This window comes from Mirounga angustirostris, unplaced genomic scaffold, assembly GCF_029215605.1.
Source record: "Mirounga angustirostris isolate CCGP_5_RB_7025 unplaced genomic scaffold, mMirAng1.0.hap1 SCAF_17, whole genome shotgun sequence".
Lineage (NCBI taxonomy): Eukaryota > Metazoa > Chordata > Mammalia > Carnivora > Phocidae > Mirounga > Mirounga angustirostris.
Genome location: NW_026991725.1, coordinates 11,516,837 through 12,570,684, shown reverse-complemented (window position 1 = coordinate 12,570,684; position 1,053,848 = coordinate 11,516,837). Strand labels below are relative to the sequence as shown.

Genomic DNA, 1,053,848 nt, shown 5'->3' with positions numbered 1-1,053,848 from the left:
TGAAATTATACCTTCAAAAGGACTAATAAACCTGTTAGAATTTGATCCATATACTCAAAAGCACTTTGAGCTTCTTTCACACAAAAAAAACAAAACTCAAAGTAGTTGTTCTTTTACTAGCAAGACATATATCATGAGTTTATTTTCCATTTTTACATTTCATTTTTATATCTTAAAATGTGTGTACATTGCAAACAAAGAAAAAGTTATCAAAGGAACACTGAAATCCATAAATCCCATTGAGAACATTCTATGTAAGATCCATAGGGAAGGGATGTTTTTTATATATATACATGTTATTCGCTGCTGTACTCCCAACATTAAATTTTTTATTAAATGTATGGAGCATTCTACTAATAATGTATTTATTTCTCTCAGGACTTTTATCATATGAAACTTGACTCCCATAAATGCTTATTTCATTTGACCAATTTCTAGACTCTAGTGACCTTTCTCTTTCTAAGTGTTCTAGTCTTATTTCTTTAACAGCATTAAATCCTTCATATCTTCTCTGTTCCTTCAGTTGTGGGCCAGAGATTGTCTTTACTCTTTTTTTTTTTTTTTTGAAGGGTATACTTTTATCAACTTTACCTACAAGGGATGATGGGCTTTTGTACATTCTGTTGCGATGTCCATAAACAGTATATTATTATGACACAACTGGATTCTAAAATATTAATTGAATTTCATACTAACTAATTGATTAGCCAAAATATCAGCTATTTTGTAAGCCTTTCATTACCACCCTATGATAAAATTAATTATTCCCAATGTAATATTTATTGCATGATATTGCAAATAATTATGTAGAAGTGTGTCTCTCTCTGCCCAAGATTAAGGACAGTTTCCCATATTACCTAGCATTTATTCATCCACTCACTCATCTACTATATTTTGAGAGTCTGCTTTGCATTTAGAGCTATTTTGTGCTCTAGGGATACCAAAGATGAGTGAGACAAGGATCTTATCCACCAGGAATTCATAGTCTAATTAACATACAAGCAAACACTTATGGTACAGTGTGGTAAGAGCTGTAATAGAGGCAAAGCACACAGCAGTGTTGAGTATACGCATACTGGTATGCATAATGCTTCTAGTTAGAGGATCTGTAAGTTAACAGCAGAATTTAACACAGGAAACACCATCTGACAGATTTTCTTTCATTTTTTAGTGCAAAAGTGCTTACAATTTTGAAATATATTCTTGAAGAAATTCAGGATATGCTATTTTTCTTGATAATCCCATCTTCAGATCTCAGCCTCTCTACTCAGGATTATTGAGTGTTGATTTACCTAAAGGAAACAAAGCAAGAACATAGCAAGTAAATCTTCTGTAGTACTTTTATTGTATAGCATGTAGTCTGTCATAGAGTTTTCACAGCCATTAGCTCATTTGGTTCTCAAAATAGCCTGCCAAAGTCAGCAACACATTTAAAAATGAGGAAAATGAAACAATGAGACCACAATCAACATCATGATGTTCTTTCTACTGTTCTGTTACAGTTTTGTGCTTTCATATTGATTTTAGTATACCTTGATTTCCAAAAATCTCTTCATGAAAAGTATAGTCTTAGAATTCTGAAAGCAGGCTTCATTATCTTACTTTTTTTCCAAAGGAGTACTTTCCAGAATCATCTTAACATTTCTATAATATTAAACAAAAATACATTAACATCCATTAAGGAGTATAAGCTCTTTGAGGACAGAAACAGTCCTAGAGCATAGTATACTGCTTGACATATAGGAGGCGCTTAGTAAACATTTTTTGATGAGAGGAAGGAATCTTTTCAAAACCACCCAAAAACATTAACATTGCCTTAGGTAACATAGCTAACTAGTGATGCTAGAGTCAAAACTTGTACATGGGTGTCATAAGTTCTAATTCTAGACTCTTAACACCTTACCAACTTGCCTTATACGGAAGCCTGTTTCTTGACGTCTACTCTTGTGATTTTGCTTCCATTTCATCCACTCACTTCCATTGACTATACCATAAAACTTCCTTACTCATGTAACCTTGAATGAATATCCTTCTCTCTGATCTTCTGTCCTCCAGCTTTTACTCCATTCCTCCTTGTATACTACTCCCTTGGTTTTCTCCCAGTTTATCAACCTCCTTCAGTCTTCGCTTCCTTCCTTCTAAGTTTGGACTTCATAGTCAGTCACTGGAACTACTCTCTTGCTGGTGTCCTGTACTCCTGTCCACCTTAGTCATTCTACTATCTTAGTCTTGCAAAATCACAAACCTAGTTTAATGTCACAGTCTATCTTTGCTATTTATACATCTGGGAAGTTGACTACTACTGAAAAATTTTGTATAGTAGTGTGGATTGGTGCCACTAGGGTATTATGGCTTCCAGTCTTAATTGGATTCCCAATACTGCTTTTCAGCTTATATATTTTCCCTGACTAGTTTTCCATTTCTCCCCTCACCCAGCAGCAACTGGACTAAACTTACAAGTTACTTCTTAGCCCAGTTCCCTTCCCAGTTGTTATGCTTCCTCTGGATAATCTTCCTCTCAAACTGTATGCTGACAATTCCTGACCCATCATGTAGCTGCCTGCTCAACATCTTGGGTGCCCCTTAGTATCTCAAGCTCAATTTGTACAAAATAATTCTTTCCTGAAACCTGCTCTTCCCTGTTTTAGCTGGTGGCACCATCATTCATGTAGTTCTCCAAATCTTAACTATCAAGTCATCCAAGTTTTAGAGTTGAGCAATATTGCTCAACTTTCCATCTTTACTGTGATTGCATTAAGACTTCATAATTCCTTTTCGAACCTAGTGTAACTAGTCATTTTGCCACCAGTCTTATTCCTAAGGTCCACTTTCCATTTTGTTGCCATTTAACTGATCAAAAATGCCAATCTGACCATTTCACTCACTTATTTAAAACCCTTCTATGTACAAGACCAAGTAAAAACTCCACATGAAAACATACCAGGTCTTTTGTGATCTGGTCTTTGCCAATGTTTCCAGCCTCATCTCCTGCCACCCTTTGCTGACATTGTACTTAAGAATAGTTTTAAAAACAGAGGCGCCTGGGTGGCTCAGTCATTAAGCGTCTGCCTTCGGCTCAGGTCATGATCCCAGGGTCCTGGGATCGAGACCCACATCGGGCTCCCTGCTCAGCGGGAAGCCTGCTTCTCCCTCTCCCACCCCCCCACACCCCGCTTGTGTTCCCTCTCTCACTGTCTCTCTCTGTCAAATAAATAAATAAAATCTTAAAAAAAAAAAACAAAAAAATAGTTTTAAAAACAGATCTGTTTCAGATCCATTGCCTTTGCTAATGCTCTTTCACTTGTGGAGAGTTCTCTCCCTCTTCTTTACCAGGCAAACTCCTACTCATCCTGAGAAATTTAACTAAGGCATTATTCCTCTGAAAACACTGTGTCCTCCTAGCTGCATTAAATATACTTCATCTAACTTTCTTGGCCCCCCACTGCCTAACTTCAACATAGTATTTTCAACACTGTGTTGAGTTGTTTATTTGCACTTCTGTCTCTGTACCAGACTATATAGGCTTATACAATGTAAGACCTTGTTTGTCTTTATAACTCTTGCATCTGGTACATGCTTTAAAACCACCCAATTTATGGCACTGTTCAGTTCCATAAGCTGAACTGAATCATGCTATTTTAAGACAGGCTACTTTTATTTAGGTGCTGCTTTGATTTGTTTATTATATTGTTTATTACTGTTTTAATATTTAGAGCAGGCCAGAACTTTAGAAATCATATACTTCCCTTACATTAAACATGAGGTAACTGAGGTCCAGAGAGATTTAGTACCTAGACCTAGATCGTTGATAGCAACACACCACACTTTTTGTTTTTGATGTAGTTTAGAACAAATTAACTTGATTTAGCCTCTTTCTCAAGGCATTCTTAGAGAAAGGTACGATGTTAGATAACCAAAAACTAACAAATTAAGATACTAATTAAGAAGCCACTCAATCACATTCTTTGTGACTGCATATAACTATAGAGTTTATTATGAGAAGAAATATATGTTGGTGATAATATATTTTAAAGATAATATACTTGTTTTATTGTTACCACTATGTGTAATAATTCTCCATTGAGTTGTCTTCTGATTGACTAAACATATACACCACACCTTAATACATTATAATAGCCAGCAGTATATTTTTAGGAAATTAATATAATTGTTAGTGTGATACGTCTTTCCTAAATCTTTTTCACCTTATTTTATTCTTAGGAATTTTTTAAAAAGCTTTTTCCAAGCTGATAAAAATCCAGAGAATCTTCCTGAATGTTAAATTACACATACAGCACCTGGGTGGCTCAATTGTTTGAATGTCCGACTCTTAGTTTCAACTCAGGTCATGATCTCAGGGTCGTGGGATCAAGCCTGTGTCAGGCTCTGCAATCAGTGAGGAGTCTGCTTGGAGGTTCCCTCCCTCTGCCCTCCCCCACCGACTCTCTCTCTGTCTCTCTCTCTCTCTAAAATAAAATAAATCTTTTAAAAAATTGCACAAAATCCGTTTGCCATTGCTTTACTGAGAATGCAGATCAGAAGAAAATTTATGTCACTGGTGACAGTGCTGCCCTTAATCATTTAAAAGCCACATCAGTGGTTTATCAGACTTCAGTGAAGAATGTAGGTGAACCTACTTACTTGGTACATTGCTTCCTTATCACTTTCTATAGCCTTCAAATATAAATAAGACACCTTTTTCATTTTCACATAAATTCTGAAATGAAAAGCAATTTTTAAACTGCTTCTTAAATATGGTCCACTGTCTTAAGAATTGCAAAGGAAGAAAAAATAAAACAATCTCAAACTCTGCTCAAAACATAGGAAGTAAGAAATGTCACATTGGGGCAGATGGGCATTTTTGCTCTATTTATGTCTGCTAATGAATTTAAAAAATATATTCACAAGTTACACATAATCCAGATCTCAGGCTTTGGCAGGTTTGACCTGGGGAAGGGATGGTTGCTTCCATGAGTTACTAGAAGCAACCTACAGGATGTAGTAACTCATGGAAGCAACCTACAGGATAAAGGGAATGGGTTCCACCATCCATTCCTAAAAAACAATGGGATGGGTGCTCACATACAAACAAGTGACTCATAAGCCTTTTTCCTTTGCGTTAGTATGTCTTAGGTTGCCTGCTAGCCTTTTTCAATTTCCCAGCCACTTTCAGTGCTGCTCCCATAGAAGGGACTAGGTCACACATTATGATTTACTTCAGGCCCTGCACTCACCCAGAAATAATCTTAAATTCCACTTTCCCTAGAAACAGTATGGCCAAGGAGAAGCAGATTAGTTGTATTCCGAAACACTTACGTAAATAACCAAGCATCTATCATTTACCCACTTTCAGCATCAGTGGATTCATCTAAACTCTCTTTTCTACCCATTTAAAATCTGAGAGTAATAAGTTCTATGATAATATTATTCATTCAATACTTAAGTATAAAAGATACAACTATAACTTGGGATTTTCCCTGCTTCTACCCCCTCAAAGGTGGACCGTTTATGACAAGTCTGAATGTTTACTTTGGTTACAAATGTCTGCAGAAACATATGGTCAGATCATATGGTTCTAATAATGTTCCCTTTAGTACTTTGCAGCTTTGACCAATTTCAATATTTTTTCTGGAATTGGAAATTCTTTCTTGTGGGAATGTACTCATTTATCAAAAAATGAATATGTGGTTGTTAAGAACTTCTTGGCTTAGAGCAATATGAAAGACTGTAAGAAGTTTTTTTGAGAACTACAACTTTGTAGAGATTCATAGCCTTATTACACAAATTCTTCCAATTTCAACTGTGTACCCTTGAGCTTGAAGTAAAATGCTATGTTGTTAAAAATTTTTTTTTTCTTTGAGCTACATCATCCAATGTCTTCTCATTCCGAGTTTCCACTCCTCTTTACAGTGATTTCCAGGCACAAATGTAATTCAATCCCAAAAGAGATTGGGGGAATGGAGTAAGGGAGGTTCTCTCTTGGTCTATTTTCTTCTCTTTGCCGTAACTAAAAACCTTTGTTGTGTAGTACCATTAATTCCTACAGAAGGTAGTGAGAGTTCATTCAACACCAGGAGGAGCTCTTCCTTCCTCCATGAAAACTTGGAAGTTTACTTACTTTTATACAAAAGGCAGTCTAACATAGAGAAGATTGTCCTTGCTTATTTGAGATTTACTTGGTGAATTGGTTGGTGGATTGTTCAGCTATCTTTTCTCCATAAAGAATATGGAGAAACTTTTTGTCCTGAAACCAGATGTGTAGCAGTGACCTATTACTATTATTATGAATATATTGTAAAAGGAACACTACTCACACAGATGTATTACAATGTGGAGGAAGCTTGAGCAAAATTACTTTGCTATTTCTAATTGCTGAAGAAATATTTGCATTTTAAAATTTTTCTTTTAAAATAGCCTTCTCTTAGACTATGAATCTTCATGTACTTTCGTTATAGCCTCTATTATGGGAAAAAGTGCATTCTTATATATTTATATGATAACCAAATTTCTGTCTTAAAACTCACTGGTTTGAAATTTTTGACAGGTACTATTCCAAATTTAATTAATGTAGGCAGATTTTCTTATTGTAGAATATGGAGATTTGTTAATATTCTCAGTTATACATAATTAGAAAACAAAGAAATATACTTTTCTCTTGAAAACAGTTTTGATTCTTAGGAAGGCACTAAGCCTAATGGACTGGAGCATGAGTTTGGAGTTAGGATATTTTATTATTTATTTATTTATTTATTTATTTATTTATTTATTTATTTATTTATTTATTTAAGAGAGAGAGAAGGGGGGGGGGCAGAGAGGGAATCTCAAGCAGGATCCATGCCCAGCATGGAGCCCAACACAGGGCTTGACCTCACAACCCTGAGATCATGACCTGAGTGAAATCAAGTGTCGGCCCAACCAGCTAAGCCACCCAGGCACCCCGGGGTTAGGACATTTTAAATCCCCGCCTACTGCTTTCTAACTTTTACTTATATTCCCTGAAACTCAATTTTCTCATCCGTAAAATGAGGACAATAATACTTAACTCATAGAGATGCTATGAGAATAAACTTAGCAAATTTACCTAACAAGCAATAGCAAATGTAAGCTAGTACTCTTTTTTTTAAACTTATTTTTGTGACTCTTCTATGTTAAACTAAAGATTGTGAAAGTTAAGATTTTACTTTTTCCTTTAAATACGTTAAACTAATGGTTTTCAAAATCTTTATCTTTATCTACATCTACTCTACCTTCTATTAGATCTTTATAAGTGAAACTGAGATGTTGAATCTGGTGGTTCAGGGTTTTTGAAAGGCCTTTTTTTATTTTTTGTAGGCATGGAGACAGGTTTATCTTTAAATGCCATCTGGAATATGAAAGAATGTTCTTTAACCAACTACTTACGGTGTAGGAATTATATAACCAGTCTGTATTCCCATGTCCTTTAATTGGTGCTGAAAAAAGTGACCCTGGAAACATTGCTGAATCAAGGGTAAGTTTTTATACATTTGTTCTTGAAATTTAATATGGAGCTGCTTATGTATAATAATATTTCATATATTTGCATCATAAGTATTGCTATGTTGCAGATAAATATAATTAATAGGGCCCATTCTCTCTTTTAATAAAAAAATACAAAATATGATATATTATTAAAGATGAACTATTTCTAGATATAGTACTTCAGTAAATTTGGCATTAAACCACAAGTATCAAAGCCAAACTAAAAAGCCATTTAGTATGGCAGCATAGAAAAATTAGACACATTATACTTCCACGTTGCAGTGAAGTTACACTTTAAAAACTTGCATTGTTAAAGTAATTCTGTCTCATCTCTTTGTGTGTTTTTTAATCTGCTCACTTAAGCCTAATCAGGATTAAATATACTTGGAGACAAAGACATGACCCAAAGATTAGCCTTGTAAAATAAGGATCGGATTTCCAACTTAATGTAAATTGCTAGTGTACATCCCTAAACCAAGCAGAATCAAAGTTATAATAGTAATGTAAACACTTTGGTTATAAATACAGTTCTATCAAAGGATAGAAGTACTTTCAGCACATATGTTCTATGAATAAAACTAGATATGTTCTTAAAGAACTATGAATTACATTACTTTAAAAAACATCAAATCCCAGGTAACTAAATGTAGTAAGATTTTTAAAAATGTTTTCTTAGTGTAATACAGTGTGGTGGGTAAGAATGTGAACTCTGCAATGAGACCAGTTGGATATCAAATTCTACATCTCTGCCTCTTTATTAGCTCCATGACCTAGAGCAAGTTACTTAACTTTTCTTTTACTTTTGTGCAAAACTAGGGAAATAGTAATACCTAAGCAATAGGGTTGTTATAAGGATTAAATGAGTTAATTCCTATAAAACCACTTAGAGTAGTGCCTAGCATGATGCAAGAGCTCATGCAACAACAAACATAATGATAACTTTGCTATGTTATTATTATTTATATCAGTTTAAAAAGTCTTTAGTCATTAGAAAGTACAAAATCACTCATTATCCAAACATTAAATAACATAGTTAGAGGTTAGACCATTTATCCATTTTAGTGTTTAAATTGTGTGATGATGGTTAGGCATATGAACAATTTAAACTATAATATTCCTGTCTTAGCATTATGAAATAGTATCATAGTCCCTTAGCAATAAGAAATGCTCTACTGCTGTGGATTTTATAAGGTGAGTTTCAATACACATTCAGAGGAAATGCCATTTATAAGCATACAGTTAATTGAATGCTCACAGGAAGAGCATAGTTAAGTACTATTCCTTTGTGGGCTGGTGAATTAGGCCTTACAATTAATACTTCTCTGTGGGAAAAAAATAGAGCTTGTCTTTCTTCCAAGGAAGGTGAAATTGGCAGTATGGGAACGTTGAAAAGTTCTGGAAGGGTTATATATTTTATTTTTGAAAATTTACTCTTCCCAATTGGAAATGTAATAAAGATTTTGCAACAAGATTTTGTTCCATTGTCTTGCTTGATAAGAAATTTAGACAGGAGGATAAGCATAACCTTATTTTGGTTAGGGCCACTGGGAATTAACTTTCAAATACGACTTTTCTCCTTTTTGGTTATGCCCATATCATAGCCATCCACATCACACTCTTGTGTTAGTGAATTAGAAAATTATATCACTTATTATCATATATGTTAACTAAACATCACTATTACCTGTGTTACTGAGAGATACTTTGCTTTTTATTCTCTTGTTCAGTCTTAACCTAATAGTAGCACACTAGATATTTTTTTACTTGTTTTAATATAGTGAATCTTTTAAAATAAATATTGGAGATATTTGGGGATCTAAAATCTGAAATGATTGTACATGCAAATGTACTGTGTGCAAATGAAGGATTAGTTCTACTATTTCTGGTTTTACTGAAGGTGGTTGTTATAACTATTGTTGACAGTCTTATTGATGGAAATGAGATTAGCTCTAGAGATGTTAATATTTTAACCCAGATACATCATATGTAACTTAATAGCTTGTGGAAGATTTATTTTTTATATTTTTATTACCACCCAGAGTAAACAAACTACATTTTCTCTGATTTATAGTTCTTAACATCTCCCTTTTCCCTTTTATCTTCAAAAATCCACTGAATAATGTTAGTTTTTAAAATTTTCTGTAGATTTGTTTTTTCTTATTGTTTTATTTCTCTCATTTATGCCTATTTGTAACCCTTCTCTCTTCTCTCGTTTTTTTGCTATTTAAACTAGATTAGAGTTTTCATACTAGTGTTCCCTAAATGACTGATTCAGTAAAAATCACATTACTCCATAAAAATATTTTGTTTTAGATGATATAACACTCTTACTTCAGTAGAAAAAGTAGTAGGAGGGGTGCCTGGGTGGCTCAGTCGCTAAGTATCTGCCTTCAGCTCAGGTCATGATCCCAGGGTCCTGGGATCGAGCCCTCATCGGGCTCCCTGCTCAGTGGGAGCCTGCTTCTCCCTCTCCCACTCCCCCTGCTTGTGTTCCCTCTCTCACTGTGTCTCTCTCTGTCAAATAAATAAATAAAATCTTTTTAAAAAGTTGAAAGAAAAAGCCTATCAACCAAAAATTCTACATGCAACTAAACTTTCTGTCAGAAATGGAGTATTTGAATATCAAAGTATTTTGAGTGTAAAAATTCCAAGGGATTTACAAAAAAAAGTTCTAAAAATAATAAGTCAGTTCAGCAAGGGCCTAAGATACAATATAAGCCTATAAAACTCAAAATTTTTTCTATATACTACCAATAAACATGTGGACATCAAAGTTAAAAATACAGTTCTATTTATAATAGCTCAAAAAATTAAATACTTAAGTGTAACTCTAACAAAATATGTATTAGATTTGTATGCTGAAAACTATGCAACACTGATGAAAGAAATCAAAGATCTAAAATAAATAAGGTGCGCCTGGGTGGCTCAGTCGGTTAAGTGTCCAACTCTTGGTTTTGGCTCAGTGATCTCAATGATCTCAATGTCTTAGGATTGAGCCCCACATCAGGCTCCGTGCTCGGCACAGTCTGCTGGAGATTCTCTCCCTCTCCCAGTGCCCCTCCCCCTGTTCATGGTCTCTTTTTCTAAAATAAATAAAATCTTAAAAACGTAAAATAAATAGAGAGGGGCTCATGGGTGGCTCAGTCGGTTGAGCGACCAACTCTTGATTTTGGCTCAGGTCATGATCTCAGGGTTGTGGGATTGAGGTATGTCAGGCTCTGCACTCAGTGGGGAGTCTGCTTAAGATTCTCTCCCTCTCCCCTTCTCCCCACTCACTCTCTCTTAAATAAATAAATAAATCTTTAAAAAAAATAAACAGAAATATGTTATGTGTTCATTCATTCTAAGACTTAAGATGTCAGTTTTCCTCCCCAAATTGATATACAGGTTTATTGTAATAACTGTCAAAATCCCAGCAAAGATTTTGTAGATATAGATAACATTATTCTAAAATTTATATGGAAAGGCCAAGGTACTAAGATAGCTAAAACAATTTTGAAAAAGAAGAATAAAGTGGAAGGAATCAGTCTACTTGATTACACTTTTTATATACTTATTGTAATCAAGACTGTGTGGTTTTTTAGGAGGGATAGAGACATAGATTAATGGAACAGAATAGTGAACCCATAAATAGATCCTCACAAATAACCCCAACTAAATTTTGACAAAGATGCAAAAGAAATTCAGTGGAGGACAGACTGATTTTTCAATAAGCAGTGCTAGACCAATTGGACATCCACAGGCAAAAATAAAATGAACCTCAACATAAAACCTCACATCTTACACAAAATTTAACTCAGAATTGATCAAGAATTTAAACGTAAAATGTAAAACTATTGAACTTTTAGAAAAAAATAATAGAAAATCTTTGGAATAAGGTCTGGAAAAAGAGTTTTTAGGCCCCAAAAGCATGACTCATAAAAAGGAAACATTGATAAATTAAACTTATTCAGAATTAAAAATTTTGCTTCAAAAAAGATCTTCATAGGATGAAAATTCAAACTACAGAGTGGGAGAAAATATCTGAAATCACATTTCTGACAAAGGACTTCTATCTCAAAAATATAAAGAACTCTCAAAACTAAATAGTAAAAAGCAAGCAATCCAATTAGGGTATGGGCAGAAGACACGAAGAGACATTTTGCCAAGAAAGATATGCAAATGACAAAGAAGTACATGGGGTACGTGCAGCCCGATGTTTATAGCAGCAATGTTCACAATAGCCAAACTATGGAAAGAGCCAAGATGTCCATCGACAGATGAATGGATAAAGAACACACACACACACACACACACACACACACACACACACACCAGAATATTATGCAGCCATCAAAAGGAATGAAATCTTGCCATTTGCAATGATGTGGATGGAACTGGAGGGTATTATGCTGAGCAAAATAAGTCAATCAGAGAAAGACATGTATCATATGACCTCATTGATATGAGGAATTCTTAATCTCAGGAAACAAACTGAGGGTTGCTGGAGTGGGGGGTGGGGTGGGAGGGATGGGGTGGCTGGGTGACAGACATTGGGGAGGGTATGTGCTATAGTGAGCGCTGTGAATTGTGCAAGACTGTTGAATCACAGATCTGTAACTCTGAAACAAATAATGCAATAAGAAAAAAAAAGAAGAAAAAGAAGATAGGAGGGGAAGAATGAAGGGGGGGAAATCGGAGGGGGAGATGAACCATGAGAGACGATGGACTCTGAAAAACAAACTGAGGGTTCTAGAGGGGAGGGGGGTGGGGGATGGGTTAGCCTGGTGATGGGTATTAAAGAAGGCACGTTCTGCATGGAGCACTGGGTGTTATACACAATGAATCATGGAACACTACATCAAAAACTAATGATGTAATGCATGGTGATTAACATAACAACAAAAAAATTTTTTAAAAAGAAGATGTGGTATATATACAATGGAATATTATGCAGCCATCAAAAAAAAATCTTGCCATTTGCATCGATGTGGATGGAACTAGAAGGTATTATGCTGAATGAAATAAGTCAATCAGAGAAAGACATGTATCATATGATCTCACTGATATGAGGAATTCTTAATCTCAGGAAACAAACTGAGGTTTGCTGGAGTGGTGGGGGGTGGGAGGGACAGGGTGGCTGGGTGATGGACATTGGGGAGGGTATGTGCTATGGTGAGCGCTGTGAATTGTGCAAGGCTGATGAATCACAGACCTGTACCTCTGAAACAAATAATACATTATATGTTAAAATCAGTTCTAAACAGTTTTTAGGTGGAGTCTTTAGGGTTTTTTAAATAGAAGATTATACCATCCATAAACAGAGACAATTTCATTATTCCTTTATGATTTGGATGTCTTTTATTTCTTTTTCTTGCCTAACTGTTCTGGCTAGGATTTCCAGTCCTATGTTGAATAGTGGAGGTAATGATAGGTGAGTCTTGTTCCTGATCCTAGAGGAAAAGCTTTCAGCTTTTCACCATTGAGAATAATACTAGCTATGAGTTTGTCATATGCAACCTTTATTATGTTGAGCTACATTCCTTCTATATCTAATTTATTAAGAGTTTTTATTGTAAACATGTTGAATTTTATCACTTTTTTTGCATCTATTGAGATGATCATATAAATTTTTTCCTTCCTTCCATTAATGTGGTATATCACATTGATTGATTTGTGTATGTTGAACCATTCTTGCATCCCAGAGATAACTCCCACCTGATCATGTTGTATGATGTTTTTAATGTGCTGGTGAATTCGGTTTGCTAGTATCCTTTGGGGATTTCTATGTTCTTCAGATATATTGGTCTATAATTTTTTTTTTTTTTTTTTGTAGTGTCCTTGTCTGACTTTGTTATCAGGGTAATGCTGGCCTCATAAAATGAGTTTGGAAGTATTCTCTCCTCTTCAACTTTTTGGAAGAGTTTGAGAAGAATTGGTATTAATTCTTTAAATTTTATGTAGATTCCACTCATCAAGTTATCTAGACCAAGGCTTTTCTTTGTTTGGAGGTTTTTGATTATTACTTTATTCTCCTTACTTATTATTGGCCTGTTCATATTTTCTCTTTCTTTATGATTCAGTCTTGGTAGATTGTATGTTTCTAGGATTTATCCATATCTTCTAGGTTACCCAATTTTTTGGCATATAATTGTTTATAGTAGTCTTTTATGATCCTTCATATTTCTGTAGTATCAGTGTTGTCCCCACTTTCATTTCTGATTTTACTTGAATCCTTTCTCCTTTTTCCTTAAGCTAGCTAAAGATTTGTCAATTTCATTTACTTTTTCAAAAAATCAACTATTAGTTTCACTGGTCTTTTGTTCTTCTAGTCCCTATCTCATTTTTTTCTGCTCTGATCCCTGTTATTTCCTTCCTTCTGCTAATTTTGAGTTTAGTTTGTTCTTCTTTTTCTAGTTCCTTGAGGTGTGAAATTAAGTTCTTTGGTTGAGATCGTTTTTCTTTTTTAATGTAGGTGTTTATTACTACAAATTTCCCTCTAATAAATGCTTTTACTGTGTTCCCAGTGTTTTGTTGTATTGTGTTTCTATTTTTGTTAGTCTCAATATAGTTTTTTTAATTTCCCTTTTGATCTCTTCTTTGACTCATTGATTGTTCAGCAGTGTGGTCGATTTTCACATATTTGAATTTTCCAGTTTTTTTCCTGTTATTTATTCCTGGTTTCCTGTTGTTTGTGTCAGAAAAGATACTATGATTTCAATCTTCCCAAATTTATTAAGATTTGTTTTGTGATCTTACATATAATTTATCCTGGAGAATATCCTGTGCACTTGAGAAGAATGTATATATTGTTGCTGTTAGATGGATTATTCTGTTAGGTCCATTTGAAGTATAGTTTCATTCCAATGTTTCCTTATCAATTTTCTATCTGGATGACCTATACTTTATTTAAAGTAGGGTACTAAAGTCTCCTACTATTATTGTATGTCTATTTCTGCAGATCTGTTAATATTTATATATTTAGGTACTCTGATGTTGGGTGCATATATATTTACAACTGTTGTATCCTCTTGATGAATTCACCTTTTTATCTTTGTCTCTTGTGACAGTTTTTGGCTTAAGGTTTATTCTGTCTCATTTAAATATGGCTATATCTGATCTCTTTTTGTTTCCATTTGCATGGAATATCTTTTTCCATTAACTTTCAGCCTACATGTTTCTTTAAAGCTGAAGTGAATCTCATGTAGGTAGCATGTAGCTGGGTCTTGTTTTTTATCCTTTCAGTCATTCTTTGTCTTTTGTTTGGAGAATTTAATCCATTTACCTTTAAAGTAATTTTTGATAGGTAAGGCTTACTGTTGCCATTTCATTAATTGTTTCCTGGCAGCTTTTATAGTTCCTTTTTTCTTCAATTGCTGTTTTTCTTTATGATTTGATGATTATCTTTAGTGGTATTCTTTGATTCCTTTCTTTTATGTTTTTTGTGTTTACTATAGACTTTTGCCTTGTGGTTTCTATGAGGCGTACCTAAAACATATTTTAGTCATCACAGTGTATTTTAAGGTTATAACAACTCAAAATCAATGGCAAAGAAAACTCTATACTTTTTCTACTCCCTAGTATTTTGTTTTTAATGCCACGGTTTGTTTATTTTTATATTGTATATCTATTAACAAATTATTTTGGCTATAGTTATTTTTAATTTTATAAATTATAAAATTTATAAATTATAATTTATAAATTATAAAAATAATTTAATTTTGTCTTTTAACTTTTATACCAGAGTTGAAAGTGATTAACTCACCACCATTCTGGTATTAGAGTATTCTAAATTTGACTATATTAAGGCATACCTTATCATATTGCACTTTGCTCATATTGCATTTTTTATAACTTGAAGGTTTGTGGGAACCCTGTGTTAGGCAAGTCTATGAGCACTTTCCTTTCCAACAGCATTTTCTCACTTTGTATCTTTGTGTCACATTTTGGTAATTCTCATATTTCAAAACTTTTCATTATTATTATGTTTGTTATTTTGATCTGTGATCAGTGATTATAATTCACTGAAAGCTCAGATGATGGTTAACATTTTTTTCAATAAAGTTTTTTAGAATTAAGGTATGTACATTGCTTTTTTATATAATGCTATTACACACTTAATATACTACAGTATAGTATAAACATAACTTTTATATGAACTGGGAAACCAGAAAACTCATTTGGCTTATTTTATTGCAGTATTCACTTTATGGTGGTGGTCTGGAACTGAACCCTTGATATCTCCAAGGTATATCTGTACCTCCCTTTATTTTTTTTCTAAAGATTTTATTTATTTATTTGAGAGAGAGGGAAAGTGCATGCAAGAGAGAGCATGAAAGGTGAGGAGGGGCAGGGGGTGAGGCAGAAGCAGACTCCCCACTGAGCTGGGGGCCTGACACAGGGCTTGATCCCAGGACCCATGAGATCATGACCTGAGCCAAAGGCAGACTCAACCAACTAAGCCACCCAGATGCCCCTTACCTTCCTTCACCAGTGAGTTCTATACTTTAATATGTGTTCATATTAGTAATTAACATCCTTTTGTTTCAACTTGGAGAATTCCATGTAGCATTTCTTGAGAGGTAGGTCTAATGGTGATGAACTTCTTCAGCTTTTGTTGGGAAAGTTTTAGCTCCTTCATTTCTAAGAGAGAGATTTGCCCAGCAAGTTATTCTTGGTTAGCAACTTTTTTATCTTTTAGCACTTTGAATATCCCACTCTCTCCTGGTCTGCAAGATTTCTGCTGAGAATTCTGCTTATAGTCTTATGGGGGTTCCCTGGTATATGATGAGTCACTTTTGTTTTGCTGCTTTAATAATTCTTTGTCTTTGATTTTTGGCAGTTTGATTATTATGTGCCTTGGTGATTTCCTCTTTGGTTTAAACCTGTTTGGGGATCTTTGACTCTAATGTACCTGGATGTCATATACCTCTCAAAATTTGGGAAGTTTTCAGCCATTATTTCTTTAAATAAGCATTCTGCCCCCCTTCTCTTCCTTCTGAGACTCTCATAACACATATATTAGTGGTTTTTTGATGGTGTCCTATAAATCTCATTGACTTTCTTCATTCATTTTCATTGTTTTTTCTCTCTCACTGGAATCTTTCAAATGATTCATCTTTGAATTCATAGATTCTTTCTTCTGCTGTTGACACTCTCTATTGCATCTTTAATTTCATTTTTTATATTTTTCAGCTCCAGAATTTCTCTCTCATTGGTTTTTATTATTTCTTTCTTTTTACTGAACTTCTCATTTTGTTCATGTATTATTTTCCTGCTTATGTTGTGTTGTCTGTGTTATCTTGTTGTTTGCTGATCTTCCTTAAACCAATTATTTTTATTTCTTTATCATGTAATTCATAGATCTCCCTTTCTTGGGGTAGGCTACTGAAAAATTGTGTCACGTTCCAGTGATACAGGGTTACCACTTTGGTGGTATCATGTTTCTTTGTTTTGTGTGTGTGTGTGTGTATGTGTGTTCCATGAAGTCTTGTGTTGCTGTATTCACATTTGAAGAAGTAATGACCTCCTTTAGTCTTTACTAACTGGCTTTGGGAAAGAAATACCTTCACTACTCAGCCTGGTTAGGGATTCTAAGGCTCTCTTCAACATTTTCTATGGCTGTGCCCATTTGACACCTCTTGGGGTGAATGGGAATTCTTAAGATTATATACCTTTTCTTGATTTCTGCAAAGCCAGCCAAATGCTGAGATTCTCCCATTTGTTTTTCCTAGGGTGGTACCCTGAAATATTAGGTTTGTGTGCCTTCTCCCAAACTCATAAAGTCAAGTTGGATGTCTGTGTGTGCTTGCAAGTTGTTGGCAGAGGCTTGCATGTATCCACAGGAAGATGCATGATGATACAGCCATGATGGGGAAGATGCATAGAGTGTTAAGGGAATCCATGGGCCACTTGTGGGGGTTCTTTAGGTGAGGCATCCCAAGTGGCTTTCTGATAGAGGGCACAAACATTTTGATAGGATCCAGTGCCCTTTGTTGAATTCCAAGTACTGGTTACTGTGAGTCCTGCTTCTCTTCCCTGCCCTCAGCCTCTTCCAGTCACTCAGCTGTGCCTATCACCTCAGTATTCTGAGTAACGTAAGGAAGAAGTGACCTCTGAGCAGCATTCTGTATGACTAGGGAAGCAAGGCAGTCACTCACCATGCTCTCACTTTCCCCCATGGAACAAATTGCAGGCTGAGGGGGTCTTTCTTGGCCCTGAGCTATACCACCTTGAGGGAGCTGTGCTATGGTTAAAGTGAAGCTATTCTTCTTACCATTTTCAATGCATCTATTATGAGATTTTTTTTTTCTGCAGTGGTGTGCTTGAACTTCTTTATTGGACTTCTAGCCTCCCACAAATTTACTCTCATCCATGAGTGCTTGTCAAAATTCATGCTTCTATGGGGAGATGATGGTATCTTACAGAAGTCATTCCTCCAAAATCCACCTTTTAATGAAATGTTTGGGTAGTATCTGAACTCAAACTTTTTTACAGCACTGTGGAACAGAGCTGGTTTATAGAATAGTGTTAGTCTAAATGGGATTCTTTACTGAAGTGCCAAAAGAACTCATTATGAGATGACAAATGGTACAATATTAAATTCAATGACATACCATCTATTTATAAAAGATAACAAATATTAGTTGATATAGACTAAATAAGACACTGCTCCAACAAAGATAATTAATTGACCAGTTGGCTTTCAATGCTAGAATTTTTATGTAAGTTATTCCTGACTCTAAAATACTCCTTTCCATCCATTTTGACTATCTTGCTTTTCCAATTTAGGATTCATCTGCTCTGTAGAGACTTCCCTTACCCTTGTAGCCACCTTTATCCCTCACTTTTCTGACAATGCTTCCTATTTTACACATTTAACCACTTAATTGTTTGTAAACTTTGATTTTCTGTTTAATTTGTGTAGGTTTTCTATTCCCCTTAAGATATATTCTTCAGAGATAGTAACTCTAGCATATATGGATAGATGGTTAGACAGATAGATACTTGATAAATTTTGTTTGAAATGAATTATATGTATATCCCTACAACATTTCTTTTCCCCTTTCATCTAAATTAACCATACCTCTGTTCACTCCTATTGTTCCTAGTGGACTATTTTTTTCTCACTTTTAAGATAATTTTTAAGTATAAATATCCTATTAAGTATAGATGGAAATGTGTATGTATTGTGTAGACAATGTATTCATATAATTTGAATTGGTCTTAATACTCAATATTGTAATTTTGTCAAAAGGTAAAGACTCCTCATATAACACTTAGCAGATAATCAGTTATCATTAACAGAGACTGATTTTTTACTGTTATTTTTTTTAAAGATTTTTATTTATTTGAGAGAGAGAGCGAGCATACAGGAGCAGGGGGGAGGAGCAAAGGAAGAGGGACAAGCAAACTCCATGCTGAGCATGGAGCCCAACGTGGGGCTCGATCCCACAACCCTGAGATCATGACCTGAGCTGAAATCAAGAGTCAGATGCTTGACTGACTGAGCCACCCAGGTGCCCACAGAGACTGATATTTTAAATTTAATTTTCAGTGGGCTGGGCCCTTTATTCCCCTTATTTCAAAATGGAATTAATAAATTCTGCTCTAACTTACCTCATAGAGATATATGTATTTATTTCATATATATGTATGATCTATGTGTGTATTTCATAGTGAAGTAATATCAGTGTGCTTTGAAGCCTGAGCTGTACATTTTCAGGCGAATATAGTATATGTGTTCAAGTTATAGATAATTCAGAAGTAGCTTATTTACCTATAGGAGAGAATTTCTTTTTTTAAAATCTTTTTTTAATTGATATATAATAAATATATAGTGTTATATTAGTTTCAGGTGTACAATGTAATGATTAAACAATTCTCTACATTACTCAATGCTCATCATAATAATCTCCTTTATCTATTTCATCCATCTCTCCACCCAACTCCCATCTGGCAACAACAAGTTTGTTCTCTGTATTCAAGAGTCTGCTTTTTTGTTTGTCTCTTTTTTTCTTTGTTCATTTGTTTTGTTTCTTAAATTCCACATAGGAGTGAAATCATATGGCATTTGTCTCTTTCTGACTTATTTCACTTAGCATTATAAGTTCCATTCATGTTTTTGCAAACGGCAAGATCTCATTCTTTTTATGGCTCAATATTATTCCATTTTATGTACACTGCATCTTCTTTATCCATTTATCTATGGATGGGCACTTGTTTGCTTTTATATCTTGGCTATTGTAAATAATGCTACAAGGCAACCTACTAAGTGGAGGAAGATATTCGAAAATGATTCAATAAGGGGTTAATATCCAAAATATATAAAGAATTCATAGAACTCAACACCAAAGAGACCAAAACAAAACAAAACAAATAATTTGACTTAAAGATGGCCAGAGGAGGGATGCCTGGTGGCTCATTTGGTTAAGCATCTACTTTTGGCTCAGGTCATTATCCCAGGGTTCTGGGATCGAGTCCCACATTGGGCTCCTTGCTGAGGGGGAAACCTGCTTCTCCCTCTACCTGCCACTACCCCTGCTTGTGTGTGCTCACTCACTCTCTTCCTCTCTCACAAATAAATAAAATCTTTTTAAAAAATAGGCAGAGGATCTACACAGAAATTTTTCTAAAGAAGACATACAAATGGCCTACAAACACATGAAAAGATGATCAGCAAATCAAAATCACAATATCACCTTACACCTGTCAGAATGGCAAAATAAAAAAAGGCAAGAAATAACAAGTGTTGGCAAGGTGTGGAGAAAAAGGAATCCTTGTGCACTGTTCATAGGAATACAAATTGGTGTAGCCACTGTGGAAAACAGTATGGAGTTTCCTTAAAAAATTTAAAATAGAGTTGCCATATGATTCAGTAATTCCACTACTGGGTATCTACCCAGAGAAAACAAAAACACAACTCAAAACACTAACACTAACCCCTATGTTCATTGTAGCATTATTTATAATAGCCAAGATATGGGAGAAGTAGAGAATTTCTTTGCAAAGCACTGTTTTCTCAAATTTGCTAAAGGCACTCTGATGGGAGTCAAATTAATATCTTTTCAGGCACTAAAATTCATGAGAAGCAAATAAGAAAAAGGAAAGAGCCTAATTATAAGTAGCATCTAACAATCTAAGCAACCATCATACATTTGAATATGAATTACACTAGGCATAAACAAATTAATCAGAAATTTAACAGAATGTAGAAATAAGGCAGTTAAGCTAAAAGATGTGCCTTTTGCTTGATATTAAATTTAACTAAGTGTGATTGCCAATATTTGGCATTTCTTACCTCCAAAAACATCAATTTCATATAGTTCAGCCTGATAGTGTTAAGGTATTGAATTATATGGCAAGATTCATAACAAAACTTGTTTTCTTGATAATCCAGTGAAGCAGAGGGGCAGGTTAAATGACTTGCCCAATAAGACAGTCAAGACTATATACTCAAGTTTTATTTGTTTTTTTCCTAGCTTAAATACTACATATCAACCCATTACATTATTTTCATTATTGGTGTATTGTTTTATTCTTTATATTAAATCATCTCAGAATTCAGTAGGCCTTAACTCTTGCTCTATATTTGTACCACTTAGTTAATACTTTTGGGGAAGAAGCATTAGAAAGAATACTGGCTGAGGAATTAAAAAAAAATCTGAGTACTAGTCTTAGATTTTCCACTGTTATTCCCTTAAAACCTTGATAAGAACAGCATGTGAAAGATTAATTCCTTTACCTAAGATTTCTGTGAATCTTGAGGGGTATTGGTATGTTTTCTTCTTTATCATAAGTCTAAGCTTATGCTTCTGTTGAATTTATTCATTTATGGATTATTTGCTCTTCCTCCACATGCTGTCCTTATCTCACATCATACTGGCTTAGATATAGAATTGGACCCTGTTCATAAATATTATTTTTTAAAAAAGGAGGAGGAAAAAGAGGAAGAAAAAAGAGAAGGAAGGAGAATAAAAAGAACAAAAAAAAGAACCACCTTATTTAAGGGATTTATGTATATAACAGGTTTAATGAAGATTTGGAGAGAGGGGGAGATTTAAATTGAAAGAATGTATACATCAAATTGTATACTCTTGGAGTGCCCAGGTGGCTCAGTGGGTTAAGTGTCTGACTCTTGATCTCAGCTCAGGCCTTGATCTCAGCGTGGTGAGTTCAAGCCCCACGTTGGATTCCATGCTGGGTGTGGAACCTACTTTAAAAAAAAAAATTGCATACTCTTTAAAGATACTTCAGGGACCCTAAGGTTTGCTGGCAATCCTTCTCCTTATCTCTTCTATTTATTCTTCTGTGCTATCCTTATCCCCCAATTCCTGCTCATTTCTAATGTAGAACAATTTAGCTATCTCTTGTTTTCTTGTCTTCAGCTACTTATGTTTTCAGAATCTCGTATTTTATTTCCCAGTGTCATACCACAGTTTCTTTCTAATAAAAAAGACTATTGACTCCTCAATAGAAAAGAAATTTTTCTGTTTACAATAAAGATGATTTTTGTCACCCTGCTACAACAGGATGATTTTGGTTAAAAATTATACTTATACTCTCTAAAACCTAATTTTTTCATCAGAAAGTTGGAGGTGTTCTACTTGATTTGCCTGTATCTCAAAGTAATAAGCATCAAATGGGTTATACGTATATGAAAGTGTCATATAAACTTATACACATTTAAGAACTTTCATGTAAGAGAGAGCATGGTAAAAATAACACTAGATATCAGTTGGAAAGGATATGTGCTAATGTTGTGCATTACTTAATTTATTCCTCATAATAATATTGAATAGTCATTACTGCCAATTTTACAGATGAAGAAACTGATACACAGAAATGCCAAGTAATTTGCAATGTCAGACAGTTTTAAAGATTTTATTTATTTATTTGACAGAGAGAGACACAGTGAGAGAGGGAACACAAGCAGGGGGAGTGGGAGAGGGAGAAGCAGGCCTCCCGCTGAGCAGGGAGCCCGATGCGGGGCTCGATGCGGGGCTCGATGCGGGGCTCGATGCGGGGCTCGATGCGGGGCTCGATCCCAGGCCCCTGGGATCGTGACCTGAGCCGAAGGCAGACGCTTAACGACTGAGCCACCCAGGCGCCCCGCAATGTCAGACAGTTTTAAGGTAGGAGAATCAGGATTTAAATCCAAGTTTAATTGCCTGCAAAACCTATGGATCTGTTTATTTGTTTGTTTTTCATTATATCTCACTTCCAGATCTGAGTTACTAGTGTGTGTACTTTTAATTTATTAGAATTTCAGTGTTTTTTACTTGTAAGTCAGAAATAATACCTGTGCTGCCTACCTCACAAGGACTTTCAAGAATCAAATGAAGCATTTTGAAAATTTGAAGAACCATCAAAATTTAGTTGGTATTACTTTATTAAGAAGTGGATGCAAACAAAGTGAAAGTAGATACACATACTTAAGTAAAGAATATTTGAATTCAAATGAAGACAATTGATATCACTTTGTTGGGGGCAAAAAATTTATGAGCTAAGTACTTCAATCTTTGATTCAATAGAATGACTTTGCAGAATGGCAGTCAGATTTCCCTGACCATGGGATTATGCTTCTACATGTACGTTCTGCATGTTTCTTTTATTAGAAGCAAAAGAAATCATAATTAAAAATTATCATATAAGATTTAGTCAAGAGTGTCAGTTCTAGCCAATGTTCTAGAGTTAGCACAGGTTCAACTCAGTGTCCTAAATGATCTATATTAATGATCCTGAGTCTTTTATAAATATAAGAAATGTTAAATGTAGTCTACTTACTAAATCAAGGAAGTATGATATACTACAAATATATAAAAATGTTTAAAGCACAAATTTTAGAAGGTCTTAAATACCAGCATTTATCTACTCAAGAATCATATTTTTTTGAGGGCCTACAACAATGAAGTAAGATTTTGCTACACTTGGTTTCTTTTTTAAATCGTTTAAATTTTTGGCCTTTTAAGAAACTTAGAACTTTTCCAAATTCTGAGATGTATCTCTCTCATTATATAGGTACTGACAACTGAAACTAAAGGATTAAAATCATTGATATAACAAATATTTGCAAGTGTTAATGTTTAAAAATACACATTGTATAGTCCAAACAAAAACAGTATAATTTCAACCAAAATTCAAAATTCTAGCAAGACCTTTACATTTAAAAATATTTATGATTCTTTATAATTTGTTTGAGATGTCTAAATAGATGAGTATTAAACAAATTTTGTAAATATGATGTACATGTGATTTGTCTTTGCTCATTATACTATGACTAAAAAGCTTCATAAGAGTGTGCATATATTTTTTATTAGCTAATGTATACATGGTTGTATTTTGGGTTACAATTTAACTTTGGCCATTATAAATTAATTTACAAATAAATTTCCTGTGAAGTTGATGAATTTTGCCATTTAACATTACCTTTTAAGTTTTGGTATAATACAATCATTAAGTTAGAAATCTCATTTAGTTTTAGAAATTCGTCATGTGGTACTTAAAAGATCACATGCAGCGTGCAAGAGTGCTTTAAACAAGGGCTCCTGGGTGACTCGGTTGAGTGTCAGACTCTTGATTTCGGCCCAGGTTGTGGGGTCTCCATGCTCAGCAGAGTCTGCTTGTCCCTCTCTGCCTCCTCTCCCTGCTTGCGCACTCTTTCCCTCTCTCTAAAATAAATAAATAAATAAAAATCTTTACAAAAATACTGCTTTAAACAAATGTTTTTTGCATACTGTGATTTTGCAAGTTATTGTGTCTCTGCCTTCCTTCAAGACTATGTGGTCCTAAGCAAGGAATCAGGATTTATTTGTTTGTTTGTTTGTTTTTAAAGCCTGCAAGAGTGGCTGCAAAAATTAGGAATTAAAGATTAGATTGTTGCATATTCTAATAAAGATTGAAGTGGGATTGTGTTTTATGCAGATTATTCTGCCACTGGCACTTCTCAGGAGTATCAAAATATAAATTGCTTCTTTGTTATTGGCATATTATTTGGCTTTGCAGAACATGAATGAAAAACATCAACAGAAAAAAATCAGTTACCCTGAATGTAAATGGGCTAAATGCCCCAATCAAAAGACACAGGCTATCAGACTGGATTAAAAAACAAGACCCATCGATATGCTGTCTGCAAGAGACTCATTTTAGACCCAAAGACACCCCTGGATTGAAAGTGAGGGGGTGGAAAACCATTTACCATGCTAATGGACACCAAAAGAAAGCGGGGGTGGCAATCCTTATATCAGACAAATTAGATTTTAAACCAAAGACTGTAATAAGAGATGAGGAAGGACACTATATCCTACTTAAAGGGTCTATCCAACAAGAAGATCTAACAATTGTAAATATCTATGCCCCTAACATTGGGAGCAGCCAATTATATAAGGCAATTAATAACAAAAGCAAAGAAACACATCGACAACAATACAATAATAGCGGGGGACTTTAACACCCCCCTCACTGAAATGGACAGATCGTCTAAGCAAAAGATCAACAAGGAAATAAAGACTTTAAATGACACACTGGACCAAATGGACTTCACAGACCTATTCAGAACATTCCATCCCAAAGCAACAGAATACACATTCTTCTCTAGTGCCCATGGAACATTCTCCAGAATAGATCACATCCTAGGTCATAAATCAGGTCTCAACCGGCACCAAAAGATTGGGTTCATTCCCTGCCTATTTTCAGACCACAGTGCTTTGAAAGTAGAACTCAATCACAAGAGGAAAGTCGGAAAGAACTCAAATACATGGAGGCTAAAGAGCGTCCTACTAAGGAATGAATGGGTCAACCAGGAAATTAAAGAAGAATTTAAAAAAATCATGGAAACCAATGAAAATGAAAACACAACTATTCAAAATCTTTGGGATGCAGCAAAGGCAGTCCTAAGAGGAAACTATATAGCAAGACAAGCCTTTCTCAAGAAACAAGAAAGGTCTCTGGTACACAACCAAACCCTACACCTAAAGGAGCTGGAGAAAGAACAGCAAATAAAGCCTAAATGCAGCAGGAGAAGAGAAATAATAAAGATCAGAGCAGAAATCAATGAAATAGAAACTAAAAGAACAGTAGAACAGATCAACGAAACTAGGAGCTGGTTCTTTGAAAGAATTAACAAGATTGATAAACCCCTGGCCAGACTTATCAAAAAGAAAAGAGAAGTGACCCAAATCAACAAAATCATGAATGAAAGAGGAGAGATCACAACCAACACCAAAGAAATACAAACAATTATAAGAACATATTATGAGCAGCTCTATGCCAGCAAATTCGATAACCTGGAAGAAATGGATGCATTCCTAGAGATGTATCTCACTCTTTGCAGATGATATGATACTTTATGTGGAAAACCCCAAAGACTCCACCCCAAAACCGCTAGAACTCATACAGGAATTCAGTCAAGTGGCAGGATATAAAATCAATGCACAGAAGTCAGTGGCATTCCTATACACCAACAACAAGACAGAAGAAAGAGAAATTAAGGAGTCGATCCCATTTACAATTGCACCCAAAACCATAAGATACCTAGAAATAAATCTAACCAAAGAGGCAAAGGATCTGTACTCGGAAAACTATAAAATACTCATGAAAGAAATTGAGGAAGACACAAAGAAATGGAAAAACGTTCCATGCTCATGGATTGGAAGAACAAATATTGTGAAGATGTCAATGCTACCTAGAGCAATCTACACATTCAATGCAATCCCCATCAAAATACCATCCACTTTTTTCAAAGACATGGAACAAATCATCCTAAAATTTGTATGGAACCAGAAAAGACCCCACACAGCCAGAGGAATGTTGAAAAAGAAAAGCAAAGCTGGCGGCATCACAATTCCGGACTTCCAGCTCTATTACAAAGCTGTCATCATCAAGACAGTATGGTACTGGCACAAAAACAGACACATAGATCAATGGAACAGAAGAGAGAGCCCAGAAATGGACCCTCAACTCTATGGTCAACTCATCTTTGACAAAGCAGGAAAAAATGTCCAATGGAAAAAAGACAGTCTCTTCAACAAATGGTGTTGGGAAAATTGGATAGCCACATGCAGAAGAATGAAACTGGACCATTTCCTTACACCACACACAAAAATAGACTCCAAATGGTTGAAAGACCTCAATGTGAGACAGGAGTCCATCAAAATCCTAAAGGAGAACACAGGCAGCAACCTCTTCGACCTCAGCCGCAGCAACTTCTTCCTAGAAACATCGCCAAAGGCAAGGGAAGCAAGGGCAAAAATGAACTATTGGGACTTCATCAAGATAAAAAGCTTTTGCAAAGCAAAGGAAACAGTCAACAAAACCAAAAGACAACCGACAGAATGGGAGAAGATATTTGCAAATGACATATCAGATAAAGGGCTAGTATCCAAAATCTATAAAGAACTTATCAAACTCAACACCCAAAGAACAAAGAATCCAATCAAGAAATGGGCAGAAGACATGAACAGACATTTTTCCAAAGAAGACATCCAAATGGCCAACAGACACATGAAAAAGCGCTCAACATTGCTCGGCATCAGGGAAATCCAAATCAAAACCTCAATGAGATACCACCTCACACCATTCAGAATGGCTAAAATTAACAAGTCAGGAAATGACAGATGTTGGCGGGGATGCAGAGAAAGGGGAACCCTCCTACACTGTTGGTGGGAATGCAGGCTGGTGCAGCCACTCTGGAAAACAGTATGGAGGTTCCTCAAAAAGTTGAAAATAGAGCTACCATATGATCCAGCAATTGCACTACTGGGTATTTACCCCAAAGATACAAAAGTAGGCATCCGAAAGGGTACATGCACCCCGATGTTTATAGCAGCAGCAATGTCCACAATAGTCAAACTGTGGAAAGAGCCAAGATATCCATCGACAGATGAATGGATAAAGAAGATGTGGTATATATATACAATGGAATATTATGCATCCATCAAAAGGAATGAAATCTTGCCATTTGCAACAACGTGGATGGAACTGGAGGGTATTATGCTGAAGGAAATAAGTCAGAGAAAGATATGTATCATATGACCTCACTGATATGAGGAATTCTTAATCACAGGAAACAAACTGAGGGTTGCTGGAGTGGGGGGTGGGGTGGGAGGGATGGGTGGCTGGGTGATAGACACTGGGGAGGGTATGTGCTCTAGTAAGCGCTGTGAATTGTGCAAGACTGTTGAATCTCAGATCTGTACCTCTGAAACAAATAATGCAATATATGTTAAGAAAAAAAAAAGAAGAAGAAGAAGAAGATAGCAGGAGGGGAAGAATGAATGGGGGGAATCGGAGGGGTAGACGAACCATGAGAGATGATGGACTCTGAAAAACAAACTGAGGGTTCTAGAGGGGAGGGGGGTGGGAGGATGTGTTAGCCTGGTGATGGGTATTGAGGAGGGCACATTCTGCATGGAGCACTGGGTGTTATACGCAAACAATGAATCATGGAACACTACATGTAAAACTAATGATGTAATGTATGGGGATTAACATAACAATAAAAAATAATAATTTTAAAAAATAAAATAAATAAAAAGGGAAAAAAAGAGAAAAAAAGAAAAAATCAAAGAACTGTTTTCAATATTGTACAATTTATATAAATTATATAATTAAGTTATTTGATTTCTCTGTAGTCAGTTATTTATTATTTATTTATTTAATTTTTTTTTTAGAGAGGGAGAGAAAGGGGGTTTGGTGAGGGGCAGAGGGAGAGGGATAGAGAGAATCTTAAGCACACAGGGCTCAATCTCAGGACCGTGATATCATGATCTGAGCCAAAATCAAGAGTTTGATGCTTAACTGATGAACCACCCAGGGTTAGTTTTTTAAATATCAAGGGCATTAAATAAGGTTTTAGAATTTTTTAAGTTACAAATAGATTTATCCCAAGGATGTTGGTTACATAGTTTATTACATAAATGAATAGCTTTTAGCAATAGTTTTAATGATTTACTAGATAAAACTTAATTTGCTAACATATACTAGTATATTTAAAAACTTACAGCATAGGAAAGGAAACCATCATTGAAATAAAAAGGCAACCTCCCAAATGGAAGACAATACTTCCAATCACATATCTGATAATGGGTTAATATCCAAAATGTGTAAAGAACTCATACAACTCAATAGTGAAAAAACAAAAAATCAATTAAAAAACGGGCAGGATGAGGCACCTGGGTGGCTCAGTCGTTAAGCGTCTGCCTTTGGCTCAGATCATGATCCCAGGGTCCTGGAATCGAGCCCCACATCGGGGTCCCAGCTCAGTGGGAAGCCTGCTTCTCCCTCTCCCACTCCTCTGCTTGTGTTCCCTCTCTCGCTGTCTTTTTCTCTGTCAAATAAACAAATAAATAAAAATCTTAAAAAAAAAATGGGCAGGAGATCTGAATAAACATTTTTCCAAAGATGACATAGGCCAATAGGTACACAAAAAGGTACTCAACATCACTAATAATCAGAGAAATGCAAATCAAAACCACAATGAGATATCTCCTCACACCTGTCAGAAAGCCAGAAATAACAAGTGTTGGTAAGGATGTAGAGAAAGGGGAATCTTTGTGAACTGTTGGCAGGAATGTAAGTTGGTGTACCACTATGGAAAAGAGTATGAAGTTTACTTAAAAAATTAAAAATAGAACTACCATATGATCTAGCAATACTTCTGGATATTTATTTAAACAAAATGAAAACATTAACTTGAAAAGATTTATGAACCCCCATGTTCATTGCAGCACTATTTACAATAACCAAGACATGGAAGCAACCTAAGTGTCTAGTGATGGATGAATTGATAAAGAAAATACAAAGAAAATGTTTATATGTATGTGTACATACATACATACCCACATATATTTCAGCCATTAAAAAAAAAGGAAATCTTCCTATTTCTGCTAGACCTTGAGAGCATTATGCCAAGTGAAATAAGTCAGAAGACAAGTACTATATGATCTCATTTATATATGGAATCTGAAAAACTAAAAACTAAAAAAAAAAAAACATGAACTTACGGACACAAGGAATAGATTGTCAGTTGCCAGAGGTGGGGAATGGGGTGGGTGTGTGTAAAATGGGTGAAGGTGGTCAAAGGTACAAACTTCCATTTATAAAATAAGTACAAAAGTGCCCTTTTAAAATAAGGGATGTAATGTACAGCATGGTGACTATAGTTAACAATACTGTATTGTATATTTTTAAGTGGCTAAGACAGGAGATATTAAAAGTTCTTATCACAAGAAAAAAATTGTAACTGTGTGGTGATGGATGTTAACTAGACTTATTGTGGTGATCCTTTCACAATATATACAAATGTTGAATCATTATGTTGTACCCCTAGAATACCTAATACAATGTTATATGTCAATTATGTCTCAATAAAAAAGAAAAGCTTTAAATCAATAATCAAAGCTCCCATCTCAAGAAAAGCTAGAAAATGGGGAGCAAAATAAACCCAAAGCAAACATAAGGAAATAATAAGCATAAGAGCAGAAATCCATGAAATTAAAAACAGAATAACAATAGAAAAAAGTCAGTGAAGCAAAAGGATCTTTGAAAAGATCAATAAAATTGACAAACATCTAAAAAGACTGACAAAGAGAAAAAGAGAGAAGACGCAATTTATCAATGCCAATAAGGAAACAGGGATATCACTACAGAGCCTGCAGAAGAAAATAAGAATACTACAAACAACTCTACACATAAATTTGATAAATGGACCATTTTTTTGAAAAGCGAAAGTTACTGCAACTCATCCAATAAGGAATAAAAATTCAAATAGCACTGTAACTATTAAGGAAATTGAGTTTATAATTTTAAAATTCCAGAAAAAGAAATGCACAGGTACAGATGATTTTGCTGGAGAATTTTACCAAAAATTTAAAGAAGAATTAACATCAAGTTAACACAGTCCCTTCAAGAAAATAGAAGAGGAGGGAACACTTTCATTTCATTTTATTACCCCAATACCCAAACCAGACAAAGTCAGTCCAAAAAAAAAAAAAAAAAAAAGAAAAGAAAGAAAAAGAAAAACTACACACCAGTATATTTCATGCACATAAATGCAAAAATCCTTAACAAAATATTAGCAAGTCAAACCTAACACTTTATAAAAGAACTATACACCATGCCCAGGTATGCAAAGTTGGGTCAGCATCTGAAAATCAGTGTAATCCACCACATTAACTGTCTAAAGAAGAAAAAATCATATGATCATATTAATTGTTGCATAGAAAGCATTTGACAAAATACAATACCCATTCATGATTAAAGGTTCTCAGTAAACTTCCTCAACTTCACAAAGAACATCTACAAAAACCCTACAGTTAATATCATAAGTAATACTGAGAAACTGGATGCTTTCCCTGCTGAGATCAGGAGAAAGATAAGGATGTCCTCTCTTGCCACCCCCATTCAAGTTCATACTGGACATCCTGGCTATACCAATATAAAAAAAAAAAAAAGGAAATGTATGCAGATTGGAAAGGAAGAAATAAAACTACCTTTACTTAACTACATGGTTGTCTATGTAGAAAATCCCAAGAATTGAAAAAAATCCCCTGGAACTAATTGAGGATAGCAAAGCTGAAGGATTCAAAGTTAATATACAATGGTCAATTACTTTCCTATACCAGCAATGTACAATTAAAATTTGAAATTTAAAAAATACTATTTTCAGTAATACCAAAAAAATGAATTACTTAGGTATAAATCTAACAAAATATGTATAGAATCTATATGCAGAAAACTATAAAACTCTGATGAAAGAAATTTAAAAATATCTAAATTAATGAAAAGATATCTCATGTTCATGGTCAGAAAGACTCAATATTGTTAAGGTGTCAATTCTTCTCAAACCTAATCTATAGATTCAGTGCAACTCCAATCAATATCCCAACAAGCTACTTTGTAGATATCAACAAATTGATTCTAAAGTTTATATGGAAAATACAATATTTAAAATCACTTTATAAATGAAATACCTACCTATTAGTCTAACAAAACATCTATAGGTCTTTTATGTTGAAAAGTACAAAATAATGATGAAAGAAAACAAAGAAGATCTAAATAAATGGTGAGACATATCATTGGAAGACTCACCATAGTAAAGATGTCAATTTTTCCCAAATTGATATATAGATTTAATGTGATTTTTATCAAAATCCCAGCAAAAAATTTTTGTAGATACAGACACGTTTTTTCTAAAATTTATATGAAAATGTAATGGTACTGGAATAACTATAACAATCTTGACAAAGGAGAATAAGGTAGGAGGAGTCACTCTACCATATCTTAAACCTTGCTGTATAATTACAATATCAAGACAGGGGAGATAGGCATATAGATCAATGCAACAAAATAGAGAATCCAGAAATGGACCCACATAAATATGCTCAACTGATTTCTCACAAAGATGCAAAAGCAATTCAATGGAGGAAAGATAGCCTCTTCAACAAATGGTGCTGGAGCAATTAGCATCCATAGGCAAAAAAAACAAACCTTGACCTAAACCTCACACATTATACAAAAATTAACTCAAGATGGATCATGAGCTTAAATGTAAAGTATATAATGTAAAGATAATAAGTGTAAAATGTAAAGATATAAAATTTTTAGGAAACAACATAGAAAAGGATTTTGGATACAGGGCTAAATAAATAGTTCTTGATACTAGAAGCACAATCCATAGAGAAAAAGTTGATAAATTGTTTCTCTAAACTTGATTTCAATCAAAACTTAAAACTTTTGTCCTTTGAAAGCTCATATGAGGAGGTTGAAAAGATAAGCTACAGACTGAGAGATAATATTTGGAAATCAAATATTACAAAGGATTGATATAAAAAATATATAAAGTAGCCTCAAAACTCAACAGTAAAGGGGTGCCTGGGTAGCTCAGCCGATTAAAGTGATGGACTCTTGATTTCAGCTCAGGTCATGATCTCAGGGTAGTGAGATTGAGCCCTGTGTTGGGCTCTGTGCTGGGCATGGAGCCTGCTTAAGATTTCCTCTCTCCCTCTCCTTCTGCCCCTCCCCCCTCTCTAAAACAAACAAACAAAAACCTCAACAGTTAAAAAAAATAATAATCAGAAAATAAGAAAAAGACATTGAAGAGACATATCACCAAAGAGGATATACAGATAAAAAATAAGCACATGAAAAAATGTTTATCACTAGCCATTAGGGAAATGAAATTAAGACCATGATGATATATCACATGTCTAACAAAATGACTAAAATAAAAAATAGTGACAATACCATATACTGGAAAGAATGCAGAGAAATGGATGCTACCATACATTGCTGGGGAGAATATAAAATGTTACAGCCACTCTGGCAAATATTTTGGCAATGTCTTAATAAACTAAATATACAAATGCACTCCTGGGCCCTCATCTCAGAGAAATAATAATATAGGCCCACACAAAAACCTATACATGATAGGTTCATGACAAATTTATTTGTAATTACCAAAACCTAGAAACCAAAATGCTCTGCAATAGGTGAATGGTTAAACCATGGTACTCCTCAGCAATAAAAAGGAAGGCACTATTGATACATACACAATTTGAATACATAGTTCAGTGGCATATGCTGAGTGAAAAAAAAATCAAATTTCAAAGCTCACATACCATGTGAGTCCATGTATATAACATTCTTTTTTTAAATTTATTTTATTTTATTTTATTATGTTATGTTAGTCACCATACAGTACATCATTAGTTTTTGATGTAGTGTTCTGTGATTCACTGTTTGCATATAACACCCAGTGCTCCATGCAATATGTGCCCTCCTTAATACCCATCACCAGGCTAACCCATCCCCCCACCCCCTTCCCCTCTAAAACCCTGTTTGTTTCTCAGAGTCCATAGTCTCTCATGGTTCATCTCCCCCTCTGATCCCCCCCTTCATTTTTCCCTTCCTTCTCCTAATGTCCTCCATGCTATTCCTTATGTTCCACAAATAAGTGAAACCATATGATAATTGACTTTCTCTGCTTGACTTATTTCACTTAGCATAATCTTCTCCAGTTCCATCCATGTTGATGCAAAAGTTGAGTATTCATCCTTTCTGATGGCTGAATAATATTCCATTGTATATATGGACCACATCTTCTTTATCCATTTGTCTGTTGAAGGGCATCTTGGCTTCTTCCACAGTTTGGCTATTGCGGATATTGCCGCTACAATCATTGGGGTGCATATGGCCCTTCTTTTCCCTACATCTGTGTCTTTGTGGTAAATACCCACTAGTGCAATTGCTGAGTCATAGGGTAGCTCTATTTTTAATTTTTTTGAGGAACCTCCACACTGTTTTCCAAAGTGGCTGTACCGACTTGCATTCCCACCAACAGTGTAAGAGGGTTCCCCTTTCTCCACAACCTCTCCAACATTTGTTGTTTCTTGCCTTGTCAGTTTTTGCCATTCTAAGGGGTGTAAGGTGGCATCTCAATGTGGTTTTGATTTGAATTTCCCTGATGGCTAATGATGATGAACATTTTTTCATGTGTCTGTTAGCCATTTGTATATCTTCTTTTGAGAAGTGTCTGTTCACGTCTTCTGCCCATTCTTTGACTTGATTATTTGTTTTTTGGGTGTTGAGTTTGAGAAGTTCGTTATAGATCTTGGATATGAGCCCTTTGTCTTTAGTGTCATTTGCAAATATCTTCTCCCATTCCATGGGTTGCCTCTTTGTTTTGTTGATTGTTTCCTTTGCTGTGCAAAGCTTTTTATCTTGATTAAGTCCCAAAAGTTCATTTTTGCTTTTGTTTCCCTTGCCTTTGTGGACGTGTCTTGAAAGAAGTTGCTGTGGCCGATGTCGAAGAGGTTACTGCCTATGTTCTCCTCTAGGATTTTGATGGATTCCTGTCTCACGTCGAGGTCTTTCAGACATTCTGAGTTTATCTTTGTATATTGGGGTAAGAGAATGGTCAAGTTTCATTCTTCTATATGTATCTGTCCAATTTTCCCAGCACCATTTATTGAAGAGACTGTCTTTTTTCCATTGCATATTTTTTCCTGCTTTGTCGAAGATTATTTGAAATGACAAAATTGTAAAAATGGAAAACAATTAGGGATCTCCAGAAGTTAGAGATGGTGACAGAGAGGGAATTGGATGTGTCTTTAAAAAGGTATCATGAGGGAGATCTTTGCAGTGGTGGAGTAGTTCTTTTAATTGTGGTGGTAGTTTTATGATTGTGTACATGCAATAAAATGACATAGAACTATAGACACATTTTATACTAGTATCAATTTTCTGGTTTTGATATTGTACTATAAATATGTCAGATGTATGTCAGACTACTGCAATAAAGCAAATAGCACAATAAAGTGAGTCAAATAAATTTTTTGACTTCTCAGTGCATATAAAATTATGTTTACACTATACAGTAGTCTATTAAGTGTGCAGTAGCATTACGTCTAAAAAAGCAATGTATATACCTTAATTTAAAAATACTTTATTGGGCGCCTGGGTGGCTCAGTCGTTAAGCGTCTGCCTTCGGCTCAGGTCATGATCCCAGGGTCCTGGGATCGAGTCCCACATCGGGCTCCCTGCTCGGCGGGAGGCCTGCTTCTCCCTCTCCCACTCCCCCTGCTTGTGTTCCTGCTCTCGCTGTCTCTCTCTGTCAAATAAATAAAATCTCTAAAAAAAAAAAAATAAATAAATAAATAAATAAATAAATAAATAAATAAAATACTTTATTGTGGGGCACCTGGGTGGCTCAGTCATTAAGCATCTGCCTTTGGCTCAGGTCATCATCCCAGGGTCCTGGGATCAAGCCCCACATTGGGCTCCCTGCTCAGCAGGAGGCCTGCTTCTCCTTCCACTTCCCATGCTTGTGTTCCTGCTCTTGCTCTCTCTCTCTGTCAGATAAGTAAATAAAATCTTAAAAAAATAAAATAAAAATACTTTATTGCTAAAAAATGTTAACCATCATCTGGGCTTCCAGCAAGTCATAATCATTGATCACAGGTCACCATAACAAATATAATAGTAATGAAAAAGTTGGAAATATTGCAAGAATTATCAAAACGTGGCACAGAGACATGAACTGAGCAAATGCTATTGGAAAAATGGTGCTGATAGACTTACTCGATGCAGGGTTCCCACAGACCTTCAATTTGTAAAAAAACACATTATCTCTGAAGAGCAGTAAAGCAAAGCATAATAAAATGAGGTAAGCATGTAATGCAATCCCTCCTATTAATAGACTAAAAAGAAAAATCACATGATCATATCAATAGATGCAGAAAAAGCATTTCACAAAAGCCAATACCTGTTTATAATAAAAACTCTCTAGACTAGGAAGAAAAGGAAACTTCTTCAACCTGATTAAGAATATTTTTAAAAACCAGGGTGCCTGGGTGGCTCAGTTGTTAAGCATCTGCCTTCGGCTCGGATCATGATCCCAGGATCCTGGGATTGAGCCTCGCATCAGGCTCCCTGCTAGGCGGAAGCCTGCTTCTCCCTCTCCCACTCCCCATGCTTGTGTTCCCTCTCTCGCTGTGTCTCTCTCTGTCAAATAAATAAATAAAATCTTTTTTTTTAAAAGAATATTTTAAAAACCTTCAGCTAATATCCTACTTTATGGTGAGAAACTCAGAGGTTTCCCACTAAGATCAGGTACAAAGCAAGGATGTCCCCTCTCATCACTCCTTTTCAACACTGTACAGGAAATTCTAGCTAATGCAATAAGACAAGAAAAGGAAATAAAAGGTAGACAGAATGGGAAGGAATAAATAAATCTGTCTTTGTTCAGTGATGACATGATCATGTTTGTAGAAAATCCAAAAAAACCACATCAACCGACCCCCTCTCCCCCAGGAACTAGTAAGTGATTATAGCAAGATTGCAGCATGTGAGATTAATACACAAAAGTCAGTTGCTTTCCTATATACCAGCAATGAACACATGGATTTTGAAATTAAAAACACAAAACCACTTACATTAGTCAAAAGAACTAATGAAATACTTAGGTGTAAAGCTAACAAAATAGGTACAAGATCTAGACGGGAAAACTACAAAACTCTGATGAATGAAATCAGAGAAGTAAATAAGTGGAGAGCTATTCCATGTTTATGGTCAGGAAGACTCAATATTATCAAGATGTCAGTTCTCCCCAACTTGATCTATAGATTCAATGCCGTCCCAATCAAAATCCCAGCAAGTTATTTTGTGGATGTCAACAAACTGGTTTGAAAGTTCATATGAAGAGGCAAAAGACCCAGAATAGCCAACACAACATTGAAAGAGAAGAACAATATTGGAGGACTGACACTACCCAAAGTGAAGACTTACTATAAAGCTGTAGTAATCAAGACAGTGTGGTATTGACAAAATTATAGCTAAATAGATTGATGGAACAGAATAAAGAGCCCAGAAAGAGACCCCCATAAATATAGTCAACTGATACTTGGCAAAGGAGCAAAAACAATATGATGGAGGAAAGATAGCCTCTTCAACAAAGGGTGCTGGAACATCTGGACATCCACATGCAAAAAAATGAATCTAGACTTAACCTTTCATAAAAATTAACTTAGAAAGACTGCAGACCTAATGTAAAACACAGAAGTATAAAACTCGTGGAAGATAACATGAGAAAACCTAGGTGACCTTGGCTAAGGTGATAACTTTTTAGATATAACACCAAAGGCATGATCCATGAAGGAAATAATTGATAAGCTAGACTTCATAAAAATTAAAAACTGCTCTGTGTGGGGCACCTGGGTAGCTTGGTTGGTTAAGTGTCCCACTCTTGATTTCAGTTCAGGTCATGATCTCAGGGTCATGAGATCAAACCCCGTGTCAGGCTCCCTGCTCAGTGGGGAGTCTACTTGAGATTTTTTCTCTCCCTCTCCCTCTACTCCTCCCCCCCCCCACTCTCTCTCTCTCACTCTCCCTCTCAGATAATAAATAAATCTTTTTAAAAAACTGCTCTGTGAAAGACAATGTCAAGAGAATGAGAAAACAGACCACAGCCTGGGAGAAAATATTTGTAAAATGTATATTCGATAAAGAACTGTTACCCAAAATATACCAAGAACTCTTAAAACTCAACAAGAAGAAAGTAAAAAACCCAATTAAAAAACAGGCCACAGACCTTAACAGACACATCACCACAGAAGATATACAGGTGGAAAATAAGCATATGAAAAGATGTTCCACCTCCTATGTCATCAGGAAATGTATATTAAAACAACAATGAGATACCACCACACACCTATTAGAATGAACAAAATCTGTAACACTGACAACAGCAAATGCTGACAAAGATGTGGAGGAACAGGAACTGATTCATTGCTTGTGGAATGCAAAATGGTACTGCCACTCTGGAAGACAGTTTGGCAGTTTTTTACAAAACTAAACATACTCTTAGTAACATAGTCATACTTAGTAACATACTCATACAATCCAGAAATTTCAGTGCTTAGGTGTTTACTCAAAAGAGTTGAACACTTTTATTCACATGAAAACTTACACATGGGGGCGCCTGGGTGGCTCAGTTGTTAAGCATCTGCCTTCGGCCAGGTCATGATTCCAGGCCCTGGGATCAAGCCCCACATCGGGCTCCCTGCTTGGTGGGAAGCCTGCTTCTCCCTCTCCCACTCCCCCTGCTTGTATTCCCTCTCTCGCTGTGTCTCTCTCTGTCAAATAAATAAATACAATCTTTAAAAAACAAAAAAGAAAACTTACACATAGATGTTTATAGCAGCTTTATTCATAATTGCCAAAACTTGGTAGAAACATAGATATCCTTCAGTATGTGAATTGATAAACAAACAAACAAACTTTGGTACATCCAGTGATGGAATATTAGTCAGCACTAAAAAGAAATGAGCTATGAAGCCATGAAAAGATATTGAGAAGTCTTAAATATATATTACTAAGTGAAAGAAGCCAATCTGAAAAGGCTACATACTGTATGATTCCAAATATATGACATTCTATTAAAACTATGGAGACAGTAAAAAGGTCAGTAGTTGCCAGAGGCTGGGGATGGGAGGGAGAGGATGAATGGGCAGAACACAGAATTTTTAGGGTAATGAATATATTCTATATGATACTATAGTGATGTAGACATGTCATTATGCATTTTTGCAACACCAAGAGTCAACCATAATGTCAACTATGAACTTTGGGTGACATTATAAGTTCATCAAATATAACAAATGTACCACTCTTGGGGGATGTTGATAATGAGGGAGGCTATGCATGTGTGGGATCAGGGGATATATAGGAAATCTCTGTACCTTCCTTGAAATTTTGCCATGAATCTAAAACTCCTCTTAAAAATACTCTTTAATAACAACTACAGCCAGCAATATACTTAATTTTGGTGAAAGATTAAGTACTTTTCCCTAAAATCAGGAACAAAAGGGTATCTGCTCTCGCCACTTCCATTCAACATTGTGCTAAAGGCTCTAGTCAGTGCAGTGGGTGTGTGTGTGTGGGGGGGGAGTGGAGCATATAGATTGTAAAGAAAAAGTAAAACTTTTTATTCACAGACAACATGCAACCTATGCAGAAAATCATAAAAAATCTACAAAAAGCTACCAGAACTAAGAAGTGTTTTTAAGATCTCATGATTCAAAATCAAAGTACAAAAATAAATTACATTTTTATGTAGCAGTGTTTCTTTGTCTGCTGGTCATGAAATCTTTTAATATTTAGTTGTCTGTAAACGTTCTTCTTTCACATTCATTTTTTGTTTGTTTCACATTCATTTTTGAAGGATATTTTCACTGGGTATAGAATTCTAGGTTGGAGTTATTTTCTTTAACCACTTTGGAAATAATCTATTGTCTTCTAACTTTCATTATTTTCATTGAAATGTCAGATGTCCTTTTTTTCTCTACTTCTAAGATTTTCTTTTTGTCTTTGGTTTTCAAACACTTTTATTATGATGCTCCTGGTATACTTTTCCTTTTATGTATTGCTCCTGGGATATTAGTACTTCTTGAATATGTGGTTTGATATCTTTTGTGAGTTTTAGAAAATTCTCAGGCAAATTCTCTTCAAATATTTCTTCTGTCCCACTCTCCTCCACTCCTCTTGGGCTCCAGGAAAGTCTCAGAACTTTTGTACCCAACTTATTACATGCTCACTGAAAGAAACTGACTTAAAGTGCCCTTATCTCTCTATGTTAATATTTTTAGACTATCATGTTATAATTTTGCTGCATATCAACAAAAATAATTTTTTACTTAAGATGAGTACTAAAGCTTCTGAATACCTTTCAAAAGAATAAGTATAATTTTTCTTTCTTTGATTTATGCCTTCTTGTGAATTAAATGGATGTTTTGGCTTTAAAAAAGAAACATCAGTCTCAAATACTGTTTTGATACTTACACTGTATTTTATAAGCATTAACTTCTATTCACTGACACTTGTGGAAAAAGTCTATATCCTTCATTTATTACTACCAGCCAGGGATATATGATTGTGGATGCATATTTCTGTTTCAGCTTTTGTTTGAGCAGCTTCCAAAACATCATCCTATAGGTTTTTAGAATCCGTGCCAAGTTCAGCTCAGATTAAGTTTCTTTGTTAGAATTGCATTTTAAAGCATCTGGATCAGAAATCATATACTTCTGCTGCATAGCAAAAGAACATTTGGAAATCATCAGGGGCATCATAATAGAGGATGATAGTATTGTATGTTTTTTCTCAGAGTAGGTAAAGACTACAACAAAAGATAATTTTATTAAGAATTTAGAAAATGCTGTTTTGATATTGTTAAAACATCTTGAGCAGCCAATGGCTGGCTTCAAAAATAATATGATCCTGCACATTATTATTCCTAAAGCCATCATAGAATATTTCCAGGTAAAAGTAGAGATTTCTGCTTTTTAACTGTTTTCAATGGTATACACACAGGCACACACACACATGTTAAGAAGGCATGCACTGTTAAAAATTTTTAGTTCAATATCATAATTTTATTTTTGTTTCTTCCCTAAATTTGAAACAGAGATCTAAATTATTCCTCATATCATTTTAACAAATAGCATCCATTTTGTTAGGTTTGGTCTAGATTTCATTAGATGACAATAATCAGTTTGCTCTCCTAAAGAGAAAGATCCATCTTTTTTGCTTAAAAAAAAAAAAAAAAAAAAGAAACACTAAACTCCAAGAGAAGTCTTCAGTTTCTAATATAGTACATTGTGTCATTTTCATAAATGGGAAAGAGTTTCAAAAATAGTCTCAGAACTTTTGCACATATGAAGTAAACTTAAATCTATGGTTTTTAGGCTCTCTAATGTTTCCAAAATGATTGATGGATTTTGGAGAAATCATTTGATTATCCCATACGTAGCCATGAGGGGGTACATTTAGGTTGCGGTTTGGAAATCCAAATGATTTAGTGGATAAGCTCCAGACTGTGGAACCAGAAGAAAAGAGTTCTTTTTCTGGTTGGAGTATGACCTTTGTCATGCTTCCCTCTGCTAATTTCAAATTTAGAAATAACTTTCTCTTCTATGTTCACTTCCAAAGATAGTTTGAAATCATCAAGGTACATCACAACCTAATTGTACTTTCTCATAGCTATATATGGGATTATCAAATGATCTCTCCAAATCTCATTAATCATGAAATTATGATTAGTATGACCATTTTGGTACCAATTAAAATATTGTAGTTCTTACTCTTGTGAATCATATAGCCTTCATATTGATAGCACTATTTTTCAAAATCTAGCCTAATATGTTTATTTTTTTCCTTCCTCTCATTAACCAAGGAAGATAGTAGAGAAAAGGTGGACACATTCTTTAGAGAGTAAGGAAATACACTTTTACTTCTTTATAGTCTACCTTATCTGCACCTTAAAGACATAGCTAAAATGTGATGTCTGAAATATATGTAGCAATGAAATTTTTATTGATTGATATAAATATGGATGGCTTTGTTCAGCTGAATACTGCTGGTAGGAGTTACTGGCGTATGTAATACATTATCTTATTACACTCATTTTATGGAAGCTGATCCTGATGGGACAGTGGAAGGAGAGCTTTCTCCAGCTTTCTGGAAAAGCAATTAATCCTACTGCTTATGTAGCAACCATGTCTTGGATTGCATTGGTGTACTGGCACCCTTTCTCCTTTTATTAAAACAAAAATGCAGCTGCTGACCAGAAGTGCAGCTCTACAAGTGGGGCTTTCATCGTATTGGTAAGAGATTCATATCCAGGGTTGACATCATTTCAGTTATGGCTTTTTCATTATTAAATTTTGGAATTTCAAGTTTGTTTATTAAAGATTTAAAGCTATAGGTTAAATCACCAAATTGAAATCCACTTATTTTTCTATACTATAAGTGGAAAAGGTGTGCTGGAAAATGTATTTTTCAGATTTTACCACCAGATGAATTATTTTAATTGTGAAATGCATGGTATCATAAGGAAATTGATAATTTTTCCCTGAATCTTTAGCATTTCTATTTTATATGTAACTGTCCACATTCCTCAGTTTCTAGTAAGTAAATTTAACAAATGTTTTAGAGCTATTTACTATTAACTGTTGGTAAAAATGGTGGCCAGGACTTTTACTTAGCCCTTGTGGCAACTTTATTATGTACTTCATCTGTTTCTCATCAGTTTTGAAAATTGATAATTCTTTAAAACATGTTGCATTCACTAATGCTAATAAAGATTTTCAACTCTTAGTATAGTCTTGCAAATAAGGGCTCTCTTAATTTATAATCCAGTCTTTTTCAAGGCAGTTCATCTTTTACTGCTAAGCCAAAACTTAGCAGAATACTTTTATTTAGGGCTTAATGTAAATTTTATTTTAAAGAGCAGAAGCAACATTGTATAGTTAACAGACACTTTTACAAAGACATTTATGAAACAGAAAGTTCCAACTGCAGTATATTTTATATTTTTAAATATCTAATGCTTTGGGTTTTTGATATGTTAGGTCTTGCTTTCCCATTAAATCAGTCTATTGGGTTTCAATTTTGACCTCTATGAAATCCGTTTTAATAAAGACCATTCAATATATGTATGATGGCTTCTATTCTCATGCCCTGTGCATTCTGCATATATATTAATAGGTAATAGTTGTTTTTTAAAAATTGTTCTTATCGGGTGCCTGGGTAGCTCAGTTGGTTAAGTGTCTGCCTTTGGCTCGGGTCATGATCCCAGGGTGCTGGGATCGAATCCCACATTGGGCTCCCTGCTCAGCAGGGAGTCTGCTTCTCCTGCCTGCCACTCCACTTGCTTGTGCTCTCCCTCTCTCTCTGTCAAATAAATAAAGTCTTAAAAAAATAATAAAATTGTTGTTATTTATTTGTTCTGTTATTTAAGATGAAAATAACACTTAGAACAAGCAACTGGAATAATGGCTGACACATCACTCTGACATATTTTCTTTAAAGACTCTTTAAATTGGTTACATATTGCAGGGGACAGGGCAGGAAAATCCAAAAGTTTACAGTTCTTAAGATAAAAGTGTTTGTTGCTGTGGTCCAACACCAATTCTCTGACACCAATTGGGTTTTCTACCATTCAATTCAATTCTGATACCAATTACCCAAGTTAAGAGTCAGACTCCACAGGTTTAAGACAAAGTCCTTCACAAGACTGCCCCAACATTAGATGCCAATTGCATGTCTGGCCTACGACAAATTCAGTCAGGGCTTCCCACCACCTCTTCAGGTTTGATAATTCTAGAATGACTCACAGAATTCAGAAAAGTGCTATATTTATAATTGCCACTTTATTATAAAGGATACAAATGCATAGTCAGATGAAGATATATACAGAACAAGGTCTGGAAGGGTCCAGAGTACAGAGTTCTGTCTCTGTGGAATCACAGTGTGCCACTAGAATATCAATATGTTCACCAACCAGGAAGCTCCCCTGGACCTGTGTGTCCAGAGGGTTTCATTACGTAGGCATGATAAATCAAATCACAGGACACTGTGATTGATCTCTCTAGCCTACCTCCTTTCCCTGAAGGTTGGGCTGGCCCAAAGTTCCAACATTCTAATCATGTGGTTCATTTTCTGCTTAGTAGCCCTCATTCTGAAGCTATCTGGAGCCCTGTCTTGAGTCACCTCATTAGCATAATAAAGACACTCCTATCACTCAGGAAATCTTTTTGAAGCTCTGTGCCATGAATAAGGTCAGATATAGATTTAATTATATCACGATTATCTATTATAATGGTTATAATTACAAATACTAGTTATGGGACAAAACATAAAGAGATATTTAGAAAGATAATTCTGATGTAGAGGTCATCAGTAAATTAATGGCAGGCACATTGGATATGTCTCTTGTGGGAGTTTCAGGTTTTTTAATTTCTACATCTACATTTAAGCTAGGTTTAAAGACTGGACCATTTTCTTACACCATACACAAAAATAAACTTAAAATGGATTAAAGACCTAAATATGAGGTATGAAACCCTAAAACCAGAAAACATAGGCAATAATTTATTTGGCATTGGCTATAGCAACATTTTTCTAGATGTGTCTCCTCAGGCAAGAGAAACAAAAATAAACGTATGCACAGCAAAGGAAAACATCAAACTAAACAAAAAGACGACCTACTGAATGGGAGAAGATATTCACAAACGATATATCTGATAAGGGGTTAATATCCAAAATATATGAAGAACTTAGACAACTCAACAGTGAAAAAAACAAATAAATAATGGGCAGAGAATCTGAACAGACATTTCTCCAAAGAAGACATACAGATGGCCAACAGACACATAAAAAGATGCTCAGCATCACTCATCATCAGGGAAAAGCAAACCAAAACCATAATGAGATACCACCTTACACCTGTCAGAATGACTAGAATAAAAAAAAAACTGAGAAATAAGAGTTGGTAAGGATGTGGAGAAAAAGGCACCCTCGTACATTGTTGATGGGAATATAAATTGGTACAGCCACTGTGGAAAACAGTATGGAGGTTCCTCAAAAAATTAAAAATAGAAATACCATGTGATCCAGTAATTCAACTTCTGGGTATTTATCCAAAGAATACAAAATCACTAATTCAAAAAGATACATGCACCTCTATGTTTATTTCAGCATTATTTACAATAGCCAACATATGGAAGCAATCCAAGTGTTCATCCATAGACGAATGAATAAAGATGTGATATATATACAATGGAATATTACTCATACATAAAAAAAGAATGAGATCTTGCCATTTGTGACAATATGGATGAACCTAGAGGGTATTATGCTAAGTGAAATAAGTCAGAGAAAGACAAATGCCACATGATTTCACTTGTATGTGGAATCTAAAAAAAATGGAAACAAATGAATAAACAAAAAGCAGAAACAGGCCCATAAATACAGAGAATAAACTAATGATTGCCAGCAGGGTTGGGGGTGGTAGATGGGCTAAATAGATGAAGGGGAGTGGGAGATACGGGCTTCCAGTTGTGGAATGAATAAGTCATAGGAATAAAAGACATAGCATAGGGGATATGGTATATCAGTGGAATTGTAACAGCATTGTCTGGTGACATATGGTAGCTCCACTTGTGGTGAGCATAGCATAACATATAGATTTGTCCAATCATTGTGTTGTATACCTAAAACTAATGTAACATTGTGTGTCAACTATACTTCGATTAAAAAAAGAAAAGAAATGAAAACATGATTTAAAAATATGTCTAAAGATCCATAATAACTGGTTACTTATTTGATACAGAATCATGAAAATAATATTCTAATTCCAATTTTACATTTTAAAAAGGCTTAAACTTCATGAAGTAAATGCCAAACACCAGGGTACTTGAAATGTGCACTTTCTACCCATTGAAAACTGATTTTATTTATCATTAGCCACGTTGTATTTATGATATCCATGTCATGGCAATTCGCTAACACAAAGATCAAGTTATTTTTTCAGCCACACATAGTGCCAGAAACTGAAATCTGAATGCTGACTTTCCATAGCCTGTGCTCCACATGCTTATCCATAATATAATTCAATTACTAAAACACAATTTTCTGTGAAGTATTCGATAATATGATAATGATTGCAGTGTCTATATCACATTACCACATCTTATTTTTCCTCTTGTTAATATCACTTCCAATTGACACAATAGATTTCCTTATGAAAAATGAATGACAGTGTTCAAATCTTACAGAAATTGAGCAAGCATGCTCTTTTTGTTTTTAGAAGGGTAGGAATTGAATTTAAGTTTTCTACTAAGTTCTAGGTCTCTGTATTGATTACTATACTAAATACACCCCTTTCTTGTAAAATGATCATAAGTCACAGAAAAGATATGAGGATTTCTAATCTAGGCATAGTAGAGTATTGAAGTTAAGATTGCTAACACCACCATGAGAAAAAAATCAAGAATGATTTTTTAAATATATTCTTTTATCAGTAACGACCATCACTTTCTTCCAATGAAACTGGCAAATGCAGCAAAACACACAATTTTCAAGAAATTAATAAAATTAAATATTTTGAGTAGTAAATGTGACATTTGAGTGAAATTATTGCTGTATTATGGGATGATGTAGACCAACCATTAGAAGAGAGAACCATTGATTTTGGTAGGAAAAATCAATTTAAGATAACATAAAAAAAATCATCTTTATTTAGTTTTCTAGATTTCTTTTAAAGCAATAAGATAGGAACAAAGTATACTCATTATTTATATATAAAACCCTAATCATTTATTATGTAAAATAATAATGTATTTTATATATATAATTTTTGTAAGAATGTTACATAGTTGGTATTGTGTTTGTGTGTATATGTGTGTACCTGGATGTATATGTATATATTCTGGCAGTGGGAGGGAAAAGAAAAATGAAAGTATTCAGGAGTAATAAATAGAATGAAGGAAAAATGAAACTCAGAGTAAGTCTTAAGTAGAAAAGGCAGCCAGACTTACCTAATAGTATTGGGCTTTGGGGGTAAAAAATACATAGAGATTTTTTAAACAGATAAACATTGCTAGAATTTTACAATCAAGTATTTATTGAGTACATATTATATGCTTAAACTGTGCTAATGAAGGGAATGAAAGGGAAGTTTAAGACATGGTCCCTGCTTTCAAAGAATGTAAAATCCAATGGGAGTGACTAAATTCACATACAAAAGACAACTAGAGAAATAAATTATAGGTATTCGTGTGGAATGAGTTGGCTTCTCAAAGGAGGTAGAATTTGCAAGTTTTAAACAAAAAGCATTATATTCCTTTCTAAAGTTTTATACAATTATTTCTGAAATCAGGTCTTCTTTGTTTTCATTAAGAAATTGTAGCTTCTTTGCTAAAAAGTATGGTTACCACAATTCCTTTTACATAAAAGCGGGTTTATTTTAATGTTATAACCCTTTTATGTTTTTCTAGAATGTAGCCGCTAAAGATATAAAGCCATGTTTTTGCAACTCTTCCTGTTCCTGCTCCAAGAGCCAGCCATATAAAGTTAAGCTGATATTTTGATTCAAACCCTGATATTAGGCTGGAAGTTTTCCTTCCTCTTTTGCCCCTCCCCTTTGTACATTAGATAAAGAAAAAATATTAACAGAAAGTACAACAGAAACACAAATTATCAATGAAGATAAAATTATGAGAAACAAGTTTTTCATGTTACTCCAATATTATTAAAATTATTTCAGAAAACATTATTATTTGATATGAAGACTTTAAACTAAAATTAATATCCACTTGGTGAATGTCATTTTTAGAATTGTATAGATCAAGATTGTTTTACAATAAGAGAAGTCATTTGTGGTCAGTGGGGTATAAAATGTGGCTTTAGATGCCAAAGTGTAATGAAATTAAATTTATGTCACCATTTTTGCCTTCTTTTCTATGGGCTAATCATGAATCTACTATGTCACTTGAGTTTGCTTAACAGCTCATGTTGATGAAAAGATACTGGTCTTAATATATAGTAAGATTGGTTATAATAAACCTAGTACAATATGCTGAAAATTTTTATGAGTCAGTTCATAAGGCACATGTGAACCTGTCAAAAAAAAAAATCAATACCTTAGTGAAGGATAAAGTTGAGGGGAAGTGGCTAAGATCAGAATTTTTAGATTATTCTACCATTTGTTTTAAAATTTTTGAAAGTAGTTATTTTAGAATTATATGTGGATTACATTTGCATATTTTTAGCTAGCTATTTTGCCTCATTAGATTAGTAAACAAATCAGTGAGACTTTACTGGGAAACTTTTCCCAATCTGGATGTTAAGAAAACTGGGTATGATGATATTAATTTGCTGTTAACCAATGTTATACAACATTGTTAAATGACAGTCCATCTGTCAAATTAACATCATGACATCCTACTTGTTATTTTAATATGTTATAACGATGAAATGTGTTTTTTAGATATGTTTTACATTTGTACTAAGTAATGGAAAGTACAATATATTATGTGCCTGTGCCCTGAGGAGAGATTTTAACAAAAATAATTGAAGGTAATAAATCTTAGCCCTTTTCCCTCTGTGTTGCCCCTACCCCAGTATACCTTTTATATTATTGTATCTCCAATACATAGCTAGCTTTCTAGATAGTGACAAAGGTTGAGCACTATTGTGTGTATTATAGAATAAAACTCACAATACCTGTCAAAAATTTACTTTGCCCTGAAATGTTGCTTTAATAAACACTCTCTATGATCACTTTTATGATGATTTGATCCGCTAGTGAATGATGTTGCTATTGAACATAAGACAAGTTTTTCAAATAATTAGGAACATCTACAAGCTAATAAATCTCTCCTACAGTTTTAATTTGATTGTATACTTGGTAGGTGTTTTTGCTTAAGAGAACGTATGGGTGGGGGGTGCATGATTTAAATCATAATGTGTTTGTATTTTTTGTTTAAATTGTCATGGGCAACAATGATAAAATGTGGTGTAGAGAAGTGATGCAATGCATATTTGATATATAATATTATCTTTAATCATGCCTTGATCTTGCCAATATTCCCTAATGTGATTTTTTAAAAAAATTTGAGATGGTTAATTTTGAGGCACATTATTCTAACAACTGGTGTTCCTCATAGTGCTTTGTTTTCATGTGTAAATATATAGCACAAATGATTATACACTATCTTTTCAAAAATGATTACAGGGTTTTGTAGCTTTTGTATAACATTATCCAGAGTGTTTTCAGTGTATATTTAAATGTGACAATATATTGTGAAAAGCGAATTTTTAAGCTATTTAAATGGAATACTTTCAACAAGAAATAATGATGTGAATGAAAACTAATCCAATATATATGAATGTAGCCCCGGCTTGCAATATTGGTTTATCCATTAATTTTCTTAGCCCAGGTGTTTGTTTAGTGGGAAGTCATCTTGCAAAGTGATGATAGATGTATTTTACTCAGAGCTAGTTACACAAGTCCAACATCTCATACCTTTCATGCTCAAAACTGATCAGGAAACTTCGCTTATAAATGTTTAAAAATCACAATTTGAAAAATTGTTCATGATCTTTCAATAGAAGAAACACTTTCTGAAAGTTTTCAATGAACAAAATAGGACATTTTAAAACCTAAGTAGGAATGAATTTTACTCATAATGTTATAAAATTCTTATTGAATAACATTAGAACAGATTTTTTTCTAAAATGGAAAACTTTTACTCATTTTTCACACTTAAAAAATAATATATTTTTGTTGTAAAAATCAAGCAATACAAAAATCTCAAAACTGGAAATTCTACCCAATCTTACCTCTCAGAGAAAACTACTGTTAATACTCTGCTGTATATCTTTTCAGGATTTTTTAAAAAATAGTTTTAAAATTTATTTATACTTATGCATATAGTACTTTGCAAACTGCCTTTTTTTGCTTACTATATTATGGATAACTTTCCATGTCAATATATATAGATCTTGATAATTTTTAATGACGACATAGTATTCTGGTCATAGTTAACCCCCTATAGGTAAATAACAGTTTATTTAATGAATCTCTCTCTAGTGATGGTCATTTAGGTTGTTTCCAGTTCAGAGCTTTTATAAACAACATTACAATTGTTTAATGATTTCCTTGGAATAAATTCTAAAAATTCAAATTATTGGATTAAGTGTTTAGATGTTTTAAAGTTTTATATGTCTTGTCTAGTTGCTCTTTGAGTTATGCTGATCAATATACAAATTACAGTGCGACCAACAGTATATGACAGTATCCACATCCTCACCTACTCTGTGTATAATTCAGGTTTCTAGTATTTGTTAATTGGATATGACAGAGTAGCACATCTTATTTACTGACAATTCCAGATTTTTCATTTGTGAAGTACTAGAAAATACATGTTTTTTCCCCATTTTTCTATCTTTTCTTATTGATTGGTAAGAGAGTTTTAGTGAAGATGTTAATCCTTTGTGATGGGGTGCCTGGGTGGCTTAGGTCATGATCTCAGGGTCCTGGGATAAGCCCCACATGGGGCTCTCTGCTCAGCAGGGAACCTGCTTCTCCCTCTTTCCCTGCCCCTCCCCACCGCTCATGCTCTCTCTATCTCTCTCAAATAAATAAGTAAAATCTTTAAAAAAAAGATATTAATCCTTTGTGTATTATATGTTAAAATGTACTTTTAAATTTTATATTATGTGTCAATGTGTGGTCAATTATGCGGTCAATTTTACTAGTTTTTTTATTGGTAGTTTCTAGCTTTAGTGCATGTTAAAGAAGGTCTTTCTTATCCAGATTATAATTTCTTTTATTTTCTTCTAGTGCTTCAATAATTTTGTTCCATTTATTTCTTTTTTATTCATTTTTAATTAATACACGTTAACATACAATAAATCACACATATTTAAAGTATACAATTTGACAAGTTTTATATATTTATAACCCATGAAACCACCCCCCAACACAAGATGATGTGCATACCCAGCACCTCAAAAAGGTGTTTCATGCCTCTTTGTAGTTCCTTCCTCCCAACTCTTTTTCCCCTACCCCCTCAACAACCACTGATTAGCTTTCTGTCACTGTAGATGCATTTTCTAGAGTTTTTTATGATTGGAATAGTAAAGTATGCATTCTTTCTTGTCTGGCTTCTTTAACTTAGCATAATTATTTTGAGGTTCATCTGTTGTTGCATGTAACAATAGTTAATTCCTGGGAGAGGAAAAAAAACCCTCTAGTTAATTCCCTTTTATTGCTGAGTAGTATTTCATTATATAACTATGCCAAAATTTGTTTTTTTTTTCACATGTTCCTGGACTTTTGGGTTATTTCAAGTTTGGGGCTATTACAAATAAACCTACTATGAACATTCACGTACAAGTCTTTGTATGGACATTTGCTTTCATTTCTCTTGGGTAAATACCTAGGAGTGGAATGACTGGAGAATATAATCAGTGCATGTTTAACTTTTTTAGAAACTGCCGAACTGTTTTCCAAAGTGATTATACCATTTTACTTTCATACCAACAGTTCCTCCACATATTTGCCGGCACTTGGTGTGGTCAGTCTTTTTAATTTTAGCCATTCTAGTAGGTGTGTAGTGGTATTTTATTAAAACATTAATTTGCATTTCCCTACTGTTCAGTCTATTCATGTGTTTTCATGCCATCCATATATATTATTTAGTGAAGTATTTGTTCAAACCTTGTGTCCATTTAAAAAAATTGTGTTGTTTGTTTTCTTATTCAGTGTTAAGAGTTCTCTATGTATTCCGGATTTAAGTCTTTATCGGATATAAGCTTTGCAAATATTTTCTTTCAGTCTGTGGTTTGTCTTTTTATTTTCTTTTTCTTTTTCTTTTTTTTTAAGATTTTATTTATTTATTCATGAGAGAGAGAGAGGCAGAGGGAGAAGCAGGCTCCCAAGGAGCAGGGAGCCCGATGCGGGACTCGATCCTAGGACCCTGAGATCATGACCTGAGCCGAAGGCAGACGCTTAACCATCTGAGCCACCCAGGCGCCCATGTCTTTTTATTTTCTTAACAGTGATTTTCAAAAAACAGAAGCTTTAAATTTTTATAAAGTCAAATTTGTCCATTTTTCTTTTTTAGATCATGCTTTTGGTATCATATCTAAAAAATCTTTGCCTAACCCCGGTTACAAAGATTTTTCTCCTGCATTTTCTAGATGTTTGAGGTCTATGATACATTTTAGGGTAATGCTTGTATATGGTGAAAGATATGGGTCCAAGTATATTTATTTGTATCCAATTACTCCAGCGTCATGTGTGAAATGAATATCTTCTCTCCACTGGATTGCCTTTGCATCTTTGTAAAAAATAAGTCATCATATATGTGTGAATCTATTTCTGGACTCTCTATTCTGTTCCATCTATTTATTTGTCCATTTTTACAATACCACACTGACTTACAGTCAGGTTGTGTTAATCCTCTAACTTTGTTCTTTATCAAAGTTGACTTGACCATTCTAGGTCCTTTGCATTTCCATATGAATCTTAGAATCACCTTGTCAATTTAAACCAAAAAAAGTTCACATGAATTTTGATTAAGATTGCAATTGGGGGGCACCTGGCTGGCTCAGTTGGTGGAGTATGTGACTCTTGATCTCAATGTTGTGAGTTCAAGCCCCATGTTGGGTGGAGAGATTACTTAAAAATAAAATCTAAAAAAAAAAAAAAAAGATTGCAATTGGAAGAATTAACATCTTAAAAATATTGAGTCATCCACATATGAATAAGGTATACCTCTCCATTACTTGGGTCTTGTTTAATTTCTCTCAACAGTGTTTTATAGTCTCCATGTATAGGAGACTCATCTTTGGTCACACTTATTGCTAAATATTTTATATTTTTATGCTACTTTTGCTTTGTATTTCAATTTCTGAGAGTTTGTTGTTAGTATATAAAAATATAATTGATATTCGTATACTTGTTTTGTGTTCTACAACCTGGCTAAACTCATTTATTAGTTCTATTAGAGATTTGTATATTGCATAAGCTATTCTAAATGAATGAACATGTCATCTATGATAAAGACTTCCTTTTCAACTGGAAGCTTTTAAATTCTTCTTCTTTATTGCACTGAATAAAACCTCCAGTATAAGGGGCACCAGGGTGGCTCAGTCAGTTAAGTGTCTGACTCTTGATTTTGGCTCAGGTCATGATCTCAGGATAGTGAGAATGAGCCCTGTGTTGGGCTCCATGCTCAGTGGGAAGTCTGCTTGAGATTCTCTCTCTCTATCTTCCTCTGCTCCTCTCCCCTGCACTCTCTCCCTCTCCAAAATAAATAAATAAATCTTAAAAAAAACAAAAACAAAAACAACTTCCAGTACAATATTGAATAGGCATGGTGAGAGAAGACAAACTTGTCTTGTTATTGATCCTAGGAAAAAAGCATTCAGTCATTCACCATTAAGTACGATGTTAGATGTGGATTTTTTTGTAAATGCCTTTTAAGAAGTTGAAGAAATTTTCTTGTATTCCCATTTGCTGAGAGTTTTTATCAGTCTGTGGTTTGTCTTTTTAAAATTTATTTATACTTATGCATATAGTACTTTGCAAACTGTCTTTTTTTGCTTACTATATTATGGATAACTTTCCATGTCAATATATATAGATCTTGATAATTTTTAATGACGACATAGTATTCTGGTCATAGTTAACTCCCTATAGGTAAATAACAGTTTATTTAATGAATCTCTCTAGTGATTTAATGAATGGAAGTCTTGTATGTTGGAATTCCAAACATTGGAATGTTTGCTGGGATTTTGTAAAATGCATTTTCTGTAACTTTGAGATGAATCATATGGTTCTTCTTTATATATACATATATATATATATAATGATTCACACTGATTCATTTTTTAATGTTAACCTACTTTGTATTCCTGGGATAAACCCTCTTTACTGTCATGTATTATCTTTTTCATATATTGATGGATTTGATTTGCTAAAATTTTATTTCTTCTTGAGTGAGCTTTAGTAGGTTGATTCAAGGGATATTTTGTTCCCACTTAATTTAAGCTTTCAAATTTATGGACATAAAATTGTGATATTCCCTATCATCCTTTCAATATATGTAGGGTCTATAGCAATGTACTCTCTTTTATTCCTGATGTTAGCAATTTGTGTCTTCTCTCTGTTTTTCCCTGATTAGTGTGGTTAGAGGTTTATCAATTATATTGATATCATAAAATACCAGCTTTTGGTATTATTTATTTTCTCTATTTTTTTATAATTTTTTTTTTAAGATTTTATTTATTTATTTGACAGAGAGAGAGATAGCGAGAGCAGGAACAGAAGCAGGGGGAGTGGGAGAGGGAGAAGCAGGCTTCCCGTGGAGCAGGGAGCCCGATGTGGAACTCCATCCTAGGACCCTGGGACCATGACCTGAGCCGAAGGCAGACGCTTAACGACTGAGCCACCCAGGTGCCCTATTTTCTCTATTGCTCTCTTTTATTTTATTGATTTCTATTCTATTATTTATTATTTCCTGTTTATTGCTTACTTTGGGTTTAATCTGCTCTTTTTTTTTTTCTAGTTTCTTAAGGTGTAAGTTGAGGTCAATTATTTGAGATCTTCTTTTCTAATATAGGTTATTGGTACTAAAAATATCTCTCTAATCAAAATACAATTTTTCTTCTGATTTCTTCTTTGGCAAATGCATTATTTAGAAGTATATTGTTTAGTTTCCAAATATCTGGGGATTTAAATATTTCTGTTATTGATTTCTAATTAAATTGCATTGTCCATAAAACATACTTTACCTGACTTAAATAATTTTAAATTTATTAAGATTTGGCCCAGAATATGGTTTATCTTGGTAAATGTTCCATGAGCACTTGATAAGGGTGTTCATCTTGCTTTTGTGGGTCAGAGTGTCCAAGGTCATTGATGATGTATTCAAGTTGTGTACCTGTACTGGTTTTCTCTCTAGTTGTTCTGATTGAGAGAGGTGTTTTGAAATCTCCCTTTTTAAAATTTATTTATTTATTTATCTATTTATTTATTTATCTGTCTTAGGTTGGCTCCTTGCTGGGCCCAATGCAGGGCCTGAACTCATGACCCTGAGATCAAAACCTGAGCTGAGATTAAGAGTCAGACACTTAACTGACTGAGCCACCCAGGTGCCCCTAAAATCTCTCTCTTTTTTTTCTTTAAAGATTTATTCATCTATTTTAGAGAGATGAAAAGTGAGAGTGCACATGTGTGAATGGGAAAAGGGGCAGAATCTTCAAGCAGACTCCCTGTTGAGTGCAGAGCCCAAGGTGGGGCTCAATCCCATCACCCATGAAATCACAACCTGAGCCAAAACCAAGAGTCAGATGCCCAATGGACTGAGCCACCCAGGTGCCCCTGAAATCTCCTTTTTAATCATGGATTTGTTTATTTCTTCTTTCAGTTTTATCAGTTTTTGTTTCATATATTTTGGAGCTCTGTTATTAGATATTACATTTAAGATTGTTATATCTTCTTCATGAATTGAAATTATTGGGCCTTAAAGAATAAGAAGTCAGATAAGCAGGAAAAATCATGAGCTCATTGCAAATAAGTTTATTCACATACATTTGTTTTGCCTCTTACCTCATTCCAAAAAGGATTTGAGGCAATGCATTTATTTAGCATTTACTATGTCTAAGATACTAAAGTAGTGTTTTTCAAAAACTAAATTCTTATCACAATTTTACAGAAAGAAATACATTGTACACAGGGACCCAGTACACACATTTGTTTATACATATTTTATATATTATATGTGTGCATATTTCACACAATATGCATATTTAAATTTCATAATATGCATACATACATGCATATAATATTTCAGTATTTCACACAAAAAATTAACTCTTACTACATGTGGTGCAATCTGACATTTTCTCTTCTATGTCATTTTAAAAAATACTTGTTATAAAAAACTAAACTGATGAATGACCAAAGTAATGGATTACAACTTACAGATTGAAAAAGACTATACAAGGATGATAGAAATATGAAGAACACAAAGTTCATGTCTTGAAGAAGCTCTCACTGTAATGGCAGAAGCAGACACATACACAGATAAAGTTCAGTGCAACATGATGAACTGTGATAGAACACAAGACACAGTGGGATATTAGAGTTGGTGAAGTGAACAAAAGGGTCAGTTTTCCAGGCCAAGGGACTAGCAAGAGGAAAGAATGAAAACTTAAAGTTAGAAGTGGAGAGTAGTTGGGATATGGAGCCAGAGATAGATAAGAACCAAGTCATTTAGAGCTTTGCATGAGGAATTTCATCTTTATCCTGCAGGTGATAGGAAGCTATCAAGGGATTGTTAAGTAGAGACTTGACATGATGAGATTGGTGTTTTAGAGAGATCACTCTAGCTGCAGTGTGGAAGATAGTTTTAGAGAGGGGCAAGACTAGGGACAAGAGGACTAGTTAGTTATTAATATTATTAATATTAGTATTAATACTAATATATATATAGTATTTATATATTATAAATATTAGTTAGTTAGTTATTGTAAAGACCCAGGTAGGAAATGATAATGGCCTGAACTGAATCAGTGGCAGTGATAATAGAGGCATATTTTAGAGATTAATCGAAGGATTTAATGATTTAGTAACTGATTTAGTGTAGAAATAATGCTGAGGGTAGAAAAAGAGAATGTGATGTAATATCTCCCATCCATTCCTTTAAGCATTGGATCTGAAGATAATTCTAAAAGATATTCTGTATGTTAGGCATTCTACTAGATGCTGGAGATCCAGTGGTGAGCAAAACAGATGTGGTTTCTACTCTCATGAAGCTTACAGGCATTGGGGGAGCAGACATTATGCAAATGAATACATAAATAGATTCATAAAAATTGTGATAACTACTATGAAAGAAAAGAACACAACATGCAGAAGACTGAAACTGGAGCACTTTCTCACACCATACACAAAAATAAACTCAAAATGGATGAAAGACCTAAATGTGAGACAGGAAACCATCAAAATCTTATAGGAGATCTTTGACCTTGGCTGTAGCAACTTCTTGCTAGACACATCTCCAGAGGCAAGGGAAACAAAAGCAAAAATGAACTATGGGGACTTCATCAAGATAAAAAAGCTTCTGCACAGTAAAGGAAACAACCAACAAAAACAAAAGGCAACCTACAGAATGGGAGAAGTTATTTGCAAATGACATATCAGATAAAGGGCTAGTATCCAAAATCTGTAAAGAACTTATCAAACTCAACACCCAAAGAACAAATGATCCAATCAAGAAATGGGCAGAAGACATGAACAGACATTTCTCCAAAGAAGACATACAAATGGCCAACAGACACATGAAAAAATCCTCCACATCACTTGGCATCAGGGAAATACAAATCAAAACCACAATGAGATACCACCTCACACCTGTCAGAATGGCTAAAATTAACAACACGGGAAACAACAGGTGTTGACAAGGATGCGGAGAAGGGGGGACTCTCCTACACCATTGGTGGGAATGCACAAGGTGTAACCACTCTGGAAAACAGTATAGAGGTTCCTCAAAAAGTTAAAAATAGAACTACCCTATGATCCAGCAATTGCACTACTAGGTATTTATCCAAGGCTACAAAAATAGTGATTCGAAGGGGCACATGCACCCTGCTGTTTACAGCAGCATTATAATCAACAGCCAAACAATGGAAATTGCCCAAATGTCTGTTGATGGATGAATGGATAAAGAAGTTGTGGTACACACACACACACACACACACACAGGAATATTAGCCATCAAAAAGAATGAAATCTTGCCATTTGCAACAATGTGGATGGAACTAGAGTGTACTATGTTAAGCGAGACAAGTCAGTCAGAGAAAGACAGATACCATATGATTTCACTCATATGTGGAATTTAAGAAACAAAACAGATGAACATAGGGGAAGGGGAAAAAAAAGTGAGGGAAGCAAACCATAAGAGACTCTTAATTATAGAGAACAAACTGAGGGTTGATGAGGTGGGTGGGGAATGGGTGAAACGGGTGATGGGTACTAATGAGGGCACTTGTGATGAGCACTGGGTGTTATATGTAAATGATGAATCACTAAATTCTACACCTGAAACCAATTTTACCATATACGTTAACCAAATAGAATTTAAATAAAAACTTGAAATAAAAAAAGACAAAGGAACAAAATGCTCTGAGAGAGGAGAGCATGAACTAGTTTAGATTAGGAAATAAGGAAAGGCCAGCAAGGCACAGTTGACAGGGAGTATTCTAGGTGGAGGAAGCACCATATTTGAAGTCTCTGAGTTAATAAGGAGCTTATTGTGTTCAAGAAGCTAAAAGGAAGCCAGAATGGCTGGAATGCAATGAGCAACTGGGGAGCATGCTGTAAGACAAGATTGGAGAAGATATCAGAAACCAGATTATAAAAGGTCTTATAGGCCCTGTTGAGGATTTTAAATTTTCTTCTTTGCTTCTAAGAGCAATGGGAAGCAATTGAAGAATATTAGACTGAGGAATCTCATGCTCAGATTTTAGTTTGAAAAGATCACTGTGGTTGCAATATGAAGAATGGATTCGATTTGAGGATGACAAAAGCAGAACCATGAAAGCTCTTGTTGTAATGGTCTGGGTAAGAAAAGATGGTAGCCTAGATTAGGGGTGATATAGAGTAGCTGTATAAAAGTGAATCAATTCAAGATCTATTTTACAAGTAGAATTAACAGGACTGAATGAAATGTGTGAGAAAAGGGATGTTGAAGATATAAGAACCAACTTTGGTTGACTTACATGAAAAGGGAAATTAAAAAAAATAAGGATATTGAACAACTCACCAAATTGATTAAAAGGTGAGAGAATAATGATTAGAAATGATTGGTGCAAGTTCAGCAGAAACTAATTGACAGTCTCATCGGACTACCATCATAGGGATGAAAGAAGTGCCAACTGATTTTTTTATCTTTTCATCACATGCCCACAACAGAGAGGGAGGTGTCAAGGATGACTCCCTCTCTCAGACAATAGAACTCTCAGAGTTTGAAAACCTCTGGTTAACCATCCTCAAGGGTTAAAAGGGTCTAAAGGATAGAAACACAGAAGGTCTCTTTACCCAAGGACCTGAGCTCTTTGCAGACTCTTAGCTTTAAAAAAAAATTAAATTGTCAGGGAGTACCTTTCTACAAATGGAAAAAAAAGCAAATTTAAAAATGAACTGCAGTCCCCAGGGCATATTAATGGGCTAGAGGCCAAGTACTTCCAACCATCTACACTTATGGTCCTCTTTAACCCTCTTAAAGACAGAAAATTTTTCTTTAGTTCTCCTATTATCAAAACAATTGAGGGGCGCTGGGTGGCTCAGTTGGATAAGCGTCCAACTTTTGATCTCAACTCAGGTCTTGCTCTCAGGGTTGTGAGTTCAAGCTCCATGTTGGGCTTGAAACTGGGCATGCAGCCTACTTAAAAAACAAAGCAAAATAAAACAAAACAAAACTATTGACTTCAGTTTCCCAGTGACTTTTAAGTCTTGACAGTGTTTTCTTCATCTCTTCTATGTCACACCAAATTCAACATTAAACTTCTTTCCTTCCTATACAGTGTCCTCCCCACTCCCTTCCTATCCTTCCTTCACTGATTCAAGTAAGTGATGCTGTGGAATTTGCAGTTTGAATCATTTAGTATTTCTTAGGGGCACTCCATTGACAGGGGTAACTTTTAGACTTGGGACCTGCTATCTGCAACCAAATAACGTCTAGAGATTTATGTATCTGATATTCCACTTGGTGAGCATGAGGGGGAAACAGTACTAGTACTCTAGTCAAAAGCCCAGCTATTAGGAGTTCTAGAGAACAAATTCCATATGGAAATTCCTAGAGTCTTTAGAAAATTAGAATTGATCTTTGTGGTGATTATATCTCTGATCCTCTTTGAAGAACTAGCACTACACATGAAGATGATCCTGATTAAATGGAAACCACTCTAGTGAACAGGAATCCTTTAACAAACATCTTGTGGTCAGACTCATGTAAAAAGATGTATCCTTTGTATTTAAGAGACTATAGTTCTTTTTAATCCCCTATCACACAGTCACCGGTTAATGAAACACTTGGAAGCCATTTCAGATGCTTTCTTAAGATTGCAGCTTCTCTTTCCTACCTATAAATGGGGTCTGAACCATGCTTCAGCTGCCCTGTTCAGTTACCTAAATCTATCCTTGTCCCTAATCTTGTCTCAATCTGTCTGTTACTGTAATGAGTTCCAGTCTAAATTAATCCCATTGTGAATCCCATTGTTTGTACATTTTGTTGTTGTTGTTTTGTAATTACCTTTTTCTGGTCCCTACCATTTGACCATGCCACTTGCTTAATCTTACTGCAACTCCAATTTGTCTGCATAAAGAAATTAATTTGGTGTCTATTAGTATTTGTAGGCAGGTCTAAGAGAGAATCCTGTACTGGTAACTGATAACTTCCAAGTGGTTTTGAAGGATATCATTACAATTAAATCAATTAACAGTTTTTTAAGAATGTAATGATTGAAAAGTAATATGCTAGGCAATGGGGAAAAGAATAATACAAAGAAATTTCTTGGTTCTTGCCCTCAAATAGCTTACGGTCTGGTGAAGGAGAGGGAAATATAAACAATTAAGTTCAACATAAGCTTAAATCGGAAAATAAGCCTAAGAAACATATGGTTGTACAGGAGTGGCCAGATGAGGATAGGGAAGATTTCACAAAGGAGTTGGAATAAAAATATATTAATGAGAGCAAACAGTTAGTAGTTTAGTTATAGTATCATGAACTAGGTACTATTCTAAGAGCTTTATGTATACAGTTGACCTTTGAGCAGCATGGGTTTGAACTGTGTGAGTCCACTGATACATGCATTTTTTTTCTATAAACATATTACAGGACTGTAAATAGATTTTTCTTTCTTGTGATTTTTTTAATAACATCTTCTTTTCTCTAGCTTACTTTATTATAAAGATACAGTATATAATACATGTAGCATATAAAATATGTGTTAATTGACTATGTTATTGGTAAGTCTCCCAGTCAACAGTAAGCTATTAGTAGTTAAGTTTTTGGGGAGTCAAAAGTTATATGCAGATTTTCAACTGTGCAGAGGGGCAGCACCCCTAACCACCATGTTCAAGAATGAACTGTATTAATTCCTTTTTAAAGATGTAAGTAGGATTTTAATATAACTATAGACAGAAGAGCGTAAGTCAAAGCACAAAAGCCTAACTCATAATTTCTTTCTTATCTGTAAAAAAAGAAAGTTGGGACTAATATCTCTACTACCTTTTGGGTTACCTTCATAAGATACAAGCCCAGAAAGTAGCCTTAAATCCTTGGGTCGTGGCGACAAAAGCCGGAGTTCAGTATTTCATCACAGAAGGCAAGAGCATAATCTCCATTTATACGTGTACAGAAGACAAAACATCTAGACAATTTGTCTAATGCTACATAAGCAATTAGTATTGAACAATGGATTACATCTAACTCTGCTAATATATTTGATGAGATGCAGTTAGAATAACCTTTCAGGTAGCTAAATAAGCAGGAGGTAGAATATATAGCTCTTTTAATTTTAGTTAATTCCAAACTACTGTATCCTGCCTATAACCAAGCATGCTGTCATTTTAAGACCAGGGCCTTCCTTTTATAGTGCTGTGGATCCCTGAGGTATATAAATTAAAGCTGGTCACTATGGAGATCTCTTTGGGACCACTTATATGAAATAAATAATAGGATTAAATTTAAAAAAATTAAACCCAAAAAGCCTTCCCAGAAGTTATGTGTAAACCTTCATTAAGTATATTTTCCATTTTGAATTCTGGTGGATGGGAGCCAATCGGTAGGTGAAGCCAGCACCACATACTGCAATATACGCAATACTTAAATGCTTAGTACTTGAACTTTCATATTTTTGGTTGAGTAGAAAGCAGTAACTCTCAAGCCAAGTGAGAGAGAAAACTTTTGCAGGTAAAAACACCAATTTTAATAAGATACTACAATCACATGATGCTTTGACACCTATCCCCAATTATTTTTTTCAAAGCTCCCATTTATTTATTTGAGAGAGAGAGAGAGCGCGCACGCGCACAAGTCAGGGGGGAGGGGCAGAGGGGGAGGGAGAAGCAGACTCCCCACTGAGCAGGGAGTCCAACACAGGGCTTGATCCCAGGACCCAGAGATCATGAACTGAGCCAAAGGCAGATGCTTAACCGACTGAGCCACCCAGGCTCCCCCTATACCCAATTTTTGAGTGCATGAGAAGAAAATGTATTTATCTTTGAAGGCTTTGGAGAAGTATATATATATATTTTCCCCCTTTATGTTTGGTTTTAAATCTTCAGATTTAAGCAGTTTGGTAAGGAGAGACAATATTAATGCATACTTATGATAGCTAAAGAGCCAATTCAGAAAACCCATAATATAAATTGGAATGGACAGAAGCCTGATGTGTCATCTTTCCATGTTGCTTTGCTGTTGCTCACTCTGGGAAAGTGATGCATTCATAATGTCCTTGGAAGGGTGATGAATTGAGAAAAATTGTCTTCTGGTGAGATTCTGATTTCAGTGTAATCATTCTTGTGATAAGGAGAAGCTTCATATCTGCAGTCACTTTACAGACCAAGCAAGTTACCGACAGAAATTTTGTCAGAAGTTTGACAGAAGACAACAAGCAAGGGAAAGGGAAAAAAAAATGTCTCTATTTTTTTGGATGCCACTGAATACCAAACCAGGAATTTGAAAATTGAGGGAATTCTCAGTGTTGATGAAAGGTATGGATATGAAGATTTAAGGAACTAAAGGAACTGCTTTCCCATGGAGAGTCTTAGAGACTTTTGGAAGCATTCTTTCCCTGGCATTCATGTTGAATACAATTCTATTTTTCTCCTGTTCTTGAAATTCTTGGCAGAGCATCTCATTTGGCAATTGGGACTAATTACAGTCTCTGTTCACTGAAATTAGAAAACTTTGTTTCATTTTGAAATACAAAATTTATGTTTATCCAGAATTACTGTATTCCACTATGAACCAATTTGGTGTCATTAGGTTTAAATCAAAATATATCTATGAGTCATACAATTTTAGTTCAAATAGAAATTCCATGACTAAAATTTACTTCTCAAAAGATGATGATGCCAGTTAGTTTTCAGCAACTAGAATTCAAGAAATAGAAAATTCACTAGATCTGGATGGCTACAGCTGGTACTAGAAAATGCTTGGGGATTTAGATTCAATCTCTTCTATTTTCTTTATTCTTTTAAACTCCTACCCCCACTGCTTCCTGATCATCCCCTGGAACTCAAGTAGAAACTCTTGTAATTAATCTCTATTTAACCAACATAATACAAATTAATGGACACTCTCCATTACCTCTATAAATAAAACATACTGATAGCATTTAGGTAATATGCCATTGCCCAGTATACACGTAACTTTTTGTACTCACTAGAGTGGGAGACTTCCTAAGAATCAGTTGTGTTTATTCAATTTATTTATGCTAGATATACTTGTTATTATAATTACATAATTTAACTGATTATTTTATAAACCATTACATAATTGTTATTTGAAATATAAATAAAGAAAATGAAATTGAGTGCTTTGGAAAAATTAAAAAATAGAAAATGGCTTTAAATTTTTCTGTTGGGGGGCATCTGGGTGGTTCAGTCAGTTAAGCATCCAACTCTTGATTTCCTCTCGGGTCATGATCTCAGGATCATGGGATCAAGCCCTGCATTGGGCTCTGTTCTGGGCGAGGAGCCTGCTGAAGATTCTCTCTCTCCCTGGGGCACCTGGGTGACTCAGTTGGTTAAGTATCTGCCTTCAGTTCAGGTCACAATCCCAGGGTCCTGGGATCGAGTCCCGCATCAGGCTCCCTGCTCAGCGGGGAGCCAGCTTCTCCCTCTGTCTGCTGCTCAGGCTCTCTCTTGCTCACTCACTACTTCTCTCTCTCTCAAATAAATAAATAAAATCTTAAAAAAAAAAAAAAAGATTCTCCGGCACCTGGGTTGCTCAGTTGGTTAAGTGTCTGCCTTCAGCTCAGGTCATGATCCCAGGGTGCTGGGATCAAGTCCCGCATCAGGCTCCCTGCTTGGCGGGAAGCCTGCTTTTCCCTCTCCCTCTCCCCCTGCTTGTGTTCCTTCTCTTGCTGTGTCTCTCTCAGTCAAATAAAAATAAATAAAATCTTTAGAGAAAATCTTTTTTTAGTATTTTTTTATGTTATGTTAATCACCATACATTACATCATTAGTTTTTGATGTAGTGTTTCATGATTCATTGTTTGCATATAACACCCAGTGCTCCATGCAGAACGTGCCCTCTTTAATACCCATCACCAGGCTAACCCATCCTCCACCCCCTCCCCTCTAGAACCCTCAGTTTGTTTTACAGAGTCCATAGTCTCTCATGGTTCATCTCCCCCTCTGATTTCCCCCCTTCATTTTTCCCCTCCTGCTATCTTCTTTTTTTTTTTTTTTTAACATATAATGTATTATTTGTTTCAGAGGCACAGGACTGTGATTCAATGGTCTTACACAATTCACAGCACTCACCATAGCAGATACCCCCCAATGTCTATCACCCAGTCACCCCATCCCTCCCACCCCACCCCCACTCCAGCAACCCTCAGTTTGTTTCCTGCGATTAAGAATTCCTCATATCAATGAGGTCATATGATACATGTCTTTCTCTGATTGACTTATTTCGCTCAGCATAATACCCTCCAGTTCCATCCATGTCATTGCAAATGGCAAGATTTCATTCCTTTTGATGGATGCATAATATTCCATTGTATATATATACCACATCTTCTTTATCTGTTCATCTGTCGATGGACATCTTGGCTCTTTCCATAGTTTGACTATTGTGGACATTGCTGCTGCTATAAACATCGGGATGCACGTACCCCTTCAGATCCCTACATTTGTATCTTTGGGGTAAATACCCAGTAGTGCAATTGCTGGGTCATAGGGTAGCTCTATTTTCAACTTTTTGAGGAACCTCCATACTGTTTTCCAGAGTGGCTGCACCAGCTTGCATTCCCACCAACAGCGTAGGAGGGTTCCCCTTTCTCCGCATCCCTGCCAACATCTGTCGTTTCCTGACTTGTTAATTTTAGCCATTCTGAATGGTGTGAGGTGGTATCTCATTGAGGTTTTGATTTGGATTTCCCTCATTCTAAGCGATGTTGAGCACTTCTTCATGTGTCTGTTGGCCATTTGGATGTCTTTGGAAAAATGTCTGTTCATGTCTTCTGCCCATTTCTTGATTGGATCATTTGTTCTTTGGGTGTTGAGTTTGATAAGTTCTTTACAGATTTGGATACTAGCCCTTTTTCTGATATGTCATTTGCAAATATCTTCTCCCATTCTGTCGGTTGTCTTTTGGTTTTGTTGACTGTTTCTTTTGCTGTGCAAAAAGTTTTTATCTTGATGAAGTCCCAATAGTTCATTTTTGCCCTTGCTTCCCTTGCCTTTGGCGATGTTTCTAGGAAGAAGTTGCTGCGGCTGAGGTCGAAGAGGTTGCTGCCTGTGTTCTCCTTTAGGATTTTGATGGACTCCTGTCTCACATTGAGGTCTTTCAACCATTTGGAGTCTATTTTTGTGTGTGGTGTAAGGAAATGGTCCAGTTTCATTCTTCTGCATATGGCTGTCCAATTTTCCCAACACCACTTGTTGAAGAGACTGTCTTTTTTCCATTGGACATTCTTTCCTGCTTTGTCAAAGATGAGTTGACCATAGAGTTGAGGGTCCATTTCTGGGCTCTCTCTTCTGTTCCATTGATCTATGTGTCTGTTTTTGTGCCAGCACCATACTGTCTTGATGATGACAGCTTTGTAATAGAGCTGGAAGTCCAGAATGTGATGCCGCCAGCTTTGCTTTTCTTTTTCAACATTCCTCTGGCTATTTGGGGTCTTTTCTGGTTCCATACAAATTTTAGGATGATTTGTTCCATTTCTTTGAAAAAAGTTGATGGTATTTTGATAGGGCCAGCAAATTAGATAATCTGGAAGAAATGGATGCATTCCTAGAGATATATCAACTACCAAAACTGAACCAGGAAGAAATAGAAAGCCTGAACAGACCTATAACCACTAAGGAAATTGAAGCAGTCATCAAAAATCTACCAACAAACAAAAGCCCAGGGCCAGATGGCTTCCCAGGGGAATTCTACCAAATATTTAAAGAAGAATTAATACCTATTCTTCTGAAATTGTTCCAAAAAATAGAAATGGAATACTCTGGTTTCTCTTCAGATCGTGTAAATCTTTCACCTTGTACCAAAAAATAGAAATGGAAGGAAAACTTCCAAACTCATTTTGTGAGGCCACCATTACCTTGATCCTCAAACCAGACAAGGACCCCATCAAAAAGGAGAACTACAGACCAATATCCTTGATGAACATGGATGCAAAAATTCTCACCAAAATACTAGCCAATAGGATCCAACAGTACATTAAAAGGATTATTCACCATGGCCAAGTGGGATTTATCCCAGGGCTGCAAGGTTGGTTCAACATCCGCAAATCAATCAACGTGATACAATACATTAACAAAAGAAAGAACAAGAATCATATGATCCTCTCAATAGATGCAGAAAAAGCATTTGACGAAGTACAGCATCCTTTCTTGATCAAAACTCTTCAGAGTATAGGCATAGAGGGTACATACCTCAATATCATAAAAGCCATCTATGAAAAACCCACAGCGAATATCATTCTCAATGGGGAAAAACTGAGAGCTTTCCCCCTAAGGTCAGGAACGTGGCAGGGATGTCCACTATCACCACTGCTATTCAACATAGTATTAGAAGTCCTAGCCACAGCAATCAGACAACAAAAAGAAATCAAAGGCATCCAAATCGGCAAAGAAGAAGTCAAACTCTCACTCTTTGCAGATGATATGACACTTTATGTGGAAAACCCCAAAGACTCCACCCCAAAACCGCTAGAACTCATACAGGAATTCAGTCAAGTGGCAGGATATAAAATCAATGCACAGAAATCAGTGGCATTCCTATACACCAACAACAAGACAGAAGAAAGAGAAATTAAGGAGTCGATCCCATTTACAATTGCACCCAAAACCATAAGATACCTAGGAATAAATCTAACCAAAAGGCAAAGGATCTGTACTCAGAAAACTATAAAACACTCATGAAAGAAATTGAGGAAGACACAAAGAAATGGAAAAATGTTCCATGCTCATGGATTGGAAGAACAAGTATTGTGAAGATGTCAATGCTACCTAGAGCAATCTACACATTCTATGCAATCCCTATAAAAAAATCTTTTAAGAAAATCTTAAAAAAAAAAAAGATTCTCTCTCCCTCTTCCCCTCCCCAGCCACTTGCATGTTCTCTCTCTCTCTCCCAAAAAATAAAAAAATCCATCGGACTAGAGTAAAAAAGAAAAAAATGGGGAAAATCATAAGTATTTAGCATTCTGTACTCCGATTGCTTCACGAGCACTTTTTTCCATTTTTTTTTTATTGTGGTAGAATATATATATAACATAACATATACCATCTTTTTTTTTCATTCTTTCAAGATTTTATTTCATTTCAAGTTAGTTAACATACAGTGTAGAATTAGTTTCAGGGGTAGAATTTAGTGATTCATCACTTGCATGTAATACCCAGTGCTCATTACATCAAGTGCCCTCCTTCATTCCCATCACCCATTTACCCCATGCCCCAGCCCACCTCTGCTGCAGCAACCCTCAGTTTTTTCCCTAGAGTTCAGAGTCTCTTATGGTTTGCTTCCCTCTCAGTTTTTTATCTTATTTTTATTTTTCCTTCCTTTCCCCACATTCATCTGTTTTGTTTCTTAAATTCCACATACGAGTGAAATCATATGGTATCTGTCAGTTAGAAACTGACTTGTCTCGCTTAACACAGTACACTCTAGTTCCATCCACATTGTTGCAAATGGCAAGATTTCATTCTTTTTGATGGCTGAGTAATATTCCATTATATGTATATTACATATGTGATATATATATATATCTGATATATAAATATCACATCTTTTTTATCCATTCATCAGTTGATGGACACCTGGGCTTTTTGCATAGTTTAGCTATTGCAGACAGTGCTGCTATGGGCATTGTGGTGCATGTGTCCCTTCGAATCACTATTTTTGTAGCCTTTGGGTAAATACCTAGTAGTGCAATTGCTAAGTCAAAGGGTAGTTCTATTTTTAACTTTTTGAGGAACCTCTATACTGTTTTCCAGAGTGGTTACACCTTGTGCATTCCCACCAATGGTGTAGGAGAGTCCCCCCTTCTCCGCATCCTTGTCAACACCTGTTGTTTCCCGTGTTGTTAATTTTAGCCATTCTGACAGGTGTGAGGTGGTATCTCATTGTGGTTTTGATTTGTATTTCCCTGATGCCAAGTGATGTGGAGGATTTTTTCATGTGTCTGTTGGCCATTTGTATGTCTTCTTTGGAGAAATGTCTGTTCATGTCTTCTGCCCATTTCTTGATTGGATCATTTGTTCTTTGGGTGTTGAGTTTGATAAGTTCTTTACAGATTTTGGATACTAGCCCTTTATCTGATATGTCATTTGCAAATAACTTCTCCCATTCTGTAGGTTGCCTTTTAGTTTTGTTGGTTGTTTCCTTTACTGTGCAGAAGCTTTTTTATCTTGATGAAGTCCCCATAGTTCATTTTTGCTTTTGTTTCCCTTGCCTCTGAAGATGTGCCTAGCAAGAAGTTGCTTCAGCCAGGGTCACAGAGGTTGCTGCCTGTGCTCTCTGCTAGGATTTTGATGGTTTCCTGTCTCACATTTAGGTCTTTCATCCATTTTGAGTTTATTTTTGTGTATGGTGTGAGAAAGTGGTCCAGTTTCAGTCTTCTGCATAACATTTACCATCTTAAACATTTTTAAGCATATAGTTCAGTGGTATTAAATACACTATTGTGCTTTCATCATCTACCATCTACCTTGAGAAATCTTTTCATATTATAAAACTGAAATTCTATACCCATTAAATATTAACTCCCTATTTTCTCTGCCTCAGCCCCTGGCAACCACCATTCTTTCTGCCTTTATGATTTTGACTAAGCATTAATCTAAGTGGAATCATACAGTATTCGGGTTTGGATTTTTTTTAATTTTTAATTTTTCTTGTGAGTGGCTTATTTTACTTAGTATAATGTCCTCAAAATTCATCCATGTTGTAATGTATATTCCTTTTGAAGTGTGAATAATATTCCATTGTACGTATATACAACTTTTACTTATCTATTCACCTGCCAATAGATATTTGGGTTGCTTCTGCATTTTAGCTATTGGGGTAATGCTGCTATAAATTTGGATATACATATATCTCTTTGAGACACTGCTTTCAATTCTTTCAGATATATACCCAGAAGTGGAATTGTTAGATCATATGATAATTCTATTTTTACTTTTTTTGAAGAACTGTTTTCCATGGTAGCTGTACCATTTTACATTCCCAACAGTGCACAAGGGTTCCAATTTTTCAACATCCTCATTAACACCTGTAATTTTCTGTTTTTTTTTTTTAATTAGCCATCCTAGTGGATGTTAGGTGGTATCTCAATTTAGTTTTGATTTGCATTTCCCTAATGACTACAGATGTTGAGCATCTTTTCATGTGCTACATGGCCATTTGTATCTTCTTTGGAGAAATGTCTATTCAAGCCCTTTGCCAAGTTTTGAATTGGATTGTTTTTTGTTGTTGTTGTTATTGAGTGTTAGTTCTTAAATATTCTTGATATTATCAGATATGTAATTTGTAAATGTCTTCTCCCATACTGTGGGTTGCCTTTTTACTCTGTTGATAATGTCTCCTTTTTTTACAGTTTTATTTAAAAATTTTTTTAAGTTTTTTTAATCCAGTTAATTAACATAGTGTTATATTAGTTTCAGGTGTGCAATATAGTGATTCAACAATGCCATACATCACCCAAAGCTTATCATGACAAGTGCACTCCTTAATCCTCATTACCTATTTAACCCATCCCCCCACCCACCTCCCTTCTGGTGACCATCAGTTTGTTCTCTGTAATTAAGAGTTTATTTCTTGGTTTGTCTCTCTCTCTCTCCTCTCTCTCTCTCTTTTTTCCCTCTTTGCTCATTTGTTTTGTTTCTTAAATTTCACATATGAGTGAAATCATATGGTATTTGTCTTTCTCTGACTGATTTTGCTTTACATTATACTCTCTAGCTCCGTACATGCCATTGCAAATGGCAAGATTTCATTCTTTTTTATAGCTGAATGATATTCCAGTGTGTGTGTGTGTGTGTGTGTGTGTGTGTGTGTGTGTACCCTATCTTCTTTATCCATTCATCAATCAATGGACACTTGGACTACTTCCATAATTTGGTTATTGTAAATAATGCTACTATAAACATAAGGATGCATGTATCCCTTTGAATTAGTGTTTTTGTATTCTTAGGGTAAATACCCAGTAGTTCAAATCCTGGATCTTAAGGTAGTTCTATTCTTAACTTTTTGAGGAACCTCCATATTGCTTCCACAGTAGCTATACCAGTTTGCATTTCCACCAAGTGTGCAAAAGTGTTCCTTTTTCTCCACATCCTCACCAACGCCTATTGTGTCTTGTATTGTTGATTTTAGCCATTCTGACTAAAGTCTGTGAGATGATATCTCATTGTAGTTTTGACTTGTATTTCCCCGCTGATGAGTGATGTTGAGCATCTTTTCATGTGTCTTTTGGCCATCTGTATATCTTCTTTGAAGAAATGTCTGTTTATGTCTTCTGCCCATTTTTAAATTGGATTATTTGTTTTTGGGTGTTTAGTTGTATAAGTTCTTTACATATTTTGGATACTAACCCTTTATCAGATATGTCATTTACAAATATCTTCTCCCATTCTGTAGGTTACCTTTTAGTTTTCTTGATTGTTTTCTTTGCTGTGCAGAAGTTTTTATTTTGATGTAGTCTCAATAGTTTATTTTTGCTTTTGTTTCCCTTGCCTCAGGAGACGTATCTAGAAAAAAGTTGCTATGGCCAATGTCAAAGAAGTTACTGCTTGTGTGCTCTTCTAGGATTTTTATGGTTTTAGGTCTCACATTAAGGTCTTTAATCCATTTTGATTTTATTTTTGTATGTAAGAAAGTGGGTCTAGTTTCATTCTTTTGCAGGTTTTTGCAGGCTGTCCAGTTTTCCCAACACCATTTGTTAAAGAGACTGTCTTTTTCCCTTTGGATATTCTTTCCTGCTTTGTTGAAGACTAATTGGCCATATAATTGTGGGTTTATTTCGGGTTTTCTATTTTGTTCCATTGATCTATGTGTCTGTTTTTTGTGTTTTTTTTTAAGATTTTATTTATTTATTTGAGAGAGACAATGAGAGAGAGAGAGCATGAGAGGGGGGAGGGTCAGAGGGAGAAGCAGACTCCCTGCTGAGCAGGGAGCCTGATCCCGGGACTCCAGGATCATGACCTGAGCTGAAGGCAGTCGCTTAACCAACTGAGCCACCCAGGTGCCCTATGTGTCTGTTTTTGTGCCAGTACCATACTGTTTTGATTACTACAGCTTTGTAATATAACTTGATGTCTGGAATTTTGATGCCTCCAGCTTTGTTCTTTTTCCCTACTGCTTGGGCTATTCCAGGTCTTTTGTGGTTCCATACAAATTTTAGGACTGTTTGTTCTAGTTCTGTGAAAAATGCTGTTGGTACTTTGATAGGGAGTGCATTAAATGTGTAGATCACTTTGGGTAGTATAGACATTTTAAGAGTATTTGTTCTTCCAGTCCATGAGCATGGTGTGTCTTCCCATTTCTTTGTGTCACCTTAAATTTCCTTCATCAGTGTTCTATAGTTTTCAGAGTAAAGGTCTTTCACCTCTTTGGTTAGGTTCATTCCTAGGTACCTTATCATTTTTTGGTGCAATTGTAAATTGGATTGTTTTCTTAATTTCTCTTTCTGCTGCTTCATTATTGATATATAGAAATGCAACAGATTTCTGTACATTGATTTTGTATCCTGCAACTTCACTGAATTCTTTTATCAATTCTGTTGGCTTTTTGGTGGAGTCTTTTGGGTTTTCTGTATATAGTATCATGTCATCTGCAAATAGTGAAACTTTTATTTCTTTCTTACCAGTTTGGATAATTTTATTTCTTTTTGTGTCTGATTGCTGTGGCTAGGACTTCTAGTACTATGTTGAATAAAAGTGGTGAGAGTGGACATCTTAGTCTTGTTCCTGACTTTAGGGGAAAAGCTCTCAGATGATATTAGATGTGGGTTTTCATATATGGTTTTTATTATGTTGTGGTATATTCCCTCTAGACCTTCTTTGCAGAGGGTTTTCATCATGAATGGATGCTGTATTTGTCAAATGTTTTTTCTGTGTCTATTGAAATGATCATATGGTTCTTACCCTTTCCCTTATTTTTGTGATATATCATGTTGATTGATTTGTGAATATTGAACTACCCTTGCAACTTAGGGATAAATCCCACTTTATCTTGGTGAATGAGTTGTTAATGTTTGTTGTATTTGGTTTGTTAGTATTTTGTTGAGGATTTTCGCAGCTATGTTCATCAGAGATATTGGCCTGTAGTTCTCTTTTTTTTGTGGTTTCTTTATCTGGTTTTGGTGAAAGGGTTATGCTGGCCTCATGGAATGAATTTGGACGTTTTTCTTCCTTTTTTATTTTTTGGAATAGTTTGAGAAGAACAGGTTAATACCTGTTCTTTATAAATACTCTTCTTTAAATGTTTGGTAGAATTTGCCTGTGAAGCTATCTGGTCCTGGATTTTGTTCGTTGGGAGTTTTTTGATTACTGATTCAATTTCTTTGCTGGTTATCAGTCTGTTCAATTTTTCTATTTCTTCCTGTTTCAGTTTTGGTAGTTTATATGTTTCTAGGAATTTATTTCTTTTAAGTTTTCCAATTTGTTGCCATATAGTTTTTCATAATATTCTCCTATAATTGTATTTCTGTGGTGTTGGTTGTTATTTCTCCTCTCTCACTTGTGATTTTATTTATTTGAGTCCTTCCTTTTTTTTTCTTGATAAACCTGGCTAGAGGTTTATCTACTTTATTGATTTTTTTTTTAAGGAATAAGCTCCTGGTTTCATTAATCTGTTCTGTTTTTGTTTTGTTTTGTTTTAGTTTCTATGTCATTTATTTCTGCTCTAATCTTTATTATTTCCTTTCTTCTGCTGGTTTTGTTTGTTGGTTTTTTTTCTAGCTCCTTTAGGTTATAGGTATAAGGTATAAGGTTAGGTTGTTTATTTGAGATTTTTCTTGCTTCTTGAGGTAGGCCTGTATTACTCTAAACTCCCCTCTTAGAGCTGATTTTGCTGCGTCACAAAAGTTTTGGACTGTTGTGTTTTCATTTTCATTTGTTTCCATAAAACAATTTTTTAAATTTCTTCTTTTATTTCCTGGTTTACCCATTCATTGTTTAGTAGCATGTTGTTTAACCTCCATATATTTGTGGTCTTTCCAGATTTTTTTCTTATGGTTGTCTTCTAGTTTCATAGTGTTGTGGTCAGAAAAGATGCATGGTATGACTTTGATCTTCTTGAATTTACTGAGGCTTGTTTTGTGGCCTAATATGTGATCTATTCTGGAAAATTTTCCATGTGCACTTGAAAAGAATGTGTATTCTGATGTTTTAGGATGGAATGTTCTGAATATTGATAGTGTCTTTTGATGTACAAAATTTAAAAATTTTCATCTTGTCCAATTTGTTTATTTTTTCTTTTGTTGCCTGTACCTTTGGTGTGCTATCCAAGAAATCAATGCCAAAATCCAATGTAATAAAGATTTTACCCTATGTTTTCTTCTAAAGAATTTTATAGTGTTAACTCTTATGGTTAGGTTTTTGATTCATGGGGTTAATTTTTATATATATCACATCAGGGTCTAACTTCATTCTTTTGCTAGTGGATATCCAGTTTTCCTAGCACCATTTGTTGAAAAGATCCTCCCTTTCCCCATTGAATTATTGTGGTGCTCTTGTCAAAAGTCATTTGACTCAGGGCACCTGGGTGGCTCAGTTGGTTAAGTGTCTGCCTTCAGCTCAGGTCATGATCTCAGGGTCCTGTGATTGAGCCCCGCATTGAGCTCCCTGCTCAGTGGAGAGCCTGCTTCTCTCTCTCCCTCTGCTTGCCACTCCCCTTGCTTGTGCTCTCTCTCTGTCAAATAAATAAATAAATCTTTAAAAAAAAATCATTTGACTACATGTGTGAGGGTTTATTTCTGGACTTTCTATTCTATTCCATTGGTCTATATGTCTGTCTCATGTTGTTTTGATTATTGTAGCTTTGTAGAAAGTTTTGAAATCAGTAAATGTGAATCCTTAATTTGGTTCTTTTTGAAGATATTTTTGACTATTTAGGGTCTCTTGAGATTTGATATGAATTTTAGGATTTTTTTTTTCTACTTCTGCAAAAAGCATTGTTGGGATTTTAGTAGGGATTGCATTGAATCTGTAGATTGTTTTGGATAGTATTAACATGTTAACAGTATTGTCTTCTAGTCCATGAACATGGGATGTGTTTCCATTTATTTATGTCTTTTAAAATTTCTTTTAAAAAGTGATAGTTAGTAGTTTTCATTGTACAAGTCTTTTACCTCCTTGGTTAATTCCTAAGGGTTTTAATTTTTTTAAGATTTTATTTATTTATTTGACAGAGAGAGAGATAGAGAGAGAGGAACACAAGCAGGGGGAGTGGGAGACAGAGAAGCAGACTCCCCGCCGAGCAGGGAGCATGATGTGGGACTTGATCCCAGGACCCTGGGATCATGACCTGAGCTGAAAGCAGATGCTTAATGACTGAGCCACCCATGTGCTCTGGGTTTTAATTTTTTATACATAAATGGAATTGTTTTCTTAATTTCCTTTTCAGTTGTTCATTGTTAACATACAGAAATGCAACAGATTTTGTGTTGACTTTATTTTCTGCTGAATTCAGTTGTTCTAACAACTTTTTTTTTGGTGAAATCTTTAGGGTTTTCTACTTATAAGATCATATCATTTGTGAACAGAGATCTTTTCACCTTTTCCTATCCAATTGGAATGTCTTTTATTTCTTTTTCTTGTCTAATTGCTCTGGCTAGGACTGCCAGTACTAGAATAGAATAGAAGTGGTAAAGTGGGCATCCTTGCCTTATTTTTGATCTTAGAGAAAAAGATTTCAGTCTTTCACCATTAAGTATGATGTTCACTGTGGATTTTTAATATATGGCTTTTATTATATATTGAGGTAGTTTCCTTCCGCTCCTAGTTTGTTGAGTTTTTTTTTAATCATGAAAGTGTATTGATTTTTGTCAAATGCTTCTTTCTGCATTAATTGAGATGATCTTGTATATTTTTTTCTGTTAGCATGATGTATTACATTGATCAGTTTTCACATATTGAAACATTCTAGCACTTTGGGAATAAATCCCACTGAATAAAAGATTCAGTGTATAATCCTTTGCATATGCTTTTGAATCCAGTTTGCTAGTATTTTGTTGAGGATTTTTGCAAAAATATTCATAAAGGATTTTGGTCTATAGTTCTCTCTTGTTTTGTAGTGTCTTTGTCTGGCTTTGGTATGAGGGGAAAGCTGGCCTCAAAGCATAAGTTAGGGAATGTTTCTTCTTCTTTTTCTTCAATTGTTTTGGAAAGTTTGAGAAGTATTGGTGTTAGTTCTTTTTTTAAAGATTTTAGTTATTTATTTGAGAGAGAGAGAAAGAGAGCACACAAGCAGGGTGGAGGCAGAAGGAGAGGGAGAGAAGCAGACTCCCCTGCTGCGCAGGGAGACTGACATGGGGCTCGGTCCCAGGATCCCGAGATCATGACCTGAGCCGAAGGCAGATGCTTAACTGACTGAGCCACCCAGGTGTCCCAAGTTTTAGTTCTTATTTAAATATTTTTTAGAATTCACCAGTGAAGCCATCAGGTCCATTGCTTTTCTCTGTTGGGAGATCTTTGATTATTGATTCACTCTTCTAAATAGGTATAGGTCTATTCAGATTTTCTATTTTTCATGACTTAGTCTTAGTAGGTTTTGTGTTTATGGGAATTTGTCCATTTTGTATAGATTATCCAATTAGTTGGTATGCATAGTTCTCCCTTATAATCCTTTTTATTTCTGTAGAATAAGTAGTAATGTCCTCACTTTCATTTCTGATTTTAGGAATTTGAATCTTCTCTCTGTTTTTCTTAGTCCATTTAGCTAATTGTTTATCAAATTTGTTGATCTTTTCTAAGAACCAACCTTTTATTTCATTGATTTTCTTTTTTTTTTCATTCTTATTTTACCTCTGCTGTCATCTTTACTATGTCCTTCCTTCTGCTAGTTTCATTTGTTTGGGTTTCACTTGTTCTTCCTTTTTCTAGTTCCATAAGTTGTAGAGTTTGGTTGTTGATTTGAGATTTTTTTCTTTTTCTTTTAGCACTGTGGATCTATCAGCCCACGGCCTTCTGGCCTCCAAAGTTTCTGATGAGAAATCTGCTGATAATCCCATGAAGATCTCTTGTATGTGATGAGCCACTATACTCTTTCTGCTTTCAAGATTCTCTCTTAGTCTTTGTCTTTCAAAAGTTTAATTAGAATGTGTCTTTTTGTAGGTCTCTTACTTTGAATTCCTTGAGTTTCCTGGATGTTTATTTTTATATCTTTCATCAAATTTGGGAAGTTTTTATCCAATATCTAAATACTTTACCACTTTCTTTCCCTCTTCTCTTTCTGGGACTCTCACGATGCATATGTTGGTCCACTTGATTGTATTCCACAGGTCATTTAGATTCTGTTCATTTTTCTTCAATCTTTAGTTTCTGTTCCTCAGATTCAATTAATTCCCATTGTCCTAGCTTCAAGTTTACTGCTTCTTTCTTCTGCTGGCTCAAATCTGCCTTTAAATCCCTCTAGTGAGTTTTTCATTTCAGTTATTGTACTTTTCAGCTCCAGAATTTCTTTTAGTTTCTTTCTAACTTTTCTGTCTCTCTATTGGTATTTCCATTTCACAGAGTGCTTTCTTTTTCCACATCTTCCTGTAGTTCTTTGAGCATTTTTAAGACATTTGTTTTAAAATCTTTGTCTGGTAGATCTACCATCAGATCTTTTTTTTTTTTTCAGAGACAGTTTCTGTTAACTTATTTTTTGAGCCATAAGTTGAATGGATCATTCTTTCATATTTCTTTGTATCCTTGTGTTTGTTGTTGTTGTTGAAAACTGGACATTTGACCCTAATAATGTGGTAACTCTGGAGATCAGATTCTTCTCTTTTCCTAGGATTTTCTGAGTTTTGTTTTTGATTATTGTTGTTATTTTATTGTTATAAGAGTCTCTGTGCCAAGGATCAGCCTGAGGTATAAACTTAAGATCTTTTCAGATCTTTTCTTAGCCTGCACCTTTCCCTAGGCATACATGGTGACCTTCTAATTACCCTTCTATAGGCAGTTGCTTTTGAATGTCCTAGTCTTTAATGTCTGGCTTCCAAAAGGGGAAAAATAAAAATGAAGGGGGAATAATAAGGTGTCAGCCTTTCAAATCCCCTGGAAATTATTTCAGCTGAAGGGGTGGAGCTTGTAATAATTGGGGAGGTGCAACAACAATGGCCAGCTGCCTCTTTGTACCTCTGAGTTTAGAACCTAGGAATTAACAATCAGAGCACAGATCCCTGATATTTTGTGGACAGGGTCCTTTTTGCTACCTTGTTTCCTGCAAGCTGCATTGCAACTGCCCCTGGAATGCATGAAGAAGTAGGGTAGGTACCTACTACTGTACTAAAAGCTGAAATTTATCAAAATTAAACAAAATTTACCATCCAAGCCTTCCCCTGGAGGTTACAAGCCTCAGTAGACTCCAGAGTTCCCAAATAGTTACATCAGATTCTTCTAGTGCAATTGCTGTCTACATAGAAATGCAGATTCCTTGTGCTTCCTACTCTACCATCTTCTCAGAAATTCTCTCCATGAGCACCTTTTAAGTTCTTGATTTACTTTAAATAAACCAAAACAGAGAACCATAGACAATGCAGTTATAGATATGGTCTATGCTGAAAACTTACGCTGATTCCAATAAACATATTCTAATAACAGAACATACTCAAAGAAATCCAATAAAGCAGATTATACTCAAAGAAAGTTTTAGGCCCTATATCAAAAGATTGGAAAATAAATGCTTGCAAATAAATATGTTTTAGGTTCAAATAAAGTTTAAAGAATGTAAATTTTGCTTATGATTCCCCAGTTTAATCTTTTTCAATGAACTACCCATCAGCCAAATCCCAGGTCCTTCTCACAACTTATTAAATAAGTGGGTTTCCACTGTACTGTGGATCATCTATAACTTATATCCTCTAAATCCAGCTTTACTTCAATTCCAAACTTCCTTGACTTCGTGGCAACATTTGACACTGCTAACATCTGTTTTTTAAATGCTCTCTTTTTTTGGTCTCCATGTCACCACACTCTCCTGATCTTTTCCTTTCCTCTCTGTTGTGTTCCTCAGTTTCTTTTGTGGGCATCTCCTCTTCACAGTTCTTAAATATTGATATATCTCAGGGGTCTTTCCCAGCCTTGTGCTCTTTTCACTCAATATACTCACCTTAAATGATCTGATTCATTTCTGTGCTGATGACTCTCAAATCTATAATTCCAAGCTCAGTCTTTGTTCTGAGACACACACTTGTGTGTCCAAATGCCTACTTAACCTTCCTACTTGGATACCCTTCTGACACCTCAAACATAGCATATCCAAAAGTGAACTAATCAGCTCTCTTCTACTGATTAGAGAAACTTCTCCAGTGTCCCCTGCTCAATGAGGGGCACCATCACATACATAATTTCCAAACCAACAACCTGATAATCATTCTTAACTCTTCCCTTTCCTTATCTGTGACATCCAATAAACCTTCAGTTCCTGTTGCTTTTTACCTCCTAGCATTTCTCAAATCCATGTACTTCTCTCCATCTCTACTATTATCATTCTCTCCTGATTTTTGTGATAGCCAACCAAATGGTCTCCTTACCTCCAGTGTCTCTTCTCACCAATCCATTCTGCCACCAGATTTGCATATTCATTCTTCAGTATATGTACAACTCTGAACTCTGCTATATGGTTTATTAGGCCTTGCATGTTCTGGCCTCTGCCAATCTTCTCTTGCTATTCTCCCAAACACTCTTTTTTTTTTTTAACTTATTTTTTTATTCTTATGTTAATCCACATACATTACATCATTAGTTTTAGATGAAGTGTTCCATGATTCATTGTTTGTGCATAACACCCAGCGCTCCATGCAGAATGTGCCCTCCTCAATACCCACCACCAGGCCAGCCCATCCTCCCACCCAATTCTCTCCCAAACACTCTTAACCATACTGAATTTCAGTTCCTGTAACATCATGCATCCTTGCCCCAGGCATTTACCTGCTAGTGTCTCTACCTGGAACACTCCTACTGTTCTTTCAAAACTCAGCTTTAAAGTAATTTTCTCAGAAGAGTTAATCCTGGTCCCTAGATTAACTTAGATCTCCCTAAAATATGTTCCCATTACACCATTCTTCATGCAATTGCTTGTTTAATCTTTGTCTTCCTGACTAGATGAAGAATAGTTGCTGTGTCTGTCCTATTCACTTCTGGATCCACAGCCCAATGCCTATCACGTAGTAGGTACTCAATAAATACTTGTTGGGTGAGTGAATGAATAAACACATTGGCAATAGTTAGAACTCAATAGCTATTGAATGGAATGGTCTTAAAAAGAAAATAAAAACACTACATCCTTCTATTCAGAGGAGTTATTCTCAACAAGCTCATTGCCATGGGAGATGTTATTCAGGCATCTGGAATTCTGGAATTCTTTTTGGGATTGCCTTCAGAACATGCAATATATTCCCCCCTAATACTCTAAATAGTGGCAGATATTCATCCTCTGAGGTTGGATTTTTTTTTTGGAAGCAGCAAAATCACTTAGAGCCAAGATGGGTAATCAAGCAGGGTAATACTATCAGAGGTGAAAAATTATGCATGACTATAAATTAATGAGTCTGACTTTTTCATATGGCTCATAAACTGGGTCATAAGGCAAATCTAGGAGAGAAGTTTCAAAAATGTTTTGAGCAATGGCAGGATTGTTAAAATGTTTGTATAGCTTCCCAAAAGAACTTCTTTGCAGGGAGCACTGCTCATTTAGATGTATACAGTCAGGAATGTTTTGTTTTGCTTTGTTTAATAATTCTTGTTTCCTTTATACTCAATTTCTACATACATGTAAGTTTTACTCAGCTTCAAGGAGAGAATGATATAGAGCCCAGAAATGTGAAGTAAATATTACTTATCATTATCATTATTGTAAACATTTAATAACATCCAAGGCACTTACAAATTAATCATCACCATAATTTGATCACATATCATGACAAAGTAAAGTTATTTTAGCCCACCTACTTTAAATACCTCCCCCAGCAAAAATGTTATGAAATATAGAATAATCCTTTGCCAACTAAGATAGCTCTCAAGGGTACCAACCACAGTGAGACTGAGTTGGCTCAGTTTATTGAAGTTAATGAGTTATTCCAACTGCTACAGATGGGGCCTTCAGACTCTGGTCAGACTACTCAAAAATATGTATCATTGGTCATAAGGGAATTCATGGGCAAGAACAGATCTACAGAAATAAATATATCTTCCCTATTAACAGCAATGATAATAGATCTTATTTAGATCCCCCACTATGTGCCAAGAATCATGCCGAGCACTTAATATGCAAGTATTATTTTTTCATTTCGGAACCCAGACCTAAGAGAGGTTAATTAACTTGCCCATTATTAAACATATAGCAACTGGAAGATCTAGACTGAGAACTATGGTCTGCTTAATTCCAAAGCCCAAGTTCTTTCCGCTTTACTCAAAGTACATAATGAACTAAAACCAGGCCTTCACCATATGCAAAGATTGTACATTTGAAATACCACCTCTATTGATCTGATTGTGTGTGTGTGTGTGTGTGTGTGCGCGCGCGCGTGCGCGTGTGCGTGTGTGTGTGGCTCATCTTCTCACCAGTGTCTTAGTCTTCTGGCAGCTTCACTTTCTTCAAAATGAACATTAAGAATTTTCTGTTGATCTTTTTCTCAACTTTTTACTATAATATTGAATGTATTCTGGCTGTGTTCTCAACTGTCCTTATGCCTCACTCCTAACTTCATTGCCCAAAAAGTTGTTATTGAAGCTCAGATCCTGCCTGTCAAGACCTGCCCCATGGAAATTAACTTTGCATGACCCTTGCCTCCTATAAAATGGTAATGGACAAATCCTTCTCTATGGGGAGTTTTTCTTGCCACTTGATATTGAATCTTGTATGGGAAAGGTAATGGGGGATGGTTGATGGAACATTTCCAGTTACTAAATCTGATATCCATACCTTGTCCAAGCACAGCATCCAATTTGGATGTGGACCTTGCTATTAGATACTGTTAGTCGTCTGGGGAATGCATTGACTGTCGTAACATTTTTGTCATATCTACATGTTGATTGTGCCATTATGTTGATGGAACCAAATTCAGTTGCTTCTTTTAACTTGATGCTCTTGATGAGGGTCTTAGAGGAAAGCGTGATTTGTCTTGGGTAGGTAGGTTGACAGATTATCTTTGTCTTCTAGCTTAATATTAGCAAAAGGACTATGATGCAAGAGCCTTTAGTGCCCAATAATGGGGAAACAGCCAACTAAAGGAAACTAGAAAGGAATTAGTAAAGCTTTGTGTCATAAAAATCAGCATTACTTTCATATATATATCAAACTATAAATCAATATCTTTCTACCTATTTACAACCTAGCACACTTTAACCCCACCTCATTGTGTTTCTTCTCTTGTCTATATTCCTGATTGATTTCATGGTGTTTATTTTAAGGTCAGTAGAGTCTGTTTCCAGCTCCTCATAATATTTTAACTCTTCATCTGTCCTTCATCCTTCACCGTGATTTAATTATTTATTATAAGCATCTCTTAAGTCACATCTGTTCAGAGAACTCTTTTCTGGACCTTAAAATGATATCAAACTCTCTAAGTCATGCTCTGTATTCTACAAAAAGCCTTTTAGATTGTAATGGGAAGATTAAACACATGAAGGAAAATCTTTTACCTAAGAGAAAGATTTTAAAGAATATAAACAACAATCAGAAAATATGCAATGGAGAGGATTAAAAGGGGTCTTAAAATAGATATCCTAGAGGTTTCTCCATCCATGTATTTATCCTACATCTTGCTCAGAGCAGCCTACAGTATTATTAGTCTGTTAATACTAATTTTCCAAGGGTTCTGTAAAGTAATTTAGCAGCAGGAATTATTCTCACAAAATATACTAGGAAACTAAATCACTGTAGGACTTGTACAAGGCCTGACAATTATAGAAGTAATGTTTAGATGTCCTGACTCCTCGTTAATTATTTACTAAAAATAAGTTGATTGCTAGGGAGGTTTGGCTACATGTTCCTTTGTTATCTGTTAGCATTCATTATTGGTATATGTTAGAATACTAATACATATGTTTGTATATGTTATCTGTTAGTATACATAATTCTTCCTTCTGCAAAGCTTTTCAGTGTAGAAAATAAACTCCAAGATATGATAATTAGTGATAAAAGAGTCAAGGGTTACCAAAGAAGAGAAACAGGCACAAAATGCTGAAGAAAACTAGCAATAATTTTCATAATTGTTTTACTCTAAATCATTGCTTTTCAAACTTTTAAAACCATGATTTACATGGTTTTAAAATAAATGCATTTTTATCATAAGACTCAAAAGTAGTTATCCTCACTATGTGTAATGCATCTTTGATGCAATTTCTATTTCATTTCTTAAAAATCTGATTAGGATCTAATAAGTGGGTCAAAGTCCATAGTTTGAAAATCACTGCTTTAAATTGTCCACAGCTATGAAGAAGGAGAAGGAGGAGGAAGAGTTAGTGATGACATGGGCTAGTCCAAGTCAAGTTTAGTAAGAGATATTTAACATGATCCTTTTTTTCCATCACTGACAAATATGTACATTTTAAAGACTTCAAAAGAAGGAAGTTATATGTGCCCAACATTGCATACTTTTAGGATGCCAAAGAGTTTTTACTTAGATTGCTTGTTCTTATTTCAAAGTAATAGTCCAAAAGCAAAGATGTGTATGTGTTTTTTTAATCAACTAGTGTGAATTTTAAATAACAGCTTTCTGCTTTCATAAATCATTTGTATCAAATTCATCTGTTGTTCTTCTTATGGTATATCACAAGTGGATTGCAGCTGGCTGCTTTACAAACTGGAATTTAGATTCTATTAATAGCTCTAGTGAAAGATTCTTCTCCAGTATCTGGGCTTCTTCATTGCTACACACACTGAACATGGCTTTTGCACAATTACTTAAAGCTCCTTCAATTAGAAATTGCAAGATAGCTGTCATCAAACTCATGTAATGTGGATCAGCTAAACATCTGGCAGACTTTGTATGTACAACAGATTAAATACCTACAATGTTTTCTCATCTTGAAGCAAATGCATTGCTTTTATAGCTAATGGAAAAATCAGAAGTGTTTCCATTATCCTGGTTTTAAAAATACACATACAACAAAGCAAATGTCACAGTAAAATGCATGTTTTTTTAAAAATTGCTATTAGGACGTACATAAAATAGCTTTATTTGCACCAAAGTGAAACTTTACCATTACTTTTAAGACATGAAATATAAAAATCACAAGAAATTGATAGCGTTTGAATAAGTAAAATAGTTGCTAAGCATAATGAATTTTGCTATCTGGAAAGCCCATTTAAAATCCACTCTACTTTGGGGCGCCTGGGTGGCTCAGTCATTAAGCGTCTGGCTTCGGCTCAGGTCATGATCCCAGGGTCCTGGGATCAAGTCCCGCATCGGGCTCCCTGCTCTGCGGGGAGCCTGCTCCTCCCTCTCCCACTCCCCCTGCTTGTGTTCCCTCTCTCGCTGTGTCTCTCTCTGTCAAATAAATAAGTAAAATCTTTAAAAAAATAAAAAAAAATAAAATCCACTCTACTTCTAAGCAGTATTGTGTTATATAGTAGAAAATGCACTAGAGAGTGTAAAAGGCCTGGGATTTGGTCTTAGTGCAGTCATTAACTGATAGTGTAACTTTGGGTGATCCACTTAACCTTTCTAAGACTCATTTTCCTAATTTTAAAAATGAAGATATTAAATCTCATGGTTTCTAAATTCCATAATACCTTGGGGATAGGGAAGCTTGAGATAGTTATTTATTTATTTATTTATTACTTTTTATTGTTATGTTAATCACCATACATTACATCATTAGTTTTTGATGTAGTGTTCCATGATTCATTGTGCATAACACCCAGTGCTCCATGCAGAACGTGCCCTCTTTAATACCCATCACCAGGCTAACCCATCCTCCCACCCCCTTCCCCTCTAGAACCCTCAGTTTGTTTTTCAGTCCATCGTCTCTCATGGTTCGTCTCCCCCTCCGATTTCCCCCCCTTCATTCTTCCCCTCCTACTATCTTTTTCTTTTTTTTTTCTTAACATATATTGCATTATTTGTTTCAGAGGTACAGATCTGTGATTCAACAGTCTTGCCCAATTCATAGCGCTCACCATAGCACATACCCTCCCCAATGTCTATCACCCAGCCACCCCGAGATATTTATTATATAAATGTTAACAAACAGGAATTATCTACTCATTCCTTTCCACATTAATTCGTGGGTATCTCTCATCATGTAGGTAGGAAGTAAATATCTTTGCTTCAATGCAAGAGAGTTTAATAAACCTTTAAAAATAATCTCTGACCCCACTTAGAAACTAACAGAATAGAGGTTGCTGGAAGTCTATTCTGGTTATCCAGGCAAAGCTTGCAATCACTATACTAAAAGAAAAATCATACAGGAAAACTCATTAGCAAAAACTGAAGAGAGTAATCAGATAAAACAGTGTGCACATCCACCCATATCATTTTTTTCCCACCCATATCATTGAGAAAGGCAATGTGTTTTTATACAGTTGAATTAAACAAAAATTATACTAACCTATGACTCCTAGAGCTACCAGAGAAAGAAAGTGGTGACCATCTGGAGTTAAGAAGTTTCTTCTTCATGTAATCACAGTGGTGACATCATTCACAAGTGGCAGAACATAATAAAGCATTTATCCTTCATTCCACAAGGTGGTGTGTTTCATGTATAAACTATTTGGGGTAGTGTTTTTATTCTGAATCTAATGATGTGCTTTTTGAACGGTTTTCTTATTTTTGTCTTGTTAGTACATCACTTAGAATCCTGCCTCTGGGTCTAACAAATTGCCTGATGCCAATGTAGATACATGTACTTATTCCCAAATTGATAACATATGCCAAGCTTTTCTGTACTGCCCTTAATAAACACTTCCAGGGGCATTCTTGACCCTGATCCCAAAGAGAGCTCCAAATGTGTTCTCTCTGAGCAAGAACATCAGCTACCCTGTGCTTTTTACCCTGTAGTTATGGCTTTAAAAATTAAATATACTTTAGAAACATAATATGATCCTTTATCTATAAATATTTGTATATAGTATATGGCTCAATGAGGTTTGTGAAATAACATTAGGAGGTATTTAAAAACAAAAACTGAGGAGCTGTTGGCAATAAAGTTTGCCAACTTTAACCTAAGAACCTATTTAGAGCCTTCCAAATACCTGAGATTCTGCCATTTCCTCCCTTCCATAATGATGTCTTCAACCAAACCCCCTCTCAAATGAGTCCGAGATTAGTTTCAAGAAGTCCAGGTTAAAAGTGTTTGACTGCTGATTCTTCATGTTTGCCTCCTCACAGCTTTGTTTCAGATACATCTGTAAAATGAACATGAGTGGTAAGGTACAGGCTTATGCATAAACCGCAGTATATTTAGAGTACGTTGGCCATTTGTCCATTCATTCATTCATTCATTCTCTCACTCGTTTTTCAAATATTTATTAAGTGCCTTCTTTGTTCCAGGCATGTGTTAAGCATTGAGGATACAAAACAAAATGAACTCTCTTAAGAGTAATAATATAGTAATGATAGCATTAACCTAATATTCAGCAAGGTAAATGAGACTTAGTAACTTTTTATGTTAAATATCTTTATTTCTAATAATTTTCTCTATTTTTTTCTATTATTGATTTGAAATTGTTGTTTCATTTATCTTCTGCTTTTCTGGCTTTGATACAGTTTAAACTAAGAGTTATTTACGGTTTAAACACCACATTTTATCAGAAAACTATAATCAGCAAATTCATTTAAATATGTTAGGAGAATTTAGGGGCACCTGGGTGGTTAAGTAGGTTAAGCATCTGCCTTCCGCTCAGGTCATTATCCCAGGGTCCTGGGATTGAGCCCCAAGTCAGGCTCCCTGCTCAGCCAGGAATCTGCTTCTCCCTCTCCTCCTCAACCCCACTCATGCTCTCTCTCTCTCTCTGTCTGAAATAAATAAATAAAATCTTTATAAAATAAACATTTTAAGAGAGTTTAGTGGCTCCTAATTGTTATTCCACTCTAATTTTTGCTCTAAAATAATTTTAGATTCTCAGTGTATGCTTAGGTCTTAGAGTCCCAGAAAAATGGAGGGAAATGGTCTCCACCAGCAGGTCTATGGGGCTTGGAACTTGAATGTTATTTATTTAGAGAAGATTATAATAGGTATGAGCTCAGAGACCAGGAGACAGTACACACGACAAAAGTAAATATGATTATTAATAGGACACGTAATAGAAGGTTTAACTGTGTATACATCAGAACTGAGTAGTTGCTTTCCACCCTGGGAGGGACTGGTTGTCTTCTTGAAGGGTGTTCTGATTCAAATGTATAGCAAAGTCAATGATCAAATGCTTTCCTAACTAGAGATTAGCACAGGTGTTTACTTTTAACAGTCTTTCTACTCAGGGCATAAAAAAATGTCATGTGATGATGAAAAAGCATTCTATATACTGAAAGAAAATGTTGCTGCTAAATGGTAAGGTAATTCTTATTCAAACTAAAAATGTCTTTTTTCTTTCACTCATATTGAGTCATCAGAACATTTAGTAGTATGCTTAAGCCAATAAAAGAAAGAAAGAATAAAATATTCAGAAGTAAAACATGTCCATACTTACACAGTTTCAAGTTAGAAATGGTTGGTTAATTATCTTATTAAGCTACTACCCACTACAATATTCAATGCTTTATATTTCTGAAGTGCTGCACAAATATTAAATTGATTCCATAACACTCTTTAAAGTTTGCTAGTGTTGTTACTGCAATTTCTAAGGCAAAGGCAGAAGAGACCGTTTTAGAGTGTGCTTTGAGCTGGAGGAACGACAGCATATTCAAACACCTATGAGTAACTTAGTCTTGTTTTGGAAGCAAAGTATGCACTTCTGGAACAACTAGGAAATATTGAGCATTGGACATGATTATGTTTCAAAATAGACAGTAAGTGCTATATATCTGAATAGAGAGGTGAAAAACGAGACTTATGATGAATCTTAGAGCAAGAGCTTATTTTACTTCTCAGGAACAGGAAGTATTCATATACCATGATTTTGTCTTTACACCCTGACTACTTCAGTAGCTACTTTGAGACCAGAGAAGGTAATTGCCCTTTCTCAACTAATTCTGAACACATATGGAGCATACTATCATTGCATTCAAAGGCAGGTACTTCAGCATCTAAAATGGGTGCCACCCTGCTTGTCAAATTTTCCCTAAACAAGAAACAATAAAAATTAGCCATTCCCCAGGAGCAGATTTTCAAAATTAGAAAAGTGACTGGAAGTTTGAAGGGGGAAAAAAAAAGAGCTAGGGCTGTCTTCTACGTGAGCTCTCCCCACCACCTTCTACTGCCTTTAAAAAAAAAATTAACTCATCATGAGATTTCCAAATGCATTCTTTTAACATATGGTAAGAGTGTAAACATACTGGATTTATTTCAGGGGAAGAAGTAACCTTATTGATTCAAACAGTACCTCAGAATTTATTCAGTAATGTCAAAAGTCACAACTTCTTTTTATCACTTTGGATTCACAAAATTGCATCAGAGGAAGATATATGCTTGAGTGTGATTGCTCCCAGACATGCATTTTTCCTCCATCAAGGATCTGAAATAATACCAAAAAGCCAGCTTGTATTCGTGTGGGTTTTAGTGGCACTCATCCAGAATGATTTCCCACTGAATGTTATGTCAAACTTGTGAAACAATAAGGTTATATCCTGACACAAGTAATTTTCTCTCTGGCATCTAAAATTCAGATCCTTCTGTTCACAAAACTGTTCTCGAAATTTAACAAGCTATCTTGTATTACTTTTGCAAGGTGAGGGTAAGAGTGCTGAGCCCGCCAGTATAGGAGTAAACATGTGAAAAAATTAGAACAATGTAAGAAATTGCTTAATAATAGAAGAGTTCTAATACCAGAGGTAATGGTATTCTTACACTTTAAATGAACAGTGCAAAAGTCAAAACACGGTTAAATTGAATGTAGAGAAAGTATACACTGGGATGAAGTCAGTACTGCTAGGATTAAGTCTTCATTCCTTTTCATTAGGAAGAGTCCCTCCCATGCACACATGTCACCATACTAATAGGCAGCAGGAGACACTGTTGTACTGTTTTCTTCCCACCATGAGAGGACTGAGGATGAAATCAGAGATCATCTGCTTGTGAATATGGGGGAAAAGAACCCATTTTCACTGCAAGGCTTTAATGTGATGTTGATGGTAAGTGACATGATCACTGAAAACAGATGCCATATGGAGTCTCATTGATTGATGTGCAAATCTTTGACAGCAGAAACCCAGGCTGTCAGCTTGCCTCCATGGTTGTCCTATTGAGATCTAGTCAGGAAAGGATCCTCTTCATTTAAAATGTTGGGACATGAATCACTCTGACAGAGAAATAAAAGTTTCTTCTATCTGGCCTTATGATTCTCAAGTGTAAGTAACAGGGGGAATTTTTCACCTCAGGAATTGCAAAGTCCCCTTTTAACAAATCCTCTTCTTTAAATGAAGAATATTTTCACTAAAGTAGTTCACTAGACCCTGTTTTCTTGTTTAAAGCAGTGTTTTTATGATCCTTTTAGAGGGTGGGTGTCACCCTTAAGGTGTTTCTACCCTTCCACATCGATGTGTGACAACTTTGGTTAACTGGGGATTTTGTGAAATGAGGAATCACAGCCCCTCATGCTTTTGTGTGAGTTTGTATGCTGCCGTAGTACAAAGAAAACACATCACTTTACCATGTGCAGTAAAAGATGGACTGCCTTGAATTAGGAAACCTCTCCGGAAGCAGCCAGAAGAGCCTCTCCGCCTGAACTCCTTTTGGGAGGCTTGTGCACTTTGGTTTTAATTGGTGCAGTCTGATCAAGCAAATCAAAACAAGGAAGTATTTATCAGCTCTAGAGTGAATGGTATTTCTTAGAATCTCAAAGAACTGTATATGTATTTTTTTAGATAGTAATCATATGTGATGCTGTAAAGAAAAGCACTTGGCAACAACATGAGAAATGATGGCGTTAGATGATGTGTGTAGTGGAAAGGCATCTGAACCCAAAGCCTGCAAATACTTTATTCCAATGGTAGATCCTAATTCTATTTTCTGAATTGCTTTTTCATTGGTTGGCTCATTTTTATGTTTGTTTTAGTAACATCTATTAAAGATTTTTCTACTATAAAAGCAGTACATATTTTTAATTAAAACACTGGATAATATAAGAAAAAACACTCATATTTTTATTACTTTAAGACAACCAATATATTTTTCTATGTACAGGTATTTATTTTTAAAAATTTTAGAAGATTTTATTTATTTGCGAGAGAGGGCACAAGTGGGGGAGAGGAGCAGAGAGAGAGGAAGCAGACTCCCCACTGAGCAGGGAGTCCTACACATGGGGCTTGATCCCAGGACCCGGAGATCATGACCTGAGCCAAAGGCAGATACTTGACCGACTAAGCCACACAGGCGTCCCCTACGGGTTTTTTTTTTTTTTTTTTTTAAGATTTTATTTATTTGACAGAAAGAGACACAGCAAGAGAGGGAACACAAGCAGAGGGAGTGGAAGAAGGAGAAGCAGGCTTCCCGCTGAGCAGGGAGCCCGATGCAGGGCTCAATCCCAGGACCCTGGGATCATGACCTGAGCCGAAGGCAGATGCTTAACGACTGAGCCACCCAGGCACCCCCGGGTTTTAATTTTTTTTTAAATATACCACATGTAAAATTTTGTATTCTGCTTTTTAAACTTAACATTCTACCACATAATTTTTGTGTGTAAAATTTGTCTAAATTTCTTTTATTAGCTACGATGATAATCATCAAATGAATATACTATGGTGTTCTAAACCATTCCTTCATTGATATTTACCATTTCTTATCATGATAAGCAAGGTTGCAATGAACATTTCGAAGTTGTATCTCTGGATCTTAGTTTATATAATTGGTTCCCAGATATAGAATTATTAGGTTAAACTATAAAAACTTTTTAAAGGCTTTTGATTGAAATTGTGACACTATTTTCCACAATGGTTGTTTCAATTTTCACTCTCTCAAACAAAATGTGATAGTATTCATTTCATGGCTAATTTAGATGGCTGATTATTGAAACTTTCTTGGGGTTCCATGAGGCCCAATGGAGTTTGGAAAGATGTGGTTGCTGTTGACTCTTTCCTTAAGCACCCTTAATCTCTGCATGTTCAATTTTCTTCATTAATGAGATGAATTATAAAATATTTCACAAAACCATTGTGTGAAAAAAATCAGTAAAATAAATGGAAAATAACTCATAATTTTAAAATATTTATTAAGTACCTGCTGTGCATGGGATTATTCTACATACAAATATGTTTTTTCAATTGAGAACACCTAATATATTTTAATTTTCCCTAGACAAAAGTAGTCTAGGGAAGGAAAGGAAAGGATGAAAACCTTTGGTTAAAGAATCAAGAGACCCATCTCTATTTTACTCTTTCACTGACTTGCTGTGTGACCTTGTATAAATTACTTAACTCTTTGGATCTCTATTTCTTCATCAAGGAGTACAGTGGATTTAATCAGATTATCTCTAAACTGCTTATGGATCTAAGATTCTTTGATGTTATCAAAAGTCATTTTTCCAGAAAAGAATGACCCTTCTAACTACTCCTCCTTTCAAAATCCAAATGGAGTGTGCCTGCAATATTTATTTCTAAAAACTCTCAGGGAGTTCAAATGTATATGACTGTACTGGAGTAACTTTCATGTTTCTATTCAGATTTACTTTAAAGAAATATCATGATGAGAGCATAACCTTTGCTTGATCCTTTTGTGAGTTAAACAAAAACAGATGAAAGTTATAACAAAGAATCCTTTAAAAATATAAGTATACTGCAGAATGTGCCAAATTATGCTCTAAGCTTTGTAGTGTAATGGTCACTGTTTTCAGTGGGATTTTCATATAAGTCTTTGAGATTACAATTTGGTGCTCATTACTACAACACAGAAGATATCTTACTCTAAACAGAGAGCATCATCTTATCTGGGCTACAGTGAGCACTTATTTTGTTTATTTCATTTTGTATACTCTTAAATATAGTGCTAACAAGGAAAAAATCGCATTTTATTTACTAGCAGGATTTTGTTATGGAAAATCTACATTTTTAAAATAACAACCTTATGATATAATTCACATTTTTAAAGTGTATAATTCAGTGGTGTTTAGTAAGTTCACAGAGTTGTACAACCATCACACAAGTGTGTTTTAAAAACAAAATGAAAGTGTGTAGACAATACACTAATTGCTTGCTTCTGTTTATTAGATTCGTTAATTTATATATATATTTTCACTCAAGACCCTGTTTAGTTGTAAGAATTTAAACTATTCAGTTAATAAATAATTGGCTGTGTTATGAGCACATTTTCAGTTTAATTTGAAATCTACCATCTACCCAATCCTACTTGGAAATCTTTTGTTTACAGAATATAGAAAAATTAAAAGTGCACATGTATGATGGTTTTGCAATACAACTAAAATGAATAAGAGGCTGAGAACAGTTCATGTGTTTCTGAATTTACTTTAAATATTTAAAGTCATTTAAAAATTTTGCCTCCCTCTGTTGACTTAGAATTCTTATGAAGATTAAATATCATGCCTCAAGAAAAAACATCTAAGAAAACATCTGAAGGTGATAGAGGGATAATAGTTGTCTTTTCTCCTTAAGGCATGAAAAAAAAATGCTTGTATTTTGAGAAATCATAGGTATGATTTAAAGTGATAAATAATAATATTTTATCCATAGCATTTCATAAGATTGATTTTGAAAGAGTTAACTAGATTTTTCTACTTAAACCTTTGCAATGTTTGCTAGTAATCGTTTCTTAACTGTTTTATAAACAAGCTGAATAACTTACTATTACCAAGTGAGTTTTTAGTAACTTGACTCCTGAAACTATAAAAACATAATACTACCATTGTATATTTAGACAAAACCTTTTTTCTTTAACATTCCAATCTAAATCTTCAGTATAGCATCTCATTTTTTTTCCCTGTCCATGCATGGGTTGTCATAAATTATTTTCTTACTGTTCAATTTGAGAAATTGGTGCTCATTTTCAAATAGAAACTTTATTTTTTATCCAAGTATAATTAACATACAATGTTATATTAATTTCAGATGTATAGTATAATGATAAGATGGAAATTTTGAAGTAAACTTCTCACTAAAGAGGTAAAAAAGGAGAGGCCTAACATTCTTGCTAGGACCTCAGTACAGACCTTTATAAGAACCTCTTCTCTAAGTGTTCATACCTTGAAATGACCTTGAATAAGTCATTTAGCACTTACATGCCTTTTATTCTCATCTGCCAAATGGCAGTAAAGAGTGGTCTAATTGTGTTGCATATGATAACCAAAAGTAGTTGTATATAACATCAAATAGTTGTGTATATGTTGTGTCCCTCAGAAAGACATCAACAAACTAATATTTTTAATATAACCTATAAATTTTCTGTGATATCCTTATCCATATTTGGGAAACCAGTTGAACTCTTAATCTAAAATACACAGATGGGGCACCTGGGTGGCTCAGTCAGTGGAGCATCTGACTCTTTATTTAGGCTCAGGTCATGATCTCAGGGTCGTGAGATCGAGCCCCACAAAGGGCTCTGTGCTCAGTGGGAAGTCTGCTTGAAATTCTCCCTCTCCCTCTGCCCTTCACCCTGCGCTTGTGCGCGTATGCGCGTGCTCTCTCTCTTTCATAAATAAATAAATTTTAAAAATTAAAATACACAGAAACCCTATCAGGGTAGTAACTCATATCATAATAACTCATTATGATATTTTAGAGAGATTATGAGCATTGATTTTTGTTATTTTGTCTTTAAGTGAGCATTGAGATATATGAGAAACAAACCTAGCTTGAGGAAAATAGGGTTGACTCATAATGAGACGTAAAAATTCAGAAAAAAAAAATGTGGGACAGTTAGCAGAGATCAAATAATTAGCTGAGAGAAAAACTTGGAAACAAGTTTGAGACTGGAAATAGTGGGCATGATTTTCATTTTTGTAAAATTGGTTATTTCTGGGAATATTCTGTGTTTTATAAATGTGATTTATATATTAGTTGGATGCTACTTACTGAGGCAGCATTGTTTTTTAGAGAAAAAAGACTTATGCCGTCTGCTGTCATCTTAACTTCCTTCTGCTTGCTGTCAAAACAGGAAGGAAAGGGGAAAACCCATGCAAAGTAGTCAGGGAGCAATACTGGGAAATTCTGGTATCTGCACTGCCCCAGACTGAATCACCTGCCTCTATCTGACCGTTTTATAACTTCACTCCGAAGTGAATTCCCATCATTATTAGAAACAAACATAATTCTTTTTACAAGATTTCGTAGTGATAGAGATGTATGCCTTTGAAATTCAGGAAAACTAATATGAAATGAAAGTATCATTTGTTTGAGATTTCTCCCAGAATGAAACTAAAATGGGTTCGTTTGGCTATCAGAGGAAACCTCAGCCAAAAATTCTTTTGGCACTAATGAGTACCTCCTTCTTCAATGAAACAACTTAAAAGGTTATTTAAAGTATATGCTGACTGGACAGACCTAGAATTGTTATTTTTCACTCTTTTATTGAAGCATTTGGAAAATTCTGGCTCTAGATGGCAGGATCACACTAATGCATCTGTTCTAAAGCCTCGGAGAACTTGTAAGACGCTAAAAGCTCTCTGGTGCTTAGAGGACTACAGTTCATTCACTGAAACCAGCCTCTATTTTTTTTTTTTTTTTTTTGAGGGTGAAAACTTGCCTTGACTCTGCACGCATCCACCTCTAAATTTACTACAATCAGACTTATCCCCAAAGTCTTTGAGCATATTCCTTTAGTTGTGGGGTTTGGAAAACAAAATGAATGTGTATTTCATTAGAGCTTCTGAAAATACCAATTGTAGGGCCTCCGAAAACACAGATTTGTCAGCATTTCACATTAATGGGTCTTTTATTTGTTTGTTTTTCTTCCTGATTTATAGACAGCACCCCATTATAGAGGCAATATATCTTAATTTAAATAACTTTCAAGTTATTTATGACTGGCAATGACTTTGAGGCTGGGGTGTTTTACTTTGTTTTGTTTTTGTTAACAGGTTCATTCTGGTGCTAGTGATAACAGTAGAGCCTAAAATAAAAGCAGTTTTACAGAGTTCTCTGGATGATTGGAATAATCTAGTTAATTGCATGAAAGACCCAAATTTTTCTTGAAAAGTCTTTTTTCATTTCCAGCTATATTCTAACTTAAATGTTTAACAAAAGAAAATTATAAATAATCAATAAATGATGACAATTCATTATGTCACAGATATTATGTAAGGTTCTTTTATTTCTTATTTCACTTAACTCTTGTTGCAAACCCACATTATTCTTATTTTGCACATGAAGAAGCAAGGGCAAAGAGATTCATGACTTGCCCAAGATTTCACAGCTAATAGTGCTGGAGCCAGGCTATAATGCAGGGGTTTTTTTATTCTAAGATCAGTTCATTCAAAGCGATGATAGATGCTTCTCCGAGGAGAAAGATAGCCTGGTAAGTAGGACATGAGAGATTTAAGACAGGAAAATGGATATAATTTGTAGGCACTTGGAGTGGGGTGGTGGGTAATTTTTAAAATTTGGGTTTTTTCTTCATTCAGTAAATATTTATTAAATGTCTGGTATGTACCAAGCCCTGGAAAGGAACCAAGGAAACACTGACATAGTCTATAATGCACAGTTCTTGCCCTTTCAGAGTGTATGGGGGGGAACCAACACACAACAGATAATGAAAACACAGTGATTCTATCCTTGCATTTAGTACATTGTAATATATGGTAATATGGGAACTTAGAGAAAGCAAACCTGACCTGGGGTAGAGGGGAAGAGAGCCTTCCTGAAGTAATTGATATTTCAGTTGAGTCTTACAGGCTAGAGTAGCCAATTGGAAGAGCTAGAGGAAGAACATTCCAAACAGAGGGGCAGCATAAACCAAAGACAGCATGGTGTGCACATTAAATAACATAGTTCTAATACTGAAGTGAAAAATTTGCATTTTTTAGATGGGGGAGAAGGAGAAAATCTTAATCTTAGGCTTGATCTCACAACCCTGAGATCATGACCTGAGCTGAAATCAAGAGTCGGATGCTTAACCAACTGAACCATCCAGGCGCCCCTGAAGTGAAAAATTTAGAAAACAGTTTTGTTGCGTTCAAAGGGAAGAGTCAAGGTCACTATTTTCTCATCAACCCTTAACTATAACCTAAAAATATTATAATAATACTAAATCTTAAGGACACTTAAATGACAACCTCAACCATCAAAAATATAGTTAAGAACCTGGAAGGGGAAGGAAAATAAGAAAACTGACATTTACTGGGGCACCTGGGTGGCCCAGTCAGTTAAGCATCTGCCTTCAGCTCAGGTCATGATCCCAGGGTCCTGAGATCAAGCCCCGCGTCAGGCTCCTTGCTTAGCAGGGAGCCTGCTTCTCCCTCTCCCTCTGCCGGCTTGTGCTCTCTCTCGCTCTGTCGAATAAATAAATAAAATCTTAAAAAAAACCCTGACATTCATTGAATAGCACTCATGTCATCTCAATACTGCACATTAATTCTGTGATATTAATAGAAATGTGTCTGTTTTATGACAAGGCTTAAAAATATTAAGGAAGTTTCCCATAGCAAGCTGGGGAATGGTAGAGCCAGAGTTGGGGCTCTGGTGACTCTAAAACCTGTGCTCTTTTTTACGCTTTTGTAGGAGAGGAAAAAATATTTTTTTCATCTACCCTTCCAAGATCTTGACTAGAGCTCTATAACAAAAAAACAGATTAACAAGAGAAAAGCATACAAATTTACCTTAATATAAATTTTATGTGACACAGGAGCCTTCATAAGGAAATGAAGACCCAAAGAAATTATTAAACCTGAGTGATTTTATGTTAGGTGTAATGAAGAGTGGAAAATCATGGGAAAATGTGAGAGGACAAAGAGTGTAAGCTCAGAGTAGTAAACTGAGAGGAACTTAGTAAGGCTTGCTTGTTGACCCCTTGGTGTCCCTCTGTCTTCAGAGATAAGGATGCTCCTTTCCTCCAGGTACAGAGAGGACACCTCTCACATGAGGGTCTGATGACCTGATTCAGGGGAAGGTCAGAAAGTTCTTCCTGCACATGCTGTTTCTCGAATTCCTTCAGCTTAAATTATGCAATATGCCACAGTTATTTGGGGGTTATATGAATATTTGGGGGTAGCATGTCTTGAACCCAGTCTTTCTTTCCTCATAGTAGCCAAAAGTTAAGCAGCACAAAGTCTATACACTATGACTTCCTTATGCACTTTACTCATAGGAAAGTTCCTCAAACTCTGACTCAGGTGGTTTACTTTTATAAATCACAAATCCATTCCCATTGCCCACTCCTCATCATCTCATACACAGATTAAAAATTAACTTCCTGAGGTGCCTGGGTGGCTCAGTGGGTTAAGCATTCAACTTGTGATTTTGGCTCAGGTCATGATCTCATGGGTCTTGAGATTGAGCTCTTGACTCCTGCTCTGTGCTCAGTGGGGAGTCTGCTTGAGATTCTCTCCCTCTGCCCCTCCCCCAACTCATGCATGTGCACTCACTCTTGCTCTCTCTAAAATAAATAAATAAATCTTTAAAATTTGAACTTCCTCTCTCTGCCTCAGTCTTACCACCAGCACCACACTCCATACCACTGAAGTTGTTCTTCTAAAATAGAACTAGTCATATCACTTATGCAAACAAAAACTTTTACTGCTTTCCAGTTGCCTTTATAAAGTTCAAACTACTTAGCATAGTATTCAAAGCTATTTACTTAGCTCTGTGTTTTTCCACCTATATATCTGTTTCTTTCCTTCTTCCTGCCCTTCTCCCTCTCCCTCTCTCTTTTTTCCCTTCTCTTCTCCTCTCTCCCTCTCCCTCTGTCTTTCCCCACCTCTCTCTCATCCCCCCCTCTGTCTCTTGCTCTCTCCCTCATCCCCTCCTTTTTCCATGACTAGTCACACTGGAATATTTATTGTTCCCTGAACATAGTATGTTCTCTTCCCCTAAAATGTGTTTCCTATCCTTTTCTATCTGATAAGATCTGACAAAATCCAATTCATCTTTCAAGGTATAGTTTAAATGTGACCAACCCTGTGAAATCTTTCCCTATCTCCCAGGGTTAAATTAATACTTCCTACTTTATACTCCTGCAGCACTATTCTTACCTTTATTTGTGCCCTTAGCATTTTATTTTACAATTAGCTATATACATATAGGCTTGTTAAATTGTGAGCATGCTCATACGTATCTTAGAATATGAGAGTCGTAACTCTTCCTCAAAAAAACTAAAATAGTGGATACTCAGAATATTTATTGGTTGCATAAAGCTCAGTTATCTGAATTCACAGAGGCATTAAAAATAATGAATTAGGAAGAGAAAGATGAGATTATAAGTTATGATAAGCATCCTGATTGTAGCAAAAAAATGATGGCTCTGCACAAGGGTAAGATAGAAAACCACATAAAACACAAATAACTAAAAATGCCAATCTGAGCTGACTTGCTGTGGAGTTGAACATCCAGCTTATTTCAGCTTACCCTGAGGTGACACTGTTATTACACAGTACATTTTTTTTTTTAGATTTTATTTATTTATTTGAGACAGAGAGAATGAGAGACAGAGAGCATGAGAGGGAGGAGGGTCAGAGGGAGAAGCAGACTCCCTGCTGAGCAGGGAGCCCAATGCGGGATTCGATCCCAGGACTCCAGGATCATGACCTGAGCCGAAGGCAGTCGCTTAACCAACTGAGCCACCCAGGCGCCCCCTACGCAGTACATTTTAATTGCTACTAAGAATAGTGATCCTGTATCATTTTGAAAGCATTTACAATTTGTTCTGTGTGGTGTGTTTAAGAAAGCATGATGGCATAGGATAGCATATAGATCAGTGAAACAGAATTGAGAGTTCAGAAATAAACCCATGTGTCCATGGTCAATTGGTTTTTGACAAGAGTTAAGATTATTCAATGAGGGAAAAATAATCTCTTCAACAAATAGTGCTGGGACCACTGGCTAGCCACATGTAAAAGAATGAAGCTGGGTTCTGATTTCACATACAGAAATCAACTCATAATGGATCAAAGACCTACATATAAGCACTACAACTATAAAACTTTTAGAAGAATACTTAAGTGTCAATCTTTATGACGTTGGGTTTGGCAAAGGATTCTTAGATATGACACCAAAATGCAGGCAACAAAAGAATAGATAAATTGGATTTCTTCAAGGTTTAAAACTTTGTACATTAATGGACACTATCAAGAAAATGAAAAGACGACCTGGCGAATGGGAGAAAATATCTGCAAATCATTTATCTGATAAGGGTCTAGTATCAAGAATATATAAAGAATTCCTACAATCCAACAAAAGGACAAACAACCCAATTTAAAAATGGGCAAAGGGGGTGCCTGGGTGGCTCAGTCATTAAGTGTTGGCCTTTGGCTCAGGTCATGATCCCAGGATCCTGGGATCGAGCCCCACATCAGGCTCCTTGCTCAGGGGGAAGCCTGCTTCTCCCTCTCCCACTCCCCCTGCTTGTGTTCCCTGTCTCAGTGTCTCTCTCTGTGTGTCAAATAAATAAATAAAATCTTTTAAAAAAAATGGACAAAGGTCTGGAATAGACAATGGCCAAAAAGCTGATGAACGATGCTCAAAATCATTTGCCATTAGGGAAATGCAAAGCTAGACCACAATGAGACAGCACTTCACTCACACTAAGATGGCTATATTGAAGAAAAAAAAAAAGAAAAATAATAAGTGTTGGCGAGGATATGGAGAAATTGCTAGCCTAAATATAAAATGGTGCAGCTCCTATGGAAAATAGTTTCGTGGTTCCTCAGAAAGTTATAGAATTACCATATAACCCAGCAATTCCACTCCTAGGTATATACCCAAGAATTAAAAACATGTATTCATACAAAATGTTATATACAAATGTTCATAGCAGCCTTATACACAATAGCTAAAAGGTAAAAATAACCCCAAATTCTATCAACTGATCAGTGGATTCAACAAATGTTAGCATTTTGCTATATTAGCTTTAGTTTTGCTTCTCAAGAAATAAATGATTACAGGTCTATTTTGTACCCTCCTTGATCCCATTTCCCTCTCTTCAACCCCCCAGAGGTAACCACTATCCTGAACTTGATGTGTGTGAATCTGTCCCACTTATTTTTGAAGTATTTTTACATGCTGAATCCATAAACAACATGTAGTATTGTTTCATGTGTTTTTTAGATTTTATGTAAAAGGTTTCATATCTATCCCACTGCATTTTGCTTTTTTTATTGAACATTTTAAATATTGTAAAATTTATTATGTAATTTAAGACATTAAAAGAACTTTCAGGGATGCCTGGGTGGCTCAGTTGGTTAAGCGACTGCCTTCGGCTCAGGTCATGATCCTGGAGTCCCGGGATCGAGTCCCGCATCGGGCTCCCTGCTCGGCGGGGAGTCTGCTTCGCCCTCTGGCCCTCCTCCCTCTCATGCTCTCTGTCTCTCATTCTCTCTCTCAAATAAGTAAATAAAATCTAAAAAAAAAAAAAAGAACTTTCACAGATTCTCCCTCCCTTTAGTGTCCTACTATCTTCAGTGCAGCCTGTTTAATTATTTCATCAGTCAAAAATTCTAATGAATCAAAGACAGCTGACATAAAAGACAATTCTGTACTCCAAAAAGATAGTCTTACTATGTTCTATGTATTTTTCTGTCACTACTGAGATTTCAGACTTTAAGCTATAAGACATAAAGCATTCAAAGAAAACAATAATTAGAAGATACAGTAAGTACCCAAGAATGTTGGATACTTATGTTTCAATTTTGGAGAACACTGGCCATATGCATAATCCAAGAATTTGATAAAAATTAACACTATTGAGAAACACAAGTGCATTGAAAATACTCAAATAATTTGGAAATAAAAGTATGTAATAACCATATAAAGTCAATAGTATGGGCTAGATCAAACTGCATTTAATATTTACACATGGCACTGTATGTTTGTATCTTTAGATCAGAACTCGCAACAGTTACAGTCTCAGACCAAGACTTAGCCTTCAACATACTTGCTTTGAGAAACTCATTTTATCAGGGGGTGAACTTTGGTGTTTGATGGTTTTATATGTTCTTCAGGTATCCCTACACCTTACCCCAGTCTCAAAACTTACGTATGTGACAAATGCAACCTTTCCTTTGACCCAGAGAAGACATGTTCTGGCATGGGGTGTGATTGTAAGTCCCTGATCCTCTCTTCCCCTCTCTCACTCTACCCCCTTTTTTGTGTTCACATTGTCAACTACAAGAACTCAAAGATGGACCAGAGGTTTAGCTCCAATTACTATCCTCTAGCACCCGAGCCATTAGGTTGGCAATTCATTTATACATCTTTCCGGCTAACTCATGATCTCACTCAATAGCAGTATTTTTCTGGGTGGTATTTTTTGTTGTTGATCTTTATGCTTAAATATGGGTTCTTATTTTTCTCTGTGAATCATTGTGTCAACATAGGTGTAGTTTGGTTAGGTAAATACAGAGGAGATAAATGAACTAAATCTGAACCTGTAGAAACATTCTATTTTCAGCGCTTATAGTAATGACTTGCACACTTGTAGTATTTCTTTCTGGCCTCTTTTCATGGTAGGTATTGAGTCTGGAAGTAAAAAAAAAAAAAAAAATGGAGATAAACAGGGAATGCTTCTCACTAAGAGTTCAAGACATCTAAAATGGAAGCTGGCCTTTGAGAAACGAAAATGTACGTGAAACACTTAAAAGAAAACAGGTACCTAATAGTTCTCAGATAGAATTAGTCACTATAATTTTGTAATACCTTCCAAAACGCGCTTCTTTGAACTTTCAGTTGAAATGAGACCTGTATTAATTAGCATGCAGCTTCTTGTCTTGGAGATCAACACATTTAAAAACCAGGTGGGTAAGTCAATTTCAGTGTTAATCTAGGGTGTCTGAAACTTCTCTTAGCTTTAAAATATCCAACCCTCTAGCTCTATAGAAAGATAAGTATTTGTTAAGGAACTTTTCATCTTGGTTTTGCTTCATTTTCATTGTTAGTTTTTATAGAGATAACCGTCCCTAGTAATAATTGTTTCCAGTGAAAAGAAGTTCAAGGCAGATTGAAAATCTTTTTGAATGAGCTCAAACAATTTGCAATTTATATAGAGTGCAGTACTCTCTTACTCATAGGTAATATTGTTTAATCATTGTTAACATGCTAGGTATAAGATCAATGATTTCTGCCTGATAATACCTTATGCTTTAAAATATATTTAGTGTTTACTTACCTTCTGGTTATAATGTGGTAGAGTCATAATACATAAAAGAGAATATTCACCAGGCCCATCTTTTGGGTTACACCCATTAACACAAAAGTTGTAATGTTTTCCAAAATGCCTTCATTTAGTTACCAGTTATGCTGAACTTTTCACAAGTTGCTTCTATGGTGAGTCACGTAAATTAAAATCCACCAATGTGTACAATACAACAAAAGAGAGGGGCAAAAGAAGTTTCAGCCTCTAGACAAAAGTAGAATTTTCAAAAGGTACAAAGAAATAACCTTTTATCAACTTCCCATCCTATAGAAGAGCTGTAAGAAAAATACTAAAGAGTCTAGTACCAGGTAAACATTAATAGAAACTAGTATTTCAGCAGGTGTGCATGTTGCTTTTTAAATGGAACTCAGTAATCCTTTGATCATGTCTCTGAAAAGGTTTTCTTTCCCAGATATGTTGCAGCAACTTTTCTTAAAGGTATAGTTTCCCTTTCTGGAAATTTCTTCATATCATTATTATTTTTTGTTTAAAAACATTCCATAAAGTAGTAATTTGGAAGGTAATTATTGGCCATTCTGAGAATACTTGTATTGCTTTTAGAATTTCTATTTAGATAAATTTACTAAATTCTGTTATTAACCATGTTATTAACTGATATTAAGTCTTATTATAATCAGAATTTACTTTTCCTTACAGTCTACTTCAAGTAGTGACATTAACATATTTATATGGTATGTGTAGGATTAAAGATATACACAACACCAAAATGATAGACAGGTAAACCATCAACAATTAGAAAAGTCATTTTAAAAAACTATAATTTGGTGATACAGTAATGTGTTTTGAAGGTATCGCCATTGCAAGAATGTTTTTAACAGTTTCACTTTTTTCCAAGTTCTGTCAATGCCCTATAGATAACAGCTTAAGGACAAACTTCTCCATCTCCACTACTAATACTCTAATTCAAATCTGCATCATATCCTGCCTCCTAGCTAGGCTTCCTGCCTCTCTCTAATCTTATCTTCTCCTAAATCTGTCATCTCTATTGCCCCCAGAACAATCTACCTACAACTTCCTGCTTAAAAGTTCAGTATTTCTTTAATATGCATGTAAGCCCTCTGGCCCCTCATTGCCCAATCTCGTCTTCTGCATCTCTCCATTAGAACTTTATGCTCTAGTAATACTGGATTTTTTTTATTGTTACATATACACATACGTTCTTTCATATTTTTGGTGCCTCTTTTCTCATTATGTTCCCTCTACCTGGAATGTACTTCCCATGAATCTTTGCTTGGTTAATTCTTACTCATCTTTTAAGAACCCAATTCAGGCATCATTTTCTCCTGAGGTCCTAGGTTGAACTAAAAAGTCCTTTTCTTTGTGATCCCATAACGATGCCTGCAAATCTCTCTTCAGTACATTACATTGCAATCATTCATGTCTATATGGAAGACCTGCCTTACTTCTTTTTTATGTCATTAGTGCCTAACGCTAAACTTAATGCATACATTTGCATGTTTTCTGAGGTAAACATATAATAGTTTGTAACAGTAGGTGGAGTTTTTTCTTGTTTATAGCTTTACTACTTTTTAGTTAATTACCTTTGAGCAAATCAGTTGTCCCTTTAAACAGTTTTTTCATCTTCAAAATGAAGATAACAAGTGCTAATATTTATTAAACACTTGCTGTATTTTTCTAAGTACTTTGCATGTACTTTTCTAAGTACTTTACAAAAGTGCTATGAGGTAGATATTATTATCATCTTTATTTTACAGATAAGAAAACTGCAGCATTAGAAAATAAATTTAACCATTTTGCATAGTTAGTAAATGGGGAAGCTAGGCTTCTATCCTAAGCAGTCTGATTCCAGAATCCATTCTTTTAACGATTACACTATGCTATATGATAGGAGCAAGGTTATTAGGAGGACCGAGGGAGATGCCAGCGAGAACACTCCGTAAAGCGTGTAGTATTATGCATATAATAGTTACTACCATTTTTGGCGCCCTAGTATGTGTTGCACAGAGTGCAAAGGAATTTGCATAGTTTATTAATTAACATTATAATTAATTGTGTTGATATCGTATTAATATTAATTAATAATACTAATTGATTGAATCCTAGGTACTATTGTAATCTCCCCTAAAGATGGACAATTAAGGCAAAGAAAGATTGTATGGCAATAGGTGGTAGAGCCTGAATTCAAGCACAGCAGTCTGAATTTGTAGCCAGCATGCTTAACCACCATGCTGTCCTGCCTCTCACATATTATTATAACTACAGTCACTGAGTGAGCTTTGTCACATAAATCTTCCCTTTTACATTGTATGTATCTGAAACTATATGCTTTAATCAAAGTGAATTTATTCCATTTGGAACCAAAAGGAGGTGTTACAAAGCAAAGCATGCGTCATGCAAGTGAGGGCTTTCAGGAATGGCACCTATAATTAACCTGCTTACTTCTTTAATATAGGCATGTGTTTAAAGATAGAATCACACATACACTAAATGTACTTACACATAGGTTGTAATTGGTAAAGGAAATCAGTGAAAAATTCAATTGGGATTTAGAAATCAAAGTATCCAGTTCATTATTACCTAATTCATTACTTCTTAAATAAGAAATACCAACATTGTATCCTCTTCTGAAGAATTACAGCTTATAAAATAGTCAGAGACATTTTTTTAAAATCCTAAATTGGAATCCACTGCTTAGTGGAAATAGATACGTGCTCCAAACACCCTGACTTTGGTGGGGTTAGGTGAGAAAATGGGGTGGTTTCAGTTTAGTGCTGGTTTTTTTTTTTTTTAAAAGATTTTATTTATTTATTTGAGAGAGAATGAGAGAGAGCACATGAGAGGGGGGAGGGTCAGAGGGAGAAGCAGACCCCCCGCCGAGCAGGGAGCCCGATGCGGGACTCGATCCCCGGACTCCAGGATCATGACCTGAGCCGAAGGCAGTCGCTTAACCAACTGAGCCACCCAGGCACCCTTAGTGCTGGTTTTTAACATTTAATTTCCTTTTATAAAAGTAGTTTGACCTTTGTGGAACATGGGAAATATAAAAAGCCCAGGGTTTCTTCCCCATCCCTCTAGAACCATCTTCTGCAAAGGATCCCTAGACCAGACCTCCTGCTTTAGCATTACTCAGTTGTATTCAGATGGAGAGACTTACATCTTCTAACAGCAAAAATGTAAAGTGAATCTCCTGCATGAGAGACCCGCAAGATAATGTTGTCCCTAGGAGCTAAATACTTGGTATAATATGACATGTTTACCTAACAGCTTGCTATGTGCCTAATATGTGAAGTTCCTTTTCATGGCTGTTTGTTTCTGTTGGACTGTATGTGTTAAAAATAATATAAGGTCAAATTCCATAGAAAAGCATGGTTCTGATTGAATTTCCAGTCTCAAACTCTGGACCTAAGCCAGTAGAATCTGGGAATGCGGCAAGGATAGTATGTCTTACATTGCAACACTCAAAAGTGACTACTTAGGTTGATTAACTAGTACTAAGGATAGGTTTGGAAAGATATTTCAACCAGACTAATTAGCAAGCAGTTAGATGTGACAGAAAAGTAAGTAAAATATATGCCACCTCTCTGGTAGGGAGCTCAAAGACTGCACTGGGAAAAGATGGAAATAAGTAAGATATATGCTGGAGCCATATAGAGAGAAAAGTTAGCTCCATTGCATGACTCATGCTGTTTAAAAATAGAACTGATAGCTCTTAAACATGATTTGAGTTAGACTAAGAGCTTGACCCCTAAATATATGTATTTAGCTATGTAATTTTTGATGCAATTTATTATAGGCAACGTTGCCTTTAAGCCCATTTTAGGATTCAAATTAAGATACGAAATCTTTTTTTTAAAAAAAAAAAGCCATATGATGTCCCCAAAACTGTATTAGCCTAAATTTAAACTCTGAAAGGATCAGTTTCTTATCTTTTTCATTTCCTTTGCAAAATACCCAGTAAAACACATGTATTTTTGTTGACACTTTTTGGAATTAAGAGTGGAATGAAATGGAATGAATGATCTGCCCAAGAAAACTACCTTTAAAAAATGGATTGTGATATGATGGCTTCTCTTAAATGGCTCAGTTAAAACTTTAACCATTACTTGGTCACCCCCATACTCAATTTTTGTCTCTTGGATTTTGGTTCTCACTTACATTTCTACTCTGAAACACTTCCTTTCAGTCATCTGCCTGGAATGCCTTTCTTGCCTTTTTAGCTTAATGAAATCCTATTCATCTTTCAAGGAATATTATCTCCTGCAGAAATTCTTCTCCATTTCTTACCCTTCATTCTTCCCAAACAAAATTATCCCCCGTGCTCTATGGTTCTGGTACTACTTCTATTGCCATACTTGAAACATTATATTACAGTTAGTATGTGTCATTCTCCCAAACTTATTTGTAAGCTGCTTGAGGACAGGAACTGTTTTATCCTAAAACACCTACTCTTCATGAGCAAGAAATTAACATGAAGTCTTACACATTGTCAACACTTAATGTTTTTGAAACCAAAGGATATTCAAAGCAGGAATTCTACTTTAAAGTTTGGGTGGGGTGGGGAGTAGAGGGGGCACTGGGAAGCATCCTTCCAAACATTCTTTCTTATTGAACTAGGCTTCCTATTTGCCCACATTCTCCACAATGTAGATATGCATTTCCCTCTTAATTCTGCAAATCTGTTTGTCAGTTGTTCTCAATATGAGATTGAACATGTTACTTAGGATCTATTTATTTATGCAGAAAGTATGTGTTGACCACCCACTATGGCATTGCTGAAATTTTCATCCACATTAACTCCTCATTTTTCTCAGATGCTGATAAATAATAATGTTCACTACCACCATTGTTTGTATAGCATTTTATAGCTTACAAAACACTTTCACAGTCACCATTTCATTAAGTTTTCCAAAATGTATGAACTGGATAGTATAATCTCAACTTTTAAGGCTTTTCTTAGATTTGCAGCTAACTTCATGAAAGAATGCTTTTGTTTAACCCTGTCTAATTATAACATTTAAGATCTCTAAGGGAACTTAATGATCAAATCCTGCCATTTCCTCTTACAGATGAGTAAAATGATTATTGGACAGGTGAAGTGACTTCTCTGTCACATATTCTTAATAAGTGGGCAGAACCTAAACTGCAATAGAATCTGTCTTCTGAATCCTAGTTCAATGTTCTAGCCACGACCTACACTGCCTCTAGGTGAAAAAAATTTGAGTACATCACCCTCATTTTTTTTTTTTAAGATTTCATTTATTCATCTGACAGAGAGAGACACAGTGAGAGAGGGAACACAAGCAGGGGGAGTGGGAGAAGGAGAAGCAGGCTTCCCGCTGAGCAGGGAGCCCGATGTGAGGCTAGATCCCAGGACCCCGGGATCATGACCTGAGCCGAAGGCAGAAGCCCAACGAATGAGCCACCCAGGCGCCCCAATCACCCTCATTTTTGAGAAATGCTATTTGTTCACTTTTGAGGAGTGTCATTTCTGACACAGTTTTGTAAATCTCGCTCTCGTCATAGTCTTCTTCCTGGATTTGTACTCTCTTCCTCCCACTCCTATTTGAAATGGAATTTAGGCATTCCTACAAAATTTTTCTTTTTCTTAAGATTTTATTTATTTATTTGAGAGAGAGAGAGAACACAAGCATGGGGAAAAGGAAAGGGAGAAGCAGGTTCCCCGCTTAGCAGGAAGCCTGTCGCGGGGCTCGATCCCAAGACCCCGGAATCATGACCTGAGCTGAAGGCAGACGCTTAACCGACTGAACCACCCAGGCATTCCTCATTTTTTTCTTAAGAAAATGATCTTCATGGGGGCGCCTGAGTGGCTCAGTCGGTTAAGCGGTTGCCTTAGGCTCAGGTCGTGATCCCGGGGTCTTGGGATTGAGTCCTGCATGGGGCTCCTTGCTCAGTGGGGAGCCTGCTTCTCCCTCTCTCTCTGCCTGCCGCTCCCCCTGCTTGTGCTCTCTTTCTCGCTATCTCTATCTCTGTCAAATAAATAAATAAAATCTTTAAAAAAAAGAAAGAAAGAAAGAAAATGGTCTTCATGGTGTGCCTGGGTGACTCCGTCGGTTAAGCGTCTGCCTTCAGCTCAGGTCATAATTCCGGGGTCCTGGGATCGAGCCCCATGTCAGGCTTCCTGAGAAGCAGGGACTCTGCTTCTCCCTCTCCCCCGCTCCTGCTCTCTCTCTCTCAAATAAATAAAATCTTAAAAAAAAAAAAAAAAAGAATCTTCATGTGACATTTTCTTAGCACTTTATACCATTTGACCTTTGAATATAAGCTCCATTATCCTTTTCATGGCCCATTATAGGGGAACACTGATAGTGTCACAGTTGAAACTAGCTGAGCTTAAACATAGTATGTGAACCCTTTATAATTTATTAACAAGATTTGAGCATAGAGGCTGATTTTTGTAAGATTTGGTTCTGTGAGACAGAGTCTTTTGCATTGATTTAGGATACCTAAATTCAGACTGAAACTTTCCAGACTTGAGAGTGTTCACATTTTTGTAGCTTAATTGTAAATCATCTTTCATTTAGAAGATTTAAAGACAGGCTAAAGATCTAAATCTTTTCAGTCACCTTCCTAAGTAGGAAAAAGCCTCTAGATGAGCCTTATTATGTTTTTTTTCTTTTTCCTAATGGATTAGAACAGTTTGATAATGTTCAAATAGAACAAATACCATCACACGAAAAACAACTTTTTCCTCCAAGAGTTAAACGTAAAATTAGGTGTCATTATAGGGCATTTGGAAGACGTTTGAAAGCAGTCTAGCCCAAGCAGGCCAAACCGCTCAACTGTAATGGGCAGCAAATCAAAACCAGAGTGGTAGGCTTGTTGTTCCCCTATTTGTTTTGCTTCATTCTGCTTGATTATTTTGGCAAAGCTAAGCTGAAACGGCAATGCTCTGAAGTTCTGTAAATTTAAGCTTTTAATTAGGTAAAAGACTCTTTTGCAGCTCTTGTTGAGTGCTCATTTTGTGCTTGGAATGCTTTATTCCGTACTTTGGTATGTTTTGAAAAGAGTTGTGGTGCTCTGCTGACTCCCTTCAGTAGCCATGAAAACCCTCCATGGATCCTTTCCGAGTTTTATCTGCTGAGATGTTCTGTAGGTGCCTGGTGCATTTGAATATCTCTGGGATTTTCTGTCCATTTGTGCCGTTAAAAGAAAGTTGAATTCTGCTTAAAGATTTCCTACTTAAAATTATTTTTAAATTAAAAAATGTGTAATTAGCAGTGCGTGTAAATGATAGATTTTTCTCAGAAGAGATTATTTTCTACTTTACTTTTTCACAGTATTTTCTCAAATGTTCAACTGATTTGCACGTGTTTTTATGTCTGCCGTTTTAACTTAAAAAATGAAACATAGGAGAAAAAGTGTCAAATGAGGGTACAACACCATGGCTATGTGGTTTTCTTTTAAGAAAAAAAATTTTATGGTCTTTAAATTGATATTTTTCATTTGGATAAAAAAGTCTTTAAATAATAACTCTCATATGCTGGGGTATTAGAGTCTGTCTTATAAAGAACTCATTTAAACAATCTAAGGATCATAAGGGAAATCTTGATCAAAATCAAATAGGTTAAGTATGTGTGTAGAAACATCAGTCACTTTTAGTGTTTTTTGGTACAGGAAAAATCTCTAAATTGGCTTCCTTCTGAAATAGGAAATATCCTTCTGAAATAGGAAATATCTCCTTCTGAAATAGGAAATATATTGCTTATGAATTAGTAGCCACAGTTAGAGAATGGTCTATTTATTTTCAGTTACAATCCAGTCTGCTTTTTACCTAAAATATAATATGTATCTACATTATAGAAAAAGCAGCCACACTTATGAAAACAAATCCTAATGTATGTGTGTCAATTTTCAAATGTCAACAATGTCTACAGAAAATAATTGTTACCCACAGACAATCTTGTCACACTTGTGAAACAGGTGTCTGAACTGATTTGGGAGCTTTGGTTTTATTTTTGTCAGTGTTTAATTTCCTGCCATGCAGACACACTTTGTGTTAAGGGATTTATGTGATTAAGTGGCAAAATGACAAACAAGGTTGTCTGGTGCTCATCTTCCCTCTTTAGTCGACTAATCACCTTTGGATTCTGGGCTCTGTCAATGAGTGTGTCCCTTACTTAAGTAAGCCGCATTTATCAATCTAAACATTTGATCTGCATATGATCACATTAGCTGGAGGTAAAGTCCAAGATTACAGTTTGGATTTAGGATTTAATTAACTTAGTCCAAGTTACAGTTTGGATTTAGGAAGACATTTTATCATCCTGGGTTTGGAGAGGGTTTTCTTGGTTAGCGTTAAGTATCTTTCCTCCTGGTTTTGTTGACAGCACGGTCCTGTACATGCACTTCAGCTTAAGTGGGAATCGCAACAGTGTTGCCAAGATTTAAAGCATCAAGGGAGGTAAACTAGTCAAGACCATATTTTCTCAGAGCAGTGAGGTGACTTAGAATTCAGAATCATTTTCTTAGAAGCAAAATGTTCACAGGGAAGGCTTGAGGCTTAGACAAAATCATTCTGACACCAGTATTGTAGTTTGCATATCTCTCACTTGCCCTTGACTTGACACACAACTTGAGGGATTTGAGGTGATTAATAGCTTGCTCTTTCTCTCTCTCTCCAAGGTGATGATTACCTCCCTGCAGGTACTATCATCCTAGTGTATTAGTGGTAATAATGACTGGGATTTATGTAACACCGTCTTAAGGAAGATTGCAAAGTATTTGATGCTTATTATCTCCTCCCATTGTGTTACCAGCCAGAATTGTTCTTTAGAGCATTCTGGTGGGGAAACAGAAGCCCTGTATTTAGAGGATTTGTCCCTGGGGCCCACTGATGGGCAGTGGCATAAACAAGGTTTAGATCCTTGATTTCCTGATTGTTAACCCACTATTCCTTCAACTAGATTACTACTCCCTCTTCATTTTTCAAAGTGTATGGGAGCCATTAGATTTCCCATTCCACCCCAAGCATAGAAAACAACAAAAATCTCCTGGCAATGTGAAAATACATTTATGCACTAGCTTGAATTTGCATTATAGCATATGGTTTGACCTATCTTTTAACAAAAAAGTTTGTGACAGGATGACCTAACTCTGAGTCATCAAAGGTGAGGCATGGGAGCTGTTGAATTTTCTTTGCACAGACTGCCCAGATGTACATGTTGCATGTTGTGAGTGTGATTGGGTGGTGGTGGAGGTGGTGTGAGCCTCCTTTATATTCCGGGCTTCAGTTTCTCTTGTTTTGAACTTTCACAGGATTCTTTCCCTCATCAGCCCTTATACCAAACCACATATTCACATGTGACTGTAGGAGTTAACTAAACTCTTTTGTAATTCTATCGAACTCCTTGTACAAAAGGGATTATGCCTTTGGTACTTTATGTGTACAACCAACCCTCTAAAACCCAATTCCTCTGGTCGGTATCAACCCAAATTTGCCTGCCTTTTTTGTGGTAAAAGCACAATCTGACGAAGAGAAAAATTTGGTTTGACTCACATTTGGCTTGAAAATATGTTGTTGATAAAGGACCCCACCTGGTCATATTTTAAAACACAGGTAACTCTTACTTTGAAGTAATTATTTAAAATGTCCTTTTAAAAAGGAAGGGGAAGGAAGAGAAGAGAAACAGATATATTGAGCCTTAATTTTGTGTCAGTCTCTGTCATATATGTTTTCATAAATGCTATCTTACTCAAGCCTCATAAAACCTGCAAGATAATTATTTTCTCCCATTTTAATAGAAGAGAAAATTGAAAGAGAGGTTAAGTGACTTGAACAAGTTACTTAGTAATAAACTAATAAATAACAGAGCCCAAATTTAAGCTCTAGTGTGTCTGATATTTATTATCCAAAATATATCTGGAGAGGCCCCTGGGTTAGTTTAAATGTTATCAATGAATATCATGGAAATACTGGAACTAAGTCTCTCTGAAGGAAAAGCTTACTATATAGAGAGCCATATCCATGCAGATATTAAATATAAACAGAAAAGAAATCTTTTCTAACCTTATAGCTTGTGGTATTTGAGAAAAGCTTCTCACAAAAACCCCAGCTTAAAAAATAATTGCACTGTTTTAAAATCTTCTGAGATAATTGTGAGGAAATCTGAGGGAAAATGTGTGTTGTAGGCTCAATGGCTTGGCAGAATCAAACATCTTTTGGATTCAGGCTTTGTAGGGAAGTAAACTACAGAAGATTCTTTAGTGCTTTAAGTCAACATTTCAGCATCTGGGTAAATTAAAAGAAAAATTACTGAAAAGAACAATATTTTGATTGACCATTTTGCATTTCTAAGCACTAATTGTTTTAGATGGAGCTCTTCTCTTTAGAGGCAGAGTGTCAGAAACACTCTCCCCTTTCTAAAATAGATAATAAATTACTATTAGATAATAGATTACTTTCAACTCTTAGCATCAATGGATTTAAATTGTGTAAACATTAAATTTGTTTGTAATCGTGCCTCAGAAAAGCCTCAGAAAAACTGCAGTAATCAAACCCAATAGAGATTCATAGGCCAGAAGACAGCACTAGGGTAGGGGGCACCTGGAGATGAAGTAGCTCCAGGAGGTAAGGGGAGACCTGGATTCAACTTTATAAGCATTTCTGCATAAACTTTAGTGACTATCTGTGTGTTTCTGAAAATAATCTCTGAACTTTGGGCGCGCGGTAGATTTGCACATGCCTGGTTGACGTTTTTCTGAACGTTTAATCCTAACATTGAAGCCATTCATATTCTCAACAGTAGAGGTCCTCAGTACCATAGTTCTTCAACTAAGATGCTGAAAATTTTTCCCACTCTTGAATTATTTGGCTTTATGATTGCTTGTGGAACTTAAATCATTTTATGTGTACAACTGTCTATTTTTGTGTCATTAATAAATGAAAACATTTTAGTCCTAATTGTCTTAGCTTGTCTTAAATTTTCACAATCTTTTGTAACAGCTGAGATAATGTGTCAAACATGTTATTCAGGTGAGTGGAGGGATGGGTGAAATAGGTGATGGGGATTAAAGAGTACGCTTATTGGGGCACGTGGTGGCTCAGTTACTTAAGCATCTGCCTTTGCCTCAGGTCATGATCTCAGGGTCCTTGGATCCAACCTCACATCAGGCTCCCTGTTCAGCAGGGAGTCTGCTTCTCCCTCTCCCCCCGCTCCTGCTCTCTCTCTAATAAAATAAATAAAATCTTTAAAAAAAAAAATAAAGAGTACACTTATCATGATGAGCACTGATTAATGTATAGAATTGTTGAATAACTATATTGTATACCTGAAACTAATAGAACCCAGTTTGTTAACTATACTGGAATTAAAATAAAAAACTTAAAAAAAAAATGAGTCATTCAGCAGTGGGATATTTGAAAAAATATGTAAACCATTTTCTTGAAATTTTGAAATAAAAAGACTGAGAAGCTGTTTAGAGAGGATTTTAAAGGTTTTTGAGATGAAGGACAACAATGATTTGTCGGGAAGACTAGCGGGTCAGTTCTGGTTTTCTGAAAACTGCCAATTTACTTACTGTCTATTGTGTTTAGAACTATGAATCTACAAGCTTTGGGAGGGGTTATTTTTTGGCTCTGTCTCAGGGATTTGTATTTTTATTTATTTTTATTAGGATCTTCTGCTATAAACACAATTCACTAAGAACATTCCTATTTACCCCCTCTTTTTAACTGAAATCTGACACTGTGCTTAACCCCTTCCCATGCATTACTCTTCATAGCTAAGTAATTACTAAACCTTCTCAATTCTACCTTCTACATATTGCTTGTGCCATTTCCCAACTCTTTAGCCCCACAGCTCTCGGTCAGGCCCTAACTTAGCTATTGCAACCATCTTCTAATTAATCTAGTTCCAGTCTCCCCTTCCTAAACTATTCCCTGCATATTTACGAAACCAGCTTTCTGAAATGCCATTTTCCTCCTGAATACTTTCAGTGGTTTGCCATCACTCCACAATAAAGCCCAAATTTTCTTAGCGTCACCTGCAAGTTCTTTTATAATTTTGTCCCTAACTACCTCCTTTTACCACAGCCCCAAACCTATGTTCCAGTCATCCCCGGAACTATTTAGAGCTCTTCAAAGGCATCACACTGTTTCAAACGTTCTGCCTTTACATGCTGTCATTTGCTCAAGTATTACCATTCTTTTTTCTTTTACTCTTTATTTGCATGACAAATACCTAACTCTAACTCTTCCTTTAAGATCCAGGCCAAGTATATTCCAGTTGGTAAAACCTTTCCTGAATCTCAGGCAGGGTTAGCTATTACCTTCTTATGCTGATACTCTACTGTATATATTCTTCCACTAACACGCTCCCCATAGTGTGTTAGTTACTTCTCCTGCTAGACCAGTGGTTGGGGGGGGTAGGGGGTAGGAGGCTGCCTTGTAGCAATGTTTGGAGACATTTTTTATGGTCACATAGGGGAGGGGGAATGCTACTGGCATCTAGTGAAGAAAAGCCAGAGATGCCGCTAAACATTATATAATGCCCAGGACAGCATTCCACAACCAAGAGTTATCCAGCCAAAAAGTCAATAATACCAAGGTTGAGAAACTCTGCCAGACTGTAAACTTGGGTCTTTATTTTCCACTTTGGATCCTTACAATGTAGAACAATCCCAGGCAAAAATTAAGCACTAAGTAAATACCGGTTCAATGGGTGCAAAATTTCATAGGAATCCATCCAAACATAGAAAAACAAGATTCTTTGAGAAAATAGCCAAAGCCCAAATTCAATCCCATTCAAAGGTATAATTTGAAATTTACTTTAAAATTCTCTTAGTAATGCATAGTGAGGTTGGATTTAAAATCATGATCTGCTTATGTGCCTACTTCCCCTCCCAAAAAGTCACAAAATGTAAGAAAACATACATTAAAAAGAAGACACAGTTCAGCAGATTAGATATTTTGAAGAATATCTGACAGAACACAGAGGATAAAAGGAAGGAAATAATCAAAGAAATAAGAGGAGAAAGTTTCCTAGTTTCCTAAAGGAAAACAGAAGCCTTCAGATTGAAAGGGCCTATATCAAAATACCAAGGATAGAGAGATGAAAAACAATCTACAAAGGAATAGATATCAGTTCAGTATTATGTGTTTCATTAATAAGGCTGAATGCCAAAAGACAATGAAACAATATCTCAATATAAGAAGGGAAAATTATTTTAAAGCTAAAATCGGTGGGGCTGGGGGAGCAAAATGACGCCATTTTCAGGCACATCTGACTCTTGATCTCAGCTCAGGTCTTAATCTCAGGGTTGTGTGTTCATGTGAGTTAAACAAAGAAAAAGCTGAAAAAAGAAAGAGCAAATAAAACTAAAGGAGAATGAAGGAAATAGTAACAGAAGATACTAATAGCAGAAGGAGGAATATAAGAGAGAAATCAATGAAATTGAAAGAAAATCAGTGACAGTTGGGACACCTGGGTGGCTCAGTCGTTAAGCGTCTGCCTTCTGCTCAGGTCATGATCTCAGGGTCCTGGGATCAAGCCCTGCATGGTGCTCCCTGCTCCGTGGGAAACCTACTTCTCCCTCTCCCACCCGCCCCCCTGCTTGTGTTCCCTCTCTCGCTGTGCCTCTCTCTGTCAAATAAATAAATAAAATCTTAAAAAAGAAAGAATGAATAGTTAAAGGATTCCTCCCACCCACATTTCTGTGCATGGAAAAAATTAAATATCCTTAATATTATTGTATCAATCACAGACTATTTAGAAATGGAAACCAATAAACACACATTATCAAAATCTAAAGGATTCTGACAAAGTGATATTGGAAGGAAATTTTAGAGCTTTTATTGCATTCCTTAGAAAATAATAAAGAGGGGTGCCTGGGTGGCTCAGTTGGTTAAGCGACTGCCTTCGGCTCAGGTCATGATCCTGGAGTCCTAGGATCGAGTCCCACATTGGGCTCCCCGCTCAGCGGGGAGCCTGCTTCTCCCTCTGACCCTCCCCCCTCTCGTGCTCTCTCTCTCATTTTCTCTCTCTCTCAAATAAATAAATAAAAATCTTTAAAAAAAAAAAAAAGAAAATAATAAACATTGGGGCACCTGGATGGCTTATTTAAGTGTCCAGACTCTTGATTTTGGCTCAGGTCATGGTCTCAGGGTTTGGAGATCAAACCCTGCGTTTGGCTCTGAACTGAGTGCAGAGCCTACTTAAGATTCTCTCTCTCTAGGGCGCCTGGGTGGCTCAGTTGGTTAAGTGACTGCCTCCGGCTCAGGTCATGATCCCAGGGTCCTGGGATTGGGCCCCGCATCAGGCTCCCTGCTCAGCGGGGAGCCTGTTTCTCCCTCTTCTGCTCCCCCTGCTTGTGCATTCTCTCTCTCACTCTGTCAAATAAATAAATAAAATCTTAAAAAAAAAAGATTCTTTCTCTCCTTCTTCCTCTGCCCCCCCCCACCATTTGCGTGTGCTCTCTCTCTCTCAAAAAAAAAAAAAAAAGAAGAGGAAGAAGAAAGATTAAAGACGAATTCATTAAACATTCAACTATGAGAACTAGGGAAAAAAACAATAAAATAAAACCCTAAATGGAGGAAATAATTAATCAAGATGAAAGCAGAAATTAATGGCAGTGGGAAGCCTGCTTCTCCCTCTCCCTCTGACCCTCCCCCACCACTTGTGCTCTTTCTCTATCTCAAATAAATAAATAAAATCTTTAAAAAAAATCTAAATTCAATGGAAAACTTTCTAGAAAAGTGTAACTTAGTAAAATCTATTCCAGAAGATAAACAGTTTAATATACTAAAAATAAGAGAAATTTTAAAAGTAGGAAGAAGTCGGGGTGCCTGGGTGGCCCAGTCGGTTAAGTGTCTGACTTTGGCTCAGGTCATGATCTTAGGGCCCTGGGATGGAGCCCCACATCAGGCATCCGCTCATAACCAGGAGTAGACTGGTCCCTCTGCACCCCGCCCCCATGCTCTCTCCCTCTCAAAAAAATAAATAAAACCTTAAAAAAAAAAAAAAAGTGGGAAGAGGTCTTCCTCTGAGAAAGCATCGAGCCTAGTTTTTTTTTTTTTAACAGATGGGTTCTATCGAGCCTTAAGGAATAACTGTTTCTTTTATTAGCTAAAATACTCCAGAACATAAAGAATGAGCTAAAGCTTTCTAACTCAACCTCTAAGCTTGAAACCAAATCTAGACAAGGGCAGCATGCATTTAGATATATATAGGCCAATGTCATTCATAAAAGATTCAAAAATTTAAATAACATATTCACAAATCAAGTCCAGTGATGTATTAAAAGATAAATGCATTATGTCTAAATAAGATTTATCTCAGGAATGCAAAGATGATTTAATAGTCTATAAATTATCAGATTAACAGAGGAAAAATCAGTAATCTCAACAGTCTCCAGCTTAAAAAAGAACATTTAACATAACTCAGCTCCATTCTTCATTAAACACAAAAAAGCAACAATTTTTAGTAAATTAGGAATAGAAGTAAATTTCCTTAACTTGACAAAGTTTATGTGTCCAAACTCTACAGCAAACATATAAACATTTCCTTCAAAATCTGGAACAAGATAGGATGCCCACTATAACTACTTTTCAATGTTATACTGAAAGCCAACGCAATATGAAAAGGAAAAGAAATGAGAGTTATAAATACAGGAAACGAAGACAACAGTGTCATTGTTTGCAGACCACATGATAGTCTGCTTAGAAAAATCAATGGTTCTAAAAACTACTAAGAAAATTTAGCAAAATAGCTAACTAAAAATCAATATAGAAAAATGCATGGATTTTTTTATATCCCAGCAATTATGAGAAATAGATAAATTCTTAGGAATAAATCTAACAAGAAATCTGAAGGACCTATATAAACTACTAAACTTCAATGAAAGTCATAAAAGGAGAATCAGTGGAGATAAATACCGTGTTCTTGGATTGGCAGACCCAACATTATATAGATGTCAGTTCTCCTCAAATTGCCCATAAGTTTAATGCAATCTTAATCAAAATCCAGTAAGTTTTTTTCATGGAACTTGACAAGCCGATTCTCAATTATGTATTGAAGAGAAACTGAATGAGACTGTAAGAGAACTATCTGATACATTGATACAATGAAGGGGGAATTGCCCTACCAGATAGGAAAATACACTATAAACTTAGGATAATTAACACATTGTGACACTGGTACAAGAATAAGCAATTAGGTTAATGGAACAAATGTAGTGCTCAGAAACAGATACATTCACATGAATAAACTTAGTTTATGAAAATAATGGTATTTTAAATGAGTGAGAAAATACTGCTGGGGTAATTGTCAATTTAGAAAAATAAAACAAAATCATATCACAGTCTCACATCAAATACACAACTCAATTCTAAATAGATTAGAAAGCTAAATATAAAAAATAATTAAAACTTGGTCTATAGAAGTCCTTCCTAAGCATTATGAAAAATCCAGAATCTATAAAATAGATTGACAGTAAATAAATACTTTTGTATAACTGAAAACACATAAAGTTTTTTTTAAATGACATGAGTGTAAGCTTTTATAAAAACTTTTGTACTGTAGGGGAACCTGGGTGGCTCAGCTGGTTAGGCGTCTGCCTTCAGCTCAGGTCATGATCTCAGGGTCCTGGGATTGAACCCTGTGTTGGGTTCTGACAGTGGGATCTGCACTCAGCAGGAGTCTGCTTGAGACTCTCTCTCACCCTCTCCCTCTGCCCCTCCCCACCCCCGCTCGTGCACACACACTCTCTCAAATGGATAAAATCTTTTTTTGAATAGATAAAAATCTTTAAAAAAAATAAATGTATTAAAAAACCCTTTTGAACTGTATACTTACCATATGTAAATTATACCTCGATTTTTAAATTTAAAAAAATTTTTTAATTTATTTTTTTAAAGATTTTATTTATTTCTTTGACAGAGAGAGAGAGCACGCAAGCAGGGTGAGCAGCATAGGGAGAGGAAGAAGCAGGGTCCTCGCTAAGCAGGGAGCCCGATGTAGGATTCGATCCCAGGACCCCGAGATCATGACCTGAGCTGAAGGCAGACATTTAACTCACTGAGCCACCCAGGTGCCCCTACTCAGTTTTTTTTTTAAAAGGAAAGGAAAAACCGTCAGGGAGAAAATAATCACAACATCTGTAATAAATAAAGGTAACATTCAAAATATAAAGAGTACTACAAAGCAATTAAAGAAATTATAAACCAAGAGTAAAAAGGGCAATTGACAGAAGAAATAAAAATGACCAAGTAACATCTGACAAGATGTTCAAATGCACTAGTGATCAGGAAAAGGCCAACACAAGCAACAATGAGATGCCACTTTTTCTCATCTGACTGACCAAAACAAAAAGGTAATATCCACAGTTGATGAGTGCAAGCAATAGCCACTCATGTGAATCACTGAGAACTCCAGAGCTTGAGAGGTGACTTTAAGTTTTCATCAACTATTCTCATCAATGTATCACTTGTTTCTTGCTTTGTATCCTAGATAAATATTTGCACCATATATATATGTATATATATATATATGCTGAAATATGTATGAGCATGTTTATTGAAGCGTTGTTTATAATAGCAAAAAAGAGAGAAATAGCATAAATATCAACGTAGCTAAGTAGACTATGGTTCTATAGATTCATGGAATAAGACCCTATTTATAAACGAAATAAAAAATATGCACATATGTAAGATATAAATATTAGAAAAATGGTCAAGAAGGATATATGAAACTAGCAATAGTAGTTAACCTAGAAAGTCAGTAGAATTGGGGGTAGGGATGGGAAGGAAGAATAATTTTCAGTATTTATGCTACTGCTTACATATTTTTTAAAAATTTCATGAGAATACATTTCTTGTATAAACAATTTAAAATTTGCATAAATGTTTGAAATGACATCCTTATAATAAAAGCAATACATGTTTATTATAGAAAACTTAAAAAATTCGGAGAAGGAAAATAGGAAAATAAAATTAGCCTGTAACCCAGGAATAACTGCTATTAACATTTTGATGCATAACCTGTAAATTTTTTTGATTCACATACATGCATATTTCCTCAGACTAGATTCCTAAATTGCTGGAGGTGTTGATGCTGGATCAGATATAATACACATTTTCTAGGCCTTTGAAATGTATTTCCACAAGCCTTTCAGAAACTACTATTTAATGCCCCCCAGCAGTGCATGAGAGTACCAGGCTCCCAGGGCCCTAACCAACACTGGATATTGTAATTTTTTTTAAATATAAATTTGATAAGTAAAGTCTGGCATTTTGTGTTTACTCCTTGATTATGCATAAAGTTTAGTATTAAGGATATTAACCCTTTGATAGTATGTTGCAAATATACATAAACTTTTTAGCCCCCATAAACAGAGATTACATTTGATTGCCTTTAGAGCTCTCAGTAATATTTGTTGTTTAAACATGCTATTAAGCATGTACTATGTAGTGTGTGTGTGTGTGTGTGTGTGTGTGAGAAATACATCACTCTACATAGAAAAATAACATTACCATCTTGGCTTGTGATCGACTCACATATTCCCTCATAAAAAATTAATTTATTTCAATCCATTAATAATGTTTTTAAAAATCAAAATGCTTTCTGGAAAACTACATCCTTTGGGAAAGCTTTCTTCATGAGAGATTAAAATCTGCCTTAGACTTTTACATGGATTAAATTTTAAATTAGCATAGAAGAATAACAATATGAATCAATTTGATCAAAGAAAAAGTGTCACTAATTATTTAAACAAGACACTTACAACAGGGATTTAAAGGCAAAGAAGCGGATTTCCCTTGCATGTGGATCAAATCAGAAGTATCCCATAATTGACTCTTTACAAGACCCTGCTTCGGTATAATGGACTAGATATTAAAGCTCTAAGTATTTAAAGCTAGTTTCCGTCTTTCTCTAAATGGAGGCCCGTCACTAAGAGCTATTTTACAAGTCTGACACATTAGCTGCATCGTGGGGAAATACACTGGCTCTGCTTCTGGGGTCCGGAATTTCAAGTGCTTTCAATAGTTAAATGGTGTGAAATGGGTAACATTGAACCTGTGAGAAGCAATGAGTGCCTAAAAAATAAAATCCAGATGGGAAAGTTGATGAAAAGGGATATAGATACTGTAATGGTTCTTTCAATGAATTAATTCCAAAAAGAGCCCATACATTTTGTGTGTGTGTGTGTGTTTTAGCTAACCTATTTGTGCACATTTTTTGGGGGGGAACCCTGTAATTTTTCCCCTTCTATTATTTAACATTGTTTGGAGACAAAGGAGCTTTTGTAAACTATTGCTGTCAGATCAAACACAGGAGTAGAATAAGAGGAGTCGTATAAGGAGTATTTTATAACTTTCTTAGAGCAGTAAAGTCAAAAGGGTCAAGTCAAGACCATAGCTCTTCCTCACAGTGTAATTTTCGTCAACTGACTAACTTCTTCAGACTTTGGTATTCCCACCGCGGGATGGAAGTTTCGGTACCTACCACTACAGGACACTATCCAAGGAAACATAATGTGCTTTAAAGTATCAAAGTTGGGGCGCCTGGGTGGCTCAGTTGGTTAAGCGACTGCCTTCGGCTCAGGTCACGATCCTGGAGTCCCGGGATCGAGTCCCGCATCGGGCTCCCTGCTCGGCAGGGAGTCTGCTTCTCCCTCTGACCCTCCCCCTTCTCATGCTCTCTCTCTCTCATTCTCTCTCTCAAATAAATAAATAAAATCTTAAAGAAAAAATAAAGTATCAAAGTTGTTTTGGTCCTACGGCATCTTTAACGGTTCACGTTCAAAATAACTCTGAAGAAGCATGACAGGGTCATGAAAAGGGGTTTAATATTCGACTAGATGTGGATTCAAATTCCAAATTGCCACTTAGTAAATGCACAGTCTGGATCTGATTACTTAATCTCTCAGAGCCTCCGTGGCCTCATTTATAAAACAAGGATAGTAGTCATATCATTAGGGACGTTAAGGGAATTATACAATTCAGTGTCTGAAAAGCTCAAAGCAGAGTGGCTAACTTGGAAGCCCTCAAATGCATAGCTATTATTATTCATAGTAAAACTTGTGTTCACATTAATTTTCTAGTAATTTTTCTTCCCAATAAGCAAAATAAAACTAATTGGTACCAAAAAGAAGTCCTATTTTGATACTCAAATACTGGCCATTCTTTCTCTAGTACAGAATACAGAATATCGGAAAAATATATATTGGCTTCTACCATCCAATATAATGAATGGAATCAAGCCAAAGCAATACCCTCAGAGTGGGTTTTTTAAAGTTCTAGCTTCATATCTTACCAACACCTGCAAGAAACCAACAGCTCCGAGGTACTGCAAGGTTCCATTAGAGTGAGAGTCACACTGGCCGGTGAAGGGGGACTCTGCAGCTCCCCCAGCTCCATTCAGCAGAAACTAACTACTCAAAAGTGAAAGGTGCTGGAGGAGTCAGGATAGGGGTCTGGCTCTGACTCTAGCTAAAGCCCTCCATATTTTCATTACCAACTCCATTTTTATGGTTGAGACCTTGGCTATAGTAAACTCCAGATTGAATAGATGCCTCAAAATATACATCTGAGCCCAGCATTTAGCCTTAAATAACAGTCGAGTTGCCTGCAGATGCATTTTTTGAAATGGGGCATAGAAAAGGTTTAAAAAAATGTCAGGCATCAAGCAGCCTCGCAAATCATTTTTACGTGTCTTCCTGGACCTTTGTTTTTAGCAAATCCTTTAACGGGGGATTGACTCATTTGTGCATTCCTTCAAAGGAAGGATTTTGCAGGTAGCTCTTCATGAGGTCTGCCACTTCTGGGATTTGGGAGAAGGAGAGTTTTAAAAGAGTAGAGATGTTTACTCTTGAGAAGTCATTGTTTGGTCCATGCAGCCATTAGCTCACTAACTAAATCACTGGCAATCTCTGGAGTAAAGCATGTGTTGTGGAGGCCTGTAGTCCTCCGACTACAGTGCTGAGGTCCCACAACTGAGCCGGAGACAGAGTGGTGATGTTTCAGAATCTCATGAGCATTATTAATAAATGGACACGGGTGCCGTGTTAACCTAAGAGCTTCTTTTGTAAACATAAATTTTATTGTAGGAGGTCTGTTTTGAAAGCAAAACCAGTTAAACACAGTGAAATTATTTTTTGTCCCTTCATGTTGAGTTTTTGAAATAAAAACATATATGTAATTTAGATGGCGTGTGCCTCTAACTAAGTTAAAACATAAGCAAATCTACTTAGCCAAAAAGCCAAATTTATTCTCATTTTATTAGGCAGGTGGTGTACATATTAGATGATTTCCCTCTCGGGTTTTACATTTATTTCATGTGTTTTTCTCCAAAGAACAGGAGTTATTCTGTCAAAAGTAGGGAGGTGAAACCTCGGTTAAGGGGATACTGCAAATTCTACCCTTTCAGCAGAAGTAATTTATAGTTTCATAATATTCCAGAGTTTCTCTTTGTCTTTTCCATGACAATTTATGACTGAGCTATTTTCGTGTTTCCCTTACTCCTTGCTACAAGCCTGAACAAATAAACTGTGTGCATATCGGGTCTGTTTCCCCATGCTCGTTTCCAGGTATCATTATTTTTTTCTTTTCCTGACCTCAGGTGACATAAACTGGATTCTGCAATGCATTATTTTAATCCAGAAGGCACGTAATGTGAAACTTAACTAGTGGGAATGAGCTTTTGTGTTATTTTGTCTAAAACTGTTCTTTAAAGCAATCCAGTTGTTAAAATCCAATATTCTAAATATAGAAAAAATGTTTTGGCTGCCTAGAGAATATATATATTATATATATAATATATATATATTTGATCTTTGGTATACATACATATATATATAACTGTATACATTGGAATACCGTATATATATATATATACACATATATATAGACACACACATATATATATATATATATATATATATATCTCATCTTGTGTATACCTAAAGAATGACTTTTTCAGGCATTTGCCCTTGAGTTTCAATAAAGTTTATTATGACATATACAAAACTATGTAAAAAAAAATAATACAGCAAACACGTCTCTACTCACTGCCTAACTTAAGAAATGAAACATTAGCAATAAAATCGAAGCCCTTTTTTTGTCCCCCTCCCCAGTTGCATCCTCCTTCCAATTCCCTAGATGAGGAAATCTGGTGTTTATCATTTGCGGGCATTTCTGTATATTTTTACTGCATATGTATGTATTCCTAAACAATATACAGTAGTAATACCCATTTAAAAAATTTTATATAAATATCATATGGTGTATTCTTATGAAACTTGCTTTTTTCCCTCGACATTTTGCATGTGAAATACACTCACATAGCTCTGACTCGTTAATTTTCACTGATGTATGGTATTACATTGCATGGTTATACTACAACCTATTTATACATTTCCTGTAGATAGACATTTAGCTTGTCTAGTATTGTGTGCTATTATCAACATTGCTACTATGAACATTCTTGTGCATACCTTTTTGTGCATACATGCAAGAATTGTTCTAGAGCAAATCCTAAAAATAAATAGATACTTACTTTTTCTATTTATTGCCAATTTACTCAGCAAAGTGGTAAATCAAATTATACTCTCACCAGCAGGCTCTGCTTCACTATCTTACCAACACTTAGCATTATAAAGCTTTTTAATTTTTGTTAATCTGAAGGATGTGAAATATCTCATTTCTTTGATTACTTAGTGAGGTTTAATATCTATTTCTTTATAAGCTTATATCTTTTGTCCTTTTGGGGGGGCAAGGGTATTACTTGTCTTTTTCATACAGATTTGTAGAAATTCTTTTTTTTAAAGATTTTATGTATTTATTTCAGAGAGAGAGAGAGCTAGAGAGCGAACAAGAGTGGGGAGAGGGGAGAGGGAGAGGGAGAAGCAGACTCATCACTGAACAGGAGCCTGACATGGGGCTCGATCCCAGTACCCTGGGATCATGACCGGAGCCAAAGGCAGATGCTTAACTGACTGAGCCACGAAGGCACCCCACAAATTCTTTATATATCCTGAGCATTTATCCTTTGTTGGTTCTATGTATTACTAGTATCTTTTCCTAGTGTGTTTCTTTTCTTTTCACCCTTTTTTATGGTGTCATTTGGTAAACTGAAGTTTTAATATTTAAAATAGTCAAACTTACCAATCTTTATACTTTGTGTTTTTTGTGTCTTAATTACTATAGTTTTATAATAAATCTTGATTTTTGGTGGGACAACTTTCTCCTCCCTATTCTTCTTCATAATTATGTCCTTGGATTTTGAAAGTGTGCTTATTCCTGGCTTTTTTAACAGTGTGACTTTACTTTGAATATCTATTTCTAGCCATCTGATGATTTCCACAAATGGGCTGAATATATCTTTCCTGATTCTGTTCCTCCCCTAACTCCACCTCCATCCCAATCTTTCTTCTGCCTTCTCTGATTTTCAGAAAAGTGTAAAAAATTATGGTTATCGCTATGTAGATTGCCAAATAAATTATCAGTTGCTCTATAAAGAACCAAGATTCATGGCCCCTGGGTGGTTCAGTCAGTTAAGCATCCAACTCTTGATTTCAGCTCTGGTCATGATCTCAGGGTCATGAGATCAAGCCTCATATAAGGCTCCATGCTCAGTAAGTAGTCTGCTGGAGATTCTCTCTCTCCTTCTCCCTCTCCCACCCCCGTTGCTCTGTCTCTCTCTCTCGAATAAATAAATAAATAAATAAATCTCGAATAAATAGATAAAGAACCAAGATTCATAAACTTTTAATGCTATTTAAAATTTTTGATTCTAAAAGGAATCAAAGAAATTACTGATTAAAACCCCATCATAAATGGTATGAAGATGAGAAAAATTGAGACTAAATAAAATTTCTCTAAGCAATAGGAAACTAACTCATGATAAAGTTCAAAGGATATATGCTCTGGATTTAGGTAGTTCTTCCTCTTACAGATATACTATTCAACCTCTCTAAACTTTGGTGTCCTTATCTATAAAATAATCTCACAAGATTTTTGTAAGCATGAAATGTTAAGTATCCTGCATGATGCCTGAAAGATGGTAGGTACTTGATGTTATTCTCTCCGTACCCTCATCCTAAATCTTCCCCATGATGGTAAGCATAATGCTATGGGAGGAGGTAATGCCTCAGCTAAAACCTGAAGAATATGTAGTAGTTAAGAGTAGGGAAGGACCTTTAGGGTTGCCAGATTCAGCAAATAAAAATAGAGGATGCCCTATTAAATTTGAATTTCAGATAAGCAACAAATAGTTAGTAAAGTATGTCCCAAATATTGCATGGGATTTAAATTTAATTGGGCGTCCTGTATTTTATCTGGTAGTCCTACTGCCTTTTCCAGGTCTCAATTTTCTCATAAGTAAAATGAAGATTCAGGCTAAATTCCTATATGTCTACTCTTGTAATGATGCTGGGCTGTAATGGTAAAATGAGAAAAATCAGCAATATATAGTATGTTTGGGGGCATGTATTGATATAAAGTTGCAAACTGTTCTGTGTTGAGAAGGCCTACCATTTATTGTGAGGTTATTCTTCTACCACATGAATTCATAGCTTGGATGTCTACCATCCTCAGCCCTACTTCTGATTCCATTATTCCAAATTCTGTTACTTTCTTCTTTAGAACCCAAAGTTTCTTCTCCCTCTAATACCAGCAGTTATCAAACTTTTTGGTCTCAGGGTGCTATAATATCTCTCCTCTTTTCATAAAATGACAGGTGTTGTTTTTCTAGTGTCCTTTTTTGGGAAAAATTTATGATTAATTCTTAAAATCGTTTCAAAATTTTGCTTGTAAAAAAGTTTACTTGTATATAAAATTCAAAATATCAGAAATCACTACACTAGATGTTGTCTAAGTTTCTTCCCAGCTTTAACATTCTATGGACTTCGCCATAGACACTGGAGGCATACAGACTCTTCCACCTGACACCCTATGTGACTCTAACACAATTGCTTTTCTCAGCCACATTTTCCTTAATATGTAATGTAGAAAGAAAAGCTCTCACTCTCCTCTCCTGCACTGTTAGTTACTGGGGAGTGAATGAAGTCATGTCTGGAAAGTGCTCCGAGCTCTTAAGAGAAGTACCTAGAAGGGGAGGGAGGTGCCATTACTCTGTATTGGGAGCAATAGTTGAGTTTTTAGGATGAACTGAAAAGCTGAAAATATGTTTAAAGTATTGTTTTTGATTTGCACATCTTCAGTTTGATCCTTAACAACATGTTTGCTATGATTCCAGGAATTCTGTGATCTTAGTTCAGTAATGACATTTTACATCCTTCCCAGGACTTTAAGTACTCTTTAAGGAATGCATGGTTAATGTAGTAGAGAGAAAAATTTTAAATCACACCATATCTCAGAGCCAAAAAGTCCAGCTTTTTATTGGCTTTCAATACTGACCTTAAACAAACATGACCTGTTTTTCTAGAAACACCTGTCAACTTAAAACAAGCAAAAAGGACAAAGCCAGAATTCTTAAGGTTCACTGAATAGCTAAGTCAGACATCATTTCTATTCTTCCAAAGGTTGTGATTATTTGTTTTTCCATACAATTTCTTAGACTAGCCTTTCACCAAGAATAAAAGCTAAGTCTGATGCATCATGGGCAGAGAATTCTTGATCCAAAGCCCCAGAGATTACCTGACTTGATTATTCCACATACTTTGTATTCTCAACCAAAATAGACTTCCTTTTCAAAGAGAATCCAATTTCCAATGGGTTTAACCTAGAAAAACAGCAAAAAGCTAATAAAAGCTCGGAAGCTGGTCCAAGGAAAGCATTGTGGCTGCTACACATTTGGAGGCCTGGTCCAGTGGAGAGGTTTGGAGTAGCTGCCAATTCCTCTAGTGAATTTGCTGTTCTCTGAGATGTGGGATGGGGCACCTGGTAGACTCCTGGCAAATTCTTGTCCAGGAATAAATTTTACTTGACTGCTTTCCCGTATTGCCAAAACTTGGAATAATTGAGATACTGGAGCTGTTAATAGAATCTCTGGAAAGAAAGAAAGATATGGAGATAAATTCTTCTCCAGGTTCTTCCTATTCATTCCTTATCACTTAAATTAGGATCGTGGATTCATATTTTGTGGTGCATCAGAGAACCAAACTTCATTAGCAAAGCATATTTTAAATGACTGGAATAATGTCTACCACTCCCCTATCCATTTTCTACCATAATATCCCACACTAGGAGTTTTTACTTATTTTACCAAAGAGGTATAACTTATAATCACTATTCAAAGTTGAGTTGATTTTTCTGTTACCAGTAGCTGGATAATCTCAGCAAGCATCAGCTAGGTAATGACTTTTCCTTTTCTCCCCATACTTATAAGATCTCTGAGTGCAGTGCTCTAAGTTCTATTGTCAGGCTAAGACCCTTGTACCTACATATATTATATGTATTGTAGTGTAGGGTCTGACTAGGAATTTCTTCTTTCTTTCCTCCTGGGTTTCAAAATCAACCTGTTTTCCTCATTCTCAGCTATATTGACTAAAGACAAGGAGCTCATACAAATTTGGCTGTCAAAGCTATTAAAATGAGGATTGTTTCTTTTTTCCTGGACTAAGGACCAAGTATGTCCCAATACTTCTCTGAGTTCCAGGTTTTTTGCTGCTTCTCCATATCTTAGAAAAACTGATTGCAGCCTCTCTAGATGAGAAGTTCTACCTCATCAGTAAGTTTAAAGCAAACAATTATTAAGCATCATGACCTCCAAGCAGACATCAAATATGAAATAGTAAATATCACTACATCTAGAAATCTATTGAGGCATGGATTGAGGCTACCATGAGATGTCTCATTTCTAGTGCATTATACACGTGGGATCCTAACAGCAGTTAGTGGCTTGGGAGGGCCAAGGCCAAACAGAGAAGTTTCTGTGTTAAATGAACTGAGCCTGTTGGGTTATGATGGGCCTGAAGGACTGAGAAGGACAAATGATTCCAAACCAGCTCCTAAGCTTCATAGAACTTGCCTCTCTGATGCCAAGATGAACCTACTAGATCTCTCCCCTGGACCATAGAAAAAATTGACAACTATCATTATTTAAAAACATAACAAAATTTATTTATTGAAGGCCTACCATGTACCAGTAATTATGCACATGTCATTCTTATGACAACTCTGCAAATTAAGATTTATTGGCCCCATTTTAGAAATAAGGAAACTTGCTTCAGACAGATTAAAGGATTTATTCAAGCTACTAAAAGAACTGGAGTTTAAAATCAATCCTATGGTCTTAGAAGTCCTCTAGTCTAATGGTCTTCTCCATGTAAATAGGGACACTAAATCCCAGAGGAAAAAAAAATGGAATTCCAATTCCATATTGTTGGTAAGTAGAAAAACCTGGAGTTAAAACCCAGTTGGATGGTGCTTTTTCTATCATATTTGGATTCTCCATGATCTGATGACTCTTCAGCTATAGCTTAAGAGGACCAGGATAGACCATATGGTAGACCATAAGACAAAAACTTAAATAGATTTAAAAAGAAGAAATATTACAAAGTATGCTCTCCTACCATGATGAAATGAAATTAGAAATCAATCACACAAAGAAATTTGGGCAACTCACAAATATGGGGAAATTGACACACTCCTTAATAACCAATGGATCAAAGAAGAACTCAAAAAGGAAATTAAAAAATACTTTGAGATGAATGAAAAGGAAGACACTACATACCAAAACTTATGGGATGCAGCTAAAGCAATAGATAGAGGGAAGTTTATAGCTTTAAATGCTTATGTTTTTTTTTTTTTAAAGAAAGATCTCAAGTAAATAACCTAACCTTCCACCTTACAGGAAAAAGGAGAGCAAACTAAACCCAAAGCAAGCAGAAGGAAGGAGATAATAAAGATTAGAGCTAAATTAATGAAACAAAGAATAGGAAAACAATAGAGAAAATCAGTAAATCAAAAAACTGGTTCTTTGAAAAGTTCAACAAAACTAAGAAAACTTTAGTTAGAATGACCAAAGAAAAAAAGAAAATACTCATATTACTAGAATCTGAAATGAAAAAGAATTATAATAAGAATTATAATATGAATAATAAACCTTACAGAAATAAAAAGAATTATAAAGGAATCTATAAACTATGAATTACATGCCCCTAAATTAGATAATCTAGATGAAATGGACAAATTCCCAGAAACACACAAATTATCAAAACTGACTCAAGAAGAAATAGACAAACTGAATAGATCTATAACAAGTAAAGAGACTGAATTAGTAATAATAAAAAAACAAAAACAAAAACCAAACAAACAAAAAAAACTACCCACAAAGAAAAGCCCAGGACCAAATGTCTTCTCAGGTGAATTCTACCAGACATATAAATTAGAATTAAACCAATTCTTCACCAACTCTTCCAAAAAAATAGAAGAGGCGGAAACACTTTCCAAATCATTGTATAAGGCCAATATTAGGCTGATACTATAACCAGATGAAGATAAGACAAGAAAACTATAGATCAATACCTGTTATGAAAATGAACACAAAAATTCTCAATAAAATACTAGCAAACTGAATCCAGCAACTTATAAAAAGAATTATATACTATGACCAATGGGATTTATTCCAGGAATACAAGATTGGTTTAACATTTAAAAAACAATTAATGTAATATACCATATTAACAGAGCAAAAAACAAAACTTCATGACCGTCTCAATTGACAGAGACAGGCATTTGACAAAATGCAACACACATTCATGATAAAAAAAAACACTCAGCAGGCTAAGAATATAAAGCAGGTACTTCAATCTAATGAAAAACATCTATAAAAATCCAAAGCTAACATCCATACTTAATGGTGAATGACAGAAACCTTCCCTCCTAGATCAAGAACAAGGCAGGAATAAGTCTACTCTTGCCACTTCTATTCAACATTGAATTGGTAGTTCTAGCCAGAACAATTAGACAAGAAAAATAAATAAAACACATCCAGATTAGAAAGGAAGAAGTAAATCTATTTGCTAATGGCATGATCTATGTAGAAAATTCTGAGGAACTCACTAAAAACTATTAGAACTAATAAACAATTTCAACAAGGAAGACACATGATCAATTACAAAAATCAATTGTATCTATAATTGTATGTATAATTTACATATTATATAAAAATCAATTGTGTTTCTATATATTTGCAATGAATAATTCAAAAATAAAAAAATTTTTTTTAAAGATTTTATTTATTTATTTGACACAGAGAGACACAGCGAGAGAGAGAACACAAGCAGGGGGAGTAGGAGAGGGAGAAGCAGGCCTCCCGCGGAGCAGGGAGCCCGATGCGGGGCTCAATCCCAGGACTCTGGGATCATGACCTGAGCCGAAGGCAGACACTTAATGACTGAGCCATGCAGGCACCCTCAAAAATAAAATTTTTTAAAATTACATTTACAATAGCACCAAAAAGAATAAAATACTGAGGAATTAATTTACAAAAGAAGTACAAAACTTATACTGTGGAAACTATAAAAATCACTGAAAGAAACTGAAGGAGACCTTAAATAAATGAAAAAAATATCTCATGTTTATGGGCCAGAAGAAATATAATTAAGATGGCAATATTCCCCAAGTTGATCTACAGGTTCAATTCAACCTATATCAGAATCTCAGCTGGCTACTTGGTAGAAATAGACAAACTAATTCTAAAATTTACATGAAAATTTGATGCGAAAATTTCAATCTTGAAGAAGTAGAACAAAGTTGAAGGACAAACACTTCCCAGTTCCAAAACTTACCACAAAGCAACAATAATCAAGATAGTGTGATACCGGCCTAAGGATACCCATGGAATAGAACTGAAAGTCCAAAAATAAATTCATGTGTCTATGTACAAGAGTGACAAGACCATTCAATATAAAGAATTAGACAATTCAACGATTGGTTCTGGGACAACTGGATGATAGCCACATGCAAAAGAATGACGTTGGACCCTTACCTCATATCATATACAAAAATTAACTGAAAATGCCTCAAAGACCCAAATATGATAGCTAAAAGTATAAAACTCTTAGGAGAAAGCATAGGGGTAAATCTTCATGACCTTGAATTTGGCAATGGATTCTTAGATATGGCACCAAAAGCACAAGCTACCAAAGAAAAAATAGATAAATTGGATTTTATCAAAATTTTAAAAAAGTCTTTGTGCTTCAAAGGACATTCAAGAAAATGAAAAGCTAACCCACAGAATGGGAGAATATACTTGCAATCATAAATTCAATAAGGGAATTGTATTTAGATTATACAATGGACTCTTACAACTCAATAATAAAAAGATAAATAACCCAATTCTAAAAATGGACCAAGGATCTGAATAGACATTTCTACAAAGAAGATACACAAATGTCCAATAAGCACATGAAAAGATGCTCAACATCTTTAGTTATCAATGAAATGCAAATCAAAACCACAATGAGATGCCAGGTCCTATCAGCTGGGATGGCTATAATCAGAAAGTCAGAAAATAATAGGTGTTGGTTTGGTGAGACAGAGAGAAATCAGAGCCCTCACACACTGCTGGTGGGATGTAATGTGGTGCATCAGTTTTGGCAAACTGTCTGGAAGTCCCACAAACCATATGTTACCAGATGACCCAGCAATTCTAATCCTAGATATATACCCAAGAGAAATGAAAACACATGTTTTCAAAGAAGCCAGTCACAAAAGACCATATATTGTATGATTGCTTTTAGGAAATGTCCAGAAGAGGCAAATCTATAGAGATAAAAGACGATTAGTAGTTGCTTAGGGTTAGAGCATGTGAGAAATATGGGGGCAAGAGCTAATGGATACAGGGTTTATTTTTGAGGTGATGAAAATGTTTTAAATTGATTATGGTAATCGTTGATGACGCTGTGAATATACTAAAAATCATTGAGTTATACACTTTAAATAGGTGAATTATATGATACATGAATTATATCTTAATAAAGATGTATCAGTGGCAGAGAATATTATAATTAGAGTATTTACTCAAAAATTTTCCAAAAGTTTAAAAAAGTATAAAGAAAAAATGAAAAAAGAAGAAGCTTAAATCTAAAAGAAAAAAAAAAGTTAAATGAGATACAAATCTGAAAGCTCACAAAATCAAGGCTGGCTAGAATCAAATCACCTACCAGGCTTTCATCTCCTGTATTGGAATCTTTATATATATCACAAGGGTTTCCACTGTCAGTTTCAAGTCCTGTGTATCTTCACACTTCTTTTAAAATTTTTGACCAAGAGGTAAAAGATTTAGTTAGCGATAACAATGAGAAAAGAGGGAGAATGCCTTCTCAATTTGTTGGGGGTGCGGCATGAAGAGGGTGATTAAAATCCACAAAGATTTGAGAGCCTGCTCTATGTTTTGTACTAGATTTTGTAGGGAAAACAAAGATGAATGTGTTCACATGGAGGTTACAGTCTCTAGTAGAAATTTGATTAAGTGACCAAGCTATTTGGGCTAGAGAGACAAGAGGGAGGAGGGAATATTTACCTTGAAGTTTTCTGGCAAGTTTGCATGTTTCACAAATTGAAAAAATTGAAAAGTACTAATCTGGACTGGATATGGTTCACTACACTGTGATAGATGACCCATTTTCATTTCTCTGGTCAGTTCGGTCTAAACTTTTAGAGTTTAGACCCTCTAACAATGCAAAAATCTGTCGGCATTATGTGGTTTCTCCTTTCCTCCCCTCCTGTTTTAAATTCATCATCTCATCTCATGTTGATCTCTCCACATCTAAGTGGAGGGCTCAGAGCAGAGTTCTTCCTGACCTTAATGATATCCAGCCCTATCTCCTCGGACAATCATAGTTTACCCTTTGGAGCCCAAATTGGGCACTTGTTACGCACAAGGTTTCTGTTGCTTTTTCTTTTTTTTAATAGAGCCAGTAATGTTTGGGATGACTCTGCGGTTAACTCTGGTCTGACCCTGCACCTTAGTGGTTTTATTAGCTGTGTGTTTGGCTCTGGGATCCTCTCTCTAACTATTGTCGTTATTGAGACTATTTGTGTCTCCAGTGAATCTCTCCTAAATCCCCTGCCGTTATCTGGCTTGGGTATGTGTGTCTAAGAAGTGAGTGCATTCTTGTCTGAAGTATGTCCTGACTGCCTCTGATAGTAGCCATTTCTGACCTAACTTTACTGGGTACTCGGATTGATATGATTAAGATTAATGAGGCTTACTCTCAGTCATGGACCTACTCAAGGATAAACTTGTAAATCCAATGAATTCTGAAGATGACTAGTAACTACTTACCTTTCAACCTTTAGGGGATTTGAAGGATGATTTACAACTACTCCTTTTCCATCCAACAATATCATTAGAAAGATGTCGTGAGAGATACTGCTTCGCAGCCCACAGATTATCCCCCACAAAAAAATGTGCTTTTATTAACAATAATTCATAAATTATAGTTATGTGTTTGTACAAACTCTACCAATGAATGGTCAATAAAGTCATCGCCAAAAAGGCAGGACAACACACACTGCAACTGAAAAGGGTACAATTCTCATGATTACCATGACAAAATCCTTCCTGAATTGGATTTTCTTCAAAATGTCCATGGAGATGACTATATAAGATCATCTACAAGAAATACAGACACGAAAATTACAATATTGCATTGTAATGCAATGTGGAGGGCCTGTCCACAGCTGGCTGCATGCAAATGAGCAGCTTACCTGGAAGGAGTTTAGGAGGATTCCATAAGGGATCCTGTAACAGAAAAGGTGCCATGGGGCCAAGAGGCAGGAATGGTAGGGTAAAGTTGGGAGAAGTGTAAGGCTCCAGATTATGTAGTGGCTCCTCTGTTATTGTATACCTGCTCATTCTGGAGAGCTAAGTCTTCCAGAGACCAGGGTGCTTGGGCACTTTTCCACTAGTTTAACAAATACAATTTCCCTGAATTTTTCCACAGTTATAAATTCATCTTCTTTGGGGGCGTCTGGGTGGCTCAGCCGGTTAAGCGTCCAACTCTTGATTTCATTTCAGGTCATGATCTCAGGGTCATGAGATTGAGCCCTGAGTCGTCGGGCTCAGCTTGGAGTCTGCTTGTCCCTTCCTCTCCCTCTTTGCTCCTCCTCCCACTTCTGCTCACACTCTCTCTCTTTCTAAAATAGATAAATAAATCTTAAAATATATATATATATAAATCTTATTTTAATGACTCAGAGCCATGCCTATGAATGTGAAGGCAACATGACAGTGGAAAAAACACAGGCTCTGAAATCAGCAGACCTGCATTTGAATACTAGTTCCTGCTCTTCATAGCTTCATGAGCTGGGGCAAATTTCTTAGTAGTTTTTGAGCTCCAATTTCTCATCCATAAAATGGGAATGGTAGACTCAAACTGAACAGTGATGGGGCACCTGAGTGGTTCAGTTGGTTAAGCATCCAACTCTTGATCTAAGCTCAGGTCTTTTTCTCAGGGTGATAAGTTCAAGCCCCGCATTGGGCTCCAGGCTGGGCCTAGGGCCTGCTTAAAAAAAGAAACCCAAGGGCGCCTGGGTGGCTCAGTTGGTTAAGCGACTGCCTTCGGCTCAGGTCATGATCCTGGAGTCCCGGGATCGAGTTCCACGTCAGGCTCCCTGCTCGGCGGGGGGTCTGCTTCTCCCTCTGCCCTCTTTCCTCTCATGGTCTCTGTCTCTCATTCTCTTTCTCTCAAATAAATAAATAAAATCTTAAAAAAAAAGAAACCCAAAAAACCGAAGAGTGATGATTTGATAATTAAGTGATACAATGCAGTAGTTTTTCAGTATTTTTCACCCCAAAATTCTTTTTACAAATGAAATCTTATGCAGAGCTGTGTCATGAACAAGTAAAAGTGGAAATGCTCTGAGTTTTTAAAATCGCGTCAGAGCCCGACACTTAGTAGGTACTGTTTAAATGACAGCTGTTTAGTATGAGCCTCACTTAACATGAAGCTTTTTTTCATGTTTATGCTTTTATTCTGTATCTACTTTTAAATGTGGTTTTCTGTCTTGCCATCAAGCTGTCATTTGTCTCTCTCTCTTTTTTTTTTTTAAGATTTTATCTATTTATTTGACAGAGAGAGCACAAGCAGGGTGAACAGCAGAGGGAGAGGGAGAAGCAGATTCCCCGCAGAGCAGGGAGTCTGATGTGGGGTTCGATCCCAGGACCCCAGGATCATGACCTGAGCTGAAGGCAGACGCTTAACGACTGAGCCACCCAGGCGCCCCCTCATTTGTCTCTTCTCACTGTCGTCATTGTACTTGCTCACAAAAGCCCTTCTCCCATCTTTTAATTTGCTACTTCTTTCTAATCAGCTCTGGACTTAGAAACCAGAGAACCATAATTTAGAATTTTGTATAAAATGACAGCAATTGAGTTCTGCATGAGGGCTGTAGACTGCTTATGTGAGTATGATACATTATCACGTACTTTGTCACACAAGCCTTGGTCATTCAGAGACCTTTTCAGAAAAAGTGTAGTGCAGTGGAAAGAATATGAGTTTGGAAGTTAGACAGACCTACGTCTAAATCTTAACTCCTCTATTTGTTAGTTGTGTGACCATGGGCAAGTTACTTGATCTCTCTGAACCTCAGATTTATTATCTTTAAAATACAAAAAATAAAACCTATATCATAGAATTATAATGATTAAATGTAGAAAGCGTATAATGGAGCCCTAGATATCTAGGAGATGGTATATAAAATTTCATTCTCTTTCTTTGCTTTGCCCTTCATTTTCCTTTCTTCCTGGTTTTTCACTGTGTTTTTGAGTAGATTAAATTGCTGACTGGCTCAGGTGCAGTATATGGTCTAATGGCCCAAATTTTGAAGTATGTTAGGAAAGGGGTGGTGGTGAGACCATAGAAGACTGAGATCATGAGAAGCTGCAACATGGAGGATGGCTATAATTTCCCACCCTCATAAAAGAAAAGGGGAAGGGCACCTGGGTGGCTCAGTCTTTAAGCATCTGCCTCCGGCTCAGGTCATGGTCCCAGGGTTGTGGGATCGAGCCCACATTAGGCTCCCTGCTCAGCGAGGAGTCTGCTTCTCCCTCTCCCTCTGCCTGCAGCTCCCCCTGCTTGTGCTCTCTTTCTCTGACAAATAAATAAATAAATAAAATCTTTAAAAAAAAAAAAGGGAAGAAAAATGCCAAGATGATAAGTCAATTTTGTGAAGGCCATAGCATAAAAAATAAATAATGCAAACATTAGCACACTATATGCAGTTGCAAGTGTGGTGCATCCTTTTTCAGGCACTAGTCTGAGCTGTCTATCTTGCCTGCTAATTTGTCACATAAAATCTTGACTCTAGCTGTGAACTGGAATCCAGTTAATTCAAATGTCATCAAGAGTTAAAGGGTTTTGTCTGTTTGAACTCAAGACTTCATAAAGACTTTTCAAAGTTTCTTTTGAGAATGACCAAAAACATATTATAGAATGAACCATGTTTTATCCAATAGTTAATTTAAACGTAAGTCTATAGATACAACTATAGTAATAAAGAATGCAGTTCTGACCTGAAGCACCGGGGGGGATAGCTCTCTCCTGGTCCCGTTAACACCACCTTCTTTCATTGTCTGCCCTGTCTACAGTGCACTGTTTGCCCACCTTCAGTGTCCCATGCTGTCTTATAGTCATCCCTGTTCTACCTTGTCCAAATGCTTTTAGCCAATTGCAGAGAATTTTCAGCTTTTCTGTCTGCAATTGCTCAAAGTTTAGTCTTTAATTATAGTTCTTTTGAACTATATTTCCACAGCACTAGCAAAACTGTTCCACATCTGCTCCTGAACAGAACCATTTAAAGCTATAACATATGAAGGTTCATTTTCTTTTACTGTGCACCCTGCAAAATGCAAGCCACAACCATCCACTCTCTATCTTGTACAGCTTTGGTATCTCTTGCCCTCACTTACTTGTTTGTGTCCTCTCCCCTTCTCTTTCTCTGTTCCTTTTTTAAAGAAAGAGAACAGTTTCCAAGTTGGTACAATCTGAAAAGTCTTCTCCACCGTGCAGAAGAAATGATAGTTCTTATAGCACACCATTTCCTTTCTGGTTGTAGTGAACTAGAGCTGTGTTGTTTAATTATTTCAGGCTCATATCTATATGGGCATCAAAGATCTAAGCACGTTTTACCAAATTATGAAAAATTTCCTAGCAGTTTCCTTTGATTTTATGTTGTTTTACTCTACTGTTTTCTAATTAAATTCTGATCGTGGAGTGAAAGATTTTATAAGACAATTTCTGAGGAAAAGAAAATGACTAAAACTAAAATTGGAGAAATTGTGAAAGAAAAAGGAATTAAGTTAGTTCCATTTAATTCCATTTAAAAACATGTTGGGGGGCACCTGGGTGGCTCAGTAGGTTAGGAGTTTGTCTTTGGCTCAGGTCATGATCCCAGGGTCCTGGGATAGAGCCCCACGTCGGGCTCCCTGCTCAGTGGGGGGCCTGTTTCTCCCTCTCCCTCTGCCTGCTCCTCCCCCTGCTTGTGTTCTCTCTCTCTGTCGAATAAATAAATAAAATCTTTAAAAATATATGCTGGAATTAAATAGAATAAACATATTCCATTTAAAAACATTTGTATCAATTGATTGTACCAATTCCAAGGTACTTTCTGGGGTTCTCAGTGATAAAGAAATGAGATACTCTTTCTTTAGATAATGAGAGTTTTTAAAGGTGTAATGTCAACCTTTTAGAGTAAGAACCCATAAGGTAGGGGCGCCTGCGTGGCTCAGTCAGTAAGTGATCAATTCTTGGTTTTGGCTCAGGCCATGATCTCAGGGTCATGATCTTAGGGTGGTGAGATCGAGCCCCATGTCAGGCCCTACACTCAACAAGGAGTCTGCTTGTCCCTCTGCTTCTCACCCCAGGTCACGCTCATGCTCTCTCTCACTTAATTAATTAATTAATTAATTAATTAATTAATTTTTAAAAAAAGAACCCATTAGGTGATGATGACTCCACCACCACCATCAGCCATTCTTCCTAGTTCCATGAAATCCATGGAATAGTGAAAAGAGCACCAAACTTAGTATCAGGACATGGTTCAAGTCCTGGCTTTTCACTTACGAGCTCTATAGGCTTGGCCAAGTACTTAACCTCTCTGAGCCTCAGTCTGTAAAATGGAGATAACCTACCTTACAAGGATGCTCTGATTAAATTATGAGACCATAAATGTAAAGCAAATCAAATTTTATTCTGAAGTCTTCAATTTCTATCTTCTCTCCCTTGGGTTCACTCATGTGCAGTCCTCCCAGAGGCAGTCCTCTTCGTTCCTGACCCTGCCTCTTGATTCAGTCGTATCCTAGTGTCAAGCCCTTGGAGTATATTACCTCACTGAATCTTCAAAACAATCCTATGAGGCCGGTACTATGTGGATTTGAATCCAGGCACTCTGACAAAGTCTGCATACTTGGAATCATGCTGATTTGAGGTAACTTTCCGGCAGCTGTCAATACCTATCACTCTTGCTGCAGTGAAGGAAGAAGTTTCTGGTAGAGGTTTTCTCTCAGGATGATGCAAACTCAGCACTAGGCAAAAGTCACCGGTAAATCCAGGGGGGTCCTGGGTACCTCGGGAATGGTGGCCTTCTGCATCATGGGAAGGAATCCCAGGAAGGTGCTGGCCTGCCCTAGGACGGTAGGTAGTACCTCTCAGGGCCACTTGGGAGATTTTAGGCTAGGAGGCCTTGTAGACAGCTCGGAGGCAGTAGCACAGAGCTCTGAAATCCGGAAGCCTTCCACAGGCTGGGCTCTGCAGTCGGCCCAAGCATCACACTGAACATCTCCACATGGGCCCGTATCTAAGCGGCCTTTCCTAGCTGGGCTAGGGGGAGGCTTGGGAAGATCTGAAAGGAGAAAAAGAGACTCCAAAGTAAGGACAGCTGGACAGGAAGTCTCCTAGCACAGCAGAGGCTAGTAGCAACAAGGGGACAGCGCTACCCTCCCCACCCCCGGCCCTTCCCGGCCCGCGGAGTGCAAAGACTGTGTCGGCATTTCCATTTTAAGCCCTTCGTTTCATAGGCTTACAGCTCAAGTCATAAAAATTCACGCTGGGCTGAAGTCTGGCATCCACTCTCTTAGCTGTTCTTCGGCTGTGTGCCCCAAAATAGAGATGTTTCTCATTTCAGACATTTTGGGGACTTCTACAAACATCCCCCCAAAACTTCATTTGGTAAAAATAGGCTTCTAAGCTGTTGCTCTACAATGCATCAAAAGCTTGCCTCCATAAACCTACAGGAAACATGTTTTGAAAAAGTAATATCATTCCACCGGAAATATGGATTCCTTACACCCTGAGCTGGGGCGCTGAAAGCGTCGGAATCCACTGTTCGGGTTGTGAGCGCAGAGTAACATGTCACGTGATCTTCACCGCCGCTCACCTCCTGGGGCGGGAGCTGTCCTTGCCCTACAAGCCGTGTGACTTTCCACCTGGAGGCAGCTTTGTAGACGTCTGGAGTCAGCAACTGATTCAGATTTTTACCAGTTATTGGACCTTGACCAACATGTATTTCAACCTCAGTTACACTTTCCTTACAAGGTTGGAACGAACGGAAAAGATAATATAAGTCAATACAGCCTGACATATAATAGACTGACCTTTATTAGTAGCAACTAATTGGTATTTTGGAGATGAGAAGGTATCTATAGTAGTCATTGGTGAAAAGTCCTTTAACCTCTTCATTGTAAGATTTCCACCCATTCTCCTCTTCCCCTAATACCCTTCACTGGCCACTGAAGCTATATAGACATTCAAAATAGTAGGCAAATTGAAACATGAATTCCCAGGAGAAGACTCCCAAGGTTTTAGAAATCGGACAAGTGACGAGGAGCTAATAATTCCACCAGAATGGCAGGGGTGCCTAAGAGCTGTGAGAACTCGAATCAGATGACTTCGCTCAGGTTAAGTAATACTCAGGCAACTTGGCACATTGTAACAGCCTGATCAGAGGGAAGTTTGAAGAGTCTGGTCTCCTGAAGTGTTGGAACTTCGGCAGCTAACAAAGAAGAGCAGTAACAGTAACTTCGGCATACGCCCCGGCTGAAGGAAAGGTAGAGCAGGAGCCGGGCAGCCACCATACGGGACCTCCCCGTCCCAGGGGCAGGTGGTTGCCCCGGATTCCCAAACGGTTGTCAAGACTTGGGGAGTCAAGGCTTATCTCAGGGGTAGAAAGGGAATGTTTGGCTGTGGCGCCTGGGTTGGGAGCGGAGAGAGGAATCCATGGCTCTGAGCCCCAATCCCAAGCTGCCCATATGATATCTAGCTCTGGAAACAAAGTTTCTATCAACAGAGGGATTTTTCAGAAACGTCTTCATTAACAGAGGCACCACTGAAATGTCCATGGAGCGTCTTAGGGGTCGGTCAAACCTGAAGTTTAACTTTTACTTTTTAAATGTCAAAAGCAAACTGCAGATCTACCAACAGTTAACAATTTTACCTACTGCTGTCTAATCCTTTTATCCACTGCAAATTCCATTCCAAAGGGAGTCATTAAGGCAAAGTAAAAGTGATGAATACTAACTGATTAGAGAGGGGAAATTAGTGAGGTCCCATTAAAACTAATGCATTTCTAAGCCCTTAAAGCTATTTCTTTCTTCATATTGTTAAGTTATGCACTCAAAGGAATGCATATAAAATATATATCAGGCAGAAGAATAGTAAGATAAACACTTTTGTACCCAAAACACAGGCTAAGAAAAAGGGCACCATCCATACCACCAAAGACTTCTATGTGTTTCTCCCCCATTTCAAATTCTGCTCCCTCTTCCCTGGAGGTTACCCTATCCTAAATGTCATGTTTATTACTCCTTGACTTTCCTTTAGTGTATGGCTCACTCATGGAGTAAGTATTCCTAAACTATCCTGCTCAGTTTTTTTGTTTTTAGCTTCATAAGAATGGTATCATACTGTATTTATTCTTCTGCATCACTTCTTTCATTCAACATGCTTACAGTATTCACTCATGTTGATATACATGGCAAAGTTCATTTTCACTGCTGTATAATATTCCATTGTTTGACTATACTAAAATTTATTTAACCATTGTCCTCTTGAGAGATATTTGGGTTGATTCCAATGCTTTGCTATTGCAAACAATTCTGCTTTGAACATTATTTTACCTGCCCCCTGGGTAACATGGCAAGAATTTCTCTAGGGATTTCTTTCTTTTTCTTTCTTTCTTTCTTTCTTTCTTTCTTTCTTTCTTTCTTTCTTTCTTTCTTTCTTTCTTTCAAGATTTTATTTATTTATTTGACAGAGAGAGAGAGAGAATACAAGCAGGCAGAGCACAGGCAGAGGCAGAGGGAGAAGCAGACCCCCCCGCTGAGCAAGGACCCCCGATGCGGGGCTCGATCCCAGGACCCTGGGATCATGACCTGACGCTTAACGACTGGGCCACCCAGGTACCCCTCTAGGGATTTATTTCTGCCGAGCCATAGTTTATACATCCTCAGCATCCCAAATCATGCCAAACTGTTTTCCAAATGGTTGTACACCATCGCCGGCAGTGTGTATTTCTTCCAGTTGCTCCATATCCTTTCTGATTCTTGGTTTTATTTGACATTTCAAGTTTTGGCAATCTGATGAATGTGAAATGTTATCCTTTCGTGATTTTAATTTGCATTTTCTTGACTTCCAATGAGGGTAAGCATCTTTTCATATATTTATCAGTCAATCTTATTTATTCTTTTATGAAGTGTTTGTCCAAATCTTTCAGTCAGTTTTATGTGGAATTGTTTGTCTTTTTCTTACTAATCTGTAGAAATTCTTTACATACACTGTATGTTTGTCACTTGATATGTTCCACATATATTACTGACTTGTCTTTCACTTACTTATGCTGACTTTTGATAAGCAGAATTTTTAATACAGTTATTACTATCTTTGTTCTTCTTTTTTACATAATTGTTTCTCACAGGAAGAAAAATAAGCTGGAATTTGGTTCATCCTTAGTAAGTGGCTCTCCTAGTCCCACTTGGATAGTATTGGTTGGGATGAATCTGGAGTTGATTCAGTTTATTTTACACATATTTTTTTCCAAAGCAAGAGTCTGTCTCTAGAGGCCCTCAAAAAGTATGGGCTTTTGCTGATAACTTTCACCTGTTTCTGGGGGAATTCTGCTTAGCATCAAACAACCATCAGAGTCTCATAGAGATTTTTTTGTTCCCGAGAGTCCGTAAGAAATTGTAAAAAAGAGTCTTTACCCTTACTTAGGGTTCATGGTAGTGTGGTAATAGAGAGGGTAATATGGAGCTAACAGACCTGGTATCTAAACCAAGTTCCATTCTTTACTCTCTGTGTAAGCTCTCAGACCCTCAGACTTCTTGTTTGTTAAATGAAGATAATTGCACTTGCTTTATTCCCTTGTGAGAATCAATAAGATGATACAGTTCAAGTGCCTACATGACACACAGCGCTCAACAGATGTTTGTCCCCTTTGCCTTAGGAAGGAGTGTCCTTTTACAGTCAGCCTGTTCAGTCTATCTGTGACCTTTGGCAAAAAACCTTTCTTCCACCACTCTCCCCAAACTTGCATCTGCACATTGGGCATGGAGGAAGACTATAGTGGACAAATAACTGTCAGCCAGAGCTTCTGATTTTTTTCCCCTCTTCTTTAAATACTCAGGAATATTAGCATCATGTGCTTAACCACTCCAACTCAACTCACTCACCATGTTCCATATATTTGTCAAATGAAAAGCCAGTATTATTTTTGCAAGCACAAAATCTAGGGAGGAAGAACACTTATGACAAAGTACAATTGGACATACTGATTTTCATTTTGTCAATCACAATGTTTCACTCACAAATGCCACATAGACTTTCATTTGTATTCTCTCCCCCCACTCCTCTCTCTCTTCCCCCCTGCTCTTCTCTCTCTCTCTCACACACACACATACACACACACATACACGTACGCACACGCATGCATGTACCCACGCCTTCCTGCTTCCTGCACTGATATTTCTTAGTTACCATATTCAACGACGAGTGGCCAGTTATGCCGGGGCATGAATCAGGAGCTGTTGTGGTGAGGCAGAGGTTTTGGTTAAAAGCCTCCAATTCCACCTTCACTGCTCCTCATACCAGAATTTCAGAAGCTTCTAAGGCCTTGATCAGTCTTCCTCCATTGACCTCATCCTGGCTGGCACCAGGGTTTGTGATCTTAGTAAAGGAAGGAGATGCCTTAGCATCTATGCTGTTCATTCTTTCTTTAGTCAAATTTATTTTGTAGTCATGCACACATTCAGGATCTCAGACACTCTGTAAGCCATCCATTCCTTTATTTTACAATATTTCCTGCTTGATCCATTGCACTGGTTCATTTATCACTTTCCCATTCTGAATTACTTTAACAAATTCTTCACTTACCATTCATTTAATCAACAAATTTGCGTTAAGTTTCACTTTTAAAAATGTGCTCCTAAATTTACTATTGCAGAAATCACTGTTACAGTTTTTAGTAACTCATAGCACATTTATCTGTGTGTTGTTGGTATGCATGTTGCTTTTATTATATATGCGTTCAGATACTTCTATCTCATTCTACTTTCATTAATATCAAAGCCCTCCCTTGATGTGGTGATTTTCCAATGTTTCTGTTCTCCTATTCTGTACTCCAGTAGTTCTTTGTATATACACTAGTCTTATGGCATGTATTTTATAGTGCTTTTTTTTAAAAAAGATTTTATTTATTTATTTGACAGAGAGAGACAGCGAGAGAGGGAACACAAGCAGGGGGAGTGGGAGAGGGAGAAGCAGGCTTCCCGCTGAGCAGGGACCCCGATGTGGGGCTCGATCCCAGGACCCTGGGATCATGACCTGAGCCGAAGGCAGACGCTTAATGACTGAGCCACCAAGGCACCCCTATAGTGCTTTGTATCATGATTTTACTTGTGTTGATCTCCTTTCTAGACTGTAAGCGTAACCTAAGTGCCTGCCTGGCCCCTTTCAAAGGTCACTGTCTTCTGATATCCTTGCCAAAGGGGGTTTTGTTTCAAGAAAATAGTCTTGAATCGTCCTCCCTCCACACACTGCTGCCACTGGCCACATTGGCCTCGAGGAGGGGTGATGTAGTGAAAGCTTCGTTTCTTTTTATGGTCCACACCTCTAGTTTCCTTCAACACCATTTATGCAAGGCTGTTATGGATTTATGGGAGTCATAGAAGGGCAACAACATAGCACAACAAACAACTTGAAAATGAACATCACTGTCCTAGAGTCCCCAGGTCAGCCCCATTCCAGAGAATCTCTCAGAAAGAAAGGAACTTTCTTTCCTTTGGTTCTAGCTTACCGGCTATCTTCTTAGGCCCTCTTGTCTCCCTAGCCCCTCTTCACATCTCTGGACATCTCCATCTGGTGGTCCCACCCCATCTCTTTCACATGACTCTTTATAGAAACTCAAATCTTACTCCTTTCTTCCCAGAAATATTCAGCTCTCTTTGTTTAGCACATTGAGGCTGTGCCTTTCTCAGCCAAAAAGTTCCATCAAAGTGTTTTCCTTGACAATAGTGTTATGGACACTGAAAATCAATTTTGCAACCTTCCTATAAGCAGAAGGGGCTGCGATGTGTGTGTGTTTTTTAATAGCATTTTTTCCTAGTGCTACAAATGTGAGGATCTTATTTCACATCATTCATAACATCTTACATATGAGATGGTCTGATTTTGCTATTCCAACCCTTTTGACCTCATTTAATTAAAACACCTGCATTTCAAAGGTATATAAGAAGGAGAGGGGAGGAAAAGGAAAGAGACAAAACTAAGTTTTCTTCCTTAGATGACCAGGTGATTGGTAAATCATCAACTTCTGCTTAGGACACACAGGAGGAGGAGCTTTTTTTGTGGGGAAAGGATTTCAATTTTGAATATGTCAAGCTTGCGGCATCCATCGGGTAACAATACCCAGAAGGCAATAGAAATACAGATGTTAGTACTCAGGACAGAAGTAATTTGTCTCTTGATTTGGAAATCATTAGCGTCTAACGTACCGGTTAAACTGTAGAAGAAATCACTCAGAATACTAAGGAAAAGAGAAAAACAACGAGAGAGCACATGATATAGAAGTCAGTGGATAAATGATGCTCCTAGAAAGAATAGTACAAATGGGGACAGATGCAATAATCAGATGTATAATATAAGAAAATATAAGGAGGGGCGCCTGGGTGGCTCAGTTGGTTAAGCGACTGCCTTTGGATCAGGTCATGATCCTGGAGTCCCGGGATCGAGTCCCGCATCGGGCTCCCTGCTCGGCAGGGAGTCTGCTTCTCCCTCTGACCCTCCCCCCTCTCATGTGCTCTCTCTCGTTCTCTCTCTGTCAAATAAATAAATAAAATCTTTAAAAAAAAAAAAAAGAAAAGAAAAAAGAAAATATAAGGATAAAATACCAGAAGGATTTCAGTAGAAGTCAGGGTCAAGACAAGAAGGCCCACTATCACCACACTTATTCATCATTGTTGTTAACAAATTTTATCCAATAAAAAGATAGAAAGGAAGGAAGGGAGGGAAGAAGCCAGGGAGGGGGAAGGGTTTTATTATTTGTAATATTATCAATATTTGCAAATAATAAGATTGTGTAACTAGAAAATCCAAGAAAATCAAAGCTACCAGAAACAAGAGAGTAATAGTACCCATTTACAAAATAAAAACCGTTTTACTACTACATCTCAGAAATAACCCCTTAGAAAATATAATGGAAAAAAATTGAAATAAATATCGTGCACAATAAAAACAAAATAAGGGAAGAGCTATGTTTGGAAAGGCAGAGGAAAGAAGTTAAAGGGACTTCCATCTTATGGTCCATGTTATAGGTGGTAATTATATCCCACATTTTTGCTGTTTGCTGCACGTGTGTTAGTCCTGAGTCTCCAGTCAAATAACAAGCTCCTAGACTATAGGATCATGTCTTCCCTTTGCTTCTTATCTGAAATCTACCAGAAAGGCTAAAACTATCCGATTCATGCTGGGGTTTTTTGTGCATTTTTTTCAATTTGACTTAAACTTTAATTAGAGACTTGACAGGAGAAAAAACCCACTTTGTGAACTAACAAAAGAAAAATCACTATATCAAAATTATTCTTCTATCTCCCCCCACTGATAACTAATAATGCCTGTTAAATTTCATTGCTTCAACTAAGCACATTTTATAAAAAGACCTTTTAAAAATGAATCGCTAGAATAACCATAAGAACCAGCATTCTCAAACGACTAGGGTTAAGGGAAAGAGAAAGCAAATTCTTTCAAACCAGAATTTCCACTCTCCTGTCATTTCTCTCTCCTCATCTTCTTGCTGGCTGGGGGATTACCTGGTGCAACAAGGAAAATAATTAGTACATCTAATTCATAAGGAAGCGAGGCACAACAAGGAAGATAATTAACACATCTAAGTCAGACAGAGAAAGACAAATACTATATGATCACACTTACATGTGGAATCTAAAACAAAGAAACAAGCAAACAAAACTCATAGAAAAAGAGATCAGACTTGTTACCAAAGTTAGAAGGTGGGGGGAGTAGGAATTGGAGGAAAGTGGTCAAAAGGTACAAACTTCCAGTTATAAGATAAAGAAATACTAGGGATGTGGTGTACATGATGAATAGTTAACTTGGCTGTGGAAAGTTAAGAGAGTAAATCCTAAGAATTCTCGTCACAAGGAGAAATTCTTTTTTCCTTTATTGTTTTTTTAAAACATTGTATCTCTATGAGAAGATGGATGTTAGCTAAACCTATTGTGGCAATCATTTCACAAGATATGTAAATCAAACCATCATATTTCATGCCCTAACCTTATACAGTGCTCTATGTCAATTATTTCTCAATAAATCTGGAAAAATAATCCCAGTAAATCCAGAGTGATATACGAGTAATCATTTGTTAACTTAAGACTTTAAAAACATTTTTTTTACTTATTTATTTGAGAGAGAGAGAGAGGGAGTGCAAGTGGGGGAGGTGGGGAGAGGCAGAGGGAAAGGAATCAAGCAGACTCCCCACTGAGTGCAGAACTAGACAGGGAGCTCCATCTCATGGCCTGTGAGATCATGACCCCTATCGACATCAAGAGTCAGACACCCAACTGACTGAGCCACCCAGGCACCCGAAGACTTTTCTAAATCACTGGTGTCCTTTGCCTCATGGTTGACTAAGTCTAGATCCCTGCTTTAATTAGAACAGAGTCACTTGAGAAGTAAAAATGCCTAAGGAAATTCAAACAAGTGGGGGTGTAATAGTGTTGTATTATGGTTATAATTTGCATTTTCCTGATGATTACTAAAGTCAAACACCTTTTCATAAAAGACTTCTGGGTTTTGGCAATATTGTGTCCTAGAGAACCTGAAAAGTGTTCCTGCTCAAAAACCTTTTGAAAGATGGATAAGATATAATAACTTTCTGCTAAGAGGGTTGATCTTAAAAGTTCACATCACAAGGAAAAAAATTGTAACTATGTGTGGTGATGGTAATTAAACTTCTTACGGTCATCATTTCACAAGACAGTTGACCCTTGAACAACATGGCTGTGAACTGTATGGTCCACTTTTACACAGATGTTTTTATAGTACAATAATGTATTTTCTCTTCCTTACAATTTTCTCAATAACATTTTCTTTTCTCTAGCTTACTTCATCTTTTTTTAATCTTAAGTTCAGTGTAGGTAACATACAGTGTTATATTAGTTTCAGGTGTACAATACGGTGATTCAACAATTCCATACATTACTCAGTGCTCATCATAAGTGTCCTCTTACTCCCCTCTGACTATTCTATCCATCCTCCGACCCACCTCCCCTCTAGCAACCATCAGTTTGTTCTTTATAGTTATAGCTTACTTTATTTGTAAGAATACGGTATATAATACATATAACATACAAAACATGTATCAATCAACTGTTTACTTCATCAGTAAGGCTTCCATCAACAGTAGGCTATTAATAGTTAAGTTTGGAGAGAGCCAAAGGTTACAGGTGGATTTTGGACCACGTGGGGGTCGGCATTCCTAACCCCCACGTTGTTCCAGGGTCAACTGTACATACATATATCAAATAATTATGTTGTACACCTAAAGCTAATATAATGTTATATGACCATTATATCTCAATTTAAAAAAACAAAAACAAAAACAAAGCAGGGGCACCAGGGTGGCTCAGTCGGTTGAGCATCTGACTCTTGATCTCAGCCCAGGGCTTGATCTCAGGGTTATGGGCTCAAGCCCCATGTTGGGCTCTACACTGGGTATGCAACCTACTTAAAAACAAACAAACAAACAAAGCAACTTTCATTTAAATATATAACTGAGTTTTAGGAAAGTAAGAAAAATCCTCAAAGAGGAAAAACATAGGAAGGACTAAAGACAGAGTTGTAAATTAAAGCTGATGCTAGGACTACCTGGGGATGAAGAATCTATCTTATTAAACCCAGGGGACTGAATTTTGTTTTTCTCTTTTCAATTGGTTATGGAGTGTCTTTTTTAAATTAACTTTTTTTTTAGTAACCTTTTTTAAAGTATGACATACACAAATCATAATTGTATACTTCGATTAATTTTAGCAGCATGAACACACGTATGTAAGTAGCGTTTACACCAGGAAACAGACTTCTCTTGCCAGCACTCCAACAGCCTCCCTTATGTCCCATTTAGTCACTGCTCACCGCCTCACGGGAAATCCTACCCTCTAACAGCATCAAATTGGTTTTGCCTATTTGGACTTTGTATAATGAAAACACACAGTATGTACTCATCTGAGTCTGGCTCTTTTGCTTCACATTATGTTTGTAAGATTTATCTATGCTTTTGCATTAAGTTGTAATTCGCTCACTCTCATTGCTGTGTACGAGTCCAGTGTATGAATATATTGCAATTTGTTATCCTTTCTACTGCAGATGGACGTTTGGGTTGCTTTCACTTTTGATTTATAATGAATAGTGCTACTGTTAACATGTTATACCTACCTTTTTGTTAGCATCTGAACATACTTCTTTTCTGTATATACCTAAGAAGGGAATTGCTTGGCCATAGGGTACGTTCCTACATTCCTCCTAACCATAATTGTAGGATGCTGACAATTCAGTAGATACTGCCAAATAATTTTCCGAAGTAGTTGTACCAATTTACATTTCCACCAGCTGTATATGAAAGTTCCACCAAAACTCAGTATTGTTTGTCTTTTTCATTTTGGCCATTCTGATGGGCGAATACTAGTATTGTATTATGCTCATAATTTACATTTTCCCGATCACTATTGAGCACTTTTTCATATGTTTCTTTCATATGTTGAGCACTTTTTCATATGTTTCTTGGAAATTTGAATATCCTCTTTTGCAAAGAACCTGTACAAGTCTTTTGCCCATTTATTTTTTTAAGGTTGTTTGCCTTTTTCTTTTCTTTTTTTTAAAGATTTTATTTATTTTTTTGACAGAGAGAGACACAGCGAGAGAAGGAACACAAGCAGGGGGAGTGCAAGAGGGAGAACAGGCTTCCCACGGAACAGGGAGCCCAATGCGGGGCTCTATCCCAGGACGATGGGATCATGACCTGAGCGGAAGGCAGACGCTTAACAACTGAGCCACCCAGGCGCCCCTTGTCTGCCTTTTTCTTATTAACTTACAGGAGTTCTTTAAGTGTTCTGGACTTGAGTCCACATATATCCAAAAAATATCTTCATTCTTTTTTCCTATTCTGTACTTGGCTTTTCATTGTCTTTTGATGAACATAAGTTTTTAATTCAATATAGACCAGTCTATCAGTTTATTCCATTATAGTTAGTGCTTTTTATGTCTTCTTTAAGAAATCTTTGCTTAGCACAAGGTCTTGGAGACATTCTCCTATGTTTTCTTTTAATATTTTATTGTATTTCATATTTAGATCCCAATCCATCTGGAATTTATTTTTTCTGTATGATGAGTCAGGGGTCAAACTTCATTTTGTTTCAAATGGATATTCAGTTGACACAGGACCAACCTTTTCTACTGCACTGTCATGTTTCTCATAATTTGGGTACCATAGGTTTGCCTGGGTGGCTCAGTCGGTTAAGCATGACTCTTGGTTTCAGCTCAGGTCATGATCTCACGGGTGGTGAGATTAAGCCCCCTACATTGGGCTCTGCACTCAGTAGAGAGTCTGCTTGAGATTCTCTTCCTCAGCCCCTCCCTCCCACCACTTACACACTTGCCCTTTCTCTCTCTCAAATAAATAAATTTGAAAAAAAATAATTCAGGGTCTATTTCTGGACTCTGTTCTGTTCCATTGGTCTATCATCTATCTTTGCACCAGTACCATACTGGTTAAGACTAGTAAGATAAAGACTGGTGTAGGATGAGTTCTTACAAAATTGCAAAACAATAGAAGAAATCCTATTGGGAAACATCAGTAGACCCAGTAAATGTCATATCAGACGCTTCCCCCAAAAACCTCAGATAACAAAATTACCATCTAGAGATTATTCTAAAACATGTTTAAGGTACGTAAAAAGCAGAGATCACAAACAGAAAAAGCAATTTTTTTTGAAAAAGCAATTTTTTTAAAAGACTAAACTGATTTTAAAAAGAATCAGATAGAATTTCAAGGAACGTAACATGTCCTCCTTAAAATTGAGAGTATTCATTGATTCCATGCAAGTGGCAAGTCTTAGTTAAATAAATGATCGGTTTTAACTGTGGAAGCATAAACATGACCCCTGATTATTGCCCTTTCCAACTGCAGACATCAAGCAACCTTCCATCTTTTGTTGTGACATGCTAATGCCAGCAGACATGAAATAAGCAGGAAATATGCTGAATGGGCTGGGCATCCCTATGGATTCATCTCCAGGGTATTTGGTCTGTTTTAAATGTTAAATGTGGCATTTAAAAATTTTTTTATTTATTATTTATTAGAGAGAGAGAGCGCACACAAGCGGGTGGCAGGGGAGGGGCAGAGGAGAGGGAGAAGCAGGCCCCTCGATGAGCAGGGACCCAGATGCGGGGCTCTATCCCAGGACCCTGGGATCATGACCTGAGCCAAAGGCAGTCGCTTAACCGCCTGAGCCACCCAGGCGCCCCTAAATGTGGCATTTTTGTGAAATACCACCAAGAGGGTAATGCTACAAAATGACCCAGCAAATAAGCCCCATCTGGCTGATTCAGGCTTAGGCTGTGTTACAGGCAGCTGACATAATTCTCCATACTTACTTTCCCCAACTTGGATAGTGGAACCAGGATTTGGAGTAAGATTTAAATTCTGGTTGCATTGGTTATTGCTATATCTGGCCCAGAGCGGGCATCCAGTCCCTGAGGCCTCCCTTCTCCTCCCACTCCAGAAGGTTTAACAAAGCCAGAGTCCACAAAGATTGTGCTTTTGCCCATCTGAGTCCTAATGACCCTTAGGAAGTAGGAATGGTAGCAATTTACAATCTCTGTGTCAGTCACTGCACTAGATGATTTATATACGTTACTTCACTTCGATCCTCACCATCACCCTGAGAAAGATATAGACACAGATATAGATGATTTCCCCCAATTTGTTCGCCCAAGATCACATGCTAAATTGTGCCAGGAATGAGATTTGAACCTACGTGTGTTCCCGGTTCTTTCCATAACACTAAGTTGCCTGACTTGTGGCTTATTTCGAGGCTTTTTACATCCAGCTTCCTTCTGAACAACGTATTTTCATAAAATTGTAAACACTGGCCAGTAAGCAAAAGGACTCGGCTGATTTTCTTCTAGGCGGCTTTGTGGTCTTCTTGACCGTCGTGGTTCTGTTGCAGGTCTGGCTGCTCCCCTAGCCTGTGCTTGCTGCTCGCTCTTATGTCAACCCCTCACCCGGGACAGGCTGGATTGATCTTTCTCATGACGCTGCCTTCAAAGCCAGGGTGAGGCTTTGAGAGGGTGGCCAGTAAAAGATGGGATTCTGGGGAGCCATCCCTGCTAGAGCTGTGTTTTCACGCACAGGCACCTTCGTGGAGCAACTTTGGTGTAGTCGTAACGACAGCTAATGAGTACAAGTGAAGTTCAGTTCTTTGTGTAAACAGGGAGAGAGCATGTGTCTGAATGTAATTCCGACTGCATCGAGGTCATTTCGGAGCTGGTGGAGCTCTATTTGTCTTAGGAAATCTCGAAAACTTTTATAGGGAATTCGGAAAATATTTTCAGCCAGCAGGAAAGATAAAATCCCTGCTCACAAAGTACAGGCAGGGGCCCAGAGACCGAACAGACAGACTGCTGTAAAAGGCCCGTTTAATAAGGCATTAAAATGCCATCGACCTGGACACATTAAAAAGAGAGAGAGAGAGAGCAATGAAAACAAATACCATTCAAATAATTAGGATCTTATGCCTGAGGCCAGCCTGGATGCCAAGCAGGGCCTTCCCTGCAGGAATCGGCGCGGGGCCGATCCCCGGAAGGAGGGATCGGCTAAGACAAAGGCGGCTCTGCGCCCCGGTTTTTCCCCCAGCCCGTCGCGACCGCCCGCCCCTTGACGCTGAAGGCAGGGCATTGGAAGTAGTCCCCCTGGCCGACCTCGCGGGCGGCTTTACGGCCCAGTGGCTCCCGAGGGGCGCCGGGGCTCTCGGCGGGGAGGCGGCGGAGGCTGCCCAGGCGCCCCCGGGAAGGGCCCGCAGCGCGCTCCCCACCCCGCGCCGAAGCCAGCCGCGCCCGGCTCGTGCCTTCCCGCTCCGCGCAGGACAAGGCGGCATTTGAAGGCCTACTTTACTGGGTAAATATGCTCCAAACTGGGGTGAGGGTTGGAGAGTGGACATTTGTTTGCGAAGGTAGCTGTGAGGGGAAAAAGCTGTCTTTTCACGAGCTCCTGCAAACACGGAAGCTGCCTGCGCGCTCCTTCCTGCCGCCCCAGCTCCTGAGTAGTGGGAGGCCAGGTGCACGGCGGCCCGCACGCTTCCCCCCCGTCCGCCCCGAGGGCTCAGCCCCAGAAATGTACAAAATAAAGGACTTGTCCTCTTCTTCTTTCTGCAGTGACCCCGTGTGTGTTTGTGGCACCAGCAGGGTGCAAGGCTGCCTGTTGCCAAGCCATGCCTAGCAGGTCTTACTAGAGGAGCGGCATCCCGTTGCGTTTTCAATCGCCTTCTGTCTCTGGTACGAATTGAGAGGGCCTGGTATTTTTCGCCTTTTCGTGCACTTTTAAAAACCTCTCATCTGGATCTGTGTCACTGATCAGTAACTTCTGTTAAAGACTCCAGAAGAGAAACTTGTGACTCTCTGAATATGTTTCTAATGTTCTGTTTCTTCCTCTTCCTGTACCCTTTCCTTTTCTTCCAATAGATTGTAATCGCCAGCAAAGTCTGACAGTGAGAGATGGGAGAAAGGGAGAGAAAGAGAGAGAAAGGGAAAAGAATGAAAGAAATATAGTTTAAGGATTTTCTGGGGTTAATTTGAATTGGACCAGTTGGTTTTGTTTTGCCATACAAAAGAAAAATTCAGGCCTTAGGGCCTAAAACTTTCATTAAATTCAGCTTTGGTGAGTTCTAATAATACAGAGGTTTATTAAAAGCGTGAAAAATGTCATTGCCGAGGCCTTCCCTAGGCAGCGGCCTCACCTCTTGGGTATGACTCATGCTTCCTCCATGGCCGCCTGAGCTGTAAAGTTGTAGGCAGGATATTTAAGGTCCAGTGAACCAGCTCCTTGAATCTTTCTTGCCATTTTGCTGGGATCATGTCCCAATTAGCAATCTTGCCATCCAGAGTGGTAGCCGGACAGCAAAAGCCCGAGAAGGGCTGGGTGCTTACAGCTGTTGCAAATGATTAGTCCAAAAGGGTAGCGTACAATTTAGCACTTAGTCCCTAGCAGTAGTCTGCCGGAGGAAATGAAGAGATCAACAACATGAGAGGAGCACTGTGGCCGATTGTTCCGACCACAGCCACAGGCTTTTCTGTGTGTGCCGGAAATTGACCTCGTCAAAAGCTGAGGATGCAGGCCGGGCAAGCACACTGATAAGGCAGGTGATGATGCTAAATCATCCACCGCTCAGAGCCGAGGAGATTGCTCCATACCTTGCCAATGGTTCCCCCTCCTTAGTCTATAAAAAGCAGTGATTTTTTTTTTTTTTTCATGAAAATGCAGACATGAGCATGGACTGGTACTAATTGGACCAATAGGAAGCATAATAATAAATGAAAATCCCTTTCATTTCTTTTTTTTTTTTTTAAGATTTTATTTATTTATTTGAGAGAGAGAGGGAACACAAGCAGGAGGAGTGGGAGAGGGAGAAGCAGGCTTCCCGGCGGAGCAGGGAGCCCGATGTGGGGCTCCATCCCAGGACCCTGGGACCATGACCTGAGCCAAAGGCAGATGCTTAGCAACTGAGCCACCCCGGTGCCCCCCTTTCATTTCTTACTAAGTATTTTCATGCAGGGCATCTCGTTTGGCCCATGAAGCAAGCCCAGGAGGCTGGTGGCACAGATAGTACCCATCCTTCTCTGTAAAGAGGAAATCGAAGCCAAGGAAGACTGGGGGACCTCCAACAAAATAGTGGCAGAGTTGGGACTTTGTTTCAGGAATAGAGTAATTCCCAGCGTCCCTGAGTATGGCAACGAACTTTGAATGAAGGAGCAGAAAGCTCAACCTGTCTCTTCCTGGAGACACAGCTGAAGATGGCTGGCTTCTCTGCTGGAGGGATACCCTTTCCTAAATGTCCTTGAATGTTGTCCTGAATCCTAGATGAGCCCCAAGCCCCTGGAAGTGTGAGGTGCTCAGAGGGCTGCAAAGACCAGGCCGGATTCTTCCCAGCATGGCCCTCCCACTCCCTTTGGCACTCTATACCTAACTGCTCATAGGCTTTGGCATCTGTTAAAGGAGGCTTAACTGTGAGACAGGAGAAGCAATAAAGTCCCGAAAAGCAATAAAAGGAATTTCCCAGAAAAAAAAAAAGTCTACATCTTTTCAGCATCTAAAATGAAACCTGTGCAGACTGGCATCCCGTTTTGGGGGAGGGAGACATTAATTGAGCTCAGTTTTATCTGTATTATCTCATTTAATCTTTTCTGTAACCTTGGCAGAAAGGGAGCACTTCATTACCGCTAATATATAGGGATAGAGAGCCTCACAGAGCATAGGCATACAGCTAATAAGTGGTAGGCCTCCAGGCCATTCTCTCTCCGCTGCCTCGTTGCACCTCGCCATCTCTGGGAGGGCACGTAGAGCCCAGACCACCACAGTGACTTCTCTAGCACCCCTTAGCCTCCATACTTTTTTTGTTTCTATTTATTTTTTTAAAGATTTTATTTATTTAAGAGAGAGAGAGTGAGAGAGAGAGCACAAGTGGGGGAAAGGGAGCAGAGGGAGAGAGAGAAGCAGACTCCCCACTGATCAGGGAGCCTGACACAGGGCTCCATCCCAGGACCCTGAGATCATGACCTGAGCAACCCAGGCTTCCCTCCATACTTTTTTTTTTTTTTTTTTAAATCTCACCTCTCTTCAGCAAAAAGCTCACAAACATATACCCCAATATATTAATTATTTATAAATTTATTTATAAATTAGACATATTTACCACTGTACTAACCTAGACATTAGATATTTGAAAAGGATGAGATAAATATAAATAGAGGGGCGCCTGGGTGGCTCGGTCGTTAAGCGTCTGCCTTCGGCTCAGGTCATGATCCCAGGGTCCTGGGATCGAGCCCCGCATCGGGTTCCCTGCTCCGCGGGAGGCCTGCTTCTCCCTCTCCCATTCCCCCTGCTTGTATTCCCTCTCTCACTGTGTCTCTCTCTGTCAAATAAATAAATAAAATCTTAAAAAATTACAGAGAAAAAAGTTTCTGTATTTCCCGCCATTACCCTTCTTTGGAGAGAGTCCTGCTATAGATTCAGACAGAGTCCTGAATATAACTAAGAAATTCATGATTGCAGACATTATTCATGGAATTATAGACCTTCAGTGCTACAAGGTTATGAGGAGCTGTGCAGAAGAAGGAAAAGGAGGCTCAGAAAAAGGACGAGTCACATAGCCGGTGAGGGACAGAACTGGGACTAGAACCCGCATCTTTTCACACCCAGTCCCAAGCTCTTTTCACTGCTCTACACTGATAATAAGGAGCCAAAAGCTCATTTACTTGGGCTAGAAACCTCATGTCTCCAGTGTGACAGGCCATAGCTTAATGCCTGAACCTTCGGTGCCGAGTTTGGAGTAAATTCAGGTCCATCAACTGCCCTGAGACAGCCCTTGGCTTTGAGTCTGGGCCACAGAACATGTGGGCCAGGCCGTCAGCACGTGGGGTCTAAGGGAAGGAAGACTGTGCTGTGCTCTATTTGGTGTTATTAAAAGCAGCTCACATACTTTCCATCATTCCTAATGGAACCACGTCATTTTACAGACCCAGCCCTTGCTTCAGGCACCCTAGCTAGGAATTCTTGGTGTAAAGAACAGTGACTCCAGAACGAGTCTCTTCCAGGTCATCCCGAGGAAGAACTCTACAACTAGGAGTTACAAAGGCAAGGAAAAGACACCCCAGCTCTGCCACCCAAGCCAAGTGGGACTTGGGGCCATCCCCCAAACATTTTAAACAGTTGTTCTAGAGTGACCTGGATTATTTACTAACTCTGCTAGTTTGGACCATGCTGTCCCAGGTTCATGGAGAGGATGAGACCTAATGCAGTGACAACCTATCCCCCGGTAAGGTAGAGGGCAACAAGTTCATGGCCAACCTGTGGTGAGTGGTTGTATTTGGTAGAGGCAATGATAAATCTAAGTGCCACAAATTCTTTACTAAATTATATTTGTTGGAGTCTCCCGCTTCCTTAGACCTAAATCTAAGGAAGTTTCAGATTAGAGCATCCTAAGGAACTTACCTACTCAGGTGGGATGGTAAGTGGCTCATCTGCGGCTGTCCCAGCTCATACAGGCACCTGCTAGGAGACGAGGTCAAGCTGAGTAGGGGTGAAGGAATAAGGAGCACCATCATTTCCTAAGCATGCACCCTGTCCTAGGTACTTTATGTAGGGAGCCATGTTTGGGGGCTTCTTGTCTTTGGCTTTGGGTTTTCTCTTCTTAAGGGAGAGACAAGACCAGTCTTATCTTGGCTTAGGCTGAGTGGTCTCCTGTAACAGGGCTTGGGAGAGGGGACAATTTGGAATCCCTGAAAAGGAAAGAGATATAAGGACCTGGAGGGCAGATGCTGGAAACAGCCCCCATCTAGTACTCCTGGGGCTCACTTGCCCCCTAGCAAGCAATTGGATAAGACAACAGAGAGTTGTCGGTGTGAGCAACACACTCTCGATGCAAGCCTACTGGGCAGGAGGGTGTTCAGATAGCTTGTGACCCGGGGAGCTAGCCTATGACCCTACAAAATGAGCCGCAGGAGTGCCCTGCTCTCTCACCACACCAGCTGGCAGCCAGAGCAGGGCAATCAGGCCACACCAAGCCGAAAGCAGAGTCACGGGTGAAGGCAGCCCCCCTTGCTTGAGCAGGCCCTTGTCTTCTGCCTGGGCAGTTCCCTGGCTCCCATCTCTGAACAGCCATCACCCCCGAAGCTCTGCCGCCTCACCCAGCCGACGCTAGCAAGTGCACAGCCCAGGCCCGGGGATTTGCGGACTTGCCACTATGGCGGATACTGCCAGGCCCGACGAAAGACAGAAAAAGGATATAGATGGAAGCGAGCTTTAGAAAACACAATCTGCCTAAATTAGCATGTGTTTGGGGGCGTACACGTAGGGAACTGGAGACTTTGGCTGGTAGTGCCATTTACCAAAACAAAGAAGGCAGTGGGATGTTTGGAGAGCTCAGGTTTGAACTGGGGGGAGGAGGGGGGGCGGAGGCGGGGCTTGGAGATCCTGACATCTCTTAAATGGAAACATCCAGGAGACAGTCTTGGGAGAGGAAAATGAGATAAGATTTGAGATTTGTCAGCATATGTCGGTGAAAGACCTAGGGAGAGTCCCTAGTGAGAAGACATGGCTAAAGCCCCAGGCCTTGAACAACAGCCGCATTAGAGGCCTGGACAGAAGAAAGGGTTTCTAAGAAGGAGAGCCCAAGAATCAGGAGGGAAACAAGTAGGGTGAAGGGGCCCAGAGTCTCTGTCCTCGTGACTGGGAGCAGCAACCACTTCCCCGAGTTCCTGTCATAGCACTCGGGCACGGTTTCGTTGACTCTTTTATTCCAGGCACTTCTATACTCATGACTTATTTTTCTTTGTTCCTTAATGAAATCTTTTAGTTACGGAAGTAATACATGCTCACGGTAACAAGGCAGATAAAACAGAGATGTATGGGGGGAACTATCAGAAAAAATTACTCCTAAACCTCTTAGCCCCTACCACACATACACACACACACACACACACACACACGCATGTCACAGGCTCACGCATCACACGCACACACATATTCCATGCACACATATATGCACACACACAGAGGTTTGTTTTTTGCTTTACATTTCACACAAATGGGAAACCATACCTATTATGTAGAAAATTTTTTTCACACAATATATCATGGAACTATATATTTATATATTTCATTCTCTTGTTGATTGCTATTTAATGATCTGTAGTTTGGCCACACCAATGTTTTTTTCATTCCCAAATATTCTTGAGATCATACTCTATGTTATGATCCTCTTTTTTCACTTAGTATTAAATCAATTCCCTGTGTTATTAAATAGACTTTGTAAATATAATTTCAATGACTACATCACAGTCCAGAATATGAGTATATCATAATTTATTTAACCATAATTTACTTTCTGCCAATTTGGGCTATTAAAAATAATACCATAATGAACATTAAGCTATGTCCACATTTCTGGTTATTTTCTTTAGGATATGAATACTTTTAGAGTCTTTGTCCAAGTTACCAAATTGCTTTTTCTAGAAAGACTATAACAATCTGTTTTCCCACTGGCAATGATTGAGAGGTGCTCCCCACATTTTTTCTTAAGTGTTTATTCATTTGTTAGATAAAAGTGGTATTTTATCACTTTAATTTGCATTTCAGAAGATTCGTGAGGTTAGCTTTGTTCAAGTTCATTATCCCTTTGTAATTCTTAAGAAGAAGCTGATCATGGGCACCCAGGGCCCTCCATTTCTAAATCAGCCCTTCCTCTTTCACCACCTGCCCTACTTCAGATGCTTCTTTCCCACCCTTGGGCTCCAGCACGGCCCTCTCCTTCCTGGGTCTGCATCGCTTGCCATCGGCTCACAAGCCTCTCACTCCCTCCTCGGTCCCAGAGCTGGTCTCCGTCATGGCTTCTGTGCTTGGGGGTGCCTTTGCTCTGCCCCCCTGAGCCCCGCTGCCCTGGAGAACCGAACATAAGCCTAGAATTTTCAAGCAGGCTGCCAGGGTCCAGCATCAGACTGGGGTCAATGCTGACCTTGGGCAGACACAGCCAGGGCCCTTCCTGCCCCGACCTGGGCCCCGGGGAAATGGAGGGCCCCCATGGGGGCCTCACCCGCTGCGACTTTATACAACTCTATCTCTTCTTTTCCTTTCCCATTTTCCTCCTCTCCCCATTATTCCAACTCAGGCTTTAATTTTCACAAATGATACAATTTGGTGGTTTGGGGTTTCTGCAGGAGAATTTCTGTGATCCTCCGAGCGCTGGGACCTGTTTGCCCTTGTTAGACAAGAGGGACTCTGGACACTCTGCAGACCCCCGTCAGGCTGTGGTAATAAGCAGGGGCTGTTTGAGCTGCAAAGTGTAAACCTGGTCCTTCTTAGTGAGACTTCGCAGAAATCCCACTGGAGATTTTTCTGCCCCTGCCCTGTCTACTTTCCTTCATAATGATAAATGGCTGAAAAGAAAACTATCTAATTTCCAAACTGCTCGCTTTTTTCCTCCTCTTTCTTCAAGGAGAGAAAGAAGAACACAGTCACATAAAACAGAGTTCTTCAACGCCTGCTTCTCAGGAGACAGTTCTTCCCCTTTTCATCCCGGGCCTGTTTCTGATCTCTGATGGGCTCGCATTGAAAGCTCCAGGCCCGGCCTCTCTAATCAGCTGCGACAGACGACAGACACTGCAGTTGCTTGGGTTGCCCATCGAAATTGAATTGATTACCCGGCCCCTTTGCCATTTTGTTCGGCACACAATTGCTTAATAGCTGTCACCTTGGCTTTCAGTCCCAGCCGGCTGCAGGCTGACTGGTTCCCATTACTCGGGATGGCCAACGCAAGTTCATCACCTTTACAGGATGTCCCTGATTGATTCCGTATGCCTCCGAGACCTGTAATATATTTGCATAGGAGGGAGCATGGCGTTGTTGGGGGACGGAATAGAAGTCTCTCGGCTGCAGGAACTGCCAGGTTTAGCTGCAGGGCTCGCCATATTTGAATCATTACCAGGGCTTCTTGTCAGGAGTCTGGCCTCTGCTGACATAGCTGCTAATGAATTTGTAAGTTTTTTTTAAAAATACAAAACAACCCAGCCCGTCCTAACCTTTGCTGTCGCCACCTGCTGCCTGGGTGGGGATGGCCAACAGAACCATGCTTTTCCTGCCTGAGCTTGTGCTGCCCTTTTGAAATGACAGTCTCTCCCTCCCTGCTCCCTTCCCCTGCCTGCCAAGCGGGAGAACTGGGGCTCGGAGGGGGACATCTTTCAAGTGAAATCCTTTGCACTGGGAACTACTTCAATTAGACAGCAGGGGGAATGTTAACATGCCCTCCGGCCTTTTAAGTGGGTTTTAATTTTATGTTGTAAGATAAGACACTGCAAGGCTGGGGCTGCTACTTCTCCAGCAGGCTCCATTAGTGGGGTGAGCCGAGGCCTCTTGACCCCCTGAGGCCCAGCCAAGACTGGAAGTTGGTTTGGTTTTTTAACAATTTGTCAGTCTGACCCAGCTTCTCTTTCATTCTCCCTTTTGTTGTTCCAGGCTCTTCTGTTGTTGGAGGGCAGTTGGGTAGCCGAGCTGCAGCTGAGAGCCTAGCCCCCTTTCCCCGAGCGGTCGGGCCTGGGCCAGAGAGCAGAGCCCTGGTTGGGATGGGGGTGGGGAGGGGTTGCTGCCTGTCTATGGCCTCACAGCTGAACAGTCATCTTTTTTTTTCCCCCTACAGTGCAGGGCACTGTAGAAGCAGACACTTTTCATGTGGCAGGTTTCTGGCCCGATGATGTATGACCTGTTGGCGCTACTGAATGGTGCCCTTTGTTCCAGGGTATCCCATGTGCCCCCTTTTTATTGACTTGTTGATTCAGAGGGGCAGGAAAGTTCCACAAATCCCACTGCAGGCCCTGCTCTCTAGCCGTGCCCAGGTGGGGAAGCCCAAGAACTTCATGCTTCCCAGAAAGCTGGTAGGAAGATAGGGGCCGCCTAGAGGCAGGATATCCCTTAAGAGACAGTTTCTTTACCTTGGACTCAGGCAACTGTGTGTCTGGAGAGAGCCTGGGAACCCACATCTAGCTCCTGGCCCTCTGTCTGCGGTTCTAGAAGGTGTGGGGTATCCCAGAATGCAGTCTTCACCCAGAAAGAAAAGAGCAAAGCAGGTGTGAGGATGAGCCCACCCCCTTCCCTATCCCCTAAGCCAGGTTCCGTTAAGTTTTTCTCTGTGACCAACGAACCCAAGATGGGAACCAACAGCCAAGGAGAGAAGGAGCTTGGCCTCCTTCTGCAGGAAGGAGTCTCCCCCAGAGAGCAGCCTTAAAGCCACAGGGAAGGACTTGGGGGAAACAGATGACAAGGCTGACTTTTTACCCAGCAGGAAACTTCATCTTCATGTAGATGAGGGTTTAAAGAATGCCCTTATCCTTGCCTTCTCTTCTCCTGGCTTCCCAGAGCAGCCTGCTGTGGAGACGGTGGGTGACAATGAGCAGCTTTGGAAAAGGAGCGGCAAAGGGGAGGAGGCAAGAGGCAAGGGGTTGTAAGGAGGGGGACCCAACACACCTTCCACACCAGCTTCTCTTCTAATCTAATAGGGTGAACCTGGACTGAATTTCATCTCCCCTTTTTCTACTCCATCTTGCGGCCATGCTTTAGGGATCTGGCTGAGGAGTGGGAAGCAGAGGTCTCTTCCAGGCCTTGATTCCTTTCTCTGGGGTGCAGGTGCCTGAGGAGCTCATACATCTGACCTCTCCAGGAAGCCCCAGGCTCTCACTCCAACCTGCTCTTCAGTTCTTTGTCTGAAGAAGCCACACAAATCCCACCAAGAATTCCCTACTTGTAAGACCACCTCCCCCAAATCACCAGGCTGTGTGTTGACTACGGAAAGGGGACGGATTCTGGTGTACTGTCTGCCTTGCCCTTCTGGGGTCTTTGTGGGCCCTGGAATCCAGACCTGTCATCTGGGGAGTGGCATGAGATCAGAGGTACAATTGTTCCGTTGGCTCTAAATTCCTTGACTCGAGGCTCAGAGGCTCCATGGTATAAATGCTCAGAGGCGCAGAAAAAAATACCAGCAAAAGGGACACTTGAGACCATTGCTCAGCCAAGAAATGACAATTCAGTAGTAAAGAGCATCCACACACTTCACAGTTGTAAAATGGCTTTATGTTCCGGTATGTAAAATAAAATGTCCATGCTATATAACAAAACACTTGGAAGTTCCATATCCCCTGTTGGCTATTGTGTCTTCTAATAAAGTTTAATCTGTGGTGTGTGTGTGTCTGTTTATGTATATATATATATATACACACATATATATTATTTATTTATGTTTTATCTAAACCATTCTTAGTTTTTAACATCAAATGTGTAATAAAAATTTAAATAGATGTCTTTCCAAATACCCCCTCCAGCGTTCATTTTATTAAGTTTATTCGTTTGTAAAAAGCAAAGCTGAATTTGACACGTGGCCTGCATTTGTGAGAGAGAGAGAGAGAGAGAGAGAGATTTATTTATTTATTTATATAATATATAAATAGCTATTCAGCATGCAAAGAGTTTAGTGATTTCCCAAATTTGATTACAGAGTTCACACCAGCCACATGGATGGTCTGGTGATATTCAATGCTAAAGAGCTGGGCTGGGGACTACACGATCCACCTCACTGGAGAATTATCCTCGCTCCTCTGAGCTCACTGGCCAAATGTACTGGAAGAAATGAATGTTTTCTCGATTCTTGTTTTTATTTCTGTTGGGCTTTCTTGCTCCAGAGGCGAGGATTTTCTGGGAGCAGAACAGGCTCTGCCTGGCAAGCAGCTCCAGTGTGGTCGCCTGGGGACGTTGCCAGGTGAAGTGTGTTTCATAATTGCCAGTCATAGGATGCAGATGGTGCCTGAGAGGCCGAGAGTCTTGTACACCAGAGAGAGTGAGAAACTGCACGTTGGGGGCTCAGGGGAGGGGCTTTGTACCATATAAGAAAACCTGAATGATGACAGAGATGCTATTGGTTGCATTTTCCCTCCTCTTGAAGGAAAAAAAAAAATTTTTAATACCCATCAGGTGGCACTTAGCACATGACCTTCTCTGAAAGTCATCCCTCAGACCTCAGGACTCCAGGGATCAATTTCCAGGCCACTGACTGAGCCGTGAGCTCTACTCTCAGAGCACACTCTGTGGCTTAGCATGTCTCAGGGAACCTCCAGGAGAGTGGGCCCCCTGCTCCCCAGACAAGATTTCCAGCTTCCCTTGCTAACAGAAGGCCAGGAACTCAAAGATGTGCACAGAGCCCTCCCACCCCAGCAATTCGAGTCTTCCCCCAACCTTCCCTATGAGAGAGACCTCACCACGTGGCCCCTGAGTGAATCAAAGATTATATTATCAAAACCTCTAAGTATCTCACATGAACTCTCCACTGCCGTCCCGTCCCTGCACCTGTCAAGAGATGTGAGCTAACAGTGGACCCAGGTCCTGCAGCCCAAGTCACTTCTTAGATAATTGCGGTTCTTTCCCTTGTCGTGGCCTCAGCGGCACGTCGGAAGGCGGATGCTCTCCAAACGTGCGCATGCACGCACACGCACGCACGCACAATGCGCGCGCGCGCACGCACACATGCGCACGCACACGCGCGCGCGCACGCACACACACACGCACACATACACGCAGACACCCCGCCCTTTGAAATACCTTCCTGCGTTTCTCGGTAGTGCAGGCCACCCACAGAGGTTAACACTGGATTGACATGGTCCTGGGGCTGTCTCCGGACAGGGGAGTCATCCGTCAGTCCAGTTCTCCACAGTTCCCATTCCTGAATGATACTGTAAGGACGCCTCCCGGGACAGGGAGAAGCTCTGAGAGTAGAGAAACTCATTGGCAGCATTCAGGTGTGGCGAGGGGGGCTTCCTCTCGCACACGGAGGGCAGGCCGCGCTCCCTCGGGAAGGAGGCGGCGGGCCCCCGCTCGCGGACCTGAGCCTGTGAGAGCTGATTGTAGACGCTGAAGTGCGTGTTCCCCGGCGGCTGGGAGCTCTGAGCCGAGAGAGTGGGCAGCCGAGGCATCATAGTGGTGGCGGTGAAGTGGGCGGGGAAGGACTGGTAAGGCACAGTCTCCATGGTCTGAACACTGTAGCTTGTGTACGGGGAGACTGACGTCCACATGTTACAGCTCAGGGGGGGTGGGGGCAAGTCGTCCACCCCAGACACCCCGGCAATCTCGGGCCCCGAGCCTGAGTACATACAGGCTTCTCTTGGGGTCACCTCACTGCAGTAGGAGGGGCTCAGCATCTGCTGGTCGTAGGGAGGGGGAGAACGGAAATAATGATCCTCTCCCACTGCAGGGGGAGCTTCCAGATAGGATCGCTTGCAAGGTAGGTCCAGATGGCGGGCACTGTCTGCTGGAAGACAAAGAAACCTTCAGGAAGAGCCATATTCCACCAGCCCAGGGCCTGGAACCCTCCTTTTGGATGCCAAGATGGCCTACCATTGTCATGCAGGCCTTGCCCTCGCCCCATGTGGCCGTGGCACTTCCAGAATCATTTTAATCAGCTACAGCTTTTAAAAGGTGGCAGCAGCCAAGAAGTGGTCAGATTATGGACCCTGCTCAGAGGCCGCAGGGGACACCACATCAGTGGACACCCAGTGATGTAGTTAGCCAGGCAGCATATAGCTTTCATCCTTTGCCACCGTGACTCTTAGGGATGGGAAGAGGCCTTAATGTGCACTGGCATTCTTAGGTGAGGCCCACCCTGGCCAAGGAAAGTAGAGGCAACTGCCAGGCCGAAACAGGCCCAGAGGCCACATCTGTCTGAATGAGCCAGAAAATTAAAGCCACAATGTTTCTGCCTTAACAGAAACAGCTCCCAGGAAGGCCTTAGCAAGGCAAAGCTACTCGCAGGCACTTACTATTGCTTTTAGAAGAGGAAGTAAACCCTACATGTGTTCAAAGGAGTCCCAGCAGATTGTTGTTATACAGAGTCCAACTGAACAGTGTTTACAAAATTAAGAAATGGAGCTGATACTAAGTAAAAGGTGACTTGGACTTTTAAGGCTAAGCTGATAACGCTCTTTGGGGAAAGATGACATCAGCTGCCCCTAACCACCATATGTATGTGTCTTTCGACGTCCTCAACCATGACTGTCTGGAGTGGCACATCCTCCCCTGGGACCCAGGGACGACCCAGGCCTGAGGATTGGCAACAGCCCACTCAACAAATTGAAGGACACTCGTCCAATGGCTTCACGTGGCCTCCCTCCTTTAGTTTTCTCCAGGGATTCATTCTGGGAGCTGTGTGTGTGCACAGGGCAGGGTGGCCTTGGGGGTAAGTGGACTGAGTTTGAGGGCCTGCACTCACCTCTTCCCTCTGCCCCTCTGGAAGCCTCTTCCCTGAAGAGGAGGAACTTGTTTCTCCCTCTTACCCAGCTCTCTCGTCATCCTTCATTCATCCCTCCTCTCTATCTTCCCTCCAAGTTCCTCCTTTCCCTCAAGAGCATGAAGCTCTTGGACTTGGAACGTGGCCCAGTCACTCTAGGTCAGGAGTGAGCAAACTCTTTCTGGAAAAGGCCAGATAGTAAATATTTTAGGCTCTGTGGGCTGTAACGGAATCTGTTGCAGCCATTTGACCCTGCTGGTGTCACGTGAAAGTGGCCACGGACAGCAGGTAAACAAATGGGTATGTCTGTGTTCCAATACAATTTATTTATGGATATTAAAATTCGTGTAATTTCACATATCATGAAATAACCATCCTTTGATTTTTTTTTCAACTCTTAAAAAAGTGTCAAACCATTTTTTATGGCTCACAGGCCAGACAAAACCAGACAACAGTCCAGATTTGGATCAAGGGCCACAGTTTGCCAACCCCTGTTCTAGGCCATTCATTCTTTTTTTTTTTTTTTTATTCATTTATTTGACAGAGAGAGAGAGAGCCAAGCAGGGGAAGTGGCAGGCAGAGGGAGAAGCAGGCTTCCCGCTGAGCACGGGGCCCAATGCGGGGCTCGATCCCAGGACCCTGGGATCATGACCTGAGCCGAAGGCAGCCGCTTAACTGACTGAGCCACCCAGGCACCCCTAGGCCATTCGTTCTAATAGGACTGGAGCAGAGGGTACCCAGAGCCTTACCAGCAGCTCCCTAGGAGCTAGGTGGAGAGAACATTCTGGATTCTAAGGAAAAGTCTCCCAACTCATTCCCAAGAGAATTTCAGGGGCCCTGAGAGTTCTTCTGGTATAAATGATAATCATCTGTATTATAGATGGAGAATTTTACACCAGACCCGGTACCAGAGCACAGATGCTCAGGGCTCCTCTCCAAAGAAAACGAAACCAGTTCTTTTGCCTGGCTTCCTGGCCCCCAGTCTACATCCACATAGCTGATTTCCATTCACAAGAATGGAATCTCTTTGCAGATCCTGGTATGATGAGGTGGGGAGCCTGTTCTCATGACTCTGGGTCACCCCTGTTTTAGGATTGAGGGTGCTTTGATAAATGATAGCCCTAATCCCCATACCTCTGGACCCTGAGGCTTCAGCCTCCTCCCAGGCTGAGACAGAGTCCACCTGACTCTGTGTGATGTGCCCACCCCGCAGAGGCTCTGAGCAGTGCATATAAAGAACACCGGGCACTAGGCAGGGGTACCAACCGGCGTCCTGGGGACACCAAGGCCACAAGCTGTCCATGAGGATTCCGAAAGCTGCATTAAAATCAAGAATCAACATCCCTGCTCTAAGCTGGGCCAAGGCCTCTAACCCTCCAGGCTTGTTCTCCCAGACCACACGATAACCAGGTGTGTGTGTGTGTGTACATGCTCACATACGCACACACGCATGTGCCCACACAGGCGTGCATGTTCACACATATGATGGAGAGTGTTTGTAGGAAGAGCTCGTCTGACCCTCTAGGGCTTCCGGACTAGGAGAGAGCTACCTCGTCTTTTCAGGCAGTGATAGAAGAGGCTTGAGTCCCTCTGTGCCGGGAAGGTGTTGAGGGGAAGGTCCTGTGGCTCAGCTGCAGCAAACTGCACGTGAGCCCCATTCTCATACTGGTAGTGCTGGAGCGTCTGGTGGGCACCATGCAGGGGGCTGACGTCAGGCTTGGCGGAGAGCTGGGTGGAGACGAGCCTCTGCCTCACGATGCTTTTGGAGATCACAGGATATTCTTTGCTGGAGAGGTGGGGAGGACAGGGACAGGGAGACAGGAAGAGAGTAAAGATACTTGGAGGGCTACCAGGTCTGTGGGCCTGAACCCGGTCTGCGCCCCCACTTACCCCCCCACCCCCGGGCCAGGCAGTCCCACCTCTGCAACCGGGCCACACGCAGGTCACTATCGTCACTGCCCCGGAATCCCTTGGCAAAAGGGTTGTTCTCAATCTTCAGCTGTGTGATCTGTCAGGAGAGGACACACAGAGTCGCTGGGGTAGAGGACTGGGCTGGCTGCTGGCCCTCCTCCCCTGTCCCAGATTGTTCAGAGCTCCCGGCAGGGTCCAGGGAAGGGGCACACCCCAGCCCTCAGCCAGCCGGCCGGCAGCCTCACTGCATCCTCCCGGCGCTCACCATTCACGGCTGGCTCCTTGCTGGCTTCCGTCCATTCTACTCACTGCAGACCTTCTGATTCCGTCTCCTGTTCTCCTACCCCACTGGGCTACCTGCGTGCCTCTAACAGCTTCCCATCTGTGTCACCCCGTCCAGGGCATCTGCCACATCAGCTTCTGAGGGACCGTACTAAATGCAAATCTGTCACTCTGAACGCCTGAATGCCTGAAATCTGCCACAGCCTATGGCCCCTCCTCAATCCCCCCAGCCCACCTGGCCAGTCCCTCGCACGATGTGACAAGTCCCCTGAGAAGGGTTGCCTGGGCAGAAGCAGAGAGACAGGGGAGAGTGGTCTGTGCAGGGATCCGGAGGTGGTTTGGGGTGGTCAGGCAGGGGAGGGGGTGTAACAGGGAGGGAGGTGGACCCGTCTGACCACCGGCTGACCACAGGCTCAGTCTCCGGGCTCCCACACATGACCGTTCCCTGAGCCTCCTTTCCCCAATTCTTTCCCTTTTCCTGGCAGGCCCAGAGTCTGACCTTTGAATCCCACCAGGACGAAGAAGGTTATAGAACAAAATGGCCCAACACTCAAGCCACAAGACAAGCTCCACGCTCTTGGTTCTTATAGTTGCCAGCTTCGTCCAATCCCCATAATGACTTCGCACTGGAGATTTAGGAGTCTGGTCTCTCTTCCTGCTCAGCATTTGCTTTCTTGCTGCTCTGAGGGACAGCCCAGGTGTCCCCGGCGCCTCTGCCTCAGTGCAGGGGGGCTTCCCTTCCTGCCTCCCTACTAGTAGGCACAGAAATGCCACGCAGGGTCAGTGGAGGGGGGCGCGGGCTGGGGGGTGGCTGTACCTTGTGATTCTGGTAGGAGGTCACAGAGATGAAGGAAGTCTCTGGGAACACATGGGTGCAGAAGGCTGTGTTTTTGGAGCCGAAAGCGTTGTTCTCATCAGCCTTCACGATGTGTAGCCGTGGCTGGTACTTGTGCATGGAGTTGAGGATGATCTGGAAGAGAAGGGTCTCTTTCTGAGCTCCAGGTCCTCACCCTCTTGTCTCTGGTCTCAGTCAGCTGGCCTTGGGCTGGCTCTTATCCTCCTAAAAGCCCAGGTTCCAGGGCCTGACTCCTGGCACAGGCCAGAAAGGTGCTATACATAACTTATCTCCCTCAGGTTTCCTACTCCAGCTGCCCCTTCACCCTGCTCCTCCCGCTCCTCACGCCTGCCCTGAGACCTGCCTTTCCTAGAGATGCCTGCCAGGGTATGCAGCATGGGGGAGGAGCTGAGGAAAGTGTCCCACTCCGACTTTTTTCATCTGTTTCAACACTTGCAGAGGTCTGCTGAAGGGGTTCCCAGATGCATCCTGCCCTCAGACCTGCTCAAGGCTGCTCACAGCCCGGAGGGAAGCTCCATCATGGGCTAGAGTTCCAGGTGCCAAGGTAGGAGATGGCAAAGTTCCAGAAATAATGCCAGAGAAGGCCAGAAGCCACCCCCCCCCCCCGCATCTACGGGCCCTGGAGGATGCCTGGGGCTGGGGAGGCAGGTCGCCCCACCAGACCAGGAGAGCCCAGGAGGCTTGGCCCCGGAGCCCTGGGAGTAACACACAGTAGTTCCCGCTCCGAACCTGCCTCATTCGGCCGTGCCCCACGGTAGCGGCTGCATCATGTGCCATTAAAATGTATTTTTTATCGTTGACATTTGCCAGACGCCCTCCCCATTGGAGGCAGGACCAGGAATTTGGGGCATTTTATCAGCACCGCTGCTTTTGTTAACCCTTTGGCTCCTGTCCTGGCTGGGCAAGGCTGTGGTCCTCTGGCCCCATTATTCTCTGAGCTCCTTTCTCTCCTTCCTTTCCTTCTAGGGGTGCCCCTTCCTGGGCTAGCCCTTCTGGCTCCCACCCTTCCCGGTTCCCAGGGATAGGCACGGGGCAAGACTAAATCCCTGAGTGACCAGAGTGCCACAAGAAGGGCCAGAACCAGGCTCTTCCACGGCATGCCCAGGCAGAAGCGTTAGTCTGGGAAGGTGCCGCATTCGGCACACCCTGGGGACAGAGACAGCCCAGAGGGCAGGCGCAGCTGAGGATTAGGTGGGTCAGGAGCTGGGCTGTGGCCTCCGGCCTTCCCTGGGCTCCTTGGCTTGGCTGGGTTGCGCCACCCAGCAGAGCTAGCTTTTCTGCCTTCTTCACTGGCTGTGCCCCCTTCCACAAACCTCTGGACCCTCTCGGGGCAGGTACAGAGCACCCCAAACCCCCAGCCAGGTCCTGCAGCTGGAGACCTACTGCCCAACTGGAGCCTGCCAGATAGACAAACTCAGAGTGGACACAAGTCCTGCCTTGGGAGGCCTCCATGGACATCTGTTTCCAGGAGCCTGGGGAATGGGTCTTGGGAAATGCCTCCCAGTCCCTTTAGGTTACTCTGTCACCCCGCACTGTCCCCCAGCTGCAGGAGTCCACAAAGGACCCAAGTCCCCAGAAGACCCAGAAACTAAATCCCTAGGAGGTGGTCTAGATGCCTCCAGAGTCCCACCTCTGGGCCTTTTCACATGTGGTTCCCTCTGCTTGATCTTCCTTTCCCCTTCTCTCTCACCTTCTAGGGTTTTCATCGCAAGGCCCAACTCTTCCGGGAAGCCTTCCCAGATTACTGGGTCCTGTTGTGAACCCCTGATTCTGAAACTTCCCCCCCACGCATTGTCTACTCGGCTGTCGTGTTGCTTCCTAGTGGCTTCCTGTTTCTGCTTGTCCCTTCAATTAAACTGCAAACGCCTCAAGAGAAAAAGAAAGAGCCGTATCTTTTACTCCTTTTGTACCTCTGGGCTCTTTTACCCCCAGACAGGAACTAGTAAGTGCAAGGCAGGATTACGGGAGTGGGGAGACCTGGCCATGCCCGCAAACTCTCCATCCCTTCCTCTCCTATCTTCCTTTGCTCTCTAGAGACAAGGTAGCCTCCAAGGCATTTTTCAGGTCAAACCTCAAGGTTAAAGCTGTGCACAGACAAGTTCTCCGTGAGCGCAGGCTTGCTGCGGCTCCCCGGCGGCAGAACTAGCTAGCCCTGGCCACTCGGGCTCCTATACGGCGGGGAGAACACAGACAATGGACTGACAGACCTCAGCAGATGCAGGCACCTGCACAGAGAGGCTGGGCTGTCCCTTAAGGACACCGTCAGCCAGGTGACAGCAGCCGCCCTGCTCTTCTGCCACCTGGGGAGGCTTAGGCTGTATCAGTCCGGCCAGAGCCCTGGGTATCATCAACTCCCTGCTCCTCACTCACCTCCAGGTCCAGTCAGTGACCAAGTCCTGTGACTCCATCCACAAGATAAAAGCCTCTCCGTTCCCACTGCCCAGCCCCAATTCTGCCCACCCCCAATCTCTCTCTGGGTTTGCGACAACCTCCTCCCTGTCTCCATCTCCATTTTCACCTGCTACACATCAGATCAGGTCACTCCCTTGCTTAGAACCTTCTAGTTCATCCAGGAAGACTGTCCACTTGCTTTGTATTTCCTCCTCTTGCCTCCCAAGTTCTCCTCCCCTCATCCCTGCCAGCATTTAGAGCTCAGTAAATGTCTTGTATTCATAATGCCACCTTTGATGGTTCCCTCTTGCCCCTTGAGATAAAGGCCAAACTCCTTAGCCTATCAGACAAGGTCCTCCATTGACTGAGGTGGAGAGATTGCCAAACACACCTTCTAGGGGAGGGGCCCAGACTGGCTGGCAGGGAAAACTGGGAAGAGAGAAAGTGCCAGACCTGCAGGGGCAGGAAGGAGCCACTAGGGGGGTACAATCTCAGACACAGAGAAGTCAGGAAGGGTCCAGAAGCTTCTATGGATCTCTGCTCAGCAGCAGCAAGTCTTAGGCAAGCTCTTTCCCTCCAGTCATTGGGGTGCCTATCTGTAAAGGGAGGCCTTCAACTAAGAAGTGGTCCCAAACACCCCTCCTAACTCGGGCAGTCTGGAACCTGGACAGGTGTCTGGAAGAAAGTCCCGCTCATTGAACCAACGCAAACTTAAACTGGCGCCTCAGCCCCGACAGCCCAGGAGAGTGTGAGACCAACTCTGTGACTCACACCTGGCTTTACTTGGAAGTTCCTCAGGCACCACATTCATCTCTTTGCCAGAGTCTCACATTTATGTGTGTGGCAGAGGACGTTGGGCCAAATAGACCAGCCACATCAACAAACCCTGCTACATGACTGGTCCCACCATTGTTCTACAGAAATGGGATTCATTATGCTCTGGCGGCAGTTCAGAAGCCTGTTCTCTTTTAACAAACTGTGATAGCGCCAAGCGTCCATCTCCTCGAGAGATCGCCCTAGCGTGCTCGGTCAGCGAGGTTGAGCTTTATCTGCATTAGAATCACAGAACATTAGCGCACGGAGAGGCAGACCTCAGCAATCATTCTAGTCCAACCGCCTAATTTACAGATGAGGAACAGGAGGCTTGTAGTGGGAACTTGACTTGCCCAAGAGCACATAGCTGGTTGGAGACAGAATCCCGAGAAGATCCCAGATGGCCTCTGAGAGAGCACACGCTGCTCTTAACAGCACGCTCAGAAATTAATGATCAAGGGTCAACCCAACACTGTAAGTGACGAGGATTCACCAGGCCCTGATGTCCACCACAGAACACAGTGTATCTGGATGCTAGCCATACAAGTGTGGCTAATGCCCATTGTGTCATAGATTAAAACCAGATTTTCCCCTGCGTCATAATTTTACTTTCTAAGACTACCTTCTCCATCATCCTTCTTACCCTCTCCAGTCCTGCAAAGAGGTAAGGACGGGGACAGGATTCGTCTACAGCTTACACGGAAAGAGGAGAAACTGAGACCCAGAAAGGTAAGCGATTGGCTGAAAGACTATCCAAACTAGGACTGAGTCCGGCGGCCCATTAGCCAACTCACGAGGCCTTGGCCAGATGTGTCTTAGGCCTCGCTCCCAGGGCGGCAGCCCGGGGGCCCAGAAAGCCTTCTGCTTTCTCTCAGAGACACTGCGGTGTTTACGGAGCATAGCCGACGTGCCAGGCCCTGTGCTGAGGAGCTAAGTACTCTTTACAATGTCCCTATAAAGTAGGCATTATTATTGAGCACATTCGGTGCAGACGAGGGGGACTGTGGCTTGGGGAGGTGAAGGCATTTGCCCAACCTCAGACAGCCAGTGGGAGGCGAAGCTAGCCTGAGCTCCTACTTATACCTGGCTGCGGAGCACCAGGCCTGATCGGGAGTTGAACGGGGCAGCTGTATCTCCCAATGCACCCAGCAAAGGCTCGGCATTTTGTGCAGGGTGCAGCAATGTGGGAGAAAAGAAGGAAAAGAGGGAGATCAGTAGCCCTGGGTCCTCACTGACACGTAGACAGCGTGAGCTTTGGAGGGAGGTCAGCCCCTGGTGGAGGACATGCCTTCTCTGGCTAAATCCCACCCCCGGCAGCAGGTTCCCTCATTCCCTTACTGCTTACCAGCACCCACTGTGCCAGACCCAGTGCCAGGCACAAGGAAACAGGGGTGATTTAAAACCTCGTGGTTTCCTATCTAGTGGGGGAAGTCACAACAGTAATCCAAAAATCAGGCAAAAGTAAGTAGTGAGAAGATGTACTGGACCAAAGACTACATTTATCTTTTTATTTATTCATTTATTTATTTTTAAAGCTTATCAATTTTTATCTTTTTCATTTTTTTAAGACTTTTTTTTTTTGGTCAGAGAGAGGGAGCACAAGCAGGGGGAGGGGTAGAGAGAGTAGGAGGCTCCCTGCTGAGCAGGGAGCCCAATGTGGGGCTCAATCCCAGGACCCTGGGATCATGACCTGAGCCGAAGGCAGACGCTTAACGACTGAGCCACCCAGGCACCCCAAGAGATTTTCCTTCTAAGTAAGGAGTGGGTAAGGGCTTTCAGTTACTCAAAATCCAGAATCCATAAGGAAAAGAGCAATATATTCAGTCAAAAACTTCTGTGTGGGGATACCACTACATGCAAAGTCACAGGGCAAACGGCAAACCGGGAAAACATACGAGCAGTTCTATCACATATATGGGCCAGATTGTCCTCATTTATGCAAAGCTCCTAGAATGGATAAGTGCTCGAAAATCCGCGAGAAAAATGAGCAAAGGGTAAGGACAGCAGTTCACAGAAGAGGAAAAAAGATGTTTAACTTCACTCAGAATAAAGCAAATACAAACTGAGACTACAACCAGTATCTACGGTTCACCCGTCAGACTGGGAAAAGCCCAGAATGTCTCTCCCTCCCGCCGGGGAGGCTACAGTGGTAGCAGGAGTACCCATCAGTACAACTCCGATGGAGGGTGAAACCGCAAATTACAAATCCAAACACCCTTTGAGCAAGCAACTTGCCACACAGAGATACTTGACACGGGTGTAAAATGATATAGGTACAAGTTTAATTGAAAGAGCAAAAATAGGCATCTTCATTTCTGCGATAAGGACTGGCTACATGATTGATGGAACAATCGTGCAATGAAATTCTATGCGGCTATAAGGAAGGGAATTAAAGGAAGCTCTAGGTGAAGGGCATGATCTCCATGCTATACTATTGACAAAGCAAGGCACAAAAAGCATTTATAGTATGCTACCTTTTGCGTATAAAAGAAAGGATTTGAGATTCTGTATTCTGCTTGTATATGCAAAAAGAAATGCCAAAAACAAATTAGTAACAATGGTTAGCTGTGGCCGGGATCGGAAGAAACTGGGTGGATGGGGAACCAGAGGAGAAAAATGGTTCATTACAGACACTTTTTATTCATTGATTTATTTTTAAATCGTGGGACTGTATATTTCCTATTCAAAAACAAGTTTGATTTTTAAGTATAAAATTCTAGGGGCACCTGGGAGGTGCAGTTGGTTAAGCGTCCGACTCTTGGTTTCGGCTTGGGTGTGATCTTGGGGTCATGGGTGGAGCCCCAAGCTGGGCTCTGTGCTCATCATGGAGTCTGCTGAGGATTCTCTCTCCCCCCCTCCACCCCTCCACCCTAAAATAAATAAATCCAATCTTTAAATAGATAAAATCCTAACTGCGGTAAGTACAAGGGCAGAAAGGTGCATGGCAATCTGGGAGCATGTCATGGGGACCCTGAACTGCCTCCCTGAGGAAGGGGCGTTTGAGCTTGCATCCCAAGGCTCACGAGTAACTAACTAGGTAGTCAGAGGAAGAGGTGGCACACTGAGGGGACAACGCAAGTGCCACTTGGTGACCAAAGGGCTGCAGCCTACAGCCCCAGCCTGGAGCCAACCCAGCCTCTGGAACAGTTAGACTTACTATGTTAGAAATCATAAGCTGGTCTTCCAGCTCAGCAATCTGGGAGTCCTGGGACATAAGAGGTGTCTCTTCTCACACACAGACACACACACAAACACACAGACCCCACCCCACTGCAGCCATCGGCTCCCTGCCTCCAGATCAGGAGAAAAGTAAGACCCAGCCATCTCCATGTCCTGCTGCAGGAGGCAGGCCCTACCTCGGTGAGGCCCTCCTCAATTTCCCGAAGCGGCTTCTCTTACCATTTCATGGTTACCTGGCCCAGGACCCTGGGGGGGTGGGAGGGGGTGCAAGTAGGAGGCAAGGGCCGCCTGCCCATCTCTAGACAGCGGAACAGAAGTGGAGCTGAATTGGAGCTCTAAGGCAGCAGGTCAGTCCTGCCCAGCCCCCGTGATCCTTTCTGCCCCTCCTCTGGCCTTGGGCTTACTCCCAGAAACCGGTGGTCATACCCTGAACCTACCCCAAGAAGGAACAGATGGCCCTCCCGGACCATGGCAAACATCCACCAGGAGTTTTCTAAACCCGGTCCTGGAACATGTGGGCCATGTGGTCCAAGGGGTCCCTGTTCCCTGTATGTAGGACCAGCTGCCTAGCCCAGGCTCTCACTGGGACCCTGGACCCTTCTCCTGAGGGAGGGCTGCAAATGAAAGGCAACAGCTAAAATCCCTGACACACTAGGAGACCCAAGGGGAAAAGTCCAAAGCTCATTTGGCTGAGAAAGTTCCTCGAGGTCCGGGAGATTTTAGGGAAAACTGAAACACTGGAGGTGAGCAATGCAGAAGGAAGGGCTTGTTTGGGGGCAGACTCATAGCCCGACATGGCTCTTTCCCAGGCTCCTGCACCGAGAAGCCGGGCAAGGTGATGAAGGGCTCAGCACTCCCACCGGTGCAGGCCAATGAGCAGAAAGCCCTGGTCCACATGGCTTATCTAGGAATCCATCCTCCACAGCCCTTGCCTCATAGTCAGAAGCTGCTCCCTCTCCAGGGATGCTCCAGATAGTTGCAGATCTGACAGCTCAAGCCCTGGGCACAGAAAGACGGGTGGAGAAGCTCAAAGAATACTGGCCTGGGGACAGGTGTGGGTCCAAGACGGCTCCTTTACTCCCAGCCCCTGGGACAGTCACCTCTTCTCCAGGTCCTGCCGCTGCACATAGGGTGCTGTAACCAATAAGCTGCTCGTGCTGGGCAGATGCGGGGGGCGGGGGGGCAGGGGCGGGGAGGAAGATGCTCTGCATCCCAACCCTCTGCAGAGAGAGCTGAGTTAGTATGGGGAGTATCCCTATGGCCAAGGAGAGGTGAGCTCCAGGCAGGCATGGTGAATATAGCCAGGGCTACCCTCGACATCACGAGCCCCTCAGGCAGCCCCACCGGCTCAGACTCAAGACTATATGCGGGATTACAGCAAACCCCTTATGGACCCCAGGCGAGCCACCGGAGAGGCAAGCCAGGCTGGCTCACGCAAAGATCCAGCTCTTGCCAAGCTCTGCCCTGTCCACAGTGGCAGGCAGACACGTGCCTGCCAGCTAGTCCCAAACTCCCACCACAGAGGCCCTCGTTAACCTCTCCAGGTTGGTGCCGTGACCTGGGCAAGCAGAGGAGGCCAGGTAGGAGCCAACGGGGAGCAAAGTCTTGGCCAAGATAGTGCCCAGTAAGACCCAGGAGGCCCTTCTGTCTCTTGGTTAAAAGGCCCCGTGCTCTGGGAGGTGGGGACTTGGCCCACTCTTCCCATTAGATCGGTGGCTCACCTCCACCCCCAGGAGAAGTTGGGGCTGCCCCTTTCTGCCACACACCCCCAGCACCTGCCTGCCTCGCATGGGAAAACCTGGGCTCCTTGCAAAACGGAAAAATCAGGAGTTCATTACACTCATTAAGCTTTCTCCTAGTTGCTTGTTTATTACCAACTCAGAAGAGAACGGAACAGACTCAGAAAATTAGAACTAAGGGCTGCTTGTCTTATATACCAATCAATCAGAAATGACCCATTGCTGGCATTTTCCATGAGGAACTATGATTCACAGGATTCTGATGTGCATGCAACTCCTCAGGAATAGAACTTAGGTATGAAAGAGGCACATCCCTGCACCCCTCCTCACCCCTGCGTCCCCTACCACCAGCTGCACCCTGAGGATTACATGTGCAGCCTGGGCAACTGCATCTAGCAGCCTCTACGGCCCCCGTGCTCCACCCCACCCCACCCTGTACTTCCAGAGTAACGACGGGTAGCGGAGAGGGGCCAGGCCTGTGCCCCGGTGGATAATACCACGTCCCCAGACTTCAGTTTGCCACACACTTGAGCTAAAAATTTCCACATAAAATGCTTTTTGTGGGCCTGCCAGAGCCAGATGGGGAAAGAATGAGCCTCGGCAGCCTGGATGGGGCGTCAGCGGCAGCATCCCTGGGGCTCCAGAGTCTCTCTTATAAGAGCCAGGCCCCAGGCAAGGCCAGGAAGGAGCGGCCACCAGGGCCAGGGCGAGGCCGTCCCTTCCAGAGGGCAGGGGCTGCCAGGCCCAGCAGAAGGCACACACCAAAGAGAGGCTTCAGAACTCATCAGTGACTCTTTCCCAAGAAAGTGAACGTGTGTTTGGCTCCAGCAAGGCCAAATTTGGGGAAACCCAAGTGGAGAGATTTGACCCATCATCATCATCCTTGTCGATAGCTGCCATGTATTTAAAGCCTCCCACGTGCACAGTGCTTCCTGCATATTCTCTCAGTTAAATCTTACAACCACGAAAGGTTTTTAGATAGGGAAACCAGGGCTCAAAAAGGCCAAGAAACTTGCCCAAAGTTACCCAGGCAGCAAGTATGAGGGGAAAGATGTACTGCTGTGGGACTCAGACCCCGGCTCCTTCCCCAGTCTGGCCCCGGCATGTGCCAAAGCCCGGAGCTGGATCCCCAGAGTGGATTCTCCACATCTCCACCCCTACCCAGCCCACCCCCAGCTGAGCACCAGGGCTGGCTCTCAAGGCCAGGCAGTCTCTTTCTTACATGGCCGAAGGGGTCCAGGTGGTTGTTTGTGAGCTTCAGCTTCTGGAAGGAGACCAGCTGCCGCATCCAGTGGGCCCCAGTGGCAGGAGAATCGGGGTGGACATAGAGCCTTCCTGGCATGGCCGGCTCAGCCTTCCCTGCCACCATCCTGCCAACAGAGCAGACAGAACCACAGCGGTTGATTACTCTGGGGTCTGGAAAAGCCCAGATTCCCTGTCCCCTCTGAGAGCAAATCCCCATAAACCTGAGAGGGAAAAAAAAATCAATGCTCATCCTATACTCTCAATGTAAGGCATTGTGAGTGGGAGTGAGGGTCAGAGGAGAGCGTGCTGAGGAGGGGGAGCGATTCTGAATCTCTTTTATTTGCAGTAGAAAGAGAAAGGGAAGTTACAGACAGATGTGTTTATTTACTTCAAAGAATGGGGCTAATCACAAGTATATTGTGCGGAGATTTAGGCACTTCTGTGTGCGTGTTATAGTTTCAATTTTAAAATGTTATAAATTATATTATTTGGAGGGAGCTTCTCAGAGGACCTAGACAACTCTCAAATTACTTGTCCCCGGGCGCCTGGGTGGCTCAGTTGGTTAAGCGACTGCCTTTGGCTCAGGTCATGATCCTGGAGTCCCGGGATCGAGTCCCGCATCGGGCTCCCTGCTCGGCGGGGAGTCTGCTTCTCCCTCTGACCCTCCTCCCTCTCATGCTCTCTGTCTCTCATTCTCTCTGTCTCAAATAAATAAATAAAATCTTAAAAAAAAAAAATTACTTGTCCCCAATATAGTGCTTGCCCCCAAGGAAATTACTTGGTAACTGTCCCCTCAGCCAGAGCCTGCTCTGAATGATAATCCAACCCGAAGAGAGAAGAAATAGAAACATGGCCCTCGACAGGACCTGGCCTCCTCAGCCCAGTCTCTGCTGACCCTACTACCAACCCATTGTGGAGCCCACATCCCAGCTGGCTGCTAATTCATTCAATCCCTCTCTCTCCTTGAGTGCTGTCCTGGGCTCTGGGGACAGACAGGGTACAGAGGAGGTGGCCTTAGAAAAAGCAGCCCAGTGTTTATTTGTCCGGCCCCCGTTTTGCCCTACAACCCACTTGTTTCCCCCAACCCCTTGCCAAGGCATCCTGTCATCCAACCACCAGGCGGCTGCCCTTCACTGTGGATCAACAGCTTAAAGGAAGGGCTCACAGCCAGACAAGGAGCAAGTGGAAAAGCAGCAGAAGATGCCACAGACCAGGCATCTGGGTGCTAACCATCCAATATCAAAGTCCCCCAAGAAACAGCTCCCATCCTCCTCCCCAGCGCGGCCCGACCAGAGCCTATATTCATCCAGTGTTGTTGTCCATCTCTCACCCCACAGCATAGTCACCAGTCCTGTCTGTCCACAGCTGTAGGGAGAGAACAGACTCTTGAAAGCTACCAAACACTCAAACACTGCAACTCATTTCCAGCCCCAGCCCCATCTGCAGCAGGTGGGCAGACATTTGCCAACCCTGCAGCCCCTGCAGGCTCAGTTCCCAATGCCGCACGTCTGGGCAATCACTGGAACTAGCTGGTGAGCCCCTGGACCAAACATCAGGTGGTGGGGTGGGTGTGGTGAGAGAAGACAGGGGATGTGAGGGCCCCAGGTTCTTACCATTTGTTGTCACAGAATTTGTAGCGGTGGTCATCTGCAGGGACGATGTCAATCAGCAGGATATATTTGGTCTTGGGGTTCATGCCTGTGACTTTTACCTTGTAGCTGGGGAACATCCTCCTGGGGGGAGCCAAGGTGTGAGGCAAAGGCAGAGACAGCACCGGGAGAGATGGCACACAGGGGTGAGGGGACAGAAGGCCTTAAGGGACACTGGCCCCTGATCAGAACGTGTGTGAGCTGGGTAAGGCCCTTCCCTCTCTCGCCTCAGCCTCCCCCTACACAAGGGAAGGGCCGCACCAGTTGCTCTGAGCCCCGGGAGTTGTGTCTAGGAAGAGGGCTTACCTGGCTTCCCCAGTGCAATTCCCTCTTCCCCACGATCCCCTAATATTTAGGCCTACTGGCTGTGAGCAGCTAAAGCATAGAAACCCTCGGGGTCATGAGAGAGGATTTCAACAGCAACCTGGCTGCTTAATTTCCCTCCTGCCCTTTGCCAGTCCATATGCAACTAAAGTTCTGGGCTGCCATTAACAGGGGCCAGAGCAAAAGACCTCGAAGTCCCTGTCAGCTGCTTCTGTAATCAATGGAGTGTCTCCTCTGGGCCTTGCCTCTGTGGAAGCCCTCGGGCCTCAAACCAACTCACAGGCAAACAGGAGAGCGCTGCTAGGTCTCTGGATTCCTTTGGGGTGTTTAGCAGAAGTGTTTAACTGTGTGAAGACCATGCCTGGGCCTGTGCACACTCACCGGGGACCAGGGGAAGCCAGCTCAGGAGCCTCATGGAGAAAAGATTCTAGGACCACTGTGCCTTGGCCACACCACTGACAGGTTGTGAGGCATTGGGCAACTTGCTTGGATCTCTCTGTGCCTTGGTTTCCTTATCTCTAAAACAGGGATATTACCACCTATCTCATAGGTTGGTGTGTGGATTCACTGGATTCACTGAGTCCATTTGTGACTCTTGCCGTGGCCCTCACTGCACTCCTCCCTCCACAAACCAGTGGATGGCCGACCTCTGTGAAAATGGACTCACCAAAAAACAGGAAGTTTTCCAGTTTCCACAGCCCATGCTAAGACTGTCCAGGACCCTGAGGCTCAGTGAATATTCTAGAGAAGGGCTTCCCCAGACCCCTCAGCACACACACAGGAACAACAACATGTGCACACACCCGCAGGGGCACAGCTCTGCCCCTGGTCCCCAGGTCCCTGACACTGGACCTCCCCAGAGGGGCAGACAGACCTTCCTCACAATCCTCTCAGACACCCCCACCCTCTCCTAGCTGATCTCCCACAAAGGTGTTTCCCCCAAGAGAGAGGCAGGATCCAAACCTAACTGAAGACACTAGGGCATCAGGAACCAAATCCCCTGAGTTGGGACAGTGCCCAGACTGTCCCCTCAAGGAAAGCCATCAAGTGGTCCTCTGCCTCCTCACTAAGCTGAGAGAACCTCAAGGGAAGCTGTCCTAGACACCTCAAACAGGTGATTGCAGCCCCCCATTTTGTCAACAGGGGTTCCAGCTTACCTGGACAGGACAGGGCTTCCAGAAGGGATCAAGGCCTCCTCAAGCCGGCAGACCCTACAGCAAGCCCCGGCGAGGACCCAGAGGTGGGAGGTTCAGTTCTACCCCTGGCCCAGCCCCCATCTGCTCGCCCTCTCTCTTGCGGGAGGAAGGGCCCGTGAGAGCACTGCAGTGGGCCAGGGACGTGGGAGGCGTGTGGCCCTGTGTACGCACGAGCGCATGTACTTGAGTACACAGTGGAGTGCGCATGTGTGCACGTGTGCCTGCCTGGAGGGAGGAGGGAAGTTCTAGCCGCAAGTCTAGGGACTTATAAACCGTGTGGAAGAATTTGTCTCAGATGTCAATTGAAAGCATTTTCAAATGTCCACCCCACCCCCTCTCCAGGAATGGGGGAAGTGAGAGGGCTCAGGAACCCGGTACCGCCTGCTCACCAGCCCCTGCCCGGCCTGGGGGCACAGCTGGAGCCTGCACCACCCTCTTTCCAGGCCCAGCCTCTTCCCTGATAGGGCTAAAGCTGAAGCGGGGAGGGCAGCAGCTGCCTCACCTCCCCTCCTCCCTGGGGGAAGGCCAAGAATCCTGTCCCCTCCAGACCACCATTTTGTAACCGCTACAGAAACTGCCACAAGATGGGGCAGCCCTGGCTGTGCTTGGGCTGACCGGGCACCAGTGCCCTGCACTTAGCCTGTTTGTCCTGTAATCACTTCAGGTGGCAATGGCAGAGGGCAGATATGGCCACCCCCCAGGACAGTATCTACAAAGGGGGCAGGAGAAAATGTCTCCCTGCCACTGGAGTAGTCTCCCTAACCTGGGCTGAGAGGAAGGTCAAGGACCCTGCCCCTCCCCTTCTCCTACTCCCTACTACGCTTCGTCTCAGCAGCTCAGGAGGCCAGGCTGACACGGGCTAAATGCTTTCTAGGAGGCCTATAAGCAGCCTGTGCTCAGCTCCCCAAGGCACGGTCCTGTGATTTGGCTTCTCCTAGAAGCTGACCACAGCTGACCACAGTTTTCCTGACGGAAAACACCCTCAGGGAGGTTTTGCCAGGAATTGGCGCAGGGAAGGAAGGTATCCCCCAGCCTCTGCCTCCGCTGCCTACCGATTTCTCTCTTCCCAGGGCTGCAGCCCTTAGGGGCAGGGACAGGGGGGATGGGATAGCTGGTCTGAGCCGGGAGTTCAAGAGTCCACTGCTCCAGGCCGAACTACTCAGGTTCAGGGAGCGCCACTGCTTTCACAGGAATAGGTATCTCCCTATCTGTCAGGGGTCCAGTTTGGTGACTGCTTCTGAGAACACGAGCCTTGGGGACCCTACCATTTCCCCACCTGCGGGGCTCCAGTAGAATGCAGGGCACACACGGGTTGGGGAAAGGCTGTGTGTGCAGGAGAAGCACAGGGTCCATGCAGCCTGTCAGCCTCCCCTCCCCGCTGAAGGCATCTGCCCTTGGTTCCAGAGGGGGCTAAAGCTGGAGCCCAGAGGCCCAGCAAGGGAGCGCTCCCGGGTGGGCGTGACTCCTGCCACCAACGGCAGGCTGGGTCTGGGAGCTGTGACCTCCTCGGGGCTCCCCTACACCGGGAGGCCCTCTCTCCTGAAACCGATGGAAGGAGGGGGCGCGATGTAAATTGTTTCTGTGACTCAGGACGCAAATGTACCTGGAAACCACCACTGTGGGGGAAATGAACAGCTCAGCGGGTCGGGGAGGGAGGGCCAGGAAGAGAGGTTAGGGCTCTGAGCCGCCTGGCTCCCACTCTGCCCGCCACGGGCGCTGGCCGGGAATCCCGGGCTCGCCTGTCCCGGACACCCCGCGGCCCCCCCACCCCCAGCCCCGCGCCGTCGAGCCCTCTCCCCCACTCTCTCCCTGCGCCCCGCGGGCCTCCCGTCTGCGTCCCTGGCGCCCCCTCGGGGCTCCGGGCCCCGCAGGCAGAGGGGCGCTCCGGGCGCCCGCGGAAACGGCTCCGCCGGGGAATAAACAAGCCGCCCGCCCCGCCGCCCGGGAGGAGATGAAAGCCGGGGGTTTCTCCTCTGATCATGAAACAGGCTCTGAAAGGGTGCGGGCTGGAGCCTTATCTACTTCATACTCGGAAATGGTTTTAGAATGAACTGCTAAGATAAGCTTCCTTGGACGTTTCTCGGCGTGGGAGGCTTGCGGGGCGCGGGGCAAGGGATTCGGGGCATTGTGATCTTGGCAACAGCCCCTCAGATGCTCGCTCGCTGCTGAGGGGGGACGTGCAAGTTCAGCTGGGCTCAGACAGCCGCGGGGGGCTGCCGGCTCCCCGGCCTAAGCCCTCGCCAAATTCCTGACCTTGACCTACGCGAGCCCCTCACCAATCCAGAAGGGGGGGTGCAGGGATTAAGCCGGACCTAGGAGACCAGCTAGATTCTCTCCACCTAGCCAGGCCACCAAACCCCAAACCCGAAGGCACCCGACTTTCTCTGGGGGCCCGGAAACCCCAGGAGCAGCTAGATGTGCCTTCCCTTAAACGTAGGCACAAAACCAAATCCAAGGGGTGAGAAGGCCGGAGAGGGGCTTCGAGGGGGGGCGGGGGTTGGTGGGGTGGGAATGCACACAAGAGGATTCTCTTCTGTTTCTTTATCTGGGTGGTGCCATGATTGGGGGTACTATTTGTGAAAGTCTATAGAGCTGTACAATTAAGATTTGTTCATTTTTCTGCAGGAATGTTCCACTTCAATAAAATGGACATTGAAAATTACACCCGTGTGTATATCATATGTGTGCGTGTCCACACACACACACACACATATATATATATATATATGCACACCAGCAGCAGAGCCCAGAGTCTGAAAGGAACCGGTTGCAGGCAAAGGATGGGGGTCCACAGAAAACCCCACCCTTCTTCCTATCCCTAGTGTCTGGGAATCTTGAGAGACATTTCTGAGTATGTTGGGAAGAGGTTAAGGCCCATCAGCCAAGGCTCAGTTTCCTGGGGGAGCGGGGAGCTGTGTTGCTGATGCTGCCTATACTGAGACCAAACCTTCTAGAGCCTAATTATTTCTGAGAGCAATGGCAAAGCTTCATAATTTATTCCCACTTTACACACACACACGCACACACACACAGAGTTTTCTAATTCACTCAAAGCATTTTTAAGAAATATTTTCCCTGAGGTGGGGGGCAGGAGTGAGGGTGTGTGGAATGAATGCTGTTTTGGAAGATCAGTTGCTTCTCAGATTCTTTTTTAAAGACACTTCCTTCTGATAGACTTTTGCTTTCAGAAAATACTTTAGAAAGAGATCAAAGGACTCTCTCTCCAACCCACTTTCCCAGTGTCTTCAACCCTTACTTGTCTTATCATCCACGCCACTGGGTTCTGACGCTCTGTATACAGAGCAAGGGCAATTGGCTTTGAAGCCCCGGATTAAGCTGGGCCAAATCCTTGCCTCAGAATAACAAACAATACAGGTTCAACAGGAGTTCTCATCGGTAGTTCATTTTTCAAACGCAAATTCACTGTCACTAACACAAGCAACATTGAACTCAACAGGCTATGAAGGCTGATAGTGGAGATTTATCTGGTGGCAAAACCATGACCTAGGAGGAGAGCAGTCAAACGGTTAGGAAATTTTCATTTTGGGGAGGTTTATATTTAAATTTTTGTGGAGCTCGCTTTTATCTATGTTTGGGAGAAAATGCAGTTTCTCACATGTTTCAAGCTTGGCAGGGATGTGAAGGAGGTAGAGACAGGAGGGGTCTGCTCGATGCAGTGAATGGCTTAAAACTTGTGAGTTCAGGAGACTGAGAGGGACAGAAACTGGCTGGGAGGATTCTGGCCCATTTTACACCTGACATCAGGGGTTACTGAGCATTCAGAAATTGATGTCTCCCAATGTGATTGGCATTTTATTCCCCAGATCAAATGGTTTGAGAATCCAAAGCCACTATCCAATGAAGGGGATTATTCTCTCCTCGGCCTTAAGACCTTCAGGGCTTCAGGCAAGAGGCTTGTGACCAAAGACTCAAACTAGCTTGGGAACATCCTGGGTTCCCCTTTTCCAGGGCCTGCCTCTCCCTCAACCAGACAGCAATGACCATGCCCCTAACCAGCCAGGGTCTCTAGAGTAGAGCAACAACCCCACATTGAATGGCCTTGTAAATAAGCCATAAGGGGAATTTCTCAAAGTTGGGGTTTTGTTCTGGGGGTGGAGTATCATCAGCTTGGCTTGTGTAGACTCGGGAACTGCCTAATCTTGCTTCTATCTATAAGAGCCAAGTGCCTTCCCTTCTCTGGGGTCAGGTTTACGTTCCCCTGGTTCTCCTCCAGCTCACGCAGTCTAGGAATCTGTGATTCAAGGTTCAGGAGAAGGGTCCAGGCCATCTGCTAAGAAATGCAGGTGTCCCAAGAAGGGTGCTGGTAGAGACACAAAGAAGAGAACTGGGAGTCCACAGGATGTTGAAGAGCAACCGAGCCCAAGCAAAGCAAGCTGCCTCCTGAGGCTGCCCAGGCGAGGGAGGCAGTAAGGCGGAGGGGGCCACGGGGATCAGAGTCCTGAATTTGGTCTCTGAGGTCAGTGAGCAGCTATGCAGGAGGAAAGAGGGTCTGTGAGAACAGTGGGGAGGGGCGATGAGGCTAGTGACTTTCTTTAGGACTAGACCTGTTGCACGAATAACTTTCCGCCAGAGAAATGAAAGGGTGTGATGAAACCCTAATTGGCCAACTTCATCACAGCCATTTAAAAATTATTATCATCATTCCCTGAGGCCCATCTCTAAGCCTTCACTAGGAATCGGGCACAAACATCTGCCTGATGTTGGTACCTATGGAAGTGTATGTGTGTGTGTGTCTGTGTTGGGGGGAGGGAAGGAGGAGGACCCATGCAGATGCAGGAAACCCCACTGAGGAGAATCACAAATGCCTTTTGTTTTCAATGCCAGAGGCCAGGCTTGCCCCAAGAACATGCTGACCATTTATTTTCAAAAGACAAGGTTATTTCTGCTGCCTAAAAAGGGAAATTCTGAATCTTTCTCTCTCTTCTTTCCTTCCCTCCACCCCGGCAGTCACAAGAAATAAATTCCCCCTCTTCACACCTATAATCCACTCAACAATTTACCATAAGTAGCTCATAGGACCCCTGGTTTGAGTCTCAGAGTGCCTGAGAAAGGAAGGCTGGCAGGTAAGTCTACAGTCACCAGCTCTGTGTTAGCCAACACCACAGGAAGCTTAGAGATGTGCTCAAGTGCACTCAGCTAGGAAGAGGCAAGGCTTGTGACACCTGGCTCCCCACAGTCCTCAAGGACTATTCTAAGCGGCACCCTCTACCAGGTTCCCTTCATGCATCCTCCTTCCCCATCTCCCAAATGCAGCAAATTCAGGCCCTGATATCCCCCTGCTTCTTCTCCTGATAGAGGCTCCAGGTGGCCTTGCCACCTACCAGGCTGGGGTGGCCAAGTGGCCAGACTTTACCCCCAACAAAACAGAGGAAACCTTGCAAGTCCTGCCAGGGAAAGGACACGAGGGACCACAGGACTACTCCACTACACACTGCAAACTACCAGGTTTTTTTTTTTTTTCTTTTGAACAGCCCACCGGTCTCTGAGCAGTTCGGCAGAGTTCTTTAAAAAGTAGAAGAAAAATGCTAAGTGGATGCCAGACATTTCTCTAATTACGATTAATTTTAGCTAGCATTTATGGCACGCTTACATGTGCCAGGAGCTGTGCTAAGTGCTTTGCATACAACCGTATGTATGGTTTTGCAGAGGGGGACGAGGAGAGGGCAGAGACCCTGCAGCACCTAGCCTGAGGGTTGCACAGAGGCAAGCAGCTGGCCCTTAAGGCTTCACCACCTTATTCCTTGGAAAACCCAATCATGGGCCCATGGCCAGACAACAGCACATTTTCACACCTACCCTGTTCCCCTCAGGGATTAAAATCAAATGGGAGTAGGTGGGGAAGGGGTAGTTTCTACACCTGAACTTTCCAGCTTCACTATCTGCAGCAATCCCCCTTCACTGATAACTGCTGGCCTAGCCCCTCCTGCCCCGCCCGCCCAAGACTCCTGGCCCCATTGAATCTCTCTCCTCTCTCTTCTCGCTCTCTCTCTCTCATCTTGCCCTGGCTGCATCTTCCTCCTCTCACGCTTTCCTCCAGGCTCTCTCCCACAGACACCAGCGCATTTTAAAGATGTTTCCACTTTATAAATCATTATTCTGGCAGCCACCCGAGAGTTGCTCCCTAAACAACACACCGGGCCCTTTCCCTTGGCTGAGGGGCGGGGGGGGGGGGGGGGGGGGTGCTGTCAACAGAGGAGCAGCACCCCTGGGATGAGAGATCTGGGGTGCACGCTGCCCCGGAAAATTATGGAAATAGGAAAACACAGGTCCCCTCCCTCCATCTGTTGAGGGCCATCTCCGGGTCCCCAATCAATGCAATCCTGAGAAACCAGGCAGGTCCCCAAAAGGAGGAGGACAAAGCAGGATAGTGCTGGAACCGGGACCTCCGACGTCGTGATCCTTATTTGCATTTTATTTGCATAGTGCTACCCCTCCCTTCCTTCCCTCCCGCTGGGCTTCCTAGAGGAGGATTCCCCGGGTGAAGTTCTGCGCCCAGTAGCAAACCGTGGTAGGATGCGGGGCTAAGGCGAGAGCGTCCAAGGGGATCCCCATCTCTCCCACCAGTCATCTTCCATCCCCCAAGTAAACGTCCCAGCGCTGACCTGCCCGCCTTGGTGATGATCATCTCGGTGCCTGCCTCGTGGAACTTCTTCCAGAGCTCCTTCTCATGCAGGCCCACCTTGATGTTCTCGATGGTCTAGGGATGAGAGGGAAGGGGACTTTTGTCGGCCTGGGCCACGGCTCCACGAGGAGCCCTCAGGACGGAGAACACAGACTCAAGGAACTATGCAGAGTGCTGCCAGCCCCGGGACCGTTTCGTTTCATAAAATTATACTGTACCACTGGTAAATTTTTCAAAATGTAATCAGTAGCTGAGACCCACTCCTTCGGAGTTGCACCTATTGTGGTACGCAGAGGACACATCCTGACCGCGACAGGGTAGATGACACACTACACAAACATAAACACTCCACGTGGCGGGACGTAGCCACAGACTTTCGGACAGACACAGGAGGGACACGCGCACCCGCAGACGCTACGCAGACCCATGCCGGCCGAGGGCGTGCACAGACGGATTCCTTTTATTGCGATCATCAGGTTATCACTGTGACCCTCTGAGCGACATCCGCGCGGCCGCTCCCCGCTCTCACCCGGCTGGGATCCGTTCTTCGCTCCCGGTGCCAGAGCTTTCGCCCCCGACCCCCGCCCTCTCGGCGTCGTCGGAGCTGGACACTTGGCCCGGGCTCGCCCCGCTGCCACAAGGGTGCCCTCCCCCGCCTGTCCCAGAGTAGCCCCGAGGGCGCGAAGCCGAAGAGGGACGCAAGGCAGAGAGCGCGAGCCCTGCCCCGCGGAGGAGAACACGCAGTCCGGGACGCAGCCAGGTCCCCCGGGAAGCGAGTCCTGTCCTCTGCGGGGCAGACTGGCACACGCAGGCGGCCCTGCAGACAGACCGACGCCCGACCTCTGCCCGACGGCCAGCGGGCCCTACCTGCTCCGCGGCGGCGGCGGCGGTGGCGGCGTCGGCGCCGGGGCCCGGGGGGCTGCCGAGCGCGGCTCCGCTGAGGCCCGGCGCAGCCAGCGCGGGCTCGGGGGCGTTGGCGGCGTTGGAAGCGCTGGCCTCGCCCAGCGCCGAGCCCGGGGCCCGGAAGGCCTCCTCGCTCTCCGACAGGCCCTTATCCTGCAGCATCTCCTGCGGGCACAGCACACACCGAGTCACATGCCCGGGTCCACACTCGCCAGAGGCCCCACAGCCCGCTCCAGCCCGGCCGGGGGACTTCGGGCCCGGGAGGGAAAGGCGCACGTGGACACCGCCCCCTTCTGAGCTGCGGGAGGGAGAAAATGCGGAGGGTAGGACCGTGGCCTCCTCCCTCTGGGTTCTGAACCTGGGAGGGTCTGTGTGCGGTTCAAGGTCTGCCTGCTCCTGGGTGTGGGGCTGTGTGATGAGCAGGCCTGGGGGAAGGACCGCCCTCTCGGCATTGCCCCAGCTGCACCCCCAGTCCCTCCCTCCTGCTCGGCTCCAGTGGAGCCTGAGGCCTGGGTCTCTTTTCGCTGTTTCCTAATAACTGGGGTCCAGGCCCACTCTTGGGTCAGGGCAGCCAGGACACTTCCTGGGTAGGCACCAGAGGACGGCCGGGCCAGGAGGGCAGGGCCCAAGCTCCTGGGGCTCCACACCTGCAGAAAGAGCCTAGGGCTGGGCAGTCCCTCAGGCCCTTGCTCACCCATCTGCCCTAACCCACTCCCTTAGACAGCAGTCAGGTAAAGCCTTCCTGAACCAAAGGCTTTCACTCCTGCACATTCCCACTCCCACAGACAGCTTCTGGGTCCCTCACACAGGCACACACAGCCTCACACCCAGACACAAGCACCCACACAGAGCTTTCTAGTCACTCAAGCAGCCACACTCTCCTAGGGCAGCTCTGATTCAGGCCTTGAACTCAGCCAGGGGCCTCACAGCCTTGCCCACACATTCACATTCGCTGGCTCACTCAGTCACACTTTAGCTCCAAAGGGCTCTGCTTTGGGGCAAAGGACTGAGACCCTTCCTAGCTAAGGACCAGGCCTGTTGGGTGGGTCCAGGTCACAGGCACAACCTAGTCCTGCTCCCAGGCACAGCCGTCCTTCCGCAAGTGTCCAAAACTATTCACCAGCCTGCCCCAAGTGCCTGCTCCCTTCTAGAAGTTGGTACTGAGATATCAGGCTGAGAGCCCAGGCAGCAGGACCTGCCTTTCCTGCCTCCATCATGGATGCACCCCTGCATTATCTCTGCTTCTCCTTTCCACCTCCCTGCTCTTCTCCCTTCTTTGGCACCTGGTGGGTCTTTCTATGTGCCTGGCTGCCTCTCTTCCTGTCTTCTTTCTTTTCTCTCCTGGGTCTCCCTGAGCATCCCAAGGCCCAGGCCTCTGACCATCCTGCCCACTGGCCTCCCCATCCCAGGTCCTAGACATTGGCTCCCAGGGCCTCACAAAGTAAACAAGCCAAGTGCAACCCAGGGAGATAAAAAGGGGCCTGGGCGAGTTGGGGCTGGGAAAAGCCCATAAAGATAAAGCTGACAGCCCTCCCAGGCCTCCAGCCACAGGCAGCAGGAAACAAGTCTTGCCCGGCATGGCTAGCGCCTGTACCCGCCTTGGGCCACATGCGGGTTCCGAGCCAGGCCTAGGAAACCCGGAGCCCCCCCCGGCCAAGGGGACACTGCTCGACGAGGGGAGTTGCACGCTCTGGCCCAACACGCTGGTTCCAACTGTATCTAGGGCCAGCGGGATGGGCCGCCGCGATCGGCTGGTCCCAGGTGCGGCGGACCGCGGGGCCGGGAGGACGCGCCGCCTGGCGCAATGCTGTCTTGGCCACTGGGTCCTCTACGGGGCACTTGTCACACCAGGAGCCATGCAGGGCCGCAGTCTGACTCACGCCCGGCGCTCTCAGTCCTGTGCACGGAGCACGGCCGCGGCCGGCATCCACTGACGCCAGTCCCACGGCTCCGATCCGAGACGAGGGCGGCGTGCGTGGTGCTCTCCTTCGCTTCTTCCTTTTCTCTCGGCCCCGGAGACACATCCCGACATCGCGACAGCTGGCCCTCGCCCTGGCTGGAGCTCCCCGCTAGTTTCCTTTTCTTCCCTCCCGGCTGGCCCAGAGTGGCCGCCCCCATGGTTCCCCTCGGACCTGGAGCCCCGGCGCGAACGGCACAGCCGGGTTCCGCACCAGCTGGAGCCCGCGGCCCGCGCGGCCCGCAGCCTCCGCGCTCGCCCCTCTCGCGGACCCCTCCGTGGACGCGGCCCGCAGGCTGGGCGCCCTTTCGCTCGGTCCGTCGCTTTCAGCCAACTCGTTTTCTAAGAAGAGCATTTTACTTTTCACTCTAGATTACTGGTGGTATTTTTCTCGCACTGGGGGAAATTAACATTTTGTATTATTTTAAATATTTTAATTATCTCTATTATCAGAGCAGTATTCTGTTCAGTTCAATGACATTAAGGATATCCTAGCACATAAATTATTAGTACTTTTAATTTTTAATACTGTAAAATTAAAGTACTGGTTTGATTTGTTAATTCATCATTATTAAATATGTTGTTACTTTCCTGCCACTGCTCCATCATTCTAGGGCCTCCTGGTACCTTAGTGATACTGTTACTAATAGGTAATTATTAGATATCGTATTCCAATAGGTCATTATAATCTATTGTTATTTTAATTTTTATTCTGTACCCCTAAAATGCTTCCATTGCTGGCTCCTCGGTCTCTGTATTTTGTCACAGTTTCAATAACTTGTTATTTACCATTACTTGTAATATTATTGTTCTCAATATTGATGTTAATTTTCTTCACATCCTTATAATACTTCTTGTTAGTCATTTGTTTTGTTAGAATTGTCCACAGTATTCCAGGTATTCTTCATCACATCGTTACAATATCTTGTTACTTTGTCATTATTTGTAATTACGATCTTAATTCGCTGGCTATTTTTCATCACATCATTACTCCTTGTTACTTTGTCATAATTTGTGATATTGCTGTAGTTCCTAATACTCTGATTATTTTTCATCACATTGGCACGATACTTCTTATAACTCCACCATTATTTATAATGTTGTGGGGACTATCAATACCTTGGTAATAAATTGTCATATTATTCCAGCAATTCTTGTTGCTCTCTTTGTTTGTATTAGTATTGCTCTAAAGATTTTGGTTATTATTTAATAATTCACTATAGTATCAATATTAAATTATATGATAGTATTCCATCACTACTACTAATATTAGTATTTCCCTTAATAGTATTTTCAATTGTTCACTTTTTTCCTACAGTTTTGTCATTTGTTACTATTTCCTATACTATTATTATTGCTTTTAATACAAGGGTTCTTATCACATTGTTCCTATATTTGGAGTTACTTTGTCTATAATCCTTTTAAATCTGTGATTACAATTTTCACTTGGTTCTGAAAGTGACCACTATTTTACTCTGGTTTTAAAGTGTGAACACTGTTAGTTTTGCCGCTTAGCCCTATTTCTTTGGTAATTGTTCACATTCTGTCTTGATCATCTATAATTATTTATATATAATGCTCCTTGCTTTAATTTTGACGAGCCTGTTGCATCAAAGGCTCTGAAGTCCAGGTTTCTGATCACACACTCCCACATGGATATCGCTGCAAGTACCCGGGCCCTCTTCTTGGCCTTTCTTATTCTGCAAACACCAGTTTCAAGACCACCGCTCCGCTTGTCACGGCTTAACCTTGTTCCTTTGGCGCTGGCGCTGTCGTTTCTTTGCCTTTGGGTCCCCAGACCCAATTCATCCTGTTATTCAGAGGAGATGAGGGCTCGCGCCCCAAAACACTGGGAGTCGGGCCGAGGCGGCAGCCTGATCTGCAGCACATCTCGTCACCCTCCTGCAGCCTTGAGGGTCCCTGAGGTTCTTACACCGGTTCCGTTACTCGTCTCTTTTCCAGTTCATCCTCCTCTGCCCTGCAGCCTAACCCTGGGCTCAGGGTGGCCCCTGTCCCGCACGCCCGGCTCACCCCCAACCCCGCGGGAACCCACACTCACCCTAAATGCGCTGCCGCATGCGGAGGCCCCTGCGGCCCGAGGTCCACTGCAGGCTCGGGTCCGAGGGGCACGGGACGGCCGGGGCACCGACTCGGGGCCGCTGGGTCAGTGTCCCGCTGCCCGCCGCGCCCTCGGGGCCGAACACATCCCGGCTCTGGAGCGGGCCCTTGATCTCCGACGCTGCACTTTGGGGCCTCAGCTCCCTCCTCCTCCCTCCCTCCCTCCCTCCCTCCCTCCGGGGCCGCCACCCCCCTGCGCTGACGTCGCCGCTGTCAATCAGTCTGCGCCAGCCGCCCCCCGGGGAGGGGGGCTCTAGGGTCCCCTGGCTCCGCGGCCCCAGGACCCCGAGCCCCGAGCGGGCCTCGCGCTCCCCCACCGCGCGGCTTGGTGCCCTTCCTGCGGCCCTTGGGCCCCGCCGGCCGGGCCCGGGCTGGGAGCCCCGCATGGTTTAGATTAGAGGGGCGGGAAGAGAGAGAGCGGCCGGGCCGGGCCGGGCCGTGCGGCTCGCACCTAGACTCGACAACCAGGACGGCACGCCCGCACCGGCGGCGCGGCCCGCACACTGGGGCGCGGCGCGGCCGGGCCTGGTCGGGCCTGGGCCCCCTGGCAGACAGCCGCCCTCCGCCGAGCCCCAGGCCGCGGGCGCCCGCACAAACCTCCGTCCGAGACCCGCTCCCAGCCGTGCGCGCAGCGGCTCGGTAAGCCCGCGTCCCGGGGGCGGGCGCACGGCGCCTCACAGCCCCGCGCTCGTCCACCGACCATGCCCCTCACACATTCTCACACCTACGCGCTCCGGCCCGCGCGCTCCTGCTCCCGGGCTCCCCGCGCGGGCGCGACGGCCAGGGCGCGGCCCCTCCGCTCACCGGCGCCCTGCTCGTCCGGGCCTGGCGGGCAGCGGGCGCTGGACCGGGCCTGGCGCGCCTCGGAGTCGGCCGCGGAGGTCACGGGTGAGGGCAGGCCCTTCGTCAGGCGGGGAGGGGGCCGAGCGGCCGGGGCTGGAGCGGCGGCAGCGGGGAAGTCCTGGGCCGGCTTCTGAATCCGAGCCGAGGCCCGCGCTTCAAGGTGCCAGGGCTTGGCAGAGGCTCTGGGGGAAACTGCGGCGAGCGCCAAGACTCCGCCAGCAGCCTCAAGATCCCAGAAAGCTCAGGAGGAAGTCCGATGCCTGCTGCAGTCCGGGGAGCTTAGACCACTGCGCTGGGAGCGCTCCGGCCTCTGTGCCTCGGAAAGCGAGGCCCCCCCTCACTGTCTAGACCTCCCTGCCCGGCCTCTGACTCTCCACTCCCTCTGTCTCCACTTACCTCTCTTTCTCTATGTCTGTCTGTGCCACGCCACAGGACCCTTCAGTTCGACAGGCAGACAGACCCATGTGGACCTTAGCCCATGTCCAAGGCTCACAGCCTGTCACATGCCCAGAATACTGAGGCGAGGCTAGGTCTGCCCACCAGAGTCCCCTGTCAATAATCCCAGATTAGCCTCTTGGTCCTCAGCATGGGCTGCATCCCTCCCTCCACTGGTGTCCCCAACAGTTCCAATCAGCCTCTGTTCCTTTCCCGACTTTTACCTCAAAATCAGATTGAAGGGAACAGGACAGGGAAATTCCTTCCCTGGATGGATGTGTCCCTTTTCTAACGCTAGCAATGGAGAGCCAGCATCAGGACCTCGCCCACTACCCTGCACTCCAAGGTGGAAGCAAAACACCAACTCAGAAAAGCCAGCTGCTGTCAGGAGCCTGGACCCCAAGTCCACAGGGCCCACCGCTCAGGAATCCCTATCACCCTTAGCAGTACCAAATTCCGCTACCCTGTCTTCCCTTCACAGTTTGTCTCATGGAGTCCCAAACCAGGAAGGGGAAGTAAGGTCTAAGGGATGGAGAAGCTTAATCCTCCTCCAATCCTGCCTTCTCTGGGAGCGGAGAAAGGAAAGGCCCTGGTGTTTCAGAGATGCCTGGGGAGTCATGTTTCCTGTGTTAGGGAGAACTGGATGACAGTCTCAGCTTCTGCTCCCAAGCCCCCTCCCATGCCCACTCCAACAGCCTGTAGGGAAATCCCTTGCAAATAAATAGTGCACAGACGAACCAACCAACTACTGTGTGGGATGGTGAACAGGGAGGGCAGTGAATCACCAGGTGCCAGGGGAAGACTACATTTAGGCCAGACTCGGGAAAGAATTGGTTGACAATCATTGGAGGAAGTTCATAATGAGAGCATCTAGAGTTGCTCTTTAAACAAACTAGAGTGGAGACTGTCTGTAAGTGCAAGGCTTTCTGGAGACTCACAGGAGATACTCCAAATCAGTATCACCTAGTTCATGATGACATGGAGAAATGAGATACAGAAGGGACAGGCAAGGGTTTGGCAAGGAAAAGGAAGGGGCAAACCAGCCAGCAAGTAGAGAGAAGGGGAGGTTATGTATACACATTCTCTGTTAGTAGAATGGACTTCTTTGCTTCATTGATTCTAACACACACAATTTCTTTCTACATTTTGACATCTCTGAAATAGGGATACATTTTTTTTAAAGATTTTATTTATTTATTTGCTTATTTGACGGAGAGACAGAGAGCACAAGCAGGTAGAGGGAGAAGGAGATGCAGGCTCTCTGCTGAGCAGAGAGCCCGACGACCTAGGGCTCAGTCCCAGGACCCTGAGACCATGACCTGAGCCAAAAGCAGAAGCTTAACCGACTGAGCCACCCAGGCGCTCTGGGGATGCATCCTAGAATCAATGGTAGTTTAATTCATTGCAGTGTTGGAGTTTAATTAGTATTTTTTCTTCTTAGTGGTACATAAAACAATTGATAAATGGCCTATGGAGAAAAGAAAAAGACCAGTGGTTTGTTTGTTTGTTTTTCCAAAACAGATTTGAGGAGTTCAAAGTACAAAAACTCTCCTAAACTAGCTAAGTGAATAGTTGACCATCTATCACACAAACTTGGGTTGGCTTAGGGGAAAGCCCTCAGGTTTGGTGTCAGGCTTACCTTGGTTTTGAAACATGGCTTTGAATCCTGGCTCATTATTTAGCAGCTGTGTGACCTTGGGCAAGTCCCTTAACACTTAAATAAAATGGAGATAATCACACCAACCTACTAGCTTATTGTGAGGTTTAAGTTAATGCATGTAAATCCCTGGCATGTGGTAGGTAGTTAATATGTTAGTTCCCAAGTATTTCTTTTTTTTTTTTTAAGATTTTATTTATTTATTTTGACACAGAGAGAGACACAGCAAGAGAAGGAACACAAGCAGGAGGAGTGGGAGTGGGAGAGGGAGAAGCAGTCTTCCCGCGGAGCAGGGAGCCCAATGCGGGGCTCGATCCCAGGACCCTGGGATCATGACCTGAGCCGAAGGCAGACGCTTAACGACTGAGCCACCCAGGCGCCCCAGTTCCCAAGTATTTCTAAAATTTATTTTATCCCACCTCTTTTCCAAAAGGGCTTGAGATGGTTTATAACCATCTCAATGGTTTATCCCACCTCTTTTCCAAAAGGGCTTGAGATGGTTTATAACCAAAATAAGCTAATAAAAACACAAGTAAAAAGATGAAATAGGATTAAGGAAAAAGGAGTAAGAATACATGCTATCACTAAGTGTTGACAAAGTTGCTGTAATTGAGAGCAAAATCTGGCTTATCAGCAGCAGGGCAAAGTGGTCGTTTTCCATTTCAGAAATGTGGAAACAGTATTTCTTTGGTGAAGGGTGAGGAATAAACTAGCTTTTATTTATTTATTTTTTAAAGATTTTATTTATTTATTTGAGAGAGAGAGAAGGGAGAGCACAAAGGGAGAGTGAGAGGGAGAAGCAGACTCCCAGCTTAGCAGAGAGCCCTATGCTGGTCTCCATTTGAGGACCCTGAGATCATGACCTGAGCCAAAGGCAGACGCTTAAGTGACTGAGCCACCCAGGTGCCCCCTGGCCCTAATTTTTAAAGTAGTTTCTCGTGTCAATTTTTATTCATATGTCTGTACGGTGTCTTACCATTTACAAAGTGGTTTCACAGCTACTCTCTCATCAGATGCTGTATTAATTCCATTTTATCTCCATTTGATGGATTCATTCATCCAAAGTAATATTTATCAAGTGCTTACTATGTGCCAGACATACAAAAAGGAAAGGCCAACTAATTGGTTAGTTTATTAATTCTATTAGTTAGCTGATTGGCTAACCAGTTACTAAGCACAAATTCACTAATGAATGACCTGCAAACTTACTAATTAATCACCTAAATAATCAACCCCAAGGGGAGCAGGGATTACAGGATAAACTGGAGAATCCCAGTCAGTGCAGTAAAGTGGCTTGCTGGGAGGCTGGGGGAGGTTTGGTTGAAGATGACTGGAGCTGGCTCCATACTGTGGTGAAAACCAAATTACAATTTTTTTAAAAACCTAGGTTTTTGGAGTATTTAATAAATACCAACGTCAAGATCCACCCCAGACCAACTGAGTCAGAATCTTTGAGGATAGGATCAAAGTTGAAAATCACTGCTGTATGTCCATCATGGAAATCCCGTTGCTTGCTTTCCTAGTTTCCCTTGTAGCTGGGAGAGGTCACGTGATCCAATGTTGGCCAATGAGGCCTAAGCAGAAGACTGGTGGGAGGAAGGTCGGGAGGGAATTTTTTTGCTCTCTTGATAAAGGGGAAGGCATAATCTTCTTTTCTTCTAACGATGAGATCTGTGGAATTCTCACCCTCTAGAGACCCTGATGCAAGGACGAAGGCCAATATACTAAGGATATCAGAACAAAAAGAAAGAACCTGATGGCATCAATGAGCAGGTAAACCAGTGCCAGACTGCTTCTTATAATGTGTGAAAGATAAGCCTATTTCTTGACATCACTGTTAGTCTTGGTCTCTGTTACTTACAGCCAAATACACTCCAGAGACATGGGTAAAGGTCCCAACTCCTTGTTGAGTGAGTCCTTAGGCACTCCATCATGAAAGATACATATCTGAATGTTTGTGTGTGTCCTTGTGTATTTGCACATACCTTCTTGTGCAAATCCAGGACACAAAATCCCTCTCTCCACACCCCCCTTTCTAGCCATGCTATTTAGTGTGTGCTATGACCCAAGGCCTGGGGTCCTTATTAAGTCCCCCAAAGGGAAAGGATGGGTGAGGCAGCATGGAATTCACTTGTCCCCTGTGGCTTTATCCCACTGTGTCCCCAGTAGCCCCAAATCTTGGTTCTAGATTTTCCAGCCCACATCCCATTAGGATTCTCAAGCTCAGAATAACTGGGGTGGGAGCGGGAGCTTGAGCTTGTTCTGGAAATTGGAGGATTCAGCAACGGGAATGGGTAGTAGGTGGCAGCTGCTGCAGGTGCTTCCCCTCATACCCCAGGTGCAGTCCTGCTCACCTGACCTCTCACCCTGGCCTCCCAGGCCTTCTCCCACAAAGAGAATTAAGAAACTTGCAGTTAGAAGAAATTGAGGACTGGGCTGGCCTGATCCCTGACCTGGGTGAAGTAGGCTGGTCTGAGCCTCCTCAAGCCTGAGGACAGAGGCAGTGGTTTACCATTTACCCGGTGAGTCCTTCCTATAACTCTCAGTTGGGGTGCTACAGAGGTAAGGAATGAATGATAAGATCTGGGTTTTGCGTAGTCAGGGCTAGCAATCTAGGCCTTCTGTTCCAGAGTCCTTAGCCATAGGTGGATTGTCTGCCGAGCAGACTTCTTCCCCCATAACACTACCCGCTCCGGCATTGCCACTTCTTTCCATTTCCTCCAATACGACTGCTCTGAAACACACGCTTATTTTACTACCTGTCTGAGGAAGCTATCTCTACTAGGGTTGGCTTGGGTAAAAAATATGCCTAAGTCAGAGAATTTATTTCATTATCCAATCCCCATTTTCTTTCTTCCTCTTTCTCCCCTCTATTCTTCCTAAGCACAGACTATCCAAACCTGGGTCCTTGGGGTTTTTTGAATTTGGGTCCTCTGAGGGTTGTTTTTGAATGAGGGGCTGAAACAAATTAGGACTTAGGATGAGAGAGTATGTGAGCGATCAGCAAGTCTTTGGAATTTGAAGTTAAAAAACCTGAATTCAGGTCCTTAGCAGGCTGTTTACAGAGGGACCTAGAACATGATCCGCTTAAAGCCTGTTTCCTCATCTGTAAAATGAATTTAAGAATAATAATAGCCACCTCAAAGGATAGTAGAAAGGATGAAGTGATATCACATAGAAGTGCTTGAAGGGCTCACAACAATAGCTTACGTTTATTGAGCACCTGCAATGTGCCTGGCAGGATTCTAAGAGCTTTAAGTGCTTTCCCTCATTTCAACCTTACCAAATTATCAAGTGAGTACTATCATAGTCCTCATTTCACAGATAAAGAAATTGGGTAATATGCCCAAGGTCATACAACCAGGAAACGAAGTCAGGATTTGAACCCAATTAGTCTGCATCTCCAGTGCCCATGCTTTTAAATATACTGCTCTATGGTCATTTAACCTAACTAAGCTCATTTCATTTGTTAAACAAGGGTAACAGTACCTCCCCTACAGTATTGTTGTCAAAGTGCCTGACACAAAATAATCCTATTATTACTGTAAATAGAACTTGCCCAAGGTCTCATGGTTAGAAAAGAGGTCATTGGACCTCTAAGATTCCAGAGCCCAAGATTCTAACTATCATTATTGTTCATTTTCTAAAAAATAAAATACCTACCTAGAGACCAAAGACTTAGTCATCTCTCTTTAGACTCCCAAAAGAAAGACATAGTACAGGGGCACCTGGGTGGCTCAGTTGGTTAAGTGTCCAACTGTTGATCTCAGCTCAGGTCTTGATCTCAGGGTTGTGAGTTCAAGCCCCACACTGGGCTCCACACTGGGCATGGAGCTTACTTAAAAAAAAAAAAAAGGCAGACTGGCATACTTCATGGTCCCAGGAACATCATGCTCTGTCTCCCACTGACCCCCACCAAGCTGGCCACTGGAAGACTCAGCAGGACTCATGGAAATGGGCTGCTCATTCACCAGGACACGCTGGTGGTAGAATGGAGAGCACTGTATACAGACTCTACGGCAAGCTTTTCTTATGCAAAGATGGTGCTGATGGCCCCTTCAGCTGGTAACACCATCTTGGCCAAAAAAAAAGGCAATGTTCACTAAACCAGGCACGAATGGGGATAAGGATAAATGTACTTTCATCCGGAATAAAATCCTCTATAACAGGCCTTCTTCCTTGCTTCCAAGATCCATAAATTCCCTCCATCTAGCTAATGTTTGGGAAGTGCCTCCTAGCATCTAGCTTCAACCCGGCTTGCTGCAGTTGGTCCGTTCCCTGTCTCTAAGGAATCAGAGGCATTCTGGAGCTCTGTTAACTGGTCAGACCTTCCCAGTAAGAGTTGCCATTCCCTCGTGTCAGTCACCAAAGCTGGGTGGATGGAGCTGTCCAAGGAGCCCCGAGCCTAAGAGCTATGCCACACGGGCACTGAACAGGGCACAGACCTTGGTCTGCGTTCCTGGGAGGCAGGGCCTGAGGCTATGGCTCCCCGAGAATTCAACAGACCCTAGAAGGGGAGGGCAGGAAGGAGTCCCTAGGTTCAACCCCCCATGTCCCTGCATTTTCTGAAGTTCCTCCTTTGAACACGTCCCTTTATTTATTGGGCCTCATTTAACCTCAGCCTTGTCCTCCTGAGATCATTTATTTGGTAACTGTCACTCAGCCCTGCTGTGGCATTAACTTCATAATCCCATTGATTTCCTCCAAGCCAGTTGGGGGCTTTCTCGACATCTCCCTGGGTCGGTAGGGGCTGATTCCCAGTTCTGGTCATTACGGAGGAGGAGGCCCCAGACTGGTATGGATTTGCCAAGAGGACCATCTCGGCGTTCCTTTTCCACCCTGGCCCTTCCCAGGCTGCGGGAGATGGATTTGTGGAGACTGCCTTGGTTGCTGAAGTGTGAGGTAAAGCGGCCAAGGGCCCACTACCACCGCTGGGAGCTCCCTGAGTGGCTACTGAGGCCGTCCTTCAGCTCGGAAGGCCTGGGCTTCACCAATCGCAGCTTCGCTTGGCCCGGAACCCCGCCCCTCTCTGCCATCTTGGATCTGGAGGGTTAAGGGGCCCAATCAGCACAGGGGAAGCGGGTGAGGGTGGGCTGAGGCCGCAGCTCGAGCCCACGTGGCCACCGACCTGTGCCTTCCCGCCACCTGCGGTGGGGGCCTGGCCCCTGTCGAGCTGCAGCTGCAGCTCCCAGACACCACCCCAGCCCGTCGCCAGGGGATTAGTGTCCAGTCTGTGGGTTGGGACAACCTCAGTGGGGGTTGTCCTGGCCCAGACGAAGGCTCCCCTTCACCCTTCCCCAGAGTCCAGCTTGGGCAGAGGGGATTGTGCTGGGGGGTCTGACAGCCTGGGGTGCTGATCTCTCCCAGAGCTGAAGTGTGGGGTGACGGGAGTCCCCCTCCCCACCAAGCCTGAGCCACATGTGCTGGTAAGTTCATTTCCCCTTGTTTTGCAGAACGGGCTCAGGGATTGACCCCAGGAGTGACCCCAGTGTCAGGAGGCATTAATGATCTCCATACGGGCAATAAACAGGCAGACCGGCTGGCTTGGTGTGGAGGTGCCCTGGAATGGGGCCGCCTTATTAGCCTCACATTCGCTCATGGGTAGAGGCTTAATTAGCAAGGGCTCCCTCATCCGTCTCCCCTCCCCCAAACATCCTTGAGCTCAATGGGAACATGGTTGGAGACACTGGAGTTCTCGGGCTGGTTCCTTTGCTCCTCATGGGCCTCCTCAAGAGGCAGACTCTTGAGGCGTCAGATCAGCCATTTGTCTGCCTCTAACAGGACTTCGGACTTAGTCCTCCTGATAGTCTCGTTTTTAAAAGCCCCCAGAGGTCAAGTCCATGCATTCTGAGTCAGTTCACTTTTTTGTCTGTAAGAACCCAGGAACAAGAAGGCCTTACTCTTCTTTAACTTAAATCTCTCCTGACTATCTGAGTTTGAGTTTGAGCCCATTTTTTCCAACGGGAAATTTCCCAAGGGAATAAATAGATAGTTACCAGCCTGTATGTGGGTGGGAGGTGGGGGGTAGGGGAAAAACGGCCCTTAGAAACTGCCTAAACTATTAAAAGCACCATCTGTTGTATCACATCTCCTCCAAATCCATTTCCCTTGGGTTGGTTCCTTGTTCTAGGTGTGTGACTTAACCTCTTTGGGCTTCCATTTTCTTATCTGTGTAGTTCATTTAAGATTCACCAAACACTATATGCTAGGCACAGCGCTAACTGTTAGAGAAATGAAGCAGAGGAAACCCAGGCCCTCCTTGAGGTGGAGTTCCCAAACCAGTGGCGGAGACAGACTTGTAAACAGATGCAGTAATAAAATGTGCTCAGGGTTGTCATCTAAGTCCATATTGGGTATGATGAGAGTACAAAAGAGGGAGTTACCAACTCATCCTGCCTTGCTGAGGAAAGTTCCATGAGCAGATACGATCTGAGCCCATCTTTGAAAGACAAGTATGTATGGGATCCTGAGGAAGAATGTGAAAAGGGTATTTCAGGAAAAGGGAAGAACCTGTACAAAGGCACAGAGGGCATGTTTGAGGAGCAGCAGGGCTGTGGTGGTAGAAAATGAAGCTTTGTGGGAAGGTGAGGCTTGGGAAGGGCCTTGTAAAGCATGTTAATAACTTTACCCGGACAGCCGAGCTGTTGCAGGACATTGAGTTCCACGGAAATAGCACTAGGGCACTTGCGAGCCAGACAGGCACTGGGTGACTCTGAGCCTCACGGAGGAAACAATTAAACATGCGCAAAGGAGATCCTAAGAAGGATCCTGAGAGGCAGAAAACGTCGTGTGCATTCTTTCTGCAAACTTGCTGGCAGGGGCACAAGATGAAGCATGAAGATGCTTCAGCCAACTTCTCAAAGTAGTGCCCAGAGTGGTGGAAGACATGTCTTCTAAAGAGAAAGGAAAATTTGAAGACATGGCCAAGAGTGACAAGGCTCATTATGAAAGAGATATGAAAACCTGCATCCATACCTCCTAAAGGGGAAATAATAGGGAAGTTCAAGGATCCTGATGTATCCAAGAGGCCTCCTTTGGCCTTCACCTTGTTTTGTTCTGAGTATCGTCCAAGAATCAAAGGAGAACATCTGGGCCTGTCCATTGGTGATGTTTCGAAGGACCTGGGAGAGACATGGGATGACGCTGCTGCAGATGACAGGCAGCCTCACTAGAAGAAGGCCCTAAGCTGAAGGAAAAATAGGAAAAGGATATTGCTGCATACCAAGCTACAGGGAAGCTGATGCAGCAGAAACGGGAGTTGTCCAAGGTTGAAAAAAGCAAGAAAAAGAAGAAAGGCGAGGAAGATGATGGTGGAAAAGTTAGTTCTAGGGCAGCTTTTATTTCTTGTCCATAAAGCATTTAACCCCCCTGTACCCAGCTCGCTCCTTTTAATGAAAAAAATTGTAAGGCCGTGTAAGATTTGTTTTTAAACTGTATGGTGTTTTGTTTTTTTAATAGAGCTTACACACTACCGAATGTGTCTTTAGCTACCCTTATCCCTGTGGTATTTTCAATAGCTACTAATCTTGGCAGGAGCAGTATGGGCATGGAAATTTAAAACAAGTTCCTGTTGGTGTACAGCCCAAATCAGATATATATGGGGATGATAGTTTTTTCATCTTCAGTTGTTTCTGATGCAGCTTATATGAAATAATTGTTTTTCTTCTCACTCTGTAGTTGCAAAAAAAAAAAAAGTTGCAGTTTTTTTGTTCACATTTTTTTAAAGATTTTATTTATTTGAAAGAGAGAGAGAGAAAAAAAGTGTGGCTCATGATCGGGGGGCCGGGGGCAGAGGGAGAAGGAGAAACAGACTCCCCACTGAGCAGGAAGCCTGGGTGCAGGGCTCAATCCCAGGACCCCAGGATCAATGACCTGAGCCAAAGGCAGAGACACTTAACCAACTGAGCCACCCAGGCATCCCTGTTTTCTTGATATTCTGAATGCTTCTAAGTAAGTACAATTTTTTAAAACGTATTGTCCTTTTCATAGGTCTGAAATTTTTCTTCTTGGGGGGAAGCTATAGTCTTTTGCTTTTGCCCATTTTGGATCACATGAATTATTTACAGTATTTATCTTTTCATATAGTTAGCTGATAAGAAGCTTTTGTCTACACACCTGCATATAACGAGGGTAATAAAAGTTGAAATCAGACAGAAACAAAAACCAAAAAAACCACCTCTATCTAAGGGCAATGGGAAGCCATAAAGTGTTTTTAGGAGGGGACAGGGCTTGACTGATCAGACTTGTATTTTAGAAGATGACTAGTGCTGGTGGGTGAGAAGATTTTGAGGTGAAGAGTGGCAGCAGGGAGACCACTTCTGAAGGCAGGGAAATTATTAGAACAGTATTTAGAAGAAGTGGAGTAGGAAAGAGGCAGGGCAGAAGTTAAGGACGTTTCTGGGCAGAAATATGATAGACATTTGTCATTTTCACCCCTTGGGTCCACTCCCCTCTCTCACGTTCAGAAAAGCTTATAGTTTTAGGGGAAAGAATCATTCCCACTGAGTATTTTGGTGGGACTGTCAGTGAAGGGGCTCTGTCCATCCCCAGCCAAGACCAAGATGCTTTCTTCCCAGAATTCTAATCTTGAGCATAATGGCAGAAAGAAGGAAGGAATGTGAGTTTAATCATCCTCTTTGGGCCTCAGCTTCCTTATCTATACATACCATTTAAGATTCAGCAAACACTCCATGGTAGGTAACATTCTTATAGTACATTCTTCAGTCCTCATGCTCTGAAGGAGTTACTCACCTGCACCTACAGCTTGGCTCCCCAGAACTGCTTCAGCCTCCATCACTTCTCAGCCTGGATCTTCAGCCTTTCCTGCAAGTTGGTGAGTGGATCCGTCCTTCCAGTACATCTCCTCTCTGCTTAAGCCAGCCAGAGGTTCATTTCAATCATGACAAGACTAAAGTTGGAAATACAGGAGCTGAAGATTTGGAACACATCGATGCATGGTGGGGGTTTTTTATTGGCAGTTGATGAGGCCACTAAGGGAGAATTCATAGAAAGAGAAAAGAAGGAGACCAAGAAGAGAGTCTGGAGGGTGTGGAAAAGAAGAAAGGACACCGGCAGCGCAACCCAAGAAGAGTCCGTTAGAGTTGGCCAAGACAAAGTGCAGTCCTGGCAGAAAAAGAACGTTTTCAAAGCAAAGGAGAGGTCAACAGTGTGAAATACTGGCACGAGTGTCAAGGAGGAGGATGTAAATGATTAGGGAAGGGGGGCAATTTGAGGTCACTGGGGACATTAGGGAGAGCAGATCAAGTGCAGAGGAGAGGCGTCTACCTGCTTCCCAGACTGTAGGAGGATCAGTTGAGCTGGCTGTAGTAAATGAGGAGGGGCCGCCAAATAAGAGAGGCAGGAACTCTGGTTTCTCTGGGCTTCTGGAAAGAGCAATAGTGCTAGCTTTCTATATCACTCTTTTGCACAGTGACTAAAGTTTGCCAGCAAGCCCCTACACACCACTGGAGCCCTCACCCACCCAGAGGGCCTGTCCTGGGGGGCTCGGTCTCAGACTCACTTAGCAGCCCAGGGGCCCCGCTGAGAGGCTGAAGACAGCCCTACCATCATCTACTCCTGCTGCTTTAGAGTCAAATATCCTCCTTGTAGAGCACCTGGCAATCACAGCCAGATGCGAAGGAAACAAAAGAGATAAGCACTGTCGACATTTTGCCAGATCACCTTCTTTTTTTCTTTGCTTTTAAAAAATATTTTTATAAAAATTATGAAACAAAATAGATCTAGAAAAGTCAGTCATCGGCTTTGCAGATGAGGGTTGTTTTGATGAACACCGTTTGTGTAAATTTAAGCATTGGTGCCCAATTTTTATGATTTTTCAGGATTTTCTTTTTTCTCCTTAATATTTAACCCATTACTTACACTCTTGACTACTTGTAAGAGCAAAGAGTTGGAACAGCAGAAATGTTACTAAATTAAATTATGGCCACTTACCATAGTGTACATATGGTGTGACTGAAATTTTGCAAACAATTAATTATGTCTGCAGGGACCCACAGCCGGGTGTGATTGGTAGTTGTCTCAGACAGGGTAAGATTATGGATGTTCTTCTTTATTTTCTTTGGCTTATGTTTTTCTTTGGTTTGCGTGTAAATTTTTTCTATAATGAGTATGTATTCCTATTTTAATAAAAGAAATAGGAACAATAATGGTAACTAATAGCTAACTGTAAACAACATATGCCAGTCTGCCAAATGCTTGATGTAAGTTCCCTCACTGAAAGCAACAACACAACCTAAACATTATCATCCACTTTTTACTTATTTATTTATTTTAAAGATTTTATTTATTTATTTGATAGAGAGAGAGAGAGCAGGAACACAAGCAGGGGGAGTGGGAGAGGGAGAAGCAGGCTTCCCGTGGAGCAGGGAGCCCGATGCGGGGCTCGATCCCAGGACCCTGGGATGGTGACCTCAGCCGAAGGCAGACGCTTAACTGAGCCACACAGGTGCCCCACTATTATCCACTTTTTAAGATAACCTTTTTACTTTAGAATAGATTTACAGAAAAGCTGCAAAGATAGTACATAGAATTCCCACATTGCTCACACTACTTTCCCCTATTGTTAACATCTTACATTAATATGGTGTCATCGTCACAACTAATGGATTAATAATGTACTAATATAATTAGTACATTATTTTTAACTAAGGTCCACACATACTTAATTCAGATTTCCTTAGTTTTAACCTAACATCCTTTTTCTGCGCCAGGATCCCATCCAGGATATCACATCACATGTAGTCATGTCTCCTTAGGCCACTCTTCGCTGAGACCCTTTCTCCAAGTTTCCTGGGTTTTGACGACCTTGACAGTTTTAACGAGTGCAGTCAGGTATTTTGTAGAATGCCCCTTGATTGGGGTTTGTCTGATGTTTCCCTCCCAACCAGACAGGACTTAATGGGTTTGGAGGAGGAAGGCCTCAGAGGTGGAGTGCCCTTCTCATTGCATCCTACCAAAGGTTTATATTATCGAGATGACTTTTCACTAATGATGCTGACCTCGACCACCTGGCTGAGCTAGTATTTGCTAGGTTTCTACTAGAAAGTGCCTCTCTTATCCCCTCCCCTGCAGTGGTTGGGAGGAAGTCTTTGTGCACAGCCCATGCGTTAGCAGTGAGGTTATGCTCGCCTCCTTGAGGGAAGAGCATCCACATACATTATTTGGAATTCTCCTCAATTTATTTATGTATTCAGTCATTTATATCAATATAACCTCATGGATACTTACTTTATAGTTTGAGTTAAAATCTAATTCTGTGTTATTTATTTTGTCACTCAAATTGTTCCATTTCTGGCCACTGGCTGCTCTTTCTCTGGCTGGCTTGTTTGTCCCTTTGACATACCATCATTATTATCCAACTCTTACAGATGAAAAAACTGAAGTCAAGAGAAGATGAATAACAGCCCCAGGGTTATACTGCCAGTCAGAAGGGGTCTCCTTCTAGCTTCCGGGCAGAAAGTATGACCACTATATCCCACTGCCTCCTCTAAAAAAAAGTATACACGCACGTGTGTACTGATATAGTTGACCCTTAACACGAATTTGAACTGTGCAGGTCCACTTATACATGGATTTTTTTTCTTTGATAAATACAGCACAATAGTCTAAATGTATTTTCTCTTCCTTACAATTTTCTTAGTAACATTTTCTTTAGCTTACTTTATTGTAAGACTACAGGATATTGTATATATAACAAGCAAAATATGTGGGGGTGTCTGGGTGGCTCAGTCAGTTAAGCGTCTGCCTTCGGCTCCGGTCATGACCCCAGGGTCCTGGGATCAAGCCCCACATCGGGCTCCCTGCTCAGCGGGAAGTCTGCTTCTCCCTCTCCCACTCCCCCTGCTTGTGTTCCCCCCTCCCTCTCTATCAAATAAATAAATAAAATCTTTTAAAAAAATATGTGTTAACTATTTATGTTATCTGTAAGGCTTCTGGCCAACAGTAGCTTATTAATAGTTAAGTTTTGTATTTGAGGCAAAAGTTATTGGTAGATTTTTGACTGTGCAGGGGTGGGCACCCCTAGCCCCCATGTAGTTCAAGGGTCCAAGGGTCACATGTGCTGTAGGAGGTTAGTCTGGGGAAGGAGATGCTGGAGCAGGCTCTGTATAGTTGGCCCAATGCAGGTTGATTAGCAGCATGGTTGTGAGGTGATGAACACTTACACCCACAGCTGATGTTTCGGAAGTATTCATATGTTTAGTTCCTTTTGAAGTGATTTTGCACATTTAGATATCATTAAACATTTCTGTCCATGTTTTCAAGGTGTTTTAAATCTACTTTTATTTATTTATTTTTAAAATGACTTTCAAAAACACTTTATTTATGGATTTGTGTATTTATTTATGAGTATGAGTAGGGGGAAGGGCAGAGGGAGAGAGGGAGAGGAAAGGGAGAGAGAATCTCAAGCAGACTCCGTGCTGAGGGCAGAACCTGACACAGGGCTCAGTCTGAGGTCTGACTCATGATCCTGAGGTCATGACCTAAGAGGAAACCAAGAGTCGGATGCTTAACCGACTAAGCCATCCAGGTGCCCCTAAATCTACTTTTAAATTTCTAATTTTTTAAAAAAGTTTTATTTATTTATTTGACAGAGAGAGACACAGCAAGAGAGGGAACACAAGCAGGGGGAGCAGGAGAGGGAGAAGTAAGCTTCCCGCTGAGCAGGGAGCCCGATGTGGGGCTCGATCCCAGGACCCTGGGATCATGACCTGAGCCAAAGGCAGATGCTTAACGACTGAGCCACCCAGGTGCCCCTCTAATTCTTTTGTAGCTATTTCTTCTCTATGTTGTGTATATTAACACAAATTTGGAATAACTGAAATGTCCAGTAATAAACATTAATTGGAACAAAATTAAATATCTAACAAAAATTGGTGGGAACAAACTAGATGTTCTCTCCCACACACATGCATGAATAGAAAACCATAGCCAAAGATTATAGATGAAGAGAAATTAGAAAAGTTTTGTAAGTGGGAAAAATTTTTTCCAAACTCCTCAATTCCTAAAAACTTCTGGACTTCTTTTTTTTAAAGATTTTTATTTATTTGAGAGAGAGTGAGAGCGAGAGATATCACAGAGGGAGAGGGAGAAGCAGACTCCCCGCTGAGCAGGGAACCTGATGTGGGGCTCGATCCCAGGACCCTGGGATCATGACCTGAGCCAAAGGCAGACCCTTAATCAACTGAGCCACCCAGGTGCCCCTAAAAACTTCTGGACTTCTACATGGCTGTGTAGGAGTTTCTGTCTCTGTGTGACAGCTATAAAAGAAAGCAGGATCCTCAAAGGAAGGCTCCATGTGTTGCCCAGCACCATGTTGCCGCCACTTCCCGTCCCCTCCTCCACGCTCCAATCATACCTGGCTGTTTGTGACCCCACAAGGGTTATCCTCCCGCCTCCTGCTGGCCACCTGGGGAACCCCTATGTCCACACACAGGAGACTACTCTGTGGGTTGGTGCTGCCTGACCTTTGAGTTTTCCAAAACCAGTCACGCCCTTCATCTCCCTTGACCCTCACAGCAACCCTGTGAGGGAGGCAAGAGCAGGAACCTGTGCCCAGAGGAGAAACTGAAGAAACTGAGGCACAGACGTTAAGTGACCAAGTCAGAAGCAGAGTCAGCCAGAACTAGAACCCAAGTGTCCCCCTTCAAATCCAGTGTTCCTCCCTGACCCTTGCTGCAGCTGATCTCTGCTCTGGACACTCCTCCATGGGAGATACTGACTCAAGACCTTGCCTGACTCTCATCATGCTTGGGTTGGTGCTTGGGCACCTCTTCAAAGGCAGTTGTCTCCTTACATCTGCCCACATGGGAGGAGGCAGAAGAGAGCAGAAGTGTCCCAAGCATCTCCCCTCTGATGACAATGTCAAGACCAGGACCAAAGTAGGTAGGACAAAAAACAATGCCAGGGTCAACACTGTGGGGTCCATAGGTACAGCACCACAGAGCCTAGACCAGGGTTTCTCGACCTGGACACAGGCTGACCTTTAGGGCTGGATGATTCTTTGTTGTGGGGCTGTCCTGTGCATTGTAGGATGTTTAGCAGCATTCCTGGTCTCATCCCCACCCAAGGTAAAAATAAAAAACGTCTCCAAGTATTGCCAAATGTGCCTTGGGAGTCAAAAAAGCACCCCTGTTTAGAACCACTGGCCTAGATTTTTCAGGACAGTGTCTACCTTGATTGCATTCTTTTCCAGAAATATAATTTATTCAGTATGTAACTGGGACTTGATTTACATACCTTTAAGGGACTTCTCACATCAATCAATCCACAAATTTTTTGTGAGGAATGATGTCCTTATTTGGGATTTTAAAATATGGTCACCATGGCATGTTCTCAAAGAGAGGACAGTTTCCTCTTCTGGGGGAAGGACAGCAGCTAAGGCCTGAACTCTTGCCTTCCGCCCAAAGTCCTGGCATCCTGGGGAGGAACCTAGCCAACTTTGGGAAGGGCGTCTAGTGGCTGCCCCTGAGGTACAGAATGATCGCTAACTGTGTCATAGACCTTTACTGAATGTTGTATCCCCACTGCCACCAAACATCCTCCTGTTAGGCTGGGGCTTTGCCCAAGGAAACAAAATGGCTGCGTGCAGAGTAGAAAGTGCTTATGGGCATGGTGACCCTCACACCCACCGTTCTCAGCATGGGGAATGTGTTCACTAGGTTTACAAGGTTAGTATTGAATTCTCAGGCCAGAGTAGCAGAAACACTGTCTAATCAAAGGACCGATATGTTTGACCCAAGTTGCAGAACTGCTTAATAAAACCTTTACCCTTCTGGAAGATGGTGGGATTTGGGGACAGGGAGCTTTTTTCTCTTTTTCCCAGACCGGACCAAAAAGTCAGGAGCTTCTGAAGGGGGAGAGATTTAAGTAGACAGGGGAAATTTTGGCAGATAGGCTGAGATTCTAGGAATGGAGAGGAAGGAGGGGTTGGCGGATTCTCATTGGCCAGAGGTAGATAGGTGGGTGGGTTGCCCTTCACATGCCCTTCTAGTTCAAAGTCTTCTAATTGGCTGGAGACAGTGATTCCCACCTATGCCTGAAATGGAGATCCAGTCAAGCACTTTCTCTAAACTTACCTGATATGAAGATTTACCTGGGACACTTGTTAAAAATAAAGATTCTCAGGCCTTTTCAGCAATTCTGAGTAAGTCAGGGATGGGGCCCAGATGTTTTTAGTACTTGGTACAAGCATCTCAGGCAAGGAAGCGCAGGGGACATGATTTCTTATTCTTTGCCCTCGGCACATCCTTTTCATCCTAGCTCATCTCTCTTTGAGAACTTGGCAAGCTGTGTTATAGCCTTGGGCCTCCTAGAGGGCGGAACCTGCCTTATGGACTTACCAGTGCCAACCAGACGCCCACACTGGGCTGGTGTTCAATACCTATCTGTTGTCTAAATAAGTTCTCAGATAGACTTCTCCACATGCAAGACGCATATCCTATTTTTATTGAAATAGAGGATGTAGTACTCAGGGTCCACAGCTTCATAGAATTTTCTTTTTTGAAAGGATTTATTTAATTATTTGAGAGAGAGAGAGAGATTGAGCGCAAGTGTGGGAAGGGGCAGAAGGAGAGGCAGAGAATCCTCTAGCAGACTCCCCGTTGAGCACAGAGCCCGACAGGGGGCTCAATCCCAGGACCCCAAGATCATGACCCCAGGCAAAGTCAAGAGCAGGCTGCTTAATCAACTGAGTCACCCAGGTGCCCCTAGAATTTTCTTTTTAATCAACTTTATTGAGATATAATTTACATACAATAAACTGAACCCATTTAAACTATTAATTTGATGAATTCTGACAAACGTAGACATCAGTGTAACCATGACCATGATCAAGATGCAGAATATTTCTGTCACCTTCAGGAGTCCCCTCCTGTCCCTTTGCAGCCAATCTCCCCTCCACCCCAGCCCCAGGAACTTCTGGTCTTCCTGTCACCATAGATTAATTTGCATTCTCTTGAATTACATGTAAATGGAATAGTATAGTATGTATTCTTTTGTGTCTGGCTTCTTCCATTCAGCATAATGATTTTGAGATTTGTCTATACTGGTGGGTAGATCAGTCCTTTTTATTGCTGAGTAGTATTCCATTGTATGGATATGCCACAGTTTGTTTATTCAGTCACCTTTTGATGGGCATTTGTATTGTTTCCAGATTTGGCTATGGTAAATAAAGCCTCTCAGACATTTGTGTACAACTCTGTGTATGGACATGTTTTCACTTCTCATGGAATTTTCTAGGACTAGGGTAGAGTGGGGACATCAGTAAAACCCCTTCCCTCATCCCTTAAGTCAATAAACTTTTATTTGGACAATGATGTGCTAAGCCAGCACCACAGGCCAAGCAGGACAGATAGGGTTCTCATGACCTTTTCGGGGTGGTCAGCATTTTGGCAGAAGTATCCTCTGCAGAGTGAGCCAGCCCAGCCAGGGAGACCAAGAGGGCCTTGTAAATCTTCAGACCTGCATTCCACCAAGAAGGCTTCATTTGGAAAGCAGGTGTGTGAGGGAAGGTTTTTAATGCTCAAAGCAAAAGACTTTGTAGCTAAATTATCATTTTTTTCCCCACTAAACACCAAGGTAGATTTCCCTGAGAGGTGGGAGTTTCTGCTAGGAGGAGAGAGAAATGTGAACAGACCCTTGCAAGAGAGAGTGAGCCTGGGCAGGGCCTCTGGACAATCAGAAAGAAAGGTGTTTTCATTTCCCAGGGCCGCCATGACAACTCATCACAGACTTGGTGGCTTAAACTATAGTCATTTTTATTCTCACAGTTCTGCAGACCAGAGTTGGGAATCAAGTTGCAAGGAGAGCCACACTCCCTCTGAAAATTCCAAAGGAGAATCTTCCTTCCTCATTCCAGCCTCTGGTGGCTCCAGTTCTTTGGCTTGTGGCAGAATAATCTAATCTTCATATGGCTTTCTTGCCCGCGTGTCTCTCTTTATGTCCTTTCTCTTGTGAGGACACCAGTCATTAGATTTAGGGCCCACTCTAAATCCAGGAGGATGTCACTTTGAGATCCTTAACTGAGCCTATCCAAATAAGGTCCTATTCACAGGTACCAGGGGATAGGACTTTCTATATCTTTGGGAAGGGGAGACACTATCAAACCTACTAGAGAAGGTGAAATATCAGTAGTTTAAAAAAACTCTGGCCCATGGGGCACCTGGCTGGCTCAGTCGTTAAGCGTCTGCCTTCGGCTCAGGTCATGGTCCCAGGGTCCTGGGATTGAACCCCACATCGGGCTCCCTGTTCAGTGGGAAGCCTGCTTCTCCCTCTCCCTCTGCTGCTCCCCCTGCTTGTGCTCTCTCTCTCTCTCTCTGTGTCAAATAAATAAATAAATAAATAAATAAATAAATAAATAAAATCTTAAAAAAAATAAAAACAAAAAAAATTAAAAACTCTGGTCCAGAAACTAATAGTAATAAAAGTCAATATTATTAAGAGTTTCCTATGTGTCAGGATCTGTCCTAAACACTAGCCATAAAATATCCCATGTAATCTCGGCAATTCTGAGGCACGTAAGATCATTAGCTTCAATCTGACAAAGGAGGAAACCATGTGTGGTACCAGGAGCTTCATGAACATATCCATGGTTACATGGATAAGCAGTCCAGCCCCAGAACCACTGCCTCATTTTACCTGCAGCAGGTATGAAGTGCATCCCGGGGCAGGCTCTGCCCCTATGGTTCTTGGAGCTCTTGGACATTCTTTAGGGTCTGGGAAAGTTGGGGGGAGGGATGTAAGCAGTGGGAAGGGCCTCTCAGTCCAGGCCTGTGGGCTTGGAAAGGGGGCAGAGGTGGTAGGTGAATCTACTGCCTGGCTGGTTCTGTCCACCAGTCCTGTTCAACCTTTGAGCCTGGGGACTGCCCCTGAGGTAGAAGGACCAGGCAGGAACCAACACACAATCTCGGGAACAGAAGCTGAGGTGACATCTCAGTTTTGAAACATGCATCTCAAGAGTAGGGTGGGGAGCTCAGTGTCTGAGGTGTGGCAGGAATGAGGATGCTCGGGGTGTGGCTGGCCTGCAGCTGGGGGGCTGCTTTGGGAGTCCCATCCATCTGGGGCAGAGGTTTTCCGTGCCTGGGAGCCAGGTTAGGCTGGGCACCCATTTCTTGACCTGATATCTAAGAATGGGCTGTGTAAAGTAAGATTCTGAGAGCATCACAAGTAACCAGCTAAAAGGTAAAAGAGAAGCAGTGGGTAGAAGGGTCCTTCCCCTGGTTCAGCCAGGGCTCCTTCCTCCCACTTGAAGGATTTATACTCTTCTCTTCCTTCTTCCTTAGTGAATCCATCTATTTTCTTCAGGTAACCAATTTTGAAGCCTACCCACTACCCAGGCGAAACCAAGAAAAGCTAAGAACCAGTAACTGACCAACCCCTACTCCAGTTTGCAGATGGATGATCCAGCAACGGTCTGTGAGCTGTTCTGAAGAACAGCCAGCACCAATTCATTACTAGGCATATTACTAGGAGTCAGTGTTTATTGATCCCTTATGTGCTAGGCACCAAGCTGAGTGTTTTCATGCATTCCCTCTTTAATTCATAGCTACTCCATGAGGTGAGATTGGTTTCAAAGAAATTGATGCTCAAGCAAGGTAAGGTCTACCTGACTCCAAAGCATTTGCTCTTGTACCTGATGTGGTCCCTGGACCAGTAGCCTTAGTATCACTGGAAACTTACTAGATATGCAAGTGCTGGGGCCCCACTTGGACGTCCTGAATCTGAACTCTGTGGGCAGAGCCTAGTAGTCACCCTCCAGGAGATCCTCATGCATGCACAAGTTGGAAAACCATTGCCCCACATTATCCCCCTCCCTGAAAGATTCGGGTGGGCCAAAATAATCTCATTTTCTTTTGTAATAGGCTGTCCAGACTGGCAGACGAAGGAGATACCCTGTGTCTGGAGTGCAATAAAGCCTTTGGTCTACTTCTTAAGACATCTTTGAGGACAATGTGGGAAAATGTGGAGGAGACTGGTGAGGAAGGAGGCAGGACAAGACATGATGATGAGTTACTCCAGATACTCCAGAGGCACAGGTAGGACGAGTGGCAGTTAGATGGCCGTACCCCCAGAGTACAAATCTGGCAGGAGGTCTCTACTGAGGAGCCACAGAGTTCTGCCGAGTTTGACCTTTCAGTCAATGGTGTGGAAGATGGTGTAATCCAGTCCAGTAGTGTCACAGAGCTGGGGAGATGGCAAGTACACTGGATAACAAAATGAAGACCCAACATGATCTTGACCAACCAGAAACAGACATTAAGTCTAAAATCGAGCATGTGGTCACCGCATATGGTTGTGTAATCTGTTCCCTCTCCAAGTGCATCTTGTAGGTTGAGGGACTAAACTGGAGCTGAGGGGCGCCTGGGTGGCTCAGTCATTAGGCGTCTGCCTTCGGCTCAGGTCATGATCCCGGAGTCCTGGGATCGAGCCCTGCATCGGGCTCCCTGCTCTGTGGGAAGCCTGCTTCTCCCTCTCCCACTCCACCTGCTTGTGTTCCCTCTCTGGCTGTGTCTCTCTGTCAAATAAATAAATAAAATCTTTAAAAAAATAAAAATAAATGGGAGCTGAAATGAAGGCACGCCACTCAATTTTAACCACAGGAAGAGGAACACTTTCTGAAGTTCACCTTGAAGGTATTTTTAGAACTTGCAGCTCTGCTCTTTATTTTTTTTAACTGAGGTAAAATATATACAACATAAAAATTGCCATTTTAATCATGTAAAAAATTTTTAATTGTGGTAAAACATTGATGATGTAAAATTTACCATTTTAATAATTTTTCATTGTACGGTTCAGTGACATTAAGTACATTCACATTTTGTGCAACCATTAGCAATATCTATTTCCAAAACATTTTCATCACCCTAAACAGGAACTGCACCTATTAAGCAATAATTCCACATTTCCCCCTTCCCTCAGCCCCTGGTAACCTCTAGCCTCCTCTCTGTCTCTTAAGAATGTTCCTATTCTAGATATTCTAGATTCTGTGGAATCCTACAATATTTGTCCCTTTGTATCTAGCTTATTTCACTTAGCATAATGTCTTCAAGTTTTATCCATGTTGAAGAACTTCGTTTCTTTTTATGGCTGAATAATATTCTCTTGTACATGTGAACCATAATTTATTTATACATGCATATGTTGATGGACACGCAGGCTGTATCTACCTTTCAACTATTGTGAATAATGCTCTAATGAACATGGGTATGCAAGTGTCTGTTTGAGACCCTGTTTTCAATTCTTAGGGGTATATACCCAGGAGTACAATTCCTGGATCATGAGGTAGTTCTTTAGTTTTTTGAAGGACTGCCGAACTGTTTTATACAGTGGCTGCACCATTTTAGGTTCCCAACCGGTATGCAAGCATTCCAGTTTCTCCATATCCTTGCCAACACTTGATTGTGTTTTGTTTTGTTTTAATTCTAGCCATCCTAGTGGGTATGAAGTAGTATCTAATATGATTTTGATTGGAATTTCCCTAATGATTAAAAATGTTGAGCGCTTTTATTCATGTGCTTTTTGGTTATTGGTATATCTTCTTTGGAGAACTATCTATTCACAATCCTTTACCCATTTTAATTAATTAATTAAAAAAATTTTTTTAGAGAGAGAAAGAGAGCACGTACGCTCTGGGAGGGGAGGGGCAGAGGGAGAAAGAGAGAGAAACTTAAGCAGACTCCATGCTCAGCGCTCAGTGGAGCCTGACGGGAGCCTCCATCTCACGACCCTGAGATCATGACCTGAACTGAAATCAAGAGTCAGATGACCTGAGCAAAATCAAGAGTCAGATGCTTAACCAACGAGCCACCCAGAGGCCCCTCCTTTGCCCATTTTTAAATTGGATGTTTGTCTCTCTGCTGCTGAGTTATAGGAGTTCTTTATATGTTCTGGATATTAAACCCTTATCAGATTTGTGATTTGCAAGATTTTTTTCCATTCTGTTGGTTGCTTTTTCACTCTCTTGATGATGTCTTTTGATGCACGAAAGTATTAAATTCTGTGAAGTCCAATTTATTTATTTTTTTCTTTTGTCACTTGTGCTTTGGTATCATATTGAAGAAACCATTGCCAAATCTAAAAGTCATGAAGATTTTCCCCCCATGATTCCTTCTAAGAGTTTTACAGTTTTAGCTCTTAAATTTAGGTCATTGATCTATTTTGAGTAATTTTTATATACAGTATGAGGTAAAAGTCTAACTTCATTATTTGCATAGGGATGCCCAGTTTTTCCAGCCCCATTTGTTGATAAGACTGTCCTTTCCTTATTGAATAGTTTCAACACTGTTGTGGAAAATCAATTGACCACAGATGTGAAGGTTTATTTTTGGGCTCTCAATTCTACCCCACTGGTCTATACCTCTATCCTAATGCCAATGCCACTGTTTTAATCATATTAATTTTGTAGGATGTTTTGAAATTGGGGAACATGAGTTTTCTTCTTTTTTAAGATTGTTTTTGGCTATGTAGGGTTCCTTGAAATTCTATATGAATTTTAAGATGTTTTTTTTTCATTTCTGCAAAAAAACAAAAACAAAAACAAAAAACCACCATTGACCCATTACTTTTTTTCTTTTTTTTTAGAGAGGGAGAGAGGGGTGGGGGAGGGACAGAGCGAGAGGGAGAGAGAGAATCCCAAGCAGGCTCCACACCCAGCACGGAGCCCAATGTGGGGCTCTATCTCACAACCCTGAGATCATGAACTGACCCAAAATCAAGAGTTGGACACTTAACCGACTGAGCCACCCCTGACCCACCACTTTTGATTAAAAAAAAATGTCAGTGTCACTGTCCACAACGGAGAGGTGATGTGGCTAAACAGCAGACCCCATAGAACCAATTTAAGTCAACAGTGTTTCATGGCTACCAAAACCAAGAGATGTTGGGTTCTAGTTAAACCAGTGAAGGAGGAGAGAGACCCCTGTGTTCTGTGCTCTACTCACTGAGGCTCACATTTTTCTAGAGGGCTCTTGAGACTATAGATGCTGCCCCCAGGGATAGAATAATTTATTATTATTATTATTATATTCTCACTAGTATTCTTATTAATGGAGAGCAGTTAAGGAAGTTGGAGAGATGACTGGGTGGGTTAGAGGAAGGGGTGCATGACAACTTTCAAATATTTAAATGGCTCCCCCTCTGCCTTTCTGTCTACTCTTCCACTTATAATGCAAAAGCTTTCCTACAGATGAATGAAGACAAACAGACGATCAGGAGCCAGCCCAAACTGCTCTGTCTCTAACCATTGGGGATGTTTTTAACCATTAGACTAGTTCACATCTGGAATAAGCTACCTATCTTGGGTAGGGAGGTGGTGAGTTCCCTGTCACGGGCAATGTCCAAACAGAGGCCAGGTGATGGATTACTGATTCAGTATGGCAACAGGAGTTAATGACCTCAGAGACTCTTTCAATCATGGAGCAGGGCTTATAAAAAAATTTAATCTGAGCATGTGGCCACCCCCTCCTACCAGGGCATCCTCTCTGTGACAGCTGCTGCAAGGGGTGCTGGGAAGAATCTACTTGTTCAGGTGATGTTTTAATATCACTTTAAAGGGGGGCAGGGGCTCCTGGGTGGCTCAGTGGGTTAAGCGCCCTACTCTTGGTTTCAGCTCAGGTCATGATCTCAGGGTCATGAGATTGAGCCCTGCATTGGGGAGTGGAGTCTGCTTGAGATTCTCTCTCCTTCTGCTCTGCACCCCTCCCAAATAAAATAAATAAATAAATAAATAAATAAATACTTTTTAAAAATAAAAATAAAATAATAAAAGGGGGCAGGGTAATGTTCTGGGAAGAGCAGACAGACAGGTTTGAATCCCAGCTGAATCTCTAGTACATAGAGCCCTGGCAAATTTCTTAATCTCCCCATGTCTCAGTTTCCTAATCTGTACAATAGGAAAATTATTCCAACGACAGCTGGCCATGCAATCTGTTTGTTCCTTCCCAGTTCTGGTGGCACCACAACCCATAGGTCTATCCTATCTTCTGGCTGCAGGGGTGGGCATGTGACCTGGCCTGGCCAATTAGGGTTGCCTTTCTTCTGTCCACTGAGTAGATAGGTGACCTTCATAGGAACCAGTCAGAGTCTCCTCAAGTAGTTTGCTCTACATACAGAGAGCAGGCCCCTCTCTTCGCCTGGTATTGAGGGCTATAAAGGACATCTGGGCTTTGGATGCCTTGTGTATCTTTCCAGCTGTGTGGGCAGAATGTGCCTGAGCCAATACAGAGGGGAGTCAGGTTAAGAGCTGGAGCTAAGGGGCGCATGGCTGGCTCAGCCGGTAGAACAGATGACTCTTGGTTTCAGGGTTGTGAGTTCCAGTCTCACATTGGGTGTGGAGCCTACTTTACAAAAATTTTAAAAGAGCTGGAGCTAGTGAGGGGCTAGCTCAGTTGGAAGAGCCTGTGTCTCTTGATCTTGGGGTTGTGAGTTTGAATGCCACAATGGATATGGAGATTACTTAAAAAAATAAACTTTTTTTTTTAAAGAATTTCTTTATTTGAGAGAGAGAGAGTACAAGTACAGGGGAGGGGCAGAGGGAGAGGGAGAAGCAGGCTCCCAGCTGAGTTAGGAAGCCTGACGTGGGGCTCAATCCCAGGACCCTGGGATCATGACCTGAGCCGAAGGCAGATGCTTAACCAACTGAGCCACCCAGGCTCCCCCCAAAATAAATAAACTTAAAAAAAAAAAAAGAGCTGGAGATAGTGAGAGATAGCCCAGACTAATCTGACTCCCTGGATCCAGCTATGCCTAAAGTCCACTCCTGTTTTTATCAGTTATGTGAGCAATAAATTCCTTTTTTGGCTTAAGCTAATCTGAGCTGGGCTTCTGTCAGTAGGAGCCAAAAAAGGCCTGACCAGTATATTTTTCTGCAGGGCAGTTGTGTGGATTAAAAGAAATCATATTGCAAAGTACCTAGTACCTAGCAAGCATTATGTGAGAGACTAACAAGCCTGCCTGGTTTTCTGGTGTAACCATACCGACAATAGTTGCAGATGGGAATGGACTGTTTGTGCGGGTGAATGAGGGAAGTGAGCACATGATCACAGCTGGGCCAAACTGTTTCTCTGGGTTGTTCTGAGGAGAGCGGCAGGGCCACTAAGCTGATTTCCATAGCCAAGCTCCCTGTCCCATGAAGAACCCCATGTATGGTAGGAAAGAATGAAACCAACATGCAAAGAAAAACAAATGAGAGAGGAGAACAAGAGTGGGAGAGTCCAGGACATGTGTGTCCCTGGCTGTCAGCATTCTGAAGACTGGCTGCCCCCTCCCCTGCACTTCTAAGTACCATATGCTCCAGTGAACTGCTCCTTCTCTTCAGCTTGAACTGGATTTCTGTCCCATGCTACAGAAGGATTCTTGACTAATGTGCCTCTGGAGGCCAGCTGAGGTGAGGCCATAAAAGACCCACTGGGTCAGCTCTGCAGCTGGGATGGTCTGTCCCTCATTCCTGGCATGGGAAAAGCTAACATCCTTTCCTGTCAAGCAGCTCTCACATCCAGGGTCTGAGGCAGCCTGGGTCCTGGAGGGGGACAGACAGGACTGATGCAGGGCACTGCCATCAAGTCTACTGCCCTCTCCAATTGCCACCTTTCAAATCCTTGACTAAACTGTTCCCTTGTCTATCAACAGTGTCCTATCTGACAGGTGGGCCTATTGTAATGACTGCATGGTGAATAAACTTGCCTCCCCCACCTTCTGTCTAGCTTAGGGAAGAGGTTCGGTCCCCCCTCACCGTGGCTGGTGAGGGTGAGAGCATGAATGGTCTGGGTTGAGCCGCCATGACAGATTTGACAGGTGGAGGCAGAGTCCAAGCTTGGTGACACTCGGGGCACCCCTCTGAGGCTTCACCGTACTCTACCCCGGGTGCCTAGCACAATGCCATCCATGCCTTCATTCATGTGTTACTCAATGAACATTTGCTGAGCAGGTGCTAAGTGCTGGGCACTGTGCTAGGAACAATACAATGAATAAAACAAAGCTCACATTCTAATGAGGGGAGACAATAAATAAAGTAAAAAATGCATAGTGTGTCAGATGTCAGTAATGACAACAACAATCAAAGAGGAGAGTGGAGAGGGTGAGGATGGGTTACAATTTTGTAAAGCCTAGCCTTTCTAAGCAAGAAATTGGGGAGCAAAGAGGAGCATGCCTGGCATATTCCAAAAATGGCAAGGAATTGCTGGTGGGAATATAAAATGGTACAGCCACTTTGGAAAACAGTTTGGCAGTTTCTCAAAAAGTTGAACAGTTACCATTTAACCCAGCAGTTCCACTCCTAAACATCAACTCCAAGAGAAATGAGAACACATGTCCACATAAAGACTTCACATGAAGGACCACAGCAACATTATTCACAATAGCCAAAAAGTGGAAACAAACCAAATGTCCATCCAAAAGACAAATGGAGAAACAAACTGTGGTATATCCATACAGCGGAGTATTATTCAACCTTACAAAGGAATGAAAGCACTGATACATGTTACAATGTGGATGAGCCTTGAAAATCCTACATTAAATGAAATAAGCCAGCCACAAAAAAACCCACAAATTGTATGATTCCATTTATATGAAATGTCTTGAATAGGCAAATCTACGGAGACAGAAAGTAGATTATTGGATGCCAAGGGCTGGGGGCAGGGGCAGTGACTGCTAATGGGTCAAGGTTTGGTTTGGGGATGATGGAAATGTTCTGGAATTAGATAGTGGTGATTGTTATACAACCTTATGTTGTAAAACCCACTGAATTGTTACACTTTAAAGGGTGGATTTTATGGTATGCAAATTATATCTCAATTTTTAAAAAGAATGAAAAAAACCCCAAAAAACCAAGGAGACCAGGGCCTCTGAGAGAGCGAGGATGAAGCCCGGCATACAATAGTGTAGAAGCTGTTTAATACCTATTTGTTGAAGTCATGTAAAAGCGAGAAAGTTAAACTCTTCGTGGCCTCTGCCTTTTTCACCATGGGGAAGAGACCTCTGGCTCCCCACATGGTGAGAAGCAGGCTTGGCTAGTTCTGGTGTGTGAACAGGTGAAGGTTCTCCGGCACATCCCTCCTGCGGGGAAAGACCGATGAACTCTGGGGAGGAGCCACCTGAAGCAAGGAAGAGCCAGGTGATTTAGAATGAAATCATCTCAAGCTCCATGTTCGGCTTCCCTGGGCTCATCCGTCCTTCACGTTTCCCATTTGTGGAGCCCGCACCGGGCTCTCTGAACTCAGTGGTCCTGCCTGTCAATAGGGGAGAAGGGAAATCTCAGCCCTGGCCCGGGGCTTACGAAGCAGTGCCTTTGTGTGATGGGGCAGGGGACTTCTGGGCCTCTGAAGTGAAGCCTTGGGACCCAGGCCAGAATCTGACCCCCAGATGCTGAAGGAAGCTGCCAGCGTGGCATCTGGGGGAGGAGACACCGCAAGTTGAATGGGCCCCCACAGCATGGATCCAAGGGAGGGAGCCCTGGGAAGGGTCAGTTGCCACCAGTGAGGTGGGAGAGTGTGGAAGGTTTGGAAAACAGGCATTGTCTGGAAAAACATTTAGGAGGTCAGCATGCAAGGCCATGGGAGGGGGCCTGAGGACAAGCTATATAGATGCCACAAGCCAGCCCAAGGCTCAGGCTCAGCCAGGACCAGGGCCCAGCCTCCATGTAAGGAAAGGCAAGGTGGGGCGGGGGTGGGGGGGGTGGGGGGTGGGGGGTGGGGTGGGGTTGGTGTGTGTGCAAGGAAAACCAGGAACCACCGTGAGAGGCAGAGCAGGGCAGGGGGATCAGGGACCAGAGTCTACTCCTGGGCCCTCGGGGAGGATAAAGAGTATACAACTTCAGGTTGTATAACAATCACCACTATCTAATTCCATTTTGGTAAAATGCATTCGTCCCTTAAACCTTAGGACAACCTGGTGGGGAGAGGGGGATGCTCTCATTACTGTTTCACAGGTGAGGAAACACTCTGTTCAGAGAGGGGGAGCCACTTGCCCCAGGTGACCCAGCGGAGGGGTGGCAGAGCCAGGGGGACATCAGGTCCATCTGACTCCACAGTCCAAGCTCTTCCCATTCTGCCCCCTGGTAAACCAAAGAATTGAAAACTGCCCCCAGTGGGGCACTCGGGAAGCCACCTGGCCTTCCAGCCTTATCACAGGTCTTGGCTCCACTGATTCCCCCCTAGGTGGTGGCCGAGGAGAAGATGGGGTGTGGTGGGGAGAGGAAGGCGTGGGGATGGGGTCATGACCCCCAGAGAAGGGCTGGATGAGTCCCAAGCCCTGGCCCCAGCACTGTGGCCAGACAGCGAGGAATTTCGGGTTGGGGGTTCCAAGGAGACCCTCTAAGGAACCAGTTCCTCTCCTCCCCAGGTCTTGCTCCTACCTCCGCCCTCCTGGACCTACCTTCCTCTCAGGGCCATTTGCCCTGAGTAAGTTCACATCTTTTCCTGAGCTGGGGATGGCGCCCCCTTCCCCACACAACCCCAGCATTTTGCCCCTGCGCTCTTGAAATGTGCTCCCATCTTTCCAGGTCACCTCTCCATGAAGTCTTCCTCATTTTCTGGCAATGTTTTGTATGTGCATTAAACATCTTCTCTGTGCCAGAAGCCCAAACCCAGCCCCAAATCTCTGGCCTGAGGAGCTGTTCCCAGCAGAGAGGGATATACCAGGACTGTGGGAGCCCAGGATTGGAGGGAGGAGGAGTCAGATAAGGCATGATGAAGTGAAGGACTTTTGGCCTGAGCCTTAGAATATAATGAAATATTCAGAGGACATGGGAGAAGGGGCAGAAGGGCATTCCAGGCAGAAGGAATGTGGGGTTGCCCTATCTTGGAGGATGACCAGCCCAAAGCCATTTATTCTCACCTCCCTGTGAACTTGCCATGTTCTTTTAAAAAAAAAAAAATTTTTTTTTTAAATTTTATTTTGGGGGCGCTTGGGTGGCTCAGTTGGTTAAGCATCTGCCTTGGGATCAGGTCATGATCCCAGGGTCCTGGGATTGAGCCCTGCATCAGGCTCCTTACTCAGTGGGGAGCCTGCTCTCCCTCTGCCTCTCCCCACCTGTTTGTGCGCTCTCTCTCAAATAAATACATAAACTCTTTAAAAATAAATAAATAAAAGCTTTTATTTTTAAGTAATCTCTACACCCAACAAGGGGCTCAAACTTACAACTCTGAGCTCAAGTGTCCCACGCTCCACCCACTGAGCCAGCCAGGCGCCCCCTGCCATGTTCTATCCTATGCCTGCCTGTGGGCAACCTGGAGGGGACGGGGCCATGCTTCCTTGGGGCCCCACAGGGCCCTGAGAGCAAGGAGCTCCAGGGGAAGGTTGGATGAGGCAAATGGGGACCGCCTTGTGTTCAGTCCCTCCTCCTGGGTCAGCTTCTGAGCCGGAGCAATACAATTCCCCACCCTCTCTGTGTGGCAGTCAGGGAGCCACGTTTCCTCTTGCCCTTTGCAGAATAAGTAGACACAAGGCCTTTTTTTTTTAGAGATGAGGACACATGAGGTTCAAGGGGTCAAAGCCACAGAGCGAGACGTGCAACTGGAATTTGAACTCAGGACTCTGGCTACACGAAGTCCGTGGTCATTCACTTCCCTCAGCCTCATTGCCTGGCAGCAGGACCTAGCCAGAAATTAGAATGGAGGCACAGGACGCAGGCTTGGATCCCCCAGAGGCAACAGTCAGGAAGGTTGGGAACAGTTGAACTGAAACAGGCCTAAGGCAGGAGGGGCAGGGACTCTGGGCCACAGAAGCCAGAGCCCTAGGTTCCAGGCCTGGACAACTCCAGATCTCCATCTAGTGGTAGGAGGTCGCCACTGCCGCGTGGCCCAGGGAGCTCGCAGGTCCCACTGAGCAGTCAGGTCACCAGCAAACCACCCTCCAGGAAGAAACACCCGTTCCCTGGGCCTGGGTTCTGTAGGAGAGAGAGGAGGCCCCGTCAAGGGACATGTCCACTGGGGTTCATGGCCCTCAGGATTTCTCTGCAGCAGAACAGTCCGCTGTGGGGGCTCTGTCCCCAGCCACAGACACCCCAACACACAGGCGCTCAAGTCTAGGCCAGCTTCCCCAGGCTCAGGGACTTGATAACCTATCACCCCAGGAGGCCAGGTCTCATTGGCCTGTGCTGGCCTCCAGGGCAGGAGGGGTCACCGAACTTTGGTTAGGTGCCCAGGACAGAGGGGAATTGGCTCTGTCTCTAGATGGCCCCCAGGACCCCATCCCCAGGAGCCCCTGGGCTCCTCTCAGGAGGAGAGCAGAGAAGCAGTATCCACTGTTCTAAATAGCATCTCAACCAAAACCAGCCTCGTGCTAGGTACTCTTATCTCCAAGGGGAGGAAGTGAAGGGGGAGGGGAAGTGATTAGCCCAAGTCACTCATTCATTGAATACTAACTATAGAGCATTGTGTGTGGGCACCTTACCCAGAAGGGAGGAGGTCAAGGGGAAGCTTCCGAGAAGGGAGCAGTAGGCCAAGTTTTGAAGGAAGACAGGAAAAGATCCCAGGCAGAGGGAAGAGCGTGTGAGTGTGAGAAAGACATGAGGCAAGATGGGCAAGATTAACCTAGACCTGGGTAGGTAGACAGTCAGGGTAGAGCCCTGGGGTGGGGTGGGGGGAATAGGGGGGCAGGGTGGGGCTCGTAGGCAGAACTCACTGTCAGGTTGAGGATTCTGGACACCAAGATCATGGGAAGCCTTTATTTACTTTTTTTTAAAGATTTTATTTATTTGTGAGAAAGATTGAGCAAGAGAGAGAGCACAGGGGAGGGCAGAGGCAAAGGGAGAAGTAGACTCCCTGCAAAGCAGGGAGCCCGATATGGGGCTCGATCCCAGGACCCTGAGATCATGACCTGAGCTGAAGGCAGACGCTCAACCGACTCAGCCACCCAGGTGCCCCCTTGGGAGGCCTTTAAATAGGGCAGTGACCCCTTCTCATCCATGTTTCAGGAAGTCTTGGCTAGCAGGAACCGTGGGTGGGCAGACCTGCTGGGAGCCTCTCAAGGGTCCCGGGTGGAGAGGCTTGCCCTGGAGTTGGGGTGGCAGGTAAAGTTGTTACTCAAGGCAGGGGCTCAGCAGCAGCAAAGGCCCAGAGGCCAGAGGGCCCCAGAGCCTCTCAAAAATAGAGCATCACCCAGCATGGCTGGAGAGAAGGGTGGAGGGCTGGGAGGGCTTGGGCGTGGAGGGCCTTTAGTCCCCTTGGGCTGCTATAACATAATACCACAGACAGGGTGCCTGAGAAACCACACGCATTTATTTCTCACAGTTTTGGAGGTTGGAAGTCTGAGATCAGAGGGCCAGCAGGGCCAGGTGAGGAACCTCTTCTGGGTGGCAGATGTCTCATCACATCCTCACATGGTGGAAAGGGGAAGGGTCTCTTTTATAACAGCACTAATCCCATTCATGAGGACTCTGTCCTTGTGACCCAATTACCTCCCCAAAGGTCTACCTCCTAATACCAGCACCTGGGTAATGAATTTTGGGATGATACAAAAATTCAGACTACAGCATTCTGGAGTATTTTCCTGCAGAGGCAAGTCCTCAGGCAAGATGTACACCCTCCCTGGGACTCAGTTTCTCAGGACAGAAAGGAGCCCCTGTTGGCCCTCAGGGGCTCTCTGTGGCCAATGCCAAGTGGACTTGGAGCAGGGGCTTCTGGGCCTGGGCAAGTATATCCTGGAGGGACCAGGTGTGGGCCCTGCTTCCAAAGGGTGTCCTTCCTTCCTTCCTTCCTTCCTTCCTTCCTTCCTTCCTTCCTTCCTTCCTTCCTTCCTTCCTTCCTTCCTTCCATTCAGCAAATGCTTTACACACGCCTGCCATGTGTTTATTAAGCAGTTTTAGGTCGGGGGACCTAGCAATAAGCCCAACAGACACCAGCCTCCCTTGAGGGAGCCAATGATCTCATAGGAGACAGAGACCTTAAACAAATATATCCCTTCCCAGAGCAGATGTGGTGATGCTGAGGGGTGGGGTGGGAATGGGCTTGGTTCCAGCAAACTGGGGGCTCAGGAGAGCCTCAGAGAGTCTGGAGAGGTGGTTTCTCTGTGGAAAACCACCAAGTGTCTTTGTGTAGGCATATCTCTGCGTGTTTGCATGCATGTGCATCCGTGTGAGTGTGCAAGTCTGTGTATGTGTGTAGGTATATCTGTGTGTTGGTATGTGTTGTTAAATGAGTGTGCCTGTGAGGGGGGGTCCATACATGTATACATCTGTGTATCTGTGGGGGGAGGGTATTAGCACACTATGTGTGTCTCCATGGGTGTGCAAGCATGGCTGTCTATAGGAGGAATCTGGGTGGGTGTCTGTGTGTGAAAGGTAGGGTGCCTACTGGGTGACTTCTAAGGGGTTTCTCAGAACTCATGATATCAATAATAAAACTAGAACTGCCATGAACACACCAGGACAGCTGTGAGAGGCCAAAGCTGGAAGGGTGGACAGCCCCTCGAAGAGGGAATAAGACCCAAAGTTGGGACAGGGCAAAGAAATGGGCCAGCCAGACCAGGGCTGAATAAGCACCAGTCCCATAAGAGCCAGCTGCATGGGGCTGGGCCAAATGCCTGGTGGGACTCAGAAACCCCAGGTTCTGTAGAGCAGGAAATCTGAGGCGTCCAGGAAAGAGCACAGGCTAGGGGGGAGCCAGACCTTGGTGTGGCTCCTGACCTGCTTCTTAGCAGCTGTGTGACCTCAGGCATGTCCAAGCCTTGGTTTTCTCCTCTGTAAAATGGGAGTAATCATACCCACTGCCCAGTGCCTAGAACTAATAAGAAAATGCAAGCCCAGTGTGAAGCACACAGTAGGGGCTCTACAGCTCCTCCCCTTAGGGCCTGAGGATATCTTACGCTCTTTGGGATGGAAATCAATAATAAGGAGAGCAAACCTGATCCATGTCTGAGCTAAGCCCTTGCTAAGTGACATCTCAGGTAACCCATGGACACTCCTGCTATGGTTTCACACAGAAGTCTCTGCCCCCACCAGGGGTCCCTGGCAGGCCCTGCTGGGCTGATGTGAAGCAGGGAGGCCACTCTGGCCCTGGTCTCCTGCATTAGGCTCTGAGTCGGCCTGCTGCTTTCATGGAAATGCCTTCAGCTGGGCCAGAGGGTGTTTGCCCAGACTCCCTGCCCTTTCCCAGCCGTGGCTGACTTTACCCCTGATCCCTTATCAGCTCACATTTCCAAGGATCAGGCCCATGGGATTTCAAAAGACCTCCTCCTTTATTCACTGGCTAGCCTGAGGCATCTCCTTTTATTTCTCTGAACCTCAGTGTCTTTATCCCTGAAATGGGGATTCATAGCCAACACCCTGCCAGTGAAGGTTCAGTGGGAGCCCATGGGTGCAGGTGCTTTGAATAAAGCCTTCCACACAGGTAAGGAGTTAGCCTCTTGGGTATCCCAGATGTGGGGGGCATCCTTCAACATGGGCATTAGAATGTCCCCCCTTGGTGTCCCCTGGTCTCCTTAGGAACTCAACACACTGGTGCCAGGTGGCCAAGTCACCCTCCACCAGTCTGTGGCTTGCCTACAGTTTGCTCCAAGGTGGAAAGTAAGGGAGGAAATAACCACGTCCCACAAGGGTTTGAGGCAGCTGGAACCAGTCACTTCCCCGAGAACTTCAGGACCTGGAATGCACTTCCCCAGTTGTGAATTCATCCTGGCCACCAGCCCTGCCCCCAAACCAAGCACGCCAGCAACAACAGTACCCCTCAGGCTTAGGTTCCTCAAACACTAAATAGAAGTAGAGGCTCTGCCTCTTGTAGGAAGTAGTTGAGGTGCGGGATCCCTGGGGATTGGACCCAGGTCGAGGGGTCACTCACAGATCCAATTGATTTTGGCCCAAACCACTTATTCTCAGGAAGAGGATTCTGGGGCCCAGAGAAGAAAGTCACATTGTCCATGGTCTCACAGCTGGAGCCAGAGCTTAGCCTCCTACCTACTCCCCTGCTAGCAGTAGATGAATGTGTAGATAACTATTGAAGTACCAAAGGTTTGATCCTATCCTGCGTGTTAGACATTGAAGAGGAGGGAGCTGGAAGCCTAGTGCAGGGAAGACACCTGGCTGGGGTCACAACAAGCTGGTGACTGTATCCTGTTGGAAATCACCCTAGCTGGTGTGGACTGGGCTGCTTTCTAGCTATGTGCCTTTAGTTAATAATAAAGGAGATGATCTCCCAGAGTGCCAGAGCTCATCCAGGAACGTTAAGGGTCAGCTGGAATCAGACTTCCAAAGCCTTCCCCCCACCCCAAATCAAAGTAGCAATCTGGCCTCACCTTTCCCCTCCCGTTCAAACTTGACCCAGAGCCTTGGTGGCTTTTAACCCAAGGGAGAGATTCTCAGGCTGCCGGCTGTGCTTTCCCCATTCCCCACCACCTCCCACTGGAATAATGCAGCCCCAAAGCTTCCCCAGGGCTTCTGGAGCCCAGGAGTTACAGCAGGTCACCAGAGCAGCTCCGCAGGGCTCGTCCCAGGGGCCCCATCCTGTACGCCCCCACCCCACACCCCCCCGCCCCCGGCCCAAGACCGCAGTGGAAACGGTGTGGAGCTGGAGGAAGGAGTTTAGGCTGACTTCTGGGCGGGAGGAGCACTGGATCCCGCCCTTCGGCCGCTGAGCTGCCTCAGCCTCCTATCCCGCACCGCTGCACCGTCCAGTCGGCCCCGCAGGCCAAAGCAGTTTGTCGGGCATGCGGGGGACCCAAGCCCATACCCCCGCTTGACAGGCATGGAAGGCCAGAGTCGGGACCTTGGGAAGTCCCCAGCCCAGCCGGGCACACAGAAGGTAGCCGGGTGGTTTTTCAGCCAGGGTCTCGCAGGTCGGGGAGCTGGCACCCTAGGACAGTCCCAAGGGGAAGGAAAGAAGCCTCGCTCGTGGTCGTGTGTCTGCAGCCCCACCACAGCCCCATTCGGCCTCTGCGGAGCCTCTTGGTCCCTCTGGTGCTTGTACCCGTCTGTAGGCCTGGAACTACGTCAGTCGTGGCCCTGTCTTCATGCCCATCTGTGGATCTCTGCGCCCACCTCCTGCTCTAGCCTGGGGCCGGCCGGCCGGCCGCGGTCTGGCCCCTGGCCTGGAGCGCCATCTCGTGGGCACTTGGGGAGTTGTCGCGGCTCGCGGACGGGGCAAGCAGCGGGTTTGCTTTGGGCGGGGAACTGCGGAAGGTACCCAGGGGAGGAACCGGGAAAAGAGCAGCGGCCGTCGCCTCCGGGAACCGGGTGCTTCGGAGTGGGGGTGGGGGTGGGGCGAGCAAATCTGAGCCTCCGAGAGCTCAAAGGGAGCTCCAAGAGCAAATCAGAATCCCCGAACCCGACGTTGACATCAACGCATTCACCGAGGGCTGACCAGGCTGCACTCCCGAGGGCGCTCTCCGGGGAGTGCCCGGAGAGGACCCGGAGCTCAGGTTCCTTTCCCTTTGCCCTCTTCCCTCTGCTGTCCAGTCCCTAGAACACGAGCGCTCGGCCCCTCGCCGGCCCCTGCCTGCTGGGCTGGTGCTCCAAACGTTGAGATCCAGGTCGGCAAAGGAGAGGAAAGAGTGGGGTTGGATTTGGGGTACTTCCCAAAGCTGGGAAGAAGGCAGGCTCAGCGTTTAGACTTCGATCTCATGGAGACTCTGTCCCTCGAACCATCCAATATCCGGGAAAAGGGGGGGTGGTGGGGAACTCGAGCCGAGGCATTCACCTGTGTAGGTCCTGGGCAGCAGGAAGCCGAACGTTCCCCTCCAGCTTCAAGGGATGCCCTGAGTGGGCCTTCACGGTACGCGGGAGAGGCGGACCCCAGTTCAGCGCCTCTGGGTGGCGGGCGGGGCCAGGCCACGAATGCTGTACATTTCCTCCGCCGCCGCGTTTGGGGTGGGGGGGAGGATAGCTGGAGGGGCTCGGAAGACGGTTAACCTAAGAGGAAGTGAGTTGCTCTAGGTCTCGAGATCCGTGCTACTTCGCCGCTAGGGGTCTCACAGAGCCCCCGCACCCACGTCCCCTGGGATCCCCAAGATCCCGTGAGTCACACTCACCATCCCGCACCCACAAGCACAGTTCCCTCTCTGACCCCACAGTCTCAACGCACACGCCCCCGCAGCGAACCCTCAATTCCCATCACCCCAAACAGACCCTCCACACATATCCGCGCGCGGGCCATTCTGCCGTCTAGGGCCCCTGGTGCCAGGCCCAGAAGGGTTAAGAAGGCCTTGGGGCACCAGAGCGGCGGGATGCGAGGCGCCCGGGCTAATTGGCGATCCGGGGAACAATGAGGGATGTGAGGCAGGGGAGGCGGGTAGCTTAATTGGGCCAGGGAGGGGCCTTGCCTTCGTCTGGGGCAAGGCCCTGCTGCTGGCCGCGCGGTTCCCGCAGCCGAACTCAGGTTCGCTGCTGCGACCCAGCGGAGCGCCGCGAGGGCGACTCCGGGAGGAGACTCGCCGGTGGGGGAATGGGGGACGACTCCCCAAGCCGCACTCAGGGCCTGGGGCCTCTCGAGGCCCTGCAGCATCACTCCGCCCCATCTGGGACGCGGCAACAACCACGCGGCGAGAATGCGGCCGCAACGAGGCCGGCCACCGTGCCTAGCGTTTGCAGCGACCCTCCTCGAGATCCCCCCTCTGCACGCGGCTTGAGGTCGGTGCTGCCCCCTGGTGTCAGCCGAGTGCTGAGCACTCGCCGCCTCTTGCCCGCTTTCCTTCCTAGACGTGCAGTGAGAAGCCGGAAGAAGTGAACGCGCCCCTGCTCTTCGAATTTTTGGGGCGTTTTGAGCCCAAAGCGACCTCGAATAAGCACACTGCCACGAGGGATTCTACTTGAGCTGAGAAAGGGGTCTCTCTGGCCCGCCCCGTTCCTGGACTAACCCTTCTCTGTGCTGCCTGCGGAAGGTCAGAGGCGGCGAAGAAGCTGGCCCCCCTCCCCCCCACTCTCTGGGGGCTGGGACAGCCTTCTGCGCCGATTCACTCTCTCACTGGCCAAGCCCCTCACCGAATTCAGCGTAGCCTGGGTCCAGCTCCCTCCCTGGGAGAGGCGGACATGGTTCTCTTTCCTTGCGAGTGTGTTGGCCCGCGGAGGTGTCCAGGGCACTTGGAGGCCTGGATACTATCAATTCCAACTCCACCTTCACCCTTCCTTCATCTCACCATTCCTGGTGTTCCTGGTGAGTTGGGGACCCGTGCTTCCCGCCCCGCCAAGTGCCCTAGGTGGGCAGGCAGCGTGTAAGTCCGGGGCTGCACGGACTCCCAAGGCTTAAAGAGGAGAGAACGGGGAAGGAGGTGGGGGCTCAGTGACGCATAGATAGACCCAAGGGTGGGTTAAAGGAGTGACGGCCCATCTCCCACCCCTTCCCACTACCAGGATTTGGGGCGGGAGACACCTGTCGGCTGGATGAAGCAGAGATGAGCTCAAAGGATGGGAGGCAGCTGTCCTTGCAGAAGTAGGCGGGGGAGGGGGCGGGGAAGAACGTGCCTAATGGAGACTAACACAGTGGGACCCCTAGAGATTGCCCCGCGGAGCCCGTTATTATACCAGGGAAAACTGAGGCAGGAAAGGTAGTAGCCTACTGACCCACACTCCCCACACCCCCGAGAGATCTAGATGAGTTACACGGGAGAACTCTCAGGTTAGATTCTGCCACTCCAGTCAACAACCCTGACAAGGAGAAATGTTTCTTTTTTCTTCCTTTTTTCTAAGTAATCTCTACATCCACCTGGGGGTCCGAACTCAGAACCTCCAGATCAAGAGTCGCATGCTCTACCGACTGAGCCAGCCTGGCGCCCCGAGAATTGTTGCTTTTTGAGGTCCGGGAGGCAGAGAGATGGAAAAGGATTCTAGGGTCCGCGATATCGGGTGCACCACGGCCAAGCTCCTCAGAAGGGAGAGAGGGAGTAGGGTGCAGCCATCTTAGCAGCTCCGCCTACCAGAGGCGCTGAAAGGGGATGCGTTTCCACCCTGGAGCCCCAGAGACGGAGCCCGGAGTCCCGGTGCGGAGGGGCTGGGGCGGCGGCCCGAGGCGAGTGGCCAGCAGAGGGAGCCCGGCCCCTGGCCTGGGAGGCTGCGGGCGCGGGAAGCGCGAGGGGGGCTCGAAGCGGCTCGGCGCCTCCCGGCCCAGCCCGCGGCCCTCGCAGGCGCCGCCGGGCCTCGCAGCTCCGCCGGCCGCCCCAGCCCGCTGCCGCCCCCGGGGTGCAGCTGCCGCCGAGCAGGGGGCGCCCAACGTTGTGTCCCCGCCTCCAGTCCCTCCTTACGCGCTTGCTGCGCCCCTGCCCCACGCGGCCCACAGAGCGCACAGCGCCGTTCACTTCGCATTGCAGCGTTTTATTGTTTTCTCGCGTTTTTGTCTTTTCGTCTCGCTCCGTAGCGAAAAGTGAAAACCTGAGGTGGAGCCCGCGGGCCGGGCGAGCAAAGCCCGGGCGGAGGGGCCGAGGGGCTGGCGGGGTGGGAGTTCCTCCGGGGGTCGGGGCTTCTCCCGCAGCCAAGGACCCCCCCCCCAAGCCCTGTACAATATAGATGCTCATGTAAAATGAAAAGAAATTTTAAATGCTATGAATTAATCTCTAGATATTATGTACACAGCAATGTACACCTTTGAATAAATTAATACCAATTTGCATATTCTGGGAACCTTAAAGCTTATTTACACAAATTACCATTTATTTCATAAATATCTTTTTTTTTTTCCCTGGGGACTCAAGGCAGAAGTGCCACTCCCTCCGCTGACCCAGGGGTGGGAGGGGCGCCTGTCTTTTTGGGGGAAGAAGTGGGAGGACTAAAAGAACAGGTCCCTCCCAGCTCAAGTCTACACTGACTTCAGTCTTCACTGAGCCCAGCATCCCTCACTGCAGATTCTCAAGCGGTCCAGGCCCAAGGCTAGGGGCTCTGGGCTTCTCTCCGAGGCTCCCATCCCTGACTCCTGCACCTTCTGGCTCTGGAAGAGGCCGCTGGGTGGGGCGATGAGGCCTGCCCACAGCGCCGGAGGACCCAGAGGGGCCCCTGGCCAATGCCACCTTGCCACTGGAGCAGATCTGGACCATGACCAGTGGCTCCTAAGCGACTGCGTTCCCGGCAGCTGGGTTCCTTGTGAGGCCCAGGGAAATGTCCCAGGCCCTGGCTGGCTGGTCGGGCGGGCCTCTGTTCCGGCTGCTGCAGCCCGCTTTCGCTCCTTTATGTAAATAAATACCCATTCTGTGCTGTACACGTGCCAAGCAGCAGGGGCAGGCAGCCCGGGAGGTCTGCGTGGCAGCGGAGCCGCTGGGCAGCCCCCTCACTTGGGCGACTCCCTGCCGGGGGAGAGGGCTCGCTGGCTCTCCAGCCCACTCACCAGTCTCTGGATGCTCTGCAGTTCACTGGCCGCCTCTTTGGCTGGGCCACTGGGTGACAGGGCACCCCGGGAAGGGGCCCCAACCTTGCGGAGAGCCAGCTCCGGCAGCGGGCTGGGCTCGCGGCTGTTGCCGCCGGCAGCCTTGGAGCCCTCGGCCGCCAGCCCAGTGGTGAGGAGGCTCGCGCCGGGCGGGAGCGTTACCGGGATCTGGTAGGGGCTGAAACGCAGGCGGGGCCGGGCACTGCCCAGAAAGTGGCTCCGGGACAGGGAGCCGGCGGCGGCGGCAGCTGCAGCCGCAGCACTGGTCGCTGGCAGAGCAGAGGCCGCGGCCGCAGCGGCTGCCATGTACGTGTAGGGGTAGGGGAAGAGGCCTCCGAAAGTGGGCATTGGGATTCCCTGAAAGAAACAGAACGAGACGAGGGTTAGGCATCCTGCCTGAGGTGTTCTGAGGGGAAGCTGGGGGCTGGGGGGCGGTCTACCAGCACCCAACGGTTCTAGGAATAGAAGCCCAGAGCTCCCAGAACTGTAACCCCAAGCAGCACAGGTAGGCACGAGCCAGGATGCTGGGGCCAAACCCCGTTAGAAGGGAGCCCACTTCGGGTGATGAGGCAGAGGTCTGGCGCCGTCCAGCTCTGTGCCAGGTATTACAGCACGAGTGAGGGAAAGACAGGCCAGGTGGCCCAACTAGGCAAAGGCCTAGACGGAGGAAACTGGGCAGGCACAGAGCCAGGTGGCAAGCCGGCAGCTTTGGCTGTCTTGGGCGGTTCTGCTCACTTAGAACAGTGTCCTCCCCAGCCCTGCTTTCTGCAGGTGCCCCCCAAAGGACTGAGGAAGCACAGGCAAGGGAGGGGAGGAGCTCTGTAAATTCTCCTTTTACCTGCCTGCCTGCTCAGGGATCTCCTGCCTGGGCCAGGAGAAGAGCATAGATGCCAATCCGCTTATAAACTGGCCTGGATATTCTACAGAGAACTCCTGGCGGCACCTCAGCGGCAGCTGAGGAAGGAATTCAAAGTCTGCCTGTGGAGAGCACAGTAGCCAGGAGACCCTGGATAAACACCGTCTGAGTCCGTGAGGCCCGACTTTTGGATTATCTGACCTTTGAGATAATGGCTCACTCCCCAGAGTATGAAGGTATGGGGAGGAGTGCAGGGAGCTGACTGCGCTCGGCTTCCAGGGAGCCTCGGGCCTGGCTCAAGCAGGGAGAAGGAAAGAAGTAGCTTAGTCAGGAATGAGAAAATATCCTTCCCGAGAAGGTCAAGCCCTGCTGGGCTTTCAGTCCTGGCATCTCAGGTGGGGAGGTGGGAGGGAGGCTTCAGACCTCCCCAAAGCTGGCTCTACCTGATGGCCAGGGCCAGGCTACCCTGGCACAGGAAGGTGACCACTAGCAGGATACCCAGTGATGCCTCCTGAGTGCCTACTCTCAACCTGGTCTTGCACCTGTTGCCCAGGCTGTACCTAGAAGCCCTGACTTCCCCATGACCCATGCTGGGGAGGAGGCATTCGCATACACACAGAATCAAGGATGCACATTAAACCTCCAAGCCCTGAGCTCCATTTTCCAGAGGCTGCCTTGCCATCTCAGAGCCACAGATACACGTGATGTGAGTGCTTCCCTCACTCCACACATCCCTGACACTGAAAAACCCATTTCAGAACGCCCTCCCCCACTTCCAAAGTATCTGCTTCTGAACCAAAGGAGCCTTCTGAGACCTGAACTCCTATTTTCCTTCCCTTAAGATAAGATCTCAAGGGTTCAATTTGCCAGAAACCTCAGAGGGAAGAAAATGAATGTAGAGATTCCAAATCTTTCCACAGGGAATATTCCACCCAAGCAACCAAAGAGGCCGCTCTCCCTGTTGGATCTCCGTATTTTGCTGCTGGCCAGTTTCATAAAGTCTCCCCTGGGAGCTCAGAATTTCAGCCTGGGCCTGGGGAACTGAGCCCCTCTTCCCTGAGATGTGTGGCTGGAGGAGTTGGGAGACCCAAGGTGGGGGGGCGGGGAAGGAACAGTCCTGTTCTTTGTCAGGTCAGAGGACTTTCTGGAGGGCCTGAAAGGCGCCAGAGGCATCTGAGAGGTGGGTCATTGTGGTGGTCGATTGTCCAGAAAATATTGCAAATTTTCCTACTCCCTTTTTCCAGGCATCTAAGCCTTTCGGGGACTGACAGTGGGCCAAGAGTTTTTGTTTCCAAGAGAAGCATCCTGAGGCCAGGAAAGCGGACTTCACAAAACCCAGAGGCAGATCCAGTCTGTCAGAGGAAGAGTCTAATGGGTGCCACTCGGTGCTGGAGGCATAGGGAAGGGACCCCCAAAGAGGGTCAGGGACTTGTCCAGAGTCACACATGAGTCAGAAACAGTGCTCTGGCCAGACCCTAGACCCACAGTCTTAGTCTCCCTGCATCTAGGTGTCCTGGAGAGTGTCCATCGGGTCTTGCCAGGACAGAGTCATTGCCCGCGGGAAACTCAGAGCCCCCGTGGCACCCTCGGGCCCTATGCCCACCTCGCTCTTTCTCCCTCCAGATCCCGGGCCTTACCTGAGATGCCAGCATATGCTGGGAGAGGTGGAAAGGGAAGGGCGCAGCAGTGCTTGCGGCACTGGCCGCGGGACCCAGCCCGCCTGCGTCCAGCCCGGTGGCGGCCCCTGGCCCGCCTCCTCCACCACTGCCGCCGCCGCCCGCCACCGAGGCCAGCAGGTGACCCATGCCCATGGCGGAGAAGGCTCCGGGGCCCATGGCGAACTGTCCCGGGTGCAAGAAGAGCGGCTGGCCGGCCCCCAGCGGCCCGAAGAACTGCTGCCCGTGCAGATGGCCAGAGAAAGCCAGGCCCGGCAGGTGTCCGGCGCCCAGGGGGGACGCACTGTCCGTCTGCACCACCAGCGGCGCCAGGCCGGGCTCCTTGCCCTCGCCCGCCTCCTTGCGCCCGTCGTCCTTCCGCCTCGCTTCGGCGCGCTCCTTCTCTAGGCTCCGCAGGCCGAACGGGCCGTCCCCGCCGCTCTCGGCCGGCTCCTTGCCCCTCTCCGGGCTGGGCCGCTCCCGGGCGCGCTCGGGCTCGGTCAAGCGAGGGGGGCTGCCGCTGTCCAGGGCCGGGCTGCGGCCTAGCGCCGGCCCCGCGCGCTCCTCGCTCAGCCTCTCCGGCTCTGGGTCGCTGTCCGCGGCGCACGACTTCTCCTCGGCTGCGGGGAGAGAGGGCGCGCGAGGTCACAGGGGCCCGGGGGGAGACAGACGCGAGGCCTCCCCCGGCGTCTGGGCCGGGTCGGAGAGATGGGAAAGGCCTGCTCTCGGGGAAGCCGCGTCCGAGGAGCTTCTAGACCCTCGTCGGGCAGGGGGCAGCTGCAGGTCACCTAATCTCAGGCCCCGTATTTAGAGCTGGAGACACGGAGCCGTGTAAAGGAAACTCACTGCCAGAGTCACACAGCGCCCGGGGCCTGGCTCGGAGTCCAGCCAGATCGTCTAGCTACGGGGGACCGCCCCTCCCAGGGAAGGCCTGGGTCGGATGCCCCGTCCCAGACGCACTGCTGACGGTTACCCGGTTACCCGACGCTGAGCAAAGAGCCAGCCCGGCGCCTTGAGGAGTCCCTCCCTTCCACCCCCCCACCTCCACCCCCGTCCGACCACCCGACCCTCACCTCGGGTTCGATGCAGGCGCAGGGGACTAGGCGCTGACCCCGGGGAGGGTGGCGGTTCCCGCGCGGGGGCAGGGTCGCAAGACGAGGCGTCCGACTCCGCGCCGTCGCGCTCGGGCTTGCAGTGTTCCTCGTACAGCCGCAGGGACGGCAGCGTTAGCTGCTTCCTGGGGATGAGCGGAGGGAGCGGGTCAGAGGCGCGTGCACACAGCCCCGCGTCCTGCTCGCCTAGGCACCCTCCGTGGAGCCGGCTGGCTCACCCCTCACCTTTTCTCCCGCCGGCCATTCCCGGTGTCCCGGAAGCCCTTGGCAAACGGGTTGTTGTCGATCTTCAGCTGCGTGATCTGCGGGGGGGACGGAGGGGGCGGCGCCAGGTCAGGAAGCGGCTCCTCCAGCCTGGCCTGGGGCACCCCGAGGTCAGAGGAGGCCGGCCCAGAGGAGAGACCCGCGCAGGTCCGCTTGGTACCCGCCCGCCTGGGATAGGACGCTCCCAGCTGGAGAACGAGGTGAGGCCGGCGGGCCTCGCGGGAAGCCACGGGGGTCTCTCCTCCAAAAACTTTATTCGAGGCATATTCTCTTACCTTCTACACACAAGCCCAAAGCTGTGCGCAGAGCAGAGATCTGCCCAAGCATGCACCCAGGGCCACTCGGTCACTCAAGTTAAACAAACCGGGCATCTGAGCAGGCGCGCACAGGGACAGCAGAGCACACGCAAGTCCACAGCACAGGCACAGATCACACCCACGGGCCCACGCACACGCAAGCACACACAGACAAAACAAACAAGTGCCCACAGAACCAAACGAATCCGCACACCTCCACACGTATCCAAGGCGCCCAAAAGGTTGCCCGCATACCCGCATACACATCGTCTCACAAAGACAAAAAGAATGACGGGCAGGGCACTTGGACACTCTCTGGAGAGGGGTACACACGGGCACAGGCCCAGAGGGAGTGCTTCTCTGCCCCTCTAGAGAGAGAGTGTAGAAAGGCAGCAAGAAGAAAAAGCCCTTTAACTTAGAGGAAAAGTCTCTAAACACCTCCCAAGGGGTTGGGGCCTGGTCAGATGCGGGGGGTGCTTTGGGAAGCTGTGTCACCTGTCCCGCCCTCTGGCACCCCCTGGGAGAGTGAAAACTGGGCCCTGGGTTCCTATCGCTGGTTTCCAAGCCGCCAGGAAGCCAGGGCAGATTGCCTCAGGCTCCCTCTCTTCATTTAAATTCCCGTCCCTGAGCCAAGAAATAAACGAATAAAATGTAAAAATGTCAGCGCGGTCCCGGAGTCTCTGCTAATTGCTAAGTAAACATCCCCACCCCAACGAGCGCCCAGCTGTTCGGGCGCCCGGGGAGCCTGTGTGTACGTGTCACCGACTTGGGAGGGAGCCTGGGGGATTTCGGTGGGTGCTGCGTTTACGGATGCAAGACTTGGTGCTGGGGAGTGAGCTGTGAGGGCGCAGGGTGGGTCCTGGCGGCTTGGGGCAGATGTGAGTGATGGCTTGGAGCCTGCAGGTGTAAGGGGGCGTCGGTGCAGGGCCTGGGCCCGCTGCCCACCCAGCGCACCTTGTCATTCTGGTAGGCAGTGACCGCAATGAAGTCGGTCTCCGGGAACACGTAGGTGCGGAAGGTGCTGTAGGGCAGCTTCAGGATGTCGTTGGCTCTCACGATGTGGAAGCGCGGTTGGTACTTGTGCATGGAGTTCAGGATCGTCTGTGGGGAGGGCGCGGGTCAGCCGGAAGCCCCCAGCCTTTGGCCCCAGCACTTCTACTCCCTGGGGACCCAACCTCTTTGCAAGTCTCTGTCTCTTTCTTCGTCTGCCTCCAGCACCCCCTCCTCTGTGATTTTCTCCTGTCTTCTCTGCCCCTTTTCTTGCCTATATTTCTTTTTCTTCTATTTTCTCCTGTTTTCTTTATCGCAGTTTCTCTTTCTCCACTTAAAAAAATTACCCCAGTTGAAAGCAGAAATAAAACAAAATAAAAACCCCATAAAACTCCACTCTTAACCTCTCTTCCTGGGCTCATTGCTAAGCCCCTAGTAACTCCACCGAGAGAAGATGTGGACCTTCCAGGGGCTCAACAACTGCCCTACCTCTGAATGGGCAGTCCCTTTTGCCCCATCAACTCCCCCCTCCCATTCACTGGGGGCCTGGCTCAGGCAGAAACGGAGAGAACCCCCAAACTCCCTCCTCCTGGTGGGGCATCTGCCTGTGGGAGGAGGGAAAGGAGTCTTAGGATGTGAAGGGGGCTGGTTTAACTTTTGAATCTCCTAGTTTGGGGGGGAAATGGGGACAGGGGTCAAGGGGAAGGGCGAGGAAAAGCTGAGGTCGGGGGCAGGACTTCCAAGCTCAGCAGTTAAAGACCAGAGGCTGCACAAATGAGTCCCGGTCGCACCTGCCTCCCGCTGGGCTCTAGGAAGAGTTTTGGCAGGCCTGACCCCAGCCGAGATTATGAGCAGCCTGGAGCTTACCGCCCCACAACCCCTTCATTCCCCAGGCCTGCGGAGCCCTCGGGACCCAGCGTCAGCCAGCACAGGCCACAGGGCAGTGACCCGAGCAGGGGCACTCCGAGGGTTCGGCCAGCGCTCCCCTCCGGGGAATCCCGCCGCCTGCTCTCCCGCCCCCACCCCCTGCGGCACCGGATGCGCAGTATCCGACCCCCTTCCCTGCGCCCGCCCAGCACTCACGAAGCCATGCTTGTCGGAGATGTTGTTGGTCAGTTTCAGCTTGTGGAAAGCCACAGGCTTGGCCATCCACTGCTCTCCCGTGGCCGGGCTGTCCGGGTGGATGTACATGCGTTTGGGCATCTCAGGGTCGGCCTTTCCCGCCACCATCCAGCGCGAGTTATGGAATTTATACCGGCAATCGTCAGCGGCCACAATGTCCATGAGCAGGATGTATTTGGCCTTCTTGTCCAGGCCGCTGACTCGCACCTTGAAGGGGGGAAACATCCTCCTGCGGGAAAGGGGAAGGGGAAGACTCCATGGAACCCGGTTTTATGTCTGAGGACCCCACTCCCGGGTACGCACCACTGCCAGGAGCTTCCCCATCTGTTTCCCTGCTGTCGCTGCTTTGCCCCCATCTCACTGCCTGGGAGACCCCACCTGTGGTTGTTATTCCTGGGGGATCCCATTTCCGCTTGTCAAACCCTCTCTTACTATAGGGTTTCCCATCGGCCCTATCCTCAGGTCTGGTGACTGTCTTTCTCCCTCATCCCAGATGAAAGCCGATGTCCAGGAAAGAAATCCAGGGCCCCCTAGAATTACACCTGCTTCTTTTGAATCTCCCCAAAATTCATTCAGGGGATATGCCCACGGGGACTGAAACTCCCCAAAATAAAACCAGAAGATGTCTGCTTGGGGAACTGGGTTACAGCCGAACAAGAACCTTAAGTTTCGGGGGAAGAGGGTGAACCTGAGGCCTGGATTCTCGGTGGCTGAGTCGAAGGGTGGAGGCATGGGGACTGTGATTTTCTTCTGGCTTTAAGGCCTAGAGCGGTGTGTGAGCAGGGAGCTCCTCGCTCCGTGGGCCCGGACAAGGCTCCCAGCCCAGGTCAGGCAGCAGCTGGGCCCGCTCGGGGCTTACTGCCGGATCGGAATGGCGGGCTGGAATCAGCTGGCCAGCCTGGGCCTAGCATGGTGCGAGTCTCATTCTGGGTTCCAGGGTCAGAGGACAGTCCGGGAGATGCTGCACCTCCCCGGAGCTCCGAGAGCCAGACCCGGAGGCAGGAGAGCGAGGCGGCAGGGCTGAGGAGCCGCAGCCGAAATCTCGGAGATCCGCCCGGGGCCGAGCCTCGGGGCCTCCTCGGCTTTGGGACTCACAAAGGTTGGGACTATTCTTTAGGAGCGTGTGTTCGTTTTATTTCATTCGGGAGATTTTGATGGTTCAGTTTTAAAAAATTCGCTCAGTGCCAAATGAGAAAAGTCACCTTGGATGTCTGTGGGAGCTAAGCGTGGCGCCGGGGCCCGGGCCGGAGCCGGAGCCGGGAGCCGCGAGCCGCGAGCGGCGGGCTCGGCGCTGGTCGGTGCTGTCGGGTGCCCCAGCCCGCCCGCCCGCCTGCATGCCCGCCGGCCAGCCAGCCGCCCTACCTCCCAGACTTGGTGATGACCATCTCGGTGCCCAGCTTGTGGAACTGGTCCCACAACTCCTTGGCCTCCAGCGTCACCTTGGGGTCGTCCTCCACCTCGTCCTCGGGCTCCAGGCTCTTAAGCGAGCGCAGATGCGCGGCGGGCGGGTGCGGGCCGAGTGCCGAGACGTGCAGCCCCGCCTCGGCCGCTGCCGCCGCCGCGGCCGCCGCGGCCGCCGCCCCCGCCAGGCCCGGGTCGGGCAGCGGCTTGGCCAGCGCGCCGGGCGGCAGTGCGAGCGCCGGGAAGAAGGAGGGCTGCGCCGCCGCCAGGAAGGCGGACATGGGAAAGTCGGCCGGCCGTGGCGCGTGGAACGGGTGGTAAGCCATGGCGCTGGCCGCCAGCGCCGGCTCTCTCATCGGGACATCCGGCCCAGGCGCCCAGGGGCCGGGGCCGGGGGCGCGCGGCTCGGACCCCCGGCCCGGGCGGCGGCGCGCGCGGAGGAAGGGCGACTCGGGTGGCAAGCGCAGCGGCGGCTTCTCCCGGCTCCCCGTCCGGCGCACGGCGAGGGGCGCTGGGCTCTGGGCGCGGGGGTGGCGGGGGCTCTGAGCGGGGCTGGGCTGGGCTGGCCCGCTCCGGCGCCGGGGACCACGCGCGACTGGTTAGATCTTGTCGTGATCTCTGGAAAACTGTGACTATCTCACATGTCCTGCCCTGCTCGGATCCCCTGCGCTAACGAGCCAGGCCCCCCTTGATTGCTGATTTTACGCTTTTTGGACCAATTGTGGGTCTCCGGGGGCGGGGTTTTGACAGCTCAAGCCAAGCTCCGGCCGGGAGGGGGGGCCGGGGAGAAGGTGTCGGAAGCCTCAGCAGTAAGAAAACATGTCAACAGAATAAAATATTAACCAATGACGGGCCAGCGGGCCCCGAGACCCCTCCCCCTGCCCCGGCCCCCACCCCGCCGCCCGCGCCCGCGGCTGCCTGCGCCCGGACGGGAAAGCGCGGCGGGCCGACCCGACCCGCCGAAAGGGCCTGAGGCGGGGGGCGCCCGGGTCCCAGGGCCCTGGGGAAGGACCCCCAGCCGCACGCCGGCTCCAAGTGCAAAGCATTGACACGGCCCCGAGAGGAGAGGGGGCGCCCTCCTCCCTCGCCCGGCGGCCCGGCCGCTCTGGCCCGCGCCCCAGCTTGGCCTCCGACCCCGCTCTCCGCTGCGGCGCCGCCCGGGGCCCCTGCACTCCGGCGGGGGCTGGAAAGAGACGCCGGTGGGCGGAGGTCCTGGAGCGGAACCCAGGTGGCGGGAGCCGGTGAGTGGAGCGGTGGTAGAACCCCGGCGGGGCCGGCGCGGGCGGGAGGGGGACGCGGCCTTGCACTCGGGAAACGCGGCTACCCCTGGCCCGCGCCTCCCCCTCACAGGAAGACTCGGGAGGAACGTGGAGTTCCCGGCAAGCCCTGAACTCAGCCCAGTATCTGTCTGCGTCCCGGATCCGGTCCTGAGCCCTCCGACGGCCCGGAGAACCGGTCCTCGGGGCTAGGAAGGTGAGCGCATCTCCCGCCGAGCACAGGGAGGCACGGCGCGGGCTGATCCCGGTTCCCAGATTCTTGAGCCGCGACCCAACGAATTTTCGCCGCATCCGGTACCGGAGACCCAAGTCTCCCTCATCCTAAACAGCGGCATCGTCTCTCCGCTCTCCGCCACGTTCTTACAGTTTGTTTCCGTCTCTCCGAAGCGTAGGTCTCCCAAGTTCAGTAGTTCCGAGCAACGAGTGTGAGGGTCGGAGGGTCTGCGCACACCTGTGGTTGAATCCACCCGCCCCCCCAGTCTTCGTTCTTCAGGAACCCCACTATTTCCCCCCGCCCTATGGTGTGTGTGTGTGTGTGTGTGTGTTGTGCCCAGTACGGCCGTGCCCACTGTGCGCGCGTGAGCCGCAATTTAAGGAGGGCGCCCAGGGAGTGAAGAGGCCACACACCTGCCTTGAGTCGGGCTCGGGCGCGGACACTCAGACTGATTCCTGGTGGTCGTGTTCTAAAGGACAAGAAGGACCACATAACTACACATGGGTGACACTCCTGCCCGCACAACCTATATAAGTGCGGGCGAGTTCGGCTGGCGAGGGCCCTGTGCCCGCGTGGTAGACGCGTACAGCCCACATCCAACAGTGACCCAGGCAACACTGCCCATCCGTTGCGCACACCCAGTCACAGGGCACCTTGTCGCTGCACACTCGGACCTGGCATGTAAAGCCTGACGGCTTGGAGCAGTGCGGATTAGGGACGGGCCAGAGCTGTTTGACCTCCGCGACCTTTTTTCTACTTTTCCAAGCCAGTCCCGGAGCCCTCGCAGCTCCCTTACCCGGCTCGCGAACGAGCGCCGCCCCCACAGAGTTTCTCTTCACGACCCTGCTCGTGGCTGGGTCGGGTCGCTCCTCTCTGAGCGCCTCCTCTCTGTCCAGAACGAATCTTCGACTCCGCGCTGCGCAGTCTACGCAGAAGGGGCAGGATCCGTTGCAGCTTTGCACAAAGTCCTGCCGGCTCCATTTAGGCGGGATATGGCCCCTCAGGGAGGGACGTGTGTGGGCAGGTTTGCGCAGTGGGTGAGGTGACCAGATAATAGGGCAGCGTTCCTTAGCCAGGAATCCGGGGACGGGCTCTGGAGAATCCGTGAATACATTTGCAAAGTCGTGCGTGTACACATACTTCTGTGCCCATAAGAATGTGTGTACACCTAACTGCAATTTGGACATTTTCTTGGGAAAGGTCCGTAGCTGGTCCAGGGGTCCAAGGCCGGGAGAGTTCGAAACACGCTGGCCTGGGTTGTTTGCCGGAGAACCCCGGCGCCGGTGCATGGCTGCATTTGGGGACCACGATCCCACCTGGCCACAGCCACTGGGTCACCGACTTGCCCTCCCGCGGCCACAGGCTCTTTCCGGCCAGGCCCCTGTCGTCTGCCCTGCCTTTCCGTCCCGCAACCAACCTGAGATCTTGCTACAGGCGCTCTCAAGATTCTGAATCTACCCCCCAGCCAAACTCTCCACCGAGGAGTATCCTTGACTCCTCGAAAACCCACGGAGGGGAGGCCCAGGAGGCCTCGGAGCGGCGCCTTGAGGCTCCCAAGCTCCTGCTCGGCCCCTCCCCCACCTGGGTCTACCCCTCTTCCCCTTCCCGGGAACAGGCGCCTCTAGGGGGGTCCCCGGGGCTGAGAGTTCGTGTCTCTTTAAGAGGCCCCGGGGGGCGCCTCGCAAGCCGCCCGGGGCTGGAGGGGGGAGGGCACGGGCGGGGGCGGCTGGCGCCAGGCGGCCGAGGCTCCACAACAAAGCTCCGGCCCCTGTCACTTCGCATCGGCCGGGCCCCGCAGACGGGCGGGGGACGCGCGCTCAGCTGCCCCTCCCTCTCCCAGGCAGTCCTGGGTCCGGGCGTCGGGCGGGCGCGGGCCTCCCGGCCTCCAGCGGGTGGTTGTGCGCCCCCAGTACGCTCCGCGATTCCCGCAACAAGGAAATCGGGCGCGGGGGTGGGGGGGGGTGGCGGCCTGGGCCGGGTGGTGCCTTGGTCCTGAGCCTGGCTGGGCCGCCCGCCCGTCCTTGGCCCCGTAACATTTCGCGGGGTCAAGGCCACTGTTGGGACCTTCCCGGGGTTGGGCCTCGCCGGTGTCTTTGCTCTGTGTGACTGGGCGTGGACCTGAGTGCGCCCGCGTGGATGGCTTAGGGTATATGGTCAGTGGCACAGGGGACGTGCGTCGGGTAACGGGGCGCTGTCGTGAGACGAGTACTAAGGATATGATTGTGCCCGGGCTAAGCTCAGGTGACGTGTGTGGCCTATGCGTGTGACCAGCAGTGGAGGTGCCACTGGGCGCCTGTCCCCATCTTGGCGCGTTGTGTGTGTGTGTGTGTGTGTGTGTGGTGGGGGGTGCGGGGGAAGACACAGAGTTGCTTCCCAGCCCCGCGCTTCCCGGCCCGACCCGCGCCTCCCGGAGTCTTGGCGCCAGCCAGCCCCGTTTAGCGGCCGGGCCCGGCTCCCCCGCGGTCCCGGCTCTGGCTGGGGTGGGGGCCGCGGCCTCGATGACCCCGGCCCGCAGCGGCCCGGCCTGTCCCGTCCACTTAGACAAATTGCGGCTGACAGGCGCGCAGTCTCTCTGGAGTCGCCGCCCGCCCGACGCCTCCCTCCCGACCCAATTACCCCGCGCGGGGTCGGGCCAAATGGCTGGGATGGGGGGCGTGGGGAGAGCGGGAGGCGCGACCTCTTCACGGCCCGCGTGGTGGCCCCGGCCTTGCTCCAGGAAAGGCGGCGGGGACACTTTTTCCGGTGAGGTCCCGGGAAGTGCCTGGGCAGACACGGCCCGTGTGGCCCAGTCCCCAGTCTTCCAGGCTAATGCGAAGACGAGGCCCCTCCTGGCCGCTCGGGTTCAGGACCTACCCTGCCTTTGAAGGGGGTCGCTTTACACCCGATGGCGAGGTGCGTTGGCCGGCAACCCAGGGTGCGTCCCCTCCGGCCTTTTGCCGACTTCCCCAGAGTTTTGGGGGCCCTATAACCCTGGGAGCTCCAGACTATTAGCTGCTCTGGGGTCTTAGTCCCTTGGTGGCCGCTGTCTGCTTGGGAGCAGGGGTCGGCCCAAGTGAGGTGTACGTGTGTGAACCTGCGAGCGCGTGGACGTGCACAGCTGTGAAATGGTTGGGTGTGGGTGCTTGGGATCACGGCGGTGAGAGCAGGTCATGCTGTTGCGGGGCTTGAGAGAGGGGGCAAATCTCTTTTTTGGGGGGCAACTCTCTTAAAGGACCCCTGAGACCAGCCCACCTGAGAGAGAGGGGGCGGGGCTGGCCTGCGCGCGCTCGCCAGGATCTGGATTCGCTTTCCCAACGCTTTCGCAGGGAGCGGCCCGGGATTTCCTGGCGCAGCGTCGTCGTCCCGGGCAGCGCCTCACAATCAGGGTTCCAGCTGGGTCGTACCCGCCCTCCCTTCCCCGAGGGAGAGCTACCTGGCCTGTCTGGTCAGCCTCGGGGCCTCCAACCAACCTTTTGCCTTTTTAACCGGTAACTTCCTCTCTGCTGGCTTCAGCCTGGTTGCTCTTCTTGGCAGGACGTGCACCTCTCCCCCTATTTTACAGATGAGGACCCCGAAGCCCAGAGGGGCAGTAATTTGCCACGCAGCTACCAGTGGCAGGGCTGGGATGGGACCTTGGGACCTTAACAGAGAGCAAGGCCGTCTCCACTCCTTAGCAGCTGGTGATGTCACCGCGGTCCTGACTTACACAGCAGGGCAACACTGAGATTTCAGGGCCCCACCGTCAGGCTGGGCTCTTGTTTTGAATACAAGACAGACAAGACACTCTCTCCCTTTGCCCCTAGAGTTTCCAGCTGTAGGTCTGCAGGAGGGGGCCGCCTTTCCAAGTTACACAGGGACAGGGAGCAGCTTCAAACGTCAGCCAGGGGCTGGGTCTGGAAGCTCTTAGGGGTAGGGGATGGAGATGAGTGGGATCAGAGTCTTGGATTGTGTGGGGGCGCAGGACAGGGAGGTCAGCACAGAATCCCGCCCTCGAAGGGAACTGGGCGGAGGCATAGGAGGCAGCAAGAAGCAGAACGAGGTCAGATTAGCTGTGTGACTTTGTAACCCTGGCCAAGGCCCAGGCCTTCTCTGGGGCTCCGGCTTCTCATCTGCAAAATCAGGACCAAGCGGTACTCTCTTAAGTACTTTCTAGTTCAGAAATTCTCTGGTCTGTGCAAATCAGAAAAATCAGCCCTTGAGAAACCACTTCCAACCCCAGCCTGGCAGCTGCCTGCCCTGGCCTCTGCTTGCTTCCAGAGCCCATACTACTGTTGGACAGAGCGCTCGTGTGCCTGGATTTGCCTTGGGACCACTGGGCCTTCTCTCAAATCAATCCCAGACATTGCCCTCCCTCCTTGAGCTGCCACCCCAGCTCCCATCAGCCTCTTCACAGACCATGAAGATATTTTTTCCTCCATCAAATTGAGAGAAAGTCCATGGTAATTTGCCCTTTGAGCAGGTAGCACTGTGAGAATCAGGGAGATCACATGGCTTCCTCAAGGTCACTCGGTCAGGCCACAATTAGATGCATGTTCTGATGGCCTCCTAGGTGATGGCATCATGGAGGTCTGCTGGGCTGCTGGGGGGGGCGGTGAGGTGGAGATTGCCCTTGGTGTTATCTCTAGAGGATAGGAGGCTGGCTGCTCCAGGGCCAGTGGGCAGTAAGGTCCCCCACCCAGGGGCCTAGATCTCACTTCCAGCTGATTACAGGCTGTGGCAGGGTCCATAACCTCCCCAATTAGCCAGGGGCCAGGCCCAAGGCCTCTTTGATAACCTGAGCCCTGTGGCAGCCGCCATGGGGCCAGCTTATCTGGCCTTTCTTATCCTCCCCCTTCCCCCACATACTCAAAGACTTGCCCTGGCTGTGAGCAGATGAATAACCAGATTGTCCTGCAAGCTCAGCCGGCAAGTCCAGCCCTACACCCACAACTTTCCCTGACTGGAGGAGGCCACAGATGTTTTGCACCCCCTGGAGGGAAAGGGCTGAGCCAGGGAGGACTCCTGACTCTAAGCTCCCAGCCAGTTCCCTGCATGGTTGGAGAGAGCTCCCGGCTCTCCATCTTTGCCCCAACCACGAACCCACGTGGAGGCAGAGGGGCTCACCTTTCCTAGAGCTCTGGACCCATCCCCAGGGGCAGCCTGGCAGCACCCCTCTCCCTGACCTCTTTTGGACAGAAACACTGGTCTGGCGGGGGGTTGGGGCTGTGCCAGGCACATCAAGGTCTCTGATTCAGCCGAAATGGGGGAAAAGCTGCTGCTAGTCTGGCAGCCCCCAGGGGCCGTGCCTAGACCTGCTTACGTTCCCAGCATGCCTCTCTGCAGCCTGTGATTCCTTACCTACCACCATTGCAGGCCCCAGACGGGAGGGACTGGCTTCAGCCACCCTATCTACGTAAGGCCGTCTACTCAGCCTGCAGAGCCCACTGTGATTCAGGTCCCGCTTCGCCCAATATGCCCAACTGACCCGGTGGCAGGCACTGACGACAAAATCTCCTCTCAGGTGTCATGGGGTGCACGTGAAGGGGGCACAGACCCCAGGAGCTACTCTGGCTCCATCTGGACGGTTGCATGGGAATCCTGGCTTGTGAACTCAACTCTCCCGAGGCTGTTACATTAAACTTTACCCCAAACCACACCTGGCTCAGTGGGTTTTCTTCAATCCTCCCAGGCCCCTCTGGGTTCTCAGGGAAGAGGGGGGACTGGGGCTCGCATTAGTCTCCTTCCTGCTCGATACCCCTTTTTGCTCCTCCTGTTCCCATCTCCTTCCTGCCTTTCAAGTCAGGTCTGGAATTGGGAAGGGGTGGGAGAGCAAAATCAGGAACCTGTCATCCAAGGTTCTAGCCAGGATTCATGAGACCTACCTACACCTGACCATCCTTCCACCTTCTGAGTTGGAAAAGAGAAGCAATTACAAGGTGCCTGCCCCAAAGATAAGGCTAGCATCCTCAGGAGGCTCTCTGTCCCCCAGCAGCCCCCCACCCCCACCCCCACACATGTCAAGGACTGGACTGGCCCTGACTGCTGCAGCCGGTGTGCGGGGCGGGGGGGGGGGGGCTCCTGGCCTGTGTGGGGCCTCTTGAATTCACTGGCTCTGGTAACCAGCAAGAAGTTTGGAGAATGAATTTAAATTCGGCCCTACCCAGATTGCAGAGCAAACATTCTCCTTCCCCTTCCTACCCCCTCACTGACCCTCCAATCAGTTGCTCATGTCGAGGCAAAGGGTGCTGGGAGCAGGGACACACGGTTGGGTCCACAGGACTCTGCTCGGGGCTTGGAGAGGACCCTGACCACAGCAACACAGGGATGGACACCAATTATAGCGTGATTTATTGGACAAGACATGCACTTTTTGACAGGGCCTTAGTAACCACGGTTTCCTTCACTGGACAGTACAGGACCAGGGTAAAAGGGCTTACAGACAAGAACGACAAATCCTTCCCATGAGCCAAAGGGGAAAGAAAAGAGGAAGGGGGGCTTCTCCTTCCTTCCTCCCTCCTTCCCTAATACTCTGGGCCTCAGTTTACCTCATGCCAGAGTGAGGTTGGCCAAGGGAAACTGGGCAGTGCATCTCATAGCCAGGAGTGGGCTGGGGCTGTCCGCTCAGGGTCAAAATGCCCAGCCAGGCCATCCGCGCTCTCCCCTTCCAGGCCCCCCGTGGGTATGGTTAGAAAACACAAAAGTGGATCCAATGCAGGACATCATGTGCAAACGGAGGAGGGGACAGAGCTTCTGCAGTCTCCTTCAGCCAGGGCCCCGCTGATGGGGGACAGAGGTCAGAATGCGCCAAGGTGCTTGGGAGAAGGGGCTCTTCTCCATCCGGGGAGGGTAGGTGGCTGTTGTCACTAAGCTTGGGGAAGGTGGTTGGTGAAAGAGAAGCAGAGACTGAAGGGTAGGACCAAGAGGGGGGCTTCTCCCCCTCCTTCCAGCAGGTGAGTGGGCGGGCCAGTCAGAAGCAGGTTGCTGGTACTACGGGAAGCCAGTAGGGAAGAGGCTGAGGGGCTGACTCTCATTGGTGGGCAGTGGAGATCGGTAGCCATCGAAGTTTCTTGGGATGCTGCCGCTGGTAGAACCTGAGCTGTTACTCAGTGTCTCGATGCTTCCCTCTCGCTGTAGTTCTGTAAGACAAAGGAGAGGACCAGGCCTGGTCAGAGCGGGGTCTGGGGGAGTGGGGCACACCCTGGGCCGGGCTGTCTGCCTGGAGGCACCTTCCAGAGGGGGGATCCCCACCTGCTCCCCAGATGAGCCATGCAGCAGCTCCGGTCACAGGGAGTTCAGCCGAAGGAGGGAGAAGCTCCCTTGGCTGGCAGAGTCCAGTTTTAGGCCACAGTCTTTCCCTCGTTGTGGGAACCCCTTTAGGCCAGAAGTCTGGCCACCCTGCTGATTGGTCTGGACCACACTGCCATACATGGGACACGTGCCCACACCTGCACACATACTCATGCTCAGCCAGCATGCTCCCCGATTCCGGAAGTGGCTCCGGTCCTGGATCTACAGGTCAGGCAGGCAGGAGAAAAGCCAGAACACGGCAAGGACTGCAGCTTCCCTGCCTGATCTGTCCCTACCTCTCCTCCCTGGCCCTGCCTGCTCCCCAGAGCTTCCACCCTGGCTTAGCAACTCACTTGCTCACTCATTCTGACCCACACAGTCTGCCTGCTGGCCAGGCCACCACTCATCTCTGGCACCTCCTGGAAAGTATCCTGTTTCCCTGGAGGAGGGAATGCCTGGTTGGAGAAGGACCTATTCCAACGGAGAGAAGGTCCCTGCTTGCCTGCAGTGCCTCCTTTCTCCCTTTCTCTTAGCCCCCAAGTGTCCTGGGGGCCCCTCGGAATGCAGAGTTGCCCTGGGAAGCAGGTGGGGAGGCTCCCATCCCCTCTGCCGCTCCTTCCCTGGCCCTCCCACAGCCATGCTGCCATCTTGGATACAGCAACTGGTCCTATCTCATTCAGTTGTGGGAACTTTAATTGCTCCCCAACCCCCAATCTCTTGACCTAAGATAGGTACTGGGGCAGGTGGGTTGGGAATAGACTTCCCAATGTATGCATGCTGCATACGAGAAGAAGGAATTACTTCTTGGCTTTTGCAAGTGGCTAGTTCCTATCCCCTTTCAGTCCCTCAGAGTGGGCTCTGAGATGTGGGCACACACATCTCCGGGAAGACTCTGGGAGTGTACCCCAAGCCAAGATGTGGTGATCTGCAATTTCTCCTTCTCCAAGGTACACTCGCCTGGGACTGAGAGGGTCTTGCCCGTCCCCCTCAGGAGCTCAGGACCTCAAAGCAAACTTGAAATAGCAAAGTGTGCTTGAGTGTTATACTTGTCTGGTCTGGCTTGAGCCCTTTATCTCCAGCCTGCCCCCGCTCCCAGCACCCGCCGCCATATGCATGCAGCACAGCTAGCTTTGGTTAGGGGAGGAGTCATGGCCTTCACTCTTGGTCCGGCCATCGGCAGCCAGCCAGGAACTAACCACTGACTCCCCAAAGCACAGAAGCTGCCCAGCGGTAGCAGCCGCAGAATGGGATGGGAGAGTCTGTGCTGCCCTACTTCAGAGCAGGCGCCTGGACCCAGGAGTGAGGGGCCTTCAGGCTGCACCAGCCACATCTGGAACCTCGACACTGGAACCTCGCAGCAGATAGGGGGCAGTGGAAGGAGGGGGCTGTGGACACAGGCTGTGGGCCCGATGATGGTCTCAATCTCCAAGAGGCACTGGCTTCCCTTTTGGGCCAGAGACCCTGGGATACGTCAAGAGTTATCTAGATATGGACAGAAAACAGGGCAGGTGGCTACCGCATGAGCTCTGTCTTCCCTGCTCGTTCTCTGGTCTCACCCTAATTTGGGAGTACAGACCCTGTGCCAAGAGAGGGAGAAGATGGGAAAGCAAAGAACAGACCCTGGGATTTCTACGCGGAAGTGTCAGACTCCAAGAAATCTTCCTTCGTTCCCCTCTTTGCCCACAAGCAAGCCAAGGAGTGTGTGGGGGATCCCGGAGGCCCCGTTTGATTTCCGAGACCCTTGCCCTCATGCACAGCCGTCCTGGCACTAGGGGGCGCTGACAGCAGGGCCAGGAGGGCAGGAGAGAGGCGCACTGGCAGGAGCAAGGAAAGCAGGGGTTTCCTCAGGATCTGGACACCAGGCCCAAGCAAGAAAGCCCCAGATGAAGGAGCAGGAAAGGCCACTAGAATGGGAGAGGCTGGCCCCTTTCCAGAGCTGGGGGACAGGCCCAGAGTTCTTGATGAAGAGTGCCGACACATCCACGCTGCCAAGGAGGCGGAGGAGACTGGAGCCCAGAACCAAGCACGGCACCCCCGCTGCCCCTTGGCACAGGCCCAGAGCAACCCCCTCAGCAGTCTCAGAGGCCCCACTCCGTAAGTCTGAGTGGACGCACCTCATCCCATCATGTGATAGCGCAGGGACAGTGGCCAAAGGAACTTGCTGCTCTTGGGGGCCAGGTATGGCCTGACCGGCCCGGCTCCTATTTTCTCTCCACCCATCAGGCCTGGGGTAAGACGGGAGTGGGCAGACTCCCCCCTTCTCCCCCGCCCCCCCCGCACTTAGGCCTTTGATTCCACCTAGATGATTTCAAGAACTCCCTACCGGTCTCCCGACCCCCCGGCACCCCCCTCTCCAACCCGCCATACCAAACCCAAGTGGCTCATCTGCGACACAAACCTCATCTTGCTTTTCCTTTGCTTAAAAACCTTCATTGCTCCTCGAGTCCTCAGCATCAGATCTAAAGTCAGCACTACAACATGGCCTTTCACGACCTGCCCCCAAGACCCCACCTCACTAATGGCACGTTATTGAATTCGAAGCACCAAAGTAAAATGCCCTTGTGCAGTTTTGGGATCTCTCCAGGCTGCCTCAGGCCCCCCGGGGGCCTGTGCTTACGCCATTCCCTTTGACTGAAAAGCCCTTCCCAGGCTCGCCTGGCCCCCAGAACACCTACTCATCTTCCAAAGGTTAGCACAGGTGTCCACGCCTCTGTGAGCCTGTCCTGTTGCCCTGGCAGCACCAGCCAGGCCCCGCTGGGCTCCGTCCTCCCTCCCGCCCCAGGCCCTCTAACTCTGCACCGTCTGTTCACGTGTGTGTCCCCACACGGGGGCAAAGCCCCTCGGGGGCTGCTTCTGGGCCTTATCTCTGTTTCCCTCATGCCAACCACAAGGCCTGGAAAACAGCTGGTGCTCAAAAAACATTTCCTGAACGAATGATGTGGTAAGGAGAGGCGGGAGCTGCTCTTCAGCATGGACTATCAATAAGAGAACCAGGGGCCTGGCTGGACCGGGCACTTTTCTGTATGCCTTCTATCACCCCCCTTCTCTCTTCTGAGACAGAACAATGAGTGTGTGTGGAAGAGGAAGTGGAGGAGGGGTGCGCACAGGTCCCCCCCCTTCGAGTCACCCCGGCCGCCCAGCCCTAGGAGCAAGCGGCAAATGGAAATGTGTGGCCTTACCTTCCTCCATCCCGAACACCTGCTTTGTTACTGTTGGGTTGCTCACGGACGCTGGGCTGTTGGCATTGTTTTTTTTTTCCTTTTTTTTTCCCTTTTGAAAAGAAAAGCATTGAGGAATCTTTTTGGAAAAGATATGGACAACGATTGAGAAGTACACTGATCTCCGCAAGCAGGTGGAGAGGTAGCTAAGGAGGTGTGGGGTGTCACGCTGCGGGGAGGGCAGGCTGGTGGCGAGATTCTGCAGTCAAGGACAGTGACATGCATGTGTAGGGCGGTGGGGGCCAACCCGTCTGGAGGGTCCCAGAGACTGGTCACTGTGGTGACGGAGCTGAGAGCCCCTCCGGCGTGGGGGTGGGGAGAGAGAAGCCGCACACGGAGCACGAGGGCGGAGTGGGAAGGGAGAGAAGGGTGCTGGCAGGCACCCCATGCGGGTGGGCTGCCAGGAGAGGGAGAGGAGACAGTGGTAGGCTGCAGAGTTTTGGGGGACACCTCCAGACCTTTGGACTCAGGGGCCCAGCTTCTGGGCTGCTGCCCTCCTCCCCCAGTCCCGAGCCCCCAGGTCTGGGCAGCTCTCCTACAGCCCAGGTGGGCTCGTGGGGAGAGTCTGGCAGCTACCTGCCAGGGCCGCGGGGGAGAGCTGGGGGCTCTGTGCAGGGGTGGCTGGGAAAGCACACCCCGCAACCTCTCTACTTGGGAAGAATGCAGATTTCGCTCAGTGGGAAAAAGCCAGCTCTAAAAGAGGTTGCTCCCCAGGCCTCAAAGCACGGTAGGGGATGAGGACTAGTTCCCAGCCAAGGGGCTGGGCTCAGAGAGAAGATAGCTTATTGTGCCCTCACATCCTCCAGTGACTCTGTGCACCCGGGAGTTGGGTGCTCGTGTCCCCCTCTTGCAGACAGCAAAACCAAGGAAGAGTAGGAAGCCACCGGCTCTGGCTGTGCAGTCCCTCTGAGAGGGAACTGGGGCAGCTGCAGGCCCCGGGATGGAGATGTCGGCAACTCCGGGCATCGCTGACTGGCCCGCAGTGCTCCCTGCTGGCTGTGACCACCCATTCCCAACTGCTTCTCATTGGGAAAGGGGCCTGCTATCCACAGATGCCCCTCGATGCCATGGCCAGGGTGGGCAAGCCACAGGGGGTAGGGGGACAACGGAAGGAGCAGCAACTACGAGGGAGGCACGAGGCTCTCCTAAGTGAAGGAAAGAGAATGCTCAATCCTCAGGTGGCCCCCACTCCCCATGGAGTCTGGCAAAATTCGAAGGTGTCAGAGGGGGCGTGGAGGTGGCTGCCCTCGTTAGGGAGAAGCAGCTCTGGCTCCCTGGGCACATATGCAAAGGGAGAAGTCACGGTTAAGTCTCTGTGAGGAGGCAGGAGCACGGGCTGGGCTGTGCAGAGTGAGGGAGTCCCTCGGTGGCAGCTCCCTCCCTCATCCCACAGCTGGATACTGCAGCCCCTGTGCAAAGGCAGGGGCGTGCGGACTGGCTCCTGGGAGCCGTGGGTGGGTGGGTGGGTGTGGCTGAGCCCGGCAGGGTGCACCGCGGGGAGAGGCAGAGGATGGAGGCGGACGGCGCCCGAGACAGCATCTGGGGGCCTGGGCACGAGGACACCCCCGCCCCCGTGGCCTTTCCCTGTGGAGTGATGGTCCCCAAGGCTGCTTCGCCCTTGAGGTTTTCCCTGGGGCTGTCCGCTCCCCTGGGTACAGACCCTTTCCTCCCTCGAGGCTGCCCCACACGGCAAGACAGAGACTTCCAGGGACAGGCTGGATGGAAGCCTCTTTTCCCTCATGAGTCACTTTACTAAGTGCCACTGTCTTGGTTCCCCCACGCCCTAGGAAACGCTGGGGACACAGGGACTAGGTGAGCCTTGGAGAAAGCGGGGGAAGCCCAGGTGGGCAAGGGGCCCCCAGTGGGAGGTCAGGAGTGAAGTCCTACTTTGGGCTTGACTGTCTCCAGGCCTCTTCCAGGCCAGATGGCAGTGGGGACAGCTGGCCAGTCAGAGACCCTGAGGGAAGCCCCTTTGGCGTCTGGTCGGTGGGGGGCGGGCATCGTGGAGAGCCCGAGGCTCAGGACTCAGAGGGAGGCCCGTTTGTGGGATCCAGCGGGGTCAGTGAAGGCAGTGCCGTGCGTGTGTTTGGGAGGAGGGTGCCTGGGACCCCTGGTTCGGCCTCCAGGCAGCCCGGGGACTTCCTCCAGCACCGAAGCACAGCATCTACCGGCGGCTCAGCAGTCAGCTACGTTCTGTACACTTAGAGCCTCGCGATGCTGCTCATTAAAGGGATTAGCGGAGCATGTTTATTGGGCCCTGGCTGCAACCACACACCCCAGCCCTATACTAACCACCCAAGCGGCTATGGGGCGGGGGGGGGGGGGGGGAGCATTAGACCTCAGGGCAGAGTCTTACCCTGCATCCACAGCCCGCTTCTGGCAGTGGGAAGGGAGAATGCTCCCCCCCCATCCCCCCATCCCAAGGCTTCAAGGGCCCGGGAAGACGGGAGGGGCAGTGTCTGCCCAGAGTGGGGAGGCAGTTTAGGGAAATGGTTGAGAGCCTAGGCTCCAGCCTGTTGCCACGTGGGAGACTTTGGGCAAACATCTCCTGTGCCTCAGTTTCCTGTGCACAAGGATAATAATGTTTGCTTCCTGGTGTGATTGTAGGAATTAAATTAAATAATGTAATGCATGTAGAGTGCATCACAAAGTGCTTAAAGCTTCCAGCCAGCAAATGTGAGTTACTACTATTGTTGCAATTGTATTAGTGATTGTGATTATCCATAGGATCCTCTGGGTCTTCCCTCTCCAGCAGGTGCCTCTGCCAAACAGGCCCCTATGAGCGGGCCTGCCACTGGAGCTTGGGAAGGATTCTTTGTTTTTAATCAAGAAATGGCCTGCTGAGGAAGATGGCAGATATGTGTTTACAGCTTTTCATTTCCCTCCTTGCCTCTTTGTAAATACCCTTTTCCAAGCTGGAAAATAAATTTCCAACCCTGCTGACATGCATTGATTTTTCCCTCCTACATCTACCTTCCCCATGGGCGGGGCCTGTGGTTAAGCCCCTTGCCTGGGTTGGGCTCAGTGGTACCCTAGGGGAGCGGGTGGCCCCAGAACACAGAGCAGCCAGCCAAACTGCCCCATCCTGCCCACTGCCTGGCTCAGAGGAGGTTTGCAAAAAGAAATAGTTCCAATCCCCTTCTTGGCTGGGGAAGGAGGTGGGGGTGGCCTCTGACTAAGAGGTGAGAGATTTTCAGAACTTCTCTGGATGGAATATGGGGAGAGGAGACCAGGGGATCACGGGACTGCTGCCAAGTTCAGCAGATGGATCCAAATGGGGTCTGCCCCAAGCAATCCACTTGGTCAGCCAGGGGCCTGCTGGGATCTGCTGGCTGGGACCAACCAAGCAAACTGGGACTTGGAGAGAGAAAGGTGAAGCAGGTAGGGGACTTGAATGCATCCTGTGGGGCTGAGCAGGACTGGCAACCCCCTCATGCTGGGATCCTGAGAGACGGCCTGGATGCCAATCAGGAGGCTGCTTGCCTAACACCAGTCCTGGCCCTGGACACTACTGCTCACTCCTCTAGAGTGAGGCAGAGACAGAGATGGAGTTGGCGAAAAATGTTTCCAGAAACCCCGACAGCCCTGTCAGAGCCCACACTCTGGGCTGGAGCCAGCCTCAGCGTTGGCCATTTTTAGGAGGATACAAGGGCAGCAGGTAAAGGAGGTGGCCTGTGGGGGGCCTTGCTTTTCTTCACACTCAGAAATGCCCACCTTGGAGGCCGCCCGCCTCCCCGACACACCTCCCCGCCCCGCCCCGCTCCCAGCCTCACCCTGCGCTGTGGGGCGCACGCACTCGGGCAACCCCACAGGCTGCAGAGCTGACAGAGATGCCAACAGACCAGCATGGCGGTCTTGGGAGGATGGGGCCGGGGGAGACAGAAGGATCGCCCTTCCCTTCCAGCAGGGCCTTTGTTCCCTTCCCAGGCATGCTTGTGGAAGGAAGGAAGGCAGCGTCTTGAAGCTGAGGGGCCGAGGATGAAATGGCTCCTCCACATCCAGATAATAGGAATCCCGGTTTGGGCTGATGGAATCTGGACGTCGAGGAGAAACAGGACTAATTCGGGCCTGGTTATCTCCAGACCTCACACCTATGTCTGAGTGCAGAGCCCTGGCCCACTGATGTTACATTCCGCTGGTGCCTCACCGCCCACAGCCTGTCAGCCTGAGGGCAGCCACGCACCTTCCTTCCTGCCCGGAGTCCCTTTCCACCCCCAGGACTCCCACAACCGTGCTTTTTCTCCCCCTTGCCCAGCTCTCGTCCCGGACCCCCACAGGTACTGAGGCCCAGAATGTCACAGAACGAGGCCAGGACCACATGGTCTGCCCTGCCCTCCACCCCTCAGCTCCGGACAATGAGGGGAAATATCCAGTGCTCTTGGCTCAGGAAACCAGGAACTGCTTCCCTTGGCCATTGGGGCCATGCACGTACCTAAAAACCTTAGGGTTTAGGGGGAGACCCGAGGCCTAGAGAAGACTTTGGGTCTTCCCAAGCATCCACTGGAAAGTTGTGGTCATTTGTGGAAAGTTGTAGAAAGGATGACGGTTGAGGAGATTAGGCAAGCAGACAGCCTCCATCCAGGAAAACTGGGTGGCCTCCATCCAGAAAAACATCCAGTAGGCACATCACCTCTCTTCCCCATCGCTCCTTCCCCCCAGTAGCCAAAGAGGAACCTTATTCATGACAGCAGGCCATTAATATCATGAGGTAGAGGCACAGAGGTAGCTAGATCCCCAAATTCCTGGTGGGGCCAGTAGGGACAGGGGTGTGGCAGGAGATGAGCATGCTGGAATGTTGGGGAAGGGAGAGTAAACATAGAAAGAGAGGGGGAGGGAGGCCTAACGAATGAGGAGGACTCCGGAGGCCCCTGTTCAAAAGACCAGACTCTCACCACATCCTACACCCCCTCTCCATTGGAGCTGGCTGTGTGTGTGTGTGTGTGTGTGTGTTGGGGGCGTGGGGAGTGCAGTATCCGAGTTCCAACAGAGCAAGCAGCTCATGGCTCAGCCCGATTCCTTCACAGCCTTTGAACAGCTGATGAGCAATGGCAGTCGGTGGGGTATTAGTTGGAGGGTATGCTGGCCTGGTTGGGGGTGAGAGCCTTTCCCCAGGTCACCCCATAGAACAACCATAATAAGGAACCAATCCCAGGTAGGGAAAGACTTGAACCAGAAATGCTGCCACGCTCCACCCCCAGGAAATCCATGTTACCTAAGCCAAGTCTGGGCTTCAAAGCGGAAGAGAGCAGGATCCCCCACCCGGACCACCTCGCCCAGTACCCCGTGTGCAGTGACCCTCTCAGTCCGCTCTATTGCTCTAACTTTAAATATTGACCTGTCACAGCCTATTAGACATGGGGACAGCAAAGGCTGAGCGGACCAGGCTCCCGTTTCCCTGGTTTTGAGGTATTTGGCAAATCTGGCTGAAGCTACACTTCGGGAACAGGCCTGCACCGAAACTCCCTGCAGGTGGCAGGAAGGAAGAGTCCTGTGGTAGGAGGCTGAGGGTTCTGTCACAGACAGACGTGCTGAATGACCCGCGCGAGTCCCTTCACTTCTCCTCTGCTTCAGCATCTGTCAGGCAGGAGCGGAGGGGCGGCTCCGGCAACCTCACGGGGTGTGTGAGGCTCTAAAGGGAAAAGGGTGTGATGGGGCTTTCGGAAGCAGAACACACACGAACACATGGAGTGGCCCGGTTAGAAAATCAGCGTGGCCACCTCTGGTGTTCCAGCAGGCGGAGGCCCCCAGAGGAGAGCTCCTCATGCAGGAGGGCCTGAAAGGGTCTTTCTAGCTCCGGGTCACGGCACGACCCTGAGGGCCGAGTCTTGGCAGACGCCATCTGAGGTAGACACGGGCTGGGCGGTTCGGAGATGGGTCTTCGGTAGAGAACGCCCAGCCAGGTGCTGTGTCATGAGCTCTTTGTGTGTGTGTGTGTCTGTGTGTGGGAAGGATGTGGGTGCTAATGAAGGCCCTGCAAACATGCCCACTCAGCATGGCTACGAGGAGGACACGGCGCTTGGAAAGTCTCCTGTGGAAATGGTGCTTGGCAGCTAGCCTGGACCCGCCTATCTCCTCCAGCCCAGCCTTGAGGCTCGGGAGACCCCACCGAGCTCCCAGACGGGGTCTTCCCGAGCTGCCCTCCAGGCCTGAGAGACAGCACAGGGGTCCGCAGACCACAGGAGAGATGCAGCTCCTTGAACTTTGCTGGCCTGACGGGCCAGAGCCACATCTGGTTCTCATTCGAATGTCCAAACATAATTAAATTCTCTATGATGCAGCGGAAGAGTTTGGTAAGATGTGGCTTTTCCCCCCTTTCCATCAAGGTTAAGAAATCAGTCTCTCATTCCACCAGCCAGCCGACTCATTCTCCTCCCTGCCACTGGTCTGTCCCATTCTAGGAAGCAGAGGCCCGTGCTCTGATCTGATTTCTCGAGCTGACGGGGCCGGGGCCAGTGTGGGCTACACGGAGCCCCTCTCCCCCAGTCTCACTTACCCACCTGAGAGGATTAACAGCTGAGGCCAAAGCAGCAGGCTGGGGACTGAGCAAGTTAGTGCACTGTGGGTTGGGCGGGGGTGGGGAGCTGAGCCGTTGTACCCAGGCTGTTCCGTGACAAACCAGTGTCCTTGCACTGACTAGATGCAAAGATCCCCTCTCTGTAGGTCCTCACAATGGGAAGCCCTTGAGAGTCTCCAGAGTCTCTGGCCTGGCCCTCTGGTCCCTCTGTGGGAAATGGAGCTTTCCATGGTCAGGGAGGGGTGAGGCAGTCCCATGTCTACCCCCCTCCCCGGAACCTCTCACTTTGCAGCCTAGGGACGGCTGCAAGGCGGCACCGTGCCCCCGGCCCGCCTCCACATACAAAGGAGGGAGGCAGGGGGAGTGTTGGAGGCATGGAGAAGGCCAAGAGCAGCAATGAGCCCTCTCAAAGAATCCCTGGGACCTCCATGTCTCACATGATTTCTGGTCATTTCTGGCCTGTCAAGGCTCTGAACAGGCTAATGGGCAGCAGGGTCCAAGGTGCAGTCCTCGGAGATGGAGGGCGGCCTCCTCAACAGAAAGGAGGCCCACTAACCAGAGGCTTCGCTACCTCTCCTCAGCTGCCTGTCCAGGACTGCCCTGAATTCAAGCAAAATATCCTCTAGATGGGATGCTTTTTCTAGCGTCCCTTCCCGAGTATCTTCTGTTTACGGCTTTTTTTTTTTTTTTTTCTAAACTTAGGGATTTATGACTTTCATGGTAATGGGTTCCATTCTACTTCCTCTGTGCCTATTTTTCTAATCTTTGTGGAGGCTTTCTTTACAAGAGTTTCTTAGTAAGTCAGGATATTTTTCCTTTTGAAACAAGTTGTCCTGCAAGTTAATGACTTGCGGTAGGTGTGGATGCTACCCAGAGACAAACAGGGGCTGGGAAGGGGATAACCAGGGTACAGCAGGGGAGAATCTTCTAGATTAAATAGAGCTGTGCAGAGGTCCCTTTAAGACCCTTGGCCAAGTCCTGTCTAGTGCCCTCCTGATGTTCGCAACATCCCTATCAGACGCCTAGGACCACTTGCAGGTACACGTGGTGTTTCCATGCCAAAGAATGCTCAGTGCTCACCCTGGGGACAGGTGCACACACACACGCACGCACAAGTTGGTGTGAACCAAACAATCCCAACATTGCTGACCTGGCTCTGAATAGGAGTAATTCTGTGTATCTTTTTCAAATGGTAAACTTTTGTTTAGTAACGAATTTACTTAATTTCCTGGTGGCATCGGTACCAAGGCCACGGGTCTGGTGCCTTCACATCCATGAAGAAGCCTTTAAGGAAACTTAAGCCAGTTCTTAGCCCAGGCACCCGAGGCCAAGCCTAGCCAAGAGAAGGGCGCGGTGGGGCCGAGGTCCCCACTGTCCCTGCTGGGGTCGCAGCCCGTGCTTGGGAACCCTCGCTCCCCCACTGGGAGGGCAGCACAAGTCTCAATTAGCTGCCGTGGAGCCGCCTGTCCAGGGCAAAATGCTGAGCGGATGCTGCCTCTGCTTTGTGCTCTGTTCACAGACCGGCTGCTGGAGCCGGGGCTCTATTCATTATTCAATTCAGCTGGCTCAGACGAGCCTTTCCATTTGCTCCTCCAGGAGGAATAACAAATCTAGAAATGCAATTCCATTTTGGTGTATTAAGATATCGATTCGCCTGGCGAGGGGAAGTGCATTCGTTCTGTCAGCCCTCCCGTGGGCAGGAAGGGGTTAACCAAATGTTTATCACAAGGCTGGCTTCAGAGTTGAAAGTAATGTGATCAGTAATGAATTTTGTGTTACATTAGGTTGTATAAATGGACAGACAAGCGCAGACAACAAGTGGCCAGGAGTCGGGGCTAATCTAATGATGTAAAAATAGAGACAGCACCAATTATACTAGGGGCCAGCTCCAGGCTCCTGCAGGGACTGCAAATGAATAGGTACAAATCAAATTACTCACTAATAGACGCACTACAAGAGGGGCAGTCAATGGTAAATGCATTAGAGCCTAGTGACCTCTCTGCTCTGCACAGCAGAATCCGAAAATTTGACTTCCATCTTAAAAGTGGGGGGCAGGGAGTGAGGTTCTCAAAGAAACTCTCGTTGGGTGAGGAACAGCAACTACGGCGCCCCCCAAACCAGTCCGTTGCCAGAAGGTACCTCCTGTCTGTGCTGACCTCTTGTCCTCAATTCAAGGCCTCCTGAGAGCTTGAGCACCAGGGGATGGGGGTGCGGTGTAAGGGAGCAACTTCTGGAGGGACAAACAGAGCAGTGGGACGAAGCCTTGCACGTAGGCAAAGACAGGAGGTTACATACCAACATACTTCACAGCCACGTGTCTCTCAGGGGTGGTGTGTTTTACAGCTACGTCAAGGGCTGTGTCTGTATTGAAAATAGAATATTTCTTTAAAGAGGATCACAACGTGGACCTTTCAGAGAGCAGCAAGTGCTGAAACCAAAGCGAGTAGGTATCAAAAATCTGGTTGGGCCACGGAGAGCCCTGCAAGAGGTTGTCGTGGTCTGTTCCACGGCGCAGCACATCCGGGCTTTCACGTAACGCTCACTAGCCTCGACTACTGTCACCCTTCCCTCCGTTCCTCCTGCCCCGTGCTGCCTACATCCATGGATCATGGAGACATGCTCAAAGGCAGGAACCGTTTGCTCACATTCAGCTCTCTGTGGCTTGGGGAGAAACACAGTGTGAAACCAAAACATCTCCAAGCCTTCCGAGGACCCAGCCAGGCCCAGATGGAAACAGGACCCTGCTGGGCTTAGTCCACACTCCCCCCCCCACTCAGTGCTGTAAGCCCAGCACTACCGCACCCATCAAAGTCGAGACGGCATGCTGGTTCTGGCCAACTGGGGCCCAGAGATGATGGGAACATGCCAGCAGAATGAGCACAGGGAGGGCACAGAGTGGAAAAAGTCACCCGACACAAATGAAGCAACTGGATGTTGATCTTCCCCAAACTGAATTAAGCACATGGAGGGGTGGGATAGCAAGCTATCAAGCTACACTAAATACTACGTGGGGGGAGTTGGGGGAGGTCTGTGAAGCCTGGTGCTGGGGGATTCTGCCAGCAGATTAAAAAATTTATGCTTATGCAGTGGGCCTGCAGGTGCCTGGGGGCAGGGGTGGGTTCAAAGAGAAGTGGGCAGGAAGAAATCACCCAATGTCAGCGGTTAGGTGGCTGATTCTGATAGAGGTACTCGGCACTGCCTCCTTCTGCTACGTTCGGTCACATTGGCATGGCTTGGCGGGGCCCTGGATTCCTGAAGGGTCAGAGGGTCATTTCCAACTTCACTTCCTGTGTGTATGTGTCTCTCTCCTCTGTTACCAGCCATCAAGCCCAGGGGCTGGTCCGTACACTGCAGACCACCTCCTGAGGAGGCAGGAGGCAGAGACAAGCGCAGAGGGGAAGATGGGTATTTAGCCATCCATGACTGTGTTCAACTTTGTTCAGATCTCACACCTCACAGAAAGGTCAATGGTTAAAGGTGAATTCTTTGGCAGAGGAGGAAGAGCAGAGAGAAATACTCCCTCTTGTTAACCATTTACCTATGTTAATGTCTCCAGAGGAGGGCCCTTGTCTGGGGGTCCAACTGCCCTTCCCCACCCTCTTGTCCAGGCCTCTTCATTTTCCACAGGAACTCCTGCCTCCATGTTGGGCCAGTACCCGGAAAGGGGATTCTGAAGGTTCCCCAATGAAGTCACACTGGCACTTCCTCCTTGTTGACAGGAATTGGAGTGCTCTGGTTAAAGAATTCAGAGTAGACTGGGCAACTGAAAACTGTGCAGAGGAACTGCTCAGCCCTAAGCTCCCATTATAGCTCTGCCTCTGCCTGGGACTTCTAGCAGTCTTGGGAGACGGAGAGGGAGAGGGGGGGAGAGAGAGAGAGAGGAGGGAGAGGGGGAGACGGGGAGAGAGGGGAGAGGGAGAAGGGGAAGAGTGGGGACGAGAGAGACAGAGGCAGAGAGAGAGAGGGAGACGGGGGAGACAGAGAGAGGGAGACGGGGGGGGGAAGGGAGAGGGAGAGAGGGAGAAAGAGGGAAAGCGGGGGGCGGGGGGGGGAGAGAAACGGTCTACCAAGAATCAGATTTGATAACTGGCTAGACACTAACAAGTGTGTCCTAAACATGGTAATTTTTCCCATTGCTCTGGCTGGCTCTCATTTACCTCTCGGGAGCCACAAAAGCCCATGCAGTCATTCAACAAACATTAGCTGGGGCTCCGCTTGGCTCTTGTTCCCAGTGCTGGATGCTGGGCAACGAGATGGCTGGTGGTTGGAGGTAACAAAGGGGAATCACACTCTGTCCAAGGCACCAGAATCAGGTTAAGACATGCAGTATGGGCAGTGTGGCTGAGGGAGGGGCTGAAGGGACCCCCCAGGGCTGAGCCCCCCCTGCCCCCCCCGGTGGCACGTAGAACAGAATCAGACACTGCTTGGTAAAGGAAAAGGCAACAGACACTACTTGTCTGGGGCCAAGTGTCCAGTGAGCAGGTGGTTCAGAAGTTCAGAGGAGAGAGAAAGGGCATTTGGCTGCATGGTCAGGGAGGGCTTCACAGAGGGGGTGTGATCGGAGCTCGGTCTAAAAAAGTGACTGGGCAGAGAGGGAGGGCGGAGGGGACTCTAACAGAACCAGGTGAGCAGGGCACGTGCTGCGGATGATGGGATGGTTTTGACAGGGGAGCGTGTTTGTGTGAAGGTGGTGGTGGTGGTGGTGAAGATGAATAAGAATAAGGGGTTATTGTGGACAAGCGAGTGGGAGAGCAGGTTGGAAAGGAGGGTGAGGAGGACCTGGAAGAGCCTTGAAATCTCACTGCAGGAGCCGAGGTGGAAACGTGTGGGCCCTGAGCACGTTGTGAGTAGGGCAATAGGACGACAGAACAGGCCCTGAACGTAAGAGCCCCCTTCCTCTTCTGGGGATCCCCTCTCATTCTGACTAGCGGGTGGGAGTCATTGAAATACCCTCTGATCAGGTGAGACTGTTGGGATCTTGAGAAACTCCTCCTAGACATATCTCTCTCTCTCCCTCTCTCTCTCTCTCATCCTGCTGTCAGCATTCTTGGGCTGTGTGAGCAGAGTCTCATTATTTAATGCTCCTGGGCTTCATTTCACTTCTTGTGAGGTTGCAGCTCAGGCTTCTTAACCTCAGCGCCCACTTTTTGGATTATGTGAATACATGGCAGACAGTGTAAACTCCTTTAGAGACACTGTGCCTCTTAGACCTGTTTTTTCTACATTTCCTGAGTCAAGTTTATAAGAAGTTACTTTCCTTCTGTTTTGTGTGGATCCCAATTTCACAAATCTTTCTCATGGACAACTTTTATCATTTATATACACATGCACAACCTTATTCTCATTTTTCTAGCAATAACTAAAATAACTAGTATTGTAGGCCCTTGCACAATATTGCTTATCCATGGAGAATATAAGCTTTGTGAGCACTCCGTTGGCTGATGGGTCACTAAAGGGCCCCCATTATCTTGACCTGGTGTAGAAAGAAACATCTGCAGCTGGGAGCAGGGTTGGTTGGGCACCACTAGGTGTGTGTTAAATCCCAGACGGAGGGTCACAGCTAGGACCCACAGGTGTGGGAGATCTGACCCAAGGAGCCTGAAGACCCACAGGCATGGGAGTGGGCACATCTGGCCAGGACTGGAAACCACCACCCGGGTTCAGAGCGCCCCCCACCCCCGCCCGGAGCAATATCCTCTGTCCAGTAAATCCCTGCAAGGAGGTTTGGTCCGAACACCAAGGACAACATAAGTAGGGCTGCCCCTGAAGATGCTATTGCTATAGTCCGTGGGACAGACCCTTAAGGAAAGAACTATTCTGATACCAGAATGAAGAAAAGTCAGCTAATTCCACTGTTTTATAGAGGCTGGGGTTCCAGCACCTCCTCAATATCTCATTTTGATCCTGTATTTTTTAGTTATGATCTGACTTCAAATCTTCCATCTTCCCTCCACTGTGAGTCGGAGAGAGGAGCATCTCCCTGGCAGTGTTGCGATGATTAAAGGACATTTCCGTGGCTCGCCTAGAGTCTAAAACATAGAAGCCACTTGGGAGACGTGGCCATTATCGTGGAGAGGAGTCAGTGAGAAGACAGATGCAGTGCTCCGTACGGCGGCACAGCGTCCAGCCCCTAATACACACGGGGAGCAGACGTTTCCACTTTGCCTGGTTTCTCCCGCCCGTGGCGTTGGAGAAGAAACTGAGCCAAGGTGGGAGAGGAACCTGCCCAGGCTTCCCCCCATTCCTTGACGAGGACTTCCAAATGCCGCTGAGAAGGGAAAAAACCAACATTCCTCCCAGTGTCAGTAGCTGGGTGCCTGGGATGGAAAGGACTCTCGGATTCGGCCTTTCCTATCAGTGGAAACTAGCGAGGAACAGGCCATCTGACACCGAACCGAGACACAGATGGCCACCCCCCGGTTCACAGGCAGCAGCGGCTTCCCCGTCACCCTCAGCGGCAGCGCTGTGGCCGCCCACGGCGCTGGGCTCTACGTCTGGGGGCTCCTATGTCTCTGGGGACCCTCAGCAATCATGGCAGCTGGGACTGGGCAAGCTGCAGTTTTGTCTTCACATCCTGAAAAGACCCATCGGATTCCTGGTCCAGCCCTGCTATGGGTGGGCCCGCGTGGGCAGCCGGAGAGAGGAGCCAGAGAGGGGCACACCCACAGTTTGGCCCTCTCGCCTCCTCCGGAGCTTTCACCTCTTTGAGGGTAGGAGCCATGCCTTACTTCTTCCCTACAGTGCCCAGCCCAGCGGGGAGAAACCCGCAGGTGTCCACAGAGAGCCTGCCTGCCCTCTGCGACCACGGAAGAAGGTGCAGGCCCGTTGAGGAGGTCACTGAGAGAAGACATGAAAAGCATTTTGCAGACATACTGTAGAAGGAGCAAAATTCCGGGGCCCGGGGCCCGATTCGGTAAAGCAAAGGGAAGGACTTAAGCGACAGGCTAAGTTACTTGGATGAAAGCGTTTGCCAGAGAGTAGAGGTGCCTAAAGGATAAGAGAATTAATTCACTGCCCCGTGCCCACAATTGTCACCTGAGCATGTGGCAACTTGAGATGGGACAGGGCTAGTATGGCCCCTACTGGAAATGCAGCTTTGGCACGAAAATGTTCCCAGCCCTCAGCGGTGGGGTGAGCGGGAGTTCCAAGGCCCACTGGAAGAGCTAATCCGAGAGGGAGGATACAGGGACCAATGCACTGGGTTATTTGCTTTGGGGTACACATCTGGTCAACTCCAATAACAATAGCTAACACTTATTATTAACATTGATTTCTACAGTCCTGAAATGAAAGATGGTATTAGCATGAGGCCGCACGCAAACACACACACACACACAAAATGCTCTTCGTTCCTCTCCTGCAGAACATAGGTGATCATCAGGTATTTATTCATCAACTTATTGAAACCTTCCTGTGACCATTTAAAAACTGTGTGCAATGTTCAAAATGTGCTTTTCACGTTAAGAAGGAGAAAAGACACAAGCCCTTTCAAGAAGTAAAAGTAGTTTCTGACAAATCTTTGGAAGAGCATTAGTTGAAAATAATCCTAATAATTAATATACATACAGGAAAACCGAGGGGATTTGGCCGAATAAATTAGAGCACTGTTTTCCAAACTGACGTATTGTGAAATCAATTTAGTGGGTCATGACTACGCTCTTAAAAAAATGTAAGAAAACAGAAAGTACTAGAATGCACTGCTTATAATACTGTTTGTGAAAGTTTTGTATGTTTGGGTAAGGAAGTAAATGTATGTCTGACAGAAGGCAAGAGGCAAAGATTGAGTCTGTAGTGTGATCCCCTAGAGTAACTGTTTCTGGACAAAATAGTCCGTTGAAGAGATTGTAGACAGAAAAAGATGAAGCCTTTTTCCTACCTTTAGTGCTGTGATTATAAAAGAGAAACGGTGTTCCTGGGGCTGTAGGAAGCCACAGTCAGGGGGAAGAGACAGTCCCTCTTGACCTTGAGAGCTGACTTAGTGAGCTCTTAAGAGTCAACAGCAGCAAAAGGAGGCTGCCTGCCACAGAGACCTGTCAAGCTGATCGGGGCTTGGGAATGAGTCCCGGGGCTTTTGCCGTTGGACGTGGGAGAGCGCAAAGAAGAAAGAACAAGCTTTAGCTAAAGATGGAAAGAGTTAAAGTCTAAAGAGAAAATGCACTTAATATGTATCCAGGTGTTTATGAAGATTTGTTGGTATTAGGTTATATCTACCTAGACACAAAACAACTGGAGTAAGTACATGTTTTGCTTATTTAAAAAATTCTATTTTTCTAGAAAAGGCAATATTGAAAGGAATGTCTGCTAAGCAGGAATTAATCAGGTTGTTTTGAGGGGGGCGACAGACAGAGGAGGGGCTGTGGGAGACAGCATTCCGGGCAGGAGCAGTAGGTGCAGGGGGCCTGGCGGGCAGAGAGAGCACTCGTGCTCAGGGACCCTCCGGGGAGTTCAGCTTGGCTGGAGCTCGCAGAGAGCAACAGGAGAGGAGTCTGGAGCCAGGGCAGTGGCTGGTCACGAAGGGCTTCGTACACAGTGAGATGGGGTGGACCAGGAGAAGGCCGGGGTTGTGGGAGAGGAGTGCAGCTTTTGGACATGTGGAAATGTCAGTAGGTGCCTGGATAAATGGTTCTGGAGTTCAGGAGAGAAAGCCAGCTTGGAGATTATTTGGAGATAGTCAGTTTAGAGGTAGTAATTGAGGCCCCAGAAGCAGAGGAGAGTGCCCTGTGCTGACTGAGGGTGAGGGAAGAGGGCCAAGATAGGGCTTTGAGAAATACACTTAAGGCCAACGGGGAAGGAAAACCCAGAAAAGGGAGGGAGGAGAAGTAGCCAGAGGCAGAAACAAACCAGGAGAGCGAGGTGGAAAGGGGCTCTGGGAGAGCACCTCAAGATCGCAGGGCATGGCTCACGGCGCTAAAGCCCCCGGCCCAGTGGTGACTTGGCGGGGGGGGGAGGGGAGGAGGGGGGGCATGCAGCTGTTGTGGTTGCGCAGGCTCTGGAGGCCAGGACTGTTCCTCCTCAGGAGGAGAGGGGGAGCTTGTTGTGGGGACTGGTGGGATCTGGGCGCGTGCAGTCAAGAGATTTCTTGAACAATGACCACCATTTTCTCTCTGAGGGTGAGAGACAAGATGGTGGGGTAAGAGACCTGAGGAGAATGGGGGAGTCTGAAATACTACCCGTGCAGAAGGCAAGAGACTGATTTCAAAACGATGGACTGAGCACATGTGCCATATTAAAAAAAAAAAAAAAAAAAACAAAGCAAAGCAAAAATGGAGGGAAAATATTAAAAAAGAAAACAAACTCATAGGGGACCAGAGATCTGTGGAATCTTTAAGAGAAGGAAACCAGACCAGAAGCCATAGCAGGAGGCAGGGGCTGCAGCAGAACTGCTCACATCTAGGCTGAATGCAGAATTCACTCACTCAGCAAATAGTGACCACAGGCCTACTATGCGCCAGACACTGTCCTAGGTGCTGGTTGCTAGTTTCTGCTGCAAAAGACGAGCACAAACCGAGAACAGGAGGAGGGGCTACTGGAAAAATAGAGAAGGCTTCCCCTGGCTCACTGGAGAGTAGATGCCAGAAATCTCTAGAGGCACCAATCTGAACAGCTTGTGATTCTCCCTCAGCAAACCTAAGTGTAAGAGCAGAACTGGACTGACCTTGATTTGGAGTTCTGCTGAATGGGGACAATGGAAGGCTAACAGGGCCAAGGGGCGTGATGATATTGCAAGACAGCAACTCAGCCAGTTATTTCAGAGCAGATTTGCAAATTACACGTGTGATCTAATTAGACTAACCGGTCAGCAGCCCCCACAGAGGACAGAAGTAACACCTGCCTCCTAGGTGAACCGTGTTTTAAGACGGATAAGATAGAGATCTTATTAGGATGCGGGTGCAGACTCAGCGGGGCTGGGTGGGGCCCGAGACTATGCATTTCTAACCAGCTCCCAGGTAGAGATGGTGCTGTGGGTTCGCAGACCACTCTTTGAATAGCAAGGTCTTAAAAGGTTTTGCTTTACTTTGGGGGGATGGCTAACTTGCCCATGGTACAGCTTACTGGTGAGGAGCTGGAGCCAGCTGATGGCGACATTTTCAGGAATTCAGCTAGCCAACTGACACCGTGTTGATGGCTTGAAATTGGCCGTAATGCGAGTTTTTATACTATAGAAATGTCCAAATGCTACCAAGCAGGGCCTTCCTGCTTCCCTCTGGAGAGCTGGTTGGTAAACAATTCCCAGACGTCACTGCAAAGCCTGTATAATAGTGGGGCATGCTCTAGAGTGGAGTTTGGTGTTGGGGGTCACGAGAGCATGCTCCATTCAGACCTCGATAAAGAGGCCATCGGTCGTGGTTGCGGGACTACACAGGGTGCCTGATGGAAGGCGCTACAGGACTGACTTTCTCGGCTGCCTCGGAGTACCTGACACAGGCAAACACGTAATGTCACCTTATCTGTAGGTCCTGTGAGCCACCGAGAGGAGCAGGGTGGTGGGGAGATAAGAGAGGGACGGGCTGCTAAGGCAAAGGGTGGCTTGCTGGAAACTCGCATCCAAATCACACCGCCTGTCCCAGGCCATTTCTGGGTGTGCTGGGCTGCCCCTCCGAGGCCCTGGGCCACACCAAGAAGCCTGGCACTTCAACTGGAGTTGCACAATGGGACAAGTGATTCTCAGCAATGGCAGAGGGGAAATGAGTTAATTTCCATAATATCTGCTTTACTTATTGACCTTTAAAATAGAGGTAGATTTTTAAAAATTGATACATTTAATATGGTCAGAAAACCCCAAATGAAACCCTTTTGGTGACAGTTTGGGGAGGAAAATGAAATCCCTCTGCTCAAGAAGGGCATCTCTTATTTTCTGACCTGTGGGTCATGCAGTTTTAATTTCCTCTCTCATCTCTTCTTCTTCTTTTTTTAATTTCACAAACCTGCTTAAGGCCACAAAGACACTCCGGAATCCCCCAGCTGTCTGGCCGATGAACTGCTGCCGGGTTTGTTCAGGCTACTGTTTGTGCCAGGCTGAAGTTCTCCAGCTCTGGCCCAGCGGACCTTTACATCTGTTTGCTGGCTGACACTGACGGGCTCCAAGGGCTGTCTGAGGGGAGCTGCCCCAGAGCTGCGTGAGCCCCAGCGAGGGCAGCTCCTGGGGAGTCTGGCGACACCAGGCCCTGGGGCATGTGGCAGGGGCTGGCAGGGGCCCCAGGGGGGCAGGGGGAAGGTGGTGCTGGGGGGAGTTGCAGAAAGGGAAAAGCTTCCCCCCTTCCGCCAGCTTCCGAGGAAAGTGGGCTCAGAGCCCGCCTCATCTGCAGAACAGTGGCACGGTGGGCTACCATCCCCGAGTTGGAGGACTGGATGACGGGGACAGTGGTGGCGTGCACACGTCTGCGCATGTGTGTGCACGCGGGAAGGGGGCATGACTGGTCGCCGCTTCCAAGGGCCACATCTCCTCTCTCTCCAGGGAAGCAGGGGGTGTGGAAGGGGGCTGGCCCTCAGAGAGGGCTGTCCCCTGCGGCCTGGTGAGGCACTTCTCTATCCCCAGGCCCACTCCTTCTCTCCCCTTCTTGAGTCCATTCTGTCCATTTGCAGGGTACCGCGCAAGCACCGTGGGCGGGCCCAGAGCTAGCGCTGCACAGGAACACGAGGACTGAATGGGAGGGAAGAAGAGAGGGAAGGGCTTAAGTGCCAACTAGCTACGGGACGGGGAGGGTCCACACGGAAGTGAGACGGACGTGTGATGACGTCAGGCAGTTCAAGTCCTGCCCCAAGGGCTTGCCTCTCTAAATCTTGCTGGCCCTGATTTCCTGCCCCAGGTTGTAAGTTTCTCCTCGCCGGGATCCTCTTTCCGGGTAGGCCGGTGCAGCGGGGGCGGTAACGTTCACAGTAAAGAACCGGTCGCCGGTCTATAGAGGCCTCGGGCAAGCGAGAGCGGGAAGGCCCACGGCCAGGATCTGCTCGACCCAGCAGGAAGTTCCTGTCGACCTCAGGAAGTGGGGAAGAGGCCTGCTGGGCGGTCTTTCTCGGGCCTAAAAGCTGGGCTAGAGCATGCACAGAGATGGAGGAGGAGGAGGTGCTTCGGGGAAGAGGAGGCAGAGGCTGTACTGTAACTGCGTGGAGATGGAAGAATCGTGGTCTTTCCTAACTGCATGCTGTGTGTGTGTCGTGCACATGTACGCTGCTTGCTGGGGCAGGGCTCACCCATCTTCTAAGGACGTCTTCTGACTGCTCTAGGATTCGAGAAGCTGCCCGGGCTCCGGCGGCTGGGCCCTCTCACAGGCGGGAGTGCAGGGGCAAAGGCAGCAGGAGAAAAAGCAGCCTGAGGGCTCAAACCAGCCCTGCCTGCTTCCCGCTTGCTCCCTCCAGGCCGGCAGGCCCCACTGATGCTTGCTAATCCACACAGCCTCAGGCGTGCAGGAGATCTGCTGCCTCCACGCTCCGAGCCTTAGGGCTGCCAAGGTTGTCCCTTCCCTTGGAGAAGGTGTCCTTTCGGCAGCCGCATATACGACACAGTTGCGCTTATCACCGCATTTTTACATGTGTTATTCCACGTAGGAGGGGTCACCGGGGCCCGGTGCACTCCTTCACACAGGGCTCTCCCATACCAGAGACTTCCAAACTGAGGGCAGTCAGAGTGCGAACCAAAGAAACACACGGTTAGAACAAACGGACACCGTCTCCCGCCAGAGAAGGCCTACGCCCACACGGGCCCGTCCTGACCGCGTCAGGCTGGAAGTGTGAGGCCACCTTTACCTGTTCCGGATCCCACCACGTCCCGGCTCGGCGACTCGGCCATGGCATCCGCGAGCCGCTCCCGCAGGCCTTCCTCTGTGTGCTCCATGGAGGACATGTGCCGCAGCCCAAAGCCCTCGGGCCAGCTCCCACACACCTCCAGCAGGGTCACGCTCCGGTCAAAGGTACCTGCGGCACACACGGGACATCGACCTTGAGTCCGTGCTTTGAGAGAGCGGCCCGTTCTTCTGTGCACCCACCACCAGCTCTCCCCACCCTACCCGCACCCCGCGGGGTCCCCTTCAGCGCTTCTCCAGGCTGGACGCAGGAGACACCACCACGACACCCGGGTGGGAAGGCAGAATGAAGCAGTGCGTGCCACGGGATCAGACAGGGTAGGCTTCCAGAAAAAAGACCTCAGAAGTAGGTCAAGGGCAGAGCACCTCCTTGCCAGGTTCAGCCCAAACACCTCTACTTTTCTTTCTTTGAGGCAATAGGGCTTCCCTAACAGTTCATTTAAAAAAGGGGCTACGGGGCTTTTAAAGCTTCAGAAAAGTTTTCCATACCAGTCCATCCTCTGTAGCAAACCTCCTCGTGTTACATCTGAGGCTCAGAGAAGTTACGACCCAAGATCCAGCAGCGGGTTTGTGACAGACCTGGTTCAAGAACTCCTATCACCTGATGCCTCAATCTAGAGCTCGTTCTACTCTGCCGCACGCAGTCCCCTAGCTGCCCAAGGACAGACGGACAACGGGGGCACCATTTGGGGGATGCCAGCAACAGCACTGGGTGATAGAATCTTCAGCAAAAATTGTTCCTTAACCCGAAGCCGCTCTCCAATTCCAAGACGTACATGGCACTCTGCTCAGTGCCAAGATGAAATCTTACATGCAAGATCACTTCAAAGTCTAAATTTAAATTATTCTCCTCTATTATACAGCAAGTCTTCTGTGAAAGCTTATTTCGTCTACTCTCTCTTGGAAGGAGATTATCGTCATGCTCTGTTGCTTTAAGCACATACCATTTTCCCAGTGATTGGGTAACTGAATCCACTGCATTTATTGGGCTAGGTTCCTGCCAGCACCAGGAAGATGGGGAAAAAATGCAAATGCCAGTGTTTCCTGAAGTTAAAAGTACGCGCAACACACACTTTTTATCAGGCCTTGCTTCTCCTCTTTGATCAGCCGTCAGAAACTATCTTCCCTAGGCGGTCAGGACTGGGCAACGTCAGCACACACTCTCTGCCAATGACAGGTGGTAATAGAGAGGGTGCGAGCCCCAGCCCCGGCGGGCGGCCCTGCCTCTGATTATGGCCAAAGCACTGAGGTGATAACCGTTAGTAAACACTCCGACAGCCGGTGACTCCATACATCAGCAAAGAGGGCCAGATAATCCTGAGCTCTTCGGACCAGACAAAGGCCCTTGGCCCGCCCGCTGGGATTTATATGTGTGGCAAGGGTCACCACCGGCTCCTGAATGTCATCAGCCAAGTTTGGCTTTGATTTATCTCTTGCCTAATTGTGGGGTGGATTCCTGGTGCCGGGAGGATGGGTAACATCTATAAATGTATCTCCCCAAGAGAGGGAGGCCCACCTTGGGACTGGGTTGCTGGTTGCGTCGGCTTGTCAGGTGGGACCCAGGAACGGGGAGCTGCCTGATACCACCTTCTCTCTTCATCAAGTAGGGTCAGGATGGATCTGGGGAGCCAGGCGCTGGTAGTGGGGGTGGGGCGCTCAAGCGTCAGCCCTCCAAGGGCCTCAACCGGGCAGCCCCGCCTTGGCAGTACCAAGCCCAGAGCCAACCCGAGACCAGCATTAGCAACAACTCAAAGGTGCCCAGGCCCTAAGGACACACAGGGACTAATGACATAAGCTAAGCTTTTGATTCCACTCCCCACTCACTAAGTGATGTTAGGCAAGTCCCTCTATCTCCTTTTTCCATCTCTGAAGTAGAACTAATAAGCCTGCCTCGAAGGAATGAAAGATTAAGCCAGGTTCCTGCCCGGAGCCTGTGTTCTCCTTCGGTGCTGCCCCACTCTTAACCGACAAGATCAAGAGCTGTAGCATCATGGTGACTCTGAAGAGTCTGCCTGGGACATGTACGCCTGGTGATTGCCAGATGAGGGAATTAGTAATGAAACATGGACACTCCTCCCCCTTGTACCCTCAGGGCTGCCGTGGCAGCTTTCTTATGGACAGACATGTCTCAGAGTCTGCCTCAAGAGCGGGGACGCCCTTACCTTCTGTCACTTCACAAGAGCAGTGTGCCTGCCCCTAAAAGGTGCTCAGTCAGAGTTAGTACACGCCGCTCTTAGAGGTCAGGGCAGCTAAGCAGATAGCGGGGCCAAGAGGAAGAAGAAAACAACATAAGCCAGCAAGATGTTACGACAAGAAGGGTTCAGGTAAGAGGGTGGGCCTGGCCTACAACAGACAGCAAAGGCCAGCGGAGCATGTGGTATTTTAGGGACAAAACAACAGCAGACAGGAGAAAAAGAAATCATGAGCTGGTGGAGAATGGAAATAGAGCTGGACTGAAATGTAGGCTCTCAACACATATTAACTCGTGGGTCTGGGCAAGTTCTTTACCTTTCTGAGCCTCTGATTCCGCATCCATAAAAATGGAAAACCAATACAACCCTATAGGGTTGTTGTGATAATTGCACTAGATAAATACACAATCAATCCCCTGGCACATAATGGGTGTGCTCTTGTATATGTTAATAATAGCAAATACGTACAACTTTATACCATTGGAAGCATGATCATAAATGTTGACGATCACAACAATCCTGAGAGGTAGAGTAGGTACTACCTCCAATTATTATGGGAGAGGAGCTGGAAGCTCAGAGAGAGTAAACGGCAGGCTCGAAGTCTCTAAGTGACAGGCCCCTAATTCTTAGCTTGGAGTTCGTTCTATTGGTTTACACTTTGCTTCTCCTGGCTGCATCTGCAGTGGAGAATTGTTATTTTTTTTTAAATTTAATTCATTAACATACTATGTATTATGAGTTTCAGAGGTAGAGGTCAGTGATTCATCAGTCTTATATGATACCCAGTGCTCATTACATCACGTGCCCTCCTTAATGCCCATCACCCAGTTACCCCATCCCCCCACCTCCCTCCCCTCCAGCAACCCTCAGTTTGTTTCCTAGAGTTACGTGTCTCTTACGGTTTGTCTCCTTCTCTGATTTCATCCTACTTTATTTTTCCATCCCTTCCAGTGGAGAACTGTTATAGGGAGAAATCACCTTTATCTTTCCTAACTTATTCTGCGGACTCTTGTCACCTTCAACCGATACCTTTAAAAAGTCTTTCCCACTCCCCACCAGCCCAGCTTCCTTGGAGTATCACCATAATGCTGATGAGTCTCCTGTCTGTTGGATGGCACACGGGAGGGAAAAAACACTGATGGAAGATCTAATCTGTTCTCTCTTCACATGGGCATTGCTAGGAGGGTGCAGGTAGGAGGCTGGGGATACAAACAGTGTCCGGCAGGGGAGCACTGGATCGTCTCTACTGTCCTGAGAAGTCACAGAGAGGACCTATTGTGCTGGAAGGATCCCCCCAGAGGCTCTGCAGTGCCCCCTTCCTTGTCCTTGCCTTCCACCCCTGCCAGTGCAGATGAGGACAGCAAAGGAGCTCATGGACTGTCCCGGGCCCAGAGTGAGAGAGCTGCAGGCGTGTGCGTGTCAGCAAGGGCTGGGGTTAAGAGGCCAAGCCCTTGGACAATGAGGTCACCTCTGCGCTCTTAGGCGACTGTACATCGTGCCAATGTTGTCTGCACGGCTATCATTCACCGGGTCGGCCCCGAGACACTCCACCAGATGAGCCGGCCCTCTGAGTCCCATTACGGGAGACAGGGTCAGTTTCAAGGGGAGAAGACACTTAGCGCAGGCTGTTTGCAAAGCACAAAATATACGTACTTAGATCTTTTGCTGAAGCAATGCTCTGCGGGTTGCAAAGCCCCCTCATATTATTTCAATTAACTCACACGTTCCTCAAATATTGATTAGCGTCCACTATGATATGAGTCAAGCATGGCACTGAGATACAGAGTGAGCCCCCCCCCCAAAAAAGTTCATGGTCCTTCACAACACTCTGGGAAGCAGCAATGGTCACCATTTTACAGATCTGTATTTTACTGAGGCTGAGGGAGAGAGGTGAGGTAACTGAAGGGCACGGGTTTAGGTGTGACAGTCTTGCTCTGAGGCTTCTTGGGAGCCCCTTCCTTTAGGCTGCCTCCCACCTTATTCTCTGCACAGCATTTTCTAAGATTTGGTTCAAGTCTCACCTGCTCGGTGAAACCCTGAGTGACCACGCAGGTTATAATGAGAGCTGTTCCAGAAAGTCTGTTTGCACGGCAGGTTCTTTACCTTTCAGGTGAAGCTGATTAAAGTTCTGAACTTGCCCGAAAAATGTATGTTTGCATACATAAAATTATGTAAGCAATTTCATAGAACGTTGTAAAGCAATTATGGTTCTGTATGGTTCTCTGAAGTCCATCTTCAGATCCCAGGTTAATGAGATCAGTTCCATGGGGTCATTCCCATCCTGCCTTGTGTTATTCTCATGATCTGCTCTCCAACCTAGTGTAGAAGCTCCTCGAGGGCATGGATTCCTCCATAATCCATCAGTCTGTAATAAGTACAGGACTTTGTGCATCATGCTTACTCAAAATATGTTTGCTTATTAACTGATTAGGACCATCTAAGAAATCAGACAGTCGCTTTGGAGTCAATACCCTTTGGGTAGGATCCCGGCGCCTAAACATCTAGGGCCAGGATTGGGAGGAATGAGCTGGATGTAGGCAGAAAAGGGAGCTAAAATTAAATAAGAGGAAGGAAGGAGGTTATAAGTGAGCAGAAAACAATGTCACGGTATCACTCTGCTGCCTTCTGTGCATTTATTTTAGATTGGAGACCCCGGGAACTGGAAGAACCGAACCACCTGCCTTGGATGGCACAGAGAGCCAGGCTCATACAGGTGAGCTTCCCGAATCCTGCTTTCCAGCTTGGCATCCTATGTTACACTCTTTCCCCAGAGGAGAAATGGGTCAGGTTCTTGGGTTTCACAAACCCATTAAAGACATGCTGTGACAGCTGGTAAGCCTGCAGCTCCTGGGGAGCCTAGGGGAACACGTGCTCTGTCTTTTGTATACCATTGTTGAGGGGCAACGGAGCCTGAGGGAAAGAGGGGGCATGGGGGAGGTGGGGTGTTCCTCCGAGCTGATAGTGTCTAATCACACCCTAGCTATTTAGGAGACTGTGGCACAGCCTTCCCTGTGCCTCAATTAGGTTTAGCCCAGGACTTGGACTTCGATGACAGCCTGCTGATCAGATTTCCAGCCACTTGCGAGGCCAGGTAGCAGGAGCAAAACTCGTCATTAGACACAAGCCCTTCTGGGTGAGAGCTCACGACAATAATCACGTCCACGAGAGCTAAGAAATGATTCCAGGCAGGATGGAAGACACCACCGGAGAGCCTCCTTGCCTGTTCTCCAAACTAGCTCACTCAACAGAGCTGGGGACTAGTACTGTGGGGGAGAGCTCCTCTGCATTCCAGGCTGGTTCACATTAGCACAGGCTGAGGACATTAGCTTTACTTGGTTACCCGGATGTGGCCACAGGCATATTTCACTATGTCAATATGCACTACGTTGTGACTAACGGAGATTGGTTCGCTGTGGGAAGGTGAGAGAATATGAGGAGCCTGTCTGCCCCTTTCAGTCCCTTAGGGTGGTTCCCAAGGTAACCATGATCCCACGCCCACAGACATGGTATACAGCAAAGGGGCCTAGACCCCGGCAGTCTTTTATGACTCAGATTATCTAATGGTCACCAAACTTGTGACAGTGTGCCACCTTTATCCCATATTCATCCATTTGGCTGTGGGGTTTGGGTTTTGGGGTTAAGTCATTTTTATTTTTCAAATTAAATTAAATTAATTACTTTTTTTAAAAAAAGATTTTATTATTTATTTGACAGAGAGAGAGGCAGAGAGAGAGGGAATACAAGCAGGGGGAGTGGGAGAGGGAGAAGCAGGCTTCCCGCCAGCGTGGAGCCCAGTGCAGGGCCTGAACTCACGACCCTGAGATCAAGATGTGAGTGGAGATCAAGAGTTGGATGCTCAATCGACTGAGCCACCCAGGTGCCCTGGGGTTAGGTCATTTTAAAGGATTTGGTACTCCGCTGGGGCGCCTGGCTGGCTTAGTCGGAAGAGCATGCAACTCTTGATCTCAGTGTCGAGAGTCTGAGCCCTGTGTTGGGTTTAGAGATGACTTAATATATAAAACATGAAAAAAAAAAGGGAGGGATTTGCTCCTCCAGGTAAGAAGTAAATTGAGTAAGGAAAGGTACCAGCAGCAGAGAAATGCCTTCGCTAATGTTGGCAAGCCAGGAGATGCTGACGTGCCAGATGTGATGATGTTATGGCACATCTGTTCTCATAGGCCCTTGGGGCCATGGCTGGGAAGGGATTATTCATCATTCATCATAGGTCCACGAATAGACCGCCCTGTGTGGCCAACATATCAAGGGGTCCTAAGCCAGAGCAGAGGAGTCAACAGTAACTGAGACACCAAGATTTCTTTACAATTTAACAGAAGAGTTGTTTTGGCAACTGCTTTCACAAGTGCAGTGTATGATCACAACTCATACTTTAAAGAGGAGGAGACAGATCACAACTCAAGATACCAAGGTTATAACTGGACTTCTCCCATTAACTTTTCTGGCCACTCCAGGTCTTAATTTCCCCACTTACCACATGGACAGGAAATGAGTGACTCCCACATAAGAGGTTCATCACACCAGCATGAATAGTTTCAAATGTAATTAATAATAAATACACTAACAGAGTAATGGTGAGATGATGTTTGATGTATCCAAAGGTAAAAGGTACCATATTTCATTTTCCACGAACCAGAAAACATAATTAAGCATTCATACCATACGTGGTTTTCTTTGTTGTTGTTGTTTTTTCTTACTTAAAGGTATATGATAAGCAGAAGACCTGGGTTCACATGCCATCTCCTGCTATTTTCTCACTGTATGACCTTGGGAAAATCATTTGGCCTCTTTGGACCTTGGTTCCTTTACCTGCCATAGTGGGCTGAATCGCATTTCCTCCCAAAATACGCTCACCTCAGAATGGGACCTTCTTTGGAAATAGGGTCTTTGCAGATATAATTAAGGATCCAAGATGAGAGCATCCTAGAGTTAGGGTGAGTCCTAAATCCAGTGACTGGTATCCTTATGACAGAAAGGAGAGGGAGGTCATAGAGCGAGAAGGCGGCCATGTGAAGACAGGCAGAGACTGGACTTATGCTGTGACAAGATGAGGAATGCCAGGAGCCACCGGAAGCTGGAAGCAGTAAGGAAGGATGTGCCCCTAGAACCTTCGGAGGGAGTGTGACCTTGCTGACAACTTAACTTTGAACTTCTGGCCTCCAGAAATCCGAGAGAGTAAAATTCTGTTGTTTCCAGTCACCAGGGCTGTGGTAATTTAGTATGGCAGCCCTAGGAAAGGAAGACACTTACAGAACAGGGAAATGAATATCTGCCTTCCAGGCTGTCGTGAGCATCAAAGCTGCACAGGGCCACCCGAACCCAGAGGACTGCCTACCATGGGACTATGTGAGCAGCTCTTCAGAGGGGCACTAGGATTCTGTGAAAGGCTTAGAAAGTGAAGACGGTGGTCTGGGGACACCTCTAGGCCGGAAGGCAAGGGCTAGATGAGAGACACTGGTGTGGGAACTCCATTAGTAAAACTGAGTGGTTCTGTGTGGGCCCTTGATGGGGATTCCCAGCACAGAAGTGGGTGTGTGGCCCCCACTTCCCTGAGGAGGCCTGCAGGGGGCACAGGAGGGCAGGGCAGGTGGCTCTTAGCTCCCAGGTTAGCTCCCTTCCGGCCTCATGATCTCCTTACCTCTCCCTACATCTGCGGGGGATGTTTTGGCTCCTGAATTCTTTAATAAATAAACAGGATCATACTCAACATGGGTAAGGATAAAATGAGATGGACTGTTGCTGGTGGGGAATATTATTGTTAAAAACTACCTGAAGGGCAATTTGGCAGTTTGTACTAAGAGCCATTTAAAAACATGTCCAACCACTGATCTAGGGATCCACCTCCAGAATTCTAGCCCAAGTAAATAAGACGCCAATAAACCTTCATGCATAAAGATGCCCCTTGCCACTTTAACACTGCCTTAAAATAGGGTATTTGTGAGGTAAAGCATACTTCCTTCTTGCAGTAGAATATTAGGTGGTCATGAAAAATCATTATTATAGGGGAAATTCTTTAAGATACAATGTTAAATAAAAGAAGCAAAACAAAACTATACAGTTAGTATTACTGAGCAACGTAAAGGAAGCAGAGAAAAACATTTTTAAAGAATTCACGACGAAGTATTAATCATGGTTGCCTCCGGGTAGCTGGGTTATTGGGGACTCTTCTGTTACGTTATACCTGTCCATATGTTTCCTGAAACTTTGGCAATCAGTATAAAGCAAGTGAACAAACACGAAAAAAAAGCCCAGAGAGAAAAAACGTCCCGTGCCAGAAACACGTGCGCTGGGACGCAGACAGTAGCCCCCTGAGGAGCAGTTGAGGGGACGGCCTCCCCTGAGCCTGCTTGACATGGCTGGGGGTAGAGGGGGCCTGCAGCTCCCCGGCCCGCATCTGACTCCTCTCCCAGTGTCCGTGGCCGGCCGCACGCGATGTTGACTCATCCTGTGTACATCTGACATATTTCCTTTTAATTTGTGTCAGGAATGTGCACCAACCTGTGTGTGTGAAAACGGCAGAAACAATTCGACCTCTGTACAAATTTCATATATCAGATCAGAAAGGACCAGAAGAGCAATGCTGGAAGAAGTCCATTTTTAAATCAAGCCCCTTTACCTGTCATCTTCGTCCTGCCCGGCCACCCCAGCCTTCAACCTTTCGATAAACAGGACACGGCTTGCTAGGAGACACCCTTTCCTGATTGCCAAGGAATGTCTGAGCCCCTCACACATCATTAGGAGGTCATTGAGCCGGGCCCCTGCCTTTTGCCTGGGAGCACAGGAGATCAGTCATCACTGCAGGGCCCAATAAGGAGAATTTCGATGGGCTCCCCACTCAGAGCAGACCTGGAGGTGCCTCAGACAGAAGAGCTTTCCAAGTCAGGCTGACACTGGCATTTCCCAGACAGGATCCCAGAGACCTTTTCCTCCTCTGCTTTAAAACAGACACCATCAAGATTTCTACCCCTCCAAGTGGGAAGAGAAGAATCATTTTGCAGCTAGACTACAATGAAAATATTCCCTGCAGGATGCTCTGCCCTGCTTCTGAGGGTGGAGAGAAAATTTATACACGGCGCTCTGTTACAGGATTCCTATGGCAAGGCTCAGAATACACCGCAAGACAAACTGTATCCTCGGAAACCTAACATCTCCTTTTTATTCCAACATCTCCCTGAATGGAAATAACTTCACAGAGCTGTATCTCTAAACAAAAGTAAGCACACAAACTGGGCTTTCTAGAATAGGCCCGCTCCCAAATAATTAGTCCTGCGATCAGATCAGATATCGGGGAAGGCAAGAGAACTAACATTTATTGTTTATTGTGTGCCAGGCATGGTCACTTTGCAATACATTACCTCACTGAAATTACCCCAACAAGTCTGTGAGGTTGGTGGTGCTAACATTCCCATTTTACCGATCAAGCAACTGAGGCCGAGAAAAGTAAAATTTTGCTCAAGATGATGATGTCAAGGCTACGATCAAGATTCTGATTCTAGGTCCAAAGCCTGTACTTTCTCCACTAAAATTCATGCCGAATTTTCATTTTGAAAATACGGCTGCAGGACCAGTAAGGGGGTTTCCAGTTGAGCCTTCCTACTGCAGAATTTTTAAGTGGTTCTTGCAGTTGGGCAGTTGGGAGGCAGGACAAACAACCCAACCCAAATCCTGTGTTTGTCTTAAAAGAGATTTCAGTACTCTACAAAAAAGCCAAATTTGAGGCTCTCAACTGAGGAGAACTTTGAAGTCTGAAACCTGGGGCTAAGAAGTCTTCTGTTTTTATTAATTAAAGAAGATGTTTCAAAATCATGAGATTTATCACGATGACTGGACTTCAGATGTGAAACTCAATATACACACAGACATGCATGGCTTGTCCTTTTGGGTTATTTTTGATCTTCCCTGAGGATCTGCATTTCCTCAGATGAGACCTCTCTGCTTCCTGGGCTGGCTGACATGTCTGGAGGCCCAATTTTGCAGGCCTGGGCCGCTGCTGGCCTCAGGAATTTCAAAGGCCAGGGAGAGAAGGGTGGGCAAGGTGGTTCCTACCCCCGTTTGTTCCTCTATGCCCCCAAGGCAGTAGCTGTGGGAAAGAAGGGAGGAACCCACTCTGAGCCGAAGGAGGGTCCTGGATGCGCCTGCAGGTCCCGGAGTTGACTGGTTTGACGCCCTGCCAAGTTTTGGTTTTGTTATTTTGGTAGTCATCTAACCACGTGGGCTTTAAAATGGTGCTCCCAGCTTGGGCGAGAGACATGTCCATTTGTAGCATGTGGTCAGCCTTCCGTTTCTCGCGGCCATCAAAACCTATCAGCTCTCACTCCAAGGGGCAAACCTGAACCAGATTTTCAGCCACAGGGGTCTTGGGAGGAAGATTTGTGCCTGGCCTGCCATTCTGACACAGGGTATATTATATAACAGGATTCCTACTTTCCAGGCCCTTACAACAAAGCTGTTCAGCAAAGCCTTGGCCTCAGGGCCTAAGAGGAGCAAGATAAGAAACAGCACTGTTTGGACAATGGGGGACACCCACTGAAGCTGGGGTGGTTTGGGACGGTTTCCATCAGTCATCGTGGTTCGACGTGGGTGGAGGACATTCCACAGTAGGGGGGATGTCTGAGGACAAACACGAAGGCAGGGATGTTCCTCAAGCAGAGGCAGGAGGTGGAGTCCACTGGAGTGGAGGGTCCCTCCTGAAGAATAATACCTCACGAGGTTTCTCAGAATCGGTGCCTATTTTCACATACTTATTTCCTTTTGACGGTGGGACCACAGCAATTTGTACCATGGGCAGGACAGATACTGTTGGTTCCATTCTGTAGATGAGGATCCTGAGGCCCCCGATGGGGAAATGACTTGCCTCATTCACCTTCGTTTCTTTACTTTTTTTCTCTTTACTGAAGTATAGTTGACTGTCACCTTAGTTTTTTGCCTCCCAGGGTAGTTGTGGAACCATCTGTGAAGGTCCTCAGTGAACAAACTGGCACTACAGAAATATCATGGCGGCCTGAGGCAGGCACCGAAATGGGATCGCAGGGTAGACTGGTGACTTACTTTGCTGAGATCCTAACTAGTGCTGGCTTGGGCCCCATTGTCCTACAAGGACTTCCTTGACTTTTGGCCTCATTTCCTGGCCTTGCGGCCCGTGAGGGTGGGCGTGGGGGTGGGGTTCAACACGGTTATCACTTGACCTTATCACACAAGGTGTGTCCATGGCTTGTTCCACACCTGAAACAGTGGGGGTGCCTGGGAATTGTCATTTCCTGCCTCGACATGTCCAAGTGTTTGTTTAGCCTTGACTGGTCCCACTGACTCATCATCAGCCCGGGCATGGAAACCAGGGAGGATGTAGGGAAAAGTGGAGAAGCTGTAGGAACACACAGTGGGATCAATGAGGTGTAGAAATCCTAACAATGACAATAATCCCTTACACTGCACCCTGCTTTACCCTTTACAAGGTGCTTTCACTGCCTTAATCCTCACAACACCCTTAGAGAGGAAGGCAAGGCAACTCTTACAAGTCCTGGTCTCACAGCTGAGGAAGTGAGTGCAGGGAGTTACATGAGGGGCAGAGATGAGTTTGGAGAACCCAGTCCCGCGTGCTACACCTCTGCTAGTCCAAGTGTGGGCCACTGGCCGGCACAGCAGTGTCACCTGGAAGCCTGGGAGAAATGTAGCCCCTTGCAGGCCCTGCCCCGGGCTTAATAAAGCAGAATGTGCACTTAAATCACTTCCCAGGGGGTCGTGTGCACACTAGAGTTGGAGAGAGCAGCTCATGCTGTATTCCCCTCACCCTTCCGGTGAGTATATCTGGCTCTCTCTACTCATTTAAAGACCAGGAAATTGAGGCCCAGGGAGAGGATGGGACACGGCCTGTGACAGAAGCAGGAGCAAACAGAACCTTGGTCTTGCAAAGCAGTCCTGGGCCCGCTTAATCGGGCTGACATTCAACTGCTGTGCGCCTTGCTTTTCCTCCTCCCTCCCTGCCCCACAAGTTCAACCCTCAAACCACTCTCAGCTGCCAGGCCCTTGGCCTCTCCCCTCAGTTCCCGCCCCGTGTTAAGTGTTAACACAAGTTCTAGGGCCTACGGTTAACACTCTATTAAAGCAAACAGGGAAGCTGAGACCTCCTGCAACCGGGGAAGAGCCAAGTGGGGGTGCGGAGCACCTGGGGGCCCCCTGGCACAGCTGCCGAGGGGCAGGCCTGAGCTCAGCTGTGTCTGCCCTGCCCCCCGCTCGGAGGCCCTACTGCCTTCGGGAGAGGGCCAGGGACGCCCTGCTTACCTGGGGAGGAGACGCTGCAGACGCCTTGTAAAATGCCCACTTCATTAGTAAGTGTGGAAAATGCCCAAATAACTGTGTTAAGCTGGTTATGATTTTCCCTGCACTCACTGGTCTCCCTGGGTGCCAAGTTTGGCACCTGTGGGTAAAAGCGATTCCTAGGCCATGGCTGGAGCTTGGGGCCAGGATTCCCCCTCCTCCCCCCCACCCCCCATTTCTACTCCATCGAGGCCAATCAGGATGTTATTCATTTCCCTAGCTGAGACGCAAGTTCAAAGGGGCCAGGAGAGCTCCTTGGCCTGCCCCTGTGTGAGAAATGCCAATCTTTCCCATGAGGAGGAAGCAACATATTTTGTTTCTGCTACACTCATGCAAGGAGCAGCCCAGAATGAGTGTGTGTGTGTGTGTGTGTGTGCGTGCGCACGCAGAAACCTAGCTTTTTATCTTTGGACCTATGGTACATAATGGATTCAGAGGAAGATCAGAGTCATCCATAAGGAGAGAGGCAAAAAAAAGCCAAGGCGCCAAGAGGTCCCTCGCAGGGGCCTGGAAACCTCATGTTACTATCTCAGACAGACACGGACCTGTCATCCAACCTTGAGTTAGGGCTAACAGCTGAACAAAAGAATTTCTCATTGCGCTTCATTTGAGTTTTAGAAATGCATTTAGGGTTGAAAAGCTACTTAGAAGAGCTTTCTCACATCCCTCAGACTGTTTAAAAAAAAAAAAAAGTAAATAAAAACCAAGTGTATTTGTTGTAGAAACACCTACCAAATAGCTCAAAATGAACTTGCAAATTCACCAAAACTCTCCTGGGCAAGCCATTAACCCTTTCTGGACTGGACCCCCCTTTAAAATAAAGAGGCCTGGATAAGACCACTGTAATCTTCAAAAGTAGGAAGTGACTCTTCTGTTGTCAAGATCCAAAATGGGTGGTGGTGCCCCATTTACTGAGTGAACCATCCCCCCTCCTTCTCGCCCTGCCTGTGGGGTCCACCTTCAAGGCCCAGCGGCAGTGGGCCTGTGCTCCGACTCTAGCTGCAATCCCTTCCCTCCATTTAGTACCTTCTTATATCTTATTTTAAAGACCATTGTGAGATGGGGGTAGGGGGCAGATCTCTTGGACAAATGAGGTGGTTATAAGGTCACTGAGCTCTCTATTGGTAGAAAGAACACTTGATTAAGAAGGGGAAACTGAGCGCTAGTTCTGGTGCTGGTGTGTTCTAGCAAGTCACCTCCTGGCCCCTCAGTTTTCTGCACTATAAAAGAGGAATAATAACGCTAGTTATTAGGGGCACCTGGGTGTTACAGTCGGTTAAGCATCTGACCTAGGTTTCAGCTCAGGTTATGATCTCAGCATCGTGGGATCGAGCACCACGTCAGGCTCTGAGCTCAGCGTAGAGTCTGCTTGAGATTCTCTCTCCCTCTCCCTCTGCCCCTCCTGCTCATGCTCTTTCTCTCTAAAAATAAATAAATAAAGCTTTAAAACAATAATAATGCTACTTATTATTACTGCTAGTTATTTATAATCCTCAAAATCATGCTAAGATTCAAATGACAACATGCATGATAGAGCCTTTAAGACTATGCTGTGTAACGGGTATGTAAAGTATTGATTTTACCCTTAGAAGCCAGATGGCTTTATATTGGTGGGTCTCACCATTTCCCTCCAGATCCTTTGAGACTTAAGGATACTATTTAAGCTGTTTGGCTTCTGGAGGTATGGGAATGTCCACACAGCCCAGCACACCGCTCAACCCTAAAATGGGAATGTGAAGTTACCCATCGTGTCTTCACTGGAGCTTTAATGCTGCACAAGACACTTAACTGCTACCCTTCAGGGTCAAACAGAGCTTACCCTGAACTTATTCTGATGTCCCAGAGATATCGAAGGACCAACAGCCTGCAGCACAGATCTTGCCACATAATAGGTGCCTAATGGGGGTGCCTGGGTGGCTCAGTCGGTTGAACGTCTGACTCTTGATTTCAGCTGGGGTCCTGGTCTCGGGGTTGTGGGATCGAGCCCCGCGTCAAGTCCCACGCTCAGCGCAGAGTCTGCTTGTCCCACTCCCTTGTCCTCTGCCCCTTCCCCTGCTCACACACTCTCTCTAAAGTAAATAAATAAAATCTTAAAAAAAAAAAGGTGCCTAATAAATGTTTATTGAGTGAATGAAGAACAAACCTTCACTATATTTTGATCTGAAGTGTGTGTCGTGGGTCTGACAAGGAGCGCATAACGGCATTCCCCAGCCACCTGACCTCCAGGCGGCAATGCCCTTACATCTCTCCTTCTGAAATAACTCCAGAAAGAAGGGGTCCCTATGCTCCTTGGAGACACACTCCTTAGTATTCTCCTCAGCAGGTACCTTCTCCCTATAATATTAAAAGAAGTATAATTAATATCTCTACTTATCCTGGAAAGATAATGTCCCAAGATCAAGTGCTTAGGAAATATTATTTATCCTGACTATTCATTCATGACAATGTTTGAATTTCATAGATTTGCAATTTCACAGACCCTCTGAACCACATGTATGCCTAATAAAACACCTTTAGTAGAGACAAAGCCCTTATTTACAAAATTGATCCTGAGAACAGTTGTATTAAACATGCCTCATGATGAGGGACTGTGGGCAGTGTTAGGTCTCAAACATATAAACAGGTAGAGCCAGCTCTGGCCTTGGCAATCACCTAAAAATGTCTTCTTTGTCTACAGATGGTGCCTCTTCCAAACTTCTTTAATAGCTTTTTAACATATGGTGGGTTTTCTTTCTTTTTCTTTTTCTTTTTTTTAAATGCTGGATCACATTCAGGCCCGTTATTCCACAAAATGGAGCAGCCAATCAGACTGTCTACACCAGAGGGCAGTGAGGATGCTCTAGTCCAATAGCTTTCAGAAAAGCAGTGCTAGACCAATTATCTGTCTAAATGCAGGATTTCCACTGGACTCCTGAATACTCAGACAGTTGCTCAGAAGCTCTCCTTTAGATCAGTGGGTGAGCACTTCCATCTCCATGAATCTGAGGAGAGCCACAGAACCAGTGGCTCAAAGGATGGGGACTCTCCAGAACTTTAGGTGGAATCTGTCTGTGTGTCGGGTGGGAGGAGGAGGTGTGGTTTGTATAGTTGGAAAGAGCTCCCAGGTTATTAATCAACAACCTCTGATCTGGAGCCTCATTCCCAGATTTTCCTAATGGGAAGAATCACCTGGGGTGCCTATGGAATGAACGGATTCTCAGGCCCTTCTCCAAGATGATCCAGTGCAGCGGTTCTGGGATAAGGTCTGATTCTTACCTGGGAATTTGGGGAACCACTGCTCTAGAGCAGCAACCCCTCAAATCCAGCCTTATGGAAAAAGTGTCCATCCTCCCCGATCGTGGTAGCTCAGCCATAATCACGTGGTCCCCTGCGGCAATCCAGATACCACGAAGGACAGCCGACTGTGCTGGCAAATTGCTGACTACTCCCCATGCTTCCTCCTCCTTCCCTGACCACCCCCAAGTCTCTCCCGAAGCCTAGCTTTGTTCCCTTGCTCCTCAAATGGTCATGCTTCTAAGGGTTCCACCCTTCACCCCCTTCTCTTCCTTCTCTGTACCTTTCACCTGGGTGAACTCATCCATTCCCATAGTTACAACTACCACTGACCTCCCCCACTGCACTTCTGACCCGGTTCTCTCCAGGCCTCTGAATCCACTCATGTCAGACCAAACGTACTCCACAGGCACCTCCGACTCACTATGTCCAAAGCAAATTCGTCGCCTGACTTCTCTGAAACTTCTTCCTTCTCAAGATTCCCTAAGTGAATGGCAACACTGTCTTCTCAGTGGCCTACCCAGACTCCCCCCTTTCCTCACCCCTACTGATCAGGAAGTCCTGTGGATTTTACTTCCTAAGCCCTGTCCAATCTGTCCCCTACTCCACTGCCACTGAGCTTAGGCCCTCCTCAGTTCCCATTGGGATTATTCCAACAATCTTTATACCAGTCTTTCTGTCCCTTAATATAGCTTCTCTTCACTTAAGTCTTCTTAGTGCCACCAGAGTGACTTTTCCTACAATGCGAATCTGAACATTTTACTCGTTTATCCTCAGGATAAAGCCCGATCTTCTTAGCACCACCGTCTATCATCCAGCCCTGGCCAGCTCTCCAGACTCTGTGCACACCATGCCCCACCTTGTGCTTTGCCCTTGTGCCTCTGAATGGGCTGCTCCCTCTGCCTGGAATGTTCTTCTGCCCTAGCTAAGTCCTATTCATCCTTGAAGACTTAGATCAGCTGGGGGAGTCTACCACCCTCCTTCTCGGTCTGACTTAGGTCTTCCAATAGGCCCCCCACAACACCCTGGCTTACCTTCCACATAGCACCCTGGTCTAGTCAACTCCACAACAAACACTTACTGGGTGTCTGTTACGGTCCAGCCACTGTGCTGGGTGCTGGCAGTTTTGGAAAAGGGGACAGACTGCAAAAAGGAACAATAACGTATTTTCTGGTCTATCTTTCTCACTAGATTGTAGGTTCCTGGAGGGAAGGATCTGCTGCTGTTTTGTTTTGTTTTGTTTTGTTTCAATCTCTGTATTCCAAATGTACAACATGTTGCCTCAGTTCTTGGCACTTAGCAGGAAGGAAAGAAGGGAAGGAAGAAACTGAGGTTGTCTAGCCTGGAGAAGAGATTAAGAGAGCCAAGATTCTAGTACTCAAATATCTGAAGCACAACTTTATGGAAAAGGGAATAGATTTATTTATTCATTTTGTGGCCCCAGGGGCCACACAGGACACACAGAGAAAAGACAACGGGCTGGTGTATTTCAGACCAACATGAGAGGAAGCACCAACTGACAGGACAAGCTGCCTCATACTGCGGACTCAAGACTCAACCCACGCGCGCTCTCCTCCATGAAGCCTTCCGGGGGTCCTCCGGGCAGGGAACGGTCCCTCTGCTCTATCCCCACAGCAGCTGCACAGCCTCTAGCATGCGTACGTGACTGCAGTGACCCATTCTCCTGACTTCCCCTCAGCTTTGTGCTGTGAGTGTTTTGCCTTATTTTTGTATTCATGTTGCCTTAAGACGCAGTACAGGAGATGGTTAAAGGCTCAGGCTTTAGGGCTCTTACACTTAATAGTTGCATAATGTTGGGCAAATTAGTCACCTCTCCTGGTTCAATGAATACCTCTTTAAAAGGGACTAATAAAAAATATGAAGGCTTAAACGAATGTGCTCAGCACCGTGCCTGACACACAGTAAATGCTTACATGCACTACCATCCTGCTGGTCCTCATCACGACTTGGTGAAGTTCCTCCGTTTCACAAAGAAGCTGAGGTATAAAGAGACTTCTCATCAGGCCACAGAGCTGGACCCTGGGGCCAGGATTTTGGACATCTCAGATAGTATATTTCTTCCAGGCTTAAACTTTTAAAGAAAGTTTTCGCCCTGATTTTTCAATCATGCTGAAATGCGCTGACAATAAAAGAAAGTACTTTCTTCTACAACGGAATACAAATGTTCTTTGTGAATTCCATCACCTCTTCCAAAGGAATTATCTTATCAATCAGGACAGAAGCTCAGAGCTCACAGGGGCTGTCGAGAACAGTGCTTCTCGTCCTTTTCACTCTATAGACCCTCTAAATCAATCCCTTGACTTCAAAGAAGATTATGGCACGACACCACCATCACCTTCTAAGTAACAATCACTCCAGCTAAATGCTGAGAAAGTGTGATGCTCAGGTGCATGACCAAACCAATACTCCTGGCCTCACAATTCACTGACCTCCACACACCAATGACTTCACCTTCATTCCTGCAACTCACTCACCTGCAACTTGCAATTGCCTCTTCTGGTATTTGAAGCAAGAAATCCCACATCTTGATCATGAAACTTCCTATTTTTTCTATCTCCCTCATTTCCTATTCTTCCTAATGATGCTTTTCCACCTCATTGAGCCTGCTAGCCCCTGGAGCCCTTCCCTATCATCCCAATCTACTGGTTCCCTCCTGGTGACACTTCTTCACTGTCCATCCCAGTATTCAGGTTCATAAGTCCAATAACACCCTCAACCCCCGCCTCCCCCCCCACCCCCCGCCACCGCCATCACTGCTCCCCCCATCAACCTGCCCCTCCTGCTTTCCCAAACGCATCCAAGATGATCTATCCACCATCCAGCCACCTGATTCCTCTGCTCCCGCTCCTGGGCTGCTGGGCTGTGCTGGAGAAAACCTCATACTTGCATCCACTGGCACCATGACAAATGTACCAGCTAGGCCCTCCCTGCTTCTCAGCCACCGCACCGCCCCCCACCCCACCCCGCCCAACCCATTCATTCCTGGTCAGCTCCCTCCCGTATTTCCTCTTCTTCTCAACCCCCCCAAACCTGTCACAACTCTCTCCCGCATTCTCAGCAGATGACCTGCCAACTGATGGCCTTTGGGATTTCCTTTTTAGTTCTTTCTTTTAAAGATTCAGAAGTCCACGTATCTTAAAAGCAGCCATGTAGGAGTGACAAGCACAGATCACAGCCCCTGAAGAATCACCCAGTCAGCCAGTCAGGCATACTGGAAGTGGAGTCTCCTCTGATAAGAGAAAGCAGCCAAGGGGGTGTCGGCTGGGAACCAGAGAACCGCTCTTCCCGCCTTTAGTTCCCCACTGAATACATTCTGGAAGGTTTTTGATTTTGCCCTTGTCACTTCTATTCTCCATCAGAGAGCTGCTGTTGTGTGAGGCTGAGTGGCATCCTGAGGTGGGAGAAAAAGATGATTAGAGCAGGCGAGTGAGCCCGTGCCCAGGCGGATGGCTTATAATCCAGAAACGACCCTGTACTGCCTCCAAATGAGAAGGGACAGGGCAGTCAGCATTCCTGTGAGAGCTGCAGGCTCGCGCATGCGTGTGGATGGGTGTCTATTTCAGAGTTATCCCAGAAGTGAGGAAATACCTGTCCAAAGGGGCAGAAAGGTGCGAGAGTGACGCCTCCACGCCTTGCCATGGTTGCCAGGCCTCGTGACGACCTGGCCCTGGTTCACGCGTCCAGGCTCATCTCTCCCCCTCCTTCCCTGTGCCTTGCAGGAAACATGAGGAACCTCATTCTGTTCCTCCAGTGGACTATGCTCCCTTTCATCTCTGGGCCTTTACATCTTTGTCTTGCTCACCCCTTGATGGCAGCTTAGACAGAACTTCTGGGGCGCCCTCCCCGACCCTCCCCTAGATGAGGCCAGGTGCCCCTGCTACATGCTCCCACGGCAGAGCCCCCTGAAGCTACATCCTCACAGTACACTCCATGAATATTGCTGATGTGTCTGTTTCTTCTTCTAGAATAGAAGCCCCACGAAGGCAGAGAGAGCATCTGTCTTGTTCTCTATCGTAGCCTCAAAACTGAGGACCTACTTTCTCTAATAGCTCTATACTGATCCCAGAAAATCAGGGGGTTTAGATGTGGACAGAACACCAGTGTCGGTGCACAGAAGGAAGAAAGTCCCGGTGAAGATGAAGCTGGGCCCAAGAGGGAACCAGTCCTGACAAGACCCAGAGTCAAGAGCTACAGGTTTCATGATGCACTGGCCCCAACTCTCAGCACAAGGTCCTGGATGAAGAGGTCCACGTCTCTGATAAAGTAGAAGCAACTGGTAAGAGTTGGCCTTTGAAGACCAAGGGGACTTAACGTCAAAAGACGATGTGGGCAGATGAACTTGGGTGCCTCTAACTAACAAGGGCTTATGTGTTCCAGCTCCTTATGGGTTCCAATGAGACTCTCCGACTCAGTGGCAGTGCCCTCTGAAATTGGAGTTTTGTGCTGCCCAGCCTGCTGCCCAGGCTCCTGGACCTAGTCTCCTGCTCTCTGATCTTATTATGGACACTCACCTGTCTTAGCTCGCCCAGGACCTTCTTGCCAACCAGATTTCATCTGGCCAGCTATACCAAAGCCTGCATCCAGCTGGGCCCTCAGTCCTGATGGAATGAGCTGGCTTCCCCAAAGACTTTGTGGCGGAAGAGAAAGTTGGATGGGGCGGGGGCAGGGCAAACAGAGAGGGTTCCCCATGGAGGCTGCAGAGCTGAACTGAGCAAAGAACATTGCCACAGATTTGTTTTGCTTGTTCCAGGCAAAATGCCCAACTGGCACTGTTTTCGGAAGAACTAAGCTGCTTTTGACTTAGACTGAGGATAATCACAAGTTCCCGGAGTATACTGTTGAGAAGGGACCAGTCGGGAGAGACATTTGATCACACTCAGATCTGGTAGGGGAGTGGCAGGGGCATGTTGGTTATCTCGCCATCCAGTTGTTTGGCAGAAACTTCTGCACACTTCCTCAACCAGTCCTTCTCAATGGGGGCTAGGGAGGTTTCCAAATATACAGAGGCACAGGTCTGATTCCAGATCATAATCAGAATTTCTGAGGCATAAGATTGGGGCCCGGGCATGTACTCTGGGACACTCCTTGTTGCTCTAAAGCCATGACCAGATCTCTGCTCCTGTCCAGGTCAGCGTGTCTGCCTTGGCCAATGTGTTCACAACGGAACATGGCAGAGAGGGCTGACGGAGGCATTTGGTGCCCGCCCTCCATGAATCGACCCACCTCCGTGGCCTGGCAAGCTGGTCAACTAGGATGAGGTGGTGACGAAGAGCTCACTTTCTTGGAGGACGCAGGAATATTCTCAACTTCCTTTAAAAGGAAACCTGTTTATACAGTGCATGGATAGAAACCGCCAACCATTCACTGTGCTTCTCTAGGGTAGCGCTCATCTCTGTATGCTCAATACTATAATGGGTGATCAACACGCACTTGCTAAGTGAATGAGCCACCGAGACCACCTTCGTTTGGGGGTGGGCTCTCTGCCGAGGGGGGTGGCTGGCCCCATGAAGATGGAAGGATGGGGAAACTCAGCAGTTGGGAGATTCCTAGACTGCCATCCTGCCCACTCATTGTGCCTGAGAGTCAAGAAGGAAACATTCTTAAGAACCAAGCTCTGAACCACCATGGCTTAGGCATGTTCTTAGACACCTCAATTCCTTAAAACTAAAATACCATATTCTTTCCATTTAGGAATTGTTATCCAAATTGGCCCTAAAAGGAAATGTTCACTTGTGTCCCATTCCTGGCTGCTAAGTTTAAGATCTTGTGGATATCACAGAGAACAGTCCTGAGTATCTGGGAGGATCTGAGAGGGCAGAGAGGAGGCCAGCCTGTCTTTGGGTGCTGAGTCCTCATGCCGTGGGGGTGGCTGTGAGAGCAACAGTTGTGGCCTCGGATCCAGTCTGCTGTCATGGGTTCTGTGGCAGGCCTGCTGGCCTCCTGCAGGAAGGGAGTATGATGCCAAGAGCCCTGAACTTGGGAGTCTGGAGGCCAGAATCCACTGCCGCCTAGTTGAGTGTCTCTGCACAGATACCTCGCCTCTGTAAGCTTCGGTGTTCTCATGCATCGTATGAGGGTAAGATATCCACCCTCCCTACTTGAGGGGTTGTTGAAAGAACCAAAGAAAATAGGAAGTGTATATATACTTCCCGTCTCTGTAACTTCTGAAGTGATGCATTTTTATAAAATACCAGGATTTCCTTTGAGGACACTGCCTGCCCAGAGGTCCTCCCCTGCAGCTGATTTCTCTCCTACACCCCTTCTCGCTCCTCACTGATGCGGACTTCTCTTCTTTGCTTCATACAACCCGCAGCTTTGACTCTGGTGGCCCGAGACTGTACCGCTCCCTGCCCCTCCTTGTCCAGCCGTCCTCCCTCCCCGCCTCGCCACACCCCTTATTCCTCCAAGAGATGAGCTCCTGACTTCTGTCATAAGTCACGCAGATGATCCAGCAAACTGGCCTCTCAGTTCCTGAATCTCCTGACTTCTAGCGCCCCCCTCCTTTGCCTCTGCCACTCACCGCAATGGCCATTCCTGTGATACAATTAATAGCTGCAAACACGGTCACAATCTGTTGCCAAATTATCCCACCACCACCTATCCTTTTAGTACCACAATTCCAACAACGCTTTGACCCCACCAAGGTCTCTAATCCACTGATCCTGCCTGCCTTGGGTCCTTCTCCTCCCACCCTATGCAATTGTTTTATTTTATTTCACTTTTAAAGATGTATTTATTTATTTGGGGGGGGGGAGAAAGGGGGAGGGGCAGAAGGAGAGTCACAGGCAGACTCTGTGCTGAGCACACAGCTCAACAGGGGGCTCGATCTCATGACCCTGAGATCACGACCTGAGCCAAACCAAGAGTCGGATGTTTAACTGACTGAGCCACCCAGGCGCCCCTGCAAGTGTTATATACAATCCCTCACACACACTGTACCCCTCTTTCCCTTTGCTATACTCCCCTGGTGAAATCAAAACCTTGTTAATCTGCCCACTCCCTGTCCCCACGCAGTTACTTGTAGCTGGGAGAAAAGCACACCATGCTAACCAGTCTTACTTCAAATTTATGATCACTAACTGCAAATGGGCTTTTAATGCTGCCCTCTGATCACATTTCCTCAGTCCATTTGCTCTCCCGCTCTCCTGGCCAGTGACTTCCCATACCTTCTCCATCACTCCCGTGTTCAGCTGAGGACGTCGCTTGCACTTCATCAAGAAAACTGAAGCGATCAGAAGGAGATTTAAAGTCCTAGCACTGCACCTACCCATCCACCTGCATCTGAGTACATATGGTCTCCCTCCCCCCACCACGAAGGCCAATCCATCCACCCATGCACTAGACCCCATCTCCTCTTGTCAGCATTATGCCCGTATTTCCTCTATTAAAAGAATGTCTTGACCCCACCACCTTCTCTCGCTACCGTCCCATTTCTCTTTCCCTTAAAATTCCTTGAAAGAGATGTCTGGACTCACTGTCTACAATTTCCTTCCTCTCTTTGAACCCAATCATGGCGTTGCCCCCACCTCTCCACTGAAACCGCTCTTCCAAAGTTAATGACCTCCATATTACTAAATCCCACGGCCGCTTCTCAGTCATCTGACCCGACCCATCAGCAAATCGAGTCACTTGGCTCTAAATGTTGAGACTCCCAAGTTCACAAGCAAAGGCTTGGTCGGGCCAAGGACGGATCAGAGAGAGTGCCCAGGGAAGTCCCAGTCTGTGCTCCTTCAGGTCCTCCCTTCCCCGTCTTCCTGCTGTGGCCTTATCGCCTGGGTCTCAAGTAAGCCGGTGCCTGGGGGATCTACTCAACTCACTAAACCAAAACCTTTTCTTCACTGGATTTTAAGGTATAATCCAGGGATGCAGGAGAGGAGGATGCTGGCAGTGAGGGCAAGGGGCAACTGCCAGCTGTGCAACATGGCTGCCAACCATCAGCTTCTGCAGGCTCCACAGAATGACCTTCCTAGGAGGTCACACGTTGCCTCTTGAATGGACCGTAATGAAGTCCGAAAGAACATGAGAAAATGGGAGAACCTGATGGCTTTTTGCAACTTTTTTTTTTTTAAACCAAGATGTTAAACTCTGGCTCACTGAGAAAGAGTATGAAGAGGGAGGGACGTGACTGCCATGAAGGACAGAAGCGAGGGTTCATTTAATTTGTTGTTTTTCCTTTCTTTTTTGGTAAGGGCACCAGACAGCCTTCCCATTTGAGGACTGATAAGGATTTGCCTTGGGACACTGAAAAAAATAAATAACTTTTCTCGGTGTCACAAGGGAAAATGTATTCTTCCTGGGAAATGGGAAAGGCATTAGTCAGGGTGAGGGCAGAAGGATCTACTCCCACGTAGGCTGGTTTGCCAGATCCGGTGGTGCCAGATCGCCTCCCAGCCCAGAATGGGCCTTCTCCTCTCAGGCTGGGTTTAGCCTGACACACAGCTCCCAAAGCCCCTACCTCCACTCGGCAGCAAACAATGCCAGAAAAACATCTGCTACCCCCTAACCCTCCACTTCCCAAAAGAAATGATTAAAAAGTTAAAGAAACACTTCCATATGGAAGAACCCTAACCCAACAGGTCACCACAAAGATACTTCAAACACAATAAAACAGGAAGAGCTAAAAAAAGCAGAGAAGTTCACAGAACCCACACAATCTTTTATATGGGGGGTGGGGAGCCACCCTGAGTAACTTTACACAGTTCAGAACACCATTTGGCAGTTAAGTATGTCCTTAATCTGCTCAATTTGCTTATTATAGTAAAGGTTTAGGAGAATTTGAGAGTGGTGGCCAAAAATACTGCAATAATCTCTATTCCTAAAGTAAACTCACAGAGTGAATTAACTTCTTCAACTGAAATACTGTGAAGTTGAAGTCCCTCCCCCCTCGACGTAGAGACTGTCCACAGGGAAGCCACGGTTTCTTAAAAGCAGAACCACTTCAGTGGACTTAGGTTATTCATCCCACAAGTATTTATTGGGTGTCCAAGACAAGCCAGGTCCGGTACTAGTCACCAGGAAACAAAATTAAGTGTAACATTGAATTCACCTTCCCGGTACTTACAACATAGAAGGGATACTGTAGTCCCTAAGTTAGAACTCAGACCTTCCACAGAAGGAGGGATAGAGTAGAAGCGGGGGGAGAGGCCACCCGGCAGAGAGTGCAAGCTTTGGAGTCACACAAATCTGGCTGCTTCCTTCTTAATTGTGCCACAGAAGTGTGATGTGGAGCAAGGTCCTCACTGAGCCTATGGTTTCCTTAGCTGTAGAATGGGGATGGAAGGAGCTTCCTTGCAGGGTTGCATAAGAATGAACAGAAATGAGGTGCCAGGGTGGCTCAGTCGGTTAAGTGTCTGCCTTCGGCTCAAGTCATGATCCCGGGGTCCTGGGATGGAGCTCCACACTGGGCTCCTTGCTCAGCGGGGAGCCTGATTCTCCCTCTCCCTCTGCCTGCCACTCCTTCTGCTTGTTCTCTCTCTCTCTCTCTCTCTCTGTCAAATAAATAAATAAAATCTTAAAAAAAAAAAAAAGAATGAACAGAAATACACATAGGTATTCCACCGATTGTTGATACTAGGGAGACTTTTTCCATCTCTAAAGCCCTGTGAAATGCTGAAAGGCCTCAGCTAAGAACCCTGTAGATATTTAAGGCCAGAGGAACAGGGAATGGACAGAAAATGACCTCTAACGAGGGAGAGCAAATAAGAAAAAGGAAAAAAAATAACACCAACAAAAAAGTCCCCCCGGTATTTAGTTTAGGTGGACTAGAAATAGTGATTTTCTTTGGAGAGTAACAAAATCAGAGGCAGTTCACACGGAGTTTGGCAAATCAAGGGCCAAGGGCAGCCTGTCAGGAGCTCCGCAGGACGATGACGGGAGCTTTTTCTTGCTCCAAGGGGAAGGCCTGGGGCTGAGGGCGCTGGGTAAGGCTGAGCCTCCCATCCGGGAGGTTGCAAGCTGACTTCTTTGGCTACCTCCCTTGGGCCTTAAATTGCTTCCTGAGGCGAGGACCTGGCTAATGGTTTATTAACAACAGGAAGAAGCAATTACCTTGGAGAACACGGAGTCATATGCCCCACCATTAGCCGGGAACACCGCACTCTCTACCAATAACCTCCAGAGATATATGAACCAGTGACTGCCCCCACTTCAAGAGTCTGACACCCCTCTCCTCCCTACTCCACCCGGGTGAGGTGATTTTAAACAACGTGTGGCAAAGGGAGCCCGAGTTGAGCTCTGAGTTAGGAAAGTATAAAAGTTACTTTGGGTTCTGCTGCTGCCTTTTCTGTGTGACGTTGGGCCTTTTTTGTGAGACCCCCGTCCACTGTGGGCAAAATGGCGTGACGTGTTCATGCCCCCAAGCTACCTTCCGCCGACAGAGGAAAACTCCTTGTGGGTGAGTGAAACAGAGCATTAGCACAAAGTACTCAGGCCCGGGAGTGTGGGCAAGCCAGACCTGGAACACACACACGGTGTACCTCCAAAACTCAAAGGCCAGATTATCCATCCGTTAGGGAAAAATTGGCAAGGCTGCTGCCAGGGAAGCTGGGTGTGGCAGTAGTGGGGGGGGTGGGGGGGGCATAGGTGGCTAAGGTTTCTAGAAAGACCTACCAAGAATGGGAGGCAAGCTGGAAGCTCTCTATAGGAGGAGGCTGACAAAGACAATGGGAAAGAAGCCTAAGGAAATGCGGGCTGTCTGTTCTGATATTTAATATCCGAGAACTAAAGGCAGAAGAGGTGCAAAAAGCTTAATAGTATTTGTAGTTCAAATTAAAGCGTTCAAAGCCCCGTTATAGAGCAGGGTAATGTATGCAATGACATCTGGGACTGTAATCAGCAAAGCGCTTTCAAGAGCTGCCAAAGCAAACAGCCAAATAACAAATCCACTTTACAGATCATCAATCTGGTCCCAGACTTGCCAAGGTAAATAGTACAAGGCTGAAGTTTGCTTTGCAAACCAGGGAGCTGGGAGTTTAGCGAGGCCTTGATCCAAAGCAGCACGTTGGGGCAAGGCCCCTGGAGCCTCGCTCGCATCAGGAAAACTGACAAGCCCTGCATCTGAGCAGGACACAGAGAGGAGGTGGGAGTCTGGGCAGCCCCCCGGCCCCCGAGGGAGGTCTGAAGACAGTTGTCAATCTGGGCAGCCACCACAGCTGCCAGCCTAGGCGGTGACCTCTCCAGGGCCCACTCTCCAGCCAGTCTTCCAGAGCCTCGGGACTCTGGCCAGACTGGAGTTTGTGGGCTTCTGAGAAGAAAAAAGAGCCCGAAGTTGCTTTTCCTCCCTTTCTTCCAGTCACTATGAAGGGCCATGAATTCCCAACACAATGATTTGTTTAATGTCTGTTTTCCCTCCCAGACTGGGTGGATAGCTTCCTGACTGCTTGAGCTTCTCACTGGGGTACCCCGGGGCCCACTGCAGAGTCTTGTCCACAGGAAGCCCCGGTCAATATCTGGTCGCTGAGGGGGCAGATGAACGAGAACTACCAAGTACCAAGTACGGAGTACCTTGAATGTGTAGGGCTGCTGGTCTAGGTACGCGGTTTAATCCTTAACAGGAGCTTTATGAGGTATTATTACTTCCCCCCGTTTTCCAGGCAAGGACACGGAGGCCCAGAAGGGCAAAGAGTCATTTAATTAGCCTTCCTTCATCACATCAGTAATAATTAATTAGCACAAATCACTGTTGGTGGGGACATGGCTGCTCAGATGGTCCCTCCTTGCGTCTTTGCATTTCTCATTGCATGGGATTCAGAGAAGCAACTAAAGAAACACCTGTCAGAAGCCCGGCGAAGGAGACCAGAGCCTACTCTGCTTATTTCTTATTATGTCAAGGATGTAGGGCAAGAAGAGCTATTCTAGGTGACAGCGAAAGAAGAGGTATTTCCAAAAAAATCCAGTGCCTTGACTGGGGGCCTCTTGGGACCCAGCCCTGGGCAGCAGGGCTCGGCACGCTGGGCCAGAAGGGCTTGTGCCCCTCTCCACCTCTGCGAGGAATTTGCTGAGCACACACAGGCCTGAGGATTTTAATGACTAAAAGGGGGCCTCCCAAAGGGAGGTTTGCCTGTGCCCACTTGGTGAGAGAAAGAAACGGGCTGAAAATGCTGTACGTCCACAAGACGAGGTGTCTGAAGAGGAACTCTGTGGTCTGTGCTGTGACACAGCTGGGGCCATTAGAGCTTTATTCTTTTGCTGTCTTTTTAAAGTTTATTTATTTATTTATTTATTTTTAGTAATCTCTACATCCAACGCGGGGCTCGAACTCATGACCCCGAGATTGGGAGTTGCACGCGCCACCAACTGGGCCTGCCAGGCGCCCCTAGAGCTTCACTCTTGAGTGAGCTCTTGCACTGGAAGCAGGCTCTGTTTCTTTCTACCGACTTCTGCCCACCGACTTCTGCTCGGGAAGCCCAGAGTGCAGTAGAGGTTGCAGCCTCAGGAACTGGGGCCAAGTCCCATAAATGGGTCAGGCGTTTACTGGGCACTAATAAATACCACATGCTGTTCTGAGTTGTCCCTGTGACACTTACTTTTCAAAAATTACAATTCAAAATTCTTGGTGGCACCTTTGCTCTCTATGACCTGTTACATTTAAGGCATTGGCTCGATGCTTGAATACATTCTACATTAACCTTACAATAAAACTCTGTAACGTAGGCGTTATCATCCCATTTTATAGATAAGGAAACCGAGGCTCAGGGAAATTACACCACTTGCCCAAAGTCATCCAGCTCACCCTTGTCTCCCACATGCTTTTCTGTGACTTCCAGAAAGGAACGATCCCCACATTCTCTTTCCCTGAACAGCCTTCAATGACAGGAGCTGGGAAGCACTTTGTCGATGCTTCTACTGTATCATGATCATCTGTATGTACATCTGTCTGCCCTGCTAGATCCTGAACATCTGGGGGGCAGAGAGATTGTATCTGATTACCGTTCTGAATCTCTAGGGCCTGGGGTCCTATAATCGGCATCATGGGGGCCCATCAAATCATATGTTGAGTTAATACAAATGAATGAATTGATGAATGCATCTATGTATTCTGACCTCATTTCTCAATCAGGGAGATAAAGCACCAGAAAGGTTCGGGAACTTAAAAGAGCTGGATAGCTAGTCTAGTGGTGGAAGAGGGGCTCTCAGGCTCAGGAGGAAGGAACTGCGCGGCATGCGTGGGACTGGCCAGGGCTGGGGGGCGGCAGGGAGTGGGCCGAGAGGAAGGAATGCTACCGGGGATGATGAGGCAGACGCCCATCTGTCTTCCCAAATGCCTCCAGTTTGTCCTGGGCCTGGCTTGAGGTCAGGGACAACTGTTGCCTGATGGGAACCGGTGCCTTCTGAAGATCACAGGTGGAGATTAGCGGCCGGGCACAAACCCCTCTAAAGATGGAGCTTTGGCCAGAGCACCAGCCACAGCAGCGGGGGCTGGCGGCTCCCTGAGCAGTAACTGCTCTTGTTCCCCTCACTGAGATTTTGTTCTGAGGCTCACGCAGGCTGCCCCCTGCCCCATGCCCACCCAGGTCCAGACACAGGTGTGAGGCGGAACCAGGGAGACAGGAAGAGCCCGAAAAAGCACCCTGATGGGACGCTCCCTTGAAGAGACACGAGGCTGCAGGGACAGAAGTTTGGGGAGTGCTGTGCTTTAGAAAGAGCACTGCACTTGGGGTCAGGAAGCCAGGATAGAGTCCTGGCTCTCTCACTGCCTCTTACTTGCAACGCGCCTCCTCTGTGTAGGAGAATAATTCCTACTTCACAGGGTGGTTGTGGGGATTCATGAAAGCCACGAATTTGAAAAAAACTGCAGAATTAGAACATACTCTTCACATGAGGTTTCTTTTTCTGCTGTCAGGTTGTTCTCCCTCCTTTTGCTCTGTAGCCATAAGCCCTATCAATCAATCAATTTGCTCTCACAGACCCGGTGAGCAAGGGCCCGGTCCTGCTGGGGAAGGAAGCTCATCTCTAGCATGGTGAAGGGACGGGAGGAGAGGACGTTGGTAGTCAGAGCAAGAAGTTCAAGGCCTAGAGCATTCTTTACCTGAGAGCCACGCGCTGCTTGGCTGAAGCTGGGCATACCTGAGGCCGACTGTCCTAGTGAGACTCTGCTCCAGGTGGGTCACCAGGCAGAAGTTGCTCAAAGAATACCCTCTTCTCATGCCCCACTAAACTCCAAAGAGAAGCCCATCTGGGTGCCTCTCCACAGAGCCTAACGGGGGCTACACTCTTCAGAGAGCCAACCAACGGCCTAGCTCCAGAGCCGGGTGGGCTGGGCAGCAACTCTCCAAACTTGTCTGAGGCAGCCTCACCCTACTCATGGGAGATCAGGATGCACATGCCAAACCAGAGACACATATGGAGAAGATTAGTCCAACATGCTAAAGAAACAGGCCAGCATAGGATGATACATGGAAAAGGCCGGTTTGGTACAAACCAAAAAAGTACCCCACCCAAACCCATCACGGGTTCAATTATGGGCAGACAAAGCTCTTGTGAGCACCAGCGATGAGCTGAGGGCTCAGAAGGGGACTCACTTTGGGCCGATAAGTACACCTGCTGTGTGTTGAGTACACGCTGATAAGCCACAGCAGATGCAAAGGACAGAAATGTGTCCTCTGTTCATGGATTTCTTGACAAGAATTCCCCTTTTCACCTTCCCTAACTCCTAGGCGTGGGATGTAAGAAGGGTTATATCGTTTGGACCTTTCCTTTCTGCCAAGGTGGGCAATAAGGGAACTCTAGCAGAATGGGAGGGGGGCATCTGGCTGCTGTCCAGCCCCTCCTTGCTCCCAAGAAGACTGCAGAAGCTCTAGTGTTCTTACCCTGTCAGAGACTCATTCAGGGAACAGGATGCGGTGAAACAAGCCAATGGGGGCTTGCCACGTTCCCACCAACAGCGTCTGAACAAGCGCTACAAACTTCAAAGAAAGTCAGTGGCCACGGTTAACCTGCTGTGAACTGACCATCTCTTCTGCAAGAGCTCCTTGGGCAGTTCTGTCTGCTCCATCCCCCCCAGGCTGTCATCCAACTCCAAACACGAGCTCATCTCTCTTCTCCAACATTGACTCTATTCATTTGTGAATATCTCCTTGACTCTGTAGTCCCACTGCCTCTCCAAATACGTTATCGGATTCCATCAGTTTATCATCATTCTCCCTGTCCTTCTCCAGGGACATGCCTAGCCCAGACATCTCTTCTGTGAAGACTCACAGATCCAACTCTACGGATGTGGAGTCGACCTCTACACATCTCCCTGGAAACTCAATGGGCCCGAACCTCCTTCTCCACATGACCGGCAACCCTCAGTGAATGAAGTAAAAAGAGTAAATAAGTCAGAAAACCTGGGACCATCCCTACCATCTCCTCCTCTCCCACCCTCCCCTGCTGATGCCATTACAAGGTCCTGATGATCGTACCTCCTAACTATCACCTGCATCTGTCCACTGCTATTATTGATCCCAGCCTAATCCACTCCATCACCTCCTACTGGACTTCCGGAACAGTCTGTTTCCTGAATGATCTTTCCAGAACTCAAATACGACTCTCTGTTGTGAACATATTTCCCATTGCTTTTAGAGGAAGACTGAGATCTTCCATGTGAACAGTAAGGCCCCATAGCCCGGCCCCATGCTGTTCTCCCCTCTGGACACCGAGCTGTAGCCACACAGGCCGTCTTTCACCTGGACCACTCTCCTCACCTCCCTCACCCCTGCCTCCTTTGCTGACTTAACTCACCTCATAGGGCTTAGCTGAAATGTGACTTCCGCAGGGAAACTCTCCTCGAATACCGCTTTTATCTGCTCTTATACCACGTGGAATTTCTCCTCTATTACACTTCACACAATTTATAATTATGTTTATTTGTGAGGTTATTTGATTTGTGTCTTTTTTCCTCCCTGGACCACAGACTTCACAAGCTCCACTGTGTCCACGCCTAGCACACTGAATAGTACACACAGCAACATTTCAGAGATACTTGATGGATGCTGAACTCATGAATGGTGGGTTCTTGGTAATGTACGACAACATGATTTTTCCATTTTTTTCTGTCAAGGTTTCCTTGCTCTATATGTTAACCAGACTTAATCAGATGCTGTGAGTTTTTTGGTGGGAGAAGCATTCAGCATGACTGGTTCCCACGTGACAGGCCCTGGGGACCACCCTATTCCATTTATCCTGCCAAAGACACCAGGAGAAATGGAGACACTCTTTTCAAAAACACCTCCTGAAAGAGCCCCTGCCTGGTAGAGTTGGCCCATCTCTTTCTTGCGGGTCAGGCCTGTGACTCCTGGAATCCGGCCAGTCAGTTTTTGAAAAGGAAGCCCTGTCACTTTAAGATTTGAGTCCCCTGCCTGGGCCATATATCAACGTTTCTTGCTGCAGAGGCTATGCTGCCTGTTGTTCAAATTTGTCCAATTAGACACAGCCCCACAGGGCGGAATTTAGTGTGAAATGTGCCTGCCACTGACCAAGAATGAACTGGTGTGTAGCCCTGTTGCTCTGCAAAGCCCTCGGGGGGAGCAACGGAGGTCTTCCCAGGAATGGAGCACCACCCTCTGGGTAGTGCCCAGCGCCTGGGGCAGAGGGTCACCCTTCCTGCCCCCGTGAGGCCTGAGAACCAGGCAGGGCAGAGCAGGGTGAGGCTGCTCGAGGGAGTGGGGGGCAGGGTGGAGGCTGGCAGTCAGCGCCCACAGACATGAAAAGGTCAGGGCGCTGTTTGTATGGCTGAGAGCTCCTTACCACGGTCTCCACTTGGCCCAGAGACCAGGATTCTGCCAGTCCCTGAAGGCGGCAGAGCCATGCAGGAGCCTGCGGCTTGTGCTGTGGTCCACGGACACGGAGTCAAACATTCGAGAACCTCCAGCCAGTAACTCAGCTGCAATGGGTACTTCAAAGGCATAGGCAAAGTGCTCACAATGGGACCCTAGTGGAAAGGGGCTTTAAGATAAGAATTTAAAAAAACATATATTTATTTATTTATTTGAGAGAAAGAGAATGGAGGGGAGGGGCAGAGTGAGAGGGACAGAGCGCCCTAAGCAGAGTCTGTGCTGAGCGCAGAGCCCGATGCAGGGCTCGATCCCATGACCCTGAAATCATAACCCAAGCTGAAACCAAGAGCTGGACTCCTAACCGACTGAGCCACCCAGGTGCGTGTAAATATATATTTAAATAAAAATATACTTAATCGCAGTTCTAGTTTCCTCTGCCTGATCAATACACACAGCAGCTGTGGGCTTTGGTTTACATCATGTGTACAATGAAGGAGGTTGGGCTGGAAGTACCCTAGGTCCTTTTCATTTCTAATTCATTCATTCATTCATTCATTCATTGAAACATTTATTGAGTGCTTAGCATGGGTCAGGTCCTGGGGAGATGCAGATACGGAAGGGAGGGGCTGTCAACCTGTAGGAAGAGAGAACCCACAGGGTGCCCTGTGTACTAAGAGCTCCAGCAAAGGCGGATGCAGAGTGCCCTGGGGACACAGAGGAGGGAGGCCCTTGCCGAAGAAGCACGAGGATTCCAGTTGAAAACTAAGGTGTACAAGATGAAAACACCCCAGACACCTTGCAGAACTAACAGTTCTAGTCTTATCTCCCAACCAAGCTTTGACAGCAAGTTATCATTTTTCTCTGGGAGGAATATGCAAACGAGAAGGGAAAAGGTAGTCTGGGAAAGAGGAGAAGCAAAGGGCCAACAAACTCACACAGGGACCAAGGGGCCGAAGGGTAAGCGAGGGTTGCCTGCTTCTGCTGGAGAGCTGACAAGCAGTGGGGAACAGCAGATGGGCCTCCTCCTTCCTGACGACTGTGCACCATGGTGATGAATTGTCTCTGAATCCTTGGAGGGAAGTGGGGTCTACTAAGGAAACGCACACCCACCTTTTGACTGAGACGCCATATGGAGGAAGGAACGGGGGACCTTGGTCACCAAGACTCTCCCCAAATTCACCTCCCCTGCACACCTTTCAAGCTTGTAACTTTGAGAACATCTCAGATATTTCTTAAAGCTCTTTTTTACATCAACTATTTTTTTTCTCTTCCAAGACGATCCTCTAAGGTAGGAAGGATTCCGTTTATTGCTTCATTTTTACAGAGTAGAAAACCCGAGGCAGCTCAAGGCCACTCCAGTGACTGACTCCCCAGCTTCCCTGGGAGTGTCCGAGCAGAGAGCGGAACCCAGAGCTAGAACTCCCGCTAGCCAATCTCTTACTGCATTACTTATTTCCATGGTGTAGCTGAGTGTTCCACATATATTCATATTAACCAGTGAGGTTTAGGAGGAAAAAAATCATCAGAATGGGTTATAAATGAGTCCTTTCCCCTGGGGAAGTTTGGGCTCTAGACAAAAGTCTTCTCATCTTTAAAAGACTCCCTTTTGTGAAATGAACAATCTGGCCCGTGGTCATCAGCTGTCTAAAAGACCGCTGGCTTACAGCGAATTTCCCCATGTGATGCTAAGTCCATGTGACTATTATCCTTTTTCTTCTCCTTTTTCTTTTTTTAAAATCAACTGCTTAGCAGCTCAATCAAATTAATTGTGGTGCTTTCAAAAGGCATCAAAATAGCCACAACTCTCCCTGAAAAGAAGGAAGGCGCCTTGTTTTCAGGAAAAGATGTAAAGTCCTCACTCTGGGGGACTCAAACAGATATTCATTCCATGACAAATCCCCCCTTTCTCCCAGAGCCCTTTTTTTTTTTAGGAGAGACTTAAAAATATCAACACCAATAATGAGACTATACTCTCAGCCTACTTCTGGCCAAATTTTATTTTCAGCTTTGAGTAACTGGGAGTTCTTTATGGTCAAGGACAAAAAAAAAGAGGCTGGAAAAACCTCCTTAGAAAACTAACTGACACAACTCACTTGTTTGAAATGAAGTGGAGGCTGGAGAGAGGGAGAAGAAAGGAAAGCAGAGTGGGAAGCACAGCAAGGCCATGTTCTTGGCCAAGCCTCAGGCTGGAGAAATGTCCCAGCCAGATCATGGCTGAGTTACAACCTCATTTCTAGGAGGATGGCAGAAGGCTTGGAGGGATGGGTGTAACCCCTGTAGGCAGTACTGATCCTCACCAAGAGTGATGAGAAGAAAGAATTCTTTCTGTTCTTAAAAATTGCTCAGTTTGGCAGCTCCCCTAAAACACCATCTTTCAGAGACTAGCACCTTCCCTCAGAGTGAGTCCCTTGCATCTGAGGGGGCTTTAGAATGAGCACAGTGCCTTTCACATGAGCTCCTTCTTGCCTCATAATCATAACCTGAGGAAATAAAGCAGGAATCGGAGTGATTAGCCACATTTTACTGATGAGGAAACTCAGCTGAAGGCTGCGAGACCAAACACCCAGCCCTCTAGGGGATCTCGCTACTATTCTTCTCTTCCAGCCAAAGGCTGGACCAGAATGAAGAACACTATACCAGACTGATTCTCATAGCCTAGAGTAGCCACAGGGACAATCTGCTGGTTGTTCTTCCCAGAGCTGCCCCAGTATGAAGAATTCCTGATAACAAGGCCCAAACACCAACCGAGTGACACTCAGCAGAGCAAGGTTTCTTGAAAGCACAGGGAGCCTACTGGTCTGCAGGGCTATCCAGATGACCCCAGGAGGAAAGGGCTGCCTGGCCCAAGCCTCCCACACCCTAGGCCAAATGGCCTTTTGTTGGGGGTCATCAGCCACTTATAACCACTGCTTTTGCTCATGTGCTTCCTCCTGGCTCAGGACCACAACCAAGCTCTTTGAAAATGGGGGTCATGAGCTCCCCCAAAAGACAGAGGTGGATGGATACAGGGAGAGGAGGGTGGGAGAGGAAGGTTGTATCTCTCAGTCAAATATAACCAGCATCTTTCCTTTTTGTTACTGCTCCATCCTCCTCTGGGTGAGTGAAATGTGGCCATTTAATTTCATACGTCTATCCAGAGTACTGGATGCTAGAAGGAAACTGACAGCCTACTTTAAACAAGTGAACACAAAAAGGGAAACTGAAGATGCCACAATTTTAGTTATGCTTTGGGAAAAATGACAGGAGGCCAAAAGAGATTAGATTAAGGATTCAGAAGACATGAGTTCTAGTCTCCTTTGATACAGGAAAGTATTAAATTCTCTGGGCCTCTTTTTAAAAATCTGTAAAATGAACTAATAGTAATAATTCCTGCCTGTATCACAGCATGCTTTAAGGATCATCGGAGATAATGTACGTGACAGCCTTCCATAAATGTTCAAGCCTCACACACATGTGATCTATTATCATTATGACTGAAGAGTTTATTACACATGTTTCAGGCAGATTAAAGAAATCCTCTCTGCCTATTAACAAAACATATGAAACACCCAAAGCAAATATTAGAAGAAGTCTAATTATACTCTCTGGGTCCCGTCACTAAAGCAGGTAAAGGTTTTGTGACTTAAGAAAATCAGAGGAGAACGGGGATGAAAAAAGAACTTACATCCAATATTTTCCTTCACCAGTGTTCCCTGGCTCTGAGTCCCAAGGACAAATGAGGAACCCAAGACTTTTTGGGTTGAAGTGTAGCTGTGCAGGAAGAGATGGGCTGCTGTGGAAGAAGAAAACTGTGGTTTAGAGCCAAAGATTTCCAGCTCTGCCAAGTGCTAGCTATGTACTTGGAGCAATCTGCCTTATCACTTTGGGCTTCAGTTTCTGTGTCTGAACAATGAAGATGAACCTATCTATTTGTGCAGAGTTGCCATAAGAATTTGGAATTACATCTAGAAAGTTACCGGCACATAGCAGATGTTCATCATAAAGTGATCTTGCATCTTATGTATACCTCCTAAAATATCATAAAATTCTAGGGGCTTGCTGAAGAAGACGTTGGAGAGACAATCTAAAGACGATAGTAGAGCAGTGTGGGAGACAGGTTTTGAAGGCCTGGGGTTACTAGCTGTGAGACCATGGGCAGCTAACAGCTCAAAACTTCCTCCTCTGGAACACGGGAAAAATACTGTACTGTCAATGTAAAGACTACAGGAGACAAACTATGAAAAACTCTAAGATGCCAAGCACAGAATCAGAGATCAATAAACATCAGTTATAGGTACATCTTGTTTTCTCATTTTTCCCCTTTTCTCCCAGTTCACTATGTCTGGAATTTCCCTGTGCGGATATCATAAATATATTACATAGACTTTTAAATTTCATTTGCTAATTGTTTCTCGAGGCCCATGAAGCAAAGTATAGATGTATGAAAATGGCCACTTGTTTTTCCTGGTCTGCTAAAATAGAAAAGGTCTTATTTTTTCCCTTCTTTTGGGAAACATCTAGGGCCTTGGATTTAAAAATAATGGACAACTTGGGCGCCTGGGTGGCTCAGTCGTTAAGTGTCTGCCTTCGGCTCAGGTCATGATCCCAGCGTCCTGGGATCGAGTCCCACATCGGGCTCCCTGCTCTGCGGGAAGCCTGCTTCTTCCTCTCCCACTCCCCCTGCTTGTGTTCCTGCTCTCGCTATGTCTCTCTCTGTCAAATAAATAAATAAAATCTTTAAAAAAATAATAATAATGGACAACTTCAGTGTAACAAGAGTGTAATAAGCATTTCAGAATGACTCTAGATAGGTAAACATCAGAGATATAGGCGTGTCTTATAGTATCCCAGAGGTTTTCCCATCTGTCTCTCATTTCCTATTCCTTCTGCTGCCATCCTTGGCCGCTGGTACCCTGGGATAGTTCTGTACACACCTTTACTGTCACACCTGCTCTCATAACCTAATCCAGAAACACCTCTCTTCTCTCAATTCCTACCTTGCCTACTTACTATCTGATTAGAGCTCATCTAATAAGTTGGACTGAGTCTCATTTATAGAACTCTTAGAAATACAGTAGTTGGCTAATAAATGTACTCTTCTTTGCCACTTCTGTACTGAACTGAAAGCTAGAAAAATTATAAAGATATATTTTTCCTTTGGAAAATATCTCATAATAAATGCATATAAAAATAGACTGTTCTCTGAAAACTATGAGTTCATGCAGAAAGAGACGTTTAAAACCCCACCTTCAAAGATACACACTACTTTTCCTCTTAATGGAATTATAACTATTTAGGTCTGACAAAAGGCTAAAAGAGAGATGGTACTGCACTAGAGAGGAAGAAGAAATTACTTTAGTCAATGTCAAAATGACAAGTCATCAAAAATTTGTGGTTTATTAAGAAAAGAAAAGATCTCTTAAACAGACCTAGATGGCCTGGCAAACTTTTGAATTTAATCCTGTGATATACTGTAACAACAAAAGGCCTGTACAGCATATCAAGCAAATTTATAAGAAAATGATCAATACATTTGACAGATTATTTAATTATAATCTTTAGTGACAGAGGCAATATGAAAATGTAGCATCAACGTTCTGACAGTGGAATAAATAAATAGATATAATGATTCTTCATACCAATCCTGGCAGAATTGTGAACTATAAGGCCAGACTGTAGGTCTGAGTTCTAAGGTTTCCTTAATAAGATTGAATTTGATGTAGGGGGTGTCATATCGCCAATATTATGCCTTTTTATTAGAACAAAAAGCTCTCTGAGGAGTTCAGGTTCAAATCATCAGAATGACCCGAGGTTCCCTCTATATGACTCGTATCCACAGGTCATGGGTAACTCTCAAGATGTGCACATGGAGAAGAACCGTTTGGCGAGCCAAGTAGGGCCAGAGCAGAAGCAGGAATTAGAGTAACCGCGTCTCCAATTCTTGGAATCTCAGACTTAGAGGAGGGAGGGTTTCAGGGTCCTGCTAGCCCTTCTCCATCCCCACCCAGAGCAGGAAAATGAGGATCCGAGAAGAGAACGGACTGGCTCAAGGTCACACGGACCTGGCAGAACCAGGTCCAAACCCAAGTTCCATGAGGCACGGTACAAAGCTCTTTTTGCGTCACCACGGGAGAGAGAGCAATTGCTGAGGTGGTCAGCTAGAACACAGTCCATAGAACTGTGCCTATTGTCATGCCGACAGCAGGAATGCACTCCCCTGCAAGGGCCAAGAGAAATTAGAGTTAACATTTAACGTTATGGGACCAACTTCAAAGGTCCCCCAGCTGGACTCTACTAACGGGAGATGAGTCTGCTAACAGCAGCAGAAAGTTGCAGGTGGACAACTGGCTGGAAACAGCACACGTCCTCAGAGCAGGAGGGCTCCTCCGAAATCCCACTCGGGGCTGCCGCCTCACGGCAAGGTGGGGAGAAGTTTGGGCGATAACCTTCTGTCCGTTTGTGGTTCACCATGGTATTAAGCTGTCCGGCCCATGTTGGTGCTGCGATGGCCACATTGGCCATCTGGGGAGGAGGGGAGGGTGTGGCTGCCGGTGACAATGGGAAGGGGGCCGGTGCTGCCCTGGTGGACTTCAAGAAAGAGCACATTTTGCTGCGACACCAGGGGAGGAAGAGAGGAGGCAGCTGCTGCCCAGGAGCAGAGACTGAACACTGCCTGGCCTGGCGCCTGACAAGCGAGGTTCCCCCTCAGTTCATCAGGCTCAGCACAGGCCCACAGATAAACAGGTGATTAAGAAAGGCTTTTTGCTGATAGTGAAAATGACACCATCTGTGAATGAATGAGTGAAAGAGTAAAAGCACATGACCTATTACTTAGGCAGTGTTGCCTTTATTTTGTTTTATGACATCCTATTCTATCTATAGGTCACCTCTGGGTGGGCTCTGGTGAGGAGGCCCCTCTCCCACTGGTCCACTGGCTTTGTCCTGAGCTAGTGAGGGTGGCGGGAAGAGGTGGAACAGAAGCTTCTTAGAAGCCTGGCAATAAATGCACACACTGAGCAGATACCTGGAGGAAAATGGCTAAATATAATATAATGGATTTCATATATAAATATATTAAACTCAGAGAGAAGATGCTACTCGTCAGAAACCTGAGATTTTTAAGAAAATAAAGCAGGGAAAGCAGTTTTTATACATGCTACACCCATCTCAGAATTGTACACACGTCTCCCGAACTTGAACGGTCTCACAAGTGTCCTCGTGAAAAAGGCGTTTTGGATCATATCCGAGCAGTTTCACAGAAGGACAGGCAATGGCTGGAGAGTTGGCTTCTTGCACAGATCGATCACATACATGGGGAATTCCTTAGGGGAAAACAGCTAAACATAATTTCAGTCGAAACTGTTAATTTAATAAGCCTAAATGGCAGGAATTGCTGTGTCTTACCCCGAGGAATCCAGCACGCAGACTCAGGTGGGCATGTAAGCCTGAGCAGGTGTCTGATGAAGAAGAGAGCCACACCATTCAGAGGGCCTGGAGTTCTTTCCTGAAGAAGTCACCTCCTTTTTTCTGTTTATTTTCTCCTTTTCCTTCCCTCCCTCCCTTCCGTTTTTCTTTTATCAGACATTAAGTATATAGGGCCCCATGATTTTATCTTTGCTGCTCTAAGAATGACATCTTAGGTCCCCCCTGCCCCGAAATACACCTCTCATTCAGCACACATTGGCTAAGCACTGACTATATACCAAACACTGTTCTAAGCCCCAGAGAATCACAGACGAAAAGATGGAAAGTCCTGCTCCCGAAGAAGTTCAGTGAAACAGAGAAATAGGTGGACAAGGGAGGTGGAGTCACCAGGTTAGCCATGGGAACCCCTGAGCCTCCCAAGGTCTGAAGGAGGAGGTTGGGCAAAGGTGTTGCCATGGGGGCGCCTGGGTGGCTCAGTCGGCTAAGCATCTGCCTTCGGCTCAGGTCATGATCCCAGAGTCCTGGGATCGAGCCCCGCATCGGGCTCCTTGCTCAGCGGGGAGCCTGTTTCTCTCTCTGCCTGCCGTTCCCCCTGCTTGTGCTCTCACTCTCCCTCTCTCTCTGGCAAAAAAAAAAAAAATCTTTTTTTTAAGAAGGTGTTGCCATGGAGGTGCCTTTTTTTTTTTTTTTTAAGATTTTATTTATTTACTTGAGACAGAGAGAATGAGAGACAGAGAGCATGAGAGGGAGGAGGGTCAGAGGGAGAAGCAGACTCCCTGCCGAGCAGGGAGCCCGATGCGGGACTCGAGCCCGGGACTCCAGGATCATGACCTGAGCCGAAGGCAGTCGCTTAACCAACTGAGCCACCCAGGCGCCCGTGGTGCCTCTTGAAGGACAATAAAGTGGCATCTGGCAGACAGAAGGGAAGAGGCGGTGAGGGGAAGGGGTGAGTAGGGTGACATTGCAGGGAATGGTATGAGCAAAGGCAAAGGGGCATGAGACAGGGGTCAGGGAACTACAGGCCAAATATGGCCTGGTCAGAATCCAGGACCCACGAAGGGGAGTGTGGAGTGGGGGGCTCGAGAGGACTTGGGATTAGGTAGAATCATTGGTTTACTGGCCCGTCATCTTGACTGTCATTAACCAGTGACACTGTGCGTCTCTTCCACGGGCTCAGTTGCCCTCTGAGGTGAGAGCACAGGCGTCAGGGCTGAGAGTAGGATCTGAGGCTGCGGTGTAGGCCCTCCTGTGCCTCAGAACAGGGAGTGCAGGCTGAGATGTGCACGAGTGCAGAAGGGCATATGCCACTGGAATGTTTGGGAGAGGATTAAAGGCATTTCCTAGGCAAACCGTTCCTCAGATGGGTGAGGAGGAGTTCCAACACCAGCCAAATGCAGTTATTGCTAATAGCATTCAAATCTGGAGTTCTCTCTGGTGGCTGAAATCAACATTTCCCACAGAGGGAACCTGGACAAGTATGATCTGTAAAGAGCATTACCCACTCCCTGTGTACCAATTTCTTGGCCCAGAGTATCAGGTTAGCAAGCTGAAATAATTAAACCTCAGGCCAGCTGTTTTAGGCAATTAGGTAACATTTTTCATCTAGGAGACCACACAACAGAGAGGAGAGAATATGGAGATAAGACCTGTGTTTTGATTTACTGAGCCTCGGCTGCAGATAAAGCCCAGCTTTTTGGAATCCTTCAGGCAATTACTATTTCAGGCTTGGCAAGAACTTGAGTCTGAAAGTAACTTGTCTTGGCAAGACTCAAAGTCACTGTAGTTGTAAGGTTGTCCCAGGCAGTGGTAGAGGGGAAAGTCAGTGGCAAGAGGAAGCCAGGAACTGTAGAGCCATTGGGAGGGCTGTTGCAGGCTTGGAGCTGAGAGGAGGCCAAATTTGGTCCTCCCACAACATGTTCTTAGAGAGGGAATGTGGTCAGATGGTGAAGGCCCAAGCCTGGTTGGGATTCTGCGGTTCCCTTTCTGGCATCTGTTCTTGTCAGTTCTGCGGGCATTACTTACACTCCCTTAGTCTCCTTTCCTGTAAAAGAGGAGGAGGGCTGAGCACTCCTGTGTTCGGGGGATAAAGGAAAAAGACGTGTGACTGGCATGTTGTCAAATGGCGGCTTAGTGCCCATGGGGGGAGGGGCGCACTGCTAAGGCCATCGGACGACCTCGACTTTAATCTCCTCCCTGCCAAAAAATAACCTAGCTGACAGAGTGACTTTGGTCAAGTCACTTCCCCTGTCTTGGGCCTCAGTTTCCACAGCATTAAATCAGGGAGCTGGCCTCGATGAGAGGGATCTCTAAAGACCCTTCTAGTTCTGACACTCTCCTCTTCTGAGATGCTAAAGAAGATAAATTGCTGGGCTGAAGGCAAGCAAGCTTTTCTTTGAATGGAAAAGAGAAAAAGCCTATGTGCTGCCAGCTGACATCCCCCACAAGATTCTGGAGCCAACGCTAAGTATGGGGCGGGGAGAGTGGGGCCGTCTGAGGAGACAGCAGGCCCGCGTGTGGTCACTGGCGACACTGTATTGAAACATCTCTTGCTCGAGCTCTTCCACTTAATTGGGAGCTTGCCTTTCCAGTTGTGTATTTTTATCCTGCGCCCTGGAACCCAAACCATTAGGTTCGTAGCCAAAGGCTGCTTCTTGTTTAATCGTTAACTGCCTCGGCACTGTAGAGCTCCAGGCCAGCCGGAAACGTCCTCGTCCAGATGCCGCACCTCTCCAGCAAGCAGGACTCAAGGGAGGATGCGGAGCTGGACCAGGATTCGAGTCCCGTCCTCCAACTCGGGAAATAAATCCCCTACACTGTCTGGCCCACACAAATCCCAGTTCAGCCCGGTCTCTCCTGTGGGGTAATTCTGGTAACAAAATGCTTGAGATCAGCAATTCTTTTCTACTCTTACCCACTCTCAGTGAGGAGCCAACTGGGCTATTCCTTAGGCTCCACTTTCCACGTCTGAAATGTGGTTGAAAACTAATATTCCAGATGTTTCCTCATATTTTAAGTGGAACCACAGATTAAGCTTCCTGTAGGAAGGCAGTATGGCATTGTGGAAGGAGGACAGTCTTTGGACTCAGACAGGCGTCTGCAGGGTGGCTCCACCCTCTACTGCTGTATGGCCTTGAGAAAGTATTGATTTTTTGAACCTCAGTTTCCTCTTTCATGGATATAACAGCACGAACTTTCTACTCGGTGGTAACCTCCATGAGTACAGAGACTGCCTGATTTGTTCCTCATTCTGTAGTCTAAGCCTAACACAGACATTTCTCAGTTAATACACACTGAGTCAGTGATTAAAAACCTCACAGGATTTTGAGGAGATGAACGAGATTAAAGTAATGTGAAGTGCCTGACCTCGTACTTGGCACTTGGAAAGTGCTTATTTCCTTGTTGGCCTTGCCTGGAGACACACTTCTACCTGAAGGAAGTGGATGCTCAAAGAAGAATACCGGCCCTTGGTTATGCCCACTTACATAATGAAGAGGCCACCTCCTGGGAGAAAAGACAGGCTCTTCGATTTGTGGATATTTTCCAACCCGACCAGTGACAACCCAAAAGTCATTCGTAGCTCACCTTCTGGCAATGGGAGAAGCAGCCAATCAGATACAAAGCCACTGATGTCGTGGAGGGTGGTAGGAGGTCCCTCAGGAATACCAATGGCTTCCTGGCCTTAGGGTCTTCCAAGGAGATTCACAAAACTAGACCCGGGCGTGGAAACTAGATTTTCGAGCGCCCCTGGTACACTAGACTATTGTTCCAGGACAGAAACAACTCAGAACGAAATGATGAGTGGGATTTTCCTTGCATTGGCCACAATACATATGTTTGTTCAAGAAAAAAAAGTTGGAGCAAGAAGACATGGACGTCTGCTAGTAAAGAAAAGCCCGTTTGTGCAGCCACAGTGGTGAGATTGTTCAGGGAGTTCATCTTGAAAGTCCAATTACCCCAACAGCATGGCCAAGAACAGTGTCATTACGGGGTGTACCAACACGCCAGCCTCTCAGTACCAGGTGTGAGTTACACGGGGTATCTGCTTTGTGGGAGAACAGGCATCCACCAGACTTTCTAGCCCGTCTGGGTTGACATCCCCTTTCTCCCTGCTCCCTTCCATCTCCTTGGACACACCTGTGTAATGGGTACCGCCATAGATACCAAATAACTGTGAGATACAGAATCCTGGGCTTGGATCCAGATCTGTTGTTCCTAGGGGGTGAATCAGGGAGAACACTAGCAAGGAAGGGCCAGCACCTCTTCCTGATGACCCAGGGCCCACATCTGAGGAGCAAGAGATCAAAAGATCCTCTTGCTTTGTTTCTGACAGAACTCCCAGACACTACACCAATCTGGAGAAGCACAAGTCTTATAAGGCTGACACCTGACTTAAAATGTGTGTTTAAACACAGGGTGCCAAGTTCCCTTCCACCCTACGTGTCAGAGGGATTGAAGAGCAATAATTTACCTACGAGTTCTTCAAGCAGCCTAGAAATCAGTATACACTGATTTCTCCAAACAGTGAATAATGTGTCCTGATACGGATTTAAAAAACAAATACCTAAAATTCTCATAAACTAAATAGCCCGAATAGAGATCCTAAATTCAGACTTTAAAGGACATAGGTTCGTCAACCACAGCAAGATCCAATCTTGAAGAGGTGCCACCACATAGAATCTCCAATCTCCGATGGGGTAAGTCATAAAATTTCTCAAAAAAAAAGTTGATTTTAAGTTAATGTCTTAAGATAAATCTATATGTGCTGATATGGAAAGCAAGTTAGGCTCTCTGTATAGTGTGAGGTCAAGTAAGAAAAAAAGGATAGCTATACATTGATGATATTTATATACATTCACACAAAATATGTGAAAATAATAATAACAGCCAATATTTATATGGCATTTACTGTCAGGTAGTATTTTTTGTGTGGGCAGGCAGTATTTTAAGCATTCTGCACATATTAACACATTGAATCCTCACAACAACCCTAGGATATAGATATAGTTTATATTATTTTATGGATGAAAAAATGAGGCACAGAGAGGTTAAGTAACTTGTCCATGGTGACACAGCTAGTGAGAGGCAGAGCTGGGAACTGAAGTCAGTGTGGACTGTTCCAGAGTTCACATTCTAATCTGCTGGGCTGAACTGCTCCTGGTGTCCTGAAAGATCCTCAGAAGCCATTTCGAACATAGCCTTCTACCCTGCTCCCAGCTGTTCAACAGAACTGGGTGGGTTGGGGGGGGGGGTGCTTTCCCTCTCTCAGTATTTGCCACTTGAACCATTTGTTTACACAGAACGAGCCTGGGAGCTCTCAGAGGACAGGGTGTGGAGGTCTCCCTCTTGTCATGCATCTCACACCTCTAATATGTGGTTCATAGCTTGGCTTAATTAATGGGGTTCAGGGGAAACACTGGTTTCTGAGAGATGGCTCGCATGCAGGCTAGAGAGAGAGATCTGAGAGTTCTTTAGATGGCTTCATTCCTGATTACTCAAATGACCCTTCGAAAGAGGGATTTGTGGGTCACAGACAGGGAAGCTCATATGCATATATGCATAACAGGGCGGAAGGCCTGGAAATCTGGAAGCTGGAAGAAGGAAGAACTGTGATTTCTTTTGATCCATGCACCTGGCAAACCTATGGCAACTCCCCCTGATCACTGAGAACCAGAACCAGGTTCATTAACCTCTGAATTCTTACATTTATTATTATTAACCACATGGACAGCAATGACTAATTCCTGACACATGGCTAGAATATGGCTTCCTTATTAATGAAACACAAGGAGGTAGCCTAAATGCTGTAGTTTTGACAAAGAAAATTGCTTTGAGCATATAAGTTTTCCCCTTAATTTTATACCTCCATCTTTAACCACCGGCATTCTCATTTGCCAGGGCTCATGGCTTCCTTTTACAAATTGTTTGACTTCACATCTGATGTACGAGGGTTGTATAGATTCAAGGGAGGCTCCTTCCTCCTTAACCCATAAATAGGCCCCCATTTTCCCACAGCGGCTGCCTCACAATTCCAAAGCAGCTAGGGTCACCTCTGGAGCTCCAGACTTTCCTCAGAGGGCCTTATATATGTGGAGGTAGGACACACTTTGGGAAGAGGAAGCAGCATCCATCTGAGATGAGAACTGTGCTTTCTCAGGGAGAACAATCAAATCAAAATATGCTTCCATGCTATGATGAAGCTGGGAAGCAGAGGGTAAGTGAGGCAGGAAAGGGTCGGGTCCACACTGGCCACACCACAGTCCATCTGACACCCACTTCAGGTCCAGGTCTGCTTCTCTCAATGGCTCCCTGCTGCCTTTCCTACAAAAGGGCAACCTGGGGAGTGATGTTCTAGAGTTTAGTACTCAAACAGCCTCATGTCCACACACCGGTTCCTTCCACAAGTTTACATTACCTTGTCATTATCCTTCATTATGGAGGGGGCGGAAGGAGACTCTGGATATCTTTTTTATCTTGAAAATTTTGAGAGATGTTTGCAAATCGGTAGAGAATTATCTAATTCCCCTATAAACATTCTCACATAGGCCAAGGTTCTTTTCTTGCCTGTCATTAAACCCAGGGCTGAAAGGAGCATGACTCTCTGTTGCGGGGGAGGGGGCAATGAACCCTCGTTTGGGTCAAGAACCAAGGACTCCAAAAGGAAACAGGATTCCATGTTGAAAGCACTCAGGGGACGGGACGGACAGGTCCTCAGCCTCTCTGCTGGAGGAGTCCACATAGCCAGAGAGAGGGCAACACGACACATCTAATACTCTCCCGGCCTACTTATACTTGGGTGTGTAAACTTTATTATAAGTACAATGTTGCCAGATTCCGATGCATAACAAACTGGCTGAAAAAACCCAAACCATAAATAATGCCAAGTAATAAAGGAGGTGAATGTTTCTGTTATTAGATTCTTTCATTGTATAAATCTGTTTAATAAGCTGACTAGGAATCACTGATAGAAAACAGACTTAGTATGGTGTTATAGACCAACCCGTTCTAAAAGGCCAGTGAGGGAACTCATGCCAAGTTAGAATTTTCTGTTCTTAACCAATGCAACTTAAAATGCAATTGTTGTTTCCCTGTTCAAAAGTGGAAAATGTCTTTCAGGGCCGTGTTTAGCGGGAGTAGAAGGCAGGCTTGGGGCCACTCCCCGCTCCCCCCCGCCGCCCGCCCATGCTCTTCATTCGAAGGCACTTTACTGTATTTATAGGTCATGCTGCCTTTTGTCTTACTCACCGAGAGGGGCTGGGATCTGTGTATGACTCCTACTTTTTAGAGTCCTGTTTCTCAACATTTACATGCGTGTGTTTAGAAAAATCCCTCCAAATATCCTCCTTTTGACCCAAGAACCATAGCAACCACTTTGGTTAAAGAAATTCACTGAACAATAAAGGGGGTGGCGGGAGGGGTGGTGGTGCTGGTGCTGGTGTGATGAGATGGCGGAGTGGCTGGAATGGAGGTCTCTGGGGTCACATTCATCTTCCAACACTATGGTTTCTAACGGCTTGTTGATGTTTTTCTGGGGTTGGTTACTATCATCATGATGGGCTGTAAAATGAAATGCTATAAACTAGCTGAGGGCTTAAGGAGAAATATTTGCCAAATGGCATAAACAACAACACCAGGAGTCCCCACTTACTCAGCCTCACTCACAGGGCTCGGCCATCGTACCCAAGCTGCTGTTTACAGCACTGTGATGCGTAAACTCCACCGCCTGGCCAGGCTGCTTTTGGACCCCAGTTCCCAGGCCCCTTTTTAGGAGGCCCACACACAGCTAAATAGATAAAACAGAGGTAATTGGATGAAATAGGTATTTATCTGCCCAACTGAATTAGTGTTTGGAAAATGTAAGTCTCAGTGGTATCAAGGTACATTGGAGTTGTTTGTGTAACCATGTTGGTTACATTTATAACTATGTATCAGATGCTTTGCTATGCATTTTATATAGGTTATATGGAAGTGCCTACAGAAGGTGCACCAAAAAATTAGTTAGAAGTTGGAATTAAATACTTTTGATTTGGTTATTTCCCTACAAATTAGCCATTGATTCCTTAGTCAGGAACATGAATCCTAGAACACCGTTTACATGGGATAAAGTAATTCAATGTAGAGCACTTGGGACATGAAATTAGAGGCTTTTCTGTAGTTTCTGGGATTCATATCATTCCTTTTGTCTCTGAATATTAATTTTGGGGGACAACATCCCATTGAGGAAAATTGGGATTATTCTTATTTTACACAGGTTGACGCCAAACATGGAAGATGAAGTTTAAAAGGGCTGCTTAGTAATGTACAACACAATAACTATAGTTAACAATATTGTATATTTGTAAGTTACTAAGAGAGTAGATCTCAAAAGTTCTCATCACAAGGAAACAAAAAGCAACTATGTGAAGTGATGGATGTTAACTAATCTTATTGTGGTGATCATTTTACAATACATACAGAGATCCAAACATTATGTTGTATACCTTAAATTTATACAGCCCTATATGTCAATTATATCTCAAAACTGAAAAAAGGGACACCTAGGTTTCTCAGTTGATTTAAGCTATGTTGATTAACCTTCAGCTCAGGTCATGATCCCAGGGTCCTGGGATCGAGTCCCACATTGGGCTCCCTGCTCAGTGGGGAGCCTCCTTCTCTCTCTGCCTGCCGTTCCCCCTGCTTATGCGCGCGCTCTCTCTCTGACAAATAAGTAAATAAAATCTTTTTAAAAAATTATTTAAAAAACTGAAAAAAAATAAAGTGGGCTGTTTACATGTTGGCTAGAGGCTAAAGAAAGTTAATTCCACATGGGTCATACTTGCAGCTGTGGGAAATGCAATGGGAGAGAGAAAGGATGAGTTAGATGTGTCTGAGGTTACTTGCAAGGAACTTAGATAAAACCGTAGTAAATGCTAGTGAAAGCGGGGGGTGGGGGGTGGTGGGTAAATGGGAAAAATTATCGGGAGTATTCTTTGTTCCCTAAAGAGCAAATGAAAACTGACAGGAAATTTTCTTTCCGGGACAGTCCCAGAGGAAGAACTTGGCTGAGGGAGACAGCAGTGTATTCTTCACGACCGTGGGGACAGCAACCAATATTCGGCAAGTGCCAACCCAAGCCCAACACTATGCTAGGCCCTCAGCTTCATCCTTCCTCTTCTAATTCTGTGGCTTATGGGGAGAGAAGTAAAAGAAAACCACAAGGACTCAGCGGGAATGATTCTCTGACAAACCCTGTCAGACTTGGGAGAGAATCACAGAGTCTGGGGGAAATGGGCCTGGAGGTTCTGACACCAAACTGGCCCAGAGATCCAGAGCTGTTCCTAGAAAGATCTGATGCCAGGAATAACAGAGTTAGAAATAACCATCCTACTTAAGCCTGGGGGAAAATCCAAAGTTCCATTAAGGGATGACTAATAGTGAAGATCTATGGGCTTATATTCAAAGAAGTGTTTGAAAGAAAAAGAGCTTCTTGAATTATCTTTGAAAATTAATATCTGGTGATACTGATTATGTGGTGGGTTTTGCTTTTATTTAAAAATGAAACAAAACCTGCTCATCTCTAATAGCTATATTTAAGGCTGAAGTCTGACAACTAAATAGCTATAACCAAACCAGTATTATGGTGTCAGAGTACTCTCACTGTAAGCAAAGCGGCTACAAGGAAATAAAAAGCATCCAGCAATAGAAAGTTTCATCTACACATTAATCTCATGGGCTATTTACAACTCAGGTGCAGAGAGCCTAAGGGATGTACCTGACGCCATTCTGCTGCCAAAAAGAGAAACCAGCACCAGGACTCAGGGATAACACATTTTTTATACTACACTGCTTTTCCACATACAAGATTGGGGGTTTTAGCCTGTCCTCACTGACTGTTTGAAAACTGGAAACGCATACTAGGATGTTGGAGGCCTCCTGAGTCAGAAGCTGCCCAGTGTTCTGGATTAGGTCACCGCGATGGATTTGGGGGATAAGCCTCAGGGCCAAATTCAATAAAATGAGAGGGACCCACACAGACCTTAGGGATTACCTTGTTTTCGATGCTCAACAATGTCTTTCTGGTAGAACCAAGACAGGGAAAATGACAACAAATCACCGGTGACTCTTCTAAGCATAGAACATATATCACCTCATTTAATCGGTGTGTAAGGTGTTATATGCATGTTTACCGGAGGAGGAAGGAGTTAAGGAAGTTGCTCAAGTTTCTACAGTAAAGAGGGAAAGGATGGGTCTGAATCCCGGTCTGTCAATCTCTCAAAGCCCGTGCACTTTCTAGTAAGGCAGGCTTTGCTCCTGGCTGCGCTCAGCACCGCTTTCCGCTCATCGCCCCGCTGGGCAGAGTGTGCTGTGCTCTGCTTTCTCCATTCCTCGCCCTAAACCTGGGAGAGACTGTCCGCCCAGCTGAGCAGCTCAGTCAGAGTTCACTTGATTCTTCATTCACCACTGGGTCATCTGGCAACCCCGAGATGCTTCCTCATCCGCTGAATAAGGCCAGTATGCCATCGTTAGAGGAGTGAGGCCCTACAAAAATGGCAATCCTCTTCAGAAAGGTCATGCATACCTGTTACTTCCATCTTAATATAATAAAAGCTTTAGGAAAGGACTGAGAGGAGAAATGGGAGAGAATGTGAGGGTATTAGGCAACTGAAAGAGACATGTTGGAGGTTCAGTACCCTATGGAAGGGTCTGCCAGGGTCAGGCACACAGAAGTACGCACGGGGTTCTATGAAAGCCCAGAGGAGATGTTACATATCCACCCTCCTTCCACCCTGCCTCCCTCCCTCCCTTCCTTTTTTCCTTCCTCCCTTCCTCCTATCCTCCCTCCCTCCCTCCCTTGCTCCCTTCCAAGGAGGCTTCCTAGAGGAGGTAACATCCATGCTGCACCTCACAGTAGGCCTGAGAATGGAAAAAGCAAAAGTGAGAGAGAAATTCTGGGCATCAAATAGTGTAACTAATATGGAGAACTACAAAAAGTCTGGTGATGCTGAAACATAAAATTCGAGGAAGGAAGTGGTCAGAGCTGTGGATCTAGAGGCAGGCAGAAGCCAGACCAAGGAAAGACTTTGTAGAGTAGGCTAAAAAAGCTTGGGCTTTTTGTTGTGGGCCAACAGGGAGCCTCGGCAAGGCTGTGGACAGAGTCGTGACCCATCAGAAGAGTGATGTCACAGGACAGGTAGATGGATGCCAAAGTGAAGACAGGAAGTCTAGGTAATTCCAATGATCAGGCGATGAATTAGGTACCTAGTGGTAATACAAATGAAAAGGAAAAAGGACAAATCTAAGAACTATTTAGAGAAGAAATCAGCAGAAGCTGGCGGTTTGTGTGGAGAAGCGAAGGAGAAGGAGGTAATGGTAAGGATGCCCCCCCCATATTTCTAGTGTTACTGATGGGGTGGATGGGGGTGCTACTAGGTCAGACCAGGAAATACAGACAAAAGGCGCTACTGGAAGTGGAGCACGGTTAGGGTGGATCGGGCTAGGACAACGAGATCTACTCTTTAGCCAGCCATTCAACAAATATTAAGAGCACCTACTAAGTGCCAGGCACAGAACTTGGTGCTGGGGTCACAGAGACAACTTTTCAGCCTCTGCTGTCCAAGGAGCTTAAAATCTAGAAGGGAATCAGAAAAGTTAATCAGGGGCGCCGGGCTGGCTCAGTCAGAAGAGCGTGATCTTGATCTCCGGGGTGGTGAGTTCGAGCCCCACATTAAGTGTAAAGATTACTTAAGTTAAAAAAAAAGGAGGGGCGCCTGGGTGGCTCAGTTGGTTGAGCGTCCGACTCTTGGTTTCAGCTTGGGTCATGACCTCAGGGTCGTGGGATCAAGCCCCACATTGGGCTCTGCCCTCAGTGGGGAGTCTGCTTGAGAATCTCTCTCTCCCTCTGCCTCTCTGCCCCACGCATGCTCCCTCTCTCTCTCTCTGAAATAAATAAATACATCTTTTTTTAAGAAAGAAAGAAAGAAAGAAAGAAAGAAAGAAAGAAAGAAAGAAAGAAAGAAAGAAAGAAAGGGAAATGTTCATCGGAAAACTAAAGCATGGTATGCCAAGGGCTCGGTACAGAGGGAACTGAAGAGGATGGGGAAAACACCAATGGCACCTCAAGCCAGAGACAGGGTAGGGTGGAAGGGAGCCTGAGCGCCGACCCACACCCAGGCCCCCTTCCCGAGGGCTTGTCACTCCCCATGCACTTACTGCCCTAGAAAGAGGTCAAGGACAGAAATGAGAAATGACAGCAGGAGGAGAGAGCACCAAAGTCCAATTCACAACAGGTGGTAAGGCTGTCAGTTCGCATTGCCGTCCCGGAAGTCAAGCCGATCTGAGGCCGAATCTAGAGCAGGATTCAAACTCCATTATACCTACAGCACTAATCGCTCTGGGAAGCCCATGTGTTCCTTCTCAGCCAGCGGGTATCTCCTTGGCAGTTCAGAAGTTCCAGGCTGCCGCTGTGTCCCCACACATAGGCATTCTTTCCCTAGTCTCACAGATGAGAGACTTTTTTTTTTTCTTTCTCTTTCCTTTTTTTTTAGGCAGCTCAGTAGATGCCCACAGACGGGGTCTCCTGTAGCTGTGTGCAGCTCTGGTTCCCCATAAATCCTCTCCATTTTGTTTCCATCAGATGACATTCAAATATTATTTGAAAAGTCAATAATCTCCCTGGCTTTGCTGTGTCAGCATTGCTGTTCAGCACACAGGCCACTGGCCACTGCTCCATCTCAGAGGTCCCACTGCTGGGCAGGTCTTTGCCTTTAATGGCCAGCCTGGAAGGCAGGCTGGGAGCTCATCCCAGGTTGGGCATTTTCAGCCATCCTTTGCTTTGAATATGCTAGAATTTCTGATGGTTACATGGCACTGGAAGGGGCCTTACAGAGGGTCTTCTCGCCCAAAGCCCTTATAGCCTAGATGAGAAACTTGGGAAATGATCCAAATACTAGATCCCCTGAGTTTATGGTCAGAACCACTCCATTTCACTGTCTTCCTCTCTCTTAGATAAAAAAAAAATGCCCAGGGGCCATAGCTAATCCTGTAAATGAAGGGTCATATAAAGTAAGGTTGTCTTTTCTTTCAAAGCTGGAAAAAAGATAAATGAAGTCTGGAATCCCCTCACTTATCAATGTGACCTAAACTCTGTATATCTTCGTTTTCTTAGCAGTAAAATGGGAATAGTGACATGGACCTTGTGAGTCTGTTGTGAGGATTAAATAAGATATCTTAGGGCTCCTGCTAAAGTGACTATTTAAACTTAGTGTAAGAAAACACCACATTTTTATTTCTAGTTCTCAATTCATAATAAAGAGGATATTTCATTCCTTCAGAGTCGAAAAATGACCATACTAAAAAAAGAAAAAGGCAGAAAAATTTGCATTTCATTATTGGAATGGTGTGGTTAGCATGTCGAAGATTCTATTAGATGGTACCAATTTTCACATTAAGTGGACATGAGTTATTGCTGAATACTTGAGGCTGTCTCTGGAGAATAAGACATCATAGCCACATAAATGATAAAGTCAGATCCCGTGGTATGTCTTGATGTGACATTAAGAGACAAGATAAGAAAAGTCAAGTTATATACCACAGAGGACAGGAGAAGCCTCGGGGGCGGGGGGGGGGAGATTCTGGCTCTTTCTCCTCGTGGGGCAAGAGTGGGATGGGGCAGTGGTAATGAGTGATTGTATCTGTAGAGAATCTCTGATTTTTCTTAGCATTAGCTGACAGAACTAGCCTTTTCCCAGAAAGACATCCCTAATTATAGGGATGATCTGACTTCTTTTTCATTTACTACCTAAAAATCCCTTATATGAAAATGTGAAGTTGCAATATATAACTTTGTAAGAGGAGTGGAGAGGGAGCAGATTTTCCACACTACAAAGAATTCCTTCTTTCTGCTGAAAGTTCCTTTAAACTGTAATCCCATTCAGAGGTTTCTGGCCCGGGGGCCACTGGTCCCCAAGGGATCCATGGACAGAATTCAGGTGGTTCATGGATTTGGCTGGAAAAGAAAAATCCACCTACGTTTTTGCTAACCTCTAACTGAACTTTGGCACTTCTATCAATTATGAAAATTGGCAACATTAAACAGTGGTTCGAAGTACCTGTGACTGTCACCAAATAGAAATCCTCTTTTTTTATTACACATTACTATTGTTGCAATTTACACCAGGGATTGGGAAACTTTCTCTGTAAAGGGCCAGATGGCAAATATTTTAGACTTTGAAAGCCATATGATCTCAGTCCAACTATTTAATTCTGCTGTTGTAGCATGAAAGCCATCAGAGACAACATGTAAATGAATGAGTGTGGCTGTGTTCCAATAAAACTTTATTTACAAAAACGGTCTGTGGGCTATAGTTTGCTGACCCTGGTGTACACACATTATGACTTTAAAATTATAGTAGTAATTAGTTCTGGTTATTTGTTAAAAAAAATAAATATGTATTACTATATCATAAATGTGTGGGCATATAAAATATTTTAGTACTAGTGTTCTTATGCATTTTATTTTATGCATTGAAAAATATTCTGAGAAGGGTTCCATAGGCTTTGTCGGATTACCAATAGTCCATGGCATAAAGATTAAGACGCCCTGTCGTAGATATAGTGCTTGTTTACAAGTTACTCCCGGGTAAAGACTAGAAGTGACAGGGAAGACGAAAGCTGGAGAAAAAAAATCAGAGTGGTAGTTGGCACTGTCAATTGAAGCTGATCAGGCAGGAAATAAAAACCTCCCTGGACTTCTTAGGGCAATCGATGGAAACATGGGATTCTTTTCCCTGTTTCCAGCTACTGCATAGAGTTTCACTTTTTGTACATTTCTTCTCTCTGGTTACAAAGGCACTCATGATTCCTATCCTGCCTTCCCTGCCATTACTTCTTGCTGCCACTTATTTTTCTGAAGCATTTACAGTGCCAATCTGTTATTTAAGCACAAGATTTTTTGGGTTTTTTTTTAGATTTTATTTGTTTATTTGACAGAGAGATAGCGAGAGCAGGAACACAAGCAGGGGGAGTGGGAGAGGGAGAAGCAGGCTTCCTGCTGAGCAGGGAGCCCCCTGTGGGACTCGATCCCAGGACTCTGGGATCATGACCTGAGCCGAAGGCAGACGCTTAACGACTGAGCCACCCAGGCACCCCACAAGATGTTTATATACCCCCAAAATGCAACTTGCCTTCCTGATGATGTCCTTCCCCAAATGTCACCTGAATGATGCCTTCTGGGATATTAGGGAGCAAGTTTTTCTCTTTGGAATTTTCTACTTAGAAACCTGAAGTTGAAGGATGGGGGAGTTGAAGGAGAGGAGGGAACACGGGGACCAGGCTTCCCTTTGCCTCATCAAGGTCAAAGCTCTCTGAAAATATCCTAAGGGTCTCGGAACAGTGAAATCAACTGGGAATATATGTGACAAGTCACATCTTTCTCATGGAGGGCAGGCTGTTTTGTCTTTTAAGGGGAAGCCATATTTACTTCTAATAATGCAACCTCAAAATATAATGTGAGGAGAAAGCACCTTCTGCTTCGTCCTGTACTAAACAGCTCTGGGTTACATTTACAATTTTAATAAACTGATTTGTCAAAACTGTCAGAATCAAGGGAGATCATCTGGATACCAGATGAACAAAAATATCTGTAATTATAAGTTGTCCATTTTTCTCTTTCATCTTCTATATATGTATCTGTGAGCGGCTACATATTTTCATGCACATACGTACACATAAATTTTAGATCATTTAAAAAAACCTGTCATAATAGAATTCAGGAGAGTAGAAAATACAGTTCTCCTGGGATAGCAATGGGGCCCGAAGGCTAAGCCGCACTCCCCATCCTAGGAACAATATCCTCTTGCTGAACTCTTCTGTCAGAGCCAAAACATTTCAGTATCATTACCACCTGCATTGTTACCAATGCTTGCTGATCACTCACTTGCTGTGTAACCACAGCCAAGTAACTAAACTTCTCTGGCTCTCTGAGATCTGTGTGTGAAATAAACATTTGGATACATGTTAACCATCCCCCCCCAACATAAGTGACACAAATATTAACGAGATTCTTTTGGGGAAGAACCCCAAGCGCTCTGAAGAATGCTATGAAATATGGCCATGAATTTAATGAGTGAGCTCAAATACGTATCCCAAGTTTAATCAGAATTCTGTCTTTTACAATGCAAGTGGGAGATGATGACACACGACAACTTTGAACTGGAAGGTAGCCCTCATTTGAGGGCACTGGAATCTGTTCCTGGGGAAGGGATGGGAGGGATGGACAGACAGACGACGGGACACAGCATGAAACACAGAGACTGAAGGAGTGTGAGTGCCACCTCAGAGGTTGGGGGACATCCCTGCTGGGGGCCCGGATCTCACTCCCTTTGGGAAGCAGTTTGGAAAGGCAGTAGCAATAGTCATCAATGCTCTTTTCCATCAGTATTCTTGGGGTAGAGAGTTTGAGCTAGAGAATCAACTCGCACAGAGAATGAAGATGCTAGGACAGCCAGCGTCAGCACGGGCAGAAAGATCAGGACATTTGGGAGAGTTTCCACATCTTAGAGCTCACCATCCTTTTCATTTTATTTTGTTTTTATCTGAAGATCAATAAGGAATGAAGCCTCTAGATGAGGCTAGCTAGGGAGTTGACTTTGGTGGTGGTGGTGGGGGGGGGGGCAGTATAGATAGTTGATTTTTAAACCTGACATTTTAAATGACCCCTGATGGGTTAAGGGCTGCAGTGAGTGTCTCTATGGCAATCTTCCAGCCCTGCTACACACCAGGCATAAAGTGTGCTGGGAAGCACAATTTACTGAAGTATTTTGCTGATATCCAGGCCTGTGCCTTTGGTGAGTGAGAAGAATCTGCCACTCTAAACAAGCCTTGAGCTTGTTTAGTCCAGAAATGGATACAGATATGGAAAGATAGTGCTAGAAGGGACCCTAGAAACCTGCTAGGATGTGTTACTTAACTTTCTCAAGACTTCACAGTGAGCTACTAATGAAGCTAGAGGGGGTCCCCACATCAGTCTCCAGACTGCTGACCCAGCACACATGCTGTGGCAAAATGCTAATCAATGGTCCTTCTTTGATACTCTTCTGTCTGGACTACTTAGAAAGTCTGAAGGGATGAAACACTTGACTATAGAGCCAAAGGGAATGTGTTACTAATAATGGATAGAATAAAACATTCTTGGAAGCCTAGCCATTGGGCAGAAATTACTCTCCAAATGAACACAAACATCTGCACTTGTTCTAGACTCCCTTATTTCACCCTCTTCATCACACCCGGCTTGCCTTGTTTTATCTCTGGCCATCAACCACTGGGGACCCACATCGCAGTGACCTTTCTAGCAAGAACACCTGGGCTTGGCTTTCTCTGTAGGCTTGCTCCTTTGCCCATCCCTACAGCAGGCTAGGTCTTTGCCGACTGCTGCTTTAATCATTTGTTAATTTGCTTAACCATCTGGTCAAATTTTGGAAATAATCTCAACAGAAGGGTTTATGCTAACTTCTCTTGGATGTTGAGAGTTTCCACATGCCTCTTCTCTCCCTCCCCCACCCCCATTCACATGCACAAACAAATCACCAAGGACAGTGAGGCAGTCTAAGGCAAGAAAGAGAAAGTCAAGGAATATGACCTTGGCCACAATGTCTCTTGGTTGTTCCTTGGGCTCTTTAAATTCAGTAGGTTATGAAGTAAACATATCTTTTCTCCTCCATCCCCCACCCTCTTTCTGTATGAATGGTACTGCCTTCTACTCAGTTTGTCAGACCTTGAGTATTGTCCTGGACTCCTCCCTCTTTATTACATTCTGGGCACAATATGCCATTAGCCCTCATAGAGCCCCCCGAACTATCTCTCACATTTTGCATACTACCTCATAGTTGGGACCTGATGATTTTCCTGGATCCAGCCTCACCCCCACTTTAATCCATTTTCCACACTGTAGCCAAAGTGGTTTTTCTGAAGCACATGTCTGATCATATTGTCTTGCTTTAAATTCCACAAGAGCTCCCCAAAGTCTTCAGGCTCCTACCATGACATCTAAACTCCTTATGACCAACCTTCTCTTTCTCCCCACCCCATCTCCTATTTGTGACCTATATCCTGGCCTTCCCAAACTAAATGAAGCTCTACTGTTGCTCTGACCTCTCTTATCTGTGGACTTTGTCCATGCTGTTCCCTCTTCACTGCTGCCTGGCTAACTCCAACTTACTCTTCAAGACTTGGTTCAAGCCATCATTTCTCCAGGAAGCTTCCCCTGGCACATGGTTGGTGCTCAACACATTTTTTTTTTTTAAAGGACTAAACCAAACAAAATGGTAGAAACATATTTTATAAACACATCTCTTCCCTACAAAAGCATGGTAATAACTGTAAAGGGAAAGGAAAGAATGTAGGCTGGGAATGAGACTTTGGGCTGAAGTTGGCATCAACATCGTGGTGCGGGTAGAAGCACCCTGTTTCGCCTTTGTCAGAACTGCCTTTTCAGAAGTGAGATCGAATCCTAAAGGCCAGTCTTTCTATAGAAGCCCTGGAGCCCGGGGGTGGGGGGGTGAAGGAATGGTGGAGGCAAATATATTCTGCTTCATATGGTGATGGTACACATTTAGATTCTGTGTCCCTGGGGGAAAAAACTGGGGGGAATAGTTTACTATCATCAGCAAAACAAAACTCATTTTCGGAAGAAAGAGACACTTCTCATGACCCTCTTGGGCCAGGGCAGGAGCTGCCTCAGCAACTGTTACGTTTAAAACGGTGACAGGATCTTCAGAAATTTCAAATGGCAACCACAGGCATCTCAGTAAGTTGAGTCGTGAACTGGGTGGAATCAGAGACAGGCTTTACCATAAGCATATAGAGAACAGACAGAAGAACCTTCACCCTGAAGCCACCGCGTTGGCTCTTGGTGGCAGCAATGTCACAGAAAAGGCACCACCTTGGAGACACAGAGACAGATACTCTTCTGAAAAGACTCTCTCCGTTGTCCTTTGCCTTGGGAAAAGTGCTGGGCATTGTTAGTCTCAGAGATAGAGGTTCTCTACCCCATCGCCCGCACCCCCCAGGAGCCAGGCTGCTCTCGCAGAAGTTCCCATCATCGACACCTCCTTGCCGCCATCACCTGCTCCTTATAAACCTCTTCACTTGAAAACTGAGTTTTAGGAAGGAAGAAAGGGGTTGCTAGCGGGGCTGCCTAGTAATCCAGCGTGATCACTCCAGATGTTGTGACTCACTTAAAGGGAGCTCCTTGTCTGGATTGCCCATCTCAGGCAGCTTATTAGGGAGTGTGCCCTCCAAAGGCTTAGCGATAAGTCTCGGGGGGAGCACATTCCCCAATCAAGACTTCAGCACCCAGCAGGGACTATTTAGAAGCTGGGCTTCTCAGCTTGTCTCCTCTGTAGAGTGACACCAAGACCTTCCTGTCAGCCACAATCTTGAGCAGTGATGTCATCAAAGGTTTCGGTCATGGGGCGGAGGCAGTTCTATGTTTTCTGAATTACTAAGGTGGCTAAGTGCTTAACTGACCTGCCATATTGAAAGCACCACAGGAGCAGACAGAACTGGCTTCGGGGTGAAGACGTTAAGAGTAAGAGGTGGACCAGAAGTCTCAAGAGAAATTGTCTTATGCTGTTTGGAAAAGACTGATTTGATCCCCAAGCCCAGCTGCATTAAATGCAGGGGACTGGCCGGAGCTTGGCAAAAAGGAATGGCTCTGCCTGACTGGGTTGAAGTAACAACACTGTCCTGAGAATTCGGATCCACACAGGGACAGGAAAGGTGGAACAGAAGAGTAGTAGCCAATGGGACCAGGCCTCGCTGCCAGCCAGCCTCGGTCTGAAATTCAACCATGTTAATGACTCAAGCAAGGCCTTTCGAAGCCAGTTTGCCCACCAACACCTGAAGCAGAGCGTTAAAACAGCACTAGACAAAAGCCCTCCATTTCTTATCCCTCCTCAGGCTTCCTGAACTCATACTACCAGTGTGGAATTTTTTAATAACAAAAGGAATTCCAAATACCATGCTGTGGGTAGCATAACTCTGTTTGCCCCTTGGATGGCTTAATCAAACATTTAAAGATATTTAGGACAGGTGATTCTTTCCCAGGCTGGTGAGAAGTTCCACGTGTCTCAAATGGGAGAGGTAAAGGGCTTGCGAGTGTGGGGACACGACAGAACTTCTAGCTTACCTGTGGGCCCAGGAAAAAAAAAATTAATATTACATTCCAGGTCTCTTTTTAAACAGGACGAGTGACTCCACAGTAGCTGGGCATCTCTTGTATACTTTTCTTTTATTTTTTTAAGATTTTATTTATTTATTTGACAGAGAGAGACACAGAGAGAGAGGGAACACAAGCAGGGGGATTGGGAGAGGGAGAAGCAGGCTTCCTGCGGAGCAGGGAGCCCCACGCGGGGCTCGATGCCACGACCCTGGGATCATGACCTGAGCTGAAGGCAGACGCTTTAACGACTGAGCCACCCAGGTGCCCCTATACTTTTCTTTTTTTAATAACAACTTCTTGTAGTGACTGGAAGATGCAAGAATGAAATACTCTAGTCTATGACTTAACTACTTTGACCACAGACACAACATCCTACTCCGCAGCAAAAGGAATTGCTACTTCCAGTAGATCTCTTGAATCCTGCTGCACATAATGGAACTGAAGCTCATGACCATAGTTCTTCATACCATCTCACCAGTGACATGGTCATTTCTCTTCCCTGCTTGACTGCTGTTGACCCTGGGATGGCTTAGAAGTGCCTGATTTAGGCTGTGACAGAACAAGAAGACCTCATTCTGTTTTCTTCTCTAGGGGTTCCCCGGGCCCTACTTTACTCATCTTAAAAATGAGGTGGTTTTTTTCCCCCTTCCATCTCAGCGTATCTGAGAGATCGGCATCTCCCCCAGTAAGAGTTTGAAATTGGGGCAGGGAAGGTGAGAAATAAAAGTGATCAGAATCCCTTGGATAGGAAGGACAGGGGGATTTTCTCAAACTCTGAGATTTCCAGCCAAAGGGTTTCTCATATCCCTTCCAAATATGATCCTCTGACCACCTCCACACCCCACCACCCCTTAATTTTCTCTCCATTTGTTCCCCAGTGAGGTTGGGGCCACTTCTCTCTGAAGATTACATCAGTTAATATTTTTTGTTAGTGGCCTCTGAGCTTGCTCACAGAACATGAGTTCAGAGAAAGCCCTACTGGTTGCCAAATTTTAGCAGTAATTGGCATTTATACTTTGAGAAATCTTTATCAAAAATCTTATACATATATCAAATAAAGCATTTGTCAAAAATAACTCCCCATAAATGATTTTTTCCTGGCATATATGATCACAGGTTATTGCTTAAGTTTATATGATTTAATTGGAGATGTTTAATCACCAAGGGTTCAACTTTGCAAATATTCTGTATGTACTGATGAAAAACAGACATCTCCGGGCAGATTTTAAAAAAATGAAATCCATATACTTTGTTACTTACATGACATCATATAAGTGATAGTTTGCAAGGCTATGGTAACTCGTTCGTCAAGTACAAATAGTAGGGGCACAATCAGGGGATCCTCTGTGTTCTCCCAGCTTGGCCTCACCTACGCAATTCCCAAGCACGCAGGACCGCCCCCTCCACCCCACTTTGTTTTCAATCAAACTAGGGTACTGTCCTTTTCACTTAGTTCTCTGAAAACCTACCTGAAAAAGCGAGAAATCTAAGAACTGCTGTGAGAAGGTTCAGTGACAAAAAAGGAACGTGGGGGGTGATGGTGAGGGGGCTGGAACTCATCTAAAGAAAACATTGGGGTGATCCTAGAATCCTATCCCCTAGAGGTGAGTGGGTGCCAAGTTCTGCATTTCTCCTAAATGATCCCAGCAGCTGCAGCACGTTATATGGGGCAACTTTTTTAGGATCTGAAAGGGTTTTCAAAGTCATGCTGGCAGCTGCCTCCTGTCGCCCCACTCTGTAATGATTGAACCTCTTGTTCCTTTTATAGAGTTGTTCTCTCCTAATAAAACACTAAGTGCTGGTCTGAGCAACTGTTCCAGGATCCCTGGATGCGATCCTCCCTCCCTCTTCCACCCCACCCTACATGCCTTTTCTTTTCTGGTCACAATGGACCCCTGTGTGAATGGTTCCAGGGGGGACTTACAGCAGCTCAAGCACGCACACAAGCTTGGAAGTGCGCACACACACACGCACACACATACGCGCGTGCACACACGTGAGCCCCACCAATCCCATTTCAACCAAACCTGAGCTCCACAGCCATTTTGGGCTATTTTAAGAGCGGCTACTTTAAAAACCGGGCAGCCGTCCTAAACACATGAGAGCATGCATGAAGCACCAACTGCCGTAAATGAAGAACCGCAATTCACTGTGTCAGGAGCCTGCAGACACGACACCTTCAAGCTGTCTGTCAGAACCAAAAGCTGTGACTTGTCAGCTTTTGGATGGGAAGTCCTGCAAGACAAGCTATTTTTTTTTCCTGGCAAATATGAACCATATTTTAAAGGTGTGAAGCTCTTCCAAACGTCAACATGCAGATGGAAAGAGCACCGTGCCCCTCCAGGAATCGGCTGGAAGGGGCTTCCTTGCTCATCCCAAATCTTGGTCCATCTGAGGGCCACGACCGGGAGCTACAGCAAGCAAGAACGATTCCCTTTCCCACATCAAGTATGGCAGCATTTCAAAGTGGCCTCTGCCTCTCAGGTTTCAGGCCTAGTTTATGTTTAATCTGCATTTTTATACTTCCATTGAAGATTGTAAAGCTTCCCAAGAGCGGGAGCCCAGGTTACCTGGCTTTTTATCACTGGCAGCTAGCAACGTGCCAGAGAGGTAGTGGTTGTTCAGGAAATGTTTGCTGAATACGTAAGTGAAATCCTGAAAACAAAATGAACTTGGCTCATAGGTGCTTGCAAAACAGGCCAACTATAAAAGTCCCTAGATCCCATTTATTCCCAAGATTTGGAACGTTTTTTTGTTGGGCTTTTAATGAGGGAATCCTACCTTTTTAAAATAATTCTATTTAAGCAATGGCCATCTGACTATAAATGAAAAAAAAAAAAAACAAAAAAAAACAGAAAGAAGCTTCAATCTCTAATAGGTAGTACACAAATTAGGGTGCCCAAATTTTCGGTGCAGCTTTTATCTTAAAGATCTCTCTGAAAGTATAAATAAAAATGCTGTAACTGGTGATTTAACATTTTGGCTTACAGTGGTTTGTGTGTGCGTCTGCGTGTTTTTCTATTGAGTGCTCTATTGAGCATTTTACTGAAACAGATTTATTTATTTTCTGTTACGAAAACATTTTTAAATATATAAGCAGAGAAGATGGTATAACGAACCCCATCCGCATGTCACCAGCTTTAGTGATTATCGATTCATGGCCCCTCCTACTTCATCTATATAAATTAGTTTTTAACTTGGGTTTTGTGACCAATCCAACTTTTGCCTCGAGCTCCCCAATTAGTTTATAATTACTACAAACTTTTTAGTTTTGAGAAACCTCCCACTCAGAAGGTGGAAGTTTTGAGCCAAAATATGACATTTGACATGGGTGCAGCTGCTTAAAATATGTCTTCATTAAAGTCAGATGAAGGAGATAAGCCTGGTCTTGGCCTCCAGTGGAACACAGTCAACATTTGCATTTTTTCTTTTAAGTATAAAAGTAGAACTCTTTCCACCACCACACTCCCTCCCAGGCTCCCTCCCTCACACAAACACACACACAAACACACACACACACACACACACACTCACTCACTTGCACACAGTAAATACCCTAGTTCTGAACAATTTCCTTAAGAGTGCGTTCCTAGACTTTTTGGTCATTAGCACCCACGTCTCCTGTTCCCAGTTTCTGCACCGCACTCTGAAGGACCTGAAGGCAAGGACATGGGGCAAAATAAATGCTCAAACAAATTGATTTTAAGAAACAGACCTTTATACATCTTTTCATTTTTATGGCTTAAGATGGTGCAAAAATGTTACTTACTCCCTAAACAGTTATTAGTCTCTGTAATGTAACATAGCAGATACTTTCTAAATCCTTTTAGCCTTCTCCCCCTTACTGGAAAGATCGTCATTTTTTTTTTTATTTCAAAGTGGATTTAATAAAGAAAAGGAGTGCTGTTAAAGTAATACGTGAGGCTTTGACATTAAGCAGCGCAACCCTGCGGAGTCGGCAAGAACAGGGTCTCTAATCTCCAGTGATTTATAGAGGCTCTTCCTTCATCTCTGTACTTGGGGAGGGCCAAAAAGTTTAGAGACAGCCTGGCGTCCCTCTTACTCCACACCACTAACTCCTGCTGGCCAGTCTGCCTGCTAAAACTTTTAACTCTTTAGCTGCTAGCTGAGAGCACATCCATTAAAGCCAGTTTATTTGCTTTCAGAGGACAGAGTGGTTTCATATTGCAGTAATGCACAGGGAGGTAAACATCTACATCTGATACTGGGAAATTATAAGCAAAGAGGGGGGGAAGAAAGCTAAAAACCAAATTGGGCTCATTCGAAGATGTTTGGAAATGGTCACAAGAGAAGCCCCTTTCCATGAGTGAATGAGAATTTACTAGGTCGGCACCCTTACCCCACCCCCACGACTTGGGAGTGAGCCAGCTGAGTTATGGTGGCTGCATTCTCTTCTAAGTAATGCTCAGTACTTGGAAATATAACTCAATGTCAAAGCCAAAGTTCCAGAATATGATTAGAAGGATCAGACAACATTAAGGGTCTGAAACGAGTTGTTCTAACCAGCAGACTATGGGGTGAGAGGAAGGTATACTTGTACTGGGCCCTGCCCGGGAGGAAATGTGCACAGACAAGGCAGCTGGGCCTGTGTGGTCCTTCTGGAATGGGAGGGACTTAAGGAATGATGCCACAAAGCTGACACTAGTCATTTCAAACGTTCTATTGGCTGATAAATACTATGGGCATATTTCCTCGCCTCTATCCCTATCCTCTAAAACCAAAATCTTCTGGTCCAAGGCTCTCCTTAACACCGAGGTACCTGCAAAACACCAGCCACCACCCGGGCCTAAGCAGGATTCGATGGTTCTCAGTATAGTACTTCCGCCCAGGGTTTGGGTGCAATGCCTCTTGAAACGACTGGCAGGTGAGGGAGTAGCTCCTTTCCAGGTGTCTCTGCATTAAAACCCATCAGGGAAACCTCCTGGCCCTCTGCAAGGCCATACTTTGTGGTTGCCCCGCACTTGGTTCCTTGTCCCTACCGCTGAGACAACGAAGCGATCCTCCTAACTCTTCAGGAGTGAAAGAGAACTTACCTGCGTCAAGGTCTTGGGCTGAACTGCATCTGCTAAAAGATCAGAGCACTGCCTTTGTCAACAAGGCCTGACAGGGGATCTAAAGGAGAAAGTACACGCTGATCCAAAGCTAGGACGATGTATATCAGAGATATACAGAGATATCAGAGATGGCCCCAGGGCAAAGCCCTTGTACTTGATACCATCAGGCCCCTGCTGCCTGGGCCACTTACGCCACAGAAAGGTAGAGAGCCCTATTTTAAGAGGCCTTCTGGAATCAAGTACACAGGTCAAGAAGACTGACAAAGATCAGTATCACTTTATGGCTGGCAGATGACAAGTCAAGGTCACAAAATTCACAACTGATAGTAGCAACAGCAAACAGAAAAGCCCTTACTCTTTCCCTAGCCACACCCCAAGTGTTTTCTGTGGTTCAGGAAGCCAGCTGAGTGCCTCATTTGATGGTGAGGCTAGGGAGGGAACTGAGGCAGGGACAGGAAGCAACTTGCTCAAGAGCTCACCGCCTGTTGGTGCAAAAGTCAGGACCAGACCCAGAGCTTCAGAAATTTGAGTTCTGGTTCCTATCTCTGGTAAGTTACTTAGTTTCCAAGCTTCGGTTTACTCCTCTTAAAATAGGAATCATAAAACTGTACCTATATGATGATGTAAAGATTTGACTGAGAAAATGAACAAAAGCCCTTAGAATGGTAACTGGTACACAGAACATACGGAACAAATGTTCTTAATTACTGTGTTGTTGTTGTTCTTACTATTTTTTATTTTCAGAAATTCCCGCTCAAATGAAAGGGGTAACAAGTGCACTTTTTTTTGGAATAGCACATGGGCCCTCGAGCCAACTCCAAGCTGCTCTGAACCAATGCAGTATGGCAGACAGGCTTCCCCCATGACAGCCCGCCACCATGTGCTTCCTTATTTCTGACACAGCACATACCACGTTTGGTTGTAATTTAGCTCTATCCAGATCCATTCCCCAACCAGAGAGAGCTCTTCTGGGGTAGAGTCCATGGCTTATTCCTCGTCACATCCCCAATGTCTGGCCCAGGAGGTGGCCCACAAACATTTACTGGATGAGTAAGCGAATGGATGTCGTTTATAGGGCCTAGGAAGCCTTCTCTGTCTTTACTCACTCTGCCAGGATTTCTAGAGTGTAACTTGTCTAAATATGCTGCCTTCTCACTCTAGTAGGCCCAGGGCAGAGTTTAGACACCAAACATATTTACAGTCTAACCTTCTCTGAAGGTGACACGGTCAAGGAGTCCCTCTGTGATGCTCTGAGCAACTCTTTCACCAGGCTGTGAAGTGGGTATTTAACACATCACACCTCTTAACAGCATTCCCATGGATCCTGGCATCCTGTTAGTGCTCTCTGTTAGTGTGAAAATCCCTATTTTGTCATGTTATTTTTTTGGTCCTGCACCAAGCCACAGCACGCTAATGTGAGAAAATCTGGAGACACTCCTTCTAGGTCACAGTGCCAATGGCCTACAGGGTCATACACACCATGTCCCAGTCCTCGTCTGGTGGCCCTTTTACCAGGCTCGCACCAAGCAGAGGCTCTGCCACATGCCAGACTTCACCAGGTCCGGACTAGGAGCTAACATCCACACAAATTCAACTGCTGCTGGCTGCTTCATCTCGTCATGGGGACCTTCGAATGCAGAAGGAGAGTTTGTGAGCCAGAAATGTGTCCCATTTCCCATCCAGGCTCACCAGGATTTGATTGAGAAAATGAACAAAAGCCCTTAGAATGGTAACTGGTACGCAGAGCATACTGAACAAATGTTCTTAATTATTGTATTGCTGTTGTTGTTGTTCTTACTATTTTTTGTTTTCAGAAATTTTAAATTCAGAGTCTGCAAAGCCTTTCCCCTTCAATACTACGGAGCAATCCTGGAGGAAGACGTGTACAGAGTGAAGCCTCAGGCTCTTGCCTCACACTCACACACTGGAAACTCTTCGGAGAAAACTTGCCACAGGTTGTTTCCTTTTATGAAACATTTCTGGTCAACAAGTAACGAAGGTGTCACAAGATTCTGACAAGCCAAGGCCTCGTGCCGGTTTTAGGTCTGAACTTCCATTAGGCAAAGACCACTATTCACTTGACTTTTTTTTTTTTTTTTTTAAGACAAGCTTCCCAAGTCTTGAAAATCAAAAAGTGGTCAAGCTCGAGAATTTAATGGATTAAGCCAATTTGCCCAAAGTAGGGACCAGAAATGGGAAGGAAGATGTCAGAATCAGGAATCTTAGCCTCAGGCTCTTTCCCTCTGGAAAACTGCAGACCCCTCGCTCCCCACTCTGCTCTCTCGGCACCCTGGATAAACAAGCCTTATCGGCCACCCACACTACTTCAGTTAGTAAAACGGCTTAGGAATGTAAATCACACTGGAGTGAAGTGCGATCCTAATTTGCACTTAATCAAAGCCAATTAGAGGTACATTATTTACACAAAGCCCATGCATCTCAATTATGCCTCGCACAGCCCAAGACAGTTTTGAGTCCAGACCTTAATTCTGCTTAATTAGAGAAGTAAACATTTTCACTGAGTCAATCTTCCAGTCTAGTCTAGACACAGAGCTCCCCACTGGAGGGCCAAGACAGTGTAACTGACACTTGTTGGAAATCAGCAGAAAACAAAGATCAGTATTCAGACCTGGGGGCTATTCTGTGCTGAGCAAGGAGCACCGGGTTCTCCGTTTGACACATTTCTTAGCATCTCCTGTGCCAGGAACTAAATAGCATATTTGTTTCTCCTCCTTCCCTGTATTTTAGCAAGATAAACCACAGTCTAGGAGGATGGGAAAGCAAAGGACCCTGTTCAACTCTTAGGTGATACTTTTCATTTCTCTGGTTCATGTGGTCCCTGGTCTCCTGAGGTGGAAGCAAACTCAAGGTAGCTGCTTTGAGTCAGGAGGGGGCACAAGAGGCCCTGAGGTCCAGGCAGGAAGCCAAGAGGGAGCAGCTTAGTCTGAGTAGAGACTGAGAACCGGGATTGAGGGCAACAGGGCTTCCAAAGCCTACAGGCCAGAGAGCCAGGAGAGGGTCTTGGTGACAACCGCTTGAGAATGTCACTCACCCAACCATTCAATGAACAGGTGCTCTGCACTGAGCTAGGGGCTGAGGAGGCCTCAGGTCACCACGCTGTGCCCTGCAGTGCCTGGACAAATGCCCTGACTTGCCCGGTGAGCTGAGGGGTGGGGGGCTCTCCTGGAGCTGACCCCGATGGCACAGCGGAGGGGACCCCTCTCTCCACGTTGACAACAGTTGGCATGGCCTCACAGGGACAAACGGATGCCCAGGCGGGCGGAAGAGCCAGCAGGGTGAAGCCTAAACAGCAAACCTCCAGAGCTCTGCCAAAGAGAGAGAGAAAAGCCGCAGAGAAAGGACATGCAGCTGTGGCCCGCGCTGCGAATTCCAAGGAGCCCAACGTGGCAGAGCTCGACAGGCTTCTGATCGAGGCACCGAAGGGATGATGCAAGCTGCCCAGGTGAGTGAGGTCCAGTTCTAACTTCAACTATGGTTCTCAAGCTCTAACGGCTCAAAAATCTATTTATGGGGGCGCCTGGGTGGCTCAGTCGTTAAGCGTCTGCCTTCGGCTCAGGTCATGATCCCAGCGTCCTGCGATCGAGCCCCGCGTCAGGCTCCCTGCTCAGCGGGGACCCTGCTTCTCCCTCTCCCACCCCCCCTGCTTGTGTTCCTGCTCTCTCTGTGTCTCTGTCAAATAAATAAAATCTTTAAAGAAAAGAAAATCTATTTATGTTTACGTTTCATTTTGGTACAGTTCCCCTCTCAATGCACTTGCCCATCCCTCTGCCACTTCTGTGGGCATAAAGAGAGGGAGAAGGCAACAAGGACCATCAGCCGTGCCTGGTGTGGATTGGTTGTACGAAACCAAGACAAGTTCGATTCCTTGGTACTTTTCTGGCACCAACAGTCCCATGTGTATTTAAAAATAAACTAGATGGTAAAGCTGCTGAAAGGACGAGGCAGCACCGTGGAACGTCCTGGTGGCCCAACTGTTCTCAACACATAAAGGAGCAAAGGGGAGTGAAGTAACCATCTCAACTTTGAGTATCACAATATCGTAGTACTATTTAGATATAAAATGCCCTGGGCTGCTTCATTTTTAATAATAAGGGGGGAAAATCACAAATATATACATTTATATATTTATTTCCAATTGTTAGAATTCATTTAATTACACGTTTAAGACCTGTACATTTCACTGTATGAAAAATTTACCTCAATAAAAAATGCTTAGGTTGGGGTGCCTGGGTGGCTCAGTTAGTTGGGCATCCAACTCTTGATTTCGGCTCAGGTCATGATCTCAGGGTCCTGGGATCGTGCCCCATGTCAGGCTCCGGGCTCAGCAAGGAGTTTGATTCTCTCCCTCTCCTTCTGCCCCTCCCCCCCACCATGTGTGCAGAAGCTCTCTCTCTCAAATAAATAAATAAATCTTCAAAGAAAAAAATGCTTAGGTAGATAAAGGGATGATATAATTTGACTAACTCATTAAACCAGGATGGAAACAAAAATAATAGTGTTCAAAACAAAATAATAGTGTTCAATTCTTCTCAGACTGAGGTACAGAAACTTCTAGAACGATTTGATCTACAGGACTCTGTGTTGACAGGCTTCCTTCTTTTTCATTCAAACCAGCTCTTCCATTTTATTAACAAGGACCAATCCAAACATAACTTTCTATAACTTGGGCCCTTAACATGTCCTGCAGCCTTGTAGGTCAAGCTAGGGAATTTTCCCTGGCTGACATAGGAAGTCACATCTGTCCAAGAGTAAACCAACTTTAGTTCCCAAGAAATATTTTGCTTTTGAACTCTTTCAACACAACCCGAATGAACTGGGTTCTCTGTCCTTGCATATTAGCCATGTGCCCTGCCCACTTTTCCCAACCATTCAATTCTTAGAAATTACTAGTCTGGACACTTAGGGAGAACCTCTCACTAACGGCCCATTATCCCCCTCTTTCAGCTGCCAACTCGGAGGCTCAGTAAAGACTTCACATTGGTAAGATATTCCCAAAGAAGCAATAAAGGAAATTTCACATTTATGAGGTTTGCTTTTTCCTAGAGACAAATTTTATTTCAAACCTGAGACCAATTAGGGAGGAAAAATAACAAAAGCATGTATGCAAGTCAAACAATCTACCCCTGAGCTATGCCCCCAACAAAAGCATGTATGAATGTGTTCACTGAGACACCATCCCGAACAATTCTTTTACAGTTGAAAAAGCTCTTTCTCATATTTATTTCATTCGATCTTATTAGATATTCACAAAAATCTAAAAGGCGGATACACAGTAAAGAACTGGTATATATGTGGTACAGTCAATGAGGTCTTCCCAATCCAAATTCAGTGTTTCCTCCTCTACCTGAAACAGTCTAGATTGAAACAGTTGACAGGACAAAAGTTCTTGAGCATCTTTTATGTGTCTAACCTCTGAAGGAGGTAACATGGAAAAGAAAGTAAAGATATCCTACACATGAGCTAATATTACACTGTGTGTTAACTAACTGGAATTTAAATAAAAACCTGGAAGAAAAAAAGATTTACCATGAAAACAAAGGAGAACTTTTTAATCAGTAGAGAAGGAGAAAGTTATTCTAAGTATGATGCAAGCCCGAGAAACCATTAAAAATTGCTCATAAATTTAAACACATAAAAATTTAAAATATTTTATGATGAAAAAAAGTATCGCAAACATGTTAAAAGATATTGACAAACTGGGGAAAATATTTATAATACATAAGAAAAATAAAATGCTAGTTTACTTAGTATGGAGAAAGCTCCTCCAAATCAATATGAATAAGACTAATAACCCAATAACTTATAGAAATATGAGCAGAGACCATGAACAGAGAATAAAAAATAAGGAATTTAAATATGAGAAAAGATGCTCACGGCCAGTCTAAGAGAAATGCAAATTAAAATCACAATGAAATATCACGTTGAATCTGGTAGACAAAACTAAAAAAATCTGATAACATGCCATATTGGAAATGTATAGAGAAATAAGCACCATCACATATTGTTGGTTGGAGTATAAGTTTGTAGAGCAACTATGATGGGAAATTTGGCATTTGCTAATATAATTACAAATGGGTGTACTCTTTAACTTGGGAATTTTACTTCTAGGAACTAATTGTATAGTTTCGAATTGAACATTACACAAATGTTCCAAGATATAAAAGGATATTTACTTTAGCATTGTTTATAACAAAAAAAGATTAAAAACCATCTATACATCTGAAAATAGGGGTTCTAAGTAAATTATGGTAAATCATTGCAATGAAAAAAGATGTTGTATCTAAAAAGAACAAGGAAATTCGTAAATACTAAAAAAGGAAAAATATCCAAGATATATGATTAAACTAAAATACAAAAGAGTATGCATAGTAGGGTGTCCTTTTGATGGAAAGAAAAAAGGATGTTTGTGCACAGAATATCCTTGGAATGACATACAGGAAATTGGTAATAGTGATTACCTCTAGGGACAGAGCAGGAGTTAGGGGTGAGAGACTTTTCTTTTTTATTTATTTATTTATTTATTTATTTATTTTTAATTTTTTTTTAAAGATTTTATTTATTTGACAGAAAGAATGAGAAAGCACAAGCAGGGGGAAGCAGTAGAAGGAGAGGGAGAAGCAGGTTTCCCGCTGAGCAAGGAGCCCGATGCGGGGCTCGATCCCAGGACCCTGGGATCATGACCTGAGCCGAAGGCAGACGCTTAACGACTGAGCCACCCAGGTGCCCCGAGACTTTTCACTCTACACCATTTTGTGCCTAATTTTCTAATTATTTCCTAATTAGAATTGCCATGCAATTTCCTAATTAAATTGCACAGCATGTAATACTTATTCAAAAAGCTGAGATAGCATAGGAATAAAGTAGACCAATGAGTTGAGACTTGCTGGAAAAAGCCTTTGATCTGTTAAAGGTCCAGATATTCCCATATGGCTCCATCTTTGCTGCCCAAGTGAGCAGGCATGTGTGAGGAGAGCTGGCAGAAGCCTTGGCTCTGGTCCTGCCCATGCAAACACTATCCTAAGAATGTACTTGGAGGCAACTTCTTGCTGAGCACCCGCACAAACACACACATCTACAAACAGTGCTGATCTTTTCATGGGAATGCACCTTTTGTTCCGAGTTACAAGAAGCTTTTATATCCATCATTACATCAAATCTTTACATGTTCCAAGGCAGGTACTTTTATTCCTTCCTGTGACATAAATCTGTACTGAAGTTCAGAAAACTTAAGTTCTCACCCCAGATGTAAAATCAGTAAGTAGCAGGGCTGTGATTCAAACCTACATCCCTTGATTCCAAATTCGACATTCTTTCTGCCATACCAACTCCCTCCCATTCCCTTCCAAAGATAAATTGTGATTCCTCAGTCCCCAAGCTGTGCTGATTACAAGCTATGAAGTATTTCTTCTGCCTCTACAACTCCCTGGTTTTAGGCGCATCCAGTGGCCTCCTGGATTTAACAAACCACAACCGCCTGTCTCTGGGCATCCAGGGTGCTCAAGTGTAAAGGAGGGAGCTTTGACTATTTAGAATTCTGAGATTCCTTACAACTCCATTCTTCAATGAAATAGAATATTTCTTGAGTTCTGCTGACTGTGGGGAGAAAATTACCCCAGAGATGAGCATTTAACTAAAAAAAAAAAGAGTACTCCTAGCTCTGGAGCCAAGCTAGAGTTAACGCAGAGAGAGACTGGGAGAGGGAGAAAGAGTGAGCAAAGGAGGCTTAGCAAAACTCACACCATCACAGTCATCTAGCCAGCATGGAACAGCCAAGCCCAACATGGCCTGTGGTTACCTGCCCGGTTTTTTTCACTCAAGCAGAGGGGTCAGTGCCACCTCACCACAGAGTCCCAAGGGCTTGGCGCATTATTTTACATATGGTTTGTGGTCTATGCTAGGATGGATTGAACAACTCTGTGTCCTCCAAGGGATTAAGAGCAAATGTAACATAGGCTTATCCCAACAACAGTGATGGGGACAAGTGAACAGACATTGGGCCACAACAACATTAGACCCAAAAATATCCTCTGCAAGGCCCCAGGGCAAAGCTTGCAAAATACAAACAATGCCTAGTGAATCTCTTCACCACAAGCTAGGTAGAAGCTGCCATTTAAGAAGAACCCAAATGATGAGGAATGGAATATAATTCCCCATCTGCTCACACACCTGCCCACAAAGGGAATTACTGACTGAGGGAAAAAGGAGAAATAAGCAAGAGATTCTAATCTGTTAAGTGTATCAGTCCTAGGTCGCTTCCCACCCCTTGAAACAACAACAGCTTTACTGAAATATAATTCATCTACTGTACATTTCACCCATTTACATAGTACAATTCAATGGCTTTTAGTATATTCATAGAATGTGCAACCATCACCACAATCTATTCTGGAACATTTCAATTATTCCAACAAGACATAGCCATCATCTTAGCCATCATCTCACCTCTCAAACTTCCCATCCCCCCAGCACTAGACAACCACTAATCAATTTTCAGTCTCTCTAGATTTGCCTATTCTGGACATTTCATATAAATGGAACCACACAATCTATGGTCCTTTGTGACTGGCTTCTTTCAGTCATAAATATTTTTAAGGTTCATCTACGTTATGCATGTATCAGAACTTCATTGCTTTTTATGGCCGAATAATATCCCACCGTATGGACATACTACATTTTGTCCATTAATCTGTTGGACATTTGGGTTGTTTCCATCTTTAGGCTATTTGTGAATACTTCTGCAATGAACACTGGTGTACAAGTTTTTGTGTGGACATGTTTTCATTTCTCTTGAGTATATACCCAGGTGTGGAATTGCTGGATCATATGGTAACTCTATGTTTAACCATCTGAGAAACTGTCAGACATTTTGCCAAAGGAGCTGCACCGGGTTTACATTCCCAAAGGCAGTATATTAAAGGTTCTGATTTCTCTACATCCTTATCAACACTTATTATTATAGTCATCCTTGTGGGTGGCATCTCATTGTATTTTTGAGTTATAGCTTCCTGATTCCTTTTCACCTAACTATTGGTGATTTGCATATCTTCTTTGGAGAACTGTCTAGTCAGATTCTTTGCCCATTTTTTTTTAAAGATTTTATTTATTTGACAGAGAGAGAGACAGTGAGAGAGGGAACACAAGCAGGGGGAGTGGGAGAGGGAGAAGCAGGCTTCCCGCTGAGCAGGGAGCCCGATGCGGGGCTCGATCCCAGGACCTCGGGATCATGACCTGAGCTGAAGGCAGATGCTTAACGACTAAGCCACTCAGGCGCCCCTCTTTGCCCATTTTTAAATTGGGTTATCTGTCATTTTATTATTGAGTTGTGATAGTTATTTCTATAGTCTAGATACAAATCCTTTATCAGATACGTGACTTGCAAAAATTTTCTCCCATTCTATGGGTTGTCTTTCCACTTTTGTGATATTGTCCTTTGTTTTTTTCTTTTTTTTCGAAAGATTTTTTTATTTATTTGACAGAGACACAGCAAGAGAGGGAACACAAGCAGGGGGAGCGGGAGAGGGAGAAGCAGGCTTCCCGCCGAGCAGAGAGCCCGATGCGGGGCTCGATCCCAGGACCCTGGGATCATGACCTGAGCCGAAGGCAGACGCTTAACGACTGAGCCACCCAGGCGCCCTCTTTTTTTTTTTTTTTAAAGATTTTATTTATTTATTTGAGAGAGAGAGAGCACATGAGAGGGGGGAGGGGCAGAGGGAGAAGCAGACTCCCCGCCGAGCAGGGAGCCCGATGCGGGACTCGATCCCGGGACTTCAGGACCATGACCTGAGCTGAAGGCAGACGCTTAACGACGCAATATCCAGGCGCCCTGTGATATTGTCCTTTGAAGCACAATAGTTTTTCATTTTGATGATGCCCAGTTTATCTATTTTTTATTGTGTTTGTGCTTTTGGTGTCATATCTAAGAAACTCTTGCCTAATCCATGGTCACAAATATTTATACTTATGTTTTCTTCTAAGAGTTTTACAGCTTTAGCTCCTATGTTTAAGTCTTTGATCCATTTTGAGTTAAGTCTTATATATGGTGTGAGGTACAGGCCCAATTTCATTCTTTTACACGCGGCTATATAACCGTCCCATCACCATTTCTTGAAAAGATTATTCTTTCCTCAAGAATTGCTTTGGCATCCTTGTTGGAAATCAGTTGACCATAAATGTGAGGGTTTATTTCTGGAGTCTCAATTCTATTCCACTGATCTATACATCTAGCCTTATGTTAGTGAGACACCATCTTGATTACTGTAACTTAGTAAATTTTGAAATTGAAAAGCTGAAGCCTATGTTTGTTCTTCTTTTTCAAGATTGTTTTGGCTATTCTGTATCCATTGCATTTATATGTGAATTCTAGGATCTGCTTGTCAATTTCTGGAAAGAAGTCAGCTGGGGTTTTTATAGGGATTTCCTTGAATACGTAAATCAATTTGGGGAGTACTGCATCTTAACAATATTGTCTTTCAATCCATAACATGCCTTTACATTTAAGTCTTATGTAATTTCTTTTAACATTTTGCATTTTCCCGAATATAAAGTTTACACCTCTTCTTAAAAATTTATTCCTAAATGCTTTAATCTCCTTGATGCTATAGTAAATGGAATTATTGTCTTAGTTTTCTCTTTGGTTTGCTCATTACTACCATAGATATACAAGTGCTTTTTGTGTATTTTTTTTTTTTTTAAGATTTTATTTATTTGAGAGAAAGAGAGAGAGTGCATGTGCATGAGTGTAGGAGGGGAGGGGCAGAGAGAGAGGAGAGAATCTCGAGCGGACTCCAAGCTGAGTGGAGCCCAATGTGGGGCTCAATCTCATGACTGTGAGATCACAACCTGAGCTGAAATCAAGAGTTGGATGCTTAACTGACTGAGCCACCCATGTGCCCCGTGTATTGTTTTTATATTCTTTATCCTTACTGAATAAGAATTTGTTCCTATGGCACTTAAAAAATAAGTATTGTGGTAGCTTTGTACTGAGTCAACTGATGTCAGCGGCAATGACATTTCCCAAAATTTCCTTTCCTATATGACCATGAGTTAGGCTTGTCTGCAAGAAAGATTTATGTCAGATTCAAAAGATGTGTGTGCGGCAGCCATCATTACACCCTGAAGGTTAAGTGTTGGGCACATGGCACTGTGGCATCATGTGCGTACTCTTGCTCATGTGCTGGCCAACCCACTAGGTCTGCATGTCCCCCCAGCTCTCACCAGACATCCTCCTTCAGATTCTTTATGTCCTGGGCCAAGTGCATGTGCAACTCTGTAATGAAGAATGTCAGCACCTGTTGCAGATCACCCGTTTCATCATGGCTAATAGCCCTGAGAAACAGACCTGGGTTCCAGTTTGCCTCATGGCTTAGAGCTGGTCCTCTCCCTCTGTCACTTTACATTGAGCTTTCTTCCCAACATCAGCCCTGATCTACATTCAGGTCCATCATGAGACTCAAAGGCAACAGACTTCTTGAACAGCTACCACAATCATACAAGGTCAGATATAGTCTAGTCCCTATAAGGGATCCCTTATTTTATACCAGTGGTTCTGCTTCTATGATGAAAAATTTCTGGAGATCTATTGTGCAACAATATGCATAAGGTCAATATGACTGTACTGTACACTTAAAAATGATTAAGATGACAAATTTTATGTTATGTGTTTTTTTACTACAAAAACAATAATGTATGGGGTGCCTGGGTGGCTCAATTGGTTAAGCATCTGCCTTTAGCTCAGGTCATGATCCCAGGATCCTGGGATCGAGCCCCGCATTGGGCTCCCTGCTCAGCAGAAAGCCTGCTTCTCCCTCTCCTGCTCCCCCCTGCTTGTGGTATCTCTATGTCGAAAAAATTAATAAAATCTTAAAAAAAAATAATGTGAAGCTGGTAAAGGGAATACAAAAGAAGACTAAAAAATGTCATGGTGAGGGGGGTGGTTGGTGGTGGTGATACAAAAGGAGAGGGAGGGACCAACCAGGCTATATATTTCTGTCTTCCCAAATGGAATAAGGAAATCCCTTGAAGAGAGAGTCTATGTCTTACTCATTTTCATGTCTAAGGAGTCAAGAGACTCTTTAGTTAATAAAAGTACTGACTGACTGACTGAATGAATGAATGAATGCAAAACAGGCAGGCGTGGAACAAGTGAAGGTGCAAACAGTTCCCCAGATCAAATATGACTAGGGATACTGAATCTTCAGTGAATGACAGAAGATCTGTGGCTTGAGTGACATCTACAAGTGAGTAACGGTTTCTCTCCAGGCACAAAATGTAGGACATGATATTAAATATTCAAGAGACACATGACCTAGTTTTGGGGGTGGGGGTAGGGGTGTTGGGTTTTCAGTGAGCTCTGAGCATACACAGACCTATATAGGACAGGTTTGTGGACACAGAGGAGAACAACAACAACAACAAAAAGAGCAGAACCTTTTACCCTATGGTCATGTTTCAGGTCAAACAGTCCTTTCTTACACAGCCCTTCCTGGCTATGCTCTGGAAAATTCCATGTTTCACCTCCTTGCCATCTCTCTCCTTGAGTTCAAAGTCAGTGGGCTTCCCATGGTTCTTCTACTTCTTCTTCTTTTTTTGTATCCCATGCTTCTTGCCAAGGATAACACTTTTGGGCAACACAGCCTTCACTCATTTATTCACTCACTCGCCCACCAACCACAGCTAAGTGTTGGGAATTTACAGTTCAGACCTGGTCCCTACCACTGTAGCTTTTGGTAAGGGCCCTGAATACTACTGAGAGACCAGTCAATCTCCTGGTGAAGTTTCCAAAGAAATAAAAGCCTTGACATCACTACTAATTACCTTCTAAGTTACCAGCCACTGGGGCAATTCAAAAATTAACTTTCCTGTCTTAGTAGAGAGGGGATAAGAAGAAAAGAACCTCGCTTTTGGAATTCTGGCTTTATAAAGAAAATTTTGACTGTCCCCATTTAAATGTATCTCCGGCCGGAGATAATCTCTGGCAACAAACGATGTGCGTGTGTGAGGACACTGTTTATTCTAGCCTTTCTGCAATTTACAAATCGAAACAAATAATGGTGGAGACATTTGCAACTATGGAAAAAGGGTGTTTACAAAGTGGGAGAAAACAGACTAAATAGGCTTAGACTACAGAAAATTTCTAACACGGCATGGGATGGACTCCACAACAACAGAAGGTGCAAAAGGCTATGAGTCACACTTATTGTAGCAATTAGATCTTTTCAGAGACTTCCTAAATATGTCAGTTTCAGAAAACAGTATCTACATGCAAGGTCGTCTTGGTAAACCCTGGGGACACTAGACAGGAAAATTTTCCTAGGCCTCCTGTTTCATCTCTCCACCCTTAGATATAGCTTCTCAGATACCAGGTCTTAGTTTAGTGTTAAATCATTCAAGCTCAAGGTGCTTCTCACACTTTCCTTTGGAAACTAATTCTTCTTTCCCAAACCTTTCCTTAAATGGCATTGCTCACAGTGAGTTTCCTTGTGAGAAGCATGCGAGAAAGAAGATCTCCTTTAAAAATCCACACCAGGTCATTTTGTTTGCCCACGATCTTTCTCTCTATTTTTAAAGCCATCCGTCTCCTTTACCATTGCAGTTTTTCTTCTTAACACTGAATGTCATATCTAACTCCCCAAATACTAGAGTAAAAAAGAGGTCAAATTCTAAACTGCAATCCTTAATTTGCTATCTTCATTGTCACATAAGTGTTCATATGAAAAACATCAAATGGCTTGTTAATGATCAAAGGGGGTCGGCCTAGAATAGATAAAATTTTAATGACAGTGAGGACAAGTTTCCCCCATGTAGAAACTGACCCTGACTACACGGGCTTTCATATGGATTTCATATCTTTACAAAAACAGTAATCAAACAGGAACTCATTAGAGATGAGCAAGGAAAATAGTTTAGTATCCATGAAAAGTAACACTGGGTTTTCACAAGATAAAGACATTTATCTTTTATGGGGCAGAGGGGAAAAACTATTCCCCAGCTCAGCTAGCAAGAGAAGGTGTAAGTTCACAAGCACCTCTTACAAAAACAGTATAGTCAAAGATTTCTTAGAGTAAAGGTAAGGATTGTGGTCATTAGCTCTTCCTCACTCAAAGGAAGCACCTCCAAGACAAAACCACACACCCAGACCCTGGGAAATTGCGTACTTGATGAACAACAACAACAAAAAAGAATGATGATTTTATGTAGTGAGATCCTGAAGTTCATTTCTTTACCAAATGAGCTTGTTTCACTAAGTTTGGGCATGAATTGGCAATGCTTACTTAGAGTCACCATGAATTGAAGCCAAGACAAGATTGTGGAAACCAGGCCCACAGCAGCAGAAATTTGGTCTAGAATATTTTCCAAGGAAAATGTTGATTAGACTTTTTCTTCCTTGTATGAGAGGGAAAAGAATGGAACAATTATTGAATGTCTCTTATGTATCAGGCACCATGCTATGTCATATACAATATGCTATGCTATATTCAATATAAAAAATATATTATGCTATTATACAATATATATGCTATATGTAGATCTCTAAATGAGATATCCCAGTGAGGGAGCTGATGTTAAGTAACTTACATAAAGTTACAAATCTAATTCTTAAAAAAAGTGGAATGGAGCCCAGGGCTGTCTGCCTACAAAGACTATATACTCTTCCCTCTACAAGGTAGTTTCTATCATACTTCTAGTATCTCTTTCATATTGTTAAAACCTGACCATGAACTTACTGCTTAGCTCTCTTTCTCTTTGGTTCAGATTTCTTAAAACGTTGTTAAAGATATCAACTATTACAGATATAGCTGAAACCTCTGTGTACCTTACTCTCCCACCCCAGTTCTCCCTCCCAGTGTCGCACTAGTCTCATTCCTCTGCCATCTTTTTGTTCCTCAATGTTGCCACAGATAGCTTTATTTAGTTCACTCACTTCTCTATATAATAAATGTACCATGATTTAAAAAAAAAATCCATGCTTTTGTTCATCTGTAATGAACATTATTATATGAGTCTTCTTTTTTTTTAAGATTTTATTTATTTGAGTGGGGGGAGAGAGAGAGATTGAGAGAGAGAGCTGGGCAGGGGGAGGGGCAGAGGGAGGGGAAGAGGGAGAGGGAGAAGCAGACTCCCAGCTGAGCAGGGAGCCTGATGCAGGGCTCGATCCCAGGACCCTGGGATCATGACCTGAGCTGAAGGCAGACGCTTAACCGACTGAGCCACCCAGGCGCCCCTATATCAGTCTTCTTTTATATAAGCCAGAACTTTTTCTGGATTATCAAACCTAAGGTTAGAACTGCAAGATCCTAGAAATAATAATACTGATAATATCTGATACTTAAATAGTGTTATTTTGTGTCATTGTCCTAAGTGCTTTTTATATTAACTCATTTAATTTTTACAATAACTTTATGAGGATTCTGTTACAGATGGGAAGTAGTCTGGCTCTAGAATCTTTGCAACTGTACTAGACATTCCAAAATGATTACATCAATTTATATTCCACCATCAGTGTATGAGATTCCACATCTTTGCCAGCACAGTTTTTAATTTTTGCTATCCTACTATGAATTTTTCCGGATTTTTTCCTGTATGCATAACCATTTGTCCCAGCACAATTTATTGACTAGTCTACTTTACAGCACTGATTTGTACTGCAATCTGCATCATATTTCAAGTTTTCACATACATGTTGTGATTTTATTCTACTGTTTGTCTACCTCTATCTTAATTATCACAGTTTATAGTACATCTTGATATCCGACAGACAGAAATTAAATGAGATTCTAATGAAAATCAGAATCGGTCTGTTCTCCAAACCCATGAGGCTGTCCTCTAGATGGACAGCATCCACTGGGTCCCTTCATCCTAGATGCAGCCAATGAGAGTCAATGGCAGGACAAAGAAGAGTAAGAAGAAAAACAGATACTTTCCCCCTGGGCTTTCTTGCTGCGAGGCCGAGGGTAGCAGGGCCTATTTCTCTATGGAAGCTTCTCCAAAAGCTCCAGCTCCAGCACCCCCTGGGTTCTGACAACTGCTCTACCCCTTGCTGTTTCAGACCCAGGGGTGCTCAAGGCTTCTATCTTTTGATAGCTTAGGGTAGTTCTCCTTCTCCCCTGTTGGTTTCTTGGTTTCCCTAAGCTTTGTCTAAACATTTGCAAATAGGTCCTTCAGTAACTCTCTTCAGTAACCCCTTCTGTTTGCACCACTGGTTTCCTGCCATGTCTTTGACTGATTCAAAACCTATAATGATTTTCATTAGAATTTCATTTCTCAATTAATTTGAGAATAATTGACAACTTTAATATATTGAGTCTTCTCATCCATGAGTATGTTATATCCATTTATGTTTTCTTTCATCCCTTCAATTTACTTTTATAAATTTTCTGTAAATGTTTTGCATATTTTTTCAAGGACTATTCCTGCCTTCTTTGTGCTTTTGATTGTTATTGCAAATAGGCCTTTTCTTTAATTGGTTATTGCTGGCATGTAGGAATACCATCAATTTCTGTATTCAGCAACCCTGCTGGACTCTTTTATTAATTCTGTTCATTGACTCTCCTGGATTTTCTTTTTTTTTTTTTCTTTTTAAAGATCTTATTTATTTAGGAGAGAGAGAGCAAGCAGGGGGAGGAGAGGGAGAGGGACAAGCAGACTCCACACACAGCCGACGTGGGGCTTGATCTCAGGAGCCTGAGATCATGACCTGAGCCAAAACCAAGAGTCGGATGCTTAACCGACTGAGCCATACAGGCGCCCCTCTCCTGGATTTTCTATGTAGCAAATCATATCATCTGCAAATAAGATCAACTATGTCTCTTTCTTTCCAATTCTTGTATCTCCTATCTTTGCTCTGACTTCATTCCATTGGCTAATACTTCCACACGATGTTGAATAGAAGTGTTGTTAATGGGCATCCTTGTCTCATTTCTCTTAGCTTACTCTTCACTAAGTAAAACCACTGTAAATCCTAAAGCTATGGCTCCCAAGCTTCCATTTGCCCTTAAATAATTATATTCAAATTAAAGTGCTCAGGAGTCACATTAGCCAAAAAAGTCACGTTACTACTATGCGCCCTGGAGAGTCTGCCCTAACATTCTAATGTAGAAATAGCAAGTCCTGACAATCATAGTCTACACAGAAAGAGCAGTATGTGAGTTGTGAGTTCTGGCTTCGGTGGAGCTAATTTAAACAATAAGGTTCAACCAATTCCTCTATAAGCAACCATCCATTCACACAATAGAATTTGTGGAGATGGTCTTATCAAATATCACATGATTTACCATTTTAGCTTTTGAAACTGGGAGGAAAACATGCCAAAAAGAAATAAACAGCTCTCTCTCTCTTTTTTTTAATGAATGTAATAACAGAAGAGTAATGAGGTTGGAAAACAGATGTGGACAAAGGGAAAGCGCATGCTACAGTGTGGCCCACACAATCTGGAAAGGAATGATAAAAAAAAAAAAAAACTTTACAAGCTGTTCTGAGTCTTGAATTAAAAGAAGTAATCAAGCAAGCCTGACTTATAAAGGGTCAGGGGGTGGCATCCTGCAGCAGAGAATAAGCAGAACTCCTTTTCCTTAACTGTCCCCTGCCCAGCTAAGTACGGGAAGGAGGATTTTCCTGGGTAGTAGCCTCTCTGAACATATTCTTAATTCAGTGTTTAATAACTGCCATGTAACCTCCTTTCCCTGCCCACCCGCTCCCCAGGGAGGTACTTCCCTAATGGGTTGGCTCTTTTTAGTCTGGTTTTAGTCTCTGGCTCTTTATATTCTGACGGGGGCACCACAGTCTCTTTCTATGACTTCCAGGCAAAATGTGTCAAATTAGATAAATGTGTTCAGTGCTGGTTTGGGAGAGCTCTCATTCTCTAAATGATTTCTTCCCACACCCTTTGCACCACGTTTGCTTCCTAGAGTCAGTCAGAATGTGTGTCACGAAAGAATCCTAACTTGAGAGCATCTAAATCCTCAGAGGGAGGTTTGTTGTTGTTGTTGTTCTGTGTTGTTGTTGTTTTTTAAACTTCTAGAGAACACACGCCGTAGAGCAACAACAAGAGGCAAATGTAGCATCTTAGTAAAAGGAAGATAAAGCCTTATCCTGTTTCCAAGGAGAGTAACCACACACAGATAATGGCCTCGCGTTCCTACGGGCACTGGTCTTACTGGTGTTTTGTGGCAGAATTGTCAGACATCATCAGTGGACCAAACTATGTTAGTCTGTACAAAGTGTCTCTCGAAGTGGCACTGTGAGAAAGCAGTCTGCTGCACTTGTCTGACTCGGCCTCTGAAAGCTTTCAAACTCAACTACTGAAGTCCGGCCAGCATCTAATTTTACCCGTGAGTTCCAGGAGAGAGGAAAGCTGGTGGGAAGATTACAGAGTTCCTTGGAGCTCTGACCTACAACAGGAAGAGGGTTGTCAGCCTTCATGTCTCTCACCCTAAATCCCAAGGCAAACAACAGTGGCAGGGCGTTTTATAACACGTTCCCATTGTAAAATTGCATATTTCAGAAACATGATGCTGGCTCCCTCATTTTCCATAGACTTCGTGTCAGTATAAACAGAAGACCTTAAAATGAATATATATTTTTTTTTACTTAAGCTTTTCAATTCCAATTTCTCCAACGGACTTGGGCTTCTCTCGGTTTTCTTGTAAAACTGTGGAAATCTACTGTTTTCAAATTGGCTAATGCCTCTACACATTCAACTTGGATCACTTCATTAATGTCCTGGGAATTTCTGGTAATGTTAGTATGAAATACCACAGGGATTTCAGAGTTTCAGGGGCATTTTGAGCTTACTGTAAACAGAGGAGAAAAATAGGGCTTTGAAGTTAAGTCTTGGCTTTGACATATAGTGACTTGGGCAAGTTGCTTAATTTCTCCCATACTTATCTATAAAATGGCTGTCATGATACCTACTCTAAAGGGTTGTTGGGAGGATCAGTGACAACCTATGTTAAGCACCTTGCACAGAGCCAACTCACACAGCAGTTCAATCAACAGTAGCTTTTGCCAGTCCAAAGTGAAAGAAAGTAAACCCACAGTTTGATTCAATAAAGATGCCACAGAGGAAAGATGCCACCCCCCTAGGGAAAAAATGACCTCTGGTGCCCTTAAAAGCACAAGGAGGATCAGCCAACAGGAGAGCAGAAGTGATAGCAAGTGTCTGGTGTCTAGGGAGATCTCCAATATGATTGTCCTAGGCCAATAATGATGGATAACTGCCCATTCTAAGGCTAGTTCCCTCAGAAAGAATATGAACCTCTTCTTGGAGGTAGGCTGATGAAAGGGGGGGAAAAAACAAAAACCAAAAAAATACAAGAGAATCAGTTCCCGTGGGTGGAAAACTTAAATGGCTTCATTAAAATTCTTATGCTGACCAACCTGCTTTCTGGAGTAGCAGTTCACACAAGAGCCAGTCACCTAAGAATGGGCCAGACTTAGGCACCCTCCGCTTCTCCAGTGTTAAACAGGTGATCTGTTGTTCTTGACCCCTATGGATAGGAGCCGACAATTGGTGTGCTATTAAAGTCAGAGCTGGACTCTAATAAGAACAAAGCACAAAGCATACTGGAACATTGACCGTAACTCTGGGTCGTTAACTGACTGAATTTCAGCATTCTCAAATTCTACGTGCCCTTGGGAAGAGAGATCAACACAGATTAGTTATGCTCACTACTCCTAGCCTCTTCCAAAATAAAAGAGTAAATAAAAAGCAAAGATCATACTACTATTTACTAAGCAACTACAAAGTAGCAGGTACTATTGCTAAGACCACTCTTCTGTCTACTAGAAGGAAACCATTTTAGAAGGGGCTCAGATACTAGAAAGTTTCTTTAGTATCCAAAAGAAAACAACAAGTTTACTTCTGGCATTTAAATAAGCTGTTTAGGAGAGAAGGGCAGTCAGTGTATATTTAGACCTTTGGGTTTAAGAAGGAAACTCATCTTTTAATCAGAAATGAAATAAGAATCCCCAAGAGCTCAAGGCTCACCACAACATCTGTCAGTTTAGAATGGATTAATAAAATTAAGAGGTATGGTAAAATCTTATCTAGGGAGAATTACAAATACCAATCCATATGCTGGAATGGGATGGAACAGTCAGTTGTCAATATTTAGCTGGTGTTCTGTAATTCTTTTACAGAGCAACACCTGGCTTCCCAAATAAACCCCAGAGAGTGTATACCAGTCTCCATTACATTAGATGAATCTACTAAAATTATTACCAATAAATTCCTTGTTTAGAAAATCATGGCATGAGTGAGCATCACCCTAGTTACTTAATCCATTTTTTAAATTGTTATTAAGGGGGGGCGCCTGGGTGGCTCAGCTGGTTAAGCGACTGCCTTCGGCTCGGGTCATGATCCTGGAGTCCCGGGATCGAGTCCCGCATCAGGCTCCCTGCTCAGCAGGGGGTCTGCTTCTCCCTCTGCCCTCTTCCCTCTCGTGCTCTTTGTCTCTCATTCTCTCTCTCTCAAATAAATAAATAAAATCTTAAAAAATAAATAAATAAATAAATAATAAATTGTTATTAAGGGAAAGAATCTAACATTTATTAAGTGTCTATTTAGTTGCAGGCACTCTAAATACTACTTCATTTAATCCATACAACGGTACCACAAACAAAGTATGATAACCTGCATTTTAGAGGTTCAGTTGGTGAAGTAACTTGTCTAAGGTCAACAGCTAGTCAAGAAATGGCAGACCCAGGATTCAAACCCAGATAAGCCTTCCTCTAAAATTTGTGCTCTTCTTTTTTTTTTAAGATTTATTTATTTGAGAGAGAGGCAGGGGGAGGGGCATAGGAGAGGGAGAGAGAATCCAAGCAGACTCCACGCTGAGCGTGGAGACGAATGTGGGGTGATCTCATGAGCCCGAGATCATGACCTCAGCCATGAACCAAGAGTCGGATGCCTAACCGACTGCCCCACCCAGGCACGCCTAAACTTTGTGTTCTTTTGACTATACCATACAACCTCTCAGGAATCATGCTATGTATTAGGTGAGATATCTGGAGGCAAGAAGTTATAATTTCTTTCCACAATGAGTTAAGTCTGAGCAAAAGATAATCAAGGTATATAAAAAAAAGACAACCTAAGACAAAACATGGTAAGTGCCACATGAAGGCAGTGACTATTAAAGACATGGACATTCAGAGAAAGAGACAATTTCTGACTGGAATGATCAGGAAAGGCTACCAAGAGGAGTGGTATTTGATCTGAATCATGAAGGATAAGCCGACATTCTAGGTGGCGAAAGAGGAGTGTATGAAGGGTTACTCAGAGGAAGGGGATAGTGTATCCAAAAATATGAAGGTGCGAAGACAGAAGGCATGCTCAAGAGATGATAAATAATGAAAACTGGCATGAGCAGAGGGTTCATCTAAGGAAGGAATGGGAGGTAAGGCAGAAAAGGTCGGTTTGAACCCAAGTGAAAATGGGAAAGGAGCCTTCAGTTTATTATTCCATATGCCAGGCACTGTGGTGTGTCAGTTCATTTAGACTGGTTAGAAGAAAGAGACTAAGTGAAGGCCTGGCATTTATTACAGAACGGAATCATGTTTTGAGTTATTTGATGGCTCCTAAATTCCTCTGTTTCTCCCACAGCACCATGTCACCTTAAACAAGAATTTAATGAATTTGGATTTCTGTTAAAGTTTTTGAGGAGGAAAATATTTCCACATGATCAAAATATTTGTTATTTTGGGATAAAGACTCTCCTGGGGCCACTGAAGTATTTCATTCAAAGGAAGGTAACTTGAGGGGCGCCTGGGTGGCTCAGTTGTTAAGCGTTGGGCTTCGGCTCAGGTCATGATCTCAGGGTCCTGGAATCAAGTCCTGCATCGGACTCCCTGCTCAGCGGGAAGCCTGCTTCTCCCTCTCCCACTCCCCCTGCTTGTGTTCCTTCTCTCGCTGTGTCTCTTTCTGTCAAATAAATAAAATCTTAAAAAAAAAAAAAGGAAGGTAACTTTGTAAAAAGTATTCTTGAAAGAATGACTGAGGACATGGGTTGAAAGCCAGAGTTCTGCCCTTTGTCAGCAATGTGATCTTAAAGGAGTTTCGCTGACCCTCATCTGTAAGATGGAGAGGACAACACCTATCTCACAGGTTTGGATTTAAAAGGATATAATGTGGGTGGAAATGCTCTACAAGTATAAAGCATAATTTAAATTTTAAAAAAATACAAAATTCTTCATTTGGTAAAGAAAATATCTTAAACAGAACTTGAGTTCACTCGCAGGAATTGCTCAGAGACATACTTCTATGTGCAATAATAAGGACCACCCCTTACTTGTAGGTTTCTCAAAGTCCATCTGCAGGGTTTGGGGTTGACTGAGGCTGAGTAAATTACTTTGGGTTCTTGTGCCATGGGATACAACCCATCTGAAAACCTTTAGGTCCCTTCTTTTTTTTTTTTTTTTTTTTTTAAGATTTTATTTGTTTATTTGAGAGAGAGAGAATGAGAGACAGAGAGCACGAGAGGGAAGAGGGTCAGAGAGAGAAGCCAACCCCCCGCTGAGCAGGGAGCCCAATGTGGGACTCGATCCTGGGACTCCAGGATCATGACCTGAGCCGAAGGCAGTCGCTTAACCAACTGAGCCACCCAGGCGCCCACCCTTAGGTCCCTTCTGAAATGGTTATTTTTGGGTAGCTCTTTCTCTTGTTCACCTGTATATCCTACTCATCCCCCTTCAGCCCCAATACTCAATGGTTTTAAAGGCAAGAAGTGGGCATCAACGTTGGATACACAGCACTTCATAAGCCAAGATATTACATTTTAAAAAAAAACAACAAAAAAGAAAATACCTCTTGACTTGAAGATATAAGGCTGATGACGCCATGTAGTCTGGTCCAGCTCAGGGTCACTTTGAAGGCACTTTGAAATATAGTACTTTCATGTTAAAAAGAAAGCCTCAACTATACAATGATCCATTGGTCCCCTTATCCTATGACTATGCGTAGAAGTTGGCAGGGGGTAGGAATCATTTACTAACTGCAAAAAGTAAAAATCAAAGTCAGAAAACAAATATGATATACTTGTGACTTAGAGTTTCAGAAAATAATCTCTCAGTTTGATGACTCACTTTTTAGCGGAAAAAGGATGGTGTGGCATCTCCTATTCCCAGAGTCTAGGAGCAAAGTTTCATAGAGTTGGCAAGAAAACCATCAATGCCTCAAACTCCCTTACAGTCTAACCTGATTCACTTAGTAATTTATTAGGTGTTACTTACTGAACATCTAAACAATTGCCAGGACCTTACTACAAAAAAAAAAAAAAAAAAGTTCAGGGAAAACAAAGCTGTGGTAAGGTTCTCCACATGAGCAGCTCTATCAGGAAACCATTAGTCCCCAAACCCTACACCCAGCATAGCTAAGCAAAAAATGTTTATAAAAGTATTCCAAAGAATGAGTACTCTGACGAAAAAACTTCACTTAATACACACACTACACTTAAGCCAACTACTGCGAGAGACACACAAAGCCAAGTCTACTTTGATTTCAGGACTCACACCAACACCAAAGGGTGCAAGGATGTGTCTGTCCGCTGTGGTTCCTGAGAAGGGTGGGAAGACTTACGGGTACTGACAACATTCACCAGTCTCTGCTCATTGGCTGTCACCACCCGTTTCCCATGATGCTCTCTAGACATTGTCAAACTAACAAGAAATTTAGCAAAGTGACACGTGGAAACTAAAGAAAGTATATTCTGGAGGTGTTGGAGAGGCTGTATGGGAAACAAACTTGTGTGCACACATCCAAGCTCTCCTCTTACCTGGTCAGGTGACCTTGAGATGAATAGTTACCTTTTGGGCTTTGTTTTTATTCTTTGGAAAATCAGAAATGTGATTAGCTGGGAAGGGTATTTCTGACAAGCACCAGACAAAGGAAAACTCTGATATTTTCATCCAACTCTGGGGTAGAGATGAGAATGGAGAATCTGTTCCAATCTCCAGTGGTTTCAAACAGAGAAAAATCTGAAACTTCAGTAAGTCATTGTGCTCTTCCTGTGACAATTACAGCTCTTTGAAAATCTGCTTTAGTGCCTTCAGAACAAATTTAGATTAATGAGGCCAAACAGAGTCCTAAAGAGAAAGGTAATGGGCAAGAGAAAGTGGGATGACACACACGGGGCTGTTTCAACATAAGCAGGCAATGCCAGAACTTAAAATCTTAAAAAGGAAAAGCTAAAATGTTCTAATTGAAGACCGGGATGAATTTACGGTTGATTTTTCTAGGTAAATAATCACTGGTGTTGTTATAGCGCTGTTGTGGGTTAGTACACAAGACCTTTCCAGCAACCTAATACCAGACTTATTTTCCAATCTTACCAAGTACTTGATGAAACATTTTAGAAAAACAGGAAAACCAATTTGACATGAAGGCAAAGGAGAGATAAAAGCTCAAGGAAAAGACAACCGAGGCATAAACTAAGAAAGTAATTTTACTGTCTAAACCAGGGAACCTTATATTAAGCAAAGAAATGTGCTTGTCGTAGTTTTTAAAGCAATCTGAAAGTGTCTTTTGAGTTGTCCTGTGTGAGGCCTCTGTTGCTCACGGAGGACAGGCTGTGAGTAAGGCAGTGATGGCCCAACAGGGCTACATCTCGGGGCGCCTGGGTGGCTCAGTTGTTAAGCGTCTGCCTTCGGCTCAGGTCATGATCCCGGGGTCCTGGGATCGAGCCCCACATCGGGCTCCCTGCTTGGCGGGAAGCCTGCTTCTCCCTCTCACACTCCCCCTGCTTGTGTTCCCTCTCTCGCTGTGTCTCTCTCTGTCAAATAAATAAATAAAATCTTTAAAACAAACAAACAAACAAAAAAACAGGGCTACATCTCTTCAAGGTTTTAAATGGAAAACAAACATCCACTTAACTTGTATAGAGGACTGTTCTCTAAAAATACCTAAGGAAGGGGCTGGATCTCTTGGATTTTTCCCTGGGGTTGTCTCCATGCTGACTAAGGTATATAAGGTCACAACTGGGGTTTTTAAATAAGGTGGCAGTGGGCCTGATGTAGAAGAAAGGCCAAAGGATTTAGGTCTTGTGGGTATTACCCTAAAGTTCTTGTCCTCCAGTTTTCCTTTTATATATAAATGAGAGCTCTAGTCAATATGAAGTTAGGGTAACAAGACACAAGGCAAATCACTTTATCTTTCTGAGTCTCAGTTTTCCCACATGTAAACTCAGGAGACTGAACTATAATATATAATTACTCAGTCAGCTCTAAGGTCCCTTTCAACTAAAATTACATCACAAAGTTAGAAAAGCAACCCCCCCAACCCCAAACAAAAACAAACAACAACAAAAACACTTCTAAACCTCTGCTCTTCCACTGGAATGTGACAATAGGACTTTATGAAGCATGGGCCCAGAGGTATTCGTGACTCATCATCCCCTCTACTTTTCCCTTCCATACTGGGTGTGATAGTCTACGAGTGACAGAGCTGATGCCCCTTCCCCCAAACCCCAATTCCAGAGGGTGATACCAATGTAGCAACTGTTGAAACAATAATACAGTAGTCATGATAATGAAGCTACAAATGACAGTCACAGGGCCAATATATGCTATTATTAATGATAATACTAGCTAACATTACTGAGCCCTTCTCCAGGGCCAGGTACTGTGTTACATGTATTTACTCAGGCAGTCCTTCTAACAACTCTACAAGGACTGCACCCTGATATTATCCCCATTTTGCAGATAAAGAAACTGAGGCTGAGACACAGAGCAGTTAGGTGAGTAGTAAGAGCAAATGGTAGAGCAACAAATAATCGTTGGACAGCCAAAGTCCACGGAGGAGGGTGTCCACAGGGCCCTCAAAGAGTACAGCAGGCTGCTAAGGACAGGACAGAGTTCCGAAGACAGAAGGCTCAGCCCACTGAAGTGGGAGCCAGTGGGTTCAGCAGACTGAGAGCTGAGAGCTAGACTCCACCACTGGCTCTGCCCCGACGGCTGAGGCAGGTCCATTTCCTTGTCTATCAGACACGGGCAGAGGAGGAGATAACCTTTACGGCCCTTTTCAGCTCTGACATTCTCCATGAGGGAGCATGTTCCATAAGGACTCAGCAACTGTTTGATTCCCAGGCTTTTTTTTTTTTTTTTAAGTTCTTCATTTCTATTTTAAAAAATTGCATGTTCCCGTGGCCCTGGAATGCCTGCCTCCGGCCCCTCTGGAGCCCTGGGTTATGTGAAAGCAGCCGTGCCAAGCTGGCCCATGGGCGGGGCTGAGTCTTCCTGGCTGGCTTGTGACATGTTCCTGACGTACTGTGTGGTCAAGGAGCTGGAACTGGGGGGGCTGAACAAGGGCCAAGCCTTGCACTTCAGCTTCCTGACCTGGCAGCCATTCAGAGAGACCCCGCTAAGTGCTATTTCCTAAATACACTCTCTTTTCATAACAATCTTACCACATTGCTTTCCTTTACAAGCGCTCTTAAAAAAGGGAACTGGACTCCTTCTGGTTAATCTACACAGACTACATTTGGAAACCATCAGAAACTGAACTCTAAACAAAACGTTATTAATGCGTTGTAATCAGCCCTCTATGTTGCAGATGAAAAGAAAATGTTTTATAGTTTCAGAGCATACGTTTTAATTGCCTTTTAAGAGTGCATATACTTTTAGTACTTAGTGTTATAAAACCGTAGTATCTGTTTCTTGATAACTGTTGAGTGATCTCAGCTATTTTTATTAGTTTTTTTCCTTATCCTTTCCTCCCTTTTTCTCCTAAACTGCCACCCAGGCAAAGTTCCTTTAGATCAAGCTTGATACAGGGCTCACATATTTGAGATCTTCATTATAAATAACTTCTTAACAACCTCCACCTCACTATAAAACACTTGTTCCTGAAAATGAGTTCTATAAACAAAGATGGAGTGGGTGGCTTTGTCTCATAATCCAGTATAGCTGGGAACCTAGCAGTCGAACCTTTTCCCACTTGCTATGGCTTTTTTATAGGGGCCAGATGACCTACAGAGATCTGATGCTCTTGCTACTTTTCTCAACTGTACAGCTTTGTCCCAAGAGACTAACATATCAGTCAGCAACCCAGAGGTTTCAAGGGCAGACTCTTGGACACACCAGGATCCAGTCTTCTTTTCAGCAAGGAATCCCAAATCCATTAGAATCGGGCCAAAGTTAACTGAGGGACTCGACTCTCCTGTAGCTTGTCACCACCAGGCTGACAACCCCCCTGGAAGGCCAGGTCACTGACAGACTCTGCAGAGGTCGAGGCCTCCATTGCTCACCTTCCAGTTGGGCAAACAGTACCCAGTTTTAGTGATATAAGGCTGAATCACAGACTGACAGGAAATGAAGTCACCTTTCAAGCTAAGAGTCTGTTGGGCCAGGGGCAGAGGAGGAGGGTGTCTGGCGATCTGAATTCCTGGCTGGGAGGAAACAGGAGCACTGGGCACTGGTATCCCTGAGTAGTCCAAGCTGTAAGTGCTCCCAATGATAGGAAGCAACCACAAATGATAAAACCTTTTCAGGTAAATCATCCAATGTAGGATACTGTTCAAGAAACCAGAATATCAGAGGCTCCTTGGGCCAGAAGAGCCCAGAGAGATGATGTGGTCCATCACTCATTTTCAGGTGAGGAAACGGAAGCTGAGATGGGCAGTAACTTGCCCAAGGTCTCATGGCTGAGGTGAGCTTCGGAGCCCGATCTCTCGCTCTCTGTCCTGGCACTCCACCATCTACAGGATGCCCATCAGTAAGTAAAGGAAGCATCACTAAAAACGATTCCCTTTAGTTGTCCAAAAACGAGAGCTCGTGCCCTTTAATTCCAGTTTCTTTTCAGAGATAGTTATCTTCCTTATCTCAAACATTAACTCCAATGTTTCATATGGTGTCTCCAGTGCTTCCCTAGCTTCATGACTCACTGGCTATTACGGCCTGATACAGCACAGAGCGGTGCTCAGTTAATACCTTGGTTTCTGAAGCAATTTTTATGAAAAACAAGCCTTCCTCTCAGCCCCCTTCTCATCAAAACTCACATGATATATTGAGAATTCTCCTAATGGCTTAGCAGGCCCTATTTCCACAGTGCGTCAGAATTTACACTGTGTGTGGGGCGCCTGGGTGGCTCAGTCAGTTAAGCGTCTGCCTTCAGCTCAGGTCATGATCCCAGGGTCCTGGGATCCAGCCCCACATCGGGCTCCTTGCTCAGCAGGGAGTCTGCTTCTCCCTCTCCCTGCTGCTCTCCGTGCTTGTGTTCTCTCTCTCTCTGTCTCTCTCTCACTCCCTCTCTCAAATAAGTACCTTTCGGGCCAGGGTATGAACTTTTCTAAAACTCTTCAAACCCACAGAAAAGACCTTCCCTTTAGAAAGACAAGGCCTTCCACAGTCTTCTCTAGTTCTACAATAGGTGCTGTGATTTAGTACCTTGTTTTGGGATCCTCTTCAAATCACGGATTCAATTCGATTTCTGATTCTTAATATTTGGGGCAGGTGACACTTGAATACCCCAAGAAATCAGCTGAAAAGAAAACTCCAAAAAATTGGTCATGACATTTTTGTCTTCCCTGGGTCTATCAGCTAGATATAGCAAGTCTCTTCCTTTCAACAGATCACAGATTAAGGAGTGGCAATTATAAAAATATCGGGCAGAGAACAGCGAAATATCCTTGAAAATAACTCCCTCTACCACCATTTTACAGCCACCTCTTAGAGAATTCCCTTCAGAGACACCTGAAACAGATGAAAAAAAGGGTTTTCCCTTAGGTTAAGGGGAAGCCTTTTCATTCAGTAGCTTTTGTATTAATTGGTGCTCCTAAAACAAACCGTGTCTTTGGCCAGGGACACAATTCTATGTTGGGATATGAGAGGCCATCTCTGCTGCTCAGATGTCCTTAAGATTTCAGCAGTACAGTTTTTGGGTGTGTTTCATGACCTTTTGTGCTAGCAAATAAGCCTTTGGAGGATTAAAATTAGCTTTTCTCATCCTACTTTAAGGAGTGCTCTGCCCTGGGAACATTAAAGAAAAAGAAAATAAGAAAAAAAAAAGTAAAGCCCCAGTCCTGAGCCAAATACCCAGTCTAGCGGTACTCATAATGCTTTCAAGGTTCTTATTTTAAAAATAAATTTTTGAGAGAGAGAGGGAGACAAACTATAGGAGACTCTTAAGGACAGAGAACAAACTGAGGGAGATGGGTGAGGGATGGGCTAGAGGGGTGATAGGGATTAAGGAGGGCCCTTGTGGTGATGAGCACTGGGTGTTGTAAGTGATGAATCACTAAATTCTATTCCTGAAATCAATATTGCACTGTATGTTCACTGACTAGAATTGAAATAAAATCTGAGGATAAAAATAAAAATAAGTTTTTGCGGGAGCACTCTAGGAAATAGGGAAAGAATATGCATTAATTTAAACGAGTTCTTCTCTTTAAGACCAAAGCAGAATGAAGTTTTATGCCACAGGTATTTGAGAGTATACTACAAATTTAAACTATTCCAAGTGGTTTGAAATATTAAAAGTGAATACACTGTTTCAAACTTCTTGACCTATAGATCTAAAGTAGTCACTCACCTTATCCTAATGTATCCTTTTTTTTTTTAAGATTTTATTTATTTATTTGAGAGAGAGAGAGCATAAGCATGAGTAACTACAGAGGGAGAGGGAGAAGCAGACTCCCCACTGAGCAGGGAGCCTGATTTGGGGCTCAATCCCAGGACCCTGGGATCATGACCTGAGCCAAAGGCAGATGCTTAACCAAGTGAGCCACCCAGGTGCCCCATGTTCTGTGTATCCTAATATGAACTAAATACAATATTCAATGAAGTCCACGTTATCATTTGCATTAGAGGCCTTAAAATCAGGCTATCAGAATTGATCATCTGCCACAAAACTGGCTAGATACATTTCCACAGTGACACACCCCTGGTATGATAATCACTGCTACTTCTTCCCTGCTGAGGAAGGACAAAGTGGGCAAATTCTCACCATATGGCCTTTGCCCTCTGATCTTGTATCTTACCTGCCCTCCCTAGGCCCAAGGCTCTGTGGGAATTCAGGCCAGACTGGGGCTTACACCCTCAAGTGCCATTATCTTTTGATTTCTTTGGAAGGTGCCAGGGATTAGGCTGCAATCACTGAATGGAGTGGTTCTTTAAATTTCCATTAAAAAAAAAAGGGGGTAGTATTAGCCACAACTGGAAAATCTATTCCTTTATCTCTGTACAAGGAACACAGAGAAAAACTGTATTAAATCACCCAATCCAACTCTAAAGCAAAACCAGGCCTTTAAAGTGCTTCGGTTTTCAGGCTCAAATAGGTACCATCCATGATAAGTACAAAGAGATGGGTTCAGAAGAAGTTCCGTTGGCTGTATTCATGGGGAAGGATTCAAGAAGTGCTCAGGGCAGCAGAAAGCTCTCCAAAAGAAGCTAATTCAAAAGAGATTTCCAAGTCAACATCCAAACCAAAGAGATGTGGAAAATTTCAGAAAAGCATCCTAACAAAATAGCCCAACAAAGTACCCTAGCTCCTTTTTGCAAACCCACAACTGGTAGGAGCAAAGTTCCAGTGTGACAGCCTTTTTTAAAGCAGCAAGTTGCAACCACAAGTGTGGTTCCTCTCCCAACATTTATTATTATTATTATTATTAATTATTTTGAAAAATTACATGGGTGGGTAGGGAAGCAAACCCAAGAGGACTGCAGTTTACAAGTCCCAAGGCCAGAAGTGGGGGCCTCATGGTAGAGAGAAGAAACCTAACCTTATTGCCCAAGGTGGCTAAGATCTCTGGCCGCTCATCAGGCAGAGTATACTGCTCTGTATTTGCAAAACTGTTCAATAAAATTTTACTGGCAAGGCAAAAGGAGAAACATCTGCTCTAGTCAAGAGCAGCTGTGGTCAGCAATACGGCAGAGCTGGCACAAGGTCAATGCCGTTCTTGCTAGTAGGTGGTATTGTGGTCACCAGTAATGACTTTGGAGAATTTCATGGAGTCAAGGGTAACTAAATGGACAAAGAACATTTTATTTTACTTTCTATCTTTAGCCCAGGAGCAAAAACTGTGACATGTTGTACAGGATTCAGAAGCCCAATGCAATCCATATTTTTCATGGCAGAACTTCTTACCTCAAAGACTGGAAACCCTTAAATGTAAGTATTTCAAACAATATGTTCTTGACAAGTGACCTCTCCACTCATTATTTCTGATTGAACAGTTCCTGTAGATTGCATTAGTCTTTGAGTGTTTCCTTCTGAAAGATATATTACAGACTACTATAAAGAAAATGTGAGAATTATATTTAGCAAATCAATAAATGGTGCAAGTTTTTAAAAACCTCATCTTTATCACATCTGCGTGGTATCCGCAAAGTTAAATAACTCTACACTGAATGAGAATTTGGAGAGTAAATAAAAATCTGTTCAATGCATGCAGTTGGTGATTATTTTTCAGGAATGATGAATGTCAGAAAGTAGCAGTTAAATTAATATACACTGTACTTAAAAAATTAAACACTTGGGAAATAACCTTTTGAGCCACTGGAAAATGACAAAGTCTAAGATATTTCAATCAAGTTAATTTCAGTACCAAAGTAATGCATTTTTCCCACCAGAAACTATATGAAAAAACAAATTAACCAAAATGGGTCTCCGAATGATGGGATAACATCAGGCTCAAAGAGAACTTCATGATTGCTTGTCATTTAGGTTATTCTACACACACACACTCAAAAGCAAAACTAGCCACATTCATTTTAAATCATGTCAAGGCTGAAGGGTTGATATTATATTAAAATGGAAGCATGACTTGCATTTCAAAGAGAAAAAGGAAGTTCTCTTACCAACCAAGAGAGCTGACCTGCAACAATTGGTATAATTCAGGTACACAAGCTCCAATGAGGCCATGACAGGTAAGCCATGCCCCAAGGTTACTGGATATGAGGTCCCTAGTCTATCCCTTGACCACTGGGCTCCTAGAACTTCTTTTGGATAGTCTCGGAAGTGGAAGGAGAGACCCAGGGACTAATTTCAGCCTCTTTTTAACCTATTCTGACTCAACCATCTCCAGATTGCCACCTTAGACTCAAGCCTGGGGTCATGTTAGGTATGGGGCTCTCCCAGAACAGGTAAGAATCCCAGGTCAGTAGGTGAGGCAGGCCAAATATGGGTGTGGGAAGGCTGGCATTCTAAGTATCAGCTCTCTCAGTCACTGTGGAACCTTGGGTAGCTCACCTGAACCCTCAGAACTTCAGGTTTTTTTCACATGTCAGAGGGGGAAGCCTTCCAGCTTTAACATTATATTCAGTCTCTAGACCCTAAAGAGCTGCCCGTCATTCATGACTTTGTACCAGGCAGTAAGAGGTACCTAACAATCTCCTGTTGTTTCTTCTTTCAACGAGACCTTCACTACCATTAAAAAGAAGTATTAAATTTAGGAGTTCCCTTAGGAACTGCTTTTTATGATAGTCCAACATCTCACGTTGTTATATTAAAGCCTACCGTCTGAAATCACTGAACAGCAGGCTGAGAAGTACTTTCTCTAACTTTGATTTGTACATACAAAATTTCCTACCAGAGAGAGAAACTGATTGACATTGGATTGTTTGGAAACAACTTTTCCACCTTTAAAAATAAACACTTTTCTACAGATCAATAATTTGCTTAAATACTGCCTAAAATATAATCCATTACACTGTACTTGGGAAGGTGAACAGTGAAATCACACACTACTATGCAATTATAGTTAAGTCTTAAAAAATACGGCTTCTCCCCTGCAAATCCCCTCCCCTCCCCTTTACATTTCGTAAAACACAGAATAAAGCCTGTGAACATTAGGCATTTTTAACACTAAAGTAAGATAATCGTCTAAATTTTACCTATTGTTATTCTTTTATGACACATATTTTTGCCAACTTCTAGTCACCCTGCTTCCAAACTCGTATCTTTGCCCGTGTTATTTCCATAGACTGAATAGACTTTCCTTACTTTTTTTTTTAACCTACTGAAAACTTCTGTGTCTTCTAAAGACATGACCTTCTAAAGAACTGGCAAAATAAATCCTGATATATCAAATGACGGAATAGTATGTACCCATTACATGAGATTGTAAGTGAATTTCTCATGAGTCTGTTGAAAGAAATTGGGATTCGTTTGTAAAGGCAGTGAGGGACACAATAATCCTTAGAGAACTGCGATCAACACTATTCCTTGTACTCAACATTGGCTCAGAAAAAGTGGGATAAACCTCTTTGCAAATAAGTAGGTAGACTGGTGGAAGAGAGGCTCTGAACATGAATTTTCCCTTTAGCTCTTCCTGAACTCCACACTCTTTGCATCTCATGATATTGTAACTATAGGTTCCGCCACAGCTCTTTGCAACAATTTGCATTCAGTGAGGTCATTCTAATTGGAGGAAGAGTCTAGGCATCACAGGCTAGTCAGTGAGGAAGTTCTTGCCATGTCTAAAGCATCAAATATAAAGAGAGAAGGGCTGGAGGCTAGGCCTAGCCACATTAACCAAAGATGGATTGGGATTAAAATAGACTTGAAAGTTACTTTAACACCACTATGAACATCTTTATGTGTTTTAAGGTATAGTGATCTGTCAAAGGACTAACCAGGACATATTTAAGGGTCACTTTTGGGTCAGATACTCTATACCATCTTCCTCATGTTTCTGGCTTCTTCCTTTTGAATAACGAGGAGCCACTCTGATGCTAGATATACTTATCACTGGGAAACCATTCCCTGTTAGTGAAAACACACACACACACACACACACAGTGAACTTATTCCATTATCATGAAGGCTCTTGGTTTTCTTAGAAAATTTAAATATTTATTGAACAAATTTTTAAAAATACCTAGGTGCTAAATGCACCTAGTAGGGGGGAACGTATGATTTTAAAATTGATTTTGCCTGAGAACTATTGTTTCATTAGAGCTTATTTACTTTCTCTTCTCTTCCATTATTAGCATAAAGAGATGGTTAAGTGGTGTGTGTTTTAAATCATGGTGCGAGATGACAAGTAGGGAAGAGCAGAGCCAAAGGGAGGTGCAGGTGCTGGGTCGTCAAACAGGCTGACCCTCTGGCTTTGCTGCCTGCTCCTACAAATCAGTAGCAACAGCAAATTCCTCACTGACTTTTGGAATCACTTTTTCAAATAGTCAAACGTCTAATGTCAAATCTACTGCTTCAGTGTGTCTACTCTATTGAGGGTCCCCTGAAGAAAGCCTAATTGTATTGTAATTTGGGGATGGATTCTTTTAAAGGGTAAGAGACGGGGAGGGAGCAGATGGTTTCTCATAGCGAGAATTCTCTCATGCCCGAAGGAAAATTCCCAAGTAAGAGCGGCATATTGAAATCTAATCAAATGTTTAACCTATTTTTGCCCTTGAATTCATCAAAATCAGAAACCACCACCCTTGGTACCTCTTACGAATGCTTCTTTTGGGGGGGAGGGTTTTAGTTAAGATATACTTCAGTGTGTTTTAAGGCTGGTTTAAGAGAAATGACCCTTTAGTCTTAGGGCTCCCTGCCAGAGGTAAATGAATTTGGGTCTGCTGAATAAGGTAAGGTCGGTTTTGAACTGCTTAGGGTATGTGTGCTAAGTTTTAATGAGCATCAGCTACAACTCATTCGTTCTTAATATTATGGTAGAGTGGGAAGAGTATGGACTGTGGAGTCAGAGACACCTGGGTTCAAAGCCTGTCCCTATCAGTTATCGTCTATTTGGTCAGTTCTCTTACTTGTTAAATAAAAATACTACTCTACCTGGCAAGATAGTGGTGAGGATAAGAAATTATGTATATAAAGTGACGATCATGGGGTAGGTATTGAATAAATGGTAGCGCCTGCTATTACTATTATTTTTAAATTATTATTATTATTATCATTATTTTTTGAGATGGCACAGTTACAGTTCCCAAGCATCCAAAGGTGCTGGCATGCTACCTATGCTAAAATACTGGTCAGCAGGACAATGTAACCACCCTCACAGAAAACCCCAATCAACGTATTTTTATCTTATACATATTTAAAACTCAAGTATAAGACTTTGAGAGTCCTGTAAACTTTCAACACAACTGTTATGGCTTCACATACCTGAGTGTTGTTTTAAAAAAATATATTCACATTTAAAAGGTCAAGTTGTAAAGCCATTTGATTAAAATAGTAATGAAAGAGTAAACATTAACTCACAATTTCTCCTTTGGTCTTTACTATGCCAAGGGGTACCACCTCCAGATTAAGTTGCACCTTAAGACATTTTAAGATTATCTTGATTAAAATCTTTAAGTCCTTAATTTTAAGTAGGGAAAACCTAATCTCCAAAAGCCAAGTTTAATACTTTTAGCATGATCTAGATCTTAACAGTAGCAAGTTATCCCTCTGCTGCTCCTGAAACATTAACACATTGAAACATGATCACCCAAAGTAAATGAAGTTCCCTTTTTATATTAATCTTATAGTCACTGATAAAATGCAAAGAGTTAACATTAGATAGGAAGAATTACTCATCATTAGGCTACCCTCATGTCCCAAAGCATCCTAAGTCATAGAAAGCTTGTCTCTAGAATTTCAACAGTTTTCTCAACGGTTTCAGAGCTATCTGCTAGAGGCCTGGCGTGCTGAATTAAAAAACAAAACAAAGCAAACAAATGACCCTCTGCCCCCTTCCCTGCCCCCATGTGTATGGCTTTCTTCTCGAGTATGTAGCTATCCTTCATGGTGATGCTGTTCCAGCCAGTATGTCCTACGCACAGAATTTGTTTTAAGCCAAGCTAAATAAAGATGTTGGTGTCAATTAACTTCTACTATATAATATGCTAACCTGCTACTTTATTCACTCTTGCTTTGGCTTTTCCAAAAACAAGCTCACTAGAGCAGTACCTGATCTTCCCATAAGAACTGTAAACCCAACCTATCTTTCATACATAGGAAAAAATGACACAGAAATATGCTATATTGCTTTCATTGTTAAAAATATCCACTAATAAATTTAAAAATCTGAAGTATCCAAGCATTTGGATTTCTTATTTGTTTGCCTGGACGATCTGCAATATCCATTTCGATTTTTGCTATTTCTAGCCAAGAAGCCATCACAGGAGTTGGCCTCAGGGCCCTGAGAGGAAATCTGGCTTCCACCTCTGGGACACACGTTTCAGTGCTTATGTCTCACTGACCCTGCCAATCACCCCTCCCAGAAGCCACAAGCCGGGCTTACAATAACAGAGTATATCAAAGAGGACAGGAAAGAAAACAAGACAGTGGCAGGGTCAGCAGAGGATAAGAATACGGTGAAGATGCCCTGTGGAAACTGGAAAGTGGGGAACCATATTCTAATGGTATCAAATGCATTTCTCAGAAAAGGCAACGTCATCAATGCATAAGACCTTAACTGCCAATGTCAGCTCTGCCCTACTGTAAAATTGCTGTCAGGAGTCACTAGGAGAGCAGATTGTCTTGTTGGATGGAATTGGTCAAGAAAAATACTCTTGTTCACACGAACTTATTACAACTCATATGCTTAAACCAACTCAAAGTGTTCATTGTCACTGTACAACTGATCTCCGATATAAAAATCATCCCATGTAAAGTAATTCTCTTGACTCTGGTCACCTAAGTCAAGAATAGTGATAATCCATTAGATCCAAGCTTCTTGCTTCCATATAAAAATATGCCTAATCTATTTGGCATTACTAAAGCCAGCAAATTAAAAAGGTGTAGAGAGTAGAACAGAAAAGTGGTTCAGAGCTGGGCGATGGGGGTAGGGGGTAGCTGTCTATACTCAGCCTAGGTTTGAATCTTGACTCTGCCACTTATGGGCTGTGTGATCTTGAGAAAGTTCTGTAGCTTCTCTGAATCTCAGGCCTGAGGAGAGTTATCGTAAGGACTCATGGTCCGCGGATAACTTTTTTTTTTTTTTTTTTTAAGATTTTATTTATTTATTTGACAGAGAGACACAGCGAGAGAGGGAACACAAGCAGGGGGAGTGGGAGAGGGAGAAGCAGGCTTCCCACAGAGCAGGGAGCCCGATGTGGGGCTCGATCCCAGGACCCTGGGATCATGACCTGAGCCGAAGGCAGACGCTTAATGACTGAGCCACCCAGGCGCCCCACGCGGATAACTTTTAATACATGTTAACTTATCATTAAAGGCAGCTATGTAAAAATGAAAGATAACTTTTACTGGCTTCTTTTTTTTAATCTTTTTTTTTTTTAAGATTTTATTTATTTATTTGACAGAAAGAGACACAGCGAGAGAGGGAACACAAGCAGGAGGAGTGCGAGAGGGAGAGGCAGGCTTCCCGCATGAGCAAGGAGCCCGATGCAGGGCTCGATCCCAGGACCCTGGGATCATGACCGGAGCCGAAGGCAGACGCCTAACAACTGAGCCACCCAGGCACCCCTTTTACTGGCTTCTTGATGTACCAAATAAAGGCCACTCTCCTAGCCCTGGCATTCTCGGTCTACTTTTAGTCCCGATCTACCTCTTCAGCCTTCTCTGCCTACTCCACTTCACATCCGCTCTCCAACTCTCCTGCCTCGATTCTTTTATTTGTGCTGTTCCCTTGCATAAAATCATCTTTCGGATCACCTTTAAAGATTCAAGCCTACCTTCCCTCAAAATTCAAGTGATACCTTCTTCCAAAAGCCTTTCCTTTATCTTCCACATCGCCCTCTAGCTAAATTACTCATAATATTTTGTAACCTTTCCACAAGTTTTCTGCCATCTATGACAGCCTTCTAGACACAGTCAGACCGCAGGGATACTGCAGGTTCGGTTCCAGACCACTGCAATAAAGCGAGTCAAGTGACTTTTCTTCATGTCCCAGGGCATGTAAAAGATATGTTTACACTCCACTATAGTCTATTAAGTGTGCAATAGCATTTTGTCTAAAAAAAGAAAACCAAAACAAACCACTATACATATCTAAATTTAAAAATACTTTATTGCTTAAAAATGCTAACCATCGAAGGAGCTTTCAGCGAGTCAAAATCACTGATCTCAGATCACCATAACTAATATAATAACAACAAAAGTTTGAAATATTGCGAGAATTACCAAAATGTGACACAGAGACACAAAGTGAGCAAATGCTGTTGGAAAAATGGCACCAATCGACTTGTTCCATTCAGGGCAGCCACAAACCTGCAATCTGTAAAAAACACAGTATCTGCAAAGTGCAATAAAGCAAAGCGCAACAGAATGAGATATGCCTGTTTAAGCAGAGTATGTGGCAGAGGCCTTTGTCCATAGGAGCGCTTAATAGATGCTGGTTAAAGGAATAAACGGGTCACAATTATTCTTTCTCCAATATGAAGTCTAAGAAAATGAGCAACTTGCCTTCACCACTCCCCTACAGAACACCACGAAAATGCCACTGCCTATTAACTCTGGCGGGATGGAAGACAGAGGTGGCCGGGAATCCTAAGTCATGATAGTTGGCACTTTTCTCTCTGCATCCAAGGAGTTAAACTGAGTCCCAGGCAGATAAAAATCTCTGGTTTTATTGTTTAGTGAGGCTGCCTGACAAACGAAGATCCAGCTGCAATTGTAACATTCCAAGCTCATAAGGCGCCAAGTTTTACTAACTATAATTTAACTGGTCCAACTGCTGCAGTCCAAATTCTTGTTTGGATAATCAGCCTTTGTTTGAATATGTTCAAAAACAGCACAGGCTAGCATTAGCCTCTGGGTATGTCATGTGAGCTGATTACCCCGTGGCTCCCAGTAGCAGAAACTCATACACAAGAGGAGGGTTATTTTCCTAGTATTACTGTTACGCTAACATATAATCAGCCCCTCCCTCTCCCCCCAGTCTCCACAGCTCTTCCACAGCCTCCCCCGACCTTTTTTCTCCTGTCTTTCCTTCTTCTTTTTTCTTTTCTTTTTTTTTTTTTTTATCATTCAAAAGTCTTCTTTCCAAGTTCAAACAAAGTTTAAAGGTGAAAAGGTCAAGACAGTTTCATGGCCGCGGCTGTTTGGAATGGGTAGGACTAACCGGGGTCTCTAGCTCAGCCTCTACAGAAGGCTCAAGAATCTCATATTTCACTGTATTTCTGCAGCGCCCAGTCGCCTTGACACAATCTGTTTGGAATGAAATTAAGCCCTTGTTAATTAATTTTTAACATAATAGAATAATAATAACTCCACCTGCCAAGCAATCATTTCATAACTAAGCAACTCAAGTGGCTCATTTGTTTAAAAAAAAAAAAATCCAGATTCTCAAAATGGTACATTTTCACTGAAGGGCAGTCATTTGGGATCTGCCCAGCCTGCCCGTCTACAAGTCATTTGGCTCTAACTAGCCAAGAAGGATTCTGGAAACTGCACCTATCCTGTCGCTTGGGCCTTGGTCTGGCCATTCTCAAAGAGCCCCCATGAGTTAACACATTTAAAGTGCTTAGGACAGGGCTTGGCTGACAGAAAATGCTAAACAGTATTTGCTATTATTATTTTGGGGGAGAAATCCTGACTCGGAGCTACAGATCTAACAATCGGTGGAAAAACTGCTGGCTGGGGAAGGCCAAGGCTCAGAAGAGGCCAGCATGATTAGCTGTTGGTACACAGGTTGGCGAAATGCTGCAGACAGGGAAGGTAAGGTGGGAGCTCTAAAGTGGTCTGGAATTGTCCGAGTAAATCTGGTCCCAGCAACTCCCGCATTGCTAGAGGGAAGCCCACCAAAGGAGAAGGAAACTCTGCTCCCTGGGAGGGAGATCTGTTTATTTTGCAATTAACAACAGCAAAGGAACCCTTTCTGAAGTTTTTCCTGGAAGGCTCAAAGTTTAATCCTCTACAACAGTTTGGTATTGAATCTGCAAGGTCTTGGCGAGATGACAGGTAGAAATCAGAGTGCTTTAGATGTGGCTCTGGTTAGAGAGAGAGAGACGTAGGGAACCAGGGAGAGCCCTTCTGGGGCCCAAATCCTGAACCATGCAGTCATCTGGGACTTGTGAGAGGAGAGGAAGGATAAAGAAGGAGCTGTACACTTGTACTCCACGGGAAATATATACAAGTGAGGTCTACTGGTTGAAGGTTTATCATTCATCTGCTCCTCTGCATTCTTGCTCCAAGCATTTCTGGGGCAAAGGAAGAGGGTTTCTATTGTGAATTTCCACAACTTGTAATAGTCATATGTTTAGACTTGTATTCATCTTTAATATCAATGAATTATATCTTCTACTAACTTAAATCATGCTGAAATTTAAGACCATTTTTTTCCCCTCCCTGCTGTGGGTACTAAGGGGGAAAAAAAAAACCCAGATCCACTGATATTAATAATGCTCAATTCACATTAATTAGAATTACAGAATGCCACAGCTGGAAGAGCTCTTAAAGAAAGATCAAATAAAGTAGAAATGTCTCAGGGGCCAGAACTGAGGCCAGAGAAGGATTTTCCCTGAATCCTCCATTAACGAAACATCTCCACTTGTATCTGTTTTATATACTGGGGTCCTGCCTACAATTTCACTAGAAAAAAGGCTCTGCCGTTGGGGAGGAAGGTTTAAGAGGGAGGTCTGAAAATCAAAGAGCTGGTCCAATCCTTTTATTTTAAAGTTAAAGAAACATGGGGCAAGGAGGTTATGACTTGTCCAAGGTCTCTCAGTGAGTTGAGGACAGGGTGAGACAATCCCTCTGCAGTCTTCAGTTTCTGTTACCCACGGTCAACCACGGCTGGAAAGCAGTTGACCCACTTTCTGACCCCAGCCTCACTCTATGCCACATGCTTACGTCATTCATCTCACTTCATCTCATCACGTAGGCATTTTTATCATCTCACATCATCACGAGAAAAGAAGAGTGAATACAACCCAATACAATATTATGTGTGTGTGAGAGAGACCACATTCACCTAACTTTGATTACAGTATATTGTTACAGTTATTCTATTTTATTATTAGTTCTTGTTAATCTCTTACACTGTGCCTCATTTATAAATTACACTTTATCACAGGTGTGTATGTATAGAACAAAACATGGTATATTTAAAGGGTTCAGTACTATCCATGGTTTCAGGCATTCCCTGGGGATCCTGGAACATATCCCTCTAGATAAGGGGGGACTACCATATGCTTCATCTTCAAATCCTGTCTGTCTACTTCACCTTGTAGGGAAGCCCTCTGTTTACTATGTTTTGATTACAAGACTGCAACCTAAAAAGAAACACTTCTTAGAAATATTTTATTGGTGCCATAAGTCACATTAACAATCATTTTTAGATCTGGACAATGAACTAAGACAAGCCTGGTTGATGGCCATCTTTAGTTGTAAAATCACTTCTGCTAAAGCCATTAGCCACAGAGTGTTCTGGGCAGCTCCCTTTTTACAACAAAACCTGTAAAAGCCTGGGGTCAAAACTCTTCCCTGGGGCTCAGAGGTGTGAAGCTTCCGAAATGAAGCTTGGGCATTCAGAACTTTTCCCAACCAGTTCTAATCTTCACCACCTCCTTTCCGTTATCCCTCAAAGAGTGTCGTTAGATAATATGGAGGGGGAAAAAAACCACACCAAAAAGAAGTATTTTTAGCCTCTTCTTAAGTGGTGACAAAGTTTATCACACTCCTACTCAAATTAGTCACACAGGTTAGTCCCAGGGGAGAGCAGTCTGGCTACAGATCATTGCAAAGGAATGACTTCTTGGAGGCCTAAAACAAACACTTAGGCACATGGTTCCATCTGGAAATATAGTCAAATAGAAGCAAATTCCATGAAATTCCCAAATGATGCAGGCAACATAATCTTGTATCTTACAATACCAGTTCAGGCTAGCTGCTGTGGTCTGCTAAATGGATATACGACCATGAAATACTAATAAGGAAAATAGTTATTTTTAATAATTATCATTGTTGTTATTATTTCCAATATGCATAATCACAAGGGCTGAAGGTGCCAATAAAGCAGCAATGGAGAAGACAGAGAACAATTGAGAATAAAATAGGACTTGCAAAGAATTTCCCACCATTTTAGTTCTTTTTCCTTTTAAGAAAGAGAGAATTGGTCCCGGATCCTCAGGATGAAACTCAGGAACTTAAGGTTTTTAAAGATCTTCTTTGCAAGCAATAAGGTTTTCAGGGCAGCACTGGATTGGCTGTATTCAAGGGCCTGCCAAACTGCCATAAATGCAACGAAGATTTCAACTTGAGACTCTGTTTCTCTGTCCATAAGAGAAAAACACTCCCTACCCTTGGCTAGATACTGATTTTGAGTGAAATTAGCCCCCCACTCCTGTTTGCCAAAAACAATGAAACATTACCACCAGTATCTACAGTTACATAAAACATACATGCTTATCCAAAATTAATCGTTTCCGAGCTAGCTGGGAAACTAAGTGCACTGCACGGGAATAACTCATAATCACTAACTTTGTGGAATATTTTTAAACCTGCATTCTTATTTCTGTTGAAGATAGGATTCCTTAATACCCAGCATGGTTTTGTATTATAGCTTTGGAGCTCAAGAAAGACATGGGTTAAAAACAGCTTTGCTGCTTCGTAGTTTATAAACTGGAGCAAGTGCCCAAACTTTACAAAACCTCTTTCTTATCTATAAAATGGGAACAAAAAAAAGCAATAAAAAAAAAACAACTACCAATGCTTTGTGTTATTGCACTATTTCTGAGGGTATGCAGTGGTGGGCCAGGGAGAGCTGATTTGCTTGGAAATTTTAGGGAAAAAAGTGAAGTAATTTGACAAATAATTTGAATATTAAAACATATACATTGTGGAAGAGAATATAATACCAACACTAATTTGAAGATAAAACCCTAGCTTCCAGAAAACTTTTTGGCTGGTAACAGACAAGGCTGTGGCTCTAGAATTGGGAACTGGGTAAAAAGGACACATAAGCATCCCTCCTCTGCTATGCGATGCATTTTTTTTTTTTTAAGATTTTATTTATTTATTTGACAGAGAGAGACACAGCGAGAGAGGGAACACAAGCAGAGGGAGTGGAAGAGGGAGAAGCAAGCTTCCCACGGAGCTCGATCCCAGCACCCTGGGATCATGACCTGAGCTGAAGGCAGACACCCAACGACTGAGGTACCCAGGCGCCCCTATGTGATATACTTTAATGGAGAAGCTTCAGAAGCACAAGAGTGTGGTTCACTAACTTAGACTGGGGCTGCCTAGAAAAATCATTGTATTTAGACACAGAAAATAGATCTGTGACTTCAAAGGTGACAACTTTCATTCTTTAGGGTGACATCCAGTGATTTTGAAGAATACTGTAGTTATTGGACCTACTATTTTAGTGCTTTCAAATCCTTTTAAAATATGCTATAAATTATGGTTTCCTGTTAAGGCAGCTCCGCTGGTTAAAGACTTCAGTGTGTCTATAGTCTCCTTGATAATTTCTCAACACTACACAGGCTTAAAATCTCAACGCAAAATAAGAAGGCCTCCTGAAACTGTTGAAGAGCCAAAAGACTGGACCTCCACACAGGAGTCACACTTGCCAAAAGGAGGACGGTCCTACCGCTAGTGTTGACTGGGCCTGGGCGGTGAAGCAAGAACAGGCAGGAATGCGTGTAAAGGAAGAGGTATTCTTATGAAAACAAGATGCAAAACTTCTCGGGGTTGAAAATCCAAAAGGAGAGTCTCCAGGGGAGAAGGGAGTCTATGGCTACACCAGTGGCTAAGCCTTTGCACTTTATGTCCAGGGGTAGGGGGTTGTTCACTCACAAGGAAGTGGAACAGTGCTGTTAACACAGGAGCTGTCCGTCCCTTAATAAAGGCTCAAGGATTGATTCGCCAAACCCCCTTTCCAGGCTGACCTTAGTGCACATTTTACGTAAAACCAAGGAGAAAGCAAAAGCAAATCATTATAGAAAATATGCACAGCAAAGCAAGTGATGTGTCCCAAGTATAGGTTTCTGATTCTGAAAATCTCTCCTCGGAGCAAGAAGGGTCCTGAGTTCAGGCCAGTGTGCTCGAACCTGATGGACTGGCGTTAACTCTACAGGACCTCTGCCTGATCTCTTCTATCTTGGCTTCTTCGACCCTTCTCTCAGGCATGTGACCTCCAGGTACATAAGGACTCCCTGGCATCTGGGACTGCCTCTACTGTCTCCTTGTTCATCGCATCTTACTCAAGGGCAAATAGGAATATTACGTCCACCCCCACCCCCCACCTCAAAGCTAAAGCCTTTGTCTGTTTCAAATCTCCCACAGTCCCTACAGCTCCTCTGTCCTCGATGATCATTTCTGGTCTAAAGGTTTCAGTTATAAGAGCATTGCTGACTAACACCTACCCACAGAGGCCAAATGGATTATCTTAATCTGGGGTCCAGGGATGGATTTCAGGGGGGGCCCTGGAATCCCAGACACCATATGTGACATTTGTATGAGTCTCTGTACATTTTTTCCTGGAGACAACTTGTAAATTTCACTAGCTTCTCAGAGCAGAACCGATGACACCAAAATACTAATAACTGACGGCTTTGCCTTTCCACATTTAAGTTACGGAACATGCACCCTTCTAGAACAGTCTGTGAGGACTCATTCAGGTAATTCCTCTATCCCTAAGCGAAAAACTGTTACCCATCCTGGCTCACAGTATAACATTAACTGTAGAGTGACTCACTGTAACCTATATAAAAGGGCAGGAGCCTACCCAGGTAAAACACCTCATGAATGCCCAACCTAGAACCCCTCTCCCGTCTTCACCATTCTTCACCCGGAGGCTCACATTAGAAGGACTCATCAGAGGATACTTTATCATATGCATGACCTAGTTACCCAGACTTCTGGCCACAAGAACTGGAAGCAACAAATTCAAAAGGAAAGGAATGATGGCGGCAGGTGCACGGACAGCAGTAAGAAAACAACTTCATCTCTCTGAGCCTCGATTCCCTCCCATGTGAAGTGGATACGGGGACAGCTATCTCCTGAGGTCACCGTGAGGACTGAACGTCCAACATAAAGCTATGTGCATCTGGCACATGTTACATAGTCAATAAAAGATTTTGTCTGGCTCTCTTCCTCTTTCTCTAAGAGATAAGGTTATCAGTCTCGATGGCAGAAAGACAAAGAGAAGTTGCAGGAAATATACACGAGCACTGAAGCAATTATTCTGCATCTGAGCAAAGAACACAACATTAAAAAAAAAACCCTCAACATTTAAGATTTAAGTACCAGTACAATACTGTAAGCTCATAACAATGAGTCACTCAACACAATTCCACAACTGAGACCTGCACGCATGTCTGTTATGGAGAGGCCCTGTCCTAGATCAAAGTGTATTCAAGAAGTAAGCAAGCATAAAATCCACTTGAGAAAGATCTCCATACAAAGGGTTACAGCATTAAGAAAAATTATCTGAGCATGTTTTTCTCCAACTACGCACAAAAAGACGAAGTGTTAATATAATTTAAATGCTTTAAATATTGTCAGTCTTCTTTCTGACAAGCTGGAGTTATCTGGAAAGTAGGTATCACAGGACAGATATTTCCTGAATTCTCTACAGAGAGGATTTGAACATAACAGCAAGAATGTTAAAATGTATACAATAGACACTATTTGTGATCAGCAGGCATTTTAGAAACCATGCTGTATTTTTGAACATACAACAAGTATCAAATCAGAATTAGCATGTGATAGAGAAAAAAGTGAACCTTAATTGGCAAAGGTAGAATCATATATTCTGTAGCTGATGGCTAGTAGCCTCCATAATACCACATGTAAAGGAAATAGATTCTTTGAACGATCACTAATAATTAAGCTCCCAACCTCATACCCATTTAAAATGGGAATAAATATCCCCTTCCTCACCATACTCGCTCCTGCTAAGGTCTTAGGTAGAAAAAGAAGCTGGGAGAGTAAACTGATTGATTACACATGCATCACGTACAAGCACAAAGACGTGTTTCTGGATTGTAGGGATAAGATGCTGTGGGCTTATTACTGCTCCTTGATCCAAAGAGATTTAAAGATCTGGTTTCAATTACATGCTTTAAGCTGGTAAAACTACATCCATAAAGATACATATAGAAGAAGTTAAAACAAAGATAATTAAGATGCGGAGGAAACTGAAGAGTTCCATTCTTTCTCCTTCTCCTTCTTTATCACCCATTTGCCATCCAACTGAAAGAGGAAAAAAGTGCCTTATGATTTTATGAATTAACCAATGGCGGCAAAATTAAATAAACTAATCCAGAGGGATCCTAGCAAACTGAGCATTGATACAGTGACTCTATGGGGAGGAAGTGTACAAGTTCATGACCTTTGACACAGTGGTCACTGGCTAAAACCAACACAAGCGTAAAAGGTAAACTTCAGAAGCAACTGGAATTAGATCAGTACAGGGGATTCAGACGGTCATGCCTTAAATGAAAAAGGGTAACTGCTATATTGAGCACATAATCTGTGTTCTTCTAAGGTTGTTAGACCTATACAACGGCAGGCTTGGTCAGGAAAGAATAAAAGGAGAGATGAGTCTTACTCTTCATGCCAGAGCAAAACTCACATGTCCCCCAGGATGGATTTGTACCAGCGACTGCTTTCATTCTAGATAATTGCTGACAAATCTCTTGTGACTGGCCAACTGAGAACAAAATTTATTTGGATTAACTTCTTCTGTCATGTCAAAATGTAAGTGGTAGCTATGGATATCAGCATGGAATGACTTTTGAGTTCAACTTGAATGTCTCTCTCTTTGTGTTCATAAAACCAAAGGCAGCAGAGAGCTGAAGAAAAGGTTCTAGAGGCTGTGGATCTGTGCTGCCAATGTGTGGCTGTGGAGCATGTGAAACATGGCAAGTCCAAACTGAGATGTGCTGGTAAGTACAAACTATATAGCAGATTTCAAAGACTCATCATGGAAAAAAAAAGAATGTAAAATATGCCATTAATAATTTTTATATTGAGTAAATCTTGAAATGGTGCTTTATGTAGACTAGATTAAATAAACTATAGTATTAAAATTCATTTGCCTGTTAGATTTTACAGACCAGGAAACTGAGGTGCAGAGATGCTAAGGAACTGCCCAAGGACACAATGGTAAAGAGTGGTAGAAGCAAGATTCAGATCCTGACGGACCAATGGACTCTAGAGATGTATGAAACACTGCAAAGTATTTAAAAGCCCTACACTCTCTAGTCTTACTTTTCAAATGTTCTCTCCTTCTCCTTTCTTGGTCACACCCTCTCCTCCAGGCACGCCAAATCATCTGCTTTCCCTGTATGGACACCACGTTTTCTGAGCACTGTTCTTCCTGCCAGACTGACTTCCCTTTCCTATTCCCATATAACAAAACTCAGCTCAAATGATACCTTCTACGAAGCCTTTCCTGAACTTCAAGTGGAAACAGATTTCCCTTCCTTCTGAATGCCCCGCCCCCCACGGCTGCTTCACCTGTACTTCAGGGTTACCTTAGAGTCACAGGTGCCCTCAGCCTCCTCCTGCTAATGAGAACTTTGGTTTATGTGTCTTTAGATCACCTATGGTTCCTAACGGAGAGAGGCACATAATAAGTGCTCGAAAATTCCTTTTAGGAATGAATGAGCACATAATAAAGATATAGGATTAAAAATAAAAACAGTTTTCTATCCCCTGTCGAAATCAAGGACAGGAGGAAAGATGGATATCAGACTGATAGAAAGCAAACGCTTCTTTGCCCTCAACTAGAGGTGGCTGAAGGGAACTGAAGGATGGCAACTTCACTCTCACCACCTCCCTCTGTTTGAATCTCAGCACATGACGATACTTGGCAGACACCCTCCAGGCATGATCAGGCTATAAATGAGTTCTAGCTATATGGCCTGGTTGACATCTGTAGAAACAACTTTACACACGGCAAGGAACCCAGGTTTAGGAAATGAGCTGTTTGGAAAATACTTGACCTGAGTCTTTCATTACACAGCCACCTCACCAATGGTGCTCAGGGATGCAAACATCAATTGCTCCATGCGGTGTTCTGAGAAACCAAGACATTCCTCCTTTTAAGTGTACCCTAATTGCTTCTTTTAAATTTTTAAAAACTTTACCTCATGAAAAGGTACTTATGCAGCCCTTTATAATAACTCATGGTCAAAGACATCTTGTAGCTACACATTGGCAGGTGGTATATAAAATAAGGAAACCCATGTGCATGAAGAAAGACAGGACCTAGGGCAGATGGGAGAATGACTGGGTCAGGCGGCTTGCTAGTCCTCCAGAACCTGGTTACAGGTGTCTCTACTAACTTTTAAATTGTTTTGAATATTTATAAAAACCAGCTCTGAATCCTGTGTCACATACTGAAAGCAAAAATTTGTATTTGTGAGGGTTATACTCCACAAACACCACCTCCAGTTATGATTAAAGAAAGGGAGATACTGCACTGGTATATAAGGCAATATTTTCTTTAATTTGCGACAATCTTATGAGTAGTTTATAACTCTCATAATAATTTTCATTTTAGAAATGAGGAGGCTGAGGCGGAGGGATGTAAGTCTACGTGCTAGTTAGTGATATGATTAGCTTTCTAACACTAGAGTTTCGTATTTCACCATTCCACTCTCCCACAGGCCATATTCTTATGGTTTTTCCTTTATATGATGTGAGCTCCTGCAGTTTTCTTCACTTAGTGCCTTACAGAAGATCCCAAATACAGGCACATCAAAGGAGCCTTTCCGACGATGCTGGTTCAGGTAAGAGTCCCGAAAGCAAGAGAGCGTCAGCAGCTTTAGGAAAGGTGCACGGCACTGAGAAAGCAAAGGATAAACAGGCTCGGGCCTTGCCAAGAATCCATTTCTGAATGTGTCCCAGAGGTGTACTGGCTTTTTCTCCCTCCCAACCCTGATAATCAGATTTATGCCTTAATAGCTAAAGTCATGCCTCCGCTGGTGACGAGAAGTTAAGAATCTTAAATATCTGAAGGACACATGATAACCCAGTACTATCAGTTTGGTTTGGGAAGAGAAGGCTGTGAAATGGCTTTAAGTGTCTGATAGGAGATTCTTCTCAGGCAGCCTGAAAAGACTGTGGAGAGTGACAATGACAAAAGTCAATTCTAAGCAGGTAGAGCGAGAGGTGAAAGCAGCCTCCTCTTCCCATTAGAAGGAAGTATTCTTAGATCTCCTTCAAACAGGGCTAATCAAACTACTGTTTCTCTGTCCCTGAGAAGGGAAGGCAATGGAGAGAAACAGTTACCCACGGCTGACGTCTACACTGATACTTCCAGACACGGGGATTCTACTAAGAACTAAACTTTCGGGGTGCCTGGGTGCCTCAGTCTGTTGAGCGTCCGACTCTTGGTTTCAGCTCAGGTCGTGATCTCAGCGTTGTGGGATTGAGTCCTGTGTGGGGTTCCACACTCAGTGGGGAGTCTGCTTGTCTCTCTCCCTCCCCCGCTTCCCGCTCCCTACACCCCCCACTGCACTCTTTCTCTCAAATAAATAAATAAATCTTCAAAAAAAATCTTTAAAAAAAAAGTACTAAACTTTCTAAATGGAACAGAGACACATTCTCCTCGGGGGGGCCCTCCTGATTAGTTCACTAAAAACTTTATTTTGGCCACCATTTTTTTTCTTCCAGTCTCATCATGTCTCCTTTCGAGTACCCCCGTTGACCCTGGGCACAGAGATCAAGAGCTGTCTTTGGCACCACAGCTGGGAGGTCAATGTAATGTCTTTTTTTTTTTTTTTTTGGCCTCATTTTACTATCTTGTCTTAAGTAAAGAAAACTCTACGAAGAATGGCTATCCATCCCCTTTCATCCTAGGAATTGAGGTTTTAAGTTACTAGCTGGGAATCCAGTCACTTTGTTGCATCTATAGATCAAGTAATGGAACCAAAGCAAATGAAGGAGCATTAATTCACTGTCCCTTGAGATGTATTTCATAATAGCAGAGAAAATCCCAGGGTATCACAAAATAGTCCGAAACTGTCCTCATGTGTGGAAAGGGGCCTTCCTCGTTTGTGTGCCTGTCAGCCATTAAATAAAACTCAAAAATGTGGGAAAGCTAGAAAACAGGGGCTCCAGGCCTGGCATTCTCCAAATAGATTCTTGTGACTCCATCAGATGAGAACACTTTAGTTTTAACGACACACCAGGACTTTTCTCTAAAAGGTTCTGGGAATGGCAGACTTATTCCTGGTTAGACCCTCTCTCTTGCCCTACCCCCCCACAAGCCGCCTTATTTTTCCTGCCCCCAACAGGATGGGAAGAAAATGTCCTTAGGAGACCTTTCCTTTTTTATATTACACAATCTCATCTCTGGAATTCAAGTCCTAGTTCTGCTCAGCCCAAATAAGAAGTGCTTGTCACCAGGAAGGCGGCCATCTAAACAAGCAGCAGCTGGATGAGAAAAGAGGGCATGTCAGCCTGGAGCAGCAGAGAGGGTTTCTCACGGCAGCTATTTGCAACCCTCCAAGGAGCTACAGAGGCTGCCCATTAAAACCCTGTTAAAACACTTCTGATGTTGTCAGCAGCAGAGAGCTGAAATAGCACAGTGATCACTGAGATGCTATCTGCCTCAAGCAATTCAGTGGTACTGTCAATACTATGAGCAAGAAGGTACAAGATAAGTAACAACCTAATTTCTACATCAAAATTTCATAAACTCCCTAAGCTGGCAACACCAGTGATGTGGGCACATAGAGACCAAACCGATGGACCACCTTGGGGGAGAGAAGGGCCTTTAGATTGAGATCTGGCCCAAAAGTCCTAAACCTACACACTGCTCAAGTTTCAATATTCCCAAGGAAATCTGCCCAGAAAGGAATTACTGGAATGTTCCTCTCCGGGGCACCACTGGGCACCACATGAGGCATGGGAACTCTGGATAAGGTTCCCTTCTCAGAGGTTCTCTGTTCAGAAGACAAATTGCCCCACCATCATCTATCCACCTTTGTCCCCCAAGAGTCAAATTTTATTGAAAAGGCTACAGAACCTGCCTGATTTCATCCTTTGCTGCTTTCTGATTTCCTAGGAAAATATTAAAGACCAGAATCCTAATTGTAGAGGTCCTTCCTTTGTCAGCAAACATAAAGAAGAAGATACCTTACAATTTTGGGGGGCTCAAATAGAAAACAACAGGCTAATTCTAATGCTTGAGAAGCACACATCCTGGTATCATTCCAGTTAGTGGCTCTTTCTTTTGGCTCCTAGGTCTAACACTGGGTGATAACCAGGGTGACCATCATCCAACCTGCTACACTCAAAACGGTGAAATGAACTTCACTGATAATTAAACTGGCCCAAGTGAAAACAGGACCTGGGCAAATCGGGGCCTACGGTCATCCTAGCTAAGTCCCTGTCCTCACAGCAAACTGAGGCCCGAAAAGTTCTGTGATGAAACAGGAAATGAATAAGTGGCTATTTCCTCGGAGAACTAACAGGCAGCATGGAATGGAGATGCTCAGCCCCCCAGCTGTGTCTTGCTTGCTTAACAACAAATATCGGGTTGTTTGATCCATGGTGTTCTCTCGCACACAACTGTGCCGACAGGGCCCTGACTCCTTAGTGAGTGGAAGGAGGCATGACTGAAGTGATTACAACGCAGCTGTAATGACCCACTGCAACTTTACGTGCAGGCTCCCAGGAGGGAGAGCAACACGTTTCTGTGAAATTCACCTGAAGCCAAGAGCATGCTGGTCTTAGAGTCCTTTTCTCTGGCTCTAAGGACAGACTCTAGAGGACAGACAGAATGTGGTTTGAACATCTGCCACTTCGATGGAAGAGAAGGGATGAATTTAAGATAATCCCCCCAATTCAGCCTATAGTCTTCAGTTAGGGAAAACAGTATTATCTAACCTTCTGCGGGCTTCTAATTACTGTGATAACAGGCTCATAGCAGCCTAGGGATGGGGTAGTAGGGAAGGGACTTCAGACTGAGAAAGTCAGCACAGCCAGCTCCATGAGAAACAAGAAATGAAGTGCTCAACCTAATCTCTCATGATCCAACATTTCGCATTTCTTCCTTTAAACATCTCAGTTCTTGTTCTGGCCAGATCAAGACTGTGACAGCATAACTAGATTGCAAGTATAACAATATTAAATGAAGAGCCACCTGGAGAAGATGGGATAATTCTCAAGGATTCTGGCTATAGAGGCTGCCCATTAAAACCCTGTTAAAACTTTTTTTTAATAAATATTATCTTTTGTTTATTATTTATACCACATCCTGGTCCCAAACAGGATGTAGGGGAGCAGGAAGGCTTGGAATAGCACCACACAGGGAGCCCCAAGGCGTTCAGGTCCACTGAGAGATACTGGTTTAGGAGCCTCTATCAGGAGAGAGCGGTGCTGAGAAAAGCTGTGGCATCCTGTCCTGCCTCATCTTTCATGTCCTTGCCTGTAAGCCCTAGCTCAGGAGGAAGCCAAAAACTGGTGGGAGGGCTGCAGCAGGCAAGGTTAGCAGTAAAGCAGGAGGGCTAATACCCAGAGACGTACCCATCCCACCGTCCTCGCCTCCCCCTGGTGCCTGCTGCAAGGAAGGAGTCTGGTCTTCTCTGAAGGGCTCTGGTTGGGCCTAGGTCTTCTGTGGAGGAGGGCCAGCTTGGTCAGTCTGTAGATGGAGGCCCACTGCTAGCTGCAAGCTCCAGGCTCTGCCCCTCATCAGCCCCAATCTCTTCCTCATCAGACTGCTTTGATGAGGGCATGTCTGCTCTCCTGTCACTGGGATTTGGGATGTGCAGGTTGGGGGGGTCATCAGAAGACAAGGAGGAGGTGCAGGATGCAGTCCTGTCTGGCAAGAGCAATTGGCAGGCTCAGCTCGTCTGGATGGTAGTCCACCCCAGATGTCTGGGAGGCTGGTGGAGGGTCTTTGCAAGGCAAGAATGTGTCTGCTCCATCCTTGTCTCCAAGGTCAATAAGCTCTACCTGCTCCCGTGCATCTGGAGCATTTAGCCCACCTAAACTATCGGGGGTCAATCACAGCAGTGTTCATGCAAAAGCATGAAGGCCTCTCAGAGGAGCAAGAAACTCAATCACCGAGACTATTCTAGAGGAAGTGTGGCATTTTTCTCATACAGTTTATTCTGCGCCTGTCATTAGAAATTTTTTAAAAGGCAAGAAAAAGGTAAGAAAAAAAGGCTTAAGAGGAGTAGAAGCAGCAGTATGGGATGCTACCTGATCAAAAGCATTTCTCAAGCCAATGAACAAGTTATTAATAATCTGCCTAATGATATCAGGTCTATAAAACCTAACTCTGGAGTGAGCCTAAGTCCTGGGAATATGCCCTTCCTTTATTTGTTCATTCACTAGCTCCAAATAACCATGACAGGGTAAAAAGCATTTCAGCCCTTAGTTCCTGTTTATCTTTTTCAAGAAAGGTTTCCTATAATTTACAGTACTGGAGCAAACCAAACTGAACTACCATGATTTCTGGGCCACAACATGCTTACCAAATGCTTCCAAACCATTGTAAGGACCGGAAATCATCCAGGTGGGAAAAGAATTTATTCTTTTCAGGAAGTCATATTTTTCACTATCACAAAAAGCAGAGGACACTTTAAAAATAGTGTCAACTTTAAACTACACGTGGTAGGCAAACAACTTTGCAGATTAAGGACCTGAAATTTAGATAAAGGAAAACCTGCATGAGAGTGCCCAGATTCATCATTAACAAATGCACATTTAAATTCTGTATCTTGGTGGAGCAGTGTATTTGAAAATTATCTTACTTCATATAAAATCAACAAATATTTAGTGAATTGCTGAGTCCACAGATACAATGACATATGCTATAATCCTACATGAGTTTTAATTTGGTATCTCCTTTCTGGACTGCTTTTTTCACTTTACTTTTTAAAAAATTTTTTGAAAGATTTTATTTTTTTAAGTAATCTCTATATCCAACGTGGGGCTTGAACTCACAACCCCAAGACCAAGAGTTGCATGCTCCACCAACTGAGCCAGCCAAGTGCCCCTCTTTTTTCACTTTCAAACTTCATTTTGGGGAATGCCAATTCTGGAAGAAAAAAGCTTCAAAACCTTGTATATTTGAGTTAAGGCAAATCTGACAAACAGTAACATAAGTCCATTGAGCAGCATCTTCTGTTGTAAATAAACACTTATCAATACCACCTTAATCCACTCATGTGTCTCAGGCCACACAACTTCTGGACATCCCATGGAGTAGTAAGGAGTCCGAGCTTAATCACAGGAAATGGGAATAGAAAATTCATGTCATGTTGCCTTACCTGAAACCATGCTGTACCTCCAAAGGAAGGAAAATGGCTATCAAGAGAGATTAGTATGGAATAAAATATATATTCAGTAAAATACTTAACAAAATGTTCTGAAATATAAGAGATCCACTACTGGGAAAACCAACCTAAAAATATATTTTAATATATTAAAGAACGGACTTACATATTATAGTCTGAAAAGTGAAGACATACAACTAAGACCAGAGGTTTTCAAATTTGGTTGCACGTTAGAATCATCCAGGGAATCTGAAAAATACCGAAGCCTATACTCCAACCTCAACTGCTCTGAGTGTGGCCTGGGTGTAGAGACTTTTTTAAAGGTCCCCAAGGAATTTCTAATGTACAGCCAAGGTTGAAAGCCATTGCACCAGGAGTTGATGTTCATATCTAATGAAGCCTGGATACCATGAATCAAGCAGTTGGCAAATTAAGGAGGTGAATGTGAAAGAGATGGACATTGGGAGAAGTTAATGTTAATCCAACACATTTCTTTTAATTCTAACAATTTTAATTCGAGCTCAAGTAACTTTTAAAATATGTAAAAATATGTCCCTTTGTATTTGAGAGCATAATAAGCGACACTGCTTCCCACTCTATGCGGAGGGAGCATTGCATGCAAGTGTTTGGAGACAGACATTCAAATATTGTCTGCTTTTCTCAAGTGATATATCAGTAAAATTACTATAGACCTACAGGAGAGGTTAGGAATCATCTAGTTCAGATGCTTCACAAAATATACTTCGCAAACGGAAGATTCTTGTCCCCTTGTCCCCTACTCTCAAGAAGGTCTGAACTGAAAAAAATTAGATCAGGCCAAGGAGTACAGTAGATTAAGAAGAACTATAATAATAGACAACATGTGAAATGAATCCTGGTTAGTTACGTGTCCTGCTTATCTTCTCCAGCTATCAAAAGAGATCCAAATTAGTTCCTTAAATTTTATCTAGTGAGTGAAAGAGACATGTAGGTTGTATTTTTTTTTTCCTTAGAGGGCAAGCCTGTGTGTTAAATATACACAAGTGGTAAATTTTCTGAGATGAAACCAACAAAAATTTGTTAATGCTAGATACTACTTAGCATCCGTAGAGTGTGTTCACAGCCAGAGCATATCCTTTTGAATAGTTAGCTTGCAGTATTTTCCAGAAAAGGAGTACTTCCATCAAAATAGTCCTATATTTGGAAGGAGCTTTGAAACCAGCCACCCTGTGTGGTTAGTTAAGGTCTCTTGCGCGCAGTTATACATCAAGCCATCACTCACAGCCATCTTTCTTTTGTCTTTCCCTCTAGGAGGCATTTGGCTGCCAGAATTCCTTACTCATCCCTCTGTACTACATTACTATAACCATTCTGTGACAATTATAAAAAGGCAGAAGGGAGAGTTTAATATCTCATTCAATTCTTCCCTGCCTGCTTCTTTCACAATCACATGTTGGGAGCTGCCAGAGTTTGGTATTTAAAAAAAAAAAAATCACATCCAAAAACTTCAAAATTTGTGAGTTCTAATCCAGTTGCTGCTCCAGATGTCTATCTATCCATTCATCCTCCATTTTTCTTCTACCACTTTCAAAAGCAATTGTGATTAAAAAAAACCCCAAACATTCAGGGGCGCCGGGGTGGCTCAGTCATTAAGCATCTGCCTTCAGCTCAGGTCATGATCCCGGGGTCCTGGGATCGAGCCTCACATCGGGCTCCCTGCTTGGCGGGAAGCCTGCTTCTCCTTCTCCCTCTCCCACTCCCCCTGCTTGTGTTCCCTCACTCGCTGTGTCTTTCTCTGTCAAATAAAGAAATACAAATAAATAAATATTAAAAAAAAAAAAAAAAGGACACCTAGGGGTGCCTTGGTGGCTCAGTTGGTTAAGCGTCTGCCTTCCGCTTGGGTCATGATCCCAGGATCTTGGGATAGAGTCCTGCATAGGGTTCCCTGCTCAGGGGGAGTCTGCTTCTCCCTCTCCCTCCACCCCTCCCCACCACTTGTGCTCTCTCTCTCTCTCCCAAAAAAAATAAAATAAAAATCTTTAAAAAAATAAAAACCACTAGTACTCATGTGAAAATTAAAATATTCAGCTATTACCCTCATTGAAAGGGAATACAAGCACCTTATGAAAAGTTTTTTTTTTTTTTAATTATTAAAGAATGAGGGGGCACCTGGGTGGCTCAGTCTTTAAGCATCTGCCTTTGGCTCAGGTCATGATCCCAAGGTCCTGGAATTGAGCCCTGCATCGGGCTCCCTGCTCAGTGGGAAGCCTGCTTCTCCCTCTCCCACTCCCCCTGCTTGTCTTCCCTCCCTCACTGTGTCTCTGTCAAATAAATAAATAAAATCTTTAAAAAACCCAATAACCTAGAAAGAAGTTTTGTGTTTTTTTTTAAGATTTTATTTGTCAGAGAGAGAGAGAGCGCACAAGCAGGGGAGAGCAGGCAGAGGGAGAAGCAGGCTCCTCGCTGAGCAGGAAGCCCAATGCGGGACTCGAACCCAGGATCCGGGGATCATGACCTGAGACGAAGATAGACGCTTAACCGACTGAGCCACCCAGGTGTCCCTAGGAAGAAATTATTAAGTATCAAGGGATTTGGACTTTGTTGTAGTGGGCAGCAATTCCCTTTTTACTATGTGAGGCATGGACAGGTATATAATTTAGTAAGATTAATCTGTGACTAAAAAGTTCTTTAGAAATTATTTATGGTCGTGATGTTTGCATGCTACCATTTGCACTAAAATGCCCTCAATTGTACACTTTAATAATGGTTAATGGTTAATTTTGTTACGTGAATTTTACCTCAATTAAGAAAATTATTTGTGTTGGGGCGCCTGGGTGGCTCAGTCGTTAAGCGTCTGTCTTCGGCTCAGGTCATGGTCCCAGGGTCCTGGGATCGAGCCCCGCATCGGGCTCTCTGCTCGGCGGGAAGCCTGCTTCTCCCTCTCCCACTCCCCCTGCTTGTGTTCCCTCTCTCGCTGTCTCTCTCTGTCAAATAAAGAAATAAAATCTTAAAAAAAAATCATTCAAATGTAAGACAGCTAAAGGTCTGGAAGAGAGCTGAGCCGCAACACAGAGGAGTGGCAAAGAGATCATTCTTCTTGACATAAGGTGGGTGTTGCTTCAAATTTCCTGTCAACTAAACAGATAATGAAGTTCTCTTCCTGCTTTACTTTTCTCATATGGGAAATTTATGGATAACAATTAAACATGTGAAGGAAATTAACACCTATGTATGCACTGAACAGTATGTTTTAAGGAACCCAGAAAAAGCATGACGTGGGTCCTGCCTCAAAGAAGTTAACGATCTGGTTGGGAGTCAATTCTAAAACATAAACACATTTGCGTACAATATAATAAAACAGATATTAACTAAATAAGAGATGAACTCTCAGGAAAGGGTTTTGGAAGGAAGGACCAAAAATATCTAGAGATACAGGCAAAACTTCCCAAGGGAGCTCATGAAAACAATGCTAACCAAATGCTATTGGCTAAAAATGGGACATCCACTAAGCCCACTTTATTTTCTAGTGTAATTTCAAAGAATTGCTGAGAAATGGAAGTTGGAAACTAGCACCAATGAGTCTCATAATTGTCCTGGTGACAGTTAACGGCTGGTGTAATCTCACTGCCTAAAACAAGGCAAAAGTGAAGGCATCTTTGCTCCCTCCGCTGAGCTGAATACACATACACACTTATATTTTATCTTTTTGTATTAGTTATGTTTATATATTTATACATACATTATTTTACTATATTATTACATATAATTTTACATGTTCAAATGCATATATAAAAATAAAGTATATGGGCTGAAAAAATTAGTATTGTTGAAATGTCCATACTCCTCAAAGCAATCTATAGACTCAGTGAAATCTCTACCAAAATACCAATGGCATTTTTCACAGAACTAGAACAAATGATCCTAAAATTTGTATGGAACCACGGAAGACGCTGGATAGCCAAAAACAATCTTGGGAAAGAAGAACAAACCTGGAGGCATCATGCTCCCTGATTTCAAGCTATACTACAAAGTTATAGTAATCAAAACAGTATGGTACAGTCACAACGACAGACACATGGGTCAATGGAACAGAACAGAGAAGAAATAAACCCACACGTACGTGACCAATTCATCTACAACAAAGGAGGCAAGAATATACAATGGAGAAAAGACAGTCTCTTCAGTGAAGGTGGTGGGAAAACCAGACAGCTATCTGCAAAAAATGACACCGGACCACTACTTTACACCATATGAAAAATTAATTCAAAATGGATTGAAGACTTGAATGTGTAAGACCTAAAACTGTAAAACTCCTAGAAGAAAACATAGGCGGTAAGTCATTACAAATGACTTTTTTTGACCTGATTCCATAGGCAAGGGCAAGAAAAGAGTTTCTGCAGAGCAAAAGAAACTATAAGCAAAATGAAAAGGTAACCTACTAAATGGGAGAAAATATTTGCAAATCATATACCTGAAAAGGGCTAATATCCAAAATATATACGGAACTCATACAGCAAAAAACCAAACTATCCAATTTAAAAAATGGGCAGAATATCTAAATAGACATTTTCCCCAAAGAAGATATGAAAAGATGCTCAACGTCACTGATTATCAGGAAGTGCAAGTCAAAACCACAACGAGATATCACCTCATACCTGTTAGAATGGCTATTATCTAAAACCCAAGAAATAACAAGTGTTGGCAAGGGCTGTTGTCATGCACTGTTGGTGAGAATGTAAACTGATACAGCCACTGTGGAAACAGTAAGGAGGTTCCTCGAAAAATGAAAAATAGAAGTACCTTACAATCCAGCAATTCCACTTCCGGGTATTTAACAAAAGCAAATAAAAACACTAACTTGAAAGTTATATGAATTACATGCACCAAATTATATGCACCCCTATGTTCACTGCAGCATTATTTATAATAGCCAAGATATGGAAGCAACCTAAGTGTCTATCAATAGCTGAATGGATAAAGAAGATATGGTATATATACACAACAGAATACTACTCAGCCATAAAAAAGAATCAAATCTTGCTATCTGCAACAACATGAAGGAACCCTGAGGGTATTACGCGAAGTGAAATAAGTTTGACAAGAGAGAGACAATACCATATGATTTTACTTACATGTGGAATCTAAAAATAAATGAAACAATCAGACAAAACAAAATAAAACCAGACTCACAGATACAGAGAACAGACTGATGGTTGCCAGAGGAGAAGAGGGTTGGGGGGTAGGCCAAATGGGTGATGGGGATCAAAGGTACAATCTTCCAGTTGTAAAATAAATAAATCATGGGGATGTAATGTACAGCATGGGAAATGCATACAATAATGTCTTAACTCTGTATGGTGACAGATGGTAACTAGACTTACAGTGATTGCTTCGTAATGTGTATAAATGCTGAAATTCACTATGTCGTACACTTAAAACTCATATAATATTGTATGTCAAGATACTTCAATAAAAAAGTAAAAATAAAAATAAATTAAAAAATAAAATGTGCATGTGTGTGTGTACATATATATATAAATACTTTATTCTATGCCTTGTCTTTGCTAATAACAGGCTTTAGATAGCTCTTTAAAGGTATAGACAAATTCTTTGCTGAAGACAAAGCGTTTTGGGGGTTATTACCTATATCATCTTATTTTAAAACTATTTGTGCTTCAAAGGGGATATCCTCACAATGGAACAGATCTTTTCACAGGTATGCTTTTTGTAGGCAGGATATGGATAGTCTTTAAGGAACAACAAGTTGAGGATACAAATCCGTCAAGTCTAGAATATTCCTATTGAGTTTTACAAATGACAGAAAACAACAGTGTACCAGTTCTTTCTAACATTAGCTGCTTTGTTCGTCCTCATAGCCTTATAGAAAAGATTATTTGCAACTCTTCACATCCTTACAAAATATTCAGATTCTTCAATGAAATGAGGTTCCCACATTGTGGATACACCCACACAGCGAACTGCAACAGTGAATGAAAGATTATAGTCAGATCTTTGACAATATTAACTTTATGCTAAGGCCCTGCTCTGGTGGGCAGCTTTCCCTCCAAATCTATGCCTGAAAAATTTTACCCAGTAAACACATCCTAGACCTTCAGATGAGCTGCTGAGTGGTGATCTGAGTCATAACATTTCATGTGTGGGAACAGCCTGGTGTAAGTACACGGATGGTTCCCCGGCTGAAATGTCAGAGGCATTCTTGGTAGAGAAACGACCTGGATGCAAGGAAAGGATCCCGAGTCTAATGATGCATACTTCCTACTACACCAATGCACATCTGCAAAACCAGCCTCGGGAGAGCCTGCCTACCTTCTGCAGCCACCTCTGCTGCTCTGGATAGTGCTCTGTTCAGCCAATAGCTCTTACGGGGAGCAACACTCACTTTAAATCAGCTTTCAAACAGCTATTCATCCAAGGGAGGCCAACTCAAAAGGGCTCAAGTTGGGCAGCTAAGAAATTTGCGGCTAGAGACGTGATGAAAGAGGTCAGAAGGGACCCCGTGGGAGGGTGACTCTCAAAGAGGCCAGAAGTGTCTGCAGGTTTAAATCCTTGTCTAAGAAGTCTTCCAGGGCACAAATACAGTCAGTACAGAGGTGCAACCCCTTGGTGGCCAACTGGGCTCTCACGTGAACTAACCAGGCAATAATTCTTGACTCCAGAGGCGGGAAAGGTGAAGAGGAGCTGGTTCCAGCATTTCTTGTAAAGAACTTTAACATCATTCTGTTTCTTTGTCAGAAGTGAGAATCCTTCAGTCACCCCACCCCCACCCGACGGCCTTCTCTCTTCTCCTCCATCGGGGGCGGACCCTGGCTCCCAGAAGGCCACGGGGCAGCGAAGACTCTCACTTCCATCACCTCTGTGGCTGTGGGTCAGGATGGGCTGAGATGAACTGGAGAGAAAAACCCTTTTGGTTCTGCTGAATGAGTTTTACGCATTCCTTCATTTCCCCGTGATAACCTACACCTACCTGCAAAGAAGAAAATGCCCAGGAAAAGTGGATTCCCTGTTTCTTCTGTGGCACTTCTGGCTGCAGAATGGGATCGTGTGTTAGTGGCTGAGAAAGCCCCTTCTCTTTCACTTCTCATGCATCTGTGTTACAGCTCAGAGTTAGGAAAACACTTTATGATCTGATTTAATAGCTGCCTCTGAAATTGCTTCTGCCAAGTAGCTCACGATTACCACCACCACGAGGAGAAATCCCTGCTTAGCACCTGGTTACAGAGCAATTTCATTGACAGATTCTAGATTAGAATTTAGTGAATCCGAGGCTTTTGCTGATATTATATTACTCCTGGCCAACAGGTATGAACTGGAAGAAGTTTGGAACCCCAACTTCTTAATGCTGGCCCTGTCTTTCGAGACTTCACTCCAATATTCACTCTGTTAGGAGTTCTGGATATCGTTTAATAAAGGTAAAATAAATTGACTGTAAAGGTCAATTTCTAAATGGTTCCAAAAGGAGTCTTCAGAGTTAAAAAGCCACTCTTTCACAAAAACTACAAATGTCCTTATTATGTAGCGAGATCAAATCCACTGGGTTACTGCACCTTCCGGGGTATAATTACTCCCATGCTTGTTGGGATGACATTAATTTCCCCAGGAACAACACTGTAATGACATATCAGGTCAGTAGGTGCCAATATTCCTGATGATCCACTTGATCAATCTGAACCTTCCTCATATTCTATGCTTTTGCAAAATGTGACACTTCCTCTCCGCATCTGAGGGCACCAATTCCCAAACCTGGTGAATTTCGTGTCTAATTAAAGCACTCCCCAGACCTTGCCGCATAGGCTGAGGACTGGACCACGTTCAACTGGGTTTCTGTTCAGCCTCTTTAAGAAGCAGTGGCAGCAGCTCTCCTACAAAATGGTCCAGAGAAGCCACCTACAAGGGCGGGTGATCTTCATAAATGGACAGGAAACAGAAAAGACGAATGTTGGGCGGATGACAGATCCCTTAACTGGCCTTCAAGATACGAGCTGTTCTATTAAACATAGGGCCATTATGCTGGCCGGCCATCCACTTTAAACCCCAGAGTGATTAAAATGCTGGCAGGAAATGAAAGCTCTCTATTGAAGGTCCTTCCCTGAGGTCCTAATTTCAAACCAAATTTTACAGCACCGCACAGGAACAAAGGAAGCCCAGTCTTCCAAGTCTTCTTTTTGTCACTTTGGACAAAGACACCCCCTCATACTCTTCAAAGAACAATGGCCTCTGCAGAGCCACAGCCACGCCAAGAATGGGCACAAACCATACAGAAACACATTTTAAAAATACATTTTACACTGCCCTTGACATTTCAGATAAATAGAAACCACTGCACTAAAATTCCAAATATTTCATCCTTTCCCTCCTCCCTTCGCCTTTATAATGAGAATTTTCCTATTCTCCTAATCTACTTGATCTTTGACATTTTGGCCTCTGTGAATGGAGGACACAGTAGAGTAGCCAAATAAATTAATTATTCAGATAATTGCATTTTATTAAAGTAATCACTGTAACTGAGACAATCCCATGATTTTCACCAACAGAAGACAACGAGGATGCCTACAAATCTTTTTTAATTGAAACATCTCCAGAGCCATTTCTGCTCCCCAGTCCACTAGGAGCAAGCCCGGGAAAATATGTTATCAGAACAGGGATTTCTTTTTTTTTACTTTACTAGCTGTTGTTTCGGGGTGGCCCTTTTTTTTTTTCCCCCCTCTCTTCTTCAGCAAAAACAGCTTTTATGTTTTTACTGAACCACTTCAGATTCACTCTTCCACACAGTGGATGTTTACTTGGATTTGGCAGGCCGAGAACAGCTGGTTGTTTCCTAACGAATGGAACATGAGACCATATGTTTCAACATTTAAGCAATTTGAACCAGAGGTATTCTGAGTGTCCTTTGTTGAAACTGTACATTAAATACCCAAAGGATCTGAGCTATACAGGAGATACATCTTCCCCTACACGTCCCCCTGCCCCCCCGCAAGCACTTTTCCCTTAGCAAAAACAAAAACAAAAAACAAAAAAACCACCCATCCACACTACTATCATAGACTTGTCCCAAGTTTGCAGTGAGCACTGGTGAGCTGACAAATGGCTCTGCTTCAGGGGCAGCTGTATTTTAAACAGGAAAAGACAGCTAAGCAGACTTTTTCCTTCTAACTCTGTTTGGGAACAAAATGTGTCTGAGGCCCTCTCTGGGGAGCATCAACAACATGGATACCTGCTTTCCTCATTGAAGCATGAACCTAACAGATTCATAGAAGAAGGGCCTCTGATATTAGCAGTTAGGCTGACCCTGCGCTTTGTTTCTCCCTCTGCCTTTTTAGAACGTCCTCAAGTTAAGCTGGGCTAATGAGATTCAGGCTGAACTCAAGCTGAAGATAAGAAACGGCCCAAACAAAAACTTCTCATGAAACTTACTATCTCGACTCTCTAATGAAACTCTCGCATTTCCTCCCTTTGCTTCAATATTAATCATTAATCGTGTTTAAAAAACAAAACTATGGATTTAAAGGCAGGCTGAGTCAGAGCATTAGCAAGGCATTAGCAGAGCATCAAGAAGAAAATTCTGTTCCTGGAAGAAGAGGAGAGTTCAGCTTTTGAAAAAAAAAAAAAAGAAACAAACAAACAAACACAGTGAAAAGTCAAATATATTTAAGTAGGTGACCTGGTCAGTGACATACCAAGCATAGGGAAGTGGGAAAGGAAGCCACCAGCCTCTGGAAAGTCTGGGAGTCCATGAAACCTCCCGGTGTTAAATTTAGACTTGAGGTAGTAAGTTGAAGTCAATAAATGTTTTTATAGATCATTTTCTAAAATATTAAATGAGAGTTATTTATTTAGATCTAATATGTAAGAGGTAAAACCATAGGTGAAAATAGGTTATTTGTATCCTAGGTTCACAGAGGCATTTCTCTGACCTTGTTTTTGAGTCCCTAAGTGTGCAGGTCTGTAAGTCCCTGCATCTATGGCTGGATATACTTTTGGAGGAGGATTTTTTTTTTTTAAGATTTTATTTATTTATTAGAGAGCAAGAGAGAGAGAAACAGCATGAAAGGGGAGAGGGTCAGAGGGAGAAGCAGGCTCCCCGCTGAGCCGGAGCCCGATGTAGGACTCGATCCCAGGACTCCGGGATCATGACCTGAGCCGAAGGCAGTCGCTTAACCAACTGAGCCACCCAGGTGCCCTGGAGGAGGATTTTAACAATAGCCTCACTTATTATCATGACTATATATTTTAAAGATAACTTCAAGAGGTGATCAAGATTACCTCCTGTTTGTATTTGCTTTCTCTCGAGGTTCCCATGTAAAGAAGATTAATAATACCAGTAACACTTTTCTTTTTCCTGATTCTACTTAAGATGCAAAGACCTTACAGCGAATTTTCTAAAGCCCATGTTTTCAGCCACGTTACTAATAATATGTCAGCAAAACCAGAAACATCATCCCTCCCCACCCCTTCCCACCAAACAAGACGCAAATACGTTAGTTGGTCTTAGTTTAAATCTTACAGCTCCACGAAAACTTTGAAAAATGGATCCTAGCTGCATTTCCTTGAGCCGTGGGAGAGGACGGATTTTCCCCATTTCTGGGTTCTGCAGCAATGCAGGGACTGCTTGGGGTAAGAGTGGGAGGAGAGAGCAGTTATATCCATACTTTTAAGATTCTACTCAGTGCACAAGGAAATATGTACAAAGCTGCAGCTTTGCTTGTAAAAGCAAACTTTTTGAAACAACTGTGAGAGAGAAGCAGTCAAATTAACTGTAACACCTCCATACAACAGAATACTGTCGAAAAGAGCTCGGTGGGCAGGAGCGCAGGCTAAGGAACCAGAGTATCCTGGTTTGAATCCAGCCTTGGTTTTTAGTGTCTTTGTCACCTTGGATGTGGTTGTAACCTTTCCTTAACTCAATTTCCTCATCGATCAATACCTAGACCCTAAAGTTATGGTGCAGACTAGATGAAATAATACACACCTGAAATATTACCCATTATTATTACTATGCAGCCAGTAAAAAGAATGAGGTAGATAGGATGTATAATCTGTACTAACTAGGAGATGTCCATCATACAAATGGGGGAGAGGAAAACATGAGCTGGAGAGCAGTAGATAATAGCAGTGTGAGAGCAGGGAAGGAAAATCTGAATTCCTGTTCTTTTATGCACGTGGCAGATAAAAGGTTAAAGAACACCTCTGCCATTTTTTGGCACACTGCAAGAGTTTATGTGCAGAAAACTTGGCAAAGGTGGTAAAAACAAATATTAATACTGTATCTCCAAATGAAGAGATCCTCAAAAAACATACTCCTTTGGAAGCCTACCTGTCAACTATTCCCCTAATACGTCTGTCCCTTTCAAAACACAATTATTTGGGATCTATATAGAGTTCTTTGAGTTAAAAAAAAGAACTAGATTAAAAAAAAAAAAAAGAACTAGATAGAGTCAAAGTAAAAACTGGTACATCCATGGGGGGAACCTCCCCACAATTCTCTAATATAAAAAAGTAGTTTCAGGTAACATGGTAAGTCATTCACAGTGTCATAAAAGAACTAGACTAATTTACAGATACATGTGTGTGGTGTGTGTGTGTGTGTGTGTGTAAATCAAGATAAAATATGGCCTTACTTACTGTAAAACACAAAGTGATTCCCAGCACTCAAGAATCAACTGCACAGCCCCGACTCAAAACATGTGGGAGCACTGTGGACACGACAGAGAATGCCACAGGGTGCCCTGAGCATGTCAGCTATTCTAACTCGTAGTCACACACCAGGGTATGTCAAAGTGTACAAAGGCACAAAAGTTAATATTATCAATTTTAGGCTAAAAATCAAAGGCACAATATAGATTGAGGGTCCTATTTCAAAGGTGATGATTTGATGGTGTTAAGTAAGGCTTTTATCAAGATTATCACCTACTGTATACATCTTGAATTGTGCAGCATTCACTCATTCATTCATTCACTCAGCATTTATTAAATACCTATAACTACAGTCTAGAAACAGTCAAGAGCCTATACAAACTTTTACTGGCTAAAACCTGTGTTCCCCAGATATATGAAAAACCTACAAAAGTAAAAGAGAAGTAGAATTCAGAAATATGCTCCTTTCAGTTGACTCTTTAGGTGGGAAAGAGATACTGTTTTTCCTTTAAAAGCACAGATTCTATTGGTCTGATGGGTACAGAAAGTGTAAAGTGCTTTGGGGCAAAAATTATCTTTCTAATGGAGCATCAAAGCTGTCTTTCTGATTGTGTCAGCCTTAAACTCCGCTCCTAAAATAGTTCATACCCTAAGAATACAAAGACTATGCATCTATGAAGTACTTGGGTAAGACTAGGTACGCTCCACAGGTCCTACAAAGCTTCTAGGCAACTTTAAATTAGCCATTTTAAGACTAACCAGACTGGGAAAAACACGTTGGGCAAGGGTCTACAGAACATACAAGAAGCATATTCTCTGATGAGTAGCCTTTCTCCTGCCCCCTTCGCTCTAGACCAATGGCAGGGTTAGAAGGCACGACAGCATGTGGTAGCAATCACAAAGACCAATTTGTTCTGAGCATGTCAAGGTCAATGACATTATGGCTGAGGAGACGGTCTTGAGCACTGGAAGTCTGCAATAGTTCCTGAATGTCACACAGGATCACCTATGGTGTTTGTTTGCCATTTCCTTCATACTAGTTCTCTTAAGAGCTATCTTTCCTGTAGACTTAGAAATATGCAGAAATGCAAAGACCTCATTCTGGTGGTCTTCTGTTGGTCAACAAATAAATGTTATTGATGTTGACAACGTGGGAGGCCCACCAGGAAGTCCAGATGGATTTGTTGAAATAAAACAATTTTTCCTTCCTAAAATACATGTTATCAGGAAACTGGTCTCTGGCTGTATCCAGCTGAGGATATACTCTGTCTGTTCTGGCTCTAAAAGACAGAAAAGGAGGAAAGAAAATAATACCTATTTGGTTTTTTTCTTCCAGTTTCAACCTTTTTTTTTGACAGGTAGAAAAGAGAAACATAGTATTTCTTGCATTTCCCAGACAGGTAAGTTCCAAAGAAAGTCACTTTTGAATGAGAGTCTTATCACTTTGCCTCTACTTTAACAGTGGGCTAGGAAAATGAACGGATGGGGGAAATTGGTTGTGTATTTGTCAAAACTTGCTGCTTAATCTCTTCTTAGTGTAAACCAGAAGTTTGCTTTTGATTTCTGATGGAACTGGACTTCCTAATCTTTATCCTATCATTCTTTCATTTTTCTTCACATTATTCTTGATGTTTATTAAGTTCCAAGGCATTTTTCCCCCTTCTTAGCCAACGTAAAGACTCAACAATACAATGGGACGTAGATTTAAAGAAAAAAAATCCTGGCACTGTGTTTTCAAAGGTAATTATGTTCTAGATATATTTAATGTAAGGGCTCTAAACTCTGTTTTAAAGAAAGTTACAAAGATGAAGCAACAGAAATTTTGTTATTTTTAACATGGGTATTTTAGTTTAGAAAGATTCCACTCAATGTTTCCCAAATTCGATGTTTCACATAATGGCCAGTCTTAATATGAATGTGGGAAAAAAAGACAAATCCAAACATGGAATATTATTTTCAAAAAACAGTGAACTAAATGTAAAGGTCCAGTAAAATGTGATATCTAGATTTTTCTGAACTCGTTCACATGACCTTCATTCTATTTATAGAAATGCAGCAATTCCCATTTGAATATAGAGCAATACCTTGTAGGAGAATTTGGTTTAGCACAAATAAACTCGGGGAAAGTGTTGACTTAAAAATAAAACACTGGAAGAGGAGGGAAGGTTTTCTCCCCCCGCCCCGGCCTCTGTGAAAATTTCCGGAAAAGTTGTAAACAAAGGCAGGTTTGGCTCAGACACTGAGTGAGTCTGGTGAGCTGAGGAGGATGAAGAGTATATCAAACCTCCCAGAGTGAGGAAATGTTTGTAAAACAGTTAGTAAATCACAGACAGCCAGGGTCACCATGCTGAACAACCCAAAGGACATGCAGCCAAAACCCCAGCTGTGAAAGAAGGGGGCTGGGCACTGTTCACAGCTTGAACCCCATTTTGAATGATCTCTTGGATCATTCTTTGCCCTTTCCCCTCCGTCACTCAGAGCTCTGATGGCTATGCATTTAATTAACTCTGGGCCACAGGGCAGTGCTGACTATCCCTCTCCTGATTGACAAGGTGAGGATACCAGTACACTGAAAATGTTCTCTGCAGAGTGATACTGATTAAGCCTTTGGTCCTAGGGACAAAGCTGAAAGTTCCAGCTGGGAAGAAAGAATCACACTCAACCTGAAAAAAAAAAAAAGTTGACAAAGAAAAACAGAAGGCAAAATATGTTGCTGGAAGTTTCCACGAATTTTGAACTATCTGTTCAAGCCCCCTTTGATCACTGTTCTCCCTAAGTATTCTGTGATACATCTGTTAATTATTCTTTTTCTGATTTTACACAGATGACAATGTGGAAACTGTTAAGTTCTTCATAAACCGTCTCTTTTGTGCTCCCATTGTGCCCCAGAAGTCAGAAGACAAAAATAAAATAAAAATAGCAACGAAGAACTGCTAAGGGAGAGGGAAGGGAGGATGCACTTTGGAAGCCTCTTCTCAACTACTCTGCACAGAAGGTTCTTCCTGGCTGGATTTACATTTAGTTCTCTTCATTAATCTTTACTCTCCAAAAATAATTTTTTAAAAACTCAGGTTCTTTCTCTACACCAAACTCAATCGGCTCACACAGAGGATGCTACTATGCATTTAAACTATGGTATGAATGAAGGATAATTATTAATGACTTAAAATTTTTCTTAAAAATGAGAAGTGTGGTGATAAATAAAAGTGTTTTTCTGTTGGCCAACTGAATTTAAATAAAAAATAAATAAATAAGGAGGGCACGTGTTATGATGAGCATGGGGTATTATATGCAACTAATGAATCATTGAACACCACCTCCAAAACTAATGATGCACTATATGTTGGCTAACTGAGCTAAATAAATAAATAAATAAATAAATAAATAAATAAATAGTGTTTCGTTTTCAAATATTGAATGAAAAAAAGGTGGAATAGACAAAACATACATCTGCTGATTACAACCAACAGAATCCAAAGATAGGTACAGCAAGGTGTTTACACTGTAGAAAGACAGGAAGGAAGGAAGGAAGGAAGGAAGGAAGGAAGGAAGGAAGGAAGGAAGGAAGGAAGGAAGGAAGGAAGGAAGGAAGGAGAGAAGTCTCGAAATTATATAAAAAACTCCTTTTAGACTGAGGAGGTACAAAAAAATTTTTTTTGAAGAGAGAGGTGATAAACACAGGCATTACAGCAAACCTTGCCAGCAATCATACATAATTTAATATGAGCCCTGGTTCACAACAGAGGAGGAAGACCACCTTAGTCTCAATGCTGATGGTATAAATAGAAACCTGCTTAGAGAAAATTCAGTACCTTAATTACCTGAATTGAAACAGGACAGATACATAAGGGTTAGCTTCACTGCTGAAAAGCTACTGGCTTAATATAAGTTATTCAGGCTGTTTATTTCTACCACGGGCACATTACTTTTATCCCTTTTGGATCCTCAGCCCATGTAAGAGCAACGGGGCATGTGCTGCTAAGTTGTTTTTCTGGGCTGGCTGGCATTGAGTCAGACACACTCTTAGCTCATCTCTCACACTTTTGTCATAACAGCAGGCCAATGATGATGCCATATAATTCTCAGTTTTGCTTTGTAAAAAACTCACTTGGCCCATCCAGAGATCAAACAAAATTGGGGGCCCAATGCATTCTTATTCTAACTAATGGAGTAATTAGTCCAGACAGCCTAGAGCAGAAAAACAATGAAAATTGAGAAGGACAGTAAACCCTGTTGAGAGCTCTAGTTATTGCTTTGAGTAATACTTCAAGGCACTTGAGAAAAGCATACGCTTTGGAACCAGATCTGGGATCAAATCCTGACTTCCATCTTGTAAGCTGTGTTACACTGGGGAAACTATCATCAGTTTCCTCATCTGCAAAATGGGATAAAAAAAATCACTACCTACTAAGCATGCTGGTAGAATGAAGTGTGATACTTCTGAAAGTACCTGGAATGGTATCTGACACATTAAAAATACTCAAAATCATTAACTTCCTTTTCCCAACTCTCCCCTCATTTCACTGGAAAATACAGAAAAGCTTTCTTTAAAAGTCCATGGCTTTTTCAGACAGAACATGGAATGTGCTTCATGAAGTGAGCCACACCGTTCTCTCACCATTAACCACATCCTGGGCAAACTCTCCGGGACCTCGAGTCTCTCACCTCCTCTAGCACCACATCTGTTATAGTCTAAGTCAAAAGGACTCCGTTAAGCCTCACAGAAGAGAGTGTCCCCCCAATAATAAATGGGCTTGACTCAAACTTTGGATATTTAGCTATTTAAACATGTTGCTCACAGCTCATGTTCTCATCTTGAGGAATTCCTCTTGGATCCTTTCTCCAGTGGCAATGGAAGGTTTCCACATTACATTCTTTGCCCCCTTATTCAGCTAGCAAGTCAGATAAAATAAAAATAAATTCAGAACAAATACACACACATATACACACTTCAGTGCTATTGTGAGTCAGACAAGTATGTCATTAATACAGGACGGAAGTATGATTATCGTTCAGAAGGCTCCTCCCTCTGATTCCGATACTAGTAGATACTTGCAAATGTCAGTCTGCATCTGAGAAGAAATACTGTTTGATTTTAGGTTTAGATTAAACTTTATCTTAATTTTTTAAAAGCAAGATCTCATAACTTTCATGGGACTAAAAGACAACTGAACAATGACTTATAATTTTTTATCATCTGTCCTTTTTTGCTCTGTCTGGTGGATGAAGAAACAGTACTTCCTGAGTAAGGATCAAGGACAAATACCTGTCCTTTTAAATGACTCAGAGCTTCCACCTTGGCTTTAAAATTCTATGTGAGGGGTTTTTGTGGTTTTGTTTTGTTTCCTAATGGGGGTATTCATGGACTGTGGCAGGGGTGGAGAGAGGTATCCAATCAAAACAGAGCATGTTCCAACTGTATTTGGAATTTCAGCACTTGAAGTATTAGCTCAGAGAAGTTGCTTCATATGGAGAACCATAAATTCGGTCTACCTGTACCTGGCCCTATGGTGGCAAAGGAACAAAACCCAAATATTGGCTGAAACAGAAGCAAGATAATACTAAAAAGATACTAACATAATGAGAGCCAGTCGGTCACACCACCCTAGTTGAGAATCGAAAGAAATTTGCTCTACTTCTAAATCCCCTCCAATAGGAATGGTTGGTTGCAAAGGATCAGGACGCAGGAGGCTAATAGTCCACACCAGCTCTGCCATTTATCTTCTATCTGGCCCTGGACAAGTTGAAGACCTTTTCTGAACCTCAGGCTCCTTTACTATGAAATGAAGATGATCTTCTCTAAGTTGTTATGGCTATAAAATGATCAAGATGATGATGTTTTGTCAACAGTAAGTGCCATAGGGGTGTTAGCTCTTACTATTGTCCAACAGTATGCTGATCAGGAGAGCAAGAATAAGTGAACCAACTACATTTATTAATCCAATTCTCACTCACTGAAACCACTCTGACTCCCTCTGATACCTCAAGCAAGTTGTGGTGACCTAAATAAAAACTTTATCACGAAGTCAACAGTAAATTCTAAGGTTCTCTGTTTTTCGTTTTTGAAAGGGAGTATACGAAATAAGGGCCTCAACTTCAAACTGGCTTAGACAGGATGCTGTAGTTAGTTTCTGTTAAATTTTTCCCAAGCATGTTTCTATTTAAAATCATCTTTTTGCATTATTCTGGAATAGAGGGTAACTCTTATCTCATCCAAAATTGGTGTTTCCAATTTCCTTATATAACAAGGCTTGAATGTGGTGGAGGAAGTAGGCAAAAACTAAGGAACCAAGAAAGATCAAAAAGCAAGAGACCTATAACCTGTAAGGTTAAGAGGTTATGACCTAGGGCCCTGAAGTAAGGTGGAAGTCTAGAAAGATGTTTTCAGGTACTTTTAAGCAACTAACTTTCCAGGGCTTTTTGAAAACAGAGATAGGATCTAATGCTTACGACATTACTGGCATGAATACACTTAGAAAGATCATAGGGATCCCATCAAAATTAACCTGTCACTGTTGTCTGAGGAAGGATGTATAGTATTAGTAATTCATTACCCTTTGTATTCACTGTTTAAAACCAACATCTGTCCATCCTGGAAGTATTTCTTTTGACTTACTCATCATAGTTTTTATCCTAGTCCCAAACCTTTGGCAAGGCAGAGTCAGGCCACAAATTAAAAAAATAAATATGATGACATAACGACATTGCATCACATGCACACCTAAACAATAGTGTCAATCACATCCTAAATTTGGTTGTGATAGGTACTATTTGCCTTTACACTATGAGAGGAAAGTTGCTGTCAGTATAATGTCAGGATGTCATTAATATAACACCACATCCTCGTCTCCTCCGTTTTCCTACTAGTTGACAGGGAAGTAGTTGTAGCTCTCGCAGAATGGAGAGGAAAGAGTAAGGCTGGCTGGTGTCCTATAGATTCTGTCCAACAGAACAGATACAAACATCTGTCTTAAATGGTTGTACATGGTACACAAGTAGCTAAAACAGAAGGAGGAAACAGAAGGAAAAAACACCTTCCTGGGATATCCCAGCAAGACCATAATGTATTATGGACTGGGAAAGTTTTAAGAAACAGAAAAATAAGATACAGAGTTGCTTTAACTAAATTCAGGAAGCTTCTACCAAATAACTTTTTTTTCACTAAGAATTACAAAATAGAGAAAATGTTTGTTTCAGTTATACAGTACTAGTAATCAAAGTATGGTAAAATATATTCGTAGTCTTTGGAGCTTGTAAACATATATTAAAGACATCAGCCATCAGGGAAGAATGAGTGATTTCTAAGTATCATTATCTTAAAAGCTTTAGAAACATGCACCTTTCAAACTTCCAATTATGTTAAACTGATCTGCATCAATCTAAGGAAATGTTTAGATTCTCAGAGTCAGGAAATTAAACCACTAGTTCTTAAATTCTGAGCACACCTCTAAGCCTCTGTCTTGCTTTTATATTTCGTGTTTGTAGATAAGTGCTAAAAAAATGTTTGAGATGAACAATGTATTCAAATTAAACAGATTAACCAGAAGTAAGTGCGCAGAAACTTCTAAAAAAGGGGCCAGCTACCAGCATAGCAGAAAGCAGGAAGAGCAACGACAACTTGCCAGAAACACCTTCGCCATACTCTCACTTTCCTACAAAACGTAACCCAACTGGTATGTAAATTAAGGTAATAAAAAGTACCTCCCCCCAACAAAATTTAGCACAAAGTGGCTGTAAGTATTATAGAAGAAAACATTTAAATGACAGAATGATTTCAAAATCAACATTTCGTTTAACTTATTTAAATTTCACATCAGCAAACATCGACTAGGCACTCATATGTGCAAGACTCAGTGGATACAAACATGAATAAGACCTAGTTTTCTTGCCCTCCAAATGCTTAAAATCTAGTACTACACACATAGCAGGGATAGACTCCTAACACAGTCCTAACACACTTACCTTATTATTTATCCATGGGAATACCTGACTAAAATGTAATCTAGAAGCCATCAGAATACTTAATAAAATGTTGATGCTTTAGCAACATTTGCTTTGATATTCTAGGGCCACAGGACAAAGTGCGAAGCAAGTGCAGTTGCATAGTAAATCTGGGTGCATCTGGGATCAGCAGACGGCACTGATGATTTCAGGCTTCTGCAGGTCTTTATCCAGCTTGGCCTAGCACTCTCCGTCCTCAGTATGCACGCATACCTGACTAGGGGTCTGCAGCATCCTCCAGCTGCACATTCTACCTTGGTGATCTCCAGTACTCTGGCAGTAAGATGAGAGGAAGTATCTTAGATGATCACTAAAAGTTCCTTCTAGCCGTGACATTCTACGAATAAAGCTAAAATGTTTGTTTCAGGCGGACCATTACAAGAAAGAAAACGCATTATTTAACTTCTGCGTCAGACGAGCATTCTCTAAGACAGCGTCTCCATTTTGGCAAAAGACCCTAATTTATGTCTCTTTATGGATTCCAATAGCATGAGCTCATCCTACACCTAAAAAATGTATTCATTATGAAAGCTTTCCCTTAAGCAAATAGAGGGCTGGAGAGGAGGAAAGTGCTGCTTGCCATTCAATTTGGCTTCAGCAGAACTTTCCATTATTAGGGAGGAGGCTGCCCATTTCTAGATAATGAGAACAAATTTTTCATCATCATGGTGGTGTCTTTTATTTCACTATGTCACTCTGGAAGAGTTTGAAAGTCATATACTCTCCACCTTTGCCTCTTGTAGCAACAACAGGTTATAAAAATAGTACTTTGTCTCCTGGTATGCAACCTTAAGATGAACTCGGGAAAATGGTATTCGTTATCCTGTTGGATATATTAGATGTGCAATAACGATGTATTATAAAGTAAATCAAATTACAAAAATGAACCCTATCCCTTGGATAAAGTTCTGGGAAGGAGCCAACACCACAATTATTATCTTCCCTAGCATTGAATGTTCTACATAAGTGTTTGGAAGATGTAAACAGGATATAAATCTGAGATTGGTTCTTCAATCTGTCTACAAATAACCATGACATTATATATAAACTCGACTTTAGAGCATATATGCTTTCTGTTTAAGCAGTTAAGAGGTGTATTAGACACTATGATAAACAGAAAAAAAACGAATACCGATAAATGCAAGCCTTCCGTCTCGGAAAGTCTTCCCTTATTTGATTAAGTTAGGTGAAAAACAGAGCAGTCATGCTTGTAGCCTTTCTTCCTTTTCCCTTTCCTCTCCTCTTTTCATTTCTAATGCGAATCGGAAGTCTATGTGGAGCAGTCTGGCTAGCCCCAGTCTAACCTCCCCATCTGGAAGGGGACTAACCAGCCTTGGGGCTACTTCCAACCCTTCCCAGCTGTTGGGTTGGGGTTTTTTGTTTTTGTGGGCTTGAGAAAGCATATTTATATAAATGATTGCCATATCCTTTGCCAGCTGTTGACCCTGCTCTTGTCCCGGTTGGGGCATGGTTTTCATTTTTAGCGGCCACAGACTGGAACTGACCCTGATAGAGTTAGCACGCTATGCAAACAGCTTTACGCGCTATTGCTGTGACAGTTCAGACAATGGATGCACAGTGTAATCCGAGGGACCGGTGTTTCCCTTTGGGCAAATGTCACAGAATCCAGAGCTGGAAGTATCAGTTGAAAAAATAAATTCTGAGATGCACTGTGTTATGGAATAGCTTCTCTTCAGTAATTCAGACTGCAGTGATCTCAGCTAGGGTCAGAGCAAGAATTTATCAGCAGCAACATGTATGAACATGTTCATGTATGAACCCAAAAAGTTCTCTAGATGGATCCACAGAGGCAACTGTTTGTATACTTATGTGAGAGGTAAAAAGAAGTTGTATTTTCAGTTTGAAGACTATGTCTACATGCTTCCGATGTTATGGTCCATACATTTTTAAATAATCTTTTTTTTTTTTTTAAAGATTTTATTTATTTATTTGACAGAGAGACACAGCCAGAGAGGGAACACAAGCAGGGGGAGTGGGAGAGGGAGAAGCAGGCTTCCCGTGGAGCAGGGAGCCTGATGCGGGGCTCGATCCCAGGACCCTGGGATCATGACCTGGGCCAAAGGCAGACGCTTAACAACTGAGCCACCCAGGCACCCACGGTCCATACATTTTAAAAAATTAAATTCTTGTACTTGAATAGGACAAAAAGAAAAATCAGTCTGGGCTTTTGATCATTTTATAGCCTACCAATAATCATTCCTAAAGATCCAATCAGATCACTTCTTATGCTCATTACCAACCAGAATAAATCTATGTTTAATCTGTGGATAACTACAGACACGGTGAACTAGAAAGTTTAGAAATATTCTTAGGGAGAGAACAATTGGGGGAAGGGGACCCACAGGGATGAGGGAAGAATATTCCATTAAGGACAATTTATCCTGAACAATGAGTATTTTGTCTGCAGTTAAATGGGAATAAGAGAATGAGCAGTGTATTTTTACAACTTTCATAAATTGTATTAAGTCTTTCTGGCCATAAGGACCAATGGTATATGTGGAGAATGAAGACATTTAATTAAAAAGAACTTGATTGTTGATGCTTCAAGTGATACAACTACAGAAACTGACGTTTTCTAATATTTGATAATTTACCAGTTCATTTAGTCATTGAAACAGATTATTATTTAGAGAGTCTAACTGTAAATGGAAAGTAGCAAGATGGCTTGTCAAAAAGAAGTCCTGTATTAGGTTTTCTCCTTCTCTGCTGTCAAGCCTGCAGGCTGGCTGGCTATGGCAGATGGAGACTGCCATACGTAACTGTAATTAAAATGTGAACCCCATCTTAGAGGTCAGAACAGAATAGTTGACAAATAGGGAAGCTGGGAGATGGAAAGAGAAAATATTTCCTGACATAGGCATTGTCAGTCTTTGAAAAACAATCCAAAAGGAAATTTAGCCTATGAATTTAAGCGTCACATACTTAGTATATCTTTTTAAAATCCTCAGAAGCTTGAGGTCTGGAATTGCTTTAAAGGCAGCTCAGAATTTCAATCAGCTTTAGCACAATGAAAATTTCAAGTGCTGGGGGAATTAACTGATGGGATCTTTGAAGCTTCTATGAGCTCTGATTAACTAATGACAAAATCTGTGAAATTACAAGGCGATATTTTCTTTCTCTGACGTAAATCTATGTGGAATAATGAGGGAAAGAAAATGCAGCCATTTGTTGCTCACAGCTCTCGACTGAAATTTCACACCCACTGGTACAAGCTAATGGCACAGTCTCCGGATATACCTCTTTTGCAAGCAAAATATAATTAGATTTTTAAAAATTCAGAATTATATCTCCTTTTATATTAATTATTGATATATTTGGGCTTATTGCTACCATCATATTTTGTATGCTCTGTTCTTCTGTGCATACTATTGCACTTTATTTTATTTCTAATCATTTTTTCTCTATATGTCTGAAAGCTACAGACTATGTTTTTGTTAATGGTTTACCCTTAATTTTCATCATACTGCACACAACTATTAATTTCCCCAAGTTATTCAATAACACAGTATTTGTCCTAAATATGCTTTAATTGCCACTGAACAGCCCCACGCCTTCCTTGTCATTATTGTCTGGGGTTTTAGTTTCATACCAACATATGATCACATGAAAGGTACTGTTATTATATTACTATTATAACATTCAAAGTTAATTACCAACATAATTCTCTACTGTGCATATAACACTTTACCTCTGTATTCACATTGTTATGGTGAAGTACTTCTTTAAAGGGTTTTCTTTTCAGCAAGACTGAATGATAACTTTAGCTGGGTATAGAATTGTAATTTAAGAATTATTTTTGCTCAGCACTTTGGTATATTATTCCATTGTTTTCTGGCATCTAATGCCATCCAATGGAAGTCTATGATCTATATAATTTTCATACCTATGTAGGTAATACATCTTTTCTATCAGCTTTTTAAAAATCAATGATCTTTAATTTTACTATAAAGTATATAGATATGAATTTATTTACATATATTCTGCTCAACATTCAAGTTACACTTTCTTTTTTTTCATAAAGATTTTATTTATTTATTTATTTATTTATTTATTTATTTATTTGAGAGAGAGAGAGAGAGAGAAAGCATGAGCAGCGGGGAGGGGCAGACGGAGAGGGAGAAGCAGCCCTTCCCCCCCTGCCCCCCCTTAACCCCCCCACCCCAGGCAGGGAGCCCAACACAGGGCTTGACCCCAGGACCCTGAGATCATGACCTGAGTTGAAGGTAGATGCTTAACTGACTGAGCCTCCCAGGCACCCTCAAGTTACACTTTCAATCTGAGGACAAAATCTCTCCAATTCTGTAAATTCTTAGTTATCATGTGAATATCGCTTCTTGGTCATTCTATCTTATTATTTTGAAACTCTTATTAGGTATATATTGAAGTTTATAAACTCCTCGTTTCTTAACTACTCTTCTACATTTTTTTTTAAGATTTTATTTATTTATTTGACAGAGAGAGAGACAGTGAGAGAGGGAACACAGCAGGGGGAGTGGGAGAGGGAGAAGCAGGCTCCCCGCTGAGCAGGGAGTCCGATGCTGGACTCGATCCCAGGACCCTGGGATCATGACCTGAGCCGAAGGCAGATGCTCAACTGACTGAGCCACCCAGGCATCCCAACTCTTTCACATTTTTATATCTCTGTGCTGCTTTCTGAGAACTACTATCTAAAGATACAGTCTGAAATTGTTAATGAGTTTTAAAATGTCAATGTCTTTACTATTTTATTGCTAATATTTTGAAGTGATTTTTTTAATATTCACTTGTTCTTATGTCTGCTGGCTTTGTTTTATAATTTCCTGTTTTATAAAGCTATACTTTTATCTTTTTGAGAATCTGAAATATAAAGAGTTTTTTCAGATTACTGTATTATTTTCCTTTCATCTGAGTGAATTCATCTTATCTTCTGACTTTATTGTCTGTCTTTTTTGGTATTAATGCATTACTTTATTTTATGGATTTTGACATTTGATCTGTAGGCTCATCTTCAGTCTGAGTTACAGTGAATTCTTTTCACTTTCTCTATGAATATACCACTCCCTATCTTCCAGTTTAATGGTTACCTCTATGGAATCCCTAAAACTCCAGTCTAGAATTTGGTCTTATATTGAGTAACTAGGGATCAGATTCCTTGCTAATATTGGGGAAAATCAAAATCAGAAAATGAGTCAGTTCCTAAGGCTGTCATTGTCTTCTCACCTCCCTGGGCATTCAATTTCAAATAAGCCACAGCTCTTGGCAGCAGTCCCCAGCAGCTTTCATTAGACATTACTTGGTCCCAAATGGAGCACTCTGCAGAAGCCTAACTCCCAGCCACTTGAACCATCTTTCAGACATTAACACCCATACTCTCCACCTCTTGGCCCTTAACATTTCTGTTCCAATTTTGGTCCATGGAGATGTCTGTCTTATTTTTAAGCTTTGTCATGTCTTATACATTTTCTTTTCTGTTGTTTTCCCTCTTTTATTTTTCTAATAGTTTATCATCAAGGTATAGACTTATAACATCATTTTACTGAAAGAGTTCCCCCAACCAACTTTTTAGTAGTCTCTAAGTCATTAACCTTTTGATTTTCTTCTAAGCCAAGAGGGCCTTATTATTGCTATATCACAGATACTTAGATATGCAAGCCATGCTGAAAACTTCTTATAATTTATAATTATAATCAATTTCTTATACTCTTAATTATTCAAGTAATGAGTGAAAAACACTCAAATTCGGGGTGCCTGCATGGCTCGGTCAGTCAAAAGTGATTGACTCTTGATTTCAGCTCAGGTCATGATCTCAGAGTTGTGAGATCAAGCCCCAGGAGCTTAAGATTCTCTCTCCCTCATCCTCTGCCCCTCCCACTCCTCTCTCGAAAGAGAAAGTGAGAGAGATAAAGAAAGAAAGAAAAAAAAAGCACTCAAAATATATCCTCTTAGAGACGATGGACTCTGAAAAACAAACAGGGTTCTAGAGGGGAGGGGGGTGGGAGGATGGGTTAGCCTGGTGGTGGGTATTGAGGAGGGCACATTCTGCATGGAGCACGGGGTGTTGTGCACAAACAATGAATCATGGAACACTTCATCTAAAACTAATGATGTAATGTGTGGGGATTAACATAAGAATAAAAAAAAATCAAAAAAAAATATATATATCCTCTTAAATGATCAAAACAAATAAAACGTATTCAACATCAAAAAAATGCAAACTTAAAGCAAAAGACACCACTTTTGCATAACGGGTTGGCAAAAAGCTCAAGTTAAGAGAGAGAGTAAAGAGAAACCATTCTCTTACATTTATATGGCAGCACAAACCTGACAATCGTTTGAAAAGTGATTTGACTAACATACATCACAAGCCCTAACAGAACACATACTCGATGGATCAGCCATTCTACTGCTGGAAAATTTATCCTGAGAAAATAATAACATAAATGTACCGAAATGTACAAGGAATTCATTGTTTATAAAAGCAAAAAACAAAGCTAACAATAGCAAAACAAACAAAAGTAAAGGAACAAATAAAGTATTTACTAACAAGAGACTGGTTAAGTAAATTACAGAAGACTACATGGTCACTTTAAAAATATACTCATATACACAGAAGAGAGGTGAAAGGTTATACCAAAATGTTAACTCTGGAAGTATGTTAATGGGTAATCTCTATTTTCTTTTTCTATGGCTATGATATTAAAATTTTTATTGTTACTGGACCATGTGTGTATATCTCTATAAAGACTAAAAATTAAGCAGAGGTGAGAGGAGTAATTACTCTTAAATGCACAGAAGGGAAGTGAAGGGAGATAATATGAGCTTGAGGCCAACCAACTGAATCCCTCGACTGTCTTTACATATAAATATATCCCCATCCACCTAGAATTATTTCTTCCTATTATATAAATCTGAGCTTCCTTCTTTTCAAGATCTCTAACCCAACCTCCTCCTGGTTGCTCAGGATCTTGCTCTGTCAGGCATCTGATCTCTCTTCCATTTCTAATTCACCGCTCAATTCTGCATCCTTTACTCAGACTATAAATAAACTCAAGTTTTTTAAAAGAAAAAAAAACCCTCTTGAAAATGACATCCCATGTCCTATTTTCTCACTCACTACTCATTCCAATTCACTCCATAATTAGTAGTAAGTGTGGCTCTCATTCTGACTGCTATACATGAACTATTCTTGCTAATGCCTCTCATGACTTGCTAATTGCTAAATTCAATATATATTTTTATCGTTATCATCCAGGACCACTGTACTATCCTATATTTAATGACACTGCTGGTTGAAATCCAGCCCCCCACCATGACTTCCGGTGGTAACGTATTTTGGGTTTTAGTCTTGATTCTCTGACAGCCCGTTCTGAACAAATCATCCTTTGCAGGCCTCTAATATCTCGCTGATACTCAGGGTCTGCTCGTGACCCGCTATTTTTCTCATTCCATACACTTTTCTCTTTCATCTACACTGATAACTCCCAAATTTTCACTCAGGGCCAGGTAGTCTACCTTGGTTCTTACTGGTACGTCACTTTCAATACTCCTAAAATTAAAAATATTGAGTTCCCCCATTAATCTGCTTCTCCCCTTATATCTTCTCTTCCATTCAGTTAGCGTAAAGAGAAACCTGAGACTCATATTAAACTCCTCCCCCTTCCTCATGTCTGATATCCAATCACCATGTCTGACAATTTTTACTCCTAAACACTTCTCAACTTTCTACTCTTCTCCACTCTCCTTTCACTTCCATTTACCCCTGCCCCAGGTCAGGTCAATACTATAAGTGGTCTTCCTGACTCCGGTCTTAACCTTTCTTCAAATCTGCCTTCTCTACAGCTACCAACTGGAGCGTTTTGTAATGTATATAAGTGCTAAATCATTATGCTGTACACTTGAAATGAATATATTATATGTCAACTACAATTAAAGATTTTAAAATGATAACAAATAATAAAATCAAAAAAGTTAGGTCAAAAGAGAAAACAAAATAAAATGCAAGCACGATTATATCATTCTTCTTCTGTTTGAACCCTTCTCCATTCCTTATAAGATATAATCCAAACTTATTAACTAACACACACACACACACACAGTTCTGGATTCATCTCTTATAACTCTCTGCCTAGGAATTTATATTATGGCAACGTCAACCTCCTTATGAGCCCTTTGAATACACTGTTGCTTTTCTTGTCTCTATACCTTTACTTATGCTACATTCTCTACCTGGATTGCTCCTCATTCTGGGTATCTTATCTCTAGAAAGCTTTGCTTAAATATTCTCTACCTTCCTCAACACCAAGCATGTAACAGAACTTAACAACAAAGGGCATACCCTATGAAATCTGCTGTTCTTTACTGTATATCATATTATTAGAAATCCAGTGGATTTTAATCTCTTACCATAGGTTTGATACATTTGAAATTTTTATGTGTATATGTTACTTCCTCTCCTTCTTTTTACACGTTAAGCTCAACACTGCACTCTGAGAAGTCTGCATTAAGGAACTTGCCCTGCTTGTTGTACCTTTCACCCACAGTGTATTCATTATACGCTTATTCACAGGCTAAGACCTACGACTAAGGTTACACAGAGAAAGAAAGCAAATCACCAGTAGCAATAAAGTTTTTTAAAGGCAAGTAAAATCTCCTTCTAGTAATCAAATGAGCCAAGACATAAGAGAAACAACTTTGGTATAAGAGACCTAACAGTGACCAAGCAACCAGAGCAGGCTTGTGGTTTATACCAGAATATAAACCAGGAATTGTGTGGAAATTCTCATGAGGAAACTCCACAGAGAACACTTATTACATGACAGTTGACGAAACTACATTATAACAGGTGATTCTTTTTGCTGAAGAGTAGAGAGAACAGGAAGGTTTCGGATATCAGGGCACCAATTAAATAGATCCCTAAAATTGAAAATAACAACAACAAAACTTGCCAGTTTAAAAGCTGGACATCGTTTAATAGCAACAAGAGCAAGGAGAAAGGCTGTCTTAGGAGAGAACGCATCTCTGAAATCCTAAAATTCTGCTGTGTGTTGGTTAGTTTGGTATGTAAATATGTGGGGGAAAAAACCTTAAAAGTTGAAAACTATAAAAAATAGAGGCATTTGTATGTTGGGAAATGGATGTTAAAGGATACAAAATATTTTAAGTCTTAGAAAAAAGTTCACATTGCTTCATGGACTAGGAAGAGGGGCTAGAAAGAGATCTGGATAGAAAAAAACACCTCTACGAAAACTTAAATAAATAAAATTTGATCAGAAAGGAGAGATTCTTTTAAAATTGGGAGAGATTAATTTGGCATGTTACACAAATAGGAGGAAATCTACTAAAAAGAAAAAAAAAGAAAAAAAACTTAGCTGCTAATCTTAGGTTAATAGCAAATGACCCCATCCACTCTTAACCTCAAAGACTGACCTCTTGACCCACAGCCAGTGGCCCTGTTCAGAAACATGTTGCCACCAGAGTAAATAAAAAGAGAACATAACGTGCTGAAATTGTTACTGCTAATGACAAGTGACACACACTTTATCCTTCCAATGAGCAAAACCATCAATAAATAACCCTGAACATGTTTGCCAATATTCTTCTGGATTTTAGTTTCCTCTCATGTGTTTGTTAAGTTTTTATTTATTTATTTATTATGGGGAAATTAGTATTCTTAGCCCTGGGCATTTCAGAAGGAGGTTTTTTTTAAGTACAGACTATAAATGTAAGGGAAAATCCCCATGGCAGGATGTGTTGCTGATCAGTCTACTCAGTAATTCATACCCATGCTCTCTTTCATTGGGCATGGTCCATACTAAAAGATAAATAATAAGAGAGGAGTTTCACAGACATACCAGAATTCTAGCCTAGAACACACGTCACAGACATAAAGTCCAGAGATAGGAAACTCTAAAAGCCTGATATTCCGAGTATTTTAAATTCTTTTTTTTTTTTTTTTAAAGATTTTATTTATTTATTTGAGACAGAGAGAATGAGAGAGACAGAGAGCACATGAGAGGGGGGAGGGTCAGAGGGAGAAGCAGGCTCCCTGCCAAGCAGGGAGCCCGATGCGGGACTCGATCCAGGGACTCCAGGATCATGACCTGAGCCAAAGGCAGTTGCTTAACCAACTGAGCCACCCAGGCGCCCCCCGAGTATTTTAAATTCTTAAAATTTCCTACTGAAGAGTCTATCTTGATGTCACCGATAATGCTTAAAAGCTCAGATATAGTTGATGTTGCCAAGGTGATTCTATAAAAATCAACATGTAGAAACTGATAGCACTACAGTATTTTTGAAATTTTGAACACCCCTCCATTTATAAATAAAGTTTGCTTCAGTTTTTTTTCCGCTCACCCAAATATATATTGCAGAAAACATTTCTTGAAGGATAAAGAAACCGATAGTATTGTTGGCCTCCAAAGAGAGGAACTGGGTAGCTGGGGGACAGGGGTAGAAGAAAGGCTTTTCATTACGTACTCTTTTGTATGTTTTGAATTTTGAACCATTAAAATTAAAAACATGAAAAATTAAAAAAAAATTCAAATAAATAAAGAACACAAATTATGAGCCAATCTATAACCAAATTCAGAGAGCAGGAAAAAACATATTTAAGTATGAAAAGATACGAATTCCAAACAGGAAGCAGGCTCCGAGTTACACACTACAGATTTGCATGGGTTGACTAGTGCAAAACAGAGGTAGAATATAGGGACAGATAACTAATTTTAATAAAGTTAACCTTAATACACAGGTTAAAAATTACTTTATAGAATGTATATGAATCTGCACATAAGATGTAGTACAAAAAAATAGTAATTTAATGGAATAGAAAGAGTAGGGACACTACATTTTTCAAAGTAGCTGCCTCTTAGGCGAAAAATAAAAATTACCTTTCACCCTCCACCCTCCCCCCTCACCTCTCCGCCAGGAACTCTATGTAGTAAATGTACAGATGGAACCAAACTGTATATACAATTGTGAATTGACTATTTTCTTCTATTTTCTATTTTCTTCTTACACAGTATTTCCAACTTGAAGATAAAAAAATGAAGGCTTTTGACCACAGTTATAATTGTAACCAAACACGAGCACATAAAGTAATATAATCCACAGTTCTCAGAGATAAAATTATGTTTAACTGTAAAAAGCAACCAGTTTCTTTCCATTTCTCACTCAAATTTTTATTTTTGTAAAATGTTTTCTGCTTTAAAGTTGTTCAAGAGTGAAAGATGCTTTGACATGCTTTTAATTGATTCGTTTTACACTCAAAGGGAGGATAACAGTGATTTGTGAAAGGATTTTTTTTTTTCTGTCTTGCACACATCTCTCATTTGTCCATCTTAATTCAATTAAAGGAAATAAGGACAGTTTGACCGATGAATGAACCATATTTTAACCGAGGACACGTCTATTTAAACTGGAGTGTATCAACCACTGTAATTGTCAGTTAGTTACTTCCGATCTCTAACTTTTGTTTTCAGAGGTCACAGCATGGTCATGGAAGAGAAGAACATACTAGAATATGGATAAGTATTTAAACCATTAGCCCATTAGCTATTCAAAAAAAGAAAAATTTTAATTATTACTGGCTTACATGGAGATAACTCCACCCAGCTAGTAGCTTTTGTTGTGCTAAAGGCCTATAAATTCAAATACAAGGAAACTTTTACTTGTTTTCATTGAAAAAAGTAGGCACAGTTTTATTATGCTGGGCCTTATAGTTTCTGATAAGTTTTGTTGTTGTTGTTGCTTTAATTAGCTTGAGAGGGGCATTAATTTACCTTCAGTTAAACTTACCAGTTTTAAGTGTTGAGTTTGATGAGGGTTTGTTTTTTTTAAAGGGTATAGAACATGTAATCCATCACCACAGTCAAGATATGGAATATTTCCAACACTCCAAAAAGTCTGCACATGCCCCTTCGGAGTCAATTCCTATCCCCCCAACTCCTGGCCCCTGCCAATCACTGATCGGCATTCTGTCTCTATAGTTTTGCCTTTTCTAGAATTTCATATAAATGGAATCATGCACTGTGTGTTTTATGTCTGTCTTTTTTTAACTTAACATAATGCTTTTGCAATTCATCCACGTGGCCGCATGTATCATCAGTAGTCCCTTTTATTGCAAAGTAGGGACAGAGCACTGTTTGGTCTCTTTACCAACTGATGAACATTTGGTTTATTTCAAGGTTTTGGCTATTATGAAAGAAGCTGCAATGAACATTTGAGTACAAGTCTTTGAATAAACATATGTTTTCATTTCTCTTGGGTAAGTACCTATGAGTGGACTAATGGAATCATATGGTAGATGTATATTTATAAGGATCTACCAAACTATTTTATTAAGTGGCTCTACAATTTTTCATTTCCAACAATAATGTATAAGGGTTCTGCAGTTTCTCCACATCCTCATCAACATTTGGGATTATTAGTCTTTTAACTTTTAGCCATTCTCATAGTGCATAGTATAATTTCCCTCATGTCTAATGTCAGAGCATCTTTTCATATATTTGTCACTTTTTTATCTTCTTTGGCGAAGTCTGCTTGCCCATACTTCGAATTGTGTTTCTTGTTATCGAGTTATAAGAGTTCTTTACGTATTTTGCACATGATTCCTTTATCAAATAGAGTAAATTCTTGTTGTTTGTGGGACTTATGTTCCAAAAAGTCACCTGAACACTGAGTAAGTGAATACTGAAATTTCCTAAGGGAAAAACACAGCAAGGTTCCGGTGAGCTTCTGGTCACAATATTTTCATTAAATAAAATGCCATTCACATTATATGGTTCATTTGCCAATGTCTCATCAGAATTGAAAACTAGTCTCAAAAGCACTGAATGGCCAACAGGCAAATAAAAAGGTGCTCAACATCACTAAATATCAGGGAAGTGCAAATCAAAACCATAAGATACCACCTCATACCTGTCAGTAAAGTAATTATTAAAAAGACAAAAAATAACAAGTGTTGGTGAGAATATGAAGAAGAGGGAACGCTTGTGCACCATTGGTGGGAACAGAAACTGGCGTAGCCACTGTGGAAAACAGTATGGAGGTTCCTCAAAAAGTTAAAAATAGAGGGGCCCATGGGTGGCTCAGTCGTTAAGCGTCTGCCTTCGGCTCAGGTCATGATTCCAGGGTCCTGGGATCGAGCCCCGCATCAGGCTCCCTGCTCAGCGGGAAGCCTGCTTCTCCCTCTCCCACTCCCCCTGCTTATGTTCCCTCTCTCTCTGTGTCTCTCTCTGTCAAATAAATAAATAAAATCTTAAAAAAAAAAGTTAAAAATAGAACTACCATATAATCTACCAATTCTACTTCTGGGTATTTATCCAAAGAAAGTGAAAACATCAATTTGAAGAGATATATGCACCCCTATGTTCATTACAGCATTATTTATAATAGCCAAGATATGGAAGCAGTCTAAGTGTTCATCGATAGATGAATGGATAAAGAGGATATATATTCATATATATATGACTCACCCAAAAAAAAGAATGCCATTTGTGACAACATGGATGGACTTAGAGGGTACTATACTATTTGAAATAAGTCAGACAGAGAAAGACAAACACCACAGGGTTTCACTTACATGTGGAATCTAAAAACAAAACAAATAAACGAAACAAAACAGAAACAGACTCATAGATTACAGTAAACAAACTGTTGGTTACCGGATGGGTTGGGGGGAGAGGCAGGTGAAATAGGTGAAAGGGGTAAAGAGGTACAAACTTCCAGTTATAAAATAAAGAAGTTATGGAGATGTAAAGTACAGGCAATAATATTGTAATAACTTTGTATGGTGACAGGTGGTAACTAGACTTCTGGTGGGGATAATTTCATCATATATTAAAATACTGAGCCACTATGATATACACCTGAAACTAACAAGATATTGTATGTCAATCACATTTTAATAATAAAAAAAAAGCATCTGAAAACCTGCTCATCTACTTAACCTTTTCCCTAATACTTAGTGGATATTTTTAAAATTCTTCTGTAACCTTCCAATCTGCAAAACCTGCTTAATTACAAATTTAGCATTTTTGTGCTGTACTGTCTTTTGAAATATGCAAGCCAGCCAGCACTAGTCAAAATGGCTATAAGGTTTTCCTGCCCATGGGTAACATGACTATAAAGCTCTTTTCAGTTTTAGCTCTTACTTTAGATTTAGATGATACCATTTAGAATTAATTTTTATGTAACTTTACCTGTGATTCCCCAGGGGTAAATGACTTTTTAAGAATACTATCCACCACAATCTTTATCAGTTGTCATCTCCTAAATCCACAACTTTAGCTGCTTTTCCATCTTTTCCATAGCTTTACCAAGCACTATAGATGTTACTCTAGCATTTCCCAGAGCAGTCGTATGTACTTATCAATGAATTCCTCTTCTTTTCTCAATATGTATTGTATTGTTAATTCGTTAACATTGTACTCAAGGCCAACAGAACTATATAACTCATACCTGAACTAAGTTTAGGTAACATACCTATTTTTTTCCCCAGAAGGCACCCTGCAGCCTTCTCGCACTCAGGAACACTAGACAACACTTCAGTGCTATGCTTGGGTGTTGTTTTAAACAGCAAAATCACCAGCAAAAGCACAAAAGTGCAATGTGCCACTAAATAGATCAGAAAAAGGACACTTACCCATAGAATAAGAGTTCAAACAAGAAGGCAGAGCAAGTGTTCCATTGTTTGAAGTCAGCCGGGAAAGTGCATGTCAGGCAACTGAAATGTTTTACAGCTTTCCCCTATCTGCCCATGAAAGCACAGCAAACGAGTATTGTTATGGGATTATAAATTAATTTCAGTAAGTAGGTGAACTCGCAAATATAGAATCTGTGAATAAGGGGACCAAATGTTTATGTTCTGCAAAGATTTTCTTCCAGTATGTAGCTTGCCTTTTCATGTTTTTTATAGATTGATTTATTTATTATTTGAGAGGGAGAGAGAGAGCACGCGGGAGGATGGGGGGAGGGAGAGAGAGAATCCCCAAGCAGACCCCCACTGAGCCTGGAGCCTAACAAGGGGCTTGATCCCACGACCCTGAGATCACAACCTGAGCAGAAATGAAGTTTAACCAACTGAACCTCCCAGGTGTCCCGCCTTATCATTTTCTTAACAATGGTTTTCCAAGGGCAAGTATTTACAATTTTGCCTTAATATCAATTAGTTTTTCTGGTTCAAGGTTTTGAATCCCATCTAAAAATCTCTGCTTAATTAAGAATAAAAACAGGGGCACCTGGGTGGCTCAGTCGTTAAGCGTCTGCCTTCAGCTCAGGTCATGATCCCAAGGTCCTGGGATCGAGTCCCACATCGGACTCCCTGCTCTGCGGGGAGCCTGCTTCTCCCCCTCCCCCTCCCCCTGCTTGTGTTCCTGCTCTCGCTATGTCTCTATCAAATAAATAAAATCTTAAAAAAAAAAAAAAGAATAAAAACATATGCTACTTTTTTCTTCTTAAAGGTTTACAGTTTTAGCTCTTTATATTTATGATCCCATTTAGAATTAATTTTTATATATAACCTTACCTGTGACTTCCCAGGGGTAAATTACTTTTTAATTATTATTAATCTTAGCAAACCTCATGTTGAAAAATAACAAACATATGTTTATGGTATTTTTATAAGTCTACTGTACATTATTTAGCTTGAAGCATTATATAAATGAAAATAATACATTTTAAAGATTTAAATTAAAATAATATATTTATTTTGAACTACAAAGAAAAGGAGAAAGCTTTTTTTAAAGATTTTATTTATTTGAGGGGTGCCTGGGTGGCTCAGTCATTAAGCGTCTGCCTTCGGCTCAGGTCATGATCCCAGGGTCCTGGGATTGAGCCCCGCATTGGGCTCCCTGCTCAGCGGGAAGCCTGCTTCTCCCTCTCCCACTCCCCCTGCTTGTGTTCCCTCTCTCACTGTCTCTTTCTCTGTCAAATAAATAAATAAAATCTTTAAAAAAAAAAAAAAGATTTTGTTTATTTGAGAGAGTGCACAAACGAGAGAGCAAGAGAGAGAGAGAGGGAGGACGAGTGTTGGGGGGAAGGGCAGAAGGGAAGGGCGGAGGAAGAGGGAGAGAGAGAAGCAGACTCCCCGCTGAACAGGGAGCTGGACATGGGGCTCAATCCCAGGACCCTGAGATCATGACTGGAGCTGAAGGCTGAAGGCAGAGGCTTAACCACCTAAGCCACCCAGGAACCCCAAAGAGAAAGCTCTTACTAATATGAACATACTGAAAACACATTTGTCTAAGGGCGCCTGGCTGGTTCAAGTGGGTAGAGGATGTGACTCTTGATCTCAGAGTCGTGGGTTCAAGCCCCATGTTGGGTGTAGAGATTACTAAAAAAATAAAATAAAATAAATTTGGGGGGAAAAAAGAAAACACATTTGTCTAAAAACCACAGTTAAGACCAGGTTTAAGGCTTTGTTTCTATGAGGCTCTTGCCACTGAATTTTCCTATCATGAACACCTTGGCCACTGATATATGAAATGTGTAAATGTGCAAATAAGTAAAGTTTTCTAAAAGCAAGAAACTATAAATTTTTTTTTAAATATTTTATTTATTTATTTGAGAGAGCGAGAATGAGAGAGAGTACATGAGAGGGGGGAGGGTCAGAGGGAGAAGCAGGCTCCTTGCTGAGCAGGGAGCCCGATGCGGGACTCGATCCCGGGACTCCAGGATCATGACCTGAGCTGAAGGCAGTCGCTTAACCAACTGAGCCACCCAGGCGCCCGAAACTATAAATTTTTAAATGAAGGAAATTTCTTCATGGAAAACAATAATAGCAAAAAATTTTAAATGACATTTAATACTTGAAGAGTAGAAGGACCTCAAAAGAAGGTTCTTCTATTAAGGAAACATTTCCTTCAACAAGCCACAATTAGAATGAACACATGGAAAAGGTGAGTTCATTAAAACAAAAACAAAAACCCAATCTCCTTTCCCTCTAAAATGACACTGAAAGTACCAGTGTATGTTGGTGTTCAGCACACAGCTGAAATGAACAGGGTCCACAGCCACAAGAAGAATATCTCAAAAAGGTAAGGGACCATGATGAGCATGGAGTACAGAATTATTGAATCGCTATATTATACACCTGCAACTAATATAACACTGTATGTTAGCTATACTGGAATTAAAATTAAAAACTTAACATTTAAATTTTTTTTTATAAAGTTAAGGGAACAAAGTACTTCTGTATTGAACAACATAGATGAACCTCAAACACATGCAAATGAGCCAGACTCATAAGCCTACGTATCATATGATGACATTCATATGGAATATCCAGAAAAGACAAATACATAGAGACAGAAATCAGATCAATAACTGCCTACGACTGGGGGTGCGAGCAAGGATTCATTCTTAAGGGTTATAAGGAAGCAAATTAACTGAGCACACCTGTCCTTTCCTTCTACTTCATATTTCACTCTTTATATCCTTTTTCTTTCCTTCATCCTCTCAATTATGCCCTAAAAATTTTTTTCAAATTTTATGTTTCACTCATCTCTCGAGGCATCTTCGCAAGCCAATGGATGTGTAGTCTACTCCCACAATGGGTCCCTTCTCTCTGAGCAAACAACATGACTTGAAGAAGCATTATCTCAGACCATCAGTAAGAAGGTGATCTTCACTGACTTCATACTGTAACTCCCAGCTTTGTCATCATAAAGCTACTCAAAAAGAAACACCAATTTGCAGATTTTTTTTTCCAAAGAGAAAAAAAAATTACTTTAGATCATAAGGAAATGATTGGAATAGTTAACTTTTTGGGTTGTGTCAGTACACAAGATTGTTTCTGGGTGTGTTGATCCATAAATGGTTGAGCAAAGGTTCAAAGAGAACATACCTGGCAACAATGGGTAGCTTCTCAGTTCTGAGTTGTGGTCAGCATCGTGTCCTGGCAACTCCATATTTTGTTCTGAGCTGTTTAGCATCCTTCCTTTGACCACCACCAGTGGGCCTGCAGTGTTCTAGGCCTTACCATAGAAGCATGGATTCAGGCCCAGATCTAATCATCTCTTGCCCCTCACCAGTCATGCCAATTAATTAATTAAAATTCTATAACAAATTGCCATTTTCTGCCAGGGACTGTTCCAACTGCTGGGAATTCAATGACAGAAGATAAGGCACCATGCAGCTTATATTCCATCCTTGGGCTCTACATGGTCATCTTACTTCCCCCTCAATTCAAGCGCTGCCTGGCTAGGATAATTTTATTCTGTGCCTAAAGTACAAAGCCAACTGCGGGCAAAGCCATCTGTGGAGCCGGACTGCTGCTGTTTGGTCCACTGCATGGACACACAGCATGGGACCAATGCTCCTGATAAAGGTAGCAAGCATCAGCCAAGACTTGCCATCAAGGCCCATCTCTTGCTGTAAGAGTCCTGAGTTATCTCCTCATACTTGTAAGACACACCTGTACTTTGGTGATACCTGGGGGCACATGACAACTTTCACTGTTTCTCTCAAATCCTCTGACAAAACAGGGTCCAAATTCAAACCACATTATTTCTACCCAGTGGCTCCCAGGCTAACAGTATATTGGCTCAGTATTTATTTATTACAGCTTGTTGGCTGAATAGCTTGATCTCTTATCTGTGGCCATAATCATTTTCTGTCTTCATTTATCTTTCAAGGTTTTTTAAATGAAATAATATATCTTCTCAGACTACTCATTAGGAAAAAAAGAGAATATTGTAAAGCTCTTGGGATTAATATAAAAATGTACAAAGGCCTCTCTGAGCTTTTAATCGGTCCTTCACTACAAGTCTCCTACACTAATGACTTAATGACGTTTGGCAAACCAGGGAGCACTGAATCTGGTCTCAGACACTAGAATATTCTCAATACGGAGAATTAATTCCATAGCAACGCTGTGCAAGTTAAGTGTCTCTAAAAAAAAAAAAAAAAAAAAAAAAATCCTAGATAGCTACAGCTTGCAAACATGTTTTTATGAACTCTCACAGCAAATACAAAGGGCTCTCCATGATATACTACTGGATTTCCTGCTGAAAGTATCAGAAGTGAGCTCTTCCAGATGATGTATATGCCCCCAGGCCTGGCCCAAGTTAGGCTTCAACAAAAGGACAGTGACATTTCACCTGCAAATTTCTAGTAAGGACAGACATCCCGCCTACCCTCCGGAGCTCAGAAGGTTATTCTTGTGTTAATGACCTCACACAACAGACAGATCCAGTCTTTCTGCTTCTCCTTCTCCCTAGAATGATTTCCTTAAAGCCAATGTTGGGCAAAATGCCACTAATACCACCATAAAGCCCCCACAGTGCTTGAAGGGGGAGGCAAGAGACAGAGGGTTAGGAGGTAATCAAGCTTACAGATTAAAGCTTACTAAAGCTACAAGATGAGCACAGCTCCTGGTGTTTATTGACTCTTCTAGAATTGAGCACCCCTCCCCCATCCTCATGGCACAAAACACAAAGGTCTTTTCATCAATGGACCTCAAAGGCTGGTATGCTTTAGCATACTTTTTTTTTAGACTTCCAAGAACAGCATCTCTACTGGGGTTTTCTTTGGTATCCACCACAATCAGGCAACCTTTCCTGCCTTTCCATACAACATTAAAATTATTCATAGCTGCAGACAATGAAATTTTACTATCCATGAGCTGACATCTGGGAGGGCCGAGTACGCACAATATTCTACACACACACACACACACACACACACAAGTCATTTTCTGTGACAATAGGAGACAGGAATAGGAAAAAGTTAAAATAAAAATCAAAACCAAATAAAATACTATTTTAAGAGCAAAAAAAAGACTATATTTGCTTATAATTCAATAGTTTATAGCAGGACCTTTTCTACTAACCTACCCTGGTAGAGGTGCTCTAAGGATTGATTTTTTTTCCCCCATAAAACGTGCTAATGTTAGGCTGATTGGCTCAATCTACCTGTAACCCATCTCAGTCACTTAGCACATTAACCCACAACTCTTTCCTACCTCTTGAATTCCTCAACCCAAGCCCAGGAAAACAGCAGTCACTTAATTTTTAGAATTTAACAAACTACAGCACTTCTGTAATAAGCTAATGCTCATTACTTTGCAAACCTCCAGCATCTTCATGTAGGATATACAAACTTCATTCATTATTTCCACTTTTTGACGTCTTGGGGCTATACCCAGGTTGCTAAATTTGGGAGTACTAATTCCTGAGGGATATTTATTTGATTTTAAGCCACGAAAAATTTCCCACTGCTATTTGATAAATTGTATTACTTCACCCTTGCAACTAACTTAAAAGTTATGTAAATTATCCAGATGAACAAAAACAATTTACGATTATAACATTGTTAACCGAATTAGACAGCAATGACTACAGCTTCCCAATCGCAGTTTGAGACAGATAAATTTATACTTTATTGATAGCAGGAGCAGAAAGCCCTAATCACTAAACGCCGGCACAGTCTGGTTTCTGTAGGGTAATGACCCATCTCTCTATTCATAACAACAATCTCATTCATCATAATTCACATAAAAAAAAAAGAACTCTAGTCAAGCTAATGGAGGAAACGTGTGAAAAGTGATTGGCTGGGTAAAACTCTGTATGCAGCTGGAGGGTCCTAATTGATTATATTGTGCTGCAACTAAGCCTTCTGCCTAGTACAACAGATCTTTATCTAACTACATTTCAATTGATTTTCACTGATAGTCTTCTTTCTTATGTCTAAGGCTTAAAGTACTAAACTAATAAAAGGATAAAAGACTTTGTAATACAGATTTTAAAATACAATGTCCAAGCAGGACTTCCAAGGAACAAGATGGCAGACTGGGTGTGTATAGCTCACCAAACATACAGGAATCAGAACTGGTGAATTTGGGAGGTAATTTTTTTTTTTAATGTTTAGGATTTGAGTCTGTATTTTATTTTATATTTTATTTTATTTTATTATTTTATTTTATTTTATTTTATTTTATTTTTTATTTTATTTTAATATTTTATTTATTTCACAGAGACACAGCGAGAGAGGGAACACAAGCAGGGGGAGTAGGAAAGGGAGAAGCAGGCTTCCCGCCGCGCAGGGAGCCCGACGCGGGGCTCGATCCCAGGACCCTGGGATCATGACCTGGGCCGAAGGCAGACACTTAACGACTGAGCCACTCAAGCGCCCCTTGAGTCTGTATTTTAGAGTCCAAAAGCAAAACACTAACCTAAACATTCAAAGATACAGTACCTAATGTTCATTTTATTATAGGATGTAGAAATGTAAGACAAAAGATTACCCATTTAGTAGGTATTACATGTTTCTTAATATACCCATTTTATTGGTTTAGTACAGAATCAAAATGCCCTGGATTTGGTTTTCTCATTAAAAATAGTGATAGGTTGGGGCACCTGGGTGGCTTAGTCGGTTAATCACCTGCCTTCGGCTTAGGTCATGATCCCAGGGTCCTGGGACGGAGCCCCACATTGAGTCCTGAGCCCTGCGTTGGGCTCCCTGCTCGGCCGGGAGTCTGCTTCTCCCTCTGCTCATGCTCTCTCTCACTCTCTTGCTCGCGCACTCTCTCTCTCTCAAATAAATAAAATCTTTAAAAATAATAAAATAAAAATAGTGATGGGTTTGGAGAGAAGGCAAGTACAATGGCTAGATAATGTTTACTTCCAGGTGAAAGAACTACTAGATTAACTGGAACACTAAACTAAAAATCTAAAAATAGCAAAACAAACAAAAACCCCCCTCAAAACAGCATTGCTGAACAGAATTTAGAATGAGGGTATACACTGCCATCCTTGAAAATTTAACAGTTTAACTGACATACAAGAAACTGTGCATATTTAAGGTAGACAATCTGATGTTTTGATATATGTATAACCTATGAAACCATCACTGCAATCAAGATACTGAACATATCCATCATTGCCAAAGATTTCCTTATGCCCTTTTGTGATCATCTCTCCCCTCACCCCATCTACATATCCAGGAAACCATACATTGGTTTTATATTACCATAAATTTGTTAGCATTTTCTAGAATTTCATATACATGAAACCATACAGTATGCATTTGTTTGGTCTGGTTCCTTTTATTTATTTGAGATCCAACCATATTACTGCATTTTTCAAAAATTCACTCCTTTTTATTCCTGCGTAGTATTCCATTTTATGGATGAACAGCAATTTGTTTACCCACTGACTTGATGGACATTTGAGTTGTCTGCAGTTCTTGGCTACCACAAATATAGCCACTGTTAAATTTTGATGTATGAGTCTTTGGGTGGACACATGCTTTCATTTCTCTTGGTTAAATACTTAGGAGTGGAATGGCTAGGACATATGGTAGGTATATGTTTAATCTTTTAAGAAACTGTCAAATTGTTTTCCAAAGTTTTTCTGTGATACTAGCTTTCCAATCATAGTGTATGTGAGCTCCAGCTGCTCTATGTTCTTGTCAAAACTTGGTATGGTCTGTAGTTTTCAGTATTAGACAATCTACTAAGTATGTAGTGGTATCTCATGGTTTTAATTCACAATTCCCTAATGACTGCTGATGGTGATCATCTTTGCATGTGCTTATTTGCCATCTGTATTTCTTCTTCAGTGAAATCTGTTCAAATCACTTGCCCAATTTTTCTTTGGTGGTTTTCTTATTATTGAGTTTTGAGTTTTCATATATTTACATATTCTTTTATCAGATACATGATTTGAAAATATTTTCTCCCAATGTATGGCTTTCAGTAATATTTTCTCCTAGTGTTGGCATTCCATTAATAGTATCAATATAAGAACAGATGTTCTTAATTTTGATGAAGTTCAATTTATCAATTTTTTCTTTTATGGACCATACTTTTAGTGTCAAAACTATGAAACTATACTTATATTGATTTTCTCTATTGTTTTTCTGTTTTTATTTATTTGATTTACACTTTGATCCTTATTCTAGTTTATCAAGATGGGAGCTGAGATGATTGATTTGAGATCTTATTTTCTAACATGGCATTTTAGTGCTATAAATTTTCCTCTAAGTACTGCTTTAGTACATCCCACAAATTCTGATATGTTGTGTCTTAATTTTCACCCAGTTCAAAATAATTTCTAATTTTTAAATTTCTTCTTAGATCCATTAGTTATTTAGAAGTGTTAGTTTCCAAATATTTGAGGATTTTTCCAAATATTGCATGGTTATTGATTTCTAATTTAATTGCATTGTGGTCAGAGAACATACTTTGTATGATTTAAATTCTTTAAATTTATTGAGGCTTGCTTTATGGTCTAGAATATGGATTATCATAGTAAATATTTTGTATGCCTTGAAAAGAGGTGTTTCAGCTGGTGGTGGCAAAAGAGACATATACCGATAGAAAGATAGATAGATAGATGATAGATATCAATTAGACTAAGTTGGCTATTAGTGTTACTCAAGTCTTCCATGTCCTTGTTGATTCTCTATTTTATCAATTATTGAGAGAGGGATGTTGAAATCTCCAACTATAGTTCTGTGTTTGGCTAATTTTGCTTGCGGTTCATTTTTATTTCATAGGTTTTGAAGCTCTGTAATCAGGCACATAAACATTTAGAATTGATAGGTCCTCTTCATAAATTAGCACCCTTAGACTATGAATGTTCCCTTATTCTAAGTACTAATATTCTTTCTTCTGGAGTCTACTTTGTCTATTAACATAACCTTTGCTGTTTTCTTCTGACTAGTGTTATTGTTACTTCCACACCTTTACTTTTATCCTATTTGTGTCTTTATGTTTAAGTGGGCTTCTCATAGGAAGCATATAGTGGAATCTTCCTTTTTTATCCAAGCTGATAATTTATGTCTTTTAATTGGGTATTAGGCCACTTATATTTAATATGATTTTGTTTTAAATCAACCATATTGCTATATGTTTTCTATTTGTCCATATGGTTTTTGTTCCTTTTTTCTTCCTCTCTGACTTCTTTTGGATTGAATATTTTTATGATTCCTTTTATCTCACTTGTTGGCTTATCAGCTATATAAATCTTTGGTATTTTAGTGGTTACTTTAGGGTTTATATCATATATTTGTACTTATCAAAGTGTGCCCTTAAGGAATATTATAACACATCATATATAGTATAAAAAACTTAGGAATTTCATTATGATGTGCTTTTAAGCTTTGTTAGGCAGGCCTGGAAAATAGTCAAGGAAAATAGTCAAGGAAAAATTCTGCCCCACTGTGGAGACAAAACCCTTCTGAATATTCTCCCCATTTGCCTATAAATGGTAAGATTTTTCCACTGTGGCTGGGGGAATAGAAACTTCTTTGCAGCCCTGTGTGAGTTCCAGTGAATAATTCCCTCTTTTTAGGTGGTTCTTTCCTGGGCCTTGGGTAGCTTCTCATGTGCCGAGCAGTACTCAGCTAAAGGCTAGAGATCTCTGCGGATCTCTAGAGTTCTCTATCTGTGCAGCTCTCTCCTCTCTGGTACTCTGCCCTGTGCATACCGTACACCTTGGCTTCCCCAAACTCCCAGATTCATCTCTTCCATTCAGAGAGACTGCTGTGCTCCACCTAGATCTCCCCCTCCCCAGAATATGTGTTGGCAATGAGCCAATACAATTGTGGGACTCACTTCATTTGTTTCCCACCTCTTGGGGATCACTGTCCTTAACTACCTGATACCCAATACCTTGAAAGCCACTGTATCATGTAATTGTCCAGTGTGTTTCAGGTGGAAGGGTAAGTCTGGTACCTCCATTCATTGATGGCCTTATAAAATTCAATGTATGGAATATCCAAATAATACTTAGAAAAATGAATGTTAATTATTTCACCTTTATTAAAATCAACTTAAAGAAATTGAAAGGAACATAATCTATCTTAAACGAGATTAGTAAAAAATTGTATGATATCCACAAAGATCCTTAGCTTTAAAAAATGCCAATTCATAATCTTATCACTAATACCACTCTCTGCTTCTCAAATGGTCTTTAGCATCTGTATAACAAATGAAAAAGTATATTGGTTTTTTGGATTTTGTGTTTCTTTACGAAGGTTGAATTTCTAAAGTACACTAAGAAATCTTTAAACAAAAGAATCCTGTCTCATAATACAGTTAGGTTAGCCACATGCAGAACCCCAAACCAAGATATTATACAAAGGAGCGGACACACAAAATGTTATCTTCATTCTAGATATCATAAAAACTGTTAAGTTTAAAGTGATTTACCATTTTGCTTCATATGAAATATTTAAAAAGTCAGTTAAAAGTGGGCTTACTAGCAATTTATGGTCAAAACAACCTATGGTATTGTCTAAACATAGGAATGAAATCGTTATTAGAATTATTGAGAAAATACGTTTCTTGATTGTGAGGTCTTAAAAATTAGCATGAAATACATTCCAACTTTTAATAATGTATTAGCTGAGAGCACAATGAGAATCCCCGTATTAAAACAGATGACCATTTTAGATAATTAGGTTAAGAGCAGGCCCCTGCCTAATGTGCACCCATGGATGAGGACACATTTATTAACACACATCTTGAGGGGTGAGATTTTCTATTGGCAGGCACTAGAAAACTAGGCAAAATGACCAGAAATTAGCTTACACTAGTGTAGATCTTTCAACATCCTACATCACTCTAGGGCATTACTGAAGTGAACATAAGTCACTTCAAAACTGTACTGTATTATAATTAGAATATAAGGTATGAGAAGTCATATTTACAATGACTATAAGCCCTCAGAGGAAGTTAATGAACTGAGGCTGACCTTGATCGCTGACTCAGATCCTGCAGCACAGGGCAGTACCTGCTCCTTCTCCCACATTTGCCAACCTTTGCTACAACAGTAATCAATTTGCTGTCTTGATCTCTCAAGCATATCACACATTTTTTTGATCCATCATTAAGCCTCAAACTTGTGGCCTAATTAAATTATTGAAGAAAGACACTTTGGAATTCTAGACTTTGGCAGGAGAAAAATTAGAGATAAATATTTGAATAAGGTGAGAAAATTATGACCTAATCTCCATGCAGTCATTAATGATTCAAAATTGCTGTTTGAAATAAATTAACTTTTACTTGATTGCTTTTTTTTCTTTTTTAAACACAAAATGATGTCAAACCATTTTGCAGCATGGTAATTACATCCTAAATACAATATGTAAGAAGAGAGAAACAGAAAAGCCTCCAGGGACAAGACAGCTCCACGTAACAGGTGTAAATAGATATGGAGTTGGTGTCTAAGAATCATCAACAAGATCTTCCGGACTGTAGAAGCTACATAGGAAAACTGTGGAAGGATAGGGAGAAAAAAAAAAAAAAAAAGCCTAGAATTAGAGAAATGAAAGACAGAAAAAGGAAGACAGATCAGAGAAAAGTCAAGCTTGATGCAGCCAATGAAATAAGCTAATGCTGAATTTTGTCAATGGGCATAAATTTCAGTTGTTTCCTATGAATGATAAAAGCCAATGGAGAAATCAAATTATTTCTAGAATCAGGAGACAGGCAGTGCCATATTATACCAAAGAGGAGAGAGAGTAAACTTCTAGTTATAGCAAATATAAAAAAGTAGGTTTTACAAACAAACTCTTAAGTACAGAGGACAAACTGGTGGTTGCCAGAAGGGAGGTGGGTGGGGGAATGGGTGAAATAGGTGAAGGGGATTAAGAGATACAAACATCCAGTTATAAAATAAACAACTCATAGAAAGTACAGCATAGGGAATATAGTCAACAATACTGTAATAACGTTGTATGGTGACGGATGGTAACTACACTTATCATGGAGAGCACTGAATAATGTATAGAATTGCCAAACCACTATGTTGTACACCCGAAGCTAATATAACACTGTATGTCAACTATACTTCAATTTTTTAATAAAGTAGATTTTAGCAAGGCAAAATCCCATTAGAAGCGGCTAAGATGGTGAAAAATAGGCATGGGGTACAGATGAGATTAGAAAGAGTAAAGGAGGGCGCCTGGGTGGCTCAGTTGGTTAAGCGACTGCCTTCGGCTCAGGTCATGATCCTGGAGTCCCTGGATTGAGTCCCGCATCGGGCTCCCTGCTCGGCAGGGAGTCTGCTTCTCCCTCTGACCTTCCCCCCTCTCATGCTCTCTCTCTATCTCATTGTCTCTCAAATGAATAAATAAAATCTTTAAAAAAAAAAAACAAAGAAAGAGTAAAGGAAAACAGGAATTAATTGTGAAAGCACTAAAAAACAGAGAGTAAATCACAGTATTTCTCTTTGCACAGAATGCCCTTCCAAAAATTACCACCCATTCAGACATGTCCCCTACAAGAAGCCATGGTCCCATAAACAGGATTTCTCCCCTTACTTCTGGGCTGGGTCCCAGAGCACTCCATATATGTAAGGCTCTTGTGTGGCATTTGTGTAAGTTTATCTTGTAACCCAGTTAGCTGTAAATATTTCTACCCCACTAGACTGTAAACTATTATGTCAGGGGCCTTTTCTTTAGTACAGTACCTAGTACTTCATGCCCAAGACGCACCGGGGTGGCTCAATGGATAGCTGCTTAAAAGCTACCTGTCAGAAGCTTAAAAATACCGATGGTGCGATTTCATTTCTCTCTCAAAAATCTAAGTGATTACAGGTCAGGGAGAGTGGAATTCTAGATATGGCAATATCTTGTTATATAAATTTAAACCTGTATATTAATCTCACTGAATTTTACCTTCTCTTAAGGTGGTAGGACTTGATAAGCACCCTCTCCGTGCTACAGTTCTAAGACAATGATTCTCCCTTCCCTGAACGCAAAGCATTTATTATCTGTACCATTAATTTCGTAACTGATCATTTAATGCCTTGTAGTATTTCTTCATCTTTTAAAGTAATTCGAATTCATTTATGCCTCATCTTTCCCAACTAAAGCGCCCTGAATGGAGAAAGGAACAGAATTATCTCATCTCCCACACTGCTAAGAACACAGTAAAGGTTCAACAAACATCTACCTAGTTCACAAAACAAGAAAATGCTCCTTGGGCTGCAAATTCCCATTCTGAGGCCCCACTGCAAATTGCCTTTTAACCAGAAGTACATAGTTGGAAGGGAAGACTGATGAAGCCATCAGTTATATAAGCGAGTTTACAGGACAAAAATATGACACAGAAGAATTCAAGGCTTCTGCTTGTTGATAACCTGCCAAAAGGAGCTCCCAGGAAGGGTGTTTTGTTTTGCAAGAATGAAAAGGAACTGAGCAGGGGCATCTCCTAAACCACCAATAATAGGGGGAAACTTATCAGAGACTTAGTTTCTTTTGTTCACTGAGAAGCCCAAGGAGCAATTACCTGCTTTAGCCATGATCATTACCATCACAAAGAATCAGGCAGTGTCCTAGGGTGGAAAGACAGTATTTGGCTTTACAAAACTTCCATTTGACTCCCAGCTCTAACACTTGGTTATCAGGCTGAAATTCCTTAACCTTGCTAAGTCTAAAATCATCAATACAATATGAAGTACTAATTCCTGCCTGGGTTTTTTCAAGGATTAATTGAGGCAATATAAATGAAGAGTTCTCTATAAGTTAGAATAATGTTTCAAAAAATCACATGTCACGCTCAGAGTGCATGACACCGTTGAAGTAGGGGTGGCTAAGCTCAGTAATCGTGGCCAGTAAGGGTAAGTTATTTTCTGCAGGGCATCTGAGTTCTTAGGTGTGACTGTACTAATTACTTTGGATCGCAAGACTTCCTTTGGGGAAAAGTCTCTAATTTAAGTACTCTGGAACCTAACAGGGCTTCTTTTGAAACAAATCAAGTAACTGAAGAAACTATAGGGAGAGAAAAGGCCATCATAAGGATTAAGAGTCTAGTGGGTAGAAACTGTCATGGCATGCATTCTCCCATGCAGGCCTGCTGAGCTCCCTGGTTCTTGGACAGACATCGCTATGCAGAACCAAGGAGGGACTGTCGCCTTTCAATCTGAATGCCCATGGTAGGGTTTATTTGTTTCAGCATTCTCAAAACAGATCATAGAAGTAGTCCAAACAAGAGAAAACATGTTGTGGTTAACAGAACATTCTTACTAATGACAAGTTATCATGTCTATATGGATACAAAGTTATAAGGAATTGGAAAATTATGAATCATGCTTAATACAAAAACTATACTGAATATATTTTTTTGATGATTTAGAAGACAGTTCAGTATCATGTCACTGTTTCAGAATCACTGTACGTGTGATTTCATGGTACTTTTATTGCCTTCTATTAAGGGTTTTTTAAATTTCCCATTATCGAGGTCTCCAAAAGTTAAAGAAGTCAAGTCCTTATCATTGATTTCAGTGCCTAACGATACAGTCACTTTAATTAAAACTTCAGAGTTTTTTTGTTTTGTTTCTTTGATTCCTAGATACATGGTATATTATCATTTCTTAAACTATATTCCAGAAGGGACTCTGGAATAAGACCTTTATTTATTTATTTATTTTTAAAGATTTTATTTATTTATTTGATAGAGAGACTGTGAGAGAGGGAACACAAGCAGGGGGAGTAGGAGAGGGAGAAGCAGGCTTCCCGCGGAGCAGGGAGCCCGATGCGGGGCTTGATCCCAGGACTCTGGGATCATGACCCGAGCCGAAGGCAGACGCCTAACGACTGAGCCACTCAGGCGCCCCTGGAATAAGACCTTTAAACTGAATGAAGAATCTAGGCAGCTCTGCATTGGAATAACGTACTGTAGCTATTCTTTCAAAACTAAAATATCTCGGTCAAATATTAAGAAGAAAGAAACTCGGGCGCCTGGGTGGCTCAGTTGTTAGGCATCTGCCTTCGGCTCGGGTCATGATCCTGGAGTCCTGGGATCGAGTCCCGCATCGGGCTCCCCGCTCAGCGAGGGGTCTGCTTCTCTCTCTGACCCTCTTCCCTCTCATGCTGTCTCTCATTCTCTCTCTCAAATAAATAAATAAATAAAATCTTAAAAAAAAGAAGAAGAAAGAAACTCTTCTATCTCCCCATACTTAAGAAGAGTCGACCCCCTAACTTTTAGTGTAGAAGAAATATGTTATTCAGTAATATCTACCATGTGTGCTATAGCGCTTCACTCATATGATGGGAACAACATCTACTCTGGCAAATTCATCCTAGGTATTCACTATCACATCACACAAATAGGGGTTCATTTATTAAATGAATGTGAATAGAACACTGCCCCAGTCTTTCATAAAGTAAGACTAAACTTACAGAACTGTGTACAAAACCTGAACAAGATAGGTATGTAATTTTAAGGAAAAAATTCTAACACTATGATGGTCCCCTTGAATGTCTCCTATAATAAGAAAAGGCAGGAACATTAGGGATGTAAACAATACCCTGTTCTTTCTCATATTCCACCAGGGGTGGTTCCTCGGGTTCCAGCTCCTCCCCAAGGAGGGCACTATGACATGGAATCAGTTTCAGAAAGAGAAATATATCCCTGAGCTGGTTTACTTATTATTTTTGTTTTCAACAACAAAAAGCTGAAAACTGCAAAAAGCTATCAGAGAAGTCTGCTAAAATAAATGCAGAGTCCAAAAAATCAGTGAACCATACCAATAAGGTTTCTTACTGGGATCATCTTGGTCTGAGCTGCTGTACAGACTGTGGAACAGAAAAAGACAGTGAGAAATTCTGTCGGGACCTCTCCAAACAAAATATGGGGTGTGTATCTGCCCTTCCTCTGCAGCCATATAATAGGAGGAAATATGCAAATGAAACCTCTATTTGTTGGAAATAAAAAGAAACCCCAGGGCTCAAGAGCACTTCTGCAATTCTACTGTGAGTCCTCCCTCACGAGGTGATTCTCTACCTAACCCACCCCCCATCACACTAAGAGTCACAATCTTCACGGGGGACCTCCCCTGCTTAGGTGAACCGTGATACACACAACTCCAAGAATGGCTGCCCCATGCACATACCAAGGAGATTTTCCAATAACATGTGTAGTTTTTACCTTTAAAAATGTACAGCACCAGCATACATACATACATACATACATACATATTATTTGGGGTAGTAAAACCATCCACATACAGACTAAATAAACTATACATTCTAGCAACCACATCTACATTCAGCAGGTAAATATAAATCAGCTCTACATTTATCTATTATACACAGATTTAGGATTTCTTAGAAGGAATCCAATTTAGTTATGGCATCAAATATGTGCTGTTTTCCTCTCCGAGACAGTAATATAATTGAATTCTGTCCATCACAGCAGATCGGTGCTGTTCATCTTTGTCTAGCAATCATGTTTATAAAGGCCAGGGAAGGCAGTACTGATACTTTTCCAGCACAAGCTACTAGTTAAATATCAGCTGAGGAGAATGAGTTCAACCAACCAGACAGCAACTCAGGCACCATGAAACTGGATTTGCGGAGGCTGGTGTGTGTGCTGGGGGAAGGGGTGGATGACTACCCTCAACCAGCAACCACCCTTGCCCTCAGCTGACATCACCTTTCCAGATGGCTTGCTCAACCACTGCTTAGATGATTCAAAATAAAGGCATTGTCTGTCTTTTCACTCAGAAATGTGTACACTGAGGTACAAAATGTAAAAAAAAAAAAAAAAAAAGACTGATAAAATCACATGATCGATCAAATATTGCCTAGACCTATAGGCATATTCTGTCTCTGCCTTTTAACGAATAAATTGAAAAACAGTGTGCTCTGTGATAATGAAATCAGGACAACTGCTTTAAATTAAATATAACAAGTAAACCTTGTAACATGACCGAAATCCATCCCAGGCTTTTTCTAAATTCCAAAGGCACCAAATTCCTCCTTAACAATATTTGATAAGAGATGTTTAACACTTTTCATATATTTCCTGTAATTACACATTTATAACCAAATGTGGATTTACTTGGCAGCCATACCAAAATGTTTCATATTGCTCTTCGATTGCAACCCTCGCTGCTGAAATACAGTATACTAAAAATGAAATAACTTTTCCATTTTAATGTGGTTATAAGCTTCCTGCTAGGCAGCAACCTAATTGAGACTTTTGATGTTAGCTTTTTTGAGACATGCTATCCTTCATCATCTGTAGAGTATTTTAACTATAGATCTCTTGCAGTCTTCCTAAAGTTGACAGAGGGAAGGGGGATGGGGTGGGAGGAGGAAGACCACTTTATCAAAGTCAATGGAAATACAAGGTATTAATTATGTTAAATGAAGAAATATGGGCATTTGGTTACTTTTGTGGGTCAGAAATATTTTAATCTGTCGCTGCCAGCCAGCTGCCTCTCCCTGAACACCCCTGCATTTATATCAGTTGCAGGAACACATCAAAGTTCCAAAAAGTGAGGAAAGCAGCCACCAAGTAGGGCCTTTCCCCACCCCCCTCCCAAGGTCACAGTTTTAACTAGCACGACCACAGCGTTATCCACTACAATCGGTAATAAGGCCATGACCTTTTTTTACATTTTGGAAGTATAGATGTTAGAAAAATCGGTAAACCCTTGGCCCAAGGCAATTAAAAAAAAAAAAGCCCTCGTGAAAAGGAAATAAAACTTTTGTGATATTTAGAAAAGAAAACAAATGGTGTACTCAATTGCTCTCAGTCAAAGCAAAGTTGGCTCACACAGATGCAGCTGACTTCTAAGCTTTGCTAAGTCGGCCAAGCACACCGTCCAGAAGTAGAGTTACAGGGAGGGAAACATAAATGTCGGCTTCCATGCCCAAACGCGTTTTATTAAAGCAACACTTGGAGACTCTGCATATGAACAGTCAAGAAAGCCAACAGCTATTATGTAAATGCAACATATTCTCTATAAGACCTGGATAAGGACTCCTTCAAGGTCACCCAGCAGCATTTTAAAACTCCACTCAGACTATTTTATAAAGTTTTTCTGATCAAGGAATCAGATATGCAATATAATATAGTGCAATAATTGTGCAAATAAACAACACAAAAAAACCAACTCAACCACCCTGCTTTTGACCCAAAAAGCAACTTTTTTGTGAACTATACTTCCCTGCACTCACTTTATATTTTTTAATCTAGTCACCTATAATGATTTTGGACAAATGTATTTATAGATGATACTAATTTCAATACATATTTTTATTTAAATCAAAGATAACTACCAATTTTCTCTTCTACTTCAATTTCAGAAAATCCTCAAAGGAATTAATTTAACTATAGTACTAATTAAAAGAAGCGGATCCTTTCCAAATAATAGGCAAACAGAATTTACCTGTTCTAGGACTGGGTTTTGAGAGTTCTCATGGTAGAATTTTTTAAAAACAGGAATTCATCAGAATAAGGCACCCAAACCCTGTGATTGTCTTTAAGCTTACATTACATGATAGGTAAAGAGGGGGACATCATTTAGGTAAACCCCCCCCCCAAAAAACCCAAAACACAATAACTAAGCCCACAGCACTCAAGTGAAAAGACAAAGGCCCTCCCTCTTCCTGCCTCTGAAAAGAAACAATGAAGCCAAGGGCCTTTTCACTATTGTTGAGTCATTGCGAATTTACTGAAATGTGTGTGCTTCACTATAGTTCTCCTGCGTCCTCAAGGATGTTAAAAATACACAAGATTTCTATGTAAAGATATTCATTACAGAGTTGCATGTACTTTTTCTAATCTTAATTCAATAAAAATCCACATACCATGAGTCAGGCTTACCAACTGGTGGTAAGTCAGGAATCAAAGGATTTAGAAATACATTCACCTGCAATCACCTCACAGTTTTCTTCCTCATTTTACATAATACTTCTTGGAATAAAAATGGTGTGATAGGAAATTTTACTTTTGTTGATAATTAATTGTTGCTAGAGGTAACAACTCCCGCCACAAGGAATTTAAAGTAAACGAAACGAAACCTCTTTAAGCTGACCCTGGCCATACCTTCTCTGATATTAAACCATAGCAACATTCAATTTTGAAAATAAGCAGAAGTAAACATATTGATTTTCTGTTCCTATGTGTAATTCTCATTGAGTAATCAAAGGCAAAAAAAATTCCTAGCTTAGACAGTGAAGACTATAACTCTATTCTCAGGCTCTAAAGGAGATTTATGAATACATATGGATTCATAAGTTTGTGCCTTAAATGAGAAAAATTATGGTTACATATATTTTGATTTGTTGATGTTAAACTGTGTCAAGGAAATATGCAAGCTGATATATAAATAATTTCTCCCTATATATACATAAGAAAATAAATACATTTCTGACAATACAACATGTGAACTTCCTATCAAATTTCTGAGCTCTTAGCATTTTGGTTATTTGCTAACTTTTGTATTTGTTTGTATCTTTCAAATACATAAAACCCTTATTTTAAACAAATGTAGTCAGATTAGCCTGGCTTTTCCACTGATGTCTAAATAGAATTCCTTTACTGGAGCTTCCTTACTGCCTCACGTACTACCCCTCTCTCCCTTTTTAGCAAATAACAGTTATCAGTCAACTGGCTATTTGTGCAACTTGAATTTCATTGTTAGGAGAGGAGTGTGGAAATTATTCAAAAGTCTAGATAAAGACAGCCTGATATTTGATGCAATATTAATGCAATCTATCTAATCTCAGTTAAAGATTCACTACTAAACATTACCAATTATAATAGCTACATGAATTCAGTAAAATACTTTTGAAAAAGGTACCAGCCTTGTACGTCTAACTTGATTTTCAAAATGACTCAGAGATTTAGCTTAACTACATGAAAGCGGCCGACGTTGGACTAAAACAAAAACCAACCACAAAAAGCCATGCACATATTCTAGCACTCCTTCTTTAAAAAAATGCCTGAAACACTTGAAAAACTTGGCATAAGGTACAGTACTAACATTACAAGAGATTTGATGGGTCATGTAAAGAATAAGAAATCATCTCCTAGATTTGGAGGACAGGAAAATAAATCTTTCCATGGATGTAGAAAAAATATCCAAGTATAAACAAAATATCCATGATTAAATAAAACTTTAGGTGATTAAAATTGGCTAGCATTTTACAATATTAATGCTAATGGTTCATCATAGTCTTGTTTGTATGTTTAACAGCTCCCATTAAAAAAAAAAAAAAAAAAAAGACTTGCAGGAAGGAGAAGCAAAGGGAAAACTAAAGTCATACATGGTTAAGGATGGAGATAGAAGAAATATCCCATCAGCCAGAATTAGACAATAGCAGTTCCCAATGTTGGGTCAGGAAATAAGGTAGTTAGAGAAAAGTTGCAATCTAAAGAGAAAACACTTTTAGGAAATGGCAAAATTAAAACAGAAGTAGATATGTAAAAGAGATGAATGAAGACAAGGTCTTCCTGCACCAAGGGAGTTGTTTAGGAGAAACAGTGTCCGTTTGTGGCCAGCGATAATACTTTCCATTCAATAGAGTTTGCAGCTTGCTGATTCATATGATTGCAGGCTGGCGCCCTGCTGGCGAGCCTCTCCACTGAAATTAAATCCACTCTCTTCAGTTATAAATTATAATGCTCTATAAACAACACTCCCATTGGGAATGGGGAAAGCGAGAGAAAGAGAGGAAGAGAGGAGAGGGAAGAGTGGAAAAACGAGGGAGGAAGAGAAGGAGGGAAAAAAAAGAGCTGGAGAGGGAGAGCATTTCTGCATCGTCCACTCACTGTTTAATGTTCTGCTCTTCTGCAAAAACAAGGAGAGCAAGTCTTCCACAGATAGCACTCCTGCTGTAATTCCTACACTGTTTGATGTAGAGCCCAGAAAGGAAAGGGGGATAGTAATGGGAGTCTACGAGGAAAAGCACTTAGAAATCAATGAGTATGCAAGAAGGAGAAAAATAGATTTTAGACATGGATTTTTCAGATATATTATTGAATGTATCTCGGGGGTCCCAAAGGAGACCCAAAATAAAATTCCCCATTCTACTTAGATAAATTAGATCTACACATTGTGCATCTTTTGATATCCAAATCAATCAGTGATAGTTCCTCAAAATGCTCAGGGGGCGGGGGGAGCAAAGGAAACAGAGGAAAGTGAGGATAAAAATACTCATGCCGTCACGGTCACAGACAAGGAGTCCGGAGCAAAAAGAAAGTTCAATGATTTGATCACCCACAGCACCCAGAGATTAGCCATACTTCTTGTTTCTTGTTTTTTATGAATACCTATTTCAGAATTCAATGCTAAATTCACAGGAAAGTGAACCTCAGTTGCTTCATGTTGAAGAGGTTTTTGGTTTTGTTTTTTTAAGGTGGTTTCAAAAGGGAAAAAAATGGCAAATATTCAGTTTTGTTAATTAGCTAAGTAACTCGGGGAAGAGCCCATCACAGGGCTGTTCCGAATGCAGCAGCTTCGGGGCATTAACTTCCATCCACAGTCCAGGTTTCTTTGGTGTGTGTGAATCTTCCTTAGGAGGGATTTATGCTGCAAAGCAGGGAAGAAACGATTCTGGTCATATGCCAATCAGCATTCTGAGGAATCACGTTCACGGGTTACTCATCAACTATAAAAGGACATGGTTCTGTATGAAGAAAACATCTTGGAAATTTCTTACCAAATGATGAGCCTGGACATAAAAATGGAAGGGGAGGCAGGAGCTGAAGGGGTGGGAGGAGGAGGGGGTAGTGGGGAGAGAAGCCCGTTCAAAGCTAAGTCTGAATGTGAGTTAGGGAAAGCAGCAAACCTTCGAAACCCCAAGGCGCGTTTCAGGTGTGAACCAAATGCTCCACAAACACAGCCTCCCATTTCTCTATCTCACTGAGGCAGACCGAAGAGTGCTCTGATTTTCCTTCCAAAGCAACACGATAAAAGCAAGCTGCAGCTTTTCTACTGAAATCACGGAGTGAAGAAGGAAAGGAAAGGTGACAGATCACGGTTCTAGACCTACCGTAATTTTACCAGGCTAATTCCAAACCCTGAAAAAAAGGCTTCAAAATGGAAACACTGACCCGAACCTCAACTAGAGAATTAGGTTTAGGAACGACTCAGAGTTTACTCTCTCTCTCTCTTTTTTTTAATGTGTCCGGCTGACTGTCTCTCTCCGTCTCCCTGCTTTTGGTTGTGGTGCATACCAAGTAAATTATTTGCTGATAGGTGAATCTCAGCAAATGCGTTTCTTCCTCTGAATGCCTGGTGAGCTTGTTGGAAAAAGTCATTTAAGACACTTAAAACAATCCCATGAAAAGTAAAACTCAATTCTGAAATAAGAGTATAACTTAGAGCTTAAAAATAAATTAAATAAAGGAAACATTAAAAGATAAATGGAGCAGGATGCTCTGTGGCTGAGGTAATCTGAGTGGAAAGGGAAGAAGGAGGGTTACGTTAATAAATGATTAAAAGGCCTTAACAAGGGCCTATCAGGTTGACCAGGAAAGCATTCTTCTCCTCGGCTCCTCCTCGAGACCACCTTTTTTACATTTGTTCTCAATGCTGATCAATATGGTTTTCATTTGCTGATTTCCATAATGCCATATGCGATCTGCCAGCCTGACATAATGAAGCTGGAAAGAGCTGAAGTCATTTGAACATTCTCGCTTATATGACTGTCGCCGGTTCACCAAATGCCTGGTATTTAAAAGTCAGTATTTTTCTTTTGCTTATTGACAAGTACCAGAGGAGTTTGCCCTCGACACATGTAAAAACTCAGCATTGGGTGGCAAATTTAAATTAAGATTCAAGTTAGTTACTACACTTTCTTCTGTATTTTTTTTTTTTTGCCACCATGCTTAACCTGTAATTTAAACTTGATTAAACAGAGAAAGACAAGATTTGAGTGTGAATTGTCCATTTTTGAGCACAAATGCTCCCTTTTGCTGATAAAGCAAGAAATCACAAAGAATAAAGCACAAATATTTTCTGATGCCACCAAAGGATCAGGACATATTTTTTTCCTGTAAAGCAATCAATTTGGTTGGCCCACTGCTGTGTCTCTAATAACTTTCACCAAAATTCATATCAAACTATGCTAATTTTTTACTCTGTCAAAGTTACTTGAATCCATGCTCTAGGATGTTGAAAAAATTTTATCATGTCTAAGTTTCTTACACTTGTTTTTCATTGCACAGTAAAATGAGCTTGTTGAGGTCATCTAACAGGAGCGAACCACACACAAACCTTCCATGAAACCTGAAATGTCTCATTAAAAATTCTGTTTTGTTTATTGGGCACATTTCCATACTCAAAACACCATTTCAAGTAAAAGTGCAGATGGGAACACATTTCTGAAATGACTTTTTGTCTTTTGTAAGCCAAAACCAAAAAAAAAAAAAAAAAAGGTTGCATTCAAAGGAATACTTCAAATTTACCTTTAAAAAACGAGATTATAGGGGCGCCTGGGTGGCTCAGTCGGTTAAGCGTCTGCCTTCGGCTCAGGTCATGATCCCAGGGTCCTGGGATCGAGCCCCACATCGGGCTCCCTGCTCCGCGGGAAGCCTGCTTCTCCCTCTCCCACTCCCCCTACTTGTGTTCCCTCTCTCGCTGTGTCTCTCTCTGTCAAATAAATAAATAAAATCTTTAAAAAAAAAAATGAGATTATATTTAGTGCCAGTACCTTCATTCACAATAAATTGTATTCCTTTCCACTACACTGAACACATTAAGTAATAAATACTCCAGTGAGTAACCAAAGTCATGTTTTAGTTCTCAAGAATGTGAAAAGTCTGTGGTGGGCAGTTCTGTCCCGGAACTATGAAAACAAAATCGCAGAATTTCGCCAAAAAATTTCCCTGAGTTTTCCCAAAAAGGTGAATGTGTCATGACTGAGTCAGAGCCCAAAGTTTTAAAAATAGTTATATCTCCAAATATTGTATTTGTTCCAACTCATAGTTCACAATCTCTGGTTGCTGTATTACATGAGTCCATCCTCCCTTTCCTCCTTCCTTTCTTCCTTCCTTCCTTTCTTCCTTCCTTCACCCTTCCCTTCCCTTTTTACACATGCTCATCCAGCGAAGGGCATGGCTGGCTCAAAATAAAACAAACAAACCTGAAGGAAGGCAGTGTGACAAATATCTAAAGGAAAGGTTCTTAAAGAGAACCAAGTGGTCCTAGGGAATGAACAAACGCCATGCTTCCTTACTCAGTCCTTGCTTCCCATCTCTAAAAGAATGAATTATTGTCTGTTCGTTCTTTCTCATAATTCCATTATCAATGAGAAAAGGACACTAAAACGATGAGCCCTTTAAACTGGCTAGTTTCAGAACATGGATTGTTCAAATTTGTTGATGGTGGTGGTGGTTGTTTGTTAAGTCCTTTGGAAAAGAGTAGCAGAGTCTACTCCCAAATGGGAAGACAGAAGTTCGAACATTGCTCTTTACTAAAGAATCTTATAAATGCTGTTGAGCTCTGATATAAACTTTGATAAGAGGTAAACAGTGAAGTTTAGCGAAAAACAAGAAAACAAAAAACAATATGAGGATTCTAAAGGCATACAGTGGTGGAGAGAATGCATTTCAGGGACCTTTCTCTGGGGCTCTGAAACTATTGGATTAAGGTAAAAGCAAAGGATAAAAAACATGCAGTCTGTCTAAAAGTACCAAGCTATTTTCTCTTATGAACTCTAAATTAAGTAAATAGGAGAGGCCACATTACTTTAAGGGTCTGGTGAAGTCAGATCTTTTAAGCACACAAGAGTCATTGCTTTCCCTCTGATATTCATAGTTAAATAACCTAGCAAGCAGACAGAGAGAAAAGGTAATCTTGCCTACACAGGAATGAAGGCAGGAGTGATATTCTCAAAGTCTAGTGTCCAGTGGCACACTACCCTACTAACATTTTGCTTTACTTGAACCATAATTACCACACTGAGAGGTCAGATTAACACTCTCCTACATCATAACATTATGGTAACAATAGGTTAGTCAGATTACTTTGAATAGACTCTCATAAAAGATGTAATCACAATCAGAATAGACTTCTAAAGTGAGGTAATGGGCGGGGGGCGGGGAGGCAGAAGCCACTCATATTTGCAGAAGCAACAGGAAGAGAAAGAGGGCTCCATGTACAATTGACAGAAGAGAAAACCATCCAGGTTCTTTTGAGCTCACTAGAGTGAGCTCGGGAGGATGAGAAAAACTGAGTTAGAATAGGAAAACAGAAGAACATTTTTTTAAAAAAAAAAGAAGGAAAGGAAATCTCTCCTGCAATGTCCATATAGCACAAATAACAACAGTTCAGTAGCAAGTGGTTCCCTTGCAGAGAAAAAAAAGTCTCCGGGAGGCTGTCTGTACATCCCTTGCCTCATCCGGGGCAGGGCAATCATACCTTTCACTGCTTTGTAGAAGGAGGTGTACTCACCAAACTAGAGGGCACCTTTCTTTCCAAAAGGAAAATGACCAGGAATCTGCAGTATTGGGATAGTTGTGGTCTTTTATGATTTTAAACATACCCTCAAGATCTCATACTCAGGCGCCTGGATGGCTCAGTTGGCTAAGCGACTGCCTTCGGCTCAGGTCATGATCCTGGAGTCCCGGGATCGAGTCCCGCATCGGGCTCCCTGCTCAGCAGGGAATCTGCTTCTCCCTCTGACCCTCCTCCCTCTCATGCTCTCTGTCTCTCATTCTCTCTCTCGCAAATAAATAAATAAATAAAATTAAAAAAAAAAGATCTCATACTCTTCATAACAAAATGAAACATGAAGCCTAGAACTGGATGTCTGAGGGCACCTGCGTTGGTTCAGTCTGTTAAGCATCTGACTCTTGGTTTCCGCCCAGCACGGAGTCTGCTTGGGATTCTCTCCCTCTGCCCCTCTCCCTTGCTCACACTCACTCTCTAAAATAAATAAATAAAAATCAATCTTAAAAAAAAAAGAACTGGATGTCTGGCCCTTCCTCTTATCTCCGCCCAGTTCAAAATGCTTGCATCTCTTACTAGCCAACATCCTCTGAGATCTGCTGTTAGGCTCAACACATTCACACTTCAGCACTATCTTCTTGGTTGAGTTCGCCTTTTCTTGGGAAAATCGACCTGGCCTCCCCACCATCGTCACTCTGCTTCCTGTCGTGACACCGCTTTCCATGGGCAGAGGATCCTTGCCCTTCCTGTGCTGTGTTGTGTCACTTTGTGGGGTGGGTGCCTGCCACACTTCTTACGGCAAGTCAGGCAGGCTTAGGACCGTTCACCATGTTCGTGGGGGCGCGAGCAGTGCACCCCGCTTTGGGCTGTTGTCACCACCACCATATCCGTGGCACCTGCAGGGGTGTCTGGAATAGAGCAGCCATTCAAAATGTGGATGCTGAACGATGGGGAGCTTTCGAAGCTATGAGAGGAGCTGCAGAAGTCCTTAATATATATATATATATTTTAAGTAGCAGCAGTGAAATTAAAGGAGCGGAAGAAACAGGAGGAAGTAAGTCATAGGCAGTGGTCCTTGTGGTCACCACAGCCTTCAGTGACAAGCTGGAAGTGGAGGTGAAATCCAGCCGTCTGGATGTGGCTATACGGAATTCTGTGGCTCGAGGGCCTTATCATCAGTGGAGATTTACTCCCCTTCACCTGGGCTCCCAGGGAACTCTGAACTACAAAAGAAGGCTTGAGCAAGGGTGGGAAACCAAGACCTTGAGTAATGGAAGGATTTATAGTCAAGTTTAGCGAGTGAGAAATGAAATGATGAAGTAAGTACCTTATTAGTTAATGCTCAGGTCAGGACCAGGTCAGGGTTGGGTTAGGACAGAAGAGCCCTCTCACAAGCTCCAGAAGGCGTCTCAATGGTTTAAGACATTTTAAAGCAAGGCCTCAGTTTCCTTACCTCTAAAGTACCAGTGACCCAATCTAACTATTAGAAGTCATACAAAAGCAAATCCTGGTGTAATCAACTAGGGTAACGAGGAGATGAGAAACAAATCTGTTGAAGGCAGATAAAAGAAAAGACTGCCGATTTCTGGAACAACTGTAAACACTCTGCTGGTAGCGGCATGTCTATTTCTAGAGCAGGTAGGGTCCGACTGTTGCCACTTTCCAGTCCATGTGGGTGGTGGTTATTATTTTTAATGTATTCCTACTTCAATAAGTCATAAATAAGCTTACCTACTCAAATGACCACAATAAATGATGAGAAATAGCACACTGACCCATAAGCAGCAAAGACCCAGAAGGCAACACTTAAAACATAAACTGCCAACAGCAACCTGATCAGGTTTCATAAATCAGGGCAGCAATGGCCCTAAAGAGTGGGAATGAGAGCTCCGGTAATTGCAGCCTTCTGTCTGGGAGCATACTGTAAAAACAGTCCCAGTAAGCACTCCTCCTGACCAATCAATAGACTCCTATTAACCTCCTGGCCAATTACAGGATGATTGGCTAAGCAAACAAAGAATTATTGGCTGTTTAGCTGGGACTTTATTCAGGCCTTTCTCTTCCCCTGTTTCTCATTCTTTTCCTCCTCTGCTCCCCACCCCCTTTCCTGTTAGGAAAAAACATCTGCAAACACCTGATATTCATCTACGTCTCTGCAGTTGTACAGTCTTGTTAAATTGTTACCACCTTTTCCACAAGCAGTTTTGGCAATTAACCTCGTGGCCAGGGACTTCAAAGAAAACAACTGTTGAGTTTAACCTCTCTGAGCTACCATAGATTCTTTTATGATTTTTCGTGAAACACTTTCATCCAGAGAGGAAAAAATTTAGACTGATAAAATTAATGTTTATTTTAATATTTGGTTAATTTATTAAGAAGATAAACGCCTCAGACGTTGGCCGTAACATGGCGCACTTGCTTCTCAAAGTCTCCAGCAAGTGAGGTTTTATTTTAATTTACATTCCCAACACATGTGTGCTTCTCTCTGCTCTTCCACAAATCCTACATTTGCTGGAATCCAAGGATTTGATACATTTGACCCTCTCTTGCCCCTGTTCACAAATCTCTCATATGTTTCTCAAAACTGTTTAAAAGTTCAGAATGAAAAATGCATGTAAAATTAATGCTAAGAACCAAAGTTGCCATTAAAAATCTATTTTCATTTTATATTTTTGCCCTCATAGATACACTTTTTACATTAAAAGCAAGGCTAATCCCCAACTCTCATGAGAATAAACTACTAGCAATAAAGATCAAAATATATGACTGAACAAGCAATACAATTCTTCTTGGGTAATCTTGTGGCCTAAGTGTTTGAATGCAATTTATGCTACGTAACCAGCTTTTTACAGCTGTATATAATGATAATAATGGGCCTGATCTTACCAGCTGAAAGCAGGTTTGGGGAGGTGTGTTAACTCCTTCAGGCCACGAAGTTCATTTAGAATTTTAACAAAAGTGCTTAAATATTTAGTAGATCCTGAGAACTAATGATTTCTTCCCTCTCTCTGGCAAGGTCAGGCCTTGTAAAATTGCCACTAATACTTTTGCCACTCTTTGTGAAACTTGACAAACTCTATAGACGATTTAGCGTATTGGTGTAGCTTTTCCAGAAGTACCATGAGGTTGAAATAATAAATCTGCAGCAAGGGCAACAGACCTTTTGTTTGATATTTACAGTTGCCAACACCTTCATGTTATCATTAATTCCCACCCCCCAAAGGCACAAATAATTGTTCTCTGGAAGATGACATTCTGGTACAGTACTACCTGATGTGATAATTTTGAAAAGGGCCTGGCTTTAACCAAGGAGCACTTTTCTGCCAAAAAACTATCACCAGCACCACCCTGGAGAATCTATGGAAGACAGGAAACAGCAGAGTAACGCTGTAGCTTTTGGAGACAGACCCTGGGTAGAGTTCCACTTTTGCTGCTTATTAGCTGTGTTGCAGGTGGGCGAGTACAAATAATTATCCCTATTTTGCAGGGATGTTGTAAGAATAAAATGGGGTTGAGTATACAATGTAAAAGTCACAAACTTTTACTTGGCCTATACTGTTTTTAAAATCAGGAAATATCCATAAAAATGTGAATTTCCTGTCTCTCTTGACTAAATAGAAGGTCTGGTGACGCCAAGCCCACATTTCTGCAGCGGTGACATGGAACTGCAGTAGCAGGAACAACCTGAAACACAGGTCATTTGCCATAGCCCCTACCGCTTAAACTCAGCCAACGGAGAATCTGAGTTTGTGAACCCTCCATGTTTTAAACCCTCCGTTTGAAACAGAGTTTGGAACAGTGTTGGACACAAAATGTCTGGTACATAATACTCAATAAAAGGCAGGTATTATAAGAAGAACTACCACACCAAAATTGAAGGAGGTTTCACAGATACCAAGTAAACATTTTATGCGGCAAACAATATATCGAGCTCTGGAAATAAAAAACAAAAAAACTTCCCATGTGTTTACATATATGCATAAGTGTTGTTTTCCAAACCTTCCAAATAGTATCTCTACTGGTCTACAATTCCTATAGCATTTGCTTTTTCTAATGCTTCTTCTGGAATTTAGCAGAGTACTTCCTTGTATTGGTATTTGCATCCCCAACCAACTTGTAAGCTCCTTAAGTGTGTATTCCCAAAGCATTGTTGAGAACATAAAAATACCTCTAATTCAGACAACTAGAGAAATGGCCAGTCTCAAACAAGGAAACAGGTGAGTTATACTTAAGAAGAATACTTGTTGAGTGGCAGAAGTCTGTTAGAGCTACTTTGAGAGAAAAAACACCTGCAATTAGGAATGTTGTATACAACTAGCTGCGTAAATAGAAGTGTTTGAAATGCTTTCATTTTCTTCAGTAAGTGAATGGCCTCCTCTGAAATATGATTTAAAATACCATTTGCATAACAAACTTTACTCACAGGTAGTTCAAAGATCAGCAACAATTGAGCATAGTCACACGTTCTCAATCAGTGGGATCCAAATCAGGCACTTGATTTTGTTATCAGCCATAATCCCAACCTTTTGTTGTGATTGTGAGGGTCACAAGGAAAGAAACCTTGAAGAACAAAGTCAGTGGAACAGCAAAGCCTAGAATTCAAATCTGCCTCTCTAGCTCAGGATTCTGTCGTTTTTGTTGTTACTACTGTTGTTGTTGTTTTTTGGGGGGGACGGGCGGAGGGAGAGAGAGAATCCTAAGCAGGCTCCACGCCCAGCACGGAGCCCTACATGGGGCTCAGTCTCACAGCCCTGAGATCATGACCTGAGCCGAAATCGAGTCGGACACCCAACCGACTGAGCCACCCAGATGCCCCCAGGATACTGTCATTTTTACCTTAATTATAGTTTTATTTTCAAAGCCATGAAAACAACCTACCAATTTAATTCGGTCGCTTTAGACATCTGGGGAGGGAGTGGGTAGAAATGCTCCTAAGAGGTCAGTCGTTTTAAAGAATCTGTGTTCAAAAGCAATTTTTGAGACTGACCCAAACTGGTACACAAGCACCTAAGTGACCCGGTGGTACGGAACAGTAACGGGCCAGTGCCGGCCTGGGGTAGACGGGCCGCAGAGGGATGAGTCCTCGGTAGACGAGTCAAGCCGCTCCAAGGAAAGGGACAAATATATGTCTCTACCACGAGGAAGATAAAAGGCAAGCCCAAATTCCTGGAGTATCTTCGAAGCAGCCAGGGACAGTCTGGTGTTTTTTTGCGAACAAGTGGTTGGGCTGAAATTTGTGAGAGAAGGGAAAAATGAAATATGTCATGTACATGAAGTTCAAACCAAACCTAAAACTTCCTCTGTCCACTCTTTTGTTAAGAGGACTTTCATACTAAAGAGAACTCTCCAGAGAGGAAAGCGATTTCTGGCCATTCTCATTGCAGTATTTGGCTTTTTTATTTCATATATATATATATATATTCATTCTTTGTCAACTTAAGTAAAAGGGGGAGGGTTATTTGTGCTGAACATTTAAGCACAGTTTTAAAAAGGAACATTAAATGACACAAGGGTCTGGTGCTAGGCTGTACAGTTCAGTGAACTCCCGCACAGATCAGCAAGATGGTTGGAAATGCCTCTCTCCGTCTGTTTTTCATCTCCAAAGTCTGTGTACTCAGTAGAGTGTGAAGAGAGCCTCTCTTCTCTTCCGAACATTCTCCCAATGGTCCTGCCCCATCCCCCACTCCCTCGCCACAGCCCCTGCAGCAGAGAACAGGAACTAGAGCAAATGCTTTTGTGAATTAAGAGATCTTGTGAGCGTAAATTTGGTCAGGCTGCTCCTTTCTGCAGGCCAGCCCCTGCTGCTGCCCCAGGATGTGAACTGTCAGTTTGCATAGCTGGTGATGAGTTGCAGAACCATCAGCAAAGGTGAAGACGGCAGAAACAAGAAAGATTCAAGACTGGTGGAAATCATTTCACAAGGAAAATTTCAGCCATCAGTGGGAGGAAGCTTTGAAAAATGCTGCCATTTCCGAGTCAGAATGAAGGAAAAATTAAATTACTGCCGGTGAGGCGAGCCAAAGTTGCATCTCCCTCCAGGGAGAGTTCTGATAATGGTAAACATTTGACAGCTGGCCTGGAGTTGTTATCTTGTTCTAACAGTTGTTATGGTCTAAATGAATATTTCTGATAAGGAAACTGAAAGAAAAATTTAAACACTTTTATATTTTTATGTTTTAAACCTTGTGGTGGCGAGCCAAACAGGTTTACAGCAATTTGTCACTCAGGGCCTACTCGAAATCCTGTAATGATCCTGGTCTGGAAATCTTACCAGTATCCTAATTTCAGTTAATCTACATGAAGTAATTCTTTGATGTAAATCAACTTACTAAGAAATTATCTTTAACCTCTAGCTTCCTCGTCGACTCAAAAACAATTCCAACCATTGATGTGGAGAAGTCAAGAAAATAAAGGGTTAATTAAGGCAAACTTAAATGCTCAAGAACTTAAAGTTCCAGAATGGGCAAAGAAATGCTGTGTTGTTAAAGAGCTCCGGGTTTTTTTTTTAGCTATGGAGGGTCAACGTTAGAAAATTCTAATCTTTCACGGATCCTGTGATTTCATGAAAAATATTGGGCCAAACATTTCAGAAAGGTAACAGATAAAGGAGCCGACATTTTAAATTTAATAAGGACTGCTTATTGGATGCCTCCTGAGGGTTTCGCATCGCTAAGATGTGGAGTGCATAGAGAGATACTTCATTATAAAACACTCGCTCAATTCCTAAATATAGCACAAGAAAACAAGTCTGAGTTATTGTCTGAAGTGTTCCAGGTCTTCACAGGCATTGGATCTATTATGGTATCTAGACATACCCGTAAGAAGGCTCAGAAGAGGAGGGAGGGAGTCCAGTTGCCTTATATGGAGTTGCTGATGGATGTGTCTTCAGAGAAAGGACTGAAGTCCTGAGAATACTAGAACCCCCTCAATCTACTTAAAAAATTATAACTACCCTCCTACTTTACTGCCTCTGACATTCTACTAGATGGGAGTTTACCAGTGGCCAAAAAATAAGGACAAGGGCAAATGAGCAAAGAGAAGAAAGGAATCAGGGAGCAGACCCCCTCTGGAATGAACAAAAACTTAGAACTTATTTTTAGAAAAAATTTAGAAAATTTGAGCTTTGCTTGTCTAAAATATAATTGACACAATGTTATGGGCATTTAGTATTTACCAGTCAGAAACAAACTCAACCGGTCTTTATCCTCAAGCGGTAGGAAGACACGCAGGCCGTGGGAATCAGCCCCCCTAACTGGCTGGCATCCTATCTTTCTGTGACTTGCATACTTTAGAATACGTTTGCAATCATTATACCTGACCAAAGGAAAACTGAGCCCAAACTCTTTCCCAACTTTTAAAAAGCAAAATCAGAAAATCTACCTTTATTCCTATAGTTGTGGGAAGCAAGAGTTTCATTATTTTTTCTTTTCCCCAGGGACCCTGCCCTGCTTTAATATGAAAGTATATAAATCGATATTAAAGTATGGTATTTTGAGAATGTTTCAAAGTAAGGTCAAACTGGTGTTAAAAACCCTACTAGTGAAGGCTAAAATAACAGTCTGGCGGAACAGTCTTAAGTGCAGCTGACTCCAATTACTAAGTACATCCTAGCGATTTTTTTACTAACAAGAACAATGCAAGCAAGTCTTTGAGTTCAAAAATAATGTCAAAGAGAAGGCACTCATAAGAGAAATTAGATAAATTATCCCAAGACTGCAGCCATGTAGGCAGCTGCCAGTTCACTTCACCTTCAGCACTGGCAACGTTGAGTTCTTTCTTTAACAAATAATCAGAAAAAGAGCTGAAGGACGTTCTAAGAGGGAACAAATGCTAGGAAAAAAACCAAAACAATTTCTTTTGACTAAAACATCCAAGAGAGTTTTGGATAAGAAAACATATACATAATCTAACCACTACAAACTCATGAAAATAGTGCTTCCAAATAAAAATTTTAAAAACATTTTATTATGAAGAATTTTGAACATACACCAAAATAGACAACAAAATATAATAAAACCCAAGCAGCCGCTGCACAAGCCAACAACCATCTAACCATGGCCAATCCTGCCCCATCCACATCCACATCCACTTCCCTCCTCTGGTATTATTTTAAAGCAAATCACAGACATCATCAAATCAGACACAGTACATGAAAAAGCAGAGATCCTCCAAGTATGTGATTCCATAGACCGCCTCTTTCTGCCTTCATTTCCACCCACAGATCAATTTTTTTCTGACGATGACTACCTCCCCCCACAACACACACACACACACACACACAGGATGTTGTTACTAGTACTAACTCTTACTACTCAGGGCACTGTATGAATCAAATTAAGTAGAGAGCACTTCTCAGATACACAGGACTTTTGTTTTACATGAGGTCTGGTGACTTCCGTGTATCCTTCCATTCTTAAAATTCTATGACTCCTCTGTGGAAACATCACTTTGGATCAGTGTTCCTCTATTACCAAAACGGTCACAGCATCAGGCACCAAGGAAGGCACCGTGGTTAAGGAAGTATAGTAGTTAAGACAGTGGCTTCGGTCATTCAGATCTGGTTTTAAATCTGGCTCTGCCAATTACTAACTTTGTGTCCTTGGGCAAGTTACCTAACCTCTCTGAGTCTCTGTCTCCTAACGGCTAAAACTGGAATAATTACTACCTCCCAGAATTGTCAAGAAGAGTAAATGAAATAATATGTACAGAATGCTTATTAGCCAAGAACCTTAATAATAAGTGATAGTTCGTTTTTAAAAATTAAGCTACAGACTCTTACATGTGATACATAAAATAATGAGAAGGGGTAAATATACGGTGAAAAGGAGGAAGGAAAGGAGAAAATGAGAGTAAAAATACTCCATTTTTATAAACTGTACTCTCAGCTAACTTCTTTTAAGAACTTGAGTATCTCAGTATAATTGCTTAATGGGATTAAAGATTATAATTGTTTAATGGGATTAGATTAAGCTCATAATCGAAAACACAGGTGATTCAACCTGTCCATAAATATCGATCCTTAAAAAATCAAATGTCCCATACACCAACATAAAGGGCTTTGGTTAAAGAATGTAATACTGATATACTGATATAAAGACTCAGGGTAGAGGGCGATGAATACCCACTACCTTACCTAAATGCATAGGGCATGGCAACTTTTAATTGCACTGAACTGTGCTGCGTATTTGAGATCTGGGAAACCGTCAATAATAGCCCTGGCCATTTGCGCAGGTGAGCCGGAGTGAAGCAAAGAGAAGTGATAGTGCTGAGAATGAAAAGTAGCAGCGGCAGCCATGGGCCTCTCACTTGGCTTCACGCCTGCACCACTTGAGTATTATACTTTTGAAAAAAATCACTCAAATGAACAAAGGGCACAGGGAGGCATGCTTTTTGCTTACTTCGCATTTGTCAGGACACTTGCAGATTAGGACAAAATGTATCTTAAATCGCGCATTATCAAACCACTGCATTACCATCTGTAATGTGCCCAATGTCATACAGTCATTTCATAAGGAAAAGAACTGACACAAAAGTTGTATATAAGATCTATTTATTAATTAGAAATCACAAGCTAGCGTTTCACGGACTTTGTAATGAAAGTGTTCTTCTCTCTCTCTCTTTTTTGCATTCCAAAGTTTTATAAAGGTACGCTAAGGTGGCCACATGCCAGAGCACTATTTCTCCAGGAGGTGGTGGGGGGAAGGGGAAAGATTGGCAACTTTTACATGGTTTTACAAATTAAACCTCAGTTGGTGTGATTACCCGATAAATGTTGGATTGTGATAACCACTTAATGGTTTTCTTTAGTCCTTCCCACATCTATTCAATCCTGCTGCTCAGATAAGCTTTCTTTTTTTTAATTTTTAAAACTTTTTTTAAATCTTATTATGTTATGGGCGCCTGGGTGGCTCAGATGGTTAAGCGTCTGCCTTCGGCTCAGGTCATGATCTCAGGGTCCTGGGATCGAGTCCCTCATCAGGCTCCCTGCTCCTTGGGAGCCTGCTTCTCCCTCTGCCTTTCTCTCTCGCTCTGTCTCTCATGAATTTAAAAAAAAAAAATCTTTAAAAAAAAAAAATTAAATTTTATTATGTTATGTTAGTCACCGTACAGTACATCATTAGTTTTTGATTCATTGTTTGCGTATAACACCAAGTGCTCCACGCAGAACGTGCCCTCCTCAATACCCATCACCGGGATAAGCTTTCTAAATTCATCACTCAACCCACCTCAACAACCTCTCATTCCTGGTCCCCTCTCCCAACTCTTCCACCAGCACGTTCCTTCCATGGTCTGTCCTCACCTCCCTAGAGGTCTGGGTCTCCCACAAACTCCCTTCCCAGAGCCTTTCGCATAAATCAAAGCAGCTTCCAGTTTGTCCTCCATTAGTCCAGTACGTGTATGCCTTGGTGCCTTCGTTTCTTGCCAATAGGAGCCCTCTTTCTCAATCTTTACCTATCAAAATTCTACCAATTCCTCAAATTCTAGCTCAGATGGCTTCTTTCCCACCCTCTCTGACTTACCCCAGTTAGAACCAGTCTTTCCCTCCGATGCACTCTAAGAGGACTTGATCTGCCTTCTACTATAGTCACTAGAATTTTATCCTTATCACCCGAATGCCGAGTTTCTGGGAGTCAAGAAGCATGCTTCTTTCATTTTTTGTACCCGCTAGAGCATAGGGCATGGCAACTTTTAATTGCACTGAACTGTGCTGCATATTTGAGATCTGGGAAACCGTCAATAATAGCATTCGCATCTTTTCGGATAAGCAGTCCACACAAGGAATTCTTTGAGGAAATTTCTTAATTGGCTCACCAACTCCTGGACATTGTGGTTTCTGCTATAGACAAAGCCTCCACTGAGCCCATCTGTTACATGCACAGAATCCAAACAGAGCAGCCAATCCTCTCTGGACAGAGTAAGAAACTGAAGAAGGAAGACACATGTGTAAGAGGAAACACCAAAACCACAAATATGGAAACAGTATTTGTGAAAGTCTTTTGGCCAGATCACAGACATCTTTAACCTTATCACACTTCCTTAAAAGGAGCAAGTCAGGAAAAGGGAAAGGAAAAAAATATCTTTAAGCTTATTTTTAAGTCTTCCAAATTTTTAGATTAAATCATCTGTAATTCTAAGGAGAATAATTAATAGTCTTTAAGAATGCACCTATTGCTTCTCTGCCTTTTGGCTAAGATCAAGTGAAAAATGTGTCTATATTCCACAACTTCAGTCACTAGCAATTCATACAAGCTAAGTGCTGGGATAAAATAAGTATAAATAAAAATTAACAGCAACTCTTGAAAATGCAAGAATAATAAAACACATCTCTGTCTCCATTATAATTAAGTTGCTTTTTACCCTAGATCCAATAGATTTAATAAACAAACACAGGCAAAGGCATAAAATGGGTTTAAATATAACTCGCCAAAAATTACAGATTAATTAATATAAGATGGCCTTTGAAATATTTTTCTCCTTTTTAAGAATATATTGCTATGAAAATATATCAACGTAACATCATTTTTATCCTCATCACCATAAGTAAAATATTATGGACATGAAAAGAATATTCTAAAACACTTCATCTTCTGAAATACTCAGCAATATACTCAAAGGAGAAAAATTTTGTTAGTTTCCTGCTGAATTTCTAAAAGTAGCTGTCACTTGGACCAAGAGCCAAAAAACAAATATTCTAGTAAAAAATTCTAGAATTTCAACAAAAAGTCCCTTACTGCAAAAATAATTCTTAAGCACGTAAAACAATCAAACCCATAGCATTATTTGTTTTATTCCTCAATGTCTCAACATTGCTCCTTAATGGATAATTTATCACTACAGCAATCAAGTCAACAGAAAAATACAAAATTGCTTACTAGAAGATGTTCATAAATGTTGAATTAGCACTGCAATGTGAGTTTGCTCCCTACAGAGTAGTTTTGTCCTCTATGAGTCACATACCTGATGTATAACAGTAACCTTTTTAAATTGTACTGTGAAAATACATATCCTACGCTCTTCCATATGTATTCAACACTGGTACTTTATTCAGTCTGAAACTGGGGTCTCTGACCCCAAAGATATTTGCTGGGGTTAAGCTTAGGTTTGTGGTTTCATCAAAGCTAAGACTTCCAAAGCTATGCTGTCCAATATGACAGCCACTAGACACGTACGGCTATTTAAATTTCAATTAATTAACATTAAATTAAAAATCCAGTTCTTCAGTTATATCAGTCACATTTCCAGTGCTCAACAGCCACATGTGGCTATCATCGGAGAGCACAGAGATCTAAATGGCACATATCTATCACTGCAGAAAGTTCTACTGTGCAGTACCTTCCTAAAGATTACCAGTCTGACAGGTTATATTTGCTTTCGTGCTGTTGTTCCAAGGCAAGGTGAAAGATGGAACCCATAATGCCACCTATCAATTTTCTTTTTTTTCTTTGGATAAAAATTAGGTCTTTATGATGTTTTAGAATAGATTCCCCACCACCTCAGGATCTAAAGATGTGGAAGAAAAATCAGTGTCCCCTTGGTGTACTCAAAGAAAACAAACAAACCAAGACAACTACAACAAAATAAAAAAACCCACCATAGAGTATGTGTGCTGTCCTACTGATAAGAAACTCACTGTTCAGTATTTTGAATAAAAATAATGCTCCCATTATTTAGACACTGTTCATATCTACTATCTGCATGCATTGTCTTTGGTAGGTGCATGCATTTTCACCTGACCTAGAAGTTAGGCTTCTTGTGGCTAACATCTGGCTTGTGGAAGCAACATGGTCAAGAGATATGAACACAGGTTTGGTTTTCTGTTTTGTTTTGGTTTTTTTAAGAGTTCACTTATTTATTTGTCAGAGAGACAGAGCGAGAGAGCACAAGCAGGGGGAGCGGCAGGCAGAGGGAGAGGGAGAAGCAGGCTCCCCACTGAGCAAGGAGCCCGATGCCAGACTCGATCCCAGGACTCTGGGATCATGATGTGAGCTGAAGGCAGATGCTTAACTGACTGAGCCACCCAGGTATCCCTAAACACAGGTTTAAAGCCAGACAAGAGCTGAGTCCTCTATTCCTTCATACATACTCACTAATTACATGACTTTCGAGTAAGTTACAAAATCTTTTTGTGTCTGCATTTCCCAAAACAGGAACAAGCAAAACTCAGGTCAACTTCTCAGGCTTGAAGTCAATACTAAATAAGATAACATCTATTTGGCATCAACTACTACTGTATTCGACATTATCAGTGCACTGGCAACTCTGCTAGAAGACAAATAAAAACCACCATAATAACGCCATTAGTGCTAACTAATAGTAAACCAAATCTTTTTATTAAAAAACAGCTTTATTGAGAGATAATTAACACACCATATAAATCATCCATTTGAAGTGTACGATATGTAATTCAACATTTATTCAGTATTCACTAGGGGCTGGTGACTGCAAAGTTCTAGGGCAGTGGTTCTTAAATGGGGACAATTAGGACCACTGCGAGACATCTGACAATGTTGGGAGACATTTTTGATTGTCACGATGGGACAGGGGATGGGGGAGGCTACTAGTATTTAGTGGGTAGAGGCTGGTGATACTGCTAAACATCCTACAATCTCACGAGACAGCCCCACAACAAACAATTATTGAGTCCAAAAGGCCAATAGTGTGTAGGCTGAGAAACTCTACTAGGGCTACAAAGATGAACGGGAGGCAGTATCTGTCTTCTAAAAGCTTGCTGTCTGGTGAAGGAGCATAGGAGGAAAAGAACACAGAATGCTAGGTAGGGTTGCAGAGAACGGGAGCTTAAACCAAAAGAATGGAAGACCAATAGAAATGTGCTAAAGGGGGGGGGGGGGGCGCCTGGGTGGCTCAGTCGTTAAGCGTCTGCCTTCGGCTCAGGTCATGATCCCAGGGTCCTGGGATCAAGTCCCACGTCGGGCTCCCTGCTCCATGGGAAGCCTGCTTCTCCCTCTCCCACTCCCCCTGCTTGTGTTCCCTCTCTCGCTGTGTCTCTCTCTGTCAAATAGATAAATAAAATCTTTAAAAAAAAAAGGAAATGATAAGATCCAGGTAGGATGCTACTATTTAAAAAAATTAGGGGTGCCTGGGTGGCTCAGTCGTTAAGCGTCTGCCTTCAGCTCAGGTCATGATCCCAGGGTCCTGGGATCGAGTCCCACGTCGGGCTCCTTGCTCGGCAAGAAGCCTGCTTCTCCCTCTCCCATTCCCCCTGCTTGTGTTCCTGCTCTCGCTATCTCTCTCTCTGTCAAATAAATAAATAAAATCTTAAAAAAAAAAAAATGTGCTAAGGGGTACTCAGGATGGAAAGGAATGATGTCATGCAGAGGGAATATCATGGAGAAATACTTGGATATGTAGAAAGCAGGTCAGAGTCTAAGAGGTTCTGGGAATTCAGAATGGTTAGTGCAGAACGGTTAGACCTTAGGCTGCTTATCAGAGAGAAAGAGTACTAGAAGATGAAGCAGGAGAGGTACGCAGAAGCCGGATCATAAAGGTTCTGTACACCATGGAAAGAGTTTGGATTTGATCTTATAATCAGTGGTTGGCAAACATTTCTGTAATGAGCCAGACAGGAAGTATCTTTCGGCCATATGGTCTCTGTTACAACTACTCAACTCTGTTATCACAGTGAAAAAGCAGCCCTAGACAATACATAAATGAGTGAATATGGCTGTGTTCCATTAAAACATTATTTATAGCCACAAAAATCTGCATTTCATATAACTTTCAGGTTTAATAAACCATTCTTCTTCTTTTGATTTTTTCTACCATTTAGAAATGTGAAAACAATTCTTCACCCATGGGCTGTGCATAAACAGGTGGTAGCAGTTGTTTGCCAAGCCCTGCCATAGCGAGTACGTAGGATACCAAGGTGACAAGTTAGCTGATCCCACAAAAATGAAGCAGGGCATTTCCCTTCAGATCTCTAGAAGTACTGCCCATCCTCCAGCCATCTCCTGCTCAGGAACAAATGGACGTGGGCCTCAATTTTGTCAACAGTTTGTTTACGATACTTACAATGAGATGGTATGCTAACTAAAGGAATAAATAGCTTATTTCAGGCTACTGTGGTGTAATGACATTTATCTAATGCAGATACAAATTTCTTCATAATTAGTGGGCACTTGACACTGATGTAATCTGATTACTGCAGAAAAGTCATCCTTAAACTAGCTCCCCAGCACTAACGGAGTATGTCCTTGAATTAAGACAATTAGGGCTAAGTGACAAAAAGCACCAGCTATTAAGAAACAGCTCTGTATTTATAACCATTTGTTACAATGAAGATAATACCAAATACCTGACAGCGTCACTATGAGAAATAGAAACAGGGTGCCTGACACGTAGCTCAGGTGTCCTCACTATCTCAGATGGTCCTGATGTTAGCCCCAGTCAGATTCTGAAGACTTCAACCTACCAAAAACGTCATACCTTTAATTTGGACCCGTTTTCAAGAGAGAAGTCTAATAACATGAATTCAAATTGTGAAGAAAATGTATCACTTTTAATCAATTTTTAAAATATTTTATTAAAAGAATTACCATATAATCCAGTAATTGCACAACTGGGTGTTTACCCCCCAAAACCAAAAGCACTAATTTGAAAAGATATATGCTCTCCTATGTTCACTGAAACATTATTTACAACAGCCAAGATATGAAAGCTCCCCAAGTATCCATCAATAGATGAATGGATAAAGAAGCTGTGGTGAATACATATACTGTGGAATATTACTCAGAAATCTTGCCATTTGCAAAACATGGATGGATCTAGAGGATATAGGGTAAGTGAAATAAGTCAGAGAAAGATAAATACCATACGATTTCACTCATGTGTGGAATTTAAGAAACAAGACAAACAAAGGAAAAAAGGGACAAACCAAGAAACAGACTCTTTATAGAGAACTGGTGGCTGCCACAGGGGAGGTGGGCGGGGTGGGGGGAAATGGGTGAAATAGATGAAGGGGATTCAGAGTACTCTTATTGTGATGAGCACTAATTAATGTTTAGAACTGCTGAATCACTATATTGTAGACCTGAAATTAACAGAACACTGTATGTTAACCATACTGGAATTTATAGTTTAACTAATTAATTAAAAATATTTTATTAAGAAAACTGTAAGAGAAAAGTACAGACTACTAACCTGGAGAAACATTTCCTTTAAAAACCTGTTGCTTCATGATTCCAATTTTTTTTTTTAAGATTTTATTTATTTATTTGAGAGAGAGAATGAGAGAGAGAGAGAGAGAGCATGAGAGGGGGAGGGTCAGAGGGAGAAGCAGACTCCCTGCCGAGCAGGGAGCCCGATGCGGGACTCGATCCTGGGACTCCAGGATCATGACCTGAGCTGAAGGCAGTCGTTTAACCAACGGAGCCACCCAGGTGCCCGATTCCAATTTTTTATTACTTTTAGGAGTCACAGTGGTGTACTATGATAACCAAAGCCATTTGAAATCTAAGCAACTCTCTTTTACATCTTTGATATGGCTGACTTTATGAATATTTATGATCTTTTTTTCTTTTAAGATTTTATTTATTTATTTGACAGAGAGAGACAGCGAGAGAGGGAACACAAGCAGGGGGAGTGGGGGAAGGAGAAGCAGGCTTCCAGCAGAGCAGGGAGCCCGATGCGGGGCTCGATCCCAGGACCCTGGGATCATGACCTGAGCCGAAGGCAGATGCTTAACAACTGAGCCCACCCAGGCGCCCTATTTATGATCTTTCTTAGGGACACTAAACCTATGTAAAAAGGATTGTTTTGAGGATTAATTGAGCTGTTTGTAAATTTAATTACATGGGGCCTGGTATATAGTATAGGCTGAATTGATGCTAGGTTATCATTAACTTGAAATGGTATTACAGTCTCTACTTGAGTTCCTCTCAAATGTTTTACTGTGACAGAGTTCTCCCAACTTTATAATACTTTCCTAGAAGTAGAACCAAAAGAATCTAGAAATTGTACAGTTCAACTCTCATGTTATCTAAATGGACTGACTGACCAAAGTCACATAGGGAGGTAGGAGAGCTTGGTATTAAAGGCGAGGGTGCTGGAGTCAGACAGGCTGGTTTTGAGTTCTGGCTCAAGCAGCCCATCAGCTGAGCTAATTCTGGCAAAACCTCATTTTCCTTATTTATAAAATGGAGATTAAATAAGATAATGATCACAAAGTACTGAGCACAATGCCTCACACCTATTTTTAAAAATCAATAAATAAATGTTCGCTATTATTACTGATCCTCCTATTGTGTAATTATATTTCCTTGGTTCATCTTTTGTTTTTTTGTTTTTTTTTTATTTTTTTTTAAGATTTTTTTTAATTTATTTATTAGAGAGAGAGAGAGTGAGAAAGAGAGCGCAAGAGGGGGAAGGGTTAGAGGGAGAAGCAGACTCCCCGCCGAGCTGGGAGCCCGATGTGGGACTCGATCCCGAGACTCCAGGATCATGACCTGAGCCGAAGGCAGTCACTTAACCAACTGAGCCACCCAGGCGCCCATCCTTGGTTCATCTTTTGAAGAAAGGTATGTCAACTGCTGCGATACTGAACTTGACCCCTATCTAACCCTACTGGCTGACCATACTGAACCAAAGCAGACTATTTAAAATACGTCTTTTCCAAATCAGGCAAACTCTACCTCCTCACCCTTTTCTGTGTGTGATTCCTTCCTTAGTACATCTCTTAATTTCAAATTACTTTCTAGTCTTCTAATGCTTCAGTCTCTCCCAACTCTGCTCCATGGATCCTGGGAATACATATGTGAAAATCATGTGCTAAATATGTCTGTGAAATACTTTGTTAAAGATCATACAATAAAGAACAAAAGATAGTGTTTTGGAGATTCAGGGCAGTTGTGGGCCACTGAACGTCACAGAAAGCATCCTTCCAATTCGCTTGCTTCAAAAGGCTAAGGAAATAACCTATTTCCTTTTCCCTCTTTTCTATCTGATTTCTCTGATGTGTTCCCAGATACTCAAAGAAAGATTCAGATATCCATGAAATCTTAATATGCCTGTTTGAAGCCAGGAAAAATAAAGAACAGTATGCCAGTATTTAAGACCAGGAAGAGTCCATCAGTACTTGGGGGGGAATTTGGTGCAGGTTTGGAAATTACTAAAAGAACCTTTCTTCCCCAGTTAACAGGGAAGTAATGTCAAATGGCTCTAATTTGCATGGAATTCTACTACCCTGGAGCATGCTCCTGAAGTAATCCCACCATCCTGGCCATTAGTCCAGCAGCCTAAATCTTCATCTGTTGCCAGATGAGCTGCAGCAGTCTTTGGCCTTTCCTACAGCCCTTGTACTTGACATCATTTAGCCTAGATTCAGACCTTGACCTCGCCTTTATAGCTGGGGGAAGAGTTCAGAGGGACCAAACCTCAACAGAAACAACCTAAGTGTGAAAGGTTTTACCCAAGTCTTCTCTCAGCAAGTGCTCTTTATCTTCAGTGTTGATCTTTAATCTCATATGTTCATCAGAATGGAATAACCTCTAATACTCCCTGATATCTGAGAAACGTTAAGCTCATAATTATTTGCCCTTATTGTTTGTTTCCTTGTTTTTGTCTTGCCTTAGGACAGAAGTAAAAATGCCAGAAAGGCCACAAGGGTAACTTTAAAGGCTCTTCTTACACTAATGATTGTTTTAATCAGCTTTGTTCATCTGATAGGATTAGATTTAAATTTTCCTTTAGCCTTGGATATTTGACAAGGTTCTCTAAGTACACTGATACTCTCTCTGCCAAAAGGAATCCACTTGATTCAATGAGAAACCACTACTTGCCTCTGGAAATCAAAACTTTCGGTAGGTCAAGTCAATCAGGGGTGGGGTAGCATTTTCTGAATTTTGCTCAGGTTCTTCGATATTTTCCCGTTCATGCATGGAGATCTGCTAAGGAGCTTCTTAATGACAGGGGCGGGAGGCAGACTCTGTCTTCTATGTCTCGCCCTTCCCTCTCTCCACCTTGAATACTGCATCTTCCTCAGCACTAAACTAAGTATGCGGCTCACCAACCAGGTACATGCAGAGTGGTTTGCCCCTGCTCACCAGAACACCTCACAGCTTCCAAGGTACTTTATCTTTCTCTCTTTTTCTGAATATGATATTCTGACCATTCAATGTGGTTCAGAGGCTCATTGTATAAGCCTGTCACAAACAATCTAGATCCTTAGCATTAATTCCAATGTTAGGGATTCCTCTGAAAGAAAACAGGATTTTGGTTAGTTAGGTCTGCCCAGCGCAGCTCATAGGGCCACAGATGGTGGGACCACTAGATTCGGTCATGCCCAAAGACCCAGATCAAGTCATGACACTTATTCGCAAAGTTCCCACCTAGACTCAAGGAGCTCGGGAACAGTGTCTTAGGTTATGGACATAACGCTGGATTTGAAACTTCTGACCTAGTTTTGATTAAAATTACCAAGTGAATGAGAATTTGTTTCTTCCACTGGCATTCCGTCTTGTAAAAACAAGAAGAAAGGAAGGTGATTATAGGCACCTACCTAACATCAAATTTAGTAAAAATCATTGGGAAAAAAACAGAAGTGTGATTTAATGATCTGAGAAATTAGGCAAAAGTGTCAAGTCTGAAGAATTTAAAAATGGTGATAGGTCAAAGCATTAAAAACTTCTTCGGGGATGGAGTGGCTATAAGGGGAACCTGGTGAAGAATCTGCCAGGGGTTAATTGTGACCCTGCATGAAAAGCAGTTAACAAGTGAGAATTAGAACACCCAGGAGGAAAAGAAAAATGTTTCCAGTGCCATGAGAAATAAACAACAAAGGAGAAATATTTCCTTTGGCTACCACCACCTCCTTTTCAAAAGCTCAGAGGAGCTACGGGGAATGCCAAGGACTGGTTTTCTCTCAACTCCCTCTGAAACATTTGTCTTCATTACCACTCTTTTTAATCAGAGCTCCTTCATGAGTGTTTCTGCTCAGCCCCTAAGGGGCAGCTCTGGTCTGCAATAAATCAGAATCCACACCGCAAGTCACTAATCAGCACTCCCAGGGAAAGAAAAACAGAGACGTGCAGACCACGATGCTTTGAAAACCTAGGGGCTCACAGGCCTCAAGGAAGAAAGGCCTTTGTGGAGAAATACTAAGTTAGTGAAGGTAGAACAGCACTCCTATGTTTAGGCTTTATTTTAAAATCTCAAAAATAAATTGTTCACACTTAGTGGGGAGAGTCTGGAATGTAATTTTGTTTTCACAACGGAAAAGAGATTATGAGTTTGCTTAATGAATTGTAATTTGTACCCTAGCTTGATGATTTTAATACCTAATTCAAAGCTGAGTAAAACCAAGGCAGAGGGACAGGAGATAAATTTTAAAAATTAAAGCAAAGTCAGAAACTCCTTCCCGCTTCTGGTTTCAGGGATGTCATTAAGAAATGAAACAAAAAATGCCAGGTGAGAACTCTCTATTGTCTACGATATGACTGTTACTTTGCTTCAGTGGAATTAGGATCATAAAATCATAAACACATTGTAGTTTTTCCCTGGAAAGGATGTTAGAAATACTCTAAGAGAAAGATTAAATGGACTTGTAAAAAGTCAGCATAGCTGGCTGGTAGCAGAGCTTCCTCTAGAACCTAGAATTCCAAATATCTTATACAGCTACAAATCTCATGCATGAGGCAAATACTGAAATATCACCACTCACAGAGAGAGAGCCAAGTGAAGAGAAGAATAGAATGTAAGTCAGGAAATGTGGACTCTAGTCCTGGGTCCACCACTCACTGGTTTACCTTGGCAAAAATAGTCTGAGTCTCAATTTCTTCATCTGTAAAATGGGGTTTACATCTTTCCTGAATATATTATAAGGTTGCTGCAGTTCCCCATAAACTCAAGGTATTATTAAATTATTACAAACAATTTTTCCAAGAGCATTAATGGGCTGAAGAGCTAACAGAATTCACGTAAAACAGAGAAAATGCACTTTTCATAGGAAGATAGATCCAGATGATGGCAAATACTTATAGGACTCTTGGATACAAGCAGAAATATGCAACCACCCCTTAAATATAAGCAAAAGTCGATTCCATGGTTTCCAAAATCGATGCTAACTGTTTTACTGACAAAGCTAAAACCTACTTTTTATCTATCTGCCTACAACAGAGTGTGTATGGCATGGACTCCAGAAAGAAATCATGGGTGACACTTGGCCAAATACATGATTCCATCTGGGAATAAAGGCAACACACCTGCCTGGGAGTCAAGAGCTATTACTGTTCTGACTGTGCTGATATTTTATTGCTTGTTGTCTGTGAAAGTTGATGGCATAATGATATCATCCCATCATGGCCTGACACATATGGACCCTGTCCTTACACAGAGGAGCCCCTCTGATGCAGAGTCACATCTATCCCCAAATGCTAGTTTTCCAACACTCCAACAGTATTAAAATATACCTAAGGAACCAGCATCCACCAAAGCGATGAACACTTCCTAAATCTAACGGCATAAGACAGCCTCCTGCTTTTCCTGTTTCAACCAGAGCCCTTGTCTGTCACCGACTTTATGAAGAAAAACTCTCCTAAGACCTCAGGAGACATGTTTCTTGATACTGACTTCAGGAGCTAGGATCTGAACTGCTTGGAGACTGACGGAACCAAAAAGGTCAAGTTGGCTAGAGTGCGGGTGCTTCCAGAAGGGATAGACAAGAAACATGGCCAGAATTGTGAATCTTCATTCATAATATTTAGACTTCATGTTGTAAAATGGGATGTAATCAAAGGTTCTTGAAAACAGAGTGACATAAAAGCACTACGTGAGGAAGAAGATTCTATCAGCATTACGCAGGATAAACTGTAGGAAGCAGCAGGGTCAGAGACCAGCGCTCGTGGGACCAAGCTGGACCATGGTGTAGTGTTCTAGGCAAGAGGTAACTGAGAATCAGTTTTGTGCTATTCTGATGAATGGGCTTCTTCAGGTGGTCCTAATCGTTCTTTTGGATATTAGAGAACTAATGATGGTAAGTAAACCACACAGATTACTTTCTCACAATTAACTGGAAATAAATTTTATTTGTTGGTTTTTAAGGAGCTTTGGAAATGAGCAGAGAGAAATACTTATGCAATTATTATTAAGTATTAATAAGCATTTGCAAGAGTTTTAGATTTAAAAAAAGTGCTTGCAGTAAATTTAGAATTAGTCATATAAATTTAGTAAAGTTGAACGTGGGTCTTTCAGCTGTCTACCAAATATGTGATTAGAACAGCTGGACAGATGCTATGAGGGCATCAACCATATGCTCTCTCTGGGGCCTGCCAGATGTCTGAGCCACAGAAGCAGAGTGTGGGTGAAGATGCGGCGGAATACAACACTGCTTTACAAACAAACCAAGAATCACTCTCGGTCTAAAGAAAGGGTTGGCGGCATTTGTTAAATACGGATATGGATTTTATTCTTCTTTTCAATGTTGCAATGAGGCAAGATATAATTTAATGGTCTGCTGCGAGAAACAAACAGGTCTGCCTTACGCACAAAAATGGCTTCTGCAGACCCTGCAGAGTGGCTCAACAAAAGAAAGAAATCAAACTGCAGTCTCTAACATATGGGAACAGAAGGACGTGGAGAAGTTCACGGGAGAACGAGAGTTGTCGCACAAAGGCTCCACACCTCTCTAAACTGGACACTCAAGGTGCCACCAACGTCACACCAAAGCTCCTCCTCCCTGTTTCCAGAGTGCTCTAAGGAGACTCAAAGCCCTGGACGCTGAAAATCAAGTCTGGCTGCTATAAAGCAGCCCCTCTCAGACATATTCTCATTCCTGACAAATACCCACCCACCGGCAGGCCTGGGAGACACATGGCGACCAGAGCGAGTTGTCAAAACTTATCATTATATAACGTCCATCTTCCAAAAGTACAACCTTTGCTCAATACAATGTTTTCCTTGGAAGACAGCTCTTCTGAGAGCTACAAAAAGGGGGTCAGAATTGATGAGGTTAGCTCCTGAAGTCTAGGCTAACAAGCCTGTTAAAAATGTAAAGGTGAATAACGATGGTGGACTGTTTTGCCAAAAACAAAAGCAACAGCAACAACAAAATCATCAATTATGTTCCCGTACTTCAAAGAATTTCATAATTTTTGGCATTCCTCTTAAGAAAAGAAAACCGCCCATGAGTTACATGGCTCTCCTCCTTTCATTTCCTTTCTTATCCTCTACCCTCAGGTGGCTAGCCTGGTGCTACATGGCCTGGGCTACACATAAAGCTCACAGCCCTTTGCCTGATCTCATGATCCTCTATCAAAACAGCACTTTCAAAACAGTTTCCTGTCTAGTGCTGCCCATTGCATGAGTGTTTCCTTGGCTGGATCAGCTGCCAAATTAAGTCCCTTTGGTAGAGGACCGCAGAGAACTCACTAGCATCCTGTCCCCCCTCCACCTTAAGGCTTGACATCAGGAAGTGACTCGGGAAGTACTCTAATGGTTACCAAATTTGGGGGAACTGATTTAACTTTTCTGAGCTAAACATGTGTTTAGGGGAGGCTGCATCACTAATCATCACTTGACCTTGTGACAGACCAAAAGTTGCCGAATTTCTTTTCCTTAAAAAAAGAAAAAAACAACTTTTCCCAGCTAGCACAGTGATGTAAATGCAAAGTCATGTTGTGGGGTGACTGCAAACACACTGATTTCCAGATGTTTGACAAGACCATGCAGGAGCACCAAGAAGGCTGGTTCACAGCTTGTCACAAATTCGGCTGGGTTACTTGCATTCTGGGGATTTTGCACAGCTGTCAAACCACTTAGGATAGAGAAGCACTGAGGGTCAGTCTATTACATATCAAATTTTAATCCACAGATTATGGGTTAAAAAGAACGTTGTCTTGGAAAACAGAGAAAATGTTCCAAATCTATGATTATTACTGCATTCAGAAATAACTGTAGTGGGCTTTTGCTTGAACATATATTTACTGTTGCCCCAACATTCACTTAAATAAGCTTGTACACCAATCAAGTAAGATATGAATCTTGAACAAAGCCCCGCACATTCCACTAAATATCCCCTTTGTATATCAGCCGTAGATAAAATCTGATTTAAGTCAAAATGTAATATTGCTCAGGCTGTCCTTGATGTATAGGCTTCTTTTTTATGTACTCATCCTTGATTCTCACTATTCCTGGTGGAAGTCTTCCAAAAAAAAACAGATTTAGTTGTCAGATTTACAATATCAAGGAATCTGTAAAATGAATGGGTTCTTTAAAAGAAGAGCCAAACTTCGGGTAATTACATTCAAATTCCTTAATCACATTTTCTGACCTCAATGGGAATTGTGGTGTTTCTTTCCAGAGCCACACGAATGTAGTACAGATTCTTCCTTCAAAAGGATATCTAACAGGAGGACTCCCCCTTGGCAAAATGTTAGTTTCAAGTGCATGTTTCTTTTCTTTTCTTTTTTTTTTATTTTATTAGAGAGCGAGCGAGAAACAGCATGAGAGAGGAGAGGGTCAGAGGGAGAAGCAGGCTCCCCGCTGAGCCGGGAGCCCGATGCGGGACTCGATCCCAGGACCCTGGGATCATGACCTGAGCCGAAGGCAGTCGCTTAACCAACTGAGCCACCCAGGCGCCCTCAAGTGCATGTTTCTTATGTTTTCTTTTTCACACAGTTAGAAGCAGTGTGTGTGTGTGTGTGTGTATCTATCGATCTCACCCTTTTCACTTTTTACACACACACACACACACACAGGAAAAAGAGGATTTAGAGCATCTCAGGGTATATTTGCAAGCATATAATTTACCAGTGGTGGTAGACATTATTGCAGTTCAGTAATATCTGCTTCTTCCCCACCTCTGGGCACAGTACTGTACTTTCCCATCCTCTTAATATTCTAGTCTAGTAGCCTCCAACAGAACTTCCCGTGATAATGGAAATGTTCTATGTTTCTGTTGTCCAATATGGTAGATTTATAATGCGGCTAGTGCAACTGAGGAGCTCAATTATACATTTTATTTAATTTTCCCTCATTCAAATTTAGATAACAAAATGGAGCTGGTGGCTATCATACCGGACAGCACAGTTCCAACCCATGAATTATGAGACATGACCAGAGTGAGACCTCCAAGTGTCTCCCCCCACCCCCAGCCACCCTCATCACCTGCAATAATTCATTGCTGAAGCCTCAGTTAACCTAGGTTCCTGAGTGGAAAGAGCATGAAGTCGAGACCCCTGCAACCTGTGACGGACAATCACTTAGCCAGAAAAGCCAAAAAAATAAACAAGAAAGAAAATACAGTTCAATCCGATCTTTGTGAAGAATGCATGAGTCAAAGGTGACCCATGAAAATAATGTCAAGAAGCTCCTACTTCACATGCACAGGTGGTGGTGGAATAAGATAGGGAGATGTAGCTGTTCTAGCAGACTAAAGTTATTGCATCATAATATAAAGGTGCATGATAATATAAAACTTAAGCACCTGTGATAAGGGGTAGATAATGTTGGGTACTGTACTACCGTTGGAAAAATAACTCAAGAAGAAATCGTAACACCTTTTATGTTGTTTTTGCCACATAGGCCATTCTCGTATCCAAAGTAGTAAAGATATGTTTGTTAGCAATATTTTTTCCCACAAAGAGAAAAGTTCCCCAGTCGTGAAAGAGTTAAAAGAGACCAAAATTAGACACAGTTCATGTTAAAGGTTAGAAGAATAATCAGTCATTTGAAAAACACTACATAAACATTTTTCCGGATGCAATTTTCAGTCCAAGGATACATTTCCCAGTAGAAATCAGCAGCTAAAAAGGAAATCATTTCGTCTCCATAAGTGCCAAATTGTATCCTGATTTTTCCTGGTCTGGCTCAACTTTCAAAACTAGTGGTTCAACTTCTGCAATCTTTCACCCAATGACTATGTAAACACATCTTTATAAGACAGACATAATCCTTGGGTGGGCCAATTTATGTTGGATTATGAAAATACTTAAAATACAAAATCGTATAATGACTGTTGTCCTTTGGTTTTTCACTAAAAGGAAAGAAAAAGCCAGTTAACATAGGCAGTGGTTCAGCTGAAGATAGTAAGGGCACATATACATTGCTTTCTCTTTTTCTAGTATCTTGGGAAATACTCCTGACAATTCAGTAAAGGATGGCCTCATATTTTGGCAGCGTGATATGTAAATTAAGAATTTGTAAATATGCCTCTGATATACTCATATCACATGCTATCCTGCACCACACAATCAGAATGAGTTCAACTACTCACACGGGGCCAGGAGAAATTCTCACCCTTGCAAGTACTTTGGATCTTCTGTATTCGGTCAGAGGTTATAGAAACATTAGTTTTAAGGATAAAGTAATCTAAAGTAAAAACCCGAAGATTCATTCAGAATTTATTACTGCCTCTGATACATATATATCTTACATTATTCAGAACTCTCCATAACACAATTCAAGCAGAATCTCAACCCTATAGCTAGGAGAAATCATAAATTTTAAATCTTCATAGAGAAGTAAACTCTGCTTTTTCACTTCTCCCTTGAAATCCTAGAGCTTTTATAGCCAACCACAAAATGCATCATGAAAAGCCTATCTCCATCATTTAGCATGTGGAAGAGAAGAATTTTAACTTTTCCTCCAATGGATAAAGTTATGTAAAAGAAGACACTTGGGGAGTCTTTGGAGAGTGCAGAATAAATTATAGCAGTAAGATCTAGAAAAGTCTGGTTGAACGTTAAAGAGATTTTCACATCTGTGTCTATACACTCCTGTCTTGGGAATAATGTATCTCCAAAACCATTCACAGAAAAATGTTGTAAAGCACTCCTTCCTTCAGTAAGCAAAACTTAAGAGTTGCCATCAGAAACATTTCATCATATGCTGTTGACAATTACATCAAATATCCATAATTATATTCATATAAATAATTTTTGCCAATATGTTACTGCAAAGCAAAGAATTTAGAATAGCTCAACCTTAAAAACTCCTTACAATTTATAGTATGGCTCTGAATAATTTTCTAATGGCTAGATTAGTCCTTCATCTTTGTTCCCCAGAAAACAGATAAAGATGTCACTGAAGCAATATGAAAAGACTATAGAAATGAACACGGCACAGCACACATTTTCTTTCCTATGTGAGAAGAGGCTGAGGAATGATACACTTTTTTAATTCACAGAATTTTAACTGAGTGCAAGGACAGATTAGGATTGCATTTGCCTCTTCAAATGACTTCTGGTGCCCAAACCAGCATGAAGTGTTTAATTAAATATTTTCCTGTAAGTCTAATTTGAAAGACATAAAACTTTTAACTTGTTTGCCAAAATTAGAAAATCTTCAGTTCTTCTGAATATACATCTGAAGACATTCAAAACTAAAAATCGCAGGTTGATTATTTAAATCTCGCCTTTAAATTAAAATATTTTGCATTCCTTTCTGACTTAAAACACTCTCCAATGAAAGCCACCATTATTTCTAAGTGAAGAAAGAAAAGGGAATTTGTCTTACTTCTCTCCACTCCTCACTTTGCCATTGTCACCTGTATCTATTTCCAGGAAGCCAATATTCATTAGGGTTAATCTGCCTACTAAATGAATAAACAAAGGATTTCTCTGTCACTAAGAGGCCAGGTGAGCCGATAGCATCTTCCAACACAGAAAATCATCTGTACCATACAGCTCAGGAAATTACCTGCTGCAACCCCACACCTGGGATCATTTGGCAGGCAGATCACTAATGTTGAGTAATATATGGAAAATGGGCAATAACCATTTTTTCAAAGGACTGAAAATCTCACATATTTTAAAACAGAAGAACATTTTTATGTAATTAACTGTCTCACTCACCAAAGAAAATGAGTGGGGGGGGGAACCCAACTAGAGACCTTTTCCGTGTTTTTCCCCCTAAAAAACAACAGTGGATATAAGAACTCATGTCAAACTACCAACGGGCAATGAAATAAGAACTGGTACAAGAGTACCAGTATTTCTGTGGATCACAAGGTCTTAAAAATAATCTAACAGTTCCAGAATAGAATGCAGTCAACAAACTAAATAAGGTATACTGTTCTGATCCCTACCTTTATAGGCTGAGAAATTCAGACCAAGCAAAGCTCAGTGGTTCAAGACTCCGAGGAAAGAACCCAAGACCAATTTTTGGTTAATAAATTAAATTGATATTATTCCCTCTGCATGTTTTCCTTTATGGAGCAAAATCCCGCTCTTGCTTCCCTGTGGAAATCATCTTTTTCCAGCGAAATCATCCAATAGTAAACCACTGGTGGTAAATAAACAAGCACAAAAGAAAAGAAAGGAGGTCAAAAACATCTGACCTCCCTCCGTATGTGGAGGGGGAGAGAGAGAGAGAGACCCAAGATACTAGTTTTAAATAACATTTGATAGCCTGAAAACTATGTGATATAAGCAGATAAAAGAACCAACTGGAGGAGGATTGATCTGATTAGGCATGTGACACTGTAGCAAGAAAACTCATCTGTGAAACATGAAAACAAATAGTGATTAGGGATTATGACCTTCTCAGAGTGATCCTACAGAGGCTGAGTTGTGACTCGGAATGAGGTAAGACTAAATCTATCAACTTGTATGCAATGAGAACCAACCAATGTGCTCTCCTTGGCACACAGACCACGAAGTAAGCTGAGCCTAGGGCTATCTTTATTCAACTTTTAATAATCTACTTGCACAGAAAAGCAGCCAAACTCCTGGGCAGATGATATATCATTCTCTAGAGGGACTAGAGATTGGAGAATAAAAAGACTGAGACAAAGGGTTAGTCAACATTAAATGAGTACCTACTGTTTGTCAAACCCCATATGAAGCAGGACTGGGTTTGCTCAAGGGTGATTAAAAAACAGATCCAGTCTCTATACACAGCGTGTGTTGTTGGTGAATTTCTTAGCTTCACAAGGGTTCCCTGGCTGTTTTTAACTGAATGTATCACATACATATCAGATACTACAAAACTGTGGGAGAAGGTGACCGTGTGGGGGAATAGTGTTATCAACCGAGAATTAGTGAAAATGAGGAACCCTAGCCCCATGCACATTGCACCTAAGGAAATGCCGAATAGAAACAAATAAAAAGGCCTTACTGAAAATGTGGGATCTTTCACAGTTTTTATCTGTGGGCCAGGTTTTCTGAGATAAGCCAGTGAAACATAAATCAAAGTATATGCAGACTGTATGTGACTCCCAATAGCCATCAGGTTATATTGTTGTATTGACAACAGATGCTAAAGATATGAATGTCATATATACATATTGCTGACTTTATTTTTGCTGAGAGGGTTTTTTGGTGTATGTGGGAAAATTCAGCATGTCAGTCTAAGGAAATGTATATGATTTCCCTTTCAAGATCCTACAAAAACATATGGGAGCAAGATAATGTTTGTCCTGACCTGCCAAAATCCTGGGGAGATCATCTCAAATCCACATCACATTCCTGAGTACTAATGCTCACACTGGGGCTTTTGCATTAGCAGATGTGTGAAAATGCATGTACTCAGAGAACTCCCTCACGGCTCCACATCTAAAGAGGCTCCTCGACAACAGCTACTCCAGCCAAAAGCTGAAATGGTATTTCCAACTTAAGTATACCTTCATTTAAGCCAGTGTCTGGACAGAAAAATTCAACCGAAGGGTTTGTGATTTGGCTCCGAACCAAGAAGAGCCTGAGTAAATGTTGGACAGATTTTCAGGAGGCCTCCCATGTTCTACTCCCAGACCTCAGATCATATCAAAGACTTTGGTAAATTTTCCTCACTCACGTAACAATTTCTAGGAATCACATTTCCCCATTTCAAGCCTATCACTGGAAGAGTCGTGTGGACAATGCTAGTTGTGATTCAAATGAGGGGTGGGGGGCCGATGTGCAACACTGTCCCTAGCTCATTATTTAGGCTGTGGCAAGAAAATATGCTGAAAACATTAAGGAAACCAAACTACTTTGTGTACTTTCTCTACAATTTTCTTCTGTAAAAATAATAGGTTTTTGAGTCTCACAAAAGTGACACAAGCTCACTGTAAAAAACTTTGGGAAGACTTTAAAGAAGAAAATTTAAGTTACCTATAATCCCATCACAGTTTTTAGAGGTTAAAAACTATTTACATTTTGGTCTGTTTCCTTCTAGTTTCTCAAATACCTGTATCTATATGTATAACAGTGTCTATAAACATACTGGGTTTTTTTTTTTGGCGTAACAGTTTACACAGTTTGGTATCCTTCTATGTTCACAATGACAAAATGAAAAGCAGTGCTCACAATCTTAATTAAACAAAAGCACTACACAAGAAAAAAAAAGGACACTTAGAAATGTTAAAAAGGATACCTACGTATATTATATTTATTCTATAATGAATCCCTAACAGTTATGCATATCTATGTATCACATAACATTAACATTGTATAGAAAAGCTACAGAATGTAAGGAGAAATAAAGAGAAAATTAGTAGCATGAGACTGTAATTCACTTTTCTAAGTTCATGATACGAGAGATGTGTCTGTGTGTTTGTGTATGTGTAAACTTAATACTATATACATATGGCATCAGAAGATACACAATTAAGGAGGTAAATCTAAATAACATAAATGTAACTTTATGTCCAGAAGACAGAGAATATATCCTTTTTAGGTGCCCATGACATAAATTCATAAAAAATAAGTATTTTTTTGCCAAAAAGTAAAATCCAATCTAACCAATCTTCTAGATGTAATTAACAATTTACAAGAAATTTCAGAAACCAAAGAACACCACGGGGATGAAATTAGCAAAATTCCGTCTGTGGGAAAGGAAACACTGTAGGATAAATGGTCCTATTTCTTCAAAAAATATGAGGTGACAAAAGGAAATGGAAGAGAAACCTATATATGAGGAGAATCTTATGAGATATATCAACCAATTGCAATGTAAATAGGTCTTACTTGGAACGTGATTTTTAAAAATGAGATAATCATTTGACATGGAATTTGACATGGGTTGGAAATTTGATCTTAAAGAATTATTATTAATTTTGCAGGCCTGATAATACTATGCTTTAAAAAAGGACTCCTTATATTGTGGAGATATGTACTGAAATATGTATAAAGGAAATAATATGATGTCTGAAATTTGCTTCAAAATAATCTGTGGGGGTTGTGGGGTAAGACTAGTTTGGCCAAGAGTTGAAGCTACCTGATGGTCAGGGGTTTGTTATGCTACTCTTTTTATGTTGTATATATTTGAAATTTTTTATAATAAGGAGTTAAAGAGAAGACACAGGCACACAGAAACTGATAATAGCAAGGACAGATAATTCTTTTGAGGAGTTAATGCTTTAAATGAAAGAAATGGCTCTGTAGCTGAGATCATCCTTAAGACAGACCTCACAGTTCATTCATTTTTTTTTTTTAAAGATTTTATTTATTTATTTGACAGAGAGAGACACAGTGAGAGAGGGAACACAAGCAGGGGGAGTGGGAGAGGGAGAAGCAGGCTTCCCGCCGAGCAGGGAGCCCGACGCGGGACTTGATCCCAGGACCCTGGGATCATGACCTGAGCCGAAGGCAGGCGCTTAACGACTGAGCCACCCAGGCGCCCCCAGTTCATTCATTTTTATTTAAACTTTATTATGGCTAGAGAGTTATTATAAAATGTTGGCAACTGCTTAATGAGAATGATTACATATTTGTTGTATTAAATTTTTTCTGTAGGTTAGAAATCTTTCATAATAAAATGTTGTATAGTAAAGTACCTACTCAGTGCCAACCTGAAAAATTTTCTCAGCAATTCTTGCCTGTTTATACTTTCAAATACACTAACAAATAATTTTGAGGTACAAATAAAATCCATTGGTATTCTGAGACTGCATTAAAGTTCTGAATTAATTTTGGAATACCTGCCATTTTTACCATTTTTACAATAGTTTCCTTATTCAGAAACATGACATATTGTTAATGTATGTAAATAATCTATATTTCTCTGAAAAATTACAGGTTTCCTTATTGTAGACTTTCCATATTTCTACTTAAGGTTTTCCCAAATATCTTACGTTTTCTGGTACTATCATGAGAGAAATTTTTTAAAGAATTAGCTCATTTAATTAGTTTTTTATTGGTTCATAGAAATCATATGGATGTTTTGCATATTAATCAAGTATCTGGTCAATATAATCAGTTCTTTAAAAGTTGATGCTCTTGAATTTTTCAGATCAAAAGTTATATTGTCTATAAATCATGACTTTGTAATTATATCTTCTTTATGGTTTAATATTACTGCACTATCTGGAATTTTCAGAGTAACTGTATAATAGTGGGCATGGCATGATTGCCTTATTCCCGATTTTAGAAGAAATGCCAATAATATTCCACATTAAAAACGATGCTGGTGGTTGGTTTAAGATAGCTACTCTTTATTATTTAAAAGATTTATCTTTCTATTCCTAGTTATCGCAGAATAAATCTCATGAACAAACCCTGAATTTTATGAAACACCTTTTCTGCATCTAGTGAGATTATCATGTTTTCTTACTGGACCAATTAATATTATAACAATAGATTTTTCTAACATGGGATAAATCATATGTGGTCATGGTAAGTGATTCTCTTGTTGTAATGTTCAATTTGGTTTGTTGGTATTTTATTTGAGATTTATGACTCGAGATTCCAACATAAGACTGATGCCTAGTTCTCTTTTTTTGTATGCTATGTTTGTTAGGTTTTAGTCATTCATTTTTAAAATCCTCCCTTATAGGGGGTTATAAAAATCCTGCCCTCAATAGGTGTTAAAAAGTTCCTGAATGCTAATGTTACTTGTTATGAAATAGGAAAAGGCAAGAGGCCCCAGCCTGCACGCACAAAGGTTAGATAATGGCCTCCACATCACTTAACTGTCAGCCTTACTTAGTGTGAAGTGTTGTGTCTAGAGACTCCCAACCAAGCAACCATTTAAAAATACATAGAATATTAAAGTAATTGACAAACATAAGAACTGTCAACTTTCTGGAAGGTAATCTAAAAACCATAATGCATCTTTTTTCAATGTTAATATGGAGTAAGAAAAAATAAAACCGGGTTAGAAAACAAGCAAATAATATATATTTCAAATAGTAGCACCAGAATTCTAAGAAGTTAGCTCCTACTTTGGGAAATGTTATTGAACATTTCTAGAGCTCACTGGAATCCTTGGATTTAGTACTAGTTTGCAACAGATTCTAGCCGTTTGTGATAGAATCTACACAGTGACCTGAGGAAAGAAAATACTTTGATCTTTGGGATAGGTTCTTCATTTTATAAGGTGTACTATGTCCCTGAGTAATGACATTGCAATTGCAAGATATTCAGAACACAAAGGAACGAAACAGGGGCAGTAACTCAAATCACCTACCATATGAAAGAATACCATCTCATTTCCAAGGAAGCCGGAGTTTGAGATCTCTGCAGGTTTACTAGTAAGGTGTCTAGCAGAGAAGAGATTGGTCTACAAACTCTATTTGTAAAAGAACAAAGCCAGATAAAAGAAATGGAAAGAAAGCAAAGCTTCACCCAGACTTAGCAAGTCTCAAGATTCCATATACAAACCCAATCTCATACTTAGTTAAGGCACATTCTATGGCCCTCATGGTTTCAATGTTTTTCTTTCCCAGTTTTTTGCAACATATTTCAAAAAGAGAAACAGTGTCGGCAAACTTCAGCTTATTTTATTGTAGATGAAACTTCTAGCTTGGTTTTTAGCTTGTGTAATACCGAACATGATGCTCTTAAATACTGGTAAACTAGAAGGAATCAAGGAAGAAATGAAAAATTCAAATGTAACCTACCATTATAGTATGGCCTTCAAAATCTAAAATATTTACTGTATGGCTCTTTAGAAATAAAATCTGTTGATTCCTGATACTGACCAAATCAGGGACAAAAGGTTCACTTATAAGATATATGATCTTTTTCATATACATACAGACTGACATATACAGTGTATTTTTGCTGCAAGATTTGAGTAAATTGTAAAAGCTGATTCTACTTAAGGGAAGACAGTAGATGCACATTTCTCCTGCTAGGGAGAAACAAAAATTCTGGATATTACATATAAAACAAACATCAGATGATTTTGAAAGGTGGAGAAAAGAAGGTAGTCAAGCTAGGCTCTTCAGGACACAAGTAATGATACAAGGAACATGAAGTCCTTGGGTTTTCTTTGTGCCTCAAATATCCCAGCCTTGGAGCTGCAGAAGCCAGAAACCTGAAAATGCCAATGGATAAGGACAGAAAAAGTCTGAACCGGGGCACCCGGTTGGCTCATATGGTTAAGCATCTGCCTTCGGCTGAGGTCATGATCTCCAGGTTCTGGGATCGTGGCCCACGTCGGGCTCCCTGCTCAGCAGGGAGTCTGCTTCTCCCTCTCCCTCTGCCTCTGCCTCTCCCCCTGCTTGTGTGCTCTCTCTCTCTCATGAATAAATAAAATCTTAAAAAAGTCTGAACCAAAACCAGATCTCTCTAGCCAAAGGACTATGAAAGGGGCAGCCTCACAGGATGGAAACTTTCAGAAAATAATGCATTACACTAGCAAACACCACAGGAAAAAAACTGGCTCTACCACTGCCCATGCCAGCAAAGGCCAAGTGGGGAACCTAGACATTAACCCTCGTGAGGCTATAACAAGATGCCCAACACCTCCACTGGGATGGTTTCAGAGCAAGCTAAGTAGGAGTGAGGACTTTAATTCCTGACAGCTGTAAATAAGTACCACCGGCCTAACACACACGGAGTGTCAGAGCTGAACAAACAGGGAGTTTGGACTTCCAGCCTCATCTGGCAGTAAAGAGCACCCCTGTTCCTCCTCACTTGGGTGCTGTCAGAGGAGGCCTAGGAGGAAGTCAGGATTTATGTCATCAGCCAGCAGTAATGAGGCCACCCCACAAGCATTGTCAGTGGAGACCCGAAGGGAAACTGAAACTCCCATCTCTGCCCCTAGTATCCTGACCTTGGCTGGCAATGCTGGCCAAGCAGGACCTGTACCTCTCCCTGCCAGAGTGATGTCTGAGAGAGCCAGTTAAAACAAAAGGTCTAAATATGCTCCAAATCTTGGGGAATTTCAACTGAAAATCACTCAACATACCAAGAACCAGGAAGATCGCAAACTGAATGAGAAAAAGACAATGAACAGATGCCAACGCTGAGATGACAAAGATGTTAAAATTAGCTGACAAAGGTTCTTTAAATGCCATGATAAACATGTTTCAAAGAACAAGGAAAAAATAGAAAGCCTCAGCAAGGTAAATAAAATTCTTAGCAAAGATGTAGAAGATATAAAGAAAAATCAAATGGAAATTTTAGAACTTAAGAACACAATAAGTGAAATTAAAGTTCAGTGGATAGGTTCAATAGCAGAATGGAGAAACAGTAGAAAGAATCAATAAGCTGTAAAGAACAATAAAAATTACCCATTTGAACAATATAGAGAAAACAGACTGAAAAATTAATAGAATCTTAGGGATCAGTGGGATTATTAAAAAAAAAAAAAGGGGGCGCCTGGGTGGCTCAGTTGGTTAAGCAACTGCCTTCGGCTCAGGTCATGATCCCGGAGTCCTGGGATCGAGTCCCACATTGGGCTCCCGACTCAGCGGGGAGCCTGCTTCTCCCTCTGACCCTCTCCCCTCTCGTGCTGTTTCTCTGTCTCTCTCTCTTTGTCTCAAATAAGTAAATAAAATCTTTAAAAAAAAAAAAAGGTCTAACCTTTGGGTCATAATGGGCTTGGAAGGAGAGGAGATGGGGTGGGGCTAGAAAGGTATTTGAAAAAATTATGAATGAATACTACACAAATTTTGCAAGAGACATAAATCTACATGTTAAAGAAGGAGTGAACCCTGGACAGGACACTCCCAAATACACCTACAGAAAAACACATTGTAATTACTTCTAAAAACTAAAGACAAACTCTTGAAGGCACCCAGAGAAAAGTTACCCTTCACCTGGAGGGAAAACACTTCAAATGACAACAGATTCCTCATCAGAAAAAAGCATGGAGGCTAGAAAAAAGTGACACAATATTATTTTGAGCATTTATTTTTTTAAATTTTATTTTACCATGTTAATCACCATACATTACATCATTAGTTTTTGATGTAGTGTTCCATGATTCATTGTTTGCATATAACACTCAGTGCTCCATTCAATACGTGCCCTCTTTAATACCCATCACCAGGCTAACCCATCCCCCATCCCCCTCCCCTCTAGAACCCTCAGTTTTTTTCTCAGAGTCCATAGTCTCTCATGGTTCGTCTCCTACTCCAATTCTCTCCCCTTCATTTTTCCCTTCCTACTATCTTCTTCTTCTTCTTTTTTTGTTTTTAAACATATAATGTATTATGTGTTTCAGAGGTACAGGTCTGTGATTCATCAGTCTTACACAATTCACAGCGCTCACCATAGCACAATACCTCCCCAATGTCTATCACCCAGCCACCCCATCCCTCCCACCCCCCACCACTCCAGCAACCCTCAGTTTGTTTCCTGAGATTAAGAATTCCTCATATCACTGAGATCATATGATACATGTCTTTCACTGATTGACTTATTTCACTTAGCATAATACCCTCTAGTTCCATCCACGTCGTTGCAAATGGCAAGATTTCGGGGGTTTTTTATGGCTGCCTAATATTCCATTATATATATATATACCACATCTTCTTTATTCATTCATCTGTTGATGGACATCTTGGCTCTTTCCACAGTTTGGCAATTGTGAACATTGCTGCTATAAACATCAGGGTGCATGTACCCCTTTGGATCCCTACATTTGTATCTTTGGGGTAAATACCCAGTAGTGTAATTGCTGGATCATATAGTAGCTCTATTTTCAACTTTTTGAGGAACCTCCATACTGTTTTCCAGAGTGGCTGCACCAGCTTGCATTCCCACCAACAGTGTAGGAGGGTTCCCCTTTCTCCGCAGCCTCACCAACATCTGTCATTTCCTGACTTAATTTCAGCCATTCTGACTGGTGTGAGGTGGTATCTCACTGAGGTTTTGATTTGTATTTCCCTGATGCTGAGTGATGTTGAGCACTTTTTCATGCATTTAAAGAAAAGAATCGTCAACCCTGAATCCTATACCTGGAGAAAATATCTTTTAGGAATGAAGGGAAAATTAAGACATTCTCAGATGAACAAAAATGAAAAGAACTAGTTTCCAGAAGACTTACTCTAAAAGAATGGCTAAAGGAAGTTCTCCCCATGAAAAGAAAACAATATAAGAAGTAATTTTGTAACATTTGAGGGAATAAAGAACATAGTAAATAAAAATACGAGTAAATATAATTGGCTTTCCTTCTCCTCTTGAGTTTTCTCAATTATATTTAAGAGTTGAAGCAACCACCTCTGGCCACCACCCATCTGTTCTATCTTTGAGATTAGTTTGTTTTGTTTAGATTCCACATATAAGTAAGATCATACAGTATTTGCCTTTCTCCATCTGACTTACTTCATTTAGAATAATGCCCTCAAATTCTATCCATGTTGTCACAGTGGCAGGATTTCCTTCTTTTTTATGGCTGAAAAATATTCCATTGTATATATACTACACTTTCTTTATCCATTCATCTATCGATGGATACGTAGGTTGTTTGCATGTCTTAGCTATTGTAAATAACACTGTAACAAATACAGGGATGCAGATATCTTTTTGATTAGTGTTTTTGTTTCCTTCAGATAAAACCTGCTGAATCATACAGTATTTCTATTTCTAATTTTTTGAGGAACCTCCATACTGTTTTTCACAGTAGCTTCACCAATTTACTGTCCAAATTCTAATTTATGGTGAACAAGTGTTCCCTTTTATCCATATCCTTGCCAACACTTGTTATTTCTTATCTTTTTGACAACAGCCATTCTGATAGGTGTGAGGGGCTCTCTCATTGTGGCTTTGATTTGCATTTCCCCACTGATTAGTGGTGCTGAGCACCTTTTCATGTACTTATTGGCCATTTGTATGTCTTCTGTGGAAAAATGACTAGTCAGATCCTCTGTCCATTTTTTAATTGAATTTTTTTCCTATGGAGTTGTATGAATTCTTTATATTCTTTATATATATTTTAGATATTAACCCCTTACCAGATACATGATTTGCAAATATTTTATCTGATTCCATAGGTTAATTTTTCATTCTGTTGATGGTCTCTTCTGCTGTACAGAAGCTTTCTAGTTTGGTGAAGTCCCAATTGTTTATTTTTGCTTTCATTGCCTTTGCTTTGGTGTCAAATCCAAAATATTATCACCATGACCAATGTCAAGGAGTTTACTGCCTATGTTTTCTCCTGGAAGTTTTATGGTTTTAAACGATTTTATATTCAAGTCTTTAATCCATTTTCAGTTGAAAGATACTGGTCCAGTTTCCCCAACACCATTTATTAAAGAGACTATCCTTTCCCCATTGTATATTCTTGGCTCCTTTGTCATTAATTAATTGATCACATATCTGTAGGTTTATTTCTGGGCTCTCCATTCTGTTCTACTTATCTATGTGTCTATTTTAATGGCAATACTATATTGTTTTGATTACTATAGTTTTGTAATATAGTTTGAAATCAGGAAACATGATGCCTCCAACCTTGTTCTTCTTTCTCAAGTTTGCTTTGGATACTCAGGGTCTTTTGTGGTTCCATACAAATTTTAATATTGCTTGTTCTATTTCTGTGAAAAATACCATTGGAATTTTGATAGGTATTGTATTGAATCTGTAGATTGTTTGGGTAGTATGAACATTTTAACAATATTAAATCTTCCAATCCATGAGCATGTACTATCATTCCATTTATTTGTGTCTTTAATTTTTTTCATCAATGTCCTATAGTTTTTGTTTACAAGTCTTTTACCTTGCTAGTTAAATTCATTCCTAGGTATTTCATTCTTTCTGAAGCAACTGTAAATGAGATTGTTTTATTTCTCTTTCTGTTAGTTTGTTATTAGTGTATAGAAACACAACTGATTCTTATATACTGATTTTGTATACTGCAAAATTTACTGAATTCGTTTATTAGTTCTAACAGCATTTTGGTGGAGTCTTTAGGGTTTCTACATATAATATCTGTCATATGCAAATTATGACAGTTTTACTTCTTCCTTTCCAATTTGGATACCTTTGATTTCTTTTTCTTGCCTAATTGCTTTGGCTAAGTCTTCCATACTATGTTGAATCAAAGTGGAGAGGGTGGGCATCCTTGTGTTGTTCCCGATCTTGGAGGAAAATCTTTCAGCTTTTCACCATTGGGTATAATGGGTTATAGCTGGGGGTTCGTCACATATGGCCTTTATTATGTTGAGGTACACTTCCTCTATATGCACTTTGTTGAGAGTTTTTATCAAAAATGGAACATGAGGGGCACCTGGGTGGCTCAGTCACTAAGCATCTGCCTTCAGCTCAGGTTATGATCCCAGGGTCCTGGGATCGAGCCCCGCATCAGGCTCCCTGCTCAGCAGGAAGCCTGCTTCTCCCTCTCCCACTCCCCCCTGCTTGTGTTCCTTCTCTTGCTGTCTCTCTCTTTCTCTCTGTCAAATAAATAAATAAAATCTTTTAAAAAAAAATGGAAGGTGAATTTTGTCAAGTGCTTCTTCTGAATCTACTTAGATGATATGATTTTTATCCTTTATTTTGTTAATGTGCTGTACCACATTGATTGATTTGTGGATGTTAAACCATCCAAGCATCCCTGGAATAAATCCCACTTGACCATGGTATATGATCCTTTTAGTGTATTGTTGAATTTGGTTTGCTAATAGCTTATTAAGGATTTCTGTATCTATGTTCATCAGGGATAATGGCCTGTAATTTTCCTTTCTCATAGTGTCCTTATCTGGTTTTGCTGACCTTGTAAAATGAGTTTGGAAGTGTTCCTTCCTCTTCTATTTTTGGAAGCATTTGAGAAGGACTGATATTAATTCTTCTTTAAATGCTTGGAAACATATAAGCCAAAGATTTACATGTAAGAATTTTATTTATTCTTAATTAATATGGTAAAGAAATCAGAAACCAAGAAGTTTAATGATAGAAGACTAGACAAGTGATTCAAAGAATATAACTATTAAATTATCTATGTTTTGAGAAATATTTAATTACTTGAAGGAAATCTGATAATAAATGAGGCAAGTTACAAAATACTGTTTAATATATTGCCAATTTTTAAAACCTTTTAAATAAAAAAGGAACTAAGAATTTATATGCCAAAGTGTTAAGAATAATTACACCTGAGTTTTTAAATTTTATTCTTTATAATTTTCTGTACTTTCCAAATTTTCTAGAAAGAACATATACATAAAAGTAGGAAAAACTTTTTTTTAAAGATTTTTTTTTATCCATGTGAGAGAGAAAGAGAGTGAGCACAAGGGGGGGGGGGTGGGCAGAGGGAGAAGGAGACTCCTCGCTGAGCAGGGAGCCTGACACAGGGCTCAATCCCAGGACCCTGGGGTCATGACCTGAGTGAAGGCAGATGCTTAACCATCTGAGCCACCCAGGCTCCCCAGGAGAAACTTTTAAATAAAGCACCTATAAGGGACAAAAGAACTCAACCACACTTTCTTTGCTCCCTTGCTTTCCCAAAGTGGACCAGCCCTAAAGCTCTTCCACCTTCCTCGTTTTCTTTTCTCCTTAACACTGGAAGCACGTAGTGTCAGAATTCTGTCGCTTTTCCTCTAGTGTCAGCAGAGTCATGGCTTTTCACCGGTCTGGTTTTCTAGCCACACTCCACTTCACTTTTATTGAAAAACCTCACAAATGAAACTGGGTTCTCCTAAGTTTTTCTGTGATCATTTGGTTTAAAGAAATTAAAAGTCTGAGTAAAGTGAACTCCAGGTTTGGGGGTAAACCAGCTGGCTGGAAAACTGGTCTGGTGCAAGGCAGTTTTTCAAAGTGCTATGCCCTGCGGCAGAGTGGTTTTCAATAAACGTTAAGTTGAGAATATTTAAATAGCACCCAATTTAATTTTTATTCCCATAAAAAGGGAGGGATGAAAGAGTGGAAGTGCAGGAATGGCTCCATTAAAATCCAGTTGAGCCAACAGCAGACAGGCAACCCATGGAGGTCACTGGAAGTATGTATTATACAGTTTGTGATGATAAAAAAATTCACAACTCTTCTTCTTCTCAGATATGTCTAGGTTTATGTTATAATCTGAAACCTTATTGAAGGACACTGCTTGCTTTGGCCTGGAAATCCTTAAATTTCTTCAGCAGTTTCTTGTGGACCCGTCAGAAGCTTAAACCTATTGGGCTCACATTCAGAATGCTCTGCTCCAAGACTGGACAAAGTAACTCTGATAAGCAAAATGTAAAGATGAAAGTACTTTAAGTATTATTTTCAGGGAGAGGGCAAAGAATTTTCATTTCAGTTAAGCCTTCAGATACCTTGGAAAAATGAAGATGCTTATATCAAGTCCTTTCATGAAGCAGAAACAGATAGGGGCAATGCAGAGAAACTCTCATAAGGTGACATGTCATGCCTGATTTGGAGCTCAAGGCGCTGACCTGGATGCTGAGCAAATGAGGCTGGTATTTGATCCAATAAATGATGAGGTATGAGATTAAGTACAGATTTGAAAAGCACAGATCTCAATTCCCAAAGGTGGCTTGAAATAGTAATTACTGATGTTCCAAAGCATTTGTCCTACATTCTATAAATGAAACAAATAGTCAAAAACAGCCTGCAGTATTCTGTCCTTACTTCCATTTCGACCGAAAACATTTCTTTAAAATAACAGCAGAAAAGTGTGTCTTCGTTATTCCTTGGTCAATGATTTGCCTCCCAGAAGTCTGGAATTATGCTTAAAGCTCTCAGCATTTCTGCCAACGTGAGAGTGTGGGTAGGGAAAGAGTGGGAAAGAGGACATCAAGCCCACCCAACTCCCGGAAATTTCAAAGAAAAGACAAAACTTTCCAAGAGAAATAATCATTTTGGTAAGTGAAACCATTTGTAACCTTAGAGGAGTTTTTTTCTTTCCCTCCAACATATCATAAGAAAATTCCGCACTGTGCACTAATAAGCTATAAAGCTTTGGTTTAAAAAGAAGGGTCAACAAGAACTAAAACCACTAATGTCATACTTCAAGCAGGAAAAGTGGAGGGCAGTGACGCCCCAACACTTTTATGATCCCAATAAAAAGTCTCCCCCAGGCTAAAAACTATCTGCCAAATTTGTGCCAAGAGCAAGCTTTACAGCCAAGCTAAAATCTTCTGTGCATTTAAGGAGCGCTATAACAATAATGACATATTCAGCATCCTGGAGAGTCTTTCACTTACAGAAATAAAGCAGAATTATCCAAATAGGAAGAGAGAAGCTAGAAGGGAGAAACAGAAATAGAAGACAAACTGACACAGAGACAGAGGGGGAAAAGAGTGAAGGAGAGGCAGTGACAGTTCAAGACAGAGTCAAAAGCAAATGTAAATAGCCAATCTAACACACTCAGGAGTGTCATCTGCTCCCCTGGCAAACAAAACAGCTCCATTTTTTAAGACTGAGCAAAATGTATTTACACACTAAAACAAGTATCACTGAAGTCAAATCCATTTGGGCAGAACTGTTTTGAGGTTCCTTCCCCCGCCGCCCCGCCCCGTCCCAAAGATTTATTTATTTATTTTAGAGAGCAAGTGCACCAGTGAGGGGTGGGGCAGAAGGAGAGAATCCTCAAGCTGACTCCCTGCTGAGTGCAGAGCTGGATGCAGGGCACGATCCCAGGACCCATGAGATCAGGATCTGAGCCAAAACCAAGAGTTGGATTGCTTAACTGACTGAGCCACCCAGGCACCCCTGAGGTTCTTCTTTTTAAGGAGTGAAGAAGCTTACGGAGTTAATTCTGCAGTCCCCACCAAAAGCCCCACGAAATGGCTAATTTCAGTTCAGTAGAGAAGTCAACGTATTCCTTTTTAAGCCAGGGTGATGAATCTCTTTCCCTTAAAGGACTATCAGAGCTGCCCCAGAGTACTGCAAATATAACCAAACAATATAGGATCACAGATTTTAGAATCAGAAGGGTCTCTGAATATCTAATCTAACAAACCTTCTGCAGGAATCAAGTGAGTATCAATAAAGAAATTGTCATACTGTCACAATCTAAAACTGGAAGAACTAGATGGGGGATAGGTGGGATAATCATTTCTGAGACTTAAACTGTTGCCTGAAATATCAGAATCTAACCTATTGTTATTGGAACATATCCTCAAAGAAAATCACATATTAGTTCAGAATACAAGCTCTGGAATGAGACTGCCTGGCCTCCACCATGGGATCTACCACTTCTCTAAGTCTGTGTCCTCAATCATAAAATGAGGACAATACTATAACCAGTCCCCATAGGTATATAAACATATATAAAGAGCAAAACAAAAACTTTGGGATATAGTAAGAGTTATTGCCATTATTATTATTATTGAAATAAAGTAACAAGGAGAGAACATTTAATGAGTCCTTGTTACATACCTGAACTATGGCCAGAAGCTTTACAAATGTCATCTATTAATTTTCACAATATAGGAGACAGGTGTTCTTATATCCTTCTGAGGACAAAGAGACTCAAGGTCATATACCCGGTTGGCTATAAAGTTAGAACCTACATTTGACCACAGAGTTCATGTGCTTCCACTACACACCTGCCTATTTTAAAAATGCATCTATCAAAAATATATTTGGGACGCCTGGGTGGCTCAGTCGGTTAAGCGTCTGCCTTCGGCTCGGGTCATGATCCCAGGGTCCTGGGAACGAGTCCCGCATCGGGCTCCCTGCTCAGCGGGGAGCCTGCTTCTCCCTCTCCCTCTGCCTGCAGCTCCCCCTGCTTGTGCTCTCTCTCTCTCTCTGACAAATAAATAAAATCTTCAAAATACATATATATATGTTTTTTAATAAGGAGCTGTATAAAACATGTTCATGACAAAGAAATTCAGATGACACTGCCAAAGTGGAAGGTAGTACAGTGTATGTAATTTTTATGAGCCAGAGCTCCTTACTCTGAAAAAAAGGAATTATAGTTGACCCTTGAACAACATGGATTTGAACTGCATGGGTCCACTTAAACGTAGATTTTTTTCTTTTTATAAATAGAGTATAGACCTATAAATGTATATTCTCTTCCTTATGATTTTCTTAATAACATTTTCTTTTCTTTAGCTTACTATATTGTAAGAGTACAGTATATAATATAGATATAGATATAGATAAAACATGCAAAATATGGGTTAATCAACTATGTCCTCAGGAAGGCTTCTGGACAACAGTAGGCTATTAGTAATTAACTTTTAGGAAAGTCAAAAATTATAGGTGGATTTTCAGCTGCACAGGGCGGGCTCAAGACCCCTAACCCCCATGTTGTTCAAGGGTCAACTGTATAACAATACCTTTACCTCATGAGAATTTTGTGAAGAATAAAGAAGCTAATGTATGTGAAGTACTTAGCACAGTATACTGAGCAATCAAATACTATAAAAAACCAGTATTATTCATCATATATAAAATTTAATATGCAGCACAGGAACTGTATGGGCTGCATGTAACTCAAGATTTAAATAAAGATGTTAAATATCCTATTTATTGTCTTTTAATGTTACAACTTTCCCTAAATACACAGTCCAGTTAGGTTTTCTTTTTTCTTTTTTTTTTTTAAGATTTTATTTATTTATTCATGAGAGACAGAGAGAGAGAGGCAGAGGGAGAAGCAGGCTCCCAAGGAGCAGGGAGCCTAATGTGGGACTCGATCCCAGGACCCTGGGATCATGACCTGAGCCGAAGGCAGACGTTCACCCATCTGAGCCACCCAGGCGCCCCCCAGTTAGGTTTTCTTTGGAAGTAAGGATGCACGTAATTCAAAATGATGATAATTTTCAAGATCACAACCTGAAAATATTGTTGTCTCAGTCAAGGACATCTACTAATTTGCCTATATCTAGTTTTGTGAATGTGAATTGTTCTGTATTCACTGAAGTTCCTTAGTAACTTTTTTATTCTTAAGACAATAATATTGTTAAAAAATAAACCATAATAAACCAAAAACAACCCATAATGTTTATTCTTGAAACCCCAGTGAACAAACTACAATGAAAATTCCACCATCAATAGCAGGAGCTGATGGGGGTACCAATCCAGAGCCTTTCAGTTTACTAATATTTTGTTCATATCAACCAAATAGAAGGCAGTATTTAGTTACCATTTTCAAGATGAAAAAACGGAGGTACAAAATGGGCTGGTTAAAGACCCTATAGTTCTCAAGCATTAATGGACAAGAAAAGCAAGCAAATACATTTATCTCTCGAGTATACTTTCACATTTGAGCTGAGTTCTTCTTTCCACATTTACTGGAAGACCAAATTTTTTTTTTTAAGATTTTATTTATTTATCTGACAGAGACAGAGATAGCGAGAGCAGGAACACAAGCAGCAGGAGTGGGAGAGGGAGAAGCAGGCTTCCCCCCCGAGGAGGGAGCCCGATGTGGGACTCGATCCCAGGACCCTGGGATCATGACCTGAGCTGAAGGCAGACGCTTAACGACTGAGCCACCCAGGCGCCCTGGAAGACCAAATCTTATTTTTCAGAATTTGAAGTGGGAGTTATTTCTGAATAAACTATACAAACCAGAATAATTTAAACATGTGAAAACACAAGTCCAGTGGATGGGATCTGAACACCCTTATAAGTTTCAAAGTGGCTAAGAACTCTTAGATCTTTATAGTAATAAATATTGTAGTGTACAAAGGTCCTTTGGGAATCCCCACTCATATGTTATGCCATGATAGAAGATCAAGGTGTCAGGTCCATTTAGGATCAGGGCATTTTTGGCTTCTTTATGCTTTATTCATATTTTGAAAAAGCAATTAAAAATATTTCTAAGAGAAATATAATCACTTTGTCTCCCTCTCCCCTAGCCCCAAATATAGAATAAATTATGAATTTCAAACACTAATATTCTGTTAGTTTGCATTTGCCCACAAGTAGATGGAAAAGAAATGTGACCTTGGGCAATCACTATTCTTTAGTGAAAGCCTTTTTCAGCTTGAGAAAACATTACCTGATTGATAGTGGCTTTCCTAGCTGAAAATAAATGTCTACTGCTTAAAGGCTAAGAGTCTCTCTGCAAGCAGCAGGGATACCTAGGTGAGCCATGGGTAAAACAGTCTTCAGTCATCAAAACCCTATCTAGGAGGTCTGGCCAATGGCCCCTTAAAATAGACATGCCACTCAGGAGTGGAGGCGCCGTATTTGATGACTTCTATGATGTACACAGTATATAATATAAAGAATAAATAAGGACAGCTCCTAGGTCAGATATAATGCTGCTAGTTGCTGATCATATGAATGAAATCAAGGTAGGCTACTGTGGCCAAGATGCTGTTTAATATTCTGGAAAAATGAAGGTCTCACAGATTTATATCCTTGCTCCAATGCATGAGCTATATGACAATAGACAAGTTATTTAACATCCCTTAACCTTACCTGCAATGGTAAACTGTCAAATGCTGAAAAATATGTTTGGTGTTAAAGAGTTTCATTTATGTTTTGTGGATAATGCATGCACATGTTCTAAAAGACTACAGTGGGAAAAAAAAAAATCTCCTTCTCATTTCTGTTCCCTAGCCACTCAGTTCCTCTCCTAGAAGACAACTACTGTGTCTAGTCAAATGCAAAAATTTGGTTTCAATATTCCATGCTGAAATGTTGAATTCATTAACATTTATTGAGTGCCTATTATGTGTCAGAGCCGTTCAGGGTGCTGTGGGGAGTACAAAGATGAGCTCACAGTCTAGAATGGGAAATGGTTCCCAACTAACTTTAATATGAGGCGATAAACACAACAGTAAAAGTTTAAGAACAGCAGAGAAAGTAATTAATTTAATCAATGGGGTGAATTGGAATAAAGAGTAAAATTAAGAACAGGTTTCAAGGCAAATGAAAAGTTTCAGGCACCATACCAAAATTTTACTAAGGTTTCTCTAGCTTAGGCCCCCTGCTTCAGGAATTGGGATCCTACCATGGCTATAAAAACTCTATTTAAAGGTATTCACTCATGGCTAAAAATTTCTGACACAGGAAAAGTCAGCCCAATATCAGAATGTCAAAGGGACTAGCATGGATGCTGTAAGTGTCCTCTTTAGGTAGACAGAAACAGAAGGGTGAAACGAAAGTCTTTTCTCTTCCCAATCATGCAAACATTCTTCATTTGAAAAGTATATATCTCATCTAAAAAAGGGATTACTAACTGGGGAACTCAATTAAAGTTTCAAGTGTAACTTTGGTATTCTCTCTGATCTCAACACGGAGCATTTATAGAATAATTGTGGTCCTTCCAATATTCTTAGCACATCAAAGTAAAACCAGTTTAAGACTCAAGATACCGTGTCTCGCAGGGCTGCCTGGAGCATAAGTACAAGTCACTGAACTGTAATGACATTGCCAAAATGGTGGCAATTCTTCAACAAAATATTTTGGCTTAATGGAATTTAAGTCAGATCCCTATATGCTAATATCCTGGGTTCATGTATAAAATGGGTGAGCTTAAAAGACAGCCCCAAATAACCACACAATGATATGTCTAAAAGTTAGCCTAGGATGACCAGAAAACAAAAGGAAGTCCATTCTCTTCAGTGGATGTTTGCCAAACTTGACATCAGATTCTAGAAAGTGGGAATTTGCTACAGTGAATGCTTTATAAAGATAACCTTAAAGCACAAATTCACATGCCAGCCTATAACACCAAAACACAACTGATTTGAGGGCCATAATTCCTTTATTTTTATTAGCTGGTGATGTAAAAGCTATCAAAGATGAGAAACATACTACTTAAACATAATGCTTCTTTTAAAAACGACATAAAAGATGATTTGAAATACTCTGCCCAATATTCCATCTGATCACACACAGTTTACCAAAGGCCCAAACAAAGAAATAGTGACGATAAACACAGTCTAATAAAGGACTCTAGGCCAAGATCACATTTTCTAGGTTTAAGCGAGGTAATGGAGATATGAAGATGTGGCATTATTAAATTTTAATCAGCTTATGGTATATTTAAAGCCTTGTGCTTTTTTTTTTTAATTCTAGTTAGTTGACATACAGTTCAATATTGGTTTCAAGAGCAGAGTTCAGTGGTTCATCATTTACATATGACACCCAGTGCTCATCACAAGTGCCCTCCTTAATGCCCACCATCCATCTACCACATTCCCTACCCCACTGCCCTCCATCAACCCTGTTTGTTCTCTATAGTTAAGAGTCTTTCATAATTTGTCTCCCCGCCTCTCTCTTTTCTGTTCATCCGTTCTGTCAACAATGCAACAAATATTGATTATCTGCTCTGTGGCGAGCACCGATACCAGGCATGAGAACTATAAAGACAACCCTTGTTCTTAAAGAACCCTCTATTACAAGGCATTACACTCTCCCCCTTTTTCAAGGCATTCTGTCCATAGGGTAATCCAATAATAATGCCAACCAGAGTTATCTTAAGCCAAGCAGTGACAGAGCAATCAGGATCCACATCTCCTGTTAAGTCATTTCATGCCTCTTTTTCACTGTTTTCACAGGCAAATTAATCTTGATCATGATATACTTAAAAGCATCAGTACAGACAGTGACTTAAGAACTGCTACCAGTGTCAATCCAGACTCACTCCTGCCCAGGGATGATCACAGATGCTGCAATATCTGCTTACTCAGCTTCTGTTTTTCACCATACACTTAGCTTCCGGAAAATATCAGACTCAAATGTGTTATTATTTAAAGCTGCACTTCAAATCCAGGTCCTTGGACCAATGAAAAAAAAAATTCTCTTTTGGTATTCAAAAACTCACAGTCACAAGCTGCAAAACATTAAAGTCACAACTTTTGCAGGGTATTAGGAACACATCAGAGGTAAGATTTAAACTTCAGCACCCCAAATCCTGATGATACAATGTTCTAATCCTATAAGAATACCCTGGTCTGTGATTACTCTAATAGCCTCTTAAATACTGTGAAGTATAGGAAAAGGGACAAAGCTCCCATTTTTCTTCTTTCCATTCACAAATTAGCCTCAAAGTTCTGAATATAAGCATTTTCTGTAACAACAAGCCACCTTTATAACATCCAGATAATTATAGGTTCAGGTCAAGAACTCTAGACCATATTGATTACATCTCTAGGCAATCAGGACCCTCCAGCACTGTCTGTATCCACGCTAACAGGGGCAGCTTTTAAGTATCTGTGACACTAAGAATTTTCAGTCCTATCAATGCCAGAGCTGGAAAGCCAATGACCAGTCAGGCCTGTCAGTTGTTGCCTGAAGCAATAAGGACAAGCTGGGAATTCATCATACTGGAACCTCATCTGCCAGCGGCAGTCACACATTTTCACCACCTGAATAGTTGATTCTCTTCAACTCCCACGTGGCTCATTCCAGCATACAGTGTTTTGAAATGAATATTTGATCAGGCAGGGCAAAAAGAGGTTTGGACTTATTTGAGGTGTCACCCTAATGCACTTTACGTAATTCTAAGTATCAAGAGCTAGGTATCTTTAGGTCCCGTGCTTTGCATATTTCTGAAATGGACCTGTGATCCAAATTAAATATGATTAAATGAGATAAGCCATGTAAAAACACCTGGCACAGTGTTGGGCACAAAGCTGTTTATCAATAAACATTGGTTTGATGATGAATCTGATGGTGAATACCCTGAAGATTCCTCCTGGATCACTGGGAGATGGGGATCTCAGAATGCCAAAGAATTTAAGAATCACCCTAATTCTGTCAAAATTCTAAACCCTCACCCAAATATAAACCTAAGAAATAAATATAGTAGGGTTATTAAAACTGCTTCATGATTTCAGGATATCAACAGTTTGACTCTGATATAGCTGGGTATGATTTTCTTTGTTTTTATCCTATGGGTACACCCAGCTTCTTTTTTTTTTTTTAAGATTTTATTTATTTATTTGACAGAGAGAGACACAGCGAGAGAGGAAACACAAGCAGGGGGAGTGGGAGAGAGAGAAGCAGGCTTCCCGCCGAGCAGGGAGCCCAATGCGGGGCTCAATCCCAGGACCCTGGGATCATGACCTGAGCCGAAAGCAGATGCTTAACCGACTGAGCCACCCAGGTGCCCCTACACCAAGCTTCTTGAAACTTTGAGAGTTGATGTATTTAACTAATTTTGGAAGATTTTCAGCCCTTCATTTATTTCTTTGCCCTTTCCCTCCTTGTCATCCATGTGTAATAATCACACATACATTAAACAATTTAATACTACCCCACACACTTCTCACACTGAGTTCTTTTTCTGAGTCTCTGATTCTTTCTTCTTCTGCATCCAGTCAGCTATTGAGCCCATTCAACAAATCATTTAAGATGTATTTTTCAGTTTTAGAATGTGTTTTGTTCTTTTATGGATTTTATCCATCTCTTCCTAATTCCAATAAAGGAATGATATAATATTAGAATGTAAGTTTTCATTTTAAAAACTACATCTAACATTAAATTTAATAGAGAAATATTAAACATTTCTTTCTAAGATTGAGAAAAAGACAAGAATGTTTAATATCTTCACTTCTATTCAACATTGTACTGGAATGTCTAAGCAAGTATAATAAAGAAGAAAAAGAAATAAAAGGCATAAAGATTAGAAAGAAATAAAACCATCTTTATTTGCAGATCACATGAGTGCATAGTAGAAAATCCAAAGGAATCTACTAGAACACATGAATTTAGAAAGGAGAGCACTTGTCGTGATGAGCACTAGGTGTGGTATGTAACTAATGAATCGCTATATCCTACGCCTGAAACTAATATTACTCTGTATGTTAACTAACTGGGATTTAAATAAAAACTTGAAGATTAAAAAAAAAAACTTGGAAGAAAAAAAGAGAAAGAGATTTTGGATACAAAATCAACATACAAATAAAATTATTGTATTCTATATACTATGAAAAAAGTCTGAAAAACGAAACACAATATGCTACTCGTACTAGCATCAAAACATCAAATAATTGAAATAAATTTTAGAAAATATGTTTAAGACTACTACACTGAAACGTAACAAATATTAAGAGAAATTAAAGAAGGGCTAACTAAATGCATAGATATAAAAGGTTCATGTGTTGGAAGATTCAATATTTTTAGATGGCAATTCTCCCAAATTTGATCCACAGATTCAATGAGATTTCAATCAAATCTCATCTAAATTTCTATAGGGATGAATATCTACTTAATGTGTATGTGTATGAGGATATATTTATATCTCAGTGGTTTTCAAACATTTTTTCAGTCAGGACCCCTTTGTGCTCTTAAAAATTGAGATCTCCAAAGAGCTTTGGTTTATGTGTTTTACATCTATCAACATTGAAAATGTTTATGTACTAACTCATTAAAAGACAAGAAACTATGTATTAACATAAATGACTTTTTTAATTAAAAATTTCCAAACTAAAAAATAATATTGAGAAAAATGACATTTTTAACTTTTTTGGACAGAAACTTTTATAATAAACAACAGGTCGACTCGCATATCAACTTACACATTCAATCTGTTGTGATATGTTCTTTTGGTTAAGTATGTGAGGACAAGTTGGCCTCATTCAAAAATATAATTGGAAAAGGATGGAGCATATGAAGATCCTGAGCCTTTTCAGATTCTAAGGATATTCTTCTTTGATATGACACTTAACAAGTTAGATGCAATTATACCTGAAACTATATCAATTAACTTTTGTTCTCTGTTACATGGAAATCCTTTGTCCTTTCTTGCACTTGGAATGAGTCTATTACTCATATATACTTTTGTAATATCATAAAATTGGTCTTTCAGAAAATATTTCAGATCTTCCAAATGTGGATTTATATTATTATATGATATGAAAGTATGACACTAGTTATTAACACCACCTATCTCATCAGAAATGTCTTTAAGTACTGGGAACCTGTTAAGCAGTGGTAGATATATGGATACATGGTTTCCAAATTTCCAATCTATAATTGAAAATGAGTTTTATCAGGGGCGCCTGGGTGGCTCAGTCCATTACCCGTCTGCGTTTGACTAGGTCACGATCCCAGAGTCCTGGGATCAAGTCCCGCATCGGGCTCTGGGCTCAGCAGGGAGTCTGCTTCTCCCTCTGCCTGCCCCTCTCCCTGCTTGTGCTTGCTCTCTGACAAATAAATAAATAAATCTTTAAAAAAAGAAAATGAGTTTTATCATTGGTAACAAATATTGTCAGTTGTTTTCTTTGACGTGACAGGCTTATTTGGTTTATTTTTGAGAAAATTTCTGCAAAATACTCAAGTCTGAATAAACAAAGTTCGTCAGTTGTTCTTTCCTGCAAAATGGTATTCCATGACAGATGCTAGTTCAGTTCACAATAATCACACAAGGTCATTTTGTCCAGACAACTATCATGCATTAATTCCACTGTGACATACAGAATACTAAAAAGAAGGACACAAGCAGCAAAATTTAATAAAATTGTCATATGTCAATGATTTTGACTGTATCATAGACATTCCTTTTTTTTTTTTTTTTTTTTAAGTAGGCTCCATGCCCAACATGGGGCTTGAACTCACAACCCTGAGATCAAGAGTTGCAGGCTCTACAGACTGGGCCAGCCAGGTGCCCCGTTATCATTGACATTCTTTTTTTTTTTTTAAAGATTCTTTACTTGAAAGAGAGAGAGTGTGGGAGGGAGGGGCAGAGGGAGAGGGAGAGAGAATCTCAAGTAGACTCTGAGCTGAGTGCAGAGCCCTACACGGTGCTTGATCTCACGACCCCAATATTATGACCTGAGCCAAAACCAAGAGTTGGATGCTTAACTGACTGCACCACCCAGGCGTGCCCAACACTGTAAGTGACTGTAGTTTTTTTCCTTTTTAACTGTGAGTGAATACCCTTTGCTAGAAGCACAGTTTGGTGCCACTGCTCTTACTATGCTACGACACCATCAGTTTTATCTACCATTGCTTCTGCACCATCTGTACTTAATATCAACACAGTATTAAAAAAGAAAGGAAAATAATAACTTCGCATTACTATAAAAATAGTTTTCATGCACAGACCCCTTCAAAGTGTCTTGGGGATTTCCAGAGGTCAGTGGACCAAGCCACGAATTACTGGTACGTATACATACACACATGTGTTTGGAAATGCAAAGAACCTAGAATAGCCAAGATATACACGAAAAACAAAAGTGAAGGCATTAGACTGCTGGTGACTAAAAAGCTACAGTAATTAAGACAGTGTGATAGTGGTGTAAAGATAGATACATGCACCATATATATCAATGGAACAGAATAGAGAATCCAGGAAAAATAAGTTTTTAAAAAGGCATCAATGAAATCTTTGGAAGAAAAGTGTATCTTTTTGATAAACAGTGCTGGAAGAAACTGCATGGAAGAAACTGAATCTTGATCCTTGCCTCATAGCATAATAAAAAATAATTTGAAAAGGATCATTTACCTAAATGCAAAGGCCAAAACTACACAATGACTAAAGCATCACTTCAAGACTGGGTGAAATGGCAAAAAATTTTGTGCAAAACACAAAACATAAAAGGAAAAGCAATAAAACTGGACTTCTGCCTGTCAAAAAATACCAATAAGAAAGTGAAAAGGCAATAAACTGAAAGGAAATATTTGTCAAATATCTGACAAAAGACTATATCCAAAATATTTAAATATTTTAAATTCAATAAGACAACAGGCCAAATAAAAGTTGGTGAAAGACTTCACAAGTACAGAAGTACATTACAAAAGAAGATATCTAACTGGCCAGTAAGTATATTCAAGATGCCCAATATCAGTATTCATCAGAGAAAAGCAAATTAAAACTACAGTTTACATTTACAAGAATTGCTCATACATTGCTAAGAATGAAAAATGGTATAGTTATCTTGGAATACTTTCTTGGAGGTTCCTAATAAAGCTAAATACATGCCTGCTTTGTGAGCCAGCAATTCTAGTCCTAGGTATATGCTCAAAATATATGAATTCACATGCAAAAAAAATGCATAGTCAAAAAAAGACTTGTACAGGAAAGCTTATAACAGCTTTATTCATAAAAAGCTAAAAGCTGAACACAATAGGACAATGGATATATAAACTGTGTTATATTTATACTACATTGCAATGTAAAAAAATGAACTAGTGTCACATGTAACACGTGGATGAGTCTCAAAAACATTAAGTTAAATAAAAGAAGCCAGACACAAAAGAGTATCTATAGGATAATTTCATTTACATGAAGTTCAATATAGACAAAACTAATTCATGATGATAAAAGTCATAGTGATAATCTCTAGGTCAAAGGTAGTATATTGACTGGAAGGGGCATGAGGGAACTTTCTGGGATGATGGAAATATTCTAGTTTGTTCTGAGTAGTGATATATACAGGTATAAAAACACATCAAGTTGTATGATTAAGATATGTACATTTCTGCTATATGTAAATTATACCCTCCTTAACTTAAAAAAATTCTTCAAAGGTGATCCAAAGTACACATTGATCGATTTTTCAACCTGAAAAGGGCTTTGAAAATAATCTACTTCAATTCCTTCATTTCTTATGGGAAGAAAGCCTTGGGTTTCGAAGCAATTTACCAAACAGGTAATTATAGGCAGAGTTGAGACTAGAACCAAAGATTCGTAAGTTACTAGTCTCTATTCTTTCCAGGACACCAACTTTCCAAAACAAGACTTTTCCGGGGAACAATTATTTTCCCTTCGATTATTTGCTTTAGCTTTTCTCTGACAGTTTTCAACAATATCCAGGGGACTATCATGAGCTCTGGTTCCGACTAGTTGCCCGGGTGAGGTCCCAGGCTGCTTTTTAATTGCTCACTGGGCTTACATATTCAATGGAGAGAGACTCTTTTGTTTCTTTCTAAGTTTATAGATGGCACCTATAAGCATAAGCCTCTCAGGCTCTTGGACACAATTTAAAATAGTGCGGCACTAACAGTTGGACACTAACGTCACTAAGACTAATGGAATTCCCGGTTCAGACTTAAACAAATTCTAATACTGCCCCCAATATTGTCCCTCTGCCACCACGGTCTCAGGCAACAGACTACATAAACATTCGGCCTGGTATTAAAGATACAGTAATAAAGGTACAAAAAAGAGAAGTTGGGTCCTTTGGCCAAAAATCCCCTTGTAAATATGTGGTACCCCAGTATATCAACAGTGGGGAGAATTCCATCAATTCCTTCTCAAAATGCTTAGGAAAGACTTAAAGCCATGTCAAGGACTTGGTGCTTGCAAGAGGGAAAGCAAAGGCGAGGTTTTAGTTGACACAAAGATTTATTCAAAGAAGCAATGTGTCATCAGAAAATAGCTTTCCCAACAGCTTCTTCTACCTCTGTTTACAGTTTCTTCATCTTCAAGTGGGGCAATCTTTTTTTTTTTCTTAATTGTGCTCAACTAAAATTTTCCACATTGTTAACTTGAATTTCATCCTCTAACATCCTATAAATATTAGAAGAATGAGAGGAATATTTAAACCAGAAGGAGAGGGCTGTGGCCGATCACCTTCCTCATGGGCAAAATCAGGTCTTTTCCCTATACTCTTAATCTCTAACACTTATTTTTGACACTCTACAGACAAGTAGGTGTTCATTAAAGTTGAAATAATGCATAAACGTCCTCTCTTCTAATAAAAAAAAGCCAATATTAACATCTGAGTTTGAATATTTGCTGTTTCCAGTGGAAATAGTGTCAAAGTAAAATTACTGACCTCCTTTTTCCCCTCTGAGGGACTGTTCACAGGTCACGACTAAGCCTTCTTTTAATTTCGCCCTCATCCATAATCCTCTTACTGATCCCACACAGGCTTTGAATACTCAAGGTACAAGTATGCCTGGGCTTTTCGTCACCTTATAATCACAAAGAATATCTGGAAGTCTACTAAATGAAAACCACATCACGTATTCAAAGAAATACTCAAAATTTCTAAAGAACTTGATATCCTTTATATCTGAGAATTATTTTAAGGAATAACGAACACATCCCTGCCTGAAAAAGTGAAACAAATTTTTGCACAGGGAACCCTAAATTCTTTTTACAAATGCAGAGAAGACCGGATGGGTAGGAAACATCGCTTGTTGAAAGTTTCAGCCAAATGTTCAAGGCCATGATTACAAGGTCATGGTTCTCTCGTTCAATTTTAGCTTTTAAAATCATGGCGTTAAGTAGCCTCACCATTGGATGACTAAACGGTGTTTCTTACAAATCTCTTTGTTTCTTACCACCAGCATCTCTTCTGTCTCTGATGGCTGTAAGACAGTGACTAAGTCTTTCTGCCTCAGATTGGAATGACAACTGTAGATACAGTGAAATATAATCCTTAGGGATATTCTTCCCCCAGCACTTCAGAAAAATCTCTGTAAAATAAAAGCATGCCTCTGTATGAACGTCCCTCCAGCAGAGATTTGACTTAAATAATCTCCTTGTTCCCTACCCAATCATACTTCTTTAATAAGTATTATTTTGTTTTTTTTTAATGTCCGATGCACCAAATGCCAAATACATAAAGGAGGCATAAATGATCATTATAAAATCAGTCAAAGCAGGCATAAATGATCATTAGAAAATGAATCAAGGGCGCCTGGGTGGCTCAGTTGGCTAAGCGACTGCCTTCGGCTCAGGTCATGATCCTGGAGTCCCGGGATCAAGTCCCGCATGGGGCTCCCTGCTCAGCAGGGAGTCTGCTTCTCCCTCTGACCCTTCCCCCTCTCATGCTCTCTCTCTATCTCATTCTCTCTCTCAAATAAATAAATAAAATCTTAAAAAAAAAAAAAAAGAAAATGAATCAAATCAAACCTGTTTGGGTTTTTAAGTGTCTCATTTTCTTCAGTAAACAAATGATTTTGATAATGAGAAAAACTAGGTGCTGAAAAATATCTCCTGGATTAACGAGTTTCTTAGAAATTATTTAGATTACTTCAACTGTACAACTAAAATAATATTTATCTTGAGTCAAGAACAACAATAAATACCAGGTCTGGAATTCTGTCCCTATTTATAGAAATGTTTATTGTAACACTAATTCCTGATTTATCAAAGCCTGCTCTAAAGGATAAGAACTCATTTTACATAACTGTCACAATTTTCCTTCTCCTACTATCATCTTCCATAGGAATGTACATAAATGCTGCCCCCACCACTTCCAATAACACTTTCAATGTTACAATGTTTACTCTAGTAGAGTTTGACAAAGATGTCTGCTCTCTGCATGAGTCAGGCATAAGTCTGTCTTTCAATCTCAGTTGCTTTGAGTTCTTTCTTGGTAAACATCAATTTCCATAGTAAAACCACAAACCAGGAGAAACAAACTTAGGATGAACTAGATCTTTCTAGGCTTTCTGTCTGGATGACTCAAAAGCGACCTTAGAGTTGTTATTAAGTTACCCAACAGGTACAGCTCACAAGTCTGGGAACAAGAGGATCAGTCACCAAGGTGGGAAACAAAGTTTGAATGGAGCATGGACAGCTATCTTTCTACTTTCTCTTCAAAGGTCCGACACATTTATCAAAAGGACACATGTTAAAGAACAAACAATGGGAAGAAATTCTTAGATACCTAACCAAAAGGAATGTACAGAGAAAAAAAGTATTTTGTCTAGAAATGTTATCTATGATTCAGAGACACTGATGTTAATGAAAAATGGAATGGTTCCTTCAAATCTCCTTTGTTCTGGGTAGCCTGTGTATAAGGGTAAAGTCCTATAAAGTATCTTTCCAGAATGGTCTTCTTCTTAGTCAAGAAGGGAACATCTCATAATTATCTAAACTCAAAATTTTAGGTAGGATAGTACCCTTTTGAATCACCAAAGGTCAGATGTTATGGGAATGACATCCACTTAGAAAGCAGTTATAGATCTGCCAGTCTAAATACACATATTTATAAAGAGACAGTAAGACGTTGGTTCATAGGTATCTAAAGGCATAGGATTTATGTCATGCCTAAATCACTGAAGTCAATAAGTAAAAACATACATATTTAAGTAAATGTTCTTCTATGTGAAGGAGTGAAGAACAGATATACTAGATGATCAAGAAATTATAATAACAAAATTTCTTAGCAAAAGTGGTACAAGGCTCTGCTGATCTCTTTTAGCTTCAATAGAATAACACTGCCAGCTAAATATATAGATATCTAAAATATAACAGGCTGGCCCAAGGTATAAATAAAATATTTTCATTTTGAACACTGTTAAACTGTCAAACAATTTACTCACATCACATTAAATTTCTAAATTCTATGCCTCTGAAAAGTAATCACATGAAAAGTAATGATACCATCACTAGTTTAGACAGGACAAGAGCTGTCACTGGAACAGAAGGACGGTTATAAACTGTGCCACAGGAACAATTAAAAAGGCAATACACTGAGTTGTATTGCGTGAAGGTAAGACAAAGCAATGAAGCCCAATAAGAGGAGGGGCCATAGTAGTCGTATCTCGAAGCAAAAGCAATCAAAACGCCAGAAAAGCATCTTCGCCATATGCAGCTGACTCCAATGCATGGGTCATAATCAGAGAAGCACTTCCTGGGTCACGAGCACTTGTACAGATTTATTAGACTCCTCTTAATTGAAGAATCTAAAGCAGAATTTTCCCATTATTAACTTCTTTTTATAAGGAACCCAAACCATTTAGTTTCTGATATTCCTAAATAGCAATAGAAAAGTCTGTTACAACAGTGGTCCTATCAGATAAAGTAGATTAAGTTTCCCCAACAAAACATTATTCACTCACTTAAAAAAATGCGTTGAACAAAAGGGATCCAAACCATTGGAGAAGTAGAGAATTATTCGTAACAGTCCAATTCCTCATCTATAGGGTTTCTTTAGCTCAAAGTTAGAGAGAGCAGCACACACATTTCATTATTCTGTCTCAAAGGAACTATGGCTTTCTGGAATGAAAATAGGCTTAGAAAAATAACAACAGCTTAGTCACCAAGAAGTCCTTTCTCTACTCAAAAGATTAGTACTTTCGGGCAGAGGCTCACAGCTGTAGAACGATATCCTAGGATCTCCTACAATGTGTCTCTGATGCAAATGTAGGTCAATCAAGGGCAAAGATCTAGTTCCTTTTTCAAGCATCAATTTAAAAACTCTTCTCCCAGCAGATTTAAGTCAAATGACAGTTGCCAATAGCTCAATGAAACTCCTCTCTGTGGCATGAGATGTAACTTCACAAAGAGCTAAAACTGAGATAGTGCTACATGATAAATATGGAGTATTACCTCAGAGCAGAGAGCTGAATATGGCAACTTCTAATAACAGCAATAACTGCTTTAGGGACATGTGTTTCACTTGACTGGGCGTCACTTGACTCTAAGACATTCATAATATGGCAGTTTAAGAATGTTAAAAAAAACCCCAACAAAGGCTACTACTGTAATCTTGAATCAAATACTTTAGGTTACAATACATCGCTTCCAGGATTCACGATGGTTAAATGGTAATTCCAGATGAGCAGGATCTGTTAGCATTCTCAGATTGAAACTATCAAAAAGATGTATTGTTTAAGTCTCCCATCTCAATATTTCTTTCAATGCAGGGAAGCAAGGATAAAGGCTTCACACATTTCTGTGCTTGTTTCCAGGGGACGAACCATGGTTGCCAAGAGAAAGCAGAGGGACAAGTATGAGCTTTCTAAAGTAAGAGTCTACATTAAAAATGAAGGCACAGCCCTCGATGTGGACAGGTAAATCAGACACCAGGTACAATCCACTGATAAAAAAATCAGAAAGCTAAGAAAACGTACAAAACCGTTTAGCTTTCAAACTTCAAAACACATCCAGACACAGAATCAGAAACAGAGCTTTGGTCTTTCAAAAGTGACCTTCACAAATCAGTTTTGTGTTTGTTTCCATTTTCTTTCACAGTTTAAGCCTCAATCAAATCAGCGGTCTCTGGGGATTTTGAAATTGCTATAGATTAAAATCCTCTCTGACTCAACTGTTTGACTAATGCCAAGTATTTAATAATTCTACTTATAAGAGACTTTTTCTTGATGAAACCCTGCTGTATGCTCTCTTCAGATGCTCTGCAGCTACACCATAACAGAAAGCATCACTGTCCTTATTTTATCAATACATGTAGAGATGAAAAATGTATTACTATAAACAGGTCTATGATTTGGCAGATGCGGCAGAAAACAGTTTGACAATACTAATGTAGCAACTATCACCTACAGAGGCAAAGATCTACTCCCAGGTACTAATGATACATATTCATGGCTTGGTTCCAAGGAGAGGAGGTTAATAACTGTGATAGATAGACTAAAGTTAAGTTAATGAATTTCTAAACTTTATGCTTTCAATAATAAAACCACTTAAGCTACAGCATTTGGACTCTACTTCCACAGATCAGGCATTTTGATACTCAACAGGTTGAGTAAATTGAATCCATATATTGTATTTACGTTCTCTGTCAAGGTTGCTTCTCCACATTTGAGAGATCAAAGGCAAAACAGTCATCAACCCTGTAGCCTTCAATACTGTGTTCATTACATTTAATCAAGTGCCAACCCCATCGCATCATTCACAACCTTAACAATATTTAAATGCATGGCATTGTTTAGCAACAAATGTAGGCACGGTACTGTTTTAACAAACACATACACGTATGCATGCACAGCATGCACGCACATCCCAAAACAAACAAACAAACAAACAAAAAGAGGAAGGCAAAAAATATCATTCTCTCCATTGCGCAGGAAAAGAAATTGAAAATGTACAGAACTATCCAGCACACATTTTGGAGGTGGTTTTCTACCTGAGGCAGCATCAATCACGGTGGAAATTCCCCTTCGATCAGAAACTGGACGGGATGACCCTGGCATGCTGACTGGGTCAGAGCGGACCGGCTGGATCCTGCAAGGCAATTTAATTTAATTCACATATGTTACCAGCATCAAAACGGTCGCGTGCTACAACAGACCTTAAATCAGGAATGCTGGATTAGGCCAATCCATTAAAGAACCATTCATTCTAAAATAAGACAAAGAGGGGAACTGCGGTCCCTAATTCCTGCACAAAGCTAACGCACTGCAAACATTCCCTACACTCCAGACTTCTTCTCCTCTTTGTAAATTACTCAATAGATTTTAAGTAAGGGGTTGAAAAATTGACATTAATTGAAAGGGATAAATTTAGTAGAACGGGAAAGGAAACAAAATACTTTATACCAAAACCTTTGACATTTCCAAGGGACAGATCTGAAGAGTTTTGACACTCTTCAAATTGATGAATAGCACCATAGCTAGTAAAACCTGCCATAAAAGGCAGCATATACTAGATACAAAATCTTGAGGAACTCCCTTATATCCTGAATGAAAGTTACTTTATATATGACAAGAAGCATAGGAAAACAAAGCTGTGTTGGAATGTGGGGGCCACAGGTTTAGCTAGGATCACTATTATCTAACTGAGTTACCTCCATAAAATTACCAATTAGCATGTAAGAATCAATTAGAGTCTCAGCAAAACTGCAATTTACTACATATAATTTCAAGTTGCTTAGGAATGATAAATCTATAAGTGCCAAGAGTCTCTCTCCAGCTGTATTAGATAAATACTATTAACATAAAAAAATCTGTATGACTAGAAAATCTGAGACCCCCATACAACTTAGAGGAAAAAAAGACCTGTTATAGCAATATAAGCATGCATTTTTGGTCTTTCATTCAATGAGTATTTGCTGAATATTAAACATGTGTCAGTATTATTCTAGGGACAGGCAGAAACAAAACATAAACTAGAAGGTCTATGTGTGGATATGTGGTCTAGCACATGGACATTCATGACTGATGCAAAAGAAAAGTGTGAAAATGAATGAAACAGGCAATTAAAGCTCAGAATGAGAAAACGGGGTAATGAATACATGGTCCACAGCAGACTGGGAAGATCTTATGGAGGTGGAATAGGAATTGGATATGTATGCAGTAATAGGATATGTATATATGCAGAGGAGCAAGAAGTGTTCCTTAAGCATAGAATGAAACAAGCAGACCCTTGGATTGGTAACTAAGCCTGACAAATGCAGGGCAGCTTGAGGAGCATGATTTGGCTGAAGCTTAGAGTTCCCAGTGGATCCTGGTGGGTGAGAAGAGGTTGATGAACGCCATGGGACAGATTATAGAAGCCTGAAATGCCAAGAATAGACTGCAGAAAAAGAGTAGTTCCTGAAAGCATGGTTTAAATGTTTGTGTATTTGTTGTGTGAAAAAAAAGAACCAGGAGGCAGGTGAAGGACAATGCATTTGATCCAGCGCTGGAAGCCTAAAGTACTGAGAACAAAGACTCTTGTCGCTGCTATTGCGGACATCACAGACATCACATACCACCTAATCTTTGTTCTACCCCAGCTGATTTTGCTATACCAGTCATGGTAATCCCATCAGCTCATGGCAGAGATTAATTAGCTCCAGGATGGGTAGGCCTAAGCAAATTTGGGCCAGTGAGAAAAGAGGAGCTGTTTATTTGAAATGTCTGGAGAAGATGTTTTCTGGTTCTTAACAGAAAGAAGAAGCTAGACAGTTAGATATGGTCAGTTCATCCAAAGTAAAGCCCCCTCCCGGTCTAAACAACTTAAGTGAACTAATAAATTTCCTGTTATTAATTCAATCTATATCAGGGTTTCTGAATAATCCAGAGTTGCGGGTGAGGTGAAACAAGGCTGGCCATGAATGGATGTGCTGAAGCTGGCAACAGACACACGGGGGCTTATCCTATTATTTTCTTTAACTTTAAATATGTTTATATATGTTTGAAATTTTTCCATAATAAAAATGACAAAAATAAAAACAAACTGGTAGAGGTGATGGAAATGTTCTGGAATTGGATAGGGGGGATACTGCCCAACATAGTGAATATACTAAAAACTGCTGAATTATACAGTGAATTTTATGTTAGGTGAATTATGGATCACTGAAAAAAAAATAACATGAATAAGGTCTGAGGATCAAATGAATAACACAATGACTATGGTTGATGACACTGTATTACATAACTGAAATTCAATGAAAGAGCCTCACTAAAATAATCACAACACATATATACTAAATATGTGAGCTGATGGATGTGTTAAATAACTAGATGAAAAAATAAAATAATAAAGTAAAAGGAGCTAATCTTGAGTAGAAAACTAGACTTTGTATCTTAGCTTCTTTTACATGATCTCTTTCTCAGATCTAAAAATAAATATTTCATTGACCTTTTTTACAGTTTAAATCCCTGCTCCAAGTAAGGAGCTGCCATGAGTTTAGGCCATCCCTGATTCCCTTATGGACATGACAGTCAACTCTATACCTGCCTGCTCCCCACTTAGGTTAGGATATAGGGAGGCAGAATATCACAGCACCACATCATTCTTCGTGATATCTTATGCAGTACAGGACAGAGTACCAGGTGTAAAGGGTCAGCTGAATCAAAAACATATAAATAAAGTTTTTTTTTTTACAGTTTGAAGGAGAAAGTAAGGCTAACAGCCATAGTACCATTGTACATAAGCCTAAAGAAATGTAGACGAAATAGAGGTGAAGCACTCAGAGCAATAGGAAAACAGGAATGAAGAGAATACAAATAGCTGGATTTCTAATTGGATGCTGGGCAGGAAATGGTACTAAAGAGGCCACTATAATTCAAATGATGTAAGTCAAATCTGAATTTCCCATCAAAACCGTGTTCTAATGGAAGTTAAGGTTTTAACCAAGGGCCTATATGCTCAGATTTTTAAATATAAATTACAAGATAATCAAAACAAATGTATAAGCCTGTGACCCCCAATAAAGGTATCTAAAGTTTAGCTGTATCCAATAAACAGGACAATATTTGGGGCGCCTGGGTGGCTCATTCAGTAAGCATCTGACTCTTGGTCTCAGCCCAGGTCTTGATCTTGGGGTCGTGAGTTCAGGCCCCATGCTGGGTGTGGAGCCTATTTAAAAAATAAAAAACAAAAAAGGACAATATTCTAATCAAATATATACAGTTTAAAATCATTTAAATGACAAATACTGGGAATGCTTTAGCATAAGAAAAAGGAAAGCCCCTGAGGAACATTCTAGAATGAATTTAGGACAATAGCTGTCTGAAGAAGCAAGTTAGAGAGCTCTTAGATGAAGGGCTATGTCTGAAGTAAAGAGTCATTAAGCAAGCTGGAGGTCACAAAGCAAAGGAACAGAGCGGCATATATAGGAGACTAGAGCTATCCTCCAAAGAAGAGGGACAAGGGCTTATTATAGTACCAGGTGACAGTCATCAGAGGAAAAAAAGAAAAAAAGGATCTTGTGAATAGTTCAATCAAGAGAATAAACATAGTTTTATGGGTTGTCTATTTTAAATGCCTTATTATTAACATCTGAGTACCCAAATGACTTATAAACATGAATGACTACATGCTGAATCATTAAGTTGAGGACTGACAACTTCCTGAAAATGGACTATCGACACCAGATTACATTTTACAGTTGGTACCAGTGAAAACTGGTCTAGTACTCAGTATTGTCACTATTGCCTGACATCTTGGAGGGAAAGTTCCACTTCTGAAAACCTGGAAGACATGCTATGTTTAAAAAAAAAAAAAAAAAAGCAAAAATGTATGGAAGAAATAAAGTACAAAGCAAACAAACAAAAAATTAAGACACTGAAAAAGGTATTATAGGAGATATCTTCCATTACATGAATTACTCTTTTATTTTTAAAGCAAGCTCTACACCCACTGTGCAGTTGAACTCACGACCCCAAGATCAGGAGTCCCATGCTCTACCAACTGAGCCAGCCAGGCACCCCATGAATTACTCTTAAGGAAGAAACATCTAGGCCTAATCTACCTCTGCAACAGCTTTTGCATTGTTAGACAAACAGATACTGACAAAAAGATATATAAAAATATATTTCCAATATATAATTGGGACACATTTTTCCATAATTTTTAAAGAGATGTAAGAAAAAGGTCTATTTTAGATTCAAGTAAGATACATTACAGAATTTTTTATAAGAGAAGACAAAGAAAGGGAGATTACAGGGGCGCCTGGGTGGCTCAGTCGTTAAGCATCTGCCTTCAGCTCAGGTCATGGTCCCAGGGTCCTGGGATCGAGCCCCACGTCAGGCTCCCTGCTCGGCAGGAAGCCTGCTTCTCCCTCTGCCTCTGCCCCTGCTCGTGTTCCCTCTCTCACTGTCTCTCTCTCTGTCAAATAAATAAAATCTTTAAAAAAAAAAAAAAAAAGGGAGATTACACTGCATTAGACTGAGCCTTTCATTGTTATACCAGAATGTGTCAGGGCTGGATGTAACAAATTAAACTGGTAAGCAAACCGGAGACTACAAAAGTCAAAAAGTTCTCAGCTGCATTAGAAAAAAATCTTTAATAATAAAAAGCATATTCTGTAAACCTTGTACTATGATTCTTACAAGTGAGGGTCAGAGAATATATATGATGATTATATATATATGATAAACTGTAAGTGAATTTATATCAATTCTTTCTCATCCAAAAACTTTTTAAAGCCTAAAAGAAGGAATAAGCAGGATCTAGACGAAGGTTAGTTGAAAGATGAAGTGTCAGTAAGATCAGGAAAGGAGGGCACCCTCAGACTTTAAGCAGTTATAAATATGAGGAAAGCAGCATAAAATGAGATTTTTAAAAAAAAATGCACTGAATATTAGATTTGGGGAAATACAATCTGAAACACAAATATTTATTGAATGTAAGGAGATCCCACATAAGACCCCCAGCAGTAATAATGAATCACAAGCTACAGTGGATGTATTTTGCACCATAAAACTGTGCCAAAAGGGAAAATGTCAATATTAGCTAAGATGGTCATTAAAAATGCATATATTAATCTAGTCAAATCACTCCCTAGTTCTTATTTCTTACCTGAGACTGTTGAGATCAAGATCATCTGTATCAAAATCCAAAAGGGGCTGTGGAGTATCACTTGGACCGTGAGACTGCAACACAGATGAACTGGATGATATGACTGTGGTTTGGCCTGAGGGATGGATGGTTTTGAACTGGAACTGGGGACCCATCCACAGACGTCTGTGGGGTCCAGTGTGTGTTACAATTTCTACCTGGAACAGATTACGAATCATGATTTAAATGTCTTATGACCTCCTTTGAAGAGCCTTTCGTGATCCCCCCCATCCTGTCTCTGAACACCCTCCAAGCCCATCTTAACCAAGCAGGAGAGGTACGGGGCATCCACAATCAAAAGGCAATGATAGTCACAGCCTATATACACATTCTCTACATCCCTCCACTGATTTTTACCAAAATAAACAAAAAATTTATTGTGTGTGTGTATTTATATGGGTGTGAGCATGCACATGCACACACATACACACAGTTCACACATATACAACACGAAAGTCAAAGAGTAAAAGGACCAGTTGCCTGCCTCATATAACTAGCATCAACTCCCTAGGAACTACGTTTTTTCATTCTAGACAGTACTTACCACTTTGTGGGCATGCATTGAATACTACACCTATCAATCCACAGATTAAAGTAATTCCTTCACTGAGGATCAAGCTCATGACAAACTTGAAGTTGTTCTTAAACTATCCAAGGAAAAGAAAAGGTCTGAAATAATTTTCAACACCCAAAGCCAGTTTTTTCCAGTAAATATTTACTATGCTACCCTCAAAATCCCCCCAAGTCAACTTTTAAATGAAGAGAGTATTATATACTTTCTCTCAGGCTAGATTTGTCTTCAAAACACCATTATTTAATTAGAACGTTTCCTCCACTACCATGAACATTGACACAGGTATTTTAAGTGCTGCAAAACAGTAATACTAAAAGGTTTATGAATTTCATGCTCTATAGAGGGGATAGGGAATGGTGCCAATATTAAAGACTTTAAAGACAGAGCAGAGAGTAGAGGATACAGAATGAAACCTGAAGATAAACATATCATATGATTTTATACATGAGCAACTTGATGAAGAGACTAAATATGCAAACGTTTGGTGAAAGACCACCTCTCGAAGTCTTTAACTGCTACCTCCACGTCTGTATATACACTTAATGGAACTGACTTCCCATGTGCCTTAGTTTTGCCCTGAGTTCTTTCATATTTAATCACATTTCTCTGATTGCGGTGATCAATTCTTAACGAAACACAACTGAAAAGGTTCACAGAGTGCAGCTCTGTGTTTGGCAAGTCCTAAAGGGCAAGAGCATCATGGTCTTGGAACAACATTCGCACTCCCACTAATCACAGGGCAAAAAATACTCAGATTTAGGACAGCGATTTCTGATTCAAGTAGTTGCATCCTGCAATGTAAATTAGGCCACGGATAGAGCATTCTGTGTATTTTAAGCTCAGAACCATCCGTGTCACAGAGCCGAGAGGTAAACAGATGCCTATAGAGTTTCACTGAGGCAATGACCAGATGTTCCTATTCACGCTCCTAGTGTGTACGGTACAAACATATTGTCTATACTTCCACACTGACAGCACACATTACCCCTTCTTGTAACTGAAAAGTTGAAGTGAAGGACAGTGGTTTCTTTGCCAGCATTTTTTTTTTCTTTACTTTACATGGTATCCTCAAGAAAGGAGGCACCTCCACAGACCAGGAATCGAAGCATTGACCCTCCTTCAAGGAGCTTCCCGTGAGTGCTTCAGGTGTAATGAAACGCATGTCACCTACACATAATTTGACGCTCCGGCTTCCAGATTCCCTTTAGTTTGTCAGGCTACCCTCCCCGAGAAAGCAGGGAAACTGCACGAACCTCCACGGAGGCACCTGTCTGATGAAAGCCGCTTGGATTGGTAATCTGAGACAGGTCATTAACTTCACCAAGTGATGTCAGACTTGAGGCAGACATAACAGCATTTGTAATGAAGTCATTCGTAATCTCATCATTTTGAAATGTGCCCAAGTATCTTTTATTTCAAAGCCCTTGCGATGAAGACAGCCTCACCTGGCAAGGGGAGGAAGGGTCAGCTGGAGCTGTCACAGGCCTGGCTGAGAGACCACTGGAGGCAGCAGGACGGGAGCCGAGGAAAGGAACCCAGCTGGGCACAATCAGGACGTGTGCAGAGCAGAAGGCTGACCTCTTCTAATCCGAATATGGGCCCAATCTTCAGAAAATGTTGGCTCCACAAAACATAGCCCACACATTGTTGAAAGGCTTCACGGTTTCAACAAGGCCAATTCTCATTTTAATCCAAACAGTCCATCTAGAACCCAAAGGTTCTAAGGGATATACATGGATTGTTTGAAAGCTATGCATATTTTATGCCTTCTGTATGAAAGCTAATGTACACACACACACACACACACATGTACAATACATATAAAATATACGTATATGTATCCTTGCAGCAGTATTTATAAGAAATTCTTCGTATGGCAAGACAACTGATTAATTCTTGGTGATCCCACAAAGAGTTCCCAATTCTGCCCATTTTCTTCTAAGGAAAATAATTTTTAGGTTTTTAGAATTGAAGAATAAACACAGACAATGGATTTCTGTTTTCTTTTACTTTAATAGGCCAATCATTTTAGAGTTTTACCTGAGAAAGCCATTCTTCATCTTCCTGTCCACTGTGGTCAGAAGCTAAACTGTCATAGGACCCATGCCGAGTAATGGGCCCCGGACTTCCAGGGGGAGCCACTGTAGGAGAAAGAAAACATATTTAAACAACTTTAACCCATGCCGTGGAAAAATTCACATGGTTGCAACCATCCTGGACACTGTGTTGAATTTTAACATAAAATATGATGTTTAATGCACAAAGGCGATTCAAATAATTAATGAACAAGAAAGGCTGAATTTGTTTGTTTGTTTGTTTTAAAGATTTTATTTATTTGACAGAGAGAGACACAGTGGTAGAGGGAGCACAAGGAAGGGGAAGTGGGAGAAGCAAGCTCCCCACCGAGCAGAGAGCCCGATGCGGGGCTTGATCCCAGGACCCTGAGATCATGACCTGAGCCAAAGGCAGACGCTCAACGACTGAGCCACCCAGGCACCCCGAAAGGCTGAATTTCTTAGGAGTAAGAAAGATCTCCAATTAAGAGTACACTTTAAAAAGTATCTACAGGAATTTCGTCATGACAGATATCAGCGTAAAAGAAATAAACAACCAGCTGCACCTTAGCAGTACGAGTACAGTAAGGAGCAGTGACAATTCCATGACACATGCTCGGGATTCAGGACATTTCAATCATCTCCAATTAACAAAGAAATTAATTTGACGCAGTTCCTATAATTTGGGGAGGAATTTTTATTAAAACAAACGTCAAGATTCTTTGAGAGTCTATTTAATAGTTTCATATCAATTAAAAGGCATAAATATGCATTTTTAACGTAAAACACTTCTAGTTTCTGAAATATTTCATTTATCCAAAGAAATATTTCATTTTCTTGGATACTTCAGTAGTTTCCCCAATTCTTAAGCGGTAGAATATAGTCTTAAAATACAAAGAAAAAAAATACAAGAGCCTATTTTCTTATACAAGGAAGAACCTTTGCTTAGTCAAAGCAATAAAATTATTGAACAAACATCTATTGAGTTCCTACTATAAACCAAATATTATCCCAATAAAAACTTAGCCTCTTCTTTTTAAAGTCCCATAGTATTTATTTGCTTATTTTTATTATAAAATAGACTTTATTTTTTGGAATACTTTTTTTTTAAGACTTTATTTGAGAGAGAGCAAGAGAGAGAACACAGAGGGAGAGGGAGAAGCAGACTCCCCACTGAGCACAGAGCCTGACACGGGGCTCGATCCCAGGACCCTGGGATCATGATCTGAGCCAAAGGCAGACGCTTAACTGACTGAGCCACCCAGGCACCCCAAATATTTGGAATACTTTTAAGTTCACAGCAACACTGGGCAGAAGACACAATGATTTCTCATATACTCTCTGCCTCTATCTGTGATTTTAATACCAAGAGAAATAAAGCAGTGAAGTACTGGGGGAAGTAGAAAAAAAAAGGCAAAAAAGGGAGGAAGTATGTGAGTATTAAAAAAAGAATACAAAAGAATGAGAAACAGAAAATTACCTCATAATTTCCATCACCCAGAGATTTGTGTGTATGCATCTACATGTGCTACATTTGTTAGGCTACATTCCCAAAAATGAAATAAAAGGATATGAACATATTTAAATCTCTTAATGCTGATTAGGAGTTATATAGGTGTATAGTTCCTTCCCGAGCAGTGACGGAGAATATTGCCAGACAAGGTATTCCGAAGAACTAAATCTGAGTGAAACAGATTCAAATCAAGTAGACAGAGGCGAAGAACCTAGAGCAAGATTTTAAAGGATGCATGCTCAAAAAAACCTAACTTAACTTGCTGGTGGAGAAGTGGTACCTAAGCCATCAATTACCATTCAGAAGGGGGTAAACAGTATTAAAGTGTTAAGATTTGCAGTGGTGAAAATGATTAGCCACTATTTTTTCAAAATCATAGTTCTACTTTGACAGGCATGCTGGCATTTGGCACAAAACACCAGTGATCACCGAAGGAAAACATGTAGTTTCTTATGATTCTGAATGATTATCATGAAGAGTATCATAATAATTATCTCATTAATATTTAAGCATCCTCTTGGGAATAATTTTGGTGTATATTGCCAAACTGTTAAGTAAATTAATTTTGCAGAAGGCTGAGTTGTTCCTAAGCCATTTGTTATCTTTTCAATAAATAAATTTTATATTGAATTCTTTTTTTAAAAGATTTATTTATTTCTTTTAGAGAGAGAGAGCAGGGGAAAGGGGCAGAGGGAGGAGAGAATCTCAAGCAGACACCCACTGAGCATTGAGCCCAACGTGGGGCTCAATCTCACAACCCTGAGATCATGACCTGAGCTGAAATCAAGAATCGGATGCTTGATTGAGCCACCGAGATGCCCCTGTATTAAGTTCTTAAGACAAAACAGAACAAGTGGATCCTTCAAAACCTCCATAAATAGTAGTCAAGAAAGTGACTAAGGACAAATATCTAAAGGTTAGGACATACTTTGGAAAGGAATTGAGGGTAGAGAAGATTTTAAAGAGGTGAATGAATAGGCTATGCAGGTATGTGAGGGGAAAGCGTTACAAAGAGAATCTCAAGTACAAAGATTTTGAAGTGGGAGCAAAAAGAAAATGTTTTGGTAATTATTAGGAGGCTGACATAGTTGGGTGTGGTGAGGCAGGTTGAAAGTGGAAGATGAGTTCAGTAAAACAAAGGGGGTGGGAGGGAGGACCAGCAGATGGCTTAGGGCTTTTTTCCCCCAATAAAGCTAGGGTAATGTGATGAAAAGATATTAGAAAGTTGTAAAGAGAAGTGAGAAATTACATCCTTGTATAACTAACTACCATTTAATGAGAACTTTTCGAAGAGTTTATGTTGCATTCTATATATGCTGACCCCAGGCTGGGACTGTCACAGCATGAGCACTCTATTAGGTATTAAGTGAATGGAATTTTGGATTCTGGACTAAGCGAGGAGACCAGAATAGTTGGACATTTATTTATCCATCATTAAAATGGCATAAACTTAAAAAGAATACAGTGTCAGGGAAGGGGTAAGGAGTAGGATTGTAGATGAAACAAGATTAGTCATGAGTTGATCGTTGTTGAAGCTGGATGATAGGTACATGGAGAGTTATTATACTATTGTTTTCTAATTTTGTGTATGTTTGGCATTTCCCATAGTAAAAAGTTCAAAAAAGAAGAAGAAAAAGAAAAAAAATTCCCCTCCTCCCAACCGTCCCCCTACTTTCCAAAGAAAGTGATAAAAATACCAAATACATACCTATGAAACATTAAATCTGAATCCTGAGTTCCTAAGTAGAGATTTTAAGAGTTCCACACCTTATGTTCACTAAAAAATAGTTTTCCAATAGCTTTGAAGCATCCAGAAGATTCACAATATAAAATACAAGTCGGATGGGATAACATTTTCAACATCAAATAAATATCCTTCCCTCCCCCTTACTTTGTGTTTAAAAATTTTCCCCAATCCAGGTGGGAAGTACATTCCACATTCACTATGTTAAGGAAGCAATGACATACCAAGTCACAATGAAAAAAGAATTCAAAACCTTGACCCTAGCATAAGAAAAAAACCCTGAAAGTATGATAATTAAGAGCAAGGCTTCCATACTCTCTAACCAGCCAATTATTAGGAAGGATTGAGATTAAAGCAAGAGTGCCATCAGCAGAAAGGGGTAAAAAGAGGGTCCTTAAGGAAGGGGGAAAAATGACTGAATCCCAGGAGGTTTAGGGATAAAACATCTGTGAAAAATCCTATCTTCATTCTTGGGTAGAGCTCAAGGAAGTAGCAAGAGATCCCACAAGGCTCAAGAGAAGAAGAGGTGTGCACACAGTGTGTTTACACAGTCAAGTCTGTGATAACCTCTCCAAGTTTCCTGTGGATTAGCTGAGAATAGTATTTCATATGTGTACAAGAGGAACATGGACGAGATCCAGAGAACAGACAGGCTTTGAAAAGGCTTTGAAGTAGAAACAAGGATGGATGCTGCAGAGACCTAGCGGAACCAGTAACCAGTGATCAGGTAGGGAAATGGGACATCCCAGTGGTGACAATAAGGATAAAATGTCTCCAACTCTCCCATCTCTTATCTTTGCACTCTGAAAGTCCTCTAGAATTTAGAAGCAATTTGGAGGAGGTATCACTGATTGAGATTAATTTTTCCACACTTGTTAGAAAGAAGGCACAAAAGAGAATTACAGAAGAGAATTTGTTTATAGAAAAAAATTAAGTTCCATGTCTCATAAGCCTGAGTTTAATGGACCAACATAGACACCTTTCTATATAAAGAAAAATGTTTAGTATCTTTTACATGTATCAACTATCCTTAGATCATTAATAAACTTGAGACAGGAAAAGAATATGGAATTCTGTAATAAAAATCTCTGCCATGTTCCTTCCCTACCTTAGGAACAGTAATTTAAAACAAACCTATCCATCTAACTAGAAAGGCTACACTGCCAATTTACTTTAGAGAATACAACTTCAAAAGTACTGATTCTACACACAGGCATGTGGTAAGTATAGATCAACAAGCAAGGGCAGGATGAGCAGATCATTATGAGGTAACTGTGAGCCAGACTGTTTATACTGTGTTCTCTGGAAAGCAGATCATGCTTCCAGTGAGTAAATAAATGCTAAAAAAAATCACGAAGTGTATTTTGCTGTCTTACAGTGATACATGGGTGTGTCTATGTATACAAATGTGTGTTTCTATGTATATATTTATGTATTTTAATATGTGTTTATGTGCAAAGCAAACAAAAGCAAATCTGTTTCAGTGCCGACCTTTGCAAATTAGTCCTGTTAATCTAAACCCCAAAAACTTCCAAGTCAGTAGAACAATATGAGTAAAACTATGAACAGAAAGATGAAATGCTACCTTGATAATGACCCTAAGTCTGAATCCCACATAACAAAATTCTCAATATTATAAAGTGGAAAAAGTCAATATAATATAACTTCTCAGATACGTAAATGGTTTGCACAAGTTCTGTGCAAATTTTGAAATTTTAGATGTCTTCTGTACTATAATGTAAGGATCAATCAGTATAGAATTTTTACAAATTACCCATATAAAATATGGTATTTCTGAGTTAGAGAAAGTTAAAAGTATTAATTTAGATGCTGTTAAACTAAGCTACAAAGTATTAAGCTACTCAAATAATAACTGCTAAATTAAAGAGTTATAAGCATTGTATTTTTTTTTTTTTAGATTTTATTTATTTGGGGTACCTGGGTGGCTCAGTCAGGTAGGTGTCTGCCTTCAGCTTGGATCATGATCCCAAGGTCCTGGGATCGAGCCCCGCATCAGGCTCCCCGCTCAGTGGGGAGCCTGCTTCTCCCTCTGCCTGCCACTCCCTCTGCTCATGCTCTCTCGCTCACTCTCAAATAAACAAATTCATTTGAGAGCGAGCGAGAGAGAGCGCGCATGCACGAATAGGAGGGAGGGGCAGAGGGAGAAGCCAACTCCCTGCCAAGCAGAGCCCCGATGTGGGGCTCCATCCCAGGATCCTGAGGTCATGACCTGAGCTGAAGTCAGACATTTAACCCACTGAGCCGCCCAGGCACCCCAAGAGTTATAAACATTGTATTAATAGACATCTAAAGACACTCTAAAGTCTTCTTTTTAACACTGGTTAATAGAATGAATATAGACTATGACTTGTAGGTTAGGATATGTAAGATTAAATCAAGGTTCCAAAAATGAGTTATTACTAGTCCTAGAGAAATTTAAACCTCTTGACATTTCAGGATGTTTCCCCCAAACAAGAATAGTATATCCTCAATTCCAAGGAACCAAATTCTTTCTAAAATATCCAAAAAGTAATAACTAGATCTCAGTAACCTAGGTTCAGGGGCAAAATATCTAGTCTTCCAGTTAGAAAATAAGTTTTTATCATTAATATATTGAGTATATTAGGGCAGGTAATTATTTTTCTTAGCATATTGGGCATGGTTTAGATATTCAGAAAAAAGCCAGATCTCTTTTAACTGTGGAGTTTACAACACAGTGCACAGCATCTAGGTATTCTGTTAAGATGAAAGAATAAATGGAATAATTATTTGCTCCCAGCACCATCTGCTTTTAAAGCAATGAAAGAAAAAAAGATTTGACAATGCATATCAAAATAAACAGATAAACCACTTACACGTTATAAGCATCCTTTTTACATAAACTAACACAAAGCATAATACTGAACAATGAGCAGCACTTAAATGTGAAGCCAATGAAGGAAAAATCCATTTGGTTCTGTTCTGTTATTCTTCTACTCTTCCCTGCATTTCTTGAACTCCCAGTAATAAATTCTCTTACACGGAGCTCTGGAAGCTTTGGAAGACATAGCTAATCAACTACAGGTTCTGTTGCCAGTGAACTCCACACTCCCAGCTCTAGGGGATGGTAAATAGCTCTTCTCCTTGAAATGAACCTCAAGGCTATTGGAATCAGGGAAATCTGCTTCTCAAATAAAGGGCAAAATGCTAGTCCAACTGGTATCTAGTTTTCTATGGGAGATACAACCCTCTGCTTTAGCTCCTGTTGAAAAACCTACAAGATGTTCATAAGCTGAACATATAAATCTAGAAAGGGACTTAGGGAGTCTTTTAATAGAAAGAAATGAAGGTGGATCCAAAGGTTTTCATTTGGAGGAGTCAGTGCGAGCTGGGTCAGACAGGAGGCTGTGTGGGCAGTGAGGCAAAATATTCTTCGCAAGATTCAAGACCAAATGCAGCTTGTTTCCTACTCCCTACCATAACCCCACCAACCCTCCGCAAACAATAAAACCTTCACCATGCTGAAGTCTTCAGTGGAGACCTGAGAAGTGAATGATGTTGTGCCAGCATTAATTGGTCCTTTTCGTTACTTAGGGTAACAACATCCTTTTTATAGCAAAAGAGAAATTTGTGAGTTAAATGACATCATGTTGCCTTGAATGAAACAGCTCAGGCTCAAAGTTCACCCAAAGGCCAACAATGATAAACTCTCATCCAAGGACAAATTTCAATACATTTTTGGTACTTATTAAAAACAGCATTTATATAGCAGCCATACAGTAAGAGAGGGCTCTTTACCAAACTGTTTCTGATCAGAAAGCACTCGGGACCTGAGGAAGAAACGCTGGTTGGGAATGCAGTTTCCAAGCACAGAAACCAAAACTTGCCTTTTAAAACCTTACATAAGGCTCAAAAGACAATCTAAAAGCAAAGCGGTCGACGGCATTTCCCAATGAACAAGCAATTCACAAAAGACGTAATACAACAGCCAACAAGCACATGTGAATAGTAGTAATCAGAGACTTGCAAATTTAAACAAGTCAGGCTTTCCTACTATCGAACTGGCAAAAATTAAACCCTGGCCTTTTAAAAGATAATTGTTTTTATAAAGGGAGAAGGCTCTCACGTCAAAAATAACACACCTAAATACATTGAGAAATGGGAGGCATTCTTATTCTTATTAAGGAAGCAACTCTATTTCTACTGAAGTCTAGAAGGAAGTTTTTCTCTGATTTACAAATGTTCCCATTAAATGTAAAGTGATTCACTGAATTTCATACACAGAGGCGTTAAGACAGCAGCAGCACAATATATTACTGGCTATTCCGTTTATTAGGAGCCAAACTCTTGTGCTAGAGCAACAACAGTTGAAGTGTTACAATACATCAAAGGGAACAACTTTACCTACGTTATGTACTAAACGGATCGATGATTTTCCTTGCACCCTGACCCCGCAGTACCATAGATGTTCTCTAATTAATTATTAAAGTTTTCTAACAGTCAGTCATTGTACATCTCTGGTTTCACTTGCCTTTTATTCCACATTCCCAGAAGAACAGTCACAGGCAATATATAATTAGAAAAATGACATATCCTCATTGCCTATGAGATAATTGATTTCACTGAATAACTGACAACACTGGGTACGTCTCTTCCCCGCCCTGCTCCGTCTCCTTTTCCCTACCCCCAAGGTATCATATAATATCCCCACAGAAGACATAAACTAAGGAGCTTTCATTTGTTATTCTGGTGCCATAATGGTCATTTGACAAGTAGCATCTGGACAAGTTATACCTGCAGGTAGTTTGGAAGGGTTCACAATTTAGTTTTGCTCAACATCACCATAAATACCATAGAATGAAGAGAAAGAATAAAACATGCTGGCTTCATGCTATCAGCAAGATCAGTTTATTCCACTAAAAATTTCACACTGTCCCAGTATACTTCTGAGAACTAAAGAGACTGCAACAATCCCTTTAAAACATTTGCAATTAACCTCAAGGTGGAGTTTATTTACCTGGAAGGATGAACACAGTGCCTATTTGATGTGTATTATGGCAACTCAATTCTTTTTTTTTTTTTAAGATTTTATTTATTTGACAGAGAGAGACACAGTGAGAGAGGTAACACAAGCAGGGAGAGTGGGAGAGGGAGAAGCAGGCTTCTGGCGGAGCAGGGAGCCCAATGCGGGGCTGGAGCCCAATGCGGGACTCAATCCCAGGACCCCGGGATCATGACCTGAGCCGAAGGCAGACGCTTAACGACCGAGCCACCCAGGTGCCCTGGCAACTCAATTCTTAATACAACTACATTATATATACATTAAAACAACAGCTGGACAGTTTAAAAAGTCCACCCTCAGGATTTTAAAAGATCATATTATGACTATCTAATACCTTGCCTGTAGTTTATGGATAGCAACTTTGTCTTACTACAGATTGTAGAATCTAGCCAGACATGTAAGTCTAAATAACAACAAAACCATTCTTACCAAAGCTCACCTTTACAGAAGTGTAGAATACAAGGCATCACTTAGAGCAGTTGCCTCCTAGGAGGAGATGAGGATGTCTGAGGACAGGAACAGCTTATTTTTCAGTAAATATTCCTTGATACCTTTAAAATTGTATTTCCATGTCCTATTTAAAATTTGTATTTATAAAAAGTCATGGAATAAGCACACTCCAATTGATATGGTTAGTGTAGTCAATCCAGGAAGTCAAGAAAGGAAAACCAAGAAATCAGATGCATATCAATGAATGATGGAAACCAATGTATGAAATAAAATTTGAGCTTATTGCATAATGAGTCATGTATTTTCCCCCCTATTTTCTTAGGTTCAGTGATGCTTTCATTAAGGGGGGGTTGTGGAAGTGCTTATATACACTCATTCTCCTACTCATTCCACATATAGCCATTTATCATTATCTCTATTTATACACACACATAGCAAATATAGGAACAGCTTTTAGCAACTGCTCAAGGACACATGGTAGTATGTGTTTCTGTTGATGGAAATGATTATTTGCTGGAAGCCAGGTCTCCTAGTGCTAATTCTATGTAGAATTATGAGCTGTAATCCTTCAATAGTGGCAAATGTATTCTTACAGATAACCCTCTATGTTGGATGCATTTCTTTCAAGAATAATCAATTCCCCATTCTAAATTCAAGGAACACTATAAAATATAATACCTTTTACAAAGAGACTAAGAGTAGAGGATATGCAGAAAGTTTTGTGAATTGATGTCTTGAAGGTAAAAAAAAAAAAATCACGGTTTTTGGTCATTAAACTGTGTTCAGTTATCAATGTACCAATTTGTACAAGTAGGCAATAGGCCAGTTATTGTAAACTTACTGTTCTTGGTACCATCTTTAATGGCACAGTTGAAGAGCAAACACTCTAATGTAGTTAGTCCAGCCTCCACAATAAAGTACAACAAACAAAAATAAAGGGGAGGCAGTTGTTTGTAAATGTAAAAATGACAAATATCATTTTTTAAATTTTTTTATGTTATGTTAATCACCATACATTACATCATTAGTTTTTTTGTTTTTGTTTTGTTTTTTTTTTACATCATTAGTTTTCTTTCTTTCTTTCTTCTTTCTTTTTCTTTCTTTCTTTCTCTCTCTCTCTCTCTCTTTCTTTTCTTTCTTTCTTTCTTTCTTTTTATTCTTATGTTAATCCCCATACATTACATCATTAGTTCTAGATGAAGTGTTCCATGATTCATTGTTTGTGCATAACACCCAGTGCTCCATGCAGAACGTGCCCTCCTCAATACCCACCACCAGGCTAACCCATCCTCCCACCCCCCTCCCCTCTAGAACCCTCAGTTTGTTTTTCAGAGTCCATCGTCTCTCATGGTTCGTCCACCCCTCCGATTTCCCCCGCTTCATTCTTCCCCTCCCGCTACCTTCTTCTTCTTCTTTTTTTTTTCTTAACATATATTGCATTATTTGTTTCAGAGGTACAGATCTGAGATTCAACAGTCTTGCACAATTCACAGCACTTACCAGAGCACATACCCTCCCCAGTGTCTATCACCCAGTCACCCCATCCCTCCCACCCCACCCCCACTCCAACAACACTCAGTTTGTTTCCTGCGATTAAGAATTCCTCGTATCAGTGAGATCATATGTACATCATTAGTTTTTGATGTAGTGTTCCATGATTCATTGTTTGCATATAATACCCAGTGCTCCATTCAATAAGAGCCCTCTTTAATATCCATCACCAGGCTAACCCATCCCCCCAAACCCCTCCCCTCTAGAACCCTCAGTTTGTTTCCCAGAGTCCATAGTCTCTCATGGTTCGTCTCCCACTCCAATTCTCCCCCCTTCATTTTTCCCTTCCTACTATCTTCTTCTTTTCTTTAACATATAATGTATTATTTGTTTCAGAGGTACAGGTCTGTGATTCAACAGTCTTACACAATTCACAGCACTCACCATAGTACATAACCTCCCCAATGTCTATCACCTAGTCACCCCATCCCTCCCACCCCCCATCACTCCAGCAACCCTCAGTTTGTTTCCTGAGATTAAGAATTCCTCATATCACTGAGATCATATGATACATGTCTTTCACTGACTGACTTATTTCGCTTAGCATAATACCCTCTAGTTCCATCCACGTCGTTGCAAATGGCAAGATTTCGGGTTTTTTGATGGCTGCATAATATTCCATTGTATATATATATACCACATCTTCTTTATCCATTCATCTGTTGATGGACATCTTGGCTCTTTCCATAGTTTGGCTATTGTGGACACTGCTGCTATAAACATCGGGATGCACGTACCCCTTCGGATCACTACATTTGTATCTTTGGGGTAAATACCCAGTAGTGCAATTGCTGGGTCATACAGTGGCTCTATTTTCAACTTTTTGAGGAACCTCCATACTGTTTTCCAGAGTGGCTGCACCAGCTTGCATTCCCACCAACAGCGTAGGAGGGTTCCCCTTTCTCCGCATCCCCGCCAACATCTGTCATTTCCTGACTTGTTAATTTTAGCCATTCTGATTGGTGTGAGGTGGTATCTCATTGAGGTTTTGATTTGGATTTCCCTGATGCCGAGCAATGTTGAGCACTTTTTCATGTGTCTGTTGGCCATTTGGATGTCTTCTATGGAAAAATGTCTGTTCATGTCTTCTGCCCATTTCTTGATTGGATTCTTTGTTCTGTGGGTGTGGAGTTTGATAAGTTCTTTATAGATTTTGGATACTAGCCCTTTATCTGATATGTCATTTGCAAATATCTTCTCCCATTCTGTCGGTTGTCTTTTGGTTTTGTTGACTGTTTCCTTTGCTTTGCAAAAGCTTTTTATCTTGATGAAGTCCCAATAGTTCATTTTTGCCCTTGCTTCCCTTGCCTTTGGTGATGTTTCTAGGAAGAAGTTGCTGCGGCTGAGGTCGAAGAGGTTGCTGCCTGTGTTCTTCTCTAGGATTTTGATGGATTCCTGTCTCACATTGAGGTCTTTCAACCATTTGGAGTCTATTTTTATGTGTGGTGTAAGGAAATGGTCCAGTTTCATTCTTCTAGATGTGGCTGTCCAATTTTCCCAACACCATTTGTTGAAGAGACTGTCTTTGTTCCATTGGACATTCTTTCCCGCTTTGTTGAAGATTGGTTGACCATAGAGCTGAGGGTCCATTTCTGGGCTCTCTATTCTGTTCCATTGATCTATGTGTCTGCTTTTGTGCCAGTACCATACTATCTTGATGATGACAGCTTTGTAATAGAGCTGGAAATCCGGAATTGTGATGCCACCGGCTTTGCTTTTCTTTTTCAACATTCCTCTGGCTGTGCGGGGTCTTTTCTGGTTCCATACAAATTTTAGGATGATTTGTTCCATTTCTTTGAAAAAAGTGGATGGTATTTTGATGGGGATTGCACTGAATGTGTAGATTGCTCTAGGTAGCATTGACATCTTCACGATATTTGTTCTTCCAATCCATGAGCATGGAACGTTTTTCCATTTCTTTGTGTCTTCCTCAATTTCTTTCATGAGTATTTTATAGTTTTCTGAGTACAGATCCTTTGCCTCTTTGGTTAGATTTATGCCTAGGTATCTTATGGTTTTGGGTGCAATTGTAAATGGGATCGACTTCTTAATTTCTCTTTCTTCTGTCTTGTTGTTGGTGTATAGGAATGCCACTGACTTCTGTGCATTGATTTTATATCCTGCCACTTGACTGAATTCCTGTACGAGTTCTAGCAGTTTTGGGGTGGAGTCTTTTGGGTTTTCCACATAAAGTATCATATCATCTGCAAAGAGTGAGAGTTTGACTTCTTCTTTGCCAATTTGGATGCCTTTTATTTATTTTTGTTGTATATGCTGCCTGCAAGAGACTCATTTTAGACCCAAAGACACCTCCAGATTGGAAGAGAGGGGGTGGAAAACCATTTACCATGCTAATGGACACCATAAGAAAGCTGGGGTGGCAATCCTTATATCAGACAAATTAGACTTTTTTTTAAAATTTTTTTTTAAGATTTTATTTATTTATTTGAGAGAGAGAGAATGAGAGACAGAGAGCATTAGAGGGAGGAGGGTCAGAGGGAGAAGCAGACTCCCCACTGAGCGGGGAGCCCGATGCGGGACTTGATCCCGGGACTCCAGGATCATGACCTGAGCCGAAGGCAGTCGCTTAACCAACTGAGCCACCCAGGCGCCCCAGACAAATTAGATTTTAAACCAAAGACTATAATAAGAGACGAGGAAGGGCACTATATCATACTTAAAGGGTCTATCCAACAAGAAGATCTAACAATTGTAAATATCTATGCCCCTAACATGGGAGCAGCCAATTGTATAAGCCAATTAACAACCAAAGCAAAGAAACACATTGACAATAATACAATAATAGTAGGGGACTTTAACAACCCCCCTCACTGAAATGGACAGTTCATCTAAGCAAAAGATCAACAAGGAAATAAAGACTTTAAATGACACACTGGACCAGATGGACTTCACAGATATATTCAGAACATTCCATCCCAAAGCAACAGAATACACATTCTTCTCTAGTGCCCATGGAACATTCTCCAGAATAGATCACATCCTAGGTCACAAATCAGGTCTCAACCGGACCAAAAGATTGGGATCATTCCCTGCATATTTTTGGACCACAGTGCTTTGAAACTAGAACTCAATCACAAGAGGAAAGTTGGCAAGGACTCAAATACATGGAGGCTAAAGAGCATCCTACTAAAGAATGAATGAGTCAACCAGGAAATTAAAGAAGAATTAAAATTCATGGAAACAAATGAAAATGAAAACACAACTGTTCAAAATCTTTGGGATGCAGCAAAGGCAGTCCTAAGAGGAAACTATATAGCAAGACAAGCCTTTCTCAAGAAACAAGAAAGGTCTCAAATACATAACCTAAACCTATACCTAAAGGAGCTGGAGAAAGAACAGCAAATAAAGCCTACACCCAGCAGAAGAAGAGAAATAATAAAGATCAGAGCAGAAATCAATGAAATAAAAACCAAAAGAACAGTACAACAGATCAACGAAACTAGGAGCTGGTTCTTTGAAAGAATTAACAAGATTGATAAACCCCTGGCCAGACTTATCAAAAAGAAAAGAGAAAGGACCCAAATAAATAAAATCATGAATGAAAGAGGAGAAATCACAACCAACACCAAAGAAATACAAACAATTATAAGAACATATTATGAGCAACTATATGCCAGCAAGTTAGATAATCTAGAAGAAATGAATGCATTCCTAGAGGTGTATCAACTACCAAAACTGAACCAGGAAGAAATAGAAAACCTGAACAGACCTATAGCCAGTAAGGAAATTAAAGCAGTAATCAAAAATCTCCCAACAAACCAGAGTCCAGGGCCATATGGCTTCCAAGGGGAATTCTACCAAACATTCAAAGAAGAATTAATACCTATTCTTCTGAAACTGTTCCAAAAAATAGAAATAGAAGGAAAACTTCCAAACTCATTTTATGAGGCCAGCATTACCTTGATCCCAAAATCAGCCAAAGACCCCATCAAAAAGGAGAATTACAGACCAATATCCCTGATGAACATGGATGCAAAAATTCTCACCAAAATACTAGCCAATAGGATCCAACAGTATATTAAAAGGATTATTCACCACGACCAAGTGGGATTTACTCCTGGGCTGCAAGTTGGTTCAACATCCACAAATCAATCAATGTGATACAATACATTCATAAAACAAAGAACAAGAACCATATGATCCTCTCAATAGTTGCAGAAAAAGCATTTGACAAAGTACAGCATCCTTTCTTGATTAAAACTCTTCAGAGTATGGGGATAGAGGATACATATCTCAATATCATAAAAGCCATCTATGAAAAACCCACAGCGAATATCATACTCAATGGGGAAAAACTGAGAGCTTTCCCCCTAAGGTCAGGAACACGGCAGGGATGTCCACTATCACCACTGCTATTCAACATAGTACTAGAAGCCTAGCCACAGCAATCAGAGAACAAATATCATTTTTTTGTAAAGAATTAATGCAGCTTCTTCCCTGCTTCACTTATTTAATATCTAGTTACATATTAGATAAGTCCAGATCATTATACAGCAGGAAGAATTAAGTACAGATTTTCTCTTGCCTAAGCAAAAGAGGTAAAGTTCTCTTGGCATGGAGAGTTAAAAGCTTTTAGACATGGAAGACATTAACGTTTGCAACCTATACTTAATATAATAAAAGTCTTCCCAATCATTAAGGATCCAACGATGTGTTCCACGCAATAGAGAAACTACAAGTTCAAATTTTTACCTCTAAATAAATCAGAAAATTCACAGAACCAAGGAGATAGGAGAAAGAATGAGACAAAGAATACTAGCCCACAACCACCACAGGGTTTTCTCTCTTTCCAAATGCAAGAGAACAGTTTCAAAAGTTTGCTCTCCCCTCTACTTCTCCACAGTGTAAAACTACTGGAAAGAGTTACCTCCATAAATCATTGCCATGGTGTAAACTCCATAATATGTAATGGCGTAGTAGTTAAGTTTTTTTTTTTTAAGTCCTTATCATTAGATACATACTAAAGTATTTGTAGGTAAAAAGGTACAATAGTGGGTCTCATAAGACTTTATCTACCACACATTAAAAAAAAAAAGATTTTGGGGCACCAACCTGGCTCAGTCAGTACAGTGTGTGACTCCTGATCTTGGGGTTGTGAGTTTGAGCCCCACATTGGTATAGAGATTATTTCAAAATAAAATCTTTAGGGGCACCTGGTGGCTCAGTTGGTTAAGTGTCTGCCTTCGGCTCAGGTCACGATCCCAGGGTGCTGGGATCGAGCTCTGTGTCAGGCTCCCTGCTCCATGGAGAGTCTGTTTCTCCCTCTCCTTTTGCCCCTCTCCACCCCCCACTTGTGCACAATCTCTCTCTCTCTCAAATAAATATTTTTTAAAAAATAAAATAAAATCTTAAAAGATTTTAAAGGAATAGAAGAGACAAGAGAGGGACAGTGTTGTTAATTGTTGAAGCTAGGTAATAGGCAGATTTGTTATACTGGCCACTGTCTTTCTGTGTATGCTTGAACATTTCTATAACTAAATTTTTTTAAAGACTGCCGTGTGAAGGTTTGAAAAAAAACTGGGCAGACATTTCTTGATCTGCAGACTGACTCAGAGTCATCTTGATTCTATTCTTGGCTAGGGTATGAGATGTGTGAAGTATTCAGAACTATATTGTTTTCACATAGCATTGTATGTGTGAGAATCATTCATGTTAATTCCTTTAGCTGTGATTTACTGGATAACATTTAATTTCTATTCTCAATGACAAAATGAAATAGGCTGTCCCTCCTTCCTCTGTTCTTTCCCTTCCTTCTTTCTTTTCCTGCCTTCCTTTTTCCCTCCTTCCCTTCTCCTTCTTCATCTTTCTCAAAAAAAGTTTTTTGAAAATCACCTGATTAATATTATATGAATACATGCTTATTATAAACCTCAAAGAACATGAAGTAAAAAAATGAAAGGTTTACTGGAATAGTGAACAGTGATTCCAATGATAATCTTTCAGAAAATCAAATGTTCTTCTGGCATTTTAGAAATCTTAAGGTTGAGAGTCTTACATTTTTAAGTAAAAGTTTCAGAGTCTTAAGGCAACTATCACAAAGGACTTCTGGGGTAAAGTCTTTTAGAATGCAGTGAAAACCAAGAAAAATTTCACTCCCTATAAAATTACTAAGGGAATGAAGATACTCAAAACAAACAGGTCTAAAAGAAATTTTCAATTTGCATCAATAAATTAGAATTGCTAAGTAAAATGTCTTTCTATAGCTTTGAAAATGCACACGTTAGGACAGAGCCACACTTACCCAGATGACCATTTAAGAACAGAAGAGATATGATCGAGCACAAATGTTTTATCTTCACTGTTGTTTGTTAACAACAAAGCATCTTTAACTGTGCCATCTGGTAGTATCTTAGTCATAAAGCACTTGGAATTGAGAGAGGCAAGAAAGACATCCAGAGAGAACAAGGATACCATTTCTATTAACACCAACTACAACTAACAGCTATCTTTAGTGAGTTTTTATTCTATCCAAGATAATATGTGAAGATTTTTGGATGAATAATCTTATTTAATCTAACAACGATCCTGTAAGGACAGGTAAACTAAAAAGCCCAGGGAGGTAAAGTTATTTGCCCAAAATCATTCAGCTAGCAGTTAGTAAGAAATGGAATCTAGAACTGCAAACTCCAAAGACCATGTTCTTAACCTGAAGTATAAACTGCCTCAATTCATCATGACTTGACCTAGTGAGCTCATTATTTTAAATTAAAATTTTCATATAAACATGTGAAAGATGCTTACCCCCAAATACCAACTATATCATTGATTCAGAGTCTCCATGATTTGTGTTCCATGTCTCCTTAATTTAATATAATCATTTTTATCATCTTAATAAACACCTGTGTATCCTGATCTGAGATATCACACAGAGCTATCAAACAATGGAGAAAAGTTACGTTGACCCGAAGTGCACAGCACAAGGAAGTTACAGACATTCAAGGAAACTTTACATATAGTGACAGAAACAAAGAAAGTACTTTGGGCCACAGCTCTACATTCTCTGTAATATCCCTGAGGAATCAGAAGACTTCATTTTAGAAAATACTGAATTGGTTTTATATTTAAAAGTATACTGACATAACCATGGAGGGACCATTGGCACCTGGAATATAGCCTGGAAGGCAGCAAAGTGCCCAAGAGGAAAAAAAAAACACACACACACACAAAAAAAACCACCACTAGCTTCAAAATACTCCTTATAAATCTCAGCTCTGACCCAGACTTGACATCATATAAGAGTGATTCTGATGTTCTTCATGTGGTCATAAAATACAAAGAAAGCATAGTAGAAAAGGCAAGAAACTGATGGTATAAAAGCAATGAAGGCAATTCAGTGTTTCTCGTCTCTCTACCAAGTTCCGCAAAATCACATGGCAAAAAGCCTCCTGTCATATGACAACAATAAGGAGAACAGATTCTAACTGTAGAGAGACAATCTATGGCATTCACCCACCTCCTTTATGCCTCGGTCACTGGGTGGTTACCTTTAGTAAGACAGATCATGAGAAAATTTTTTTCCTAAAAAGGAGAAATTCAGTGATGATAGAAAGCCTATACAGCATCAAAGCAAAAGTAAAGCTTTGACTTAAATAAATGAGAATGCACACATAAGATGGACAAATAGAGATAAAATGAAGAACTGAGCAGAAAGGCTCAACTACAGAGTTTGCCTGGTTTTTTCCACTTTTCTGGAATAATAACTAAAAACTATTTTGCAGTCAGTACAGCCTGAAACCTATAATACAGCAGAAATTATTATTATTTTTGTATCAGTTAAAGGACAGTGGGTAAGAGCAGTCCCTCTATTAATGGCAAAGAAGTGTATATACACACATAAGTTAACCCTACCATAAAGTAGAGTTTTTTGTTTTAACAAAATCCATATTTATGTGATTATATTTCCTATGGTTGAGAGCAGCTATAATTAATGGATTTCCCTCCTTCTCTTAATGCAGCCATTTGTCAATTCAAATACAGAATGTCCAATCAATTTTGATGTATTTAGTAAGCAATTTGTCAAATGGTGCTATAATCCAGTTAATATATTAATTCTTGTCATGGAGAGAGTTCTGACAACTATAGTTGACCCTTGAGCAAAACGAGGGTTAGGGGTGCCAAAGCCCCCCCAGTCAAAAATCCATGTATAATTTTTGATTCCCCCCAAACTTACTACTAATTGCCTACCGGAAAGCTTACCAATAAACAGTCAACATGTATTTTGTATATGTATTATATACTGTATTCTTACAATAAAATAAGCTAGAAGACATAAAATATTATTCAGAAAATCAGAAGGAAGAAAAAATACGTTTACAGTACCGTACTATAAAAAATTCACATATAAGTAGACCCACGCAGTCCAAACCCATGCTGTTCAAGGGTCAACCCTATGTGGTTTTCCATAACTGGTTTGGAAAGAAAACTCTGTCCTGGGACTCAAAGGTCATTCTTTGGAGATAACACCTCAATGTCCCAATATCTGAGAGCATGCTATAGCACATCACTTAACAGGAAAACTATTTTGCTGGGTTCCCCTGGACAGCATGGCTGCTGATTCCTTGTAATGAGCGGGGTTTCTCTGAATCCCTGTGTATCTCATATGTTTTTAATAAAGTCAGCAAACCAATATATGTGACACTAAATGCAACGTAAGTACACTTCTAAGAGAGGAACAAGGCTTTACCAGTGAAATGTATGAATTTTAAACTTAAAAAATATTTCCATAAACATTTTCCACGATTCTAAAAGCTTCTTCATATGGATTGCAAAGGAAGTACTCTCAATCCTTTGTTTTTTCCTATCCCAACATTCTTCAGGCAAATACTCCTACCAGTACTTAACATAGACACTGTACTAAGGCCAGACAGTTAGTTACTGGTAGTCAAGCTTCTTGGAAGGCTGACCTTCACTTTACGCAGTGTGAAGCTCTGGACAGAACAGTTTTCTTGCTTTGTAAATATATTTCATCCACTCATCACTATGCTATCTCCATCTTTTTCCAGGTCTATCTACACTCCAGGAGCTAGAGAGAGAACAAACAGATGTGCCAGGCTTTCTGGTAGGGGGTCCAAGTTCATATCACAGAAGAAATCTGGACTATAATGGCCAAGAAAGGTCAAATCTTTTCCCAAACTTTTCTTTTTCCTACCTACCTTCCTTGCTTCCTTGCTTCCTCCCTTTTTTTTTTTTTTAAAGATTTTATTTATTTATTTGACAGACAGAGAGAGCAACAGCAGGAACACAAGCAGGGCGAGTGGGAGAGGGAGAAACAGGCTTCCAGCGGAGCAGGGAGCCAGACGCAGGGCTCGATCCCAGGACCCTGGGATCGTGACCTGAGCCGAAGGCAGACGCTTAACAACTGAGCCACTCAGGCACCCCCCCCTTCCTCCCTTTTTAGAGAGAGAGCAAGCCAGTGAGCATGGGGTGGTGAGGGGAAGATGGAGGAGAGAGAGAATCTTAAGCAGGCTCCACACCCAGCACAGAGCCCAATGTGGAGCTTAATCTCACAACCCTGAGATCATGACCTGAGCCGAAATCAAAGGACGCTTAACTGACTGAACCACCCAGGTGCCCCACCCAAACTTTTCACAGGGAGATTTCACCACTACCAGTTTGGGGAGAGCAGAGAACTAGAAGACAGGTTTTTAACATGTCACAGATAACCCCCACAGCACCTGGGCATATCTGGCAAACGCTTCCCAAAGATGATGGCCCTATCTACGCACTACATCCAAATCTCTACATTTCTCCAACAGAAAATACAAAAGCAGAGATGAAGGCAAACCCTTTCTAGAAAAAAAACTGAAAAACATGGCAAAAAAATTTTTTTTAATTAATAAGAAAGAAAAGAAACACTATACTCATCTTCCAGGCATCAGACTCTCCTCAGCCCATTTATGAGCCATGCAGGAGCAAAGAAAAAAAAATTGCCGAAGTGATTTGGTACAAGGCTGTGTATTTTAAAACCTGCAATGTGTACTAGGCCTCCAGACTACCAGACGTCCCATTGTTTCATGTGTCTGCTGAGAAAGGTGCCCTATGTGTCAGAAAAGCACACTGAATATTTTTCAATGACCCAGGGGGCAAAGGTCACTTATTATAAATGGATAATGAGACCTAATGCAGTGCTCTGAGTATGGACAAAGAAAGGGTCTATCTGTAGCCCCTGGTGGGTTGGTCATTCAGGCTTTTATGTCCTCTCCACACTTAATGGAGTCAAACAATTGACAGAAATTCTATAGAGAAGGCTGAAACTGAGAGAAACAACTGTATTCTAACCTGATAGACAGATACAAATAGCGACCCTGAAATGGCGCCAGCACCCCTGTTACCACTAGCAGAGCAGACGGCTGTAGCACTCCCCCTGAAGTCCCATTCAGTCATTTGTTAGCAATGAACCTCACTGATGGAAGCGATGGCACATCAAACCGCAAGCTCCTGCCAATATCAACCCATTCCATTATCACAGGTAAGCAGACACAGATCACTCTGCTCTAGCTCCCTATTTTTGAAGAAAAGGGCAATCAGATGTCCCCACTCCCTCGCTACCCAAGTGACAAATGCACATTCAGGGATATCAGTATCTGAATATATGAACCTTCAACTCAGGTGGGATAGAATAAATGACATCAGAAGCAGAGGTACACATAGATTAGTGGCTTTATGACCTATAGATTATTTTTCTTTAACCTATCAGAATCCATGTCCTATCCTAGTCAAATCTGCCAATCCGATGCTAAGAAACAGTACCAGTATCGGTGGAAAAGAATGTGTACTCCCACCTGTACCTGAAAAAAAGCAACTCATAAAACAACCTAAAGAACATGAAGATACTAATATCATTTACAATTTTGTAAAATAAAGAAGGACATTTAAAAATATAAAACAGCCCTTTATAAAAACTTTCCTTTTGGTTCTTTTCAATTTTAAGGACAATTAAGACAGGAAGGTGGACTGTTTTTTTTCCCAAATGGTACATGCTAAAGCAAATGTCAGAAATGCCAAGATTTACTTCACAATGGAGCAAACAGGTCATTAGAGTGTAACAGAAAGGACTTCTGATGTTGAAACATCTCAACAATAAATCAGCAATGACAGAAAAACCCAATGAACTATTCCATAGATGTGAAAATCCACATACAGATTTGGGTATCAATAAGAAGTATGTCTCCCACAGACACAAAAAGGAAGGAGGGAAAAGGGTAGTCTAATCCAAACCTTTCAATCCATCATTTATAAAGTTTGTAGATTGCCGATGGTACTTTCATTTAACTATTCAACAGCTTTTCACTGAAGAAAAGGTATTTAATTTCATAATGTTCCCCAAGTTATACAACACATATACAGCTAAATTCAGGGTTAGGAGGTCTTAAACTTTTAGTCTCTTAAAGAAAAACACCATTCATTTCACTAAAATTACCTCGCTATGGATGGACATGTCAGTTGATAAAATTAAGTATAAATAAGAGAAATCAACAAATACAAGTCAATCTGAAGTTGTTTCTTAACTACCTCAGATATTCAGACCTGGACAGAGCAGTATGACACACCCAAGGGCCAACAATGGACTATAAATACTCTTTAAATAAGTCCTACATTACAAGTTTCCTCTACAAGAGAAAAACATTTCTTTTTTCCCCTTCCACCCTACCCACTCTTGGGCAAATATTTATTATGGACAATGCAAGGAAATATTGTTGAGTACCTCCATCATACTTGGTACATACCACAATAGCGATGCAATCCAGGATGTTAAGTTAAATCTAATGTGACATTCGAAAGAGAGCAGCTCAGAAAAGTGCTGCATATTTAATTGCTTTTCCGGGGCACTGACAATGACCATGGTAGATAAGACCAATGATTTTTTTTCCTTTTTGTACCAATACGTTCACTGTAAAACCAATAAAACAAAAGAATAATAAAATATCCTCAAATACTTCATTCTAAACTCCAAAGTGTGACTTTATATTACAAGGAAAATATTTGCCATTTCTCTTCTTATGATTATAGCTGGTAGGACGGCAGTACAAAATTTAGTTAGGAATCAAGATCTCTAGAATCCAATCTTAAGTGTACTGTTGACTTGTGATTTTCATACTTCGGTATGTAAGATAAATCTCAATACCAGCTTTAGTTACTATCTACTTCATTATGTATAAAGACTAAAATTAAAGTGCTAGTGAAGTCCAAGAGATTAGTAAAGCAGTAACATTTTTTAAAAGCAGATATACCAATTGAGAGCCCAGCTATTCAAAAGAAACTCAGAACTGACTTAGTTCTCTTCAGGGTAATAAAAACCAAGATTTTTGTCAAAGCAATACTAACACTTTAAAGTAAGGTTCTGGTTGGAGCTTTTAGAGTGATGAATACTGCCTCCTTACATGTCATGCTGTCTAGGGTATCATAATGGAGCCTCATCACTTCTTTCTATACTCTCTCTGGGATAAGATTATTTCATAGAAAGTGTGCTTGAATTACTATTATTACATACCAAAAAAATCTCAGAAGGGAGCTGAAATCTGTAAACACACATGGAAGTTTGGCGGTTATTTCTAAAAGCCTACTGAACAGTACTACCAGGATACATAACATGCACCAAAATAGAACCCACACTGCAATTACCAATTCTCTGTCCTACTCGAGGCAACATAGTTCCATTAATGTTGCAATGAATGGCATAACCTATTGCCCAAGCCAGTCACCCTTTCCTCCTCGCTTTTCTTTAGTCACCTCACACAGTCCCAAATCCCCATAGGTGCAACCTCCTCAGCCACTTCTCTCCATCCTAATAATTAACTTCTTCCTTCTTTGAATTTCTATACCAATTAATTCAAGCTATCAACACAGCATGTATCACAATGTGTTATAGACACTCACATGTATGTTTCTTATTTGTATTTATGTTACAGACAAAAGTAAAAAGAGCCAAAAATAAAACTGCAGAACTGGTATAATGCAAGCCTAAGATAATACATAGGATTTAAGCATCTGAGGTTTAAAAAATAATTATGATCCTACATTTCCAGTACTGGCCACATAAGAGAGACTAGATTTACATTATCTCCTAAAATAACTAAATTAGGCCTAAGCAAAAGGATATTTTGAACCCTCCATAATAAGGCTTAAGAATAAGCATGGAAAGAATCAAATTTATTCCAAGTAATATGAATGCATCCTAAGAATAAAGAACAATCCACCACTTAACAACATGAAACTGAAAATGCCCAGCATCCTATCAAAAATCATTAGGGATATAAAGAAGCAGGAAAACACAACCCAGACGTAGGAGAAAAATCAATCAATAGAAAAACCTCCAAGAAACACACAGTGGTAAAAGTAATTAGAGCATAGGGATTCTAAAACAGCTATTATAAAATAAATGTTCCATATGTTCAAACACGTACATGATAAGGAAAGAAATGAAAGACATAAAAAAGATCCAAATGGGACTTCTAGAGATGAAAAATATGATATCTGAAATGAAAAAACATTTTGAATAAAATTAACAGCATATTAGGCAGAGAAGAAGACTTGATGTATTTAAATATGTAGAAATACAAATTATACAAAATCAGAGAGAAAAGAAGAATTTTAAAAATTGAATAAAAATTTAGTAAGCTGGGAAAATATCAGGTGGTCAACATACATATAATTGGAGTCACAAAAAGAGAGAAGGGGAGTGACAGAAAAAAATATTTGAACATATAACTGCATAAAAATGTTCAAATTTCAGGAAACTATAAATCCACAAATCCAAGCTTCCCACAAATCACAACAGAAGAAAACCACCCCATGACACTATGGTTTAATTGATTTTTTTTTCTGTTTTTCTATATTATTTGTTTTTTCTATTGTTTATATGTTTTCTATTTTGCTGATTTCTACTCTGATCTCTATCATGTCCTTTCTTTTGCTTCAATTTGCTCTCCCTTTTCTAGCTTCTGAATGTGGAAGCTGAGGTCATTGCTTTCAGAACTTTATCTTTCACAACATTAGGCATTATTTAGTCCTATAAAATTGCTCTTGAATACTGAGGTAGTGCCATTCCACATATTTTTCTATTTTTCTTTAAAGTTTTTATTTTGAAATGATTATAGATTCATGAGAAGTTGCAAAATAGTACAGTGTAGTCTTATATAGCTTTCACCTAGTTTCAAAACCAGGAAATCACCATTGGTACAATCCACAGACTTTATTCACCAGTTTGTTTTTTTTTTAAAGATTTTATTTTTAAAAGAAAGAATGAGAGACAGAGAGCATGAGAGGGGGGAGGGTCAGAGGGAGAAGCAGACTCCCTGCTGAGCAGGGAGCCTGATGTGGGACTCGATCCCGGGACTCCAGGATCATGACCTGAGCCGAAGGCAGTCGCTTAACCAACTGAGCCACCCAGGCGCCCCGCACCAGTTTTATATATACAGTTTTACATACACTCATTTTGTGTGAGGGTGTGTGTTGTTTGTGTGTTTGTATAGAGTTCTATCCAATTTTGCCACAAGTTTATTTGTGGAACCTCTACTACAATCAAGATACAGAACTGTGTCATCACCACAAGGATCTACCTAACCCTTTATAGTCACATCCAACACCTTCCCTTCCATTCTGTCTCTAAGCCCTGGTCAACACTAATCTGTTACTCATCTCTATAATTTTGTCATTTTGAGAATATTATATAAATGGAATCCTTTCTTCTCTTGGTGCTTTTAAGATTTGTAGTAAGCAAACTTTTGAGATTGGCCTTTTCACTTGGCATAATGTCCTCGAGATTCATCCAATCTGTCGCCATGTATTTATACTTCAAACCACTTTTTTTACCCCCTGAATAGTATTCTAAGATATGGATCTGTTCTGTTGTCATTTTCATTCAGTTCAAAATAATTTCTTATTTCCCTTTGATTTCCTCTGTGAACCACGTATTATTTAGAAGTATGTTGTTTAGTTTCCAAATATTTGTGGATTTTCCAGAGATCTGTTATTCATTTCTTATTTAATTCCATTGTGGTCAGAGAATATATACTTCGTATGACTTGAAAGCTTTTCAATTTATTGAGACTTATTTGATGGCCCAGAAGATGGCCTATCCTTGTCACTGTTTGCTGTGCACTTGAAAAGAATGTGTATCCTACTGTTGTTGGGTAGAGTAGTCCATGTAGTCTGATATTAATGTAGTAACTCAGGGTTTAAAGTATGTTTCTCCTAAGCAGCAATATAGTTGAGGCTTATTTTTTATCCAATTTGACAATCTTTGATTTTTTATTAGGATGTCTGGACCATTTATAACTAATATGAGTACTGATATGCTCAGGGTTACATCATCTTGCTTATTTGCTTCCCTTTTATTTCCTTTCTTGGTGTAGATTGTTTTGGTTTCATTACATACATCACATACATTTCATTATACACATCACAGTTTACCTTCAAGTGATGTTATACCACTCACATACATTCTAAAAACCTTACAATAGTTCCATTTCCCATACTCCTGGCCTTAATGCTACTATTGTCATGCATTATACACACACACACACACACACACACAATATATATACATATATGCATGTGTATATACATTTATATGTGTATTTTAAAGACTTCAATACATGGATACTATTTTTGTTTTAGCAGTAAATTTTATGTATGTATGTATGTATGTGTGTATGTATGTATGTATGTATTTAGAGAGATCATGCTGGGGAGGGGCAGAAGGAGAGGGAGAGAATCTTAAGCAGGCTCCACAGCCAGCATTGAGCCCAATGTGGGGCTCAATCCCACGACCCTGAGAGCATGACCTGAACCGAAACCGAAAGTCAGATGCTCAACGGACTGCACCACCCAGATACCCAAACAGTAACTTTTAAAGAGACATAAATCATTACCAAAACCCACATATTGACAATCTTTGATTTTTTATTATTGTATATTTTAACCCCCATATTGTATATTTTAACCATTTTCAGTGTTCTTCACTTCTTTCCAACTAGTATCATTTTTCTTGTTTGAAGGACTTCCTTTAACATGCCATATAGAACATGTCTATTGCTGATCATTTTTTTAAATATTTTGTATATCTGAGAAAAATGTTCTCTCATTTTGAAAGATGGGGGGAAGGGCCTAGGATTCTAGGTTAACAGGTGCTTCCTTTCAGTACTTAAATCTGTCATTCTTATCATTTTTGCCTTGGTATATAATGTCTTTTTTCCCCTCTGGCTGCTTTTAATTTTAAGATTTTCCTCTTTTTAAATGATTTTGAGCAATTTGATTACAATGTACTTTGGTATGGTTTTCTTCAAGTTTCTTGTGCTTGAGACTTATTGACCTTCGTGGATCTGTGAGTTTATAGCTTGTATCAGATTTGGACATTTTTTGGCCATTTCTCTTGTCACACCACCCCTCCTTCAGGGACTCTAATTTCAAGTATAGGTTATGCCACAGCTCAGTGAAGCTATTTAAAATACTGGTTTTTTCTGTGTTTCATTTAGGATAATTTCTCTTCGTCTATCCTTGAGTTCACTAATATTTTCTTCTGAAATTTCTAATTTATCCTCAATCTTACCCAGTGCAGCTTTCATATTTAGGCTTTCTTATCCAGAACTTTGATCTGAATCTTTAAAATTTCCCATATCTCCGCTTAACTTTTCAAATATACAAAATACAGTTACAATAACTGTTGTAGAGTCACTGTTCCAGACCCTGTGTGGGCTCTAGGCTCTATGCCCTCTAGGACTCTCTAATGGTTGCTTCCTTGGCTTCGGGCATTTTCCTACAACCACCAGTACTGTGTTGAATACTAAAGGAGGACCCTCTGCAGATCTTCAGAGTTCACATTCTGAGCAGATCCCTTCTCTCTGATGGCGTATCCAGCAAATTCTAGGTTAGGAGTTAACAAATAGTAAATAGGGCTTTGTGGGTCATGATGACTCAAATCTGTGGTTATAATTTATATATATATAAACTATACATATAAATTATATATATATTATATATATATTTTTTAAAGTGGCTATAGACAACATAGAAATGAAATGGTATGGCTGTTGGAGTAAAACTTTATTTACAATAATAGTTCATAAGAGTTTGCTGATAGGTGCTCTTCCTTGGTCTTACTGGACTCTCTGCTCCGTCTCCTCTGTACTCCACTTGCACCCTCCCCCCAACTGCAGCACAGTCCCCAAACTCTTTCAAGGCAATAAATGGAGGCAGTTGTAAGGCTTGCCTCATTTGTTTCCCATCTTCCAGGAATCACTGCCTCTCATTCCCTGGTGTCCAGGTACTTGAAAACGGTTGTTTTACGTATTCTGGTTTTTGTTGTTGTTTCAGGCAGAATGGTCAATCTCAAATGGAGCCTCAAGAAATACCCAATAAAGAATATTATTTTCACACACACAAAAAATTTTAAATCCACTGAAATGTACATGTGTGAAACATATTTTTTTTTTAAGATTTTATTTATTTATTTGACAGAGAGAGGCACAGCGAGAGAGGGAACACAAGCAGGGGGAGTGAGAGAGGGAGAAGCAGGCTTCCCGCTGAGCAGGGAGCCCGATGCGGGACTCGATCCCAGGACCCTGGGACCATGACCTGAGCCGAAGGCAGACGCTTAACCGACTGAGCCACCCAGGCGCCCCTGTGTGAAACATATTATGTTTTAACCATCTTCTGTGTTTTTCTTTTTTTTTTTTTTAAAGATTTTATTTATTTATTTGACAGAAACAGAGATAGCGAGAGCAGGAACACAAGCAGGGGGAGTGGGAGAGGGAGAAGCAGGCTTCCCCTCGAGGAGGGAGCCCGATGTGAGACTCGATCCCAGGACCCTGGGACCATGACCTGAGCCGAAGGCAGACGCTTAACGACTGAGCCACCCAGGCGCCCATCTTCTGTGTTTTTCATTCCTTTCCATATGGTGTCAAAGGTTCTCCCCACCTTTCCTATAATGCTTTTAAAGGTAGAGGAAAACAGTTATATCCCCAGTAAAACAGAGAGGTTCTATGGATCCTGATCACCTTTCTATTGTATATCAAAGCTATGTTTCTGTTGAATGATCTCTTGTTACCATTTAACAAAGAAAACTCAAGGAGCTTAGGGAGGAACTTCTCACATACCCAGGGATTACCTCAGAAGTTCAAAGTCTGACCTCTCCACCCCCAACAAAGCTAGTTAATGTCAGCGACTTAAAAATACTGCTGCTGCCAAATTACCTGGAAGAAAAGGAGGAAACATTCTTTCTCCCCTAAATAAAACTTTCCCAAGTCAACTCAGTAAGCCCTATCTTTAATTTACAATTTGGGAAGCTCTGAAGCAGACAAAAGAAAAAGTTGTTGTCTATTTGGGGATCATATTCAAAGCTAGATGATATTTGTTAGTCTCTCCTAATGTTTATCTTTGTTTTCGGCAAAGTAATACACTGAAATAAAGTGCCTATTTTAGAAAAGGTAATTACAGTATGGAATTTTTTTCATAGGAGAAAAAATGGTGTTAACACAAAAATTACAAATCTCCTCTGCTGCAGTCTTTTTATAAACTATTCCTGAGATTTCTTATGACCAAAGCAAAACATTTTTCTGATATTAGATTCTTGATTTTTACCTTTACTGTGCTATAAAGCAGGATTAGATTACCATTTGTACATTCACTTTGCACATTTAATCAATCTACTCAATTAAACCATATGAATTTGCTGATATTTGACTCCTGTTTTACTTACTCAAAATGGCAATTTCTATGGTTCAACCTAATAACAAAGGAGACACCTCGGCCTCCATCGTGTAAGGAACATTCCAGTATGAGTCAATTTCTGATAGACCAAAATGCCTTAATTTTGTATCATTCCCATTCAATTAATAGAGGTGGGAAATGTGATGACAGTTAAGAACACAAAATTTGGGGCACCTGGGTGGCTCAGTTGGTTGAGCGTCCTACTCTTGATTTCGGCTCAGGTTGCCATCTCAGGGTCATGAGATCATAGCCCTGCATGGGTCTCCCTGCTAGGTGCGGAGCCTGCTTAAGATTTTCTCTCTCAAAAAAAAAAGATTTTTCTCTCTCACTCTCCCGCTGCCCCTTCCCTGCCCCACCCCACACTCTCTCTAAGAAATTAAAAATTAAAATTAAAAAAAAAAGAACACAACATTTTGGAGTTTTCACTTTAAAATTAGGTGAGAAGTCTTTAGCGTTTCAGGCAGGTTTCTCTTCCCCTCCCCCACCAGTTACCCTTTTGCCACATATGCAGAACTTTGTTTATCAACTAGCAGTGTATTTATTATGATTACAGGACTGGAAGGGGAGTGGGGATTCCTTGCTAAACATCCTGCTCTCCTACTCTCTTTTCCCTGAGACAGTCTCTTTCCCATCTCCATTTACATCATGCTTTGTCTACTATTATTATAATTTCCGGAGTTTGTACAAGTCCACTTCATTTGGTCCACAGATCCAAAACACACCACCAGTGAAAATGCTGGCAACATCTGAGAAGTTTGCATTAGAGTTTTACTCCAAATGGCTGTATCTGAAAAAATATATTTATCAACTCTTCAAGTTGAGAAATAAGAGGGGATTTTCAATATGGTTAAGTAAAACAAAAAACTTCCCAGCATCAGGTATGGTATACTTGTGTTTTAAGAGGTCACAACAGCTTTTCAAATGGTTTCAGTAAGAGGAACTGGAGAGAAAGCAAGAGGGTAATAAGAATGTCTTCTTTTTTTTTCTTAACGAGGCTCTAACTTGCATAAAGGACTGAACAGATGGGCAGGTAAAGACATTCTCTCTAAACTGGCTCCGGCATTGCTTTTACCAATTGTATTTCAGGCTTTTACTCCTCTGACGCAGATGTCCATCTTTTGCATATTTAATCACTTCAGTCCTATAATATACACATGTCCAGGACTTCCAATCAAATCGTCTTTCTTTATCTAAGGAAACGGGGGACTTAAAAATCAGGCTAATTCTGTGTCTCTGCCATCAATGTAAAGAAGTAATATAATAATTATTACAGAATTACCTATCGCTTAGGTTTTTTTTTTAAACCTATTAAATTATATCAGTGACATTTCACAAAGTAAGAGAAAACAAATTAATTACATCCATCACTTATATAGCAGATTTTACAACATGACCAGAATCACATAGTCAGAATAGGCATTCCATTATTAAGTCCCTGAAGTCTATTATATGAAAACCAGTACTTTTGAGAAAAGATACAGAATGATGCTTAAACTGTTGCACAGGGTTTTTTTTTTTTTTCTTTTTCCTTTTTTTTTTTTTTTAAATTTAAATTCAAGTTAGTTACCATATAGTGTATTATTAGTTTGGGTGTTCTACAATTTTTACAGCGCTTTAGCATCCCTTCATTCACCATAACACCACCTTTATAAGAGCAAGTATTGTTATTAATATTTTATATTTATCAAATTATTGAGAGGTGGTTTGGAACTGGAACTCAGGCCTTTCTATCCTTGTCCCAGTGGTAGTCCATCTGGAATGGTCTAACATGAAATGCATTCATACGATATATTTTAATTAGAAACCATAGGATCATCAATGACTCCTTTCTTTCAAATTATCTCTAATTCTTTTCTATTCCAACTCTGCAACATCTCACAAGTTTGTCCTGTCTTCTCTGTAATACAGACTTAATTAAAGCCCTCTCACTCATCTTGCTCCAGGATCACCAAGCCTCCGCACCCCTCCCCTCCTCTGAATCTCCCATTACAATACTGCCGGAGCGATCTTTCTAAAATGCGGTTCTGACGGTGTCACTCCAATGCTTGAAAACATTTGGCAGCTTGCTACTGCCTACAGTGGTGGTTCTTAAACTGTGCACCTGGGATCTCTGTAATTCTGAGAACTGGACAGAGGTGTTTAGAGCTGCTAAAATCAAGTAACGTCAATCAGCTTAATTTGCCGGAACACAAAAATTAAGGGAAAGAGCTGCATTTGATTTTTGCCCCTATCTTTGTCCTACATATCTGTTTGCCTACTGGACACAATAAATAACAAAATATCAAAATAATGAAACAAAGCAAACCAAGATTAATTCTAAGTCAACTCTACTTCATTCAACAACTAGTTATTTTCACCCCTGTTGAGAGGTAGGGGGAAAATGTTCTTATGATTTAAATTTGATTTTATAGAAGTGTCATTTTTTTCTAATTCAAATGATAAGAACTACATATATGCTTCAATAATCTAGAACCTGACAACATCTACGGACTCTGCTTCTTGAGCCCAAAAACACTTACATATACCCCTCTGGGGGGGCTTTGGCAACTGAAGTTCTGCACTCATAGTTCACTGATATACCCATCTCATTTTATTTTACCTTTTTTTTAACGCCTGTCTCCTGAATTAGTGAATTCACTGAGCACAGAAGCAACATGCTATTCATGTTTAAATCACAGGTGCCTGACACATAGAAGTCACTCAGTAAATCCATGCTGGGAAGAATCAGTGAATTCAATTTTATAAGAGAGCAAGACTGCCAACTATGAGTTATAATTATGGAGCTTCAGAAATTTCGAGCAAAGTCGGTAAATTTTCTGTTTCCAGTATAATACATAACACATTATAAAAATAAAATAAAATAGTTTTAGAACTATTTCACTTCATGCTGCATAAAACAGCCAGGAAAGATAGTAAGTTCTATACAACATAACTCCATTAAAAGCATGTCAGTGTTGATTTTTAGGAAGTTTCTTAAAAACATACAGCACTCATAGCCATCAAGTTAAATTAAGGATCCAGTCAATCCTACAAAATTAAATTATAATTGTAAAGAATTTTTAATTCTATGACCATAAACTGGATAATAAATATTGTCTTTCCATGCCTCCCCTACAAAATAAGCTGTTTCTAGCTCAATGTACATGTTCTCCTCAAGTGAAAAAAGAATGTGGATCAATTTCTATAAATGTTAGGGCTTAGATATGAAAGTAAACAAATACCCAACAGAGTTGCAATCATTACTTCATTGTTCCCAATAAAATCTACAGAAAGAAAAACCTACTGATACTTTTCACAGTGAAACGTGTTTATTTTTTTATGTCAGAAACAGAACAAGTTTTATGAAGTTTAATATATCCTAGTATCCTCATTTTTAAAAAAAAAAAACTTTTGAGACCACAAGATATACCCCCATGAACTTGTATAACTGCAAGAGTATATCTCATGGCCAAGGAATATGAAAAGCCAGAGGCACACTTAATGTGTACGAAGGCTTATGGTTTACATTTGTATTAAGTATCTTACTTGCCTCGATCTGATTTTTATGGCCTATGGCCTGTGGCCCCTTGGTAATATGCATGGCTGCATTAAAAGTGAGCATTTTAAGATGAAATCTCAAAACACTGTACAGACGGTAAAAAAACAATGCGAAATACTTACGGCCAGCAAGCAGGAACTGATAATACTGGACTGCATCTGCAGCGAGGAGCAGAGGGTGGTTTGCATTAAATGGTGGTTGCAATTCATTCCATTGAGGAGTTCTAAGGAAACGGCAGAAGAATATTAATATTTAAGCTTAATAGATGCGATGTAAATCACCATCACTGTCACCACTTATAGACACTGATATAAACTCACACTATCTTTGTAATCATTAAAGTGAATTTGTTAGAAGTGCTGAAACCTGAAATACAAGGCCATCTGATTAAAAAGAATAAAAAAAAGGTGGCAGTGAGTCATACAATTACATACAGCTGATACTAGTTTAATAGCAGAAGACCTTCCAATAGGATAGATAAGACATTCAAAGCACTGGACAGAGAGGAAGTGTGGAATTCAATGTCACAACTAAGTAGCTCTAATTTTACCTAATTTCGGACAACTGTTGGAGCTCACTACTCTCAGAATATGTGTATATTTTAAAATAAAATAAAGCAGGTAAAAGTGCTTTTAAAAAAACCCACACGGTGGGTTTTTTTCAGATCCAAAGAGACAGAAAGTAAATTAATGGCTGACTTATTACAGAACTAATTAGAATGTGAGCTCCAAAATAAGCCATTTATTTCAACAATGATGGTGCAGTAATTTTAATTAGATCTGCCTGTTCCTAAATAGCTTGATAAATAAGATATTGATCAGATCAATCTAGGCCAGTAAAGTAGTAGTAAAGAATGCTGGAGCCTCCAAAAATCAATATAAGAATATTTTAAAATGTCAAAAGGAGAGGGATCATTTTCATATCCATTTCTGTCTGTTTCCTTCCATACTTGTCAGGATGAATTTTTCTCTGCCTCTTCTGTACACTTGTGTTGAACAGGTTGTATTCCAGATTTTATTTCTCTCTCTTGATACTTGCTTATAAAGATTCTAATGATCATGTACTTTTGAGAAGGACTCTGATTCTTAATAAACACTTCTACAGTGTTTAGCCATTATATCTTGGGGAAACCTTCCAATCAATTTATATTCCTTTCCAATCCCCTTAATGGCTATTCCAATGTACTCTCTATTCTCAGTGAACATGAGACTGGAAATAGAGGAAGCACTAAAGCTCTATATGTGGATAGGAAAAAACCCCAAGTTCTGGAAAATGTAATACAAAGATGCAAGGACAAGGTAATTCAAAAGGAGGCATAAGGCAAAGACAACTGAAAACATGATCACACAAAAATTTGTACATGAATGCTGTTAGCAGCATAATTCATGACAGCTAAAAAGTGGAACTGTCATCTACTGATGGATAAACAAAATGAATAAACAAATGGACACAAAACATGGTATATCCATGCAGTGGACTATTATTTGGCCATAAAAAGGAATGAACTTCTGATACATGTTACAATATGGATGGACCTTGAAAACATTATGTTAACTGAAGAAAATCAGATGCAAAAGGTCATATTTTGTATGATTCCATTCATACAGAATGTCCACAGTAGGCAGATCAGATCCAAAGAGACAGAAAGTAAATTATGGTCACCTGGGGCTGAAGGGTTTGGTGAAAATGGAGAGAGACTGCTGATGTGTATAGAGTTTCTTTTGAGGGTGATGAAAATGAGTGTGGTGATGGGTGTACAACCTACCGAAAATTCACTTTAGATGGGTGAACTGTATTACATGTAAATTATATCTCAAAAAAGGAATTACTGATACATGCAATAACAGGGATGAATCAAAATAATTTTGCTGGGTGGAAAGAAGCAAGACAAAAAAAAGAGCACACACACTATGATTCCATTTATATAAAATTCTAGAAACTATAAACTGATCTCTAATGACAGAGCAGTGGTTGCCTGGGGCTCAGTGGGTGAGGCAGGGATAAAGAAGGGCAGGAGGGAGAGACTACAAAGAGGCACAAGAAAACATTTGGGGGTGATGGATATACTTGTAATGTTAATCACAGTGATGGTTTCACAGCTGTATACAGATGTCAAACTTGATCAAATTGTACATTTTCAATATTTTACACTTCAGTAAAGCTGCCAAAAACAATGGAAGGAGGTCCTACCTAACCAGAGTCCAGCTGGCTCGAGGTGAGGTCATCACTTCCAGTGGGGTGTCATCACTAATCTTGGGGGCAGTGCTGAGCGGCCGTGGCTCCATCATGTGCTCCACTAAGGTCCCATAGCAACTGATAATGTAGAGAGACTCAACTACAACTTGTTTGGACTGATCTGCAAACAGAGAAACAGATCCTGGTTGTGGGATAATGGCATAAAAGGAGAGAGAAAATACAGCAGGAAATGTTTCACATGGTGCCTGCTCCCTGCCTCAAGGTTGCTTCTTAGAAGTGGACGCTAATGAATATGAGAATCTCTGTGCTATCAAACTATGTTTAAATCTTAAGCAATTTATTTCAAAAATGATGAAAATATCCTCAAAATTCTAATACAGTGAAACAATATTTCACAGCCTTTTGTATTTTTCTGCCATATAATTTGTTCCCCATTACAAAAAAATGAATGATAGCAGGTGGGACAGGGAAGGACTGACTGGAAAGGAACATCGTATGGACTAAGATGTAGTTACATGGGAGGTACCAATTCAACCGCACGAGAGGCTCCCTGGTGCTTACATCAGCTTAACTTCTCTACTTTCTCTCAGAAAACTTTATTTTTTTTTAAAGATTGATTTATTTGAGAGGGGGAGGGGCAGAGGGAGAGGGAAGGAAAGAATCTCTGGCTGACTCCCAGCTGAGCAAGGATCCCGGCACAGGGCTCGATCTCATGACCCTGAGATCATGACCGGAGCCAAAATCAGGAGTCAGACACTTAACTAACTGAGCTACCCAGGCATCCCAAACTTTGTTTTTTAAAATCTGGATTAAAACAAATAAATGAAAAACACGCACATCCTCCTCCCCCAAATCCTCTTTCTTCTCTCTTCTCCATGAATCACGGGCCTCTACGTAAACGAAGACCAATCATACTTTAAGGTCAGGTGCTGAATATGGATCTAATCAAATGACTTTATAAGGAAGTACACATGTCCTCACTACTAAAACAGGTTTAGTCCTGTATCTTGGGTTTTACAGTAAACCTAGGAGCATATAAAATCACTCATGAATGCTGGGTGGGTCACCTTATCTCCATGCCAGAGGAATCAATTACAGCCGATTTGAGAAAATGGCTAACGACCAGTCAGCGGGACATAAAGGAGTAGTAAGTTAAAAGGGTAATTAGAACAGAAGGGAGAAGCATTTGAAATTGAGCTTCACAGAGGGTTTTAACTAGTAACAAAAAGTCACTTTGATAGCATCATTAAAACTAAAGAGGTAACAAAAAAATAGAGATGGGATAAGAAAATGGAAGGCTTGCATACTTTACTGTATCCTCTCCCACTTAGACAAGGAACCTGCTGTGCCTGAGATCCTATTTCCAAGGAAAGGGTCACAGAAAGGCGATAACTAGGGAGAGGGCTGATGTCTGACTGCCAGTACTGAGCGTAAAGCAGGGCCATTTTGCCAAGAACAATACAGCCTGTGGAGCTGGGCAGAGAAGTGCCTCACTAACAACTCAGTTTGTGACCTACTTTAATAGTGCTGAAATAATAAGGGCACAATCTTAACATTCAGATTTAAATACCCGGTTCACGAATGCAGGCATTCCTCTGCACACAAAAAATAAGGAGTAACATACTAAAGCAGTAATTACATAAAAATTTTAGGTATTGGGACGCCTGGGTGGCTCAGTCATTAAGTATCTGCCTTCAGCTCGGGTCATGATCCCGGGGTCCTGGGATCGAGCCCCGCATCGGGCTCCCTGCTCGGCGGGAGGCCTGCTTCTCTCTCTCCCTCTGCCGCTCCCCCTGCTTGTGCGCTCTCACTCTCTCTGTCAAGTAAATGAACAAAATCTTTAAAAAAAAAAAATTTTAGGTATTAATCTTGGCTATCAAAGCAGGGATTTAAAAAAAAACACAATTCTATAAACTCAAAGGAGCAATGGTTACCATAAAAGATGACTCTTAAGGGCGCCTGGGTGGCTCAGTGGGTTGAGCGTCTGACCCTTGATTTTGGCTTAGGTCATGACCTCAGGGTCATGGGATCGATCTCCATGTCAGGCTCCGTGCTCAGTGTGGAGTCTGCTTGAGATTTTCTCTTTCCCGCTCCCTCTGCCTCTCCCCTCGCTTTTGCACGTGCTCTCTCTCAAATAAATAAATAAATCTTTAAAAAAAAAAAAGATGACTCATTTCTGAGCAGGAGCCTGTTTTTATCTTTTAACTTATAATATGGCAAAGTTGTTGGTGGTGGTTTTTTGTCTGTTTGTTTTTTAAAGTCAAGATGGAGCTTTAGAAAACCTGGATTAAAACTCGGATACCATCACTTCCTAACTGGTGCTTTTAGCTAAGATATTCAAACTCGTTGATCTCAAGCTCCTTGTCTCTAAAGTAGGGATAACAGGGTTTTCTTCCCCACACCTGAGAGGCAATGGCATGGAATTAGCTTGTCAAAAATGTAAAAATGTAGAATGGTATGGCATTAACAATGTTGAGGACACTGGTAGATTGTCTCCAGCAAAACAAAATACAAATATTCAGATGGGCAATTTATTTCACATTTATAGTGAGAGGATAGCCTTTCTCCTTAATGAGGCTTGAGTAGTTGAGGAGAGACATGCTAACTGAATGGAAAAATGGGTTCAGAGAATACGGGGTTCAAGATTATTCAAGAAGAACCACTACAAATTTCCCTCAAGAAACAAAAATTACAAGTGGCAAGTTTAAGCTTCAGTAAGCTCCATACCTTTTTCTCTTTTCAGACCTGCATTATTTGCAAACCACGATCTGGATGTCCCGAACACTGCAGCCACACAAAATTCTCCGCCCATCGATTTGCTGGGTGAAATTTGTGGAGGTGGTTTAACTTTGCTTAAAAAATAAAATGATAGTAAAAAAAAAATTACCATGATGGAATCACAGACCTCAATATAGTGACATTATTTTCTTTAAAATTCCACCCCAAAGTATTCAAACCCTCCATTGTGGACATGCATTTTGCCTTAAGTAATAACTGGTGGTGTGAGACTGTGTTCTGCAGTAAAAGTAAAATTAGTGCAGAATTCCAGAGTATTATCACAACAGTAACATATAAAAACAACAAAAATTAACCCCTTTTTGAAGTATATGTTGGTGAAATCCAAGTCACTTCCTTTCAGATGGATAACATTTCTCTGGAGATTTTAAAGTGGAAGAATAGAACCAGGCTAAGTATCTCACAATAATAAAATCGTTTATCATTTCATTTTGATATATAAGATGTGGGATTGACAGGACAGTTGAATGGAGACGGCACGTATGAAACTGACAAGATGATATAGGATGAAAATATGAAAATGACAAGAAGATACAGAACGAAACCCTGTGAATGTTTCAGCCACAAAGCTACATAGTTAGATAATGTATGGGGAGAAGATCGAATGCTCTAATGCAATTATATTCACCAATCCATTTGTTTATTTTTTCTTCATGGGTTTGTGAAAATGATGTGTCTATTTCTGTTCTGTTCTTCACACGTTTGAGGATGCCTTAAGTCACTGATGTAACTCCCATAAAAAAGTATCTGCTTTCCTGTTTGTTTTCTCCAAATTAGCTTTTATACCATGAACTTCTAATATCAACCTTTCATCTTCTGTGAAATTCTATTATTTCTCTTCTCTTTTGATTTGGCAAAGGCTTCCCCAGTGCTCACTGGCAATTCTGCTGACCACCTCAGATAAATGGTAGTAGTTCACACACCAGAAAACAGCCTCACTGCATCCTGGTCGAGATCACAGCCCCTCTGGACACCAGAGCTCTGATGTTCCTACTCTGCTAGTCAGTCCCCAATGTCAAATGACATTATTTCTACCTTCTTTTGTTCACTGTCCTTTATCTCTTTATCTGATAATAAAGTATGATTAGGTGGAGAAAGATTGGGTTTGGGAGCCAGGAAGAAACCTCCATGCTGCCACTTCTTAGCTGTGTGACTTATTTAACTTCTCAAAGCTCAGACTGCTAATATGTAAAATAAAAATAGTAATGCCTACTTCATGGGGTTATTTTAAGCATTATTTGTTATTTGTTTTTGTTATATTTGTTATTATTTGTTATTTGTTCTCTAAGTGTGCTCCCTGGCTAGAAGTATCACCTGAGAACTTCTTAGATAGACAAATACTCATCAAGCCGCACCCCAAACTCTGGGGGCGGGGCCTAATAATCTGTGCTTTGTTTTAGTTTAAGTAATTTTTTTTTTTTTTTTAACCCTCCAGGAGATTCTGGTACATGCTCAGGTTTAAGAACCACTGTATTGGGAAAGTGCATAAAGCAATCAAGGCAGTGCCTTCCCATATTCATGGTACTCAATAGGGTTAACTGTCTTCTGTATGGCACACCGCCTTCACCTAATTTTCCAAAGCATCAAACTATGATTTGGTAATCTCAGTTTCCAGGTCCTTATGACACCTGAAATAGTCTTCCACATACTTTATTTCCCCAGCCTTCTGCTCTGACATCTTCCTGCTTGGGAAAGCAAAAAGTTCGGGTCAGAGGCCACTGTGATTGGTCTTTTTGGCTCTCCCTTTGTGCCAAATCTATGGTAATGCACATTGCCATATATGAAAAGGCCTCTTCTTTCCATCATTAACATTTCTTAACCACTTCACATCATTACTCATAAAAACCACACCCCTGCCTAACATATCAACACCAGTCACAGTCAGACTTCCACTGACAGGGAATAAAGACGTAGTTTTTAGAAAAAAGATTCTGTGAGGAAATGAATCCGGTTCTACAAATAGTTTCACATCTTCCTGGTTGCATCTGCCACAACTACAATAACCTACCAACAGGGAAGAAGACTCCCCCACCCTGACCCCACCTACCCCAGAACAAACACACACCTTTCCTCGCCATCAGATTATCCTTCCCGGTTATGATGCTCTACGTTGTAATACCTTCGAGTGTAAATTCTCCTTCAAAGCCTTTATTTCTATCACTGAACTGCTATCACTGAGCTAGTAAGTTCCTATAACTATCATCTTTTAGTTCCTTTGGTCATTTTTAACACTTAGGAGTTTGGGGAGTTGGAGAGAGAAGGAGAGAAAAAGCCATTCTAGAATTTGTTGAAAGGTGTTTCCAATTATGTAACTATATGTTTTTACTAGAATCACCATCAGGGAACAATAATACTACAATGTACAAATAAGCTTCACAGGGACAAATTCAAAGCTCTTTGCAAATTACTGAATGCTATTTTTGTTTTTGTTTTTTTAAGGCATGTGGTAAGCAACAAGAGAGAAAACAAGTGGGTATGACACTTCTTCCGAGAGACTATGGCACATACAGTGTGCCTCCTGAACAGACTTGAAAAACAGTTGCTATCAGGCAAGATAGTTACCTTGATAACACAGTAATAAAGAGTAGAAATATGGTAAGAAACCAATTTAGTCTTTGACCATGCAAAAATATATTCTGTGTTTATTAGCTTCTAGTCTAATCAGTCAATGTCAAAAGCTAAAACCTCTTACACTTCCATAACATGACACATAACTCAGCTTCTGAACACACAACTAAAAAGCATCAACACGGGCGCCTTGGTGGCTCAGTCGGTTGAGCGACTGCCTTCGGCTCAGGTCATGATCCCAGGGTCCTGGGATCGAGCCCCGCATCAGGCTCCCTGCTCGGCGGAGAGCCTGCTTCTCCCTCCCCCTCTCCCCCTGCTTGTGTTCCCTCTCTCACTGTGTCTCTCTCTGTCAAATAAATAAATAAAATCTTAAAAAAAAAAAAAGCATCAACACAGTATTATTTTACGCAGACTCATTATCTCCTGCAGAGAATAAGTATCTTATGATAAAAGTATGCTTAAAATTATGTAAAGAATGATCATTTTCATTTTTATACATTATTTCTTCTTTTTCCTCTGATGGGGCCTCAATGAATCACATTAATACAAGTTTGTGCTTAGTAAGTGATTTAAAAGGTTTTCATCCCTTAAGCGCCTGGGTAGCTTAGTCGGTTAAGCGTCCTACTCTTGATTTCAGCTCAGGTCATGATCTCAGGGATATGAGATCGAGCCCCACATCGGCTCTGTGCTGGGCATGGAGCCTGCTTAGGATTCTCTCTCTCCCTCTCTCCCTCTCTCCCCACCCCCCACCAAAAGAGTTTTCATCCCTGAGAATAACTTATCTCCTACATGGTGCAGTGCTGTGTACCGGGGAGGGAGAATATGTGAACATATTCCTAGCAAGTCATTTCTACCATCAATCTACATTTGGAATGACTTTTCACAAAACAGAGTATAAAGATATGTGTCTAGAAGACTTTCAGAAAAATTAAAAGGAGAAATAATCTAAAGAAAAGATTACTACTAATTAAGTATTTCTACCCAAGGGGAGAAAAATTTCACTTTGACTCACTTTGCCCTTTATCCTAAGTTTTAAAAAGACTAACGAGGAATTTGGAATGGAGGCAGAATTGAACTTTTCCAAAATGACTCAGAATATTTCTATTGCAAAATAACCTTTTGTTGGCAAAAAAATAAAACACTGAAAAATGATACATATGTGGAAGGAACAAAAGATAAAAGTACTAGCCTTGTAAATCATGTTCACTTCTATACCGGTGACCCAATCATTTTAGGAAAGCATTCCAAAACTACCTTTTTTTTTTTCTTTCTTCCTCTCAATATCTCCCTTTATCCTCCAAAAGGGGCTTAATAAATCCCATTACAAAACATTTGCAAGTTTAAAAAAGAATACCTCTGGGTGTTTGGAGGCCTTCCCGCATTTATTAATTTATTAAATAGTCTGATGTAAAAAATAAAATTTCAATGTATATGGAGCCCAGGAATTCAATTGTGTTGATCATGGTTTTCAAGAAGAACAAAACAAACTGATGGAGCTGATGGACTCCTTTCTACTGGGAACTTCTGCTTCTTACCCCCCTGAGCCCATCATTTAATAAATAGCCTCATGTTCAAAAAGGAAAAGTAAAATTTGGCTTAACTTATGAGCAGTGTGTAAAAGAAAAATGGAATGAATTCAACTTTCACCCTATCGGGCAAAATAATAATCATAAAATATCATATTTACTAAACTTGATACAAGAGAACTACATAATAAAAAGTAAAACAAACATACAAAGAAACAAACAAACAAATAAAAACAAAACAGGGGCGCCTGGGTGGCTCAGATGGTTAAGCGTCTGCCTTCGGCTCCGGTAGTGCATGATCCCAGGATGATCCCAGGGTCCTGGGATCAAGCCCCACATCCGGCTCCTGGCTCAGCGGGGAGCCTGCTTCTCCGTCTCCCTCTGCCTCTCCCCCTCCCCCTGCTCGTGCCCTCTCTCTCTCTATCTCTGTGTCTCAAATGAATAAATAAAATCTTTAAAAAAAAAAAATAAGGTACTAAATTAAAACTCAGGAGTTTCACTCTTTTTCACTCCTTTTGGGAGACTTAATCATCTAACTATAGCATGAGAATCATTTTCACTGCCATCAGAAGTTCTGGGGATGTTAACATTATGACGTCTTTCAAAATACTTACAAAGACTATTGAAGTTAACCATTGGCTTTTACTGTATTATGTAATCCAGTCAGATTAACATATTGAATTTCTCTTGCCTTTTTTTCTCTCCACCCTACTGCAAAGAGGAAAAAAAGCAAAACTCTAATAATATCTGCTTTAAAATTACAGAAAAATTATGTCCATCTGGGTAAATCTACTATGTCCCACAGAATAGGACGTGAGTGGGGTATCTGTGCAAGGCATGAAAAGCAGCAATGAGGTCCATTGCCTTGTTTAGAAGGACACAAGCATGGAAAGAGCTAAACTGAGATAGAAGCAGCGTTTCTTTCATTTTCCACTTTAAATGTTAGACACCATATTGCTGTAAGAATTACAAGTGGTGTAATATCTTTGTGTATAAGAAAAAAAATCTTTTCTTGATATTCCTCACTGTGATTGAGCTTTTAAAAGGAATTTAGAAGTTTTCTCTCACTCTCAACTTTATTTTTCTAAGAGAAGAACTAAGAGGGAAACTGAAAGTATTTTATTTTAAATAAAGATATTAATAATATACCTAAAATTATTCTATCACAAATTATTCTTAAAGACCTAACAGATTTATATAAACTTTACAAATAAGATTCTCCTCTTTATATAAATCTTTTCTTTCAAAAATGAATTTATAATATTTTAAATATTCTCAAAAGAACAAGATTAGTTTAAATGAACTATTTACATATAAACTGAATGGTCTCAGCACTAATTAAAACTTTAATTATAACTTGAAATGTAAGTTTTAATTCTTATTTAAGATTAACCTTATGTAATACAAACACAGGTTATAAGCATGGGATATATTCAAATGGGCTACTTTTGTCTACACTATTATGTATATATTTTTTCTTTTGATAAGCAATTAAAAAATAACAGCAGTTTAAACATAATACTACATGTACATTGGGAGCTCAATAAATACTTATTACTTATTTGTAATACTGAAAGCAAAATCAATCTTAAAAAATTCACAATGGCTATTTCTCTTAAAATTTCTATATTAAAAAAGTATTATATGTGTGATTCTATTACAATATTTTAAACAGTCATTCAAACTCAAATATCCTGGAGGAGGCATAATCCCCAGAGTGTATAAAATGGCTACAATGTCGAAGACGGTCTGAATAACTTTCCAACAAGCTTATTTTGTTATCAAAAGGAAAGACATTATTTTAAACTGACTCACTGCAACTGCATGAATTTAAACAAACTAGTTTATCAAAGAATGAAGAATTAGTCGAAACTGTGATCTACCAAAAGCAAAATCTTAGCTAAATACAAAGGTTGTAACTTGAAAGTAATAAAAAAAAAATTGTATGCAATGTCCATTACATTTGAAGAGGAACTGTAAAAATGTCATATTCTTCCAAAATACAAATATAACCCTGCAACTGGAAATACTATAAACATATTTATTTGGCATAATGTTTTATTTCGCAAGGGTGAATAAAAACATTCTCAGGTTGAATGCTAAATATCATGGAAAAACAGCAAAAACTGTTAAAACAAAGAAGCTCTTATAAACAGGCTAGGAGAAGTTGTCAAATTTATATCCATTTTGCTGCCCTAATTTGAGGTTTCATTAAGATCTTAATGGGAAAAACATGCACCACTAGTAAAGGCACGTATTTTAAAGGAGGATCTTGTAGGCTAGTGTAAGTGACTAAAAACGAGTTTCTTGCGAGCTAACGATGGCTTCGAACAGACCACAAAGCAGTCTCCTAAAAGACAGGCAATGATGTAAAAGTCTACTGTAGTTCATATATCCCTTTCTTTAATCTGGCTCTTTTAATCTTGTTTCAACCTCAAATCATTTCTGGCTGACAAGTGCTTCTGCTTAAATTTGAGGAGCACATAAGCTGTTGAAGGAATGGAGTTTTCTGATTTAACATACAACATTTGTTACTCCATCTTTACTTCTATGCTAAAACTTCAATCTCTATTAACATACTAAAACTCTTCCCTTTGTACTCAGAGAATGAGAAATTTATCCTAAGATGGAATATAATTCTAAGTTTAGTCTACAAAGAAATTTTGTCGGATGTTGAATCTGGCATTTAAAAACTGACTGCTCATCTAAGCCTCTGAGTAAGATCCATGTATCTTGTTTGTTTGGGGAAGAAACCTGGTTAACAAAAAGAATAAAGATTGACTTGCGTGGAACTTTTCCTCATTTATACCCTGAATTTCTTTAGAATAGTTTCACAATCTGTGTCCTAATTTTGAGGCTAGTTTCAAGGAGGAGGTTTTTATGATTGGTCGCCCTATTCTTATATGATAATGAAATTTTCAGATGTTCCTGTGGCAGATGACCACTGAAATTAGTTTGCATCAAATTATAGTGTACCTTCAAGAACTATTTCAGTTTCTTTCTGTCTAGGAGAAAAACGGTTGGAAGGTTTTTTTTTCTAGGATAATGGGACAGTATGAACAATTCCCAGTAGCACTTATGAGAACTACACACACACATGTGCAGAACTCTTTTAAGTATTCTGACTACATTTATAAAATTGATATACTTTACATTCCCCCAAATTTCCTTTTGGCTCACTTAACTCTTAAAAGTAAAAAAAAAAAAAGAAAGAAAGAAAGAAAGAAAAGATCTCATTTAAAGAAGCTTCTTTTCAAAAATGGTATTTTTCCCTTAAAAGAGTAATAGCAGAAGCATCTAATATTTACTGAGCTCTTACTATGTGCCAGGCACTGTTCTAAGCACTATATTGTCAGTTCATTTCATCCTCACAATGAACCTACGCCGTAGGTGCTACTGGTAACTCCATCTAATAGAAAAGGAAACCAAGAAGCAGAAAGGGTTTAGAAAATTACACAAGATCATATAGGGAGGGAGTGTGTGAACTGGGGTTTAGGACCTTGATGGTCTGATTCTGGAGACCTGACTCTTAGCCATATGTTAAACATACCAGCTCCTAAATACATTCTACTTCACATCTTTACATAAAAGTATTAAATATGCTCTATTTCTTTTCCACGACCATCATGTCTAAGACTGACAAAATTGTATTTTATGCATTGTAATATAAGAATTTACTAAATAAATAAGTTATGGTGAACAGGTGTCAATAACTCAAAATAATAAATTATTCAGGAGTTCTTATGTGAAACACAAATTTCCTCATCATGTAGATCTTTAAATACCTAAACTCTTCAAAACAGAACTAACTCTATTCCTTTGGTACCAAATAAAGTGCAGTAAAAATTTATAGGGTATTTTTAGTAGACCTTAAATATATTTATATTTCAAAATAAATCATATCTTTGAATGTTCAGCACAATGTGTAGGGAGCTTCTCTCACTATCATACTCAAAGCTTTAAATTTGGGTGTTAGCCTTGTCTTACACACTAGCATTATGAGAGAATCCTTCTAACTTCTTGTTTTTAAATATTAATCTGTGATTTCTTTTTTACCTGACTCTTCAAGAAATGAAGTGAAACCAAAAAACCTGCTCTTTTAAAGCTTAAATATCAACATTCATGTCCCATTCTACAAATTATTCAGTAATCTGGTGCATCTATCTGAGATCAGGCCATGCAACTGAAAACAAAAGTACAAAACAGAGTTACTTTCTGAGAGTACAGCAAATGAATTAGGCATGCGGGACTGAACTGGGACTCACCATGGAGCTTTTATGGAAAAACACCCCGCTCCAAACAGATAAGGCCTTCATGGAAAAGGGGGGAAAATGCACAAAAAATTAGAGGAAAACTCATTTCACATTAACAAATACATGTATATCATACTGTTATAGAGTATGGATAAAATAACTGAAAAAATAAGTAATCACTTGCAATTCTACTGTAGATACTAACGAGTCTGATATAACCAATAAACAGAATGACGTGAAATAACAAGTCCCTTAATTTTCATAGGATTAGCAATTTCAAATGGTCTATTTCTCCCCCTTTTCTGGAGTCCCCCTGTAGGGTTTCTAAAGTAAAATAAAATAAACTTCACTTCAGAGGCCCTTAAAACAAAGTACAGGTTAAATGGAATAATCAAATGGAGAAAAGGGTGGGATCAGTAGCAACAGATGTGTGGTTGTAGGACACAAAATGTTTAAAATCAGCTAGAGAGAACACAATAAAAAGTTTGATAAGCATTATTCGCTCTTCATCGGTTGCAGCCTCAGAGCCACAGAGAGAAAGCAAGTCTTTTCCAAGCTACTTATGTAAAGTATGTTGAACTGTGTATTGCTGGCCAAAGGAATAAACACTAAATAAAAGTAGTATGATTTATTTCCATGTAGGGTTGCATTCCCAAAAGTGAGCATTTCTCTTAATAGTGATAGAGGTTGGCTTCTTCCACCTGGCCTGCTTTGGGCTAGGTTGGAATACCGGAAATGACAGCCACAATTGCTTATTTTAAATACAACTGGGGATGCAAAGTCAGACTTCATGGTACACATATTTCTTATTAATATTCTGTTCACAGCCATTTCAGACATGCTATGCATACTTGCACACAAAGAAGATGGGCTGATTTAATTGTATCCAAAACCAAATGTTGCTGTAGCATCTGACATGTGGAGGTGAGACACAGATTGAGAAGGAAAGCACACTGGCAAAACCTGGATATTTTCTTCTTTAACTTTGGGGCTAAAAACACCTTAAAAATAAAAATTCCTGCTAAGTGATTAGCTTTCGTCTGCCAGTGGATTGAGTTTCACAAACGGAAACTTGGGTAAAAGGTTTTCACAACACTGAGCACAATTCTCAGGATTGGTGCACAGAAGAAACAAAGCAGGGAACAGAGAGGGAAGAGATACTAATTAGAGAAGAGTGAGTCGGAAGAACTGAGACACTGAAGAAAAAAGAAAAGAAACTTCAGGAATGGTGTCAATGCAAAGCAAAGAAATCTCTCTTGTAGTTAATACGACCACAACCAAAGATAGGACGTCATTATCCACATTGAAACAGTGGATGTTCAAACTTTTTTAATCACGACCCAGAGAAATACATTTTAAGGTGCAAGCTGGTGTATACATGAACATACATAAATTGAAACAATAATTCAATGAATGTGGCTTTTGTCTGTCATCAACTTTACTATTTTCTATTTCAATGTATTATAAACATTAATGCTGGGATTTTGTTACAATGAAGATCATGCATACTCTGGCGGGGTAGGTCTGAGCAGGGCCTGAGATTCTGTATTTCTAAGAAGCTCCTATCTCATGCTAAAGCTGCTTGTTTGCAGAACCAATAACAAAACTGCATTTCATTTTATTCTATTTCATTAATGAAAAAAAAGACACAATCCCCTTATCTGATTTCATGATTCACAAATCATACTGGAAACAAAGTGTTACTGGGAGCTCACGCTGCACTCTGACGAACACTGATTTAGATAACTGAGACCACTCAAAGACCCCAATCTCAGTAACACTGTAATGCCATGCAGAAAGGATCAGAAAATGGAAGCTTCTGTATGTTTTCATATGCCCACAAATGTTTCTGAAATGAAGAGGCTATTGTTGCCAGACAGTACCCAACTTCCTTTAAGTTTCTTCATTAGGCAGGGCCCACAAAATAGTCAAACAGTTCAAATGATTCTGACACAGGCGCTGACCATCTGGAACATCTAGACATGAGTGGCTCTTCAGTGTATATTATGTCAACACTGAACAGTCTCCCATCTCATTCCGAACATCAGACTACAGCTAATTTGTTGCAAAACATTTGGAAGTTTTATCTTCATCCTTTATGCCTTAAAAGGCTTCTCTACCGACCTCCCGAACCAACCAAACAAAAATGAAACAAAACCTTAAAGTTTCTACATTTCAAAAGACCAGCTGATGTTCCCTACCTACAGAGCCAGTAAATACCCTTTTCTAGGTTAAGGTTTCCTTATGTCTCAAAAGGAAACATGCATTTGCCAAACAAATTAAACACAAGCTTAAAAAAAATAATAATAAAATCTCCTAGATCTTCCTTTCTAGGCAATGGCAGTTGGTGTTATCAACGAAAGATTTAAACAGCCATTTCCTTCCCCACAATCCTAAAATGTACGGTTAACTCTCCAAACACTGTAGTAAACAGGCCTGCGCTAAGCAGCCTTGTCAGATTTAAAGACAATACAGTTCTCACTGTTCACAACCAAACCCAATGGTGTGAGTTAAAAGTAACCCTTCTTCAATCAAATAAGGATCAACTGGCTAACACAGCTCAAGGAGAAAACAGAGGGCTGGGAGAGACTGAATGAGGACCCGCTTTAGTATAGGCTTGGCATGTTCCCAATCTCCACTTACCCACTTCTTGGCCACCCCTACAAACTGGACCTCTGCCACATCCATGTAAAGGAAGAGCCACAAACTCCAAAGAAGTAGAGTGACTGACGTAATTACGGACTCTGTATGGGCAGTGTCAGCTGTTCTTTTGAAATGTGCCTGCTTCATCTTTCCTCAGTAGCAAAAGAATGCAAATATAAAGTCACAAAGGACAGGCTCATGATCCAGCTGTCTTCACCTATGACTTCCTTTCCCTCTTTAAAATCCCACAGTTGTAGTTTTATATGAGGGTAGTTAGAAGGAGGAAGACAGTATGTGAGTGGGGGTGTATGTTGAATTAAAACGGTCTGTATTAACATATGCAACTCCAATTAGATGTTTGGATATTAAGAATTTCTGTGTTTTCTAAGCACTATTAAGTTTCAGCAGGTTTAACAAGCCTGCCACACAAAACCTATTCACTCTGCCACAATTATATCCTTTTTGAGCTGAATTCTGATTGAAAAACATCAGGACTGGCCAAGAGATTAAAAATCCAGAAATATTTTTTATAGACTTATTTATAGCGCAACGTGAAACGACTTGACCATTAGTTCTCAACGGATTTCTTCTGGAGATTCTCAGAAGACAAGAAGGAATTGTGTTTTATATCATAACAGTAATGCCATGTAAGTTTTTAAATGCTGATTCATTTTGTTGAATGCCACATAATACCACAAAAGCTTTGTTCTTACTAGCTGAAAGGAAAGCAAACGTGAAGATTTTTTAAATGCAAGGGAAAAGTAAAACTTGATTTGATTTTGAACGCACTGAAGTCTTCTATAACCTGACCCTAGTGCTAAAAGGTATAAATGATTAGGTTCAATCATCTTTAGAGTTAAAGAATTAGTTGGAGTCTAAGAGAAAAATTCTATGAACATACTCTGAAAGTCCTATTTTTCAACTAATCATGTCTTATGAGAATTCAGGTATTATCACATAACAAACATCGGAATGAGCCCATATTTACTATGAACAACTATATACCAACAAACTGGACAATCTAGATGAAAAGGAAAAAATTCTTAGAAATACAACTTACCAAGACTGAATAACAAAGAAATAGAAAATCTAAATAGAACAATTATTAGTACGGATACTGGATCAGTAATCAAAAATCCCCCAATGAAGAAAAGCTAAGGATGAGATGGCTTCACTGGCTTCACTGGCAAATTTTACCAAACTTTTAAAGAATTAACACCAATCCTTAAACTCTTCCAAAAAATCAGAGGATGGAACACTCCCAAACTCATTTTGTGAGGCCAGCATAATCCTGATACCAAAACCAGAAAATGACACCACTAGAAAAGAAAACTACAGGCCAGTATCCCTAATGAATATAAGATGGAAAAATTCTCAAGAAAGCACTAGCAAACCAAATTCAGCAGCACATTAGAAAGGATCATTCACAATGCTCAAGTGAGATTCATCCTGGGGATCCAAGGATGGCTCAACATAATACAAATCAATCAGTATGATACATCACATTAGTAGAATGAAAAAAAAAATCATCTGATCATCTAACTGACACAGGAGAAGCATTTGACAAAATTCAACATCCATTCATGATTAAAAACTCGTAACAAATTAGGCACAATTAAGGAACATATCTCAACATACTAAAGGCAAGCATAGCTAACATCATACTCAATGGAGAAAGGTTGAAAGCTTTTCCTCTAAGATCAGGAACAAGACAATGGCACCCACTCGTACCACTCTTTTTCAATATAGTAATGGAAGTCCTAGCTAGAGCAATCAGGAAAGAAAAGAAAAGAAAATGTATCAGAGTTGGAAAGAAAAGAAGTAAAACTGTCTCTGTTTGCAGATGACATAACTTTATAGAAAATCCTAAAGACTCAACCAAAAAACTGTTAGATCTAATCCATGAATTCAGTAAGTTACAGGATATAAAATTAACATACAAAAATCAGTAGTGTTTCTATACACTAACAACAAATTTTCTGAAAAAGAAACAAGGGAATCAATCCCATTTACAATAGCATCAAAAACAATAAAACACTTCGGAATAAATATAACTAACAAGATGAAAGATCTCTACTCTGAAAACTATAAGACACTGATGAATGAAATCAAAGAACAACACAAATAAATGGAAAGGGATCCTGTGGTCGTGGATTTTAAGAATTAATGTTAAAATGTCAATACTACCAAAAGCTATCTATAGATTTGATGCAATCCCTATCAAGATTCCCCAGGCATTTTTTACAGAAGTAGAAAAAAACTTCCCTAAAATTTATATGGAATCACAAAAGACCCCAAATAGCCAAAGAAATCCTAAAAAAGAACAAAAGCAAGAGGCATTGTATTTCCTGATTTCAAGTTAACTATAAAGCTATAGTCATCAAAACAGTATGGAGTTGGCATAAAAACAAATAGACCAATGGAACAGAATCATGAGCGTACATGGTCCGCTAATATTTGACAAGGGAACCAAGAATACGCAATGGAAAAAAAGACAGTCTCTTCAATAAATGGTACTGGGATAACTGGATAGTCACATGTAACAAATGAAACTGGACCCATACCTTACACCACTCACAAAAATTAACTCAAGATGGATCAAAGACTTAAATGTAAGACCTGAAACCATGAAACTCCTAGAAGGAAACACAGGAACAAAAGTTCCTTGACATGCATCTTAGTAATAATTTTTAAAATATGACACCTAAAGTACAAGCAACAAAATTAAAAATGAATTTAAAAGCTTCTGCACGGCAAAAGAAACCATCAACAAAATGAAAAGACAACCTACAGAATGGGAAAAAATATTTGCAAATCATCTACCTGATAGGGGGTTAATATCTAAAATATATAAAGAACACATGCACTCAATGGCAAAAAACAACCCAATTTAAAAATGGGCAAATGATTTGAATAAACATTTTCCCAAATAAGACATACAAAAGGCCAACAGGTTCATGAAAAGGTGCTTAACATCAGTAGTGATTAGGGAAATGCAAATTAAAAGCACAATGAGTTACCACCTCATCTCTGTTAGCATGGCCATCATCAAAAAGACAAGAGATAACAATGCTGCCATGGATATGGAGAAAAGGGAACCCTTGCATATTGCTGGTGGGACTATAAATTGGTGCAGTTGCTATGGAAAACAGTAGGGAGGATCCTCAAAAAACTAAAAATAGAACTACCCTATGATCCAGCAATTCCACTTCTGGGAATATACCCAAAGGAAATAAAAACACGAACACAAAAAGATATGCACCCCCCATGTTCATAATAGCATTATTTACCAAAGCCAGGACATGGAAACAACCTGAGTGTCCACTGATGGACAATGGATAAAAATGTTGTGATTTACACACACACACACACACACACACACACATATGCATGCAGTGGAATATTATCCAGCCATAAAAAAAAAATATGAAGAAATCCGACCACTTGAAACAACATGGAGAGACCTTGAAGGCAATATGCTATGTGAAATACGTCAAAAAAAGACAAATACTATATGATCTTATTTATATGTGGAATCTTAAACAAAGAAACTCATAGAAAAAGAGATCACACTTGTGGTTATCAGATGTACAGGGTGGGAGAAGGGGGAATTGGAGGAAGGTGTCAAAAGGTACACACTTCCAGTTATACAATAAATAAGTACTAGAGATGTGATATACAACATGATGACTACAGCTAACCCTGCTGTATGACATACAGGAAAGCTGCAAAGAGAGTAAACCCTAAGAGTTCTCATCACAAGGAAAAAGTACTTTTCCTTTTTCTTTTCTTCTTACTGTATCCGTAGAAGATGGATGTTAGCTGAACTATTGTGCTAATCATTCCCCAACATATGCAAACCAAACCATCACGCTACGCACCTTAAACTTATATAGCAATATATGTCAATTATTTCTCAATAAAACTGAAAAAGGAATAAGCCCATATAAATATTAAATGTACTAAACACCAAAAAAATAGAGAAAATGCTACACAACACTATGTGTAAAATTGTAAAGTAAAACCGTATTCTCTGCCAATATATTCTAGGAAATTTAATGACTGCTACATTCTGTGGACCCCCATAAGTAGCTACTGAAGTGGACACACAAGTCCCACATGCATATGAGCACTTTAGTCTTGTGTCATTTTTTCAAGTGTTACTTTTACATTTTCATTCATCTAATTTTAATCACTCCCTACTATAGAGACCTATAGCCTGCTGGCTCTCAAATTAGTGATCTGTAGGGAAAATTGAAGCTGAAACAGCTACACTATCTAATTTGAGAAATTCTCAACAGGCAAATTTAAATTACAAACTCAAGATTTTCATTAGAAAAACATTAGATAATGTTCAAATTCTGCCAGATGTTGCAGAAAAGAGACTAGAGTAGCACAGACTATCAAATTTCTGTAGAAAGTCACATCTGCTGCTTTTTAATAGTAGACTTCATTCAAAAACCACAAAATCCACAGATTTATGGTGAAGTGGAACAAACATACGCAAGTAAACATATGCAAACCATAGGTGGACTTTAAGTACTCTACTGATGGAGTTTAAAAATTGTAAACTCAAACTATGGTGAGTATATTATACATGCAGATCTATCCATATCCATTCTAATGAAAATACACTGTCCATTATTTTATATCTGGGACCAAAGATTTATAGCTTAGCTATCCAAAACTAACACCTATACAAGACAGGGCTGGGAAGTGGAGAATTACGATCTACCACTGTATCCAGCGAGTCTTTCTCCAAATCTTTCCCATTTAATTCTTGGAGCTCCCGCTATATAGTTTGGGGCTCAGGCCAAACTGTGTAGATAAGCCAAGGTAGACCTAACTGAATTAGAAGAAGAAGGAATAGACCTTTCTTCAAGGCCTACTATATGCTGATGTCATTTACTGACTTAGCAAGCTCTATGGCAAATTTGGTCTACAAATTTCAAGTAGAAATAATCAAATAAATGCTATGAAATGTTTCCATTTCTAAATAAGAACAATCATCTATGTTTTCCTAATGAAGCTCTTGTTCAGCACTGGCCTAGGACAGTGAGTGAGGCTTAGAAATTAGGTAGTTAGGCCTGGCGGGAACTCATACAATGTAAAGCTGAAAGATCACAATCCATACATATAAACTTGTATTCTTCAGATGAAGAAGCTTACCTAGGACACGGTGGTTAATAGGGAGCAGAACCAAATGAGAAGTTAGGGCATCACGTTCCTAAGTCAATAACCTTCCCCTGCATGACCTATTTCTACAGAGTTGGTCCCAAGGTTCCTAACACCCACTTCAAATTGCTCCCAAAGAAATGAATAAATCTAAAGATGGGGAGAGAGAAAAGGAACAGAAGCTGCTCCATTTAAGAAAAAGGAAACTTATGAAAGACAAAAAAAATCATCTCATTTATTTCACTAAAAATGGTCAGTTAGTTAAGAGCAAGGAAGTGACTTCATTACCAATGTCTGCATTTTTCATTCCCATGAAATTACTCTGATCTCTTTTTGAAATGTACTGCTCTCTGTTTGTGCCTAAAAAATGAGGTATATATATTAATAACTTTAGGTTTACTGTACATAAAATTAAGCATACTGATGAAAAATTACCTACTTAGTAAAATTTTATATAGGAAGCATTCAAAAAAAACTTTATCACTTACTTGATTCATTAACTCAACCAAACACCTATCAAATGCTGCTTAATAAATCCCTACTATAAACACTTAACACTCCAAAATAATGAGCAATTCCTTAGCACCCAGTTTCACTTTACTAGATGAGACCTATTCTTATTTACATTTCATAAAAGCATGATGGAGGTCTTTCCAATCCTCCAATCTTAGACTGGAAGAAACTGGACTCTGTTTGAATGAGTGATTGTTGGACCAGATGATTTCTAGCACTCCTTTTGCCTTCATCAGTGTATACTGTAGTCAGGTTCAGCAACAGCTGTTGCCAGAATAGGCCTTATTTCCTCCATGTGCTGCTTTGTCAAGGTACAGAACATGAAGGTGTAAATACATCTGTCTTTTGCCATTTGTAGTTCTACTGGCCTTGTGCATGTCTTGGAGTAAGACAGATGGTCCCTGACACTGCACAGGCTTCCAGGGATATATATTTCCAAAAATAAGAAGGCAGATGTGAAATATGGTAAGCACACGTTTTATCCCCTCAAGGTTTGAACTGAGGCTTCTATCTCAATTTGAATACTTAAATATAGGATCCCAGGCAATCCTTAAAAATCTCTGTGCTAGAAATACAACTTTTTATGCTTATTTTGCCTTTATGCCAAATATCTAGGACACGGAATAAATAAATGCTGATCTATCTGAGGTAGGTGTATAATTTTATTGGATACATTATCAGGTATATTGGAAGTAGTCACAGAACTTACATGGCTATAAATGAGTCACAGCTCTGTGTTCTATTTCTACATAATCTATGTTAAATACTTACTGTTAATTTTATTATTTTTTTAAATATTTTATTGTTATGTTAATCCCCATACATTCCATCATTAGTTTTAGATGTGTTAATTTTATTTTTAAAATGTTAGCAAAGGCATGGCATAGAAGCAAAGTTAAAATAAACTGGAATTTCCAGAACAAAAAGAGACCTGGAAAATGAAAAGCCCATTTGCTCACCACTCTGGTGACCTTAATATGGCAATCAAAATTCTCAGTAAATACAATACAATTTAATGGAAGTAATGCAAATTAGCTAACTGCAGATTTAGAATTGGTCATAGTAAAAAAATTTAAATAAAAATGAAACAAATATAGCCTTTAAAATCTAATGGGATGAAATCTAATGACATGAAATGTATGGGATTTGGTTCAAATCTCAGCATATATCAAAAACAGAAAATAAGGGAATATGTTTTGTTCTCATAAAACAAATACTACTTTTGGTAAGGCAAAATACATGTATTTCCATGAAAATGCTCAATTTTAAGATAATAAAAACCACAAATTGTATTCCGAAAATTCTATGACCAAATGTTGGGGTGACTCAGAGTCAAAGAATTATAAGGAAAGTCCCCTATAGCAATTTCTGGTTATAATCAACAAACTCTTCAGAAGGTGGCTTAGGGGTATGAAGTCTTGTAATCTAGCAGCAGCCAACTATAAGTTACAAACACTATTATCAAAGTGTTTATAGGTCACTGTGATCTGTGTTAATAGGAAGCAAGAGAAAGAATAGAGGGAGGAATGGGAAAAAAAGAATTGGAGGGAGGGAGGGGAAAAATAGCAGGTGGGGCAATTCGTGTGAGCTAAAGACTGGCACAAGGACTGACAACAACTACATAAAAAAAACGAATAGTGAGTTTTAGAATCTCTTCTTTTGATAACTATCCTACAGTTATAGAAGAGAATACCCTTGTCTTTAGAATTTATATGTTGAAATTTGTAGGAATAAGGGGTTACTAAGTCTACAAATTCCTTTGAAACAACTTAAGAAAAATACGGGGTGTGTGTGTGTGTTGTGTGTGTGTGTTGTGTGTGTGTGTTGTGTGTGTCGTGTGCCTGCACACACGTGGGCAGAATGAGCAAGTGTGAACGATAAGGCAAATAAGTTAGACTGTTAACATTTGGGAAATCTGGATATACAGGAATTCCTTTTACTGGCCTTGTAACTCTTTTTGTAAACTTGAATCTATGTGAACATTTTAAAAATTACAAACCAGGTATTCACTGTGGGACAAATATTATTCTCTTTAAACACTTCAATACAGGGCATGCTAAAAAGAATTCAAAAACTCAGCAAAAATAAAATGGTCTGAGAATTGAGATAAGAAGCCAAGTCAACAATGTGATATGTGTATCTTGAACTAACATTAATTTCAAAGTATGTAGCTCAAATTCACATAATTTATTAATCATTAATAAATAATTACTAAGTTGTCTATAAGGGGGCATAATATACATACTCTAGGAATCGAGGAATTTTGACTTTTTAAAAAGAAAAGGAAACACAGAATTTATCTAAGTTCATAAAGTATGGCAGCGGAAGGAGACACCAGATGATTAATAGTTTCTGCCCATCTAAGGGCAGAGAGAGAGAGTAGCAAGAGAGTGTGAAAGAGTAAGTGAGAGACTATCTTTTTATTGTGGAAAATTTCAAATATATACAAAAGTAGACTTAGTTTCCACTCCTCCCCACAACTATATTGAATTAAATTCTAACATCATAGGATTTCATACATAGAACCTCAGTCACTATTTATATATAGAGAAAAGCTTATTTGAAAAAGAGAGCTAATTCTTTGCATTATAAAAACAGCATAGCTCTTAGGTTTTAAAAACAACAAACACCAGAAACAAAGCTAGAATTAAATTCAAGAAGAACAATTTTGAGTATTCTTTCACTGAGATTCAGGAAACACACATAAAAACTCATAAGTACTTTGCAGAATTGTATAATGCTCAGTTGAATCAAGAAGGTACAATTACATACTGACTTCTATGAGTAAAAAAATATTATGACTCAAGATTTATCCAATTTTTATTTGATTCTACATCCCAAAAAGTAACATCATACAAAGAAAAAATGAGCTAATTGTAAATATAAGTTAATAACCTCTTTCTTATTCATAGATACTCCTACTTATTTTAAAATAAAGAAACTAAGAGGAAAGGGAAGTCAAAATTCTATTTAAATCACTGAACATAAAGAGTTAAAAAGCTGAAATCAATTTAAAAAGAAAGGAATATAGGCCAAATGATCTATATCATAACATGTCCAATTTGGGGCCTAGGAATGCTCTATTTTTCCTTCACCGCACCCTTAACATGCCACAAACTCAATTTTATTTCTGCATTCAGCAATAAGATCATTTTGTATACAAATACTACTCCACTACGTAGAGTGTCCACTTCTGTGCATGGTGAAATCTGGAGCTCAAAAGACTTACCCCTGAGAATGAGTATTTCTTCTCACAAAAGTGACTTCTACAAACACTTTACCACCCAGCACAAAAATATTAAGACCTTTTGATATAGCAACCAAATAATTTACTCTATTCCTTTTGTTGGAAAGACCTTGAAGACTATTTGAAGCTAGGACTGGGTTTTCTCTGGACTACCTGAATACAGAATTTAAGACAGCTGTTTCATTTTGAATTAGGCTAAACCTCAGGACTGCTTACTGACGAAATAGGTAATTTGCCGGTAGACATATATATTTTCTGGTACAAAATGGAATTTCAGAGTCATCACATGATTGATCATCTAATGATATCTTAGATTTAACACTTTATTTTCAGGAACCCAAAGCAGGGATAATTAAAAAATTTTTTTAAATAGCTAAAATAAGCACAGACACATCAAGTGAGTCATCAAATGTCTTTGAGGATGCTAATGACCAATCGTGAGTAAAGCCCAAATCTTAGGACTCTGGCTTTTGAAAACTACCCATAACACCACATTGTCCTGACACTAATGACAGATCGTTATATGTAAATTATACCACAATATAGGCGATTTTTTGACTTTTAGAAACACGGTTGTCATCTGAAGTTCTTTCCTTAGTATTTGGGCCAGTTAAAATTTGGGAGTCATTATAAATCCAGATTTATAATGGATTTTGTCCACAAAAGCAAGAAACTGACACTGTACTTTCCGAGAAAGCCGTAAGGCAGCAAGTGTAAGACTGAGAAGATGGGTCTGGTTTTGATCAGCCAATACTAATTTTCACAACTTGTCACTGCTTTGTTTTTGCTATGGATATATGGGTACATGGTTGTATTCAAGTATGTTTGTGCATGTTCTATACTTTGTACTTAATCTGCTGCCATGAAGTTTCATGTGGGCTGGAAATGAGGAGCTAATTAAACCACCCAAAGGAAATGTACGTTTCATTTTTATGTATCCAATCCTCTGAAACAGCTATTTTAAAAAGTATCAAGCCTAAGGCCTTACCCTGTTCGTTTGGTGATGGTCCCCAATGTCATTGGCTGCTTGATTTGCGCAAGAGGCATCAGTACCATCAAGCTGGGGAGAGGAGAGAGCCGGGGGTTGCCAGGGTTGTTGTTGGCAAAATTATTATAGGAGTCTTGGCTGTTTAGTTTCCCTACAAAGAGAAAAACAAAGAAAAGCATCAGCAAGGGACATCTCCTTCTCTGATGGAGTTTGCACTCACCCCACTAATCATTTAAGAAAATTATCAAAGGCAGAATTGATTTGAAAAGAATCATGGTTATATGGATGGGAAAAAAAAAAACCCAGGATACTGATAACACCAAGTGTGACTTGATTATGAACAGAGACTGTGGGAGGAATGGAGGATACAGAATAGATGTTAAATGGTTATACAAATAATTAGTATAAAATTTAATTATAATTTTATGGTGTTATGAAGAAATATAGGATAGCAAAAGAAAATAAAACAGGAAGATGTAAAGTAGTCTAGAGGAGGCATGGAGCATTTCTCTGAACAAGCTTGAGAGTAAGTGGGTAGAATATTCCAGCCACAGCAGCCTATGAAGGCTGGGAGGGTGAAAGAAATGTGAGTCATGAGAGGAGTTTCCAAAGACAGTAGCATGAGAGACACCGGATAAGACTAACAAAAGTCATAGGCAAAAACATCACCTTCTTCCCAATATCTACCACTCCCCACCATAAAATTTAAAAACATCAAATCAGGGCGCCTGGGTGGCTCAGTAGGTTAAGCGGCTGCCTTCAGCTCAGGTCATGATCCCAGGGTTCTAGGATCAAGTTCCACATGGGGCTCCCTACTCAGCAGGGAGTCTGCTTCTTCTCTTTCTGCCTCTGCCTCTCCTCCCTGCTCATGCTCTCTCTCTCTCTCTCTCTCAAATAAAATCTTTAAAAAAAAATAAAAACATCAAATCAACATTTCCTTTTATTTTATGTGGGGCATTAATATAAAAAAATAACAAGAGTCGTTATGGCTCACTAACAACTAGGAAAAACAAACTCATCTGTGAAATAAAATCTGATCCGCAGAGGGAATAATTACTCTCAGCTCACCAGGAAGCCAAACTCCTCCTATGTACTTATCTTTTCTCCCTCTCCATGGTTTTATATTTTCCAGACTATCCTATAAATGAAATCACAGAATATGGAGCTTATTGGGTCCAGCTTCTTTCCCTTGCCAATAAGCATCTGAGATTCATCCACTCTATATTTTCCCAAAAGTATCAATAGATCTTTCCTTTTTATTCTTGAGTATAATCCTATTATATGGAACAACTTCAGTTTGTTTATCTAGTCACTGGTAAAAGGACATTTGTTTCCAGCTTTGGCTATTATGAATAAGGGTGCTATAAACATTTATGTACAGGTTTTGTATGAATATAAATTTCCTTTTTGGATAAATCATCTAGGAATGGAATTGCTGGTCATAGTAAATGAATATTTGCAGAGACATCATGATTGTATGTTTTAAGGTTGTAAGAAAATGCCAGTTTGACAAAGTAGCTGAACCATTTCGCATTCTCACAAGTGAAGTATGATAATTCCAGATCTTCCAAATTCTCACCAGCATTTGGTATTGTTACTCTTTTTATTTTAGCTATTCTGGCTTTTATTTGGATTTCTCTAATGCACAATAATGTTTAACACTTTTTCTGTTCATGCATTTATTTGTCATCCATATTTCTTTTTTGATAAAGTGCTCAAATCTTTCGCCCATTTTAAAAACTGGGTCACTGGATGTTATACACAAGCAATGAAACATGGAACACTACATCAAAAACTAATGATGTACCGTATGGTGACTAACATAACATAATAAAAAAAAACTGGGTCAATATTTTTTGCTGAGATACAATTCATATGTTGTGAAAGTCATTCTTCTAAAGTGTACAATTCTGTGTTTAGTATATTCTACAGAGTAGCACAACCATGACCACTATCTAATTTCAGAACATTTTCATCACCCAAAAAGAAAGCCCATACCTATTAGCAATCACTCCTCCTTTGGCCCACCCCTCAGCCTTTGACAATCAGAATCTTCTTTCTGTTTCTATGGATTTGCCTATTCTGGATACTTCATAAACAGACTCATACAATGTGGCCTTTTGTGACTGCTTCTTTCACTTAGTATCTCTTCAAGGTTCATCCATGTTGTGCCATATATCAGTAGTTCATTCTTTTTTTATAACCAAATAGCATTCGATTGCATGGATATACCACATTTTATTTATCCATTTATCAGTTGATGAATATTTGAGTTGCTTTCACTTTTAGGCTATTATGATTAATGTATCTATGAACACAATTAAGTACACAGGTTTTTATGAAGACATGTGCTTTCAGTTTTCTTAGGTATATACACCTAGGAATGGAATTGTTAGGTCTATATTTAACATTGTGAGGAACTGCCACCCTGCGGTTGCACCAATGTATGAGGGCTCCAACTTCACATCTTCAACAGTACTTGCTATTGTCTCTTATTTTAGCCATCCTAGTGGGTATGAAGTGGTGTCTCATTGTGGTTTTGATTTGCATTTCCCTAATTACTAAGGATGTTAAGCATCTTTCTCATGTGCATTTCAGTAATTTGTGGGATCTTCCTTGGAGAAACGTCTAACCCAAAACATGTGCCCATTTAAAAACTGGATCGTCTTTTTATTGTTCAGTCATAAGCGTTAATCATATTCTCTAGATGCAAGTTCCTTGTCATATATATGATTTACAAATATTTTTCTCCCATTCCATGTGTTTTCTTCTCACTTTCTTCATGGTGTGCTTTGAAGCATAAAAGTTTTTAATTTTCATGGAGTCTACTGTGTTTTTTCTTTAGTTGCTTTTGCTTTTGTTCTCAGATCTAAGAAATCAATGCTGAATGCAGGGACACAAAGATTTATGGCTATGTTTTCTTCTAAGAGTTTTATATTTTCAGCTGTGATATTTAGGTCTCTGATCCATTTTGAATTAATTGTTATAAATGGTGTGAGGTAGGGGTTCAACATCATTTTTTTGAATGTTGGATATCTACTTCTTCCAGCACCATTTGTAGAAAAGACTATCCTTTCCCACCTCAATGGACTGTCCTGGCACCCTTGTCAAAAATCAAATGGCTACAAATATAAGGAATTATTTACAGATCTCACTCTCACATTTTAAGTTCTTTATATATTCTGGATATAAGCCTTTGGAAGATATACAATTTTCAAATATTTTCTATCACCCTGTAACTTGTCTTCTCATTCTCTTACAGATCTTTCAACAAGCAAAAGATTTTTTCCCCGATAAAGTCCACTTCATGAATTTGTTTTTTATATGTGGTGTTGAACTGATGAATTATTTGCCTAACCCCAAGTCAAAAAATTCTATCTAAAAACTTTTAAGTTTTATATTTTACATTTATATATATATGATTTATATGATACAGTTAATTTTCTGTAAGGTATGAGATGTGATTTTTTATGTAACAATGAAATGAAATGAAACAAATGAAAGCAAATAAAACAAAAATCTCCAAAGCTTAAGTGAAGTTTATCACAACTTTACAAGTTGGGGTTTAGGATTTTTTTTCTGTTTATTTTTTAATCAGTGCCCTCAAAATATTACTGGTAATGTCTATTATTCCAATATTATGATACCTGAAGCCTGAGGCAAGGCAGATTCCATGATCTCTGTAATTCTTTCTACTTAACTGATATGTTGGCCAAATGACAAATTTTGAGCTAAATTTTGTTGGGCTGAAGTGTTAGGCCAATTTGTAGTGCTTTCCTGACACAAATAGAAACCACATATAGTCACTGGGGGGAAAAAAAAGAGAGAGACCAGCGTATCAAAAGGGAGCATACTATATTCTGGAGTGGAAGCACCCACTTGGACTTTTATTATTTCTGTATTATTTGGTGTCACCACCTTGTGGCCTACAGCTACAAAATTCACGTAAGTTACAAATCTCACAGAGAGTAGGGTATGAAATATAAAGGCAGAAATTGTTATTACATTGTCAAAGTCCTCTTCAAATACAAGCCACACGGAATTAGAAATTTTAGGTCATTTTGTTTGTTTTTCTGAATTTCCATGTTTTGAATCCTGGGAATTAGGTTTCTAAACAACGTATAACTTCTAAAATAGACAGTACACAAATATCTGCCCAAATACCCACAGAACTCACTGCAGATGATACTTGAATTTTCAAAACTCTGAGAACCCCTGTTCAGTCACCTTTTTCCAAGAAAGAATAATGATTGTGAAGCATCTTTGTAACAGTAAATAATGGTTGTTCAGAGGGACTAAAGATAGAAAAAGAATAGAGAAAAATCATATTGAATTTTTTTTCTTTTTAAAAATAGCCAGTGGTTGGGGCGCCTGGGTGGCTCAGTCGTTAAGCGTCTGCCTTCGGCTCAGGTCATGATCCCAGGGTCCTGGGATCGAGTCCCACATCGGGCTCCCTGCTCAGCGGGAAGCCTGCTTCTCCCTCTCCCACTCCCCCTGCTTGTGTTCCTGCTCTCGCTATCTCTCTCTCTGTCAAATAAATAAATAAAATCTTTAAAAAAATAAAATAAAATAAAATAAAAATAAAAATAGCCAGTGGTTTGATGTCCTTCTTTAATGGGCCATTATATCCAACAAAACTTGCTGTTTCCACCTATACCTTGTTATTATCTGCAAAAATGCCAGCTAGGATTTTGATTGGGATTGCAACAAGTCTGCAGATCAGCTGAGGAACCACTGCCATGTTAACAGTATTAAGTCTTCCAAGCCAAGAACATGAGCTGTCTTTTCATTTATGTAGGTAGTCTTTCATTTCTTTGCACATTGTTTTATAGACTTCCGGGTACAAGTTTTATACGTCTTTGGTTAAATTTACTCCTATTTTTTCGATGCGACTTGTAAAAAGACTTTTCTTAATTGCACTTTTCAGATTGTTCATGGCCAATGTAGAGAAATACAATCAATTTTTGTACATTGATCTTGTACCCTAAAACTTGCTGAACCTGCTTATATCAGTTTTGTTTTTTGGGTTTTTTTTTTTGTGGATTCCTTAGGATTTTCTATACACATGATCATGTCATCCCCAGAGAAGAAAGTTTTGCTTCTTCCTTTCCAGTCCAGATGACTTCTATTTCTTTTATTGCCTAAAAGCCCTGGTTACAACTGCCAGTACAATATTGAATAGGAGTGGCAAGAGTAGACTATGATTCATTTTGAGTTAATTTTTGTATATGGACTGAGGTACGAGTTGAGGTTCATTGCTTTGAAATTGGACGTCCACTTGTTTCATCACCATTAAAAAGATGGTCCTTTCTCCATTGAATTGCCTTTTCATCTTTGTCAAAAATCAACTGACCATGTTTACATGGATCTAATTCTAGATTTTGTTCCATTGATCCATGTGTCTATCCTTTCACCAATACCACATTTTCTTTATTACCGTAGCTCTATAGTGATTCTTAGTAATTCATGCACTTATACAGAAACTTCATAGAAAAATTTCCACATTTTTCATGTTATAAAAATGACTCCAGTGTTTATAATTCAACAACTCTTCCATACAGAAAACACCTGATTAACCCAATGTTATTTTCAAATCATTGTTCTTGACTTCTTATAAAAGTTACCTGCCCTGGTTCTGTGGTTAACAATAAATATGGTATTTTATAAACAACAGCAACAGTAAACACACACTTTTTTTTTTTTTACTAATTTGAATTAAGGAGACAAATTTATATTAAAAAAAAAAATACCCCCCAAAAGATCCTAATGAATATCTTACTTCTAAATGACATCCTGAAATACATTTATTTTTTTTCTCTTTTTTAAGTTTTTATTTAACTTCCCATTGGTAAACATAAAGTGTAATATTAGTTTCAGGTGTACAATATAGTGATTCAGTACTTCCACACATCACCCAGGGCTCATTACAAGTGCCCTTCTTAATACCCATCACCTATTTAACCATGCCCCCCCCCCTCGTAACCATCAGTTTATTCTCTACGGTTAAAAGTCTGTTTCTTAGTTTGCCTCTTTCTCTCTTTTCTTTTCCCTTTGCTCATTTGATTTGTTTCTTAAATTCCACATATGAGTGAAATCGTAACATATTTGTCTTTCTCTGACTTATTTTGTTTAGCATAAAACTCTCTAGCTCCATGCATGTGGCTGCAAAGACAAGACTGCATTCTTTTTTTTTTTTTTTAAGATTTTATTTATTTATTTGACAGAGAGAGACACAGCGAGAGAGGGAACACAAGCAGGGGGAGTGGGAGAGGGAGAAGCAGGCTCCCCGCTGAGCAGGGAGCCCGATGTGGGACTCGATCCCAGGACCCTGGGACCATGACCTGAGCCGAAGGCAGACGCTTAATGACTGAGCCACCCAGGCGCCCAAGGACTGCATTCTTTTTATGGCTGAGTAATATTCCATTGTATATATATCACATCTTTTGTTATTACTATTTTTTTATGTTCAGTTAGCCAGAATATTAGTTTTTGATGTAGTGTTCAATGATTCATCTTCTTTATGCATTCATCAATTGATGGACACTTGGGCTGTCTCCATAATTTGGCTATTGCAGATAATGCTGCTATAAACATCAGGGTGCATATATCCCTTTGACTTAGTATTTTTGTATTCTTTGGGTAAATACCTAGTAATGTGATTACTGAATTGTAGGGTGGTTCTATTTTTAACTTTCTGAGAAACCTCCATACTGTTTTCCAGAGTGGCTGCACCAGTTTGCATTCCCACCAACAATGCAAGAAGATTCCCCTTTCTCCACATCCTCAACAATACTTGTTGTCTCTTGTATTGATTTTAGCCATTCTAACAAGTGTGAAGTGATATCTCATTGTAGTTCTGATTTGTATTCCCTGATGATAAGTGATGTAGAGCACCACTTAGAAAAATGTCTATTCATGTCTTCGGGCCATTTTTAAATTGGATTATTTGGTTTTTGGGTGCTGAGTTTTGTAAGTTCTTTATAGATTTTGGATACTAACCCTTTATCTGATATGTCATTTGCAAATATCTTCTCCCATTCTGTATGTTGCCTTTTAGTTTTGCTGACTGTTTCTTTCGCTGTGCAGAAGCTTTTTATTTTGAGATAGTTCTAATAGTTCATTTTTGCTTTTGCTTCCCTCACCTCAGGAGACATACTTAGAAGTTGCTATGGCTGATGTCAAAGAAGTTACTGCCTGTGTTCTCTGAAAGACATTCACTTTTAAAACAGCATGGATTCAGTATAGAGGGGGAACTACCACACTGTAGCAAATGGTAGCTTCAGAGGTAGTAGAAAGGTAAGAAGCTCTTTTTAAAAAAATCATTACAAGATGAAAGTATCTTCAGAGTTAGCATAATGGCTTAACCAAGTATGACTTGTTTGGGGGAACACAAATCTATGGAATAATCAAGTTAAACACTTGATATCTCTTCAGCAAAATAAGATAAGAAATGCACACAAGTACTTATCTCTCTCTCCCCAATTTCCAAATCAGAATTCACATTAAAGTTAACTGAAGTGACCCTACCCTACTATAGGGATAATAAAAGGCAACAATCAGAATGTACATAAGATGCTTTAAGCCATTTAATAAATTACACAATAATATCTACACTCACACAACACAGAACCTTATAGGTAATATGAAAAATGGAATCCCATTACAGTATTTGATATTTATAGAGGAATAACAGAAAAATGTTTTTATAGTTAAATTGTTCAAAGTGATTTGTTATGACACTCTTTAAACCAGTGTAGATGTAAATAAATGCAAAATTCACCATTAGTCAACTACAGTAATACTAATTTGAATCTGAAATCAGACTGTAGCACTAAAATGTCACAAGCTAATGAAATTCAAGGACTGTTTATAACACACACATTTCACAACTAGTAGTCAAATATTTGTTGAGTAACTTAGCCCAAGATTACATGCTGTGAAGACTTGCATTCCTTGTTATCATGAAGCTTATAGTCTAATATGCATGAAACAGGAATAATTTCAATGCCAACTGCCTAGTACTAAAAGATAAGTACGAGTGGGATCAACTATTTGGAGAAGAGATCATGGAGCAGATGGGACATAACCTAGGCTTTGAAAGATGCACAAAATCATATGGATATGAGTAGAAGAGAAGAAATATTCTGAGCATGAGGGATGACATAAATAGCAGAGAGTGTAAAGGGATGCCACACTTGTGAGCAATAGTAAGGAATCTCTAACTAGAGGAGAAGATTATAATGGAAAGCAGTAGGAAGATAAAATGATTGGGGTTTTTTTGGTTTTTTTTTAAAGATTTTATTTATTTATTTGAAAGAGAGAATGAGATAGAGAGAGAGAGCATGAGAGGGGGAGGGTCAGAGAGAGAAGCAGACTCCCCGCCGAGCAGGGAGCCCGATGCGGGACTCGATCCCGGGACTCCAGGATCATGACCTGAGCCGAAGGCAGTCGCTTAACCAACTGAGCCACCCAGGCGCCCCTTGGTTTTTTTTTTTTTTTTAAAGATCTTATTTATTTGAGAGAGAGTGAGAGAGAGAGAGAGATCACAAGCAGGGGAGGGTGGGTAGAGGGAGAAGCAGGCTCCCCACTGGGTAGGGAGCCCGATGCAGGACTTGATCCCAGGACCCCGGGATCATGACCTGAGTCGAAGGCAGACGATTAACTGACTGAGCCACCCAGGCGCCCAAAATGATTTCAGTTTTAAAAGAACTTTTTAATTGAGCCAGAGGAGCAGGAACTTAGGTAAATTCTTTAGCAAGGAAACAGTACAGATTTTGAGATCACTGAACTTTATGGATAGGATGAGCGGCCTAGAAAAATGAAGTGATTCACTGAGAAGCTCCAAATCTTGTGATTTAGTTAGCCATAACTTAAAACCCTTCACTGGCCCACCAGGATGAAGTGCAACCTCCAAAGAACATTACAAGGTGCTTCAGACCTATCCCTCTCAGTCCCCTACTGTATTGGGTCAAGCAACACCCAAGTTTGCGGTCATTTACTCTCGCTGTCTGTGTTTATGATGTAGCCTCCAACACCCAGCCCATCTGAAAAAGTAAAGTAAATTGGGTAGATTTATGTTCACATAGGGGTATCATCTGTCTTATATTTTATTGGACATGGCAAGCAATTTATAAAAATAGCTTTAATGAAAGAATAAATGGATTAACAAAACTCTCAAGGGTGACAAGGTTCAGGAAGGTGAACTCAGAGAGAGCTTACTAACTCTGGTAATCTTCAGTAGGGTCGTTTCAGCCAAAAGGTGGGAAAGTCAGGTGGAAAGGGATAAGTAAAGGAAATGTTGACAGGAGATGATCAAGGCAATGGATATAGAACACAGATTTAAGAACTTTGGAGGCTGAAATGAAGACATTCTTTTGACGTCTGTAGACATCAAGATGAGATAGTGTACCAAACACAGGTTTCATCAATATTCATGCTTTCACTTGACATTTTTTGAGCCTTATCAGTATGAGGCCCTGTTCTAGTCCTGGATGAGTAAGTCCAAGGGCCTCCTAAAGAGTTCATAACATAATGAGACAGAAAGTATATAAGCAAAAAATTTACAATGGGAAAAACATGGTAACAAAGATATTTGCAAAATGTTTCAGGAACAAAAAAAAAAGAGAGACATTTTCATTGTTGTTTTAAAGGGACAACTTAGAAGACAGGTATACAAATTTTAAGCGCAGAGGAAGAAACCTGTATCTTTATACTGTTGCTTTTCAAGTAGAAAATAAAGGATAAGATGAAAGATGTGTGAACATCAGCGGTTAGTAAAATGAGGGAACTGGCTTAGACAAGAAATATCATTAGCTGACACGTAAGGGAGCTACATGTAAAAAAATACAGATTAAAGATACCAAATTTAAAAATGAAAGTTCATACTCAATAAATTAAACACACAAAAATTATGACCCTAGAGGCACCTGGGTGGTTGTCAGTTAAGTGTCTGCCTTCAGCTCAGGTCATGATCCCAGGGTTCTGGGATCGAGTCCTGCCTGGTCAGCACGGAGCCTGGCCCCCCACTTCCCTGCTCCCCCTGCTTGTGAGTTTGCTCTCTCTTTCTAATAAATAAAATCTTTAATAAAAAAATTATAATGATCCTTTCCTCCCCTTTTCAAGTGTTCAAAGTCTTTGGTTAAAAATAATTTTCCTCTATCCCTCATGTCATGGATTTTCTTTGAAAATGCAGCTAGAACTAACAAACCTCCAGATTTATCCTCCAGGAAATCTGGAGACTCTTCCAGACTAGGGGCAGTATCTTACTAATTGTTGACAGCTCAACAGTTTACCGAATGAATGAAATAAATATATTTTTCCCATGTCCAGGAAGCACAGGAAAATACAGCCCCATGATCTATAGAAAAAAATTCATTTTGGAGGGGACACAAAACTTCAGAAGATAGCCAGCTGCTGGAATCCATGGCTTTAGCTATTCTGCTTAGTCTCATGTTGACTAAGCAGGAGCCTAGACTTGATAACTTTTGAACAGATCTTCAGACACTTCCTTATGGTTATATCAAGCCTAAATTTCCAAGCCAGGATTTTTTCATTAGGCCTAAAGCCTCTTAATATAATGAAGTTCAGCAGGAAGAAACTTGTAGTATCCCAAGTCTTGGATGAGGATTAAGTCTGTCCTTCTGTTTTATCCTTCAATTTCCCTTTGGACAGAGAGAGATCTTTGCTCCACCTCTCAGGCATATATAGGATAGTAATAGCGAAATTAAAAATGTCCAAGATCAATGAAGAGTCACTATACAAATGTTAAATGTCATCTCCACTAACTGTTCTTTACTATACCTTTCTCTTAATTGTATAAGTACAATGAAAATAGCAGAGGTGGTTTAACTGGAGTTTTAGTGAGATTCATGAAACCTTAAAATACATATAATATTTCCACACACCATTATACTTTTGAATTCCAGCTGGGACAAGACCTGTAAGTGACAAATGCCATGAGAATGGATATTCTCACAGTATTTCTGGCACATCCAAACAGAGGAAGTCCCAAAAATCTCATGAGAAAATAAGCCCTTCTAAGACTCTCATCCCAGTTTTTTGGGCTTACTCTATATAGATAAACTTCTATAAGCCTTAGGCTTTTGGGTCTTTATCCAAATCCACAAGAGCTTTGATCCTTTAGAGGTTTACCAGTCCCCAAGATAGACAGAGTTCTCTTGGGAGAAAAAAATCCCAAGTTCCAACAAAATGGTTTCTCAATAAATTAAAGCAGGAATTCTATGTGGGAATAGAAAATCGTTTAAAAATCAGAATCTATAAAACATCCCTTGATGCTTAAAGCTATGATATTTTGTTGTTTTTGGTTGTTTATTTGTTAAATTATTATTGTTTTTATTGTTAGAATACAAAGCACGAAACCAGAACAGTTCACATTGGGGTTTAACCACTGACTTTCTGTGTTTACTTGAACAAGTTCGCATTTTTGAAAAAGGAGTCATGAAAACAACCTCATGTGCTCTTTTTTTTTTTTTTTTCCTTCTACCTTCTGTCAGAAGAATACCTGCAGGTACCTTATACTGAGGAACTCTCCATCCCCACGCTAACACATACATAGCACCACTGTCTGTGTGTCAAGTTGACTTGGTATAAGGTGCTTACTAGAAGTTTTGCTAACTTCAAAATGCCATCTTATCATTTAGGCATTGTCCCCAAGTACGTTTTCCCAGACATTCTACACTATAAAAACACAGAGGAAAAATGGATTAAGTTGAGGATAAAAGTAAAGAGACAAAATAACAATGGGCTTTGTTGCTGCACTAAAGGAACAGCTTGTCAGGTCAGCTTTGCAGAGAGGCATATTCCCAAACCAGTCATCATTAATGGACTCACTTCCACAGGAAAAAAAAAAAAAAAGACAGAGTCTGAAAACTCCGGACAAAAGAAATCCCTGCAGACAAAGTAAAAACAAATTAAAAGACCCCTTATAAAACACAGATGCTACAAGGAAAATAAACTTTGCAAGATTTACTGGGCTTTGACAAACGTGAACATTTGTGGAAAAGACATCAGCAACAGCTCTCAGGTAATGCGGTTGCAAAGCTAGACTCCTTTCTGTTTTATCTTTACCCTCTCCGCAGAAGCTGCCAGGCTGGTATTCTTAGCTTCTGAATGCAGTGATGTGAGAACATGTGAATGTGGCAGAGTGCCAGCGTCACGAAGTTTCTGCGGCCAGCAAGATCCCGAACGTGTTGACCATTTCAGATTAGGCTAAACATTAAAGTTAATGTCAGTGTATCTGTGAGTGCATACGTTTCTTCTTAAATGCAACCAAGAAGAAAAGTAAGACATAAATATAATTATATGCCTCCTCCCCTACTTTAAAACATTTCCCTATCCTACCATACTGTGAACCAAGGTGAATAAAAGCAGTTAAAATGACATCAGGCAATCAAGGGATCAGAGCTGTAGATCAGAAAGTACCTTAAAACAGTATCCCGTCGGTGAGAAAGAAAAAACTTTTTAGGGTAGGTTTCTAGAAGCACAAACTTACAGTCTGTTGCCAGTGGTGGTCAAAGGAGTCTTCTAGGAACAGAAGGTGTAAGAGACTAGGAACTATAATGGAATGAAGCAAACCAAGTGGAGCTTTTGGAGGATAAAGGAGCATTGTCTTTTGCTGTCATTAGGGATGCAGGGATAAGTACAAAATGGCAAAGATACAGTTGTGAAAAAGCAAAAAGACATGAGGCAGTGTTGATGGTACCCTATGGGAAAGCACTGTGATTAGGAGGCCTGCATTTTCTTCTCACTTGTTGATCCTTATCATGGACACAGACCTTATTCACTCCAGGTACTCCATTTTTCTGCAAGTTAACTGTAAGAAACTTTCCTATATGTTAGACTCCTACAAGAGCATCAAATTCTCTTCTCATCACCTCTCCACACTCATCTACAAGATCCACGCTTGGTCTAGGATAGAAGCCTCCCCGTCAGTGTCCTTGGTCTGCTAATATTTTCAACTATTACATTTTGTAATTGGATTGATGATGCCCACTGAAAGCCAATGTCCATGTAACAACCTGGCACCCCCAAGAAGGCAATTCCATAGGAAGACCTCCACTCCCAAACATCCCATTATTATTGTTCTCGTTCCAACGATTTCCCTGCTCTCAGACCTCATATAGACGTTCTATCCCCTACATATCTTTCCAAATAAAAACCAGGTAATGAGTTTGTAGGGGGCGTGTGCACATGCGCACGCACACGCATGCTTTTTTGCTTTCCACAGACGACCAAAACTTTTGGTCTGCTTTTAATATCCTGCTGTGGAACTGACAGGGATAAAAATCCAAAATATACCTGTGAGTTTAACTAAGTTAACTCTGTAGTTGAAAAGCTCCCGACTTCTTGACTCTGTCAAAAAGAGCACAATGGTAGCTTGTTTTGAAACAATCGCTGGAAGTCTGGGCTCTGAAAAGTTAAAAACACTGCTTAGCTCTCGCTTGCCATCTAATTTAACATTAAAGCTTTCTCAGCCAAACACTCGATAATTATTTAATCAGAACCAAATAAAATCCTTTCAGAGTATATAAAAAGTATCCTGTGCAAATGGGAATTTCCTGAATGTGGGTTGTTTTGGTTGGGATGGGAGTCTCTATTTCTCTATTTTGTTCTCTCTTTCTCTTGTTGTTTTTTTTTTTCCCCCTTTCCTAGATGAGAACGACAAGCTTCCCAGCTGCGGTTCCAGGACTTTCACCCTCCTTTTTGACCTTTTCTCAGGCGTATTCCAGTATAATCTGTAATCTACTCAAGTAGGAAAAGGAAGCAGCAGTGCCCTGGTGAGGAACAGTGACTTCTGACCCACATACCAAACTGGGCGGAAGCAATGCTTGTTCACAGGAGCCAAGGAGAGTAGAACACACAATTAGAAGAAAATGAATAATATACACATATCTTTTTAAAAGATGCTTAACAACAACCAAACAGTTTACAGTGACAAAGTTCAAGACAGAAAAAGAGTTCAAGGGCGATTCTCACTGGGCATTGACTTGTGTCTCCCTGTAACATTTTTTGGGGGGAGTGACAGATGATGAAATAAAAATACTGCAAATTTTTATGCATTTCAAGCAAAAACACTTGTCGCTCTTCAACTAAACAGTTCGTGGCTACACAGACATAGGTATTTGGGGGAAAGGGGGGGAAGGTAAGAAGGTAAGAGGAGTCTCCCACAAACCGACCAGAAACAAGAGAGCAATTTTTTTTTTTTTTTTTGCAAGATGGGGGCTGAGGTTTTTCATGACCTCGTCATCACTTCATCCCACTACATACAAGGTAGCCTGCATGGAGATCTGCGCTAGTGCTTATGACACATCAGGAGAATTAAAACTTCATGTTCTGGAGAACTGAAATGCTACTAATTACTCAATATTTATAAATTTATTTCTTATATATTTACACAAATTTATGTTTATAAATAATTAAAAATCTGTGAGGTGGTTTTCCTTTGTAGTCTGAATACATTTTCACCAGTTTATTATCTTAATGTGCTCACAGCTATCATATGTAAGTCTGATTATTTTTTTTCCTTAAATCTAAAATAAAGTCAATTAAATTTAAAAAGTTGAAAGCTAAAAATTAAAAATCAAAAGGAACGAATTGTTGCTAAACTGCATATACAGCAAGAACAACCTAAGCTACACTGAAAATATACCACAGCATGCTTAGAATAAGGAGTCCTGGAATGTAAAAATAAGCCTGGACAGGGAGATGAGATCAAGAGTTAGAAACATCGTTTATAAGATGCAAGAATACAAACAGGGGAAAATTAAGAAATATGTCTGAAAAGTTTCAGAGACAAAGTAAGGTATATGGGACAGGCATTTCTGAAATGTATTGTAGGAAAATCTTTTGCCTACATTTCTCTCTGCAATTTAGTCTCAATCACACAGCCAACCCAAATTTATAAAATGAATGAAAAAAATCCCCCCCAAGTGGGAAATTCATTAGTTTATTGTTCTTGGAGCGCTCCGAGATTTGAGATGAAAACTTATAAGAGCTGGTACTCTTAATATTTAATAAATTTGAGCAAGTTTTAATTCATTTTAAACATTACGATTGCCTGCTACTCTTACAACAATGAAAAACCAAACAAAACAGTAAATAGACTATATTTAACACTAGGGATGACAAAGCAAACTCTTATAAGTAAGGAGAGTAAAAGAAAAGACTCCTGGGTCTTTCACTTTAAGATTCAAATTAGTCCTAAATCTAATACAGTTAAGCAGCCTCAAAATTTCCCACTCTTCCGAAACAAGCTCAAATAGCGTTTTAAGATTAAGCGCTCAGAAGTGTAGACTTTTAAACCTGGTGAAAAATCTCCACAATCTAGCATCACTTAGACCAAATTTGGGGTTCCATGAATTTCCCAAAGTGTAAATAAATCCTCACTGAAATTCTTTTGAAAATATACTATGCCCATATCCCCCATCCTTATCTCACAATGAATTTTGCATCATGTCAGCAGAGCAAACAGAAGGATGAACTTCGTTATCCAAAGGAAAAAAAAATACATAAACTTATCTGCATCATTCAACAAATACAACTTTATTACTAAAACTGTTGAACATATAGCATGTGGAAGAATTGGGAGTTGGCTCTGAAATAAAAACAAACACAAAACAAGACAAAATATTAAATAAGTTGCAAGATTTAAGACGCATTTGTTTCAGACTTGGAGGATTCAAAATGACTTAATTCAACATTTGCAAAACTTGCCTTTTTCAAATAAACATCGTATACTTCAGGAAAAATTAAATATAAATCAAAGTATTTTCTGTTGACAGCACAGCAGTAAAACGTAAGCAACTTTCCTAATAATCAAAAAGATGTAAACTGGAATATCAATAGCAAAGATGCCCTTCTCCCTACAACGTCCTTCCCGTTCCCCACCCCCACCACACAGAAGCTTTCCTTCTTTTTACCCATGACTGTTAAGGATATTTTCTGGCTCTATTTCAGCATCATGACTCAGGTCATGAGAAGTGTCAAAGATGCATTTCCTTCAGATGGGAAAGAGCAACAGATTTTAACAACCATACAAAGTTGGGAGTATAGTGCAAAAGGGCCAAGTCAGCATTTTTGACAGCAGGGAAGATAAAACCTTTTATATTCACATATATTTTATTTCCAGCTTAAAAACATTTAAATATCTTTCTATCAAAATATGCTTACATGTCCTGCTCAAGAAGAAAACAGGAAACCCATACCCAATTTAGCTGCCTAAATTATCAACAATTTGTGAAAGAACAGTTCACCCAAAAAAAAAAAAAAACCCCAAAGTACATCATATAAGTGTTAATAAACTGTTCAAGTCCTTGTTTTCAAAACTTATTTTTCCAAAAGCAAGACCAGGAATTTACCTGTGTACATAAAAACTCCCTTGATAGAAAGTCTTTGAGAGTGAGAACCACAAAGAAGAGTGATACTATGACCATATCCGGGCACCATATCCTTCCCTGTAATTCTCCTGCCTTAGCAGAAACACTTTTTCTTAATCACCTGGATCATTGCCAAAAACCATATTCATTTATCAGTACTGTCATTTTATATTTTCTCTTATCCATGATTTTATCAAATGTGGACACACTTCAATCCACTCCAAAATTAGGCAAGAGTGAAATATTATTGAACATTCATTAAGCATTCCCTACTAAGAATGAAAACAGAATAGCCTGTCTCTTCTGAAGCTGCCAACAACAACAATGCCCACATTAATTCCAGTCTATCCATTCGGAAATAGTTTCACTCCTGTGCCTCATTCTAGCTTCAATATTCTCACCTGCAAAAACACATCATCCAATGTTAATAACTCTTTCAATGAACCTTAAATCCCTTTCCTTTTCTCATCCTCTTCCAAATTCTAAGCATCATTTTATGCTAAGAACTATTATGCTAAGAACCATAATAGTTTCTATTTCTCAGTATGTGTAACCCTGCCACAGCCCTAACCCCACTCTCCCTACCCTTTTGTAGCTTATAAACTATGAGCCAGCAATCAGATTTTTACTTCCTGCTCAGATTTTAAGTTCAAGAGTACTCATGGCTGCTACTCCCAACTCTGATAATTTCTAAATCTGTTTATTTGGGTCAATCATTCAGACACTGGTCATTATGTATCCTAAGAAGTCTAATTTCTACTCTCTTCTCCCTCTCCATTTTTTTCTAAAACCAAATTTTTTTTTTTAAGATTTTATTTATTTATTTGACAGAGAGAGAGCACAAGTAGGCAGAGTGGTAGACAGAGAAGCAGGCTCCCTGCTGAGCAGGGAGCCCGATGCGGGGCTCGATCCCAGGACCCTGGGATCATGACCTGAGCCAAAGGCAGGCGCTTAACGACTGAGCCACCCAGGTGCCCCTCTAAAACCAAATTTTGAAAAAACTGTTTCAATGGAATCTGAGCCAGAATTTCTTACATAATTGTCTTCCTCAGTGGAAGTAAGGCAATGGTAACAGGCAAATAGGTATTTCAAATCCTCTTGTTGTTATTCTAATCACTAGACTGAAGTAATAGAACTCTCAAATCCCTGAAAACTGACTTCTAGGTTGACTGTCAGAAAGTCTCCACCCCCACCACCCCCAGACCCACCCCAAACAGAAGATTCCTTTCTGGGAAAACTGACCAGTCTAAGTGAAAAGATCTACAAATACTATTGACTGGGGGTTCCCTAATACAACTGCCAGTCCCACCTGAGGGATCAGTGGGAACTAGAAGCTGGCATGACCTACTCATGCTCAAAGAACTTCCAATCAGCTCTTTGGTATGGATGTGGTGATCAGCTGAATAAAAATAAAATAATGAAGTAAATTAATAAATAATAACATTTCAATAATAAAATAAAAATAAGAATGATAACCAAGTCCAAAAAAAAACAAAAAACAGAATGATTGCCAAGGATTCCTAGACGTTCAGGTCAATATTTTGGATTAATCAGTCTGAGGCTGGGCCTAGGCATCAGTACTTTTTAAATCTACCTGGGGTAAATTATAATGTACAATCAGGGTTGAGGACCACTGTCCTAATAGGAAAGATAATGATCACAACAAAAAAACTGAAAAAGGGGGCGCCTGGGTGGCTCAGTTGGTTAAGCGACTGCCTTCGGCTCAGGTCATGATCCTGGAGTCCCGGGATTGAGTCCCGCATCAGGCTCCCTGCTCAGTGGGGGGTCTGCTTCTCCCTCTGACCCTCTTCCCTCTCATGCTGTCTCTCATTCTCTCTCTCAAATAAATAAATAAAATCTTAAAAAAAAAAAAAAACTGAAAAAGGAACTCATATGAAATAGAGATAATGCAAGAAGCAAAAAAATGCCTCTAAAATTGTATCTATATCTCAAAGAGATAAAGAATATTCCATCTATAAAAAAAGACATGGCTGTCATAAGAAAAAAAATCATTTGGAGAAAAGGATATTCTAAAATATGTTGCAGAAATAAAAATACAACAAGGTTAGAAGACAAAGTTGGGGATATTCTCATAAAGTAAAACAAAAAGACAAACAGAAAAATAGAAAAGGAAGTGACAGTTCAATGTCGGAGATCCATCATCCAACTAACATGATTTCCAGAAAGGGGCAAAAAAGAAAACAGCAAGGAAGAAACTATGAAGAATGGAAAGAAGAAGCCTCTGGGGAATGACACCTAAGAATGGAAAGGGGTGGGGCAAGACAGTGCCATTTTTCATTGTAAAATTGTGGTCTTATTTGACTTTTACAATAAATATATTACTTTGATAAAAATTACATTAAATAGGTAAAGAAAAACAACAAAACACCAATCAATGTAGAAAAGAGAAACAGAGATACTCTAATAATGCCTCAATGGTAGAGTTTAATCACTCTGGTCCCATAAAGTATGGAGATAACAAGTCCTTGAACAGCAATACATAGAGAATCGAAGAAAGGAATTTTTAGAACATACAGACACCACTTATTCAAATGATTAAAAAGTTTGCCTCCACTCAACTACCTGAATTCATTCATAGAAGCTAGGTATCTGGATGGAATACTAAAAATGGATTTTAATTAACAGTAATATATTTCACAAGTCTGATTCTCTAAGAAGACTTTGAGGAATAAATCATAGAAAACATAATAAAAAGGAAGCCAGGTTATTATAAAATGTTATAAGACATCAACATCCGTAGCACACCAGGTTCATGCCAGGGTTGCCATGATTACAATCATAGGAAAGTTTAGAAAAGATCGCCCTCTAGAGGCATGTGTCATTAACCATTTAAAAGCAAAACTATAAAAACCTGGAGTTTGATTTGCCAACCTAAAAAAGAGAGAGAGAATATATTTCATGAGCAGTGAAAAACAAAAGAACAAATTCCAGGTTAGTTTCAATTGCTAACCATCTTGTGTGGCACTTAAGAGAAAATTTTCACAGGGAAACAATGTGGCATATTCCAAATGAAATAGACAAAAAGATAAAATGTTCTAGCAGAGTTCAATCCCTTTTTATAGTACTACATTTTTAACATTTATTTTAAAAGCAATATAAGAGTTTTTAAAGATACTCCACAGCTCATTTTATTTACCTCAAAAACTATGCTATCTGAATCTCCCTCTCAATTTTGCTATGAACCTAAAACTGCTCTATAAAATAGTCTATTAAAATAACTTTGCTATCTTTACTTAATAGATGGTGTCTTCAGTTAGTGCTTCTGAAATGAAAGCATCTTATTTTCAGTAAGGTACTAATTATGAGGTCTCTCTTTTCCATCCATTTTCCCTAAAGAACTCATCTGCTCTCTCTGAGAAACAATAGGAAGTGACATGAAAATATTTAAAATACATACGATTTTGGTGTACAGTAAGGGTAAAGACTAGCATAATATTGTAATTTTGCAATATCGTAAAAAGGATGATAAAAGAACTTATAAGAAAACAAATTCACTAGGAACACTATTAGATCTAACAAGAACAAATTAGAAACAAAACTTCAATCTGAACTAAAACAATAAAGTACACATAACCAGTAAAAACCCAGGTAGTAAACTAAGATAGCCGAAGAGAAGATTTCATCCAGTTAACGTGTACATACTATATATATATATATATATACACACACTCTATGTGAGATGAGGCATAAAATTTAAAGCAGAGCTACGGTTCACATGATTGATTTTTCTTGGCAAAAATTAAAACATAAATGGAAACTTCAATCCACAAGTAAACAGTGTTGTGGAAAGAGAAGTCAAGAAACATCACATTATTATTGATTGTCTTAAGTAGGTGAAACTATACAAGGCTGAAATGTGTGGTTGTTTTGTATTTACAATTGTAATGTGATCTGTATTGAGAAAACTACTGATCAACAAAAGCAAGTAATTACAAAACCATCAAATAAAGGCTATAAACAATTCCTGAGTGGTAAAAAGAATGCATCCTACAGATGCTTAAAAAAAAAAAAAAGTGATGCTACCAGTTATTTAAAAGTGCTTCACTAAAACCTGGAGGCCCCTCTAGAGGTCTCGTTCTCATCAGCCAGCTCCATTTGGAAAAAGCAGAATCTGGAATTCAGATGCCAAAAGCTGTGACTCAAAGAGGACTCCTCTCCTGAGGAACAATGAGTTGATGGGAAAGGAGACACTTCCGGAAACTCTGGACAACTGCAGAAGTGAATCCAAAACCCCTCTGTTAACTCGATGGAAACAGCAGGATAAAAAAATTAAAAAAAAAAAAAAAGCGAGCCCTATCACATAATGAATGCCATATTCCTGGACCTATATTGGAAAACTAGTTTGTAAAGTAAAGAAATGCAAAGACTCAAGAATAGGTGAATAAATCAATCAAATTGTATTTCCTGATGTAGGATATTAAAATGAGTAAAAACAGATGCAAGAGAAGGAATACTACTGCTCGTACTTTCAGGTTTGTGTTGGTATCTCCCTTCACTTCAGAAACAATATCAGAAGTCCACTTATCGGGATGCCTGGGTGGCTCAGTCAGTTAAGCATCTGCCTTCAGCTCATGTCATGATCCCAGGGTCCTGGGATCGAGTCCCGCATCGGGCTCCTTGCTCAGCGGGGAGTCTGCTTCTCCCTCTGCCTGCCGCTCCCCCTGCTTGTGCTCTCTCTCTCTGTCTCTCTCTCTCTGACAAGTAAATAAATAAAATCTTTTAAAAAAAGGTCCACTTATCAATATTGAGTCCAATAATGCTATAAAAGCCTCTACATAATAAAGTCACAATTATATTTCATTTACTCACTATTCCATGAATTATTCATTTATTCTGTCAAATTACTTATTTATTCATTTATTCTGTCAAATTATTCTTTTATTCTGTCAAATTATTTATTTGGCACTACACCAAAGTATGAAAAATGAATCAGTCCTGCATACCCCCTCAATAATAAACAGTAATCAGAGCAGCTAATCTTTTACTGAGGATTTGATATGTACCAAACACTACTTAAAGTTGCTGTGATCTGGACAGTAAATCTGTAAAGGTAGGTAATATTATCCCCCTATTTTATAGATAGAAAATTGAGGCAGGGGTATATTAAGCAACTTGTCTAAGATACAGAGTTAGGAAGTCATAGGGGATAGAGTCTACCACAGGTAGTCTGGCTCCAGGTCTTCTAACTGCCTCCCCAAGCCAGTTACAACTTTGTAATGGAGATCATCGAAAAAAGAAGAAAAAAGGTAGAAAGTAGTAAGCAATAAGTACAGATAAAGAGCATACAGAAAGAGTAAATACATAAAGTTAAACACTTTATGTGAAGAGCAAGAAAGTGCATCATAAGCTGAGCTGAGCTTGACAGATGCATTCATCATTTACCTGAAGAAATAAGCAGAAAGCGGTTCAGGGGTAGGAACAAGGTGTCCGAGCTGGAAAGCAAAGGCAAGTCATTAAATTTGCATGGGGCATAAATAATAATGGAAGAAATGATTTCTTCATTCATCACAAATTTACTAACTGGTAGAAGAAATGCTGTTCTCCTAGAGGACAAATTTCTGACCCTTTTCTTTAAAGCTCCCAATACCTACCACCATCCTCACTTCCTGATTCTATAAAGAAACAACAGCAGTCTTCTCTTTTCCCTCCAACTTTTCCCCCATTTCCTTGCTCCCTTTTATATCAGTGCTTCTTGAAAGACTTCTCAATACTGGTTTCCCAATTTCTCTCTTCCTGTCCTACCAAAATCCACTATCAGGCCCCTAACTCTACCAAACTGCTCTTATCCCAGGCACGTCCTCTATGTTACTAAATTTAATGGTATTCTATCTTTTTCTCAGTCTTTATCTTAATTGACCTATCAGCAGAATTTGACATATGGTTCCCTCCCTTTTCTCAGAAAAAAAATTTTTTTTCATTTGGCCTCCAGGATTTCTCATGTATGGTTTTCCTTCTATGTCACTAGCTACTTACTGGTGGAAGGCCCAGGGCTCAATCCTGGGACATCTTCATCTTCTTTTTTTTTTTTTTTCATACTCACTCAACTCACTAAATGATCTCATCTAGCTTTTGGCTTTACTTATGCCTTCCAAACATTTATCCTCAGCCTAGTCCTTTCCACCAAACTCCAGACTTCTAGGACCAAGTATCCACTTAATATCACTAGGACGTCAAAGACACATCTTAAACTAAACATGTCCAGAACTTCTGATCCTGTCCCTATCCCCAAACCTGCTTTAACGCTGTGTTCTTCATTTCACCTGAAGGTAACCCCGTCCTTCCAGCTGCTCAGGCCAGAAGCCTTACCAGTCATCCTGACTCCTCTCCTCTCATACCCGACACAACATATACCAGAAATCCTGTTGACCCTACCATCAAAAATGTATCAAGAATAAAATTTACTACTCATAATCTCCATTATAAACAATTCAGTCTAAGCCTTGTCTTCTCTCACCTGGATTTTTGCAATACTCTCCTAACCAGTCTCACTAGGCTTCTACCCTTGTCAAGCTAAGACTGAATTCTCAATACAGATCTCTGTTCCAATCCTGCTAGAACACAGGCTTACCACATCACTCTTTTTCTCAAAGCTCTCCACAGCTTCTCTGTCTCACTCTGAGTAAAAGTCAGAGGCTGACATGATCTGACCACATTTCCTCTGTGACCTCATCTTCTAGTATGCACCTTGCAAACTGAGCTTCAGCCACACTGTCCTCTTTGCCTTTCCTTGAACACTTCAGGCACATTCCCAGTGCAGGGATTTTATACTGGCTGTTCCTTCTACCTTGAACTTGTTCCCCAGATACCTGCATGACTTTCTCCCATACTTCCATCAGATGGTTGTTCAAATGTTACCATCTCAATAAAGCCTGGAGGAAGCTTTCTAATTTCAAATTGCGATCCCCCTTCCATTCTTTATTTCTCTCCATAGCACATAAAGCTACCTCCCAATTCATTCTGTTCACTGTTCATATCACTCCACTAGAAAGTTAGCTTCGTGGAACAGGGATGTTTTCCTCCTTTGTTCACTGCTAAATTCCTAGGGCTCAGGAACAGTGCCCGGGCATAGTAAACATTAATTAGTGGTTGTTGAATAAATGAATGTATCTCACAGCTGTTCAAATGAAAAGCAATGTTACCATGAATGAAAAGCTCTTCATCCTGACAAGTAATGATTTAAATCTATATTGTCTTTATTAGAATGTCTAAAGATGTTTGAAAATTTTGGCTCGAAGCCTCAGAGTCTACATTTTACCAATACGATGCAAAGTGTCAAGATACAAAATACAAACAAGGAAAAGACCCTATCTTCATGGAGGTCAATCTAACGGGAGACACAGGCATGTCGATGAGCAAGTAGCATATTATAATATGTTAAGGGTGTCTTCGGAGTGCCAATGTCAAGGCTGATAAAGATGACACAACATCAAGAGATTTTTAAGAGATGAAGTAGTATTTTTAGCTTAGCTCAAAATGAAATGGGGTTTTAGTAGGCACTCAAGGCGGGAGGGCGATAATTACTTCAAATAGAGAAAAGTACATAAATAGGAAAGGCGCCAAGAAATGAACACATGTGGCATATTCAGGGAAGGGTACAAAAAACTAGGTATGGTGGGACAAGAAGTTAGAAGTAAGGTGGGATCTTCTCTAACATTCTCAAAGAATGATGGGACACTGAAAGATTTTAAGCAGAAAAGTGGAAGATCATATTTATGGTTAACAAAGGAAATGCTTGTGATAGTCATAAAAGGTTGAAGGCTATTGAAACAGATGAGGTAAGAAATGATGATCAGGTATTCTTAATCATTTTTGTGTCAAGGACTACTTGGACAGTCTGGAAAAGCCTGTGGACTCCTTTTCAGAATAATACTTATAAATGCATGGAATAAAATAAATAGAATTACAAAAAAAAACAATTTTATATATATAGAAGCATAGCCATCATTATAGTCTAAAAATTAAGTTCTGCTACAGTATTATATGCAATAAATATTTAAATCAGTAATATTATATAACAATGATTATATAACATATTATTATATAACAAGCAATGATGAGCATATTTCAAAATATGTTGAGTAATTTAAAACATTTCAAGATACATATTTTTTAAATATAATGTGATATGAAAACATGTGTTTTTATTGGTGACAATGTCACAAATACAACTAATATTACTGCCATGTGTTATCTATATTCAAAATAAAAAGAAATGCTTAATTTTGGTTAGAGGATAGTAAACACAAAGATGTAATTTCTCCCTATGCATGTTCATGGATCTTAAGTTAAGAACCCTCAGAGAGACTAAAGTCCAGGCAACAAGATAGGAAATGAAGGAGATATTTAGAGAGAATATATTTCAAATAAATCAACATCCTCTGTTAAAAAAAAAAAAAAAGGCAAATAGATAAAATAATCCTAACCTAAATTGGATTGACTCCAGAGAGTAAAAAGGAAATATCCCTATATCAACTGTTATTTAACAGTTTCCTTTACTTTGCTAAAAAGAGCACAGACAAACAACGGTAATACCGCCAAAGCATGATTCATTTTCAAGATGAATCCCTCCCTGTTCAAAGGTTTACATTGTTTTTGACCAGCATCAGACTGTTTATCCACACAAACTGTAAATACATCATTTTTAGAACTAACCAACAACAATACCCATTTTGTTTTGACATGTAAAACACAAAAAGGACATGGAGAAAAATGACCATCACTTGAATATCTACACTTTAAAAATGAGAAATACTATACAGAATAATGGGGTGACATTCCAACATAATAAAATTTTAACACGTGATCAGGAGGAAAATGCCTCCTGAAATTCCTTCTTTCGAAAGGTCTGTGAAGTAGAGCAGTACTGTCAAACGGTATAATCTCTTCTCTGAGATGCCTTGTTAGCTTCATGCAAGAAAAGGAAGAGAGCTGTGAAATCACCAAGCTGAGAGAAAATCATACATTTTTACTCAGAAATCGAGTATTGCTCTTCAACTATGTGTTCTTTCACAAATGACAAATCCTTAATTGATTGGCACCTTGCACCCTTCTACAAAAATACACTGAAAATTATTTATTCACAGAAATTTAATATCTGCCTTTTCCCCTGGACTAGAAGATAATACACCAGAGCAGAGATTACCTCAAATTTTTGTGTACATTATAACCAAAGCCTAGCACAAAACCTGGTATGTGGTAAGCTTAATAGGGAAGGAAGAACAGGAAGAAAAAAGAAGCTCAAAAGACTTTCTGGATATATATAAATGTGAGGACTAAAAATCCTTCCTCATTTTTTACTATTATATCTGTTCTCAGGTCAACCTAGTTGCCCCACATGCATTTTGAATCTTTCTCCATAAAGTGTCTGGTGAAATTTAATTGGAGAAAAATACTCAACACAAAGAGAAAGGTCCTCAAAGAACCTGTACTATGAGCTAATTATATGACAAAATAGTTACACCTAAAATTTAAGTAATTATTTCTAAGTAATATTTCTTGCAAATGGCTGAAAATACAAATATCCCATAGCTTACTAAACTTTTTTTTTTTTTAATTCCAAATGCTTTTTAAAATGACTGTTTTCACCTAGGACTGATTCTAAAAGATTTTCAACCTCGAAGATCATGGGTCACTAGTTAAATTAAGTAAAAATAAATAACAACTGTTCTTATAAAAATAATGGGGCCAAAGCATAAAGCATCATCTAAAGAGAAAACAGAAGTCTTAAATTTTTTTTGAGTTACAGAATTTCTCCCCAGGATCCATTTTCCTACATACGTTTTCAGTCTATCTTAAAACTTCCTACAAAAAATACATATCTAGGGTTGATTAGGTATTACAAAAAGATGTATGTTTAAGCAGAAGCTAAAACAAATAAGGATGGGTATATAGCCAAAAGATCTACAGAAGTACTCAAATACTTGCATACCCATGTTCATAACACCACTATTCAAAACAGTAAAGAGGTGGAAACAACCCAAATGTCCATCACTGGAAGAATAGTTAAAACTGTGATATATACATACAGTAGAATATTACTCGGGCATAAAAAGGAATGAAGTACTGATAAATACTACAGTGTGGACGGACCTCAAAAACATACCACATCATATAAGCCAGAAACAAAAGGTCATATATTGTATGATTGCAGTTATATGAAATATCCAGAACAGGTAAATCCACAGAGACGGAAAGCAGATTGGTGGTTGCTAGGGCCTTCGGTGGAGAGGAATAGGTAGTAACTGCTTAAAGAATATGTGGTTTTGGGGCACCTGGGTGGCACAGTCAGTTAAGCCTCCAACTTTTGGTCTCAGCTCAGGTCATGATCTCAGGATCGTGAGATTGAGCCCCGCGTCGGGCTCTGCACTCAATGCGGAATCTGTTTCAGATTCTCTCTCTCTCTCCCTCTATCCCTCCCCACCACACATGTGCTCTCTCCCTCTCTCATTCAAATAAATAAATAAATCCTAAAAAAAAAAAAAAAAAAAGAACACGTGGTTTTCTTCTTGGATGAGGAAAACATTTTGCAACTAACTAGAAGTGGTGGTTCATTGTGAATGCACTAAATGCCACTGAATTGTTAACATCTAAATAGTTAATTTTATGTTATGTAAATTTAAGATAAACTGAATAAATAAAAATTGATTTCTGTAGTAACCATAATCTCTCTCTATAAAATTCCCTATTCTTAGAAACCTAAATTGGTCATCTGTCAAGGAGAACCTGCAATGCTTTAGAAAAAATGTCATTTAATGTAAACAAATAATTTTTTGTCATTCCAGTGGAAATAAAATGGCACAACCATTCTGATATTATCTTCCAAGGTCAAGATTCACATACACTCCCAGCATTTCCATTAAAAAATGAGTACACATTTGCAACAAGAAACAAGTGCAAAAATGTTCAATGCATCACTACATATAATAACCCAACACCAGAAACCCATCAAATACATATCAATATCAGTAGTAAAAAGGATAGTTAAATAAATAAGTAGAAGCATATTTGTACAATGGACTATGTAAGAGCAATGGAAATAAATGAAGTAAACCTACACAGAACAACATGAATTAATTTCACAAACATAATCCCAAAAAGATGTATTTTAAAATAAAACGCAAAGGGCGCCTGGGTGGCTCAGTCGGTTAAGCAGCTGCTTTCAGCTCAGGTCATGATCCCAGGGTCCTGGGATCAAGCCCCGCATCGGGTTCCCTGCTCAGCGGGGAGCCTGTTTCTATCTCTCCCTCTCCCCCTGCTTATGTTCTCTCTCTCTCTCTCTCTCTGTGTCAGATAAATATATAAAATCTTAAAAAAAAAAAAAAAAAACGCAAATGCTGCTCTAAAATACACAACTTATGACTATTCCTCTCCAACAATGAATATTTCTTAATGAACTGTAGTACCGACTCTGGATAAGACAGAGTTTCCTGGAAAAAATCTATAGGTATGTGATTTAATCTATAAATTTATGAAAATAGTCTTGAACTTCATATTCCATACATATGACACAAAGTATGCCTTATATATTAAAAAAGTTAGCATGGCAAAGATCACCATTCCTATGTTGGCTTCAGTTTATTAAATGACTTAATAAATTAAGAATGTTCTCGAATGAGGGGTGCCTGGGTGGCTCAGTTGTTAAGCGCCTGCCTTTGGCTCAGGTCATGATCCCAGGGTCCTGGGATCGAGCCCCGCATCAAGCTCCCTGCTTGGCAGGAAGCCTGCTTCTCCCTCTCCCACTCCCCCTGCTTGTGTTCCCTCTCTTACTGTCTCTCTCTCTGTCAAAAAAATAAATAAAAATCTTTAAAAAAAAAAATGTTCTCGAATGACCCTAAGATCTTTTCTTTGCATGAACAGATGAGGTGGAAAAATGTTTTAATTATTTTATCCCATATCTCAAAAAGTAAGGATAATAAGAGAAGGATGGTAGGGGTCAGTGGAGAGAGGAAAAAATTAGGTTTACCATGCAGAGGTGATCCAGAAGGGCTACTTGATAGACCTGGAACAGGGCTACAGCGACCTCCTTGCTTAGACGTCAGTTCTTGTTCAATTTCTTCCAGCCCAGCACTTTTCTGGAAACGGCTCATACGATTCACAACTCGTGGGGACATATGTGTTCGAACACAAGGCTGGCCACCGTAAGGGTTGATGGGGAAAACATGGGAAGTACCCCGGAGAGTACTAACCACAACCCAGCGACAGTCATGGCTGAAGCAGATGTCTTGTACCTAGAAATGGATAGGGAAAAACACAAACAGGACTGAAACTATTTGGATTAATATGTTAATTAATTGAATTTAAATTTTTTTTAAAAGGGGGTAAAAAAAAGAAACTATTTGGATTTATCTAGTATCACACACATATCACCAGATGTAAATAGAATTACTTGTCTTGTTAGCAAATTTACCTTATATCAAGTTATAAATTAAAAATTTTATTCTACAGATGAGTTTCATGGTGAATATTGATCAAAACTCCCTATCAGGGATTTGATACATTTTAGAAGCAGAGAATTCTATCCCTTGCAGCATAGAGTGCCAAGTCAAAAATCAGGACCTAGGCAGTTTCACCCTAATAAAGCTACAAAAAATTTATATGAATCAGGTTTATTTTTCTAAATTAATTTGCCTCCTAATAAACATAAAATAGTAAAAATAAAAACAAACATTATACATTGTAGGTGAAGTTATTAATCCAATCCTTCACTAAACAAATATTCATGAGGTTCCATGCTAGGCGCTAGAAATAAAGAGGTAAATAAGAAATAATCTTTGGGAAAAGTTAGAGGAAGGAGCCAGACTTGGTCTCAGGGTCTGAAGTAACAACTCTGCACACACCTGCTTGTTCTTTTCTGTGCATAAGATTTTTATTTAAAAAAAAAAAAAGCAGAAGAAGAAGAAAGAAAGAAAGAATCTTTGGGCTCACAGCCTAACAGGAGAAAAAGACATGTAAGAAATTTGTGAGAATGTAATATATACAAAGTGAAATAACTGTCTTATGTACCAGGCACAGTGGTTAAGAAAAAGGAAGAAATATATGAAGTTTCTGTGAGAGGTAAAAAGGAGATGGTGAAGTTGGAGATGTAGGAAGGGCCTGGATTCTAGAAATAAGTTTTGATGTAGGATATACTTTACAGAGAAGGAGAGAAGGCACTCCAATTTAGATATATTCAGATATTCTACATTAAATATAAATGCATAGATAGAAGATGGAAATGATGAGCAACTAGTTCAGCATATCCAAAAAAACCATCAGACTTGGCAAAGGCCAGGGCAAGAGGTATTTGGATTTTATTTAAGAAATAGTGGAGTCAAGATTTCAATTTGGGAAGGATGATTCTGGGAGTGAAATGTAGGGGAGTGGATCTACAGTGGGATAAGGGTAGCTGAAGGAAAATTATGAATAAGTTCCTTCAGTAGTCAGGGATATAGGACTCTGAAGAAAGGTGGGATGCAGAAGAGAAAAGGTATCAAAACACCCTAATCTTACCCCCCCCCCACAAAACTCATATATCTCTAGTGGTTGGCAAACTTTGCAGGCCATCCAGTCTCTATTTTCTGCTGTAACTACTCAACTCTGTCCTTCTAGTATGAAAGTAGCCATAGAAAATATGTAAATGAATGAGTGCAACTATGTTCAAAAGAAAACTTTATTTACAACAAGTGGTTGGCCACAGACTTGATTTAGGGAAAGTTAGTTCCCTAATTTGTATGACACTTAACAGGCGCTGAATACAGAAGTTCCATTATTTTCAAATTAGCAAACTTAATTTACTACTTTCATCTTGATATCAATCTAATGATAACAACTTGAACAAAAATGTCCCCATTTACTTTTATCCTTAAAAAAGAAAGTCAAGTAGGGGCGCCTGGGTGGCGCAGTCGGTTGAGCATCCCACTCTTGGGGTATTGGAATCGAGCCGCATGAGGGGCTCCATGCTGGCTTGCGATTTTCACTGCCTTTCCCTCTGCCCCTTCCTTCTGTGTGCACATGCACTCGCTCTCTTTCTCGTCAATAAATTAAAAAAAGAAAATGTATATATGTATATACCCATATATATGAATCCGTGGCATATTAGCTATCATTATAATATGAGCTAAGTAAAACTCCTTCAGCAGTCAGAGAAGCCCACACTTTCCAATATATTAGATCTTCAAATAAGCTTAAATTCAGATGAAAATCATGACTGGTATTTCAGAAATATTTCACCAACAAAAGCTATGAGTACACATCAAAGTACAAGTCTCTAAAAGAGCCCAGAACCTTTGAAATAAAAAAAAAACAACTGTAGTCTTATAGATCAAGAAAGATACTTCATTGCTAGACTACTGCTAGACCAAAATTATCACTACATGGATAAACCCAAAATTCAACTGCATGCCTGTCCATTTCAATCACTGTGATATATGCCCTCATGACGCGTTAATGTTATAAGTAAAGAATCTCCTAAAAGCTGACAAATTTAACTCCCAGGGATTCTAGAATTATGAATAAAAAGCCAGCCCACAAGTGTTTTACCTCCGTAGCTGGCCTATAGTCAGTTGCCTTCCAGCTGAACTGACTTACGGAAAAGAGAAAGGGAAGGAGCGGGCCAAAAAAAAACGGGGGGTAAATAGCAGAAGCAAGAGAAAAGAAAAACAGTTCCAGACAAGTTTAATATCATACTACCAAATGCATTAACATAAGCCAGAATCAAATATATAAAGAAAAAACACCTGTAGACCTATGGAGTAATTTATGTCCCATCCACAGTGCAACTAAATCACGTTATCTAAAACCTTGTTCCAAAACACTTATAATCAAGACTGCTTCCTGGTCTGTCAGTGAAAAGAAGTTTCCTTCTTTCATTTTAAAAATACTTCTGATATGAAGTGGTGCTAACAATCAGTATCAAGGCAGGAAGACAGAATGCCACCTCAGTGCTTACTTAGAGAAGTGATTCTGCTCTATGACCTGGAGGACACATCAGGATACTTAAATGAACAGAGAAGATATTAGCTGTCAAGGGACAGAGAGAGTTTAATCCTTTAAATAACACAGAGGATAACAACTGACCTACTCAAAAATGCACAACGATATAACTGTTGGTGTTATCAAACAAGTTGGGGGGGTTTTCCTACATTATTGAAGACAAGAAAGACTATATATAATGGCAAACTAGTAATAAAATGATGACATCATCTGCATGATTTCTGGACCTCAATTTTGGAGTGATATTTCTAGTAAAGATTTTCTCATCACAAAACAGGAAAGCTACCTGGGAAGTGTATCTCTGGTTTAGAGCTACCGTACCAGATACCATGGCAAATAACATTTACCAAGTACACATCAGGCAATTGTTAGAAACAGAAGTTTAAACTAAACAAGTACAAGTATCAAAAAAGTACTATCCAAATACCTACCCTCAAATTTAGGAAGCAAGCATATTTAGGTAATTGTGATTTTTAAGAATTATTTACTATATCCTGAACTCAGGAACTGACCCAATCCAAGCAGATCTGGACAGCAAAAGATAGACCATATGGCTCTGACTTAGCATTTCAAACTGCTATGAAGCTGGAGCAGAGAATGAATGTGAACATGGGACAAATACAGGTTTCTTCCAGAACAAGGGTCAGCAAACCTTTTCAGTAAAGGGCCAGAGAGTAAAATTTTAGGCTTTGCAGGCAAGAAAGCAAAACCAAGGATACTATGTAGGTACTTAGAATAATAAGAAAATAAATTTTGACAAAATTTTTACTGAATAGAATTTGTTGTAATGTAAGTCTACTAAATAAGAAGAATGGAATCTTTTTTATAGGAGATAATATTTTGTTTATTTGGGGTTCGAAGCTAGCATTATTATCATCAAATAGATCCCAAGGCTTTATATGTTTATAAAAACCATTCTTGGCTCACAAGATGTACAAAAACAGACAGAGGGCCACATATGGCCAATGGACCACAGTTTGCTGACCCGTTTTATACCACCACCATGGTAGTAAATGTAAACTTGTCAAATCATCATAAACTTCAAAGCAGAAAGGACCTTGGAAATCTAAAGTCAAAGTCAAAAACACAGTAAGACTCTCAGGTCAATATTATTCCTATGGTTTTTAAGATACTACACAGTAAAAAAGAGGGAAAACTACAAAGAAAGCCTTCCCCATAAGAAGAATCCATGCAAGATACTAGTTAGGAACATGAGACCAATGAGATTATAGTTCTTTTCTAAATTCAACAGCAAGCCAGACATTCTGTTTTGTCTTCAAGGTGAATATAGCAGTATTCAATTCAACATTAATACATAACTACTAGAGAAAGTCATCTGAGTTGAAAAAAAAAATCACACATACACACATAAACCCCACAACTCAGAGACAACTATTTCAAATTATCCTGGACGTCTCAATGCATAGACAGGTATGTACAGATACTTATGTGTATATTTATGAGTATATATGTGTGTATGTATGTGTGTGTATATATATATATCACATAAACACAAATATAGATACATAAAGACATGTGCATGCACATACACATATTTTTCACTGGATAAGAGTAACCAATTTGAAATATAAAATAATCATTAAACTTCAATATTATACAAGATCGTGAAAACACACGGAAACAGCACTATAAGTCTAAAGCCTTTACATGTGATTACAGGCTTTCCCTACAGGTAGCATGTAATGGGAAATATATCACTAGCTACACAGCCACAGAAACTTTAGTTAACAATTCTCTGCCTTATGGTTCTTCATTTGCAAAATGGGAACAATAATGCAAGTCTCATGGGGTTTTAGGTTTAATGAATGACCATGTAAAGCACTTAGAACACTGCCTATCACTTAAGCACTGAACGAAGATGTTTGCTGTAATTATCATAATTACCATAAAAATACATCCCTACTCTGTTCAAACATCTCTGTTTTCACTGCTAACAACATAGACTAAACCACTATCATCACTTCAACAGGTTACTACACTAGACTCCTAACTGGACTCTCACTTAAGACCCCTACAAGCAACAAAAGACAAAGTAGATAAATTGTACTTACTCAAAATTCAAAACTTTCCTGCATCAAAGAATACTATCAAAAAAATAAAAATACAACCACAGACTATGAGAAAAAATTTCCAAATAATACGACTGAATAAGGGTCCAGCATGTAAAATACTTAAATAAGTCTTTCAACTCAACAACATAAAGACAAAATAATTCAATTAAAAATAAGCAAAAAAAAAATTGAATATTTTTCCAAAGAAGATACAGAAATGGCCAAAAAGCACATGAAAAGATGCTCAACATCTTTAGTCATTAGGGAAATGTAAATTAAAAACACAATGAGATACCTCTTCATACTGAAAAGAATGGTTATAAAAAAAAGATAAAATAAGTGTTGATGAGGATGTAGAGAAACTTGAGCCCTCATACATTGCTGGGAAAAAAGAAAACAGTGCAGCCACTTGGAATTCCTCTAAAAGCTAAACATAGACTTTCATCCTTAGATACCCAAGAGAACTGAAAACATGTTCAAACAGAAACCTACACACTAATGTTCACAGCAGTATTCCACTTTCCTTAGTGGAAACAACCCAAATGTCTATCAACTAGTAAGTGGAAAAAATGTGGTCTATACATACAAGGGAATATTATTCAGGTACAAAAAGCAATAAAGTTCTGATACATGCTACAACATGAATGAACTTTGAAAACACGATGTAAAATGAAAGAAGACAGACAGAAAAGGCTACTGTTATCTGATTCCATTTATATGAAATGGACAAAATAAGCAGATCCATAGAGACAGAAAATAGGTTAACAATTGCCGAGGGCCAGGGAGAATAGAAGGGGGAGTAGCCGCTCATGGGTAACCAGGTTTCTTTCTGGGGGGATGAAAATGTTCTGGAATAAAATAAAATAGTGATTGATAGACAAGTCTGTATACTAAAAACCACAAAATTGTATGTGAATTATGTATGTGAATTATGTCTCAATAAAGCTGTTAAAAAAATGAAAAAACTAGTTAGTTCACTGAGAGGTAAGTTCTATAACCTCTTTTTATAGTTTGTAGTTTCATTTAACTGCCCTTTAGTTCTCTGAGATGTCTCTATTGTTCTAGGCTCAAAAGAAGATAAGCAACTGCTTAGAAGCTAAGCTAGCATTTTATCTGTGCCCATCTTGGCTCACTTCATATCTGGGGTTGGGGTAATATGGGGAAACACTATAACCAGATGTTCTTATTAAGTTTCCCTCCATTCAGCAAAGAAGTGTGGCATAAAATGATAGAAAAAAATCAAGCAAAGTACCTGAAGTAGTATGGGACTCCTCATTAGACACTCACTGTAATCAATTTAGAGCTTTTAAGTATACAAATGTCAGGATTCTTAACTAATGGGATATGAATTTAAAAAATACAGACTGCTTGGGCGCGTGGGTGGCTCAGTTGGTTAAGCAACTGCCTTCGGCTCAGGTCATGATCCCGGGGTCCTGGGATGGAGCCCCGCATCGGGCTCCCTGCCCAGCGAGGAGCCTGCTTCTCCCTTTGACCCTCCCCGCTCTCATGTACTCTCTCTCATTCTCGCTCTCCCAAATAAATAAATAAATCTTTAAAAAAAAAATACTTAATTATACTGCTTAATTAAATGTTTTGCAAATTTGTATTAGGTTATATAGCTTATTGTTCATTAAATGGTTCCTGTATTGTTTGGAATATTGTTAACATCTCACACTTGTTTTTTATTATAATGATGTAAAATTTGGCTATCAGAAACCATTAGGCCTCTAGAAAGCTAATATATTTGTTCCTTAAAATATAATGTAGCTATATTACAATAATTCTAATATATACAAATATTTTTTGACAAACTGAATTATCCTTAAGTATTTTATTGATTTAATAATCCAAAACAACGATATTTGGAGTAACCAAATCCAATATAGCAGACATACACTCACAAAGAACAATTATGTCCATTTTATCAAAACTAAAAAAACCCCACCCCAAATGTATATTTAATTCACAAAACAGGTTGAATTCAAATTACATATGACACAAGAGTATTTGAGCACCAGAATTAAGTGGTACCCCATTTAAGCATCTAAGATATAGAAATCAGCATTTTACAGGGCTCCAATTTATGCCACAAATTCACCACCAAAACCCAATTAACTAATAAAGGCGATAAAAGTATAGGGTTATTATTTTTTTCTTTTGAGAGGGAAAGAAAGGGAGGAGGCAGAGGGAGAGGAGAGGAAGAGGGAGAATCCCAAGCAGGCTCCACACCCAGCACAGAGCCAAATTCAGGACTCGATCTCACAATCCCAAGATCATGACCTCAGACGAAATCAGGAGTCAGACACTTAACCAACTGAGCCACCCAGGTGCCCCAAAGTTTAGGATTATTTTAACATCCTAAAATCTAAAGCAAAGTTCCTCAAACTTTAGTGTGAAAAGAAGCACCTAAGTAACTTGTAAGAAGTGCAAATAAGTTGGTCCCCTCTTCAGGATTATGATTCTGCAGGTATTGGGAGGTGAGAGAGACATGACCAAGAAATCTGCAGTTTCAGAACACTCAGCTAATGACTCTGACACTAACCTAAAGTCTGTAATACAGAGCCAGAAAATAAAGTGACCAAAAATGGCAGTCCCCCTAATTCTGTAGCAAATGTTAGAAAGCATAAAAAGATACATTTTGTAAAGATTTTATTTATTTACTTGACAGAGAGAGAGCGAAAGAGGGAACACAAGCAGGGGGAGTGGGAGAGGGAGAAGCAGGCTTCCCCCTGAGCAGGGAGCCCGATGCGGGGCTCGATCCCAGGACCCTGGGATCATGACCTGAGCCAAAGGCAGTCGCTTAACCAACTGAGCCACCCAGGTGCCCCTAAAAAGATATTTTTTTTAAAAAACAAAGTAATATCAATGATTGCCTAGGGTAAGAGTGAGGCAGAAAATTGAAAAAAGCTGTAGGAAGTTCTCTGGGATGATGAAAATGTTGTATAGATTGATTGTAGTGATGGATATATGGATATGACTAGTAGATGGCAAATCGAACACCCATCTCCAACCTTCCCTCCCTCACCCGACACCAGGTGCTTCATACGTGCTAGCCCAGCTTCTCCTACAGGAAGTGTTGACACAGCTGTGATCAGTCAGACAGAAGCAGGATGCTATTGCAGGATTCTGGGAAAGTATTCGCTTCCTGATATAAGAAATTAACATCACTGAGCTGTCCATACTCCCCATCTTAGTGCCTTGAATTCAGAAATGATGCCCACAAGAATGGCAATTATATAAAGCCATCACAAGGAAAAGAACAAAAAAGTCACAAAAACATTGCCAAACAACTGTACCAAACCAGCAACAGCCTTCTTATAATGTGACAAAAATAAACCCTGATTTTTTAAAACCATCGTTAAATGTGATTTTCTTTCTGTAGCCAAACATATGCCTAATGATTCAAATAGCAATTTGCTCTCCAATTCTCTTTAAGAATTCTCTTTAAAAAAAAAAAAGGAAAGAAAACCCAAAAGCAGACAGTACTTGGATAAAAAGTCTACAATCCAAGACTATTATAATTTCAGAAGCCTGTAAGAATGGCAACCAAAGCCATAAAGACAAGTCCCATATAGCAAAAATTAACTGGCAAGGTCCAAGCCCTCAGATGATGTTATATTTAATGAAAACTTACAGGAAAATATGTGAAAAAAGCTATTTGCTTAAGAATTAACATACGAGTTCTAGAGACATGCCCAACACAACATTTCAACAAATTTTATCCTTCAAAATCGATACAGATACTTCCATTTAAAATGCTGTAATTCTGACTATCATGACAAGGTTAATGGCAATAAAAGTTTGCTTGGGAATAAGTTGCTTAGAATGGAAATGTGTTGAAGATGGATAATCCACACATACCCTCTAGCCTATCTGCCCACTCCCTCGCACTATGAATTCTTCATAATCATTCATTTAGTCACTAAATATTTATGGAAAGCTTCTTACATGTTTTACACTCTTCTAAGTGCCAAAACTTAAAAAATGAGCTAATGCTAATAAGTGGCCTGAAATTACTATCTGAACCAACAACTACACTGTTGGGCATCTACGCCAGAGAAGTGAAAACGATGTTCACGTAACATATTCATTATAGCCCCAAACTGTAAATGGTCCAGGTGAATGTGTGAACAACCTGTGTGAGTTAGGTCTACTTACAAAAGGGCAATGTGAGGGAACTGTTCAGTATCCTCATGGACACACACACCTACACAGGTGATTAAACTGTATACCTAAACACACACATACACACTCATTTCCACACACACAAATGCACAAACAAGTATAAGTAAATCTAGTGAAATCTGAAAAAGATCGGGGATGGTACCAATGTCAATATCCTGGTTGTGATATACTCTAGTTTTGCAAAATGTTACCCACTGAGATAAACTGGATCAAGAGTACACGAGATTTCTTAGTACTATTTCTTACAAGTCCATATGAATCTACAATTATTTCAATAAAAATCTGAACTAAAAATAAAGTGAATATGATGCTTCACACACACCACAGAACCAGCAAGCTAATATGGCTGGCTCCTGCTGTGATCTCACCTTGAGGGGTAACAAGGATGGGGGGTAACCAAAATGCCAGAGGCTGCACAGGTGAAACTTGGCAGTGTTGAGAGTGTGGGCAGAAAACAAAGGGGTGGTGATGCCTGGACACTCACTGGATGCTGGCAAGTAGCACTACCGGCCATGGGGAAATAAGTGGCACCCACCCTGGGGAACAATCACTTGGCCAAGTGAGAGAAAGGCCAACACTTCTGGTTGCCCTCCGAGTATCGACAGGCCAGCCTCCCCTGCCAACAAGACGGAGGATAATGTGACCGCCTGGCAGCTGTTACTAGAACAACGGACATGTGCACATTAAATACATGAGTCCATGTTCTCCTGTAGGGAAAAGTAGTCCACGTCCTGGCGGGGGATGGGGCGGAGAATACCCTGGAAGGACATGTCAGCAAAGTCTGCAGTAGGGAAGAGAAGCTAAAGTGACCTGGTAGGAGGACTACTGCTGTGCTTCTCCTGATAAATGTATAACTGATATTAATGGTTCAACTGATTGTACTCACATGCTTTTAAGTGTCAGAGGGTATATCCTCTGCCATGCAGACTGAAATGATAATGGGGAAAGCGCACAACAGACCACCTCTTAGGCTTCCAGTTCCTTCCCATGTTATACAATAGAAACAATAGAATCCCAGCAGGAAAAAGGTAGTGACTTAATGGCTGCTGAAGTACTCAGGTGTTAGCCCAGTACAACATCGCCACCTGCCTGATCCAGCAACCAAATACACTCCCTTTTTCAGAGGGTGGCTCCTAACCTGCTATTCAATTCCAGTAAACGAACAACTGACCCAGGAGGCCTTGTGATTTTCCAGACCAACACTGGGTTGGGTCAACTCAAATTTGACGGTGAACATGTTGGTGAGGGCCCAACAGAGCTTGGTAGTCAAATAGAAATGGTATGTTCCACAGTACGTTCCAGCCTGGCCCTAGAAGCATCTTGTCTTTACAGCTACTTTATCAGCTACTCCACTGCCTAAAGCAACACCACTTGTTCAACAGACCCTTGGTTCACAGAACTTCCTCTGAACGCCTGTGCCTGATTCCCTGACGGCTTTGCTAAGATGAAGGCCGATGGTGTCCACCAGCCTGCGGCAGCTGCACAACCCCAGCAAAAACTCTGCTGGGACAAATGAAGTAAAGCCCGATCAGCACAGTAGAATAATGGAAAGCTGTCACTTCTGTTTTGATTGATGGGCCACCACAGCTGTGGGTTTACGTATCATCTATGATGTTTTTGTACTGTGATGGCAAAGGTGAGTACAGAGAATATATACAATGCAGAGTTTAAATATTTACTACTAGCCCTTTACAGAAAAAAGTTTGCGGACCCTGCTCTAAACAGTACTGCTGACACACTGGGAGCTGCCAATGGCCTAGCCAAACCTAGTGTGGCTTGCCGTGAGGAAGACTACATACTGGCAGATTGCAGACATCCCTTCTTTTAGGGCTAGGACCTGCACAGACAAATCACGGCTAGTGACTGAACAATCTGGGTCACTCCCACTCAAGGTAAGATTCCATCCACTGATGGGAAGGACTAGAATCAAGCTGCTCATCAAGACTGTACTGCCCTGCTCTGCAGTGTGATTCCCAACTTTACATCAATAATAAATGTTTGTCCGGGGTTTACATCCCACCTATTATCCGCTGTTTCATAACCACTTAGAATATATATGATGTCATAGTTGAAAAGCATAAATATACTGAAGGTGTGTTATAATACAGTGTAGTATATTATACTATAATATATATAAAATAATATACTATTATATATAATATAGTATATATATAACATACAGTATATACGTAAGTATACTACAGATTAGTTGCTTACCTATTAAGATAAAATGGTTGATATGGTTCTCAGATATTTGACCTTTTTCACCTTATTTGTTCTATCAAATATTGAGAAAGTATTGTTAAACTCAGTTTTAGGTGTGCATATTTTAAATCTTCCTGATAATTTGACTCTTGGACATTATGAAAGATCTCTAGAAATAGGCTTTGTCTTAACCTATTTTACTTGATATTAATATGGCTGAATTTTCAACATTATTGTATTTATTATTTGCGTGATATATCTTTTAACATGCTTGTACTATCATCATATTAATGTATCTATATGCAAAGTGAATCTCTAATAGGTAATTCCTTTAGACTAGAATACAGTAGTATTTATTTATTTTTTAATTTATTTTATTAACATATAATATATTATTTGTTTCAGGGGTACTGTGATTCATCAGTCTTACACAATTCACAGCGCTCACCATAGCACATACCCTCCCCAATGTCCATCACCCAGCCACCCCATCCCTCCTACCCCCTTCCATTCCAGCAACCCTCCGTTTGTTTCCTGAGATTAAGAGTCTCTTATGCTTTGTCTCCCTCTCTGGTTTCGTCTTGTTTCATTTTTCCCTCCCCTCCCCTATGATCCTCTGTCTTGTTTCTCAAATTCCTCACATCAGTGAGATCATATGGTACTTGTCTTTCTCTGATTGACTTATTTCACTTAGCGTAATACCCTCTAGTTCCATCCACACCATTGCAAATGGCAAGATTTCATTTTCTGATGGCTGCATAATATTCCATTGTATATATATACCACATCTTCTTTATCCATTCATCTGTTGATGGACATCTAGGTTCTTTCCATAGTTTGGTTATTGTGGACATTGCTGCTATAAACATTGGGGTGCAGGTGCCCCTTCGGATCACTACATTTGTATCCTTGGGGTGAATACTCAGTAGTGCAATTGCTGGGTCATAGGGTAGCTCTATTTTTCAACTTTGTGAGAACCTCCATACTGTTTTCCAGAGTGGCTGCACCAGCTTGCAGAATACAGTAATATTTAATATAATTATTATACTATGGTTGAATTTTGATGTACCATTTAATATTTGGGTTTTGTTTATCCTGTTTCTTGTGCCTCTATTCCTCCTTGTCTGCCTAATTTGAATTAACTGAACATTTTTTAGAAATCCTTGTTAACTGCATTATTGTCTTTTTAGGTACAGCATGTCAAACCTTGAAACAGTATAGTTCCATGTATCTGCTTCCACCTCAGCACTCTAGGTCCATTATGCTATACTTACCATACATATTACATGTACACATGATATAATCCCCAGAAAATAATATTAAAATTTCTTATACATAAATATTATAATTTTAACATTCCTATATATTTTTAAATAAATTTAAAATGGGGAGCAACTGGGTGATAGGCATTAAGGAGGGCATGTGATGTGTTGAGCACTGGGTGCTTTATGCAACTGATGAATTACTGAACTCTACATCTGAAACTAATGATGGACTGTATGTTGGCTAAATGAATTTAAATTAAAAAAATTTTTAAACAGGAAAAATCATCCTTTCCAATTAGAAACTGATCATTTCTCAAATATTTCATTACTTGTACAAGATCCAAGTTTACTCTGGTATCATTTCCCTTTAGCATAATTTTTATTGTCAATGCACTGGCCTTATTTCTCACTCCTTCATTCTTGAATGATACTATTGCTGGACGGAGAATTTTTGATCATCTGTATTTTTTTCTTTCAGTCCTCTAAACATGCTATTCCACTGCCTTCAGACTTCCATGGTTCCTGATGAGAAGTGACTTGTTTGTTGAGATTGTATTTCCCTGTATACAAGGGGTTATTTTCCTCTGGCTATGTTCAAGATTTGCTCTTTACTTTGCTTTTCAGAAAGTTGACTATGATGTTCTTAAACTGGGGTTTTCTCATATCCAGTCCTATTTGGTGTTTGCTAGTCTTTGGGGAAGATTTAAATTGCATCTTTCAACAAATTTGGGGGGCTTTCCCTCTTTATTTCTTTCTATACATTTTTCTGCCTCATTTTCATTATATCCTCCCTTTCCACACCAATCAAGGTGAATTTTGCCCCAGGATGGATCATATGTAGAGTCTCAATCATACCTGATTTGGATGATTTAGGTGACGACATTGGAGCTTTCGGGCTAATGATATTTTCAAGAGATTTTAGACTTAGAGTATACGCTGCCATGCACTGAGATTTTTAGGGATGTTAGTATGGGGTAAATGTATTTTGCACATGGGATGATCCTGAATTTGAGGGATTAGAGGGCAGACTGTAGTGAGGTAAACAGTGGCTCAAAAAAGACATATTCTGATCCTAATCCCTGGAACCTGCATATAGTATATTATAGACCCAAAGAGTGACCATAACCTTATACACCAAAATGTGATTGAGTTATAGATCTTGAGAGTTTATCTTGGATTATAGGTGTAAGTACGATATGTATTCACATATATCCTATAAAACACACAGAAGAGAAGACATAGAGAAGAGGAGGAGGAAATGTGACCACAGAGGCAACGGCTGGAGTGATAGAGATGGCTATAAGGCAAGGAATGCTGACAGCCACTGGAAGCTGGAAAAGGCAAAGAACAGATTCTGCTTAGAGGTTCTAGAGGGAGTGTGGCCTTGCCAACACTTTAATTTTGGACTTTTGGGTCTCCAGGATTGTGGGAGAATCAATTTCTGTTATTTTGACCCCTCCCCCAGTTTCATGGTAACTTGTTATGACAACCATAGGAAAGAAATACATAGCAAATGTGGATATCCAGAACAATGTGAATTCCATGTTGTGGACTGCCCAGGACTGGGGTTGCTGGGTGGTATGGTTAAGTGCATGTTAAGACTTTAAGAAACTTCTATTTTCCAGAGTGGCTGTACCATTTCACATTCCCAACAGCAATGTATGAGAAATCCAGTTCCTCCAACTCACTGACTTTTGAGAATTCCTTAAAAGGTGTGGTAGGTACAAGACAGTTTGTGCCTTTTCATTCTATTACCAGTGTTTCTCAAAGAGCAGATATGTTTTGTTTTAATGAACTCTAATTTATCAGTTTTATTTTCATGGATTTTGCTATTCGAGTCATCCATGAGAAATCTGTCCAACCCAAGTCACAAAAGGTTTCTCCTTTTTCTTCTAAAAGCTTTATAACAGTAGGTTTCACACATAAATCTACGATCCAATTTGAGTTCATTTTTGTATATGGGATGAGGTATGGATTGATGCTCATTTTTTTTGCACATAAACACCCAAGTGGTCCATCACCATTGTTGAAAAGACTAGCCTTTCTCATTTTGCACGTTTGCCAAAAATCAATTGTCCATATGTACAGGAATGTTCCTGGGTTCCTTGTTGATCACTGTAGCTTTAGTAAGTCTTGCTATCAGGTAGTAATATCCCCCCAAATTTGTTTTTCTTTTTCAGCGTTATTTCGCCATTATAAGCCCTATGTATAGGGCTTTGTTTGTTTGTTTGTTTTTTATCCTGCTGGGCATTTCATGGGGATTGCATTGAATATACAGATCAATTTGGAGAGAACAGACATCCTAACAATATTAAGCATTCCAACCCCAAAACATGGTTTAACTCTCCATTTACTTACATCCTTACTCTCAGCAATGTTTTATAGTTTTAAGGGTACATGTCTTACACATGATAAGTACATATTACACACTATTTTTTACCTTTAACTCTTTTTTAAATTATCAATTACCTATTGTTTGTTCTTAGTATATATAGAGGTGCAACTGACTTCCATATACTGATCTAATACCCTGAAACCTAATTAAGATCTCTTATTCTAACTATTTTTGTAGAATCCATTAGATTTTCTACACAATCATCTTTAAATAAATATAGTTTTACTTTCTTCTTTCTGATATGACAATGGTTCTTTCCACGGCCTCAGATTTCCTCTGATCTCTCTCCAGCACTGTGTCCTGAGAGCTCTATGATCGTACTCTTAGCAATACCTCATCAACAGAGGGAGTCTATCTGGCTCCACTTGGGCTCCCCCTTCCTGCACAATGAGCTGGAAACTCTGTCAAGGCAGTTAAGCTGGGGCAATCATAGGGTTTTTCTCATTTGTTTCCCATCTCTCAAGGATCACCATCCTTCATGGCCTGATGTATTATATCTAGAAAAACACTGTTCTTTGATTGCTTCAGGTAAATCCAGTCCCTCTTACTCTAGGTTATTTATGCTGATTTGAGTGTTATCTAGTTGTATCCATAAGACAAAGAGAGCTTAGCAACCTCCTACTCCACCCTCTTTCCACCAACCGCTCCCTCTTACTCTACAGTGACCCAAAGTGAGGTCCTCGTATTAACTCTTTGTCATTTACTGTGCTGGCTGTTTTACTAAGTACAGTAAGACACAGTTTACATCTATTCTTTCTGACATTTCCTAAAATAAACCCTATGAAATAGTCTTTGGCCCCATTTTACAGATGAGTAAATTAAAGCTTAAGGAAAGTAGAAAATGTATCCTTGGTAATAGAGTTACTAGGCAGCATCCAAGTATATATGGAAGTTGGGGATGGGGAATGGGGAGTGACTGCTAATCGGCAAAAAGTTTGTTATAAAAATGTTCTAAAAGTAGATCCTGATGATGGTTGCATAGCTCTGTGAATATACTAAAAAAAAAAAACACTGAAATGCACATTTTTAAAAAATGAAATTTATATTCTAAGAATTATATCTCAATAAAGCTAACATTTTTGGGGGGAAGGAAATTGACAAAAATCAAGAGCATAGGGCTATACGTAGGATTTCGAGGTTTAGCAAATAAAAATACAGAGAGTCCAATAAAATTTGAATTTCAGTATAAACCTAAGTAGGCAATATCTGGACATCCTCATACTAAAATTACCTGTTTTTAGAACTGACCATTAATAATATTAAATAGCTAGATTCTTTTGCCATTGAGAATTAAACCTATAATCTTACCATTTTATAGGACTATTCCGATAAAATAACACTTATCTGATGTGCAACTGTTTCCAAAGCAAGTTGGCCATTACTAAAATTAGCATGTTAAGTACTAAAATGATTTGTATCTGCTTGAGTAAGACATTATGGAAGTATACTGAAAAATACTGTAAGGTTTCACTATATATATATATATATATATACACACACACACACACACACACATACATATACACATATATATTCCTGTTGAAAACTAGGAATATTTTTCTAACTTCATATGTGCCTTATGAGGAAAATTACTGTCAGATGCAGAGGATATCCCAAGTCATAGATCACAAAACAACTTAATTCAACATAATTAGATCCACATACTTGAGTTTTTTTCCTTGCCTGATTAAAGTACCCTCAGAGTTTTTGGAAAAATCCAGAATGACATGATTCTGAAGTACTCAAAGACAGTTAGATAGATCATATGCCATATAGATTTCATAATCAGTGCTACATTTTATATATTATTTCAAAATAATTTTCAGTGGAAGCTTACAGAAATTAATTTTATGGTCATTAGTTGAGTTTCCTTCGATCTTAATATTTGGTGTTTAGAAATTCCCAACCTCCTAAATTACAGAGTGTGACACAGAACAAAATAATTTTAATAATTTCTATTTGGTTTCCCTTCATGTTAAATAGGCATAGCATTGGCAGCAGCAAATATTTATACCTACAAACATTTGCCCATGCACAGGGCACTGTTCTAAGGATGACAGATACCAAGAAGGTTAAGCATGATCTCTATTTCCAGATTGGATGTATAGATAATTAAATGATAAATAATGCTAATGCAAATGAGTTACCAAAATATAGGTGTAAGCAAAAAAAAAAAAAAGAAAAAAAGTATAAATATTTAAAATACTAAAATTCTAGGAAGTTAGAGCTGAAGCAGAGCATACCAGTGACTGGTGAGGGCAGAATAGGTATTATAAACACAGAGTTAAGAAATCAAATGTGGGGGCGCCTGGGTGGCAGGGTTGGTTAAGCATCTGACTCTTGGTTTTGGCTCAGGTTGTGATCTCAGGGTCCTGAGATCCAGCCCCTCGTCAGGCTCTGCCCTCAGCATGGAGTCTGCTTGAGTTTCCCCCTCCCTCTCTCTCTCTGCTCTTCCCCAACACCCCCCTATCTCTCAAATAAATGAATAAATTTTTTTAAAAAAGAAATAAAATGTGCCAGCAGCACAGTGAAATACTGAATCTTCACTAAAATGTTCATCTAATTGGAAATCTCCATACAAAAGAAACAAATACGAATGGTAACTAAAATAAGAATAAGCAAGTTTCGTTGTGCCAGAAGGACGTTGTAAGAGAAATGGAGATATGTCAAAGGACACAGATGTCAAGTTGATAGGTGCCACTGGCCAAATCTGGGATATTCTGAGCTTTAAAATAAAGTTATTGAATGAATATAACCCACTGAATAAAATAGGACTCTATTAACCAAATGATAAATATAAATAAAAGAAGTGTTACAAATTTTGGGGGGGGAAAAAGGGATATTTACATAATTTAAAATGAACTCCTGTATGAGTTCTAGCAGTTTTGCAGTGGAGTCTTTTGGGTTTTCCACATAAAGTATCATATCATCTGCAAAGAGTGAGAGTTTGACTTCTTCTTTGTTGATTCGGATGCCTTTTATTTCTTTTTGTTGTCTGATTGCTGTGGCTAGGACTTCTAGTACTATGTTGAATAGCAGTGGTGATAGTGGACATCCCTGCCACGTTCCTGACCTTAGGGGGAAAGCTCTGTTTTTCCCCATTGAGTATGATATTCACTGTGGGTTTCTCATAGATGGCTTTTATGATATTGAGATATGTATCCTCTATCCCCATACTCTGAAGAGTTTTAATCAAGAAAGGATGCTGTACTTTGTCAAATGCTTTTTCTGCAACTATTGAGAGGATCATATGGTTCTTGTCCTTCCTTTTATGAATGTATTGTATCACATTGATTGATTTGTGGATACTGAACCAAACTTGCAGCCCAGGAATAAATCCCACTTGGTCGTGGTGAATAATCCTTTTAATATACTGTTGGATCCTATTGGCTAGTATTTTGGTGAGAATTTTTGCATCCATGTTCATCAGGGATATTGGTCTGTAATTCTCCTTTTTGATGGGGGTCTTTGGCTGATTTTGGGATCAAGGTAATGCTGGCCTCATAAAATGAGTTTGGAAGTTTTCCTTCTATTTCTATTTTTTGGAACAGTTTCAGAAGAATAGGTATTAATTCTTCTTTGAATGTTTGGTAAAATTCCCCTCAGAAGCCATTTGGCCCTGGGCTCTGGTTTGTTGGGAGATTTTTGATTACTGCTTTAATTTCCTTACTGGCTATAGGTCTGTTCAGGTTTTCTATTTCTTCCTGGTTCAGTTTTGGTAGTTTATACATCTCTAGGAATGCATCCATTTCTTCTAGATTATCTAACTTGCTGGCATATAGTTGCTCATAATATGTTCTTATAATTGTGTTTCTTTGGTGTTGGTTGTGATTTTTCCTCTTTCATTCATGATTTTATTTATTTGGGTCCTTTCTCTTTTCTTTTTGATAAGTCTAGCCAGGAGTTTATCAATCTTATTAATTCTTTCAAAGAATCAGCTCCTAGTTTCGTTGATCTGTTCTACTGTTCCTTTGGTTTCTATTTCATTGATTTCTGCTCTGATCATTATTATTTCTCTTCTCCTGCTGGGTTTAGGCTTTATTTGCTGTTCTTTCTCTAGCTCCTTTAGGTGTAGGGTTAGGTTGTGTATTTGAGACCTTTCTTGTTTCTTGAGGAAGGCTTGTATTGCTTGGAAGAACAAATATTGTGAAGATGTCAATGCTACCTAGAGCAATCTACACATTAATGAAATCCCCATCAAAATACCATCCACTTTTTTCAAAGAAATGGAACAAATCATCCTAAAATTTGTATGGAACCAGAAAAGACCCCGAATAGCCAGAGGAATGTTGAAAAAGAAAAGCAAAGCCGGTGGCATCACAATTCTGGACTTCAAGCTCTATTACAAAGCTGTCATCATCCAGACAGTATGGTACTGGCACAAAAACAGACACATAGATCAATGGAACAGAATAGAGAGCCCAGAAATGGACCCTCAGCTCTATGGTCAACCAATCTTCAACAAAGCAGGAAAGCATGTCCAATGTAAAAAAGACAGTCTCTTCAACAAATGGTGTTGGGAAAACTGGACAGCCACATGCAGAAGAATGAAACTGGACCATTTCCTTACACCACACACAAAAGTAGACTCAAAATGGCTGAAAGACCTAAATGTGAGACAGGAGTCCATCAAAATCCTAGAGGAGAATACAGGCAGCAATCTCTTCGACCTCAACCGCAACAACTTCTTCCTAGAAACATCGCCAAAGGCAAGGGAAGCAACGGCAAAAATGAACTATTGGAACTTCATCAAGATAAAAAGCTTTTGCACCACAAAAGAAACAGTCAAAACCAAAATACAACCGACAGAATGGGAGAAGATATTTGCAAATGACATATCAGATAAAGGGCTAGTATCTAAAATCTATAAAGAACTCATCAAACTCAACACCCAAAGAACAAAGAATCCAATCAAGAAATGGGCAGAAGACATGAACAGACATTTCTGCGAAGAAGACATCCAAATGGCCAACAGACACATGAAAAAGTGCTCAACATCGCTCGGCATCAGGGAAATCCAAATCAAAACCTCAATGAGATACCACCTCACACCAGTCAGAATGGCTAAAATTAACAAGTCAGGAAATGACAGATGTTGGCAAGGATGCGGAGAAAGGGGTACCCTCCTACACTCTTGGTGGGAATGCAAGCTGGTGCAGCCACTCTGGAAAACAGTATGGAGGTTCCTCAAAAAGTTGAAAATAGAGCCACCGTATGACCCAGCAATTGCACTACTGGGTATTTACCCCAAAGATACAAATGTAGTGATCCGAAGGGGTACGTGCACCCCAATGTTTATAGCAGCAATGTCCACAATAGCCAAACTATGGAAAGAGCCAAGATGTCCAATCAACAGATGAATGGATAAAGAAAATGTGGTATATATCTACACAATGGAATATTATGCAGCCATCAAAAAAACCCCAAAATCTTGCCATTTGCAATGGTGTGGATGGAACTAGAGTGTATTAAGCTAACGAAATAAGTCAATCAGAGAAAGACATGTATCATATGATCTCACTGATATGAAGAATTCTTAATTTCAGGAAACAAACTGAGGGTTGCTGGAGTGGTGGGGGGTGGGAGGGATGGGGTGGCTGGGTGATAGACATTTAGGAGGGTATCTGCTATGGTGAGTGCTGTGAATTGTGTAAGACTGTTGAATCACAGACCTGTACCTCTGAAACAAATAATACATTATACGTTAAAAAAAAAAAAAAAAGATAGTAGGAAGGGAAATATGAAGGGGGGGAATCGGAGGGGGAGACGAATCATGGGAGACTATGAACTCTGAGAAACAAACCAGGGGTTCTAGAGGGGTGGGGGGTAGGGGGGTAGGTTGGCCTGGTGATGGGTATTAAAGAGGGCACATATTGAATGGAGCACTGGGTGTTATATGGAAACAATGAATCATGGAACACTACATCAAAAACTAATGATGTAATATATGGTGATTAACAGAAAAAAATAAAATAAAATTATTTCTACCCAGGGCACAGAACTGAAGCAGTAGACAAAAATGCCCCTCTCCTAGACTATCCTTAAAAAAGATCTATTTTCATACTTTAAAAGCTGCTGCCTGAGAGTCCAGCTTCCAATCTAGATGCTCCATCTAGATGCTGACTGAGAGCCACACATTAACAAAATGAAGGATATAAATCATATGACCATCTCAATAGATATGGGAAAAGCATTTTAAAATATTCAACATCCATTCATGATAAAAACTCTCAATAAAATGAATATAAAGGAAATGTACCTCAACATAATAAAGGCCATCTATGACAAGCCCACACCTAACATCACACTCAACCATGACCAGATGAAAGCTTTTCCTCTAAGATGAAGAACAAAAACAAGGATGCCCATTCTCACCATTTTTTTCAACATGCTACTGGAAATCCTAGTCAGAGAAACTAGGCAAGAAAAATAAAGACATCAGTCAATGTGATGTAACACATCAAGAGAAAGGATAAAAACCATATGATCATTTCAATAGACACAGAAAAAGCATTTGACAAAGTATAACATCCATTCATGATAAAAACCCTCTGCAAAGTAGGTTTAGAAGGAATATACCTCAATATAATAAAGGCCATATATGAAAAACCCACAGCTAACATCATACTCAATGGAGAAAAACTGAAAGCTTTCCCCCTAAGATCAGGAACAAGATAAGGATGTCCATTCTCACCACTTTTATTCAACATGGTACTGGAAGTCCTAGCCACAGCAATTAGACAACAAAAAGGAATGAAAGACATCCATATTGGTAAGGAAGAAATAAAACTTCCAAAATTTGAAGATGACATGATACTATATAGAGAAAACCCAAAAGACACCACCAAAAAACTGCTAGAATTGATCAATGAATTCAGTGAGGTCACAGTATACAAAAATCAATGCACAGAAATCTGTTGCATTTCTATACACTAATAATGAAGCAAGAGAAAGAGAAATTAAGAAAGCAATCCCATTTACAATTGCACTGAAAATAATAAGATACCTAGGAATAAACTTAACCAAGGAAGTGAAAGACCTGTATTCTGAAAACTATAAAACACCGATTAAAGAAACTGAAGATGACACAAACAAATTGAAAGACATTCTATGCTCATGGATTAGAACAAATATTGTTAAAATGTCCATACTACCCAAAGCAATCTACACATTTAATGCAATCCCTATCAAAATAACAATAGCATTTTTCACAGAACAAGAACAAATAATCCTAAAATTTGTATGGAGCCACAAAAGATCCCAAATAGACAAAATAATCTTACAAAAGAAAAACAAAGCTGATGGTATCACAATTCCAGATTTTAAGTTATACTACAAAGCTACAGCAATCAAAACAGTATGATACTGGCATAAAAATAGACACATAGGTCAATGAAACAGTACAGAAAACCCAGAAATGAACCCACAACCATATGGTTAATCAATCTCTGACAAAGCAGGAAAGAATATCCAAGGGGAAAGAGACAGTCTCTTCAATAAATGGTGTTGGGAAAACCAGACAGCAACATGCAAAAGAATGAAACTGGACCACTTTCTTACACTATATACAAAAATAAACTCAAAATGGATTAAAGACCTAAATGTGAGGCCTGAAACCATAAAAATCCTAGAAGAGAGCATAAGCAGTAATTTCTCTGACATCGACTGTAACAATATTTTTCTAGATATGTCTCCTGAGGCAAGGGAAATAAAGGGAAAAATAAACTATTGGAACTATATCAAAATAAAAAGCTTCTGCACAGCAAAGGAAACAATCAACAAAACTAAAAGGCAACCTACTGACTAGAAGAAGATATTTGCAAATGATATATCCGATAAAAGGTTAGTATCCAGGATATATAAAGAATTTATACAACTCAATATCCAAAACAAAAAAAACCAAAAAAACAAATAATGCAATTAAAAACTGGGCAGAAGACATGAAAGATATTTCTCCAAAGAAGACAGACAGATGGCCAACAGACACATGAAAAGTTGCTTAACATCACTCAATATCGGGGAAACACAAATCAAAACTACAATGAAAGACCACCTCACACTGGTTGACATTCAGAATGACTGAATGTCAGAATGGCTGAAATCAAAAATGCAAGAAACAACAGGTGTTGGCAAGGATGTAGAGAAAAAGGAAACTCTTATCCTGTTGGGAGGAATGCGAACTGCTGCAGCCACTCTGGAAAATAGTACAGAGGTTCCTCAAAAATTTTAAAATAGAACCACCCTACAATCCAACAATTACACCACTGGGTATTTACCTAAAGAAAACAAAAACACTAATTCAAAGGGCTACATGCACCCCTATGTTTATTGCAGCACTGTTTACAATAGCAAACTATGGAAGCAGCCCAAGTGTCCATCAACTGATGAACAGATACAGACGATGTGTAACACACATACACACACACACACACACACACACAGTGGAATATTATTCAGTCATAAAAAAAGAATGAAATCTTGTCATTTGCAAAGCCGTGGATGAAGTTAGAGAATATAATGCTAAGTGAAATAAGTCAGTCCAAGAAAGACAAATACCACATGATTTCACTCATTTGTGGAATTTAAGAAACAAAGCAAATCATCATAGGGAAAAAACAGAGAGAGGCAAACCAAGAAACAGACTCTTAACTACGGAGAACAAACTGATGGTTACCAGAGGGGAGGTGGCAGGATGGATGAAATAGGTGATAGGGATTAAGGAGTACACTTGTCATGATGAGCACCGGGTTACTAAAATAAAAACTTAAAAATCAAAAGAGAAAAATCATAAGAAAGAGAAAATACATTTACAGTATTTATCAAAATAAATCCACATGAGTGGACCCGTGAAGTTCAAACCCATGTATTCAACGGTTAGCTATATTTGTTGTAAGAATCAGGTCACTAGAAAACCCAGAAATGAACCCACAACCATATGGTCAATTAATCTTTGACAAAGGAGGAAAGAATATCCAATGGGAAAAGGACAGTCTCTTCAATAAATGGTGTTGGGAAAACTGGACAGCAACATGCAAAAGAATGAAACTGGACCACTTTCTTACACCATACACAAAAATAAATTCAAAATAGATGAAAGACCTAAATGTAAGACAGGAAACCATCAAAATCCTAGAGGAGAACACAGGCAGTAACCACTCTGACACAAGCTATAGCAACTTCTTACATGATATGTCTCCTCAGGAAAGGGAAACAAAAGCAAAAATGAATTATTGGGATTTCATCAAGATAAAAAGCTTCTGGGTAATGGGTTTTAAGGGGGGAACTTGTGTAGAGCACTGGGTGTTACATGTAAGTGATGAATCAGTAAATTCTACTCCTGAAACCAGTATTACCCTATATGTTAACTAACTAGAATTTAAATAAAAATTTGAAAAAAAATAATAATTTGGTAAAGTAAAAAAAAAAAAAAAGATAAAAACCTTCTGCACAATGAAGGAAACAATCAACTAAACTAAAAGGCAACCTTTGGGAGGGGGGGAAGATTATTTGCAAATGACATATCTGACAAAGGATTGGCATCCAAAATCTATAAAGAACTTATAAAACTCAACACCCCAAAAACAAATAATCCAGTTAAAAAATGGGCAGAAGGCATGAACAGACATTTTTCCAAAGAAGACATACACATGAAAAGATGCTCAACATCACTCAATATTAGAGAAATACAAATCAAAACTATGATGAGATACCACCTCACACCTGTCAGAATAGCTAAAATTAACAACACAGGAAACAACAGGTATTGGTGAGGATTCAGAGAAAGGGGAACCTTCTTACACTGTTGGTGGGAATGCAAACTGGTGCAGCCACTCTAGAAAACAGTATGGAGGTTCCTCAAAAACTTAAAAATAGAACTACCCTAAAATCCAGCAATTACACTACTGGGTATTTACTCAAAGGATACAAAAATACTGATTCTAAGGGACACATGCACCCCAATGTTTATAGCAGCATTATAAACAATGGCCAAATTATGGAAAGAGCCCAAATGTCCATCAACTGATGAATGGATAAAGAAGATATGGTATATATACACAATGGAATATTACTCAGCCATAAAAAAAGAATGAAATCTTGCAATTTGCAATGAGGAGGATGGAGCTAGAGAATGTTATGCTAAGCGAAGTAAGTCAGAGAAAGACAAATACCATATGATTTCACTCATATGTGGAATTTAAGAAACAAAATAAATGAACATGGGGGGAAGAACAGAAAGACAAACCAAGAAACAGACTCTTAACTATAGAGAATAAACTGATGGTTATCAAAGGAGAGGTGGGGGGATGGATGGGTTAAATGGATGATGGAGATTAAGGAGGGTGCTTGGGATGAGCACCAGGTATTATATGTAAGGACTGAATCACTAAATTCTATACCTGAAATGAATATTACACTGTATTCTAACTAAATAAAAACTTTTTAAAAAATCAGGTCACATTTTTAGTGAAGAACTTCCCACATTTTAGATTTGGCTGGCTGCATTCTCATGGTATTGTTTAACTTGTCTATCTCTTTTATGTAAAGTACTAATTATATCTATGGGCTGAATTAGATTCAGGTTTAATTTAGAGGATTGGGCAGAAATATTTCATAGATGATATTGTATACATATTACATCAAATCAGGAAGTACATATCTGACTGTTCCACCATCAGCTAAAACTAAATACAGATGATTATTGCCTAAATCCATTGTTTCATTAGGGGTAGCAACAATGGTGATTCTTAAAATTCTGACTTTTTTTTTTTAATTGAGGTATAACTGACATACAACTTTATATTAGTTTCAGGTGTACGGCAAAATGATTCAATATGTGTATATATTGCAGAATAATCACCACACTAAATCTAAATTCTAACATTTTTAATACTGGAATTCTTCCATAAAGAAAAACTTTCCCTCACCAACTATTCAGTTATCTTATTAAATTGATATAAGAAAGACAAGTTAAATGCTTTAGTTATCAATTTTCAAAATAATGAGTTAGTAAACAAGCAACCTACAGTTACGTCCAATACTTCCTTTTTAAGTATCATTATAAACTCATGGATTTCTATATATTTAAGATATTTCATTCTATTACAGAAAATTCTAATGGAAACTTATGATAAAAAGCATTTTAGACTAGTGGGAAAGGATGGACTAGCTAATAAATAGTGGTGGGTCAATGAGCTATCTCTCAGGATAAAGGATATACAGTAGCATACTGGTAAATGCATAACCATAGGCTCTGGGAAACAAAAGAATGAATAGTTGGAATTTTAGCCTACTAAGCTAGCTCAGTATCTACCAAGTGATATTAAGAATACATGTAAAAGCACTTAGCATGGTGCCTAATACAAATGCTTAGTAAGTTATGTATGTGGATGTGTGTGTGGATGTTGTGTGGATGTGTGTGTATGTGCATGCCCATACATGCATGCACAGTGATGTGTTGCTAAATGTTAAAAACTGGCTCCATGGGGCGCCTGGGTGGCTCAGTCGTTAGGCATCTGCCTTCGGCTCAGGTCATGATCCTAGGGTCCTGGGATCGAGCCCTGCATTGGGCTCCCTGTTCCGCGGGAGGCCTGCTTCTCCCTCTCCCACTCCCTCTGCTTGTGTTCCCTCTCTCGCTATCTCTGAATCTGTCAAATAAATAAATAAAATCTTAAAAAAAAAAAAACTGGTTCCATAAGAAAAGAAACAGTTCTGACTTGTAGTGTTTGTCGATTTCCATTATATAAACACTCCTAGCGTAGATGATTTCACGCCACCAATGTAATGTCACTACATCCAGAGCTGGGGACAAACGTACACAACTCATTCTCACTAGCCACTGTGAGCTGACTCCTGCATACCACCAAATATTACCCACAGAGTCATACATTATAAAATTCAATTATTTTGTGTATATGTGAACACATGTTTACATGCATTTGTGTGTGTGCATGTGCATGTATGCATGTATATAAAACCAAAACACACATAAAAAGACCGGGAGAGATATCCAATGGATGATAGGGTTTTTGCTGGGGGAGGAAATGGTATAGGGTAGGAGGAGAAGGATATATAGAACTTATGTTTTATCAACTTCATTGACTTGTTTGCCTACTGCTTATGTATTTATTGGGTCAAAATAGGATATTTTATGTTCTCACTAATATTAACATTAAGCTCCAATATGACATAAATAACCAGCTAAATTAGATGTCATATTACACACACACACACTCACACACACTCACACACACACAACACACACACACAAACACCTTCTAAAAAATATACAACTTACTTTGGCTTCAGTTTCTCCCCTGTGAAGAGTATATAGATGATGGACAGCACTTTGTGATGAAGACCAAGGATGAGTCAGAATCTGGAAGACATGAAAGTCATGGCCAAGGGTGTCTGTTGTGACTAGAAGCATTCCTGAAAGACACACCAAAAAGAGTAAAAATAAAAACAATTATGTATGTGGATGAAATATTTTCACAAAATACTCATTATACTTTAAAGGGAAAAAAATTATCAAAGATGTAAAAAACTTTCCCCAATAAAAAAAATTAAAACACAGCACCTTTTTCCTGTATGAACACAAAACCTTCATGCCACATCAGTATACATCAGTATACATTTAGTGAGGACGCTAACTGTAGTTTTCTGATGTTCCCATATGACTAGTAGAGAAAGGTTTACCAAGAGTTCACAAGCATTTTAAAACAGCCAATCTGATAACAAAGAACGTGAAAATGACTTCTCTCCATGGAACCAAAACCTGCTCCCACTTTTTACCATTTCTCAAAACCTGAATTTTGAGTTTCAGTTTATCTACTAATACCCTACCTTAATTCACCAGTTTAAACTGTGTCTCTACCCTGGCATAACATTTATCCAAACTGCCTACAGTGTCTCACGGAGCAAGTTTTTAATTTTGACAAAATGTCATAGCGAAGAATTCTTTGCCTAATCCATGGTCACAAATATTTTGTTTTCTTGTCAAAATTTCAGAGTTTTATATTTTACATATAGGTCTATCATTCATTTTGAGTTAATTTTTGTAAAAAGTATGAGGTGTTGCACAAATTAACATTTTTGCAAATGATGTCCAATTGTTCCAGCAAGATTTCTTCAAGAGACTATTCTTTATCCACTGAATTCTTTATCCTTTATTTTTTATCCATTGTCAACTTGTCAAAGATCAACCAGCTATATCTGCATAGGTCTTTTTCTGGAAGTATTATTCCAGTCCATCAATTTCTGCATCTATGCTTTCATTAATACCACACATTTTTTTTTTAAGATTTTATTTGTCAGAGAGAGAGAGAAAGCACAAGCAGGGGGAGTGGAAGAGGGAGAAGTAGGCTCCCCGCCAAGCAAGGAGCCCAAAGCAGAACTCGATCCCAGGACCCTGGGATCATGACCTGAGCCGAAGGCAGATGCCCAACCAGTTGAGCCACCCAGGCACCCCAATACCACACTTTCTTGACTATTGTAACTTTATAGTAAATCTTGAGATCAGGTAAGAACCTTTTCAACATTATTTTGGTTATTCCAATTCCTTTCCAAACACAGAATCAGATTTTGATATAACAAAAATTCCTAGGATATTTTTTTGGGAGGATTATATTAAGTCTATAAATCAATTTGAGGGTGATGGACATCTTAACAATATTGAGTCTTCTGATCTATGAACACTTCATATTTCTTGATATATATCTTCTTTGACTTTTTTTCTTGTTCAGCACACAAATTGTAAATGTATTTTCCTAGATCCATTATAAATGCGACTCTTCATTTTATCTCAATTATCAATTTTTCCCTGCTGGCATATAGAGACATAACTGACATTTTTTATATTCTGCCAGTTCTAGGAAGGGTTTTTTTAGATTACATGGAATTTTCTTTACAGACTATCATGTAGTATGTGAATAAACATAATTTTATTTCTTCCTTTCCAAATTACATGCCTTTTTTTCCTTTTTCTTCACTTACTACATTTGCTGAGAAAAAAGGACTGGCGAAAGCAATATTCATGGCTTCCAAATTTTAGGAGAAAGCATTCAATCTTCAAGTATGATATTAACTTTAGGATTTTTTATAAATGCCCTCTATCAACTTGAGGATGTTTCTTTATACTCCTAGTTTGTTGAGAGCTTTTATAATGAACGAATGTTGAATTTTGTCCAGTGTTTTACACCTCTGAAATGATTATGTGGTTTTCTTCTTTACTCGATTAATATGGTGAATTTTACTAATGAATGATAATGTTAAACAAGCCTTGCATTCCTAGGATAAGCTCCACCTGGTCAAAATCCTTTATTATATGCTGCCAGATTCAATTAGCTAATGTTTTAAGGTTTTCATGATGTGTTCCTGAGGGATATTCGTTTGTAGGTGTCTAATCATGTGTTTGTCTGTTTTTGGAATCAGGGTAAAGCTGGTCCTATTGTGAAATGTTCCTTATATTCTTATTTTCTAGAAGAGATTGGGGGAAACTGCTATTATTTCCTACCCTTAGATGTTCAGTAGTATTTGCCAGTGAAACAATGTGGGCCTTTTTGTTGTTGAAAGCTCCAAAATCATTTTAATTTAATTTCTTTGTAATTTAAATTTTATTACTTTAAAATGGAAAATTGGGGTGTTTAAATGTTCTTGGGTGAATTACTTTCTGTAACTCAAGGAAATGGACTTTATTAATATCTGTAGGATCTTTGGTGATGTCCACTTTTTCATTGAGATTATCAATAATTTGTCTTCCCTCCTTTTTTCCTTGGTCATACTGGCTAGATGTTTTCAAGGAAATCTATTTGGGGTGTCACTGAGTTTTTCTTTTTTCTTTTCTTTTCTTTTTTTTTTTTTTTTTTTTAAGATTTTATTTATTTTTTGACAGAGAGAGAGACAGCAAGAGAGGGAACACAAGCAGGGGGAGTGGGAGAGGGAGAAGCAGGTTTCCTGCTGAGCAGGGAGCCCGAGCGGGGCTTGATCTCAGGACCCTGAGATCATGACCTGAGCAGAAGGCAGACGCTTAACAACTGAGCCACCCAGGTGCCCCAGCTGTCACTGATTTTCTTTCAATTTCATTGATTCATCTCCTATATTCCTCCTTCTGCTATTAGTATCTTCTGTTACTATTTCCTTCATTCTCCTTGCTTTAGTTTTATTTGCTCTTTGTTTTTTCAACTTTTTCTTTAACTCACATGAACACACAACCCTGAGATCAAGACCTGAGCTGAGATCGAGAGTCAGATGCTTAACCCACTGAGCCACTAAGGCGCACCTTTTTCAACTTTCTTAAGGTGGAAGCTTAGATTACTGTTTCCGGAACTTTCTTCTTTTTCAGAGTAAGCATATATTGGTATAAATTTCCCTATAAACCTGCTTTAAAATGGAATGAATTCCAAAAACTTGTTATTACCTTTTCATTTGCATTCAGTTCTAAATGTTTTCCAGATATTTCCTCTTTATTCATGGGATATTTAGTATGTTGTTGAGTTTTTCCAAGTATTTGGGTATTTTTCAGGTATCTTTCACATACTGAGTTTTAGTTTAATTCCATTATGACAAGAAATTTGTTAAACCTTGTTTTATATCTGAGACTAGATTGCAGTGACTGTTCCACACACACTCGAACACTTGCAGTGTTATAAAGGTCAGTTAATTGATAGAATTGTTAGGATCTTCAATATCCTTACTGATTGATTGCCTACTTTCTTGTTCTACCACTGAATAGAACCAAACACCTCCAAGTATTTTTTTTTCAGTTATATAAGCTCCCTAAATTTTAGACCTTTATTTTTTTAAGTCCATACACATTTAGGATTATTAGGACTTCTTTATGAACTGCCTCTTTTATTGAGATGTCCCATTTTAACCCTGGTATTTTCCTTGTTCTGAAGTCTACTTTTTCTGGTATTGATATCATCACTCTAGCTTTGTTCTGATTGGTGCACACATGGTATATACTTTTCCATTCTTTCACTTTTATAATCAATATAATTGTATTTAAAATGATTTTGTTTTAGACAATAATTGAGGTCTAATTTGGGGTTTTCTTAAATTCAATTCTGGACTTTTTAAATTGGTGTCTATAGTTCATTCACATTTAGCCTAACTTACTGGTAGGGTTGAGTTTATAGCTACCATTTTATTATTTTTTTATTATTTTTCTGATGGTTTCCTTGCTTTTGTTGTTTCTCTGTTCTTGCTTCCTTCCCTTTTCCTAGATAATTTCAATACTTTTAATATCCAATTTTAATTTTTCTATTAGCTTTTTAAATATCTCTCTTTATATTAAATTTCTGTTGGTTGTTCCAGAAACTATAATACACATATCTAAATTTGTGCGTGTTTGTTTATATTTTGTCCAGAATTTACATTTGTTTTCTGTGGGAAGAATGATTTATTAGCTCACTCTGCTATGCCAAAAGCAGAATCACATTTTTTAACTCTTAAAACTTTTCTCAGTTGAAAAAAAATATATGAAAGAATATTAAGCGCTAGTGGAAGATAAGGTCGGCATTTAAATGGAAAGATGAAGTATATGTGAGTTTGCTATCTACTTGGCTAATATAAGGTACAGCTCTAGTCACTATGTTAAATTCAAAAATGCCATACTAGACGCCAGTGTCCTGACTACTTCCAAAAGAATACATTTTAGATGATGAAAAGTGTCATTTATTGAGATCTACTTCAAACGTGTAACAGTTTATATAACATTGCCTCCCATTCTGCACCCAGCTATGGTCATGGGGTCACTGACATACTTTATATTCTTTCCATATTATTGTTGTTACCCAAACAATAAATTTCTAAGGTTGAGCATGAATGCTTAATTGTCCTTTTGTGGACAATATTTCTTCACTCCTACTTTTTGCTGAGTGATACTAAGTCTGAATTATCACAATTCTGCTACTATGCTTTGATTTCACTTTTCCACCACAAAATGATTTTCTGCACATGAGAAACAATTCAATGGAAACATTCTGACAGGAAAAAGATGAACTTATAGTACAAATATATGACTCACCTACTAAAGATAAACTTCATTTCTTTTAGAATCATATCAATATTGTACTCATAATAAGCACTGCAGTAAAAGTCCCTGTTAGCCAAATCAAGACAATTACTGTTTCTCATGTGAATGATAATCACAAATGAATACTTTTCAATAGGCTCCCAGCTTTTCAAACTGACATTAACAACTGTCTAGTTTCTAATACGTAAAACAAATTGAGATTTTTAGAGAAATAGGCCACTGAAAATTTATCTTTATTAGATTCTGTGTATCCTATCTAAAAAGTTTTCTTTTGGGGTGCCTGGGTGGCTCAGTCAGTTAAGTGGCTGCCTTCAGCTCAGGTCATGATCTCGGGGTTCTGAGACTGAGCCTTGTGTAGGGCTCCCCACTCAGTGAGAAGTCTGCTTCTCCCTCTCCTTTGGCCCCCGCCCCCTGCTCATGCTCACTCACTCACTCTCAAATAAATAAAATCTTTTAAAAAAAGTTTTCTTTTTCCACTTCCCCATGTAAATGTGGCTTCCATAATCCACCAATGAGCTTTTTTTGATAAAATTTTAAAATAGTAAAAAAAAAAAATTGAAAGAGCAGAAAGGAAAGGAAGAATAACTAGTATAGTACTATACAATCATGTGCTTTCTTTTAATTTATAATTTCCTCTTTTGCACACATTCTGCTGGGAGAAATGACAAGCTTTTTTTTTTTTTCCTAGAACACAATTTAAAAAGCCGATATACATAAAAGGAAAAAGTCGTACAGAGTAGACTGTGGCTTGAGAACTATTTACGCAGCATCAGAAGACTAAACCAGACTCTAGCCTGGCCATAAACTAAACCCACGCCCCAAATGAGGTGCCAAGCCACAAAAAGCATTTGCGTCATCTGGGAATACAAGGAAAAGAAGGACTTCTAATTATAGGGCCTGGAAGCGGAAGCTTAGAGTGATTAGCTGTTTAGGCGCTGCTGTGTGTTTATCTGGAAGCTTCCTCTCCCTCACTCTCAGCTTCAAGTTTGATAGATGAGCGTTAGCATTAGAGGGTGGGGACCGAAGCTGCTGATGGTACATGGCGTTCTCCAAAATCTGAGGTAGCTGGAGACTGAACATTAAGGCTTTTGTGGCCTCATAAGAACATAAATCTTTTCAACTGGGCGTCAGCTGGTTAGCCCAAAAGGCAAAATTAAAGAGGAGCAAACCTCCACTGGGCATATGCTATAAAATCTTGGAAACATGAGTAGGTATGTCTTTTTTACCATATCCTATTTATAACACCTCCCTAATTGCATGGTTCTTTATCACGTGCACACATATGAATTGGAAAACAAATTACCAGCTATTCACACTCTCTTCCAAAAAGAGATATAAACACTGACATGCTGGGGCAAACAGAAATCGTTACAGGAATTCAAAATACATCACTCATAAAATAATTTTATATTTTGGTATTAATTCTTGTGAATTTAATACTTCCCCATCAATACCTGTACAGATTAAAACTTAGAAATTATTTAATTATCTTTTAAAGTTACTGGTCAGATTTGTAAACAAAAGCAGAAAAACAAAACCTTAGTACTGATCAAAATCTTTTAGGTCTTCAAATTACATAAAACCACAATAATAACCTATGAAAATCTGATTAATAAAACCTTTAAAATGAATGTGAATACTTGAAAACAACAGTCTCAAAATTTCCCTGTGGGCAGCAACAATGTTAGCACATTTATGTTTGAAGATGCTGATAATCAAACTCATTGCTGTATTTTTCTACATTTATGGCCCAGGGTATATTAAGTCTTTCTTAAATTTAAGCTCAAAATCACTGTTAAAAGCACTGCAGTACACACTGTCAAACATACAAAAGACATGATTCATTTTATCCCTTCCTAAAGTTGCATATATCCACAACCAAGATAAATTAGACCAAAATCTCTGACATGGTTCTTACTCATTTGCTCCATGTGGGAAAATCTAAAATCAATAGTTGGTTTTCAGGCGCCTGCGTGGCTCAGTTGGTTAAGCGACTGCCTTCGGCTCAGGTCATGATCCTGGAGTCCCTGGATCGAGTCCCACATCGGGCTCCCTGCTCGGCAGGGAGTCTGCTTCTCCCTCTGGCCCTCCCCCCTCTCATGTGCTCTCTCTCATTCTCTCTCAAATAAATAAATAAAATCTTTAAAAAAAAAAGTTGGTTTTCGAGCTCACTTATTTTATAACTTACTATTTCTATCTTCTTGTGTTTTTAGGAGTTTCAAGTTAAGTGTCCAAACATCTTCACTGGAATAATTAATTTGTTTTCTTCCTTTCACTTTGCATCATGTAATATTTAGGATTCTGAAAACATCTTTGGCCATATCCAACGGATTTTCATATTAAATATTCTAATACTCATTGTTTTCAACAGTCTTTTCATCCAAGAGACATATAGGAAAGTGGTGCATGTCTATGTATTTTTATTTTTCCAAGTGGTTGAATACATTTTTTGTCAGATGCCAAAATAGTTTTTAAGCTTTATTAATCTTCATTAATGGACAATTTACTTAAAATAAATATGTACTCATTTTAAAACAGTTTGATGAGTCTGACAAGTACATCATCAAGATAGAGCACATGCGAAAAAAATTCCCTTGTGTCCACTTGCAGTCCATCCCCTCCCCATTGTGTGGCCCCAGGCAACCACTGACTGGCTTTCTGTCATTATGAATTAATATTGCCTACTTTAGAATTCCATGTAAATGGAGTCACACAACATCTTGTTAAACCTACTGCTGTGGCTAACAGTACTACCTTCGTTTATTTATATTACTGGGCAGTATTCCATTATACAGATATATGATCATTTATATATCCATTCAGCAGTTGTTTCTAGTTTTTGGCTATTGTGAAACAAACTCCTGTGTAAACATATGTTTTTATTCTTCTTAGGTGAATATGTAGGAGTAGAACTGCTGGCTCATGTGTATGTTTAACTTGATAAAAAAAAAAGAAAAAACTGAAAATGTTCATCCAAAGTGGCTGTATCATTTTAACTTTCCCATGAGCTCCATAACTCATTAGCATTTGGTACTGTCAGTCTTTTAAAATTTTAACCATCTCAGTGAGTATTTGGTGATTTCTTATGGTTTTAGTATGCCATATTCCTTAATGATCAGTGATGTTGATTAGCTTTCTGTGTATTAAATGGCTATTTGCATATTTTCTTTTGTGACATGATTGTTCAAATCTTTTGCCCAACATTTTTAATTGTTTTGTCTTTTCATTACATATATATATTTATGCATATGATCTATGACTATATACATATATAATACTTTCTCCCAGTTTATGGCACCCCACCTCATTTACTTGACCATATCTTTGCCAAGGTCCTTAATTTAATGAAGGCCAATTTTATGGTTTGTGTTTTTGGTGCCCTATCTAAAACATCTTTCTCTATCCCTCCTGGGTCACAATGATATAATCCTTCTGTTTTCTCTTTGAAGGCTTAGTTTAAGCTTTTAAGTTAAGTCTATGATCAATTTAGAGTTCGTTTTTGTGTATGGTGTTAAGTAAAAGTTTATTTTTTTCCCAAGTGGATATCCCAGTTGTTCAGCACCATTGTTGAGACAACTATACTATCCACATTGAATTACTTACTATTTTGGTCCAATATCAGGTGACCATGTGTATGTGATAAATTTTTGGATTCTATTCCATCCATCTATAACTATATTTGCCCCAAACCATCCTTTCTAGATTACTATACATTTAGAGTAGGTCACCCACCTTTTTCCAGATTGATTTGACTATGGTAGATCCTTTGAATGTCTATATAATTTTAGAATAAGTTTGTGTTGATTACTTTTGGTTTAACCATTCACTTTTAATAAAATGAACCATTAGTGGACAATATTAACACAAAATACTAGTAGGACATCAAGGCATAAAGTGATTAAATATTTTTATAAAAAGATAATTTTCTTTCATAATTGAATGATTTTTCTTACCCGACCATATTGTAATATCACAACATGGAGAGTCCTTACAATGGCAAAAATGTAAAATTTTTAGATAAAGTAGAAGAACTGGGACGATAAGGAAGTATTGTTTGGGAAGATTAATCTGACTCCTAACTTTATTCAGGAAAACAACACATCATACAGTTTCAGAGTTTTATAACTCTGAGGACCTTAGAAATAGCATGCCTGACTTCAATTAATAGATATGATTACTGAAACCCACAGACAGTGAGAAAATCAAAATTAAAAGTCTAAAAAGTATTAGCTTGTGTTGTCTACTATTAGTACCAATACAACATTACTGACCTCAGAGAAGAATTTTAAACACAGATACCCACACACATACAACTATCACAGACAATCACTGCTAAAAGTTCATAATAAAATACATTTCAAATTGAGGCTAATAGGAATTTGGTAGACAGGGGAGAGGGAAAAAAAAAAGTAAAATATCATGAAAAGCAGAAGACAGAAGGAGAAGTAAAGAGGATATGATATGATGCAGATCAGTCGGCTTGGAACAGATATTTTATGCATTAGGACTACAAAATATAATATGAAAGGTAAATTTGGAAATTAGGTATTACCAAAGGAATGCCTTCTATGTACTTCAGAGATGTGTAAAACAGAACTTTTTAACTTTTTTGGGTAGAGCTTATACAGGGGTGTGTGTGTGTGTGTGTGTGTGTGTGTGTGTACCAAGCTATATACTTAACATTCATGCAATCTACATTATGTAAGCTACAGTTCAATAAAAATGAAGACAAACCAAAACAAAAATAAGGATAAGAGAACAAGATAAAATCGGTGGTTTTATAGAGAGTGAATGAATGGAGAGAGAGAAAAGACAGATGCTAAACAGAGCAGTTAGAAAGTTAAAATCCTGCCCCTATGGGGCAGGGGAGGAGGGGGACACAATAAAACCTAAAAACACAGCAATCAGAGAGGGATGCATAAGAAATACAGATACATGGTGAGGGGTCAAGAAAGAGGTCAATGAATCTCAGATTGCAGCTTGGCCAAATGGGTGGTCAAATCACCACGAATCATATATTCCAGAGCATACATACGACACTCTAACAGACTTCAATCAAGGTTCTAGCAGGGGAGATCAGAAACTATGTAACAATCATTAGATGAAAAATAAAAGTGTTAATCATTTAGTATTTTTATTTTGGGTATATTTGCAAATAGGTCAAATATTAGCAAATTACCAAGTGTCTCTGGAAATTAGATTTCATTACCTATCTGCACTATTTCAAAACATGACTTCTTAACTACATTTCAAAAAGACTATTTATAAGAACAACCACTGACATACAACAAAGATTACTGGGCACCAAGGTAGGGATTCTTTGCACAACCTCACTCTACATATCTGTATCTATATAGATAAATGTAATGGCTTCTTAGCCCATCAGAAAGATATGGCTTGGGGGGCACCTGGGTGGCTCAATCGGTTAAGCATCTGACTCTTGATTTCAGCTCATGTCATGATCTCAGGATTGTGAGATCGAACCCTGTGTCAGGCTCTGCCTGAGGTTCTTTCCCTCTCCCTCTCCTTCTGCTCTCCCCCCTCTCTCTCTTTCTCTCTCAAATAAATATCTTTAAAAAAAAAAGAAATGACTTGAATAAAGAGACCAAAAACAACAACAACCATCAAAATTTCCCACAAAACAATCAAAGCAACAAAGGGAAAACCAAAAGATCAGTTCATTTTAAATTAAATAATAATTTTATTCTCTTCTATACTGTTGGTACTCTAAATTGTTGTGGTTTTTTTGTTTTGTTTTGTTTTTTTGTAAAACCCATTATATTAATTCTGAATACTGATATGGACTACTGTTTTTACATGTTTCTTTTCATCATCCGTTCTGGCACCCAGTCCTCATTCCCATCCCTTCCCATCATAAGTACCCACCCTATTGGATGTAACGTATGTCCTTTGAAATATATGTATCCTTGAGAAATATTTGCACTGTTTTCAGAGCAATGTTCAAAATAATTAACATATGGCAAGAGTATATACAAATCTGAACGAGAACACTGAAACAAGCCTGAACCCAGGGAAGGGCCAGAACATTCTGGAGGAGAGGAAATGGGAAGGGACCACAAATATTCAAGTACTTCACTGCTTAACAACCAGTGAAGTTGTCCTGATAAGCAAAAGTTTAATTCACCGTTGGCTACTTTGCATCTATGTACTTGACTATAGATATTCTTCTTTACCTTCTTCAAAATTTAATACCGGATTTCTACCGTTATAGTTACATCTGTTACAGGTAGCATAGTGTTACAGGTATGTGTGTGTATATACATGTTTGCTTAACATTCTACATAGCATATATATATATGTATTCACATCTTTCATTAGTTTGTTTAGTGCTAACTGAGCACCTTTGTTTAATTAACTAGAAATATTATGGCAGTCATGGTGGGGAAGGAGACGGGCTCCTCCTTACTAGTGGACACCCAGGACCCGGGGCTACATTAGGACTTTCATGGGCTTTGGGCATTTTTGCTTTTATGGGCCCCCTCTTCAATGAAAAAATATTTAAAATTATATTTTATGATTACAGTTGCTGGTTTTAAACATATATTAAAGTATCCCATTAGCTTAAAAGATTTTTTTTTTAAAGATTTTATTTATTTATTTGAGAGCGAGAATGAGAGAGAGAGAGCATGAGAGGGGGGAGGGTCAGAGGGAGAAGCAGACTCCCCGCCGAGCAGGGAGCCCGATGCGGGACTCGATCCCGGGACTCCAGGATCATGACCTGAGCCGAAGGCAGTCGCTTAACCAACTGAGCCACCCAGGAGCCCCAAAAGATTTTTTTTTTTTTTTTGCTTTTTTTAAGCATTCTGGTGGGACCACAATATTAGCGTGGGCCCTGGGTATGATGCCTACTGTACTTTATGGTAAATCGAACCTGCAAAGTTACCACTGACTCTCATACAAGTCCTGTGCCACAATGAACATAGAGCAAAGAGAACAAATTCTTCAGGGAGTAATCCATTACATGAGTAAAACACGTCATTTTATGAAATGATGACAGAGGAGAGTAACTACAAATCTAGAATGGAAACAGCTCCTTCTTCGGGGAAAAAAAAATAAAAGCAATAAACTCTTCAAGCTGCCTTTGCATTGTTAGTGATACAGTATAAGTGACTGGCAGTAATAAACCAGGAGCTGTCAGATGAGAGGAAAAATCTGAAGCCACATAATTCTGTAAATCTCTGAGGCATTATATAGGTTAACAAAAACCAAGATAAGGTATTTTTCTGACCACTCACTGTGATCAATGGGGAAAACTCTGTGCAAAAGAAAAAAAAAAAAATCCAACCTAAACTTTTTAAATTATTAACCCAAGACCATCATCACCTTTCAATATATAGCATTTAATTAACCAGAAAAATTTCAAGTCTGTTAAAGATGCAGTCAAGCATCCAAAGAGGTACATGTTTAATCTACTTTACTACAGACCCAACATCCATTTTCCTCTTATTAATGGATGGAAAAGCAATTTCCCTGCCAAGGAAGGGCAATTATTTAAAATGTAGATGTGCTGTACTTCACAGCTCTCAGCTACTCAGCTGGCAGAAATAACGCCTCTGGAAAACAGATCAATTATTTACCAAACTAAAGACAACAGGTCTATTTTAGAAATGTCAGGCTTACTGCAGGGAGTTGAGTATTTCATTATTCTATTTCTAATTTCCAATTAAATTAATAAAAAATACTTGCCTTTTTTATGTCAAAGACAATATACTTAATAATATGCCAATCTAGTGTAGTTACACAAATATGATATATTTTCCACAAGATATTTTTAACATATATGTTATATATCTCAATCTTAAGTTTAAGTGATATGTTTCTTCATTTAATACAATTTGCCATCAGGGATCACTCCCACAGTTTAGGGGAAAAGACAATTCTTGCTCAAACCACAAATGAGAAATAACTTGGGTTTTATTCAACAAATGAGTAATTACATTGAATTAATGCCTTATCTCTGCCCTGCCATAGTTTTTCCATGATTGTAATGACAGAAAAAAATTAATTAATGTAATTATTCAGGTGAAAATTATGGGCTATGTGAAAATTACCAGACTAATAATAAATAATACCTGGGGACAAAGTAAAAGCTTACCTCTAGCAGAAAACATGTTCAAAGGATACTCTCAGGTATAAATAAATTTAAACTAGGATAAGGTAGGTTAATAATAATAAAAACAATGCCAGCTACACTTTGTGAGGTCTCACTATGTTTTTGGTATTGTTTTAGGCACCATTATCACCCCTCATTTCACTGATGAGCAAACTGAAGTTGTGGGGATGACCCAAGCAGATTAAGTAACTTGCCCAATTAAGTGGCAAGGTGGGGGGGGGGGCATGACATTTTATTTAGAGTCAGGCAGGTCTTCACAAAATGATATTTAAAGGGACTCAAGAGATAAATAGGAGTTACCCCAGTAAAAAGAGGATTTCAGGCAGACGGAAAAGGATGTAACATGTTTAAGGAGAAAAATTAGTGTGGCTAAATGTTGGAGGGAAAAGGTAGGAGAACAGGTTGAAGCAGTAAAGTTGTGCTGGGTTATAATACTTTTAGACAGCACAATACAAGATGACAGTATCATTAACATTTAACATTTCTTCCAAAATATTTGAGTATCTTAAAAATGGAAGTAAACACATGGAAAAAGTATGATATAACAATCAAAAACAGAAGAACCTAGAATTGGGCTGTGACCAAATAAGATTTTTTAAAAACTAAGAGTAACTGAATGATTCTTAGATCTACTGTTATGAACTCAGTATTTGTGCAGGCCCCAAATTCCTATACTGAAAGTCTTAGAAACCCAGGCTATTTTTGGAGATGGGACCTTTAAGGAAGTAATTATTTAAATAAGGTGATAGGGTGAGACCCTGATCTGATATGATTAGTGTCCTTATAAGAAGAGCCATCACAAACGTTAAGCATCTGCCTTGGGCTCAAGTCATGATCGCAGGGTCCTGGGATCGAGCCCCGCATCGGGCTCCCTGCTTGGCAGGAAGCCTGCTTCTCCCTCTGCCACTCCCCCTGCTTGTGTTCCCTCTCTCACTGTGTCTCTCTCTGTCAAATAAATAAAATCTTTAAAAAAAAATTAATAATGAACACCCATATGATATATGCACCCCTATGTATAGTGCAGCATTATTTATAATAGCCAAGATATGGAAGCAACCTAAGTGTCCATCGATACATGAGTGGATAAAGATGTTATATAAACTTATATATAAAATAAGGAATATTACTCAGCTATAAAAAAGAATGAGATTTTGCCATTTGCAACATGGGTCTAGAGGGTTACTATGCTAAGTGAAGTAGGTCAGAAAGAGAACTACCACACATCCCACTTAAATGTGGAATCTAAAAAAATGAAACAAATGAACAAATAAACAAAAAACAGACTCTTAAATTAGGAGAACAAACTGATGGTTGCCAGAGGGGAGGGGAAGGGAGGGGGATGAGCAGAAGAGATAAAGGTTAAGAGGTACAAACCTCCAGTTATAAAATAAATAAGTCAGGGACATGAAAAATGCAGCATAAGGAATATAGCCAATAATATTGTAATAACATTGTATGGTGACAGATGGTAACTACACTTATCATGGTGAGCACTAAGTAAGGTACAGAATTGTCAAATCAAGATGTTACACACCTGCAACTAATACAACATTGTATGTCAATTATACTTCAATTTAAAGAAAGAACAAAAATTAAAATTAAATAAAAATTTAAAAAGAAGACAGAAGAAAGAGAAATTAAGGAGTCGATCCCATTTACAATTGCACCCAAAACCATAAGATACCTAGGAATAAATCTAACCAAAGAGACAAAGGATCTGTACTCAGAAAACTATAAAATACTCATGAAAGAAATTGAGGAAGACACAAAGAAATGGAAAAATGTTCCATGCTCATGGATTGGAAGAACAAATACTGTGAAGATGTCAATGCTACCTAGAGCAATCTACACATTCAATGCAATCCCCATCAAAATACCATCCACTTTTGGTATTATTTGTTTCAGAGGTACAGATCTGAGATGTAGAGAAGATCCAAAGAAATGGAACAAATAATCCTAAAATTTGTATGGAACCAGAAAAGACCCCGCATAGCCAGAGGAATATTGAAAAAGAAAAGCAAAGCCGGTGGCATCACAATTCTGGACTTCAAGCTCTATTACAAAGCTGTCATCATCAAGACAGCATGGTACTGGCACAAAAACAGACACATCGATCAATGGAACAGAACAGAGAGCCCAGAAATGGACCCTCAACTCTATGGTCAACTAATCTTCGACAAAGCAGGAAAGAATGTCCAATGGAACAAAGACAGTCTCTTCAACAAATGGTGTTGGGAAAATTGGATAGCCACATGCAGAAGAATGAAACTGGACCATTTCCTTACACCACACACAAAAATAGACTCCAAATGGTTGAAAGACCTCAATGTGAGACAGGAGTCCATCAAAATCCTAAAGGAGAACACAGGCAGCAACCTCTTTGACCTCAGCCGAAGCAACTTCTTCCTAGAAACATCGCCAAAGGCAAGGGAAGCAAGGGCAAAAATGAACTATTGGGACTTCATCAAGATAAAAAGCTTTTGCAAAGCAAAGGAAACAGTTAACAAAACCAAAAGACAACCGACAGAATGGGAGAAGATATTTGCAAATGACATATCAGATAAAGGGCTAGTATCCAAAATCTATAAAGAACTGATCAAACTCAACACCCAAAGAACAAAGAATCCAATCAAGAAATGGGCAGAAGACATGAACACACATTTTTCCAAAGAAGACATCCAAATGGCCAACAGACACATGAAAAAGTGCTCAATATCGCTCGGCATCAGGGAAATCCAAATCAAAACCTCAATGAGATACCACCTCACACCAGTCAGAATGGCTAAAATTAACAAGTCAGGAAACGACAGATGTTGGCGGGGATGCGGAGAAAGGGGAACCCTCCTACACTGTTGGTGGGAATGCAAACTGGTGCAGCCACTCTGGAAAACAGTATGGAGGTTCCTCAAAAAGTTGAAAATAGAGCTACCATATGATCCAGCAATTGCACTACTGAGTATTTACCCCAAAGATACAAAAGTAGGGATCCGAAGGGGTACGTGCACCCCGATGTTTATAGCAGCAATGTCCACAATAGCCAAACTATGGAAAGAGCCAAGATGTCCATCGACAGATGAATGGATAAAGAAGATGTGGTATATATATACAATGGAATATCATGCAGCCATCAAAAGGAATGAGATCTTGCCATTTGCAACGACGTGGATGGAACTGGAGGGTATTATGTTGAGTGAAATAAGTCAAAAAAAGAAAGACATGTATCATATGATCTCACTGATATGAGGAATTCTTAATCGCAGGAAACAAACTGAGTGTTGTTGGAGTGGGAGGTGGGGTGGGAGGGATGGGGGGACTGGGTGAGAGACACTGGGGAGGGTATGTGCTCTGGTAAGCGCTGTGAATTGTGCAAGACTGTTGAATCTCAGATCTGTACCTCTGAAACAAATAATGCAATATATGTTAAGAAAAAAAAAAAGAAGAAGAAGAAGAAGGTAGCGGGAGGGGAAGAATGAAGCAGGGGAAATCGGAGGGGTAGACGAACCATGAGAGACGATGGACTCTGAAAAACAAACAGGGTTTTAGAGGGGAGGGGGGTGGGAGGATGGGTTAGCCTGATGGTGGGTATTGAGGAGGGCACATTCTGCATGGAGCACTGGGTGTTGTGCACAAACAATGAATCATGGAACACTTCATCTAAAACTAATGTTGTAATGTATGGGGATTAACATAAGAATAAAAAAAAAAATTTTAAAAAGAGAGAAAGAGACCATGGAACTTTCTCTCTCTCCCTGCTCCCCTGCACCAAAGAAAAGCCATGTGAAGACACACTGACAAGGGAAGGTGACTATTTGTTAGCCAGGAAGAAATACCTCACTAGAAACCAAATCAGCTGGAATCTTGTTCTTGGACTTCTAGCCTCCAGAACTATGAGGAAAAAAAAATTCTGTTGTTTAAGCCACCCAGTCTATGGTATTTTGCTACGGCAACCCGAGCTAATACATGTACACAGGTTACTGTCTACATCTAGTGGTCCTCGAGAACATTTTACCTGCTCCAATGACCAGCAAAGAGGATTTGGGGTTGAATTTGTAAAATCAAAAGAGACTGTTGTTGTTACCCTATAACAAAAACAACACTGATAAAAAACAAAACCAAAGTTCTTTAAAAATCTACTTGTAAGTTTAATACAAAAAACATAAAGAAAATTAGTTTCTCTTACATCAGGCAGAACAGCAGAAGGAAAAAAAATCCACAATATGTGAGGGTAAGAAGAACTCAGCAACCTTTTCAAAAACTTTCAATGGCTCCATTTGAGCTGACACCACAAATTAGAATGCTGCCCCCAAAAAGTACAACTCTGTACCCAACTAATTGAGAGGATCAAGATTAATAATGTTAAATGGAACACCTGGGTGGCTCAGTCAGTTAAGCATCTGCCTTCAGCTCAGGTCATGATTTCGGGGTCCTTGGATCGAGCCCCGCATCGGGCTCCGTGCTCAATGGTGGGGTCTGCCTCTCCTTCTCTCTCGCTCTCTCTCTGTGCACATGGGCTCTCTCTCTCTCAAATAAATAAATCTTTTTAAAAAGATTAATAATGCTAAAAGCTGTGAACAAAGAAAGAGAGCTGACAGTTGCTAGCAATTAAATAGACACCTGTCAAACTAACCTATCCTATCTAGTTAAAACATTCCTGAAAATTATGGGCAAAATACAGATATTTCCATACAGAAAAAAGCTAAGAAGCCATCTTCATCAGAGAATCCAGAAATATCCCACAGAAGTATGTTACTTTAATGAGAAAAGTGCAAAAGAAATTCAATGGAGAAAGAACGGGATCTTGAAAAAATGATGAAGTATTTGGATATCCATAGCCAAAAAACAAAAGCAAAAACACAAAACAAATGAACCATGACCTAATCCAATACATTATACAAAAACTAACACAAAATGGGGGACCTAGGTGGCACAGTCGTTTTAAGTGTTCAACTCCTGACTTTGGCTCAGGTCATGATCTAAGGGTCATGAGATCAAGCCCCGCATCGGGCCCCGAGCTGGGCATGGAGCCTGCTTAAGATTCTCTCTCCCTCTCCCTCTGCCCCCCTGCAAAAAAACTAACACAAAATGATAAGTTTAAATATAAAATGTAAAACAAGAAAACTATTAGAAAATCACATAGGAGAAAAATCTTCAGGTCCCAGATTGGTGTACATATTTTAGGCATGAACACAAAAACCAACTAATTCTTTTTTTATTGATTTGACAAAAAGTAAATAATTTTGCTCAGCAAAAGACCCTGCTAAAAAGATAAAAATACAAACTCCTCACTGGGAAAAAATATCTCCAAATCACCTCTATTACCCATATCTAACAGTATTTATAAAATAAAAAATGGTGAGAATAGCAAATACCTGCAAGGATGCAGAGAAAGCATGTCTAGGGGATTAAAGGAAAGTATGAGAACTACGTCTCACCAAGTAGAGGATATCAATAAAGAGATAATATTATAAAAAAGAAACAAACAGAAATTCTGGAATTCAAAAGTACAATAACTTCAATAGAGGGGCTCAAATAGCAAATTTGAACCTGGCAGAAGAAATCAACTGAGATTATCTAGTTTGAGACAAAAAGAATGAAGAAAAATGAACAGAGCCCCTGAGACCTATAAGACACCATCAAGAAGATTAATTGATGAGTAGCAAAGAAGGAAAAAGAGGCAGAAAAAATGTTCAAAGAAATAATAACTGAGAAGTCCCAAACACAATGAAAAACGTTTAGGCAATGAAACTAATTGGTAGGATACTACAGAGGTAGATATTTGTCAATTTTAATTTGTCAAGACACAGAGAATGTGTGAACACCAAGACTGAACCCTAAGGTAAACGACAGACTTTGGTTGATAATGATGTGTCAATAAAGGCTCATCATCTGTAACTATACTACCACTGTGGTGTGGAATGTCAGTAGTATGGGCAGTCTGGGGTGAGGGCAGGATTATATGAGAGTTCTCTGTACTTCCCAATTTTGCTGTGAACCTGAAACTGCTCGAAAAAATAAAGTTCATTAATTTAAAAAAAAAAAAGCTCTCTAGAAAACGTTACTCATTGTGTATTTAAATCATTAAAAGCAAGAAATTTACACTACGCAAAGTGAAATCTGTCCAGATTTAAGCATTGGAGGTCTCTCTGGCACTTCCAACCTAATCATAAATGTTGCCACTAAAATATTTATTTTAATTCAGGACTCAGAGTCACAGCTAATAAACAAGAATGGGAAGGAGAAATTGAAAAACAAACTGCGTGCAGCTGCTGAACTACAAGTTTCACAACGCTATTTAATGGCAGCCCTTAATTTCTTTGCTGAATAGGCCCCATACAAGACCAAATGGCATACCACACAGTCAAACAACCTACATTTTCTCCGTAGGAGAAATGGAGTGTTATTTCATCGTGTACATTTTACATTGCTTCTAAAATTTCCCAGAAGGGGTACAACAGGTCTGGTTTCTTCTTGAATTCTGATGTATGTCCAGGATATTTTAATAATTCTGTCATCCAAAAATATGCCTTTCTAAAAAAAATAAAAGAGACTAAGAAATTTATTTACATTCGTAAGTATAACAGGGATATGTTCAGGTAAAGTTGTTAGAGAAAGATCAGGTTTAAAAACAAAAATACACCATCAACATTTTTGTTACGTTTTGTTTTGCTTTTTTTTTAATGAACTTCCCTAAACTTGTAAAAAGTATTCTAACAAGCACTATTGTTATTATTGGCCACACTACATACCCCATGAAAAAGCCTTTAACCAAGTAAAAGAATTATTAGAGGAACAAAACTGTTAAAACTCACTGATAGAAATAAATTTAGAAGCACGTATGGAAACACGTAAAGAAAAACTAGAAGGTGTTACTAGAGGATCTATAAGTTATATTTTGAAAAGGCCAAATTAAGTAAAAAAAAATCATAAGCACTGTGTTAAGGCCCACTTAAATTACATACCTTTCCACAAAATACCAACTGATAAAAGTTCAGAAGCTAATAAAACTAATTCAATCAGAGAGCAGAAAACTGTCTCATTTTATAACATAAGTAAATTTATTGGAGGATTTAAAGATCAATAGAAAATACATTATTTGATCTCCCAAAAATATTTTTTAAAACTATACCATAAGTAACTAAAGGGGAAAATAACAACCACTAAGGTATCCATGCATTTACAAATGGCAATGCCAGCCTCTTGCTTCAAACATTTCATGTGTATGTAGGTGTATCTGTCTCAATCTAAGAGGGTTAAGATAAAACAAGAAATATAATACAGAAACTATACAAGCAAAATAAAATGTCACATAATCACAGGAGCTGGATAATCGTTAGCAGCCACAGCTGAATCCAATATCATTATATAAGAAACAACTCAGTCACCAGCTTAAAAAAAAAAAAAAGTCGAGGCTTTCAAATCAGTGAGAATTGAATCTTTTATACACACACTCACTTATACTCAAGCCATAACAGTCATATTCTGAGTAGCAAAAATACTCAGAGCTGAACAGTAAATAACTAAGATGAATTGCAAGCAGTTGCATGAAATCTCCACAATCTTCTATGAAAGATTTTGCAAGCCAATTTTGTGAGTGGTTGCTGAGTTATGAACCCTCCGTTTAATTCAAATATTTAAACAGGTACAAAGCATTTATAAAATGTTGCAGAAATGATGACACACTGAAAAATATATCTGCCACATAATAAACGGATGAGTCCACTGTATAGACTCTGCTCCACAATCTATGTCAAATGTGCCATATTTTTCTTGCCTCATTCATTCAACTAATATTTATTTATATACCAGACACAGAATCATTATTCCCTAGCTAACTGTCTTTTAGGTTACAGATTAGAACTGACTTCCGTTAAAGAACGTTCCCCAGTAGTTGAAACCAAATTAATATTCATCTCCTGGCATTCTGTCCTTACTCACAAAGGATTTTCCTTCCTTGTTTTAAGTCTCTATCACATCAGCAGATTCCATGACTAGGGAATGTCACTTCTTAACTCAATCACCAAGCCTGAGCCAGGCAATGTGAATGGCATCTCCAGTGAAAGTGCTAGCTTCCAATGTGTTTAGAAAGGTGAAATCACACCAAGCATAAACCTTTGGATAACAGGCTCTTAAACATTCTAGTGCCATGAACCTTTTTAGCAATATGGTGAAGCCTAGGAACATCTTTCTCAGAATAATATATTTTTAAGACAAAGTAAAATACTTGTGATTTTAAAAACTGACATGCAGAATATGTGCTTTTTGTTATATATTAAAATATAGGGTCTACCATAATTTTGAACCATAAGGAATATTGAAAGAATTATATAAATAAGGTAGAAATGACGTGAAAACATCTGTTATTTTTACTGCTCATAAACTCATCAGTACAGCTAATACTCCATTGGTTTATTTTACATATTCATAAGTGAAGGAAATTTTCATCAGAGATTAGAAAAAATAAAGATGTAGTTTTTTTCCTAAGTCGACATACTCTCTGAATTCTATCCATGGACCTCCCAGATCCTAGATAGAAGTTAAGAAGCCTCATTTGAGATTCAAGAAAAAAAATAAAAGAGATCTTAAAACTCATAAAATAGTTCTCATAAAATGATCTTCCCTTCAAGAAATTACAACATTCTATGTAAGATTGACTTAAGAATACAACAGCAGAAGAATGTCAATTTATATGTTTTAAAGAGGTTATATACACACCAAATGAATGATCTATAAAAGAAATAACTGATAAGCTGGACTTCATTAAAATTAAATAGTTCTGATCTTCAAAAAACACTTTCCAGAGAATAAGAAGACAGGGGCGCCTGGGTGGCTCAGTCGTTAAGCATCTGCCTTCGGCTCAGGTCATGATCCCAGGTCCTGGGATCGAGCCCCGCATCGGGCTCCCTGCTCCACGGGAGGCCTGCTTCTCCCTCTCCCACTCCCCCTGCTTGTGTTCCCTCTCTCACTATCTTTCTCTCTGTCAAATCAATCAATCAATCAATCAATCAATCAATCAATCTTTAAAAAAAGAGAATAAGAAGACAAACCAAAGACTGCAAGGAAATATTTACAGAACACATATCTAACACAAGACTGTTATCCAAAATATACAAAGAACTCTTAAAAGTCAACAATTAAAAAATGAACCACCAGCGCCTGGGTGGCTGTCATTGGGCGTCTGCCTTCGGCTCAGGTCATGATCCCAGGGTCCTGGGATCAAGTCCCACATCGGGCTCCCTGCTCTGCGGGAAGCCTGCTTCTCCCTCTCCCACTCCCCCTGCTTGTGTTCCTGCTCTCGCTATGTCTCTCTCTGTCAAATAAATGAATAAAATCTTTAAAAAAAAATGAACCACCCAATTAAAAATGGACAAAAGATCTGAACAGACACCTCATCAAAGAAGATACACAAATAGCAAATAAACTATGGTATGTCCACACAATGAAATGTTATTCAGCACTAAAAAGAAATGAGCAATCAAGGCATGAAAAGACATGGAGGAGATTTAAATGCATATTAGTAAATGAAGGAAGCCAATCTGAAATGACTATATACAGTAAGATTCCAACTATGTGACATTCTGGAAAAACTGAAACTATGGAAACGGTAAAAGGATTACTGGTTGTGAAAGGTTGAGGGAGGGAGGGATGAACAAGAGCAAAGGGGATTCTAAGGGCAGTGAAACTATTCTGTATAGTACTATAATGGTGGATACATGCCATTATATATTTGTCAAAACTGACAGAACGTAGACCACCAAGAGTGAACCCTAATGTAAAGCGGAACCCAGAGGATAGGTAGGGAAACAAGTATTTAAGGAAATGATTATCCCAAGATAAATTATATCATAGAGTTATACAACTAGTACATTAGGAACACAAAAAAAGTAGGTATAAATATAAAAATTATTAATCTTACCATAAAAACACAAATTTGGGAATTCAAATAGAAATCAAATAAAAAATGTACATCAAAATTATGAAGTCATAGAAAACTGGTTTTCCAGAACTCATTGTTAGACAATGAAAGAAATAACTAAAATATTCTTTAGGTTATATAGGATGTTCTTATTTTAATGGAAAGCCACAGGCAGGAAAAAATACAGCTTCCAATGTCTGAAACACTCTGACTATGGTAATATGAAATATACATTAATACAAAGGAGATTTGACATAACAGATGGACTATCAAAATGAGTCATACTGGTTACTCCAAGTGGAGTGCTGTAAGTGACATAACTTCCAGATTGTTTCTTCAAATTTAACTTAATTCCCATAACATTCAGAACATTTCCATAAATCTTTGTCTTCATTAATTAAATCAATCCTACTGATCAACAATCACTGCAAAATCTTCCTCTCTATCAAAAATGACTAATTAAGATATTAGAAGGGAGATTATTCAAAATACTCTATATTATCCTCTTACCATCATTCTTTATTTGAAAAGATGAAAAGGGAAAAAAGATGGGTCTTTCCATCAATTTTAACTAATAGGATCATTTCTGCAGAATAAGATAAAAATGACAATCTCTTTAGATCCATCAACCAAAGGGGTAAGATCAGAAAAGATTGTAAGTTTATGAAGATTATTTCAGCTCTGAAAGCAAAAGAGCAATTTTATCTTTTACTTAAAGTATTTTAAAAATAGCTCCACTAGAGTGGAATTATACCACTCTAAGTATTAAATCAATTCCTAACCATGAAAATTGGTAGAGAGAAAGAATTAAGCGTGTACCTTGCCCTTTACACACACGAAAACTATGGTTCATTCCTGGTTGATGAGAAAAAACTTGTTTTTTTATAGAAGAACAGCAGTTAATCATGCAGAAAACATGACAGAATTAGAAAAACCACCATTCTACAGCCTTCCATGTAACAACGCTATTAAATAAAAGTTGTTTCAGAAATGAAGCCAAAATAACACTCTACAGATTACTTGCTAATCTCCACAAGAAAAACCAGCTCCAAAATGTAGATATTTTGATGGGCTACTAACATATCCATGTGATCAAACACAGTATCATATTACATTATTTTGCAGGACACATTTTTGAGATAATTGGGAAATTTTAGATTATGGCTTGGATATTAGATAATATAATGTGACTACAATATCTGGTTACATGGGAAAAGGTCCAATTCTTAGGAAATGTATGATTAATTTGTAGTCTGGTGAAATGTCATCAAATATGTAACTTAAATTCAAATGATTCAACAAAATACAACATGCCTATGTATATATATTACACATACATGGGTGTACAAGTATATAGATATATGTATACACATCTGTATACACATATATTTATTATACATTTGAAATGTGAACACCTACTTATTCACTTATTCATGGGTCATTATTATACTCTTTTAAATCTATTTTTTTACCATTTTGATGTATTTTTATTTTTATTTATTATTATGTTATGTTAATCACCATACACTACATCATTAGTTTTTGATGTAGTGTTCCATGATTCATTGCTTGCGTACAACACCCAGTACTATCTATCTTTTAAATCTATTTTTATGTTTGAAACCTTACATAACAAAAAGTTTGGAGAAAGAAAATGAAAAGTAGTAGGGCATTCCATATACTATAACATCTCTCCTTATCAAATGCCTTAAGGACAAGCAGAAAAACAGAAACTACCACCAAAAAACAGGCAAAAACACAAGTAGTTTATAATATGTTACAAAATGAAAAGGAAACTTGAAGTTACAAAGAAAGTACCACTTACATACATTAATATGTAGTCTGGAATATTGAAATTCTTGGCTTAATTATGATACAGAAATTAATGTAACTCAACAGCATTGTTTACCACCTTCTTGAGAGCAAAACTAATACTTAGAGGATTTCTAAATTTTTATTTTAAATTAATTCATTCAAGAACCACTTACTGAACACTACTTACTTTTCTGATATACACTGACCCATATAAGAAAAGTCAGATTCCATATTTCATATTTTCCATTTCTAAAAAAAATTGGTTGAAAAACCCATGATATAAATGGCAAAAAAAAATTGTTTTTAAAGGACATACCACTTGTATTAAACGCCATACAGCACACTGGTTTTTCATGAGCAGGAAAGTGGGCCACAATACCATCACTGTCAGAATCCTCGCTCACAAGCACCTTTACAGAAAGAAAAAAGGCAAATGGAAGTTAAGCTTTACTCACCAATCACTGAGCCTGAAGATATACACAGCTACACCACGATACCCCTGACCAAATAACATGCTTCCACTATATTGGAAGATTATTCTTGTCACTATAAGGTGAGAAGGTCCCTTTAGGAATGAGGAAAAGATATATGCCCCAGTAGATCAATCATATAAACTCTAGGAACAGTTGATTGGCTTTACTGTAAATGACAGAGACAATAATTTCTTGAAGTAGAGGTTCAGAAGAAAACAAAAAGCATAAAGTCAGCCATGGAGAGCTTCATCCAAAGAACATACAGTTCTTATTGTGTTATGGCCTGCTGGAAAATGCTTGCTCATGACTAGATCATTATCGGGTCATGATATTCAGACATAAAACATTTAATCTAGAAATATTTTTTAAGATTTTATTTATTTGTGAGAGAGAGAGGACACGTGCGTGCAGCACAAGCAATGGGAGTGGCAGCCAGAGGGAGAAAGAGGATCCCTGCTGAGCAAGGAGCCTGATGCGGGACTCGATCCCAGGACCCTGAGCTGAAGGCAGATGCTTAACTGACTGAGCCACCCAGGTGCCCCTAAATAATCTAAAGTACACCAGGAACTAATCCTACACGGGCAACATTAATTTTTCTTTTAGTGTGAAGAGTTTTACAAAGGTATAATTCACATACCATAAAAGTTGCCTATTTTATGTTTATAATTCAATGATTTTATACAGTACTATAACCATTACAACAATCCATTATATAGAAATGTCTGATTTGTCATCCTTTCCTATCTTAATGCTTTAATTTTCTTGCCTTATTGCTCTGACTCAAACCAGCAATTCAGTGAAGCCACAGATTTATCAATTTTTTGTGCATAGATCATTGTTGCCATCTTAACAATATTTGAGTGTTCAGTTCAGTATGTTAAGTACATTCAGACTGTTGTGTAACAGATTTCTACAACTTTTTCATCTGCAACACTGAAACTCTATACCCACTAAACACTAATTCTTTCTCCTCCCTTCCTAGCCCTTGGTAACCACCTTTCTGTTTTGTTTCTATGATTATTTTAGAGAGTGAAAATAATGGAAAGAATAGATATTTGCACTTTTGTTACTGGCTTATTTCCCTTAGGAAAATGTCCTTAGGGTTTGTCCATGCTGTAACATGTCATGAGATTTCCCTCTATTTTAAGGCTGTATAATATTATTATATAGTATGTATATATCACATTTTTCTTTATCCATTCACCCAGCGATAGATATATGGATTGCTTCCACATCCTGGTTACCATGAATATGCTGCAATGAACGTGGGTGTATAAATATCTCTTCGAGATCCTGCTCTGAATTCTTCTGCATATTAACCCAGAAGCCAGATTGCTGGATCATATGATAATTCTATTTTTAACTTTTTGAGGATCAATTTTGTTGATCTTTTCAAAGAACCAATTTTGGATTTTCCCCAATATTGCACTGTTTGCTATTTTTTTTTTTACTTCTGTTCGTATTTTTAGTATTTACTTCATTTGTTTTGCTTGGTTATAATTTGCTCTTTTTCAGATGAGAAAAAGGGAAAATCGAAGACTATTAGTTTCAGACCATTTTTCTTTTCTTTTTTTTTTTTTTAAAGATTTTATTTATTTGAGAGAGAGAATGAGATAGAGCATGAGACGGGGGAGGGTCAGAGGGAGAAGCAGACTCCCTGCTGAGCAGGGAGCCCAATGTGGGACTCGATCCCAGGACTCCAGGATCATGACCTGAGCCGAAGGCAGTCACTTAACCAACTGAGCCACCCAGGCGCCCCCTGTTTTTCTTTTCTACTATAAGCATTTAAAGCTAAAAATCTCCCTCTACGCAAGTGAATAGCTGCACTTCATAATTCTGATATGTTCACTTTTTATTTTCATTCCATTCAAAATATTTTCTAATTTCCTTGAGATTCCTTCTCTGACGCATGAGTTATTTATAGGTAGGTGTGTTGTTTTATTTCCAAATATTGGGAGATTTCCATAATTTCATTCTGTTATTGATTTCCATAGTTCACAGGGAACATACTTTGCATGATTTTAATCGTTTTAAAGCTATTTAGGTTTGTTTTATGTCCAACCATAAGGTCTATCTTGGAAAACATTCCAGATGTTCTTGAAAAGAATACAAATTCTACAGGTTTGGGGGAGGGAGTGTTACACTGTGCTGGTTGATAGGGTTAATCGAGTCTCATAAATCTTCACAAATTTTATCTAGTTTTTCCTATCAATTATTGAGAGCAAAGTATTTAAATCTCAAGCTGTAAATGATAGCTATAATTTCTCCTTTCAATCTGCTGGACTTTGCTCAATGTTTGTTGGGCTATGCTGTAGCTGTTTACACATTAATATTTGTTTTATCTACCTATTACACTGGCCCTCTTGTTATTATGAAATATCTTTCTCTCTGGCACTATTTTTTGACTAAAGTATTTTGTCTGATATTAATATAGCCACTCTTGTCCTATTACGGTTATTGTTTGCATGGTATATTTCTCCAAACCTTTTATTTCAACCAATTATGTCTTCAAATCTGAATGATTCTGGTCTGATAATCACTGTTTTTTAACTTGAATCCATTTATACTTAATATAATTATGCACATAATTGGATTTAGTTCTGCCATTTTGCTATTTATTTTGTCTCAGGTGTTTATTATACTTCTGATCCTCTTTTTTTGTGTTAATTATTTTTAATGTCACCATTTTAATTCTTCTGTTGATTTTTTGGAGTAATTTTTTAGTGGTTGCTATATAGGTTGCAAGGTGCTACATGGATTACAAGATTGTCCATTAATTACAAACTTAATTGCAATAAATTATAGCTCCTTGCTCCAGTATAGCTGTATTTCCTCCCCATTCCTTTGTGTTACTGTTGTCATATGTATTATCAACTGAGAAACAGGTTATAATTATTCCCTAAAACAATTGTCTACTTTAAAAAAAAAATTAATGGAAGAGAAAGATAAATATTTATATATTTCATTTCTTCAAATGTCTTTCTGACCCTTTATCACCTCTCTTTCTGAGATCCCAATTACACATATGTTGGTACCCTTGATATTGTTCCAAAGATCTTGAGGCTCTATTTATATTTCACCAACATTTTTCCTCTCTGTTCTTCAAATTGGCCCCAAACTGAACTGCAATCTCAGGCTAGCCGAGCCAAACATTATCCCTTATTCATCACCTACCAAATTTACTACTTTTAATGGAAATATTTTGGGGCTTGGCTTCTAACATACTACTCCAAATCAAGTAAATCCCCTGCCTAAAAGAGAAATAGCTTGTTCATCTGGCCCACTTTACTCTGGTAAAACTATCACACTCACCAAACTCCAGGCAGATGTGAATAAGAGCAGCCTCAGGCAAAAAGGCCATTTCTCCTTTTACTGTTATCAAAACTCTAGAATCTTTACATGTTTATCATTTCATTCTTAGTTTTTGGTTGATATCCAGAGTCCCCAAATAGTAATTTTTGAAAATTCTTTCAAGTAATGTACTTATTTTCTAGGGAGAAGATTTGCTTACCTCTTCACCATAACTGATAGTCATTCCCCAATCATCAGTAAATTTATACACTCAAATCACCCATTTAATACATTTTAATAATGTATAAATTTAATGCTCAGTAAGTTTATACAACTGCATAACCATTACCACATCCTAGATATAGAATTCTTCCTTCACCCAAAAAATGTCTTCATATTAACCCTATGGTAGATCTCTAACCCTAAGCCCCAGGCAAACCCTATGTATATGTTATCTTTTTGCTTTTTCTAAAAATTTTGAAAATTTTTCATATAAATAGAATCAAGCAGGGACACCTAGGTGGCTCAGTCAGTTAATCGTCTGCCTTCGACTCAGGTCATCATCCCAGGGTCCTGGGATCGAGTCCCACATCTGGCTCCTTCCTCAGCGGGGAGCCTGCTTCTCTCTCTGCCTGCCACTCCCCCTGCTTGTGCTCTCTTTCTCTGACAAATAAATAAATGAGATCTTTAAGAAAGTAAGAATCATGCAATTTGCCTTCTATTTTCTTTCACTTATATAATTTTTACAGTCCAACCATGTTGTTTCAGGAATCATACATTTCTTTATATTGCTGAGTTGTATTCCACTGTATGGAGGTATCTCACAACATGTGGGTTCACCCACCAATTCTTGGCAATTTGGATTATTTCTAGTTGATTACTATTATGCATAGTCTGTTATGAGTATCTATGTATACATATTTTTGTGAACGTGTTTTTATTTCTCTTGGGGAGAGACCTAGAATTGAATTTGCTCAGTGATATGATAAACATATGCTGAACTTTTAAAGAAACTAACAGTTTTCCAAAATAGCTACATCATTTTATATTTCCACCAGTAAAGTATGAGGTTTCCAATTTCTCCACATCCTTTCCAACACTTTGTATTGTACTCTTTTTAATTATGGGCAATCTACCAGAGGCAGAAATCAGAATGATGGTCACCAGGGACCGTGGGGACAGGGGGTTGGGGAGTTACAGTATAATGAATCCAGATGATAAAGAAGTTCTAGAATGGAGAACAGTGATGGTTGTATAATATGGTGAATATACTTATGCCACTGAATTGTAAACTTAAAAATAGCTAAATGTCAAATTTTATGTTATGCATATTTTACCACAACTGGCGGGAAAACATGCATTGTAAGTTATTTTTCTAATCTTTCTTTTTAGTTGTTCCGTTGACTTTCTTTTTTTTTAATTATTAACATATATTATTTGTTTCAGGGATACAGATCTGTGATTCATCAGTCTTATACATATTAAGTGAGAAAATTAAGAAAAGGAAAAGAAGTCTTATAGGAGTAGTCTCTGGGAAAGTGTGTTAAACCAAGTTTGTTAAACATACTAAGGGTTTGCTCTGGGATATATGGTATATTCACATAATTGTAGAACCATCACCACAACCAAATCTAGAACATTTTCATCACCAAAAGAAACCCCATAATCATTAACAGTTTCCCCACATTTCCCCATTTCTTCCAAACTCCCAGCCCTGGGCAACTATAATCTATTTTCTCTTTCTATTGATTTGCTTCTTCTGGACATTTCATATAAATGGAATTGTACAACATATACTCTTTTGTGATTGGCTTCTTTCACAAAGCATATTATTTTCAAGACTCATCCACATTGGAACATGCTTTTTATTGCAGAAGAATATCACATTGTATGTATATACCACATTTTATTTATCCATCTACCAATCAGTTGATGTACATTAGGGTTGCTCCTACTTTTTAGCCATTACAAATAATGCTGCTATGAACATTCATGGACATGTATTTTCATTTCTTTTGGGTATATCTGGAAGACAAATTGCTAAGTCATATGGTAACTCTTTTCCAAAGCACCTACACAAATTTACATTCCCACCAACAGCATATGAGGGCTCTCATTTCTGCTTATTGGCCCTTACCACAAACAGAGCTCTCCCAGCTTCTCCCAGCCAACAGCAGGGACCCGTTGGGACCCGTGGATTCTGGGCCCTGTTAGGCTTCAGAATAAAGTGGAGTGCAGGCTAAGATGTGGCCCCTTCTACCTCTGGCCTTCGGGTTTATTTCCCAGTTTGGTGGGGGCAAAGAGGAGGGAAGTGGGAATGGTTGTTTGGGTGTATCCATTGTTCACCCTCCTGATCACATGGCTGACTAGGGGCTGGTAGCTGGCCGCCGCTGTCCAGCATCACAGGAGAATACTATACATGTATCACTGAACTAGGGAAAATTCAAAATTCAAAGTACGGTTTCTACTGAATTTATATCACTTTCACATCATTGTAAAGTTGAAAAATCATTAAGTCAAGATATTTTAAGTCAGGGAAAATTTGTATGTTTTATTTTTTTCTGTGAAATATTTGTCTTTTCCCCATTTCACTATTTTAACTCAATTTTACAAGATTCCCTTTCCTTACATATATTATAACCCTATATATCTTCCTCTCCAACATAATTAGTAGTTAGTACTCTATTTAATGGTACCAATACAGAAGCTGTCTAGTAAAAAGGCACATTAATCTCGGGGCACAGCAAAGCCTCATACCACTGTGTAAGATTCTTTGTATCTTCTCTTTATGAGCTTCACAAATACAACAACCAGATACTTTTGGAAGGATTCTCTCCATTGCATTATCACCTTGCCTAAAACATCAAATTAGTAATAGAAAAGATATCCCAATACAATTGTCCTAAGACATGCACCTTTTACTTGTCCATTAACTAAGCAGGCTGAACTTCTTGGTATATGTAATAACAACTTGACTATATTAAAATTCATCAAAGCACTTTAATTGATACAAGGTGGATAAGCCTTTATCATGTGAGCAAAAAGACAAAACACTTCAGGAGCCATTAAATTATTATGAATAACAGCTGTACCCAGGGAAAGAAATAGCTCAAGTTTATGTCATCATTCTGGAGCATTTTCCTTTGATTAGAGACTTTGCCACACTGCTAACTTCAATTATATAAATGTGTAAAGGCATATTATACCACTTAGCTTATCTTAGCCACAAAAGGCTTTTAAATAAAACAAGTAACACAGATTTAAAAATGGACACGAAGTCAATCAAATCCACTCCTCCTTAATGCAGTTACCACACAATGATCCCGTCAACATAAAATCAAACTAATCAATTTAGCAGTAGAAAGATGGTGAATCAAATTTTATACGATGCCACTGTAAACATGAAAATATCTTTATTAAAGCCTCAATGGACTTAAACAGCAAAAGTGAACATAATGTCAGCTTCAGCTCCTGAGATATATATGGAAAAGGAAAAACATTATAGCTAAGGTCAAATATCAGTTGGAAAGGGCTTGAAGTGATAAATCTATGACAATAACCCCTGAAGTCTTTTTAATACAATCCAGCATAACCTAAAAACAGCCCTGTACTCCAACTGAACTATGTATCAGAGACAAAAATGTCTTCTTGACAAAAAACAGATTCACATTAATAAAAGAAAGGAGGACAGTATTATACTCGGGAAATCTTGTTGCTTTAAAAAATATTTATAATTCTTTCAAAATGCACATAGCAACTTACCATTTATTGAACATCAATTTATTTCCTGCTTTATAATAGAACCTTAAAATCAATTAAAATTTCAGAACGTTATAAGTGGGAATGAAAAGAGATTATGATCTCAACAAATATAGAAAAGATAGCAGTTTTCAGGTTGGGCAACACTTTTTAACTTCTAACTTTTAAAAGCTAACAATTCTGTAACTCTTATTTCCTAATAAACAACTTTACTTGTTTCAAGTGTTAACAATTCCTTTACCAAGGAAAAATGATCTTTTGCAACTCCACAACCTCCAGTTCATTTCCATATTCCAAATCTGAGAATTCCATTTTAAACTTAAAAAAGTTAATAAAGAACGGAGGGGGGGGCGACATTTGATAACATAAGGCCTAATGCTATGCTTTTTAATATAATTAAAGATTTTCTTTTTACATGTTCCTACACTTAAATATAATAAAACAAATTGAGTTACACCTCTATTTCATGAAAAATAATGAGATAACATTTTCTGTTTCTAAATGACCACAAATCTGTCTGTCAACAAATGGTAGATGCTTAACAGACTTCTTAGACTCACCAAACAATGTTGAGGAGGATTGTTACTATGCAGTAAATGTGGGTGGCCTTGGAGGTAAATTAATTAAGAATCAAAGGACAAAAGAAAATATTTTTTACCTTAACACTCATAAAACACTAAGGGTTTAAATATTTAATTCCAATTAAGAAAGAAAATTAACATCTGTCTGTGTCTATCAACTTGAGCTAATTAACACAACTTAAAAAAATGCATTAGTCAACTGAAAAGTTTGCTAGCACGTCTTTTAAAAGAGTTTTAAAAAAGAATACAAGCCTGCACTATAAGATATTTGGTGAACCACAAAGTTAACATAGGAGAGGTAGAGAATGACTATTATTCTGATTTCAAATAAAATATAACAGCTAAATTAAATAACCCAGAATTTCAAAGATTTTTTTTTTATCTTTTCACTGCAGTAGAGTTCACGTGCTTTTGAAAGGCCACTTGATCTTACTACAGGAAACAGTACATGAATAGTGGTCAAAGGTAATCTTTCATCAGATATAGAACCATATATACTGGAAGCAGATTTTCTAAAAAGAACATGCAATATTTAGGGTTAATACTTTTAAGACTCACATAGCTTCTAGACATTATGTTCTGAAAACAGAATTAAATATATGTTATAGATAAAATATTTTTTTAGGATTTTATTTATTCATTTGACAGAGAGAGACAGCAAGAGAGGGAACACAAGCAGGGGGAGTCGGAGAGGGAGAAGCAGACTTCCTGCCGAGCAGGGAGCCCGATGCAGGGCTCGATCCCAGGATCTGGGATCATGACCCGAGCCGAAGGCAGACGCTTAACCGACTGAGCCACCCAGGCACCCCAATAAAATAATTTCTATTTCACAAATGTTGCTCTACTCTTATACTATTCTAATAATCAACTTTAGATTAGATTTTTTGTAGTAACGATCACAAACTATTAGAATTTTGAAATTATCTTCCCTTCAGAAATGTATTTAAAAATTCAAGACTATTGAGACAAACGAAAATAATTTTTATGGGTACATGAGGGGAGAAAACAAAACCCAACAGGTTTCTCACCAGCAAGATTTACATTATGTCACATATTTTTCCATGTTTATAATCACTCCTTCTAAATGTTTCTCCATTATCTGAAGATATAGGATTTGATAATATGCATTACCATGTATGTATCAATCACTTTGCGACTTTGTGAATTTTTTCATACTTATAAATAAATGTGTAATAAAATTTGATATTATTTACATTATTGTCACTTGTAACCATCATAATTCATCAATAATTTGTTCTGTTTTGTTTCTTTTTAATATTTTAAATTAAATTAGATGGTAAGCATGCTCACACTGTATTCTTCTCAATGACAGTGATTTTTCTGCATTGTTTACTAATGTGTCTTTTTTTTTAATCAACATATAATGTATTATTTGGTTCAGGGGTACAGGTCTATGATTCATCAGTCTTACACAATTCACAGCGCTCACCATAGCACATACCCTCACCGACGTCCATCACCCAACCACCCCATCCCTCCCACCGCCCTCCACTCCATCAACCCTCAGTTTGTTTCCTGATTAGTCTGTATAGTTTGTCTCCCTCTCTGGTTTCGTCTTCTTCCATTTTTCCTTCCCTTCTCCTATGATTCTCTGTGTTGTTTCTCGAATTCCTGATATCAATGAGATGTAACTCCTACCATTTCTCTTTCTCTGATTGACTTATTTCGCTTAGCATAATACCCTCTAGTTCCATCCACATCGTTGCAAATGGCAAGATTTCATTTTTTTGATGGCTGCATAATATTCCATTGTATATGTATGTGTGTATATATACACACACAAACATCTTCTTTAACCATTCATCTGTTGATGGACATCTAGCCTCTTCCCTAGGCTATAAACACTGGGGTGCATGTGCCCCTTCGGATCCCTACATTTGTATCTTTGGGGTAAATACCCAGTAGTGCAATTGCTGGGTCATACGGTGGCTCTATTTTCAACTTTTTGAGGAACCTCTATACTGTTTTCCAGAGTGGCACACCAGCTTGCATTCCCACCAACAGTTTAGGAGGGTTCCCCTTTCTCTGCATCCTCACCAATATCTTTCGTTTCCTAACTTGTTAATTTTAGCCATTCTGACTGGTGTGAGGTGGTATCTCATTGAGGTTTTGAATCATATTCCCCTGATGCCGAGTGATGCTGAGCACGTTTTCATGTGTCTGTTGGCCATTTGGATGTCTTCTTTGCAGAAATGTCTGTTCGTGTCTTCTGCCCATTTCTTGATTGGATTATTTGTTCTTTGGGTGTTGAGTTTGATCAGTTCTTTATAGATTTTGGATACTAGCCCTTTATCTGGTATGTCATTTGCAAAAATCTTCTCCCATTCTGTCAGTTGTCTTTTGGTTTTGTTGACTGTTTCCTCTGCTGTGCAAAAGCTTTTTATCTTGATGAAGTCCCAATAGTTTATTTTTGCCCTTGCTTCCCCTGCCTTTGGCGATGTTTCTATGAAGAAGTTGCTGCAGCTGAGGTAGAAGAGGCTGCAGCCTGTGTTCTCCTCAAGGATTTTGATGGATTCCTGTCTCACATTTAGGTCTTTCAACCATTTTGAGTCTTTTTGTGTGTGTGGTGTAAGGAAATGGTCCAGTTTCATTCTTCTAGATGTGGCTGTCCAATTTTCCCAACACCATTTGTTGAAGAGACTGTCTTTTTTCCATTGGACATTCTTCCCTGCTTTGTCCAAGATTGGTTGACCATAGAGTTGAGGGTCCATTTCTGGGCTCTCTATTCTGTTCCATTGATCAATGTGCCTGTTTTTGTGCCAGTACCATACTGTCTTGATGATGACAGCTTTGTAATAGAGCTTGGTGTCTGGAATTCTGATGCCACTGGCTTTGCTTTTCTTTTTCAACATTCCTCTGGCTATTCGGGGTCTTTTCTGGTTCCATACAAATTTTAGGATTATTTGTTCCATTTCTTTGAAAAAAAGTTGATGGTATTTTGTTAGGGATTGCATTAACTGTGTAGATTGCTCTAGGTAGTACAGACATACAATATTTTTTCTTCCAATCCATGAGAATAGAACGTTTTTCCATTTCTTTGTGTCTTTCTCAATTTATTTCATGAGTATTGTATAGTTTTCTGAGTACAGATCCTTTGCCTCTTTGGTTAGATTTATTCCTAGGTATCTTATGGTTTTGGGTGCAATTGTAAATGGGATCGATTTCTTAATTTCTCTTTCTTCTGTCTTGTTGTTGGTGTATAGAAACGCAATTGATTTCTGTGCATTGGTTTTATATCCTGCCACTTTACTGAATTCCTGTATGAGTTCTAGCAGTTCTGGGGTGGAGTCTTTTGGGTTTTCCACATAAAGTATCATATCATCTGCAAAGAGTGAGAGTTTGACTTCTTCTTTGCCGATTCAGATGCCTTTTATTTCTTTTTGTTGTCTGATTGCTGTGGCTAGGACTTCTAGTATTATGTTGAAGAGCAGTGGTGATAGTGGACATCCCTGCCGTGTTCCTGACCTTAGGGGGAAAGCTCTCAGTTTTTCCCCATTGAGTATGATATTCACTGTGGGTTTCTCATAGATGGCTTTTATGATATTGAGGTATGTACCCTCTATCCCTATACTCTAAAGAGTTTTAATCAAGAAAGGATGCTGTATTTTGCAAATGCTTTTTCTGCATCTATTGAGAGGATCATACGGTTCTTGTCCTTTCTTTTATTAATGTATTGTATCACATTGATTTGTGGATACTGAACCAACCTTGCAGCCCAGGAATAAATCCCATTTGGTCATGGTGAATAATCCTTTTAATGTACTATTGGATCCTATTGGCTAGTATTTTGGTGAGAATTTTTGCATCCATGTTCATCAGGGATATTGGTCTGTAGTTCTCCTTTTTGATGGGGTCTTTATCTGGTTTTGGGATCAAGGTAATGCCAGCCTCATACAATGAGTTTGGAAGTTTTCCTTCCATTTCCATTTTTTGGAACAGTTTCAGAAGAATAGGTATTAATTCTTCTTTAAATGGTTGGTAGAATTCCCCTGAGAAGCCATCTGGCCCTGGGCTCTTGTTTGTTGGGAGATTTTTGATTACTGCTTCAAGTTCCTTAGTGGTTAGGGTCTGTTCAGGTTTTCTATTTCTTCCTGGTTCAGTTTTGGTAGTTCATATGTCTCAGGAATGCATCCATTTCTTCCAGATTATCTAATTTGCTGGCATAGAGTTGCTCATAATATGTTCTTATAATTGTTTGTATTTCTTTGGTGTTGGTTGTGATCTCTCCTCTTTCATTCATGATTTTATTTATTTGGGTCCTTTCTCTTTTCTTTTTGATAAGTCTGGCCAAGGGTTTATCAATCTTATTCTTTCAAAGAACCAGCTCCTAGTTTCATTGATCTGTTCTACTGTTCTTTTGGTTTCTGTTTCATTGATTTCTGCTCTGATCTTTATTATTTCTCTTCTTCTGCTGGGTTTAGGCTTTATTTGCTGTTCTTTCTCCAGCTCCTTTAGGTGTAAGGATAGGTTGTGTATTTGAGACCTTTCTTGTTTCTTAAGAAAGGCTTGTATTGCTATATACTTTCCTCTTAGGACTGCCTTTGCTACATCCCAAGGATTTTGAACAGTTGTGTTTTCATTTTCATTTGTTTCCATGAATATTTTTTAAGTCTTCTTTAATTTCCTGGCTTACCCATTCATTCTTTAGTAGGATGTTTTTTAGCCTCCATGTATTTAAGTTCTTCCCGACTTTCCACTTGTGATTGAGTTCTAGTTTCAAAGCACTGTGGTCCGAAAATATGCAGGGAATGATCCCAATCTTTTGGTACCGGTTGAGACCTGATTTGTAACCTAGGATGTGATCTATTCTGGAGAATGTTCCATGGGCACTAGAGAAGAATGTGTATTCTGTTGCTTTGGGATGGAATGTTCTGAATATATCTGTGAAGTCCATCTGGTCCAGTGTGTCATTTAAAGTCTTTATTTCCTTGTTGATCTTTTGCTTAGATGATCTGTCCATTTCAGTGAGGGGGGTGTTAAAGTCTCCTACTATTATTGTATTATTGTCAATGTGTTTCTTTGCTTTTGTTATTAATTGGCTTACATAATTGGCTGCTCCCATGTTAGAGGCATAGATATTTACAATAGATCTTCTTGTTGGATAGATCCTTTAAGTATGACATAGTGTCCTTCCTCATCTCTAATTATAGTCTTTGGTTTAAAATCTAATTTGTCTGATATAAAGATTGCCACCCAGCTTTCTTTTGATGTCCATTAGCATGGTAAATGATTTCCCACCCCCCTCACTTTAAATCTGGAGGTGTCTTTGGGTCTAAAGTGAGTCTCTTGCAGACAGCATATCGAGGGTTCTTGTTTTTTTTATCCAATCCGATACCCTGTGTCTTTTGATTGGGGCATTTAGCCCATTTACATTCAGGGTAACTACTGAAAGATATGAATTTGGTGCCATTGTATTGCCTGTAAGGTGACTGTTACTGTATATTGTCTCTGTTCCTTTCTGGTCTATGTTACTTTTAGGCTCTTTCTTTGCTTAGAGGACCCCTTTCAATATTTCTTGTAGCGCTGGTTTGGTGTTCGCAAATTCTTTCAGTTTTGCTTTGTCCTGCAAGCTTTTTATCTCTCCTTCTATTTTCAATGACAGCCTAGCTGGATACAGTATTCTTGGCTGCATAGTTTTCTCGGTTAGTGCTCTGAATATATCATGCCAGTCCCTTCTGGCCTGCCAGGTCTCTGTGGATAGGTCTGCTGCCAATCTAATATTTCTACAGTTGTAGGTTATAGACCTCTTGTCCTGAGCTGCTTTCAGGATTTTCTCTTTGTCTCTGAGTCTTGTGAGTTTTACTATTAGATGTCAGGGTGTTGACCTATCTTTATTGATTTTGAGAGGGGTTCTCTGTGCCTCCTGGATTTTGATGCTTGCTCCTTCCCCAAATTAGGGAAGTTCTCTGCTATAATTTGCTCCAATATACCTTCTTTCCCTCTCTCTCTTCTTCTTCTGGGATCCCAATTATTCTACTATTGTTTGATCTTATGGTATCACTTATCTCTCAAATTCTGCCCTCGTGATCCAGTAGTTGTTTATTTTTTTCTCAGCTTCTTTATTCTCCATCATTTGGTCCTCTATATCACTAGTTCTCTCTTCTGCCTCATTTATCTTAGCAGTTAGAGCCTGTTTTTTATTGCACCTCATTAATAGCCTTTTTGATTTCAACTTGGTTAGATTTTAGTTCTTTTATTTCTCCAGAAAGGGATTATCTAGTATCTTCTATGCTTTTTTCAAGCCCAGCTAGTATCTTTATAATTGTCATTCTGAACTCTAGTTCCGACATCTTACTAATGTCTGTATTGATTAGGTCCCTGGCAGTCGGTACTGCCTCTTGTTCTTTTTTTTGAGGTGAGTTTTTCCATCTTGTCATTTTGTCCAGAGGAAAATAGATGAATGAGAGAACAAAATGCTAAAAGGGTAACAACGATCCCAGAAAAATATACACTAAACAAATCAGAAGAAACCCGAAACTGGGGAGAAAAGAAAGGGAAAAAAAAAAGAAAGAAAGAAAAATTAATATGATCAGGCCAGTGAATAGAACAGAGCCACACACTAGATTTTGAGTGTACTTTGGTCTGTTAGAAGAAAGTGCCTTTCAAATTTTTAAAGAAAGAAAAACTTACATATATATAAAAATAAGGGTAAATACGATGAAGGGATGGAATATGACTGTAAAGATGAAAATTTAAAAAGATTTTAAAAAAGGAATTGATGGGCGCCTGGGTGGCTCATTTGGTTAAGCATCTGCCTTCGGCTCAGGTCATGATCCCAGAGTCCTGGGATCAAGTCCCACATTGGGCTCCCTGTTCAGCAGGGAGTCTGCTTCTCCCTCTCACCCACCCTCTGTGTTCTCCCTCTCTCTCAAATAATAATGAAATCTTAAACAAATTTTAAAAAGGAATTGATAAGATGTTGGTTGAAAAAGCAAAGAAGAAAAATTCAACTAAAAAAATTTGAAAAAGAAAAAGAAAATTTAAAAGATTAACTTTGAAAGACTAAAGAATCACAGGGAAAAAGCCATGAATTCTATGTGCGCTGGAGTCTTGGCAGTTCTCATTGATTGGTAAACTTGGTCTTGGCTGAACGTTCTTGCTGATCTGGGGGAGGGCCCTGTTGCACTGATTCTCAAATGTCTTTACCTGAGGCAGAATTGCACCGCTCTTGCCAGGGGCCAGGCTAAGTAATCTGCTCGGGTTTGCTCTTTGTAGCTTTCCCTGCAAGATTTCCGTACAGCTTTTGAGGACGAGAGTGAAAATGGCGGCCTCCCAATCTCTGGCCCCAGAGGAGCCAAGAGCTCAGGGCCCCACTCCTCAGTGAGCCCTCAGAGAAAAGCAGTCAATCACTCCTGTCTCCCTGGTCTCTGGCTGCACTCCGTGCTCACCTGGCCTGTGACCAAGCATTTCTATCTCTGGCACCTGACCCCGTTTGGAGTCTCCAAACCCAGCAGATTCCTGCAGTGCTCTCCCACGCCACTCCTCCCGGGGGAGGAAGGGGAGTCTCCCCAGATCTGCACTTGTTGGGTCCCTGCTCAAAGAGTAGTGACCCAACAGTGCCACAGATCACAGTTTATGGCAACCCTGAGCCGAGAGCCCACTCCTCGGCTCCGTCTTTGCAGCTGGCTTCCCCGATCTGATACCTGGGAGCTCTGCCACACTCAGGCACGCCCGGTCTTTCTGTGATCCCCGAGGGTCCTGAGTCCCAGTGAGGGTTCCACCCCCACCCCACCCCCACTTAGCCACTGGAGTGACGTCCCTCAGCAGAGCAGACTTCTAAAAGTTCCAATTTTGTGCTCCGCTGCTCTATCACTGGCCAGTAGCCAGCTGATGGAGGCTCCCTCCCCCCACCATCTATCTTCATGAATATCGCCTCGGATTCACTTCTCCACACGTCCTACCTTCCAGAAAGTGGTCGCTTTTTTGTTCATAGAGTTGCTGCTACTATTTTCTTCGATCTCCTGTTGAATTTGTAGGTGTTCTGAATGGTTTGATAACTATCTAGCTGAATTCCTGGGACCAGAGGAAATTTAGTTCTCCTACTCCTCCTCCATCTTGCTCCTCTAGTCAATAATTTTTTAAATTCCCTCCAAAATGTGGAAGGTCCTATTGACTGCTTCTATGAGCAAGCCTCTACTTTAAAAATCAATTACTAAAGGGTGCCTGGGTGGTTCAGTCGATTAGGCATCTGCCTGCAGCTCAGGTCATGATCTCGGGGTCCTGGGATTGAGCCCTACATCAGGCTCCCTGATCACGGGGGTGTCTGCTTCTCCCGCTCACTTGGCCCCTCCCCCTCAACTCATGTGCTCTCTCTCTCAAATAAATAAATAAAATCTTTTAAAAATCAGTTATTAATCTTCTGATATAGGTTACAACAAGCATCATTTTTTTAAAAATTGTATTATGAACGGAACAGTATAAAGAGATATGTAATTATTTATTTGTGAAACAAATGTTCTGATGAAGAGGTAACAAGAACTCCTTAGAACCTCAATTTTACCCTCAGGTTTGAAACATTAATAATGTTTGAAATAACAGGTTTTAACATGTTACTCATCATTTCTTGAAAAAAGAATTTTAATCTGAAATAACCTCAATTGCTAGAATTCCAAATTAATAATCTCCAAGGCCAAGTGTATTTGGCTGTTCTTGATCACAAATGATATTCTTAGTCACCCCATCCTTTGCAGAAAAAGGACATTACCTGTATCAGAAGTTCTTACCTGGCCCTCTCCAACTGTTTCAGTGTCAATTACTGTGATGATGCCTGGAACCAAAGGACTCCGCCTGGAATTACTATGGAGGGCAACATCGTCTTCGGTCACACCTGAAGGCAGTGTGCCTGTCAGCTGAGTCACCACTTTCCCAACCATTGTCAAGCCAGTTTTCAATGTCTATACAATGAAATGTAAAACATATGACTTCACATCAGTATTTGGATTTTAAACAGAAATATGCATCTCGTTAATTCTCCTACCTTTTAAATTCCTTATTCTCTTACAAGCCTATATATAGCAGTGAACTGTCACAGAAACTCAGTCTGACTTTTCATATGATCTTAAATTTTAGTTAGAAAATCAGTATTAATTTGAGTGAATGCTGTCAGTAGAATCCCCAAAGTCAGCATAGTGAGAATAAAGCCATAAGCAAATAATTTTTTTTAAAGCCATAAGTAAATCATTAAAGAGCTTTGTTTCACATGAGGGAACAATTATATTTTTATTTAAAAAAAATATTTCTTCTCTCCCCTCTTTTTTTTTTTTTTTTAAAGATTTTATTTATTTATTTGACAGAGAGAGACATAGCGAGAGCAGGAACACAAGCAGGGGGAGTGGGAGAGGGAGAAGCAGGCTTCCCGCCGAGCAGGGAGCCCGATGTGGGACTTGATCCCAGGACCCTGGGATCATGACCTGAGCTGAAGGCAGATGCTTAACGACTGAGCCACCCAGGCGCTCCCTCTCCCCTCTTCTTAATGCATATAACAATGGCAAGATTTAATTCTTTCTGATGGCTGAATAATATCCCATTGTGTATATATACCACATCTTCTTTATCCATTCATGAGTCAATGGACATTTGGACTCTTTCCATAATTTGGCTATTGTTGATAGTGCTGCTATAAACACCGGGGTGTGTGTGCCCCCTTCAAATCAAAATTTTTTGTACCCTTTGGGTAAAAACCTAGTAGTGCAATTGCTGGATCATAGGGTAGTTTTATTTTTAACTTTTTGAGGAATCTCCGTACTGTTTTCTACAGTGGTTGTACCAGTTCACATTCCCAACAACAGTCTAAGAGGGTTCGCCTTATTCCACATCTTCACCGACATCTGTTATTATTTTTTGAAATATTATAAATCTAATTTTAAATCTATTTCTTAGCATGAAAAAGCCTTACCAATGGTAGAATGCCATTCCACCAGTGGTAGAATGAAAAAGACTATGCTTCCAAAGTAAATCTATAATATGTTGTTATATAATATTGTGCATCAAGATCAGGCATAGATACCTATTCCTATGCCATAGCCACACATCACAGGTGGGCCAGACAAGAGCCCCACATACTCCCATGTCACAGCCACAGCCCTACCAGAGTAGGTGGGCAGACAGGTGCAGCTCACACAGGAGATACCCCTTGAGCACCTGGCACTGGTGGCTAGGAAGGATAAGTGCTTCTGAGCCCCACGAGCTATCTCCTACAAAGGCCACTCCTTCAAGACTGCTAGAGGTAGCTGATGTGCCTAATACATAGAAACAAACACAGAAAGGCAAAATGAGAAGACAGAGGAGTATGTTCCAAAGAACAAGACAAAAGCTCAGGAAAAGACCTTAATAAAATGAGACAAGCAAGAGAGTTCAAAATAATGGTCATAGAGATGCCCACCAAACTCAGAATGAATGAATGAACACAGTGAAAACTTCAACAAAATGAGAGAAAATATTAAAAAGTATCAAATAGAAATTACAGAGCTGAAAAATATATAAACTTAACTGAAAAATACCCTAGAGGGGTTCAACAGCAGACTAAATGAAACAGATCAGTGAGATAGAAGGCAAAACAATGGAACTCACTCAGACAAAGGAGCAAAAAGAAAAAAGATTTAAAAAATGAAAACCTTCGGAGAATTTCAAGCAGAACAACATTCACATTATAGGGTTCCCAGAGGAGAAGAAAGAAAAGGCCAGAAAAATAATTTTTAAAAAATAATAGCTGAAAATATCCCTAATCTGGGGAAGTAAACAGGCATACGGGGGGAACCCTAGAGAGTTCCAAATAAGACAAACCCAAAGAGATCCACACCAAGATACATTATAATTAAAAGGGTAAAATTAAAGAGAGAATCCTAAAGGCATCAAAAGAAATACATACAAGGAAACCATATAAGACTATCAAGATTTTTCAGCAGAAACTTTACAGGTCAGAACAGAGTGGCATGACATATTCGAAGTGCTAAAAGGAAAAAACTTCCAACCAAGAATTCTCTACCCAGCGATTGAAGGGGAGGATGCCTGGGTGGCTCAGTTGGTTAAGTGACTGCCTTCAGCTCAGGTCATGATCCCAGAGTCCTGGGATCGAGTCCCACATCAGGGTCCCAGCTCAGTGGGGAGCCTGCTTCTCCCTCTGACCCTCTCCCCTCTCATGCTGTTTCTCTCTCTTGCTCTCTCAAATAAATAAATAAATAAAATCTTTAAAAAAAAAAAAAAAAGAATTGAAGGGGAAATAAGAATTTTCCAGATAAGCAAAAACTAAAGGAGTTTATCCTTGCTAAAATGGTCTTACAAGAAATGTTAAAGGTACTTCTTTAAGCTAAAAAGAAATATTTAATATTTCATAACAAGGAAAAATACAAAAGTAAAACTCTCATTGGAAAAGATAAATCTATAGTACAGACAGTGGATCAATCACTTATAAAGCAAGTATGAAGGCTAAAAGAGAATAGTAGTAAAACTAAAACTACAGGGGCGCCTGGGTGGCTCAGTCATTAAGCGTCTGCCTTAGGATCAGGTCATGATCCCAGGGTCCTGGGATCGAGCCCCACATCGGGCTCCCCTGCAGGGAGCCTGTTTTTCCTCTCCCATTCCCCCTGCCTATGTTCCCTCTCTCGCTGTGTCTCTCTGTCAAATAAATAAAATCTTTTAAAAAAATTAAAACTACAATTGGTTAAGGGATGCATAAAATAAATGATGTAAAATATGACATCATTACCCTGATACCAAAACCAGATAAGGACACTATGAGAAAGGGATATTACATGCCAATATCCCTGACAAACAAATATGCAAAAATCCGTAACAAAATATTAGCAAACCAAATTCAAAAACACATTAAAAGGATCATATACCATGATCAAGTAGGATTTATTCCAGAGATGCTAGGATGGTTCAACATCCACAAATCAATGTGGTACACCATTTTAACAAAATGAGGGATAAAAATCTTATGATCATTTCAATAGATGCAGAAAAAACATTTGACAAAATTCAACCTCCATTTATGATAAAAACTTTCTTTTTTCTTTCTTTCTTTTTTTATGATAAAAACTTTCAACAAAGTGGGTATAAAGGGTACATACCTCAACAAAGTAAAGGCCCTGTATGATAAACTCATAACTAGTATCATACTTAATAGTGAAAAACTGAAAGCTTGTCCTTTAAAATTGGGAACAAGATCAGAATTCCACTTTCTCCACTGTTATTCAACACAGCATTGGAGGTCCCAACCACACCAATCAGGCAAGAAAAAGAAAAAAAAGGCATCCAAATCAGAAAAAGAAGTGGTAAAATCATCACTATTTGCAGATACACAGAAAACCTCCATCAAAAAACTGTTAGAACTAATAAACAAATTCAGTAAAGTTGCAGAATACAGAAATATACAGAAATCTGTGGCGTTTCTATACACTAATAACAAACTATCAGAAGAAGAAATTAAGAAAGCAATGGCATTCACAACAGCATCAAAAAGAATAAAATACCTAGGAATGAATTTAACCAGGGAGGTGAAAGCCACATACACTGATGAAACAAACTGAAGAAGAAACAAATAAATGGAAAGACAGTCCATGTTCATGGATTGGAAGAATTTACACTGTTTAAATGTCCATACTACCCAACGCAATCTACAGATTCAATGCAATCCCTACCAAAATTCCAGTGGCATTTTTCACAGAACTAGAACAAATAATTCTAAAATTTGAATGGAACCATAAAAGACCCAGAATAGCCAAAGCAAACTTGAGAAAGAACAAAGCTAAAGGTATCATGGTCCCTTATTTCAAACTATACTACAAACCTATAGTAATCAAGACAGTATGATACTGGCATAAAAAACACACACATATCCATGGAACAAAATCAATAGCTGAGAAATAACTCCCCAAGTATACAATTAATTTATAACAAGGAGGCCAAAAACATACACAGTGGAGAAAGGGCAGTCTCTTCAATAAATGGTTCTGGGAAAACTGGACAGTTATGCAATGGAATGAAACTAGACTTACAGATGTATTTGTGGACCTGACTCCAAAAGCAAGGGAAACAAAAGCAAAAATAAACAAATGGGACTCTATCAAACTGAAAAACTTCTGCACAGCACAGGAAACCATCATCAAAATGAAAAGGTTTAATGGAAGAAGACATTTGCAAATCATGTATCTGATACAAAACCAAAATACATAAAGAATTCATACAACTCAGCAACAACAATAACAACAAAAAAATAAAATAAAAAAATGAGCAGAGGATCTGAACAGACATTTTTCCAAAGAAGATACAGAGATGGTCAAAAGACATGAAAAGATGTTCAACATCACTAATCAGCAGGGAAATGCAAATCAAAACCATGATGAGTTATCACTTCACACCTGTTAGAATGACTATTATAAAAAAAAAAATAAGACAAATAGCAAGTGCTGGAGAGGATGTGGAGAAAAAAGAACGCTTGTTAGCTGTCGGTAGGAATGTAAACTGGTGCAGTCAGTACGGAAAACAGTATGGAGATTCCTCAAAAAGTTAAGAATAGATCCACCATATGACCCAGGTATTCTACTTCTGGGTATTTACTCAAAGAACAGGAAAACACAAATTCAAAAAGATATATACACCCCTATGTTCACTGCAGCATTATTTACAATAGCCAAGATATGGAAACAACCTAAGTGTCCACTGATAGATGAATGGATAAAGAGAATGTGTTATATATATAATATATATAATATATATATTATATATATAACAGAATACTACTTAGCTACACAGAATGAAATACTGCCATTTGTGACAACATGGATGGACCTTGAGGTTATTGGGCAAGGGAGATAAGTCAGATAGAGAAAGACAAATACCATTTGATTTCATTTATATATGGAATCTAAAAAAACAAACAAAAGAATATAAAAAAGATTCACAGAGAATGGATTGATGGTTACCAGACAGGAAGGTGACTGGGAGGTGGGCAAATGGGTGAAGGAAGTCAATTTGATGGTGATGAATGGTGACTAGACTTTTGGTGGTAATCATTTTGTAGTACATACAGATGTCAAATTATAATGTACACATAAAATGTATATGTTATGTACCAATTTTACCTCAATTAAAAAAAAAAAGATTTGGCATGTGGAAATACAGTCTCCATCCAAGATACCAATCACTAGATGAATAAAACATCACAAAAGATTAGCTAAGAAGGTTCTTTTTTCTCTGGTAACAGAAAACAATTCAATGTAATGCTTCTAATATACTATTTCAATTAAAGACAACTTAAGATGTTTTATAATTACATTTTAGTTCCATTTCATTCGAAGGATAAAGACAAAACTAACTCCTGTGAGTTTTTTCTTTTATGTGAATCTTATCTGATTACTGCTATTTGCATTAACAAACAATAATGTTAAAGTAATGGGTTTTTGTGGGGTTTTGTCCCACAAAGAGAAAAAAACTAAAAGAAAGAGAAAAGCACGTAATTCATAAATACCTAAAAAAGATTTAACCAGGAGAGTGAAAAGAAGTAATCTAGATTACATGGACATATCAAAAATTATGTAGAATACACACATTCAGAAATAATTTTTTTCCAATTCTCAAATTGTGAGAAAAATTTTTATTAAAATACTGCAAACTAATCTTTAATGAAATGACTCTCTTTTCAGAATAATCATGGAGAATATGCTCACCTATATTCTGGCATATGCTATAACTAAATTTTAAAATGAAAATTATTATAGACACGTTATTGTCTATAATATTATAGACATGTTATTGTCTATAAAACATATGAAAATACTGTTTCATAAAAGATAGGCAAAGAAGGGACAGGCCTAAATGTGATTTAAGCAACAATCAGATTGGAATTAATAAGGAAATGTATTTTCCAAGGAAATTTTCCATTAAAACACCATATAACTAACACTAGCAATATATGTATTATTTTACTGTAGTATGTCCCGTGGAATCTTTACTGTGAACTTGTCAAGGATCTTAACATAAATGATCTCTACAGATTTCTTCGAACACCTCAGGTTTATAGAAGAGAAAATTGAGGCTACAGAAGTTAAGTAAAACAGCAGCTCAAACAGCTAGCCAATGACAAAGCCAGAATTCAATCAATTCAATTCAATTAGACTGTCTATCTCCAAAGCCTGATTTCAACCACCATCCAGTATTGCCTTGTATTCTATTCCTGTTACTACTTGTGATCTCACACTTCATGAATTCAGAACACAGATGTAGATGGGGCGGGGGGAGGGGAGGGGGATAGGGAAAAATGAAGACTATAATAGTGTGTCCTAATAAATACTTAAATAAAATGACCATCAAAGCCATTTGCTGAACTCAAGCAAAAAGATATAACTTACTGCTGACTGAAACCATGAAAAAGCCACAAATCAATTGTAATTCTTCTGTTTAGCGCTAAAAACTCAAACTGCAGTGATTATAAAACACATTAGCATTCCTCAGTTAGCAGCCAAACATTTTTTCAATAATTCACAAGCAATGACTTACACAAAGTCTGTTAGAACGTTGTCAAGAAGGTCTCGGAAGGACCAACAAAATCAGGCGCCACTGTGTACTGATGTCAAAGCTGGCTAGGAAGCCTGATTAACCTCTGAGATGCCTCAGCTGCAGTACTCCATCAAAGCTAATGGAGATGCTCCCACTTAAACAGAGCTATCCCTTTGTCAAAGGAATTCGCCCTTCAGGTTTAAAGTCTGGTTGTATATCCTCCCCATTTGCCCTTGAGCCTATTATTTCATGCTTTTATATCAATGAATAGGAATAAAACTAAAAGAACTGGAGCACACAGAAAGTGGGAAGAAGTGTACCAAAGAGACCACAAGATAAAAGGAAAAGTCAATATAAGAGAACTAGGAAAAAAAACTCCAGAAAGGGGGAAAACAGAGTAGTATATTTCACCGTCAAAGGCTCACATCACATGAAGAGTTATTGATAATTCTCACACACATACACCAAGAAAACTTACAACTACCATTTTATTAGTGGACAAAAATCTAAACCCAAAACTTAACAGTCATCAAATCTGCACTTTGTATAGTAAGTGACAAGACAGCACTACCTATCATAGCTCATTAACTTTCAAAATAAGGTATAATGCAGGGGTGAAAGGGGTCCTGGAAGTTTCCTGCATCAGCAAAGACCTTTGCTTCTAGAAGAAATTTGTTTCCATGTTAGAATCAAACACACTGATAAGAACTAGTGTCCAGAAGAAATATATAATGCTATTCAATAATGTTCACATACCATATTTAGATACCTAAATCACCTCAGAGTAATTAGTCTTTTGATTAGATTTTAGCCAAAAGAGCCTGTACATACCTGATGAGTCCCTCGACATACCAAGAAGGATGAAGACCCAGTAAAAATTAGAAATAAAAAAAATCTGATTTGGCCAAAGGGAGAATATTAAATTAGACTGAGTGTCTTCACAGTCTGAGGTAGCTAAAAAGTTTATTATCCTGACAAATCTTAACAAGAGTTATTCACAGAACTAAATTTTATCTTGTAGGAGAGCTGAATGTAAGGCTACACCAACTACGTCAGATAGTCCACCCTGACCAAAAATTCAAATGAGCATGGTACTTATTCTATTCTGTGCAGACAGATTTGCCAAAGGGTCACTAGTCATCTTTAACCTTTCTCATGTCATATCAGTTGTCTTCCCTGTCCATTAGCGCTAATGGTGCTGCTCTCACAAAAGCTGTTAGTTGTCATTAAGAAGTTATCAGATAACCAGGGAAAAAAGGAGGCATTTTTATTAAATCAATTTACCACACTGGCGTTAGAACACATTAAAAGGAATAATCAAATAGGACAGATATATTGTAATTAGGAAATACGGACCAAGATTTTATAAATGTATCAAAATAATGCAATTTGAATTATTTCAGTTTTAAACTTTTCCCCTTAGCACTGCCACAGAGAATTCATCACCATTATATTCTAAAGAAAGCCACATAAATTATTTGGAAAAGCAAAGGGAAAAATCTAAAAATATAAAGATTAATTTTAAGTGCTATTTGAAAATCCAGAAACTATAAAAAAGATTATTTCCTCTAAGGAGACTCAAGTACATACACAATTAATATATTTGTACTTAAAACTATATGGTGAGACAAAAAATAAGAATAAAAATTTAATAATTAATCCTTCTATATAACAAAGCAGTTAATCTCTATGGAGTCATATAAGCAGGTGTCATCAGTGAGAGAAAAATATTAATGATTACTCTGAGAAAAAGTGATTTAACAAGCAAAGTGAATATTTTAAGATTAGTATTTTCTTTTTTTTTTTTAAAGATTTTATGTATTTATTTGACAGAGAGAGACACAGCAAGAGAGGGAATACAAGTAGGGGGAATGGGAGAGGGAGAAGCAGGCCTCCCGTGGAGCAGGGAGCCCGATGTGGGGCTCGATCCCAGGACCCTGGGACCACGACCTGAGCCGAAGGCAGACACCCAATGACTGAGCCACCCAGGTGCCCCTAAGATTAGTATTTTCTTAAGGAGGACATACTACATGGCTTTTTAAACATTTTCATGTTATATCTCAAAAAAATGTATTATCTAGAAATGATAAAAGTGGTAAGAAATATCAAGAAATTTTATTTTCTATTTTCAATAATGGCAGGCTAGGTAAATCAGGTCAACCCTACCAAAGAAAACAAGTAGGGTAACTGGGGAGAATTTTTTTTTCAACTCTGCTTAAAGGTACTAAATATTTAACAAGATAGTAAAGAGTTACTAGATCCAAATCCAAAAGAACAAGAAAATCCAGACATGTGAGCAGGATAGTTAGGCCTAGATGCATCTCATGATTCTAGAGGAGGCTTCTAAGAGACTGAGTGGTGCTTTTGATGGACTTGTGGTAGTAGGTGGTCATGTCCAAGGAAGTCTACCTGGTGACTTTCAAACCTCCATGTTTTTTTTGTTTGTTTGTTTTGTTTTGTTTTAAATATTTATTTATTTTATTATTTTCTTTAAAGATTTTATTTATTTATTTATTTATTTATTAGAAAGCAAGAGAGAGAGAAACAGCATGAGAGGGGAGAGGGTCAGAGGGAGAAGCAGGCTCCCCGCTGAGCTGGGAGCCTGATGTGGGACTCGATCCAGGGACTCCAGGATCATGACCTGAGCCAAAGGCAGTCGCTTAACCAACTGAGCCACCCAGGCGCCCTAAACCTCCATCTTTTTGGCTAAGACACAAAGGAATATACAATAGAAATAAGAGAAAACCTGTAGCAATCAGGATCTCATAGCTATTTCAGGTGAGCTTTATTTAAATAATTTAATTAACTCAATCCCTGAAATTGGAATTAGAGGATCCAAGACTGATAGTGCTGCCAAACTCTGGTATCTCAAACTCAAAACTGTTTCTAGGTTCACAACATCAAAAACTAAGGTAACTAACATAAAAATTTAAAAATTAAATTAAATTAAAAAAAAATCTGGCAAACAAGGAGTCAAGACATCATTAGTGACAACCAGCAAAAATAACAAACAATAAAAATACCCCCAAAAGAAGCCAGACACTGGAGTTATCAGAAACAGACTTTAAAATAACCGTGCTTAGTACATTTAAAGAGTTTGGTACTTTGAGATAAAACTGAATTCTAGAGAACCAAAAACTATCACTATTTACTAAAAGATTTTATCAATGTATATATGTTTGATTTTATCAAGCCCAAAAAGTATATATATTAAGATAATCATATAATTGTTCTCCTTTTATTCTGTTCATGTAGCAAATTATATTCATTAATTTTGAGTAATAAGGCAGCCTGTATTGGAATTATCCCACTGGATTGTGACATTATCCTTACAATACATGTTTAATTTTTTTCTGCTAATATTTTGCTTAGGATTTTTCATATTCATGAGTAAGAGAGGACTATAGTTTTCCTTTTTCATAATGCTCTTGTCAAGTTTCAGTATCAAAGTGATCCTGCATCATAAAACAAGATTAGGCACTATTTGACTCTTTTATTCTATGGAGGAGTCTTTGTAATACTGCCATTGTTCACTCTTAAATGTGAGCATTCTCTGGAGAAGGTTTCTAGGTCTGAAGATCTTTGGTGAGATTGTTCTTTTCTTAGTAAACTTTTTTATTCCCTTATACAGAAAAGTACAGGAATTATAAGTGTATATCATGATGAATTTTCACAAGTGAATATGCTAATAGAAGTATAATACATAATGTAATAGTAACAAAGACAAAAAATATATTTATAATTACACTACTTAATTAGAGAAGTCATTTTGATGTACTTATCATGGAAAACTGCAACTACTTTATACCTCAGAAGGCTAATTTACCCACAAAGTTTCTTATATCTAATAACTTATTAGGAGAAATTATCATTTGGGAGGTAAAATCATCTCAACTTTCCAATCTTTCCAATATATAATATCCACATCTTGGAAGTGAAACGAAGGATCATTCTATTTCTGGGAAAATAACTAAATACTAAACACTAATACTAAATACCAAAATAATTTAATATTTTTAAAAGAAATCTCAAAATATTCATGGTAATGCAAGAGTCCATAAGTACATAAACATTATATAAGAAAAATGTTTTCAAAAATATTTCATGGCATGGGGCGCCTGGGTGGCTCAGTCAGTTAAGCAACTGCCTTCGACTCAGGTCTTGATCCCAGGTCCTGGGATTGAGCCCCAGACCGGGCTCCCTGCTCATCGGGGAGTCTGTTTCTCCCTCTCCCTCTGCCCCTCCCCTTGCTCCTGCTCTCTCTCTCTCTCTCTCAGATAAATAAAATCTTTAAAAAATATTTCATATAAGTTACACATAAGATAAAAAAAAAAAAGCAGTATGTAGGGGCACCTGGGTAGTGCAGTCAATTAAGCATCCGACTCTTGGTTTAGGGTCAGGTCATGATCTTAGGGTCATGGGATCGAGCCCCACCTCAGGCTCTGCACTCAGCATGGCATCTGCTTGAGACTCTCTCCCTCTCCTTCTGTCCTTCCCCCCCTCAAATAAATAAATAAATCTTAAAAAAAAAAAAAAAGAGGTGTATAATATATGACTGGATTTAACTATCCAGTAAGTCCAAAAAGACTATCAAGAAATAGGTGACTTTTGGGCGCCTGGGTGGCTCAGTTGGTTAAGCGACTGCCTTCGGCTCGGGTCATGATCCTGGAGTCCCAGGATCGAGTCCCAGATCAGGCTCCCTGCTCAGCAGGGAGTCTGCTTCTCCCTCTGACCCTCCTCCCTCTCATGCTCTCTGTCTCTCATTGTCTCTCTCGCAAATAAAGTCTTAAAAAAAAAAAGAAATAGGTGACTTTACAGCAGAAGAATGAAACTGGACCATTTCCTTACACCACACACAAAAATAGACTCAAAATGGATGAAAGACCTAAATGTGAGACAGCAGTCCATCAAAATCCTAGAGGAGAACACAGGCAGCAACCTCTTCGACCTCAGCCGCAGCAACTTCTTCTTAGAAACATCACCAAAGGCAAGGGAAGCAAGAGCAAAAATAAACTATTGGGACTTCATCAAGATAAAAAGCTTTTGCACAGCAAAGGAAACAGTCAACAAAACCAAAAGACGACAGAATGGGAGAAGATTTTTGCAAATGACGTATCAGATAAAGGGCTAGTATCCAAAATCTATAAAGAACTGATCAAACTCAACACCCAAAGATCAAATAAGCCAATCAAGAAATGGGCAGAAGACACAAACAGACATTTCTGCAAAGAAGACATCCAAATGGCCAACAGACACATGAAAATGTGCTCAACATCGCTTGGCATCAGGGAAATACGAATCAAAACCTCAATGAGATACCACCTCACACCAGTCAGAATGGCTAAAATTAACAAGTCAGGAAACGACAGATGCTGGTTAGGATGCAGAGAAAGGGGAACCCTCCTAAACTGTTGGTGGGAATGCAAGCTGGTGTGCCACTCTGGAAAACAGTATGGAGGTTCCTCAAAAAGTTGAAAATAGAGCTACTGTATGACCCAGCAATTACACTACTGGGTATTTACCCCAAAGATACACATGTAGTGATCCAAAGGGGTATGTGCACCCCAATGTTTATAGCAACAATGTCTACAATAGCCAAACTATGGAAAGAGCCTAGATGTCCAATCAACAGATGAATGGATAAAGAAGATGTGGTATATATATACAATGGAATATTATGCAACCATCAAAAAAATGAAATCTTGCTATTTGCAACGACATGGATGGAACTAGAGGGTATTATGCTAAGCCAAATAAGTCAAAAAGAGAAAGAGAAGTATCATATGATCTCACTGATATGAGGAATTTGAGAAACAAGACAGAGGACCATAGGGGAAGGGAGGAAAAAATGAAACAAGATGAAACCAGAGAGGGAGACAAATCATAAGAGACTCTTAATCTCAGGAAACAAACTAAGGGTTGCTGGAGTGGAGGGGGGTGGGAGGGATGGAGTGGCTGGGTGATGGACACTGGGGAGGGTATGTGCTATGGTGAGCGCTGTGAATTGTGTAAGACTGATGAATCACAGACCTGTACCTGTGAAACAAATAATACATTATATGTTAAAAAAGAAGAAGAAGAAGAAGAAGAAGAAGAAGAAGAAGAAGAAGGAGAAGGAGAAGGAGAAGGAGAAGGAGAAGGAGAAGGAGAAGGAGAAGGAGAAGGAGGAGAAGGAGAAGAAGATAGTAGAAAGGAAAAATGAAGAGGGGGGATCAGAGTGGGAGACGAACCATGAGAGACTATGGACTCTGAGAAACAAACTGAGGGTTTTAGAGGGGAGGGGGGTGGGGGGATGGGTTAGGCCAGTGATGGGTATTAATGAGGTCACATATTGCATGGAGCACTGGGTGTTATATGCAAACAATGAATCATGGAACACTACATCAAAAACTAATGATGTAATGTATGGTGACTAACATAACATAATAAAATTAAATTAAAAAAAAAAGAAATAGGTGACTTTACAGATGGCTAACAAACACATGGAAAAATGCTCAACATAATTCATCATTAGGGAAATACAAATCAAAACCACAATGAGATACCACCTCACACTGGTCAGAATACCTAAAATTAACAACATAGGAAACAACAGGGTTGGTGAGGATGTGGAGAAAAGGGAACCCTCTTAACACTGTTGATGGGAATGCAAACTGGTGCAGCCACTCTGGAAAACAGTATGGAGGTTCCTCACAAAGTTAAAAATAGAGCTACCCTATGACCTGGCAATTGCACTACTAGGTGTTTACCCAAAGAACACAAAATACTGATTTGAAGGGGCACATGCACCCCAATATTTATAGCAGCATTATCAACAATAGCCAAATTATGAAAAGAGCCCAAAATGTCCATTAACTAATGAATGGATAAAGAAGATGTGGAACAGGGGCACCTGGGTGGCTCAGTTGGTTAAGCGTCTGCCTTCAGCTCAGATCATTATCCCAGGGTCCTGGGATCAAGCCCCACATCGGGCTCCCTGCTCAGTGGGAAGCCTGCTTCTCCCTCTCCCACTCCCCCTGCTTGTGTTCCCTCTCTCACTGTCTCTCTCTCTGTCAAATAAATAAATAAAATCTTTAAAAAAAAAAAAAAGATGTGGAACATATGCACAATGGAATATTACTTCGGCATAAAAAAAGAATGAGTCTTGCCATTTGCAGTGAGGTGGATGGAACTAGAGAAAGAGAGAGTAAAAGAAAGAAAGAAAGAAAGAAAGAAAGAAAGAAAGAAAGAAAGAAAGAAAGAAAGAAAGAAAGAAAGAAAGGAAGGAAGGAAGGAAGGAAGGAAGGAAGAAAAGAAAAGAAAGAAAGGAAGGAAGGAAAGAAAAGAAAGAAAGAAAGAAAGAAAGAAAGAAAGAAAGAAAGAAAGAAAGAAAGAAAGAAAGAAAGAGAAAGAAATGGGTGACTTTTTTTTATGTCCGTGGTTTTATTTTTACTTCATTTTGTAAATTTATAAATAGAAGCATGAATAAGCATTAAAATCAGACAAAAGCAAGTAAACAAAAATTAAATATTAACTACTTTATTCAAGAGTTAATGGCAGAATTTTATCAACTGCTAGAGCTAACAATGAATTTCAGTCAACACCAATTTCATTAGGGACCAACTGCCTCTGGAAATTGATGGGATTAAAGTGTTGTCATCATCGTCATTTTTGAGAGTTTAAATATTCAAGACATGAACTTATCCCTCACAGTTCTCAACACGTGGTGTAGAAAACTGGGGAGTTCACACTTGTTCTTTTCAAAGCATATTAAGTCTAACCTCATTCCAGCATGACCACATTCAGCTAACAGTTAAACAGCAAAAACGGTTACTGCATGAAGCAGGTCACTTTCCTTTTATGTAGGCACACAAACACGTGATAGCAAAGCAGAGCTGAAAAGTTGTCCTCCATCACGTAAGTGAAAATTATTCAAATGATAATACAATGAGCTATCCTGATGAAAGTATACAGCACAGATAAATCTGAAAGGACTCTTAATACTTGAGAACTAGATCTCATTGGTATATTTTGTGGATCTATTATAAACTAACTGAATAACACTGATGCTAGCTAATTACTGTCTCAGATTTCTCTTCTTTGAAATAACCATGGTAATTCTTGCTTACACAATGGAGGAAAGTACGCAATTTTTATGAAGATTCTAAAATCTAAAATACACAGTGCTGTAAGCATAAAGACATTCAGCATTTCCTTTCTGAGTAAAAAATATGTAATGCTTCTCTCATCAAACCTAGGAACACATTCTAAAGCCCATCATGTAAGCACTTGTGATCAATCTTGAAGTATTTTTGTATTTGTTTTACACAAAACAGTGTGACCTTTCATTCCCTCTCTGTGGTTTGCTTTAAACTGTTGTTCTTTTCTGAATAGTTGTGCTTTTTATTACATGCTGTCATTTAGATTCACTATGTCATCCCTATTATTAGAATTGTTTTGTTGTATACTTCACAATTCAAAAGGATAGTGATTATAAGAATACCTTATAATCAGCATAAAGTTTGCGAGCCATCATCTGAATTAATCCTCACACACACACAGAAAGAACTCACTTGACAAACACGCAGGGGGCAGCCCTGTGACATGAAAGAGTCTTTGAATGTGCCAGGGGTTTAACTTAAGTTTTCTTAAGGAATAATATTCTTTTTACGTCAAGAAGATTCATAAATGTTCAAAGATACAAAAAGATGTCAGTATAGGTAGAATGATGCAATGCAGAGAAAAAGAACCCAGAAAAAGGACCCAGAAAGTCACCCCTTCACTTTCAATCTGGGGGTGACTTTGTGTCTATAATGAGTCTCTTGCAGACAGCATATCACTGCTGAAAACATACAAAGCTTCTTTCAAAAGTCTTATTAATTAGATAAAAGACCTCAACCAAGCTAACAGACTTACATATTTAAAATTGGATGAATACAAACCCTACAATCATTGCAACAGAAAATAATATATTATTTATGAACCTCAAGAGATTAAATACCTCATCATTTCATCAGCAATCCTCATGAGTGGCAAAATAATTCTGACTTACTTAAGTGTATTCCGCACTGCTGAATGAAAAGGGAAGGGGTCATTTCAACAGAACTCAGGAGAGAAACCTGATAGTTACTCCACAAAATCACAGCTCCCAGGGACTACTCGACACTTACTTTAGCAGCACTAATGACGGTGGCAGTGTAAGACTGAATGTTGTCTCCACAGGCTCCACCACGGGACTGATGACATCGGATCAGCTGGAAAACGAGAGACAGAGAAGCCAGAGAGTCATTTCTATTAAATTGTTTAACTCTACAGGCTATTAAGACAGAGTTTATTTACCGTGCAGAATGATGGCGGTGGGTGGGAATGTTTGTACAAGCGTTTCAGACAAACAGCTAAAAGCTCTGCTGAGACACTCCCCCCCCCCCCCCCACTTTTTATAATCTACTGGTGCCACTCAGGCAATTTCATGCTCAAAATACAATTTTTTTTTTAAAGATTTTATTTATTTATTTGAGACAGAAAGAATGAGAGAGAGAGAGCACATGAGAGGGGGGAGGGTCAGAGGGAGAAGCAGGCTCCCCGCCGAGCAGGGAGCCCGATGCGGGACTCGATCCAGGGACTCCAGGATCATGACCTGAGCCGAAGGCAGTCGCTTAACCAACTGAGCCACCCAGGCACCCCTCAAAATACAATTTTTAATTACAAGGTGAATAGTTTTTAAGAATTCATAAACTCTGAAAGGGTAATATTGGGGATCTGGCCGCCTTTCCACAAATAAATTTTAAAAATATAATCAAAGGATTTAGACTTGACTTCCTAACATTAAATATTTAACATGCTAGCAAATTGGAGGCTCTGTCCTCTTAATTCCTCCATAAAGACTGTAAAAGAAAACCAAAAAATAAAAAATAAAAAAAGAGAGAGAGACAAAAGAATTTGTCATATTTCCATTTTCAATTAACAGTGGAAAAGTGGCACAAATTATGCCTAAATCAACCACAACACACAGTAGCTGTCCACTTCAGAGGGCTTATTAGCATTACCATTAGAATGAAAAAGACATGCCCTTACTCATGACTGACATAAATAAATCAACCTGTCAATTTTCAAAGTGAATCACTAGTTTGATATGCACAACTGTCTCATGTGCTAAGTAACACACCAGAATTAAATCCTCCACTGCTCCTATACTTCCTAAGTTTAGGTTTTTTTAAAAAAAAAAAAAAAAAAAAAAAACAACTCATTAGCCAGATTTTTACATTTAAAATTTTTTTAAAAATTTTATTTTAAAAATAAAATGACAATAATAGAGTACTAGAACAGCTCCACATCATGTTACGAATTATTTTAAAGGCCTACAGAATTCAGATAGAATCTACCTCTTTCAAAACATAAAAACAAAAAATGCTTATATAATTTAAAACATGACCATCTGATAAACATTAATACATAATTTTTTGTACTTTTATTCTAAAATCAAAATTTTGGAGGCTCCTGGGTGGCTCAGTCAGTTAAGTGTCTGCCTTCAGCTTGGGTCACGATCCTGGAGTCCCAGGATCAAGCCCCACATCAGGCTCCCTGCTCAGCGGGGAGCCTGCTTCTCCCTCTGACCCTTCACCATCTCATGCTCTCTCTCTCTCAAATAAATAAATAATCTTTAAAAAAAAAAAAAAAAGGAAGAAGAAAATCAAAATTTTCTTCATCACTGACACTATTAAAAAACAATCCCTCAAAGCAATAACAGTATGTTAAAATGGAATATCTTTAAAAGTCTGATATGAGATGTCAATCTGGCACATGAAGCAGATTTCAAGGTCAGTAGTGAGGAATTTTCCAAATGACAGGTGACTGCAAATGTGGTTTCACATAGGGGAAAACAGAATTTGAAAGTGATTGCTTTAACTAATAAAAATACCTCTCACTCATTCAACTCATTCACTCATTCATTCATTCATTTGTTCATTCATAAATACATATTCAAAGAATTATGAAAGTTATCCTCTACTGCCTCCTGCCACATGTGCAAGGAAAAACAGTATCTTAGAAACACTACCATTTTTTTCTCTGCTTCACGAATAATCAGGAATAAATGTATGAAAGCAAGCAATACTATCACTTTTTCAATTCAACTAAAACTGAGTCAGCATTTCTACACAAACATAACTAAGTCCGAAATTTTTGTTTAAACTTTAGGCTTGTTAGAAATTACATTTGCATCCCAATTCATGAAAATTAAAGATAAATCAGAAATTTCTGTAGTGCAAAACTCTATAAAATGGACTAATTTCCAGAAAATATAAGTTAAAAAGGCAACGTACAAAAGAGTACATGTGTTATATTATCTTCTGGAAAGAAAGGGAAATATAAATATATATATAACATAATGAAATATATAAGCATGTAAATAAAACATAAATATAAAAAGATTATTTAAAAATTATTTAAGGGGTACCTAGGTGGCTCATTCAGTTAAGCATCAGACTCTTGGTTTCAGCTCAGGTCATGATCTCAGGGTCCTGAGATCGAGCCCCGCATCAGGCTCTGTTCTCAGTGTGGAGTCTGCTTGTCCCTCCCCCTCTTCTCCTCCCCCTTCTCTCTCTCCCTCTCTCTCTCCCATAAATAAATAAAATCTTAAAAAATTATATATCAAATGAAAGCTGTAAAAACAATGAAGGAAGGCATAAAGGGACAGATAAAGGACAAACTAATCAAAATAATATACGGACACAGTATTTGACTGTACATCTTCAGTTTAGGCAGAATGGGAATGGACAGAATTGCAAGAAAATCCTGAACTCTTCTTATTTGGTTTGATATTTGTAGTGGTGTGAGCAAGCAATTCTGGGATTACTTTTTCCATTATAGGATTCAACAAATGAAGTAAATGTGCTGATTACAGAGTCTCCCATGCAAAACAAGGGACATATAAATAGGAGATGGAGGATGAAATGCAAGAATCCTATGGAAATACCAATGCGTACTCTTCATTTCCAAAATATGTGTGTAAGTGCACAAGTATGTGTTATATGTATATTTGCCAATTTATGTACATATAGAAGTATGTGTATGTATGTAATAATGCAGTGTTTCCAAACTTTGTCCACTGAAAGTGTCTAGAAGCAAAAACACCCCCATAACAATGAGCACACCTACTGGGCAAAGCTTAGTATCTAAAGCCATGGCCCGTTAAAAGAACAGGGGAATCAGAAGTAGCAGATTCCAGGGCTGAGACAGGACAGACACTAGATGAACCTGAACTTACGATAGCAAATAAGGAAATAGAAAAAAAGTTTAAGTAAAAAATTGATGAAGGCATGTCACTGTTACAAGAACCAGCCTAAAGGGCTCTCCTTGGTCAACTGTGGGACAGTTTGAAAGCCACAATAATTAAGGACAAAAACATTACAAACCATTAAGAAATAGGAACCCATGAGTCCATGGAAAATACAAACACAGAAAGACAGAGAAAGGAAAGTTCTTGATTACAACAGAAAGTCAAGTGCCTACTGGTTATGCGGAGAGTGAAGGTGAAAACCATTATTTTGCAATCCTCATAGTAAAGATTAGCTCAGGTAAGAATCATCAACGGATGCTAAAATTAGGCTAAAATTTTGATGAAAAGCAGGATATATTCATGGTCTTTCCAAACTACCTATTAGTTACAAGGGAAAAAATAGGGATTATTCACTTCAGAAACTGGACAAAATCAGTATCACCAATAAAGGACAAATATATATCATGTGCTTCCATCTATTATACTACGAGAAATACATATATATAACAATATTCTTGTAGTATTCTAGCCAAAAATATATAACCTGAATATAATCAAGAGAAAACATAAAAAAAAATCAAACTAAAAATCATTCTATTAAAAAAAGGGGGGAGAGGTAAAGGGTAGTGGTAGGGGGCTGTATTCTGCAAAATCATTGATGATGCAAAAGACAAAGAAAGACTGAAATCTTCCATATTAAAAGAATCTAAGGGGACATCCCAACAAAACATAATACCTGATCCTAGACTGGATCCTGCACTACAAAAAAAAAAAAAATTTCTACAAATGATATGATAGGGTTAACTGATAAAATTGGAATACGGTTGGTAAATTAGATAAAAGTATTTTTTGAAGATTAAATTGGCTGATAACTTAAGTATTTAGGGGTAATGTGATATATGCAACTTACTCTGAAATAATTAATAGGAGGTCAATTTGAGTAAAAGGTTCATGAGTGTGCTTTGTGTTATTTGTACTGTATTTATTCTTAGAACTTTTCTGTAACCTTTCCTAGTTAAAAGTACATCTAAAGAGAGGCACTGAAAAACAAACCCCTTAAAAATAGAGCTACCCTATGACCCAGCAATTGCACTACTGGATATTTACCCCAAAGATACAAATGTAGTGATCCGAAGGGGTACCTGCACCCCAATGTTTACAGCAGCAATGTCCACAATAACCAAACTATGGAAAGAACCCAGATGTCCATCAACAGATGAATGGATAAGGATGTGGTGCACACCACGGAATAGTACTCAACCATTAAAAAAAATGAAATCTTGCCATTTGCAACGACATGGATAGAACTAGAGGGTATTATGCTAAGCGAAATAAGTCAATCAGAGAAAGACAATTATCATATGACCTCACTCATTTGTGAAATTTAAGAAATAAAACAGAGGATCATAGGGGAAGAGAGGAAAAAATAAAACAAGATGAAATCAGAAAGGGAGACAAACCGTAAGAGACTCTTAATCATAGGAAACAAACTGAGGATTGCTGGAGGGGAGGGGCATGTGGGGATGGGGTAACTGGGTGATGGACATTAAGGAGGGTACTTGATGTAATGAGCACTGGGTATTATATACAACTGATGAATCACTGAACTCTACCTCTAAAACTAATAATACATTATATGTTAATTAATTGAATTTAAATTTTAAAAATTAATTAAAAAACACAATCAGTATATATGGCCTCTCGCTTAAAATTTTAGTCAAAGACATTTTCATTGAAAGAGATTGTTACTCCAAAATTCAATTAAATTTTGCAATTCCACACTCAGCCCAAAAACCAAAACAATCAGAAACTGTTACCAAAGCAATCAGAAACTGTTAATAAATACTAGCATTTATGTAAATACTATGGAAAGACATTTATCTGAAAATATTTCTTTCAAAGGATGGTACAGTAATCTGATTAGCAAACTCCTTGAGAACGCCATTACACTTTCTGGTCTCTGTATGTAATGCTAGATATTACTGACACTTATCTCAACAAAGGCAAGACAACTGGCACACACCCAGGTATGCATCTATGAAGGGAGTTCTTTCTGCTAGAAAACAATATATAACTATTTGCATCACACCTACAATTCTAAAGGGGTAGTTTCCCACATGTGAGAATACATCTACAAGAGCCAAAGGACAATTTACACATCTTCTTTTTGGATGTCTCCAGCACTCAAGGAAACATATTACAGATAAAAACATTAGAAGACACCATTACGTCACCACATTGAATTGTATGCCCCTTGTCTTGTTTGAAAAGAGTAATTTGAAAAGAGCTATTTTTATGAGATATACAGAAAATCAAGAGAAAGAACAGAATGGAGCATAAATACGGCATTCAGTAAGATGCAAAATACCTATCTGTAGCAAACAGAATTTCAGAAAAAGTATCAAGGAATTCATCAACAAAAATAACTTCCTTCAGTAGTTTCTTGATTTTGTGAATTCCAGAGACTAAAGATTTACATGCTCTGTGGTTTTTCCAAATAATTATTGTACTTGCCATATTGAGACTTGTGTCAAGAACTCTTCAATAAATATTATTTCCTATTATTCTTAATATATAATAGCTACATAAGGAAGCTAAAATGAAACAAAAAACAATAATCTTCTCTGAAGTCTAATATTTTTTAGATTTCATTCTATATTCACATGCAGAGTACAACATGGCATGAAAAAGATTTCATTTTTTCTTTCTGAAAATTCAAATTTGTCTTTGGCTTTAAATTGGACATAAAAAAAACTCTTCAATGTATAAATATAATATCTTCATTTACTATTATAACCTTAATAGACAAATGAAATTGATAAGTAACCAGAAAACTCAACAAAATGTGATCACCTGTGATTTAATTACTAAGACAAATGGCTGAACCCTTGTTTAGATTTAGCTGCAGACACATAAAGTCAATTAAATTATTCTATGGCTCGGTTCCCAATCTACCAATAAAAACAAAAGTCATTCCTGCCTTCTGATTTCTAGCTCCACAGAAACTACTAAGGTAATATCAATGCTGTGCCTAAGATTAATGGAATAAAGCTCTCTCTATAAATCTAAGCTTAGAAAATTAAGGTTGAGCCCAAATACTGATCCTAAGCAATAAGGGAGATAGGATAATTACTGGGTGCCCAATTAAAATCAAAACCAGGAGCACCTGAGTGGCTCAGTCGTTAAGCGTCTGCCTTCAGCTCAGGTTATGATCCCAGAGTCCTGGGATCGAGCCCCGTATCGGGCTCTCTGCTCAGCGGGAAGCCTGCTTCTCCCTCTCACACTCCACCTGCTTGTGTTCCCTCTCCCGCTGTCTCTCTCTGTCAAATAAATAAATAAAATCTTTAATAAAAATAAATAAAATCAAAACCAAACCAAAGAAAATAAACTAGTAAGTTAAATATTCATTATTGGTTGGTAATCACCTTTGGAAAATTCTTCAACACTTGCTCCATTACAAATAATCCAAACATGAGCCATGCCTTACCTTGTTTTCTGCATAAGCAAGCCATCGGCTCCCAAGAGCAATAGGATTCATGTTGGGCCCTGGACAAGGATAGCAGCCTGAAAAATTTGAAATGGCAATATTGAGATATTTAATAAATTTTCTGTTGGTGCATCATATTTTGATGCCATAAAAACAAAACAGCCAAATGGTTTTATTTTTTCAAGTCTCACATAAAATTCCCATAAAACCAGTCATTATTTTAATAGCTAAGTGAAGGTCTTTTTTTTCTCCTCTACAGTTTCCTTTTGGTTTGATGCTGTTCCAATAAGAAACAAATCTGGGAAGAACCGGTAATAACTTTTAGCAAAAATTGGGTATTTTATACAGTTATTCGTAGAACAAGAAAGAGAAGCTAAAAGGAAACAAAGTTTATAAGTCAAGCGATAGTATTGAGAGGAAAGAGAAAGGATACAATTGGTTCAGGAATTTAAAGGCAAAAGATAACAAAGACATACATCTAAAAGGAAATGATACACTGGTGGGAAGAGAAAAACAAGTACTGAAGTAAGGCACCAATGAAGCAAAGTAATTCACAGAGTGCCTCCATAGAAAGATGATGGAAAACTAATGTACATACTCCTATGTATTTACATTAAGCACTCAATTTCATTCTTCTTGTTTTCATTTCAGTCCAGCCAATAACAAGCTAGTAGGAAGGATTGTTTTGTGGTTCTCTCCTTTCAAGAAGAATAAATCAGTCATGACAGTGAACACCTTCGATGCATGGAAACTCCAATACAATCTTCCTGAACTCTACTAACCAAGGCACAACACGATTCAGTCAAGTGATGTCTGTCATCCTAGAGCCTCTCCCCTCCCCTCCTGGCAAAGCCAATAAGGTCTCTGAGTCTAATGCCCTCATCTGTCAACTACACAAAATAATATTCCACTGTCTCACAAAGCTTTAGAGGGACTACTCAAAGGCAACTACAGAATCAGACAACATAAAAAGCCTAACGTAAAGAACTGGTTTATCATTCCACAAGTATCTGGTTAATATTTTTACAAATGTTTTCTTCTAAAAGGTACACTAGAGGATCAAACTGAAGTATTTCGTCTAAAAGGTACACTAGAGGATCAAACTGATCTAGTTCACAGTTTATGTCCCAATTTGGAATCTAAGTTTATACAATCATGAGACAGACAAGATTCCATACAATAATATTTTCTTCCTGTAGCAAAATAGACAAATTACATGAATCATATGAGCATAATAGCAAAAAAATAGCATGACCTGAATTGTAAACTGCACACCTGACAATTCCCTACACAGCAGAAAGTCCCAGTCTATGTTACTGATCCTAAGAGGTATAGAGTTACCAATATATGATCATGTTTTATGCAAAAGCATACTTAATAATGAGAAAAAGAACAATAATGAACTACTTTAAGATTTACTTTCAATAACAAAAATAATTTATATGTTCTGTGATATATTATTTTTAAATTTATTTGGTCTTCCTCCCACTTGATTAAAGGGTATGTAAGAATTTGTTGTGTTCACTGCTGAATCTCCACTGCCTAGAATAATACCTGAACACAGCTTAATAAATATATTCGAACAAATTTGCACCTAAATGAAAGCATGTTTATATGACCCTGGCAAAAAAGTCATCTACATAAAAAAACTTTTCAAATACTCAAATAGTGTGCTGACCTAAAAGTCAGATCTTTCACTTTAAATTATTTTTTAAAAAATGGGAATCTTTTTAAAAAAAATAGGTATCTTTCTTAAACTTGTATCCCATGTTGGGTCACCTGGGTGGCTCAGACGGTTAAGCTTCTGCCTTCAGCTCAGGTCGTGATCTCAGGGTCCTGGGATCGAGCCCCGCATCAGGCTCCCTGCTCAGTGGGGAGTCTGCTTCTCTCTCCCTCTCCCTTCGTCCCTCCCCACTGCTCCTTCTCTCTCTCTCAAATAAATAAATGAAATCTTAAAAAAAATAAATAAAAAGCCATGTATCACATGTTTTCTGATTCAGAAAGCCTTGTGTGTAGCAATGTCTGGCATCCTAAAATGCTAGTGTCATGGTGTTCACGGGTACTAAAGAAGCACACACTGCTACTGCGTCCCTCACACGGTAGTTTTCTTTCTTTTTTTTTTTTTTATGGCTTTCCTACATTTTAATTTTATTTTTTAAGATAATACCATAGAGAAATGCAACTGTTTTTTTCCTTACAGCATTTTTTAATTTAAATTCAATTAGCCAACATGTAGTCCATCATTAGTTTTGATATAATGTTCAATGATTCATCAGTTGTGCATAACACCCACACAGTTTTCATTTGAGCTCCTTCAATCGCCATCTATTCTGAGTTTTCCTTTTTTTTTTTAAAGATCTTATTTATTTATTTATTTATTTGACAGAGAGAGACAAAGCGAGAGAGGGAACACAAGCAGGGGGAGTGAGAGAGGGAGAAGCAGGCTTCCTGACGAGCAGGGAGTCCGATGCGGGGCTCGATCCCAGGACCCTGGGACCATGACCTGAGCCGAAGGCAGACGCTTAACCAACTAAGCCACCCAGGTGCCCCAAGTCTTCCTTTTTAAAGAAGATAAAGAACTTCTAAAGAAGATAATGGCCCTAAGAAAAAGTCCGTATGTCATATGAAATACAAGGTATGAGCTTTCTAATTTTTTACTCATTTTTTAAAAAAAAAAAACCTTTTTGTTTATTTCAGGGTTTAAAGGGTTCTGTTTGGGATGTTTTGGGTTTTGGGGAAAACTGACCTCTAGGTAACTTCAATATTACTATACCCACTGATGCACATTATGGACACATATTATGGACACATACAAAGGATAAAGGCACACTTAAATAGTGCAAAGACAATACACTCCAACATATGCTGTACAGTATTTACATAGATTTTATTATTACACTCTCACTGAGTAACCTAATTCATACAAATATTCCATAGATATTTTCAGAGCTGGAGAAATGCATATAAATATGGCCTATAAGAAAACTTCGCCCTTTAAATATTTTTTTGGAAAATTTCCCCCTTTTAAAATGTCATGAAAAAAAGAACCAAATGAAAAACAGAAATAAATACTTGTGAACTGCAGCATTACATTAGAGGTAACTAATCTCCTAAACTTTAAAGTCAATATAATCTCTCAATCAATTCTGGTATTCATCTCATCTCAATAGATCTTAATAAGTATATTCTCCATTCCAAATACTAGAAGATAATACTAGAAGATACTAAGGAAAAATGTAGTTCACAATTCATTTCACTTTTTGAGTCTATGTTTTTCGAAACTCAGTGGACCTCAAGAATTATAGTGTATTGGAATGAAAGCAAATTGTTTTTCTGCTCTCCAAAAAACATTTTACAGCTGGAATCAGCAGACCATCAGCCACTCAGCACTATCCCAACTTTATAAGCATGACTCCTTTAAAAATTAACCATTGCCTCCAGCTAAACTTTGAAAACAAGGAGGGGGGAAAAAACCCAAATCCCTATAATACTAGGACTTAATTCTAACATGTTTACAATGTTTGTGAACAAAGTAAGAGAGGTGGATATTAAAAAACAAAACAGAACAAAAAAACCCCTGAGATTTCCAAATTTAAATACAGGTAAGATCCAAGAATGGCACACTCAAGGAAGATTCCTCCCTTACCACAGAAACATTTTAAAAGGCACAAGAGACTGATGCAATTTTTGATGGCATCCTCCCTTAATGTTGGTCCCTAGCGGGGAGGTGACCTACCCTATTTTGAAAAACAAAGGATTCAACTACTCTCTGTAATACTCTGCCTAATTTTTCTTGGTAAAGATGATTCAAAAGGTTTCAGACTGTTTTGAAAAAACAGATGTCTATATTTATGGTCATCTGACTCTCAAAAAGGGTAGCAAGACAAGACAATGAAGAAAGAATAGTCTTGTCAACAAATGATGATGGGTCAACTGCATATCCATATGCTAAAGAATATAACCCTGACCTCACACTGCATACAAAAATTAACTTGAAATGAAATCAGACTTAAATGAAAAAGTTAAAAGTCCTGCTCTCTTCCCCAGCACCACCTGCAGAGGTGGCAGCCATTTTCTACTTGGCAACATGGCCACCTTCAGACCTCTGGGGAAGCCCAATTATCGTTAAAAAGAGGACCAAGCAGTTCATCGGCACCAGTCAGACCAATATGTCAAAATTAAACTCAACTGGTGGAAACCCAGAGGCACTGACAACAGGGTGCACAGAAGATTCAAGGGCCAGATCTTGATGCCCAACAATGATAATGCAAGCAACAGGAAAACAAAGTACATGCTGCCCCAGTGTCTTCTGAAGTTCCTAGTCCACAATGTCAAGTGCAACAAACCTTACTGTGCAGAGATTGTTCACAACGTCTCCTCCAAGAACTACAAAGCCCCAGGGAAAGAGCAGCCCAGCTGGCCATCAGAGTCACCAATCCCAATGCCATGCTGCGCAGCCAAGAAAATGGACAGACAGCTTATGTGCACATTGTATTTGTATTAAAAATAAATAAATAAATAAAACTATCAAAAAATGTTAAAGTACTAACCTCTTGGAACAAAACATAGTGGTAAATCTTCATACCCTGAGATTAAGCAATGCTTCCTTAGATATGACACCAAAAGTGTAAGTGATAAAAGAAAAAATAGATAGGGGCACCTCGATGGCTCAGTGGGTTAAGTGGCTGCCTTCAGCTCAGGTCATGATCCCAAAGTCCTGGGATCGAGCCCTGCTTGGGGCTCCCTGCTCAGAGGCGAGTCTGCTTCTCCCTCTCCCTCTGCCCCTCCCCCCCATTCCTGCTCTCTCTCTCTCTCTCTTTCTCTCTCAAATAAATAAAATCTTTAAAAAAAAAGAAAATAGATAAATTGGACTTTGTAAAACTAACACGTTTGTGCTTCAAAGGACATAACTAAGAAAGAAAAAAACAGAATGGAGTTTTATAAAACATATGTCTGATAACTGACTTGTATCCAAAATATAAACAGAACTATTACAACTCAAAAAAGAAAACACAAATAACTCATAAATTTTAACAAAGAAGATATATGCTAGTGAATGAACACGTGAAAACATGCTCAGTATCATTAGCCATCAGGGAAATGCAAAGCAAAGGTATAATCAGATACCATTTCATGAGACATCAATAGGATGGCTATAGTCAAAGAAAGGTCGTAACAATCAACAGTGGGAATGTGGAGAAATTGGAACTTTCATACACTGCAGGTGGGAATGTAAAATGCAGTCACTCTGCCTGGCAGCTCTTCAAATAGTTAACAATAGAATTACCATATGACTCAGCAATTCAACTCCTAAGTGCATACTCAAGAGAAATGAAAACATATGTCCACACAAATACTTATACCCAGGAGAACTGAAAATACAGTTGACCCTTGAACAACATGAGTTAGAACTACACATGTCCACTTATACATGGGTTTTTTATAAAACAGTACTGTAGATATATCTTCTCTTCCTTATGATTTTCATACTAACATTTTATTTTCTCTAACTTAATTTTATGAACATAGTATATAATATATATGTCATACAAAACATGTATTAATTGACTGTTTATGTTATTGATAAGGTTTCTGGTTAACCGCAGGCTAAGTTTTCGGAAAGTCAAAAGTTATATGCAAATTTTTGACCATGCATGCATTTGGCACCCCTAACCCCCACGTTGTTCAAGGGTCAACTGCATATGTCCCCACAAAAAAACTTTCATTCGTGAAAGCATTATTCATAATAGCCCAAAAGTGGAAACAAACTAAACACCCATCCCCTGATGAATAGATAAATGTGGTATTACCCATACAATTAAATATTATTCAGCAATAAAAAGAAATGAAGAATAATGTTCCATTGTCTGGATATACCATAGTTTATTTAACCATTCACCCACTGCTGGACATCTTGATTGCAATGTGAATAAAGCTGCAATAAACAACTGGGTACAAGTTTTTAAGTGGACAACCATTTAAAATTCCTTTGGGTAAATACCAAAGAGTGTGATTGCTAGATTGTATGATAAGAGTATGTCTAGTTTTGTAAGAAACTGCTGAACTGTCCTCCGAAATGGCTGTATCATTTTGCATTCCCACCAGTAATGTATGGGAGTTCCTGTTGCTCCACATCTTTGTCAGCATTTGGTGTTGTCAGTGTTCTACATTTTGGCCAGTCTCATGGGCATGTGGTGGTATCTCAGTGTTTTAATTTGAATTTCTCTGATAACATATGATGTGGAGCATCTGCTCATATGCTTATTTGCCATCTGTATTATCTTCTTTGGTGAGCTATTAGGATTTTTGGCACATTTTTTAATTGGGCGGTTTCTTTTCTTCTTCTTGAGTTTTAAGCATTCTCTGTATATTTTGAATAACAGTCCTTTATTGGATGTGTCCTTTATGAAGACTTTCTCCTAGTCTGTGGCTTGTCCTCTCATTCTTTTGATAGTGTCTTTTGCAGAGCATAAGTTTTTAATTTTAATGAATTCCACCTTATCAATTATTTCTTTCATGAATTGTGCCTTTGGTGTTGTATCTAAAAAGCCATCACTATACACAAGGTCATTCAGGTGTTCCCTATGTTATCCTCTACAAATTTTATACTTTTGTGTATTACATTTAGGTCTGTGATCCACTTTTAGCTAATTTTTGCAAAGGATGTATAGTCTGTGTCTAGCTTCAGTTTTCCACACGGGAATGTACAGTTGTTCCAGTACCATTTGTTGAAGAGACTACCTTTGCTCCTTTGTCAAAGATCTATTTCTGGGCTCTCTATTCTGTTCCACTGATCTAATTGTATATTCTTTTGCCAGTACCACATTGTCTTGATTACTGTAGTCTGATAGTAGTAAATCTTGAAGTCAGGTAGCAACATGGCAGAAACTTGAATCATATTACTAAATAGAAGTCAATCTGAGAAGGCTACATACTATATGATTCCAACTGTATGACAGCCTAGGAAATGCAAAACCATGCAGATAACAAAAAGATCAGTGGATGCTGGGGGAATGGGGAGGGCAGAGATGAACAGGCAGAGCAGCGGGATTTTTAGGGCAGTGAAAATACTCTGTAATACAGATAATACAGTGATGGATATATGCCATCATATATTTATCAAAACCCACAGAAGGTATAAAACCAAGACTGAACCCTAAGGTAAACTATGAAGTCTGGTTGATAATGATGTGTCATTGTAGCAAATGTACCACTCTGGTGAGTAACACTGAAAATGGGGGAGGCTATGCACGTGTGGGGATGGTGAAATCTCTGTATCTTCTGTTCAATTTTGCTGAGTGCTTAAAACTGCTCTAAAAAAATAAGTCTTTAAAAAAATTTTTTTAAGATTTGTTTATTTTAAAGAGAGAGAGAGTTGGGCAGGGGGCAATGGAAGAGGGAGAGAAGCAGACTTTCCATTGAGCATGGAGCCCGATACAAGGCTCAATCTCACCCCCTGAGATCATGACCTGAGCCGAAACCAAGAGTCAGATGCTCAACCAACTAAGCCACCCAGGAGCCCCTAAAAAAATTTTTTTAAAAGAAGAACTGATAGGGGTGCCTGGGTGGCTCAGTCGTTAAGCATCTGCCTTAGGCTCAAGTCATAATCCCGGGGTCCTGGGATCGAGCCCTGCATCGGGCTCCCTGCTTGGCGGGAAGCCTGCTTCTCCCTCTCCCACTCCCCCTGCTTGGTTCCCTCTCTCACTGTCTCTCTCTCTGTCAAAAAATAAATAAAATCTTAAAAATAAATAAATAAATAAAATAAAGAAGAACTGATAGATTCTACAACATAGATGAACTATGATTATCTATGTTCAGTAAAAGATACCAGTCACAAAAGACCACATATTCTATGAAGTCCAGAAAAAAACTATGAACACTCTCTCCAGAAAGACATATAAGCACATAAAATATTAAACATCACTTCAGGGATTTATTTGACTATCTTATAACTGATTAATGATCCTCTTAAAGTTCCATGAGCTTTCTGATTTATTTTTGCTTTATTTTTCATATACATAAACATATCATGAATTTTTTTAAAGATTTATTTATTTGAGAAAGAGAGAGTGCATGGGGGAGGGGCAAAGGGAGAGAGAGCATCTCAAGCAGACTCCCCACTGGGCACAGAGCCCAATGCAGGGCTCAATCTCATGACCCTGAGATCATGAACTAAGCTGAAATCAAGAGTCGGACACTTAACCGACTGAGCCACGAAGGTGCCCCAAACATATGAATTTAAGAGTACAGCCAGTGTGAGGTTCAGTGGGTAGGTTATTATGTGGTGAGGATAGGAAAATTACAAGTGATTTCACTGCACATATATTCACTGATTGTCCACTACGTACCAGGCACCTGCCCAGGCCATGAAATATCGTGGCAATATACAGATGGGAACCCAAAAGAACAGGGATAGATTTGACTTTAACTTGAACTGGGCTCAGATCTCACATTAACCTGCCAATCTCTCCTAATAAATATTACATATTTGCTTCTAAACATTTTAAAAGGAAACCTCCTCTTTCCAAAACTAAAAATAATTTTGCATTTTTAAGATCCTTTAAATTACTTTCTTGTAATTGTTATCAATCATTAACGTAAATGAAGAACACACATAATAACACTAAGAAATAGCATTAGGATGGTAAGGAATTTTCCTTTTTGAAGTTAAAAACAGGCCACTGGAAAGAGTTACTCACTGCCTAATCCTTTGGTCTCTCCAGAGACTTCATATCTAACTTTCAATTTAAGCACACTGGAAATGACTGCTAATGACATCTATCGGTGTTTGTCTTTTGTTTTCTCCATCATACATGGGTTTTGAATTTCCACATCAGACAGCTGCTCAAGGCCACCGTTTCTACACAGGCAAATACAAAGGTGTCTCCTTTCTCATACTGGCTGCGTTCCCTTTCCAGTTCTCTGTCAGCTCTCTTTACCTGATCCTTCCACCCTTTGGCACAAATTCCCATGATGCTTTCTCTGATGGACACAGCTGTCTCTACTTATTTTACAGCCCCATCATTGTATTCATACATAACTGAGGCACTCACAATTGTATTACAAAAGAGCTTTTCAAACTACATTAGAAATCAAATGCCTGCACCATCAAAACAATATCTTCATTAAGTGGAGAATTTGTCATTCTGTGTGGGCTCTGGTCCTAATTCTTCAAGAACCAGGCACCAATCACTGGAGAAAAACTATGTGGCACAGGCAAATGGGCTACAACAAATGCTATTCTCAGTATGCCTACTGCCTCTGCAACATCTTTTTAGTGCCCCAGGCAAACTGGCTTATACACATGGGCTAGCCCAAATTCAGAGAAACACATAGAAACATGACTCGTTCCACCTGCTAAAAGTTTCAGTCTGTGTAAAGGAAGTGGGGGGCGGGGGGAGATGCTGTAATTAAAGAAAAAGAAGCTTCTTTCAAGTTAGGAAATGGCTCATTTGCTCCTTGATCTTAAATATTAGGCTACGCGCAATTTTGTTCAATGTGTTGATATAAATCACTTTAGGTGAAGCTGTATCTCAGAGACAGAAAGCTAAATTCCTTCATACAAATATTTGCCAAATATCATCAATCTTACCAAGCCTATGTCACTCACATAAATCCAATCTCTAGGGTTTTCCAGTCAAGTAAAATAATATGTAACTAACAATGAGATACTTCTTAACAGAAGTACCCCACTATAGGTTGGGGTATTCAGAGATAAAGGGGTTGGGAAGAGCTGTTGTAGAATGCTACAAGAACATGAGGAGAGAAATCACAAACTTGTGTTGTTGTTATTGCTGTTGAGGCTTTCTCAACTCTGTTTTTATGTAAACTATATATTCAAGTATAATAGACATCCAGAAGCACCCACAACAACAAAGTGAACATATACATACATAAGCAGTACCGAAAACAAACAAACAAACAAAACCCCAGGACGTTATAGAATCCCAAAAGCCTTCTCTCATATACCTTTCCAGCCCTCTTCTCCCAAGGCTACGAACTACCCTGCCTTCTGACAACTATACTAAACATTTGTCCTCAAAAGACATCTCTGGGTTCTAATACACAGTTTAGCACACTTATTTCCATCTTTTATCCCCAGAAATGATAGTTGTACTTTTATACTACCCCATTTTTCAACATTTTAAGTAACATACATTTCAGATTTAATGAAATACACACTAAATAAATGTTATGGCCTCCCCAAATCATGAGAGCCGTTTTATAAATACTATACTGAAAGAAGAGGAGATAATCCTAATGGATCAGGAATTACTAAAAATTCACTTCTGGGGACCTCATGCCACTTGACCAGGACTTACTAATAAAACTGTATGACACTTATAAAGCACCTGAGTGACACTCATAAAGCATCCTTCCAGATCTCTTCTTCTTATCATGAACAATTCACAGAATACAAGAGAGCTTAATACTTTAATAACACTTATTTCAACTATTCAGTAGGTTCAGCAATGCAGAGGGAAGCATTTAGGACTACATGACAAAGATGTCCCAAAGGGGGCGCCTGGGTGGCTCAGTCGATTAAGCGTCTGCCTTCGGCTCAGGCCATGATCTCAGGGTCCTGGGATGGAGCCCCACATTGAGCCCCCGCATTGGGCTCCCTGCTCAGCGGGGAGTCTGCTTCTCCCTCTTTCCCCTGCCCCTGCTCATGTGCTCTCTCTCCCTCTCTCTCTGTCTCTCAAATAAAATAAATAAATAAATAAATAAATAAATAAATAAATAAATAAATAAACAAACAAACAAACAAACAAACAAGATGCCCCAAAGGAGATCAACTAAAAAAGAAAGAACAAAGGCATTAAGAAAGAGACATAATGATTCACTCTCCCATTCATTTTTATCAAACCTCACTAATAGTTTGTACTTGCTAAAGTCTCATAAAACAGAAGCACCTATTCCCAAAAGGGGAAACACTCCAGATACTGGAGAGATACTTAAGAGCTGATGACTACAAACATATAATTGTCAAATTTCAGATTTTCTGGATTTACTCCAAAACAACATGTAGGAGAAACTTCACTCATATAGGCATACATATATTCACTTCCTTAAATATCCACCAAGCACCATTAATTTCCAGCTCAGACCTATATATCATTTTTCCTGGAGATCAGTACTGATCCTATATTAATAATTTTTTCCTCATCTGATGACTTTTAACAGAGTTGCACTACATTCTAAACCATTTTGGCTAACTAAACATCTTGGAAAAGTACCGCTGATGCTTTGAAACCAGAAAATCATTGTGATAAATGTTTTTCATCTACAGCAAATTGAGTTTTATTCTTACAAGAAGCAAAAATAAAGATCAGTAATATTTTTAAGTTAGTTAGAACATAATGGATATATTATACTTTCCATGTGAATCTTACTTCCTTCATCCAAATCAAGCTAGATAACTTTGCTCTCAAGATCACTGACTAGTGGCAGAAACAGAACAAGTAAACAGAAAATGTGTACAATAACAGAGGCAAAGATTACATGTTATAAAAGTATTCCCAAAGGGTGTTAAGTAATAAAAGAGGTTTGTAATCAAATAAATATGGGAAATATACAAATGCAGTAAATAAACTTAAGCAGGTTAAAATGCTAGTCACCATTGCCATTTTCCAATAGAAGGCAGCGTTTCCTGAGTATATGTGACCAAGGTACCCTGATTCCCACAGCATGTTGAAGGTCTAGTGTTCTGCCAACAGACTTTGGGAACTGTTATCTTTGGGGACTTAAAAGAAGGCGAGGTTGTTTGTTTGTTTTTTTTAAGATTTTATTTATTTATTTGACAGAGAGAGACACAGCAGAGGGAGTGTGAGAGGGAGAAGCAGGCTTCCCGCGGAGCAGGGAGCCCAATGTAGGGCTCAATCCCAGGACCTGGGATCATGACCTGAGCCGAAGGCACACACTTAACGACTGAGCCACCCAGGCACCCCAAGGCGAGGTTGTTTTAAGCTAAAAGTGTCAGGAAATAGTTCACATAAGAACTAATACAGACACTCAGCCGAGAAAGATATGCAGGATTAAGACATTCTGGGACAGGAGGGTAATGGTGTAAAGGCCAGTTCAGACAGGAAAACAAAGTGACAGTGCACTTGCAAAGAAATGAGAATAATGAATGGGGTTCAAAGTAAATGTAGTATAAGCAGCATGAAAAGGAATTGTAGAAATAGTTTACAAGGATATTGGATATTGATAAAGAAGGTTTTTGTGTGTGAAAAACCTTGGTAGTTCGGATGGTAAGAAATGTCCATGATACATTTCCCTGTTGTCGCAGGACATTTCTAGTATACATGTTGACCAGACTTGATCAGTATTAAATTAAGTATGGCAGTTGTTCAAATCGAAAGACCTCAGTTTAGATGATAAATTATATACGGTCATTTGGAAATGATCTTTGGAAAGGTACAAATGAAAAAGTCTGTCCATGAATTGATAATTGTTGAAACTAGGTAAGTACGTGGTGGTTCATTATACTACTATTTTCTTTAAATAATGGTATGTACTTCCCAAAATTAAAAAAATTCTTAAATGACATTCATAGGAGATGAAATAGTATTTCTATGGCATTAGTAATTTAATAAAACACAATATTTTCACATCACTCAATGTTTATCAAATAAGAAAAATCATTAAAAATCAAAAACATATTTAACCATTTTAAGGTGACTAAAAATTCATCTTCTTTCTGTAAGAAACTGATAATTTCAAGCAAGAATAAAAACTAAGAATACATACTCTAGTCGTTCTTCTTTTGCTTAAAGATATTTTCATTCTTATTTCCACTATAAATGGTTTAATTGAGAAATTATAGTAAAATCTCAAGAATATATGAAATTTCCTTAATTTTGACAATGTGCCACTTTCTATACTGATTCTGCCAACTGATTCAAGAGTTTTATGTATTTGGGGTTTTTTTTGTCAGACAGAAAATCTGTAAGTTCACCCAAGTTAGAACATTCCACAAACAAAATTCTTCTATTGCAAAATCTCAAATTGCAAAATACTTCTCCAGAAAATTGGCAAATATTGTCAATGTACAAGAAACAAAGCTTTTTAAAAGATAAATTGTATTTATAGCCTACAGTATCATAGGTTTTTAAATTCTTATATGTAGGTCCTTATTCAAAGGGTTACATGCACCCCAATGTTTATAAGCAGCATTATCAACAATAGCCAAATTCTGGAAAGAGCCCAAATGTCCACTGACTGGTGAATGGATAAAAAGGATACACACACACACACACACACACACAGGAATATTACTCAGCCATCAAAAAGAATGAAATCTTGCCATTTGCAATGACATGGATGGAGCTAGAAAGTATACTAAGTGAAATAAGTCAGAGAAAGACAAATACCATATGATTTCACTCGTGTACAGAATTTAAAAAACAAAACAGATGAACATGAGGTGGGGGCGGGGGGAGGCAAACCAAAAAACAGACTCTTAACCATAGAAAACAAACTGATGGTTACTGGAGGAGAGGTGAGCAGGGGGACGGGTTAAATGGGTGATGGGTATTAAGGAGGGCACTTGTGATGAGCACTGGGTGTTGTATGTAAGTGATGAATCACTAGATTGTACATCTGAAACTAACACGACACTATGTTAACTAACTGGAATTTAAATTAAAAACTTGAAGAAAAATGAAACAAATATATTTCCATCACCTGTTAAATAACAGACACACGTTAGCAGAAACAAATTTCACTCATTTGTAAAACGTATACAATTAAGGATATAAGGTATAACTACATCATTTTATGCAAAATTTTATTAGACCATCTAAGCTTAAAAGTTACTATTATCATATATAATTTTGCTCATTTTCTCGAATAAAACATAGTACTCTGAAAGGTCTATTCTCATTCTAGTGTATCAAAAATATTACAAAGCCCGTGTCCTTCAAATCTAATTATAAATTCAATAAATAAATCTAGTGATTTTATGCTAAGTGAAACAAGTCAGTCAGAGAAGAACAAATATCATATGATTTCACTCATATGTGGAATTTAAGAAACAAAACAAATGATCAAAGAAAAGAGACCAAAAAAAAGACTTAAATACAGAGAACAAACTGAGAGAGGGGAGGAGGATGGGTGAAAGAGGTGAAGGGGATGAAGAGTGCACTTATTGCGATGAGCACTGAGTCATGTATAGGATTGTTGTATTATTATATTGTACAGCTAAAACTAATATAACACTGTGTGTTAATTATACTTGAATTTAAAATTTTTTTAAAAATCTAATGATTTTAAATTGTTCCTTTAAAATAAAGCTTATTTTTTTCTTTTTTTTTCCAAAGATTTTATTTATTTATTTGACAGAGAGACACACAGAGAGAGGGAACACAAGCAGGGGGAGCGGGAGAGGGAGAAGCAGGCTTCCTGCGGAGCAGGGAGCCCGATGCGGAGCTCGATCCCAGGACCCTGGGATCATGACCTGAGCCGAAGGCAGACGCTTAACGACTGAGCCACCCAGGCGCCCCTTATTTTTTCTTTTAAAATTCTATCCTGAGCGGCCCTCTTGGCACAGTGGGCAGCGCGTCAGTCTCATAAAATTCTATCCTGGGTTTTAATTACTGAAAATCCACATTTTTTTTACTTATTTATTAAAAAAATCTACATCATAAATATGCTCTATAAAACAAAGACTTCTATTATTAACTTATTTATATGTATTAACTTTAGTCACTGTAACAACTGACTTTATACCCAACATTATTACAAAGAAAGAAACAGGTCTATTGACAAGTACGATATTACTTTCAGCCTAATGTTTAAATAAGGTTTAAACTTCAAAACATACATTGCCATTTAAATAAACTATCTTAACAAATAATGACTGGGATGTTTTTCCTCCAATTTTACACTCAGCTGAGGCAGCAAAAGCTATCGTTACGTTTTAAAAAGAAAAAAGAAAGTAACTCTAGGCTCCTAACCTTATTTTAAAAGGGAAAAGCAGCTACCAAGGAATACAGACTCTGAGTGTAAAATTAATACAGAGTCACAACAGAGATATCTGACTTTGCAGAAGCCAAGACACGCATATCTTTGATAAATGATGATGGGCAGAAGACCACTGATAAAATGTAAGATAAACACACTCAGAAAAACCTGGAATCTGAATCTGGCTGAGATGTTCATACTCTGTCCTGATTCACTGTTCTGCAGCCCACATACATAGAGGTAATAGATAGATTCATACATGGTTCCTTAGATACAGTCTATTTCTCTAATTCTTTTAATTATAGTAATGAATAATATAAATATAGTGTAATATATTAATGCATAAGACCTGTATAAGAAGAATATGCTAAAACAGGCCATGAAATATCCAAAGGTGCCCATATTATGTATAAAATACATTTGTGAATGAAGATGCTATTAACAAAAATATGCTCCTCAAAAACTTTTTAAATTTCTTTACATGTAGATGTGACAATATAAGATCCTACCTAATGATCTATATTTAATAATTATTAACCATAAATAAATTTCTGAGTATCATAAAGTCAATGATAGCTGTATTAATGTACTCATTTGTTCAAGAAATATTTAATGAGAGCCTACACTGTGCTAGTTCAATGTCCCAGGGGCTAGAGATATGAATGGTATACATTAGGGTTTGTGAGAAAACAAAAAATATCTCAATGAACATGATCTTCATTATTATCTTTGTAGATCTCCAAGAGAGGATTATAAGGTCAAGAAGACAAATTGTCATAATTCTTCTTCCTAGTCTACCAAATTATAAACTATGCATTATAATGAATATATATATTATATATATATATAACATTATGTGTTATATATCATATATAATGTATGCAATTACACATAAATGATAATGTATTAGTTCTATGTCAGGAACATGACCTGTTATCAGAAAGGATAATGTCTACTACCCAGGGCTTAATACATAGTAGATATTAGGTAAACACCTAATGAATAAGTATGTAAATAGTTGTGATATTTCAAGATCGACAACAATATGAGTTGGATTCCCTAGTTATAAAAAAACTGAAATCTGTTCCAACAAAACTATCTCTACAGCACATGCATAATCAGACTCTGAAAAAAACAGCTAGAGCTTTGATGGAGAATTATAGAAGTTAACATCCAAGAATGAAAACTACTGTTTTGCTAGTGTGTAGTGAAAAACAAATTCTAGTATATGTGCTGCCAAAGCGAGCACGAAAAAAAATTCTAACTCCAGACTTTCTTTGGACTCCGCTCCTGCTGGAATCTCCACCCTGTTGGCCTGCCCTACAAATCTGGGACTTGCCAGCCCCTACAATTGCATGAACCAATTCCTTTCAGAAAAAGAACCAATCGCCCAATCAGTGAGTATGTATGTGGCTCCAGATTCCTGCACTTTCAAACAGTACTGGAAGTCATGGGAGGTGGAGTAAGAAGGAGGGAGAGAAAGAAAGACACTGGCACATTTCTCTAAGTTTCAAATCCCTCATGTATGATAATCCGTCATCTCTTCAAGTATGTTATGTTAATGAAGTAACTCAACAACAGCTTTGAAAGTATGACATGGCTACATGAACCTAAATTAATCACAATTACTCAAGGAGAATATGTAAGGAGAAACTGAGGCAACACAGCACAAGCCTGCTCAATAACAGGAAAAAAATGTGTTTGGGGTTGTAAATACATACCACAAAATGAGAGTAGTAAGTAAGAGATCCACAAAAACACAGAAATATCATAACAATTGAATAACCACGAAATATTGATGTTACGATTACAATACGTTTGCTGATTCTATCAAATAGCATAAACTCAAGTGTATTATAAGAAATAAACCAAGTTGATACATACTTGTGACAAAAAATTTTTTTGTGAAAGTACAGCTATCAAAGGCAGCAATTTTCTCCTGCAAGACTACAACGAGGATCCTAAAATTAGAGGGAAAAAAACAACAAAAATGTGAATGTGAAATTCTGTAAATTAAATCATTAAATTTAAAGAAGTATCTACCAATGCAATTTAGGCAAGAAACATCAGCCTCTTAAAATGTAAAAGTACAACCACAAAATACTTACTGTAATCAAGAGAGACATGAATAGAAGAAGAAAAGTAATAGAACAAACTACAGCTCAAAACATTATTTTCCTCTAAATAAAATTTTATTTACATTCATTATAAATCAAATAAATCTATCTTCATTAGGAAGGTATGAAATCAATAAACTGCTGGCTATTTACTAAAAGTGTTTTTCCAGTGCTGGCTCAAAGTCATGGAATTAAACGCAAAATGGATTTATGTAACCTGTCACTTAAAATGATTGCTGAATTTCCCAACACAAGAGCGAAAGAAAGAAAGAAAGTAAACTCAGACAACTGTTATTCAGTATAATTGAGTCATTTCTGATTGACTCAATATATTAAAATTTAAGCAGGATATGTATGAACTATATTTCTCCCAAAGCCCAAGATTTATAAAAAATTAGGAAGTTATAAAATATTTTATAACCAAAATTTCTAAAATACATCCAAAATGAAGTTATTTTATAAATTAATATTTTGAGTACTTCTCTTTGCGTAACATTAATGTAAAGACCCAAATTTCAAAGTTATTTTAATAATCAAATAAAAGATTATAATTGTTACATATTTAACATACTCAGGGTATTTTTCCAAATTTGGGGGAGGTAAATCTGAGTAACAGATGTTAATGATGAGTGGGAAAAAAGAAAATGTTGTCTTTAACATGCACGCTTTATTAATCTTGTTCATTTGCTAATGCAGAACAAAATCCTTAACACAGCTGACAACACATAATAAATGATTCTGTCATGGCACTTAACATAAGAAACCAACCAATCAGCAGACCCAGGTTAAAAGGCTTAGCGAATCCATAATAAGAAGGTGACAAACTCAAATGAGAGAAAATGCAGAGAGACAAACAAATATGAAAAGCTTTTCTTATAATCAAGCAGCCCCTCCCCATAATATAGTAACATACAAAATCATTTCCACAAAGACGGTTTAATTTATTACGAATATTGCTAAGTCCAGAAGACTGTACCTTACAGCTGATTTGCAAAAACAAAAGAAGAATTAACCAGGGAGAATCAGAGCTGACATTTTATAGAGCAAAATCTAAGCAGTATCCTGACATCCACACAATAACTTTTCCTCTGACCTTTACCACATCTGAACTCATGCAACTTCTAAATGGAAAATCAATGTTTTAAAATTACATAATGTATCCAAATCAACAGATTTTTTTGTTGTTGGAGCATATCTTCAATGGTTTTTCTTTATGAACCTTAGCTACATCAACCAAATTTCCAGAGAATTTCATAATCACTTTTCATTAATGACATCTCATTTCATAAATCACTTTTATCTGCTTTTACTCCTACTCAGAAGTTTCACAATCATAATCACCTATGATGAGTACACAGATGACTATGAAAAGATTAACTGTATTAATTTTCAAGGTAATTTATATATGTTAAGATATTAAATGTGCTTATTATTTCACAGCTAAAATTAAAAGCAACAAACACAAAAATATTTGTTGTAAGAAAAGTTGACCTAACTGCATCATCCAGAAACACAGTACTTGGAACAAGCGCAGATTTACTGTAACAGTTTAAAAAAATAATGCAAGAAATATTTTTTTAAAAATTTAACTGCATTGTGTTTTTCTGTTTTCTAATATATTTGTGTATTTGTAATATAGGTAAATTATGACCTAAAAATCGTATTTGTACTTAATCTCCCTTTTCAAGTGTGTTCAATTTTCTGTTTGGCTAAATATGTACGTAATCTATTTTGTGGGAGCACAAAGGACACTTGAAGAGCTTTCATTATATTTTCCCAGGTTAAATATATTACCCACTGGATCCACCCATTCAATAATACTGATTTTGAATAATTTGATGTGTCATTGGATAATTACATTATCCCAGCAATAATATTTCTGTTTCCTATAATTTTGAGTTTGATATTATTTGAAGTATAAATATGCATAATAATTAGATCTCCACTATGAACTGCACACTATCACTGAACAGCTTTTCTTTGTCCTATTTCATGTTTTTGTACTTGAATTCAAAGATGTTTATCATTAGTATCAAAGCCCACATGTTCTTGTAGTTTGTATTTGTCAGGTATGTCTTTACCCTCTTTCTATAGGCAACCTTTCTGAGTCATTCTTTGAATCTCTTTAAAATCTAACCCGAGAGACTTTTATTACAAAATTTATTTTATATTGACACAGCATAAATTACTGTGTTTTCCATGTTCCATGTGTTTGCTTTTTGATGAGATGTAAGATTTACAGTTTCCATCCATGACCTCGATCAAGACATTTACCATTGCAGGGCTGCAGTTTTCTCAAATGTAGAAGGAAGTATTGAGTAATAGCAGATCCTTAAAGTCCCTATCTCCGCTAATGTTCAATGGCTATAAATTAATTCTGCATTATCGTTAGGTCAGGTTCAACCCAGATCTGAGTTTTCCTAGAGATATCAACAAAATAGATTTTAAAGAAGGAAAATCTATCTAGTCCATGTTTTAGCTCTACTGTGAAATAACAATATTTAAAAGTCATTTTTATTGTTCAGAATATGCTTCATTTTGATGAATGCTAATAGGAAAGTTATATTGCATATCATAAACCACAGAAGCACAAACATTCTGTCTATTAAAAAGTTATGTTATACATGTAAAAAAGTTCTTCAAAGCAATATTTAATCTTTATACATTTGCTCAGATACTTTTTATTCTTTTCCATTTCAGTTTTTAAATGCTAGTTATGACTCACTAAACTTAATTCACTCATGGGTCAAGACTGGAAGTTTGAAAACATTCATTCAGAAATCTTAACAGTTATTCCATTTGGCAGAATTCAGAAGGTATTTTGTGACTTCTTTACAAGATAAGTCAACGATGGTAAATAATACTAGTAGAGCTCTACCTGCCCAGGAGGTATCTTACCTTGAACAAGAATCACAGGAAGAAATTCTTACCGTTTGTTGCAATGGAGATCATAGATAGGTGTTTTAAACTGAATAGACTTGACCATCTCCCCAGTACGAAGTGAATAGAGATCTACACAACAGTAAGGTGGACTTGTGCTAAAAAAAAAAAGAGAGAGAGACACAAAAGCCATTATTTTTTAAAATGTGGGAGGGCCAGTAAACTCTACATTTTCAATGATTCATTATATACTATACAGTGGTTAACTGAACATAACAAAAAAAATTAATGAAAATTTTAAAAAGAACATGAATTATTCATATGGATATGAATAAAATACATGGATGATCAATAAAAAACTCTACATTTTCTTATTAACATGACATAAAACCCCTAATTAACAAGGAAATTGATATGAACTATTAAAAAAAATCATAATATATCCCAATTAACTCATTTCAGAAATGCAAAATTTGGGAAAAAGAAAATGAAACTCACTCACCAAGTTATTACTATAGAAAAGAAAAAAAACCATGAGATTTTTAATAAATCTTAATAAAGGCAAAGAAGTATTTGATACTTAAAAAATTGTTCACCGTAAGAAACATTTCATTAATCTGATCAAGTACAGCAACCTTAAAACTAATAAAAACTATCAATCATATGTAATGGTAAAACACTGAAAATCATCACCCTAAAATCAGGAACTAGACAAGAATACTCATTATCAAACCACATATACTCAACATAATATGGAAGGTCTTGTGCATAAGGCAAGAAAATAAATTACTATACGGAAGAAATAAAGCTGTCATTATTTGCCGAGAACTTGACTGTAAGTATAAAACTTAGTAATACAAATATGTATGTCAAAATATACATAAGACAACCCCATAATAGGGGTGCCTGCGTGGCTCAGTTCGTTAAATGAGTCATGCCTTTGGCTCAGGTCATGATCCCAGGGTCCTGGGATGGAGCCCCACATCGGGCTCCCTGCTCAGCAGGGAGTCTGCTTCTCCCTCTGCCCCTCCCCCCATTCATGCTTGTGCTTTCTCTCTCTCTCTCTGAAATAAATAAAATCTTAAAAAAAAAAAAGACAACCTCACAATAAAGATGAACCATTAATATATGGATTGTTAATATGGGTTGTTAATTAATTGATATATCAATTTACCCGGGTCACTAATACAACAGCACCTGTATTTTTATAAATTAAGCACAAACCATTATAAAGTGAAATTTTAAAATATACATGTTGAATATATGAATATACTGAATATCTTGGAATAAATCTAAGACTTTGACATATTTACACAAAAAGAAACAAAACAAAACAAAGCAAAATAAACTGAAGTATATACCATAGGCTGACAGACTTTCTAAACTGATACAGTTCTACCCTAATAAAAAATCGAAGAATGAGACCTCATTCTAAAATGTATATAAATATGCATTCCACATGATCAGACTTATATTGGAAAGGTACAGTAATTAAGACACTGGGTTCTTGACACTAGAACAGATAAAGAGATTGATGTTTCCATCTTAACAAAGTAGGAAAAGGAGAGCAAATTAAATCCAATAGAAGTACAATGAGGGAACTAATAATACAATATGAAATGGAATGAAAGTGGAGTAAGCAAAAGAAAAAAATCTTATGGAACTAAAACCTCGTTTTCTGAAACCAATCTAAACCAATCTATAAAGAAACAATCTGAATATCCCAGTATCTATAAAAGAAATTGAACTCATAATTTAAAACTTCTCACAGTGAAATCCTCAAAAATGGCTTCATTTGTAAGTTCTATCCATCATTTAAACAAAAATGTTTAGATACCCTACTAAATAAAAACTTAAAAAAATAAGTAAAATTAGAACTATCATCCAGCAATTCCACCTCTGGGTACTTATAAAAAAAAAAAAAACACTCAAAAAGATGCACTATGCACTGCCATGTTCATTGCAGCACTATTTACAACAGCTAAGACATGGAAGCAACCTGTGTCCATCAATGGATACGTGGATAGAGAAAATGTGTTAGATACAGATATAGATATGCAATGGAATATTATTCAGGCATCTTATATTAAAAAAAAAAAAGGAAATCTTGTCATTTGTGATGTGGATAGACCTTGAGGGCATTATGCTGAATGAAGTAAGTCAGACAAAGACAAATACTGTATGAACTCACTTATATGCAGAATTTTAAAAAACAGAAAACCTGAACTCTTCAATACAGAGAACAGACTGGGAGTTGCCAAAGGTAAGGGTAATGCAAAATGGGAAAAGATGGTCAAAAGGAACAAACACAGGGCGCCTGGGTGGCTCAGTCGGTTAAGCGTCTGCCTTCGGCTCAGGTCATTATCCCGGGGACCTGGGATCGAGCCCCGCATCGGGCTCCCTGCTCAGCGGGAAGCCTGCTTCTCCCTCCCCCACTTCCCGTTTGTGTTCCCTCTCTCGCTGTCTCTCTCTCTCTGTCAAATGAATAAAAATTAAAAAAAAAAAAAGGAACAAACACCCAATTATAAGATTAACAAGTCCTGCAGATGTAATGTACAGCATGGTGACTAGAGTTAACAATCCTGCATTATATATTTAAAAGTTGCTAAGAGAGTAGATCTTAAAAGTTCTCACCAAAAGGAAAAAAAATGATAACTGTGTGGTGACGAGTGTTAACTAGACTTACTGTGGTGATCATTTTGCAATATATACAAATATCAAATCATTATATCATATACCTGAAACTAACATAATGTCATAGGGCAATTATATCTCAATTTAAGGGAAAAAAAGTATTATGATACTGGTCTGAGCACAGACATATAGGTCAAGGGAACAGAATAGAGAGTCCATAAATAAACTCACACATATGGCCAAATGATTCTCATCAAAGGTACCATATAATTAAGTGATGAAAGAACCGTGTTTGAACAAATGTTGTTTTTAAAAATTAGATATTTGCATGGAAGGATTTAAAATTTCCCCTAACTTAAAAAAAAAAAAAAAAAAAAATTTCCCCTAACTTATATACAAAAATTAACTCAAAATAGATCACAGTCCAAGAAGATAAGAACCAAACATAAGGACCAAATAGTTTCTAGAACAAAATTTAGGTAAAAATTGCTTAAACAAGAAAAAGAAAGCATGAACACAGACATAACTGACAACCCAAAATTATCAAAATTGACAACTTTTATTTTTTAATATAGATATTTAAAAATGAACAAGCAAGTCCCATATTGTGAGAAAATATTTTGAAAAGATGAATCTGACAAACGGTTTGTATCCAGAACATAAAAAAGAACTCTTATCACTCAATAATAATGATACATACAACGCATGTTTTAATGGCCATAATATGTTGCAAGACACTATACCAAGATATACAGATAGCAACTAAGCACTTGAAAAGATGAAGTGAAATGCAAATTAAAACCACTAAACCACTAAGGGATACCACTACACTCACTAGAATGGCTAAAATTTAAAAGACTGGTAATACAAGAATGCAAAGTAATTAAAATGTCATACATTCCTGTTGGGAATGCAAAATGGTACAGTCACTTTGAAAAATAGTTTAGCAGCTTTTATACATTAAACATACGCTTACCATATGTCACATCTAGGTCATTTGTTATTCATAATAAGACAACACTTAATGTAGATCAATAGGTGAATGGATAAATATACTGTGATATACTGAAGCAATGGAATATCACTCAGCAATTTTAAAGAACGAGCTATCCATACAACAACATAAATGAATCTCAAAACCATTATGAAGTGGAAAAAGGCCAGATACAGAAGTCTATGTATTGCATGAATCCCTTTCCATGAAAAGGTAGAAAGGGAAAACTATAATTATAGGAAGCAGATCAGTGGTTGCCACGGGGCAGGGAAAGAGGGAAGTGCCATGAAAAAATGTAGTGGATGATGGCAACATTGCTGTGTCTTGATTATGGAGGGTCCTTACAACACAACTGTATACAACTGGCCAAACTGGAGGTGGGGGAGAACCTAATTAAAACCTGAACTTCAATCTCTAAAACTGACACAAGGCAAAAATTCTTTTCTTAATGTTCCCAAGTAATTAATCCAGTCCTCTGCTGAGAAGCAATGAATTAATAATGAATGAAATCTAACATTTTGCCAGACCAACTGGGAAGAAAAAAACAGCCTGTCACCTTCAATTAGCAGCTCATTATAGCAACAGTACACTAGAAACTTGAATTCTGATCATTTCACTGGCATCCATACAATGTCACAACTGAGATTCTTCCTGCACAAAACTTTCAATAGAAGTGTAGAGTTGACCGAACGAGGCTTGGTAGAATTGAAAAATCTATTTATATATGGAAAAAAAAGCTCTTATTCAATGCCTAACAGAAAAAGAAAATTCTTTTAAAACCAGAGTTTTCAGAAAGTCACACATCCATAAAGGAGTCATGCTACTTGCCAATAGCACAGTTATGTACACGCCTGACATATCCTTTTGTTTTTCTCTCTTTTTAAAAGCCTTGACTATTTCCCTGGGACACAGCAAGACGATCTTAATTTTCCTCATGGATAGGCTGATGAGAAAGCTTTCCATAACATCAGCAGTATGCATGCCCCATAACAGAAAGGATACGTGTCAAACTAAAACTAAAATATACAGACATGAAATAAGCTTTTACTTTGCACTCTAATATGCACCAGATAGTGCCACAAGAAAGTTGTATAGAGAATGAGTCTTCATTAGATCTCCAGAACTCAAATGGGTTAACATTTTTACAGGTTTGTGTCTGACATTAAACATAAAGCTATCACTTAACTTTATAATAAACCTGATTAATTCCTTAAGAAAAAAAGTTCCACATAGAAATGTTGAGAGCCAAATTTAAAATGTAACTAAATATATTGCAAGCAAACACCAGAGGTTGGAGAGAAAGGGGGAATGATGCAATCTGTATTATTAAATGGTTGGTTCAGGAAGTCTAACTTGTGGCCCCAGCACCTCTGTCTTTCCAATACATAGATACCAACATGCATAGTATAAAATTCTGTTGTACTTTTCATGATAAATATAAAAAGAAATAAACACAAATGGTCCTTAACTGACCTTCTCTTTACCTAAGTAGCTTGTTTTATGGTGAGTAACCAAGAATATAAGCTGAAAAATTTTGTATCAGAATAATCTGTTACCTATTGTACCCACAACCTATACCCATAAGGGAAATTATTAAGCTTTTCTTAGGGAGGGAAAACTCTTCCCACAGCCAATGGGACAGTATTTACACAGTTCAATCATTTCAGTGAAGAGTGTTGATGAGAACTATTTGAAGGGCAAATTTTTTTAAAAGTTTCCATTACTGAAAATGCAATGGTTAAATTAAGCAGTAAGGAACTATAAAACAAAATAGATTTCTTAAAAGAAAAAATATTGAATATATTATAAATATAGAAGATAAACAAGAAAACACTAAACATTTCGATCTAAATACCTTGCCTACTTCAGTATTTCTTACTTTCTCTGTCATAATTTTCATCACATTAAAAAATATTGTTAATATAAATATATTTAATAACAATTTTTTATTTTTAGAGCAGTTTTTGCTTCACAGCAAAATTGAGTAGAAGATACAGAGATTTTCCATATACCCCTCCCACCATTCATGCATAGACTACCCTTTATCAACATCCCCCATCAGAACGGAATGTTTGCTATAACTGATGAACTTACAATGACATATAATCACCCAAAGTCCACAGCTTACATAAGGGTTCACTCTTGGTGTTGTACATTCTATGGATTTGGATAAATTTATGATGACACATATCCAACATTATAGTATCATAAAGAATAAACTTATTACCCTAAAATTCCTGTATGCTTTGCCTATTCATCCTTCCTTCAAAACACTGATCTTTTTACTATCTCCAGTTTTGCCTTTACCAGAGTAGAGCTGAAATCATAGAGGATGTAGTCTTTTCAGACTGACTTCTTTCACTTAGCAATATGCATTTAATTTTCCTCCATTTCTTTTTATGCTTGATAGCTCATTTTAGTCCTGATTAACATTCCATTACCTGGATGTACCACAGTTTATCTATTTATCTACTGGAGGATATCCTGATTGTTCCATGTTCTAGCAATTATAAATAAAGCTAATATAAACACCTGAGTGCACTTTTTGTGCAAATATAAATTTTCAACTCCTTTGGGTAAATACCAAGCAAGGTAATTTCATGAATCATATGGCAAGAGTTTAGCTTTGTATGAAATTGCCAAAATGTCTATCAAAGTGGTTTTACTATTTTGCATTCCTACCAGAAATGAATGAGAGTTCCTGTTGCTCCACAACCTTACCAGCATTTGACGGTATCAGTTTTCTGGATTTTGGCCATTCTAATAGGTGTGTAGTGGTTATCTGATTGTTGCTTTAATTTGAATTTCCCTGATGATATAAGATATGGAGCATATTTTCATATGCTCAGTTGACATCTTTTGCCCAATTTTTAATCAGGTTTTTCATTTTCTTATTGTTGGGTTTTAAGAGGTCTCTATATATTTTGGATAACTGTCCTTTGTCAGATATGTATTTTCCACGTGTTTTCTCCCAGTCTGTGTTTCATATTCTCATTCTACTGACAGTGTTTTTGAAGAGCAGAAATATTTTAGTGATATCCAACTTTTGTTCAGAAAATTGAACCTGTGAAGTACAGGATAAACCTCAGAAACATTTCCAGAATGAAGAGGAAATGAATAAAAGGGACGAAATGGAAAAGAGCAGATAAAAAGAACTAAACATAGAGATTCAATTAATGGAAATACATATTTTTTTTAATTTTATTATGTTATGTTAGTCACCATACATTATTAGTTTTTGATGTAGTGATCCACGATCCATTGTCTTCATATAACACCCAGTGCTCCATGCAGTACGTGCCCTCCTTAATACCCATCACTGGGCTAACCAATCCCCCCTCCCCCCTCCCCTCTAAAACCCTGTTTGTTTCTCAGGTCCATAGTCTCTCATGGTTCATCTCTCCCTCCAATTCCCCCCACCCATTTTTCCCTTCCTTCTCCTAATGTCCTCCATGTTATTCCTTATGTTCCACAAATAAGTGAAACCATATGATAATTGACTTTCTCTGCTTGACTTATTTCACTTAGCATAATCTCTTCCAGTCCCATTCATGTTGATGTAAAAGTTGGGTATTCATCTTTTCTGATGGCTGAGTAATATTCCATTGTATACATGGACCACATCTTCTTTATCCATTCATCTGTTGAAGGGCAGCTCGGCTCTTTCCACAGTTTGGCTATTGCGGACATTGCTGCTATAAACATTGGGGTGCATATGGCCCTTCTTTTCACTACATCTGTGTCTTTGGGGTAAATACCCACTAGTACAATTGCTGGGTCATAGGGTAGCTCTATTTTTAAATTTTTGAGGAACCTCCACACTGTTTTCCAAAGTGGCTGTACCAACTTGCATTCCCACCAACAGTGTAAGAGGGTTCCCCTTTCTCCACAACCTCTCCAACATTTGTTGTTTCTTTCCCTGTCCATTTTGGCCATTCTAACTGGTGTAAGGTGGTATCTCAGTGTGGTTTTGATTTGGATTTCCCTGACGGCTAATGATGATGAACATTTTTTCATGTGTCTGTTAGCCATTTGTATGTCTTCTTCAGAGAAGTGTCTGTTCATCTCTTCTGCCCACTTTTTGACTTGATTATTTGTTTCTTGGGTGTTGAGTTTGAGAAGTTCTTTATAGATCTTGGATACCAGCCCTTTATCTGTAGTGTCATTTGCAAATGTCTTCTCCCATTCTGTGGGTTGCCTCTTTGTTTTGTTGACTGTTTCCTTTGCTGTGCAGAAGCTTTTTATCTTGATGAAGTCCCAAAAGTTCATTTTTGCTTTTGTTCCACTAGCTTTTGGAGATGTATCTTGAAAGAAGTTGCTGTGGGTGATGTCAAAGAAGTTACTGCCTATGTTCTGTTCTAGGATTTTGATGGATTCCTGTCTCACATTGAGGTCTTTCATCCACTTTGAGTTTATCTTTGTGAATGGTATTAGAGAATGGTCGAGTTTCATTCTTCTGCATGTGGCTGTCCAATTTTCCCAGCAATAGAAATACATATTATTGAAGAAATTCTGCCTTAAGACTATAGCATCAATCCCTGCCTGATGTTTCCAGCCTACCAGCCTACACTATTTCACAGTAAGCCCCCACAATCATGTAAGCCAATTCCTTTAAATGAAAATCATGTTGAATCACTGTATTTTATACCTGAAACTAATATAACACTGTATGTTAACTATACTGGAATTAAAACAAAATTTTTTAAAAAGAAAGAAAACCGGGGCGCCTGGGTGGCTCAGTCGTTAAGCACCTGCCTTCGGCTCAGGTCATGATCCCAGCGTTCTGGGATCGAGCCCCGCATTGGGCTCCCCGCTTGGCGGGAAGCCTGCCTCTCCCTCTTCCACTCCCCCTGCTTGTGTTCCTCTCTCACTGTGTCTCTCTCTGTCAAATAAATAAATAAAATCTTTAAAAAAAAAAAAAAGAAAGAAAGAAAACCCCAGAAAACAGTATTGCACTGTATGTTAACTAACAAAATTTAAATTAAAAATAACAAAAGAAAATAAAGAAAAAATAAAATGAAAAAGAAAGAAAAACCATGTGTGTGAGTGTGGGTGTGTACACTGAATGATAAACTGGGTTATCAAGAATATAATACACATGCCCAGAGCTGGATGTTTGCTCAAAAAAGAACTGCAAAGACACGACTTGCATCTTTGGCTGGGCCTTTAAGTCTGCAACAAGCTGGAGATGAAGCCTAAGGCAGTGTTACAGATGCCAGCACTTCGCACTCATGGACTATCCCAGCTCAGTACCAACTTGCAAATGTTAGAGTTTTTATTTTTTTCTTGTTGGTGTCTGCCACTTAAGAAAATCTCTGTCAGGTCACTGCCTGACTGCCAAGATAATAGAGATTTCAGTAATCACTTAAGACAATACATATAGTCTTTACAAAAAGAGTTTGGAAAAGCCACTAAACAATGGGTGGATGCAGGCAAAAACAGCATAATCTGAGGAGGAGGACAATCTGATCTTCAGAGTTGCAGATTACAACATTCAAATGCCCACTGTTCAACAAAAAATTGCAAGGCACACAAAGAACCAGGAAAGTATGGCATATTCACAGAAATAAATGGAGAGAAACACTGAGGAAACCCAGATATTGTACTTAGTATACAAAGACTTTATATCAATTGACTTAAATATCACGCTCAAATAGCTAAAAGAAAATACAGAGAGGAGGATAAACTAACAGATTGAGAATATCAATAAAGATCTGGGAATTAGGGGCGCCTGGGTGGCTCTGTCGTTAAGCGTCTGCCTTCAGCTCAGGTCGTGATCCCAGGGTCCTGGGATCGAGCCCTGTGTCAGGCTCTCTGCTCCACGGGAAGCCTCCTTCTCCCTCCTCCACTCCCCCTGCTTGTGTTCCCTCTCTTGCTGTGTCTCTCTCTGTCAAATAAATAAATAAAATCTTTAAAAAAAAAAAAGATCTAGGAATTATGAAACAGGAACCACATAGAAATAATGGAACTGAAAAGTACAGTAATTAAAATGGAAAACACCTAAAGGTTTCAGAAATCTGAATATCAGAATAGGCAGAAGATAGAATGTGCAAACTTGAAAATAAGACAACTGAAATTACACATCAGAGGAAAATTTAAAAAGAATGAAGAAAAATTAACACAGCTTATGAGCAACATTATAAGTCAACTAAATGTAACCAACTTATAGAAGATTCCACCCAACAACAGAATACACATTCTTCTGAAGTGCACATGGAACATTCTACAGGATACACCATATGTTAGCCACATAACAAGTCTCAATAAATTTAAAAACAATGAAAACAAGCTTTCTAACCAAAATGGAATGAAATTGCTAATCAAAACCAGAAGGAAAACTGGAAATTCACAAATATGTTGAATTAAACAATAACCTCTTAAATAATCACTGGGCCACAAATATGTGGAATTAGATAATAAACTCCTTAACAATCAACACCACATTAATGGAATATGGGGGGGAGGGGGAGACACATGTCTGTCTCAACTGATAGAGAAAAAGCATTTTCCAAAATTCAACATCCTTTCATGATAAAAACATATAAGAAATTAGGAATAAAAGAAAATTTCCAAATATGATAAAGGGCATTTATGAAACACCCACAGCTAATATTATACTCAATGGTAAAAGACTGAATGCTTTCCCCCTAAGATCAGGAAAAAGAAAAGGATGCCCACTTTTAACACCGCTATTCAACATTGTACTGAAAAATCTAGCAAAAGCAATTAGGCAAGAAAAATAAAAATAAAAAGCTCCTAAATTGGAAAAGAAGTTTCATGAACTCACTCTATTCACAGACAACATGATCCAATATATAAAAAATCCCCCCAAATCCACAAAATAATACAAGAACTGATAAATTCTGGAAAGTTGCAGGGTCCAAGATCAACACATATAAAACAGCAATTATCAATCCAAAAGAGAAATTAAGAAAGCAGTTCCATTAACAAGAGCAATGCAATCTCTATCAAAATTCCAATTTCTGCACTTTTTTGCAGAAATGAAGCAAACCTAAAAGCAAAACGAATTGCAAGAGGCCCCAAATAGCCACACGTACTGAAAAAAAACAAACCTGGCAGACTCACATTCCCAATTGCAAAACTTACAACAAAGAGATTTTAATCAAAACACTGTGATACAGACATAACATCAGATATATAAAACAATGGAACAGAATTCAGATTCCAGAAATAATCTATGATCAATTAGTTTTCAAAAAAGGTGCCAAATCTATTCAACGAGGGAAAAAAAGAGTATCTTCAAGAAATCGTTCTGGATAAACTGAAAGTCTACATGCAAAAGAATGAAGTTGGACTCCTATCTTATATCATAAATAAAAATTAACTCAAAATGGATTAAAGACCTAAATGTAAGATCTAAAACTATAAAACTCTTAGAAGGAAATACAGAGATAAATCTTCATGACCTTGGATTTGGCAATATTCTTAGATATGATACCAAAAGCACAAGCAACAAAAGAAAAAATACATAAATTGGTTTACATCAATACTGAAGACTTTTGTGCATCAAAGGACATTATCAGGGGCACCTGGGTGGCTCAACTGGTTAAGCATCTGCCCTTGGCTCAGGTCATGATCTCAGGATCCTAGAATCAAGCCCCATATCAGGCTTCCTGCTCAGCAGGGAGGGGTGTCTGCTTCTCCCTCTCCCACTGCCCCTCCCCTGCTCGTTCTCTCGTTCTCTCTCTCAAATAAATAAAATCTTTTTAAAAGAACAAAAACAAAGGACATTATCAAGAAAGTAAAAAAACTGGGAGAAGATATTTGTAAATGACCTATCAGATAAAGGGCTAGTATCCAAAATCTATAAAGAACTTATCAAACTCAACACCCAAAGATCAAAGAATCCAATCAAGAAATGGGCAGAAGACATGAACAGACATTTTTCCAAAGAAGACATCCAAATGGCCAACAGACACATGAAAAAGCGCTCAACATCACTCGGCATCAGGGAAATCCAAATCAAAACCTCAATGAGATACCACCTCACACCAGTCAGAATGGCTAAAATTAACAAGTCAGGAAATGACAGATGTTGGCGGGGATGCGGAGAAAGGGGAACCCTCCTACACTGTTGGTGGGAATGCAAGCTGGTGCAACCACTCTGGAAGACAGTATGGAGGTTCCTCAAAAAGTTGAAAATAGAGCTACCATACAATCCTGCAATTGCACTACTGAGTATTTACCCCAAAGATACAAATGTAGGGATCCAAAGGGGTATGTGCACCCCGATGTTTATAGCAGCAATGTCCACAATAGCCAAACTGTGGAAAGAGCCAAGATGTCCAATCAAAAGATGAATGGATAAAGAAGATGTGGTAGGGGCGCCTGGGTGGCTCAGTTGTTAAGCGTCTGCCTTTGGCTCAGGTCATGATCCCAGCGTCCTGGGATCGAGCCCCACATCGGGCTCTCTGCTCCACGGGAAGCCTGCTTCTCCCTCTCCCATTCCCCCTGCTTGTGTTCCCTCTCTCGCTGTGTCTCTCTCTGTCAAATAAAATAAATAAAATCTTAAAAAAAAAAAAAAAAGAAGATGTGGTATATATATACAATGGAATATTATGCAGCCATCAAAGGAATGAGATCTTGCCATTTGCAACAACGTGGATGGAACTGGAGGGTGTTATGCTGAGCGAAATAAGTCAATCAGACAAAGACATGTATCATATGACCTCACTGATATGAGGAATTCTTAATCTCAGGAAACAAACTGAGGGTTGCTGGAGTGGTGGGGGGTGGGAGGGATGGGGGTGGCTGGGTGATAGACATTGGGGAGGGTACGTGCTATGGTGAGCACTGCGAATTGTGCAAGATTGTTGAATCACAGATGTGTACCTCTGAAACAAATAATGCAATATACGTTAAGAAAATGAAAAAAGAAGAAGAAGATAGCAGGAGGGGAAGAATGAAGGGGGGAAATCGGAGGGGGAGATGAATCATGAGAGATGATGGACTCTGAAAAACAAACTGAGGGTTCTAGAGGGGAGGGGGGTGGGAGGATGGGTTAGCCTGGTGATGGGTATTAAAGAGGGCACGTTCTGCATGGAGCACTGGGTGTTATGCACAAACAATGAATCATGGAACACTACATCAAAAACTAATGATGTAATGTATGGTGATTAACATAACAATAAAAAATTAAAAAAATATTTGGTATATACACACACATACACACACACAATGGAATATTACTCAGACATCAAAAAGAATGAAATCCTGGCATTTGCAATGACATGGCTAGAACTTAAGTGTATTATGCTAAGTGAAAGAAGTCAGAGAATGACAAATACCATATGATTTCACTCATCTGTGGAACAAACTGAGGGTTGGTGGAAGTGAGGTGAATGGGGGAGCGGGGTTGGGATAATTGGGTGATGGGCATTAAGGAGGTCACATATTGTAATGAACACTGGGTGCTATATGCAACTGATGAATCACTAAACTCTACCCTGAAACTAATAATACACTATATATTAACTACCTTGAATTTAAATTTAAAAAAAACAAAGTGAAAAGACAACCTAAAAAATATGAGACGATATTTGCAAATCAGAGATCAGATAAAAGTCTAGTATCCAGAATATATTGAACTCTTACTATTCAGTAAGAAGAAGACAAACAATCCATATTTACAAAAAGGCAAAAGATACAATAAGACATTTCTCCAAAGAAGACAGAGATATGGCCAGCAAACATATGAAAAAATGCTTAACATCATTAGTTATTAGGGAAATGCAAATCAAAACCACAATGAGATACCACTTCCCACGCACTAGGTTAGTCATAATAAAACAACTGAAAAAGAACAAGCATTGGCAAGGATGTAGAGTGGAACCCTGGTCCACTGCTGGTGGGAATGTCAAATGGTGCAGCCTTTATGGAAAACAGTTTGATGGCTCTTTAAAAAGCTAGACACAGAACTACCATATGACCCAGTAATTCCATTCCTAGGTGTATATCCATGAGAAATGAAACCATATGTCCATAGAAAAACACATACATGAACATTCATATCAGCATTATTCATAACAACCACAAAGTAGAAACAACCCATACGTCCCTTAACTGATGAAAGCATAAACAAATTGTGGTATACACATATGATATTATTTGGCCTTAAAATGAAATGAAGTTCCAATTATATGACATTCTGGAAAAGGCAAATTTATGGAGACAGTAAAAAGATCAGTGCTTGCCGGAAGTTAGGGGAAGAAGGGATGAACAGGTAGAGCATAGAGGATTTTTAGGGCAGTGAAAATACTCTGCTTGACACTATAATGATGGATACATGCCATTATCCAATCTGAGAAACACAGTAATATTGTTGAACAAGACAGTTGGTGGGGGCATTTGTGTTTATCTATTCAACCATATTGACAGAAAAAGCTGATAAATAAATAGAAAGGGAAAACTTAACCCAGAGAATAAAAGAGGACGGAACCTTGGGAAACAAGGACATTTCAAAAATATTACAATATTTTTATGCTTATTAAAATTATTTATTTTCAAGTCTCCAATATACTGTGATCTTGTTCAAGCCAAGATATGACAACATATCATTCATTTCTCATGCCCTTGTCATATGCCTAGAACATAGTATACCATCAATAAATATTTTTGAAGGAGTAATCAGAGTGGACGAAGGAAAAACAAGATGTTCAGAAATAGAGTGTAATGAGCAGGGCCCACAATTAGGGACTACAGGCATGGGGACTTGTGATCTATTTCATCGTATCACGCTCAAAGGTTACCAACTTAAAAATCTATCTACTTTGCCATAGCAATCCTCCTAAACAATACCTCTAATTATTTATTCCTGTTTCAGAAACTATCAAAGACACCCCTTTGTCATAAAGCTCAAACTTTCATCTAAGCAAATAACACCCTCCACAATACAGACTCAATTTTTTTTTAATATTTAGTTGACACTCTCTTCTTTCAACTTGTACTCTAGCCCATGTACCATTAGTGCCTTTTTTACTCATGGTCTCTATCTACCTGGCTCTTTCATTCCCATCTCTACACACCTATATCTCAAAAATTCTTCAGACTGATTACAATGGCATCCTCCCAGCTTGAAGTACTTGCTTCTTTCTTTGAAATCTCATGATACTTCTACCAATCAGGTCAATTAAATGATCTGCCAGCCATAATCAACTTAATAAGAAATGTCCTACTAACCATTCCATGAGTAGTCAGGAGTCTTAAAAGGCCATGCTCTTTACTACAAAGGCCCTCCCCTTATATGACTAGAGAAGGTATCTAACATAAAGACAAGAAACTTATGGATAGGTATAATTATAAAACTGTATCCATATAGAGATACACCACAGCACCTTAAAAAGGAAAACAAAAAAAGAAAAAAACTAACTATATTCAGAAAACAGAGGATTACAGGTGATGGTAAATATCCTAACACCTCATATATCACACATTTAAAACAGTTAAATAAAGATGACTAAATTTATAGAGCAATATGGAAGTAAACAATGAACAAAAAACGAAGTGTCAAAATTAGGTTTTACTCTCAAAATGATGGAAGAGAATCATTGCCTTTTATTTTTATTAATGAATTCATTATATAAATTTAATTAGTTATCTCTGTGCTAAGCAATCTGAACAAAACAGGCCAAAGTTCTTTCCCTCATTGAGCATATTCTAGTAGATGAAGACACACATAAACACATAAATAAGTGAAATAAACCAAATGATAGGTACTGATGAATAGTATAAATAAAGAAAGGTTAAAAGAGTAAGTGCAGGGGAGGAAAGGATATGCATCACTGCCCAGAAAGTCTTATGAGGATTAGAGAGGAAGAATGAGAAATGACCTGGGAGTACTGTATTCTTCTGATGACTAATATGAACCTATACAAAGGGCACAATCTGTCATGATGGTCACAAGGTATATAACAGCAGTGTGACTAAGAGCATAGAGAGAAGAGCAAGAGAGCACATCTCGTCTGGAGTATGGAAATGGGATCTCCTCTTAACTTCATTGAACAATGATGTAGACACTAGGGAAAGAGGAATTACATGTTTTAAGCCAGTTTAAAAAAAAACAAATACTACATAAAACAAAGCAATCCAAGAAAGTACATAAAAATGAACAAAACTAAAAGAATACAAAAATCAAATTAAGGGAGTATTATTAGGAAATTTTGTCTTCTGAAAGAAAACCAGGCTGTAGATATAGAGGAATTTACTTTCAGTACAATGGCGGAATGCAAGGATATAAAAGAAAAGAGCCTAGCAACTGGACACCAGAGTAGGAATAGGAAAGAGGGAGAGGGAGAGGACACTATATATCAATACAAAAAAAAAAAACAGAAAAGTGGAGGAAGAAACTATGTCCCACCATGAGAAGTCACAGAAAAGCTCTATTCATTCCACAGAGTATGTGGAATATTGGGAAGTAGAGGGAAAAAGGCCTTAGAACTAGCTATGGTCAGGTTCCTAAATAGAAAGATGAAAAAATTGCTTTAGCACACTTTCTATTTTCTATAATCATATAGGCAGGGGGTATCTTGGCCTCAGAAGTTAGCACCAGAGTAACAGGGGCCAATACCACTACATATTTTATGAAGTAGCATTCTTACATTATGAATGATTACAAGATTCCTAATAAATTTACGAAATAATGTATGGTTGTCCACTACCAACAAACTGAAATTCCATTGCAATCAAAAAGGGAGGTGGGTGAGGGGGATGGGTTAAATAGGTGATGGGGATTAAGGAATGCACTTGTGATGAGCACTGGGTGTTGTATTTAAGTGCTGAATCACTAAATTGTATACCTGAAACTAATACTACACCGTATGTTAACTAACTGGAATTTACAAAAGAATTCAAGAAAGATCTCCTATTTTAAAAGGCTATTATCCAATGATCTGTGGTTAAACCGTAGTAGGATTTACCACTTGCTTCTATTAATAAGTCATATTGATCAAAGAATTAACTCCAAAGTAGAAAAGTTGAGGAATATGAGAAAAATATGAAAAATGTTAAAAAATAAAAATAAAAAATACATTGAAAAATCTAGGAGTCACTGGAAGTTGTTTTATGTTTTACAATTATTTTTAAATAAAGATAACTGAGGTAAACATACATAAAAGAGTGTACAGTATGGTGAATTCTAAGATGAACATCCTGGTGAATTTTCAGAAGGTAGATACACATATTTAACTCTACATAGCATTTCCAGTATCTCAGAAATGTTTCTCATGCTCCCAACCATTACTAGTCCCATCCTCTCAAAGGTCATCACTATAGTCTTTCCTTGGTGGCCTGATTAAGTAATTAAGATGCCATGTGAGAGAAAGCCCCATGCCCAGGAACTGCAGACGGCCTCCACCACATGGCCAGCCGTACATCAGAGCCTTCAATTCTGAATCCACAAAGAAATGAACCTGAGTAAATTCTGGAGTGGGTTTTTTCCCAGTCAAGCCTGCAGATAAAAACCCAATTCTGCTGATACCTTGACAGCAGCCTTTTAAGACCCGAAACTAAGGGCCCATTTAATTGTGTCTGGAAGGCATCCATTTCTTCCAGGTTGCTTAATTTGTTAGTATATAGTTGCTGGTAATAATTTCTAATAATTGTTTCTATCCCCTTAGTGTTAGTTGTGATCTCTCCCCTTTCATTCATGATTTTATTAATTTGGGTCCTTTCTCTTTTCTTTTGGATAAGTCTTGCCAGAGGCCAGAGGTCCACAGGGGAAGGGAGGGAAAACTGCAGGGGGGAGAAATCAGAGAGGGAGATGAACCATGAGAGACTATGGACCCCAGGAAACAAACTGAGGGTTTCAGAGGGGAGGGGGATGGGAGGATGGGGTCACACAGTGATAGGTATTAAGGAGGGCACGTGTCGTAATGAACACTGGGAGTTATACACAGCTAATGAATCACTGAACACTATATCAAAAACTAATGATGTACTATACAGTGGCTAACTGAACATAATAATAAAAAAATTGTGCCTGGAGTGCCAACCCACAGAAACTATGCAATAATAAATGTCTGTCCAAGACATTAAGTCTGTCATAATTTCTTACGCAGCAATAGATAACCAATACAGATCTTCTCCCTCTTTTGCACATAATGATCTGATATAGTACAATCCCACTGAAAGAGCAGTAGGATTTTTTTTCTAACTGGAATTTAAATAAAAACTAAAAAAAAAGTGGGATTTTTAATGGAAATATAAAAGTTTAAATTCTTCTGCCATTCATTATACTACTTCAAAATAACATGAGGTTGTCTTTTCACTTACTGCATTTGAAGATTAAATTTCAGCAATGTAACTAGAGTTATGATTTACTGTTTACTAGTTTATTAATTTCTTAAAGTAGAATATGGATGGGTTAGCCTGGTGATGGGTATTAAAGAGGGCACGTATTGCATGAAGCACTGGGTGTTATACTCAAACAATGAATCATGGAACACTACATCAAAAACTAATGATGTAATGTATGGTGACTAACATAACATAATAAAAATAAATATATTTAAAAAGAATATGATTATGCTAAACCAATACATATTTAAATAACTTTTTAAAATTTTACCAATATACACTATTCTGAAACAAATATGAATGGATTTCCATTTCTCAGGTTCTTCTGTTAACACTATCACTGTTGGTATCCTAACTTACTTTTATTAAGACAACAGAGACAGTTTCCCAAATAAAACTGGAAAACTACTGAGCATTAAGCACTTTTAATCAAAAAGTTATTTTAATTTTCTGAGGTTATAGCATTAAATTGTTCTTAATAAACTGAGGTTGTACAGTTAGTAGATTTGGCCAAGTGTATATAACCATATTCTTTGGTTAAATGATCATCAGAACTCTCAACCCATTACACCTCAGAATTGTTTTATATACAAATAATAATACACACATTATAAACATGGGAAAACATTCTGACAGTCTGTTTCAGATTCAAAAATTACTACATAAGGAAAAAGCCAACAATACAGTGAAGCCTAGCCAAATGAACCACTAAAAGGAGCATGAATTGGTCAAAGAACAGAAATTAAATAAGATTTTTAGGTCTGTACAGTTAAGTCCTCCTATTGAAGTACATCTTTCCATGGAAGAATCAGTAATACCTTCCCCTGTCAAAAACTAGGTTATTAGCATCTAGAAAATGAGGAATGACCTAGGTATCTCAGGTTTTTTGTGAAGATTTAGTAGGATACTGACTACTTTAGCATTTTTTTTGAATAATGCAGGAACAAATGATGATGTCACGACTTAACTCTATCTTTGAAACTTAAAGACTGACTAAAAATGGTATATTAGACAGATGCAAAAGTATCTATCATGCCTGATGGAAAACAATAATCACAAATAATACAGTATTAAGCTCCTAAGCTCAAATTTATAAATCTCTATCAAAAATATTTATTTATTTTTAGTTTTCAATTTATTTAAATTCAATTTAGTTAACATATAATGTACTACTAGTTTCAGGTGTAGAATTTAGTGATTCATCAGTTGCATATAACACCCAGTGCTCATTATATCAAGTGCCCTCCTTTTTTTTTTTTCAAGATTTTATTTATTTATTTGAGACAGAGAGAATGAGAGAGACAGAGAGCACATGAAAGGGGGGAGGGTCAGAGGGAGAAGCAGGCTCCCTGCCGAGCAGGGAGCCCGATGCGGGACTCGATCCAGGGACTCCAGGATCATGACCTGAGCCGAAGGCAGTCGCTTAACCAACTGAGCCACCAAGGCGCCCCTCAAGTGCCCTCCTTAATGCCCATCACCCAATTACCCCATCCCTCCACCCACCTCCCCTCCAACAACCTTCAGTTTGTTTCCTATAGTTAAGAGCCTCTTAAATTTTGAGTCTCAGAATCTACTTTCAATTTTTATAACAATACGTTTTTTATTTTCATGTATTTTATTAGAATCATAGCCATTTCTTACCATGGACAATGTTTTCAAAATAGTTTTTTTGTAATGCAATACAATGAGCATCACGTTAAAGCAATGTGAAATATGGCTTTTGTGATTTGAAAATTGTAAACATTTATACCATTTTCCTTTACAAAGACTTTTATTATTTTTATTCATGATATTTAACAGATTGAACCAAAATTAGGAAAAGCGGAACAAAGTATTTGAGAAAGTGACATTTTCCAAGAATGTGCATGTATAAAGTGAAACACAAAACAGCAAAGACATTTTAAATCTACCACAAATTGCAAGAAGCATGGAAACACTTATTTTTAAATGGGAAAAAGCTGCACAACCTTCAACATGTGTTACTAAATCTAATCCTTTAAATATAAGAGGAAAATTTTTGATAGTATTACATTATTTGTATTCTTATTCAGATCCTAAAGAACAAAAGCGAGCTGGTCACGTTTTTTATTAAGTAATTAAAAAGAAAAGCAAAGAAATGGAAACTTAACCATATTAAAAGCTAAATTTGTGATTAGCCTAGTTAATAATAACATTTTTCTTCTGTAAAGTGCTGAATAAACACTGGGTAATTAAACCTTCCAACACTCCCATAAGTTGAGAGAGTGATATTAATGATGCTTTTACATGGGGAGGTAATCATGCAGGAAGGAATAATATCTCCACATAAAAATGGGAGGTAATGTTAGAATTAGGGTTGGAATCAGATGTTCTTCAATAGGAATCCTCATCTCACATACCATTAGGAGGAGGCCAAAGGCATAATACATTGTATTTTTTAAAATAAGTTTCTACTGGGGCGCCTGGGTGGCTCAGACGGTTAAGCATCTGCCTTCAGCTCAGGTCATGATCGCAGGGTCCTGGGATTGAGTCCCACATCGGGCTCCCTGCTCCACGGGAAGCCTGCTTCTCCCTCTGCCTGCCCCTCCCCCTGCTCATGTGCACGCACTCTCTCTTGTTCACTCTCTCTCAAGTAAATAAAATCTTTTTTAAAAAGGAATCTTAAAATAAGTTTCTATTATTTGCACTTAATGAATTAGAAATACTCTACCTTCAAGGAGATGTTTAAATAGAGGCTCCTCGGTGGCTCAGTTGGTTAAGTGTCTGCCTTCGGCTCAGGTCATGATCCCAGGGTCCTAGGATCGAGCCCCATATAGGGCTCTCTGCTATGCGGGAAGCCTGCTTATCCCTCTCCCAACTCCCCTCCCCGCTTGTGTTCCCTCTCTCGCTGTGTCTCTCCCTATCAAATAAATAAATAAAAATCTTAAAAAAAAAAAAAGACATTTAAATAATCAGCTGTTTTTTAAAAAAGCATAGAGAATAAAGTTAGAATACAAGGAAATCCATGAAAAATAAATATAAGGGAAATTCAAATTATGGAAAAGATATTACAGGAACAAGTAAAGTCTGCAGTTTATTTCATATATGCATATACATATTTTATATACTTTTTATATACATAATTTATATACTTATGATACTATTTTCCACTATGCCTACACAATCTTTGTCCACTAAAGACCATTCATAAGGGACACCTGGGTGGCTCAGTCGGTTAAACGTCTGCCTTCAGCTCAGGTCATGATCCCACGGTCCTGGGATGGAGCCCCACATTGGGCTCCCTGCTCAGTGGGGAGCCTGCTTCTCCCTCTCCCTCTACCCCTCCCGCCTGCTCATTCTCTCTCTCTCTCTGACAAAGAAATTAAAATCTTTTTTAAAAAAAAATAAAAACCATTCATAAATACAGCACTTAAAATTTTATTTAGAAAAAATTTTCAAAACTTATAGTGTGTAGTAGATAACAACAAACTATGTCCCAAATCCAACCCCTACTGCTAGTTTCACTGGAACACAGCTACACCCATATACTTATTTATTTATTTATCTTCTAAGGCTGAGTTTGGAAGTTGCCACAGTGACCACATAATCCACTAAGCTGAAAATATTTTGTATATGGCAAAAAAGAAAAACTTTACTGACACCAGATCTATAGTTTTTTATTCTAATGTAATTGAGCTGCTTTACACAGTCTTTCTCAAGAGTCTTATATTATTTGCTTCAAGTTGTTGTGGGGGAATATGAGGTGAGCCTGAGTTCCTGAAATATAGGAACTGTACAATGATATATTTTGGGACTCACCATTCTGATATTTGACATTTCCTTCATTGTCTTAGCTTCTCTTATTTGGGAACTATGCAAATGTTCTAATTTTCTTTCCATTTTGCTCAAGCTCCCATTTTTATTCAGTTTTCTATCTATTCTCCCTTCTGTACCTTCTAATTTCTCCATCAATCCTGTGATAAATTTGTGGGGTTTTTTCCTTCTATTTCTTCCCCTTCTGTTATCTCTCCCTGTCTTCCCTGAGTTCTTGTATTTCTGGTTTGTGCTCTTCCTTCAGAGAGAAACTTAGTTTATTAAATTATAAAAAATAATTGCAAAATGTTTGTTTACAGTTATCAACTGCTCCATTAGCAGCATTATTCTACTGATTGTTCTTCATTTACCAATAACTTTTTTAGTTAAGTTCTCCATAGTTTTCAAAGATAAAGTTGTTCATAGTATTGTTTATTATCCTGTAATGACCATAAGATCTGTAGTAATGCCTTACATTCATTCTTGATATTGGTAATCTGTGTGTTATTTTTTTTCATCAGTCTCACTAAAGTACTATCAATTACATTGATGTTTTCATTGATTTTCTCTGTTGTTTGTCCATTTTCTTCCACTGATTTCCACTTATTATCTTCCTCCTTTTAACTTATTTTAGGTAAACTTGCTCCTCTTTTTTAGATTCTTAAGATGAAAGGTTTTAGACCTCTCTCCTCTCCAAATGTGACACTTAGTGCTATAACTATCTGTCCGTCGCTGCTTTAGTTACATCCTAAATTTCTGACATGCTATGTTCTTTTAATCACTCAGTGCAAAATCAGTTCTATTTTTTCATGATTATGCTTGACCCACAGTTTAATTTCCAAACATTGTACAGATTTTCTAAAGAGATCTTTGTTGTTGATTTCTAATTTAATTGCATTGTGGTTACAAAACACAGTCTTGCTTTATAACCCAGCATATGATCAGTTTTGGTAAACGTTCTATGTGCACTTAAAAGGTGTGTATATAATATCAGTTCAGTCATATTGATACTGCAGTTCATGTCTTCCACATCCCTACTGATTTCCTCTCTATTTGTTACACCAGTTCCTAAAAGAGTGTTAATCTCTAATTTTAAATGCTGATTTCTCTATTTCCCTTTCAGCTGTATTACTGCTTCATGTATTGTGAAAATTTGTGTATTCTGAAACACATATTTGGATAGTCACTTTTTTTAGTATTTACATATTCAAGAAAGAACATATGTTTGCCAGTCATCTCCCCTGGAGAAATAAATGTTAGGTGATCAGATACCTTACAGAGATGTGATAAGCAGGTATTCCTTTATAATATAGGCATAGGTAAGTTTAGAGGTAGAGGAGAAAGAATCTAATACAATTCCAAGTAGACTGGATTAAAGTTCTAGTGAAGTAAATAGGTGATGGGGATTAAAGAGTGCACTTGTTGTGATGAGCACCGGGTGCTGTATGGGAATGTTGAATCACTAATTGTACACCTAAAACTAACATTACACTGTATGTTAACTGAAATTTAAAGAGAATAGTATGGTAATCTGCTAAATATGAAAGGGGCTTAAGTTATGAATGTTTAGAATAGCTAGTTCACCATCTTTTGTTACATCTATTTATTAAATACATACACCTACTAATATGAGTTTCACCATCCAAATCTAAATAGTTCAACTTTTCTGGCATCTGCTAAGAAAAGGTAAAATTTCCACTAGATAAAAGGAAAACAAAGTTAAAGTGCAATCACTTGAGAATAGAAGAAAATCCTCCAAGTTTCCAAGAAGTTAACAAGTCATTTCCCAAAAACACAAAGTACAAGTTTATAAGCCTGTCAAATATCTCTCCTAAATTTAAAATCTAGGGATCTGCCCCCCATACATAACTCAACAGTATCAATACAAATTAGGACATTTTAAAACTTCTCAACAGGTTTTAATTAGACTAATGAGGTACAAGTGAAACATTTTTTTCAAGTGAAACATATTTTAATTACTTCCCTACATAACCTGACCTAATATGAAGTAGTATATAACTATGTAGAGATTATAACTAAAACCCTAGCACATAGGAAACATTTTATTTCAAAGCTATCATATACCATTATATAACTCTAAAAATGATATGATTCATTATATACATGTGAGATATTTATAAATAACATTAATGATTCATATCTGCAACATTTCCAAGGACAACAATAGAATTTTTTTAAGATTTTATTTATTTATCTAACAGAGAGAGAGAGAGAGAGCACAAGTAGGTGGAGCAGAAGGTAGAGGAAGAGGGAGAAGCAGGCTCCCCGCTGAGCAGAGAGCCCAATGCGGGGCTCAGTCCCAGGAGTCTTGGATCATGACCTGAGCCAAAGGCAGACGCTTAACCAACTGAGCCACCCAGGCACCCCAATAATAGAATTTTAAACATATAATTAGCTTATTCTAACAAATGAGGAAAAGAACTGTCCACTAATTCTCCCAGAATATTTCATGTTTTTTTAATCATTTAGAGATATTAAACATTCTTAATGAAGGAATGCAAACAAAGGGACCAAACAAAGTTAGTTAGGGGTGCCTGGGTGGTCCAGTTGTTAAGTGTCTGCCTTCGGCTCAGGTCATGATCCCAGGGTCCTGGGATCGAGCCCCGAATCGGGCTCCCTGCTCAGCAGGAGGCCTGCTTCTCCCTCTCCCGCTCCCCCTGCTTGTGTTCCCTCTTTCACTATCTCTGTCAAATAAATAAATAAAATCTTTAAAAAAAAATAAATGAAGTTAATGTCATCTGTTAGTTAATGTTAGTTAATTTCACAGACATATCAGCCCTTTCATGCAAAAGAACTGTAAGTTTTGCAGAGACTGCATCTTGCTTATTGCTATATGTCGAACACAGCACTATTTGTTAAAAGAATCAATTAATAATTAAGAAAACTGGGACGCCTGGGTGGCTCAGTCAGTTAAACGGCTGCCTTCGGCTCAGGTCATGATCCCAGAGTCCTGGGATCAAGCCCCACATCGGGCTCTCTGCCAGCAGGGAGTCTGCTCCTCCCTCTGCCTGCCACTCTCTTGCTTTCTCTCTCTCTGACAAATGAATAAATAAAACCTTAAAAAAAAAAAAATAGCTAACTAAAAAAAAAATTAAGAAAACTAATAAATGTTAACTACTTATTATCAATTAATTATTCTACATGATACTATAATGGTGGTATATATCATTATACATTTGTCCAAACCCACAGAATGTATAACACCCGAACTAAAACCTAATGTAAACTATGAACCTAAGGTAATTATGATGTGTCAATGTAGCTTCATCAAGTGTAACAAATGTACCACTCTGGTGGAGGGTGTTGATAATTGGGGAAGTCATGCATGTGTGGGAAGCATGTAAATGGGAAATTTCTGTACCTACCCTCAGCTAAAATTTGCTGTGAACCTAAAACTGCTCTAAAAAATAAAGTGTATTTTTAAAAAATTAAAGAGTAAATAAATTCAAGAGAGAGATACTTGGCAAAATTCAATTTCTAAAATAAAGATATGAAAGTGTCATTCTACCTTTTGTGAATCTTAATTTTCTAATAAGTCCCATGTCTGTGGCAGCTCTGTTATTTTGATTACTGTGCATCTGATAAATACCAGCTATTGTCATAAAGACATTACATGTATTATTTAATTTTAACTATTATGATGATCCTGTGATGTAGGTAAAATTTTATAGAGGAAAGCTTTTCTTTAAGCATTTATTTCATTCTTCAAAAACAATTTTTAATATTCAGCAATAAAAATACCATGGGAAATGTTTCTATCAACAGCAAAGATTTCAAATACTAAATAGTTAACATTTCAAGGTGCTGATATTCATTTACTGGTTGATTAGAAAAGTGACTTACAGACATAGAAGAGAACAAAGATAACAAAGATTGAAAGCTGCAACTTTGCTTTTATCAGTATGCTTCCAAAAACCCAAAAGAAAACAATAAATCTGCCTCTGGTATTCACATAGTAAATATTATAATTAGCCACAATTATACTCTAAGTGTTATATAGTATTCTTGAAATTAATAGTTCAGGAAATTAAAATCTCACTTTGTAATTACTTATGTAAAAAATTTTTATTAATAGAAAAATTAATAAATTGTTCACTATTTTATAAATTTGGAAGATATATTAATTTAGTGAGTCTATTAGAAGTTTTTTGTTTTGTTTTGTTTTGTTTTTAAAGATTTTTTATTTATTTATTTGACAGAGAGAGACACAGCGAGAGAGGGAACACAGGCAGGGGGAATGGGAGAGGGAGAAACAGGCTTCCCACAGAGCAGGGAGCCCGATGCGGGACTCGATCCCAGGACCCTGAGATCATGACCTGAGCCAAAGGCAGACGCTTAACGACTGAACCACCCAGGTGCCCCTCTATTAGAAGTTTTAATTGTAACTTCCTATTTTTTTCCTTCCCATGGACATTTTCCTCTAAAATAAGGGAAACCACTGACAGAGGGATACAGAACAGAGGCAAAAAAAAAAAAAAAAAGTTAAAAATTAAAATTTTATTTAATGATTAAGAAATATACCATAAGTAAGTTCCCTAGTATAATGAAACTTTCAGTGGTAACTAAAGACTGTATCAAGGAAAATGTATGGGTTGCTTATGGCAGAAGCAATAATGCTCCCACAAAACAAAGCAAAATCTTGCTTGAATTTTTCTCCCTAATAGGCAATCTAAACTATAACTGCTTACCTGTTATGATATAGTATATACAGAATCATGGTACATATCAAAAGATATGTAAACCATAGCTTAGATGAGAAATATGGGACACTTGAAATGAGAACACTAAAGTCTGGCTCAATTCACAAAAAGATGTTAATTACACCAACTTCTGCCAAGCCAGCACAGGCCAAATACACTATACTGTGTAAAAGCATATCTGCTTTTATTATGCTAGGATTACCCCAAGACTTTATCAATGTGCATGGAATCAATACAAACCAACATATTAAATATATCAAGGAAACCAACAAATCATCATATCATTTGAGACACCTTGAGAAAATTAGGAAAGCTAAAGTTAATAGATTAAATGAAATCTATTTCTCAAAATCAAAGAACATGAAAATGTACTGAGATGTTTTAGAAAGGAATATGTGTAAAATCTATTACTTCTATGTTTTCCCTTCTCAATACTTAAAATAACAAAAATCTGAGCATTTCTTTTATTTCTTAGAGGAAAACTAAATATATTGTCCTAAATCAAATCTTCTGATTTGACTTACCTAAGTTCGAGAAAATCATTACTTGTACACCACAGAGTGTGTTTGTTTGAAAGGTGGAAGGAATATTTACACTCAGTTTTGCTAAATGTTTTTATATTCCATAATATGTAATAAAGCCACACTGTTGTCATTTCTTTTTCCTGAGGTATCAGATTTAGGCAAAAAGCAGATGAGACTTTAAATACTTCTCATAATAATATGCAAAGTTACTTTATAATGAAGTATACATCAAATTGCAACAGCACTAAATGACTAAAAATACAGACGTAGTTAAAACATAAGTGGTCTTCCAGTTTTAATAGTATTATTACATAAAAGATACCTTTATAGTATAGTTAGAAGAAAAATGTTTTTCTTATTTGGCTGTCCTTGTAAAGATAGGTGGAATGGGTGGGGGAAAGCAAAGGGAATCAAACAACAAAAGTTGTAAAATACATATATTGTGGATAATCATAATTTCAAAACAATATATTAAACTGAAAATGTATAATTGCCTTTCACTAATTAAAAAGTTTTTACAAACATATGTACTAAACAAAATAAAAATAAATTATTTGCAACATAATTTTGAAACTGGTAATTCAAAAAACTAACCCTCATCCACAATTCACAAATAAAACTATCTGAATGGTCACAGATGCAGTGCAAAACTATACAATATACAAAACACTAAGGTGGTATTGGAGCAACTGCAACCACAGCTTAACCACAGCAAGATGTGAATTTGTGACACAGCCTTATAAGAAATTTTAGATTTCATTATGAGGAATAAAAATTACCGCTATTGCCCAGGATCAAGAAAACTAGTAATATACCACCTTTATAAATTAAAGCTATTTCTATACAATACCTAACTAAAAGACTGCCAAAATACATTTCTACTCATGTGAAACCATGAATTTATTTGCATTACAAAATAACAGTGCAATTAGCGTTTTCAAGAATTATCTACAAGGTATTTTAGATTAGTAAAGGGCTGAAGCTGGAGATACAAGTTAGCACAGATGTTCATAATTGAAATTTGGATTGTCTCAACACACATAAATTGCAAGGTCAATGTATTTATCCTATATATAGTATAGAAACACTGATTCTAAAAGCAAAGGATAAAAAGCAGGTGGTTTTCACAAAACTTACTCTTTTCACTTCAAAAATATGTACAAGGAGCCAGAAATTGTATGACAGATAAATGGAATGATGTAAAGTTTCAGAAAAAAGAAAAAGAAAAGTCTCAAAGGTCTGGTCCCAGTCAGATGGAGAGTTAAAAAGGGAAACTGGAAATTCCCATTTCAACTTCCAGGATTAAGCAATTTAATAGTTATCAGTTCAATGCTACAAAAGTTGTTAGACTTCATTTTCAAAAACATACTTTAAAGATCCAAATTCTCTTAAGAAATGGGCAGAATGTTTTTTCTCACTTATCAAAAATAACTTCTAAAGAAAATAATAACTTCTTTATATTTGAACCTAGATTTTTAAAATAAAGGAGAAACTAAAAAAAAAAGCCTACCTCAGGCAAGCCTCAGTTCACTGGATCTATGTCACATTGATTTATAACAGTTATTTCTTAGAGGGGAAAAAAGCACACACAGATGCAAACAATTACTCTATTTTTGCAGGCAACAAGTGAGGTGGGTGGTAACTGAGAAATTTTTTTAAAATACTGTCACAATATTCTGCTTTTTCTTAAGAAACCCTCCTCACACAACAAACGTTTGCCACATCAGAGAATTTCCAGGGCCCGAAGCACCACTTTGATTCCAGACCGCTGCAGGCATTAGCAGGAGGTAATTAGGGTAAAAAGTTCAGCCACAGTTCCATGTCTAGAGTCCTGCCAGAAATAAATTTCCTCTCTATTCACTGGTTTCTACTGTACCCTCCCTAAGAATCATATTGAAAACATATTTATCTTTGTAGAGTTTGTTCCTCTTCTAATTAACATTACGGCGTTTAGTGTTGAATAATTTCAAGCGGCCCCAAGGGCAGCAGTTTTGTCTGAGGGGGGCGTTACGTTTTGCCTATATTGCTGCTTCATTTGACAAGTGACTCACAGAAGTATGCACTGCAGCTGTTTTCGTCAAGCTATCTGGTCATCATAAACTTAACTTTTATTTCCTTGTTTGAGAAAGGTGCCTGGGCAAAACTGACAGATGCGTTCAGAACGTGTTCTTGAAATTTTTCAACGAAATGAGAAGATTCTAAGAAAACAGGGTTTAAAACGAAATAGGAACCGTTATTTTACAACATACAAATTCCTTATTTCTCACTGTTTCTCCAGAGAGAAACAGTATGTGTTACATTTGAATAAGTGATAGAACTTAAGTAAACCACATGTTTAAACCACTTATAGCACTTAGACGTTTAAAAAAATAATAATAACTCCAAAGGGACACTCAAAAGTGCTGGCTCTTGTGCGTCTCTAACTGCCTCCCCTCCACAGCACCTTCAGCCACACCCAAGCAGGAGGTGCTAAGTAATATGCCGGCTATCTCGCAAGAACTCTTTGGGCCTTTTTATTTTATTTTTTTTTTATTTGTATCAACATGTAATTTATTTATTATTGATACCTTTATTTTTATTTATTTTTTTATTATGCTATGTTAATCACCATTAGTTTTTGATGTAGTGTTCCATGATTCATTGTTTGCGTATAACACCCAGTGCTCCATTCAATATGTACCCTCCTTAATACCCATCACCAGGCTAACCCATCCCCCCACCTCCCCTCCCCTCTGAAACCCTCAGTTTGTTTCTCAGAGCCCATAGTCTCTCATGGTTCCTCTCCCCCTCTGATTTCCGCCCCTTCATTTTTCCCTTCCTGCTATCTTCTTCTTTTTTTTTTAACATATAATATATTATTTGTTTCAGAGGTACAGGTCTGTGATTCAACAGCCTTACACAATTCACAGCGCTCACCATAGCACATACCCTCCCCAATGTCTATCACTCAGGCACCCCATCCCTCCCACCCCCACCTTCTTTAGACACCGTGTTTGAAAAATAAGATGTTAATAAAATTACTTGAATGCCAAGAAAAACCACTTGTTATAACAATTGTGCCCAAAAAGGATAAAAATCAGTTAACATTAAGATATAATGCACTCAGAAGTCTTTTAAAAAACAAAAACAAAAATAAATCTTGCCTCTGGGATAGTATATTGATTGTGGCAACTACCTTACTGAGGCGAGAAAGTTTATTTTTAAATAATAATAATCTGCTTATAAACATAAGATAATACTTCAAGTTGTTTGTAATTTTTTTTCAGGTTTTTCAGCAAAGTATTAGTCCAAAAGGAGTTTTTCCCTACCCTTCAAAGTATCCTAAGTTATGACGAACAGTTTTACATTTAGAAATAAACAAGAAAACTGTGTCCCTCTGTATGATCCTGCACAGAATACAAAACCCAGGATTTTAAAGCATTTAAAAAAAAAAAACTCCTACCATTTCACTTAGCGTGCCCTTTCAAAGTAACTAGCCAGGACTTCATATTTGCCCTTTTTCCCCTTCATGATCTGGATGGCTGGAAGGATTTCTGCCCTCTTTCAGGTAAGTTTTCCAACCAGACTTGTACAACAGTATCCTGTTTTGTACCATTACAATTGGATCTACATTTCTCAAACATAAAGAACTGCTATTAAAAGGTGTTCAATAATTGGAATACTAGGAAGAGAAATTAAGAAACAAAGGAAATTTTTAAAAGCACTACAAATGGAGAAAAAGCAAATTCAAGATTTCAAATCCCAATATTTTAAGACAATCTTATAGGACCCGCGGTGTCATCAATATAGGAAATTATGCACATTCTACTATACTGTCCTCATTAGATGATAATTCCACATACTGACATTAAATAAAGGTTTGTGGAATAATAAAAACCTAGCTTTTCATTGCATTTACACAACAGGCTATCATATATTCATGATATGCCACCAAATGAAGCAATTTTCTGTGTAATACTGAAACCAAAAGAATACAAATCTTTTCCTTTTTAGTCAGTATTTATTATGTTCTGTTTAGGGAACATCTGCCTACCTTAAAATCATGAAGATAATTCCTTTATCTTCAAATATTATGTTTTTCTCTTACATTAAGGTCCACAAAACATCTTAAGTTGATTTTTGCATGGTATAAGGTAGAGAATACAATTTTCATTTTCCATATGAATATCCAAATGAACCATACATGAATCCTCAACTTTATCAAAAAATATGTGAATCTGTTTCTGGACTCTCTATGTATTCAACGAATCTAAATCTTCTCCTTATGCCAACATAACTTATTTACTGCCACTTCTTCATAAGCTGATATCAAGCAATGTAACCCCACCTACTTCTTCTTCAAAACTGTCTTGGCTATTCTTGGACTTCTGTATTGATGCCCACGTACATTTTGGGTTCAGCTTCATTACCCTGGGGTAAACAGGATTCAATCATAAAAGCACTGACAGGGGGCACACATTAAAAGGATTCCAACAAACGAATTAGAAAAAGACATATAATGCAAAAGAAAAATGAGCAAGACTTGGACAGGCACTTCAGAGGATACTGAAACAGCTTACAAGTACATATTAAGGTACTAAGTTCATTAGTTATCAGTAAAATGCAAACAAAACCACATGTGATACCAATGTATACCCATCAGAATGGCTAAAATGAAGACCATCAATGCCAAGTTTTCACAAGAAGTACTGCAACTGGAACCCTTATGGACTACTGGTAGGAAGGTAAAACACTTAAGAAAACTGCATGGTACTATTTAACAAAACATAACTTATGATCTAGCAATCCCACTCCTAGGTATATATGCCAAACAGAAATGTACACTAAAAAATGTATACATGTGGACACAAATGTTCACATCAGTTCTATTCACTATAGCCCAAACATCAGATTATCCAAATGCCCATCAAGAACACAAAACCCTGCCCTGTCCAACATTACCTAACCACATGATCTAGTAGTTTTTACATATCTCTTGCCACTATACTACTTTACTAATTTTTTCTCTCTATGCTAGAATGCCAGCTCAATTGGTGTGTAGATTTTTGTCTCCTTAGACGCGAGTTTCTCAACCTTGGCCCTATTTATTGACATAGGCTGGATAATTCTTTATTGTCAGGGGCTGATTTCCACATAATACGATGTTTAGCAGCATCCTTGACTCTACCCACTAGATAGGACTAGCTCTTCCCCATCTCAAGGTGTAATAACCAAAAATGTCCCCAGGCACTGCCATGCGTCCCTGGGGATCAAAATCACCCCCCTTCTCCCCTCAGTTCACAACCATTGCCTTAGATTACTACTGAATTCCCAGATACTGTAAGAGTAGCTGAAATGATATTAAAAGAATATAAGGGCGCCTGAGTCAGTTAAGCATCCGACTCTTGGTTGCGGCTCAGGTCATGATCTCATGGGTTTTGAGATCGAGCCCCTCTTGTCGGGCTCCACACTCAGCAGGGAGTCTGCTGTAGGATTCTCTCCCTCTCCCTTTACCCCTCCCCTACCATGCTCGCGTGCGCTCTCTCTCTCTCTAATAAATAAATAAATCTTTTTTAAAAATATAATGTTCCTTGTTAGAATAAAAGAGAAAAAACATTAAAGCTTTCTTTGAAATAGCAGCATAGGTAATCTATAGCAAACATTTTTTATAGCAAACATTTTTAAATCATACACATACAAGGTATGATTTACCCAGAAGCAAGTAAGGATTCCTTACATCTCACTGAAGTGTGTAGTAATTTACTGTCAATTTTATCAACATAGCCCTTGATTAAAACATATTTAAGTCTTAGTTAAAGCAAATTACCTTTCTCAAATCCCAATACTTGGATTCAAGAAAATCATCAAGTAACACAACTAGTGACATTTAACAGGATTTTATTCTGGCTAAATACCATATAGCTATATCAACAAAATATTTTTTCCCAAAATTATGGAATAATACTTGATTTGGAAACTGTCATGGTTCTTCATAATGAATTACTGAATTTTCATCATCAATTTTTTCTTTAGGACAAGCACAACAGAACAGTGATCTCTTTATAGGGCTTATTCACTGTGCACATGCCCTGTTCCACCAGAAGTACAGTAAGCGTGCCTGTATGGAATTCCACAAAGTCAGAATCTATGCAGATGTTCTTTCCCTTTTGGTTTTCCTTTAATTTGCAAATCTTGTAATCTAAGCCTGAAGTTGACCGAACCAACATTTAAACCAGTATAGAAATATCAGCCAAAAACTCAATCTGTTTTCTATTTATATGTCAAGACTGCATCCTTTTGGTGGCTGAAAAAAAATTGTTTTGAAATGATTACACAGAGAAACTGCAAGCCCTTTAGTAGTTTTATAAACTTGTCCTAGATAGAAAGCTTTTCTTTCAAAAGGCCTTTAGTTTCAAATGTAGAGAAGAAAAAAAACTTTGAATTAAAAACTCCTACCTTTATGTTTTTAACTATCGACTAAAGTCATCCTAAACTACATGGCAGCAAAGTACCTCCCAAAAAAAGACCCCAGTGATACTCAGGGACTTAATACATAAAAATGTGCTTCTTCACTTGTGAATTGTGCAAGACTATTGAATCTCAGATCTGTACCTCTGAAACAAATAATGCAATATATGTTAAGAAAAAAAAGAAGATAGCAGGAGGGGAAGAATGAAGGGGGGGAAATCGGAGGGGGAGATGAACCATGAGAGATGATGGACTCTGAAAAACAAACTGAGGGTTCTAGAGGGGAGGGGGGTGGAAGGATGGGTTAGCCTGGTGATGGGTATTAAAGAGGGCACATTCTGCATGGAGCACTGGGTGTTATGCATAAACAATGAATCATGGAACACTACTTCTAAAACTAATGATGTAATGTATGGTGATTAACATAACAATAAAAAAATTTTTTAAATGTGCTTCTTCAAAAAAAATTAAAAATTAAAAAATTTTTTTTAAAAAATGTGCTTCTTCTACTCCCTTCCTACTGGGAGGGGCAGCAGGGAAGCATTATAAAGGAGCATGAGAAAATTATCGTGGGTGATGGATATGCTCATTACTTTGGAGTGCTGGTTTCATGGGTGTATACGTATGTCAAAATTTAGCATACGAGACATTTTAAATATGATTTGCTGTATTTCAGTTTCAACTACTTATATATTTATATGTAAATATATAAATATAGCATGAGCTTCTTTGAGGAATATAAACAAACAACCATTTTCCAATGAAAGTAAAGGGCTCCTGTTCATCAGAGATATACAGTACTGGGCCGACACAAAGCCAGACAAACCTGTAGTATGAGTACTGGGTAGACTAGGCAGAGCCAAATTTCTCCAATAGTCATACAGGCAAAGCTTCCCCAAAACATTACCTATACATGCATGCATACGTACAAAGATTTGTCCTTCATATAGATGTATATATGAGAAGAAATTCCTGGTAGAGTATTCCCTGGCTCTTCATATCTTTCTGACCCAAATAATATGAGGTGCACCTAATATGGACCTGACACTATACTAAATACTTGAAAACATTACCTTATTTAATCCTCCCAAGAACCAAGCACAGTAGTTATATATCAGCACCACTTTACAAATATGAAATTGAGCCTAAGAACTGTCGAGTAATTTACTAGTTTATGCGGCTAATAATTCCAATCTAGGTCAGTGTGACTCCAAAACCTTTGTTGTTTCCAATATTCTACACTTCTTTCCATGGGTTTTTGGAGTATCCATGAATATTACAGTGCACCAACTTCAGCATAAATGCTTATAGAAAGAAAATTATAGAACCAAAAATGAAGACCAGATCCATTAATCACAAATATCACCATAGGCAGAGTTCTTGTTAGATTAACACTAAAAATGCTGCCACTGAAAGCTCAATGTCATCCAGAATATCATAAAGTCAACGTTTGTTTTGAAGGCTTCTTTCCTCAACTATACATTCTAGACTACTATCCTCTGGCAATCTTTCCTGATACTACATTTCCAGAACTCTGTAAATATTCCTGGCTAACAGCCCAGGAGAAATAAATGTATAGATCGGTACATGTAACAAGAAACTGTGATGATTTTCCACAAAGAGGTCATCAGAAAGAATCCAAATGTATACTGTAGCCCAAAATAAGGTTAGAGCAACACAAATTCAGTAAAAAGATAAAGTGAGCTACACATCTAATGTTAAATTTTCTAGCAGATACATTAAACAAAAGTAGAAATAAACAGGTGAAATTAATTTTAATATATTTCAACATAATATATCCACACTATTAGCATTTCAATCGGCACCAACCATGTTTAAATTGCTCAGAGCCAAATCTACTTGAATAGCTCAAGAAGAGAATTTCTAGTCAGTCAATACTTAAGTATACAGATCCTAAAGAAAAGTGGTAACACATGAAAACATCCAAGAAAAGAGGTAACATTCTCTCAACTCCTTATAATGATGGGATTTCAATACTCGCTTTCTGAATAAAGGCTCAACACAGTATGGGTTCATTCCCCAAGGACTTCTATTAAACTCAGGCAGAACCACATGATAAGAATTAAATGTAGCTCTTGGAAAATATACATGTCTGCAACACTGCTACATGAAACATACACGGTAGTAAAATGGCAGGAGAGATGGTTCCATTTTAATAAAATCTGTGGCTGATTTTTGCTTTCGAGAACAAACCTTTCATAAATGCTTTCTTCTTTGCCTTACCACCATTCTCTGACACAAAATCTTACAAAACTAAACATGAGATCCTTAGACCTGGTGACAGCACATGATGGTCTACTTTAAGCTTTAAGCTTTCTATTTATGATCAATAATTTAAAATATGTATATTAATGGAATATGTATACAACAAGATAATGTGCATGGGGTAACACTAATAATCACTGTTAAATGAAAACACACCATAAAATATCAACAAAAGTAAAAAACAAGCAAGGTGCAGATAAGAACGATGCGATCCAAGTATTTTTACAAATGTGTTTGTGTGTGTATATACGGACATCTAACTCTCAATCTCCAAATACCTTTAAAAAATAATATACATCAGGGCGCCTGGGTGGCTCAGTTGGTTAAGCGACTGCCTTCGGCTCAGGTCATGATCCTGGAGTCCCGGGATCAAGTCCCACATCGGGCTCCCTGCTCAGCAGGGAGTCTGCTTTTCCCTCTGACCCTCCTCCCTCTCGTGCTCTCTATCTCTCATTCTCTCTCTCTCTCAAATAAATAAATAAAATCTTTAAAAATAATAATAATAATAATAATAATAATAATAATAATATATATCAACAAGGAAAGCAAATGAAATTGTTCCTGAATTGCACTATAGCATAACTAAGAAAAAGAAAAACCAATAAATTTAAGTAACATTTACACAGCGGGATCAGAAATATTCAAAATTGGCAGAGCCTTCTCCTGAACTAGCCCAAAGCTGAGCAGGGATTACTTGGAAAACAAGTAGAGAGTGCAATGGTCCTATTAGTGGCAGAACAGAGATAAAATCACCTAGGATTTACTCCCAGAAGCAAGGAGTCTCACCTAAGCAGGGAATTACTAAAAACAAGGTCTCAGATCAGTTGGAGCAAAGTGCTGGCAACTAAGGAATCAAAAGAAAGGGGCTGAGAACAAGTGCAGGACCAGAGATGCCAGTCAGAGGGAAAGCACAGAGAGGCATCAATCACAACAGACATGGTATGTGTCCTCAGGAACTTCATGGGAAAGGAAAGATGGAAGAAAGCAGCTGAAGGTAAAAGATCTTATCAGAAAACCAAAGGACTGAAGCCATTGCCCCAACGTGCCATTTACTAAAGACTCCCTATATTACACCAAATCTACAGAAAAAGACACACACTAGGAAACCAGAGAAAGCACCTGAACCCCTCCAAACCACAACCCCTAACCTCTATAAAACTGATTGTTAAAGCTGCCCCCAAAACATACTGAACAGAAAAAGGAATAATAACATTCACTCAAAACTACTAGAAGAAAAAAACAGAATTTTATCTTAATGAAAACATCCCCCCCAAATCCCACAAAACAGAAAACTATAACAAGTACAAGGTAACCACCCAAACACGCATTCCTCATTTAGTGACTTTGTTCCTGAAAACTGCCACTAAATGGAAAGGCATCAAATGGAAAATCATTTCCATTACTTTTAATGGGAAAAACTGTAATGAGTTCTATTCCAGTCCATATTTTCACAGAAAAGAGAAAAAGCTATTAAATACTAAAAATGAGTTTACATGATAAACATTACTCTGAAAGTAAATATAGATTGCACTTTAATTATAAAACAATGAAAGGTTATCATACTAGTCAAAGTAGAAAGACTGTGTATAAGTGGTTGTTGATAAAGAAGGGCATCACGGTGTCATTTCTTTGAAGGTGAATCTTTCTGGTGATCTACTTTCAGGTGGACATTCAATATCAAAATCAGGCGTACTTGATGAGAATTATCTTTTCCTTCATACTATGATACTAAAAATTTTTTAAAAGCCTGACATAGCCATAAAAGAGGAATCTGTATGTAAAAAAAAAAAAAAAAAAAAAAATGCAAGGTGTAAGCTTGACTGACTTCCCACAGTTTGTCTCCATTTAATATACCACATACATTTTAAGTTTCTCAAGTATCACTGCTTCTCATGACATGATGTAATTTCTTGGAATACACAGCCAGGTCAATCGTTAGCTAACTCTAAAGAAAATCCCCCTTTTAAAATTCTATTTCCATTTTCAATCCTCTTTACAAGAAAGACCATCTTTTGCTTAATGGTTTACGGTTTTTTCCTTTGCTTCCCTTTTACCTACACCATTCTCCTCACCGATTTTTCAACCTTTGGGGGGATTCATGAATCCCTTGCTCTCAAATCACACAGTAAAATAAAATTACAGCAGAGAAAAACTGATTAGGACAAAATAAAAGCTAAAAGCAAGAGTGTTTTCAGACCAGCATGGCTGACGGGAGCCAAGCGCCGCGGGGCCGCCCGAGAACACACGGCCGGACGGCGAGTGTAACGGGGGCGCCGGGAGCCCAGCGACAGCCGTGCCGGTGCCCAGCCAAGCCCGAGACCGGATCTGTGGGGCACTGACAACTGGGAGGGTCTGGAGTCAGAGAGGGGCCTGCACGAGGCGTGCGGGGCATTAGCCGGAAACGGAGGCCGAACGCGCTAAAAAGAAGGCGGCCACGCGCGCCCCGGACCTGGGACCCCGGAAGCTGGACTGAACGGCCGTGTGGGCGCTTCCGGCCGCGGAGAGCGGGCCCCGCGGATGTATTTCGGACTATTTATCGCGTGAACCCTGCGAGCCTGAAAGCGTATGTTTATACAAATACTTGAAAATTATGTTCATAGCAGCACTATTTGTAAAAGCCAAAGCCCACAAAACAACTGAAATATCCATCAACAGGTGAATGGATAATCCATATTCATGATATGATACTAGGCAGCAATAAAAATGAATGAACTCTTGATAAATGCAACAACATGGATGAATCTCAAAATAAATAGGCTACATAACAGAAGCCTGACCAAAGATGCTGTATGATTCCATTTATATAAACATTCTAGAAAATGCAAACTAACCTATTGTGACAGAAAGCAGATGGGTCGTCATCTGAGGAAAAGGAGCTGAGAGGGAAGAGTTATAAAGGGACACAAGGAATATTTTGGGGGTGATAAACATGTTATCTTGTTTGTGGAGATGGTTTCATAGGTGTATACATATGTCAACCATAAAATTGTACACCTGAAGTATGTATAGCTTATTTTATGTCAATTATACTTCAATAAAGCTGTTAAAAGTGTGTACACACAGGTTTTTTGGTACAATTTATGATTCTAAATGGGGAGTAATGTCAGTATATCAAGGAAGCTGTGTTAATAAATAAAATTGACAGCATTTTAATTTTTTGTGCTACAATATAACAGCAATTGAATACAAAGTACACTAGCTCAGTTGAACGCAGAAAACCAGGAGGAATCAGGTTCTTCATGGCTCAGTTTGACCATGTGCTCAGGCTACAATGTACTTAGAACTTGTTTCTATATGGTCTTTGCTCATTTTGCTCTTTTCTCCCTGTCTCGACTCTTCCTTACACCCCATTCCAACAAAGTATCTTTACCTTCCCTTTTCAGTAAAATTATTTACTAGTGATTTTTTTATTAGTATTAACATTTTTATTTAAAATTCCTAACTTTTAATCAGGATTACTGCTCTGATTACAACACGGCATAAATTTCCACCACACTTGTTGTCCCCATAAACTCTGTTTTAGTGTGAAATTTTACTGAATGTAAGCGTGCTGCTCCTCCAAATACACTCTGTATCGTCTGCACCCTGCTCCCTGCCGTGGGAGACTGACCCATACAGTACGGATTGCTGCAGTGGGCTCTCGGAACCTTCAGAACTCAGCCTCTGGCTTCTGGCTGGGTTCAACCTGAGGGAGCCATCTACAGGAATTAAAGTATGGTTGGAATACCCTTGAGTGCTCCACTGTCAGGTAATTACAGGTACACCAAATCCTTCCACCAGAGGTTCTGTATGTGACCCTTTTGATAAGGCTCCCTTTGCAGGTTCTGCTAATGGCTCTCTCCCCTTGTTGGAAATGGTAAAAGGTCTCAGCTCCCACATGTTTCATTTTAACTTTCCTCAAATTGCTCAATTTGAGTATTCATCTGTTTCCAGCCAGGATCCTAACAAAACAGGTTTTCAGCGATACATATAGCATATAATAAATAGCAAGTAAGGAAGTTCTTTAAAAATTAAGTCAACATTCCTTTGGTTTGGTCACTTACATGCAACCATTTTGGTGGGCCTTTTGAGATTTGTACCAATTTCAGGATCACAAGGAACTATACAGTAATGTCTGTAAATATGACCTTACAACACACCACTTAGGAGTGTCCATAGTTTAGGTACTATTTTTTAAAATAAACATATCTTAAAAACTTTCCATGGTTAAAATATTACATAATAATATGTGTCTCAGTTTACAGATTTGTCCACCATGTGTTTTAAAACTTTGTGTGAATCAAGTGTGAAATATTCTGGCTCTCTGCCTTCCCCCTATAGGAAAACTAAAAATTTGCTTTAAGCGAGTAAGTGAATATGGTAAATGCTGGATAATTAACATTCATGCTAGTGACTTCTGTTTACTAAAGGTAGTGCAACATTTCAAGATATATAAAGTATATCTCTAAGCCACATGAGAGAAAGTACTTAAGTAGTAATAGTAATGTCATCTTATTTCCTTAAGATTTCATTATATCCACAATCAGATGAACAGGGCATACTCTAGTTAATACTAAAGTCCAGAGCCCTATGAGCAACCCATGATACTGGATACCCTACAATGCTGATCCATTGCATTAAAAACCTCTATGCCAATGTGGCAGCTCTGATAAATGGTATGTCGAAGATGTGAAAGCCCATTCTTTGAAAGCAATAAAGAGAGCCACAGAGCCATACAGAGAACCAGAAGAAAATGCAGAACACCCACAGGAGTGAAAAACCACCAGAGATGGGCAAGTGAAAGATTTGGTCCTTGAAGGAAGGCCAAGGAACTGTTTGGAAAGCCCATATGCTAAAGCACCGAAAACTGGAAGAACAGTATAAATCTCTTGTTTGTGTCTGCAGAAGTTAATACCAGCCCAAAATGTGATTTCATCAGTCCTCATGAATACAACAGGATGAAAATTAGTCAAAACTCAAAATACATGCTATCATATATAACATCATCTGTGACATTTCATGCCAAAAAGAAACATTGCGTACCTATTATCCCAAGTAATCTCCCTTCTGGTTTTCATTAACAAAACTTTTATTTACTTTATACACAACTTCAAATAAAGTCTCTTCAGTAACACTTCAGGACACTGAAACAGTGCTTAACCTCTACCTAAATAACTACTACTTTCAGGCAGTGGCTACCAAATACCAGTCCCACGGAATTCTGCCAATCCAAGATGACTCTAGCAGTCTGCAACAAAACTGCAAAAAATTAATACCGTGAACTAGCCGTATTATATTTAATGAACAGTCCTTAATTTTTAAATTAAGTCTTTATTCTTATTTAGCTATTACACTTACTTTCTTTTTCAAGGTGAATTTAAGATGATAAGAGATATTTATTTGAATATTAGTAGGGAACCCACCCTGTCTTGGAATTACTTTGTTTTGGACAAAGGTTGGCACTGCACTTCATTAAATAAGAGTGTTCCTTGGCCTTGTCAACCACGGCACAATGTAGTTCAAGATTCTGCCCAAGATGGGTGTTATGGCTGTGTGCTTGTTCATTCCTGGCATAGCCACTATGCACATCCACAGGTTCACTGATGGGGGTAAGGAAGAAAGGGTTGCCCATTATTCATATTATTGGAGTCTGACAGAAAGAGATAAGGCCTCTCTAGAATTCATCATTACTATGTGTCAAAGGACTTGGAGAACATCGATTAAGGAAGCATTTTCTTGGTTAATGAAAAATAACTTCTTTATGCTCATCTACCCCTTCTAGAAGGTTATGCAATAATGTAGTGCATAATAAAAACAACAAAAACAATTTTTAAGTGTTTCTTAAATTAGCTAGTTCTATTTTCCAATGTCCATGTCCTTTGTATATTACTGCTATCATGCAAAGGAGATCCCCTTCACATTTACTAAACAATGTGTTCAAATGAAGAAAAAACAAATCAGGGAGGTCCCTTTACACTCTGAAAAATTCCAACTAAGTAGCTGCATAACAGTATGCATCACACTGTTTAAAACAATAAAAGTAAAATCAACAACAAAAGTATATTCCACTTCTGGGACGCCTGGGTGACTCAGTCGGTTAAGCTTCTGCCTTTGGCTCAGGTCATGACCCGTGGTCCTGGGATTGAGTCCCAATAGGGCTCCCTGCTCAGTGGGAAGCCTGCTTCTCCCTCTCCCCCATTTGTGCTCTCTCTCCCTCTCTCTAACAAATAAATCTTTAAAAAATACATATATTTCACTTCTACAGAAATACTGAGACAAAATACGCAAATAACAAAAAGTCTCCTAAGAAGTTACTGTTTAAATAAGTGTGTAAGTACAACTTACTTGCTACATTTTAAAATAATTCTTTATTAACTCTAAAAATAACTGGCCAGAAAACAGAAAAGTAAATTTAATACATGAACAAGAAGGTAGAGCACCCTAAATGCAAATGCATGTTCCAGCTACAGACCTGCCAAATGGACAAAGGTCTGGGTCCACAACTGTGATTGAACCTCACTTAATTTTGGTTTCCTCATGGATAAAATGAGGATAATACAATCTCCTTCACAGGCTTGTTTTAAGATTAAATGATGTAACATAGTAGAAAATATTTAACAGACCTGATACATAGTAGGCATTCAACATTTGCTTTCCATTCCCCAGTGCTATATTAGCACACTCAACAAGCACATGCCACATAAAAATTTGGGGTTATAACTTTTTTTTAAATCTCAGAATCTGGGAAACAGATTCTAAAAGAATTGACCTATAACTAGATTTCTCCGTTATTATATTCAACTTTGGAGTTATTAAAAAGTGTCTAGTCTATTCAACATTACCATCTGCTAACCTACTGCCCACTTAGAATAATTTAAAATATATACATACTCACAAAGCACTAGCTCAGATTAGAGGATATTCTATTCACTAACAATTGTAACACTTGCAAGAAATGTAACACAATCCTACATGAAAATGTCCTTCTTGAGACTATAAACATTCTAAAAAAGATGCTACACACAACAGTTGTTTATTGTAATAACAATAAATAAATGAAAACAATATGAGTATTTCCTGCCATTGTCTTCCATTAGAAAGAAAGGTATAAAACAAGAGAGAAAAAAAGACAGCATGCAGGCAAGAGAGAGCTTATATCCAATAAAAACAGGATATATCATGCTAGAAGTTACAGTCCATGAAATGACTTATGAACTTAATTCAAAAGTATCTTTGCATTTATTCATCCATAACCACTCTTAAAACAACCCAGCAAATGATACATATAAAAGTCTCTTACTAGAATGATTCCTCTACTATGAAATAATTTAAGGAGCAGAAATGAGAGGAGGAAAATAAATATCTACAATAGACTTTTTTTAAATAGGCAAATGCTATTTTAATTAAGACTAAATTCACTGCCCCTGTGGTGATTAATTTTATATGTCAATAGGGCTAGGCCACAATAACCAGATTTGGTCAAATATTATTCTAGATGTTTCCGAGAAGGTAGTTTTTACATAAGATTAATATTTAAATCAGTAAAGTTTGAGTTAAGCAGATTATGCTCCGTAATGTGAGTGTGCCTCATCCAATCAGTTGAAAGCCTTAACAGGAAAAAAAGCTGACCTCCTTGGAGGAAGAGACAATTCCATCTTTGCACTGGAATTGCAACTCTTCCTCAGTGTCTAGATTCTGGACTTGCCAGTCTTGACAGTCATGTGAGCCAATTTCTTAAAATCTCAATCTCAACCTCTCTCGCTCTCCCTCTCTCTCTCTTTCTCTCTCCATACAACCACACACATATATACCCCACATCATACTGGTTTTGTTTCTCTGGAGAACCCTAACTAATATGACCCCCATACCATTAAATTTATCCCTCAATAAATGATCTCATCACCAACTGCATATAATCACCTTATCCTTCCTTTTTGCCTTATTTTTTTTTATAAAGTGATACCTAAATAAATGAATCTTGTAAGAACAAAAACAACCTTCTTAATCATACTAATGTTAGCAGGGTTGATAAGGAGTGGAAAATCTTTCAAAAATTGCAAACCCAACTCAGCAGGTAGGTGAATGCCTTCCACGAACACATCTTCTCGTGGGGTTTCCACAGGTCTATATGCACCTGAACTACAAATGACTAATCATCAGGAAAACTGAAGTCAACAAAGTTTCCCTTTACCATAGCAGCTTACCCTCTTTGTGGCTCCCACTCTTGCTCAGCACCTGTCAACACAACAGTTCTCTAATTCTCATGCTGGCTTGACTATGGTATTGAGTCCCTCTAGTGATATTATCATTTCACTTTTTGCATCTTTCAACTCCAGAATTTCCATTAGGGAGGGGCTCTATTTGTTGAGTCACTGTTACCAAACTTTCTTTAATTTTAGAAACACAACTCATTTACTTCTTAGAACATATTTTAAATCCTTATCTGTAAAATTTAACATCGAGAGACTAACAGAACAGTTTCTCCTGCCTCCCTTTTTTCCTCAACGTGCCACACTTTCTTGTTTCTTGGAATATGTCCTAACTTTATGTTGAAAACTCGACATTAAAATTATATAAATATAATATGGTGTAACAACTCTGTAAATCTGTCTTCCTCTACAATGTGCAGCTACTAATATCTCTGCTCAGTTTTACTTTATTTCTTATTATTTTAAAGCCTGGTTTCCTAGGGTTGCCCCATGTCTATGCAGCTCAGTGGTTAGTCAATGATTCAACAGAGAATTTACTCAAATACTCAATAAAGGCTGTCATCCTTTCCAAAAGGATCTGTGTGTGGGTAGGGTGCCACATTCAACATTCAGAACAGTTTCAAGGCTCCCCAGATTTTAGTTTGGTCTCCATAAAAGTTACTAAGATAAAAAACACATAAACTAAAAAACATTTTTCTTAATGATGCTAATCTTTTATTTCAAGACTGAATTCTGATCTATTGCTTGTTTTCTTTTGTCTCTTGCTATCACCTTGCATATGAGAAAACAGTAAACAGAGAAATAACAAGGCCAGAGCCACAGGAAACCCTAAATATGTTTTTAATTCCTTTCTCTTCTCTCTTGTAAAAGCATTGTCTTATGGTAAGAAAGATTTTAAGATACCAAAATTCACTCTCTGAAATAACAATACAAATTTTTAATAGTGGTTCAAAGAATTTTTTAATTTCCTTACCCAGAAGATCCAGTGCTCTTACAAACACCAAGGAGAGGCCTTTTTTCAGCAAAGTTATCACACTTTTGAGTACCTGAGAAGGAACATAAAATAAAACTTTGAGAAGGATTCTTTAATATTTTCCATTATTTTCATGCTCTCAAAATATTTGCAGCTAAAGAGATAGCAAAACATTCATTACAAACTGACATAATACACTTGAATGAACAAAAACAGAACAGCTTTAAATAAACCTGTAACTATTTTTAAAATTGAACCAGCATTTAAAATATCTTTTTAAAAAATTGGCACCAACTTCAATCTTACACACATTCTCCATGAGATCAGAAACCACCCCCAACTCCACCAACTAATTACCTAAGACTAGTATAATTTTCATGTCAAAAGTAAATAAAGGGAAGTAAGGACAGAAAAATTATAAAATTATAGGTCATTATCAATATACATAAATGCAAAAATCCTTTTAAAAATAGTAAACTGAATAGCAATATATTAGAAAAAAACATCTCATAACAAAGTTGGATTTACCCAAGTAATAATTTCACATTACAAAACCTACTAATGTAATTCATTATATTAGCATTTCAACAAATGCCAAAAAGCATTTGATTCTATACCTAGTCATGATAAGAACAAAAGAAAACAACAAGAATAAGTTTTCCCAATGATTATTTACAAAAGATTCTATAACAAAATTGTAGGCAATGCTTTAGAGCATTCCCATGAAAATCAGTAATAACACAAGGATACCCAATTAACTATTCTTATTCAACCCTATACTCAAGTCCTAGACAGGATAATGACAATAAATGAACTCAACAATATTACTGGATATAAAACCAATATAGTAGCAACAAGCAGAAGAATAAAGTCAGGAAATACAAAAAGGCTCAGAACCACATAAAAAGATACTCAACCTCACACGTAAGAGAAATTCCACTTAAAACTAGAAATTCTACTTAGAACTATATTGAAAAACTATACTGAAATTTGCTAACTTTTTAGAAGTGAAAATGGTACTATGGTTATAATTTTAAGATTATCTTTTGGAAATAAATAATAAAATATTAACCAATAGGCTAGTATGATATCTGGGAGGGAATAGTTCATAACATTCTGGATGAAGGAGAACAGATGCTAATGAAATAAGATTAGCCATAAAATGATGGGTAATAGGTTCTTAGAGATTGTTATATTGTTTTTACTACTTCTAATAAGTTAGAAATTCTCCATTAAAAAACTTTTAATTATATTGACAGACACTGACCTTTACATAAGACCTTCTCAAAAAAATCCAAAAGTTCTGTAAAATTCTCTGGCCATATCAATCAAAATTCTAAATGCAAATAGCCTTTAACAGAGAAATATCACTGCTAAGATTTCACCCTACACATATACTCAGCCATGAGAAAAATAACTTGAATACAAAATTATTCACTATAGCATTGTTTGTAACAGCAGAAGACTAATAAGGTCCAAATATATAATGAAGTATTTCCTACACCTATAAAAAAAAATGTATACTCTATGAAAATATGAAATGAAATCCAAAATATAAAGTGGAAAAATATATACACAAAAATAGAAAAATACAGAATACTATTCCCATCTTTTGTAAAACATAGAGAAAGAAAGACTTATTTGCATATATACATACCTACATACACTCTCTAAGGATACATAAAAAATCCTAACTAATGGTCACCTATGGGAGGGAAAATGGGAAAAGCAAAAGACAGGGAACAAATATGTGGAAAAAAAGTTTTCATTGTCCATATACTTTGTACTTTTTAGTTTTCAAACCATATGAATATTATTAATTTCCCCGAAAATTCTGCTTTGTTTTTAAATAAGGAGACAAATGCCAGAAGAGACAAGTAAGTGGTTTCATCTCTGAGACAAGCTAGTAGACTGAAGACACACATTTCATTTTATCCCTTCTGAAAATTCCAGTTAAAGTACATTAAATCAAACAGGGTTGAAAACTATATAATAAAATTTATGGGCAACAAATTTTGGAAACAGATGAGTAATGACTAACTTAGCAGCCCTAAGTAAAAGTTCAAGCTAGTGCTGGGGAAAAAAAATAACATCTGAGACTCAAATGACTTGACAACTGATTACATTAGGTACACCTGAGATTTATCCTGATACAGTTAGGAGATTGTAAAGGAGCTTGTGAGCTTTCTCCGGAGAATTTAACAAGTCAGTCCATGAAGAAAGACCAAAAGACACTGTCAATCAGAAGGCTCCAACAAAGAGCACAACCAAAGCACCAAACAATAAATTAAAAATTGACAAACAAAACACAGAACTTTTGATCAGGTTTTTAGTTTGCCACTTACAAATATGTGCAAACAAGGAAAACAATCATCCGCAAGTGGCTAACTCTATACAGGAAGAAAAACATTATACACACACACACACACACACCACTAATAATTTGTAAGATACAAGAAAAGATATTTTAGGCATGGAACAATACAAGAATGCAATGAAAAATGGACTCTTGGAGAATAAAAGGGAGCTCCTAGAAATTAAAAAAACAAGGTAGATTATTTAATAAACTCAACACAAGGGTCAAAGGTAAAATTAAGAAAATTTCTCAAAGAGTAAAAACACAAAAACTAGAGGAAAACAGCATTAATCTACACACACATACAATATGTTACAGGTGTTCCTCAAAAGTCCAATTTATAGATAGGAGAAAAGGGGGGAAAAAAAGAGAAAATAGAGAGGAAGAAATCATCTATGAAATATTCCAAAAATTTTCCCCAGAACAAAGAATATAACTTTATAAGCCCTTTGAAGGTCTAGAACAATAGATTCAACAAACCAACCCCAATGTGCATCGTTTCAGGATAGTGGTAACAAGAAGTTTCTACAAGTCTCCATGGAGAAAAAAACAGGCTATTTACAGAATCAGGAATTCCAATGGCTGCTCTAGGTATTACATAATATCACTATTATGTCAACGTACAACTAACATCAGATAGACAGAATGCTTTCCCCCTGGGGTCAAGAACAAGGTAAGAATATCCACACTCATCACTGCTATTTAACATACTACTGGAAGTTCTAGCCTAAGCAATAAGACAAGAAAGAAACAAAAAAGGTATACAGATAAGAAAGAAAGAAAGAAAATCCCTAGGTACTGATAATATGACTGATACATAGAATCAACAACCTAAACCAAAACCAAAACAAACAAACAAACAAAAACCCTAAAGCTAATAAGTGAGTTAGTCCAGCAAGGTCACAGGAGACAAGAGCAACATACAAAAATCAACTGTGTTTCTTTTTTTAAGATTTTATTTATTTGAGAGAGAGAGAGAACACGAGCAGGGGGTGGGGAGAGGCAGAGGGAGAGGGAGAAGCAGACTCCCTGCTGAGCAGGGGGCCCAATGACACAGGGCCTGATCCCAGGACCCTGAGATCATAACCTGAGCTGAAGGCAGACACTTAACTGAATGAGCCACCCAGGTGCCCCAAAAATCAAATGTATTTCTATATACTAGCAATGAATGTATGAAAAATGAGATTAAAGGTACAATAACAATTTGTATACCTGAAATTAATATTACACTGTTATTACACCAACTGGAATTTAAAACTTTTTTTAAAAAGTAAAATAACATTTATAATTGTTCAAAAGAAAATTAAATAAATAAATCTAACAAAACATGTATAGGACATATACTGAAAACTGCAAAATGCTGATAAAAGAAATGAAAGAGAATCCAAATAAATGGAGATACATAATTGATATGATACACAGATCAAGGAAACAGAAGAGTACCCATAAAAAGATCCACACAAATATGGCCAACTAATTTTTATAAAGGTATAACAGCAATTAAATGGAGGAAGAACAGTCTTTTCAACAAGTAGTTCTGGAGCAACTGGACATCCATAGGAAAAAAATAAAACTGGACCTAAACCCTACACCTTATCCAAAATTAACTCAAAATAGATCATAGATTTATATGTAAAGCTATGTAACTTTTAGAAGAAAACCTGCAGGACTTAGGGTTTGGTGAAGAGGTCTCAGACACACACAACATCAAAAAGTATGATGCAGGGGCACCTGGGTGGCTCAGGCAGTGGCTCAGGTCATGATCCCAGGGTCCTGGGATTGAGCCCCGCATCAGGCTCCTTGCTCAGTAGAGAGCCTGCTTCTCCTTCTCCCTCTGCCTGCCTGCCACTCCCCCAGCTTATGCTCTCTCTCTCTCTCTCTCTCTGTCAAATAAATAAATAAAATCTTAAAAAAAAAAAAAGTATGATGCATAGGGCCAAAAAAAAAAAAAATCAATAAACCGGATTTAATTAAAATATTTAAAAATAAGCAAAAAAATTAATAATAAAATAAAAAGCTACACATTGGGGGAAAAAACACTTACAAAAAACCCATGTCTAACAAAAAACTCATACCCAGAAAATATAAACTCAAACACAACACTGAAAAAACATACAATCCAATTAGAAACTCGTCAAAAGACATAGAGATACTACACTGAAAAGAAGATATGGATGGCAAATAAGACAGATGAAAAGATTGTCAATATTACCAGCCATCAAGAAAATGGAAATTAAGACCAAAATGAGATGTAATTATATACCAATTAGAATAACTAAAAGAGGAAATCATGATAATAACAAGTGTTGGCAAAGATGCAAAGAAACTAAATCTTTCATACATTCCTGGAAATGTAAAATAGTATAACCCCTCTAGAAAAAAGTTTGATGTTTTCTTTAAAAACAGCAGCAGGGGCACCTGGGTGGCTCAGTTGGTGAAGAGTCTGCCTTTGGCTCAGGTCATGATCCCAGGGTCCCAGACCAAGCCCTACATTTGGCTCCCTGCTCAGCAGGGAGTCAGCTTCTCCTGTTCCCTTTGCCCTCCTTCCCGCTCATTCTTTCTCTCGCTCAAATAAATAATCTTAAAAAACAAAAAACAAAAAAAAACCAGCAACAACAACTAAACATATACTGACCATTCATCCGAGCAATCACAGTACTGGGCATTTATCCCACAGAACTAAAAACTTATATCCACACAAACCTGTACACAAATTTTTATAGTTTTATTTGAAATAGTCAAAAAGGGAAACCATCCCAGATGTCATACAACAGATAAGTATCTCTATACCATATAATACTAATCAATACAAAAATGGAACCATTCATATGCTAAACAACTTGGATATAATTCGGTAACATTGTGCTAAGTGAAAAGGCCAATCTCAAAACTTCACATACTACGTAATTCCAGTTATGTAACAATCTTGAAATTACAAAATTATTATAGAGATGGACAGCAGATTGATAGTTCTCAAAAGTTAGGGAGGGTGGAAAAAGACAGCATGAAGGAAATCATTGTAGTGATGGTCTAGATTTGAATCTTGCTTGTGGTGGTGGTTAAGGTGACTTACACATGTGATAAAATGTCACAGAACTATGTGCACACATTCCACCGTTGATTTCTTGGTTTATATATTATTCTATACTTACATATGAGGAAACCATTGGGAAAAACTAGGTAAAGGGTATGCAGTACCCCTCTCTAGTATTTTTGCAACTTCCTGTAAATATGTAGTATTTCAGAAAACTTGCTATGATTGGTTTATAAGTGTTTTTCTATAACTATTAAATAATTTGGGTTTTGCTCTTTAAAAAGTTGCATATGTCAAAAGAATGAAAAGACAAGCCACAGTCTAGGAGATGTATTTGCAAAAGACACATCTGATAAAGGACAGTTATCTAAAACATACAAAGAATTCAGACTGAACAATAAGAAAGCGAAGAACCCGAATTAAAAAGTGGAAAAAAGGTCTGAACAGATACCTAACCAAAGACGATATACAGATGGCAAATAGGCATATGAAAAGATGCTCCACATCCTATATCATCAGGGAAATTTAAATTAAAACAACAAGAAATCACTACACACCTATTATAATGGCCAAGATCCATAACAATGACAATAACAAATGTCAGCAGAGATTTGGAGATTATTCATTGCTAGTAGGAATGCAAAATGGTACAGCCACATTGGAAGACAGTTTGGCCAGTTTCTTACAAAACTAAAGATACTCTTACCATGCAATTCAGCAATCACACTCCTTGGTATTTACCCAAAGGAGTTGAAAGCTTTTGTCCACACAAAAACTTGCACACAGATGTTTATAGCAGCTTTGTTCTAGTTGCCAAAATTCGGAAGCAATCAGGATATCCTTCAGTAGGTGAATGGATAAATAAACTGATATATCCAGACAATGGAATATTATTCAGGACTAAAATGAAATGAGCTATCGATCCATGAAAAAAACATAGGGGAAACTTAAATGCACCGCTCAGTGAAAGAAGTCAACCTGAAAAAGCTACCTACTGTGTGACCATCATATGACATTCTGGAAAAGGCAAAACTATGGAGACAATAAAAAGATTAGTTGTTATCAGAAGTGTAGAGGGAGGAGAGATTAATTCATAGAGCATAAATGCTGTTTAAGGCGGTGACACTATTCTGTATGATATTACAATGATGGGTACATGGCATTACTCATTCGTCAACACCCATAGAATATACAACACCAATAGGGAATTGTAATGTAATCTGTAGACTTTGGGTGGTAATGATGTATCAATTTAGGTATCAACATGGAAGGATGTGGACAGTGGGAGAGATGGGGAGTAAGGCAGGGTGTATACAGGAATCCTCTGCGCTTTCCATTCTATTTTGTTATACAACTAAAACTGCTCTTAAAATATTAATTTAAAAAAAGATGTACCAAGCTCTTAAATACTCATGTTTATTGCAGCATTATTCACAATAACCAAAAGGTGAAAGCAACCCAAAGGTCCATCAATGGATTGAATGGATAATGAAAATGTGCTATATACACACAGTGGAATATTATCCAGCTTTTAAAAAGAATGAAATCCTGTTACATGCTACATATGGATAAATCTTGAGGACATTATGCTAAGTGAAATATGCCGGTCACAAAAAGACAACTCCATTACTCTACTTACACAAGGCATCTAAAGTAGTCAAACTCATAGAAACAGAAAGTCAAATGCGGTTACCAGGGGCTGGGGGCTGGGGGTGGAGGGAGAGATGGAGAGCTGTTACACAATGGATACAGAGATTCAGTTTCACAAGTTGAAGAAGTTCTAGAGATCTGTGTACCTACTTCACACTACTGAACTGTGCTCTAAAGATGGTAAATTTCATGTGATTTTTTTTTACCACAATTAAAAATTTTGAAAAAGGTAGAAATAAGTTGAGCACATGTGTAGGTACACCAGCGCAAGCATGCACATGGATGTGTAGTTACATACATACACACACAGATACTTAGTTACATTACATACTAACCACAAAAACACCGATTTCAAAATAGGGATATACCTCTTAGGGGGTTAGGATGAAGATAATATTTGGAAGAGGTAGCCAGGGGACTTCAGCACTCTATTAACAATGTCTCATGTTTTCACTGGATGATAAAAACAGCTGTAATGTTAAGAATCCATGTTAACAAAATGCTCCAAAAATAATGGGGACTGATGCAGAGGAGACAGATTAATGGTTACATGTTTAGATTGTGACATGATGTACCTAATATGACATTTTTAAATTGTTAATATAATTATACAAAATAGGTTAAGACAAATTCTATCATCCTTTGACAGACTATATTAACATGTGAACATGATAAAGATCAAAACTAAAAACACAATTAGTGTTTATGAATAAAGTTCTCACTATTTAATTTTTTAGGAGCTTATAACAATCAATGCATAAGTCTTTACAAATTATTAATTTACTATAGATTTGTGCTGTTACCCTTGCTCAACAAATAAATCAAATTTCACAATTAACAATACAACTTGAATGAAGCACAAGTTAACAATTAACTGGTCCAAAGCCCACAATATTTATGTTCCAAATTAATTAGAGCTGAACTTCATCTATGCAAGCCAAATTCTTCACTCCTACATATTTCACCTTCACCTTCAACAATAACCACTTTATTTCTGCTTCCTGGTGTCTAGAACGTCTTTACAATGTGTACCTGTATTATACATAACAATTTGATATTTTGATGAATGAAACATCATGTCTTTAAAATGCAAATAATACTGGTGAGAATGGTTTGATTGTTTTGCGTTTCTCAAACCTGAACAGAAGAACTCCCATTGGTTTCAGCTACCTAATGGGTTACAATCAGTACTCCTGACTTTGCACTAGAAGGTCAGCCATCTGACACTTAATGAAGACTTACATTCTTCACGGATATTCAAAGAGAGCCAAGCAAAAATTTTAAACACAAAATAAAAGCATAATTTGCAAACAGCATAACTTCCAACACAACTACTAAAACCAGGCAAGCAGAAAAGACCAGAGTCAACAATAAGCAAACAAATAATAATGCAACCTCCAAATGTATTTGAGGCATGCACTTCAGTTCTAGAGGGAAGGGGAGTGGGAGGATGGGTTAGCCTGGTGATGGGTATTAAAGAGGGCACGTACTGAATGGAGCACTGGGTGTTACACGCAAACAATGAGTCATGGAACACTACATCAAAAACTAATGATGTAATGTATGGTGATTGACATAATTAAAAAAAATCTAATTTCAGAGTTGGAAAACTAGGTAACAAAACCTTAACTCTGCTTTAAATAATGTCATTGTGGATGGTTTGAATAAATACAATTTTTAAAGTGTTAGTATAAAAATTCTACAATCTCATGAACACTGTAGCTATTAACCTGATTTTTCATGCAGTATAAATAGGAGCACGTACTCTCCATGATGCCTAATGGAGTCATCACCCTCCCACAATGTAATCCTCCAAATTGTAGAGGATTAACTTTTTATATATAAAATTGTGTTTATTTGCATGTACAATAGAGAGAATGACGTTACACACACCTGTTCTACAGCATTTAACAGAATGTAGCATGAAGATTGAAATGAAAAGCGGCTAGCCAAATCCATCAAATATAAAAACTATTGCAATCCTGTTGCAAAGTCCTTTTGTTAAACTCCTTTTATTCTAAATCCTTTTAATTCTGTCCTCTAACACTAAAATATTTATAAAAAGCTTAAAATCCTAATAAATCGCACAATTAAAGTAATGAAAATGGGCCTGCGCACCAAGTAACAACTCTTTCCCTCAACAAAATTCAAGACAGTTTGCATGTCAGAAAATGTTAAATAATATCCCTCATCATACATACCATTATAAACTCATTTGAACCAAAGAGTTTAAGCTCATAAATCAGCCTTAAAGATTTCAAGACATCAAATAGAAATCACTTCTGTGAGGATACAAAAGAAGATCCAGAGGCAAATACAAATCCAACTGATAATGAAATATTCCAACTCTACTCTTGATATGGAGAATGATGTCTTAAATATAAAGATTTTATATAAAAGTATGCTAATACTAATAAAAGTTAACTGAGAAAGTATTTTGCAGAAAGATCCCACTGAACAATTGAATTCATCTTATCAGTTAGACCATTTACAAGCCTTCCACTCCATTTTTTATTTTGCTGAAATAATTTTCTTTTAGAAAAGATTTAATTCAACCAGTTTATCCATGTCCAGTTTTCCTTATAAATTCTCTCAATGTGAGCTTCAAGTTGTAGTCACATTTTGCAGATCTAAATTTTAGCTAGAAAGTATGATTCCATTGTCACTGATAATCAAATTTTATTGTTATGTAATTTTAGATTCTGTCGGGATCTTTTTCCACTAAAAGGTTCTATTCTCTTACAAAATTCTCTCCTTTATGCTACAAAAAAAAAAATCCCCATTATAAACTAGGTAATCCTCATTTTTATCTCTTACCTAAACAGAGAAAAATGCAAGGAATTTTTTAAGACAGAGAAGACAGAGATGAAATAAAGGGGAGATGAGGAAGGAAACAGATTCAGGAAACTAGATGGAGGTTGGAGGTCCATCAACCAACCACAAGAAGGGGAAACAAGACAGAAATCACATTTTCTTGAACAGTTTTCTCTAAATATGACCACCAAAGACATTTTTGCCATTTGCCTCAAATATCCAAAATGTGTGTATACATTTTAGCCTCCACAGTTTCAAAAAGTTTAATATATTAAAGACATTTTTCATTATTGCTAGCCTTATTACATTCCCCCATAAGTTAAAATGTTCGATATGGGAAGTACCCCTTAACATTTAGTGGTATCACATTATTTCACTTTGATGATCTGGTCTTTGGGGATCTTTCACAGTCTAGACTCATCAGACCTTAACAAGCACAAAGTACAAACCATCCACCTGACATCGGAGTTAATTGATATAGAGAGGTTAAATAATTTGTTCAAGTTGTTGTGGTACTAAATGCCACATGTGAACCTGAAAAACAGTCCCAATTCTTTCCTGAATTGACTGCTGAAAAAAGCTACTGTCAGAATATTAGGATCAACTTCTCTGCTGAAAAATAAACAAAATTATTGACAAAGGCTAATGTATTTAATCCCTTGTGCTTTAATTCTCTCATCTGTAAAGTGAGGATAAATAACAATACCTCACATAGGATTGTTGTGAGGATTTAAAAAGATAATAAATGCAATGGACTAGGCAAAGTGCTGCAAGATATAACAACTCAGTAAACTTGATGCAATTATTACTGTTGCTGGCAACTCTAGGATGGTGAATCCATTCAGCTACCTTTCTGGTGAAAAAAACAAAAACAAACCTGTTCAGATCCTTGACTTCCCTTTTACTCTTCTACCATGGGGCCAATATCTATTTGACCTAACTCTGTCTTGTTCACCCATGCAGGAAAATGCCAAGCACACTTCTGCCTCAGGAATGCTGCATTTTCTGCTCTCTACTTAGAAATACCCATTATGCCCTATTTATGTGCATAGTTTACTAGCATGCTTTTTTTTTAGGTCATGCTAAAACATTTTCCAATCAGAAAGATCATTGCCAGTCAGGTTCCAGTTCCTTATCCTGATTTATTTTTCTTCGAAACACTTAACAGAGCCTCATATTATACATGTTCTATTGATTTGTCTCAGCACACTCAAATGGGGACTCAAACTCCATGACACAAAAGACATGTATAAGAATGTTCACAACAGCTTTATTCATAACAGCTCAAAACTATATTCAACCCAAATCCCACCAACAGAAAAACAGATAGTTTAGTATATCCATACAATGGAATATCACAATAATAAAAAGGAAAGATATACTGATACATGGCAACATCATCAAGAACAGGGAAAGCTACTTCCTCCAAAGTGAGAGAAATTAGAATAGATGCCTCGGGAGGAGATGAGGGTGACTGTGAAGGGTGTGTGAGAACTGTCTGAGGTGATGGATATGACCTCCATCTTTACAGAAGTATGGGTTACTGTCGTCTGTGTATGGATCTGTCAAAACAAAACTATAACACAAAAATCTCTGCATTTCTCTATTGTAAATTATACCTGCCATTAAAAAATTGAAGCAAATGAGAAATTTGTTCAGTGGCAAAGGAAATAAACTATGTGCATAACATTGATAGTGGTTGATTAGAAAAAGCCCCCTAGAGAGAAGTGGGCTTTTTCATCCTGTTTATCTAAAATGTGACCAAAATATTAATAATTAGTCAGGAGTTTATCATCCTACTCTTTCTACCTTTCCAGGGGCTTGATGTTTTTCAAAATAAGAAGTTGGAATATTTATACATTAGAATAAAAAGTAATCCACTTCATTCAAAATGTTAATTACTTCCACTTTAGAAGCAACTGCCAATACTACAAATAAGGATTTAACAAATTTTACCTTGACCTTTTTAGAGAAAGGTTGCCTAAAAAGCAAAATAACCTCAGAATAAGCACAAGGGTGGGGCACCTGCGTGGCTCAGTCGTTAAGCATCTGCTTTCCGCTCAGGTCATGATCCCAGGGTCCTGGGATCGAGCCCCGCATCGGGCTCCCTGCTCAGCGGGAAGCCTGCTTCTCCCTCTCCCACTCCCCCTGCTTGTGTTCCCTCTCTCGCTGTGTCTCTCTCTGTCAAATAAATAAATAAAATCTTTAAAAAAAAAAAAAAAGAATAAGCACAAGGGATAACTAATCTCTCTTTCATTTGAATTACTGAACCACAAATATATTTTTTTTTTTTTTTTGACAGAGAGAGATAGCGAGAGCAGGAACACAAGCAGGGGGAGTGGGAGAGGGAGAAGCAGGCTTCCTGCGGAGCAGGGAGCCCGATGTGGGACTCGATCCCAGGACCCTGGGATCATGACCTGAGCCGAAGGCAGACGCTTAACGACTGAGCCACCCAGGCGCCCCTGAACCACAAATATTAATGTGATCATGTACAATCCCATATCAAAGTCAAATAATGTTTACAATTTTAAGATTATTTAAGTTAAATTCAACAGAACGGAAAGATAAATTTAACAAATCCTTCCCAAAATGTAGAATAAGTGGAAATTTTTTTTAAAAATTAAATGAGGGCGCCTGGGTGGCTCAGTTGGTTAAGCGACTGCCTTCAGCTCAGGTCATGATCCTGGAGTCCCGGGATCGAGTCCCGCATCGGGCTCCCTGCTCAGCAAGGGGGTCTGCTTCTCCCTCTGATCCTCTTCCCTCTCGTGCTCTCTGTCTCTCATTCTCTCTCTCTCAAATAAATAAATAAAATCTTTAAAAATAAATAAATAAAATAAATAAATAATTAATTAAATGAGAAAGTTATAGATGTCCAATACCTAACTTGTAAGAGTTCCAAAAAGAGAGAATAGGGAAAACAGAAAGAAATTATAAATAATAATGTAAGAATTTTCCAAAACTGAAGAACATAAAGCCCTATACCCTACCCTCTATTCACACAGCAGACAGCATGAGTCTGTAAAAATACAAGTCTGATCTAATTGTCAAAATCCTCTAGTGGCTTCCTATCTCAGACATAGAAAGTAAAAGCCAAAAATACTTATAATGGTTTATAAGCCCTACATCCTTTGGTACCTCATTTATTTCGCTCTCGTCTATCTCTTAATACCCCTCACCCATTCTGCCTCAGCCTCACTAGCAGCCTCCCTGAAGTTACCCAGATATATAATCTTCCCTCCTTTGGGTCTTCACTCTGCCTATGAAGTAGAGGATGACTAATTTTTGTCAAGCCCTGGTTATCTGACATTTAAAACTAGGTATATGGGTGATTTATTTTAAAAAAAAACACTGAAATTTCAATAAAAAGGAACCTCTGTTGTTAAATGAATACCCATTTAGAATTGTCCTGTCCTCCAAAGAACTGATGTTTTTCTTCATTATGAAATGTCCCTCTTCATCCCTGGGAATACTTACTCTAAAGTATTTACCCAATATTAATAAAGAATTTAAACTTTCTTATGATTAGTTTCTACAACTGATTACTTTGGTATCTTTATATTTAACATTTTTTATAGACAACATATAATTAGGTCTTGTCTTCTTTTGGATTAACTAAGTCTTGTTTAATATTCTATTTTATCCCTTCTATTGTCTGATGAACTCCACTTGTTTGGTTTTTGTTGTTGTCTGTTCCCTTTTCCTTCCTTGGTTGGAATGTGTCTAAGTTCTTTCACTCATCATCAGGGAAATACAAATCTAGCTTCAAATAATATAATATTTCACATGTAATGCAAGACTCTCCTAACAGTCTATTTGTTTTTTAAACACTGGTTGTCCTCATACGCTGCTCATCCTTAATTTTCAGTTTTTATTTAAGGCAAAAACAAAAACAAAAAGTAGCTGGTGTGCGTTTCTTTTCCTTTTGTGAAGGTTAGCCTATTTTCTAGCTAGGTTATTCACCTAGTGTTGAATTCTTGACAGAAATTTCTATATGGAACATGGTAAAGGCAATGACAGAAAGAGGATAGAAAGAATTAAAAATACGATATTCAAAGAGATAAGAAGACAATTTTCCAGAATTATATAAGGGCAACAATCCTGTGATCCAGTAAGCTTGATGAATCTGTAGTAAAATAGAAATTCGCACCTAGGAAAAAGCCTGGAAACACCTACACCAACTGTTAATATATTCCCTAATGAAGAAAGAAATGGAATTAAGGAATACATTGCAAAAAATATACATGTATAACTATATATAATTCATTTTTATAACAACATTTTTAAAGACTAAGAAGAAAGGTGAGAATAAGACAGAGACAATATGAGGAAATATGTTCCAAATAAGTAGAAGATAGAATAAATTCAAGAAGAAAAACAAGAAGAAGGAAAATTCTTTGGGAGAGATGACTTAAAATTCCAAAATTAAAAAAAAAAAAATTTAGGGGCACCTGGGTGGCTCAGTCGTTAAGCGTCTGCCTTCGGCTCAGGTCATGATCCCAGAGTTCTGGGATCGAGCCCCACATCGGGCTCCCTGCTCAGCGGGAAGCCTGCTTCTCCCTCTCCCACTCCCCCTGCTTGTGTTCCCTCTCTCACTGTGTCTCTCTCTGTCAAATAAATAAAATCTTAAAAAAATAAAATAAATTAAAAAAAAAATTTAAACATGGTGGTAAAATTATCTTAAAGGGCCAGTATTTAGATTATTTCCATGTATGCCTAACAAAATATCTATAGATATCATATAATTAGCTTAGAAGTGTATCTCAAAAAATGCCACATTGAGCCAAAATTCTAAGAAAGATACAAAGGACCCTAACCTAGATACACAACCAACATACAGAAATTTGTTGCATTTCTATATACCAATAATGAAGCAGCAGAAAGAGAAATTAAGCAATCAATCCCATTTACAATTGCACCAAAAACCATAAGATACCTAGGAATAAACCTAGCCAAAGAGGTGAAAGACCTGTACTCTGAAAACTATAAAACACTGATGAAAGAAAGTGAAGAGAACACAAAGAAATAGAAAGACATGGGGCATCTGGGTGGCTTAGTCGGTTAAGCGTCTGCCTTCAGCTCAGGTCATGATCCCAGGGTCCTGGGATTGAGCCCCGCATCGGGCTCCCTGCTCGGCCGGAAGCCTGTTTCTCCCTCTCCCACTCCCCCTGCTTGCGTTCCCTCTTTCACTATTTCTGTCAAATAAATAAATAAAATCTTAAAAAATAACAATAATAACAATAAAATTTCTCTTTGTTAATGCTTGAATCTCTCCTTTATGTTTTAATAACATACTAAACACCTATGAACCCACCACCCAAGATGAGAAGTAAAACATTACCAATAATTTCCATTTACTTATATTGATTCATACATCCTAAACCCTGTTCACTCACCCACTACCAGGTAGCCATTCTCCTAAATTTTGTGTTCCTCACTCTTGCAGACATATACACCCAAAGTTGTATTTTTGTTTTTCACATTTTAAAACTAGAGTTTTGATTAGTTCATTGACAGGTTGCTGCTGTTAAATATAAAGCTATATAAATTCACTTGACTTCAAATTAGATTCTTTCCATGTTACACAAGTGAAAATAATGGAAATTCTAAAATATTCCCAAAGTAAACCCACATATACATAAAAACTGCAAGGCACGGTTACAGCAACAAGAGGGAAATTTTCAGTGAAACGTAGGTTAAACAGAAGGTGCCAAGAAGATATTTCAAATGATAACAACTGAGCCTCAATCCTCTTGTTTTTAAGACTAAAAGCATCACAAGCAAAGGAAAAAAAAAAAGATGCCATTCTCTGAAAGCCAAGAATCACAGTAGTCCCTTGGTGACAGTAAAAGGGGAAGGAAAGTTTAAGCCTCCTTTACCTATTCATGAGATCAAAAGAAATAAAGGAATCCCTTGGTATTTTTATCATTTTCTTTTGCTACAGCATCTAGCACCAGAGAGAAGAAAGCACAGCTAAGACTACAGTACCTCTAAAAATTCCTGTATAATACCTGCAACTTTTAAAGGAGCTGAAATTCAAGGTCTCTAAAGATACATTAAATTTTAAACTATCCTACAAATAAAATCCAAATCCAATTTATTTCTTTGCTTCACTCACAAAAATTCATATGGAGCTTTTGCTACATACTAGATAGTGTTCTAAACAATCTTAAAGAAAAATTATCCAAAACTTAGAATTTCTCCCTCTCCCTCTGCCCCCCTCTCTAAAAATATTTAAAAATAAAAATAAATAAGTAAAGGGCGCCTGGGTGGCTCAGTCGTTAAGCGTCTGCCATCGATCAGCTCAGGTCATGATCCCAGGGTCCTGGGATCGAGTCCCGCATCAGGCTCCCTCCTCAGGGGGAAGCCTGCTTCTCCCTCTCCCACTCCCCCTGCTTGTGTTCCTGCTCTCGCTATCAATCTGTCAAATAAATAAATAAAATCTTTAAAATAAATAAATAAATAAGTAAATAAATTTAAAACAAATTTTTTTAAAGAGGCACCTGGGTGGCATCAGACTCTTGATTTTGGCTCAGGTCATGATCTCAGGGTCCTGAGATCAAGCCGCATGCCAGGCTCCACACTGGGCATGAAGCCTGCTTAAGATTCTCTCTCTCTCTCTCTCCCTGTGCCCCTCCCCCTTCCTTCTCTAAAAAAAATTAAGGAAGGAAGGGAGGAAGGAAGGAAGGAAGAAGGAAAAAAGAAAGAAAGAAGGAAAGAATTAAAGAAGCAAAATGCTGAACTTCCACATCTAGCCATAATGAAGTAACAGGGAGTAAACTTACCCTCCTGCTGGAAAACTTAGAAACAGATAAAATGTATGAAAAGACATTTTCCATTTGGCCATTCTAGAATGGCCAAAATCCAAAACACTGACAACACCAAATGCTGACAAGGAATTTTTGTGAGTGAAGCAAAGAAATAAATTGGATTTGGATTTTATTTGTAGGATAGTTTAAAATTTAATGTATCTTTAGAGACCTTGAATTTCAGCTCCTTTAAAAGTTGCAGGTATTATACAGGAATTTTTAGAGGTACTGTAGTCTTAGCTGTGCTTTCTTCTCTCTGGTGCTAGATGCTGTAGCAAAAGAAAATGATAAAAATACCAAGGGATTCCTTTATTTCTTTTGATCTCATGAATAGGTAAAGGAGGCTTAAACTTTCCTTCCCCTTTTACTGTCAGACACTGAACAACAGACAGCACAGGACAGTAATCCTTGAGACAAGGGACTCCTATGAATGCCCCAACATACTACGCATTTATTTAGGTACTCCCAATAGCTGCTTTTGCACTATGATGGCAGAGATGAATCGTCATGACAGGTACTATATGGCCCACAAGTCTACAATATTTCCTATCTAGCCCTTTATGGAAAGGTTTACATACCCCTGCTTTACAGTAGAGGCCAAACATACCAAACAAAAAGTCAAGTAATTGAAGTCAAGTATCCCAGACCAAGGTCCCAAAATACTTAAAGGAATACAAAATACCAGCCCTGAGAAATATAAAATTCATAATGTGTGGCATCCAAACAAATATTTCAAGACATGCAAATAAGCAAAAAAATAAATAAATAAATACAACCCATAGGTTGATAAAACAATCAACAGAATAAACTGACATTTAAACTGCTATGAGAAACATACTCTCTTCAAGAAAGCAGAGGAAAGTGTGAGCATGTTAGAAACACATGTGAGATCTCTCCATACAGATAAACACACACTTCTAAAAATGAAAAATGCAGCATCTGAGGTGAAAAATACACTGGATAAGTTAATAATATATTAGATACTTCCGGGCAAAAGATGAGGAAACATGAAGAGACAGCAGTAGAAACTACTAGAAACAAAAAAGGAGAGAAAAGACTGAAAAAAAATGAACAGAGCCTTAGTGAGTTGTGAAATAGCATGAGTGGGCTAAAATAGAGAAGAGAAAGAAAACATATTTGAATATGCTCTGGGAAAGATGCTGTCGAGAGAATAAGACAAGTCATTGGCTAGGAAAACATATTTGAAAAAATATATATGATATATATATCACATACGATTTATATATATGATAAAGGGCTGTTATCTAAAATATACAAAGAACTCTTAGAACTCAACAATAAGGGGCGCCTGGGTGGCTCAGTCGGTTAAGCATCTGCCTTCGGCTCAGGTCATGATCCCAGGGTCCTGGGATCGAGCCCCGCATCAGGCTCCCTGCTCAGCGGGAGGCCTGCTTCTCCCTCTCCCACTCCCCCTGCTTGTGTTCCCTCTCTCGCTGTGTCTCTCTCTGTCAAATAAATAAATAAAAAATCTTTAAAAAACAAAACAAAACTCAACAATAAGAAAATAAACAACTTGGGCTAAAGACCTGAGAGATATCTTACTAAAGAAGAATACAGATGGCAAATAAGTGTATGAAAAGATGCTCCTCCACATCATATGTTATTAGGGAAAAACAAATTAAAATGAGATACCATTACACAGCTAGATTCTAGAATGGCCAAAATCCAAAACACTGACAACATCAAATGCTGACAAGGATGTGGAACAATCCACATATATTAAGGAAATATATGGGAACTCTCCAAACTTTCCATTCAATCTTTCTGTAAATCCTAAACTGCTTTTAAAAAATAAAATCTAGGAAGAAAGAGAGAGAGAGAAAGGAAGGAAGGAAGGAAGGAAGGAAGGAAGGAAGGAAGGAAGGAAGGAAGGAAGGAAGGAAGGAAAGAAGGAAGGAAGGAAGGAGGGAAAGAAGAAAGAAAGAAAAAGAAAGAAAGAAAAAAGTAAGTCAGTCAGTCTAGAGGAACCTGGCTGGCTCAGGCAGTAGAGAATGCGACTCTTGAACTTGGGGTCACGAGTTCAAGCCCCATGTTGGGTGTGGAGCCTACTTAAGAAAAAATAAAATAAAATGAAAATTTAATATATATATATATACATACATATTTGGGGCACCTGGGTGGCTCAGTCAGTTGAGCGTCCATCTCTTGGTTTTGGCTCAGGTTGTGATCTCATAGGTTGTGGGACTGAGCCCTGTGTCAGGTGCCAGGCTCAGCAGGGAGTCTGCTTGAAGATTCTCTCCCTCTGTCCCTCCCCCTACTCATGCACACTCTCTCTCTCTAAAATAAATAAATCTTAAATATATATATATATTCTATTTTTTAATATTTAAATAAGTAACTACAATTTTTCATAAATCCACTGTTTTTGAGAAACCACCATACCACTTTCCACAGTGGCTACACTATTTAGTGGCTATGCTTAAACACATGGGTTCCAATTTTTCCATATCCTCACCAACACTTGCTATGTTTTATTTTGTTTTTTAATAATAGCCATCCTAATGGGTATGAAGTGGTATCTCATCATGTGTTTCTTTTTTTTTTAAGAATTTATTTATTTATTTGAGAGAGAGAGAGAGAGATGGCGAGAGAGCATGAGGAGGGGGGAGGAGGGAGAGGGAGAAGCAGACTTCCTGCTGGGCAGGGAGCCCAATGTGAGGCTCAATCCCAGGACCCTGAGATCATGACCTGAGCCATAGGCAGATGCTTAATTGACTGAGTCACCCAGGCGTCCCTCATCATGGTTTTGATTTGCATTTCCCTAATGATGAGGTTAAACATCTTTTCACGTGCTTATGGGGCCTTTTCTTTTTTTTTTTTGATGTAGTGTTCCATGATTCATTGTTTGCGTATAACACCAAGTGCTCCATTCAATACGTGCCCTCTTTAATACCCATCACCAGGCTAGCTCCTCCCCCCCTCCCCTCTAGAACCCTCAGTTTGTTTCTCAGAGTCCATAGTCTCTCATGGTTCATCTCCCCCTCTGATTTCCCCCCCTTCATTTTTCCCTTCCTACTATCTTCTTTTTTTTTCTTTTTATTAACATACAATGTATTTTTTGTTTCAGAGGTACAGGTCTGTGATTCAACAGCCTTACACAATTCACAGCGCTCACCATAGCACATACCCTCCCCAATGTCTATCACCCAGGCACCCCATCCCTCCCACCCCCCACCACTCCAGCAACCCTCAGTTTGTTTCCTGAGATTAAGAATTCCTCATATCAGTGAGGTCATATGATACATGTCTTTGTCTGATTGACTTATTTCTCTCAGCATAACACCCTCCAGTTCCATCCACGTCGTTGCAAATGGCAAGATCTCATTCCTTTGATGGCTGCATAATATTCCATTGTATATATATACCACATCTTCTTTATCCATTCATCTTTTGATTGGACATCTTGGCTCTTTCCACAGTTTGGCTATTGTGGACATTGTTGCTATAAACATTGGGGTGCACGTACCCCTTCGGATCACTACATTTGTATCTTTGGGGTAAATACCCAGTAGTGCAATTGCTGGGTTGTACGGTAGCTCTACTTTCAACTTTTTGAGGAACATCCATACTGTTTTCCAGAGTGGCTGCACCAGCTTGCAGTATGGAGCCATTTTTATACCTTCTTTGGAGAAGTGTCTATTCAAGTCATGTGACTATTTTTAAATAAAGTTTTTTGTTGTTGTTTTAAGATTTTTATACATGTGAAATGGTATATTACTTGAAGGTAGGCTGCGATGAATTAAAGATACATACTATAAATCCTAAAGAACCAATAAAAACAAAACAAAGAAACATAATTAATAGACACAATAAAGGAAGGAGATAAAGTGGAGTTATAAAAATAGTCCAAAAGAGGGCACCTGGGTGGCTCAGTAGGTTAAGAGTCTGCCTTCGGCTCGGGTCATGATCCCAGGGTCCTGGGATCGAGTCCTGCATCAGGATCCCTGCTCAGCGGGGGGTCTGCTTCTACCTCTCCCTCTGACTGCCGCTCTGCCTACTTGTGCTATCTCTCCGTCAAATAAATAAATAAAATCTTTTTTTATTTATTTTTATTTTTTTATTTTTTTAAGATTTTATTTATTTATTTGAGAGAGAGAATGAGATAGAGAGAGAGAGAACATGAGAAGGGGGAGGGTCAGAGGGAGAAGCAGACTCCCTGCCGAGCAGGGAGCCCGATGTGGGACTCAATCCCGGGACTCCAGGATCATGACCTGAGCCGAAGGCAGTGGCTTAACCAACTGAGCCACCCAGGCGCCCCAATAAAATCTTTTTTTAAAAAATAGTCCAAAAGAAGACAGAGAAGTAGGAAAAGGTAACAATGAGCACATAGGAAAAAGAGAAAACAGTGAAATGACAGAAAAATCAATTCCCATTAACACACACATTAAATGTGAATGGTCTAAAGACATAATTAAAAGACAATGAAGTATTGGATAAAAAAGTAAGATGCAATTATATGCCGCCCACATAAATGCATTTTACATATAAAGAAAACCAAAGATTCAAAGTAAAGAGATCACAAAAAAATGTATCATGCCAACACAAGTCTAAAGAAAGCAAAAGTGTCTAAAATAATAACAGAAAAAATAGGTTTCAGGGCAAGGAACATAACCAGGAAGTTCAGTAACAACAAACTGATCAATTCATGAAGAGGACTTTACCATCCTAATTTTTTTTTTTTTTAATTTGACAGAGAGAGAGACAGCGAAAGCAGGAATACAAGCAGGGGTAGTGGGAGAGGGAGAAGTAGGCTTCCCACGGAGCAGGGAACCTGATGCAGGGCTCGATCCCAGGACCCTGGGATCATAACCTGAGCCAAAGGCAGACACTTAACGACTGAGCCACCCAGGCGCCCCCTACCATCCTAAATTTTTTGCTCTCAATAACAGAATGGCAAAATATACAAAGCAAAAACTGATAAAATTAGAAGAAGAATACCCAATTATTATGAAAGATTTCAACAACCCTTTCTCCATAACTGACAGAATAAGCAGAAAGACAACTCTAAGGATAGAGATGAATGAAACAAAGGCCATACTCTGGGCCATAACACAACTCTCAAAACACTAACAGATTCTGAATCATATAAACTATGTCTTCTCATGACAATGGGATTAAATTAGAAATTAGTAACAGAGGGCGCCTGGGTGGCTCAGTTGGTTAAGCAACTGCCTTCGGCTCAGGTCATGATCCTGGAGTCCCTGGATCGAGTCCCACATCCAGCTCCCTGTTGGGCGGGGAGCCTGCTTCTCCCTCCGACTCTCCCCCTCTCATGTGCTCTCTCTCATTCTCTCTCTCTCAAATAAATAAATAAGATCTTTAAAAAAAAAAGAAAAGAAAAAGAAATTAGTAACAGAAAGACATTAGGAAAATCTCTCAAATTTTAAAATGAAACAACATCCTTTTAAATAATTTATAGGTCAATGACAAAAATCACAGGGTAACCTAGAAAATGTGTTGAACTGAAAGAAAGAGGAAACACAACAATCACAAATTATTTTTAAAAACTCAGTAAACTGGAAATTAAAAATGAATTTAAAAATTAAAATATAGACACTTTTGAATATTAAAAATGTTTGCTCTTGAAAAGCCTGAATGTACACTCTCTAGGAGAATGTTGCTAATGGAGGAGGATATACATGTGTGGGGTATAAGAGAAATCTCTGTACCTTCTGCTCAATTTTGCTGTGAACCTAAATATGCTCCAAAAAGTAGCCTATTTTTAAAAATCCCATTAAGGCAAGTCACATAAAGGGACAAAATTTTTGTACATATTTTACATGTATCTAAAAAAGGACTTGTAGGGGTGCCTGGGTGGCTCAGTTGGTTAAGCGTCTGCCTTCAGCTCAAGTCATGATCCTGGAGTCCTGGGATCGAGTCCCGCATCGGGCTCCCTGCTCAGCGGGGAGTCTGCTTCTCCCTCTGACCCTCCCCCATCTCATGCTCTCTCTCTCATTCTCTCTCTCTCTCAAATAAAAAAAATCTTTAAAAATCTTTTAAAAAAGATAAAAAAGGACTTGTAATCTAGACTATATATAGTACTCTTACAACTAAATAATAACTAAATAATAAAATTCTATTAAAACATGGCAATAAATTTCAATAGTTATAAAAAACAACAAAAGGGCAAATGTGCACAAGAATGATCAATATCAATAGTCATTTGGGTAATTGGAACATTGTTGGTGGGAATGCAAAACAGCACAGCCACTTTGAAAAACAGCTGGGCAGTTTCTTTCAAAGGTAAACACTTACTGTATGACCTAGTAATCTCACTCCTAAATAATCACCCAAGAGAAATTAAAACATGTATCTCCAAGCAACTACTCAAAGAAGCTTTATGCATGAGGGAAAACTGAAAACAATCCAAATGTCCATTCACTGGTGAAGAAAAACTATAGTATATCTGGACAATGGAATACCACTCAGGTTTTTGTTTTGTTTTGTTTTGTTTTTAAAGGGAATGAACAGGGGCACCTGTATGGCTCAGTTGGTTAAGCATCTGCCTTCAGCTCAGGTCATGATCCCAGGGTCCTGGAATCGAGGCCCGCATCGGGCTCCCTGCTCGGGGGGAAGCCTGCTTCTCCCTCTCCCACTCCCCCTGCTTGTGTTCCCTCTCTCACTGTGTTTTTTAAAAATATATACATATTTTTTTAAAGGGAATGAACAACTGAAATACACAACAACACAGATGCTTCTCCAAAGTATTATGTGAAGTGAAGGAAGCCAAGCACATATAAATGTTACATATTCCATTTTTTCAAATTCTAGAAAGGCAGAAACAACAATAACATAAATTATGTTAGTCATTGCTGGTGCTCCAGGTGTGGGGAGGTAAGGGGCACAGGACGACTTTTGTTTTAAACAACTTCATTAAAATATAATTCACATAAATTTCACCAATTTAATGTATACAATTCAACGGTTTCTAGTATATTTACAGAGTTGTGCAACCATCACCACAATTAATTATAGAACATTTTCATCATCCCCAAAAAGAAATTCTGTGTACATAAGCAGTCATTCCCCAAATTTTCATAATCTCTCAATTCTAGGCAACCAATAATGTGCTTTCTGTATCTATGGATTTGCCTATTCTGGATAGTTCATATGAATGGAATCAACAACTTACAGCCTTTTGCAGCTGCTTTCTTTTATTTAGCGAGATGTTTCCAAGGTTCCTGTTGTAGCATTTATCACAACTTCATTTATTCATGGCCAAATAATATTCCATTGTATGGTTATACCACATTTTCTTTATCAGTTGGTAGATATTTGGGTTGTTTCCACTTTCTGGCTATTATGAATAGCACTGCTATAAATATTCACATACAAATTTCTGTGTAGACATATGTTTTCATTTTTATTGGTTACATGCCTAGGAGTAGAATTGCTGGGTCAATGGTAACTCCATATTTAATATTTTAAGGAATTGCCAAGCTGTTTTCCAGTGGTTGTACTATCTTAACATTCTCATAAATAACATACAAGAGTTCCAATTAGTCCACATCCTTATCAACATTTGTTATTATCTCTCTTCGTACACAGCCATTTTAGTGGGTGTGAATCAGAAAAGGGGACTTTTTACAGGGATAGAAACGCGCTGGGGGCGCCTGGGTGGCTCAGTCGTTAAGCGTCTGCCTTCAGCTCAGGTCATGATCCCAGGGTCCTGGGATCGAGCCCCGCATCGGGCTCCCTGCTCCGCGGGGAGCCTGCTTCTCCCTCTCCCACTCCCGCTACTTGTGTTCCCTCTCTCACTGTATCTCTCTCTGTCAAATAAATAAAATCTTTAAAAAAAAAGAAACACTCTGTATTTTGATTGTGGTGGTAGTTACATAACTGCATCCATCTGACAAAACTAAAATTATATACCTAAAATTCATGAGTTTCATTATATGTAAATTATTTCTCAAAAAAGATTAATTTTCTGGGGTGCCTGGGTGGCTCAGTTGGTTAAGCGTCTGCCTTCGGCTCAGGTCATGATCCCAGGGTCCTGCGATGGAGCCCCGCATCAGGCTCCCTGCTCAGGGGGGAATCTGCTTCTCCCTCTCCCTCTGCCCCTCCCCCTGCTCATGCTCTCTCTCGCATGCTCTCTTTCAAATAAATAAAATCTTTAAAATAAATAAAATCTTTAAAAGAAAAGACGAATTTTTAAAGGCTTACTTTACAATAACGATACTTAGAAAATTATGAGTTTTCATTTTCACACCTAGGAATGTGTTATGATAAATGAACATAGATTTCTAAGACCACAACTTGTCCAATTCACTAAGACACCCACTTCTTCTTTACAATTCTACAGTAAAAAGCATTTAAGCTGTACTGATAATCATCAGCATCTCCATTACAAGTCTGTTTATTTGGGTCAGAATCATTAAGCTCACATGTAATTTAGTTGCTTCGTGTTACACCTTTGTTTTTATCTGATTCAAGATATCCGTCACTAACCCTTTTGATGTACTTTCAGGAGTTTATACCAAGTCCTGTAAAAGGGAACCAACATTTCTTTTCAACAGTTGATTTAATTTAAGGTGAATGTAACTTGAATAGACTACAGCTGTTTTTGTGACATACTCTATCCTGACAGCTTAAAATTTTAAATGTAGTTATATTGGATAATGGCTTTTCTATATATTGGTCCCCATACTGACTATTTTAATTGCTCTTCACCCTTAGACTAAACAACCAAGGACTGCAAATACAATGAAGACACTAAGACAACTAAAGATACTTTAGACTTTCAAAATGGAAGAAAATACAGAGAAATAGAGCTACTTTTTACATATTTCAATGAATACACAACAGTTTGATTTCTTCTGTAAGAGACGAAGCCTAGAAACACCTAGATCTGGTAAACATGTTTCTCTGTAATCATGGAGACAGTGAGGCCTAATGATTAAGAGGCCAAGCTTTAAAGTTCAAATTCCAGTTCTACCACCCATCAGCTATATGTCTTTATGCCAGCCAATTACCCTCTTTGAGCTTTAAGTCTCCTTACCTATCAAACCAGGTAATGGTACTCACCTTTGCAGACTAGCAGTAAAGTGATGATAATGTATATAATCAACCTAGAATTTCATCTGAAAAATATCAAGCATTATTATTCATTTATAAATTTACTTCCTTTCTTTTCTGTTCAGTACACTTCCCTCTCACTACAGCCCTCATAGGAAAAGCCCTTAATTGCAAGGTTCAAATGGGTATAAACCGAAAATACTCTTAGATCAATGTCTCAAATTCAACACCATGAGATCACAAAACTAAAAAACTAAAAAAGTAGCACTTCTAAAACAGGTATTCTCTCCTAGAACCAAAAACATTAAAGAAATTTAAGAGGAACAGAATGTATGTTTCCAGTCATAATTTACCTAAATCACAGGCTTAGCAAAATTTTGTAAAAACCTAAATGATTCCAAGTAGTAAAAGCCCCAATGATAAAGAGGTGTTATTAAAAAAAAAAAAAAAAATACACAAGGCAAACTGAGAAGTAATTAGAGCAGAAAACATTAGGGAGGCCCTAAATCTCATAATTTGGCCATTTAAAATGTCAATAAGCCTGTTTCCTCTGCAAAATACTGGTGATGACTATAAGCAAATGTCAGTTGGCCTACTTTTGGAAGGTTGCTGGTGTCTTGGCTGAACAGACTGTGTGTGTGTGTGTGTGTGTGCGCGTGTGTTTACAGGATTTACTTAACATTGAACTTTACAGAAAAAAAAAAATTATAATAAACCCTTCTGGAGAAGTTAATCAAAATCTCTGAATTCACACAGCTGAAAAATCAAACAGCTCTTCTTTGAATGTGATAAAAACCACATTTACGTCATTTGAAAAGGATGAAACTGGTAGTTGTACCTTTTGAAAAATAATGAAAACGCGACACCTAGAAGCATGTGAAAATTTACAAAAATAAGCAAATGAAAAAAAAAGTTTAACAACTCTAGAATTATTCTGCTCATGTTTGTTTCTAGAAAAATAATTCTAACCATTCATATCATCAAAAAATAGCAACAACTGGTATTCTTGACTGCATGGGTGAGCTGTTTATAATATTATAAGTTTCAGAAACTACTTGGCATTTACACTCCAGTAGGAAAAAATGGGTTGGATCTTAGGGGTTTTTCTTAAACATTTTTTTTACATTTTATTATGTTAATCACCATACATTACATCATTAGTTTTTGATGTAGTATTCCATGATTCATTATTTGCATATAATACCCAGTGCTCCATGCAGTATGTGCCCTCTTTAATACCCACCACCAGGCTTACTTTAAGATATTAAATTGTAAATTCCTTATTTAACAGGATGATAAATAATAGTACCTTTCTAGCAATAAGTAATAATAGAAATAATCTAGAAGAAATAAGCCAAGCTGGCTACCATTGTGGATGAGTACCAGAAATTAGGCTTGGAGACATTTAGGAAACTTTATCTCCAGAGTCCTTTTCTAGGACTAAGATCCTAGCTTATAAGAATTAGTTCTAAGACATTCTTAAATGAAGAAAATTCAGGTACTCAGTGCACTGGACTCCTAAGGATAATGAATAAGACTGAATCTGCATTTCTAAGAAATCTGATTCAAGTCTGAGACCAAAATGATCATCTTTCTCCATAACCAATAACGAAACAGCATGAGTATAAGGCTAATATAACTTCTAAATGAGTTACAAGCTCTATTAGAGTTAAAAACAGCATTATTCATTTGGTCACTGATAAATGATAAAAATACTTTATACAGGGCGCCTGGGTGGCTCAGATGGTTAAGCGTCTGCCTTCAGCTCAGGTCATGATCCCAGGGTCCTGAGATCGAGTCCCACATCGGGCTCCCTGCTCCTTGGGAGCCTGCTTCTCCCTCTGCCTCTCTCTCTCTCTCTCTCTCTCTCATGAATAAATAAATAAAATCTTTAAAAAAAAATACTCTATACAAAAGCAGAGTTCTGGTTTCTCTTCTGTCAAATACAGAATAAATTCATTTTGGGTCACTACTCATATTCCATATAATCAAGCAAGGCACTGCATAGGATGAGGTGATTAGTAAATTACTGTTCCCGTGATTCCAAAGAAATACACTGTAGTATGGGAAAGACCATAATAAAGGAGAAATTTCCAAAAAAAAACCTATGAAAATCAGAGGTTGGCAAGGAAAAATCAAGAAAATATAAAAAGAAAACAAATAACAAAAAATTAAATTCAACTTTAAAGGACAGTCATGATTTAAAGTTAGACATGGCTATAAAATATGCAAAGATTTTCTTTGCGTGAAACTAAAGACATATAACCTAAAATCTGATAGATTTCACCAAATAACATGACAAATAGCAAACTATACATGAAGTATATAGGATACATATCCATAATAATATATCACTAATAATAATAAAGAGTTCAATCAATAAGAGCAAAGAGTACAAACAAGCATGGTATTAATTAGAATAAATAGCAAAAACATGAACATTTTCCATTCTCCCTAGCACTCAAAGACCAAAAATTACAAATGAAGAGGATTTTCCTCCATCAGATATGCAAAGACTAAAAAGATTCATAATAGCCAGTAGAGGACAGACTTGGAGAAAAAGGGAATTTTCATGTATAGATGTCAGTATACCCTCTCTGAGAAGCAACTTTACAACATTATCAAAATTTTACATGTATATATTCTTTGACCCAGTAATTCCCTTCTAAGAGTTATCCTAAGAAAATAATTCCTTATTTTTTTTTAAATATACACATATAGAAGTATGGAACAACATAACTTGTTACAGGAAAAAGTTAAAATTAATATAAATGTTTATACAAAGGAATGACACACACACCCAAGAGCCAGTACAGGCAGCACATGTAAAGAACATGAATCAGGCCCTGGACATAATACGACAAGTTAATTTCATGCATGTTAAGGGGAAAAGACAGGAAATGTATACTCTAAACTGTGAATACATGCTCAGTATCTAGAAGAAGGAAGAAAGGGAAGGAAAGAAGTAACCCAGGTTTATCTCTTATAACAAAGAACAGAGTGAATTTTCACTTTCTACTTTTAGTATTCCTTAAATTTTTATAATAAATATTTTAACTGGTTAGAATTATATGATCTTTATTTTATATGATCTTTATTTTAAGAAATTAAAAACATATTAAAGTGAAAGTGTTTTCTGATCCCAGTCCTTGGAAATAACCATTATTAGCACATAGTTTATAATCATATAAAATTTCAACTTGCACATTAACACATACATATATGTTTTATTTCACATGTGAGGTATTGAGATACTAAAAACCACAATGGCTACTGAGTGCAATGAATACGAAGAATTTGCTTTACTTGAAATAAGTTCTAGAAAGATTTGAAGGGTAATAAATAAGTTTTTATCTGATTTAAGAATACCAATTGACTGGTCATAGTTTTCTGAAGCACTGTCTAAAAAATTCTAAAAAGGTATAGGTTCGGGGCACCTGGGTGGCTCAGTTGTTAAGCGTCTGCCTTCAGCTCAGGTCATGATCCCAGGGTCCTGGGATCGAGCCCCACATCGGGCTCCCTGCTGTGCAGGAAGCCTGCTTCTCCCACTCCCACTCTGCCTGCTTGTGTTCCCTCTCTCGCTGTGTCTCTCTTTGTCAAATAAATAAATAAAATCTTTAAAAATAAATAAATAAATAAAAAGGTATAGGTTCATTAATAAAGTAATCGATTACTGATAGTGACCATGAAGAAGTAGGAAACCATAAACTATGCTGACACAAGTAAATGCCCATTTATACTATATTTAATGATGATCTTCTGTGGAATAAGATGCCATCCAAATCCTTCAGATTTTCATTTTTAATTAAAGGACAGACCTTCCACAGGAATACCTACAGAAAGGGAACTTGCTTTTCTTCCAGGTCATAATTTTCAAAAGATTACACCATTTAGCAAATTTCAACAAATATTTATTAATACCTTGTATCAAGTACTTGGTGAGGCACTAAAGATATGAAGACAGACTACAAACCTAGCAAGAGGTATGGGGCCCTCAGCTGGCTCAGTCGGTGGAGCATACGACTCTTGATCTCAGGGTTGTGAGTTTGAGCCCCACATTGGGTGTAGTGATTACTTAAAAATAATAAAATCTTTTTAAAAAAATCTAGCAAGAGGTAAATGAGCAACTAAAAAAAAGAAAGAGGGGCACCTGGGTGGCTCAGTCATTAAGCATCTGCCTTCGGCTCAGGTCATGATCCCAGGGTCCTGGGATCGAGCCCCGCATCGGGCTCTCTGCTCAGCAGAAAGCCTGCTTCTCCCTCTCCCACTCCCCCTGCTTGTGTTCCCTCTCTCGCTGTGTCTCTGTGTGTCAAAAAATAAATAAAATCTTTAAAAGATAATAATAATAAAATAAAATAAAAAAAAGAAAGAAAGAAAAAAGTCAGTAAGTCCTGGGGCACCTGGGTGGTGTTGATTCAGCATCCAACTCTTGGTTTCAGCTTGCCTGGGTCATGATCTCAGGGTCATGAGATCGAGCCCCCACATTGAGCCGCAAGTCAGCTTCATGCTCTGTGTAGAGTTTGCTTGAGATTCTCTCTCCCTCTCCCTCTGCCCCTTCTCCCTGCACACACTCTCTCTCTCTCTCTCCCCCTCTAAAATAAATAAATAAATCTTTAAAAAAAAAAAAAAGAAAACAGTAAGTCCTATGAGAGCACATACTATTAACACTGATTTTGGAGCAAAAAGGGTTAGAAGGACATGAGAATTCTAGAAAAGGAAATAGCAACGAAATGACCTTAAAGAGGATGGATCATTTGAGGAAATGAAAGTTCAGTAGAACTATCACAGAGGAGTACTATTAGGGTAAGGAAGGGGAAGATGGGGGGACACTGGTTAAGGATGACTGAAAATGATGCTGGAAAAACACACAGTGAGGGGATCAGTTCACAAAAGATCTAATGCACCTGGTATGCAACAGCTATACTAAATTTACTTATTAACTTTAACAGTTTATAGATTCTTTTGTATTTTCCATATACACAAATTATCAATGAATAAAGACAATTTTACATCCTTCATTCTAATATTTACACCTTTTATTTATTTTTCTTGCCTTATTGTAATGGCTAGGACCTGCACTGAAAGATAAATAGAAGTTATGGTAGAAGCCATCCCAAACTCAACAGGAAAGTAATGTATCACTATTGAGTATGATGTTAGCTATTATTATACTGAGAATGTTTCTTTCTATCCTAACTTGCTGAAAGTTTTTTAAGACTTTATTTATTTAGAGAGAGAGAGCTAAGAGAGGGAGAGGGAGAGGGAGAGAGAGAATCTCAAGCAGACTCTGTGCTGAGCAAGGAGCCTAAGGCGGAGCTCAATCTCACAACCCTAGATCATGACCTGAGCTGAAATCAAGAGTCAGACAACTGACTAAGCCACCCAAGCACCCTGCCGAAAGTTTTTTTAATCATAAATGACTACCAAATTTTATCAAAGGTTTTTTCCACTTCTAATAAAATGATCATATGGATTTTCTTTGTTTTATTAATTTGAATTACACTGATTGATTTTCAAATGTTAACCAGCCTTGTATTTCTGAAATATCCCTTACTTGGTCATGATATATAATTCTTTTTATATATCACTGGATTCTATTTGGTAATATTTATATGTAAATTACACCAAGAAAGAAAGAAAAGAGAGAGGGAGAGGAAGAGGGGAGCAGGCTGAGAGAGTGAGTGAGGTGTTGGGTATGAGAAGGTAAGATTAAGAAAAACGTGATAATAGAAAGAATTATTCAATAGAAGCATTAGTAATCCACATTGAGACAATCTCCCAAAAAGGACATGAAAGGAATTATTTTTTTTAATTAATCATTAATCATTCTGGGGGGGTCTAAGGGCCAAATCATATAAGTACCAGAAAAAGAGAACAAAGAAAACTTAGAAGAAATCATCAAAAAATTAAGAAATTTTCTCAAAACTACACTACTTGCAGGGGCGCCTGGGTGGCTCAGTCGTTAAGCATCTGCCTTTGGCTCAGGTCATGATCCCAGGGTCCTGGGATTGAGCCCCACATAGGGCTCCCTGCTCAGCAGGAAGCCTGCTTCTCCCTCTCCCACTCCCCCTGCTTTGTTCCCTCTCTTGCTGTGTCTCTCTCTCTCTCTCTGTCAAATAAATAAATAAATAAATAAATAAATAAAATCTTAAAAAAAAAAAAAAACCTACACTACTTGCATTCTCACATTGAAGGGGCCCAGGACAATGTATGAACTAATAAAAAACAATGTAAAGTTTCAGAACACTAGGAACAAAGACCAACATTCTACTAACTCCCAGAGAGGAAAAACAAGCCGTAGAACAAAGAAAAAGGTATCAAAATGGCTTCAGACTCTTCAATCATAACACTAGATCAATGCCTTCAAAATTCTCAAATAACATCATTTACAAACAAGTATTTGTTCCCTAGCCAAATTACCAAACAAGAATTAAGAAAGAATAAAGACATCTTCAGACAAACAAAATTTACCACACATCCTTTTTCAGGAAGCTACTAAAAGACTTACTCCATCAAAATGATCACACAAAGCAAATTGGGCAAAAGAGAGGGATGGGGTGTTCTATTTTCCATTACAAATTTTATGTTATCAGTCACATGTAGGACTTCAGTAAAAACAAATCTAAAAAATTAATCAGATACAACAAAAGTGACATATATGTAACTTCTGAATAAAAGAACATTTAGCTATGTGAAATATTTCAAATCTAATATTTTTAGAAGTATATTAGAGAGAAATCTTTTTTAATTAGACAAAATAAATTAAATATACTCAAATTCTACTAGTAATATTAACCTTTATAGCTTTATACTCTCTCATGAAGTATTTCTGCCCAAAGTAAAAGTTGAGAAAAGTTGAACATTAATAAATGGCATAAACAAAAGAGCTTCATAAATGAACTGAAGGGAGAAAAATCGGCCTCTGTGAATCACATACAAAAGAAACAAAGACATAGCAAAGTCTTTTAATAAAAAAGTTGTTCTTGAGTCCAACCATCCAAAGAGAAAGCTGGTTATTCCATAAACCTTCTGGAAAAAGATGTTCCACAATCTTCCTCCTTAAAGGATTTCACCAAAACTCAAATGCAACAAAAAACAGAGCAAGAGAGAGTGAGAGAGAGAGCGAAGGAGAGACAGCTGGACTTTGGATATACCATATAGTCCAATAACAAGGAGAAAAGTCTCTACATGACTGCAGGATGTTATTGCCTTGTTACCTTCACCCTTCCATTTCAATTAAGCAGACTTAACCACTAAAATAATCCCTGACATTACTTATGCATATGGTTAGTGCATAATGCACATGGTAGTAAGTTTTAACAAACAGCATTCTTACCAATTTAGAGAATTAACTGCTCAGTGAAGGAAGATTACCCAACTTCTGGAAAAACTTTAAAATATAATAGAATTAAAATATTTTAAGATCCTCTTTTTTAAAAGATTTTAAAGTATGCAAAAAAGATCTAATTACTGTGTTTTTATTGCTCGTGCAAAAAAACATTACTGAGTGAACACAGGCAAGTTAATGAGAAAACACAACAGAAAGCTCAGATCATTAAAGAGCCAGGAGTTATTCAGGGACCCAAATAGCAGGTTTAATTTAAACATTTATTTGATTTTTTTAAAATAAAAACAAAACATACGTAATATTTAAATACAACATTAAGCATTAAGAAGTATTCATTTTTAAAGCAGAGATCGAAGGTCAAAAGCCCAATACTGTACTTCTGACATCACTGGAAATGCAGACAGCAGACTCCTCTATGAGCGAGATAATGGTGAAAACCAAGCTCTCCAAGGCGAAGAGCAAAGACATGAGAACAACAGAGACCTGGGGAATACCCACAGAAGAAAGCTAAGCCAGAAACATAACAAAAGCAGCACAGTCAGCAAGGAAGGGATCTGGGAAGAGTAATGCCAAGCAAACCAAGAGAGAAGAAGGCTTCAAGAAAGAGCCAGCAAAGTCAGAGGCTAAATCGAGATCAAAGAGGATGAAGATAAATCAAAACCACAGTAGAATGTGAATGGCCATATTGAATTGGTTAAGATTACCTATTTCCATCTCAACTGACAGAACAAGAGTTTATCTTGTGGGGAGGAAGGGAAGGGCATGGACACTTGGAGGAAAATAGACTTTAGTTATCATTCTTGCTGTCGGTAGTCCAGGACCAATAAAAGAGAAACTCCTGAATGATTTGTTTCTTCTTAAGGGCTACACTCACCAAACTGTGGAGCAGGCAAGATTCTAGCCGCTCGAATGGGGCCATGTCGGACAGAAAAGAGCTCCTGTGCTTCCCCACTGATCTGCATGAGAAGACAAAAAATTTCAGTAAATGAAAATGCAGGTCAGAACATGATTTTAAGAAAATAAGATCTCCTAAATTTTGTCACAATTTTTCGTCTGAAATATAAGATATGCACACACACACACAGACACACACATTTATGGTTGTTCATACACATTAAGTAATATTCATGTTTAAATTACCACAAATAGAGCACACACTTGATATAAATAGGAAAATGAATGATCTGTTCTTAAAATCTATAATTCTTATCTTTAATAAACTACTCTGCTCAGTTCCTGCATGATTGCCTTTCATTTTAGAGCAAAGCAACTATGATTTTTAAAATGAGTATGAAGTTTTCCATGTAAGAAAAAGGTAAATATTCTTAGTATTCTGAAAAGCAGAACTTAAATGTGGTACTAACTTTCATAAATATGTTGTAAATGAGAAAAAGCAAAACATATTGCAAAGAACACTGCGGTAAATGTGAATAACCTGTGTACCCTGTCAGGGTCCTGCAACTACCTACCTGTTAACCACCTTGAATAAATCATTTAACATCTATAAATCTATATTTTTTTTCTTTTTAAAATATATTTTGAATGAAAATTGTATTTATTTAAGGTGTATGACATGATGATTTAACATACATACATGATAAAATTATCACTGCAGCCATCTCCTCAGTTACCTTGTTTGTATGATGAGAGCACCAGTTTTCCAGTATTCAATACAGTGTTATTAACTACAGCCATCATGCATGAACATTAGATCCCTAGACCTACTCATCCCACATAACTGCAGCTCTGTACCCTGTGACCAACATCTCCCCACTTCCCCCACCTCCCCTCAGCCTGTATTTTTTGTTTTGTTTTTTTATTCTTATGTTAATCCCCATACATTACATCATTAGTTTTAGATGTAGTGTTCCATGATTCATTGTTTGTGCATAACACCCAGTGCTCCATGCAGAATGTGCCCTCCTCAATACCCACCACCAGGCTAACCCATGCTCCCACCCCCCTCCCCTCTAGAACCCTCAGTTTGTTTTTCAGAGTCCATCGTCTCTCATGGTTCGTCTACCCCTCCGATTTCCCCCGCTTCATTCTTCCCCTCCTGCTACCTTCTTCTTCTTCTTCTTCTTTTTTTTTTTCTTAACCCTCAGCCTGTATTCTTTTGCATTTATAAACTGAAAAGGTAAAGGAGCTAAAGGACCTCAAAGATACTTGTAATTTCAATATTCTTTTTTTTTAAGATTTTATTTATTTATTTGACAGAAAGAAGCACAGCGAGAGAGGGAACACAAGCAGGGGGAGTGGGAGAGGGAGAAGCAGGCTTCTTGCCAAGCAGGGAGCCCAATGTGGGGCTCGATCCCAGGTCCTGGAGATCATGACCTGAGCTGAAGGCAGCCACTTAAGTGACTGAGCCACCCAGGCGCCCCAATTTCAATATTCTCTGAACTACAAAAGTAATATGTAAGCATCTTTAAATGTCATCATTTTTATTATACACCCAGATCAAACACCACGTGAATGTTCATTTTGAGTCATATCAGATTTATTCCTCACATATAAAGAGTACCGTAGTCTATTAGTCCAAAGGTAAAAGGGATATGGCAATATATGTGTTGAGTGTGAAAACAATCGCTTTTCAAAACTAGTGGCTCAAGGAAACATTCTGCTGCTACCTTTAGTATTGAGCAGATTAAATTAGAATTAGTTAAGAAAGGCTTTCCAGACCGCTTTAAGTGGTAATGTAGTTCACAATACATTTTCATAATTCTCAAGTTTTTGACGGAATATGTAATATCAGACAGGGAAAATGGCAAAAAAGATAAAACTAGTTATAAATACCCAAGAACTGACAACAGATATAATAAACAGTCAACAGAGGAAACATGCTGATGGTAGTTTTTTAATAGGCCTGCCAAACAAGCAGTTTAGAATATCAACAATACAAGATAAATGGCTTCTAAAGCTTTCAATATTAAACTGTATATTTGCAGAGCTGTCTTTAAGATTAACTGCTTGTTCAGATCTTCAGCTTTTCTTCAATCTGTATTTAAGAGCTGCAAATCACAAATATTTTGTTTCTTATAAATGTTAAATTATGATGATACCTAAAGACACATCACAGTCATTTGGCTTATACACATTATTACAACTCATTCACGGGCCACAGTGGCAAATCCTTCTGGAACACTTGGGATGCAGAAGATTTGAGGAATGCGAGGCTCTTCACACTAATTGTGCAACAACAGCACCACCTATCACCGGTTAAACATACCAAAGCCATACACTCAGGAGAGCCAAAGATAAGAACTGGGCTCTCTACAAATTCCTTGGCGAACATTAATTTTCCACATGAAAAACATGGCAATTAGATACTGTAGCTCTTAAGTCTACAGTTTACGTTTAGAGAACAGAACTTAAAATCTAGAAAAAGTCTTAAAAGGTCACTTTGTTCAACCTCCCACCCAGTACAGGAATCATACATTCTCTGAAATCTAAAAATCATAATCTCTTTGATCTTACCCATACTTGTACTGAAAGGTATATCACTGATGTAATCCAATTACATTATGGAGTTATTACTGGCTATCTCCATGAAAATGGAGATATAAGAATGGATAAATTATATTCTTCTTCAATATACATACTATTCTATTAACAAGGAAATAAAAAATAAATTATAAAACAATACTGTAGAACTTGCACTGAAATTGTAATTTAGAGCAACGAAAAACACTTCTCACTATGACAAATGTAAGTTCATACCTATAACAAATCATAGTATTCTGACACAAAATCTGCTCTGTACTATTATTGCCATATGCCACAGGTCTAGCATTTAGCTTTTGGTTCTATAAAATAACGTTAAATAATTAAAGTTAAAAAAAGTCTAATATTTAATTGAGCTATGTACTAAATTACACTAAATAATAAAGAATAAGGCAAACTTGTCTTGGCATTCTCACAATATGATAAACATTTGTTAACCCTGGATTTAATGCACAAGAGCTTACTCTGACATCGAAAAACATTTGAAATCAGAACACACCATGCTCCTCAGCGTAACAGCTTTCAAAACAGACCTAAATGCTCTATTCTATTCCTAGCTTCTACTCTATTTTTTAATTTAATCCTTTTTTTAAATTTTATTTTGTTATTATGTTACGTTAGCCACCATACAATACATCATTAGTTCTACTCGAAATCCCTCTTTAAATGTACAGCAACAGGTAAGAAAGAACATTAGGAATGATTACAAAATGCATCCTACGTTTGTTACCCATCATTTATTACCTCTAAGTTAAATCCCAGAATCTTTCATTATAACATAAGGGAAGGGAGGGATGAAGAAATGTCCTGTCGCCATAGATATTTATGAGTATGCTAAAAAGATTGTTAGAAGCCTAATTCTTTTTTTATTTTTTTATTTTTTTAATTTTTTATTGTTATGTTAATCCCCATACATTACATCATTAGTTTTAGATGTAGTGTTCCATGATTCATTGTTTGTGCATAACACCCAGTGCTCCATGCAGAATGTGCCCTCTTTAATACCCATCACCAGGCTAACCCATCCTCCCACCCCCCTCCCCTCTAGAACCCTGTTTGTTTTTCAGAGTCCATTGTCTCTCATGGTTCGTCTCCCCCTCCGATTCCCCCCCTAGAATTCTAAAGTATCCTAAGTGAGTCGCAAATGTCAAACTTCCGAGAGGAGAGAACTCTCCAAACTGTGTGTGCAACTGCTACATTGGAATACTATTTCAGAACAGAAGTGCCAACAAAGTATATACAGATAAAGACGTGATGTGTGCACATTTTAGAAAGAACACAAGATGGATAAGTCCTTACAGGCTCAGCTTTAGCTGCCGCTTTCAATTGCCTCTAATAATTTTATACAGTATGTTCACTGGTAATTCTGCTCTCAAATAAATGAGTGTCAAAACTGATTAACTTTTTTAAAGGCTTTCACAGTGATTTTTACATCTCTTAAAAAAGAGCTCGTTGAAAATGACAAAAAAAAAATCTCAGAGATGAGGATTTTATATATCCTGACAAGAATTACCAGGAGCTGTAAGTTCATTTTTAAACCAAAAATAATAATAAATACAAGGGCAGAACTACAAGGAAGGAGTGTACCAAGCAATGTTCCAACTTCCTGGCAACGGTGGTAACTTGGGGAGAGGAGCAAACAGGGAGGAAACCTCTCCAACAGTTCCTCATGGGTCTCTGCCTTTGTTCTTACTGGCATTTTAATTTCTGATGACAGACTTTTGTTGTTTGGAGCATAAACCGGACGTACCAGTTTGGAGGCACAATAAGGAGAACAAAGAATGATTTGTTCACACTGTAGGAAAAAAATCTTTTCCAACCATAGAAAATAGCTTTCGCATGGTGAAAATATGCAAATTACATACCAAACCAAAAAAGTGGGGGGGAAGTACAAGTTTAGAATCTCACAACTCAATCTACAGCAAAAGGAAATTATAACAGCCGAGACAATAATACACACAGAGAAAGGGCTATAAAAGTTGTGGGAGAGCTTTATAACTACTGTTAAGAGAATTCTAAAAGCAAATGAAGGTCATCTAGCCCTCAGAACCAAACTTGTCTCTGAAATAAGCGATGACTTTTCAAAGGTATCTGACTACAAAATAGAAAAGTCAATCAAATACCAACAACAACAATAATAATGCTCTATAATGACTCGGAATCAAGACAAGAGTACATGTTTACACCCCCAACTCCCCTTTTAGATACTGGCCAAATTGAAGAACTGTGTCTGCAGTTGATTCTTTTTAGCAAAGTTTGTTGAAAATAACAGACAAAGAAATAACACATAAATCATACATATATGTGCAGCTTAATGAATTTTCCATGTTAATATACCTCTGTTACCAGCACAATCATCAAGAAATAGAACATGATAGATACTCAGAAGGTCCCTCCACACTCCTTCCCAGTCACAAACCCAACTCAAGAATGACCATAACCACTAAAACATTACACATAAGTTTTACTTGTTCAATTTTATGCAAAAAGAATCACACGGTATGCACTCTTTCGTGAATGGCTTCTTGTGCACAATATATGTGCACAAAATTCATTTGTATTGTTGCATATGACTGTATTTTTTTTCTTTTTTTTATTGTATTTTTTTTAATCCCTGTTGCTATACAGATTTCCATTGCATGAAAAATACTACAACTTATCCATTTTACTGTTGGTGGACTTCTGGGTTGTTTCTAGTTTTTGCTCTTAAGATGTCAGGAGAAATTGCAAAAAAACTTTCAAGTGAGGAAAGAATTACTCTATGTCCTTTCAATGGATTACCAAGCGTGTCTAGTGGACCCTTTGGAGTTATTTGATTCTATAGACATCTGCACCTTTGTTTTGACTGGGTCATTTTGCAATACTGTAAGTTATAGAAAACCAATAGTAATGCTACTGCCTCTTGTCCACAGAAATGCAAATGAATTTTGTCTGGAAGAGATAAAACTCAATTGCTCTCTATAAAAGAGATGATTCTAGGCAGTACATTTTAGTTTCAATAGTATATTAACAAAGTTTGCATCTCATAACAAGTTCATTTCAGTATTCCCCTAATTGCCCAAATCAGTTCTTAAGATTCTGCTTTGATCCAGCTGTAACAACTTGCCAAATAATACCTCATTTATTAATGAGTTAAATAAAATCAATGACATGTGTCCATTTTACAGTTGTTTGAGAGCCATGATTTTACCATTTTTAAAATAACATTGTAAAGAACACTGCTACGAATATTCTTGCACATTTCGTTTAGCGAACACACATATGTATTTCTTCTGGGTATGTGTTGACTAGTACAATTGCTCCTATGTTAGGCATATGCGCACATTTTGTACATTTCAACAAAATAGTTTTCTACAGTGATTGTACAAATTCACACTTCCACCAGCAATGTGAAAGAGTTCTACCTGCTCCAAATCCTCACCGACGGTTTGTATCAGCCATTCTGGTGGGTGTTCAATGGGACCATCACTGTGGTTTTAATTTGCATTTTCTTCACGACTGAGATTTAGCGAATGCCTTTTCATTTGCTTACTGGAATTCTGTAGTTATACTATTCCATGAATGACGGTTAAAGTCTCCTGCCCACTACAGTTGCCTGCTGCTAAGGGATTATGGATTTAAATCTATTATGCACAGTGAATGAAACGCAGATCAGTCTCCTCTGAAAAGCAATGCTGCCTCAAACTATATAAACAGTCTTTTTATAGTGGCCCTCCATCAAGGCAAATGATGTAAGACTTTTGTGCTGAAGGACCTTCGATTTCCAGATGTATATATGATAAACAGTTCAGAATATGAATGAGATTCAAGAACTCATTTCAAGAAAAAGGTAGAACTTTTTGTACCTAATCGAATTCATATCTTAATTCCAAATCCAGTAATGAGCAACCTTTCCCCCAAACTAAGGTATGATGGTTTAGTTATAGCAACATGATATCCATCTCTTGAAGTGGAAAATACTGATTTGTAAAAATTCATACAAACATTCAGAGCAGATTCAGTCCCTGTTTAAGATAGGAAACATACAAAAATTACTATATCTTTCCCTATAACTCAAGTCAGCTCAAACAAAAGATAATGATTAGTAGTTTTTTTCTTGATAAAATACTGAAACAAGTTTTCACCTTTAAAATAAAAAAATTAAAAAGAGGTATTAATTTGCCTGTTTTTTTCAAAATGGCTACAGCATATATAGCAGATGATTTCCAGGCTAGAAATACGAATTGAAAACCAAGATACCAGACATGAAAGACAACAGAAGAAAAAGTATTCCCCGTGTTTATCTCATGCATATCCTGACTTTCAATCAAAAATATCTTTCATGTCAGAGTGCTCCAGACTAGTAATGGCTCTGTTCCACCTAGGAAGTCTGGGAGTAAAAGCAGCCAACAGGGGGGACCCTGGAAGTTTTATTCTTTTCCCAAAATCATGGCCTATGGCAACAATGCCAAGAACATAACAATAAGCCAGGATCATCAGTGACAAATATCACACATCAACAACATCAAATATTCCAACAGTTTATTTTAGTAGAAAATTTAGTAGGAAATAATTTACTAACTATACAAATTTGCTAACTCTGAGTCTGGCTTTAAAATAACGGGTGACGATACATCTACCTAACAAGGCAACTGTGATGACTAAATTGTATATTTAAAAGATGCAACATAGGGGCGCCTGGGTGGCTCAGTCGTTAAGCGTCTGCCTTTGGCTCAGGTCATGATCCCAGGGTCCTGGGATCGAGCCCCGCATCGGGCTCCCTGCTCAGCGAGAGGCCTACTTCTCCCTCTCCCACTCCCCCTGCTTGTGTTCCCTCTCTCGCTGTCTCTCTCTCTGTCAAATAAATAAACAAAATCTTTAAAAAAAAAAAAAAAGATGCAATATAAAACACAGTTAAATCAAGAAGATGCCTGTTGAATGAATGGATGAATAAATGATGGGGTCTGTATCAATCTCATTATTCAATCTTGATGGTATTCAGCATAAACTGGACTTACCCCCACTGTTCTCAAAGCGTGTTATTAACATGTCATGTCTGGAAATGTGTTATAATACCGTATTATAAACACACATTTGCTACAACTCATACTTGAGCCCACCGGTATATTACATCCCATGTTTTACAGCTCTCAGTACAAGGACTCTTACCAAGGTGGGAAGGGGGATATCATCTCTGCTGCAGTTTTTATCACACTAGTCTTCACACTTCTACTCAAGATCAAGGCAGTCTCCACCCTCTCTGGCAAATACCCCACTCATTCCAACCCTTATGTGTTTATATGATGTTTTTACCTGCGACAGGTTTTCTTACCAGCTGTGATGTAAAAACAGCCCATTTAAATATGCAAATGTAGAGCTAGCAATCTTTCTAATTGTTCCACATGCACTAACCAGACAGACATAACTGAAATGAAGTTCCTTAAAAAAGAGCATTTCACTAGTTTTAAACTTAAAAGGTAACACCAATTAAAAAAAAATTTTAATTAGGGAAAAAATGCAAACTGTAGACTTAGTTATTAATAATTTATCAATATTGGTTCATTAGTTTTAACAAAAGAACCTTACTAAGGCAAGATGTTAACAGGGACAAATGGGGTGGTGAGGGGAAACAGGAATTCTCTGTACCTTCTACTTAATTTTTATGTAAATGTATAAAAAATAAAGTCTATTAATTTTTATTTATATAGATATGGATACAGATATGGAAAAATGTGGAAATGCCACAAATAAAGTGTAACCTTCCCTGATAACTCCCCCAAAAATAAGGATAAAAGGTAAAAATACAGTGAGAATGAAGAAGTGATGAGGTCTAATACTAAGGAATTCAGTTCTTAAACAAAAGGAACTCACTTAGCCAATTGAAATGTACAAGTGTAGTTACCACTTGGCTAATTGTTACGTATGTGCTAACCATACAGACCACACAACTGAGCTGATGATGAAATTCTTTAAAAAGAAGATTGCTTCATGACTGTTTAACTTAAAAAGTCACAATAATTTTTTTTAATTAGGGAGGAAAGGTAAAAATATAAAGGGAGATAGGGAAAGAAGTGAGAAGTATCATCTTATACTGAGGTATTCAACTAAGAAGCAACAAAAGGACTGCACCAGCTACATGAGTGACTATTACAACTTCAAAGCAATCTCCAATAAGAGCTGATAGTCTCTCTCCAGAATCACCCTGTGAGTCAATTTGATGATATATTTTCATTTTAGATCTGAGGACACAAAGAACAATATTCCCTCAAAATGACCGGACCAGACAGGCATGAGATCTCCTATTAATATACTGTATTCAAAACCATTTTTAAATTCAGGCCTTTTTTTTTTCACTAACAAGTCATTGCCAGGGCGTTATTTTATGTGTCACAGCTCTGTTCCAACAATTTCAAAAAGTTTAGATAGCACAGTTTGAAGAAAGGATTCCTAATAGTAAAAAATCATTCTTTTGAAAGCTCCTAACATTAGGAGGAAGACCGGGACAAGGTTTTTGTTTTATTTTTGCCTAACTAACCACAAATGATTCAGTTAATGTCAGAGTGTCAGTATCTCTGTAACCTACTCTGTATGCCATCAAGAAAAAAATGCAAACCACAAAAACCACCTAAAACACATATTTTTGAGGACTAACAACTTATAGAGCAGATATTTGCTAACCACATAAAGCAGACAGCCACCGAGTCTGTATTTTGGTCTTGACACTAAATTCAAAATACAAAACTGGAGGCAAGAAGGAAGTGAGTGAGTTTCAAGAACAATAAGAAAACCACAGAACACAAATAATGAGTGGAACTTGTAATCATATTTTCATACTTCCAAATTTTCGCACACATGGAGAGGAGTATTTTTAGGGCGACTTTCACCTTTCCCCTTCAGCCTGATTTTTGAAAGGAAGATCAAAAGAAGGCCGGTTAAACTCACACGTTCCTTTGGTTACGCAACACAGGTTTAGACATTACACTTCAAAACCCCAGCCTTTACTTCGGCACCACCAGTCCAAATGCCACTCCGAGCTTTGAAGCGGCCCTAATGGTATCTTCCATGTGCAAGTAACACTTCGGTAGTCAAAAAGATCTTACTCGGGGTAGATGTTAATGTAAAACCACTCAGACTACACAGACGCACACGCCTGGAGGCAGACTGGAAGGTGTTCAGAAGTCAAGGTAACACCATGACAGAGAGTGTCAGCCTAGCAGCCGTCATAAACACTTCACCATCACTCACCCACAGACTGGACTCCCTTTGACTTGTTATTTTATTTTGTGCAGAATACATGTCCAATTGGAAAGAGAGAGAAAACAGTGCTACAGATAAGCCAGTTTGGGCTTACAGCCTTTTTCCACTTCTAAAAGGCTGAGTTTGTCATATTTTATTGGTCTTGTAAACCTATCCTGATATAATCTGTGGACTGAAGATAGTTTTGCAATGGATATCTAGCCAAAGAGAAACATTATATTAAATAGAAGCCTAAGGTTTTTTGTCTGTAAAGTAGATATCATACGAACTTGTAAGATTGACAAGATGATAAAAAAATGACTGACACACCAATGGTAGCAGGAAGTAGAGCAACGAGAACTCTCAGATATTGCAGATGGAAGCGTATAATGATACAACCTCTCTGAAAAACTGTTTTTTTTTTTTTTAAAGATTTTATTTTTTATTTATTTGACACAGAGAGAGAGAGAGAGCACAAGCAGGAGGAGCAGCAGGTAGAGGGAGAGAGAGAAGCAGGCTCCTCAGTGAGCAGGGAGCCCGACACGGGGCTCGATCCCAGGACCCTGGGACATGACCTGAGCCAAAGGCAGACGCTTAACTGACTGACCCACCCAGGCGCCCCTACTACTGACCTTCTGATGATATGTCAGAAGGATGATCATCTGGTTCTGGACCACAGTTGAATGTGGGTAACTGAAATCATGGAAAGTTAAACCACAGATGAAGGGGGACTACTGATGTGGAATGCTGATAGTGGAGAGGTTGTGAGTTTGTAGGGGTTAAATATGAGCTTTAATTTTTTTATCTATAAAATGAGAATAACACTAAAAAGTAAATTGAGGGGTGTGTGGCTGGCTCAGTCAGTGGAGCGTGCAACTCTTGATCTCAGGGTTGTGAGTTCAAGCCCACACTGGGTGTAGACATTACTTAAAAGTAAAAAAATCTTTTAAAAAAATCATAGGGCACCTGGGTGGCTCAGTTGGTTAAGCGACTGCCTTCGGCTCAGGTCATGATCCTGGAGTCCCTGGATTGAGTCCCGCATCGGGCTCCCTGCTCGGCAGGGAGTCTGCTTCTCCCTCTGACCCTCCCCCCTCTTATGTGCTCTCTCTTTCATTCTCTCTCAAATAAATAAATATTTTTTAAAATAAATAAATAAATAAATAAATAAAAATCATAAAATTGACAGGATATAGAGAATAATAGGCAATGTGCCTAAAAGAATGTGTGTGGTATATTTGGATTATCCCCATTATAGATGCTATTATTTATATTAACATTATGAAACTTCATTAGGCAGCACAAGTGTCCAAACTCCCCCAGGCATGTCATCACCACTCAGTGCTCTAGAGCATGATATTCATTCCTCCACTGTTAACACTGATCTCACAGGCCAGGGTTTCTCAACCTCAGCCCTACTGACATTTTGGAAGGGACAATTCTTTATTGTGGGAAGTTGTCCTGGACATTGTAGGAAGCTTAGCAGCATCTCTGGCTTTTACCCACCAGAGGCCAGTAGCAACTCCCAATCGTGACAATAAAAAATGTCTGCAAACATGGCCAAGTGCCTCCTTGGGGGCAAAAGTACTCCCATTTGGGAAGCACTGACACAGACTGCAATTAAGTAGTGACATCTCACATAAGTAGACTATGATCTCCTCAAGGCTTAGGTCTTAGTTGTATTTGTATCCCCTTATACTTGTCATAGGCCCTAAAGTTTCAATGTGGCTGAATGGAAAAATTATGGTGGTATTAATTAATAAAAGTAGAGATTTTAGGAAGAAGGGATAGATTAGGAATGGAATGGGATGTGAGCAAAGAGCAAATGATTATGAAATTTAATTTGGGTCTTTCTGAAGTAGAGGAAACTATTCAGCAAAAGACTGAAATCTTGAAACACATTTACTAAACATATATACGTACATATGTGTACATATACACATACAAATATAAATGAATGCACATAACCAACTAACTGCCAGACAGTGTACTTGGCACCAGATATATAAAGACCATTAAGACATGACCACAGCTCAGGGAGCCTGAGTGACTCAGCTGGTTAAGCAATTGACTCTTGGTTTCAGCTCAGGTCATGATCTCAGAGTCGTGACATTGAGCCCCACATTGGGCTCTGTGCTTAGTGCAGAGTCTGCTTGAGATCCTCTCTCTCCCTCTCCCTTTGCCCCTCCCCCGCCTTGTGCACCTCTCTTTCTCTCTCTAAAAATAAATAAATCTTAAAAAAAAAAAAGACATGACCACAGTTGTAGAGAGGCTTACAAACAACTCTCCCAACTGTGGGACGCCTGGGTGGCTCAGTCCGTTAAGCGTCTGCCTTTGGCTCAGGTCATGATCCCAGAGTCCTGGGATCAAGTCCTACATTGGCGGGGGGGGGGGGGGTCCTTGCTCAGTGGGGAGCCTGCTTCTCCCTCTGCCTGCTGCTCTCCCTGCTTGTGCTCTCGCTCGCTCACTCTGACCAATAAATAAATAAAATATTTAAAAATAAATAAATAATTAATTTAAAAGAAAGAATTCTTCCAACTGCTAATACAAAATCAAGATTCCCAGAAAATACTAGAACTCACAAGCTAAATATATATATATATATATATATACACACACACACACACACACACACATATATACACAGTAAATCCCTGATATTCTTAACTACACACAACTTTTCCCCTTAAATTATATATATCTGGGCGCCTGGGTGGCTCAGTTGGTTGAGCGACTGCCTTCGGCTCAGGTCATGATCCTGGAGTCCCGGGATCGAGTCCCGCATCAGGCTCCCTGCTCAGCGGGGAGTCTGCTTCTCCCTCTGACCCTCCTCCTCTCATGCTCTCTGTCTCTCATTCTCTCTCTCTCAAATAAATAAATAAAATCTTAAAAAAAAAAAAATTATATATATCTAAGCCAGTGGTTTCAACCAGAATTTTCTCTATAGAGTTGTGGTTCTCAACCTGAAGAGGTTCTAGAAGGGGAGGGCATTTTTAATTGTCACAGTTATGGGAGTTGCTTTGGGCATCTAGCAGAGGCAACAGATGTAGCTACATATCCTGCAATGTACAAGGACAGCCCCCCATAACAAAGAATCATCTGGTCTAAAATCTCAATGATGGCAAGACTGAGTCACAAACATATATAATTTATATTTGCATATTTTCATGCCTTATAATTTTAGATAATTTCCTATTTAAAATAGTGTTAACCCTCTAAAACAATCATTTTTTTTTTCATTTTTTGTTATCACTTCTGATTAGTTCCCATCAAGCTGACTAATACTTTTTAAAACAGGAAAGCATACATAAAGAAAAAGGACAGAAAGCAAAGGCATAGAATATGAGAACTATGTGATCAATGTACACTCTTTCTGTAGTTGTAAATAACCCCCAGACCAGATTTAAAGAATATTAATATATGGCCAATTCAAAAAAATTTGGGACTCAGTTTCAAGATTACTCATTGTTTCTGGGGCGCCTGGGTGGCTCAGTCGTTAAGCGTCTGCCTTTGGCTCAGGTCATGATCCCAGGGTCCTGGGATCGAGCCCCGCATTGGGCTCCCTGCTTGGCAGGAAGCCTGCTTCTCCCTCTCCCACTCCCCCTGCTTGTGTTCCCTCTCTCGCCGTGTCTCTGTCAAATAAATAAATAAAATCTTTTAAAAAAAAAAAAGATTACTCATTGTTTCTGCAGATGAAAATCTGATTGGGCTCATATCCTATAAGTCCACTTAGATGTAGTTCAAAACAGGCAAAACTATCATAATTTATGGTGTTAAAAATCTATGTAGTAGGTCAATTATACGTATATAAAACTGGAAAAGACAAACTAAAATATTTCTAAAAATCAATGTAATTGTCTGTTTCCTGGTTTTGACACTACACTATAGTTTATATAAGATTCCACCTTTGGGGGAAGCTGGGTGAAGGGTATACAGGATTCTAAATAATATTATGCAACTTCCCATGAGTGTATAATTATTTCAAAATAAAAAGATTTTACAAATCAATTCAAAAATAGGTAAAAAAAAAAAATAAACAAAAGAGAGGGCAAAAATTACCCACACATATATGGTATTACTGCAATTAAGAGGGGAAAGTATGTTCTTTTCAGGAAATGGTGCTGAATCGATGAAGTTTTGGGGTTTTTTTTTTTTAATTTTAAGTAAAAGGAGCCTTGACCCCGTCTCATACTATACACAAAAAATTTCAAATGGATCATAAAACCAAAGATAAAAACAACCTCTAACAGAAAATGTAAGAGTGGGTGCCTGGGTGGCTCAGTTGGTTAAGCATCGGACTCTTGGTTTTGGCTCAGGTCATGATCTTGGGGTAATGGGATTGAGCCCCATGTCGGCCTCTGTGCTCAGTGCAGAGTCCGCTTGAGATTCTCTCTCTCCCTCTCCCTCTGCCCCTCCCCCAACTCACGTGAATTCTCTCTCTCTCTCTCAAATAAAAAAATAAATCTTTAAAAAGAAAACATATCTTCATGGCCTTAGAGTAAACAAGGATACAAAGGGCATTAACAGAGTAAACCACTTAAAATTTGATCCAGATTTCTGTCATCAAAAGACAACATTAAGAAAGTGAAAATGTAAGAATACCTACAAAGGAGACTATTAAGACAAATGATGAAATCAGAAAATGGATTGTAGGTTACATAATAGTATTTTATCAAATATAAATGTCCTGGTTTTGACAGTGCTATAGTTGTATAAGATAATGTGGTTATTCTTAGGAAATATACAATGAATTATTTCTGGAAAAGGGGTACATAATTTCTCCTACTGATAAATGGTTCAGAAAAAATTTTGCACAAATAAAAAAATTGAGAGACTAATACAGCAAATGAGGCAAAATCTCCATAAGTGGTAAATCTGGGTAAATCAAGGAGTACCTTGTAAAATTTTCTAGAAGTTTAAAATTACTGCAGAATGAAACTCCACAGTGAGATACTGGTACATACCTACCAGAATGGTTAAAATTTTAAAAGCTGAAAATACCAACAGCCAATGAGAAATAGAGAGCAAATGAAACTTTCATACATTGCTAGTGGACATACATATTGGTAAAACTACGTTGGGAAAACTGGCTATATGTACTAAAGTTAAACATACACCTACACTATGACACAGCAAATCTACTCCAGGTCTATACATCCAAGAGAAATGGGTGCAGTGTATGTCTGCCAAGAAACATATATAAGAACGTTCATAGCAGCTTTATTCATAATACTCAAAAACCGGAAACAACAAAAATGACTATTGGCTATATAATGGACTGTTTAAAATGTGTTGTATTGATAAAATACTACACAGAAAAAAATAAGAACAAATTACTGCTATGCACAAGAACATGAAAGAATCTCATAGCCATACAGCTAAGAGAAAGAAGCCAGACATAAAAGAATACAGACTGTACTATCTACGACCATATACATTTTTTTTTAATATGAAGTTCAAGAACAGAAAACTAATCTCTGGTGACAGAAGTCAGAATACAGGTTACTTGGAGTTACGAGGAGGACAATATAAACAGGGAAGAGGGACTCTTCAGAGTTGCTGGAAATGTTGTATATCCTAATCTGAGTGATGTACAAAGTTTATATACATATATAAAAATTCAATCTGTACACTTAAGATCTGTGCACTTTATGGCATTTAATATATTCAATAAAATTTATAACAAGAGAATTTATAACAAAAGAAAACACTACCTTCCACAAATGTCTACTTTTGTCCAAAGAATACCTTCTGCTTTAGAGTAGAAAAACATCAAAAATATTTCAAACAAGAAAAATTCCAATTTACGATAATAAATTTCAAACTCAGAGTGTGTATATTAAATCAACAAAGTCAGATAAAGCCACTATTAAAATAAGGTGAGATTAAACTTCAGATGCAAGATTTCTCTAAAGTGACACACTCTAAGCAGAAGTATTTTTCTCCATTAATACAGGTGGATTCTAGAAGTTATTTCAACATTATTCTTCATTTTTGCTTTTATTCACTTCATGACTCCCAAAGCTCTTCCATGCAGATGACTAAAGAGCAGTCCTTTATTTCCCTTCCCAGTAATAAGAGACTAGACCAAACAAAATAAGGCCCCATTCTCAACGAACACTATTTTTTGATTCAGGTCCATATTCAAACTTTCTCTGCTTGCCAGTTACCCCAAATCATGGACTTTATATTGCTCCCAAATGAAACTCATAAAAATTGTTTCCTGGCTAGCAATCTTGACATGGCAAGGTCTATTGGCATCCAGCTTCTAATAAATAATAGACTAACTGGTATTTACCTCAACGATGCCCTTGCATGTTTCTCTAACGCTGTGGTGTAAAGCTACACACACTATATAACCTTTAGGGCAAATACTTCCTTTCAAGGGACAGCTGCACTTTTCTTAATGCAATGTGTTGGCGACACCTAGTGTCATTATCTTTGAAGTACATTCAAAGCTCCAAGACAGCACTCCAAATGTTAACTTATTGAACCTAAAATATACATGAGTCAACATTTGGTGCTTTCCTGGAGCTGGAGGGGAAGTGGGTGGGGGGATGGGCTAAATGGGGAATGGGTATTAAGGAGGGCACTTGTGATGAGCACTGGATGTTATATGTAAGTGAGGAATTGCTAAATTCTACTCTTGAAACTAATATTACACTGTATGTTAACTAACTAGAATTTAAAAACTTGAAACAAAAAAAAAAACCTCTTTGAAACTAAATAAATAAATATACTGTTTCATGCAAAGCAACTGTCATCTTCTAGGTGTTGTAATAAACACATTTTAAAGATTGTTTAAGATATTAAGAATTTCAAAAGAGGATGATAAAACTAAGTAGCCATTCAAACACATAGCAAAAAAGTAGGGAAAACTATCAGGACGTTTACAAAGGTTATCTCGGGTTTCTCAGCCGCTGAAAATTTTAAATGAGAATTCTTTATTACTTACACTACGCAATGCAATTTCTGCCTTATATAATGTTTAACATAACGCAAGTCTAAGTCTAATAATAAAATTACATTTCTTCTAAAACTATGCCATCTTACATACCAGGTAGCACCAGCCCCAGGTCAAAACCCTGGGAACATCTTTGACTCTTCTCTCCTCTTAATGTATTATCAGATACCACAACAAACTTAGTTCAGGCTCACAACATCCCACATTTGGATAATGTTGAAATTGACTCCTAACTGGCCTGATAACCTTTTCTTTTCTCCTTATTCTCCATCCATCCCACTGTCACTGCAAGAAAAATCTTTATTAAATATGGATTTTGGAATGTATCTCTTGTTACTCAAAGATTTTTAATGAGTTCATACTGGCAAAATCCAAGTCCTCATCCTGCAATTCAAATTTCCTCCCTGAAACTTCTATATCTTATTCTATGTCCAGAAAGCATATAACCACTAAAATGAATGTTAATAATTATAGAAATGATTGTCTGTGTTAAATGAAATAACACATGACTACACAACGTCTAAAACATACCCATTGTCGTAACTCCTCCTCCACCTGGATGACATGTTGATAGTGTTTGGCAAACCATGTTATGAATGCCTGATTATCTATTTTTTAATTTCCATTCTGGCACAGATACTTCTGTAAGCAACAAACACATATTTGGATGATGTGCAACTGGCAAATAGCTGGCAATGTCTAAAAGCTTACTCTCATTTTCTGTACTTATTTTGTTGTATACAGTAACAAACATTTCACTACGACCAGCACCACCAATCCATAGTCCACAAACTTAAAACCAAACTCACCATTCTTCCACTCATATTTGCTCTTTATCATACCTTTCCTACTTTTATAAGACTTATCGCTGTCTAATCTGTTCAAAGTCTTCAAATGGCTTCTCCAACTCAAGGTTTTTGTGGACAAAAAAAAAAGTGTACAGATAATTCCTAAAAGATATTCAAATGTCCAACAATACATGAAAAAGTGTACCAACATTATTAGTCATCACAAGGTACCACCCATCAGAATGGCTAAAATTAAAAACATGGACATCACCAAATGTCGATGAGGTTATGGAACAACGCATCCACTGCTGGGGGAAATGTAAGATGGTACAACTACTTTAGAGAAAGGTTTGGATGTCTGTTATAAAACTGGCCACACTCCTACCCTATGAAGCTGTAATTCTACTTGTAGGTCCTTACCTAAGAGAAATGAACACACTACTTTACAAAAAGACTTACAGAAGATCTTCACAGCAATTTTAGTCAGAAAAGGCAAAAGTTGTAAACAGCCCAGCTATCCATCACTAAGAGAAAGGATAAACTATGGTATGTTCATACACTGGAGTATTATTCAGCAATAAAAAGGAACAAACAACATGGGTGAATCTCACAAACATGCTGAGTGAAGGAAGCCTTACACACACAAAAATGTGTATAGTATAATAGCACAGGAAGTTCTAAAACAGGCAAGACTAATCTATAGTGGGGGAAGACATGAGAACAGTGGTTGCCTCTGCATGGTATAGAAGAAAAATTAATTGGGAATAGGCATGAGGGAAATTTCTTCAGTGATAAGCATGTTCTAGATCTTGACAGAGATTTGGGTTACGTAGGTGTATACACTTGTCAAAGATTTGTGTATCTAGGGGTGTCTGGGTGGCTCAGTCAGTTAAGCGTCTGCCTTCAGCTCAGGTCATGATTCCGGGGTCCTGGAATGGAGCCTCACATCGGGCTCCCTGCCCAGTGGGGAGTCTGCTTCTCCCTTTGTGCTCTCTCTCTTGCACGCACATTCTCTCAAATAAATATAAAAAAAAAAAGATTTGTGTATCTAATTGTGTGTATATTTTAACAAAAATTAATCAAATATTGAATTCTAGTTAATGATATGCATGCAAACATGGTGGGGGAAAAGTCTACTGATGTTTGCAATTTATGTTAAAATGTGTTGAATGAGATGGATATGAAATAAAGTAAGTATAGTAAAATTTTAATGGTTCAATCTAGGTGGTGGATATACCTGTTTTCACTGTAAAATTGTTTCAACTTTGCTCTGTATTTACAACTTTTGAAATCTGTGGTTGACCAAGCTCTAGCCCACCACCACCTCTCAGGCATCATCCCCCAACATTCTTCACCTTGCCCACCCACCTCCAGCTGAACTGCCCCCTTGCTGTTCTTGAATATAGAGGAAATGTAATCCTTGCATAGAGTACTGGCTTTTAATGCTCCTCCCTCAAAAACCCAGAAGGATCACTCCTCCACACTTCTGCTCAAAAAATCTTTGAGAGAGGCTTTTCCAGACCACTCTGTATAACACAGCAACCCACCACAACATCAACCACCCCACCCTAACACTTCTTACCAGCTAGCATGCTACATGTTTGTTTATTATCATCTTCCCCACCTACCTAGAATGGAAAGTCCGCAAGAAGAATGATTTTGTTTTGCTCATTGTTGTTTTCCCAGCACCTTGAACAGGGTCTGGCTTGTAAAAGGCAATCAATAAATCTTCACTGAGTGAATGAATTAATAAATAAATGGGGTAAATATAAGTGGCATGGCTTTATAAGAATGCAATCTGGTAAATCTATCAAGAGCCTTGGTGCATCTACTTTTATTGATCTCTCCAAATTATATGATCATAAAGATATTTATCTCAATACTCTTTAAGAAAAAAAAATATTTAAGAAATCTAAATCAAGGGGCACGTGGGTGACTCAGTCGTTAAACGTCTGCCTTAGGCTCAGGTCATGGTCCCAGGGTCCTGGGATCGAGCCCCACATCGGGCTCTCGGCTTGGCAGGAAGCCTGCTTCTCCCTCTCCCACTCCCACTGCTTGTGTTCCCTCTCTCACTGTGTCTCTTTCTGTCAAATAAATAAAATCTTATAAAAAAAAAAAAGAAATCTAAATCAATGTCCAACCATAGAGGAAAGAACATTTCCACCTCAGAGCCACTGACTACTGTTCTAAGCTTACCCTTGCTAAATCTTAATTTCTATGCCACTTCCTTATTATTATGATCTCTTATTCTTTTCATATTACAATTTAAGTTGTATATTATTTTTATTTAAATCCATCTTTCCTACTAGCTCCATTAGAGCAAACATCATGTCTGTTTTGCTCAAAATACATATTTTATCCCAGATCTGTGCTGAATAAATGAATGCCTTTTTTTTTTTAAGTAGGCTCCATGCCCAGTGTGGAGCCCAACACAGGGCATGAACCCACGACACTGAGATCAAGACCTGAGCTGAGATCAAGAGTCAGAGGCTTAACCAACTGGCCACTGAAGAGCCCCAATAATGAACACCTTTTAAGTCCTCATTGTTCATGGCATCAAGTCATTCTATGTATAAGACTGGGAGAAAAGAAAAATCAAGAATGTACATAGGACATATTAAAATGACTGAAATAAAAACTGGTAACAGCTAATAGAATTCAAGAAATTGTGAAAGGAAGAGTACAGAACTGCTTATTTTTTCATATGAATCCCACAAAACTATTTGATTTTTAATCCACATACAATCTTGATTTTTTTTAGGTTAAGGATTTTAAGCAAGAGAAACTATATTTATATTACCAAAAAGACGCAGTGAGATTGTTAGGCATGAGTGGGAAAAGGGCCTGTTCATCCAGAACATCAACAAATAATCCTGCTTTCTTATGTGGCATCAGATGTGTTGAGATAAGGGGCCTGACAGCCTGGGAAAGCTGGGGAGGCTGGTGTTTTCCTCCAGCCGCCCCATATACAGAGTGGTGGGAACTGGGCAGCAGAACAACTACTTCCGGGAGGTCCTGCTTCTGAGCGAACTCCACTTAACCATGTATCGAGACACCATTTGGGCCTTGTTCAAATTTGTGCAGTTCGTAAATAGATAATTTTTTAAATGTGTAACCAGGATCTGTTTACTTTCTCAATCTGAGACTCCCAGGTTATATAAAATCAAGAGGAGGGAACCCTGTTCACAAACTTGAAGCAAAAAAAACGAGCTCTGGCTTGGATAGGGATTGACTTTCTGCTCACTCACATGTACTTCAAAAGCAAATACGATTTATGGTCTGCAAAGATCCCTAAGAGCCAGGATTATTTCTAGGTTGACCAACGTAAGTTCCCCACTGTTTAGCACATGGTAACACTTCAGTGATTACTGAATAGCTGACTAGTGATAAGTTTTGGAAGGGTTTAGTTAGTAATGGGTATCAGCCACAGTACTCTAAGAGATGAAGAGTTGAAGGCACAGCATAACCTTGTATAATGAAAACTAAAACCGAACCGCCAAAGTACTTGCATGGCGTATCTTCTGCGATCACATTTGGTGAGTAATGAAGTACAGCTCTGAGATCATAGGCTTTGAATTTGTGGTCAGATAGAACTGGGTTTGAATTCCGATTCCACCTCTTACAAGTGGTATGACGTTACCACCTGTAAAACAGGATAACTTCTACCTCACAGTGTACGACAGATGAGATTCTGTGTCTATAAAATGCTTTGAACACAGTAAGAGCACAATCAATGCAACAGAAGGAGCTCATTTTCCCAAACTGCCTCCTAATTCTTGCAACAGTCCTCACGGGGCTATAATACTATAATAGCAAACAATTAGCTAATGAATATTGCATGAAGAAAAGATTATTCGAGGCTCTCAAAATGCAATCTGGGCATAAGAATTACTTTAAACAAGTAATTTAAATTACTCAGAAGACCTCTAAGTCCCTCAGAGCTAAACACAAGTTAACTTTAAAACTATTAAAAGTGATACCTCTAATTATAACCAGAACAAGTGGGTAGCCTGAGTACCACCAAAGGAATGTACTCAGTCCAGTCAACAACCCTAATCACACAGGCCCAAGCTTCTTGTTAAAGCTTTAGCTTCCCCTCTGCCTTCAAGTCTGTCAACAAACAGTGTAATGGATCAAAATATTGTATCTCTTAATAAGAAAGTTACATTTACTTTCCCCTGATCACAACCTAGAAATATTTCTCTTGGTGGTGGGGGGAAAAAAAAAACCACTGCTTAATTTTAAGTCCTCTGTCCATGCCTTCGGTATGACACTTAAATTACAAACAGCATTGAAGGGCCATGAAAAATGTCAACTAGGGGCGCCTGGGTGGCTCAGTCGTTAAGCGTCTGCCTTCCGCTCAGGTCATGATCCCAGGATCCTGGGATTGACCCCGCATCGGGCTCCCTGCTCGGCGGGAAGCCTGCTTCTCCCTCTCCCACTCCCTCTGCTTGTGTTCCCTCTCTCGCTGTGTCTCTCTCTGTCAAAATAAATAAATAAAATCTTTTTAAAAAGTCAACTACCCACCCCAAAAGGCAAAAGAAAGAGGACACTCATTTCATGACATACCAGGATTCTTCTACCTCTGCAAAATAAAGCCAATCTTTAAAAACAAACCCTAACCCTAAATAATTAATAATATCATACATAATTATATGATTAGATGAAAGACCAAAGTTCATCATCAGTGACTTATCAAAGACTAAATAACTTTTTATTTAAAATATTAAAGGGGCGCCTGGGTGGCTCAAATGGTTAAGTGTCTGCCTTTGGCTCAGGTCATGATCTCAGGGTCCTGGGATCAAGCCCCGCATCAGGCTCCCTGCTTGGCGCGGAGCCTGCTTCTCCCTCTCCCTCTACTGTTCTCCCTGCTTGTGCTCTCTCGCTCTGTCAAATAAATAAATAAAATCTTTTTAAAAAAATAAAATAAAATATGAAAGAATTCTGAAGTCCAATGTGATCTTTATTTAATAATCTTTATGCCGCTGAAGCCAAATTCTGTACTCAAGAACATCCTGAATTCCTTTAAATTTGACATAATATACTATGTTTTTCTATAAATCTTTTAAGAAGGAATGATATTACCGGACAGAACCAAAAAGAGGGGGGAGAAATTCTAGCTGAAACACATACACATACACCAGGGTCTTCAAACAATTTGGTGAGTAAATTTATTAAAGCTACAAATAGCCTTGAGCTTCCAACTGCAAAAGAACCACACAACAGAAGCTCCCCTCCGCACCCCGCCCCCCATCTACTGGAGAGATCCAATATTTCAGCCAAGCCAGGATGTAAGTACAAGCCAAAGTATGCAATCTGTATTACAGTTCACTCAGCTGTGATCCCTACCAAGCCTCTTGGTAGGTCATCCCAAAGAGGAACATGTAGGATTTAAGAGGAAAACTGGGACCAATATTAGGCAATTTTAAACACTTACCAAAATTGAAATTTATCTTATACAGATGCACAGACATAAAATAACCTTTGTTCAGATTCATGTATTACATCATTATGTCTAATAGTAGAAAACAGAGACATTCAAGTATTTTCAATATAGGAACAAATTACATAAATTAAGGAAAATCCAAATAATGGGATTATATGCAGCTATAAAATTCAATGAAGAAGCTCTCTGAATACTGACATTATGAGTAAAACACAGCAAGGTACAGACTAAGTTATATAATGTGCTCCCATCTGTTAGGGAGAGCAGGGTGGCAGAAACAAATTTATGTTTTTATTTGCATAAAACACAGCTATAAGGATACATAGGAAACTAAAAATCTGTGTTGCCTCAAGGGGAAATGGGGGACAAGGGTGGGAGGGAGTTTTTTAACCTTTCATAACCTCAAGAATTTTGTACCACATGACTGTTTTAACCAATTCAAAACACTGATTTTTAATGACTGCTAATTTTAAAAAAGAAAAGAAAAAGTCTTCTGTAAGTTTGTTTACTCTTCTGGAAAATGGGAGGGAAATAATAATAATAATACCTACTCAATAGAGTTACTATGACAAAAAAAATGAGATCTTGCATGTAAATAAATTGATTCCCACAATTCCTGGCCGGGACATCACAAATCATTTACAGCCCCTCTGCCCCTTCACTTGTCCCTTGTTCTTTGTGCCTTGCACAGTGTTACACAAACAGCAGCCTCTTAGCAAATGCTTGTGGAATAAATGGATGAGACCTTACAGAAAGTATGGCCAGATTTCACATCAGCTAGCATGCTGGCCAGTGTTATATCTTAGGGATTCAAACACATCCAGACTTACCGGAATGCTCCAGACCTGCATTCCATCACTGTAGCCGATCATAATCAGCAGAGGTGGCTCATTCCCAGTGCTGTGTATTTCATGAAATTCCAGATTTCTTGATGTATCTGTGTTAGAATTAAGCCACAAAGAAGCAAATTAAAAAGAAAACTACACTTCTTTAATATCATTAGTCTAACAATTGTTTAAACTGTTTTTCAGTAGAAAGTAAGTATTTGGAAGACATCATTTATAAGAAAGTGAACAGGAAGCTGAAATTATAAAACTAGTAGTTTTTTTTTTAACAGTACCTATAATTATCTGCACAAGTAAGACTTTAAAAAAAAAACTCTCACTGGAGAACTTGGGAATATTAATACCAGGAACAAAACCATCTGCAAATGATACATAAAAAAAATATTTTACCAAAATTAATTAAATATAAATATGAGTATAACCTACTAGAATTTCTAATATTTGTAAAGCTAACAGTGGAAGACAAGCCATATTCCTTCATGTTTAGGAATTGAATTCTGATGTACCTGAACACCAGGCATATGGTCCACTACAAGAGAATTATAGGTACCTGTCTAATCGACCCAATTCGCATCAGTGATTAAGCATCTGTTATATAATCAGTATTATGAAAGATATCCTTCCTGAACAAAACCATTGCACCTCACAAGACACAAATTCAAGCACTCTATTCTCAAATCACAACCTTATCCTCCAGCAAGTTTGCTCAACCACTTCCATTATGATCCATTCTCTGACTTCATTAGGTCTTCTGGTCCACCAATACCACTGCCTTCTCCCTATTCTTCAGACCACCTCATATTGACTCTCCTTCCATCTTATGGTCTTTGATCAATCATCTAACTTCTGCCAATAATCTACAGTCTCTGATCTCTTTTTATGGGATTTCTGCATGGCACCCATCTCGCAAAATCTCAATCCTAGACAAACCCAACTACCCACTATCTTCATACATTCTATGGCAATCAAGTACTGCTACAGGAATATCACACAATTAGACAGATTTGGTACCACTATAAATTAATTTATCTCTACAAACCTCAACTGGACCCTCAAAACAGCACATCACATTTACTCTATTTTCTGGAACTTCACCTATAATTTCTTCAATGACTTTCTTAAGCTTTCTCCAAGCCCTGACTCCACCCAATCTCTCCTTACTCAGGAGATAATGTGTCTGAGACTGCACAGGGAAACTAGAAATTTCCTGTTGCTAAAGACCTGAGTGGACTGGTACCACTCTGTTCTCATTCCATCTCATTCCAAACCGTGGTCTTTCCTTCTGTCTAGACTAAATTTCTCCATCTCTGCTTTGGATCCCATTCTCCCCTACCTTCTCAGGAGCCTTTTTCTAATCATTTCTTTCCTGTATCTTCAATACCTTCCATGCTACTAGATATTTTCAACGAGCATTTAAACATGCTGAAGTGCCTCCTACCTTTTAAAAAACTTCAAATAAATCAGTGCCAGGGGAATTTTAGATGTAAATAACAAAGGTAAAATTAGGAAAACATGCGTGGATAATGTAGAAGCACATTTTCGTCATCATGGTACAGGGAAAGACTTCTTAATAGGACACACAAAAAAAGTCTTTGCATGAAAGATTGGCAAATTCTACTACATTATCTCTTACATTAAAATGGAGAACTTCTGTTAATCATGAGCCACCCTTACCAGAAAAGTGAAAAGGCAAGACACAGCAGGGGAGAAGAGACTTAGAACAATTATAACCCCACAGGGACTCATCTTGTACGTGTAACAATTAAAAACCAATATGAAAAAGTCAGTCACCAGAAAAACAGGCTGGAGACATGAAAAAACACTTCAAAAAGAAGACATTCAAATAAATCCACCATCAATAAATATGAAAAGTGGCTCAATCTCATTTGTAATTAAGCAAGTATTGATTAAAACCACAATGACAGGGGGCCTGGGTGGCTCAGTCGTTAAGCGTCTGCCTTCGGCTTGGGTCATGATCCCAGGGTCCTGGGATCAAGCCCTATGTCGCCTGCTTCTCCCTCTCCCACTTCCCCTGCTTGTGTTCCCTCTCTCGCTGTGTCCCTCTCTGTCAAATAAATAAATAAAATCTTTAAAAAAAAAAAACCAACACAATAATAAAACCAAGTGTTAGCAGGATGTGGAATAAAGTATTGCATATTTACTGCTAGGGAATGTAAATCAGTACAACCACTTGGGAAAACAGTCTGACAATATATGCCCAAGTTGAAGACACAATGTCCTTTGACCAAGTAGCTCTACTCTAGGTTTACAATCATTAGAAAAAAAAGAGCATATATACACCAGGAGACAAGCACAAGAATATTCACAGCCACATTATTTGTGGGTTTTTTTAAGATTTCATTTTTTTTTTAAGTAATCTCTACACCCAGTGTGGGGCTCAAGCTCACAACCCCAAGATCGAGAGTCGCGTGCTCTTCCAACTGAGCCAGCCAGGCACTCCCTTAGCAGCATTATTTGTAAAGAGCCAAAAGCTGGAATCAATCCAAATGTCCATCAAAAGGAAAGCAGACAAGCACAGCGGTATACTGAAACAATGGAATACTATTCGCCACAGAAAAATAATGAACCACTGCCACACATCATAACAGGGACGAACCTCACAAACATAATGAGCAAAAGAAACCAGACACAAAAAAAACCATATAGCGGGCGCCTGGGTGGCTCGGTTGGTTGGGCGACTGCCTTCGGCTCAAGTCATGATCCTGGAGTCCCTGGATCGAGTCCCGCATCGGGCTCCCTGCTCGGCAGGGGGTCTGCTTCTCCCTCTGACCCTCTTCCCTCTGACCCTCTTCCCTCTCTCCTGTCTCTCATTCTCTCTCTCTCAAATAAATAAATAAAATAAAATAAAATAAAATAAAATAAAAAACTACACAGCAAATAATTCTATTGACATGAAATTCAAAATCACTAAGCAATTAGGTAACAATATTCTCTCTCTTACCCTAGGTGATAGTTACACAGGTGCTGGATTTGCAAAACTACATTCACTGATCTACCTTTTGTATTATCTACCATGATATATTTGTACAGTAAGTAAGGCTTTAAAAAATCATAAATTGAAACACTATCCTTCTCCCTTTATTTGACTTCATTACTCTCCTCTCCTTCCAAAAGCTGAATTCCTTGATTAAGTTGTTTGTAACTGTCATCTATACTTTATCTCTCATTCACCCCAAATCCATCTCAAAATGGTTACTGCCCCAACACTCCTCCCAAGTGACTTCTGCTGTGGTCACCAATAATCTCCAAGTTGTTGAATGCAATGTATGTTTTTGAAGCCCATCTTGCTAGACTATTTAGCAGCTATAACCAACATTCACCATTTTCTCCTTAAAATATTTTCCTTTGGTATTCCAGGTACAACCTTCTCCTAGTTTTCCTCCTATCATTCTAATCATTCCATGACCATTTCCTGCACTGGCTCATCCCTTTCCTCCTACTCTTTAGATACTGGAGTTGTTCAAAGCTAACTCCTAGACTGTTCTCACAGTACAGCCTACCATGGGTCTCATTCCATCCACTGCTTCTCTTAGTATCTGCTAGTGACTTCCTCAACATAGGTTTTTGGAGGTCTCAGTAGAAGATCAAATTCCACTCAAAGGGAGCGCCTGGGTGGCTCAGTTGGTTAAGCGACTGCCTTCGGCTCAGGTCATGATCCTGGAGTCCCGGGATCGAGTCCCACATCGGGCTCCCTGCTCAGTGGGGGGTCTGCTTCTCCCTCTGACCCGCTTCCCTCTCGTGCTCTCTCTCATTCTCTCTCTCAAAAAAAAAAAAAAAATCTTAAAAATTCTACTCAAAGATCATGATTTCCTCCACAAACCTGATCTTCCTCCACAAACCTGATCTTCCTCCAAGGTTCTCTATTTTGGTGAATAGCATGATTATCTAACCAGTTGGCAAAGTTGGGAATCACCTTCTTCCTTTCCTCTAACAACAAATCTATCAGTAATCTATCACCTGTGTCTTTCTAAACAGCTCTCTTCTTACACCACCACTACGCTGTCCATTATAACATCGACTCTAAAAGCATAAAATGGCTTCCTGCATCCACCATTACCCCCAAACTCCATACAAAAGAGTGTTTTAAAAAATATAAATAATGGCATATCTCCTCACCTCCATCCTCTACTATTAGTGACTTCCTGTTGCTCAAATATAAAGATCAAAATGTTCAACATAGCCAGTAATCAGGAGTTTTCTAATACTTTACTTTTCTAATACTTTTCTTTGACAGGAATTCACTGGCATAAAGTTAATAAATAACACATGATTCTATATCCAGGAAAATTCAGAATTATAAACTTATTTTCCAAGGGCATAATTCTCTTTCTACCTAGCATTTACGTGGTCTTTTGTAGTTTTCAATGTGCTTTGGTATACAGATCAGCTAATCTGACATACAACAATCCTGTTTTATGTGCAGAGCAGGAGCCAATTTCATTTTATCATTGACAAGAACAAGTTAGGTATAATGTACTCAAAGCTGAAGAGAAATCTCAGGATTCTTGACACTCAATCTAGTCATCTTTCTACTACAGCTACCATCTTGATCACAGGTTGTTACTTTTAGAAGGGCTCAAATGCCACATATAAAACCCTGCGGTCATTATATGAACAAAATCTCCTTTCTCTTATTTTAGATTCTGCTTAGTCACTTGTACTATTTTTCATTCTCTAGATGGTGCTACAGCAGACTTCATCACTCTGGAATGAAACTCCTAATTTTGTAAAAATTGTAGGTTATTCTTCAAAACTGTTATAGCTTTAAGTAATCACTATTCTTTGACTTTTCTTTATATCCTCTCTTATACCATCACTAGTTTTTCAATCCAGAACTGTTCTTTATCTTCCTTACTGGTTTCTTTTTTCTTATTTCCCCCCTAAATATGGACTTTACAGTCTTTCCTATAGAGACATGTAGCATTCCTTTGTGGTTTTAGTCAACTACAATATTCTCCTTTTATTCACCCATCATCCAAAACCTTGTCCACTCCTCCGCATACTCTCCCTCCTTAGAAAAATGTTTGCAATTGGGGGCGGAGGCCCACTGGGTTTTCTGCTCACCTAAAAAAATCGAGGTATGAAGTGAAATTAGATCTTTCTCCCAAACCAGCTGCTTCTGTATTCCATGTGTGTATTAATAGCAGCAATGTACTGCCAATACTCAGTCTAAAACCTGGGAAGTCATTTTTAGTAGATGCTAATAGGTGAATGAGGATTAAGGCAGGAATGAACATTTCAACCAGAAGGCTCCCTGTACAAAGGTCCTGAGGCATGAAAAGTTCTGTGCCATTAATGACCTGAAAGCCAAGTAGGGTTGAAGCACAGCTCTTGAGGGGACAGTTAGATGGGGGAAGGACTAAGAGCGTGAAGCACTTGTGAGACACCTAAGTGCAATGTCTAGGGCGTAGCTGACACGTGGACCCAAGCACGCTAGAGCCAGAGAGGCTTGCAGCAGCCATTGTCTCTGTACGCCCTACACACTTCTTACTCTATGTCGCCCCCCTTCCCGGTAACTGATCTTACTCCCCATCAAGCACAGGGACAGGCACATAACCAGCTGAGCCACCCTTTCCAGCTATATGATGTGAGTAGGTTAAAAAAAAAGAGTTCTTTTTATGCCGGAGCAAACCAGCTGGTTAACAAGATGTGTTCTGGGACTCAAATTATACACTCACCTTTAAGGAATCTGATAGAAACATCAGAGTATTAAACTGTTTTGGCTACTTACACCTTTTTCAGTATGGAGCCTCAAGAGAAACAAGTTTAGGTATAAGTCAGACTGCATGGAAGCAGAAAAAGAACATTGAAAATGATACAATAGGACTTCATCCCCCTCACGAATGAGTTCCAAAAGCAGTAGTCTCCACCTAACGCCAAGCCAAAGTCAGTACAATAATTAGGAATGGAGATACCTAAGAGAACCCAATAAGCCAAGTCCCTTAGAATTATCTCCTGTTAGTCGTTGCCTAGTCAACCCCCAACCACGATAAGCCATAATCAAATGGGATGCAGCCTGGAGGCAAGGGGCCAACTGGTATCACTCTATCATTCCAAGCAAAAAAAGCAGAGCTCCCTGGCCTGTTGGAAAGACTAGAAAGCAATCACCAGAACAGAGTTTTCAATCCAAACACTGCAACTTTTAAATTAATTAATAGCTAATAGAGTTTCATTAAAAATATAAAATAACTTAATGCGCGCCTGGGTGGCTCAGTTGGTTAAGTGACTGCCTTCGGCTCAGGTCATGATCCTGGAGTCCCGGGATCAAGTCCCGCATCAGGGTCCCTGCTCGGCAGGGAGTCTGCTTCTCCCTCTGACCCTCCTCCCTCTCATGCTCTCTGTCTCTCATTCTCTCTCTCTCAAATAAATAAATAAAATCTTTAAAAAAATAAATAAATAAAATAAAATAAAATAAATAAAAATATAAAATAACTTAAATCTATAGACAGCTAATAAACTTCTAAATTGTTTTGCCAGAAAAACTCCAGGTCTGGCAAAGAGAAGCCTAAATACCTGATACCATCTCCAGGTACCCATAACTGCTCTACAAAGAATTCTGCAAGGTGCTAAACTAACATGGCTGCGACCAGAAGATTCCCTTCCACTATCTCCCCTAGGGTATCATGAAAGACAAAAGGCAATGAACAAGGAATTGCACCCCAGATACACCAGGCACCAGGGAAGGGCAGATTGTCTGATCAAGAAACTCCAAAGCGAGGGAAAAGTTAGCCCTTGTTAGCCTTCTTCAGTGAGATGCTTGAATTGCAACCAATCAACCCTACTTTTTTTCTTTTCCACAGCGAAATTTTCTTTCAATTGTAAACATCTCAGGTTGCTGCATAAAGACCTAAAAAAAATTTTTTTTGAAGAAAGAACACAAATGGGGCATCTGGGTGGAGCAGTCAGTTAAGCGTCCAACCCTTGGTTTCAGCTCAGATGATGATCTCGGGGTCATGAGATCAAGCCCTACATCAGGCTCTGAGCTCAGCGCAGAGTCTACTTAAGATTCTCTTTCTCCAGGACGCCTTGGTGGCTCAGTCGATTAAGCGTCTGCCTTCGGCTCAGGTCATGATCCCAGTATACTGGGATCGAGTCCCACATGGGGCTCCCTGCTCAGCAGGGAGTCTGCTTCTCCTTCCCCCACTCCCCCTGCTTGTGTTCCCTCTCTCGCTGTCTCTCTTTCTCTCTGTCAAATAAATAAATCTAAAATCTTTAAAAAAAAAAAAGATTCTCTCTCTCCCTCCCCCTCTCCCCACCCCCACTCATGCTCAATCTCTCTCTCTCTCAAATAAATGAAAGAAAGAAAGAAGAAAAGAAAGAAAGAACACAAATAGACAAATTCAAGAAATGCTGTAAGAGACTGAGGAAGTAAGGGGGATCAAGTATCTTGGTAACCTTTACTATTGCCTTAAAACTTAAGAAGTGTACACACACAGTTCTAGGGTCAGAGACAATAAAAAGTACATCCATTAAAGACCTGGGCCAGGGCGCCTGGGTGGCTCAGTCGTTAAGCGTCTGCCTTCGGCTCAGGTCATGATCCCAGGGTCCTGGGATCGAGCCCCGCGTCGGGCTCCTGCTCAGCAAGAAGCCTGCTTCTCCCTCTCCCACTCCCCCTGCTTGTGTTCCTGCTCTTGCTATCTCTCTCTCTGTCAAATAAATAAATAAAATCTTAAAAAAAACAAAAAAACAAAAAAAACCTGGGCCAAAATCTCATACAATATCAATATGTATAGAAAGGAGAGACCAAAGTACATGTGAGTGTGCTAAAGTATTTAAGAGGAAAATGTATACATTTAAAAGTTTAATAAATCAACTGCAATATGGGATACTACATTTAAAACAACCACTACAAGTTCAATAGCACACAGAGACTAAAATAATTTTCAAGCAGAATCCATCTACATTTCCAGATGCATTTTACTTCAATAAAGCAAAGGTTTTATGGAATATTATGCCAGCAATTCTTACTTGCTATTAAAAAAAAAAAAAAAACAAAAACAAAATCATGCCTAAGTAAAGATTATTTTGAAGAAATTTTCTAAATGTTAGTTTTGTAATATTAAAATCATTTTCGTTTTTGCTGCTGACATGAACCTATGCCCTTAAAAATTATTTTTAATATTTTTGCAAGCTTTTGTTACTATCTGCACTAGTATTTCCAAGACCACGACCCCATTTACTTTGTTATTAAAGCAAGAAAGTTCTCTAATGGGGCACCAGCCTGGCTCAGTCAGTGGAGCATACAACTCTTGATCTCAAGGTTGTGGGTTCAAGCCCCACATTGGTTGTAATTACTTAAAAATAAAATCTTAAAAAAAAAAAAAAAAAGAAAGTTCTCTAATACTTTCTGACACACACAAAGCAAAAATATACTTCCAGAAGAGAAAGAAGAGTCTGAATTCAAGAGGAAAAGATGATAGAAAACAAAAGATGAATAGTTACCTAGTTATTAATAAAGAGGGAAAAGGAGAGTAGGAGGATCCAATGCTTGCCTCATCCCTTGAACACAGCCAGATAAATATCAAATCATTCTGAACACCCAGGAAATCGATCTGATGACTGAGAGAACAAACTGTACAACTAGAGGGAGAAAAAAGGCCACATCGTGAAAGGTAGGAGGTGTAGAGATGTGATTTGGGGGAGAAAAGAATCACCGGTGCTACAGAGAGGAGAGAGCCCTGATCAGGGAGAGAGGCACAAGAGAAGGAGACAGAGACACAGAAGAGTGAGAGAGAGAAAGAGAACAGAGCTCAGGGCATTGCACAAGAAAAACATTTCCCCAAAACCACTGACGGGGAAATAAGAGGGACTGATTATTTCAAGTTTTTAAAAGCAGTGGAGCTCAAAGTCTTAAATTTGAGAAGTCTGCACCATCACCAGGTGAAGCCTGGAGGGCACAGAGGTGCTCCTGTGGAGAAGGAAGGCAGTGGCCCAGGAGCGGACAGCATGGTCTAAGGATTCCCTGGGTCACATTGGGAGAAACAGTTCCCCTTGTTCGAGTGTATCTGGGAGAGGTGGCACTGCCTTGTGAGGACAAAAGAGCCAGTGGGCGTCACTGAGCTGCCCCATTCATTAGCACAGAAGGAGCAGAAGCAGCTGCTGAGGGCAGCTAACTTGGATGCCAACTTTCGGCTACACTCTACCATAAACTCCAAGCCTCTGCACGTTCATGCAACTGACCTTCTGGGACAAACCAGCACTAGCCACAGCACAGTGAGACCCTCACCCAGAGGATCAGCGTGGGTCTGTGCTGCACCAGGTCCCTAAAATTTGGAGTTTGAAACCCAGCCAGTGGGCCTGAGATCAAACACAGGAGCACTATGCCCCGGGTGAGCAGATGGCTTGGACATAGATAGGATGAAGAGAGGGATCTGACGGAAGCTGGGGACAAAAGAGGGGAGACTGTTCACACTTCTATGAGGGCTTCCTGAATAGCAGAAGGCACGAACTCCCCTCTCCAAGGACAAGAGAGTCAGCTGATGCCATTTTTACCCCTGTCCATCAGCAGGGATGGACTTCAGTGAGCAGCACAGTGCCCACAGGGGAGGCGTGAGCTACTTACACCAAGCCCCGAACCCTGCACTGTGCAGGTACTTCTTTACTAAGACAAGTGTGCCTGAGAGTCAAAGAAGCAGCAGGCCCCTTCCCCAGAAGACCAGCACAAACCCCCAAACACACCAAGCCTACTGACCATACAGTACTGCAAAGCTTCAGCTCCAGGGGAAATAGGATCCAGCCTCTTTTAATAAGCAGATCAAAACACACTTAGTTAAAACTCGCCATACAGTGGACAAGGTCCAAACATTCCCAACTGCAGTCAAGGAGAAATTCTACAGAGGACAGACACATGGGAAAGAGCAGCCAAACACAATAGCAGAGTACACCAGAAACACTTCCTAAAGCTCCAGGCTCTCGAGACTATCAGACCTCTTAATATAGCCATTACTCTCAGGAGCAGGAAACATAACAGGCTTTCCTAACACAAAGAAGAAAGAGACCTAGACAAAATGCCAAGACAGAGGAATTCATTCCAAAAGAAAGAACAAGAAGAGATTACAGCCAGGATTTAATCAAAACAGATACAAGTAATATGCCTGAACCAGAATTTAAAACAGCAATCGTAAGGATACTAGCTGGGCTTGAGAAAAGCACAGAAGACACCAGGGAGTCCTTTACCACAGAGATAAAAGACCTAAAAACTAGACAGGCCAAAATAAAAAATGCTATAACCAAGATACAAAACTGATTGGATGCAATGACCACAAGGATGGAAGAAGCAAAGGAACTAATAAGTGATATAGATGATATAATTATGGAAAACAAGCTGAAAAGAAGAGGGAAAGAAAAATATTGGACCACAAATGCAGACTTAGAGAACTCAGCAACTCCCTAAAGCATAGTAAGATTCATATCATAGAAGTCCCAGAAGAAGAAAAGAGGGAAAAGGGGCCAGAAGGTTTATTTGTCCAAATTATAGCCGAAAACTTCCTTCATCTGGAGAAGGAAACAGACATCCAAATCCAGGAGGCACAGAGAACTCCCATTAAAATCAACAAAACCAAGCTAACACCACGACATATCATAGTAAAATTTTCAAAATAAAGAGATAAGGAAAGAATCCTGAAAGCAGCGAGGGCAAAGAAATCCCCAACCTACAAAGGAACACAAGGTTAGCAGATCTCTCCACAGAAACTTGGCAAGCCAGAAGAGAGTGGCATGATATATTCAACGTGCTGAATGGGAAAAATACGCAGCCAAGAATACTTGATCCTGCAAGGCTGTCATTCAAAATAGAAGGAGAGATAAAGAGTTTCCCAGACAAACAAAAACTAAAGAAGTTCATAACTACTAAACCAGCCCTACAAGAAATACTAAAGGAGACTCTTTGAGTGGGAAATAAAAACCAAAGCAACCAAGACTAGAAAGGAAGAAAGAAAATCTCCAGAAACACTGACTTTACAGGTAATACAATGGCACCAAAATTCATATCTACCAATAATCACTCTGAATGTAAATGGACTAAATGCTCCAATCAAAAGACACAGGCCATCAGAATGGATAAAAAAATAAGACCCATCTATATGGGTCTCATTTAGACCCAAGAGACTCATTTTAGACCTAAAGACACCTGCAGATTGAAAGCCTGGCTGGCTTAGTTGGTGAAACATGCAACTCCTGATCTGGGGATTGTGATTTTGAGCCCCATGTTGGGTGAGGAGCCGACTTAAAAAACAAAGTGAGCATTTATCATGCTAATGGACATCAAAAGAAAGCCAGATTAGCCGTATCTATATCAAACAAACTAGATTTTAAACCAAAGACTGTAACGAGAGATGAAGGGCACTATACCATAATAAAGGGGTCTATCCAACAAGAACCTAACAATTGTAAATATTTATGCCCCCCAACTTGGGAACATCCAAATATATAAATCAATTAATAACAAACATAAAGAAGCTCCTTGATAATGATACAATAATAGTAGGGAATTTAACACCCAAATTACAACGGACAGATCATCTAAGCAGAAAATCAACAAGGCAACAATGGCTTTGAATGACACACTGGACCAGATGGACTTAACAAATATATTCAGAACATTTCATCCTAAAACAACAGAATACACATTCTTTTCAAGCGCATATGAAACATTCTCCAGAATAGAACACATAATTGGTCACAAATCAGGCCTCAGCAAGTACAAAAAGACTGAGATCATACCATGCATATTTTCATACCACAACACTATGAAACTTGAAGTCAACCACAAGTAAAAATGCAGAAAGACCACAAACACGTGGGGATTAAAGAACATCCTACTAGGGCCCCTGGGTGGCTCAGTTGGTTAAGCGACTGCCTTCGGCTCAGGTCATGATCCTGGAGTCCCGGGATCGAGTCCCGCATCGGGCTCCCTGCTCGGCAGGGAGCCTGCTTCTCCCTCTGACCCTCCCCCCTCTCATGTGCTCTCTGTCTCTCTCATTCTCTCGGTCTCAAATAAATAAATAAAATCTTTAAAAAAAAAAAAAGAACATCCTACTAAAGAATGAACAGGTTAACCAGAAAATTAGAGAAGAAAAAAAAAAAAAAAAAACCTGGGAGCAAATGAAAATGAAAACATGAGAGTCCAAACATCCCAAACCTTTGGGATGCAGCAAAAGCAGTCGTAAGAGGGAAGTACATAGCAATACAGACCTAACTCAAAAAGCAAGAAAAGTCTGAAATACACAACCTAACCTTACACCTAAAGAGCTAGAAAAGGAACAGCAAATAAAGCCTAAAGCCATCAAAAGAAGGGAAACAATACAGATTAGAACAGAAATAAATGATATAGAAACAAACAAACAAACAAAAAACAGTACAACAGATTCTTTCAAAGAATTAATAAAACTGATATGCCCCTAGCCAGACTTATCAAAAAGAAAAGAGAAAGGACCCAAATAAATAAAATCATGAATGAAAAAGGAGAGATCACAAGCAACACCACAGAAATACAACTAAAAGAGAATATTATGAAAAATTATATGCCCACAAATTAGGCAATCTGGAAGAAATTCATAAATTCCTAGAAACATATAAACTACTAAAACTGAAACAGGAAGAAATAGAAAATTTGAATACCAGAATAGAAATTGAAATAGTAATCAAAAATCTCCCAACAAACAAAAGTCCAGGGCCAGATGCCTTCCCAGGGGAATTCCAGCAAACATTTAAAGTGTTAATACCTATTCTTTTCAAACTGTTCCAAAAAAATAGAAATGGAAGGAAAACGTCCAAACTCTTTCTGTAAGGCCAGCATTACCTTGATCCCAAAACCAGACAAAGACCCCACCAAAAAGGAAATTACAGACCAATATCCCTGATTGACATGGATGCCAAAATTCTCACCAAGATACTAGCCAATAGGATCCAACAGTACATTAAAAGAATTATTAACCACAATCAAGTGGGATTTATTCCTGGGCTGCAAAGGTGGTTCAATATTTGCAAATAAACCAACGTGACAGACCACATTAATAAAAGAAAGGATAAGAACCATATGATCCTTTCAACAGATGCAGAAAAGGCATCTGACAAAATGCAGCATCCATTCTTGATAAAATCCATTCTCAACAAAGTAGGGATAGATAGAACATATCTCAACATCACAAAGGTCATATACAAAAGACCCAGAGCTAATATCATCCTCAATGGGGAAAAACTGAGAGCTTTTCCTCTATAGGCAGGAACAAGACAGGGATGTCCACTCTCACCACTGTTAATCATAATACTGGAAGTCCTAGGTGCAGCAGTCAGACAACAAAAAGAAAGACATCCAAATCGGAAAGGAAAAAGTCAAACTTCCACTATTCACAGATGACATGATACCCTACATAGAAAACCCAAAAGACTCCACCAAAAAAGTGCTAGTACTGATACACAAATTCAGCAAAGTCGCAGGGTACAAAATCACCATATAGAAATCTATTGCATTTCTTTTTTTTAAGAATTTATTTATTTATTTGAGAGGGAGAGGGAATGAGCAGTGTGGAAGGGCAGAGGGAGAGAGAAAGGGAGAAGCAGACTCCCTGCTGAGCAGGAAGCCCAATGCGGGACTCGATCCCAGGACCCTGGGATCATGACCTGAGTCAAAGGCAGACGCTTAACCAACTGAGCCACCAAGGTGCCCCTGCTGCATTTCTATACACCAACAACGAAGCAGCAGGAAGAGAAATCATGGAATCAATCCTATTTACAATTGCACCAAAAACCATTAGATACCTAGGAATAACCCTAACCGAAGAGGTAAAAGATCTGTACTCTGAAAACTATAAAACAATTATGAAAGAAATTGAAGATGACACAAGGAAATGGAAAGATATTCATGCTCATGGATTGGAAGAACAAATATTGTTAAAAAGTCTATACTACCCAAAGCAATCTACACATTTAAGGCAATCCCTATCAAAATACCACCAGCATTTTTCAGAGAGCTAAAATAATCCTAAAATTTGTATGGAACCAGAAAAGACCCCAAATAGCCAAAGCAATCTTGAAAAAGAAAAGCAAAGCTGGAGGCATCACAACTCCAGACTTCAAGGTATATTACAAAGCTGTAGTCATCAAGGCAACATGGTACTGGCACAAAAACAGACACAGACCAATGGAACAGAACAGAAAATGCAGAAATGGCCCACACCATATGGTCAACTAATGTTTAACAAAGCAAGAAAGAATATCCAGTGGAAAAAAAGACAGTCTCTTCAACAAATGGTGTTGGGAAAACTGGACAACCACATGCAGAAGAATGAAATTGGACCATTTTCTTACACCATACACAAAAATAAATTCAAAATGGATGAAAGGCCTATATTTGAGACAGGAAATCATCAAAATCCTCGAGGAAAAAACAGGCAGCAACTTCTTACTAGACATGTCTCCGGAGGCAAGGGAAACAAAAGCAAATATGAACTACTGGGACTTCAAGATAAAAAGCTTCTGCACAGGGAAGCCTGTGTGGCTCAGCCCATTAAGCGTCTGCCTTTGGCTCAGGTCATGATCCTAAGGTCCTGGGATCAAGTCCCGCGTCAGGCTCCTTGCTCATCAGGGAGCCTGCTTCTCCCTCTGCCTGCCATTCCTCCTACTTGTTCGCACGCTCTCTCTCTCTGATTAAAAAAAAAAAAAAAGTTTCTGGCACAGCGAAGAAAACAATCAACAAAACTAAAAGGCGACCTACTGAATGGGAGAAGATATTTGCAAATAACATATCTGATAAAGGGCTAGTATCCAAAATCTATAAAGAACTTACTAAACTCAACACCCCAAAAAAACAAATAATCCAGTTAAGAAATGGGCAGAAGACATGAATAGACATTTTTCCAAAGAAGACATCCAGATGGTAACAAACACATGAAAAGATGCTCAACAACACTCAACATCAAGGAAATGCAAATCAAAACCATGATGAGATACCGCCTCACACCTGTCAGAATGGCTAAAATTAACAACACAAGAAGCAACAGGTGTTGGTGAGGATGCAGAGAAAAAGGAACCCTCCTAACACTGTTAATGGGAATGCAAACTGGTGCAGCCACTCTGGAAAACAGTATGGAGGTTCCTCAAAAAGTTAAAAATAGAACTATCCTATGACCCAGCAATTACACTCCTAGGTATTCAGCCAAAGTATACAAAAATACTGATTTGAAAGGGCACTTGCACCATGATGTTTATAGCAGCATTATCAACAATAGCCAAATTACAGCAAGAGCTCAAATGTCCATCAACTGATGAATGTCTAAAGATGATGTGGTGTCTGGAAAACAGTATGGAGGTTCCTCAGAAAGTTGAAAATAGAGCTACCCTACAACCCAGCAACTGCACTACTGGGTATTTACCCCAAAGATACAAATATAAGGATCTGAAGGGGTACATGCACCCCAGTGTTTATAGCAGTACTGTCCACAATAGCCAAACTATGGAAAGAGCCTAGATGTCCATCAACAGATAAGCAGATAAAGAAGTGGTATATGTATGTATACACACACACACACACACACACACAGAGGAATATGACTCAGCCATCAAAAAGAATGAAATCTTGCCATTTGCAACAATGTGGCTGGAGCTAGAGTGTATTATACTAAGCTAAATAAATCAGTCAGAGAAAGACAAATATCATGATTTCACTCATGTGGAATTTAAGAAACAAAACATGAACAAAGGAGAAGGGGGGGAAAAAAGAGGGAGGCAAATCATAAGAGACTCTTAACTACAGAGAACAAACTGAGGGTTGATGGAGGGAGGTGGGCAGAAATGGGCTAACTGGGTGATGGATATTAAGGAGTGCACTTGTGATGAGCACTAAGGTGTTATATGTAAGTGATGAATCACTAAATTCTACTCCTGCACCCAATATTACACGATATGTCAACCAACTAGAATTTAAATAAAAACTTAAAAAAAAAAGAAAAGGAAATATACACTAGTAAGCAAGGAAACTGAAGTCATAAAAAGAAAAAAAATAAAACTATAACCTTTCAAAGAGAAACACAGCAGGAAAAGTTTATATGTCATAAATAATCACCCAGACAAATGAATATTTTATTTCCCACAAACAGGGCCCAACAAGTTGCCATTATTTTTTTTTTAAAGATTTTATTTATTTATTTGAGAGAGAGAGAATGAGAGACAGAGAGCATGAGAGGGAGGAGGGTCAGAGGGAGAAGCAGACTCCCTGCCGAGCAGGGAGCCCGATGCGGGACTCGATCCCGGGACTCCAGGATCATGACCTGAGCCAAAGGCAGTCGCTTAACCAACTGAGCCACCCAGGCGCCCCAAGTTGCCATTATTTGAGTGAACCGCTAATAAAGAATCCAAAATTCAAAAGAAGCCCATTTGCAGAAGTGCAACTTAGCCTCTCTCTCCTGGACAGTAGCTTTCAAAAAGATATACAGCATCATATTCTTAAACTCTTAGAGGAGATGAAGACTCAAGAGTAGGATATCAGTCAAAATCCAACTAGAGAATGAAAACAACTCAGTGTGTTCATAATTGGGGATTTAATGAAGACAAATGGTTACACAGATGACGGAATAGCTGAGAGACCAAAAAAGAAACTGTGAGGCTACCTACTGCATTAGCGGCAGCAGGAAGCCATGACTGCCCTAGGCTAGAGAGACACCGGAGTGCAGGGTGCTGGGTCACCCGGCAGAAGCTGGAACACCACTGGAGCTACCTAGAAGAAGCCAGAACCACAGAGGAAATGCAGCCACTAACAGAGAGAGGAGAGGGAAGAGTACTCTCCCCTTTCTTCCATCCTCTCCTTCAATTTCTCACCAGTGCCTCCCAAACTCAGCAGAAGACAATAGACATGGTATCGTGGGAAACAGACAAGGGACGGCCACCTAGCAAAACAGTGCAGGAAGGAGCAATGAAATGGAATGTAGGAATGTATCTGAGAACAAAAGGGCCAATCCAGACATAAATTCTGTTCAGGAAAAATTAATTCTAAAGTCTAAAACATTCAACAGTAATAAGTGTGCAGTTATAAATCCTAGACATCTCATCAAATTTGAATTAATAACTTCTTTTCTAAGAAATCTGTATGTCCTAGAGTTTAAGGCTAGGCACTGTATGTTACAGTTACTTTCAGACTTGTACAATACAGTATCAGTTCTAATGAAGTCTCTATAGTATGATTATATTACTTTTTAAACTAAAAATGAATTTATTTTGAAAACTAAAAAGTTACTGTAAGAGAAAGTAATCTGACTAAAGTTAAGAGTTCTCATTTTGGAATCAGGTCAACCTCAAACAAACATTTAATTTATATGTCCCAAAAAAGTTAAAACCATACCATTTAAATCTGCATTTTCAAATCTGACCCAGACTATTTTCTCCTTTTCTTCTGTTAGAGGTGTTCCACTGTAAGCCTGCATAGTAAACAGAAACGTTTGAATAAAAATGTTTTACAGTCTAATATTACTGATGTTCAAGACAAAAAGTAACTTAAATAAAGCCAGCCCTATCCCTCTCCAATTCCACCAATCCTACATTTTGGGAACCAATTCTGTAATATTTTTACTCCCAAAGTTATCCCGAGTCTGATAATCTTGGTTAAAGGAATTTTACCCATTAAAGAATTGCAGAAACCTAAAATACAAAGATCTTAGTCTATTAGAAAGCATCACTATAATGCAAAGGCACTCAATAAACTAAATCATGCCTATATTGGCCAACAAATAAGAAGGCTTAAGAAATAAACAAAACTGGGGGCACCTGGGTGGCTCAGTTGGTTAAGCGACTGCCTTCGGCTCAGGTCATGATCCTGGAGTCCCGGGATCGAGTCCCGCATCGGGCTTCCTGCTCAGCAGGGAGTCTGCTTCTCCCTCTCCCGCTCCCCCCTCTTGTGCTCTCTCTCTCTCAAATAAATAAATAAAATCTTTAAAAAAAAAAAAAAGAAACAAACAAACAAACAAAACTGGGGCGCCTGGGTGGCTCAGTCGTTAAGCGTCTGCCTTTGGCTCAGGTCATGATCCCAGGGTCCTGGGATCGAGCCCCGCATCAGGCTCCCTGCTCGGCAGGAAGCCCGCTTCTTCTCCCTCTCCCACTCCCGCTGCTTGTGTTCCCTCTCTCGCTGTCTCTCTCTCTGTCAAATAAATAAATAAAATCTAAAAAAAAAAAAAGAAATAAACAAAACTACCACATGTATCTATTTAGTCCCAGGTGTTTATGACCGGGTAATTACGCACTATCTAGAATTTTCAAAAGTATTACTACCAACTTGCCTTCAGTTCCAGGTGGAAGGCAAGGGCCAGAGTTGGGGGTGAAAAAAAAAAGTACACTATGACTTTTTCAGTCTTTTTAAAAGATTTTATTTATTTAGTCATGAGAGACAGAGAGAGAGAGAGGCAGAGGGAGAAGCAGGCTCCCAAGGAGCAGAGAGCCCGATGCGGGACTTGATCCCAGGACCCCAGGATCATGACCTGAGCCGAAGGCAGACACTTAACCATCTGAGCCACCCAGGCACCCTGACTTTTTCAGTCTTTTGTCTGGCTTCTAGACCCAACCTATTAGCTGGTTTCTACAGGCCTGCAAGGTTCACAAAGATAAGCATAAGCTGCCATGAAATCATAGGAAAAGTGTCAATGGTATCCGTCAGTATTCAAAGGGAGTCATTTCTTCATAAAGCAAATGTTTCTATTTAAAAGTTTTAAAGACTGTATATATTAATAAGCATTTAGAATGTCAACAAAAGACCTGCAATATTCTCAATTATAAAGTGAAACTCAGTTCACAAAACAATGAATATAAGCTATACCAAAAGCATACAAAAACTACCATCCTGCAGATAATGTGTTATACGTAACCTGCTTTAAATTTCCATGCCAATTTACAGCCGCTGTACTGTATCATACAAGGTATTAACTTGTATGGTGACTGAAAATCATCTACAGTGAAAATACTACTAAAAGACAGAATTACTTCAACAGATTTACTATACAACAGAAATTATCTTACAAATCCTTACCATTTCATTGTCTTTAAAAAAAAAAAAAGAACCACCAAGTGAGATGTGTATAGGGTAATCAGTTCCTTTGGAAAAGAGGAAAGCTTACCCTAAAGCCAACTAATTCATCAACTTTATCTTCGACCACCTCGTCCTCACTTCCTTCCTCTTCTTTTCATCCTTGAAAACTCTTTTAAAAATAAACTTTAGGAGGGGCGCCTGGGTGGCTCAGTCGGTTAAGCGTCTGCCTTCGGTTGAGGTCGTGATCTCAGGGTCCCAGCTCCCTGCTCAGTGAGGAATCTGCTTCTCCCTGTCCCTCTGCCCCTCCCCGCTGCTGGTGGTCTCTCCCTCCCTCTCTCTCTCTGAAATAAATAAATAAAATCTTTTTAAAAAATAAATAAACTTTAGGGACACATGGGTGGCTCAGTCAGTTAAGCCTCTGCCTTGGGCTCAGGTCATGATCTCAGGGTCCTGGGATCGAGCCTTGCATCAGGCTCCCTGCTCAGCGGGAAGTATGCTTCTCCCTCTCCCTCTGCCTCTTCACCACCCACCCCTACCCCCACCCTCACCTCTGCTTGTGTGCGTGCTCTCACTCGCACTCTTTCTCTCTCTCAAATAAATAAAATCTTTAAAAAAAAATAATAAATAAACTTTATATTTTGGAATAATTTTAGATTATTAAATATAGTACAGAGTTCTCATATACCCCTCAGCCAGTTTCCCCTAATGTTAACTAACCAAATCCGACCTTGCCTTGGTACATTTGTCAAAACTATGACATTGACATTGATGCACTACTATTAATTAAGCCTCAGACTTTATTTGGATTTCATCAGTTTTTCCACTAATGTCCTTTCTCTGTTCCAGCATCCAATCTAGAATAGCACAGTGCATTGAAGAGAACTTTTTTTTCCCCACATCACGTTCTCCTTTAATCTGGTAAAGCAATAACATTTTTCAAAATTTTCTTCAGTACAGCAGATTATAAGGCTGTTTATCACCTGCAGCATTATTCAACATTCTCCCAATTCCTTTGCAACATTTGCAGGATGCTCTCCTTTGATTTCTGAGCGATATGCCGAACATAACAAAGTTGAATGAGGTCTTTCACTATACTGGGATTCTTGAACTCCTTTTCTTTCCCCTTCGGGGGAAAATAAGACTTTCAAAACAAGCCCTGTATGCTTTTGCTATGTCTTCAAGTTTTCCTCTGTCCTTAGAAGACATGGTGTTCTCCACTAAGCCTTCTTGAGAAAATTCTGTGAAACCAACTGAGACATCTGAATGCTGCTTCTTGTGTGTCTTCCTGAAGGTTTGCACAGAGAAGGCACGTGTGGGTATTTTCTTCTCAGTGAGGCACGTACCCACCCAGTGCCCATCCAGCTGTCATTTGGTATCCTAATAGAGCTCAGTGCACTACTACACCAGAGGTTTCCCCCACCTTCCAGCACCGATTATTTGCCCTCCTTCTACAACCAAGATCCAACTACTTTAGCCCTCTCATTTAGAATCAAAACTTTCACCCCATTATTGACAGGATTTATTTATTTCTCCTTTTACTCCTTACCAGGTTTCTAACACATAAACACATTCATAAGCATAAAGTTATTGTTGCACTTTGCCTTTTTATTATTGAACTTTAAAAGACAGTTACAATCACAGTAGATACGCTGTATTTATATGTTGTATGTACATATTTTTTTTTTGACTGCACAGAAAATCACCTCCATTGTGTCAAAAGGTATGTAATTTCTAATTACAGCAAATAATACTGTAGGGATCACATACCATAATTTGCTTGACTGCTACTGACATTTGGGCTAGCTACAATTTGTTACACTGAAAATGCAGAACTTTCACACACATACACTGAAATGAAAAGTTCTGCGCTTTACCTTTCTTCTTTGCTGAATTATTTTTTTTAAAGATTTTATTTATTTATTTGAGAGAGAGAATGAGATAGAGAGAGCATGAGAGGGGGGAGGGTCAGAGAGAGAAGCAGACCCCCCGCTGAGCAGGGAGCCCGATGCGGGACTCGATCCCAGGACTCCAGGATCATGACCTGAGCCGAAGGCAGTCGCTTAACCAACTGAGCCACCCAGGCGCCCCTGCTGAATTATTTTTTAATAGATTTTCATGAGTAAAATTATCAGATCAAAGAGCACAGCTAAAGGCATCTATAGCCAACAATAACATCTGTTAAACACACTGGGAATTCACTCTATCTGTAATAGATGAAGAAGTGGACACCAGTCTAACAACACATTTTCTCCCTTTTGTGGGTATCTGGAAACCCAGAGGATAATTCCTAGGCTCCAGAAATTCGACGATTTCCAGAATAGGAGTTGGAACATAACATCAGCAAAAAAATGTAATTTTCCAAATGGCTGACTGCAAAGTACCACTGGGGGATTCTGGATTAAAGGTGGAAAAAAAGAGGCCAGAGGTCACCAAAATGGCCCACCACCTGTGTTTATAAATAAAGTTTTATTTTAACACAGCCATGCCTTTTCCTTTAGATAAAAAGCAGTGCCGAGTAGTTGCAACAGATATTTTATGAACTGCAAAACTTATCTGGCCCTTTACAGAAAGTTTGCTAACTGCAGCACAAGACCAGGACACCTTAGGGAAAGGCACCAAGTATCCCTTCAACTTAACACAGTGCCCGACCCATAGTGGGTGCTCAAGTAAATGTCTGCTGCCTGAATTTTTGCTTTCTTTCCAGAGTAAACAGAATAATGACCTGCATAACATAAATGTCTTGAATGAATATTCTAATTCTTAGTTCCATGGCTACAACCTTACTTCCGTAGTTGCTACTCTGATCCAAATCTTCATAATCAATTGCAGAGATTATCCCCTTCCTAATGTTTAATGCTCAAAAAACTAAATTAATCTTTTTTTTCTGAATTAATCTTCTACCTTCCAGCATTTTTACCCTACCAATTTTAACAGACCCTATTTTCAATCTATTAGTCAATCTGGTATTCTTGTTTCTCTAGCAAATTCTCTATTCCCTCAAAGCCTCTGACCACAGCCTTTCTCCTGCCGCCAATAAAAACTGCTTGCTACACAGGGTTTCCACTAACACAAAAGGTGCCTTTGTAAAAATGTGATAAAGAGGCACTCTAGGGGGGCGCCTGGGTGGCTCAGTCGTTAAGCGTCTGCCTTTGGCTCAGGTCATGATCCCAGAGTCCTGGGATCGAGCCCCACATCAGGCTCCCTGCTCTGCGGGAAGCCTGCTTCTCCCTCTCCCACTCCCCCGCTTGTGTTCCTGCTCTCGCTATCTCTCTCTCTCTGTCAAGTAAATAAATACAATCTTTAAAAAAAAAAAAAAGAGGCACTCTAGGGGCAGGCAAATTACAAAAATTTTTAAATGCCCCTTCCTTGGAACCAGCCTCATGCCAGGGCTCAGGGCTTAAGAGAAAGAGCAGTTTGGAGAGATCAGGTTGGATTTCAGCCCCAGGTTACTCTCTAGAACTGGCATTCTGTGCAGAGTCCAAGATGCTCTTGGACAGCAACTCTGTTGCCTGCCATACCCAGCTAGCCAGTTTCCTCCAACATCCAATACCCAACCTTTCCATTCATTTCAACTGCTATTTCCAGTGTCCTTTAGGATTTGTCTTTCACTCTCTTTGCTACTCATTGTCTTAGCAATTACATATTCAATCTGTACTATCATGTATAACACTTACTGAAATGCTGCTGTAAACTCTGCTGTTTCAGCAATTTGACTTCCCTTAGTAACCAAGTTCCTCAAAATAGGAAAGCATTTATTATCCCTTACATGCCCCAGAGATCTCATCATTGTGACCCATTTCCATTAAAGTTATCTGAACATGATAAAGGAGTATCAACATTTCCTGATACTTTTCCTTATTTGATAAATACAACTTACATAATATAACTGAAATCTGGATTTTAGACTTTTCTAGGATGCTGTCATAAAGCTGGGACACTGGATCTATGAATTCCTTTTTTCAACAGCAAGGTTACAGATAGTCTGGCAGTCAGGAAACACTGACATCACCACAAGGAGAAAATACCTTTCCTTTCAGTAGCTCCACTGAACAGAGCTTCCCACAGCCTCTGTTTCACAAGACTCCCTGGAGGTTCTCACTACACACACACGTTACTGGATGCCACCTCAATTCCACTGAGTCAAACTCTCTGGGACGGGGCCTGGAAATGATTATTTTTAACACATGTGCCAAGTGATACTTGTGTTAAATCTGGGCAACAGTGCGCTAGATATGATCCCAGGACGGTTGCTCTCATTCTTTATTTATATAGAGAGAACTCAGTTATAAGTTAGAGTAACAAAGCATACCCTACTTGGCATAAAAATACTGCTCACCATGAAAGACATGTAGATTTGTGCTCAGTGTAGTATTTAGCTAATATAATGTCTAGTTAATGAAATGCAATGATCACTTCAGACAGGCAACATTTAACTAGGGCAAGAGAAAGATTCTGGAAATAAAACCCAACTACAGAATCCCAAGTCCCATCTCTCAACTAACATCTCACCTGATTCCTCTTAGGAGAGCAAGTCTTGAGGAATCATAATTGTGTCACTATCAGCATAAAACTAAGGCACATGTAATACTAACATGGATAGTTCTACCCTACCAATGTTCGGGATGCTAAAACATCAGAAGTCTTTCTGAAGTTGATGATACCAGGGTCAAGTTTAGGAAAGAGAACATTTCAGAACTTCCCTGGCCAATGGTAAAACCTACTATATTTCTGGAACTACACAGACACTTACCTGTGGCACGACATCCTGTAGAAAAGTCACAACACTTTCCATGTAGGACTGCTCCCTGAAAAAGAGGGAAATGGATAAAATTTACCCTGACAGCTTAAAACAAAACATGGAAAAGTGCTTTCTACAGCCCCTAAGAAAATTACTCACAATATTAAAAAAAGAAAAAAGACTAACTCTCATCAACCGGTAATTCTGCTATACTGCTTTCTAGTTTCTTTGTATATGTTATTAAATGAAATGCAAATGAGATATTAATCTTTTTAAACATCATCTCTTCTTAAAAGCCATGCTCTCTTAATTTGACATAGATATTCTAACTTGTATTTGAAGGAGTGATGACACAAGGCTAAGGCAGGACTTTCCTCTTGAGTCAAAGCAAAAGAATTCCCCAGTCAGAGCAAGAAAAACTGTGGCTGATGACTCAATACTTAGTGACCTCCTCTTTAAACTGGTTATGTACCTAGTCCTTTACCTGTATATAGCAAAATCAATTGGCATTTTGCTGCAAGCGCAGGCATTAGGAGATACTAAAAAATCCTCACAGAATTTTTGCCATAGACAAGACATGGGAAAATACTAAAATGCATAAAAGTGAAGAAAAATGATACTGGTAAGGTCACTAAGAGATTTTAAATGGGAAGTATATGCATTTCAGCAAGCGGAAAAAAATTCTTCAAAATACCAAATCAAATTAATTTCATTTCATGTGAAAAATTACATTTGAAGAAATTCATATATGAGTTATCCTAAATCCTATAAAAAAGCAGTATGCCTTAGATAGCTACAAAAACTGATTAGGCCTAAAAAAACAAAAAACACACACACAACAATTTGATTAGGCCTGCCTCTGCCCTCTCATTTTTCTGCCCCTCTCCTCACTCTGCTTCCGTCACCTGCAACTTCCATTCCTAGAATACACCAAGCTCTCTGAGTCAAGACCTTTATGCCAGCTTTCTTTCTGCCTGGATTCCTTCCCATACTCTTCCATCCCTTTCATTTCTCCAGCTTAAGTGTCACCTCCTCAGAGAGGCCTTTCCTGACAGCCTGAAGTCAGACTCCCCACTGTCATTCTCTATCAGAGCACACCGGGTGCTGATCAGAGCCTGTAATCACTTTACTCATTTACTGTTTCCCCCACTAGAATGTAAACTCTACTACAGAAAGGACTCCAACTCTCATGTTTACCTTCTATCTCCAGAATCTCTAAACCAGTACTTCAGGCACGCAGTAGATGCTCAAGCATTGTTTGTTAAAAGAATACAAATAAAAGATTTTTTAAAAACACTAAAATTATGTATTGAATAACAAAAAGCAATATAAGTTGGATACCACATATTCTATAGTGAGGCAACAGAGAATACTGCCGACATGCACGGACTCTGGGGACAAACTGCCTGGGTTTGATCCAGGTTCCCCTTCTTGGCTATTCCCAAGGACAATTTAATTAATTTCTCCCTGCTTTGGTTTTCTCACCTGTAAAATGAAGACTGAAAGAGTACCTAACTCATAGCTAATAACATGCTTAACTTGTTGCCATGGTCCATAGTTGTTAGCAAACAAATATGGCCCAGGGAAACCCAGGAGGGAAAAAAAGGAAATATTATAGCAAAATACTATATTATACATATACTTTTCTTAGTCTGAGAGGGCAATCTTTATGTAACATGCTAAACTGCCCAAGGGAATAATATAAAATGCTACAATTCCCTTATGAACATTTTAAAAGGTAGAAAACAAGTTTCACCTCCTTATCCAGATAATGAAGGATCTTCACTGTCCACGCTAACCTACTTTATATAGGTCAACTTCCCTATATTTCATTTATGAAAATAGCTTGCCTTACCCACATCTGCTCACTCTATTCCCTTTGTCTAAAATGTACCTTTGATTCTAATTGCCCAAACTCTACCCAGCCTTTAAAGTACATTAAGTTAGCTTCTTAATAAACCCTTTAGGATCTAAAATACTAAAATATTCCCACTAAATACTCCCACTAAAATACTCCCTCCCAATTCTCATGGTTTGCTGGCACCTTTTTTTATTGATTACAGTGATCTCAAGTATACATATCTTAAAACCACATTAGATCATATGCTCCTAGAAAGTATAAATAGGCTTTGGCAAAGAATGCTTAAAATATAGAATGTACTCTTTATGACACTGACTTTGAAACCTTCTGACTGAAACCTAAATAAGAGATACATTTTACATCAGGTTCTGGTCAACATATACATACATATGAATAGTGTGTGTCACAAAAGAATATTCCCAACTATATTTTCTATAATATGCTATTTCATTTTTTAAATATTGGTCTTGATCCACTGAATTGATCTAATGAGCCATCCATTTTTGAACCTGGAGTTTGAAAAAACATTAGTTCTTAGGATTTAGCACAGGCTTTTGATGTACCCTATAAATGTGAATACATTAACTTGATCCTCCAGTTATTCCTTTTATTTGGTCTTGGCAATATTTATCATCCTGTGAAGCCAAAATTAAATAGATTTTACAAAAGTAGTCAATGTTCAGAAAGGAACCCTGAACGCTAGCTACTACTCTGAACAAATTCTCTTTAGCTTTTAGGCTTATCTGAAATTTGCTTACGTGACAGCCTGGGGGCGAACCACAACTCCACCAGTACAACGACTGGGTCTTCTGGGAGAATCTGTAGCCATAGCTTCATTTGCTAAACCTGTTTCCAGCACAAAGAGATAGGGAAAAAAAATGGATTATTATTGTTGTGGGTAGGGGTAAGGGTTTATGGTTCCTCACTAGAGATCCCTTATGGAAAATGCCTAAATTGTAGGAAACCTTCCCAGCAATCCCCATTACAAGAGAAAGAGGGTAGACTGGGGAGGAAGTAGATAAAGAAGTTTTCTAATTATCATGAATTTTTTTTTATTTGGACTAAGCCTCAGAACCACAGAACTAGTTAAGACTCTTTCTTTCTGGACCCTCTGATCCCTCTGTTAACATAAGCTAGAAAGGTAAGGGATGGAGAGTCTAACACAAGATTTCCTAATAAAAACAAATGTGCTATCTCTGTGAGCCAAAATTAAAGAATTGTACTAAAATCCTGAAATAGTGAAAATACACATGGCACAATATTTTGAGACCTAATGGACAGTGAAATAATTAATGCCTTCCAACTAAGACTGTTGGGAAACTATGAGCAAGACTGCATACTGTAACTATGTATAGATAAATGTTAACTAGACTTATTGTGGTGATCATTTCACAATATGTACAAATATCAAAACATTATGTTGTAAAAAAAACATTATGTTGTACACCTAGAACTAATACAATGTTATATGCTGATTATGGCTATCAAAAAAAAAAAAAAAAGGACTGCATTGTCATAATCTAACAAGAGTTTTTAAACCATATTTGTCAACCCCCTGCTATTGTAACCTAAACACGAGAGCCTAAATAAGTAATAAAAATTTATATGACATTAGAAGCCCCTTATCCTTTCCTATCACATCACTGAATCCTGATCCTTGAATGTCCAATGAGCATCTGAATCACCTGGAAGGTTTTAAGAGCGTGGAGTGTACTTGGTTAAGGTTAAAAGAGGATTGACAGCAATATTAACGATCTCTTTCAGGGCTCAGGAAAGTCCACAGCCTGGAAGCAATCTTGAAAGCCCCTAAAACCATCACTTCCAAGTAGGGAGGATTCTATCACCTTATTTGAAAATTCCCAAACTGATGAGTCTCATCTGCTACTACAAAAACACCCCTTGCCCCACCTAGCCCAGGCACCCCTTCCTCAGTAGGTATCATCACCACCAGCCCCTCAGCCCTCTTATTTCCATTCCACCCTTTATTTCCCGAAACACAGCCTCCCAAGAAATGTCCTTTAAGGGCCCTGTCTCCTGAGGACGACCCTCGCCAGCCCCTCAGGCCCCACTCTCCTAAAAGACACTAGCACAGCTCTACCCACTTAACCTCCAACGCGGAGCCACCGCTGCCCCCGGCCGCCCTCTGGCCCCTTGCCCTTCCTCCCCTCCCCCTCCAATCTCGCTAGCTCTCCCTCGTCGAACCCCTGCCAGCCAAGCCCTCTCCCCTCACGCTGCCTGCCCCTCGTCCTCTCCAAGCCTCCCCAAAGCCACAGCCCCACCAGCCCTCTCACCCGCCGCCCCGCCGGTAAACGCTGTTCTCCCAGCTCAAGGCTCACTGTTTGGAGTCTCCCTTGTGATTGACGGCTACCACTTCCTACCACGCCTCAGCGGAACTACTTTTCTAGCCAATCCCAGAAGGAAACTGGCTACGGCCGGGCACCGCCCTTGGAGGTCAGCTTCGCCAACCAGCAAGTAGAAAAGAGGCGGACCCGCCTCCTGAATTTACCCAATCGGCTGGGGCTCCAGGGAAAACAAAACAGTATGTAAGTTCGGGTGAAGCCGAGGTGTCAGGTTCGGTTGCGAACGCAGGCAGGTAAGGAGAGTTACGAACACGTCTGTTTTTCTTTGCAGACAGCACACCTACGTGGCTTTGTCGAAAAGAATCATGCCGCAGACCCCTGTGCACTTCAGCTACGCGTCTCGGGCTGGGAGTCGGAGGTCGGGGGACCGGTCTGTTTACATCGAATTCTCGCGACAGCTAGTTCGAAGCACAAAGCACGTGGACATGGCAGCTGCCAATCACTTTCTGCTGGCCAGTCATCCATCCCGAACCCGCCTTCTGTCCCGCCCTTTTCGATGTGTTTACCTTCCGGGAGCCTAGGCTGGCTGGCGCGGTGGGCAGCCTTAGAGCCAAGGAGGTATTGATCTAAATGAGGGGCGCGGCCGGTGATCGTGTCAATTTGAGCGAAGTTTGTGGAGCCCGCTCGACTCCTTCCTTACCTGTTTCATCTCCCCTATGGAAGAGATCGCGGTTTCGCTAGTGTTATTGCGTCAGTTACATTTCTTTTATAATAATGATAACATTTATTGATTTATTGAACAAACGCTCAGCACAGTCTCAGCACTTCATAAGTACTATCAAAAGTAATACGGCAGTCCCATGAGGTTATAGCTTATTAATAGGCATGAGGTTTGTAACAAATTAGCTGACACAGCAGTAAAAATTCTAAGGTTTTAAGCACAATGGAGGATGGAAAAGATTAGTAGAGGAACTACCTCAACGGATATATGCAGTTAATCGAATGATAGATACAGGTACAGATATAGATATAGTTGTAGATACAGCCAAGAAACCACCCATTTTCTCTTGACGCTCTATCAGTGCCAATAAATAGCACACCCAAAGTGCTATTTATCAGGCTAATGTTTGAACATTGGCTAATAAAAGATTCTGATAATTTATCTCTCACTACACACACAAACTCCGAGTACCATCGGCCTTTTAAGATTTGCTTCCTACACTAAACCCACTAACGGAAGAATCTTTCCAACATTCTAAATTCCTTTTGCTCTTACTGCTTTCTATCACTGTTACTTCTTTGCTGTATTTGAAATCTTCTAGAGTTTCTCTTGTGCATATCTCATTTTCCCCAACTAGAAAGTTAAATTCTTCCTAGGCATTAGAAGACTAAAGTTTTCACATTGTTCAATCCCTTTTAACACTCAACAGCCCTGAACACAACAGGTATTTTAAAATTCAGACTTATTCGAATTAAATAATTACTGTTTTCATGTTGTCCAGACCCAGGGCAGGAATAAAGAGGAAATCCAGAGGAAACCAATAGGTAATAATCACAAGTGGGATAACCAGCATTTGTATAAAGTTATTCAGTTTAAATAGCTGTTTCATATGCATTGTTAAACTTCATAGCTCTTTGACTATTCCTCTACAAAGTTATCGAAAAAACAAAGAAACAAAAAATCATAAAGAATACCCTTTGTATACAAGTTCACTCATTGATTCATTCAACAAATATTTGAATACCTATTAAGTGTCAGACATGTTCTAAGCTCCAGAGGTACAGCAATAAACAAATTAATCAATGTGCTTACCTCAGCCAGAGAATTTACATTCTGATGGGAAGACAAAAATAAACAGAGAAATTCAAGTAGTGTAAAATGCTATGGAAAAAAATATAATAAGCCAGACAAATAGAGGGCTTAATTTAGGTAGTGTCATCGGGGAAGGCCTCTCAGGAGATGACATTTGAACAAAGACTTTACTGAAGTATGTGAGAAAGGTACTCTGAGAGAAAAGCAGTCCAGACAAAAGGAATAAGTACCAAGGCCCTAAGAAGGGAATGAATTTTGATGAGGAATGAGAAAAACAGTATGGTTTAAGCAAAGTGAAATAAGTAGAAATTGATAGCCAACTAGTTAGGAGAGGTAAGCAGTGGCCAGATGGAGTATGGTCTTGTACAGAATTATAAGGAGTTTCAATAATTCAATTGAATTCAAGAATTCAATAAATTCTAGGGTGGGAATCTTTTGGAGGACTTTCAACCAGAAGGTATCATGACCATATATACAGTTCTAAAAGATCATTCTAGCTACTGTACAGAGAATAAGCTGTTGTCAGGGAGGGATCAAGAGGGAAAGCAGTGGGGCATGTAGGGAAGCTATTTCAGTAGACCAGGTGGGAGATGCAGTCCAGAACTGGGCGTAGAAGTGAAGCAGTAGAGGTGAAAAGTAGCCAACTTCAAAATATTTTGGAAGAGAGAATTGAAGATCTTGATATTGGGTTGGTTGTGGTATAGAAGAAAAAAGAGAATCAAGGATGATGCCTGTGTTTTGGGCTTGAACAACTAAGCGATGAAATTTATGGGTAGGATGAACACTGGTGAAGTTTTACATTTTGAGAGGGGGGGTGAATTTCTGTGCTTTGGTTTCATCCTTTATAAATTGTAAAAAAGACTATTATGAACCTCCAAGATTTTTATGAGGAGTAAATAAATTTTAAATTCTTAGAACCAGTTAAAAATTTCTCCAAATTAATTAGTTCTAATTATGAATTAACCAGCTATGTCTAATTACCCCACTTTTTTCTCCACAAAAATGGTGTGAGATTCTCTCATGAGACTTCAAATAGAGAGCAAACAAAATTTGTGGAGATCATTTTTTTGAGTGGAAGTAACTTGACGGCGTTTAGTACACATTGCCAGCTTATGAGTCATTTCAAAGCACTGGGACGTGGGGAAACTTTTCAACAGTCTGTTCTTGTGGCTGAGAAATACCAGCTAGGAAACTGATTTTCGGTGTAAAAGAGGGACCTTGAGCCAGAATTCTGTCTTCTTCCAGTTGCTACAATGGTCCATTATAATAAATCACTAATGACTAAAATTGCCTCTCCTATGGCCCTGCAAATCAAAGCCCAAAATCTCCAGAAAAATCATCAAGGAATTATCCATATGAAAACCAGGTTCGGGCACCTGGGTGGCTCAGTTGGTTAAGCGACTGCCTTCAGCTCAGGTCATGATCCTGGAGTCCCTGGATCGAGTCCCACATCGGGCTCCCTGCTGAGCAGGGAGTCTGCTTCTCTCTCTGACCCTACCCCCTCTCATGCTCTCTCTCTCTATCTCATTCTCTCTCTCAAATAAATAAATAAAGTCTTTAAAAAAAAATTCTTGAAAACCAGGTTCAAGATCAGTTTATGCTTTATTGTGAGTTTTCATTTCAATAGGATTAAGATTCCTTTTTAGCTTCAAGCAAGCCATCGCTTCACTTACCCTAGCCACCAAAAACACCTGAACAATAATCACATGATTTAAGCAGTGGTGAAATAATCTGATTTCACACAGAATTATGATAAACATTAATATTTTAGTTTTTAGTCAAGTGAAAGGAAAAAAACTCAAAGAGTTTAAAAAAAATAACCATCATCAAACATAGGTTCATCAATTGTATCCCTCTGATTGGGGGTTTTGATAATAAGAGAGACTATAAACGTGTTATCACAGTAGAAAGTGATAGGAAACTAGTTAGGAAAGGGCATATATGGAATATCTGTACCTTCTGCTCAATTTTGCCATGAACCTAAACTGCTATAAAAAATAGTCTATTTTTAAAAATCACATTTCTCTAAAATCCTCCAATTGTGAGGTAAAACTATACTAATTACTTGCTATATAGACTTTCTTTGGTGCATTTTTAGGTTGAAACTTTTGTAGTAATCTCCTAAAAAGTAGAATCCAAACTTTGTAGAATAGCAAAACCAGCAAAGGTCATATCACCTCATATCTATCTAATTACAGTAGTATCTGTCATTTGTCTGTCCTGCATGTTATGACATAACTGCCTTCTAAAACAGCATTTTCCCACATTTCTATTCAAAGTTCTAAGTGTTTCTTTATTATGTTGGGGCCCTTCAACGTTCAACCCAGCTCATTCTCAGGCCTAGCAAACTTCCTGAAGATATGGTGATTGCTTTCCTTTCATTCTCTTGAAACTAACTAGTATCTATAAGGTAGCCATGTAATTTATCATCCTAACCAGAGGCTCTATTAACAATTATACACATTAAAGTAGGACTGTCCTAGGCAAATCATGAAGTATGGCTTCCCTTTATCTCTGACACATTAGTACTACTTTGTAACTTTTCTAGTCAATTAATGTATAATTCTATTGTCTATTTAGCTAACATGTAACTCTTTAGCAGAAGGGATTATTTGTTTCATTTCTATTCGCCATAAAGCTCTATTCATTAACAGGAAAAATTACATGTCAGAACCCAACAATTTATCCTACAATCTGGAGCTTGTATTTATAATTAAAGTTACCAAAAAGGGCACCTGGGTGGCTCAGATGGTTAAGCGTCTGCCTTCGGCTCAGGTCATGATCCCAGGGTCCTGGGATCGAGTCCCGCATCGGGCTCCCTGCTCCTTGGGAGCCTGCTTCTCCCTCTGCCTCTCTCTCTCTGTCTCTCGTGAATAAATAAATAAAATCTTTAAAAAAAAAAAAAAGTTACCAAAAAGTAAAACTATTGACAAAGACCAAAAATTAGTTTCATCAGCTGTTTTAGTGATGCCCAGGGCATAGTTTACCTTCCACATACATGCCTAAACCTAGATAAAAACTGCTTTAAAATCTGAGAAAACTGAATCTGTATTAACAGTTTTGAGACGGTAAAATTTAATAAAAATAATATTGGGTAACTTTTATTTAGCTCTATATGCCAGTCATTATAGTATTACTATCTACATTTAAAGATGAGGACCAAGACACAAAGATGTTAAGCCATTGAGCTCCAAACGTAAGCATTTGGAAATGCATGGTTCCTAAAGCCCCTGCTTTCTGCCCAGAGAATTGAAAAGGGGAGTCCCAGAGAAGGGGAAAGTACCATGGAGACTGTAGGGAGGGAGGAGCTCAGGAGAGTGACCTCACAGAATACATTAAGCAAGGATCAGGTCCTAATTAGCATATCAAAGACTTAGAGAACTTTGAAAGAACCAGGGAAGTCTAACTCACATACAAAAAACAATCAACATGGGGTGCCTGGGTGGCTCAGTCATTAAGCATCTGCCTTTGGCCCAGGGTCCTGGGATAGAGCCCCAAGTCTGGCTGGCTCCCTGCTCCGCGTGAAGTCTCCTTCTCTCTCTCCCACTCCCCCTGCTTGTGTTCCCTCTCTGGCTGTGTCTCTCTGTCAAATAAATAAATAAAATCTTTAAAAAAAAACAACAACAAACAACAGATGCTCACAAACATCACATGATTTAAGCAGTGGTGTAATAATCTGATTTCACATAGAACTATGATAAACATTAATATTTTAGTTTTCAGTCAAGCGAAAGGAATACCTAAATGACACAGATTATCTGACACACTTCAAAGCAGTACTGTAAAAATGTTCCTGCAAGCAATTGTGAACTCTCTTGACATGCATGAAAACACAGAACATCTCAAAAAGGATATAAAAAGAAACAAATGGGGGAAAAAATAAAAATAAAGAACCAAATGGAAATTTTAGAACTCAGAAATATAAAATCAAATGTTCTAACAACAGGAAAAACAAAGAGTTACAAAGAAGGAAGAAAAAGGGGGCACCTGGGTGGCTCAGTGGGTTAAGCATCTGCCTTTGGCTCAGGTTATGATCCCAGGGTGCTGGGATTGAGGCTCATGTTGGGCTCTCTGCTTAGCAGTGAGTCTGCTTCTCCCTCTCCCTCTGAGCTCTCTCTCTCAAATAAATAAATAAAATCTTAAAAAAAAAAAAAGGAAAGAAAAAAAAGAATGTGATGCTGAAAAAAAAATTGGGGGAGAAAATTGCTGAAAACCTCCTAAGTTTGGTGAAAGATATAAACCTACAGATTCAAAATGCTCAGCAAACCCAGAGCAGAAAACCTCAAAGGAATCCATGTACAGGGACTTCCTAATCATACTGTTGAAAACTGAAGACGAAGAAAAAAAATCTTGAAAGCAGCCAAAGAAAAACTATGCATTACTTACAGGGGAACAATTTGAATGACTACAGATTTTTTCATCAGAAACCAGAAAACAACACTAGAAGGAAACGTAGAATATCAGGAATGAAAAAATTGCAATAGCAATGGTAAATATCTGGATGAATATCATAGACTGTTCTCCTCTTGAGTTCTTTAAAATGTTTGATTTTTGATAGCAAAAATTATAGCATTGCCTGATGGAGTTTTCAATATATACAGACATGACAACTATAACATAAAGAGGGGAGGAAAATACAGTGGTAAGTTTTCATTCATTTCATTCCATTCATACCACATTGCACTTTAAGTGGTAAAATAGATTTAAGTAGATTATCAGTTTGTATATTGTCATCCCCAATGCAACCATTCATACAGTCAACATATTTTGCCTCAAAGATTAATATTTGGGGTGCCTGGGTGGCTCAGTCGGTTAAGCTTCTGCCTTCAGCTCAGGTCATGACCACCGGGTGCTGGGATCGAGCCTGCTCAATGGGGAGTCTGTTTCTCCCTCTCCCTGCCCCCACTCATGTTCACACACTCTCTCTCTCAAATAAATTTTTAAAAAATATTTTTTAAGGGGCATCTGGGTGGCTCAGTCGTTAAGCATCTGCCTCCTGCTCTGCGGGAGGCCTGCTTCTCCCTCTCCCACTCCCCCTGCTTGTGTTCCCTCTCTCGCTGTGTCTCTCTCTATCAAATAAATAAAATCTTTAAAATATATATATATATTTTTTTAAGAAAAGACTAAAATTTAAGTTTTCAACTTTTCTAGTGACATAGTATATTTAGGGGAAAAAATACACTAAAACACTTCCCTCCATTAGAGCACTATCTTCCAGATATCTGGAAGATGAAAATAGCATCATTCATTAATGTTACCAAAACAAATCTAATGCACAGCTTATGAAGGCAGTGCTAAAAAGCCTGTATTTTACATGATTAATGCTTTTAACTTCTAGATTCTGATAGACTGCCTCCAAGATGGCCCTTAATGATGCCCATCTGCTAATACTCATGTCCTGTGTAGTTGCCTCCTACACTGTATCAGTTTGGTCTATGCAACTAACAAAACACAGAATTGGTATCTATTTTTGAGGTTAGGTTACAAAAGACATTGAGCCTTGTTCTTTCTCCTATCATTTGCTATCAGGGCAAGTTAACTAGTATGTTGTGAGAAGCCCTATAGGGCACATGGGACAAGTAACTGAGGCCTCCTGCCAACAGGTAGGTAAGTGAGCATTGGGTAAAACATATCTTCCAGGCCTAGTGAAGCCTTTAGATGACTGTAGCCCTGCTTGGGATCTTGACGGCAACCACATGATTCTGTAACCCAGCTTAGTGGTTTCCCAGATTCCTGACACTCAGAAACTGTGAAGATGTTTGTTGTTTTAGGCTACTAAATTTTGAGGTATTATGCAGCAGTATATAACTAATACATATTTTAATCTTTGAGGCACAAGATAGAGAACTGTTTTACAAAATATTGAAAACCAGTGTGTGGATGTGATCCATCCAAGAAACACATATTTTAGCCTTTGTCCCAGGCTCCTGGCTAGAGAACCTAAAACCTTTGTAATTTCTTAGGTGATAAAGGCGCTAGGAACAACTTTTGTTTTTGGTCACTGACTTATTCCTGACACACAGCTCCTAAATCCCTTGGAATTTCCCGGTAGGAGCATCTTTTGTTTTAATGAGACAACTCTTTCTTGGTGGGCTCACTACACATACACCCTTTTTCTCCTGGGAGGGAAGAGGTTTGAGACTAATAATTGATCACACCTAAATGATAAAGCCTCCATAAAAATCCCTGAAGTATGGGATTCAGAGCTTCCAGGTTGGTGAACATACTCACATGCTGAGGGTGGTGCACCCCAAGCCAATGGGGTCAGAGGCTCCTCTGCTTGGGCTGTTCTGGACATTACCTGATGTATCTCTTTTTTATATAATAAATATCTTTTTTATATGATAAACCAGTAAACGTTTCCCTGAATTCCTGTAAGCTGTTCTAGCAAATTACCAAACTTGAGGGGGTTGTGGGAACCGATTTACAGCCAGTTGATCACCAATATATGTGATAACCTAGGACTTGTAATTGGTTTCTCAAGTGAGGGCAGTCTTATTAAGACTGAGCCCTTAACTTGTGGGATCTGATGAGAACCCTAGAAGTGTCAGAACTGAATTGAATTATAGGACACCCTATTGGTGTCTACAGAAAATTGGAGAATTGCTTGGTGTAGGAAATCTTACACATCTGGTGTCATTAAGTATTCTATCTGAGTAACGAAGAAATGTTTTCCTTTCAGTGGACGTGGTTAAGTAATGCACAGTTAAATAACTTATATCCATAGATGAATACTAAAGATTGAGGAGGCTCTGTGAAATATTGACAGAAAAATCTTCACAATTAAGAGGCATAGATTATCACTAAAAGAACACAAAAAGGGGGAAAAGTTGGCTGCCTTGGGAACTGAAGTGCGAGTTTTTCATTATGTACCATCTTATACATCGTAAGTTTCCCATAATGTATTATACTACTGATCTACATTACATAGGCAAATAAGATTAGAGAATAAAAGACAGGGCGCCTGGGTGGCTCAGTTGGTTAAGCGACTGCCTTCGGCTCAGGTCATGATCCTGGAGTCCCGAGATCGAGTCCCGCATTGGGCTCCCTGCTCGGCGAGGAGCCTGCTTCTCCCTCTGACCCTCCCCCCTCTCATGTACTCTCTCTCATTCTCGCTCTCTCAAATAAATAAAATCTTTAAAAAAAAAAAGAAAGAAAGAAAAGAAAAGACAAACATTAGAACATTACTTGTGATAGCATAGCATCTTCAGCTCCTTAAAGAATAGGCCTAAACACAATCCTAGAACAGATACAGAAAAGGGCTAATCTTAGCATTTGCAGTTGTATCTTAAACCAAAAATGTTTCTAGTATTAATAGCTACTACTATATGGAATTGGGATTCCACTGCACTAAAAATGTCATCTAGGAAATAACATTTTTACATTAAAAAATTGATTTGAAAAATAAAGATTACAAAATCCATTACTCTAATCAAGTGGAAATTTTAATTTCATGTAGATACAGGATTTACAATCACTGGCAGAAAAAGTAGAAGTAGCTAAATGAATTTTCTTTTAATATACATTCAGATTTGTTGAATTTCTACTTGGTGCAGCTAATGGTATCACAGGTCTAAAAATGGGGAAAAAAAACAAAAAAATAAGGAAAAACCCTTCACGATAAGTTGACATCAAAAGCGTCTACTAGTTGCTATGTCTCGGTCTTGGAAAGATCTGAAAAACTTCAGGGTGCCTGGATGGCTCAGCTGATTAAGTATCTGCCTTTGGCTTGGGTCATGATCTCAGGGTCCTGGGATCAAGGCCCACATCAGGCTCCCTTCAGTGGGGAGTCTGCTTCTCCCTTTCCCCCCACTCATATGCTCTCTTTCAAATAAATATCCTAAAATTAAAAAATAAATAAATAAATAAACTCTTTAGTAACTAAAAATCCTTTTAAGATTTTTTTTTTTTAAATTTCAGAGGGAGAGACAGCGAGAGAGGGAACACAAGCAAGGGGAGTGGGAGAGGGAGAAGCAGGCTTCCCACGGAGCAGGGAGCCCGATGCGGGGCTCGATCCCGGGACGCTGGGATCACAACCCGAGCCGAAGGCAGACGTTTAACGACTGAGCCACCCAGGCGCCTCCACTAAAAATCCTTCTTAAGAGCTAGTCACAATTATGTTTTACCTGGACCCCTGGTTCTCATCTTATCACTGAAAACTGGTATGCTTCCAATTGTGCAGTTCCCAGCATACTGTGGATATTGAATGCATGAATTAACTCTTCAATCTCTTAATAAGAGGTCTTGTTCTAAATTAATAAATTTAAATTTTTTCTTATTGTAGAACAATTCATCACACCAAAATGACATACTTAGTGTGTCTTATTTTTTTCCTATATTACCAAAGTATAGTTTTATTCATTTTTAAGTGCAACATAATATTTCATCAAATGTTTGTAAGCCATAACTGACCATCATATTCTTAACCATATTCTGTTGTTGGATATTTAGCCTGTTTCAACGTATTCTAAATTAAAAATAAAAAGTCAAGAGTGCAAAAATAAACATTACATGTATTTTTAAGTTGTTACTCTAAAGCATGATCAAGGCAAAACAGAAAGTTTGTATCATTAAAACAAACCAACAAAAATCCAGCAACATCAGCAACAGTTCACTGATTTATTAGATGAACAAACATATATCCATATAATCAATGAAAACTGTACGATATATAAAATAATTTAAGAAATGTTGGGAATTAGCAGCACCATCCGTTATTGAAATAGCAAGAAAAACTTCACATATTTTATGCAAACACAAGAAGAGAGTAACGACTTTAAGACCTAATAATGCCACTGAGTGGGATGACTGAGCAGGGCACCTTTTTAGGCAAACACACCTCCTTCTACTCCAAAGATTTGGGAAGTATAATGTTTCAGAAAAATGCTACTGAATTAAGAGATACTGCATAGTATTTTAGTTAGAACAGGGAGACTAACACCAAGCTACTTTCAGCATGGCTTAACACTTCTGCTATGAAAAATTTAGTTCTGAATTATGAAATTAGAAATAAAAAATAATTTTTAAAAGACACTAGCTGTCTCTAAGAAACATTAAGTGGAACACAGGTCACTATGAAAATACATCACTTTTCCAGTTTGCTTAATAATTTACTTTAAAAAGTTGTGTAGTTTTCATCACAAGTGACTTATACAAATTTCTTAATAAGCATTTTTAAAAGTTTAAATGTATTTCTAAAATCTAATAGATTCTTTTGATTTTTAACCTTTAGCCCTGTTGTTACATTTACTGTGTATCAGAGTAAGAGACTGAGTTTGTGTGAAGTATACAAATTTACACACATTTTACAGCAACTTATACCCTAACATCTACAAAATTCACATTTATAATACAAGCAAGTACAAGGCCAGGATAAAACTGTTGAATTCCAAAAAGTCAAACTGTATACTATTTTTATTTTGTCCCCTTAAAAAAAATTCAAGTTCGGCACCAACTTCAAAAAAGCCCTCTTAAATCCTAAGTTTGGAAAAAAACATTTCTCAGATACATTTCAGCAGACACAAACAGTTTTTCTGTGCTGATGAAGTAAAGGATTTCCAATTTTCTTCTGGCCCCGAAGTCTGCGTCTCATGGTAAGTTTAACAGAGGTCTTTCGCTGTGAGCTTGTGGGTAGGCTTGCAGGCTGAGCACCACTACTTCGACTTAAACCATTCCGTCTATGCTTCTTCATAAGAGGGCCAGAGTTGGATTCTTCTAATGTCCTTTTAAAGTTTGCTGGAGGGGTTCTTTCAACTTCTTGGGCTTTCATTTGACCTGGAGTTGACATCTTTAAATTTTTTTGGTCCATGATGGTATTTGTTGAATTGGTAGGCACAAGGCCAACTGACAGGCTATTATTCAAAGAATCATGTATCCTTAAAGTCAAGGCTTTAGTGCAATTTTCTTCAAGTGGCTCTGGATCTTTTGAGGGTAGGACTGCCACCTGGACATTCCCTCGAGCTATCTCAGCTGGGACTTCTAAATAATTCTCTGAGAAGGCATTACTACGAACAAGGGCAGGTACATGGTCCTTAGAGTTCAGCCGTGGCCATGGGTCCTCCTCCAGTGACTGAAAAACAAGAAAGTAAGCCAAATAAGTAATTTATCCTAGAATTCAGCCTAACCATTAGGGAGATAAAGAAGTTTCATTAGAGTAAGTGACAAATTTGTTTGGTTGATTTCCTACTTTCCTATTTTTTTCTGTATTCTTATTTCTGAATATTCAGTAGTATAGAAAATGTAAAGTGTAACATTAAAGCAATGATGTCATACTGCAAACTCATAGTGTTGCTTTGCACTTATCTTGCAAACACTAGAGGCTGTTCTAGGACCTGAGAAAAGCAGGATGTCTGGGAACCTAGACAGCATGGCTGCAGCAACTCTCAAAAAATAAGTGAAAATCATATGGAAACTTTCAGGTATTGTTTTTTAAAAGTTTGACAAGTCATTCAGATATGCACTACTCCTTTAGATATAGTGCTCTAGATTTACATATACTCAGAATATTTTTCCCATCGCCAGACAGATTAAGAATATTTTTCCTATCAAGCCCAAATCTCTCATAGTACTAATATTTTATAAAATCATTGTCTTGGGCGCCTGGGTGGCTCAGTTGGTTAAGCGACTGCCTTCGGCTCAGGTCATGATCCTGGAGTCCCGGGATTGAGTCCCGCATCGGGCTCCCTGCTTGGCAAGGAGTCTGCTTCTCCCTCTGACCCTCCTCCCTCTCACGCTCTCTGTCTCTCATTCTCTCTGTCTCAAATAAATAAAAATAAAAATCTTTAAAAAAAAAAAAAAAATCATTGTCTTAATAGTTTCTCAAGAACAGAGTTTATGCATAAATACTATGTCTCCCTCAAGTATATAACATTTCTCTTAAATCTTTTTCTCTTTTAATCAAATCATTTATTAAAATATTAATATATTCTGAAGTAAACCCTTTTGTAGAAGGGTAAATGAAAACATATTATCTGGTCTTCCCCTGATGGAAAAATCCCTTAGAGGGCGCCTGGGTGGCTCAATCAGTTAAGTGTCTGCCGTTGGCTCAGGATATGATTGCAGGGTCCTGGGATCAAGCCCGGCATTGGGCTCCCCGCTCAGCAGGAATCCTGCTTCTCCCTCCCCGACTCCTCCTGCTGTGTTCCCTCTCTCGCTTCTGTGTCTCTCTCTCTCTCTGTCAAATAAATAAATAAATAATCTTTAAAAAAAACACACACACACACACAGCTAAATTGGGGCGCCTGGGTGGCTCAGTCGGTTAAGCATCTGCCTTTGGCTCAGTTCATGATCCTAGAGTCCTGCAGGCTCCCTGCTCAGCGGGGAACCTGCTTCTCCCTCTCCCTCTGTCTGCTGCTCCACCTGCCTGTGCTCTCTCTCTCCCTGTCACATAAATAAAATCTAAAAAAACAAAAAAAACCCACAAAAAAAAGCACTAACTTTAGTTTTGTCCTAAAGAAAGGACAGAGAAAAACGTATGCCAGAGTAATATATCACTAAAACAGAGGTATTTCTACCATATCCATCCCAAAACAAAGATCTGACTACTGGTATACCTTAGGATCCACACAGAAGTTGCCGTGTCTATAAATAGATAAACCTAGTCTCAAATGCCTACTCTAAATGTGGGAAAGTGTTAAAAACCAAACTGACCAAAATGTTATTTTATTTATCTAAATGTTACTAAATATGGGATTATTTTAACAAGAAAATAAATCAGAAATTATGTGTGTAGTCATGGTTGTCAATTAAGCTAAAACACAATTTCTTCAGCAGAGATTTGTCTTTATTTACTTGTTAGGTCAGAGGGAACAACACTAATTATTCTGAATGGCTCCAAATATTTTCCTGTATTTTGGTGGGGCAACTGGTTAACAAACAACCAATGCCTAAATACAAGTTAGTGCATACATAAATCTCCTTATCTTTATTATTAGATCGTTATGTCTCCAGATTTTTAGAAATAATTTTAAAACCATTTTATGTGGGGCTCCTGGGTGGCTCAGTCAGTTGGGCAACTGACTTGGGTTTCAGCTCAGGTCATGATCTCAGGGTCGTTGAGATCGAGCCTGGTGTTGGGCTCTGCGCTGGGCGTGGAGCGTGCTTAAGATTCCCTTGGTCCCTCTCCCTGTCTGCCCCTCACTTGCAAGCGCTCTCACTCTCAAAAATAAAAAAATAAGGGACGCCTGGGTGGCTCAGTCAGTTAAGCATCTGCCTTCAGCTCAGGTCATGACCCCAGGGTCCTGGGACCAATTCCCACATCCTTACTCACTGGGGAGTCTGCTTCTCCCTCTGCCTGTTCTGCCTGCCGCTCCCCCTGCTTGTGCTCTCTCTGACAAATAAATAAATAAAATTTTAAAAATAAATAAATAAAAATAAATAAGAGCACATTCTCAGAAGTCCCAAGTATAACAAAGCAGTTATCAATACTACCAATTTTTTTTAAGATTTTATTTATTTGAGAGAAAGAGCACACAAAAGGGGGGGAGGGGCAAAGGGAGAGAGAGAGGCAGACTCACCAACGAGCGGGGAGCCCAACGTGGGGCTCGATCCCAGGACCCTGAGATCATGAGCCAAGCTGAAGGCAGATACCCAACCAACTGAGCCACCCAGGAACCCCAATACTACTAATTTTTAGCAGGTAAATACCGGGATGAAATCAGAAAAAGGGAAATATAGTACCATTTAAATTGTTTATTTCATAGCGTATCTTAAACTCATTCAAAATTATCTGAGTAAGAAGAGGAATAATGTTTCTTGTCCATGTTATTAGACAACCAGTTCTAAGATCTGATATCCTAAGGTCCCCTTCAATCTTGAGTCTGTATGATCTTATCCAAATTGCTTAATCTCTCAATCTTATTATCTATAAGACAGAATAACATCTGTACTAGTTACCTATTCCCGTTTATGAGGTTCAAATGAAATATATATGAAAGTACTTCACAAACTTAAATGTTTACAAATGTATTAGAAGGGGATTGTTAAAATATTGTTAATGTGTATCTCCTTTCTATTAGGTGCTGTACACACACCTGGCTTTCAGAACAGTACTGATGTGAAGATGAATCAATGATAATAAGTTACATGACAAAGATCCATCACTTTCTTGAACCTAGTTCAAATCCAAAATCCTATGATATGAAGAATCTGAAAAACTTTTCAAGCAACACTAACCAAAGAAATTCTATTAAAAAAAGCTCAAATACTATAGGGAACTGTATACCTTGACTGGTGGTGTAGAACAGGGGGAAGGAGTCATCACGCAGGTTTCTTGACTATTATAGGAAGGACTGTCAGTCAGGTTCAGATAGAGTTCATCTTCATTGGTGAAATTTCCCTGACTGTCCACTCCTGGAGAAATGCAGATTACTACAGCACTAGTATTATCTGCTCGAAGCATACGCTGCCTCCAGCGGCCTAGTGCTCGATTCACAAGCATTTTGGCACAAGATTGTCCATGCTCACCCTGTATTTAAAAGAACAAGGAGAAAGAAGGTTAACTCAGATTTAGTTCCCATTACATCTGTATCAAATTAAAAACAAGGTATTCAATATGGCTGACATAAATTAAATTTCCAAAATTTCAAACATTAACCATAGTTCCCCATAACTATGTTAAAATAGTACTGCTCTAATTTTTTTAAAATAATAAGACAAGGCCTTATCCTGTGGTTAAATTTTACCTGTATTTTTATCTTTTTGGTAGCAAGAAACTCAGTCTTCACTGTAACCTTAATTAGGAAAACTTATACAGAAGTTATCTAAAATGGGAAGTAAACATCAAGTTATTACAGATAATTCACAAATGAGATAATCAGGCATGGCAAAAAAAAAAAAAAAAAAAAATCCTCACTGCAAAGGGCCAATTTCCTCCTAATGTAAGAGCTTCTGCACATCAATGACTCAACATAAAAACTGTCAAAGAACATGAACAAAATTCAGAGACAAGAAAATATAAACAACTGTTAAATATATACAGTTGACCCTTGAACAATGTGGGGTGTTAGAGGCACCAACTCCCCCACACAACTGAAAAATCCATGTATAACTTTTGATTCCCTTCAAACTTTACTAATAACCTACTGTTGACCAGAAGCCTTACCAATAAAATTAAGTTGATTAGCACATATTTTGTATGTTATCTGTATTATATACTGTATTCTTACAATAAAGCTAGGAAGAAAAAAAAAAGAAAATTATAGGGAAGAGAAAATACATGTACAGTGCTATACTATAAAAATCCATGTTAGTGGGCCTACATAGTTCAAACTCATGTTGTTTAAAAGTCATCTGTGTATAAAAATGATGTCACTCATATGAGGAAAAAAAAGCAATACAATAAGTGGCTATAGTATTTCGGAGACCAAATACATACAACAGAAAGAGTGGGGGGGGGACCCTTAAATGATCTCATGTTAGGGGCACATGGGTGGCTCAGTCAGTTAAGTGTCTGCCTTCAGCTCAGGTCATGATCCCAGAGTCCTGGGACTGAGCGCCATGTAGGGCTCCCTGCTCAGAGGGGAGTCTGCTTCTCCCTTTCCCTCTGTCCTTCCAATCTGCTTATGCTGGCTGGCTCTCTCAGATAAATAAATAAAATCTTTTAAAAAAAATGATCTCATGTTATCCAAAATAAATGTAGCTTGGAATAAAACGTTTAGCATCATACACATATTTAATACATGGATTCAATAACTACTAAGTTTCAAAGAATGGAAATGAAAATGATGTGCTCTAGACTATAGGGCTACATATCTTTTTTTTTTTTTTAAGATTTTATTTATTTATTTGAGAGAGAGAGAGTGAGAGACAGAGAGCATGAGAGGGAGGAGGGTCAGAGGGAGAAGCAGACTCCCTGCCGAGCAGGGAGCCCGATGCGGGACTCGATCCCGGGACTCCAGGATCATGACCTGAGCCGAAGGCAGTCGCTTAGCCAACTGAGCCACCCAGGCGCCCCAGGGCTACATATCTTAAATAGCTCTAGAAATAACTGAATGATGAAAAAGAGTGGAAATATGAACTCTACATAAACAGAAAAAAATTTTAATGATTTATGTAATGTGATAAAATATTAATGTACTGTAAATATAAAAATATTAATATATAACATACTATAATACATACTATATAATATATAATGTATTAAAAGCACTATATTAGGGGCACCTCGGTGGCTCAGTCATTAAGCGTCTGCCTTCGGCTCAGGTCATGACCCCAGGGTCCTGGGATTGAGCCCCGCATCGGGCTCCCTGCTCTGCGGGAAGCCTGCTTCTCCCCCTCCCACTCTCCCTGCCTGTGTTCCCTCTCTCGCTGTGTCTCTCTCTGTCAAATAAATAAAATCTTTAAAAAAAAAAAAAAGCACTATATTAAAAAATAAATAAGTACTTTAAGTCATTAGATTGTCTTCTCCATACCTTAAGTTTATATATTCAAAATGGATACAGAACTATGGTTTTTTCATCCTTTCCTTGGGAAAATGGGGAATCATCTTTATTTGGGGTTATCTGATCTTGGGTATATTACAGTATTCAAACACATTTTTTTTTCAAGATTTTATTTATTTATTTGACAGAGAAAGACAGCGAGAGAGGGAACACAAGCTGGGGGAGTGGGAGAGGGAGAAGGAGACTTCCCGCAGAGCAGGGAGCCCAATGCGGGGCTCCATCCTAGGACCCTGGGATCAAGACCTGAGCCGAAGGCACTTACCTGAGCCACCCAGGCACCCCTCAAACACATTATTGATGGCAAACTGCAAATAACTCCTCTCATCTGCTTTATTAAAACCTTAATAGGGCGCCTGGGTGGCTCAGTCGCTAAGCACCTGCTTTCAGCTCAGGTCATGATTCCAGAGTCCTGGGCTCGATCCCCTGCTTCTCCCTCTCCCACTCTGCCTGCTTGTGTTCCCTCTCTCGCTGTCTCTCTCTGTCAAATAAAAAAAAAAAAACCTTAATATAATAAACCATCCTTGCATTCCCAAGATAAGTACCACTTTGTAAATCTGTAAATGATTATTTTTTCAACACTGCTTTTTTCCCATATCCATATGCACTTCACAATTGATGAAAGTCAGGACTGATCTCTAATTCATTAATCTATCACATTATCCGGTACCAGTTTCATCGCTCCATCATCCAAACACTAGCTCACTGAGAACTCCCTGAAGGACTCCCTTTGCTTTCACTTTTTCAGTGTGCCTCTGTTTCCCTTCCCAGCAAAGCTCTATGAAAAAGAAATCTATACAACAGTGCCCCTTATCTGCAGTCTCGCTTACTCAGGGTCAACTGTGGTCCAGAAATAGATTATTCTTCTTCTGACATATCATCAGATCAGTGATATCCTAATGTTAGGTCAGGATGCCTAAGTCATTCACCTCACTTCACGTCATCACACAGGCATTTTATCATCTCACATCGTAAGAAGGGTGAGCACAGTATATGATATTTTGAGAAAGAGACCACATTCATATAACTTATTACAGTAGTCATAACTGTTCTACTTTACTATTGTCATTAATCTCTTACTGCACTTAATTTATAAAAAGAACTTTATCACAGGTATGTATGTATAGGAAAAACAGTACCTATAGGGTTCGGGTACTATTTGTGTTCTCAGGCATCCACTGGGAGTCTTGGAACGCACCTGCCATGGGTAGGTGGGGGGGCGGGGGAGTTCTTTATAAGCCATTTCTACTACTTTACTTGCATCTTCTCCTCAGTTCACTGATTTCTGCTGATTTGGATCCTTAATATCATCCTTTTCTTCCACCCTACAGTCTCACTAGGTGATTTCATAAATTGTCGCAGCTTTACCTAACTCCTCTTAACAATCAAATTAGTATTTCCAGACTTCTCTCTCAAATATTTCTGCCTACTGAAAATAACTGTCTGGATTAACCACAGGCACCTCCAATTCAACATGCCTACATCTGAACTATTACCTCCCCTCTTCCCCTGAATAATGTGTTTCTTCTTGATAACAGCTATCACCAGTCAGAAATCTGGGCATCATCATACTCTTGTCCTTAAAAACCCAAGTTCTATCAATTCTACTACTCATGTATTTCTTTTGTTATTGTGTACATATATACTTGTTGTTGTTGCTGTCTTTTTATACGTACATGTTGCTGCTTGCTGGTAGAGCAAGCTTGCACAATTTCTCATTTGGAGTGTAACAGTAGCCTCCAAAGAGGAAGCCTAATAGACCATTAAGAAGAAGGAAAAAAAAAAAAATAGACCATTAAGAGAAATCAAATCAGTTACACTGGCAACAAGAATCAACATGTGAAGAAAAGTGGAAGACAGACCTTCTAACCATAACTCTACTCATCAAAATTCACCTCTTCTCAGGGATTCTTCACTAATCTTTGCTGCCACCCATTCTGTCATTGCCACCTTTACACTGGTAATTTTGTTAAGGGCCTAGAAGGTTTTCCTACAGCTACTAAAAGAATCCTTACATTCATTATCAACTATCCTCTATTTTATATTCCACCCTGCAATGAGTAAACTTTCTAAAATGCATATTGAAAATGCAGCTTTTTCTGGGCGCCTGGGTGGCTCAGTTGGTTAAGCGACTGCCTTCGGCTCAGGTCATGATCCTGGAGTCCCTGGATCGAGTCCCGCATCGGGCTCCCTGCTCGGCAGGGAGCCTGCTTCTGCCTCTGACCCTCCCCCCTCTCGTGCTCTCTATCTCTCATTCTCTCTCTCTCAAATAAATAAATAAAATCTTTAAAAAAAAAAAAGAAAGAAAATGCAGCTTTTCAGTAACACTCCACTTTATATTCAAAGACCTAACTTCCTAACAGCATTTAAAACCATTTTGTCTCCTCTCCTCCAGTCACATCAAGCTACTTGTGAAACCTGAGTATGTCAAATTTGTCTCTCTTCTTTGACTTTACACATTTTATTCCTTTGCCTGGAAAGCTTCTCTCTCCTCACTTATCTATTTACATGGTAAATTCAATCCCACCTTTAAGACTTGCTCAGATATCACTCTTGTCTATGAAACTTTCTTATTCAATCTTCCCAGGTTTCCAATCTCCCTCTCAGTTCTCATAACACTTGTTCTAAATATTGTTATATGAATGCTTCCTTCAATATTCATTCTAAAACCACTTTGGTGTTTATGAATAGGTTCTCTCAATCTGGCTTATGACCTCATCATGCCACTGAAATGTTTCTCTCTCTCATCATTAAATAATTTTATAGACAAAAGAATCTTTATTTTATTTACTCTTCTTTTACACCTGATGTCACTAACCAAATGCAACACGTTAACCCCAACACTATAAAAATGAATCAAGACACAATTCTTACCTTTAAACAACTCACAATCAAGTAGGGGTCCCGACAGCTATTTACGTAACCTATTTGTAACAATATGGTAAATGCTGAGCAAGGACCACATTCTATTTACCTTTACCACCCCTGTACTTAGTGCCTAATGTGAGCTAGGTAAATGGCAGCAATTTAATACAAATTCTTCTATTTTTTACTCCTTTTCTTGCCAAAATATAGCTTTACCATTCCTCCCATCTGAGAGAAAGATCATCTTTTCCAAGGATAGCCCATCTCCTTGATTCCAGTTAAACTCCTCATCCTCTTCATCCTTTTATTGAAGGTCACTAATGAAAGATCCTAACTGTAAAACCCAATATCCTGTTCTCATCCATCTGCCCCTACTTCTTTGCAGAATTTGACATTGCTGCCTACTACCTCCAAAACACTCTCTTTCCTTGCCTTCAACACCATCACACTCTTCCAATTTTCCTTACTTTGTCAGTGCTCAGAATGAAGAGGAAATCAATTTGCAAGCAAGTCAAGAAGGAAAGAAAAGGATTTTCTCATTGATGGTTGTTTCTTGGCTAATAAAAAGATGGGTGACATAATTACCATGTAACTCAGCAATTCCACTCCTAGGTATATACCTAAGAGAACTGAAAACATGTCCACACAAAAACTTGTATGTGAATGTTCACAACAGTCATTCATAAGAGCCCCAAAGTAGAAACAACCCAAATATCCATCAACTGGTAAACGGATGGATAAATTAAATGTATATCCACTGATGGAAATTATTTCGGCCCTTAAAAGGAATAAAGTACTTTTATTTACAAGCAACATGGATGAACCTTGAAAATATTATGCTTGGGTGCCTGGGTGGCTCAGATGGTTAAGCGTCTGCCTTCGGCTCAGGTCATGATCTCAGGGTCCTGGGATCTAGTCCCGCATCGGGCTCCCTGCTCCTTGGGAGCCTGCTTCTCCCTCTGCCTCTCTCTCTCTCTCTCTCTCTCATGAATAAATTAAAAAAAAAAAAAAAAAATCTTTAAAAAAAAAAGAAAATATTATGCTTAAGTGAAAGAAGTCAAATACAAAGGTCACGTATTGTATGATCTCATTTATATGCAATACCCAAAACAGGCAAATAGAGACAGAAAGATCAGTGGTTGCCAGTGGGTGGGGGTAGCAGGAGATAATGAATGACTACTGGTGATTATGGGTTTTGGAGGCAGTGATAAAAATGTTCTGGAATGAGATAGTGGTGACAGTTACACAACTTAGAGAATATACTAAGAACCACTGAGTTATACATTTTAAAAAGGTAAATTTTATAGTATATGAGCTATATATCTCAATTTTTAAAAAAGGATTAATGAGGTTTCATAGGCCATTAAGTTAAGGGCTATTCATAACAAAGTCTGTGGTTGTGTGTTTTGTTATCTAGTTTCATTTATTTATATCCTGTTTCATTCCCCTGATGAGCTGCAAAGTTTGTTTTACGTAATTCTAGAGCCAGGCAAATGCAAATATCTACTCAAAGTGAACATCCTTAGACGTCTGACAAAGTAGCAGAACAATGTGTAGACAACAATATAAAATTATTGAGTTATTTCTCACCATCAAGTATTTTTTCTCCTCTTGGTCCTGGCACATTGAGATGGCATCTTGAGGTGGAATCATATTCCAAAGTCCATCACTCCCCAAGATAATATACTTGTGCTTCTGGGGGTCAAGAGTGTGGACACTTGTGTCTGGTTCAGGTGACACCACAAACTCACCACTGAAGAAATCATAGCTCCACAAATCACCTGGGGGGCAGAAATAAGAAGCAAGAAGTGTTATTTCCAAGCTAGTAATATCCTGTCAACAGATTAAAGGAGAAAATCTACACATTCATCTAAATAAATGCAGAAAAGCAATTGGTAACATTCAAAATCCATACATGATTTAAAAAAAAAAAACAACTTCTTGGGGCACCTGGGTGGCACAGTCAGTTGAGTGTCTGACTCTTGCTTTTGGTTCAGGTCATGATCTCAGGGTCATAGGATCGAGCCCTGCGACACGCTTCCCACTCCGTGGGGAGTCTGCTGGAGATTCTCTCTCCCTTTCCGTCTCCCTCTACCCACCCCCCAGCTTGTGCTCTCTCTCTCAAATAAAGAAATCGAAAGAAAAGAAAAGAAAGAGAAAGAAAGAAACTATTTACTCTTCTGTGATACATAAGACAAAGTAAGTGGAACAATATAACTTTTCTTTTACTACCCAAAACTGGGGAAAGAGCAGACAAAAAGGAGAAAACATTAATCTCTGCCTCTTTTGTTTGTGAAATACTCTGGGTAAACACCTAAACTAAAAGCAAAAGGTTTAGGGCTTCTGGGTGGCTCAGTCGGTTAAGCATCTGACTTTGGCTCAGGTCATGATCCCAGGGTCCTGGGATCGAGACCCACGTCAGGCTCCCTGCTCAGCAGGGAGCATGCTTCTCCCTTTTCCCTCTGCTCCTGCTATCTCTCTCTCTCAAATAAATAAATAAATAGATAAAATCTTAAAAAAAATAAAAGCAAAAGGTTTTCAAACAAGATAGTAGTTTTTGCACTCTTTCAGCAGGTCTTTTTGCTAAAGAAGAGGAATCTCGGGGCGCCTGGGTGGCTCAGTCGTTATGCGTCTGCCTTCGGCTCAGGTCATGATCCCAGGGTCCTGGGATCAAGCCCCACATCAGCCTCCCTCCTCAGCGGGAAGCCTGCTCCTCTCCCACTCCCCCTGCTTGTGTTCCTGCTCTCGCTGTCTCTCTCTGTCTGTCAAATAAATAAATAAAATCTTTAAAAAAAAAAAAAAAGAAGAGGAATCTCTTTGTCCTTTCTCTGCCTTACTTAAACTTCCCCCCATTTGCTCACATAAAAAGTACTGGCCAATTCAAACACATTCAGAGTCTAAGCAAAGAATAATTAAAATCAATTGCTCTACTCTAAAATAGCAAAATTCATTGCCAAACCAGCCCCTTGAAAGGTAAAGTGGCAATTCATCCTTCAGAGTAGCCAAAAGAGAACACATATGGGGCACCTGGCTGGCTCAGTCCATGGAGCGTGCAACTCTTGATCTCAGCGTTGTTGGAGCCCCCATGCTGGGTGTAGAGATCACTTAAAAAGAAAAAAAGGAAAAAAAAAGAACACATGCAACCACTAAAAGCTAATTATAATCCAGGCCGGCTCACAAAGATGCATTTACTTCTTTTTTTCTTTTCTTTTAAAGATTTATTTGAGGAACAGAGAGAGAGAGAGAAAGACAGCATGAGTGGGAGGGGCAGAGGGAGAGGGAGAGAGAATCTCAAGCAGATTCCACCAAGAGTGTGAAGCCCAACTCGGGGCTGGATCCCAAGACCCTGAGATAATGACCTGAGCCGAAAACAAGAGTCGGAGGCTTAACCGACTGCGCCACCCAGATGCCCCATATTTACTTCTTTATGCTAGCAAAACAAAGTTCTCTGGTAGGTGAAATTATAAAAATGAACATGGAAACAGTTAAGAAAAATATTGAGGTAGCAATTACAGAGCTCATAAGTGATGCTAAAAGCTTTCAAAAATTCTCACCAAAATAGTAGCCAATAGGATCCAACAGTACATTAAAAGGATTATTCACCACGACCAAGTGGGATTTATTCCTGGGCTGCAAGGTTGGTTCAACATCCACAAATCAATCAATGTGACACAATACATTCATAAAAGAAAGAACAAGAACCATATGATCCTCTCAACAAATGCAGAAAAAGCATTTGACAAAGTACAGCATCCTTTCTTGATTAAAACTCTTCACAGTGTAGGGACAGAGGGTACATACCTCAATATCATAAAAGCCATCCATGAAAAACCCATGGCAAATATCATACTCAATGGGTAAAAACTGAGAGCTTTCCCCCTAAGGTCAGGAACACGGCAGGGATGTCCACTATCACCACTGCTATTCAACACAGTACTAGAAGTCCCAGCCTCAGCAATCAGACAACAAAAAAAAATAAAAGGCATCCGAATCGGCAAAGAAGAAGTGAAACTCTCACTTTTTGCTGATGATATGATACTTTATGTGGAAAATCCAAAAGACTCCACCCTAAAACTGCTAGAACTCACACAGGAATTCAGTAAAGTGGCAGGATATAAAATCAATGCACAGAAATCAGCTGCATTTCTTTTTTTTTTTTTTTTTTAAGATTTTATTTATTTATTTGACAGAGAGAGACACAGCGAGAGAGGGAACACAAGCAGCGGGAGTGGGAGAGGGAGAAGCAGGCCTCCTGCCGAGCAGGGATCCCGATGCGGGGATAGATCCCAAGACCCTGGGATCCTGACCTGAGCCAAAGCAGAAGCTTAATGACCGAGCCACCCAGGCACCCCCAGTTGCATTTCTATATCCCAACAAGACAGAAGGAAAGAGAAATTAAGGAGTCGATCCCATTTACAATTGCACCCAAAACCATAAGATACCTAGGAATAAATCTAACCAAAGAGGCCAAGAATCTGTACTCAGAAAACTATACAATACTCATGAAATAAATTGAGGAAGACACAAAGAAATGGAAAAACGTTCCATGCTTATGGATTGGAAGAACAAATATTGTGAAAATGTCTATGCTACCTAGGGCAATCTACACATTTAATGCAATCCCTATCAAAATACCATCAACTTTTTTCAAAGAAATGGAACTAATCCTAAAATTTGTATGGAACCAGAAAAGACCCCGAATAGCCAGAAGAATGTTGAAAAAGAAAAGAAAAGCAAAGCTGGTGGCATCACAATTCCGGACTTCAAGCTCTATTACAAAGCTGTCATCATCAAGACAGTATGGTACTGGCACAAAAACAGACACATAGATCAATGGAACAGAATAGAGAGCCCAGAAATGGACCCTCAACTCTATGGTCAACTAATCTTCGACAAAGCAGGAAAGAATGTCCAATGGAAAAAAGACAGTCTCTTCAACAAATGGTGTTGGGAAAATTGGACAGCCACATGCAGAAGAATGAAACTGGACCACTTCCTTACACCACACACAAAAATAGACTCCAAATGGATGAAAGACCTAAATGTGAGACAGGAATCCATCAAAATCCTTGAGGAGAACACAAGCAGCAGCCTCTTCGATCTCAGCCACAGCAACTTCTTCCTAGGAACATCACCAAAGGCATGGGAAGCAAGGGCAAAAATGAACTATAGGGACTTCATCAAGATAAAAAGCCTCTGCAAGGCAAAGGAAACAGTCAACGAAACCAAAAGACAACCGACAGAATGGGAGAAGATATTTGCAAATGGCATATCAGATAAAGGGCTAGTATCCAAAATCTATAAAGAACTTATCAAACTCCACACCCAAAGAACAAATAATCCAATCAAGAAATGGGCAGAAGAAATGAACAGACATGTCTGCAAAGACATCCAAATGGCCAACAGACACATGAAAAAGTGCTCAACATCACTCGGCATCAGGGAAATCCAAATCAAAACCTCAATGAGATACCACCTCACACCAGTCAGAATGGCTAAAATTAACAAGTCAGGAAATGACGGATGTTGGCGGGGGTGCAGAGAAAGCGGAACCCTCCTACGCTGTTGGCCGGAACGCAAGCTGGTGCAGCCACTCTGGAAAACAGTATGGAGGTTCCTCAAAAAGTTGAAAATAGAGCTGACCTATGACCCAGCAATTGCACTACTGGGTATTTACCCCAAAGATACAAAATAGGGATCCGAAAGGGTACGTGCACCCCGATGTTTATAGCAGCAATGTCCACAATAGCCAAACCATGGAAAGAGCCTAAATATCCATCAAAAGATGAATGGATAAAGAAGATGTGTGTGACACACACACACTCACACAATGGAATATTATGCAGCCATCAAAAAAATGAAATCTTGCCATTTGCAACGACATGGATGGAACTAGAGGGTATTATGCTAAGCGAAGTAAGTCAATCAGAGAAAGAGAAGTATCATATGATCTCACTGATATGAAGAATTTGAGAAACAACACAGAGAATCATAGGGGAAGGGAGGGAAAAATGAAACAAGACAAAACCCAGAGAGGGAGACAAACCATAAGAGACTCTTTTTTTTTTTTTTTTTTTTTTTTTTTTTTTTATTTTTTTAAAGATTTTATTTATTATTTATTTGAGAGAGAGAGAACGAGAGAAAGCACATAAGAGGGGGAAGGGTCAGAGGGAGAAGCAGACTCCCTGCCGAGCAGGGAGCCCGATGCGGGACTCGATCCCGGGACTCCAGGATCATGACCTGAGCCGAAGGCAGTCGCTTAACCAACCGAGCCACCCAGGCGCCCCATAAGAGACTCTTAATCTCAGGAAACAAGCTGAGGGTTGCTGGAGTGGAGGGGGGTGGGAGGGATGGGGTGACTGGGTGATGGACACTGGGGAGGGTATGTGCTATGGTGAGCGCTGTGAATTGTGTAAGACTGTTGAATCACAGACCTGTACCCCTGAAACAAACATTCTATGTTAATAAAAAAATTTTTTTAAAAATAAGTGATGCTAGAAGCTTTCAAAAGCAGTTTTTCCTCATTATTTGGGATTGATATTGCCACTCCAAGTAAGAACATAAATTTATATAAAGCAGAACCCCTAATATGTCTAAATTTAAAATCTAGGTTAAAAAGAAATTCCGGGGCGCCTGGGTGGCTCAGTTGGTTAAGCGACTGCCTTCAGCTCAGGTCATGATCTTGGAGTCCCTGGATCGAGTCCTGCATCAGGCTCCCTGCTTGTCAGGGAGTCTGCTTCTCCCTCTGACCCTTCCCCCCTCATGTGCTTTCTCTCTCTCTCAAATAAATAAAATCTTTATAAAAAAAAAAATTTGTAAAAAAAAAAGAAATTCCAATTTTCAATCTAATGCAGATTACATGACCCTGAAAAAGGGCCACAAGTTCTCATGTATAAACTAATATTAATATCTTTATAAATTTAAAAATATTTTTAGGGGCACCTGGCTGGCTCAGTTGGTAGAGTGTGGGACTTCAGGATTTTAAGTTTGAGCCCCATATTGGGTGTAGAGATTACTTTAAAATAAAATCTCTGGGTCACCCAGGTGGCTCAGCCAGTTAAGTGCCCGCTCTTGGTTTCGGCTCACTGGTCTTGATCCCATGGATCATGAGATTGAGCCCTCCAACAGGCTCCATACTCAGCGGGGACATCCCGGAAGATTCATTTCCCCCACCCCTTCCCCACACTCACTCACTCTCTCTCTCTCAAATAAATCTTTTTAAAAAATTAAATAAATAAAATCTTTAAGTAATTTGTTCATTTGAATAAGAAGCACAAAACATTAGTTTGTCCCATCACTGGCAATGCTAAGCTTGACTATTTGGTTAAAGTGCTATCTACCAGCATGTAAAGGTGCCCTTTTCATTTTGTGGTTGGTAAGTAATCTATAGGGTGACAGCTTTGAGTCTGTGTGAAATATCCTGTTGTCCACCAAAATATGCCATCTTTTAGCATCCATTAATGATTCTTGCACAAATTAATTGTTACTATGATGGTTGTAAACTGATGACAGAATTAGAACACTCTTAATTACATTTATTAGTTGCCTTTTCTAAAGAAGAGTTTTCCATTCTCCTCTACCTCTTTATAATCTTTTTAGTATCATTATAAGCTTATGGATTCTTTTTTCTTCAATATGTTATAAATTAATCCTGTTATTGTTTTGTTTTTTGAGAGAGAGCATGTGTGCAAGGTGGGGGAAAGGGAGGAGCAGGAGAGGGAGAGAATGTTAAGCAAGCTCCACACCCAGCGTGGAGCCCAATGCAGAACTCGATCTCACGACCCTGAGATCATGACCTGAGTTAAAACCAACAGTTGGTACTTAACTGACTGAGCCACCCAGGTGCCCCCTGTTATTGTTTTGATGCTCAAGTTGCTTTAAATTTCCCAGTATAAAGTTCCTGGAATGTGAATTTTTAACAAACTCACTAGATGAGCTGTATTCATTGCCAGATTTAAGAACATATAATATAAGCACAGATCCCTTAATCAATTTAGAGAATCTATGTGGCTTTACCTGAGATCAAATGAGCAAGGATCAGAATTGGGTCTTGAACTAAGTGTTTCTATCACTGGCCTATTGTTTGTACACCTATTGTTTGTACACCAAAATAGGATCACAGAATATCATTCCAGTACGTACTGAAGGGAGGGCCCTCGGACATTGTGGCAGATGTTAGTTGCCTACTTGATGGCCATTTCCCTTTTGTTCTCAGTAGGGGCACTGGAGGGACACCAGAGGAGAAAGAGGCCTTTCTTCTGGCCCCACTATGTTCTCTGCTGGCTTCTGTGGCATATGGCAGCCCACAATGCACAGATACCCAGTGGTCTTTACCCCTAGGGAATTTCAACACTTTCCCCCCACTCTTATGGGTGGCTTCCCAAACAACCTCACCTAATCCATTCTTTAAACTGCAACCAAAATCATCCCTTGAAAACAAATTTAAGGAGCGCCTTAAGGGTGGCTCGTTTGGTTAAGCACCTGCCTTCGGCTCAGGTCATGATCTCAGGATCCTGGGATCGAGCCCCTCATCAGGCTCCCTGCTCACAGGGAACCTGCTTCTCCTTCTCCTCCTTGCTCGTGCTCTCTCTTGCCATCTCTCTCTCTCTCATGTACATAAATACAATCTTTAAAAAAATAAAACACGTATTTAAGATGGATGGTGATGGTTGTACAATATTGTGTAAATGAACTTAATACCACCACTGACCTGTATACTTAAAATGGTTAAGACAGCAAAATTATATATATTTGCCATAATTAAAAACATACATACACACAAATTTAGTTGTTTCAACTCTTACTCTGCGATAGTTTAGTCTTGTTCTTAAGATACAACTCTTAACCACAACCTAAAAAAATGCAGTATGTTCTCATTATCTATGCCTCTTATTCCTGTACTGTTCCAGCTACATTTGCATTCATCAGAGTTCCTTATTATATTCCTTCCTCATATCACAGAGCTGTTCGCAGATACAACTCCTATGCTTAGAACACACATTCTTCTGGGACACTTGGGTGGCTCAGTTGGTTAAGCGGCTGCCTTCGGCTCAGGTCATGATCCTGGAGTCCCGGGATCGAGTCCCGCATCGGGATCCATGCTCAGCGGGAGTCTGCTTCTCCCTCTGACCCTCCCCCCTCTCATGTGCTCTCTCTCTCTCAAATAAATAAAATCTTTAAAAAAAAGAACACACATTCTTAGTCTCTTAACAACTAGTAATTCTTCAAACTTCAGCTCAATACCAAGTATCTCTTGCCTCTCCAGCTAGGTATAATACCTATTTTAAGTTCTAATTAACACATATACAAGTATTTAGAGATGTAATTTTTCAGCTTTTTTTGTGATCCGATGAATGTTTCTCCCCTTCTCTAAACTATAAGGTTCCATGAGGACAAAGACACATAATGCCCTCAGTAAGTATCTGTTCAAGGAATAAATGATTTGCAAGATTCACATACAATTCAATCAGGCAGCCACTAGAAGGCACCTTTGCTACATCTGTACTCAAGTAATTCTAATCCTCATCAGTGCCTAAAAATGGTACCAATTTCTGTTAAGCAAACTTCTTTCCCAAAAAGCTAGATGAAAAATGGTCATAGATCATAAGAATGGTGCTAAATTCTATAATTTAATTTACTATGAGCCAATAAGTATTTTACCATGCAACAACTTTATTTTTTTTTTTTTTTAAGATTTTATTTATTTGTGGGACACCTGAGTGGCTCGCTCAGTCTGTTAAGCGTCTGCCTTCGGGCCCCTTGCTCAGCGGGGAGCCTACTTCTCCCTCTGTCTGCCACTCCTCCTGCTTGTGCTCTCTGACAAATTTATAAATAAAATATAAATATTTTATTTATTTGAGAGAGAGAAAGAGAGCAAAAGTGGGGTGAGGGTCAGAAGGAAAAGCAGACTCCTTGCTGAGCAGGGAGCCCGATGTGAGACTCGATCCCAGGACTCCGGGATCATGACCTGAGCCTAAGGTAGATGAGTAATGACTGAGCCACCCAGGCACCCAACAAGTTAAACTTTAAAAAGAAAACTAAAACCACAGTTCTTTTTTTTTTTTTTTTTTGAAGATTTTATTTATTTATTTGACACAGAGAGATAGTGAGAGAGGGAACACAAGCAGGGGGAGTGGGAGGAGAAGCAGGCTTCCTGCGGAGCAGGGAGCCCAATGCAGGGCTCAAACCCAGAACCCTTGGATCATGACCCCAGTCGAAGGCAGACGCTTAATGACTGAGCCACCCAGGCGCCCCTAAAACCACAGTTCTTAATAAAATTTTTTCCAACTGCCAAAATAAGGACTGGAAAAGTAATGTGACAAAGCACGTTTTTAGCTTAAGTGTTCAAATCTAAAAGCTATAATATTTCTGAGGAGAAAATACATGATAGAAAAGTAAAATCAAGAGAAAAAAGCAATTTTTTTTCATTACTAAAACAATTGCATCTCTCCCACATCAGTCTTTTTATATCAAAAGATTCATTCATTTCCTTATATATGCTTACAAAATTATATTAAAATAAAGTAACCTTTGTAGGACATTACTATAGTAATTGTATTTTATGTTCTACACGGAGTTTTCACAGTTCTAGTGGATCTTTCCCATCTATTATTTCTTCCCTTTTTAAAATAACAGTGGCAAACCCTCTCTTGACCCTTTACTTTCCACTCCAACTAAATTCCATTTCTCTCCTTCTCTTTATAACAAAACTCCTAGGAATAGTGTCTAAACTTGCTATATCAAATTGTCCTCATCTCAATCTTTCTTGAACCAACTGCAATCATGACTGTGGTCTCACTATCCCACCAAAGCTACTTTGTCAAGGTCATCAATGACCTCCACATTGCTAAACCCAATGGTCACTTCTCAGTCTTCTCTTTACCTAATCCATCAACAGTATTTTAAATACTCCTATCTATGCTACTGGCTCCCAAACTGCTATCTCCAACCTAGACCCCACCTACTGTCAATTTTCATAACCAGAAGCCAAATGGACATCACCACTTTCATGTCCGATAAGCACCTTGAAGGTAACTTGCTAAAAACTGAACTCCTGACCTCCTTTTACAACTGATGTTTCAGGGGCGCCTGGGTGGCTCAGTCGGTTAAGCGGTTGCCTTCAGCTCAGGTCATGATCCCAGCATCCTGGGATGAGTTCCGCATTGGGCTCCCTGTTCAGCAGGGAGTCTGCTTCTCTCTCTGCCTCTGCCCCTCCCCCCTGCTCATGCTCTCTCTCTCTCTCTCAAATAAATAAAATCTTAAAAAACAAAAAACTGATGTTTCAGTATTTACTGTATCAGTTAACAGTAACTCAAACCTTCTAAGTTGCTCAGTTTTAAAAAAAAAAATCATTAAGTAGTAAGGACATCTGCATTTGTTGTTCTTCTGCCTAAATTCTCTTGCCCCAGATACCCATAGGTCTCAATGCCTCACTTCTTTATTCAAATGTCATCTTTTCAGATCTACTCTAACCGCCCCACTTAAAAATTCTTTTTCAAATGAAATGCTATGAAAGCAAATGTCTCCTAAATAATGTTCTAAACTTAAGCCTAGCACTTTATATTTATTCCTATTAAGTTTCATATTATTACTGCCAGCCTATTTTTTAAAACATTTTATTTGAGGGTCACTTCAAATATATAAAGTTACAAAAATAAAAATAGGACAAAAAACACCAATATACTCTTCCACTCTACTCAGATTCACTTATTGCTGACATTTTATCTCATTTGCTTTATGGTTTTCTTGTCTACATATATATAAACATTGTGTGTGCTTGTGTGTATATGTTTAAAAAAATTTTTTTAAGATTTTATTTATTTATTTTGGGGGGGAGGAAGACAGAGTACACGAGTGGGGGGAGGGGCAGAAGGAGAGGGAGAAAGAGAATCCCAGATTCTGCACTGAGCTCGGAGCCCAATGTGGGACACAACCCCAGGACCCTGAGATCATGACTGGAGCTGAAACCAAGAGCCAGACACTTAACCGACTGAGTCACCCAGGCACCCCTGTTAAAAATATTTTAAATCATAGCCCTTTACAACCCTAAATACTTCAATGTATATTTTCTAAAAACAAGGATATTTTCTTATTATCAGATGGCTTAATAGTGTCTTTTATAGGCTTTAGCCTAGGATCAGGAATAGCATTTACTTGTAACATTTCTTTAGGTTATACATTCTTGGCCAGAATACTACATAGGGAATATTGTGTAAGTCTCAACATTATTCCTCATTAGTGATGGTAATTTTGATCATTTAGTCAAGGTGCTGCCTGATTTCTCTATTCTCTAATTACTATTTTTTCCTTTTTTTTTTTAAAGTTTATTTTTAGGGACGCCTGGGTGGCTCAGTCGGTTAAGCGTCTGCCTTTGGCTCAGGTCATGATCCCGGGGGTCCTGGGACTGAGCCCCGCATCAGGCTCCTTGCTCAGCGGGAAGCCTACTTCTCCCTCTGCCTCTGCCTGCCACTCCCCCTGCTTGTTCAGTCTCTCTCTCACACACACTCTCTCTGACAAATAAATATAATAAAAATCTTAAAAAAAAAAAAGGTTTTTTTATTTTTAGTCATCTCTATACCCAATATGGGGCTGGAACTCACAACCCTGAGATCAAGAGTTGCCTGCTCTTCCACCTGAGCCAGCCAGGCACCCCTAATTACTACTTTTTCTCTCTTGCAACTAAAAGCAGTCTACGGGAAGATATTTTAAAACAATGCTGATATACCACTGCCTAAGTACTTTTGAGTATCTGTGTAGTATAAAAAAGTGAGGACTGTATACTCTATTTCTTTCTCTAGGTAGTTAACAAATGTTCAATCAAGCTAAGGAAAAAACATAGATGGGGCGCCTGGGTGGCTCAGTCAGTTAAGCATCCGACTCTTGGTTTCGGCTCATGTCGTGATCTCAGGGTTGTCAGATCGAGCCCCACATGGGGCTCCACGTCAGCAGAGTCTGCTTGGGATTATCTCCCTGTCCCTCACCCTCTGCCCCTCTCCCCACTTGTGCTCTAATAAATAAATAAAATCTTCAAAAAAAAAATAGAATCACATCAATCAAGATCTTTCTCCAAATACATTAATCAATACCTTTTGGACTGACTATATATCCTATAAGAAGCTCATTCAATGCTGCTATTATTCAGTCTCCGTCTCCCCATCCTCACACTATCCCAATAAAAACCAAAGTGTATGTAATAGAGAAATCTGACTAGTAGCAGTTCATAAGAAAAATATCTAAAGACTGGAGCTATTTCAATAAACCAACAAATGTGATATGATTACTAAAGCTAATGACAGGATTCCAGGACTCTACTAGCAGAAGTACAATGCTCAGGTAGCAGGAACTAAATATTTCCATTATACTTCAAACTAGTCAGACCACATCTTGCAGAATATCCTCAATTCTAGAACATTTACTGAAGGAATAAAGGAATATGACAAGAATAATGAAGGGTCTGAAATTAGCCTAGAGGAAAGACCAGAAAAACATGCTAGCTAATTTTGAATAGGTAAATGATGGTCATAATGCAAAAGGCAAAATAAGTACACTGCTCTGCTTTTGTTTCAACACACAAAACACCCGAAAGATTCATGGTGGCAGATTTTAACTGACATAATTTATGCAAGCATTTGTACTTTGAAATATTAAGATTTACTGAAGATATTCAAGCAGGAGTTGAATTACTTCTTGTCTGAATTACTCTAGAGATATCTCAGAACAGAGTAGGAATGTCTGAAACAAAAACCAGTTGCTTTTCCTGCTCTTTCTGCCAGTCCACCTTTTCCTTCTTTTCCACTATACAATCACTTATGGGTTTCAAGGCTTAAAATGCCTGGCACACACACTTCATATATACAAAATAATTTGGCATCTACTTTTCTAAAATGAAGGTTAACCTTACTTTTTGAACCTGAAGATCTTGCCCTCAGTCCAATTAGTTGAGTTCCCCATAAAAAAACCCTCTGTTCTTGGGGCACCTGGGTGGCGCAGTCAGTTAAGTGTCTGACTCTTGGTTTCAGCTCAGATTGTGATCTAAGGGTCCTGGGATCAAGCCCCATGTCGGGCTCTGCACTGAGCGTGGAGTCGGCTTGAGATTCTCTCTCCCTCTGTCCCTCCTCCTCCTGGTTCTCTAAAATAAATAATCTTAAAAACAAAACAAAACAAAACCCTGTTCTTTAGTAATATTAATTCCTTGCCAATTATCACGTTCCTCCCTCTTTTTCCTTGCTAACAATCCAAAGATCTGTTATATCACATGCTTATACTATGAATGAATAACCTGGGAAACACACAGCCTTTGAGTTCTCCAAAAATCTACAAAATATATAAAGTGCCTAGCCCCCAATAGTACCCTTGCCTCCAATTTTATTACCCTATAATTTTAACCACTACAGCAGCCAAAATGACCCTTTAAAAAAAAAAAACAACTGGGGATGCCTGGGTGGCTCAGTTAAGCATCTGCCTTTGGCTCAGGTCATGATCCCAGGCTCCCACATCAAGTCCTACATCGGGCTCCTTGCTCAGCGGGAAGCCTGCTTCTCCCTCTGTCTGCTGCTCCCCCAGCTTGTGCACTGTCTCTCTCTCTGACAAATAATTAATTAAAAAAAAAAAACTGGATGTCACTGCCCTACTTCAATAAACAGCAACAATAACATTTACAGAGCACTTATTATGTGCCAGGCACTATTTTAAGCACTTTACATATATTAAATCATCCAAAACTCAAACAGGATGAGGCAGGTACCATTATTAGCCCCATTTACAGCTGGAAAAACTGCCATATATATTAAGTAATTTACATATAGTAAGTGATTTGCCTTGTTTGTACAGTAAGTAACAGCATTGGCACTGGACCCTAGGAATTCTGGCCCCAAAGTCTCTCTCTTCACCACTGTGGTATACTTCCCCCATTCAATTCCTTCCCAAAAGTATTTAAAATAAAACTCCTTATCATGGTCTAGCTATAAAGCCTTGTAAGGTTTAGTTCTTGCCTACCACCCATAATGTCTTCACCAAACTCCTTATCTTACTTAACCTGCATGCCCCCCCCCTTTTTTAAAGATTTTATTTATTTGTCAGAGAGAGAGAGAAAGAGAGCGCAAGTAGGGGGAGCGGCAGGCAGAGGGAAAAACAGGTTCCTCGCTGAGCAAGGAGTCCAATATGTGGGACTCAATCCCAGAAGCCTGGGATCATGACCTGAGCCAAAGGCAGATGCTTAACCTCCTGAGCCACCCAGCCGTCCCTGCATGGCCCTTCTTAATTGGGTCATTGTCCCCATCTACACCTTCATTTTATATCTCTACCTCCTCTCTCTCACATTGGTTTCATTCATGCTCCTTAAAGACATCAAGCCCTTTTCTTCCTGCATTAGGTTTCTTTGCTTACAAACAACAATTTTCAGCTCAGGTTAACTTAGGCCAAAAAGGCAACTCAGAAGAAAATCAAGTAGTTTATGCAACAGACAAGAAGTGGAGAACCAGGCATGGATACAGGGCAATTCTAAGCCTTAGGCAGGAAAACCCAACCACATCAATGGGCACTGCTTAAGGAAGTCAGTATCACTAGGATGAATTCATTCCAACCAGTTTCTTTGTTTTTAATTTTTGTCCTTACTAGATTTAGAATTCAAAAATCCTAGAATAGAGAATCTGACTGATCTAGCTAAACTTACCCATGCTTTACAAAAGAAACCTGAATAGGAATGTCTAAATTAAGACTGCACATATTAGGGGAGATGTAATTTCCAAAATTTCATTATGTTATTTAGGTAGGAAAAGAGAATAGATGCTAGAAAACTCCTTTATCCCCCAACCCAAATCAAATGTCTGCTAATTGCCTAACAGCCTTTTGGGAATGCTATAGTTCTGCTTTGACTGTTACTTTCCTTGCCCCCTTCTCCCCCTTCAGGTCTTTTTTTTTTTTTTTTAAGAGTTTATTTATTTATTCATGAGAGACAGAGAGAGAGAGAGAGAGAAGCAGGCTCCCAAGGAGCAGGGAGCCCGATGCAGGACTCGATCCCAGGACCCTGGGATCATGACCCGAGCTGAAGGCAGACGCTTAACCATCTGAGCCACCCAGGCGCCCCTCCCCCTTCAGGTCTTAACTCAAATATTACCTTTTTAGTTATTTATTTTTTTAAAGATTTTATTTATATATTCATAAGAGACAGAGAGAGAGAGAGGCAGAGGGAGAAGCAGGCTCCCCACTGAGCAGGGAGCCCGATACAGGACTCGATCCCAGGACCCTGGGATCATGACCTGAGCCGAAGGCAGACGCTTAACCATCTGAGCCACCCAGGTACCCTCAAATATTACCTTTTTAAAGAATGTTCCTTGATCATCCTCTTTAATGTAGCTTTCCCCTGTCACCTACTATGCCTCCCACCAATTACATCATCTTGTTTAATTCCTTTATGACAAGTTTTAGAACAATTTTCTCATTTGTTCATTTATTATCTATTTCCCCCACTAGATTATAGGTTCCATGAATACTGGGTGTACCTGCATTTGATCACCAAAGATGAATAAGAGATAGTAATGATGGTAGGTAGAATAATCTTTGGAAAATGCAAATCAGATGGTGTTACTCCTTACCTTAATATCCTTTAATGTTGCCCAGTATACTTACACTGGAATGCAAATATCTGCTATGATGTGACCCAGGTCTGCCTCATTAACTTAGCCTTTTGATAATTCCTAGAACATGCCAAGTTCTTTCCCAATTCAGGATCCATGCCTAGAATACTCTTTAACAGGTTCTTCACAAGAACAGCTCCTTCTCAGCCATCAAATCTCAGCTAAAATAACACTTCCCTAAAAAGGAGCATTTTCATCACACCATATAAAAGTTTTTCCCTTCGAATTATCACAGAACCCCATTTCTTTCCTTCATGTATTTCCTAATCCATAATTATTTCATTTACAAGCTTACTTCTTTATTGCCTATCTCCCCAACTACATAGTCTTGCTCCATGAAAGCAGACAGAAAATATATAAATAATCAGTAGTATCTCTCCAAAGCCTAATTCACTGCCTGGCACTAAGTCAGTACTCAAGTATTTGTTAGAGGAAAGAAGGAAGGAAAGAAAGAAAAAAAACTGGTGTTTTCTAAAAGAAATTTTCTGTACAAAAAATTTAACCAGCATATCCAAAATATGATATTTCTATAGCTATAATCCTCAAGCCTTCCATCCAAAACCAGGTAGACTAGAAAATAAGTGTATTTATTTTGTTATGAACAATTTATTTTGCTGGCTAATGAGAAAAAGAGCTTTGAAGGCTCTTAAGAGAAATATGAAAAGGCCGAAGTAGGGAAGCTCATTTAAAAATAATTTTAAGGATAACACCAAGCCTAGACATACATATACTTAAGTATAGGTGTGAATCAGCAAAATGTTGAACATGACTCATGATTAAAGAGCAACTGGCACTGAAATCCATATTTTAACCTTCCCCTCCATTAAGTTTTAAAGCATTTACTATAATAACAGCATATTTCTACCCCCATTACTGTCAAGAGAGGATTTGGTTCTTAGTCTCCTCTTTTATGTTACCACCATACATTGTAGAAAATCCATATGATTTCACCAAATATAAGTCCTACTTACCAAGTGCTCTTGCTACTGCCAGAAAAGGAATCTGGTCAATAACTGTGCTCCTTCTAACAGGTCCGTTGTGAGTGAGCCGAGGTCGTTTCCAAACTACACGATTAACCCCAGACTTGTTCATCACACTGAAACAGAGTTCACAAAAATACTCTAAATGAATAAAATATAACAACTAAGGTAGCTCAATGTGTACTAATACAGATTATATGATCACGAAATAACGACTTATCTGTTCCAGACACAAAGATGCATAAACCAAAATTCCTGTTCAGAGAGGAAAGACAAAATAGGGTAGATTAACATGTGGAGAATTGAGATTGCTGAGGTAGTTTAGACATAACAGAGTAGAAGTAATGAGTAGACAGCATGTCAGAGAAAAAAGCAAGATAATGTGATAACTAAGAAAACGGAGGGGAGGAAGAAGAGGTTATAAATAAATAGTGATAAAAAATTGAAAAGGAGAGGTTATATAATTTTTGATGGATTTGAGGGTGCTGAAAACAGTACGTCAGTTTTAATATTTTTAATTTGAGGTTATACCTCAATAGAAATATCTATGCATTTAGATATTTCTGTAATTAGACGTATGACAGTAGACTTTGGAAACAGATCAGCTGTAGAGATACAGATATGGGAGTTACAGAATAAGAAAACTCTTAGGGGGCGCCTGGGTAGCTCAGTCGTTAAGGGTCTGCCTTCGGCTCAGGTTACCATCCCAGGGTCCTGGGATCGAGCCCCGCATCAAGCTCCCTGCTCCTCAGGAAGCCTGCTTCTCCCTCTCCCACTCCCCCTGCTTGTGTTCCCTCTCTCACTGTGTCTCCCTCTGTCAAATAAATTTAAAAAATCTTAAAAAAAACAAAAACAAAAAAACCTCTTAGAAAGGAATCTAGCATAGGAGCAACAGAAATCTATAATTAGTACACAGAAAAGTTAGTACATGCTAGGGTGCCTAAAACATGGAAATATGGTCAAATCTTAAACAAAAAAAAGTAATAATCAAAACACAACAGAGGGGCACCTGGGTGGCTCATTCAGTTAAGTGTCTGCCTTCAGTTCAGGTCATGATCCCGGGGTCCTGGGATCGAGTCCCACATCAGGCTCCCTGCTCAACGGAGAGTGTGCTTCTCCCTCTCCCTCTGCCCTTCCCCCCTGCTCGTGTATGCTCACACTCGCATGTGCTCTCTCTCTCTCTCTCTCATAAATTAAAAAAACTAATAATACACACAATAGAGATGGTCTCTCAGCAGGCGCCTGGCATGACTGAAATGGTAAAGTGACCCTTCATTTAATCATAATCTGCCTGAGTTAAAAAAAAAAAAAAATCAAAGAAAGAAAAATGTTCCCCTGGAAGGCTAGAAAAGTTGTCAGGAAGAGCAGCAAAGAGAATTTTCAAGAAACAGTATTAGCCCAACTGATATTAAGTCCATCTGACAAGATACATGCATAAGACAAAGTTGATTCCCAAGACTTTGAAAGACAGATGACACTAAAATAATCTAATTAGTCTTCTCACTTAGAGCCCCTATGCATCCAGAAATCCTTTGATTATAATCTGAAATTTCATTCATCTACAGAAGGCCAGCTGATAATAATATGTGATTTCCTTGTCAGTTACTTTTCTCATGATTAATGAGTACTAAGACATCCTGATGTATACATGAGTGAGTCCTTTATTAGTTTATTATTTTGACCTTGAGTAGCATGACTCTATCCTCCTAAACTCGATGAACACTGAAATGAAACTGGCTTCAAATGTGGAAAGCTGAAGACAGGACAAATAATGGTGACCACTCTCAAAGGAATGTCACTATAAAATGTCATACACCTCAGCAGCTGCTAGCCAGTTAACCCCCAACTATGGCTTTGCTATCTCTGCTCCAACTTCAAAAGAATGAAAATACTAGAAAAAAATAAAATAAAAGAGATAACAAATGGAATAAAAATCCTAAGAGAAGCAAAATAAAGGCATAAGCCTTATAAATGAGAAATAGCCACTCTTACTCTGAGCCAAAAAAAACATGAATATGGCAGAACAGCCTCAACCTTCTTTCTGAAGTAGATAACAAACTTATCTAACAAAAGCAGGCCAGGAGATTTGAGCAGCTCTGTCTCATAAAACTCTGCAATGATGGAAATGTTCACTCTGCCCTGTGTGGCTACTGAGCACTCTAACTGTGGCTAGTGCTAATGAGGAAGTGAATTTTTTATTTTCATTGTAACTAAATTATATTTAAATTTAAACAGCCATATGTGGCTAGTGGCAACTCTATTAGATAGAGAGGAAGAATGAAGCAAGTACAGAATGGTCACTAAAGGTTGTCAATAACAACACAGAAAAGAAATTGGAGAGTTGTTTATTTACTGTCCCTTTTGAGAACCCACTTAGTTTAATTCACAATCCTTAAAGCAACATTGTTCTAGGTCATAGCAAGCTAGAATACCAAAGGCAGTCATTTTGTTATTTCACGCTTTCTTCAGTGCTGCTCCTCAAAAAACAAACACAAGGAGAGACACAATCATTCTGCCTTCATACCACCTTAAGTCCTATTGTTCTTTCCTAAACCTGCTCCCTAAAATATAAGGCTTAATACTTAGGTAATTACAGTAGCTACCCAAATTGTTTCCACTAAAACTCTTAAGTAGACGCTCTCTTGATATTTAATAGTCAAAGATATTATTGTCTCTACGCTTCTGAGGAACAAAAAAAACAAATAATGGAACTGGTTAAAACGAAGTTTTAAATCCAGTATCAAAAAAACAAAGCAATGTTATAAAAGATGCTGCTTTTATTGCACTCCCTGCTGTTGTCCTGTATGATTAAAAGGCATACACAAAGGAACAGCCTGATATGCAGAGAGCTGACTGAGCAGCAACAGAAGGCTGAAAAAACAGAGCACTGGCCAGTTGCCTAGGGTGAGACACAGGGAAAGGAGGAAATAACTTATAATAAAACAGCTCAATTTGTGCAAAAAGACACCTGCTCCCAAATGGCAAAGAGCATCTGTCCAACCATCCAGATGGTATTTTAAGTGATAAGACAAAAAAAAAAACATAAACTCTAAAAAAAGTTATTAAAAATCAAAGGATATAAATTTAACAATTCATATAGAAAAATAAAGAATAGTCAAGCAAATATTTTTTAAAAGATTAATGAAAAGGGATCAGGACTACCAATATTAAAAATTATAATGAAGCCACAATTTCTTTTAAAAAAGTATGCTACTGGTACATGAACATACAGTATAAAAAATAGAAAGCCCAGAAAAAGACCCAAATATATACAGGAATTTAGTTTATAATTGCAAAGCCCACTTTGCATGACTAAGAGCAGTGGTCTCAGATACAGACTGACCTTCACACTCATAGGATCAAACAGATGACAGCATGAAACCAGGCTCATTTAACTTTGTAGGATACAGAACAGGGAACAGTATGCCAGCATGGCAGCTTCAGTTACACTGTCTCCAGCAATAGTCCTTAAGAGAAATCCAAGAGCCATTTTCTAGACCCCATAAACAGGCTTCATGTGCCACAGGTAAACTTCATATACCCCAGGAATCAGTGTCTTATAATAGCCCATGACTTACCAGTCCCTGCACAAGTCAAACTGCATGTATTTGGGCAGCTAATAAGGTCTGTATAGTCCACTCAAAATCTTCTCTATCCAGATACAGTTCCAATTTAAGGATCATTCTACCATAAGCAATGGTACCTTATAACAGAACTGACATTCCATCTTAACCAGACAAACAGTGCTAGAAGAGGGTAAACTCAAGTTCATCTTCCCACGAAAGAGGGATTTTATGCCTGGTTACCCTTCTAATCAGTAAGAAAAAGATACATAATTGTTCTAGTAGCTATTAATGGCCATTGAGAAAAAAATATTAACTTGTATCCCTACTACACAGCTCAGATTTAAAAATTCCAGAGAGACTGAAGGTTAAAATGTACAAGATGAAACCATTTAAGTACTAGAAAAGTGGTTCTCAAAATATGGTTCAGAGGCCCCTGGGAGTCCCCCAGATCTTTACAGGGGGTCTGCTAGGTCAAAATTATTTTCATAAGACCATGTGTATACAGTGGAGTTTTTGAGAGGCTACAAGATTTGATACATTATATAATAAAATGTGTCAATACTTGGATCTGTGTAACTCAGCAAACCAATATTTCACAAGTGACCAATGCCTATGTTACAAAATCACACATGGTGACTATATACTACACGTCTCCAACTATATGATCTTCTGGAAAAAGCAAAACTATAGCGACATAAAGAGACCAATGGTTCCCATAAGTAAGGAAGGAGGAAGGGATAAACAGGCAGAGAACACAGGATTTTTAGGACAGTGAAACTATTCTTATGATACTATAATGGTAGATACATGTCATTATATATCTGTCAAAACTCTAGAACATTCTTAATGTAAACTATGGGCTTTGGGTGATAATGATATGTCAATGTAGGATCATCAATTGTAATAAATATACCACTCTGGTATAAGTTGTTGATAGTGGGAGCTGTGCATTTAAGAGGAGGCAGAGAATATATAGTAACTCTCTGTACTTTCCATTTACTTTTGTCATGAATCTAAAACTGCTCTAAAAAATAAAATCTATTAATAAAAAAATCATTTAACCAATGGCTCTTAATTGATACACCTATGGGTCTGGAATGTAAGCATATAAAAAGGTCACTGATATAATTTCAGACACCACACTATTATTAACCTTTAAGAAACTACCTCTTTTTGAGTTTTAGAACGGTATCAAAGAAGAATATCCCCATACATGAAAAAGCTATTTAAATACTCCTCCCTGGGCACTTGGGTGGCTCAGATGGTTGAGTGTCTGCCTTCGGCTCAAGTTATGATCCCGGGGTCCTGGGATCGAGTCCCACATCAGGCTCCCTACTCCTTGGGGAGCCTGCTTATCTCTCTCTCATGAATAAATAAATAAATAAAAATATTTAAAAAAAATACTCCTCCCTTTTCCAATTATATATCTATGAAAGACCAGTTTTACTTCGGATACTGCAACCAAAAAAACTAACAGATTGAAGGGAGAAGCAGATATGAGAATCTAGATGTCACCTATTAAGCCAGACATTAAGGAGACTTTATAAATGTAAAACAATGCCAAGTCTCTCTCTAAATATGTGTTTGGGAAATAGCTATTTTTTCACTTAAAAAAATGTTCTTTGGGCACCTGGGTGGCTCAGTCGTTAAGCGTCTGCCCTCAGCTCAGGTCATGATCCCAGGGTCCTGGGATCGAGCCCCACATTGGGCTCCCTGCTCTGCGGGAAGCCTGCTTCTCCCTCTCCTGCTCCCCCTGCTTGTGTTCCCTCTCTCGCTGTGTCTCTCTCTGTCAAATAAATAAACAAAAAATCTTAAAAAAAAAAAAAAAAAAGTTCTTTATGTTAACACAATGGGTTTATGTATTTTTTTAAATTTTTATTTATTTACTCATGAGAGACAGAGAGAAAGAGAGAGGGAGAAGGAGAAGCAAGCTCTCTGCAGAGCAGGGAGCCTGATGCAGGACTCGATCCCAGGACCCTGGGATCATGACCTGAGACGAAGGCAGACGCTTAACTGACTGAGCCACCTAGGTGCCCAACACAATGGGTTTAATATTGTTATTTTTCAGGGGCCCCCTGGGTGGCTCAGTCATTTGAGCATCTGACTCTTGATTTCAGCTCAGGTCATAATCTTAGGGTTCTGGGATCCAGCCCAGGAGCGGGCTCTCCACTCAACAGGGAGTCTGCTTGTCTCCCTTTCCCTCTGCCCATCCCCCCACTCACACACTCCCACTCATGCTCTTTCTTTCTTTTTTTTTTTTCTTAAAGATTTTATTTATTTATTTGAGACAGAGAGAATGAGAGACAGAGAGCATGAGAGGGAGGAGGGTCAGAGGGAGAAGCAGACTCCCCGCCGACCAGGGAGCCCGATGCGGGACTCGATTCCGGGACTCCAGGATCATGACCTGAGCCGAAGGCAGTCGCCCAACCAACTGAGCCACCCAGGCGCCCCACGCTCTTTCTCTCTCAGATAAATAAATCTTTAAAAATATATATTATTTTTCAATGAACAAATATTTGAAAATGTCTCTATTTTTAGTTTCTAAAGTCATTACGTATAGCCCATACAAACAAAAAACTTTGAGGTCCTCAATTATTAAGAGTATAAAGGGCTGCTAAACCCAAAAATGGTTATAACTGCTGTACTAGAATATAGAATACTTTTTAATAATCTCAGAATGAGAGAACTATATGTACAGCACAAAAAAATGAAAGTCGTAACAGAAGAGACTAAACTAAATTAAAAAGAACTTCCATGTGGAAAAGAAATTCCAGTGCCATGATTGAAAGTCAAATCGTGAAACACCTGAAACACATTACATACATCAGACTAATTTCTCTAATTGTATAAGCAGCTCTTACACATTAATAAAAAAAGGCTAACAATCTTCCCCCTAAAATGGAGTTTAAACAGAAATACACAGAAAAGGAAATATAAATAGCTATTAAACAAAAAGATATTCAACCTTTCTTGTAAGACAAATTAAAATTAAAATATCACCAAGTTTCCCCCTGTTTTAACCTAAAAGTCAATATGATCAAAAAAGTTCTAGAAGTATGCTGTCAAGGGCATCCACATACACTGCTGACATTAATATAAACTGGTACAACCTCCATGGAGACTAACAGTTATCAATATTCAAAACATACTCCTCTTTGGCCCAGCAATTCCTTCTAGGAAACGATCCCACAAATATATATGTACAAAAAGATACATGTACAGGATTTTTCATTTTACAGTAGTGTTTGTAATAAAAAAAATTAGAAATACTCTTCAACAGGAGAGTACTTAAATAAATGATGGTACATCCATATATGATACAGCTTCATATCTGATCATGCATGAATCTCTACCAAAGGATACAAAGTAATACTGGTTTCTTGAGGGGGAGGGGAACTAGGTGGCCTGTGTGCCAGTAGCAGTTGAGAGACCTTCTAAAGTATATCATTTTATGCTACCAAATTTAACCTAAATTTAACCAAATGAATGCTACCATTAAAAAAAATGTGTGTGTGTGTGTAAATCATCACACAGAAAATCATTAACATTTGGTGTATTTCTATACTACTCCTATTTCTCTGCATAGCTGCAAATCACACTACAAATATAATTTTGTGACCAATAAGCATTAATTAACCTATATTATTAAAAATTCCCCATAGATGTGGGAGTTCATTATACTACTCTTACTACCTTTGCCTATGTTGGAAAAATTTCATAACACCATGATTTTAAAAAATCTATCTATAAACATTATTTTTAATGGCTATATCATATTTAGTGTTATAAATATGTATTATATATACCTAACCATTCTTCAGCTGTGTGCCTTCAAGTTATTTCCAGCCTTAAACAGTCTTTAAACACTGTTGCAACCAATAACTGTTCAGATATTCTGGTCCACATTTCAGATTTCTTTAGAGTACATTCCTGAAATTACTGAGTCTATAAACATCTGAAGCTAGTGGGTATGAATTATAGTCTATATAGGTCAGACCAATTTATAATCCTACCAACAGGATTCCCATTTCAACAAAAATATTGAGAAGTATCTTTTTTTTTTTAACTTTGCTAACCTAACAACAGGAAATAGTTTCATTTTAATAATTTTTTTCAAATGTTTGCTACTCTTCTGCATTTTTGTTGTTGTTCAAAGTCCTCTATTCACCTACTGGGGGTGGTTTCTTAGTGTTTTCTTACTGATTTTAGCTTATAGTTTAAGTTAACACGTAAATTCTTTCCCCCAGTTAGTTTATTAATACTCTGAAAAAGTCTATTTGGATTTAATAGAAGATAAAGGAGGCAAGTAATAATATCAGTGGTAAGGCTTTAGTTAGAATAATTATTTAGAAAACATTGGATTCTATTTAACTTGCCTTATACCTTCAATTTTTAAAACTTAGTATTGGGCTAAGTTTTACATTTTCTCGTGTTATTCATTCCTCTGATTTTTAGAGTAATCTTATTACATTTTAGTTTGCATCATAAAATATTATGAAGCCACTTTAGTTCATAGTTTACAAATTATACACTGAGACAATAACTTGAAACAGACAAAAGAAAATAGTAAGAAAGGTTTGCAGCATATCTGAGGTACAAATCAAAGAAAAAAAGCTGAAGGTTAATGATAACAAAATTCTGCTCCCTAAGCCAGATTCAAATTGTTCTACTCTGCAACCCTAAGGGCTGCTCTGTCCAGATTCTGAAAGTCATGCTGCAGTATTTATGTAAAAGGTGATCAATAAATCCTTGTATGTATTATTTGACTCCCATTAAAATATTATTTCCCTCTGGAGCCATTATCAGAAATAAAACAGTCAACTCAAAATAATGAGGTAAATATGAATGCAGACGGGTACTTTATCAGACAAACTAAAAACCTGCAATATTGAGAAAGTAACTTCACTAAAAGGGAGTAATAGGTCAATCTGGTTAGTAAAGCAGAAAAGAACTAAATAGAACCAAGAGACGAAAGACAAAAAAAAAAAAAAAACAGCAGAATGATTACCTCCCACCAAGTCCTTCGATTCGTTCTCTTTCCTTGGGAAGTTCTGGCTTATGGTCCTGTGTCACCTCCACAGCTCTGACAAAATCATCCTTCGGGTCATCCTGAATTCCAAGAACCACCCCTGAGTCACCCACGTGAGCTACATACATCTTCATGCCCCGTATGATGACCACACTGGCAGTTGTCCCTGACGTGCTGGGAAGACCTGTCATAGTCTTTGGCCATTCTGCTGTAATAAGAAATAAAATATTTTACTCTTCCAGATTTAAACATTAATATGGTTGTCAGAATAAAAATGGCAACGTGTGCTGAATTAGCATGTTAAAACTTGAGTTACATAGGATAAAATTTAAGAACATTTTTAAAGCTATTCAAAAAGAACTTGTGTTAATTTCATCAATATATTAATAAATTAATTTTATAAATAATATAATTTTATTACAACCATCAAACCAATCCCGGGAGAAAAATATTACAGGACAGATTTACTAGTTCCACATGTCTTAGTCCTAACTACATTTAGTGGCAGGTATGTGTTCAAAGCTTTTTTTCTATAGCCTGTAGCTTAGCATCTATTTATTAATCTCTCTTTTAAAAGATTTTCAGGAACAGCTACTTGATTTGTTTTTGAAATAGTTATTTTGGATATTTAAAATCTAATAAATAACATTTTTATTCAGCACTTATTGTGTACCAGGTTCCATGCTAAGAGCTTTACATGTATTATCTCAAATAATACTTGCAACAAACCTACAAGATAGGTAAAATTATTCCCGCTTTTTTTCATTTTACAGATAAGGAATCAATAGTTTGAATAGTTAAGATTAAGTTGTTTAAGATAACTCAAATATTAAGTGGCAGAGACCCAATATATTTAATTCCAAAACCTTATATTGACTAATTACATTCATCATTAAAATATTCTGAAATATTCTGTGATATTAAACAAACTACAATTTACAGTTCAAGATAGCCAACTGAATCCAAACACTGACACAGTCTCCTCACCAAAATCCCACTGAAAGGACAGAATATAAATATTAGAAAAAGTCCACAGCAGTCATGAAACACAGAGGAAGGTCATACACAAATCTGAGGAATCCGTGGAATCTTAAAGAAATGGAATTAAGGGAAAATCAGAATACAAAACTTGTAGTCCATTATAAGTGAAAAGCACAGTCATAAAGGCAATACATCAGTTTTCCCTGTTAACAGAGTCCCTGAAAAGCTCAAACTCAGAGACAGTGGCAAAGGCTGAGATAGGAATGGATGGCAGAAGCTTGACAGGTTTATTTATAACTGCAGGAGCTAGGTCAGTGCCTAAACTCTCCGCATAGTAAAAACTAAAACATTTTAGTTCCTAAGCGACATTTTAGTTCCTATAACACCTCTCTTCAGGAAAGTGATGTATCTGCTGATAGAGACAACAGGGTCTCAACAGGGATGAGGTGGAAGAAATAGGGCCTGAAAACCTGGATGGGGTGCCACACAACTTTCATAGCCACAAGGCATCTCTAGCATATTCAGACTAATTAGAGTTCTTTTCTTTACAATATTACATATGCCGAAAAGACATTTCTTGAATCCTACAGCGCATCTCATCTCATCCTGCAGATGGAATCCACCCTACAGAATGCCCTGTCACTCACAACAGAGGGCTGCTTGCAGCATATGAAATAATGACCTTCACAATTGCTGAGGGAAACAGAATGGCTACCATTATTGATGAAGCCAGAAATTCATATACATACACATGTAAAAACCACCTGCACAGTACCAGACACATTGTAAGTGCTCAATAAATGTTAGGTTTGTTTGTTTTAGTTTAAGAAAAGCAAACAGCCTAAGAGGCATCAAGAGTATACAAAGAGAAAATGGCCCCCAAGAAAACATCTGTGGAAGAATCAAAAGCATCTGTAGATTGGCATTGATAAGGTTCAGTAAGGTTACTGAATATAAAAATTGTTATATTAAAAAAAAACCCAACGCTATTTCCCAAAGCCAGCAACAAAAAAATTACAAAATGTAACTTTTAAAAAAAGATACCATTCACAACAGCAGCAAAAGGTATACTGTATCTGGGAATAATGCTAACAAATCTCTAACAAGACCTTCATGGAAAAGTTGTAAACTAGTGGGCCAAAAGAACAGAATAGTGAGCAGAGAAACAGACCCATGCATTTTTAAACACTTGATACATGAATAGTGGAGAAAAGATTTGACTTTCAGGGGTGCCTGGGTGGCTCAGTTGGTTAAGCGTCTGCCTTCTGCTCAGGTCATGATCCCAGGGTCCTGGGACTGAGCCCTGGGGTCGGGCTCCCTGCTCAGTGGGAAGTCTGCTTCTCCCTCTCCTTCTGCCCCTCCCCTCCCGCTCATTCCCCCACTAAATAAATAAAATCTCAAAAAAAAAAAAAAAAAAAAAAAGATTGACTTTTAGTACATGGAATTGGGACAAGATTAAACAAAACAAAACAATAAAATCCCAACACTTTGGGTCCCTGATGCCACGCACAAAAAAAAATCAATTCCAGACACATTAAATGACCCAATATGAAAAGCAAAGCTAAAATGCTTAGAAAATATACAGGAAGGTACATTCATGACCTCAGGATAGGAAGGGATTTCCTAAAGACAAAGGATGGGCTAGCCATATAAAGAAAATGATTAACACCCTTTCCCCTTCTCATCCCTATGCTGGCAATAGGAGATACACTAGAAAATTTGAGTCTTAGAGACAATGAATAAAAGGATGAGCTCATCATCTTCATAGCTCTTTTTAAAAAGGATGCTTATGGGGCGCCTGGGTGGCTCAGTCGGTTAAGCGTCTGCCTTCGGCTCAGGTCATGATCCCGAGGTCCTGGGATCGAGTCCCACATCGGGCTCCTTGCTCCGCGGGAGGCCTGCTTCTCCCTCTCCCACTCCCCCTGCTTGTGTTCCCTCTCTGACTGTGTATCTCTCTGTCAAAAAAATAAATAAGGGGCGCCTGAGTGGCTCAGTCGGTTAAGCGGCTGCCTTCGGCTCGGGTCATGATCCCAGGGTCCTGGGATCGAGCCCCGCATCGGGCTCCCTGCTCGGCGGAGAGCCTGCTTCTCCTTCTCCCTCTGTCTGCCGCTCTGCCTACTTGTGCTCTCTCTCTATCTCTGTTAAATAAATAAATAAATAAAAATCTTTTAAAAATAAAAATAAATAAATAAATAAAATCTTTTAAAAAATAATAAAAATTAAAATAAAATAAATAAATAAATAAAAAAGATGCTTATAATTTAAAGGGTGTTTTAATGGAAAGACAAGGGTACAGGGTGAGAGACTGTTTCACATTTTAGTCTTATTAGTCTTTGGCATAGCCCAATCAAGGCCAAATTCACCTAGGATGCCCAATGGCTGTGGAGGAATTGGCTTTTCAGCTATATATATATATATATAGCTGAAGCAATAGCAGACTAGAACTGAATTCTTGTCTACACTGTAAAATAACAATTGTGCAATTACAGGAATTCTGGTGACGATATTAAAGTGAAATAACCAAAACACAAATAGAAGGCCCCATTTTAACAACTGATGTGAGAAGAAATTTTAATGAAAGAACCTGTAACTTCTTTCTGGAAATGTTTTCCTACCAAATAAGGGCTTTTCCCCCTATCGTTTAAGGAGCCAGATGAATTAGAAGCCGTAGAAAGAGGCAGCTATAGAATTTGATCTTCCAAGTACCCCATGTACCTTTATTGAACTTAATCATAATACTGTCAAATTGCCACAATCTCACTAAAGGATTTCTATCGCTGTCAGTTACCACCCCAAATGCATTTTTATTCTTTCTACTGGATTCATTGTCTGTTTTCTTTATAAATGCAATACAAAAAACAAATTATTTAATAACCAAAAAAAGAAAGAAAGAAAATGATTAAGAAGCTATACTACCATTAAAATTAAAAATTTCTGTTCATCAGAAGATACCATTACTAGAGTTGAAAAGACAACTCACAAAATGTAATTTGTAATAACACACCACAGAAATGGTATCCAGAATATAAAAATGCCCCTACAAAACAAATCAACAAGACAAACTATGCAACAGAAAAATGGACAAAAGGCTCGAACAGGCCTTTTGCAAAAGAGGAATTCCAAACAGACAAAAAACTTGCAAAGGTGTTCAGCTTCTTTAATCAACAGGGAAATACAAATTAAAAACCACCATGAGATACCACTATATAATTATCAGACTGCATAAATTAAAGTCTGACAATAGAAACTGTCATTAAGAATGTGGAACATGTTCTATTAAACTACTCGTGGAAGTATAAACTGATATAACCACTTCAGAAACCATCTAGGCATTATCAAAAAATGAAGATATGTATATACTTTGACCATTCACTATCCCTAGATATATACCATGAAATAATGTACATGTACACATAATATATATGAATGTTCAGAGCTGCACTGCTTATACGGGCTCAGGTCATGATCTCAGGGTCCTGAGATCCAGCCCCACACCAGGCCTCACACGGGGATTGGAGCCTGCCTCAGATTCTCTCTCTTTAAGATTCTGTCTCCCTCTTCAATCTCTTAAGATTCTCTCTCTCCATCTCTCCCATCCCACAGGCTCTCAATCAATCAAAAAATTAATAAAATCTCTTAAAAGAAAAGAAGTAAACCCCACCAGAACTATCACCACAAAAGTCAGGCTGTGGTTACGCCTTGAGAGAAGATAAAAATATGTGATGAGAAAAGACATATGGGAGCTTCTGTAGTATAGGCAATGTTCTCTTTCTTAACCAGATGGTGTTCATTTTACAACTCTTCACTGAAGTGTACATTTATGTTTTATGGCCTTTTCTATATGTATGCTATATTTCACAATTTGTTTAAAGTTAAAAAAAAAAAAAAAGCAGCAGCAGCAGGATGAAGGCATCAATTTTGCAAGCGTAGATCACAGCACATAGCTCCCCAGCCCATCTAGTTTCCCAGTTTGGTTACAGATATTATTCCTAGAAGCTTAGCCTAGAGTATGTTGAATGTTTCTTTAGCCTTTTCAGTTATTTTGTGGGTTAATTACAGATCTCGTTAAAACCTTTTCTTTTCAAACTAGCTTATTGGTTTTTTGCAGCTAAGAACCTAAAAAAATAAAAATCTATTAACATAATAAGTATTAATGAGGTGAACTCCCAGAAAAAAACGTTCTTAGGCACATTCAGAAAACAAAATTTACCTAAGACCTACCAGCAGTTTGCAAAAAGCACCTAAAACAAGATGGAAAAGAAGAAAAAGAGCTTTAAAAAAAAAAAAAAGGATATTCAAAGATATAATATTAATATTTAAATCACATTTTTTGGTCAAAAGCCCCAATATGTGCAAAGAGATATTCTGCAATGATCTAAAAATACCCAACAATCCATGCTTTCTTCATCTGAAAAGTCACTTTTTATCATATGCTACATTTTGCCTCAGATCTATTTCTAGACACATTCTACTAATCTATTTATGGTTCTTTTCAATAATTGGGAGTTTAAGTATCCCCCAATTATTCTTTCTCAATTCTCAAGAATTTTTCCAAATAAACTTTAGAAGCAACTTGGAAATTAAACAAAAACAAAAACAAACCCTGGGGCGCCTGGGCAGCGCAGTCGTTTAAGTGCCTGACTCTTGGTTTCGGCTCAGGTTGTGATCTCAGGGTCGTGAGTGAGATGGAGTCCCATATCTGACTCCGTGCTCAATGTGGAGTCTGCTTGAGATTCTCTCTCCCTCTCCCTCTGCTCCTCCCACTCGAGTTCTTTCTCTTTCTCTCAAATAAATAAATCTTTAAAAAAAAAAAAAACCTGTTGAGGTTCTGATTAAAACTGCAATAAATTTATATATTAAGGAATCAACATCTTTATAATTTGTCTTTTTTTCTACTTTTCATTTTAATCTTTTAATTTTTAAAAAATGACTTATAAACAAATGTCTTAAAACTAGGAGCATATTGGGCGCCTGAGTGGCTCAGTCAGTTAAACCTCCGCCTTCCACTCAGGTCATGATCTTGGGGTCCTGGGACAGAGTTCCCCGTCAGACTCCCTGCTCAGTGGTGAGCCTGCTTCTCCCTCTCCCACTCCCCAGCCTGTGCTTGCTCTGTCAAATAAATAAAATCTTAAAAAAAAAAAAAAAAAAAAAACTAGGAGTATATTAGAAAGACAGTATCAGTACATGACTCCTAACTTACGGAAAGTATTTTTAAGCAAGAAAATATGTATGAGCCATTAAAACAAAGACTAATAAATTTTAAAACAAAAGTATGAAATTTCTATGGGCGCCTGGGTGGCTCAGTTGGTTAAGCGACTGCCTTCGGCTCAGGTCATGATCCCGGAGTCCTGGGATTGAGTCCCGCATCGGGCTCCCTGCTCGGCAGGGAGTCTGCTTCTCCCTCTGACCCTCCTCCCTCTCATGCTCTCTGTCTCTCATTCTCTCTCTCAAATAAATAAATAAAATCTTTAAAAAAGGTATGAAATTTCTAGGGGCACCTGGGTGGCTCGGTCAGTTAAGCGTCTGCCTTCGGCTCGGGTCATGATCCCGGGGTCTTAGGATTGAGTCCCTCATCAGGCTCCCTGCTCAGCGGGGGTGGGGGAGTGGGTCTGCTTCTCCTCTTTCTGCCTACTTGTGCGCACTCTATCAAATAAAGTCTTTCAAAACAAAAAAGTATGAAACGTCTGAATAAAATAAAATTATTATAAATAAGTACAGAATGTATGTTTTTTTGTAATAAATTTAAAACTTGAGGAACTTATGTACTTACCATGTACCAAATAATATGTACCAAATTATTTAACTCTCAGGAGGGAAGTACTATCATCATCTCTATTTTAGAGATGAGTATGCTCCAGATCAAAGAAGTTTTACCCAGGGTCATACAGATAGTTAAGTGGAATATCTGGGATTCAAACCCAGGCAATATAACATACTCCTAAATCACTATGCTAAGAGTTGTTACAGAATTCTAATGCCAAAGTAGTATGGAGATGTAAAGCTTTCAGGAAAGCAATTTGAAAACAAATACCCACAACCATCAAAAGATGTACATTCTTTAAACAAATAATTCAGCTTTGAGAATTTTTTTTTTCCTGGGGGAATAATCCAAATGAAGCATAAAGCTATGTGGCTTTCACTTGAGCCCTTATTTATAGTACTAAATATAGTGTGCACCTGTCCAGCCCCCCCATCCCTCCCCCTAGTACTAGCATCCCAATTTTGTTCTGGAGTACATACACAACCTCCACTGCATGCAGTCTTTCTCTAATGCAACTGAAAAACTTGCTTGCTCCTAGCCTAGAGGGCAATAAACCAGGTCAGACTCTTTCAGATATTTGCATCTTAGAAAGGCATAATGCCAGAAAACTGTGGAGCTGATCCATCCCAGAGACGAAAACCTTTCAGTGAGTGTCCACTAGTTCCTATCACCTAGAGGCCCAGAGGTACCCTAACCAGGTTCTGTCCACTCTGAGATCTGGTTTAGTCTTCCAATTAATTCTGTGACCTACCCAATGTCCCTCCAATAAATTCCCATATTCTTTTCCTTCCTAATGTAGACCAAGTTAGTGTTACTTTCAAATAACTGTAATACATAACTTGTATCACAAATAGTTTGCAGGCCACTAACCCTCAGAAAAATGTCAATTAGTTATGGAACCAGTAAGGGATAGAAGGCATCAGGACTCTCGTTCATATTCCAGATGGTAACAAACAGCCCATGGTATACAGTGGTAAGATAAGGCTGGCCTTATCAATAAAGTAATAGTAGGAAGATAAGCAGATAGTCTGCAGTCTACTAGCTTAGAACTGTGGTTATAAAACTTTTCTGGGTCAGCTAATGCAAACCTAGACTGAAACCTGGCCTAAGAGGCAATATGACTCTGAAAAACAACAAATTTGTTATGACTGACTGATATGATTTGGGATGATGGATTATGGATTAAATTGTGTCCCTTCAGAAAAGATATTCATAATAAAAAAATAATTTAAAAAAAAATTTTTTTTTAAGATTTTATTTATTTATTTGACAGAGACACAGCGAGAGAGGGAACACAAGCAGGGGGAGTGGGAGAGGGAGAAGCAGGCTCCCCGCGGAGCAGGGAGCCCGATGTGGGGCTCGATCCCAGGACCCTGGGATCATGACCTGAGCCGAAGGCAGATGCTTAACAACTGAGCCACCCAGGCGCCCCCCAAAAAAATTTTTTAAAAAGGAATTAACCTTAAAAAAAAAAAGAAAAAAGATATTCGAAATCCTAATACCCAGTACCTCAGAATGTGACCTTATTTGGAAATAGGGGTCTTTACGGAGGTAATCAAGTTAAAATAAGGTCATTAGGATGGGCCCTGACCCAGTATGACTGGTGTTCTTATAAAAAGGGAAAATGTTAACACAAAGACAAACACACAGAAGGAAGATGATGTAAAGACACACAGGAAGAAGATGACCATTGGACTAGAGTACTAAAGTGATGACACATCGACAAGTCAGGGAATGCCAGGGATTGCCTGTAAACACCAGAAACTAGAAGAGGCAAGGTAACAGTCTCCCTTAGAACTTTCAGAGTTGAGTATAGAAAGAGCATGGCCCTGCCAACACCTAGATTTTGAACTTTAGGCCTCCAAAACTGAGACAATAGATTTCTTTGGTTTTAAGCCAACCAATTTTTGGAACTTTGTTACAGCAGCTCTAGAAAACAAACAGTGAAATAGAGGAAATAATTAATCTATTACATGCCTATGAATCCCATATATCTATCCCCAAGAAAGATTCAGATGACTTTCTTCAACTTAAATGCTTACGGAAGTAATTAGGTAAACACTAAAATCTTTTAAACACACTTTATTGACTCCCCTCTAGGCAAGGAATACTAATGAAAGAGGCTAAAACTAAAATTGGTTCCCTGATCTGTGTAGGGATGGGAGAATCCTGAGGTGACAGATCAGACAGGAGTAGTTAAGAACCCAAAGCAAAACTGGCAGGGTACCTTACCTAACTGACAACAGGGTAGAAGAAAAAATGGATCTCCAGAATGGTCACTCACAAGGCCTTATTTGATTCCAAAAACAAAACAAAACAAGAAACAAAACAAAAAACAAAAAACCTTCCATGTTTAATTAAAGGAGTACTGTTAATCTTCAAAATGGTATGTGGCCATTTTCACATGTAGCTATACACTGAGGAAAGAGAAATACATCATTGAGTAACTACTGAAGGATGGCTCTAGGATAAATCTGGAGCTAACAGAACAAAACCACAGTCCACTGATCAGAGCTAAGGCTCATGGAGGTCAAGTACTAAAGAAGACTGAGTCCAGTCCACCTCAGACTCAGGGGAATCCCAAACCTATCCCACAGGTAGTTTAGTCCCCAAATAACTGCAGCAATGAATAGCTTCCCCTCATAGCTCTTAATTGATAGGTCAGGAAGTCTATTATAGCAGAAAAGGCCAAGTGTAAGATTTTGGAGCACCCCACTAACGATACTCTCCTCCAAAACAGTAAACTGAAAGCATTACTTCCTCTCTCAAAGAATCACAAAAATTGGTTGTCACCATTAAAACAAGAGAAAAGGGGAGGAAAGTCTGATCGCTCTTGGAAAATGACAATGGATTATATTCAAATGGTGACCCTAAATACAGCTGCAGTTTCTGATTTATCCTCTTTAGTGAAACAAATAAATATAGCCTTGGCTATCTGGTATGCATGTAGCAGCAGGGCCCTGATGAAACTGCTACCTTAATTCCTGGAGATATTCAGATTTCTGAACTTGAGACCTGTTACTTCAGGTTTGCCTTTTCTTTTTTGCATGAATAATTCAAAGAATTACTTTTTCTTGAAATGATAGAGACTAAATGACCAACAAGATATGCTACAATCCCAAATACAATTACATTATCTAATTCCTATAAACAAGGGCATTCTACATGTCCACAGTCAACCATCAATATCAGAAATCTACATCTAATCTGGGGCGCCTGGGTGGCTCAGTTGTTAAGCGTCTGCCTTCGGCTCAGGTCATGATTCCGGGGTCCTGGGATCGAGCCCCGCATCGGGCTCCCAGCAGGAGGCCTGCTTCTCCCTCTCCCACTCCCCCTGCTTGTATTCCTGCTCTTGCTCTGTCAAATAAATAAATAAAATCTCAAAAAAAAAAAAAATCTACATCAAATCTACAGATCTCATTCAAATTTTTATCAATTATCCTAATAATATGCTTTAAAATGAAAGGATAAAATTCAGGACCACTTTATTTACTCATATCTCTTTAGTCTTTCAATTTGTAACAATTCCTCTGTTTCCTTGATGCTTTTTAAGAGTACTATACCAATCATTTTAAGAATATCCTCCATTTGGATTTGTTTCATGTTTCCTCATGTTTGTATTCAGATTATGCATTTTTGGAAGGAATATCACAGAAGTGTTAAATATGATCTTTTTATTGCAGGTGGTATACAATTTCAATTTATCCATTAAAAATGATGCTACCTTTGGTCATTTGATTAAGGTGGTATCTACCAGGTTTCTCCACTATAATCTTTTTCCCCTTGTAATTAATAAGTATTTGTGGGAAGATAATCTCAGATAATATAAAAATCCTTGTAGTGGGTTGAATGGTCCCCCCACCCCATGAAAGACAGGCCCACCCAGAACCTGTGAATGTGACCTTATTCGGGAAAAGGGTCTCTGCGGATGTAATTAGGTTAAAGATCTTAAGAAGAGATCATCCTGGATTAGAGTGGGCCCTAAATCCAAAATCAGGTGTCCTTAGAAGAGAAGGGGAGTAACATAACAATAAAAAAATAAATAAAATGCAAAAAAAAAAAAAAAAGAGAGAGAGAGAGAAGGGGAGAAGACACAGAGGAGGTGATATTAAGACAGTGGAGACTAGGTAATACATCTACAAGCCAAGAAATGCAAGTATTGCTGGCAGCCACCAGAAGCTAAGAGAGAGAGAGCATGGAAGAGATTCTCCCTCAGAGCATCCAAAACAGAGGCTAACACCTTGATGTCAGAGTTCTGGCCTCCAGAACCATGAAGAATAAATTTCTGTTGTTTTAAGGTACCCAATAAGAAACTAACATATAGGGGCGCCTGGGTGGCTCAGTTGGTTAAAGCGACTGCCTTCAGCTCAGGTCACGATCCCAGGGTCCTGGGATAGAGCCCTGCATCGGGCTCCCGGCTCGGAGGGAAGTCTGCTTTTCCCTCTCCCACACCCCTGCTTGTGTTCCCTCTCACGCTGGCGCTCTCTCTCTCTGTTAATTAAATAAATAAATAAAATCTTAAAAAAAAAAAAACCTAACATATAATTCTGTTCCTCAAATTTTCACCCACTAGTTTTAGCATTCGCTAATGTTTCTTGACTGAATCATTATTATGATGGTTACTAAATATGATTTTCTAAAATCCTATCATTCTTTCTACATTTATTAGTGGCCTTCTACTGTAAAGAAAAACTTTACATCAGCTTTATTTGTAACAGCCAAAACTGCAGACAACCCAAATGCCCATCAACAGGTGAATGGATAAACAAATTGTAGTGTATCTATACAATGGAATACTACTCAGTAATTAAAAAGGAATGAACTATTGATATATGCAACATGTGATAACAGATTATCTAATACTGATCAAAAGTAAAAAATGATTAACAAAAATAGAAAAAAATCAGTACTTGAAAAATATGGCAAACTCTTTCAAACATGTGATGTGTGAGAGGGTGAAAGTCCTTGAAAATAAAAACTGAGAAATACCAAACTAAAATATACAGGTTTAAAATTCTCTTGATTTAAGAGACCCTTCTTCAAATTTAGTTCTATCTCACTCTCCCTTGTCTTTCCCTCTACCCCTCCCATTTTCTTTCTGTTTCAATCTCTAAATTTTAAGGTAACAAAAACTACCTGCCAAACCTATAACCAACAATTTATGTTAACACCAGCCCTTCAGGGTGCCTGGGTGGCTCAGTAGGTTAAGCAACTGCCTTCAGCTCAGGTCATGATCCTGGAGTTCCGGGATCGAGTCCCACATCGGGCTCCCTGCTCAGCAGGGAGTCTGCTTCTCCCTCTGACCCTCCCCCCTCTCATGCTCTCTGTCTCTCATTCTCTCTCTCAAATAAATAAATAAAATCTTTAAAAAAAAAAAAGACCAGCCCTTCATAATTCTTTTGGTCATATTCTTTAAAGTAAATGCTCTGATCCTCAGTCACACTAAGGTAACAAAACTTCCACTTTATTTTAGCTATACTGGAATTAAAATTAAAACATAATTTAAAAAAAGAAAAATTTAAAAAATCTTTTTAGACATATTTATCACCTACATTTTGTTATTTTGGAATCATTTTAAACCAGCAAAAGTAATGCACGTATGCCACACACACTCTCACACACACACACACCCTCTCTCTTGCAATTCCTGAAATATTGATACTGTTCAATAATACTGAAAATCAAAACAAAGGGGAAGTAAATAACAGTCCCTCAAAAAAAATTCCATATTCCATCTTCCTCTACAAATACTGTGGTAGATTTCCCATAATCAAATCAGAGATCACATTTATTTCAACAACATACTGTTATCTTTCCAGAGGCTCTCTTGATAACATAAGTAAATCATAATTCCCGATACACAGGAATTAAAACTGCAATTTGTTCACTACTTTCTCTGAACTATCAAAAGAAAGAGGCAAAAAGAACATTATTTCAAATGAACAAACCTAAACAAAGCACAAACTTTAAAACATTATTTCTGAGAAGGCAAACATTAACACAAGAACAGTAAATCCATACATGTGAATATACATAAACTAGGCCCATACTATAACTTGAGATCAAAAAATAAGAAAACATGAAAAAAAAGGACTTTAATTCCACTTCTAGGGTTTCTACCCAAAAGAACTGAAAAACAGATTCAAGCACTTACATACCTTTGTACACAGCAGCATTTTTCACACTAGCCAAAGGTGGAAACAACCCAAATGTCCATCAACAGATGAATGGACAAACAAAACGTCGTATACACAAAGGATAGAATATTACTCACCATTAAAAAGGAAAAAATTCTGATACATGCTATAATTTGGATGAAACTTAAAGACAGTATGCTAAGTCAAATAAAACACAAAAGGACAAATATTGTATGATTCCAGTTATATGAGGTACCTAGAATAGGCAAATTCATAGTGACATAAAGTAAAACAGAGGTTACCAGGGGCTGGGGAAGAGGGTAATGGGGAATTACCATTTAATGATTACAGAGTTTCTGTATGGGATGATGAACAAATTCTGAAAATGGACAGTGGTGATGGGTGCACAATACTGTGAGTGTACTTAATACCACTGAATTGTACACATAAAATTGGCAATGGTAAATCTTATGTGTATTTTACCACAACTTTTAAAGGGGGAAAATTATTTTAATTAGAAAATAAAAGTAAAAAGACAATCATTTCACCCACAGAAATTCAACTAAACTAGCAGCTACTTTGAGCAAGGAGTCAGCTATAATAGATTAATTATAAAGTATATAAGGCACCCCCCCAACAAAGACCTCAAGATTTATCTGAGAGGCAGATAAAACAATGATTATCTCACAGTGGTCTGTGTGATCTTTAGAGTAATTTTACAAAGCCAAAATTACTTTCATATAAACTCTAAGAGTTTATTTGCCCTTTTCACTGATGGTTCAAAAACACTGGTAAAACTGCTGGTTTTAGCAGGAATCAAGGCAGTGACACCAAACTGAGCTAGCAGTCACTGTATTCTCCATAGCCACCTACTTGCAGTTTATTTGGTTTTTTTTTTTTTAAAGATTTTATTTATTTATTTGAGAGAGAGAATGAGAGAGAGAGAGAGAGAGCATGAGAAGGGGGAGGGTCAGAGGGAGAAGCAGACTCCCTGCTGAGCAGGGAATCCGATGCGGGACTCGATCCCAGAACTCCAGGATCATGACCTGAGCCGAAGGCAGTGGCTTAACCAACTGAGCCACCCAGGCGCCCCTACTTGCAGTTTAAAAAAGGCAAACCAATTTTACTTAAGAATGTGCTTGATGTTGCAATAAAAATTAATTTTATTAAGCCTCCACCCATGAATACACATCTTTTTATATTCTGTATGACAAAAAGGGAAGTATGTACAACAGGCTTCTGTTGAACAGTATGGCTATCTAGAGGAAAAGTACTTCTGACTCTGTGAATTATGGAATGAACTAACCCCATTTTTCATGGACCATCACTTTTACTTGGAAGAATGATAGTAAGATTTAGGCATCTGGCATACATTTTCTTCAAAATAAACAAAGTGAGACTCTCTCTTCAAGAAAAAGAACTGATGGGGTGCCTGGGTGGCTCAATCAGTTAAGCGTCTGCCTTGGGCTCAGGTCATGATCCCAGGGTCCTGGGATTGAGTCCCACACTGGACTCCCTGCTCAGCGGAGAGCCTGCTTCTCCCTCTCCCTCTGCCTGCTGCTCCCCCCCGCCCCCCCTTGTGTTCTCTGTCAAATAAATAAAAAAAATCTTAAACAAAAATCTCTTTAAAAAAAAGAAGAAAGAAAAGCAACTGACAGTATCTGTTGCCAGTGATAAATTTCTAACTGCTGCTTAAAAACTTACATTTGGAAAATGAGTATCCACTACAGTGAACTTGATAGCTTCCCAATCTTAAGACTTTTCTGATGAGATCAGAAATATTAACAAATGTGATGGTTTCATATTGCATAATAAAATACATCAATATTTAGAAGATCTGCATAATTCAGTGAAATATTATTTTCCAAATGACTAATGTACCATGTCATAAATTACACATGGGTAAAGGATTCATTCAAAGTGCAAGACAGGGGCACCTGGGTGGCCCTGTCGGTTAAGCGCCTGCCTTCAGCTCAAGTCACGATCCCAGAGTGCTGGGATCCAGCCCCACATCGGGCTCAAGCGGGGAGTCTGCTTCTCCCTCTGCTCCCCTCTGTGCTCTCTCACTCTCAAATAAAAAAATAAGTAAATAAATCTTTTTAAAAAGGGCAAGACAGACCAATGGATTTTAATGTAAAACTATAAAAAGTCCTATGATAAGGTTTCAGATTCCATTTTTACTAACCTTAAGAAACGATCACTTTGGTGTAGAATATCCAGAATTATCTGAAAACACTACTAAACTATTCCTCCCTTTTCCTACTATACATGTGAGGCTGCCTTGTTTATATACTTCAACCAGACAACACAGCACAAAAGATGGAATGCAGAAGCAGTTATGAGAATATTTCAGTATTTCAGAAGTGACTTTTCATTTAAATTATATTAATAATATTTATTGAATAGATATAATGAATTATGAATAGCATATTCACTTAAATATATTAACATATATTTAGTTTATTTTTAATAGATTAGGTTTTTTTTAAAGATTTTATTTATTTATTTGAGAGAGAGAATGAGAGAGAGCATGAGAGGGAGGAGGGTCAGAGGGAGAAGCAGACCCCCCGCTGAGCAGGGAGTCCGATGCGGGACTCGATCCCAGGACTCCAGGATCATGACCTGAGCCGAAGGCAGTCGCTTAACCAACTGAGCCACCCAGGCGCCCTAGATTAGTATTTTTTTTTTTAAAGATTTACTTATTTATTTATTTGACAGAGAGAGAGAGTGAGAGCAGGAACACAAGCAGGAGGAGTGGGAGAGGCAGAAGCAGGGTCCCGGAAGAGCAGGGAGCCTGATGTGAGACTCGATCCCAGGACCCTGGGATCATGACCTGAGCCAAAGGCAGACGCCTAATGACTGAGCCACCCAGGTACCCTAGATTAATAAATACTTTTAAATTTTCCTCAGTTTCAATTTCTCACAGAGTAAATATGACAGATGTAGCCCATATAAACAAAAGCTCTTTGGGGTCCTCAATCATTTAAGAGTAAAAAGGGTTCTAAGAACAAAAAGTTTGAGAAGCACTGCTATAACCTAATAAGCACTAAAAAGGAGAAACAAAGGATGCTTAATTCCAAAAAAAACCAGAAGTCTTCACAGAAGAAAACACACAGACTTAGAGATTGAGGAGTTTATTTTTCCGTTTTCTTTTTTGGGGGAAAATTCAAGAAAATGTGGTATTCCAACATGCCCTGGGAAAAAAGTGAGTAGACTAATGTGTTAGAATTGTAACAGATAAAATCGAATAGGGAGTCTAAAGTTGGAGTGGAAAGGGCTTGACCTGTAGATTACAAACTGCAGAGTTTATTTTATAGAAATTGAGGAGCCACCCATGAATTTGGGACTGAAGTACAATTTTTCTTAAAAACTTGCATCTCCTGGGGCACCTGGGTGGCTCAGCCGTTAGGCGTCTGCCTTCGGCTCAGGTCATGATCCCAGGGTCCTGGGATCGAGCCCGCATGGGGCTCCTGCTCAGCGGGAAGCCTGCTTCTCCCTCTCCCACTCCCCCTGCTTGTGTTCCCTCTCTCACTCTGTCAAATAAATAAAATCTTTAAAAAATAAAAATAAAAAACCTGCATCTCCTGTGTCAAGACTTTCATATACTCAGCATTTTTTTATACTCAGCATTTTTTTTTTAAGTTTTGAGGATGGAGTACAAGGCTTAGCTGTGGAACAAAGCAAACTTGAATATCTGTTTGGTATATAAGGCTCTAAACCATGCCTCATAGGAGTGAAAGTTTGACTCAAAAAGCACGTGTATGTAAAAAAAAAAAAACAAAACCACATTCGCATTTGAGGGCACACTCCCTGCCTTATTAAAAAATGCTCAAGTGACAGGGTTTATGCTTTATCCTTTTAGCTCAAATATATGGCAAATTCATGCTGCTCCAAGTGTACTGCAAAATAAACAGGACTCTTAATAGTTCTTTGTGTCTAATCTTCCTCTATCTTGTTACCTTGGTGTCCAGTCCTGGTTGCCCTGCAGGCAATGAAATGACATATTTCTGGAATATACTGCAGTGCTTTCAGCTCTGCTCTGCCTACACAAAAACAAAACAAGTAACAGGGGCCTCTGGGATTGGATGAGAAACGCCTCTGACAGGAGGACTGGTTGTTTTTTGAGTCAATCAAACAATTTTTGGCAGAAAGCCAGGCAAATAGAAAACAGACTTTGAAAGAAGCTAGCCTACAACTCTATGACAATACCTTTTTTAAAAATGTTCTCTATTTGACCAATCTTTACACTCTTCTCTCTCTGTCCCTCTGCCAAAAATAAAGCAACATTATGGTACCATTAAACAAGAGGATTTTTTTTTAAATGACAGAAGTTATTATCTTTTCTCCAGAAAAGATTCATGCCATTCATACAGAGCAATGCGTAAGCAGCTCTAAGTCTGTATAATAACACATGTTGGGTACAGAGACACTGGATGCTTTAGAAAACTAATTTAAAGTTTAAATGAAACTACAACTACACCGAATTTTTTAGAAAGTAAGCTATTTCCTTTTAATATATCAGTAATTTTTTTTCTCTTGTTACTTTGACGGGCAGTTACAACTGTAAACTAGTAACTGGTGAGAACTATCTGACAGCAATTAGCTAAGGTAACTAAAAAAAAAAAAAAAAAGCCCTGGTACAATTTAACACACACCCCTAACCCTTAACGTGGGGCCAGTTTAAGACGTAACAACGCATTCCTCGCTTTTGTTTTTCATAAGCAGTACATGCATAAAGATCCTAAAACCATTTTATGATCAACACAACCGATTTCCTCCCAAGACTTTTAAGTCGCTGGATGATTACCTTTGACCTTCTTAAACTAGTCTACAGTATACTTTAACTACCAGCCACCGGGGGTCAATCTGGTGACCTGACACCACCGGCAGGAGGCAACCCGACAGGGACAAGTCCTGCAAGAGCAAAATTATGACAGATTCTAAGGGAACACTCTCATTTCTGCCGTCTCCGGCTTCCTTTGCGTGGGACTCAGGTACCAAGTGCTCTGAATTCATCGTTTGGCCAAAATCTGGCGCCAGGTTTCAAACACGTATTCTCAGCCTGCCTCCAAAGTGAAGCCGGGAGAGGACCGGCTCCCCGGACTCTGGCCGGGTGGAAATTAGACGCGGGGCGGCTGCGGGATACAGCGATCCGCTCTCTCCCAGCGCCACTTTGGCCGGCCCTTCCACCCCGGAAAGCGCTACCGGACCGAGGCGACACTTCACTTCCCCCAGTGTGCACTTTGTAGCGCTCTCGGAGCCGGGGGCCCACGCGGTGCTGGCGCTCTGAGAAAAGCCCTCAACTGCCCGAAAAAGAGGCGGGCGGCAGACAAGCAGCGAACTTACCCAGTTTTTTCCACATGGCGAGGTGACAAGCGAGGAAGCCTTTGCGGATGGCAGCGCAAACCTTCGCCGGCTCGGACGAGGTGAATCCCTTCTGCTTCTTGATGAAACCCCACAAATGCTCCCGGGCAAACTGGGCCGCCTCCCGCCCGCCGTGCCCGTCGCACACAGCGAAAAACGCCACTGAGGAACGGCGGCGGCAGCAGCGACCGGCAGCTGGCGAGGCCGCGGCGTCCGGGGGAGGGTCGCGAGCCTCTCGGTCTGCCACCGCTGGGCCCTTCCCCGCGACTTCGCTGCCAGCAAGAGCCGGCGGTGACGGCTGCGGAAGCGACGGCTGAGAGAGCGACCGCCGCGGCCAGGGCTTTTCTTCAGCCGTCGGCTCGGGCTCCACCACAATTTGAGTAACGTCCTCCATGTACTTCCTCCCGCCCTGGTCGGAGAAGACGCTCACTCCCAGCGAGTACAGCCCCGCCATGGCCGGCTGGCTGGGATCCCGCCGGTCCCACGCAGCCCGCCGAATCCGGCGGCGGGAGACACACTCCGCGCCCGCCGGCCAACTATTGTTTATCTTCGACGACGCCGAGAGGGGGGAGGGGGCGGTCCCGGAGGGGGGGCGCGCGATGTCGGGACTTGTCCGCGAGAGCTGGGCCGGAGCACTAGGGCGAGAAGAGCCGAGCAGCTGCGCCTGCGCAATGCGCTTCCCCGCCTCCCCGCGCCCACCACACAAATCAGACGTTCTCCCCGGCTGTCGTCACTCGGCTCTCTGGACCCGACCAATCCGGAGTCGAGTTGGAGCAAGCTCGCCCTCCGCCCCCAACCCTCGCTCCTCCCAGGAACCGCTGCGCTTCGTCCTCGGGCGCGGGCGCTGGGCCCGTGGGCGCCCAGCTTGGCTTTCTGTTTTGATTCGGGTGTTTTCGCTCCGGGTTTTCGTCGTACGCAGAGCACTTACCGAGCAACTCGGGTTGTCACCTTTGGGGCTCGGCTGCCGGGATCGTAATGCAGCCTACTGCCCTTGGCGTTACGCTGCTCGCCTTGCGGGGATAGCCGCGTAGGATCGAGGCTCGCGGCTCGGGGGGCGGGAAGGAGACCATCCATTCCTTGAAGTGAAATGGCGGGAAACCTCACTTCGGAAGGTCGTTTGTGAGCAGGCTGGAAAAAGTGTGGCACTCTTGAACTGGATTTGGGTGGGGTGTATCCGACTGGGAGTTGAGGCAAGCAATCCAGTTTGTGTTGTTAAGGAAACGTAGGAAAATTTCCACCACCCGCTGAACAGTCTTGTTTCACATAACTAGGTATGTCGGAGACTTAAAAGGGTTATATTTTAACTAATTTTAAATAGATCTTTTCAGCTTTTGTTAAGCCTAGTACTTTTTCCAACGAGCCCTGGGTAAGCATTTTACTCCTTTGGTGGTTTCACTTCAAGCTATCACTTGAAAATAGTTCATGGAAACTGCCAAGCGCTCTGGTGCTCTGGTTATGTTCCCACAACTTCGCCCAGTACGCTCTGTTCTAAGCACTGAAACCTTTGCGCCGATTTCCGCAAATGAAGCCTCAGAGTAGGCAGGTTAGTGTGTTCTCGGCAGCAAACTTCCTTGCAGTGGATCAGTTTAAAGTTCACTTTTAAAAAAATCTCACTTTTTCCGGTTTTAGCCACTTCACCATTAATTCTCCGGTGTGCCCTTTCCTGTACAGTTTTTGAGAGACTCAAATGGATGATACTAATACAGAAATAGGAGTGAGGAAAACGTTCATCCAACTATTGGCACCAAAAAAAAAGCACAAGAAGTACAAATAGAAAAACTCTTTGAGCCAATAAAAATATGGATAACCAAATCAGCTCAAAATGTAGAAAATCTGAATTTCATAAAATTACATTTATGTAGAAAATGAAAGTAGTCAAAGTTAAGCCCCTACATCAAAAGACATTAGACCAGATAGTTTCAAAGTGAAAATACTTGGAAAAAGTCCCAGCTTGTTTTGAAAGATCACAATCCAGTTACCAAACCTAACAATCATTAACCCTAGAAGGAAATCTATAGACTATAGAGCTTGGGTTTTTATTTTGTAACTGTAACAAATGCAAAACTGTAAATGCAAAAATCCTAAATGAAAAATTATCAATTCTAATCCAGTAGCCTCCAAACCACAAGACCTGCAAGAGAGAACAGTTTGTGTAGCTCTATATTATTCATCTTCAACAGTTTACCACCTTCCCTCGCTCCCTAGAGATTACAAAAAAAGATAATTCCACCATGCTTTATAATTCTTTTCACTCAATCACAACCAGTAGTCTCCCAAGTCATACACCATTACCCTGATTAGCATCTCCATGCTACCCTCTACTTCTATTAATCTGATTCGGTGTCTACTTTTCACCAACCATTCTAACCATTTCACTCCACACTTTAGATTTCAACATCTGTTAACAGCCATTTCCCCTCTATTCTTCACCTCTTCTCTAAATGTTCCCATCAACTTCCTGTTCCAACTGAAAACTGGTTTATCACCTGGTAAAACTACCTTCTTGCAACTTTCCAAGTAGAGATTGTTTTACTTCTCACAGTTATTCTTACCTTCAAACCTGCTCTTCATGTTGCCTCCAAATCATTTCTTTTTTTGTCCTTCAAAAACCCAAGCTCTTTGGGGGCGCCTGGGTGGCTCAGTTGGTTAAGCAACTGCCTTCAGTTCACGTCATGATCCTGGAGTCCGTGGATCGAGCCCTGCGTCAGGCTCCCCGCTCAGCGGGGAGTCTGCTTCTCCCTCTGACCCTCTGACCCTCTCCCCTCTCGTGCTCTCTCTCTTTCATTCTCTCTCTCTCAAATAAATTAAAAAAAAAATCTTTAAAAAAAAAATAAGAACCCAAGCTCTTTTAAAGTTATTGCTAACTGCTACTACACCAAGATGTCATCACCTACTGATCCCTAGGAACTACTTTATTTGTTCATGGTTCACTGTCTTCCTTTCTTCCACTATTTTTGTCACTTCTCAGCCACTTTTTCAAAATGGTATCCACATTTTCCATTCAACACCCTGGCTTCTCAGTTCCTCATTTTCCTCTTCATGAAGTGGCCTTGTTACCGTTAAAGATAAACCCTCCATTTGTATTCCAGATCCTTTCTCTTCTCTCCTCCAGAGCTTTACTCCACCATTTATCTTTTCTTGCTCCTACCTCGTCAGTTTTTCCTTTTCTATGGGGTCATTTCCATCTGCACACAGACATGTTCTGATTTCTGTTTTAATTAACAACAACAACCGCAAAAACTACCTGACCCCCTAACACTACCCCATTTCTCTGCACCTCTTCGCAGGAAGATTTTTTTGAAAGAGTTGTCTCTATCTAAATTCTACTTCTAATTCCTACCTTGTAATTTCTCCTAAACCTATTCCAAACAGCAACCATCCCCATCATTCTTTTAAGACAGTTTTTGTGACATAACTAGACTTCTCTATTTCCAAAGGTAATGATGACTTTTCTGTTATTGACTCTGCTCCAAATGAAGAAGCAAATAGAACCACTGTTTCCTTCTTGAAACTTGGTAACTAGTAAAACCGTCACTTCTTTTTTTTTTTAATTTTTTATTGTTATGTTAATCACCGTACATTACATCATTAGTTTTTGATGTAGTGTTCCATGATTCATTGTTTGTGCATAACACCCAGTGCTCCATGCAGAACGTGCCCTCTTTAATACCCATCACCAGGCTAACCCATCCTCCCACCCCCCTCCCCTCTAGAACCCTCAGTTTGTTTTTCAGAGTCCATCGTCTCTCATGGTTCGTCTCCCCCTCCGATTTCCCCCCCTTCATTCTTCCCCTCCTGCTATCTTCCTTTTTTTTTTCTTAACATATATTGCATTATTTGTTTCAGAGGTACAGATCTGAGATTCAACAGTCTTGCACAATTCACAGCGCTTACCAGAGCACATACGCTCCCCACTGTCTATCACCCAGTCACCCCTTCCCTCCCACCCCACCCCCCACTCCAGCAACCCTCAGTTTGTTTCCTGAGATTAAGAATTCCTCATATCGGGCGCCTGGGTGGCTCAGTTGGTTAAGCGACTGCCTTCGGCTCAGGTCATGATCCTGGAGTCCCTGGATCGAGTCCCGCATCGGGCTCCCTGCTCGGCAGGGAGTCTGCTTCTCCCTCTGACCATTCCCCCCTCTCATGTGCTCTCTCTCATTCTCTCTCAAATAAATAAATAAAATCTTTAAAAAAAAAAAAAAAAAAGAATTCCTCATATCAACCATCACTTCTTTTTTTAAAACTTCTTCTCTTGGCTTAAAAGGAACCACACTATCCTGGTTTTCTTCCTACCCAATTGATAAACCACACCTTCTCATTTTCAATTGCTGATTTCTCCCTAGCAGACCTTAAATTGTTGGGAGAGACCAGGGCTTGGTCCTCGGCTCTTTTCTTTTCCTATATGCTCTCCCGAGGTAACACCATCCAGGACCCTGGCTCTCCACCCACGGTCTTACCCACATCAGTAAGCATCACTATCCAACACGCTGTTCAAGCCGAAAAAACCTAAGAGTTGGTTCTAAAATGAATAAGACATGGGAATGCAATGTACAGCATAGGGAATATAGTCAGTAATACTGAAACAACTTTGTATGGTGACAGATGGTAGCTAGATTTTTTTGTGGTAACCATTTCATAATGCATATAAATATCGAATCAACTATGTTATACACCTGAAACTAATACAATATCGTATATCAATTATTCTTTAATAAAATGAGATAATATATAAACTCCTTATGAAAACCTACATGAGGGATGCCTGGGTGGCTCAGTTGGTTAAGCGTCTGCCTTCAGCTCAGGTCATGATCCCAGGCTCCTGGGATCGAGCTATGTGTCAGGCCCCCTGCCCCTGCTTGTGCTCTCTCTCTGACAAATAAAATCTTTAAAAAAAGAAAGAAAGAAAACCTACATGATCTATTTGGTCCCTAAATGTTTGTCTAACGTTGTTTCTTAACAGTTTTCCCCTTGCCCACTACACTCCAGCCTCAATGGCCTTTTTTCCGTTCCTTGAAGCAACCAAGCTATTTAGTGGCCTTAGGACTTTTTGCATTAGCTGTTCCCTCTCCTTAGAATGCTTGCCTAACCTCTAGCAGCTTAATGAGGATGGATTCTTGCTATTCAGACCTCGGTCTAAATATTGAGAGACTTTCCTAGCCATCCAGTCTAAAATAGCCACCCAGTATCTCATAACTGTGGTGTCTCACCACCTGGTTGGATGTGGGAGACAAATGTGGAGTGACGATCAGGTGAAAGCCAGTGGTGCAGGTGATGAAAGGCAGAACAAAGAAGAAAGAAGTTTATTGAATACACCACAAGGGAGCATCAGGCAGGACAGCAAAGGAGAGACCATCTGCCATGAGGCCATGGGTGGGGGCTGTATTTAAAGTGGGAAGGTGAGGAGGTATGGGGACATATGGAATTTTCCCTTTTTTGGTAACTGTGCCTGGTTGTAAATAGCCCATTGGTCAGCTAGGGCTTATGGATATTTTGAGCTGGGTGGACTGATGGGCCTGTCTGTATTCAGCCAGGTGTTCGCTGTGGGCCCTTTTGCCTTAATCAAGTTGCCATGGCACAAGCCCGTTGTCTAAACACAGCCTCTACAATAACCCTACTTTAATTTTCTACAGAGGACCTCTTACTATCTGATCTATTCTATTTATTTAATTATTGACCATTTTCCTCAAATAGAATGTGGGCTCCATGAAAACAAGGAACTTGTCTTGTTCATCACTACATTCCCTGAACCTACCACAAAAAGTTGTTCTGTGAATTCATTCATTCATTCAGCAAGAAATGTGTAAAATTGATACGAAGAAAACCATGAAATTTTCTGAGGGAAAAAATAAATCTCTGAATAAGTGGGAAAACATGCGCAATTCCTGGATGAGAAGCTCAGTTTGTTCCAAATGAATCTACAAATTTATTATCATTTTAATCAAAATCCCAATTGGATTTTTTTTTTTAAGATTTTATTTATTTATTTATTTGAGAGAAAGAGAGAGAGAGAGAACAAGCAGGGGGGGAGCAGAGGGAGAAGCAGGCTTCCCGCTGAGCAGGGAGCCCGATGTGGGACTCAATCCCAGGACCCCGGGATCATGACCTGAGCCGAAGGCAGACACTTAATGACTGAGCCACCCAGGAGCCCCTGGATTTTTTTTTTTTTAAGTAAGTTCTACACCCATTGTGGGGCCTGAACTCAGCACCCTGAGATCGAGTCACATGCTCTACCAGCTGAGACAACCAGCTCCGCCCCCCACACAACTCGATTTAACTTGACAAGTTGATTCTAAAATTTATCCAGATGAGAAAATGGATAAGAATAGTTAGGATGTTATTGAAAAAGAGAAATATTAAGATGGTTAGGTGCCCTGCAGATATCAGAATATTTTATAAGTTGGCAGTGGCAGATAAATGTCCAAATGGACTTGCAAAATGGAACCAAGAGTCCAAAAAGGGATCAATATATACATGCAAAGGAGTATATGATAGATGTGGCATTTCAAACAATTGAGGAAAGAAGTGATTGATTATTCACTGATGTTAGGACTCCTGGCTATCCCTTTGGAGGAAGAACTCACTATCTTGAAGGGGGAAAGTCCTTAACTTGGACCAGCCTTAAAATAAAATGACAAGTGGATTAAAGAACTAAATTAAGAAAAAAAAATGTAAAAGTGCAAAAAGTAACAATGAGATACCTATCAGATTGGCAAAAACCTTTTAAATTTGATAGTATGTAGGTCTGGGAAAGGTGTGGAGATAAGCACTCTCATTAACTATTAATGGGAATATAAATTAATATCAATCCATATCAACTGAAATTTAAACTAAATATATTTTTTGACCTAGAAGTTCCACTGCTAGGAACTTACCATGCAGGCATCTTTGCGAAAGGTACATATGTAAGGACTTTCACAGCAGCAGTGCTTATAATAGTAAGGGAATTTTTTTTAAGTACTAGAAGAAGATATGGGATAAAATATACTAAAACACGTCTTGAGATTTCCTTTCTTATATTTCCAGTGATGTTATGCTTAAAATGTCCTCTTAATTTTTGAGATCAGTTAAATAGGACTAAAATTTCATATTTTCTTCTAGTATTTTTTTTGAAGATTATTTATTTATTTATTTGACAGAGAGAGACAGCAAGAGAGGGAACACAAGCAGGGGGAGTGGGAGAGGGAGAAGCAGGCTTCCTGCTGAGCAGGGAGCCCAACTCGGGGCTCGATCCCAGGACCCTGGGATCATGACCTGAGCCAAAGGCCGACGCTTAACGACTGAGCCACCCAGGCGCCCCTCTTCTAGTATTTTTAATGGTTAAAATGTGTTTTGACATTCAAATTTCTCCGGAATTATCTTGGCATGAAGTGAATTTGAATTTCTTTCAAATAACTGTGTTTCCCAATGTCTTTTGTGAAATGATCCATTTTGTATTTATTGGTTAGTGATACTCTGGTTATTAGATAGTAGGTTTTTATATACCCTTGGATCTATTTCAGGGTTAACTATTTCGATGCACTGATTTGTTGATTCGGGAGTCATATCTTGCTTTTATTGGGTTCAAAGTCTTCAAATGTAGACTGTAAGAATTCATCTTAGCAGCAAAATAAGAATCTAATTAATTTGCTATTGTTTCTTCCCATATCTAGAAAATTCAGTAACATCTACTAAGTATTAGTCTGTTGTTCATCTATTAGAGCCACCTGTTTGTTTAGAACTGTAAGATAATGTGTCTCAAGAGGTTAGATGATGTGTCTCTGCCTTTACTCTCTGTTGTTTTGCAACTCAGTATTTGACAAATTAATCAGTCTAATCTGGCTACCCCTGTCACATTCATTGTGTGCAAATGTAAATTGGTAGGACACACAAAATTAGACTCATTGCTGCCAGAGTCCCAAAAGTGTCAAACCTGTATCTGTTCTTAATTAGCCATGGAAATTCAATCTGTCATGTTTTCTGCAGATAACTGGTTTTAGAGTCATCAATGTGGAAAGAATATTCATACTATTTCTCTTTGGATAGCTCTACTTATACACTCAGCTTAGCCTTTTCTTCTAAAGAGAACTACTCTTGAATTTATTGCTTTTCCTTGATGAAAGTTCCATCTTTTTTCATTTTCTGATAAGCCACACAAAAGTTACTTAAATAATTTGGAAAAATCTTTTTTTTTTCTTGAAGTAATTACTGTGTGCTTTAGTTTTACTCAGCAACACTGTTTACTGTGTTTCTGTTGGAGAAAAGTTTAAGCTCCCAATAGTGTGCCCTTCAGAATTAGAGACAAAATCAGAGACCACCTTTAATATAGAAACCAGTAAAATTTAAACATTACATTTTAAAAAATTTTTATTTTCTTGAGTGGGGGAGGGGCAGAGGGCGAGAGAGAGAATCTTAAGTAGGCTCCAGACTCAGCGTGGAGCCCAACACAGGGCTCAATCTCACAAGCCTGAGATTATGACCTGAGCTGAAATCAAGAATTAGATGCTTAACCAGCTGAGCCACCCAGGTGCCCCCATTTGTTTTTAGATGTTAACAAGATCACTTGGTTCCTGAGGTAGGGTAGAGCAGATTATTTAGAACGCTCACTGTATCCCCTATGCTGAGCTGTTAGGCATAACATTACTTTACTTTTTTCATATTTTCTTCATCCAGTCTGTGGGACTTGAGTGAACTTAGAAGGGACTTCAGAACTAACTTTTAAAGGTGAACTTTTAAAACACCTATGTAAAAGGGGAAACTTGTACATTTAAGTGAATATTGGCAAGAACACTTAATACCTTATACTTTGCTTTTTTTAAGATTTATTTATTTATTTGAGAGAGCAGGAGGAGGGGCAGAGGGAGAGAGGCTTTCAAGCAGACTCCCCACAGAGTGTGGAGCCCAACACGGGGCTTGATTCCAAGACCCATGAGATTGTGACCTGAACCGAAACCAAGAGTCAGTCGCTTAACTGACTGAGCCACCCAAGTGCCCCTAGTTTGCTTTAGATTTAAATCTTTTATAATTTTGGGCGCCTGGGTGGCTCATTTGGTTAAGTAAGTGACTGCCTTCGGCTCAGGTCATGATCCTGGAGTCCCAGGATCGAGTCCCGCATCGGGCTCCTTGCTCAGCATGGAGTCTGCTTCTCCCTCTGACCCTCCCCCCTCTCATGCTCTCTCTCTCTCTCTCTCTCTATCTCATTCTCTCTCAAATAAATAAATAAAATCTTTAAAAAAAAATCTTTTATAATTTTTTTCCCTAGGATATTCTCTCATCAGAAAAATCTTGAGTTTTTTTCCCCTCAGCATGTGCCTTAACAGAAAAATCTATCTCACTTTCTAGCTGTTTAATTTGGTACAGACTATGTTGTACCTACTTCCTAAGTTGTTTGTGAGAAAATAGTGCATGGAAAATGTCTAGGATAGTGCCCACATACAAGCATTCAGTAAATGTTATCTCTTACCATTTGTTATTTTTTAAGATTTGTTTTTTTTTTAAAAGACTTATTTATATATTATTTGAGAGAGAGAGAAAGAGAGCGCGGGCACGTGCACATGAGCAGAAGAGCAGAGGGAGAGGAGAGAATCTCCAGCAGACTCTCCACTGAGCATGGAACCCCATGTGGGCTCAATTCCATGACCCTGAGATCATGACCTGAGCTGAAATCAAGAGTCTGATGCCTAACCAATTGAGCCACCCAGGCATCCCTCTTACCATTTGTTAATAATGATTTATTTCTATTAAGTTTCTTGATTAATTTTTCTCAATACAGTAGTTTTATTTTTCACCTTACTCTCCTGTAATCTGGACTCTGTCCTCTTTACCTTCCTGAACAACTTCCTACCTCCTACTTACCAATTTCAATTCCAATTCTCTTGCTCATGGACCTCTCTGTTTAATTTGTAGCTTTTGCCACACACATACATGCATACCTTAAATATTTATTTTAATTTGCATGAACATACATTCATTTGCTTATCTGTCAAAGTAGGGCCAAGACCTTTACTTTGCATATGAATCCACCGTTTGAAATTCAGCATCCCTTCTTTTTTCATAAACCACATCAATAGTTGTATCACCTAAGACTTTCAGTTCCGACTTCTTTAAAGTGGAACAAGAACTTAAAAACATATGCAAAATGCTTGCAATGCAGAATCCTTCTGGATTTTATAATTTACCTAAAACACCATCAATCTTTTACAGTTGTCACACATATACCTAATTCACAGCAGTTTCTTTTATTGATTTGCCTTTATTAAATCTTTCTAAAGCATTGAATTTAATTTTCATGGAGATAAATTATTTTTCCTCCCATTCATATTTCATCATGTTGCACAACATTTAATTAAACAAGAACTGGGATAAACAGGTTTGTGAACCAGCATTGACTCACCACGTGGGAGCAGTGGTGCGTGGATGTAACAGAGAATTAAAGTCTAGCCCCAAAAGGATGTCAAAATATCTGTGATATTTTATTTTATTTAAATAGGTCAAAAAAAGTGTGAGGAAAATATTAACAATCTTCAATCCTTGGTAGTGAGGACACAGGTGTTCATTGTAGTGTTCTCCATATTTTCTGTATTAAAAAAAAGTTCTCAGGGCGCCTAGGTGGCTCAGATGGTTAAGTGTCTGCCTTCGGCTCAGGTCATGATCTCTGGGTCCTGGGATCGAGTCCCACATTGGGCTCCCTGCTCAGTGGGGAGTCTGCTTCTCCCTCTGCCACTCCCCCCTGCTTGTGCTCTCTCTGTCTCTCTCTCAAATGAATAAATAAAATCATTTAAAAAAAGTTCTCAAAGAGAAAAAGCAAATGATTCTATAGGCTGTATGAGGAGGAAAATTAAAGGAGAAACTAAAGATCTTAGATACTGGTATGTCCAAGAGAAGGTTATCCTGTGCCTGGTCCTCTCTGTGAACTAAGCCTGGGGGAAGTCAATTGAATTCCTCCACACGGTTTGAGGATCAGATGCTCCAGAGTGTTTGCCTCATTTTCTTTTTTTTTTTTTTAAAGATTTTATTTATTTGTTTGACAGAGAGAGAGATAGCGAGAGCAGGAACACAAGCAGGGGGAGTGGGAGAGGGAGAAGCAGGCTTCCCGCCGAGCAGGGAGCCCGATGTGGGACTCGATCCCAGGACCCTGGGATCATGACCTGAGCCGAAGGCAGACGCTTAACGACTGAGCCACCCAGGTGCCCCTGCCTCATTTTCTTGGGAAGGCAGTCAGCAACCTCTAAGCCTTACCTCTCCACTCTGTCCTCCATGGTAGGGCATCAGGAGAGTAGAAATGGCTGCCTTGGGATTTGGGAAGATGTATCCAAGGCCCCTTTCACCACTCAGGTTAAGTACAGCCTCATGTATGGGAGACTCTGAAAGGAATCAGCCCATCTGACTTATTTGAAAGAACACCCAATTTCCTAAAATCAACAACACCAGAAACAACAGATGTTGGTAAGGATATGAGAAAGGGGAACCCTCCCACACTGTTGGTGGGAATGCAAACTGATGCAGCCATTCTGGAAAAGAGTATGGAGGTTCCTCAAAAAGTTAAAAATAGAACTATTCTGTGATCCAGCAATTGCACTACTAGGTATTTACCCAAAGAATACAAAAAATACTAATTCAAAGGTATACATGCACCCCAAAGTTTACAGCATTATCTACAATGGCAAATTATGAAAATAGCCCAATAGCCAAGTGTCCATCTACTGATAAATGGATAAAGAAGATCTGTGTGTGTATATATATATATATATAGAGAGAGAGAGAGAGAGAGAATGGAATATTACTCAGCCATAAAAAAGACTGAAATGTTACCATTTGCAACCACATGTACAGAGCTAGAGAATATTATGATAAGTGAAGTAAGTCGTTCAGAGAAAGATAAATACCATATGATTTCATTCATGTGGAATTTAAGAAACAAAACAAATGAACAAAGGGAAAAAAAAGAGAGAGAGAGAGGGGAGCAAACCAAGAAATAGACTCTAAACTATAGAGAACAAACTGATGGTTACCAGAGGGGAGGTGGATGAGGGGATGGGTATAATAGGTGATGGGGATTAAGGAGTGCACTTGTGGTGAGCATGGAATTGTTGAATTGTATACCTGAAACTAATACAACATCGTATGTTAACTGACTGGAATTTAAATAAAAATTTTTTAAAAAAGAAAGAACACTCAATTTATAAAGATTAATTTTTCATTAACTTGGGGAAATAGGGGTATTAAATATAAACATAATTATAGAAAATAAGTTTACATTCCCCCCAGACCTGAGTTTGTATAATGACTCTATCCAGATGTCTTTGGTTTTCTCCAAGACATTTTGCAAAATATTAGGTAAGGCTGTGTGATGCACTCTATAGATTCTTGTTTTCTTTTTCTTTTCCTTTTTTTTGGGGGGGGGTGGGGCCATCTTAAGCATCCTCTGCTTGATTTTTGCATTTCCTTTAATAAATAAGTGTCTTTCTTCTGATGCAATTGGGAAGGAATTTTTAAAAACCCTTTTTGGGAATCACTGTCTGAAAACAGAAGGCCAAGAAATTATCTAACACTTTCATAAACTCATAGTGGGGATAGTACACATATACGAAGGAAAAGGGAAACGGAGAAAGACAGCAGCTAAGCACTATCTCCTACTCAGATATCCTTTCCTTGTACCTTTATCTTGCTGGAAAGTCTTTTTTTTTTTTTTTTTTTTAAGATTTTCTTTATTTATTCATGAGAGACAGAGGCAGAGGGAGAAGCAGGCTCCCAAGGAGCAGAGAGCCCGATGCGGGACTCGATCCCAGGACCCTGGGATCATGACCTGCGCCAAAGGCAGACGCTTAAACGACTGAGCCACCCAGGCATCCCATCTTGCTGGAAAGTCTTGAAGTTGGTTGTCATAGTTGTCTTTTCAATACTCTCTCAAATAAATAAATCTTTTTTTTTTAAAGATTGTAATTTATTTATTTGAGAGAGAGAATGAGAGACAGAGAGCATGAGAGGGAGGAGGGTCAGAGGGAGAAGCAGACTCGCTGCTGAGCAGGGAATCCGATGCGGGACTTGATCCCGGGACTCCAGGATCATGACCTGAGCCGGAAGGCAGTCGTTTAAGCAACTGAGCCACCCAGGCGCCCCTAAATAAATCTTTTTTAAAAAAGGAATTCATGGGGCACCTGGGTGGCTCAGTTGGTTAAGCGACTGCTTTCGGCTCAGGTCATGATCCTGGAGTCCCTGGATCGAGTCCCGCATTGGGCTCCCTGCTCGGGGGGGAGTCTGCTCTCCCTCTGACCCTCCTCCCTCTCATATGCTCTCTCTCTGTCTCAAATAAATAAATAAAATCTTTAAAAAAAAAAAAAGGAATTCATTGTATAAATGTAGGGGTATCTTGTGGGACCAAAGGGCAGTGGTCTATAGTTTATCCAGGTTCTAAGTAGGACTTCTAGAGAAGATTTAAGTGATCCTGAGGGTATAGAGAAGTAAGAGGACTGAAAACCATGATTATGATGAAACAAGATATTCTCCCTAGAGGAGTGTAGTAATTTGCTAAACATAAATTCTGTAGTGGCAATATTGGTGGATCTGTCATACTGTCAGCAAGAAGTATAGAAATGTGGGTATTCCTTGAAAATCCATTTGAAATTATAGGCATGGTCATGCATGTATTCACAGGGAAATGGGAGGAGTAGGGAATACTAATCAACCAGAGTTTTTTAGCTGGAGGAATAGCCATGAATACAATAGGGACATTCTGTGGGACAGTTGTCTAAAGTAGTTCAAATACCGGTGCTGGTATCTGTTAGTAGTATTGTAGCCCTTCCTACTGAGGCATATCATTTCAGCTGAGCCAGTTCTTTGCCAGGCCACTCAAGGGTAGAGGGGATTGCCTTTGCAATCCAGCAGATGAAGGGTTTTCAATACTCTCTCAAATAAATAACTCTTTTTTTTAAAAAGGAATTTATTGTATAAATGTAGGGGTATCTTGTGGAACCAAAGGACAGGGAGCCTACCAGGCCTAATTAGGACTTTGAATAGGGACTTGTCAGAAACCAAACCAAGGCACTAGTTCTCTTTATCTTTCTAGGGACATAAAGGGCCTCAACTATGCCTTTCTCAGCACACCAGCCCTTTAATTGCTCATCAGCACATTCACTCAGCAAATACTGACTGAGCATTACCATAGACTAGGACTCTTCTGTTCACTGGGGATAGAAAAGGAATCAAACAGACCAAAAATACATATTTCCAAAATGTTCACCCATATCCCTCTAGTCTGTGTGTCCTTTTAATCACAAGGACCTGTAATTTTTGGACTTCCTGTTTCTATTTCTCAATTGCAATTCTCCCACAGGATTAAGTGGGAGGTCTTGGAACTCCAAAGCAAATTGGTTTCAGGTTAGAATCGTTCAGCTTCCTGACCTAGTATCAGAAGAGGATACCACTGAGCCTCAGGTACAGAAAAGGAGGGATCGGGAGCCTAGCCAGACCTCTTTTCTGACTTCTCTGTTCCAGGTGCCCCTCCAGCTGTTCAGAGAGAGTTGTTTCTGAGGTTTCAGTTGAGGCCTAGGAGCTGGGAGTCATCATGACAGTGGTGAGATGGCTGGCCTCCATGCAAAACATGGAAAAAGAGAGATAAATTAGTGTCCACTGGGAAACTAAAGTAGAAAACCAAACAGACAGTGCAAATAAAATGTCAGTCTAAAGGGAACGAGCTGAGAGAGGAAAAACAGGTATGAGGAAATGAGACAACAGGAGGCAACAAGATGAGTAAGTACGTTTGGGAGGTATATTATTCAAGATTAAATCCAGAGAAAGAACAGACCTTAGGACTGGTTGATCCAGTGATTCAGTGATGTCATGAGACTCATCTCATTCTTCACCCAGAGTTATAGGATAGCTACCTGCAGTGATCAACTTACATGCTTCCCCCATATAGTGGGAGAAAAGGAATGGCAAGTACAGAATTTTCCTAGACATCTTCAGGAAGCCTCTTAGTGCTTATTAGAACTAGGTCACATGGGATTACCTTTAGACCAGTGGTTCTCAAACTGGCAGTTTTTCTCCTGAGAAGACATTTAGCAATCTCTGGAGACATTTTTGGTTGTCACAACTAGGGGAGGGGGGTTGCTACTGGCATCTAGTGGGGTAGAGGTCAGGGATGCTACTAAACATTCTGCAATGCACAGGACAGCACCCACAATAAATTATCTGGCCTAAAATGTCAAGAGTGTTGAGACTGGGAAAGCCTGTTTTAGACCAAGTAAGCCCACTCCTCTGAAGTACCCAGACTGGGTGTGGGAGGGGTACATACCAGAGAAAGACTGATAACAAGTGGCCAGAGAAGTAAGAGAAGATGGAAAAAATGTCCTGTTCAAAAGCCAAAGGAACATTTTAAGGAAGATATGGCCAGTAATATCAAATGTTATAGAGAGGTCAAGTAAGTTTATGACTGAAAACCACCCAGTGGATTTATCCATAAAGGGGTGACTTGTTACCTTTGCCTGAGAAGTTCCAGGAGGGTGATAGGGACCAAAGTTAGGCTGATATGAAATGAGTGAGAGGTGGTGACCAAGATATCTTAATTATGGTATAGGCAAATCATTCAAGAAGTTTGTCTGTGAATGGAAGGAGAGAGAGAAGTAGCTGAAGGGTCAGGGAATAATTTGTGTTACTATTATTATTGATTTGTTTTTAAACCATAAAGAGACAGGATCGTTTTTAAAATGCTGACAGGAAAGATCCAAGAGAGTGAAAAGGTAAATGAGAGGGACAAAGGAGACTGCCATATACAGCATGCTTCTCAAACCTTAATATGCATGTGAGTCACCTGGGGATCTTGGAGACACCCGTGGGAGTCTATTAGATGCATATTCCTATTCAGTAAGTCTGGGGTGGGGCCACTATTCAATAGTTCTAACAAGCTCCCAGGTGACATCAGTGCTGCTGGTCCATGGCCCCACTTTGAATAGTAAGAATCTACAGAGTGCGTCTCTGAGGTGTGCATCAGAATCACCTTGTGAGCTTTGTTGAAACAGATTGCCGGGCCCCACTCCCAATGTTTCTGATTCAGTACATCTGGGATGGGGCACAAGAATTTGCATTTCTAACAAGGTGCTGCTGATGCTGCTAGTCCGGGATCACATTCTGAGAATCATTGATTTCGTGTATATGTGGAGAAAATCACCTTCCAGGGACGCCTGGGTGGCTCAGTCGTTAAGCGTCTGCCTTCGGCTCAGGTCATGATCTCAGGGTCCTGGGATCGAGTCCCACATCGGGCTCCTTGCTCAGTGAAGAGCCTGCTTCTCCCTCTCCCTCTGCTGCTCCCCCTGCTTGTGCTCTCTCGCTCTCTCTCTGACAAATAAATAAAAATCTTGAAAAAAAAAATCACCTTCCAAGAAAGATCGCTTCACCACTGAGAAAATAAAGAAAAGGCAAAAATTGACAGGGCTATAGATAAGTTGGTAGGTTTGGGGTAGGTAGAAAGATGAAGAATTTACTGCTTATTGGCCTGTATCTTCTCTGTGAAGTAGGAGTAAAATGATCAGCTGAGAGCAAAGAGAGAGGATACATGGATAAGGAACTACAAATATTAGGTAAAGCTTATTGCCCTCCAATCAGCTCTCCTCATAACCATACAAAAAGTCTATTTGTTTTTTGGGGCGCCTGGGTGGCTCAGTCGGTTAAGCATCTGCCTTCAGCTCAGGTCATGATCCCAGGGTCCTGGGATTGAGTCCCACATCGGGCTCCCTGCTCCACGGGAAGCCTGCTTCTCCCTCTCCCACTCCCCCTACTTGTGTTCCCTCTCTCGCTGTGTCCCTCTCTGTCAAATAAATAGATAAGGTCTTAAAAAAAAAGTCTATTTGTTTTGTTACTTATTAAAGGAATGTTTTGCAATTAATTCACCCAGACAAGTTGACCAAGAAGTTATGTGGTGCAGTGGAAGAATTAGCAAGATTTTCCTCTGGCTGTTAACTAGAAACTCCTGCTTCGGAAATTTCCAAGCTCAAATCTTGTTGACAATGTGCTTTGATGTAGAAATGTAGGAATTCAACTGGTTTTAAAAGGCAGAATGACACTGAATTTATGAAGGGGTAAACTCTAGAATGAGAGGCTCTTGTTTCTTTTTATCTTTTTTTAATTATTTTTTTTTTTTAAGTAGGCTCCATGCCCAGTTCAGATCCCAACTCAGGCTTGAACTCAGGACCCTGAGATCAAGACCTGAGCTAAGATCAAGAGTCAGATACTAAGTGACTGACCCACCCAGGTGCCCTGAGGCTCCGGCTTCTTTCTTTCTCTCCGCCCCCCTTCTTTTTTTTCTTTCTTAGTGCGCACACACCTGTGAGAGGAGCAGAGCTAGAGGGACAAGCCGACTCTGCGCTCAGTGCAGGGCCCGACACGGGGCTCGATCTCAGCACCCTGAGATCATGACCTGAGCAGAAACCAAGAGGCAGATGCTAAACCAGCTGAGCCACTGAATAAAATGGGGATAAGAATGGGAACAGCACCGTGGCTCAGTCGTTAAGCGTCTGCCTTCGGCTCAGGTCATGATCCCAGGGTCCTGGGGTCGAGTCCCGCATCAGGCTCCCTGCTCGGCGGGAGGCCTGCTTCTCCCTCTCCCACTCCCCCTGCTTGTGTTCCTGCTCTCGCTATCTCTCTCTCTGTCAAATAAATAAATAAAATCTTAAAAAAAAAAAAAAAGAATGGGAACAGTACCTATATCACAGATTTTGGGGAGAATGAAACAAGATAATGCAGTAAGTACCTGGCACAGTGTCTGTCACAGGAAATGCTTCAGGTCAGTTTCTCGTTTGAATCTATTTCACGAAGATCTTCTGAGGGGATTGAATTAAATGGAATCTAGAGGGACACCTGGGTGGCTCAGTTGTTAAGCATCTGCCTTCGGCTCAGGTCATGATTCCAGGGTACTGGGATCGAGCCCCGCATCGGGCTCCCTGCTCAGCGGGAAGCCTGCTTCTCCCTCTCCCACTCCCCCTCCCCCTGCTTGTGTTCCCTCTCTTGCTGTGTCTCTCTGTCAAATAAATAAATAAAATCTTTGTAAAAAGTTAATAAATAAATGGAATCTAGAGCCACACCCATCTTCATCCACAATTCCCGGTGACCATTCATATGAGGTTGTGAAAAAAGTATGTATCATTGTTATTGTAGTAGCTAAAATTTATTGAGCCATTTTTTCGGGTGTGCTAGGCATTGTTTTAAGCCCCGTACACTTATGAATTCAAGTGACCCTCACAATAGCTCCATGAGATGAGTTCTATTATTATCCCGATTTTGTAGGTGAGGAAACTGACACCTAAGAAAATACTCAAAGTCGTGGAACACTACATCAAAAACTAATGATGTAATGTATGGTGATTAACATAACATAATAAAAAAAAGAAATTAAAAAAAAGAAAATACTCAAAGTCAGACAGAAAATAAGTGGTAGAGTTTGATCCCACACAGTCTAACTCCAGGGCTATATTCCCAACCACCTCACAGTATAGCCTCTTCAGGGTTCCACAATGTAAATTCAGTTCAGATGAAGTGTCAAATAAGCAGATCAAATGAGCACCTTTCATTTGGTATTAATAATTTAACTAATAATTTTGGGATTCCAGACCTATGAACAACTGCTTTCAGTTTTGTTCAGATCCCAAGTGGTGATCACTAGGTGTATGTAGGACCAATTCACCAGAGATTAGCTTTAAGCATATTACTTCACACAAACTCTCAAGTTTCCTCTTTAAGTTGCCAACTAATTATTCTTATTCAACTGGACTACTATGATACTTAAAAAGTATAGTTTAGGTGTAATGAAAATTTTAATAATGGTCACTATTTGTTGAATAGATGCCTATTTTCATGCTGGGTTCCTTACATGCTCTAGCCTTAATACAACAGCTCTGCAAAGGTAAATACTCATACCACCATTTAACAGATAAGAATCTGAAGATAAAAATTTGCTGGGAGGGGTGCCTGGGTGGCTCAATCAGTTAAGCAATCTACTCTTGGTTTCAGCTCAGGTCATGATCTCAGAGTTGTGAGATCGAGTCCTGCATTTCATTGGGCTCCATGCTCAATGGGGAGTCTGCTTGAGATTCTTCCCCCCCACCCTCCTCCTCTGCTCCTCCCCCTGCTCGCTTACACGTGCGCGCGTGCACTCTCTCTCTCTCTCTCTGAAATAAATAAAATCTTGAAAAAATAATTTGCTGGCAGTCAGGAAAGTTTCCCTATTTCCCATACTGTAGAATGAAAATAATTATTTCCAAAAAAGTAGTGTACATTGATCTCTCACCACTTCAGGGTCTGTCAATCTCTCTAACGGGGCTTTACCTTCAGTTTATAAGGTGTTACTTACATCTGGTTCTGGGTAATTAATGATAATCCTATTCAGTACCTTCTGGTCTGCAGCATAGTAAAGAGAGGAGGAAACAAATGAATAAACAAACATATAGTACAAAATAATAAAATCTCTGAAGGACTAGTGACAATATCATTGAGATTAGATCCGTGGAAAAAGATCCAGACGATGAAGTGAGGTGAGGACATGTGAGAATCATAGGTTGATTAGTTGGAGGTGATGGAAGGGAGTGAGAGGGGCAGAGAGATTGTTTAAAAGACATTTCCTCCACTTCATCTGGTAATGGAATGATTTCCCTATGTTCCTTTCAGAAGCTTGAGTCTCATAGACTTTTCAGTGAGTGACTCTTTTGGACATGTTTCATGGTATGGAGTACAATGAATTCTCCCCTCCACCTCCTCCTCAACAAACTACAGCTTCCTACCCAAGATTAAGTTCATCTGGTTCATACCCTTGCCTTTGGGCAAGATAGTCTCTCTGCCATTCCAATTCTGAGGTAGCCCACTCCTATCCCACCCTATTCCCCAGTCCTAGGACTGTTGAAATGGGACAAATATTAAACACCCACTATATACAATAACTTGGAAGTTATTGAATTATAGAACCAAACTAGACCAGCTCCCACATGACTACCCCAGCTCCCCAGCTTGGATATCATGAGACAGAATCCACTGAGACCTTATCTGAATACAGCTATCTCAGATCATCTGAACCCAGACACCAGGATTTCATCTAGAGGCCAGCTGAACTCACCTATCATTCTTGGATTTTACCCAAAATACAGGCAACTCATCATTTAGCCACTCTTTTTTTTTTCTTTTCTATACTTCCAAACCAATATCACTTTATTCTCTTTCCTGACTCATCGTCCCACTGATCCCTTTCCTAAAATATTTTTCCACTGTGATTTCTGGGTATTTATTTCCATTATAAACGAACTCCCCCACACTCTCTTCTCGCCTATAATCTCCCCTTCCTCCTTTCCTTCTTGTCTTATCCTGAAAATCCTACTCCTGGTACTATCCTTTTGAAGTTAGGGGGCTTATGGTCTCCCCTAATCCACACATCATAGGGGCTGAAGGGAATTTTTAATTTCTCTCCTTTCCATTATTATCAAACCAGTATTCCTCTCAGATGGGTACAAATTAAATCCTTCTACCACTTTTCTTTCTTATCTTCCAGTTTATGGTTACTATTCTACATTTATAAGAAGAGCCTGTAGCACTAGCCTCTTATCTACCTCTAAACTCCATGTTGTGGGGCGCCTGGGTGGCTCAGTTGGTTAAGCGACTGCCTTCGGCTCAGGTCATGATCCTGGAGTCCCGGGATCGAGTCCCACATCGGGCTCCCTGCTCAGCAGGGGGTCTGCTTCTCCCTCTGCCCTCTTCCCTCTCGTGCTCTCTGTCTCTCATTCTCTCTCTCAAATAAATAAAATCTTTAAAAAATAAAAATAAAAAAAATAAACTCCATGTTGTGCCAGCGCTCTGATAACTTCACTTCTCCTTTGGGAAAATTAAAACCGCAAACCTCACACTTTCATGGCTTACTCAAGTGACATATGTCCTTCACTCCAGGTCAACCAGACTCAACACATGACCATTCTAGAAACTGCTTCACGATAGAAATCTTTGATCCAATGGACTTACCATTCTCTATCTTCCACCTCTGACATGCTCTAACTTTCACCACTACTGTTCTTAGGTCATACAGAGACCTATTGTTTCTTTTCTTTTTCCAGCTTTATTGAGGTTTGACTGGCAAATACTTAATAGGTTCTTGAGCTTTCTTCTCTTCCCGACTTCTCCACCCCATCATTGCCTTGCTTCTTTCACTCTTTAGTCTGACCTCCACAACTTGTCACCTCAAATACTTTCAGAAGCACTCTCACCTCCTTCACATCCCTTCCTCCTTCAGTCAACCTGTACATCAAAACACCATCCCTAAAATAAATCCTGTGCCCTACAGAAGACATAAACAGACATTTCTCCAAAGAAGACATCCACATGGCCAACAGACACATGAAAAAATGCTCAACATCACTCATCATCAGGGAAATACAAACCAAAATTACAATGAGATATCACCTCACACCAGTCAGAATGGCTAAAATTAACAAGACAGGAAACAACAAATGTTGGTGAGGATGCAGAGAAAGGGGAACCGTCCTAAACTGTTGGTGGGAATGCAAGCTGGTGCAGCCACTCTGGAAAACAGGATGGAGGTTCCTCAAAAAGATAAAAATAGAGCTACCCTATGACCCAGCAATTGCACTACTAGGTATTTACCCAAAAGATACAAATGTAGTGATCCAAAGGGGCACCTGCACCCCAATGTTTATAGCAGCAGTGTCTACAATAGCCAAACTATGGAAAGAGCCCAGCTGTCCGTCGACAGATGAATGGGTAAAGACAATACGGTGTATATATACATACAGTGGAATATATCCTAGCCTTCAAAAAATGAAAACTTACCGTTTGCAATGATGTGGATGGAGCTAGAGGGTATTATGCTAAGCAAAATTAGTAAGTCAGAGAAAGACAAATACCAGATGACTTCACTCACATGTGGAATTTAAGAAACAAAACAGATGAACATAGGGATAGGGAGGGAAAAATAAAATAAGATGAAATCAGAGAGGGAGTCAAGCCATAAAAGACTCTTAACTCTAGGAAACAAACTGAGGGTTGCTGGAGGAGACGGGGGTTGGGGGGATAGGGTAACGGGGTGATGGGCATTAAGGAGGGCACTTGATGTAATGAGAACTGGGTATTATATGCAACTGATGAATCACTGACCTCTACCTCTGAAACTAATAATATACTATATGTTAATTAATTGAATTAAAAAAATAAAATAAAATTTAAAAATAAAAATAAAATAAATCCTGTGCCTTTTTCTCTGCCCCATACCAAGACTGATGAGGAATGCCATGAGGAAAAATTCTGGTAACAAATTTCTGCACCTGCAGATGCAGAGTAATGCTCAATACCTTGTCCTTGGTCGAGTCCCCTCTTAATTATCTCCCATCTTTCCAAGCTTCCCCCACTCACTTCCAGCCCCCTAAAATGCAGAGCTACTCACTCTGCAGCTCACTTTTTTTTTTTTAAGATTTAATTTATTTATCAGAGAGAGGGAGAGAGAGCACAAGCAGGGGGAGCAGAAGACAGAGGGAGAAGCAGGCTCCCCGCGGAGCAGGGAGCCTGACATAGGGCTTGATCCCAGGATCCTGGGATCATGACCTGAGCTGAAGGCAGCTGCTTAACCAACTGAGCCAAACAGGCATCCCTCTGTAGCTCACTTTTGACATGTTTTTATTTCACTTTCATGTTATATCTTTGTACAGATCTTTTTTGGTTGGTTTTGGTCATTTTTATTTTCTTCAAATCTTTCACTTAATCCAGATTTCTGACACAATACTCATTTCTTTTAACTTACATCTGTAGATGGAAAGTGACTGAATCATAGAGAAAAGCTGAGGAAAGAGATGGGATAAAAAGATCATGTTGCTCCTCCTTTTGATCCACCTGTCCTCAGTTATCTGAGTTAATAATCTTTTCCTACTTAAGCTAGTTTGAATTGGATTTCTGTCATGACCAAAAGTATCTTAACTAATATATCTATCTCTTGTGTATGCTGTTTATCTTTCTCTTCTATGTTTCATGAGAGTCACAGACCCAGTTGTTTTCCGTCATTATTCATATTTGAGTGAGGTTAAGTCTAGATCAGCAAACTATATATAGCCCATGGGCCATATCTGGCCAGGCACCTATTTTGTTTTTACAGCCCACAAGCTAAGAATGGTTTTTATATTTTTTAATGATTATGTTTTAAATGATTTTATAAGTATCTGCATAATAGCCTTGGCTGTGTCTCTTGGCCCACATAGCCTAAAATGTTTACCTAGCTGGCCCTTTAAGAGAACCCTTGCCGACCCCTGATTTAGCTAGACATGATAATTGACTAAAAATATTGTGCATTTATTTTTCTTGGGTCCCTCACTATTTACCTGGCTACTGTGGGAATCCTTCATTATGTGGGTTTAAATCATCAGTTCAGCATTTCAGCATCCTAAACAGGACTGAGAAGAAGTCGGGATCATGGGTCTTCTTACCCAGAAGTTTGTCTTGGTGAAACTTTTCCCACTGTTTGTTCAAATTGCTGCTCCAGGTAATAGTTTTTGTATCAATTTTCTGTTTGGCCTGGCTTCTGCTTTGGGTTCAGGTGTATGGCTTCCTTCCCAGTTGTTTTGTAAGTTGAGTTAAAAGTAGGTGCCTCATGGGGTCAGTTGGCCCTAAAAATAAGGAAACTTCTCCCAGTGGTGACATGAACTACCTACTCTAATGAGATGTACGGTCAGGGAAAACCTCTCCACAGGTTTTTCTGTTTTCATGGCCTCCTTTTCTAAACTCTGCACCTGCCTTCAGGTGCTATTGATCTGTGGTATCAAAAGAGTTTCCAAGTAATAAAGGCCCTCATCACTCCAAAAAAACAGCTTTTTCTAGGAGATTCTATTTCCTTTTTTTTTTAAGATTTTATTTATTTATTTGACAGAGAGAGACACAGCGAGAGAGGGAACACAAGCAGGGGGAGTGGGAGTAGTTTTCATGATACTACCTTATTCTCTTGGGAATGATATGTATGGGTTTTTGCCTTTCATTGAGTCCTGGGGGACCATTATCTAGCAGAAATTCTTTTGTGATTATGGTATATATCTATATCTCCCTTCCATCATTTCATCATTGGTGTTATTTTCCTTTGATTATTTCAATCAGTTCCATAGAGATAGGGGAGAGTAGATGTATATGTCTCAATCATTGGAGGATAACAAAAAAACTCACTGAAGACAAAAAGCTTTTGTCAGACTAGCACCTAGGAACCCCAAAAAGGCACAGTTCATGTCGCAGAAGTAAAGTCTTTAATGACATGAAGATGATATGAACTGATCCTCAGAGGAGGGACTGAGGAGTCGGCTCCTCTAATTGGATTGGCTTCACGAATGCCAGGTGTAAGGTCCAGAGCTAAGTTGGAAAGATTAGCACTCATTCTAAATAGCCCATATGCTTTTCCCTTCCCCAAAGGTAGCAGTGATGGATAAAGAACACATCCTGGATGATCGGATGGATAAAAAACAGAACCAGAAGAATCTACTGGGATTTGTTTCAGCCAGAGCAGTTGTACAGAGAACTTGACAATACGCCAGTTACCACCTTCTGTCCAGGGTCGCCTGGGTGGCTCAGTTGGTTAAGCGTCTGCCTTCGGCTCAGGTCATGATCCCAGGGTCCTGGGATCAAACCCCGCATCGGGCTCCCTGCTCAGCGGGCAGCCTGCTTCTCCCTCTCCCTCTGCCTGTCTCTCTGCCTACTTGCTCTCTCTCTCTCTCTGTCAGATAAATAAATAAAATCTTTAAAAAAAAAACAAAAACAGAAGGCTAGTGGGATGCTCTTGATGAGATATGTTCCAGCAACCTCTGGAAGTTCCACTTAAGAGAACCATACACTTTAAAGGTAACTGGGGTATTTCACATCAGAATAAGTTTAAAGGACGCTGTGACGAGGACTCACGTCTGACCTTGAGTCTGGTGGAAGCGGCAAAAACTTTCAATAAAAGCTCGGCTGCGGTGGTGTAGGATATGTGCAAGGAAGAACTGTGTTTAGGAATGACCTTGCCTGGAGATCAACCTCCGGAACGGCAGAAGGAGGACCTCAGCAAACTTGCGTTTCCACAAAAACAATAAAAACACCCGCAAAACAACTAAAATGAACCATTTGAGAACCTTGGAAATGAACCAGAGCCCCAGAACAAACTGGAAGTCATCTATCCAAGAGAAACTACTGAGCTTCGGTTAGAAAGTGGGATCTGTGGTATTTTAACTTGTGGATGGGATGTTATTCCCATCCACGCTCCCTCCCCAGCTCCACTTGTGGTAGCTACAAAAAGCCATCCGTCTTGCAGCCAATGGAGAGGACTGACCTCTTGTGGAGGTCAGTTAAAAGCAACATCCCCAGAGTACAGTCAATATCTTGTCCCAATTTGCAGCTCCCTGGAAAAGCTCTATCTTTAGTTAGTTCTGGCTATTTGATTTGACTCAGAATTCAGCTCAGTAGAAAAAAGAAAAAAAAAAAGCCCTACTTAGAGGGCATTTTCAAAATAATAGCCATCTACTGGCAACACTGCTGCTTTATAAAGCTATGCTTTTAGTTGGGGTTAGCAAGAGACAGGATGGGCATTAAGAGTACATCCTGAAGAACTAGGTAACCATAGGGAACTCTGAAAAGCTACATCCTATTCCAAGGGAACTAAATGGCTGTGTAGGGGCACCTGGGTGGCTCATTCAGTTAAGCATCTGCCTTCCGCTCAGGTCATGATCTCAGGGTCCTGGGATCAAGCCCTGCATTGGGGTCCCTGCTCAGAGGGGAGTCTGCTTCTCCCTCTCCCTCCGCCCCTCCCCCCTGCCCGTACTCTCTCTCTCTTTCTCTCTCTCAAATAAATAAAATCTTAAAAAAAGAAAAAAAGGTTGTGTAGGGGTACCTGTCTGGCTCAGTCAGTAGAACAAGTGACTTTTTTTTTTTTTTTTAAGATTTTATTTATTTATTTGACAGAGAGAGAATGCAAGTGGGGGAGAGGGAGAAGCAGGCTTCCCACTGAGCAGGGAGCCAATGCGGGGCTAGATCCCAGGACTCTGGGATCATGACCTGAGCCAAGGCAGATGCTTAACGACTGAGCCACCCAGGCACCCTAGAATAAGTGACTCTTGATCTCGGGGTCGTGAGTTCAAGCCCCACCTTGGGTGTAGAGATTATTTAAAAATAAAATCTTTAAAAAATAAAGAAATAAAAATAAAAGGCTGTGTAAATGCACAAGGCTGTGCACATGCTCGGGAGAGACATGGGAATGGAAAAGGTCCTAGTCACTAACTTCAGGCTGATTTTAAGGCTCTTTTCAAGCAGAAAGTGAAAGCTGAGGCTGTCTTGTAGACTGCCTGAGGTTTGAAGGCATGCCTTCTCACACAGATTCCCTTGGCAAAGACATCCAAGTAAAGAATACCTCCTGTTCCTAATGGATTTTAATTTTTCTTCCTAAGTTTAAAGAATGAATTACAGGATCAAGGACCCCATTCCCAAGGAGTGCAAGAAGAGGGGAATTACTCCTCTGGACAAATTAGAGGGGGATGTGATATAATCTTGTGATCCTGTAAGGGTACAAAAGTGACCTGGCACTGAGGCTGGGCCACAACTCCGGAACTTGAGAATCAAATATACAGGGCGAAAGTGAAGAGCTCAGTGGCTTTTGCCTTCCTCTAACCTATCATGAAAGTCTACCTGACGACCAGCTGGGGGTATCAAGAAAATCAGGGAGATAAGGGGCTAAGGAAGGGTAGAAATAAACTAGGGATCCTTGGGCATAGGGCCTGAACCATGCACTCCCTTCTCTCCTTAGAATTTTCATACTTGGGGCGCCTGGGTGGCTCAGTCAGTTAAGCGACTGCCTTCGGCTCAGGTCATGATCCTGGAGTCCCGGGATGGAGTCCCGCATCGCATCCATCGCATCGGGCTCCCTGCTCAGCGGGGAGTCTGCTTCTCCCTCTGACCCTCTTCCCTCTCGTGCTCTCTGTCTCTCATTCTCTCTCACAAATAAATAAATAAAATCTTAAAAAAAAAAAAAGAATTTTCATACTTACCATATATCATCCTTAGAATGGAGATAATAGCCATTACTGCTTGCTTCTGCTTGCGGCTGGGCCTCACAGAATCCCTGGAGCTATCAGAATAAGAATTAGGGGAAGAATAGAAAGGGGGAGGGGCGCCTGGGTGGCTCAGTTGTTAAGTGTCTGCCTTTGGCTCAGGTCCTGAGGGTCCTGGGATTGAGCCCCTCATCGGGCTCCCTGCTCAGCAGGGAGCCTGCTTCTCCCTCTCCCACTCCCCCTGCTTGTGTTCCCTCTCTCGCTGTGTCTCTCTTTGTCAAATAAATAAATAAAATCTTTAAAAAAAAAAAGAATAGAAAAGGGGAAAAATATGTCAATGTAGCCTCAGTACAGTCTTGAGCTAGTCTCCTTTCTAGAGTGAAGGTGTATGCTCCTTTTCAGATTGTCCAGGATCCCCACTCACCCTCTTCCCCATTCCACCAAAACCCTTCCTCTTCTGCCTTGTCCAGGTCTGAATTCTTTTCTCTCCTCCCTCACCTGTTTCTGTTTGCTGCAGTTTATCCCATACTCAAAACCATCAGTTTGTTTCCACATGTCCCCAGCTATCATTCCCTAGAGGGACCAGGTGCCAAGATATCCAGGTTCCTGTAGAGAGAACTCAAACACCATGATGACTCTTGGGTTCACCTGAAAGCAGAGCCTGCGACAAGGAACTGAATGAAGGTAGTTTATTTGGAAGATAATCACAGGAAGGGCTGAGGAGAATAAAATAGAGAAGGAAAAGATCATGTAAGGGCCATTATCTAGGTTGTTTCTGTGGGTGACAGGGGCTCCAGTTAGTCAGAGCCTCCTGAGAAATTACAGGATGTCTCCCAGAATGATCCGTCTGAAGGACAGGAGGGTAGATCATCATCCCTTCTCATTCCCCTTTGGATGAGTTTGCCCTGGACTGCATTTGTCTATGGGTCTAGCAGACTCCTGCGGCATTGGAGACTGTCCTGGGGCAGAATATGCAAGACGCAGGGCACCTGGGTGGCTTAGTCGGTTAAGCGTCTGCCTTTGGCTCAGGTCATGATCCCAGGGTCCTGGGATAGAGTATTGCTTCGGGCTCCCTGCTCAGCGGGGAGTCTGCTTCTCCCTCTGCCCCTCCCCCCTGCTTGTGTGCTCTCTTTCTCTCTATCACACACGAATGCTCTCTCTCTCTCTCTCTCAAATAAATAAACTAAAAAATTAAAAAAAAAAAAGAATACACAAGACGCACAGTATATGATCATGGGCACTGTCAGCGTTAAGCAAGTCTGAGCTCACACAGAATTGTCCACCACAGCTGTGACCAAAAGCAGAGATGGGTCAAGGGGATATAACGCAGAAGCCAGGAGGTCTGCCATAGACCCTTCCCTGATTTTTAAAACTTTCTCATCAGAAACTGTTATTGATGACATAACTTGTAATGGGTGTTTATTTCTGTCACTTCCTCCAACTGACTATATTCAAATATGAAATTCCTGGTTGGGAGAGAGGGAGAAATTTACTATTCCACTCAACCTAGGATAGATCAACAAAAGGGAAGAGACACAAAAGGGCTTCCATATGACTCAGTAAAAGCGCAGCCACTGATAATTTGACATTTCAAGTACTTGAGTAAGTTTCACATTGTTTTTCTGTTTAAACCCAAATTGGATTTCAGTTTTACTCTGACATTTTTCAAGAGAAGATTTCAAGGCTCTTGTCTATAACTGTTCAATGTCTGAGGTCAAGGAATGCGTCTTACCTTTATTTAAAAGACTTCCAGAGGGGCACCTGGGTGGCTCAGTTGTTAGGTGTCTGCCTTCGGCTCAGGTCATGATCCCAGGGTCCTGGGATCAAGTCCCGCATCGAGCTCCCTGCTCGGCGGGAATCCTGCTTCTCCCTCTCCCACTCCCTCTGCTTGTGTTCCCTCTCTCGCTGTGTCTCTCTCTGTCAAATAAATAAATAAAATCTTTACCAAAAAAAAAAAAAAACAACAAATAAAAGACTTCCAGAGCTTTTAGTTGCTACTCTTATGGGTGGGGAGAAACAGCCATAATTTATATTTTTGCAAACAATAAGGCATCTATTGAATTCTTACATGATATATAGGATTTTTGGTTTAGTGGTTTTCCTGTTGGGTACGGGTACCCTATGCTGTTGGAGAGTGGATATGCTAATTACTAACTTCCTGTAATTGCCTAGCACCTGAACCTTTACTGCATATACTTTCCCAAAATATCTTGCTACCACAAAAGCTAACAACTTGTACAGCATGATAACATGAATTGGAACAAAAAATATTTTCCTCTTAATGATGTATTGTGATTAATTTAGAGGGAAGCAGAAAAGACAGGAGAAAAGGTAGTGGTCATCAAAGGCCATATTGGCTGGACTATATGGTGAGTAGCCCCTAGTGGAGGGTTTGTTCACACCCCGTGGGCACTCTATTATCCCCAGTGACTTTGTTTTATCAGGTTTTTATAATGGCAACTATACTAGTTCTGTCCACCAGGGGGCATTTTCAAAATAGAAGGGATAAAATGTTTCAAGATTTGTTCTTGCCTAATTGGGGAAATGATCCAAAGTTCTAAAGTTGACATCCAGTTTCAGAGAGGGTGTGCCTCTTCTGAGGAAACCAGGTCCTTTGAGGACACTTGTTAGCAGAAAAGAAAGATACTACATATCATCAGGATGTAAGAGAGATTTCTGTTGCTAGTCCACAGTAAGCAATAGGGACTCAGGTATCACCTGGGTTCCAAATCTTAGTACATGATGGACTTAATGATCCTGATGTTTCAGAGGATGAATAGGCAGGTTCTGTTTGGTTAGGAATACCGGAACTAATTCCGCCTCTTTTCTCTCTGGGGGGATGTTAGACATTAGGTCTAATGCTTTGATCCAAAAAAGGGAATTTTCTTTTCTTTTTTTTAAAGATTTTATCTATCTATCTATCTATCTATCTATCTATCTATCTATCTATCTATCTATTTATTTATTTATTTATAAAAGATTTTATTTATTTATTTGACAAAGAGAGACACAGCGAGAGAGGGAACACAAGCAGGGGGAGTGGGAGAGGGAGAAGCAGGCTTCCTGCTGAGCAGGGAGCCAGATGCGGGGCTCGATCCCAGGATCCTGGGATCATGACCTGAGCCGAAGGCAGACACTTAACGCCTGAGCCACCCAGGCGCCCAAAGATTTTATTTATTTATTTGAAAGTGAGAGAGAGAGTGAGAGCGAGCAGGAGAGGAGGGGGGAGGGGCAAAGGGAGAGGGAGAAGCAGGCCCCCTCTGAGCAGGTAGCCCGATGTGGGGATCATGACTTGCGATCACCCCGAAAACAAGGAATTTTCTTATTGCCTCACAGAAATCCTAATCCACCCAGTGGACAGGAAAGTACCAGGAATGAATTTATTACTTATCTCTAGCAAATCAACAAGAAAACAGACACCTTGATCAAATTTATACAGACCAGATAGGTGGTTTCTTTGTGGGGACCCTCAAGTACTGAAGTACTTACTGCTTTTATCTGCTTGGAGTCTCTGCCATCACTTTCTTCTGGCAGTGGACTCAACTTCTAGGCAGAAGGAATATGACCAAACCAGGCTAATCATAACACTTCATCTGCAGGGATAAGGCCACCAGTGGTCATGAACATGTGCAGATTCTATCTCCCAGGAATTGCAATCTTGAATGGAGACACACCAAAACAGTTTAGAATAGAGATGCCCTGTGGCAGCATACCAATGAGAAGTTCTCTGAGGTGCCTGGGCTGCTCTAGGGTCTATTCTTTCTAATCTAGGCAGAGCATTTAAGAAAGAAAAAGAAATAAAAAGTATCCATATTAGAAAGGAAGAAGTAAAACTAGTTTTATTTGCAGATAGTATGATCTTATATGTAGAACATCCTAAAGAATCCACAAAAAACAGGTGCCTGGGTGGCTCAGTCGGTTAAGCATCTGCCTTCGGCTCAGGTCATGATCCTGGGGTCCAGGGACAGAGTCCCGCATCAGGATCCTTGCTCGGCGGGGAGTCTGCTTCTCCCTCTGCCCCTCCCCCCTGCTCATGATCTCTCTCTCTCACAATCTCTCTCTCGAGTAAATAAATAAAATCTTCAAAAAAAAAGAATCCATAAAAAAACTGTTAGAGCTAATAAATGATATTGGTAATATTGCAAGGCACAAAATAAACACAAAAATCAGTTCTGTTTCTATATACCAGCTGGTGGAGCTACAAATAGCTCATGGGAATGTCATGTACAGCATAGTGACTATAGTTAATAATACTGTATTGCATATTGGAAGTTGCTATGAGAGGGCGCCTGGGTGGCGCAGTTGGTTAAGCGACTGCCTTCGGCTCAGGTCATGATCCTGGAGTCCCGGGATCGAGTCCCGCATCGGGCTACCTGCTCAGCGGGGAGTCTGCTTCTCCCTCTCCCGCTCCCCCCTCTTGTGCTCTTTCTCTCTCTCACTCTCTCTCTCAAATAAATAAATGGAGTCTTAAAAAAAAAAGAAAGAAAGAAAGCTGCTACGAGAGTAAATCCTGGAAGTCCTCATCACAAGAAAAAAATTTTAGTAATTAAGTATGATGACATACGGTAACTAGACTTACTGTGGGGATCATTTCACAGTATATACAATTATTAGTTCCTTCCTCATTGGTTTAGTGGTCAGTATCTCCACCTGTCACAATGTATACAATTATCAAATTGTTCTGTTGTACACCTGAAACCATTATGAAGTTATATGTCAGTTATACCTCAATTTAAAAAAAGATTGCTTGTATATATACACTCCTAATGAACAGTAAGCTCCTTGAAAACAAACAAACAAACAATTCTGTTTACAATAGCATCAAAAAGAATAAAATACTTGGGAATAGATTCAACCAGGGAGGTATGAGACTTGTATACTGAAAACCATCAAACACTGCTGGATGAAATTACAGATCTAAATAAATTGAAAGACAATCCATGTAATGGATCAGGAGACTTAATATTTTTATTGTTATGTTAATCCCCATACATTACATCATTAGTTTTAGATGTAGTGTTCCATGATTCATTGTTTGTGCATAACACCCAGTGCTCCATGCAGAATTTGCCCTCCTCAATACCCACCACCAGGCTAACCCATCCTCCCACGCCCCTCCCCTCTAGAACCTTCAGTTTGTTTTTCAGAGTCCATCATCTCTCATGGTTTGTCTACCCCTCCAATTTCCCCCCCTTCATTCTTCCCCTCCTGCTATCTTCTTCTTCTTTTTTTTTTCTTAACATATATTGCATTATTTGTTTCAGAGGTACAGATCTGTGATTCAACAGTCTTGCACAATTCACAGCGCTTACCAGAGCACATACGCTCCCCAGTGTCTATCACCCAGTGACCCCATCCCTCCCACCCCACCCCCCACTCCAGCAACCCTCAGTTTGTTTCCTGAGATTAAGAATTCCTCATATCAGTGAGGTCATATGATACATGTCTTTCTCTGTTTGACTTATTTTGCTCAGCATAATACCCTCCAGTTCCATCCACGTCGTTGCAAATGGCAAGATCTCATTCCTTTTGATGGCTGCATAATATTCCATTGTATATATATATACCACATCTTCTTTATCCATTCATCTGTCGATGGACATCTTGGCTCTTTCCACAGTTTGGCTATTGTGGACATTGCTGCTATAAACATCGGGGTGCACGTACCCTTTCGGATCCCTATTTTGTATCTTTGGGGTAAATACCCAGTAGTGCAATTGCTGGATCATAGGGTAGCTCTATTTTCAACTTTTTGAGGAACCTCCATACTGTTTTCCAGAGTGGCTGCACAAGTTTGCATTCCCACCAACAGTGTAGGAGGGTTCCCCTTTCTCCACATCCCCGCCAACTTCTGTCATTTCCTGACTTGTTAATTTTAGCCATTCTGACTGGTGTGAGGTGGTATCTCACTGAGGTTTTGATTTGGATTTCCCTGATGCTGAGCAATATTGAGCTCTTTTTCATGTGTCTGTTGGCCATTTGGATGTCTTCTTTGGAAAAATGTCTGTTCATGTCTTCTGCCCATTTCTTGATTGGATTCTTTGTTCTTTGGGTGTTGAGTTTGATAAGTTCTTTATAGATTTTGGATACTAGCCCTTTATCTGATATGTCATTTGCAAAAATCTTCTCCCATTCTGTCAGTTGTCTTTTGGTTTTGTTGACTGTTTCCTTTGCTTTGCAAAAGCTTTTTATCTTGATCAAGTCCCAATAGTTCATTTTTGCCCTTGCTTCCCTTGCCTTTGGCGATGTTTCTAGGAAGAAGTTGCTGTGGCTGAGGTCAAAGAGGTTGCTGCCTGTGTTCTCCTTTAGGATTTTGATGGATTCCTGTCTCACATTGAGGTCTTTCAACCATTTGGAGTCTATTTTTGTGTGTGGTGTAAGGAAATGGTCCAGTTTCATTCTTCTGCATGTGGCTATCCAATTTTCCCAATACCACTTGTTGAAGAGACTGTCTTTTTTCCATTGGACATTCTTTCCTGCTTTGTCAAAGATTAGTTGACCATAGAGTTGAGGGTCCATTTCTGGGCTCTCTATTCTGTTCCATTGATCTATGTGAGGAGACTTAATATTGATAAGATGTCAATACTACTCAGTGATCTACAGATTCAATGTAATCCATAGGAAAATTCCAATTATTTTTTGCAAAAATGGAAAAAAACAAGATTATTTTATCCATTATAAGTTTTCTGATATGATCACATTTAAGAAATAGTTTCTAAATCACATAAGGAATCAGTAAAAAAAAAATGTTACTAAAAGATTAAATTATGGAAAACAGGATGGTGGTTCCTCAAAAAATTAAACACAGGATTACCCTATTATCCAGCCAGTCCACTTCTGGGTCTATGACCACAAGAATTGAACACAGGGACTCAAACAGATATTTTGGGTTTTTTGTTGAAAACATGCTAACGAAATAAGCCAAACACAAAAGGAAAAATATTGTATGAGTCCACTTATATGAGGTACCTGGAGTAGCCAAGTTCATAGAAACAGGAAGTAGAATAGAGGTTACCAGGGGCTGGGAGGATGGGACAATGGGGAGCAATTGCTTGATGAGCACAGTTTCTGTTTGGGGTGATGAAAAAGTTTTGGAAATAAATAGTAGTGACATTGCACAATATTGTGATTGTAATTAGTGCCACTGAATTGTACACTTTGAAATGGTCAAAATGGCAAAAAAAAAAAAAAAAAAAAGACTACTATTTTTCCAAGACCTGTGAGCTGCTACAACATTAAATTTCTTTTCTTTTCTTTCCCTTACATGTAGCAGTCACTTTCTGTGTACATCCAAAGGAATTTAACTGATATACCACCACCACTTTCCCATTCATTGCTGATTAGGAATTCTGAGTAGTTGTTAGATAAGCCCTTATACTTTCAAGTTTCAGACATCCATGGCGTCCATTCAACAACAATGAATGGAAGAATCCATGGGAACCATGTGTAGCTTCTTGAAAAAAAGGTGGGAGAAAAATGAGTGATATTTTGGGCCTTTATGTTTATGAAATTTCATTTAAAGAGAATCTCGATTTGGAATCCTCAGCTTTATGGGTTAGGTTGAGAGACATGGAGGAAGGGCCTCTGGCATAAAGAAGAATGACTATAGGAAATTTTAAACAAAGAAACAAACAGCAGTTTTTTGTTTTGTTTTTAAAATTTTTTTAAATATTTTATTTATTTATTTATTTGACAGAGAGAGAGACACAGCCAGAGAGGGAACACAAGCAGGGAGAGTGGGGGAGGGAGAAGCAGGCTTCCCACGGAGCAGGGAGCCCGATGCTGGGCTCGATCCCAGGACCCTGGGATCACGACCTGAGCTGAGATCAAGAGTTGGACACTAACCGACTGAGCCAACCAGGTGCCCCCAACCAGCAGTTTTTTATACAGATTTGGCTGAGGGTAGACTAAGGGTTATCAGGATGTGAGGGAGGAGAGGACCCTATCAGAAGAAAGGCTGTGCTCTTACAAGTGAAGAGACATACGAAAAAACCTTTACTCAGCTATAATGGTCTTAGAAAATAGGCAGTCCATCATTGTCACTATTTCAAGGAGGATTTGGGACCCCAGAGATTTAACAAAGGAGGAGTCAAGTAGTACTTTCAGAAGTAGCTGGATCTCCTCCCAGAAAAAGCCAAAGTTCAGGAAATTGTTGAAAGTTACCCTCTGAGGGACGCCTGGCTGGCTCAGTTGGTAGAGCTTGCAACTCTTGATCTCGGGGTTCTAAGTTTGAGCCCCGTGTTGAGTGTAGAAATTACTTAAAAATAAAATCTTTAGGGGCACCTGGGTGGCTCAGTTGGTTGAGTCACTCTTGGTTTCAGCTCAGGTCATGATCTCAGGGTCATGAAATTGAGCCTCGTGTCAGGCTCCTCGCTGGGCAGGGAATCTGCTGGAGATTCTCTCCCTTTTCTTCTCCCTCTGTCCCCCCCACCCCGGTTGTGCCCTCTCTCACACTCGCTCTCTAATAAATAAATAAATCTTTAAAATAAAATGAAATAAAATAAAAAAAGAAATTTACCCTTTGAAAGCAGCAACTAAAGAGCCGGGCTGGCACTAGGGTGAAGTAACTGAGGCACTGGTGTGTACAATTAAGGAGGCTCCTGCAAGTGCAGGCTGCATATAGCACAGAGCTCTTCTCTACAACTCAGCTGTACTTTCTGACCTTGAGTCCCCAGCCTGCCCGAGGCAGAAAACAATCTTGCCAGTCTAAGGCAAACAGTCAAATTCAGTCATATCTTTTTTTTTTAAGATTTTTTTTATTATTATTCATTTGAGACCCAGAGATACAGAGAGAGAGAGAGAGAGAGCATGAGCAGGGGGAGAGGGAGAAGCAGGTTCTCTGCTGAGCCAGGAGCCCAATGTGGGGCTTGATTCCAGGACCCTGGGATCATGACCTGAGCCGAAGGCAGACACTTAACCATCTGAGTCACCCAGGCACCCCAAATTCAGTCATATCTTAATTCATGTTTAAAATATAGTGTGTTTAGGGCGCCTGGGTGGCTCAGATGGTTAAGCGTCTGCCTTCGGCTCAGGTCATGATCCCGGAGTCCTGGGATCGAGCCCCACATCGGGCTCCCCCTTCTCTGTGGGGAGCCTGCTTCTCTCTCTGCCTCTGCCTGCCACTCCCCCTGCTTGTGCTCATTCTCTCTCTCTCTCTGTCAAATAAATAAATAAAATCTTTAAAAAAATAAATAAATAAATAAAAATAAAATAAAATAAAAAATATAGTGTGTTTAGGGGCGCCTGGGTGGCTCAGTCGTTAAGCATCTGCCTTCGGCTCAGGTCATGATCTCAGGGTCCTGGGATCGAGCCCCACATCGGGCTCCCTGCTCGGCGGGAAGCCTGCTTCTCCCTCTCCCACTCCCCCTGCTTGTGTTCCCTCTCTCGCTGTGTCTCTCTCTGTCAAAATAAATAAATAAAATCTTTAAAAAATAATAAAAATAAAAATAAAATAAAATATAGTGTGTTTAGGTTTGTTTCTACTCGGTCCTCCTTCCCTTTGGAATTTATCCTCCTCCCAGGTGGGGATGGGAAGGTGATTATGGGAGTGAGAAGTCACTTTCTCAGTCTCTACCTGGTCTTCTCTGGTGGCTATTTTTATCGACTTTCTCACTGTTTTTTGCTTTATAGTACAGAAAAGGCCTTTGAACTTACAAATCCAAATTTACTGACTTTTATTCCTGATACGGCGCAGTGATGTCCCCATCTCTTCCCCTGTTTTCCCAAAGCAACGGGGGAGTGAGAGCTAATTGTAGGTTGTGGAAAAATCTCTTCCGGAAAAAGCAAAAAATAAGTAAATAAAAATAAAAATGATAATGATAATAATAATTTTTTGGTGTGTGATCTGAAAGGTAAGGAACTACACATTAACATTTGAAATATTATAGCCCATCTTACACCCAAAGACATATGCCAAAAGCAGCATGCTTAGGGTGCATATGAGGCCGGGCTTAGAACGTGAAACCAAGGGAAACCACAGGTGTTGAGAGGCACAAAATGGGAGCCAAACAGCACCACAAGTGACAGCACCCAAAAAGTGGTGTGTGAGCCTGGGTTGGATCCTGGGCTAACAGCAGAAGGCTAGTTCCCTGAGAACTCCTCCACCAACGAACGAGGTGTAGGGTTAAGAGGAAGTGTTCAGACCTTAAGCTCGTTGACTTCATATCTCACTCTCGAAGCTCACCACCAGACAGGAGTTAGAAGAGTCTATTATGCAAAGAACTCTAAGTGCCCGTATTCATTTCCTAGGGCTACCGTAGCCAATTACCACAAAGTAGGGGTTTTTAAACAGTAGCTCCCCTTGTGAAGAAATTGACCATTGCTTCATCTTTTCATCACTCGATCAAGGCTCAAATTCCTGGGTAGTTGCATTTGTTTGGTTCTGTGTTCTGGCTGCTGGGAAGAAGGAGGAAGGGAAAATACGCCTCTTTGGTTTCTGTCGTGGGAGGTAAAATGCTACTTCTCACCATGAAAGAGGTTGGAAGATGGACAGGAAAAAAAAATGTCCATTAGTCTGGGTCTTAGGAGTAACTATTATAAGTACATATTCCTTTTCCTTTTTCTTTTTGCAAAGAGACAAAAAGTAATTTACATGCTATTGTCTGGGAAGGGAAAGATTATATGCGAGGTAAATTTTTCTTCTCAGGCCACAGGAAGCTTAGTGTCACAACTTCTTATAGTGGACCTCCTTCCACTTGAGCTATAATTTCATAGGTGGTGTGTTCTGAATATCTGGAAGGGACTGATAAGACTCATGGCAAGTCTAAAATGAGGAAGCCCTTTCTTGTTGTCTCTACCCTCTGGCCCCAGCAACGCAAATTCTGCTAGATTGGGACTTAGCCTGTGGATTTAGATTGCTGCTAGATCATCAAAAACACTATTGCTTAGGAAACAAAGTTTTGTGGACAAGGGGATTATGCTGAAACATTTTCATGGGTTCTTCTAAACTCAGGAAAAGTACAGAATTGGATTGGAATGTTCTAGGAGGAGCTGGAAGAACCACAGTGGGTCTAATGAAAGATGGATAGAGCTGCAGTTGTCAAGAAAGAACCCTGATGATAAGGCACCTGAATGAGACCTTTCCAGCGAAAGCCCAGAATTGGGAAAGGGAAATTTGGGTGATTTTTATTTTTCACTAGGAATAAGAGAGTTTCATTTTGGAGAACATTAATTTCCCTTAAAACACAAGGAAAAGGGACATTAAATTCTGAATGTTATCATTTTTAAAAAATAACTGGCATAGTATTATTTGGGTGGCGTCATCTAATAAACTAGACTTGAAAATATAACTCAGCAGGAAATAATGTGTGACTTCTTGGATTGTATATAATGTGGCTGTTGGATAAAAAGTGAATGTTCTGCCTTGACCCATTTCAAAGGCTTCAGAGGCCAGTATCAAAGAGGCATTCATAAAGGCCTTGAGGAGCTAGACTGCTTGTCTCATCTGCTCCAGACCAGTGTCTGGGAGGCCAGCCCAGGATGTGTGGGCAGGACTTGTCTGATACTACCTGGATCTCCTCCCCTAGAACATCCACAGGGTATACCGTGTTCCAGGAAAAACTGATACAAAATGGTCAGTACACAACAAATTCTGAAAAACTTGCCTACTGGACTTCAAGTCTGACAAGATACTAGAAACCATGAAAAACACAAAACAGAACACACAGAAGTTTAAACTTCTTCCAAGGCCAAAAATCACCATAAATGAAGACAAACTCCAAAGGACAAACCAGGAGAAATACTTTGCACCACTTGATAAAGGGTTCGTGTTCTTAATATAAAAGAGGTAGAGGCGCCTGGGTGGCTAAGTCGTCTTCGGCTCAGGTTATGATCTCAGTGTCCTGGGATCGAGCCCCACATCCAGCTCCTTGCTCAGCGGGGGACCTGCTTCTTCCTCTCCCACTCCCCCTGCTTGTGTTCCTGCTCTCGCTATCTCTCTCTCCATCAAATAAATAAAATCTTTAAAAAAAAAAATGCATACTTGAAAAAAAAAGAAAAATTTAAAAATTATAAGAGGTAAACCACTCCCTAGAGGGAGAAAAGGAGAAAAACATAAATAGGAATCTCATAAAAAAATAATAAACAGGGCGCCTGGGTGGCTCAGTTGGTTAAGTGACTGCCTTCAGCTCAGGTCATGATCCTGGAGTCCCAGGATCGAGTCCCGCATCGGGCTCCCTGCTCGGCGGGGAGTCTGCTTCTCCCTCTCCCACTCCCCCCTCTTGTGCTGTCTCTCTCTCTCAAATAAAAAAAAAAAAAACTTAAAAAAAAAAATAAACAGATGGATAATAACATGAAAAGTTTTTCAATATCACCAATAATTTAAAAATACAAAAAAGAAAAAAAAGAATGCAGAAGTGAGAGGCAGCAATGTAAAAGACCAATACTACTACCCAGTGAATTTCCAGATGATGGAAATCAAGCAATCGTGTCCCGTTAGTGAAAATGCAAAGTGGTACAGCTTTTTTGCAAGGTTATATGACAATGTTCATCAACCTTTACAACATGTATTCCTTTTAAAGCATCACTTCCTTTACTAGAAATGTATCTTACAGGCATATTCATACACATAGAAAAAGATATATGTACAAGGTTGTCCATTGCAGCATTATAATAGGAATAAAAAAACCTTAAAAACCCCCTAAATTCAAGGTAAATATCCAATAAAAGGGAAACAGTTAAATAAATTAGTAAGTATCCATCTAATGGAAGACTCTGGAGCCATCAAAAATAATAAGATCAATATCTTTTTACTGCATCAATGTTCAGCTCAATAAATTATTGTACCCACACACAGCCCAGATGCCTCTTCATATACCTTCCTAGTCACAGGCATCCTCTCCAGAGGTAAACACTCCCTGATTTCTATCACTATAGATTCGTTTTGCCTGTTTTGAACTTCATAAGTGTAACCCTACAGAGTATTTTCTTTTGTGTCTGGCTTCCTTGGTCATCACTGTAAGATGTAGTCACATTGAATCTTGCTATAGTTTGTTAATTTCTGTTTTTACATGGTATTTTTTATTGAATATATCAAAATTTATTTGTGCAGTCTACAACTAGTTGTCTCTAATTTTTATTTATTATGAATAATATTCTATGATTGTTTCTCTTATATATTTTTTTAGTTCATATATATCTACATTTCTGTTAGGTATATACATACCTAGGAGTAAAACTGTATACATTTAAGCCCTTTAAAAAAATAATAGAATTCTTTGTCTTTTTTTTTTTTAAGATTTATGTATTTTAGAGAGAGAGAGAGAGTGTGTGAACAGGGGAGGGGCAGAGGGAGAGAGAGAGAATCTCAAGCAGATTCCCTGCAAAGTGAAGAGTCCCATGTGGGGGCTGGATTCCATGACCCTGAGATCATGACCTGAGCCAAAACCAAGAGTCAGACGCTTAACTGACTGAGCCACCCAGGTGCCCCCAGCATTATTTCTTTTTAAAAAAACTAATATGTAATATTTTTCTTCTTTTCTATATTCCATTGATTTTATAAGTTAAAAAAGCCAAATCTTTTTTTTTTTTAAGATTTTATTTATTTATTTGACAGAGAGAGAGAGAGAGCACAAGCAGGGGAGTGACAGACAGAGGCAGAGGGAGAAGCAGGCTCCCAGCAGAGCAGGGGGAGCCTGATGTGGGACTCGATCCCAGGACCCTGGGATCATGACCTGAGCTGAAGGCAGTCGCTTAACCAACTGAGCCACCCAGGCGCCCTAAAAAAGCCAAATCTTAAATATAAGGGCAGAGATCTGGTCCAAAGAAATGGAAAAGATAATCAGGCTAATTAATAAGAGTTAGTAATAACAGTTCAGTGAGTAGACATCAAATTTAACTTTGAGCTGCCTGACAGCTCAGGCAGGATATATTCTGAATAATTCAGGGTAAATAGGTGTTCTCAATATTGATAAGGTATGTCAAAAGCATGATTCATCATGTGTTGCCTCATGAGACAGTGGCCAGTTTTTTGGCATAGTTGAAAACTGGATTTCAGGGCGCTGGGTGACTCAGTCGTTGGGCGTCTGCCTTCGGCTCAGGTCATGATCCCAGGGTCCTGGGATCGAGTCCAACATCGGGCTCCCTGCTCGGCAGGAAGTCTGCTTCTCCCTCTCCCTCTGCCTGCCTCTCTGCCTACTTGTTCTCTCTCTCTCTATCTCTCCGTCAAATAAATAAATAAAATCTTAAAAAAAAAGAAATATACTCTGCTATCAGTAACTATGTAACAGTAAGCCAACAGCCCACCTTTCCATTTCTGAGAAATATAGCTTACTATAACCATTGGCACCAGGAATCAAGTCTCTACTCCATCCATTCAGTGGAACAACAGAACAATGGTGAAGCAGAAATGAGCCCCTCTAGTCTCCAGTCAATTATTTTTCAAACCAAGTCTGAGAAACAGACCCTAATTCTTTTCCTCAACAAAAAGAATCCTTTGGGACCACCTCTCCGCATGCCCTTCTTCATCTTGAATCAATAGAATAGGGGCGCCTGGGTGGCTTAGTCTGTTAAGCTTCTGCCTTCGGCTCAGATCATGATCCCAGGGTCCTGGGATCGAGCCCCACATCGAGCCCCTCATCGGGCTCCCTGCTCAGCGGGGAGCCGTCTTCTCCCTCACCCTCGGCTGCTCCCCTTGCTTGTGCTCTCTCTCTCTGTCAAATAAATAAATAAATAAATAAAATCTAAAAAAAAAAAAAAGAATCAATAGAATAGCTCCTTCATCTGGGAGCTACTCAAGAGGGAGGATTGATTCCACTTTGGAAGTGTTTCAAATAGGGCTTCACCATTGGGGGTGGGGGGAGGATTTGAGATTTAGCTACTGCTGTTGGAAACCAGATTCATCAGGCCCAGTAAGTAGAAATTTGGGAGAATAGAATTTGTGACTTTAATTTATAAAAGGAAGGGAATTTCGTTTTTGACTGATTTCTCTGCAAGAATGCCTGAGTGTGTGGGTCACAAGATCTTAATTCAGGCCAGCAATAAGAGTCTGTATTTTGGCATCAGACCCAAGCTAAATTATAGTTTAGCATTGGAGTAGTAGGATCTTGTCCATATTAATGGAATTGTATTTCAATTACCATTTGACCAATTTTTTGTGTGTGCATATTCTTCATTAATCAGAATTTGGGTGGAGATGGGGAAAGGAACATCCAAAATCTCCAAAGATTCAGTTCCTGAAAGTGTACAGTGGTATTTTTTTTGAAGAAAATCTGGTAATATTTATCAAACGTTTAAATGTACATACTCTTCCACTCAGCAATTTCATTTCTAAGAATTTATTTTAAAGATAATGCACAGGTATGTAAAGATGTAAGGAATATTTCTTATTTATTAATAATATTAAAAATTTGAAATAATTTAAATGTCCAAGGACAAGACAGGTGAAATACGGTACCTCCATTTTATACTATTACTATTCTTTTTTTTTTTTTAAGATTCTATTTATTTATTTGAGAGAGAGAGAATGAGAGAGAGCACATGAGAGGGAGGAGGGGCAGAGGGAGGAGCAGACTCCCCGCCGAGCAGGGAGCCCGATGCGGGACTCGATCCCGGGACTCCAGGATCATGACCTGAGCTGAAGGCAGTCGCTTAACCAACTGAGCCACCCAGGCGCCCCTATTACTATTCTTCTGATAGCATTAAAAAGAAACAGATTCTGGGTGGTTTGGGGGTGGGGGAAGTGAGAATATACTAAAAATATTTTGTATTTCATGAAAAGGAAGGAAAAGTTGAAGAATTAATACTCAGGAATGTATGGAATCAGGGCAGTTTCAGAGAATGAGGGAGTTGTCCTATTTACTTCACATAATTCTGTAGTGTGTGTGTATGTGTAACAAGAAGGACACATTATGTTTATAATTTTTAACACTTTAAGAAAGAATAGTTTTTTTGTTTTTGTCTTTGCAAAACCTAGAGCAGTAACTGCCCTATTCTTAGGGCAGCAGTTTAGATTCATTTGGCCTAGTTTTCCTATATGTATAAACCTTGAGTTAACTCTTTCAAAATTCTCCTGGCCATAGTATGTTAGTCACCTATTACTGCATAGAATATAATTCCCAAATTTGGTGGCTTAAAATAACAAACATTTCTTTTTTTTTTTTTTAAAGATTTTATTTATTCATAAGAGACAGAGGCAGAGGGAGAAGCAGGCTCCCCGCTGAGCAGGGAGCCCGATGTGGGACTCGATCCCAGGACCCAGGGATCATGACCTGAGCTGAAGGCAGACGCTTAACCATCTAAGCCACCCAGGCGCCCCAAATAACAAACATTTCTTTTTTCTTTTTTTTTTTTTTTTAAGATTTTGTTTATTTATTTGAGAGAGAGAGCACATGAGAGGGGGGAGGGTCAGAGGGAGAAGCAGACTCCCTGCCAAGCAGGGAGCCCGATGCTGCGGGACTCGATCCAGGGACTCCAGGATCATGACCTGAGCCGAAGGCAGTCACTTAACCAACTGAGCCACCCAGGCGCCCCCAATAACAAACATTTCTTATGTACGGTGTCAGTGGGTCAAGAATCCAGAAGAGGCTTAGTGGGTGGTTCTGACTTAAGGTGTGTCATCAGACTGGAATTCAGATGTCATCGGGCTGCAGTCATTTCAGACTTGCTGAGCATGGAGAATCCACGGCCAAGATGGTTCACTCACATGGCTTCTAGCAGGAAGCCTCACCTTCTTTCTGACTGTTGGCTGGGGGCCTCAGATCCTCACTACATGGACCTCTGTGTAGTGCTGTTTGAGTATCTTCACAACATAGCAGCAGCCCCTCACCCCACTCCCAGTGAGTGATCCAAGCGAGGGCTAGGCAAAAGCCATAATGTCTTATTATACCCAAGCCTCAGAATGGACATACCAGGGCGAATGGGTGGCTCAGTTGGTTAAGTGTCTGACTCTTGGTTTTGGCTGCCCGATGTAGGGCTCCACACTCAGTGGAAACTCTGCTTGAAGATTCTCTCCCTCTGTCCCTCCTCCCACTCACTCTCTCTTGCTCTAAGATAAAATAAATAAATCTTTAAAAAAGAAAAAAGAATGGACATACCATCATCTCTGCAGTATACTGCTGGTCATATAGACTAGCCCTGGTACAGTGTGAGAGAGGACATACATAGGAGCTGTTTTCTACTCTACTTCTGGTCACCAAATATATGGGGGGGGTTTCCACACACTGACAAATACTCCAATTTTAGCTGGTTGTCCTACAATTCAATTCAGTTCTATTTACTATCTACTTGGAGTTAGCATCAGATCCCATAAGTTAGGGGCTCAGTCCTACAAGACCATCTTCAAGACTTCAGATGTCAATTGCAAGTCCCAGCTTGTCACTTATACTTCTGATGACTGAAGCTATAAATTGGGGTTCCCATGACCCCATCCTTAGGTTTGATAATTTGCTAGAATAGCTCACAGAACTCAGGGAAATACTTACTTATGCCTACCATTTTATTATGTAATGAAGGATATGATGAAGGATACAGATAATAGCCAAAGAGATACATAGGGCAAGGTCTGAAAGTGTCCCAAGTGCAGGAACTTCTGTCCCCATGGGGCTTAGGTGTGCCACACTCCCAGTATATGGATGTGTTCACCAACCTGGAAACTCCCTGAAACCTGTAGTTCAGGGATTTTAATGGAAGCTTCCTAATGTAGGTATGATTGATTATTAACTCCTCTTCTTGGATAGGGGGTGGGCCTAGAAAGCTTCTAATCATAGCTTGGTCTTTATGGGTGATCAGCCCCCATCCTGAAAGTATCCAGGAGCACACTGAATCAACTCATTAGAATAAAAGCTACTCTTATCACCTGAGAAATTCCAAGAGATTTAGGAGCTCTGTCAAGAATCAGGGTCAAAGACCAAATATTCAAACAAAAGATACTCCTAGCACCTTTATCACTTAGAAAATTACAAAGGTTTTAAGACCTCTGGCCAGAGACTGGGGATAAAGACCAAAATATATGCTTCTTATCACATCACAGTATGAGAGGAGGATATACCAGGAGGCATGGATCAGTGGAGGCCATCTTGGAAGCTGCCTACCAACATATCATTTTGATTGCTTCTGGAGAGGGGAAATGGATGGTTTGGGCCAGGGCAGGAAAGGAAGCTTTTCACTGTATATGCTTTTGTACTTTAAAAATTTTTGAACAATGTTGGATGTATTAAGAACAAAATTTTGGGGTGCATGGGTGGCTCAGTCGGTTAAGCTTCCCACTCTTGGTTTCAGCTCAGGTCATGATCTCAGATTGTGAGATCAATCCCCACAGTGGTCTCCTCATTCAGCGGGGAGTCAGCTTGAGATTCTCTCTGCCCCTCCTCCTGCCACATGGGCTCTCTCTCTCTTATTTATTTATTTGAGAGAGAGACAATGCACACGCACAAGCAGTGGGGAGGGACAGAGGGGGAAGGAGAAGCAGGTTCCCCACTGAGCAGGGAGCCTGACTCAAGGCTTGATCCCAGGACCCTGGGATCATGACCAGAGCCAAAGACAGACATTTAACCAACTGAGCCACCCAGGCACCCCAATAAATAAATCTTAAAAAAAAAAAATTCTCCCACCAATTTCCCATGATTTAAAAGTAAAGGAAAAAAGATTCTCCTATCAATTCCCCATGATTAAGACTAATGGTTCTCAAATTTAACATGTAACAGAATCACCGAAAGCCTTGATAAAACGCAGATTGCTGGGCCCCACTGTCAGATTTTCCAAATCAGTAGGTCAAGGGTAGGAATTGAGAATTTGTATTTCTAACAGCTTTTAGGGTTATGCTGACACTGTTGCAGGACTATTGAGTGTGAAGGTCAAGAAAGAATTCTTGAGACGTCTTACAATGCAACTTGGTACGTTTAGTTAAATAGCATGCAGACAGGACCCATGGACAGAAAGAGCTGTACTTTGCTGTATGAAGGGGGTGGTTATACGCTTTCGTGCTCAAGGGGGAGGAGCGTGCAGGTGATAAGGGAGCAGAAGGCAAGCTGACGACAAAGCATAAGCTGACACTCTGCAACTTACCCCCCACCCTCCACTCCTGGGTGGGACCTGTGTGACTTTCTTCCAGGAATCTCCCAACTATCTTAATGTTAATACCTTGCTAGAGGTGAAAACAACCTTAACTTAACAATAGCAAGGCCTCTGGTATCTTGTAGGTCGGTTATCTTTAGCATATGAAAGTTCTTTTGAAACCTCCCTTTTCCTTACTTGCCCCCAACATCCGAGTATATAATCAGCCACCCCTCACAACCCGGGTGCAGCAGCTCTTTCTGCCCACAGGTCCTGTCCCTGTGCTTTAATAAAACCACCATTTTGCACCAAAGACATCTCAAGAATTCTTTCTTGGTCATCGGCTCTGGACCTCACCCCACCGAACCTCACCTATATTCTAAAACCACATTACAGGGAGTATTAGATTATAAATGTTTCTTCATATTTCTACTCATAAAACTACTTTCACAAGATTTCTCTGGTGTTTATCATTCAGTTCAATATTATCAGTGAAATTTATAGGCAGTCATGAGATCCTGTAAGAATGTAGCAAACAGCACGTATTTGGATCCTTATCGAAACTATGCAGGCTATAGGTCAGCCTTCCGAGCTAAAGGTGAATGTTTTTCTTTTTTTCTTTTTTTTTTAATTTTATTTATTTATTTATTTGAGAGAGAGAGAGAGACAGAATGCACAAAGGGGAGGGAGAAGCAAACTCCCGCTGAGCAGGGAGCCTGATGTGGGGCTCGATCCCAGGACCCTGAGATCATGACCTGAGCTAAAGGCAGATGCTCAACGGGCTGAGCCACCCAGGCGCCCCTAGGTGAATGTTTTTCTGCTTCTATCCCTCATCAATACTGCTGGTCCAGGGAGCACACTTTGAGAAGCACTGATTTAGACCCACTCAGTCCAATACAATCACCACTAACAGCATGTGACTATTAAGCACTTCTAATATGTCTAGCCCAGGGGCGCCCGGGTGGCTCAGTCGGCTAAGCGACTGCCTTCGGCTCATGTCATGATCCCGGAGTACCAGGATCGAGTCCCGCATCGGGCTCCCTGCTCGGCAGGGAGCCTGCTTCTCCCTCTAACCCTCCCCCCTCTCATGTGCTTGCTCTCTCTCATTCTCTCTCTCTCAAAAAAATGAATAAAATCTTAAAAAAAAAAATTTTTAATATGTCTAGCCCAAATTGATTTGCGTTGTAAGTACACAATGGATTTGAAAGACTTAGCACAAAAGAATGTAAAATATCTCCTTAGTAGTTTTCTTCATTAATTCTACATTGAAATGATAATATTTTAGATATATTGGGTTAAAAAATTATAAATAATTCCATATGTTTCTTTTTACTTGTTGGTTACTGGACAATTTCAGTTAACATATGGCTGGTATTACATTTCTATTAGTGCTGATTCAGACAATTCATTGTTCTCTTCAATGCTTACTATTTCCGGTCCTTTAACATCAGGATTTTGCTAAGAGACCAGATCTAATAAACTGAATTGTTTATATTGTTAATTGTTAAATCATTAATAAGTGACTTAGTAAATTTGCTCCAGTTAAAACCTGTTTCAACTTGTCAGCCACATATAAAAGAGTGACTAATAGGGCGCCTGGGTGGCTCAGTTGGTTAAGCGACTGCCTTCGGCTCAGGTCATGATCCTGGAGTCCCAGGATCGAGTCCCGCATCGGGCTCCCTGCTCGGCAGGGAGCCTGCTTCTGCCTCTGACCCTCCCCCCTCTCATGTGCTCTCTCTCTCTCATTCTCTTTGTCTCAAATAAATAAATAAAATCTTAAAAAAAAAAAAAAAAGAGTGACTAATAGGAGGAATTTTCTGACATCTTGACAGCCAGGTGGAGGAGACTCCTTCAGTTGGGCAGACCTTCTCAACCTTTCTTGGCTTCCACTGAGCTCCAGCTACTTATGTGGCTTCAGAACAGGGAAGGACAGGACCTGCCGGCAAAAGAATTCATTCCCTTTTCTCAGGCTTAATAGAAGTTTTTTTCTTGGGTGCCTGGGTGGCTCAGTTGGTTAAGTGACTGCCTTCGGCTTAGGTCATGATTCTGGAGTCCCGGGATCGAGTCCCACAACAGGCTCCCTGCTCAGCAGGGAGTCTGCTTCTCCCTCTGACCCTCCTCCGTCTCGTGCTCTATGTCTCTCATTCTCTCTCTTGCAAATAAATAAAATTTTTTAAAAAAAATTAAAAAAAAAAAAGAAGTTTTTGTCTCATAATGTCCGCTTGTTAAAAAAGAAAGACCAGATTAATATTGAACCACAGGATACCCGTGTTAAAGGTCTTTAAGTCACCACTTCATGAATGTCACATTGTCTTTTTTACGGGTCAAGGGAATTTTTAAAAATTTTTTTATTTCGGGCACCTGGGTGGCTCAGTTGGTTAAGCGACTGCCTTAGGCTCAGGTCATGATCCTGGAGTCCCGGGATCGAGTCCCACATCGGGCTCCCTGCTCGCTTCTCCCTCTGACCCTCCTCCCTCTCAGGCTCTCTGTCTCTCTCTCATTGTCTCTCTCGCAAATAAATAAAATCTTAAAAAAAAATTTTTTATTTCAATTAATTAATTAATTTTTAATTTTTTAATCTCTATACCCAACATGGGGCCCGAACTCACAACCCTGAGGTCAAGTGTCACATGTTCTTTCGACTGAGCCAGCCAGGTGCTGGTCAAAGGAATTTATGAATCCATACCCTAGTAAACATTTTTACAACATTTTTTTTTTTTTTTAAAGATTTTATTTATTTATTTGACAGAGAGAGACACAGCGAGAGAGGGAATACAAGCAGGGGGAGTGGGAGAGGGAGAAGTAGACTCCCCGCTGAGCAGGGAGCCTGATGTGGGGCTCGATCCCAGGACCCTGGGATCATGACCTGAGCCGAAGGCAGACGCTTAATGACTGAGCCACCCAGGTGCCCCTCAAGTCAGTGTTTTACTTGGTAAACATGTCTGAGACCATGCATCCCTGGCTGCTAAGCACCATGGCGGACAGGGCTAGAAAGGTAACAGCTTTAGTTTGAGCAGGGGGCAAAGACAAGGCAGCACTTTACAGCTACATTGTAACTAGATCCTGCATCATTTTTACAACATTTTAACTTAATCACTTGTGAGTTATGTTATCAAGTAGAAAAATCAGCTTTTAATTTCCATTTAAGAATAATAATTAACCAGCTAATTTGGTCATCATGAGTCATTTTATTTTTAACATAGTACCCCAAAGAGAATTATGAAAAATATTTTATAATTAGTTTTTTCAAAGTTATACATTCACATAATTGAGTCAAATAATTCTACAAGTTTTATTATTTAAAGCAGCCATCCTTTCCATTTTCTGTTCTCAGGTTGTTTTATTTATTTATTTTTTAAAGACTCTCCTTTTTTTTTTTTTTAAAGATTTTATTTATTTATTTGAGAGAGAGAGAATGAGAGACAGAGAGCATGAGAGGGAGGAGGGTCAGAGGGAGAAGCAGACTCCCTGCCGAGCAGGGAGCCCGATGCGGGACTCGATCCCGGGACTCCAGGATCATGACCTGAGCCGAAGGCAGTCGCTTAACCGACTGAGCCACCCAGGCGCCCTCTCAGGTTGTTTTAGATTGAAAATAGTTTTCCCTCAAAGTCCTTCACCGAGTCTATACTTTAATCAACGTTTCCCAACAACGTCTCTTTTGAAAAGCTTAATACCTTTGTTACTTGTTTACCGTTTTTATGAAATATTTTCCCAAGAGACAACGAGTTTTCGACTTCTTAGATGATTCTTTTGGAATTTACTTCCCTGTCTCTAAAATAACAAACATTGAGGGGCACCTGGATGGCTCAGTGGTTAAGCGTCTGCCTTCCGTTCAAGTTGTGGTCCCAGGATCCTGGACCCAGGGTCCTGGAATCGAGCCCGCATCAGGCTCCCTGCTCAGCGGGGAGCCTGCTTCTCCCTCTCCCACTCCCCCTGCTTCTGTTCCCTCTCTCGCTGTGTCTTTCTCTGTCAAATAAATAAATAAAATCTTTAAAAAACCACAAAAACATACATTGTTACTCCTTATTTTTCAAATTCAGGTATTATCTATTGTTTTCCTTTCATGGAAGATGAGGATTTGATTCTTTTGCTGTCCCCTACCATGTCACATATGTGCCCTTCCCATTTCCTTATCCTTTTCATATATTGAAAGAGATTTCAATAGAACACCATACAGCATATGCTTATTATGCCTGAGTAAATGTTGTTCTTGTACACTCATCATGATGAACACTGAGTGATGTGTAGACTTACTGTATCACTATGTTGTGCATCTGAAACTAATATAACACATATTAAGTATACTGGAATTAAAATTTAAAAAATTTAAAAACTGAATAAATAAATGCTGTTCTTATCAAAGTTAGTATTATACTATGGTTACTTTTCCTTTCTTTCACATTTTGCCTATTGTGAGATTGTCTTGGTTTTTCATTTATTAATTTAATCCCAAACTTCCTCTAGTTATATATAAATCTGTTCTTGATACATTCAAAAACATTGGTATTCTAGCAATAATATTTTATCAATTTAATCTTCTTTAGACATCTCTTCCAGAGCTTTCTGTTTGGCTGCAGTCTATACTGGTTTCTTTCTAGACTTGTACCACTGTTTTATTGGTCTCTGTCTTTACCATCATCCTAGGGGTTTACTTTAGCGCTGTTTCTCGGTTTTGGTTGGACCCTCAATTTTGAGTCATATTTTCCCCCCTTCTTGGTTTACTCCTTGATTTTGGTGGAGGCCATTTTCTAGTTGTTTTTGAGAAAGGGTAAATGCAGAACAATTTTCTATTTTTTTTAGATGTTCTATGTCTGAAAATATTTTTACTTTACTTTCACACTTAATTGATCATTTGGCTGAGTAGAGAATTTTAGTTTTTTCTTAAAGAAGTTTCCTGAGGCTGTACATGAATAAATATTTTCCTTTTTTTTTAAGATTTTATTTATTTATTTTAGAGAGAGTGAGAGAGCAAGCGTGCATGTGAACAGAGGGAGGGGCAGGGGAGAGAGAGAGCGAGAATCTCAGACTCCTCACCCAGCTCGGAGGGAGCCTGATCCCACGATCCTGAGATCATGACCTGAGCCAAAATCAAGAGTCAGACGCTTAACCGACTGAGCCACAGAGGTGCCCCTATAAATATTTTCATAATAATATTCCTACTGAGAAGTTTGATGTCATTTTGATTGTGTTTTAAAATCCTGCAGAAGGATTTATCCTTCTTCCTTGGTGTTTTGAAATTTCACAGTGATAAACCTTGGTGGTAGTCCTTTTTTCATCCATGTTTGCTGGGCACTTGGTAGGCCTTTTCTGTCTGGAAACTCATGTCCTGTGGTTTGGGGGAAAAAATCCTAAATTATTTCTGGATTATTTTATTCTTCCCTCTATTTTTCTCAATTCTCTTAAAAACAAAAAACAAACAAAAAAACCTCTTACTATTTGAAAACATTATTCCTCTCAGTCTGATTCTACACTGTTTTTCTCTCCTAATCTCTTTTTTAGTTTTTCTTCAACTTTCTGGGAGATCGTCTCAACTCTGAATTCCAAAACTACTATTGATTTTTTTTTTTTTTTTTTTTAAGAGAGAGAGAGCGAGAGAGTGCTAGCCAGGTGGAGGAGTTGGGGGGAGGCAGAGGGAGAGAGAAACCCAAGCAGACTCCACACTGACCACAGAGCCCAACATGAAGCTGGATCTTAACCGGGGCCAAAACCGAGAGTGGGACGCTTAACCGACTGCACCATCTAGGTGCTCCTAGTTACTATGTTTTATGTTAGATGCTTTCATCTAATGCCTGATGATGTGTGGCTAAATGCTCATATTTAATATTGAGCTTCCTCTGGGCTCTGTATGTGGGTGGGGCTTGTTTACTGGGGCCTTTACTGTATGGTAACCTGACTTAGTTGTTTAGTTGAGGAACCTTTGATGGCACTTCCTTTAGCTGGTTTGGGCTGATCAGACTCCCTAGAGAAGCCTCTTCTCTTGAATGACAGGTATGGACCTGGATGTCAGTATTCTGGGACCTGAGGCAGGAAGAAGGACAGGGAGTAGGGGAAGTATCTTAACATTTATTATAAAAATTTTCACTTAGTATCCTTGTTTTTAGTGTGAAACCCCTACCTTCAACTGAACTTGGTATCACCTAGTCCAGACCCTGCATTTTACCCTCTCTAAAGAATAAGCTTCCATTCTTCTGCCAGGATGGAAGAAGCAAAAGTTGTCAGTGTTTGTGTGGGTGGACCCCTGAGAGCCTAAGGTTTCCTAATCATATTTTCAATCTTTCTGGTTTTAGCCCCTTATTTTCCTCCAATTCAGAAGTACCTAGCATCACCAACTTCTGAGTCTTTTATGAGTTCTGTAATATAAATCAGATTGACTCTGTTTTTTCTGTTGCTGGCTTAAGATCTACTAAATCAGTTAATACCCATCCATCTACATTCCAGTTGCCAAAATATTATTGCTGTTGTCTTTATTTTTGTTTTCTTGCTGGCTTGTGCCCCTTTTTATTTTATTTTTAAAATACATTCATTGTTTCTGTAATGGAGTTCTGGCAAGAGGGAACTTTTTGGCAAAAAAACACAGTTGGAAGAGCATGTGACTCATGATCTCAGGGTTCTGCACATTGGGTGCAGAGATTACTTAAAATAAATAAATAAAATTTTTAAAAACCACAGCTGTCCAAAGTACCTTTTAAACTAGAAGTCAGGAGTATTTTAAATATTGTTTAGTAAAAAAAAATTAATAAAAAAACACATGTTGAATTGGCCAAGGTGGTGAACAAATCACACACATTCTATTTCCTATCTCCCCAATTTCCTGATAAAATGATTAAATAATTATAAAAAGAAAATTTTTGTTTTGCTTCTAGAAACTAAAGAGGAACACCTTTCCCACCTTAGTCTTGAAGTAATTTCCATGGAGCTGAATCCAGATGAAAGGTTTGGAGCAGAGAAGCAACTATATAGACAATTTTTTAAAGTTTGGAACTATCTCATTTGGAGATGAAAAAGAAGGCTTGTGCATTGAGAATTTCCCAAAGATTACTTCTATTTGGGAAAAAAATATAAACTGGTATTGTCTTTATTTTAGGTTACTAAAAAATAAGCCACATCTAGATATATCCTATTCATTCAATTCAACATATTCATTGAGCACCTGCTATGTGCTGGGTACTGTTCTAGTCACTGGAAATAGGACAATGAACAAAACAGACAAAAATCCCTACCCTTATGCAGCTTCATTCCAGCAGGAGAAGAGACAATAAACAACTCACAAAATAATTACTAGTATATGTAACATGTTAGAAGACTGTAAGTGTTATGGGAAAAAATAAAGCAGAGAAAGGAGAGGATCAGGAGTAACTGGGTTGGAGGGCTGGTTATAACATTGTTTAGGGTGATCAGTGAAATCAGGGCCTCATTTGAAAGGTATCATTTGAGTAAAGACTTGAAGAAGGCGAGAAAGTTAATAGTAAAGTTATCTGTGGGAAGAGCATTCCAGGCAGAGAAAACAGAGGAGCAAAATGACCACTGTGGTTGGAATAGAATGAAGAAGAAAACAGTAGGAGATCAGGGCAGAGAGGTGAGGTGGTGGGTGGGGGACACTTCAAATCCTGTGGAGTCTTGTTGGCTACTGTAAAGACTTCTGTTTTTACTTTGAGTGGAATGGGGAGCCATTGCAGGGTTTTGAGTAGAGAAATGACAAGAGTGAATGCGGTGAGATCATTTTAGGAAACTACCTCAGCATCCAGAGGAGAGATGATGGTGACTTTGACCAGGCTGGTAGCAATAGATACGGTGAGAAGTCATCAAATTCTACATATATTTTGAAGATAGAACCAACCGGGTTTCTTGGTGGGTAGGATATGGAGTGTGAGAAAGAAGGGAATCAAAGATGATTCCAAGTGAATCTTGGTGACTTTTCTATATTCCAAAGATAATAAGAAACTCACAAGTTTCCATGCATTCTCATATGCAGCAATAGATACAAAATGACATTGGAGCAGGGTTAACCGTTTTAAAGGGAAAAAATCATGATTCTAGATGGTTATACTTAGCTCTCCCTGAAGTGGCCAGCTGGGTGAGATCCAACTAATTTAGGCAACCACAACAAAGAAAGAGAAAATTAGTTTTAAAAAAATGCTCAGCACACTAGTCAAATGCCATCAGTGAAATACCTTAAGCCTCCACCTCCTATGCTTTCTTGCCTGGGAGGGTCTTCTCTTGCAGATCTGTTCCAGGCCCATGAATCACACCAAAGGTAAAGCCTGCCAGAGAATTCTGCAGCCTTGGAGTGGGAGGCCTAGCTCAGGGGAAACTGAACAGCTCAGGGACTGGCACAGGTTCTGAGGGAGTGCAAACCATCTATCAACACAGATTTTTTTCCTTAATAAAAAAGAATCACAGTAAAAAGCTCAAAAAAATAAAGCATGATATATAAGAAACAGTGATAAACAAAGAAATCGGCAAGCTTACAGTTAAGTATAAATAGCTGTTGATAAAGTGATTTTGAAGTTTAATGCAATTCCTCAGAAGAGATTCTTAAAATAGAAGAGACAAAATAAGAAAAATTAATGGCAGTCTTGAACTGAATCACAAGAAAATGGAAGTGGGGTATAAGACAGGGGAGAATAAAATCTTGCTAAAAGTATCCTCTATAATATGCAATAGGCAAAAAACAGTCTCTTCAACAAATGGTGTTGGGAAAATTGGAGAGCAACATGCAAAAGAATGAAACTGGACCACTTTCTTACACCATACATAAAAATAAACTCACATGGATTAAAGACCTAAATGTGAGACCTGACACCATAAAAATCCTAGAAGAAAGCACAGGCAGTAACCTCTTTGACATCAGCTATACCAATTTTTTTCTGGACATGTCTCCTGAGGCAAGGGAAACGAAAGCAAAAATAAACTACTGGGATTTCATCAAAATAAAAAGCTTCTGCACAGTAAAAATAACAATCAACAAAACTAAAAGACAACCTACAGAATGGGAGAAGATATTTGCAAGTGACATATCTGATCAGTATCCAAAATATACAAAGAACTTATACAACTCAACACCAAAAACCCCCAAATACTCCAATTAAAAAATGGGCAGAAGACATGAAACAGACATTTCTCCGAAGAAGACATCCAAGTGGCCAACAGACACATGAAAAGATGCTCAACATTACTGATCATCAGGGAAATGCAAATCAAAACCATGATGAGATATCACTGCACACCTGTCAGAATGGCTAAACTCAAAAACATAAGAGACAACAAGTGTTGGTGAGGATGTGGAGAAAAAGGAACCCTCGAGCACTGTTGGTGGGAATGCAAACTGTGCAGACACTGCGGAAAGTAGTATGGAGATTCCTCAAAGAATTAAAATTAGAAATACCATATGACTCACTAATTCCACTACTGGGTATTTACCCAAAGAATACAAAAGCGCTAATTTGAAAAGATATATGCACCCCTATGTTTATTATAGCATTATTTACAATAGCCAAATTATGAAAGCAGCCCAAGTGTCCATTGATGTATGGATGAAGAAGAGGTGGAATCTACAATGGAATATTACTCAGCCATAAAAAAGAATGAAATCTTACCATTTGCCACAACATGGATGGATCTAGAGGGTATAATGCTAAGTGAAATAAGTCAGTCAAAGAAAGAAAAATACCATATGATTTCACTCATATGCGAAATTTAAGACACAGAATAAACAAAGAAAAAAGAGACAAACAAAAAAACCCAGACTCTTACACATAGAGAACAAACTGATGGTTACCAGAGGGGAGGTGGGTGGGAGGATAGGTGAAATAGGTGAAGGGGATTAAGAGTACACTTATCAGGATGAGCCCTGAGTAATGTATAGAATTGTTGAATCACTACATTGTACACCTGAAACTAATGTAACACTGTACATAAATTATACTGGAATTTTTTAAAAAATTAAAAATAAATTTTTTTTTAAAAAGAGGAGATTAGGACATAGACATGCACAGAAGGAAGGCCACATGAAGACACAGGGAGAGGGTGGCCACCTGCAAGCCAACATGAGAGGCCTTGGAAGACATCAACTCTATTGACATCTTTTTTTTTTTTTTTAAGATTTTATTTATTTTTTAACAGAGAGAGAAACAGCGAGAGAGGGAACACAAGCAGGGAGAGTGGGAGAGGGAGAAGCAGGCTTCCCACTGAGCAGGGAGCTCGATGTGGGACTCGATCCCAGGACCCTAGGATCATGACCTGAGCCGAAGGCAGACGCTTAACGACTGAGCCACCCGGGCGCCCCAACTCTATTGACATCTTGATCTCAGACTTCTATCCTCCAGAACTGTGAGAAAAATAAATTCCTGTTGTTAAACCAATAAAATAAAATAATCATCTATAGGGGAACAAAATTATAGATAATGTATCTTGATGGTCATGAAAAATATTGGTTCATATTATAATTATTAACAATTTATGGGTGACTACAAGTAAAAGAGAAAAAGGATTTAAACAGAAATTGCAAAGCTGAATGGCCACAGGGGTTGGAGAGGTAACATAGAAGTGGGCAGTCTTACTTTTTTTTCCTGAAACATGGCTATATTTTTCAGCTCAGGCCACCATAACAATACCATAGACTGGTTGGCTCAGTCTCATAGTTCCAGAGGCTAGAAGTCTCAAAACAGGGTGCTAGCATAATCTGGTTCTGGCGAGAGCTCTCTTCCTGGCTTATAGATGGCTGCCTTCTTGATGTGTCCTCACATAGAGCAGAGAGAGAATAAGCCCTCTGGTGTCTTTTCTTATAAAGGCACTAATCCCATCATGAGAGTCTCACCTCATGACTTCCTCTAACCCTAATTATTACCCAAAGGCCCCATCTCCAAATACCATTACATTGGGGGTTAGGACTTCAACATATGTATGGGGGGCAGGGGACACAATTCAGTCCATGGCAATGGCCATCTTAGGTCTTTAATAAAAATGATCACACCATCGGAACAGAGGCATATTCTACCATAAGAAAACAATAGTGCAAGCAAAGATTATAAATATAAACTGATATTTACTTTCCACTTTGAAACACACACACACACAGAGACACACACAAAACGGTAGGGACTATGGTGAGCCAGAGGGCACATACCTCCTCTAGGGGGCCAGCCACTATTTAGTTCTAGATGATTGTTGCCATGTGAGAGTAGGAGCCCCTTATTATAAATCTTTTGGTTTTTCAAGTGTGGCTAGATAGATATCTGAATTTCTGTGTGAAATACCATAGTTTTAAATATTAGCTCAAAAAATTTTTTAATTTATTTTTTATTTTATTTTTTTAAAGATTTTATTTATTTATTTGACAGAGACGGAGATAGCAAGAGCAGGAACACAAGCAGCGGGAGTGGGAGAGGGAGAAGAAGGCTTCCCCTCAAGGAGGGAGCCCGATGTGGGACTCGATCCCAGGACCCTGGGATCATGACCTGAGCCGAAGGTAGACGCCCAACGACTGAGCCACCCAGGCGCACTTTATTTTATTTTTTTAAAAGATTTTATTTATTTATTTGAGAGAGAGAGAGCATGAGAGGGGGGAGGGTCAGAGGGAGAAGCAGACTCCCTGCTGAGCAGGGAGCCCATGCGGGACTCGATCCCGGGACTCCAGGATCATGACCTGAGCTGAAGGCAGTCGCTTAACCAACTGAGCCACCCAGGAGCCCTCAAAAAATTTTAAATACTCTATGAGGTCAAAACAGAAACAAAAACAAAACAAAAACCCCAACTGTATCTGTGGGCTGAATATAAGCTATCGATTTGCAACCCCTGAGGTAGGACTTCAAAATTACTAAAGAGCAAGAAAGTAAAATACATAGAATGCATGAGCCCAAATAGCAAGAATATGATAAATGTATGATTAAGCGCAATAAAAGTAAGTATAGTAAATTCCCCCATTCATAGGCAGTCATGGTGAGGAAAAAAAAACTGAGCCAAAGATATACCCAAAATAATATAACTAAAAAAGTTTGAAAATAAAGAGAGCTTTTTTATATCAAAACATGCTAACAAAAGAAAGCTTTTGTGACTAAAATGATGGGCTCATATAACTGGAAGGCTAAAGTTAAAGTGGGATTTACAGCTATTTCTATAGCTCAATAATTTCATCAAAGACCCACTTCATTTGATCTAAGTAATTTGCCCCCTGCAATATTATATTCATCTTAAAATTGGCTTCCTTTATGATAACAGGATGGTTGCCAGTTACAATCTGAATGTAGATTTTCATGCTTATGGGTAAGTGGAAGAGAGTTTAAAAAAAAAAAGAAAAAAAAGAAGCCTGTCCTTTGGTTGATTTGGGACAGTTTAGTAACATGCCTGTTCCTAAACTAATAAAGTTTACCTGGGAATGCCATGTTCTCATTGGCTTAAGTCTGGATTCCTATACCAATCTTCTATTATCTATCGCCACATAACAAATTACCCTAAAACTTCATGGATTAAAACCACAGCAAACATTTATTATCTCTCAAGGTTTCTATAAGTCAGAAGCAGCTCAGCTGAGCAGTTGCTGGCTCAGGATTTCTCATGAAGGTTCGGTCTAGATGTCAGGTGGAGCTGCAGTCTTCTGGAAGCTCAACGGAGACTGGAGGGATCCCCTTTCAAGGTGGCTTGCTCACTCCTTTTCACAAAGTTATACGAGTATCCTCACAACATGGTGACTGGCTTACCCCAGAATGAATAATTCAAGGAGAATGCCAAGCAGAAGCTACATCCTTGGAAGTCACATAGCATCATTTCCACCATATTCTATTTGTTAGATTTGAGTCACAGCAGAGAAAGAGAATTTCTCTTTCCCATAGTTTCAACCAAAGTTCCAGAATTGTTTTCCATGAGCCTTGCCTGGGTCATCATCACTGACCAAACCTGAGTCTTGCGCTAGTCCTTGGAGCTGAGGGGTGGAGGGGGTCAATCCCATCTGAAACACATGGACTTAAAGTGAGGGAGAGAGAATGCTCCAAAGGGAAATCAGGGTATTGTTACCAGAAAAAGAAGAAATAGATACTGGACACGCAAAAATATAAGATGGTCCACTATGGTGCCCATGCATTAATTGAAATTGTTATAGGAAGTGTGTGTTACTTCCTTAAAAAAATTTAAAAACACAAAAAGTTTAAAGATGTTAGCAGCAGTTATCTCTGCATGGTGGGATTACAGTAAAATTTTTCCTAGTTTTTTATGTATTCTAAACTTCCTTTCATATGTATTTAAGAAAATATTATTAGAAAATAACAATAACTATTATTTTATAAAAGGTAAAATTCACCACTCTAAGAATGGAAATAGTGTGCAGTACTTCAAAAACAACAGATTTTTTAAAAAATGTATTTAGCCAAAGTCAGGGACAAGAAAAAGAAAGGAAACAAGAATATTCAATGGTAGAAAATGTAAAGCATGATGGCTAGTCACAATCATATATACCAGTTATTAATACGTGAATATATATACATATATATGTGTGTGTGTGTGTATACATTTTTTTAAGGTAAAGTCCAATTATATGCTGTATTGACCATAAAACTGACATGGGATTGTTGGGGCATGTGGGTGGCTCAGTTGATTAAGCATCTGACTTCAGCTTGGGTCATAGTCTCAGGGTCCTGGGATGGGGCCTGCACATTGAGCTCGGAGCTCAGCAGGGAGCTCTCTGGCTTGTGCGCTCTCTCTCAAAATAAATCAATCTTCTTTTTTTAATGACATGGAATTATTGAGAATAAAGTAGAAATCACATCATTACCATATTGTCTTTCTCTCTGGGAACAAAGCATGTCCCTCTTTTCCTTAAAAGAATCTTTAAAATGTAAAAATAATCTTTTTTACATCCCTTGATTGTTTTGTGGCTTTTCTGACATAATCTTTCACATTTCTTATTGACTCTATTCTTCAGTTGTTCATGTTTTTCTCTCTCTTACAATCTTTCCTTCCATTATAAATAAATATTTATTTTCAGCAGGGGCTAGGGGCAGAGGGAGAGAATCCTAAGCAGGCCCCATACCCTGCTGGGAGCCTGACACAGGGCTCAATCTAATAACCCTGAGATCATGACCTGAGCCAAAATCAAGATAACTGACTGAGCCACCCAGGCAGCCCTGTGTTATATTTTCTTTTTTTTTTTTTTAAGATTTTGTTTATTTATTTTGACTTTATTTATTTATTTGACAGAGAAAGAGACAGCAAGAGAGAGAACACAAGCAGGGGGAGTGGGAGAGGGAGAAGCAAGCTTCCCACTGAGCAGGGAGCCTGATGCGGGGCTCGATCCCAGGACCTTGGGATCATGACCTGAGCCGAAGGCAGTTGCTTAACGACTGAGCCATCCAGGCGCCCCGTATCTTCTAACTTGCTATGATTCTTATGTAGGAAAATCACTATCACTACTGGCAGAAATGTAAATTAGTAGAGTATAAAGTACTGAGAAGTTTGGGCTTCAAAATGATTGTATCTTTCTTCTTTTTTTTTTTTAATGTTTTATTTATTTATTCATGAGAGTCAGAGAGAGAGAGAGAGAGAGGCAGAGGCAGAGGGAGAAGCAGGCTCCCCGCCTAGCAGGGAGCCCAATGCGGGACTCGATCCCAGGACCCTGGGATCATGACCTGAGCTGAAGGCAGACACTCAACCATCTGAGCCACTCAGGCGCCCCGTGATTGTATCTTTCCAAACTGTTGGATCTACGGGAAGGAAGGTAAGAGCATGAGGAGTTATAAATAAGCAGGAAAATGGAAGACTGTTTTCTTTCTTCTTGTCATTTATTTAAAAGACAATGTTTAAAACAAAAAAATGTAAAGAGGGGTTTATAATAAATGTAGAAGGAAAATATATGAGAACAATCATACAAAATACAGGAGGGCAGGTAAATTTATTTTAAATTTTTATTTGTTGTCAAGTTATTTCATTGTGAAGCAGGAAGTATCATATGAGTAGGGGTAAGGGTTAAGTAGAAAGTCAGGGACAAGGGAAGTGGGAAAAGATACAGTATTGACTCTAAATAGACTCTAATTAAGAATACACTTTATTAGCCTTATAGAAAACACTGAAAAAATAAAAGAGATGTATAGCTAAGAAGTTAATAGGAAATAAAATGAAATATTTAAAAATAATAGATTATTATTCCATTTATATGAAATTCCCAAACAGACAAAACTAATCAATAATCCTAGAAATCACAACAGTGGTTGCCTGGGGTGGGGCAGTTGGGGAAACTGACTGCAAAGGGGCACAAGGAACTTCTGGGGAAATGGAAATGTGTACCTTGATTGGGGTGGTGATTATGTACATTTGCACATTTGTCAAATGTCATCAACTTGTTTACTTAAAATGTGCAGCTTTTATTGTATATAAATTATGCCTTTAAAAGGTTGATTTAAAAAAAGGTATTGTATCTTTGACCCAGGAAATAATGCTGGTAAATTCAGCTATGGTACATATCTGTAGTTTTTGCTTGCCAGGTATCCCTGACTTCATTTTTTGGTAACATCACCTGATTTATCTTTTTTAGGTAACCACCCCTTTTCTACTTGATACAGTCTTGGTGAAGAGTCAGTCATATTGCCTTGTACTCCCTTGGCCAAATGTGGACATGTAACCAAGCTAGCCAATCAGACTCTCTGTCCCTGGAATTTGAATCTTGAGTCACGTGATCTAAGAACTAAAAAGGGTTGGAGCTGTTTTATCTGGCTAATGATCAGCATCTTCAAGATGATTAGTGTCCTATTTAGATCTTTGCCATGGTCCAGGCCCATCACTGCTGTACTTTTCTCCTTTTGGATCTCAGAGGTTCTTTTTTTTTTTTTTTTTCTTTTTCAGAGAAAGAGAGAGAAAGAGCACACATGAGCCGTGTGGGGGTAAGGCGGGTGCAGAGTGAAAGAGAGAATCTTAAGCAGGCTCCATACCCAGCACAGAGCCTGACCTGGGGCTCGATCTCACAACCCTGGGATCATGACCTGAGCCGAAATCAAGAGTCAGCTCAAGACTGAGCCACCCACGCACCCCTGGATCTCAGAGGTTCTTAAGAGACAAATTTCTATCTCCTCCCTCAAGGGTACTCTCTGGTACTTTGGAATTGTCAGCCCCTGTGACAGTTTGCCAGGGACTGGCTCTGGGAGGCCAGAGCCAGTCTCTTGGGCACAGAAATCATTCTAAGCAATACTTGGGCTGCTCAAAGCCCTTCATAGATGCTGGTTACCCCAAGGTGATTAAAATGAGTCATTCTACTACTCCTTTATCATGCTGGGGGGCGCTGTGATGTCTTAGGATCACATTACTGGGCCTATCAGCCAATCATTCCCACTATGCATTCTTACTGCCTTTGTGGACTCTGCTTATGAAATTAAACCCTCTGCACTCAGACCACCATAAACCTTCTTTTTTATACCTACTCTAGGATCCATATGGAGGTGTGGAGGTAAGCGGTAGTTGTGGTCAGGGGACAGGGTGTAGGGTACTTCCTCCACTATCAGGTTCCTATACTTTTTACTTTGGGTTTTCCCTCTTCTTTCTCTTTTCCAGGGAACCTGGAAGGGAGGGAGAAGCTCTATTAATCAAATCTACTGTGTTGTCTATGCATATAACTTCTTTCTGTTTCCCTGCAGGGCCTTGACTTTTAAAAATGCAAAAGTAAAGAAAAGGCTCCTTGTTTCCCTCTTCTGTGTCCTCTCACTAAAAACAAAAGGCATAGAACCATTCTATCTGCTGTCTCAGTGGGAGGAAGGGCTGCTCTTCATATTGAAACTGATTAGCACATCAACAAGCTTTATGAACATCCTTATACATATCTCTATTCGAACATGTGAGGAACCATCTATAAATTAAGTTGGAATTTGCACATTTTTTAAAGCTCTTCATGTGTGTTGCCTAAACGTTTTCTCCAACATAACTTTAGCCTCTTCAACTATGTATTTAATATACTTTCTCTTCTTTTCCTTTTAAGATTTTATTTATTTATTTGAGAGAGAGAAAGAGCACACACAAGTTGGGGGGTAGGCAAAGGGAGAAGAAGAAACAGACTCCCACCGAGCAGGGAGCCAGATGTAGGGCTCAATCCCAGGACCCCAAGATCATGACCTGAGCCAAAGGCAGACGCTTAGCCGACTGAGCCACTCAGTCACCCCTATACTTTCTCTTCTGGGCTAGCTCATCATTCTAATGTGAATTTTGGTGGAACATAAAAATATTTTAATACACTTCATAGCCATTAAGATGGCTATTACCCAAAAAATGAAAAAAAAACAACAACAACGGAAAATAACAAGTGTTAGTGAATACATGCAGAAACTGAAACCCTTGTGAGTCACAGGAATATAACATGGTACAGCTGCTGTGGAAAATAGGGATGCCTGGGTGGCTCAGTTATTTAAGCATCTGCCTTCAGCTCAGACCCAGTGTTCTGGGATAGAGCTCCACGTCAAGCTCCCGCTCAGCAGGGAGTCTGCTTCTCCCTCTCCCTCTGCCCCTTCTCCCTGCTTGTCCTCTCACTCTCAAATAAATAAATAAATCTTTAAAAAAAAAAAAAAAGGAACAAACTAAAGTGTATGTTTTTGAAAAATTGAGTGTAAAGGAAGTAGATTTTTTTTTTTAAGATTTTATTTATTTACTTGTGTGAGAGAGAATGAGAGAGCACATGAGAGGGGGGAGGGTCAGAGGGAGAAGCAGACTCCCTGACGAGCAGGGAGGGAGCCCGATGTGGGACTCGATCCAGGGACTCCGGGATCATGACCTGAGCCGAAGGCAGTCGCTTAACCAACTGAGCCACCCAGGCGCCCAAGGAAGTAGATATTTGCAATGCAACCAACTGTGTGGTTTTTCCCCCTGAAGAGAGGTAGGAAGGCCTATTCATTTTTTAATCTAATTACTAAATGCTCACCTTATGTCTGCACTAGGCTTGGTATCTGAAATACATAATATTTATTATCTAGTCTTCAAGATGTTTATGGGCCCGTTGGGGAGATAAGGCATCCACACATGATATAAGTGACGTATGACATTATTATAAGAAATGTTACAGGGTAGGGCACCTGTGTGGCTCAGCTGGTTAAGCAACTGCCTTTGGCTCAGGTGATGATCCTGGAGTCCCTGGATCGAGTCCTGCATCAGGCTCCCTGCTCAGTGGGGAGTCTGTTCTCCCTCTGACCCTACCCCCTCTTCTGCTCTCTCTCTCTCACTCTCTCAAATAAATAACATTTTTAAAAAAAATTTTTAAAAAGAAGTGTTACAGGGTAGATTATAATGTGATCTCTTAGTTTTTTTTTTCCTCTGGAATATACATTCTTTCTCTCTTTTAATATACTTTCTCTTATCTTAAACTATCATAAAAAATTATCAAGGTTTTTTTTTTCCCACACTTGAAACCTTTCCCAAGTTGGTCTGTGTATCTTATAGACACATCATACTTAAAAAAATCCAAAACTGGGGGGTGCCTGGGTTGCTCAGTTGGTTAAGTATCTGACTCGATTTTAGCTCAGGTGGTAATCTCAGGATTCTCTCTCTCCCTCTCTCTCTGCCCCTCTCCCCCATGCTCTCTCTTAAACAAACAAACAAACAAACAAAATCCAAAACTGGACCCAAACTCTCCAGTATGCTGTTAACCTCAGTAAATGGGTTCACTATAGGTTTTGTCACCTAAGTTAAATATCTGCGTCATTTGTATATTTTTTAAAATTCATTTTAATACAAGTTTTTTTTAAAGGTTTCATTTATTTGAGAGAGAGAGAGAGAGAGAGAGCATGAGTGGAGGGAGGGGTAGAGGGAGAGGGACAAGCAGGGAGCCCAACATGGGGACCCTGGGATCATGACCTGAGCCAAAGGCAGACGCTTAACTGACTGAGCCACCCAGGCACCCCTCATCTGTATATTTTAACTAAAATGTTTGGTGGGGAGTTGGATCTTACTCAGGCAGGATAATAGTATTTCTCTCGGATTGGTTCAAGAGTTATTATTATTTGATTATATTACTTTGCATATAACTTACCTTGTTCCTATTTCTATCTCATTGAAAAAGTCAAAACTTTTCCTGCCACAATTAAAGAACTACAAGTTTGTTTCACATATTTTGCTGTATTTTTTACATTCTGATAATTAGAAAATTTCCCAGTAATTAGAGGGGTAGTGTCATGGCAAAATGAACCTATTTATAATTGTTCAAGGAAATCTGTTCAAGTGTTCTTTTCCTATAAATTTCATTGCAACTAAAAATACTTTGAGAACTGACCTACACTGGAATCGTTATAGCATTACTACATCCCAAACCAACTCATTATCTCCTCTTTAGCACTCCCACAATGTCCTGTGCAAACTATCATGGTATTTCTCACACTGTATTATTATGATTATGTGTCTGTCTTTCCAAGAATAACCTTTAAGCCTTTATTATATACACTGGAATCAGCACAAGTTTTCTACAGATATGGGTAATAGTACAGAGGAATGAGAATTGGGCCGAATCTCCTATCTGCATTATTTCCCCAAGCAACAAGAACTTGGTAACAAACCCTTGTTCTGTTCTTTGGTGATTACAAGTTACAGGACCCAGTCATTTTGCCTTTATGATGTGTGGTGCTGTACGTGTGCCTTGACAATCTTATTTATAAGGTCCATGTGATTTTTGGTCTGTGGCTAATGGGTGTTAAATATGTGGATTTAGACTTGGAGGGCTCTGAAAAAGATTCTTCAAATGTAGGACAAAAATCATTGTCTCTGCGCTGATACTCTATGGTTAGGCAATTCACTTTTATAAGTGGTGTAGCAGAGCCATCGTCAGAAAGTTAGGAAGATTGTCCAGTATGGGTTGTATGAATTGTATCATTTTCATGAATGCATTTATATGCTTAGCAATATGTAGCCCTGAAAGGGAATAGATTCAATATGCAGTCTAAGGTGATGGGTTCCTGAGAACTTTAGTGATCTACTGTGGTATCATAACCCACCCACCCAACCCTACTTTAGTGATACATTAGCAACCATTTTATTTTGCTCCTGTGGGTCAGGAATTCAGATGGCGAATAGGGATGCTTATCTCAGCTCCGTGATGTTTGAGTCCTCATCTGGGAACACTGGAGTGGCTGAGGGTGACTCAAATGTCTTGGAGTTGGAATCATCCAAAGTTTCTTCACTGAAATAACTGGCGCCTGAGCTGGTATGACTCAAAGGCTGTACTTACCTGGAACTCTTGACTGGAGTGCTTACACATAGTCTTTGTATGCGTACTGAGCTTTCTGAAAGCATGGTTGCCTCAGAGTGGTTCCTCTTTTTAACATGGTGGCTCAGGAATCTAAGAATGAGAATGGACTCTGTATGGTCTTTTCTGACCTAGAAAAGGTCACTTCTGCTGGACTCTACTTGTGGAAGCAGACATCATCTAACCAGATTCAAAAGAAAGGTACTTATGGGGCACCTAGATGGCTCAGTCAGTTAAGCATCCGATTCTTGATTTCAGCTCAGGTCATGATCTTAGGGTCCTGGGACAGAGCCCAGTGTCAGTCTCCATGCTTAGCAGGGAGTCTGCTTAAGGATTCTATCCCTCTCCCATAGCCCCTCCCCCCACTCATGCACTTGCTTGTGCACTCAAATAAATAAATCTTTAAAAACAAAACAAAACAGGGGTGCCTGGGTGGCTCAGTCGGTTAAGTGTCTGCCTTTGGCTCAGGTCATGATCCCAGAGTCCTGGGATCCAGCCCCACGTCAGGCTCCCTGCTCAGCAGGGAGTCTGCTTCTCCTCTGTCCCTCACCCCACTTGTGCTCTTTCTTTCTCATTCTTTCTCTCAAATAAATAAATAAAATCTTTAAACAAAAACAAAAACAAAACAAAAGGAAGGTACTTGGACCCCACGTCTCAATTAAGGCAGTAGCTGCAATTTAAAAATGATCATGATGTATATCGCCTCTTAGGATTCTTTTTGGACCAGGTTCAGGCCTCATCTAGATCTATATACTGGAAGGCCTCCTACCAAATTTGAGGCTACCAAGGCTTAAAGGGGATTTGATGTACTGTAGGGCTAATTTTGTGATACAAAGAACCTCTGTCCATCAAAATGTATAGGTGGTCATGACAGTTTAGCAGGCCTCTTCTGTATTCTTCCTTCCCATAGCTAAGAGTGCATGATTCTGGACCTTCTTCTGGCTCTTCCATCATATATGATTGCTGTCTTTTTTCTGACACACAAATCTGATCCTTTTACCTCCCTGTTTACAATCCTCCAAGGATTCCCCATCATCTCCAAGATAAAGTTCAAGGCCATTAGCACCACCTATAAGCCCCTTTATGATCTGACCCGACCACTGAGAAGTCAGATGCTATGCTATTGTACAAAATATGGAAAGACAGTGTTTATATAATTACTAAGTTCAAATCCCAGTTCTGTTGGGACTCATTAATTTCCTAGAGCTCAATGGAGAACCTTTCTTCCCTCAGTTGATGGTAGTGTACAACAAAAATGGCCTAGTTGCCACTGGTTTCTTTGGTAAGCCAGTTCTTGATGGCCCAAACCTGCAGGTGGGTTCTAGTTCTGGAGTAATGCTCCCCTTCGATGCTTAGTCCTTTGTACTGATGCCAGCTGTTGGTCCTGAGTCTTCCAACATTTAATTCTCAGGGGCCCTGACTCCTCCAACATTTAATTCTCAGGGGTCCTGTCCTTTCAGGTAATCTGTATGCCCTTGGTCAGGGCCTCCCAGACCATCACACACATTTTAATAACTTTCAATCTCAAAACAATGAAGAAGGGATTAAAAGGCCCCTTTGTCCATAGAGACCCATCTATATACATTTTTGGGTGTCTAACTCTGCCCAACAGCATCTAAGGTCCATATAGCAATCAGTAAGTGTGTCTGACACAGCTTAACCTGTTTATAGGAACTGAGCCCAGGTCCTGATTCAGCCAAAATGTCCTAGAACATCTGCATTCAGAAATTTCAGGGTATTCATGGATCCCTTGAGGTAGGGTTGCTGGATAAAACACAATGCCCAGTTAAATGTGAATTTCAGATAAACAATGAATAATTTTTTAGTATAAGTATGTTCCATGCAGTATTTGCATGGATAATGTATGGATAATTATACATATTTGTGGAAAGAGGTCCAAACAGCGTCAAAAGACCTAAGAACTCCTGATGCAGAATTTGCTGAAGGAACTGATGTGTTTGAATGACTTGAAATGGGTATGTAAAACTACTGCATGCAACATACTTATATGAAAAACTATTCATTGTTTATCTGAAATTAAAATGTAACTGGGCATTTGTGGGTTTTTTTGTTTGTTTTTTGTTTTTTTACTTAGTAAGTCTGCAACCCTTAAGGCCAACCACATCTGTCTTAGGTTCATGGATTATAGAACTGGTACAGACTGAGAAAAGAACTAAGTGTATTTCTTTTTTTTTTTTTAAGATCTTATTATTTGAAGTCAAACAGAGAAAAGACACATATCATATGATCTCACTGATATGAGGAATTCTTAATCGCAGGAAACAAACTGAGTGTTGTTGGAGTGGGGGTTGGGATGGGAGGGATGGGGTGACTGGGTGATAGACACTGGGGAGGGTATGTGCTCTGGTAAGCGCTGTGAATTGTGCAAGACTGTTGAATCTCAGATCTGTACCTCTGAAACAAATAATGCAATATATGTTAAGAAAAAAAGAAGAAGAAGAAGGTAGCGGGAGGGGAAGAATGAAGGGGGGGAAATCGTAGGGGTAGACGAACCATGAGAGATGATGGACTCTGAAAAACAAACTGAAGGTTCTAGCGGGGAGGGGGTTGGGAGGATGGGTTAGCCTGGTGATGGGTATTAAGGAGGGCACGTTCTGCATGGAGCACTGGGTGTTATGCACAAACAATGAATCATGGAACACTACATCTAAAACTAATGATGTAATGTATGGGGATTAACATAAGAATAAAAAAAAAGATCTTATTATTTGACAGAGAGAGCACAAGCAGGGGGAGAGGCAGAGGGAGAAGCAGGCTCCCTGCTGAGCAGGGAGACTGATATGGGGTTCAATCCCAGGACCCTGGGATCATAACCTGAGCTGAAGGCAGACGCTTAACCGACTGAGCCACCCAGGCACCCTTAAGTGTATTTCTTTTTTTACCAAATTATTTATCCATTGAACACAGAAATACCAGGGTGAACTGGAAGAACCAATTCCAATTCCTTTAGCTCTAAATGTCAGGACATATTATCATTATTGTCTTTGGGTTTTACTTTGTTACAGAGTGACTATGAGACAGTGATGACACAGTGCCATTAATTATGGCCAGTAACTTCCTTGTTAAATTCCTAGAGCAGAAAGATATTGCCCAAAGTTCTTGAGATGGCCCACTTGGAAAGTTAAGTTACATAAATAGCAGATGTTCAGGCTGACTAAGGAAGGGGGCTGAAACAAGTACTCTCAATTACTCAATAATCCCCTGAGGTTGGGACTAGAACTATGAGAGAAAATTGAAATCTTCATTTCCATCTTACCATTAAGTCCTGACACAAGCCAGCAATTAACCCCCTTCTTCTCACCACTATTTGTAATTCCATAATCAGGCTAACCTTCCTACCAAATTCTTCTACAGGAGTTCTTTTCTTATTATTTGTCTGTTTGTTTGTTTGTTTGTAAATTTTCTTTGGAAAAAAGAAATATGGTAAAAAAGTTCAAACAATGCAAATGGTTATACAATGACCCATGATGACCCTTAGTTCCTGGACCGAAGGTTCCTAACTTGGCTTAGGGACCGGAGTCTAAGAGTGTCTAGACCCATGTGAGATCCCTGAATGCATGATTTTCAATGTACTGATAATGTGCATTTTTGTGAGGAAAAGGATCCAAACTTTTACCTGAGCCTCAATAAGGTCCATGCCTAAGAACTCTCGAGGCAGGATTTGCTGAAGGGACTGACGCGCCCGCGTAACTCGGCACGGGAGAGGGTTACTCGTCCAGTGTACAAAGCCCACCTCCACCCACCAACTCCGGGCCCCTCAGAAAGTACGCTCTCTGTGGAAAGAATCACGGCTCTTTTCTTTCCAAGTTTTCCGCCTGCCGCATTCCTTCCCTCCCGCGCGTCGGCGTGCGCTGACGTCATGACGCCGCACACGCAGCCCCGCCCCTGCAGAGCTCCGCGCTGGGACGGAACCCGGGTTTCTCTCAAACCCGGAATGTGAGGCCTGGGCTTGGCTGTCTCTGGCTCCGTGCCGCGCTGTTTACCCGGGCCTGCGTGCGCCGCTGCTGCCCTACAGCCCGCCCGGGAGGAGCCAGGGCGGCCGTGCGCTTCTGCCCTGTGGCCGCGTGGCTGCCGCCGCCCGTCCGAATCCTCCGGGGCCGCAGAGGAGTTCGCTACGGAGGGAGGCGGGGGCCTTCGGGAGGAGGAGGCGGAGGAGGCGGAGGAGGAGGCAAGGAAGATGGCGGCCGTGGAACTAGAGTGGATCCCAGAGACTCTGTATAACACCGCCATCTCCGCTGTCGTGGACAACTACATCCGCTCCCGCCGAGACATCCGCTCCTTGCCCGAGAACATCCAGTTCGATGTTTACTACAAGGTACGGGCGGTGGGCCTGCTCCCCGCTCCCCTGCCGCAACCCCTGGGGCCGCACCCCCTTCCACGTCTGCGAACCCCCGCAGTTAACCCCTCACCCCTCGTAGCGGGATCGCCTCCCGAGACATCTGGTGCGGTCTCCGGGTTGCAGTATAGGAGTACCCTGGCTCCATATCCTCTGACTTTCAAGCTCTTGGGCCTTGATTGGCATCTCTTCCTAATGAGTCTCTCCCCGTTTTTTGGTGTTCCCTCCTACACGGTGCCCCCCCACCTTGGGGAGGCCTTTTGCGTGGACTTCCTCTATTGCGCCCCTGTCCCACTCAGTCCTTCAACTTCTAGCCTTTGCCTTCAGGATATTTTCTGCCCTTTCTTACCCAGGTTAAGTGTCAGCATTAGCTGAACTTTTTGATCTGCTCTTATTCCCCCTTCCTGCTTTCTCTTGCCGCCTCTCTTCCCAAGTATTTTTTTCTGCTTCGTGTTCTTCGTTTCTCCTTCCTCATCCTAATCGTGAGGGAATTGAGGATTTACTGGAAATAGTTGTGTGCTTTATTCACATGTTCTTTAAAGCTTTGGTTTTTGTTTATACTTGGGGTTGAATTGGGGATTTTGTTAATACGTGAGTAGTGATAAACCATTTGAGAGGAAAGGGGGAAATCTTTCCTGAAAGAAAAGAAATGCTTTATGTTCATGTATTTGGAAGTTGCAATTTTGCAGCATTCCTAAATAGCTCCCTCTCAGAAATCTGAACAAAAAGTCTCCCAAGTCACTCTCCAAGGAGTTTCAAGGGTAAGTGTCTTAGACGTGGACAGTTTTTTGCAGTGTTTGGAGAGGGAGGAGAACTTTATGGTCTCGGAGCCTCCCTTTTCCTCTCCCCCCCCCCCCACATTTGAATGTGAACAGTGGACTTATTATTCAGTCCTCATTGCCTGGAATCTGCGTGGATAACTCTCCAGTACTCTCCAGTAGCCACCCGTGCAAAATGTGACCAGAAGTGGAGTATGATTTATTTTTTAGATCTTAAATACTTCCTCTTGATTAGTAACTTGGCTAGAACACAGTGTAAAGTGATATTTAACAGATGTGTATGTTCTTATATATATATATATGGTGTTTTATGGCAGTTGTTTTATTGGGAAGATTGCCCACTTTCTCCACCCCAGCATATTTTTTCAGAAAGCAGCTGACTTGCTCCATTCTACTAAATCCAGCTGCATTACACCAATTCTAACAATTCAGATGGTTTCCCCCCCCCCCATAATATTTGGAGAAGATTTATTTTGGTTATTCAGTTTATTTGGCCCTGGGGTAGTGAAAACCTCCCTTCATCCCAAATCCCTTTGATAAATTGATTTACTTTTGTATGTATCTAAGGAAATTTTGTATATTTAAGATTCATTCCTCCCAAGGTAGGGTGAGTTTAAATTTGTCTTTCTCAGCCTGGGAAACTACAGCTTTGTGTGTATGCTTACTCTGTCCATTATATTAAATCTTATGTAATCTTTTACACTCCTAAGAGGAAATAATTGGAAATTCAAGCAAAGTACAGTTACTGCTTGAATTCTCTCAGAGTATACTTGACCATCTTCTAGTCACTTTGGCTCCTAATTGAAGCTTTTCATTTGCAGATTATTATTACTAGTATGAACAGATAGTGCTTTTGCCACATTTTCTGTTTCACGTAGTTCACGAAGTTTTGTTTTGTTTTGTTTTCCACAAAGTTTTAATATTGCTTCTTTTTGGTACACTTCTAAATAGTTCTTTGTTTAGAGTGTGGCATTGTGCTGAAGTGAATGAAGGAAGGTATTTAACATGTGCCGGGAACTGTGTTAAGTGCTTTTACACCTGTTGTCTTGTTTAATTCTCACAATTAAACTATAGAGTAAGGCATAACCCTATGTTAAAGGTGATAAAGTTAAGTAATTCAGTCAAGGTCTAATACTTAGTATTTAGTTCCTGTGTTCCTTGCTTTCTTGCTTGAGAAGATTTTGCATTTTGAGGTAATTGATAAAAGACATTTATAGAACTAATTACTGGACTTGAATCTTTGATGGAAATAGAAGAAGGAACTTTTCTTACTTTAAAACATGGTATCAGTACATAAACATAAAAACTTTCTAAGCATTTTAATGCATATGATTATAAGATACTCATCCCCTGCCCAATTTGTGAACATTTTAAGAGGCTGCTTACAAGTTTCCAATTTTATCCAAGTTAGAACCAAGGAGAAAGTCATTATCAGATTCCTTCAGCAGTCCCAACTTCCATCAGTAGGCATAGTCACAGACAAAATTATAATATTTGTGGAATCAAAAAATACCCCATTCCTCTTGAATGTTGTAGTCCAGTGTCACTGTGTTAATTTTTTTGTGAGTAGCTTCAGGCAAGGCACAGTCATAAAGCTTTAGGAGATGGGATTATGGAATGAATGGGAGGTGAAGTAGGCATGCTGACTGCTCCCTAAGGAAGGGAAAGGAGAGAGGTGTTGATATATAGAAAGGGTAAAATGTAAAGGGATTTTTTTAAAGAATGGAAGACATTAGAATATATTTATTGGCTGAATGGCAGAAACCAAAATGGAATGAGAGTTTAATTGTACAAGTGAGGTGGGAAATGAATTATGAAGCAGAGTCCCTGAACAGGAGCATTAATTAATGAGTCTTGCCTCTTCCTTCACCATGCATAAATTAAGGTATTGGTTGGGGAAGGAATTGAAGTTGGGGAAAGAATACTTGTTTCTCTAAGATAAGATGGAAGGAGTTGGGGACATAAAGTATCAGCATAGTTAAGTTTGCAAAGAATGGTTGTTGTGAACGGTAAGGTCATCTGCTGAGAGTAGGGATAAGAGTGGTGGCTTCTATGTAGGAAGGCTAAACTGAAGTTGGAAATGGCTGCTGATGTTTATGGGAAGGGAAGTTCACTAAAAATGTGTTTTAAAAAATGACAGGTGGGGAGCGCCTGGGTGGCTCAGTCAGTTAAGTGTCCAACTCTTGATTTCGACCCAGGTCATGATCTCAGGGTGGTGAGATCCAGCTGGGCATCGGGCTCTGTGGTCACAGGGAGTCTGCTTGGGATTCTCTTTCCCTCTCCCTCTGCCCCTCTCCCCCCAATGCGCTGTCTCTCTGGCTCTCAAATAAATAAATCTTTTTTTTTTTTTTAATGCAGGTGGAAAAAATAAAATTTTAAAAAATGACAGGTAGTATAGATGGTTCAATAAAAATCCATGTTACAAAATAATGTCTTTGAATCTGAATAGCTTTTAACCAAGGTTGCTCAATCATTTAGGTTTAAGAAACGGAAAGATAAATAGAAGGAATTGTAAAATTGTATACCAAGTGAACGCAAATAGAGTGAAGGGCTGGGTTTTTTAAAGAATGAAGTTTATGAATCTTTCAAACTGCTGAACGGTCTATTTTGTGTCCTATTCCGATTACAAAATTGGCCATAGAGTTAAGTTTTGGCTAGGTGAAGTGTTTCCGTAATGTGTTTTATTTATTATTTTCAGGCTTAACCTTAACAATTTTGGTTTTTATTATAATTGTAAGTCTTATGCTGAAAACCATACAAGTTAATGCCTGACTTTAGAGTTAATTTTTTCCTTTTCTGCATATATTTCTGTTGTATAGCTATATAATGCCTCAACTAATATTCTGATAATCTTTGTTAACAAATTGAAAAAAAAATTCTTGCAACATATTTGACAGCCAAAGAGTTAATAATGTTTTCATATAAAGAGCTCCTGGGATTAATAAATTGAGAACTAAAACTATGGGGGAGGGGTATAAAAGACCGCAAATAGCCCACCATACCATGTATCTCTGGATGGTAAGGTAATATGTTATAAATAATGTCAGCTCATCTCGGTTTAAGCTGTGAATTTATCTGATACATGAATCAGGCACTCAGAACTTTATTGGTATAGGAAAGTGATAATGAAGTTCATCTGGGGGAATTGATTATTGAGAATAAATGAGTCAGAAATTTTGAAGGTGTACATACTTAGAGTTGTGCGTTAAAGTATATGAGAAAGGTACGTATTTTAAAACAGTGTAGCGTTGGCACAAGAACAGATAAATTATAGAACACAGTAAGCAGTCTAGGTAGAAATCAAAGCATATTTAAGAATTTGTTAAATGATAAAGTTATGAGACAATGCTATATTTTAAATGGGGGAAATATCTAGGGCGCCTGGGTGGCTCAGATGGTTCAGCGTCTGCCTTCGGCTCAGGTCATGATCCCGGGGTCCTGGGGTCGAGTCCCGCATCGGGCTCCTGGCTCGGCGGGGGGCCTGCTTCTCCCTCTGACCCTCTCCCCTCTCATGCTGTATCCCTCTCGCTTGCTCTCTAAAAAATAAATAAAATCTTAAAATAAATAAATAAATAAATAAATAAATAAATAAATAAATGGGGGAAATATCTAAAAATACCTTGGACAACTGGCTGTTTGGTGACCTCTACGTCACACCATATATTAAAATGACTTCCAGGTGAATTAAAGATTTAAATATGGCTGGGGTGCCTAGGTGGCTGTCTCTTAAGTGTTCGACTCTTTGTTTTGGCTCAGGTCATGGTCTCAGGATTGTGCGATCAAGCCCTGTACTGGGCTCTGCTTGGTATGGAGTCTGATTAAGATTCTCTCTCTCCCTTTTCCTCTGCCCCTCTCCCCACTTGCTCTATCTCTTTCTCAAATAAATGGATAAAATCTTGGAGGAAAAAAAAAAGATTTAAATATGGCAAAGGAAATCATAAAAGTATCAGAATAAGGGTGCCTGGGTGGCTTAGTCGGTTAAGCATCTGACTCTTGATTTCAGTTCAGGTCATGATCTCAGGGTCATGAGATTGAGCCCCATGTGGAGTTCCAAGCTCAGCTCACAGAGTCTGCTTGTCCCTTCTCCCTCTGCTCCTTTCCACCCTCCCATTAAACAAACAAATAAATGAATAAGTAAAATCTTTAAAAAAGTATCAATAAATTATTGGGTCAGTGTCTTGTAGTGGGAAATGACTGAAATTTCTTCTTTAAACAAATTATTAAGGGCGCCTGGGTGGCTCAGTCAGTTAAGAGGTTGCCTTCAGCTCAAGTCATGATCCCGGAGTCCTGGGATTGAGTCCTGCGTCAGGCTCCCTGCTCAGTGGGGAGTCTGTTTCTCCCTCTGCCCTTTCCCCTGCTTGCATGCATGCGCATACTCTCTCTCTCAAATAAATAAAATCTTTAAAAAATTATTAAGGTACTTTACAAATTTAAAAAATGTCCAACATTATAAAAATAAGTAATGTAACAGGCAAAGTCCTCTGTTACAATGGCCAACATTGTAATGCTATCTTGGCACAGGAAAGGCTTTTCTAAGCATGAAACCAGAACCTAGAAGGAAAAAAAGAAATTGATACTTTTTTTTTTTTTTAAGATTTTATTTATTTATTTTGACAGAGAGAGACACAGCGAGAGAGGGAACACAAGCAGGGGGAGTGGGAGAGGGAGAAGCAGGCTCCCCGCAGAGCAGGGAGCCCGATGCGGGACTCGATCCCAGGACCCTGGGATCATGACCTGAGCTGAAGGCAGTCGCTTAACCAACTGAGCCACCCAGGTGCCCAGAAATTGATACTTTTAAGTACATAAAAAAAATAGGGGGAAAATTGTAAGCATTTTTTAAAGACTATGGAAATGACAATATTTGACAGATAAGGGGTGTATTTTCTAATACAGAAAAATCTAATACTAATCAGTATGTAAAGAGTAACCAACTCATTTCCAGAAGACCTGAACAGACAGCTCATAGAAGGGGAAGATATGAATGGCCAATAAACATCAAAAGATGCTCAACTGAAATGCAGAATCAAGCCAAGGCAATCATGAGGAAGAAGAAAGAAAATCTGGAGAACTCACACTACCAAATATCAAGCCATAGCAATTAAAATAATATGGTATTGGCACATGGATAAACAAATAGACCAGTGGAACAAAACATTCCAGAAACACACTGATACATATACTGTCACCTGACTTATGATACAAGTGACACTGGTACAGTAGGAAAGGAAAGTCAAATTAATGGTATTGGTCAATTAGGTATCCATTTGGGGGAACAGTATATGACCTTACCTTACACCATACACGGTGATCATTTTTGGATGGTTTGCTGACCTAAATGTGAAAAGCAGTTTTTTAGGAAAAAAGTTTTCACTATGTCAGCAAAGGTTTATTTAATAGTATAGAAAATGGCCTAAATATAAAGATAATTTGATAAATTGGACTATATTAAGATCAAGAACATCTGTTCATGAAAAGATAACATTAAGAAAGTGAAAAGCCAAGCACAGACTGGGTGAAGTGGGAAAAGATACTTGCAGGACATATGTCTAAATCAAGGACTCATCCTCCATCTAAAGAACTAATATTAAGGAAATGAAAAATAACTCATTTTTTTTAAATGGGGAAAGAACTTGACTCTAAAAAGTATATTCAAAGGGCTGATCAAACTTTTGAAAAGGGACTCAACCTCATTTTGTCGTCAGGGAAATTGCTGTCTTACTGTGCATTCCTCAGAATGACTGAAAAAAAAATGTTAGTAAGGACATGGAGGAATCAGAACTCATACATTGTTAGTGGGAGTGTAAATTGATGTACTATTTTGGAAAACTAGCATTGTCTAGTAAAACTGAGCATATACATATCCTGTAACACAGTAATTCCACTTCCAAGAAATGTACACTTAAGAATGTTCAAAATGAGGGGCGCCTGGGTGGCTCAGTCGTTAAGCGTCTGCCTTCGGCTCAGGTCATGATCCCAGGGTCCTGGGATCGAGCCCCTCATCGGGCTCTCTGCTCAGTGGGGAGCCTGCTTCTCCCTCTCCTACTCTGCCTGCTGTGTTCCCTCTCTCTGTCTCTCTCTGTCAAATAAATAAATAAAATCTTAAAAAAAAAAAAAAAAAGAATGTTCAAAATGGGGGTTCCTGGGTAGCTCAGTTGGTTAAGCCTCTGACTCTTGATTTTGGCTCAGGTCATGATCTCAGGGTCCTGGGATCAGCCCTGTGTTGGGCTCAGTGCAAAGTCTGCTTGTCCCTCTCCTCCCCCACCTTCTCTCTTTCTCTCTCAAATAAATAAATAAATACATATATACATAAAATCTTTTTAAAAAAATCTTTCAAAACAAAGGAAAAAAGACTCTTAAATATAGAAAGCAAACTGGGGGGCCTGGGGGGCTCAGTTGGTTAAGTATCCTGACTCTTCTTTTTTAAGATTTTATTTATTTAATGAACAAGGAGCGTGAGAAAGGGAACACAAGCAGGGGGAGTGGGAGAGGGAGAAGCAGGCTTCCCACGGAGCAGGGAGCCTGATGCGGGGCTTGATCCCAGGACCCCAGGATCGTGACCCAAGCCGAAGGCAGTCGCTTAACCAACTGAGCCACCCAGGTGCCCAAGTGTCCTGACTCTTGATTTTGACTCAGGTCATGATCTCAGGGTTGTGAGATCCAGCCCCATGTCAGTCTCCACAGTGATTGGGGAGTCTGAAGTTTCTCTCCCTCTGCTTCCCTCACCCCACCACCAAGCACGGGTTCTCTCTCTCTCTCTCAAATAAATAAATCTTAAAAAAAACAAACTGATGGTTACCAGATGGGAGATGGGTGTGGGGGGTGGTTAAAGTAGGTGAAGGGAATCAGGAATACACATTGTGATGAGCACTAAGTAATGTATAGAAATGTTGAATCACTGTTTTGTACACCTGAAACTAATATAACACTGTATGTAAACTAAACTGGAATTAAAATTTTAAAAATTCACACACACAAAAAGAATGTTCATAGCAACACTATTCATAAAAGCCAAGAAGTATAAACTGTCTAAATGTCCATCAATTGGATTAATAAATAAATTGTGGAATAGTCATGTAGTGGAATATTATGCCATGAAAATGAATGGAGTCACCTGGCTGGCTCAATCGGTAGAGCGTGTGACTCTTGATCTCAGGGTTGTGAGTTCAAGCCCCAGGTTGGGCGTGGAGCCTATTAAAGAAAGAAAAAGAAAATGAGTGAACTGCAACTGTTTGACACAATATGAATGAATCTCACAAGTGACACTGAGTATAAGAAGCCAGTGACAGGAATATACACCAGAGGCTCCCAGACTTTCTCCCTTCCCAGCAGTTGGTTCATGGCACTCCTAGGCCAAAAGAAATACCTAACGGTTCTATTTTTTAAGTAGTAGATACAGATAACCTAATAATACATGCGTCCTAACAACTTAAGAGCCATTAAAAAATAATGCACAGAAATTGAAAGAAAAAATAGTATTTTTACTTTATTGTTAAACGCAATTACTAATTTTTTTAAAGATTTTATTTATTAGAGAGAGATTGAGAGCATGAACGGTAGGGACGGGCAGAGGGAGAGGGAGAAGCAGACTCTCTGCTGAGCAGGGAGCCAGACACAGGGCTTGATCCTAGGACTCCTGGATCATGACCTGCCTAGCTGAAGGCAGATGCTTAACCAACTGAGCCACCCAGGCACCCCATAACACTTATTATTGGGATGTGTATGTTTAGCACTGTACAACTTCTCAAATCTTGGAATCCGGTTGGACACGCACCACCCTCATTGTTCCATGATGAACTTTTTTTAAAGATTTTATTTATTTATTTTAGAGAGAGAACATGGGGGTGGGAGGAAGGGCAGAGGGACAAGCAGACTCCCCACTGGGTGCGGAACCTGACATGGGGCTTGATCCCAGGACCCTGAGATCATGACCTGAGCTGAAGTCAGACACTTAACTGACTGAGCCACCCAGGTGCCCCTGTTCCATGTTGACTTTTATACGATACTTATTATTATAGCAACCACTGAAAATGCAGCTTATTAACAAAGATTAGACATCACTGAAAAGAATATAGCAATCTAGTAGTTGGTATGGTGTAATACAGATGTTGAGTATCATTTCTCTCAAATTTAAAGTTCCTTACAGTTCCCCAGGCGCCCTTGGTGCAATGTGGAAAACTCTGGGTATATTGTATATGATTCCATTTATACAATGTACAAAAACACGGGATGCCTGGGTGGCTCAGTTGGTTAAGCATCTCTTTTTTTTTTTTAAGATTTTATTTATTTATTTGAGAGAGAGAGAGCATGAGAGGGGGAGGGTCAGAGGGAGAAGCAGACTCCCTGCCGAGCAGAGAGCCCGATACGGGACTCGATCCCGGGACTCCAGGATCATGACCTGAGCCGAAGGCAGTCGCTTAACTAACTGAGCCACCCAGGCGCCCGCATCTGACTCTTGATTCCAGCTCAGGTCATGGAGTCAGGCTCCATGCTCAGCAGGGAGTCTGCTTGAGATTGATTCTCTCCATCTCCCTCTATCCCCCCGCCACTCTCTGCGTGCATGTTCTTTCTCTCTCTCAAATAAATCTTTTTTAAAATTGTACAAAAACAAGCAAAATTAATCAAAAGTGTGTAATCACACGGGCACAAAGGGAGGTGTCTGAAATTCTTATAATATTCTGTTTCCTGATCTGGATGTTGGTTATGTGTGTTCACTTTGTGAAAATTTATTGAGTGTTACATTTTAAATATGAGTTGTATGCTCTCTGTGTGTTTCAGTAAAACAGTTTTAAAAATATAACATCCATCTTCACTTATTGTCGAGGTTTAAAGATTGAAATCACTCATACCCCCCCTTTTTTTGTTTTTTTATTATGTTAATCACCATACATTACATCATTAGTTTTAGATGTAGTGTTCCATGATTCATTATTTGCGTATAACATCCAGTGCTCCATGCAGAACGTGCCCTCTTTAATACCCATCACTAGGCTAACCCATCCTCCTACCCCATCCCCTCTAGAACCCTGTTTGTTTTTCAGAGTCCATAGTCTCTCATGGTTTATCTCCCCCTCCGACTTCCCCACCTTCATTCTTCCCCTCCTGCTAGCTTCTTCTTCTATTTTTTTTAACATATAATGTATTATTTGTTTTAGAGGTACAGATCTGTGATTCAACAGTCTTACACAGTTCACAGCGCTCACCATAGCACATACTCTCCCCAATGTCTATCACCCAGCCACCCCATCCCTCCCACCCCCCACCACTCTAGCAACCCTCAGTTTGTTTCTGAGATTTTAAGAATTCCTCATATCAATGAAATCACTCAAACCCCTTAACCACAATACTATTTATAGATTTTTTTTCCCCTACAGGAAAGCTTGTTGAGTGTGGAGAAAGTTCTATACAGGGATGTTCACGACAATATTTTTTATGATGGCAAAAATTGGATGCAAACTATATGCTAATCAAACAGGAATGGAATATCGTACTGCAGTTATAAAGAATGAGGATGCTGTATATACTGGGGTAGAGATGCCAGAGCACATCACATTGGGAGAATAAAAAGCTTGCTACAAAGTAGTATGAATAACATAATCTTCTGTTTTTTTGTTTTTTTAAGTGGGGGAATATATGTGTCTGTTTTTGTTATGTTTTATTTTGTTTTAAGTAGGCTCTATGCCCAGTGTGGAGCTTGAACCCATAACCTTGAGATCAGGCCCTGAGATCAAGAGTCAGACGCTCCACCGACTGAGCCACCCAGGTTGCCCTGTATGTTTCTATGTGCATTGAGAAAAAGCTTCTAGAGGACCACAAAATTTTAATGGTATTTATTCAAGGGGTAGGATTGCAGTTGCCTTATACTTTGTACATATATCTTTTCTGTTTTAATACTTGGATTTTTATAACCATGTATTATTTTGATATATAAAAGAAGTAAATAGAATTTTTTTTTTTTTTTAAAGATTTTATTCCTTTATTCATAAGAGACAGAGAGAGAGAGAGAGAGGCAGAGGGAGAAGCAGGCTCCCCGCTGAGCAGGGAGCCCGATGTGGGACTCGATCCCAGGACCCTGGCTGGGATCATGACCTGAGCCGAAGGCAGTCGCTTAACCAACTGAGCCACCCAGGCACCCAGTAAATAGAATTTTTAAGATATCTGGACACAAAATTGTGCCAAGAGGAGAATAGCCTAAAAACTGATATTCTCAAATATTTGTCAGTGTGAATGAGAATGACTCCATGTGGTTTAATTAAAAAAAATAAATAATTCAACTAATTAAAGAGTTGATTCAATAGCTAGCTAAATCAAGAAACATGAGAGAGAGCTCTCATTCTCAAAAACAGGTAAAATGGAAAGGGGGAAAGTAGCTTTTTTTCTTTTTCTTTGAAAGATTTTATTTATTTATTTGACAGAAAGAGACACAGCGAGAGGGAACACAAGCAGGGGGAATGGGAGAGGGAGAAGCAGTCTTCCCGCGGAGCAGGGAGCCCGATGCGGGGCTCGATCCCAGGACCCTGGGATCATGACCTGAGCCAAAGGCAGACGCTTAACGACTGAGCCACCCAGGCACCTCGAAAGTAACTGTTTTTTAAAGATTTATTTATTTTAGAGAGAACATGAGCACACAAGCAGGGGTTGGGGAAGAGGGAGAGAATCTCAAGCCGACTTTCCACTGAGCACAGCCCCTTGCTGGGCTCCAGGCGGGACTCAACCGCACAACCCTAAGATTGTTGTCTGAGCCAAAATCAAGAGTAGGCCGTTCAACCCACTGAGCCACCCAGGCGCCTTGGAAAGTAATTTTTTTTTTTTAACGATTTTATTTATTTGAGAGAGAACGCGCAGTGGGGTGGGACAGAGGGAGAGAGAGAAGCAGACTCCTTGCTGAGCAGGAAGCCCGATGCGGGGCTATATCCCAGGACCCAGAGATCATGACCTCAGCCAACGATAGACACTTAACCAACTGAGCCACCCAGGCGTCCCAGAAAGGAGCTTTTTTAATTATAGAATGGCTTCTTTAGCAGAGCTTGTATAATTCGATGCTAATCTGTCTGAAAACCTTACTGAAATTACGTTTCTAGGAATATACAAACGACCAAATGAGAAATTTATAGACTAAAAACCATGAAAGAAATTGAGAAATTATACTTCTTCCTTTGTCCATCTGCCTCCTCCCTCAGCAAACAAACAAGAACTCCCACTGACTTCATGCACTTTCTTGACTATATTCAGAGAAGAGTTGATACTACTGATACTTAATTTGTTCCAAACCAACCTAATTCTTTCCAATTAAAAAAAAAAGTAGAAAGACGTCAACATAACACTGATACCTAAACCTAAAATAAGAGCAAAAAGAAAGTCTCTAGAAAACCTCACTTGTGAATGAGGCAGAAATTCTAGATAAAATAATAACAAATGGAAATGACATCTTTTTTTTTTTTTTTTTAAGATTTTATTTATTTGACAGAGAGAGGGAACACAGGCAGGGGGAGTGGGAGAGGGAGAAGCAGGCTTCTGGCGGAGCAGGGAACCTGATGCGGAGCTTGATCCCAGGACCCTGGGATCATGATGGGATCATGACCTGAGCCGAAGGCAGATGCTTAACAACTGAGCCACCCAGGCGCCCCTGGAAATGAGCATATCTTAATATAATTCACCATATTAATAGGACAGGAAAACTATCATAATATAAAAACCTAACTTCCTTTAGACTTTTAATAAGAAATACAGATTGACATTATAAACATACACCCAATCAAAAGGTAATACACATATATAAACAAGAATACTCAGTGATGAAACATTTAAAGCATTCTAATTAAAATCAGGACTACAATAAGGTATCTTCCATTATCAGTATCATTATTTTTTGTTGTTTCTTTTGGCCACTGAAGCCAGACTGATTTTCTTTTTTAAGATTTCATTTTATTTTTTTAAAGATTTTATTTATTTGCCAGAGAGCATGAGAGAGTACAGCAGGGGGAGAGGGAGAAGCAGGCTCCCAGCTGAGCAGGGAGCCTGATGCGGGGCTCAATCCCAGGACTCTGGAATCATGACCTGAGCCATAGACAGCTGCTTAACTGATTGAGCCACCCAGGGGCCCCCTAAGATTTTATTTTTAAGTAATCTCTATACCCACTGTGGGGCTCGAACTTATAACCAAGAGTTGAATGCTCTACCAAGTGAGCCAGCCAGGTGCCCCCAGACTGATTTTTTTTCTTTTCTTAATTGAAATATAGTTGAGTCATTAGATTTTTTTTTTTAAGTAAAGACTTTCAGACTTATTTCCAGAGCTGTATACTGAATATTCAGCGTTCCTGAAGTGCTGATTAGTGCAATTAGAATAAAGAAATTAAAAAAAAAAAAAAAAAGAAATAGCCAACAAAATCAACTGAAAAACTAGAGCAGTAAGATAATTCAGGGACACCTGAGTGGCTCAGTCGGTTAAGTGTCCAAAACTTGATTTTGGCTCAGGTCAGGATCTCAGGGTTGTGAGATAAGCCGGCATCAGACTCCAAGCTCAGTGGGGAGTCTACTTGGGATTCTCTCTCTCCTTCTGCCCTTCCCCCTGCTCACACTCGCTGTCTCTCTCTCTCTCTCAAATAAATAAATCTTGGGGTGCCTGGGTGGGTCAGTCGGTTAAGCATCTGCCTTCAGTGCAGGTCATGATCCCGGGTCCTGGGATCGAGCCCCATGTGGGACTCCCTGCTCAGCTGGGAGCCTGCTTCTCCCTCTCTTTCTGCCTTCCCCCCGCGCTTGTGCTCTCTTTCTCTCTCAAATAAAATCTTCTAAAAAAATAAATTTTTAAAGAGAAAAGATAATTCAGTGAGGGGGATCATTACACATTTATGATTTAAAACTCTATAATTTTTTTAAGATTTTATTTGAGGGGCTCCTGGGTGGCTCAGTTGTTAGGCATCTGCTTTCAGCTCATTTCATGATCCCAGGGTGCTGGGATCGAGCTCCGCATTGGGCTCCCTGCTCCACGGGAAGCCTGCTTCTCCCTCTCCCACTCCCCCTGCTTGTGTTTCCTCTCTCGCTGTGTCTCTCTCTGTCAAATAAAAATCTTTTAAAAAAAAAAAAGAAAAAGATTTTATTTATAAGAGAGAGCATGAGGGAGCAGGGAGAGCATGATGGAGAAGCAGACTCCCTGCTGAGCAGGGAACCTGATGCCAGGCTCTGTCCCAGGACCCTGGGATCATGACCTGAGCTGAAGGCAGATGCTTAACCTACTGAGCCACCCAGGCGCCCCTTAAAATTCTATAATTTTTCTATCTGCAATATAGGAAAGAGTATACTGAAAATAACAACAGGAAAAATGCTGTGGCGTAAATCTAAAAGGAAGTGTACAGAAATCCAGAAGTTTTCAGTAAATGTAGAAGAGACATATTTTGTTTCTACTTTGAAAGATTCAGGATTTTAAAGATAAGATTTCTCTCTGAGGGTGTATATTCAGTGTAGACTTAAAATCCCCAGAACGTATTTTGGAACCAAGTATAAGAAATTAAAAATGTGAAATGGAAGTAAAAGTTCTTAACTTACATAATGGAGTATTGAAGTTTATGAAACACACTCAAAACTCCTACAAATTAATAAGAAAAAGAGGACTAAAAAGAAATGTGTCATTATGTTGACAGTGATTTTTTCTAGATGATAAAATTGTGTGAATTTTCTTTTTTATAAATTCTTTTCCGTATTTTCTAATTTTTCTAAAAACATGTAGTTCTTCTGAAATCAGAGGAAACAAATTGTTTGAAGTTGGTTATCTAGAATACAGAATGAGGTTTTTTGTTTAATTTTATTTTATTATGTTAGTTACCATACATTACATCATTAGTTTTTGATGTAGTGTTCCATGATTCATTGTTTACATATAATACCCAGTGCTCCATGCAATACGTGCCCTCCTTAATACCCATCACCAGGCTAACCCATCCTCCCAACCCCCTCCCTTCTAAAACCTTCAGTTTGTTTCTCAGAGTCCATAGTCTCTCATGGTTCGTCCTCCTGTCCGATTCCCCCCCTTCATTTTTTCCTTCCTACTATCTTCTTTTTTTTTTTTTTTAACATATATTAGTTGTTTCAGTGGTATAGGTGTGTGATTCATCAGTCTTACGCAGTTCATAGTGCTTACCATAGCACATACCCTCCCCAGTGTCCATCACCTAGCCACCCCATCCCTCCCACCCCCCATCACTCCAGCAACCCTCAGTTTGTTTCCTGAGATTAAGAGTCTCTTATGGGGGGCGCCTGGGTGGCTCAGTTGGTTAAGCGACTGCCTTCGGCTCAAGTCATGATCCTGGAGTCCCAGGATCGAGTCCCGCATCGGGCTCCCTGCTCGGCAGGGAGCCTGCTTCTCCCTCTGACCCTCCTCCCTCTCCTGCTCTCTCTCTCTCTCTCAAATAAATAAATAAATAAATAAATAAATAAAAGTCTCTCTTATGGGGGCGCCTGGGTGGCTCAGTCGGCTAAGCGGCTGCCTTCGGCTCAGGTCATGATCCCAGGATCCTGAGATCGAGCCCCAAATCGGGCTCCCCGCTCAGCAGGAAGCCTGCTTCTCCCTCTCCCTCAGCCTGCCACTCTGCCTACTTGTGCTGTCTCTCTCTATCTCTCTGTCAAATAAATAAATAAAATCTTTAAAAAAAAAAAAAAAAAGAGTCTCTTATGGTTTGTCTCCCTCTCTGGTTTCATCTTGTTTCATTTTTTCCTCCCTTCCCCTGTGCTCCTCTGTCTTGTTTCTTGAATTCCTCCGTGAGATCGTATGATACTTGTCTTTCTCTGATTGGTTTATTTCGCTTAGCATAATACCCTCTAGTTCCATCCACGTCATTGCAGATGGCAAGATTTCAATTTTTTGATGGCTGCATAATATTCCATTGTGTGTGAGTGTGTGTGTGTGTGTGTGTACACACCACATCTTCTTTATCCATTCATCTGTTGATGGACATCTAGGCTCTTTCTGTAGTTTGGCTATTGTAGACATTGCTACTATAAACATTGGGGTGCATGTGCCCCTTCAGATCACTATATTTGTATCTTTGGGGTAAATACCCAGTAGTGCAATTGCTGGGTCGTACGGTAGCTCTATTTTCAGCTTTTTAAATTTTTTTTTTTTTTTTAAGATTTTATTTATTTGCGAGAGAGAGAATGAGAGACAGAGAGCATGAGAGGGAGGAGGGTCAGAGGGAGAAGCAGACTCTCTGCTGAGCAGGGAGCCTGATGTGGGACTCGATCCCGGGACTCCAGGATCACGACCTGAGCTGAAGGCAGTCGCTTAACCAACTGAGCCACCCAGGCGCCCTATTTTCAGCTTTTTAAAATTTAATTTAATATTATGTATTTGAGAGAGAGAGAAAGCACATGAGAGGGGGGAGGGTCAGAGGGAGAAGCAGACTCCCTGCCGAGCAGGGAGCCTGATGTGGGACTCAATCCAGGGACTCCAGGATCATGACCTTAGCCGAAGGCAGTCGCTTAACCAACTGAGCCACCCAGGCGCCCCTATTTTCAGCTTTTTGAGGAACCTCCATACTGTTTTCCAGAGTGGCTGCACCAGCTTGCATTCCCACCAACAGCGTAGGAGGGTTCTCCTCAGAATGAGTTTTCTTATAGAGACAGAATGTATTTCTTAGAACTGTACTACTGTTTTTCTATTGCCTCATGGGTACACCTAATTTTTACCACAGATTCGTAATGAAATTTTAAGAAAAGAAGCTAAGAAACTTTTTACCCAAATACAGAGATCACGGACACATTGTTATCGTAGTTACCATTGTTAGCTATTACTACTAAGTAGATTTTTTGGTCTTCCATTTGTATCATGGTAGCCTCTTCCACCATTAACATAATCATGCAAATTAAGTGATTGACCCATCAAATGAGGGATAGAGTTACAAGATTCTGGATACTAGACTTAAGTTCAACCTCATAATGATTGGGAAAAAAGCTCTTAATTTCTTGTTTAATGGGTGTGGATCTAATAACATCTTCATATGTGGACAGCATTTTTAAACTTTAGTTAAGATTTGCCCTCTTATTTGAGTGTCAACTGCTCCTTGTGCTTTTTAATGATACGAACATGTTCACTTAACCTTTTGGCTTATTTAGCAATAAGCAGAGCATTTGCCCTGCATGATACGAATAATCATATGTTGGTCAGTTGTATTAAAAAAAAGTATGCCATAGAACCAATGAGTATAGAGCAATAAGAAATTAAAATGTTAATAAGAAGCAAGACATTTAAGTGTTGGCTTACCTTCAGAAGAAAGCATTTACCTTTTAATTACATGTGTGTTATGTTGAAATACTTCTTTGGTACTTGCTTTAATCCAGGAATTTATAATCTGAGATTACAATGTAATCAGTTACAGAATTTTACCTATAATATTCAACATAAGACCAAAGGAGGAACTAGGGTATATTATGCTAAGCAAAATAAGTCAGAGAAAGACAAATACCGTATGATTTCACTCATATGTGGGATTTAAGAAACAAAACAAAGGAACATAGAGGAAGGAAAGGAAAACTAAAATAAGAAAAAAAAAGAGGGAGGCAAACCATAAGAGACCCTTAACTATAGGAAGCAAACTAAGGTTTGCTGAAGGGGAGGTGCGTGGGGGGAATGGGGTAATTGGGTGATGGGCATTAAGGAGAGCACTTGATGTAATGAGCACTGGGTGTTATATGCAACTGGTGAATCACTAAATTCTATCCCTGAAACTAATTCTACACTATATGTTAACTAACTTGAGTTTAAATAAAATCTTTTAAAAAAAAGGACCAAAGGAAATGAATATTAAGTTATATTCCAATGTGAATTTTTTCAGAGCTACATTTCAGATGAATTTTGAGATTAAAGAACAAGAATAAATGTCATTTTATAAGTGAAGATATAGTACATGTGTATTTAATAAAACAAAATACTGCTAATTTTACTTATTTTAGAGATAAAGGATACATTTGTTTGCAGATAAAGGATACATTCTTTTTAAAAACCTTTTATTGAAAAAATTAAACACAGGGGCACCTGGGTGGCCCAGTTGGTTAAGTGTCTGTCTGCCTTCAGCTCAGGTCATGATCTCAGGGTCCTGGAATCGAGTCCCACATCGGGCTCTGCTCAGCAGAGAGTCTGCTCTCTTTTACTCTCCCTCAGTGCTCTACCTCTCTCTCAAATAAATAAATAAAATCTTAAAAAAAAAAAACCAAACACTTGAATGAAAAAATGAAACACAAAAGTAGATAGAATAGGGGCACCTGGGTGACTCAGTCAGTTAAGCATCTGCCTTCAGCTCCGATCATGATCCCAGGGTTCTGGGATTGAGCCCCATGTCAGGCTCCCTGCTCGGCATGGAGTCTGCTTCTCCCTCTGCCCCTGCCCTTGTTTGTGCTCTCTCTCCTTCTCTCTCAAATAAATAAATAAAATCTTTTTTTTGAAAAGGTAGATAGAATAAATGAACCTCCATGTGTCCCATCACCCAGCTTTAACAGTTAACAATTTTTGGCCAGTCCTGTTGGTAAATCTGTTCCCCTACCCACATCCCCCTTTTCTATACTATTTGGAAGCAAATCTAGCCATCATATAATTTCATCGTAAATGTTTTAGTAGCTACCATACTATTATAACACCTAAAAAAAATTAATAGTAATTCAGCTTATTATTAAATATCTGGTCATTATTCCAATTTTCACTTTCACATGGCAAATATTGTATGCATTTTTAGTTTGCTTGTTTGGATCAGGATCCAGATAAGTTCTATACCTTGCTGTTGGTTGATCTCTCTCTCTCTTTTTTTTAATTAATTAATTAATTTATTTGACAGAGTGGTTGATCTCTCTCTTAAGTCTCTCTTGATCTGTAGGTTCCCTTTGCATCTGTTTTCTTATGTTTGCAATTTATTTGTTGAAGAAACAGGATCCTTTGTCCTATACACACTACAGAGTTTCCTGCAGTCTAGATTTCAGTGATCACGATATAAAACATTTTCATCATCCCTTGTAGGTGTTTTAGCCTTTGTCTCTGTGGGAACTTCATGGGTTTCACTGGTTTCAGACCAGTTTTTAATACCAGTTCTGGGTTTGGGGTCTGTAAATTATTTAGGAAGTATGACTTTGGACTGATTATTCATATGTCTTAGATTGGAGGTTTCAGTTTTTCATAACAGACTTTTAAGGCTGTGGATGTTCTTGACTTTTTTATTCCTGGCTTAGGTAGGTAGTTCAGCTCCAGGTCCTTCTGCTTAACAGGATCTGCTGCCTGGACTCCTTCCTATCTGGTGGTTGCACTCTACCCACACCGTTCAGAGGTATAACCTATTCTGTTTTTCTTCCTTCCCAGCTGTTTTTGAGTTTGTGTCTTCTTAATTTTTGACAGCTGTGAAGTTTTTGCTGTTGGTTTGAAACTCAGCTATTTATCCAAAAGTTATTTTCGGATACTTTATTCAGCATTTCCCTTTGTTTGAAAAGGAGCTGGAAGGTTTTCATAATGTGTCACTGCTACCTGCCCTATGGCCAGAAGCTTTACTCCTGTTCCTCTTCAAAACTCAGTTAAAATTTTTCTTAGAGTAGATATAGATATTTTATTTGTGCTACTAAAACACTCTGCTTACCTCCATTGTATAACCTGTGAATATTATTTTTCTGCTCTGACAGATTCTAAATTTTTTTTTGAGATCACAGGACAATTATTACTGACTTTGTATTCCTGTAGTGATAGTCACCACTATATATCTCTAATACCTAGCACAGTGTCTTACACAAATGTTCCTGGTATTTATTATCTTGATAAAAACAAATAATAAGTAGAATATTCCTAGCTGTAGTTTTCTTGCCTTTGATGTGAACAATCACAAAGATAAAACAGATTCAGTAAGCTAAGAGTTCCATGTACTGAATATGCCAGTAAAAGATCTTGGTAAAAGATCAAATGTTAAAGTCTCTTGGTAAAAGATCAAATGTTAAAATAGGAAACTCCTTTTTTATCTATAAATTTAAGCAGCTATTATTTAGATTTTGTTCTTGATTTTTTCATTTAGGTACTGGCAGTTTGTTCTTCGTCACTAGCATATTAAGTTTGCATTCACATTTGTTCTCAGAGTTTATTGCATGAGCACTGTTCTGTACAGAGTCCTACAGAGACAGGACATAAGATTATGCCTAATAAGGTGCTTACAATGTGGTTGGGGGACAATAAGTAACTATGTATGAAGTTGGGGCTTTTCCCTAAGTGTCAGCTTCTTTAAATGAATTTGGGTGCTTTGTTTCTTCTGAGGTTCAGTTCCGTCCAAAGTAGATCACTACCAATTTAGATTATGGATTCATTCAGAAAGCACTGAACATATATCTAATGCTTGGCACTTGTGCTAGGTGTTGGGGATATAGTGGTAACAGTGGTCACTGCATAAAGTGTAGAGTGTAGTGGACTGACATGTTTAACAAGTTGAGTGAATGTGTAACTTGCATGTCTTGATGCTACTACGGAGGAAAAAATACAGTATGTCACGAGAAAGTGTAACAGGGAATAGAATTTAGATTGGGAGTCAAGGGAAGGTCTCTGAGGAAGTGACACAATTAGTTGAGACCATTAGGAAGAGTTACAGATTAATCAGGCAAAGAATCATGGTATTAGTGCTTCATGTGGAGGCTGTAGCATATGTGTGCAAAAGTCATGAGGTAAGATAGCGCTGAAAGAAAGCTAATCTGGCAGGAATGCAGGGGACGGGGGGAAAGAATGGTAAAAGATGAGGTTTGAAAAATAGGAGTCAGGACTTTTAGAGACTCATAGACCACATTAAAGATTTTAAATTATGTTCACATTGACACTGTCATTGAAAAGTTTTAAACAAGGAACGGCATGAAATAATTTACATTTTAAAAAGATGATTCTGGCTACTGTTTGGACAATTGATTAGACGTGGACAAGAGTGGTAGTGGAGACGCCAGTTCTACGAAACCTTTGCATTAATCCAGGTGAAAGATTTGAAATAGAAACCCTGTCTCGGGGCGCCTGGGTGGCTTAGACGGTTGGGCGTTTGCCTTCGGCTCGGGTCATGATCCTAGGGTCCTGGGATCGAGCCCCACATCAGGCTCTCTGCTGAGCGGGGAGCCTACTTCTCCCTCTCCCTCTGCCTGCTGCTTCCCCTGCTTCTTATGTTTGCAATTTATTTGTTGAAGAAACAGGATCCTTTGTCCTGTAGACACTACAGAGTTTCCTGCAGTCTAGATTTTTAAAAAAAGAAACCCTATCTCATGGGTGTACAGTTTATTGAATATCATCCAGATTTTTAAAAAAACGTACATATATATAATGGTAGATATATAGTTTAAAAACAAAAGTGGAGTTAGAGTACTCAAAACTATTCTGAAACGTGTTCATTTTATGTGTAATTTTTCCTTGATAACTCCTTTTCATTTCTGAAGATTTTTGCTCTTTAATGACTCTTAAAGAGGGGGTAATAGTTCAAACATGAGTGAGGTACACAAGTTTCATAGATTGTGTCTGTGTGTGACTTTTTTTTTTTTTTAAGATTTTATTTATTTGACAGAGAGACACAGTGAGAGAGGGAACACAAGCAGTGGGGAGTGGGAGAGGGAGAAGCAGGCCTCCTGCTGAGCAGGGAGCCCGATGCGGGGCTCAATCCCACCATGACCTGAGCCGAAGGCAGACACTTAACGACTGAGCCACCCAGGCACCCTGTGTGTGACTTTTCATAGTTACTCTTAGACGGTAGTTTGAACTCAGTCTCTTTTATATTTTTTTCTAAACCTTTCCAAGTTTTTGTTGTTGGGAATTAGCCTAGATTATTTTATATGCTAATCTGATGTCAAAAGTAAGCTGTTCACTCTTAGGCTGTGGTGATTTTGAATTGGCTGGGAAAGCAGCCATGCCAGTTAAAAATCCCTTGGGTTAAGGAGGGATTTCATTCCCATCTTTATTTCCCAAAGAGTTTTCTGGGTTTGGGGCTGTTTTGCGTTGCCCTTGCAATAGTTTTTGCTTTGGTATGTCATAAGATATTTAGTCTGTGGAAGCCTTTGCTTCTAAAACATCACCAGGAGTTTCATCCTTTTTTGTCTTAAAGATATTAAATTTTATATGTGTGTGTTACTAATATTTTACTCAGTTTTATTGTATTTATAATTGTTTATAATATTTATTTATGGGCATTTTAGGGTTTTATGTAATCTCTTATTTTATGAATTTTGCCTGTGATACAATGTTTCAAAAGGCAATATTTACCATGTGACTTTTAACACTACTATGATTTAAGTCTGAAATTTATTTTTGCTATATTTTGTCAGGAGGCATCTTACTTTGTTTCCCCATTTTTATGTAGGCTTTATTAGCTACTTCTTCAGTGATTTAAAGTTTTTTTCTTTCATAATATGTTGATTTTTTTTTTTTTTTTACACATACTGAGGTCTGCTTTTGAACTTTACATTTTGTTACATTGGTTGGTCTGTCTTCATGCCTGTACAGTATTGTTCTAGGTCGGGGTTTTTTTGTTTTTTTATTTTTTAAGTGGGGGAGAGGGGTAGAGAGAGAGAATCTTAAGCAGACTCCACGCCCAGCATGAGCCCGATGTGGGGCTTAATCTCACAACCCTTAGATCATGACCTGAGCCGAAATCAAGAGTCAGACCCTTAACCGACTGAGCCATCCAGGCGCCCCTGTTCTAGTGGTATTTTATTGTCTGTTTTCACACCTGTTGGGAGGTAATTTACCTACTTCTAAAAATAAACTATTTTTCCTTATTTTCCTTAAAGAACCAATAAATAGCTAAAAGTAATTGATAAGAGTCCTTTAATAGCCTCATTATTCATGGGGTACAGAATATAAAATACTGTTGGGGCTCCTGGGTGGCTCAGTCGGGTAAGTGGCTGCCTTGGGCTCAGGTCATGATCCCAGAGTCCTGGGATCAAGTTTCGCATGGGGCTCCTTGTTCAGCAGGGAGCCTGCTTCTCCCTCTGCCAGCCACTACCCGCTGCTTGTGTGTGTTTGCGTTCGCTTTCGCGCGTTGGCGCTCGCTTTCGCCCTCTGTCTTTCTGGCAAATAAATAAAATCTTAAAAAAAAAAAAAAAGAATATGAAACACTGTAATAATGAACTGAAATAAGTCAAATTTTTAAAAATTTAAACAGAATCATTGCCAAGGTATCTGGAGCCTCAGTTTCCTTTTCTCCAAGCTCTACTCCATAAGCTGAATGAATCTATGAAGGAATTATTCTTTAAAGCTTCTATTCTATAAAATGTTAAACATTACCCTTTTATATGTACTCTTACTTCTTGATAGATTATCTTCAAGAGGCAGTCTAGTGTAAGTTATTAAGAACATGGATGTAAAGACAGACTGCCTGGGGCCAGATTTTACCACTTCTTAATTGTGTGGTTTTGAGCAGGTTATTTAACTTTATATGCCTCAATTTCCTTAACTGTGAAAAGATAGAATGAGTTCCTTATGAAAAGCACTTAGAACAGTGCCTGGCACATATTAGATCTTTGTAAGCATTAAATGCTATTTTTATTCTGAATCAATATCCAGAAATCCTGTTCATAGAATGTGTAAATTTGCATTTTTTGCATAAACCTGATAAGGATAATTTGAAACAATTAAGTCATTACCCTCTTCTCAGAATTTAAATGTGAACCCATTTTTAGCTAGAAAAATTGAACAGCTGAGTAAAGGGGGGTTTTGTTAATAAGGGCATATTTACAATATATTTATAATTGTAACTAAGGAAGCAACTTCTCTAAATTTTAGTTTCAAATCCCATTTAGTAGGATATATCAGTTTTTAGTCATTAAAGGGATATTGTGAGTTGTAGAACATAGAAGGTTATTTGTCTTTATTTGACTAGTGAGTATAGGCAAAAAAGTTGTACAACTTGTTTTCATTTCTCCTATCTTAAAAGAAATTCTAAGCCTTAAGTTTGCTAATGATGAGTTATTTTGGTAAGAAGTGAAAATTTTTTTGTTCTATTCCCTTTTTGGAGTATGTATATATATTTATTTTGTTAACTGCATTTGTTTTTCTGCCCCAGATTAAAAACTTATCACATTGTTAAGCCCCCAAGTAGGGATTAGGTTATAAATACTCAGATTTATTTTCCCTAAGTTAGTCTCTATTGGTTAATAGTCAAAGTAAGTATGACAGTGATTAATAATACTAATTTTACTGTGTACATTCCTAGAAGCTCTTTCTATAGCAGAAAACATAATCATCTCCAAAATTAGCAAATCTTTCCTTATAAAGATTTACTGATAATATGACTGTCTAACCATTTTTTTTTTTAAAGATTTTATTTATTTATTTGAGAGAGAGAGAATGAGATAGAGCGAGAGAGCATGAGAAGGGGGAGGGTCAGAGGGAGAAGCAGACTCCCCGCCGAGCAGGGAGTCCGATGCGGGACTCGATCCCAGGACTCCAGGATCCGGACCTGAGCCAGAGGCAGTGGCTTAACCAACTGAGCCACCCAGGCGCCCGACTGTCTAACCATTTTAATGTAAAAATAACATTTCTCCCTTCCGTTCCAGGGCATGTGGTGGTCCCTTGTCTCTTCCCGCCTTCAGCAGTTAGGGATTTTTCACAGCTGTCATTATTGATTTGCATTAAAATATCTACCTAATTTGACCTGGCTTCCATTGTGACTAGTGATTTATTCCCAAGAACTAGCTGACTGAGTTTGTGGTATATTTTCCCTGCACAAAGTTAACTGGCCAGTTTGGCAAATGAATTCTAAATTGATCTTGTCTTCTCTTTGAAACCCATGTTCTGTCAACTGAGCTAAGAGTTAAATGCCTGTAAAGTGAATTAATAAAACAAAATTCCAGCCTTCTAAGGCACTGTATTTAATAAATTCAAAAGCATTTGGTGAAGCTGGAGTGGAGTAGTAGTATTTGTCTCTTTTTAACTGGGTGCATGTATTAATGGTGATAAACATTTAACACATTTGTTAAAATGTTATTTTTCTCTTTTCTTTCTTTTTTTTTTTAAGATTTTATTTTTAAGTAATTCCTGCATCCAATGTGGGGCTTGAACTCACAACCCCAAGATCAAGTTGCATGTTCTTCCGAGCCAGCCAGGTGCCCCTAAAATGTTATTTTTAAAAGAAGTTCTAGGGGTACCTGGGTGGCTCAGTCAGTTGAGTGCCTGACTCTTGCTTTCAGATCAGGTCATGACCTCCAGGTCATGAGATCGGGCTCCTCCCTCACTTGGTGTGGAGTTGGCTTGAGATCCTCTCCCTCTCCCTCTGCCCCTCCCCCCATGCACTCACTCTTGCGCTCTCTCTCTCCCTCAAATAAATAAATTTTTAGAACAAAAGTTCTAAAAAGTCAGGCAAAATGAATAAATGATTGTGACATGATTAGAAATCCTGCCATCTTGGATTACTTTTGTTTTTATTTATTTTTTCATCCTGGATTACTTTATTTACTTTATTTTTTTTTAAGATTTTATTTGAGAGAGGGCAAGAGAGAGAAAGGGGGAGAGACAGAAGGAGAGGGAGAAGCAGACTCCCCACTGAGCAGGGAGCCCAATCTGGGGTTTGATCCCAGGACCCATGAGATCATGACCTGAGCCAAAGGCAGATACTTAACCAACTAAGCCACCCAGGTGCCCCCTAACTTATAAAGTTTATTTAATAAATAATTATATAGCACTTTGTAGTATTTAACATGCACCAGATATTATTTTATAAATATTAATTTTTAACTTTATATACAACTATTAAAATGTTTTATATGAATTGTAGAAATTTGTTAATTTAGGGATGCCTGGGTGGCTCAGTCAGTTAAGCATGTGACTCTTGGTTTGGGCTCAGGTCATAATCTCAGGGTTGTGAGATTGAGCCCTGTGTCAGGCTCCACACTGGGCATGGAGCCTGCTTAGGATTGTCTCTCTCCCTCTGCCCCTTCCCCCCTCTAAAAAAAAATTGTTAATTTAGTGTTATATTTCTCTTAGACAGCAGAAGTATGCTTCCTGATCCTGCTGTGTTATAATACTGACTTTGGGTAGTATCCATTAAATAATCAAATATTAAGTCCGTCAAATTATATCCATAAGTATAACTAAAGTAGAAATTTAAATTAACATTTTTAAATTACCTTTTTCATTTTCATTTCAGCTTTACCAACAGGGACGCTTATGTCAACTGGGCAGTGAATTTTGTGAATTGGAAGTTTTTGCTAAAGTATTGAGAGCTTTGGATAAAAGGTAAAATTACTTTTTAAAAATTATGGTAAACTATACATACCTGAATTGTACCATTGTAACTTCTTAAGTTTACTTCAGTGGCATTGAGTGCATTCCCATTGTTGTGAAACCATCAGTACCTCCTTGTTTTTTGTGTTCAAGAGAAGGAGATTGAATTCATCTTTCCCATGGTAGCTGTTACCATATAGTAAGAGTCACATACAGGTATAGTGACACAACCTTTGATTATACTTGCTATTCTCTGTAGCAGCAGTCTTCCCGAAATTTGCTTTAAAAGCCATTTGTTTTTCCTAACCTTAGGAAAATAAGAATGTAGTTTTTATAAAATATTGCTGATTTCTAATATGAATATTGCCAAGTTCCATTTGTTCAACAAATTAAGTATATACTTGTTGAATGCCTAGGATGTGTTAGGTTTAAGTACTGTTCAAGATGCTGGGATTATGGCAGTGAATAAGATCTACAACGTCTCTTCCTCGTGGATTTTTTATTAGAGAAGAATGATAAAATAATAAACAAGTAAATAACGTAATTTCACTGTTCAGGGGTAACTTTGAAATATGGCCTTTGTACTATAGAGAAACTTTCAGTTGAATAGTTAAAATTAATCCGTAAAAAAAAAAAAACCATAAATGAGAACTTCATTTTGGTAAAAGAAGGCTACAGAAAAACTTTCTAAAAACATTCTTGAAGGGGCGCCTGGGTAGCTCAGTCGTTGAGCGTCTGCCTTCGGCTCAGGTCATGATCTCAGGGTCCTGGGATCGAGCCCCACATCAGGCTCCCTGCTGGGCGGGAAGCCTGCTTCTCCCTCTCCCACTCCCCCTGCTTGTGTTCCTTCTTTTGCTTTGTCTCTCTCTGTCAAATAAATAAATAAAATCTTAAAAAAACAAAAAAACCATTATTTAAGAAAAGATTAGCTTTCTGGGATTTGAATTTCTCTATACAATTCTAAACATGGCCATTGTAAAGATTTAGTGGAATACCTCTCTTTCATCTCTCAGGTTATCTTTCACCAAGTCCAAATCCCTTGGTAAGTGTTAAATATATTTGTGAAACTAAAAGCATGTAGTTTGACTTTTCCCCCCATTATCCAAAGCAGTGATTCCGTTATTTACAATCTTTTTATTTAAAATTTTTTTTATTGGGATATAATTCACATACCACCACATTGACCATTTTAAATTGTACAGTTCAGTGGCTTTTAGTGTATTCACAAGGTTTTGCAACCATCACCACTGTCTAATTCTAGAACATTTTCATCACCCCGAAAAGAAATCCTGTACCCATTAACAATCACTTCCTATTTCCTCTTACCCTGGACTACCATTAATCGACTTTCTGTCTCAGAATTTACCTATTCTAGACACTTCATATAAAGGGAATCATACAATATATGGTCTTTTGTGACTGGCTTCTTTTACTTACAACGTTTTGAAGGTTTATTCATGTTGTTGCTTGTATCAGTACTTCTTTCCTTTTATGGCTGAATAATTTCCATTGTATGAATATACTGTGTTTTGTTTATCTAGTCATCTGTTGATGAACATTTTGGCTGTTTGGCTATTCTGCTAATGCTGCCATGAACATTTATGGACAAGATGTTGTGTGGACAAATGTTTTTAGTTCTCTTGTATATGTAACTAGGGTATATACATATGATCACCCTATGTTTAACTTTTTTAGTAACCTCAAAACTATTTTCCATAGTGGCAGTACCATTTTACATTCCTACCATCAATGTATGAGAGTTCCAGTGTTTACATATTTTGCCATCACTTTTTTAGAATAGTAATCATATCCTACAGGGTGTGAAGTGATATCTCATTGTGATTCTGGATTGCATATCCCTAATGATTAATGATGTTGATCATCTTTTCATGTGCTTATTGGTCATTTGTATATTTTCTTTGGAGAAATCTCTATTCAAATCCATTGCCCATTTTTAAATTGGGTTATTATTGAATTATAAGATGATTTGGTTTTTAAAAGTTAGTTTTACTCTTTACTGCCATTAGTTTACACATGCAGGATCACTCAGTAATCTACTGAATAAAGATATTAGGCTAAATTGTGGATTATTGTAGCCTCGTAATTTATAAGGCAAAAGGTTTTTTATCTTGTTCCATCTTGGAAAATAATAGTACTGTTATTTTTTAAAAAGCAAGCTAGCACTTTGTAAAACTATAAAATATGTTACCTTTATAAAATAACCTTTTCTTATCTTGCAGACATTTGCTTCATCATTGTTTCCAGGCTTTGATGGATCATGGTGTGAAAGTTGCTTCAGTCTTGGCCTACTCATTCAGTAGGCGGTGCTCTTACATAGCAGAATCAGATGCTGCAGTAAAAGAAAAAGCCATTCAGGTTGGCTTTGTTTTAGGTAGGTAATAGTAAAATAGAGGAGTATCTGTCCTATAATATGACTCGTATTAAACCTACTAACAATAAAAGATTCAACCAGGGCATTCCCAAAGTCTACATAAGGAGGTTATGAGAAAAACATCAGAAAAATTAGATGTGATTTATTGGATGTTAACTTTGGGCCAAACACTACAGTAGGCATTTATTTATTTTTAAATATTTTATTTATTTATTTGAGAGAGGAGCAAGAGAGCACAAGCAGGGGGAGCGGCAGAGGGAGAATGAGAAACAGGCTTCCTACTGAGCAGGGAGCCCAATGTGGGGCTTGATCCCAGGATCCTGGGATCATGACCTGAGCCGAAGGCAGACGCTTAACCAACTGAGCCACCCAGGTGCCCCTACAGTAGGCATTTAAATGTTATCTTGGGTGAGGGGGGCGGGTAGAGGGAGTGGGAGAGAGAGAATCTCTGTGCCCCTGACAAGCAGGGAGCCCAGTGCAGGGCTCGATCCCAGGACCCTGGGATCATGACCTGAGCAGAAGGCAAATGCCTAACGACTGAGCCACCCAGGCGTCCCCAGACTCTCATGTTTAACTTCTCACTTGCATGTGCATGTTTTAGCTCTTTTACACATGCACATATATTTTCTTTGCCCAACACATTTTCACGATCATTTCCTTTAGTCTTAGAAAAATTCTTTGTATTCGTAGTTGCTGGAGGAACTTCAGAACTTTTTTTTCTAAAAAAAAAAAACACTCAGCATTTATCCTTTGGTAGTCCCATGGAATATAAACTGCAACCAAGAATTGTGACCAAAGAATGTCTCTAACAAGAGAGGGTGATCTTGATGAATGTTAAGGTTGGCATCCCTTTAGTCCTAGATGGTCGTGTAAAAATCTGTGGGAGAACAACTTTAGAATCAATAAAAATGAAAGGCAGGAAGGTTAGTGTTCATTGAGGTCCTCTGTCATCTCCACAAACATTTATTATACCAGTATCTGGCCATTGTAATGAGCCAGATTGAAGAAATATCTTGGAGATAGAACCAAGTTCTAACAAACTCATGATTACATTATTGGTCTGGATCCTAAAATTACCAAAACAGTGAAAAAAACTTCATACCAAAAGTATACAGTGATAGAGATAATTTTTTTAATGATAGCTTTATTGAGGTGTTCTTTGAAATTGGGTATGGAGAAATTGAAAAGTTATGTTTACCCTGCAACTTGAAAATGTTAGGATCATTAGAATATATGGCTAATTAACTGGAAAATGTCATTTCTTAGGCTACGGAGTATTTTTAGAGGTTAAAATTCTTGACTCTTATTCAAGGCCTCAACTTTGATCTCATTACCCGAGTTTAAAAGTTTTTGTTTTGTTTTGTTTTTTGTTTCACAGTATCTTTATTTTGGGCCAAACACAGGACTTTAATATTATGAGTGTTTTCATTTTAGATGATACTCATTTTAAGCATGTCACTTTAGCTTTTAAGTGATTTATTAAATTATTTAAAGTACCTGGTTTTCTTGTCCTTTAGGTGGCTTTCTTTCAGATGCAGGCTGGTACAGTGATGCTGAGAAAGTTTTTCTGTCCTGTCTTCAGTTGTGTACTCTACATGATGAGATGCTTCATTGGTTTCGTGCAGTAGAATGTTGTGTGAGGTAAGTTGGAACAGATCCTACTATAATGGTCCTTAGTGGCTTTTATAGTTTTAGCTCTTATAAGCGTACTTGAATAAACCTCTGAGGTGATATTTAATATGTCACAGTTTCATTAGTCTGGCCTCCTGTCTCTCATCTCCAAAATATAGTTAACTTGCTATAGTCATCTTAGCTTAATATTTTTTCCTTTGTCATAGAGCTTGTGTGTTCTGTTCACTCACCATCTATTTATCGAATGCCTCAGTGTACTCAGAACTGTGCTAGGCACTGGATGCTGGTAAAATAAATATATTTTCCTTGGGTGTCATTTTTTTACCCTTGCTGTTGACATTTCTAGAATTGTGTATAAGAAGATTAGTATCTTACTTATAAATAACTTTTTTTTTTAACAGATGTACTTGAAAGGCAAGCAAGTCTAGAAGTAACTCTTTGTTTTTACTGTCTTTATTTTTTCTATGCATGTAACAGAAAATTATGGAGAGAATCAATATTATCTACAATTCTATTGCCCAGAAATAGTCACAATTACAGTATTGGTGTATTTTTGGAATTCTAGGTGTGACAACAAACTTCCTGAACTGATGAGGGAAAGACTTGATTCTAGATTTTAAAAAAAACTCTGAGCCCTACACAATTGAATTTCCTAAAATCAAAGAATACATAGAAATTGGAAGCTAGAAGATAGTAGAAATATCTCCGTTACTGAGAGAAAACACTATACTTCACCAACTTCTGGGTGTAAAATAAAGAATTTTCAAATACATAAGGATGCAGTATACTTCCATGTATTTGAGCTGAGGAAAATACTCAAAGAATTTCTCTAACCAAATAAAAGCCCAGTAGTAACACTTCTGAAGATAGGAGAAGATACAGAAATGGTGGTAAGCAGTGAATATTGTAATATATAGTTACATGTAAATGAAGTAGAAAGAGAATGAAGAACAAATTGGGAATTTGTAGTATGTCTTAAGTAAGGATTTTTTTTTCAAAGTGGAAATGAAAGGGAGATTTTAGAAGTAACACAAAACAGAAATTCTCAGTTACCACATACTATAAAATGTCAGGTAAGATTTTTTTTTCCCTGAAAATGAACCTTTAGTAAAGAGAGTTGCCTTACAAAGCCCCTCATGTAATGTGATGTTCTTTTAAGTGTATCATTTTGAACAACACAGTACTGTTTGAGAAAGAAATGTTAGCCTGAAACCTCAGCCAGTGCCAGTGTCAGGAAGCTCATAGAGACCACCTGGCAGAATTTTCATTTTGAGGGAGTAATGGGATTTAACACATTCAGAATTATTCTGGAGGTCATAATCTTATCAGTTATGTTAGATATTTTTATTAACTGCCTTTTTAAAGTTTATGGTATTTTCATAATCTCTATACCCAACGTGGGGTTCGAACTCATGACCCCAAGATCAGCTGAGATCAAGTCACATGCTCTTCCAGCTGAGCCAGCCAGGCGCCCCTTAACTGCCTTTTTAAATACTGCTTTAAAACGGGATGCAATAAGTGGCTTGGTTGTGGAGATTGTGGATATCTACTTGCCTTAGGTGGGTCGGAAAAGCCCAGCAATTTTAATGCTTTGCAAATGGTTATGGTACTTTGGATAAAATTTCTGGCAACATCATACCAGACTCAAAAAGTGCTGATTTTCAAACAAGTAAAAACATTTTACTCTGAAAAACTGTTAGATGACTCAAAAACTAGTTAGGGTGATGATGAAGGTAAATGTTTTTAGATGTATGTGGATAGTTTGGATAATATTATTTCATAAATTGCAAGGAGAAAAAATTTAAAAATTTTTTAAATTTTTAAAAATTTAATTTAGATTTTAGATAGGTATATATAACATAAAGATGATTTAAATATTATAAGTTTAAAAATGTTATCCTATATATTCCTTAAACTTGATATATTCAAGTTAGCCAAAAAAAAACCTTTTTGGGTAGAAAATGGAGGCTCTTGTTACTATATTCAGGTTGCTTTATATTGGGCATATATGATAGCCTTTTAAAAATAAACATTTGAGGGCGCCTGGGTGGCTCAGTTGGTTAAGCAACTGCCTTCGGCTCAGGTCATGATCCCAGAGTCCTGGGATCGAGCCCTGCATCAGGCTCCCTGCTAAGCGGGAAGCCTGCTTCTCCCTCTCCCACTCCCCCTGCTTGTGTTCCCTCTCTCGCTGTGTGTCTCTCTCTCTGTCAATTAAATAAATAAAATCTTTAAAAAAAAAAAATAAACATTTGAGAAAATGTAGTGGTACAAGAAGGTGTTATAAAGGTCTCAGTGAGTGGAGTAGGAATGTCTGTCATTTAATGTTCAAACATTATCAGTGCTAGGGTTAGATACATAATGACTTATATAATGGAAAAATATGATAGACATTTTAAATTAGGGTAGTGGGAGTAGGGGTAAGAATGATTGGAAAATTGTCCAAACTAGATAAAAACAAAGAGAAGAGAGGAAATAACTAAGTATGATAAATGAAAAAAAGCTAACTAATGACAAATGAAAAATAATATGAAAAGCTTAAAACAAAATATAACTATCATCACAATACATGTAAATGGGTTCAGTTCCTCTATGAAAAGGTGGTATCTACCAAGAGGTTTAAAAAATGAAATCCAGGGCGCCTGGGCGGCTCAGTTGGTTAAGCGACTGCCTTCGGCTCAGGTCATGATCCTGGAGTCCTGGGATCGAGTTCCGCATCGGGCTCCCTGCTTAGCGGGGAGTCTGCTTCTCCCTCTGGCCCTCCCCCCTCTCATGTGCTCTCTCTCATTCTCTCTCAAATAAATAAATAAAATCTTTAAAAAAAAAAAAAAAATGAAATCCAGCTATATATTGTTAAAATACCCCTAAACAGTATCGCTTTGGCAGCACATATACTAAAAACCATCAGTTGATACAAAAGGGATATTGCTAATAAAATAAGTCCACCAAAAAGGTTGTAAACCCCTTGTATAGCAAATAAGATAGCAGCTATCTATATAAGCAGTATACCCCCAAAACACACATAACTTGATAAAAAGATAATTAATACAATGTTAAGTGCCCCAGGGTAGGTTAATTCAGAATTCATATAAGTTATCAAGGAACTAAATTTTTTCCCTATATCTGCTTTTCTGTTCTTGGTGCTGGTTTTGACTTTGACCAGCTCCCAAGTGGTTTTAAGAATGCTGCCATGGTTTGAAATATCACATGCAGATTTCATATTGTCCAGCAGAAGAAAGACTTCCTTTCCAAGCTCCATATTTTATCTTTAATGACAGGGAACCTTTCTCAGGACCCAACCAGCCTGCCTATCTTGGAGTCTCATTGGCCAGAGCTAGGTCATTTGGTGACTTCTGAATCAATCACTGGCAAACAGAGTAGGACCACTACACTGTGATTGGCTTAAACTACTCATGATTTATTCTTGAATCCTATGAGAAAGGGGTCAGTGCCTAAACAAAATCAGGGTTCTGCACCAAAGCATGAGGTAGGAAAAATGGCTGTTAGTTAGGGAGCCAGCAGTATCTGCAGCATTTCACAATGCTCTGCTCCCACACTTAAAATTAAAACCACACTAGACTGGGGGAGAAAAAAAAAAGATGCAAATGACTAAAATCAGAAATAGAAGTCAAGGTATCACTACCAACCTTCCAGAAATAGAATCATAAGAGAACCCTATCTACAGCTGTATGCCAACAGATTAGATAATGTAGCTGAAATAGACAAATTCCTAGAAATGAACAAATTGCTTAAATTGGCCCAAGAAAATCTCAACAAACCTGTAACAAGTAGAGATTGAATCAGTAATCAAAAACCTTCCAACATGGGGCACCTGGGTGGCTCAGCTGGTTAAGTGTCCAACTCTTGATTTCAGCTCAGGGTCTTGATCTCAGGGTTAGAGCCCCACATTGGGCTTCACAGTGTTCATGGAGCCTACTTTAAAAACAAAACAAAACAAAAAAACCTTCCAACAAAGAAAACTCCAGGACCAGAAGACCTCATTAAGTGAATGCTACCAAACATTTAAAGAATTAACACGAGACCTTCTCAAAGCCTTCCAGAAAATTAAGGAGGAAGGAACACTTCCTAACTCATTCTGTGAGGCCAGCATTACCCTGATACCAAAGTCAGAAAAGAGAAAAGAAAATTACAGGCTAATATCCTCTATGAATACAGATGTAAAAATTCTCAACAAAATACGAGCAAATCAGACTAATAGCATATAAAAGGATTATACACTATGACTAATTGGGATTTATTCCAGGAATGCAGCGATGATTAACATAAAGTCAGTGAAGCCAATAAGCCACATTAAAAGAAAGGAGGAGGGATGCCTGGGTGGCTTTGTCAGTTAAGCATCATGCCTCAGGTCATGATCCCAGAGTCCTGGGATTGAGCCCCTCAGAGGGCTCCTTGCTCATCGGGGAGCCTGCTTCTCCCTCTGCCTGCTCCTCTCCTTGCTTGTGCGCACACTCTCTCTCTGTCTCACAAATAAATGAATTAAATATTTAAAAAATAATAAAAATCTTAAAAAGCAGGAAAAAAACACAATCCTCTCAATAGACACAAAAGACATTTGACAAAATGCAACACCTTTTCGTAATCGAACATTCAGAAAACTGGGAACAGAAGAGTTCCTCAGCATGATAGCACTTATGAAGAACCCATAGCTGACATCATATTCCATGGTGAAAGACTGAAAGCTTTGTCCCGAAGATCAAGAACAAGACCAAGGATGCCTGCTTTCACTACTACTGTTATCCAACATTGTCCTGAAAGTTCTAACTAAAGAAATTAGACAAGAAAAAGAAAAAAGGCATCCATATTGGAAAGAAAGAAGTAAAACCATCTCTGTTCACAGGTCAGTTGGATTTCATCAAAATAAAAAACTACGTGCATCAAAGGATGTTATCAAGAAAGTGGAATTGGAGAATTGGAGAAAATATTTGCAGATCATATATCAGATAAGGGTCTATTATCCAGAATGTATGAAGCACTACAACTCAACAACAACAAACAACCTGATTAAAAAATGGGTAAAGGACTTGGGTACACATTCGTCTAAAAAAGAGGATAAAACAGCTAATAAGCACATGAAAAGATGTTCAGCATCATTTTTCATTAGGGAAATGAAAATCAAACATTAGATACCACTTTACACATACCAGCATGGCTGAAATTAAAGAAAAAAAAACTTATCAAGAATGCGGAGAAATTGGGATCTTTGCTAATGGAAGTGTAAAATGGTGCAGCTGGGATAAAGGGAGAATGGGAAGCGATTGCTTTTTACAGAGTGTTTATTTTTTGGAGTGATGAAAAGGTTTCGGAAATAGACGGTGGTGATGATTGCACAACGTGGTGAATATAATGGCACTGAATTGTATGCTTGAAGTAGTTAATATGGCAAATTTTATGTTACATATTTCACCACAATAAAAAAGAATATATAACAGTCTTTATTATTCAACCCTCCCTTTATAATCATTTATTTCCAAAATTCTTTTTTTTATAAGAGACTTTTTTTTTTCTTTTTAATTTTATTTGACAGAGAGACACAGCGAGAGAGGGAACACAAGCAGGGGGAGTGGGAGAAGGAGAAGCAGGCTTCCCACAGAGCAGGGAAGCAATGGTGGGATAGCAAACTAAGTATTTTAAGTCAGAAAAGCACAGCTGGTTATCCCAGGACCCTGGGATCATGACCTGAGCCAAAGGCAGACGCTTAACGACTGAGCCACCCAGGCACCGCTATTTCCAAAATTCTTAAATAGTTCTTAGAGACATACTCTTGTAAGCAGGAGAGAGATTCTTTTCCTTCATGTTTACTTTTTTTAAGATTTTTATTTTATTTATTTATTTGACAGAGAGAGACAGCGGGAGAGGAAACACAAGCGGTGGGGTGGGGAGAGGGAGAAGCAGGCTTCCTGCTGAGCAGGGAGCCAGCCCGACGTGATCCCAGGACCCTAGGATCATGACCTGAGCTGAAGGCAGACGCTTAATGACTGAGCCACCCAGGCGACCCCCTTCACATTTACTTTTAATGTATTTATTTTTGTTGTGTCCGATGAGGATCTAACTAGTCATCTTGCTTAGTCTTACAGTGAATATATTCATAAACTAATGACTTTTAAACTTGTAGGGGTGCCTGGCTGGCTCAGTCAGTAGAGCATGCAACTCTTGATCTCAGGGTTGTGAGTTTGAGCCCCACGTTGGGTGTAGAGATTACTTAAAAATAAAATCTTAAAAAAAAATTTGTATATTTGCCATTCAAACAATGACTCGTTTAACCAATTAAATGTAATTTTTTTTTAAAGATTTATTTATTCATTTGAGAGAGCGAGAATGAGAGAGAGTACATGAGAGGGGGCAGGGTCAGAGGGAGAAGCAGGCTCCTCGCCGAGCAGGGAGCCCGATGCGGGACTCGATCCCGGGACTCCAGGATCATGACCTGAGCCGAAGGCAGTTGCTTAACCAACTGAGCCACCCAGGCGCCCTAAATGTAATTATTTTTGACAATAGCTCTCGATCAAGTAGATGTGATTGTATTTTAAAAATAACGTACTATGGGAAAGAGGGTATATGAGAAATCTTTGTACCTTCTCAGTTTTACTGTGAACCTAAAATTGCTTTTTTTTTTTAAGATTTTATTTATTTATTTGAGAGAGAAAGAAAGCACGAGCCGGGGGGTATGGGGGTAGAGGGACAAGCAGACTCCCTGCTGAGTGGGGAGCCCCACACAGGGCTTGATCCCAGGATCCCGGGATCATGACCTGAGCCAAAGTCAGATACTTAACTGACTGAGCACCCAGGCACCCCTAAAACTGCTCTTAAAAATAAAATCTTTTTGGGGGCACCTGGGTGGCTCAGTGGTTAAACAACTGCCTTCGGCTCAGGTCATGATCCTCGAGTCCTGGAATCAGGTCCCACAGCGGGCTCCCTGCTTGGCAGGGAGTCTGCTTCTCCCTCCTACCCTCTCCCCTCTCATGCTTGCTCTCACTCTCTCTCAAAAAATAAATAAAATCTTTAAAAAAAAATTTTTAATCTTTTTTAAAAATAATAAAATACTGTGCTTACATTGGAGAACCACATTTGGAGAACCTTGAGAACCTGCCTTTTCATTAGGCTGAGTATTAACACAAAATTAGATCCTCAGTTGGACCAAAAGTTTCTTGGATCCTTCATCCTGCTCCGTGTCAGCCCAGATGGATATACAGACCCTAAAGAGTCTCCATATGTTTAATTTGCCCTTTTGTTTCAATAGACAGCACAGACTGGAGAAAATAACCAGCTGTGCTTTTCTGACTTAAAATACTTAGTTTGCAGGGCGCCTGGGTGGCTCAGTCGGTTAAGCGGCTGCCTTCGGCTCAGGTCATGATCCCAGGGTCCTGTCATCGAGCCCCGCGTCGGGCTCCCTGCTCAGCAGGGAGTCTGCTTCTCCCTCTCCCTCTGCCTGCCTCTCTGCCTACTTGTGCTCTCTGTCAAATAAATAAACAAAATCTTTAAAAAAAAAAAAAAAACTTAGTTTGCTATCCCATCATATGCCAATTATTAAATAATTTCTAGAAATTTATTTTTAGGAGGAATATCTACAGTGAATGTTGTTGGAAATGCAATTCTTAGTATTGTAGAAATGAGAGGTGACTACTATTCTTTTCATTCTGTGAATTTACAATCTATGCTTGAGTTTAACCTTTTCCTATTGAACCAGTTAGGTAACTATCAACTCTGTATCTCTAATACCTATCCTTTTTTCTCAAGGTCTTTTTTTCTTCTGGATTATTGTAATACCTCTGTCCTGATTGCCTTGCTTCCACTCTTGGCTTTATTGTAATCCATTTTCTTTCTTTCTTTCTTTTTTTTTAAAGATTTTTATTTGAGAGAGAGCCAGCGAGAGAGAAAGAGCACAAAGAGGGGAAGGGGCAGAGGGGGAAGCAAGCTCCTCACTGAGCAGGAAACCTGATGCGGGACTTGATCCCAGGACCCTGGGATCATGACCTGAGCTGAAGGCAGCTGCTTAACCAACTGAGCCACCCAGGTGCCCCTATAATCCATTTTCCACAGTGTAGCCAGAGCAATCCTTTTAGAGTTGCACTGTTCAGTATGGTAGCCATCAACCATATATGACTATAAAGTTAAAAATTAAAACAGTCCTCAGTCACACTAGGCACATCTGAGATACTCAGTAGCCACTTGTGACTAGTGGCTACCAGATTGAGCAGAGCAGATCCAGAACATCTCAGGAAATTCTTTTAGTGTTGCTGTAGGGGATAAGTCATACCTCACTATTACAACCAAAATTTCTTGCCCAGACTGGCAAGGCCCTATAAAATCTTCCTAATCTCCGCTTTTTTTTTTTTTAAGATTGTATTTATTTATTAGAGAGAGCACAAGCAGGGGAAGCGGCAGAGGGAGAGGGAGAAGCAGGCTCCTCGCTGAGCACGGAGCCCAACATGGGGCTCTGTCCCAGGACCCAGAGATCATGACCTGAGCTGAAGGCAGACACTTAACTGACTGAACCACCCAGGCGCCCCCAATCTCTGCTTTTTCATCTCTTTTTATATAATCCTTTATTCATAGTACCTCAGACAGGTTGGTCTTTTGTCTGTTCTTTGATGACGCCAGAATTTTTTTTTCCCTTTCTCAGGGCTTTGCACTTGTTATTCCTTCTGTTTGAAGGAGATTTTTTTTAAGGTTTATTTATTTTATAGAAAGGGGGACAGACGGAGAGGGAAGGAGAGAACCCCAAGCAGACTCCCCTCTGAGCTTGGAGCCCGACATGGGGCTTGATCTCATGACCTGAGCTGAAATCAAGAGTCCAACACTCAACTGACTGAGCCACCCAGGCGCCCCAATTATTCCTTCTGTTTGAAACATGCTTCCTCCCAGACCTTTACGTGATTGCTTCTTCATCATTTAGGTGTCAACTAAAATGTTAACTTATCAAGAGAATTCTTCCCTGTCTACCCTGAGAACCTCCTTAAAGAAGTTCCTGCTAGGGGTATCTGGGTAGTTCGCACTCTCTCTCAAATAAATTTTTTTTTTTTTTTTTTAAGTTCCTGATCATTGGGGCACCTGGGGGCTTAGTTGGTTGGGCATCCAACTCTTGATTTCAGCTCAGCTTGCTATCTCGGGTGGTGGGATCAAGCCCCACATTGGGCTCCATGCTGAGCATGGAGTCTGCTTGAGTTTCTTTCCCTCTGCTCCTTCTAGCTGCTCGCGAGCACACATGCTCACGGTCTCTCTCTCTCTCTCTGTCTCTCTCAAATAAATGGACAAATCTTTAAAAAGAAGAAGTCCGGGGTGCCTGGGTGGTCAGTTAAGCGTCTGCCTTTGGCTCAGGTCATGATCCCGGAGTCCTGGGATCGGGCCCTGTGTCAGGCTCCCGCTTCTCCTGCTTGTGTTCTCTATCTCGCTGTGTCTCTGTCAAATAAATAAATAAAATCTTAAAAAAAAGAAGAAGTTGGGTGCCTGGGTGGCTCAGTTGGTTAAGCGACTGCCTTCAGCTCAGGTCATGATCCTGGAGTCCCTGGATCGAGATCCGCATCGGGCTCCCTGCTCGGCGGGGAGTCTGCTTCTCCCTCTGACCCTCCCCCCTCTCATGTGCTCTCTCTCAAATAAATAAATAAAATCTTTAAAAAAAAAAAAAAAGAAGTTGTTCCTGGGCACGTGGGTGGCTCAGTTGGTTAAGTGACTGCCTTCGGCTCAGGTCATGGTCCCAGAGCCCCAGGATCGAGTCCCACATTGGGCTCCCTGCTCAGCAGGGAATCTGCTGCTCCCTCTGGCCCTCCCCCTTCTCGTACTCTGTCTCCCATTCTCTCAAATAAATAAATAAAATCTTAAAAAAAAAAAAAGTTCCTGATCATGGGGTGCCTGGTTGGCTCAGTCAGTAGAGCATGCAACACTTGATCTCAGGGTTGTGAGTTTGAATTTATTTAAGAAATAAAATCTTTAAAAAAAAAAGAAGCAGCTCCTGATCATATTACCTTATTTTTATGATATGCATAGCATTGATTTTTATTTATTTATTTTTAAAGATTTTTATTTGAGAGCGAGAGAGAGAACATGAGTAGGGGCAGAGGGAGAGGGAGAAGCAGACTCCCCTGCTGAACAGGGAGCCTGATGTGGGGCTCCATCCCAGGACCCTGGGATCATGACCTGAGCTGAAGGCAGCCACTTAACCTACTGAGCCACGCAGGCGTCCCCATAGCATTTACTTTTAAATGAAAGTCTGCTTTTACTTTTAAATGAAAGTCTTACTTATTGGTGTGTTTGTCTGCCTACCCTCAGACTCCTTCCCCCTAGAGTGAAGCTTCTTATGGTCTTATTTACTACACTACATCCCTTTCACCTAGAAAAATGACTGGTATATAATAGGTGTTCAGTCAATAATTATAAGAGTCTTTCAAAACTTTGTCATATGAACTACATATTTCTTTTTCAGGTAACCTTTTCCTAGATTTCAGTTCTGTTTTCCTACATGTGGTTCCCATTGTGACAGATCATTGCAAACTTCTTGGTTATTAGATCAGCAATTTGGCCATCAAGTGACATTTTTTCTTTATTCTATACCAGTACACTTATTTTAGCAGGAAAAATTTTCTGTATACCAAAACATTTTTTCTACTTTTGTATTTCTGCATAAAAATATGAATCCAATCAACTCACCATTCTAGAGTAGCCTGAAAATTACTATATGTATTTCTGCTTTAATTTGGAATTTGGTAATGTAAAAGATACTCCATTCAGAATTTTTGGTTAGCCTTAGTATATTATTTTGCTTAAGAGTGTTGTAGTCTTTTCTAAAAGCAGATAACTATGAGTGTTGGAAGGAGGCACACTGGCATCGTATCTGCCACGTACTGAATAGTCTTAGTTCATTTGAAGTTATTCCATCTGTTTTCCCTGACTGTACAAAGAAATGATAGTGATTTGAAGATTGTTAGATGTTTCTCATCCTGGGTCATTGATCTGTTAATGTTTTTGGTGTAGATAGAAAAAAAATAGATACCTCTTTTTTTATATTTCTCAAGAGTGCTTCCCAGATTCTCCATACTCAGTTTCTTTTAAATGATTTTTATACCCTTTTCCCCCTCAGGGCTGAGCATTTTCAGAAAATTGTATTGGCATGATACATGCACATAATGTTCTAGCCAGCATTATAATAGATACATAAATACATGGCGGGTCCTCACTGTTCTGTTTTACGTAGCCTATGCAGATGTGTAGTCTGTTGGTATCACAGTCTGACCTGCTACTCTTGCATATCATTACATAGTCTAACATGGTTTTACAGTTACTCTGCATGAAGAACTCTGTATTTTTCCACCATAGAAGATAAAGGTTTTAAAAGAAATAGGTGACAATACCACTATTTTCAGTGAACTTACCTTACTAGAAAGATAACAAAAAATGAGCTTTTATGAAGCAACATGAGATGAGGTTACTTATCAGGTGTTGCACAAATATACTAGAAAAAAGAATGGAAAGTAATGGTAGGTAATAGTATTTGGTATTGATTTTATGTTTTTCATCTTTTTTTTTTTAAGGTTTTATTTATTTGACAGAGACATAGCAAGAGAGGGAACACAAGCAGGGGGAGTGGGAGAGGGAGAAGCAGGCTTCCCGCTGAGCGGGGAGCCCGATGTGGGGCTCGATCCCAGGACCCTGGGATCATGACCTGAGCCGAAGGCAGACACTTAATGACTGAGCCACCCAGGTGCCCTTTTTCATCGTTTTCTAAATTTTTTATGATGAGGCTATATTACTTTTGGATTTGGAACAAAACTATTAGATGTAGCACATACTGAGTGCCCAAAGTATACAAAATAAAGAAGAAAAAGAATCAGAGTTGGGCGAGATTAATCATGGGTAGCTTTCTGGAAAGAGCATATACTCTTTATGTGTTTTAGTCAATCTCGGTTTGGGCCAGATCATTATTCTCCAGTGCTACCTTACTTTTTGCATCTAGTTTCCTTAACTCATTTGGGTACTAAGTAAGTAGTGATCTGTAAGAGGACCATGGTGGAAATATCAAAAATAGAGGAATGTTATTTCTGCTTTTGCAGGTTGCTTCATGTGCGAAATGGAAACTGCAAATATCACTTGGGTGAAGAAACATTTAAGTTAGCTCAGACATATATGGATAAACTTTCAAAACATGGCCAGCAAGCAAACAAAGCTGCACTATATGGAGAACTGTGTGCACTACTCTTTGCAAAAAGTCACTATGATGAGGTAAGTATTTTGAAGTGCATTTTATTGTGATCAAGTAGCTATAAACAGAGGGTAAAATCAAAACAAACAGATAAACAAAAAAAACAAACAGAGCAACCTGAGCAGGGAGTGATGGATGAAGTAGGTAAAGGCTATTAAGAGGTAGAAAGCGTCCAGTTACCAAGTAAGTCATAGTAATGAAAAGTACAACATAGGGAATATAGTCAATAATACTGTAATAATGTTGTATGGTGACAGATGGTAACTACACTTACTGTGGTGAGCATAGCATAATGTATAAAATGGTCCAATCACTCTGTTCTACACCTGAAACTACTATAACATTGTGTGTCAACTGTACCTCAATTTAAAAAAAAAGGGGGCACTTGGGTGGCTCAGTCGTTAAGCATCTGCCTTCAGCTCAGGTCATGGTGGGATCAAGCCCCATGTCGGGCTCCCTGCTCAACGGGAGGCCTACTTCTCCCTCTCCCACTCCCCCTGCTTGTGTTCCCTCTCTTGCTGTCTCTCTCTCTGTCAAATAAATAAAATCTTTAAAAAAATAAATAAAAATAAAAAATATTAAAAAAGAAATCATATAATCTTCTATTTGTCTTAATAGATCTTATTCTCACATGTCAGGTTTACTTAAAGCACTACACATTTGTAATGGAATATTTAAAATGAGGCAAAAAGAGTATACCATGAGATGTATTTTAAACATACACATGTATGGTTTATGGCCTGTTTTTTTTTTTTTTCTTTTAATTTGACCAAATATATATCTAAATTATTTTCATGGGTATGTTCTGTCAAATGAACCCTTAATAGATGCTTTTTTATTGGATGTGTAGCTCTGGGTGAACTCTCAGAACTTGAAGGCATTCCTTTTAATGGGAAGCTAGATTTTATTTACACTCTTTTGCATTATTTTGCTCCTCCTTCTGCCTTATAAGAAAGATAGCTTCACTCCTGTCTTTATGCTATTAATTTCATGCTTCAGTGCTAATGAATATATAGTTGAGAAGTGAACTATATCTGTTTAACTCCTTTACTTGGTTGTTTTCTTTATGGAAGAATATCATAATTATTTTATGTTGCCACATAGCTGTCATTTAGCTTTCATATTTTGTAATTATCCCTGTCTTGATTTTTGCCTCATTATTCCATATTTAAAGGAAAATTATAATTAGAGGTAAAACTCGAAAATCCTAGAATGATTATAAAGTGATGTTGTGCAACTCTGATGCTAGGATCATCCTTAATATCCATATAAGAAGGCATCAAATCTATATGTAAAAATCTAAAATCCTTATCAACATGCCTACAGTTTCTTAGGGGGGTGTTAGGTATGTTCTTCTGGTTATTTTTGAGGATGAATTCCTATGTCTGCTGAATTAGTTCTGTTGATGGATTGTTTTGCTGCTCCTTCTGTGCAGCGGTTGTTCCATAGCTTATCATCCCAAATACAGAACTCAACCTCTTTTATTTTCACACACCAAGAACAAAGAACCCCATTCACAGAAGGCCTTTGTGTAGATAGCTGACTTTACTGGAAATGAAAGTGCGATATACAACAGTTTGAGTATTAGAAATGCCAACCTTAAAAGTTACTCAGGTACCCCACCATCTTTATTTATCTATGCATAGAACTCACCTTTTTTTTTTTTTTTAAAGATTTTATTTATTCATTTGAGACACAGAGATACAGAGAGAGAGAGAGAAAGCATGAGCAGGGAGAGAGACAGAGGGAGACGGAGAAGCAGGCTCCTCGCTGAGCCAGGAGCCTGATGTGGGGCTCGATCCCAGGACCCTGGGATCGTGACCTGAGCCAAAGGCAGACGCTTAACCATCTGAGCCACTCAGGCGCCCCCCCCCGCCTTTTTTTAAAGTAAGCTCTGTGCCTAGTGTGGGGCTTGAACTCATGACCCCAAGATCAAGAGTCACATGCTCTAGCAACTGAGCCAGCCAGGCGCCCCAGATAGTTTATTTTAAATATAGATAAGTTTTAGGACGCCTGGGTGGCTCAGTTGTTAAGCATCTTAACAACTGCCTTCGGCTCAGGTCATGATCCCAGGGTCCTGGGATCGAGCCCCGCATCGGGCTCCCTGCTAAGCAGGAAGCCTGTTTCTCCCTCTGCCTGCCACTCCCTCTGCTTGTGCTCTCTCTCTCTGACAAGTAAAATCTTTTAAAAATATATATAAATTGGGGTGCCTGGGTGGCTCAGTCGTTAAGCATCTGCCTTTGGCTCAGGTCATGATCCCAGGGGCCTGTGTTCGGGCCCCACATCGGGCTCTCTGCTCAGCGGGAAGCCTGCTTCTCCTTCTCCCACTTGCCCTGCTTGTGTTCCCTCTCTCGCTGTGTCTCTCTGTCAAATAAATCTTTAAAAAATAATAATAATAAATAAATATATAAATAAGTTTGTCGTTGATAGCTACAGAAAAGTACACAAATATTGAGGATATAGTTTGATGAATTAGCACCATATTTTGATATTAACATGGCCTAGGCTATGCTGACAAAAGAGTAGTGACATGGAAAAATAAGTTTATTTCTTACTCATGCTACATCCTGTCTTGGGATGCCTGTGGCTCTGCTTAACATTCTGTTTACACTTTGATCAAAACCCCATGTGATGGAACATCCTCTGTCTAAAACATTACCAGCCTTAGAGTAGAGGCAAAAACATCATGAGGAAGTACTGCTTGCTCTTAGAGCTTTTTCCCAGAAATTGCTCATTTCACTTCCATATTTCAATTAATTTTTTAATTGACCAAAGGAAATCACTTGACCACTGTCATCTTTGATGTGGAAGGGAAGTATATCCTTCCCCAAGGAAGTAAATATTTTAAAGAAGTATTACAGTCTACTACAGTTCTAAAGATTTTAACTTACTACTCTGGAACAAAATCTGCTTATTTAACATCTTAAAAACAAACCAGGTTTTTTGGCCTAAATCACATACATTTCATTTTTACATCAAAATTTCTTCTGAATATTTTAGGTGGAATGGAAGAGAAGGAAGCTTACAGAGGAAAACAAATGTTTGTTTTTTAATATTTTCTAATTTTTCCTTTCCCCTCACCCATTCTTTATGATTCTTTTATGGTATTTTTTTTTTTAAGATTTATTTATTTATTTATTTGACAGAGAGAGAGAGAGAGCAGTGGGAGAGGGAGAAGCAGGCTCCCCACTGAGCAGGGAGCCCAATGCGGAGCTTGATCCCAGGACCCTGGGATCATGACCTAAACCAAAGGCAGATGCTTAACCGACTGAGCCACCCAGGCGCCCCTATGTTTTATTTCTTTGAAGTAGTTCTTACTGTCCAAAGTAATTTGTTTTCTCTTTTTTTTTTCTTCTTCCACTAAGCACTAGGAGAGGAAGGACATACTATGTTTTATTTCCCAGTAGATACCTAGGTGTTAGCACATTACCTGGTACTTAACCTCTCTGCACTTCAGTTTTACATAATAGTATGCATCTCATAGGACTGGTGTGTCAATTAAAAGTGTTAATGCACATAAAGTGCTTAGAACAATAACTCTCACAAAGTAAGCACTCAAACAGGCAATTAAGATACAAAATAATAAGCATTCCAGTAGGGGAAGAAAGTACAGGAAGCCTAATCTAGGGCTAAAACCTGGAAAATAAGTTATATGGATTTAGTTCAGGAAAGAGAAATGTATGTATAAGGCAGAGGGAACAGTATATGCAAAGGCTTGTGGGCAAGAGAGAACATGCCCCTGATTTCCTGTGTGTCAGTTATTCAGAGAAAGTATAGCAAACTTACACTTTCAAGAAAACTTAGTCTCAGAAAATTGTAAGTGTAAATACTTTGTGTGTATTCTTATTCAGGTACTTGAAAGTTTGGGATAAAGATACACAGTCATTTCATTAAATACTGTCAATTTGATTTATCAGTTTTTGCTCTTTAAATATGTTTTTAGGCTTACAAATGGTGCATCGAGGCAATGAAAGAAATCACAGTGGGCTTACCAGTCAAAGTTGTGGTGGATGTTTTAAGACAAGCTTCTAAGGTGAATATAATGTTAAAATTATTAATGTATTACAGGATTTAGCAAGCTTTAAATTTGTCTTAATTAACCTGTTATTTAACAAGTTAGATATTGCGTACTCCATGGACTAACAAGGTCTATTTTCTGAGTTTCTCTGCCCAGTTGTAGAAATCAGATTTAGAAATCTACATATAGAATTGAGCTAATTTTTCTATACCCAGAAAACCCATGAAAAATATCATTTTGATAATTCAGCTTACTGAACTACAGATTGAGGCAGTATTTTGGTGCTATTCTAGCTTGAGTTTGCTTTTGTTTTTCTTAACCTTTCCAGCAACCTGAATTCCTCATGCCACAATTGTGTGGATTTTGGTCATTTTTCTCCTAAAGGCTAACCTAGTATTAAATCTTTGAGTGATAGTATTGCAGCCTCACAGTGTCACAGATTCCTATTCTTGAGCTGCTTGATTTTCCCTTTAGTTTCTTCTTATTCTATAGATAAATGCATTCACTCTCTGAAGCCATTTATTTTTAAATTGCTGGTTTGGTGTACTGAGGCTTTAAAACATTGATGTGCTTTTCAAATATATTCTTTCTACCCAGAGTTTTTTTGATTTTGAATATTTCATTTTGGTTAGTTTTAATTACGGAAATTTTAATTAGAAGAAAGATTCTAAAATTATAGATTTATAAGAGTCTAAGATTTCTGTGAAACTTACTAGATAAGTTATTTTAGACAAGTACGTAGCATAACTGTTCAGATTATTATCAGAGCTAGAAGAGAGATATTATGTTTTTAATTAATTTAAAACATTGGATATACCATTAATATAAAGACAGTTTAATTATGTGCAAGATTTGTATATTTATATGCAGGTAATATTTAAGAGTTTGAAAACGACTGGCTGTTTTCATGAATCAAAATATTTTAAGAATAGGAAAACTTGAAATTCTGTGCATTTTAGAACTAACAGATGAAGACTACAAGATACTTAAGCCACTCTAGAACTAGGATATAAATAAGTAGCTTAGAAAATGCTATGTTGAACCCTCCCCCCATTTACTTATGATATAATCTGGAATGATGGGAGTATACCAGCTTTGTAGGGTAACTCTGTTATAACAGGTTTGTATTGGGCAAGAATGTCAAAATTTTAAACTTTTTAATTTCCCAGGATATGTACAGATCTGTTTATAATAGAATTTTCGAGTACTTGGAAGGGAAGAAATTACAAATAGAACCCTTATATTTATGTTTGAGGATTTTTTTTTTTTTTTGGACCATCATAGTCTGATTATATAATCTGTACTTAGTTTAGCACACTAATTAACTATTTGAGCGTTATTTAATAATTTTTCACTTTATCCTTAGGCTTGTGTTGTAAAACGTGAATTTAAGAAAGCAGAACAGTTAATTAAACATGCAGTGTATTTGGCACGGTAGGTGATTGTTACAAAAAATACTATTTCCAATTGTCTCTCTCTGCTTTATATCCTAATAGTTTTATATCTTTTTATAGGGATCATTTTGGATCCAAACACCCAAAATATTCTGATACACTGCTAGATTATGGGTTCTACTTACTCAATGTAGATAATATCTGTCAGTCTGTTGCAATTTATCAGGTATGTTAACAGTTAACGCTTTTTTTCTTTCAACCTGAATTGACTTGCTGATCTGTATTTGTTTGCGGTATATAACCCACTCTCTAAGAACAACTCTTTCTGAGCCCCTCCTCGTATATGGGACAACATTCTTTTACTAAATAATATGTAGTAGGGTTAGAAGTAAATGTTTTAGGAATTACAGAAAACCATTGAGGAAAAGAATTTTTGGCTTGTGGGCTCATATACAAGAGTAATTTTCCATTTTTCATTTGCCCAGGGGTTGACTTATCTTCATTGTTGATTTAGCATGAGTCATTATAGCTGTCTTTGTAATAGCAAGGAGGGTTGATAACAATTATTTTAGGCCTTGTATTAGTCATTCTTACGTAAATGTGTGACATCATCACTCTGGACAAGGTATCCTTGATTTTATGGTTCACTTATAAAGAAGGACATAGAAAAACACTGCTGTGATTCTCAGACATATGAATAATTTTTATTATGAAACCATTGTCTTATAAGTTAGATTCAGTCTTCAGAAAACCAGGCCTTTTGGTGACTTTTATGTTCTTGTGTGATTTAAATACAGCAGGACTTTTGCTTTAAAACTGATGGTATTGATACGTAGAACATATATTTAAATTAGTAGGATGCTTAGTATTACTGGGTAGTGTTTTCTAAGGATTTATATTAATAATAATTTTCATGACTCTTTCAGGCAGCCCTTGACATTCGGCAGTCAGTGTTTGGCGGCAAAAATATTCATGTAGCAACAGCTCATGAAGACTTGGCTTATTCTTCTTATGTTCACCAGTATAGCTCTGGGAAATTTGACAATGCACTGTAAGTTCCATGTTCCTTTTCAGTGAGTGATTAAATGCTGTTGCTGTTGTTTTGTTTTTCCTAATGCAATAGTATTTAATGTATTTATAGATTAAATTTGTCATCTGGAGCTTTAACAAGATGCCTAAACTGTTCTTGAAGTCATTTAAAATAATACCAATTTATAAGTCATTTAATTAGATGTTATGTGATTTAATATTGAGAGTTCTATATTTTCGTAAGGAATATGGCTTATCTTCTGAATACTTCAGTAATTTTTCTTTGAGTAGTATAGTATCCTCTGGCTAAATGACAGACTTAACCTAAAAACATTTTGCTCAAAATACGCAGAAATACTGAGTAAAATATAACAGTTGTCTTTGTCTTTGTAAATGCATAAATGAGCTTGCAGGAGAGAAAGAAAGTCCCCAAGGGCCACTCATGGACTAAAATCCAATAGGGTAGGCATGAACTATGGTATAACTAGTTGCCCTAGGGTGATTGGAAAGCTTAGTAGTTTGTGTAAACCTTGGTTGGACAATAATCCTGGGTTTATGAGATAAGGCATTTAGTCCACAGGAAACTATGAGTTAGAACTGAAACCCTCACCTGAAGTCAAGATCAAGCCTGCACCGTCAGGGAAAGGGAAGACTAGGAGGAAAACAAAAAATTTCCCACTGGCAAGAAAGAGGACAAGGAGGGGCGCCTGGGTGGCTCAGTTGGTTAAGCGACTGCCTTCGGCTCAGGTCATGATCCTGGAGTCCCGGGATCGAGTCCCACATCGGGCTCCCTGCTCGGCAGGGAGCCTGCTTCTCCCTCTGACCCTCCCCCATCTCGTCCTCTCTCTCTCTGTCTCATTCTCTCTCTCAAATAAATAAATAAATAAATAAATAAATAAATAAATAAAAAGAAAGAAAGAGGACAAGGAAACTCATTCATCTCAGGTTGGGCTCTCAGTTAACCAAAAACAGCCTCACAGTGGAATTTATAACTGCATCATGTATTCAGGAATCCCCAAACTGAGGAAAACATTAAAAAGCTCTTTGGGACTGCTATTTCTCCTGAGATGCCTTGTGGGAGAAAATGCAAAACCCTTGGAAATTCTCAACCCAAACCAAACAGACTTCCCATAGATCTAGCTCTACCTAAGATGAATTCACCATTAAAAAATTTTGAAATAGGGCGCCTGGGTGGCTCAGTCGTTAGGCATCTGCCTTCGGCTCGGGTCATGATCCCGGGGTCCTGGGGTCGAGTCCCACATCGGGCTCCTTGCTCAGCACGGGGCCTGCCTCTCCCTCTGCCTGCCTGCCACTCCCCCTGCTTATGCTCTCTCTCTCTCTCACTCTCTCTGTGTCAAATAAATAAATAAAATCTTAAAAAAAAAAAAAAATTGAAATAAAGTAAGGAAACATTTCCTCTATCAATGAGAATCAGCAGAAATAACAAACAGAATTGGAACTCAAAGAATATTGGCTAACAGAACTTCTTGTTTGATACTATAAAGTAAGTATCTTTAAATGATTAAGCATATAAAATGGGTTAGCAAACTGTGGCCTTTAGGGAAAATAACATTTTATTGGAACATAGCAATACTCATTCACTCATGTATTGTCTATGGCTGCTTTCATGCTACATCAGGAGAGTTGAGTAGTTGAGACAGTGTGTGGCCCACACAGCCTAAAATACTTGCTATCTGGCCCTTTACAGAAAAAATTTGCTGACACTGATGTAAAAGAATGAATCGGTAATATTTTGGAGGGAAAATAAAGGGGGGTAAAGCGCAGATTTAAAAACAAAATAGGGCGCCTGGGTGGCTCAGTTGGTTAAGCGACTGCCTTTGGCTCAGGTCATGATCCTGGAGTCCCGGGATCGAGTCCCGCATCGGGCTCCTTGCTCAGCGAGGAGTCTGCTTCTCCCTCTGACCCTCCCCACCTCATGCTTTCTCTCTCTCTCAAATAAATAAATAAAATCTTTAATAAATAAATAAATAAATAAATAAATAAATAAATAAATAAATAAATAATAAAAACAAAATAACTGATACATGCTACAACCTGGATGAACCTTGAAAACATTCTGCTAATTGAAAGAAGCTAGTCACAAAGGACCCCGTATTGTATGATTCCATTTTTTTGACATGTCCAGAATAGGCAAATGTATGAGAGACAGAAAATAAATTTGTGGTTGCCATGGGCTGATAGGGTTGGAGGAACATGGTGAGAGACTACTAATGGGCCAGTGTTTCTTTTTAGGGTCATGAAAATACACTGAAATTGCTTGTGGTGATGGGTGCACAACTCTGTGAATATACTAAAAACCATTGAATTGTACATTTTAGTGGGCAACTTGTGTGGTATGAATTATATCTCAGTAAGAGCTGTTATAAAAAATAAAATGTAGCAGCTAAAATTAGAAAATAGTCATTTACATTAAAACTCAGTATACAAACAGCACATTGGACACAACTAAAGAAACAGTTAGTGAACTAGAAAACAGATCTGAGAAAATTAATAATTACCTGGCAGATGGAGATAGAGGACTTGGAGTTATTTGAAAGAAACTGGTAGATAAAATAGGCAGCTTACCTTCTGTTTGGTGAGATGGGCCATAAACAAATAACTAGACATATCAGCTGAGAACACATATGTGAAGAAGATTAAGGTAAACTAAGAGTAAAGAGCCATGGTAAGTTTTTTAGGGACTTTTTTTTTTTTTTTTAAGATTTTATTTATTTATTTGAGAGGGAGAGAATGAAAGAGAGCATGAGAGGGGGGAGGGTCAGAGGGAGAAGCAGACTCCCTGCGAGCAGGGAGCCCGATGCAGGACTCGATCCCGGGACTCCAGGATCGTGACCTGAGCCGAAGGCAGTCGCTGAACCAACTGAGCCACCCAGGCTCCCCCTTTAGGGACTTTTGTATAAGCTGGTCTGGAAAGGCTTTTCATTGAAGAGTGAGCCATGTGGGTGGATATTCAGGGGGATAGTATTCCATAGAGACGGTAAAGTAAGTGCAAGAGTCCTAGGTGAGAGTATGCTTTGCATGTTCAGAAAAGTACGAGGCCTGTGGCTAGAGGAGATGGAGAGGGCTGTTTCTTTTCTTTTTTCTTTTTTTAAAAGATTTTATTTATTTATTTGACAGCGAGAGAGGGAACACAAGCAGGGGGAGTGGGAAAGGAAGAAGCAGGCCTCCCGCTGAGCAGAGAGCCCGATGCAGAGCTAGATCCCAGGAACCCAGGATCATGACCAGAGCCGAAGGCAGACACTTAACAAGCTGAGCCACTCAGGTGCTCCTAGAGGGCTGTTTCTGAGAGTGATAGATGAGGTCAGACAGGTAGCAGGGGAAAAACATGGTGAGCCTTGTAGGCTATGATAACAACTTCACAGTTTGTTCTGTGGGAGATAGAAATCCAGTGGATATTTTAAAAGTTCAGTCCACAACAGATCAGAAATTTAAAAAACAAAAAACAGTACCTTTACCACAGATAGGTTTAGAAATTCCATCAGTATTATAAGTTGTGAGGTTTTTTTTAAAAATGCTGTAATTATTTATAACTAAAAAGAAATGCCAGAATATATTTGTCTGTATTACAGATTTCATGCCGAAAGAGCTATTGGTATCATTACCCACATCCTACCTGAAGATCATCTTCTTTTGGCTTCTTCAAAGAGGGTGAAAGGTACCCTTTGCAATTAGTCTCCAGTATACCTGTATATATATATTTTTTAGATTTCTTTTGCTGTCAGTTGTACTAGATGTCTAGTCTCATATATTTTAATGATACACATAGTTTAAAATAGGGCTGTTTATGTCTTCAGGTAGTAGCATAGGATTAGACTATCTGCATATTACTGAGATAGCCAAGTCACTGATTTGAAGTATCTGCCTATAACTCTACTTAAGAATTTCCAGCGGTTCATAATAAAAGGTTCGCTTCTCTCATACAGCGTTGTTAATAAGCCAGAATAACTTTTGTCGCTTTTTTTTCTTCCTTCCTTCCTTCCTCCCTCCCTCCCCTCACCCCCTTTTCCTCTCTGTCATGCCTTCATTCATTCATTTCTTTTGAGGGGAGGATGAAAGCAAGAATAACATGATGATTGCACAGTAATGGGTTTTTCACGTACCTTCAGCTTTATAGTGCAGGATTTTGAAACTCAGTTTTCTGTCAGGTTACCCTTAATGTTGCAAGGCTCTTACCAAATACCACTTTCTTCTTTTCTTCTAATCACTACCAAAGCCCTTTAATTTAAAAAGCATTTATTTTGCCAATATCATTGGGTCACCCATGTGGTAATTCCATGCCTGCTGGAGAAATTTTACCTTAATTCTTGAACTGGTTCTTTTCCCCCCTCTAGGTTTGGATTTTAAGTTACACAAGTAATACATAATTGTTGTAAAAATTAAAAGTTAGAGAGAAAAGAGAAAATAATGAATTAAGTCACCTGAAATCCCACCAATCCAGATTCAGCATTTTGGTGACTATTTTTTAGACCTTTTTTTTCTCCAAATAATGGAATGAATGAATTTTTTTAGTTTTATATTCTGCTTTTTTCACTTAATACCGTACAGACATTTTTTCATTGCAGTACATATGGATATATATCCTTTTGTTCTTTAAAAACGCTTCAGTGAACTAAACATCTTTTACTTTTGTGCATATGGACAATTTTCCTAGAATAAAATTACCTCGTAAAAGAATATGTATTTTTAAGACTTTAAATAGAATTTGGAAGTCTTATATGTGACTTTGAAATTGCGCTGTCTTCTTGCCTGATTTGGTTGGTCAAGGTAGTAGCAGGAAACCAGTTCTTTTCGTTGTCTTTGGTTAAAGGTCGTATTTTATGGTGTGATTTCAAAGTGTTCAGCAGTGCTTAGCTACTCCTTGACACAGTTTCATAACTTTAAAATTTTGCCTTTGCCTTGTTGTCTTGCATTGCTTTAAATAAGAAATTCACATCAGCAAAACATCGTAGTCTAGTAGAGCAGAAATTCTGCAAAATACTTGATGTATACCATTGTTTCTCTTAAATTTGAAGTTTATTATACTATGCAAACTAGAATGACCCCCAGAAGTCTGTTTTTTCATTATCGTAGAATTCATCTTTACCAGTTCTAGTCCATAACCACAAACATTTATAGAATTTAATTTTAAATTATATGCTCTGATTAGCCTTGATAGATGGTTTGGAAGTATGTTAATTTTATTGCTTTCTTAATCAGCCCTTATTTTAGAGGAGATTGCAATCGACTGTCATAATAAAGAAACTGAACAGAGGCTGCTTCAGGAAGCTCATGATTTGCACCTGTCTTCACTCCAGTTAGCTAAAAAAGCTTTTGGGGAATTTAATGTACAGACTGCAAAACACTATGGAAACCTTGGAAGACTTTACCAGTCAATGAGAAAATTTAAGGTACAAGCATGTTTTACTATCTTTTTCTCTCACTCAATAATTTTAGGTAGTAAAGTATAATCTTAAATAATACATCTTCAGTAACCTTCAGTAATAAAATGTACATTTATTATACTCCTACCTTATTCCACAAAAGAATTGAGAAAATAGCTAGTATAAAAACAACAGAGTCGAAATATAAATAAAATTCAAAATCCAAACCATGGAAAAATAAGACATAATATCAAACCACAAAGGCTGATACGGTTATTATAGTTAGACTTAAAACATAGCTATTAGCGGGGCACCTGTCTGGCTCAGTCAAAAGAGCATGTGACTGTTGATCTCAGGGTAGTTTGAGCCCCACGTTGGGTGCAGAAATTACTTAAATAAATAAAAACTTTAAAAAAGAAAGAAAGGGGGACGCCTGGGTGGCTCAGTCAGTTGAGCATCCAACTCTTGGTTTCAGCTCAGGTTATGATCTCATGGGTTGTGAGATCAAACCCCAGTTGGACTCCCCCCTCAGCGGGGAGTCTGCTCAAAGATTATCTCCTTCTGTCCCTCCCCCAGCTTGGGCGCACACACTCACAGTCTCTGTCTCTCACTCAATCTCTTTAAAAATAAATAAATAAATCTTTAAACAACAACAACAACAACTAACATAACTAGTGTTAGTTATGTTAAGTGTAGCCCTTAGCAGGGGCGCCTGGGTGATGCAGTCAGTTAAGCATGTGCCTTCAGCTCAGACCATGATGGGGTCCTAGGATCTTCGGGCTCCCTGCTCAGCGGGGAGTCTACTTCTCCCTCTGCCCCTCTCCCAGCTCATGCTCGCTCTCTTTCTCTCTCTCTCTCTCTCAAATAAATAAAATCTTAAAAAAAAAAGTGTAGCCCTTAGCATAATGTCTGGCACATGGTAGGTATGCAAGAAATGTCAGATATTACAAGTATTATTAATTGTGGTGATAAAAATTTACTGAATTCTCTTTTAAAATTTTGGGTTATAAATTCTCTCTTTTTTTTTTTTAAGATTTTATTTATTTGAGAGAGAGAGAATGAGAGAGAGAGAGCACACGAGAGGGGAGAGGGTCAGAGGGAGAAGCAGACTCCCTGCTGAGCAGGGAGTCCGATGGCGGGACTCGATCCGTGGACTCCAGGATCATGACCTGAACCGAGGGCAGTCGCTTTACCAAGTGTGCCACCCAGGCGCCCTGGGTTATAAATTCTTAATATTGTTCATTTTAGGGTCAGACATTCTTTTTTTTTTAACCTGAAAATCCTTACATATCCCTCAGTTAACCTGAGTTTTATTGTCAAAATTCCAAAAAATAAAGCGTGTGCCTATATAACTGAACATACGATAGTATGAAGTTTCTTAACAAGGTTTAAATTTTGGAGCATGTTAACAAAGAAATAATTGTCATTTTAGAAAGTTTTGATGTTGGGGCGCCTGGGTGGCTCAGGCGTTAAGCATCTGCCTTCGGCTCAGGTCATGATCTCAGAGTCCTGGGATCGAGCCCCACATTGGGCTCCTCGCTCTGCGGGAGGCCTGCTTCTCCCTCTCCCTCTGTCCCTGCTTGTGTTCCCTCTCTTGCTGTGTCTATCTCTGTCAAATGAATAAATAAAAATCTTAAAAAAAAAAAAAAAGTTTTGATGTTAATTTCTTCTAACAATTTTTTTTTTTAATGTTTTTTGGGTTTTTTTAAAAAGATTTTATTCATTTATTTGAGAGAGAATGAGATAGAGAGAGCATGAGAGGGGGGAGGGTCAGAGGGAGAAGCAGACTCCCTGCTGAGCAGGGAGCCCGATGCGGGACTCGATCCCAGGACTCCAGGATCATGACCTGAGCCGAAGGCAGTTGCTTAACCAACTGAGCCACCCAGGCGCCCTTCTTCTAACAATTTTTTATTACCAGGACAGATTTTCTCGTCATTTTTGGCGTAGGACACTCACTGTCATCAGCTTGTGTGCATGGCTTCCCAAACCAGTAATCTTCCCCTAGGCAGCTTTTGGATTAACGTAGTATGTCCTCTGATCTGATTATCTTATGCCATCCATGTCTTGGCATTTAGAAGAGTCTTACTCATTGGCTGAGAACTGTTAATACAAGAGTATAATCTAATGGCTAAAACAGCTTAATTATTTTTCAGGAAGCTGAAGAAATGCATATCAAAGCAATTCAGATAAAAGAGCAACTTCTTGGTCAAGAAGATTATGAAGTAGCCCTTTCAGTGGGACATCTGGCTTCTCTGTACAATTATGACATGAATCAGTACGAAAATGCTGAGAAACTTTATTTGCGATCTATAGCGATTGGTATGTTATTTTAAAATTTTCTTAGTCAATTGATTAGTATCAACATGTCAACATGTCTTATATGTTGTGTAAGGGAAGTGTAATTACGAAGAGTTAAAGGAGTTTAGAGCTGCTAAGGATATCCAGAAGCCACCCAAAAATCATCTGAAACATTTTGCTAAAGATGATTTATTGATGTTGAAGCCAGTAGTAAGAAGTATGACAGTTGAGGCAGGAGGAGTTATTCTAAACTAGTTGTGTAGTTACTACTCCCTCCACCTCCCTTTTTGAACATGTTACCAATGGAATTATGCAATGTATATTTTTACATGTCTGGTTTCTTTTGGTGAACATGAATTGTGAAATACATCTGTGTTGTTCCATAACACTATTGCTTATTAATTTCCAGTGCTATATAATATTTTATTGGATTAGTATATCATTATTTATCCATTCTACTCTTAATGGACATTCAGAACATTTGGATTGTTTCCATTTCAGGAAATAAGATTACAAAATAACATACTGTAGTCATCATCTAATGTGCCTGTTAAAATTTTCCCCTGTTTTGGGGGCACCTGGCTGGCTCCGTCAGTAGAGCATGTGACTCTTGATCTCAGGGTCATGGGTTTGAGTCCCATGTTAAGGGTAGAGTTTACTTAAAAAAAAAAAAAAAATCCTTCCCTATTTTTATATTGAATTGTCTGTCATTCCTTATTGATTTATATATATAAGGTCTTCATATACTATGGATGCAGCAAGCCCTTTGTTGGTTATATATGTTGTAAGATAGATAACTCACTCTGCTCCTTGTTTCTAAATGGTGCCTTTCAAAGAACAGAAGTTCTTAATTCTAATATTCATCTTGTCTGTGGGTACCCAATCTCATTAGTTTCTCATTTAGCCTAGGAAATAAAATGAAGCCACCTTATTTAAAGAATTGAGCTTGTGTTATTTAAGAACCTCTTGTTTCATTATTTGAGCTTTCTTTTTCTTTTTCCCCCTGTGCGTGTGTGTATGTGTGTTTTACTTTCAGGGAAGAAACTGTTTGGTGAAGGCTACAGTGGACTAGAATATGATTACCGAGGTCTCATTAAACTTTACAACTCCATTGGAAATTATGAGAAAGTGTTTGAATATCACAATGTTCTGTCTAACTGGAACCGGTTGCGAGATCGTCAGTATTCGGTGACCGATGCTCTTGAAGATGTTAACACCAGCCCCCAATCCACTGAAGAAGTGGTGCAGTCCTTCTTGATTTCTCAGAATGTTGAGGGACCGAGCTGCTGAGGGAGGACCTCAGTTAACTAATTTACCTTTTCCCAGATTCCAGGGAATTCATACTGTGAAATCAAAACCATGTTGTTTTTTGGGGCTGGAATTTGCATTGAAACACTGGTCCAGTCCATTGACCCTATTTGGGTGATCCCTACCTTGCAGAGTGTCCGTAGGAATAAGCATATATTCAGTTATATTCAGCATGTACCGCATGTATAAGTAGTCTGGCCCATATTTTCAACCTAGTAGAACAAACAACAGGAAATCTTTTTTTTTTTTTTTTCCATTTTAAAAAATAATTCATTTTGCAGAAAGCCTGAAAAGAACCCCTAAATAAAACTATTTAAGAGTTTAAAAGAGTTGCATTCTTATTATGTAAGGATGATTTTAACAACTTTTTAACATATTCTTCCTTGTGGAGGTATTCAATACTGTATTGTAAAGAAATTTTATGGGGAAAATCTTTATATGCAGTATAGAAAAGTTAACACAGTACTAGTAGAAGAGGGACATCCTGACTTAAGTTTGGCTACCTTACCCAGAGAAGTGGAAACAGCCACTCCAGAGCTCTATTACAGGGAAGGATTGTCAGATTCATCTGAACTGGACCAGTGTTGATCTGTAAGTAATAGAAAAGCTGACAGACCAGCAGTTTTATTAACCCTTTGGTTGTTTCAGGGTTTTTTGGTACAACAATGCAAGATGCTCTGAAAGCGTTTGCGAACAGGACCAGGAGGACTTAAAAAGGACCAGCCTAATGTAGAAAGGGGTTATTTGGACCAGAGGCTGTAGGTAATTATTTTAGCCCCTGCATATACTTTTATCAGTAGAATGTTTCATTTAGAGGTATAATGAAAAGTGATAATGCAAAAATTATATTAATGTAATTAGACACCAAACTAGGGAGATTTGGCAATTTCGATGGTGTATCTTTAGTCAGTGTGCACAGATGGCAGTGCCATAAGCAAGTCTATAAATATCTGCTGCAACCATCCCCCTCGTTTTAAATGTTACCCTAATAATCAATGCAATTAACAAGTATATTGGCTAAGAGTCGTGAAATAGCTCATGGGTGGGAACTTTAGGTTACTATATGGTTTGTGGGGATTAATGGAAAAATGAATGCCCAAAAGAAGCAATTCTTAGAGATCCTTCATTTTTATGGTAAATAATAGTACAGCTGTGTCATTTTATTTGAAATTCAAGAGTCAAATGCAGAGATCCCCTAATTATATATGTTTCACTAACTTGTCTTCCTGTTTATTGGGTTTTGATTTTTGTAATCTTAAGCCAGTCAGGTTATTTAATATTGAGGTAATTAATACTCAAATTTGGAAAGTGACATGTAGCAATTAAGAAACAAAAAGGTCTTTTGCTGTTACCTCAATTCTTACTGTAGTGGCCTAACTGGTGCCTCTGTAGTTAAGAATCAGGGTTTTCCCCCCTATTTTCAGGGGTTCATGACTTGGCTGTCAGATGTTGCTCTTGGCTAATGCTTGGAGTAGTCTGTGGGTGAGTGGATGTGTGTTGAATTTTGGTTTTCTTTTAACATGCACGCTGGGGTTGGAGGGGGGAAGAAATCTAAACTGCCACATTGAGTACAGAAAAATTAATTGGAGATTTCAGGTAAATTTGATTTTCAACACTTTTTTGAACTTCCCAAACCTAATCTTGTTTAAAACTGTTACTTGCAGTCTTGTTAGTTATGAGCCAGTGTTTTTAAGTCCCCAGGAGGGGATTGACTGGGGGAGGTACAGACAGAGATGAAGCAAGCCCAGACCCTAATATTGTAACCGTGATTTCAAAACCTGGGTTTATTCCTCAATTTGAATTATTTTCTTTTTCATTTTAGAAAGAGTACATTGGCACACCTGCTCCTCCCCTCCCAGTTAATTGCAGTCTAATGCCAAGAGGCACCTCTTTATTATTTACCAAATAGTCTGTGTGACCAAGGACTAACATTTATTAAGTTACTCAGCTCTATCCTCACAGGCCTATATATTTAATACCTCCAAAGATATTTCCAGGATAGGCTTTGTATACTTTTGTTGGTTATTTAGAGTCATGTGGTATGTTTGTGGTATAGGAATGTCATGGTAAATTGTTTTTCAATAAATATTTTGAAACTTAACGTTTCCATATGAAGTTTTTTTTTTTTTAATCAATCTGTATCTTTTGGTTTTGTGCACATATAGCATTTCCTAGGATAAAATCAAGCAAATGACTTAAGGCCTCATCCTCTCTTAATTCAGTTTGAGCTCAACTTAGCTCACACTCAGTGATAAAGCAACATGATATTTAGAAGCCTAAGATCACAGGGTGATAATGTTACGTGGCAGCCAGTTTTCCTAAATAGCATTGGTAGTTTCCCTTTATTACCACTGCTTTAATGTACTTTTCTGTAAGTCCGTACACTTTGGTTTAATGCAAAAACTGTAGGCTGAGAAGAGATTGACAGCTTGTAAATGATATAACAAAGAGTATGTTATTAATTCTGGTTGTAATGAAGAATAATACCCTAATGATTCTAAGTGTGGGATTTATCATTCCTAGGGATGTTTAGGGTAGCTTAGAGAGGTGAATGTTAGTACTTTATGGGGTTAAAAAGAATCTCAAAAGAATAAAATTTACCTCACAATAACCAATAGCTTACACAAACTTTTCACATATGGTGGGGGTTGTGTGTAAGGAAGCCTAGACCAACTTAAAGATTTCTCTGGAAGTTCAGCAAAGTAATGTTAAGTAAGCGGCCTTTGGTCTCATCCTTCCCTGACTTTCATTTCTTCTCTCTTACCCAGTCTCTTTCCCAAAGTTGGTGCTACTCAGATTGGGTGCATCGGGGCGCTCTCCTGTGCCACACAGATGGTCAGTCACTCCTGCATCCAGTGTAATAGAACCAATGGGGTTTTTTAGACCACAGTTTTTATGGGTCCCCAAAACTTTAGGACCCTTCTTGTCATTGAAGCTCTGTCTCTCCTTGGTTAAAAACAAACTCACTGTTGCTCTGTAGTAATCCGTGTGCAGGTACGTGGTTAATTAATTTGTGAAATTAAAGATTTGACAAAGGCCTTTGTTCCTAGCCTGTTTGGGAAGAGTTCATAATGTTGTGAAAATTAAGTACAGAGGCTGCTACCTTATAAATAACTGTAGAGTGCCATTTGGCAACTCCTTACATGCACACAGAGTGCTCAACAGTCGGCACCTAAAACACGACGGAAGCTTTTGGCCATACTGTACAAATTGAAACAATGGTTTGCTTAGTTAGCAGGTACTCTTAACTGCCACTTGGTCTTTATTTTTTCCCCAGAATTTGTAGCCTTGCTGCTTGCAAACTGTTCCTTTTCTGGATGACAAAGTTACTACTGGAAAAATACTTATTTATATAAGTACGAACTTTTTTAAGAGTTTTATTTTTGCTTTAAAAATTGATGTATATATTTCACCTCTTGGCTTTGGAGGACCTCAGTTCTTGCTAGGAAAAAAAAAAAATTTTTTTTTAATCTGACATTTGGATTAATCTCCAGCTTGAACACTAGTAGTTGTATTGTCCACAAATCTCAGGAATGTGTTAGGCAGAAAACTGGTTTGACCCTGTCGGTGATCTGAAGGAGTGTGCTTTAGGATTTACTAAATAATACTGTTCTTTAATTGCAGTCCTAGGTATCTATAGCATGAGTGGCCTTAGTGAGTTTGTTGAAGTGCACATTTTTTTTCAAAAGTAAAATTTAAGATTAAAAATATATGCTATATATAGATATCTAGAAAACCTGGTTTGTGGTGCACAAGTTAAGTGTTGGGTCACTAAATAATTGTCGCAGGTACCATTTGTGTAACATTACTCATTTCTGTATATTCCTTTTATGGAGAGATGTTGCCATGGTAACTAAAACTTTTCAGTGTAGTTCTACTTTTATGATGTGAATGAATGCTACATTTTATTAAATATTACCAAGTCAGTACTATTTTTATATTTTATTAAGCAACAGGGGATTTTAGTTTAATAGGCTCAAGAGCTCTTAATGAAGCAAATTACTAACAATTCTTTACATGAAAATCCCCACTAATAGTGCCACAGTAATTTCTATAGAAATATCTAGGGTCATTGAGATTTTTTTAAGACAATTCTTCATTGTGTCAGAATGACCTTTCGTATCATCCTTAACACAAACTTGTAGTGCCCACCATTATTTGTAACCATTGAACCATACTAAGTATGTTTGTAACCAGCATTGTGATATATTCTGTACTTGTATTGCTAAAAATGAATTATTGACCTAATAAATATAGTGTTCCTGCATTCATAGTGTATCTGTTTCCAGTTCAGTTGTGATCACTTTTGGTCGGGACTTGGGATTATTATTGCAACCTGTTTTTATTGTTTTTTTTTTAAAAGATTTTATTTATTTAATGGACAGAGAGAGAGACACACAGCGAGAGAGGGAACACAAGCAGGGGGAGTGAGAGAGGGAGAAGCAGGCTTCCCACGGAGCAGGGAGCTCGATGCCGGGCTCCATCCCAGGACCCTAGGATCATGACCTGAGCCGAAGGCAGACGCTTAACGACTGAGCCACCCGGGCGCCCCCAAATTAGGTCTTTAAGAAAATCTGCCATGAAACAGCATGAATCGTAAGCACACAGAACCTGCTCGTGCTGGAAATGAAACCAAATTTTAAGTTAATACAAAGAAAATTAACATTTCAACAAAATCCCACCTTCACTTGGAATAGTCAGCACTGGGTTGATTTCGCTTGCCACCTGCAATGAGACTGACTTTTTAAATTTTTCTTTTTACATTCCCATGACTTTGAACATGCTGTTCTCTCTTTTGTATAGAATGCCATTTTGTGCCTAAACTTTCATTCATCTGTCAAACTCAAAGGACAAGGAAGCCTTCCCTGAAAGTTTGAATTGCCTCTTCTTGGTACTTAAGCCCCATTTTATTTAAAATTTAGTTAAAAAGACATTACCCTAGGGACGCCTGGGTGGCTCAGTCGTTGGGTGTCTGCCTTCAGCTCAGGTCGTGATCCCAGGGTCCTGGGATCGAGCCCCGCATCGGGCTCCCTGCTCCACGGGGAGCCTGATTCTCCCTCTGCCGCTCCCTCTGCTTGTGCTCTCTCTCTGACAAATAAAATCTTTAAAAAAAAAAAAAAAAAAAAAGACATTACCCTATGAACATATAACTAAGATAATTAAAACTTTCCAGCTCTCAAATGTTGCTGATTTGTGCATTTAACAAATTTTACATAGAATTTACTCTGTAGCAGATACTATTCTAAATATGTTAGCAAACCACACCCACTTACTTTATACACATTTATTTCTACAGTTCGAAAATTCAAGGCAAACTCAAACTCATCAGGATGGTTGTTACCAAAAACAAAAGTGTTGGCAAGGATGTAGAGAAGTTGGAGACTTCATGCATTATTGATGGGGTTGTAAAAAGGTGCATCTGCTATGGTAAACAGTAAGGTGGTTCCTCAAAAAATGAAAATAGAATTACCATGTGATCCAGCAGTCCTTCTTAGGGGTATATGTTCAAAAGAATTGAAAGCAGGGTCTTTCATTTGTACACCACGTTCATAGCATCATTATTCATAATAACCAAAATGTAGAAGCAACCCAAATGTCCATCAATGGATGAATGGATAAACAAAATGTGGTATCTCCATACAATGCAATATTATCCTGAATAATAATATTCAAAATAAATTATTTCTTAAAAAGGAAGGAATTTCTTCTTTTAAACTTTTTTTAAAAGATTTTATTTATTCATGAGAGACAGGCAGAGGGAGAAGCAGGCTCCGCACAGAGCAGGGAGCCGGATATGGGGCTCAGTACCAGGACCCCAGGATCACGACCCGAGCCAAAGGCAGACGCCTGACCGACTGAGCCACCCAGGCGCCCCAAAAGGAAGGCATTTCTAACCCATGCTACAACATTGAACCTTGAGGGCATAATGCTAAAGTGATATAAGCCAGGCACAAAAGGGAGGGGAGAATATACTGTATATACTGTAAGTATGAATCTACTTACGAGGTATGTGGTCAAACTCAAAGACAGAAAGTAGAATGGTAGTTGTCAGCTGGGAGGAGCTGAAAATGGGGAGTGGTCGCTTAATGGGTACAGTTTCAGTTTTGCAAGATGAAATGGTTCTGGAGATTTGTTACACAACAATGGATATACTCCTACTGAACTGTACACTTAAGATGATACATTTTATGAGTTAACCACAATTAAAATTTTTAGGACAAACTTTCCAATTGCATAAGCAGTTATATAAGACATGATAAAGTTTGAAAAAATCTGATCACTTCCACTCAGTGCCTTGATAAAGCTTAAGTACAATTTATTTTCTGAATTAGAACGTTGATAGAACATGTCAAACTTGACTTGCATTTAAATTCCTGCTCAGCACAGAATCAGGCTTTGTCCTTGACTCTTGCCAGTCCTTAAATCGTTTGAGTATTTTTCTCTCCTTTTACTGGCTGTCATCACAGCACATGTTCTGCATCTGGTATGTTGGTGTCAGAGTAACTAAATTACACAAGACCAAACAAACAAAAGAGTCATTTAAAAACCACTCTTAGGGGCGCCTGGCTGACTCACAGTAGAGCATGCGACCCCTGATCTCAGAGTCATGAGTTCGAGCTCCACATTGGGTAAGAGATTACTTTAAAAACAAACTGGCGCCTGGGTGGCTCAGTCCATTAAGCGTCTGCCTTTGGCTCAGGTCATGATCCCAGGGTACTGGGATCAAGTCCCCCATCGGGCTCCCTGCTCAGCGGGGTGTCTGCTTCTTCCTCTCCTTCACCCTCTGCCCCTTCACCCCGCTCGTGCTCACTCTCAAATATTAATAAAATCTTTAAAAAAATAAACCACCTTTGGTGCTTTTTGACTGGGATGAAGTTTACCTAGTATATATTTGATCATTCAAATCTTCTGGTTTTTAGAAATATGATTACAAGAGTCAAGTTTTGGGGCGCCTGGGTGGCTCAGTTAAGCATCTGCCTTCGGCTCAGGTCATGGTCCTGGGGTCCTGGGATGGAGCCCCACATTGGGCTCCCTGCTCAGCAGGGAGCCTGCTCCTCCCTTCCCCCCCATCCCCCCACTTGTGCGAGAGCTCTCTCTCAAATAAATATTTTATAAATAAAGTCAAGTTTCATCTGAAGGTGAGAATTCTAGGGAGGCAGGGTGCTTACAATGAGAACAAGGACTTAAGAGTCCAGAGGAGCTGCTTTTTACTAGCTGGGAGAACTTAGACAAATTTCTGACCTTGGCTCCTCATCTTTCAAGTGAAAAGGACACTACCTGTCTCTTGGATTATAATGAAGATTAAATAAAATGAATACAACGCCTGAGTCAGTACCAAGCCCATTATAGACATTGTGGAAATGTTAGTTCCTTTCTCCCTTGCTAGAGGATTACGGAGGAGAAGGAAGAGGAGCCTGAAAACCTCCCTTTTACTAAATACATGATGATGCAGCATGCCTAGCGAGGTGACTCCATCTGCCAAGATGCACCTGTAAGACTCAGCTGGTACCCAGCACCGTAGCAGTTACTCACGATTTGGATAATAAGTAGGGTTGAGCTAAGCTCTTGGCTTCAGGCAGGTCTGTGGAGGAAGAGTGTTAGGTAGATTGCGTCCTTCTGAAGGTTGGTTCCAATGACAGAGAAGTCACTACAGGTGAGAAAGGGAGGAGTGTGAGAAGAGAGAAACTGGAGGAGGGAGTCTATCGAAGCCTACCAACATTTCCAGGAAGCTCAGATGTTCACTAGCACAACCCAGGACAGAATGGTAGTGTGGACAGACTCACTCAAGCCTAAGATTGCCCTGGGTCCTCAAAGATCTCTCTGCCCCTACGGACATCCCATATCTGTTTCTTAACGTCTCTCTGATGGAGGGTTTATCGTATCCTAGAGATATCTCTAGTATGGTTTAGAACACAGACTGGAGCTGGACCAGAATCCTACATCTAGCAAAAAATGTAACGTGACCCGCACAGCTGTGCCCTTGCCTCTGGTCATCTCAAAGCCACAGATGTTACCAGGCTCTCTGGCTGCAGACTCGCAGGGCCAACTTGAGAATTTAGGACACTACTCTCCTGCACCAGGAGAAGCTGTACCACAAGGGGTGGGGGGTTGGGGAGGGGAATGTTAAATGAGTTCACACAAACTTTAGGGAAAATCCAAAGAGGAGAGACTATGAGACCCTTTTTCTAGCCATACTAACCCTCCCACTGGGCAAAAGTGAGGGGAGGGGAGGGAGCCCCATGAGGTGGAATGGGATTGATAAACTGACATTGGAAAACCAAACACTTTTTTTTCTATCTCATACAGGTGATGTATATTAACTATATATGGGAAATACCAAAAAGTCTTTTTTTTAAATACTTGCAATCTTAAGAAATCAAAAATTACATGAAAACAAATGAAAATGAAAACAGGACAGTCCAAAATCTTCGGGAAGCAACAAAAGTGATTCTAAAAGGGAAGTTTATAGCAACACAGGACTACCTCAAGAAGGAAGAAAAATCTCAAACAACCTAAACTTATACCTAAGGAGCTAGAAAAAGAACAGCAAACAAAACTCAAGCCCTGCAAAAGGAAGGAAATGATAAAGATAGAGCAGAAATAAATGATATAGAAACTTAAAAAAAAAAAAAACCCACAATAGAACAGATCAGTGAAACTGGAAGCTGATTCTTTGGAAAGATCAACAAAATGGATAAACCTCTAGCCAGACTCATTAAAAAAAAGTAATTTTATTTGGAATAAAAATTACTAATGGAAGAGAAGAGATAACAGCCAACACCACAGAAATACAAACAATTGTAACAGAATATTATGAAAATCTATATGCCAACAGATTAGACAACTTAGAAGAAATGGATAAATTCCTAAAAATTTATAACCTACCAAAACTAAAGCAGGAAGAAATAGAAAACTTGAACAGACCAATCACCAGCAATAAAATTGAATCAGTAATCAAAAAACTCCCAAAAAACAAAAGTCCAGGACCAGACGGCTTCACAGGCGAATTCTACCAAACATTTAAAGAATAGGTAATACCCCTTCTTCTCAAACTATTCCAAAAAATACAAGAGGAAGGAAAACTTCCAAATCCATTCTATGAGGCCAGTATCACCCTGATACCAACCAGATAAAGACACACAAAAGAAGAGGACTACAAGCCAATATCTCTCATATATGTAGGTGCAAAAATCCTCAACAAAATATTAGCAAACTGAGGGTGCCTGGGTGGCTCAGTTGTTAAGTGTCTGCCTTCGGCTCAGGTCATGATCCCAGGGTCCTGGGATTGAGTCCCACATCGGGCTCCCCACTCAGTGGGGAGTCTGCCTCTCTCTCTCTGTGTCTCTCTCTGTCTCTTATGAATAAATAAATAAAATATTTAAAAAATATATTAGCAAACTGAATCCAACAATATATTTAAAAAATCAATCACCACGATCAAGTGGGATTTATTCCCAGGATGCAAGGGTGGCTTAATATTTGCAAAACAATCACCATGATATACCACATCAGTAAGAGAAAGGATAAAAACCATATGATTATTTCAGTAGATGTAGAAAAACATCCGATAAAGTACAGCATTCATTCATGATTTTTTTTTTTAACAGCATCCATTCATGATTAAAGAAAACCCTCTGTGAAGTAGGTCTAGAGGGAACATATCTCAACATAATAAAGGCCACTTATGAAACACCCATAGCCAACATCATACTCAATGGTGAAAAACTGAGAGCTTTTCCTTTATTTTTTAATTTTTTTTAATTTTTTTTTTTTAAGATTTTATTTATTTGAGAGAGAGAGAGAGCACAAGAGGGGGGAGCAGGAGAGGGAGAAGCAGACTCCCTGCCGAGCAGGGAGCCCGATGCGGGACTCGATCCCGGGACTCCAGGATCATGACTTGAGCCGAAGGCAGTTGCTTAACCAACTGAGCCACCCAGGCGCCCAAGCTTTTCCTTTAAGGTAAGGAACAAGACAAGGATGTCCACTCTCACCACTTTTATTCAACATAGTACTGGAAGTTCTAGCACAGCAATCAGACAACGAAAGAAAAGTCACCCAAATTGGTAAGGAAGAAGTAAAACTATTTGCAGATGACATGATGCTATATATAAAAAACCCTAAAGACTAACAAAAAACTACTAGAGGGCGCCTGGGTGGCTCAGTTGGTTAAGCCACTGCCTTCGGCTCAGGTCATGATCCTGGAGTCCCGGGATCGAGTCCCGCATCGGGCTCCCTGCTCGGCGGGGAGCCTGCTTCTCCCTCTGACCCTCCTCCCTCTCATGCTCTCTGTCTCTCATTCTCTCTGTCTCAAATAAATAAAAATAAAAATCTTTAAAAAAAAAAAACTACTAGAACTGATAAATGAATTCAATAAAGTCGTGGGATACAAAATCAATGTAGAGGGCGCCTGGGTGGCTCAGTTGGTTGAGCGACTGCCTTCTGCTCGGGTCATGATCCTGGAGTCCCTGGATCGAGTCCCGCATCGGGCTTCCTGCTCGGCGGGGAGCCTGCTTCTGCCTCTGGCCCTCCCCCCTCTCATGTGCTCTCTCTCTCTCATTCTCTCTGTCTCAAATAAATAAATAAAATCTAAAAAATAAATAAATAAAATGCTTAAAAAAATCAATGTAGAAAATCTGTTGTATTCCTATACACTAATAATGAAGCAGCAGAAAGAGAAATTAAGAAAACAATCCCATTTACAATTGCACCAAAACCAGTAAGATATCTAGGAATAAATTTAACCAAAGAGATGAAAGACCTGTATGGTGAAAACTATAAGATACTAATGAAAGGAATTGAAGATGACACAAAGACATGGAAAAACATAAAAATTAATTAATTAATCAAAAATGGAAAAACATTCCACACTCATGGACTGGAAGAACAAATATCATTAAAATGTCTATACTACCCAAAGCAATCTACAGATTTAATGCATTCTCTATCAAAATACAGTAACATTTTTCACAGAGCTAGAACAAACAATCCTAAAATTTGTATGGAAGCACAAAGACCTCGAATAGTCAAAGCAATTTTGAAAAAGAAAAAACTGGAGACATCACAATTCCAGATTTCAAGTTATATGACAAAGTGGTAGTAAATAGTATGGTACTGGCATAAAAATAAATAGATCAATGGAATAGAATAGAAAATCCAGAAATAAACCCACAATTATATGGTCAGTTAATCTTCGACAAAGGAGAAATGAATATACAATGAAAAAAATACGTCTCTTCAACAAAGGGTGTTGGGAAAACTGGACAGCCACATGCAAAAGAGTGAAACTGGACCACTTTCTTTCACCATACACAAAAATAAATTCAAGATGGATTAGGGGCACCTGGCTGGCTCAGTCTGTAGAGTGTGCGACTCTTGATCTTGGGGTTGTGAGTTTGAGCTGCACGTTGGGTGTAGAGATTAAATAAATAAGTAAATGTATATATAAATAAAATAATTTTTTTTTAAAGAATCAAGAGTCACATGCTCTACCAACTGAGCCAGCCAGGTGTCCCTTATGTACTCTTTTGCTACGTTAGTATATTTTTCTCCTTTTTCATTAAAATTCTACGTGGACACAGATGAATGGACCAGAACAGAACGTTCAGAAATAGACACAAATAAATCGGAAATTTATTTATTTTTAAGATTTTTAAAAATTTATTTATTTGACAGAGAGCACAAGTAGGCAGAGCGGCAGGTAGAGGGA

The 1,053,848-nt window shown here is 40.1% G+C and overlaps 5 protein-coding genes, 1 long non-coding RNA gene, 1 other non-coding gene and 2 pseudogenes across 19 annotated transcripts; 4 read left to right on the top strand and 5 right to left on the bottom strand.

Moving 5' to 3' along the window:
• Positions 1-163,984: 163,984 nt before the first annotated feature.
• TBX4 (T-box transcription factor 4) lies at positions 163,985-191,634 on the bottom strand. Of its 2 annotated transcripts, none has more exons than XM_045888110.3 (8): positions 188,751-191,634; positions 187,864-187,958; positions 179,685-179,804; positions 178,049-178,196; positions 168,665-168,817; positions 167,574-167,662; positions 167,205-167,440; positions 163,985-164,679 (listed from the first exon to the last, which is right to left on the bottom strand). In XM_045888110.3, exons 1-8 carry the CDS (start codon positions 188,946-188,948, stop codon positions 164,060-164,062), a joined length of 1,659 nt encoding a protein of 552 aa, XP_045744066.1. In that variant the 5' UTR covers positions 188,949-191,634; the 3' UTR covers positions 163,985-164,059. The 2 variants fall into 2 exon arrangements, with proteins under 2 accessions (XP_045744066.1, XP_045744067.1); XM_045888111.3 differs by having other exon boundaries at positions 163,985-164,676.
• Positions 191,635-202,536: 10,902 nt separating this feature from the next.
• Positions 202,537-231,548, top strand: LOC123854755 (high mobility group protein B1-like; annotated as a pseudogene).
• Positions 231,549-233,271: 1,723 nt separating this feature from the next.
• Positions 233,272-242,418, bottom strand: TBX2 (T-box transcription factor 2). The gene is made up of 7 exons (XM_045889309.3): positions 241,742-242,418; positions 240,341-240,608; positions 239,222-239,368; positions 237,933-238,009; positions 237,669-237,832; positions 236,578-237,215; positions 233,272-234,441 (listed from the first exon to the last, which is right to left on the bottom strand). The coding sequence occupies exons 1-7, from the start codon at positions 242,134-242,136 to the stop codon at positions 233,989-233,991; spliced, it is 2,142 nt and encodes a 713-aa protein (XP_045745265.1). The 5' UTR covers positions 242,137-242,418; the 3' UTR covers positions 233,272-233,988.
• LOC123854217 (uncharacterized) lies at positions 241,972-287,672 on the top strand. 3 transcript variants are annotated; one of them, XR_006793286.3, is made up of 4 exons: positions 242,679-243,021; positions 243,131-243,253; positions 277,883-277,953; positions 281,740-287,672. It is a non-coding gene; the product is annotated as an uncharacterized LOC123854217 (long non-coding RNA). The 3 variants fall into 3 exon arrangements; XR_008507202.2 differs by lacking the exons at positions 242,679-243,021; positions 243,131-243,253 and adding an exon at positions 241,972-242,097; XR_006793285.3 differs by having other exon boundaries at positions 242,693-243,253.
• BCAS3 (BCAS3 microtubule associated cell migration factor) lies at positions 249,555-849,501 on the bottom strand. 9 transcript variants are annotated; one of them, XM_054510917.2, is made up of 27 exons: positions 849,407-849,501; positions 847,874-847,961; positions 845,267-845,321; positions 838,843-838,918; positions 821,475-821,581; positions 797,608-797,689; positions 763,690-763,762; positions 718,888-718,995; positions 715,725-715,801; positions 698,877-698,953; positions 692,283-692,366; positions 676,359-676,529; positions 659,827-659,920; positions 634,909-635,042; positions 607,484-607,748; positions 579,107-579,257; positions 566,553-566,597; positions 558,125-558,249; positions 555,392-555,557; positions 553,324-553,424; positions 520,622-520,722; positions 517,969-518,165; positions 512,867-512,964; positions 508,329-508,463; positions 272,993-273,160; positions 262,544-262,609; positions 249,555-250,365 (listed from the first exon to the last, which is right to left on the bottom strand). In XM_054510917.2, the coding sequence occupies exons 2-27, from the start codon at positions 847,942-847,944 to the stop codon at positions 250,217-250,219; spliced, it is 2,976 nt and encodes a 991-aa protein (XP_054366892.1). In that variant the 5' UTR covers positions 847,945-847,961; positions 849,407-849,501; the 3' UTR covers positions 249,555-250,216. The 9 variants fall into 9 exon arrangements, with proteins under 9 accessions (XP_054366892.1, XP_054366895.1, XP_054366894.1 ...); XM_054510920.2 differs by lacking the exon at positions 262,544-262,609 and adding an exon at positions 253,696-253,786; XM_054510919.2 differs by lacking the exon at positions 262,544-262,609.
• Positions 760,019-760,230, top strand: LOC123854216 (NADH dehydrogenase [ubiquinone] 1 alpha subcomplex subunit 1-like; annotated as a pseudogene).
• Positions 849,502-859,833: 10,332 nt separating the features above from the next.
• On the bottom strand, positions 859,834-914,652 carry PPM1D (protein phosphatase, Mg2+/Mn2+ dependent 1D). 2 transcript variants are annotated; one of them, XM_064583509.1, is made up of 6 exons: positions 913,965-914,652; positions 895,719-895,944; positions 887,136-887,260; positions 871,121-871,311; positions 864,451-864,693; positions 859,834-861,297 (listed from the first exon to the last, which is right to left on the bottom strand). In XM_064583509.1, the coding sequence occupies exons 1-6, from the start codon at positions 914,434-914,436 to the stop codon at positions 860,740-860,742; spliced, it is 1,815 nt and encodes a 604-aa protein (XP_064439579.1). In that variant the 5' UTR covers positions 914,437-914,652; the 3' UTR covers positions 859,834-860,739. The 2 variants fall into 2 exon arrangements, with proteins under 2 accessions (XP_064439579.1, XP_045745266.1); XM_045889310.3 differs by having other exon boundaries at positions 895,719-895,947; positions 913,965-914,649.
• A 48,254-nt stretch (positions 914,653-962,906) lies between these two features.
• Positions 962,907-963,037, bottom strand: LOC135363058 (small nucleolar RNA SNORA63). Its single transcript, XR_010408782.1, has one exon. It is a non-coding gene; the product is annotated as a small nucleolar RNA SNORA63 (small nucleolar RNA).
• Positions 963,038-984,062: 21,025 nt separating this feature from the next.
• On the top strand, positions 984,063-1,045,579 carry APPBP2 (amyloid beta precursor protein binding protein 2). Its single transcript, XM_045889311.3, has 13 exons — positions 984,063-984,495; positions 1,010,405-1,010,493; positions 1,012,722-1,012,873; positions 1,014,391-1,014,514; positions 1,026,565-1,026,733; positions 1,030,657-1,030,746; positions 1,032,098-1,032,165; positions 1,032,246-1,032,351; positions 1,033,052-1,033,176; positions 1,036,745-1,036,830; positions 1,038,372-1,038,562; positions 1,040,689-1,040,854; positions 1,041,870-1,045,579. The coding sequence occupies exons 1-13, from the start codon at positions 984,358-984,360 to the stop codon at positions 1,042,121-1,042,123; spliced, it is 1,758 nt and encodes a 585-aa protein (XP_045745267.1). The 5' UTR covers positions 984,063-984,357; the 3' UTR covers positions 1,042,124-1,045,579.
• Positions 1,045,580-1,053,848: the final 8,269 nt, after the last annotated feature.

What these genes read in the sequence shown, in the direction of transcription:
- TBX4 (XM_045888110.3), bottom strand. Translation starts at nt 188,948, where the DNA reads ATGCTGCAGGATAAGGGCCTGTCGGAGAGCGAGGAGGCCTTCCGGGCC. An exon ending in ATCATCACCAAGGCGGGCAG is followed by an intron (nt 179,805 to 187,863) that starts GTCAGCGCTGGG and finishes GGCTCCCCCCAG; the next exon opens with GAGGATGTTCCCCAGCTACA. An exon ending in TCACTGCCTGAAAAGACGAG is followed by an intron (nt 164,680 to 167,204) that starts GTAGCTCTCTCC and finishes TTTGTCTTCCAG; the next exon opens with CAGACAGTGCCCGCCATCTG.
- TBX2 (XM_045889309.3), bottom strand. Translation starts at nt 242,136, where the DNA reads ATGAGAGAGCCGGCGCTGGCGGCCAGCGCCATGGCTTACCACCCGTTC. An exon ending in CTGCCTACCAGAATGACAAG is followed by an intron (nt 238,010 to 239,221) that starts GTGCGCTGGGTG and finishes TCCCCCCCGCAG; the next exon opens with ATCACGCAGCTGAAGATCGA. An exon ending in AATGGCCGGCGGGAGAAAAG is followed by an intron (nt 237,833 to 237,932) that starts GTGAGGGGTGAG and finishes GCTCATCCCCAG; the next exon opens with GAAGCAGCTAACGCTGCCGT.
- BCAS3 (XM_054510917.2), bottom strand. Translation starts at nt 847,944, where the DNA reads ATGGCTACAGATTCTCCCAGAAGACCCAGTCGTTGTACTGGTGGAGTT. An exon ending in TTCTGGATCACCTCTGCATG is followed by an intron (nt 579,258 to 607,483) that starts GTAAACCTAATT and finishes TTCTCTTTGTAG; the next exon opens with GGAAACTAAACAGCCAAGAC. An exon ending in CGTGGCTGTGAAGTATGTTG is followed by an intron (nt 250,366 to 262,543) that starts GTATGTAACCTC and finishes TTTGTCTTACAG; the next exon opens with AACTACAGCGAGAGGGAAGC.
- PPM1D (XM_045889310.3), bottom strand. Translation starts at nt 914,436, where the DNA reads ATGGCGGGGCTGTACTCGCTGGGAGTGAGCGTCTTCTCCGACCAGGGC. An exon ending in ATCGAAGGACTTGGTGGGAG is followed by an intron (nt 887,261 to 895,718) that starts GTAATCATTCTG and finishes ACTCTGTTTCAG; the next exon opens with TGTGATGAACAAGTCTGGGG. An exon ending in GGCAGTAGCAAGAGCACTTG is followed by an intron (nt 871,312 to 887,135) that starts GTAAGTAGGACT and finishes TCTGCCCCCCAG; the next exon opens with GTGATTTGTGGAGCTATGAT.
- APPBP2 (XM_045889311.3), top strand. Translation starts at nt 984,358, where the DNA reads ATGGCGGCCGTGGAACTAGAGTGGATCCCAGAGACTCTGTATAACACC. An exon ending in AGTTCGATGTTTACTACAAG is followed by an intron (nt 984,496 to 1,010,404) that starts GTACGGGCGGTG and finishes TTTTCATTTCAG; the next exon opens with CTTTACCAACAGGGACGCTT. An exon ending in CATGCAGTGTATTTGGCACG is followed by an intron (nt 1,032,166 to 1,032,245) that starts GTAGGTGATTGT and finishes ATCTTTTTATAG; the next exon opens with GGATCATTTTGGATCCAAAC.